We start from the raw sequence: 904212 nt of genomic DNA on the forward strand, positions 1-904212 counted from the left end.
CGTAGATCTAGATGGTTTAAAATAATCTATATCTAGAATAATGGTAGGTCTAGATGGCCAAAAAATCTACATCTAGAATAATGATAGATATAGATGGCCTAAGATAATCTACATCTAGAATAATGATAGATGTAGATGGGTTAAAAATTTTTGAAATTATAAAAAATTTTTACGAAAATTTTCTCAAGGAAAACACGTTTTGTGGAAAAAAACCTCGTAGATCTAGATGGATTTAATAATTCTTCTAGATAGATCTAGATGATTTTTTGTAGATCTAGATCGTTTTTTCGATAGATCTAGATGGTTTACTCTCTGAACTGGGATGGACGGTGAAAAGGAATTTTCAATAATATTTAGTTGGTGAGGTAGAGTAGAGATTGTACTCGTAGGTTTTTATTCCTTTATTAAGCAACAAACAAAGCATACATATGCCAGTTGTAAGTCCTTCGTGCCACCTTCTGTCTGTTCCGCACGTTCCATCATCTCTCCCAGATCGATTCGTGACAAATCGGCCTTCTGCTACTCTTCTCAAACCATCGTCCATCGATCACACACCACCCAGACCATATCCACTACCATTGACGTGTGTCAACAACATCCGATTTTCCCACTCGTCTAACCCTCGGTCACGAAACCGCCGTCATCATCCCTTTTCATTTTTTAATTGTGTCATTACGCGACGCAAATAACGGACAGGTGTCTTCATTAGTCATTCAAGCAACCCGCAACGTTACATCGGTAGTGTTTTGTTTGGTTTGGTGGCACGCAAAGGTCACTTGGATCACGCGACGACGACGCGATTCCAAACAAGATGACAACGCACGCTTTGATAATAATTGGAGGGTAGTAATCAGGACGATAATTAGTGGGCAAACACGTTAATGTTTATTTTGATAATTGGACGGTTTTTTTACACGGAATCGGGGTCCCCTTTCGATTGTTTTCCTTTAATTCGGACGCGATACAACGTAAATAGCGGCAGCTGACGATCGGATCATTTTTTCTTAATTGGAAACATTACCGTTTCCTCAATTCAAGGGTTGCAGAGGAAATCGACACTTTTATAAATTATAGGTAGGTGGTACACCCCCGCCACATGTTGGGCGCCAAATAACCGTTTAGAAGAATGATTTCGAGCTCATAACGCACACGAAGTGGGCTGTTGGAGTAGCTCTCCGCCCACAAAACCTGGGAAAAGTCTAAAAACTCGCATCTATCGCCCCGATAAAAATGAGGTATTGTTCCAGCGTTCGGTTGAATCGTCGTCTAAATAAAAACAAAGCAAAGGCGTGCTCCACCTCCATCGTCACGTCTCCAGAAGCACGTCTCCGTAGAGGTTCGCGTTTTACTCTATAATTACCTTGCGAGCTTCTACCTTAATAACATGTCTTTGGAGGCGATTACGGTGTGCGCGAACTTGGTCGCTGGGGTCAAAAGCGAAAAATAAATACATATTTTGGCGCCCGAATATGTCGCCCGATGCGAGGTCGTGATGGGTCGACAACCGTCAGCGATGCCTTTCTGATCTGTTATTAGCGTTAGTTCGGCTCCGATATTACGTTATTATGATAATCGTTGCCCACAAATTGCCAGGCATTACTGACCCGAGTTATATTGGTCCACCCGCCGCCTCAAGCTGGTATTACACAAGAGAAGCAACGGAATTCAACCGAGCAATTTTCGACAAAACGGACATAAACACACCGAGAGGAAACGGTAATGTGCCAAAAACAACAAGAAAAAACGGACAGGTGGTCACAACAACAACAAAAAATATAATTGATACTAACAAGCATCAAGATACAATCGTGCTGGGATATGATGTTCACCTCGGATTTGCTCGAACCTTCGAAAAAATGTCTAGTGTGTTTTTCCTATAGCCTACGCCCCACGTTGGGCGCCAAAGTATACACAAAAATAAAGTCAGTGGTGGTGAACGCTGGGCGCCACAATAGTAATTCGGTCATTTGCTAATGCGAAAATGGGCAATTTATCTTGTTTTTGGTAAATTTGGACCCTGCAATTTGGCGGGTCCACTTTTCTAAACAATTAGACCGTCTGCACAATTTCGGGCAATTTTTTCGAAATCCGAAGGGTTATTTTGCGGTCATAACCATTAAAGCAATCGATTGAGAACCGTTTAAACGTTCCGATTCCTTGGCACAGTTGTTCACTAGATGATTTAGAACACTATACCACATCACATCACCGTAGAATGAATGCCCTCGGGATAAATCGGAAGCCGTTCAGGTTGACGATCCCGTCTGTAATTATTTTTGACATGTTAGGGAAATATATTGATTCCGAACCGATGATTATCGCCTATTATAAACTTTCAGAAATCCATACTGAAATTATTATCTGGCCTCGTGATTGCGATGATGGTTTAGTCGAGATAATTTCACATCGGCTAGAGATACACACACACACACACATACATAGTATAAGGAATATCATCGCCATTCTCGTCCTCGGGGCGTCCTTTCTTTTCCAGGCGCGGTAGCCGCGCCGTATCATTACCGAGACTCATCTCATCTTCAAAAAGACGTGAGGCTATTTCGCATCGCAAAGTTACACACGTTAGAACGTAATGATACGCTCGAAGAATCAAGAGGCCATAATGTGCGCTTAATTAGGACCCGGACACCACACGGGCGACAAAAATTCCAAAGATTTATGCCGAAAATCAGTAACAAAATAATATATCCAAGTCCATATTTTAACACCATCTTTAGTTGGCGCCCAACGTGGATCTGTCTCATTTTCAATCCTCATTTTATTCGGGTCAAGGACCTTCATTTTACTAATTATTTCAAAAGAAATAATTAGCAAGAAACTATAAAAGGGCTTCTTCCAAGTTGGGCGACAAAAATAGCGAAAATTCAGCACACTGTACTTTCAGGCTCAAGTTTTATGTCAACAAGTCTCCCAACAGTTTGTGCTCGTTGTTTTTCTTTTTTTTTAATTTTAACTATCTAGTGACATTAGTAACACTCTCTTTAATTGGCGCCCAACATATATACGTTTTTCAATTTTTGGTTATATGTTTTTTGTCTTTAAGTCAAGGTATTTGCATGTCTTTCTTATTCTTCACAATAAAACAAGTTGGGCGATAAAAATGGCAAAAATATCCATAACGAAACAATTTTTCCGAAAATTTGTAGTCCAGTTATCCAATGAACTACTATTTTTAATTGGCTGGATACTTATCCTTTCAAGTTTCGTTTTATTTAGGACGAGGTATTCCATTTTATTTATTTTTTACAAAAGGATAAGGAACTTCTTTCACTTAGTGTGATAAATGTCTGATAAATGAATTATATCGACAAAAATTTCGGCATACTGTGCCATTAGACATAATTCTATAACACAACAGTTCTTCCAACAGTTTGTAGTCTTGATTATTCTTCTTTAAATTGTGACGTAGCTATTAGTAATGATTAATACCCTCTTTTTTAACATTTTCTTTCGGCCGAGCTTCTTGCACTTTACAAATTCTTCAATAAAAAAAAAACACCAAGAGATGCACTTCTCCTTTCCCGTAAGTGAGTAAAATTTTCTTGTTCTTCAAACAATTAGCAGCTATTCTCGAAGAACATTACATAATATCATTAATCGGCACCAAACATCATTTTCCATATTTTCAACTAGTTTTTATAATTAATTTTTTACGAAAAGTCAACGCAAAAAACTGTCTGAATTCAGTTCTTCTTCCAACGATTTTTTCTAAGTAAAATTATATTGGCGCCCAACGTGGGTACACTCCTCGTTATTTCAGTATTTAAATTTCTTTAAATGGAAACTCTCGCATCTTACTAACTTCTCACAAAAGCATCATAAAATGCACTCTTCTATTCCCTTTTGTTCCATAAAATCACCACTTTCTGAGTTTTTCGAGTACTCACTCTTTATTCTTTCTTCTTTAATAACGTTTATAATATTATTAAAACATTATTTTCATTATCATGTTCGATACCCACGTAAAAATTCACGTGGAAACTTGCGACTTTTACTCCTTGTTCTGTGTTAGTAGGTAATCAATCGTTTTCCAAAATATTTTCAAATGCTTAACGCCATAAATTTGTATAACAACAGTTCTGGTATACTGACACCACTTGTTAATAAATCCCGCTTCAGGATCGTTACGGCTTCATTAGCCCTGTGGTGGGGCCCCACGTTGGGCGCCAATTAAAATTCGCCTCATCTAACGACCGTTGGCATTTTTCGGTGCAATATAATAGCAGTTGTAAATATCGTCGAACGTTGTGCATATGCAGAGCTCGTTGATTGGCCCGTAATTGGCTCATAACTCATACAATTCGGACCCGAGGCGACATTTCATGGTTTCGTTGAACAGAAGCTGCCATAATAATACCTTACAAACGTTTAAATAATTCATGAATTTTATACATAACGTGCCCACCTGACGTACGTCAATAAACAGCGCAACTTTTTCCTCCTCTAGTTTCTAGAAGAAGAAAAAAAATCCAAATTCTGTATGTGGGTTGAACCATCGGCCGTTCGGTCGCAACGCGCTGTTCACGTTATTATTATAATAATAATAAATGGTCGGGTACGCCCCAGCAAGGGTAGATAGTAAAAGTTAATTTCCGGTGACGATATCGCGGCCCACTAGACCAAGAGGACGAGCTGCCGTGAATGAACCAACCGGTCATTATCTGCGATCGACGGTCGGTGGTAATCGATGAGAAAAGGCTTCTCTCAAACTTAATCCATTCGTTTTTTCTTCTTTCTTGTTCGTCTCGAATTGAGTTAATTACACCTGTTGTTTTTCCTCAACTTTTCACTCGTGTCCGGTGACAAATAGATCAGACAGCATGTGGTAAAGTTTACACAATAAATAACGCCCTCGTGTGTGTCCGGTCGCACATTTACACACATTGATGGATGTTACGACCGAATTACCGATGGGAAAGCGTCACGTGACAATGGCGCCCAACATCGGCCACGACAAACACTCATTTATTTATTAATTGATTGCCTTTATGGCTTGCTTGTACTTGATTTACATAATTTGATGATAAACTTCAGCTACGAGAGGCAGCGCTTAGGTATGCACCCTATTGCTCTGCGTCCAAGATAATGACTCAGTTGCTATTGTTTCCCCCTATTTGCAATTCTGGTCGTATGGTGACGAAATTGTGCAATTATGCAACGCGAAAAATCGCATTTTGCGCCCAGCAAGAGACCACACCACAAACAATCCCGACTTTCATAACTGTTATTACTTAAAAATATTTAACAAGGAATAAATAATAAAAATGTAGAAAATAATTACTTGAAAATAGGTTTTGTCATCTTAAGAAATCATCTGATGCGTACAGGATGTCCGAATTTTATCACCCTCCAAAAAATAAATATTTCTAATACAGGGTGTATCAGAAATACGTGCCTTAATTTTAACAGGTCATAGAGCTCAACAAATAAAACATCTTTTCTATTTGTAATTTTTCAATAAAAAATTCGCAAATTTACTTAAAATATGGAAAAAATAACATACTGAAATGTACCCACTAGAGTTCCTATTCGGAAGTAAAATTACCGTTAGGGGCGCCACTGAGCTAGGTCGAAAACAGTAACCATAAATGGCGGGAAAATGTTTATTCGGATATTTTGAGCGTTGTACGAATTTTGGGGCTTCACAATTATTACATTGCCTATGCAGAATGATTATTGCATCTTTGATGCAAGAAACTTATGTTGACAAATGAGAGATGACGAGGAAAACACGAATAACGAATGACTGTTTGGTTCACTTTCTTTATTGGAAAATTATTACAAAGACATTGAAAAGCCTACCTTTTGGCATAATTTACGTTTAAATGTATCAGCAGTTGTTAATCTTTATTGTAGTTTTGTAGATTTACCGCAGCATTTCATGATTTTTTCAGTGGAAAATTCTAACCTAAAATTCATAACACTTCACTAATTTATTGGTTTCTTGAGCCAAACTTTGTGTTCGCTGTGATCCATTACTTATAATCTTTAATTAGACAACTGTTTGATAACACTTTGTAATCAAAATTTAAATATTTTTCACTTTTTATCCACTTTCAAGTTCCAACAATAAACACTGTATACCACGAAAAACTACAGAACCAAAGTCAACGCTAGTATTTACCACCACGTACTTTCAAAGTGATTCTTTCTATTGTAAGTAATTAACACTATACACGCAAAATTATTGAACAATTCATTAAATGTCAGTTAAATGTGGCATTACGAAAATTTCTTTACTGTTTTCGACATAGTTCAAAAGTCATCACCAGAGGGCGTCTAGTTAATTTTATTTCCGAATATTGGGAGAGTTGGGACACTGAATGTCAATTTTCGAAATTTTGTTTCATATACGTCGGTTGGAATGTGTAAAAAAACAAATTGGGATAGAAATCAGTGGTGTTACACTTGAAATTTGGCGAAGTCAAAAAATTTGTCAAAAAATATTTCCATTTTTCGTCGCCTAACTGTGTTTAGAAATGGTTTAGACTGGTAGTCGTCGTCAATTCACTGTTTTTTTTTATATGAACTCCAAATTTTAAGAGATTTCTTTGCAAGTACAAGAATTTTACGTCTAAACTCTTCATCACAAACAATTTTTCCTTAACTTTAAAAAATGGTAATCAGCGATGAAAGAGAGAGAAATTGAACCTTTCCTGCCAAGTTTTACGTTTATTATTAACAAGCATTTGGAAAAGTGGATTGTCTAAATAATGTTATGTACAAAGTCTATGAGATTTTGGGAATTTGTCTATGCATTTATAAATACGTAGGTACTTGAACCCAAAATTGGTTCTAATTTTTAGGAAAGTTGAACCTCTCGCTGCTTGGCCGCCTTTAGCATCTACGTGAACTTTAGATTCTGTTTCAAATTATAAAGTTATTGGGAATTTACGATTTTGTTACGTTTTTCACACGAGAACACCTTCAATATGATTTTTTGGAAAATGTAAAAAGACGACGAGAAATATGAAGGGTTCTTGATGACCAATTTTTGGGACGAGATGTTGTAACTAAAAATTGTGACTGAAAGAAAAGCATTTTTAGCATTGAAGTATGTTTTAAGTTATGTATTTAATATTAAAATAAATATCAAAAAATTTCAGAAATGTGAACATTAATATTGGTAAGTATTCAATTATTTTTTTTTTAAATAGTAATCCCAAAATTTCTACGTTTTCTACGTCCTTGGTTAAATTTGACGTAAAATTATGTCATTTTATGTATTTGACAAAAATTATAACTTTGAAATTATTTTCGACATAAACCTCTGACATAAGTTACCAACAAAAATTTTAATAAAAAAGGATAGAAATATAAAATTGGCTCGGTTTGACGTTCAGTGTCCCAACTCTCCCAATAAAGAAACTCTAGTACCCACCTATGTGTACAAAAATAAGAGAACCGAACTATTTTCGTTGTGATAGAAACAGACAATTTAAACAATTTAAAACAACAATGAAAATTGTTGCTATGAATACAAACTGATTATTAAACACTGACCGGCTCATTTGCACAAAAGAAAGAAGAAAATCAGTGAAAACTATAAATAAGAATTTTGCAAAATGTTATATAAAAAAGTTGTTGCAATTTGATGAGCTTTATTACGTGTTAAAATTAACACACGTATTTCTGATACACCCTGTATAACGCAGAATTGGAAATTTGATTATAAAAATATTGCATTGAGGATTGACGCACACTATACCAATTTAAAGTAATAATTCCTCCCATTTTTGCAAAACCGTCCTTCATTGGCAAATTTTGAAAAAACATTTAAAAATTACAAGGTTTTGTAAAAATGTAAAAATTGCCCAAATTAAACCGTAAAAAAAACTATATATATACGCTTGGACTAAGTAGCCATTCCATTTTAACGGACGGGACATTGCACAAATTTTTAGATTTTATTTGCAATTTTAATGAACAGTATCAGTAGAAGTATATTTTTATTTAAAGATACTCACTATAGAGTATAGAGGCCTAAGAAGCCAGGGCTAAAGGCACAAAATGTTAAGAAAGAATTTTTTTCTTCCAAGAAATAATAAAATCGTGTATTGATCGGAGCAAAATAAATTTAAGGTAATTATTTTATTTAGAGATTAAAAGTTTAATGCAGAATTCGGATTTTTGAGCTCCTTGTCAATTATGGGAATAAAAAAAAATGCTCAAAGTCAATTCAAATATACAAAAGGCGAATTACTCTAAATCATGGACATATTGTCTTTCAACTAATGGCACGTTTACTTCTGAGATTTCTCTCTAGATATTTATGTCAAGTGTTGGACAAAGAATTTCCGTAGATGTTTACATTCCGATAGAAATTTCTTGCAATTTCTGTCACGGAATTCTGTCAGACATTTTTCAAAATGAGTTTTCAGCACTAAATATACGTTTTTCTAGTCATTCATTCTGATTTTGTGTCACAACACAAACACAAAAGTAAACAACTCGTCAACTCTCGCAATTTCTGTGAAACACGTTTGAACTAAACACTAAAAGAAATCTGACATACTTTGCCAATTTTTGGAATATTTGTGTCAGACATAATAAATTCCGTCTTGTTTACATTATGACACTTCAGTGTCTGACATAATAAGTGTCCAAATGTAGTAACTGCACCATAATAGACATTGGACTATTACTAAAAAAATTAAGGTGAATAATATTGATACATACTATTTTCAATTTTGTTGAAAATTTTCGCCAAATAATAACCGACTACCGTAGATCTACAGATCTAAAATCTGAAATTAAAGCTTCTATTGCAAAAATGTGCATCAGAAGTAAAGTGCTTAATGTCTTCAATTTTGACAAAATTATTTACATAGCATTTGCTAACAAGAAAGCCAGAAAAAACTTTGAAGACATCATATATATATATATATAAAATATATAAAAATTTGAAAAAGCTCTCAGATGATAGAATTTAAACACTTTTAACCGTTTCCGAAATTTCAAAGTTTTCTGTTAAACCGTTTCGAAAATATTTAACTGTATCCATACTTTTTAGCGACCCTGTATGTTTGCAATGACGGACGGGACAGCTAAATTTGCGAAGATAAAAAAGTAATACACTAATCAATTTACTCACCGATTTCCGTTTCCTAAACTACCAGAAACTAGAAAAATACTCTTAAAAAATATTCAGTAGTTGTATTACGTCAGTATTTTATGTTATCGCCTACAAGGCAATGTGTGTAAATTTTAGAATCCAATGAATTACTTCAATTTAAATAATTGTCCTTTCCCATTTTAAATTCACAACAAAATACGTAGAGTATAAACAAAATCGTGTATTTTGAAAGAAACTTAACATTACTAAAATTATTGTGGAAATTTCACTTTGTTTCGCACAGCATTTCGCAAAAAATATAATTTTTTAATTTTAACCATTTCGATCCTTCAATTTTATACTTAGTGAAAGACTGACTTCGCAGTAAAACATTCTGCTCAGCTAGCTACCAGTGTGCTTTAGTATTATTTATCTGTTGGAAAAAATTGGTATAACCCCTCGAAATTTTCGAATCTATTAAAAAAATACAGTAGATTTATGGGTTAAATATTTCTGTGTGTTTCAATGTAACAATACAATGTTCTAAAATATATTCAATAAAATTCGTAACTCATCTTTACACACACAAACTTAATGTTGTACCAATAGATAATAATAAAGAGCAAAGGAATTAATAAACAAAGAAATAATTAGATAAGTACGTAATAATATTCGCTGAAGGTTTGTGAAATAAGTGACAAAAAGTCACATTTGACCAACTCACAACAGGTAACATACATCAACAAAATTAAATGCGAAAACTTGAAGAAAGCATAAATACAATTTATTACATTCCAACAAATAATTGGCGCCCGTATTATTGAATTTGCCTTCAAAATGTGGCTTAGTTTTTTAACCCTGACTTAATTGTGTATTTTTTAGAATAACAAAATTACGAATACTTACAGATTTCGCTAAAATACAGAATGATTTTTATTTATAATTTGCAACACTGCAACCGGATTAGGTTTTCTTTGACGTATTGTTGAATTATTTTTAAGTGGAAGAGTACTCCATTAGTATCCTTTAAAATGTAAATTCAGTATTGCCAACAGACTCTGGATAAAAGTTTCAAATTTGTTGGCTAGCGTGTTTTGATCGCGTCTATTTGTGTGCTACAGAACTGGATTTCTAGGGAGAAAAGGGGGAAATAATCCGGATTAAAGAGTTAATCTGCAATACTTTTTTTAATAACATTAAGGCCCAATTTCTGATACGACTAAACTTCAGATAAAATTTATTTAGTTGCTACGGTAGTGCGTATCTGATTGGCTTTGTTATGTTTTCACTGAGGTTTAAATTGTTAAATACGTATCCAAAAACTGGGTCTAAATCTGTAATATTTTTAACTAATTTTATGGCACATTGTTTTAATTTCAGTAGGTCCGTTTAAGAAGATGATGCGACGGAACTTACTACAAACTGTAGGAGATGCCATCAAGATAAATGCATTTTTATTCATTCCTAATAATAATAATGATAGAATTTATTTCTTAGTCTATAGTGGACCATATAATAAATATATTAATAATTGAACGAGTAGTCCTTTCAAATATAACAATATAATATATAAAAAGAAATACTAAAGAAGAACAAAACTGACAAACATTGAGACAAGCAATATACAAAACATTATAAATTACGAAGAAAAATATTCTAGTAGTTTGATATTTACAGTTTTAGTTTGGAAATAATTGAAGAAAATATCTAAATCCATTGTAATATTATTATATAATTTAAAACATTTAAAAAGTGGAGAATTCAGATGATGAAAGGTATTAGGGATGAAAAAATAAAATGTAAGAGGATTTCGGTTGTTAGCTCTAGGTAATACAATGTTCACTTGATCCAGAAGATCAGAGCTGATAATCGCACCACATAAAAGTTTTTGCAGAAAAATAATACATAGAACATTTCTCCTACTTAATAAAGTGTTTTCATTTACATTTCTTAAAAGATCACTTTGATCACAGTGCCTTACAGCATATCTATTATAAATTTTAAAATATAAGTATTTACAAAATTTTCTTAAAATATATACCATACCATAATGAATTGTTATGGTATTAACATGTACTGATTTTGTCTTTAATTTAATTTTAATGTCTTGCTACATGTAGCGGAAGTAGATGCCACAAAAATAAGCATATTCTATTTATTTATCATCTTCAAGTGATATTGACATATATTTATTTTATTTTTAATATCTTGCCAGACACCGTAACTTAAGATGTCAAAAGGTAAGTGTATTTTATTTTTTTTATTTTTCGCCCAGTCAGAAAGTTTTATTTCACAAACCTTCCTTTATTCGGAAGTAAAGTTACCGTTGGGGGCGCCACTGAGCTAGGTCGAAAACAGTAACCATAAATGGCGGGAAAATGTTTATTCGGATATTTTGAGCGTTGTACGAATTTTGAGGCTTCACAATTATTACATTGCCAATGCGGAATGACTATTGTATCTTTGGTGGAAGAAACGAATGTTGACAAATTAGAGATGACGAGGAAAACACGAATAACGATGACTTTTTGGTTCACTTTCTTTATTGGAAAATTATTACAAAGTCATTGAAAAGCCTTCCTTTTGGCATAATTTACATTTAAGTGTATTAGTAGTTGTTAATCTTAATTGTAGTTTTATTGATTTATCGAAGTATTTCAAGATATTATCAGTGGAAAAATTCTAACTTAAAATTCACAAACTTCACTAATTTATTGGTTTCTTGAGCCCCACTTTGTGTTCGCTGTGATCCATTACATTATAGTCTTTAATTAGACAATTGTTTGATAACACTTTGTAATGAAAATTTAAATCTTTTTCACTTTTTATCCACTTTTAAATCCCAACAACAAACACTTTATATCACGAAAAACCGCAGAACCAAAGTCAGAGCTATGATTAACCACCACGTACTTTTAAAGTGATTCTCTCCAATGTAAGCAATTAACACTATACACGCAAAATTGTTAAACAATTTATTAGATATCAATTAAATGTGGAATTACGAAAATTTCGTTACTGTTTTCGACATAGTCCAAAAGTCATCACCAGAGGGTGTCTAGTTAATTTTATTTCCAAATATCGTTCTTTTTTTAATAAACATTTAGTTGTCGTAATTAATTTTCTGTGATTTGAAAATGACTGTTTTTTCTATATTTCGACGATGAAACTATACTGAAGCGGATATCATTATGTAATTACTTTTTTGTTGTGGATTAATTCCTTTGTTCTTCATTACATATTAGATATTACGTTTCGGTAAAAAATTATTGAAGCAGACAAACGTTTTGTTCACATTTTCGCGACTAGTTATCTAAACTACGTACATTTTTGTTATAGGGATTTATTCAAATACATTCTTACTTTACTAAAATTATAGATGTGCCCTTTAATTTTATTCAGTTTGTCACTTACTGCTGTTGCGAACAAACGCCTCATAAGCTTCTAAGTAACAAAGTGTAGGTGAACTTTCAAATTTAATACGCGATTTTTTTTTAATTATAATGCTACAACTAATCTAAGATATTCAATAAAACTGCAAAAACCTAGAGAATTAGAACGCATTTATAATTTCCTAATATGGATGTGTAGTACAGCGCTTTTAAAACTTTATCACTTGCGCACTTGCGCTGGAAAAATTGTTCTCCAATACGAAAGGTATTTATTTTTTGGGAGATGGTACAACTTGGAATTACCTGTACTCGTCCATGATTAGACAAAACAGAAATGTAACAAGTAAAAAATGGCGCCCAACGTTGAGTACACGCATTTTTCGAAAACAACGCATTGCCGTTTAAAATAAACCCCAGTAAACTTACAAACAAGCTAAAAAATGGCGCCCGACGTGCCACCACCTCCATTTTGCATTGGCAACGTTCTGAAACAACAACCGTGCGATTAAATAGGCGCCCAACGTGGGGTTCATAGTTGGGAAATTGCCCCCCAATTTCAAGGACAAGGACCACAGGATGCTATATTGCAAACTCCTCACAAAACAAATCTTTTATTATCTAATCTTTAGTCAACCGTTGCTTCTATCCAAGTACATTCACAAAAAAATAAGATAAAAAAGGCAGTGACCACTTTAAAACAAACTGTGCCTTTCTACACGTTTCCGACAATTACAAAAAAAGGAAAAAATAATAAATAAAAAAACAAATAAATTAATAGGCTAACCACGGATGATGCTTTAGCGATTCTTTCGATCTGTCACCGTAATCGTAAGTAATCTCATCGCCGGCCTTGATATCATCCTTTGCAATAAGTACAAGCCGGGGCTTATTATCCACCGCTACGGTCCTGGTGATGAGATTACCGTTCCGCGAATGGTTCACCAATCTCCCCAACTTACCACTTTCGGCGGTCGCATCCACACTGAAAAATCACAATTAAAACACAATTAATTGCAATTATTTCAAATTACCAATACTGTTGATTGTTATGTTTAAAATAATACATGTAACACCCAGTATTTAAATCTTGGGCGTATTTCAATTCGCGTCTTTTCGCTTCGTTAATGTCGATGAGGTCGCCACTGTATTCAACTACGAAATCGCCTTTGGTGAAAGGGCGCGAAGTGACCACACCGCGACCTTTGTCCGAGAAAATCCTGACCTCGAGACCTTCTTCAACGCCGTTTCGTAACAACTCCTCTAAAGTTCTTTGTTTTTCTTCCATGACCGTCTTTTTCGTTTTGCGAACCGAACGGCGCACCGGAAAGTAGTCGGTGACCTTGTGGTTGTTGTCCTTGGGGTCGGTTGACAGCTGACAGTTCAACCTTTAATATAGTAAAAAATACAAGTGAAAGAAATGTGAAATATGAGATTGAGATTGCAATTGAACATATTTATAAAAATTCATTTGAAATACAGTGAAACCTCTATAATTCGTTTGCTTTAAGTACAGGGTGCTGCATTTTGAATGTCCGAATACGGGATCTTCGAAATTAAGAAGTTAAATAATTTTGGTCAAAACCTCATCTCGCTATCGTCTTTTGTTTTCGACTTATAAACAGAAGTTGACATTTTAGCGAAATCTTAAAAAAAATCATATCTTCCTTATTATAAAAGATACACATTTGAAACAAAGACATTATAGAGGCACTTTTTTCAGAGAATCTAATAATGTTATAAGCGATTTTTTTCAACCATTCGGTTAACTGTAATAACATAAAGTTGTATTTGTTTAAATAGGAATCATAGTTGGCTATGACATTTTCGAAAAGCCTATTTTTTTCTGATTTGATATGTCTATTTGTGTAATACATTAATTTTAAATATTTAAGAAAAAACAAAACATTTCGCTTTTTCTTTATAGTAGGCCATGAAATTTTTTTGGATTTTTAATTAAAACTATGAAAATTGTATTACACAACAAGTATTTATAATTTAATGATGTTTTAAACCCTAATTAATTCAAAAACAGCATAATAAATTATTATTAGATCAAATTTGTGCATTTAATAAAAAATATTTGTTTTTATATTTAAAATGGCAAGCTTACGTTGTCATTCTATTTTCCAGTTTTAAACATGAAATGTCGGAAGAAGAAAAATCTTATTAATTGTAAAATTGCGTATCAATAAAACTTTATTTTACAAAAAAAATGTCAACCCAAACAACAAAATCAAATTCCATCTGCGGTAAAAAATACATAACATTACCAACGTCACCTCCATTGAACTTCATTAAATCATAAAAAAGTGTCATCAAATGGTAGTGACACATCGTTTGCAATTTTCTGCACATTTTCATGTAATTAAAATCTGCGACGCTCGTATTTGTTCAATTGAAAATAACTTTAACTTAGCTTATTTTTATAATTTCACATTTTTTACTTTAATAACCGTTCACAAAATTTCTAGATTATTCACACCTTTTATGTGAAATAATTTTTCCATGGCCAATTACTTTCAAATATTTTAAATATATTTTTTATCAAAAATATTAAAAATATCAAACTGTATTTATATTGTTTTGAGTTCAGAAAAAAATAAGCTTTTCGAAAATGTCATAGCCAACTATGATTCTCATTTAAAAAAATTAAACTTTGTTATTACAGCTAAACGAATGATTAAAAAAAATTGGATTTTTTGCTAATAAACAAGAAAAAATAATCTAATTTTCAATATAATTTAGTGCTTTTTCGACCGGTGAAATCTTAACCATTATAAAATGATTTGCTGTTTATTTCAGAGGAAATAATTGAGGTTTTGCTTGAATATTGTAAGGAAATAGAAAAATTGACATTTTCGACTTTATTTATTGGCTTTTGATTCGGTAAATAATCAAAAAAGGCAAAAATAATTTCATTTTTCGATAAATATGTGGTTTTTTGGCCTATTTTACCTTTATTAATTTAATAAATGAACGGTACGTGTTCAGCTGAGTATTTTATTTTTTAAGTATATAATTACAACATTGACAAGGAAAAAATTACACTTTTTTGACGTAATTTGCTGATTTTTCTCCTCGTTTTTAACAAAACTTTCCGCGAGAATCGTGCTTATGATAAAATCGAACTAAAACGTTCGAAAAATAATATTATTTGATGATTTTTCCGAAGGTTTTAGTAGGTGAAATCTCCGCAAAAAACCCAAATTTAAGATTTAAGATCATGCCTTAAGGCTCAAAAAAAAATAAAATTAAGACCATTTAAAAAAAAGTTAAACTTTTAAAATTTTTAAAATCAAGTAAAACAAGCAAAATATAATGAATTTAGATATTTTCTGTAATTTTTAGACAATATTTTGCAAAAAAAAAGTGTTCTCTGGTTCAACAAATCAACTTATATCAACAAAAATCGTCGGTTAGACTAAAGTAAGGTGATTTGAACAATTGAGCAATTTCTCTGGGTTTTAGTAAGGAAATGTAACTATTAAAAAAAAACTAATGCAAAAACCGTCGTTTTCAATAAAAATAAAGATATTTGAGGTATTTCAAAGCAACTATTTAAACAATAAATCGTTCGAAATCCACGTATTTCAGTGGAAATCCAGTAAAACAAAAAAATCACATCTATCTCCATCAAAATTTCAATTTCTTAACCACTTTGAGCGAAAAATTTATCTAAACATGCAAAAAATCCAAGACACACCAATTTAAGTTAAATCTGGTAAATTTTCAGCTTGTTTTTAACGAAATTAAGTAACTGCGTTTCCTGCTGATAGTAGTGCTAAATGCTAAAACATGAATAAAGCAAAAATAATGTAATTTTTTTTCTAAGGCAATTTAGAGATTTTCGGACCGATTTAGTAAAATCTTACCATTGTAAACAAATTTACTGTTTTCTTGGCTCATTTTAAAGAAAATAAGAAAATTGAGAGTTCCAGGCTAAAGAGTGTGAAAAATTCTAAGGAAATAAAGTCTTTTTATTTTATTTTTATTTCATTTATTTAGTCACTCGGTACAGTTTAACAAATTTTCAAGAACAAAATGTGCTTTTATACTCATGCAATCTCATGCATGTTTCGCATTTCTGACAAAAACCCTCCCAAAAAAACAAGATCAATTATTTGATAATTTTTCCTAATGTTTTACATCTCATAAAAAAGCGAGATTTGAAATTAAAATCGTGAAAGTAAAATAAATCATTAAAAAAATTGTGTCGACTTCTTGGTTTATTTTTGCCCAAAGTCGAGTGTACTAGGCAAAGATCTTGCAAAATAAGTAAGTCTCTGATTCAACTTATTACATTTATTTCAAAAATCCAATTAAACATGCTGAAATTTCTTCATTTTCCATCTAATCTGCTCATCTTTCAGCCAGTTTCAGGAAAATTTTTCAAAAAAAAAACAACTTAGTTTTCAGCCTAAAAAAGGCAATTTTAGCATAATTAGATTTTTCGACTTATTTTAACGAAACGAAGCGAAACGATTGTGTTTCCTATCGAGAACACCCAAACTAAGCACAAATAATGTAATTTTCCACCCAATTTATTATTTTTTCGGTTCGGTTTAGCAAAACCATCGTAAACCAATTTGCTGTTTTCTTAGCTTCTTTTGGAAGACACAACTAAGTTCTTAGTTGAAATATATAAAAAATTCCTAACAAAAACAAAAATAACGTTATCTTCGACTTTATTTAGTGACCTTCGGTCCGATTTAACAAATTCTAGCGAAAAAACATGCTCAATTGTTCACAAAAGGCAAATCTTACTTTATTTTTAGGTAATATTTGAATTTTTTGGTCAAATAACCATCCACTTTACCTGGTAATATTATGGTGAAAGAGGTAAAGAAACCTACTTTAACGACATCTAAGCTTAGGGAACTATTTGCTGCAATTTATGAAAATTTAGTCTTCAAACAACTATTATTTGAAACTTTTCAAGCTCACAACACCACTTTGAAGTAGGTTTTCTCTCTCCCTGACACACACTAAACCTATAGTAAAATTACCGTTTTTTGGCTTTGGGTTTCGTCTCAATTTTGGCTTCGTCAGGGCACAGTTCGATTCGATGTGGAGTCGGTGGTCCTTCCTTGCACGTCATATTTTTGATCACCGGCGTCTTAGGAACATCATCAATGTCATCAACTGTCAAAATTGAAAGTTTTCGATTAAAAAATTAACAATGAAATGAGTGATTCTGGGCATGAATTGCGTGAAAACAATGAAAAAATCGTAAAGTTAATGTCGATACTCAAAAAACAACGAAACGAAATGAATTTTTTAATAGAAAAGCAGGTAGAAGAGAAAAGTCGGATACAAAACGAGATCGAACGATTATCGTTTAAACTGTCGTTGGTGAGTTGGAGCTTTGTGATTTTCTCGATTATTTTGGTAGTTTTCAGTTGACGAAAAGTCTGGGTCAGAGAGTTCTAGCTAAGAATAACTACGACAAGACGATCAAAGAAATCGAAGAAAACTACTCAAGTCTAGTCGAAGAGTCGGGAAAACTCCTCTCGACCATCACCAAAGAGGTGCACGAGCTGGAGGAGATCATGGACAAGAAAATCGGGACCGAACAAAAGCTTGAGGAGTGAGTTTTCTTTTAAAACTTTATGAAGAGGTGACTTTAGAATGTAGATACTTTCATGTCGTAAAAAAACCGTTCAAAAACTTTGAGTTATCTCTTATTAACTTCTTGGGACAGGCCCCTTAAATGACAAAAATTATCAGGAAACGACGGTCGATGGATGAAGGGCTCGAAAAACTTGAAGAAGCTTCCAACGGCTCCCCCGCCAATGCCTCAGCCGAACTTGAAGAAAACGAAGACCAGGCTGAAGAATCAAAAGACACAACCGACGAAATCTCGATGAAAAGCGAGGAAGAAATCGAGCAAAAACTCTCCCCCTCAAAAATCGACAAACCGCCCCCAATCAAATCGCTCACAAACGGCGTCAAGAACTTCAACCCGAGCATCGACGTCGAGCTGCAGAGCTACAGGGAGGCCTACGGCCGCCAGCACACCACCCCCTCGCCCCCACACTCAATCAACGGGATCCCAGGCAGCCCCAACAAACGGGGCTCCCTGCCCAGCAAGAGCAGTCGCCGCAGATCGGGCCCCCGATAATTACCTTGCAACAGCACGATGTCATCACGCCCGTCCTGCCCCTAAAACACCAAATTAAACCCACTTTCAATTTACCCCCAATACAAACCTTGAAAAAGTCGGTGATTGTGTTAGTCTCGAGTGTGATTTTGGGACCGCGACGTTTCGGGTGTGGAGAGCAGCAATCGTCAGGACGGGTGCATGCGAAAACGGCCTTCACGCGACGACCTACAACCAAAAGTGCTCAGTTGCTTGTCTTGTCATTTTTGAGGTTATGTCGAATAAAATTGTGCTTGTCTTCATGAAATTCGCCCCAAACGTGCGGAATGACACGGCCAACACTCCACCAAGACTAGCATTCAAACAAATTCGATTATTAACGAATTATCAAAAAGTTAATTTCGCGATCGCGTCCTGTGATTAGAAAAAATGGCCGATGAAAACAAAACAAAGCCAACGATTTTTCCGGAAAATTTCGGTGTGAAACCAATTAAAAGGGGCGAAAACTAATCGGATACACACCCCTGACCATTTTACACAATAATGTGTCCCAAAACGCGCCCTCAAGAAACCAATTTATCGCCCGCAACTTGAACAAAACCGAACTCAAAACAATAAAACGCGACGCGGGTCAATAATATTAAGCGTTGGGGCACTTTTTTTCTACATTTTTCTACTTTCTTTGGGTTAAAATTCGATAATAAATCGGCTTGAACCACCACAAGCCAAGCGTCGCAACTTTAAAATTCGACTTTGTTGCGATTGGTCGGTTTGGGTCACGTGCAAGTGGTCGTTACACGTCACCAAAGGGCGGGTAATTCAAACTGGTCGAATCTTTAACCATGTATTTGCTACATATAGAAATTACATAGTATGAAAATAAGGGGTTAAAGGGTCGAGGAGAGCTTCGGGATGGGATTCAGGTAGGTTCGAGAGTAAAATAACATTAAATGTACAGTAAAGTCCTAAGCTAGTGAGTGAAGAGAGCGTTATTTGAATTTAGTTCGTCTAAATTATAACAATTGCCTAATTAATTAATTGATCTAAATTAAAGCGAGTCGCTTATTAAAGACCATGCCCATCCCGTGGGTTTTTTATACAAAAATATATCTTGTACAGTGGCGACACTTGTCCAGGTCTAGGTTGGCAACGATTCACATTGTAGTTGTTGCCAACGTAAACGAACAAGTGGCACTTCCTCCGTGTTTCGGAAGAATCGTCCGAAGCAAGCAAAAATTAATTTTAGTTCTTCTAAATGTAGCGGCAGTGACTCAAGTCATTTAAAAGAACTAAACGTGATATCACCTGGAGCTGTTAATTTAAATGGACGTTATGTCACGAGTAAACGCTCCATAAATTATTCAAGAAGTAAACAAAAATTATAATCTACATTCAAGTATAACAAGACTTAAGTACAACTTTAGTAAAGATGGCTTATATATATAGATTAACAACTTACGGAATAAGGTTTCTTAGTATATGAATATATTTAGCAACCAACATTCACTGAGGGAAGGGCCGACCAAGAAATGTTGATTTTACGTGCATTTAAAGCCGATCTAGAATTGTGCGTCCCAATCAACATTTCCCGAAAAAATCACAAAATAAAAATAAATCAACCAGCAAAAATTATATTCAACATTCATATAATATACACCAAAAACACGCCACGTTTTGGATTTAGAAATCCATTTTCGAGTCACCCACACCGAGAGAGTCCATCAAAACACACTTGTTGATTCGAAAATGGAATTAACCGAAATAAAAACTAAAAAAAACCTGGGTAAACATAGAATACATCTTTTTGTTGTTATTGTTATCAAGTATTTAAATTTTTCATTGGAATACTGGTACAGGGAATGATAATTTAACCGCTCTTGAATAGAAGTATCGCCACTTGGCCCAAATAGAAATAGATGAAATGACGGGTCTCGTGGGTCACGTACGAACCGAAATTTCGCCCCACGATGCAGTGCCACGTCGGGTTGTACTTCTTGTCAAACTCTTTCTTTATATACGCCGCAATGTCCTGAAACAAACGTTTTTGCTCAACATCCACATTTAATCAGAAACACCACTCCAACGAAATTGTGTACCGGGTGACTATTGTCACTTGATAAAAACCACATAAAACGACACTATATAACAATATTTTACAAACATCGGATACAAGATTCCCAAGCCATGCCTGTACTTCAGACTCAAAAGTTAGCAAAATTCTCATATTAATTACAACTGATTTACAACTATTCTTGTTAAGTCGTAACTATCAATGAATGGTAGTTATTGGTGGTTGTAACTTAACCTCCCAACATAACCGGTTGTGTCACGTGCAACTGACAGCCTCTAATTCTCGCGTCCTAATTGGTGCAACGTCACGTGCCCCAATTACTTCCAATTCTGATTTGTCGTTACATCGCTAACTTACATCAGATGTTTCTGCGCTCCATTAAGGCCATAACAAGTCTCCGTTGACTGATTCTCCTAACATAAAAAGCTAGCTAAAAATTAGCTAGCTCTATCTGCTGGGGAAAATTAAACAAAAACAAAACCAAAAAATATGTGACCAATCACAATCCGTAAAAAAAATAATTTTTAATTGACATTTTAGACTGACAGTCAAACTTTGTCAGAAAAAATACAAACAGAAGTTAATAGGGAGTATAATTTGATAATTTATTAGAGTGAATATTTATCTGAACTATAAAAGGCAAGAAACATTCAAAGTAGGAACCGAGGTAGGAACACAAAATTCAAAAAACTTGGGGAGAGCAAATAATTATTTGGTATTTTCAGATGCACATTGCTTTGAGATAATACCTTCTTGGAAAGTACTTTTCTTAAATGGATTTTGAAGATTTGTATCTGGAACATTATTTTAATAGAATTTTCGAATTAATTGAGCACTTGGCTTGGAACTTGGAACTTGGCATTTAGTAATGAAAAACTATCAAAAACGACAATTTCCAAATCCTAACTTTAAACAAAATAATTTGTACAATAATTTTGTGATCCGTCAAATAAAATTGTTACAAAAATATTAATGGTTTGCAGAAAATGGTAAAGATGGACCAACAAGTAAATACTCATTGGTTGAATGTTCATGATTTCTCACATTAAGGAAGACAAAGTGTATAAATTACAACTTTGAAGAAGTTATGGAAGCTTAGAAAAAATGTATAAATAGTAAGAGAGTTTTTTAATTTAAGACCAAACTTTAGGCCTTTGCAGAAATCTGATATAATTTGAAGCCACCAGAAAAATCACTAGCGTTATTCAAGAAAATAGAACACAAGTTGTCTTCTTGGTCGTCCTGTTGATACAAATCGAAGTACTGTCAAAGTTTAACTTATGGTTTACCCTATTTTTTAATTCTTGCAATCTGTACTTAAGAGTCTTGGTATAATTTGTGATGGTTTATGAGCAATAAAATTATAACTATGAACAATTTAGTTAGAATCATGCGAAGAATTGCTTGTTTTAAAAAAAATAACGAAATGATTTATGAAATCCGTCACTCTTTTAAGAGATGGTGCCACGTAAAGACATTTTTTTAGGTCAGGAGAATCGAATCCAACAATGGAAATGCAAGTTATGTTACGGCCTTAATGGAGCGCAGCAACATTTGATGTAAGTAGGCCATGGTCGTTGATTTGAAAACCGGTTATGGGAGTCACGTGCCAACTGTCAGTCTCAAATTCACGTTTTCTCATTCGGAAATATAATTATTAATTAACTAGACGCCCTCTGGTGATGACTTTTGAACTATGTCGAAAACAGTAACGAAATTTTCGTAATTCCACAATTAATTGATATCTAATAAATTGTTTAACAATTTTGCGTGTATAATGTTAATTGCTTACATTGGAGAGAATCACTTTAAAAGTACGTGGTGGTAAATACTAGCTTTGACTTTGGTTCTGCAGTTTTTCGTGGTATAAAGTGTTTATTGTTGGAACATGAAAGTGGATGAAAAACAGGAAAAGATTTAAATTTTCATTACAAAGTGTTATCAAACAGTTGTCTAATTAAAGACTATAGTAATGGATCACAGCGAAGACAAAGTTGGGCTCAAAAAACCAATAAATTAGTGAAGTTTGTGAATTTTAGGTTAGAATTTTTCCACTGATAAAATCATGAAATACTTCGATAAATCAACAAAACTACAATTAAGATTAACAACTGCTAATACACTTAAACGTAAATTATGCCAAAAGGTAGGCATTTCAATGTCTTTGTAATAATTTTCCAATAAAGAAAGTGAACCAAAAAGTCATCGTTATTCGTGTTTTCCTCGTCATCTCTAATTTGCCAACATCCGTTTCTTCCACCAAAGATACAATAGTCATTCCGCATTGGCAATGTAATAATTGTGAAGCCTCAAAATTCGTACAACGCTCAAAATATCCGAATAAACATTTTCCCGCCATTTATGGTTACTGTTTTCGACGTAGCTCAGTGGCGCACCCAACGGTAACTTTACTTCCGAATTATTAATTAACTAGACGCCCTCTGGTGATAACTTTTGCACCATGACGAAAATAGTTAAAAAAATTTCGTAATTCCACATTTAATGTATTGTTTAACAATTTTGCGTGTATAGTGTTAATAACTTACAGTACAGAGTATCACTTTAAAAGTATGTGGTGGTAAATACTAGCTTTGACTTTAATCCTGCGGTTTTTCGTGGTACTATAAAGTGTTTATTGTTGAAATTTGAAGGTGAATAAAAAGTGAAAAAGATTTAAATTCTGATCACAAAGTGTTATTAAACAGTTGTGTAATTAAAGACTATAGGTGATATCACAGCGAACACATGTTGAGCTCAAGAAACCAATAAATTAATGAGGTGTGTGAATTTTGGGTTACAATTCTTCCAGTGAAAAAATCATGAAATACATACTTCGGTAAATCTACAAAAAAACTACAATTAAGATTAACAACTGCTGATTATTTATGCATAAAATGTTCCAAAAGGTGGGCTTTTCAATGTCTTTGTAATAATTTTCCAATAAAGAAAGTGAACCAGTCATTTGTTATTCGTGCTCTTCATCTCTAATTTGTCAACATTCGTCAAGATGACTTAAAATCATTTTTTAGGCATTTTTGCAAATTTTTGGACATAGATCTCGTAGAAATTGTCTTGTTTTTCTCTGAAGTTTCATTAGGTATAAAATTAACAAAATCTACGATTTGTCCATTGTGAAGCCTCAAAATTCGTACAATTCAAAATATCAAATAACCATTTTCCCGCCATTTATGATTACTGTTTTCGACCTAGCTCAGTGGCGCCCCCAACAGTAATTTTACTTCCGAAGGGTTTTTGGAGTCACGTGTCCACATATTGGGGCCGCTTTACTCACTTTCTCAATGTTGTACTTCTCGATGGCTTGCGTGGCGCAATCCACGGCGTCCTGCTGCATGTCCTCGCTCATATCGGCGTTTTTGATGACTGCTTTGCGGTCGGTCATCTTGTCGGCGGTGCTGTGGTGCTTGTTACTGGACCTGCAAAGGGGCCGATTACTCGTGGGGCACTTTCGGTAAACAGCGCCCAAATCTCTGATTCGGACACTGGCTCTGGCGATCAGTTCTGCCATAACTGGCACAACCAAGCTCTAGTTTTATCAATACGAAATCTTTTGACAAACATGCGATCATCTCTGATTGATTGATTAATTCGCCGTCGTTCGGTACTCACGTGAGATTTTACCCCGGAAAAGTGCTGGAAAAGCTCCAACTGTCAAACGTTCACACTTTTTCGAATTTTCTCCTTGTTGAAAAGCTCGATTTTCAATTTTTTCTCACGAGTAGCTTTCAATTACACGAACAACTGACAAATGCCCAACTGGTCGCCGGTTAGGGGGCTCTGGCAGGAGCGTCTGGCAAACGCACGCCGATTGACCGGTAGCTTTCAATCCCAATTGGTCGCCGGCTAGAGGCTTCTGGCAGGAGCGTCTGGCAAACGCATGCCGGTTGGCTGGGTACGGAACAGTGGCGTGCACCATGCACTAGCATGCAATAAATCAATTTTTACTGTACCAATTGATTGTCAATTTAAAGCTGTCTGAAAATGACGCTTTTACGGTTTTGTGGCTCATAGGAGGCGCGCCCGGGGCCTAGAAACAGAAAAGTGATCGTGCAGAATGACACGGCCAACACTCCACCAAGACTAGCATTTAAACAAATTCGATTATTAACGAATTATCGACAAGTTAATTTCGTGATCGCGTCCTATGATTAGAAAAATGACATGAAAACAAAACAAAGCCCACGATTTCTCCGGAAAATTTCAATGTGAAACCAATTAAAAGGGGCGAAAACTAATCGGATACTCACCTCTGACCATTCTACACAATAATGTCTCACAAAACGCGCCCCCAAGAAACCAATTTATCGCACGCAACTTGAACAAACCGAACTCAAAACAATAAAACGTGACGCTGGTCAATAGAATTAAGTGTTGGGGCACTTTTTTCTACATTTTTCCACCTTTTTTGGGTTAAAATTCGATAATAAATCGACTTGAAACACCACAAGCCAAACATCGCAACTTAAAATTCGACTATATTGCGATTAGCCGGTTTGGGTCACGTGCGAGTGGTCGTTACACGTCACCAAAGGGCGGGTAATTCAAACTGGTCGAATCTTTAACCATGTATTTGCTACATATAGAAATTACATAGTATAAAAATAAGGGGTTAAAGAGTCGAGGAGAGCTTCGGGATAGGATTCGGGTAGGTTCTAGAGTAAAATAACATTAAATGTACAGTTAAGTCTTAAGCTAGTGAGTGAAGAGAGCGTTATTTGAATTTAGTTCTTCTAAATTATAACAATTGCCTAATTAATTAATTGATCTAAATTAAAGCGAGTCGCTTATTAAAGACCATGCCCATCCTGTGGGTTTTTTATATAAAAATATATCTTGTACAGTGGTGACACTTGTCCAGGTTTAGGTTGGCAACGATTGGCATTGGAGTTGTTGCCAACGTTAACGTACAAGTGGCACTTCCTCCGTGTTTCGGAAGAATCGTCCGAAGCAAGCAAAAATTGATCTTAGTTCTTCTAAATGTAGCGGCAGTGACTCAAGTCATTTAAAAGAACTAAACGTGATATCACCTGGAGCTGTTAATTTAAATGGACGCTATGTCACGAGTAAACGCTCCATAAATCATTCAAGAAGTAAACAAAAATTATAATCTACATTCATGTATAAAAAGACTAAAATACAACTTTAGTAAAGATGGCTTATAAAATAGATTAACAACTTACGGAATAAAGTTTCTTAGTATATGAATATACTTAGCAATCAACATCCACTGAGGGAAGGGCGACCAAGAAATGTTGATTTTATGTGCATTTAAAGCCGATCTATAATTGTGCGTCCTAACCAACATTTCCCGAAAAAATCACAAAATAAAATTAAATCAATCAGCAAAAATTATATTTAACATTCATATAATATACACCAAAAACACGCCACGTTTTGGATTTAGAAATCCATTTTCGAGTCACCCACACCGAGAGAGTCCATCAAAACACACTTGTTGATTCGAAAATGGAATTAACCGAAATAAAAACTGAAAAAAAAAACATGGGTGAACATTGAATACATCTTTTTGTTGTTATTGTTATCAAGTATTTAAATTTGTCATTGGAATACTGGTACAGGGAATGATAATTTAATCGCTCTTGAATAAAAGTATCGCCACTTGGTCCAAATAGAAATAGATGAAATGACGGGACTTGTGGGTCACAAACGAACCGAAATTTCGGCCCACGATGCAGAGCCACCATGGATCGTACTTCTAGTCGAACTCTTTCTTTATGTACCCCGCAATGTCCTGAAACAAACATTTTTGCTCAACACCCACATTTACATCAAAAACAACACTCTCAACGAAATTGTGTACATTTTAATACCGGGTGATTATTGTCACTTGATAAAAACAACATAAAACGACACTATATAATAATATTTTGAAACACTCTTCTACAAACACCGGATTCAAGATTCCCAAGCCATATCTATACTTCAGACTCAAAAGCTGCGAAAGATTTAATTTAATTTTTGTACTTCTTGTGTTGTTTATGCTGTGTTTGCTTGTTGTTTTCACATAACTGCTTACACACACCACTAAAAACACGCTAAACGTTAAATGAACATTAACTTATATTATATGAACATTAACAAAATCTACGATTTGCGGGGTGAAGCCTCAAAATTCGTACAACGCTCAAAACATCCGAATAACCATTTTCCCGCCATTTATGGTTACTGTTTTCGACCTAGCTCAGTGGCGCCCCCAACAGTAATTTTACTTCCGAAAAAGGGTCTTGGGAGTCACGTGTCCACATTTTGGGGCCGCTTTGCTCACTTTCTCAATGTTGTACTTCTCGATGGCTTGCGTGGCGCAATCCACGGCGTCCTGCTGCATGTCCTCGCTCATATCGGCGTTTTTGATGACTGCTTTGCGGTTGGTTATCTTGTCGGCGGTGCTGTGGTGCTTGTTACTGGACCTGCAAAGGGGCCCATTATTCGTGGGGCACTTTCGGTAAACAGCGCCCAAATCTCTGATTCGGACACTGGCTCTGGCGATCAGTTCTGCCATAACTGGTACAACCCAAAGCCAGTAGATATACTAAAGTAGCGACACGGACCTTGACAGGGCAACAATAACGATTATACATTCTACAGATGGCTCCAACATCAAAATTCAAAAACGTACGTCAAAAATGTCAATATTTTCTCACGTTTGAAAAATTGGTGAATCAGAACAATAAATTCGGTGATCGTCTATAATTTCACCCTGGTTATTACAGTTTATGTGTACAAATACCATGAAACCTTCAAACTTGTGCTTTACTCACGTAAAAATAAATCAGATCGTCCCTAAATTCAAGTGAACATTGCAATGCTTTTAGAATGCGCAGAATACAGAGCAACTCTTATGGACATTTCGAAGAAGGTGCTGGCGCTTCAACAGTAAATTCATTCCTTAAAAGAATTTGAACTTTGTATTTAAAGAAAAACCCAAAAACCGCAGAGGAAATCAGTGTACAAAATTGAGTAAATCAAGAAATTTTAAGGAAATCACTTTAAAAATTTAGGGAAAATCAGAAGGAATCATGATTAAATCACAGGAAACCATCTGTTGTACAAAATTTGGGGTACGATTTACACCTCGATACTATCTAAGAAATAGAAATAATACAACCTGAATTGCTCTATATTATTTAAATTCTGTATAACATAGTTGCTGTAAATAAGTGGCTATAGAAAGTCCACCAAACTTCGATGCGCTACAATTCCCAGATTTAGATGCATTAAATTTTATGAAACGAAGGTCAGTGTAAGCAGAGCGGTCTTAAATTCTTTCCCATCTAATCTAATAATTTAGAATGAATTTTCAAGGAAGTATTGTTTAAATCTACCTGAAATACTTAATGAAAATTTGGTGTCTTAGAAATTTCTCTTTTAAGTTGATACCTACCACTTTACATTTCTTAAACAATTTTTGTTTGAAAGAGTTTCCAGTATTCCCACACAGACGTGCTTCGTAATGTGGGCGACTTTGAACAGTCTGGAGGCCCCTTTGTTTAATGTTTTTGATGTCGATTTATTATTTACGTGGTTGAAGCACAGGTTTGAAAGTTCCATGGAATCTGTTCATAATCAATAACCACAGTAAAACACCAGAATCACTGTGCTCTTTACCAATTTTTCAAAAGTGAGAGAATCTTGACAGTTTTGACGTATGTTCAAAAATACTGACAATTTGACGAACCCTTAAAATTACAGCGTTATTACAAAAAATGTCGAGCCTTGGAAAAATAAACTGCCTGTTTAAATACATTCTCAATTTAAATCTATCATCTAATGTGACCTTTAACGATGTTACGTTTGGAAAATCCACCCTGACTTAGAAGGGCGGGTCAGGGTGTAATTTTAATGCCCTTAACGGCGTCAGAGTGAACGGCTGACGTCGGAGCGGCAATGTTCCTGTTCCTTCTGTGATGTCCGCTTTTTTGTCAACCTTACAAAGAAATGTTTTTTTTTCTTCCTTATATGTGGCTCGGTGCGTCCCGCATTCAGTTGTGGGCAAACTTGAATGTCGCAGCCTTTTAGTGCCCACTGTCCTGAAAATGTTTCTGGTTAAAACCGTAGGTTGGTACCTTGATAACTTAGTTGGGAAAATCGTCGGAAATGCTATCCGTTAGGGCCGGATAGCCTCCTTATTTCCTTTTGCCTGCCCTAGGGGTTCCCATGTGGGCTATGGGGGCCTTAGTTTAATTGCCCATGTCATTGTTTACATTTTCTTATCTGTTTTGAATTTGAATCTAACCTGTAATTGTCAATCTTAGTTACCTTTCTAAACTCCCTAGTTTTCCTCTTATCTTCTGTTTAGCGCGTAAATTTTAAATTTTCGTTTCCGTTTCACTTTTTTTCTGAGTCTCGTTCTTTAAAACTCCGAACGGAAATCGTTCTAGCACTTTTGTCCTAGCTCCGTTGTGGGAGTCATCTCGAGTGATCAGATTTTAGATCATCTCACATTATTGTGGAGATTTGCGGTCATCGAGTGTGAAAATTTAAGTATCGTATGGAGTGATTCGTTGTGAGTGCAGCTTCACTAAGATTTTCGTGGTAAATGCTCGCACCATCGCCGTAGCCGAATAGTCGGATTCGCAGGACAAAACTCTTTTGCTAACACGAGGAAGCCGCCCAACATCAAGGCTTCAAATTGGGGGGGGTAAAACCTTCGAGGGGACCTAACATCCCATCATCTCTCGTTCCGGACGTGGTCCTTCGCCGTTATCACCAAACCCGCCATCTGCGAGGTCAACAGCTACCTCTGAGGGAGCCCCTCATCGAAAAGACGGTCAGGCAAGCCTTTGTTAATTACGGACGCGCCGGAACCCCCTAACCTCGAGCCTTTTTGCTGTCTCGTGTGTTCTCTTTCTTCCAATTTTTTTGTTTGATCGCCTCACGATCAAAGGTAATATTGCTGATCTCATTTTGTAATTTAATATATATAATTTCGTTGTAAATCGTCTCTGGACATATCGGTTGGTAGATTCGGTTATTAATTTTGCGCTTATCGATATCAGTCACAAAACATAGATCTATGAGTTTGCGGCCGACAAAGAATAATATTCCGAGCACGTGATCGGTATAAGAGAGTCACTTTTCTCCTGTCTACTTGTCCAGCGTAGATAGAATAGTATTTTTTTATTTCTTTAATAATTTTTAATTTCCTACATTTTTTTAAATCTTTGTTATATAATATTTTAATCCATTAAAATTTAATTTCGGGGAAACCCCTTTTTCTTTCCTTTCTTTTTTTTCCCTCTAGTTGGGGTTATACAACTAGTGGCGCCCAATAACTTCGGTTTATAGTTCTTTGTGATCACCCACGCCCAACACCCAGAGCCGGCTGGCACCAACTTGTGTTACTTAGGTAACAACGAATATCTCTTTTGAGCATCCTCTTTAGCAATTTCATTTAGTGAAGATTAAACGTACAAATAGGGACAAAACGCACTTACTAAGGCTTTTCAAGGCTAGGCATTTTATATAAATAATGCGGAATATGTCGAATTTCGATAGTTGCGCCCTCTCTAGAGTATATAATCGTTATTGTTGCCCTGTCAAGGTCCGTGTCGCTACTTTAGTATATATATCTACTGGCTTTGGTACAACCAAGCTCTAGTTTTATCAAAACAAAATCTTCTGACAAACATGCGATCATCTCTGATTGATTGATTAATTCGCTGTCGTTCGGTACTCACGTGAGATGTAACCCCGGAAAAGTGCGGGAAAAGCTCCAACTGTCAAACGTTCATACTTTTTCGAATTTTCTGCTTGTTGAAAAGCTGGACTTTAAATTTTTCTCAAGAGTAGCTTTCAATTACACGAGTGCCAAAATCATAACTGACAAAAGCCCAACCTGTCGCTCTGTTAAGGGTTTAAATTAGGGTTAGGGCATAGGGTTCTAGTGAACGTGATCGTGACGAGATTTTGCGGTGACAAGCGTGGGGTTCTCATGCAAGAAACGCTCGGAAAAGCACTTACTTTGAGCCGGCTGGAAGACTTTCCTATTCAGAGGGTTTTTCCCCATATTTGGACCCAACTACACTACACCGAGACACTGCGCTATTAATTCAAGTCGGATCGATACGGCACTGGTGCGCGGACACGGACCCGAGATTTAAACAACGCGCCAAAAACCACTGTCAAGCGCCATCTTCAATTCGAAAAAATGCGTCCCGAATTATTGGAAATGGGCAAAAGCCACCCCCAATGGTCGCAAAAGTACGACACCATTTCGAAGCTCATGGAAAACCAAATCGCTGACTTGCGCTCCACGTACCGTAAGACCCTGATGATGCGCTACGAAACGTCCATTTTGGGGCTCCAGTTGCTCAAGACAATGAAACAACTTCAACAAACTAAACAAGTGCTCGAAAACGTTGAGTGTGATTCGAATGAAATGTAGACAAGTTTCAATAAACAGTTTGTGTAATTTCGTTTTATTTACAACATAAAAAATACATGGAATGTGGCGATAAGTACGTTAAGTTTGCTAGTGAATGATATCACATAAAACCTAAATTAAACGATAAATTGTTCCGCTTCTTAATACTTAACAGATTTATCACAGAATAATTAGTAATTTTGTCGGATTACATGAGCATTGGAACTACGGATATCTAAAGGTTAGGATACGAAACGACACTATAAAACGTTCCTGTTCACGATGGTTCCGTTAATGTCGACAGAGAGCGCAGTTGTTCCATCACCGTTAAAGTAAGTGTAACGTCAAACAAAAAGAAATACACGCACTAAATTATAGAAAATTTTATCGTAAACTATATTTAAAAAAATCAAACTTTTACCAATTGGCACTCAAAACGTTGTGAATACGGTTACAGATGCTAAAAAAAGTTGTATAGAATTAAATTTCCTACAAAAAATCCGCGAGACCGCATACCTATCTTCAACCATTTAGGCCCCAAAATCATACAAAGACGGTCTCAAGCAACAGATTTGCTTCAATTTGCTGGTGGTCAAGTATTAGAAAGTTAATGGTCGTAACTCAACTTGAAATCAGCTCAAAAGTCAGTAAACTTATTTAAAAAAACAGAACGCAAATACAAAATACTTGTAGATTTACATTCAAATTCCGTAAATATGATCAGTGACTGATCACATATCCCCTAAGCGAGTTGTAATAGTTGAATCCTAATTTGTTATCCAAATAACAGTTAACTGTTAATGTTCACGTTGTTCTTAAAACCACTTTTCTCCTTCCTATTAGTGATAAGCATAACTTTCATAACGTTAACTTATGCCACACTGCCTCGTTTCCGAACTAGCTTGTTTACAAGAAATTTTACCTTTAATGCTGTCAAATTATATAATTCTGTATGAAATCAAAATCACTAAGCAAATGTAAGAAGCTTATTAAGGTATATTTATTACCATCAACACAACATAATACATAATTTTGTTTTTTGCTTATTTTTATTTGTTTCCTTGTTTGAATTGAATAATCTGTGCCAATTTATCTTCATTTTATTTTACTTTTACTTTTAACAAAATGTGTTTTAGAAACTAAGTTTATTGTAATTGCTTTTGCTATGGTTAAGTAGAGTAGCAGCAGCTAGACTTCGCCATAGAATAATGTTAATAATGTGTATCAACCAATATCTACACTGTACTCGTAATTCATTAATAAAGGCATTTATTATTAAATAAATAATAAATTTAGTTATACATGTTTTGATTTTTCATTTTTATATTACTATTTCTTTTGATATTATGTTTTTTACTTTGCTTCTATATTATCAAGAACTTTTTGTTTTCAAAATGCTTTAAAAAATCATATAATTTTCTGTTTACTCTATTCGTGATTTTCTCTTTTCGCTTATTCTAATTGTAGTTCGCAATTTTTCTTTTCTTCTCAATATACGTAAAGACTAAAAAAATGAAACGAATCCGTCGCTTGAGCGTTAAAGATAAAGTCATGGTCTTGCGAACTTTTTTTTCTTAACTTTTTTCTTGGATCTTTAACCGTATTCGCAGCGTTTTGAAAAATACGGGACGAAGCCCAAATTTTAAATTGAAAATAATTTTTTCCCATACTTCTTAAAAAAAATTAGTCGACAGTTTTTCTCAGTCTCAACATTTCCGCATTTTTTCCAAGTCATTAGTAAATTGTTTGAATTTAAGACAATTTTTTTGGGATTTCGTATCTCGTTTCGTCTCCTAAGTCATAGTCCCCCGTAGTTGGAACGTTTAAAGCACTGTTAATTAGTATAATTACAAGGGTGTGTATTCATCGGGGCTGTCGCTGCGCCCCCCCAGCTTCTTACTCCCGGTCACCCGCAGCGAGCACCTACCGTAAGCCCCCCTGTCCAACTCCTTCTTATTAAAATTATCGATAATGGTCCGCACGACGGAAGCCCCACTTTCGGGGGGCTCGCAGGGCTTCCGTCGCGACATCAAAGGGGTCCCCGAGATCCTCATATAACGCCTCCGGGACGAACACAAATTATTATAATCAGGGTTTTTGGTCAATGTGGACGAAACCACATCTGGGATACTTTTCTTTTGTACTATAGAATTATTAACGAATTTTTGGGTCACTCGAGAGGGGCACATCGTATTCAAACTGATACTTTGGAGACTCAAATTTTTCGGCTCCGGTTTTTTAGACCCCAAATATTTATTCGACGTTTTTACGTTGTTGGCAGCCTTGTCGGTTTTTACAAATTCGACGTTTTCGTAATTCGGATATTCGACGGTTTCGACTTTCGGTTTTTCGGTCGTTTTGCCCTCTTTGATTGGTTCCAGGGCCGGACTGCGGTGGCCCGAAATGCTATCGGGGGTGTTACTACCAGACGAACTGGGGCTTATGCCTCTGTAGTGTTGGATATCGAAGAGTAAATCAGGTGGGAGAGGCATTCCCACTGATAAATGCATGGAGAGGCTTTCTAACCAAACTTCCATAACCTCAAATGGCGGCCTGGAATGACAGTTAACAGTCACGTGGTCTGGTTGGATGGTTTGTGATTGGTTACCGCTTATCCGGATTGAGATCGGTGCATAGAAATGCAATTTTGTAGAAGGCTTCGGGACAAGAAGCACAGAATTTCTCCTTGAAAGTCATTTGGTTGAGGCCAAAGTCGTTTGAACGGGGCAGGAAGTCAGGGTCGGCCAAAACGCGCCCAATAATCTACCAATTAAAGTTGTGTTATGTTATTAGTGTTATTACTAGCCCTAGAAATTAATTTCTAGTTGGCCCATATACACTGGGTATTTCCCCAAACATTCGATTTTTTTCATACGCAATCGTAAAGAAACAAAATACGAAAATTGCATCAAAATTAATGCTCTTTATTATCGACTGTTTCACTCGAATTTTTCGTTTCAAATCTTAAGACACATTTATTTGGCGAAATCACAGAAATATCTCGAAATTAAAAGGTTTTTTTTTGGTTATTTAGATATAGCCTTGTGTTTGAACAAAAAAATCAAATCGATAATAAATTGCCCTATTCTAACGTTTTAGTTCGTGCTTTGTCAAAATTACTACGCAAAATTTCGTTAAAAACAATTAAATTTTAACAAATGAAGTCAAAATTGGTGTTAAATTTTCTTTTTTTTTTTTGACGTAAGAATTAGACTTCCTGTAACTTCTCGGTCAAACTGACTAAATAATCAAAAATTAAATCAAAATATTGTTATTTTTGCCTACTTCTCTCGTTTTAGTTTGTTTTAAAACGAATACTAATAAGTAATTACTTTGACAGACTTTATTATAATTTCTAACACGTCAAAAAATAACAAAAATAAATAGAAATTGGAAAAACTAAACCAAAAAAAAAAAATTGTTTAGAGATGATGTTTTTACCTACTTCAAGCCTTAAACATTTTTATGAACTAAAATCTTAAGTTTTTTACGGAGATTTTTATAAAAAGAATCGAAAAATGACCAAATTATCGTTTTTTAGGAAAACCGTCACTCATTTCACAAAATTTCGTTAAAAGCTATCCGAAAATTTACCAAAATACCCAAAAAACTGCTTTTCCAAGTGTTTTTTTTTGCGAAAATCTTAACAAAAAAAGTCATAAAGATTAGATCAAAATTGATACATTTATTTGGCGAAGCCTTGTCGAAAGACCCCAAAAAATTCCAAAAATAAATCGAAATAAAGAAATTTTTTTCTATATTTAGATATAGCCTCGTTTTTAAACGAAATTTCGTCAAAAAAAACAAAAAAAAAACACAATTTGTTCTAAGATAGTACTAATCATAATTCAACGTGTTTTTGAACTAAAATCTCAGATCAAAATCTAATATAATAATAAATCTAATAATAATAATAATAAATCTAATAATAATAATTGCCTTTTTGATGTTATTTTTCCGGGAGACTCAATTGTAAAGTTTTTGACAAAATAAGCCTAAAACTCAAAAAAATGAAAGTTGACCATATTTTGTTTGTTTCATTAAATTTGTTTTTTTGTAAAATCTTGCTAAAGCAAATTAGTAATTAGTCAGAAATGTAATTACCTACGAAATTAGACAAAAAATTGTGTTTAATTTTGCTTTTTCTCTGTTTTTTCCAAAACCATAACAAAAAAAGATTATTTTAGCGAAAGACTTAGTTATAAAGAGTAACAAAGTTTATAATATTTTACCTGCTTCACTAGAAATAGGTTGCTTTTGATCGAAATTTCTTTAATTTTTTTCAAGCATTTAAGACGCTTCTAATCCAAAATCTGTTTTTTTTGCGAGATTTTGCTAAGTCAATAGTTAAAAACGTAATAATTAAAAAAATTAGCAAAATTGTCCAGAAATTTATTAAATCTGACAGTTTCTAATATTTGACGGTAAATAATGCGCTTTACTACTCGATGGGTCACCCTGTATATTGTTTTTTCCCTCAATTAAAATAATACTAAACAAGTGAACCTCAAATTCTGTATCCTAGGGTAATTATGCTACAAGCGAATTCATTTGTTTTCACTTGGTTTATTTCGTGTCATTAAACATTATTTTGTGTTTTATTATTTTTTGGTTTATCTTTTTCGATTCATTTTATTGAAACAAGTTACTAAGTAAGTTTAATTTCTCCAGCTGCACTATTTCGTGTTCAAATGGTTAATTTTGTGTCACTGTAGTTTATTTTGTGTTTTATTATTTTTATTTTTGATCTATTTTTTCATATTATTTATCCCTTTTTTAATTTGGTTGAAAAAAGGTACTTTAAATAAATGTAATTCTTCCAAACATACTCTTTAGTTCTCAATTGGTTTATTTCGTTCGTATCATTGTAGTTTAACTTGTGTTTTATTATTTTTTTATTGTATTTTTTCGTGTTATCTTTTTCTTTTCATTTGATTGAAAGAATATACTTAATAAGTTTAATTTTCCCAACCGCACTCCTTCGTTTTCAATTGGATTATTTCATGTCATTGTAGATCATTTTGTGTTTACTATTTTTTATTTTTTATTCTATTTTTTGATATTATTTATCTTTTATTTTTCATTTGACTGAAAAAAGGTACTAAATAAGTGTAATTCCTCCAACCAGACTCATTCGTTTTTAATTGATTTATTTTGTGTCATTATAGATTATTTTGTGTTTTATTATTATTTATTCTAATTTTTTTTCGTGTTATCTTTTTCTTTTCATTTGACTGAAAGAAGATACTTAACAAAACGATTTCGTCAAAAAAGTCAAAAACAAAGCACAATTTGATTGAAGATGGTGTTATTTTTTAACGTTCCAATAAGTGTTTAAGCACGTTTTTCAGTTTTCTTTTATAAAATTCAGGAAGTCAATAATAACTTTATTTTTGTCTCTTTAAAACGTTTTTCATCAGAACAAGTACAATGTTTTGCAAAATTTGGTTAAAAACAAACTGAGAAAGATATTAGTTTCGAATTTTCACACTCTAAAACTAGCCCCAAAAATTTTTTAGGACGTTGAATCCACTCTAATTCACGTTTTTTTTTGTTAATACGTTTTGTCTACACCTTTACAGCAATATGTTTTTTTAATGACGACATTCTTATACAATTTATTCAGTTTTTGCCATTTGTTGTTTGGCACAAGTAACAAGTGTTCAATAATTGTTCTGGTCGTGGTTTGCTGTGGTTTTCTCTTTCTAGCATAAACGTAGGTTGCGTGATAAGTTCATATGGTTTGCTGTCAACTGTTTAAGAGTTCTTGATAAAAATCACATTGAAAATCATAATAATTGTATGCAGGCGTTCAAGAATTTACTCTGCAAGCTCAGTTGAACGTGTAAATTTTTGGCCTGACACTGACAGCTGTCATCTGTCATTGTTTTGTAATGTTAACCGAGACATACGGTTTTTTGTGACAATTGCCACACATAGGCTATCTGACCAGAACAATTATTAAACACTTGTTATGTTAAGTGAAACCAAACACAGTTTTTGTAATAATAATAATAATAATGCTCTAATCCCATAGTTCATAAAAGATAAAACTATTGGGAAGTTTCAAATCTAGTGATTTTTTTGAAGTGGCAACAATGAGTCAAATGTCACCAACCTAATTACATTTGAATCACTTACCTCGCACAAAATAATCCCAAAACTAAAAATATCCACTTTCTCATCGTATTTATTCCCTTTCATCATCTCGGGCGCCATCCAATAGGGATTCCCCACAACAGTATACCTCTTTTTTCTCTCCTGTCTTTTAGGCGACATCCTTGTCGCACTATTGGTCGTATGCGACACAATTCTCGCCAAACCAAAATCCGCAACAATCACAGTCTTATCCTCCCTCACCAAACAATTATGCGAATTCAAGTCCCTATGAATGATATTCATCGAATGCAAGTAGGCCATGCCTGCTGCGATATCCTTCGCAAACGACACTCGCTGCTCCCATGGGAGCGGCTGAGACGTATCGTGTATCAACTCCGTCAATGTACCCCCAGATATATACTCAGTGACCAAATGAAGTCGCCGCTCTTTATACAAAACACCGATGAAACGAAGCACGTTATTGTGATGCAAACTACGCAAAACGGCCACCTCTTTGAGAAAATTCTTCTGTGCCTCTTCATCCACTCGATACAATTCTTTAAGCACCATAACTTCGGCCGTATCACGTGTCGTAACCTTAAACACCTGACCGAAGAAACCCTGACCGAGGAGTTCGCCTTTGACGAGGTCCGAAGCGCGGAAAACACGCTGAGGAGGCCGTGATTCGAGAAACGAATACGCTCTAGATAATTCAAGACAACGTTTGGAATTTGGCGCCTCATCTAGTAGCCTACTCATCGACGAACTGCGTTCTTTATCAAGTTGGCGATTGTCAGACAGGTGATTTTTACGTCGCAGCTGTCTTGATCGTGTCCCACTCATATAACCCTCATCACGTCGTTTAAACAAGCGCTCCTTATTTGCAGGTTTGCCACCCTCCGGACATGGAATGTCACCAGTTGAGCCGCCAAGATTTGGCTCGGGTATGTTTTTTGTTGTGGGAATGTTGGTATCACTTGACGTTGTAGTGAGTGGAAGTGTCTGAGGTGCCAACACAGTTGGAGTGATTGGTTTTAGCGTATCAGGATCGTGTTCTATGGTTAGTTGAAGGACTGTGTCTGAATATTTTAGTAAATTTTCGACCGTGTCGATGGCAGTGTCCCTGACTGGTGTTCCATTAATTTCGAGTATTTTATCGCCAATGTGAAGCGACATCAAGTCGTCATTCATGTCAAGTCTGCGGAAAGATGGCGGTGTTAGAAAAATGACGCACAAAATGATACAAATACAGTACCTATGGGGCAAAAACAAGCAACAGGTGTTAATCGCATTTGTTAGAAAAGCCAAAGCCAGTCGAAGCAATTTTCCCCGTATTTTCCTTTTAGAAAAAATAATTCGGTTAAGCGGTTATTCCCCGAAAAACTGAGTGGCTTACTCTGAAATTAGGCATTTGTTTCCGGAATCCTTTGATAGTTTGATTCCTTTTTGGCCACCTGGTATTTCCACCAGTCTGATTGAGTGCGGTTTGCGGATGAAGGGACATCTGGTGTTGCGTTTGAGCGGCTGCATCTGGCGCTTGTAGCACTGTCCGCTGTTGTGTGAAATTTAATTGTTATTACAAGTCCTAATAAATGTGAGGACAAACAATGTGTTATGAGAAACATGTCAGATTTTTATATTTTTTCATAATTTGAAAATTTATAAAAATATGAACAAAATATATGTACAGGGTCGCTAAAAAGTTTGGACACAGGCAAATATTATAAAAACTGTTCATCAAAACTTATTGAAATTTGGTATATTTTTAAGTGTATAAAAATTGTAACGTTTCAGATGTTTATTAAATTTCTATCTGCATTTGTCCCTTCGGATACAAGGCTAACTTGATTTTTTTTTAATTGCAACAAAAGTCAAATTTAATATATTTGAAAAGAGCATTTTTTTCTGAGTTCTGTGGTATACACATGCATACCTTAATTTAATCCAAACTTAAAAATAAATCGAAAATTTTGAAAAATGTAAAATTTTATTAGTCTTGGAAATGTTGTCTTTATCTATCGTTAGCTCATTAATCAAAAAATAAGTAAAAGTTCGCTCAGTCTTACTTAAATGTACTAGTAAATTATTGCACCCAAGTTTACTTTTTGACTAAAATACAAGTGACGGATATTTTCAAAGCTAACTTAGTTTTACTACTCCAGAAAATTTTTGAATTTTAATTTTTTTACATTTCAATGAAAGTAAAGATGGTTATCATGTTACATCACTGAATTTAGAAAAAAATCCTCTTTTAAAAATGATTAAATTTGTCCACTCGTGCCATTTAAAAAAAATCAATTTAGCCTTGTATTTTCAAAATAAATGACGATAAAAATTTGAAAAAGCTCCTAGATGATAGAATTCAAACACTTTTAACTGTTCCTCAAATTTCAAGGTTTTCTGTTAAACTGTTATGAAAATATTTAATTGTATCCATACTTTTTAGCGGCTCTGTATAAGAAAAAATGATATATCGATGTGAGAAAAGAGTAAAGTAAAAAATAACGATATTATAGTAGATTCTGAACCAAATTGAATATAATAAATAGTACAATAACTAAACAATTAAAATAAAAAAAAACTGGGAAAATTGGCACATAATTTTAAATTTTTATTTTTTAAGCACAATATTTTTGAGAAATTTCTCAAATGGCTTTTCGATTCATGATATTTAGAATCTGACTATTTGAAATTATGTTCACCCAATATTTTTTTTATATTTAAAGAGTAAAAAAATAAATGGTTAGTAATTAAATATGTATTTTGTAAAATATGTTGGTATTTTTCGGCATTTCTTGAATTATCAACAATAACCTCTTACAAGCATGCATTCCCAAATCATTACACTTTTAACTAATAGCTATTTATGGTTTGAAAATAAATAAAAACGAATTTTATCCACAAAAATTAAATGCAGCAAAACTTTTTATTATGGTTTTGTCTCTTTCTTCCGATAAACTATAAATTAGGTCAATCTTTTACTATTACAACTAGAAGCATACACATGCTTCCAAAATATTTTTTAATTTCTGTTAATAAAATGCTCATTTTATTATCAGGGGCCGTTTATTGAGCATTTAATTAAATTTTAATTCGCGATTAATTCGGTGTTTGTCATTGCAAACTATAATAATTGGCTACCTAATTCAAGTTAGTTTAATTTTGAATTAAATTTTAATTTGCTTTCTGTCCAATAAATATTATTATTAATATTAATAGAATGAATAATTTTATTCTATTTATTCTATTCTATTTATTTATCTTTTTACTTTGTTTGTGTTGTCAATAGCAGTGTGAATAAAGTGTTGCTCTAACACCATGAGACTTTTTAAAATTTTGATCTAGTTATCCATGACAGTTACCTCAGCAGTGAAATGTATTGCGCAAAACTTCAGCACCGCTCTATCTGTGAATTTATAAATTTATTTAAAATTTATGTCCCAAAATGTGCAACAAAGAAGATAAAAAAATTATGTTGGAATCTTATTTCCGAGTTAACGTAACTGTCATGGATAACTAGATCAAAATTTTAGAAAATCGCGTAGTATTTTTTTTCGAATAGAATATAATTAAGTACACTTTATTCATGATAAAAACCATACGAATATAGGGCATTGAATATGTTAAAAAACAAAACAAAACGTACAGTGGCGTACACGGAATTCTGTACGCCTATGACATTTAGTTGGCATAAAAGTATGGAATACTATATACATTTTGACAAAAATAGTTGATAAAGAAATAAATTTAAACAATATAAACCTCAATTATTGATTGTTGGCAAAATCCACTTAGGGCAAAAAGCATTTGCTTAACAAATATATCTTTAGACATTAATGTTCAATTTTTTCAAACAGTACAAATGACTTGACTTTAGAAAATGTATTAATAAAAAATGAGCATTTTATTAAGAGAAATAAAAAAAAAATTATCAGTAAGCTCAGTTTTGTATACAATATAAAAGTTTTAACTTAATGTCAAATCATTAATTCGGTAGGAGAGAGATATCTCAAAATATTTCTTCTATGTTTTTAAATTTAAAAAATTCGTTCAACAACTCTCGATTTTTCTGGATGTTTTTCTTTCATATTATTCAGTTCACCAGTTCCAGAATATTTTTCTATAATACATATCACCTACGTACAATTTTTTCTTGATAATTTCAACGTTCTTATTCAAATTAGGCACATAAAAAATACTCAAATTCTATTCTAAACTATTCGAATTTATTAGAAAAGGAACCAATAATAAAAAACACAAGTACCATTCACTTTGTCTGAGTATTTAATTGCCAACATTTACTGGTCGAATTTTGTTTTAAAATATAAGATGTTTATATACATCTAAAATGTTTTCGTTGTAATAATATCTGTGATATTATATTCAAATCTTTGCATCTTTTAACTTTCACGTTAAGTAGAAAGATAAGTTTGGAACAAAGTTCCAATAATAATAATAATTAATAATGCTAGAAAATTCTATACTCTATTATGGGTAAATAGATCTAGCACCTAAAATATATTTATTTGTTCTTTTGAAAGTACTCAAAAAATGTTTTACTTATTTTAGACTCAGTTTTTATTAAGCGTAATTGTGTCCCGTCCGTAGTCAATTATTTATAACGATTTTGGGAAAGTTGGTAGCAAGTATTTAAATTTTTAATCATACAACACATTGGTGCTTTATGGATGTTTAAATTAATATATTTTTTTAATTAATTAAAAAGATAAGCCATTTCGAAAACAAAAGCAGACAGAAATATGTCCCGTCTGTAATCATGAAATGACTGTGTAATAAAATGCACACGAGTGACATGGTGATTTTTTTCTACAACTTGGGAGCTTACCAGTACAGTTTGGAGCGTTCGACGAGGGCGTAAGAGTCCCCATCGCCGATGAAAGCCCCACACGAGACGCAACAGAAGCATTCTGGGTGAAATTTGTGTTCCCCAGCTACCATAACCGGCCCTGTGATAATTTGGCCGCACTGTTGACAGGACTCCCCATACCGAGACCAATAGTCATCTTTGCAAAACAAAAGACCGTCCTTTTCAAAGTACCAATTGGACAAGGACGCGTCGCATGCCGAACAACTACAATCAATTAATCAGTCGTGCACTTGTAGCCCCACTTTGGGGCCACCTACCGAAAGCATTCCAAATGCCACTCCTGATTGAGGGCACTGATGACGTCCTCTTCGTCCAGCACGTTAAGACAACCGGCGCAGACGTTATCGGGGCCCCCATCTGTAAAAAAATACAATTTTTTTGTTTGACATTTCCAGGAACTGTCACCCACGCATTTTAATCGCGATTTCCCAACACTTAGCACCCGATTCACGCACTTTTCTCGATGCCACGCAACACCAAATGATGGAAACTTGGGTTTTCCACCGATTTTTACCGCTTTTCCATTTAATACTCACCGTTTTGGGGCTGTTCTTGCATGTTTTGATTGGGAATGTTGACAGTTAAAAAGTTTCCATCATGGCGACTGCTAAAGCCGCGCTCACACGACTGGAAACGTCAAGGTTGAGGATGAAAAGTGAAAGTCGGGGGGAAATTTGGATGGAAATCAATTGAAATATACACAGGGGCGCAATAAAACGCTTTTTGAACGTTTAGTTGCGTCATTTTTTGTCCGGTTGCTATGGTAATGTAATGGCGGGTCGTTTAAAACTGACAGCGTTGCCAACTGAGTTTGTGGGAATGAAAAACATTGTTGTTTAAATCGTTTATTGAACAACACAGTTTGACCGGTTACAAAAAATTCTATCAAACGTGCCCTTATTATAATTATTGTGCTCCAAAAAAACTTTCTCCCACGTTTTTCCCCCGAAAAAGTTGTGCTTAGGTGATATAAGATTTGAGCAAAGTTTTTGCCGAAAAATCGAAAAATTGGAGAGGAAGTACAGTGTTTAAGGCATTGAGTTGTTTTTTCGTCACAAAAATCTGCTCAGGTACACGATTAAAATTCGTAATCGCAAGCAAAACGATTTTTTTAGTCACAGCCATGCACTTACCTTGCCCGATCGTACGAATTACGAATTTTAATTAATTACACAATAATTTGGACTAAAACTAGGTCTTGCGCTAGCGCAAGTAATAGTCTTGTACATCAATTGACTTCTAACATGCATTTTAGTATAGTTGATATATAGTTTTACCACATTGATTATGTACAATAGGTAAAGGATATGATGCATGCAAAATTCTACGAAAAGTGCCCGCTTGTTGCAAAATATACGTTGGGTGTGACTATACGTGGGTATGTATAGTCGAGTCCAAGGTATATTTCGCCCACTTTAGGCACTCGATTTGGTCGAACTGTAAACAAAGTAACCAAAGGACGTGTCGTGCACTACTATTCAATTGTATCACAAATGAACTTAGAATTTGGGTCGCTTTGGTGCATGCAAGCCCCCTCATGCCCCCACAAGAAAGCGCCTGGCTTTAGCTCAGGTTTGAGTTTCCCCATCAACAAAGATACTCAGTTTTCGAGGCGCGGGGGCCCCGCAGTGGCCCCCACTTTCTCCTTCAACGTGTTACACTTGGCTTGCATCATCTTCAATTGCAGCTGTAACGACGTACTCAATTGTTTTTGCAAATCCTGCACTTCGACGATCTCTTTTCGCAGATTCTGGTAATTGGTTTTCACCTCATTCACCGACCGGAGAAGGTTATTTACCTCGATTTCGGCCGTGTCTTCCAACAGAAATTCGCTCTCGATGTGGCCCACCTGTGAGGCCAAATCGTCGAGTTTCTCGTCGGTTTTCTTCATCTGAAACGGCAATTTTGGGTATGGGGCACCGGGGGCGAAGCCCTACCTTCGCCGTGAGGTCCTCCATGGCCCGTTCGAGGGTCATTTTGGGGCAGGGGGCTCGCTAATTCGGATCAAATGACAGCTGTCACGCTAGTGTCAGTGGGGCGACCTCTAGCGGATACACATTCTTAGTTTAATTGTAATTTTAACAATTGTAATGTATTATAATCAAACAATAATGAAAAGGAACAAGCAATAAATAAAACAAAACAAATAACTGGATTATAAAAACCGCAAATTGTTTAAAAAAAATAGTTCACGCAACCAGTTATACACCTTCAGATATTAGTTGCCTGTACTAATTTAAGTTCTTTGTGAATTCTAAATTAGCACTTCTAGTTTTGAACCCAGAGCAGCCACTGAATTTAATTACTTAATTCAAGTCTTTGATTAGTAAACCTGAAATCTAACACAAACACTGAGTTACTAAGTTATGTAAAGTGATTATACAAGGGGTCGCCAAAAAGTATTGATACAGTCAAATTTTGGTATATGATTAAAGTATATAAATTCTATCGTTTCAGATATTCACATAGTTTAAGAAAAATCAAATTTAATATTTTTTATTCTATGGTGTGACACATCCATACCTTAATTTTATCAAACTTAAAAAAAAAATCGAACTACAGTGGAGTCCGGTTATAACGAACCGGCTTATAACGAACTTCCGACCATAATGTACTATTTTTCAAGTACCGAAAATCTTTCCATAAGCTCAATAGATTTTTATATTTTATGACTTTTTTCATTTTTATAATTTTTTTATGGAAAGACTTGTTATTTTCTGTAGGTGTTTTTGCTAATTTTAAGTCAGTGTAATAGATTTTAAACAACTAAGTTCAGAGACCAGATTGATTTAAAAATTTTGTTCGATCCAAATTTATCCGCCGACCAAAACTCTACGAGTATATCTCAGAAACTACAGAAAATCTCTCAACAGCGGACACCGATGGGGAATCTTAAATTGTCCGTTGGAGACAGACGCCCACTAATGGGAGATAGAAATTTTAATACATATTTTGTTAAGTTTCTAGAAAAATGTCCCGTTATGAAGAGGTGTCCGTTATTTGGAGGTGTCCATTAAGGAAGGTCTCACTTTATAAATAATCGGATATTACAAAATAAGATATTTTCACTTCTTTTAAGCTCTGTTGTCTATCTATCGTTAGCTCTTTGCCGCTAGAACAATGACCAAAAAATAAGTAAAAGAAAAAATAATTGTTAAAACAAAACTTTAAACAGAAAAAGAACACAATTCATTATAAAAAAATAAGGACGAAATACATAATTTTTATGTTACAAAAGATGTTTAAAATGATTTCCATTGACTTGTTAGCTTTCTTAAAATAATTACTGTAGACTGTACAGGGTGTTGCATTTTGGATGTCTGAATAGGCGATCTCCGAAACTAAGAGGTTTTGAGAAAAACAAGTGACACATTCTTGGGTTCGTTTTTTGAGAAAATAATTTTGGTCAAAACCACATCTCGCTATCGTCTTTTGTTTTCGACTTATAAACAAAAGTTGGCATTTTATCAAAATCTTCAAAAATTCATACCTTCCTTATTATAAAAGATCCACGTTTGAAATAAAGACATTATAAGAGCACTTTTTTACGGAGAATTTAGTAATGATATCAGCAATTTTTTTAAACCGTTCGTTTAAGTGTAATAACATAAAGTTGTATTTTTTTAAATAGGAATCATAGTTGGCAATGACATTTTCAAAAAGCCTATTTTTTCTGAACTGAAAACAATATAAATACACTTTGATATTTTTTAATATTTTTGATAAAAAAGATATTTAAAATATTTAAAAGTAGTTGGCGGTGGAAAAATTATTTCACATAAAAGGTGTGAATAATCTAGAAATTTTGTGAACGGTTATTAAGTAAAAAATGTGAAATTATAAAAATAAGCTATGTTAAATTTATTTTCAATTTAACAAATATGCGAGCATCGCAGATTTTAATTACATAAAAATGTGCAGAAAATTGCAAACGATGTGTCACTACCATTTGATGACATTTTTTATGATTTAGCGAAGTTCAATGGAGGTGACGTTGATAATGTTGTGTATTTTTTTTACCGCAGATGGGATTTAATTTTGGTGTTTGGATTGACATTTTTTTGTAAAATAAAATTTTATTGATACGCAATCATACAATTAATTAGATTTTTCTGCTTCCAACATTTTATGTTTAAAATTAGAAAATAGAATGACAATGTAAGCTTGCATTTTAAATATAAAAACAAATAATTTTTATTAGTTGCAAAAATTTGATCTAATAAATTATTATGCTGTTTTTGAATTAATTAGGATTTAAAAAAAACATTAAATTATAAATACTTGTTGGGTAATACATTTTTCATGGTTTTAATTAAAAATACAAATTTTTTTTTCATGGCCTACTATAGAGACAAAGCAAAATGTTGTTTTTTCTTAAATATTTAAAATTAATGTATCACACAGACATGTCAAATAAGAAAAAATAAGCATTTCAAAAATATCACAGCCGCCTATGATTCTCATTAAAAAAATTAAACTTTATGTTATTCCAGCTAAACGAAAAGTTAAAAAAAATCGCTGATAGCAGTATTAAATTCTCTATAAAAAAGTGCCTGTATAATGTTTTTGTTTCAAATGTGTATCTTTTATAATAAGGAAGATATAAATTTTTCAAGATTCCGTGAATATCACATTTCCAGAAATCCAGAATAAAATTTTTTAACTTGTATTATTTCACCTTTTAATAAAAAGGTATAAGTATGTTACATCATTGAATTTAGAAAAAAATGCTCTTTTAAAAATCATTAATTTGACTCTTCGTGCCATTTAAAAAAATCAAAACAGCCTTGACTGAAAATTGAAAAAGTTCTCAGATGATAGAATTTAACCACTTTTAATGGATTTCCTTTCAATCTGTTAAATCGTACTGAAAATATTTAGCTGTGCCCATACGTTTTAGCGACCCTATTTTCCATTTTCTTGATCATTCAATAAGGCAGAGCAGCCTGAAGTCGTGTTCGAGTAACAGTTCTGAAAATTTCGAATCAGTAATTTTTTGCCACCGACTGAGAGTTTAGAAGTTGCAGTGTTAAAAATTGATTCGATTTTCCTGCAGTCCGTCTAAACTCCCGTCGAAAGCATTTAAACGCCTCTTTCCCGATTTATTATTGATGCGTCGACACAATGACTGTCTCTTCCGATAAGAAACGCTTTATTTGAAAATGCAGTGAGCCGTTAAAAAGCGATTCCAACTTAATTACCTATAAACGTCACCAGACTCTTAGTCGAATGCAATTAAGTCCCAAACGAGGGACACTGGAAGTCTTCCTTTATGTAACTTCTCCACTTCGATGGTGAAACTTTACCTTCGCGTAACGTTTCAATTCTTGCAAAATTTTATTTTTCTTAAACAAAAGAATTGCAACAATTTTTTTCCCAATTCAATTAATGTTTAATGAAGTTTATTCGCCACTTGGAAACTTAAAAAATAAAAATTTGAGTAGTTCACAAACTTTGTTTCACGTCCCCGGTTTATTACTTTATTTTTAATAAAAACTGACACACTTTTCTTATCAAAGGAAACATTTAAAAATCTCATTAGTGAGTTATCGGTTAACAAGTGCATGTTTTTAGGGATTTATGGCTTTTTAAAGTCGTGTCAATAACAGTAGTTTTTTGTACTAAATATTCGAATTTGTTTTCAGTGCGGGAAGTAAACACCGCTTTACGATCATATTGTACATTTTTATTACTGTGAAATAATGGGTAATTTACTAAATTATCTCGTGTTTTTCCGTTATGAATAAGGAACACAAGTTGCAGGCCTGCGAACAAGCAAAATTCGGGATTACTTCGCGTTCGATTTTTTTTTCAAATATCTACGAATAAAACTTGAATTAATAGTAATTAATAGCAATTATTAGTATACAGGGTGTATCAGAAATATGTATCTTATTTTTAACAGGTAATAGAGCGCAACAAATATTTTTTATTTATAATTTTTCAATAAAAATTCGCAAATTTGCTTAAAATTTGGAAAAAGATAACATACTGATACGTGTAGCCGCCTATGAGTACAAAAATAAAAAAGCCAAACTATTTTCGTTGTGGTAGAAACGAACAATTAAACATTTTAAAACAATAATAAAAATTGTTGCTATAAACACAAATTAATTATTAAACACTAATTGGCTCGTTTGCACAAAAAAGAAGGAAAACAGTAGAAAATATAAAGAGGAATTTTACAAAATGTTATATAGAAAAGTTGTTGTATTTTTGATACACCCTGTATTATACAGGCTGTTCCGTCTAAACTCCAAAGAAGAATTACTGAAAGTTCTAATAAAGATATTCATTTGAAAATTGATACTCAGCTATAACCCGTTAAGTTCTGCTCAATAAAAACATTTTCAAGATGGCGGCATTTCCGGTTATACCGGAAGTTGCTATCACCTTTCTTAATTTAAATAAAAAGCCATGTTTTTTATTGCGTTTTTGGATTAGCTGAGTTATTCTAAAGGAGTTTTTACCAGGTTTCCCTAAACCTAAGTTTAATAGTTTTCGAGATAATTAAGATTTTTTGAAAATTTTTGGATTTACAGCTGTCACTTAAAAAATCGGTAACTCTCCTAGTTTTAGAGATTTTGAAATCATATTTAGAGAGTTAAAAGAGAAAGACCATTTCTGTTCTCCAGTGTGTTCAATATTGGAAAATTGAAACCTAAATGTTAAGGTTAAGTTTAGACAACTTCAAGTACCCATAACATATTTTTTTAAAATGGAATGTCCCAATTTTTATTTTATTAGATGGAGGAGAATTTTTTTCTGCATCGATCTGTATTAGCATTCTTTATACTTATCTGTGATAATTTTCAAGTTATGTAATTTTTTTTGACATTAAAAAAAATTTCTTACTAACCACAGCTACTTTTGCATAGTTTGCCATAAAAATATTTCTGATTAAAGAAACGACAAACTGTTCAAAATTGTGTTGTCCGTCCTGTGAAAACAAAATAAATTCATAGATTGCCAAAACTTTTAATTTCTCATATTTTTTCTCTCGTTTCCATGGTAACCTATGAGAAAAGACCTATGGCTACTGGATTTCTCGATCCCAACAAAAAGTTATTAATACAGATCGATGCAGAATTAAATTCTCCACAATTTAATGAAATAAAACTTGTGGCATTTGATTTAAAAAAATGAGTTATAGGTGCTTACAGTTCTGAAAACTTAACTTTAAACATTTGGGGTTGGTTACTCATTTTTAGAAACTGAAAACATTAAAGGAAAGATCTAGGCTTCCTCTTTCAAATGAGCTAAAAATGTTTCCAAGTTTTAACAAATGGTAGAGTTCTCGATTTTTGAACTGGAGATTGCTAATTCAAAAAAAAACCCAAAATATTTCGTAAACGGCTAAATTTAGGTATAGGGAAAGCTTATAAAAACTACCTTAAATAACTCAAGTAATTCAAAAACGCATTAAAAAATATAGCTTTCTATTTAAAATAAGGAAGTTGATAGCGACTTCCGGTATAACCAGAAGTGTCACCATCTTGAAAATATTTTCATTGAACAGGACCTAAGAGATTATGGTTGTATACAAATTTTCAGATAACAATCATTATTAGATTTACCAATACTGCTAATGTAGAGTTTAGACGCCACACCCTGTATATAAAGAGTCTAAAGAGTGGAGTTTGATGCCTCGAGAGCGAAGCCTTAGGAAAATAGAGACTCTGGTCCCGAGGTATATACACTATTTTTTGCACTTCAAAATTATTTTTTGTTATTTTTTTTAAATGGAACCCCTAGACCCAAAAGTGCAAAAAATCAAGGTTTTAAGAGAATAGAAATTTATGCGAAATAGGTTGAGTTTGTAATAATGTTAAACAAATAACAAAAATATTTCTGATTAAAGAAACGACAAATTGTTCAAAATTGTGTTGTCCGTACTGTGAAAACAAAATAAATTCATAGATTGCTAAAACTTTTGATTTCTCAATTTTTTTTTCTCGTTTCCATAGTAACCTATGAGAAAAAATCTATTGCTACTGGATTTCTCAATCCCAAGAAAAAGTTATTAATACAGATCGATGCAGAATTAAATTCTCCACAATTTAATGAAATAAAACTTTTAAAAAAATGAGTTATAGGTGTTTACAGTTCTGAAAACTTAACTTTAAACATTTGGGGTTGGTTACTCATTTTTAAAAACTGAAAACACTAAAGGAAAAATCTAAGCTTCCTCTTTCAAATGAGCTAAAATATGTTTCCAAGTTTTAACAAATGGTAGAGTTATCGATTTTTGAACTAGAAATTGCAAATTCAAAAAAAAAAATTAAAAAACCCTAAATATTTCGTAAACGGCTAAATTTAGGTATAGGAAAAGCTTATAAAAACTACCTTAAAATAACTCTAGTAATTCAAAAACGCATTAAAAAATATAGCTTTCCATTTAAAATAAGAAAGTTGATAGCGACTTCCGGTATAACCGGAAGTGTCACCATCTTGAAAATATTTTCATTGAATAGGACCTAAGAAATTATGGTTGTGTATAAATTTTCATTATTAGAATTACCAATACTTCTAATGTGGGGTTTAGACGGCACACCGTGTATATAAAGAGTCTAAAGAGTGGAGTTTGTTGCCTCGAAGGCGAAGCCTCAACTTTGGTCCCGAGGTATATACACTATTTTTTGCACTTCAAAATTATTTTTTGTTATTTTTTTTTTTAAATGGAACCCCTAGACCCAAAAGTGCAAAAAATCAAGGTTTTAAGAGAATAGAAATTTATGCGAAATGGGTTGAGTTTGTAATAATATTAAACAAATAACATAAAAATATTTCTGATTAAAGAAACGACAAACTGTTCAAAATTGTGTTGTCCGTCCTGTGAAAACAAAATAAATTCATAGATTGCTAAAACTTTTGATTTCTCATTTTTTTTCTCTCGTTTCCATAGTAACCTATGAGAAAAAATCTATGGCTACTGGATTTCTCAATCCCAAGAAAAAGTTATTAATACAGATCGATGCAGAATTAAATTCTCCACAATTTAATGAAATAAAACTTGTGGCATTTTATTTAAAAAAATGAGTTATAGGTGTTTACAGTTCTGAAAACTTAACTTTAAACATTTGGGGTTGGTTACTCATTTTTAGAAACTGAATACACTAAAGGAAAAATCTAAGCTTCCTCTTTCAAATGAGCTAAAAAATGTTTCCAAGTTTTAACAAATGGTAGAGTTATCGATTTTTGAACTAGAAATTGCAAATTCAAAAAAAAAAAAATCAAAAAACCCTAAATATTCCGTAAACGGCTAAATTTAGGTATAGGGAAAGCTTATAAAAACTACCTTAAAATATCTCTAGTAATTCAAAAACGCATTAAAAAATATAGCTTTCCATTTAAAATAAGAAAGTTGATAGCGACTTCCGGTATAACCGGAAGTGTCACCATCTTGAAAATATTTTCATTGAATAGGACCTAAGAAATTATGGTTGTGTACAAATTTTCATTATTAGAATTACCAATACTTCTAATGTGGGGTTTAGACGGCACACCCTGTATATAAAGAGTCTAAAGAGTGGAGTTTGTTGCCTCGAAGGCGAAGCCTCAACTTTGGTCCCGAGGTATATACACTATTTTTTGCACTTCAAAATTATTTTTTGTTATTTTTTTTAAATGGAACCCCTAGACCCAAAAGTGTAAAAAATCAAGGTTTTAAGAGAATAGAAATTTATGCGAAATAGGTTGAGTTTGTAATAACGTTAAACAAATAATTGGCGAAATTATGTATTTGTGAGAATTTAATACTAATTAAATGTTACAAAATCTTCATTTATTCCTACATTTGTTGAACCAACCTTTCTATAATAATAATATACTCCAATTAAAAATTATAGTTCTTCAAAATGTGTTCTAAATTTGTGTGGAATTCCGCTTTTGCTTTAGTTATTAGCAACAATTATGCATGCAGATATTGCAATGCTTGTCGCTCTATTTATCAAAAGTGACACTTCTATTTGTGAATATTTCGCTTCCAAAGCGATTTCGTGTTCTCCAGCCCTGCATTTATCATCCACACCACTTGTGAGAGACCAAAGCGATTTATTTTTTGTGTTTCTTGAATCTGCAGCTGGTAATCGCGAATAAAACACTTGTTGTGCCTATTTATAGTAGAAAAAACAGCGTATGGAAGTCATGTAATGCAGATTTCTCCCACACGGCGCGTCTGTGTTATTTTTGCAATGACGTTAAGCTTTTCCACAAATTGGGGAAAGTTCCAAGGACTGTGTTATAAGCCCTTTTAATTGCCGACCCTTCAGAGAAATTTCGTCTATTATAGCATCCACAGGTATGAAATTTCACCTAGGTACCTGTCGAATATTTGGCGAAAACTGTTTGTGATGGTAAAATTGTCGGCCAAGTATTTAGTTAACCAGGTTCTCAGCGAGAACAAAAGTTAATCTAAAATTAGATTTGAGAGAGTTGCGGTATCTATTCGAGAAGTGATGATGAGTTATGATTATTCGGGGCGAATTCATCTCGGGGACTTCACAAGTTAAATAAAGTTGGTACAATATATCAAATATTATTGTGCTACCAACTGTAAAAAGCTAGTTAAAGGGCTCATTTCGATGACAAAATTGATTAAAAATAAACAAAATCATGTAACCAAATTACACATAGAAATTATTGTTAATTCCAACTATAAATCCGATTGATAATGCATTATGGAATTACATATTACCAATTAAATCCGAATCGTTTGTTGTGAAAAAATGCAACAATCCAATTAAAATTTTATGATGCAGCGTCGTTTTTAAGTAATGAAGTGGCGCCTTCATTAACTTTGATCTTTCACAGTACAGCTAATTAGACGCTTTATGTAAACATTTTTACAACGTAAATATTTTTATTTACGTTCGGCTTATATTAATATTTAGACAAAAAGGTTTCAAATTTTATGCTCAATTAATGGGCTGTTATAATAATACATCAAAAATAGCCAAGTGCGAGCATAAAATAAAAATGTGTATTTTCCTGCACAATTTAATATAACAAATAATGTATTAATTAATTAGTTTCGCTGATTTAAGCGAACTGTAGAGAAATGTTCAATAAATTTAAGTGTATTTAACTAATTTACTTAGTTTTGTTTAATTTTAGAGGATTCCGAAAAGTCAAGTAAGTTAATATTTTTTAAGCAATTATCCCAAATGATTAATTAAAAAATTAGTTTCAATTTCAGTAAAGTCTGTTGAAAGTATATTTTTACAATATCTCAAAAACTAATACTAGTCACAAAGAATTCAGCGTTTTCTATTAAATACTTTGCTTTTAAATACTTTTTCCAAATTTTTCTACAATTCCTTATGATTAAAATTAATTATGGTTATTATTTTCGAGATTTCAATTTTTTATTAATATTAGTAGTATTTTGAATTAAATTTGATTTTAATTATAAAGAGAGGTAGAAAAATTCTGAGAAAATGCACATGCAGAAAGCAAAAAATGTACATAGTACATATTTTGTTTTAGAAGACTCACCCTGTATATTCTTGTACACTATTGCGTGGAGAAATAATTCAAAAAATCTCACATTTAAAGTTAGCAATTCCCACAATAAAATTAATAAAAAATTAAAATCCATAATGTACAGTCATAAGTGTAAAAAATGTCATCCGATTAGGGTAGCAAAAAAAAGAAAGAAAGCTTTTGTGTACAGTGATAATGTAACTAATAGGTAAAATAGGTACCATGTTATAAATTCTGTAAAAAAAATAATATTATTTAAGTTTTTAGTATTTTTAGTAGAAACAATAAAAATACTATTTGGTAGTTATTCTGTTGTTTTTTTATAAGTATACAGGATGGTTGTTCTAAATCCCATACTGGAACTAAGTTCTAATAAACATGGTCATCTAAAAATTCATATACAGCTATAATTATTAACAATATTTTCAACATGGCGGCACTTCCGGTTATAACAGAAGTCGTAATCAATTTCTGTATTTTTAATGGAAAGCTATATTTTTTAGTGCGTTTTAGAATTACTACAGTTATTTTAAGGTAGTTCTTATATACTTAAATTTAGTTCTTTTCGAAATATTTAGGGTTTTTTGAAAATTTTTGGATTTGCATCTTTGAATTCAAAAATAGATAACTTTGCCGTTATGAAAGTTTTGAAATACTTTTTGTCTTATTTGAAAGAAAAAGTTTAGATTTATCCTTCAATGTTTTCAATTTCTAAAAATAGTTAGCAAACTCCAAATTTTGCAGAAATTCAAACACCCATAACTCAAAATTTTCAAATAAAATGCCACAATTTTTATTTTATCAAATGACAGAGAATTTAATTTTACATCAATCTGTATTAACATTTCCTACTATTATGTGTAACAGTTTTCAGGTTAAACGAAGTTTTTGTGAACATTAACCATAGCTCTATCGCATAGTTTGAGAATGGAAACGTGAGTAAAATAATAACATATCAAAGTTTTTCAATGAATTTACTGCATTTTAACGGAAAAGAAAGCAAAATTTTGAAAGAACTTATCGTTTATTTAATGAGAAAAGTTTCTTTGTCAAACTATGCAAAAAATATCTGTTTCTACTAAGGACTTCCCGGCAATGTCAAAAAAAAAACAAAATAACTTGAAAATTATCACAGATAGGTATAAGAAATGTTAGTACAGATCAGCGCAAAATTAAGTTTTCTTCCACTAAAGGCCAGTTTATAGAGAGCTTTGTCAAAATTTAATTCGTTGTTAAAAGTTAACAACGCGAATGGACCAACCAAATTGCTTCGATTTGGTCAGGTGAAATCTAAAAAAATTCATATTTTTATAATTTAATAATGTTATTAGAGGTTTTTTTTAGTCATTCGTTTAGTTGTTATAACATAAAGTTGTATTTTTTTAAATGAGAATAATAGTTGGCTATGACATTTTCGAAAAGCTTATTTTTTTCTGAACTGAAAACAATATAAATATAGTTTGATATTTTTATACATTTTTGATTTAAAATATATATATATATAAAATATTTGAAAGTAGTTGGCCATGGAAAAATTATTTCACATAAAAGGTGTGGATAATCTAGAAATTTTGTGGACGGTTATTAAAGTAAAAAACGTGAAATTATCAAAATAGGCTATGTTAAAAATATTTAAATATTTATTATTTAAAAAAGTGCAGAAAAATAAAACTATTTGATGACACTTTTTTTATGATTTAGTGAAGTGCAATGTAGGTCGGAGGACGTTGATAATGTTATGTATTTTTTTACCGCAGATGGGATTTGATTTTGGTGTTTGAATTAATATTTTTTTGTAAAATAAAATTTTATTGACAAGCAATCATACAATTATTAAAATTTTTCTTTTTTCCGATATTTCATGTTTAATTAGAAAATAGAATGACAATATAAGCTTGCAATTTTAAATCGAAAAACAAATAATTTTTATTAATCACAAATATTTGTTCTAATAATTATTTATTACGCTGTTTTTTTAAATAAATTAGGATTTAAAAAATCATTAAATTATAAATACTTGTTGGGTAATACAATTCTCATAATTTTAATTGAAAACCCAAAATTTTTTCATGGCCTACTAGAAAGAAAAAGCGAAATGTTTTGTTTTTTCTTAAATATTTAAAAATAATGCATTACACAAATAGACGTATTTAATCAGAAAAAAATAAGCTTTTCAAAAATATCACAGCCGCCTATAATTCATATTTAAAAAAAAATAAACTTTATGTTATTACAGCTCAACGAATGGTTAAAAAAATCGCTGATTGCATTATTAAATTCTCTGTAAAAATTCAGTTCAACAATTCCATAGAGTGATCAGTGATCATTGATCAAGTACTAAGCCGCTGGAAAATTTGATATAATTCGGAAGTAAAATTACCGTTGGGGGCGCCACTGAGCTAGGTCGAAAACAGTAACCATAAATGGCGGGAAAATGTTTATTCGGATATTTTGAGTGTTGTACGAATTTTGGGGCTTCACAATTATTACATTGCCTATGCGGAATGACTATTGTATCTTTGGTGCAAGAAATTTATGTTGACAAATGAGAGATGACGAGGAAAACACGAATAACGAATGACTATTTGGTTCACTTTCTTTATTGGAAAATTATTACAAAGACATTGAAAAGCCTACCTTTTGGCATAATTTACGTTTAAATGTATCAGCAGTTGTTAATCTTTATTGTAGTTTTGTAGATTTACCGCAGAATTTCATGATTTTTTCAGTGGAAAATTCCAACCTAAAATTCACACACTTCACTAATTTATTGGTTTCTTGAGCCAAACTTTGTGTTCGCTGTGATCTATTACTTATAATCTTCAATGAGACAACTGTTTGATAACACTTCGTAATCAAAATTTAAATATTTTTCACTTTTTATCCACTTTCAAGTTCCAACAATAAACACTTTATACCACGAAAAACTACAGAACCAAAGTCAACGCTAGTATTTACCACCACGTACTTTTAAAGTAATTCTTTCTATTGTAAGTAATTAACACTATACACGCAAAATTGTTGAACAATTCATTAAATGTCAGTTAAATGTGGCATTATGAAAATTTCTTTACTGTTTTCGACATAGTTCAAAAGTCATCACCAGAGGGCGTCTAGTTAATTTTATTTCCGAATTGAGTAAAGGATGCATTTTTGAGGCTGTGCCAACTGTGGGCGAAAAAATCCCCAGAAATGAGCGCCACCAACTTGATTTTTCCCCCGACTAGCCACTGTTGCCAACTGCGTTTCTTTTTTGGCTTGTTATGCATCCGTGAAATCAGGAAGTCTCGTCCAATTCGTAATCCGTCGGTTTGCTTAGGCCGCGTCGTAAATTAACCGTCCGGCAGATGTCTTGTCTGAATATTCATTGCGGCCGGTTTCATCAGATTAAGACATACACAGGTCGAAGGCGAGTTTGCTATTGGCGAATCCCTTGATATTACTCGGTTAACCGTCCCGTCTATACAACAAACTTCTCTTTACTTTGGAGAATTACTCGCTACGCTCGATTGTCGCCAATTCAATCTTGTGAGTAGAAAAAATCAAGTAGTTGGTGCCACCCAGCCACCTCAAACTTTTTAATTAAACCCTCGTCCAACTCTTTAATTACCCCCGGAATTTTGCGATTCAAATCAGCCACGGCCAACTACTTCCAAAGCCTGGCTTAGTCAAATCAAGCACTCGGGCCGAACCAAAATGATAACAAAACACAATCGATAATAACAATAATACGCGCTATCAGTGTGACGTAGACATTTGAGGTAGGTCAGCACCTTAAAGCTAAACAATCGCCATTTTCAATGCTTTTCTTATGGGCATTTAAAAGTTTTTCGTATTTCTTTAATGCTAGAAGTGTAGGAACATTACTTTTACAGAGAAATGATAGCTATGAAAAATGCAATGTCGTTTCTTAAAGATTTTAGCAACTGAGCTAATATTTCTGTAAGTTGAACACATAAATCCTTTTCTAACCTAACTTTTTTCAAACTTCAAAATTCAGTTTTTCTTAATTTGGACATCATATTGATGTAAATTATTATGTGGCCTTTTAAAACTGAGGGAAAAATGGTTTGCCACACTAATGACATTGGATTTCTTCTGAATGACGAATTCATGGGGTGCAACCGGCGCAACCCCAATAAACGGGTTGTTTTCTGTCCCCCTCCCCCATCACGAGGGATGAATAGCAGGTATACGAGGGTAGAGGGTTCAGGCACATACATGGTTGAAAGTAGTACGGGTTGTGAGTTCTGTGCTTCTTTCGTGAGTGTCTTTTGTTATCGTGTTTTTTCCGATCGTTCTCCATATCTTCGTGTTCTTGAATTTTTAAAATTCTGTTTTTCCAAGACATTATCTCATTTTTGTGGTACATCATTAGGTATGATTTGTGAATAATATTTTGTTGCGATACTTTGATAGTTCATGTGTAGTAGGTTTTTACATCACAACTATGGGAATGTGTTGGGCTCCAGATTGCAAACACTATAGTACTCGCGATAAATGCCATTTTTTTAGTTTTCCTAAGTCGGGAAAAGAACGAGCACTATGGAAAAAATTGTTGAGGTAATTTTTAATAGATGTTTTGATATTAATTTTTAATTGCTTGTTTCATTGTTAAATGTAGAAGAGATGTAGAACCCGGACCAGGAGCCTACGTTTGCAGCTGCCATTTTCGGGATGGAAGAAAGGAAAATGGTCCTGAATTATTTTTGCACAATATCGCAAAAAGAGCCTATTTTCAAGTGGAATCTCCAGAAAAAAAAAAGATGAAAAAACAAGGACTCCCTTCTTGTTCTAGTTCCGCTGAATCATTAAGGTAAAAAGTGAATCCTAGTTTTAAATTGATTTACAATTTGATCATTTGAATAGTGTTGATATACCGGAAGAAACAGTACCATCGACAATGAATTTAGAGGAAGTGCCATCGACGTCTACAGCCGTAGTTGCAGCACCAGCAGATATAATTCAAGATGCTCCGTTAGAATCTATGGGTGTGCAAGCACCCTTGGTGTCACATGCGGCTCTTGAAGCAGAAATGTATTTTCTCAAAAAGGAAAATGCTGAACTTAAAGCAAAAATACAATATCTGACAGTACGATTTTGCTATGAAAATGTTCAAGGAAATGACAAACTCATTGTTTTATATACCGGTCTTCCCAATAGCCAGATTTTCGAAGCATTGTTTCACTTAATCGAAAAGTTGGACATAAAATATTACCACAAATGGACAGTCCAAAAGTTAACTAGAATTGACCAACTCTTTTTAACCCTAGTAAAATTACGACTCAATTTCCCTCAACTTGATTTGGCGCAACGCTTTGGGGTTGCCCAAAGCACAGTTTCTAATATTATTTTAACATTTGTCCATGTAATATATGAAATTTTATATAAACAGTTTATGACGACAATGCCTTCGCGCGAAAAAAATAAATCTTGCTTGCCAACATGTTTTAGCAATTTTACTAATTGTAGAGCAGTTCTAGATTGTACCGAAATTTTCACTGTGGTATCACGTAAGTCTATGTCAACACAGAAATTAACATATAGTACTTACAAACATCATAATACTTTCAAAGGGCTAATTGGAGTTGCACCCAATGGTGTCATCACATTTGTAAGTGATTTATACGTGGGATCAACTTCTGATCAAAAAGTTGTTTTAAATTGTGGAATAATCGACATGTTAAAAACTGGAGATATGATTTTAGCCGATAAGGGATTTTTGATCCAAAATATTCTGCCACCAGGGGTCACTTTGAATATTCCACCTTTTTTATCAAATGTCCAATTTACACCAGAGCAAGTTAAGTGTACCGAAAATATTGCACGTGCAAGAATACACGTCGAAAGGGCAATACGCCGATTAAAATGTTATCATATTTTAAATTTTTTGCCAGAGTCTTTGTGCCACTATGGAGATATTGTTTTTAAAGCGACTGCCGCTTTAACAAACCTCCAATTTCCATTAATTAAAGAGGTAGCAGAATTGTTTCAGGATTGTGATGATTAAAATAATGTAAAATAAAAACCATCTATTTATATACAGTTTATTATTGTGAAATAAAGGAAATATATTGGTCAAGATAAAATTCTTTTAAAATATTGATATTTTCTGACCACCCCGGATCTTTTTCAATTTGAAATATCTCTGTGCACTTTGGTGTCCACACGACAAAGTAGCAGATACTTCGACCAGTGATGTGCATTTGCCCCTGTACTTGGTGGTAATAATTGTGATTGCTGTTAAGATTAATGTCCTCATTTTCATCCCTCCAATAAAAATATTTTTTATCCTTCAGGGCTTCAGACAAACTGTCAGTGTCCCTATATTTATATGGGCATTTAATTTCGAGAATCCCATCTTCTTCCACTAATCCATCAGGACTTGCTCCCAAAAAGCCTGATTCTTCCAACCTACAAAAAAAAGTAATATTACATTATTCATCTAAGTTATACGTGTTAATTATTTTCGACCTACCAAAATCCCGTCTCTTGGACTTTAAGATTCGTCGCTTCTTCAAATTCTCTGAGCGCTGTCTTCTCGTGGGTCTTACCCCACTGCACAGCAGCAACCCTGTCAAGCGAATAGCCTTCCGCCAAATTTTTAAATAAAGAGGGTGGGAATCTTCGTCTACTGCAAGCAGATAGTACCATGCCAAACCTGCTGGCCGTTAAACGATGTTTCCTTGCTACATGCCAATTTTCGTTAACATGTTGGCCCCGAGTGCACGCCTCAACCAGTTTAATGCGTGCCTCATCTATTCTGCACTTCTCCAAAAGAAACTTTTGTTTGTCTATGGCCTGCACGTATTCTAAGCTTTGTAGAATTTCTTCGATATCTGCAATAATTTTTCTGGCTTCTTCACTTGCTTCTGGTCTTAGGAGCCAAGTGAAGCCCACCACATTCGTGACGCCTATTTCGGCACGGAACTGAATAATTTCGTCCTCAGTAGAGGACCTAGACAGTGCCGTATAGTTTGATAATTTCGGCTTGTAAACATCAGCTAACTTAATGACTTCTGTTTGTGGTGTTGTTTTTGATGGGGCACTCCACTGACACTCAATGTCAGTAGCACTTACATTATAATGAGCATAATATAATGCTGCAGCCATATGATGGCAAGCCACGTTGCCCCTTGGGCAGGTACAATGTGCCGTCTTAACCCCTTCTTCTAGGTCATATGAAATCTAAAACACACTTTGTAGAAGAAATGTCTAACAGTTAAATAAATACAAACCTCCACAGTATAATTTAGCTTTTTCATGCTCGGTAGAACTTCTGCAGAAATTCTCATCGGTTGTACTGTGCCATCAAACCTAAATTTGGTGACGTGACCGCTGGTAAAAGCATTTTCTCCCCGAACTAAAAAGCGATTACCGTCCCCAAAAAATTTCGCAATAAAGTGAAACTTAACAATGTGCTTTTCTGCCACTAAAATGCATAAATATAATAGTTTCTCAAAGTATAATTAAAGCTTACTCACTTTCTCACCGACAACGTGGTTCCCTGTATTCTTTTATAAAGTTCGTATTTTCACAAAAAGTCACTTCTAAATTAAATTAAAGTCTCTAGTGGCACAAATTACACCCGCTGCAGCTATTTGACACGTTATTAACGCACAAACACAACCAAAAAACCGAAAAACGTATTACACCACATGTAAAAGACTGGTTGTTTAGCTTTGAGCAACTGACCTACCGTAATAAGAGTGGGGAGGTGACGTCACGACTGATAGCGCGTATTGTTGCGTTTGTTGCCGATGACGGCCGACTGTCTCTTCGTCCGTTTCCGGCGAAAGCGCGCCGGTTTGAGAATTCCGGTTTTCCAGTAACGGCGCGCTACTCTATTAAGGTGGATCGTAGTAACCTGTGCCGTGGTGACGCGTCAAACAATCGACAGTTATACTATAGATATATATTTTTTTTTCGAAAAAGTGGTGACAAGTGTGCATCACAATGTTTTGATTTGTTTATTGTTTGGTGGTGTTTGTTAATGATGGATTCCAGCGCACTCTTCGTTTTTTTGATCGGACTGGTCGTGGCGCAAGGTAAGGCCGAGTTGAATCAACTTGTATAAGATGCGTGATTTGAGTCAAGGTCGCGATGGGCTTTTGTTTCGGACCTTTTTGATTTAAGGGAGGGGAGGGACCGGTTTAGGGGCAGGTGGGTCTTTGTTCCTTCTTGGGAAACAGGTGGTTGGGGGATTATGGGATTCGAAGGGTGGTAGACAGGTGACAGGGACGGACTTGGGATTAATTCAAATTTTTTGACCCATTAAACAAAAATCATAATTTATGTTTATGTGTTGGCAACCGTGTTTACCTAACCCAATTTTTCAACCTGGCGTTATGACATAATATATTGTCATCATCAAGCATAAATTTTATTATAAACACTATTACGTACTTTATTTGAGTTTAGCACCGGAAATTTGATGTAAATATTTTGTTTTTTAATTATTAAAACTTAATGTTGGGTGTTTAGTGCCAACGCGCGATCGTAAAAGTCACTATTTGTTATTAGGTGTTAAAATTATCTTATCTGATTTTTATCAAAGATAGGAAAGTGAATCAGTTGATAAAACAGCGAAAGTATTTATCAAATGTTTGCTGTGGCTTCATTAAAAAACTCGATTTAATTAATTACAGCTTGATTTTACTTTTATTCATGTTCATCGCAGCGAATCTTTCTTTACTCGACGAAAGCAAAATATGAAAAAGAAGACTAAAAAATGATTTGAAACTTAATTAACGCTTTTATATCAAGTTTCTTTGATTTTTTGCAAGAAATTAAAGAGAAAAATGTTTACTTAGTAGCGATTGGACTAGATTTACTTGGGTTTAATTACCGGGAAAGCTTTGAGTCTTTTTACCCCTTTTCTGTAATTATTGGGATTGCTTCAAAAATAAGAAAAAAAATAAAGTTCGTTGGGTGAGTAAGTCACCCACATTCGTCCCATCGTCCCACGCGAACCCATCCCCCGCGTAGTCAGCCCCCTCCCGTGCCCCCTTGGTGGTAACAACCTGACTCCGACCGAGCCAACGAAGCGTAACTGTCGAATGCGCTAGAGCGAGGATGGATTCCTATACAACAGGGCCGGTTTAAGGAGGAGGAAAGTCGGTTTCACCTGGACGGGAGGACGAATATCCCACGAAATAAATTTCACGCTCTGGATATTTGAAACAAAGACTTTATTACAGTTGCAGTGATAATTCAACAAACAGATGGTTTGGCTTTGAAGGAAAAAAAATTAATAAAATGCGAGCGAAATGTGATGTGTGTGTGTGTGGCGGCTGGGTGGTTTTAGGTGTCTCAAAAGCATCCAAAATACTATTGTAATCGAAGTAAAATACCAATGAATATTTTTTTTTTATTCTGGAATAGTTTGTGGCGTGCCAACACTATGAGAAATTGTGAAGAAAAAGAAAAATAGTAAAACAAAATAAAGGCACTAAACCAGGTTATTTCAGTCAATTTTAAGCGAATTAGCTCCTTTCTTATTATTCTAAAAGAAGCAGAACACTGTTTAAGAAGAAAATTAATCTGAAGATTAACAAAAAAAATCACCAAACTAGGTGTGAATTACGTTTTTCAGCCTATTCCCAGTGATTTACCTCTTTTCTGAGCAAGAAAAGAAAAATAAAAGGTAACATGAATAAAAAGAATAAAGAAATATACGCAATATTATCAAAAAAAAAAAAAAACAAACAAACTTGGTGTCCTTTTATCAAGTTGTGTGTGATTTAGCCTTGTTTTTTAACCGGAAAGAAACTAAGAATATAAAAAATAAAAAAATAACCTAAACAAAAAAAGATGAGAGAAATAAGAAAATGGCAAAATAAAATAATTCACAAACATGTTTTAGTGATTTGGATTTTTTTGGCACAGAAAAAATAGTTCGTCAAAACACATTTGGTCCGATATTGTAGTAAATCAATTTTTATTTTAAATTTTGAGATGGCATTTATGGCTTTGAAAATTATAATCAGAAAAAAATATTTGTTATTTAGGGCAGGGAGTAATTGAAATTTATATTTTTTCACGACGTTTCGATGTTTATTAAAGCCTGATGAACATTTAATAAAAATCGAAACGTCGCGAAAAGTAAAAATTTTAATTACTCTTTGCTCTAAATAACCAATAGTTTTGTATTATTGTCTTTTTTTCTGTCATACGAATATATAAATACTTTCGGTTCACTTTGATAAAAACCATATATATATATATATATATATATATATATATATATATATATATATATATATATATATATATATATATATATATATATATATATATATATATATATATATATATGTATTTTGAGCCACGAACTCAATCACATATTTTACGATATGTTGTCGAAAAACTCTAAAATCTCGAAACTAGGAGTGAATTACATTATTTTAGCAAATTCTCAGTGAAAAAAGAAGAAGAAAAACTGAATAGAAGAAATGAAGGAATATAAAAATAGCAAAATAAGACAGCAAAAAAACATTAAACTAGGTTTCAATTGTTATCCCAGCCAATTATGAGTGATGTAGTTCTTTTTCTAGTTGAAAAATCACTTATTGTAAAATATTTTTGTTGAAACCAAACAACAAGATCAATAAAAAGATATAAAATTTAAGGCACTAAACTAGGCCGGAGTTAAGTTATTTCAGTCTGTTTTGAATGATTAAGCTTTTTTACAAAAAAAAAGAAGAATATAAAAAGCATATAAAGAATATAAAGAATAAAGAAATATAATTATGTAAAATGTAAAAACTACATTTAAATCAGTTTATTTCAGCAAATTGCTGGTGATTTATTGTTAATATTAACTCAGTTATTTTAAGAAAATTTGGTTGGAACAAGAAAGTATAGGTATAAAAATAAAACCTGAATAAAAAGAAGAGAGAAATATACAAAATCAAAATAAAAAATAAAATACTTTCACTAAATTGGGTGTTCATTTTTGTCTGTTCGTACTTATTTTGGGAAAATTTGTCAAAACAAACCGAAAAGTATTTAAAATGAAAAAAAAAAACGTAACATGAATAATAATAAGCGACTATGAAAATAACAAATCAATATCCAGCAGAAACTCGCTTTTTCCAGGAGAATTCGTCGGAATAAGCTAAAAAGTAAGTACTTTGTAAAGAGAGAAAAAAATGAAAAAGGCATGTTTAGAGTGAACAATAAAACATAAATAGGTATAGATATCAAAATAAAATAAAACCAAATCTACCAAACTAGGTCTGAGTTACGCTATTTTAACCAGATCTGAATGATTTAACCTCGAATTTAACGCTTTTTAGACAAAAACTGACTTCTTTCAAGAAATTTCGTCCAAAAAAGTTATCAAAGAAAAAAAAAGAAAAAAGTAATATGAATAATAAATTATAATAATAAAATTATAATTATAATTATAAAAATTATTTATAAATAATAAATTAATAATAAAGCAATATAAAATTATCAGAATAAAATAAAACTAAAACCAATAAACTGGGTCTAAGTTATGTTATTTCAGCATTTGGGCGATTTAACCAAATCAAACCGACAAGTATTTAAAAAGTATAAGTCCAACACAGCATGAATAAAGAAATATAAAATTATTAATACAAAATGAAACAACAACACCAAACTAAGTCTGAGTTTCAGTGAGAATTGACTGTCACTTGGAGTCAAAAATTTCTCAAACGTTTGTAAAACATGTGAAAAAAAATAAGGTTACCAAACTTTTTTTAAGTCTATTCTGAGTGGTTAGTTCTTTTTTGAGCAAAAATTTTACTTTCACATCGATACACAACGACAAGTATTTAAAAAGAATAAAAAAGAAAACATAAATAAATAAAACAAGGTAATGTGGAAATATCAACACATAGGAAGCAATTTATTGGGTTTTGGCTCTCCAATTGTTTCCAAAAGAAAATGCTTAATTACATCAGAAATAATCACAAATAATGAGATTTAGAAGGATTTCATTAAAAAATTCAAGCTTTTTTAAGCGTATTTTTGACCAATAAACCCACTTTTTTCCGAAACAAATCGACTACTATTTAGAAAGAACAAAAAAAACGTAACGTAAACAAGTTAAATAAAGTAATTAAAAGTATCAACATACAGGAAACAATTTATTAAGTTTTGGCTCTCGAAATACGTATTTCCAGAAAAAACGCCTTATCACATCAGAAATAATCAGAAAAAATGAACAGTAGGGGGATTTCAATGAAAAATTCGAAGGCTATCAAACGCCAACAGACTCTGATGATCTTTTAATCGAGAATCTGATAGACGATACAAAATTACTCACAATCTCCAAGTTCAAGTTTCCCACATAATCGTGATAAGACCTGCTTTTTTAACGTCTAGATAACAACAACGTCACAAGCTTGAAACTTGCTTAACTATTTACGTACAGTCGCTATCTTCCCAGTTAAGAAATAAGGTAACATTAGACTGCGTTAGTTATCCAACTTTCAGTTTATCCTCCCACCGAGATTAAATCACCGAAATTATCGCATAAACGAGCAAAAAGCCCCGTCGATTCTCTTCTTCGAACGCAAAAAGCTGCGTCGAAATTTACCGAGTCGTACATCTCACACGTCGCTAGCAAGGGGACGAAATCCCGGAGTTTAAGATTAGAGTCGCGCTCCGGGTAACTCCCATACCGGAAGATTGATCAGAGTGTTTGTTGTTGGCGAGTTCTGGAAAAATAGCGGACGGTGTGCTGTAAGGCCAACGGACCGAAACGAGATGCATTTTCCCGGTTTTGATATCAACGAATTAAAAACAAAGGCCTCGGCGAATATTTCAATTTCAACTCAAGAATATACAGGGTGCTCAAAAACTGGCGCACCAATTCAGTGCTACGTTGTTGAGAAGCAACAAAAAAATGTTGAAAAAATTCCTAAAGTCATATTTTAAAAAATCTGGAGCTACAAACTTATTGTGTTAACTTCTTTAGTTTTCATTATTTTTTATGTTTTTATATTTCGCACTAAGTAATCATTCCCTAACAAAACGTTGAATAATTATTTTTAAGTTTCCTTTAGACTTTAGCAGTTTTTTGAATTTAAAAAAATTAAAATTCATCAAAAAAATCACAGTTTGTAGATGTGCCAACACTGGGAATTATTTCCTAGGAAACCTTTTCAAAATCATTTATTTTTATTTGGAAATAAAATTAACTAGACGCCCTCTGGTGATGACTTTTGAACTATGTCGAAAACAGTAAAGAAATTTTCGTAATGCCACATTTAACTGACATTTAATGAATTGTTCAACAATTTTGCGTGTATAGTGTTAATTACTTACAATAGAAAGAATTACTTTAAAATTACGTGGTGGTAAATACTAGCGTTGACTTTGGTTCTGTAGTTTTTCGTGGTATAAAGTGTTTATTGTTGGAACTTGAAAGTGGATAAAAAGTGAAAAATATTTAAATTTTGATTACAAAGTGTTATCAAACAGTTGTCTAATTAAAGATTATAAGTAATAGATCACAGCGAACACAAAGTTTGGCTCAAGAAACCAATAAATTAGTGAAGTGTTATGAATTTTAGGTTAGAATTTTCCACTGAAAAAATCATGAAATGCTGCGGTAAATCTACAAAACTACAATAAAGATTAACAACTGCTGATACATTTAAGCATAAATTATGCCAAAAGGTAGGCTTTTCAATGTCTTTGTAATAATTTTCCAATAAAGAAAGTGAACCAAACAGTCATTCGTTATTCGTGTTTTCCTCGTCATCTCTCATTTGTCAACATAAGTTTCTTGCATCAAAGATACAATAATCATTCCGCATAGGCAATGTAATATTTGTGAAGCCTCAAAATTCGTACAACGCTCAAAATATCCGAATAAACATTTTCCCGCCATTTATGGTTACTGTTTTCGACCTAGCTCAGTGGCGCCCCCAACGGTAATTTTACTTCCGAATAGGAACTCTAGATGTGCCAACACTGAGAATTATTTCCTAGGAAACCTTTTCAAAATCATTTATTTTTATTGTTGATCAAATTCAATTGTGATCTCGACTGTTAGACAACGTTGCCACATATCATTTATTTAAAATTCGTTATTTATCAACAACTTTAATGCAAAGTATTTTTTTACTATTTTTACCTTTATATGTAAGCAATTCTTTTCCACACTCCATTGAGTTGGTGCGCCAGTTTTTGAGCACCCGGTATATTTAGTTTGAAAAATGTCGCATTCAGGTGAACGTATCCGCTGGTTAATTGATTAGAAAGTGGCATAAATGTCATGAATTTATCTTTCCATAACTCAAATCTCACTTTGTCCTTTTATGAATGGTAAAAGCCCTTTAAAAACCCTTTCACGTATTCCATATCACGCTGAAAACATTTCCACGCATCATCAACATGAAGCGAAATCCTCGTCGTTCGATCGACTTAATCGTGCATGGTCTCGACCGATAACAATTGACACACAATTAACTCTCGAGCCGTTATTAATACCGATCTGGCCCCAATTGAAAACGCTTGGTACACCGCCAGATAGCGCACAATAGTGACAATTTAACACTGTGTTTATCTTGACGTTTCAGGAGTACCTAGCTACACAGGGTGATTCATTAAGGGTCTATATTTGAAACTTTTTAACTTCTAAAGTAGCTGGAATTTTAAATTTTGCACTTTTATTACATTTTTGAATTCACCTTTTGAAACAGAGTAAAATGTATTAATTGTTAGTACTCATCTGTCATAGTTTTTGACGTATGTCAGTTTGTTTAAGCAAATTTTTTAGGCAGTGATGACTAAAAAATGATTACAACACAGTTTTTTCAATTGCGTTCAAAAGAATATTGATTTTTAAAGAAATTTTCATCAAAATCTTCTGTCTATCTCTTGCAGTTTTTGAAGAATCGCAAAAAACGGATTTTAGCTGATTATTTTCAATTTTAATCGAGTAAACTGTCGGAAAATACGACAAAGGTGTGGTAATAATTATAGTTCCTTTATTGGGAGAGTTGAGACACTGAACGTCAAACCGAGCCAATTTTGTATTATGTGAATAAGGTATATATTGCTATCCTTTTTTATTAAAATTTTTGTTAGTAACTCATGTCAGAGGTTCATGTCGAAAATAATTTCAAGGTTATAATTTTTGTCAAATGAATAAAATGACATAATTTTACGTCAAATTTAACCAGAGACGTAGGAATCGTAGGAATTTTGGGATTACTATTTAAAACAAGAAAATAATTGAATACCTACAAATATTAATGTTCACATTTTTGAAATTTGTCGACATTTATTTTAATATTAAATACATATCATAAAACATACTTCAATGCTAAACATGTCTTTCTTCCGGTCACAATTTTAGGCTAAACATCTCGTCCCAAAAATTGGTCATCAAGAACCCATCATATTTTGCGTCGTTTTTTCAAATTTTCCAAAAAAATGATATTGAAGGTGTTCTCGTGTGAAAAACGTAACAAAATCGTGAATTCCAATTACTTTATAATTTGAAACAGAATCTATAGTTCACGTAGAAGCTAAAGGCGGCCAAACAGCGGCAGGTTCAACTTTCCTAAAAATTAGACCCAATTTTGGGTTCAAGTACCTACGTATTTTGTAAATGCATAGACAAATTTCTAAAATCTCATAGATTTTGTACATAACATTGTTTAGACAATCCACTTTTCCAAATGCTTGTTAATAATAAACGTAAAACTTGGCAGGAAAGGTTCAATTTCTCTCTCTTTCATCGATGATTACCATTTCTTAAAGTTAAGGAAAAAATGTTTATGATGAAGAGTTTAGACGTAAAATTCTTGTACAAGAAATCTCTTTTAAAATTTGGAGTTTATATAAAAAAAAAAACAGTGAATTGGCGACGACTGCCAGTCTAAACTATTTCTAAACGCAGTTAGTCGACGAAAAATGGAAATTTTTTTGACAAATTTATTTGACAAATTTCAAGTGTAACACCACTGATTTCTATCTCAATTTGTTTTTTTACACATTCCAACCGACGTATATAAAACAAAATTTTGGAAATTGACATTCAGTGTCCCAACTCTCTCAATATAGTAATAATTAATAGAAATGTTGCTATAATTAAATATTATTGTTTCACTGCTTATGTTATAATAAATCACCTAAAAACTAAATAAAATGTTAAAGTTTGACAATTGTTGACCATTTTGCAAGGTCTTCTTGATTAATAGAGACCGTATTTTGGGAAACTTTCTTAACACGCAATTTTTAAAGGCTTTTCCTAAAACTCGAAATAAATTAGTTTTGTTAAAAAAAATTCTGAAATTTTTAAATTGATTTGTTGTATTTTAAATGTTCCTAAATTCTAAAAGTTTTAAAGCAATAAATAGATACACAAGAACTTTTAATTTAATAGTTATTTTACATACATATTTTTTGTTTCTTAAGCTTCCAGTATTTCAGTTTTTCAGTTTCTAAATTTTCCCATATTTCCTCAGTTTTTCAATTTTTCGTGGTTTTTCTATCTTATCTTATTAATGTTCTTATTTTACAGTTTTATAGTTTTTTAATTATCACTCCTTCAGTCACTTAGATGTACAGAATTTTTTTCAGCTTTTCAATCTTTCAGTGTATTATTTTTGTTATACAGTATCTTTATTGGTTTTTCTCTTTTCCAGTTCTATAGTTTTTTCAGTTTCTCAGTTTCACAGTCGTTTAGTTCTTCAGAATTTCAGTCTCAATATTTTTTAGTTTTTTTGTTAAAAGCGTTAAAGTTTCTTTGTAAATTTTTGAACTTTTAATTTTTGAAAAAACAGGATGATTCAAAATTTCCGGACAACCTCCCAGGTGCTAATAAAGGGCATCACACTGAATTAAAAGTTCCTGTGACAAAAAATTGTTTGAGTCTTTTTTTCACGAGATACATACAGCTCTTCAAAGTTACATTTTTTAGTTAAGTTTTTGGTGCTTCAGATAATATTTTTTTGACTTTAGTTAGCGGATCATTAAACAAATACGACCCATTGAAAAAAACCAACAATTAATGTTTTATGATGTAGAACACAATTAAAAAACTTGCAAATTTGATAATAAGTTAAATTAGACATCATAGGAAACAAAACAAATTAAAAAAAATTAAAAAATTAAGATGCTTGAAAAAAAATCTGACTTCATTTTTGTGCTTAACTGAACGTCTTTTATAACCATACGAGAGTTTGTCTGTCACTTTTGAATCAGCCTGTATACATACTCTAATTCTACAATGTGTTAAAAAATGGTTCATCAAGTCACCTAGGAAATTTGAACGTAATGTGCCGCTTAATTTAAATTGTGAATCCCGTCAAAGTGACAGATCCGTCAAAATAATGCAAAAAGGCTTAGAATCTAAAAAATAAAGAGGTAATAACAACAAAAATTACGGAAACATAAAAAACAAATAAAGACAAACCCTAGACTTGAAACAACTTTGTCGAAAATGTTTTGAACACATTGTATATTACATTATTTTGTATCTTATAAAATTTTTGTGTCAGCTTTTATTTTGGAATAAAAAAATATTTAACGTAGAAGTGTCAAAATTTCACAAATTGTTATTTTTTATTTTAAAAAATTATTTATTTTAAATATTATTATTGTAATTATTAATTTTTGAAACTAGCAGTGTAGATTTTAATTAGCTGTGTGAAAGCCCTACTTTTGTAGGATTCTTAGTATTTGTGTAATAAATAAAAAGTGTTTTCGTCAAAAAATCAGATTAATTCAAAAACTAAGCAGAATCGACCATTTTATTCGCACCTAAAACGAAATCCCGTTCTGTGGGAAACATCAGCTCTTAAACCGGTGCACTGGTGTCTCATTTGTTCCAGGAATGAGTACTTGACCTATATAAATATAAAAATCACCTCCTACTTGTTTATCTGGTGCACACAAAATTGCAAGACGATTGAAGCGTTTGTAAAATAGAACAATCATAAGGCGATTAAAAAAAACTGAGCAAGAAATTGTTGCTTGATTATTTCGTAAATGTCGGCCAAACCATTTGAAATTCCGCTGTTTTCTAAGGAAATTTCAATTTGTTTTTATGTAGAAAATTTATTAATCTGTGATTACAAAGTAAAATCAGTTTTTGTGATTACTTGAAAAAAAATAATAAATAATAAAAAAATAATAGGTAATTTTTTTATAAATTTTAGTTTTTTAATTTTTATAAATAATAAAAATAAAAAATAAATAAATAAGAAAAACATACAAATAATTTGATCTTTCGATTGCCGGTAAGAAAATAGGGTCATTCTGTTTAAAAAAACTGAGTTATATCCGTTTTTTGGTAATCATTTTGAAAAAATCATACTAGCCTTGAAATTTGACGGTTTACAATTTTGGAATTCTAGAAATTATCGAATGGCAAAAAAATTCACTTATCGCAAAGGGTTCAAGCGCTGTGATATTTTAAATAAATCCCTGCAAATAAAAATTTTAACAATAAAATTGCCTTATTATGTCAAAAATAGTACCCAAGTCGTTGGTACTCAGATTTAGAAGCTTTATTAAAAATGTATTTAAACTATTTAAAATTTCAAAGTTGGCGCAAAGTTGTATATGAATGTCAACACAGCCAACTTTTACCTACTCCTAATTTAATTATTAAATTTCGGCTACCTGTAATAATTAGGGTGCGAACTACCGCAACATTAATTAATTAAAACTTGGCGTTTAAAGGCTTAATTGAAGATGAATCGATTGTTATTGCTTCATTTCGTTTTATTACGTTTTGAGTCGATAAGCGGTTCATGAATTTCCCAATTTTCAAGCGGCAACTTTCTTGACAACTGACGGCAATACAAGCGGTTGTAATAATGCGCAATTATTGGCGAAAATATGCACACGCGATCGACTCGGCAACAAGAAGAGGTTCAAAGGCGGAAACGGGGGCAATTTGGCAGAATTTATTTGAAAAAACATAATTTTGCGTTCAATAAGTGAGTGCTTTTAGGCTCACATCGGTTCAAGCTTATATGTAAGAATGTCATTGGAAATTGTTCGCCTTATTAGGCACAGTAAGTTTTCAGCACAAAACAATTAAGAGAATTTTTGGTTTCTTTTAAAGAAATTTGGTAAAGAAGTGATCTTCTCGTTCATAAAAACGGTCCAAAAGAACATTAATTTTGCCCTAATTTGGTCTTACTTTTTCTAACACATGAAAATAATGAAGATAATCTCATTTCCAACTTTCCTTGGTATTTTGTTCATGTGTTCCTGTGAATTTTGGTGGGAAAAGGTGCTAATATGCTCGAAAAAAGTCATTTTAAATCTTTACCTCTAACTTTTTCGTTTATTTGAGCTAAATTCTCGTTTTTTTTACTGTTTTTAGTTCAAAATCATGTAGTTTCCGACTTATTAAACGATCTAAAAGTCATTCTAGACCATTTCTAAACAGACGAAAAGAACAGATTTGATTTTATTTGGTCAATTTTGACGAAATTTCATAAAATATGAGATTTTTTTGTTCAAAAACAAGACAAATTTAACTGTAAAAAAATTAATTTCTGTGGTAATCCTATTATTAGTTTGAATCGAGGATTGAGTTTTAACTACATTTTTCTAATCGCAATCTAAAGTTATTTTATGTTTTTTGTAAACCGAATTCGAAAAAATAAGTAAAAAATGTTTTTTTTTCTTAAATGTTTTAGCTTAAATACGTTTTAAAAAATGATAAAATAGTTAAAATAGCAAAATCTTGGACCTGGTCTTGTTTCGGTCCCATTTATTAAAATGTTACAAAAAAACTCAATTTGATCTAAAAAATGTGCTTAAATGCTCATAAAAGAGAGCTTCGGCCAATTTTTGAAATAATGTTTCGTGATTTTCCTAAACGAATTTTCTTGAAATAATTGTTTGTAGACCGTGCTACAGTGCTCGAAAATAAAAATATAATGTAATTTTCCAGGTAATTATGTGATTTCTACTTGTCTTTAACAAAATTTCAAAAATGCTCAAAAATGCAAAAATTTCTAAACAATTTTTGATCCAGATCGGGCAATTTTTTGGTACTTTCGTAATTTTTTGCCTAAAAAACTTGTGTAAATGCTTGGAAAAGGTAGAAATTTTCATAATTTTTGAAAAAAATAGTCAAACCAAAAATGCTTTAACAAAACTTCACAAAAAACAAATTATTGTTTTTTATGTTTTTAGCCTAAAAACGCTTTAACACGACTTTAACAAAATTTCTCAAAAAACAGACATTTTTAGCTAAAAAATATTCTTAAACGTAACTTCCTCTTGACGTAATTTAGTGATTTTTCTACTTATTTTTGGGAAATTTCATCGAATAACTGATGTGTTTCTGAACGAAAAATGTGCTAAGATGTTCGAAAATCGTAAAGTAATGGTATTTTTGGTCCAACTTGGTAATTTTTGGACCAAATTTAGCGAAACTGCATAAAAAATTTCCTTCAAAAAAATACTCTTGAAAAGACAAAAATTTTTTATTTTTGTTTTTGTTGTTAACACAATTTCAAAAACGCTCGAAAATGCAAGGATTTCTAAACAATTTTTGATCCAGATTGAGTAATTTTTTGGCACCTTCGCAATTTTTTGCCTGAAAAACTTATGTAAATGCTTGAAAAAGGTAAAAATTTTCATATTTTTTGAAAAAACAATCAAACCAAAAATGTTTTAACAAAACTTAACAAAGAACAGATTATTATTTTTCTTAACATATTTAGCCTAAAAACGTTGGAAAAAATTTAAAAATAACACAATTTTCGACCCAATTCGGGCCATTTTTGTTCCTGGCTTGGCAAAATTTTTCATCCAATTTATTGATATTTGACGACTTTAACAAAATTAACAAACAGACTTTTTTAGATGAAAAATTTTCTTAAACGTAACTTTTTCTTGACGTAATTTAGTGATTTTTTTCCTATTTTTGAAAAAGGTAAAAATTTTCATATTTTTTGAAAAAACACTCAAACCAAAAATGCTTTAACAAAACTTCACAAAGAACAGATTATTATTTTTCTTAACGTTTTTAGCCTGAAAACTCTGGAAAATGTAAAAATTGCGCAATTTTCGACACAGTTCGGGCCATTTTTGTTCCTAGATTAGTAACATTTTTCAAAGACTCATTTTTATCAGAAAAAGTGTTCAAAAAAGTGTTCAAAAAAGCTAGAAATTTCGACAATTTTAACGTTTTTAGCCTGAAAACTCTGGAAAATTAAAAATTGCACAATTTTCGACACAGTTCGGGCCATTTTTGTTCCTAGATTAGTAAAATTTTTCAAAGGCTCATTTTTATTAGAAAAAGTGTTCAAAAAAGCTAGAAATTTCGACAATTTTAACTCAATTTTATGTGCATTTTCGAAATAAATGCTTGCAAAACACACTAGAGTGCTTAAAAAGGGCCAAACAAATTTGATGATTTTTCCACCACTTTAACTAAATTTCCCAAAAAAACAGTCATTTTAGCTGAAAATTATTCTTAAACGTAACTTCTTCTTGACGTAATTTAGTGATAATTTAATGATTTTTTTACCTATTTTTGAGAAATTTCACCAAATAACTGACTTTGAAAAGACAAAAATTTGTTATTTTTGTTTTTTGTTATTTTTTGTTATTTTTGTTTTTGTTCAATTGTAAATGACACGTATAAAAATGCAAAAAATAATTTGCAATAATTGCAGGATTATTAGAAAGCAAGAAATGTCAAGGTTTTTCACATGAAGAACCGAATAACCGAGAGTTTATTCGGTTTCAAGCCAAGACAAGAAAAGCGCATCAAGTCAAGGTTTCTTGTAAAAGTAACAGAATAACGCGGAAGTAGATTTGTGAGTTTTGTTGTCTGTTTTATTAAAAATTTGAAGCAAATATTATACAAAATGAGCTAAGATAAAAGATGATGAATGTGTGAAATTTATCACCAAAGGAGTGATAAATGCGTAGCTAGAAAAATGATAACTCATCGTTTACTATCCCAGATATCTAAATACCAAAATCTGACACTCCGTAAAATTCTTATTGATCGTTGTAATAAAACGTAATCCCTGTTTGTCTGTGATGTATAAAAAAAGAGGTAAAAGTCGTCCAAATATTTGCCTCCAGCGAGTTGAAATTACAAGCCGACATTTTAATAATAACACTCAAAAAAATTGCACTCACACACACAACTCCATCGACATTCCTTCATCTCCGGAATCTCCGTCTGGGTGAAAGTAGATCAGAGATCACGTCCTTCGTTTACTTTTCCATCTCTCGCATTGTTAAAACATTAAATTCGGGCGAACAATCGAAGGAATCGGAATAAATCAACATTTACGGTTGGCGAGCCTGATTTATCGCTCAAAGGGCTGCTTTATGGCTTGTTTACCGAAAACGTCCGTTAGGACGACCATCTTGTGTAGTAATAAGCGGTCGCTGGATGGCAATTTGGTATGCATGACTCATTGTCGGTCATGAATGCGAGTTCTTTTCAAATAACGGAATCGGTCTGGCAACACCGGCGCGGCGAGCGAAAACCCCGCCTTAAGGATTGAAACAATATTGTGATGAAGCAGGTTAATTTTTTTCACTTGAAATGCGCCACAACAAAGCATATTAAGAAGGTGTAATTAAGTCGTGGTTTATCAGCAATTTGCGCTCAAAAAATAACACATGCAAAAGTTTCATGGGTTTATTGACACCGGAACAGGTGATATGTGGCGGCGAATATCAAGTAGGCAACGAAATTTCATAAATTAACGACCCACATTTCGAAAAATTTAATTTTGCAAAATTCACTCAAATCCTATCATAGTTTGAATGGGAATAATGACGTTCTGTCACTCGATTATTCAAAATTTGGCATTTTTAACTCAAAAATGTGTTCATGTATTAAATACTTCATTTTTTTTTTTTGAAGAAAATTTCGCAAAATAATCTTTTTTTATTTCAAAATCATGAAGTTTTGGACATATTAAGGCCTGTTCACCTAATTTGGTCATATTTGACGAAATTTCTTAAATAAAATAGGAGATTTTTTTGTAGAAGAATAAGACAAATTAACTTTAAAAACCAAAATTTTTTGGTATTTTATGAGTTTAAACGAGGATTGAGTTTTATCTACATTTACATAATCGCAGTTAATTCATGTTTTGTAAATCGGGTTTAATGTAACATAAACTTCTAAGAGGAAAAACTCGGAAAAAACAAGTAAAAATAGTTTTTCTTTAGCTCAAAAAGGCTCAAAAATGTAAATGTAACAAAATTTTTGACATAATTATGTCGTGTTATTTTTTGGATCGATTTATTAAAATGTTACAAAAAACCCAGTTTGATCTAAAAAACTCGAAAAAGGTACACATTTTCATCATTTTTGAAAAATATTGTCAAAGCAAGAAAAAATTCACAACGAACAGATTATTATTTTTCTTCACGTTTTTGTCCCAAAAACGCTGGAAAAATGTAAAAATAACATGCTTTTCGACCAAACTTGGGTCATTTTTGGGCCTGGCTTAGCAAAAATTTTCAAAAAAGCTCAGTTTGATCAAAACAACGTGCTTAATATTTCGAAAAAGGTAGAAATTTCTACCACTTTTGAGGTATGATTGAGAATTCTGTCACTCGATTATCCTACTTGAATCACCTTGTATACATGCAAATTAAAAAAAACTGTCCTGAATTAAGATTTTTTTGCGTTCAACTGAAAAAAAGGACTTAAGAATCAGCCTTAACTTTTCTCTGAGTTTGAGGGTATGACCATTAAACCGTCTTACTTAAAATTACTATTTTTAAGAGAAAAAGTGATAATAATTTGTTTCTTTCTGTAGCAAGTAATTTTTGAAACATTTACCGACGTTTTGTCGAATTTTAACACAATCGAAGGTGTTTTTATTTTTTTCAAATATTTCTGGACGATTGTGAATGTTATTGAAGCGCTTTAGGTACAGTCACGATCTAAAAGAATGTCACCCCTACCAACCGGGCCGGATAGCAAAAGTTTTGTGGCTGCGGTTTTAGGGGTGTCAACTTTTTGATCGTGACTATACGTAAAACCATTCAAGAATTTAAAACTGTGTCTAATTTTTATTTACAAATAGCTACAACTAAACATTTTTTGAGTTATTCGCTGTTTAGTGATTTTTAACAGCATTAATTTTTTTTTCAAACAATTGTTACTATTTAGTTGTCTTGAAATTAGTTGTTTCTTACGTAAAATTAATAGAGAACTTCAAATTTCTTAGTAAGTTTTTACCTGTAATAAGTAGTTTTCGGAATATCTATAGGTGTATAATTTATAAAAAAGACACGTCTTGTTTTGGATGATTAATTTTCAACAGAAATAACGGTATTTTAATTATTTCTGAATAACTATTTATTTTTTTTATTTCATAATCTGGCTGATGGTATTATTAAAACGTTTTGAAGGAATTTGTTATGAGAAAATAATTAATTGTGCCTCACAAAAAATAGTTGTTGAGATATTGGCTGAAATTCAGTTGATTTTAACTACTGAATTTTTCTAGGTGACTGATGTAATGATAAAATCTTTTGTTTTGCAAATTATGTTTTGTGTTAATTTTTTCAGTTGTCCAATATTTCTGTGATGCCAAAGTATCTTAAAATTAGTTTTTTTTTAAATAAAATTCACCGAATGTTTTGAGTACATCGTCTTAGGGAATTGTTTAGCAAAATTTTAAAGGTAGATAGAGAATGGCAAGACAAATCGATTAAGCAAAACTTATGTAAATCAAAAATGTATAGTTTTCCCAAAAAATCGTTCTGAAATTAATGTCCCACATTTTGAGAACCGCTGAACTAGAATTATAAAAATTAGCGTAAATTTCAATATTATTGACAAAACAGCAGAGGCAAATTATCTTCTTGGTCCACTACATTATTCTTCTATTTCACTTTGTTTTGTTATTAAATTTTACGAAAAAAAAATTTTTTTTTCGCCAGGACCGGGATTTGAATCGCCCATGTTAGACACAATTTTGAAAAATTTTCAAAACACTCATGTGCCACCATATTGTCTAATGAAAAAAATAACTGCTAATAATTTACCCTAAGCCATACAGTGGCTCTCAACAGGTGGGTTAATAAAAATTTCTGAAGAAAGTACACACTTTTTGGAGAAATGATAAGGGTTTTTAACTCGTCTGAACTTGACAAATTCACATAGGAAATATTGCTAAGCCAACACCCTGTACATCATTAATTTCTTCTTAAATTAAAATATTAGCTGAAATTTTTAGTTTCAATTAAATCTGAATTTTTCAGCGGATTCTGATTATCAAAGTGTGTTGAAATTAGTTTTTTATTACGTAAAAGTATTCAAGAAATTTCTCACTAGTTGTGGACATATTAACAGAAAATTCAATTTATTTCTGATAAAATTAGGTGTAGGTTTTCAATATGTACTTAATTTGGTCTCATAATAATAAACAATTTTCGAGTTATTGACCGAAATTTGGTCGATTTATTCTTGACTTTTGAGCTTTACTCAGATTTGACCAATTTTTTTTGTCTAATTTTTTAATTTCTCTTGACTGTGGTCGTCTTGAAAGTAACCTTCTTAAATTCAAATAATCTCACGATTCCGAATGTGCTATTATTCTTTTATCTTAAATATTTTTCGAGGTTTTGGGAAAAATATTTAATAATTAGTTAATGAAGCAAAATGACACAAAATGCATGGTTTCTATTTACGAATACACCCATTTTATCTTGTGATAACCTGATAACACGGTAATCTTATTTATTAATCCCCAAACATATTCTAGCCCAACACATAAAATATTTTCTAAGATAGTCGTTATTGAGTTTAAGGTCACAGTTCACAAAAATGATAACAAAGGAATTATAAATAAAACTAATCAAGTTTTTGAAATAAAAACCGATCCCGACGTCTATGTGAAAAATTTTCAATAATTTAGTCGCGTTTTTGCATCCCTCTGAATACGCGCAAAGTTCGCCTAGTCGGCTTTAAAACAAAAACGCTTCATCGAAATCGGCTCAGATCGTATAAGTTTGTTAAGAACGTCGATAGAAATAGAAATGACAATTGGAGGGAATTGGTTCACAATTGGCTTTTGAATTACGAAAATCCCTCTTCGATATTGGTTTCGAATCCTTTTATTTAATTCGATTTGAGCGACGTGCGCGCCCGCAGTTTTTCCCCATAATATGCCAAAATTAAATCGAGTGTGAAACATTCTTACACGATGTATTTGTGTTAGATAAGTGATAAAGCGTTCGTCTTTCTTCCGATTCAAATTCGGATTAAGTCACTACTAGAACTCAATTTGTTCGTAATCGGATCAGAGTCGCCGCAAATCATTCTCATGTGACTGCAAGTTTCATCAAATATTGTCTTAGTTTAATTGTTCGTTAAATTGGAGCCAAGAAAAGAACTTAACCCCCACTTAAACCTAATACTTTCCAAATTGAGCTAAAACATAATCGGCTATTTCGCACTTAATTGCGCTCAAATTTCATATTAAAATATACAAGAAATAGTAAGTGGTTCAAGTTTGCTGATTCAATTTTCGCTAAATTCTTATCGAATTCTTCGGCCTAGCGCCTCGACACGCTTTTCCACTACCCTCCAATCCTCCACCTTCCCAATTTAATAATTAATCCTCGCCAAACATGTAATTCCACTCCTCTCGCAATTAGAACATTATCCGAAAAAATCGCAATTCGCAAGTACGTTTTGTATTAATTTTTTCAGTTGTCCAATATTTCTGTGATGCCAAAGTATCTCAAAATTAGTTTTTTTTTTTTAATAAAATTCAACGAATGTTTCAAATACAGCGTTTAGGGAATGCTTTAGCAAAAATTTAAAGGTAGATAGAGAATGGCAAGACAAATCGATTAAGCAAAACTTATGTAAATCAAAAATGTATAGTTTTTCCAAAAAATATCCCACATTTTGAGAACCGCTGAACTAGAATTATAAAAATTAGCGTAAATTTTAATATTATTGACAAAACAGCAGAGGTAAATTATCTTCTTGATCCTTCTATTTCAATTTGTTTTGTTATTAAATTTTACGGAAAAATTTTTTTTTGCCAGGACCGGGATTCGAATCTCCCACACAAATGGTCATGTAAGACACCATTTTGAAAAATCTTCAAAACACCCATGCGCCACCATCTCCATTTTGTTTAATGAAAAAATTAACTGCTAATTTGGAAGTAAAGTTACCGTTGGGGGCGCCACTGAGTTAGGTCGAAAACAGTAATCATAAATGGCGGGAAAATGTTTATTTGGATATTTTGAGCGTTGTACGAATTTTGAGGTTTCACAATTATTACATTGCCAATGCGGAATGACTATTGTATCTTTGGTGGAAGAAACGAATGTTGACAAATTAGAGATGACGAGGAAAACACGAATAACGATGACTTTTTGGTTGATTTTCTTTATTGGAAAATTATTACAAAGACATTGAAAAGCCTACCTTTTGGCATAATTTACGTTTAAGTGTATTAGCAGTTGTTAATCTTAATTGTAGTTTTGTTGATTTATCGAAGTATTTCATGATTTTATCAGTAGAAAAATTCTAACCTAAAATTCACAAACTTCACTAATTTATTGGTTTCTTGAGCCCAACTTTGTGTTCGCTGTGATCCATTACTATAGTCTTTAATTAGACTGTTTGATAACACTTTGTAATGAAAACTTAAATCTTTTTCACTTTTTATCCACTTTCAAATCCCAACAACAAACACTTTATACCACGAAAAACCGCAGAACCAAAGTCAGAGCGAGTATTTACCACCACGTATTTTTAAAGTGATTCTCTCCAATGTAAGCAATTAACACTATACACGCAAAAATGTTAAACAATTTATTAGATGTCAATTAAATGTGGAATTACGAAAATTTCGTTACTGTTTTCGACATAGTTCAAAACTACCATAAGTCACACAGTGGCTCTCAACAGGTGGGTTAATAACAATTTCGGAAGAAAGTACCCTCTTTTTGGAAAAACGATAAGTTTTTTTAACTCGTCTGATCATGACAAATTCACATACGAAATATTGCTAAGCCAACACCAACATGTAATTTCACTCCTCTCGCAATTAGAACATTATCCGAAAAAATCTTGTAAAAACTTTCGCTTACGCAATTCGCAATTAATTAATTTGATTCGTCGATGTCGGATACGTGTGTGTGTGTTCGTCCAACTTTCCACCGGTGGGAATGCGGCTATTGTATGTTTTTCGCAAATTTCGTGATAAAAAGCGAAAGTTGCATTTAATTTGAATAAATAATTAGACGTAATTGGTTTCAAAATGCACAACGTTTCAAATTAAATTTTAATTCCTAGTCTGTGGACTAAACAAGGAAATAGTTCACTCAATAAACTAGTTGCGAAACTTTATTTCGAGAAACATAATAGAAATTGGAAATACACTTTAAGTAAGTAAGGAAAGTTTTACAGTTTATTTGCATTAAGCTAGCCTGAAATTTTAACAACGAAAAGTTCATGCACAGTGTCTTCATTGCATTATTACGAGAGTTAATAGTTGACGTTTAACCTTCATTTATATTGACATGAATAACCTTTAATTGCGAGATTTTCTAAAGGTGAGTTAATCGAAAGCTAAATATAAATATTACCCACTTTGAATAATATTTTACTTTGGTTTAAGCGTTTTAGAACGAAAAAACAAGCCATAATTCAACTGATGTCAAGCTTATACAACATGCAATTCGTAAAATAACTAAGATTAGATATTATTCTTACAAGTTTCAGCAAGGTGATAAAAAATCATATGAGTGTAAAACCAAGGATTTTCAAAATGAGAGTTGCGACTTGTGAAACAGAAAGACAAATAAAAACTTCCATATAACATATGCAAGAAATTTGTCAAAACCAGAAAGTATAGTAGTTACTTGTAAAACAGTCAAGATTAGTAAAAATGGGAGTTTTATGCTTGTAGAACAGAAAGCTTGTAGGGTAATAGAAATTATATTTTGTGACTTGTGAAGCACAAATAATTAAAAGTCCCATTCTCTGGTGGTATTTGTGTGTATTTGGTTGCTTGTAAAACAAAATAAAATCAAAATGTCAATTTTGGCACTTTAAAATAATCAGAGTTCCATGCTTGTAAAACAGAAAGACAGATTTTAACTTGCTAATCAGTAACAGTAAAAGCTCTCATTAAACAAGAGCAAGAATTGTTAAAACCGAAAAGAAGCACTTGTGCTTGCTTGTAAAACATTCCAGATTTGTAAAAATGGGAATTTTGTGCTTGTGAAACAGAAACACAGATTAAAAATCAAAACATAGCATTTTCTGCAAGTAAATCAATTTCGTAGCTTGTAAAACAGAAAGGCAAGTTATAGTTTATTAATCTCAATTAGTAACAGTAGAATCTTGCATAAAACAAGAGCAAGAAATTTGCTAAAACCAGAGACAAGCACCAATATATTAATTGCTTGTAAAACGTTCCAGATTTTTCAAAATGGGAGTTTTCTGCTTGTGGACGAACAAATACAACCAGAAGATTGCATTTTATGCAAGTAAATCAACTTTGTTGCTTGTAAAACAAAGTTAATTTGTAAGATAAACAGTTTTGGGCTTGTAAAACAAAATAAAATGAAAACGACAATTTTGGCATTGTAAAATAAGCTGAGTTTCTTGCTTGTAAAACAGAAAGACAAATTATAACTTACTAATCAATAACAGTAAATGTCATAAAACAAGAGGAAGAATTGTCAAAACCGAAAAGAAGCACTTGTTCTTGCTTGTAACATCCAAGATTTGTAAGAATGGAAGTTTTGTGCTTGTGGAACAGAAAAACAGATCAAAAATCAAAAGTAGTATTTTTGCAAGTAAATCGATTTTGTGGCTTGTAGAACAAAGTTAATTTGTAAGGAAACCAGTTACGGGCTTGTAAAACAGAAAGGCAAGTTATAGTTTACTAATCTTTATCAGTAACAGTAGAATCTTGCATAAAACAAGAGCAATAAATTTGTTAAAAACAGAGATAAGCACCAGTATATTAATTGCTTGTAAAACGTTCCAGATTTTTAAAAATGTGAGTTTTCTGCTTGTGGAGAATTACAATCAGAAGATAGCATTTTTTGCAAGTAAATCGCTTTTGTTCTTGTAAAGTTAATTTGTAAGATAACGAATTATGGGCTTGTATAACAAAAAGCTTGTAGAGTGGAAGAAAGTATTTTTTGGCTCGTAAAGAACAAATAATTAAAAAGTGCCATTCTTGGCTGGTAAAACAAAAATCAAATACCATAAAATTTTTTTGGTTGTAAGTAAGAAATTTGTTAAAACCAAAAAGAAGCAACGTTATATTAGTCCTTGCTTGTAAAACATTCACGATTTGTAAAAATGGGAGCTTTTGCTTGTGGAACAGAAATACAAATCAGAATATAGCATTTTCTGCAAATAAATCGATTTTGTACCTTGTAAAACAAAGTTAATTTAACCAATTACCAGAACTAAAAAGCTTATATGTTGGAAGAAAGTAGATATTGTGGACAGATAATTAAAAGGGTTATTTTTGGCTGGTAAAACACAAATCAGTTCGTGCTTCTAAAAATTCTTTTGGTTGCTGATAATATAATACAACATGATATGAAAATGCTAATTTTAACATTGTAACCTAACTAGTGTTCCAGGCTTGTAAAACAGAAAGCCAAGTTATAACTTACTAATCTTAATCAGCAACTGTAAAAGCAAGCATAAAACAAGCGAAGAAATTTGTCAAAACCAAAAAGAAGCGCCAATATATTAATTCTTGCTTGTAAAATATTCTGCATTTGTAAAAATGGCATTTTTGTGCTCGTGAAACAGAAATAAAAATTTTGGAAGTAAATCGAATTGTTGATTTGTAGGAGATCCAGTTTATGAGCTTGTAAAACAGAAAACTTGTAGGGTAAAAGAAAATAGATCTTGTAGCTTGTATAGGATAAATATAAAAATGCTATTCTTGCCTGATAAAATAAAAATCAGTTCGTGCTTCTAAAAATTAATTTAGTTGCTTGTAAAACAAAATAAAATGAAAATTCTAATTTTGACATTGTAACATAAGCAGAGATCTAGGCTTGTAAAACAGAAAGCCAGGTAGGAAGATATGTATCTTTGTTTTCAATAAAAAACGATCTTGTTGCTTGTAAAACAGAAAATTGGGTAATTATGTCATTTTCTTCTATAACAGACGTGATTCGCTTATAAGGTAATATCAGTTGAAAGAGAAAATTAATCACAAAGTCTCAACTTCAACTAATGAAAATCGACTTGATTGCTTGTGACGGAAGCAATTGGTTAAACAAGGTTCTAGTCGTATTAGTGTAAATCAAAAGGAGAGTAGGGCTTGTAAACCAAAAAGAAAGCAACAACTTTTCCATTCTTAATGGTCGTGTTGTTTGTTGCTTGCAATACAGAGGTAATTCGTAAAAATGCCAGGCCCTGTAATTTATTTCTAATTGAATAACTCTCAGCCTCTCGCTGCGATCGCTCCAATAATTCAATTCCGTTTCACAAGCAATAAAAACTAATTTAAAAAAAATCACTTCCGCCAATAAATTCATCTCGGCTTCCGAAAACAGTGTTTCCATCTCGGAAAAGTTTAATTATTACTTCGTCCTCGTCCCCTCTTTTCTTCGGTTCGTTTTTTAATGAAAGGCGGCCAAAAATCGAATCGAATCACGGCGGGAAATTTAAAATGTCTGATCTGAATATCCATCTATTCCGCACAATTTATCCCCTAATGGATTTTCAGCACTGCCAACATATTTCAACACGCACACACACACCTCCCTTGGGCCGGTCATAAATCCCATTTACCAGTGATTTACTCGTGGTGTTTAAACTTGCCGCTGATGGGTTTTTATTGCCGAATTTTCCTACAAGTGCAAAATTTGCGATACTATTGCTGATTCTCTTTGTAGCGTGCGAATACGACGAGACCTAATTAATTCCAAAATCGAAAGTGTTTTTTTTGAAGAAAATTTCGCAAAATAATCTTTTTTTATTTCAAAATGATGAAGTTTTCAACGTATTAAGGCCTGTTTACCTAATTTGGTCATATTTGACGAAATTTCTTAAATAAAATAAGAGATTTTTTTGTAGAAGAACAAGACAAATTAACTTTAGAAACCAAAATTTTTTGGTATTTTATTAGTTTAAACGAGTATTGTTTTTGTAAATCGGGTTTAATGTAACATAAACTTCTAAGAGGAAAAACTCGGAAAAAACAAGTAAAAATCGTTTTTCTTTAGCTCAAAAAGGCTCAAAAATGTAAATTTAACAAAATTTTTGACATAATTATGTCGAGTTATTTTTTGGATCGATTTATTAAAATGTTACAAAAAACCCAGTTTTATCTAAAAAACTCGAAAAAGGTACACATTTTCATCATTTTTGAAAAACATTGTCAAAGCAAGAAAAAATTCACAAAGAACAGATTATTATTTTTCTTCACGTTTTTATCCCAAAAGCGCTGAAAAAATGTAAAAATAACATACTTTTCGACCAAACTTGGGTCATTTTTGGGCCTGGCTTAGCAAAAATTTTCAAAAATGCTCAGTTTTATCAAAACAACGTGCTTAATATTTCAAAAAAGGTAGAAATTTCTACCACTTTTGAGGTATGATTGACAATAGTGACGTTCTGTCACTCAATTATCCTACTTGAATCACCTGGTATACATGCATATTAAAAAAAATCTTTTTGTGATGCCAATCTGTCCTGAATTAAGAATTTTTTGCATTCATTTGAAAAAAATTGACTTTAAGAATTAGACCTGACTTTTCTCTGAGTTTGAGAATATGACCATTAAACCATCTCATTTAAAATTGCTATTTTTAAAAGAAAAATTATTAAAAACTTCTTTAATTTGTTTCTTTCTGTAGCAAGTAATTTTTTAAATATTTACAGACGTTTTGTCGAATTTCGAGACAATTAAGATGTTTTTATGTTTTGTAATATTTCTGGACGACTGTGAAAGTTATTGAAGCGCTTTAGGTATAGTCACGATAAAAAAGAATGTCACCCCTACCAACCGTGCCGGATAGCAAAAGTCCTACTAAAATCTTTTAGGTTATAAATTTCAACAGACAGGTTAGTTTACGAACTGTGCAGCTAGTTTATACAATATCCAGTTGGCTTATAAACTAGCCAAACGTACACATTAACCGTATCGTATCGAAAAGTTTTGTAGCTGTCGTTTTAGGGGTGTCATTCTTTTTGATTGTGACTGTACGTAAAACCGTTTAAGAATTTAAAACTGTGTCTAATTTTTATTTACAAATAGTTGACGAGATATTTACTGAAAAAATTTTTTTGAAAATAGCACCTTCTGAGTTTTATTTTTGGATTTGAACGAATATTTAATTAATTAAATATGTACGACTCAAACTAAACATTTTTTACGCTTACAAGTGTAAAATCTCTGCGATACTATTGCTGATTCTCTTTGTAGCGTGCGAATACGACGAGACCTAATTAATTCCGAAAACGAAAGTTCAAAAGGTTAGCGAGAGAATGAAGATTTCTTACGTAAGGCGGCCTCACATCATCACGACTTTCACAATGGATTACGTTTTTTTCCGTCCTGACCGAATTAAGGGATTTAATTTTTATTAATTTTAATGAGGGTTGGGCTTTAATTATTATTGAGTGTTTAAATTATTCGTGTGCGTGCCGGAAATAAAACGTCAGCGTGTTTAAGGTAACGGTTTCTTAAGGGGGACCCGAGATTAATTTTAATGGAGATGGAAATGTTTTTTTGCAGTTTTAATGCCGAGATTAAAATTTCAAGCCTCGGGATGGGAACTCCAGAGGTGTTAAGTGTTTAAATAAAAACTTAATTAAATTCTCTTTCTTGTAAAACAAACAAAATTTAACTGTAATGGAGCTGCACAAAAAACTAAAACAGATTTTGTCACAAACATACTTTTGTGACTTGTGAAATGGCCAATCGAATAAAATTTCTAACTTACAACTCCCTGAAGTTCACTTAAGGCACATTAAAAATAAATGCGCCGTTTCATAAAAACGTATGGAGCGTTTAAGCGCTGTTTAATTAATTTTTAAACCCCTTGTAAAACAGAATTGCTATAAATTAAGTTCAGTCATTTTGCAACTTTTACCATCGCCAATAAAAATTAAAATTAACGGCTCCTCCCAACTTGTTCCTCATAAAACCTACAAACTTTACCAAAAACACCACGACACGTTTGTACACACACTTAACTAAAATCTAATTCAGTCCTTTTTCCTCTGTTCCATTAAAACAATCGAACTTCTTTTCCCTCGTCTCGTATGAAACCAATCAAACTTCCCTTGGCCAACTTTATCCAATAAATTTATTAAAAGACTGGCACAGCTTGCTGAGATTTTCATTATTTAATTTGCTTTTTTAACTGACGTGACATAAAAATATCGACGATGATGGGTTTATAATGGCCGACTTGGCGTTTATTACGTTACGACAGCGGTCGTTACGCCAAAAGAATTGGCAACCCTGTGTCGGATTGCAATTTAATTAAATTTCGACTTGTAAAACGTAATTTTTGACTAGTGGCTTGTAAAACAGAACAATTGTCATATTATAGCTTGTGAAACAGAATGCACCTTTCGTGATTACGTATTGCTATTTGTAAAACAAGCCTACAAGCAAAAATAATAGCACACGAGAAGCCTTGTGAAACAGTCAAGACTTGTCAAACACAATATGTGTTCAAGTAACTTGTAATAGAAAGATTTCATACTGTAATAGCTTGTAAAACTGCATACACGCTTGTAAAATATGCTTCTATTTTTGGTTAACAAGTAAATATGATAAGAACTAGAGGACACTCCAATGAAATAAGTCATGTTAAGACAGTTTTGTCTTGTAAGTAACTTGTAAAACAATACAATTTTTATATAGTTTGTCATACAGAATGCTCGTTTTGTAGTTTTGTAATTCTGCTTGTACCATATGTTACTAATTTTAGCCCACAAACAAAAATAATAAGAACAGGAGACTGGAGAAGCCTTGGAAAACAGTCATGACTTGTAAAATGCAAGATGTGCTCAAGTACTTGTAACAGACAGATTTCATACCATAGTTTGTAATACAGAATATGCGCTTATTGGTTTACAAGCAAATATAATGAAAACTCGCATTCTACAAATATTCGTAATAGCTTGTAAAACAGTACAATTTTCATATAGTTGGTCAAATCAGAATGCACATTTTGTAATGCCGCTTGTACAATATGCTACAATTTTTAGCCCACAAACAAAAATACTAAGAACAGAAGAAGCCTTGTGAAACAATCATGACTTGTAAAACGCAATAATGTGTTTAAGTAACTTGTAAAACCACAGCTTGAAAACACAATGTGCGCTTTGTTTTTTGGGTGTTGCTTGTAAAATCTGATACTACTTTTGGTTTATAAGCAAAAACATTATGAACTTGAGGAAGTTTTGATGAGATAAGTTGTGTTAGACAGCTGTGTCTTGTAAAACACATTCTGCAAATTTTCGTAAGTAGCTTGTAAAACAATGTAATTTTCATATAGCTTGTTAAACAAAATGCAAAAAAATTCATACCATAGCTTGAAAACACAATGTGCGCTTTGTTTTTTGGATGTTGCTTGTAAAATCTGATACTATTTTTGGTTCATAAGCAAAAACATTATGAACTTGAGGAGGTTTTGACGAGATAAATTGTGTTAGACAGCTGTGTCTTGCTAAACACATTCTGCAAATTTTCGTAAGTAGCTTGTAAAACAATGTAATTTTCATATAGCTTGTCAAACAAAATACAAAAAAGATTTTATACCACAGCTTGTAGAACAGAATGTGCACTTTGTTTTTTGTGTTGTTGCTTGTAAAATATGCTAATATTTGTGACACACAAGCAGAAATGCTAGGAACAGGAATTATTTGTATCATAAGGTGTTTTTTTAATTATTTCGTTTCCCTTCGCGCTTTTATTAATATTAAATTAGCCGTAAACGCGGCCCTTTTTATTATTTCCCTTGTTTTTTATTAGTCGACGTTTTGAGATCGATTTAATTAATTAAATCCAGCACGCGGAAACGTTGATTTTTTCGCCCCCTTCCAACTTAATTAAATTTTTTCGTGTGTTCGTCGAAATTTTATATTTAACCGCAAAGTTGCCTCCGGTTTTAATAACTTCGATTGTCCGGACGAAAAATCTCAATCAATCTTAGTAGGCGGCGGTAATTTTTCTTAGGTCTTTATCCTCCGGCTGTGTCCCGACAAAAACACATTTTCTTCTTCTCGAACGATTAATCTTAAGATCTGGTCATCCGCAGGCCGAGCCGTCTTGATTATATTCGCGAGAGGTTTTTATAACGGCTGCGACAGACGGGCTTAACTTGCGAATAATTAATTCGCTTCAACTTTTTAAAAGAAATGTGTGCCACAAGTCGCACTATTTTTGTTTTACAAGCAAATTTGCTGTTTTACAAGCGACGTTTTAATAATCCTGTTCGCCCGCACGCTAATTACATTTCGATGTAATTTTCCGGTTTTTTTAAATTTCCGCTCACACAACCTTTTGAATATTTAATATTTCGATAACTAGACTCTCTATCCGGGCAGTTTATTTTGATACTAATTATTACATTTATCCTAAATACCGGCTCGAACATTTTATAAATGGCTAAATTATTCGATAGAGATTCAACCGAGCGAGATTTTTATTCGGCGATTTTAGCACACAAATCCGTATAAATGCCATTCATTTGTGAATACTTGTGCATCGTGTTTGTGTTGAATATTTTCCGGCTCTTTTTTCCGTGTGTAAAATTTCACAACGTAATTAATTTTCAGTGGTAACGTTTTAATAATAAACACAAAAACATACTTGTAACTGTCAAAGTTGGGAATTTGTTGTTGTTATCTTTCGGTCTTTGTGTGCGAGCAAATAAAATCAATAGGTTTTGGAGAGACCCAACGGAATCAACGTTTGTCTGAATGGAAATTAATTCCGGCTTATCTGATAAGGGATTGCCTATCGTGAAACATAACAGCGGAATGTGCAACGCTCCCAAATCCAATTGTACGGACTTATAAAACCATTCTGTCTTACAAGCAGAAATACTTCCACAAGACAACGAACCCACTGTCTTTTTCGTGTAGTTAGTAGCTATTTTTATGCAGCTTGTAAATAACTTAAGAACTCGCCTTGTTTCGGACCTTATAAACCATTCTGTTTTACAAGCAATAATACACAAGACAACGCATTTAGTGTCATTTTTTATAAGCAGCATTTATTTATATACAACTTGTAAATAATTCAAGAACTCGCCTTGTTCCAGACATTATAAAACCATGTTGTTTCACAAGCAGAAATAAAAGACATCGAACTTACTGTCATTTTTTGTTTTACAAGCAGCAGATATTTTTATGCAGCTTGTAAATAATTAAAGAACTTGCCTTGTTTCAGTCCTTATAAAACCATTCTGTTTCACAAGCATAAATACAAGACAACAAACTTACTGTAATTTTTTGTCTTACAAGCAGCAGATATTTTTGTAATACTTCAAGAACTAACCTTGTTTCAGACATAAAACCATTCAGAAATACAAGGCAATGAACTTACTGTAATTTTTTGTTTTACAAGCAGCAGCTATTTTTATGCAGTTTATAGATAATTCAAGAACTTGCCTTGTTTTGGACCTTACAAAACCATTCTGTTTTACAAGCAGAAATACACAAGACAACCAACTTAGTGTCATTTTTTTACTATCAGCTAATATTTTTATACAACTTGTAAATAATTCAGGAACTCGCCTTATTTCAGACCTTATAAAACCATTCTGTTTCACAAGCAGAAATACAAGACAACGAACTTACTGTCATTTTTTTGACTTACAAGTAGCAGATATTTTTGTAATACTTGTAAATAATTCAAGAATTCACCTTGTTTCAGACATAAAACCATTTTGTTTCACAAGCAGAAATAAGAGACAACGAACTTACTGGCATTTTTTGTTTTACAAGTAGCAGCTATTTTTATGCAACTTGTAAATAATTCAAGAACTCGGCTTGTTCCAGACCTTATAAAACCATTCTGTTTCACAAGCACAAATTCACAAGACAGCGAACTTACTGTCATTTTTTTGTCTTACAAGCAGCATATATTTTTGTAATACTTGTAAATAATTCAAGAACTCGCCCTGTTTCGGACAACTCCAAGCCCTGTTCTTTTCGTTTCACAAGTTAAACGCCGCATGTGTTACAAGCAAAAAGCGTAGAACAAAAACCTCGTTTCGTAGACGCATCCCAAGTTCCCTAGTCACTCCTTTCATTAATAACAATAGAATCGTGGAGTAAAAAGCTGCCGAACAACGTCGACTGCCGCCTCCATCCCTAATACCTAACTAACCGTCGTGTTTTTGCACGTAAATCCTCGGCAATTCAAATTTATGTCTGTAGTTTCGGGTTCAAGTTTCTGGATCAAAACAGAACGAGCGTCGAGTTTGTGGCGGCGGCGGCGGTGGCGGCGATCATTCGAAGTCGCTTCGATCGTGATTAATTGCAGCTTTCGAAAATTGAGACGCACCTGCTTAAGTGATTAGAAAGAAAAACTCATTTGTTGAGTACCTACTACAAGAATTTTGACAAGAATTGCTCAAACAGTTGTATATTTTATTTATGTATATTTTATTCTTGTCTTGTGCGTCCCTCTGCGCCACTACCCTCCACCGTCCCATACATCACCGCCTCCTTTTCGTTTTATTACTTTATGTTCCCCGAGCGGATCCGTTATACGAAATGATATTTTGCCGATATCCGTCTCGGATAAAACTTTAAAAACGTAAACAAGCTCATCAAGAGAACAAAAGCTTCCTTCGTCCCTTGAAAAAGAACGATTTATTTATGGGGACGCCGAAGGAAATAACAAAAGAATGACGAGTTACCGGCTACAGGAAGGTTTTTAGCCGACACGAACAAGACGCCAAAGAAAAATTAACGAGAGGCCGGGAGCAAAAGACACGATAAATAATTTACACCGACCAAAAATCCACTCGAGAGAATTTTCTGTTTTTTTTTTCGGTGTGTTTGAGATATTAACTTGTCCTCGGGAAATTGAGATCGGATATTGATTGTCGGGAAAAGACAAACAACGGCTTGGGGCGACTAAAACTGCAAAGAAATTGACTGCCGTATGTGCGACAAGAAAGCTTTTCAAGGTGGGTTTGCAAGGCAAATTATTAAATATTTTGTGTTGCTGAAAGCTGTGGCTTTCTGAACTACAATCACATGCACAAATAAAACTTTGACTGTTTTATACATGTAAACAGTATGCACAAGTAATAGTTTTTTTTAATCTTCATCGTTGCTTTCTGTACTACAAGCCGTACAAGCCAATATTGAGATTTGTCAGAGAAAGTTCCGAAAATTGACTACAGCTTTTTTGCTGTTTTTGGAGTACTAATGAAAAAAAACAAACAATTTGTAATACAAGCAAATTTCTGTGCTACAAGCAAGCTTTCTAAGATCATATCTATTTGAGTTTTGCGAGTCGAATGCTCAGATCTGGTTATCTATGAGTTTCTAATGAGTTAACATAATTTTTTTGCTAGTTAAGTACGAAAAGTTGTAGCTTTCTGTATTACAAGTCAATACAAAAAGCAGTACAAGGTAATTTTGAGATTTGTCAGAGGAAATTCTAAAAATAGACTGTATTTTTTTTGCTGTTTTTGGAGTACTAAATAAAAAAAACAAACAACAAAGAAATTAATTGCCATTTGTATTACAAGAAAATTTCTGTGCTACAAGCAAGCTTTCTAAGATATTATCTATTTGAGTTTTGCGAGTCGAATGCTCAGATCTGGTTATCTGCAGGCCGTTAGATTAGATACCAACGAAGAAATTAATGTGTAAATGCATAAATCATAGTCATTCCTTTATGTATTACAAGCAAATGTTGAGAAATTTGTAAACATAATTTTAAAAATTTAGTAGAGATTTTTTCTTTTCTTTCAGTGTTTTGAGGGTAATTCGAGATTAAACATTTATTTTTGGAAAAAAAACGACTTGTGGGGACACATTGAAATTGATTGCCGGATGTGTTACAAGCAAATTTCTGTGCTTCAAAAAAGTTGTCCTAATTAGCTATAAGTTTTACAGGTGTTAGAAACTTTTGTGCTACAAGTGAAGTAATTAAAGCTACAGCTCTGTGTTACAAACCAATGCAGAACTGAAACTTGTAGTGTTTTACAAGTACAGTTTAAGAGCCGTGAGACTGGATGTCACTTTTTCCAGGGTGCTTGAAATCGGATATTAATTGTAGAAAAAAGGCAATTAACGGCTTTTGCTCTGTTCCATATGTTCTGCTACAAACAAAGTTTCTGTATGAGTATACTATGCGTTTTTACAAATTTTGCAACAGAAATTTTTGTTTTGCCTGTAAAGTACGGAGACTTGTAGCTTTCTGTATTACAAGCAAATGCAAGAAATAAAACATACTGTTTTACAAATACTTTCTACAGTCTTCCAGATTAGATGACAACGAGGAAATTAATGTGTAAATGCATAAAACAAAGTCATTACTTTCTGTACTACAAGCAAATGTTGAGCAATTTCTAAACAAAATTTTCAAAATTTATTTGAGAGAATCTTCTCTTTTCTTTCAGTGTGCTTAGAGTAATTTCTGATCAAACACTTATTGTCGAAAAAAAACAAAGAATGGCTTGTAGAGACAAAAATTACAAAGAAATTGTTTGCCAGATGTGCTACAAGCAAATTTCTGTGCTTTAAATAAGCTGTCCAAGTAAATAAATAAAAATAATTAGAGAAATAAATAAGTTTACAGGTGTTTGGAACCTTCGTGCTACAAGTGAAGTAAATGGGGCTACAAATTTCTGTTTTTCAAGCCAGTGTAGAACTAAAACTTGTACGTTTTATTACTACTATTACAAGTAATATTTTTTTATAATTTTCTATACTTTATTGCTTTATCTACAAGCAAATGTTGAGGTTCTTTTAAAAATTCCAATAATTTACTCGAAATAATTTTTCCTTTTTTTTCAGTGTGTTTAGGAAAAATTTAAGTTAGATAATGATTGCAGAAAAAACACAAACAACGGCTTGTAGGAACGAAAATTACAAAGAAATGTTTCGTTCCATTTCTTCTGCTAGAAGTAAGTTCTAAGCTCTCTATGTTACCTACAAATTTTTACAAGTTTTGTAAAAGATTTTTTCTTTTGCCAAATAAATGCAGAAAGCTGTAACTTTCCATATTATAAGCAGATGCTGAAATAGAACTTGTACTGTTTTACAAGTAGTCTACGACCCTTCAGGTTGTTGTTTTTTTCTGTACTACAAGCAATTTTTGAGCTGATCTGACCGTGATTTTCGTCTAGAAATTTCGACAGTTTTGTTTTACAAGCGGTGTGCTATTTATATTGAGCGTAACTTCCTGTAAACTCTGTAGAATGTGCAAATTGAATCGAATGCCCGATAAATTCCGTCCATTTCTGTTTCACAAGCTCATAAATATCGCAGTATGACCACCGCAATGCGATTAATAACTGCTAATAAAGGTCTCCCTCCTCGTCATTGCAGGCACCCGAAAGACAAAGAATTCCCCAGCTACATTACACCGTTAATTAATCACTTTAATAACCGCCATCATCGCGCTCGCGCTTGAATTTTTCCTCTCTTTTAATCGTCGTTTAATTAGCGTATATAGTGACAATATGGACTCGAAAACCGCCCACCCCTCTATCGATTTATTTACGTGAGGTTAGAAGAACAAGAAAACTCACTTTGTAAGATTTCGAAAACCTTTCAAAGACCGCCACCGAACCGTCAAATCCTTTACCTACTCCCAGTTTTTCCTTTCTCATCCCTTCCTCGGAGGGCGGCCCTTTAATAATATTTTTTTTTACACAAGTCGGCTATGAAATCACGTACCGAGCCCGGATGAAGAAGTTTATTAAAGCCGAGGCTCCGGCTCTATATGTATAAATCTGATAAGTATGGGTGGGATCAAAGCGGCCGATATCGGATTAGATTTTCCGGTTGAAAGTTTCGTCTGTCTTGATAACGGAATTTTTTGTTTTGTTTGTGCCGTTGGAGAGAATTTTAATTAAAACTTTTTCGACGCGCGACGGAATGACACTCCGGAAATTTATTAATTGAATAGTTTTAACGAAAAATTCCGATACGGACGACACGACCCGGAATCGGAGCCTTTTTACACACTAAATATGCGACCGGAGTTCAAGTAGCCAACCGGAAACTCAAATGCCAAGGAAAATAAAAGACGCGCTGGTATTTGCGTTTTTCAAAATCAATAAAACTACACAACGTTTAGTTGGTTTTTAATTTTTGCGAGAGCCATGCGTTAACTTAATTCCGGGGGGCAAAGTATAATCCTTCTTTTGTTGCGGTTGGAACAATATCGGCCGGCGAAATTAATTCCAGCCGTTTTTTCTCCCAAGGAAAGATTCATTTTTACTTTAGCAGCGTTCATTTCCAATTAAAGCCGAAGATCGGGCGTCGGTCGCCCTTTTTCCATTTAGTTAATTAACGCCCCGGAAAAATAAACACCGCCGCCGCCGCCACCACCACACTAAAAGGAGTTTACATTTTCCATTAAACCGGGGGCGGGGGGAGCGACGATCTCTGATGAAGAAAAATCATTTCGCAAACCGACAGAGACGATAATTGGCCGCGGATCAGAGACTAAATACAAACGCGGAGGTCGAAGAGTGATTAAATTAGATTGTGAAGAAAATCCGAGCTGTTTTACAGCGAAGGCTTGTCACAAACATGAAACCAGATGCTCTTAATTGGGGATTTGTTATAAACGGACTGTTTTACAAGCCGTGGAAACGGCGACTGTTTTTTCTAATTCGGAAGTAAAGTTACCGTTGGGGGCGCCACTGAGCTAGGTCGAAAACAGTAACCATAAATGGCGGGAAAATGTTTATTCGGATATTTTGAGCGTTGTACGAATTTTGAGGCTTCACAATTATCATATTGACAATGCGGAATGACTATTGTATCTTTGGTGGAAGAAACGAATGTTGACAAATTAGAGATGACGAGGAAAACACGAATAACGATGACTTTTTGGTTCACTTTCTTTATTGGAAAATTATTACAAAGACATTGAAAAGCCAACCTTTTGGCATAATTTACGTTTAAGTGTATTAGCAGTTGTTAAACTAAATTGTAGTTTTGTTGATTTATTGAAGTATTTCATGATTTTATCAGTGGAAAAATTCTAACCTAAAATTCACAAACTTCACTAATTTAGTGGTTTCTTGAGCCCAACTTTGTGTTCGCTGTGATCCATTACTTATAGTCTTTAATTAGACAACTGTTTGATAACACTTTGTAATGAAAATTTAAATCTTTTCCTGTTTTTCATCCACTTTCATGTTCCAACAATAAACACTTTATACCACGAAAAACCACAGAACCAAAGTCAAAGCTAGTATTTACCACCACGTACTTTTAAAGTGATTCTCTCCAATGTAAGCAATTAACACTATACACGCAAAATTGTTAAACAATTTATTAGATGTCAATTAAATGTGGAATTACGAAAATTTCGTTACTGTTTTTGACATAGTTCAAAAGTCATCACCAGAGGGCGTCTAGTTAATTTTATTTCCGAATAATTTTAATTTCACAAAGTTCCACAAGTCAAAAGTTGTTGTCGGAAGCACAATACGTGTCTCGTATATTTCAGGAAAAATGTTTACTGGCGATAAAGATTGCAAAAATAAGAGTGTTTTTATGTAATTACCTTTACCTTTTGTTTCGCGAGTAAATGCGCCCCATTAGGTCCACAATAATATTTTTATCTTTATGATAACACAAGTTGAAATTTCAGCGCCACCACTCGTGTCGTTCACAAACGATTTAATTGTTACGAGAAGACACGAAAGCTCAAATTTATATTACTGTTCGACCGTTTGGAATTAGAAGAGGCGTCGTTGTCTGACAGCCAACACGCGATAATTTAACTCATGTTGAAAAATTATTAAGAAGAAAACGCCGCAGGAGGCGCACTTGCCCGTGCCCGAGCTATTATCCACCTCCTTGTAGAGTCTAGACGATTTTAGATTTTTATTTTTATGGCGCTTGTAGAACGGGGGCGGGTGCTTTACGGACCGACGGCATTAAGTGCACTTTTGATTTACGTCAGATGAACGCATGAATAAGCCAAACGAGACAACACCTCATGAATAAGAAATGAGCACAGATGTAAGGATTTGCCTACGAGTACGAGACCTGTTCCACGACATGTGCAAAAAAGCCGAATTTTTAACCCTTTGACGCTTGTGAAACCGAAAAATACAAGCATCTAAGTTTCCTTTACAATTGACTTTACACTTTACCATAAGCAATATTTAACCATAAATGTTTCACAAGCATATGGTTACACTGTTTTACATGTAAATACTAATGCACAAGTAGTTTTTGTAACCTTAAATATTGCGTTCTGTACTACAAGCAGTACAAGCCAATATTAAGATGTCGATTTGTCAGACAAAATTCCAGAAATTGATTAGAGTTTTTTTTGCTGTTTTTGGAGAACTAATGGAAAAAAACAAACAATAAATAAATTATTTACCATTTGTACCACAAACTGTGCTACAAGCAGCTTTCCAAAATAATATCTATTTAAGTTTTGCGAGTCGAATGCCCAATGTTGGTTTTGCAAGTTAAGTACAGGAAGTTGTAGCTTTTTGTATTACAAGCCAATACAAAAACATTTTAAAGGTTTTGTGTATTACACTAGAGATTTTTTGGTATTATAAAAGTATCATTTGTATCATACCAAAACTATTTGTCTGTTTCTCTGTTAAGTAAAAAGTTTTGTGCTTGTGAAACCACCTCAGATACAAGTTCTTTCTTCCATTGCTTATGTCTGGGTTTCTACAAGTTACAAGCAAAAGAGTCTTGATTTTTTTTTTTGGCTTCTTGCTTTGTTTTACACGCAACAATTTATATTGTTATTCTAAATCTATTTTATAGGAGTTTATCAAAGTTGCTGTTCTGTTGCACAAGCTGAAGCAACAAAAGATTTCTGTACCACAAGCTAAAATAATTAGCAGTTTATTGCTAAGAGTGGCCATAAAACTTCACAAGCAAATATATGATGCATTTACGTTGACTTGCAATTTGCTTGTAACAAACTTGGTTTTACAAGCAGAAATATATCGTTTATTTCTCTTTTTTGTCAAGAATGTGAATTCAGTTTCTGATTATAGATTAAATGTGCATTTACCTTTTCTGTATTTCTCTTTTACAAGTCTTTTTCCACAAACAGAATTTAATTTTCTCCTTCTTAGTTATGGAATTCGGAAAATTGACCTGTACTATCGTGTTCTCATAGAATGTACTGTACACGAAATCTTGTTCTTGTGTTACAAGTTAAAACATCATCTTTTGTACAATACCAACCCTAACTGTTTCTCTGATATAAGCATCTTAAGATAAGCTATACCTACAAGCTTTACAAGCAGCAATAAACATTACGAAGTCTTGGAAAAAACATTTTAAAAGTTTTGTGTATTACACCAGATATTTTTTGGTATTAGGAAAGTATCATTTGTAAGCACCAAAAATATTTGTCTGTTCCTCTAATAAGTAAAAAGTTTTCTGCTTGTGAAACCACCTTAAATACAAGATCTTTCTTCCATTGCTTATGTCTGGGTTTTTACAAGTTACAAGCAAAAGAGTCTTGATTTTTTTTTGGCTTCTTGCTTTGTTTTACACGCAACAATTTATATTGTTATTTTAAATCTATTTTATAGGAGTTTATCAAAGTTGCAGTTGTTCTGTTGCACAAGCTGAAGCAACAACAGTTTGCTGTACCACAAGCTAAAATAATTATCAGTTTATTGCTAACAGTGGCCATAAAACTTCATAAGCAAATATATGATGCATTTACATTGACTTGCAATTTGCTTGTAACAAACTTGGTTTTACAAGCAGAATATAGTGTATTTCTCTTTTTTGTTAAGAATGTGAATTCAGTTTCTGATTGTAGATTAAATGTGCATTTACTTTTCTGTATTTCTATTTTACAAGTCTTTTTCCACAAACAGAATTTAATTTTCTTCTTCTTAGTTATGGAATTCGGAAAACTTGACCTGTACTATCGTGTTCTCATAGAATGTACCGTACACGAAATCTTGTTCTTGTGCTACAAGTTAAGACACCATCTTTTGTACAACACCAACACTAACTGTTTCTCTGATAAAGAGAAAGTCGAGTAAAAGTCTCCTACTTTTGAAACATTAAGCATCCCAAGATAAGCTATACCTACTACAAGCTTTACAAGCAGCAATAAACATTACGAGGTCTTGGAAAAAACATTTTAAAGGTTTTGTGTATTCTCCAGATATTTTCTGGTATTATGAAAGTATCATTTATAAGCACCAAAACTATTTGTCTGTTCCTCTGATAAGTAAAAAGTTTTCTGCTTGTGAAATCACCTCAAATACAAATACTGGGTTTTTACAAGCTACAAGCAAAAGAGTCTTGAATTTTTTTTAGCTTTTTGCTTTGTTCTACAAGCAACGATTTATATTATTATTTTAAATCTATTTTATGAGGTATGTTACAAGTTTACCAAAGTTGCTATTGTTCTGTTGCACAAGCTGAAGCCACCAAAAATTTCTGTACCACAAGCTAAAATGATTATCAGTTTACTGCTAGCAGTGGCCTGAAAAACTTCACAAGCAAATAAATGATATATCCTACATTGAATCGCAGTTTGCTTGTAACAAACTTGGTTTTACAAGCAGAAATATAGTATATTTCTTTTTTTTTGTCAAGAATGTGAATTTAATTTCTGATTGTAGATTAAATGTGCATTTACCTTTTCTGTATTTCTATTTTACAAGTCTTTTTCCACAAACAGAATTTAATTTTCTCCTTCTTAATTATGGAATTGGGAAAATTGACCTATACTATCGTGTTCTCATAAAATGTACTGTACACTTGTGCTACAAGTTAAAACACCATTTCTTCATTTCTTGCGCTTTTTTCAGCTTTCCCCATGTGGAAATCTATTTTTCATTAGGCGGATTTAAAAATTGTAATAAATCGTCAGCAGCACTTCGTTGGTGACAGCTTACGGGTGAAAAAATCACCTGAAACGGCCGAAACCGCACTAATTATCTCGTTTTTCTTGTGTAATTGTTGGCAGAACAGCGTGTGTGGTTGTTATCTAGCAGCAGCGTAACGATGCGCAGGATATATAGACAATAGGATTATGGAGGGTTAATGCTTGGGATTCAAACCGACTTGAATGGAACCGTTTTAGCTTGTCCGGAACGGTGACATTTCCTTAATCTAGATTACAGCTAAATAAAAAATGAGCTTCGCGTCTCACAAATCGACGAAAAATGTGATTTTTTTTCGTCAATGATTCCAACAAACAGTCGGTTGTTGCACTCCGGTAGTTACACAACGCAACTTTCATTTTGACATTAACACGGCCGGACTTAGAAGGCAAAGTCGAATAATGGACTCGGTAGACTTCGATAAGGATTTTATGGTCGGACTGGCTTTACCTGCTGCTATCTGGACCGTTCTAACTGTCCTCGAGACGAAATCGCTTCCACGGATTTACGCCTGCCTTATCTCGGACGGCGAAGCGGTCAAAGAATTTGTTAAAGGCGTTATTGTTTGCACTTTGCGAATCGATATCAGTACAAACAGTGCATAAAATCACCAAGTCTGAATGCGAATTTATTCTCCCACTTTAATTACGCGTTTCACTTGATTCCACAAAGTGGAATCTTGCTCTGACAATATTTCCTTTAAATCCCTTAAACGTAACAATCCCCCTCAAGCCGTGACATTGTTTCAACAAAACATAACAAGCAAAACATCCAATGCAAATATTAATTTAGCTAATGTAGGGGGGTGTTTTTAGCTCGACCGAAACAAATTCGCACACAATTGTCTCGACGCTAATTACCACCTCAGATCAAACTTAATATAAATTTCAATGGCTTTAATCGAGTTTTGCAAACGTGCCTCAAGACGTCTTCTCCGCCTCTATTCGCAATCCCGATCGCTCTCAAATCCGAAAAATGCGTGCTTTATCGCGCGGTCATTGTATTTTCTCGAGGGCGGCTTTACGCCGACGTTATATTCTGTTAATAGGGATGAAATGGAGCAGTCGCTCACGAATTCACCTCCTTTGCCTTTGCTCGATTCGCTAGAACTAATTTTATTATATGATAATCAATCAAGGCACCGAAATGCCAAGACTTGTACTACAACACTCAATTTTTGCAATTTTGTGAAACTTAACTGCTTAAGTAAGTCAATTGAACTGCATCGTTGATATGTGCAGCTTAAACTGTCTAAAGCTTGGTTTAAACTAAACCTTAAGTGCCGCTTAAATAACGCTTAACATCTAAAAAGCAATTTGAATGCTCGGATCGATGAGAAATTGCGTGATTTTTTATTTAAATAAATAATGGAAAAAATAGTTAGATTGTTTAAAAAAAAATTAACGAAGTAAAATTCCGCGTAAAAAAGTTTCGCTTAAATATTGAGAATACTTTTTAAGTAATTGTTGCAAGTGGAATTCCATGCATTTTTGACAAAATTTGGATAAAACAAAAATTTTAAATCAATTTTTGACTTTGAAAATTGAGACATTATCAATATCACAAAAATCCCTAAATCGATTAAATAACAAAAAGGGGGCAAATTACAAAAATAGTGTATAAAACTCGTTTCATAAGACCTTGAAGCAGTCATTCTTTCAAAATCTCTTGGCTGAAACTCTTGGCTTGAAAGTGAATTCGTGCTTCAAGACTGGTCTTATAAGACTTGTTTTTAATATACTATTTTTACACTGAGTTAAAATTAGGAGATACAGCTACAGAAAAACAAGTCCTGTCTAAAAAAATATATAGGGTGATTTTTGTAGGACCTACATTAGAAACTTTTAACTTCTAAGTTAGAGCTTTAAAATTTTGTATAAGGTCCAAATCGACCATTCTGAGTTTAACTAAATTATTTTCAAAATGACTGGGTTTTCGGAATTACAAAAAATTGGCGCCAAGTTTGAAATTTTAAATAACATAGTAACCACACACTTTTATTGTATAATTAAATTCACCTTCTCAAGCTGAGTCAAATTTACCAAAATTACTTATCTGTCATACTTATCTGTCATAGTTATTGACATATGTCAATTTGTTAAAATTTTCATTTGCAAGAGTTTATCCATGATATCACAGCTCTTGAACCCTTTGCGATAAGTGAATATTTTTTTGCTTTCAATAACCGAAAGTTTAAAGTGCTTTCTAAAATTTTAGAAATTGGCAACTGTCAAGATTCATGGCTAGTATGATTTTTCCAAAATGGTTATCATAAAACTGCTATAACTCAGTTTTTCAAATCGGACGACTCTATTTTTCTAACGGCAATCGAAAGAATATCTATATTTATGGTGACTTTTATTAATACATCTTATACCTATCTCTTACAGTTTTTGAAAAAATCACAAAAAACGAATTTTACTCCGTAATTTTCATACTTAATCAAGTAAACCTTGTTAAATGGTCAACAATTGTCAAACTTCAACATTTTATTTAGTTTAGTATAGAATAAGCAATAAAACAATATTTATAACTTTATTATGAATTATGCAAAGTATCTCAGTCAGTCTGCCATCGAATTTTGGGCTTCTTGAGTGAAAATGGTGAACAAATAGGACATTTTATCGTATTTTTCAAAAGTTTGCTTGATTAAAAATCAAAATAATGAGCCAAAATTCTGTTTTTTGCGATTATTTCAAAAACTGTAAGAGATAGTTATAGAAAATGTTAATAAAAGTCTGCATAAAAATGGATGTTCTCTTCCATTTGAAAAAACCGTTTTATAATCATTTTTTAATTATCATTTCCAAAAATCATAGTATCCAAGCAATTGGAAAGTTAACAATCCTCAAGACTTGAGCAGACTCTTTGAACCTTTGGCTATCAAGTGCAAAAAGAATTATTCACTTATTGTGAGGAAACACGAGCTGTGATATTTTAAATGAACTCCTGCAAATAAAAATTTGTATAAAAAAATTGACATACGTCAAAAACTATGACAGATAAGTACTAACAACTAGAGTGCATTTTACTCAGTTTCAAGAGGCGAATTCAAAAATGCCTTAAAAATAGGTGGTTACAATTTAAAATTTCAAAGTTTAAATTTAAAATTTCTTGCACTTCCGGAAATTCAGCCATTTTGTAAATAATTTAGTAGAACTCGTAGTCGAATAGTCGATTCACACGGTAGTTAGATTTAAAAACATGTTTTTAAATGTTTAATCTGTTCATCAGTTAACACTTCTCTTGCTGCTTTGTTATTATCGACCCCAATATATTTCCCAAAACTCGGTGAAAAGTCCGTTTTAACCGGAAAATTGCATCACATTTTAGGTCAAATCTAATTCGTTGAATCCGGAAGTTCGTTATAAACGGGTTCGTTATAACTGAACTCCACTGTAACCGGCCACAGCAGCACTGAAGTGATTGTTCAATTCAATTCAATTTGAATTCTTCCAACTTAGCTCTGATTCTTTTTTATCCTTTTTAAAATCTAAACATGTAATAGTTTCTCTAATACTGTAATTTTGAAACTGGTTTGGACTTTTAGGCGTCTCCGTACACACTGTTTTTGTAGATAATTTTGTAACCGATTGTTCCACATTTGCTGGCTTATACTAGTAGTGCTAGTAATTTATCCATTTTTCGAAACCGAAAATTCTTTTTAGGTACTTTTTAATTGAAATCATGAATTGATATAATTTTTTCTTTTTGATCTAAAATTATTACGTTTGCTTCTCCGTCTACACCCTAATTGAATCGTTTATTGCAAAAAGGGCCCAACTAACATTTGTATGTTTTCGAAAACAACTAGAAAAACCTTTTATTCTTCAATTTAAGGGTAACTAATGACATTTTTTTATTGTAAACTCAATGTCTAAGTGCCAATACATGTTATCGTAACATAATTCTTGTCTTTTGCAAATTCAAATCCAGAGAAACAATCACAAAGAAAAAAATGTCCCTTGGTCCCTTTCTGCAATTAACGATTCAATTATAGTCTTTTTGTTGGTACATTTACACATCTAGCTCTGTTTCTGGCTGCAGTCACCCCTGTAGCATTTTTTTAATAAAATTGACCCAAAGTTAAAAACTTAAGCAAGTATTAAGTAATTATTGTACTTTTGATAGCCTTTACACGATGAATCCGTTTCGTCTTTTTCGAGCCTTGTAATACAAGCAGTAGTTGTTTGTGGCTTTTTGCGTCTGCAATTAACCGCTGTTTCAGCTTGTAGCCAGCTCCCGGCCCATTTCTCCCGTCCAAAGCACCTGAATTGGATTTCCCTTGCCATTTCCCGACTTTGAAAGTCGAAACAAGCCGTTCCTCCGACATTCCATTTATCGAAATCCGCGTTATCGTAACTTAATTTCGTTTTCGAACTCGCCTCTATTATTTATACACCTTCTCTCTCTCTATTAAGGCCATCTTCCGGTGTGTGTTCGCCCGCCCGCCCGCACGTACGTTTGCTCATCCTAATTAAATTACATAATGTATCCGAACACATACTCGGACCGGAACAACTCTCTCGTATCACTTTCAATTATCGTAAAACGCGCCACCCCCTTCTCCCGACAATCAAATAGGCATTTATGTGGAGGGACCGACACCTCGCGATAAATTTCTGCGTTATTAGTATTCCGGTGGCGTCGAACCTCATCGAATTACATTATTTATGTTAGTTCGTTGCGAAAGAGGGTGACAGGGACTCAACAGGTGCACGGGACGTTTTTCGCAGACACTAATCCGGACGGTGGCTGGATTACGAGACGGCCTCCAACCGCCGCCGGTGGGTTTAGCGTTAATGTTTTAATACACCGCACGCGAATTATTGCCCGGATTTCGGACGGCGACAACGAATGGCGGGCTTTAGACGAAGAATAGCGCAAAAAGTGTACTACAAGCCAAAAAAACTCAACTCAAACCAGTAACAGAGCTTGTAATACATGAAACTTTCAATTAGGTATTCCGTATTACGTTCAAAAAAATTTTTCTTCAACACAATGTTGCGTTTGACGAAGCACTCTTGAGATGGTTTAATAAGCACAAAACTTTTTTTTACAAAATATACTACATTTCTGCTTGTAAAACCAATTTTAGCCGACCGGTGTTACAAGCAAACTGCGAGTCAATGCAAAATGCATTATATTTTTGAAGTTTTTCAGGCCTTTGGTAGCAATAATCTGGTAAATATTTTAGCTTATGACACAGAAATCTTTTGTTGCTTCAGTTTGTGAAACAGAGGAACAGTAAATTTGATAAACTCGTATAATTCATTTTTCAAAAATTGAGACATTTTTCAAAAAATTATCTCAGGCCGGTCGTAGTTTTAGAAACGGTACATTTTGTCATTATTACAAAATTTTGACGTTTTTGGCTTTTGAGTGACACCGATATTTAGGGCATTCTTTTATCTTTGTAGTAAACACAAAAAATGATAAAAATATGTATTGTTTATTTTTTTTTATTGATAACATTTTAAAACTTCTTTTTAATATCGGAATCCTAGATTATAAACACTATTTTAAAACACCAACGTGTTTTTACCATTAGAAAAACACGCTTTCCACAGCAAAAAAATAATTTAATTTAAAACACGTTTTGTTCCAACAAAAAAAAAAATGAATAACACTCATGCGAAAAAAAGTTCATGGGTGTCTATGTATCTCGCATACGCTCGTTGCATACTCTCGTACTTTAAGCTTGTGTTTTCGTACTTGTATTATTAATAACTAATATTTAATATTTATTAATATTTATTTATTTATTAAATAACAAAAAAAATAATAGTTACTGTCTATTTATGTAACTCATTCTGAAATCGTTTAACAAGCAGAAATCCTAATTCGAGAACACAAAAATTTCTAGAGCTTGTAGTATATATTTCATTATACATTTACATTTCACAAGTATAAAGCAGACTAAATTATAATTTTGAATTATTGTTTGTAAAGCAAAGTAAGAGGTCCAAAAAAACCAAATTTAATTACTTTTTTGCTTGTAATTTCTAATGAACGAAGTTTGCAAACGTTTCACAAAAACGCAGACATAAGAAGTTTTTCCTGTTATTGAAATAGTATCTACTTTTATTAATTATTAGCATCTAAAAAAACAACATAAATTTATAAGTATATTATTTTGTCTTAGGTATTTTACAAGCTAACGCAAAACATTATTCATTTTGAACATGTGTTACCTAAAAACTCAATTCCTAGAAAATCTCGAAAAGGTAAGGTTTTTTTTAAACACAATTTTATCTTTTAATCATTGCTTCTAAGAATACTTATTAACACTATTAATTTTTTGCTCGTAAAACTTGTTTTTTGCTACAGTTCTTGTTGTTTGAAATACCCATCATTGACAAAAAAAGTGAAGTATACTATATTTCTGCTTGTAAAACCAATAATTTTAAACGAGCAGTGATACAAGCTAACTGCTAAATATTGCACTTCATGCTTGTGACACTGTCTACTAGTAACAAACTGGTAATTATTTTAGCTTGTGTCACATAAATCTCTTGTTATTTCTGCTTGTGCAACAGAGAAGCAGTAAATTTGTTAACCAAATTATATTTCTGTAATTGGATTAACTAATTTAATAATCATGTACAAAATTAGCTTTATTTTATAAGTGTATTAAGTTTTATCAGATATATTACAAGGAGACGCTAAACATAATTCATTTTGAACCAAAAACCCAAATTCTACTTGAGCGCGATAAATGATAAAGGATAAGTTTTTGATTCAAGCAAAATTTTTATCTTCTAATAACTGCTTGCGAAACATAAACGACATTGAATTTAAGTAGTTATTAATATTTTTGCTTGTAAAACCTGTTGTCTTCTGCTCAGTTTTTGCAAACGTAGCAAAAATTTTGTTTTTTCTTGCTTGAAATACACATCGTTGACAAAAATGTGAATTATACTAAACTTCTGCTTGTAAAACCAATTTTATCGGAGTGGTATTACAAGCAAACTATAAGGTTTTTTAACTAAAAATTTGGAATTATTGCTTGTGAAACATAACGATATTTAATTTAAATAATTGTTATTTAAATTTTTGCTTGTAAAACCTGCTGTTTCTGTTATATTTTGTTGCTTGTAGGGCTCGTAAAGTTTCGAACCTTGTTTAGCAAGTTTTAAAAAAGTCCGCTTTGGGGTCACGCCTGAATAGAAACTCGTTTGTTTTGTGCTTTAATATATTATAATATTTTTTGAAAAGCTTGGAAATCCCTTCGTATCTCCCTTATCGTCTTCTATTCATAACTGGCGATAAAAATTCCTTCGGAACCGATCTTTTCGATACCTCTTCGTCATTTCCCCAAAGTCTCACTATAGAAAGAAAAAAATCCATCACGTGCATGCAAATCCGTTCCCTCCATCGCCCTCACATATAATATTCATACGTTCTAGCTTTTTATAGATTATTGTTTCATATATATTTTTTTATCGTTGGCACTTTGCTTGATCCTAGATGGCGGTGTGTCGGCGGTGGGTTTTAAAACAAAACGCCGTCCCAGGCACATAAAAAATATAATATTTGAATGGTAAAGTGGGCCCCTGAGAGCGACACAGCCACCGTTGAAAATAATAAATCGGCGCTGGTGCGCGCCCTTCAAACAAACACCATTTACATATTTTTCGTTTATGGACGCGAGACGCGGTTTTCAAGTTGGCGCACCTGACTTTTACGTGACAACTAATTGAAAATTTCGAACTGATTCCCAAAGAATCTCAGGAGATATTGCAGCGAGTGTTGGATTTCAAAGAGTGGACACCTGAACCCATGAAATATTATCTATGCTCTACATAGTTGATTTATTCGATTCGGAAGAAATAAAACGATAGCTGTAATAATTGATGTTGACGCTTTTTTCCCCTCATCAAGCTTTCCATTTTCATTTGGACGAGCAAATATGTTTAGGTATTAGCTTGTAAACCTTTCGTGCTTTATCTCGGAACGTTCGTTACTTATTCATTATTTTTTTACTTATGTAATTTCGTTCTTAACAGATTAAACGTTGCTGCTTTCATTTAGATGGATTTTTTGCTAAACTCACTTCTCTCGAATAATTTGCCGCCGTCGAGATCGTACGACAAAAACTCTAATCTTCTTACCTGCTTGTTTACAAATTTTCAACAACTATCCTCACTTTTCAAACAACTGTAAATCGGCTGCTTGGAAATTAAAAAACCTGGTTTATAAAAGCACAAACTCACAAATCAGATTTGTTATCAGTTTGCTACAAAAACTAAGTATTTTCTTATACCACAAGCCTAAAACTAACTGAAATCTTAACTAATTCCAGTGGTTAACAATATTTTCGGATATGCAGCTAAGCTTTCTGTTTTGTTTTTCTTGTAACTATAATAGTATTGTGCAACTAAACCCAAAAAACCGTTTTACAAGCAAAAAAGTTAATTCGACAACTAGTTTTACAAGCAGAAAAAATGCAACTGGACTGTTACTATGTTAACAGAAATCTCATTATCTGCACTATAACTGCTGTATAATTGCAGTTTTCTTGTATTTACTAGCGAAAATCCAAAAAATTCTTAATAGAGATTGAGTATAATTTTGGGTATATAGCTAGACTTTCTTTTTACAAGCTAGTTACGTTTCGGTTTAGTTTTCTTTTTTTCCTTTAGTTTACCCTAAATGTCTTATCTTAGACATTAAACTAATCAAAAAACAGTTTTACGACCAATTTTTTTTATCACAGCCTAAAATGAATTAAAGTCTTGAGTAGTAGTAGTAGTTAGGCTTTTTGTTTTACAAGCAAGTTACCATTTTAATTTCTGATTGTAGCTTACCTCAATATTTAAAGTTTTGTCTTGTATAAAGTCTTGTTAAATTTAATCCTTAAATAGTTTTACAACCAAAATTTGCAAACTTTTTCAATATATTAGTTCCCATGATGTAGGTATATTACAAGCAAACCTAATTCATTTTGGACATGTGGTATCCAAAAACTCAAATTTTTACACGGAGTCAAAAAGATAAGGGTTTTTAACTGCTTGTGAAACATATAACATTTAATTTACAAAATTATTATCAGTGAATTTTTTTCTTGTAAAACCTGCTCTTTTCCGATACAGTTTTTGTAGAAATGTCATTATGTGTTGCTTGAAATACATACTGTTGACAAAAATTGTGAAATATACCATTTCTGCTTGTAAAACCAATTTTGACAACCGGTGTTACAAGCAAACTGCTAGACAGGGTAAAATATTTTCCTACTTAAAGCTTCTAAAACTAGTCAGATGACTAGAAAGAAAGTTTGGCAACCAAATTGTATTTCTGTAATGGAAATTTCAAATTTCGTAAGCCTATACAGAAATTATCTTAAGCTTATCATTATGTTATAGTTTCTCAATTATTTTACAAGCAGACACAAGCCATAATAATAATTCATTTTGGACTTATAGTACCGAAAAACATAAATTTCTACGTCATTCCAATTTCTACATGAGGTCGAAAAGATAAGGGTTTTTAACTGTTTGTGAAACATATATTTACAAAATTAGTAACATCAAATTTTTTGCTTGTAAAACCTGCTGTTTTCCTAGACAGTTTTTGTAGAAATGTCATTATGTGTTGCTTGAAATACACACTGTTGACAAAAATTGTGAAATATACCACATTTATGCTTGTAAAACCAATTTTGACAACCGGTGTTACAAGCAGACTGCTAGACAATGTAAAATATTCTTCTACTTAAAACTTCGAAAGCTAGTCAGATGACTAGAAAGAAAGCTTGTCAACCAAATTGTATTTCTGTAATAGAAATTTCTAATTTCGTAAGCATATACAGAAATTAGCTTAAGCTTATCATTATGTTATAGTTTCTCAAGTATTTTACAAGCAGAAACAAGCCATAATAATAATTCATTTTGGACTTATAGTACCGAAAAACACAAATTTCTACATAAAGATACGATTTTTTGATCAAAAATTTATAATCTTCTGTTTATTGCTTGTGAAACATAAAAAAGGTTGCAAAAATTAAACACAACACCAAATAACATGATAACTGCATTTTTGACATTCTTGAAAGTAAAACTAGTTTTACAAGCAGAACAGCGCAACTGGACTATTATTGTGTTAACAGCAACCTCAGTATCTACAATCACTACTATTATTGTGTTTTTTTGTATTTACAAACGTTTTGCCAAATTTTTTTTATGTGAGATTGACTATAATTTTGTACAAGTCATTAGTCTTCCTGTTTCACAAGCCAGTTACGTTTCGATTTTAATTCTTTTTTTTTAGTTTAACCTATAATGTCTAGGGTCTTGTCGTAGCTAGAGTTAGTCTGTCTAAACTAATAAAAAGACGGTTTTACAAGCAAAATAGTGTAATAACTTTGTCGTTCATTTTATATTACAAGCAAGTTAGTTTAAATTTTTATCGTTAAAATTTCACTTCAATATTTAGTGTTTTATCTTGTCTAGAGTATTTAAATACTTTTATGTTTAATTTAAGTTTTCTTATGGTGTTTACAAGCACAAAACTTAATTAAGCTTGACTATAATTTTGGATATGTAGTTAGTCTTTCTGTCTCACAAGTAAGTTTGAATGGGTACATTTAAAGTTTAATTTAATTTAATTTCTGTTTGTGGTTTAACTTGAGAGTTTTAAGCCCAACCTGTAAATAGGTTTACAAGCAAAATAGAGTACTAGCACTGTTTTGTTTCCTCGTTGTCATAATTCTTGTAATAAGAAAACATTTAATGTTTTCCAACTTATAATGAAAGGATAGCGTGTTTTAACGAGAATTGTCGGTTTTTTGGGTTATATTAGAGTGTTGACTTGCGTTGAAATAGTTAAAATACCTTCTTCGCGCCCCACATTCATAAATAACTCTTGAAATTACCGAGCGTCTTATTTAAAAATGGCCTAAACTAAGCATTTCTAATGACCCCAGAGAGCCATCCCTTTCCAGTCGCATTTCCCAATATCGTGTGAACTGGCCATTACAATTTTTAATTTTCCGGCGGAAATTATACGGCGGCGGCGTTTCCCCGTTTTAACACACGTGCAAGTGGAACACGATTTATATTAATATTGCATGAGAGACGCGAGAGAGAGAGTTCGGACTAGAGTATGACCATCGTGTAATTTTTACAAAATTCAAAACGTGTCCCAATTTTGCAAATTGCGAGATTACTGTACCTTTTGTAAGGGCGTCGATGGAGTAAATGTAATAAAACGCGATGCAAATGTAACCGTCTTTGCGTCGCGAATTGGATAAAAAGCCAGTCGAGAGACGAAATGGGTGTTAGAAGGGATGAAATGGAAGCTGGCATGTGAGGGGTTGGGGCTTTTAGATTGTTGTGGTGTCAAAATTCGCGCGTTGCGGCACTGGATTACCGGCTTTATGGACGTGACGTGACAGATATTGCGAGGGTAATTTTTAATACTAACACGAAAAACAATCATTCGAACAGGAATTGAACTAATCGTTTTAAATCTCACATAAATTAGAATTTTTCGGTTTGACAAGTAGGTCACAGCCATCTCTAGACCAAATTCTCCATTCATGCAGATCCGTGCCAGCACACCTGGCAAACGTGATTAATTAACGGCGAATGCTACTCATGAAATAAAAGCAAAAATAACAATAAAAATCGTGCTCATTATGCCGTCACGCTTCTTAATTAAACAAATCGATCGTAATGAGATGACGGTGTTCCGTGACCCTGATATTATAATAAAAATAAACGAGCCGCCCCTGTCCGTTAATTAGAAGGGACGTTAGCGTTTAGGTGGAAAAAATGTCGTCGTTTCTGGTGCAGTGGACGCGACTGCATATAAAATTTGAAATAGTGCTTGTTGCCACACCAGTGAACACTAGACTATGTGGTCCATAATTACTCCATTTCGCTACGGTACGGATATATTTTAATTAAACACAAATGTGGGCGAAATATCGATGCAAAAATGCACGGAAAAGGCCAACAGGACAGGTAAACAGAGATATTTACGAAACAAGGGGGTTTTAGGTGCGATTAAAGCCCGAAAACGATAATTAATTTCACGGGGGAACACATTTATGCATTTTATTTTAGAAAACAGAATGGTAGAAAGTAAAAATTTTAAAATTTGTATGCCTTTTGGGGATAAACAAGTGAAAAAGTCTATAAACGGTGCTATAAGTATTAAGGCATAAGAATTAAACAAAAACAGTACAGAAAATATAAGAGCAAGGGAATAAAAAAACAAAAAGAAAAAGAAAACTGGGATAGGAAGAGCGGGATTTTTTTTGTAATTTTAGGTAAATATCTCTGTTTAGATTTTCACCAATTACAAGGAAGGAAACGAAGTTTTAGCAGATTTGAGTTTTTTAAAAAGTTATTAAAATAAAATCAAACCCATTAAAAAACATATCTTCGTGACATCAGATTGCTTTATTTGTGTGATATTTTTTGTTTATTATTGTCCAATATTATTTTTTCATTCACGTTATTAGTTGTGATGTTTTATTTTTTGTTTTACGTACATTTTATGGACATTGTAATGGTTTTATAAACAATAAAATTTTTATTAATCTGCTTTATTTTTTGTTCCATCCAAATTGAAACTTCTAAAAGAGTTGGCTGAAAAGCTAGTAGATAATAAGTAAAATATAAGGAAAAGTCAAAAAAAAAATTAAGAAAGAACAAACAAAATCCAAATGTAGAAATAAGCAAGGAAGAAAATGAAAAACATGAAAAAATTAAAAGAAAGTGAAACCTTTATAAAATATAATTTACAAAACACAGTCTGATAAAAAGAAGAAAAAAAGTCATTAAGTAGCAAAATATAAGAAAAAGACAGAAAAACGAAAAAAACAAAATGAAATGAAAATTTAGCAAATGAAAAAAAAAAAAACAAAATTTAGAAACAAGCTGGGGAAAAAAATTTTAAGAAAAAGGATTACGAAAAAATGGCAATTGAATAGAAACAGGCAAGGAAAAAACATTTTCAAGAAAAAAGTTTATAAAAAACGAAAGGAAAGCGAAACCTTTATAAAATATAATTAAAAAAAAACACCGGCTGATAAAAAGTAGAAAAGAAAACTAATAAAGAAATAATTTAAGTAGCAGAATTAAGAAAAAGACAAAAAAAATAATCGAAAAAAGAGGGCAGGATCAAAAAGACAAAAAAACAAAATTTCCAGACAAACAAAAAAAATTTTAATAAAAAAGATTATGAAAAAATGAAGAGAAAGTATAGAAAAAATAATTGAAAAAAATGCAGGCTGATAAAAAGAAAGAAGTAGTAAAAAAAATAACTTCATAAAAGTGAACAACAATAAGAAATAAAAAACTAAGGAAAATAATGTGGCCAGAAAGAACGAATCGATTGAAACAGGAAAAAAAATAGTAAAGAACTTTGAAGAAAACACAGAAAATAAGAAATAGTGAGATGTTAAGAATAAAAGAACTAGCTAAATGATACGGAGGATAATAACATAAAGGATACGAAAGGACGAGACAGAGATGCTCTACTTTCTTGTGATTCTTCTCTGAGATTTGCTATTTTTTTGAGAAAACTGTCAATTTTTAGAGATTTATGATTTTCTACTTGTTTTCTTCAAGAGGTATTAAAAAAATGAAAGACTTAAAAAAAGTAAGAGATTGTTTTATTTTGTGTTTTGTGTCTTCCATTTTATATCTATTTGTTATACTTTACTGTTTATTGTATTAGTTTATTTTTAAATTAGCAATGAAAAAAGGTACATCCTTAAAAAATCAAGGGAAAAATGAAAGGAACGTAGAAAAAAATTCTAAATTTCTAACTTCTTTGTGTCAATAAATGGCTTAGAATTTTTCTTTTTATTATTAACGAAGATACAATCGTATTATAACCATGTTTTATATTTTAATGTTTTGTACGTTTTTAGACTTGTAGCGTGTTACTGAAACAATAAAGTTTTTGTCATTTCCTTTGTTTTTTATTCTACCACAAATGGAAATATAAAATAACTTGGTATAATAATTGGAAAGCTGGTAATAAACAACAAACAAGAAAAGAAAAACAAAAAATACTAGAAAATAAAAAAAGGGGCACAAAAACTCGAAATTTAGACTTAAATAAAAACATTCTTAATCATAAAAAGGAAAAAAAAAACAAAATGAAAATGATTTAAAAACACAAATTATACAGAAGGAGGACGGTAAAAGTAAAAATAACTTCAAGAGAATCACAAAGAAAGGAAAATAGAAATGAATTATGAAAAGTAAAAGTGAGAACCAAATATAGATGAAAAAAGAAAGCAAACTGAAAAAAAACTGGACAAAAAATGCAAAATTAGAAATCAAAAAAACATTTTTAAACCAAAAAATGGGAAAAATAGAAAATACAGATAGAGGACGGTAAAAATAACTTGAAGAGAATCAGAAAGAAGGGAAAATAGAAATGTGTTAAAAAAGAAAGCGTAGCAGCAAAAAATAGAAATAGTTTTATTGGTATCTAAAAACAGTGTGTCATAAATATAATACATGTGTTATAATAATAATGTAAAAGTCCCGTATTTTGGTTTTAGTGAGGTCTAGTGTAAGAGATGCAATTAATGTCGAAAATAGTCGAAAAATGAAAGCAAATTGAAAAAAACTAAAAACACAAAAAACAAAATGAAAATTATTTAAAAAACACAAATTATACAGACGAAAGCCAACCAAACAACTTGACGCGAATCAGAAAGAAAGGACAATCGAAATGAATTATGAAAGAGAAAGAGTGCCAGCAAAAAAATGGTGTTAAATTTTTGATCGCGCCCTAATCCCTCGTCTCGTAAATTAGCGTCTCTATCCCTTCGATGTGATGTGGGTAAGCGTCGCGACGCCAGCGACACAACTCGTGCATTAATTCCTCCATCGTGCAAGTGGCGAGCGGTGTCATCCTCCTCCTCCTCCACCTTCCTCCAAATACCTTGTTCCACTCAAAACAGTTAAGTATATGTGGCAGGCGTGTAAATTAATCGTATAGCGAGACATGCAGCAAAGACGTTTGTCTCGGAGGAGGATTCGAAACGCTTTATTGAATTAGGACAGCATCACAGGAATTGCTGAAATTTGTTTTGTCAACTCAATTTCACCGAAGGAGGAGGAGCTGTATTTCTTAAAAGCTTCCACTTTTTGTTAAATTCAGTTTCATTTTTATTAATCGATCGATAAATCCATAAAAAAATTATTGCGAAGTGTAATTTCAGTTCTTTGACGTTGTGTGCGAAAACAAATGTTGCGAAATTTGAAAATCAAATAGCTTCGCGTCTTTTATTATGGCAGAAAAATAACACAAAACGATGGAACGGTTGCTGGTAAGAGGATTTGAACGCGTTATTGATCAATCAATCTATTTTTAAATCGTCCACTATTTTTATTGATTTCTTTGGGAACAAACACCAAAGTGCGATCGAATCAATAAAATTTCGTGTAATTTTTTAAAAGTAACCCTTTCCCTCAATCATCCACCTGACCGATCAGGCCATCAATTCCCGTTGCACATCCGCAGGCCAGCTTTCCGCTCCCTCGATTCGCATATTCAAAAACGTAATAAAAACCCATCCCTCGAGAGCGATGCAACAGTTTGCATTTCTCCCTATCCCCGTTTTTTCCCGCTCTAATCCGGGTATTATGTTAAACAGTCTGGTGCACTTCGCTCCGGTCGTGCTGTTTTTTTAAGCTTCTGAAATTACAATAATAAAACCGGAGTGAGATTTTTCCATAGCGACCTTCCAGGACACAATGGAAGTCCATTTAGGCGCGGACGTCGAACGCTATGAATAAATGACCGGCTTTTTGCCCCACTTTAATTGTTGATGGAAAGGGATAATTGAATAGAATTGTTAATTCGCACCACATTAAAATTGAGTCAGTTGGATCGAATGATCAGTGGATGCTTGGCTAGGTGAAGTTAGGGATTCAAGGCAAGAAATCTTGACTTGAGCTTTTCTTGTCTTGTTTTGACATTCAAGATTTGTTGTTGAAAAAAATTATCTAAATCTTTCTAAGTCGACCAAGGATATGTTATCTTCAATTTAATTTGATTAGAAATTTTAAGTCAAATTTTACAATAAAAGTTAGTTTCTTGGTTAAGACCAAGGTATTTTTAACAAAAAAAGAAAACAATAATAATGAAATATTGAAATTTCGTGAAAAAAAGTTTCTTTCTCAAAAATTACCCAAATCTCTCTAAGTAGGCTAAATCTGCCTCACCTTTCTATCTATTTTCATTTTTTTTAATGAAATTTTACACAATAAATGAGTTTTCTTGTTTAATAAGTAGAGACATTTTAAGAAAAAGAGCAAAATAATGTACTTTTCCGAAAAAAGAACTTCTAGCTCGAAAAAACTATCTAGGTATCTCTAAACAGGCCAAAACTACGTCATCTTCTATTTAATTTGATTCTTTTTTGACGCAATTTTAGAATATAATTCAGTTGCTTGATTTAGAATAAGATACATTTAACAAAAAAAAGACAAAATAATGTCATAACTGAATTTTTAAGAAAAGAGTGAGTTTCTTGTTTAAAAAAGTGACGTAACTCTTTCTATGTACTTAGTTCTTCTTTGACGAAATTTCACAAAATAAGTAAGTTTCTTGTTTAGGACCAAGATATATTTAACGAATAATAATAATAATAATAATAAAATACAGAAACTTCAAGCGTTTTTTCTTAAAAATTACCTAAATTTCTCTAAGCAGGCGAAGTCTGCGTCACTTTCTAACTACTTTGATACTTTTTGGTTGAAATTTCACACAGTAAGTGAGTAAGAAGTAGATAAATTTCAAGAAAAAGAGCATAATAATGTCCTTTTCAGAAAAAGGAATTTTTCGCTGGAAAAAATTATCAAAATCTCTTTAAACAGGCAAAAAGTACGTTATATTCTATATAGTTTGATTTTCTTTTGACGAAATTTTAGAATATAGCTCAATTTTGTGATTCAGAACAAGATATGTTTATCAAAAAAAAAAAGAAACTAAATAATGTCATTATTAAATTTTCGAGAAAAAAAACGAGTTTCTTGTCCACAAAAAATTACGTGACTTTTTCATTGTAATTTAATTTTTCCTTGACGAAATTTTACAAAATAAGTTATCTTCTTGTTTAGAACCAAGATACTTTATTTGACCAAAGAAAAAATTTCAAAAAACTGAAATTTCATGAAAAAAGTAAGTTTCTTTCTCAAAAATTTCCTAAATCTCTCTAAGCAGGCTAAATCTGCCTCACCTTTCTATCTATTTTAATTTTTTTTTAATGAAATTTTACACAATAAATGAGTTTTCTTGTTTAATAAGTAGAGACATTTTAAGAAAAAGAGCAAAATAATGTACTTTTCCGAAAAAAGAACTTCTAGCTCGAAAAAACTATCTAGGTATCTCCAAACAGGCCAAAACTACGTCATCTTCTATTTAATTTGATTCTTTTTTGACGCAATTTTAGAATATAACTCAGTTTCTTGATTTAGAATAAGATATATTTAACAAAAAAAAGACAAAATAGTCATAACTGAATTTTTAAGAAAAGAGTGAGTTTCTTGTTTAAAAAAGTGACGTAACTCTTTCTATGTACTTAGTTCTTCTTTGACGAAATTTCACAAAATAAGTAAGTTTCTTGTTTAGGACCAAGTTATATTTAACGAATAATAATAATAATAATAATAATAATAATAATAAAATACAGAAATTTCAAGCGTTTTTTCTTAAAAATTACCTAAATTTCTCTAAGCAGGCTAAGTCTGTGTCACTTTCTAACTACTTTGATACTTTTTGGTTGAAATTTTACACAGTAAGTGAGTAAGAAGTAGATAAATTTCAAGAAAAAGAGCATAATAATGTCCTTTTCAGAAAAAGGAATTTCTCGCTGGAAAAAATTATCAAAATCTCTTTAAACAGGCAAAAAGTACGTTATCTTCTATATAGTATGATTTTCTTTTGACGAAATTTTAGAATATAGCTCAATTTTGTGATTCAGAACAAGATATGTTTATCAAAAAAAAAGAAACTAAATAATGTCATTATTAAATTTTCGAGAAAAAAAACGAGTTTCTTGTCCACAAAAAATTACGTGACTTTTTCATTGTAATTTAATTTTTCCTTGACGAAATTTTACAAAATAAGTTATCTTCTTGTTTAGAACCAAGATACTTTATTTGACCAAAGAAAAAATTTCAAAAAACTGAAATTTCGTGAAAAAAGTAAGTTTCTTTCTCAAAAATTTCCTAAATCTCTCTAAGCAGGCTAAATCTGCCTCACCTTTCTATCTATTTTAATTTTTTTTTAATGAAATTTTACACAATAAATGAGTTTTCTTGTTTAATAAGTAGAGACATTTTAAGAAAAAGAGCAAAATAATGTACTTTTCCGAAAAAAGAACTTCTAGCTCGAAAAAACTATCTAGGTATCTCCAAACAGGCCAAAACTAAGTCATCTTCTATTTAATTTGATTCTTTTTTGACGCAATTTTAGAATATAACTCAGTTTCTTGATTTAGAATAAGATATATTTAACAAAAAAAAGACAAAATAGTCATAACTGAATTTTTAAGAAAACAGTGAGTTTCTTGTTTAAAAAAGTGACGTAACTCTTTCTATGTACTTAGTTCTTCTTTGACGAAATTTCACAAAATAAGTAAGTTTCTTGTTTAGGACCAAGATATATTTAACGAATAATAATAATAATAATAATAAAATACAGAAATTTCAAGCTTTTTTCTCAAAAATTACCTAAATTTCTCTAAGCAGGCGAAGTCTGCGTCACTTTCTAACTACTTTGATACTTTTTGGTTGAAATTTCACACAGTAAGTGAGTAAGAAGTAGATAAATTTCAAGAAAAAGAGCATAATAATGTCCTTTTCAGAAAAAGGAATTTCTCGCTGGAAAAAATTATCAAAATCTCTTTAAACAGGCAAAAAGTACGTTATCTTCTATATACATAGTTCGATTTTCTTTTGACGAAATTTTAGAATATAGCTCAATTTTTTGATTCAGAACAAGATATGTTCATCAAAAAAAAAAGAAACTAAATAATGTCATTATTAAATTTTCGAGAAAAAAACGAGTTTCTTGTCCACAAAAAATTACGTGACTTTTTCATTGTAATTTAATTTTTCCTTGACGAAATTTTACAAAATAAGTTATCTTCTTGTTTAGAACCAAGATACTTTATTTGACCAAAGAAAAAATTTAAAAAAACTGAAATTTCGTGAAAAAAGTAAGTTTCTTTCTCAAAAATTTCCTAAATCTCTCTAAGTAGGCTAAGTCTGCCTCACCTTTCTATCTATTTTCATTTTTTTTAATGAAATTTTACACAATAAATGAGTTTTCTTGTTTAATAAGTAGAGACATTTTAAAAAAAAGAGCAAAATTATGTGCTTTTCCGAAAAAAGAACTTCTAGCTCGAAAAAAACAATCTAGGTATCTCTAAACAGGCCAAAACTACGTCATCTTCTATTTAATTTGATTCTTTTTTGACGCAATTTTAGGATATAACTCAGTTTCTTGATTTAGAATAAGATACATTTAATAAAAAAAAAAAGACAAAATAATGTCATAACTGAATTTTTATGAAGAGTGAGTTTCTTGTTTAAAAAAGTGACGTAACTCTTTCTATGTAACTTAGTTCTTCTTTGACGAAATTTCACAAAATAAGTAAGTTTCTTGTTTAGGACCAAGATATATTTAACGAATAATAATAATAATAAAATACAGAAATTTCAAGGTTTTTTTCTCATTTATTTACCTAAATTTCTCTAAGCAGGCGAAGTCTGCGTCACTTTCTAACTATTTTTTAGTTGAAATTTCACACAGTAAGTGAGTAAGAAGTAGATAAATTTCAAGAAAAAGAGCATAATAAGGTCCTTTTTCGAAAAAAGATTTTCTCGTTTGAAAAAATTATCAAAATCTTTTTAAACAGGCAAAAACTACGTTATCTTCTATATACTTTGAGTCTCTTTTGATGAAATTTTAGAATATAACTCAGTTTTTTGATTCAGAACAAGATACATTTATCAAAAAAAAAGAAACAAAACAATGTCATTATTGAATTTTCGAGAAAAAAACGAGTTTCTTGTCCAAAAAAATTAAATTAAATTAAAAATACGTGAGTAAGCGTGAGTTACTTGCTTAAAAAAAGTGACGTAGCTCTTTCATTGTAATTTAATTTTCCTTTGACGAAATTTTACAAAATAAGTTAGCTTATTGTTTAGAACCAAGATACTATATTTAACCAAAAAAAATTTATATTTCATGAAAAAAGTAAGTTTCTTTCTCAGAAATTTCCCAAATCTCCCTAAGTAGGCGAGGTCTGAGTCATCTTCTATCCAATTTAATTCTTTTTTGTTTAAGACGTACATTGCCATAAAAAGAGCAAAATAATCTTTTTTTGAAAAATGAATTTCTCACTCGAAAAAATTATCTAAGTCTCTCTAAACAGGTAAAAACTACATCATCTTCTATCTAATTTGACCAAATTTTAGAACCTTACACAGCTTCTTGATTTAGAAGAAGAAAAGCAAAATAATGACATCATTGAATTTTCGTGAAAAAAGTGATTTTCTTGTTTAAAAAAAGTAACAAAACTCCTATATAAGATAAGATAATAAGTTCTTTTTTGACGAAAGTTTACAAAATATGTTAGTTTCTTGCTTAGGACCAAGATATATTTAAGAAAAAAACAATAAAATAAAAAATTAAAATTTTGTGAAGAAAGTAAGTTTCTTTTTCAAAATTTTCCTAAATCTCTCTAAGCAGGCGAATTTTTCGTCACCTTCTATCTAATTTAAATCTTTTTTGATGAAATTTTACAAAGTAAGTTTCTTTTTAAGGAAGTAGATAAATTTAAAGAAAAAAAGAAAAAAAAAAGAAGAAGAAGAAGAAAGAATTTCTCACTCGAAAATATGATCTAAATTATTCTAAATCTTTCTAAGCAGGCTAAAACTACGTCATTTTTTAACTAGTTTGCTTTTTTTGACAAACATAACTTGATACAGAACAAGATACATTTAACCAAAAAAAAAAAAAACATTTAACAAACAAAATAATATCATAATTAAATTTTTGAGAAAAAGTGATTTTCTTGCTTATTAACCTAATTCTCTTTAAACAGGAAAAGGTGCGCCATTTTTTTGACAATATTCTTGCAAAATAATAAGTTTTTGCTTAAGATGAACGAAAAATTCCAGAATAACGTAATTTTTGACCTTTATAAGTAATTTTGCGGTTTTTGAAAAATCTACTTGTAGGCATGTAAAAAGGAGTAAAAAAAATAATTTTTACGATTTTTATCACAAAAACATAGTTTTTATATCTACGTAACGTTATTTCAACCAAATCAAGCCAAAAGGACGTGAATTTCGATCTAATTTGGTCATTGTGGAGAAGTTTCGCAAAATAAATCAGTTTCTTGTTTAAAAACAAAGTGAAAAACGCTTAAAATAGGTAAAAGTAACGTAATTTTCGACTTTTACCGAAAATTTCTAGATCCGTTTGAGGAAAATTTCGAGAAAAATAGAGATTTTGCTTATAAGTGAGTTTAAGCATAAAAACACAAAAATTATGTTTTGAACTAATTAGAAATTATTGTTTTTCGACCTTTTTACAAAAATTACATTTCAGTAAATTAAAAAAGTATTAGTTTTTCACGCCTAAAACAACCTTAATTGGAAAATTTTCGCTTTATTGTAAGAAAATTTTGCAAACTAATAAGTAAGTTTTTAACTCAAAATAACTGTAATTGATTAGCTTTAATTTATTTATACGCCGGTTCGAACTTATGTTGTTTTTCTGTAATAACTTGGAGACCTTTGCGAAGCAAACTCGCAACTCATAAATAACCGCCAAACTCGGCCATCGGTCATTCGAGGATAAATCAATCAGAGTGCCCGTAATTGGATTATTAATAAAGGAAGTGACCGGATATTAATAGAGTTTGCTTCGCTCCCAAGAGAAGGAATTGGCATTTTTACACAGTTGTAAAGAGAAATAAGTGTCGTAAAAAGTTATTACGTTATTACAAACACAGGCCGTCTGGGATTTAGAAAAAGTAAAAAATGTTATTAGTTGCACGGAAAAAAAATCAATATTCTAGTGTTCTAGACAAGTTTAAACGAAGTTTAAATTGAGAAATTATCAAAGCAAGCTTGGGGCTTGGGCGGGGTACAGCGCTCACGTGACCCCTCCCAGCCAATCGCGGCGGTGCCTTCAAGGTCACACCGACATCAGTAATCGCAGTGTATGTTCTTGACAATAATCCCAAAGTTTTACAATATATCTCGGCTTGATGAAAGCTCGCGACTCCTCTGTGTATATCTTTTATACCTCTATTATTCTAAACCGAAATTTCGGAACGTTTTTATTGCCTCGTTCTCTTTTATACGGCCGTTCGGAATTAACTATTCAATTACCGAAGAAGGGAGAGGAAAAACATTGACATTTATGGCAGACGAAACGATTAAATTTCACTTTTCGATAACGAGGGCTGCTTTGATGTTGTCGCGTTTATTTTGATTAAGAAAGCACTCTGTGCACATCTCGGCCATATTTTTACAATTCCTGCCATGTATTCATAAACAAACTCAATAAAGTTTTATGAAAGAAACTTTCCTAATACGTCTATTCTGATTCCATTTCCTTGCTCAAATAAGTAAGAAACTTATTTCTGCTTACGCCGGCATCTCCTCCACTATTTATTCTGGATTTACTTTTGGAAAAATATGTCGCCATCGTTTCAGGTGCCGTTAATTGGGGAATAATCCCCAAGGCGTCGTTCCTCTCCTCACGTCGTCGTTGTTACGTTTTCCCCCGGATTAATTATTTTTAATGAGTCGTATTTGATTCTCGCAGACGTTTTAATGAGTCCAGACCCATCAGAGGCCCTGAGAAATAAGGAGGAAAGTGCCAAGAGGCCTCCCTATGTGCACTCTTTGATTTTTCTCTCTTTGACTTTAATTAACTCGCGCACCGGAAATGAATATTTTAACTCCGGGGAAGGACGGGCTGGACTTTGGGCGGTTTTTTTTTTCAAGTGAGAGAGAAAGCCTTTAGATAATGCAAGGTTGTATTTGGAAAGTTTTATTTGTCTTCATTGCGAGGAGAAGTTTAATTGAAAAATAAATTAAAACGACAATGTTGTAGGTGGGCATATTTACACCTCCCAGAACTAATTTTCCAAGGAGGCGTTCGTTACTAAAAACTCGTTAATTTTCTGCGGGGGAAATCAATTAAAAGTTCGGCTGCTATCAATAATCTCGCGTTTAGTGGCGCCAAAGGTGAAAAATACGGACAGTATCTCAGTTTTTCAAACTACTAAGTAAACAAGTTTGTCAATAATTCCATTGCATTTTTCATTTTTAATTTCATTTAATCGCCAATATACGTACACGAAAATAGGCAAATGTGGTAGAAAACTACGACTTCACCAATCGAATTCCCGGGACATTTTATTATAGTCCAAAATATTTTATTTTTTTCTACTCTTTTCCCATGGTGGATAAAAATGCCTAAACTAGCATTCCAGGAAAAATGCAACAGGACACCGAATTTTCACAATGATTTTAGTTATGTTAAGTTGCTCAAAATGCACAATTTGGTTTATATTTAATGTACAGTCACAATAAAAAAGAATGACACCCCGGTTACAGCCCGGTTGTTAGGGGGTGTCATTTGTTTTATCGTGACTGTACGAGTATTTTGCGAGAAAATGGTTTCTGGGAGAGGATAATCATTTAAATTGAAGTAATTAATTGGATTTTAAAATTTACATACATTACCTTGGGGGCGATAACATAAAATACTGAAGTTTTACAATAACTGTTGAATATTTTTAAAGAGTATTTGTCTAGTTTCTGATAGTTTAGAAATTGAAAATCGGTACTTAAATTCATAAGTGACATTACTTTTTTTATTTCTATAACTTTTGCTGTCCCGTCCGTTATCGCAAACAAAATGTTGTTCTTATTTCTTACCTTGTTAAACAAAACCAAGAATTTTTTATTTCTACTGTCTAATTTTGATATTGGTAAAGTCTTTAATAATTAAAACCTGTCTAAATCAACTTTTTAGAGTTATTTTCTCACCAACATTTTTTTTGTCCCGTCCGTCATGAGTAAAAAACGTAAATTAATCAGAAGTCGTTGCACATTGCCTTATTCTTCGATTTTGTGGTTTCAAAAACTTCAACATGTTCCTCCTTTTACTTCAAAAATCATTGCTGGAATTAGTGCCTTTTAAATTAACAGATCTTTATAACGACTGTTCAAAGATAAAAATGTGTCCCGTCCGTCATCAGTTTGTATTTTTTTTCCTGTTCGTATTTCAAATTTTAAAAATATGGCTCTAATTGTAGGTTGCAAACGATTTGATTGGTTCTAAATTCCTATAAAGAAAAATTCACTTCTACTGATACTATTCGTAAAAACTGAAAATAAATTCTAAAAATTTGTCCGGTAAAATGGAATGACTATAAGTTTTTTTGATGCACTGATTATGACTTTGTTCTCGTCCTTTGAGTTTCAAAATAGAATTTTAGTTCGTCCTAAGATTTGCTCTGTTTTATGGATTTATAACGAAGATTACGCCGGTGGCGGACTTGTTGCGTTATCTCTAACAGTTCCGCCGTAATCGGCATTTGTAAAGTGCAAAATGGTCAATATTGTAAAACATTTTAAATGTTTTTCTACGAAATGATTTGCACTTCTCTCATCCGATGAATTTTGGAGCTTAGGGATCTTAATTTTTGTCGGAGATGTTCTAGCTCCGCTGTAATCGGCGCTCGCAATTTTAATTCTATTTTAAATGATATCGTCTTGGAACGTAGATGATTTAAGGATTTTTTAACAATCACTACGAGAGTCCTGAACTTTTACGCTAGCTCCATAGTTCCACAGTAATCGACGTTTAAAAAAGTCACACGTTTTTCGCATTTTTCTATGAAACCATAAGTTTTAATGTATAGCTGATATACTTTCGCTGTAATCGGTGTTTGAAAATTTAATTTAATTTTAAGAGATAAAGCATGAAACTTTTATAAATTCGTGACGGCGATTACGACCGGCCACAGGTTGTGCGCTATCTCCAACAGTTCCGCCGTAATCGGTGTTTAAAAAATGCAAAAATATCAAAATCGTCAAACGTTTTTCTACGAAATATTTTGAATCTATCGTTTTGGATGGATTTTAGAGCTCGGATTACGAGGGAATCTGTCTTTTTGTCTGATCCAGTTTCGCCGTAATCGACGTTATATCGCTTTTCTTTTAATTCTTTTTTTTCGTTATCTTTTTTTAACTCTTCTCCAGTTGTTTTTTTATCTTGTTTCGATTGATTCTTCAGGTAAATAGTATCAAATACTTTTTTCTTTTTAGCTTCTTTTAGCCATTTTCCATTTGTTCTCTTTAAGTTTCTCTTCGTTTTTTAATCACTGTTTTACGAGTATATCGCTTTTTCCTTCATCCTTTTAACTCTTCCTTTTCTTTTTTCATATCTTTTTTACAGTTTTATTTTCATGTTATTTCAATTGTCGTTTGTAGGTAAATAGATAATATCAATTTTTTTTTCTTTTTTTTTAAATCACTGTTTTATATGGCTTTTTCATTCATTCTTTTAACTCTTCCTTAGCTTTTTCATAACTTTTTTCTAGTTTTCCTGTCAACTTATTTCAATTGATTCTTTAGGTAAATAGATACTATTAAATAATTGTGTTCTTTGTTTTGCTTTGTGTTTTAATTTCTCACTTCCTTATTTAAGCTTTTTTGATTTTTTTTTCGTTAAAAATATTTCTCCGTTTTTAAGTCACTGTTTTATATCGCTTTTTCATTCATTCTTTTAACTTTTTCTTATCTTTTTTTATTTCGCCTATTCAGTTTTTCTTTCATCTTATTTCAATTGATTTTTTAGGTTAATACAAACAGAATTTTTTTCTTTTTCTGGCTTTGTGTTTTAAATTTTCACTTCTTTTTTAATTTTTTTCTTTGAACATACATATGTATTTCTCTCCATTATTAAACCACTAGTTTATGTCGCTTTTTCATTCATTCTTTTAACTCTTTCTTAGCTTTTTATTTCTTCTCTAATTTTCCTTTCATCTTATTTTATTTGTTCCTTTCGGTAAGTACTATTAAATATTAGTTCTTTTTCTTTTAATTTCTTAGTTCTTTTTCTGTCTTTTTTCATTTTTTTCTCTTTCAACATATTTCTCTCCCTTATTGAATCACTGTTTTAATTCGCAAAAATATCAAAATCGTCAAACGTTTTTCTACGAAATTATTTGAACCTATCGTTTTGGATGGATTTTAGAGCTCGGATTAGGAGGGAATCTGTCTTTTTGTCTGTTCTAGTTTCGCCGTAATCGACGTTTTATTACTTTAAATTATATTTCACTGTTTTATATCGCTTTTCTTTTAATTCTTTTTTTTTTCGTTATCTTTTTTTAACTCTTCTCCAGTTTTTTTTTTCATCTTATTTCGATTGATTCTTCAGGTAAATAGTATTTAGCTTCTTTTAGCCTTTTTCTATTTGTTCTCTTTAAGCTTCTCTTCGTTTTTAAATCTCTGTTTTACGTGTATATCGCTTTTTCCTTCATCCTTTTAACTCTTCCTTTTCTTTTTTCATATCTTTTTTACAGTTTTCTTTTCATGTTATTTCAATTGTCGTTTGTAGGTAAATAGATAATATCAATTTTTTTTCTTTTTTTTTAAATCACTGTTTTATATGGCTTTTTCATTCATTCTTTTAACTCTTCCTTAGCTTTTTCATAACTTCTTTCTAGTTTTCCTGTCAACTTATTTCAATTGATTCTTTAGGTAAATAGATACTATTAAATAATTGTGTTCTTTGTTTTGATTTGTGTTTTAATTTCTCACTTCCTTTTTAAGCTTTTTTGATTTTTTTTTTTCGTTAAAAATATTTCTCCGTTTTTAAGTCCCTGTTTAATATCGCTTTTTCATTCATTATTTTAACTTTTTCTTATCTTTTTCTATATCGTCTATTCAGTTTTTCTTTCATCTTATTTCAATTGGTTTTTTAGGTTAATACTAACAGAATTTATTTCTTTTTCTAGCTTTGTGTTTTAAATTTTCACTTCTTTTTTAATTTTTTTCTTTAAACATACATATATATTTCTCTCCATTATTAAACCACTGGTTTATGTCGCTTTTTCATTCATTCTTTTAACTCTTTCTTATCTTTTTATTTCTTCTCCAGTTTTCCTTTCATCTTATTTTATTTGTTCCTTTCGGTAAATACTATTAAATATTAATTCTTTTTCTTTTAATTTCTTAGTTCTTTTTCTTTTAATTTCTTAGTTCTTTTTCTGTCTTTTTTCATTTTTTTCTCTTTCAACATATTTCTCTCCCTTATTGAATCACTGTTTTAATTCGCACTGTTCTAGTTTCGCCGTAATCGACGTTTTATTACTTTAAATTATAAGTTTCACTTTGAAAATCATATTCTTGTATCGAATTTTGCGAAGAATGCTTCTCAGAATGTCAAAATGTTGTTTCTTTGGCTTCTATCTCCCATTTCTTTAATTTAAAGTTGATTAATCGCTTTGTTGCCGATATGAGCTCCTCTCGTTCGCAATTTCTGACCAGTTCTTCGCGCCAGCGATACATTATCAAGCGCGCCATCTGGCGTCGATACAAAGGGATTAAAATATGGTTCGCCATCAAAAGAACGTGTTCCAAGGACAATGCTAAGGGTGCGGGCGGTAAAAATTAGAAGGAAATATGGCGCGTTATTTATCACCGAGACGAACAAAAGACGCTTAAAAATGGATTTCTTTGTGGCATCCAGGATTATAAATTTGCGATTTTCTACTAATTGAGTGTACGGAAAGTACAATTTGTCTGCGTCCATCATCCTTAATTAATCCGGGAGTTTTTTCGGTTGTTTACCGAGTTGCGGCGACCACCATTTGTCATACACAAGGATTTCTTTCTCCCTAATACAGTGTGTCCCAAAATCGATCCTAATTTGTCACTGTAGCTTTATTATGCTGGTGTCTTCCCCCATTTAAATATAATCCGAGTTAATTTAGTTGAGAGCAAGTCGTCGGTAATCCATCTTTTGTTAAAGAGGGCCCGCTTTGTATCCCGGATATCATCCCCGATGATGTATATTATAACGTCCGTCTTGTAGACCGCTAACGACTTGCATTTAATGACGTCACAAGCACTCTCATTTGTCACGAGACGCCAACTTGCTATATACATCCATTAAATGGGAGGGTAGTGGAGAAGGAGACGCCACACAATACTCGCACCCCACGACTTTGACACTCTTTGTGCTTCGATTTGAGAGAAAAATACACTCACTTGACCTGTTGTGTTACACTTTTACTCCTAATGGAGGCTTGTGATTATCATTTTCCTGCCGTGGAAGGAAAGTCGAGGATGCTTTTTACATGTTCACTACTGGTCGGTAATTGGTCTTTTTCTCACTTTGTGACTCAAAAAAAAAAACAAAAATTTGTTTGTTATCTTTATAAAAATAAGTTACATTTTTGGCTATTAGCGTTTAAACTTTCAGTAAGTAGTACAAACATTTTGAAGGAAAAATATTTATAAAGAGACAAAAAAGAAGGAACAAGTGAGTAAGACCAAAAATTTGCAATAATTAAGAAGGCGGAAAGAAAAAAAACATAAATATATGTGAAAGTAAGAAGATAATAAAATAATAAGATAATAATAGAAAAAAAGGGTGATAATAAATAATGATTAAAACCGAAAGGCAGTTACAAAGAGAGAGAAAAGAAAATGCTATTAAACGAAAAAAAAACATACAAAACATAAAAAATATGGCAAAAAAATAACAATTATCCTTTATTTACTATTTGGGATAACTTCTTTAGTTTATTTTTGCAATAATAAATAAGAAGACAGAAAAAATAAAAAAGTAAAGGAAGCAATAATAGAATGAAAGGATGGCAGTAATAAATAGTGAATAAAAAAGAAAGACAAGCAGATGCAAAGGAAAAACAAAAAAATAACTAAACGAAAATGAAGACGCTAACTATGAAACTTAATGTAGAAATAGTAGAGAAAAAATAGAAAATACCAAAAAGGCACAGGAGCAACAATTTTTGTCTCTTTAATTTTGTGAGATTAATTCCTTGATTTATTTATAGATTTTTATCAACATCTTCTATATCGGAAGAAACTGTTGTGGTTGTTTAGACCTATCAATATTGAAGCTTGATGATGATTTAATTAAAATTGAAACGTCGCTAAAAATACAAAGCTTATCCCAGCCCTAAACAACCACCAACAATTTCTTCCGTAAAATTTTTCAAGGGCAAAATGTTAGCTAATTATTTTCATTTTTAATCAAGTAAACTTTTAAAAAATACGATAAAATTGTGCTTTTTATTAAAACAAATGTTCGATTTGTTCACCATTTTCATTCAAGACGTTCAAAATTCGATGTCAGACTGACTCAGTTACTTTATACAATGTGTTCAAAAATGATTGTTTATCAAGTCACCTATGAAATTTGAACATAATATGCAACTTAATTTAAATAGTGAATTCCATCAAAGTGACAGATGCGTCAAAATAATCCAAAAACGACACAACACAACAACAAAAGTTACGATAATATAAGACATACGTCAAGACAAACTTTACCCTTGAAACAACTTTTACTTTATAGACTAAAAAGCTAATTTAAAGATTTGGCAGAGAAACTACAATATTCATTTGAAAGAAGCGGCACATTGAATTTGAATTCCATAGGCAACTTGATCAACAATCATTTTTGAACAAATTGTATTGATCATACAATGTGTTCAAAAATGATTGTTGATTGTATAAGAAACCTTAATTAAATACTGTTTTTACTGCTTATTAAATAACGAATCATCCCAAAATTTAAAAAATATTGTAGTTTGACAATTGTTGACCATTTCGCAAGGTCTACTTGATTAACTAGAAAATTGCGAAGTAAAATCTGTTTGCTGTGATTTTTTCAAAAAATGTAAGAGATAGGTTTAGGACGTATTGACAAAAATCGCCGTAAATAATGATGTCCTTTCGATTGATATTAAGAAAATAGAGTCGTTCCATTTAAAAAAACTGAGTAATACCAGTTTTTAAAAAACTAAATTTTAGCTAATTATTTTCATTTTAAATCAAGTAAACTTTTAAAAAATACGATAAAATTGTGATATTTATTAAAACAAATGTTCGATTTGTTCACCATTTTTATTCAAGAAGTTCAATTCTATGTCAGACTGACTGAGTTACTTTATACAATGTGTTCAAAATGATTGTTTATCAAGTCACCTATGAAATTTGAACGTAATATGCAACTTAATTTAAATAGTGAATGCCATCATAGTGACAAATCCGTCAAAATAATGCCAAAGGCTTCGAATCCAAAAACGAAAGAATACACAACAACAAAAATTACGATAATATAAGACATACGTCAAGACAAACTTTACCCTTGAAACAATTTTTACTTTATAGACTAAAAAGCTTATTCAAAGATTTGGCAGAGAGACTACAATACTCATTTGAAAGAAGCAGCACATTGAATTTAAATTCCAACTTGATCAACAATCATTTTTGAACACATTGTATATTCAATACAATGTGTTCAAAAATGATTGTTGATTGAATAAGAAACCTTAATTAAATATTGTTTTACTGCTTATTAAATAACGACCTAGCCAAAAATTAAAAAAAAATATTGTAGTTCGACAATTGTTGACCATTTTGCAAGGTCTACTTGATTAACTAGAAAATTGCGAAGCAAAATCTGTTTTCTGTGATTTTTTCAAAAACTGTAAGAGATAGGTATAGGACGTATTGACAAAAATCGCCGTAAATAACGATGTCCTTTCGATTGCCATTAATAAAATAGAGTCGTTCCATTTGAAAATACTGAGTAATACCAGTTTTTTTGATAACCATTTTGCTAAATCAAATTAGCCGTGAATTTTGACATTTCGGTTATCGAATACAAAAAAAATTATTCGCTTATCGTAACGGGTTCAAGGGTGTGATATCTTAAACCCATGCAAATAAAGATTTTAACAAAAAAATTGACATATGTCAAAAATTTTGACAGATACTTTCCAACAACTTCATCAGCTTGAGAAGGTGAATTTTTGGAAATAATTTAATTGAACTCGAAATGCTCGATTTGGATCGTTTACAAAATTTTAAAGCTCTAGCTGTACTAAAAGTTAAATAGTTTCTAATGTAGGTTCTGAAAGAATCACCCTGTAGGGCGCAAAAATGAACAATTTGTTTATTATTTCTCCTTTTATAGTCTTAATTTTGCATGTCCAAGCAGTTTCAGAGATTGATGAAAATTATTAACAATTTCGTGATCGTTTTGTTGTCAAATCCCGCCCCAATTTGTTTTCCTCTCTTGGAAAGCCAAAGTTGTGGAATAAATATCAGGTGTCAGGCCGTCTAGGCACACCGGCTCTATTCCTTCTCAACTTTGAACCTAGTTCTAATATTAGAAAATAATATTTCCTTGTAAACTCCTTTTCCTCGACGAAACTTCCATAGTTATTTTTCCGTGGAGACAGCTCGTGAGTATTAATCCTCTCAATACCGCCTCTCGTTCATTGTATCGTTGCATAATAGAAACCGGAATCGGAAACGTCGTCTTGCAACCTTGGAGAAAATTGAATTTTTTTGTGTACTCGTCAGGTAAACACGGCCGGAATTAATTAAAAGACGAGATTTCGCCGAAACCGCGCTTCTAATCGAACCGAATTAATGCTTATTCAGTCTCGTGCGCTTAATTAAACTAATTAATAAACGCTCCAAACATTGTAAATCTCCAAAGCTTTCAAAAAATAGTTTCGCAGATATTGCACCTTCAATTTTCCTAATGTTTTCTTTCGCGCCGGCGAAATTGCAACACCTCGCACAGATAATGGCGAAATGATGATCGTAAAGTACGAACAGAAGGGAGAAAAGACGCCTGACATACGCTCTGAAATCGGGTTCATTAGTGATAAAGTGTGACGAGCAAAAAATGCAATCGCTGCAATAAATGCACGGACGGCCAATAATTTAATTATAAACACAAATGACATATTTGGTTGCGTGTTATTGCTGGGATCCAGAAATTGATGCGATTTTTATGCAAAAATTTGCACAAAATAGTTTCACCCTCAGGGAGGAAAATATTTGACATTGCACTCGAACTAGAGAGCAAGTGGTGGGTGGATCTAAGAATGTGGTTGAGCGAACGGAATTCAATAAAAAATCATCGTTGTTTTATTCAACCACACTCAGGTCAAACATTTTCCCAATTAAGTTTTCCACAAGCTGCGCGAATGATAAATAAAGCAATCTTGGAGTTTACAGTTGCGAAAAGTTATTGTTTTCTTCTAATAGCATCATAAAACATTTCGTTGCAAAACAGCGATTCTTTTGTGCTTCTCTCACTGTATAAATTAGCCAACCTATAAAAAGGATACTCGACTTTCCTGCCATGGCAGGAAAATCATAATCACAAAGCTACATTGCCAGAAAAAGTGTAACAAGTCACATTTAACTTCTGTTTATAAAAAGTTTTTATTCTTTGAAAATTGGTAAAATAGTAAGAAAGGAACTTTTTTAGGTAAATACATACTGACAAATATTTTTTTCTTTCTTTTTTTTGTGTTTTAATTTCTCGCGTCTTTTTTAACTTTTTCATTTTTTTTCACTGTTTTATATCGCTTTCCTTTAATTCTTTTTCTTTTCGTTATCTTTTTTTTAACTCTTCTCCAGTTTTCCTTTCATCTTATTTCGACCGATTCTTCAGGTAAATACTATCAAATACTTTTTTCTTTTTAGTTTTTTTAGCCTTTTTTCATTTGTTCTCTTTAAGTTCTCTTTAAGTTTCTCTTCGTTTTTAAGTCACTGTTTTACGAGTTTATCGCTTTTTCCTTCATCCTTTTTACTCTTCCGTTTCTTTTTTCATATCTTTTTTACAGTTTTCTTTTCATGTTATTTCAATTGTCGTTTGTAGGTAAATAGATAATATCAATTTTTTTCCTTTTTCTTAAGTCACTGTTTTATATGGCTTTTTCATTCATTCTTTTACTCTTCCTTAGCTTTTTTATAACTTCTTTCTAGTTTTCCTGTCAACTTATTTCAATTGATTCTTTAGGTACATAGATACTATCAAATAATTGTGTTCTTTGTTTTGCTTTGTGTTTTAATTTCTCACTTCCTTTTTAAGCTTTTTTAATTTTTTTTCTTTAAAAATATTTCTCCGTTTTTAAGTCACTGTTTTATATCGCTTTTTCATTCACTCTTTTAATTTTTTCGTATCTTCTTCTATATCGTCTATTCAGTTTTTCTTTCATCTTATTTCAATTGATTTTTTAGGTTAATACTAACAGAATTTTTTTCTTTTTCTAGCTTTGTGTCTAAATTTTCATTTCTTTTTTAATTTTTTTCTTTAAACATACATATGTATTTCTCTCCATTATTAAACCACTGGTTAATGTCGCTTTTTCATTTATTCTTTTAACTCTTTCTTATCTTTTTATTTCTTCTTCAGTTTTCCTTTCATTTTATTTTGTTTGTTCCTTTGGGTAAAAACTATTAAATATTAATTCTTTTTCTTTTAATTTCTTAGTTCTTTTTTTTGTCTTTTTTAATTTTTTTCTCTTTCAACATATTTCTCTCCCTTATTGAATCACTGTTTTATTTCGCTTTTTCATTCATTCTTTTAACTCTTCCTTATCTTTTTATCTCTTCTCTAGTTTTCTTTACATCTTATCTAAATGGATTCTTTAGGTAAATATTATCAAATATTGTTACTTTTTCATGCTTTGTATTTTAATTTCTCACTTCCTTTTTGGCCTTTTTAATTTTTATTATTATTATTATTATTATTATTATTATTATATTATTATTATTATTATTATTATTATATTATTATTATTATAAGGTCACTGTTTTGTTTCACTTTTTCATTGAGTCTATTAACTCTTTTTAATCTTTTTTTAATCTTCTGCAGTTTTTTCCTTTTATCTTATTTCAATTAATTCTTTAGATAAATACTATCATATATTTTTTTCTTGCTTTGTGTTTTAGTTTCTCGCTTTTTTTCGCCTTTTATTATTTTTTTTCTTTAAAGATGTTAATTTCTCTCCGTTATTAGGTCACTGTTTTATGTAACTTTTTTATCATTCTTTTAACCATTTCTTATCTTTTTTATATTTATTTTTGAGTTTTTCTTTCATCTAGTTTCAAGGGATTCTTTAGGTAAATACTATAAAATTAGTTTTTCTTTTTCTTGTTTTTAATTCCTCACTTCTTTTTTAGACTTTTTTCATTTTTTCTCATTTTGTTATTAAGTCATCGTTTTATGTCGCCTTTTTATTTTTTACTTTTTTGTTTTTCTCCAGTTTTTTTCATTTTATTTTTATTTGTAGGCAAATACTATCGAATATTTTCTTCTTTTTTTTGGTTTGTGTTTTAATTCCTTTCTAGGCTTTTTTAATTTTTTTTCTTTTAACATCCTGCTCTTCGTTATTAAGTCACTGTTTTATGTCGCTTTTTCATTCATTCTTTTAACTCTTCCTTATTCTTTTTTTATATTTCTTCTCCAGTTTTCCAACATCTTTTGGGGAAGTACTATTAAATAGTTTTTCTTTTTCTTGCTTTGCCTTGTAATGTCCCACTTCTTTTTCAGGTTTTCTCTTAAAAAATATTTCTCTCCGTTTTTAAGTCACTGTTTTATGTGCTTTTTCACTGGTATTCTTTTAACTCTTCTCTATTTTTTCTTTATGTCTCTTCTCCAGTTTATCTTTGATCTCATTTCAATTGATTCTTGTTACTACCAAATATCTTTTCCTTTTTCTTGCTGTGTGTTTTTATTTTTCAATTTTTTGTTAGATTTTTTTTTGTTTCCTTTCTACTATTATCAAAATAACATTCTAAAAAAAGTAGTTTAATACGCAATTTTTTGAGTTCCGCGTTCTAAAGACATAGTATCGATTAGCTCTTTGATGATTACATTGTATCGGGATGTAATAAACAGCTCAACTTTTTCCATCTCCCTATATTTTTATTAATTCCGCTCATAACTCGCAACTCAAACACGAAAATATCGAAACTAAATATTAGTCTTGAAAGTACACCGCCATCTCCCCGAAGCCTTTCTTGTTGGATAATCCCCCAATGCTGCCAACTTGACAGACACTAACCGAGTTTTTTTTTTTCAGGTGAGGACACCGAGGACGTGCATCCCTTTTTCTGTTTATCTCCGATCCTGCGCCAATATTTACTCCGCGAATAATTACGGGCCCAAGCCTTCAAAATGTTTATCTTGTCGTTGACTGGAAAATTCTCTTTTTTGTCCGTCAAAATGATTTATTAAGCTTTTTAAATGTCTCGAGAAATTTTTATTCGGAACACACGTGACGAAGTCGTTTTTCAATCAAGATGGCAACGAGTTATCGACAGTTGGCGGCCCTGAATAGTGAGTAATTTGCGATTTTAGTGCGTTGGCAACGAAAAATATGAAGTTCCCGGTGAGATAGCGTAGTTTTAACCAACCCGGAGAAAAACTGCCCGGAATGATTGATGTAGCTCGTCCGTGTCTGAAACTCCGGTGTTTATTAAGTGAAAATCACTAACCCCGTCTCCGTGTTCTTCCCGGAACACTTTTCAACTCTTATTAAGGATTAATCTCGCGCATTATAAAGGGGGATAGACGCCAAAGGAATTTTTCCTCCGGCGGCCTCCGTTTGACATTTAAAGCAAATTCCTGGCATATTCCCTTGCCTCTATTTGAATATATATTGTAGCAGGACGCAAGAAAATTGGAAAATCGTGAAAGAATCGCAAAGGGGCTTCACGGTCACTAGACGTAATTAAATATTTAAAAAATAAAAACGCGCTGTGACGACAAATCGGTGAAAATGGAAAACACATTTTAAAGCACTTTGCCGGAAATTATTATCTCTTGAACGTAAATTGTGGACAGAAGATTCCCACCAAAGCGCATTTACACACTTTTCGCGTTTCAATTTTGTGATACTTGTGGAATTTTTCACGCGAATTGAACAAGTCTGCTGCGGACAGGATATTAAACTAAAAAAATTTAATACGGGTTCTACTCTCTTTACAGCGAAAAATTACTGATTCGAACATCGATTTTCCTTCCCGAAACTGATTTCTAATTAAAAACTTGTCAACTGAATGAATCACTTTCTCAAATGCGAAAAACCAATTTTATTTCATTTTTAGAAAACTGAAAATTATTAACATACATACATACATACGTTTATAAAGAAACGCTCCAGACAGAGCAAACATTTACTTGTGGAACTATTAATCTGATTATTTGCTCTCCGCAATGTTTCATTTCTACTCAAATAAAGCAAAAAGTCGTTTTTAACTCACTGGCACGAGATAAATCAAAACAACGGTGTTTACACAATTTCTTATATTAAAAACCAACCATAAAATGATTTGTTAGGTGCTGAAACAAATCATTCGAGTCATTTTTTTCGTTTGGAAGTTGGTAGCGATTGTCATTGTAGAATGTACAGGGTGGGTCAAAGTATTTTTACGTTAATCAATTTCAACTTAACTTAAGTTTATCATCATACAGAGTGGCCTAAAATAATAATAGGTAGAATTATTGGTTATACAGGGTGGTCGTTTGAGATTCCCTAAGGGTTATCAATAAGATAAAAGTTTTCATTAATTTTGAGTGAAACGTCACGTTTCTTAGTTGATCGAAATAAAAATATTTGAAAGTAGTTGGCCGTGAAAAAATTATTTTACAAAAATTTTGCGAAGTGTAATGGAGGTGACGTTGATAATGTTATGTATTTTTTTACTGCAGATGGAATTTGATTTTGGTGTTTGGATTGACATTTTTTTGTAAAATAAAATTTTATTGACAGACAGTCATACAATTAATAAGATTTTTCTTTTTCCGACATTTCTTGTTTGATTAGCCAATAGAATGACAATGTAAGCTTGCCATCTTAAAATTTAAAAACAAATAATTTTTATTAATCGCAAAAATTTTATCTAATAATAATTTATTTTGCTGTTTTTGAATTAATTAGTGTTTAAAAAATTATTAAATTATAAATACTTGTTGGGTAATATAGGGTGACCCAAAGATGCGTAATCGGTCTATAACTTTTGTGTTACTTGAAATATTACCATGGTGTTTTTATTATCCTATACATCGACTTAAAGTCTGCAAACTAAAAATATTTTTATTATACACAGGGTGTTGTATACAGGGAGGTGAACCAAAGTTATATTTTTTAGATGGAACAGCCTATATATTTTTGCATAATTAGATTTCACGCAAAAAAATAATGTAACTTTGTATGAAGTATTACAGGTCTATCTTTTTTCGTTTCGGAAATATTTAATTTTTCGTTATAATTTTTGAAAAATCATTGCGAAGTCGCTTATGAACATTTTCCAATAAATTTACAACATAAAAACGTAGAATACTTTGTAGTTTTAGCAAATAGTCGACTTTTAGTTAAAGCACGCAGATAATATATAGGGTGTGCCAACAGCTTTCTAATGATATGAGGTCTGCATAGCAAATTCAAAATATTTTTCGAGATTTTTCAAAAAAATATATTTTATTACAATAAAATTTGTTAGCCTAAGAATTTGATAGTCAAATGGTAGTTAATTTTTTTGAAATGTACTAATGTGACTAATTACATTTGTAATATAATTATTACATTATTTATTAATTCATCAAGAATTATTATTAAAATAAATAAAAAATAAATTTTTGATGTTTTTTTTAAAGACTTTAAGAAATGCGTATCATTAGAGAGCTTATGAAAAATGGTATCGATACGTCTAAAGACATACATGGTGTTCCATTAAAAAAATGAGTTATTCAACTTTTTGCGTTTTGGTACACCCTGTACAGTATTTCTGTGTTTCAAGTAAAAGTCGACTATTTCCTAAAACTACAAGGTATTCTAAATTTTTCTGTTGCAAATTTTTTGGAAAATATTCATAGGCGACTTTGCAGTAATTTTTCAAAAATCGGTCTTTTTTATAACGAAAAGTTGAATAATTCCGACACGAAAAAAGATAGACCAATAATAGTTTATATAAAGTTACATTATTTGTTTACGTAGAATCTAATTATGGAAAAATTTATAGATTATTGCATTAAAAAAATAACTTTGATTCATCACCCTGTATACAACACCCCGTGTATAATAAAAATATTATTAGTTTGTGGAGACTTTAAGTCGATCTATTGGATAATGAAAGCAGTATCGCAATATTTTAAAGACCAAAAAAATTATAGACCGTTGGGTCAACCTGTATATTTTTCATAGTTTAGTTGAAAATACAAATTTTTTTCATGGCCTACTATAAAGAAAAAGCGAAATGTTGTGAATTTTTAATATTTAAAAATAATGTATTACACAAATAGACATATCAGTTTAGAAAAAAATAAGCTTTTCAAAAATATCACAGCCGCCTGTTATTCCTATTAAAAAAAATAAAACTTTATGATATGACAGCTCAGAGAAAGGTTTAAAAAAATCAGTGATATTATTAAATTCACTCTAAAAAAGTGCCTTTAATGTCTTTCTTTCAAACACGTATTTTTTATAATAAGGAAGATATGATTTTTTGAGATTTCACTAAAATGTTAACTTTTGTTTATAAGTCGAAAACAAAAGACGATAGCAAGATACAGTTTTGACTAAAATTATTTTCTCAAAAAACTGACCTGAAAATGTGTCAGTTGTTTTTCTCTAAACGTCTTGGTTTCGGAGATCTCCTATTCGTACATCCAAAACGCCTGTAAAGGGTGAGTCAACTGAATCTGTTTCTCTCCAAACCAGGCCATAAATAAATGTATGAAGAAAAAATTTCTCGCTATAATTTCATTCAGCCGCTCCGTAACCCTCGTGAAATATGTTGATTTGATCCAACGACCGGTTCCTTAAACTTTGTTTACTTCCTAACTTATACATCATATTTTTCAATCTTGTCGTCCGGATATCGACGCCACTTATTAACGGAAAAAGTCGGGCGCCACTCTTGTTTATCCCCCAAATTTATCGACATGTTTACGCAAGGTAAGACAGTTATTAAAAAAAAAAAACATAGTGGCGCCCAACCTGGGGCATTCTGATCACGTCCGATTATTTTTTCTGGGGGAAAGTCACACGCAAATGGGGGCGGCATGGCAGCCGGCCGCCGCCTTCGCACGCCGAGCACGTATTCAATGAAATAGAAGTTGTTAAGTGAGCTCGGATTAAAGTTTATTCGATACACTCGATATACACTGTCTGCAAGCTTGTCAAGACTTTTTATTATACCGGGTGGGCCACATACTTTCCCCAAGCCAATGTCTCGGCTAATAAAGGCGCTAAAAATTTGGAATTTTTTGCACTCGTTTGTGTTTAAACTCTTGTGACTTGCGACTTTGCCTGTAGAATAGGGTTTCACGGGCCGTCGACTACGTTTACGCTCACTAATTACTGCTGTTTACACCGCTATCAATGCGGGTCGTACATCATGTGCGAGATGGTGTTGACACCTATTGAATATTGTACATTCACATGGGGGTCCCGGAAACGCGACATTCCACCACGGGAGCCGCAATGTGTGTCTATAAATAATATACAAGGGGATTATGGGGCGAATATTCGGTCGAATTTATGGATACGGAGTGAGACAAAGGCTTTTTGCCAAGTGCTACACCAAGACCCACAGAATTTCCACACTTTTTGCTTTATTAATAACAGGACAATTGTTTAGCACAATCATAATCACCAATTAGTTATAAGAAAAACTCAAAAAAAAATTACTTAAGTAACATATATTTTTATCAAAAGTATACAGGGTGTCTCAGCTAAGACTTTCGAACCTGATATCTCAGATATTTGTCAACGGATTTTTATGAAATTTAAAATGCAGATACGGTTGAAATCCAATTAATGCAACAATTCAAGTCTTAAAAACGTAATTATTACATGCCTTTTTAAAATGTTAAGCCTTTTTAGACGTATATTAAAAAAATTATCGAACTGTCAGAAAAAACTCGTTCGTGGAAGACGTCTGTTTCGCGAGAAAAATGAGAAACAAACTGTTAAACGTGGGTACAGATGCAAAAGCGTAGATCTCTATGAGACAAATGAGCACTACCATGGAATTTTGGTCACCCCTACTCGCAGAAACGTAACTGTCACGCAAGAGACATTTCACAATTATCTCTCACCCATACAAAGTTAAAAATCAATATTTTTGACTTACTTTTGGTACTGGATGCTTTAATTCTTTCAAAAAGGACTAAAAGATTGAACAACAACTGAAAAATTCAAGACACTTGAACATTCAGGACTTTGGAAATGTTTCGTACACTGCTGATTGGATTCTCTTTAAAAGCGTGAATTACAGCCCCAACTATTGCTTCGTTTCCAGTGACGTGTTTTGTCTTCACTCGATTTAGTTCAGGTACGCTTCCTGTGTCTTCAAATTATTGGCGATTCTTTGAACTTTAAATTTCATAAATAACATTTTATAAAAAGTCCAGCACTTCCCATAGGCGAATATTGATTCCTTTTTCAACAATACAAAAATTTCAGCCACTGTTGATGGTTTTTAAAGTAATTTCACCAAATTAAAACAATTTTACTTTTCTGACAGCGCGCACACTTTTGACAGTTTTTTCAGTGGTACACAAAATTCCGCATAGAAATGCTTCATCAATTGTTTCAAAAGGTGACTACCCAAATATTATCAAAATTTGGATTAAGTTTTTAACAACAAAAGTTAATTTTTTTCTTGGATCAGCCGAGCAATTTGGTTAATTTTTTGTGTGGCCATTTATTTTTGGGGGTTTAACGGTAATTTGGCTTAATTTTAAATAAAAGAAATATTTTAAAATTTTACTTTTTAACTTGAGGTAATTTTTTGCCCCTAATTGAAAGACCACCTGCTAAAATATATGCATTCTAAATTTCATAACAATTCGTTGACAAATAACTGAGATATTAAGCTCGAAAGTCTTAGCTGAGACACCCTGTATAAAAATATCAAACTGTCTTTATGTTGTTTTCAGTTCAGAAAAAATAAACTTTTTGAGAATGTCATTACCAATTATGATTCCTATAATATGATGTCTTTGTTACAAATGAGTATCTTTTACAATAAGGAAGATACAGGGTGAACCAGGGGTGTGTAATCGGTCTATAACTTTTTTGCTTATTGAAATAATGCTATGCTGTTTTTATTACCCGATAGGTCGACTTAAAATCCATAAACTAGAAATATTTTTATTATATACAGTGTGTTATATATAGGGTGATAAACCGAAGTTACATTTTATTTAAATAGAACACTCTATATATTTTTGCATAACTAGATTTTATGCAAAAAAATAATGTAACTTTATATAAACTATTATGGGTCTATCTTTTTTCGTTTTGGAATTATTCAACTTTTCGTTATAAAAAAGTCCAATTTTTAATAAATCACTGCAAAGTCGCCTATGAATATTTTCCGACAAATTTGCAATAGAAAAATTCAGAATACCTTGTAGTTTTAGCAAATAGACGACTTTTAGTCAAAGCTTGCAGATAATATACAGAGTGTGCCAAAACGCAATAAGTTGAATAACTCATTTTTTTCAAATAGAACACCCTGTACTTTTTTTTCATGGATCGATAGCATTTTTGATAAGCTTTCCAACGGCATGGAGTTTGCATAGAAAGTCAAATGGTAATTTATTTTTTGATATGTGACTAATTACATTAATAATCTAATTATTACTTAATAAAAATTAATAATAAAATAAATAAAAAAAGAATTTTTTAACACTTTAAGAAATATTTTAAATTTGCTATACAAACCGCATATCATTAGAAAGCTTATGAAAAATGCTATCGATGTTCTATTTGAAAAAAATTACTTATTCAACTTTTTGCGTTTTGGCACACCCTGTACATTAACTGCATGTTTCAAGTAAAAGTCGACTGTTGCTAAAACTGAGGTATTCTGAGTTTTTCTGTTGCAAATTTTTCGGAAAATATTCATAGGTGACTTTACAGTAATTTTTCAAAAATTGGTCTTTTTTATAACGAAAAGTTAAATAATTCCGAAACGAAAAGAGGTAGACCCATAACAGTTTATATAAAGTTACATTATTTTTTTGCGTAGAATCCAGTTATGAAAAAATATATAGAATATTCCATTTAAAAATGTGACTTTGGTTTACCACCCTGTATACAACACCCTGGGTACAATAAAAATATTTTTAGTTTGTGGACTTCAAGTCGATATATCGGATAGTAAAAACGGCATGGCAATATTTCAAATAATAAAAAAGTTATAGACCGATTACGCACCCCTAGGTCACCCTGTATGAAATGGTTTATAAGTCGAAAAAAAGACGATAGTGGGATGTGGTTTTAACCAAAATTATTTTCTCAAATTTTCGTTTTTCTCTAAACCTCTTAGTTTCGGAGATCCCCCTATTGGGAGAGCACCCTGTACATGGACGTTGTATTTTTGAGCTCATAAAGTATGAAAATGCACTCAAACGTAACGTTTGAAATCGTTTATTACCGTAACGTAAAATTGCCGACTCTACGCTAAGAGGAAATTAAAGATTGTAAATTGAAATAATATGACTCCTGTCAGTCGTTTCAAGTTTAAATAACTGTCATTTTCTGCAGTTCATTCATCTTTACTGGTCGGTTATTACCTTTACAAATAACTTTCCTCGCTTGTGTAAGACAACAGAAGTTTTCCTTTTTTAATTTCTAGGCCAAACTCTCGATCAATGTCGTCCTGTTTAATTTTTCACATCACTTTATTATATAACTCAATTCCCGTCCCGTCCTCTTTAAATATTCTCCTTTCATGTTCCTTGTTTGAGCCTCATTTCTGTGCCATTTAAAACACTGAGATTTGCTTTGTTCGGTAAAAACGTGCATTTTAATAAAATTCCATTCACGTCACTGTATATGTCCAAATAATTCGGCTTTTTGCACGAAACAAATTTCAAACGGATTGATCCGTGCAGAAATGAGACAAGACTAAAACACGCCTCGAGTAAGATAAACGATTTTTATTTATTTAAAGTCGGGAAATCTGGAATTCGACGGGTTTTTCTAGCATTTGTAACGGAAAGAGAGGCAGTTTGGTAAATAGGGAGATGTTATCCCGGCGCATCCACCAGTTTTGTCACATTGAACCCAATTTAATACTGTTTTAAGTCTAATAAAATATACAATTATTTTCGCGCTTTTCTTCGCAGCTGCAAAATGGAAATGTCTAGACTTCGAGTTGAATTCAACTAAAGTCCACTGTTTAGACTCTAATAACTAAAGAACTAAATAAGAAAACGTGGATTATATTTCTTCATTCCTTGAGCATTGAGTGATGTCAGATGAAAATGCTTAGTTTAAGAAATTAAAATTCAAAATTAAAAACTGTGCAAAAGCGGGAATAATAAAAACTGAGCGACAAATAGCATAATTTATACTATACTAATATACAACAATTCTGCTTACTGTGTTGCCAACAGACTCAGTATTTCTGGATCAGTCTGTATTTATGAAATAAAAATCTCTTTTCTTCAGAGGAAAATGCTCATTTGAAATGAATAAACTGTACAAAAGCAAAAAAAAAGAAAAATCCAAGCGACAAATAAGAGAATATACGTTTTTACTAAATTAAAATAATGTTACAATTACTTCGAAAAAAAAATTAACTGAAGAAACTTCTTATTTTTTTATGTTTTTGAATAATTTTTTTACTACGAAATGGTCAGATTGAGATAAATAAACTGTAGAAAAGCGAAAAAAGGGACAGATTTTGCGGAAATTTAAAAAATATTGGTTTTGCTAAATTTTAAATTCACTATTTACTTTTGTTACAAATCCGAAAAGAAATTGGAAGAACAATTGTTAGTTAACTTCTTCATTTTGTTGATTATCTCAGAAATGCTTCGATTAACATAAAAAAAGAAAAACCAAGCGAAAAAAGGAGAACATTAGTTTTTACTAAATTTAAGTCTATAACTTTATGAAAATTAATTTAAAGATCTGTTTTTTTTAATCTGTTTTTAGATTTTTGAAACAAAAAGCTGTTTGAAGATGTTCCGTTCATTTAAGACAAATAAATTGTACGAAAAAAAAAACAAAAAAGAAACACTGAAAACTAGAAAATTTACACTATAACAATTATTATTACAAAAAAAGTAAGAAAAAACATTTGCTGTCTTCCTCATTCTGTTTTTATATTTATAAAATAAAAAGCTCTTTTCTTTAGAGGAAAATGCTCATTTGAAATGAAAAACTGTACAAAAGCACAAAAAAAGAAAAACTAAGCGACAAATAAGAGAATATAAGTTTTTACTAAATTTAAAGAATGTAACAATTACTTCGACAAAAATTGTAAAAAAGAAACTTCTTTGTTTTTTATGTTTTTGAAAATTTTTTTACTACGAAATAGTCAGTTTGAGATAAATCAACTGACGAAAAGCAAAAAAAGGATAGAGTAAGTGGAAATTTAGAAAAATTTTGGTTTTGCTGAATTTTAAATTCACTATTTACTATGTTTTGTTACAAATCCGAAAAGAAATTGTAACAACAATTGTTAGTTGACTTCTTTATTCTATTGATTATCTCATGGAAAAATGCTTCGATTAACATAAAAAAAAACAAGCGAAAAAGGGAGAACATTAGTTTTTACCAAATTTAAGTCTGTAACTTTATGTAAATTTATTTAAAGATCTGACTTCTTATTCTTTTTGAAACAAAAACACTGTGTTGAAGATGTTCCGTTAATTTAAGGCAAATAAATTGTGCAAAAAACGCTGAAAACCAGAAAATTGGAAAAAATAACTCTTTTAGATGAATCCGAGTCTAAAAAGCAAAAAATGTTGTAAAGGGATGACAAACTGCGATCTGGCTTCTAAATCTCGCCGAATCGATGCCAATTCGGGTTTAAATTCAAATTGGGTCTCCCAATCACCGATCATTAAACCTCCCATTCTTATCAGTCGGTTTCACCTGTGTCCCTGTCCTAATTACCCTGAAATCGATCCGATCTTAAAAGCTCGTGTTTTAAAACGCTAAAAGCTGAAACTATGCTCTAAGTGTTCGTTAATAAGTAACGAGTCGGTCTCATACGCCACCAAATCTCTATCTGTGGCACTTTATTAGCGAGCCTTTGTTCGTGGGCGATTTTTTTAACGCCACCTCGGGTTATTTGTGAATATGGGAAAGTTTAGCGATGGCTGACGATATATATTTGCACCCGAGGCTGAAAAGCGAGGAAAAAGTGAGCGGAAGGAGTGAGGGATGTAAGCCACCGACAAGGGGAGTAAAGTGGCTGATTGCAGCTTTGTGGATGGTTCATGTCAACGATTGTTAGAATGTAACCCAAAACCTGGCCTTTTTTTAATTAAAATGATAAAAAACTCGAGTTTGCTCAAAGTTTCGTTATGAAGTTTAGGAAGCACTTTCCACATTCGCAACTCGCATCATTTATTACTCAACTTCCAAACTTCGTTACAATATATCTTAAATACGTGTCCGCTGTATTTTTCCCCAACAAATCCATTTTTAAATCGTCCGAGATGTTTAAAGTCAAAGTTACGACGTTAAAAGCATCGCACTTTAGGTAATATACCGCAAGATCCGTCTGAAATTGCCATTTGGTTGCTCTCTGCCATTTCCTTCCACTCTCTTTTTTCTATCCCCGATTTATATTAAATATATATCGCAAGCTGCTTCCTCAGGGCTCGAAATAGTGTGAGAAAATCGTAAATGCGGTTTTCATATTTCACACGGTCGCAACCTCCGATATTAAAATGTACGACATAAAAGATTAAAACGGGATTTATCGCCAGACATAAATCGCCCAGCGATAACTCTAACTATTTATTAACATATTTCGGGGCTTTACGGACGAAAAAATCGAAAAGGGATGAATCGCGAAAGGGGATTTCACGGAGAAAAGCGCAAGAGTGGGTTTAAAGTACGAGTTTCTAGTGCTGTGTGTGCATTTTGGTGCCGCCGTGTTGCGATAAAACTTGCTCTATTTTTATTTTAGCCGTTCAAAGGGAACACAACGAATCGAATCCAGGCCAAATTCAGGACTAATCCCTTTTGTGCGCACTTTCAAAAAAGGACAGCCAGGAGAGTTGGCAGGCCCGTGCTAAAGTAGATGGCCGCCTTTGTGAAAATTAAGCTCCAAATCTAATAATAAAATCAAACATTTTTTTAAATTATTTTTAAGTAAACAACAACTATTACGAAATATTGGATGTTGGTTATTTATTATTCGATGAGTTTGAGTGCAAATCGGACGCTTTATTTCACGAGTGGATTTTTAAAAACGAGTTGAATACAACATTTTTTCTTTGAATTAGATTTAACAAAACTTAAAATCACTAAAATCTAGAAAAAAGCATTTGACGTTTCCTATTGGGAAACACCAAACAGCTGTTAAAACGTCCTTACACAGGAGATAAAAACCGTATATTCTGACATTGTCGAAGAATAAAACAAATTATTACAAATTAAACAAATAAGAACATATATTACAGTACATATTTTATTAAAAAAAAACAAGGTACAAAAAGTAACATTTCGGTAATTAAAAATAATTAAAAATTAAGTCGCCTTGCTTTTAAATTTGCAAAATTACTAATAGGTAATACCACTATCATTTAATTCTAATAAATCAATTGTTTCATTTTCTGTTGACTACCTGTTCTGCAACAATGTAGTGCGTAAATAATTTTTAATTAGTTTTAACTTCCAGAATGATCTCTCGCTAGAAGTGAGATAGTTATAAAAAAAATTCTAAGTGCAATCGATAAATTTGGAAAAACTGTCAATAAATTGTTGGCTGTTAAAAACTGCAATGTATCAAAATAAGTAGTCTGATTTTAGTTCGGATATTAGCGAATTCTTTAAGGTTTTAATCTCTTCTAACAATTTCTTCCTTAGACACCTAGCAGAAGATAATGTAAAATGTTCAAGTACCTACAAGTAATTAAAAAAAATAAAATTCAAAAAATGTAAGCAATTGAGTTTTTTGTAATTTTAACCACTCGAGTGAGTTCTAAAAGCGGAGAAAAGTTCATTAAACTTTGTTAGGACGTTTTAAAAAAAAATTTGGTCGCTTGAAGGTAAGCCACTTAGCAAAATGTTTAGCAAAAAATTTAAAAATTTTAAATTTTGTGAAATACTGTTATAACACCTAAACCGAATCGTAGAATCCAATGGAATAAATTGCTGTTTAATTATTCTTATAATTTCCGAAAAAAAGTCACAAAAATATTAAAACTTTCACTTTTGTAATTTTATACCAAAATTACGGCGAAACTATAAGACTGTTTGGAAAATTTGAAAAAACTGTCAATAAATTGTTGGCTGTTAAAAACTGCAAAATTAGCTAAATCTTTAAGGTTTTAATCTCTTCTAACAATTTCTTTCTTAGACACCTAGCAGAAGATAATGTAAAATGTTTAAGTACCTCCAAGTAAATAAAAAAATAGTATTAATTGAAGGTTCTAATAATGATATTCATCTGAAAGTTGTATTTAACCATAATCTGCTCAATGAAAATATTTTTAATGGTATGACGGCACTTCCGGTTATACCGGAAATCGCTATCACTTCCTTATTTTCAATAGAAAACTGTTTTTCACTGCGTTTTTGGATTAGTTGAGCTATTTTAAGGGAGTTTTTATCAGCTTTTCCTACACCTATGTTTATCCGTTTTAGAGATATTTAAGATTTTTTGAAAATTTTTGGATTTGCACCTGTCACTTACAAAATCGGTAACTCGCTTAGTTTTAAAAATTTCGCAATCATATTTGGAGAATTAAAAGAGAAAGTCTATACCTGTTCAATAGTGTGTTTAAAATTGGAAAAGAAGTTAATAAACCCAAAAATTTCAAGGTTAAGTTTGGACAACTTCAAGTACCCATAACTTAATTTTTTCAAATGGGATGTCACAATTTTTATTTTACTATATGGAGAAGCTTTTTTTTCTGCATCAATCTGTGTTAGCATTCCCTATACCTATCTGTGATAATTTTCAAAGTATGTTGGTTTTTTTGACATTGTATAGGAAAGTTCTTAATAACCACAGCTATTTTTGAACAGTTTGTCAAAGAAACATTTCTTATAAACAAACAACAAATTCTGTTCAAAAATGTTGGTTTCAAAAACTTAAATTTCTCAGATTTTTTCTGTCGTTTCCATGGCAACGTATGAGAAAGACCTATGGCGCTAATGAATTTTTCAATCACAACAAAAGTTATTGTAACTTGAAAACTATGGATAAGTGATCGATTTTTGAACTGAAAGGTGCAAATCCAAAAAAATATATTAAAAACCTTGAATATTTCGTAAACGGTTAAATTTAGGTATAGGGAAGGCTAATGAAAACTACCTTAAAATAACTCCAGTAATCCAAAAACGTGTTAAAAAATATAGCTATAAAATAAGAAAGTTGATAGCGATTTCCGGTATAACCGGAAGTGGCGCCATGTTGAAAATATTTTTATTGAGCAGGACCTAAAAGATTATGGTTGTATAAAAATTTTTAGATGGCTATCATTACTAGAACTTCCAATACTTCTAATGTGGGGTTTAGACGTAACACCCTGTATATTTGTTTGAAAACGGTTTAAAAATACCGCCCTTAACGTGAACAACCGTACAGCACTGACCTGGCAGAGTTAGTAATGAATTAAATTAAAAAAAATGAAAAAATGGTTATTCTCTTATTTGCTGCTCAATTTGGCTGAGATCTCGTATCAATTTCCTTCGTTAGTTGAAATTAAGCCGCTTGTAGTTCGCGGCTTGTCTCATTTGCTCGTCGCTCAATCAAAAATAGATTCTCTCTCTCGAATTTCCATTTAATTCGCTAAAAATTGCTTAGCATTCACGCCCTCGCAACTTCAATTCGCAACTATCATTATTCAATTTGTCGCTCGAGTCAATTTTTCGCTGTTTCCTCGGAGCGGTCTTAAGGGATATCCCTAAACAAATGGAACGCGATAGTTTGAAAGGTCGTTTATTCGATATTGCTCGAAATTCGAGCGAGTTTAATCAACTTGACTGGTGGTATGGTAGTTTTTCGAGGGAAAAAATCGGAGATAATCCCTTTACGCGACCGCGAAACTGATCCGACGCGCGTCCAATTAGTTTCCGTTTTAATTTCGATGCGGTATCGTCATATTGATTTTACAATTAGGAGACGAGGGCACTTTTCGGTATTGGAGCGATTTCGACAACGATATGACAAAATCTCAGAGTCACTCGAAAGTTTTTCGGGGCGAAATTTTAACTTGGAACAGAGTTAAGAAAGTTAAAATGCGGTCATTAGGCGAATGAGATCTAGTTTTATCGTTATTAGAGTTAGCACAATGTTTAGGTAAAGTCGTAGAAGGGAACTTCAAGGCACGTAAGACTTTAATGAGTTCGATATTTCGACAATAGAGGAAAATAAACCTGAAATCCGCCGTAATTTTAGCCGCACATCATCAATCCTTAACTATTTTTCAATAAAATAGCAAAAAATCGCAAATTTAAATCATTGATGCTTACCAGGTGAAAGAAAGAAAAACTCTGCATAACATCCAAAAAGAACAGACCAAAAATAAAAAGAATAAGGTCATTTTCCTTTGTTTTTTTATACCATTCTCGAAACACGTAATGATCATGCATTTTCGCTCTACACTAGTAATTTTTGGTCTATTTGAACATTCTATTTCGGTCTATTTTGCAAAAACAGTGAAGAAAAAAAGCAGAGAAATATAAACAAAAAAACGAATTTAAATAGAAAATGAAGAAAATAGCGTTAGTTGTTTTCTAATCCTTTTTTTTTGTTTATGGACAAAAAATTTTGGTGAATGATTTCATACGAAAATACTCGGTTTACAAAGGAGGAAAAAATAAAAAAAATTACGAAAATTGGAGAACACTAATTTTTATTGAATTCATTGGAACTAAGAAAAATTCTGCATAACATCCAAAAAGAACAGACCAAAAATAAAAAGAATAAGGTCATTTTCCTTTGTTTTTTTATACCATTCTCGAAACACGTAATGATCATGCATTTTCGCTCTTCACTAGTAATTTTTGGTCTATTTGAACATTCTATTTCGGTCTATTTTGCAAAAACAGTGAAGAAAAAAAGCAGAGAAATATAAACAAAAAAACGAATTTAAATAGAAAATGAAGAAAATAGCGTTAGTTGTTTTCTCATCCTTTTTTTTGTTTATGAGACAAAAAATTTTGGTGAATGATTTCATACGAAAATACTCGGTTTACAAAAGAGGAAAAAATAAAAAAAAATACGAAAATTGGAGAACACTAATTTTTATCGAATTCATTGGAACTAAGAAAAATTCTGCATAACATCCAAAAAGAACAGACCAAAAATAAAAAGAATAAGGTCATTTTCCTTTGTTTTTTTATACCATTCTCGAAACACGTAATGATCATGCATTTTCGCTCTTCACTAGTAATTTTTGGTCTATTTGAACATTCTATTTCGGTCTATTTTGCAAAAACAGTGAAGAAAAAAAGCAGAGAAATATAAACAAAAAAACGAATTTAAATAGAAAATGAAGAAAATAGCGTTAGTTGTTTTCTAATCCTTTTTTTTGTTTATGTGACAAAAAATTTTGGTGAATGATTTCATACGAAAATACTCGGTTTACAAAAGAGGAAAAAATAAAAAAAATTACGAAAATTGGAGAACACTAATTTTTATCAAATTCATTGGAACTAAGAAAAATTCTGCATAACATCCAAAAAGAACAGACCAAAAATAAAAAGAATAAGGTCATTTTCCTTTGTTTTTTTTATACCATTCTCGAAACACGTAATGATCATGCATTTTCGCTCTTCACTAGTAATTTTTGGTCTATTTGAACATTCTATTTCGGTCTATTTTGCAAAAACAGTGAAGAAAAAAAGCAGAGAAATATAAACAAAAAAACGAATTTAAATAGAAAATGAAGAAAATAGCGTTAGTTGTTTTCTAATCCTTTTTTTTGTTTATGTGACAAAAAATTTTGGTGAATGATTTCATACGAAAATACTCGGTTTACAAAAGAGGAAAAAATAAAAAAAATTACGAAAATTGGAGAACACTAATTTTTATCGAATTCATTGGAACTAAGAAAAATTCTGCATAACATCCAAAAAGAACAGACCAAAAATAAAAAGAATAAGGTCATTTTCCTTTGTTTTTTTATACCATTCTCGAAATATGTAATGATCATGCATTTTCGCTCTTCACTAGTAATTTTTGGTCTACTTGAACATTCTATTTCGGTCTATTTTGCAAAAACAGTGAAGAAAAAAAGCAGAGAAATATAAACAAAAAAACGAATTTAAATAGAAAATGAAGAAAATAGCGTTAGTTGTTTTCTAATCCTTTTTTTTGTTTATGTGACAAAAAATTTTGGTGAATGATTTCATACGAAAATACTCGGTTTACAAAAGAGGAAAAAATAAAAAAAATTACGAAAATTGGAGAACACTAATTTTTATCGAATTCATTGGAACTAAGAAAAATTCTGCATAACATCCAAAAAGAACAGACCAAAAATAAAAAGAATAAGGTCATTTTCCTTTGTTTTTTTATACCATTCTCGAAATATGTAATGATCATGCATTTTCGCTCTTCACTAGTAATTTTTGGTCTACTTGAACATTCTATTTCGGTCTATTTTGCAAAAACAGTGAAGAAAAAAAGCAGAGAAATATAAACAAAAAAAACGAATTTAAATAGAAAATGAAGAAAATAGCGTTAGTTGTTTTCTATTCCTTTTTTTTTGTTTATGTGATAAAAAATTTTGGTGAATGATTTCATACGAAAATACTCGGTTTACAAAAGAGGAAAAAATAAAAAAAATTACGAAAATTGGAGAACACTAATTTTTATCGAATTCATTGGAACTAAGGTACTGGATGCTGTCATGAACAGAGGTACTGCCATCATATGATTTTGACAACGACAACGACTTTTGACCTTGAAAAAATGCCAAAAGAGTGACAAGATTTGAAAGATTTTGAGTCAATGTCACAATTTATTGATACAAAAATTAACCTACATATCTATTTTTGACAATATAGTCATTTGACAAGGAAAATTTTTAAGGTCAAAAAGCCGATGTCATTGTCAAAATCATATGATGGCAGTACCTCTGTCCATGACAGCATCCAGTACTTTAATTGAAACTATTTCGAAAAAAATTGAAAAGAAATTAACTGTTTCTTTCGTTCTGTTTTCGGGTCTTTGAAACAAAAAATTAAAATACTTAGAAGAAGCATTCACTGACTTCTTCGTTCTGTTCGTTCTATGTTTATGAAACAAAAAGCTCTGTTGAGTTGTTTTAGAATATTAGTTTTTACTAAATACAAAATCTACAAAATATCAAGTTTTAACAAAATTTTGCGAAAAGAATGCTCAAAATTTTCATGTAATTTTTTTAGGAAATTTCGCCGATTAAGTGAGTTTCTTACTCAAAGACAATAAGGCAAATCTAATGAAAAAACCCTTTTTTTGTGATGTTTTAGGATTTTTTACTGACTTTGTGCCAAAATAACGAAAAAACATGCTGATTTTTTACTTTTTTGGGGTAAATTTCGCAAAATAAGTGAGTTGTTTGGAAAGCAAAAGTAAAAAAAACTAAAGAAGATTTACACTAAATAAGAAATAAGAAAAAAGAGAGAACAAGAAACAATATAAAATGTTTGATTAAAAGTGGAAACTGAAAGAAATGTTTTGATTTTTAATTTTTCAGTCAGAAAAACGATATTTAATGTATACACTTTTTTCCCAAATAATAAGAGAACAGATTTAGGAAAAGACTTTTTGCCTTTGTATATCATTGGCAACACTGATTAAATGACAACGTTCACTCTCGGATTTTGAACCATTTGCTTAAATTAACTGGTTTTGTACCTTTTTTTAAAGAAAATTTTGCTAAAAAGTTTACTTTCATATTTTGAAATGAGCTTTCAGCGAAATATTGAAATATTTTTTTTGCGCAAATTCATTTTGAACCTCCTCTTTGTTATGTTTTAGGCTTTTGTACGGTCTTTTTGCAAAATAACTAAAAAACGTGCTGATGTTTTGCCTTTTTGGGAAAAAACTTCGCAGAATAATTGAGTTTTTGGGACCAACAATGAAAAAAAGCAAAAGTAAAAAGAGGAATTACTAGATAAATAATAATAAAAATACCCTCAAAACACACAGGAACAAAAAAAGATTGTGAGTAAATAAGAGGAAAGAGAAAAGAAATAAAAAATATTCGAAGATTGTTCTTTTCGATTTTTTTTATTTTTTAGTACGAATCGAGTCGGATAATTTATGTTTTTTTACTTCTTTAAGTGAGTTTCTCGCTCAAAAACAAGAAAAAATAACGAAAAAGACCAAAATAATATTACTTGCGATCTCGATTTCCGATTTTTTGGCATGTTTTTCAGAATTTCTGCAAAATAAGTGCGTTCTTAGCCAAGAGATTTACTAAAATGCTCTCAAAGGACAAAAGTAACGTAATTTTTTATTCTCTGTCTATTTGAGTAAAATTTCATGATAAAAATATCCAATAAAGTATTAGTTTCTCTGTCTTCTCTGTAACTCGAGGTTAATTGGATTTACTGTATTATTAGAAGGAAAATTTTTTGGCTCAAAATATTATAATTTTAGACGTACTTAATTAAGTGTGTTTTTCGGGCCTGTTTTAATTTCTGCTTTTACATTACATAGAATTAGGGAAAAATTGAATATTGGAGCTATCGTAGTTGCAAAAAATACGTATGATTTTGCACCCACAACTGATTTAAATTAGTTTCCACCTACGAGCCGTTATCTGCCGTTATCACCGTCCTTGACATCTAGCCAGCGTGCTACCAGTGCCGTAATGCGATTTTTACGACACATCCGCGTTCGAATCAGTTTTCGGTCCGTCGATTCGCATTCGAAGCCGTATTTTATGTGGTGCACGCTACAGAGAATTAATTGAAAAGCACACAGAATTAATATGACAGTTTTATTCGTTATTAATGTTCGATGGATTTATTGCTCCGACATATAATACATATCATCCCTTCATTGTTATCTTAATCAGAAAACTCCCGTTTTGAAAAACCAGAAAGCCGAGACACGACAAGTGAACATCGCAAGGTGGTCGGATGCACATCCATCATCTCGCCGCGTGTCACCGCCAGATGTGCATTTGTTTGAAAAGGGTGGGGGAAGGTGGTCCCAAAAATTGCTATAAAAAGGGAGGAGTGAATAAAATGGAATATTATGTGTCGTTACGAAGGTCGTAAAATGAAAGAGGCAACGAGGAGAAATAAAATGTAAAGAAACAGCCGACGAAATGGCCCAGAATAAGGGAATCCAAGCGAATTGCATGAAGATCGAGCGGTGTTTGAAGTTTAATAGCAATTATGACGCCTTCCGTCCCGACAATTTGCTTGTGATGTTAATGAAGAAAGCGAAAATTTTACAGAAAATGAACATTCAATTCCAACATTCTCTTGATACCTTGTTTCCCGAGTTATAGCTCTGTTTATTCACTTGACCACATCTCGACTCCCTTCTGTTTGTGGCATCTGACCTCACCTCAATTCCCGCTTGACTTTCTTGTTGCCTCCCTTACACCCAGAAAAAAAGTAACTAATACTCGACTATTTTGTAGGGTGATTTTTACCACTGCAAAATAGTTTTTATAAATTCGTGATTATTACACCCATGTACCAGCTGTTATTTTTATAAAAACTTAATTTTTATTGCATTATAAAAACCAACCAGACGAATTACGTTTTGTTAAAAAATTAAAATTAACTATTACACAAAAAGGCTATAAAGAAGTTAACTGTTAAAAAAGTTAAATTAACGGTTTTTAATTTTGTTGTGCTATTTATTAAAATTTTAGAGTGAGAAAGTAAGTCATTTGCTTGTCGACACGTCAAGGGCTTGTCCATCGTCAGAAAAAGAAAAACACTAATACATTGAAACTTGACATCCTGAATAAAGAACAAATACACTAAAAGACTGAAAAGGTGAAAAAATTAGGAACTGGTATACAAAAAAAAATAAAAAAACAGTAAGATTACAAATCTGTACTGGGTAGGTAGATCTAAGTGACTGAAAGAGTGATAAAATAAAAAACTATAAAACTGCAAAGTAAGAACATTAAGAAATTGGAAAACTGAAATATAGGACAGTGAAACAACGAAAAACTGAAGAATTTAAGAAATGATTATGAAATATGGGAAAATAAGAAATAAAAAGCTGAAATAATGAGAATAAACTTAACAACTGTCTCATTGAAACACTAAGAACTTATGAGATTGAAAGACTGGAAGCCTGACAACATAAAAAAATAAAACTTTGTTAAAAGGTGAATACCTTGAAAAAGTTAAATAGAACACCCAATTTTTTTTTATTGTCTAATTAAAAAATGTAACTCATAAATTGCAAATATCCAAGTTATTAACTAAACAGATTTGACCCATTTTGGTGCATTATTGAGTATTGTGTGGGAATCTTGTGAAACAATTGAGTTTTTCCATAAAAACTTGCGAAATGTTTGAATTTTTGAACTGAAGTGTAGTAGAAAACTTGAAATATACTTAGAAAACATCTAAAGTCCAGATGGTTTGGCTAACATTTACAAATTAATTAAACAACAATTTTTTGCTCAGTTTTAATCGCCTTATGATTGATCTGTTTTATATTACACTTGGGAGTGTAATATACCTCCCCAATATCCAATGACAGACGCTTAAGTCATTTTTCAATTTTTTGTGCATCAGATAAACAAGTAGGAGGCGATTTTTACATTTTTATTGGTCAAATGAACAAATGAGACACCAGTGAACCAGTTTTAGGGCCGGTCTTTCTCACAGAACGGGATTTTTTCTTAGATGCCAATTAAAATGGTCGATTCTGCTTAATTTTCGGAATATTTTGTGTTTTTTTTACTAAACACACATTTTTTTTAGTTTATTACATAAAAATTAAGAGTCCTAGAAAAGTAAGACTTTCACACAACTATTTAAAATCTATACTATCGGTTGGGAAAAATTAATAATTACGACTATTATAATTAAAATAAATGAATTTTAAAAATCAAAATTAACAATTGGCGAACACTGCAATTTTGACACGTCTTCGTATTTTTTTTGTCCAAAATCAAAGCTGTTACAAAATTTTTATAGGATACAAAAATGGATTAAAATTAAAAAAATATTTAATATATAGAATAAGAGTATGCATATTTTCAAAAATTAAAAGTTCAAACACTCTTAAAGGAATTTTAACGCTGAGTGTCTAAAAACACAAAAAACTAAAAAATATGGAGACAGAAATTCTGAAGAACTAAGCGAATGAAAAACTGAGAACCTCAACTATAGAACCAGAAAAGAGAAATACTAATTAAGTGAAACAAACATTAGATTTTGAAAAAAAAACAATACACTAAGAAACTGAGAAGCTAAAAAACTTAAAAACTGGAATACAAAAAAAAACAAAAAACAGTGAGATTAAAATTCTGCAGATCTGTAAGTGACTGAGAGAGTGAAAATTAAAAAACCATGAAACATTAATAAGATAAGATAGTAAAGTCACGAAACATTGAGGAAATTAATAATGTAATAATAATTAATAATAATAATAATGATAATAATAATAATAATAATAATAATAATAATAATAATAATATAATAATAATAATAATGTATATAAGGTTCGGAAAATATGCATTAAAAAACGTTAAAATATGCTTGCTAATATGCACTAAAAACATGCTAATATATTATGCTTTTTTATGTGCATAAATGCTCTTATAAAATAACAAAACAGTAAATCTTTCTTAGGTTTAACATCGTTTTTAATAAGAAAAACCATAAAAATAATAAGAATAAAATTCCAATAAGTTATCTACAACATACTAGGTATATCTAATTTTTTGCTGTTAGAAACTATTTTTTGACACATATTTCTGTTAAATTAATTTTTCTTTATTAACTATTGGCGTTATAATTGTATATTGTAGCATCTTATTCTAAGTTTTCTAGAATAAAACTTTGTCGCCTATCTGTTAAAATTAGTTTGTAGAAAAAAAGACCTCATTGAAGCAAATTGAAATTTATTTACAGAATGGGGTTTATTACTTTTGTTGCTGAATTTTGTTAATTTGGGTTAGAAATGCAAATTGTCATTAAGTAATTGTACATTTTCAAAAAGTAAAAAAATAGATGTATTAAAAAAATGGTTTTTTTGGGTGCAAACTACACAAAAATATGGTTGTCGTTTTGTGAGACACTACCAAAGAATTTTTGCTTTCATATTCAAAAACCAAGGGTAATTTTAATATTAGGAATTTACTAATTCCTAAAAACGTTTAATTATAGGTTAGTGATACTCACAAACTTTCTTTGATAATCTAGAAAACCCCACTGCTTACACAATTATTATTTATACATTTACAGTAATTTCTGGAAATTCCTGCCAAAAAACATTGAAGATACGCACATTTCATAAGTGCATATGCATTTATAGAATTTTGTCAAAATATGCACTTTATATACATTTTGCATATTTTCCGAGCTCTTTTAAAATAAAAAATTTAAAAACTGAAATACTGGAAGCCTGAGAAACATAAATTATTTAGATGTTAAATAAAATAACTATAAAACTGAAAAATTTGATGTAATGATTTTAAACTACATACTAATAAAAAATTGAAAAAATGATCCTATTTTAAATTAGGAAGATTAAACACAACAATAGGATTTTAATTAGATATTTTTTTGTTATAATATTTTTAATTTTTCTTCAATCACATTGTTTATTTTTATTTTTTGTTATTTCTCATTTATTAGAATACAATTCAATTTAGAAATTTATTAGGAAAAATAAAAATGTGATTAAATATTTTCATTTTATATTTCATTTATTAGTAACATCTACAATCTGGTGGTAATATTAACAAACTTGCTAACATAACACATCATTTTTCTGAGTGCACTCGAGATTTTTTGCCGCTTTTGTTGGTAAAATTGAGTGGCAGTCCCTTTAAAAACTGACCAAGGGTGTGTGCGATCCCCTTCGAGATAAGCCCCAGTCGCGACTTGTTTTTTATGACTCACCCCGAACCTCATTAATTATTCAAATAAGCCGCGAGTAATTAGCCGTGTTAACAAAGGACTCGTCCGTTGGATTAAGGGTGTAAGCGTAAAAAGGCGCCTGATATTGGCCGAGGGTGTGTTTATAAGGGGCGGTTGTATCACTTATACGCATTTTGATGCGTCACAAGGGGATAACAAAGGGAATTTGACTAAATTAGGGCCGAAAATAAACGTCAAAATTTTCAGATAACTATTTCCCAAAACACGGCGAAAAAGTCGGCGCTTGTTCGCATATCTCTCGTGTGATTTATCGCCGATTATAAATTTGCTTTCCAATCTATATGTAAACGTCGGTTTTTATTGTTCCACCTCAAAAACAATATTTTCACAGAACTATCTTTCCGATTTACTTCGCGCAAACAAACAAACAAAACTAAAATCCTACGATAACATCTGAAATGTTTTGTTATCTTAAAAGTTTCGCTGCGCTTTTACGATTTCGTGTCTCTCGTCTAATCGTGACCTGATTTTCTTCAAGTTTAATTTAAATTTCAGCTACCGGCGAAATTTTCAATCATACGTGAACAAGACATGTTTGTATTATCTTGTAACAAGCCGGTTTAGCCTCGGGAATTTCATACGGATTGTTGGATTTTTTACAGGGGGAAAAAGATTGAAACTTGTTGAACAATTTGCTCGAAATTCGGTTAGGGAGGGACAGAATTCTTCTATTGTATTAGCACTGGTTAAATGGATTGGGAATCGGACGATAGTGGCGTCAGATTGACGATAAGACGAGTTCAATGCGATTAAGGCACGAGTTCTAGAGAGCAAAATTAAAAAATACAAACTGAAATTGGATAAGAACTGGATGTTCTCTTTGATTAAAATGACTAATGACTGAAATTAAGTTGAAACGATGAATAATGTCGAGAGAGAAGGTTTGGTTTTTAAAGATTTACACATTTAAAAATTACTAAAAAATTATAACATTATGCGAATAAAACTATTCCATTTCTTTTTTTCCGAACGTTGTGACACGAATTTTTACGAAGTTAGTTTTGAGATAAAAATTAAGTTTTTTTTAGAAACATTTTGCTAAAAGTTGGTGAAAATTATATTATTTCTACTAGCTTTGAACCAAAGATACATTTTTAAGATACATATTTATTGACTTTTTACAACAACAAATTCTGGTCGAGAGTAATTTTATTTCTACCCTTACTGAGCATTTGAGCACGTTTTGAAAATAAAATCTCAGTTTTTCCAGAGATATTACTGGGAGAGACCGAAAAATCACCAATTCAAATTCAAAATTATCGTATTTTTGCACATTTTTCAGTTAGAAATGCAATTATTACGCACAACTTCGTTAAAATTTCGTTAAAATTAGACGGAAAAGTAATAATCCTTTTTATCGAGTCTTGTTGAGATAGAAGCTAAGCTTTTTTCAAAAAATTTAAATAAAATTAGTTGATAAATCACCGAAGTATATCGAAATTGGTGTCATCTTCTCTTTTTTTAAGTGGGGACTGATTTATTTTGCAAGAACTTACAAAAACACACTTAAAAATAACAAAATAAACATAGCTTCTGGGCAAAATTTCGTCAAAATAAGCCGAAAAACTTTAATATTTGGTCAGGTCAAGTCAGGTCAGGTCAGGTCTTTACGAAAAATTTCGTTAAAACAGCCGGAAAAGTCATCCGAGGGTATTATTCTAGTTTTCTTATCAAGTCTTGTTGAGGTAATAAAAACTAAGATTTTATAAAAATATTTAAATAAAATTACATGACAAATCACCGAATTAGATCGAAATTGATGTAAATTTCTACTTTTTTTAAGTAAAGATAGATCTGTTTTGCATGAACCTATCAAAACACACCTAAAAATAACAAAATAAATGGAAATTAATGTCAGTTTCTCTCACTTTAGTTCGTTTTTAAACAAAATTTTGTCAAAATAATCCAAAAAACTTTAACATTTGGTCAGGTCAGGTCAGGTCATTACACAAAATTTCGTTAAAAACAGACGCAAAATTCATCCAAGGGTATTATTTTAGTTCTTATCTAGTCTTATTGAAGTAAAAACTAAGATTTTTTCGAGATACGTAATAAAATTAGACGACAAATCTCTCAGTTTGATCGAAATTAATGTTATCTCCACTATTTTTAAGTAGAGACTGATTTATTTTACAAGAACTTACAAAAACACACCTAAAAATAACAAAATAAATGAAAATGCTAATATTCATTTCTCTGAATTTAGTTCGTTTTTTAGCGAAATGTCGTCAAAATACGCCGTAAAATTTAATATTTGGTCAGGTCAGGTCAGGTTAGGTCAGGTACAGAAACACCCTTAAAAAAAACAAAATAAATGAAATTTAATGTTAGTTTCTCTCAATTTAAATCGTTTTTGAGCGAAATTTTGTCAAAATACGCCGAAAAACTTTAATATTTGGTCAGGTCAGGTCAATTCATTACGCAAAATTTCGTTAAAAACAGACGAAAAACTCTTTCAAGGATATTATTTTAGCCTTCTTACAAGTCTTGTTAAGGTAAAAACTAAGATTTTTTCGAAATACTTAAATAAAATTAGATTATAAACCACTGAGTTATATCGAAATTGGTGTTATCTTCTCTTTTATTTTAAGTGGTAACTGATTTATTTTGTAAGAACTAAAATACACCTAAAAATAACAAAATAAATGCAATGAATGTCAGTTTCTCTCAATTTAGCTCGTTTTTGAGCGAAATTTCGTCAAAATAATCCGAAAAACTTTAACATTTGGTCAGGTCAGGTCAGGTCATTACGCAAAATTCCGTTAAAAACAGACAAAAAGTCATCCAAGGGTATTATTTTAGCCTTCTTATCTAGTCTTATTGAAGTAAAAACTAAGACTTTTTCGAAATACTTAACAAAATTAGACGACAAATTTCTAAGTTAGATCGAAATTAATGTTATCTCCAGTTTTTTTAAGTGGAGACTGATTTATTTTACAAGAACTTACAAAAACACACTAAAAAATAACAAAATAAATGGAAATGCTAATATTCATTTCTCTCAATGTAGCTCGTTTTTGAGCGAAATTTCGTCAAAATAAGCCGTAAAATTTAATATTTGGTCAAGTCAGGTCAGGTCAGGTCAGGTACAGAAACACCTAAAAATAACAACATAAATGAAATTTAATGTTAGTTTCTCTCAATTTAAATCGTTTTTGAGCGAAATTTTGTCAAAATAAGCCGAAAAACTTTAATATTTGGTCAGGTCAGGTCAGGTCATTACACAAAATTTCTTTAAAAACAGACGGAAAAGTCATTCAAAGGTATTATTTTAGCCTTCTTATCTAGTCTTATTGAAGCAAAAACTAGGATTTTTTTGAAATACTTAAATAAAATTGATGACAAATCTCTTAGTTGGATCGAAATTGATGGTATCTCCACCTTTTTTAAGTGGAGACTGATTAGTTTAAACAATAGCTATAAGTATTTTCTGTCAAAAACTGACAAAAAATCGCCAAATTTGATTGAAATTCGTATTAAATTTATTTTATTTCAGTCATTTAATTTTTTTGAACCTGAAATTCATTTATTTGGTAAGATGTTGTCACAACACGCTTCACAATTATAATAAAAATGAAATGAAACAGACGTTACCTTGCATGTTCCACTCGATTTCGTTTGTTGTTGAGCAAAATTTCGTCAATTATAAGCTGAAAAAAGACGACTTATTCCTCCTCTTTTCAAGAGTTTAAATACATTTTTGAGTTTTTTAATCAAATAACATTTTCTAATTTTTGTGTTTCTTTAATACGTTTTTAAGGCAGAAACGTAATTATTTTGCCAAAATGGTCAAAAAACCTCGCCAGGAAAGGGAAACTTTTAACTTTTTTTAGGGTTTCTCCGCTCGCTGTCAAGCACCGAATGATTTTTTTCGTCCGATCGATCGTTTTATGATGAGTGATTAATCGAACACCGTCACTTGACTCTCTTGATCCTTTAATTCCGACAATCTGTTGCTCATCGTCCACTCCTTATCCCTTTGTCTCCCCCCGTTAAAGGGGTGAAAAAATGAACACAGCCCGATTAAACGATAATTGATGATCGCTTCGGTAAAAAACCCTCACACTCCCCCACAAACCGCTCAGTTTTCATTTCATTCCATTTCAAATATCATTCCTCATCGATTTTGTAATTAGGCTTTGATTTTAATCCGCATTTTGCATTTTTATTGTGACGAATTCTCTCGTTCGTCGATCGCTTTTTTTATCGTCGAGGTGTTAGGAGTCTCTTGTTCGATTTTAATAAAAAAACTTCACCGCTTATAGGAAAAGTTGGGTCTTGTTCGGTCTAGTTTCAAAGATGTTACCGAGAGAAAAAAGCTTCAGTTGGAAGCTTTTTGCCGTCGCCTTAATGCGCCCAGCTTTCAAACAATTTGTGCCAGACGACGACGGAAATATCGCCGAAAGAAAAGCACAATTGATACAAGCGCCCCACACACTAATCAAATAACAAATTGCCACAACTAAACTTTAACAAAGGCAATTTTTGCACGGGCAAACTTTTGCGGCTTCAATTATCTAGTTGGCGCTCACCTACGTGGCCCGATCTAGAAGGCGGCGGGCTTTAATTGCCCATTGTTGCCAAACTCGCGCTAAATACGTGCCGTAAAACTTTAAATGTCCCTAGTCAAACGAAATTGCGGTCATGCCAACCTTGCGACGTGAAATGCACCAGATTGTTTCGACACTCGTTCGAGTGCTTTAATATCGACTGGATTTTTCGCGTTCGATAAAAATGGTCGGCCGTCACGCCATTTCGCCGTTATTGTTGTTTATGAAGGCAATTTCGTTGGACATTATTTGTCAGCTATGACGTATTAAAACGCATTAATTGCTGGTGCGAGATTTGAAGTTTATTCGTTGACGTATGGCCTGATTAAAGCCAGTCAAGTCGCATCATAAATCCTCTCCATTCTTTTGGCAAAAATACGAAAAATCATCAAATTAAATTCAATATTATCTCATTTTTGCCTTTTTGGAGCACTTTCTTAACCAATTATTACGCAACTTTGTTAAAATTTCGTTAAAAGCCATCCGAGAGTGTTGTTTTAGTGTTCTTATCAAGTCTTGTTGAGATAAAAACCAAGATTTGTTCGAAATAGTTAGGTAAAATTAGATGACAAATCACCGAATTAGGTCAAAACTGATGTTATCTTAAGTGAAGGCTGATTTATTTTACAAGAATTTACCAAAACACACCTAAGAATAATAAAATAAATGGAAATTAATATTAATTTCTTCCAATTTAGCTCGTTTTTGAGCGATATTTTGTCAAAATAAGCCGAAACCTTTAACAGTTGGTTAGGTCAGGACAGGTCAGGTCAATTTATTTTGAAAGAGCTTACAAAATTAACAGAAATTAATGTTAGTTTCTCTCAACTTCGTTCCTTTTTGAGCGAAATTTCGTCAAAATAATCCAAAAATCTTTAACATTTGGTCTTTTCTAGCCTTCTTATAAAGTTTTGTTGAGATAGAAATTAAGATTTTTCGAAATATTTCAATAATATTAGATGATAAATTACCGAATTAAATCGAAATTGATGTTACCTTTTCTTTTTTTTTAGTGGAAACTGATCTATTTTCCAAGAACTAACAAAAACACTTAAAAATAATATAACAAATGGAAATTAATATTAGTTTCTTTCAATTAATCTCGTTTCAGAGCAAAATTTCGTCAAAACAATACAAAAAACTTTAACATTTGGTCAGGTCAGGTCAGGTCATTACGCAAAATTTCTTTCAAAAATAACAGAATAAATGGAAATTAATGTTAGTTTCTCTCAATTTAGCTCGTTTTTATGTTAAATTTCGTCAAAATAAGCCGAAAAACTTTTAACATTTGGTTAGGTCAGGTTAGGTCAATTTATTTTGGAAGAACTTACAAAATTCATAGAAATTAAGGTAATTTTTGCTTAAACTTAGTTCCTTTTTGAGCGAAATTTCGTCAAAATAATCCAAAAATCTTTAACATTTGGTCTTTTCTAGCCTTCTTATAGTTTTGTTGAGATAGAAATTAAGATTTTTCGAAATATTTTAATAATATTAGATGATAAATTACCGAATTAAATCGAAATTAATGTTACCTTCTCTTTTTTTTAGTGGAAACTGATCTATTTTGCAAGAACTTACAAAAACACACCTAAAAATAACATAACAAATGGAAATTAATATTAGTTTTTTTCAATTAAGCTCGTTTCAGAGCAAAATTTCATCAAAACAATACAAAAAACTTTAACATTTGGTCAGGTCAGGTCAGAGCATTACGCAAAATTTCGTTGAAAAATAACAGAATAAATAGAATTTATTGTTAGTTTCTCTCAATTTAGCTCGTCGAAAACAGAAAGAAAAGTTATCCGAGGGTGTTATTTTAGGCTTCTTATCAAGTTTTGTTGAAATAGAAGCTAAGATTTTTTCGGAATATTTAAATAAAATTATATCATAAATCACCGAATTAGATTGAAATTGAGGTTATCTTCTGTTTTTTTGTTTAAGTGGAGAGTGATCTATTTGGTAAGAACTTATCAAAACACACCCAAAAATAAATAAATGGAAATTAATGTCAGTTTCTCGCAATTTAGCTCGTTTTTGAGCGAAATTTGGTCAAAGTAATAAGAAATTTGGTCAGGTCAGGTCAGGTCTTTACGAAAAATTTCGTTAAAATAGACGGAAAAGTCATCCGAGAGTATTATTCTAGCCTTTTTACCAAGTCTTGTTAAAAAAAACAATAAGATTTTTTCGAAATATCTAAATAAAATTAAATGACAAATCACTGAATTAGATCGAAATTGATGTTATCTTATCTTTTTTTTAATGGAGACTGACTTATTTTGCAAAAATAACAATAAATGGAAATTGATGTTAATTTCTCAATAGCTCGTTTTTGAGCGAAATTGCGTCAAAATAATCGGCAAAACTTTAACATTTGGTCAGGTCAGGTCAGGTCATTATGCAAAATTTCGTTAACAAATAACTTAATAAATGGAAATTAATGCTAGTTTCTCTCAATTTAGCTCGTTTTTGAGTTAAATTTCGTCAAAATAAGCCGACAATTTTGAACATTTGATCAGGTCAGGGTAGGTCTTTACGAAAATTTCGTTAAAAACAGACGGAAAAGTCATACGAGGGTGTTATTTTAGGCTTCTTATCGAGCCTTGTTGAGATAGAAGCTAAGATTTTTTTAAATAAATAATATAAATAAATAAATTTAAATAAAATTAATTCATAAATCACCGAATTAGATCGAAATTGATGTTACCTTCTCTTTTTTTTTAGTGGAGACTGATTTATTTTGCAAGAACTTACAAAAACACACCTAAAAATGACAAAATAAATGGAAATTAATGTTATTTTCTTTCCATTAAGCTCGTTTCTGAACAAAATTTCGTCTAAACGATACGAAAAACTTTAACATTTGGTCAGGTCAGGTCAAGTCATTATGCAAAATTTTGTTAAAAACAGACGGAAAAATCATCCGAGGGTATTATTTATTGAGGTAAAAACTAAGATTTTCTCGAAATATTTAAACAAAATTAGATCGAATTCTAATTAGAATTCTAAAATTAGAATTAGATCGAAATTTATGTTAATTTTTTCTTTTTTTTTAAGTGGAGAATGGTCTATTTTGCACGAACTTAACAAAAAATAACAGAATAAATCGAAATTAATGTTAGTTTCTCTCAATTTAGCAGGTTTTTAAATTTCGTCAAAATAAAAAATTTGGTCAGGTCAGGTCAGGTCAAGTCATTAAACAAATTTTCGTTCAAAACAGACAGAAAAGTCATCTAAGGGTGTCATTTTAGACTTCTTATTTAATTTTTTATTTAAATAAGATTAGATGATAAGTCACGGAATAAGTTTTCTCGTTCTTTTGGTGGAAATGCGTTTTTAATCATCGGTAATGTAGCCACGAGAAGTTTCAAGGTCCAATTAACGAAAATGAATCCAATTAACTCCTCTCTTGTAATGAAAACCGTCTCCAGATATACACGAGTATTTTCTTACTCTCTCCGACAAACTTTCCGGAATTATTAACATGCAATTAGAAAAGTTTGGAGGGAAGTTTAGGCCGCGGAAAGTTGGGATAATGGCGCTCGAAGATAAATCAACGGTGGAAAAGGCGACGCGGAAATAATTACGAAACAGATGTCCACTTGTGTGAAAAAGAACAAAATATGAATTTCAAGAACGCTTTCTGAATTATTTCAAAAAAAGTAAGCGAAAATTATAAAGTAATAAAAAATGATTTTATGTGACAGAGACCGTTAAAGTCTGCCAACCTCATTTCTCCAATTTTTTCGGTTCATCGATTCATTTTCCGAAAGCAAACAATGAAATTTCTCAAACGCTGCAGTGATTTATACTCTTTGTTGTGTTTTTGTTGGTGGAAGATGCGAACTGTGTAATTAGTTCCGGACGAGGTCATTAGCAGTAAAATTTTACGTTCCCTAAAATGAAATCGTCGCTGTTTAGCGAGCCGAGACGTCAAAAATTTAATCAGATGCTGAAATTATTAAAGGGAACTAGTCACACGCTGTGTTTTTTTTCTTGCGAAAATTGTTTAATTATTGAAAAAGTAGCACGCTTCAGCGAGCCTCAACTCAACTTGGTGTTGGTACGCAAACTGCATATCAAAACACGGAATCGAGGTGTGAAAACAGATTTAAGATAACTGAAGCGGTTGCCGGAAATGGGAGACACTTCCGGGCCAACGGCTGCCAGCGAATTCGGGAGAAATATGGCTTTTAGGGGAGAACAAAACAAATTCTTTAATTAATTATGAATATTAGCGCATCCAACGGTTTTACCCAGCGGCGGCAACCTGAGCTCACAATTTGTCACATTTTTGCCATTCTCTTTTGTTTTTTTCTAGAAATAAAACAACTAAACAGAACGATCGAGTTAGATAATACAATACTATAACCTCGGCTTCGCCTCGCTGAACAACATTTTCCGTTATAAATTGCTAAAAAATGGACATAAGATTCAAACTTTTTGTCCAAAGTGGCCAGTGATTTTGAAATCAAGTTGGCAATATTGCATAATGCAATCTAATTGTTTTGTATTATTTATTTAAAATTAAACTGCGAACAGTAGCAAGTAGTTTCATTAAGTTTTAAGGTAACAAATAATTGAGTATAACTAAAAAAATAAGAAATCAGTGGTAACTTGATTAGCTAATTTTAAACTAGATAAATGCTAAACGAGAGGTGAAGCTGTTTCTGTTAAAATTCTGTTAAACTTGCAAAAAAATTGATACAAAATCTCACTGACATTTTATACTCGTATTAGAATAGGTATCAGTGTTGAATAAAATTTCTGATCAAAGTGGGCAGTGACTTAATTAAATTGGCAACACTAAATTATGTAGAGACATAGTTTAGCATTATAAATTTTAATATGAGTAACTGGAAACCGGAGCAAAGCCAAGGAAAGTAGTTTCATTATTTTTTATTAAAAAATTCATTGTATATAAACTAAAAAAAAATGCTAACTTTGATGGCTGATAGACAATAGTTGAGTTAGATAAAATAAATATTAGTTACTTTTTTCTTTTTAAGAAATCTCTACCTAATTCAGAATTTAAGACATTTCAAAATTATCTCTTTAATAAAGTTCGGTTTTCATTTTGTTGTAATAAGAGGAACAATGAAAATGAAAAACATAAAAAATATTGCAAAAAAATTAAATACGAGACGTTTTTATAGAAATATTTGAAATAACTGAATAAAACAATAGTAAACAAAGAAAACTGAATAATATACAGGCTGTCCATTTTTCTTCGTAAGAATGCATTTTTCTCCATTTTCATCAACATGTAAGATTCTATCATATCATGTGATACATCGTTGTAATTAAGAATAAAAACACTTTTTAAAAATACAAAAAGCGAATATGGTTTCCATAAGAAAAACCAAAGTTGAGTATTGTAACTCTAACATCAAGAACGCCTTGGAAAATGCGATCACAGATTTAAATTTCTTGTAAAAAAGTGCCCGAAGAACATCTTAGATAAATAATAACGTCTAGTTCTTTTAGTTTTCGCTTAAAAAAATAAAAACAAAAATTACAGATTTCCGTTTTTTTTACAATAATTCAAAAATTAAAAATGACACATTAAGTTTTCTTTCGGATAATTGTTCAGCATAAAAATGCGCAACTTTGCCCTAATTATAATAACTGAGACCCCATGGTGGAGCTCGAAAAACGGGCACTCTGTATACTATTAAAAAAAAATATAACAGAAAAATACGTTTTATATAGAAAAATATTTGAAATAAGTGCATAAAACGATATTAAATAAAAAAGTAGACAATAAACACTGTTGTTTTTTATTATTTTTTTGTTATGAACACAGAGAACCCATCATCAGCAGCTTCCTCTTTCAATTTTAAACAAAATTTAAATTATAGACTTCATCGTTAGTTGGTCCAAATAATGTTTTTCTATTTAGGGCCCATTTAAGATTTTTAATTTGTTTTCCGTTAATATATTGTTTTGGTACATGAAGATGGAAAAATTCCGAAAGTGCTTGTGCAAATAGACAATATTTTTATTTTAATTTTTATATTTGAAAGAGAAGACTTCGAGTTGAATTTTTTATTCTTTAATAAATACTATTATATTACTTTATAACTTCAGCTTTTGGACAATTTCTTGCTTAAAAATTAGTAAAACCTTTTGAGAAGTGGCTAAAAGAACGATTTATAAAATTGGGATAAAAAATTCTTAATTTTGGAGAATTTCTTGCCTAAAAAGGAAAAAAACTCTCATAGATGAGATTGAAAACAGCTTATTCCAACCTAAAACAAGGATTTATGCTCCAGTTTGGTTAAAAATGATTTATTTCTGACGATTTCTTGCTTAAAAACGAGCAAACTCTTATTGAAGATCTTGAAAACGTCTTATTCTAGCTTAAAATAATAATTTATGCACCGGTTTGGAAGAAAACGATCCATTTTACTTAAAAACGAGATAACTTGCTGTATAAATCCTTTAATGGTTTTAAACTGTCTGAAAATGCAAAATTAGACAGCAACTTTCTTGAAATCGCTGTCGAAAACCCTCTTTCTTTACTCTTTTTTGTAGCATTTCGTGGAATATAGGACGATTTTTGAAGAAAAATAGTACCTATATACTAGTGTTTATTTCAAAGCAACGTTTCGATAACGGTTATCATCTTCAGGCATTTGGACGTGTGTGGATTTGATGTTATTTTGTTATTTTCATAAAACGTGGAGGGCATTTAGTAATGCCACAACGAAAAAAGAATTCCAAAAAAAAATGCCCTATATTAAACAAAAAAAATTAAGAAAAATATGCCCAAAAAAAAACATTTCAGTAAGCTACACTGGCATCAAAGTAGTCGTTGAAAGGAATCATTTTAATGTGGCAACCACATAAAAATTCAAACAATCCTAATCTCAATCTTCCTATAAACTATTTTTTCTAATAAATGTGTCCTGGTTTTTGAAGCAGGAATAAATTAATTAAAATTAACTACGTAATTAGTGTCTGGTGGTAAACCCATGATTTTTGTCATTATTAACGCGAATATTTTTTTCGAATGACATTAATTTTGTGTGAATCGGCCATTAAATTAAAGGTGCATTTAGATTTACGAGTAGATGCACATTATCACGAAACAGAGATTGTTCAAAAAAACACAAAAATGTATTTGAATGTTTAAAACACCCCATTTAGAACGCGATTGCTACGCCACTGATTTTGACGAAAAGATGCAATCAGAGCCATCTCAGATCAGCGTGACCTAATTTTAATTCCAGACGGCCAGAGGTCAACGACCTTTGTACGTTATTGTAAACGCAAAAATAAATTAAAAGAACATTAGAATCGGCTTAATTACCTTAATGAGATCCCTTTCTTGTCCTCTTGACCCACTCCAATTGAGCAAAAACGAAAAGTTCACTATGACCAGTTACCACCCCCGACCACACTTACTTGTTAATTTCACTAAATTTATAAATGTTCCGTAATTCAATTGACTTAGACTTTGAACAGTTCGCGAAAAAGTGTGTAAAAGACCCGAATTTTCAATTTTTTATGCTTTTGAAAAGGACGCCACCCCTAACGCGCACCTACCATTTTGCGACTGTTGTTGGCACCTGTGAACCGCGCGAAATTCAAAAATTTCTAATTGTTTAATTTTTACAGGTGCCCAAGTTGTCGTAGAGCCCCGGGAAGTGCTAGTCCTCCCTGGAAGCAATGTCACCGTCATGTGTCGAGTGGAAGTACCCCTCCAGTACTGTCGTGTGGAAATCCCCGGGATGCAACCTCTAAATCTCAACTCAAAACTGTCAAATAGTGAGGTTGCCTACTATGGGGGAGGCCTGCCTGCTGGACAATGCGGGTTTCGGATAAACAGAGTGACTGAGAGAAATAACGGGGTGATTAAATGTACTTTGGGGATTGAAACGGAACCGACGGAGTCTATTGGCATGGTCCAACTCATCGTAGCGAGTGAGTCAAAATTTGTTTTTTTTTTGTTTAATTTTTTTAATGTTTTTTTTTTAATTTTTAGAAGCCCCAAGGTATCCAGAACTGGACTTAAGCCGAGGCACTGACTCGGTCAACATTTACAAAATCAACGACGTCCTCCAGGCCTCCTGTATAGTCAAAGATGGCCGGCCTGTAGCCAACATTTCATGGTATCTTGATAATGAGCCGCTCTACAGCAACGATCTCAGTATGCCAACTGTGATCGATTTGGCCAAAGAGAATCTCCAATCAAAAGTCCAGAATTTGACACGTGTGCTACAGGCGTCCGACAATGGCAAACATTTACGGTGTGTGGCTTTCCATCCCGCCTACCCTGATGGTAGGGCCGAAACGTCGCGCCAACTTGATGTTAAATGTAAGGGCCATTTTTTGGGGGAAATATAATTAATTTTTTGGTTTTTAGTCGCTCCGTTGCCTCAAGGGGAGATTGACAAGTTTGGGTATATCATAGGGGAGGCTGGGCTTATCACGGTGGTGGTCGAGGCCAACCCTAAGCCCATTATCGAGTGGGATATCGGGGGAGAGAGGATTAGGGAGAGGGAGAATGATCACACGGGGCGCTTGGAGGCTGAGCCCATCAAAGATATGGTATTTGCCTTGATTTTTATAAAAAACATAATATTAAACAAATAAATAAAACAGTAATGTTATGTCATGTTAATCAGATTTCTGATCGAAGTGACCTGTGACTGAAAATAAGTTGGCAACTCTTGACGTTTGCGGCCTTTGAATCTACTAGTCAGTGTTGCCCAATTCTTTATTTCAACGTTATTTTCAATTTGAATTGAAAATTTTGGCTGTGGACTTGAAAACAGAAACAAAAACACAAAAAGGACAAATGTTAGGAAGATAAAAATGTAATTATAAAAAAACGTACTTTAATTTTTAGCAAGAAATTAATTAAATATGGGGGAAAAACCGAAAATGTGATAGTTTTAAACTAAACCTGAGGTACTTAAAATTTTAGTTATATAAGCTTCGGGTTCATTTCAAACAAATTTAAAAAATGCATAGACTTACCCGAAAATCTAAATCAAACCTAAAGTTCGATAAAGCCAAAAGAATTAAACACAAGAATCTAAAAAAAAATAAAGAAGATTTAAACTTAGAAAAAGTAAGCGGGTTTGCGAAGCCGCCGGAAAAAATTATGTAAGGTAAGGTGGGGCAGCTTCGGTCGATTTTTTTTTAAATCCTTCAAGTAATTTTTAAAATTATTTTAAAGTCTAAATGGTTACACTTTTGAGGAGATTACGAACGGGTAAACAAACTAAGTGTTTTTATGTGTACAAAAAACTAAAATTCTTATCTAGTAATTAGATATTCTATTTAATATAGAAGAAAATTACGTCAAACTTAAAAAAGAGGTAATAACAACAATCTAATTTTGGAAGGTTACCGTAATTTTGCAACATCAGCTCAGAGGACTTAAGAAATGTCTTTTTTTTCAAGAAAATGTTTACTTCCCATTGTTTCACATTTTACTAGAATTACAAACCCGTGTGTAGTTATTGTGACATGCAGTCAAGTTGCCAGCTTTATATGTTGTAAATAATAGTTATAATGTATGGAATTAAACTAACTTTCATATGTATCAGGATATTTATGCAAATAATAACAAATGAAAATAACATTTCCAAATAATGTTGACAGAAAATTTACCTTGAGACAGTTAAAGCACAGACTACTCTACAAAATTCGCAATTTCGCTTTAGTAAGCTTTTAACTTTCAAACACATATCATAGACATTGTTTCGAACCATTTCACCAATTAGTACACACCTAAGCCATAATTTCAAAATATCGGGAGTTTGCCCCACGTCCGATAATTCCCTACCCTACCGTATTTCTAAATTTCGTTTTACGATTTTTTTTTCATTTGCAATTTTCTACATTTGTGGTGAAGGTAAATTTTTTTAAGATTATTTATTACCAAGTTTGTCACTCAAGGTCCCTGATATTCTGAAAGTATGTACGTTTTTTCCCAGATTTGTGTATCTATCGTTTGACTTTTTTAAATTGTTTTTTTTTAATTTTTAGACTAATTGTTCTTGTTTTTATTTTTTTAAGAATGTATCCCAATTAATATTTCTTTTATTTTTTATTTTCATTGAAGTCGAGCAATAATTTACAAATAAACGGGGAAGTACCTAAAATTCTGAAAAATCTAAACCCAAAAACCAAGGAAATTTATAAAATAAACATAATCCAAGTAAATAAAACGATGGATTCGCATTAAAAACCTGAAAAAATGTAATTATGTCTACCGCAAAATCTAAAATATTTTATATTCTGAAAATAATGAAAACAGTTCATTTCCAAAAATAAATAAAAAAACTAAAGAAAATCTGAACAAATCCTACTGAAAACCAAAAAATTCGTAGATATTGGAATTTCACCTGAAACTAAGTAAGAAAAAAAGCTTCAAAATCAAAACCTAGAAAAATAAAAATCGAAATCTAAAAAAGTCAAAACTCCAGATGAAATTAATTGTCAATGCATATATGAGTTTTTGATAGTTCTCATTTTTCTCACAAATTTTTCAGTTCCAGTTTTTTCTTATTTCCATTAATCATCACTTCATGACTTATTGTACTCTCGTCTTTAACAAAATTAATTATTCAGTACAACTTTGACATCACTTTTAATTAATATGCAAACAGGTATTTAAAATTCTAAAACATTTAAATACATTTCAACCAAAAAAATTAATGCAGTCAGACACAATTAAATTGAAAACCAGTATTTGTCAAATCAAACAAATGTTATAGGACAAAGTTTGCTAAAGAATTTAAATGCGTTCGAAAAATATTTCTACAATAATTCGAATATTTTCAAATAATTTCTAAAATATCTTTATTGATTTTTTAAAGGGAAATGGACGCTACGATGTTAGCTTAAGGATCGCAGCTATAAACAAACACGACACTGAGAAAACCTACTATTTGAGGACTTACAACGACATGGGAAGTACCGATTACACGATCAAAATTTCCACAAGTCCAGAACCTGAAGGTAAGCGAAAAAGTGAACTTTTTGATAAAACATGTTACTAGAGGCTGTGAAATGAGAGAAAGACCTCTATAGGCGGAGCCTATAGTTAGTTGAGTGGGGAGACTAAGCAGTGGCGTAGCAAAAAACAATTCATCTGTAAAAAGGGGTTTTGAAATGATAAAAAATCATATCTAATGTTATTACATGTTGATATATAAATACAAAGAAAATATTTCGAATAAAAAAAATTACAAAAAATTTATTTGTTGTGTTCCACCTACAGAAGTCTTTCTGTCATTTCACGATCTCTGAATGAAAAATAAAAAAAACTTGTCCTGTGACGCTGCTCAGGCTTTCACAAATTCCTCCACCAAACCAAACTGTACGGTAAGCCCCTTTTACGTCCCTTGTGTCTACCCTTTTTGCAATTTTTTCTCTCCCCCAGGTCTCGAGCTCGGCATTGGAGGAATCATCGGCATCATCGTCTCCATCCTCATCATCCTCCTCGTTGTTTTCCTCCTGGTCTTCGCCAAAGTGACCGGCAGGTGGTGCTTCAGCGGTAAGTCCCTTTCCCGCCCTTTTCCAAGGCTGCAATTAATTGTCGTGATTGGTTCCCTCCCCCTCCCCACTCTTGGGGCGCAAAGTGTTGTTTTATGCATGGATGTCTGTCTGCATGTCTCCTTGTTGTCGTCACAGGGTGAATTTGACAGTTGTGCAAAAATTTTAAAAATTATTACTTTTTAAAATTTTGGCACAACTGTTAAAATCACACTGTATTTTTATAGATGGCGCCACGGTGATCGACTACACGACGGGCGACAGCGGGCATCACGTGACCGTGGATGGAGTGAGTGGGGATGGAGTTGATAATCCGCACCACCAGGTGTCGCAAGAGTACATCAACGGGAACGATGTGAAGAAAGATGAGAAAAAGATTGATACGGCGGTGTAATCTAGGGACTTTAATCGAATTTTGTGTTGGTACGACTGCTGTAGGTTAGGTTTCCTCCCCTGATTCTCAATGTGTAAATATCGTCGTGATTTTTGTGACAATGGGGCGCTCTATGCCCTGTAATAATACTCAATTGTTTCAATTTTTACTGCCATATTGCAATCAAAAATGAGGGGTGAGTGCTACAAGGTTGGCAACGCTGCGCGAAACATTCCATATATTTTTCTAATTTTAGTGTATATTTTATTGTAATATAAGAATAATTAGTTTATTTTTTTACGTAACTTAATTCTCATCACGTCTATTTATTCGCCCATTCTCGGATTATTTATACACATTTCTTAGCAATTCGTTCAAGTGTTAAGAACGCTGTTTAAAACAATTATATATTTAAGAGATGAAAATGATATTAATGTAAAAATTTTGTATGTTATATGTACTTAAATATTTAGAAATAAGTTGACCGATAATTATAAATTGTTTTATAAATAAAAGTATATGAGAGAATTGCGTTTCAATCACCTCAATTAGTTGCAGTCGAGTGAAACCACACTTTAATCACACTCTTATTACTTACAGAGGGCCAAGACCCGAAAAACATCGGCGAATCGTGAGTATTTGTGGCCACGACTTGATCGACATGGTACAAAATCCTCACCCAATATCGCACCAAAACCTATAACACTTGTATCTCATCTTGTAAACCACTCCACACTACTACCAACTCACCAAATAACACTTTCCCTCCTTTAGAAACAAAAAAAAAAACAATTTAGTGCTAAATAAAGCCGTACCACGTCGATCAAATCTTTTCCAGAAGCGACACCGAAAGTGCCGACGTCCGCCACCAGAGGTTCCCACCAATCAAACTGACCCAATTTTTCAAAAAAACAAAAGACAAGGTCGCCTCAACTGACGAATTGGAGCCGAAGAGAACCGATGAAGAGGTCGGGACGTCCGAGGACCCCAAAAAGGGTCTGGTGTACGCCGAATTGGACCTTGTGAGCCCCACAAGTGTCAAACCACTTGTCAAAGATGACAACGAGAAGACCGAATATGCAGAAATCGTCTACACGCCGCAAGACAAGGCGGCGTAGTTTTAATTTTTGTACAAACTTTTAGGTGCACTAAGATTCGTCCGTAGATTAAGAGATTTTATACACGATGTACTTATTTTTACAGTTTTTAATAAAGTTTAACTGGAATTGGGCGTTTAAGTTAAAGAAACCTGTAATTATGTTTATGGGCCTGTAATGGATTTACGGGGCAATAAAATGTTATTGCGATGCACTTATTTTAATTGAATTTAATTGTAATTTAATTAATTTACAATGCGGGGCTTTGGCAATAAGATTTCTTTGTCTTTGCGAGAGTCGTAAAAACTAGCATTTTATGGTTAAACTTCTCATTTGAAATTCAGACAAAAATCTTCACTTTTATGGCGTGATTGTTGAGTTTATGACCTGATTTTACTCGAAAGTTGCTGTAATGTTGTAAAAAGTGGCTCCATATGAAAGTTTCGAGACAAAGGCACTCATTATACAAAATCAGTAAATAAAACATAGATTAAAACGCGATTTTTCCTACAAATGTGTTTTTATCTAACTTTGTATACCTAATGATGTGGTTGGAAATTTCCTTTTTTTAATTATGCAAATTAACTATTAACGTCACTTTAATGAATTTTAACAGAAAACAACAATTTTTTAAGCAAAAATGTAGTTCATTGTTTTTTAAATGTCATTTATCCAATAAAATTTGAATAAGATAGAGGATTTCGGGTCTACCAGTTTAAGGAGGAAAAAAGATGAGAAATTGCGTTGAAAATCACAAAAATAAATAAAACGATATTTTCATCAGTTTCCAACTTTTTTTTCGACTGATAATAGTGATAACACGTTAAAAAAACAAATCATGAAATAATAAACTGCAAAGTTATTACAATAACAAAAATTTTTAAAAATCGAACAAAAACAAGCCGAAATTTTTATTTAAAAAAACGTAAAAAAGTATCTACTACCGAAACGTATAAAGCAAAAAAAGAGGAAATAAACAAGCTCCAAAAGATAAAACAAATAAAAAATGTGGAATTACTAATAAAGAAAAATCAGATGAATGGAATACTTGACATTCTTTTAAATTTATAACATGTTTTTTCAAATGAATACATTAGAAGCCAATCAAGAAATAAAAAACTAGAAATATCGCAATAACAAGTATTTTTAAAGATTAGAAGCAAGAAACTACAATAAAAAAAGATATAAAATCAACAACATAAAATAACAATAATTGTTTTACACATCTGCGTAGTACTTAAAAAAGGATGAAAATTTGAGAGACTAGAGCGTAAAGAAGAAAGAAGAATGAATGAAAAAAGGTAAAACACATAGAAGAAAAATGCGGAATCACAGTTCAGAGAAAAAAATTTCTTAAGCTTGAGTTTAAAACATAAACATACATAAAAAGAAAATAAATAAAATAACAAGAATGGAAAAAAGCCGAAAAACGAAAGAAAAAGAAAAAGAAAGGTAAAAGAAAAACTGCAGAATGACGATCAGTTGGATAAATGAAATTCTCTTGAATTCATATTTTTTTTAATTGAATACATTAAAAAACAAATTAAAAAATTAAAAAAAAAACAAGAAGAATATCACAGTAACAAACATTTTGAAAGATCGAATGAAATTATTTGAGTCGTACTTAAAAACAAGCCGAAGTTATTGTAAAAAATATAAAATGGTACTTAAACGTGCAAAGCAAAAGGAAGACACTAAGACAGGAATAACAATATTTTTTTAACATCTATGTAATATAACAAAATGGAAAATATACAAAAAAAACGAACGAAAACAGGTGGCAAATGATAAAACAAATAAAAAAAAGATAGCTAAAAAATAGATAAATCGAATACCTAAAATTCTACCATGCTATTTTCTAAAATTTTGATCTAGTTATCCATGACAGTTTCGTTATCTCGATGTCCATTATGGAAATAAGATTCCAACATAAAATTTTTATATTTTTCGGTGAATATTTTGGAAATATTGACAGATAAAGCGATGTTGAAATTATTAAGTTTACATAATGCAGTTCACTGCCATGGATAACTAGATCGAAGTTTTAAAAAATCTCATGGTATTTAGTTTATATTTCTTTCAAATAAAGTCATTCAAAAAATAAAAAACTACATAAATCAAAGGGAAAAAAGTTTTAAAAATATTTAAATAAAATAACAGACTTCAGACATCTGCGAAAATTTGGAGATTTTGACATTTGGAAAATTTGGGAGAGTAAAAAAAATAAAAAAAAAGAATGAATGACAAATAAGGTAAAACAGACGAATGAAAAAAATTAAAAAATTCCTGAAATTAATTTAAGTTTAAAATGTAAGCATACATAAATCAAAGGAACAATCAATATAAAAACAATGGGATAATAAATTAACACATAAATAACAGGAATGTAAATTTTGTGAGAATAGTCAGAAGAAAGAAAGGAGTTCGAATGATAAAAAAATTGCAGACGATCGTATTCCTGAAATTCTCGTGAGCCTGAAACAATTTTTTTCAACTAAATACGTTAAAAAACAGATCGAGAAATTAGAAGAAACTGGAAGGATATCACAATAACAAACATTTTTAAAAATCGACTAAAATTATCTGAGTCAGCGTCTGTCTTATTTATCACCGCTTAATTGGAGCAATTAGAAGATGAAAAAACAGGAATACGGAAAAACGCAAAACGGTAGTAAATAATAATTAAGAACAACAATTTGATTTAACACAACTCAACTTTTAAAAGCATTAGCTATTTATTTGTCCACTTACCGTTATTTATAATCGATTTTAAGTTAAAAACGGTCATAAATCACGCATTTTTGTAATTCGTTCCGTGACTTCTTGTGATAATAACTAGAAGGAAAAAAAACGGAAACAACAAAACAAAATCCAGTTCGAATTACAGGAAAAACCAGAAAAATGTATCGAAGCATAAATAATATTTATTTGTTTCACAGAATCGTTCGATTGGTAGTAATTTACCCATCGTCAATAATTTAATTAGAATTAGTACTTAAAGCACGTGCGTCTAATGCAACAAACATGTCATAATTAGGGACTTAATAACCCGCTTTCGGCCTTTCAAGGAAACGAGTTTCCCAGAAAGCGGAAAGTATTTGTGTAAAACAGCGTTTTTCGGTGCGTGTTTACTTTATCTTGTTTATTATTTTGTGTAATAAAATCCTAATTACTTGTGATATTAAGCAAGGTCGACGCTTTGGTAGCGCGGCGGTTATTTTTACAACTATTTCAAACATTTAGAGACTAATGATTTCTAATTATTTTAATGGATTATGGAGGAAGTTTTTTGCGAGATTCTAATCGCCGCGTTTTTTGTTTTTGCAATTTACGTCAATAGATCTCGCGGAAAATCTCGTCCAAGCGACTTTTGGACCGATCGACGGATCAATGTCAAATTAAAAATGAAACTTTTACGATTTGCTTAATCGGTGTTTTTGTTCTTGCGGGCTACGGGTATCTAAAGGTTAGGACATGAAACGACATACAAATAAAACGTTACCGTCCTCCACAGTTCCGTTACTGTCGCCAGAGAGCGCAGTTGTATTACCGTCCAAGTTTTCAGAGCAATAAATTAAAAAAATTGTTGTATTTGTATAACGGTTAATACAAGACAAAGAAAAAATTACAGGCAGATGGAGCATTAAATTTTCAATAATGAGACTTAAACATAATGCAAAAATTTTATCGTAAACTATATTAAAAAAAAATAAACATACCAATTTGCACTAAGACCCATTTTTTTCAAAACGTTGCGAATACAGTTACAGATACAAGAAAAATGTTAGGAACAAAGTTGTAGAGAATTAAATTTTCTACAAAAAAGTCTGCGAGATCATAAACCTATCTTTAACCATTTAGGCTCCAAAGTCGTTCAAAGACGCTTAAGCGACGTATTTGCTTCATTTTGCCGGTGGTCAAGTATTGAAAAATTGATTTATACCTAAACCGTTGAAAATAGAAATATGGTGTCGCGGACTTTTTTGTAGAAAATTTAATTTTCTACAACTTTGCCTGTTACTGTTTTTTTGTATCATCAGCCGTATTCGCAGCGTTTTGAAGAATACGAGACGAAACGCAAATTTTAAATTTTGAATATATATTTTTTCATGTTCTCATTAAAATTCTAGCCGTCATTTACTCTCAGTCTCAGTAAGGGAACAAAACTCAACATTTCTGCATTTTTTCCAAGTAATTAGTGAACTGGTTGAATTTAAATTAATTTAAAACTGTTTAGCGCTGAGTTGGTATAACGCTCGAAGCGCCCTTATTTTTACGCCACCGTACTATTTTTTGGGTTCAGAAAATCTTGCATTTCCTAAGTTATAGTTCTCCGTATTCATGGGCAGATCTAGGGGGCCATGCCCCCCCCCCCCAAACATCAGCTTTAATTTTTTAGTAATACATATAAAAGCGTAATGAACAAATGTTATTTTAAATAATCACATTAAAGTATTTTAAAGCACCTTTATAAATAAATTAATAAAATTAATAAAATAAATTAATAAATAATTTATTTCTTTGTAATGTGTTTCTGTCCACTTTGTTTAATTTTAGTAAAGGGAAGGTGTTTGATGTATTTATCACTAAAAAAAATATTTTTTTTGGCAACGTTTCGATTTTAATTAAATATTTTTTATCCCTTTCATAAAAAACAATTGACTGCCTGAATTAAATTAAAATTCAATTAAAATTGAAACGTTGCCAGAAAATTGTATTCTTTTGAGTGATAGTTCAAAAAACACGAAACACCGTTCCTTATAATGAAAACTTAATAAAATATTATAGAAAGATACTCGAAAAGTAAAACAAGGAAGTTGCTTACAAGTTCTTTTTACGTCCAGAAATTTTTATTACCTATCTGTATGTAAATAAATATTGCTTGTGGAATATTTTATGTTGTAGTTTTTTTAATTAAAATAAAGAGTTGTTTTTGTCAATGAGAACTAATTATTTCAAAAACTAGTAAATAACATTACGTTTATCAAAAAATGCACAAAATATTATGTTTATGTTTTATATACAGCGTTTGCTCGGAACGCAAATTTAATAATTTATTAAAAAAAAACACTCAAAAACAAAATTATGGAATTAGAAGTAATTTCTAGAGCCTAGTCTTTTACCAAAATAAATCGCCGGGTTAGGATGCCTAAAAAAAATTTTTTTTGAATACCTCGAAAACGATTAATAATTTCGAAAAATTAAAAAAATATTGAATTAGAAGTCCTTTTTAAAAGTATAATCTTTTACAAGAAAAATCGCCATTGAAGAATGCCATTAAAATTTTTTTTTAATTACTCGAAATCTAAAAGGTATTTTGAAAAAATTTATTCTTGATATATGATCACGTTTTTAAAATAGTTGATGATGTATTTATTAGGTTTTTCGTAAGGTGCATAATTTAAGCACAAAATGCTTGGTTCCATACTTTTGCCCAACCCCGTGTGTATATGTTTTATGTTAAAAAAATATAAATTTGGATTGTAACATTTTTTGGATAAAAAGTTATTTTGGGCTTAATTTTATATAAATTTATTTAAATACGCCATTAAAAATATCATTCAATAATGTCACCATTATAAAAATTTTTGGAGCCCTTACCACCCCAAGTTAATTTCTGGATACGCCCCTGTCCGTATTGCGAACTCGCCACTTTTTTTTGAAAAATAAACAATTTTTAAATCGAAAGTGTTTTATTTCTTACACCAAACAACACCAAATGAAAAGTGCCTTAAGCAACTGCCTTAAATCCAGATAAAGTCACTTCAAAGATGTAAAAATCGCCGCCTCTCAAAGTCAAAGTCATGACGTGCAAAAGTCTGTTGAAAGAAGTCGCTCGCAAAATATAGGGCACCCCTGAGTCCTTCTCAATGAACATTGGAGGCCCTAAAGTTTCACAATCGTACAAAAAGTACTCTGATTCTTGAATTTTCCCAAAAGCGTAAAACCTTCTATCATTATCACCCTTCGAAACACAAATGATTCCAAACCGTTTGATATAATCGTCAAAAAACGCCCTCAAGGCCTTAAACAAGTTGAACTGTTTCAAGCGCACAAGAAAAAGCGTTCCTTCGACAGCTGGAGTGAACACCACTTGAAAACTGTAAGGGAAAATCGTACACTCCTTCTTCAAATCCTCAAAAGTGACTTCGTAGTTCTCATCTGTAATATCTTTAACACACTCTTGAAAGTAATTATCGCCGAAAACTAGAATCGAGTCCATGATAGTGGGGTTCCAATCCTCCAGATCATAAATATGGCACATCCCTATTGCAGCAACCAAGTTCCCTAGGGTTTGCTTTTTGGGCAATTCCTGCGGGAACCTTTCGTCCAACGGACTCAAACAGCCAAACAGCGAGAACAAATCGTTCGGGAAATCGATAAACCAGTGGTTCCACAACGGCAACCCACTCTTATTGAAGCGCCAAGACCACGGAATCGGGTCAACTTCCAACCAGGAAATTTCCTCATAGAATGGTTTACCGACAATTTCCGGTTTCTTTCCTTTTGGAATTTTATATTTCTTCACCCTGTTGCTCACAATCACGCTCTTGGGGGCCTTATTGATCGTCATGATCTCGAAACAGTGGAAATTGTAGCTTTCGCCACCTTTTGCCAAATTTTTCCTGATCCGTTTGATCAACTTCCCGAAGTTGCTGTATCTGGTCCAGGAGGCTTTGCCTGAGGGGTCGTTGGGGTCGAACAAATGGTAGATCTTGTCTTGGACACTTAGGGCGTAGCACCGGTCGGGAAATTGCAAAATAAAGTGTTCGTGTTTTTTGTTTACCATCGTTTCAATGCCTGGTGGTGGAAAATCAAGTGTTTTGAGGAACACAAAATTGGGGGAATTACCTGAACGGAAAGTGCGCCCTGAGGAGTAGGTTGCAAATTTGACTCGATTTGCGATGATGTCGAAAATGTAGTCGTCGATGAGGATGTTTTTGATGAATTTTTTCGAACATACGTCGTGGTCTTCCACGTGATTGAAAATGTGGATGCCTTGGTCGAGGACTGTGTCGATTTTGCGGTCGTCCCAGCGTTTGATTGGGAGGTTGAGGAGGAGGAGGCAGGCACAGAGGCAGACGAAATAGTCCTCTTTGAGGGTGTCGGAGACGGTGCCGCCGCCTCCAAGGCTACGGGTGCCCTCGATTTTGTACAATTTGTCCACCAAGTGGTACCTGAAACGTCCATTTGATTACGAGCGAATTGCTGTTATTTATTAGAGAATTTTTAGCTAGAAACTCATTTATGTTGCGAAATTTTCTTGAGAGAAGCTAAAATAGTCATCAAAATAGGTTTAATTACTAAAATTTTTTGCATTTCGTTTGTATTTTAAGTTTTCTTCGCCAAAAACTTGCTTTAATATGAGAAAATTTTGTTATCTATTTTAGATAATGTTGAACCGAACAAACATTTATTTTGTGACATTTTATTGAAAGAAGCTAGAAGATTCAAATACTGAATTATGCTTAATTTTTTTGGTATTTTCTGTGTAAATCCCAAATTCCGAATATTATTACAGAAAATTGTAATTGCGGAATTTCGTCAAATAAAGCTAAGAGAGATTTCAAACTAAGTTTCAGTTGGTTTCGATTACAATTTCTATTTTTTTTTGATTGCATTTTTACGCTTTTATAAGAAAGTTCTTTCTATAAAATTCGCAAAATTACTGACGATTTTTATTATTCTAGATAATTTTGAGGCAAAAACCCATATATTTCGACGATTTTTTTAAGAAGCCAAAATACTAACTAATCTAAAGCTGAGTTATATTCAGATTAGGTATTTTTTTGTTTTTGTTTTACATGTATTCTAAAATATTTTTGAGCAAAATACTAAATTACGAACGAATTGCGTTATTTCATACAATTTTCAGCTGGAAAAACATTAATTTTGCGGAATTATGTCGAAAGATACTGAAATTATATTATATATTAATATAATAATATACTATATTATACTGTATTATATTATATTATACAATTTTTTTGTGTGTATTCTAGAAGTTTTCTTCGACAAAAACTTGCTTAAATACGAGTAAATTCACTTATTTTAGGAAAGTTTGAGTCAGAAACTCATTAATTTTGCTGATTTTTGTCGGAAAAAGCTAAAAGAGTAAGCAAACTTTGTCTGCGTTATATTCAATTATTTTATTATTTCTATGTATTCTAAAAGATTTCTTCATTGGAGATTATTCAAGTTACAAGCGAATTGTCACTATTTTAAACAATTTCTAATTAGAAAGTCATTTATTTTGAAAAATTTTGTCGAAGGAAGCTAAAAGAGTCAACAAAATAGGTGTGAGTTTCTTTCAGTTACTATTTTTTTTGTAGTTCGTATGTATTTTAAAAGTGTTTTCGCCAAAAATTTGCTTAAACATCAGAGACTTTTGTTATTTTAGATAATTTTAAGACAAAAAATATTTAATTTGAGCCTTTTTATTGAAAGAAGCTAGAAGATTCATACACTGAATTATGTTCAAGTATTTTTTTTTGTATTTTCTGTGTATTCTTAAAAGATTTCTTTGTCGAAAACTAAGTTGCTAAATTAAAACGAATTAAGTTATTTCAGAAAATTTTTGGCCAAAACTCATTTATTGAGAGGAATTTTGTGGAAAGAAGCTAAGAGAGTTATCAAAAAAACTTAAATTTTTTTATTGCATTATGTAATCTCAAAGTTTTCTTCGCCTAAACTCATCAAATTACAATTTTACGTTATTTTTGAAAATTTTAAGCCTCAAAACAAAATTATTTTGGAGGTATATTTTGTCGAATGCAGTTAAAAGAGTCATCAACATGTACTTGGTTCACTTTCATGGTGGTGCAAGTGACGATGCTGTTACCATGACAACTCATATAAAAGTTAATGCCAAGAGTACGTTATTTGCACCACAATGGTTTTTATGAAAGTGAACCGAAAGTACGTTCAATGAATTTTCAATGGTTTTTATAATTTTTTTATTTTTTATTTCAGACAATTTTATGCCAAAAACTTATTTTTGAAAAATCTTTTTAAAAGAAGCTTAAAGAACAGTAAACTAAACTTGTGTTATATAGATATATTTAGATTATATATTTTTTTGATTTCTCTATAAGTATTTTGAAAGTTTTCTGACACGAACGAAATTCGTTATTTCATACTATTTTCGTTTGTAAAGTCATTTATTTTGCGGAATTTCGGCGAAAGAAACTGTAAGATTTATTAAACTTTAGCTTTACGTTCTGTTACAATTTTCTGTTTTTTTTTATGTATTCTGTTAATATTCTTCGCAAAAAACTCGCTTAAATACGAAAGAATTCTATTAATTTAAGCAATTTTGTGGTATTTTATTGACAGAATTCCAAAAAGTCATAAAACTAGGTCTGGATTCGGTTAGAATTGTGTTCACTTATCATTCTTTTAATATACTTACTTATTTTCTCTATACTTATTTTTCAAAGATTTTTTTGGCGAAAACTTGCTAAAGTACATCTGTTTATGTTATTTCAGACAAATTTATTCTGAAAACCCATTTATTTTGTCATATTTTTACGAAATAACTTAAAAGAGTTATCAAGGTAGATTTAAGTTACTATTTTTTTGTTTGTATTTCGTAAGTAAGTATTCTAATCAACAGCTTCCTCGTTAAAAATTTGTTGAAATACGTTAACTTTAAAAATTTGAGCCAGAAACCCAATTATTTTTCGGAATTTTGTGGAAAGAATAATAACTTTATTAAACATGACCTGAGTTACATTCAGTTTTTTTTATGTACTTTCTTAAAAAATGTCTTTGCCGAGAACTTGCAAAAGTACGAAAATTTTGACTAAAAACGGAATTAATTTGAGGGATTTTGTGAAAAAAAATTTAATTTAAAAGAGACATTATTTCAGACAATTTTAAACTAAAAACTCAGCTATATTGTGGGATTTTGTCGAAAGAAGCTAGTGTGCATTAGAGCTGACTTACGATGTTCAACCAACTCTCAGGATTTGGACGAGAAACTCACTTTATTTAAGAATTTTTTTCAAAAAAAGTAACAAAAGGCCGAATAAAATTTCGATAACGTTAGTTCCACCAACTTGTACCGATTGTACTCATCAATAAACTGATTTGACTTTTTATTTATTGGTGTTTTGATTAACTACCCTTTTTGTACCTTGATTAATTTCACAAAAAATTATTACGTACCCCATCTTGACCGGCTTTTTCTCCTCCGGTTCCTTCTTCTTCTTCTTAACACTTTCCACAACAACAGGCTCATCCTGATCCCCCCCTTCCGCCTGTTCCTCAACTTCCACTTCCTCAACTTCTTCCCTCGGCAATTGCTTGACATAACACGAACTCAAAACAAACCGATTATACTCAACATTCTCCTCTTGCTCCCGTTTCGCCTTATTATGAATAATCCTCGCCACCAACGCATTAATATCCAAAAAACGTGCAAGACACGCAACTCCTTCATTCGAAACACCTTTACTCAAACCCACCTCATTGTTCCCAAACCCGTCGTAAAGATAATAGAGATGATTTTTATAAAAAATAGCACAGGAGTAAGTCGGTGTGACCACAAGACCTGAATTCCACTGCGGGAACAGCATATTGTTGATAGCCATTGCCAGAACTCTTGGCTTTAGATACGTATCGAAAATATAATTAACCCTGATACTAAAATCGGTTTTCCCCAAACTGATCCTCGGAATTTCGAGCTTGAAATTTTGGTCGTACCTCGTGTTGGAGTTTTGGTGCAATTCCGCCCCACATTTAAGGACATAATCAACGACATCACGCGACCAAGAATCAATTGAGTATTTCTTGGCCACTGCTGAGGCCATGATACAGACAAAAGGTGCCATAAACTCAAGTTCTGACCCAAACGCCGCCATGTTGGTACCACCAAGGATGATTTGGCTACCATCTGGTAAATTAACAAAGTTCGTTTCTTTGGCCAACTCCTCCGACATTGTAACTTCGGGTTCCTGTCCCATCTCAAACTCGTACATGGCTTGAATGTCGTTCCGACGCCTCGTCGCCAGCGCCTTAATATCGCGCACTAGAGATGGTACCTCCTCTTGTGGTACTTCAATGGGGAACAACTCAGTGTTGACTTCTTGTGATACGCGACTAACGAACGATTGTGACCCGATTTGGGTGAATTCGGACGCTGCCATGTACCACTCTTGGGCACCTTCCCCACCTTCACCTTCACCAGCTTCCTCACCCATTTCCTCCGCCTCCGATCGTCGCGCCTTCGTCCTCCCTTTACCTTTCCCTTTCTCACCTTCACCACGTTCCACCATCTCCTTCTCCTCCTGGGTCAACTCGAACCCATCCAAGTCAACAAACTCAATCGAGGGTTCACCTTCGGGTTCCTCCGGTGGTGGGGGTTCGATCTGCGTGTCGGAAAGACTCGGCGAATCCAAATCCGCCACAAACTCCTGGTCTGGGGGCGTGACCTTTGGAAGCGGCCTCGATGGTACTTGGTGCACCATTGAAGGTAACTCCTCAAGGGCGATGCTCCGGATATTGGAACCCACCTCCAGGATTGATTCTTCGGGGATTTCGCCAAGAAACGTAGCTCGTGTTGTTTGGTCAACTGTCACCGATTTATTTGTGGCTTTTCGGTGCCCTTTTCTCATTTTAATTTTTTTGAAATTTTCGATCGGGTACTCGTTCATGGTCAAACACTGCGGGAACAGGTCTTTGGTGGAGGTGTCGCGGTGGATCTTGCACACCTTCATGGCATGCACATGGAAGATCATGTCCTTGTGGTCGAAATTCGTAGCTATTGTCCTAATCAACGAATCCAAAGTCGTGTGCATTGACACACAAGCTGTGCCTTCACGGCACTTCAAACCCTCATTGTTGCGGGAATAAGGGTCAAAACAGTGGTAGATGTTTCGCTGTTTCCAGACGGCTAACGCACAATTGTCAATCTGGACGATGGCATTGGACGCAGTCTCGAAGAACTTCTCCAAACGTTCCAACAAAACACACTTGCTTTTCTTAAAAAGGAAATCAACGAAAGTATTTGGTACGACATAGACTTCGACCAAGTACGGCCCTATTGTAAAAACCGCCGGCAAATCCTCAATTTTCACCTCCTCAACCGAATCATTCTCGATACATTCCAGAAACAGTTGGTTCCCAATGATCACAATCTTGTCAACGGTTCCCTTGTGCCAGGAACTCGGCGGTGAGATTCTGGCGTAAACCAGCGCAATGATCGCAATGGTCAGTGCCTGTTTATTGCGCGAGAAACCAAAACACTTGTCTGCCAAATCAAACGAACCCAACGCCACTGCCTTCTCCTCATCCAGAACCTGGAAATTGTCACTCTCTGGAATAACGCCAGTCGAGTCAACTTCTTCGGCGTCCCGTAACAGGACTTTAAACGCATTGATTGAGTAAATAATAAAAGGAACGTTCTCAAGACTTGAGCGGTTCAAAAGAACGGTGATTATGGACGCAGTGTCGTAGAAATTAGCCATGAGGGCCACACCATTCGGGTGCGAGAACAAGTCAATAGTTCTGGCACCACCGTCGAAGAAATAGTAGTGTTTGTCGCGCCAAAGCGCAATGTTCAAGTGCTCGGTTTGTAGAATTCCAGCCGAGTAGCGCGAAAAGAAAATATTGATGGCTTTGGTCAAATTGTAGATTTTCTTGTCGTCTGACCGCACCATGCCTGAAATTTCCGGCTCGCTGACCACGAACCGCACTTTACGTTTCCCCAACTTGCAGTATTTGCGCAAATCGGTGATTTTCAGCTCGACGTTGTCGCCGTGCAAGTGCTGGGTGTCGGCACTTTCCAGGAAGAGGTCGTTTCCGGCTTCCAGCACGTCGTCAATGTCGGCTTGTGTCCACTTGTCTGGGTGTTTCAAGATTGAGAAACAATACGCAGCTATTGGCATACAAATGCCTTGTTTGTTGCGGCTCAAGTGGGAGAAATGGTAGTCGCCTTGGTGGACTGTACCTAGTTTGACTCCGTAATAGAAGGTTTTCAACGTTGGTTGTCTCAGTTTGGTGAAGGAAAAGTTCTCGAAGGTTCCTGGCTTGATTTTACGTCGTGGTCGTTCGTAGCGTTTGATTTCGGATTCGCGCCGAAATTTTTGCACTAGTGTGTTTATAAAACGGTCTTCGTGCTCCACCACCTGATCTTCACCTTCTCCCTCCTCCAAGTGCCAGTCTTTGCTCTGGATTGAGGTGGTTTTGGACATTTGGGAGACTTTACGTCGGAATTGCCTGGTGAGGTAGTTCTCAGGTGGTGGTTGTGGTGGTTCCAATTTCTCCTCCCCTCCTTCGCCAATTTCCTGGATAGTGGCCAATTCCTGCGCTATAAGTTCCTCAATCGTGGGTCCTTGGGGAGTTTCAAAAGGTTCGGGTTCTTGTCGCGGCTTCCGTTTCCTTTTTTTGGGTCTTTGGTGCTTGATATTGATGATGGTACCACTTTTGGGCTGGCGTTCGGCCAATTCGGCTGGTGTTGGCACCTCTGGGTGGATATCACTAGGCGAGACTGAAGGTTTACGTGGAAAAACTTTGGCTTCCTTGATTTCGGCTGACGGTGCCTTCAGCTGGAACCCTTCCATCAAGACTAATCTTTGTAAGAATTTGCAGTACCTTAACATCGACTTTCGTGATTTTGGTGGGACTTGGCATTTGTGTGACATCATAAGTGCAAAAACGCAAGTCTTGGACGTACTTTTCCCGCCTTTGCTTGTCGGCTTTCCTCTGTTTTCGTGTTTTGGGCGGTTTGTATTTAGTACCAGGCGGTACGCTCGTATCGTGTGTCAAAAGATCGACTCTTGTCCTAAAACTCGAGCTAAAATCACAATTTGGTACCACTTTTCTTACGTTAGCGATGGTTGGAGTCTTATGTCTGAGTCGTCCGAAGGCCCAACTCGAGGTTTGGGTTTATGGGGGCTGGTCTGGTCTTTGCGGCTTTGCTCCAGGACAGGGTCGGGGTCGAAATAAGTGGCCCCCATTGTGCGGGTCTGCCCCCGACTTTTGTGGCTCTTACCGGCCCTGGAAGGGTCAATTAGGGGCGAATAATTGCGAAAAACCTTACCACGATTTATCCATAACTGAAATTTTGGCTGTCAAAATTCAATCAATCAAAATTTTTTGGTATAATCGTCAAAATTTCTCGTGAAAAATGCAAAGAAAAACCCAAAAAGGGGCCGTGACGGCCAAACCACCATCGGCTGCTCTTACAAACGACTGGAAAGGGCTGGAAAAACAAGTCATGATTTGCTCAGGGTCCTTCAGTCAGGCCCACAAGAGGTACAAAGGGCACAACCAGCAAAGTGCCGCCACGTGCATTGTTGCCTGTGTCTTTTCGGCCCTTAAACCCATGAACACCTGGACTAGAGAAGTCCTGGATGAGATCTTGGAAGTTGGGACGGACCTCCATTTGAAAAGTCGGCAAGTTTCCGAAAATCGCTGCCTAGATCATATGGAACCGCCCAAAATCTACAAATATTTCTACTTGGGGAACAATAAGGTTTCGACTAGGGTTGGCATCAACGTGGTGGCCGAACGCGTCCCGAGGGACACAACCATGCTCCAGAAAATCGAAGCTATGCTCTATCGCTTCTTTCTGACGAACGCTTCAGGGATTGTCGGGTGCCAACACACTTACTTCGCCATTTGGAAACACGGGAGACACTTTTTCATCTTTGATTCGACCGAACACAACCATCTGGGCGGCAAATGGGACGGTTTGCCCGGTCTTGGGTACTGCTACTGCATCCGGGTACCAACAACCAGACTTCTAGCCGACATCATCCTCAAAAACTCGCCCCTCAAACCAATCAACAAGTTTATCATCTACCCGTGCATTTTGGAAAAAGTGGTCAAGGTTAACACCACGCCGCCTGAGACTGTGGACGGTGGTACCCCAGCACCACCCGAAACGCCCAAACCCCGCCTTAAAACAACTCGGATAACAAAAATCGCGGAACCTAAAGTTGAGGAGATAAAAGTTGAGGAACTTGGAGGCGAAGTTGAACCGAAAAAATCCATCTCTAAGTCACGGATACCACCAGAACGGCCCAAACTGGAAAGTACGACCCATTTCACCAAACTACCAGTTGGTACCACTGGCATTTTACGCGCTTCGACCCACCAACGCGACCCACGATTCACCCGAAATAACGGTGCTCAAGCCATGGCCAATGCCATGGCCGCCTTGACTATGTTAAGACAGTACAAGTCCAAACAATGGATTCGGAAAATTTTGGACGATATTTTGAAACTGGGGGAAGTGATCCACCACGAGTCCAAATCGTTGCCCAAAGGCCAAATTGTTGATAAAATCACGCTGAACGACAAGGAATACAGTCCCAAAATTGATAAGTACGGTTGTGTGGGGCGTTTGACCTCCGATGACGACAAAATCTTCAACTTGGAACAGGCCGTCACCAACGTCTTGATCGATACAGATTGTTGCATTTTAATCGGTCCTAATATTGTGGCTCTTTGGCGCGAAAACGGCCGCTACTACATGTTTGATCCAGATGAGAGAACTCCCATTGGTAGTACCATCAAGCCTGGGGATCCCCCAGGAGTAGCGTGTGTCACTTGGTTCAACAAACCCTCCGATTTGGTGGCCTTATACTTGAGCAACGTCCCCAAAAACACCCTCAAGGATCGGTTCCTGATCTGCAAGGTCAAAATCAAGGATTACGTCCAAGTGCCTGAAGATTGGTACAACTTCAAGGCTTTGAAGTACAACAAGTGGATCCTCCGGGGGAATTTCAGCCAACAAGACCGGAGATTCCCTCCGGAGTCACGTAACGCCCAATGTACCGCTAACGCAACCATGGCCTTGACGTACAAAGAACTCAAGGAAGAGAAAGAGTGGGATGATCGTACCGTGGATCAAGTCCTGCTAAGTGGTGACGAGTTCTATCACGGTTCCGTGGCACATTTGCAAGAAACTGGTCGTTTTAAGCACAAGTATTTGATGGTTGACGAAGTCAAGCGCGATTTTGATGTCGAAAACAAGAAAGTCAACTTGGAGATTGACGATTGTCTCGTCAATGGCATTATTAACGCTAAGAGTGATACAGGGATTCCGAATTTAAAGCGTGGCTTTGAACAGTTTTTCACTGACAGTGATGGAGGGATCGTTACGGCCAACCTCCAGTCAATGGCAGTGTGGAAACGTGATGGTACTTACTACTACTACGACTCACACTCGAGGGACGACAAGGGCGTGGTTTGTGGGTTTGGTACCGCGTGTATCCTGCGACTGTTGACGATTGAAGACTTGGCTAACGCCCTTATGACCAATTTGGGGGCCGATAGGCAAAACTTCTACAATATAAGTCGAGTGGTGGTCAAGTTGATGGACATGACTGAGGATGGTGTCGTCAAACCGCCACTAAACTACTACGAACTTGTCAACGAGTTTGTGGCGATTTTGAGGTCAAATATTAACGAAAGGGACAAGAAATTTACCATCAATTCGGGCAAACAAACCGTTCCTATGTGTCTTGCTGCCTTAGCCTTCAATACCTTGACACCATCCTTTGACTGGACGAAGGAAGATGTTGACCAGATTTTGACGTTTGGTGACAAACTCTACACCTCAACTATGGAAGAAATGTACAGTGGGGAGACTCTTGAAGGTGAAGGTGACGAAGTAACGTCTGACAATGTCAAGAAGGAGGTACAAATCGGGTCAAATCTTCTCGCTTTTGAACTGGAGGACGTATCTTCGGGCAATTTTGAAGACAACTTAAAGGAAGCCCTCGAAAGTTTGAGTTTGCGCGTTGGTGAAGAAGGAAACGAGGTGTTCCAGTCAATTTTAGAATCGCCAATGATGACGGTTTCGCTTTGGCGTGACGAAAACCTAATCTACTTGTTTGACTCCAAACCACGTGACGAACGAGGTCAAATCTATGGTAAAGATGAATGGAGTGCCAAAGTTGTAGTTGCTGGTGAAGGTCAGGATGAAGAAGAAGGTGAAGAAGGTGAGGCTGAAGATGAGGCGAAAGACACATGGGGTGACGAAGGCGGGAAAGACGAAATGGGCGGTGGTGACAACTTGGGGGAGCCCGAAGATGACGAAAACTTGGATGAAGACGAAGAGGACGAAGCTGAAGGTGATGACGTTCCACCACTTGAGAAAAAGGGTTCCGACTTTTGGCGGACGAAGGAACAAGAAGGCAAAGCGTGTGTTTTGAGGTTTAGCCGAATTGACGATTTGGTGCAACACTTGCTTGATAATTCCCCTCCAAACAAGCGATCCGAACTTGAATTTACCCTCAAAAGTGTCAAAGTTGTAAATACGCCAATCGTTCACGAGATCTTCGATCCGGAGGTTGAGGACAAGACTGACGAAATCGCCGGTGATTGGAACGAGTTTAAGGAGTTTGATCGTGGCAAATGGATTTTGAGGAGTGTTCGTAATTTGAGGGATGGGCTCTTCCCGGTGTGCAATCGCGGGAAACAATCCCTCCCCATGTGTCTCGTCTCGCTGGCTTTTGCCAGTCTTTTCGCCTTGGAGAAGTTTACACAAGAGGTTGTTGATAATATTTTGAGTTATGGGGACCGCTTGTACACAGTTGTGAGGAAATTGAGGGCCAAGGAACTGAAAGAGAGTCTTGAGTTGAGTGACGATGAGATTGAACAAATCCTCAAAGACTCGAAGTTTGAACTACGTGATTATCCCAAGAGGATTTGCATGGGGGAGAAGTTGGCCATATGGGAGGGGAGTTTTGAGGTGATCGTCGGTGATATCACCTCAAAGGAACCCGAAAGCGTCCCGAATGTGACAAGTGGGCTTGAAACCTTCTTCGGGGAACACCAGTTCGGGATTTTGGCATGTAAGGACCATCCTGTTGGCGTCTGGAAGACTGATGATGTCTTCTACATGTTTGACCCTCACGCTAATGGACCTTCAGGCGTTAAGACACCAGTTGGTGTCTCGTGTATCACTCGTTTCGTCAACTTGGAAGACTTGACTAGGACTTACACGCAAAATTTGCCAAAATACGGCAACAACTTCTTCGAAATTCACTCCTTCACCTTCACTCACGATAAGTGCGTACGGGAACGCCACCCGGAAGAAAAGGAAGAAAAGGTGCCAAAAATCGGCGGTTTTAACCCGGTCATGGCCGGCAAAAGCATCCTTCGGGGTGATGTTAAGCTCGATTGTACAAAGTTTGACCGTGGGGTTCATATACACAGTGCTGCCATTGCATACGTTGCCTTGGCACTCTCCCTAAGCAAGGATCCCGAGACCTGGACCAAAATCATCATCAGGGAAATACTAACAGTAGGTGAGGAACTCCACAATGACTCTGTTGACCGGTTGGAAGGGAAATTTGATCCTTGGAAGGATAGACTTGGCGTCCGACAAGTCAAAACCGACTTTTCAATCGGACGCTTAAAAGTCAATTGTGCCCTACGTTTCACCGAACAGAAGGGCATCGTTGATATCAAAAATGCCAAAACACCGAATCTTCGCCAGGGTATGGAACGCTTCTTTGAGGAAAACTCACATGGGATTTTAGTGGTGGATAAGTTCATTCTGCCGGTTTGGGAGCAAATGAAAGGTGACGAAGTTAGCATATTTATGTTTGATCCAAACTCACGTGGAGCCACTGGATTGCCCAGTCAAGGCGGAAATGCCTGTATTATGAAATTTTGCAACTCGAAAGTGGCCTCGGACCACATTAAAGCCTGCATGATGGACATTGACAAGGCTAGAGCCGAGTTTGTGATCATTCCCATCGAAATCGTAGTTGGCAGTGCGAGGACTAAGAGAAAAGCGGTATGTCCTCCACAAAAGAAGACAATCAAGACACCTGTAGTTCATCCAAAGACAATTAAAACACCAGTCGTCCGTTCCACCCAGAAAACCTTGCAAGAATCCCAGAAACAATTATTACCAACTAAAGTAAAGCCGGTTTGTCCCGACAAGGAGACCCTCCAACAAGTCCAGAGAGAGTTGCGACGTGCTGTAAGTATTTTGGTCCGTTTCCAATTTTTTTGCTAACAATTTGTCGTGTTCAGGCCGAAGAAGAGCGAAGAAAAGCCGAAGCCAAGCGTTGTTACGCCCTTGGACGTTCCGAAATGTACCAAATCAACGACGATACGGCTATAATCCGTGCTACAAGGCCCGTACAAGCCGAGCGTGACTTACCAGTCAACGTGGCTGCGTTAGTCTTGATGAGGATCGCGTCCGATTTGAGCAAATGGACTTACAAGCAGATGGAAGTTGTGATAGAGACCGGGTATCAGCTCTATGTCGACTCCTACAATGCCTACAAGCCGACTACAAGCAAGCTTCTGCTACAACATGTCCTCAGACGCGTTTTGTTGCGAGAGTTGGAGGTCAAGATTGATATTAGGCGTCCGGTGGATTGTGGGCCATTTACAAAAAAGAATGTTATGGCTCAAGTGTCACACTTTTTCACTTCGACGAATTTCTTCTTCCTCAACTATGAGGAGTTTTTAATTTCGTTGTATTTCAAGTCAGGTTACTACTTTATGTTTGATCCCTATTCCAGGGATTTGAACGGGAATAAGTGTGAGAAGGGGAGCGCGGTTTTGATGCGGTTTGGGAGCTTGGAGGGTTTGGTTGAGAAGATTTTGAGGAATTTGGGGCCAGAGGAGGGACCTGTGGGGCATTTCGCTCTGATTGTTGCTGGAATTTTAAGTGTGGAACGTTTGACTAAGTAGTTTTGTACTTAAATAAAGACTAAGCTAAGGTGTGTTTTTTTGATAAATCTCATTGACAGTTTTGACTATCAAAATTTTCTAAAAATCACCAATGTCAAAAATTCTTGTTGTGGAAAATCGTAATCAAAATGTGGAAAGTAAGAAAGAAAGTTCGCTATCAAACGAGTGGAAAAAGCTAGGTCTGGACGTGATGCTCCTCACTGGAAATGTTTCCCAAGCCCACAAAAAGTTTAAAGGACATAACCAACAAGGAGCAGCGATCGGGGTCGTTGCTTGTGCCTTTGCTTATTTGAAAAACATGAAGTCGTGGAAAAAGGAAACTTTGGATAAGATTCTAGCAACTGGGGACGCTCTGTACCATAAGAGTCGCCAAATGGAAGGCCAGAAATGCAAGGATCATCTCCTACCAAACCACATTTACAAATATTTCTACCTGGGGAGCATCCAAGTCAGCATGAAAGTGGACGAAACCTTCCAACGGTTCAAAATCCTGAAGGACTCCAACATTGCGCAAAACCTAGTCAATCACTTTGACACTTTCTTCGAAAGACACCAATACGGCATTTTGGTGTACCACCACCAGTTCTTAACTTTCTGGCAATTTGGCGAATTCTTCTTCCTCTTTGACTCAACCGAATACGACCAGGAGGCCAACCGGTGGTCCGGCCCTCCAGGTCTCGGAGTCTGCATCCTCTTACGCATAACCCAAATCCCCTTACTTGTGGCAATGATCCAAGTGATCCTACCCTTGAAATACTCAAACACCTTCACGATTTACCCTTGCAAAGTGGAAAAAACAGTCAGAGTTAACACCAAACCACCGGACGCCCTCGACGTCCAAGTGAAGAAACTCGAAGGTCCGGTGAAGAAAGCGCTGGAGCAGTTTGTGGACCAAACACCAAAAGTCGAACCGGTGGAAGTTCCACCAGTGGAACATGTTGACGATGAAGGTGGTGGGGGTGAACCCGAAATTGTGAAAAAAGCACCACCTGAAAGCGCAGCCCCGCCCCAAAAACCACACCTCGAACCAGTAACGAAATACCAAGGTTTGGTCCTTGAATTTATTAATTTTGCACCCTAATTTCAAAATTCCAGAGTTGGTGGAAGGTGTTTGTGGCATTCTTCGGGCTTCGACCCATCAAAACGACCCCAGATTCAGCCAAAACCAAGACTCATCTAACGCCTTAGCCGCCCTTTGCATGCTACGCTTGCACAAATCGAAGTTTTGGAACCGCGACATTCTGAACCAAATTCTGAAACTTGGAGAGTTGTTCCACACCGAATGGTGCAACTTCCCAAACATTGACGATCGTCCGCACAACTTCACCATCGAGGATAAAAAGTACCAACCAGGTTTGGACCATTCGGTGGTCGGTTGTGTCAATTCCTCCCAGCCAAATATCCTAAGTTTGGGCGAAGCCCTATCTAATCATTTCCTGGACCATGATTGCGCTTTTTTGGTAATTGACACCAAACGTCAGGCTTTTTGGCGCGAAGACGGCAAGTTCTACCTGTTTGAACCCAACGAGTGCGACGAGTGTGGTACTCTTGTCGAAAACCAAGACGGCAAGGCTTGTGTGATGTGGTTCACCCATTTTGGTGATTTCCTGGCCAAAATTTTGGCAAACTTGAACCAGAAACAGCACAAGGCGTATTTCAGTTTGTATAAAGTTGAGGTTAACGATGTTGAGGATACGTCCGATGATTGGAACGCTTTCAAATCGCTAACTCCTCAAAAATGGATTTTGAGGGGTACTTTCAGTCAGAAAGATCGTAGGTTTTCGGAAGAAACGCGCAACTCTCAATGTGGGGCTATGGCAGCCATGGCCTTGGCCTTTCGGACTTGGATCAACGTTGAGGAGTGGAACTCTGATACAGTTGACACGATCTTGGAACATGGAGACAAGTACTACCAAACTTGCATCGAACATTTGAAGCAAACCGATCGGTACAAGCACCCACACTTGATGGCAGCAGAGCTCTACAAGAGCTACGACGTTGAGAATCGCCGTTTCATGTTTGAAATCGACGATTGTCAAGTCTACGGTATTGTCAATTCCAAGAGTCCCTCAATTTTGACTTTGGAGCAAGGTTTGAGTGAGTTTTTCCAAAACTGTGACGGTGGAACTGTGACTTCCAACGACCAGTCAATGGCAGTGTGGCGTTCCGGTGACTCGTATTTCTACTTTGACTCACACAGTCGTGACAAGGAGGGCCTTGCCTGTGCCTTTGGCACTGCTTGTGTCCTCCGGGCCTTAGATCTGGCCCAACTGACCCAAATCTTCCTGTCAAACTTGAATGCCGACCGTTTGAACTTGTTCGAAATCAGTCGGATTGATGTCAAGATTGTTGAAATCACTGACGATGGTTTCGTCAAACCTCCACGGTACAACTACGACGAACTGAACGACTTTACGACGATTCTTCGGGCGAATTTCAGTCAAAGGCACCAGAAGTTTGACTTTTTGAACAGGGGGAAGCAAACGGTACCGAACTGTTTGGCCGCGCTTGCCATGAACATGCTCATACCGTCCGAATATTGGAAGAAGGACGATTTGGACCAGGTTTTGAATTTCGGTGACCGACTTTATGCCTTCTCCATGGCTGCTAATTTCGTCGAGCAAGTGTCTTGTGACGAAATCACCACGGACACGGTCCAGAAACAAATCGTGGTTGGAACAAACTTCTTCGAGTTTCAGTTTGATGACTACACCACGGGGAACTTCGAGGAGAACATAACGAACGATTTGGAGGCTTTGAACCAACGCTTGGCGGAAGGCGGGAGTGAGATTTTCCAGTCTGTTTTAGAATCCCCACTACTGACAGTTTCAATGTGGCGTGATGACAATACGTTTTACCTCTTCGACCCCCAACCGAGGGATGAACGAGGTCAAGTGTTTGGTAAAGATGAATGGAGTGCCAAAATTGAGGAACCAACGGAAGAGTTGGTTGAGGAACCGACTGTTACAATTGAAGAAGGAGGAATTGAGGAACAGCCAAGTGTTGAAGTCCAGGTTGTGGACGAATTAAAACCAGAACCAGAACCAGAGATTGAAGAAATGGAACAGCTGGACGAAGGTGAGGGAGCTATGCCTCCGCCAGTCGAGAAGAAGGATTCGCTCTATTGGAGGATTCAGGAGGAACAGTCGGGCAAGGCATGTGTTATGCGTTTTGGCCGTTTTGAGGACCTTGTCAGTCATTTGGTCGAGAACATTCCGCCTAACAAGCGCCAAACGACCGAATATTCCCTAAAATTGATCACAGTCTCAAATACTCCCATCAAACACGAAGTGGTGGAGTCGGAAGACGAGGAAATCGATGAAATGATCATCGATTGGTGCAATTTTACTGAAATCGATCGCGGACGTTGGATTTTACGGGCTAGTCGTTCCATGTTTGATCGTTTGTACCCACAATCCAATCAAGGGAAACAGGAGATACCCATGTCTATGATGTCCCTAGCTTTCGCCAATTTGTACAACATGAAGTGGTTCCAAGCCGCGTTAATTGACAATATCCTAGACTACGGGGACCGACTATTGACAGTTTTGATGCGTTTGAGGAAACAACAGTTCAAGGAAAACAAGGAATTGGTTTTAACTGATCAAGAGATTGACGAGATCATTTCCAAAACCTCCTTTGATGTAGTCCATTACCCCGTCAAAATCTGCATCAATCGAATTGCAATTCGTTGGAGTGTGGAACTGAGTGTTACAACCGGAGATACAACATCCCAGTCCGAAGACGTCCTAAACCTCCAAACCGGTCTTGAGGACTTTTTCTCCAAGAAACAGTTTGGTCTTTTGCATTGTAACACCTACACGGTTGCTTTGTGGCAACTTGGTGATTATTTCTACATGTTTGACCCGCACCCTTGTGGCCCCAGTGGTGCCAAATCCCCAGTTGGTGTTTCTTGTATCACCCGTTTTGCAATCCTTGCTGATTTAGCTACGCTTTTTTTGAAAAACTTGCCCAAAATCGGGGAACACTTCTTCGTCATACATTCCATGTCGTTTGAGGTTGAAGGGGAGTGTCCTAAGGGTTTCCCGCCGTTGGAACCGGTCGAAGGTGTTCGGAATCTTGGTGGTTTTGCTGCCATTATGCTAGGGAAGTCCATTTTGCGCGGAAGCGTCAAACACAAATGTGAGAACTTCTCCAGAGGGGTCCACAACCACAGTGCGACCATTGCAGTAGTTGCCCTAGCTTTGGGTAAAGTGAGACACCCCTTGACTTGGACCAAATTGATAATTGATGAGGTTTTGACTTTTGGGGAACAAGTGTATTTTGAGACTTTGGAACGTCTCGGTGATAAATTTGATCCTTGGAAGGATGTCCTTGAACTTGCCGACACTAACAACGACTTCCAAATCGGTGTAGTTAAAGTCAATTGGACCATACCGTCCGATGAGCGAATTTGGGGCAAAGTGGACGTGAAAAACTCCGATATTTTGAATTTGAGGCAAGGTTTTGAGAAGTTTTTTGAGCGTTACACCCGTGGCGTTCTCCTAGTGCAGAGATACAAATTGGCGGTTTGGAAGCAATGCCACGATGAGTTTTTCTATTTGTTTGATCCGAATTCACGTGGAGCGACTGGACTTCCAACACATGGTGGTGTGGCTTGTGTTTTACGGTTTCACAGTGCGAAAATCGGGGCTGATCATGTGATTGCATGCTTGCAATCAAGCGATGAGCTAACGTCGATTTTTCTCTTTGTTCCGATTGAAATGATTACGAAAACGGTACGAAGTCCTAAAAAACGGACTTGTCGGTTGGAAATGACTACGTTGAAGGGACCTTCGCCTAAACCATATACCGGTAAGCCGGTCACGTGTCCGAAATGGGCCCAGCAAGTCATGCAGAATCAAACTTTGGAACGAGCGGTAAGTCCAAATAGGTTTGTGGTATCTTTTAGGTTTAGGAAATTTAAAACTTTATTATTTAGGTGTAAATAAAGTAGTGAAATATCTAGGAATTTATGATTTTTTATTAATTCCTACTACAGGAAAAATAATATAATTTTTATTACAGAAAGTTTTATTACAAAAACAAACAAATAAACAACATGAACTACGTGTTGTTAAAAACTTAAAATTATCTGTTATAGAAAAAAACTATAAAGAAGTTAAATTTTTGGTTTGTTCTTCCTCAAGAATTCGTCTCAACCTACAAAATGAACAACAAACCGAATGGAAATGTATTTTAGTACTAAAAATCAGGCACTATTATTTATTAATAATTATTAATTATTAATAATAATATTATTATTTTCAGTAGTTTTTTAATTTAATTTTTTTTGTATAGTTTGTCACTAATTTTTACACAACTCCAAGAGTTTATTCTACATTTACGACTTTAAGTGGAAGAAGCGACGGTTTTTTTTGTTTTAATTTTGTTAGCTATTTACTAAAATTTCAGAGTGTAAAAGTAAATACTTTAACAAAGTTTAACTAACATAATACTTTGCATTTGCAAGAATTTGTGAATATTCAGAAGAAAAGAAACACTTTTAAATTGAAACATGAAATTCTGAATGAAAAAAATTCACTAAGAAACTGAAAAGCTAAAAAAATAAAACTGGTATACAAAAAAAGTTAACAAAACAAAAAATTAACTGTAAGAATAAAAAGATGAAGAACATAAGGAATTGGAAAACAGAAATTATAACCGTGAAACAAGGAAAAACTGAAAAATTTTGGAAATAAATATGAAATATAAGAAATTAAGAAACAAAAAACTGAAATACTGAGACTAATCTTAAAAACCGTATGACTGAAACAATAAAAACTACAAGATTGAAAAACTGGAAGCCTGAGTACATAAAAAACTAGAAGTTTGTAAATAATGAATAACTTGAAGAAGTGAAATGAAAAACCCAATTTTTGTCCTTGCTTCTCAAAAATCATTAAACTGTCTAAACAAATACATAACTTATAAAGTTTAAATGACAAAATAAATAACTAAAAAGATATAAAGACTTTTGCTGAAAGACTTGCCAAAAAACTTTTTTAAAACAAATCAATCCACAATTTTTTGAAACTAAGTGTACTAGAAAACTTGGATTTTTTTAGAAAACATCAGAATTCCTGTCGTCTTGCAATTTTTTGTGCATCAGATAATTAAGTAGGAGGTGATTTTTATATTTTTATTGGTCAATTTACTCATTCTTGGGACAAATGAGACACCAGTGAACCGGTTTAAGAACTGATCTTTCCCAGAAAACGGGATTTTGTTTTAGTTGTGAATAAAATGGTCGATTCTGCTTAGTTTTTGAAGTAATTTGATTTTTTTTTGACAAAAACACACTTTTTTTAGTTCATTATACAAAAACTAAGAATCTTAGAAGAGTAGGACTTTCACCCAACTAATTAAAATCTAGATTGTCGCTTTGGAAAAAATAATAATTGCAATTAGAATATTAAAAATAAATATTTTTTTAAAATCATGGCTAGCACTGCAATTTTGCCACTTGTACATAAATTATTTTTTTATTTTAAAACCAAGGCTAAAATAAATTTATGCTAAAAAACTGTTTAAAATAAAATATAATTTAATACAGAAGTAGATTTAATTTCAAAAATTAAGAGTTCAAATTCTGACAAAGGAACTTTAACGCCGAGAAATTAAAAACACAAAAAACTAAAAAGTATTGAGACTGAAATTCTGAAAAAACTTAAAAACTGGTATTCTGAAAAACTAGAAAACAGTAAGATTAAAATTCTGTAGATCTAAGGACCGGTTTATAAAAGCGTCATTAAATTAATCTGCTGTTAAATGCGTGATTACTGATCAAATAGCCAAACTGAACCAATGTAATTGGTCTATGCGCGTTCCTAACTTTTAACAGCGCAATTAACTTTAATTGAGCTTTCTATAAACCGACCCATAATAATACCTTTAATAATACATTGAAACATTAGATTCTGAATAAAATTCCAAAACACCTAGGGTGGGTTTATAGAAACGTCATTAAGTTAATCTGCAATTAAATGGGCGATTAACTGACCACGTGACCAAATTGAACAAATTTGATTGGTCCATTTGCGTTGTTAACTTTTAACAACGAATTAAATTTTAACAAAGCTTTCTTTAAACCAGCTCTATGAGACAAAAAAGGTGAAAACTTAAAAACTGAAATTCAGAAAAACTAAAAAATAGTAAGATTAAAATTCTGTAGGTCTAAGGGCCGGTTTATAAAAGCGTCATTAAATTAATCTGCAGTTAAATGCGTGATTAACTAACTGATGACATGACCAAACTGAATCAATCTGATTAGTTTATTTGCGTTGTTAATATTTAACAGCGCAATTAACTTTAATTGAGATTTCTATAAACCGACCCTAAGTGACTGAAAATGTGATAATCAAAAAACTATGAAACTGCTGAGTAAGAACATTGATAAGATAAGATAGTAAAATTTCAAAAAACTCAAAAAATTTAGGAAATGAAAAATATGAAATACTAGGAAGAATTAAGAAACTTTAAAGCTGAAATACTGGGAGCCTAAGAAACAAAAAATCTTTAGATGCGAAATAAAATAACCATATAATTAAAAATTTTGATGCAATGATTTTAAAGTAATTACTCATAAAAAAAATAAAAAATGTTTTATTTTAAATTACTAGGGTTAAGCACAACTATGGGATATTTACGAGTAAAACTTGTTTAGGATACACTTTCATTTAGGAATTTAGGAAAAGAAAAAATGTCAAATATTTCCATTTTTAACAAAATAAATTGCTTAAGTTTTCTAAAATTCGGTCTCTAGTAATATCCCATATTTCTGGACTTCCAGATTGAAGAACGTGTTTTGAAAAGTCGCCACAAGAGTCTAAACATGTTGGCTCGAATGAACATGCACCAAATGAACAGTCGGGAGGCTATAGTACGAGGCGTACGCCCCCTGTACCCCAATAGTGACCTCTCTGTCAACTACATCGCCTTCACATACTTCATGACGAGTCAAGATTTGGACTCCTGGTCCTGGTACCACATCGAAATGGTCCTCCAGCTTGGCAAACAACTCCACATTGACTCAGTCGTGGCGTACAAACTGCCCGAGAAAAGGCTCACGATTTTTGAGGTGTTGAGGACGTTTGAGTGTGGCAATAGAATGATCAAGCTGAAAGTCCACAAACCCATCGTAGTGTCTGATTTGACAAAGTTAAACGTGGTCAAGTCACTGGAAAGTGTGTTTCTATCGTTGGAGTGTTTCTTGTTTATTTACAGTGATTGGGTGTTGACGTTGTGTTTCAAGTCTGGGTTTTACTACATGTTTGATCCCTACAACAGGGATTTGAACGGGAATAGGACTGAGGAGGAGGGAAGTGCCGTCATGATGAGGTTTTCGGATGTGGACGCGTTGGCTGAAAAAATCGTTCGCAATTTTGAAGGTTTGGAGGAGGATGTGCGCGAGTTTGTGTTGCTGTTTTTGGAAATAAGTTTAAGTCCAGTGACGAGTACCCCAAGGCCAAAACTTGCGTGATTTTTTTGAAATAAATACTGTTTTTGGGATTTTACTGTTGTTTTTATACCTATTTATTATATATCTTGTGTTTTAATGACTTTTCTCATTTTTTGTCCTCTTGACAGCAATCTTATAATTTTTTGTTAGTCTTATTTTCGCGTTTTCACATTGCCATCACAATGAACAATTTTGTTTGTCTCATTGTTTTTACTTTTTTTCTTATTTTTATTTCCCCCTTTTCTGTTTTACTCGTAATCTATTTGTTTCTTTAACATATTTCTTCAAAGGACAGTGTCATTCGATTCCACCCACTTTATCACATTCAAATAATATAATTAAATTAATTAATTAATTTTTTTTGTTTAGTTCAATGTCTACCTTTTTGATTTTTATATTATGTTTTTTCTTTTTTATAACATCTTTTAGTTCCTTATCTTTCACCTATTCTATGCATTATTTTTTTACAATTTGTTTACTCTTTTTTTTTCTCATACATTCTTCCCTCTATATAATTTCCTCTCCTTCTTTATATTATTTTTTATAATATTTTTTGTCTTTGTTATTGCTTTGCTTATTTGCTTTCATTTCAACATGGTTTTATTGTTCATCTTTCAGTTTATTATCTCTATCCCATTTTTAGCTTTCTTTCTCAATTCTTTTTTAGTTTTTATTCTATTTCTTTCCGACTTTTGCTACTTTTATTTTTTTACTTTCTTTCATTTAATTTCCTCAACTCGTTTATATGTTGTTTTTTATTACTTTGGTTAATGTTTTGTTTTTAATTTTAACATTTATTTTGTTCTACTTTTTGTTTACTTTTTTTTGTTACTAATGTTTTCTCTATTTCATTTTATTATAATTTTTCTAGATCTTCATCTTTCACCTCTTTTTTGCGTTTTTCTACAATTTTTCTTTAATTTTTTATTTTAATTCTTTCTCATTTCGATCACCTCAAATTAATTTTTTTAATTCTCCCAAAATTCTTCTCATTTTTTTTATTTTTTCTTGTTGAATGTTTAGCTTTTATAACTATTTCTTTGTTTTTTTTAAATCATACTTATGCTTTGCTTTATTCTTCCTTTACTGTCTATCTACTGCACCAGATTCTATACAATATTGCTATAATAATAATTATTATTATCACTTTTCATAATTGTATCTCTTAACTTTCGCTTTTCTCTTTATTTTATTTTTTAATATTTTTTTCTTAGTTTTTTTGTTACTTTATAACTTTTTTAAATTTATTACAAAGAATCAATCAATCAATCAATTAATCAATAACTCTTTATCTTATACCCAATTTTTGCGTTTCTTTACAGTTTCTTTTTATTTTTACACAATTTTGTTAAGATTTTCCTCACCTTGAATTATTTTTTTTTTGTTTCACTCTCACTAGATTTTTCCTATTTTTCACTTTTCTCTTCTTTTTTATTTTGGTTTTTATTTTTGTTACTATTGTTTTGTTTTTTACTTTTATTTTAACATTTGTTTGCTTTATTTTTCTGTTTATCTTCTGTTTACCTCATTTGTTACTAATGTTTTTTTTATTTCGTTTTATTCTTCTTCTTTTAGTTCTTTATCTTTTATCTAATTATTTCGGAAATAAGAAAATGCCAAAAAAAGATAAGACGACGCAAAAAAAGAAACGTTATAAAACTGTTAGAGAAACAAAAAAATAAAAAAAAAGTTAAAATTAAAGAATTAAAGTTAAAATTTTATAGAATATAACAATTTTGATGCAGGTGAATGATATTAAAGAAAGAATAAAGCAAGAAATAAGTACGATAACAAAAAGCAGTATAAACTTAACAAGAAAAAAATATGGAAAAAAAGGATTTTGGGCAAAAATATTCTAAATAAGAAAAAATTAAATAGTAACTACAAAACTGTAAAACTACATTAGAATTATTTAAATGTTTACATTTTTTTTGTCTTACTTTAGTTTCCTTTTCTTGTGTGTAACTTATTCTTTTCTTTTGTTTGCCTTTTTTATCGAACCATCCGACTGTACCGAACTTTGTCGCATTCTAATTGTATTAATGGATTAATTAAATAACTTTTATAATTTGTTTTTTTTTATTATTTTTTTTTCATTGTTTTTTGTTACTTTTAATTTAATAACTTTTTATAAAAGAATTTAATTGATATCTTATTTCCAATTATGCGTTTCTCTACTATTTTTTACTTTTTATTTAATTTCTTTTTCATTTCTGTCTTCTAAAATTATTTTCTTTATTTAGTTTAGCCAAAATTACCTTAATTCCTATATTTCTTTAATTTATCCACTTGTTCAGTTTTTCTAATTATTTGTCTCTTATTTCTTATCGTGCTTCTATTTCGCTTTGTTTTTTCTTTTGCTTCCAGTTTTACTTTTTTCTTTAATTTATTTATTATTTTCATAATTTAGTTTGATTCTGGTGCCCTAGTTCTTTGCCTTTTGGCCAATCTTTAGGTTTTTCAAAATTTCTTTTATTTTTGTTTCTATATTATTTTAAAGATAATTTCTTCATATTCTAAACAGGTATCAATATAAATTTTTTGCTTGTATTCAAGAGCTTTATATGTCTTTTTCATCTTTTTATTTTCCTTGTTACGCAATTACATCCTTCCTTCTCTCTTATTCTCTTTTTTTTCCATTTTACTTGTAACGTAAGGTGTTTAATGTTTAAGCAAAAATTTATTATTCACTTTTTCCAGATTGATTTTATTGACCTTTTATCTTTGCTTTCATTTGTTTTTTTTACTATTTTTTTTTGTTTTTGGTCCAGCGGCAAATATTCTTAAAATAAATATTTGCATTTGAACTTTGTACACGCAGCTAGATCCGGTACACTTTGGCGCATTATAATTTCTTCAAATTTATTTTAATTAAATCCACGGTCCTTGATTATTTTAAACGTTAGAAACCTGGCTTGATTTCCAAGACATTGAACTTCAAACCATTTAATAAAATATTCCAATTAGTGCGATTGCAACTAACTAATTAAGAGTGATTTTCGTCGCAATGGAACCTGTTATAGCAAAAATCAAGGCAGACGAGATTTGGGAATGTTGCTGACCTTGAACCAATTTTTCGCGAAGAAATGTATTGATGCAAGAAAACTACGTTCAAAATGATAAAAAGCAATTGTTTTTGTTTAATTATCTTATTATAGTATTTTATGGACGCACCGAGATGACGTCAGGAAATAAATAAACGCTGTCATAAGTGCAAGCGATTGAAAAGTCATTCCGATTCTAATGAATTTATTTACTTTACTGTTTATCCTACACCGAGTTGTGTGTAATACAAAAAATGTAAATATTTATTTATCGTTATAGTATTGTTTCGTGTCGCCAATTACCATTGCTAATTGTTTTAATTAATTGCTTTTTTATCAGTCGAGGAGCGGGTGTGTCAAAGTTGATTCACCCGATAGATTGCCAACTTAATAACTTTTCCTCAATTTTGTGAAACGAGTCAAAAAAATCGTATTTTTCCACTCGCTTATTACCATAATTGCCGGTTAATTAATCACAAAGAAAAATGGATGTGTCTTGTTTACAAAAAACCGGTTTTTAATTTTTATAATTTGTAAGCTTCCTCCTGCCAATAATCATAAAACTTGGCCAAAAATAGCGCAGTACTGTTATGATGATTCCGATATGGCCCTCCAATGGACCCTTGTGTGTTTACTTGTGATGAAAACAAATCGATAAATCAAGATTTCAAAATAAAGCCACAACTCACGTAATTGTTTAGAAATTGTCGGCTATCTCGGCCTGAGATAAGAGAGGTTGGGGTCGGAGTTCATCCGTACGCGTTTTTGTACATGATATGTACCAGATTTGGCCCCAATTAGGCAATGCACATAGAGAGAAAAAGAGAAAATCCGGGTCAAGAGCAAATCGCTCGAGAATTGAGGGGAAGAACTAAGGGAATTTGATAACCACGAGATTAGACGAGTTTGGATTGTCACTGCCAAGGCCCGAGTGGGCGAACACCTGCAAGATACACGCTTTTGGATTTTTTTCGGTGGGAAAATAAATTCTCGGTTTCTGGTTCGCGCTTTAATTGAAAAATGTAACCACAAAAATGTTTCATTCATTTACAATTTGTCCTACTTTCTGTTCTTTAATTTTTCTCGTTCTATTTCTACCCTTTGCTTTGTTTTTCATTTATCTGTTTTATATTACTCTACTTGTTTTTATTCTACATATTTAATGGTATTCTTCTTTCTTCCGACATTAAGGCATTATTTGTTTATCACTCCATTAGTATGAAACATTATAGTTCCTCTTTTCTTTAAAATACTCGTATGTTCTTTTATTGCTTCATTTGCTTTTTTATCTACACACCACACGCTTTATCTGAACTATCTTCATGTATAACTTTTACCTCCTAAATTGTTTTTTCTTTTTCCATTCATAATTTGTTTTGGTATGAATTATTTGCTCCTCATCTTATAGTTTACTTTTTCCTTTACTTTTTCTTAATTTATTTCACTATCTTGATTCTTATGCCACTTGTTTTGTGTTCACTGACTCTCGTTTTTATCTCTTTTTATTTTTTACTGAACGTATGTATTTCTTCTTTTAAAAATGTTCTGTATTGTTTTTTTGTTTCTATATTTATTATTACTTGTGTGTATTTTTGTTGACTTTGTTCTTCATTTGTACTCTCTGCCTTTTCCTTGTTTTTTGCATCATTCTTTCATGTTTTAGTGACAATGAATTTTGATTTATAACTATGACTTTAATCTTTTCTTTATTTGTTTTTTAATTTGTTTCTTCAATTTATTTTTATTATCTAACTCTTTTTTCTATTTCCTGCTTAAATTTCCGTTATAATTATTTAAGTTTTCTACTCAAAATTAGCAGTACTTAAATGTTTCCGCTTGATCTATACAAGAGATCTATCTCTAACATTTTTCTTAATTCTTTTTGTTTACTTCAGCTTTTATATACCGATACCAAAGTGGTTTTTTTTTATTTTTTGTTTGGATCATTTTTTCCTTCTGTAGTTTTACGACTTTTTGCTCTCATACCTTTATTTAATTTCTTCATCTTCAAATTTTTTTCTTTCTTACGATATGTATACCTGCACCTCTTTCACTAATAACTTTTTATGTTTTCTTCATTTTTATATTTTTATTATTATTACCTATTACCTTACCTATTACCTACTACTTATTACCTATCTACTTTCCTTTTTTTCTTACATTTTCTTACATCTTAAATTTTGTCTTGTTTCGATTTTATTTCCAAAAATATGTTCTATTCTTCGCTTTTTTTGTTTTTTTTTTACAAACATATCATTTTTATTTTTGTATTTTTTCATTTTCACTTAGTTTTTTTTCTTGTTTCTTTCTTAATTTACTATGACTTGTTTTGTTTCTTGACTTTTTTTTCAAAATTTTGTTTTTTAATTTAATTCTTTATTTTTTACATTCTGTCTTTTTTTTAATCCTTTGCTGTTTTATTTCTTCATCTTCATTTTTTTTCTTTTTGACCATATGCATACCGTCTTCTCTTTCATTAATAACTCTTTTTGTTTTCTTTATTTTTATATGCTTTATTGTTACATATATGATCTACTCTTTTCTGTTTCTTTCTATGTCTTTTATTTTTTCTTCTTTTGATTCATTTTACAAAAAGATGTTCTATTTCATGTAGATTACTTCTTGCCTTTCCGATTTTTTTCTGTATTCATTATTACAAACATAATATTATTCTTATTTTAAGTCATAATTAGATTCTCACTTTGTTTTTTTCTTTACTTTTTCTTAATTTGGTATGATTTGTTTTGTGTTTTTTGACCTATTTTTTGATTTTGTTATTTTGTTTGTTATTTTTTCGTGTAGTTTTTTTCTATCTTATAAAATATACCCTTTCATGTTTTTATTCTTTTTTTTTTACTTTTTGTTTTTTCTTTAAATCTTTGATTTTTCTTATTCTCGTTTAATCTCGTTTACTTTATCAATTTCTCCTTTTACTTCCACAGTAGTAGATGACTTTTTATACTTTATACTGTTTATACTATATTTTTGTATTTCTACTACTGTTTCATCGCATTTTATTTTTTTCTGTCACAATTTTTTAGCTTAGAAAATATTATTTGGACTTTTCGTTTTTAATCGAATACTTTAATTAAGAAAAGAAAATAGATTTATTTCGTAAATTTTTCTTTATTTTATTTTTTTTATTTTTTATTCCTTTTTTTTGCTTCTTTAGTTTTACGATCGTTTTAATGTTACCAAATTTGCTCTTTAATTTCTTCATCTTCATAATTTCCTCTTTCTTATCATATAATACGTCCTTCTCCTCTTTCATTAATAACTCCTTTTTGTTTTCGTTTCCTTTCTATGTCTTATATTTTTTCTTCTTCTGATTCATCCTCTAAAAATATGTCCTTTTTCATGTAAACTATATTCTTCGCCTTTTTGTTTTTTTCTGTATTCTTCGTTACAAATTCTTATTTTTAAGTCGTAAACAGTTTTTTTTCCTTTATTCGTTCTTAATTTATTTTGATTGGTGCTGCGTTTCTTGACTTTTTTCAAAATTTTTCAGATTTATTCTTTATCTTTATCACTGTAGGTACACATTTCTCCTTTCTCTAATATATATACTCAACAATATCCTTCTTTGCTTTTATATTTATTATTTTTTCGTAGAGTTTTTTTATTTTTATTTTTTACTTTCTGTTGGCAAAATATTATGTACTTCAACTTTTTTTTTTCGCTAAATAAAGAAAAATGTGTTGATCCGTAAATTTTCTTTTCTTTCATTTTTTTATTTCAGCTTTTATATGGTGTCCTTTTACTGTGTTGTCTTTTTTCTGTTCTCTTTTTTTGTTCTTGAAACCGATTTTTTCTTTCTATTCTGCTTTGATTCATCTCAATTTGCTCGTTCTGCTGATGATGTTACATCTGTTTCCTTTGTTTCAATATGTTTTGAGATCATTTCTTTTCTTCCTTCAGTTTTTTTATTTTTCTTTTCTCTTTAATGTTCCTTAATTTGCTCTCATTATCTTCACTCTTAACCAAGTTATTTTACGTTCGCTCACTTTTTATATTTCTTCGATATCATATTCTTCTTTCTTCGTTTTCCTCTTCTACTCACATTGTTTACCCTTCTTTTAGCAATGTTGTCATCCGACTGCACCTAGTCGCTCTAATAATATTCAAAAATTTTTATAGGCACGCCAATCATCAAATAAACGATATTTTTATTAATGAATTTTCACAATTCGCAATAAATTCCTTCCATCTTATCATCATTTATTTATTTATTTACTTCCAGGAACTTGCATAAGAGATGCTGTAGTCGACTTATTTTCGTCTCTTAATCTCACGTTATCTCCGCTTTTTTTTATTAATAAATCCGAATAGTTAATCTAGTGTTAAAAATACCCCAATCACGAAAAAAATATTTTGAAACGGTTTTCTTGAAACAGCCTTAATCGGATAATTATGCGAATTGGCAATAGTTAATGTACACGACTAGAAATAATTTCTAAATTGCGTTTTCACGTCAGCTCTTCGCATTTATAAATAAATAAACGTGTAATAAAATCGCTTTGAATAATCAGCAATTATTGCCTCGACCTCCACTCGAATTTTCGAAAATGACTGATGGGTAAAAATGGGTCGCAAGGTCGCCCATCTACAGTGTGTTCGCTAAAGCGGCCTTGTTATCGGGCGACGTAAACAACAAGCGAACATCGGGTACAAATTAGGGTCGGAAGATCAAGTCGTCTCTTTTTTTCTGGACAAACAAAACTTATCGCAATGACCGCCATTGATTATCGTTCTTCCCCTTTATTAGGTTAGAGTCGGCGGTGATTTCAGTAATTGTCGATCGGTCAGCGCGGAATTTTGAGTTTTCGGACGTTTCGAACGTGATGATGTTTAGTTCAGGCAGGTGTAGGGTGATTTGCAGTGGGATCACAGACATGTCGGCCAAAATGTACGAAGTCTTGATGACGCTCAGGGGTGAGTTGAGACAACAAAATGCGAAGAATTTAAGATAAAATTGCGATAAGCGAGTTTTTGGAATCTTGAGATACAAGATTTGATTCTTTGAGAGCAAAAAGTCACAAATTGTTTTTGTTTTGTGTGTGAGTATCGGTTCACAAATTCGACAAAGCGGCAAACTATTAAATTGGACCAATTTTTACGTATAAACCCGAAAAATTTATATAAAATAAATATTTGTGAAGAACACAAAAAAATAAAAGAATAAAAAAATCGAAGAACAATATTGTCCATAATGAAAAAATCTAATCATAAAATTAAACTTTTTCCTTTATTTTACCAAATTTAGGCTTTAGTTTCAGATTTTAGCTTTTATTTATTTTTTTTATCTTTACTTTTTCTTCAATCATTATATATTTTCTGTTTTCATTCTTTACTTTCTCTTTCTTTTCCTTTTCATTGTTTCCTCTTAATTCGTTTTCTTCGTTTTTATCTTTTTAATTTATCCCTCATTTTAAATATTTTTGATTTTTGACTAAACATTGTTTTTTTATACAAGGTGTCCCTGCGAGTCCATTATTCACTATTAAATGTTAGAAAAATAATATTTTTTTCCTAAGCTTTACCTAAAATTATTATTATACAGGTTGTTTCCTTATTTTTTAAAAAAGTAAGCAAATTTGAAGAATAAAAATTTAGGTCAAAATCATTAGTTTTAAAAGCTACATCTAAAAATGCAAAAAATATGAGGTGTTCTTTATAAAAAAACATAAGTTTTATTTTACTCTTTTATCAATGATTCTGTTTTCATCCTATAGTGTCTCTTTCTTTTCATTTTCATTGTCATTTCTTAATTCGTTTTCTTCGTTTTTTCTTTATAATTTATTCCTTTCTCATTTTTAATATTTTTTATGCTTGACTAAAGCTTATGTTCTTTTATACAGGGTGTCTTTGCGAGTAAGTAAAGTCCATTATTCACATTCAAATGTTAGAAACATAATTTTTTCCTTAACCTTACCTAAAATCATTTTCAAATATACAGGCTGTTTCTGTTAAAAGAATTAAAATATTTGAAAAACTAAGCAAAATCGACCAATAAAAGTTTAGATCAAAATCACTAGTTTTAAAAGCTACATCAATAATGCAAAAAACATGGAGAGTTTTTAAAAAAACATAATTTAGTATTGTACCCAAATTTGGAAACAGCCTGTATATTTGAAAATAATTTTAGGTAAAACTTAGGAAAAAGCATTACTTTTTTAACAATTAAATGTGAATAATGAACTTTACCTACTCACAGGGACACCCTGTATATTCATTATAGTTCTCGTATTTATTCTTAATTTGTCCTGTTGTTGATAATAGTTTTATTTTTTACTTTTGCTTAATTTACCGTCAATTTTTCACTTCTTATATATACGTTCATATATTTTTGTATTGTTTTCTGCTATCATTTTTCTGCTGCATTGTATTAGCATTAGTATTAGTATTAACAAATGAATAAACTAATTTCTCTTTGAAATGTAATTCATTACTAACCATTTTGCTCTTACAATTTTTTTTCCTCATTTTTGTGTTTATTTATTTCATTTATTTCCAATGTTTTATTAATTTTCTTTAAATTTCTTAGTTATTCCTTAGATATTTTTTCTTTTACACATTCTTTCTATTTCTTTACAATTTTTCTTTTAGTTTTTTATTTTTTTTTTATTTTTGTCACATTTAATTTTGTCTTTTGTTTCTACATTTTTTTTTTAATAATTGATAAATTAATCTCTACTGTTTTGCACTTTTCATCTCATTTTTCAAAACATTGTTTCTCTATTTAATTTTTTAACACTATTTTTCTTCATTTCTTTTTAATTTTCACTCATAGTTCTTTGTCCTTTAACTTTTCTTTGAAGTTTCTTTACAATAACTTTTCTCTTACGATAATTTTTTTTAAGTTTTATTTTAAACAAAATTTTCTTTTGTAAGTTTTTAATTTTTTGTTTTTTTTTTCATTTCTTAGATTGTGTTCTACTATTTTTGTATTAGTTTATTCTTAACTAAATTTCTCAAGTACTCAGTTATATTATTATATTAACTATATTTTAACTCATAGTTATATTTTTATTATTTCTGTTTGACTTTTTGTTGTCGTATTTGTATTCTTCTATCTACTATCTTGTTTTAATTTCCACTGTTTTCCTTATTTTTTAATAAATTATTTTGCTATTTAATTTTTCTTTATTTCCTTTTATTTTTCACTCACCTTTTTTGGTGTTCTTTACAACTTTTCTGTTACTTTCATTCTTTTCTTATTTTATTTCAAAAACAATTTTCTTTTGTAAGTTTTTAATTTTTTGCTTTTTTGTTTCTTCGATTGTGTTGTCTTATTTTTGTATTAGTTTATTCTTATTTTTCTTTAGTTCTGAGTTATATTTTTTCTTTCATCCTTTCGACATTATTTCTTTCTTTTCCTAATTTAAATAATTTGTTTATATTTTTTTAGCTAAAGGACCTACCACCTTTTACTAGTTTCCAAAGTTAATTATTGATTTTATTGATTTAACTCAACAATCAATAATTTTTTGTTTTGAATTTTTTTCTAAAAAAATTATCTTATTTTGCTTCTTTCTTTTTAGTATACTTTCACTGTAATTCCAAACAATTTTCATTGTTCTGAACTAATCATTTACTCACTTTTTCAATTAGTATTTTTTATTACATAAATTTTTAATTTGTTTTTCTATTTTTTTTGTTTTAATTAACTTATCTGTTTCTTTTTCTTAACATACTTTTTTATTTTGTTCTTCGGTATGTTTTTTGCTTTCTATTAGGTTCTTGGTTATTTTTTCTCTAATTTAATAATAAAAAACAATTCATCAACGTAAATTAATTTTACAAATAAAAATATTAGACAAATACAAATTTGTAGAATTTTTCAAAATTATGTGTACACACATTATTTAAAAAAGTAGCAATTTTTTTGGATATTTATATTAAGTCCACCTGGTAGTATACAGAGTGACTCATCGGTTGACGATCTCATTTAACTTTCCCACAATTAATTTTCTGCGTATTATTTTTTCGAAAATTCTCGACTTGCTTCGATTTAGGTGTTCACATTCTAACCGTTTTATTTACTTAATTATAAGTAGAGTAAGTAGAAAAGTGAAAGGAACACAGCTTAATTTCCAAATAATTAGCTTTAATGTTCGTTTAAAATAATTATGTTTCTCTTAATTTATGGACGGCTTGAAAATTTTTCTCTAACTGTGGGAAAAACATACCATTAAAATGTAATTCAGGAATTTTTTTAACGACACATTTGGTGGTAATAAACCCAATGATTGGTTTTTCTTATCAATGTAATAATCTGAAAAAAATTCAAACGCACTCAGGAAAACCAAAGCAGCAAAGGTCACCTGGTTTTAATTAATTAAATTTTAGTCTAGGAATCCGGAGTGTTTTAAATGCCAACGTCCTCCAACAATGCACAGACGCACTCGAATTTTTTGCATAGTATACAGAGTGTTGCAAGTATTTTGCCCCCTGGCCCCCGAACGATAACCACTCTGGTTTATTTGAAGGTCAAAATTTCGGTTCACTAGAAAAAACTGTTACATCCAAGTCACGTTTCTGCAGAAATCTGCAAAATGGATTAAAGTACAGTGGGGTCGGTTGATAACGCGACTTTTCTTATCGCACTTTTGACATTTGTAATAACTTAATTAAGGCGATTAATTGTTAAACGTTCCGCTTTGCATCAAACCGCTATCACTATCACGCATTTTTTTCGGTTTTTTTTTTCCAAAGAAAATCAAAAATTGGTACAGGGTAACAGGTTTTTCAAGTCATGGTCATATCGTCCGAAAAAACGATAAAGAAGACTCTTTCACAAGATGTTTGTTTTTGGTTTGTGTTATCAGAGGTTGAGCGGATTTGTGACAGGTCACTGCAAGCGGGGACCGCTTTTGTCGGCCCGATTCGGAAAAAATCACAAAGATAAGTCAGGGAGATGAAAATCCAGGATAAAAATAAATTGGGGGTTGGGGGCCTGACCCCAGGTCGGATGTCAAACACTTACAACAAGAGATTATCACGATTGTTTACTGGTAGTAATTAGTGCACACAAACAGAGCGAAAGTGACGTTTTGCAAGCAAAAAGTCACGTCTAAAAATAAATTTCAGATCAAAAAACTTATTTTATCATATGATCACGCTCTATAATTATGTATTTTTGACTTTTGTAAATTTAAATACCAATTTCACAATTTTAGATAACCACTCTGTATATTTCACACAAAATGTACAGGGTGTGTCGTGATTTATTATCTAACAATATTTTTGAGCAATAATTTAAGATATTAAATTCAGTTTTTTATATTTTTGTTTTGTGTCATTGCTTTACTGGTTTCGAGTTCGACGAGAGATTCATCTTCAGGATTTAAAGAAAGACACACTCGTCAAGAAATGTTCATTATTATTATTATTAAGTTTTTGTATCTGCTGTTACTTTACCTGTTTCGAGATTTATCAGTTATCATCTACAAGGCTTGTAATTCTATAAAATCTCTAAATAATATCTATTAATATTTATTGGTTTTTAATTAAAAAAAATTTTTTTCGTAGAACTGAAAGCAAAATATTTGACAATATTATTATAATTCATGCAAACCACGCTCTATACGGGGTGAGTTTGCTAAAAGTATTTTCTATATTTCAAAAATTATTAGAAAAAAATCGGCGTTTGGTATTAAATAATATTTTATATTCCCTTATTTAATTATAATATAATATAATATAATATAATAGAAATTATTTAATTACTTAACCAATTCCTAATAATATCATTTAATAATATTATTTCTTATGTCATTTTAGAACAAACGATGCTTAAATGTTGTTTTCTACAAAAAAAATGTAAATTAAATTCTTAATTAAATAGTATCTAAAGATTTATTATTATTATTAAAGTAAAGAGGTAGCAACATTTTTATTTTTTTATTTATTATTATTTAAGCATCACTATTTTATAGTAACACTAGAAATCATAAAATTTCTATTAATTTACATCTTTTTAACTTTACTAATGTTAATATTGTATTTATTAATTAATTTTCATTATAAGGAAAGGTAGAAAAGTTTTGAAAAGATTTACACACATAGAAAAAAATACTTTTTTATATCGTAAAAAATACTTTTAACATATTCACTCTCTATATATAAGCTGAAAGTAATTTTTTTATTTCAAAACCTAATAACAAAATGCTTCTGCTTAAATAACGACTCTGTTGTACTTGATATTTTACAATTTTAGTAAATAAAATATCTATTCTATTCTCTATTTACTGTTTTCTATTTTGTATTCTCTGTTCTTTATTTTCTATTTTTTATTCTCTATTCTCAATTCTCTATTCTCTATTCCCTATTCTCTATTCTCTATTCTCTATTCTCTATTCTTTATTCTCTATTCTCTATTCTCTATTCTCTATTCTCTATTCTCTATTCTCTATTCTCTATTCTCTATTCTCTATTCTCTATTCTCTATTCCCTATTCTCTATTCTCTATTCTCTATTCTCTATTCTCTATTTTCTATTCTCTGTTCTCTATTCTCTATTCTCTATTCTCTATTCTCTATTCTCTATTCTCTATTCTCTATTCTCTATTCTCTATTCTCTATTCCCTATTCTCTATTCTCTATTCTCTATTTTCTATTCTCTGTTCTCTATTCTCTATTCTCTATTCTCTATTCTCTATTCTCTATTTTCTATTTTCTATTTTCTATTCTCTATTCTCTATTCTCTATTCTCTATTCTCTATTCTCTATTCTCTATTCTCTATTTTCTATTCTCTATTCTCTATTCTCTATTCTCTATTCTCTATTCTCTATTCTCTATTCTCTATTCTCTATTCTCTATTCTCTATTCTCTATTCTCTATTCTCTATTCTCTATTCTCTATTCTCTATTCTCTATTCTCTATTCTCTATTCTCTATTCTCTATTTTCTATTCTCTATTCTTTATTCTCTATTCTCTATTCTCTATTCTCTATTCTCTATTCTCTATTCTCTATCCTCTATTCTCTATTCTCTATTCTCTATTCTCTATTCTCTATTCTTTATTCTCTATTCTCTATTCTCTATTCTCTATTCTCTATTCTCTATTCTCTATTCTCTATTCTTTATTCTCTATTCTCTATTCTCTATTCTCTATTCTCTATTCTCTATTTTCTATTTTCTATTTTCTATTCTCTATTCTCTATTCTCTATTCTCTATTCTCTATTCTCTATTCTCTATTCTCTATTCTCTATTCTCTATTCTCTATTCTCTATTCTCTATTCTCTATTCTCTATTCTCTATTCTCTATTCTCTATTCTCTATTCTCTATTCTTTATTCTCTATTCTCTATTCTCTATTCTCTATTCTCTATTCTTTATTTTCTATTCTCTATTCTCTATTCTCTATTCTCTATTCTCTATTCTCTATTCTCTATTCTCTATTCCCTATTCTCTATTCTCTATTCTCTATTCTCTATTTTCTATTCTCTGTTCTCTATTCTCTATTCTCTATTCTCTATTCTCTATTCTCTATTCTCTATTCTCTATTCTCTATTCTCTATTCTCTATTCTCTATTCTCTATTCTCTATTCCCTATTCTCTATTCTCTATTCTCTATTTTCTATTCTCTGTTCTCTATTCTCTATTCTCTATTCTCTATTCTCTATTCTCTATTTTCTATTTTCTATTTTCTATTCTCTATTCTCTATTCTCTATTCTCTATTCTCTATTCTCTATTCTCTATTCTCTATTCTCTATTCTCTATTCTCTATTCTCTATTCTCTATTCTCTATTCTCTATTCTCTATTCTCTATTCTCTATTCTCTATTCTCTATTCTCTATTCTCTATTCTCTATTCTCTATTCTCTATTCTCTATTCTCTATTCTCTATTCTCTATTCTCTATTCTCTATTCTCTATTCTCTATTCTCTATTCTCTATTCTCTATTCTCTATTCTTTATTCTCTATTCTCTATTCTCTATTCTCTATTCTCTATTCTCTATTCTTTATTCTCTATTTCCTATTCTGTATTTGCTATTCTCTGTTTTTTATAATTAATATAAATTATGAATTGCTGCAAAAAATAATTTCTTATGCTATTCTAAATCGACCGATCCTTAAATGTTGTTTTGAACAAAACATATTGAAAAAAATATCGATGACCGCAAAACTTTTTTTGTGGGTATTTTTCTTGTATTTTATGTATTATCAGTATTTTATTGATTTTTTTATCCTTCTTTGTTATTTCTTCGTTCTTTTTTCTTTTACACATTTGTCTCGTTTTTTCGCAATCTTTCTTTTACCTTTTAATTTCCCTTTTCATTTCTGTTACATTTTTTACATTCTTTTTTTTTAATATTGGCTTCTTATTGTGCTTTCAATTTGTTTTTATTATTTTTGATTGTCTTTTTTTAAACGTATTTATATCCTTCTTTTTCTTTAAAATAATGGATAAATTATTATCCACTGTTTTGCTTTCATTTTCAGTTTCTCCTTCATTTATCAATAAATTGTTTATCTACTTATTTTTTTATCAATGTTTTTCTTTATATCCTTTTACTTTTTATTCACAGTTTCTTTACCATTTGTCTGTTACTTTTATTTTTTCTTTTGTAACTTTTTAATTTTTTGTCGTTTCATAGATGGCGTTGCACTGTTTTTTTATTAGTTTATTTTTTTTCTTTAGTACTCAGTTATACTTTTTCTTTGATCCTTTTGACATTATTTCCGTTTTTTCTTATTTGAATAATTTGTTTATTTTTTTTTAGCTAAAAAATGGCCAGCTTGTTGGTTTTATTGTTATTATTCTCTATTTTCTATTCTCTAATCTCTATCTCTATTCTCTATTCCCTGTTTTTTATAATTATTATAAATTTTTAATTGCTGCAAAAATAATTTCTTATGCCATTCTAACTAAACGATCTTAAATGCTGTTTTGTACAAAAAAAAGTGTAAAAAATTTCGTTGGTTTAAATTATAATTAAATAAAAGTTTGTAATTCAAAAAATATATTTAAAAAAATAATAACTTTTTAATTTATTGAAATAAAAATATATTTACATTTAGGAATTATTTGTTGTTTTAGGATAACATTAGAAATATATTAAAGATCCGATTTTGAATATTTTAAAATTAATTAACCATTAATCGTCATAAGAAATTATTCTAGAAAAAATTCGCATATTTCTGTAAGATTATTAGTTTTTGGGAGAAAAACTACTTTAAACTGTAACATTTTCCGGCAAATCAAAAACCAAAAAACTTTACAAAATTGGAGTTTTTTTCGAAATTTGAAAATGCCAGAGGACAGATCTAAGCTTTTTCTTTTGTAAAAACCTAATGAGATTAAAACATTAAAGTTACAAATTTTTGAACGAGAAATACAAAAAAAATAGAACTGGAAAAAACGCCTTTTGATATTTAAGGGTCATTGACCCCGCTACCAACCTCGCCAAAACAAATATACCGGCACAAAAAAACATTGTAAAATCACTTACGGCAAACAGCATATTTACAATTATGAAAATTAATTAATTTAAATAAAAATGTAATAAAATTTCGCAAATGTGTTTTTATAATTAGTAATTCATGTCGAATGATTATTATAATTATGTTTAAAAACCACAAAAACCTTTTGTAAATTTGAATAAACAAAAATCAGGTGTGTTTTTTTCGATTGAAATTGACACGTATCGTGTTAATTGTAATTAATTAATTACTGATTACTGTATTTAGAGCCGTGTTTAGTTCGCAGTCATTATTATGGATACTATCATTATTAGCATAATTAAGAAATTAATTATAAGAAAATTCCAGTGTTTATTTTCCGAGCGTTTTCCAAATTGCAATTAATTAAAGTTATGACACAACAAGTCAAACGTGTTTTTATTTGGAGTATGTGAACTGTAACGGGTGATTCCAGCGGGCCGTTAGCCTAAAAATAGCAAATTAAATTATTTGTAATTCTAATTTAATTCGCCTCGAAAATACGCAACCAAATCAATGATTTTGTCGGATTTTTATTTGATGGAAAGAATCATAATTAAGCAGATACTTAATAATCTGTAATTTATGTAATTATTTGTTTCTCGTTTTGTTGGTTTGATTGTGCAAGGTTGCCACTATTAGCGAAATTACGCGGAAAATTCTGTCCGGAAAATGGGTTCAAGCCACAGGTCTAGGCCTCGTCCTTAGATCATTATTTCTCCGAGAAACTGAAAATATGACACTTGACCTCTAATACACAGTGTGCGAAGAAAAATCCGAGTTCAACGCACACGCAAGGTGATTTAATTACAATTACGCCCAAGTGATTAATTAAGCGGCCGGCCTTAGACTTGGTTCTTTGAATTTCGACTTTTCCGCTCCACTCTGTAATTAGTAGTTTTCCGATGGCCTAGAACAGGCGTTGCAAAAATTCGTGCATTTACCGTTGTCTTGCGGGAAGTCGGTCGAAGGCCGAACTTTTCCCGAATTTTTCGGTGCTTGCGGGGAAATGTCGAGGTTCGTGCATTTTTTCCGGATTTCGGGGGTTTTCAGAGTGAAAGGAGGAAGAGTAGGTTTGGCCCTCAAAATCGCCTACTGTTCTTTCTTATCGGGTTTTTGACCCAAATCGTCATCCAGTTGGCCTAACAATTGAACCATAAATCACCAAATCGCAGTTGGCCGTGCGCTAGTTGCTTATCAAGCGCCAAAGGTGCAACATAAATTATCCGAACGAAATTTTTAACACCTTGGATACTTTTATAATTTCGCTAATACTGAACGGAAGGAAGTAGCACTTTATTCACAATTAAATCATGGCCAGGCGAGATTTTGTAATTTAAATTAATTTATTTAGCAATTTACGGCGAATCTGAAAGAGCTAGGAGAAAAATTCGCAAGTCAAAAATTTTTCATTTTGTTTATTTACGGCAAAACTGTTTGAAGAAACAATATTTGAATGTTTTCGTGCAAATTGCAAAATTTTAGTAGTTTTTTAGTTATGTTTTTTTATTTCGCCCACTTTTACATTTGTCAGCAATTTATTCAAAAATTATTGACAAGAGTTTTTTTATGAAGGTACATAATTAAAAGAGTTTGTTTTCAAATGATACAAAATTATGTCCAATAGTTCCGGAGTCACTGCCCGAAAATGCTCCGGGTACCGAAAATCGACCAAAATCTCGACAAAATTTGGAAAAATCAAACAAATTGCCTTTTTGCAATTTAGAGGTTATGTAGCGGTTTAGAGACATCTAAAAGTACATAAAACTATGCTAAAGCACAGAGTTTTTGAAAATTCAATTTTTTCGGTTTTTTGATATACTTTTTAGGAATTTTAGGAAAAAAAATCAAAATTTTAATTATTTAAAAAAGATCTCACTATAACACGTAGAATGAACCTTAGAATCTGCAAAAACAAACCGTTTTGCCCTAGGACTTTTAGTTTTTGAGTTATGATTTTTTTGTAAAAAACTCAAACTTTTTCTGTAACCCGAGCCTTTCTGTTTCTTAATTACGGTAAAACTATTTGAAAAAATGAAACTATTTCAATATAAACTTATGCAAAATGTTCGTGGAAATCGACTGGCGTCGAGAAAATTTCAAAATTACTAATAATTTTATAGTTTTGAATTTTTTTAATGTTAGCAATTTTTACAGTTATTAACAATTTTTTCGAAAACTGTTCCGCTTACAACAATAGACTTTTTTTAATAAAAAAGATTATCAAAAAGCTTTCAAATGATAATAGAGTTAGTCTAATAGTTCCGGTGTTATTGTCAGATAAATGCTTAAGTTGCCGAAAATCAACCAAAATCTCACAAAAAGGTGAAAAAATCAAACATAAAAAAATATAACCAATTGCCTATTTTGCACTTTTAAGGAGTGTAGAGAGGTTTAGAAACATATAAAAGTCCATAAAACTTTACTAGAGCGACGAGTTTTTGAAAAGTAAGTTTTTTTAATTTTTTGAAGGCAAGTAATATTGACCACTATACCTATTTGTAATTTTAGAAAAAACGTCATCGCTTCAAATATTGTAAAAAATGCATATTACGTAGACTGAACCGTAGAATTTGCTGAAAAAAAACCGTTTTGTTCTAGGGCTTTTAGTTTTTGAGTTATAAATTTTTTAAGTAAAAAACAAAAATGCCTCTGTAACCACAGCCGTCTTGTTTTTTAATTACGGTGAAACTATTCAAAAAAATGGATTTATTTTATGTAAACTTATGCAAAATATTCTTCGGAATCGACTAGCGTCGAGAAAATTTCAAAATTACCAATAGTTTTATAGTTTTGTTTTTTTTGTAATGTTACCAATTTTTACATTTATTAGCAATTTTCTTAAAAACTATTCCTCTCACAACAATAGACTTTTTTATCGAAGGTAGACAATTAAAAGAGCTTTCAAATAATGGTAGAATGAGTGGGGTTATGTCTAATAGTTCCGGAGTTATTGCCAGATAACTGCTTCAATTGCTAAAAATCGACCAAAATCTCACCAAAAGTTGGAAAAATCAAACATCAAAAAATATAGCCAATTGCATTTTTTTGCACTTTTAAGGAATGTAGGAGGGTCCAAAAACATAGAGAAATTCATAAAACTTTGCTAAAGCGACCAGTTTTTGAAAATTAAGTTTTTTTATTTTTTTGAAGGCAAGTGATATTGACTACTATATTCGTAATTTTAGAAAAAAACTTCATCGCTGCAGATATTGTAAAAAAGACATATTATGTAGAATAAACTATAGAATTCGCTGAAAAAAACCGTTTTGTCCTAGGACTTTTAGTTTTTGAGTTATAAATTTTTCTAGTAAAAAACAAAAAATGTTTCTGTAACCAGAGCCACTTTGTTTTTTAATTACGGTAAAACTATTCGAAAAAATGGAACTGTTTTGATGTAAACCTATGCAAAATATTGTTGGGAATCGACTAGCGTCGAGAAAATTTCAAAATTGCCAATAGTTTAATAGTTTTGAGTTTTTTTTATTGTTACTAATTTTTACATTTATTAGTAATTTTCTCAAAAACTGTTCGTCTCACAACAATAGACTTTTTAATGAGGATAGATAATAATTAAAAGAGCTTTCAAGTGATAATAGATTTAATGGGGTTATGTCTAATGGTGCCGGAGTTATTGCCAAATAAATGCTTCAGTTCCAAAAAATCGACCAAAATCACCAAAAGTTGTAAAAATCATACATCAAAAAATATAACCATTTGCCTTTTTGGCACTTTTAAGAGATGTAGAAAGGTTCAAAATCATAGAAAAGTCTATAAAACTTAGCTAGACGACGAGTTTTTGAAAATTAAGTTTTTTAATTTTTTTAAGGCACGTGATATTGACCATTATATTCGTAATTTTAGAAAAAAACTTCATCGCTTCGAATATTGTAAAAAAGACATATCACGTAGACTGAACTGCAGAATTCGCTGAAAGAAATCGTTTTGTTCTAAGACTTTTAGATTTCTAGTTATATAAATTTTTTAGTAAAAAACTAAAACTGCCGTTCTGTTTTTTAATTACGATACAACTATTTGAAAAAATGAAACTATTTTGATGTAAACCTATGCAAAATATTCTTGGGAATCGACTGACGGCGAGAAAATTTTAAAATTACCAATAGTTTTATAGTTTTGAATTTTTTTAATGTTACTAATTTATACATTTATCACCAATTTTTTTGAAAACTATTTGTCTCACAACAATAGACTTTTTTAATAAAGATATATAATAAAAAGATCTTTCAAATGATAATAGATTTAGTGGGGTTATGTCCAATAGTTCCGGAGTTATTGCTTCAGTTGCTAAAAATTGACCAAAATCTCACCGAAATTTGGAAAAATCATACATCAAAAAATATAACCAATTGCCTTTTTGGTACTTTTAAGAAATGTAGAGAAGGTCAAAAATATAGAAAAGTCCATAAAACTTTGCTATAGCAAAAAGTTTTTAAAAACATATATTTTTTTATTTTTTGAAGGTAAGTGATGTGACCACCATATTCATAATGTTAGGAAAAAAACTCATTGCTTCAATAATTTAAAAAAAGAGCTTACTATAATAGGTAGACAAACCGTAGAATTTCCTGAACGAAGCCATTTTGCTCCAGAACTTTTAGTTTTTGAGTTAAGATTTTTTTAATAAAAAACTAAAAATGCTTCTGTAACCAGAGCCATTGTGTTTTTTTATTATGGCAAAGCTATTCAAAGAAAATGTCTTTTGACGTAAACCTATGAAAATAATCCGGGAAATCGGTTGGCGTCAAGCAAATTACAAAATTTCCAATTGTATCATAGTTTTGATTTTTTTATTTAACCAATTTTAATTTTTTTAACAATTTTCTCAAAAAGTATTAGTCTCAAAGCAATGGTCGGTTGTAAAAAAGATAGATAATTAAAAAAGTTTTTAAATGATAATAAACTTAATAGGGTTACGTCTAATAGTTCCGGAGTTATTGACCAAAAGTCGACCAAAATTTCGACAAAAATTGCGAAAATCAAACATCAAAACCACTTGCTTTTTTGCACTTTTAAGGGATGTAGAGGTGTCTAAAGTTATAAAAAGTGCATAAAACTTTGATAGAGCGACGAGTCTCATTTTTTTAAAGGTAGATAATTATCACTGTATTCGTAATTTTATAAAAAAAATATAAAAAAAAGCTCAAACACTATGAAAAAGCCTACATTAAGTAGAATGAACTCTAGAATTCTCTGAAAAAAACGTTTTGCTTTTATTTTTTGGGTTTTAAGGTAGATAATTATCACTGTATTCGTAATTTTATAAAAACAATATAAAAAAAAAGCTCAAACACTATGAAAAAGCCTACAATAAGTAGAATGAACTTTAGAATTCTTTGAAAAAAACGTTTTGCTTTTATTTTTTGGGTTTTAAGGTAGATAATTATCACTGTATTCGTAATTTTATGAAAAAAATATAAAAAAAAAGCTCAAACACTATGAAAAAGCCTACAATAAGTAGAATGAACTCTAGAATTCTTTGAAAAAAACGTTTTGCTTTTATTTTTTGGGTTTTAAGGTAGACAATTATCACTGTATTCGTAATTTTATAAAAAAAATATAAAAAAAAGCTCAAACACTATGAAAAAGCCTACAATAAGTAGAATGAACTCTAGAATTTTCTGAAAAAAACGTTTTGCTTTTATTTTTTGGGTTTTAAGGTAAATAATTATCACTGTATTCGTAATTTTATAAAAAAAATATAAAAAAAGCTCAAACACTATGAAAAAGCCTACAATAAGTAGAATGAACTCTAGAATTCTTTGAAAAAAACGTTTTGCTTTTATTTTTTGGGTTTTAAGGTAGACAATTATCACTGTATTCGTAATTTTATAAAAAAAATATAAAAAAAAGCTCAAACACTATGAAAAAGCCTACAATAAGTAGAATGAACTCTAGAATTTTCTGAAAAAAACGTTTTGCTTTTATTTTTTGGGTTTTAAGGTAGATAATTATCACTGTATTTGTAATTTTATAAAAAAAATATAAAAAAAAGCTCAAATACTATGAAAAAGCCTACAATAAGTAGAATGAACTCTAGAATTCTTTGAAAAAAACGTTTTGCTTTTATTTTTTGGGTTTTAAGGTAAATAATTATCACTGTATTCGTAATTTTATAAAAAAAATATAAAAAAAGCTCAAACACTATGAAAATGCCTACAATAATTAGAATGAACTCTAGAATTCTCTGAAAAAAACGTTTTGCTTTTATTTTTTGGGTTTTAAGGTAGATAATTATCACTGTATTCGTAATTTTATAAAAAAAAATATAAAAAAAAGCTCAAACACTATGAAAAAGCCTACAATAAGTAAAATGAACTCTAGAATTCTCTGAAAGAAACGTTTTGCTTTTATTTTTTGGGTTTTAAGGTAGATAATTATCACTGTATTCGTAATTTTATAAAAAAAAATATAAAAAAAAGCTCAAACACTATGAAAAAGCCTACAATAAGTTAAATGAACTCTAGAATTCTCTGAAAGAAACGTTTTGCTTTTATTTTTTGGGTTTCAAGGTAGATAATTATCACTGTATTCGTAATTTTATAAAAATAATATAAAAAAAAGCTCAAACACTATGAAAAAGCCTACAATAAGTAAAATAAACTCTAGAATTCTCTGAAAGAACCGTTTTGCTTTTATTTTTTGGGTTTTAAGGTAGATAATTATCACTGTATTCGTAATTTTATAAAAAAAATATAAAAAAAAAGCTCAAACACTATGAAAAAGCCTACATTAAGTAGAATGAACTCTAGAATTTTCTGAAAAAAACGTTTTGCTTTTATTTTTTGGGTTTTAAGGTAGATAATTATCACTGTATTCGTAATTTTATAAAAACAATATAAAAAAAAAGCTCAAACACTATGAAAAAGCCTACAATAAGTAAAATAAACTCTAGAATTCTCTGAAAGAACCGTTTTGCTTTTATTTTTTGGGTTTTAAGGTAGATAATTATCACTGTATTCGTAATTTTATAAAAAAAATATAAAAAAAAGCTCAAACACTATGAAAAAGCCTACATTAAGTAGAATGAACTCTAGAATTTTCTGAAAAAAACGTTTTGCTTTTATTTTTTGGGTTTTAAGGTAGATAATTATCACTGTATTCGTAATTTTATATAAAAAAATATAAAAAAAAAGCTCAAACACTATGAAAAAGCCTACAGTAAGTAGAATGAACTCTAGAATTCTCTGAAAAAAACGTTTTGCTTTTATTTTTTGGGTTTTAAGGTAGATAATTATCACTGTATTCGTAATTTTATAAAAAAAAATATAAAAAAAAAGCTCAAACACTATGAAAAAGCCTACAATAAGTAGAATAAACTCTAGAATTCTCTGAAAAAACGTTTTGCTTTTATTTTTTAGGTTTTAAGGTAGATAGTTATTACTGTATTCGTAATTTTATAAAAATAATATAAAAAAAAGCTCAAAGTCTATGAAAAAGCCTACAATAAGTAGAATGAACTCTAGAATTCTCTGAAAAAAACGTGTTGCTTTTATTTTTTGGGTTATATTTTTTTTGGAAAAAACTAAAAATACCTTTGTAAACAGAGCCGTTGCGTTAATTACGGCAAAACTATTTGCAAAAAAGCAAATGCTGAATGCAAAATGATCCGGGAAATCAGTTGACGTCAAGCGATTGCAAAATCCCCTAGTTTTTTAGTTATAAATTTTTATAAACCAAAGATAACTGTAATCGGAGCCGTTACCTGGGCGGTTCCGGGTTGTCACTAAAAAATACATAATTTAAAGCGTATTTTGACCCTTTGTCAGTTTTTGCACTATGCCGATTACTGCAAAACTATCAGTTTTTTTTATTGGTTACTTTCCCAGTTTCGCAAAACAAAACGGAAGCAGCACTTATCACGCCATTAAACCATGGCCAGCCGCGTTTTAGTAATTCAAATTAATTTATTTAGCAATTTGGTGGTAGATAAGATCTCGGGCACTTGAATCCTCCGTCCGCCTCAATTATTTCCTCAAATCAAAACTGTCGCTCGCTGGGAAGATTCTCAAGATCATTGTGTGCAGATTCCCTATAATCACTCCATTGACGTCAAATCGGTTTGTTTATTCCGTTATTACAAGTGGACGCATCCGGCCCCACCACCACCGCGTTGAAAATTCTGACTTTGTGACCTTTCCAAAGTTGAAGGAAAGCAAGACGAAGATTTTGCTCGCGTTTGACCACCAGTTGTGGGGAATACCCCGCCGGAGGCGAACGCTGTATACAACCGCAGATTGATTTGGGAGCTTTCCGCTGACCCGCAAGGAGACACAATGGGGCCAATTCTGTTCATGCAGTTTTACGATTTTTCAAAGTTTCTCAACAAAAAACTAAACTTGAGGCTTGGCCAAGTCAAGTTTAAGCGTTTGAACGCAATTGGCCTTGTCTAGACAGGCGTCCCACAGAGAGCAGCTTAAAGGTCGATTTTTTCGATCAGTGATCGTTTTTTGGGGCTTTAGTGACGTCAATCGCTCACAGCGGCGGCACGTGGATTCAAAAATTTTACCATAAGTATCAAAAATAAGCCGGAAAATTATGAAATTACATCGGAAAAGTGAGAAGTCACTTAATTTTGAAAAACTTCCTTACAATACAAAGAAGAATTTCCAATTCAGTTTTAAAATGCTTAAAGCTTATTTTATGGGTAACAGGGTGAAAAACCACGTAAGTGTAAGTAGGTAAAGACAAAAAAATTATAGTAATAAAAATTTTGCATTTTTCGAAATTTTTGTTCTTTTATACGAAAATCACTTATGTCGCGTAAAATTCGCTTACAGTCACAAACGAAGAAAAATCACATTATTTTTGCTTGTTCTTTATATTTATCTCGATTTTGAGCAAAAAAACTCACATAGGTACTTTACAAAAATTTTTCAAAAATAGGCAAATTTAGTCAAAATTCACATTATTCTAGACCCTATAGTTCGCTTTTTGAGTAAAAAACTCACTTTTTTGAGTAAATATAAATAGCCAAGAATTTTTTTAGTTTAATGACAGCTAAAGGATCAAAAAACAATAAGGCTGTACAAAAATAAGACAAAATAACAGAAAATAAAAGAAAGACTTAGTAGAACAAAAATAAAAAAACACAAAAAAATGGGGCTGCTTATGCAATTAATCAATCATTTTATTCAAAAGAAAAACAGTTTTGATCCGATTTTGAGAATTAATCATATTTATACAGGGTGACCCTGTTAAAAGTAACACCCTGTATAATCTTAATTTTGGCGAAATTTTCAAATTTTTATTAATTTTCAATAGCAATTAACAATTTACTAATCACAGTTGGCTTCACCTCCGATAGTTAGGTATTTTAAATTTTAAAGAAAATAGATTCAGGAACTCAAACTAAGTGATTAATTCAAACTGTGAATTAACCAAATAATTTTTGGGCAAAATACCAATCAAGAAGCTATAAAGGCTACAATAATTATCCCGATCGTTAAATTTATTTGCAAATAATTTATTTATGCGTTATTTACGCAATTACTGCGTGAAATTGCGTCAAAAACCTTGATACAAAAAATGAATTTCCAAATCTAGATTAATTCAATTATTGTCAATCCAAGCCAAGCATAAATTTTTTCACCCAATTATCATTGTAATCCACCGTTTCATTATCAAATTTCAATTATTACAATACTTTTTGCTTTCTAATTCTGAAGTAATCTTGACATAATCTCACACTTTGATATAATATCTGTAATAACGCGTGACATAACACCGAGTAACTCAAATTTTTAAATTCCAATCAAAACACTATACCGACCTCAATCACTCAAAACAATCAATCGGACGTGATTCAGTGAAAAAGGGGGCCGTGAGGAGAGCTTTGCGGAACACCGCATGGGTATTTTGATTTTGGCAAAAATTGTGGAATATTTAGCGAAAATTGACCCCTGTCGTTAATAAAACCAGTTTTTTGCTTGGGTTTAATTGACGTCACAAAGTGGGAAAAATCGGGCCGTTAGGGGATCCCTGCGGGACATCAATTCCGGCACAGTTTTTTCCATACACAAAAAACTAAATCAATCAAAAGTTAGTGCCGAAATATACCGACAAATTCATGTGAAATGTGTTGATAGAAATGGGCTCAAAGTGGTGCCTTGCGGCACTCTCTCTTACTCTAATTTATCAAGTGATTAGGTCTCCAGTGGCGACTCGATAACGTGGTCAAATCTGATGTCAAGAAAGAATAATCTCTCTGTTACAATAATTATACACTGTTTTTTTAATTTTTAAATTTGGTTCAAGATTATTATTTTTGAAGAGAGAAATTTAGCAAAATATGTGAGTTTTTTTTGTTTTTTGACCTGTTGTAACAAAATTTTGTAAAAATTGTGTGTTTATTGTTCAAAAAATAAAAATAAAACCCAAATAGTCTACAATAATATCAAGTTATTCCTATTACTTTAGTAATTGTGTTTTACTATTGTTTTCATCTGCAGTTCTTTTCTTTCTTTAAATATTAGATATTCTACTTTTTTTCATTTACTTATTTTTTTATTATATGAGTATTGTCTATTTTTCTTACTTACAATTTTTTTACATATATCTTTATTTGTATGCCGTTTTTAATTATTTTTGAATTTATTGTATATTGTATTGAGTTTAAAATAATGCATTCAATTCATATTTTTATGACGGATTATTTTTGAGAAAAATACTGGAACAGGTAAATTTTATTTTTATAAATGCAACATTTTTTATGTGACATTCCTTCATCTTTCTAGTAATAATAAAAAAATTAAATTAAAAAATTAAATTTATATTAAATTGAACTAAATGGTTATTTCTCGCAAAAGGCTTTATCTTTTCGTTATTGACTTATTTTATTAAAAAAATGTTTTTTATTTGTTTTCTTTAATATTTGGATGAAAACCTAAATCAAAACAAAAATAAAGAGAAAAAATAATTTCGTATGAAGTAAAGACAGAACACAAAAATACAGCACCTTGTATAAACTTATAGATAGCTTTTTAACTTATTTTTATTTTTTATTTTTTATCTTATTTATCTTTTTTTATTTTTTTTTACTTAATCTTTTGATTTTTTTAAACTTATCTGAAAGATAAACAGTAAACTAAAAGTGACGTCATTTCTCAAAAACTAGTAACGTCATAAATTTCAAAATAAATGTCAAAAATTCGATTTTTTTTTTAAATAATAAAGAAATAAAGATATTAATTTTATAGTTAAAACTAACTCTTTACAGTTTTTTGTTGTGATGTTAAATAGCGTTGCATTGGTTCGAGTTCGTCTCCTTAGCTTTTCTTTAATTATAATATAATAATATAATATATATATATATATATATATATATATATATATATATATATATATATATATATATATATATATATATATATATATATAATATAATATAATATATAATAATATATTAATAATAATAAATGCATTTATTATTATTATTACTATTATTATTATTACTACAAAAGTAGGTAAATTTACAACATTTTTTAAATAATTCTAAACAAACAAATAAATTATTTGTTCTACGACGACACCTTGACTTTTGTGGTTTTCATTATATGTTCAGTATAAAATTTCTTCGATTTTATTTGTCAATGAGATTATCTAGAAAAACAATGACTCCATGTAAAAAATAAACCACTAGAATTGGAAAGATCTTGGATGTTTTTTAGGAAAAACCGAAAATTGGGCGACCCCTAAATATTATACAGGGTGTGACAAACCCATTAATCATAACCATTCCTACACCTAAAAATATGTCGTCATCTATCGTAAATTTACAACACAGAACTAGGAAATTGACGGTTAATAAATGTTTGAACAAATGTGTAGGCAGAAATCGTGATTTTATGACTATTGAAATAATAATTAGGAAACAAAAATTACATTGAATTAAATTTCCACACACCCACATTCAGAATTAAGGGAAAAACTGTCATTACAACCATTAACAAACTGATTATCCTCAATTAGTCCAATTTCTAGTAAAACTTCTCCAAGTCATCGGATTAAAACCACGAGTCATTTTTCCCAATAATTTCATTTCCACCAAGGCCACTCTGATTCACCCTCGATCTGTCGCAAAATCCGACCAATTGACGCAACCGTGTCCACTTTTCGGGAAAATCTAGCAATTAATTACCGAAAATACCGACAATGACCTTAACCGTTCGTTCGGCGTGAGTCACCGTTTGTATACATTCAATGAACCACGGAAACGTAATTCACGCTAGATTCAAGATCGCGTCGGCTTATCACAGGTCCTAGAAGCCCACGCTGGAGGCTGTCCAAGGCTGGCGTGATTAATAGCGGGACACGCGACTCCTTGAACTTTTTCGCGGAGATTTCGACGCTGGATGAGGACAGAAGCGGTCCCGGATTTTACCCAATTATTGATAATTTGCGATTGTTTGTTTGTTGCGCATTTTTGTGCTATTGTGCCGATTTCTTCATTTTCCTCAATTGTGGCCAAAACCGGTTTTGGTGATTTTTTACGGAGTTATTTGGATTTTTTGCATACATTGCCATTTACACGCGAACAGCATTGACATTAAAGAAGAACAATATTTTTGCGTCTCGAGTTTCTCGTAGGTGGCCTATTTAACATGCGACAATTAAATATATAAACGAATTTTTTCGCCATAAACTCTCTTCCTAGACAATATTTTATTTATATTTATTGCGGCCAGGCGTTATTAATGTTCGTTGTTTGAATAAAATTTAATAATGGGTTTGGTGTCGGATTTTATCGGCATTTAAACAGCCACATGATTTTATTTAAATGTTTAATTTAATCACCAGCCAGTGAATTTTTAGTGAATATTATTCGAAATATTTTGCTGTATGGCTACCTATTACGGAAGAAAATTCATGTTTCGAACTAGGTAATGAACTTTGATTTTAGAATGTTAAGTTTTGTAATAGAAAGAACGCTAAAGAATAATCTAGAAAAATTTCTAACGAAACTACATTAAAATTTTAAAAAAGAATAGAGAATACACGAATAGTATATTATTATATGAGTTTTATAAGTCGTTCTATTGTGGCACGATTGGTTTTGGAGCACGACGAAGGAGTGCACAATACAAATAATATTTTATAAAAAAATTATCTAAAAAAAACTATCTGTATTTTTAAATAGAAAATATCTAAAAAAAGAGTCTTGATTTTAGATCTAAAGACGCCTTTACAAAGTAATCAGAGAAAAATTTTAGAAAAAATACATTTTTTTATTAATAATCCTCGTCGTTTTGTTTTTTTTACAAACATATTATTCTCATTTTTGACTCATGATTCGATTCGCACTTAGTTTTTTTGGCTCTTTCTTAAGAAAATACTTTATACTCTTAATTCTTTATTTTTTACTTTCTGCCTATTCTTTAATTCTGTAACTTTCTTTAGTCTCTTTCAATTTTCCTCACTCTGTCAATCTTCTTTTTACTTCAAAAGTAGTAGATGTTTTTTTCATACTTTTATTATTATTCATCCATATTTTTTTCTGTTTCAACTACTAATTAATTGAATTTTATTTTTCTTCTGACATTATTTTTTAGCTTTTCTTTTTTTTAACGAATCCGCTAATCAAGAGAACTTATTTTAATCCGTAAATTTTATCATTTTTTTTCTTTATTACAGCTTTTTATACCGATACTGCCTTTTTCGTATAATAATAATACTTTCACTAATATTTTTTTTTGTTTTTCTTCATTTTTATATACTTTATTATTACCTATTTAATCTAGTCTCTTCATTTTCTTTTTATAAGTGTTATATTTTTTCTTCTTTTGATTTATTCTTCAAAAGTATGACTTTTTTATTGTTGTTTTAATCAATCCGTAAATTTTTCCGACACCATCTTTTGATTTCTTTTTCTAAATATCTTCTTTTTTGAATTTTTTTTCCTCTTTTAGTTTAACGATTTTTTTACTGTTGCTTAATTTAGTGTTTCATTTCTTCATCTTCATAATTTTATTTTTCTTACCTCTTTCATTATTAATTCTTATTGTTATATTATATTATATTATATTATATTATATTATATTATATTATATTATATTATATTATATTATCATTATTATATTATTACACTGTTATTTGTTTTCTTCATTTTTATATTCTTTATTATAATCTATTTGATCTAATCTTCTCTTTTCCTTTCTATATTTTATATTTGTTTTTTTTGATTTAAAAATATGTTTTTTTTCGTGTAAACTATTCCTCGCCTTATTGATTTTTTTTTGTCTTTGTTACAAACATAATATTATCATCTTTTTTTTAGTTTTTTTCTTTACTCTTTCTTATTTTACTACGATTGATTTTGTGTTTTTTGATTCTTTTTTTTAATTTTAATTTTAAATAATTTGAACACGATCTACAAAATAATTCTAAAGAAGAAGGAAGAGAAGGACTATTCTAGAGATGAACTTTAAAAAAGAATTTAAGAAGACACTTTGTTAAAAAAATATAATAAAAGCAGGTACAGAACAAATGCTAAAAAATTTTTATAAAAATAGTATGCACACGATCTACAAAATAATTCCAAAAAAGAATGAAGAGAAGAACAATTCTAAAGATAAACTTTAAAAAATAATTTCAGAAAAAACTTTATTTAAAAAATGTATGTATAAAAAGTACCTAGGTACAAAAACATTTTAATCATTTTTTTATAACAATTATTTAAATACGATTTACAAAATAATTCTAATTCAGGTACGGAAATATTGTTAGAGTTTTTATAAAAATAATATAAATACGATCTAGAAAATAATTTGAGAAAAAAATAAAAGAACGATTCTAAAGATAGATTTAGAAAACAAGTTAAGAAGAAACTTTATTTAAAAAAATCTATAACAAAGTATGTTCAGAAATAACGCTAACAAGTTTTTATTATAAATATAATTTGAATATAACCTACAAAATAATTCTAAAAAAAAACTAGAGAAGAACGGTTATAAAGATGAATTTATAAAGTAACCAAAGAAGAATATATTCTAAGAGAAATCAAGTGAAGAGTACAAAGTAATGCTAAAACATAATCTGATACAAATTTAAACGAAATTATAGACGAAGTTTCAAACGAAACAATGTAAATAAATAAAATAAAAAAAAATTTAAAAATGTAGAAAAAATGTAGAAGTGTTTATAAAAGTATTTTGAAAAAAGTTTAGAGCAATAGAAAAAAAAATTAAAAAAGAATCTAATGATGAATTTATAAATAATCATAAAAAAATAATAACCAAAAAATGAATTTGAAAAAATCTTTAAAAAATGGGGAGAAGAGTAAATAAACAATGGTTAAAAAATAAAGAAAAACTTCAAACGAAACTAGAAGAAAATTTCGAAAATGTAGAAAAAGTGTTTATAAAATAAATGTGTACAGTCTACAAATAATTCTAAGGAAAAATCGAGAAAAGATCAAATTTAAAAAAAACTAAAAAAACAATCTAAAGAAGGATCCAGATTTCATATCAAGAACTACTTTAAAGGAGAATTAAAGTAGAACTTAAGAAAAATCTAGAGTAATTTTTTGATTTATTTTTTATTTATTTTTTGATTTATTTGTAGTCTCGTATTTGCTTTATTTGTTTTTAAACTTCTGTAGATAATTTTGTTTCTATACATATTTTTACGATAAAGAAAACACAAAGTAAACAATTATTACAAATTAATGTTTTCTTCTAATATTTTTTTACATAAAACAAACCATAAATGAAACACGATGAAATATTAAAAAACAAAAAAATCATGGTTATTTTTACAATAAAAACCAAATATTTTTAGCCTTGTATTTTCAGGAATTACAATTGTGATTAAATTTATAATTTGTGCGTTTACTAAAAAATAATTACTTGTTCCTTTAAGTTTTTTGTTGGTTACTATAATTATGGCTACAAAAAACAAACCTGAAAATTTTCTCTTGGAATTTGGACCTGGCTTTACAATCGTAATTTTGATTATGTTTTATAACAGTCATTCAGTCCCTCATCATCTCCTGCAACCAGTTTTTGCTCGCCAACATCTGCTGGAATTTTCCACACTCTCAAGTGTTCAGGATCTTTATTTTTGTCGAGTCTTCCTACTTTTGACACTTTCATAAATAAAAAAATCCTTGACAATTTATGACACGACCAGGAACAGGAAGTGTGAAAATGTAGAACTCGTCTTCTTTTATTTGAGCATTAAGCAGAAACAAATGGTAGTAGGTATTCAAATATTTACAGATTTGTATTACAATATAAATAAATATTTGCTCAGTGCTTAAATTATGTACAAACCAGCTTTTTGTCGCTCCTATCATCATTTTTATTGCGGTGTTAATACATCGTTTATTTTTATTGCATTTTTACGATTTGTTTCTCGTCATGTCCTTGACAACATTGTTATATTTTTCGACTGAGGCAAACACACCCTTTTGAAACAGTCTTGAACTATAGTTGAAAAAACCCAACCACAAATTTCCGTCCTTTCACTCGTATCTGCAAATTTTTGAGACATTTTGTTCCTTAAAAAATCTGGAAAATCTGACCTACTATCTCCTATTGCTGCTGAAATTCTAGATATCCGTTCTCTTTATTGCCATTTTTAGATACTGTTCATTTTTCATTATTTTTACCTTGCGACGCGACATAAACGTAATTGGACATGAAATCGCTGATTTTTATTAAGTGCGAACATATTTTACACGTTTAATGCTTTTCTATTCGATTATCACTGATTGAAAACTCATTTCGTTTAATAATTCCTGTCATCACGCCCTTGATCGACAAGTTATGGTTTACGAAGCGAGAAAACAAATTTTATTGCAAAGACTTATTACAATCATTTCTTTTTAATTCATTTCTCATTATTAAGAAATTAATAATTTCGACTTTTAAATTTTTTTAATTTTCTTTATTATAGTATTGATTTAATTTGAGCGTTTTTTTTGTTGATCCTTATATTATTCCGTTTTTTTTGTGGGGAATTGCGCACATTTCCACATTTGGCGTGGCATTAGCATCATTTTCTTCATTCCAATCTTCGTCCTTATCTTGATCTATTTCTTGGCGCATAACTTGACATGATTTCCTCACAAATCAGCTAACTCACTTCAAGGCTATTCAAAAACTCTGAGGGATGCCTCTCTAGGGTTTTTCCGCGGCAAACCGGTCGATAAATCTTGAACTCGAGAACCGATCAATGGGGTTAAGGTCCGGGCGGTGCGGTGTTCCCTTTAACGGCCAGCGTTCTAGATGATGCAGCAAAAAATCGGAATTGAAAGCAATACATCATATTATAATCATAGCAATTTATTTTTGGGTAATGAAGTGGGGAAAAATGTTTTATACTTCAAAAAAAAACATTTTATTTTGTGTGATATAACAGGACCTTCTACAAAAACTATATTTTTTAGGGGAATTATAGCAATCACTTGGGTTAGGAAGTATTTATTTTTGGTTATATTATATATGTTATTTGGAGCGTTAAAATTAGAATTTCTAACAGAAAAAAATTCTGACAAGAGCCTCTTTGTATTCTATTTTTTTTAATTCTGTGGCAGGACCTTTTACAAATGACATTGTATTACAGAAAAATTGTAAACAATTCCTCAAGCTTCAGAATAGTTATTTTTATTTTTTGCAATAAATTAATTTTAAAATTTTCAAAAAAAGTGACAAACATTATGTGATTAACTGATACAAGCATATAAAGCCTGTTTATTTTTTTTTAATTCTTTGGCAGAACCTTTAACAAAGAACATTGTTTTTCAAGAAAATTGTAATTTATTTCTTGAGCTTAAGAAATATATATTTATTTTTTGCTCTAATTTATATTTATAAATTTTCAAAAAAAGTTGTGACAAACAGTCTGTAATTAACTGATACAAACAGATAAAAGTCTGTTTTACTTCTCATTTTTTTTTAATTTTATGGTAAGACCTTCAAAGGACAATGTTTTCAGGGAAATTGTAAACTATCCCTTGGGGTTAAGAAATACATAGTTATTTTTTGTTCTAAATTGTATTTTCAAATTTTCAAAAAAAAAGTTGTGACAAACAGTATGTGATTATCTGATACAAACAGTTAAACACCCTGTTTGAATTCTATGTTTTTTTAATGACAGGACCTTCTACAAAGAACATTTTTTAAAAAAATAATAAAATATCTCATGAGTTAAAGAAATACATACTTATTTTTCGCTATAAATTATATTTTCAAATTTTCAAAAAAAGTTGTAACAAACAGAATGTGATTAACTGCTTGAATTCTCATTTTTTTAAATTTCATGGCAGGACCTTCTACAAAGGACATTGTGTTTCAGGGAAACTATCTCTTGGGGTTAAGAAACACATACTTATTTTTTACTACAAATCATATTTTCGAATTTTCAAAAAAAAAACAGTTATAACAAACAGTTTATGACTTACTGATACAAACAGTTAAAGAGCCTGTTTAAATTCTCATTTTTTCAATTCTTTGGCAGGATCCTCCACAGAACATTGATTTTCAGGAAAATTATAAACTATCCTTTGGGGTTAAGAAATACATACTTATTTTTTGCTACAAATTATATTTTCAAATTCTCAAAAAAACAGTTGTGACAAACAGTTTGTAACTAACTGATACAAACAGATAAGGAGCCTGTTTGAGTTCGCATTTTTTTTTATTCTATAGCAGGATACTCAACAAAGGACATTGAATTTCTAGGAAATTATAAACTATCCTTTGGGCTTAAAAAATACATATTTATTTTTTGCTATAAATTATATTTTCTAATAAAAAAAGTTATAACAAACAGTATGTGATTAACTGATATAAACAGATAAAAAGTCTGTTTGAATTCATTTTTTTTTAATTCTATGGCAGGATCCTCAACAAAGGACATTGATTTTCAGGGAAATTATAAACTATCCTTTGGGCTTAAGAAATACATATTTATTTTTTGCTATAAATTATATTTTCTAATAAAAAAAGTTATGACAAACAGTATGTGATTAACTGATACAAACAGATAAAGAGTTTGTTTGAATTCATTTTTTTTCAATTCTATGGCAAGACCTTCTTCAAAAGACTATGTTTTTCAGAGTAATTATAAACTATCTCTCAAGGTTAAGAAATACATACTTATTTTTTGCTACAAATTATATTTTTAAATTTTCAAAAAAAAACAATTGTGACAAATAGTTTGTGACTAACTGATACAAACAGATAAAGAGCCTGCTTGAGATCTAATTTTTTTAATTCTATGGCAGAATCCTCAACAAAGAACATTGATTTTCAGAGAAATTATAAACTGTCCTTTGGGCTTAAGAAATACATATTTATTTTTTGCAATAAGTTATATTTTTTAATAAAAAATGTTATTACAAACAGTATGTGATTAATTAATATAAACAGATAAAAAGTCTGTTTGAATTAATTTTTTTTTTAATTCTATGGCAGGATCCTCAACAAAGGACATTGATTTTCAGGGAAATTATAAACTATCCTTTGGGCTTAAGAAATACATATTTATTTTTTGCTATAAATTATATTTTCTAATAAAAAAAGTTATGACAAACAGTATGTGATTAAATGATATAAACAGATAAAAAGTCTGTTTGAATTCATTTTTTTCTTAATTCTATTGTTAGACCTTCTTCAAAGGACAATGTTTTTCAAGGAAATTATAAACTATTCCTTGGGGTTAAGAAACACATACTTATTTTTTGCTACAAATTATATTTTCGAATTTAAAAAAAACAGTTGTGACAAACAGTTTGTAACTAACTGATAGAAACAGATAAGGAGCCTATTTGAGTTCTCATTTTTTTTTAATTCTATGGCAGGATACTCAACAAAGGACATTGATTTTCAGGGAAATTATAAACTATCCTTTGGGCTTAAGAAATACATATTTATTTTTTGCTATAAATTATATTTTCTAATAAAAAAAGTCGTGATACAAACAGATTTTGATTTTTTTTTTAATTCAATGGCAAGACCTACTTCAAAGAACAATGTTTTTCAGGGAAATTATAAACTATCCTTTGGGGTTAAGAAATACATACTTTTTTTGGCTGCAAATTATATTTTCGAATTTTCAAAAAAAAAACAATTTCAAAAAAACAGATTAAGTGTGTGTTTGAATTCTTTTTTTTTCAATTCAATTCAAAGGACATTATTTTTTTCAGAGGAATTGTAAACTATCCTTTGGGGTTGAGAAATACATACTTATTTTTGCTACAATTTTTATTTTCGAATTTTCAAAAAAAAACAATTGTGACAAACAATATGTGACTAAGTGATACAAACAGTTGAATTATCATTTTTTTAATTCTACGTAAGAAAGACATATTATTCATTTTTAACTATAAATTAAAAAAAGTTGTGACCAGAAGCGAAATGGCGACAGTTTTGCCAACCTTGTCCTTTCCTCTTCAAAACTCGATTTGGTGAATTATTGCGCGCACGACAAAGCACTTTAATCCTCCGGTTTCATAGATTTAGAATTTTTTGCCAACTAATACGAATTAATTATTGTGTGAGCTTTGTACCGACGCGACGTCTGACGGCTTTTTGCAATAGTGGATGATGGACCGGTGATTTTCCATCCGAAGAGTGCGTCAATGGCTGCTACAACTCCAGAACAATGGAAATCTACATCAGGAAATAATTAAGCGAAAAGACAAAAAGACAATTTGTTGAAAATCGCTGTTTTTGCGACTTGTTTGTGTGATAATGGAAGCGAGAAAATTGTATTGTTTGGATGAAAATAGTAATTATGATTGTTTAAAATGTCGTGAGGAAAATCCGGTCGTTAATGAAATCGGTGCCAGATAATTGACCTCATCTGAAATTTTTCCAAATTGAAAAAAAATTCTCGAATTTATTTTTTTTGGTCATGACAAACAAAAAATCTCTTCAAAAGAATTTCTAAGTCATCTTTCTTTGAGTCGCAATTTTTATTTACAGTTACCAAAAACCGTAAGCTATCTAGCAAGCCGGCGAAAAAAATTCGCATCAAAGTCTATTTTGTTTCATTTGACGTTTGATCGATGATTCCGTTCCAAGAAAGACTCCTTCAAACGTGCTTTAAATTTTTTCGTGACGTCAATCTTTCTTCTAATTGAGTTTTTTTGCAAATAAAACCGAAGATATTTTAAAACTTGCCTAATTCGAAAACCACAAAGTCAAGATGTTGCCACAAAACCGATAATTTATGTGTTTGTTTGGAATTTCTCCAAAATGGAAGCATAGTCTCTAAGGTCACTCTGTATAATTTCAAAAATTAAAAATTTTGATGACTTAATTTAACAAATAATAATGATAATTAATTAAAAGCTTTTTTCTTCCAATCTTATCAAGTTTTAGTAATTGTTGGTTATTTTTTTTAATCAACAAAATTTAAAGAAAAAATAATTTTTTACTTATTAAAAGAAAAAAATCATTCTCATAAGTAAATAAATACAGTCACGTTTGTAATTTCTATTATTTGTTAGGATGACTCATGAAATGTGAAATTTTTGCTAAATAGCCGCAAACTCTGTTGGGTCACTCTATACAATTTTCAAAAATAAAATGATGTTTTAATTAAACAAATAATAATTAAAAGCTTTCTGCGTAGTCAAATTTTAGAAATGAATCAAACACGATGTCCTTGCTTATTTTTTTAAAATCACCAAAACTCTTCTCAAAACTTCAAATATATTTTTTATTTATTACACAATGATAGTGAAGAAAAATTATAAATAATTAGAAAAATAAATTAAGTAAATGCAATCACGTTTGTATTTTTATTGTTTGTTTAGAATTTAAAGATTTTTTTTAAGTTTGTTATTTTATTAATTAACTTTCCCGGTTTGAACGATTTTTTTTCTAGAATTAATTTTTCTTGTAATTATTAATTTATTGTTAATTAATTTTAATTTAGTAATTGTTCCAAGCTTGAAATTTAAATTAAAACGATTGCAATTAATACTATATACAAGTGAAGGTAACAAAAAATTTCAAATATTAATTTTAGAAACGGTGATGCCAACTTAGTAATACAAAATAAAGATCAAATTAGTGAGAATTTTTTTGTTTTATTGATAACTATTAAAACAATCGCCAAAAATTTCAGTAACTATACTACAATAAGTATTATTTTAATTATTAATTCTCTTGATTTGACCGAATAGTGTTTTATAATTTATTTTTTTCTTAATTTTTAACAACTAAGCGATGAAGTTTATGTTTGCTTTAAGCTTGAAATTTGGTTGAAAACGACTGTAACAATTAGAATATGTAAGTAAGTGGTAACTTAAAAAACCTAAAACTCCAATTTTTGGAGTTTTGTTAGTAACAATTATTATCAAAAAAAATAGCAAAAATCCTTACTAACTATTGTCGTTATTATTAATATAGCATTATGTATTATTTTATTAGTTTCAGCAAAATTTTTGTAGGTTGTTATTATTTTTTCAAGTTTATTTTAACATAAAACAGCAATAAATAGAAAAAAAGAAATAAATAAATGATAAAAAATTCATTTCAATTTGAAACACAGTTACACCAAATTAAAACGCAAAAAATTGAGACATTTGCAAAATATTTTTTTAATTATTAATAAATTCAATTAAGATTTCTCATATAACAACATTAATCACAAACATATCAAAATTAAAATAAAAAAGGCAATAATAAAAAAAATATTAGGGACTTATTAATAAACAGTGAATAAACAAATAAATAACAATTATTTGATAATTATCGAAAAATGTCAAAATACCTTTGGAACTATTGTCGTTATTATTAATATACCATTAAGTACAATGTGTTCAAAAATGGTTGTTCATCAAGTCACCTTTGAAATTTGAACGTAATTTGCCACTTAATTTAAATTGTGCATGCCGTCAGTGACAAATCCGTTAAAAAAATTCAAAAATGCTCCGTATTCAAAAACGAAAGAATACACAACAACAAAAATCACGGAAATATAAAACACAAATAAAAAAAACCTACATTTGAAAAAATATTGTCAAAAAATGCCAAAAAGTGAGTAAAAAGCTAGTTCAAAGACTTGACAGAAAAATTACGATAGACATTTGGACTAAGAGCGGATTTTGAATTCCGTAGTCAACTTGATGAACAACCATTTTTGAACACATTGTATTATTTTAATGGTTTTAGCAAATTTTTCATAGATGTTTATTATTTTTTCAAGTTTATATTAAAAGAAGCTAGCAATACATACAAAGAAGAAATAAAAAGTAATGATAAAGAACTCAAAATATTAATTTGAAAAACAACACCAAATTAAAAAGCAAAAAATTGAGTCATTTACAAATAATATTTTAATTAATAAAAATTTAGTTAAAATTTCTCATAAAACATTAATTCTAATTAAAAATTTTTAAAAAAATAAACTGAAAAACTAAAAAAGATGCAGCCTCCACAAAAGTTACATTAAATATGAATATAAAAAAATAAATTAAAAGAAATAAAATAAATACGTAAAAAAAGGTAGTCAGCAGTTAGTCAAAATTAAGTATTTTTAAGTCGAACTTAGACTTTCAATCTAAGACCCTTCGCCCTCTTGTGACCGTTTTGAACAACTCCTTTTCGTAATTCATTTTTTAGGTTATAAAAACATTAAAAATCTATTTTGAGTGTCAAAATGACCAAAAAAATTATACTCCAATTTCTCTTTTTTTACGAAAAATGAATCTTTTTAATTTTTCCTCACAGTTTTTTGAAACATTTAACTTTATTGCCGCTATATTATAGAAAAACAATTTGAGGATTGATCACAACGATTTAAGAAATTTAAAAAAATATACAAAAATAAAAATGTCAATAACCACTAACCTAGTAGCTGTTATCTCTACTAACTTTTTTTACTTCAAGTAAAATTGAGCATAACTACATTTAATTTTTTATAAATAATATTACAGTTAAACCTTCTTTAATGGACACCTCCGAACAACGGACACCCCTTCACATTGGACAGTTTTGTTGGAACGTAACAATATATTAAAATTTCCCACCTCCCATTAGTAGACACTTCTCCACAAAGGACAATTAAAAATTCTCCATCGGTGTTCGTTATTGGGAGGTTTTACGTAGTAATATTTTTTTGACAAACGACTGTTTTCCCTTATCTTTTGGTTAATATTTTTTGTTTTTTTTTTAATTTAACAATAAATTGCTGAAAAATACAAGCGCTAATTCAAAAAACGCAAAAAACATTCTAACTCAAATGTCAGGTTATTTCGAAGTTGGACTTTAACCATAAGTTTATATTTAACTCGAGATTAACTTAACATTTAAACAACAGTCCTAAAACACAAAAAAAATATGTTTTCAATTTCTGTTCTATTATTTTCTTCGTTTTTTTTTGTATTTATTATGTTTTTTACGCAGAGTAAAATTTATTTTACAAGAAATCTAATGATAAAAAGATCTCCAGGGTGTACTTAGATACTTTTAGTAGAAAGGGAAATAAAAGTAAACCTTACAAAACCCTTTTGCTTTAAAAGTAATATTTTTAGGAAATCGAAATAACTTCTAAACCCCGTTATTTCACTAGTGAGTTAACTTTAAAGTCAAATAATTCTGCTGAGTCAACCTAAAGTTAATGTTAATTTCTAGTGAATTAATGACGTCTCCTTAATTTACTACCTTAAGTCTGAGTTAAAAAATATCTAAGTTAACTCAAAACTCAAGTTATTTCGAAGTTGGACTTTAACCTGAAGTATATATTTAACCCGAAATTTAAACAATTGTCCTAAAAAACTTAAAAAACAATTAAAAAATTAAGTTTTCAATTTCTTCCTTATTATTTTCGACATTTTTTAACAATTGCTAAAAATGCCAAGCGCCAATTCAAAAAGGGCAAAAAAATATTCGAATTATAAAACGGTGTTATATTTCCGATTTCTGTTAGAATTTTCCTTTGACGTCATTGACGTCCGTTTCCTCTAAAAATCGGTACCGAAAACCCAAATTTCGTCAATCGCTGGTCCGAAAATTTTCAGTTTTTTTCCTATTACATTTGTCATTATTGTTATTGTTTAGTGTTTATTAAATTTTTTTTCGTAAACTCTATTTTACAACAATATCTTATAATAAAAGATATACAGGGTGTATTAAGACACTTTTAATAGATCGGGTAAGTAAAAGTTAACCTCACAAAACCCTGCATTATAAGTCATTTTTTTCGAAAATCGAAATAACTACTAAAGCCCGTTAACCTAAAGTTAATGTAAACTTAGTTCTGAGTTAAAAAATAAAGTTAACTCAAAAGTCAGGTTATTTCGAAGTTGGACTTTAACCAGAAATTTATATTTAATTCGAGATTAACTCGACATTTAAACAACGGTCCTAAAACACTAAAAAATAAAGTTTTCAATTTCTTTTCTATTATTTTCTTCGTTATTATTATTGTTTTGTATTTAATATGTTTTTTACGTAGAGTAAAATTTATTTTTCAAAAATCTAATGATAAAAGATATAAAGGGAGTATTTTACATACTTTTAGTAAATAGGAAATAAAAGTAAACCTCACAAAACCCTTTTGCTCTAAAAGTAATTTTTTTAGGAAATCGAAATAACTTCTAAACACCGTTATTTCAATAGCGAGTTAACTTTAAAGTCAAATAATTCTGCTGAGTCAACTTAAAGTTAATGTTAATTTCTAGTGAAATAATGACGTCTCCTTAATTTACTACCTTAGGTCTGAGTTAAAAAATATCTAAGTTAACTCAAAACTCAAGTTATTTCGAAGTTGGACTTTAACCTGAAGTTTATATTTAACTCAAGACTAACTCGACATTTAAGCAACTGTCAATTTCAACAAGTTTTCAATTTCTTTTCTATTGTTTTCGACATTTTTTAACAATAATTGCTAAAAATGCCGAACGCCAATTCAAAAAGCGCCAAAAAATATTCGAATTAACCACGACCTATAAAACGGTGTTATATTTCCGATTTCTGTTAGAATTTTCCTTTAACGTCATTGACGTCCGTTTCCTCTAAAAATCGGTATCGAAAACCCAAATTTCGTCAATCGCTGGTCCGAAAATTCCGCGTCAGAAGGACTAGCAAGGCCAACCAAGATGCACATGTGCGCGTATGGAGGGGCGCACACGTTCTTAATAAACCTCTCGTCGATTGGTCAGTGAAAGTACTTTGCAATTATTTAAGACGTTAGTTAAGTAACCGCGTATAATACAAACTAAGCCGCCAATTTTGCCCATTTATCGATCGGATTTGACAGTGGACTAGTGTCGGGTGAGAGTGAGGAAAACTAACACAAAATGAAAGATTTAGTTACGGTGTGCAATCGGTTAGTGAGCTGGAGTTATAGTCCTGTGAGGACAAGACGGCCGGAGGATGCTCCGGAGGTTGAATCGCCCTTCAGGATATTTTGCGATCGGTACAAAAGTAAGTTGTGAGCGGAATTCTAAGCGATTTGTTGTGATCCGAATTTTTAAGCGATTTTCTGGTGACTATTTTGGATTTTTTTATATTTTTTTTTTGGTGGAAAAATCGTAAAAATCTTAAATAAAACAATTCTGGAATAAATTGTTACAAAACTAGTTTGTCGCGATTTTCCGGTAGTGCCAATTAAAAACAAAATCTCATTTCCTTTTTTTTTCAAAAAAATTGAGAAGGCTCTGGAAATAATAAATCATAACAATATGGCAGAAGCCTACTTTATTCCAGAACAAATTATTACAAACGAGTTTTTTGCGATTTTGCGATCATTATAATTAAGAATTTGCGATCATTTCGTTTTTCCAAAAAAATCCAAAAAGTTCTGAAGATATAAAGGCCGAGTCTGAATTATAAAAATATGGCAGAAGACTGCTTTATTCTAGAACAAGTTATGTACCAAACGAGTTTTCACGTTTTGTTTGAAGCGAGTATAAATAAATCGCTACTGAATTATTTTCCACCAAGGTCTAGGCACTTTGCATTTTTTTCATTTTGAAACAATTTCATTTACCAAAAGTTTGTTTACGTTGGGATTGTTTCTCCCACGCCCAAAACAAAGATCGCCTTTAAACACGCCTTTGTTTCGTTATCTTCCTACAATCTTAAATTAAATTAATTAGTGAAGGAAGTCGAAAAAGTCGGGTTTTCCAATTATTTTGACTTAATTATTTCCCACACTTTTGGGAAATTTTTACAACTAAATAATTAAACGGGCGGTTTTTGATTTCATTTTATTTGAAACTGATATGACAGTTTTACGATTTTCACAGGTTTTTCTTGTACAGACGTTTTATTAATAATTTTTTTGAAAAAATCTTCACAATTTTTAATCACATCATCTCTGAATTTAAAGCCGTTTGTAATTATTTTTCTGATCTTGTAACTTAAAAAATATTTTTTTAAACCTCACAAATCATAATCTCATCAAAATCTAAACCGTATGATAAAAAAAATAATTTAAAAAATGAAGTAATTTTTAGTTTCCTTTCTATTAATTTAACCGTTTAATTTCAAACATTACTTAAAATAGTTTTCACGTTAAGTTTTTATAATCAAAACAAAACAAGAATTATAAGACATATACAGGGTGAACTCAAGTAAAAGTTAACTTCACAAACGATTATTATTGTATTAGTTACATTTTTTTTAAGATTTTTTCGAGATTGGACTTCAACCTGAACTTTATATTTAACTCGAAATTAACTCAACACACCCAAGCAACTAAAAAATTAATTTAAAAAATAAATGTTTCAGTTTTTTTTGTTATTTTCGTTGTTATTATTATTGTTTTGTATTTATTACATTTTTTGCGTAAAATTTATTTTACAACAATATGTTATGATAAACCTAAAGCCAACCTAAAGTTAATGTTAACTTGTTGTAAAATAATGACGGCTTTGGCCTGAGTTAAAATATCTATGTTAACTCAACCAGAAGTTTATATTTAACTCGAGATTAACTCAACATTTAAACAACGGTCCTAAAAAAAACAAAAAAATAAAGTTTTCTCTTTCTTTTCTATTACTTTCTTCGTTATTATTATTGTTTTGAGTGTATTATGTTTTTTACGTAGAGTAAAATTTATTTTACAACAAATCTAATGTTATACAGGGTGTACTAAGATACTTTTAGTAGATCGGGAAGTAAAAATAAATCTCACAAAACCCTTTTGCATTATAAGTAATTTTTTTAGAAAATCGAAGTAACTACTAAAGCCCGTTATTTCAATAATTAGTTAACTTTAGAGTTAAATAACTCTGAGTTAACCAAAAGTTAATATTAACTATTAGTTAAATAATGACGTCTCTTTTAATTACTACCTTAGGTCTGAGTTAAAAAATATCTACATTAACTCAAAAGTCAGGTTATTTCGAAGTTTTACTTTAACCAGAAATTTATATTTAACTCGAGATTAACTCGACATTTAAACAACTGTTCTAAAAAACTTAAAAAAAAATTAAAAAATTAAGTTTTTAATTTCTTTTCAATTATCTTATGTATTTAAACAACTGTCCTAAAAAATTAAAAAATAATTTAAATAATTTAAATAATTTAAATTTAAATTTCGTCGTTACAATTATTCTTTTGTATTTATTAGATTTTTTACGTAAAGTTTATTTTACAAGAATATGTAATAAAAAAGATAAGCAGGTTTTACAAAGATAGTTTTAGTAGATTAAGAAATAAAAGTGAAAAATTAAATTAAGAAAAAAATCAAAAGTCAACCTGTAAATGTTAAATAGAATTTAAGGTGTACAAGGAAAGACCTTGTTTATTCTGTGTAACAAACAAATACTTGGAAAAATAAAAGCGAAATTAAAAAAAAATATATAAATACAAAATTTTAAAAAATATTAAAACTTGCTCAAACGCTCAAACACAAAATTTTGAGTTTTCAAACTACAACTTTTGTAACATTATTAGTTTTTTTCGTAAAAATTTTCAGTAAAGATTTTATGAATTAAAAAAATAGAAAATAATACAGAGTACAAAAATAATTTTGTTATAACTGCAAGTAAAAGTAAAGTGAAAAAAAAATTATAGATTAGTTGTAGATATCAGTTTTTATAATATTACGTTTTTCATTTAGTTTTTTTTGAAAAACAAATAAAGATCCTGCATAAAAATCAAAATTAAAACAAAGAGTGTTTATTGTCTCTAAAAAATATATTATTAGTAAAATAGAAAACAATTAATTCATTTCTTCTATTGCATTTCTTCCTAGTTTTTTTATTTTTTATGTTTTTTTTGTTTTTTTTTCTCAATGTTTTAATTTACTAAAAGTTATTCATTTTTTTAGCTAGCTATTATTATACATTCACAAAAAGCCCTTTGTTTGAAAAAATGTTTGCAAAATTCGAGCCAGCTAACTTTCTGCTGCACTTCACGCGAACCCAAACAAAAATTTTCCGTCTCGACTTGTTGTGTGAGTTTTTCGTGATTTTATTAAAAAAAATCAAGAAACGGGTTTTGCAAGCGGACGACTTGAGTTGTAAATTGCGTTTTAGATATTTGAGGAATTTTTCAATTTTCAGCTCCGCTCCTGATCGCCTTTCTGGGTCTGCTCGCAGTTTTCAGCGGCCTTTTCGTCGTTTTCGTCCGTCCCTACGACTACCTCTTCAAATGGGTAAGTGCGAGCTGAGGTCACGAAATGTCATCCAAAGGTCACCACACGAAAAAATCAACTTGACACGTCACGACACTCTTAGGGCCGTTATTGTTTATCTAGTGTTGGTAACACTGCGAGAAAACATAAAACACGCGTCCCCATGTACGTGATTAATACTATAAATAGCGCATTTTCTTACTAATTTGCATGTTTCTATTTCGATTGAATGCAATTGACTTATTTAGTGTGTCATCACGAGATACAGCGTGTGCAAAAAAATCAATTGCAAAATCTCGCTTTTCGAAAGTTCGGAAAAGTTTGTGACATTTATCAATAACGAATTAATTGATTTATTCATTTTGCAGTTTTGCATTCATTTGCTTCCGGTTCGCTAGGTGTTTCCGGAAACTTTACTTTTTATCACTTGCCAACAGTTCAAGGATATTCAACAATAGACGAAAAAAATTGTAAACAATAATTTGAGAGTCATCACGAGGAAAGATTCGGGTAAAAATAGATTTAATTCAATGTCGGTGACATTGCTCCACATTATAAGTACCATATACGGCCCGGTAATTAATAATTTTAATTGAGACATGTTGGAGATAATTGAAAAAATTACATGTTCGAAAATAGCGGAAAAATCTGAGGACGAACAAGTAAAAAATAAATTCGCTTCAAGACCTGGCGGACTTCCGCAGAAACCGGAAGCTAAGTGGCCTCAAAAAGGTTTATTAAATTATTAAATTCATATCGACTGTAATTTTTTTTTTAATTTTAAGCCGATTCGGGAAAATTTAATTATTTATTTGCCTTCAAAAGTATTCCTCGTTTTACGGATTCGTTTCACAAATTGGACACAAGATATGCAGTTCAAGGAGGCTATCGTGACTCACCCTGTATACAATTTTATTAAAAAAAAATTAATTTTCAAAATTTATAAAATCATTTTGAGTTATAGTAAATATGTTTGTATGTTATTAGGGTTTTTCTAAAAAATTAATAAAAATGACAGTCATAATTGCTTTATTTTTTGGAAAAAAAACTCAAAATCAAAAAGTAAAAAATTTGATTTTAGGAAATATAAATTTAAATTTTCAGCATCTTAAAATATGAAAGAAAAAAACATATTAAAAAAACACAACTATCGTGATCTATGTTTTTTGGCTTTTACAACAAAAATACAATAACAAAAAGGACCAAAAATCTCAAAAAAAAGGAGAAGCAATTGCTTCTATTTTGAAACAAAAATTTTCAAATCAAAGAATTAAAAATGAAATTCATAGAGTTGTCAGGGTCAAGATTTGTATAATGTTAAACTGTTATACAGGGTGATCAACTTAAATAAATACAAGTAAAATTGAATTTAATACAGTGGTATGTTCTTATCATAAAAAAAGACTAATTGTTATTAAATTTTTCGAAAAAAGAAGAAATCAAAAATGAAAATCTATCTAAAAAATTTTTAGATAACAGCTTTTTTATTCTCAATTTTTTCATCAAAATATTCAAATATTCATTAAGAGTTCAGTTTATAAAAGAAAAAAGGGTTGCAAAGAGTGACAACAAGGATAATCCATATTTTATTAAATTTCCCTTAAAACAATATAATAAGAAAAATAAAATCGTCAGTCGAGGCGAAGCCGAGCAATTGCTTCCATCTTGATAAAAATTAATTACAAAAAAAAATTATCAAAAAAAAACTATAAAAATGGTGTTCAACTTAATAAGTGCAACAAAATTGAATTTCAAATATTAAATAGTATGTCTTGAAATAAGTAGGTATGAATAAACAAAAAAGGACTTATTAAGGTAGACACTTATTTATATCATTTTTTTTTCGGAAAAAAAAACAAAATTATTAGAAAAAGCACTGAAAAAAGGCAAAATTATAACCGATATATTATTAGATATTCTTTATAAAAAGCAATAATAATAAAATTAAAGAAAAAATAAAATATAAGGGCTACAAAATTGAATTTCAAATATTAAATAGTATGTCTTGAAATAAGTAGGTATGAATAAACAAAAAAGGACTTATTAAGGTAGACACTTATTTATATCATTTTTTTTTTTCGAAAAAAAAAACAAAATTATTAGAAAAAGCACTGAAAAAAGGCAAAATTATAACCGATATATTATTAGATATTCTTTATAAAAAGCAATAATAATAAAATTAAAGAAAAAATAAAATATAAGGGCTACAAAATTGAATTTCAAATATTTATTAGTGTTCCTTGAAATAAGTAGGTAAATAAGTACTTATAAGTAAGAACTAACTAAAGAAAACACATAGTAATGTAATTTTTTTGGAAAAAAATCAAAACTTTTAGAAAAAAGCACTTAGAAAAGGATGAATCATAACCCATATTTTATTAGATATTCTTTTAAAAAATACAATAACAATAAAAAGAAAGAAAAAATAAAATATAAGTGCAATAAAATTGAATTTCAAATATTAAATAGTGAGCCTTGAAATAAGTAAGTATGAATAATGAAAAAAAGACTAACTAAAGAAAACACTTAGTTACATCATTTTTTTAAATTCAAAACTATTAGAAAAAAGCACCGAAAAAGGTAAAATCATAACCCATATTTTATTAGATATTCTTTAAAAAAAATACAATAACAATAAAAAGAAAGAAAAAATAAAATATAAGTACAGTAAAATTGAATTTCAAATATTAAATAGTGTGCCTTGAAACAAGTAAGTAAGAATAATCAAAAAAGGACTAACTAAAGTAAACACTTAGTTACCTTTTTTTTTGAAAAAAAAAAATCAAAACTATTAGAAAAAGGAATGAAAAAAGGCAAAATCTCATAACCTATATTTTAATAGATATTCTTTAAAAAAATACAGTAACAATGATAAGAAAGAAAAAATAAAATATAAGTGCAACAAAACTGAATTTCAAATATTAAATAGTGTGCCTTGAAATAAGTAGGTATGAATAATCAAAAAAGGACTAACTAAAGAAAACACTAAGTTACATCTTTTTTTTTGAAAAAAAAATCAAAACTATTAGAAAAAGGAATGAAAAAAGGCAAAATCATAACCTATATTTTATTAGATATTATTTAAAAAATACAGTAACAATAAACATAAAGAAAAAATAAAATATAAGTGCAACAAAATTGAATTTCAAATATTAATAAATAGTGTGCCTTGAAATAAGTAGGTATGAATAATCAAAAAGGACTAACTAAAGAAAACACTTAGTTACATAATTTTATTTTTGGAAAAAAAAATCAAAACTATTAGAAAAAAATATCGAAAAAAGGCAAAATCGTAACCCATATTTTATTAGATAGTTAAAAAAAATACAGTTACATTAAAAAGAAAGAAAAAAATATAATATAAGCACAACAAAATTGAATTGCCACAAAAGGACTAATTAAAGAAGACACCCAGGTATATCATTATTGCTTTTGGAAAAAAATATATTAGAAGTTTTCTTCTAAGAAAAACAATAAAAAAATCAAAAAAAACAAAACACAAAATTAATCAAAAGATTTCGACCCGATTTTTAAAACTTTGAAAATAAACTTAAAATACGTTTAAATAATAATATACAGGCCACAGGGTGTGTTTCCTGCACAAAACATGTCAAAATTGTATTGTTTTACTGTTTTTTAATAAAAAAAATGGTGTACAACTTAAATAAGTGCAATAAAAGTGAATTTCAAATTCCTTAAAATTTTACTTCAACTGCTCAAATAATATGTCTTAAAATAGGAATGTATAACCAAAAAATGTCTAATTAAAAAATGTACTTAATTGTATCATTATTTCGTTAAAAAAATTTAGAAAAAAGTAATGAAAAATGACAAAATAGTAACCCGAATGTAACTACTAATTACATATTCTTCTACAAAATACAATTGCAAAAAACAAAATATCAATTATCAAAAGACATTTAAATGACACCATTATACAGGCCACAGGGCTGTTTCCTGCAAATAAAAATAAATATCAAAATTAGGTTGTTTCATTGTTTTAGTTTACTTATTAATAATAATGAAAATAACCAGCACAGAACTAGCAAAAAAATCAGTCAAAAACATTTGTAACAAGTTAAAAGTTTTTGGACGCTGGGGATTCCCTGAAATTTTCTGGCCCATTCATCTTTCATGAAATCTCATTGATCATTCGCTTGTCATCTCAAAGGTCTCTCGACCTGCCACCCCTTTGCTGAGTATTTATTCTGTGCCAGAAATGCGTGTTCAGCGAAGGGGGCGAGATTTTCGAATTGTGGAAGAGCCCCCCGGTGGACCTCTACCTTCGCGTCTACCTCTGGAACGTCACCAACAAGGACGAGTTCCTCAGCGGCAAAGACGACAAATTAAAGGTGCAGGAAGTGGGCCCTTACGTCTACAAGTAAGTGAAGAAATGTCGGATTTCCATATCCGTGACACAGATTCACTTTCCTCCTCCTTCTTCTTCTTCAAAATAATTCAAAGTCGCGCTCTCGAAAACACTTTCCAATCGGAATGTGTCGCAACGAAAAGCCCAAAAATATAATTATCTAGTTTGGAGATAAGTCAAATCGTGACGAAAATTTCAAAAAATGGGCGAATATTCCGAGTGAAAGTTTTTGTTACGATCACAATGTGTTGCAAGCGGCACGAAATCCAAGATTTAATTAAAGAGCTGCTCGGACTCGTTCTAATTATGGACCGGGTTAGAGCATAATTATCGACCTGATTTCAATCAAAACTGCCAACTGAAAAATAAATTAATTTTAAACGACGACGAAAAACAACGCAAAATGTCACAAATGCTCAAAGAGGCAGGTAAAGGGTGCTTTTTCTGCCTAGGCTCCGAAAACGTACAAAACACAACACTCAACACGTTTCGCCGACTGTGGTGCCATCATCAGGATAAAATCGTGTATGGCCAGGCAGTAAAAGTACTTTTGCTGCCTTGGTTTTAAACCGAAACGTCATTAACACAAAAAAATATGTTTTTTTTTAATTATTTATTTTTTATTTAGCTGTATTGCTTAAAAAATGGGAGAATGAACATGTAATAAACATTTTTTACAGCCGACTGTGTTTCGACAACTTAGTAGATATCTTCAAGGTAAAAAACAAAAAAATTGACAATATTATAAAAATACAGTTCAGAAAAGGAATTTTAACTTAAAACAATTAGGATATTTTTTATTTACAAAAAAATGTCACAAAATAATTTTTGAAAATTTCAAAAAATAAATTCTAATGTAGACATTTTTTATTTTCAATCTTTTTCATCTAAATTTGCGACTATTTCGATTTAAAGTGATAATAGGTATTTACTTCCATCTTGCAAAAAGTCAAAAAAAAATTAAATTTGAACCAATTTCCAAAACCAGGATCAAAGCTATAATTAAAATAAACTTATAAATAATTTATAATATCTAATAATTAATCGACTGTCTTTCTTTAATTTAGAGAAAAAACGCTTCATAATGCCTTTTTATTGTTGCTCAGTATATTATACACATTTCAACTTCTTTTCTTTTTCCGAAATTGTGACCTCAAATTTTGGACCATTTACAAAATGATTCTGAAGAAGAGGTTTTTTATTTCAAACATTTTTTGATGAAATTTTTGATTTATGATAAAAAATTGATGATAAAAGTGATAAGAGTATTTGCTTCAAAATTAAAAAAAATATACGAAAGGATATAAACACAATCAAATTTTTTCAAAAAAAAGTAAACATTTTTATTTTAGATTTTTTCCCAAAATACTAGTAATTATAAAAATGAATTAAAACAACAACATTAATTTTTGTTTTCAAAAAACAAAGCACAAAATTTATAAGATTTATTGAACTATTTCCAAAAACAGGACAAAACCAAAAAAATAAATAAATAAATATAAAAAATATAAAAATAAATGTACAGAGTTATTTTAAAATTGTAGCATAATCAAAAATATATAATTACAATCTTCATGCTGCTCAGTATATTATATATTTTAGCTTTCTTTCTTTTCCCAAAATTTTGACTTCAAATCTAAATTCTTCTGAACAATTTATAAAGACGTGAATTCTGAAGTAGAAGTTTTTTTATTTACGCAACTTTTTCGTGATAAAAGAGCCAACTGAGACTTCAAAAAAACATTAAAAAAAATTATTTTTCAAAAAAAAATAAAGCTACTAAGATGAGCACCATTATCTACTTCTTTATTAGATTTTTTCTCAAAATACTAATAATAATAAAAATTATTTAAAAACTAACCAAAATAAATAAATATACTTTAAAAAATTAAAAGATAAAGCTACTGAAAATAAAACCGTGGTCCACTTCTTCATTAAATATTTTCGCAAAATAATAATAATAATTCTGTCTCGAAAAAACAAATTATTGAATTTAACTAAAAAAAAACTAACTAAAATAAACAAATATACCTAAAAAAAAAGATAAAAATACTAAGAAGGGAAGCATGATCCACTTCTTAATTAGATTTTTTACCAAAATACTAATAATCTAAAATTACATTAACGTCTGTCTTGAGAAAACAACAAAACATATAGAATTTTACTAAAAAAACTAACTATAATAAACAAATATACTTAAAAAAAAATAAGCGTATTGAAAATATAACCATGATGATCTACTTCTTCATTAGATATTTTCCCAAAGTACTGATAATTTAAAATGACTAACTTCTGTCTTGAAAAAACAAATCATAGAATTTAACTAAAAAAAACTAACTCAAATAAACAAATATACTAAAAAAAATAAGCTACTGAAAAAAGAACCATGTTCCACTTCTTCATTAGATGTTTTCCCAAAATACTATAACTTCTGTCTTAAAAAAACAAAGCCAAGAATTTTACTTAAAAAAAAACTAACTAAAATAAACAATAATACTTAAAAAAGATAAGGCTACTGAAAAGAGAACCTTGATCCACTTTTTCATTAGATGTTTTCCCAAAATAGTAATAATTCTGCCTTAAAAAAACAAAGCATAGAATTTAACTAAAAAAAAACTAACTAAAATAAACAAATATACTTGAAAAAAAAGATAAAACTACTGAAAAAAGAACCATGATCCACTTTTTCATTAGATATTTTCCCAAAATAATAATAACTTAAAAATGATTTAAAACTACAATAACTTCTGTATTGAAAAAAACAAAACACAGAATTTAACTAAAAAAAACTAACTAAAATAAACCAATATACTTTTTTTTAAATAAAGTTACTGAAAAGACAACGATCCACTTCTTTGTTAGATCTCTTCCCAAAATACTAATAATTATAAAAATAATTTAAAATGACAATAACTTCTACCTTAAAAAAACAAACGCAGAATTTAACTATAAAAAATCAAAAAAAAAACAAAAATCAAATCAAAAAAAAATTTAATCGACTGTTTTTTGTCCGAATTAAAACAGCCATTAAAATTCCGACTTTTTACAAGAATGAAATTTCCTCTTCCGGAAAATTTCGACTTGTAATTTTCCCTCAAATCAAGTTCCAAATCCGTTTTCACTGCCTCCATGATTAATAGTAATTTTATACAGGTCGGAGGTCACCACCGACACGTTTTTCGTTTGTTCATCTCCCAACAAAAAAACCTATGATTTATTTTCATTTACGTCAAACCGTGACCATCCAAAAACGATTTAATTGCCAAAAACGTGGCAAAAAATTCATTAATAAACACAAACATTCTTTGTGAATTTTTTCACCCAGGAATTTCCGGATGAGATGAAGGTCACGAAAGTGTTACGAAATGAATTAATTACATCATGATTGTGTCTAGTTATGCTTTTTGGGGCAACTTTTACCCAAAAAAAAAAAAAAATCAGGAAATATTTTTTGAGTTTTTTTTCAAAAAACTATAATTTTTAGGGAAATGTTTATGCACGATAACGTGACATTTAACGACAACGGCACCCTGACTGCCGTCCCCCGCCACCCCCTCATCTGGGTGCCGGAGCTGAGCGAAGGCCGCAAAGAGGACGACCTCCTGATCCTGCCCAATATCGCCCTTTTGGTAAGTGCCACTTTCCTCCCCAATCAGTTATCCAATCTTTTCAAGAGCGCTTTCACTTCTTACACAACGCCCCAAAACAAACAATGCAAAAAAGCCGCTTTTCGTGCGTGCTTCGCACTGACCTTCCGCAAAAACACATTTTTTCACATTGGCAATGAAAGGTCACGCAAGCGTGCGGAAACGACTTTTCTGCACCGCTTCAAATGCAAAAGAAGGGCCTTATTTTACGAAATTTCCTGTCTGAGAGTTTTCTCAGATGAGTTATGTAACACGTGTTCACTTTCTTCATCGCTTCAGTCTATTTATTTGAGGCCGGCTTGCTGGCACACAAAAATTGAGGTTAGGTGCGTTTTTTTGACATTTCTCGGGCAATCACCCCGCTGCCAACCTTGCAAAAAGTCAGTTTTGTTTTCAATAAAAAGGGATGTTTGCGATTCACTTAATTACATTAATTCGCATTATCATTACTCTTCTTCCATTTAATTGTTTCCTTGAACATAGTTTTCCGTTGTTGTTTGTTGCCGTAATTACTGATTGCGGCACAAAAAAATGCTAAAAATCGCTATGTATGGAAAACAACACCTTGGCATTTTTTCCGGTTAATCTGGAAAATTTTGCGTCCAAATAAGGGGCACTTTCGCAAACTTGCTAACACAGATTTATTGATTGTTGGTTGTTTTATTGAGAAATAATTTAGCAATTTTGAAAATTATACCCGCGATTGTTTGACAATTAGAATTTTCATTTCCTACATTATTACAAACAAACCACAAATAAACATTCACATTTTTTATCATTTTAATCACGACGTTTCGCAGAAAATCGTCTTTTCCTTTCTATTTTATAATTGTCGATTGGACTTGATAAACAAGCAATAAAAAAATATGTTAAGAATCTTATATAGTTAAAAATCTAAAAAATAGGAAGTACCACCAATTAAAAGATCTTCAGTTGTTTTAGTTTAATAATAAAACACTCTTATCATTGTTGGCTATAACAAATCTGCATTTTTATTCAAAAATTGAACAACTAAATTATTTCCGACAATTTTTTTAAAGTTCTAATGCCACTCCTAAGATACTCTCCGACTCAAATAATTACACCTAATTCGAAAAAGTAATAATATACAATGTGTATTATTAAAAAATTAAAATTTTGTGTCATTTCTGGCCGAACCAAAATCGTGATTTTTGTTCCAAAGGCATCAAAAATTGTTGTTTGTTAAACAGAAAACAAATGCTGAATTTGAAAATCTTAGTTAAAACGGTTTAAAAATGAGCGGTGGTTTTGTTAAATTTGGTACACCCTGTATGACGACTAGTTTTTCTCATTTTAAATTATTTTTGAGTTGGTGTTTATTTTGTTTTTGCAAAATTTAATCAAAAATATAAAAAATAACATTAAGAACAAAAATCTAGCCGAGGCGTAGCCGAGCGGTGATTGCTATTATTTTCAAAAAAAAAATCTAATGATTTTGCACTACTTAAAAAAAAGTGGCATGTAGTTCTACAATTCGTTTAATTTAAAAATAAAACGCGATTATCAATTCTGGCTTTACCAACATTTAATTTTTTGTACAAAAAATGTACAATAAAAATTCGGAAAATTAATAATATACAGAGGGTATTATTAAAAAATGAAAAGTTTATGTCATTTCTGGTCGAACCAAAATCGCAATTTTTATTCCAAACACGTCAAAAAGTATCATTTGCTAAACAAAAACCAAATGTTCAAATAATTGCTTTAATCACCAAAAAAGAAATCTAAGTATTTTCAAAAAATTTAAAAAAAAGGAAATTCCAAGTAATTCGACAGTTAAATAATCTACAATTCGTTTAATTTAAAAATAAAATGCTAATTTCATTTCTGGCTCTATCGGAAATTTGCATTTTATTCAAAAAAATGTTTAATAAAATCATGTTCTACCATTTTTGGAGGTCCTAACGCTACATATGTGATACTATCGAACTCAGATAATCATAGATAATTCGAAAAATTTGTAATGTACAGAGTGTATTATTAAAAAATGGAAAATTTATGTCATTTCTGACCAAACCAGACTCGCAATTTTTATTCCAAATGCGTCAAAAAGTATTGTTTGATAAACAAAAACCAAATGTTGAATTAAAAAAAAATAATTAAAACGGTTTAAAAATAAACAGTGGTTTTATAAGGTTTGCTACACCCTGTATGACGATACATTTTTCTCATTTTCTATTGTTCTTACCATTGTATTTATTTTATCTCTATAAAATTTATTCAAAAATATAAAAAATAACGGTAAGAATAAAAAAGCTATACGAGGCGTAGCCGAGTGGGTAATTGTTTTTAATAACAAAAAAAAAACAAAGTATTTTCAACTACTTAAAAAAGGAAGTTTCAAGTAACTCGACAATGAAATAATCTACAATTCGTTTAATTTAAAAATAAAATGCAATTATCATTTCTGGCTATTTCGGAAATTCACATTTTTTATTCAAAAAAACGTACAATAAAATTATATTTGACAATTTTTGAACGTCTTAACGCCACTTATGTGAAACTAGCGAACTCAGATAATCACATCTAATTCAAAAAAATTATAATATACAGAGTGTATTATTAAAAAATAAAAAGTTTCTCATTTTTGACCGAACCAAAATCGCAATTTTTAATCCCTTGGCGTCAAAAAGTGTACTTTGTCAAAGAGAAACCAAGTGTTCAATTTGAAAATTTTAGTTGAAATAGTTTAAAAAGAGACTGTTGGTTTGTTAACTTTGTTGCACCCTGTATGACGACACATTTTTCTCATTTTATATTATTTGAAGTTTGTGTTTATTTTATCACTTTAAAATTTAAACAAAAACAAAAAATAACAGTGAGAATGATAATAAGTAGGTATTAGCTGTTTCAAAACTATAAAAACGCCAACGTCACATTTTACCAAATTATTTTTTTAAATATGATTGATAAGATTACAAAATAGTAATTAAATGATTAGATCTCTCATTGAAAGTATAAATTGCATTGGTTATTATTTTTTTGAAATTCATGAATAATTTATAAAACTTAATTTTGAGAGAAAATGGTGGCGTTTTTATAGTTTTGAAACAGCTAATAACTGCTTCTATTTTCAAAAAAGAAATGTAAGTGTTTTCAACTATCTAAAAAACAGGAAGTGTCATGTAATTCGACAATTAAATAATCTACAACGAACATTTAAAAACAAATGCCATTCTCGTCTCAACAAACTCGCAATTTTTGATATTTTAAAATCGTACTAAAATTGTAAATGATTTACATTTAGTATTATTTATTTTATTCAAAACAGTAAATAAACGCGTTAGCAATAACATAATCTTTGGGTATTTATTTGTCCGAAAATCTTTTCTCAATAATTAGGAACATTACGCGCGTTGCACAATTTTTCGAAGAAATTTCTTCATTTTGACATTTTCTCCGCTGTTGATCCTCCAAGGCACTACGTTTCACAATTCCACAAATCTCTTCCTCAAGACATGAAGACCACCTTGAACACATCGACTTCCTCCCTGCTGTTGCTGCATTTTTCCTCCCATCTTTCATAATAACTCTCGTCCTTGTCGATTCGAAAATATCAATCGAACCTTCTCGAAGTGTATTTTACGTAAAGCGTGACACCGTTTCGCGCCAAACGATACTTGCTTCCAGCCCACTTTCTCGCCAAGTTCAACTCTTACTTTCAATTACATAAACCAAACTTGACCTGGGTTAAATCATTAAAACCGACATTTTTTCGCACAGAGTATTGCCCACGTGGTCTCCGATGAATCCTACTTTACTAGAGTCGGCCTTAATCTGCTCATACGACAGACCAAGACTGAGCCCTTGATCCAAATGACAGCCAGGGAGTTCATGTTCGGGTACAAAAGCACCTTAATGACGCTGGGCAACAAGTTCATGCCCAGCTGGATCTACTTCGACAAACTGGGACTCATCGATCGAGTAAGTGTTGAAAAACAATCACAAAACAATTGACAAGTGACAGTGCGCGGCCATTGACCCCGCTGCCAACCTAACAATTCCAAATCCCTAAATTAATTAATTTACAGATGTATGACTTCGACGGTGACTTTGAGACCGTTTACACGGGCGAAAATGACGTCAGTAAGACCGGCCTACTTGACACCTACCGGGGATCCACCAAAATCCCACAATGGGAGAGCCCATGCGGTGACATCAAGGGTGCCTCTGATGGTACAAAATTCCCCGGTTTTATCAAACCCAACGATACTCTCCTTTTCTTCCGGAAGAGCATGTGCAGAGCTAAAACCCTAGTTAGGGTTAATAGCACAGTGGTAGATGGGCTAAATGCCTACGTTTACAATTTCCAAGAAGATGCGGATGATAATGGGGCTAATAATCCTGATAACAAGTGTTTCTGCAAGGACCAGAACAAGTGTCTACCGCCGGGGCTTTTGGACGTGCATGGGTGCTACTATGGGTTCCCTATTGCCCTCAGTTACCCACATTTCCTGGGTGGGGACCCGATTTTGAACGCTAAGGTTATTGGGAGTAACCCAGATCCCGAAAAACACAAAACCTACTTTGCCATACAACCGGTAAGTAACCGCTTGGTTAACCCAACAGTTAACTAACTATAATTAATTTTATTGATTTTTTAAATTAATTTTACATTCGGTAGTGACAAAGAAAAACGATATGTCATTTATAATCATTATTAATAATATAATAAGTTAAGTGCAAAATAAGAAAAAAGAAACTACTTTTTTTGCGGTGAAAAAATATAAGTGTTTTTCAAAAAAAAAACGGAAACTTATATTTATTTATTTTTTCAAAAAGTACTGTTTTAATTGTTTTCAAATTAACACATTATGTAATTCCATGAAGCCCATGAACATTTTTACGTTGGACAAAAACACTTTACTTGTTTTTGCGTTCAATAAAATTACGTTTTTTTTTCTGCTGTTTTGACATTTTACGGTGGACCACGGATATCTAAAGGTTAGGATGTGAAACGACGTACAAATAAAACGTTCCCGTTCTCGATAGTTACGTTAATATCGCCAGATGGCGCAGTTGTTTCATTACCCTCTAAGTTTTCAGAAAAAATGGTTGTATTTGTATAACGATTAAAACACAGCAAACAAAAAAATACTGGCCGATAGGGCATTAAATTCTCACCAGTAAAAGATAAACATAATGCAAAAATTTTATCGTAAACTATGTTTAAAAAAATTTCAAACTTTTACCAATTTGCAGCCTGTCTCATATTTTTCAAAACGCTGCGAATACGGTTACAGATGCAGGAAAAATGCTTGGAGGAAAGTTGTAGAGAATTAAATTTTCTACAAAAAAGTCAGGTCCTTACACTTTTTTTGTATCTTCAACCGTATTCGCAACGTTCGCAAAAATATAAAGTGGAACGCAAAATGATAATTCTGAACAATTTTTTGCGCACCGTCGCATATTTATCAAAACGCTGGAAATACGGTTGAAGATACAAAAAAAGTGAAAGGAATAAAGTTGTAGAGAATTAAATTTTCTATAAAAAGTCCGTGATACCATTTTTCTATCTTCAACAGTTTAAGTGTAAATTAGCTTTCCATTACTGGATCTCTGGTAAAATGAAATAAATCCGTCGCTTGAGCGTCTTTGAACGTCTTTGAGGCCTAAACCGTTAACGATAAAAATATAGTCTCGCGGACTTTTTTAAAGCAAATTTAATTCTCTACAACTTTCTTCCTAACATTTTTTTTGTACCTTTAACAGTATTAGCAGCGTATTGAAAAATACTGGGCGAAGCGCAAATTTTAAATTTTAAGTATTTTTTCTCATGTTTCTTATTAAAATTTTAGTCGTTCGTTTGTCTCAGTTTGTTAAGAGAACAAAGCTCAAAATTTCTGCATTTTTTCTAAGTAATTAGTGAATTGGTGGGATTTAAATCAATTTATAACGCTCAAAGCGCCCCCATTTTTACTTTGCCGTACTACATTTTTTGGGTGCGATTTTGTACCTCGTTTCGTCTCCTAAGTTATAGTCCTCCGCAGCCCACACATATTTTCCCCAAATCGTGACGCATACAATCAGTTGAACCACGACATATTGTGTAATGTTTGTTTTAAGAATCATAATAAAAGACCATTGTTTGTTAAACGACCATTCTCTTATTTTATTGTATTGTGTAACGTGTGGCCGAAAAAATTGCTTCCGGTTGGCAACACTGATAGACCGCCACTAGGGGGCGCTTTCGCGCGCCAAATTCAAACCCAACTCCTCATTTTTGCATTTTTTTACAGGATTCAGGCTTGCCAGTCGATCTTGCCGTCCGTTACCAAATCAACATGGCGCTCGGAAGCATCAAAACCATCGCCAACGTTGATAAATTTGCCGATATGATCTTGCCGCTCCTCTGGACCGAAATTGTAAGTCGTTTATTCGGCCTCAAGTCGTTTTCAGAATTAATTTTTTGTGTTTTCTTTGTAGAGACTTTACACTTTACCGGAAGTGCTCGCGGCCCGTTTCCGCCTCTACCTCAACGTCTTGCCATTGGTTGAGAACGGGATCATGTATTTCTTCTTCGCCGTGGGTTCGTGCTTCCTCCTTGCCTCAATTTACCGCTTCATTGCCTCAAAATCGAAGCGCAACGTGTACAACACGCACTGGATTGAGGACGATCTGGTCCTCAATATTGAGAAGAAACTGTCGAATTACAAGCCGAAAAAGCGCGCCAGTATGAACTCAAAAGAACTGGAAGTTTATTTCTCTAGTCTTGTGGCGCCCTTGAACCAAGAACTCAACTGTAATGATTCCAATGACGAGGACGTGTAGGGTTTTAGTGAACTGTTAGTTACTTTTTTAATTGTGATCGTTATTTATTTATGTAGACTCGTGAGGTCCTTAGTGAATTATTTTTTTAAGATTGGTACTGTTTCGTTCTAGAGACATGTCATTGTGATATCTAATGTAGATTAATGGCACGCCGCTATTTATAATTGCTCAATATTTAGAGTTAGGGATTTTACAGAAATCACCATCAGTATTTTTGTATCTATTTGTACATAGTATGAAAGTAATAAATCAAATGGCAACAAATCGACTGTTTTTTTTAATAAATCGCCCATTTCGCCCAAAAAAATTAAAAAGCTTCCAAATACGGAGGACTATGAGTTAGGAAACGAAACGAGATTTTCTGACCCCTAAGTAATAGTACGCCAGAATGAAAATGAGGGCGCTTCGAGCGTAAGACAGTCTCGGTGCCAAATCGTTTTAAATCCAACCAATTCACTAATTACTTAGAAAAAAATTCAAAAACTAAAATTTTTATGAGAACTATGAGAAAAAAATTATTTAAAATTCGCGCTTCGTCCCTTATTTTTCAAGACGCTGCAACTACAGTTGAAGATACAAGAAAAATGTTAGGAAGAAAGTTGTAGAGAATTAAATTTTCTTTAAAAAAGTTCGCGAAACCATATCTCTATCGTCAACAGTTTAGGCGCTAAAGACGCTCAAGCGACAGATTTTATCGATGGTCGAGTAATAGAAAGTTAATTTCTACCTAAACTGTAGAAGTTAAAAATCTGGTACCGCAGACTTTTTATTGCAAATTTAATTCTCTACAACTTTGTTCCTTACACTTTATTTGTATCTTCAACCGTATTCCCAGCGTTTTGATAAATATGCGACGGTACACAAAGAATTATCAATTTGCGTTCCACCTTATATTTTTGCAAACGCTGCGAATGCGGTTGAAGATACAAAAAAAGTGTAAAGGACAAAGTTGTAGAGAATTAAATTTTCTACAAAAAAGTCGGCAATACCATTTTTTTATCTTCAACGGTTTAGGTATAAATTAACTTGGCCACCGTCAAAATAAATCAAATCCGTCGCTTGAGCGTCTTTGAACAACTTTGAGGCCTAAATGGTTGAAGATAGATATATGGTCTCGCGGACTTTTATGTACGGAATTTAATTCTCTACAACTCTCTTTGTATCATTTTTCTTGCAACTGTTGCCGTATTCGCAGCGTTTTAAAAAATATCGAACAGAGTGTAAATTGGCAAAGTTTGAATTTTTTTTATATAGTTTACGATAAAATTTTTGCATTTTGTTTATGTCTTACTATTGAGAATTTAATGCTTTATCTGCCAGTATTTTTTTTATTTGCTGTGTTAACCGTTATACAAATACAACCATTTTTTCTGAAAACTTAGAGGGTAATGAAACAACTGCGCCATCTGGCGATATTAACGTAACTATCGAGAACGGGAACGTTTCATTTGTACGTCGTTTCGCATCCTAACCTATAGATATCCGTGGTCCACCGTAAAATGTCAAAACAGGAGAAAAAAAAACGTAATTTTATTGAACGCAAAAACAAGCAAAGTGTTTTTGTCCAACGTAAAAATGTTCATGAGCTTCATGGAATTACATAATGTGTTAATTTGAAAACAATTAAAACAGTACTTTTTGAAAAAAAAAAAGTTTCCGTTTTTTTTTCTTGAAAAACACTTATATTTTTTCACCGCTAGCGAAAACGTGAACTTCTTATTTGTACGTCGTTTCATATCCTAATCTTTAGATACCCGTAGTATCTACTCATAAGTATATTAAATTTTAATGGAAATAAAAAACAAGCCACAACTTTGGTTTTTAATAAATTTTATTGATTTTTGAATTACAAAATTCAATGTAATTAAAAAATTCATTTTTGTGTATAATTATTAATTAAACCTAAAATGTTAACATAAATAGTGCCTGCTCATGTAAAAAACTAAATAAAATAATTGAAACTTTATGTCACTTTGTGCCCTATCAAATATCACAATCAAGCAAAGGCTACCTATCCCCCCTGTCCCCCTCATCAATCACTTGCAGAAGCCTCTGTTTCGTCTTCTTATTACTCTGACACGCACAGGAAACCAACCCGAACAAATGTTTAGCCGAATATTCCTTACAAAAAAAAAATTAAAACGACAAACAACCTACTTTCCAACTCACCCCATGTTCCTTAATCCACTTTTCCAACTCAGATTCGGGCAAATAAAACGCCTTTATATAGTTTTCCACATATTCGCGATGAGGAACGGGCCTTAAACCAGCCATTTTTTCAAACTTGGACAAAAATTGGATAAAATCAAGTTGCATTAGAGCCCGCCCCCCGTTTGAACACTTTTTCGCCTCGCTGAACCTTAATTACACATAATTACACTTAATTGCAATTGCAATCAATTAATTACCCTTGAACCAACGTGTGGGTGATTATATGGGCGATACTTTCCCACAACGACGTGGAAACTTCAACAGAAACGGGGACTTTGTGAGCGACTTCCTCCAACCGCAATGTGAAAATCTGCACCTCCTGACATTATACGCAATTAGTTTAATTAAATCAATTTGTAATTTATTATAATTACTCGGAGGATTCGGTCAATGTAGGTGTTGTGTTGCGACATGACTTCCTTCACCTCCCAGTTAATTTTCGCCATTGAGACCAAAATTTGACGCAAATCGAACGCCTGCGCCCCCACGGACATGTAAACGGGCTTTCGTAGGTCCTTAGCGCTCGAAATGTTCTAAAATTTTTAATTAATTTTAAATTATCTAGGGGATTTTATCGGTCATGGTGCCATTCTGAAAGCACCAATAACCCGTCTTTGTCGTCCTTGTTGATTTTCAATTGCGCTATCTTTTTCTACTAGTAACGTTTGATAACCCCAAAGTACATAACCTCAAAAATCAAGCATGGATCAAAATGTGATAAAAGTGGGTGATTTTGTGATAGTGCAACGTCAGGGGTACACAAAACTACACAAATTGAAGGCTCATGGGACCCTCTCGCTTGGTAGTTTCACCGTCGAATTGGATAACATCGTGGGGGAAAAATATGGGGCAACTTTCCAAATGAAGAATTTTCCAGGCAATCGGAAGCTTTTCACGCTTGAAAAAGTGGACGAAATGCCCGGAATCACGTCGATTAACATCGAGAAAAGTGGCCTCGACAATCGTAATATAACCGATGATGGACAATCACAAAATCTCACAACTGAAGATATTTCGAAGCTCAAAAGTGAGGAACTTAACTCGAATTCAATCGTTGAAAAACTGATCAATAATTCGAAAACGTTCAACTCGAAGACTGAATACAGCCAGGAGAAATACATCAAAAAGAAAGAAAAAAAATATTTCGAATATGTCCAGATAAGGCGGCCCACAATTCGCCTGTTGGCAACAATGTTCTACCGACAAGACCCGAGCAAAACGCTCGGAATCCGAATCGATGACTTATCCCAAATCCTGACTTATTCAAACATACAATCACAAGGAACCCACCTATTGTATGATAGTGGCACTTCGGGGCTCCTCCCAGCCGCTTTGCTCCACCAATTAGGGGGCGGAAGCCCCGCCCACTTGATACACCTACACCCGGGGAACGAATGCCAGAAAAGTGCCCTCGTTGCTATGAACTTCCCTCCCGAACAACTCAATCGTTGCATCAACGTTAACTTATATTCAGTATTACGTTGTTACTACCAACAGAAAGAAACATTTGACGACCCCCCTGCTAATAAAAAAATGAAAATCGAGGAGGGGGCGGAGCCAAAGAAACCCAACTGGCAAATCGAGAACGAGCGGGCGTGTCAACTACTCAACAAAGGCGTGGATTCGCTTATCATCGCTTCAAAAGAACACCCAAACGCCCTCGTCTCGCAATTGGCCCAATTCCTGACCGGTGGGCGTAACCTTATCGTTTTCAACCAATCACGCGAGCCCCTTCAAGACCTATACCTCCACCTTAAGGAGAAACTCGACTTCATTCATATAAAAATCGTGACTAACTTTATGCGTAATTATCAAGTGTTGGCCAATAGGACGCATCCAGAAGTGAACATGACAACCGGTGGTTACATTTTAACGGCTTTTAAATTGAAATAGTGACTCACCTGTGTGAAAAACTGTTGCAACATTATTTTATTCGTGGGCGGGATTAAATACTCGAGGAATTCCTGTAAATATTCATATTGTTTGGCGAGAAAGATGACACTTTCCACGCCCACGATACGTTCAGCCAATCCGTGCAAGTGTTCAGGTTTGGTGAGGTCCACCATTGGTGAGAGGGCGGGTTTTAGGATTTTGGGCGGGGTTTCGTCAGTGGGCGGTTCCTCGAATTCGGTGACTAGATTGTCGGAGATTTTTTTCAACGTTTGGGTGAGTTCGGGCGTGTAGAGAGAGTTGCTAGCGACGGTCTAAAATAATTGATTTTCTACTAAAAAATTGTAAATAGGAAATTTATTTTCTATGAGAACACGTCAAATTTGAAAAATGTTCATAGAATAATAATAAAGTGTTGTTGTATTTGCATGTTTCTTGTTTTAATTTTTATAGTCTGATGTCACAATTACAGGAAACTGTAATTTAACAAAAATAAACTTAGAAACTCGATTTTTACTCTTTTTCAGATGAGTTCTGGGACATATGCGTAAACCTCTTTAGGAACGAAAGAAACAAAGAAAAAATTGGTTATTAGAAAATAATTAAAAAAAATTTAAGTTCTGTTTCTTTTCATTATTTTTGTAAATAAAAATAAATGTTTTTATTACGTTAAAAATGTGTATAAAATTTTATCATACATATTCAGGAGTCAAATGATTTGGTAAGTCCAAGTTAGGACAACAGAAAAATATATTTACAACGGTAATATTTAATTAGAATTAATTTATTCCCTCAGTTTGCACTAATGTGTCAATCACAAAGAAAAAACACGCCTACTCTAATTATAAATTCAAATGTTCACACAGTAGATATAATTATTTTTCGGTAGAATTTTTTAATCTTGCAGAGGTAACAGATTATTAAATTACTTTTTCAGTACATATTCTTAATATAAATCTCTTTAAACGTGTTATTTTATTTTCACCAGGTATAAAAAGTTTCAAAAATATTTTTTACTCATTTTTAATTAGTTCGTAGAAGCATTTTCTTTTTGTAAAAAAAAATGTGAAAACAGAAAATATCCTCCCAAAATATATAATGCGACAAGTTAGAATTGTTTTGAAGTGAATGTTAGCCTTTGCCAAGTACAGGAAGGTGCACAGGAACATCTACTTCGTTTTTCATTAGTTTAAATGCAAAAATGTTTAAATTAGGTTAAATGAAAAATGTTTTAAGGACGATTTGTTACAGTTTACATAATTTTTATAGTCTCATGGTAAGATCCATTTTTTACTTTGAAAATTTATCCATAATTTTTTTTAACATTTCGAAACCATTACAGAAAACTGTAATTCATCAAAAAACAAATATATATTTGCTAAAGTAAAGGTGGCTGCGAGTCGTTGTAAGGGTTTTTTAGTCTTTTTCAGATGAATTTTTAGCGATCTTTCGAGAGAATGAAAATTCGAAAATTTTATTAGAAAATAACCCGAATTTTTTGTAACTTTGACTAGAAATTGTGATTTCCTACATTAAAACAAAAACCAAAAAAGTATTTAATATACTAAAAATAGTGCTTATTTTGTTAATATTTTACTTAAAAAATTGTCTATAAAATTTTATAATATATGTTCAGAAGTCAAGTAAATATGTACATATTTTTTGGTAGAAATATTCAAATCTTGCACAGATTACAATTTGTTAATTTCAAAATGTAATTATAAATTTTTTGAAATTTATTTTATACAAAAAAACAACTAATTATTACAATTAGGTTATCAGTACATTGTATTTTTAATATAAGTGTCTAAAAATGTGTTATTTTATTTTCGCCAGTCATAGAAATATTCTAAAAATGTTTTTGAATTTACAATTAGAATTTTATAAAACAATTAAACAAAGAAAACCATACTTTTAATTGGTTTGTAAAAACTTATTTTTTTAATAAAAATGTTGAAATCAGAAAATCTCGTCCCAAAATATGTACCTAATTACAATAATTGTTCTAAAGTAAATTTTTGGATTACAAGAAACTATAATCAGAAAAATCATCTCTGTTTTTTCATTAGCTAAATGCAAAACAAGAACAATTGTTTCTTTTTCGATTACAGGAAACTGTTTTACCAACAACAAAAATACTTAAACTCACCAAATCAGCAGCGAAGAAGGCATGAACCGAATAGAGATAAAAATCAAACAACTGGTTCATGCAACTGATAATCTGAAACGCTATCGGTTTCAACAACCTCGACATTTGCAAATACTTCCCCATTTGTCTCAAAACCGACAACGTTGTATTGGTCAAAACCAAACAATTGATCTGTTTTTCCCGTTTCTTGGGACTTGCATTTTCCTCATCAACAAAATCCCTCCTCAACTCTTCTGGTTCTTCATCACTTTCTTCCGAAAAATAACCAGACCCGTCATTTTCCCCTGCAAGAATATCCTCCTCGATTACAGTTTCATCAAGTCCTGAATCAAACGGAGTGCCACTTTCTGCATATCTCACAAAATAATTCCCAACAATACTACTTCCATCTTGCGAATGGTTCGACGAACAACAATCAGTCGAAGCCGTCGAATAAGCGCCACCTGTGGCCGGCGGACGCAACTTAAAATTCCTAAGAACCCCCCTTAAAGACTTAAACTCTTGCAATTGGAGGAGAGTAAAGGTGGGCTTAACGGGACAAATCTCCCACATTTCATTCTCGAGAAAGATTTTTAATTCCTCCAAACGCTGGATGTGGTAATTTTTGAAATAGTTGACGCTTTGTTTACGAATTGATTCTTGCAAATCGTCCGATTTGCTCAGACAAAATTCCTCGCCAACTTGGATCAAGCGGTGCACAACACCCAAAACTTGGACGAACTGGTCGAACTTATAAGAGGCCAAATCAGCGTTGAGGAGAAGCCCTGAGACTTTACGTTGCACGTCATCCCAGATTTTAGTCAAATTGTGGTCCAGTTTTTCCTTATTTAAATTTGTCTCTTGCTCTTGATTGTTATGCCAATTGATCAATTGGTGGTAACTTAGCACGATCTTGAACAAGACTTTGCACAAACTCACCAGACATGGAATAAAAACGTCGCTCCCAACACTCTAAAATTTAAAAAAAATTGGACAATTTTTTTATAAATCATGTCCAAATTAATTCTATTTTATAATAGTGGATAATAAAACATAAAAAACGTTAAAATAACACGTCAGGTTTTGTAGAAAACAAAATAAACTAATTTTATTATTCCATGCAAATTAAATATGTATACAGGGTGACCCAAATCTGCTCCCGTCGTCTGTAGATCAGCTATTAGTTAAGCTGGACTTTTAATATTTTGTAGACGTTATTTATACTCTAGGACGTATTTCAGGAAAATATTTTTTACTATATAGAGTGTCTCAAAAAAGTATGACGTCATAGTAATATTTTTTTAATGGCATGCTATTATTTCTTAGTGCTCATTAAAATGCCTTTTTAGCTTCTTACATGTCCCTAAAGTTTTTTTTAATCAATTCAGAGATTACTGTTAAAAAAAATTATAACAAAAAAAATTTGGTTTTACACCTTTAGTTTTAAAAATCAATAAAAAATAGAAACGGTGCTTTATTGATGTAATTATTACTACGTACGTCTTGAACAGGGTTTAACAGAATTATTAATTAATTTTGATTGATCTGAATTACTACAGTGTGTTTACAATTTATTTTCAAACTTTTTAAACTTTAGAGCCTCTTATTTTGCTTATTTCAAATGGCAACCTCTATTTATTTTTAAACCTTTCGATGGGGAATTAGAAAATGAACGTTTTTTCTTAATACAACACTAACGTAAATCCTAACACATTCGAAGTTATTTGCCAAAAACCTTAACCATGTTCAACTTCACACTTCAATAACTTACTGTTTTTTGTTAACCCAACATGTGTTCGCTATCCGCTATGATCCAATACTTATAGTCTTTGATTACGCAAATGTTATAACAAGACTTTTTTATCAAAAACAATTTTTTTTTCACTTTTACAACAAAAATAATTTATAATAATTTATAATCACGAAAAACTCTCTAATGTAAGAAATTGAAATAAACAGTACACACGCAGAACAGCTAAATAATTCATTGAATGAGGAATTACGAAAATTTCGTTACTGTTTTCGGCAAGTACGACATGTCGTCACCAGAGGGCGTCTAGTTAATTTTATTCCCGAATTGTGGCGCTTATTAAAAAGTTTTTCTTTTTATTTATCTTTTATTTGATTGCTAGAACATTCTGAAAGATTTTGGCAGTTTTGGTGCAACAAAAGGAACATTTAAATAATCTCTTGATTGAAAAATTACTAATATAGAAATGTTTCATTTGCTGAGCTATGTTACCTGTTAAAATTCACACACGTATTAACTGTTTCAAACGTCACATTTCACCGAATTATTTTTTTAAATAAGATTGAAAAAATAGTTATAAAGATCTTTCATTAGCTGTTATTTTATTCTTTTTTGAAGTGAATCAATAATTTATAACAGTTAATTTTGAGAGAAAATGGCGTTTCTATAGTTTTGAAACAGCTTATATTTCTGACACACCCTGTATTTTTATAGAAATATTTAATAATTTTGTTCAGACAGCTGACGAGATGGCCAATTTTTGAGTACATTTTCAGAATCTGCATAACAAACAATAAAAAGACACGTGGTAGACAATAAAAAAGAAATAATGTTCATCAATGTAATTAAGGGAAAAAAACTGAGATTAAATCACTCACTTGACAAAGCGTTTTGTACGGATTTTTCCCACTCGTCTCCGAACTTTCGATACTTTCGGCCGACGTTACGTACGAATGCACCACATTTAACGACGTATTGTAAATCGCAGTGATATAATGGACGTGCAAATTATCAATCATTGAAATTTCAGACTTATCCAATAAATGATAAGCAAGCAGTAATTTCTGATAGCGCTCACCATCAAAATGATAACACGTCTAAAACCCCTCAATTAGCATCTAACACTGGTTAAAACACCAAAAACCTGTGCCAAAACCCGGTCAAGTTGCCCATCCGTACTCTCCAAAGTTTCTTGCAATTTATAAGTTAGGGCGGCCACGCAGCTGAAATGTCGATACTTGGTGGCGATTTTGTGGCACTTTTTGAGTTCAATGATCGCCCCCGCGTAGTCCTCATCGCGTAAAAGCCCTTGCAATCGTTGGTCATAACACCGCTACAAACATAACCTCAAATGTCACTAGTGACATAACCTCACTTACGAGATATTTGATCATTTTGAGGTTGTTTAGCAGGTTTTGCGCAATTTTGCGTTTACGGTAGTTGGCGAGGAGCTCAAGGGAGGCGCGGAACTGATCCGCGGCCACTTTTAAGTGTCTCCGACTAGTTTTACACTCCTGAAGTGTGTCCTTAACTTGCTCCAAAATCTCTAAGACTTTATCGAACTCGGTGTTACAGCCACTTTGGTGCTCCAATATTAATTGGAGGACTTTCTTCGAGACCACTTGGTGTTGCTGTTTGAGGGTTTTGAAGTCGCGCTGGATCTGGTCACAGTCGAGCGTTTGGGGCAACTTCTACGAATTTTTTGATTATTTGAGAGGGCAAAAGAGGGTTCACACTCACCCCCAGTTCAAATCGGCAAATGTCAAAGTCGTCCCGGATGGAAAAATAGGCCGCTTCAATACTTTCCAAAATCTCCTGGTCTGAGGGCCTATTTGTCTCAGCAACTGTCTTACTATTAATTGATAGATTCTCCACTTGGGGGAAGTGATAATTGGCGTCGGAGAACCCCATCGACGGGATTTTAGGCCCCTGGAAGCGCTTTAAGGGGGCTCATACGAATCGTACCACTTACCTGTTTGTTGATCAGGCCCAGAATTTTGTGCTTCAAGTCGTCCATCCTAACACTATTAACCGTTATTGTGACGAACGAAATATTAATTATTTATTTATTTATTTACACATACTACTGACTTGTCATTTTGACAAGCGACAGGCCATCTGTTGAATTGACACTGAACAACGAGCAGGAACCTGTGCAATGCGTTAATTCCGGCAAATTTTGCGACAAAATTGTCACGTTCCTGGTGTAGTTTTTGCCCGAGAATTTTCTACTTAATGTGGTGTTAATTATAATTAAGGTGGGCCCAATTAGCGAAAATTTGGTGCAGATGTCGCCACTGGCGCCACTTGTGAATGAACAAATCAAGGAAGGCCAAGTTAAAATGGCTGCCTGAATCGATACCACTATTATCGGCTATTTCCAGTGCAATTTACCGTTTTCGGGGGGCTATAACCGTGCCCCGAGTGTGCAAACGGGTGTCTGTGGTGTCGCGCGCCCCAAATCAGTGTTAGTTTCACCCGTGGGGGCCAGCTCGCACCCTTCCTGTCGTCTTTTATTTATTATGTAGCGCCAGCTTTGAGGTAAGTAGCGAATTTCGTTTGTTTTTCCTGCATTCTTGATTTATTTCCTTTGGTCGCCTGGTGCGGAAATCGACGCCCGACGCTCATTTGTTTGCGGCGCTAATTATCCCGATTGACAAGTTAATTGTTATGTATACAAGTCCGGGGGTGGGGGGCGGATTAACGGGTTAATTTGTTAAATGATTGCGTGCGCGCGGGCCGATGACGGCCCTTTGACGGCCCGTTTTGCGGCGTCTTTGATCCGATCTAGTGAGCCGAGGCCGGATTTCCGCCGTTAATCGGCGTCCAACATCGATTGTCTTTTGTTTCCGCGTTGGAAGAAGTGTCGAAGGAGGATTTTATTACGCGACGTCGTTATAAACACAGTCGTTAAAATGTCATTTCTCTCGGCTAAATTGATCGTAAAACTATTGATTTTTCGGTTAATCGTGTCGTAAAAATGCTTATTTTCGTCAAGGACTCGAATAAATGACAATTTTTTTTTAATCGCGGTTGGCATGATTCAATCAATCGGGAGGGGAATTTGCGGATGGAGTGGGGAGGGGTGGGTGGAGCGTAGCAATGGGCGATCGAGGGGAGGTCGAAACGACAAGTGTTGGCTACAATTTGTGTTTTATTTCAGAAATGTAATTAATTGGTAAAAAATGGCAACAACTCAAGGAGAGATTAGGGTGGGTCCCGGCAACCAGGTAAAAGATATTTATGTACGTGAGACCGACAACACGGTAACAGCAAAATTTTTATTCGAAATTAGTGGTGCTATTCTCTAAGAAAACGCACGCTATAGTGCTATAACTCTTTAGGCTATAGACTATAAGGAAAAATAAAATTTTCTGTAGCTTAAATTCTATAACCTTAAGCGGCCTCCGAGAACTGTCAAATCAAAAAAATATGTGTTTTTACACTTTTTTTTACTTTAATTATACATATCTCAAAATCGACAACAATTTTCAACCGAAAACCAACTGGCCTCCAACTGGCAAATAAATTTAGAAAGCGGTATTTTCAAAAAAATCTCGTTCTCAAAGAAATTTTTCTAAAGGTTATTTTTTCCTTGCTATTGCTAGTATCGGTTTCAATTTTTGCATACATATTTACAATGATGTTGTGCATGAATGGTGTATTTTTTTTCGATCTGTGCAGTATCTTGCGTTTGGCACCCAAGTCTCGGATCAGCAGACTAAGAAAACGTATTCAATACTAAATAAAAAATGTGTAGTTTTGTGGGGAATTGATTTCTAATCATTTTGCTTTTTGTTTGGTACTGCGTAGTCTATTTTTTGAGATTTGTATAAAAGTATGAACACATTTTGACAGTTCTCGGGGACCGCCATAGTGTCTTTATAAAGTTATAGTAAAAAAAGTGACACCGTAGAGACTTATCTCCTCTGTATCGATACATTGCTATGGAACAAAGGCAATACTCCTGTAAAATATTATGGTATTCCTCGGTATTTTGCCATTGTTAAGTAGTTCAATGTTGGATCGTAATAATACTAGTAATATTGTATCAAATGCTAGGGAAAATTATATTAGAAGAAATCATGTTTAACACCATGCGATTTTTTAAAATTTTGATCTAGATATCCATGACAGTTTCGCCAGCAGTGAAACGAATTGCGTAAATAACTTCAGCACCGCTTTATCTGTCAATAAGTCCAAATTTTTTACGAAGAACATAAAAAAATTATGTTGGAATCTTATTTTAGTTAACGTAACTGTCATGGATAACTAGATAACCGTTTGGTACTAATAGAAATACGTAATAAAATGGTACATATTAATTTTTCAAATCTTATAATACAGGGTGCTCAAAAACTGGCGCACCAACTCAGTGGTACGTTATTGAGAAGCAAGTGCAGATTACGGGAAAAATGTTCAAAAAATTCCTAAAGTAATATTTTAAAAAATCTAGTACTACAAACTTATTGTGTTAACTTATTTAGTTTTCATTATTTTTTTATGTTTTTATGTTTCATACAAGGTAATCGTTCCGTAACAAAACGATGAATAATTATTTTTAAATTTACTATCAGATTTTAGCAGTTTTTTTAATTTAAAAAAATTAAAATTCATCAAAAAAATTACAATGTGTAGATGTGCCAACACATTTAAAAAAATTTAAACTTTGCTTTTTCTAACTCCAATCTTCTTTCTTTTAAAACTAAATGATAGATGATTTTCTGTCATAGGCCGGTTATTTGTTATTCTTTTACATTATCCCTTTACTATTTTTCTTACATCGACTTCCTTTAGATTCTGGAGTGCTGCTTCTTTTTCAGCAACTTTTTCCCAAACAGAAAGACCTGTTTTTTCTTTCAATTTTTTTTCTCTCTTCGCCACCGCCAGATTAACTCGATTTTTAACAAGTCGCCTATATTTTGCCCTTGTGTTATTTTTCCAATTGTTAAATTTCTACAAATTATTAAATTACAAACGTTGATATAAAACTAAGGTTTTGAAAATATGAATTTTATTACGACTTTATAAGGACTTAAGAAATTTATTACAGGGATCTATTAGCTATAGAATGTATGGAGTTATAGACTGGCAGATTTTTAGAGAATAGCCCAATAGGGTCGAGATTAGACATGGCGTTCCGTTTTAATTGATCATTTGACGTTCGGTTTCGCCATTTTTAATATCGGCCATTGGCATGTTAGCACGGGGTATATTGGTTGTGTATAGCATGTTGGTAGACCTGGTTGAAACTTACTAGAGACGTAACTCCAACCGGTTGTACATAGGCCCCGCCTTTTTCCTACCCCCACCACACAACTCTACATCCCGTAGATATATATGATGTCTTGGACTTTTTTTATTACCGGTACTACTCTTGTTGTCGGCCTACTCTGTTTTCCGCTTCCGATATTTATTAAACGGTAGTACCTTTAGAGTTCCCAATTAATATAAGACCCGATCTCAGGCGCGTTTGCCCGAATACCGACCGGGTGTTTCACCGGAATTGCTCTCTCCCGATCCAGAACAGACCCGTATTAGAGAAGAACTGAGATGGGTGCCTGCCATGACCTTAGATTCGGACCTTTTGATGTATTTAAGGGCGGCCAGGTCAATGGCCGCTTTCGCAGGCATGTGTGACGGTGGTTGTCCGGAAGATGGCGCCAATGCGGCTTCCAGAGATGACACTACCATCAACGCACTAGATGTGGTATGTTTCACAAACCAAACAATTTTACAAAAATCCAACAAAAAAATCAGTTACATGACTCGGGATACGACCCGGGGAAAGCCCTACAAGCGTTAGTCAAATGTCCGGTGCCGAAAGGCATCGATAAGAAATGGAGCGAAGAGGAAACTAAGCGTTTCGTTAAAGGTTTGAGACAATTCGGGAAGAATTTTTTCCGAATTCGAAAGGACTTATTACCTCACAGAGATACGGTAAGTGGTGATTACATGCCCGGGTTGGTTTATTGGCATTTGATTGGTTTAGCCCGAATTGGTCGAATTTTATTACTTGTGGAAGAAAACACCAGGAGCCAATAATAACAGACCACACAGAAGGCGGCGTCAAGGTTCATTACGACGTATCAGAAATACACGCAATAGTAGAGGGGGTAACAACGCCCCATCTGCAGGTAAGACACGCCCACAGTACCCACCTCTTCACCCTGATTGGTTGTTACCGTAGGACGTACCGGAGCCCCAGTCGAGACTGAAAGTAGCCGACCGAGCCCCCAACCAGGCAAAGAACCCGGAGAAACAAGTTCAGTAACCGAAGACGATAATTCAGAAGACGACAGTGACAGTCGCGAGGCACAATACCGTTGTTCCCACTGTTTCACTACTAGTAAGTTTGATTATCCACTAAATTTCAGTTGGTACTAATCATTTGATAGATTCTAAAGATTGGCAGCCTGGTGGTAAAGACCGCCAACTCCTCTGTTGGGATTGCCGCGCCCACCTTAAGAAAACCAACGAGCTTCCCCCACTCACCGCCCCTGCTGCTATAAGTGGCACACCTCCAATCGGTAAGCCCCACCCACTCATCCCCGCCCCCCGATTCTACACTTTGTTACAGAAAGTCCCGACGCTAGCCCACAGCGTATGCGCACAAGAAACAAAGCAGCGAAGGAGCAAAACACGAATCGTGCGCGACCGAAACGAGGCGGTACGGAGACACCCGAACCGAAAACACCCGTCAAATCGAGTAACAGTCCAATGGAGAAGAACACGAATTCGGCCACGCCTGCTAAGAAGAAAGGGAAGGAGAAGTCGGAAACGCCCTCGAAAAACCGAAAACGAACGCAAGATAAAACCGAGGATGCGGAAGTTGATGAGAAGGAGTTGGGGTTGTTTAAGAAGAAGAGGGAGAGAGCGGAGAGTCCGTCAAGTGTGACAACGGATTCGGGGTCGATTAATGACGATGTTGAAGCGAATGAAGGGGAGGGTGAGAGTGGCGAATCGACCAATCAGGAGACTAAAGTCAAGGTTGAAAGTGGGGATGAGAAAGCAGTGGGGACTGTACCGGTGATTATGTCGGCGAAAGGGGCCACGCCCACTGAACCACTCCCACTGAATGTGTCAATTAGACTACCGGATGATATTAACGAACGGAAAAGTTTGATCAAAAGTGGGCCTGAAGTTAAGCCAGAAGTGAAAAAGGAAGTGACTAAACCGGAGGTTAAACCGGTCGAAAAAGAAGTCAAAGAGGAGGTCAAAGAACTCCCCGATAAGTTTAAAACCGAATTGATAATTCCTAAAGTTGTCACAATGGACAAGGTAATAATCAAGGAAGAAGTCGAGTCTAGTAACGAAGCTATCAATCCAAAAGAGGAAAATGTGTATAAAGATAACGTGTTTGCTCCGCAAAATATGGTCAAGGATCAAATCAATTTCAGTCTAAAAGAACCAGTTTTGAATCATTACCCTCAAAACAACCTTCCGTTGAACTTGAATCAACAACACGGAAACAAGGATCAAATCGTCAACATGAATCACTCGACTTTCATCAAAGACATGAAACAGGAACCTAATTATAATTTCAATCAAAGCAAGCCACCGCAACTGTGTCACAGTATGAGCAACATGATCAAAATGGAGCCACGCGACGAGCCAATGGAATTGACAAGTCAGACACGAAACGAATCATTCGCGAATAGCTCCGCCCAGAATCAAGCTCAACCACCCCCACTTAACATCCCTACCGTCATCCCCTCCACTCAACTACCGCCAACTTCCACTAGCAGTAATCGCGATTACGAAGAATCCGAAAAACAAAGAGTTGAAAAATTAGAACGACCGGAACGGTTAGACCGTCCCGAACCAATCACATCGACTTCCATTGGCCAACCTCCAATTCCAAGTCTAATGCAATCGAGTAATTTGGTTACGATTGGTGGCAGCCAACCACCGATGAGCCATTACGGTTTTATGACCTACAACCATCCACAATCGCCTCGAAGTCACGATAAGAATCTTCAAAATGAACCACAAAATTTGAAAATTAAGCAAGAGATTCCCGACCCGCCCTCGAGTCAAAGCAACGCCCCTTCGTCACACTACACCCAACCGGTCTCGACGGCCAGTTCGTTCATTCCTCCCTCATCTAGTCATTTACCAAGCGATCCGCTACAAAGTTTGAAAGATGTGAAAGTTCCCGGGTATTTACCCCCTCCATCACAAACCACTCCCAGTAGTAGCGAAAGACCGCCCTCAGGACCCGCCCTCGATAACATAAAGAAGGAACCTGAGCCATCGAATCGGGCAAGTCCGGCTCAAGTGATCGAGAAGTCCCCCACTCCGAAAACTACAACCACGCCCACTCCAATCGCTCAAACTCCGCCTAGCACCAACTCCCCGCATTCTGCAATCAACTTGATTAGCCCAAGTCCGGGAGCACCGCCCCCTAGTAGCATCCCACAACCAATCCACGCCTCACAAAGTGGTCACTCCTATCCGGGGTCGTTGCACCCATCTCATGCTCTCATGCACCCGTCTTTCTTGCACGCAATGCATCAGTTCCACACTCACCCCTATTCAGGTTATTCGTTCCCTTACCCCTATCCCTATCCTGTCCCCCAACCACATGCGATACCCCCACCTTCGACACGCCCCGAATTATCAAAAACAATTGATACGGTTAGTGCAACTGTACTTTCATCCCAGCACACTTCGAGTAGTACTATGACAACCAAACGCGAGATTCGCGAAAATGACGGTGAGGGGGCGGAGCGTCACCAAACCCACGAAATGACCTTGACCCACCACCAATCAACATCGCATCACAGTTCAGTGCACGCCAGTAGCGAGAAACAGAGTTACGGAGGCGGAGCCAGTCACTCCATCACTATAAGTCACTCCACCTCCACCAGTTCCAGCCAATCAGTGCAACACAAAGTCAACCAAAAAACAGTAAGGACGAGCTCTCCACACACACCCACCACTCAAGCCACAACGAGTATAAACCATTCAACCACACACACCCATCACCACACACACCACCACGATAGACTCTCACCGGCCAATCCCCTACTCCGAATGCACAAAGCCCCGCCTCCCCAAACCAACCCACACCATTTAATGATACAACCGCCCAGTATGGGTCACCACCCACAAGCCCTCCCACCGCCCCCAATGACTGGCAATAGTTCACTCGATGCGTTACGTGCACACGCTGCACAAGCCGCAGCCAATATGCAACAAGCTCCGCCCACTAAACCACCCCCGGTTGAGGAAATCAAAGTGGAGCCTGAACCAGAACCAGTCCCTGAAGAAGAGGGACAAACAAGTCCAGTAGGACCGCCTCGAGGCCCCTCCCCCGAACCCCGAGTGGAGGATACAGAATGCCACAGGAGCCAATCAGCAATGTAAGTTTTAAATTCAACCAATGATTGGGTCTCATTGTCGTTTTAGATTTTTACGTCATTGGAATCGGGGTGATTACAATTCGTGTACGCGAACTGATCTAACCTTCAAACCGGTTCCGGATTCGAAACTCGCCCGGAAACGCGAAGAGCGCCTCCGGAAGCAAGCCGAACGTGAGCGCGAGGAACGCGAGAGGGCGCAACAAGCACAAGCCCGGAAAATCACAACACCGGAAAAACCGGATATTAAACCTCCGTCACGTGGGCCTTTAGAGACGGTATCGTCGCCTTACGAGAGATTCCCACGGCCTGGGTTCAATGACACCCCGGCCTTGAGACAGTTATCAGAGTATGCGAGACCACATGCTGGCTTTAGCCCCGGTCATATGCAAAGGTCACTCCTACCTCCCGCCCACGTGATGGACCCCATAATGCAGTACCAATTGAATAGCATGTACGGACCTGGGGCCCGAGAGAGGCTAGAGCTCGAACACTTAGAACGCGAGAAACGCGAGCGGGAGATGCGAGAGATTCGCGAACGAGAATTGAACGAGCGATTGAAGGAGGAGATTATGAAAACCGGGATGCGGGGACCGCCCAACCCGATGGATCCCCATTGGATGGAAATACAAAGGAGGTGGGTCTAGTGATTTAAAGGCGTGGCTAAATAACCAATTGTTTTATAGATATGCAGCGGCGGGTCTTGCGGGGCCTGGCGGCCCCGGCCTCCCCCTCCACCACCTGGCCTTCTACCCGGGGGCGGGGAGTAGCGCCCAGCTGACCCAATTGGAGCGCGAGCGTCTCGAACGTTTGGGTATTCCCGCCCCTCCAGGCCCGCCCGGACCGCCTGGAGCCCCGCCCGGTCACCCCCACCACCCGGCACACGCCGCCCAATTGGAAGTCGAGCGTTTGGCGCTTGCCACCGATCCAATGGTGCGTCTCCAAATGGCCGGGATTTCCCCCGAGTATCACGCACACACTCACGCACATACGCATGCGCACACACACCTACATCTCCACCCCCAGCAGCAACAGGCGCAACAGGAGGCGGCTGCAGCGGCGGCGGGATTTCCCCTACCCGGTAAGAGAGCGTATTTTTGTAATTTCGTTTGGGAAAGTAATGTAGCTTCAGGGGCTCCTGGGTACCCCCGTCCGGGGCTGATTCCTGGACGTGATGCCCCCTTAGGGTTGCACCACCCGGATCTTCTAGGGCGGCCGTACGCCGATCAGTTGGCCCATCAGGTAAACGGGTTGGTGGGTGTGATTTTTTTTTAATTGTGGGGTTGCAGGCTGCCGCCCATGAACAGTTACAGAGACAAATGTTACTAGAGAGAGATCGGTTTCCGCCGCATCCTTCCATAGTTGCTCAACATGAGGAGTATTTGAGGTTAGTTTCATGGCGCCCGAAACGCCATGTTTTATTAAAAACGATTTTTTATATTTTTTGTACTTTTTTTTATTTTAATTTTAGTCGATTTTGGGATTTTCAGTTAAAAAGTGAAATTTGACCTAAAATGTTTGTTTTGTCCAAATTCTGTCAAAAACCGCCTTGTATAAGTAAAACTAAATTTCAGGCAACAGAGAGAGCGCGAGCTCAAAGTGCGGGCGTTGGAGGAGGCGGCCAGGGGGTCCAGGCAATAAGGGGACTTAATCAAATATCATGTACAATGTTTGCGATTTTTAGAAGTATATATATAACGGTTTTAATTTTTTTAAGTATGTTTTGCAATCATAGAGAATAATTTTGTATACAAAGTATTGATGTTAGTGTTTTTTTAGCTAGTTGGACGAATTTTATATACAGTTAAGAGATTTTTCTTCTGTGTATAATCATTTTGACCAAGTTTGTAAATAAGTGAGGTTACAACGTGTCTTTAGTACTTTTTTCAATTTGTGGCAGTCTTCCTATATTCCTTTTCAGTGGTTTTTGTAAAAATTGTACATTATTTTCGTGTTATTCCACTAAAATCTAACTCTAAAAACTAACGTAACTAATTCATCTGCTTTACTTACGATCTGAAAGAGTTTTTTGATCTGTGGTATTTTATTTATATAATTTATGTCTTTATTTAATTTTTTGTTCTACACTTCTAAAGAAATAAATTTTTTACCAAAGATTTTTATTTTTTCGTTTTTTTCTGTTTCGTAACGAATAAAACAATTTTAAATAATAATAAATGAATAAAATAGGATATTTTTCAGGAAAGCTTTTTATATTAGAGAGTGTAATATATCGAAAAAATATTTCAAATGTGTATACTGTCTATATTAGTATATATAATATTGGAAATAAATAATATTCATTTGTACCCTGCTGTGTCTTATTGTTAACCCGACCAAACTCCTAAAAAAAAATTGAAATTGCCGCCATAATTAAACATGCATGGATTTGTAAAACAACCTGCATTGACTAATTTAAATTATTAAGTACCACAAGTGATTTAAAATAATGATATACTAAAAAGAATAATCCTGGAGGAATAAATTATTAAAAACTGTGTTAAAAATTTAAATAAATTGAATTTGAATTAAAAGCATTGTAGAGGGCGCCACGTGTGGTAAACAATGTTCTTGGAAAAAAGCTAATTTTTACGCTTTAAATTGATTAACAAGGGCCAAAAATGAGTCGCAGACGCCAGCAAAACCGTGACGATGAAGACAACGGTTTCGCAGAATGGGTAAATCCCCTTTGTACCAATCAACCCAACATAACCTCACTTCCTCACAGGGGGGTTACATGGAAGCAAAAAAAGCCAAACTTAGGGAACAATACAAGGAAACCACAGCCAAAGAAGTCGAAAAATTATCGGACATTTTCACCGGAGTCTCAATCCTCGTCAACGGCTTGACAAACCCCAGTTCCGAACAATTAAAATTATTGATGGCCCAACATGGGGGCACCTTCCACTTGTACCAAAGCTCCACAACCACCCACATAATTGCATCGAATTTACCCAACGTCAAGGTTATTTACCCCAAAATTATGGCCACAAAGCTTAAAAACTTAACAAAAAAATTGTAGATTAATAAGTTGGGTTCGGTCCCAATCGTTAAACCCTCGTGGATCACCGACAGCATAGCCCTCAATAAACTCCTCGACTACAAACGCTACCTCCTTTACACCAATCAAACGACAACACAGCCCCCTTTGGACTTCCCCGTGATAGCTAAAACAGCCTCCGACCCCCATTTCCTCGAAGAATTCTACTCCAATTCTCGCCTACACCTCATCTCAACTTTGGGGGCCGAATACAAACAGTTTATCTCGGACTTGCGCGAGAAACCCCGGGACTTCCCCGGCCGTGTCAAACTGTCACACGTCCCCAAAACGGGGGCTGTGCCCCAAACCCCCGTCGTGATGCACATCGACATGGACTGTTTCTTCGTCTCGGTGGGGCTGCGCACGCGACCGGAGCTCCGGGGGCTCCCCGTGGCCGTGACCCACGCCCGAAGGGCTCAACTCAACCCCAACAAAGAACGGGAGGAAACTGTGACCTTGAACATGGATAGAATGCCAGAAAGAGTGGAACTAAGGATGATAGACGGGAGATCGTCCATGTCAGAAGTTGCAAGTTGTAGTTACGAGGCCAGAAAATGTGGGGTTAAAAACGGGATGTTTCTGGGGGCTGCGGCCAAGCTGTGCCCCCAGATTAAGACAATTCCGTACGATTTTGAGGGCTATAAGGAGGTCTCGATGGTACTTTACAAGACCTTGGCCTCCTACACCCTCAATATTGAGGCCGTGAGTTGTGACGAGATGTACGTCGAGGTCAGCGACCTCCTCAAAAGCTACGATTTGTCGGTGGAAGATTGGGCCAATCACATTCGAGACGAGATAAAGACGGCAACAGGTTGTCCCTGTTCGACTGGGTTCGGCAGCAATCGGCTCCAAGCCCGATTGGCTACGAAAAATGCCAAACCTGACGGTTCTTACTACCTCAAGCCTGAAGATGTCGAGTCATATATGGCCGAAATCGCTCTCGCCGATTTGCCAGGGGTTGGTTATGCAACCCTTAGTAAGCTCAAAAGTTTGGGTTTGGAGACGTGTGGCGACGTCCAAGTGGCGTCCTTGGGGGTTTTACAACGTGAGCTGGGGGCTAAAATGGGGGAAACCCTCCTGGAACAAGCGAAGGGAGTTGACCGGAAACCCCTCAATTACACACACGAACGGAAGTCAGTCTCTGCCGAAATCAACTACGGAATCCGCTTCAAAACAATCAACGAGTGTTATAATTTTTTGGAAAGTTTGGGTAATGAAGTCTGGAGCCGTTTGAACGAAATCAAAATGCGGGCGAAAACCGTTACCTTGAAATTGATGATTCGGGCAGCTGATGCGCCTTTGGTGAGTTTTAAAAATTTTAAAATATACCGAGCGATTCTATAAAATTTTGATCTAGTTATCCATGACCAAAAACCGATGTTAAAATATTTTTTTTATATTCTTCGGTGAACATATTGGCAAATAAAGCGATGCTGAAGTTATTTACGTAATTTGGAAGTAAATTACCGTTGGGGGCGCCACTGAGCTAGGTCGAAAACAGTAACCATAAATGGAGGGAATTTTGAACGTTGTACGAATTTTGAGGCTTCACAATTATTGTGGAATGACTATTGAATATTTGGTGCAAGAAAGGAATATTGATAAATTAGTGATGACGAGGAAAAGACGAATAACGTCCACTTTCTTTATTGGAAAATTATTACAAAGACATTGAAAAGCCTACCTTTTGGAACAATTTTTGTTTAAATGTATCAATAGTTGTTAATCACAATTGTAGTTATAAAAATTTACCGAAGTATTTCATGATTTTTTCAGTAGAAAAATTCTAACCTAAAATTCACACACTTCACTCATTTAGTGGTTTCTTGAGCCCAACTTTGTGTTCGCTGTGATCCGTTACTTATAGTCTTTAATTACGCAACTGTTTAATAACACTTTGTAATTAAAATTTAAATTTTTTTCACTTTTTATCCACTTTCAAATTCCAACAATAAACACTTTATACCACGAAAAACCGCAGAAGTGATTCTCTCTAATATAAGTAATTAACACTATACACGCAAAATTGTTAAACAATTCATTAAATGTGGAATTACGAAAATTTCGTTACTGTTTTCGACATAGTTCAAAAGCCATCACCAGAGGGCGTCTAGTTAGTTTTATTTGCGAATACGTTTCACTGCTGACGTAACATATGGCTAACTAGATCAAAAATTTAAAAAACCGCTTGGTAATAAACTAAAAAAATTACAGGAAACTGCAAAATTTCTCGGTCATGGCTTGTGCGATTCCGTGAGTAAAAGTCAAACACTTGCGCATCACATCTCCGATGTTAAAATACTTCATCGTGAAGTTAGAACACTTTACGATAAAATGAATGTTAATTATGCCGAATTGCGCGGACTTGGGGTTCAGTTAACGAAATTGGAAAAGTTGGCGCCGATTAATCCGACTTTGAGCAATTTTTTGCAACAAGAATCGAAGAAAATTGAACCAAGTGGTGATAAAATCGCCAGTAGAGCGCGCGAACTTGTCAGACCCCCAAGTGGCGAGAAAGTGGCCACGAGAGGGCGTCCTCGAAAAAATTCAAAGGGACAGAAGAACAGTCTTAGTGATTTTTTTAAGAATAAGAAGGAGATAACGGGGCAAAATAAGGTCAGTTGTGGGGGCTTTTATTTAAGAACTTCAATTTTAACTAGTCAATTTTATCAGTTATCCGAAAACAAGGATTTTGATTTACTATTATCTGAATCAGAAGGGACAAAAACAGTTTTTTTTTTAATTTTGAAAAATTAAACTAAACAAAAACAAACAACAAAGATGGAAAGTGGAAAAAATTATTTATTGCACTCGTTTTATAAGACTAATTGTGGCACTCCTTCGTCGTGCTCCAAAATCTTCATGCCACAATAGAACGTCTTATAAAACTCGTATTTATGTCATGAAAAATGCAATTATTTTATTATCGGATGTTTTAACATTCTTTTTTTCTCAGGAACGTAAGTATATCCCAAAATTTTGTTAAAAACTAGCTAAAGAATCTCTGACTTGCGGTAAAAATGTTATTATTTTTGCCCTTTTCAAGTGTTTGAGCAGAAATTTTGCTAAACCTACCCAAAAAAATCACACAATGTGTAAAATCAAGTTTGTTTGGTTTTGCCGTACTTTTCTGTATATTTTTTCTGTTCAAAATGTAACTATTTCGCGAAATTTTGTTTATTAAACTAGACCAAAGAATCACTAAATTAAGGTAAAATGGTTTTATTTTTGCCTTTTTTGAACGTTTGAGCTGTTTATTTCACGAGATTTCCCCAAACCGAGACGAAAAAACACTCAATAAAGTTGAGGAATTATTTTTATTTTATCGGACGTTTTAACTTTTTTTTCTATATTTTATTAAAAACCAGTCAAAGAATCACTAACGATGTTATTATTTCGAACATTTTCAAGCGTTAAAGCAGTTTATTTCACGAGACTGTATTATTTTTGCCTTTTACGAGGGTTTAAGCACGTTTTTGAGCCAACAATTACGTTCATTTCAAGAAAGTTCGCTAAAATGGACCAAGAAATCACTCAATAAAGTTAAAAATAGAATCATTTTTTCTTTGATGGACATTTTAGCGTTTTTTCTGTCAGAATCGTAATTCTTTCGCATAATTTCGTGAAAAATAAGTCAAAAATCATAAAATAAAGCCAAAAATGACGTTATTTTTGTATTTTTTGAGCGTTTTGTTTTGTTTTGCGGCCACAACACCATTATTCCAAGAAATCTCGTCAAAAATAATCTGAAAAACTTCCAAATTCCATTTTTGCGAAAATTAGCTAAACCGGACAGAAAATCACTCAATTGGGTCGAAAAGGCTATGATTTTTTGAAATTTTCTTGTTCTTCAGTATGATTTTCAGCCAAGTTATTTCGCGAAGTTTTTTTTCAAAATCACTGAGTCAAAGCGAAATTGCTTTATTTTTGCATTTTTCAAGCGTTTGAGTGCAAATTATTTCGTGAAATTTCGCTAAACCGAGACGAAAAATCACTGAATAGGGTCAAAAATGTAATTATTTTTGCTCTCTCAGATGTTGTAACAATTTTTTTTTGTCATACACCTAATTATTTGCGCAATTTTCTTAAAAATCAGTCCAAAAATCTCTAAATTAAAGCACAAATGATAATAATTTGGTCTTTTACGGGTGTTTAAGCACGTTTTTAAGCTAAAAATGTAGTTTATTTCGCTACAGTTCCTGGAATGGACCAAGAAATCACTAATAAAGTTAAAAATGGAATTTTTTTTTTGTCAGAATCGTAATTCTTTCGGATAATTTCATACAGAATAATTAAAAAGTCGTAGAATTAAGTGAAAAATACGTTATTTTTGTCTTTTTTGGGCGTTTTGTTTTACGGTCACAAACACCATTATTCCAAAAGCTCTCATCAAAAATGATCTAAAAAACTTCTAAATTCCATTTTTGCGAAAATTAGCTAAACCGGACCGAAAATCACTCAACTGGGTCGAAAAGGCTATGATTTTTTGAAATTATCTTATTCTTCAGTATGATTTTCAGCCAAGTTATTTCGCGAAGTTTTTTTTCAAAATCACTGAGTCAAAGCGAAATTGCTTTATTTTTGCATTTTTCAAGCGTTTAAGCGCAAATTATTTCGTGAAATTTTGCTAAACCGAGACGAAAAATCACTGAATAGGGTCAAAAATGTAATTATTTTTGCTCTCTCAGATGTTGTAACAATTTTTTTTCTGTCATACACGTAATTATTTGCGCAATCTTCTTACAATCATTCAAAAAATCCCTAAATTAATGCAAAAATGATAATAATTTTGTCTTTTACGGGGGTTTGAGCACGTTTTTAAGCTAAAAATGTAGTTTATTACGCTACAGTTCGCTGGAATGGACCAAGAAATCACTAATAAAGTTAAAAATGGAATTTTTTTTTTTCAGAATCGTAATTCTTTCGGATAATTTATACAAAATAATTAAAAAATCGTAAAATTAAGTGGAAAAATACGTTATTTTTGTCTTTTTTGGGCGTTTTGTTTTACGTTCACAAACACCATTATTCCAAAAGCTCTCATCAAAAATGATCTAAAAAACTTCTAAATTCCATTTTTGCGAAAATTAGCTAAACCGGACCGAAAATGACTCAATTGGAAAAAGACTATAATTTTTTAAATTTTTTTGTTCTTCAGTATGACTATCAGCCAAGTTATTTCGCGAAGTTTTTTTTCAAAATCACTGAGTCAAAGCGAAATTGCTTTATTTTTGCATTTTTCAAGCGTTTAAGCGCAAATTATTTCGTGAAATTTTGCTAAACCGAGACGAAAAATCACGGAATAGGGTCGAAAATGAAATTATTTTTGCTCTCTCAGATGTTGTAACAATTTTTTTCTGTCATACACCTAATTATTTGCGCAATTTTCTTTAAAATCATTCGAAAAACCCCTAAATTAAAGCAAAAATGATAATAATTTTGTCTTTTACGGGGGTTTGAGCACGTTTTTAAGCTAAAAATGTAGTTTATTTCGCCACAGTTCACTGGAATGGACCAAGAAATCACTCATAAAGTTAAAAATGGATTTTTTTTGTCAGAATCGTAATTCTTTCGGATAATTTCATACAAAATAATTAAAAAATCGTAGAATTAAGTGAAAAATACGTTATTTTTGTCTTTTTTGGGCGTTTTGTTTTACGGTCACAAACACCATTATTCCAAAAGCTCTCATCAAAAATGATCTAAAAAACTTCTAAATTCCATTTTTGCAAAAATTAGCTAAACCGGACCGAAAATCACTCAACTGGGTCGAAAAGGCTATGATTTTTTTAAATTTCCTTATTCTTCAGTATGATTTTCAGCCAAGTTATTTCGCGAAGTTTTTTTTCAAAATCACTGAGTCAAAGCGAAATTGCTTTATTTTTGCATTTTTCAAGCGTTTAAGCGCAAATTATTTCGTGAAATTTCGCTAAACCGAGACGAAAAATCACTGAATAGGGTCAAAAATGTAATCATTTTTGCTCACTTAGATGTTGTAACATCATACACCTAATTATTTGCGCAATTTTCTTAAAAATCGGTCGAAAAACCTCTAAATTAAAGCAAAAATGATAATAATTTCGTCTTTTACGGGGGTTTGAGCACGTTTTTAAGCTAAAAATGTAGTTTATTTCGCCACAGTTCACTGGAATGGATCAAGAAATTACTAATAAAGTTAAAAATGGAATATTTTTTTTGTCAGAATCGTAATTCTTTCGGATAACTTCATACAGAATAATTAAAAAATCGTAGAATTAAGTGAAAAATACGTTATTTTTGTCTTTTTTGGGCGTTTTGTTTTACGGTCACAAACACCATTATTCCAAAAGCTCTCATCAAAAATGATCTAAAAAACTTCTAAATTCCATTTTTGCGAAAATTAGCTAAACTGGACCGAAAATCACTCAATTGGGAAAAGGCAATAATTTTTTTAAATTTTCTTGTTCTTCAGTATGACTATCAGCCAAGTTATTTCGCGAAGTTTTTTTTCAAAATCACTTAGTCAAAGCGAAATTGCTTTATTTTTGCATTTTTCAAGCGTTTAAGCGCAAATTATTTTGTGAAATTTCACTAAACCGAGACGAAAAATCACTGAATAGGGTCAAAAATGTAATATTTTTGCTCTCTCAGATGTTGTAACAATTTTTTTTCTGCAATTTTCTTTAAAATCAGTCGAAAAATCTCTAAATTAAAGCACAAATGATAATAATTTGGCCTTTTACGGGTGTTTGAGCACGTGTTTAAGCTAAAAATGTAGTTTATTTCGCCACAGTTCGCTGGAATGGACCAAGAAATCACTCAATGAAGTTATAAATGGAATTATTATTTCTTGATGACGTTTTATCAGCGTTTTTTCTGTCAGAACTGTAATTATTTAGTTCAAACTGAATCAAGAATCGCGAAATTAAGCCAAAAATGTTCAAAAAAATTCCAAAATAAATTATAAACTTTTTGACGTAAAGTGTGATGTTTCCAGTCAGTGGAGATCAAGAAGGCCGAGGTGGACCTGAACGTCCTCCAGGAACTGCCGCCCGAAATCCGGGCGGAAATCATCAAAGAGTACAATCTGGAAACCCCAGCCCCCAAGCCACCGCTTGAGAGTCCTGAGACAGCCCCACCAGTCAAAAAATCGCCTTTTAGTGGCCTCAATTGGCCCCAACTCAAACCAATCCTTTACAAGTGGTTACAATCAGAACAAAAACCCGACAATTACGACGTTGTGCTCCTTGGCGAACACTTCCGACAGTTGGCGATTGCCCGCGATATTGATTGGTTGCCCACAGCTATGAATTTTTTGTACCGAAATTTCGCTCAAATGAACTGTTGTTGGCATAAAGCGTATCATAAGATCGTTGATTTGGTGCAACAGGGAATGGTGGCGAGGTATGGAGGGACTTTGTTGATTAAAAGAGATTTCGATTGTTTAAACTGTTTTTAATAAATACATTTCATAATTTCATTATTTAATCACACTTATCTCCGGATTCCTTTTCTCCCGGTTTTTCGCTACGTTGGCAACTGAGGTACGAGTTCATGTCGTAAAACGCAAAGTTTGTGTAAGAGTGGTATTCTTTGTTTTTGTAATCTTCGCCAAATGTTTCCTCAGCGTTGGCGAGTTTTGTCGGGTCTAGGACGTCAATCTCGTCCAAAATGTTCGGTAATTCTAAAAAAATGTTCGTTTGAAATCAATAACTCTTTAAAAAAGAGTGGAAAGAATGTGCCTTAACAGACGTCTACGAAATCAGTTACTGTTTTAAACAAAAACATAGTGGAAAAAAATTAACCTTGATACAAAATTTGCATTTTAGAAATCTGTAACTCCGAAACCAATAACGGTGAAACCTTGACAAAAAATTGTGTTTTAAAAACCTGTATCTTCCAAATTTATAAATGTTTTACAAAAAAAACAGAGGAAAGAACTGACCTTGAGAAAAAAATGCATTTTAGAAAAAAAAAACAGTGAAACCCTGTCAAAAAATGTGTGTTTTAAAAACCTGTAACTTCCAAATTAATAACTGTTTTAGAAAAAAAAACTGGAAACAACTTGTCCTGATAGAAGTCTTCGAAATTAGTAACTAGTAAAAAAAAACAGTGAGAAGAACAAACTTTGATCAAAACTTCCATTTTATAAATCTGTAACTACGAAATCAATAACTGTTTTAGAAAAAAAACAGTGGCACCTTGATAAAAATTTGTGTTTTAAAAATCTGTAACTTCCAAATTTATAATTGCTTTAGAAAAAAAACTGAAAAAAACTATAATTATTTAAAAATAAAAGTGTGAAGGAATTAAGCTTGATAAAAACTTCTATTTTATAAATCTATAACTCCGAAATCTATAACTGTTTTAGAAAAAACTGGAACCTTGCCAAAAATTTGTGTTTTAAAAATCTGTATCATCCAAATTTATAATTGTTTAAAAAACACAATGGAAAGAACTTATCTTAAGGAACTTCAAAAAGTTTGTATCTCCGAAATAATAGCTGTTTTAGGAAAAAAAAAACTTTAGAAAAAATTAATTAACCTGAAAAATATTGTATTTTCTAATTTTATATTTCCGAATTCAATATCAGTTTCAGAAAAAAAAGCTATGGAACCTTTCAAAAATGTGTATTTTAAAAATTTGTAACTTCCAAATTTATCACTGTTTTAGAAAAAAACACAGTGGAAAGAACTAACCTAGAGAAAAAATTGCATTTTAAAACTGGAAAAAAGTAGGTAACCTTTAAAAATTTGTATTTTAGAACTTTGTATTTCAGAAAGCAATAACAGTTTTAGAAAAAAAAACTGAAAAGAACTTGTTTTGATAGAAGTCTTCAAAATTAGAAACTAGTAAAAAAACAGTGACAAGAACAAACTTTCATAAAAATCTGTAACTCCGAAACCAATAACGGTGTTAGAAAAAAAAAACAACAGTGAAACCTTGACAAAAAATTGTGTTTTAAAAATCTGTATCTTTCAAATTTATAAATGTTTTACAAAAAAAAACAGAGGAAAGAACTGACCTTGAGAAAAAAATGCATTTTAGAAGTCTGTAACTTCGAAATCAATAACTGAAAAATAAACAGTGAAAGCCTGTCAAAAAATTTGTGTTTTAGAAATCTGTAACTTCCAGATTAATAACTGTTTTCCAAAAAAGAAGCTGGAAAGAACAGTGGAACCTTGATAAAAATTTGTGTTTAAAAAATCTGTAACTTCCAAATTTATAACTGTTTTAGAAAACTAATCTAATTGTTTAAAAATATAAGTGGGAAGGAATTAGGCTTGATAAAAACTTTCAACTTATAAATCTATAACTCCGAAATCTATAACTGTTTTAGAAAAAAAATGGAGCCTTGACAAAAATTTGTGTTTTAAAAATTTGTATCATCGAAATTTAATTAATAACCGTTTAAAAAAAACACAATGGAAAGAACTGACCCTAAGGAACTTCAAGAAATTTGTATCTCCGAAATTAATAGCTGTTTTACAAAAAAAAACTGTGGAAAGAATTAATTAACGTGTAAAAATTTGTATTTTCTAAGTTTATATTTCCGAAATCAATAACTGCTTTAGAAAAAAAAACACAGGAACCCTGTCAAAAACTTGTGTTTTAAAAATATGTAACTTCCAAATTAATAACTGTTTTAAAACAAATACTTAAAAGAACTGGCTTTGATAGAAGTCTCAGAATAGAATAGAAATCAGTAGCTGTTTAAGAAAAAAAAAACAGTGGGAAAAAATTAACCTTGATAAAAACTTCTATTTTATAGATTATCTATAACTCCGATACCTATAACTGTTTAGAAAAAAAACAGTGGAACCTTGTCAAAAATTTGTGTTTTAAAAATCTGTAACTTCCAAATTTATAACTGTTGAAAAAAAAACACAATGGAAAGAACTAATCTTAAGAAACTTCTAAAAGTCTGTATCTCCGAGATTAATAGCTATTTTAGAAAAACCCTGTGGAAAGAACGAGATAACCTTCAAAAATTTGAAATCTCTAAGTTTATACTTCCAAATTCAATAACAGCTTTAGAAAAAAAGCTGAGGAACCCTTTCAAAAATTTGTGTTTTAAAAATATGTAACTTCAAAATTAATAACTGTTTTAGAAAAAATACTGTAAAGAACTGGCCTTGATAGAAGTCTCCGAAATCAGTACCTGTTTAAGAAAAACAAACAGTGGGAAAAAAACAATGGAAAAAACATTTGCATTTTAGAAATCAGTACTTCCGAACTCAATAACTGTTTTAGAAAAAAAAAGAACTAACCTTGATTTTCTTGACTTGCTTCACAGCAGTCCTTATTTGACTCAGGACAAGGCCCATTAATTAGAGGATATGATTTTGACTCCTTTTTCTTCTCACAAGGTTCTACAGATGTTGATTCGCATTCTTTTGGAGTTGTTTCATGGGCACTACAAAGTTTAGGCTTCTTACAAGGGTCATCTTTCTTCTTACAAGGATCTTCTTTCGCCTTCTTGCATGGGTCATCTTTCTTCTTACAAGGATCCTCTTTCGCCTTCTTACATGGGTCATCCTTTTTCTTCTTACATGGGTCTTCTTTCTTCTTGCAAGGGTCTTCCTTTTTCTTCTTACATGGGTCTTCTTTTTTCTTCTTACACGGGTCATCCTTCTTCTTACAAGGGTCTTCCTTTTTCTTCTTGCATGGATCTTCCTTCTTCTTCTTACATGGATCTTCTTTCTTCTTCTTACATGGGTCTTCTTTCTTCTTACAAGGGTCTTCCTTTTTCTTCTTACATGGGTCTTCTTTCTTCTTACAAGGGTCTTCTTTTTTCTTCTTACATGGGTCTTCTTTCTTCTTACAAGGGTCTTCTTTCTTCTTGCAAGGGTCTTCTTTTTTCTTCTTACATGGATCCTCCTCCTTCTTCTTACATGAATCCTCTTTCTTCCCACACTTATCTTTGTTCTTATACTTATCACAAGGATTATCAAACGAGGGCCGATCCGTGGACTTTTCCCTCCTGCTTTCCCTCAAAAAATCGCTCACGACCACTTTCGTAATCCTAAAATCGCCCCCACAGTCCGTCTTGTACAAAAAATTCCTGTTATTCTCATCATAATTGCGACAAAAATCGCCTTCATCACTCAAAAACCGGTTAAAATACGGATTTATCGAAACTTTCGGGTATTGCGAGTACGTAATTTGATTGACTTTTTTCATAATTTCGCCGGCTTTTATGCATTCTTGCACCGCTTTTTTGTAAACGTGCTCGCGCCGATTCGGGATAAGGAATTGATGAGGTTGTGTCTTGATGCCGCATCGACAGACACGCGAAATTTTAAGAATACGACCGAATTTTGATTTGTTCATCTTGCGGAAATTTCACTCGTTTTGGTGGAAAATGGCAGACTTGTCAGTTGTTGCCAAGGTGATAGTTTTTGCGCTTTTTTTTCACCTTGATGTCTTCAATTTTATTGTTCGCAAAGTTTTCCAAATTTTGGGGACAAAACGAGGTCAAAGGCAATTAAACTAATTTGTCTGCGATTATCGAATCGGTGCGCGTTAGTGATAACGTTTTTTCCTCAATTACATAAAGTGTCTGCGTCTCTGACGCACAACAATTGCAAAACCGGGGACTAGGAAAGATTTGTTCGGAAAGTAATTTATTCGAGTCAATCCAGGAGTTACAAAAATAGCCAACTGAACGGAAAATAATTTTTGGTATACGCATGCACTGTGTTTATATACAATATTTTTCCTACTAATAACTACACACTACAAGTTGGAAATGCTCGGTTATTGCTTCTTGTCGAAAAACACTTGGTAAAAGACCCAATCTTCGAGGAACGAAGGGACGAAAGCGTGCGAAGTGGTGAACTTAACCGGCGGTTGTAACTTCATCAGCTGCGTTTCGTACATTTTGAGGGCGTCCCCGGCCGCTGACCCGATCACCTGTACCAACCCAACAGCATTAACCCCACACAGGGCCGCCAACTTACATGTGTCATGAATTTCCCGTCGGGTTTCAGGATTTTGAACGAAAGACTTAGGATTTTATTGATGAAATCCCACAATTCCCCCGTGGGGGCTTCCGAAAGGGGCACGTCGGTCAGGTCGCCGAACACGTAATCGAACTTTCGGCCCTCTTTGATGTACTGCTCGATCGCTTTCACACAATCGCCCACAATGATCTGATTTTTTTTTATTTATTTAGTTATTTTTTCTTGGATTTTATTATTAGCAGTGTGAGGAAATTTTATGGGCGCGCGCTTGCAGTCAGATAAACCTTTAAATCGAAATGTTGTGGAACAGCTTGCATTGTTGATATAAGTTAGGAAAGAGTATTAAAAAATGTTTAGACAAAGAATTTTTTGTTTTAATCCTCGCGAAGGGGCTGAAAAGACGTTTTAGCTAAAAATTTGCAAACACCTAAAATTGGACACATTTTGCGTTTACATACTCATATCTTCCTTCTGGATAAAGCTAGAAACTCCGTTTTTTTTGCAAACAAATTTTCAATAAATGCAGATTTATACCTAGTTTAACAAGGTTGAGTTTTGATAAAAGGAAACCAAAAAAAATACATTTTCTTGTAACGTTGCATAATTGTGTAGTGAAATTTTCGAGATGCGAGAAAGTTTTTTAATTTAAAAGATAGACTCCCACATAATCGAGACGAAATAAAGCTAATACTTGAAATAAATTTTTGGTGCAAGAATCATTTCGTTATCTGTAAGACTCACCAAGTTATTGCAATTTAAAATTACTGCAAAATGCGCTTGAGGTGAAACCGAACCGTATTTCCCTCTGAAGCGTGTTCATCGCCTTTGATAACATTTCGAGAGCTAAAAATCGTAATTCGTAAATAATTAAAAAATAATTAATGTCACTTATCTATTAATATTATACCTTTACTTTTAACCGCCCTAACTCTCTGTTAATTTTAATAATATCTAAAAAGTCAAAAGAACATTTTTATCTCATGTACTTATTTAAAACGCATAAAAGTGACCCAGTAGAACTAAATTACGAAATTGTAATTCATTTCAAAATATTCTTTGGTGTGACATTAATATTTTTAATTCTTCGACACTGTCAAAATTTACGGTTTTCGGAAGTAAAGTTACCGTTGGGGGCGCCACTGAGCTAGGTCGAAAACAGTAACCATAAATGGCGGGAAAATGTTTATTCGGATATTTTGAGCGTTGTACGAATTTTGAGGCTTCACAATTATTACATTGCCAATGCGGAATGACTATTGTATCTTTGGTGGAAGAAACGAATGTTGACAAATTAGATGCCGAGAAAAACACGAATAACGAATGACTTTTTGGTTCACTTTCTTTGTTGGAAAATTATTGCAAAGACATTGAAAAGCCTACCTTTTGGCATAATTTACGTTTAAATGTATCAGCAGTTGTTAATCTTTATTGTAGTTTTGTAGATTTACCGCAGCATTTCATGATTTTTTCAGTGGAAAATTCTAACCTAAAATTCATAACACTTCACTAATTTATTGGTTTCTTGAGCCCAGTTTTGTGTTCGCTGTGATTTATTACTCTAGTCTTTAATTAGACAACTGCTTGATAACACTTTGTAATGAAAATTTAAATCTTTTTCACTTTTTATCCACTTTCAAATTCCATCAATAAACACTTTATACCACGAAAAACAGCAGAACCAAAGTCAAAGCTAGTATTTACCACCACGTACTTTTAAAGTGATTCCCTCTAATGTAAGGAATTATTACTTTAGATGTCAATTAAATGAGGAATTACGAAAATTTCGTTACTGTTTTCGACATAGTTCAAAAGTCGTTACCAGAGGGCGTCTAGTTAATTTTATTTCCGATTTTCTCCTGTGTAAGGAAGTTTTGACAACTGTTTGGCATTTCTCAGTACGAAACGTCAGATTATTTTTAACAAATTCAAAGCAAATTTAAGCCTTGCTGAGTCTATTTCGAAGAATAAAATGTTGTATTCAACTCGTTTTTGTGTAAATCGGTTCATTTACTTCGCCTCGTGGATGATAAACCACTCGTTTTCACTCGTGGTTTAAAAATCCACTCGTGAATTATTTACCATTTTTAGCCCTTGAAATGTTTTCAACCACACCACGTTTCAAAGGGAAATACGCTGCGATTTCACCTCGAGCACATTTTGTAGATAACTAAATAATCCTTCTTTAAAGTCCTTTTTAAAAAAATATACAAATCGTAACGTTTCTGACGAATCAACAATTGTAGTTACACGCTGGGGTACTTGGTTACAAGCAAATTTCTAATAATTTTAATCAATTAAAATTATTTGTTTATTGCTTTAAACGACGATGCACAAACCATTAAACAATGTAAAACTTTAGTTTTAACCACAAATTTAATTTCTCAATTTAATTTTATTGAAAACAATTTTTCAAATATTCCAACTACGATCAAACTTCTAGAAACGTAAAATTTAAAATTATCCATTACAGTTGAGAAATTTGAGTCTACGTTGATAGAGTTAAAATCTGTAGAATGGTCATTACAAGATAAATTTAATGCAAAAATTGACGCAGTTACTAAAAATCCCGATTTCCTAGTTTTAAAACAAATAGCGGATAATGTACCACCTTCGACATATTTTGCATTAGCACCAAACTTTTTATTTACTCCTGTAACCAGCTGTGATCTAGAAAGATCTTTTTCGAAATTCAAAGATATTTTAACCGCAAAAAGGGAATCAGTTTTCGAGAAATTAGAAAGAATCACAGTTATTCAAGCGTATTTCTCAGAGAAAATGATTAAAATATTTTTATTTAGTTTTTAATTTTAATTTCCACTGAATTAAAACGCAACATTTTCGAAATGTAATAGTGATTTACGCTCCCCTGTATTGAGCATCTTCATTGGTGTCCATGTAAGATTGAAGAAATGATGAAGTTATTTTTTAACGATTATGTCAAATTAGGTGCCTTGTCAGGGTTTGAACTAGCCAATCAGAAGCTGATATTAGCGACTATTTTAAAATTGGTTCAGAAAATAATCTCAACAAATATACCGCAGTCTTAATAAATTAGCGACAATTTTATTGCCACAATTTTTCTTGGGTACTCCGTAATTATAATAAAACAATAACATTTATGTTTTAACTAGATTTTTGTAAGCGACCGGTAACATTAATTGTATAAACCCCAAGTAACGGACCATTTCTTCGATAAATATGAACATCGCGAGAGCGATGAACGAGTCAGCTGATCGGTTGTGGCCTCATGGCCACCCCATAAAATTTCCTCACACTGATTATTAGTTACCTCATAGTTGGGCCCCGACATTTTGTCAAGGACGTCCCCACAGATCGATCGCATGTGCTTGGCACACGCTTTCATCACAACTTCGTCGATTTCAAGCATTATGACTTCTTTTGGTTTCTCTTTCAAAAGTTCGTAAAGTAAGGCCCCATCGCCCCCGCCCAAAATCACGATTTCTTTGTCTTTGTAATTTTCGATGCCGCGCCCCATTAGTGTCTCGGTGTAGATTAAATCGGCCTCGGATATGTCTAGAATTTGGCAAAGTCCGGCGTGATTGGCATCAAGTGTTACATTTTTTTGAAGTGAATAATGCATTCCTAATATTTTTGGATAAAGAATTGTGATTTCTTTTCTCACTTTCACTATTATTGCACCAAACTTCTCGAAGATAAGAAGAAAATCACAAAATGTTTCGCTTTTTTTCAAAAATTTTTGCACGTTTTTTGAACAGAAACTCAATTATTTCTCCCTACCGTTAGTTTAAACTAGTTTTTCAACGTTAAAAATTATGTAGAATGTTTTTTAGAGCATTTTACGCACGTTTTGGAGTTAAAAACTCTTTTTTTGCCAGATTTCGCTAAACCGAAGCAAAAAATTATCCAATTTTGGATATTGGATTTTGGATTAAAAAAAGGTGTCATTTCTGCCTTTTTCGATAGTTTTAGGACATTTTTATCGAGGAACGTAACTGTTTACTGATATTTTGGTGAAAATAAGCTAAAAAAATCACTGAATTCGCCCAAAAATGAACTAATTTTCGTCTTTTTCCAAAGTTTTAACTAGTTTTTGAACTAAAAAAAACGTAAAAACGGAAGTAAAATCAAAAAACATGTCTCTTTTTGAGTATCGTAAAATTCGTAAGCTTGTTCTGGAGTTAAAAACTTAGTTTTTTCGTAGGATTTCGCTAAACTGAAACAAAAACTATACAATTAGGTTGAAAATGATAAAATTTTTGCAATTTTTTGGCGCTTAAGCAGTTTTTTTAAACAAAAACACTCAAAAATAAAGGCAAAAATGATGTAACTTCTACCCTATTCTAGAGTTTTAGTAATTTTTTTTAATCCAGAAACATAATTGTTAGCGAAATTTTCGTAAAAATAAACTCAAAAATCACTGAATTCGCTCAAAAATGAACTAATTTTCGTCTTTTTCCAAAGTTTTAACTAATTTTTGGACTAAAAAACGTAAAAATGGAAATCAAAAATCATGTCTCTTTTTGAGTATCGTAAGATTCGTAAGCTTGTTTTGGAGTTAAAAACTTAGTTTTTTCGCCAGATTTCGCTAAACCGAAACAAAAACTATACAATTAAGTTGAAAATGTTGAAATTTTTGCGATTTTTGGCGCTTAAGCAGTTTTTTTAACCAAAAACACTCAAAAATAAAGACAAAAATGATGTAACTTCTACCCTATTCTAGAGTTTTAGTAATTTTTTTTAATCCAGAAACATAATTGTTAGCGAAATTTTCGTAAAAATAAACTCAAAAATCACTGAATTCGCTCAAAAATGAACTAATTTTCGTCTTTTTCCAAAGTTTTAACTAGTTTTTGGACTAAAAAACGTAAAAATGGAAATCAAAAATCATGTCTATTTTTGAGTATCGTAAGATTCGTAAGCTTGTTTTGAAGTTAAAAACTTAGTTTTTTCGCCAGATTTCGCTAAACTGAAACAAAAACTATACAATTAGGTTGAAAATGATAAAATTTTTGCAATTTTTTGGCGCTTAAGCAGTTTTTTTAAACAGAAACACTCAAAAATAAAGGCAAAAATGATGTAACTTCTACCCTATTCTAGAGTTTTAGTAATTTTTTTTAATCCAGAAACATAATTGTTAGCGAAATTTTCGTAAAAATAAACTCAAAAATCACTGAATTCGCTCAAAAATGAACTAATTTTCGTCTTTTTCCAAAGTTTTAACTAATTTTTGGACTAAAAAACGTTAAAATGGAAATCAAAAATCATGTCTCTTTTTGAGTATCGTAAGATTCGTAAGCTTGTTTTGGAGTTAAAAACTTAGTTTTTTCGCCAGATTTCGCTAAACCGAAACAAAAACTATACAATTAAGTTGAAAATGTTGAAATTTTTGCGATTTTTGGCGCTTAAGCAGTTTTTTTAACCAAAAACACTCAAAAATAAAGACAAAAATGATGTAACTTCTACCCTATTCTAGAGTTTTAGTAATTTTTTTTAATCCAGAAACATAATTGTTAGCGAAATTTTCGTAAAAATAAACTCAAAAATCACTGAATTCGCTCAAAAATGAACTAATTTTCGTCTTTTTCCAAAGTTTTAACTAGTTTTTGGACTAAAAAACGTAAAAATGGAAATCAAAAATCATGTCTATTTTTGAGTATCGTAAGATTCGTAAGCTTGTTTTGAAGTTAAAAACTTAGTTTTTTCGCCAGATTTCGCTAAACTGAAACAAAAACTATACAATTAGGTTGAAAATGATAAAATTTTTGCAATTTTTTGGCGCTTAAGCAGTTTTTTTAAACAAAAACACTCAAAAATAAAGGCAAAAATGATGTAACTTCTACCCTATTCTAGAGTTTTAGTAATTTTTTTTAATCCAGAAACATAATTGTTAGCGAAATTTTCGTAAAAATAAACTCAAAAATCACTGAATTCGCTCAAAAATGAACTAATTTTCGTCTTTTTCCAAAGTTTTAACTAGTTTTTGGACTAAAAAACGTAAAAATGGAAATCAAAAATCATGTCTCTTTTTGAGTATCGTAAGATTCGTAAGCTTGTTTTGGAGTTAAAAACTTAGTTTTTTCGACAGATTTCGCTAAACCGAAACAAGAACTACACAATTAGGTTGAAAATGATGAAATTTTTGCGATTTTTGACGCTAAGCAGTTTTTTTAACCAAAAACACTCAAAAATAAAGGCAAAAATGATGTAACTTCTACCCTATTCTAGAGTTCTAGTAATTTTTTTTAATCCAGAAACGTAATTGTTAGCGAAATTTTCGTACAAATAAACCCAAAAATCACTGAATTCGCTCAAGAATGAACTAATTTTCGTCTTTTTCCAAAATTTTAACTAGTTTTTGGTCTAAAAAACGTAAAAAACGGAAATAAAAACAAAAATCATGTCTCTTTTTGAGTATCGTAAAATTCGTAAGCTTGTTCTGGAGTTAAAAACTTAGTTTTTTCGTAGGATTTCGCTAAACCGAAGAAAAAACTACACAATTAGGTTGAAAATGATGAAATTTTTGCTATTTTTGGCGCTTAAGCAGTTTTTGATGTAACTTCTACCCTATTCTAGTGTTTTAGTAATTTTTTTTAAATCCAGAAACATATATAATTGTTAGCGAAATTTTCGTAAAAATAAACTCAAAAATCACTGAATTCGCTCAAAAATGAACTAATTTTCGTCTTTTTCCAAAGTTTTAACTAATTTTTGATCTAAAAAAAACGTAAAAACGGAAATAAAATCAAAAAACATGTCTCTTTTTGAGTATCTAAGATTCGTAAGCTTGTTTTGGAGTTAAAAACTCAGTTTTTTCGTAGGATTTCGCTAAACCGAAGAAAAAACTACACACTTAGGTTGAAAATGATGAAATTTTTGCGATTTTTTGGCGCTTAAGCAGTTTTTTTTAATCAAAAACACTAAAAATTAAACCAGAAATGGTGTAACTTCTACCCTTTTCGAATTTTAGTAAATCCAGAAAAGTAATTGTTAGCGAAATTTTCATAAAAATAAACCCAAAAATCACTAAATTTTCTCAAAAAATGAACTAATTTTCGTCTTTTTCCATAGTTTTAACTAGTTTTTGAACTAGAAAAACGTAAAAAACAGAAATAAAGTCAAAATTCATGTATCATTGTAAATCATGTATAGTTTGGAGCTCCGTAAGATCTGTAAGCATGTTTTGGGAGTTAAAAGCTTAGTTTTTTTCGCCAGATTTTACTAAACAGAAGATAAAAATTATACAATTTGGTCGAAAATGATATAACATTTGACCATTTAAACAGTTTTTTAACCAGAAACATTCAAAAATAAAACCAAAAATAGTGTAATTTCTACCTTTTATAAGAGTTTTCGAAGAATTTTAATTCAGAAAATGTAAATATTTAGGCGAAAAATAACAGGATTCGTTAAAAAATGCCGTAATTTTCGCCTTTTCCCACAGGTTCAACACAGTTTTTTTAGCCTGGTTTTACAACTAGAATAGTTAAAAATACTAAATATCATCAAAAATGATGTTACTTATGCCTTTTTCGAGCGTTTTAAGCACTAGGTCAAAGATGATATAATTTTTGCAGTTTTTGGGCATTTAATCAGTTTTTATACCAAAAACTCTCAAAACTGAAGCCGAAAATGGTGAAATTTCTGCCTTTTTCGAAAGTTTTAGCCCATTTTTGTATCGAGAAACATAAATTGTTTAGTGGAATTTTGTTAAAGATCCGAAGAATCACAGAATTCGGTCAAAATTTAAAGTGGAATCGTAAAAATCAGTAAATAAAGCCAAAAATAATGTAACTTTTTAGCCTTCTTTGAGCGTTTTAAGCAAGTTTTGAATCTAAAAACTCAGTTTTTTTCCTAAATTTCGCCAAAATGAGCGAAAAAATCACCCAATTAAGTCGAAAACTGAACTTTTTTTGCCTTTTTCAAAAGATTATGTACATTTTTCATCCAGACACGTAATTATTTCGGTAAATTTTGTCATAAATTCTCCAAAAAGTCATTAAATGCGGTCAAAAATGACATCATTTACACGTTTTCTGATAAGAGTTTCGTAAGTTTATCAGTCAGAAATTTAAGAAATAAACCGATAAATTACTAAAAAATTATGTAATCTGTAGATTCTGCTAAAGTGGTGCTAAAGCCAGAAACACAATTATGAATATTTCCCGAAATTTCATCGAGAAATTACCGGATTAGGACGACAATGTTGCAATTTTTTATGAACGTTCAGATCGAGGTTCAGGCACATTTAACGAAATATTCAACTGGACAAAAAATTCACGCCACTTTTCTTTATCTTGATATTTTCTAGAGTTGGGCGTAATCAGATTACAATGTAATTAAATTAATAATTCAATTACAGATTAATCTAATTACAATGTAAACGTTTACTTTGTAATTAATTACATTAACAGATTATTTTAATTATTTAGCCTCCTTTAGGAGGCTAAATGGGGTATTTAAGTTTGAATTCCAGAAAATCCGTCAAATATGCATATACCATAAAATTGTTAATGGGATCTTTGCTGAAAATGAAGAAACACGTGTTTAGTTTTTTTTAAATTTTCCCCTGAAGGGAGGAGGGTGGTTAAAGAGGTTTTAAAATTGTACAAAAATTCCAACCCTAAGGGGATGCAAAATAAAAATTCGTCGTTTTTTAAGTTAGATCCATGAAAATTGGTATCTACCTAGGCTTTCTTCAAAAAATTAAAAAATAAATTACTATTATGTATAATGTAATTTAATAAAGTAATCAGATTACATTGTAATTAAATTATTTTGTAATTAGATTAATCTGTAATTAATTACTCACATTACTTGAGTAATCTGTTACAAAGTAATCGAATTACAAATTACAGGTCAATTGTAATTATTAATTAGATTACATTTTGCCCAACACTGATATTTCCACACGTTCTTTAAGCAGATAGGCAATTATTTGGGAACGTTTCTTTAAAAATAATCCAAAAAAAAATGCAAAATTAGGTCAAAACAAAATATTTCTAACTATTCGAGCATCTATGAGGATTTTTAAATTTGAAAACTCACTTTTTTTGCTTTTTTTTAGAAATAATTCCGAAAATGACATTATTTTTTATTTTCAAGAGTTTTTGCGCATTTTTAAAAATACTATTTCAAGGAACTTCAACAATAACCAATCCTTATCCAAAAACATCGTGAATAGATAATATTAAAACGAAATATCAACAAAAAATCATGCGGAAACTCACTTTGTAGATCATCTAAAACCAGCATATTTCCCAAACTTTTCGAATGCACGATTTGTATTTTCTGATAGGGCGTTCTCTCCTCAAAAACTAGCTCATCAATGTCATATTCGAGCAAGCGATCGTCTAAAATACAGCCCCATCATTATCAAACCTCCATTTCATCGTCAAAATTGAGAAAAATAAAGTGAGAAAGTGGGATTTGCGTGCACCGAAGCTAAAACTGGCGCTTGTACGAACCTGAGGTGGGATAGTACCTCTTGAAGGTGCCCCTTTTGATAGGGACTAAGGCCTGACTCCTGTGTATTCCGACCACACGCTCGACTAAATCCCGATCAAGCTCTCTGCACCGCTACAAAAATTTCGCATGCATAAAAACTAACTCAGGAAAAAGCCTCGACACAAGCAAAATAAAAAATTCATCGAAATTAAAAACAAGCAATGTCTAGTCGCTTCGAACCTGAGCTAAGTATATAAACGTCAATATAGGCCCCTCGCTTAATCGGAGGAAGAAGCTTACACCGGTAACAATTTAAAACAATTCGCAATTTCTGCTCTAAAACTTTGGTTCGCTGTAAAAGAGTTTAGTGCACAGTACGCAGACCGGTCTCCCCTAACTGGTTTACCTCGAAGCTGAGGAGCGCCTCCTGGGACTCCCCTTTCAGGTACTCGATGTTGAGCGTTATGAGACCAGTGTTGAAGATGCGCAGAGTGGCCGACAGCCCCCCATCGCTCGAATATAACCGCAAAACGTCCGTTTCCAGCCGAATTGTGGTCAAGGTTTTCAAATTGGCGAGGTACTCGCGCAGGACGTTTTCAATGTTTGAAGACACTACGGACACTTGAGAGTCGTTTTTAACGGCGGACGGATCCACAGAAAAGTCCATCAAAATCGTATTCACCGACATTTTGCCGTTTTGGGAAAAAATTCGAAGAAAAACGCCGGTTTTTCAGACCTAACCAAGAAATCGTGCGCGGAAATGTCAAAATAGGAACCCACGCTGCCAACCAAACGCACAAAAAGCACCAACTATTTCTGGGTTTTGTGGCGATTTTACCCGATTTTGGACAATTAAAACCCAATTTTGACCCTCATTATCGTCAAATCCAACATTTTCAAATATTAAAGCCGTAAAACCAAGAAAATTAAAAGTACGGCGCGTCAGAGTCGTGCCAACCACACGCACATAAAGCACCAACCATTTACAATTTTCTTTAATGATTTTGGGGAGAAACATTTAATTTCAACGATAAAATACAATTCTATCATCGGGTACAACATTTCTGACTATTAAGGGAGCGACTCAGGACTCAGGACCTCAGTATTCATAATTCGAACTAAACGGTTGCTACCGAACCGATTAATACTTTTTTTCACCAATAGATGGCACGAAAATACCAAAATCGAAATTAAGTTCAATTCCGATCAATTAGTGATTCGTGTCACCAATTATTGTAATTTTTAACATTTCAAAGAAAAATTGAGTGCAATTTGATCACATGTGCAGATTTTATAGCGTCATTTGTGTTGAAAAATGAAAAAGATGTGCGAACCATAAAAGAATAGTACTTATGGACAAGAGAAACAAAAAGTTATAACACTTATGAAAACAGATATTCCTATAAAAACAGATTTTATGGACCAAACGGGCAAGGATAAGATGAACGTTGTGGTGGAAGTCAATTTAAGCTGCATTATATAACATAGTGAATACTGTGATGCTTTCTTTGGAGTATTTTTTCATCTGAATACTAGTGAAACAAGAAAAAGACTTTTCAATATGTAGTTTTCATCACTGTGACCATCAAATCTGACGGGCTCTTTAATACCATATATTACCTAATTCGTCTTAGTGTGTGTATTATGAAATGTGCTTCAAAAGACTTTAAAGAAGTTCACGATTTTCATGTTCAAGAAATTAAAGATTACTTAATTCTTCAACTAAAAAATTCATAACTCGAAAACTAAAAGTCGTAGGACAAAGCGGTTTTTTTGCATAAAATTAGAAAAATTTCAAAGAGAGCTTAATAATATAATATGAATATGACAGCTCTAAAACATGCAAAACATAGAAGTAAACTTGTGAACAAGAGAAACATAAGATTATAACAGGAACTGAAGACAAAACTAGCATTTCTACCTCTAGATTATCCATGTCGATCAAAATTCGTAGATAATAATAAATAACATACAGAAATGAATAAAATTGTATTAGTTAACAGTGTGTAAACCACTTACAGACTTTCAGGAAAAGATTCACCATTGAGTATCGTTTTACTCTACAAAATCCTCAAATAGTGAATTTCCTTCCACGCTGATTCACGTAACATGACAGTTATTTAATAAAATAATTTATCAGTTAACAAGAAATTTGACAAGTTGTCGACAATTTTCAACCAGAAACCATTGTGACGCCTCCAAAACTGTCACTAGTACTTCCTTCCAACTAAATCGGTAAATTTAAAAATTGCCATTCTCAAAGAAATTTTTCTACAGGCTTTTTTATTCCTTGCTATTGCGAGTATCGGGTTAAATTTTTGCATGCATATCTACAAGAAGGTTCAGCATAAATCATGTATTTTTTCTCCAGATCTGTGAAGTATCTTACGTTTAGCACCCAAATCTCAACTTAATTAAGCCAGTATACAAAAAAAACGTTAAAAAAGAGATAAAAGATGTGTAGTTTGGTACTAATCCGTGAATAATTTTTTGAGATATGTGTGAAAGTAATGAACAAGTGTTTTTTTGATCATTTTAACAGTTCTCAGAATAAAAAGTACAGCGTGAGACATAAGCAAAGCGAGCCCCAAAAATCACATACTTGAACAAACTTGACCCAGATCGGCCATAAATCCGTTTAAATGTCCCTATTTACAAATCCATAAAGATAAAGGACAATAAAAATGATTTTCGACCAGACTCATTCCCCGAAAATGCATAACAATCGTGATCTAATCAATCGAAATGATCAAATTACTTAATTTAATTCTTATCCGTCCATTTTAAAGGCAATAAAACTCATAAATCAGTTTAATTACTTTTAACACAAAATTTAAACCTCGTGACCTTGATTGTGCTATCGTCAAGTCGGGCCAGGTTTTGCCATACTTATCGAACAATTAATGTCCCTAATCGAGACACTTTTTTATATTAATAACATAATAATAAAAAGAAAAATTAATTGCATAATAATCTTAATACGATTTTTTTCGTCCCACCTTTTCCCTTGACAAACAACCAACAAGTTATAAAATTGTAATTAGTCTTTAATGGCGGGTTTTAGGTCACTTAATGTCTAGTCGCATGGGTCAGAGGTGGCGTTTTATGTGATTCGTCTCCAAAAATCAAAATTTTGACTAATTATTTGTAAAAATCAAGTATGCTGTTCGTCGCGTGATCTTCATCCTGTTGTGAACAAAGCAAAATAGGTGTCTAAAAATGGCACGCGCACGACGCCATTTTGATCAAAACAAAAGTCGTACGATTTTGTTGTGTTGTTGTCTAGACGTAAAAGATTACGAAAAGATTGTTTTTTTTTTCATCTTAACTTGCGCGTTATCGGTTCTTTCCAGTTTGTTACCATACCGGACACACAACCAGTCAAAACATTAAATCTTATCGCGACTTTTTATTAGTTTCGAATTGGCGCCGCTTGAAAATTACCTCTCCTACCTGCGCCATTACGCGGAGGCGTGGCCAGGTGACAATCAAGTGGTGGGGGAACACAATAGTCAAACGAACCATTCAATACCACAACCCAGACAGATATTAATGGGATTTTTTGCCCGTTTCTTATCGATATTTGGTTGTTTATGAATAGGGGAACTGTTAGACTTATTATTAATATTACTGTTTTGACTGACGTTAAATGATCAGGCTAATTAATCATTCTTGTGCTTACGTGGGCCGGCACACATTTTTCAATCACAAGGCACAAAAATGTATTTACGTACTAATTTACGTGCTAAAAAATAAATGAGACACTCGGCTACGCCTCGTGTCGCCAACTACGAAATGAAAAACAATTCGATTTTTAACCTTTTGAGAAAAAAAAAGGAAACAAATCGTAAAAACCTTACATATATAATATTACTGCGACACTCGGCTACGCCTCGTGTCGCCAACTACGAAATGAAGAACAATTCGATTTTTGACCTTTTGAGCAAAAAAAAGGAAACAAATCGTAAAAACCTTACATATATAATACTACTGCGACACTCGGCTACGCCTCGTGTCGCCAACTACGAAATGAAAAACAATTCGATTTTTAACCTTTTGAGCAAAAAAAAGGAAACAAATCGTAAAAACCTTACATATATAATATTACTGCGACACTCGGCTACGCCTCGTGTCGCCAACTACGAAGTGAAGAACAATTCGATTTTTGACCTTTTGAGCAAAAAAAAGGAAACAAATCGTAAAAACCTTACATATATAATATTACTGCGACACTCGGCTACGCCTCGTGTCGCCAACTACGAAATGAAAAACAATTCGATTTTTGACCTTTTGAGCAAAAAAAAAAGGAAACAAATCGAAAAAACCTTACATATATAATATTACTGCGACACTCGGCTACGCCTCGTGTCGCCAACTACGAAATAAAAAAAATTCGATTTTTTACCTTTTGAGCAAAAAAAAAAGAAAACAAATCGTAAAAACTCTGCATAAAAAATTACTGCGACACTCGGTTACGCCTCGTGTAGCCAAAGAAATGAAATTTCAAATCAAATACTTTTTATAAAAAATACAATCATAAAAACTTGAGCTCTTCTTTGAGGTTTTAAAAAAATGTCACATTTTAAATGGGTGCATAAAAAGGCGTAGCTACGATAATGGCCGCTTGAGGGGAGGTTGTCACAAATAATTAGGGCGTCGTTAAAATGTGAAAAAAAAACGATTGGAAAGGTAGATTAACAAATAAAATATCAATTAAACACACTTAAAGATTGGAAAAGTGCCATGCCATAAAAATCGAAACGTGGCAATGAACTGTAAGAAAAACAGCAGAAGTAAACAAATTTCAAAACAATTTTCGCGCATCTCCGACGAAAAAATCCTCGTCTTTACGTCTACTCCACGTCAAAAAAAAACAAGAAGAAAAAATTATCGATCGTCTGACTTCAATGAAAATAGTAAAACAATGATAAGACGGGGTTATCGATAAGAACTCTTTTATAAATATCGGTCCGAGAGTGTAAAGCTTCCAATTCATAATCGAGACTTAACACAGATCAGTAGTGACCAAAAGATAAGTGATGTCAAGACGCGACGAAAGTGAAAAAATGCCACCACACAAACCCAACATTGAGAAAAACTGTGGACAAATCTTCAGCAAAGGACCAACCATCACACGGGAAATCTTCGAGAAAATGCAGAAAAATAAAACCTACATCATGGGCTACCAGATCCAGACGCGACAATTCTGGGGTAAGTCACCAATTAACCCCTCCCTAGCAGTTGTAATGGCGCCGGTAGGGGAAGCACCGCTTACGCGATTTTTTAATGGCCACAATAGGGGAAGTCAAGTCAGAGGTTATCACCCGATCTGGAAAGTGTGATAATTCGGCGAAAAGATTTGCGTCAAATGAGGAAAAAGTTCGAATAAGTGCGTCTAGACGGCGGGGTTATCGCGGTTCACTTTTGTAACATTTATCCGAGTTCAAGGGGTTAAACCGAAATCAAGAAATCAAGCAAGGACGAATTTCGATAACGCGGCGCCATTTCACGCAATAATTTATTCACCTGGACGTTCGATTTGTTTACACATTCTCCTGATCTAAAATTAATTCAGCGAACGCGCAATGTTTCGCTCAAATAATAATCACATTTATTTTTTTCCAGTACTTTCGGGACTTTCTGTGCTGTTTCTGCTCAGTTTGACGGGAGTCGTGGCCATGTGGTTCACCGATATGTTCGATAATGCTGTTTTTGCCGTAAGTAACCCCCACCCCGTAATGGCGGCCGGAGGGGAAGCACTCTAACCTCACTTAATTACAGAATTTGGCCATAATTCCCGACACCCAAAGCTACGACATGTGGGTCAAACCGTCACCAAAACCCCTTCTTAAAGTCCATATTTTTAATTATACTAATGTTCCGGAATTCGAGAGTCGCGATGACGAGAAACTAAACGTCAAAGAAGTGGGACCCTATGTTTACGAGTAAGCCAATCATGTGACACTAAATCGTTCATTGGCTAACACAAAAATGATTCTAGGGCGGCGCTGGAACGTGTCAATTCGAAATTTGACGGAAGTCATGTCTCATATCAGGAACAACGCGTTTACAAGTTTATGCCAGAACTTTCAATCGGGCGCAAGCAAAACGACAGGGTTATAGTACCCAACATTCCCCTATTTGTAAGTTTTACCAACATTATGCAAAAAAAAAACGCTAACATTTGTGTCACACAGACTGCAGCCTCGCTCAACAAACACTCAACGTTCCTGACACGTGTTGGTATTTCAAGCTTGTTGAACAGTCTCAACGCTAAGCCCTTCCTCAGTCTCCCCGCCCACCGTTTTATCATTGGCTACGAGGACAATCTCTACGCCCTCTCGAAAAGCTACATGAAGTTCCAGAACCAGAAACCGTACGAACACTTCGGATTGGTCTCTTCGGTGAGTAACGCCACGCCCAGTGTCACGACCCCGCCCCTTGACCAATCAAATTCCAGAATGCCGGGATTCGTGACGACGTCGTAACAATCAACACGGGCGCGTCCGACATCAACAAAATCGGCCTGATTGAGAGTTTCAACGGCGAGCCCGCCCTTAATTTCTGGTCAACGGCCGAATGTAACGACATTAGCGCCGCCACGGACGGAACCCTCTTCTCGCCCCGCCTAGTGCGCAACAAACGACCAATCCAGTTCTACCTCAAGGAGATGTGCCGCCCCTTGCCCCTGCACTTCAAGGAGGAAGTGAAAATACTGAATGGGAAAATCCCAGCGTATCGTTACACCCTCCCTGAGAACGTGTTCGACACACCTGAACGCACCCCGTCCAATCAGTGCTACTGCGACTTGGATTTGGGGGAGTGTCCACTTCAGGGCGTGTTCAACGCCACGCCTTGTACGTTCGGCGCGCCAATTTTCATGTCGTTTCCGCACTTTCACAACGCTGACCCCGCCCTCAAAGAGGGCGTGACGGGACTTAACCCCGACTCCGTCTACGAGACTTACGCCGATTTGCACCCGACTTTGGGCTTTGTTATGGCGGGGAAAAACCGGATTCAGGTCAATGTGCAAGTGGCCAAGGCTTTTGGGATCAGTCAGGTTAATATGTTCGAGGATGGGCTTATGTTACCGGTGGCTTGGATCGAATATGTCCTTGAAGATAAGACACTTCCGGACGATATGATCAGTATCATCTTCCAGACTACTTTTACACTGCGAAGCGTCGAGTTGGGGCTGAAATACGGGTGCATTCTCTCGACTGGAGTCACCCTGTTTTGCATTCTGATGATTTTGAAAAACAAGTGGGCGAGGAGGGAGAGGACGAGTAGCGTGAGGCCTTTGCAAGCGAACGAGGAGATTTGCATGAGTGCGTGATTTTTATTTTGTACTGTTTTTCCATGAAAAATGGTTGAGGTTAGGTTAGATTCCGTCCATATTGGATTCAAGACTGATTTTTGTAGCTACAATTTTTAATAAATTGCCTGATTTTCATTGGTCTAGTTTATTAGGGGAGGGGAACATTGGATAATGGCGACTTGACGGGAAGTGAAACCCTTATTAACTAATCACATATAAAAAATAAACCGGAATGATAAGCAAATATGCAAGTGCCCTCTTTTTTTAATATTAAAATACAAGCGTATTTCAGTATTGGGTTCAAGCTTCAATTTGTAACAAGTTGCTTGATTCTAATTGGTCTGATTTAGTGGGAGGGGAACATTGGATAATGGCGACTTGAGGGGAAGTGAAACCCCGTCTCGCAGTCACACTTTATTAACCCATTGGCACGTTAAAAAATCACATATAAAAGATAAAAATCTAAACTAAACCGGAATGATAAGCAAATACAAGTGCCCTTTTTTAAAATATCTCGATATAAAATACAAGCATCAAGCCTAACAAATCAATACTTCATTTTTTCCATCTATCACTCGATAATCACAACAATATGGCAAATCTACGCGACTAAAAACACTCACCTACTTACAACTCCGTCGTCATATGATTCGTCAAAGTTTGGACGCGCTTCGCGTTGCAACTTTTGCATAAAACATGATCGTCGAGTGGATAACACCCTCGGCCTTCCGCCTCGGACGACAACACCAACCCACAATCCTAGAAAAAACCCTAGAACCAAAAACTACGATATGCAAAAACCAACCTCGCATTTGTAGCACTGGATGTGAAAACTGTGGTCGAGCGCTACCACACGAACAGTTTCCTCCTCACCAGGCTCTGGCATGATCGGTTGTTTGCACACCCAGCATCGGGGGGCGAAAATCTTATGGAAGTCTTCGATGCAATGGACGCGATTTGTGGCGTCAACCGTGAACGGAATACCGTCAAGGCTTTTGCCACAAACGACACAACAGAAGCATTTGGGGTGGTAGGGCTTGCCGGTGGCGCGCAGGATGCGGTCCAGGATGGGCTTCTGGCACACGCAGCACTTCTCCAGCGTGTTCTGGACACAAGTGAAAAATTGAAAACGTTATTCGTTTGTTTTGGCACACGTTGCACGTTCCCAGCGTCTTCAGGACAGAATTTCACTTATATTACGAACCGAATTCAAACTAAAAATGTTCGATTGTACAAAAAGTGAGGTTAGGTCAAGCAAAGTTGTTTTTCTCGGTAAAAGCACCGAAGGACGCATAAAAAGTCGAATGCCTTGCATTTGGAAACGTAGTACGTTCCTAGAGTGTTCAATTTAATGTATTTTACGAACCGAATTAAAAATAAATTGACACAAAAAGTGAGGTTATGTCACAAGTAAGTTGGATTTTTTTGTCGAAAAAGTACCGAAAGAGTCGTTCATTTCGCTATCTGGCATACGTAACATGTTCCCATCGCATTCTGCACACAAATTCGTTTATATTAGGCTACACATTTTAAAAAAAGGGTGGTAAAAATGTGAGGTTACGTCACAAAAAGTTGTTTCGCTGGTAAAAACGCTGAAAAGTTATAAGAGTCGTTTGACTTGCACTTTGAGGCACGTTCCCAGTATGTTTGGGATACGCTTTCATTTAAAGTATAGTCCAAATTAGGAAAAAATTGATGGTACAAAAAGTAAGGTTCTGTATGACACATTTTGCCAAGAAAACACCGAGAAAGTCGTTCGCTTTGCAATTTGACACGCGTAACACTTAGCTAGAGTGTTCTTGACTTAAGTTCATTCATAATTACGCTCCAAATAAAATAACTTTGGTGGTAGAAAAAGTGAGGTTATGTCATGTCAGGAAGCATTTACCAGATAATCCTCCTCGCAGTAGGGCTTGCCGTCGAGGGCGTAAAAGGGCTTCCCCTGCAGGTTAATAGCGCAGTGGTGGCAGGTAAAGCATTTGGTGTGGTAGAGTTGGTCCATTGCTGTACAGCCGCTATTTTCGCCTATGATTTTTTCGCCACATTTCACGCAAACCCCGTAGACGTCTTGGTCTTGTTCGTTGTCCATTCCTTGGACCAGAAGGTCAGTCAAACTGTCAACTTCTTGCAACTTGTTGACTTCCATACGACTTGCCGATTGGCTGGGGCCCGTCATGGTGCTGCTATTACCACTCACGTAGGGGGCGTAAAGGGAATAATTAGACCTGGAGGACATTTGACTTGGGGGCCGTGGGTTAATGGGCTCGTAAATGGACTCGTAGGTCGATGAAGACTGTCACAATGAAAAATCTTGTTAAAAAATTGATTTTTGATTAACCAATTACCTGAGACATAGCCCCATATCCATACAAAGAATCAGAATCAGCGTACTGGTTAGCGAAAAAAAGCATTAGTATTTATTATACCAGAAGCCAAGCTAACCCCAACAAAAAATCTACCTGTGATCCAAGACTGTAATTAAACTCCTGAGCCCCCGGTTGCGTGGCCCTCCTCAACTCGCTATAGCTCGAACTGACCGGGCTTGGCGGCGGTAGTAAATCCTCCGGTGGGGGCGGCAAGTTCGTATTAATCGTACAAGGGGCGTACTCCCCCAAATTAGCCGTCAAATCGAGCGGAGGGGGCGGCGGTGGCAAATCCTCTACTCAAAACCATCAACCAATCGAAACACAAGGCGTGGCCTAACTCACCTCCGTTCGCATACGCCCCCTGTGATACATTACTGTAAACGTTCCCCTCCCGTGGTGGGTGGACCAAATTACTGTAAATCAAGCCATCAGCGTTGCGCGATTGGCCCACTTGAATGTTACTATAGGTCACGTGATCGGGTTTAGTGTACGGTTTCGGCGTTAGATTGGTCGTTTTAATTTGGGGGCGTGGCAAATTCGCGTAGGTGTTTTGCGGCGGGAGGTTCGAGTAGAGTTGGGAGGTTTGGAGGCGGGAGGAGTAAGACGGTTCGAGGGGTTGTTTAAGGGGGTATGATTGAGGTATCTAAAACCAGGTATTAAATATTTAATTGGGGTGAACTGGGGGTTACCTGAGGTTGGGTCTTTTTGGGCTTGGGAGGCACAGCTGGCCCGATTTTCTTGGGGTTCGGAGGCAGTTCGGCTTTGTTGATTAGGGCCAATTCGGCCAATTGTTTGTCCAAGTCGTTCATTCTACGAAAGTGAGGTTATGTCGGCCCTGTTGGCGGATTTTCACTCGGGAAATGTAAAATTGTATATCGCGAAGTCACATTCACACAATTGAGCACTAAATTGAACAGTCTGGAGTTAGATTATCAGAATTTGAGTCAAAATTCATCGATTTTGGGTGTAAACCCAAATTCTTGTGAAATCAGTCACAATGACACTTGAAATAGTTGGCCAAGTCGCGGTTGGCCATGGCTGGGTGATTAAATATCAAGCACTGAAATGGTCGATTGTAGTGGTTTTACTTGACAGACGCGAGTGAATCAACGCTCCGGGTGAGAAAATGAGCTCATGGGGAGCCCCCCAAAATCACCTCATTGTTTTTTGGCGAAAAAAATGCTCCACCTTAGATTCGAACCAATTCTGCAAAATTAGCGCCACTTGTCAAAATAAAAGGGACAGGGCCGGCTCAAATCAATTTAGGGCCCCACCAATTTATCAAATTTTTTAAATTTTTATGTGGTGCGTCACGTGTGACTTGACCTTATTTGGGGAAGGAATGTCGAAATGAATTCCAGCGATAAAAATAATAAAATATTGTTTCGTTAAGTACACATTACATTAGTTACGAAATATACAGAGTGTTTGCGTTAGTCGAGTCGAATTAATTAATAATAGATGGCGGTGAGGTCGTTGGGTCCGAAAATTACGTTTGGCGAGGCCGGATTAAGTAAAATCTCGTCGCTTCCAAAATCCAGGTCCCTACCGGGCGATTTCTTATGGGCTATACAGAACGTGCAAACTCTATCCAGTTTGTTGGTCAGCCTGAGACAGGGTTGCTCGATCGGCCCTGCCATTAACTGGGTCCCCAGGTGCGAGATATAACTCGAAGCCAGTCTCAAAGTCTCGATTTTGCTCAATTTTCGGTCCTTCGGTTCGGTCGGAATCAAGGTGCGAAGTGTCGAGAAGGCCGTGTTTACACTTAAACAATTGCTTCCGTCGAGTCTTACAACCGCCACTTTAAATCAAGTTACCTGTGCGTTCTATCTCTCTCCCGCGCGTTGGCCTGACTTCTCTGTCGCACAGGTGTCCCAAAATCGTCGCATTTTTTTCTTTTGTTTGTCGCTGGATCAAAGCAATCCATGGTCGCACCACTACTGCGTTTTCATTTGGAAAGCAACAAGTGTCATAGCCGACTGCGAATGAGCTCAATTAAGACAATTTCGTGATATTTTTAACAGATGCCGAGGCGACGCCCACTCGAAAAAACCAAACACAGGGGCAGACCAAGGGAGGAAATGCCCGGTTTTTGCCAGGGGACGAAATGAAACGGTTCTTTGTCCGGCTGGACTTTAATTAAATTAATTTTAATTAGACGCGCACGGTTTAATTTGACGGAACGCCGGTAATTAAAAGGGTGACGTCAGATGGGGGACGGAGAGAATTGCGCCAGTCCGGCTCTGGAGGTCAAGGACGGAAATCATCCCTTAAATGGGTGACGTTTTCAAAACAAATAAATCACGGCCGATGCGATGCTACCGAAGACCATTTGTCGACCATGTGGGGCCGAAACTGGCCCATTTGGAAACAAATTACGATGATTAAGCGTCAGCTTTACCGCATTTCAAGTAAAAAATAAATTATTGTTTTTTATTTATTCATTTATTTATTTTTTATTTATTACCTAATTTGTGTGTTTTTTAACTTCACCTATTTTTAAACTCATAAACATACATCGTTGTTATCCATCAAAAAAATCAGTTATTTATTATACGTGTACCAAACAACCAAATTTTATTTTATCTTCGAGAAGTTAGGTACAATATAAAATTTTATTCTATCTTTCATTATTTCGATTGAATAATTGAGTAATTTTGGTTGAACATTCAACAATAAAAAAGAAACAGAAAAACGGCAATGGTTGCGAAGAATATTCCTCAAGATAATAAAATTTTATTTTACTATGAAGTAGAGGATTAAATACTATTTTATCATATTTCGACATATAAGCGGTCCTTTTTAGAGGCAGTTATAAAAAACGGAATATATTTGTTTATATTACATAATGTACTACATGATCTCTCTAAATAACTATAATGACATTTCCGAAAAAATTTTGTCCGAAATTTTGAAAAATCAAATATGGAAGTCAGGTAAATTCCTCTACCTTTGAAACAACAAAATATTAAAAAAAAAACATGTTATCGTTCCTACTGCCAAATAAAATGTAATAATACGTGACTACTATGAGTCGAACTCAAACACAAAAAAAAAATTTAATAAAAGCCTTTTCATTTTCGAAATAAAAATAATAACAAATGATTCAACTATGGTTACTTAAATATTGTCAACCTTACTAGCACTAAAAAATTAATTTTTTACTACATCTCACTATGACCATGATCAGTAGCGTCGAATGTATGTGGATAGGGGTTAATTTATTTCTATTATTTTTGATTTAACAAAAAAGGTTTTTCAGACTTGTTGAATCTTTCTAATGATAACCCAAAAGTTTTTGGGGTTATGTCAGAACCACCTGTATAAAGCGGCCTTTCTAAATTTTTGGAATACATTATTGTAGCACATTAAAAAAAACATGAACTATATACTTCCGAATTAAATATAACTGAGCGCTAAGGGGTTAAATAGCCAAAATAATCTTATCCTAGCTTCCAATACATACTACTATCTGTTTCAAAACTATAAAAACGCAACCCATTTTTTGAAGTGCATGAAAAACAGTTAATTTTGAGAGAAAATGCGACATTGGCGTTTTTATAGTTTTGAAACAGCTAATATGTATAATTGAACAATTTCTTGGCTCAGAACTTAAGAAAATCTCGTTTTTAGATTGAGCTTAAAAACTCGAAAAAGAGATTTTTATCGTATTTTGAAAAAAAATTGCAAAATAATTTCGCGTTTTGCTGACAAAAACAAAGTCCCATTTTTCACTGATTGGCGATTTTTTGGCCAGTTTTATCAAAATCTCGAGAATAAACTCAACTTTTAATTAAAAAAAAAGCCTAACGATGGAATAAAGATGATTTTACCAAGTGTAACAAAATAAAAAATTGAGTTTCCAAATGCGCCGCCACTGTGGGCATTGCTACGCCACTGCTTATGACAATGACCTCCCGAAAATTAATTAAACTCCGATTAATTCCAATATTTCCAATTAAATGGGGTTCAACGCACCCGTTTTGTGTAATTTCCACCTTATTATTTATCATTTACGTGCGCAAACGGTCAAGCACAAAAATCGGTGTTAGGTTGGTCACCTTGTAACCGCCAAGTTTTTCGTTTCTATCTTATCACAACCATTTCCACAATTGGTAAACAAACCGCAAAGTGTAAATAAATCAATTGGAGTTATTGTGCAACGCAATATTTTTAATAATTGTTAAAAATAAAAAATCTAGTGTTTTTCGTGTCGGGTTGCTTAAGTTGGTGTCAATTACGAGTGTTGTCTATCTTTGTTCCACTCGTGCGTTTTGTGTATTGGCGTCTCACTTCCTCCGTGTAACTCTTCTTTACCGACATGGCGGGGCTACTCGTGTAACCCAACAGGGGGAAATCCCTCTTTTTGTCAAGTTCCGAATTGTTGAAAACCTACTTGAAGCACTGCAGTGACCACAGGTGAGCCCCTTCAAAATTCCAGCAGTCTTTGCTTCCAATTCTAACCTCAAACAGCATGGAACTGCACGAAGTGCCCTCCACCTCCGTGAGCCCCTACCGTTGCTACGTGCGCGGCAAAAACCACCAAAGCGAGGGCCCCAACGTGCACACGATCGGCTTTAAGGACGGACTCGCTGTAGTGCAGGTCGCAGATAAGGATAAGACTCCCGATAAACCCATCGATTTAACCAAACTCACAAAGATAATACTGAAAGTAGACCCGCAGACCGGCAAGAAGTACATCCACAAGGACGGCAAACGCATCGAAATCGTGCCCCACAAAATCATCAAGAATGAGAATAAACCCACGATCGTGGTGAACGGGGGGCCCCCCCTGCCCAAGCTGGTGCCAGTGACGCCGCGTCGCGTCGTCCCCAAGATCCTGGTTCCGGTGAAGTACCAGCCTGTGACGTTCATGCAGAGCGTGATTCCCACAACTAGGGTCAGTGTTGCCACCATGACGGACTACGACCTGCAAGTGAGTGTCGACAAAAGTGAGCAAACTGAGGCGGACAATCGGAGTGTTTTGACCCAAACCGACCCGGTTTTTTACGACGAGAGGGATTCTCTGTATTTTGAACAGTTGTGCAACTTTATTATGGGCGACAACGAACGAAGCGAGTGCACAAATCGAAGAATGATCGATCCGAAGAAACTCAAGACGAAGGAAGAGATACACAAGTTTAATTTCTTCAATGATATGAGGAATGCACTCAATTTTGACGCCGCGGGAAATTTGTGAGTTATTTTTCGAGAAATTAACAAACAATTGTAAAATTTTTCGTTTTAGGCCAATTCATGATAGTGTTATTCAAAATGACCTAAAACTCGTCCAGAAAAATTGTGTTGTTCTTAAGGCGATTAAGGAGAACGTGAATCTTCTCAATCAGCATGGTTTTGTAAGTAGTACTTATTCTGAGAAATCGATCGTTTTTCGGCGTATCGTGATAAGGCGGTTTTTCGGGTGATAAAGGTACCGAATACTGGGAGGTTTATTAATAAGTACGGTTTTTTACCGTTGTTGATAACATTAAATTCAAGGTCGCGGGGTATTACCGCGCCTTGTGACGTACAAAATAAATAAACGTGAATGAAGTGATGTAAATCCCCGAGAATCGATAGTAAATGTTTTTGGAATCACACTTCAGTTTTGTGTGTTTAAAAAAATCAGAAATTGTTTATCACGTTCCGAGAAAATTTAATCTGAAATGCTGAGTCTTGGAAAAGTGACAATACGGTTAGAGTAGGCGGTGTTTTTCTCCGTAGTTGACAGTTCGAGCGATTCCGTTGTTTTCCACAGCTTTCTAAATAAAAATAATTGTAGTTTTAAATATAATAATAGGGGATTAACAAACTTACGATTTACTCTTAAACATCTTTAAATGTTTTTGGTCTTGAATAAATCAAAATAATAATAAATTAAAATTTTTCAAACAGAACTAACATTATTATCAAAACTGAAATAAATATTTGTTTACAAATAACCGGTGATTTGTGATGTAATGGAGGAAAAATGAATGAAATGATGCAAGTCCCCGTGAACTGATAACGAATGAATCGATTTCCCGAAAATTTTTTTGTGGTTTTAGCTGTTAAAAGTCTGTTATCTTGACTTGACTGGTATGATACTCACAATTTTCTCAAAAAATGTTTAACGATTTTTTGCTCATTTTTTTGATAAATTATTTTTGAGTTTTTGGCGTTTTAGGGCGTTTAAAAACGATAGAATAGTGAATTTTTAAAAGCAATACTAATATTTTTTTATATTTGGTGTTTCGTATAGCGATTTCCTTGATTCTTGAAAATAATAATAATAATAATAATAAAATAAAGCTTAATTTGAATTAAATATTTCCTTGATTCATGTAAAACATTGCAAAAGGACCTGTGACTTGGATTTTTGACTTTTTGTTTTTTCGGTTTTTTCTAAATAATTGACAAAAAGAATTTTTTTTAATGTTATACTCCATATTGCAATTTTATTTATTTTTGTATTGCATATATTTTTTTTAAGTGTTATTCTGTATGCAAAAAACAATACTCATCTAAAAGGTATTTATTTGGCTGTAAAAAATATTAAACCGATATTTACTCTTCATGGTCTTAATAATTTTTTTGTTTTCTTCAAATATCTTAAAAATAAAAATACATATTATTCTATTTTCTTTAACTATTATCCCTTATAAGGATTTCCTTAATTTTTGAAAAAAAAACCAAATTTGTTTAAAAGGGCCTTTGTCTTAAAAAAATGATAAACTTTTTAGGATCTAATATTATTCTGCCAGTATCACTCGGTTTTTTAGGGAAAAAAATGATATACCTCGTAATAACAAAATTTAAGTAATATTATAAGAATATTTAAGAATATAAGTAATATTATTTTGCTTGTTTTACTGGTTTTTGTTTGTTTTGAAGAAAAATGTAAAAAATAAACCACGGAGCGACAAAATTTGGTTGGAAACATTTAAGCGTGTTTAAGAGATTGAGTAGTTTAATCAAAAATTATAGTGTTTTTTTTTTGTGCCATTTTTCGAATTTTTTGGAGTTTTTTGGCGACAAACGCAATTGCAAAAAAATTGCTTAAAAAATAGTGTTTCTTTTTCATATGTCATTTTTTTGTGGTAAAAGAATTTCGTCAAAGCTGAACGAAAAATCACAAAATTAAATTTGATTTAAGAATTTTTTGTCGCTTTTTTAAGAAAGACAGTCAAACTAAACTAAACTTTGAACTACAAAGTTTATTTGAAAATGCTACTATTTTTTTAAGTGCGTTATCGATTAAAATCCATAAGATTTTACAAAAACAGACAACACTCCTAAATTTAGTCAAAAAGTATATTATTTATGCTTTTTATGAGCGTTTTGTAAATCTTCAGTGAGACAAACGCAATCATTTTCTAATTTTTTTTCGAAAATTTGCCGAAATTATCCCCAAAAATTACAAAAAATGGTGTTATATTTGCAGTTTTGCATTTGCTTAGGGTAAAAATTATGTTAAAAATATTTTTTTGATTTTTGCAAAAAATAAAGCTTATCAGAAGGGCCTTTGACTTAAAAAAATGTGGAACCGAGAGTCATTATTTAGGGCCTTAATGAATTTTTTTGTTTTGTCAAAATATTTCTACAACACAAATTTTATTTTTTTTTACTTTTGTAACAGGATTTTGATTTTTTTCAAATGAAACTTAACTGTAAAACGTTGATGAACTAATAATCACTCATAAGAGTTTTATTAATTTTTTTTTTCTAAATATTTTTGACAACACATTCTTATTTGGAACCACTACTAATGTTTAAAAAGTATAAACCAATATTTTGTAATATTTCGCAATGCTTGCTTTAGTGATTCACACTTATCACGCCATTTGATAAAATATTTTTATTTAAATAAAAAAAACGGTTTTTTTGTAGTATACAGGGTGCGCCGCATAACACGCTTCCCTTGTTTATTTCCAAACCACTGGCGCTATAAATTTGGAACTTGGCACACTTATTGTACTTAACACGCGTCATTTTGTGCCACGTTTGATTTAACCGGAAATGCACCGGAAATTGCGTTTTTCTCCACTAAAAATTGCAAAAAACAGACTATGAAAATATTCATAGGCGACTTTACAGTGTTTTTTCAAAAATTGTTTTTTTTATAACTAAAAGTTGAATAATTCTGAAACGAAAAGAGATAGACCCATAATAGTTTGTACAAAGTTTCATATTTTTTTTGCGTAGTATTCAATTATGGAAAAATATATGTATAGGCTGTTCCATTTAAAAAAGTATAACTTCGGTTTACCACTCTGTATACAACACCCTACGCATCCCTGGGTCACCCTGTATCTAGGAATTTCACAAAAATATTCTTGAAAAATTGGTCTTAAACTTTGTCTAACTCTGTACGTGTTTGTCATTTTCATCACGAGGTGGCGCTGATTAGAATTTAGCAAAAAAACTTATCTCTAATAGCGTAATAATCTCTCAGCATTAATAAAGTCTATTTAACATAAAGTATCTATTTTTTTCGAGGCCTCTGAATGCTTAAAATTTTCTTGTTATTTTACTGTTCTTGTTACTATACTGTTGTGGTCAAAAATGTGTAAAATGTCAATTACTGTTGTCGTGGCCAAAAATTAATTTAAATATCTTATCAACAAGATAAGGCCATTAAACGAGGGATTTATTTGAATTTCGCGCCGTTTTGAATAAATGATCACGTGTGCGGACACCATACAGGGTGAATACCATAATTATGTACGGCCTTTAATTTTGTGCCACGTTTGATTTGACCGGAAATGCACCGGAAATTGCGTTTTTCTCCACTAAAAATTGCAAAAAACAGACTATGAAAAAAATATTCATAGGCGACTTTACAGTGTTTTTTCAAATATGTTTGTACAAAATTTCATTATTTTTTGCGTAGTATTTAGTTATGGAAAAATATATAGGCTGTTCCATTTAAAAAAGTATAACTTCGGTTCACCACCCGCTATGCAACACCCTACGCACCCCTGGGGCACTCTGTATTTACGAATTTCTTGATCTTGAAAAATGTTTTTTAAATTTCTTGATGTACGTACTAATTGGTCTCAAACTTTGTCTAACTCTGTACGTGTTTGCCATTTTCACCACGAGGTGGCGCTGATTAGAATTTAGCAAAAAAACTTATCTCTAATAGCGTAATAATCTCTCAGCATTAATAAAGCCCATTTAACATAAAGTATCTATTTTTTTCCAGGCCTCTGAATGCTTATTTTTTTTTTGTTATTTTACTGTTCTTGTTACTATACTGTTGTGGTCAAAAATGTGTAAAATGTCAATTACCGTTGTCGTGGCCAAAAATTAATTTAAATATCTTATCAACAAGATAAGGCCATTAAACGAGGGATTTATTTGAATTTCGCGCCGTTTTGAATAAATGATCACGTGTGCGGACACCATACAGGGTGTATACCATAATTATGTACGGCCTTTAATTTTGTGCTACGTTTGATTTGACCGGAAATTGCGTTTTTCTCTACTAATAATTCAGAAGTAAAGTTACCGTTGGGGGCACCACTGAGCTAGGTCAAAAACAGTAACCATAAATGGCGGGAAAATGTTTATTCGGATATTTTGAGCGTTGTACGAATTTTGAGGCTTCACAATTATTACATTGCCAATGCGGAATGACTATTGTATCTTTGGTGGAAGAAACGTTGACAAATTAGAGATGACGAAGAAAACACGAACATCGATGACTTTTTGGTTCACTTTCTTTATTGGAAAATTATTACAAAGACATTGAAAAGCCTACCTTTTGGCATAATTTACGTTTAAGTGTATTAGCAGTTGTTAATCTTAATTGTAGTTTTGTTGATTTATCGAAGTATGTCATGATTTTATCAGTGGAAAAATTCTAACCTAAAATTCACAAACTTCACTAATTTATTGGTTTCTTGAGCCCAACTTTGTGTTCGCTGTGATCCCTTACTGTAGTCTTTAATTAGACAACTGTTTGATAACACTTTGTAATGAAAATTTAAATCTTTTTCACTTTTTATCCACTTTCAAGTTCCAACAATAAACACTTTATACCGCGAAAAACTACAGAACCAAAGTCAACGCTAGTATTTACCACCACGTACTTTTAAAGTAATTCTTTCTATTGTAAGTAATTAACACTATACACGCAAAATTGTTGAACAATTAATTAAATGTCAGTTAAATGTGGCATTACGAAAATTTCGTTACTGTTTTCGACATAGTCCAAAAGTCATCACCAGAGGGCGTCTAGTTAATTTTATTTCCGAATTGCAAAAACAGGCGTCCTTGCACTTGGCCATCATCCACGACGTGGACCTCGAAATCATCAAAGTCCTCCTCAACCACGGCGCTAGTATTTCAATCTCAGACCCCGAGGGCAACACCATGCTCCACCTGGCCATCGAGCATCGCCGCTTACACATACTTAGAGTCCTCCTCAACAAATCCAAACCCTCCGACATCGACTCACTAAACTACGAGGGTTTCACGCCTCTAATCTTAGCCTCTTTGGCCCAATCGTACCAAAGCGCCGAACTTTTGCTCCTACATGGAGCCGATCCGAACATAAAAGATATGAAATCGGGCCGGACGGCCCTTTTTCACGCCGCCGAGTGTCACGATGGTGAGTTTCTAGTTCAGTTATTTGGTGGTTTTTGGTGCGAGAATGGCGTTTTTAGTTGATTTGGTCGAGCTTTTGATTCGACATGGCGCTGATACGAAAATTCGGAACTTTTTCGGGACCAGTCCACACGATGCTATGTTTGAAGTTGAGGAAATACCGATGAAAATCAAGTATTGTATATTAGGGAAGGACCATCAAAGGTTCCAAGGCAAGAAGAAAGCCGATGTGAAACCCGAGGTTCCGATCAAGAAGGCCAAGCTGGAGACCACGCCCATTTTGAGGAAAGTGACAACAAATGATTTGCTAGGGATCAAGTAACACGTTTTTTGTGTATTTTTGGTTTTGAATTATCGTGTTTTGTATATTTGCAATTATTTATTGTGCTCCTTGGATATTTTTTTTAGATTTTCCTATTAATTTGAGACAAAGACAGCATTTTAGGTTAAGTAAGTTTTTCTGATTCAAACTAAGCATTAGGATAAACACTTCGTTAATTTATCTTTTTATTGTATTCGAGTTGTAAATAAAGAGATCAGGTGATTTTATCTGTAGTTTTATTCGCTTTGTTTTGTTATTATTTTGCGTCAATCAGTTACGAGAAAGATTATGATAAAGTACCAAGAGTGCTTTGGACTATGCAAAGTGCAAACGTGGGAATAGTGTAATAATATTACAGCCTGAAGTTTTAATATAATTGAACGTCGTAAAATACTCAAAACTTTTTCGTCAAAGATCGTTTTTCATCAAATACTTTAAAAATGTGATTTTTCAAGAAAATATTTTTTCGAATTTTTTATATTTCTAGTTATTTAAAAATATTTTTTCAACACTCTAGTACGGCGTTTTTTTTGGGAAAAGGGAATGACTTCTAATTCAGTAATATTGTTTTTGAACCACTGGTGTTTTAGAAATTAAAAAAAATTGAACTTGACCGAAGTGATTGTATTCATGAATGTATTCGTTCATTATATACAGGGTGGTAAACCAATATTATATTTTTTTTAAATGAAACACCCTACATATTTTTGCATAATTAGATTCTACAGAAAAAAATAATTAAAAATAGACATATTTTTGAAAAATCACTACGAAGTTGTCGATGAATATTTTTCGACAAATTTGCTACAGAAAAACTCAGTTTTGCAGTTTTGGCAAATAGTCAACTTTTACTTGAAACACACAGATAATGTACAGGCTGTGCCAAAACGCAAAAAGTTGAATAACTCATTTTTTTTTCAAATGGAACACCATGCATTTCTTTACACGTATAAACTAAAACTACAGGATATTCTAAGTTTTTCTGTTGCAAATTTGTCGGAAAATATTCATAGGCGACTTCGCAGTGATTTTTTAAAAATTGTTTTTTTTTATAACGAAAAGTTGAATAATTCCGAAACGAAAAGAGATAGACCCACAATAGTTTATACAAAGTTACATTATTTTTTTACGTAGAATGTAATTATGGAAAAATATATAGTGTTCTATTTAAAAAAATGTTACTTTGGTTCACCACCCTGTATACAATACCGTACGCACCCATGGGTCACCCTGTATCTAGGAATTTCGAAATAACATTTTTGAAAAATTATTTTTAAATTTCTTGATGTACGTACTAATTGGTCTCAAACTTTTGCCTGACTGTTTATGTGTTTGCCATTTTCATCACGAGATGGCGCTGATGAGAATTTAGCATAAAAAACTTATTTCTAAGAGCGTAATATTCTCTCAGCACTAATAAACTTTATTTATCATAAAGTATCTAATTTTTTCGGGGCCTTCGAATCCTTAAATTTTTTTTTGTTATTTTACTGTTCTTGTTACTATACTGTTGCGGTCAAAAATGTGAAAATGTCAATTACTGTTGTCGTGGCCAAAAATTAATTTAAATATCTTATCTACATGATAAGGCCATTAAATGAAGGATTTATTTGAATTTCGCACCGTTTTGAATAAATGTTCACGTGTGTGGACACCATACAGAGTGCGTACCATAGACATGTACGGCCTTTAATTTTTTAACTATTTAATATAGAGTTGTGAATCTTGGTTCATGTGTTCTACTCAATCAATGTTATTTTTCGCCACTTTTGTAATAATTTTAATGCAACTGTTTGATAAAAAAACGCTACTATTTTTTCTTGAATTTTTAATATGACGCCTGGTAATAAAAATAAAAACCAATGTCCAGTGATACAAATTTTATTATCAACATAAACCTTTTCCAGTTGAAAAATACATGTTAGTGCTATAAAACTAGAATAAATAAAGTAAGATATTCAATAACCTATCCTAAAATTTGTCATTTGCATGGTTTGTCCGCCGTTTGATGATACTCGATTTCTCGATAAGACACTTAATTCTCCTATAACGAGTCAAAAATGGAAAAATTGGGCTAAGTGCATTGATGAAGTGCCAATTTGACTATAGAGTATATCGTGACAGCTTGAAACACCTTTTGGAACCAATACAACCTGGAAAAAAATAAGTTCGAAAAAAATTTTCTGGGCCTTGGGTTGGTAGTACCTGTTTAGTTTGACTTTGGCACTTGGTAGACTGCTAATGTCGTCCTTGAGCACGTACTGTCTCACTCCTAGGGTAAAATCCTTAAGGTAGAAGTTCCAATTGAAGCCGTTCTCCGCTGTCATGTCAATTTCAAAATTGGCGCCATCTTCTGCATCGCGGACGGCGCTGACCAGTGCTGCCATCGTCGAAGTCTTAAAATCCCATTCGTTGGTTGAAAAAAATTTACCCGCATCTAACGCACTGTAGAACTTTCGGCTGATTTTCAACATTCTGTAAAACACGATTTGGATTCGATTCAAATTTCCCGCCTTGGTACTCACATTGGCTTTTGTTTCGTGCAATACAAAAACACATCAAGGAAGGCCGAGGGCAGCAAATGGAACAAGTGGGCGCAGATCACGTGCATGGCGCGGCTTGTGCGATAGGTGAATCCCGGGTACCACGTGACGTACTTGCTGGGGTACTCTAGCCAGTACTTCTGGGTCAAGCGGCCGAACTCCTTCCATGAAATGGGGTTGGTGGTACCGCTGGTACAGTTGTAGACCCGCATGGTGTTCGATGGGTGTGCGGCCGTGTGCCAAGCCGCCGTGATGATGGTATTGACCACGATATCGACCGGGATCAAGTCCATGGTACATTTATCGTCGCAAATGATCGACTTGATGGTCCCTCGACCACATTCCATGAAAATCCCCGTGATCCCACTGACGTTATCCACCCATCCTGGGTATGGTTCCTTCCATGCGGCTGTAACTAAGCCAAAAGTAGGTAATGGTTCAAGGAACCAACCATGGTACTTACTGATGGAAGGGCGTACCACAGCTGCTGGTATCTGGGAAGAGCTCTCAAGGACCAAATGCTCGGCCATTGCCTTGGTCAAGGTGTAGGTGTTTGGGTGTTTGCCCAAGATTTTTTTTGATAAGATTTCGATTCCTTCGTTTGGCAAAACTTTGATGCTATTAATGACTGCGGTGGGGTCATGTGGGGGTTCATACACCGTTTCGTCAACCGTGTACTTGTCTGAATTGCTGTAAGCTGTGGAGACGTGGACGAAACTTTTCAAATTCTTCATCTCTCGACAAAGTTCGAGCACTTGTTTGGTGCCCAAGGTGTTGAGGGTGACGGCGTTTTTCAAATCCTCGTTGAATCTGCACGTAATTGACGATATTGATATAAATATTGATATTTGGGTGATATAGCTCCAGAAGCACATACTGATATTGATTTTTCATTGATTAAAATAAAAAGATTGGATTTCTTTGATACTAATTGCTATTGGTTCTGATATCTACGTAGAAATTGATAATAAGACAATCCTTGATATTGATATTTGATAATGTGATATATCTTTAATAGTAAGAAATTATTGTAATAAGTGAAAATATAGGAAGTATTATAAAAATTTACACCACTGATGTTGATATAGTTGATAGCACATGTTTCTATCTTTGTTTCATTGATTTAGAAATTGATACAGAAAATTGGCATTCTTATACATTTATCTAAATTTTGAATGATGTTGAAGTTGTTTGATTTCATTATAATTATCAATTGGTTATATCATTGATAAATGATAGCGTATTATAGGCAATATATTATTGAAAATTTATGAAAATGACATTGATATTTCCCATTAGAATATTTCAAAATCTGATGATGATATTTTAAAATTAGCAAAAACTTAATATGATGCTAAAAAGTTCTTGACAGATAATTTGATTTTTGAGAAGAGTAAAAATGTTATCACATTATCATTATTGATATCTTAATAATTGATAATTATGTATTAATGTATTGTATTTTTGGATATTATCACAAAAATTGTTACAAATATTGATATTTGTGTGAGAGTGATTCGGAATTTAACACCGGTCGTGCTATTGATATTTACATCAAAGTTTGATAGTAAGATATAAGTACTAAGTGATATTGATATTTGATAATTTTTAATAACAAGTTTGAGCATTAGAAGTACAAGAATTGATTTTTTATATTAATTACTAGGTACTACTAGGTTATTATCACAGGTACTAATGATAACAAATTATTGTACTAATGGCAAGGAAAAACGGTATTAACAATATTGATGTTGATATTGATGCGATATTGATATTGATACTGTTTCTACCTTTGTTTAACTTGATTTACAAATTGCTAACCAGTTGCTGTAATAAATTGATAACATTGATAATTGATAATTGGTAATTAAGTGATACTATATATTTTATAAATTATTAAAACTTTCGAAACCATAATAAGATAACCACATACTAATGTTTTATGTTTTATAAATATGAAAAAGTAACGGAAGTTTGATATTTATTTCGAAATATCTTGTAATATCATTGATAAGGTATTATAGTACGCAGCATATAATTGAAATTACTGGAAATAACACTGATATTTTTTACTATTGATATTCCTCAAAGTTTGATGATGATATTTAAAAATTATCAAAAACTTTATAAGATGCTAATGTTTTAACGTAATAAAAAGTTGTTGATAGTTTGATATTTAAGAACAGATTATCTGTGATACGAGTGAAATTATTATAGTTACTTACGTATTCTTATTGAATATAAGTAAATTGGGAGACAGTTTTATCAAAATTGATACCCTAAAAAATGATAATATTGTTTTTAGAAATACCATCACAAAAAGTTGATGCAAATTTATTATGTAATAGTGATTCAGAACTTAATATTTATTTTAAAATTTAAAACTATAATGAATTAATGACTAACTGATTTTTGATAATTCTTTAATAACAAGTTTGATCATTAGAAGTAAAGTAATAGATTTTTTTGATATTCATTATCAGATACCACTAGGTTATTAGTCGGTGATATTGATGTTGATAGTGAAAAAAACACTGATTTTGATTTTTTGTCTTGGTATAAATTGAATACTTGCATTCAAAGATTGAATGATGATGAAAAGGTTTAATTTGATAGTACTATTTAATTATCAATTTGTAATATCAATATCGTTGGTAACAAGTAACTGTAATAAGGTACTAATACGCCCAAATGGCATTGATATTTATATAAAGTCTGTCTCAAAATTAAATGTTGCTAATAGACAGTAGTTTGATATTAATTTATTTTAAGATCATACGTTATCATTTCTGATGACAGTGAAAATAAATTGCATTCCTTATTTGATATTCATAAATAAATAAAATCAACAAATATCTGGTATTTCATAAAAAAAGATATTGATTTGTGTAATATCCATTCAGAAGTTGTTACTTGTAGTGCTTTTGATTGATACTGATTATTATGAGCTGTTAGTTTTTTTATTAGTAATGGTATACAATTATCATTATTGTGATACTACGAGCATTTTTTCTATAAATCCTAACACTTCATAAATGTGTTATAGTACTAGAATTTTAAACAATATCATGAATAGAGAATGCTATTAATATCGCGGCAAGCGTTTAAATATTAACGCTTGTTCCCACCCCCTTATTATCAATGATATTTCTGTTCATCGTTAAATCAATCAGAGAATATTTAATCTTTTCACAGTTTTTTATTACTTACTTGACTGTGGCCGCTGAATGGAAAACGATATTGCAGTGCTCGACCAGCTTCTCCTTGTCCCCATCTGACAGCCCCAAATTGGGGGCTGAAACATCCCCCGCCACGGCCTTGACTTTGTCAAAAGCGTCCGGATTTTTTTCACGAATCCGGTTAAAAACTGGGTTTTTCAGCAATTCCTTCAATCTCTGTTCGATGTTCATTCCGCGTTTTGGTCGCATTAAAAGATAAAGACTGTCGAGTTCGTCGCATGTTCGGAGGAGTTTCTCGACGAGAGCTTTGCCCACGAATCCGGTGGCTCCGGTGATGAAGATTTTCGCGTTTTTGTAGAATCCGGTGATGCTGTGGGAGGCGATGTCACCGTTGAACATGTAGTTGTTGTTGAAGGGGTGGGACGAGGGGGTGTAGAAACGTTGCTGCGGTTTTGGGACGCCCATTTTTTGTGTTGTCTAGCGAAAAAAGCACACTTATAAAGTTTTTATACATTTTTTTCCGTCTATTGTCTGTTTTTTTGAATTGTGTGTTACTAGAAAAATATTTTGATAAAAATTACGAAAGCTATTTTGTAAAACGGTAATACAGGATTATTCTTTTATAGGAATAATTTGAATGGAAAAAAGCGTATTTTTTTGAATTATAAAAAATTACGGACAAAACTTGAGTCACCTGATAAGAGTGTGAATTTTTAAAAGTCAAGGTTATGTACAGGATAATTTACGTAAAATGTTGGACTTTGCAAAAGTACAATGCGAACTAAATACACAGTATAATTCTAAACAAATAAAAAGTAAGTTTGTGAATGATTCTTCAAAGTTCAGGTTAGCTTTTATCTTTATTGTACTGGAGAATTATTCTGTACATAAAAGAGCATAATAATATACAAGGTATGGACAAAAACAGCAATAAAAAATTGCAAATTTTTTTCGAAATTTATTTTATCAGTTTGTTTCAACATTTATCCATTTTTTATTTATTTATTTGTATAATTGGATAAATTTTATACAAACAAAATTTGTATACATGTGGTTTTTATACTTTGGCTAAACGTAATTTATCCATTTTTGGCCTCGTATTTTTTTTGTTTGTTGTATAATAGAAATTGTATACAGGGTGATTCTCTTAAAAGTGTTCAAAATTTTAATGAATTAAAAAAAATGTACAAGATGTGTCTTGAATGTAGTTAAAATGAATAGAAAACTTAGACTTTTTAAAAAAATCATGACTATTTGACTTTTTAAATCAATGTTTGGCAATTTGAATTTTCATGATTTTTGAAATTTTTGTGAAAATAATTGCAATTCTGCAAAATTAATTTATACTGAGTGTTTCCTTTAAAACAGTCGGTTTTTTTTAATATTTGAGGACCATTTTGATTTCTTAATTCAAAATTTTGCAAATAGAAAATTTTAAATTTTTGAAGTTTTTGTAAAAATAGTTGTCATTCTGCAAAATTTTTCTCGAAATTTATTTTATCAGTTTGTTTCAACAAAATTTGTATACAGGTGGTTTTTTATACTTTGGCTAAGCGTAACTTATCTATTTTTGGCCTCGTATTTTTTTGTTTGTTGTATAATAGAAATTGATTCTCTTAAAAGTGTTCAAAATTTTAATGAATTAAAAAAAATTGTACAAGATGTGTCTTGAATGTAGTTAAAATGAATAGAAAACTTAGAAAATATATGCTTAAAAAACATATACCCTGTGATTAAAAAAAACAAAAAAATTGCATTAGTTACCTGTGACTTTTTAAATGTTCGGCAAATTGAAATTTTTTGATTTTTGAAATTTTTGTGAAAATAATTGCAATTCCGCAAAATTAATTTATACTGAGTGTTTCCTTTAAAATAGTCGTGTTTTTTTTTTTTAAATATTTGAGGACCATTTTGATTTCTTAATTCAAAATTTTGCAAATTGAAAATTTAAGATTTTTGAAGTTTCTGTGAAAATAATTGCCATTCTGCAAAATTATTTTTATACAGAGTGTTTTACTTAAAATGGACAGCTTTTTTGAAAGACCATTTTCATTTTTATTAATTCAAAATTTAGCAAATTCAAAATCTAGATTTTTTGAAATGTGTATGAAAATAATTGAAACCCTGCATAATTAATCATATACAGAGTGTTTCACTCACAATGGACGGCTTTTTTGAAAATTTTTGAAGACGGTTTTGATTTCTTAATTCAAAATTTTGCAAATTTTAAATCTAGATTTTTGGAATTTTTGAGAAAATAAATGGAATTTTGCATAATTATTTTTATACAGAGTGTTTTACTTAAAATGGACAGTTTTCTTGAAAATATTTGAAGACTGTTTTGATTTCTTAACTCAAAATTTTGCAAATTGAAAATCTGTATTTTTGAAATTTTTGAGAAAATGAATGGAATTTCGCATAATTAATTTTTTACAGAGTGTTTCACTTAAAATGGACAGCTTTTTTGAAAGACCATTTTCATTTCTATTAATTCAAAATTTAGCAAATTTAAAATCTAGATTTTTGACACGTGTATGAAAATAATTGAAACCCTGCATAATTAATTTTATACAGCGTGTTTCACTCACAATGGACGGCTTTTTTAAAAATTTTTGAAGACGATTTTGATTTCTTAATTCAAAATTTTGCAAATTTGAATTCTAGATTTTTGAAATTTTTGAGAAAATAAATGAAATTTTGCATAATTAATTTTATACAGAGTGTTTCACTCAAAATGAACAGCTTTTTTGAAAAACCATTTTTATTTCTATTAATTCAAAATTTAGCAAATTCAAAATCTAGTTTTTTTGAAAAGTGTATGAAAATAATTGAAACCCTGCATAATTAATTTTATACAGCGTGTTTCACTCACAATGGACGGCTTTTTTAAAAATTTTTGAAGACGATTTTGATTTCTTAATTCAAAATTTTGCAAATTTTAAATCTAGATTTTTGGAATTTTTGAGAAAATAAATGGAATTTTGCATAATTATTTTTATACAGAGTGTTTTACTTAAAATGGACAGTTTTTTTAAAAATATTTGAAGACTGTTTTGATTTCTTAATTCAAAATTTTGTAAATTTTAAATCTAGATTTTTGAAATTTTTGAGAAAATAAATGGAATTTTGCATAATTAATTTTATACAGAGTGTTTTACTTAAAATAGAATATCGAACTAGTATAGAACTTTTGTTTGGTTAATTTTTTTCAAAATGTAACAAAAATAACTAACAATTCGATGCGCGGCCTACTTTGTGATCCCGTCTGTGCACCCACGCCTACTTTCCCAAAAGAAATGGAAAAATGGTAATTTATGGGAAAAGTTAGTTAAGTGTAAACTTTTCTAATGTTTGTTAAGTGGGACACCAATAATAAAATTCCGTCTGAACGCACCGTTAAAATGAAATGTTCCACACGAGTGATCTGTTAATTTCTCGTAAAAGTCACCTTTTTCCTAATCTTTTAATTGCAGACAAATATTTGGTGGCATTGTTCAAAGCAAAAACAATGGTCACGCTGATTTGTAATTCCAAATTAATTTAAACAAAAACAATTGACCCTCGGGTGCATTGTCAATTAGAAAAAAAATATTAATTTTTAATTGTCCATTGTCGTCACCCGTGTCTCCTAATCGCCTTTTCGCCCCCTCACAAGTCCCGAATTAGATTTATCGATCTCAAAATTTCTCAATTATTAACAAAAAAACCATCATCCAATCACGCCATCTGTCCTCTGTTTAAAAATTTCGATTTTATGAGCCGCACTTAAACCACATGTGTTGAACACTCACTCACAGCTCACCTTTTTTTTTTCCGAAAAAAAATTTCAATCAAGTCGCCGCACTCACCGAATCACAGCCTCCTAGTGTCCGAAGCTTTACCGCGACTGAATTTAAATCGCCATAGATACCGTAAACTACCCCACCTGTGGAGCACGTGCTCTCTTTGTCTTTTTCGCTCGTTTTAGGCTCCACCACGGTCGGGAAACTCCGCCCGCTGGAAACGTCGAGTTGGCCGTGGAACGGCCGTGGTGGATTTGCACGGATTTTTGACATGGCCAACTCGATCGATGGCATGACCATTGATTTTATAGGGTTAATAATTAATTTTTCGGCGCCGATTGTGCGGCGGGCTCTAAACGAAAATTTGTATACAGGGTGAAGCTTCTAAATATGTAATTTTTTTATGCTTTATTTGGGCTGCGCTCAAAAATAAAAAGAAGAGTGTTTATATTTATTTAAAATTATATATCCAGTAAGTAACCAAATTTTTATTTTCTAAAAAGTGGTCAAAAAAATAATTCAGTCCATTTTTTTTAATAATAAAGAGTTTTAAATTTGTTTTTTGAAAAATTGTGTAAATAAAACTTTCTTTTTCGTAAAAATTTTGTTTGAATAATGATTTCCGAAAATTTTACAACAAATACATAATACACGCTAATGCTACTTATTTACATATAGTCTTAATTTTGTAGTGAGTTTTTTAAGGATTATGAAGATTTTTTGTTCATGTTTTTAACAAAGTAACGATAAATATATTCACAGTGACTTTCTTCAAAAAAAATCACTTTGCGTAAAAGTAAAAAAGTGACATTCCATATTTACTGTAAATAAATATACTGAGTGGATTTTTATAAGTTATACTTGCCTTTCTAATGTTTTGAAATTCAAAAAATATATAAATATACTAAGTGAGTTTCCAAATTTTTATTTTCTAAAAAAACAGCAAAAAAAAGATAGCGTCTTTAACTTTTTTATTTTCGCTAATTAAAAATTTTGAAAATCATATACAGGGTTGTGACGACTTTTTTGGTTTTGTATCGAATGATTTATAAAATTATTGCATACGTTAGTGCTATTTTTTGTAAATGAAGATTATTTAGGTTTTTTTTAGTCAAAATTATTTTGAAAAAAAAGCCAACACAAACTCAGTTTTATACCGAGTGATTCTTTTAAAATAAGCAGTTTCGTAAAATTTTCGTAAATTTTTGGAAATATAGAAAAAGTTTTGATTATTCTTAAATACACAAAAAAATTGTAATCTTGCGTTGAACAAGAATTATATTTATCGAGTCTTGCGGTGTTTAGGTATTCTGGAGGTTTTCTTGTTTTTTTGTTAATGTTCTTAACAAAACATTAAAAAATCCATACCGAGTACGAGTAATCTTTTAATTTAAATCAATAAAATATTTTCTTCATGTTGTACATAAGTAGAAAATGATAACTGATGTATATTTTTGTCAATTTGAAAATTTCTAATAATCCAAAATATGTACATATAAATTTATTACAAGTTTCAAGTCTGATAAAAATACAGACTCGTTTCCAAAAGCTGGACATAGAAAATTTTGCATAATATTTCAATATGAATATGAATGTGAATCGATTCATTGTCTAGTTAAAAAATATTTACCGAAAACCTCAACATGTAATATTTATAAATGAATAATAAAAGGCATATACAGGGTGGGTGAGTTTTTTAAAAATATGAAAAAATAAACAGTACCGACTGAATTCTTAAAATGCATCAAGTATGTAAATAAAGTTTGTTTGCAACAATTATTTGCAAAATTTTAGATGTACAGGGTTATTATCAGAAAAGCGTATTTGTTGAAGAATTTGCGAGATATTTTAATTGCACTTGGACTTTGAATCGTCGGAAGCACTAGAAAGTACGAGATTGTAGGTCACTGGCATTTTGAATGAATTTCTACAATTTTAATTAATTGGTAAAGAAATTCTGATTTTTTGTAATTATTATTTTAAGCTTATTATAGTTGTGTTCAATATTGGTCGCTAATTAAGAAACCGTTTTAGAATAAATTTCTTTGGAGCAAAAAACTTGGCTAGAGATGAATCCGGTCAATAACTGTCTATTGAGCTACATTTTCTTCTGTACTTTTCCACGCTTAATTGTAATTATATGAAAGTCATACCGACATAAAAATAATTTGAAACACACAAAAATTGAAATAACTTGAGGTAAAGTGAATTATTTTAATCTTGGGTCAACATGGATTTGGGTTAATCTCAATTTTTGCGAATTTTGCGTCAATGCACTTGAGTGCATCCCAATCTGGGTCACGGGGTCACCCGGCCCTTCCCAGCCCTCCATGCCAGCACTTACCCCTGATTTTGGTCCACTTGAATTTTGCACTTAAAGCCTCAAACTGTCATTTTTTTGAACCGAATCGTCTACAAGCCCACAATGAACTGATGCTGGTCTGGGTGCCCCACTTTTGCGGAAACTGCCGCACCGGAGAGAAAGCAGGAAGAAAGTAGTGTTATGTAACGATTGGTACATGCGAGATGATCTAGAAGGCGGGGCGAGGGCCCACTTAGCCCTCGCCGATTTTTCCCGATTTTTTCGGCCATGGGGTGCGGGGGCCCCTCGAGCCCCCCGCGAAAGTGAAACCTTTTTTCTAATTTTTTTTTTTGGGCGCAAACGATTGCCTGGGTTTTCCCGAATCGGAGTTTGGTTTGGAAACGCCGACTTTCATTTCGTTACCGGAAATTTCGAGGGTGAGGGCGTTACGCAAGGATTTCTAACAGGTCCGAGGCCTGTTTTTTCGGTGTTACGAAAGGGGGCCGCTGATATTCCGAGTACTCGAATTTTGTTTGTAATGATATTCAATGTAAATAAAAAGAAAGCCATACCTACGCAAATGTTGCAGCTTAGTTTATGGTCATGGTCAAATATTAATGCAAAGATTAGGGACTTATGAAATTACAATGCCGTTGTAAAGCAATAAAAATTATCTATTTCCTTGAATTTCTGTGAACGATGACAAAGGAAAATATTTTGCAGAATTAGCAATAAATTCTTTCTTCTTATAGAGCAGTGCACTGGCGAGGGGATTTTTTCCTGATTTTAGAAAAAATGCCAAGTCACTGTTATTAAAGCAAAAGATTTAAATATTATTTAATATGACAACTTGTAATTATTTAAATAATTTAATTTAGAGTACGACAAAGGAGTGCAATAGAATGAGCTATTGCACTCCTTTGTCGTGCTCTAAAACCATTCGTGTCACAATGGAACGTTTATTTTTTTTTAATTATTCCGTTAGTAAAATTTTAAGAGGATCAGTCTGTATATTAGCGCAACTTGTTCTAAGTAATAATTATTTCTTGTGACAAGACATTTACTCGAATTAAATTCTTCCATTTTTATTTGGGTAAAATACGCTTCCTCTAATATTTTCACGCCAGACGGCCTTTGATATTTGCGAGGGCAATTTTTGAAATATATTCCAAGATAAAAAGCTACTTAAAAACGTTGCTATAATGCTAATTGTAATGGAAAAGCACCGATAACACGTCATTTTATTTGAAAAAGATAATTACAAATGTCCACTAAAAGTGATAAAGAAACTAGAAATAATAATAATAAACTATAGCTAAATACGTAAGAACAATGTACTCGAACATAATTATTTTAATTAAATTTGCGATCGGTTTGTGTCAGTTTTTATTGCTTTTTTCTTAATTTATTGTTTCAATAGGTAGGTACAAACAAAAATCAAACATTTCTGATAAGACAAGAATAAGTGGTAAAGTTTATGGGAAGTTGTAAATTAGGGTTTTTTAATTGAAATTTAATTTTGTATGTGACAGATAGTAAAGAGTGTACAGTGAGTGGCAAAAGTAGTGTGGAGGCATGTATGACACTACTTTTGGTGCTGACTGTGCTCAAAAGTTTGCGTGTTTTGACATTTGATCAAGAATGTTAGCTAATTTCATGAATTTGAGGTTTTTGTTATTAATGTTGCAGTTTTTGTGTGAAACTTCTTCACTTCGAAAACTATTATTAAATGTTGGTTAAATTAGGCATAGATTTGAAATTCTGGAATTCTGTGTTGGTTAAGATTAATTTTAGTCAAAATTATCAAAATTTATTATAATGTATTCCGTAAAAATAAAAACTTAAAGTGTTTAGTGTTGGCAAAAGTTTAACCAAATATATTCCACATTTTGGTCGATATCTTAAAAGATAGTGTCTGTACTTGAAAAGTAAACACAGATTTGAAATTTTGAGACAATTTTACATAAGGTTTAAATAAACGGTAATGTTTTATTTAAATTAAAAAAATTAAACATTTAAAAAATTTTTTTGAATTTTTTTTTAGTGAACAGATTTTGGCTATTATCTCAAAAACTAAGAGGCGTATATAAAAAATAAAAACATAGTTGGAATTCTGGTGCAATTTTACGTACGGTCAAGTAAATAGTAGGTCAAGGTTTAAAATTTTGATTAAAAAAAATTTTTTTTAAAGATTTTCAAAATGGCCACAGCGTGGTCAAATTTCGAAAACTAAGACTAGATAAAATTAAGCGCATATTTTTTAAATTGTTTAGTTCTACAAAATAAGAAAGAATTAATTTGTATTAATTTGTTAGTTTTTTTTAAGAAAAATAATTATAATTATAATTAATTCTATGACCTAAACCTATAATATTTTAATCGATATTTCTAAAATTTGTAGGCGTAGATCAGAAATAAAAACAGATTTAAAATTGTAAGACAATTTTACTTATCGTGGACCAGTTTTAAGCAGCTTTCTTGTTTTGTTTTAGAAAAAAATAAACTTAAACACCTAAACATTTTTTTTATTTTATATAGTGAACTGATTTTGGCTATTTTTTCAAAAGCTTACATAAAAAATAAAAACTCGGTTGGAATTCTTATACAATTTTACAAACGGTCAAGGCAATAGTAGGCCGAAGTTTAAAATTTTAATTAGAAAAAAAAATATTTTTAAGAAGATACCCAAACTGGCCACAGTTTAATCAAATTTCGAAAACTAAGACTGGATAAAAATTGAGCGCATATTTTTTTAAATCGTTTAGTTCTACGTAATAAGAAATAATTAATTTGTATTAATTTTGTAGTTTTTTTAAGAAAAATAATTATAATTATAATTAATTTTATGTCCCAAATCTATAATATTTTAGTCTATATTTCTAAAATTTGTAGTCGTAGATCAGAAATAAAAACAGATTTAAAAATCTAAGACAGTTTTACTTATTTGGGACCAGTTTTAAGCAGCTTTTTTTTTCAAATAAATTAAACTTAATCATCTAAACATTTTTTTAACATTTTGATATAGTGAACTGATTTTGACTATTATTTCAAAAACTAAAAGGTTGTGCAATTTTACGTACGGTTAGGGCAATAGTAGGTCGAAATTTAAAATTTTGATTAAAAAAAAATTTATAAATTTTTAGACGATCTTTAAACTGGCCATAGTTTGGTCGATATTTCGAAAACTACTAAAATTATGTAAAAAGTGAACGCATTTTTTTAATTATTGCTCAGTTTTACGTAATAGCAAAGAATAAATGTGATTTTATTTTGAAGTTTCCGTTTTTTTGCCAAAAATAATAATCATAATTAAAGCGACCTTCCTAACTTGCGATATTTTATGTAAGTTGGACCGTTTTTGAGCCCATTTTTTGTTTTGTTTTAGAAAAAACTGAACTTAAATATTTTTTTTCGCAATGTTTTATGGTATGGAGGACACATTTTGGTCAATGTTTTAAAAACTACAACGTTTAGACAAAGAATGAAACCATATTTGAAATTATAGATCAATTATAAGAAGTAGACAATTGTTTCATACTTGATTGGACACAAAAGATTAAAAAAAACACATTATTTTAATCGATATCTTAAAATCTAGTAAGCGTAGATTAATAACCACAGTTTTGGAATTCTGGTATTTTTCTGCAAGATTAAGTCAACAGTACATCGATTTAAAAATAAAAACAGATTTAAAATCCTTAGACTATCCTTGTCAATTTTGCAACTAATTTTTCAAAAAAAAAAACAAATGAACAATACTTTTTAGTACAGCTCAACAATTTTGGTACAGTCGGAGACAAAAGTGTTGTCACACACTATTTATGACACTGACTGTACCTCAAGATATTATTTTTATGGGAAAAACAAATAATGCAGTTATTTTTAAATATTTTATTTCGGTGATTACAAATATATAAATTTGACAACAAAACGATAAGGATAAAAATATATAAAACTACAGCCTAACGAAAGGTTACAAAACGCGTAATACCAACAAATCGGAATCAAGGGATCAAAAAATTGGCCCAAAATCCAATCAGCTATAGTCAAAGAGTAGATACTTCTCCAAACATTTGGGCAACTCGAAGCTCGGCACCGAATCAATGAGCTTATTCCCTCCCAAAAGCCTCCTCAAAAACACCCTCACTTGCCTCCTCAAACTCAACGGGTACTTGGCCAGCTCCAAAAGCGTCGCCTTCTGCTCAGGCGTTATAACCGAGTTTCTCCGAATCATGCAAACATCGAACGATTCGCTCGCTTCAAGCAAGAGAAAGAAAATTGAGTCACATTTGGCCGAGATAACGTTTTGGAGGGAATTGAGGATACCGTCAGGGTCCCGAAATTGCGTTTTCATCACCACTTTGGCTCCATAGCGAATCAGGAGGTTGACCACAGCAAGGCTAGGGTTGGTATTACTGGCAACATATTCCACTAGAACGGGCCGTAGTTGCGAATTGTGGTCGTAGAGGTCGTTGTAGACTTTGAGGTTGGGGTCAGCGCCAGCTTTGAGGAGCATCTGGAAATTTCCAGTCAAATGATTGGTTAGAAAATGGGGTGGGGGAAGGGGGTGTTACCTGGAGGATGTCATAGCGGTTGGGGATGTTGTCGGCACAGGCCACGTGGAGGGGGGAGCCAATGATGGGGGAGCTGCAGTTGACGTTTGCACCTGGAATTTAAAGGGTGTCACGCAAGGCACCACTTGGGGGACTATTCTATTCCATTATTTGGCTATATCTCCGAAAGTAGTAGGCTTAGACGAAAAATTTAAACAGATTTGGAATCAGCGCTTAATTTTGGGTGCAATTGAGCTAATTAAATAATCACCAGGTCATTTAAAAATAATTTAATATTTGATTAATTTTGACGATAAGTCACAAACTACAAAATGTAGGTGAAAAACAAAAACAGATTTGAAATCCTGGGGCAATTTTACGAATAAACCAACTATTTTTAAATCAGTTTCACTTTTGATTATTTGTAGAAAAAAATATATATTTCATATAATTTTTTGACGATTTGTTGTTTTTTATTTTAGAAAAAATGATCGGTGTGTTTTTATCTCAATTTTTTTTATTATATATTTTTTTAATTTTTTTTAATTATATGGTTATATGGCGACGAAATCACAATTTTTATGTGTTATAATTTATAAATTTAATTTCATAAAAATGTTAATCAATATAATTTTTATTTTGTTTTTTCAAAACTGAATTGTATATCTAATAACAAATTTTTCATCCATATCTTGAAAATTATCATTTGTCGTAGGGAAAAAAAACAAATTTACATTTTACATAACAATTTTAACATAACAATGAGGCAATAACAGGATGGTCTTAACTTTAGTTGGGAAATTAAAATTCCAGTTTACTCATTCTTTCCTGCTACCTAATTATTATTATTATTCGACACATTTTGGCAAATACTTTTAGCTAGAAAACTACTGTGTAAGAAAAAAGCAAAAATTATCTTGAGATAATTTTACATCAGCTTTAGAGTTGTAGATTTAGAATAATTACAATTTTCGTTTCTAAGAATGATTTTTTTTATCATACAGGGTGGACAATCGGTTCATAACTTTTTTATTATTTGAAATATTGCCATGCCGTTTTTACTACCCGATAGATCGACTTAAAGTCCATAAACTAAAAACATTTTTATTGTGCACAGGGCGTTGTATACAGGGTGGTGAACCAAAGTTAAATTTTTTTAAGCGTAACACCCTTTATATTTTTGCATAATTGGATTCTACGTAAAAAGTTATGTAACTTTATATAATTTTCAGAAAATATTCATAGGCGACTTCGCAGTAATTTTCAAAAACGAAAAGTTGAATAATTCCGAAACGAAAAAAGATAGACCCATAATAGTCTATATAAAGTTACATTATTTTTTGCGTAGATTCCAATTATGCAAAAATATATAAGGTGTTCCATTAAAAAAAATATAACTTTGGTTTACCATCCTGAGTACAACACCCTGTGTATATTAAAAATATATTTAGTTTGTGGACTCAATCTATCGTGTAATGAAAAAAAAACAGCATAGCAATATTTCAACCAACAAAAAGCTAATAGACCGATTACACACCCCTGGCTCACCCTGTATCTAGAAAAATTGTGTTTTTGTGTCTTAATTTATCTTTTAAATTTAAAATTGAAACGTTTAAAGACTGCATAATGCTAACGACTTTTTTATTCATATCTCGGAAACTATTTGTCACAGGAAAAAAACAAAAACAAATTTAAAATTACAAAACTTTTTACATAACAATAAAAATGGGTCATTTTACAAGCTACATTTTTTTGGTTTTAGAAATGCTACATTTTTCCTACCATCATATTATCCTAATAAGTTTCTACCAATCTCTAGAAAACTATTCGGCATAAGAGAATAACAAAAAAGAATTTTAGAATTCTGTGCTTATTACTTATTATGTAGTTGTTATTATCGTTTTCTTACTTTTAGAAAAACTAATTAAAATTTTTATTGTTCAAAACTTTTCTAACAGGTGATATAAAAATGTTTTTATTAAACTTATAGATAAAAAACAAAAACAGATTTGGAAAATTATTTGTAGACGTCTAGTTACCTCCTGTCATATTTAATCACTTTACTATAAGTTGGTTTTTAATTTTATTTACAAAAATTTACTTAAACGTAATTGAACTTGATACATTTTTGCCAATTATCAAAAATAAATTATTAAAACTTTTTGAGTTCTTGTCGTAGCTTAACAGAATAAATACTAGTAAAACAAAAATAAGAAATAAAACAATTTGGTTCTTGGTTTTATTGTCAAAAATATAAAAGCAACTCCTAACAGGTGATGTTTGTATTAAATTTGGATAAAAAGCAAAAAGAGATTTAGAAAATTAAGCGTCACTTTCTATCATATTAAGCAAACTGTATTATAAATTGGCTTTTAGTTTCATTTTTAAAAATATATCTAGTAAACCTAATTAAACTTTTTACCAGGCATTTTTACCAATAATCCAAAAACTATTTGTCGCAGCTTAAAAGAATAAATATTTATTAAAAATAAAATTAAAGGGAAAAACATAAAACAGTTTGAGATTCTGAATCAGTTTTGCATAAATGGGAAACAATTTAAGTATGAACTTAGGTAATTTCAAATAGTTTTAGAAAAATTATGATCTGAATCTATCTAGATCTATTATACTAACAATTATGCGTAAGAGAAAATAAAAAATATTTAGAGTTTTGAAATCATTTTACGTCAAACTGGGCTAATAATGGAATATAGTCTTACTTTATTGGGCGTAGAAAAATTAAAATTTTAACTTTTAAGTTTGTCAATTTATTTGCTTTGCAATAAAAAAAGATTTAAAATTCTGGGTAGGTTTTATTTACGACTCGATTAATGTCAAGATTTTAATTGCTTAATAATTAAAGATTCTGGAGATTGTTTAATACCTACTAAGGACTTTTTCGTGCATATCTTGAAAACTATTTGTCGCAGGAAAAAAATTAAAACTAATTTAAAATTCCAAGTGAGTTGTACATAAGAATGAGGCAATTGTAAGTCCACTTGAATTTTAATTCTAAAAATATTATTATCCTTTCTACTAACCAGCAGGCGTAAGAGAAAAAAAAAGGATTTGTGTGGAATTGTGTTAAATTGTGAAGCTTTTGATATTTTATTAACTCCAGAAAAAATTAATTCAAATTCTGACTTTCTTTTAGCTAAATTTTTCGGTGATGTTTTAAAAAATAAAGACATATTTGGAATCCTTGGACAATTTTTTGTAAGACCCGACTAACAACATATTAACTTGTCGTTTTATTGATTGTAGAAAAAATTACAAATCAACCTAATGATGGTATTCTAAATATTCACGAGTTTTGCATAATAATTCCAAAATTACAAAGTTATTACTTATTAGGCACAGTTAAAAACTGAAAACAAATTTAAATTTCTGAAATCATTTAACCTGAGATTAGAAGACAGGGGCGGATCCATTCTTGGGCTTCAAAAAATTATAGAATAATATATTGAAATATACAGTGCGTTCAAAGTGTTTAGATCAACTCTTGCTGTGAAATTTTAAACGTATGTTGTTTTTTTACGATTACTACATACGAAAATACTGAGTGCGTTGGAAAAAATTGATAGTAGCGCGTTTGAAATTTCAACATAATTTATGAAAGACAATAAAAATCTGCCAATCTAAATTCCACAGCAAGAGTTGATCTAAAAACGTTTTTAACGCACTGTACTTTTACTGTCGATAAATTTGTACAAAAAAATTCTCCAATGCAAATTTATATTTTTTTAAAGTGAAACACCCTATATTTTGTGAATTTTTAGACATACAGTGTGAGTTTAAAGTAACGCATAAAATTCATATTATTGTTATTGTAATTTTTCAAAATAAGTTATAAAAAAAAACAATCGCCCTTTACAAAATAATGCAAAAACCAAAAATATAAAATCTTTTATTTGTAATTACCAATAATTTTTTGACTTTAATTTTTTTTTCCGATTTTTTTTAATATATTATTTATCTTTTCTTGTACTTACCAGAAAGATAAAGGAATAAATCTATACTACCAGAAACAGTAACCAAAATTATCGGTTGCTATTTAAAAAAAAATAAAAATGGCGTCATTATCTAGAAACCAGTGAGGTCACAAATTTTATTTTGGTGTCAAAATATAGCATTTTTCAAAAATAAAATGGACCTGTTCAAGGATTTAAAAAAAAATAACCCACAACAAATATATAAATTTTACTTTACGTTAACTTACGTTACTTTAACTCACTCTATACATCATAGTTGTTGATCATAATTTTTTTTATTAGTAGAATTAGAAGAAATTTTAATTAGAAATTAAAATAAACTACAACATAAAATACAACTTTCTTCTATAACTTTTCGATAATCTTCCTATAATAAAAATGTAAAAAAAAATAAATAACAATTTATTTATATTAATTTATTAATAAATGTGATTAAAAAGACTTCTTATTTTATTATTTAAAAAACTGTTGTTCATTAGGCTCTTATATTATTTATTAAAAAATTTAAATTGTAGTTTGGGGCCCTTCTGCACCTCCCCCCCTTGATTTCGCGAATTTTAATCTGATCGGTATCTTTATAGTTAGTAGAAAAAATAGACTATACACCTCTCAATTATTATGAATTAAGCTTTTTTAAGTTGTGTCCATATCTCGGAAACAAACTATCAAACAAGGAAAAAAAAACAAAATAAATTTGGAATTTGGAAGTCAACTTTACTTTAAATTGGCTTGTGGTTTTATTGTAAAATAAATTCTTTTAGGGCCTACATTAGAAACTTTTTAAGTCTTCTCAAGTCTTCAGGACTGTCAACTGTCAAATTGCAAGGCTACTACGATTTTTTGAGAATGATGATCAAAAATTATTTTTTTCAAATGGGATGACCCTGTTTTTTTAATGGCAATCAAAAGAACATCAATTTTTATGCAGACTTTTATTAACATCTTCTATATCTTATCTATCTCTTACAATTTTTCAAATAATCGCAAAAAAATTGAATTTTAGCTCATTATTTTCATTTTTAATCAAGTAAACTTTGGAAAAATACGATAAAATTGTGCTATTAATTAAAAAAATGTTCAGTTTGTTCACCATTTTCATGCAGGAAGTCCAAAATTCGATGCCAGACTGAGTTACTTTACATAATTCACTAAATTATAATAAATCATAATTAAATAATAAAAGTTTTACTGCTTATTCGATAATAAATCAGCTAAAAATTGAAAAAAAAGTTAAAGTTTGACAATTGTTGGCCATTTTGCAAGGCCTACTTGATTAACTATGAAAATTACGAAGTAAAATCTGTTTCTTTGATTTTTTTCAAAAACTGTAAGACATAGGTATAGGACGTATTAATAAAAATCACCGTAAATATCAATGTTCTTTCGATTGCCGTTAAGAAAATAGGGTTATAGCAGTTTTATGATAACCATTTTGAAAAAATCATACTAGCCATGAATTTTGACAGTTGACAATTTTGAAATTTCAAGGAGACTCTTCGAACTTTTGATTATCTCTGAAATTATTTGACCTATTCACTTAAAAAATTATCTACCTGATCTAATCAACAGCTCGACAATCTTGGGATCCCCCTTCAGAATCGCCAGATCCAACGGACTCGGCTTCCCCAAATCATACTCCTCGTCATAATTCAACTTTGCCCCTTGCTTTATCATCAAATTAATAATCTCGTAATTCCCCGACAACACGGCATAATGCAGTACGGTCCTGTAATCATGCCTCTCGTCCGCCATTGCGTTCACATCGGCGCCATATACGCGCTATCAGTCGTGACGTCACCTCCCCACTCTTATTACGGTAGGTCAGTTGCTCAAAGCTAAACAACCAGTCTTTTACATGTGGTGTAATACGTTTTTCGGTTTTTTGGTTGTGTTTGTGCGTTAATAACGTGTCAAATAGCTGCAGCGGGTGTAATTTGTGCCACTAGAGACTTTAATTTAATTTAGAAGTGACTTTTTGTGAAAATACGAACTTTATAAAAGAATACAGGGAACCACGTTGTCGGTGAGAAAGTGAGTAAGCTTTAATTATACTTTGAGAAACTATTATATTTATGCATTTTAGTGGCAGAAAAGCACATTGTTAAGTTTCACTTTATTGCGAAATTTTTTGGGGACGGTAATCGCTTTTTAGTTCGGGGAGAAAATGCTTTTACCAGCGGTCACGTCACCAAATTTAGGTTTGATGGCACAGTACAACCGATGAGAATTTCTGCAGAAGTTCTACCGAGCATGAAAAAGCTAAATTATACTGTGGAGGTTTGTATTTATTTAACTGTTAGACATTTCTTCTACAAAGTGTGTTTTAGATTTCATATGACCTAGAAGAAGGGGTTAAGACGGCACATTGTACCTGCCCAAGGGGCAACGTGGCTTGCCATCATATGGCTGCAGCATTATATTATGCTCATTATAATGTAAGTGCTACTGACATTGAGTGTCAGTGGAGTGCCCCATCAAAAACAACACCACAAACAGAAGTCATTAAGTTAGCTGATGTTTACAAGCCGAAATTATCAAACTATACGGCACTGTCTAGGTCCTCTACTGAGGACGAAATTATTCAGTTCCGTGCCGAAATAGGCGTCACGAATGTGGTGGGCTTCACTTGGCTCCTAAGACCAGAAGCAAGTGAAGAAGCCAGAAAAATTATTGCAGATATCGAAGAAATTCTACAAAGCTTAGAATACGTGCAGGCCATAGACAAACAAAAGTTTCTTTTGGAGAAGTGCAGAATAGATGAGGCACGCATTAAACTGGTTGAGGCGTGCACTCGGGGCCAACATGTTAACGAAAATTGGCATGTAGCAAGGAAACATCGTTTAACGGCCAGCAGGTTTGGCATGGTACTATCTGCTTGCAGTAGACGAAGATTCCCACCCTCTTTATTTAAAAATTTGGCGGAAGGCTATTCGCTTGACAGGGTTGCTGCTGTGCAGTGGGGTAAGACCCACGAGAAGACAGCGCTCAGAGAATTTGAAGAAGCGACGAATCTTAAAGTCCAAGAGACGGGATTTTGGTAGGTCGAAAATAATTAACACGTATAACTTAGATGAATAATGTAATATTACTTTTTTTTGTAGGTTGGAAGAATCAGGCTTTTTGGGAGCAAGTCCTGATGGATTAGTGGAAGAAGATGGGATTCTCGAAATTAAATGCCCATATAAATATAGGGACACTGACAGTTTGTCTGAAGCCCTGAAGGATAAAAAATATTTTTATTGGAGGGATGAAAATGAGGACATTAATCTTAACAGCAATCACAATTATTACCACCAAGTACAGGGGCAAATGCACATCACTGGTCGAAGTATCTGCTACTTTGTCGTGTGGACACCAAAGTGCACAGAGATATTTCAAATTGAAAAAGATCCGGGGTGGTCAGAAAATATCAATATTTTAAAAGAATTTTATCTTGACCAATATATTTCCTTTATTTCACAATAATAAACTGTATATAAATAGATGGTTTTTATTTTACATTATTTTAATCATCACAATCCTGAAACAATTCTGCTACCTCTTTAATTAATGGAAATTGGAGGTTTGTTAAAGCGGCAGTCGCTTTAAAAACAATATCTCCATAGTGGCACAAAGACTCTGGCAAAAAATTTAAAATATGATAACATTTTAATCGGCGTATTGCCCTTTCGACGTGTATTCTTGCACGTGCAATATTTTCGGTACACTTAACTTGCTCTGGTGTAAATTGGACATTTGATAAAAAAGGTGGAATATTCAAAGTGACCCCTGGTGGCAGAATATTTTGGATCAAAAATCCCTTATCGGCTAAAATCATATCTCCAGTTTTTAACATGTCGATTATTCCACAATTTAAAACAACTTTTTGATCAGAAGTTGATCCCACGTATAAATCACTTACAAATGTGATGACACCATTGGGTGCAACTCCAATTAGCCCTTTGAAAGTATTATGATGTTTGTAAGTACTATATGTTAATTTCTGTGTTGACATAGACTTACGTGATACCACAGTGAAAATTTCGGTACAATCTAGAACTGCTCTACAATTAGTAAAATTGCTAAAACATGTTGGCAAGCAAGATTTATTTTTTTCGCGCGAAGGCATTGTCGTCATAAACTGTTTATATAAAATTTCATATATTACATGGACAAATGTTAAAATAATATTAGAAACTGTGCTTTGGGCAACCCCAAAGCGTTGCGCCAAATCAAGTTGAGGGAAATTGAGTCGTAATTTTACTAGGGTTAAAAAGAGTTGGTCAATTCTAGTTAACTTTTGGACTGTCCATTTGTGGTAATATTTTATGTCCAACTTTTCGATTAAGTGAAACAATGCTTCGAAAATCTGGCTATTGGGAAGACCGGTATATAAAACAATGAGTTTGTCATTTCCTTGAACATTTTCATAGCAAAATCGTACTGTCAGATATTGTATTTTTGCTTTAAGTTCAGCATTTTCCTTTTTGAGAAAATACATTTCTGCTTCAAGAGCCGCATGTGACACCAAGGGTGCTTGCACACCCATAGATTCTAACGGAGCATCTTGAATTATATCTGCTGGTGCTGCAACTACGGCTGTAGACGTCGATGGCACTTCCTCTAAATTCATTGTCGATGGTACTGTTTCTTCCGGTATATCAACACTATTCAAATGATCAAATTGTAAATCAATTTAAAACTAGGATTCACTTTTTACCTTAATGATTCAGCGGAACTAGAACAAGAAGGGAGTCCTTGTTTTTTCATCTTTTTTTTTTCTGGAGATTCCACTTGAAAATAGGCTCTTTTTGCGATATTGTGCAAAAATAATTCAGGACCATTTTCCTTTCTTCCATCCCGAAAATGGCAGCTGCAAACGTAGGCTCCTGGTCCGGGTTCTACATCTCTTCTACATTTAACAATGAAACAAGCAATTAAAAATTAATATCAAAACATCTATTAAAAATTACCTCAACAATTTTTTCCATAGTGCTCGTTCTTTTCCCGACTTAGGAAAACTAAAAAAATGGCATTTATCGCGAGTACTATAGTGTTTGCAATCTGGAGCCCAACACATTCCCATAGTTGTGATGTAAAAACCTACTACACATGAACTATCAAAGTATCGCAACAAAATATTATTCACAAATCATACCTAATGATGTACCACAAAAATGAGATAATGTCTTGGAAAAACAGAATTTTAAAAATTCAAGAACACGAAGATATGGAGAACGATCGGAAAAAACACGATAACAAAAGACACTCACGAAAGAAGCACAGAACTCACAACCCGTACTACTTTCAACCATGTATGTGCCTGAACCCTCTACCCTCGTATACCTGCTATTCATCCCTCGTGATGGGGGAGGGGGACAGAAAACAACCCGTTTATTGGGGTTGCGCCGGTTGCACCCCATGAATTCGTCATTCAGAAGAAATCCAATGTCATTAGTGTGGCAAACCATTTTTCCCTCAGTTTTAAAAGGCCACATAATAATTTACATCAATATGATGTCCAAATTAAGAAAAACTGAATTTTGAAGTTTGAAAAAAGTTAGGTTAGAAAAGGATTTATGTGTTCAACTTACAGAAATATTAGCTCAGTTGCTAAAATCTTTAAGAAACGACATTGCATTTTTCATAGCTATCATTTCTCTGTAAAAGTAATGTTCCTACACTTCTAGCATTAAAGAAATACGAAAAACTTTTAAATGCCCATAAGAAAAGCATTGAAAATGGCGATTGTTTAGCTTTAAGGTGCTGACCTACCTCAAATGTCTACGTCACACTGATAGCGCGTATTTGAGCAGAATCAAGGCCGCCTCCATGCCCTGCGGCTGCCTGACGGCCTTCATCAAGGGCGTGAGCCCGGACCTGTCCCTGCTGTCCGGATTGGCCCCGAACGTCAGCAACAGCTCCAGAAACTCCAGGTCCGTAACGAGGTTGATTTCCGCCCCGAAGAAGTAGCGCTTGTTGGGGTCGGCGCCGTGCTCGAGGAGCATCCTGGCGATGTCCATGTGCTTGTTGCGGATGGCGAGCCGCAGGGGCTCGTCGCATTGCGTCGTCCGGGGGAAGTCCTCGTCGGTGTTGGGCCGGTAGTTGACTTTGGCCCCCGACAGGAGCAGCAGACGCACCACTTCGGTGTAGCTGCGGAAAAGAAAGCTTTTGACGATTTTGTGTAAATTTAGCGTTGGGTGAAAGCCAACGAGCTAAAAATAACACTAAAGTCAGTGGGTTTGAACTGGAAATGTTTGTTTTGGTTGCGATTTCGACTGACGGGGCGATCAAATCGAGGTCTTGCATTATTGCGTTTGTTGGTAAAGTACCCAAATGGGGATTTTTCTCAGCGAGGTTGGTACTCTAATTTTGGGGTTATCCTAATCGAAATGTTAAAAGTCAAGACGTTTCCGTTTATCATTTGACTTAAAATAGAACAAACATGTTGTTTTGTTGTTAAAGGGTCAAACGATTCGTTTAATAAAGGAGTAACATTTATTTTTTAAAGGTTGGTACGTGTCAAATTGCTATTTAAATATCAAATTGGTTGAATAAGTGCGTTCAAAAGTTCACCGAAATTGGCTTCTCAAGGTAAATAATTCCTTTGTTGAAATAAATTAATTATTGAGAATGGTGTTTTTATGTTTCTCAAATGAGTGTTTTAATGGATTGTGGTGAAGATTGTTTTTCTCAAGTTGGTAATTAAGAAACTATTCATTTTTAAATATTGAAATGATGCAATATATTTAAAAAATGAGTTTTTATTTAACGAAAAATTAAAATAAATCTAGGACAAAGAGTGCACATAATTTTATTTAAAATTGTTGAAATATTGATTAAATTCGAAATAACGCCCCTTTCCTTGTAAATTATAATAATTAATAATAAAGCATTTAAGAAATGTATCTATTTCAAGGTTAATGCTTGCCAGACCTTTGGTAACAAATATGTCTTTTTACGCTTATTTTAGTTGATTTTTTTGCCCAAACATTATTTCTAAAATACGAAATAAACCAAAATTTACAATATTTGTTTGAAATTTTTCAAAAAAAAAAGCTTAAACAGGTGAATTTTATTGTAACATCATTTGTTTTTAAGTTGTGACGTCATATCTATTTTGTTTAATGACAATCGACATTTTTGTTTACTGTTTTAGAAAGTACACGTCTTTATCTTTCTGGTAATAATAAGAGAATATAAAAAAATTAACTTAAAATTAAAAAAAAATATTTTTTAGCATTCGATTTCTATAGCAACGTGTTTTAAATTTAATATAAACACACGCTTCCCATAGCAACGTGATTTAAATTTAATTAAAAACACGTTTAAATTTAAAATTTAAAGTAAATTTAAAAAAAATAAAGTTAAAGTTCTCGGGTGTCTAAGCAACTCGCTAACACTCGTTGCATACCCGACAGCTCTCGGGCTTGTGTTTTCGCAATTGTATTATTTAAACAATAATGAAATAAAAAAATAACAATTAAATATAAAGTTTTTTTTTATATATTTTCTAAGCGGCATTTGTTTTTTGTATTTTTTTAATAATTAGCATGAAAATACTTAATATAATGCATAAACACAAAAAATCACAACTTTTTTATTTTGTTTTCTTATTTTTTAAATTTTCTTGCTTCATTCTTTGCTAGAAAATAAAAATGTGTGGTTTCGAACACTAATACAAATATCAGTTGTTATTTAAAAAAAATAAATCGGTTTGTTTGAGTATTTTTTTGAAAATGATTAATAAAAAACCTAAATATGAACTTTGTGCGTTACTTTTGGATAAGTTTGTATTTAACCGTGTGCTTCTATAATTATTATTAATATTATTATAAACTATTTCAATAAACTAGTGGCGAACATTATAGTTTTACTACTCCGATAAAATCACATTAAACATAATTTTTCTAGGTTTTCTAAAAAGAATTAATAGACAAATATTTATACAAATTTGTTAGTAACAATTGTTCTTAAAGAATCATTTAATAGAACTGCCTTCATGTCAAATTTTTATTTTATTTGAAAAAGGTAGATGTAGGTATGCAATGAAATATGAATGTTGTTTTTACTGGGGTTAGAATAAAGAGACAAAAATTGAAATTACAATTACATTATTATTATTTTTGGAAAAAACACTTTACATTAACTAAAACATGAGTTATTTTATATTTTTTGTCGAATTTACTGGTCTAGTGAACATATATATTTTTTAGAAATCTTATTTGGTTTTTAACTTAATTGGCGCAGTCAGTAGGATTTGGAGAAGTATTTTTTAAAAGAACGGCATCTTCTTTGTTGCTAAATTCGTACATTTGATGGTTTAATCTACACTTTTGAAGACTATAAAATACTTTGATAGTAAAGAAAATTTTATTTTTTTTACTTTTCTTTAAGCTAAAGGCCAATTATCTAATAAACTGCATGTACTATTTTTTTATTTTCACATTAAAGACGTAAAAAATGTTATAACAAAATCTCCAATTCAAACAACAGTTATTTATTTGTTTAATCCAACGTAGGAAAAATGTTTTTCTATTACAAAAAGTTGGAACTTTTTTACTTAAGGTTGATGATAGCTTCTCAAACTATTAAAAGCAAATGACATTTTTTTCCAAATTGTTCTAGCGAATATACATTTTTTTTCTTGAAATTCAATGTTTTTCACTAAATTGGTGCAGTCAGTAGGATTTATCGGGATTTGTAAATTATTAAATTTAAAGGTTTTGATCGCAATTTTTAAGATTTCAATACATCGAAACTAAAGTAAATTGTAGTTTTTATACATTTCTTTTAAATAAAAGCCTAAATTGTCTTAATAGGCCGTTAATTGTTAATCTTTTTTTTGCACATAGTTTTAATTACCATATCTATTTGTTTAGTCCAACGTAACAAAAACGTTTTTTTGGTACATAGAGTTGGTGAAATTTGTTTATTTATTGTTGACGGCATGTAAAAGTATTAAAAACCAAATGATAAAACATTATATTTAGATGAGTTATTTTTATATTTTTTTTCTGATTTAATCTAATATTTTTTTAATTAAATTGGCGCAGTCAAGGATTACTAAATTCTTATTTTTGAAGGTTTAGTCCCCAGTACGTTGGTAAGAGAAAAGTTTATTTTTTCCTACTTTTCTTTTAACTAGAGGCCAAATTGTTTTAATAAACTGCATTTAACGAAAATCATTATTTTCATTTTACTTTTAGTTTCGAAAACAATGTGATTACAAAATATTTAGTCCAAACAAGAGTGATTTGTTTGTTTAATCCAACGTAACAAAAATATTTTTCCGTAACCGAAAGTTGGTCAAATTTATTTCTTTAAGGTTGATGGCTTGATAAACCATTAAAAGCGAAATCACAAAAGAACTAATCGTTGATTGATTGTTTTTTACAAGTACACACACACACAAAAATTGTTAGTTGCAGTGTTGCCACCTTTTAAGAAAGCAAAGCATTCACACCCTGTATATACCCATGCTCTGCTGAAAGGTGCAAAGGGCTGTAACCACATTCATCGACTGCATTAACATCTCCACCCCTTGTCAACAGCAATTGCGCGGCTTCGTAGTACCTTTGCCAGACTGCATAATGCAAAGGTCGCAACCCTTGAGTAACGGGTTCGTTGACCTGCAACCCTCAAACCTCAAACTTTGCTCAAAAACTCCTCAAAAACCTATACCTTTGCTCCACACGCTAGTAGAATCCGGATTTCGTCCAATGGTACCATCCGGATGATGGAGTCGGCGAGTTCCCTCTGGAGAGGGTTGGTAATGCACTCGGTTGGCATTCCACCTAGAAAAACTCGTTGTGAATTTCCGCGACCTTGGTTTATTTTAAACGTTTCGACTATTTCCAGAAAGTCATTATGGGCGAACAGCTGTGCGTGTGTTTGCCAACAAACGCAAAAAAATTGGCAGAAAACGTCGTTTTGGCCATTTGGTGCCTTACCCAGTGCTCCACTGATGTCCCTTTTTTAACGAAATTCGCACCAAAGACACAAAACCACCCAAAACGGGCTCCTCAAGCCGGGGAAATTAGGACCGTAAACTGCGCGATGTGAAAATCCCGTGGGAAAACTCGGAAAATTCCGGAAAATCAGACAAAGGGTCTATTGCGAAGAAGTTTAAATGAACGAATTGGCGTCGCGACGCTTTAGTTTGGCTCTCGGCGTCAAACTGAATTGAATCGTGGACGCTTTTCTATTTATAAGCGTGTTTACCCTTCCACGTTGTCTAGACGCATTTTCCCAAATGTCATCGCGATTTTTCGTAAATTTACGCAATAGTCACAAAGCCCACGTGAAAAACAAACGGCGAGTGTCGTGACAGCACCGATATAAATACCCCCGGAGGGTGGAAAAGCCGGAAAATTCGCTTTTCCACAAAGAGTACTCAACTGGACCACTGGGAAACTGGCCAGTGGCCAAGTACGAAGTTGGGCTTTGTTAGGTGCGAATTTCGCAGTTAATGAACGGCACGTGGGAATGACCTTTGACCCCATTTCACCCCCAATAACAACCGGGGGAATCCCACTAAAACCACCCCCAAAATCAAAACTCATTGTCGTAAATCATGCCTCCAAAACAAATAATTGCGTTGACTTGACAAACAACACGTTTCTAATTTGTTGCATTTGCAGTAGGAGGTCACTGGCAGGCCGGGCCCCAAAATAGCCCCCCAACAATGCGCCTTGTTTTTGCCCGCAATTATTAAATTGCGATTTATTGGATGGGAGAGACGCAAAATCGGGGTCTATTTGTGGAAATAAAGGAGTTAAAAATAGATTTTTTGCGTTTTGAAGTGGAAAAATCGATAGGTTAGGCAACCAGTTATGCGCGTCAGTGGCGTATTGGAAGTGGGCCAAGCACGAATGCGGGGTTAAAGACACTTTTTAATTAGTGGAGTTTAAATAGAAACAGATTTGGAGAAAAAATTGAACTAAAGTGAGGAAGCGGAACGGTCAGTGGCTTTTTTCGGACTTGACCTTCGATACAATGGTTTGTGTGGTCCAAAAATAGGGCCTTTGTGAAAGTGTGGCGAGTTATGGAGTGTTTTTTTTAATTTTGGGCAAGTTTTTATCATAAAAGCTTGCTCAAACATTTGGAAAATGCAGAGGTGCAAAAATAAATTTGTTTTTGTTTACACTGTTCTGTTTACAGGATGTTCCGTCTAAAATTCTACATTAGAAGTATTAAAAGTTTTGATAATATTTATCTGAAAATTGGTGTACAGCCATAACTCGTTGGGCCTTGTTGAGTAAACAAGTGAAAATACCCAAACATTATAAATAAATTCAAAGAGTGTGGGAAACAGAACAGGGGAGCGTCTCAAAAAAATTTTTTTTTGACAAATGTTTCCGTTGAAATTTTTACAATTTAAAAATCGTAAATTGTGAATTTGTGTCACTATTCCGAGCTCAGAAGCCAATAATTAACTTTGTTAACTGTAATCTTTGATTGTAAAATTCTGTTTGAAATTCCTAAAATTCAAGTCAAAATTTGATTATTATCATTAAATTTTTTTTACTTCTATGCAATACAGTAGGATCGAAAAATTTTTTTTTTATTTTTCTGCTGTTTTAGCGGATATGCAGTGAAATTTTGCAAAAATTGGCCGACAAATCTCTAGAGATTTTTTCATCTTTTCGAGCGGTTTAGCCACATATTGAGTAAATCGCAGTTTTTGCAATATTTTTCTAAACCGGATAAAAAATATTATTTTACCATTTTTGTGGGTTTTTTTAATAAAAAAATGTCAATATTTTTAATTTTTTTAATGTTTTACAACAGTTTGACTACGAACGTCGTCCACAATAAACCGAAAAGTCGAAATAATATTAAGTTTTGCTTTTTTCAGGCTTCTTACTTCATAACAACATGGTGGAACTTTCAGTTATAATAGAAATAATTGTCAACTTTCTTATTTTAAATGAAATGATACATTTTTACAGGATTTTTTAAAAATTTTTGTATTTGCAACTTTCACTTAAAAAATCGCTAATTCTGTCATTTTTTGGGTTTTAGAAATAGTTTATGGACTATGAAAAAAGAAAGCCTATATCTTTTTTTCGTTCAGTATGCCCAAAATTGGAAAAAAAACTCCAAAATTTTAAAATTATTTTTGGACGATTTCAACAATCTATAAGTAATTTTTTTAGTGGAATGCCCCAATTTTTATTTCACTGATTGGAAGAAAATTTAATTTTTCAACGATCTATATACCTTTTTGTGATAATTTTCAAATTATGTTGGTTTTCTTTGACACTGACGGAATTTTTTTATTAGTCACTGATTATTTTTGCACAGTTTGTCAAAGCAACATTTCTCATCAGAGATGGGCGTTGACACGCCGACTTTGATTGTCTACACGATGTGTCAACAATTGCGTCGACAATGTCTACAATTTCAACAATGGCAACAATGAGAATTTGAGGTTAGTCTGTTATGTTGTATTTTCACATTTTCACGTCACATTTTTTTGAAGAAAATATGCTTTTGAGAATGGAGATGAAGGGGATAATGGCTGAAGCGTAAAAAAATGAAAGAGAATAATTTGTTTTTTCTTATTGTTTTTTGAGAATCTTATTTTTTTTATTTATTTTTATATTTATCTTTATATCACATGTTTTATATTTTCTAAAAGTTTTCTTCTACCCTACAAATACACCAATTTTATAGTAAAATACCATAAGTAGAATGTCAAAATTTATTATTTTCATATTGTTGACATAGTTGACATTACTTCAAATGTTGACGTTGACGTAATTGTTGACAAGTCAACAATTGAATTGCCTACCTTGTTGACACGTCCATCTTTGTTTCTCATTGAATAAACAATAAGTTCTATTCAAAATTTTGCTTTCCTTTCCGTTAAATAAAAATAAATTCATTGAATTTAGAATTGAAAAACTTTGAGCCGGTTTATAGAAAGCGAAATTAAGAGTTAAGTTAAGATTAAACTAATTGACAGTTGACAAATTGACAAATGTCAAGTTAATATCAAATTAAATTTTAATTCCAATTAATTGATTTCTTATGTTTCCATGGAATGCGAAAAGAATTATGACTAATGAATTTTTCACTGCCAACAAAAAGTTCGTATAACTTGAAAATTGTTAAACATAAGTGTAGGGAATATCAATGCAGATCGACGCAAAAATAAAACTTGTGGCACTTCATTTGAAACTTTCTAGTTATGGGTGTTCAAAATTTTACAAACTTAAACTTAATAATTTGGGATTTGCTAACTTTTTTAGAAATTTGAAAACACCAAAAGAAAGATCCAAACCTCTTTTTTTAAATAAACCAAAATGGATTCCAAAAGTCTCAAAAACGGCGAAGTTAGCCAAAGATGCAAATCCAATTTTTTTCAAAAAACACTAAATATTTCGAAAACAATTAAATTTAGGTAGAGGGAGAGCTGATAAAAACTCCCTTAAAATAACTTGAATAGTCGAAAAATGTAGTAAAAACATAGTTTTCCATTTGAAATAAGAAAGTTGATAATGGCTTCCGGTATAACCGGAAGAACCGCCATGTTAGAAATACTTTTACCTAACGGATTATGGTTATATACAAATTTTCAGATGACTATAATTATTAAAACTCCAAAAAATCCCAATACTTCAGTGTCGGTTTTAGACTGGACATCCTGTATAGTTTTTTCGGTTCACTTTATAGATTTGATCTTGATTGAAAAATATTATATGGGAGAACTTAAAACAGTTAATGGAGGATAAGAGGGGCCAATAAGGGCGTAAATAAAGCAAAAATTGTACAATTTGTTTATTGCTAAACTAAATCAAAGCCGCCACTGGTGAAAAATCTGGGGTTTTTGTGGAAATCTGGTGCGAAATCTGTCAAACGTGTAAAGGCACCATGGGTGTGCCCTAATCCAATTTCACTTAAAAACTAATCAACCAAACGATGATTTCGCTAGAAAAGTGCATAATTAGCCCTTAGTTGTGTATTCCTACCGTTCTATAGTGCAATTATCTTGAATTAATCGTCCAAACGTGGTAACAAGCCACGCCATATCAGGTAGGTTAAGTCACTTGTAAACAAAAATATTTACATTTGAATTCTTCAGTGAAAATGCCGTCGTTGCGTAAACGCGTGTCGAGTTATTTCCGCCAGTTGAGCTTCCACAACGAGCCCCGCGACAAACGGCACAACATCAACGAAAACTCCTTTGTGACGAAATACCTCCAGGGGTAAGTTAGCCCCGATTTGTGGCCCACTTTTGACTGACCTTGCAGTCATGTGACGTTGCGCGAGGGCCCCCCGATTATCTACGGGAAAAATCCGACCGATTTGCCCAACTACGAGCTGGGGGAGTACGAGACAGGCCCCTCGTCCGTGGTGGGGTGCTACACGGGCCCCAAAGGGGGGCTCACGACGGTGAAGCGCGCGGAGAAGCACCTGTCGGTGCCCGACCCCGACATTGACTTTATCGACACGGCGGAGGAAAGTGGTGAGTCGGGGGAAGCCCCCTTTTTGACATAATGACCAGTTCTTGCAGTCGCGCCCCCTGTGAAAAAGTCGCCGAAACGGCCCGTCGATAACACGACGATGGTCATCAAGGTGGCTGGGCAAGAGTATTGTGTTACCAACCGTACAAAAAAAAGACACAATAAAAGTCACAGTTTAGGGAGTATCTCCGATTTTAATCTGGAGATTGAAACGACGCGAATTGATAAAGAGTTTTACAATAATAATAACGCTGATGAAGTTAAGTGTAAAGTTGGCAGTATTGATGATAGTGGGGGGGTTGTTGGTGGCGATAAGAGCGAAAATTTTGGTTTAGCCAAGTCCAAGTCGGAGGGAAATCCGTTCCATCACAAAAAACGAGGGAAAATTATCAAAGTGGCCCAAAGGGCCGACTCCAGGGGTAAAAACGCATGACCCTGACCCGTTTTGTTTGATTTAATTCGCTTTAGTTTGGTCCAATTAACACTCTTTGTGCATGTTTTTTTTTCCATATTTTACGGCCCCCACCAATCAGATTGTTGCAATTCTAGGTGGGGACGCCCCTGGCGACGCCTCCTCCTACGCCACTCCCCCCGATGACTCCGCCCTCCCCTCGGAATGGACGCAAAAGTCGGACCTTGTCTTCGGCATTTCGGACTCACTCTACGACCGAAATCAAGTCACCGACAATAAAAACGGTGACCCGATTGCCGATTGTTTCGGGATTATTGCTCGTGAGAATTCGGCAATTCTCGCCGTTGCTGATGGAGTCAACTGGGGGGAAAAAGCGTGCATTGCGGCAAAGTCGGCTGTTCATGGCAGTCTACATTATTTGAACAAAACCATTTTTAATGATACGAAACCGTTCGAACGCCTTACGATCAAACCCGAAGAGACGTCGGATGCGTCCGCTGCCTGTACACGAGTCGGAAACACACGAGAGATTTTCGTTTGTTTGCTGCGGGCGTTCAGTTGCGCCCACGATCTCATTTTGGAAAACAAAGGTTAGTGATTATCTTTTGTTACTCTTCATTTTTTTCTTCGTAATTATAATGATACATTTGAGAAATTACAAATTATGAAATACTAAAACTTGTCGAAAACCAAAAGTCATTATTTTTGAATAAAACTGTCTGTAAAAAAGCGAAAATCGTTTTTTAGACTGGATTTTGTGGAAATAATTTGATAATTTAGATAAAAACATTTTATTTTGGGCAATTCTTTGTTTAAAAACGACAAAAAGATCGCTATAAAGAAGCTAAAATTGCTTTAAACTGGCTGAAACCAACGATTGAAGTACAAATTTAAGCATTTTTTAAAAATGTCAAAGTTTGTTGTCGAAAACTTAAAATCGTTTTATTCTAATGGTTTAAAAACAAAATAAACACAAGTTTATTTGAAAAAAACTATTGATTTCGGACGATTCCTTGCTCAAAACCGACAAAACTTGGTGTAGAAAAGCTAACATCTCTTTAGTCTGACGGAAAACGACGAGTTAAGCACAAGTTTTGTTCATTTTCGACAATTTCTTGCTCAACAATGGCATAACTTTTTCCTTAAAAACGGTAAAACTTGCGTTAAAAAAGCTAAAATTGCTTTGAATTGGCCGAAAACCACGATTATTAAATAAAATACAGTTAAGACATAAATGGAAAGTGACAAACATAAAAGTTAAACAATTACTTACAGGAATAAAAAATTGTATTCTCGCAAATTAAAATGTACTTTCCGTAATTTCTTTGTATAAAGCGTTAAGATAAACAAATTGAAAATTTTTCTATTAATTTGAGGTAAAAATACCATGCGATCATTTGTATTTATAAGGAATATGTGATTTTTTTTCGTTTATCGTTTATAACTGATAAACTAGTGCAAACTGAGGGAAAAAATGTAGTCTAATTAATATTAGTTTTCAGAATGTTATTATTTGCGTCTTCCGTTCAAAATGTGTTTAGTGTTTTTTTTGGACGATTCCTTGCCCAAAAGTTTCAAAATTCGCTGTTGAAAATTTATAATGGCTTTATACTGTGCCGAAAACGACGTAGAAAAACGGCTATTTATTCACCAATTTAGCTAAAAACACTTTATTTTGATTAATTTTTTGTTTAAAAAAACAACAAAAAGGTTGCTGTAAAAAAATTGAAATCGCTTTATACTGTTTTTGTTTGAAGTCAGTTAGTTTTGGACGACCCGTTACATTCTGTCGCTGAAAACAAATATTTAAGCACTAGTTTAGATGAAGAAAGAATAATATTGATTCTGGACGATTCCTTAAAAACGACAAAATTTGCTGTAGAAAAATCTCTTTAGATTGATAAAATAAATAAAATAAAATAAATTCCTTGCTCAACAATGGCATAACATAAAAAAAATAAAAAAAATAAAATAAAAAAATGTAATCGCCTTATTCTGGCGCCGAAACCGATTCTTTTCTTAAAAACGGTAAAACACACAGTAGAAAAACTAAAATAGCTTTAACTGGCCGAAAACGACGCTTATCAAATAAAATACAGGTAAAACATGATGAAAAGTAACAAAGGTTAAAGAAATAAAAAATAGTATTCTCATAATTTAGGATTCAATTCAATTTATTATCATCCCAGAATGAACAGTTCGTTAAATTTATTATAATAGGATAAAGACAAATGAAAAGAAATAAAAAATAACAAACAGTATGAAAAATTAAAGTTTCATTTACAAAGTGTTAATTGTCGAGATTCTTCACTGGAATAGAAACAATGATCTAACAAATGTGCCCCAGCGGCCGTTGTAGAAATTTCGCTCCAAAATAAACTAGTATTTTTCTTCATAAAACCGTCATTTATTTTCATGAATAACTACGTTACAAAAATCAACACTAAAGGAAACGATCAAATCCTAATTTAACAGATAAGGAACTTGCCGTAGTTTCTTTGTTTTAAGCATAACATGAAGATAAACAAATTGAAAATGTTTCTCTTTGATATTAAATGGTATATTATGTAAACGGCATGAAATGATTTAAATATTCAAGAAACGAGGACAAAAATCACGACACGAGCCGGAGGCGAGTGTCTTAATACTCGAGTTGCTTATCCAGTTTTCTCTACCACCCAAATAGTCATAATGACAATTTAATTTAATAAAAAACTACCAGTTTATTTTAAAAATTTATTAAATCTATAAATTATATGAGGCAAAGACAAAGTAGTCAAAACTTTAAAAAGTAAAAATCAGCAACTAGGTAATTTTTGGAAGAGCTTTTTTTTGTCTCTCTAATCTATCTCTCTTGTTGAAAGTAAGTTTTTTGTACCTTTTAGTTCACTTTGCAGTTAATAAACGGTTTGTGTCAGTTCTTTTCTGTTGTATAGTTGCAAGTAGAGTTAAATTTCCTATTTAGGTAATTGTCCCATCCGTATTTTTCTCAGATTTTAACTGTAAACCGCTGCGACCTGTCACAATTTTAAATAATGACTCTTATATCATTCTAATAATTAACTAAATATTTCGTTTACACCGCTCTCTAATGAATAGTAAATTTATTTCTTCATTAAATTTGTTTTGAACGACGTTAATGACAGTTTTTGTGTGACTTGGCCATTCAAATAATGATGCATTCAGACTTCCAAAGCCTGCTTTGAAGCCAGTCAATATGTAAAAGAATCATGAGTTAAAACAATAAATATACAAAGTTTAATAAAAAAAAAATGGAGAGCTAATGCAGACAATTAAGCATCCTTTTTACTGTAGGTATGTTGACAACCCTGACGGTGGCCGTTGTGGTACCGCTGAAACGTCGCGACAGCACGCAACGTTACGTCTGTTGCGTGTGCAACGTTGGCGATACGCTAGCTTACGTCTATTCACAACGTTACGGATTGCGTGAATTGACCAAAGGCTCGCATGATATTAACTGTAACCGCGATATGAGGGACGCTTTAGGGGCTTTGGGACCCGTCGATGGGATTAATCCTGAATTGAGCAACCTGACCTTGAGCATTACAACCTTGAATAAAGGGGATTTGGTCATGGTTGCCAGTGACGGACTCACAGATAACTTCGATCCGAATGTGTGTCGGTTCACTGTAAACAGTCGCTTGGGAGAGGCGGGGAAAGTGGGGCGGAGCGAACCGCCCGTCAAACCGCCCCGACGGTCAGTCCCGCCCCGGAGGCCGCCGGCCCAAGTCACCGACAACAAAACCAGCAGTTTGCGCAAACAAATCTCTAGTCAAAATAAAGAAGGACAGAAGTTTTCCCGCTCCAAAACGACAATCGAAGTCCGGCCAGGGGGCGGGGTTAGACATCACGTGGCCCGGAACGAGGAGGGGATTCCCTACGTCACGCCCCTTCAACGTTACGAGCTCCAATTGCTATTGATCGAGGACGTGTTACGTCACGGGATTAGTGGAAGGGATGACCCGTGCACCACTGCCAGAAAACTATGCGAAAGTTTGGTTAGTTTCACATTTAGTATAACTTCAGCCAAACGACACACACTCGAAGACCAGGATTTGTACTTCGATAATCAAAACGGCGTCCTTGTTGAAGTCTCGCAACAGGAGAAGAAAATCCGGAGGAAAAAAGGATTGGAAAAAGTCCAGAATTTGCCAGGGAAATTGGACCACGTGACAGTCGTCGCGTGGAACGTCGGTAACTTCACTCAAACGTGCAATTAATGTATTTATTTTTCCACAAAATAAATAACTCATCCACTAGTTTCATCATTGTAGCTTTGCGCGATCCCGCGCCTCCCCTCCGACGCCATCTTGACTTCATCCCCACCCACGTCACGCTCCAACCCCTTCCACGTCCTATTGGCCAGGAAACCGGCGCCATGATTGGTGTTGAGAGCCACAGTCCCCGCCTCTTTTGACACAAGCTCCGCCCCTTGGATAGTGGACGTGCCCCGGATACGCCCCGTAAGTAGACTGACATCGTTAGGGTCACTCGTGACGTCGTTGAGTGGCCTTGTGATGACGTCATTGTAGTCGTAAGTGAATTCAAGGCCTTCGGGGGCCGGATTAAGGGCCATTTCCACGTCGTAAATCGTAACAATGGGCTTGTAGTAGTCACGACTGTCGTAAATTTCGTTCAAGGCGCACGTTACGACCACGTAAATGTCAATCTAAAGAAGGGGAATTATTTGCGAATTGATATTTGGGTGATTACCTCTGGAAAATTCGCAAGTTTTGCGACTGTCGGTTTGCCAACACTGACTAAATAGTATTTCTTACTGTGCAAAGTTAGGAGTTTTTTGAGCCGTTCTATGGCTTTTAAATAGTTACTAACCCCCAACGTTCCTATAACTATACCAACAGTATTGCTATCTTTAATTTTTTCAACTAGAAAATACCTTCGTCTTAAGACTTTTTCGTCGAGAGTGTAATTAATCAAACTCGGGGCTTTGTCATTGAAATAATACAGCGTTTTCGCTGGAATTCACAAATTATTTTTGTTTACTCTCTGATGAACTACTCACGTTTATGCGAAAATTTGAGGTTAGGTAACTTGCGATGGTGATTACGGCCCCCGATAAACACAACTGTGTCATTTTCTATCGTCAAATTGTCGGAATTTATAGTTTTGATCGTGTGGTCGGGGAATTTGGCCACAATTTTGTCTAAAATTACGTTTTTTGTTGACCAAAATTTTTGACATAACCTCACTTTTACCTGTCAAATGAATAAAGGAAGTGTCCAATAAAATAACAATTTTCTCGTTCAGTGGCACCAAACATTGCTCAAGTGCCCCCAAATCAAGTTCGTCCTTCTCGTAAATGTTCAAATAGGGGATATTTGCCGACGTCTTTGAGAAACAAACAGGTCCAAAGTGGATAATAGCATCTGCGTTAATATGACCCGCGGCCACGTAATCGATGCAACAGCTGCAAAAACGGGTCATAAGGGGGCTCCTAACGTCGGCCAAATTACCTTTCATACGCCGTGTCCGCTAGAATGTAGACAGTCCGTCCGACTTGTTTTCCTAACCTCAAAGCGACTTCCGACGAGTCTTGCAAGAGATGGTCGGGGAATTGCAAACAAACCTGTCCCAAAAATTAAAAACAGTCAAAAAACCGGGTAATTACCTTTTGAAAATCGTTGGCTTTGATCCATCCGGCACACCGCTGTAGTTCGTATACCTCGTCAATTAGTTCGAATTTGGTCGCCGGATTTAACACAGTTTCTACTTGTTTTTCGAGACTGACCGCTTCGTTTGTGGAAAACTGCGACATTTTTCGCCGATTTCCACCAACATGTGCCTACGTGACTTCGCACACGACGGTGCTCCCTTTCAAAATCAATGTCAAGACGTTTGACCGACCAATGATTCGAACTACGGCATTTGAACTATTTTTCCAAAATTTTTGGCACATTTTTAATTACCGGAAATCAAGCGTTTGTATTGTCCGTGGTGGGAAAAACGCCCAATTTCGACTTTCGTGCCGCTCTCTAAAACGTACAGTAATTGCATTGTTATTAGAATAATTATACGACTAATCACAGACGGCTGGGAAACAATAAGTGGATTGTGCTTAGTCGGCTGTGATCGGTTGTTGAGCGCTGTTCAATTTTTGGCGTTTTTCTTTTGTTATTCCAGGGATAGGTAAGTTGGAAAAATTTTTTGTTACTTGAATTTTTGGAGAAGAGTTTTAGTGTTATTGTTAATATAAAAATGTTTTTTACGTAAATAATGACATTTCCGTGGTAATTTTTGATTTTGCAATTGTAATTTTTCCACTTTTTTCGCAGCCAAAGTGAAGGGGTAAGAAAAACCTTGATGGCTGTATAACTGGTTGCCTAAGCATGTTTTTGAATATGTTCAGGGACCGCCGGACCGGTGAGTAATTATTTTTATTTGTAATTGGATATTGTAGCCATAGTTAGACTAGAATTGAGTTACACGGATTATTTTGTCGCATTTGATCGCCTTATCTCTAAATATTTGGAATTAATTAATCTTGTTGATCACTTAGCATTTTTATTTAATTATTTGCCTCACATTTGATGCAAATTTATGCAAAAACGCCGCAATTAAAATCGCTCTTAGTGTTAATTTTTTTCCTCATTACCTTTCAGTTCCTGTTTATCTTCATTCATTTTTCAAAGTCACCTAAATTCGGCCTCTAGCTGCTCCAAGGTGTTAAATCTACTCTATTTATACAACGTTCAATCATTCGCGTCTTAAAACCACTTAATAAACCTTGATGAGACCGTCGGTAATAAAAGCAAATTGTTTTAAATAATAACTAAATTGCTCAATTTCGGTAACTTGTTTGACTCGTCGCCGGTCGAAAGTCCGAGATTTAGACGTAATTTTCTGGTTTCTGTTATGTAATGGAAGTTTCGAAGAATTGACATTTGACGCGACAAGCGGCCGTTGACCCCGCTGCCAACACCGAAAAACCAAAAACCCTATCATGGGACCCCGAAATTTTCAAAATAATTCTAGTATGGAAAGTTTTTTTCAAAATACACAATGTATTTTGCGACAAAAGTTTTTTTTGTTGTGGATTTAAAATGGAGAGGATATTATTTAAATTGAAGTAATTTATTATGATATAAACTTTACATACATTGCGTTGTAGGCGATAATATAAAATACTATTGACATCTGACGTAGTACAACTGTTGAATATTTTTTAAGTGTTTTTTTACTTTCTGTTAATTTAGAAAATGAAAATTGAAAAGTAAAAAATTAGTAATATTACTTTTTTATCTTTGTAAATTTTGCTGTCCCGTCTGTTATTATAAACAAAAATCTTGCTCTTATTTCGTAAGTTGTTAAACAAAACCAAGAATTTTTAATTTCCATTGTCTAATTTTGATATTGTTAAAGTCTTTAATAATTAAAACTTTTAGAGTTATTTTTTATACAAGCTTTTTTGTCCCCTCCGTCATGTTTAAACCAAAACAAATTTCACCTTTCACATCAAAAGTAAGTGTTGGAATTAGTGTTTTATAAATATACTGAATTCTATAACAGTAAAAATGTGAGGTCTTTTTTGTGTCCCGTCCGTCATCAATTTATATTTCTTTTTCCTGCTCGTATTTAAAATTTTACAAATGTGGCTTAGTTCCTATAAAGAAAAATTCACTTCATGAAAACTGAAAATAAACTCTAAAAATTGGTGCAGTGTCCCGTCCGTTAAAATGGAATGGCTGGTAAACAAAATTGTTTACAATTATGCAAATTGTCTAATTAATATTTTGTGTGTTGTTGAACAGTTTGTTATTTTTTATTAATCATTCGGTGCGTAATTGATCAAGAGAGTGCAATAGAATTTGCATACAATCAGATTTTGCTCAACATTTAATTATTTATTTATCGCAATTGCGCGAAAAATTCTTGAAATTATTTCAAGTTACGTAGCAAGTTCCATTATTTGGCTAATCGCTTGATTATTCATCACCTGCTAGTCATTTATTTCAGGAATTGTGACGCTGGTCGATTTGTAAGAATTCGCAACGAAAGAATGAAATTAAACTATATTTTTTTCGACTTTCAAATTTAACGACTTGGGAATTTTTTAACAGAGGCTTGGCTCAGAGGTCAGAGAGCGCAGGAAATAAACAATCGTTAGACTTTATGCCGGGCGTTGTAAATAAAAAAGAAATTTTATGTCGGCCATAATCCTATTTTTAGATAATGAATTCATAAAATGAGTGAAAATTAATTATTTTGATGAAGAAATTGAGTGAAAGCAGCGAAGACTTTGCCATAATTTACTAAAACAAACCGATATTATATATTTCGTGAAACGTACGATTCTGAAAGTTTTTATAAAAACGCAAAAAGACACCATTTTTGGGCCAATTTTGTGATTTTTCGCCTTATTTTTAATGCAATTTTTGGGTAAAACGAGCTAAAACATGCTTGAAGGCTTATTGTAGTAAAATAAGTAAAAGTGAGTCTACTTTTAACCAAATTTTCTGATTGTGACTCACCCTGTGTGCGTCCATTGCAAAATTGCAAAAAGTTATTTTTCATTCTGAAGGCTACGAAAACAAATATGACATAAAACAGAAAATGTTGACAATAAATTGCGATTTACGTAATTACAATTGAAGTAGGAATTTAATTAAATTAAATATGACACAAATAAAATGACAATTACGTGTTTACCTCATATTTTAAGCTCATAAACATTTATTTCACATTTTTTTTAAATAAAAATAAATGTAACTATTATTGTCGAGTGTTGATATAAGCATTAGGCGGATAATTAGCTAATGGTCATCAGCTTTTCGTTGAATTTGAGTCAGAAATAGATTTAGACAACTTTCTAAGAACGAAAGAACCCAACGAATTTCTTCGTTGGGTCCAAATGCAAAACATTATCTTTACATAAGAAAAGTTTATTTTACAAGATTAGCACTTCCTTACCTTGACGATATTTATTTACACTGCAAGCCCATCACAATAATTGTTAATTTATTTGTCACCACTTTATCAAAGAAAAAAATGAATGACACATGTCATGACTAACATGTTCGCAAATAGTGCGCATTTTGATTAAAAATGGGTGAAATTAGTTGGGTTCGTGTCTTGACCCACCGTTGAAGTCTTCCCGAAAATGGTCTAATTTGGCGTCACCCATCACCGCAACCATGAAATAACCCATAATGGGTGTACTCCAACCGCAACTACACCATCACGATGCAAATCAACCGCTGATTAGGGGCAAAGCGAATATAAAAAATAAAAGTTTCGCGTGCGATGCGGCATTCAAGTCTCCGGCGAAAACTTTTCACCGGAAACGCCACAATTATGATAATCACCGCGGAAACGGGTCGAATTAATTGTTTCAACGCGTGCAATTGTCGGAAATTGTTTACGTCTTGGTGGTGGCGTCAAGGCTGAAACGATTTTTCGAAAATTTCGATGCACAACACGTCGACGGGTCACGCGAAAATGGACCAAGGAGAATGGGAGAATCGTGCGGGAAATGCGTGGAATAATAATCAAATCAAAAATCATTTTGGAAATGTTTATAAAAAATATAAGAATGCGACCTTCGAGGGACGAGACGGGACGTACATTCGAGGTCGTTTGGGCCAAAAAAATCAAAATTTTTACCATGAAAAACAAGATGACCAACTTCCAGTTTTCACGGTCAAGCGGGAAAAAAACTAATAAACGAGATATTTATTTTTACTGCTGCAAGACTAAATTTTTATTATTAATGACTAAATATAATTAATAATTACTATAATTATTGGTAATTGCTTGGTAAATAAAATTTTCTATTGTTGTTAATATTTGTTTCAAATGGCAAGGCAACAGCAAACACTCTTGAAATTATTTCGGCAATTTAACCGCTACTTGATGGAGTTTGCTATACCTACAGGTGGAGTCTGATATAAAAAAATAATTAAAATAGTTGAAAAAAAAAGAAAAACTATAGGAACTGAAGCAAAAGTAACGCAGAACATTTGTAACATCGTTAAGTGACGTTTAAAAAAACTAGAACAAGTCGATTTTATTTTTTTAATGCTACATTTTGTAACCTTAATGACATTTCTGCCGTCATTCGTATTTGAGTAATGATGTCATTTTTAATTCGTGTTTTAGACACGTTTTTGACTTTCTAGTAAATATAAAAAAATTCAAAAAAAAAAGAAATTAAAATAAAAAATTTGTTAAAGCTACCTATTGGAAATTTTACACAAAGGGCTTTATCTTTTCGGTCTTGTTTTATTTTATAAGAAGTGATTGTTTTCTGTTCTATTTTTTTGTTTAATTTTGTATAATTAAGTATAAAAAAATATATAAAAAACAACAGCCGCTTAAAATTATAAGTCAAAACAAAAAAAGCCCATTATGTTTAATTGCTAATAATTTTTTATTTTATTAAATACTTTTTTTATTTTAAAAATTAATAATGACGTCACAACTCAAAAACGAATGGCATCATAAATGTCACTCGTTCGAGGATTTTTTGAAAAACGACTAATAAACTTATAAGCTAATTTTTTCATTGTAATTGTACCAAAAAAAAAACGAAAATACAACATCCTGAGAACTGGATGTTTATATACAGGATGACTCTAATTAAATAGTTTCAAATTTTGCCGAAATGTGAATAAAGACTTCCTATTCTGTAGTTCTTTTCCATTTATTTCCTACATATTGTGTAATGAAATCATTCAATATTTAAAACAATACAGGGTGGTACGTATTTATAAAAAATAACAATACTTATGTAGATAAGGAAATTCGTGTAATTTTTGTGATAATATCAAATGAGAAAAATAAAAATTGACGTAAAACTAGGGTTTTCATGTTGGTGTAACAAAATTAATTAAAATTTTGCAAACTGCTGGATATAGGGCCAGTCTAATAAAAACACAATTTATTTTTTTAAACGTAGATATAATAACAATTATATTCCCGTGGAAAGTTTTTTTTTATTGTAGTTAGTGTAATTTAACCATCTAGAAAACCAGATATTAGATACAGGGTGAGTCTGATAAAATCTACTTTTGTTTCAAATTTATCTAAAAAGTCTTATTATTCTTCTTAAAATTACTTATTAACACATAAATATTCAAAATTTTAAATAATATATGGTGATATTTCTAAAATAAAACCATACGTGTATAATAAGGTGTTAAAAAAATAGGAAAATAAACAATAAAAAAAGAAATCACCTTAGAATGTCTTTGAAAAGTAGGGTTTTTATGCTGAAGTAACTAAATAAATTTGAAAAATAGTGTATAATTACGATCAAAAAGAATGACCGAGCCCGATAGTAAAGGTAAAATAAAACCTTTCAACAAACAGCTTAATCTACAAACTATTTAGTTAAAATAAGTTTAAAGTTTAAAATAAGTTAAGTTAATAAGTTTAATAACAAGAACCGATACAGTTAGTTTAGAAAATATTCAGCTAGTTTATAAATTAAACAAATTTACACATGAACCGTAACACCATAAAGATTTGTGGTTGCGGTTTTAAGGGTGTCATTCCTTTTGATCGTGACTATACATATTCAGGGTGAGTACTGAGTATGATGAAATCTACTTGTTTAAAATTTTGCCGAAATTTGTCTAAAAGTCTGATTGTTTTTCACAATTTTTCAAAATACTGGGTGATATGTATGTATTTATAAAATAAAAATCAAAAAATATTTACAGGGTGAGTCTGGTCGAATATTTTTTTCTTTTTTGAATTGACAAATGTTCTTTTTGAACTAAAGTTATACCGGGTGATACTCTCAAAATATTTTTTTAAATATGTCAAATTACAAAAATACAAAAAACGATACAAGGTTTAACAATTTCTGGCACCCGAAGCGATTAGAAAATTATATACAGGGTGGTCTTTCTTAAACAACAAATTCAATAAAGTCTAGTTTGTTTGTTGCAAAATCAACAAACATCTAAAAATAGCAGCCAAACAATGGATTCGTCCAGGCGGAAGTTCAAGGCTATAGACTTCTCAGTACCTGCCTGAAACCCCTTCAGCTTTCACTCCATCATGTCGAAACCCTATCCGAAATTCCACAAGGTCACAACTTGTGAAAAATCCACGTTGTTTGAGGAGGGGGTCCCCCCTTGCGAAAACAACCAAGGGGGGATCTAGACGGCATACCTGAAGACTTGATCAGGTGTAACGTGCCGTTAGCCTCTCAGTTGGCCGTGGTTACTCGATACGCGCGTTGCGCTTTTATTTCACTACACGGCATCGCCTCCCGTTTTTTTTTTCGTGTGTTTCCACCACTGACAAGTGACGACCGAAGTGGATGACGAAAACGGTAACGCGATCGCTGATCTTTTAAGGGTTGATCGTCTGTTGTTACGTTTGGAGCGATCTGATTGGTTGCCATCAGGCACAGAACCGGCACGGTAACTTTCTAAATAACAAGAATTGTTGCAATATCGAGGCGATATTTGATAATAACCGTTCCGATCTTCTTTCATTTTTCTATACCTAATAATTGTAATAACAGTGTGTGAGCGAAATTTAATTTCGGATCTAGTTGGCTTAGTTTATAGGTTAGTGTGACTGGTTGTGATTTCTAACAATTAAAACAATTGACGATCACTGGAACCGTAATTTGACGTAACGACAGACGAATCACCCCCACCACCACTTTGAACCTCCCCTTAAATTTTTCGCATCCAGGGCCAACCCGGATTAAACAAAACATGATGGTGAAGTTATAAGTGGCAGTGTTACCCTTAAGTGTAGTGACATCACATCACCTACTTGATAGTCTAGACTTTTAAAAAAATTAAAAACAAAATGAAAGGAAGAGAGAAACTTTGTGCAAAACTCAGCAGCGCTTTTCTGCGAAAGTGGTGTAAGTATCGCAGTAGGCCCTATATTTCCGCGTCGGTTGAGGTCGTTGACCCAATTCGCTGGCCACACGTTGGGCGCCAATTCTCACGATTTCAAGATGAGTTGTCGCAATCGTAGTGTGCGTGTGTTTGGTAAAATAAACCGCTTAAGTAAGCGATGATGAAAGCTGTGTGACCTAAAAATGGTGATGTACCGATTTGAAAGCGTCGCTGCCTCCCCTCCGGCGGCCATTACAGGGGGTGGGGGGTCGATTGATACTTGATCTCGCGGTTATTATGTAAAGGAAAAGGAAGTAACAATCGGATTTTTCAAATTTTCGTTGCGTAAGAGTTTCACTTTGCTTCCCCTCGAGGCGCCATTTTGTGTGTATGTAGGTATGTCTCTGTTTTGTTGATTGTTGTGCCAAACTCTCTCTTTGATTAAAAATCATAACGAATGTTTGGTGTGTGGTGATGTAAGAGGTTTTGCATAGTTTCGTGTAAGCACTTTTCATTCAGCATTATTATTATTATTGTTTGTCGAGTATTGGTAGTCGAAGGTCGCTGTGATAAAAATAATGCTGCAATTAGTGTAATAGTTGTGACGTCCGCAGTGGCGGAGGGTTTTTAGGAAAAAAATTATCGAAATGGAAGAACTATAACTTAAACATACCGCTTGATAAAGATTCGTCTCAAGACCACGGCTTTATTCAATTGGTAGAACTACAACAAATTCATATTTGTATTTAATTTAGATGCAAAAATTTGGTTATTTACGAGATAGCTCTTCAAAGTTGAATTTTTGGCACCTCATATTAATGTATATTTTTTAAATTCACTTAACAGACAACAGTTAAAAATGACCAATTAGTGTTATAAGGTTTTAGAGACATTTAATAAACTTGCAAATTCGACTATAAATTAAGTTAGACATAATTGGAGACAAAATAACAACAATGAAAACGGTTGCTAAGGAAAACAAATAAAAAAATATATTGAAAATTAAAAATCAGGTTGCTTGGAAATAATCTAGACTTCATTTTTTAATTTTACTGAACATCTTTTACCACCATATAATAGTTAGTTCGACTGTTTTGAATCACCCTGTATAGATGTTAGATGTTTAAAACCACGACTTTATCATAAGGGTAGGTCTTTTTTTTTCAAAAACCGGTATTTCTTTTTATTTGAATAAATAATAAAAAAGAGAGTGGACATTTAAATAATTAAGAGTGAAAAGGAACTGAAAAACTTTCATGAAGGAAAAAAGTCAGTATAAATATTAAATTAAATTAATTAAAGATCTATCGTGTCGATAAAGCACTCGCCTTTGAAAATAGATGGAAACACTCCACTCAGGCCTATCGGATTTAATTATGTTTCTTGTACAATAAAAAAATTATCAAAAACACGTCAATAAAATAAATAAAAAATTGTATTTAAAAGAGTACTTTAAAACCTTGGATGGATGTTGATAAAGTGTTGATTTTTCCGCCACGCCAGTGTAAGTCAAAGACCAAACAAATATTTAAATCCACTTCTCTCACCTTGTAAAAATGCAAGGCCACCTCGACGGTTGTTTCTCATTTTTGGTCAATATTTTGAGTCTTTAAGGTTACTGCAGCCTCCCCTCCACCCGTTCTTTCGCTTGACCATGTGTCAAATGACAACCGCTTCGGTTTCTAGGCAATCTTGTTACATAAATCTCGTATTTCCTCGTTGAATTTCAGAAAAATGCGTCGTTAATTAATCAAAAATTTCCACCGGCCATTATGTAAATTAAATAAGCTTGCCATTTCCTTGACATCCAAACAAACCAGAATTATATATTGTTGCCATGGTGCACAACAATGGCGTCAGAGGGGAGGCAAAACACTTGTCGATGTCGCCTCGTGTAGGGACAAACTTCAAGGGTACCAACTTGAAGATTTTGTATCAAAATCAGCGAGGTCACCTTTGAAAACAGGTCGGACGACCCCTAACGACGCCATTTTCTTTTGCTTTCAGGGTTCGTAGTGGCGGCATCTGTTGGGATTATACTGTTTGGGGTCATTGTTATTATTTTCTTCTCGAGTTGGGTGAATTTAGTCATAAATCACGTAAGTGGCCTTGAGGGGTGTACAAACTGTCAAATTTTCAATTGTTTTTATATATAGGAAGTCACGTTGCGGAATGGTTCTCAATCTTTTGGATGGTGGGCAAAGCCACCCGTTGTCCCAATGATCAAAGTCTACATTTACAACGTCACCAACGCTGATGAGTTCCTCAACAATGGGTCGAAACCTGTCGTGGACGAGTTGGGACCTTACGTTTACGTGTGAGTGAAAGTCAAACACTCGGTATATTTTAAGATGAAAGTGGAGAAAGTGATGAACGGGACGCGTTATATGATTATGAAATCAAAACGGGGTTATGTAACTTCCCCTCGGGCCGCCATTGAGGGGCGGTCACGTGGCAGCCTCCCCTCAAGCGGCCATTAGCCAAACAATGATTCTGCAGCAAAGCATCCTCGGAATGTTCAGTGTAGGCGAGGAAAATTCCCATTCGAAGTGAAAGTCGATAATCAAGGAATTTATGCAATTTTCTTACTCACAAAAGAGCAAAATTAAATATCACATCCATTACTAGCTTTTTTCGCGTTATATCACCAGAACTAGACCGATAATTGCACAATTTCGTACCTAAATTATCGGTTAAGTAACACCACCAACGAAAATTATTTTCAAAGAGAATGTCCACTGAAAACTGAAGACAAACAAAAAAGTGAAAGTCACGCAAAGTGTGAAAATTAAAACGTCGTATAGGCGTTAGATAATTGTGCTTAAAAAATAACACCATGGCAATAAATGCGTATCTCGTGCTACTATTACGACGTGTTCGGTGTCAATTTATTTAACTTTCGCTCGGAGAGATCAAATTTTACTCAATTACGGAAAAAATGCACTGAAATAATTATTTTTCCCGACGTTTTAAAATTTTCAATCGACTTGTGGTTATGTAATTTCAAATGCCACAAAAACATCAAATTCATTACAGTTAATGTCAGAAAGATGTTGAAAACGTTTAGAAGAAACCAAGTGCCATTAATTACTTTGAAAATTACTAATTATTGTTATTAAATAATTTTAATTAAAATGTTATAACTTAATGGAGAAAAAAATTGTTGTTTTTACATAACTGGAAACATAAAAAAATCACACATAACTTATGAAACTAGTTTTGTCACCATTTTTCTCAGGTCTTACGGAATTTCCAAATACGAATTATTTGATTTATTTATTTGACCTCCATATTATAAGAAATGTCCACTGAGGAATCTCCAAAAAACTCTTGAAAATATCAAAGTTTTTCAGTTGTTTTTTCCATTTTTCAATTTTTATGACCTTTGTAAAGAAAATCATGGAATTTTTTTGTAATCTGGAGAGAAATAAAAAAAAATATTTTTTTGATATTTTGAAGTAAATTTAAAACGGTTGGTGGCATCGGTCGCAGGTGATTTAATTTTTGACGTTTCTGTGTCATTGACCCCGCTACCAACCTTTAGATGAAAAAGTCTCTAGGTTTTCAAACAAGTGATTTGTTTAGTTAGCGCAAAATGAAAGACATTTACGATAAAAGTTAATAAGCAGACATTTCCTGGAATAAATCTAATTAAAATCCTCATTTATTTCTCCATTTTCTGTGTTATTGTTATTACTTATTGCAAGCGTTTACATGAAATTATGTAACGACTAATAGCTTGCGATTTTTCTCTCCAAATTTAGCGAGAAATGGGAGAAGAAAAACATCAAATTCCACGATAACGGCACTGTTTCCTTCAACCAGGAAAAAATCTACACGTTCGACGAGTCTTTATCCGCTGGCCTTGAAGATGACGTCGTCGTCGTACCCAACATACCCATGCTGGTAAGAAAGAAGTCCTGATTGATCAATATTTGACGAGTTTTTCGTGTAGACTCATTAGAGAACACACACACACGTGTAGGCCAATTATATGATTGCGAGGTAATTAGTCGCGTGTTTTTTTTCTTTGCTCGGGCGATTGCTATTAGAACTGGAAATTTAATTTGAGACGAACGGACACGTTTTGAGATCACCTTGAAAGGTGATTGGGGAAAATTATATTGCGGGTCACGAGAACACCAAACAAAAATAATAATTTTGGACTAATTTCGACGCTAACAAAAAATTTCTCAATTATAAACAAGCGCAGCAACAAAATAACGTTATTTTTAATCTTCATTAAAAAAAATAGGTTTCAACGAAAAAAGTGATTATCTTTATCTTTTTTTAACCACTGCTGAAAATTCTCTTTCATTTTTGTTTCAATGACGTTTTCTTATTTTTTTTCTTCGTTTAGTTTCTTCTTATTTATTAATAATTTCCTAAAATTATGTGTCTTGTTAAAAAACGAATCATTTTTTTTTATTTTTGCTTAATTTTTTCTTCTAATCTTTCTTTTTTTTTCTTTCTTGGAGATCCAATTTTTTCATTGTCAGTTTTCGAATTTTGTGACACTTTGGTCTTATTTTCGGACACTTTCTGACGTGTTCTTCGATATTTTTTGCAATAATGGACAATCTAAATGAAAGAACATGTAAAGAAAAAGTGCAGCGTTTTATTTGCACTTTTTAAGGCTATTTTAAATCAATTTATACGAAATAAGAGAACTTTTTTTCTGAAAAAATAACAATCGGGCTAGCATTTTAAAAAAAGTAACATTTTTTTAACCAGCGCTGAAAATTCAGTTGATATTTTCAACCGTCACTTCTCCACCAACTTTTTTATTTAATTTATTTAATTTTATTCTTGTTCATAATTTTTTCGTTTTGTTTCTTTCGTTAGTCGTTTCTTAATCCTTATTACTTCTTAAAATTATGTCTCTTGTTCAAGAAACTTATTTTTCTCTTATTATTTTTTTGCTTCACCGACGCTTTTTATATTTTTTTTCATTTTTCTCGATTTTTTTTGTAATAAAAGTAAGTCTAAATAAAAAAAGACATGAACAGAAAATGTTATTCCTCTTTAAATTTTCTTCCAATTTTTTTTTCTTTTTTTTTCTGAAGATTCTATTTTTGTTTTGAAATTTGACACTTTGATCTTGTTTTCGGACAATTTCTCTGACATTTTCCTAGATTTTTTTGCAATAAGACGTTGATCTAAAGGAAAAGAATACGTTTTTTGATGAACAGAAAAGGAGCAGGGTTTGATTTTTAGTTTTTAGTCTGTTTTAAACTAATTTAAGCGAAATAAGTGAACTTTTTTCTGAAAAGAAAAACAATCGGGCTAACATTTCCAAAAATGTATCATTTTTTATTTAGCGCTGAAAATTTTCAACTATCACTTCTACACCAACTTCTTTAATAAATTTTATTTCTCTTCATAATTTTTTCGTTTTGTTTCTTTCGCTAGTTGCTTTTAATTGTTTATTACTTCCTAAAATTATGTCTCTTGATCGAGAAATTTATCTTTTTTTTAATTTTAAACTTTACTGACGTTGTCTCGCAAAGTGCAAAGTGCAACATTTTTTTAACCAGCGCTGAAAATTTTATTTATCTTTAAATTTCCTTCCAATCTTTCTTCATTTTCTTTCTTTTTGTTTTGCAATTTTCGAATTTTTTTGACACTTTTTCTGACATTTTCTTCGATTTTTTTGCAATAAAAGGTCAACCTAAATGAAAAAAACACGTTTATCGATGAACAGAAAAAGTGCAGTGTTTGGTTTTCACGTTTTAAGCCTGTTTTATGTGAAATAAGTTTTTTCTGAAAAAAACTTGTTGACCATCGCGGAAAAGCAATATTTTTTTAGTGTGACTGAGCAGAATTTAGCGAAAATTTTAACTCGGTTTTTAATTTAAAAATATGCTTAAAAGTAGTTAATTACGTAATTTTATCGCTTCTTTAGGGAAACATTAAAAGAACGTTGTTTATTTATTGGAAATCTGTTGTCGCTTTAGAATTAATTTCGTAATTACAAAATTTTCGATTTTTTGCCTCGCTCTTGCTCATAAATCTAGCAAAAAGTCTTTCTAAAAACATTTTTGAGTTTGTAATTTAAAACCAAGGAAATCTTAAGGAAAAATGTGCAAATAATGTCATTGTCAAATTCTTATGCTTTAATCGCTTTTTTTCCTTTTATTCATCTTTTATCATCTGTTTTGTTTCTTAGTCCAATTTTTTCTTATTCATCAATAATTTCTTAAAAATTTCGAGAAACGAATCTTTGTCTTTTATTTGTGCTTCATTGAGGTTTTTTCTTCCAATTGTACTTCTTTTTCTTTCTTTGTTTTGCAATTTTTGAGTTTTTGTGACACGTTTTCAATGTAATAAAAGGACAAACTAAAAAAAATACGTTTTTTGTGATAAACAGATAAAGTGCAGCGTTTGATTTTCACGTTTTAGTCAAAATAAGTGCACTTTTTTTCTGCAAAAAAAACGTGTTAGCAACAAAACAAAAAAACCAAAACAACAAAAAACAACATTTTTTTAGAGTAACTGAGCAAAATGTGCATAAAAGCATTAATAGTTAAAAAATATTAACTTTTTGTTTACCAAACAAACTATAGGGACATATTAAAAGAACGTTATTTATTTATTGGAAATCTGCTGCCGTTTTAGAAAAAATTTCGTAATAAATTGATGTTTTTTTTTTGGCTTAAAATCATTAAATTTTCAATTTTTCGACGAGTTTTTTCGCTCACTAACCTAGCAAAAAGTCATCCTAAACACAGTTTTGAGTTTGTAATTCAAAACCCAGGAAATCCTAAGGAAAAAAGTGGAAATAATGCCCTAGTGTTTCAATGGCTTTTCTTTCTTTTATTCATCTTTTATCTGTCTTGTTTCTTTGACCAATTTCTTCTTATTCATTAATCATTTCTTAAAATTATGTCTCTTGCTGCATTTTTAGCAAATTTTTTTGTTTAATTATTTTTGTTCATCGAGGATTTTTTGCTTCTTTTCTTTCTTCTGTTTTTTTAAAACCATCTTCTCATCAACAGTTTTCGTAATTTCAGTCTTAATTTCTCATTATTTTTTTCTTACGATTTTTTCTCAATAAAAGATCATGTTTTATGGTTAGCAACTGCAAATGCAACCTTTGGTTTATTATTATACAGCGTGCTCAAAAACTGGCGCACCAACTCAATGGTGTGTGGTAGAGAAGTGTTTACATATAATGGTAAAAATAGTAAAAAAATTCTTTGTATTAAAGTTATTGATAAATAACTAATTTTAGGTAAATGATATGTGGCAACGTTGTCTAACAGTCATGATCGCAATAGAATTCGGAAATAAAATTAACTAGACGCCCTCTGGTGATGACTTTTGAACTTTGTCGAAAACAGTAAAGAAATTTTCGTAATGCCACATTTAACTGACATTTAATGAATTGTTCAACAATTTTGCGTGTATAGTGTTAATTACTTACAATAGAAAGAATTACTTTAAAAGTACGTGGTGGTAAATATTAGCGTTGACTTTGGTTCTGTAGTTTTTCGTGGTATAAAGTGTTTATTGTTGGAACTTGAAAGTGGATAAAAAGTGAAAAATATTTAAATTTTGATTACAAAGTGTTATCAAACAGTTGTCTAATTAAAGATTATAAGTAATGGATCACAGCGAACACAAAGTTTGGCTCAAGAAACCAATAAATTAGTGAAGTGTTATGAATTTTAGGTTAGAATTTTCCACTGAAAAAATCATGAAATGCTGCGGTAAATCTACAAAACTACAATAAAGATTAACAACTGATGATACATTTAAACGTAAATTATGCCAAAAGGTGGGCTTTTCAATGTCTTTGTAATAATTTTCCAATAAAGAAAGTGAACCAAACAGTCATTCGTTATTCGTGTTTTCCTCGTCATCTCTCATTTGTCAACATAAGTTTCTTGCATCAAAGATGCAATAATCATTCCGCATAGGCAATGGAATAATTGTGAAGCCCCAAAATTCGTACAACGCTCAAAATATCCGAATAAACATTTTCCCGCCATTTATGGTTACTGTTTTCGATCTAGCTCAGTGGTGCCCCCAACGGTAATTTTACTTCCGAATTTGAGCAACAATAAAAATAAATTATTTTTGAAACGGTTTCCTAGGAAATAATTCCCAGTGTTGGCACATCTACACATTGTGATTTTTTGGATGAATTTTAATTTTTTTAAAATTAAAAAAAAAATTAAAATTGCTAAAATCTGATAGTAAATTTTAAAATAATTATTCATCGTTTTGTTACGGAACGATTACCTGGTATAAAACATAAAAATATAAAAAAATAATGAAAACTAAAGAAGTTAACACAATAAGTTTGTAGCTCCTGATTTTTTAAAATATAACTTTAGGAATTATTTCAACATTTTTCCCGTAATCTGCACTTGCTTCTCAATAACGTATCACTGAGTTGGTGCGCCAGTTTTTGAGCATCCTGTATTTAGAAAAGTGAGATTTTGTATTTTTTTGGTTTGTTTTAACGAAATCCGCGCAAAAATAAGTCAAATCATACAAAAAAGGTTAAAATAATGTTACTTTCGTCTTTTGTTGTTTAAGTGAGTTTTGGCTGAGAGCCGCCGATTTTAGTTTGTCATACAGGGTGATAAAAAAGAGAAAGTGTCGCAATTGTTCATTTTCCAGAGTGCTACATCTCAATCGAAGCATGCCGCGAGATTCCTTCGACTGGCAATGGCCAGTATCATGGACATCTTGAAGATCAAACCTTTCGTCGAGGTGTCAGTGGGGCAACTGTTGTGGGGCTACGAGGACCCCCTTCTCAAACTGGCCAAAGACGTGGTCCCCAAAGAGCAAAAACTGCCCTACGAGGAGTTCGGTCTTATGTACAATGTTGGTCAATTTTTTTATTTTATTTTTTGTTTTATTTGATTGTTGCTAATTTTATAGAAAAATGGGACGTCCAAAGATACAGTGACCCTGTTTACGGGCGCGGCCGACATCACAAAATACGGACTGATTGATAAATTTAATGGACAGTCCCATCTGACCCATTACACGTCCGATAAGTGTAACAGTTTAATGGGTTCCGATGGGTCGATTTTCCCGCCACATTTGACCAAAAACAGCACCATTTACGTGTACGATAAGGACTTGTGCCGGATTTTGCCTCTGGTGTAAGTATTAATATTGTTTGATTTAATTTTTTCGTGAAATGAAAAAAGTGAAATCCAAGGTTGGGAAGAAAGGTGAGTTAATGAGTGGTAACTGTGTCATTATAAAACAATTGAAAGTATTAGAAAACGTGCATGGAGTTGTGAATAAGTGACGGAAAAAATGTATGCATTTTGTCGTTCATTTGGTTTAAAAATCGTGAATAAATTACTCACTTGATGCATATCGGCCGATTATTCTGAAATTATCGGTCGTAGTTGGAAAGCTTTGCTCATTTCCCATCTAATGAATAAAATATGGTTGTTCTGTGACGCTTAATCGGCCTACTAATTGCGGAAATAGGCGAAAATAGACGTTTCCTTTATCCGCCGATAACTTTGAAACTGACCGCAGTTTTCCGGTTTGCTCACTTGTTTTTCTCACATACAGGGTCCAGCAAAAGTATTTAATCAAGCGTTTTTCTCTAAATTTTTTTTTTTGCGATAAAATAATTAGTGTATTATCAGGACCGTTAAAAATGTGATTTTTTTGTAGGAGTTTTTAAAATTTTTATATTCATTTATTTGTTTTTATTTATTTTTTGGTTAGCGATTGTGCTTTAAAAAATGACTTCTATTTTAATAATATTGTTTTTAAAGCAGTGTTTTCTTTATAAATAAATTATTAAAAGTGTGCTGAGCTCATTATGAAGATTTTCCAAACTTGATCAAGTTAAAAAAGTGCAGAAGTCAAAATCTAACAGGAATTTCACAAAACATTTTTAGGGTGACTGGGTGACTCTAGAATGTACTTTATAATGTATTTTTTTTAAATCTGCAACTTCAGGCTTGTTTTTGACATATTTTTCAAAATTTTTTTTAGTTTTTGAGTTTCTCAAAATTAATTTTTTGTTGGTTAAAGACTATGTTTTAAAATTACTTCTAATTTAATAATATTGTTTTTAAAGTATTGTTTTCTTTATAAATAAATTATTAAAATTGTGCTGAGTTCATTATGAGGATTTTCTAAACTTGATCAAATTTAAAAAAGTGCAGAAGTCAAAATCTAACAGGAACTTAAAAAAAACCTTTAGGGTGACTGGGTGACTCTAGAATGTACTTTATATGTATTTTTTTTAAATCTACAACTTCAGACTTGTTTTTGACATATTTTTTAAAATTCTTTTCAGTTTTCGAGTTTTTTAAAATTAATGTTTTGTTGGTTAAAGATTATGTTTTAAAATTACTTCTAATTTAATAATATTGTTTTTAAAGCAGTGGTTTCTTTTTAAATAAATTATTAAAATTGTGTTCGAGCTCATTATGAAGATTTTCCAAACTTGATCAAGTTAAAAAAGTGCAGAAGTCAAAATCTAACAGGAATTTCACAAAACATTTTTAGGGTGACTGGGTGACTCTATAATGTAATTTATAATGTATTTTTTTGAAATCTGCAACTTCAGGCTTGTTTTTGACATATTTTTCAAAATTCTTTTCAGTTTTCGAGTTTTTCAAAATTAATTTTTTGTTGGTTAAAGATTATGTTTTAAAATGACTTCTAATTTAATAATATTGTTTTTAAAGCAGTGTTTTCTTTATAAATAAATTATTAAAAGTGTGCCGAGCTCATTATAAAGATTTTCCAAACTTGATCAAATTAAAAAAAGTGCAGCAGTCAAAATCTAATAGGAATTCCAAAAAAATTTTTATGGGTGACACGATAATGTATTTTTTTAATATGTAACTTCTGGCTTGTTTTTGACAAATTTTTCAAAATTCTTTTTAGTTTTCGAGTTTTTCAAAATTTATGTACTTACTTATTTATTTTTTGGTTAAAGACTATGCTTTAAAATTGACTTCTAATTTCATAATACTGTTTTTAAACCAGTGTTTTCTTTTTAAATCAATTATTAATGTTGCTTCCGATCTCTTCACGAAGATTTTTCGAAGTTGATCAAACTAATAAAATTGAGAATTGAAAATCTAACAGGAATTTGAGAAATATTTAAGGATGACACTATAATGTACTTAATATTGTATTTTTTCAAATTTGTAACTTTTGGCTTGTTTTACAACTTTTTGAAAATTCTTTTTAGTTTTCGAATTTTTAAAAATTTATATTTTTTGGTTAAATACTTTGCTTTAAAAATGACTTCTAATTTAATAATATTGTTTTTAAATGAGTGTTTTCTTGTTAATCTTTAAAGGTGACACTATAATGTACTTTTTAATGTTTTTTTTTCTAATTTGTAATTTTTGGCTTGTTTTTGTCAAATTTTTCAAAATAATAAACGTAAAAAGAACACTGTTTCGATCATATTCGGCGATTTTTCGGCTGATTTTTGGTGAATTTTGACGAACTAATTGCAGTTCTGTATTTTCGACTTCGTTTAGACCAAAGCTGAGTATTTTTATTAAAAATGCTCAAACACTAGACAATTGCTCTTGTGCTTTCTTTGCTATTCTTCGGAATACTTTAACCGCTATTTCGCTAAACAATTGTTTTTTCGGTTGGAAAATGGTTGGAAACGCTTGATAAATGTAAAATACAAACGTTTTTTCGACCCAATTAGTGCTTTTTTGGACGATTTAGCGAAATATTTTTTTTTCAAATTGTCCTCATTCACAAAAACAACAGTGCATAACGTACTGTATGTAAATTAGAGAATCTGACACAATAAACCATTATTCATCAGTTTGCGTTGTTGGAATTCCCATAATTACTTGTGAGTTTTTTAAATACTTAATTATGGTAATGCAAATTGTACAAAAATAATTGCAATTTTATCATCAGTTTATCTCGCTGTTAAGTCATTTAGTAGTTATTTTCTATTATTTGTATAGGATGATAAAATTTTATTTTATCTTTGAGGGCGGTTTTAACTTCGAGGCTGAAACACTTAGTAGATAATGGTGAATTTTATCGTCCTGTACAATACAAAATTTTATTGATTGAATTACTGAGTTATTTTAATTGACATTTAACGTCAAAAAACAGAAAAACAGCAATGGTTTTTCTAGACGATAAAATTTCATTTTACCATGAAGTGGGTAAAATATTGTATCGTTTATGCGTTGGAACGAATAAATGACAAGTTTTTCGCTCAAGATATGAGAAAACGGTCAAAGGCAGCGACGACATCCCCGCCTTCCGCTTCACCCCGCCCCTCAACGTCTTCGGGGACGTGGACGAAAACCCCGAAAATCTGTGTTTCTGTCCACATGGACCGCCCTGCGCCCCCTCCGGCTTTTTCAACGTGTCGCTTTGCCAATACGGTACGTGGCCCCGCCCCTTGGCCAACACCCCCTATCTCTGATTGGTTATTTCACAGATTCGCCCATTTTACTCTCCTTCCCCCATTTCTACCTAGCCAATGACAGCTATCGCACCGCCCTCGACGGCATCACCCCGCCCGAGCCGGAAAAACACAAGTTTTACATCGACGTGCAACCGGTCATGGGTACTGCGATGAGCGCCAAAGCTCGCGTCCAAATCAACTTAGCCGTGTCGCAAGTGGTTGATATCAAACAAGTGGCCACTTTCCCCGACATTATTTTCCCCATTATGTGGTTTGAGGAGGGGCTTGACGGTTTACCGAAGGAAATGACCGGTTTGATGGGCTTGGCTACGACGGTCCCGCCCATTGCGAGGGCGGCGCTTGCTGGCGTTTTGTTTGTTATGGGGGCGGTGCTTCTCCTAATCGCCGTCTGGAGGTACAAACCACGCCCCGATTAATACTGTTTTAAACGTGATTGGTTGTAGGTTAGTCCGAGGGGCCAATCGGCTCAGCTCGTTGCATCTAGCACCAGGTCACGTGGGACCGCCCACCAATAAAAACAAAGACGTTCCCATGGGAAACGTACCTAGGAATTAATTCGAGAGGTGATTGAACGAACAACGAAGCAATATTTTCTTGTTATAGGTTAGGACAATTTGCTCATTACGGTTAAGTTAGTTAGGTGTTGTATATTCTAGTACAAAAATTTGTTGCTTGGTCGAAATTGTGCCTTACACGTGATTTAAAAAGACAAAATGGCGGTTTTTTGTACATTGTTATTGTATAAATAATTTTAGAATTGATTGTTGTAGGGAAAGTGATTTTTTTATTTGTTTAGATTTTTCTATTGAGTCCGTCCCTTTTAACTGTATAGTTTCGATAGTCATTTTTTATTTCAACTGTATTTTATTGGTTATGTGTATATTTGGACAATAAAATGTATTTTCTACCCGAGCTTTTGAATTTGGCGCTACAGCGGTGGCGCCATCTACTGTTTAATTAACCGGTTTATTAAAAAAATATATAAATTGAAGATTTATTTATTGAAACTAAAATCTCTCATGTCGTGTATTATTTTCATAAAAATTTTGCTTCGAAACATTTTTTCCCAAATAAATGTTGAGTCATAAGACTGCAAGTGTAGAAGGCTGCATGCGCACCATTACTTGCCTTTAGATTATTTAATTTTGTAACATGAAAAATTTTGTAGAATTTTCAAAAACTTAATTATATTTTTTGAAATCAATAAATCGCGCGTTTGTGGAATTTTTAGTAGTGTTTTTATTTTTCTGGAGGACCGCATGAGGATAGGGTTACCTGTGCCATTAGTGAAGCCACCATTTCAAAGACGCGTCTTATAATTTGCGTTATTTTTCGTTTAATCGTGATTTTTGTGCGTGTTTTTTTGAACTAGGACTTATATTGTGCCACAATGCTTCGTTTGGACAACAGTTGTGCCCCCAAAACCCCCAAAGTTGCGCGACGCGTCCAGTTCGGGTAAGTCCCCAAACCCACTTTGCATATAAACAACTACTTTATTCTTAAATACTATTCACAAATCACAATAGCAACATAATACCAGTAAAATAAGTACACGCGCCCTAATATCACTTGCCGATAATATCCGGACTAGAGTTCCGGGACATGTTCCTAATACTCTTGATATTCTTCAATTCTCGCGTCCCATGGAAGGTGAAGTTCACATCACAGTTGCTCAAGGGGTGGTGGTCGCCTGGTTTGGGGCTCGAGGGGGTTCCCACGCCACTGTCGACGGAGTTGCACGGGGAGACCTTCTCGTGGTAGGAGTCCAAAGGCAGGCTTATGGACTTGTTCAGGTCGCACTCCTGCACCTTGATGTCGATTTTGTTGTTGTTGTTGAATTGTTGCAAAATGTGGTTGTGTGAAGACGAGAAGAACTGGGAGGTTTTCTGGGGGGACTTCTCCAGGCTGTTTGAACGCAAAATGTTTTGGTCCAGAGTGACCGGAAGCATTATTTTGCCAGTTGAGAGGGACTTAACTAGGGCTTTGTCGTTTTCGGACTTTTGGAACATTTTCATCAAGTTGTTCTGGGGTTTGAGCTCGCTTTTCCGCTTTTCGGAGTAAGAGATTTGGTTGAGGATTCTTCGAACGTCGTCTGGAATTTCTATTTCCACTTTCTGTTCGATTAAAGTGTTGAGGAAGTTGCCCAAAGTTGCAATGGTGACGTCCAAGGCCCGACTGTGCATTTCGAGTTTGTTCAGTTGGGCCTGTTGTAAAGTGCGGGTTTTTTCGAGTCGCTGGACGTTGCTCAAAGCGAGTTCTAACTGGGCCATCAGGGCCTTGTTCTGTTCAGTCAGTGTCTTGTTTTGAGATTCTAGCTTGTGTAAAGCCTCGACTTGGGGCTGGACGGAGGTCATTTCCTCTTGTAGGACCTGGTACTCCACTTTGTACTCATTCAATTGCTTGCTTATGTCAGTTGTGTAGACTTGTTTCATGATTTTGTCAAGTGTGGGTTTATCTATTGTTGGTAGTTTGTTTTTCAAGTAGTTCATTATTTCTTCAAAACTGTCGCAAGCGAGGAGATTGTCTTTGTGGAAGGTCAACAAAGCTATAGCCACTCGGAAAATGACGTCAGGGCTCTCCAAAAATATTAAGTCTAAAGGAGGGGAATCCCATTAGTTAGTTACATGCTTACTGCTCTACTAAGCAAAAACGTCGCAATTACTTTTATTTCATGTTTCTTAAATTTTCTATGGCACCTTTATTTCATTTGCTGGGAGTATGAAATTTCTAACTTTAGTGAATGATTTATTTGCAAAAATGAAATTGACACGCGATTTTATGTAAATCTTTTAGGGCGCTGTTTTTCGATGTACGACAATTCAAATAAAACATTTCTTGAAGCTACTAAGGAAAAAAGTTGCAACTACAAAAAAAAAACATTTTTAAGGAAAATTGAATAATTGAAAGCTAGATATTAGCATTATAAATTAACGAAGAAGCAATCTAAAAGGACAACCAATGCTTATAAATACGCTAATTTTTTAATAAAATGTGTTCTTTTTCAAACAAAAGTGTTATTTGGACAATTATTATTAACTTTTAGTTATTTTTTGGTCAAAGGAGCTAATGTTAGATAAAGACAACATTTCCAATGCATGTGTTACATCACAAAACTCAGAAAAATATTTAAGCTCTGCTAAAAAATATTAAATTTGACCCTTTTTCGTTAGTCTTCCAAATAACTCAATGTGTTGTACGAGTTGTAAGTTGAAGACAACTAGAAAAATTTTAAAATTAAATTTGCCAGGTAATTTTAAAAAAATACTATTTAAAGTAATGCCAACCTACAGGGTCTTAGACAGTTGATTATAAAAAAAATTGACTATAGTTAGAAATTTTATAAACACGATAGAATTTTTATAAGACCATAGAATTTATATGGTACTTTTAAACAAATAAAAAAAGATGAATAGTTTTTATTATATTCAACTGTAGTATTCATCTTTTTTCAACAGTCCTGTATAACAGTAATATTATAATATATTAGTATCTAATAATAACAATGAATACAACTTAACTAAATAGACATTTTTAATTTTATTTTTGGGGCAAATTGTTCCAAAAAGTTGAACGATTGTCCGGTAATATATTTTTAAATGTTTCAGAGAATTACTGTTTTTCCAAGAGTATACCATTCGGTTTATTTTTGTGAAATGGTTTTTTGAAAGTAATCATTTTTTTGAAATTTGAAGTTGAAAGTTTTAATTCGATAAATTATTTGTCGAATCCACTCCTATACAGCGTGTTTGTAATTAACAAATGTTATTTTAATTTTAATTTTTTCTTAAAAATAAAACGGTAAATTACAAAAATTTATGATTTTTTACTCCAAATTAAAGTAAATTTTTTGGGAAAGTGTATCTTTGTGTGGAAGTACCGAATATTTACTTTTTTTATATATTTGGATTACTGTAGTGACTCTCTACAATACTCTGAACTCGGAATTAGCCAATTTTGAGACATCCTGTATAACATACTTTTTTTAGGTCTTTGAAACTATACATTAACCAGGTCTCTTAAATACGGCTAGCTTTAATTTTTGTACCCTAATTGTTTGTACTTTTCTGTCATAGTTTTTGAAGTATGTTAATTTTTTTGTTAAAATTTTCATTTGCAGAGGTTTATTTAAAATATCACAGCTCTTGCACTCTGTACAATAAGTAAACATTTTTTTTGCATTCGATAACCAAAGGCTCGAACGGTCTTTTGAAACCTTTACGATTGTCAACTTGCAAATTGCAAGGCTACTATGATATTTTGAAAATGATAATGACAAAATTATTATTACACAATTTTTTCAAATGAAATGACCCTGTTTTTTCAATGGCAATCAAAAGAACATCAATTTTTATGCAGATTTTTATTAACATCTTCTATATCTATCTCTTACAGTTTTTGAAAAAATCGCAAAAAACTGAATTTAGGCTCATTATTTTTAATCATTTTTAATCAAATAAACTTTTGAAAAATACGATAAAAATGTGCTATTAATTAAGAAAAATGTCGTATTTGTTCACCATTTTCATTCAAGAAGTTCAAAATTCGATGGCAGACTGACTGAGTTACTTTACATAATTCACTAAGTTATAATAAACAATAATTAAATATGATTGTTTTATTGCTTACTCGGTAATAAACTAACTAAAAACTAAATAAAATGTTGAAGTTTGCCAATTGTTGGCCATTTTGCAAGGTCTACTTGATTAAGTATGAAAATTATGAAATAAAATCCGTTTTTGTGATTTTTTTCAAAAACTGTAAGATATAGGTATAGGACCATAAGTATTATTGTTCTTTCGATTGCCATTAAGAAAATAGGGCCGAGCCATTTGAAAAAACTGAGTTATAGCCATTTTTAATAACCATTTTGAAAAAATCATACTAGCCTTGAATTTTGACGGTTGACAATTTTGAAAATTCTAGAAGACTCTTCGAAACTTTGGTTATCGAATGTAAAAAAAAATATTCACTGACCGCAAACGCTTCAAGGGCTGTGATATTTTAAATAAACCCTTGCAAATGAAAATTTTAACAAAAAAAATCATATATGTCAAAAACTATGACAGATAAGTACCAACAACTTGGGTAAATTTTACTCAGCGTGAGAAGGTGAATTCAAAAATGCAATAAAAATGTTTGGTTTGGTTTTAAAGCTCTAGTTTTATTAGAAGTTAAAAAGTTTCTAATGCAGGCCCTAACAGAATTAACCTGTATATTTATTTTCATTAAGGTTCACGTGGTCTTACCTTATTCCGACCAAAATATCAAATATTGTGCTTCTTAAAATGTTAATTTCCAGTAGTTATTAGTATTACACATTAAAATTGTATTGTAATGCATTATTTTTCACAATTTGAGTTTTCTATACGGTTTCTCAATTATAATAAAGATTTAATACAATTTTTTGAGAAACAACTTTCTTGCAAAGTAATTTAGTAGAAATCTTACAAACGCCAATTTTCACTATGCGTTAAAATTTAAAGGCCGTTAATCGTTGTTTCTATAACAATAACCAACAAAATTCCTAGATTTTCGATTTTAACTAGTGTTAAATTTTAACTGCTCGTTAAAAAAGTTACAACGCGCTAATAACCGCTACTGCGCTTTAGATGCGAACTTCCATATTACCTCAAATTTGACAAAAAATTTAAATAAATAGGACGTTCTTGCTTATCAGAATAGTACAGGGTGCTGCATTTTGGATGTCCGAATAGAGGATCGAACTAAGAGGTTTAGAAAAAAACGAGTGACACATTTTTCTAATCATAGTTGGCTATGACATTTTTGAAAAGTTTATTTTTTTCTGATTTCATATGTCTATTTGTGTAATACATTATTTTTAAATTAATAAAAAAAAACAAAAAATTTCGCTTTTTTATAGTAGGCCATGAAAAAATTTTGAATTTTTAATTCAAACTATGAAAAATATATTACTCAACAAGTATTTATAATTTAATGATTTTTTAAACACTAATTAATTCAAAAACAACATAATAAATAATTATTAGATCAAATTTTTGCGATTAATAAAAAATATTAGTTTTTAGATTTAAAATGGCAAGCTTACATTGTCATTCTATTTTCTAATTAAACATGATATGTTGTAAAAAAAAAGAAAAAAAATTAATTGTATGATTGCTTCTAAATAAAATTTTATTTTACAAAAAATATCATTTCACCAAAATCAAATCCCATCTGCGGTAAAAAATACACAACAGTATCAACGTCACCTCCACTGAACTTCACTAAATCATAAAAAAGTGTCATCAAATATTTAATGACGCATCGTTTTCAATTTTCTGCACATTTTTTATGCAATTAAAAGCGTATATTTGTTCAATTGAAAATAAATTTAACAGCTTATTTTGATAATTTCACATTTTTTTCACAGAATTTCTAGATTATTCACACCCTTTATGTGAAATATTTTTTCCATGGCCAACTACTTTAAAATATTTTTAATATTTTTTAATATTTTAAAGTACGTGGTGGTAAATACTAGCGTTGACTTTGGTTCTGTAGTTTTTCATGGTATAATATGTTTATTGTTGGAACTTGAAAGTGGATAAAAAGTGAAAAATATTTAAATTTTGATTACAAAGTGTTATCAAACAGTTGTCTAATTAAAGATTATAAGTAATGGATCACAGCGAACACAAAGTTTGGCTCAAGAAACCAATAAATTAATGAAGTGTTTTGAATTTTAGGTTAGAATTTTCCACTGAAAAAATCATGAAATGCTGCGATAAATCTACAAAACTACAATTAAGATTAACAACTGCTGATACATTTAAACGTAAATTATGCCAAAAGGTAGGCTTTTCAATGTCTTTGTAATAATTTTCCAATAAAGAAAGTGAACCAAACAGTCATTTGTTATTCGTGTTTTCCTCGTCATCTCTCATTTGTCAACATAAGTTTCTTGCTTCAAAGATGCAATAATCATTCCGCATAGGTAATGTAATAATTGTGAAGCCCCAAAATTCGTACAACGCTCAAAATATCCGAATAAACATTTTCCCGCCATTTATGGTTACTGTTTTCGACCTAGCTCAGTGGCGCCCCCAACGGTAATTTTACTTACGAATAGAATGTGTCACTCTTTTTTTTCTAAACTTCTTAGTTTTGAAGATTCCCTATTCGGACATCCAAAATGCAGCACCCTGTAGAGTTGGCAATAAAACTTACCAAAAACCCGTGTGACGAAACCTAGAGGAAACTGCGATGCGAAAATAGTCAATAACCAAGGAGCGGCATACAAAGTTGGTGCCACTTCGTAGAAATCGAAATGGTTGTAGAGATCAGGCAGTTGGTCGTGGAGTAACCTGGACAGTTGGTACAACTTGACCTGTAACCCCACCATGTCTGGCAAGTATTGCAACCTGAGCCCTCTTCGAAACATCAAGTGTCGCAACAGGAAGAAAGCTTGAGACTCTTCCATCTACAAATTTTTCCGATTAATTGTGTAAATGTGATTAAAATAATGAATTACGTGAAGGAGTAAAACTCCAGCGACGAAACTCATGCCTTGGCAATAGCCCATTTCGGAGTCGAGTAACGAGTAGGCTTTGAGTAGGTTGAAGAGGGCCAGTTGGCCAGGTCCTAAGGGGCTACTGAAGTACGAATGGTTGGGGAAGGTACGGCCCAAGTCGATTAAAATTGCGTGTTGGTGCGAGGTTAGTTGTTTGAGGAGTTGCTCGTAGGGGACGTTGTAGTTGGGGAAGTTGGAGGTGTCGATGGGGGCTGTACGCATGCAGTATTGCTCGGCGAGGAATTGCCAGACTTCGCCGCGTTTTCCGCGAGGGACTCCTTCAAAAAACAGAAATTTGTAAAGATTCGCTTGTTTTTACTGTTCTAAAATATTTTTTCAAAGAATAATGCACTTCTTATTATAAATGTGACCAAACGGATTGTTTGACAAAAACGTACAGCAGGGATGAATTACGGATACCGGAAATTTGGAGGGTAAAAAAGTCGTGAGAAGACAGGTCATTGTTTGCTAATTTTTAACAAAAAGGATTAGATAATAGTTAGATAATCTAAAGCTAAAAAACTAAAAAACAAACAAAATTAACAAAATTCAAAATAAGTATATGATTGTAATTCTCCGCAAAGACTTAATAAATGGCATTTTTCGTTTATTTTTTCCCGAAACATTTTTATTAATTTGTTACAGGCTGTCTCCACCAACAAATAACAACGAATCGCAAAAACTATTTCAAACATTCTGAGTCTAATAAAATACTTATGCTATGATACAGTTGATAGCCAATAAAATTTGTTGACAACAAATTCTCAAATTCGGAAGTAAAATTACCGTTGGGGGCGCCACTGAGCTCGGTCGAAAACAGTAACCATAAATGGCGGGAAAATGTTTATTCGGATATTTTGAGCGTTGTACGAATTTTGGGGCTTCACAATTATTGTATTGCCTATGAGGAATGATTATTGTATCTTTGATGCAAGAAACTTATGTTGACAAATGAGAGATGACGAGGAAAACACGAATAACGAATGACTGGTTCACTTTCTTTATTGGAAAATTATTACAAAGACATTGAAAAGCCTACCTTTTGGCATAATTTACGTTTAAATGTATCAGCAGTTGTTAATCTTTATTGTAGTTTTGTAGATTTACATTTCATGATTTTTTCAGTGGAAAATTCTAACCTAAAATTCATAACACTTCACTAATTTATTGGTTTCTTGAGCCAAACTTTGTGTTCGCTGTGATCTATTACTTATAATCTTTAATTAGACAACTGTTTGATAACACTTTCTAATCAAAATTTAAATATTTTTCACTTTTTATCCACTTTCAAGTTCGAACAATAAGCACTTTATACCACGAAAAACTACAGAACCAAAGTTAACGCTAGTATTTACCACCACGTACTTTTAAAGTGATTCTTTCTATTGTAAGTAATTAACACTATACACGCAAAATTGTTTAACAATTCATTAAATGTCAATTAAATGTGGAATTACGAAAATTTCTTTACTGTTTTCGACATAGTTCAAAAGTCATCACCAGAGGGCGCCTAGTTAATTTTATTTCCGAATAGACCAGAGACAAATAACAAAATCATAAAATTAAAAAAGTAAAGACAATAAAAATTATAAAGTCAAAAGAAACAAATTTAAAAGTCTGAAAAATCAAAACATACTTAAGTCTGTTCTAGAGTGTTCCAGAATTGTAAAAAAAAATATATCCTGGAAAATCGATCAGAAGATGTGATGCCCTTAATAAATAGAACTCAAAAACTAAAAACTCAAAAAATCTAAAAACTCAAAGTATAAGTAAGCGACTCCAAACCACAACCATACTTTTTCTAATAGTTTAAATAGTTCAGTTTACTTATTCTGTAATGTCTCATGGAGCAAAACACGTCAAAAAAGCATGTCTAGGTACATACGGTTCACTTTCATAAAAAAAATTGTGGTGCAAATAGCGTACCTTGACATTAACCTTTATGATTATTTATAACTTATAAGTTGTCATGGTAACAACTTAGTCATTTGCACCACAATGGTTTTTATTACGAATAGTTCTTATGAAAGTGAACCGCTTATCAAAGTTTATCTGCGAAGATTGTAATAGCCTTTCGTTAATAAAATCTCCCTGAGTTTTGATTTAAACATCTTATTTGAACCTATTTTTAATGTATCAGGTAAGTGATTTCTGATATAAATATTTGGATTTAGAACCCTTCCTTATTTAAATAGAAATTTGCAATGTGTGGTAAAGGTAAAATAATATTTATTAAGATTTTTTTTAGAGTGATTGTCGCTCATTTTAAAGTGTTTACGTTTTCTCAAGGTACACTTGAAGAATTTGAAAATGCCGTGTGGATAAACCGATGAGCCCACACAAAAATGCATTTGTTTTATTGAAATTGTATTTCATAATAAAAAATATTATATTAAATAAAAATGTAGGTATACAGCGTGTTAGGGAATGGTTTAGCAAAAACTTAAAGGTAAATAGAGAATGGCAAGATAAATCGATTAAGCAAAATTTATTTAAATCAAAAATGCATAGTTTTCCCAAAAAATCGTTCTGAAATTAAAGTCCCAAATTTTGAGAACCGCTGAACTAGAATTATAAAAATTAGCGTAAATTTTAATATTATTGACAAAACAGAAGATTCTTGGTCCACTACGTTATTCTTCTATTTCAATTTGTGTTTTGTTGTTAAATTATACGAAAAAATAAAAGATTTTTTTGCCAGGACTGGGATACAAATGAACATGTTAGACAACATTTTGAAAAATTCTCAAAACACACATGTGCCAGCATCTCTATTTTGTTTAATGAAAAAATTGACTACTAGTAAACTACCATAAGCCATACAGTGGCTCTCAACAGGTGGGTTAATAAAAATTTCTGAAGAAAGTACGCTTTTTTTTGAAAAATGATATGAGGTTTTTAACTCGTCTGACCATGACAAATTCACATACGAAATATTGCTAAGCCATTTCCTAACACCCTGTATATTTGTTACATGATGCGTATCTGTATTAAAAAAAAACTCAAACGGCTCTAAGTAATTAAAATAAAGAATGAAAATATTCATAAATCCATAACACTTTATTTTTAATATGATAAATAGTAGTTACTTAAAATGTGTAAATTTTTTGTTTATGGCTATAACTTGACGACGTTTGCTTAAGTATTGGTCAAAATTTGCGATTCACTTTTCGATCATAATTAGTTAAAATAAAATCTCATGGTAAGTTTTATTTAAAAGAAATGATGGAACTAAATGTAAATCTATTTTTATTGCTAAGTTGGAGAAGACAGCTCGATTAATGAGGACATTTTCAACTTTTTCAGGTGTACTAACCTATCGTTTGAGTTTTTTTAGGTTTTCCAGTTTTCGACTGTTCTTTTAATTTTTTTGTGCTTTTAAGCTTATGAAAATTTAAACTTTTTCTCTGAATATAATTTTTCAAAGACACCACACTGTTGAAGTTTCGTTATCTACGACTTGTATTCTGTATTAAGATCCAAAATTTAATAATGGGTGCGGAAAGGAATTGCTAAAATCACACACAGGCGAACTGAAAACCCAATGTATTCGAATTAAAAACTTGAACAAACTTAGACCGAAAACCCTAAAATTCTAAAAATTCTGAAAAATCCAAACAAAAATTGAATTCCAACTGAAACTCAATCGGAAGTGAAAAGTTTAAACTTAAAATATTGAAACATTAGAACTCAAATCATTTGAAATTATAATTAGAGTAGTGTCTTAATTACTTTTTTAATTTGTATGCTGATTATGCTGATTTGTAACGCTGATTATCATAATTGATCAAGCTGAAGAGTCAAATAATAAATTTTTGAACGGTAATATTCAATTAAAATACATTTTTTCGAAGATCACGAAGATAAAAAACCGCCTAATCGCTTGGTGTTTACGTCAATGTAACTGTTTTCTGAAACGGTTTCTGAAATTTTGTGATTTTGAAGTTTTGCAGATTTTTAAATCGTTTTATTTATTGAAATTTCGGCTTTAACAAAACATATTTTGTGTATAAGTTCAGTTATTTAGTGTGCAAATAAACCCGAAAAAATTATTTACAATTCTGAAAAATTTAATCATACTTGAACAAAAAAATTAACACAGTCAAACATAATTAATATTTAGACCCGAAAAACTTAAAAATAAGTCTAAACTTTAACCTTTATTTAACAAATCGAATAAATCTTGTAGAATGTGATATATTTTGCTAAATAATTTGCACGGTGTTTATCATAAGTAAAAATTTGTATTTAAATTAATTCTGAAAAGTTTCCAATATTTTGCCCGGGGTCTATAGCCATTTTTTAACCTCGGTTAAAATTAAATCATATCCCTTTTAGTAAAACTTGGGCTTCGAAAAACACTTACCTTGCCTAATAGCTTGCAACAGCATCTGGTTATCACACTTCATCCTTGCCTCTTTATTCGTCAGCATCTCCCAGACCTCCATCACCTCCCTCTGTGGAGGCTTCATCTCGTCATACTCCAATTTGATCCTCTTCACGGCCGATTCCTCCTGTTCTGCCTTCAGTCGTGCATTTTCCTTCTCCATCCTCACCAGAAGTATCGCCTGATAGATTGATTTCTTCCACAACTCCCTCAACTCCTCCTTAGTCCTCTGCTTCATCTCCACGGGTTTATCATTCTTGCTGGGAGTAATCACCCTTTTGAAAATGGCTTGACGCCAAGACCCCGAGTCGATCTTCGGGGACCCATCTTCAGAAGTGACCGATTTAGGGCTACTACCAACTTTCAAAAATCTGAAACGAAAATCACTAAATGGGTGAATTACCGAGATTCTCGTCAACCAACATGTCCATCATTGGCGATTTTGGTGTCCTGTCAGGCGTGGTAACACTGCGATCTGGAGAAACTGAACTTTTTGTTTCTTGTACCATTAAGTGTAAATCGCTTTGCGACCCAATGGTACTTGACCTTGACCTCATCCCTTCCGAATCCTTATCACTGACCTCAATCGTGGGCGAATGTGGCGAATTTTCCCTGTTCATTTCACGCAAACTCGCCCCAAAGTCATCCTTGGATGCTTTACGTTTCAACATTTCGAACGAATTTGTAAGGGAACGTTTCGCTTTCATAAAAATCGTTCCACCGCCACCCAAGTATTGGTTTAAAAATTCTGATCGATTTTCGGCAGTGTCGTGCACATGCCGGCCCTGTTTCATTTCGCAATGGGCTCTGAGTAACATCATCAGGAATTCGTTCTGTTCGCGGACTGAGTCCGTCTCTGCGCCTTTGAATTTTGCCAAAATTGTGTTCTGTTCTTCCAAGTCGAGTTCTTCAAGACGGCGCAAAATCGCAGCTTGGGTTTTCCGATCGGACATTCGTTCGATTTCTGTGCAAAGTTTATGGAACCAGACCATCGGGCAATGGTCACAGGATGTGATAGCGGGGCGAGGGCGCGATTCCGAACTGGCGAAGGCTTGGGTTATGGCTAAGAATTTAGGGAAGAATTTTTAGTTATTTTTTGGGCGGTAGTATTAATAGTATAAAATAAAATAAAATAGTATTAAACTTTTAAAAAATAAATTACGGATTTTAGATGACATACATAAAATTGATCAGTCAAATATTTCCAGGGAGGCAAGGAATAAGCTTCGTAAACTATATAGAGAACAAATTAAATTAAAACGGATATTCTATTCTAAAAAATATATTGATAAATCTAGTAATAAATCCAAAGCAGCTTGGAATATTATAAATAATTCTTGTGCGTCAAGGAAACATGTTGACGAGAATAGTAAAGATAGCAACATTAGTAGCGACGCTTTTAACGACTTTTTTTCTTCTATTGCTTCAGAACTGGCAAAGGGACTACCAGATAAAGCAACAGATCCCATAAATATAATGATGTTTCATTGTTCAGATTTAGATTCTAGAGTAAATTTTGCATTCTCTGAGGTTTCCTGCGCTACAGTTCGCGATATTATAAATAACATGAAATCTAGTAACTCTATGGATATATATAACTTAAACACTCGTATTATTAAGTATATTAAAGATCTTATAGTGTCTCCTTTAACTCGTTTAATTAATTTTTGTATTACTACTTCTATTTTTCCAGACTGCCTAAAAATAGCTGTGGTAATACCACTCTTGAAACAAGGGGACGTTAACGTTGTTAATAACTATAGACCAATATCTTTACTTCCAATTTTTTCCAAAGTACTTGAAAAAGTCTTATACTTGCAATTAGTTCATCATTTTGAAGTCAATAATCTATTCACAGACAGTCAATTTGGATTTAGACAGGGCCGAAATACAATTAGTGCAGTTACCAAATTTGTAAAATATATGACAGATTGTTTGGAAGAAGGAATCTATGGTATAGGAACTTTTCTTGACCTCTCCAAGGCTTTTGACTGCGTTCATCACCACATTTTATTACGAAAATTATATTTTTATAACTTGCTACCTATTAGTTGTAAAATGATAGCATCATTTTTAAGCAACAGATCACAGCTTGTAAGACACAAAGGAATTGACTCAGGCAAAAAGAGTGTTGAATTAGGAGTGCCCCAAGGCTCTGTACTTGGGCCACTTCTTTTTATTATTTATATAAATGATTTTTCTTCATATATGGAAAATAAAAGTATACATTTTGCAGATGACACAACTCTAATGGAAAAAAACGAAAATCTGTCTACAGCGTTAAAAATCGTAGATGATGCACAGTCAAAGGCTTTGTCTTGGTTCGAATCCAATAAATTAACATTAAACAAAAATAAAACAAATACATTGGTTTTTTCATTAAAGAAAAAAATAGATTTTGTGGAAGGATCTACAAAATTTTTAGGAATCTTTCTTGACTCCTCATTGAGGTTTAATACACATTCAGAAAAGGTTGCAAAATTACTTTGTAGTGGTATTTTTGCACTTCGCAATTTAAAAGATCAAGTTCCTCCTGAAACTCTAAAAACTGCATTTTATTCATTATGCCAGTGTCACATCAGTTATGGACTATTAGTATGGGGTCATTCTGCTTCCATTTCTACAATTTTCAGTTTACAACGTCGAGCTATCCGTATAGTAGGAGGTCTAGAATATAGAGAAGACTGCAAATATGTTTCCAGGAATTTTAATATACTTACTGTTCCTTGTATGTATATTTATCAGTGTTTAAATTATATAAAATCTAACATAGAGAATTTTAAATCACATAGTAACATTCACGAATATAGTACACGTCACAGAGATAAAATTTGCCTACACAGTGTTCGCTTAAAAAGCTCCGAAAACGGCACCGGAAACCTAGGAATAAAATTTTTTAATGCGTTGCCTGATGATATTGCTAAGCTAAAGACAAATAAATTTAAAAAGGTTATAAAAAGATACCTCTGTAAAAAAGCTTTTTACTCAGATGATGAGTATTTTAATGATTTTAAATGTGATGTTATGTATTAACTTTGTATATATATATTATGTATGATGATGTCATTTATGTTCTTGGTAAGCCCTCTTATTGACTTGTGTTATGACCAGTGTAGTCTTTAAACATTAATAAACATTATTATTATTATTATTATTATTAATAAAAATAAGCATTTGCTTTTAGTTGCGTTTTTTTATGTAATTCTTTAAATACAGGGTGATCCAGGGGTAGGTAATTGGTCGTTTTTACTATCCGATAGATCAACTTAGAGTCCACAAACTAAAAATATTTTTATTGTACACAGGGTGTTGTATACAGGGTGGTGAACCAAAGTTACATTTTTTTAAACGAAACACCCTATATCTTTTGCATAATTGGATTCTACGTAAAAAAATAATGTAACTTTATATAAGCTATTATGGGTCTATCTCTTTTCGTTTCGGAATTATTCAACTTTTCGTTATAGAAAAGACCAATTTTTGAAAAATCACAGCAAAGTCGCCTATAAATATTTTTCCGAAAAATATGCAACAGAAAAACTCAGAATACCCAGTAGTTTTAGCAATTGTCGGCTTTTACTTGAAACACACATATAATGTACAGGGTGTGCCAAAACATCTTTTGAGATATTTTTTATACAATTTGTAAGAATTTGTTTTTTAAAATAAAGAAAGTTATTTGGAAAATCAAAATATTTAGTAGTAAAAATCCTGACATTCACATTATTTTCTATTTTTTAATATCCTAAGAATTTTTAAATTCCCTTTTATTTCCCTTTTCACCTTGCATAATATTCAAAAGTATTTTTTCGGAAGCTCTTAATAGCTTTATGTTTTAATGCCAGTTACATTTTTCTATTTTATTTTTTATTGTAGTCTTTGTTAATTTTTTTCATTAGTTTACCAATTAATTTTCCCAGGTAGGTATACTTTCAAAAAATTTCAGCTTTTATATTCAAGGTTTTTAACTTAGAGCCTGAACAGTCTAATAATAATAATAACAATAATAATAGTAAAAGCCTTTATTTAAGGAAAAACGGGAGGAGGCGAAGTCCAGCTAATACTACTCTAATTAACCTTCCACAAATCAAAACAAAACATAAATTTTCAAATATAAATCAAACAAAAACCAAACTAGAAATAGGTAAATGTGAAAAGAAATAAGAAAATAATATAATTTTTAAGTAACACTCAAAGAAAAGTAGATATGTGTTCTGAATGCTATTGAAAAAATGTGAAAGATAATAATAAAAATAATAATACAAAATGAAAACAAAAACGAAAAAAGAATGATTACTGAAGTAATGAAAATTTTAACTTTATTTGTTTTTAAAATTAGTTTATTGGTTTGGACTTCAATGGTTTTCGAAATTATTATAAATGACAGCAGCATTATAGGTAAAAGAGATCTAAGAAACAATCTAAAGTATAAAATACGAAAATTGATTAAATTATTCGATTTATTTTGCTTTATTCTACCAAGATCAGAACAAGAACCCGGTTACAACTACATTACACTCAGACCGTTACAAAGTCTTAAAAGTTAAACAATTAAAGAACGAATAATCCTGACAATGTTATGATAAAGTTTGGTTACATAATCAATGATTTTATCAGAAAAAAAAAGAAGTCTCAATTTTTATTTCATTGGTTCTAGTTTAAAATTTAAGCGGAAATAAAAGGGCAAATGCAGTGATACAGTCTGTGAAAAAAATAAAAACAAAAGTATTTGAGAATAGATTTTATGTCATGTAGTCTATTATGGAAGCACTAAAGGTTTAAATAGATTTTTTTGTACAATTTCTGAAATAAATATATTAAACTGAAAAACTATTTGAAACATACTTCAATAAAGCACACAATTGTTCATCTTGAAACTGAAATCTTGCAAATCTACATGTAATTTTTAGCTGAAAAACTTTATTTCACTGTTATTTATTTATTTTTTACTTTATTCATTTCATAAGCTTAACTCATGAAATTTCAAAATTCAAAAACAGCGTGTGTGTTATAGGTTTACAAAGATTTAGCCACAATTTAAATGTTTATAAGTAAAAACATTTCATTACTAATACAAAATTAAAAATTTGCTATTGCACAACATTTTTTTTTAATTTTTAATAAAACCTTATACCACTAAGTAAATGCTTATTTTTATTAATAGCACTTATTACATTAATGAATTTTATTTTGATAATGTTGAGAAGCAAAAACTGATCGAAAGTCAAATTATACAATGTGTTTTTAAATGATTCTCATGTAACACCGAATGTTATCATTCTCCATTTATTAAGTCTCGAATTCGGAAATAAGCTTCGATAATAAAAGTGTTAACTTGCACAGTGTAACAATTTACTTGTAATTTAACGAAATTTTTTAAAGAAATTAAATGAATTTCACAACTGACAGATTTGACATTTATTGACAGAGGATTCAGTTGAGTAGAGTGGCACATTCTTTTCTACATGTAAACCAATTTCAAAGTTAACTAGATGACAATCATTTAAAAACACTTTGTATGATTGCCTTATGTCCCGACCTTATGCAAGAACATAATTAATTCAAGAAATATTCCCAAAAATCGGCGTTTTAAGTCTAAATTTTGATATTTCAACAAAAGAACTTAATTTTTGGCCCCAGCTCCTCATTTTAGGTCTGAATTTTGATTCTTCAGCCAATTTCAATCGACATAGCTTGAAGCCAAAAACTCATTTAAATTGAGAGAACAAATCATTTAGGTTATTTTAGACCTGAATTCGACGATTTTAATCAATTCTCAGCGATTCATTTTTTTAATTTAAAAGATTTTTCTTAAGTAATCCTGAAAATCGATGTTTTGTGTTTGAAATACAAAAATATTTCAGGCAATTTTGAATGATTCATCTGTTTTTTTTGTTTAGAAACTTACATAATGATTTTAATTCAAATAAAATGGGCCCGAAAATCGGCGTTTTTGGTTTAAATTATCGTTTTTGAGCCAAAAACTTACTTAAGAAAAAAGATTTTGTTGATGTAGGTCTGAATTGTTCCAAAATCTAAACTAGGCAACTCGTTTTTTAGTCAGTAACTGACATAATTCAAAAGATTCTGTTGAAAACGGCCCTAAAATCGGTGTTTAGGCGATTCTGAACGATTAGGTCGTATTTTGATAGAAAAAATCACCAATTTATAGATCAAAGTTCAGTTAATTCGGTTCACTTGATGTGAAAAATCCATGAGTAATTTTTTGGAACTCAAGCGCAAATTTGGGAAATTGCTTTTCCAAAAAGTAATTTTTTTAAATTTTTACCTGAAACTGCGTCTGTGGCAATGGAAGACGACTCGCATTTGAAGATATAGCCCACGAAAGTTTGTCCGTTCTTCCCTTCGCGACAGACAAACCCGAAATGTTCCATTTTCTGCACTCCTTGGATGCACGTGGTGATATCTTTATGTTGCTTGTGCAATAAAATAACTTTCCGATCTGGGCTTATGAGCCTTAAATCGGTTCTATCGACTTGTAAGACCATGGTGCGGTTATGGTCGTCCATATCGACACTCTTTGAATCATCTTCCTTATCTTCGTCTTTATCTTCAACAGTCTTCACTGTAAGTCCACTCATGGAAGATTGCGATCTTTGCAAATGAGGATGCCCGTAACTTTCAACCGAACTAGTCGAACTATTCGATCCTCTTCGAATGTTATCTTCACTTCTCAATCGTCCGATATTGCCCAACATTTTCGCCTTGATTTTTTCCATTTCATGTGTTTTGAATTTCTCCAAAGCATCATCAATGAACGTATCAGGGACTTTCTTTTGCCAAACTTTTATTTTCCCAATGTATAAAACCTAAAATTTGAGTTGAAACATTTGTACAAATTGGTTGGTAGAAGTACCTCGAAGAAATTGCTAGAACTGGGCGATATGTCCACACATAGTGATGTTAAATTGGCAGCACTGCTCACAGAACGTGTCGGTGCCTGATTTTGGTCCTTCATTTGTTTATACAATTCTGAAACCTGAAGAGTAAGGTCAAGGTTGGGCGAAAAAATTCGTCAAGGTCGGCAAAAAACTGGCGATAATTGTGGTTTCAGGGCCAAATTTTGTGAATTGTTTCTTTTGCATTTCCTGGATTTTGTTGTTAGGGTCTTGCACGCGTAATATTTTTTTCTATCAATTTGCGTAATAAATTATCACGTTGGTGAACTTGGCAAGGTTTGATATAATAGTAAATTAGCATTTTCTAAACTGGTTGTCTCACTTGTTGGGAAACATTGTGCTACGAATTCATTTATATGTTTATTATTTAGATAAAATATTATGCTTATGCCCACCTAAATTTGAAATCGCTCTGATTACAAAAAAAACCAATTGTTATAGTTTTTTTAATAAAACCCCCTCTAGAAGGGGGCGTTCAAATTCAAACAGCCTGTATATAAAAGTTGCTAATTAATTCATACTTGTTATCAGGTTCAGCGATAACAATGTTGGGAATACCTCAACATTGATAATATCGTTGTAAATCACCAGCTGAACACACACACAAGTAGAAAATAAATATTTTGAAAAGGTCTGACACGCATTATTATTTTGAATTGCGAAAATTTTGAAATAATACCAACAGACCTAAAATTTCAAGCCTTAAACTCGTCCAGATTTAGTTTAAAACCTAGACAAATACGCCAATCAACTCTGAACTACATAATTTTACTTAAACTTCTGTCAGGTAGAACCTAATGCAACCTAAATATCACGTTTTAAATAAGTTTATCAACTTTGATGATCTCAGCCTGGACTAAAACATAAGGCCATGTTTTGGCTGGTTTTAGTCTAGGTTTTATAATTCCGTTTATTAGGTTTATTATGAAGCCTAAATGCGAAGAGTATGTTTATTTGCGATAATATCAGCCTAACAGGACTTAGTGCAACCTAAATAGTGAGTTTGAAATAAGTTTTTTCAACAGTGATGATCTCAGCCTAGACCAAAACATGAGACCAGGTTTTCGCTTTTGTAATTTTGTATACAAGGTACAAAAATATTTTTATCTACGATAATATCTGCTTAGATCAAACATGACGCCAGGGCGTAATTGGTTTAGTATTACCTAGGCTTTGCAAAAATCTATAATTTTGCGAAAACTTATTAGGTTTGAATTATTTATTTATTATGGTATGAAATAGGCCTCAGACTGAAAAGTATTTTCTCTTGTGATGATCTCAGCCCAGATCAAAACGTGACGTCAGGTTTTAGTCTAGGCTTTGTAATTTCGTTTATTAGACTGGACCTAGACGAATAAATAATAATGGTGAGTTTGAAATAAGTTTTTTCAGCAGTGATGATCTCAGCCTAGACCAAAACATGAGGCCAGGTTTTGGCATTTGTAATTTTGTATATTAAGTTTATTATGAAGCCTAACTAGGTACGAGTGAATTTTAGATTGAAGAGTATTTTTATTTATGATAATGTCAGCCTAGATCAAACATGACGCCAGGGCGTAATTGGTTTAGTATTACCTAGGCTTTGCAAAAAAATATAATTTTGCGTAAACTTATTAGGTTTGACTTATTTATTTATTATGGTATGAAATAGGCCTCAGATTGAAAAGTATGTTCACTTGTGATGATCTCAGGTTAGATCAAAACGTGAGGTCAGGTTTTTGCTTTTGTAATTTTGTATATTAGACTTATTATAAAGCCTAAATAGGTACGAGTGAATTTTAGATTGAAGAGTATTTTTATTTACGATGATGTCAGCCTAGATCACACATGACGCCAGGGCGTAATTGATTTAGTACTACGTAGGCTTTGCAAAAAAATATAATTTTGCGTAAACTTATTAGGTTTGACTTATTTATTTATTTATTATGGTATGAAATAGGCCTCAGACTGAAAAGTATTTTCACTTGTGATGATCTCAGCCTGGATCAAAACATGAGGTCAGGTTTTAGACTAGGTTTTGTAATTTCATTTATTAGGTTGGACCTAGACGAATAAATAATAATGGTGAGATTGAAATAAGTTTTTTCAACAATGATGATCTCAGCCTAGACCAAAACATGAGGCCAGGTTTTGGCTTTTGTAATTTTGTATATTAGGTTTATTATGAAGCCTAAATAGGTACGAGTGAATTTTGGATTGAATAATTTTTTTATTTACGATAATATCAGCCTAGATCAAACATGACACCAGGGCGTAAATGGTTTATTATTACCTAGGCTTTGCAAAAAAATATAATTTTGCGTAAACTTATTAGGTTTGACTTATTTATTTATTATGGTATGAAATAGGCCTCAGACTGAAAAGAATTTTCACTTGTGATGATCTCTGCCCAGATCAAAACGTGACGTCAGATTTTAGTCTAGGCTTTGTAATTTCGTTTATTAGGCTGGATCTAGACGAATAAATAATAATGGTGAGTTTGAAATAAGTTTTTCAGCAGTGATGATCTCAGCCTAGACCAAAACATGAGGCCAGGTTTTGGCTTTTGTAATTTTGTATATTAAGTTTATTATGAAGCCTAACTAGGTACGAGTGAATTTTAGATTGAAGAGTATTTTTATTTATGATAATGTCAGCCTAGATCAAACATGACGCCAGGGCGTAATTGGTTTTAGTATCACCTAGGCTTTGCAAAAAATTTATAATTTTGCGTAAACTTATTAGGTTTGACTTATTTATTTATTATGGAATGAAATAGGGCCTCAAATTGAAAAATATTTTCACTTGTGATGATCTCAGCCCAGATCAAAACGTGAGGTCAGGTTTTAGTCTAGGCTTTGTAAATTCGTTTATTAAGTTGGACCTAGACGAATAAATAAAAAATAAAATACGAATAACTTTTAGATTAAAGAGTATTTTCTTTTGTGATATCAGCCTGGATTAAAATCTAAAACCAGGTTGTAATTTGTTTTAGTATTGTTTAATTCTGAATAAGGTTTGTGTAAAACTGAACCCAAAGTTTAGGTGGTAATTTTTTTCTCCAGGGTAACACTAGATATTAGATGCTTAATAAGAATTCTGATTTGAAACCTAGACGCAAGTTGAATGTAAAACCTAGACAAATACGTCAATCAAATCTTGCTTAATGTTCGGTCAGGTGGGATTTAATGTAACCTAAATATCATGTCTCAAAATAAAGAGTTCTGTCAACTGTGATGATCTCAGCCTAAACCTAAACATGAGGCCGGATATTGGCTGATTTTAGTCTAGGCTTTGTAATTTCGTTTGTTAGGTTTATTATGAAACCTAAATAGCAGCAAATTTAACATTAAAGAGTATTTTTATTTGCGATAATATCAGCCTAGATCAAACATGATGCCAGGGTGTAATCAGTTTTAGCATTACCTAGGCTTTATAAGATAGTTACAACTTTGCTTAAACTTCTAGTAGGTTTTACTTATTTATTTATTATGGAATGAAATAGTCCTCAGACTAAAAATTATTTTCATTTTTGATGATATCAGCCTAGGCTTTGTAATTTCGTTTATTAGGTTTATTAGGTTGGACCTAGATGTATAATGAAATCTAAAAACGAATAGGTTTTAAATTAAAGAATATTTTCTTTTGTCATGATAACAGCCTGGATTAAAATATGAAACTAGGTTGTAATTGGTTTTAGGCTTTGTTTAATCCCGAATAAGGCTTCTATAAGGCTAAACCCAATGTTTAGGTGGTAATTTTTTCTTTAGAATAACACTATGTTAGTTCAGAATTCTGATTTGAAACCTAGACACAAAAACATATCTTTGTCACTTTTTTTGGACGATTTATTTCCAACGACTTCTTTGTATTTATGTTTAATAATTTCACTCGTTTCTCTCCAACAGTTGGAGCACTTTCCCCGCACAAAAACGGTGCAATATGATAAACGTAATTACTGCTTTGAATAATAATAAAGCAGTGACCTAATTGTCATCTTCATACACATGCAACATAATAAAATACCATCTGCTATCAAACTGAAACATATTTTTCATAAAAACTTTAACAGATGGCTCATTTATGCCTCGCTTTCAGACACTTTGATCGATTCGAGCGCTCGCACCCTTTAGCAAATTGAAAAACGAAGAATAAATAACGAAAAGCAATCAAATAAGAAATATTGTAGCGAAACCGCCTACGAATGGTGCAAACTTTCAGTTTCATTCACCTTTATTAACCTGAATTACGATCAACACGCGACAACGCCAACGCGACAAATATTTACAGAGTGTCCAACAATTAATAAACCATTTTTATAATACAACAATAAATTGCGCTTTCAATGTGTTATTAATTCTTTCCGTTTATCTTCAAATAACATACTATCAATAGTCTGTTTCTGGTCCAAATCCCAATCCCCTGATCACCAATTCCAAACACTGTTTACTGGCACACTTCGTTTTAAATTTAGCCCGTCCGTCCTTCGTTTGAATTTTCTCGACCTTTGAACTCGTGGAAAACTTACGGTTTTCTTTTCAATGTAGGAGGCATCACTATGCGAAGAAATACGCACAGGTGGATTGTAACCGTAGTTTGGTATCGTTATCATGATTTTTCACGAGACGTGAAGCATCGCACGACTCACTGTTGCACTGAAAAATCAAACTATCGCACGAGGAAGCGACGCTGACGTCGCGACGGACGGCCAAATTTAAAACGCATCACTCGCCCAAAGTGTGATACACGGGTGGAAAGGTCGCAACGAGGCGGCCACCGGTCTAGAGAGCGATGCATTTCGAAAAAAAAAAATTGAAATATTTTTGGTTAATCAAGCTTATATTATTTCCAATTCTAAAAACAAGAAATTTTGGTTTTTGTTGTTATATATTTCGTCTACAGGGTGATTCTTACGTGTTTCTTAGTCCGGTTTTGAATTAAAATGAAATTGCCGTGTTAGTTTAATTATACAGAGTGTCTGTTTTTTGAGCTCCACCATGGGGATCTCAGTTATTATAAGAGATACAAGATCGGTTAAATTAGGGCAAAAGTGCGCATTCTTGTGTTGAACAATTATGTGAAAGAAAATTTGATGTATCATTTTTAATTTTTGAATAATTGAGAAAAATCAAAATTTTGTAATTTTCGTTTTTATTTTTTTAAGCGAAAACCAAAAGAACTAGACGTTTTTAAGTAGGACATTCTTCAGGCACTTTTTTACAAAAAAACTAAATCTATCATTGCCTTTTTCAAGGCGCTCTTGATGTCACAACACTCAACTTTTGTTTTTTCTTATGGGCGCCATATTTGTCATTTGCATTTTTAAAAATCTTTTTGTTCCTGTTTACAATGATGTATTACATGATATGATTGATTCCTACATGCTGATTAAAATTAAGAAGGCGTTCTTACCAAGAGTGCTTTGGAAAAAACGTCAAAAATGTTGTTTAACAAACTAAATTTTGACAATTCTTTGTCTTGTTTTGTTTTGCAAAGAATAAAATTCTAGTTTATCATGTCGTTTAGTTTTGAAATAAGAAATGTGAACCTTCCAGATTCAATTCAATTAAACCTTTAAAATCTAGTTGGATTAAAAACAAAATTTTTGATGTTTTTTCCAGAGTACTTTTCGCAAAAATGCTTTTTTCACCATTTTGACCAGCCTGTAATATTCGATCATATCATGTGATACATCGTTGGAATTAGGAGTAAAAACACTTTCCAAAAATACATAAAGCGAATATGGCGTCCATAAGAAAAAACTCCGACATCAAGAGCGCCTTGGAAAAGACAATGACAGATTTAGATTCCTTGTAAAAAAGTGCCTGAATAACGCCCAAGTTAAGAACGTCTAGTTCTATTGGTTTTCGCTTGAAAAAATAAAAACGAAAATTACAAATTTCCGTTTTTTTCCAATAATTCAAAAACTAAAAATGACTCATGAATATTTTTTTGCAGATAATTGTTCAATATAAAAATGCACAACTTTGTTCTAATTTAACCGACCTCGTATCTCTTATAATAACTGAGATCCTGTGGTGGAGCTCGAAAAATAGACACCTTGTATGGTTTGTTTAAAATTTCTTACCTGCGTTTAGTTTAAAAGTATAATGAAATGGTTATTTAGTGTAGTGCTGGCTTTTTAAACAGTTGATGCATTTATGGACGTTTCGGCATAAAACATGACATCATCAGTTATTTTTCTTAGAAAACATTCATTAATCATTACAAATTTTTATATTTATTATAATAAAATTCTGTACTCGATTCTATGAACCAAGGTTGGCGTTTTTTTACCTTCGAGTGACAAGACTAAAAATAAATTTTTGGAAGGCAGTGCAGAAAGTGATATCAAAATAATCCGCTTGCCAGTGTTGCCAATTTTTTTGTTTTTTTATGAGCTATGTCAAGGTTACAACTAGTTTATGTTTTCTATTTTTTTATTTCCTTGATTGTTGGTCTATTTTTACGATTTTTACGACCACTTTATCTCAAAATGTATTTTTTTCGTTGCCAACAGTTAAATGCCTCAACAATTACTTTATAAAGCAATTTGAAACAATTTATTATTCGGGCAATTAGTGTCAATTTATAGCATTTAAGTAGCATAAAAAACTGTAAAAAATCTATCGCGAAAATTATTCAAACCTCTTTGTGTTTTATTTCTCATCAGAACTGTTTACATCTCAAAACAAGGTCGAGTTCATAAAAACCTTTGATCTTTGGTGCAATAATAATAGTTGAAGTAAACCCGAAAATAAAATAAACACTCGCAAAGCGAGTTAATTAGAAATTGGGCGAAATTTTACGACACTCCTTGATCTAGAAACGACTCAAGAAGAGAGTGAAACCTTTCAACAAATCGTCGAGATGTTATCGTCACTGATGGCATTTTAATGAACGTAATTGTCTCAAATCGTTTGCGTCAAAAATTTATTGATTTGTTTGTGGTGCATTGCACAGGTGAAGACTTAACACTAAACGATGAATTGGTACGTTACATAGATGAAGGTCGCTGGTAATAAACAAAATTATTGGTAAATGAAGTGGAATTAAGCGGCGGAAATTGATCGAAAGGCGAAGGAAATAGCTAACAAAGTTGAAATGTTTTAGAAGCGTTTATTAGTTGTTTATTACATTTTAATAATAAATAATAACAATTTACAAGTAATGAAGTGGTTTCTCGTTGCAAAAAAATATTAATTGCGAGTTGAATTTTTCAAATAAAATTTTAATTAACTGGGAAATCGTGTACGTCAAACGCCAAGGTAGGGAAACAAATTGCAATAATCCTACCACAACAATAACACTAATAAGGGGCTTCGTTTCTATTATTACAGCGGATGCAATAACATTTTTATTTTATCGTTTTATTATAAATGACAAGTTCCGAAACCTGTCTAAGATTTTTATGGCACGTGTTAGTAGCAACTATAGGACGTCCTCTGTCGTATCAACTTTTTCTACACAAGAGTTGAACTATGTGTTAACAATAAGTGTCCACACATTGATACATGTTAATCAAACGGCCATTTTTTAATTGTAGGTTTTGACGTTTGCTTACATAAATAGACTAGTTACAGTAAAAATAACAAAGTGTAAAGTCTCATATTTCATAACAATATTATTTAATCATTCGATTTTTCAGCGTGACAACTTACTTGAATCACCCTGTATTTCTAGGAAAATTTTAAATAAAACAACACTGAATAATCAACAAACTTTTACCACGAAATATGACCGGGCACTAAATCGGGCAAATGTTTGGCAACAAATCAAAGGGCGGTCACGTGAACGCGTCTTTCAACGTCCTCCAAAACCCACTTTTGGGCGTTTGGGGCGGTTTTGCAAACTTGGGGGCGGCGAAAACATCGTCGACAACGTGGACAACCCCATCGCTGCACCTGTATTCAGGCCGGGAGACTCTGGCCCATTTTGTGCCCCATTTGAGGTGGTAGTACCCATCAAAATGGTCGATTTGTATCGAATCTTACATTCTGATCAAAATGGAGAAAAAAACATTTTTGCGAAGAGTGCTTTGGAAAAAAACATATACTATTTGTTTTTAAACAAACTAGATTTTTTACTCTTTGCAAAACAAAACAAGACAAAGTTATAAAAATTCTGTTTGCGTATTTAATAGAACTGTGAAAATTTAGTTTATTAAAGGGCATATTTTGTTTTTTCCAAAGCACTTTTGAAAAAACGCCTTTTTCTTAATTTTAATCGGCATCTACGATTCGATCATATCATGTGATACATCACTGTAATCGGGAACGAAAAGACTTTTCAAAAATATAAATGTCAAATATGGTGTCCAAAAGAAAAACCAAACTTGACTGTTGTAACTCTGTCATCAAGAGCGCCTTGGAAAAGGCAATGGCAGATTTAGATTTTTTGTAAAAAAGTGCTTACTTAAATTTCCTACTTAAAAACGTGCAGTTCTTTTGGTATTCGCTTAAAAAAATTAAAAACAAAAATTACAAAATTTTGATTTTTTCCAATAATTTAAAAACTAAAAACGACGATCAAATTTCCTTTCAGATAGTTATTCAGCATAAAAAAGCGCAACTTTGCCCTAATTTAACCGACCTCGTATCTTTTAGAATAACGGAAATGCCCATGGTGGAGCTCTAAAAACGGACATTCTGTATATTTTTTAATTTGTTTTCCTTAGCAACGGTATCGACTGTTTCCTAGGATGTCGAATTTACAAGTTTTTTAATTGTTTTACACGTCATTAGCCATTCATTGTTAATTTTTTCAACAGGAATTTGTTTAATGTTCCAAGAGTTGTCATTTCCGCTAACCAAAGTCAAAAAAATATTATCTGAAGCATCAAAAAATTACCTTCAAAATTTAACTTTGAAAAGCTATATCTCGTGAAAAAAATCTCAAACAATTTTTTATCATAGGAACCTTTAATTCACTTTAATGTCTTTTATCAGCACCCGAGAGATTGTACGCTTCTTTTGAATCACCCTGTACATATTCAGCGCCAGATTTAAGATTGTTAAAAAAAACACAGGTTTCTCTTAGAGGTGATAGAATATAAAAGTAAGATGACGGTAAATGGTGATCTCATCAAAAGATTTTAGTTTATCTATTTAGATAAATTCACGACTTGTCTGTGTTATGCCAGATTTAAGTTTTATTAGACGAATAAAATGGAGCCAAATTAAGGCTAGGCTGTACTATTAGATGCAGAGTTATTCAAATCAAATCAGATTCAAACAGAAAGCTCAAATAAAGTCAGCGCAGATTAAGATTTATAACTGCCTTTACTTTAATTATTTTCGATCAAGTTTAACCAATTTTTTAGGTATTTAGTTTTTTATAAAAACCTACTTATGCAAAAATGAATATAATATTAGTTTAAACATTTCAGCGCGATTTTGGCCAACTTACTTGAATCACCCTGTATTTCTAGGAAAATTGTAGATAAAACAACAAACTTTTACCACTAAATATGACCGGGCACTAAGTCGGGCAAATGTCTGGCAACAAATCAAAGGGCGGTCACGTGAACGCGTCTTTCAACGTCCTCCAAAACCCACTTTTAGGTGTTTGGGGCGGTTTTGCAAACTTGGGGGTGGCGAAAACATCGTCGACAACGTGGACAACCCCATCGCTGCACCTGTAGTCAGGCCGGGAGACTCTGACCCATTTTGTGCCCCATTTGAGATGGTAGTACCCATCAAAATGGTCGATTTGTAGTCTGAGGGTACCACCCAAAGTTTCCAGAAACGTAGTTCCGTTGCCACTTTTAGCCAAAGCCACCAGTTTAGGGATTGTGTAGCGTACTTCAGACACGATTAAATGTCGGGCAAGGATATCGACAAGTTGGCTGCGGGAGTACCCCGTGTAGTTCCCCCAAGCCTGGTTTTTGGGGGCGAAGTACGTGTACATCCCCCGTTCGCGTTTCAGGATTTTGTTAATCCTGTTTTTGGCTAAATTGTACGTGAAATCCAAGTTCGGGTCCATTGTGACTTTGTGGATGACTGGCAAGTAGGGGAAGAACTGGAGTTGGCGGTCGAAAACAGCCAAAGGTTTGGAAATTAGGTGGACAACTCCGTTGGTTACGGGAATATCACTTTTGATTATTTCGGCAAAGACTTCGCCTCTTTTATGGTCACTGTCGCCCAGAACTGTGAAACTTTTGACGTAGAAACGGTCGTTTCGTGACGTCATTGACAGTACGATGTAAATGTAGTCCCCATTTGAGGCACTTTCAAAAATAAAGTTTTTGGTTGTTGGGCGTGTGAAAAGTACCATGTTGGGTACCACATGCCCGTCAATTACGTAACTATCGATGCTTTGGAGGCGGTAATCGTCCATTTTATCATCAATTGGGATGAAAAACGTGTGACCGCCTGGCTTCTGGTACCACTCTGACTTGTCATGGTACTGCACTCGTGTCCAGAAGTTAAAAATTTTGAACGGCCCTAAATCCCACTGGTCGTAGTGTTGCAAAAAATCGAAGGCTGATGGGTTGGCCATGGGTGTCATGGGATCGAGTACCCGATCAATCACATGTAGTACCTATCACAGTTAGTTAGGGAAAATCACTTGGGGCCAAGCTCACCTGATTCAAGTTCTCGTTTCTTTTGCATTTCGCCATGTAGTTGGAGCGTTTTTCCAAAATTTTGGCGTTGTTGATGTAGTACCCATCAGGGGTGACACTCACCCATAGGGGTGGGTTGTCCCCATGGGCGCTTTGTACCGTATTATTCAACCGTAGTTGTTTCAAAGTGTATGGCTGGGTGCCCATATGGTACAGAACGACCGCATCGCGAAAAAACCCAGTATAGGTTCGAATTGCGTCGTTCGTTGGCACGAAAACAGTGACACCGCTGTATAACAAATTCAAAGACGATGCTTTATCGTTTCTTATCATGGTTTTGTATCCGGAGAACTCTTCCTCTTGTGTGATTTTATCGTAGATGGTCGTCCATTGTTGGTAGCAATGGACGAAATTCGGGGAAAGAATCAACAAAATGGTGAGGATTGCACACATGACACACACTTGGTTCGTTATGAAATCTCGGTTTGATTATTTTTGGGGCAAGGTCGAGTTTATCGGCTGGTTTTGAGGAAAATGATTGTCGGAAGTGAGGGAATTATTTTTGGATTGGAGATTCCGAATTAAGGCGAAAATAGGTCAGATTCAGTTTTTTGGATTTTTAGGTGCGCCTTCCTGACTTGGTGAATAAATAAAAGACTGACTTTTTCTTTTTTTTTTTGGCTAATTTTGACTGAGGTTTAATCTGTTTTTAAAGGCTTGTCGAGTCTTACGATTCTACTAGTCTTCTGTTAGGTTTACTGTGGAACATTTTAAGCCCATAATACAGTGTGTAGTGTAGTGTATCTTCAATGCTAAATGTAAGTGTAAAGCGACTAGAATGAACTTAAAAACTAATAGCTAATGTAATTTATACTTTCAATGAGAGATGTAACCATTAATAAATCTTTACAATTTTATTAATCTTATTTAAAAAAATAATTCTGTAAAATGCGACGTTGGCGTTTTTATAGTTTTGAAACAGCGAATATGTTATTTCACAGTACAGGTGATAAAAGACGTTCAGTTAAGCACAAAAATAATGTCAGATTTTTTTAAAGCATTTTTTTTTATACAGGGTGTCCGTTTTTCGAGTTCCATCATGGGGATCTGAGTTATTATAAGAGATACGAGGTGGGGCAAAGTTGCGCATTTTTATGCTGAACAATTATCATTAAAAATCATTAAAAAAAAAACGGAAATTTATACTTTTTGTTTTTAATTTTTTCAAGTAAAATCCAAAAGAATTAGACGTTTTTAACTAGGACGTTCTTCAGGCACTTTTTTACGAGGAATCTAAATCTGTCATTGTACTTTCCAAGGCGGTCTTGATGTCAGAGTTACAACACTCAACTTTGGTTTTTCTTATGAAAGCCATATTCGCTTTACGTATTTTGAAAAGTGTTTTTATTTCTGATTGCAATGATGTATCACATGATATGATCAAATCTTACAGTCTGTTCAAAATGGAGAAAAAAGCATTTTTGCGAAGAGTGCTTTGGAAAAAACATATACTATTTGTTTTTAAACAAACTAGATTTTTTACTCTTTGCAAAACAAAACAAGACAAAGTTATAAAAATTCTGTTTGCGTATTTAATAGAACTGTGAAAATTTAGTTTATTAAACGACATATTTTGTTTTTTCCAAAGCACTCTTGAAAAAACGCCTTTTTCTTAATTTTATTCGGCATCTAAGATTCGATCATATCATGTGATACATCACTGTAATCGGGAACGAAAAGACTTTTCAAAAATATAAATGTCAGATATGGTGTCCAAAAGAAAAATCAAAGTTGAATGTTGTAATTCTGACATCAAGAGCGCCTTGGAAAAGGCAATGGCAGATTTGGATTTTTTGTAAAAAAGTGCTTACTTAAATGTCCTGCTTAAAAACGTGTAGTTCTTTTGGTATTTGCTTAAAAAAATAAAAACAAAAGTTACAAAATTTTGATTTTTTCCAATAATTCAAAAACTAAAAACGACAGATCAAATTTTCTTTCAGATAGTTATTCAGCATAAAAAAGCGCAACTTTGCCCTAATTTAACCGACCTCGTATCTCTTAGAATAACGGAAATGCCCATGGTGGAGCTCTAAAAACGGACATTCTGTATATTTTTTAATTTGTTTTCCTTAGCAACGGTATCGATTGTTTCCTAGGATGTCGAATTTATAAGTTTTTTAATTGTTTTACACGTCATTAGCCATTCATTGTTAATTTTTTCAACAGGAATTTGTTTAATGTTCCAAGAGTTGTCATTTCCGCTAACCAAAGTCAAAAAAATATTATCTGAAGCATCAAAAGATTACCTTCAAAATTTAACTTTGAAAAGCTTTATCTCGTGAAAAAAATCTCAAACAATTTTTTATCATAGGAGCTTTTAATTCACTTTCATGGCCTTTATCAGCACACGAGAGATTGTACGGTTTTTTTGAATCACCCTGTACATATTCAGCGCCAGATTTAAGATTGTTAAAAAAACACAGGTTTCTCTTAGAGGTGATAGAATATAAAAGTAAGACGACGGTAAATGATGATCTCATCAAAAGATTTTAGTTTATCGGTTTACATAAATTTACGACTTGTCTGTGTTATGCCAGATTTAAGTTTTATTAGACGAATAAAATGGAGCCAAATTAAGGCTAGGTTGTTAGATGCAGAGTTATTCAGTTATTCAAATCAAATCAAATTCAAACAAAAAGCTTAAATAAAGTCAGCGCAGATTAAGATTTATAACTGCCTTTACTTTAATTATTTTCGATCAAGTTTAACCAATTTTTTAGGTATTTAGTTTTTTATAAAAACCTACTTATATAAAAATTAAAATAATGAATGTCTAAACTTGTTCTAGTTTGCAGTTAAAGCCTAAAGTTTTTGGGTGATTTTGTTGCAATTTTTTATCTTAATTTCTAACATTTTGTCTGTTTCCATAATTTCTTTTTCTTAACTTTTAGACTTGTTTTTACGGTTTCCTTATGTATTGAAATAAACGCAAAAGAGTTTCGGTCTGAATTAGGTAAAAACATTCAAAGTAATTAAGATTTGAATTTAAGCACCTAACTAGTTTGTTGCCCTCTCCTCGGCAAAGCTGGGCCTTGAAACCACCAGTTATTTGTAATGGCCCCACAATTACCATTACCTCAATTATTACTTTTAAATTACTCGACAGACGTGTGCATTCACACACATTTCGTGAAAACATAAATAAAGCAAGAATAGCCCGGACAGGTCGCAAATTAATACCAATTTGCAACTCTCCGAAATTAAGCAAAAAATCACCATAAACAAACAACTACTGTCGACCTTAACATTCCTCTGCGATTTTTGCGCAAAATAAAATACTCACATCTGAAGTCTTCTTCGCCTGAAACAGGTAGCAATAAAGCAGGGAATCCTGATCGTCCCTCATCAGATAGAGAAACGTGGTTGGATCTTGGTCGGCTTGTGAAAAGCGCGTCACTTGCCAGATTTTGTGCGAAAATTGCAACTCAAAATCTGGATTGTACGCTTGTAGAAGCCCATCTTCGATTCCAAGACTCAACTGCAAGAAAATGCACAGTTTACTGACTTTTGTCCTATCGCCCGATAATGTGAGACGTCTTGGACCACAAAACGCCAAAGAAGTGGAAAAATTGACATTGAAAAATACCGAGTATTTGTTCGGGGACACGCCGGTGGACAAACAACTGTAAGAGACACTTGGGGTGATTTTGTGCTAAATCGTGTTATAGTAAGCGGAATTATGTCTCCTTGGGGGTTTACAACGACTTGGAGGAGTTGGCTGGAGTGATATGTTTTAATTGTTTTCCCAACATCCCGGCGCTACCGCCATGGGAGTGGGCCTATTGGCTGCACAACAAGTACCACATTGATAACATGACACCCATGACCACGCTGTGGATACACTACGCGGTTTGGGACCGCAGGTACACCACACTGTTCTTCAAACCCATCCTGCATTCACTCTTCCTGACCTATGAACCCATCGACACCGTCTGTATGGTCTGTCCGCCCGGAATCCAACGCCTGGACTTCATTGATGAGTACACCACAAGGGTACTACCATATGGTTTCACGAACCCATCAAAAGTCCAGACCATCTACGTAGCAAAAAAAGTCGATTTTGTGGCTCACTACGTCATACGGCGCGCTGTTGAAGAAGACAACGACGACCTCGTGGCCATTATCCCAAAAATCATCGAAGAGACCTATGGCCAGTACTACATTTCCGAGCTTTTGAGCAACTTGGACGAGTCTGGACGCCAGATCATTGTGGCGGAGCACCGAGGGTGCGCTGTAGGTGTCTTGTGTTTGAACGAAGAGGTCAACTATGACCTCCTGAATGAAGAGTTTGAGTTGGTACCGTTCAACGGTTTGAGGAAACACGATGCTGACGATGAAGTACTCAAAACGCAAGTCTTGAGCGCGACTGCAATCCCAGTTTTGGAAGAGTAGGTTTTGGGGGTTAGCTACATGTTAACTATTTTCGCCCGGTTATAGTAGTACCGAGCGTTTGTCCAATACCAGCCTCCAGGAGGAGACGCGCGAAGAGTCAGCTGCGGAGCAAGACGACCAGGACAACATCTCCGACGATGAGTTTTCTCTAGTCAACTTATCGTCGTCCCTTATTTTCAATTTCTTGTACGAAGAGGACGAAACTAGTGATCACTTTTTGATGTCGGAGAGTGAAACTAGTATCGAAAGCCACTTCAGTGCTGTTGTGCTGAACGAAGAGTACGAGGATCACTTGTATAACGCTGATCGGAGTGGGGGTGGGGGTGATGTCGAAGGGGATGAAAAACGCATCCCTCGACGGAAAGAATCCAAACTGGATAATATCACAATCCCGACGTATTATGGCGAACCGAATGCTTTCGCTCTTGAAATTTGTACAGCGATGGATGATCATGAGAACTGTCTTTATTTACTATTCCAGGCGGCGTTTGAGTGTTTTCCAGATAGGGAGTATCTGATTGTTTCGTTACCGACCGAGACACAGATGTGTTATTTGAAGAAACACTTTGCAAGGGTCACACCGAGACCCAACTCGGTGTTTAATCACGAGTTGTATGTTTTGCACAAGAGTGCGATTTTGGGGACTTTGTGGGCAAGAGTGGCAGTTTCGGAGGATAAGCCTTTGGTTAGCGAATTGGTGGCGACTTTGAGTAAGCCATCAATTGTGGAAGATTTATTCAAGGAAGCGGTGGATAGTAAGATGGGGCAGTTTAAGGCCTATACGTTTTTCTGCGAAGAGCAGATGATCGGGTGTGCGAGTATGTTGGTTTTTAACTCTTCACACTTACTGGATGGATGAATAAAAATGAAGTAGATGCTAATACTACAGTTTATGGGTGAAGTAGATGCTACTTTTTGAAGTAAATACTACTTCTGGGAACAAAAGACTACAGCTCAAAGTAGGTACTTTCTGTTAGTAGCAGATGCTTCTCTATAGTAGTACCTACTTCAAACAATGTTGGTGGCAACTAAAAAAAATCTTAAATTTGTCCTTTGTGGAGTTAAATTAACTAAGAAAATCGCGATTTCTAATAAAATTGCATTTTACACGCGTGACTACGTTCAAAAGGTGTCTCTCCTAATTTTTTGGTAATTTTTTACTTACAGATAAAGATAATAATTGAGAAAAAGTAATTTTCGGCCAAAAAGTCAAATTCTGAATTTTATACTAAACTACACGTATTTATTTCAGATAATTGTTTACGAAATTAGCAAAAAAATACCAATCAGATTTTGAATTAATCCCACTTTTATATTTTAACTTTAAAAATTATTTTTATTTATGAGTTGCTACTTGTGGCGTCGTAAATTTATGTGACAGTGTAAATTGTAATTGGGGTAAGATTGTAAAAGATTTCGTTGAGAGGCGCTTCGAAAAGATTGGTTACTGCCTTTGTTAGCAAATTATACTATCTCCTAATAAATCAAGCGTCTGGTTTGCGTCTAAATAAAAAAAGACCGATTATTTAACAAACCAAGTAAAAATTTATAATTCTGATACCAGGGTTCGACAGGATAGCAGGTAAGGATTCACTTAGTCTAAAAACTTTGTAGTTAAATTAACAGTTAGTGCCTAAAATCTCACAAAACTGCTACGTCTTTATTTATTAACAAAAAAATTTAATAAAAATCGAAAATGGTCCTTGGCAATGTACAGGCTGGTGTGTAAAATTTCAAAATTTTTATTTCATTAGAAGTCGCCATTTTCTTGGGTGCGCGATAAGGTTGCCTCACCTAGTATAACAAAAATTTAATATTTTAAGGAAACTTCAACGGTATTACCCTCAACAGTAATATTATTTCCGGATATAATCAATTAACAGAAATACCAATAATTCGTGTTGCTAACATATTTTTAACTCATAAAATTCATATTTTTATAACATTAAAAAAAAACAAAACAAACAATCTTCCTTTATAAAATAAAGCAAAATCGAAAAGATAAAGACTTTTATGCATAATTATCAATAAGTTTTCGTTTTTTATTCCCTTATTTTTTAAATTTTTTTAAAAATATATATATAAATATATATTAAAAACAAAGAAATAAATAATTAAAAATGACATTACTCAAAAACCAATGACATCGGAAATATTACAGTGATGTCAAAAATGTTCTGTTCGAGGATTTTTTTGAAAAATAACTACCAACAAAAATATGAATTTTATACGTTACTTTAACTCACTCTGTATATTAGGACATTATTTTTTTTAATTCTGAACATAAGGAATGCTCTGGCATAAAAATGTTACAGTATATATACAGGGTGACACAGGGGTGTGTAATCGGTCTATAACTTTTTTGCTATTTGAAATATTGCTGAGCTGTTTTCATTATCTGATAGATCGGTTTAAAGTCCACAAACTAAAAATATTTTTATTATACACGAGGTGTTGTATACAGGATGGTGAATCAAAGTTACATTTTTTAAATGGAACACTATAAATTTTTGCATAATTGGATATTACGCATAGAAATAATGTAACTTTTATAAACTAGTATGCGTCTATCTCTCTTCGTTTTGGAATTATTTACCTTTTCGTTATAAAAAAAAACAATTTTTGAAAACAAAATTACTGTGAAGTGGCCTATGAATATTTTCCGACAAATTTGCAACAGGAAATCTCAGAAATAATCGACTTTTACTTGAAACATACAGATAATGTACAGGTGTGCCAAAACGCAAAAAGTTGAATAACTCATTTTTTATGGAACACCATGAATTTCTTTACACGCGTTGATAGCGTTTTTCAAAAACTTTCTAATGATATGCGGTTTGTATAGCAAATTCGAAGTATTTCTTAAGGTGTTCAAATGTTTTTTTCTTTTTCTATTTATTTTATTATTAATTCTTGATGAGTAAAATTCATTTATGTATCAAGTAATAATTAAATTACTAATGTTATTAGTCGCAGTAGTACATATCAAAAAATAAATTACCATTTCACTTATCAAATTCTAGGATAACAAATTTTCTTGTAATAAAATATTTTTTTTGAAAAATCTCGAAAAACACTTTAAATTTGCTATGCAAACCCTATACCGTTAGAAAGCTTATAAAAAATGCTATCGATACGTGACAAAAAATATTAAAAAAAATGAGTTATTCAACTTTTTGAGTTTTGGCACACATATTATCTGCACGTTTTAACTAAAACTCGTCTATTTCCAAAAACTATAAGGTATTCGAAATTTTTCTATTGCAAATTTACCGGAAAATATTCATAGACGAGTTCTCAGTGATTTTTCAAAAATTGTTTTTTTTTATAACAAAAAGTTGAATAATTTCGAAACAAAAAGAGATAGACCCACAATAGTTTACATAAAGTTACATTATTTTTTTGCGTAGATTCCAATTATGCAAAAATATATAAGGTGTTATATTTAAGAAAATATGACTTTGGTACAACACTACAACACCTTGTGCATAATAAAAATATTTTTAGTTTATGGATTTGAAGTCCATCTATCCGATAATGAAAACAGCATAGCAATACTTCAAATAGAAAAAAAAATACAATACTTATATAAAAAATACAAAAACAATACTCCAAAAAAAGGTTATAAACCGATTACACACCCTTGAGTCACCCTTCGTACAATTCATAACTACATCTTTTTTAATAAGTTCTTTCATCATAATTTTTTCTAACTCTGTACATTTCCCTACTACGCTGTGGCCCCATTGTTCAACAAATAAATGAGAATTAGTCACGTAGCATGTATTCGAACTTCGTGTAACAGCAGCTTCACAAAAGTGAAGAATATAATACAAATACACGCAAAATTGAAGTACTAGCAAATATTTCTTGGTCTAGTAACTACTACAAATTTTTTTATGGAAGATCCTAGGGGTTTAAAGTAAATACTTTGTAGTATTAGCATTTACTTCGTTTTTATTCCCACCACCCCCTGACCCGTAATTCCCTCCAGTCGTCAGCGAAGAAGAAGAACACGAATACCTTGAACTCCACTACAACGTCGATCCTTGGCTAAGCCCCAAAGAAACACGTTTTGGAACCTACGGCTCTTTAGAACAATTCCTCCTATCTCCAATTTTTCAACGCCATATCAACTTCTTCACTCGCGAATTGCACCGTTTGAGCGACTTTGACGTCCTGTTTTACCGACTCAAACGCTACGACTACATCTACAGCCACAGGAGCCTCCCTATCGTCAACGCCATCATAAACATGATCCCCGTACTCCCGAATCGAGTCCCCGAATACAGCAAACAAATAACCGACGAATTTCTCCTTCCCACGTGTTTGCAAAAACACCACCAACCGTTCGGACTCTACCTATCATCACTTCGCCTAAGCAGCATGCCCAAGATCGAAATCAACCAAAAAATGGTCATTATAGGTGCAGGACTTACAACAATTTCGTTTCTCGAATCGTTGATTTTTGGTCGTAACCCCAATTATTTGATCGTTTTCACGAACATAACTGTCGTAAGCCCGCACGGGGTGACCTACCATAAGCCTCCAAGTCAGGTCAGGGAGATGGTTTTTGTGAACGATGGTCACGTTGATCGCCGATATATCGATGCAATTTCGTTAAAAACGTACGTCCATGTTGTGACAGGTGTTATGACTTCGATTAACCGCAAGGAAAAGTACGTGGGTTTGAATGACGAGTCGTACCTTCCGTACGATTATCTCTTCCTGATGTGCGGTGAGCAGTTCCAGAAACCACCACTCAGGAAGAAAGAAGTCGTGAAGAAGCGAACAGAGTTCCCGCAGAACGTCTTCATAATTAACACAGAAGTGGACGCTGGGAACGCCTTCAATGCGCTGAAAAGCCTAACTTCGGGGCAAAAGCAGGGCAATATGGTGGTTTTTGGTCATTATTTGGAAGCTTGTTGTTGTTTGGCTGCGTTACTTGAGTTCGGGGTTGCGGGAAGTAACCTGGTTTACATCGATCCGAACCCTGATAGTTCCCTGAGACAGGATCGACACGAGCATTTGACTCAGTTTTTTAATGATAGTGCTGTGGAGACGGCAGTACTTGACGAGATCCTTTACCAAGGGATTACCATCTATCAGGATTTTAATTTCGTTGAGTGGCATCTAGATTCCACCAAAAACTTCATAACGTCGGCGAAATTCGAATCCAAGTATAAGTTTGTGGAAATTGAGCTTTCGGCGCTTTTTATCTACCATTCGAAAGGTGGGGCATTTCACGCGAAGCGGACAACGATAAAAATTTGATATCTCGAAATTCGGTCATATAATTGTTCTCACAGAAAGCATGATTTTTTTGTATAACACTTATTTGTGAAGATATTGACTTCTAAAAATTTGACAAAATATGAGTTCTTGGGAGCTTTTATTTAAAAAACTAATGCATACCAAAATATTTAAAACAGTGCTTTATATAGAAAATTCTCTGTTCTTTTTTATTCTGAAATCAGATTTGGAATTTAAAATTTTTTTCGTGTATAAAACCGGAAGTGAAGTTTTAAATCCGAAATTTTGTAACTTGGACCATTTTTTTTAATTTTATTTTTATTTCAAAATATAGCTTATAATATCTAGATTTTTCGCAAAATGGGATCTCTATTTCTTTACGAGATACAGTACTTAATGTACAGCTTGCACGAGAAGTAATGACACAAACTCGAGAGCCAAGCGAGCGAGAGTCGGGTCGACCCGATAGTATTGAGAGTCGATTGTCGGCAGTTGTCGGTTTTCCGGAACTGGGTGTGGATGGGTGGAAGCTGGAGGGTTGTGAAAATTGATAAATATTTCGTTCAAAATATAAAAAATTTGACGCCCGCTCTTGAATTGTTTAGCGAAAGGAATAAAATAATTAATTTTTTAGTTGGAAAAAAAAGTCTCAGAATATGCAGTTAAAAACATTAAAAACAAAAGTTGGCTTGATTCTGGGTTTTTGTCCAAAGTCAACAGTGTACAAAATACAAAGTTTATTAATTTATTTATTAATAGGCTTAAAAGTTAAGAGTTGATGATTTTTTTTTCAAAAAAATGAGTTCAGGTTATTCAGAATTAAATTAATCGTAAATTAAAAATTTATTGCGATTAAATCGGATTTTGAGAGTAAGTCATTGCTTTAATTTCAAACAAATAAAAGAAGATAAATACGGGGTGCTCAAAAACTAGCGCACCAACTCAGTGGTACGTTGTTGAGAAGCAAGTGCAGATTATGGGAAGAGTGTTGAAAAAATTCCTAAAGTCATATTTTAAAAAATCTGGAGCTACAAACTTATTGTGTTAACTTCTTTAGTTTTCATTATTTTTTTATGTTTTTATGTTTCATACCAGGTAATCGTTCCGTAACAAAACGATGAATAATTATTTTAAAATTTACTATCAGATTTTAGCAGTTTTTTTAATTTAAAAAAATTAAAATTCATCCAAAAAATCACAATTTGTAGATGTGCCAACACTGGGAATTATTTTCTAGGAAACCGTTTAAAAAATAATTTATTTTGATTGTTGCTCAAATTGTATTGCCATCATGACTGTTAGACAACTTTGCCACATATCATTTATCTAAAATCCGTTATTTATCAATAACTTTAATACAAAGAATTTTTTACTATTTTTACCTTTATATGTAACCAGTTCTCTACCACACACCATTGAGTTGGTGCGCCAGTTTTTGAGCACGCTGTATAAAATGGAAAGACTCTTGCACATTACAAAGCAGGGTATTTCGAGTAAAAAACTAACAAGTCGAGGGTGTAAGTTTAATACGGAATTAAACTAATTCCACATTAAGTTACCATTTAAAATGCATGATCAATTCATACTCCTGACTATTGAATGGAAACTTTTATTCCTGAATGGAAACAAATGGCTTGGAGACGTGGTTGAACCTATCAACATTTTCTGAGAAAAATGTTACCAAATTCTATTAAATCCTTTATCTAAGGGCTGTTTACTAGTTAATAAAGCTCTCGAATAATAAGTAAATAGTAAAGACAATACTAGCTCAATTTTTATGATAACTTTAATTTAAAAAATCATACAGTAGTTTGTAATATTTTAAACAATTAACAACTATTTGTATATTTGGATTTGAAGGTTTTTAATATGAAGCAAATGAGAGAAGAATAGTAGGTAAAATAGAAAAAAAGTATAAAACGGAGAAACTCTTGCGTATTCATCATGTGTTTGTCAATTTTATGTTATCACAGTTATTAATTTTATTATAAAGTTTATACTATTGAAAACAATTTGTTAGCGAAATTAATGAAGTTAGAATTACGCCCTATGATGGCAATTTTTATAGAATTTTCTATTAAGGGTGGATTTTACAATCGTCGGATAACTTTATTCTCGGGATAAATTTTATAAAATACATTGTTGTAACAATTGTGACCATAGTAATTATACAAGGAATAACTTATCCGGAGTTTATCTGACAATTGTAAAAACCATCCTAGATTAAAATTGTTTATACAGGCCTTATTCGGAATTGAACCTGGTTTTAATGTGATGGAAAAGAGATTGTTTACAATATACCCGCCTTGGGGTTGCTTAGAATTAACACTGGTAATATTAGGATCCCATCATTCAAACTTGTCTACCTACCGATTTTTCATTAGTTTTTTTGATTCCAATAAATATTCATCCCTTTGAGGAAATTTGAAAATGAAACACGTATTTCAGGAGTAAATAAAGTAAACTAAGTAAACAGTAAAGACAACACTACCTCAATTTTTATGATAATTTTTATATAGTTTAAAAAATTATACAGTAATTTTTCATACTTTAAACAATTAACAACTATGTGTATATTTGAATTTGATGGTTTTTAATATGAAGCAAATAAGTGAAGAACAATAGGTAAAATAGAAAGTCCCTTGTGGATTCCCCAAATGATTGCTACCTCCCGAAGTGGTCATAAACTATTAAATTTGGATTATATTTGCAAAGAAAATTCATCCCTTTTGGGAACAACAATAACCAGTACTTCCGACGTATTTAATCATTTCGTGACTAATTTCGAGATCAACTTGACATTTGTCAATGCATTTTAAATGGCAACTTAATGAGGAATTAGTTTAATTCTAAATTAAACTTTAATTTCGCTTTCTGTAAATCGACCGTTAATATTGAAAAGAACAATAATTTCATTATTTTGTTAACTTCTACAATTAATTTTGTTATTTATTATTACATTTTTTTGTAATAAACGATTCTTTTATATCAAATACACTCTCGACTTGTTAGTTTTTTACTCGAAATACCCAATACGCAAGAGCCTTTCCATTTTATACTTATCTTCTTTTATTTGCTTGAAATTAAAGCAATGGCTCACACTCAAAATCGGGTTTAATTGCAATTAATTTTTAATTCAAGATTAATTTAATTCTGAATTATCTTAAATACGGATAACATGCGAACACGCCTGAACTCATTTTTTGAAAAAAATTTCATCAGCTCTTAACTTTATTCGTTTAGGAGAATCCCATTTTGCGACTTATATTTACTTTAAGCTATTTTTTAAAATAGAAATAATTTAAAAAAATGGTCCAAGTTACTAAAATTCGGATTTGAAACTTCACTTAAGTTTTCAATACGAAAAAACTTTCAAATTCCAAATTCGATTTTAGAGTTAAAAAGAACAGTGAATTTTGTGTATAAAGCACCATTTTAAATATTTTGTTATATATTGTTTAATTAGAATAATAGTTTGCAAAAACGTTATGCTTAATATTTGGTAAATTTTTAGAAGCCAATAACTTTTTAAATAAAAAAAATTAATTAAAAAAAATCATTACGTATTTACATTCACACGTTTTAAGAGAACAATTGTAACCGAATTTCAGGTTGTCGAATTTTTTTGAGTTGTCCGCTTGACGTGAAATGCCCCAGGTGTGAGTGCTCGCACGTTCCAAGCTATCGCCCGTAGTGGGCTTGTGTTCAACGGACGTTTGGTCATTGATAAGGATTATCAAACCAATGATCCTTCCATCTATGGTGCCGGACCCTTGACCATGTACTCGAAGAAGTACTACGCGGAACATTTGAGTCACAAGTACTACAATCCAAGGGAGATCGGATATAATCTAGGTTCAGCGATTCGGAAGAAGTTAGTACCGGAGCAGTTCTGGGATCCCCCGGTCAAGGAAACATTGATTCATCAACCGGTGGTTCAAATTTGCAAATTCCCCGGAAACTTGTGCTATTTGAACGTGTTTAAAGCTGGTCGGCCGGTACCACTAGATGTGGCCACCAACAAGTGCAATTATGTGAGACTTGACTCAGTTTAGTGTGAGTCTAAGGTGGTTTTAGGGCCGTGTTTTGAAAACCGGCGATTGTAAGAGATTGGATAAGCAAGGGTACTTCCGCCTGCACTTGAACCAGTTTCAAACCGTCGAAACCATCACCTGTTTGGCCAAATTTGTGAGTCACAATTGGCGAAACTTTGCCCGATTTCAAGTTTCAGGACTTGAAAGTGCACAATTTGATCAATTTGTGGGGCAAACACGAGATACTCCTTAATCATCTCTTGTTGCGGTACGATTTGGGGATGATCCCCGATATGTTCCAGTTTTTCGACGAGCCTTGGGCTTGTGCTATTTATCACAGAGACTTTCCAAGGGTCATTGACGAAATCTCTGAGTTGTTACTGACGGCGGAAACCAACGAAGGGGTGAAACTAGTCGATGAAGTCCGCGCTCAGTTGGAGAAAAATGACTGGAACCCGGTAAGTACCACAATCGAGTGGGCTCCGGTTATTTTAGATTCCAGTTGACGAAAATACAAACCGACGAAATTGAAGAAATGTGTCGGGATACAAGCTTGATTCCTTTGATTGAGAGAAAGGTTTTGGACTTTTTGCACGATAATTTCATGTATTTGCCCATGTATGTGCACCAGTTGTTGATCAGGTGGATTTTGCATCAAATTCAAACGAGTCCCTTGTTCGTCAAAACGACGTTCATTTCAAACACTAGGAAGAGTTTTTCGCCGGGGATTCCCTTCCTGATGCGGCCCACACAGTCGAGGATGGAATAAAATATGATACAGTAGAGAATTCGGTTTTTTATTGGGAAACCAAGAGAATTCAATGGGTGTCAGATCAGGGTAAAAGGAGAAGAAAATAATTGGAACGCGACATTTTTTGTATATTATTTGCGCTTTTTCTGGATCAATTTGTGCAAAGATTTTGATAAAAATCGAACCAAAAAAATCATTGTCCAGACATGGACTGCTTTTTGCCAAGACCACGTCAATTCAATGGGGCTCAGCTCTGGTCCACCATTTTTTATAGTTTTAAGACAAAGTCAGTCGATAAAAGCCCTATCTTCTCACACTCCCTTCTCGAGTCCTCTGTTCGTCAAAATGACATTCATTGCTAATACTAGGAAGAGTTTTTCGCCGGGGATTCCCTTCCTGATGCGGCCCACACAGTCGAGGATGGAATAAAATATGATACAGTAGCGAATTCGGTTTTTTATTGCGAAACCAAGAGAATTCAATGGGTGTCAGATCAGGGTAAAAGGAGAAGAAAATAATTGGAACGCGACATTTTTTGTATATTATTTGCGCTTTTTCTGGATCAATTTGTGCAAGGATTTTGATAAAAATCGAACCAAAAAAATCATTGTCCAGACATGGACTGCTTTTTGCCAAGACCACGTCAATTCAATGGGGCTCAGCTCTGGTCCACCATTTTTTATAGTTTTAAGACAAAGTCAGTCGATAAAAGCCCTATCTTCTCACACTCCCTTCTCGAGTCCTCTGTTCGTCAAAATGACATTCATTGCTAATACTAGGAAGAGTTTTTCGCCGGGGATTCCCTTCCTGATGCGGCCCACACAGTCGAGGATGGAATAAAATATGATACAGTAGCGAATTCGGTTTTTATTGTGAAACCAAGAGAATTCAATGGGTGTCAGATCAGGGTAAAAGGAAAAGAAAATAATTGGGACGCGACGTTTTTTTGTATATTATTTGCGCTTTTTCTGGTCAATTCGTGCAAGGATTCTGACAAAAATCGAACCAAAAAATCATTGTCCAGACATGGACTGCTTTTTGCCAAGACCACGTCAATTCAATAGGGCTCAGCTCTGGTCCACTATTTTTTTAGTTTTAAGACAAAGTCAGTGGATAAAAGCCCTATCTTCTCACAGTCCCTTCTCGAGTCCTCTGTTCGTCAAAACGACGTTCATTGCAAACACTAGGAAGAGTTTTTCGCCGGGGATTCCCTTCCTGATGCGGCCCACACAGTCGAGGATGGAATAAAATATGATACAGTAGCGAATTCGGTTTTTTATTGCGAAACCAAGAGAATTCAATGGGTGTCAGATCAGGATAAAAGGGGAAGAAAATAATTGGGACGCGACATTTTTTGTATATTATTTGCGCTTTTTCTGGATCAATTTGTGCAAGGATTTTGACAAAAATCGAACTTAAAAAATCATTGTCTAGTCCTGGACTGCTTTTTTCCAAGACCACGTCAATTCAATAGGGCTCAGCTCTGGTTCACTATTTTTTTAGTTTTAAGACAAAGTCAGTGATAAAAGCCCTATCTTCTCACACTCCCTTCTCGAGTCCCTTATTCGTCAAAACGACGTTCATTGCAAACATTAGGAAGAGTTTTTGCCGGGGATTCCCTTCCTGATGCGGCCCACACAGTCGAGGATGGAATAAAATATGATAAAGTAGCGAATTCGGTTTTTTATTGGGAAACCAAGAGAATTCAATGGGTGTCAGATCAGGGTAAAAGAGAAGTAAATAATTGAGACGCGACATTTTTTGTATATTATTTGCGCTTTTCCTGGTCAATTTGTGCAAGGATTCTGACAAAAATCGAACCAAAAAAATCATTGTCCAGACATGGACTACTTTTTGCCAAGACCACGTCAATTCAATAGGGCTCAGCTCTGGTCCACTATTTTTTTAGTTTTAAGACAAAGTCAGTGATAAAAGCCCTATCTTCTCACACTCCCTTCTCGAGTCCCTTATTCGTCAAAACGACGTTCATTGCAAATATTAGGAAGAGTTTTTGCCGGGGATTCCCTTCCTGATGCGGCCCACACAGTCAAGGTTGGAATAAAATATGATACAGTAGCGAATTCGGTTTTTTATTGGGAAACCAAGAGAATTCAATGGGTGTCAGATCAGGGTAAAAGGAGAAAAAAATAATTGGGACGCGACATTTTTTCTACATTATTTGCGTTTTTTCTGAATCAATTTATGCAAGGATTCTGACAAAAGTCGAACAAAAAAAATCATTGTCCAGAAGACAACGTCAATTCAATAGGGCTCAGCTCTGGTCTATTGAAATTTCTGGCCGAAAAAATGCACTTTTTTCAGTTTTAAGACAAAGTCAGTTGATAAAGGCCCTACCTTCTCGCAGTAATCCCTCTTCCTGATCTCGGAGACGATCCAGGGCAGCATCGGACTGGAAAACCTCCTGTCCATCGCCGTAAACCCGTAATAAGTAACCGGAATTAGCTTCATTTTCGCCCCAAAATCAATCCATTCTTTCACAAACACACCACCACCGACACCACAATCGAGGTTAACGAAAACAATGCGCACGACGAAAGAAAATTCAATTGGTTTCAAGCATCCTCTTCTGTGTATTGATCCAAACGAAGGAAAAATCAATGTCACGTGCGCGTATACACCGTTCAACGCTTTCAAAACAACTGACTCTCACCGGTATTACGAAATAATTAAACAAATAACGCAAAGTCAAGGACGCACACGACCGGTTAGTGGTTATTATCAAGACGGAAAGTGATATATGCGTATTGGGGGTTGTATAAACCGCCAACAGGTGCCCGAGGGCGTGGCCGGACGATACTGACCAATGGCGCGACCGGAAACGGGCACGTGACCAATGCGATTGGCCAAAAGTGACAAACGGGACGCGGGGACTTTACCCGGTTTCTGATATTGAACCAACCAGTAAATGGACTTGTTTTAACGAATTGCACACACAATGTAATAACCAAACGATGCAAATAATCAAACTGGACGCCCGACTTCTTTGAAACCGTTGCGTGGAACGCCAAACACTTACTACAAGTCGTTGAAATTCGAAAATTAAATGTAGTGATTTTGGTTTTGTTATATTGGCTTTTAGTTTCACTTACGTAACAACTATAAATTAATTTCTATGAAAAAATTATTCATATGAGACTCAGAAGTGGACCATTTAATTTTTGTCCTGTTTTATCTCTATGTTACAAAGAATTGTTACATAATTTTTTGTGTTGGTATCTCAAGTCACCAAGTCACGTGGTTTTGACTTCCCAAGGTCAGGTTTATTTACATGAAACGTGGTCAAAATTAGTCGTTTAAAATGAGTGAAAACAAGATAATTCTGGTGACTGGGGGCTCAGGTCTTGTCGGCAAGGCCATTCAGACTGTACTTGAAGATGAGAAAAAATCTGACGAGACTTGGATTTTTGTTAACAGCAAAGATGCAAACTTATGGTAATTTTTTTAAAATTGGCGGCGATTTGTGGGCAAAATTGGGTTCTAGCGATTTGGAAGAGACGAAAAAATTGTTCGAGAAGCATAAACCCACCCATGTGATCCATTTGGCGGCGATGGTCGGGGGGCTATTCCACAACATGAACCACAACTTGGATTTTTTGGTATTTTTTCGTTTTGAGGCTCAAAGTGTGATAGAAAATTTCAGAGGAACAATTTGCAAATGAATAGTAACGTACTGGACGTCAGTTATGCAACAGGAGTGAAAAAAGTGGTTTCTTGTTTATCAACTTGTATTTTCCCTGATAAGACCAGTTATCCCATTGATGAGACAATGGTGCCCCCTTGGCGACTAGTTTGTGGTTTTTGCGACTTTTGATTTTTAGATACATAATGGGCCCCCACACCCGTCAAATTTCGGCTATAGCTACGCCAAACGGATGATAGATATCATGAATAAGGCTTATCACGAGCAGCACGGTTGTCTTTACACTTCGGTGGTCCCGTGCAATGTTTTTGGCCCCCATGATAACTACAATCTTGAGTCAAGTCATGTCATTCCGGGCTTGATAAGGCGGCTGCATGATGTGACAGAGGCTGGGGGCAAAACCTTTACTGTGCTGGGCACGGGGAAGCCCCTCCGCCAGTTCATCTATTCCCTTGATTTGGCTAAACTGTTTTTGTGGGTTTTACGCGAGTATAACGAAATTGAACCGATTATATTGTCAGGTTTGAGGTTATGGTAAAGTGAGGTTATGTCACTCATTTTTGTCTTTTGGGCAGTTGATGAGGCCGCGGAAGTGTCGATACGACAGTTGACCGAAGAATTAGCCAAAGCCTTTGATTTTAAAGGCGAAATTGTCTTTGATACGACCAAAGCAGATGGGCAGTATAAGAAAACAGCAAGTAATGCGAAACTGCGCAAATATCTCCCGGACTTTGAGTTTACGCCCTTTCCAGTGGCCGTGAAGGAGAGCGTGGATTGGTACCGAGCCAATTATCAGAATGCACGCAATTGAGGAATATTTTAATGATTTATTAATAAAAAGTTTAAACTGGAACGTGTGACTTTAGCCACTTCCCCGGTCCGCCATGTTTTGATTGAAATGTCAACGCCATAGAATATGGCTGCTTTTAAATAATCAAAAAAATGCGTTAAAATGTATCGCCGTTTCGTGTTTTTCCTAATTTTAGGTTTTTTTCCTAGTTTAAGATGTAAGTGGCGCGTTTTGCGTGTTTGGTACAACTCTGGGTAAAAGTGTGTGAGGTTATGTCGTCAAATTTTTTCAGGTAATCCTGGCGAACTCGCGTTAAAAATAATCAAAAGCACCGAAGATTCCTACACTCCTGTCCTCTCGGCGGTCGTGGAGGAGAAGGCCGGTGCTAATTTTTCTCTACTCTGTGATTTAGTGTCTTCCAAAAGCAACAGCAACTACTATGACTTTCAAATCTCCTGGATTAAGCAATCGAACGATTTGAGGTACTTTAACCCACCTAAAGTCGTCAAATTGAGTGTCTTTTGCTAGGTTTTGGCGCGAGCATGACTCCTCCGACAGCAAAAAAATGTACTCAATCCTCAAGCCCAGTGAAATGAATAAAGCAATCAAGCACTTCTACCCCCTCAAGTCGGAGGACAGGGGCAAGTATTTCTGCGTCAGTCTCAAGTACAACCTGCACAAGAGCGTCGAGGTGGTGGTGCGTGACGACAAGCCCCCCAAGGAGCGGCCGTTCATCCAAGAAACGATCTTCTGTAGCGAACAGATGTTTCAGTGTGCGAATGGGTTTTGCATTTTTTATCACTATGCGTGCGACGGGAGGCCCGATTGCACCGACGGCTCGGACGAGAGCGACGAGGTGTGCCATGGGGACCCCTGCAAAGACAAGCTGCAGTGCGATGACGGCCGCTGTATACCGACAAGTTGGTGTTGTGACAGGCATCATGACCCCAACTGTACGGTGACAAACCGGCCGAAATGTTGCCAGGTTTTGTCGGATTGTGAGTTTTGAGCTCATTTTTTATTTGATTTTTTAAATTTTTGTGTTTAGCGTATGAGGAATTGGAATATGGGTCGGCTTCAGTGACGCAGAGCCATAATGGGGCCCGATATCTCTTTATAACGATATGTAAGTAAAAAGCGTTTCAAGGCGAAAAAAAAATTACACAACACTGGACTAATTTCAAGGTTCGTGATTGTGTATTGAAAACAATGATTTCAACAGGAATTCAAATTGGTTTGTTGAAAAACAAACCGTTAACATTGTTTACTGGAGTCGCTTATCTTTTGTGCATTTTTATCGGCATATTTTTAATATTTTGTTAATTGGCTTTTAGTTTTTGATTGCTTGGAATGTGCGTTTGCGTGTTGGCAAGTCATTACAAATGACTTATACAATGAAATAGGAAAAACACGACTAGTATAACGAATTTACTCAATTAAACTGGGTAAATGGGTTGAAAAAAACTGGTAAACATTTTGTTTATAAAGTTTTTTTTTTAATTTATTTCTCAACTAGTGGTAGTGGAGATTGAAAAAATAATTTCTGAAGGACAAGGAAAATGATTGTTAAAGGATAATTTAGAGGGGCATGAGATCTTTATTAATACTGGTATAAGACAGAGCAAAAAAAAATGTAGGATTTTTTTGTTAAGAACATTTGGTAAATATGCCTTTATCAATTATCATCACCCCACTTCATGCAGTAAAAATGAGGACAAAAGTTTAAAAAACACAATTTATTAATTTGTCACTTAAAAAAATTAAAACAATGTTTTGTGAGAAATATAATGACATTAATATACAATAAAAAACAGTAGCTTTTAGAATTTTTGTATTTCATTATTTGGTAATTTTGAATTAAAATAGTTTCAAATGCTGGAATTTTTGCATTTTTTTGATATTAATATTCACCTATGACAGATGAATAAATTGGCAATCTTTCAAGGCATTTAATTTAGCATTTAGGTACACAATGTCTCCGCAACTGATGAATGTCTGATGACCTTTAAATACATATTAAAAGATTTAAAAAAGTATACAAAACGTAGATGGTTTACTATATTTGTGGCTGTGCTTTATTTTTCTAGCCAGAAGAACTGTTTGAAGAGATGCATTTCTTAGCTGTGTCATAAAATTGTTTCCTAATTTATATATATTTTTTTTAATCAATCATTAAGGTGTTATTCAAACACTTTCCTTATTATTTTCTTGTTTTTTTCGGTCGCTTTAGTCAGAACGCAAATATTTTGCTGAATTTCTAAAAAAAGTTGCAAATAATCTACTAAACCATGTTGAAAATGGGGTAATTTTTGTCTTTGTCAAATGTTTAGGCTTGTTTTTAAATTTAGAACTCAGTTGTTTTGCAAGATTTTACTAAATCGGCTCAAAAATTTATTAAATGTGTTTTTTTTTCGAGTAGTTTAGTAAATTTTTAAGCTAGAAACGCAGTTGTTTAACGAAATTTCATCAAAAATATTCCAACAAATTACGAAAATACTTTAAAAAAGAAGCAGTTTTTTAATTTTTTTCGGTATTTTAGCATGTTTTTGAAATAGAAACGCAATTTTTTACGAGGTTTAGCCATTTCGTCTTAAAAAATTGTAAACTTGGGCACATTTTTCATTCAGAAATTTCGTCAAAATTAGCCGAACAGTCGTTGAATTGGTTTCAAAATATTTTTTTTTCGTGAAGTTTAGCTAACAACGCAATTATTTGGCTGAATTTTACCAAATTTAACTCGAAAAATCTTGAGTTGACCTAATTTTTGCTTTTTGAGTCACCTGCATTAGTCATTGTTATTTCATTTTTTATAAACTAAAAAGTTCTTTTTTAAATTTGGTTGCTAATGCAAATTTGGTCATTATTCTGCCCAGTTATTATGCGATATTCGTAAAAATTCGTCAAAAATAACCAAATTTAGTCTGAAAATGAGAACACTTTCTACATTCTTCGAGTGTTTAGCGAGATAAAAAAGGAATTTTTGTTGGAAATTTTGCGGAACCGGACTAAAAAAAGGAATAAATTTGGTCGAATATGACATTGTATTGTTTCTAGTCTTTATTAGCACTTTTTATGAAGAAACTGTTAGTTTTCTAAATTTCGTCATAAAGACGTTGAATTGACGCGGAAATCGTTGTTTTTAGAGCGTTTAGAGACGTGATTTCGCCAAAAACAGAATTATTTTGAAGTGATGCCAAAAATAAGCTGAAAATTCTCAAATTGTAATAAATTTTAAAGCAGTTTATAGACAACATTTTTTTTTTATTAACTGAAATGTAGATCTTACATAATTGGTATTTTTGAAATGAGTTGCTTCATTTTTATTCAATATTAAGTTACCAATTGTGAAAGTTTGGTTTTAGGTTTTTCTTTCTTTTTTATTATTATTCCTCTTCATTAATTTGTTTAAAGTATTTACCAAAATACTAATAATTAGTGAAACAAAAAAAATCTATCAAAACTGTGATTATAAGTTAAGTTTTGTGTTTTAAGTTATGCAATGTGCGTAAAGGGTTTTTGACAACAATTGAACTCACTTTAGATAACTTCGTATCTATCTAAAGTTATCTAAAACCCAAAAAGGCAATTTTTTTGTAGAGAATGAGATTACATTTTTATTCTTCGGCACTGTGAAAATTCCCGGTGTAACAACTGTTTGACATTTCTTGATACGAAACGTCAGGTTATTTTTAACAGATTTAAAGCAATTTTAAGCCTTGTTGACTCTAATTCGAAGAATAAAATGTTCTATTCAACTCGTTTTCAAATAAATCGGTTCATTTATTTCACCTCGTGGATGATAAACTACTCGTTTTCACTCGTGGTTTGATTATCCACTCGTGAAATAAAACGTTCGATTTACACTCAAACTCAATAAATAATAATACATTAAAAAACAAGTTTCATTAGACCAGTCTTAAAGCACGAAATCAGTTTCAAAAACGAGTGGCGTTGAGAGAATGAGTGTTTCAAGGTCTTATGAAACGAGTTTTTTCTATACTGTTTTTTGTAATTTGCCCCCATTTTGCCGTTTTTAAACAAAAATTGTTATTTTAGTCGATTTAGGGATTTTTGTCACGGTTCGTGATATCTCGATTTTGAGAGTGAAGAATTGATCTAAAATTTTTATTTTGTCAAAGTTTCGTCAAAAAACAAGAATTTGGATGACAGTGGAGGTAATCTTGCATGAAATCTGTGAAATTCGCAATAATACGGTTCTGAATTTGCTTCTTGCCAACCTAAAAATTTTCGTAAAGTGTTCCATCAAATAATGACTATTCGGAAACAAAATTAACTAGACGCCCTCTGGTGATGACTTTTGAACTATGTCGAAAACAGTAACGAAATTTTCGTAATTCCACATTTAATTGACATTTAATGAATTGTTTAACAATTTTGCGTGTATAGTGTTAATTGCTTACATTAGAGAGAATCACTTTAAAAGTACGTGGTGGTAAATACTAGCGTTCACTTTGGTTCTGTGGTTTTTCGTAGTAAAAAGTGTTTATTGTTGGAATTTGAAAGTGGATAAAAAGTGAAAAAGATTTAAATTTTCATTACAAAGTGTTATCAAACAGTTGTCTAATTAAAGACTATAAGTAATGGATCACAGCGAACATAAAGTTGGGCTCAAGAAACCAATAAATTAGTGAAGTTTGTGAATTTTAGGTTAGAATTTTTCCACTGATAAAATCATGAAATACTTCGATAAATCAACAAAACTACAATTAAGATTAACAACTGCTAATACACTTAAACGTAAATTATGTCAAAAGGTAGGCTTTTCAATGTCTTTGTAATAATTTTCCAATAAAGAAAGTGAACCAAACAGTCATTTGTTATTCGTGTTTTCCTCGTCATCTCTAATTTGTCAACATTCGTTTCTTCCACCAAAGATACAATAGTTATTCCGCATAGGCAATGTAATAATTGTGAAGCCTCAAAATTCGTACAACGCTCAAAATATCCGAATAAACATTTTCTCGCCATTTATGGTTACTGTTTTCGACCTAGCTCAGTGGCGCCCCCAACAGTAACTTTACTTCCGAATTATTGATGACGTTGAGTGCTTTAAGATGCCTGTTAAAGCATTAAAATGGCGGCAAATTACAAAAAAAAATATTATACTGATTAATTAATAATTATCAATTGGTTCAGAAAATAGCGAATCCAAAAATAGATTTGGTACTTGAAATTTTGTTCACCAGATTTCCTGCGATTTTTTTATGATTTTCCCTGACTTCAATATTTCCCTTAATCTCCTCGCGATTTCCCCTATCTTTTTAAATGTATTTCCCGTTACTTGTAAGATTTCTTCTGATTTCTCCAATTGTGAACACCGATTTTCCCTGTTTTCCTCTTCGTTTGATGCTTAATGTTTTAATTGATGTAAAAAATAATCTTGTATTTGTATTGAAGGGGTTCATTGTTCATTGTAATTTTTTCCAGGTACTCTTTGCATACTCTTCGTCATTTTGCTCTTCCTGGTGCTCGCCTCTCGTGTGGTCCTCATGGCCCGCAAAACCGACATCGATCACTCAAGCGTCAATCAGTCGAACATCGAAAGCATCAGTTTACATAATCAGACAGCTCTCCTATCTTGTGATGTTTTTACATATCAAAATAATTCGCGTTTACCGCCTTCTAGTAACCATATCGTCGACAATTGTGATGTTTCCGATCCCTTGTTGTTCACTGAAGAGGATCAGCCGCCGTCGTACATCGACGTTATTCGTGCTCAAAATTCCGGATTGAATTTAAATGAACCGCCACCACCTTACACCAGCAGAGAGGTGTTGAACGTTCCAGACGATAAGAGCGAAACAGAGAACTGATCACACATTCCTCCTCTCTGCTGTCTCTTCTTCCTGTTGATATTACCGTTTTTCCGTTCTCGTAATCTCCGGTTTTCCATCCTGATTATCCTAAGTATTTTTTGTCATTGAAGTATTTGTGTTTGTACTATATTTTAATCCATGTATATAGGAAGACTACGTTTTAGGGAGCGATATCGAAGCGACAATACTAGACTGTATTTTAAACTAGTACAAACTGATTTTAATCAAAATTATATATTTTAGTGAATAAAAAATGCAAAAAACGTCACGTTTTTTTAACCCCGTAATTAGCTTTCAAAGGATTAAAGCAGAGTGCGCTTTTCATAAATTTAATCAAAAGGGAAGCTTTCAACAAATTCATTTCAGAATTAATTTATACGAGTTGAGAAAAAAGTGATGTATGGGCCCACCAGTACACGAATTCCGCGTTGCGTGTCTGCCAACATTATTTTAAAAGTCGGATTCCGTCTTGAATATTTTATTTCCTAACTTTGGAAACTTGTGTGACAGGTTGCGATTTATACGTTGTCAATAATTCAAGTATAGTTATCGTCAACGTATCGTAACCTTGACTCATTTTTTTCGTTAATTTTGTTTTTAATTGGATGCTATAACGAGGTCGCTTCTCTCGAGTCTAAATTTATTCTCCACTGACCTCTTCCAGTTGAAAGTTAAATTAATGGGGACAGAAGGGTAGGAACGAGCGGGGGAAAAATGCTGTTTGGGGATTAAATCAAGAGAGATGTTTAGATACGGAAAAATGAATGAGGCGGCAAATTATAATGAATTTTTTGTTCGGCTGAAAATTATTTATGGGGTCTATTATTTATTAATTCACAAATAATGTTTATTTATGATTGGGAAATAAAATCAAAATTACCCATTCTGTTTATCTATCGTATAATATCAAATTATTCGCAATAATTTAATAGTGCGTCCATTTGTCCGTGACAACAACAGCGTATTGCTTTAATTATCGGGGCTTAATATAATAAACATGTAGGTGTACATTGTAATGAATCACAAATGATACATTTGTCCACCTAGCCCACAGAAACAACAATTTTATTGACCAATTATAGAATTTATTATTAGCCATATGCAATTGTATCTCCTGGGAGCCAAATCTGTACGCAAAATTGTACACTTGCTGTCAAAGGTAGTGTCGCTTGGGCCCCTATTTTTGCAAATGACTGTACAGATCTTTAAACAAAAAAGCACAATGTAAGAAGGTTTTATACACTATTCAGTAATCATTGTCTATAGGGCCATGTTGAATATAATTTTTTTAATCGTTTGAACCTATAATAGCAACAATTGTTACAATAATTGTTGTTAGGAGTTTAAGTCAGAATTAAAGCCATGATTAAAGACAATTAATTTTTTATTACCAAATTGACGTTACGTCCTTAGAGGTGCAAATAATTTGGAAAGATTAATTTTTTTGATTTTTTAGAAAATTTTCGATTTTTTTATTTTTCCAATTATGCCAAAACTCTTCGGAATAATAGAACTGTTATGATGTAAAAATATGTAAAACGATCCGGGGAATCGACTGGCGTCAAGAAAATTGCAAAATTCAAAATAGTTTTCAAATTATTAGGACATGAATTTTTATATATTTTAAATGTTGTTAGCCATTTTTTGAAAACTATTAGTTGGACGACAATGAACTTTTTTTAAAAGATAAATAATTAAAAGAGTCTTTTAAAGATAATACTTAATGGGGTTACGACTAATAGTTCCGGAGTTATTGCTTGATAAATGTTCCGTGTACCGAAAAATTCTGACGTTTTGTGTAAGAATTAGATTTTTTTTAATGCCAAGATATTTTAAGAAAACCAAAAAAATTGTTACTGCTCTAAGAAGAGATTTTCTATTTACATTTAAAGACTCATTGACTAAAGTTTGTTTTCAGCAAAAATTAGAAAATTTTTGCAGATAATTTGTCTAAAACTTGTTCATCAAAAAAAAAAACAATACTGAAATACATATTTTGAGAAATTAAAAAAATTCATTGAAGTTCTAGAAATATGTAATAGTTACCTATTTTTAGAAAATTTTCGATTTTTTTATTTTTCCAATTATGCCAAAACTCTTCGAAATAATAGAACTGTTTTGATGTAAACATATGTAAAACGATCCGGGGAATCGACTGGCGTCGAGAAAATTTCAAAATTCAAAATAGTTTTTTAAATTATTAGGACATGAATTTTTATATATTTTAAATTTTGTTAGCCATTTTTTGAAAACTATTAGTTGGTCGACAATGAACTTTTTTTAAAAGATAAATAATTAAAAGAGCCTTTTAAAGATAATACTTAATGGGGTTACGACTAACAGTTCCAGAGTTATTGCTTGATAAATGTTCCGGGTACCAAAAAATTCTGACGTTTTGTGTAAGAATTAAATTTTTTTTAATGCCAAGATATTTTAAGAAAACCAAAAAAATTGTTACTGCTCTAAGAAGAGATTTTCTATTTACATTTAAAGACTCATTGACTATGTTTGTTTTCAGCAAAAGTTAGAAAATTTTTGCAGATAATTTGTCTAAAACTTGTTCATCAAAAAAAAACAATACTGAAATACATATTTTGAGAAATTAAAAAAATTCATTGAAGTTCTAGAAATATGTAATAGTTACCTATTACGTATGTCTAGAAAAATGAGGAAAATTTAACTGATAATTTGCTTAAAAACTAGCCGATGCTAAAACATTTTAAGAAGACGAAATATTAATTACGGTTCTAGGAAGTGATTGTCAATTGACGATTTTATAGCCCTCTTAGTACGCTTTGTTTTCTGTAAAAATTAGAAAAAAATTACGAATTTTTTTCGTCCAAAAACGAGACAATCTAAAATACTCGTATTACAAAAAAACTGCTTTATTATGCTCTTTAAGATTTGGTTGTTAATCCACAAGTTTTTATAGTTAAACGTCTTTTTTTATAAGCTTTGTTTCCTGTAAAAATAATGAAAACTTTACGGATGAGTCGCTTACAAACTAACTAATACCAAAATATTTGAGAAAACAAGAAATAATTATCAGGGTTAATCTACCAAAAGTATTTTTTTTAATTACGGCAAAACTATTCCAAAAATTGGAACAATTTTTATGTAAAATGATCCGAGAAATCGACTGGCATCGAACAAATTGCAAAATTATTAATAGTTTTCAAATTATCAACACATAAATATTATTACGTAATTTAACTTTTGTTAACAATTTTCTCTAAAACTGTTCATTGGAGGACAATGATATAGCGAGTTCTAAAAAATTGATTTATTTTAATTTTGATGGTAGGTGATTGATTTGTCTAAAGAATCGAAAATTAAAAACAAAGGTGGTGAAAAAAATTATGTTATCACTAGATACCGGATCTTAGGAAATATCTTGAATTTGCAACTCAAAACTCAAACTTAAAATAAATTTGTTTTGTTAAAAATGTAAATATTTGACAAAATTTTTATTTCTTCTAAATTGATTTCTTAATTTAAATTTTTACAATTTTTTTATTAGCATGTATTTAAACAAATACATTTAACTTGATTATTTAATTTTACATTTTGACATTTTTTGTTTCTTAGGCTTTTAGTTCTTCTCATGGTTTTTTAGGGATTAATTCACAGTTTTTAAGTTTGACAATATTTTACTTTTTAATTGTTTCTTAGTTTCCCTATACATACTTCGTATTCATTTACTAATTTTTTAAAAGGACGGAATTTTTAATTATATGGCGAAATTGAATTCACTATACGTATTAAAAGGCGTAACTTCTTGATATAAAATCCATTTCAATGTTATTAATGAATTAAACGTGTTTGAAATTTAGTCAAAATTCTACGGCACGCCACTGAGATAAAATTCTGGAAATAACCAAGGTGAGTTACGACTTCGACAAAAAAATCTGTGAAAAAGACGATTTGTCATTGAAATATCTACCCTTTTTTATCGCTGCTTACTAATTGATAGTGTCAGTGCGTCTTTGCGGGTTGTGTGTGAACTTGGTACCGTGTCTTGTGTCGTAAAAATCTTTCAATATCTACCAAATAAAAACAATGCTAACGTTGTTACTGCTAGATTTATTCGGACGTGTAACTAAGTGCGAGTTTTTGGTGCAAAAATGTGGTCAAATAACGAATTTCCCGAATTGCGCAATAGTCACGACACCCTTTTTTAATTTAAGGTAAGTCAGGAGTTACTCCAATGTCTAGTCTCAAGCTCAAGTGTGTTTTCGTTTTTTGTGGTTGTTCATATTTGCGAAAAATTTGACGAATCAAATTACTCGAATAAAAACATCTATGGATACCACCCTTTCGGTCAAATTCGGAAAACCGTCGTTACGAGCTCGGAACGCAACTTTAATAATTTATTAAAAAAAACACTGGTCCAAAGACAAAATTATTGAATTAGAAGTAGTTTCTAAAGCATAATCTTTTAACCAAAAAAAATCGCAGTAGTAGGGTGCCATTTGAAAAAAATAGTTATTTATGTTACAAGGCCGTGAACTAAGCCTTTTTTTATGAGAATGAATATTAATCATATTCGAATAAAAAAAGGTAATTCACGCTCATGTGGCATACAAAATTTTGTGAGCAACTATGAAAAATTACCAAAATTAAAGTTTCGATCGAATCTTTACATAAAATTAAAATCCGTGTGCTTTGGTATGGTAACTAGGGCTTGCGTACCTAGTTGCTGTATATTATTGTCATCTGTAATTGTCATTCCTATTTAATTGAAAGTGGTGCTGTTTTTTGTGCTTTTTAAGGAAAATGAGCATTGAAAATGCGCAAATTCTCTAATATTTGTTATCACATGTTAGTAAATAACGTTTGAATCATGTAATAAAAGGTAATTTCATTCAAAATCATGACCCGTAAAAAAGTCTGTCGGCCGGTAAAAAAAGTCTTTTTTACGTTGTCAAGGCTTTATTTTACTATAAACAGGTCTTATTTTACGGCTCAAAATCAAGAAAAAAAAGTGCCTTTTTTGACAGTTGGACACACATTTTTTTTTGAATAACTCGAAAACTAAAAAAAATTTCGAAAAAAATTATTCTTGAAAAATGATCACATTTTTAAAGTAATTTATGAGGTACTAATTAGTTTTTTCGTAATAAACATAGTTTAGGCACAAAACGCTTGGTTCCATACTTTTGCCTAACGCTGTTTGTGTAGTGAATTCAATTTTACCCAGTATTTACTAGAGTTTCTTTATTGGGAGAGTTGGGACACTGAACGTCAAATCGAGCCTATTTTGTATTATGTGGATAAGGTATATATTTCTATTCTTTTTTATTAAAATTTTTGTTAGTAATTTATGTCGAAAATAATTTCAAGGTTATAGTTTTTGTCAAATGCATAAAATGACATAATTTTACGTCAGATTTAATCAGGGACGTAGGAATCGTAGGAATTATGGGATTATTTTTTAAACAAAGAAAATAACTGAATTTCTACAAATTTAATGTTAACATTTCTGAAATTTTTTGATATTTATTTTAATATTAAATACATAACTTAAAACAGACTTCAATGCTAAAATTGCTTTTCTTTCAGTCACAAATTTTAGTTAAACATCTCGTCCCAAAAATTGGTCATCAAGAACCTTTCATATATCCCGTCGTCTTTTTAAATTTTCCAAAAAAATATACTGAAGGGCTCGTGTGAAAAACGTAACAAAATCGTAAATTCTAATAACTTTACAATTTGTAACATAATCTAAAGTTCACGTAGATGCTAAAGATGCCAAGCAGCGACAAATTAAACTTTCCTAAAAATTTGACCCAATTTTGGGTTCAAGTATCAACGTATTTTGTAAATGCATAGACAAATTCCCAAAATCTCGTAGATTTTGTACGCAATATTATTTAGGCAATCAACTTTTTCAAATGCTTGTTAATAATAAACGTAAAACTTGGCAGGAAAGGTTTAATTTCTCCTTCCTTTCATCGATGATTACCATTTCTTAAAGTTAAGGAAAAATTGTTTGTGAAGAAGAGTTTAGACGTAAAATTCTTGTAGTTACAAAGAAATCTCTTTTAAAATTTGGAATTCATATCAAGAAAAACAGTGAACTGACGACGACAACCAGTCTAAACCATTTCTAAACGCAGTTGACGAAAAATGTATGTACATTTTTTGACAAATTTATTTGACTTTTCGCCAAATTTTAAGTGTAACACCACTGATTTCTATCTCAGTTTGTTTTTTTACACATTCCAACGGACGTATATGAAACAAAATTTCGAAAATTGACATTCTGTGTCTCAACTCTTTCATTATAGGAACTCTAATAATTACTAATCTGTTGCCTCATATGTTTTACTGTTGTTAATGCTGATTTCAAAACTGCTAACAGATTTTTTCTCTCAATTTTAGTTTCCGAGGTATAGGTAGCCCATACTAGCATTTATTTAGAAAAGTGCACCTGGCTTTTTTTAAACATTTATTTCTCTGTCGTATGTTGCCACCGATTTTTTTGCTGTTGTTGTGTTACTGTTGGATGCTGATTTCAAAATTGTTAACAGATTTTTTCTATGAGTTCTAGTTTTTGAGACATAGACAACTCAAGTTAGCATTTTACGTATTTTTTATAAGCTTTTTTTTGATGGATATTTTTCTTTGTGGGGTTGTTTCTATATGAAGTGCTTCCTTTTGTGGGTTTTTCCGTGTGGGAGCTTATCTTTTGGGCTTTTCTCTTGTACGCATTTTTGGTGTGGGCTTATTTCCTGGATACGTAAAAAACCAGGATAAGACGTAAAATGAATGATCGAAGAATGTATTATGCATTTTTCGATGTCTCTACGACTACTAAAGTGCAAACAAATGTCACTTGAAGAGGTTAAACATTTTTCTTAGATTTTTGATAACCAATTATTTTCTCAAAAAAATGAACGCGAAAATGAATTTCTACCCCTCTTAGTTCCGTAAACTCCCTCCACGGGCATCAAAAATGCACCGTCCTGTACATTTATTTCTGTGTTTTTCGGGGTTAGTTTCCACTTTATGGAATCAAGCCCGGATTAGCATCGCCCTTTCCAATTTACTTCGTATGAAAACACAGGATAACCCCGCACACATCCGTTCGTTCGTTAGAACATCAACTGCGATGAATGGTGTCGTAATTAAGATGATAAAAGCAGCATTCCCTCTAAGACTTCTGTAATAGACGAAGTGATTCCATTTGCTTCTAATTAAGGCGACGACTGACTCAAATGTGGGTCAATAAAAAAACCGGTGAATCCTCCCTCATCGGGTGGCGGTTTTGCGGGATTAGCAGCGAATAAAACGCTTTACTGCGTTTACAAAAACGGGAATTATTTATGTTTGAATGCCTGTAAAAGGAACAACGGTGTACTAAAATTTGGTAAATATTGTGCCGGATATTAAACAATGCGCTTCATTAAGACGTTAGATGTCAAAGGGCGAACAACGGAAATGAAATACACTGGGTGTTTCGAATTCGAATCACTGACATGTCTCGCTAGAATACAGGGTTATTCGTATTTATGAGACAATAAATAAACCTCAAAAAGGACCTATAAAATGATGCCAATTGAGATTATAACTCGTGTCCTATCGAAACTGATAAGAATTTTACAGCCCTGGGAAGTAGGAGTATGGAAAGACGTTTTTGTACCATAACTTTGGAACCATTTGACCAAATATTACAAAACTTGGTAGACTTACTAAAGAGAACATGCCTTTTAATCTGGTAATTACGAAAACCGGATGCATCCACCCAGTTTCCGGTAGCAGCATTTCCGGGTCACATTTTTGTGTTTTTCTAATTTTTTGCCCTCTTAACAGTACTTTTTTATTGCTTAAATCGATAGAGTAATCAATTGCGAATAAAAAAGGTGTAACCTTTTACACCGCTAAAATGCACCATTTAATAGTTATTTTAAACAGAGGCATTCACTTGACCAAAATCAAAAAAGTATAAATTTTGAGCAGACGATATCCGTAGCAACGAAAGTGCATCTGCACTCAAAGCGCTGTCAAGTCGTGTCAGGCACTTGTCAACTTTCACTTTGAACAATTTGGGACTCTAAATTGAAAATATTTAATTAAGGGATTTAGTTCAGTCTTTTAACTTAACCTACAATAAATTTAAACTATTCTGGTAGCATTTTTAATTGATTAATTCATCGAAAATTCACAAAAAAGTCATTAGTCGTTACCTGATTATTTGTTCTATTCAGTACGTTTATTACACCAAATTCCAAATAAAGCCATTAAGATTCTTAAAAGTGCACCCCTACTACGTCGGTGCATTTACTCGCTTGTCTTTCAGACACTACAATGTTGCTAAATGAACCACTCAGTTCACATTATTTTGTAAAAAAGCACCGTTATTTTTGACTGGATTGTTTGCAAATTGTATTGTTTTTTTCTAAAATTTCGGCGATGTCTTCAAACACCTGCGCTGGTCATACGTACGAAATAACTTGAAAAAATGATCAAGATCAAGCTTGAGTTTTTACATGTTATGTCGTACGTAAGACCGGCGCAGGCGTCTGTAGACATCGTTAGCCGAATTTCTAGAAGAAAACTATACAAATTCAGTCAAAAATACCGCTGCTTTTATTACAAAATAATGCAAATTAGTAGTGAACTGAGTGTTGTTCATTTAGTGTCTGGAAGACAAGCGAGTAGATGCACCCACTTAGTAAGGGTACGCTTTTAAGAGTTTTAATGTCTTTATTCGAAATTTGGTGTATTAAAAGTACGGAATGGAACAAATAATCAGGTAACGACTAATGACTTTTTTTGTGAATTTTGGGTGAATTAATCAATGAAAAATGCTACCAGATTGGTTTAATTTTTTTGTAGGTTAGATTAAGAGACGGAACTAAACCCTTTTATTAAATATTTTCAATTTAGAGCCCCAAATTGTCCAAAGTTAAAGTTGACAAGTGTCTGACAGGACTTGACAGCGCTTTGAGTGCAGATGTTCTTTCATTGCTACGGATATCGTCTGCTCAAAATTTATACTTTTTTGATTTTGGTCAAGTAGAGTTCCTTTATTGGGAGAGTTGGGACACTGAACGTCAAACCAAGACAATTTTGTATTATGTGGCTAAGACATATATTTCTATCCCTTATTAAAATTTTTGTTAGTAACTTATGTCAGAGGTTTATGTCGAAAATAATTTCAAGGTTATAATTTTTGTCAAATGCATAAAATGACATAATTTTACGTCAAATTTAACCAGGGACGTAGAAAACGTAGAAATTTTGGGATTACTATTTAAAAAAAAGAAAATAATTGAATACCTACCAATATTAATGTTTACATTTCTGAAATTTTTCGATATTTATTTTAATATTAAATACATAACTTAAAACATACTTCAATGCTAAAAATGCTTTTCTTTCAGTCACAATTTTTAGTTAAACATCTCGTCCCAAAAATTGGTCATCAAGAACCCTTCATATTTCCTGTCGTCTTTTTAAATTTTCTAAAAAATTGTATTGAAGGTGTTCTCGTATGAAAAACGTAACAAAATCGTGAATTCCAATAACTTTATAATTTGAAACAGAATCTAAAGTTCACATAGATGCTAAAGGCGGCCAAACAGCGACAGATTCAACTTTCCTAAAAATTAGAACCAATTTTGGGTTCTAGTTTCTAGTACCAACGTATTTTATAAATGCATAGACAAATTCCCAAAACCTCATAGACTTTGTACATAACATTATTTAGACAATCCATTTTTCCAAATGCTTGTTAATAATAAACGTAAAACTTGACAGGAAAGGCTCAATTTTTCTCTCGTTCATCGATGATTACAATTTCTTAAAGTTAAGGAAAAAATGTTTATGATGAAAAGTTTAGACGTAAAATTCTTGTACTTGCAAAGAAATCTCTTTTAAAATTTGGAGTTCATATAAAAAAAAACAGTGAATTGACGACGACTACCAGTCTAAACCATTTCTAAACACAGTTAGGCGACGAAAAATGGAAATATTTGTTGACAAATTTTTTGACTTCGCCAAATTTCATGTGTAACACCACTGATTTCTATCCCAATTTGTTTTTTTACACATTCCAACCGACGTATATGAAACAAAATTTCGAAAATTGACATTCAGTGTCCCAACTCTCCCAATTTAGGAACTCTATGGTCAAGTGCAAGCCTCTGTTTCATTTAAAATAACTATTAAATAGTGCATTTTAGTGTAGAAGGTTATACCTTTTTTATTCGCAATTGATTACTGTATCGATTTAGGCAATAAAAAAGTAGTGTTAAGAGGGCAAAAAATTAGAAAAACACAAAAATGTGACCCGGAAATGCTGCAACCGGAAACTGGGTGGATGCATCCGGTTTTCGTAATTACCAGATTAAAAGGCATATTCTCTTTAGTAAGTCTACCAAGTTTTGTAATATTTGGTCAAATGGTTCCAAAGTTATGGTACAAAAACGTCTTTCCATACCCCTACTTCCCAGGGCTGTAAAATTCTTATCAGTTTCGATTGGACACGAGTTATAATCTCAATTGGCATCATTTCATAGGCCCTTTTTGAGGTTCATAAATATGAATAACCCTGTAGGATTCGGTTCACCTTGAGTAGGGAATGAAAATAAAATGAAGTAAACACGCGATGATGACAAAAAGAAATTCAATCAGTCGACTCTATTCCATGCTTTAACACTTTCATGATTCAATATTGTCGGAGAATAAGCGATTTTTCGCTTCCTCTCTCCTGTTTGATATTATTATTCGGCCGGAATTGGGACTGGTGTGATCGCATTGTCCTGTTTTGTTTTGCGGAACATGAGCGGAGTTTGCGTGGGGTTGCAGTGTAATAAAAGCCCCCGGAATGGCGCAGTGCAACCCAGGAAATGGCGTACACTTGCCGATGTTTTCAAAACTGACTTAAGGGCCACGCTGTTAGGAGAACCGTTCCGTATTCATTATTATTAATGCCCGGTTTGGAAGCACAACATGGGGGCCCTCAGGGCGAACTGTAAAAATAAAGGTGTGTTTATCGGTAACGGATGAATTGCTGCGATATATAAAAACAGGGAATCCGACCCTTTCACGTCCTTGTCGTTATTGATCCTCCGAAAAGTCGGATTTGGACCACTCGATGCAGAGACAGTTTTGCATTTTGCACACTTAGGTGACTTTGATTAATCGCCACTTTAATACCGGATTCTTGGACGCATCAATCTTCAAGTAAATGAGGAAGAGGAAAAACAGCCTCGGCTGGTGTTAATTTACGGATTTTTGCCTCAAAAACGAAATAGTTTGGGGGAAAAATCGAGCAAAAACAACTGTTTTGTTGTTTTGGGCATAAAACTCGGCTATAAATTAATATTTCCTCCCAGCGCTGGATCTGGATGTGACGTTTTTTCCATTCAAAGCGCGTCGCTTTTGTTCAATAAACACTGTTAAACTTGTAATGAAACATAGATACAGGCTGTGCCGGAATTAACAAATTCTTTTAATGTGTAAGAAACAGTCGGAAAGTTTGAACTATTTTAGGTCCGAGTTTTGGAACAGTCAATATATATGAAATTTATTCCCAGCGTAAACATTTTGCTTCATTAACTCTGCAACAAAATATTTTTCGCTCGGTTGCGACCTCTGATATTTATCCAAAAATGCATAAATCACCATTTTCTCGAAGAGAAAATCAAACAACAACAAGGGATTGAATTACATTCAACACATTAGCGGCAATTTTGAAAAAAATAACGTATTGTTATTCCTCCTACGTACACAATGCATTCTACGAATTGAATAAAAAACGTAATTTTTGCTCGACTGTTTGAGCTCGAAGAACGCAATCAAAACGTGCATAGCATTAACAATGGATTTTTTTATGTGTAAATACAGGCTGATTTTTTTAGGGCCAACATACGGATATCTAAAGGTTAGGATGCGAAACGATACAGAAATAAAACGTTCCTGTCTTTGGTACTTTCGTTAGTGTCGCTAGAGAGCGACTACCATTCAAGTTTTCAGAAAAAATGGTTGTATTTTTATACGCGGTTAAAATACAGGCATATAGAGCATTAAATTTTTAATAAAAGATATAAACGTAATGCAAAAATTTTATCGCAAACTATATTAAAAAAAATTAAACTTTTACCAATTAGCATTCTGTCCCATATTTTTCAAAACGTTGCAAATACGGTTACAGATACAAAAAAAATGTTAGATAGAAAGTTGTAGAGAATTAAATTTTCTACAAAAAAATTAGGGAGACTAAATCTTTATCTTCATCTATTTAGGCCCTAAATCGTTCAAAGACGGATTTCTTATTATAAAAGATACACATTTGAAACAAAGACATTATACAGGCACTTTTTTTCAGAGAATTTAATAATGTTATCAGCGATTTTTTCCAACTATTCGTTTACCTGTAATAACATAAAGTTCTATTTTTTAAAATAGGTATCATAGTTGGCTATGACATTTTCGAAAAGCTTATTTTTTTCTGATTTGACATGTCTGTTTCTGTAATACATTGGTTTTCAATACTTAAGTAAAAAACAAAACATTTCGTTTTTTCTTTATAGTAGGCCATGAAAAAATTTTGGATTTTTAATTAAAACTGAAAAAGTGTATTACCCAACAAGTATTTATAATTTAATGATTTTTTAAACCCTAATTAGGTCAAATTAATAAAAATTATTTATTTTTATATTTAAATTAGCAAGCTTACATTGTCATTCTATTTTCCAATTTTAAACAAGAAATGTTGGAAGAAGAAAAATTTTATTAATTGTATGAATGCCTGTCAATAACATTTTATTTTACAAAAAAATGTCAATCCAAACACCAATATCAAATTCCATCTGCGGTAAAAAAATACAAAACATTATTAACGTCACTTCCATTGCACTTCACTAAATCATAAAAAGTGTCATCAAATGGTAGTGACACATCGTTTGCAATTTTCTGTACATTTTTTATGTAATTAAAATTAGGGAGAATCGTATATTTGTTCAATTGAAAATTACTTTAACATAGCAAATTTTTATAATTTCACATTTTTTAGTTTAATAACCTTTCACTGAATTATTTTCATCTTTTATGTGAAATAATTTTTCCATGGCCAACTACTTCCAAATATTTTAAATACATTTTTATCAAAAATATATAAAAATATCAAACTATATTTATATTGTTTTGAGTTCAGAAAAAATAAGCTTTTCGAAAATGTCATAGCTAACTATGATTCTTATTTAAAAAAATACAACTTTATGTTATTACAGCTAAACGAATGATTAAATAAAATCGCTGATAACATTATTAGATTCTCTGAAAAAGTACCTGTATAATGTCTTTGTTTCAAATGTGTTTCTTGTATAATAAGGAAGACATGAATTTTTTCAGATTTCACTAAAATGTCAACTTTTGTTTATAAGTCAAAAACAAAAGACGATAGCAAGATGCGGTTTTGACCAAAATTATTCTCTCAAAAAAACGGACTTTATAATGTGTCACTCGTTTTTCTCTAAACCTCTTAGTTTCGAAGATCCCCTATTCGGACATCCAAAATGCAACACCCTGTACACGTAAATTAACTTTTCGTTACTTGGCCACGAGTAAAAGGAAACGAATCCGTGGCTTTAATGTCTTTGGGGTCTTAACCGTTGATGATAGAGATTATGGTCTGGACTTTTTTAAAGGAAATTTAATTTTCTACAAATTTTTTCGTAACATTTGTCTTGTATCTTTAGCCGTAATCACAGCATCTCATATTTTCATGAAAATTTAATTCATCAGTTTTTTTCAGTCTATTATGAGTTTAAAAGACAACATTAAATTTGTTCATTTTTTTTTCAAGTAATTAGTGAATTGGTTGGATTTTAACTAATTTAAAACGATTTGGCACCGAGATGATACAACGCTCGAAGCGCCCTCATTTTTTTTCTACCGTACTATTCTTTTGGATTCAGAACATCCTTCGATTCGTCTCCTAAGTTATAGTCCTCCGTAAACCTATATTGGAAACTTTTCAGCTTCTAATGTAGCTACTCTATTTCATAACTATAGAAGTGCAAAAATCGCATTTTACCGAACTATTATTTTTTGGATAAAATAGGAGCAAAAGAATCAGCCTGTATAATTTTGAAACTAGTTAAATTTTTATAAAAAAAAGGCGAATTATCATGTCTGCGTCTTAACTAATGACCCCCTCGGGCCAATTAATCCATCAGAAACTTTTCCTCACACCGAGCAATTTTAAAGACGCTTTCGAATTTATCATAATCTCGTAAAAAATCTCAAATACTCAATCTTAATGATTCCGTTGTAGCGTCGTCATTCCCGCCCACTTCAACCCTCTCGACACGCTCTGTGTATTAATTTATTCGCATATGCAACGAGGGTTCAAGACAAAGCGGAATCGAATTCGGGAAAAGGAAAAGTTACACATTCAGGTCATGTTCAGTTCCGTTTTATGGCTCGAACTCCGAATCATTTCTTTGTATGTTTTCTGGAGAATTATAACGAGTGGAGGATTCAGTCAGTTGTAAATTAATTAAATAAATTGGTCGCTGGAAGATTGATGGACTCGTGACTGACAAATTAGTTTAAAATTAATCCCAGGATTTTGAGGGTAGTTAATTAGGAAAGTTGCTATTTTGGAGACAGTTGTGGCCCTGAAAATAATTCGTGACAACCTGAAAACTCGCTAAAACTTTTTTTTTTTGTAATTTCAGGAGATTTTCAGTTTTTTGTTCTTATGTCTTTTTAACTTTTTTTGTTAGTAACATTTTAAGCATTCTTTTTAATATCTGAACCCTAGATTATAACACTATTTTAAAACACGTTTTACATATCAACATGCTTTCACTATTTTAAAACACGCTTCCCATAGCAACATATTTTAATAGTTATTTATTTAACGAGTTTGAGTGTAAATCGGAAGTTTTATTCCACGAGTGAAAGCGAGTGGTTTATCATCCACGAGGTGAAATATATGAACCGATTAACACGAAAACGAGTTGAATACAATATTTTATTCCTTCAATTAGACTCAACAAGGCTTAAAATAGCTTTAAATCTGTTTAAAATAATCTGACGCTTCGTACTGAGAAATGCCAAACAGTTGTCAAAACTGAATCCTATATTATAACACTATTTTAAAACACGTTTCCCATATCAACATGCTTTCACTATTTTAAAACACGCTACCCATAGCAACATATTTTAATAGTTATTTATTTAACGAGTTTGAGTGTAAATCGGAAGTTTTATTCCACGAGTGAAAGCGAGTGGTTTATCATCCACGAGGTGAAATATATGAACCGATTAACACGAAAACGAGTTGAATACAATATTTTATTCCTTCAATTAGACTCAACAAGGCTTAAAATAGCTTTAAATCTGTTTAAAATAATCTGACGCTTCGTACTGAGAAATGCCAAACAGTTGTCAAAACTGAATCCTATATTATAACACTATTTTAAAACACGTTTCCCATATCAACATGCTTTCACTATTTTAAAACACGCTACCCATAGCAACGTATTTTAATAGTTATTTATTTAACGAGTTTGAGTGTAAATCGGAAGTTTTATTCCACGAGTGAAAGCGAGTGGTTTATCATCCACTAGGTGAAATATATGAACCGATTAACACGAAAACGAGTTGAATACAATATTTTATTCCTCGAATTAGATTCAACAAGGCTTAAAATAGCTTTAAATCTGTTTAAAATAATCTGACGCTTCGTACTGAGAAATGCCAAACAGTTGTCAAAACTGAATCCTATATTATAACACTATTTTAAAACACATTTCCCATATCAACATGTTTTCACTATTTTAAAACACGCTTCCCATAGTAACGTATTTTAATAGTTATTTATTTAACGAGTTTGAGTGTAAATCGGAAGTTTTATTCCACGAGTGAAAACGAGTGGTTTATCATCCACGAGGTGAAATATATGAACCGATTTACACGAAAACGAGTTGAATACAATATTTTATTCCTCGAATTAGACTCAACAAGGCTTAAAATAGCTTTAAATTTGTTAAAAATAATCTGACGTTTCGTACTGAGAAATGCCAAACAGTTGTCAAAACTGAATCCTAGATTATAACAATATTTTAAAACACGTTTCCCATATCAACATGCTTTCACTATTTTAAAACACGCTACCCATAGCAACGTATTTTAATAGTTATTTATTTAACGAGTTTGAGTGTAAATCGGAAGTTTTATTCCACGAGTGAAAACGAGTGGTTTATCATCCACGAGGTGAAATATATGAACCGATTTACACGAAAACGAGTTGAATACAATATTTTATTCCTCGAATTAGACTCAACAAGGCTTAAAATAGCTTTAAATCTGTTAAAAATAATCTGACGTTTCGTACTGAGAAATGCCAAACAGTTTTCAAAACTGAATCCTAGATTATAACACTATTTTAAAACACGCTTCCCATAGCAACGTATTTTAATAGTTATTTATTTAACGAGTTTGAGTGTAAATTGGAAGTTTTATTCCACGAGTGAAAACGAGTGGTTTATCATCCACGAGGTGAAATATATGAACCGATTTACATGAAAACGAGTTGAATACAATATTTTATTCCTCGAATTAGACTCAACAAGGCTTAAAATAGCTTTAAATCTCTTTAAAATAATCTGACGTTTCGTACTGAGAAATGCCAAACAGTTGTCAAAACTGTCTTACATAGGAGAAAAACCGGAAATTTTTACAATTTTAAAACACGCTTTCCATAGCAACATGTTTTAAATTAAAATATTCCAACAAAAAAAAATTGAATAATACTTACTCGAAAACGCTTAAAGTTTTCGGGTGCCTAGGTATGCAACTCGCTTGCGCTCGTTGCATAAAACAGCTCTCGAACTTTAAACTTGTGTTTTCGCACTCGTATTATTAATAACTTAATAACTATTTGATTTACAATTCAATTTGTAAAAAAAGTCGTCACTTTAAAATACACAGGTTGGGTCATCCTGTATTTCGCAGTTTGGTAATTTATCCTAAGTGTGCCAACCTGAAGAGGAAAAAACCCAAATGTTTGTGCTCGTTGTATGTATTAAAACTTCTTTAGAAGCGCGTTTTCTTAGTTCCTTTCTTGCAATGAATAGAGTTGGCGTGGTCTTAGGAAGGCATAGAATGAAGCGATTTAGTGAAATTTTCTGCCTCTAAATTCAGACTTTTAGCGATAATCGTCAAAATCAATAAACTCAATTAGGGTTTTGTAATACCGGTGACAGCGTCGAAAAAACTGTTTGTATTAATTAATCCATTAACCGTCACAAACACAGCCTTTGAATAATAAATAACTTTGACCAATTTTCAAGTAAATTTATTCTCTTGTTGAATACGTCACAACATTTAAAATGCCCCGGTGTGTTTACTAAATCGATTCGGATGAAAATTTTAAAGGGTTAGTTAGGTAACGAGGATTGCTATTTAATTAGTCCGGAAAAAGGCTCTATGAACCGGAAACTCAATGATAGGATTCAAAAATGGCCAGAATTTATGATATAAGAGGCATTAAATTTGCCCATATTATATGGAAATAATAGATGAGTTAGTGTTTTATTACCGGCTACCCTTTTCCGCTCAATTTAACACAACCTTAATGGAATAAAAATGCCCATAAAGGAGAACAGCACTAGCAAAAAATGTTAGATAATGCACTCTTTCCAACAGAATTGGAAAAATATTCATTCCGGCTAAAAAAACTAGTGTGGGATGCTTTAATTAACTTGTTTTCTGGAGTGCACTAATCGATATTTATTAATTAAACATCAATTGACATTTAAATGCAGACGATAATTTGCATTTGGAAAAATAAGAAACGCTAATTATTAATTAAAAATAAAAATTGTGTTTCCGTTTGGTAAACGAGCCGAAGCCGAGTTGGTTAATTACTTGACGTTTTGTAAAAATGGCAAATGAAAATTTGGTTTTTGTTTCTTGACCCGTTTCGGGAGCGTCGTCCTGCGTGCTCGCCGCCGCCGCCGTCCCGTGGAGGCGGCGTCGACAGTCGTGCACGCGTCCCGATGCCAACTCGACGCGTCTCCAACGCACACTTGTTCATTTCGCGGTCGCTTAATCGGCGCTTTATCAGTGCGTTCGAGTTTCGCTATCACGTTATTTCCTGTGCTTGTATATTTGTGTAATTAGTGGTTTTGTGTCGTTTTTCCTTCAATAATCCCTCTTCCAGGTTCGTATTAAATTGATAGCTAAGGGTGGGGAAATAAATTTCGGCGAGTTAATTAGATGTGTAGTCATTATTTTCGCAGTGTGACAGTAATGGATATTTATGGAGGAATTTTGCAGAGATTTATTATTATTATTACTAGTTTTTATTTTGGCGAAAATATCGATTTTGTTATCTTATTTGTGATAAATGGGACGTTAGGAGCTTATCACGAATCGTATAATTTTATTAATTAATTGGAATTTCAGTAACCGTAGGAATTAATTGTTCGCTCGACGTTTAACATATTGTGCTAAAATACTTGTATCATTAGTCGAATATTGAATTGTGTTCTGCTCGAGTTTGAGAAGTTTGACTTGTAACTGTGGGAGAATTTGAGAGGGGAATCGACATTTCTTGCGGAAATAAATTTCGAAAAATTGGCTTAATTTAATTATTAAAACGAGCTGCTTGAAGTAATGAGATGAAAGCAATTAAGACGATTATCTTATTTGACTGAAATTGTGTTTTTTATTCGAAGGGAGATAATCGTGTTTCTGGACTAATTCTTAATTCTTTCACTGTTTAATGTAATTTCATTTACTTAATTGCAGCCTAAAACTTGTAAAGAAGGCTGAGATGTAATGTTTGGATTATCTTAAACTCGAAGTTTTCAGTCACATTAAAACTTTAAATTTTTATGGAGAAATGCAATGACTGCAATGCTGAAAAATATACAGCGTGACCCAAGGTGTGTAATCGGTCTATAACTTTTTATTATCCAATAGATCGACCTAAAATCCACAAACTAAAAATATTTTTATTATGCACAGTGTGTTGTATACAGGGTGGTGAACCAAAGTTATATTTTTTTAATGGAACACTCTATATATTTTTGCATAATTGGAATCTACGCAAAAAAATAATGTAACTTTATATAAACTATTATGGGTCTATCTTTTTTCGTTTTGGAATTATTCAACTTTTTGCTATAAAAAAGATCAATTTTTGAAAAATCACAGCAAAGTCGCCTATGAATATTTTTCGGCAAATTTACAACAAAAAATTTAGTATACCTGCTAGTTTTTAGCAAATAGGCGACTTTTTGTTAAAGCACGCAGATAATATACAGAGTGTGCCAAAACGCAAAAAGTTGAATAACTCATTTTTTTCAAATGAAACACCTTATATTTTTTATGTGTCTATAGCATTTTTGATAAGCTTTCTAATGGTATGAAGTTTGCATAGCAAATTTAAAATATTTCTCGAGATTTTTCAAGAAAATATTTTATTATAGGAAAACTTGTTATCCTAGATGTCAAATGGTAATTTATTTTTTGATATGTACTAATGTGATTATTTATATTAGTAATCTACTTGGTACGTAAATGAATTTTGCTTGTCAAAAATTAATAATAAAAGAAATAAAAAAAGAAAAAAAAATTTTTAACACTAAGAAATATTTCAAATTTGCTGTACAAACCGCATATTATTAGAAAGCTTATGAAAAATGCTATTGATACGTGTAAAGAAATACATGGTGTTCCATTTGAAAAAAAAGAGTTATTTAACTTTTTGCGTTTTTGCACAGCCTGTACATTAATTGCATGTTTCAAGTAAAAGTTGACTATTGCTAAAACTACAGGTTATTCTAAGTTTATTTATTGCAAATTTTTTGGAAAATATTTATAGGCGACTTCACAGTAATTTTTCAAAAATTGGTCTTTATTATAACATAAAGTTGAATAATTTCGAAACGAAATGAGATAGACTTATAACAGTTTATATAAAGTTACATTATTTTTTGGGTAGACTCCAATAATAGGGTGTTCCGTTTAAAAAAATGTAACTTTGGTTTACCACCCTGTATACAACACCCTGTGTACAATAAAAATATTTTTAGTTTGTGGACTTTAAGTCGATCTATCGGATAATAAAAACAGCATGAATATTTCAAATAATAAAAAAGTTATAGACCGATTATTACGCACCTCTGGGTCACCCTGTATTGTGCATGTGTTTCCGAAAGTACTTTGATTATGATAAAAAATGAAAGGAGATTAAAAGATTGAAAAATGATTAAAAATTCTAAAGATTTTAAAAAGAAAAGATGAAGATATACGAAAGAAGATATACTGTAACAAAACTGTGGAGCATAGAAAGAAGTATTCGAGAGTATTCGAGAGGTTGTAAGTTGAAAAAAAAACCTGAAAAACTTAACGACTGAAAATAGGAAAATATAAATACAAAGATTGAAAAACAAGATGGAAATCTTTTAAAACCTGATAGGTACATGATTAAAAAAGAGGCAAAAATATGGTAATACTTTAATGTTCATGGTCGTTGCCCCGCCTACATCCAACCCCCACCACACTCAGGCTCCGCCCCGTGCCTAAAAATGTGGTCCAGATCATACATGCATTACTACTTACCTACTTCTATAAGGTTAGTTCTGAAAGAATAAAATTTTGAATGTGATTGTAAAAAGTAAAGTAAAACTTTAAATATTAATATTTTAATTTAAAGATTAGTGGTTTCAAAAAAAAAGGGAAGGATTGAAAAGTATCTAAAGACTAAAAAAATATATTGTAAAGATTAAACAAAGATTCAGACTAGAAAATATGATATTTGATAAGATAAAGGTCCAACACACAGTTTTATGTATTGTTGAAAAGTTTTTAAAGCTACATAAAGTAAAAAGTGTGATGTTGAAAAATTACAAATTTAAAGAAAAAATTAAAGATAGAAAACCTGCTTGTAAGTTGATATAAAGATTAGAAGTACATATAAAGATAATAATTCTGAAGAACTTGCCAGTAAAACTTGATACTGAAAACAATATTCTTGAATGTTTTAAGGTAGATTCTTAAAAAAAATTCTTGGAAAATTTGTATTTGAGTGAAAAGTGTTGTAGTGACAGAAACTTGGTGGCTTGAGAAACAGTTGGAAAAATGAGATGTTTAAATATTATGAATAAGAGATAAAATGTCAGAAATGACAGGAGCTGTAAATCCAGTTAGATATATGAAGTCCTTATATATTTTTTATTTTTGATTTGGGGCTAAAACGCGCCTTGTATACATATGTGTAAAATGAATAAAAACGGGGACTTTGATTAATGCATTTTCCACTTGTCCAAACCCCACAGCCTTTTTATTTGCATTCGCTCTCGACGTGAATGACAGCTTAGCTTACTTGCTCGAATAGCGAAAAACTTGATGTACTTTTTGTGGAAATATCAGCTTCCCTATGTTTTCTAACTGTCATTTTAACACCGAAAAAAAATGATTGAAAGTTGGAAAAATGCGCAACAACACGGTAATAATATGTTTTATCTCGATTACACCTAATTACATTCTCTATCGATCCGCGAACGCAAACAAACGAAAGAAATTACACCACAGATTATAAATATATTATCATGTCAAGAGTGAATTTCGACACCTGATATCGTTTTAATTACCGCCTTTGTGCGCTATATTAATTAGGTTTCTACACCGTTTTTCCATCCGAACGAATCAATTATTGATTTCTTCGTTTGCATTTTTTCCAATTCGAGGCACGTATGATGATGTATGCGAGTTCGTTCGCCTTGGCGTAAAATTGGAAAAAATTTAGTGACGTTTAATTCGAAAACAAACGGCCCTTTTGTCCGACAAGACTCCACCAATCATCTTCCAGGGCCTTGTTAATGTCACAATTCGAGAAACGTGATTTTATCTCTGTCACAATGAATTTGAATTGTTATTTTGACACGAGTTTAAATTAATTTTGTTTGTAGTCAAGGTACATTTTAATAATTAACTGCTCTATCGACCCTCGCAGACGAATAAAAAGCGATTTTTCACCCAAGTCCCGCCTTTTACTAACTTTATCTATCTATTGGATTGGTTGTCTCTGCCAGAAGTGGGTCACTGTCTCGTCTGGGATTGGGGGATGATTTTTTTCGGATTGGAAATTATGGCAGTTGATTATTGACGTAATGAACGCTGGGAGAAAGAGGGCGAAAATTTTCTTGAAGCTTTAATAAAAATTAATTTAAGAATCTGGAATCGAAAACTGAACAACTGAAAGGTTAAGATCTGTTGTTCAGGTGTTCAGAAAATCAACGACTGAACAATTAAAAAAACTAAGGAAATAAAAAGAAAAAAAAGTGTGAAATCTTGAAAAAGCTGAAATGAAACCCAAAATAAAAAGTAAAAAATTTTAATGGTTCTTTGAGGAAATTGATTATTATACAGGGTGTTTCGTCTAAACCCCACATTAGAAGTATTAAAAGTTCTAATAAAGATATTTATTTGAAAGTTGGTACTCGGCCATAAACCGTTGAATTCTGCTCAATGAAAATATTTTCAAAATGGCGACACTTTCGGTTATATCCGAAGTCGCTATCAACTTTCTTATTTTAAATGGAAAGTTATGTTTTTCACTGCGATTTTGGATTAGTTGACTTATTTTAAGGCCGTTTTTATCAGCTTTCCCTATACCTAAGTTTAACCGTTTTCGAGATATTTAAGATTTTTTGAAAATTTTTGGATTTGCACCTGTCACTTAAAAAATCGGTAACTCTCTTAGTTTTAGAGATTTCGAAATCATATTTGGAGAATTAAAAGAGAAAGCCTATATCTGTTCTCCAGTGTGTTCAAACTTGGAAAAGAAGTTAATAAATCCAAAAGTTTTAAGGTTAAGTTTGGACAACTTCAAGTACCCATAACTTATTTTTTTCAAATAGGATGTCCCAATTTTTATTTTACTAGATGGAGGAGAATTCTTTTCTGCATCGATCTGTATTAGCATTCCCTATACCAATCTGTGATAATTTTTTAAGTTATTTTGGTTTTTAGACATTGTAGAAAATTTTTTACTAACCATAGCTATTTTTGCAGTTTGCCATAAAAACATTTCTTATGAAACAAACGACATATTTTGTTCACAATTGTGTTGTCCGTCCTGTGAAAACAAAATAAATTCATTGAATTTGGCTTTAAAAAACTTTAATTTCTCTCGTTTCTATGATAACCATTGAGAAAAGGCCAGTGGCTAATGAATTTTTCAATCTCTTATTGTAACTTAAAAACTATTAATCAAAAGTATAGGGAATGCTAATACAGTTCGATGCAGAATTATATTTTCTACGATTTAATGAAATAAAACTTTTGACATTTCATTTGAAAAATTTTTGTTATAAGTGCTTAAAGTTCTTCAAACTTAACTTTAAACATTTGGGGTTTGTTATTCTTTTTTAGAAATTTGTAAACACCGAAAGAAAGATCTAGGCTTCCTCTTTCAAATGAGCTAAAAAATATTTCCAAATTATTAAAAATGGCAGAGTTATCCATTTTTGAACTGGAAGGTGTAAGTCCAAAAAAATTAAAATCCCTATATTTCGTAAACGTCTAAATTTAGATAAAGGGAAAGTTTATGAAAACTACCTTAAAATGACGCTAGTAATCCAAAGACGCATTAAAAAATCTTGCTTTTCATTTAAAATAAGGAAGTTGATAGCGACTTCCGGTACAACCGGAAGTGTCACCATCGTGAAAATATTTTTATTGAGCAGGATGTAAGAGGTTATGGTTGTATACAAATTTTCAGATTTTCACTTTGGTCTCGAGGTTTATACACTATTTTTTGCTCTTCAAAGTTATTTATTTTTTGGTACTTCCGAGACTAAAATCTATGCTTTAGTTTCTGTCTAGAGGGACTAAAGTGGGCAATGTAGTCCCTGGAGATTAAATATAGACTGAACCCCCTAGAGAGTTTATTTATTCCTTACGTATATAAATGACTCACTTTAGTTTCTGTAAAGTCCGGGACTAAAGTTGATATAACTGTAAACAGGGACTAAAGTGTCAACTTTAGTCCCGGAAGTGCAAAGATTTTTTTCGGTCTTGAAATTTATTTGTTGACTGCCCTAATTAAAAGACTAATACGAGTAGAAAATTCCTGTAAAGTAGAGTTCCTGTAAAGTCCCGGACTAAAATTGATAGTTTAGTTCTTGTTTACAGGGACTAAAGTGGGTTATTTAGTCCCTAGGAATTAATTATAGATTAAACCCGATAGGTAGTTCATTTATTTCTTATAGAACAAATGACTTACTTTAGTCCCTGTTTACAGTCTGTTTACAACTTTAGTCCCGGAAGTGCAAAGATTTTTTTCGGTCTTGAAATTTATTTGTTGACTGCCCTAATTAAAAGACTAATACGAGTAGAAAATTCCTGTAAAGTAGAGTTCCTGTAAAGTCCCGGACTAAAATTGATAGTTTAGTTCTTGTTTACAGGGACTAAAGTGGGTTATTTAGTCCCTAGGAATTAATTATAGATTAAACCCGATAGGTAGTTTATTTATTTCTTATAGAACAAATGACTTACTTTAGTCCCTGTTTACAGTCTGTTTACAACTTTAGTCCCGGAAGTGCAAAGATTTTTTTCGGTCTTGAAATTAATTTGTTGACTGCCCTAATTAAAAGACTAATACGAGTAGAAAATTGTGGAGTAGATTAGAATATAGAAGTAAAAAGCAAGATATCTAAACGCAGAACTTAAAATAGCTTTGGCGGTGGTTTTTCCAAAGGGAGAACACGTTTTTGTGGTAACTTAAATTCTTGATAAGTTTTGGTCATTCGAGGGACAGAATGAAATAAACATAACGAGAAATGCCACTTTGGGGTAATCACCGAAAATCCATTCGTATTTATAATAAATAAAATCGAAAGTATCGGCCAATCAAACTTCCCAATCATCTCTTTTATTTTTAGTATCAGGTCACCCCTAAAGCGTCCCTTTTAAGGTCACACTATCCTCGTGTCATTCTCCTTCCCAATAATCAGATCCATATCTCAATAGCAGCAGCCATCAACAAAATAGAATAAATTATGCAGCAGCTCTCATGTCTCTCCGTAAACATCGAAATTGACAAATAATGCACGAGGGCGTCCCCAGAGAGGTTGGGAACGCTAATTTTTCATTGTTGGTTTAGAGCTTGGATGTTGGCTAAAATAATCCAATTGGCCGATGGCCAAGTTTATAATAAAGATGTGTCTGTTGACTGAGATGAACTTAACCAAATACACATCCCGTGTTTTGATAACAGGAAGATGCGATATCCGATCCTTTGTGTTGATTTATCGTGTTGTTAGATCAAACACCCACCTATTTTCCCGTTGAAAAATTGATATAAACAGTGAGGAGCCCAATTTGAAACTTTTCCCGTTGTTTCGATCACCGTTTCGATTAATTCTCGGATCGAGTTGCTCCGACTTTCCTAATCGCGTTACACCATTCCTCGAGAAATTCTTTATCTAATTGTGATGAAAGGGAGTATTTTCCTCCACTTTCGAGACATTATATTATAATAATATTCCGGCTTAAAGTGGGGCAATGTGTCTAAAAATTCGTTGAGTCAAATCGGATTATTGCCGAATAGACGAGCTTTTACACGAAATTAATTTAACCTGGTCGGAGGTTAGAACGACAACAAAATGTTTTGATTAATTGGAATAAATGGAGTTGTCTTGTCGTGAGACAAGGACGGCAGAGATGGATGGGAGTTGATTTTGTAGTAGAGTAATGAAGACATGAAATATTAAATAGGAGCCGAAAATAGACGACAAAGTCAAGAAATTGTGGCTTTTAATTTCGTATCATGACTTTAAACGTAACTGTTTTAAAAGGCCAATCAAAACTTCGTTTCCAATCTTGAAGTTTCGATTTTTCAGAATTTTTGTTTCACAATCCTGAAATATCACAAACCCAGCCTTTAAAGCCTGATCTGTTAATTTTTGAGTTTTATAGGCTATCTAAACAATTTTACGCGTCTTTTATTAGATATACGAGTAGTTAACGTGTTGACCTGAACTGTTGTAGTTCCTCAGTTTTTTAGTTTAACTATCTTTAAAATTTAATAATATAAAATGTAAAATATAAAATATAAAATATAAAATATAAAATATAAAATATAAAATATAAAATATAAAATATAAAATATAAAATATAAAATATAAAATATAAAATATAAAATATAAAATATAAAATATAAAATATAAAATATAAAATATAAAATATAAAATATAAAATATAAAATATAAAATATAAAATATAAAATATAAAATATATAAAATATATAAAATATATAAAATATATAAAATATATAAAATATATAAAATATATAAAATATATAAAATATATAAAATATATAAAATATATAAAATATATAAAATATATAAAATATATAAAATATATAAAATATATAAAATATATAAAATATATAAAATATATAAAATATATAAAATATATAAAATATATAAAATATATAAAATATATAAAATATATAAAATATATAAAATATATGAAATATATAAAATATATAAAATATATAAAATATATAAAATATATAAAATATATAAAATATATAAAATATAAAATATATATCATTAAAAAATATCTTTTTTGATTATTTAGAGAATGTTTGGGTTTTTTCTAATTCTTCCTTTTCTATTACTTGATTTTGATTTATATAATCTATACTTCTGTTTTCATTGAATGAATTTTAATTTCGGAGAACGTTTGAATTTTATAAACACTAGTTTAACTATCTTTAAAATTTAAAATATAAAATGTAAAATATAAAATATAAAATATATAAAATATATAAAATACATAAAATACATAAAATACATAAAATATAAAATATATATCATTAAAAAATATTTTTTTTTGATTATTTAGAGAATGTTTGGGTTTTTTCTAATTCTTTCTTTTCTATTACTTGATTTTGATTTATATAATCTATACTTCCGTTTTCACTGAATGAATTTCAATTTCGGAGAACGTTTGAATTTTATAAACACTATTTTAAAACACGTTTCCCATAGCAACGTGTTTTCGCTATTTTAAAACACGTTTCGCATAGCAACACGTTTTAAATTAATGTTTTCACTATTATAAAACATGCTTCCCAACTTCCCATAGCAACGTGTTTTAAATTAAAATGTTCCAACAAAAACAATTTTGAATAAAATTCATACGAAAACGTTTAAAGTTCTCGAGTGTTTAGATATGCAACTCGCATACGCTCGTTGCATAACGACAATCCTCGAACTTTAACCTTGTGTTTTCGCTCTCGTATTATTAATAATTATTTAATTAGTAGATTTTAATTTAATCCATTCTATTATAAACAATACTTATAATGACTCTTCTGACTGACACGAAACCACAATTCTTTTTTAACCCTATTCATAATTTCTATTTCCAAAGGAACAATTTAGGGAAAATTCTCGTCAAAATTGAATAAAATTATGCATGAAACAGTGAAAAGAATTATTTCGCTAAAAATAGTTTATTTCACTTGTCGTAAAAAAATAACTATTAGCTATAACTTAACCCTCATTTTTCTTAAATAAAACGAGGTATTAGCTGTTTCAAAACTATAAAAACGCTAACGTCGCATTTCTCTCAACATTAGCTGTAAGTATTCGTGCACATCAAAAAAATAATAGCTAATGTAATTTATAGTGTCAATGAGAGATCTAGTCATTAATAACTATTTTACAATTTTATCAGTCTTTTAAAAAAAAAATAATTTGGTAAAATGCGACGTAGGCGTTGTTATAGTTTTGAAACAGCCAATATGTTCTTTTAACTTGCTTGTTTTAATTATGTTGTCTCGTTATTTATTTTCCATTCTTGATAGGATTAGAGGTCGTAGGTTTAAGAACATCAAAGCTGTAAAGACTTGGAAAAAATAATCGCCTTAATGTTGATGTAAACTCATAACACGAGCATAACAACTATAATTCTTCCAACAAACGTTGTATGGTTTATATCAGGATTAAATGCGATACATTTTTGTTATTTTTTTTATTTATTGGCTAAAATGTTGAAAAATCTAATGTTTGAAATATGCTTGCAAACTTATTCTGAATTTTATTAGTCTTTTAAAAATGTATAAAAATTGATAGAGTGAATAATATGAGGATATGAAGATTGAGATGTAAACTGAAAAAATGGATTGAAAGTTGAAACACTAAATAATATGAAAGCGGAAATATAGAAAGGTACACTTTAAAAAATTTCCTGAGTAATAAAAAGTTAAAGATTGGAATATGGCAAAAAAGCCTTGAAAAACAGAAGTATAAAGATTTAGATAGGCTTGAAAAATCTGGTTAGTCAGATAACGCTACCTTTTTTCTTAATTTGTTCAGTATTTTCATTTTATGTTCTTATCAATAGTTTTTATTCTTTCAGGTTTCCGATACAATTTTTTTAATATTCTTTTGAAAATTACAAGGTGAATTTTAAAATCTTCTAATTTTTAGTCGAAAGCTTTTTGTTTTTGAATGTTTGATACATTACGTTTAATGTTTTAGGGTCAATTTTACAATCGTTATTTGGTATTTATTGTGGTTTGCTATGCCAATAATAGTGTCCGGTTTTGTATTATTTTTTTGATCTTATACAGGGTGTATCAGAAATACGTGCGTTTATAATTTTCACTGTTTTCCTCAAATAATTTTCATTGTTGTTTTAAATTGTTTAAATTGTCCGTTTCTATCACAAGGAAAATAGTTCGGCTCTTTTATATTTGTACCCGTTAGCGGGTACACGTTTTAGTATGTTATCTTTTTCCAAATTTTAAATAAATTTGTGAATTTTTTATTGAAAAATAACAAATAGAAAAGATGTTTTATTTGTTGAGCTCTGTTACCTATTAAAATTAAGATAGGTATTTCTGATACAGCCTGTATATTAGTCCGTGAAAGTTCTTTAGTGTATGTTATTCTAACTTTTTGCTAACTCGACTTGTAAATAATTTTTTCCAGCCATTTCATTTTTGGATCTTTATTTCCAACTAGAACAAAAGGTCCGAGAAAATCGAGTTACAAACTTCCATTCAATAAAAACCCAGAAAACGGAAACTTGTTCACTTGTATCACCCAGCCCGATAAAATCACCTTCCACCCCCAACCCTTTGTATAGTTTAATCCACATTCTTGTCCTATTTTAATCCCTTTCTTCTTTACCTCGCTATACCTTAACTCCTAACCATGTTTACTCCATCTCCATAATTGTTGTTTTTGTTTCAGGTTGTTTATCGTCGCCTACATTCCTGTTTATCCCAGTGTCGAGAGAATGATATCCGTGCTTTGTCCAGTGGCGGAGTGTAGTGTTTTGTGTTCCCGCGGGATCGTCCCGGCCTAGAAGAAAACCAACTTCGCGGCCATGTTGTTCGCCGGAGCTTAGACACAACTAAAGAAAGTAAGTAAGTTAAACGAGTTGAGTTTTTTTTACTTTCGATGCGGGAATTACGACATGTAATTTGTAATGTTCGTCGGAGGGAAGCTGCGAGATTACGGGACGTGACGAGGGTTGGTAATTGAAGGGACGATTGGTCAAAATTGCAGAGGAGCAACTTGCAATTTCATCGCATTTTAACCGGTGTGGTTTAAAATATAAGCTCTGCTTAAGTGTCTCAATTGAACAATGCAGCGTAAAATTGTCGAAAGTTTGGTTTAAACTAAGCCGTACCTTGGGTTCCGCTTAAATAGGGCTTAGCACAAAAAGTAAACAATTTGAAAACTGATCGATGAGAAATTGCGTTACTCTTGATTTATACAGAGTGTATCAGAAATGCGTGTGTTAATTTTACCCTCATCAAATACAACAACTTTTCTACAGCGTGCTCAAAAACTGGCGCACCAACTCAATGGTGTGTGGTAGAGAACTGGTTACATATAAATTTAAAAATAGTAAAAAAATTCTTTGTATTAAAGTTATTGATAAATAACGGATTTTAGATAAATGATATGTGGCAACGTTGTCTAACAGTTATGATCGCAATAGAATTTGAGCAACAATAAAAATAAATTATTTTTGAAACGGTTTCCTAGGAAATAATTCCCAGTGTTGGCACATCTACACATTGTGATTTTTTTGATAAATTTTACTTTTTTAAATTAAAAAAACTGCTAAAATCTGATAGTAAATTTAAAAATAATTATTCATCGTTTTGTTACGGAACGATTACCTGGTATGAAACAGAAATATAAAAAAATAATGAAAACTAAAGAAGTTAACACAATAAGTTTGTAACTCCAGATTTTTTAAAATATGACTTTAGGAATTTTTTCAACATTTTTCCCGTAATCTGCACTTGCTTCTCAATAATGTACCACTGAGTTGGTGCGCCAGTTTTTGAGCACCCTGTATATAAAATTTTGCAAAATTCTTATTTATAATTTTCACAGTTTTCTTCATTCTTTTTGTGCAAACAAGCCGGTTAGTGTTTAATAACTAGATTGTGTTTATAGCAACAATTTTCATTGTTGTTTTAAATTGTTTGAATTTTCAGTTTCTATCACAAAGAAAATAGTTCGGCTCTATTATTTTTGTACCCGTAGGCAGGTAAACGTTTCAGTATATTATCTTTTTCTAAATTTTAAGTACTTTGTTACCTGTTAAAATTAAGACACGTATTTCAGATACACCCTGTATAATGAAAAAATTAATTCGATTGCTGCAAAAATATTTTTAACAAAATAAAATTAAATACATCTCCGGTATAATAATAAGATTTTTCGTTCTTGCTAACGCATAAAAATTAAAAATACTTTGGTAGTAATTTTTAAAAGAGCACAATGATTGGATGATGGTATGGGTGACAGAGATGAGATAAAGACGGAAAAAACGGGCAAATTTTTGCAATGCCACATAACAATGAAGTTATTGATCTTCGAAATAATAATTATCGTACTAAATTATGAAACATTGTTGAACACAAAAGCAAGATTTATCAGTTAACTAAATAAACGTCCATAGCAGCACTGAACTGATTTTTAGTTAACTCAGCGTTTAATACTTTTAATTGTACTTTTCATCAATTTGAATTCTTCTAACATTAGTCCATTTTTTTTCTTCGAATTCTAAATATACAGAGTGAGTTTAAAGTAACGCATAAAATTCGTAATTTTTTTGTTTTTCAAAAAAGCAAAAACAGGGAACTTAGCATTTTAATCTAGCTCAAATTTGACATAACTGGATCAGTCATGGCGACCAATATGGCGGTGCCATGACGTCATCACAGATTTTTTTTAAATGAAACGATATCATTTTTCTTTGATAATTAGAAGCCCTGCTAATAGGCCTTTACAACTGTGCTGAATCATGGAAATCATTATTTTATAAGTGGCGTACAAAATTTATATGTTTTTTATTTTTCAAAAATCAAAAAAATTCAAAAAAAGGTAACTTATTTCAGTTGGCCTCAAATTTGACGTAAGTAGATCAGCCATGGCGGCTAATATGGCGGCGCCTCAGAATTTTTTTAATTGGAATAATACGATTTTTTTATAATTAGAAGCTTTACTAATAGGACTTTAGAACTGTACTATTTATTTTAAATGTGGATGAGGCAAACACGAAAAAAATGTAATATGTATTTTATTATAAAAATTTTAAAAATTTGTTTTTTGCGTTTGGTTCACCTTGATTCAAAATAAATAGCATAGATCTAAAGGCCTATTAGAAGAGTTTCTAATTATACAAAAAAATGCTAACATTTCAATTAAAAAAATTTATGACGACGTCATGGCGCCGCCATATTGGCCGCCATGATTGATCCAATTGGGCCAAATTTGAGCTCAATTAAAATGCTAGGTTACCTGATTTCGCATTTTTCTTATTTTTGAAAAATAAAACAATTACGAACTTTATGCGTTACTTTAAATCACCCTGTATAATAACTTTCTTAATGTTGTAACTTTGAAACTGGTGTGGATTTTTGGGCATCTTCTATCAATCTTCTATCTTCTATCTATCTATTTTTCCAGATTTTTTAGCGGATTGTTTATACTCATAGTGTTGGCAATTATTTAATTTTGCGATGTAAATGAAAATTCAATATGAAAATTCTCGAATAATGCTTTTCGTCTTCAAAATCGAAAGTTCTTTACTTTTTTTATTAAAATCATGTTGGATTGTTGTTTTTTTTTCTTTTTGGTTTGAAATTATTACGTGTTTGCACCTTCGTCTTTACCCTAAATATAGACTTTTTTGTTGGTACATTATATTATGTAAATAAGAAAGTTTACACATCTAGCTCTTTTTCAGGCTTTAGTCATCCCTGCAGCAAAACTTTTTTCATAATAAAGTTGACGCGCAAAGTTAAAAACTTAAGCAAGTACTACTCACTTATTTTAACTTTGTTGAATTATTTTACTCTTGTTGGCAGAAATAAACAAATCTGCAACATGTTTACGTATTTGTAAACTATTGACAACTAATTAACAGGCATTTGTTGGATTAAATTAACTAACAGATAAAATGTCACGGTTCAGCTCGATTTATTTAAACTCCACTTATATTTGTAAACCATAGCTTTGCTAAGCGTTACCTATAAGCCAAAAAAAAAACAATTGCATTTCTGTATTCCGGAATAAACTAAGTCACAAAACTACAAACGCGAAATAAATCGAATGAAATTTTTTTTATTGGTGATCTATTTTGCTTATTTAAAGCACGCAGCAGCGTGTACAACTCCAAAATCGCGTATCCACTTTTTAATGATTTTTATTTATTGATTTAATAAAGACATTATTTCCAATTTTTTTATTATTAATTTTAGTATTTATAATATCAAAGTGTACCAATAAAAAAATAACGTAAAGTATTTGTGGATAACTGGTCCTTAAAACACTTGCTCTATTTCGAGCACGACGCCGTAGCTGGAGTGCTCGAAAAAATCGCGCGTGTTTTAAAGACTTCAATATACACTTATGATTTAGTATACTATTAAAAACGGTATTTTTCCATCAAAATGAGTTAAAATCATTTCTAAATGCGTATGTTGTTACTATCAAAGATACGATTTAATACTGTTTTGCACTAGAAAGCTAAAAAATAAATAAATAAATAAATTTGGAAACTACGGCGGACTATAACTTAGGAATCGAAACTAAACTCTTGACGTCAATAACCGCGAAATTACGCTTTCAAAAATAGAATACGAAATTATACAGGGTATTCTTGAACTTGAGGTGTTCCTTTTAAGAGATGTTAAAAGGAACGCCTCAACTTCGCGAACATCCGGTATATATGTCTTAACATTTTCCTTGCATTTGTAACCGTATTCGCAGCGTTTTAAAAAATATGGGACAGAAATTGGTAAAACTCTGAAGTTTTTTTTCATTATGTTTGTCTTACTTTGAGAATTTAATGCTCTATAAGCCTGTATTTTTTGTTTGCTATGTATTGAGTGTTAAGACAAATAAAATCATTTTTTTAAATTCATGGCTCTGATAACTTAGGCGGTCATGCAACAACTGCGCTCTCTGGCGACATTAACGGAACTATCGAAGACGGGAACGTTTTATTTGTACGTCGTTTCATTGCCTAACCTTTAGATATCCGTAGTGAAAACCCAATTTTTAAGAAACTTGGAGTATGTACATTTTTATTCTGGGGTACAGAATACTGGGGTTCTGGGGACGTTCACTCCTCTCAAATCAATAAATCGCGATTATTTCAATAACTATCGACAAGACCTCAAAAATGAATCTCCTCTTTTATTGGCGGCAATAAACCGGTCCCATTTCCAGCTAAGTGGTTTTCGCTTCGCAACTTGTTGGAAAATTCCCCTTTTTCTCTCAATTAAAATTAAACATCGTCGGATGTCTTAATCAAAAAAATTTCAAACTCACGTCCGGAACAACTTGACCGCAGTTGATGATACGATTAATATTCATTTCGAAGGGATAGTGTACTTTGTTGAGAATGATTTAAAGTTTAAATTGATGTTCCGGGCCTTTTCCGGACTGGGAAAAAGCCCTTTCAAGGACGCTGATTTTTTGCATAAATTCGGTGTGAAGTACGGCCACATGTTTCTGATTAGATTACCCAAAGGACGGTGTCGATTATCCCTTGCCATATTGCGGCATCGACCTCTCACATCCCTTCTATTGCAGATCCGATAAATTAAAACGTTCGCAGTTTCTCCCTCCGATTTTGTATTCAAACTTCTCGAAAAAATGAAAAGAGGTCATTGCGAATTGTTGACAAATAACTCACTTCCTCGTCGAGATTTTCACGACGTTTGCTGAATACTAAAGAGACAAAACGTCAAGAATGTTCCCTTGACGCCAGTCGAAGTTAAAACCGCAAAACTTGCGCTGTCGTTTGTTTTGGTAATTTTTGGCGCAAGAGAGAGGGATGTTGACATTGTCAGAGGAACCTTTGAAGGGTCTTACGAGACTATTTACTTTATGGATTTTCGCCAAAGCCACTCCCGCTGATTAATCGAACAGTGGAGAGGAGTTTGAACAGAAATTCAGGCTTGAATAAAAAATTGTTCATTTAACAAAAATGGAAAACGCAACGTAATAACTCGTTTCTGTGCATTTAAAACATCAAAGACTTGCAAATAAAAGTTAAAAACCAGACGTTTGTACTCCCACTTGTGCTAATTTCTAAGCAATGCATCTAAGACCCTTTTCCCACCATCCCACCAACATCTTTGCGATTAGTGAGGATTAGAACAGCTCTCTGCTCCTTAAAAGGGTTGTATTTATAGCCCGATTTCGCACTAAATTAGCCACCCCTGAGTGAGGAGCGGAAAATACATAATTTCGTTCGTTTTGAAAAATAGTTGCGACTTTGTTTGATAAGATAAGGCGTGTCAGAGCTGCGCTCCAGCTGAAGTTTTAATTAATTAAGTGAGCCATAAGGAAAGAAATCTATTAGAGTTATGAAGTTATAAACAACATTTTTCTCTTCTAGTAAGTAGCGAGCTATAAATTATATCCATCGGGATAATAACGATAATTACAGAAAGCTTTTCCATCATTTCTCATTTTCGGTCTCCAAGCTGCGAAATTTGCTTGATCTGGAAATCCGATTCGGACACAGTGCTCGCAAATAAGCCGCTGGTTTTGAACGTACGTGATTCGAGTGCAAAGTTGATTTTTACAAATTCGTAAAATATGAATTTCACATCGTCGAAGTGTTGCTGGCTTTATCAGTCAACACAGTTCAGTTTTTCGGTGAAATTGTGCAAAAATTGCATTCTATAAGCTAAAGTGGCCAAGCTACGTAAAATCTGTGTTTTATTTTATTACTGGTATTTTTTTGCTGATAAGTAGAAATTCTTCAAAAAAATTTCGGTCAAAGTTAATTTTATACAGCCTGTTTTGTCTAAACCTCACATAAAAGTATTGAAAGTTGTAATTAAGATATTTATTGGAAAGGTGGTATTCAACCATATTTCGGTGAGTTCTGCTTAAAGAAAATATTTTCAGGATAGTGGTCGCTATTAACTTTCTTATTTTAAATGGAAAGCTATGTTTTTCACTGCGATTTTGGATTAGTTGGGTTATTTTAAGGCCGTTTTTATCAGCTTTCCCTATAACTAAGTTTAACCGTTTTTGAGATATTTAAGATTTTTTGAAAATTTTTGGATTTGCACTTGTCACTTTAAAAATCGGTAACTCTCTTAGTTTTAGAGATTTCGAAATCATATTTGGAGAATTAAAAGAGAAAGCCTGTATCTGTTCTGCAGTATATTCAAAATTGGAAAAGAAGTTAATAAACCCAAAAATTTTAAGGTGAAGTTTGGACAATTTCAAGTACCCATAACTTAATTTTTTCAAATAGGATGTCCCAATTTTTATTTTACTAGATGGAGGAAAATTTTGTTCTGCATCTATCTGTATTAGCATGTCCTATACCTATCTGTGATAATTTTTAAGTCATGTTGGTTTTTTTGACATTGTAGAAAATTTCCTACTAACCAGAGCTATTTTTGCATAGTTTGCCAAAAAAATATTTCTGATTAAACAAACAAAAACTTTGTTCAAAATTGTGTTATCCGTCCTGTGAAAACAAAATAATTCATTGAATTTTGGTTTAAAAAAAAACTTTAATTTATCTCGTTTCCATGACAACCTATGAGAAAAGACCTATGGCTAATGAATTTCTCAATCCCAACAAAAAAGTTATTGTAACTTGAAAACTATTAAACATAGGTATAAGGAATGCTAATACAGATCGATGCAGAATTAAGTTCTCTACGATTTAATGAAATAAAACTTGTGGCATTTCATTTGAAAAAATTGAGTTATGGGTGCTTAAAGTTCTGCAAACTTAACTTTAAACATTTGGGGTTTGTTATTCTTTTTTAGAAATTTGAAAACACCAAAAGAAAGATCTAGGCTTCCTCTTTCAAATGAGCTAAAAGATATTTCGAAATTTGTAAAAATGGCAGAGTTATCGATTTTTGAACTGGAAGGTGCCAATGCAAAAAAAGTAAAATCTCTTTTTTTCGTAAACGGCTAAATTTAGGTATAGGGAAAATTTATGAAAACTACCTTAAAATTATGCTAGTAATCCAAGGACGCATTAAAAAATCTAGTTTTTTATTTAAAATAACGAAGTTGATAGCGACTTCCGGTATAACCGGAAGTGTCACCATCTTGAAAATATTTTTATTGAGCAGGATGTAAGAGGTTATGGTTGTATACAAATTTTCAGATGACTATTAGTGTTAGAACTACCAGTACTTCTAAAGTGGGGTTTAGACGGAACACTGTATATAGAGGATCTAAAGTGCAGCATTTAATCCCGCGAGTGGAGTTTGTTGTCGCGAGGGCAACAACCACTCAAGGGATTTAGGCACTTTGGTCCCGAGGTTTATACACTATTTTTTGCACTTCAAAGTTATTTATTTTTTGGCACTTCCGAGACTAAAACAGATACTTTACTTTTTGTCTAGAGGGACTAAAGTGGGTCATTTAGTCCCTAGGGATTAAATATAGACTAGAGAGTTTATTTATTCCCTATGTATATAAATGACTCACTTTAGTTCCTGTAAAGTCCGGGACTAAAGTTGATACAATTGTAAACAGGGACTAAAGTGTTAACTTTAGTCCTGGAAGTGCAAAGATTTTTTTCGCTCTTGAAATTGATTTGTTGACTGCCCTAATTAAAAGACTAATACGAGTAGAAAATTCCTGTAAAGTTAAGTAGAGTTCCTGTAAAGTCCGGGACAAAAATTGATAGTTTGGTCTTTGTTTACAGGGACTAAAGTTGGTTATTTATTTCCTAGGAATTAATTATGGATTAAACCCACTAGGTAGGTCTTACTGACTCAGCTATTTTTGCATAGTTTGCCATAAAAACATTTCTGAATAAACAAACGACAAACTTTGTGAACTTGAAAACTATTAAATAAAATAAAACTTGTGGCATTTTATTTAAAAAAATTGTGTTATGAGTGCTTAAAGTTCTTAAAACTCAACTTTAAACATTTGGAGTGTGTTTTTTTTAGAAATTTGAAAACACCAAAGGAAAGATCTAGCTTTTCTCTTTTAAATGAGCTAAAATATATTTCTAAATTTAAAAAATAGCAAAGTTATCGATTTTTTAAATTAAAAACCCTTAATATTTCGTAAACGGCTAAATTTAGGTATAGGAAAAGATTATGAAAACTACCTTAAAATAACTCTGGTAATCCAAAAATGCAATAAGAAATATAGCTTTCTATTTAAAATAAGGAACTTGATAGCTATTTCCGGTATAAATGGAAGTGCCACCATCTTGAAAATATTTTCATTAAGCAGGACCTGAGAGGTTATGGTTGTATACAAATTTTCAGATGACTATTATTAGATCTGTCAATACTTCTAATGTGGGGTTTAGGCGTAACACCCGGTATTTTCGAACATTTTTTTAGTGGAATTTTGTCAAAAATATTATGTAAACTGTAAAAATTACAAAAATAGAGGAATTGTTGCATATTTTGAGTATTTATATTTAATAATATTTATATTTATATATTATATTATAATATATTATATTATAATATAATATTTATATTTATATTTAATATTTAATATTTATATTTTGAGTTAGCCGAGGGTTAAACTACACCCTAAATTTTGTACCAATAATTTTTTTTTTTAATAATTTCCTGTAAATTCTTTAAAAGGTTTCCTTAATTTTGTACACGGAATTTTTCTGCCTTTTGTCCCTTCTAGCGCAACAAAAAGTTCAAAAATTTTGTCTAAGCTTTTATTTCGCAATTTGCCAAACATCATAAAGAAGAACTTCCATCCGGAGATGTCCGAAACCCCCGCCGTCAAAACCCAACCTGGAGGCAATACCCCTTGTTTCCTCAATTCCGTCAAGCTTCAATTTTTGCCGAAAATCTCTACCGCACTGGAAGTTCTTCATCTTTTGGAAGAAAATCTTCAAGTACCCAAGACACAAAAACCAAACTCACTGGAGTTGAACAAATTGCCGAAATATTACAACGAGTTTGAATTTCTCGCACGAACTTCTAACTTCTCCGGATGGAAGTTCTTCTTTATGGTCGCGAGAAATTCGAGTGACTTTTTCAATGTCACATTGACGGAAGCATATTTGATTACGGGATGTTTATTTTTCGGAAGAGTAATTGAGTTCTAATTAGTCCAAGCGATTAAATAATTTAAATTGTTTGGGTTTGGTCGTGCAATTGGGTTGTTCTGACGGCATATTTGTTTAGTTTTATTTGTGTTCGTGCTCTATTGCCGGAATTTTAGCAAAATGTATGTGTTTAAGAGACGTTCAGAATGTTTGTTTTAATGCCTTCGTGTCGAATCGTAAACAGTGATTAAAGTAATAACTGATAAGTGCCGAAATTACGTAAAAATCGATTAAAATTAAATGGAAGTCTAGTTTTGCTTCTAGCACCATACAGGGTGCTCAAAAACTGGCGCACCAACTCAGTGGTACGTTATTGAGAAGCAAGTGCAGATTACGGGAAAAATGTTGAAAAAATTCCTAAAGTCATATTTTAAAAAATCTGGAGCTACAAACTTATTGTGTTAACTTCTTTAGTTTTCATTATTTTTTTATATTTTCATGTTTCATACCAGGTAATCGTTCCGTAACAAAACGATGAATAATTATTTTAAAATTTACTATCAGATTTTAGCAGTTTTTTTAATTTAAAAAAGTAAAATTTATCAAAAAAATCACAATGTGTAGATGTGCCAACACTGGGAATTATTTCCTAGGAAACCGTTTCAAAAATAATTTATTTTTATTGTTGCTCAAATTCTATTGCGATCATGAATGTTAGACAACGTTGCCACATATCATTTACCTAAAATTAGTTATTTATCAATAACTTTAATACAAAGAATTTTTTTACTATTTTTACCATTATATGTAACCACTTCTCTACCACACACCATTGAGTTGGTGCGCCAGTTTTTGAGCACGCTGTATATTTCACTTATCCCCCTGTGTCATAATTTTAATCACATTTTTCCAAATTTGAATTCATTATCCTCGAAATCCTCTCCCGTTACAGCGTCCGAAAAAACTTTAAATTAGAGGATTAAATTTAATACTCACTCGCCAAAAAATAATATGCACTCACCTGCACCAAAAAAACCTTTGTTTTAGTAACTCGTCTTGTTCATAATCCTCTTAATTTGTCTCTGGGCTGGTCATTAGCACGCACCATATGTACATAGACGTAAAACAGGCCCTGTTTAATGCTCCGGGCCCGAATTCCGGTCCGCAGGATAATTGATAGAGAATATGCCGGAAATACAGAAGCTTCTATTGTTAGAAGCGGGCCGAAACGATTATCGATTCGACCGAATTAAAAATGTAACAGTTTCGAAACAGTGCGATTACGATAACCGAAAATTAAGCGATTTTTGCCCATTTCCACGATTTCGAAATTTTCTCATTGCTTTCATTAGCCGCTTATCTTTTTGGGGGCGGGCTGCCGGCTGTTTTACTGCTTATGAAGTTTCGGATCGGAGGAGAAAGGCGGAAAAAAACTTTGATTTATTGATCTGGTGATATACAGGGTGTCTCAGCTAAGACTTTCGCGTTTAATAGCTCAGTTATTTGTCAACGGATTGTTATGAAATTTAGAATGCACATATTTTAGGAGATGGTCTTTCAATTAGGGGCAAAAAATTACCTTAAGTTAAAAAATGGAATTTTAATACACATTTCTTTTATTTAAAATTAAGCCGAATTATCGTTGGATCATTAAACCCCGAAAAATAAATGGCCACACAAAAAATTAACCAAATCGCTCGGCTGATCCAAAAAAAAAATTAAATTTTGCTGTTAAAAACTTAATCCAAATTTTTATAGTTATTTGGGCAGTCATCATTCTATGTGGCATTTTGTGTATCACTGAAAAAACTGTCAAAAGTGTGCGCGCTGTCAGAAAAATAAAATTGTTTTAATTTGGTGAAATTACTTTAAAAGTGGTCACTATGGTATATTATTTGATAGTCATTTTTTTATCTTTTTCGATACAATAAGGTAGCCATTTGGTGATTTTTTTACTCTATTTGGTGATTTTTTAATCTGTTGGTAATTTTTTTATTTAATCGGTGATTTCTTTAAAAAATCGTTGTTAAACTTTTGAAAAACGGAAAATTGCTCATTTCTCAAACTAGTAAACTTTGTTTAATCTTTTACTCAATATTCGCTCTTGTGGCTAAGAAATGTGCTAAAATGTTCAAAAAGAGAAAAAGGGTGTATTTTTTTGAGATTTTAGAAAATAAGTAGGTCTTTGTGCGAAAAAAGGGCAAATAACAGGAAGGTAACAAAGAAAAAACAAAGTTATTGTCGACACAAATTAGCGATTTTTCAGATCAGTTTAGCAACATTTCCTCTAAAAAATGGAAGATTGCTCACTTTTCGAACTATTTTTGTGAATTTTTTTATTTAATCTTACGGAACTTTTGCTCTATATTCGAGTTCCAGGAAGAGAAATGTGCTAAAATGTTTAAAAAAAGAAAAATACTATAAGTTTCAACCTAATTTGCTGATCTTTCTGGTGCTCTTTAACAAAATCATGCCATAAAAATGTATTTATGACTATGAAAAAAATGCGACAATCTGAAATTTGTCCTCTTTGAAGATATGCATGTACAGTCATGATCAAAAACAATGAGACCCTTAGAACCGCACGCACAAATCTTTTCGAAGTGATACAGTTAATGTGTACGTTTGGCTAGTTTATAAACTAGCTTGATATTATGTAAACTACCAGGATAGTTTGTAAACTAATGTGTTTGTTGAAATTGAAGACTTAAAAGACTTTAGTCGGATTTTTGCTATCTAGCCCGTTTAGTAAAGGTGTCATTCTTTTTGATCGTGACTGTATCTGCATACTCGTAAATACATTGATAATTTTTTTTGTGAGCAATTTATTTAAAAATTTATTGACTTGTAAAAATTGATCAAGTGTTACGCATACGGTTTTTGTAAACTGTTATTTTAATTAAGAAATAAAAAACAAAACATTTAAAATATTAATTTATACAGGCTGTCTCAGCTAAGACTTTCGGGTTTAATATTTCAGTTATTTGTCAACCGATTGTTATGAAATTTAATATGCACATATTTTAGGAGGTGGTCTTTCAATTAAGGGCAAAAAATGACCTCAAGTCAAAAAATGAAATTTTGAAACACATTTCTTTTTTTAAAATTAAGCCAAATTACCGTTGGATCATTAAACCCCGAAAAATAAATGGCCACACAAAAATTAACCAAATCGCTCGGCTGATCCAAGAAAAAAATTAAATTTTGTTCTTAAAAACTTAATCCAAATTTTGATAGTAATTTGGGCAGTCACCTTTTGAAACAATTGATGAAGCATTTCTATGCGGCATTTTGTGTACCACTGAAAAAACTGTCAAAAATATGCGCACTGTCAGAAAAGTAAAATTGTTTTAATTTGGTGAAATTACTTTAAAAGCCAAAAACTGAAATTACTGTGTTGTTAAAAAAGGAATCAATATTCGTCTATGGAAAGTGTCGTTGGACTTTTTGTGAAATGTTATTTATGAAATTTAAAGTTCAAAAAATCGTCAATAATTTGAAGACACAGGAAGCGTACCTGAACTAAATCGAGTGAGAACAAAACACGTCACTGGAAACGAAGCAATAGTTGGGGCTGTAATTCAAGCTTTTGAAGAGAATCCAATCAGCAAAGTACGAAACATTTCCAAAGTTTTGAATGTTCAAGTGTCTAGAATTTTTCAGTTGTTCAGTCTTTTAGTCCTTTTTGAAAGAATTAAAGCATCCAGTACCAAAAGTAAGTCAAAAATATTGTTTTTTAACATTGTATGGATGAGAGATAATTGTGAAATGTCCCTTGCGTGACAGTTACGTTTCTGCAAGTAGGAGTGACCAAAATTCAATGGTAGTGCTCATTTGTCTCATAGAGATCTACGCTTTAGCATCTGTACCTACGTTTAACAGTTTATTTCTCATTTTTCTCGCAAAACAGACGTCTTCCACGAACGAGTTTTTTCTGACAGCATTTTTCACTGACGATAATTTTTTTAATATAAGTCTTGAAAGGCTTAACATTTTATAAAGGCATGTAAAAATTACGTTTTTAAGACTTGAGTTGTTGCATTAATTGGATTTTAATCTTTATCTTCTAAAATATTTGCATTTTAAATTTCACAAAAATCCGTTGACAAATATCTGAGATATCAGGCTCGAAAGTCTTAGCTGAGACACCCTGTATAAAAAAAGAGCAAATTACATTAATTCAGCAAGCATTCTAGATTAGTAGGTAGTTGTAAAATGAAATCAGAAACAGACGATTCACTATGTAAATCTTCCAGCTTGTTTTTACCGCAAAAATAAATTCGTTTAAAATTCTTTGCTTAAAAATTATCTCGTGAAATTAAAATTGCACCACGAGGCGGAGGAAACATCAAAGAAAAAGTTTCCCGAGTATTCGAATTTCTTGTAGCGAATTTTCCTTGTCAAGAGTTCATTTTCGGTGACGTGCGTGTTTCACAACTTGCCATTTATGAAAAAACTGGAAGCCTTAGTATTGTCCTTGTTTCCAACAATAGCTAATTATAATTAAAACACGATTCGCTCTCCCACTTTTCTGCATAATTCATCCCTTTCGTGCGCCAGCCACCCCTATTGTCCATTGCCGACGTTCCGAGTCATTTACCTTCTTTCCTCTAATTATCTTTCTCTCTATTAAAATTATTTATACGTAATATACGTGACTCGGAACACTAATAACCCTCCCAATAAATCTAATGAGATCCTCGAGTGAATTTATCCAGATGCATTTTCCGCACGGATTCAAATCACTTTTTCGTCCTGATTTTCCACTGAAGTAAATTTATACGAAAGCACTTTCGGTTGCAATAAAGTTTTTATTTCATTTCGAACTAGCGAAAAGCACATGTTGCGAATTCAATCTCGGCTCGCTGTGTGTTTGCGGTTCGTCTTGTTTTCACCAGAGGTACGAGCAACATTGACGATGTGTGAGGAATTTTAACGTACCGTGTTTGCACAAAGACCAATTTTATTACATTAAACTTTAGCACATTTTATAAAGCAAAAGCGTGACAGAAAAGCCAATCACAGTAGTCAAGTTTTTATAGTACTAGGCCAGTATTTCTGTATTTCAGTACTACATCTTTTACAACTGAATTTCAGAAAAAGTCAACCATAATTCAGTGTAGTAAATTTTACGTAAAGAGACATTACTTGTAATAATTCAGATTAGTTAAGAGTGCTTCAGAAAACGGTAATAGAATATCTGATAAGTAACTTAGATTTGATATTTTTTTTTTGTAATTTTGTAATTCAGATTTTGTAAATTGTATTTCAGAAAGTTGTTATTTATTCATATTTGACATTTTTAGCTGTATTTTAAGAAAAGATCAGAAGTAATTCAGTGTACCTGCCAATATTTAAGAAAGCACCATAATGTACAGGGTGCGGCATTTTGGATGGATCTCCGAAACAAAGAGGTTTAGAGAAAAACCAGTGACACATTCTGAGCTCCATTTTTTGAGAAAATACTTTTTGTCAAAACTGCATTTCGCTATCGTCTTTTGTTTTCGACTTATAAACAAAAGTTGACATTTTAGCGAAATTTAAAAAATTTATATCTTCTTTATTATAAAAGTTACACGTTTAAAACAAAGACATTATGAGGCAATTTTTTACTAAGAGTTTAATAATGTTATCAGCGATTTTTTAACCTTTTGTTTAGCTGTAATAACATAAAGTTGTATTTTTTAAATAAGAATCATAGTTAGCTATGACATTTTCGAAAAGCTTATTTATTTCTGAACTGAAAACGGTATAAATACAGTTTGTAATTTTTGTATACTTTTTATAAAAAATGTATTTAAAATATTTGAAAGTAGTTGGCCATGGAAAAATTATTTCATATAAAATGTGTGAATAATCTGGAAATTTTGTGAACGGTTATTAAAGTTAAAAATGTGAAATTATAAAAATAAGCTGTGTTAAAATTTAATTCAATTAAACAAATATACGATCGTTGCAAATTTTAATTACATAAAAAATGTGCAAAAAATTGAAAACGATGTGTCACTAACATTTGGTGACACTTTAATTAATACAATAGAATTAATAAGATTTTTCTTTTTCCGACATTTCATGTTTAATTAGAAAATAGAATGGCAATGTAAACTTGCCATTTTAAATCTAAAAACAAATAATTTTTATTAATCACAAAAATTGTATCTAATAATAATTTATTATGCTGTTTTTAAATTAATTAGTGTTTAAAAAATTATTAAATAATAAATACTTGTTGGGTAATGTATTTTTCATAGTTTTAATTGAAAATCCAAAATTTCTTCATAGCCTACTATAAAGAAAATGCGAAACGTTATGCTTTTTTTTTGAATATTTAAAAATAATGTATTACTCAAATAAACATGTCACATCAGAAAAAAATAAACTTTTAAAAAATATCACAGCCCTCTATGAGTCTCATTAAAAAAAAGTTTAAGCAAAATATATTTTTTTTGAATATTTAAAAATAATGTATTACACAAATAGACATATCAAATCAGAAAAAAATAAGCTTTTAAAATATATCACAGCCCCCTATGAGTCCCATTAAAAAAAATTAAAGTTTAAGCGAAATATTATGTTTTTTTTTGAATATTTAAAAATAATGTGTTACACAAATAGACATATCAAATCAGAAAAAATAAGCTTTTAAAAAGTATCACAGCCCCCTATGAGTCCCATTAAAAAAAATTAAAGTTTAAGCGAAATATTATGTTTTTTTTTGAATATTTAAAAATAATGTGTTACACAAATAGACATATCAAATCAGAAAAAAATAAGCTTTTAAAAAATATCACAGCCCCCTATGAGTCCCATTAAAAAAAATTAAAGTTTAAGCGAAATATTATGTTTTTTTTTTAATATTTAAAAATAATGTGTTACACAAATAGCCATATCAAATCAGAAAAAAATAAGCTTTTAAAAAATATCACAGTCCCCTATGAGTCCCATTAAAAAAAATTAAAGTTTAAGCGAAATATTGTTTTTTTTGAATATTTAAAAATAATGTGTTACACAAATAGACATATCAAATCAGAAAAAAAAAACTTAAAAAATATCACAGCCCCCTATGAATCCCATTAAGAAAAATTAAAGTTTAAGCGAAATATTATGTTTTTTTGAATATTTAAAAATAATGTGTTGCACAAATAGCCATATCAAATCAGAAAAAAATAAGTTTTTAAAAAATATCACAGCCCCCTATGAGTCCCATTAAAAAAAAATAAAGTTTAAGCGAAATATTGTTTTTTTTTGAATATTTAAAAATAATGTGTTACACAAATAGACATATCAAATCAGAAAAAAAAAACTTAAAAAATATCACAGCCCCCTATGAATCCCATTAAGAAAAATTAAAGTTTAAGCGAAATATTATGTTTTTTTTAATATTTAAAAATAATGTATTACACAAATAGACATATCAAATCCGAAAAAAAATAAACTTTTAAAAAATATCACAGCCTCCTATGAGTCCCATTAAAAAAATTAAAGTTTAAGCGAAATATTATGTTTTTTTTGAATATTTAAAAATAATGTGTTACACAAATAGACATATCAAATCAGAAAAAATAAGCTTTTAAAAAATATCACAGCCCCCTATGAGTCCCATTAAAAAAAATAAAGTTTAAGCGAAATATTATGTTTTTTTTTGAATATTTAAAAATAATGTGTTACACAAATAGACATATCAAATCAGAAAAAAATAAGCTTTTAGAAAAGATCACAGCCCCCTATGAGTCCCATTAAAAAAAATTAAAGTTTAAGCGAAATATTATGTTTTTTTTTAATATTTAAAAATAATGTGTTACACAAATAGCCATATCAAATCAGAAAAAAATAAGCTTTTAAAAAATATCACAGCCCCCTATGAGTCCCATTAAAAAAAATTAAAGTTTAAGCGAAATATTGTTTTTTTTTGAATATTTAAAAATAATGTGTTACACAAATAGACATATCAAATCAGAAAAAAAAAACTTAAAAAATATCACAGCCCCCTATGAATCCCATTAAGAAAAATTAAAGTTTAAGCGAAATATTATGTTTTTTTGAATATTTAAAAATAATGTGTTGCACAAATAGACATATCAAATCAGAAAAAAATAAGTTTTTAAAAAATATCACAGCCCCCTATGAGTCCCATTAAAAAAAATTAAAGTTTAAGCGAAATATTGTTTTTTTTGAATATTAAAAAATAATGTATTACACAAATAGACATATCATATCAGAAAAAAATAAGTTTTTAAAAATCATCACAGCCGCCTATCATTCATATTTAAAAAAATAAAAGTATATGCTATTACATCTAAACGAATGGTTAAAAAAAATCGCGGATAACATTCTCTGTAAAAAAGTGCTTTTATAATGATTTAAATGAGTATCTTTTATTTTAAGGAAAATATGTTTTTTTTTAATTTCGCTAAAATGTCAACTTTTTTATAAAAGACTAAGTATAGCGGTTTTGACCAAAATTATTTTCTCGAAAAACGTAAATTTTATTTCTGATTTACAATTCACGATTTCATAATACAAATTACTAATCCAGATTACAATTAACAATTTCTGAAATAATAACGTTTTTTGAAAAACAACTTAAGATTCTAAACTACATTTAAAGCTTTCTGAAATACAGTTTACTAATCTGAATTACAACTCACATTTTCTGAAATACAGTTGCAAAGGTAATATTTCAAGTTGGTGCTGGTATAAGGGTAAATTTTTGGTAATTATATAAATTGGCAATACAGTTTTCAGCAATGCAAAATTTTCGCCTGACAGTTGGTGTTTCGCATTTGGAATTCGGACCAGACGCGTTTTTAATCCAAAAACTTTGTCAGAATAATGAACTTTTTGTTCGAAATCCACAAAGAGAAAGGGATCGAATGGCATTATACAAAACCATGAATAATAAAAGCATTAAATAATTCATGAAAGTCTACTGTGTTCTGATATTTCAAGATTTCGTATTTCCTTCTTAATCAATATCTTCCCACTCACAAAAAGACCAAATTAGCGTTTTAAAAATAATCAAATTCGTTTAACTGTAATTCCTTAATGTTGACTTTTAATTATTATTCCCTTTCTCGTGCCGATTTCATAATCGGGCTAATGAGTCGACTGGTTCTAACCGTAAATAACCCCTTTTCCTCCCTGTTGTATTTATAATACCCCGACCACTTTGTTAATTGGTGCTGAAAAGTCAAGCGAACCGAGTGATTAATTTATTGACACTCGATGTGAATACGAATAGAAGTACCAAGGTCGCACTTTCGGCCCTAAAAATCGATAACCGTTGCGAAAACTAGCACTTTTTGATTAAATCACATCCATCGATTGAGAAAACAAGAAATTGGATTTAATTCGCGAAACGTCTAATTGGCTGCGATTTAATTATTTCCTTTCCGGAAATCAGGTTTTAACGGTCTTTTATTCCTCGTTCGTAATTTCATCATAGCGAAATTTTTTACGATAATAAAGACCGGGTAAAAACGTGAGCTTTGCTGCACAGCAGTTTGGGTGAAATATTTCCGCCGGTATTTTCATATTTCATGCGGGTTTCATGATTTCTCCTCCTGTTGTGATGTCTATGAGATGGAGTTTGGAAGGTGTTTGATGAACTTTGCGACAGGATATTGCACCGGCTTTGGGAGTCGTGACTGTCTGAATGCAGGGATTTGGACAGATTCGAGTTCGATGGGATCAAGGGCGAGAAAATTGACTAAATCGGGAGCAAACCGCCTGAAATGACAGAAATTCGAAGCGATGTAACATAAAATATAAGCAGAAAAATTGTCTGTTTTACCATCATGATACTAAAACTGTAGATACTAGCCCATTACCTTTATCATCAGTTAGAGACGATTCGGAGAATTTTTAAAGTATTTTTTGTAAATTTGGTAAAACAATTATTGTTTTTCTGAAGAAGAAACAGGCAAAATAAATCGCAAAATTAATTACCTATGTCATGTTCAACATAATAATTTAATAATAATTCCTCCTACGGGTATTAATATTAGTACAGTCATGGTGAAAAAGAATGTGACCCCTAAAACCGGTTAATGTGTACATTTTGCTAGTTTTTTTTAGCCAACCAGATATATTGTAAACTAGCCGAGCAGTTTGTAAACTAACCTGTTTGTTGAAATTTGTGACCGGTCCGGTTGGTAGGGGTGTCATTCTTTTTGATCGTGACTGTACACCATTATTCTACAAGTGGTATATTATTTGATAGTCATTTTTTTTCTTTTTCGATACAATAAGGTAGCCATTTGGTGATTTTTTTACTCTATTTGGTGATTTTCTAATTCTGTTGGTGAATTTTTTATTTAATCGGTGAAAATTTTCTTTAAAAATCGTTCTAAAACTTTTGAAAAACCAAAAATTGCTCATTTTTTGAACTAGGAAACTTTATTTAATCCTATGCTCAATATTCGCTCTCGTGGTTGAGATGTGCTAAAATGTTCAAAAAGAGAGAAAGGGTATATTTTTTCAAGATAAAAAAAGCAAATAGGAGGAAGGTAACAAAAAAAAATGGTAAAACGAAGTTATTTTTGACACAAATTAGCGATTTTTCAGATCAGTTTAGCAACATTTCCTCTAAAAAAATGGAAGATTGCTCACTTTTTAAACTATTTTTGTGAGTTTTTTTGTTTAATTTTACGGAACTTTTGCTCTATATTCGAGTTCCTGGCTGAAAAATGTGCTAAAATGTTCAAAAAAATAAAAACAGTATAAGTTTGAACCTAATTTGCTGATCTTTCTGGTGCTCTTTAACAAAAAAACGCCATAAAAATGTATTTATGACTATGACAAAAAATGCGACAATCTGAAATTTGTATGGATGTACAGTCATGATCAAAAACAATAACACCCTTAGAACCGCACGCACAAATCTTTTCGATGTGATACAGTTAATGTGTACTTTTGGCTAGTTTATACACTAGCTTCATATTATGTAAACTACCAGGATAGTTTGTAAACTAGTGTGTTTGTTGAAATTTAAGACTAAAAAAATTTTAGTCGGACTTTTGCTATGCAGCCCGTTTGGTAAAGGTGTCATTCTTTTTGATCGTGACTGTACCTGCATACTCGTAAATACATTGATAATTTTTTTGTGAGCGACTTATTTAAAAATTTATTGACTTCTAAAAATTGATCAAGTATTAAGCATAAGGTTTTTGTAAACTGTTATTTTAATTAAGCAATGAAAAGGAAATATTTAAATGTTGCTTTACGTAGAAAATTTACTGTTTTTTTTGATTCCGAAACAGATTTGAATTTGAGATTTTTTTGGAAAGAAAACCGGAGTTTTTTTTTCAAATCCGAATTTTAATAATTGGACAATTTTTTTAAATTTTTTTACGTCAAAAAATAGTTTAAAATATGTGGATTTTACACTATAACTCCTAAAATAGAATCTCTATTGATTAGGAAATACAGTACTTACGTAATTTTCACAAAAACGCGTATTTTTACACGTAAACTTCCTATCACGTACATTAAGTACTGTACAGTAAAACCTCTCAATAACGAACGCAGACGGGGAATTTTAAATTGTCCGTTGTGGAGAGGTGTCCTCTAGTAGGAGGTGGAAATTTTAATATAGGTTTTGTTACGTTCCTACAAAAATGTCCGTTGTGAAGAGGTGTCCGTTGTTCGGAGGTTTCACTGTATTTCCTATACAAATAGAGGTCACGTTTTGTGACTTTTGTAGTGTTAAATCTACATACTTTAGGCTATTTATTCTGACATAAAAATAACTGAAAAAGAAATGGTCCAAGTTACTAAAATTTCTGTTTTTTGCACGAAAAATTTCAAATTTCGAAGCTGATTTCAGAATCAAAAAGAACAGTGAATTTTCTACATAAAGTACTATTTTGTTATGCATTTGTTAAAAAGTTTCAAAAAACTGTATGTCTCATATTTCGTGAATTTTTTAGAAGTCAATAACTTCCCAAATATGTTTCATACAAAAAATCCTTATGAATTTGAAATCATGCTTTCTAGGACTTCCAGGAGATCAATTATTCCGAATACGATGAAATTTTAGGTTGTCAAATTTTTTTCGTTTTCTGCTTCACGTAATATGCACCTTATGGAAATATTAAAATCCTGGAATACACTAGTAACAGTAAATATTATTCTGTTTAAACATTAGCCGATGTAATTGAATTTTTATTAAATGAAAAGATTTGGAAATGTAAAAAACCTGGAGCGCTAAAATCGTCGTTGAAATATTGTTGCTGTAAAATTTTTGCGGTGGTTTTTATCATTTGAAGCGCTGCCTCACAACAAGCCAATAAATTTCGCCCCAACAAGAAAAAGCTTCAGCAAATACGCCTTTGCCAACTACAAAATCCTAGATATTATTTCTCAAGCGATCTGTAGATTAGGCGAGTTTTCATTTCGATAGAAATGAGCTAAGCTCTTTGAGACGTTAAAAGGTCGCAATGTTTTCAAATTGGTAAACAAGTTAAACGTGCATATTTTTCCAACAGACGGCGTAAAACAAACCACTTTAACTTAACCACCACAGCAGTCCGAACGAAAACATTTCATTATTTGCGCCGGAAAAAAGAGCAAACATTTCGCCTAGAACAAGCTTCTAAACGACGAACAAAGCGCCCTCTCTACAACTATCCACCCTTTGAATGGATCGCTCGGTATTATGGTGTAAATTCGTAGCTTGTACAACACCCTGCGGCCATTCCGAACTTAACTTTTCCACTTGAAGTCGTGTTTATGAAAACTTGTTAATTAAAGCTGCGAAATCTGCACTGCGGTTTCATTGTCCGAAGATCAATTTTTTTGGGGGTTGTGTGCGATGTGTCGTTTGTCAACAGGTTGTCTGCGAACGACAATTTTTCTATTTTCGCTGATTTATAGTCGACCGTATTTTAATGATGACGAATGTTTGCTATTATCGATTTAGTTCTTTATACCCAGATCCAAGCAGTTCTTTACAAACGAAAGAATGATATTTTATATCGCGTTCGAATTTTTTCATTTGTTTGGGAAACAAATCGCCGTTTTACATATAAATGAACAAAGGGGCGGATAATGGATGTGTTGCGCCTGTTGTAAATTCTGCATTAAGCAAATTTGATTTTGATGCGACTCGCTGTGCACATATTGTAATATCTCTTGACGGAAGCTGAGATATTGCAGCTTTTTTCCACAAGGACGAAATACGAACTCGTCCTATGACAGACTTCCACTAGAGTTAACAATGATTATATTCTATTCCTATGCTCCAAAAATTCATGTAAAAAATTTTTTTTTTGAAAACAGCCATTTTCAGTTTTTATGAACAGTATCAGTAGAAGTGAATTTTTCTTTGTAGGAACTGTTTGCAACCTACATATTTTTAAAAAAGGAAATACGAGCAGAAAAAATATCTCATATTTTTATTGTTGAACATTCGTAATAAAATTCTGCTAATTTAAAAGACTCAAATTACAACAATTATTTTTTAAATAAAAGGTAAAACTTGTTGAAATTTTTGAAACACCGAAACCGAAGAATATGGCAATGTTTAACGACTTCTGATTAATTTACGTTTTTGTTTACGTCATGACGGACGGGACAAAAAAATCTTGTGTAAGAAAAATGTTAAAAATCGAACCTATTGAATTTTTTCTACTTTTAACTACTTCAGAAAGTTGTAAACGCATAGAACAGTCTATAAAACTTTGCTAGAGTGAGTTTAAAAAAATACATTTTTGTGAAGCTCATTAAAATTTTAAGCAAAAAAAAAACAAAATTTTAAATCGTTTGAAAAGCTGTTATAATACGAAAAATGAGCCGCTGAATTCACTGGAACAAATCGTTTTGCTCTATGATTTGTAATTTTTGAGTTACGATTTTTTTTGTTAGAGTATTTCACTATGAAATGACCAACCTAACTTTAAGCAAAAAATTTCAAAATTTTAAATCTTGTGAAAAATTGATATAACATGTAAAATGCGCCGTAGAATTCACACAAACCATTTTGTTCTACGACTTCTAGTTTTTGAGTAACGAATTTTTAGTGCAAAACTTTAAATGCTTCTATACCCGGAACTGGTCCCGGAGCAGCTCCGGGTTTTGTCGAAAAAATAGATATTTTTATAAAAGTAAATGCTTTATTCTATCGTAAAAAACACATCAACTCTATCAGATAAAATGGGTTTTAATTGATTTTAAGACAGTTTAAAAATTGGTCATTTTGTAGGGCGGGAGCTGTTAACAAATTTTTAACTTTTTATTTTCTCAATTACGTCAATACCATTTAAAAATGTGGAACTATTTGGGTCCAAACTCTTGTATGATGTTCCGGAGAATTCATTGGCGTTGAAAAAATCGCCAAATTCCCAATAGTTTTTTAGTTATGATTTTTTTTAATAATTGACTGACCTCTGCGTTTTTTGAAATTTTATCGAAAACTGTTAGTCGAAGAACAGTAATCTTTTTTGAAAAAGATTGATAATTAAAAGGGCTTTCCAGCGATAATAAACTCTATGTGGTTATCTCTAATAGTTCCAGAATTATTGCTCGATAAATGTTCCGAGTACCGGAAATCGTCCAATACCTTGACAAAATTGGAAAAACCAAAATCTTAAAAATCTATTAAATTGTTTTCTACTTTCACCAACTTTAGACCCTTCAGAGGAAACGCATAGAAAAGTCCATAAAACTTTGAGAGTAAGTTAAAAAAAATACATTTTTGTGAAGGTAGGGCTTATTAAAATTTTAAGTAAAAAAAATCAAAATTTTATATCGTTTGAAAAGCTGATATAATGTCAGCTGGAACAAATCGTTTTGCTCTATGTTTTGTAGTTTTTGATTTACGAATTTTTTTGTTAAAGAATAAAGTATTCCACTATGAAATGGCCAACCTAACTTGAAGCAAAAAATTTCAAAATTTTAAATCTTGTGAAAAATTGATATATTACGTGAAATGCGCCGTAAAACTCACTCGAACAAATCGCTTTGCTCTACGAATTTTTTGTTTTTGAGAAACGAATTTTTAGTGAAAAACTTTAAATGCCTCTGTATCCGGAACCAGTCCCGGAGCGGCTCCGGATTTTGTCGAAAAAATAGATAATTGTAAGCGCTATCTGATGCTTTCTTGATTGTTGATCTAAGTCTTATAGTGTTCGAGAAAAACGCAAAAATGAGTTGCCATTTTCACCTTTCTTTATTTTTAAACAGCGATAACGGCGAAACTAGAAGAGCTAGAAGTAAATGCTTTATTCTATCGTAAAAAGCACACCAAATCTATCAGATAAAATGGGTTTTAATTGATTATAAGACTTTAAAAATTGGTCATTTTGTAGGGCGGGGGCTGTTAACAAATTTTTAATTTTTTTTATTTTCTTAATTACGTCAATACTTTTCGAAAATGTGGAACTATTTGGGTCCAGACTTTTGTAAAATGATCCAGAGAATCCATTGGCGTTAAAAAAATCGCCAAATTCCCAATAGTTTTTTAGTTATGATTTTTTTTAATAATTGATTGACCTCTGCGTTTTTTTGAAATTTTATCGAAAACTATTAGTCGAAGAACAGTAATCTTTTTTGGAAAAGATAGATAACTAAAAGGGCTTTTCAGCAATAATAAACTCTATGAGGTTATCTCTAATAGTTCCAGAATTATTACTCGATAAATGTTCCGATTACCGGAAATCGACAATACCTCGACAAAATTGAAAAAATCAAAATCTTAAAATTTTATTAAATTGTTTTCTACTTTTAACAACTTTAGACTCTTCAGAGTTTTTTTTTTAATTTTTGTGAAGGTAGGTAAGAAGTGCTTTAGGGACAATAACAGTTTAGGCAAAAAAAAATAAAAGAAGTACTTGGACAGGTTTTATTTGATAAAGACTTTAACAATACAGTATAAATAAAAAATTCTTGTTCTTGTTTAACGACGTAAGAAATAAGAGTGAGATTTATTTGTTTGCAATAACGGACGGCACAGCAAAAGTTACAAAGATAAAAAAATAATATTACTCATCAATTTATTTACCGATTTCCATTTTCTTAACTCTTCAAAAATTATTCAACAGTTGTACTACGTCAACTGTCAACAGTATTTTATGTTATCTTTTTTAAATGCAATAATTGGTTTTTCTATAAACTGGTTTATTTAAATGTTATTAAACAATTTTGTTTGTAACACCGAAAATTTGAGAACATTTATTTGTTCAATGCAATAATGAGATAAGTCCATCAATCATTTTTTTCTACAAGTCTACAAATTAATTTTAATGTAAAGTAATATAAAAAATTATAAATTTACTTCTGACATTTCTTTTTACGTATTTCCCATAAATTTGAAGCCAATATTTTCACCAACGGGAAGTTGTGGACAATATTTTTAAAGGGGTAGTTTTTATTAAACAGAAATGTTAAAATAGTGGCTCTGGCTCTTGTGTTTCCATTTGAAAACAAAATCTAAAAAAATGATATAGTATTTACGTCACTTTTAGAGACACTGTAAAATTTTTATTAAATTATGACCACTTCCTGATGGAGGAAGTAAAAAAAATAAAAACTTTTAAGGGCTGCTATCCTTAGTGTCCCGTTCGCTAGAACGCCGATTTTAGTAAGGTATTTATTTCGTTTATTAATTTTTATTAGGAATAATCTGTTTTCAAATTTAAAGTTTAGAGGAAACACTTACAATTTTTTCGTACTATAAGTTATAAAGAAGTCAGATTTTAGAGAAAAACAGAGGAAAAATGGCAATTTTAATATTGGATGGATAAATCTTTAACGAGCTAAAAATTAAAGAGCTTGTAATTTGAAAAAAACTTACGTCAACGTCTTAGTTATAACAAAATTAAAGAAATAAATTCTGTATTTCATTCCTACAATTAGCGTTCTATACTAACTTTTATTTATTTATTTGTTAAACAAAATTTTACAATGTTCTAACTACGTTATTGTACAGATTACATTGTCTTTTAGTCATTCTCTAAAAACCGTGCCACTCCAACATAAAACAGATTTGCAAAATACCAGCAAAGTTCGGACCTTTGTAACTCAAATTTCTCAAAATGGACTTACTTCGTTATAGTACTGAAACTCCCCCAAATATAAACCAGATTGTGTGATTTGAAAGAAACTTTACATACTAAAATTAATTTGTAAATTTCGGTGTCAGGTTGCATTAACATGTAAAAACGAATTTTCATTAAATGCTTCGTTATTTATTTTCTATTTTGGCAAAACTGCGGTTTCGACCGAACATTCCGGTGTTATTTATATCCGAAAAGTTTACATTCTCATAAAACAATACGAAATTATTTTCATTCATTTGCTTCCGTTTTTGTTAAACAAATTCCTGCGTAATTAAATTTCAATTTCGAGGCAAAATCCTCCAGATTGTACTCGTACATCCTGTAGAGGGTGTAGTTTCTTGTAAAAACTTAATTTTGATTGAAGCCCACCTGCGGTTCTCGTCTTAATTAACGCAAACATCGAGCAATTAAAGAGTTGATTAGAGACGTGCACGTTTAATTACGTTATGTTATTAGTTCCGGTCTAATCACATTTTCGTAGTGTGTGCGAATGTGATTTCGGCAAGAAAACTTATCAAAGGATCGCTCTATAATGGGAAAATTGACCCAAATTGCCTAGTTCTTCATAATTATTAATGACATTAACATTGTGAGATTGGACGAGGTGACTTGGTCCGAAGGGAGTTTCACTTGCATAATTTAAATGTGTTTACAAGATGCCTGAAAGGTCATGGTTTTTTCAGTCTCCAATGCAAAATTTGGGGAAGTTTGCATTTAAATAAGTTGGTAATAAGCTTCCAGGTCATATGTGATGCATTTTAAGACATTCGTTCTGCTAATCTGAACTAGTGGTTTAGTTTCACTTCGTGCGTTTTTCCAAATATCTCGGCTTAACAAAAGCATTAGGTGCACCTTGTGTAAATACATTTGCTCGGAATGTAATTTAGTTAACTGTCTATCCCTTTGAAGTCGCAACGGTTTATTTTGCAGTCATTCAAGTGTGCTACACTGATGTGTGGGTATACGTTAGCATTAGCTCATTTCACTGTTTATTCTTCGTTACGACATGTTTAGATTACCTGAATTTTCACACACATAACGCCATCAAACGTTTTTCAGTAACAAATCTGGAAAAATAGTTTCTTTTTTTCTTACTTGGCCAGAACTGTATTTATTTTTAGTCGAAGGGTAAACATCGTATATTAGGGAAATCAACGGAAATGTTGGTACAGTGAAACCTTTCAACAACGGACACCGATGGGGATTTTTAATTGTCCGTTGTGGAGAAGTGTCCACTAATAGGAGATATAGGTTTTGTTACGTTCCGTTTATACAAAAATGTCCGTTGTGAAGAGGTGTCCGTTATTCGGAGGTTTCAGTGTAAATCATTTTAAAAAATTATGGAAAATCTTGAGGAAATGGGGTGTACAGAATTTAGGGTGGGGTTTACCCCTCATTTTTAGGTCAAAAAGTACGTAGATGTTTAATAATCTCAAAAATAACACCATTTGTGACTTAATTTTTGCAATTTGTTCGACATTTTTTGACTTTTACGAAAATATCTCCAAAAAAGTAAAAAGTGCTAATTTTCGTAACTTTTTGATATGCATTATTCTAACCACATTTATAACAGTGTTTTTATTCACAAATGTACTGGAAAGCTCGAAAATTGTAAAATACGAGTAGGTATATTAATTTTCGATGCAATATCACATGCATTGTTTGATACATTCGAGAATAAATTCAACTTTGACAAATTTTTTTTTTTGAATCACGAACGAGTTTGCCGGTGTATGTTTAGAATTTTTACACACAAAATATCAACACATAACTTTTTGTATCAAATCCGAAAAAAATTCTTTTATCACATTATTATTTCAGAATGTTGTTATTTCATTTTTAGGCCAAAAGCGTACATAAATGTCCAAAAATCGCAAAAATATCATCATTTTCGCCTCAGTTCGACTATTAATTGTTTAACTTATTTTTTGGTACACGCTCTCTAAAATGGTTACTGTTTTGAGTCTGCAAAATATCATTTTAAAGGACAAGTTCTTAAAGTCGTCATAGCAACATTTTGCGGACTCTAATTCGTTTTGCAAACTCTAATTTATTTTTTATTTGACAAAACAATAATTATTGTTTAAATAAATTTAAATAAAGTCGTTGCTATGACTATCAGTCGACTGCACTTATGATGAGGGTGAATTGGAAATTAAAGAATTTTACAATTTTGTTGTTTTAGAGAGCTGGTACCAAAAAAGTTTGTATGCAACACATCCGCGAAATAGTTTTAGCGGACTTGTTATATAAATAACTATTCACAAACTTTTGCAAAAAAAATTCAAACCTCTCCAAAACTGTTTAGAATTTTTACACACGAAAAATCATCAAACAATTTTAGTACTTAATAAATCGGAAAAAAATATCTCTTTTATTGTATTAAATTAGAATTTTGTTATTTTTAGGTTAAAAACATACTTAAACGTTAAAAAATTGCAAAAGTTACTCCATTTTCGGCTTAATTCTGCAATTTATGCAACTTGTTTTGCCAAATTTTTACAAAAATAATTCCAAAATGAAAAAAACAAAAATTGCTCTTTTTTTGTAACTTTTTCGTTTGCATACTTTTGATGAAATTTTATTAAATAATTGTGATTTTGATTCACAAATTTACTGAGAAGCTCGAAAAACTTAAAATACGAATTGTTATGTTACGTAATTTTCGATTTAATGGGCCGTATCAATTAAGTGGATAGTAAAAAGCTTCTTTTATATTCTAGAAGTATATTTTATTATCATGAAAAATATATCTTTTATTATATTAGTTCAGAATTTTCTTATTTTTAGGTAAAAATATACTTAAACGTTAAAAAATCTTAAAACGAAACACCATTTTCGACTTAGTTCTGTCATTTGATAGACATATTTTGACGAAATTTTACAAAAAAAAATTGCTCCATTTTTGTAACTATTGCAAAAAAACTCAAAAACGTTTTGAATCTCTCGAAAAACTGTTTAGAATTTCCACACATAGAATATCAACAAACAATTTTTAGTATCTAATAAATCTGAAAAAATTATTTTTTTTGTTGTATTTGATCAGAACTTTGTAATTTTTAGGTCAAAAACGTTCAAAAATTATACCATTTTCGATTCAGTACCGAAATTTGTTCAACTTATTTTGCTGAAATTTAACGAAAAACATAAACATAAAATACGAGTAGGTATGTCGTGTAATTTTTGATCTAATGGGCGGTATCAATAAAGTGAAGAGTAAAAGCTTTTTCTTGTAATATTTAGTAAAAAATAGACGTAATTTTTATATTTTATCAGCAAGAAAAATATATCTTTTATTCTATTAGTTCAGAATTTTGTTATTTTTAGGTCAAATACGTGCATAAACGTTCAAAAATCTTAAAAATAACACAATTTTCGACTCAATTCCGCAATTTGTTCGACTAATTTTGCCAAACTTTTACGAAAATACTCGAAACTTCAAAAAGAAAATTGCAAAAATTGCTCCATTTTTGTAACTATTACAAAAAAAAACTAAAAAATGCTTTGGTATCTCTTCAAAAACTGTTTAGAATTTTCACACAGAGAATATCACCAAATAATTTCTAGTTAAAAAATCGCAAAAGTAATAACACAAAAAAACTCAAAAACGCTTTGAATCTCTCGAAAAACTGTTTAGAATTTTCACACAGAGAATATATCAACAAACAATTTTTAGTAACACCACGTTTATAAACAATCAAAAATCGCAAAAATAACACTATTTCTTTCTTAATTTCGCCATTTTCGACTTAATTTGAGTAAATTTGACAAAAAAAACTTAAAAACGTTTTAAATCTTCAAAAAAATGCTTTCAATTTTTTAGTTTACATCTTTTTGACGAAATTTCCGAAATTTTAAAAGTGTTTAAAAATATACTGAAACTGAGCATCATTTTAAAATGTTAAGATTCTAGTAGGAGTATAGTTCTACAATAACTTGCTATTTCTACCATAAACCAAAAAACAACTTAGTGATTATTTTGGTTATTAATGGTGTTTACAAAATAATCACTGCGGTTTTGCGGAAGTTTTTATTGGTTTATGCCTCCTTGTAGAAAAAAAAGTTGGAACTTGGGCATTTTTATTGCTTAAAAATCTACAAACTTATAAGAAAGCTAGTCTGTGTATTCCCCGATGTAGGATTCTCCCTTTCCTCAAATTATCAATGATGTCATCTGTTGTCTCGTCTTCAACTCCTCGCAGACTCATCATTTGGTTAAACTTCCTCATCCTGTGAAGAGCCATCTTCTCCAGTTTCTGCTTGATTTCTGGAAAGCACTTACAGCAATACTTGATATCTTTCCTCTCCAATTTGTAAACTTCGGACACTTCAAGCGAGACAATAGACGAAGGATCAGTGGCAGTTTCCATATCGACAATCCCGAAATAATCCCCATCTTCAATATGCATCACTTCCTTCCCCGAGATCAGTTCAATCGCACACGTGCCGTAAAGTATAAAATAAATATCACCCGTTCGTTCATCCGGCTCCAAAATCACGTCATTCGCCACGTAAACCTCCTGCTTCAAAAGCGCCAGAACCGAGCCAATGGCTGACCTGGACAATCCCTTGAAAATCTGCACTTCTTCGATTAGATTCCGGCAACTGTAAAGAAGAACTTCCATCCGGAGATGTTCACTGAGCGAATCAAGGATTTTCTGTTCGGAGAAAAACTTCTTGTCGAACTTGTAGTCATAGTAGTCGTTGACGCGTTTGCGTAAATCCCCCGGAAAGTCGTTTCTTCGCATGTACTTGTCCGACTGGATCTTCAGTTCTTCGAACTTGGTTTCGGAGATGTTGACCACGCCGAAGAGTTGGAGCACTTTGGCGACGACATAGACGTAGAAAATCAGACCAAAGATGGTGATCCAGGCCAGGATGAGCATTTCCAAGTAGTCTGCAGTCTTGTACTTTGGGATCGCACAACCGACAAAGTGGCACAGAACCATGGAGAGGTGGTGCAGGTACTTCTGGAGGGAACTGTGGTCGTGCTCCCACCCGGACTCGAACTGCGTCTGCGGGGAGTGGTTGTCGGTCTGGGATAACCAGGAGTTCTCGAACTCGTATTGAATCTGGAACACCTTCCGGTAGACTGGGATCAAGCCAAAAGCGCAAGTCAGAGTGTGCAAGCTGAGGAAGCCGATGAAGGAGATCAGGACCACAATGCGGATCGACTCCCGGACGTTGAAATCACACAAAAGATTGTCCAGGTTTTTCAGAATCGTTCTCACTCTCACTATCCGCAAAGTGTGCAGTTCGTACAGAATCAATTGGGCGCGATCGTCGAGGTTAAAAATATAGAACACTAAAAAACTAAAACCGGCACCAAAATCAAAAATAAAGTACGTCTTGAGATAGTTCTTGACGATCGATTTGTGGTCCAGGATAACCGTTCTGGTGGCGTCGATCAAATAGCCCACGAAAAAGCGCAAAACCACGTCACAGAGTAGCAATAAGTTTGCGAAAGCTAGCACATGCCGATACACATGGGCATGTTTTTCGTCTAGGAGTTCTCGGTTGAAGAAGCTGCCAACGTACGATTGCACAACGAAAATCGTAAACCAGAGGACTGAAACGATTAAATCTTCTCGTCTTGCGAAATTGCTGAAAGGATGGATGACGCGTCGGTACTTTCGGGATAAAAGGTGGCGGTTTTTCTCGCGATTGAAGGCGGCAAGACTTCGGAAGTAGGTTGAACTGTCGACGTTTTTCGCTATTGTCAAGCACTTGCGTAGACCGTGGCAGAAGCTCTGGAAGCAGGTGTCGTAGGGGCTGTGGATTTTGGACTTTTCGTCGATTTGTGAAAGCTCACACGAGTGTACGAAACGATTTGCGATTCGTTTTACTGGCATTTTGACAGCCGTGACTTTTCGCGCGCCTACTATTGCTTGATCTAAGAAAATAGGTTTTTGGGAATCCAACCCATTTACTAATTATTTGGAAAAAAAAATAATTACAGTTGAGCTTTGGGAAAAAAATGAGAAAAAATTTATTTACAATCTTAAATTTGCGCTTCGTCCCCAGTTCTTCAAGACGTTGTAAATACGGTTAAAGATACAAGAAAAATTGAAAAAAAAAAGTTGTAGAGAATGAAGTAATTAAATTTCCAACTCAAGGGTTCAAAACAAATAAAAAATTAGGAAAAACTGATTTTTTAAAAGTTTTTATTTAACTTGCTTTGTTGTCTGTCTGTCTGTTTCATATTTTTGGAGACAAATTTGAAAGGGTTTTCCTTGTCCCAATGAATTGAAATTTTGCATACTTACGTAATCTGCGTGACAATGCAATTCTATGTGGTTAAATACCCCCTAAAGGGGTTAAATGAGGTTTGGAAGTTTTGGGTTATGTTTAGAAATTTCGATGTGTACATACCGTAACTTATACCAACATTAACGGTATGTTGGTCATTGGGAAATATATTAATACCTAATCATTTTTATTACGTTTCGGTACAAACAAATGTCGCTAATTTTTTTAAATTAATTTATCTTGGACGATAGAGTATCGACACAGAACAGAGGTTAGGATGTGCTTTCAATGCTAACAGCTGTTTCCTATCTATTACCACTAAACAAGTTTGCACAAATCAGCAAAATAATGGTGTTACAATAATACGACGAAACTATATCTTAGAGAAAAAGACGTTTACAATAAGTAAAGACTAAAAAGCAATAAATAAAAAAAAATTAAAAATGTTTTTTTTAGAAAAAATCTTCTATTTTAAAGGCGCACTAAAATGTAAAAATATTTTTTTCTATCAGAGGAGAATATTTTTGCTTACAATTTAGGATTTAAAATTTATAACAGCTTTGGGGACGGTCATAAGTCATAACAATAAGGAATTACAGAATTACTTCCTTAAATTGAGCACTGTTCCCTAAACTTTTATAAATTTTAAAATCTTAATTTAAGCAAAATTTTTTTCCTCTGATAGGGAAACTTTATTTTTTACTTTTTAATGCATCTTTTAAACAAAAGTTGTCTAAAAAACTTTTTTTTTGGCTCAAATTTCTTGCTGATGCTTTGTTGTATTTCATACAGTTTGAAAAGTAATAGTCAATTACCCACTTTTTCTTATTTAGATACACTAGATATTAAAAATTTTACCTTATGTCAAAAAATAAGTGCTTTTTTTATTAAAAAAGAAATCTTTTCAATGCATTTTTTTTTAATAAATTTTAATAAATTATTTGAGAAGCGTCACAAAAAATACGAATACTGTCGTGATATATGGGTTCAAGTACTGGACACTAGGGGTTCAAGTACTGGACACTAGGCACAGTTTCTAATTCAGGAATCAGTGTATTTTTTACTTTTGAAATAAAAAATCTTGTAAAAATTATGGACAAATTATTTGATTTGATTATGTGATTTATATGCAGCATCAGCGAATTTTATAGCGTCATAAAATACGTTGTTATTGCCGACGTATTTTACAGACGTGTTTTAAAGGAAACATAAGAAATAAACGGTAATACAGCATCAAACAGTATGTTGGGTAGTGTCGGAAAAGAAGTGAGATTGTGCTTATAAGTATCGTAGTATTTAAAAGTTTTAGAATAATTTGCGAACACTTCTAACATTTCTCTAAAAAAATTCGTTTTTTAGTAGATATAGTTTTATATAGAAGTATTGGATGTTCTAATAATAATATTTATCTGAAAGTTAGTTAGCCATAATTATAAGTTAGGTCCCGTTATGGAAACGATGTTTTTTTACTGCGTTTCTCGATTACTCGAGTTATTAAAAGGAAGTTTTCATCAACTTTCCGTATACCTTAGTTTAGCCGTTTCTGAAGTATTTAGTTTTTTTTTTAACTTTTGTATTTGCACTTTTTATTTCCAAAATCAGTAACCCTGCAATTTTTCAAGATCCCGAATTCGTTTTTTAGCATTTGACAGAAAAAGCTTAGATCTTTTTTGTGTTTTCGAATTTTTAAGATTAAATTTGCACAAACCCATAACTCAATTTTCTTAAATAATAATAATAAAAAATTTATTTCCAACAGACAAAAATGTGTATAGTGGATACATATGTATTACATGTAAATTGTACGAAATATAGTTTTAACACAAACAAATTAATTTTAAATAACACTATAAACCATATGAAATGTTATGATTTTTATTTCATATAAAACATTTTAGTTGCAATTAAATTTTAATTCGTGATTCTATTTGTGATTAACTGGCGTTTGTCAATGGCAAACAAATGGTAACATAATTCGAATTATGATTCGAATTACTTTAATTCTAACTTAAATTTTAATTTCACTTTCTCTAAATTGGGCCTGTCAACACGTAGAGAATTTTATTCTGAAAAGATCTGTATTACATTTATTAGTTTTCAAGTTATAGGTTCTAATTTTTTGTTAATATTAAAGAATTATTGAGCCATAACCCTTTTTGCATACAGGGTGATTAAAAAGTACCAGACAATCTTTCGGGTGCTGATAAAGGACATTACACTGTATTAAAAGTTCCTATGAAAAAAAAATGTTTGACTTTTTTTTTACGAGATAGCTCTTCAAAGTTAAATTTTGACGTTAAGTTTTTGGTGCTTTAGATCATATTTTTTTGTATTCAGCCTTTACAACTTTAAACAAATACCTGTTGTGGAAAATTAATAACTAACGTCTTATGAAGTAGAAAACAAGAAAGAATCTTGCAAATTTGACAGTAAATTAAATTCGACATTATAGGAAACAAAAGAACAAAAATCGATACCGTTGTTAAGGAAACCAAATTAAAAAAAAAATAAACATTAAGTTGCTTGAAAAAAATCTGACTTAATTTTCGTGTTTATCTAAACGTTTTTTATAACCATACGAGAGTTTGTCCGTCACTTTTGAATCACCCTGTATAGGTTGAATTATGGAAACGAGAGGATACATAACATGAGAAATTAAAGTTTTTCAAACCTAAATTAATTTGTTAGTTTTAAACCGATCTTGTCGTTTATTTAAAAAAAAATGATAATTATGCAAAAATTCACCTCGCCTCAAATTTTGGGGATAATTCACTATTTTTATAAAAACTTACTTATTTTTAGGGGAAATAATCTTATATTTTTATTATTTATTATCGCTTTTTTGTGAATTTTTCCCCTTAAAAATAAACATTAGAAACATTTTAAAAAAAAACATACATACAGGTGTCAATTTTATTTTTTCAATTTTTTACATAAAAAACAAAATCGTTCCAAAAAAGCACGTTATGGTAGAGAACATCGTCGTTTATCGTTTAACTTCGAAAATAATTTTTTTTTAAACAAAGGTGCAAAGTAGAAACAATACTATATAATATTTCGTTTATATTATAAGTCATCTTGTTGCACTTTATTATGGCACTCCTCGCTGCACCTGTCGTGCCCTAAACCCGTGCGTACGACAAAATGCTTCTTATAAAACTTGTATCATAATATACTTTTATTTAATGTCAGAATTCTCACGTTACAAACAACTGTTTTTTTTATACAGGGCATACAGTTAAATATTTTCAGAACAGTTTAACAAAAAACGTTGAAATTTGGGAAACAGTTAAAAGTGTTTAAATTCTATCGTCTGAGAGCTTTTCCAAATTTTTATCTTCATTTATTTTCAAAATACAAGGCTAAGTTGATTTTTTTAAATGGCATGAAGGGTCAAATTTAATTATTTTTAAAAGAGCATTTTTTTTGAATTCATTGATGTAACATATTACCCACCTTTACTTTTATTGAAAGGTAAAAAAATAAAAATTCCAAAATTTTCTGGAATAGTAAAACTAAGTTAGCTTTGAAAATATTGTTATTAGCGATACCTGTCACTTGTATATTAGCCAAAAATTAAACTTGGATGCAATAATTAGTTTAATAATAGTACATTTAAGTAAAACTGAGTGAAAAAAACTCTCATGTTGGTTTATCAGGGAGACATCTTTTGAAGTATAAAAATCAAGTATTCCGTGTCTAAAATTTCTTAGTTATAACGTGTTCTTTTTCAGTTGAACAATTGTTTTTAACTTTTACTTATTTTTTGGTTAATGTTTAAACAGCAAAGGACTAACGATAGATAAAGACAACATTTCCAAGGCTAACTAAATTTTACATATTTCAAAATTTTCGAATTTTTTTGTAAGTTTTGATTAAATTAAGATATTCATGTGTTACACCATAGAACTCAGAAAAAATGCTCTTCTCAAAAATATAACATATGACCATTGTTGCTATTTAAAAAAATAAAGGAGTTAGCCTTGTATCCGAAGAACAAATGCAGATATAAATTTAATAATCATCTTAAACGATAGAATTTATACCGGGTGCTCAAAACCTGGCGCACCAACTCAGTGGTACGTTATTGAAAAGCAAGTGCAGATTACGGGAAAAATGTTGAAAAAATTCCTAAAGTTATATTTTAAAAAATCTGGAGCCACAAACTTATTGTGTTAACTTCTTTAGTTTTCATTATTTTTTGTTTTCATGTTTCATACCAGGCAATCGTTTCGTAACAAAACGATGAATAATTATTTTTAAATTTAGTATTAGATTTTAGCAGTTTTTTTTTAATTTAAAAAAATTAAAATTCATCAAAAAAATCACAATGTGTAGATGTACCAACAGTGGGAATTATTTCCTAGGAAACCGTTTCAAAAATAATTTATTTTTATTGTTGCTCAAATTCTATTGCGATCATGACTGTTAGACAACGTTGCCACATATCATTTATCTAAAATCCGTTATTTATCAATAACTTTAATACAAAGAATTTTTTTACTATTTTTACCTTTATATGTAACCAGTTCTCTACCACACACCATTGAGTTGGTGCGCCAGTTTTTGAGCACGCTGTATACTATTAGGCATAAACCAAATTTCAATAAATTTTGATAAATAGTTTTTATAATATTTAACTGTATCCATACTTTTTTGCGACCCCCTGTATGTAGAAATGTTTGAAATATTTTTTTTTCGCATTTCACTGTCTTGTAGTGTAAAAGAACGAACAACATAAAAATTTGTTTACAGACAGTTAATAATCATACTTCCTTTACTTTTTCCGTGGTTGTTTTTAACACGCACTTGGCAAATTTTGGGACTTAATCCGCCTTTGCTAGAGGCCTGTTTTTTATATTAAAAGACAGGCGTCACCCTGGTAAACAGAATTTTTAAAACGTGCTCTTTTAACCCTGTCTCTTGAATTTAAATCGAGCCATCTTTATTCCCACACATGTTATTTCTCCATTCCGTCTGTGCCGACTCCTTGTCGTATCATTAACATTGTAAAAGCCTCGGAAAGAGAATACTAAAACACTCCCACAACCAATCAAAACTTGGCATTTTTTCTGCTTCTTAAACTCGAAAAACTCCATTAAAATTCGGGTAATGAACTAGTTCTAGTTCGCTTTCTTTCCTATCTCACAATCATCGTTGAAGGCCGCCAAAGGAATTCCAATAACGTCTTCACCTTATCGTCAGAGTTTCGAACGGAAATAGAGTTCATGAGGGGAACATTTTTTCTCGGGTTTATAAATACTTGAAGGATAATAATTGTGAGTTATTTGCGGTAATAACAGTTCCCTTGATCAATTTTTAAACCCCCGATCAATCATTTTCCGACTAAATTTATCTCGATTGGTAATTACCTTTGTGTTTCTCTAAATCGGTCTCGGAGAAAATATCTCCTCTTTACCACAACATTAATATTTATTGAGCCATTAAGTCGTTTGACAATGCTTTCAACACGTCGCCATCAATCATAATATTCCCAAAGAGAGGTGTTTAGATGGAACGTGACTCGTGCTCTTCCAGACCACCAATAGAAAAAGAATTCCCTTTCAGAGCCCGAAATAAATTATCACCGAATTAGTGTAAACAAGGGTTGCGTGAGTGATTATCTGATAAGATAACAACCGTGTTCAACATATGAGTAAACAGAATCAAAGGGCGGATTTACCGACCGTGTGATGACCATCCTGATTACAAAAATTGTAAAATTGTAATTAAAATCGGGAATTTTTTCCCGAAAATTTTGGGCTTGATATTTTATTATTTTTACGGTTGGCTTAATTTCCATCCTAATTACTTGAAGCTCATTAAAATACGGGTTTATGACTGTGTTTACAGCGATTTCAGTTGGAATAAAACACTTTGCCTTTTAATAATCCGAAAGTAGCTCTTGCTGTAATAACATCATTCTTGATGAAATTAGGAAAACGAAACGCAACACAAAATGCTTATTCCATGGAATCATTTTGATCAAGTAATGAGATTTCGCTGGATTCTTTCGCAAGATTATTTAATTCATTCCGCTTGTTGGGATCTAGCGAATAAATGGAGCGCATTAAACTTGATGATTTATATTTTTTGAAGCCCTCTTGAGGATTGAGCGCAATCTTCAAATTCATTTTTCTAAAATAATCAATCGGGGAAACATAAAAAGTCGGCGACTTTATCAGTTCCACACTTGAACGAACTCGCTGAAAATAAATCAAGTTTGCAAACATTTGAACGTCTATCACCCTCAAAGCGCCATCTGTGCCCTCGATTCCATAACTCATGGAGGAAAATCGAAGTTAACGCCCATAAATCAACCCCCGACTGCCAGATGGCGCTAGATACGCGAAGGGGAGTGTCTGACCTTGACCGTGTACCCTGTCATGCTCTTATTGATTGGTGCACGAAGAATTCGGGCAGGTCCTACGTGTGGGAGTGGGGGATTGTTCAAATTATTAATTAAGATTTGGGGAGAAATAAGATATGGGAACACCTGAGGGAGTTGATAAAGTCTAATGGAGTGTTATATCACAAGGCAGGTGTCACTTGATTGTTAAGTTTTTTTTTTGACTTGTGTAAACGTTTATTTCGTGAAGATTTTAATGGTGTAGGTAATATATCTTGAGAGTCACACCAGATGCACAATAAACAGGGCTTAAGAGCTGTGTTGGTTAACCGTCCGTTTTAATAACTAAACTACACTAAAACTTGTAGTTTGAAGTAAGGATGTAAAAGTAATTACGCGAAGTTTCTGGAAATTTCTAATGACAAAGGATTGCTTTGTGAGCGCCAGTCAGGATATTAATCTAAAAATGGGTAATAAACGTGCTCGATTATATTACTTATGTTATAAAAGAAAAGGGACGGATGGAATTGTCGAAAGAGATAAAAGAGCAAGTAAATTAGCAGATATAACAACGAATAGACATCAAAAGTGAGAAAATTTGAGAAATATGTTTGTAGTTTAAGTTCCAAAAGTAAATCAGAAAGTTAGAGGACTTAGAAGACAGACTGATTTGATTAGCAAAGTAGCAGAAAAAATATATGTTGATTTACTGCACAAGAACGGCAAATAGAGTGGAAGAAGTTTGGACAAAAATGTAAAAAATAATGAAAGCTCAAGTAAAGGATCAACAGAAAGATAATAACGATTAAATAGAATTGCAGTAGATTAGCAAGCACATTTTAAAATGCAATTTATACTGATTGTAGTATTTTTAGTAAAAGATAAAATATATACGAAAGAGCAATTTGTTTGTAGCAGATAGAGTAATTATTTCAGGTAGGATAGAACAGCAGATAGATTAATTCAAATTGTAGATTTTTATCAGAAGGTAAATAAAATAGACTAGAAGGTTTTTTAGGTAGAAGATATACTTTATTACTTTTAACTCTACTGATAAGCTCATTAAAGAGAAGGATTATTTACATATTTGTGTAGATACAGAAGAATAGAAAGAAGAACAGTAAAAATAAAACCCAAATGAACATTTAATATCAAAATGAAGATTTCATTTTAATTATTGGAGAAACAATTTTACGTATGAACATAAGATTGATCAGTACATGAAATCAATAGACTTGGTTTGTTTTACTCGATTTAGCTCGTTTTTGAGCAAAATAAAAAAAGCCGAAAAACTATAAAGTTTGGTCGAAAAACGTATTTTTCACGCAAATCTTTGGAGTTATATTCTTAATTTTATGCGAGAAACAGTAAATTACAATTTTTTTTAAAGATTTAAGGTACGGTTTACAGTCAGAAAAGGAATTACCTCGAAATTATGTGATTATGTCTTAGACTTTGTTATAAAAAATCCCAAATTTCATAGTGTTAGCTCGACAATTATGTAAATTCTGCATTTTTCGCTACAAGAAAGGTGAAAATACATCGTGTTTGCTTTTTTTGGATGTTCAGCGCGTTTTTCAGTAAAAAACGGAAATATTTTATTGAAACCAAATCGAAAAATCAACAAAATTGGGTCAAGATAAACTTTTTTTTGCTTTTTTTGAGTGGTTAATATCCATTTCAATTGAATAAAAATAGGAACACCGCATTTTCTCTCCAAGTTAGTTCATATAAATTATTATAAATGTGCTTCAAAAAGTTAATACTTTATATCGTGGGTATAGAGGTAAAAATCATTAAGTGCATTTTATGTAAAAAAAAATGAGTCGAATGCGGTTTTCTATGTTTTAATTTGTTTTCGTTTTGATAGTAAGCCTACAAAAACATTGTGATGAAATAATAATATTATAATATTTATGTAGAAATAACTTCTTGAATTATTTTGGATTTTTTAAACCAATTAATTATGTTATTTTGTTCATATTTCAAAAACATGAAAATGTTAGTTAATGATTTTTACCTCTAAATCCACCATATGTAGTTTCAATGACAGATTTAATAACCAACAACTACTTTATATTTTTTTCAATTTAATATTAAAAAAATAATTTGTTAAAATGCGATGTAAGCTAACTAACTGGTATGCTAACACACCATTATGGCCCGTTATTTAAATAGTGAGTTAACTTTAGAATCAAATAACTTTGAGTTCACCTAAACTTAATGTTAACTTCTAGTTAACTAATGAGACGGCTCTTTCAATTACTACTTTAGGTCTGAATTGGTAAAAGAGTCAAGTTATTTCAAAGTTTTTCAAAGTGTTTTTTTTACTTTAACCTGAAGATTATATTTAACTCGCTATTAATTTCTCTCTCAAAAAATTTCGCTAATTTTATCTTACTTCAGTCAGTTTTTGAACCTAAAACTCATTTATTTTGTAAGATCTTGTCAAAAACGTCACAAAATCACAAAAATAAAATTAAAGTGATGTTACCTTATTTCTTGTTTTACTCGATTTCGTTTGCTTTTGAGCAAAATTTTATCAAGAATAAGCTAAAAAATGTCAAATCTTGATCAAAAAAAGACGTATTTCTGCTTGTTGCTAGATCTTTAACACGTTTTTGAGTTTTTTATCTAATATACCGAGCTGAAAAATCACTAATTCAGTCAAAACTTAAAAAAATAATGTTTTTAATTTTTTTGCGTTTTATCAACATGTTTTTAATGCAGAAACGTGATTATTTCGCAGAAGTTGAAAAATAACTCAGATAATCGTCAAAGAATTTAATTATTAATCTTTAATTTTGTTCATTAATTCAAAATATTTGGAGCCGGTTTATAGAAACGTAATTAAATTAATCCACAATTAAATGCGTGATTAACTGATCACGTGATCAAATTGCCCAATTTGCGTTGTTCTAATAGTTCTAGCAACGAATTAAAATTTAATAACTTTGTATAAACCGGCCCTAGATATTCTAAATAAATTGATAAAAATGAAAAGACATGTAATTCACAAAAGTAAATTTTAAATAAAACTCTCGAGAGATATTCATGAAAGGTCAGGTTGGATGTTTTGGAGAATATACTATTTGAACAGTGTATTTTACTTTACTAAGGCTCGGCATTTAACGTGGATTATATTCTATTTTATGGTTGTAGAAAAACTAAGAGCAAAAACACAATTCACACAATTAGAAGTAAATAGGACAGAAGACTAATTCAGAAGATAATCTGTAGAAAATCTGATACACAAATAATAGATCAGAAGATAAATTTAGATCAGAAAAAATTAGCAAAGTTGCATTTGTACACATAGAAAAGAATAAGCAGTTAGATTACATTTTAGAATTGTGTAAAAAAATAGAATTAAAATAGATAAGAAAATTAACACATCCAGAGAAGTTTGCAATATAACCATTATTTTTATTTTAGTAAATTAGAAAATTAGCAGACGATTTAATTAACAAATATTCAGAAGAAACAAGAAATTCATTAACAATTAGTTGAAGCGGAAGGTTTAGTAGCCAAATTACACGATCAATATGTTTGCTAATAATTAATTAACATAGTTGTACAATAGACAAGCACTTTGATATTTTACGATTAAAAAATAGAATTAACTGCAGATCCATCAACCTAGCCCACCCTAACCTACCCCACCGCCCCAATCGAGCCATTCAACCCTTCTGACGTCACACCACATCCGCCCTATTCGTGCGCACACCACGGAAAATTTCACCACCAAGTGCTTTGACCCTCTCTCTTATTTAAAAGCATCCTCTTCCATCACAATTCTTGCAACAATTCTCCCTCGAGATCTCTTCATATACAAATACCCCGAAAAAAGTAAAAAAATCATTGGAGTCGAGAAACGTGGCTTGAATACCCCACTGAAACGTTTAATCTTTTTGTTAGTTTTAAGCGGCGGTTTATATGACGAGGCATGAAAGTAGAGCAAGCCGGTTTAAATAATACAGGGTGACCCAGGGGTGTGTAATCCGTCTATAACTTTTTTATTATTTAAAATATTGCGATTCTGTTTTTATTATTTTATAGATCGACTTAAAGTCCATAAACTAAAAATTTTTTTATTGTACACAGGGTGTTGTATACAGGGTGGTGAACCAAAGATACATTTTTTTAAATGGAACACCCTATATATTTTTGCATAATTGGATTCTACGCAAAAAAATAATGTAACTTTATTTAAACTATTATGGGGCTATCTCTTTTCGTTTCGGAATTATTCAACTTTTCTTCGTTATAAAAAAGACCCATTTTTGAAAAATTACTACGAAGTTGCCTATGAATATTTTCCGGTAAATTTGCAAGAGAAAAATTTAGAATACCTTGTAGTTTTCGGAAATAGTCGACTTTTACTTGAAACACGGAAATAATGTACAGGGTGTTCAAAACGCAAACAGTTGAATAACTCATTTTTTTCAAATGGGACACCATGTATTTCTTTACACGTATCGGTAACATTTTTGATAAGATTTCTAATGATGTGCGGTTTGTATAGCAAATTTACAATATTTCTTAAAGTGTTCAAAAAAATAAAAAATATTTTTTTTATTTATTTTATTATTAATTCTTGATAAGAGAAATTAATTTATGTATCAGGTAATAATTAGATTACTTGTGTAATTAGTCACATTAGTACATATTAAAAGATTAATTACCATTTGACTATCAGATTCTAAGCTAACAAATTTTCTTGTAATAAAATATTTTTTTTTGAAGAATCTCAAAAAATATTTTAAATTTGCTATGCAAACCCTATACCGTTAGAAAGTTTATCAAAAATGCTATCGATACATTTAATAAAATACAGGCTGTTCCATTTGAAAAAAATGAGTTATTCAACTTTTTGTGTTTTGGCACACCTGTATATTATCTGCGTGCTTTAATTAAAAGTCGTCTATTTGCTAAAAATACAAGATATTCTGAATTTTTCTGTTGCAAATTTATCGAAAAATATTCATAAGCGACTTTGCAGTGATTTTTCAAAAATTGGTCTTTTTATAACGAGAAGTTGAATAATTCCGAAACGAAAAGAGATAGACCCATAATAGTTTATATAAAGTTACAATATTTTTTTGCGTACAATCTAATTATGCAAAAATATATAGGATGTTCCATTAAAAAATATAACTTTGGTGCACCACCCTGTATACAACACCTTGTGCATAATAAAAATATTTTTAGTTTGTGGACTTTAAGTCGATCTATCGGGTAATAAAAACAGAATGGTAATATTTCAAATAGCAAAAAAGTTATAGACCGATTACACACTGCTGGGTCACCCTGTATATACAAAGGGTGGTGTAGATAAAATTGATAAACAGAAGTCTTATTTTTAGAAACTAATCAAGTAAATTAACCCACACAAGGGATTTGTTGATTTTAAATTAGAAACTAGGAAATTCCCACCGGATTTTGCATCGCTGCTCAAACAATAAGTTACGCGAAACCAAGCACATATTGTGTTGATCTTAGAGGTTCGAGATTTTGTGAAATAAAATAAGCAAGAGTTTTATTTATTTTCTTGAACCTTTGACTCAATTTTCATATCACTTTGGAAAAAGCGAAAGTTTTTACGCAGTCTCCACCCTTGACTTCATATATTTTCCTTTCCACTTCATTGAAGCACCTTCGTCTCGTTTCATTTATTTGATTTAGAACAAACATGCTTCGGTGCAATTTTCCAAAATAACTTTCGAAACTTCCGCAATGATTTTCCTCTGAACTTTTCCAACGAAAACTTGAAGCAAACATCACTGTAACAGAAAAGTTACAAATGTATTTTTAATTAACGCCCGTTTTCCGATAAAACTCGCTTCGCTTGTCATTACACAACTTTGTGGTCGATATGTGGTCAATTATTGAACCCACGGGAGATTTGTTGGAGGCATTAGTGAATACACGGAATATTCATTTCGACAAATGCAAATTGATTACGAGAGACTCGCTGCAATTAGTCCGAATAATAGTGGTTATATGGAATGCTTTTAAACTTTAGTCAAGGGGAATGGCAAAGAGTGGACGGGATTTGAGAGCGCTTTTTCGATAAATCTTCCTCTAACAAGAAGATTCAGGTTAGTTTGCTGCGTCGCAATACCCCACAAATCTGCCCAAATGAATAAAAGATGACGGGATTTTGTGACGAAAATTGGGGCGGATTAATTTATTCCAACCAGTTTTGGGAAAATAACCGAGCTTTTGGCTCAAATTTGCCATTTCTCGCGCAAAAATTGGGTTAAATTCGTTTTGATCTATGGTAATTTTTTGACGAAATTTCAGAAAAGTATGGATACAGTTAAATATTTTAATAACTATTCATCAAAACTGATTGAAATTTGGCGTGTGCTTAAGAGTACATAAATTCTATCGTTTCAGATGTTTATTAAATTTATATCTGCATTTGTTCTTCGGATACAAGGCTAACTTGATTTTTTTTAATAGCAACAAGGGTAAAATTTAATATTTTTGAGAAGAGCATTTTTTTCTGAGTTCTATGGTATAACACATGCATACCTTAATTTAATCGAAACTTAAAAAAAATTCGAAAATTTTGAAAAATTGAAAAATTTGAAAATTTTTAAACGTTGGCCAAAAATAAGTAAAAGTTAAAAATAATCGTTAAAATAACGCTTTTAACTAGAAAAGAACACGTTTTAATTAACACAAAATACTTGATTTTTATGCTACAAAAGACGTTCAAAATGATTTCTACTACTATTTGGCTTTCTGTCTCCATGATAAACCAACATGAGAATTTGTTTCGCTCAGTTTTACTTAACTGTACCATTATTTAACTAATTATTGCACCCAAGTTCAATTTTTGGCTAATATACTAATGTACTAATGACTAATATAATTTAGTTTTACTATTCCAGAAAATTTTTAATTTCTTTACTTTTTAATAAAAGTAAAGGTGGGTATTATGTTATATCATTCAATTCAAAAAAAAATCTTTTTTAAAAATGAATTAATTTGATCATTCAAGTTAGCCTTGTGTTTTCAAAATAAATGACGATAAAAATTTGAAAAATCTCTCCGATGATAGAATTTAAACACTTTTAACTGTTTCTCATACTTTTTAGCGACCCTGTATATATTTATTATATATTATATATTGGAGCCAAAATTTTCGAGAAGAATAAATTTTAACTTTTATTGCTATTGGAAAAGGTCAAGAATTTAAGCCAAAGAACTAATTAATTTTTACTACATATTTACTTGAGTCATAAATTATGAAATTTCGAAAAAAAACAGACATTAGTGCTTTTGTCTGAGGTACGGAAGACTATATGTTAGGAGACGCAGGATTTTCTGAACTCAAAGTAATAGTACGTCAGATTAAAAATGAGGGCGCTTCGACCGTTATACCGTTTCGGCGCCAAATCGTTTTAAATTAGTTTAAATTCAACAAATTCATTAATTACTTGGAAAAAAATGAAAAAACATTAAGCTTTGCATTCTTAACAGACTGAGAAGAACTAACAACTAAAATTTTCACAAAAAACATGAGAAAAAAATTATTTAAAATTTAAATTTTGCGCTTTGTCCCGTATTTTTCAATACGCTGCGAATACGGTTAAAGATACAAGAAAAATGTTAGGACGAAATTTGTAGAGAATTGAATTTCCTTTAAAAAAGTCTGCGAGACCATATCTTTATTATCAATGGTTTAGGTCCCAAAGAAGTTCAAAGATTCAAAAGCGACGGATTCGTTTCTTTTTACCGGTAGTCATGTAACGGAAAGTTAATTTATACCTAAACTATAGAAGATAAAAATATGGTGTTACGGACTTTTTTATAGAAAATTTAATTCTCTACAACTCTGTTCCTTACACTTTTTTTGTATCTGCAACCGTATTCCCAGCGTTTTGATAAATATGCGACGGTGCGCAAAAAATTTTTAATTTGCGTTCCACTTTATATTTTTGCGAACGCTGCGAATACGGTTGAAGATACAAAAATTGTGTAAGTTACAAAGTTATAGAGAACTAAATTCTCTACAAAAAAGTCCGCGACACAGTATTTTTATCTTTAACGGTTTAAGTATAAATTAACTTTCTAATACTTGACCACCGGCAAAATGAAGCAAATCCGTCGCTTGAGCGTCTTTGAGGCCTAAATGGTTGAAGATAGGAATATGGTCTCGCGAGCTTTTTTGTAGAAAATTTAATTCTCTACAACTTTTTTCCTAACATTTTTCTTGCATCTGTAACCGTATTCGCAGCGTTTTGAAATATGTGGGACCGAGGCCAAATTGATAAGCGTTTGAAATTTTTTTAAGTAGGGTTAACCATAAAATTTTTGCATTATGTCTATGTCTTTCTATTTGCCTGTATTTTTCTGTTCTGAAAACTTAGACGGTAGTGGAACAACTGCGCCCTCTGGCGCCATTAACGGAACTATCGTGGATGGGACAGTTTTATTTGTATGACGTTTTGTATCCTAACCTTTAGTTATCCGTAGTTGCCACCAACAATTCGTTGGAGAAAATCTTTTATTAGATCCGTCACCGACTTTCAACTTGTAAAAATGATTATTTTTCTATTTTTAGACTAGTTTAGATTAATTTCAAATAGGTTTTAATCCACGTCTAGACACGAGAAATGCGTCCCATAAAGCTTTTCTCCAGCTTTAAACTTAATTAAAGTGTAACAATCAATTAAACCGATTCCGTAATTAGTTTCGTAATCAAGTTTCGCACTTATGCCTCCTGAACATTTTGTTTAATTTGGTATTTCCTCAACGAATATTTTTTTTACCGTTTGCCACTTCAAAGTATAATTAGTCCTCGACAAAACCGCTTTGCAAACACTAAACTTTGATTAAATTTTCCTCTCGCCGTTTCCAAATATAAATGAAAATTAACGAAAAAAATTTATTGTTTCACCAAACAATACATGTGCGTGGATTCGACTGTAATAATAATGAGTTTGACCGAGGATTTTATTTATTTTTTGGAACGTCTTTGTGCGAAATTTAAGATGTATTGTCCCGGAAATCCCTTTTCCTGCATTTCCTTTCATAGATTTTCCTCAACTCTCTTGAGGACCACACAGTGAAATATTTGATTTCGGCTATTGCGACCCGAAAATGTCACTTAATAATTAACTGGCGTGTTAAAAATTGACACAAACTTGGTTTAAAATTGCACGAACACCTGAACTATTTTTTTGCGCCACAACGTCTCCGGGGATTCCCGTCTAAATATAACTCGAGTAATTTCAATTATTCGCAAAGTTCTAACAATAAACCGATCAGGGAAGTTGTACACGCGATTAATTAGGGGAGGGTCGGTTCGGGTGCTTTCGCACCCAACCGAAAAAGTCCGATCCTGTGGAGAATCCTTGGCGCGCTACGATTTTGTTTGTTATCCTTGTGCAGTTGCAGTGGTGACTAGATCGTGCGGTGTTAAATCCTGGTAACGTGTTGCTTCCGGGTGTGGAAAATCACATCATAATTCGATTTTATTTTTAATTTGTTTGAGTTGAAAAATGGTGGAGGCGCCGGGCGAAAATTTGCTATTAATCCGTTGAAAAATTATATTGAAGATATTAATATACGTCACGTTTGATATTTTGGCATAAAGGGTGATACTTTTTTACGCCCACGTTCGTATGCGTGGGACGTTTTAGACTTACAAATGCGAATTTTGTTGCCTTTCTCTTGAGACTACTTAGATTCGTATTGCTGTCTTTGTAGTTGGAAATCTCGCAAAATCGGCCTTTGAAGCATAATGTAAATGCATTTGCGACATGTTTTGCTTGCTGCTCGCACATGAAATTTATTTAAATCCCATGCCAAGGGAATAGGAAATTTATTAAAATGTGTGAGGATTTAAATTGGACAAAACCCAACTAGTCCAAGCAAACATTTCGATTTTTTGTGACACCATAAATATTTTTTTGCTCACAATTTGTAAAAAATTGTAATATCTGACTACGTCTGAGATCAAATAGGACGATTTTAAAAAATAATAAAATGTGGTCAAATGCTATTGTACTGAAATTTTAGCTGAAGCTGTTGAACTACCTTTTAATGAAGAATGCTTTTAAGGACTCAAAAAATAATAATAACTGTAACATTTTGACTTAATTAATTTTTTGTCACTACTCAAATTTCAAATAAAATATCGTAACCAAGCCAATCAAAAATTTTGAATTTTTTTCTTGATTGTGAGCCAAGATAATTGTGTGTGTAACTAGAAATGTTTTTTACATGTTTCTGTTTACGAATTAACGTGAACTAAATTGATCGAAAAAAGTTAGGGATATTATTATTGAAATAGGAAAATAAATCAATAAAATCTACAAGCAACAAAAATAAAATTATTTGTGTTTTATTTCTATGAAACTGTTTTTTATTTTAGTGTTCTACTGGTTTTACATCCTCCAGTAAAAATAAAAAAAATTAAAAAATTTTTTGTTTAGTTAATTAAACCGCTGACAAACAAAAACTGTCTCAAATTTATTGTACTGAAATTTTAGACCATACTGCTTGAAGCTTTTCATTCCATTTGTTAGAGAATAATTTTTGGGGCAAAAATTTTAAAAATTTCCAATAAGCCACTTTAATTGGATTTATTTCGCTGAAAATTGCAAAAATTACAAGCCGGGCCGAGGACACTATTGATTGACAATAAATTCTTTGTCTACAAGCTCCGTCGTAATTTTTTATTATTTACGAGCCTCGGCGACGATGAAAGCGCTGTTTTCTTGCTTTTAAAAGCTTAAACGAAAAAAATGACAAAGTTTGTAATACTTTGAATATCTCGGAAAATGCGATAAATAAATGAGAAAATGTTATTTTTACTGAAAATTTTTAATCCGCCGCAGAGATTTCGCAGCAAATTTAATTCTCTACGATTGCGTTTTAGCATTTTTTAAAATCTGGCGCAGCGTTGCGGAAATAAAATTCATCGGAGCAATTTTTATTAAAACAGTCGCGAAAATTCGCCAAACACTAATTAATTAAACGTTCCTGAACTTTCGTGGAGAAAAAAATTAATAAGTCTTGATTATTTCGCTCCCAGTTTAAAACTTCGTAACAAGGGCTTCGTTAAAACTTGATAAAGTCGTATAAATTCGTATTTACTGGATTGTACGAAAAATCCCCAATGTAATAATCCCTCAACAAATAACTATTACCAACACACGAAATAAAACCTTTGACCTTCACATTCCCACCAACAAGTTAATCACGAGGAGACTTGTCTTGAGCGTATTGATTGGGGATCAGGTGCAAGCGTTGCGGGAAAAAGTTAATTGGGAGTTGGGATTAGGGGCAGATTTTTACGTTTTGTTTGGGAATTTCAAGTGCAAAAACAGCGGGTTGAAGGATCGCGTGGAAGTGGCTGCATTTATCTAAAAAATAGGGAAAAATTCGCGAAAGAATAAACCTAAATTTTGATACTCAATAGACAATTTTTATTATCCTGTTTACAATTCACTTTTGAAAGACCGATTTTACGAGTTGGGAATAAAACCAACCGGTACATGATATCCCTCGATAAAAATGTGCAAATTATGCAAATTCGCCCAATTCGTGGCGAATTCCGAATTAGCATAACTCGGAGATCGAGATATTATCTGTATTTGCATTAACATCGAGTGGGTTGTAGTATTACTTGGGAGGAATATCGTTATTATTATTGTTTTACAACGGTTAATTTTTTTTTGGAAAATTATTTTTATTGTACCGTTACACCTCGCGACGCCTCCACCTAACCTTCCATCACGAACACCCGTCCTTGGCCTACTGCACCTTTTCCATATTAAACGGAGCGAAATCGCGGCGATTTTTCACCGGATTATTCCGGGCGCGGCTTCATTATTCTTCTCCAGGTGCGATTCAAAAAAATTCAGTGAAAAATGGTACATTTGGGACCCGGAGGACAATATGTGGCCGAAGGCGGGAATGCCTTTCCTTCGAATCCGGAGGACGTGGTGGTGGAGACCAAGAAGATTGTGAGTATTTTTCTGATCTTAGAAAAATTCCTTCGGAAAAATCACAATTTTTTACCTATTTTTTTGCACAAAACAACATTGAGGTATCGTTTGTTTTAAAATTGTCTGTTGTGAATTAATTTTTTTTGTGCAACGACTACGGATATGTAAAGGTTAGGATACAAAATGACGTACAAATAAAACGTTCCCGTCCTCGGTAGTTCCGTTAATGTCGCCAGGGAGCGCAGTTGTTCCATTACTGTCTCAGTTTTCAGAGCAGTGAATTTGAAAAATGATTGTATTTGTATAACGGTTAACACATAGCAAACAAAAAAATACAGGCAGATAGAGTATTAAGTTATCAGTAGTAAGACATAATGCAGAAATAAGCCCACATAGAAATAAACGCACTTAGAAAAAATCCCACACAGAATAAAACCCACAAAGACAAAAGCCTATCTAGAAAAAACCCACAATGAAAAAATCCCAACCAGAAAAAACACACATGAAAAAAGCCCACAAGAATAAATCTCACGGAAAAATTAACTCACTGGAAAAAGACAATCTCTGTAATTGTGGATAGATTTAAAATTTATATTATTCGGATAACAATAAAAATATTTTAATATTTTAGAATCAGTTTTTGTTACAATCGTATTCCATAAAACAGTAGATTGTTTAACAAGTAAAGAAAAATGATGGTTTTCTAGTGAGTGAAAACAACCTAGCGAGTGAATCAAGTTTTCACGAAGTATAAAGCTCACTTTTCTTACACGGTAAACACGTACTTTTTTCATATACTTCACTTCACGAAAATTATGATTTTAAAAATGGAAATTGTCTTGTTCCTTTTAGCAATGTGCCAAACATTTGTTTCCTAATGATAAAATATTACAATCAAGTAAACAAGAAAAGTCCTACTTTTTTTAGTTATTTTGGGTCAAACAATGTTATTAATTTCATTAAGTACCCGAAAAAGTAAAAAGATAATCAAAAGCGTAACCATGGAATTTTTTAGACAAAGTCAACTCAGTTTTATTTGTTGTATTTTTTTGTTTTAGTTACAAATTTAAAATTTTGGAAAATTGATTACAGTTTTTCTTCGATGTATAGCTAAAACCTAGACTGAATGATCTCTCGCACTTGTCATTCCTTTTGCAATAATTTTCTCGCAAATTATGAATATCAACAAATTATACGGTATGTTAGGGAATCATTTAGCAACAATTTGAAGTTGGATAGGGAATGGAAAATAGAAAAACGCATCGTAAAGTAAAATTCTTGAATATTATTATTAATTTATTATTATTATTATTATTATTATTATTATTATTATTGATTTAATGTAGTCAGCAGAGCATTACTTCAATTACAGATTACAATTTATACATGAGTTGTATAATAGTAGAAAGAAATTATCTAACGAAGACTGTACAAAGTACCATCAATTAACAAATGTCGGACAGAGACTTTAAGAGCTGGTTTATAGAAGCGTCATTAAATTAATCTGCAATTAAATGCGTGATTAACTGATCACGTGACCAATTTGGCCCAATTTCGTTGGTCCATTTGCGTTATTAACTTTTAACAACGAATTAAAATTTAATGAAGCTTTTTATAAACCGCCCTTAGAGTCGACTTACAGAACATTTTAATTGCAATTAGATTATAATCGCGATTAACTTGACATTTGTCAATGCATTTTAAATGGCCCCTAAAGGCCGGTTTACAGAAAGCGAAACTAAGATTCCATTGAAAAATAAACTAATTCGAATTAAGTTGCCATTTAAAATGCATTGAAAAATGTCAAGTTAATCGCGATTAAAATTTAATTGCAATGAAAATGTTTTGTAAACCAGATTTATGAGTTGGTTTACAGAAAACGAAATTAAGATTTAATTTAGAATTAAACTAATTCTAATTAAGTTGCGATTTACAATGCATTGACAAATGTTAAGTTAATCTCGAATTAAAATTTGATTGCATTTAAAATATTCTGTAAACCGGCTCTCAAGACCGGTTTATAGAAACGTCATTAATTTAATTCGCAATTAAGTGCGTGATTAACTGATCACGTGACCAGATTGAACAAATGTGAGGTCCATTCGCGTTGTTAACTTTTAACAACGAATTAAATTTTAACAAAGCTTTCTATAAACCGGCCCTCAGTCTTTAAATTTAAGTATATCGAAAATGTTAAGATTTCGCAAAAAATGTTTTTTGGTTCCAAATTTTAAGAACCGCTGAACCGGAATGATAAAAATTAGCTTGTTATTTCCCTCAAAAAATATAGACATTAAAAATTTGGGATAAGAACACTTTGAGAGCGGTAAAGGATAAAACGTTTAAAACTGCGTCAATCGACTCATTTAATACGTTTTTGTTTTTTTATTTTCAAAAAATCGTAAGTTTTAGAGAAAACAAATACTGTTCTAACAACAATGATCACTTTAACAAAATTTAGATAATCAAAACTATTGAATCTTAAAATCGTGAAGAGGATTGTAGTTAACAAAAAAGTGTTGCCAACAAGACAAGATTATCCCTGTTCTTTATGCTTCTGCAGGACTTGGAAGGTTGAGAAGGTAATCATCGCAAATTATCAAAAATTATCAATATTATCAAAAGTGCACAACGGCAACTAACGTTTAGGGTAAAAGTAAGATTTTCTTTTTTGTGTCACCTAATGCAAAATATTTATGTATTGTGTATTTTCTGAGTAATTCTTAAACAAGACAACTGTGCTTTTACAACACCCCGCACCAGTGGCTTATGCCTATCGTGAATTTGAAAACGATGCCTTGTAATGAATTTATGAGAGTTATGAAAGTAGCATCGGAGAAAAAAACAATTTAATAAAAAATAGGAGCTAGAGGGGAAACGTAATAGCTTATTCTTTTTCTGTGGGTTTTTTGACATGTGGATATTTTGTGTGTAAGCTTTTTTCCGTGTGGGCTTTATTCCACGAGAGATTTTTCCTTTGTGGGCATTTTTCTGTATGAGCTTTTTTCTCTGCGTGTTTTTTTCTTGAACTTTTTCTCTGTGCTCATTTTTCGTGTGGGTTTTTTCTGGTCACCATTTTTCTTATAACATTAACCGTATTCGCGCATTTTGAAAAATATGAGACGAAGCGCAATTTTTTAATTTTTATATCAAATTATGAAAATTGTAATCGTCAGTTTTTCTCAGTCTGTTAAGACTACAAAGTTCAATATTTCTGCATTTTTGTTCAATAATTAGAGAATTGATTGAACTTAAATTAATTTAAGACGATTTGGCGCCGAGACGGGACGATATAACGCTGAAAGCGCCCTCTGCCGTACTATTTTTTAGGTTCAGAAAATCCTGCGATTTAGTATCTCGTTCCGTCTCCTAAATTATAGTCCTCCGTAGACTCGTCAAACTACTTTTCTGTTTTTTTAAGAAAAAATTTGAATATGGAAGCAGTTATTTGGCATAGGTAGCAATTTATTGTCATTTGTGGTAGTAATAAGTCTTAGCTCCCTGAGGCGAAGCCGTGGCTAACGATTTATTTCCGTTTTAAGCGTAATAATAAATGTATTTTGGTCTTGAACCCCAAAAACATCGCAAATCCAATTTCTTAGCACCCCTCGAATGTTCGCGTCAAGTAGAAGCATATCAATATTTTACGAGCGGCTCTCAAACTTCCATTAAACTTTGAATAACTCGGAGATAAAGAGTATTAATAGAGAATGGCTCTTAAACTAATCTTCTCAAATCTGTTGACAGTAAAAAAATCTTTTTATTCTTGAACATAAAAAAATGATTCGGTAAATATGAAACGTCCAACTTTGAATCGAGTTTGCACAGCTGCTATTTATTCGTAATTTGCAATCCAGATTTATCTGCGGACTCGTGAGTGTTGTTCTAGGTGCAGCCAAGACGAACGCTTTGATTATCACACCGATTTTTAATTAAAAAAACTCACTCGACTGAGTTAATCTGGTTTTAATCGGGCGCTTTGTGTCAGCGATGTTCCTAATTTTTCTCCCGAAAGGAGGCAATTTCCAGCAGTTAATTAATTTGACAGGTCTCAGATTCAAATATCTGACCTTAATTTGGTCTCACACTAAATTAATTGCCGTCTATAAAGCCGGACAAAAATGCCGTTTTAGCACTTTATTTCGGTTTTATTCCCAGCACAAAACACCACTAAAGCGTTTATATTACAGCAGAGCTTTCCGTTTCCGGTTGGTCGCTCCTATCGAAATTTAGATCCGGTTAATATCCGGATAAAAATTTAAACGAGTTCGCAATTCTGAATTTTGATTCGAAAACTTTTCACACAGGAATTAAACCGGCCGGATTTTCCGCACAGAAAAATGCGAAAATAAGCTTAAGGTTTCCTATTATGTGGACAGCTCTCAAACTACCCGGAATTTTCCGGGTTCCGGTGAAATGAAGCTATTTATATTTATTTCGAAGTACGATTTGTGGTAGAATCGGGCATTTTTCAAGCGTGAAAATATGAGTAAACAAAAAATATACTCAGTGTTATAGAAATTGCAACACCAAGAAGGAATAGGAATTTTTTGATAAAACTTGGCACAAATGTTAGACTATTAGCAGGTATTAAATGATTAAAATTTGAACGTTTTTAATCAAGTGGTAAAGGAGTTTTTAACACTTAAACTCTTTTACCAGCAATTCAATTTTTTGCTTTTCTGACAATTTTTAAAGTGAATTTTTTTTAATTCGTTTAGTTTTAAGTGCTGTGAAATCAGAAATATACCTAGAATAGGGCAAAAAAGAAATTACCAAAAATTAAACAAACTTTAAAGAAGCACAATTTTTGGGAAACGAATAGTTTTTTTTTATTTAGAGAATTGTAAACCAAGTACCATTATGCGATGTTATCAGTCATTGATTAAGAAGGTTCAGGACAAAGCAGAAGAGGAAGTGGGCTTAAAAAAAACAACTGAAGTCCAAAATGGTCATCTTCGGATTATGGGAATAATTCAAGTACAAGAAAAATTTCTGAACAATGGTCGTCGTACTTCGTTTTTGACGGTTTACCAACGCATTAGGTCATTTGGACTGCTTTTTGTTGGATTTCCAAGGTATGGGAGGAATGAGCAAAAATACAGCTTAAACCTAACACACCAAAACTTTTATTTGGAAAGACAACGTGTTTCGACCACAAAGTGGTCATCCTCAGGTGAGAATATACATTGTATGCCTTGACCACATTATGGTCGAAACGCGTTGTGTTTCGAAATAAAGGTTTGATGGATCAGGTTTAGATATACGTTTTTGCCCATACCTCCCATACCAAGTAAATTTGTTTTTTTAAGGTATGCTTTTTCTTTTATTAATAATAATAATAATAATAATAAATTTCTATCAATTTATACAGATGTAGTAACAAAATTGATACGAAAAACGTCAGTATTATACACAGAAATAACAATAACATAAAAATAATTTTAAGACATAAGTCAAAAAACCTGTTTATTATATAATTTATTTAAAATATATGGTTCGAGATCCAAAATGTAGTCAAATATTTTCTTTTTAAATAAATTTAAGTTACAAGGTGTGCGTAGATACACAGTGTATAGTTTTATTCCTGCATAATAACAATTTTTTCCGTCAGCGTAAGTTTGTGTTTTGGATACTCTAAGTCTACTTTGCGAGTGTTGTACTTATGGTCGTTAGTGACATTAAATAGTAGACTCTGTTTAAAGAAAAATAAAAGTAATCTATATACGTATAAACCAGTTACTGTCAAAAAGTTATTGCTTTTAAAGATGTTCCTACAAGTTTTATTATATTTTAAGTTAAACATAGTTCTCATGACTTGTTTTTGAGCAACAAATACTTTTGATATCTTTCCACTTTGCCCCCAAAATATTATACCGTAGCTTAGTAATGACTGAAAATTTGCGAAGTATACTATTCTTAGTTGTTCAATGTTAATGTATTTTTTTAAAACACGTATTGTAAAATGTACTGAGTTTAATTTTTTTAATAAATTATCTATATGATTAGTCCAGCTTAACTTATGGTCAATGCATATTCCCAGAAAATTAGTTTTCTCTATTAATCCAATTTCTTTAGATGATATTACAATTTTATTCGGTTTCTCTGCATTCTTGTGATTACATATTGCAAAATGAATGCCGTAGGTTTTTTCAAAATTTAACAATAATTTATTTTCTTTAGTCCAGTTTATTACCTTATTCATGCATATCTTTGCTTCTTTCATTGTATCTGTCATATTTTCACCCCAAATTAATATGTTTGTGTCATCAGCAAAGTTAACTGCACTATTGTTGTCTGAAGCTGTTAAAATGTTTAATAGGTCGTTTATATAAATTACGAAAAATAAAGGCCCTAGTATACTACCTTGAGGTACACCTTGTTCAATTAGAAGTTTATATGATGTATATACCGGGTGCTCAAAAACCGGCGCACCAACTCATTGGAGTGTGGTAGAGAATTGCTTACATATAAAGGTAAAAATATTTAAAAAATTCTTTGTATTAAAGTTATTGATAAATAACGCATTTTAATTAAATGATATGTGGCAACGTTGTCTAACAGTCGTGATCGCAATAGAACTTGATCAACAATAAAAATAAAACCGTTTCCTAGGAAATAATTCCCAGTGTTGACACATCTACAAATTGTGATTTTTTTGATGAATTTTATTTTTTTTAATTAAAAAATCTGCTAAAGTCTGATAGGAAATTTAAAAATAATTATTCATTGTTGTGTTAGGGAACGATTACTTAGTGTGAAACATAAAACCATTAAAAAATAATGAAAACTGAAGAAGTTTACAAAATAAGTTTGTAGCTCCATATTTTTTAAAATATGACTTTAGGAATTTTTTCAAGATTTTTTCCGTGATCTACACATGCTTCTTAACAGCGTACCACTGAGTTGGTGCGCCAGTTTTTGAGCACCCTGTATATGGTAGCGCTCAGCTCCGTTTGCGTGTGCGTCATCTGACATTTCTGTCACTACGTTTACATAGCAGGCTCATAGCGGTGACAAACTATCAAATATTTTTTGAGGTTACGAAGTGTTTAAATTATGAGTTGTTACAAAAAATACAGATTCACAAAACAAGAACTAATAAACGCAGAATCAAAAACCTAACGAAACGCAAATCACAAAACACAATAAACGAACAGAAAATACTTGCGATTAACGCCGATAACACTTTCGACAACCATGCGACGACGTCTATAATTTACTGTCAATGTCAGTTTGACAAATTCGTGACACTTGACGGTGTTGTCGAAGTGCACATGTAAATTAATGTTCAAGGATACCACCCTTAGATACCCCTTAGTTGTTTAAATTTGCATTGTTTTTGATAATTTTTTTACAGCTTTGTGTTGGTAATGAAAAAATGAAATTGATGACGCATACGCAAATCGAGCTGACCGCCACTATAGTACTGTTTTTTGTTATTGTGACCTGCTGATACCTATTATTAAGATAAGATGTGATCAACTTTAACATAATTCCTCTTATGCCGTATTTCTTTAATTTACTTATTAGGATGTTATGATCTAGGCAATCGAAGGCTTTGGAGAAATCTAAGAACATTCCAAGAACCACCTTTTTTTCTTCTAATTTATCTAACAGAGCATTAGTGAAGCTAAATATAACTGAGTCAACAGATTTCCTTTTAATGTACCCGTGTTGGGATGAATTCAGTGGCTGAAAACTTAGTAATTCTGGAAGATATAACAGTTTAAAAAATTTTAGAAAACGATGACAGCAGACTTATTGGCCTATAATTTGATATTAATGTTGGGTCACCTTTTTTTGTATATGGGAAGAACTTGCGCTCGTTTTAATTGTTTTGGGAAAATTCCATAATCTAAAGAGTTTTGAATAACAAAAGACAAAGGTGCGCTAATTTTTTCATTACACTATTTAATTATCTTTCGCGCTGTCCTGGGCCTTCTCCAGTCTATTACTGATAACATTGCTTAATGATACTTCGATTTCTATCCAAACGACTATCAATTTCTCTAATTGAGAAACCCCTATCTGTAGTCTAAAAATCATGCCTCTTTCAAAACTGCTTAAATTGTTAGTAATTTTGGTTTTGTCGTCTCCAGGCCTAATTGCGCTTTTAGAATACTTAAACCTAAACGAATTTTAAAAAAAACACATAAAAATTTAGTCAGAAAAGCAAAAAATTTCAAGAATAAAACTTGCTGGTAAAAGAACTTAAATGTTAAAAACTCCCATATCACTTGATTAAAATCGTTCAAATTTTAATCATTTATTACTCGCTAATAGTCGACCATTTGTGGCAAGTTTCGTCAAAAAATTCAAATTCCTTCATGGTGTTGCAATTTTTATGCCAGTGAGTATAATTAACCGGCGACTTTTTAACAATGAAACCTTATCACCATTTTCTCAGCCAGCAACTAAACAATTCGACCGAAACAAATAGCAACAAAGCGCTGAAATAATGCATGTAAAACGTGCCTCCCCAAACATTCAGAAAGAATATTTAAATATGCTTTTAGTTCGCTAAAAGAAACGTAAAACCTCACCGGTGCACCCGGAATACAAATTCAAATAACTATCAAGTAAATAAATAAACTCCATCACAGTAAGAAAAATACGCCAGTCGCTCCGAATCGAAATTAATTTTTTTTCGCCGCCGGTTGGCAAGATTGCATTACACCCCGTCCTTGACCTTTAACCCTCATCTAATTTTTACGAGACACACTAACCGTGATAAATATTTTTTCAAGGGTTGGTGAAAGCACAACACAATTGCCTTGCAAATTTAATTCATTTCAAACAGGTTAAAGATTATGGAGAACGTCCCGTATTCATCCAATTTTCACGTTTTTCCTCCTTCGAATCGTCCCCTTTTTTGCCTTTTCCATGCTGCGGCTTGAATTTTCCCGACCAGGTGTGTTTTTTCGGTGGTGGTGCTTTCGCATCGGCGTAATTTTCCTCGCTTTCGGAGGGTTTTTCACGCTTTTTCTCCTTGGCGTCCACCCCCTGGACACAGTTTCCAAATTTTGGGAAAATTTCAAAATTTACTTACGTCAAGGGCCAGGGCTAGGAACACACAAAGTGCCAACAGAGCGGCGAATTTCATTTTGCGACTTTTGGGGAGTTTGTGGCGGTTTTATAGTCGTTTGAATGATGATGGGACTATTATTTTGCAATTTTTCGGTGCATCATTTGATTCTATTATTTCTATTTTTAGCGACAAACACTTGAAAAAGTTTAATTAGGTTTTAATATTTCGCTCCGCTTTGCAAGTTTTAAGTTAATAATTGGACGCGATTTTATTAGAGGCAGAGTTTAATTATTAAATAACTAACTGGCGGCTTAATGAGTGCGAAATCAAATTCCACGCTAGCGTCCAATCGTCAAACATTTGACTCAATAATAAACGTAGCTGGGAATTATTCGAATTTCGGGTTTAATTAACATTTAACAAAAGTTCAAATTTATAACCAACGTAATTAAAAATTCTCTGTTTTGGAGGAAGTAACCAAACTAGAATTTGGTCAGAGTTGCTTTGCAATTTTCCAAAATGTTATTATTTATTTTCGACATAATAGTACTCAAATCAAGAAATTGAATGCAAAACAAATAATTCGATAGCTTTAAAAATGACAAAAATATAAGCTTTTTTGTCTGCCGGTTTGACAGCCTGATGACGTCACGCGGCATAAAGTGTTCACAAGGTAGCTGCGATTTACACACTACTGTTCCTTTCGGCATTGTATTTTATTGACTTAAAAGAAATTAATATTGAAAGAAAGTGTTATTTGTGATGATTGAAGTAATTTGTTTAAGTAGATACTGTAATAAATCACTAATAACTAATAATAATCCATTTTAATAATCACACAAAAATCAGCGTTTGCGTTTTTTTTTGCTTTATTTCTTTCTGTATGCCTTCGAATTTTTTTTTCTTCTACAATTTCTTATAAATAATAAATATTAATTATTGAGAAATATTTATATTAATAAAATATTATTTTATTTAAAAAAATTAATAATATTAACTAATGGAAATTTTTATGATTTCTAGAACAAGCGATGCTTGCAAAATGTTTTGTACAAAAAATATGTAAAAAAATAAGTGTTCTTCAAACGACTTCTTATTAAAGATATCGCCTCTTGCATAAGCTGAAATACAATTTCTTTATTTGTCAATGGTTTTGAAGATACGTTTGATGAATAAGTAGATGTGGTTTATAATTGTAAACCAAGAGTTTTCAAAGATAAGAAATTACGATTTTCTTGTTTTTTAAAGTTGTAATGTTTTAATTTTTTTTATATCAAACGGGTTTATAACGTGAGATTTCTGAATTTTTTTATTTTATTTAGGGCTAATAGTTCATTAAACATTCATAGAAGATATAAGAGTACAATAGCTAAATGGAAAAAATTGAGGAACAGCGAAGTAATTTTGGAAAAATGTTAATTTTAACCAGTTACAGCCCCTGTCAAATTTCGAATTTTGAGGTCTCATACCTTTTTTATTTTTGCGAATATAAATAAATTAAAAGTACCATTAATTTTACAATTATGAAGACTATTAATGGTGTGAATTTCAAAAAAATGGAAACTTCCTCATTGAAGAAGTTTCCAATTTTTCAAAATGTTATTATTCATTTTCGACATAATAGTACTCAAATCAAGAAATTGAATGAAAAAAGTAAATAATTCGATAGCTTTAAAAATGACAAAAATATAAGCTTTTTTGTCTGCCGGTTTGACAGCCTGATGACGTCACGCGGCATAAACTGTTCACAAGGTAGCTGCGATTTACACACTACTGTTCCTTTCGGCATTGTATTGAGATCTCTGGATAATTTTATTGACTTAAAAGAAATAAATATTGAAAGAAAGTGTTATTTGTGATGATTGAAGTAATTTGTTTAAGTAGATACTGTAATAAATCACTAATAACTAACAATAATCCATTTTAATAATCACACAAAATTCAGCGTTTGCGTTTTTTTTGCTTTATTTCTTTCTGTATGCCTTCGAATTTTTTTTTTCTTCTACAATTTCTTATAAATAATAAATATTAATTATTGAGTAATATTTATATTAATAAAATATTATTTTATTTAAAAAAATTAATAATATTAACTAATGGAAATTTTTATGATTTCTAGAACAAGCGATGATTGCAAAATGTTTTGTACAAAAAATATGTAAAAAAATAAGTGTTCTACAAACGACTTCTTATTAAAGATATCGACTCTTGCATAAACAGAAATACAATTTCTTTATTTGTCAATGCTTTTGAAGATAGTTCGATGAATAAGTAGATGTGGTTTATAATTATAAATCTCGAGTTTTCAAAGACATGAAATTACGATTTTCTTGTTTTTTAAAGTTGTATGTTCTCATTTTTTGATATCAAACGGTTTTATAACGTGAGATGTCTAAATTTTATTTATTTTATTTAGGGCTAATAGTTCAGTAAATATTCATAAAGATTAAGAGTGCAATAGCTAAATGGAAAAAATTGAGGAACAGCGAAGTAATTTTGGAAAAATGTTAATTTTAACCAGATACAGCCCCTCAAAAAATCGAATTTGCCACGTGCGGCAGTGGGCAGCTGAGTTAATTGTGTCGCGTGACGTCACACCTAGCGAGACTTTGAGGTCTCATAATTTTTTTATTTTTGCGAATATAAAAAAATTAAAAGTACCATTAATTTTACAATTATGAAGACTATTAATGGTGTGAATTTCAAAAAAATGGAAACTTCCTCATTGAAGAAGTTTCCAATTTTTCAAAATGTTATTATTCATTTTCGACATAATAGTACTCAAATCAAGAAATTGAATGAAAAAAGTAAATAATTCGATAGCTTTAAAAATGACAAAAATATAAGCTTTTTTGTCTGCCGGTTTGACAGCCTGATGACGTCACGCGGCATAAACTGTTCACAAGGTAGCTGCGATTTACACACTACTGTTCCTTTCGGCATTGTATTGAGATCTCTGGATAATTTTATTGACTTAAAAGAAATAAATATTGAAAGAAAGTGTTATTTGTGATGATTGAAGTAATTTGTTTAAGTAGATACTGTAATAAATCACTAATAACTAACAATAATCCATTTTAATAATCACACAAAATTCAGCGTTTGCAATTTTTTTTGCTTTATTTCTTTCTGTATACCTTCGAATTTTTTCAGATTTCTTCTACAATTTCTTATAAATAATAAATATTAATTATTGAGAAATATTTATATTAATAAAATATTATTTTATTTAAAAAAATTAAAAATATTAGCTAATGGAAATTTTTATGATTTCTAGAACAAGCGATGCTTGCAAAATGTTTTGTACAAAAAATATGTAAAAAAATAAGTGTTCTACAAACGACTTCTTATTAAAGATATCGACTCTTGCATAAACAGAAATACAATTTCTTTATTTGTCAATGCTTTTGAAGATAGTTCGATGAATAAGTAGATGTGGTTTATAATTATAAACCTAGAGTTTTCAAAGACATGAAATTACGATTTTCTTGTTTTTTAAAGTTGTAATGTTCTCATTTTTTTATATCAAACGGTTTTATAACGTAAGATTTCTAAATTTTATTTATTTTATTTAGGGCTAATAGTTCATTAAACATTCATAAAAGATAAAAGAGTACAATAGCTAAATGGAAAAAATTGAGGAACAGCGAAGTAATTTTGGAAAAATGTTAATTTTAACCAGATACAGCCCCTCAAAAAATCGAATTTGCCACGTGCGGCAGTGGGCAGCTGAGTTAATTGTGTCGCGTGACGTCACACCTAGCGAGACTTTGAGGTCTCATAATTTTTTTATTTTTGCGAATATAAAAAAATTAAAAGTACCATTAGTTTTACAATTATGAAGACTATTAATGGTATTAATTTCAAAAAAATGGAAACTTCCTCATTGAAGAAGTTTCCAATTTTTCAAAATGTTATTATTTATTTTCGACATAATAGTACTCAAATCAAGAAATTGAATGAAAAAAAAAAAATTCGATAGCTTTAAAAATGACAAAAATATAAGCTTTTTTGTCTGCCGGTTTGACAGCCTGATGACGTCACGCGGCATAAAGTGTTCACAAGGTAGCTGCGATTTACACACTACTGTTCCTTTCGGCATTGTATTGAGATCTCTGGATAATATTATTGACTTAAAAGAAATAAATATTGAAAGAAAGTGTTATTTGTGATGATTGAAGTAATTTGTTTAAGTAGATACTGTAATAAATCACTAATAACTAATAATAATCCATTTTAATAATCACACAAAAATCAGCGTTTGCGTTTTTTTTTTGCTTTATTTCTTTCTGTATGCCTTCGAATTTGTTCAGATTTCTTCTACAATTTCTTATAAATAATAAATATTAATTAATGAGAAATATTTATATTAATAAAATATTATTTTATTAAAAAAAAATAAAAATATTAACTAATGGAAATTTTTATGATTTCGAGCACAAGCGATGCTTGCAAAATGTTTTGTACAAAAAATATGTAAAAAAATAAGTGTTCTACAAACGACTTCTTATTAAAGATATCGACTTTTGCATAAACAGAAATACAATTTCTTTATTTGTCAATGCTTTTGAAGATACGTTCGATGAATAAGTAGATGTGGTTTATATTTATAAACCTAGAGTTTTCAAAGACATGAAATTACGATTTTTAGTTCAGTAAATATTCATAAAGATTTAAGAGTGCAATAGCTAAATGGAAAAAATTGAGGAACAGCGAAGTAATTTTGGAAACATGTTAATTTTAACCAGTTACAGCCCCTGTCAAATTTCGAACTTTGAGGTCTCATACCTTTTTTATTTTTGCGAATATAAATAAATTAAAAGTAACATTAGTTTTACAATTATGAAGACTATTAATGGTGTGAATTTCAAAAAAATGGAAACTTCGTCATTTCCGATATCCAATCAATTATACATTGAGGAACTTGTTAATTGTTAATTAGGAATAAAACTCGGGGATTAATCAAAAATAATTCTTTATTAATCAGTAAACAAAAATCGGATTAACAACTTCAAGCGACGATTTAAAGATTCTATGGCAATTATTTAAGTAACCTAATTGACCAGTCAAATTATAGCTCAGTCAAATTAGAAAAATCGGTGAAAAAAATTCCTAGAAAGTTGTTTTTTTTAAAAGCTTCCTTTACATTTAGGTGGACTTATGTCAAAAGTCCCCGAGGTTGGGGGCGAGCTCGAGGAAGAGGAAAGAAGTTAAAGCAGTCATTTTTTGGTTTTTTATTTATATCTCGGAAACTGTTACTCCTATCAATTTATATCTTCTCACCAAAATTAAAGCTGATAAAATTTACTACAAAATGGTTATTTACATTTTTCTTGTAGAACTAACCATAAGCGAGTTATAGGTCTGGAAAGAAATAATCATTTAAAAAAATGTGCTTTGAAAGAGAATGAAAACTGCTAATAAACTAAATTTATTGGGTCCAACACTTCATTAGAGTAGAAAGGGGAAGACATGGAGGTCACAGAAGTCTTCAGAGTCGTCTTTAGATGCTGCATTTTCGTCTTCGTCTCAAACATTGAAAACTGAATTACAGTTATGTTCAGTAAAATATTAATAAATAGATGATTTAACATAGATGTATTGAATAAATCTTATAATAAACTACATCAGTTCATTCTATCATATCTTTTGGGTCAACCTCTCATCCTGAATTGTGGTTTTCAACTGGAGAGCCCGAGGGAAGAAAGTATTTTTCTCCCTTATTTCTCACTTTTACCTTAATTGGGAGACGCTTTACACACACTATTTCCATATAAATACTTATGATATACTAATGTTTAGTTATACAGTATCATATAGACATCAAACTTCAAAAGCTAGTAACTCGCTTACGGTAAGTCCTACAACAATAAGGCTAGGACTATTTTGTAGGAGATTTTATCAACTTTAATTTTGGTATAAAGATAAAAATTAATAGGAGTGACAGTTTCCGAGATATAAGCAAAAAAAACAAAAAACAACAGCTTTAGCCCCCTCTCCCTTCTCGAGCCCGTCCCCCACCCACCGGGACTTTTGATATATGTCTACCTAAGTACAACGTGTCTCAGCTAAGACTTTCGAGCTTAATATCTCCGTTATTTGTCAACGGATTGTTATGAAATGCACATATTTTAGGAGATAGTGCTTCAATTAAAATGACCTCATGTTAAAAAATGAAATTTTAAAACACATTTCTTTTATTTAAAATAAAGCCAAATTACCGTTGGATCATTAAACCCTGAAAAATAAATGGTCACACAAAAAATTAACCAAATCGCTCAGCTGATCCAAGAAAAAAATTAAATTTTGTTGTTAAAAACTTGATCCAAATTTTGATAGTAATTTGGACAGTCACCTTTTGAAACAATTGATGAAGCATTTCTATGCGACATTTTGTGTACCACTAAAAAAACTGTCAAAAATGTGCGCGCTGACAGAAAAGTAAAATTCGGAAGTAAAATTACCGTTGGGGGCGCCACTGAGCTAGGTCGAAAACAGTAACCATAAATGGCGGGAAAATGTTTATTCGGATATTTTGAGCGTTGTACGAATTTTGGGGCTTCACAATTATTACATTGCCTATGCGGAATGATTATTGCATCTTTGATGCAAGAAACTTATGTTGACAAATGAGAGATGACGAGGAAAACACGAATAACGAATGACTGTTTGGTTCACTTTCTTTATTGGAAAATTATTACAAAGACATTGAAAAGCCTACCTTTTGGCATAATTTACGTTTAAATGTATCAGCAGTTGTTAATCTTTATTGTAGTTTTGTAGATTTACCGCAGCATTTCATGATTTTTTCAGTGGAAAATTCTAACCTAAAATTCATAACACTTCACTAATTTATTGGTTTCTTGAGCCAAACTTTGTGTTCGCTGTGATCCATTACTTATAATCTTTAATTAGACAACTGTTTGATAACACTTTGTAATCAAAATTTAAATATTTTTCACTTTTTATCCACTTTCAAGTTCCAACAATACACATTTTATACCACGAAAAACTACAGAACCAAAGTCAACGCTAGTATTTACCACCACGTACTTTTAAAGTAATTCTTTCTATTGTAAGTAATTAACACTATACACGCAAAATTGTTGAACAATTCATTAAATGTCAGTTAATTGTGGAATTTCGAAAATTTCTTTACTGTTTTCGACATAGTTCAAAAGTCATCACCAGAGGGCGTCTAGTTAATTTTATTTCCGAATTGTTTTAATTTAGTGAAATTACTTTAAAAACCAACAACAGTGCCTGAAATTTCTGTGTTGTTGAAAAAGGAATCAATATTCGCCTATGGAAAGTGTCGTTGGACTTTTTGTGAAATGTTATTTATGAAATTTAAAGTTCAAAGAATCGTCAATAATTTGAAGACACAGGAAGCGTACCTGAACTAAATCGAGTGAGGACAAAACACGTCACTGGAAACGAAGCAATAGTTGATGCTGTAATTCAAGCTTTTGAAGAGAATCCAATCAGCAGTGTACGAAACATTTCCAAAATCCTGAATGTGCAAGTGTCTAGAATTTTTCAGTTGTTCAGTCTTTTAGTCCTTTTTGAAAGAATTAAGGCATCCAGTACCAAAAGTAAGTCAAAAATATTGTTTTTTAACTTTGTATGGGTGAGAGATAATTGTGAAATGTCCCTTGCGTGACAGTTACGTTTCTGCGAGTAGGGGTGACCAAAATTCAATGGTAGTGCTCATTTGTCTCATAGAAATCTACGCTTTTGCATCTGTACCCACGTTTAACAGTTTGTTTCTCATTTCTCTCGCAAAACAGACGTCTTCCACGAACGAGTTTTTTCTGACAGCATTTTTCACTGACGATAATTTTTTTAATATAAGTCTTAAAAGGCTTAACATTTTTAAAAGGCATGTAAAAATTACGTTTTTAAGACTTGCATTTTAAATTTCATAAAAATCCGTTGACAAATATCTGAGATATCAGGCTGAGACACCCTGTATAAAGGGAGCTTTTAAAAAAAATCTATTTCTCTAGGAAATTTTTCCACCGATTGCCTTATTTGCCTAATTTAACTGGGCTAGTAGCCAAACTAGAATTTGGTCAGAGTTACTTCGCAATTTCCGATAGCCAATCAATTATTCATTGAGGAACTTGTTAATTGGGAATGAAACTCGGGATTTAATCAAAAATAATTCTTTATTAATCAGTAAACAAAAATGGGATTAACAACTTCAAGCGACGATTTGAAGATTTTATGGCAATTATTTAGGTTTTCGGCGGTCGCATAATCGGCTTGATTCCACATCACTTTCAGCATTCGCACACTTTTCAGAAGCTGAAATTGTATTTTTACAAAAACGTCGAAACGAAATAACCAACTCACCGTATTAAAACCGTGATTATTTCGACTTTCGTCTCGAATCTTCTTCACCGAGCGGTAAACGGAAGTGATAAACTCCTCGTGGGATGTTATTAATGATTTGAGATCGTTCGACTTTTCGAAATCCAATTCGAACTGGATTCGGTGTTTGGTGAACACGAAACCGAACAAATAGTGGTTGATGGTGTTTAAAATGTTGATCAGGTTGAAACGGAGGTATTTGAGACGCTTTATTGTCGATTTAGGGGCAACAGCTTTGAAAGATTTGTTCTTTGGTTCGATTTCTGAGGGAAAAAGTCTTTAATTAACAATTTTCACGTCGAGTGACTCGTAAAGAACGCATTATAAAAATAATAATCGCATTCAAAGACTCGACAAATGCATTAAAAGAACTGAAAAAACTGTTTATAGCTTCTTTTCAAACGGAATTCTTAAGCTGTCCGCACCGAGAGAAATGAGTTTTCACGGTTAATTACTTAAACGAATTATTTATCATTGCACATTTCGGTTCCGACTCGGATTTTAGCCCCTTATATTTTGTAGAGTTCTGTATTACCGACTTTTTACGCACACTGTATTACCGACTCACCCGTGAAAGACAGATGATTGGCGGTATAAAGCGCCCACTTGACCTGCAAAACAACTTCGAATATTTCCTTATACATATTTACTTGTTCATTTGTTATGATAATGTTCAGAGGCCACTTGATTTCGTATTGGAGCGTTAAAAGAGAGCAGGCTTTGAGCGAGTCGCGACATTGTTTCCACGTATCCTTGATTTGAACAGTGCAATCTTCGTAGAAATTTGGATAGGGGTCCATAAGACAGTCTTGGAGGTGTGAGGTCAACAGCACACCATTTCCCCAATTGCTGTGACGTAGATTCATCTTGAAACAATTTTTTTTAATATATCCATCATTTTGTTTCGCTTACTTTCTCAAAAAGGCGGCGGTAAAACGGAAATATTAGATCGTCACAAAATAAAAAAATGTGATTCAAAAAATCAAACTGTTTATCCAGACTATATTTCTCAATTAGGAGTTTCTTAACCATAAGACCTGAAATATTAAATCTTTCCTTCATAATTTCGAGGAAAATTTTCTCAGGATGTGAACGAAATGGAAATAAGTTCGTCGTGATTTTACTTATTCTAGAAACGAAGAATTAAGTACAAATCAACAAGAAATAAATAGAAGAATACTTTTCAAAAAGAGTGTCGTGTTTAGGAACTTCCTCTTTCTCGTAGAAAAAATCACTAAATGCTTCCATCAAGAAGCCATCTGTCGTGTCGACATAATTAGTCCAATCCCCCATTCCGTTCAAATCAAAACTAGTGACCACTGGGCGCAATTTTGGGCTTTCAACCTGAATATTCGGAGGTTCACACGAATAGTAAGCGCACAGTTCTTCTAAAAGGCGCCTAATATATTCCTGGTGAATTGTTTCTAGAATTAAATTATTAACATTCACATCTAGCAGTGGTCATGAAATGGCAAAATTTTGTAATAATTTTTTCTTATCTTTTTTTTTGTGGTTTTACCAAGGAAAATGAAATAACACAAAAGTCGAAATAATAGATAATGAATATCTGATAATTAATTCTAGATGTAAAAATTTGTGCTACAAGGAAATTGTATTTGAACCGTTTTAAATAACCTTGCGTTTTCGTACATTTTTAATAGACAATCATTTTTTTTTGTTCTATTGTTGATATTTTTATTAGTTAAGTGTTTCAAAAATAAATAATTAGCATGTTATTTTTCATACTTATTTCATAAAAGTTCTCTAGTTCAAATATAAAAAATGCTCAATTTTGTATTGATACAAACTTTTTTCCGGATTTAGTAAGTCATTGGCGCCACCTAGGAGACAAGGTCCCAGTTAATTACCGACCCGGTAGATCACTATTTTACCATTCCAATTTTGCACATTTCTGACAATGACCCAACCTGTTCATGCCTTCTTGGGGGAAACCCACCTGATTTTTTTGCGAAAACATCATACTTCCCCAAAAGGCGTAACAAGTGCATATTGCGCCCCATACTCAACACTTCTCTACTGATTATTTTAATAATACTGTCCTGATCACAATATTGTTGAATACCATCCTGGAGCGTAAAATTCGAATTATCGCTAGAAAAAACACAACTAATTCGGGCCAATTTTTAGTTAATCGTACTTTAAAATAATGAATTCGTTCGTGTGGTCAAAGAGATCGTTTTTAACAAGCCAGGCCTCTGTGAGTAACAAATAATAGTAAAGACTTTCCAGGTACAAACTGAGGCGAATATCTTGCTCTAATTTGTTTAGTGAAAATTTTAGACCCGTCCGGAGGCGAGTGACGAGTGCTAGTGCACACTCACGTGGAGTTTTTTCCTCAAAATTATCAATAATGACCTCGTTGTGAATCGTTTTGAGGACAAAAACTGGCTCAAATATTGTTTTAAATCGGTGGTACAGTAGTATTAGAGTCATAGTTGTGTCTACAATTAATAAATCAACCACAATTAATTAAAAAATAATAATAATACGAACCTTGTACCGTAATTTCACGTTCCAGTGCTACCAACTCCTCGAAAACCCTCCCAATGATATTTTTAACCCCACACGCGTAACTCTTGTACGTTTCTGGCCCCGACTTCCGGTAAAATTGCCGGAAATCATCCAAAACTTCAATGTAGGGCACGAAAGCCCCCATGAAATCATAAAAATGGGACTACGATAATTCGAATTCGTTACTAAAACCAAAACTCACCGAACGGACGCTCGATACGGTGACATTTCGTTTCGGTACTAACTTGTTCCCCAAAAGCTGGAACACGGCCGAGTTATGGGGGCCCCACATTTGCCATATAATCTCCCTCATGACTTTGTACTCGGAGATGACAGTGAGGGGGTGCAGGGCGATGAGCCCCCCGGTTTGTTTCTGTAAATGTTGGTGCCAAAGGAGCCCCACGTTTGCGTCAAACCAGTCACTTGGGGGCTTCATTATCACAGGTTTCGACCAAAAATCGCCCTGGATTGTGTTGAGGAGCATTTTTCGACTTTCCTCAAAGTTGTATTTTTTGGTTTGGGGGGCCATTGGGATTATGACTCGACTGGGGGCGCTTTTAACTGTTGTTTCCTCGTGAATGGGGGCTGCTTCATCGTCAGAATCGGAGCTTTGGTACGGGAGAGGTGACCACCGGTCGATGTCCTCGGTCAGGTAAGCCCCCCAGTCGAGGACTTCGTCCTCGTGGTGGTCGCAAATAAACTGGAATTTTTCGGGGGTTTTCCAGAAATGTGTGGTGGGGCTTTGGGACATGCATAACAGGAACTTGACAACGTTCAAACGGGAGTTCAAGTCGGACTCAGGGAGGTTTGGGACAATGTATTTCTCGTGAATTTTCTTCAAATAATCACAGTGTTTGAAAAAACCATGGAAGGCGAATTTTTCAGCCATGCTCCAAATGGCACTTTTGATGTCTTTGGTGTTGAGGAAGTACATTGTGTCCGATTTTTTGAACGTCGAAAGGGCGCATTTTTCGAACGAATTGAAGCGGTCAGAGCCCGGCTGAAGTTTTGGTTATTTTGACTGTTAGAAGTAGGGTTAGGTTACCTCAAACGGTGTAGTTGAAGCTATTAGTTCCTTAACGCCGGTCTGGATGTCCTCACTGATGGCTTTAGCCATAATTTTAGGGCTAATTGTTGTTGAAATCACTCAATTTACGTGCAAATACATTTTTTGGGTGCGACAATTTAAAAAACAGTCACAGAACGCGTGCGCTGTTTTATCGACTGGGTTTGGGCAAGTTAGACAACACAAAATACATGCTCAAATTTATTAATTATTACTTTACAACGCATCACGTAAAAGGCTTCTCGCAACATTTATTTTGGGTATTTTTTCCCAACGACAGCTCAAATACATGTTGGTGATGTTTGTGGTGTCTTCCGGGAAGTCCAAATAAATATCAAAAAAGTCGTCCGGATTTTCAGACGCTAGGGAGCGAAGTCCTCCAGTGTTAGGATCCTGAATTTCGTCCTTAAATTGAATTTGATTAATTTTCTACTATTGTATTGATTTATAATTTACTTGACCAAAACTGGCCGACAATGTCATTAAAAAAATTGCGACAATTTTTACCACCAACATTGCGATTTTTTAACTGAATTTTTATTCAATTTTTTCCTAGATTTTATACCACATGTTAATGCGTTTTAAATTTGCATTTAATTCGATTTATGCCTCATTTATTCCCAAAAATAATTCTGTATCTGAAATCGTAAACAGCTAGTTCAAAATGCGCAGTATTCAGAAATAATTTAAAACAAAAATTTTCATTCAATAACTATTGTTTTTTTGATTTTTGATTTTTTTTTAACATTTTTATTATTATTTTTATTATAGCTCCGTTTCTGTTGCATGTTTCTAAAATATTGTGGCATGTACCTATAGAGTGTTCCAAAATTAAAAAAACACTGAATTTATGTTTTTTCAAATGGAACATTCTAAATTTTATTGCATATTTGGACGTAGCTTATAATACTAATGATTTTATTCTAAGCTTGCATTGGTCAATTCTGCTTAGTTTTTGAAGTCATTGGATTTTTTTGCCAAAAACACATTTTATTTAAAAATTTATTACACAAAAACGCAGAGTCGTGGAAAAGTAGGACTTTGACTATTTTAAAGGGAAAAGTTCAAACTTAAATTTGTACCAATTGTTTAGCGCATTGCAGTTAGAAATATAAAAAAATTAAGAATTTTGTTGAAAGTTGAATAACTTGAAAAACTTAATTGGAACACCTTATTTTTTTTCATGCTTCTCAAAGATTATTGAATTGTGTATCTAAAAACATTAAGTTTTAAATGCTAAAGTTAATGACTAAAAAGATAATTTTAACAACAATGCACACTATTCATGAGCGTTGTTACCATAGTAAACCATATCATACATAACCATAACAACTCCACCACAGACCACTTGTTAGAGTTTATTCGCGAATTTAAAAATTCGCCATTAATTAAAATTTTAGTTATTTCACTCTAATTAATGACAAATAATGGCCTAAGGGTAATATTAAAGTTATTATTAGCAAAAATTTAACTTTTTGACTTCAGAAACGATAGTAATTTATTTTTAATATTTAATGTTAAATATTTTTTAAGTAATCAGCAAAAGACGCTTAACTGTTAATGTTTTTAGAGAGACAATTTAATGATCTTTTAAATGCAAAAATAAAAAATTGGGTGTTTTATTTAAAATTTTTAAGTTATTCGATTTGCAACAAACCTCTTCATTTTTTATCTTTGTGATTGCAGTAAGCTAATAGAAATAATAAGTTCTTGAAGTTTCAATTTTGTGTATTAAAATGGTGAAAATTTTACTTTTCTGTGATTTTTAGTTTTTATGTAATAATTTTAAAGCGTGTTTTTTTCAAAAAAATCAAGTTAGCTACGTCCAAAAATAAAAAAAATATAGACTGCTCCATTTAAAAAGACATAAGCTTTGTGTTGTAACTAATTTCGGGGACATCCTGTATACTTGAAAATAAGTTTAAGTGAGTCACAGGGGATTAGTATGTACGGCTTTCATAAAAAAAATAATTTTTTAACATTTAAAGGTCAATAATGAACTTATTCACATCTCTGAGACACCCTGTATATTTATTAAGTAGGAAGGTTAATTGTCTTCGGGAAAGTCTGGTATCCATTTAAGTTGTATCAAGTTATCGTAGTTTGCTTTACTGACGGATTTGCGTTCATTTCTAAGTTGGCTGTTGCTATCAAAGCCTTTCTTGATTTTCTTCCTAAATTGACATATTTAAAATATTATATTAAATTTGTTTTAAAATATAATTGTTCTATTTTTGTTTTTCTTAACTGAAACCACACAACTTTTGATAATTTAAATTGGCTTCAATCTTCACATTTTTTTCTTGTAACACAAGGTGATGCTACATTCAATAAATGCCACGAAAGTCCAAAAAGTTTTCCAATTTTATTGAATACACAGTAAAAGGGGGATTTTTACAGTTTTTTAATAAGATTAGCTCAGTTGTTAAAATCATTTTTGGACCTAATACTTAATACTTTGACGCTCTAACATTACGCTGTATTTTTTTTTGTAAATATAGCCGTTTGGAAGATTTTATGCTTTATTTTAAATTGAAAGTGTGTTTTTATTGTCTACTTTTTTCGAATAAATGGAATTACGCCGTTACTGCGCTCAGATACAGAATTGGAATATATACAGGGTCGCTAAAAAGTATGGATAGAGTTAAATACTTTCAGAACGGTTCAACAGAGAATAGAGAAAAGTGTTTAAATTCTATCATCTAAGAGTTTCTTCAAATTTTTATCGTCATTTATTTTGAAAATACAAGGCTAACTTGGTTTTTTTAAAGGACACGAAGAGTCAAATTTAATCATTTTTAAAAGAGCATTTTTTTTTATAAATTTAGTGATGTAACATAATACCCACATTTACTTTTACTAAAAGGTAAAAAAATAAAAATTCAAAAATTTTCGGGAATAGTTAGCTTTGAAAATACTGTTATTAGCGATATCTGTCACTTGTATGTTAGCCAAAAATTAAACTTGGGTGCTATAATTAGTTTAATAATAGTACATTTAAGTAAAACTGAGCGAAAAAAAATCACAAGAAGTTCGTGGAAATCGTTTTGAACATCTTTTGTACCATAAAAATCAAGTATTTTGTGTTTAATTTTTTTAATTAAAACGTGTTTTTTTTAGTTAAAAGTGTTATTTTAAGGTTTATTTTTAACTTTTACTTATTTTTTGGTCAATGTTTAAACAGCAGCTAACAAAATTTTGCATTTTTCAAAATTTTTGAATATTTTTTTAAAATTCGATTAAATTAAGGTATGTATGTGCTACACCACAGAACTCAGAAAAAAATGCTCTTCTTAAAAATATTATATTTTACCCTTCTTGCTATTTAAAAAAAAATCAAGTTAGCCTTGTATCCGAAGAACAAATGGAGATTAAAATATCATCAGAAATGCTTCATTTTCTTTTATTTAACGATTAGAGGGAATAATTAATTATTTCATAGTTCGGTATAGTTATTCCAGTGACAATTCAAATGCATCTTTCTCACATCTTTATTTTCGGGGAAGTTTAAATAAATGGGGAAGGAGTCGTCACTTTTGTCAGAATCTATCATGGGGGCTCCTGGGCTGTAAAGAATTCTGTCTTTCATTTTTTCCTCCGACTTGACCAACTGTAATTGAAACAAAATCACTTAAATGAAAAAAATAATTAAATGCGTTACGTGACAAGCCAGGCAAATTAGTAAAATCAAAGACAGTTTCGTCACCATTGTGCGTCGATATCTTCTAATGAAAAATTTCGCTTCATTTATTTATACCGAGTAATGCACTTAATGCGTTCTAAATTAACTTATAATAGGACGTGGACGTCAAATTACATCCCCGTTAATTCAGCGAGTGTGAATGCAATTCTATTTCAATTTTTTCTAATTACGAGCAATCTATTTCGTCGGGCAAATTGCGTTTTTTCTGTTTGCCTCGTATTCAAATTTAATCAAGCTTTATTGCAAAAAATGGCGGTCTCTTGTTACGTTTATTTCGCAATAAAATTTTATTTTATGTTTGCTTGATTAAGTCACAGGGATTTTTTCTTATTTTATTGAAGCGAGATTAAAAAAATCTTGTTTCACAAAAAAGAACTTTTATTGTTATTATTTTTATGCATTATTTGTCGCCGAAATATTATATTCTTCGTCGTTTAAAACCGAGTCGGGCAGGGCAATGGTCAGGGTCTCATTGGTTTCTTCGTGCAAAAATTCCTCCGGGATGGCAATCCCTCGAGGGACCATGAGGGGATTTCTCTTCTCCCACTTTTCAATCATTTTGTCGTAATAGTCTGGCTTGTCTGACTTTTTTTTGGATTTTTTAACTTTTTTTGATTTTTTGGCCGACTTTTTTTTGGTTTTTGTACTCTTCTTTTTTACTTTCTTCCCTTTCTTTTTTTTGGTAGTTGCAGCTTCGATCTCGAACATCTACAATACCTACGCTTGTATGGCGCATAATTTAATGTATTTGCAAACTTACAAATGATAAAATAATCATAAACAGGATGAAATAAACTGGTTTGAGTTTCATCTCGAACTGTGCATTTTCGGATTATTGTAAAATATAAATATGTAGGGACAGGAGGCAAGGAACGACACAATTGCTGTCAATTATTTATTCATATTTCATAAAGAATTTTTTTTATAAATTATTCATCGTTTTCGTACCATTCGCATTTCAAATACATATTTTCGATATTAGCGACATCTTTCGGGTAATTGAGGTAGATGTCAAATGGTTCCTCTTCAGGAGGGAATGCTGGACGAGGCAAAGCTCTCGTCAATGGATTACCAGATTCTTCGTCATCCTCTCGAAATATCGCCTAAAATAATTATCTAATTACCAACTTAATTAAATAAAAAAATAACCTTGCACATCGATATTAGAATTACGATTAAAAATAGTGAAAATAAATTGGTTTTCATTTTGATTTTGTGTCGTTTTGACTCGACATTTATTTATATATCGCAGGATTTGAATTAAAAAGTCATTTGTTGTGGTTCTAAAGTGTGAACATGTTTTAATGAATCGTTCAATTTTACTATTTTTGCACATAATGGAGCCTGTAATTACACTTGTTATTGTATTTTTGCACAAATTATTCTAGGATTAGTTTTTTTTGTGTTCTAAACGCTAGGTTTTTTAAATTAGAGCGGAGATATTTTTTAAAACGATTTTTTTCTATATAAAAATTTCAAATGTTGAGAGAGAAACTTAAATTTAACTTGGTATTTAATTAAAAATTGATAAAATATACAGGCTGATTTTTTTGCATTTTTATTTGCAGGGGTTTATTTAAAATATCTTAGCTTAAGAACCCTTCACAATAAGTAATATTTTTTTTTTGCATTTGATAGCCAAAGGTTCGAAGGGTCTTCTCAAAGTTTCTGGATTATCAGCTGTCAAATCGCAAGGCTACTATGATTTTCTTAAAATGATGATAAAAAATGATTATTAAGCAGTTTTTTTCAAATGGAATGACTGTTTTTTTCAATGGCAATCAAAAAAACATCAACTTTTATGCACACTTTTATTAATATCTTCTATTAATATCTCTTATAGTTTTTGAAATAATTGTGCTATTAATTAAAAGTAATGTTCTATTTGTTTACAATTTTCATTCAAAAAGTTCAAAATTTGATGGCAGACTGACTGAGTTTCTTTACATAATTCACTAACTTATAATAAACTATAATTAAATATTATTGTTTTACTGCTTATACGATTAAAAACTACATAAAATATTGAAGTTTGACAATTGATGACTATTTTGCAAGGTCTACTTGATTAACTATGAAAATGATCGAAGTAAAATCTTTTTTTTTGATTTTTTTTAAAAACTGAAAGAGATAGGTATATGACGTATTGATAAATGTCACTATAAATATTGATGTCCTTTTGACTGCCGTTAAGAAAAAAGGGTCAGTCTTTTTGAGAAAACTAAGTTATACTAGTTTTTTGATAACCATTTTGAAAAAATCATACTAGCCATGAAAGACTTTTCAAACTTTCGGTTATTGAATGCAAAAAAAATACACTTATTGCAATGGGTTCAAGGGCTGTAATATTTTAGATAAACCCTTGCAAATAAAAATTTTAACAAAAAAATTGATATATCAAAAACTATGACAGATAAGTACCAACAATTTTGGTAAATTTTGCTCAGCTTGACAAGGTGAATTTAAGTATGCAATGAAAATGTATGGTTAATATTTAAAATTTCAAACTTGGCGCCAGTTTTTTGTTGTTCCGGAAGCTCAACTATTTTGGAAATAATTTAATTAAACTCTGGTTGGTCGATTTAAATCGTATACAAAATTTTAAAGCTCTAGTTATATTAGAAGTTAAAAAGTTTCTAATGTCGGTCTTAAATGAATCACCCTGTATGTCAATCAAAGGCTACTTTTTAACTAAACTCGATTTTTCGTAAGGATTTTTTGCGATAGGAGTGTCATTAAAACATCAGGATGCCTTCATAACCATTTATTAATATTGTTTGTTTTTGTTATATTAATTCTTCTTGTTTTTCTTAGTCACTTGTTTCGCATTGAGTTTTTCTACAAATTTCGAATTAAAACAGTGACATTATTTGGATAAAATTACTTTTATTTAGTTGTTTTTTATTTCGTTTTCTCATTTTTTGCCTCGTTCTTTGCATTGTTTCTGGTTCATCGTAGTTATCAAGATCGCCCCCACCATCAATTATCCCATAATCGTCAGTAGGCACAGTAATAGGAGCTAAAAACACAACTGTAGAAAATAAAAGTCGAAAAAATTTGTAAATACGGATCGGAGTTGTTGTCGTCACTGGTCGTCTTTGCCCCCAACAGTTGGCCAACACATGAGAGGGATTTTCTGGAAAATTAAAATTAAATATGAGGCATCAGATAAAGAAAAAAATACTTGAAGCATAATTAATGTCAACAAAACAGAGCAAGAAAAACAACAAGTACGGTCCTGGCATGTTTGTGGTCAATTTTACAAAATTGACATCTATTTAAAGGCACTTAATGATAAAATAATGCGATTTTAATTTTTCGTGTTATTTTTTCGTTTTTTTGGTTTCCTCCGATTTTTTAGTTTCTTTCTGTTTCTTCGCCGCCTTAATCGTAACAAATCATCTTCATCGGTTTCTTCTTCTATTGATTCTTCAGTCGTTGTGGTTGCAGGTGTGACAACATTAACGTAAATATATCGGGGGAAAAACCACCAACAAGTCGCCAAGTCTTGGCGTTTAAAATTTTGCAATTGCAATTTATTCACACTTGAATTTTGATAACTCAATTTAATAAAAAACACAAGTAGGATTATTTTGAACACTAGCCCCATTTCTGATGAGTCAATGGTAAAATATCCAGTATTATAGTCACACGTAATGGTAAAATAATTGGGTTTATTGAAAATTAAATTCACATTTTAATCATAATCGGTTGAATTACAAAATTCAATGTTTGTCGCATTCCAACCAGCAAAAGACAAATTCATGGGCACCGTGGGTAAATCACGAAGCCATTCTTTTTTTATGGGAAAAACTTTTTGCGTCTTTTTCACCGGTTTCTTCACTTTTTTATTTTTCTTTGTTTTTACTTTCTTTTTCTTTTTTTTGGCCACAGTATCGACTTCAAGAATCTAGAAATTAATTGTTACAATTAGACACAATAATAACTATTACCTGTTTCAAAACTATAAAAACGCCAACGTCGCATTTTATCGAATTATTTTTTTTTATAAGATTGGTAAAATTGTAAAATAGTTATTAATGTTTATATTGACAGTATAAATTACATTAGATATTAATTTTTTAAAGTGCATGAATAATTTTTTATAACAACTAAATTTGAGAAAAAATGCAGCGTTGGCGTTTTTATGGTTTTGAAAAAGCTAATACTCACAAATGACGAAACAAAAAGAAACAGGAACAAATAAATCAGTTTGAAACGCATTTTGCGAAATGAATTTTTGGCCGGATGTTGTTCTTTTTATAAACAGCGGAAGTGAGGGTCGTTAGACACGTTTTTTGGCCAAATTTTGACTGAAGATGTCCGTAATGGGGTCGAAACGTTGGCCGTGAAAATGACAATCACAGCTAAAATAATTGCTTTCATTTTTTTTATTCTTTACGTGGATTTGCTCAATTCGCAAGTAAGTTTTTGAAATTTTTGCAAAAAGTGAAGATTTATTTAGGAAATTGATAAACGTTTTTTTGACACAATGAAGAGAATAAAAATGAAGAATGGGACTTTGACTGGTGATAATGATAGGTCTCATAATTAATGTCAACAAAACAGAGCAAGAAAAACAATAAGTAGGGTCCTGGCATGTTTGTGGTCAGTTTTACAAAATTGACACCTATTTAAAGGCACTTAATGATAAAATAATGCGTTTTTAATTTTTTGTGTTATTTTTTCGTTTTTTTGGTTTCCTCCGATTTTTTAGTTTCTTTCTGTTTCTTCGCCGCCTTAATCGTAACAAGTCATCTTCATCGGTTTCTTCTTCTATTGATTCTTCAGTCGTTGTGGTTGCAGGTGTGACAACATTAACGTAAATATATCGGGGGAAAAACCACCAACAAGTCGCCAAGTCTTGGCGTTTCAAAGTTTGCAATTTATTCACACTTGGATTTTGATAACTCAATTTAATAAAAAACACAAGTAGGATTATTTTAAACACTAGCCCCATTTCTGATGGGTCAATGGTAAAATATCCGGTATTATAGTCACACGTAATGGTAAAATAATTGGGTTTATTGAAAATTAAATTCACATTTTAGTCATAATCGGTTGAATTACAAAATTCAATGTTTGTCGCATTCCAAGCAGCGAAAGACAAATTCATGGGCACCGTGGGCAAATCACGAAGCCATTCTTTTTTTATGGGAAAAACTTTTTGCGTCTTTTTCACCGGTTTCTTCACTTTTTTATTTTTCTTTGTTTTTACTTTCTTTTTCGTTTTTTTGGTCGCAGCATCGACTTCAAGAATCTAGAAATTAATCGTTACAATTAGACACAAGAATAACTATTAGCTGTTTCAAAACTATAAAAACGCCAACGTCGCATTTTACCGCGTTATTTTTTTTATAAGATTGGTAAAATTGTAAAATAATTATTAATGTTTAGATTGACAGTATAAATTACATTAGCTATTAATATTTTGAAGTGCATGAATAATTTTTTATAACAACCAAATTTGAGAAAAAAAGCAGCGTTGGCGTTTTAATAGTTTTGAAAAAGCTAATACTCACAAATGACGAAACAAAAAGAAACAGGAACAAATAAATCAGTTTGAAACGCATTTTGCGAAATGAATTTTTGGCCGGTTGTTGTTCTTTTTATAAACAGCGGAAATAAGGGTCGTTAGACACGTTTTTTGGCCAAATTTTGACTGAAGATGTCCGTAATAGGGCCGAAACGTTGGCCGTGAAAATGACAATGACAACTAAAATAATTGCTTTCATTTTTTTGATTCTTTATGTGGATTTGCTCAATTCGCAAGTAAGTTTTTGAAATTTTTGCAAAAAAGTGAAGATTTATTTAGGAAATTGATAAGCGTTTTTTTGACACAATGAAGAAAATCAAAATGAAGAATGGGACTTTGACAGGTGATAGTGATAAGTCTCGGAGTGGCACAATGACGTTTCATGAAATGCACAGTCATCAGCATAGACACCACGGAAGAGGGGGACATGCCATAAGACATGGAAAAAAATTCGTGAAACGTTTAACTACGAGTTAAATTAATTATGATGTTAATTAGATCCAATAGAGAGCGAACGGTGTTTCACGCACCGCACAATAATCCTTTGTTCCTTAATTGGGTGATAAATTAAATTAAGATGCTCCAAACTCAACCCTTGATTAGTAATCTGGAGAGCAGTTAAATGCAAGTGTCGATATGAATTTTTAAACTCTGTAAAATGGTAAAAATGGACAGTTAAGTGAAATACAGTTGAATCGAAATTTTTTTATTTATATGACTGTCGATAATTTGGTTACATTTTGGGCGACTAAGTCTTGGGGTGGAACGGGGTAAACATCTGGAATTTCAGTTTTGTTGTTTTCTGGCGGCATTGGGGAAAACAGGAGTCCGGGAGGTGCCGAAGAATTATTTTTGCCTCTTTTCGTTTTCTTTTTCCCCGTTTTGTTCTTCTTTTTCTTTACCTTCTTTTTCTTCTTTTTCGAACTCGCGGCCAAGTCGCACTCAAACAACTATTATTTTTTGTAAATTAAACACCACAAAAGTATTGTAAATACTCACGAAACTCAGGATTATGAGAAACAGGAAAAAATAAATCGGTTTGAGCTTCATGGTGGTCGAGAGATGAATAAATTTGTGATAATTTGTCGCTCGTTAAATTGGTATTAGGATGTTTTTGTGGTTTTAGTAAAAAATGGGAGTGAAATAAAAATGGTTGTCTTATTTAAATGGCTCGAGGCGTGTAATCAGCTTTAGGTCGTAACGAAATTACAAGATGTCGCTCATTAAAATTTAAATTACCTGAGCTGGGATTTTAATTAACAGGAATGTGAACCGTTGAAATTGTTGCATTTTTCGAGAGAACGGTGATGAAGAAGTTTTTAATTATTTAAAGATCTTGTTAGCAATTTAATTTGCGGAAACAATGTTTTAAACTTTTTTTATTGTGAAAGTAAATTTATCCCGCTTTTACCAAAATGTTTATTTAAATTTCAATTAAAAGAAATTATAAACACTTTATTCCGTTGGTATTCCTCACAGGAAATCATAGGAAATAATTTAAAAAAATTAAAGAATATGTTGGGGAAATGTAGAGGAAATTAGGGGCAACTCAGAGAAAATAAATGAAAATCTTTACTTTACTCACAAACTTTGGCTGATATTTTAAAACTACTGGCTTTGTTGTACAGGGTTAGTCAATAGTGGGTTATTTCTGTTTTTTTAATACGCAACCAATAATACTGATTCCAGTTGACTAGATCGGTAGTCGTTACAAATTTTTAAAATTAATCCACGATTACATTATTCTTAGTATTGTCAAATTTGTCTTGACAGTTTTTTTGGTTACATCTGAGGACATGTCAGAAATAATCCACTATTGTCTCACCCTGTAGGTACAAAAAAGCAATAAAGTCAGGCTTAGAATTCTTTGATAATTTTGCATATGAAACGTGAAAATCGATCAACTTGTTTTTAAACTTCTCTTTTTTAAATTTCTTTATACGAACTAAACTTTCGACTAAATATTAAAAACTATCACTCGTAGATGAAAATTGAAAACAGATTTTGAATTCTTGAATAATTTTGCATATAAAAAACTAAAGTTTCAGTTGTCGAGACTGTCTAACTTTATCAAAAAAGGAACTTATTTCTTCTTTTAATCTGTGTCCCATGATAACTTGAACTTTGACTTTGATTTTGAATATCGAGTTGTTTAAACTAAGTGTTCAAGTTTTTACAAACTAAATTTCAATCATTCTCCCAATCTTCCACTCAATCTGAAAAACTATTGCTCGTAGGTGAAAAATTAAAACGGATTTGGAATCCTTGAATATGTTTCAGTTGTCGACTGTCTACCTTTAATAAATAAAGAATATAATAAATCGTTTTACAAAAAAAAAAAATAAACAAGGCACTAAAAAGTAAAAATAATGTTTTTTAATCGCAGGAGTATATTTTTTCCTACAGGTTAGAATTCTAAAATTTATAAAAGCTTTGGGAGTTGTCAACTGAACAAACATTATTTTTTTTCTTTTTAGTTAATTTTTTTTAAATAAAAGTTTTTAAAAAATAAATTTTTTATTTAGAAATTTTGCGGGCATTAACCGTGATGTCCAAACTACCAACAAACTGTCCATGTCGGTATGTACAAATCAAGAACCCCTTTGTAAATATAACCTAAAATTTTAAAACTTTATTTAACCTTTTTAGGGGGTATTTAATTACATAGGATTACATTGTCACGCAGATTAAGTAAGTATACAAAATTTCAATTTATTGTGACAACTGGAACCCTTTCAAATTTGGCTTCGAAAATATGAAAACAGACAGACAGACAACAGAGTGAGTTAAATAGAAACTTTTAATAAAAAGCACTAATTTATTTCTCTAATCACTGTTTTGAGACATCAATGTCTTAAAAACTGTTGGTGGCAAATAAGAAACAAAGTCAGATTCTTTAGACATCTCTCTTTGTCAAAAAATTATATTGTTAAAGTTAACTAAATTGTAACCACTTAAAAATACCGTTCGTAGAGGAAGTTGAGTATACTTTCTGCATTTCAAAAAAAAAATGCAGCTGTTTGTTTTTTTACAAGCTTTTTAACCATTGTTGATATCTTAAAAACCACGAGTACCTATAGGCCGTAGATGCAAAAATATTCATAATTCTCAAACAGTTTTTCATATGAAGAGCAGAAATTTATTTTTTTTATCTCTGCAATTGTACGAAAAAAAAACTAATTAAATAAATTTTTTGAAGTACACTGAATTAGTTGTTAACTGAAACTTTTTGTGGATAAATATACTTCAATTTTTTTTTATGAGACATTACTATATTTTCCAATTGCTTTTTCTTCATCATAGTGTTAGTAGCTGACAGTTTTATTATTTTTTTATTTTTGAACAATTTTTTGCGTTAAATATTGTCTCTTTATTAAGAAAATACTTTATACTCTTTATTCTTTATTTTTTATTTTCTGCCTGTTCTTTAATTTTTTAACTTTCTTTAGTCTCTTTCAATCCTTCTCACTCTGTCAATCTCCCCTTTTTACTTCAAAAGTAGTAGATGTTTTTTATACTTTTTTATTATTCATCTATATTTTTTCTATTTCATCTACTCGTTTATCGAATTTTATTTTTCTTCTGAAATTATTTTTTAGCTTTTCTTTTTTTAATCCGCTAATTAAGAGAAACTTATTTTGAAATTGTCATCGTTTCTTGTCTTTATTACAGCTTTTTTTTATACCGATACCGTCGTTTGATACCATCTTTTTCGTATAAAAATCATTTTTTTTTGTTTTTTTAATTTTTATATACTTTATTATTACTTATTTGATCTAGTCTCTTCTTTTTTTTCTATATATGTCTTATATTTTTTCTTCTTTTGATTTATTTTCCAAAAATATGACCTTTTTATTATTGTTTTAATTAATCCGTAAATTTTTCTGACACCATCGTTTGATTTCTTTTTATAAATAACCTTTTTTTTTGAATTTTTTTGCTGTTATTAAATTTACTGTCTCATTTCTTTATCTTCATATTCTTATCTTTCCTACCTCTTTTATTATTAACTCTTCTTGTTATCTTCATTTTTATATTTTTTATTATTATCTATTTAATCTAATCTTTTCTTTTTCTTTTAATATCTTATATTTGTCTTTTTTGATTTATTTTCCAAAAATATGTCTTTTTTCGTGTAAACTATTCCCGCCTTATTGATTTTTTTCTGTCTTTGTTACAATCATAAATAGCAATAAATTAATAAATTTGACATTCGAATAAACATAACAATTTAGGCAAAAAAAAATTTACAAAAGTAAAAAGTATTTTTTTTTTATGTGGGAATGGGAATTAGTTTATTTATTAAGTAGCAGTAAAAAAATACAAAATTTAATCATGTTGTGGCTTCCGTTTCCGTTTCCGCGGTACTTGCAGTGGTACTCTCCGATGGTGGTGGCCCAGGTGGGGGTCCAAATGGGGGGTGCCCATGGGGCGGCGGGCCCCTCGGTGGCCCACCACCAGGAGGCCCCCACTTGTCCTTCCCCTAAAAATAACAAAACCCACAACATTCTAAAACTAATTAATTAAAAAAATGATTTACTTCAATCACAGCCAACACCGCAACTAAACCAACAAACAGGACCGCAAAATATTTCATTTTTGTGCTGTCGCAACTGAATGTCGCCCATTTTATACAATATGTTGCACTAACCCATGCATAAACTGCGATTATCTCTCAAATCACGGAAATGTTTTTTTTATTATGCCGACGTGTTAAATACTTTAATTATGATTATTATACAGTGTGGGTGAGTAAATATCATCCGTTACAAAAGCTGGTGTTATTGTGTCGAGCTGAGGTAATCGAGTTCGGATCATTAAACATGACAAAGGCTGGGTTAGAATGACGCTTAACGAGCTTAAAATTGGCCGGAGAGCAAATTATTTTCAGGCGTGTCGTGCGATTTTTGATAGGTTTGATGATCGCCGATAAGGGTTAAGTTTTGCCATATTTGCGATTTTTGGCGGCAAAAGCCGGTATTAAATTGCGAAAATTGAATATTTGCTCGATTTTCACACAAAGGGGCTGCCACATGTTGTTTCAAGTGAAACACTTTATACGTTCAAATAAATGATTTCTTTTCCTTATGGATAAGAAATAAAACGTTTCTGTTCACAATAGTTGCCTTAATGTTGCTAGAAAGCCCAGTTGTTTCAGTTTTCAGGACAATGAATTTGAAAAAAAAATAATTTTACAATGCTTGATATATTTGGAACACTCTGTATAATCAAAAATATTTTATTGAAATACATCCTAGAGTATAAATAACGTCTACAAAATATCAAAAGTCCAACTTTACTAATAACTGAGCTACGGAAGACGAAAGTTGAGGTGGACCACCCTGTATGAGAGAAAACATATACTGTTATACACGTAAAGAAAAGTTGGCACTATCTTAACATCGCTTACTAATAATGAGCAACTTTTTTTTACTTGTATAAGAGAGTAGGAGTTTGAATGAGATATGAAATTTAGTTCAAATAAGCTTCAAACTGTACAGGGTGCGGCATTTTAAATGTCCGAATACGGAATCTCCGAAATTAAGAGGTTTAGAGAAAAACGAGTGACACATTCTCCGGTCCGTTTTTTGAGAAAATAATTTTGGTCAAAACCGCATCTCGTTATCGTCTTTTGTTTTCGACTTATAAACAGAAGTTGACATTTTAGCGAGATCTTAAAAAATCATATCTTCCTTATTATAAAAGATACACATTTAAAATAAGGACAATATAAGACACTTTTTTTCAGAGAATCTAATAAAGTTATCAGTGATTTTTTTCAATCATTCGTTTAACTGTAATAACATGAAGTTGTTTTTTTTTGAATAGGAATCATAGTTGGCTATGACATTTTCTAAAAGCTTATTTTTTTCTAATTTGATATGTCTATTTGTGTAAATAAAATTTGTGTAATACATTAATTTCAAATATTTAAGAGAAAACAAAACATTTTGCTTTTTCTTTATAAAAATTTTGGATTTTTAATTAAAACTATGAAAGTTGTATCACCCAACAAGTATTTATATTTTATTGATTTTTTAAACCCTAATTAATTCAAAAACAGCATAATAAATTTTTATTGGATCAAATTTTTGCAATTAATAAAAATTATTTGGTTTTATATTTAAAATGGCAAGCTTACGTTGTCATTCTACATATTTTCCAATTTTAAACATGAAATAATAGAAGAAGAAAATTCTTATTTGAAAATTGAAAATAACTTTATCATAGTTTATTCTTATAATTTCACATTTTTTACTTTTATAACCGCTCACAAAATTTCTAGATTATTCACACCTTTTATGTGAAATAATTTTTCCATGGCCAACTACTTTCAAATATTTTAAATGTATTTTTATCAAAAATATATACAATTATCAAACTATATTTATATTGTTTTGAGTTCAGAAAAAAATAAGCTTTTTAAAAATGTCATAGCCAACTATGATTCTCATTTAAAAAAGTACAACTTTAGCTTATTACAGCTAAACGAATGGTTAAAAAAATTCGTTGATAACATTATTAAATTTTCTATAAAAAAGTGCCTCTATAATGTCTTTATTTCAAATGTGTATCTTTTATAACAAGGAAGATACAAATTTTTTAAGATTTTACAAAAATGTTAACTTTTGTTTATAAGTCGAAAACAAAAGACGATAGCGAGATACGGTTTTGACCAAAATTATTCTCTCAAAAAACGGACCCGAAAATGTGTCACTCGTTTTTTTCTAAACCTCTTAGTTTTGGAGATCGGACATCCAGAATGGAGCACCCTGTACAGTGCAGGGTGATTCGCCTGAGATGTTTTAAACTTTTTATTGAGGGATTTGTGTTTTTTTTTACTATTATAACCGCTCACAAAATTTCTAGATTATTCACACCTTTTATGTGAAATAATTTTTCCATGGCCAACTACTTTCAAATAATTTAAATATATTTTTATAAAAATATATACAAATATCAAGCTATATTTATATTGTTTTCAGTTCAGAAAAAAATAAGTTTTTTGGAAATGTCACAGCTAACTATGTTTCTCATTAAAAAAAATACTACAAAAAATACAACTTTATCTTATTACAGCTAAACGAATGATTAAAAACAATCGCTGATAACATTATTGAATTCTCTGTAAAAAAGTGCTTGTATAATGTCTTTATTTCAAATGTGTATCTTTTATATTAAGGAAGATACGAATTTTTTAAAATTTCACAAAAATGTCAACTTTTGTTTATAAGTCAAAAACAAAAGACGATAGCGAAATGCGGTTTTGACCAAAATTATTCTTTCAAAAAACGGACCCGAGAATGTGTCACCCGTTTTTCTCTGAACCTCTTAGTTTTGGAGATCGGACATCCAAAATGCAGCACCCTGTACAGTACAGGGTGATTCGCGTGAGATGTTTTAAACTTATTATTTAGGGATTTGTATTTTGTTTTCAGTTGATGATGCAGAAGCGCGACATCGTCCTGACGGCCGTCTTCTCCAGCTTAGCTGCCTTGATTCTGTTGGCGGGCATCGGCGCCGCCTGCTATTTCTTCCATAAGCGTCGTCGTAAGCGCGACGACGACGACGACGAGGATTCCCCTGATGCAAACTGTAGCCGTATCGAAGCAGGCCATGAGAAAAAATCGCGTCTCAACGGTTTTCTCAGCTTGAAAACGCCACTCATATCGACGAAAACTCTTGGGTAAGTGTTCTATTTTCTCCTCTCAGAAAGTGTAACAAGAAAAAAAAAACTTGTTATCGAAAATGTCTCCTTATCACTTCCGGCGTAATTGATCCTTTGTCACGTCGCTCGTACGAGATATTATTTTAATGGTAGAGAAGGGTGCGAGATCAAAGCGGAAATGGAAGCGGTTATAGCAAAAGGGTTATTTCTGGCATAATTACGTGACTTATTTATCAGTTTTTGTGAATTTGTACGCTCCGAAGTTTCGGTAAATAGTTATTTATCAAACGTATTTCAAGGATGATTTGAATCAAAATATTTAGAAAACCAAATGTATTATTTACAATCTTAAGAGCTGGTTTATAGAAAGCTCCATTAAAATTTAACACTTGTTAAAAAATTAACAACGGAAATAAATCAATGAAATTGGTTCAATTTGGTCACGTGATCAGTTAATCATGCATTTAATAGCGGATTAAATTAATAATGCTTCTATCAACCGACCCTAAGAATGGTTTGTCAGTTTGCTATTTTTTTACAGCCAAAGGTCTTTTTGAATATAAGAAAATTTTACGGATCTATTTCGTCTAAGCTAAGGAAGTCTAATAATTTATTACTGTCCTAAGAAGTGACTGTCTGTTCACTATTTTGTACAGTCAAAGGCTTTTTTAATACGCTTTTGTTCTATGATCTGACCACTCCAATTTTATTAGACACATAATTTTAAAAGCTCAAATATAACAAACCAGCATAATACGTAAAAAGAACCGTAAAATTCGCCGAAACAAAGCATTTTGTTCTTGGATTACCACAAAACTAGTCGAAAAAATGAATCTGTTTTGATGTAAAACTATGTAAAATAATCCGGGGAATCGACTGACGTCGAACAAATTGCGAAATTCGAAACAGTTTTCAAGTTATCAACACATCTATTTTATGTTTTTGCTTTTGTTAGCAATTTTCTCGAAAACTGTTAATTTTTTAAAACAATAGATAATTTAAAGAGCTTTTCAAAGATAATAAACATAATTGATTTACGTCTTATAGTTCTGGACTTATTTACTTTATTTCTCAAAAACTGCTAAAATCGGAAAAATAAAAAATCAGCGAATTAAAATAATTTTTTTTTGAAGGTAAGTGGATAATTATAATTTTTGGCAAAAAAAATGTTATAACTAGTAAAATATTATGTAAATTGAACCGTAGAATTTGTTGGACTCGTTTTGCTTTAAGACTTTTAGTGTTCGAGTTAGGATTTTTTAGTGAAAAAGTAACATCGTGGTAAAAACTACAAACAAACTTTTTAAACTATTCGGTTATTCGGTAATATTTTGCCTGCGGTTTAATGAAAAATCGCTAAAAGACTCAATTTTTAATTGTAAAACGTATATAATGCTTCAAAAAGGCAAAATTAACATTATTTTCGATTTAATTTCATGATTTTTTGGTCTTTTTTTGGATTTTTGATGAAATTTATCACAGTAATAATTGCTTGTCTGTCTGAAAAAATGTGTTCAAACCTTCAAAAAAAGACAAAATGATGATATTTACGACATAATGTAGTAATTTTTTTATTTTTCGGCTCATTTTTGGCAACATATCGTGAAGTTGTTTAGTTTTTGGCTGAAAAATGCCTAAAATTTAAAAAAAAAGCAAAAATATAGGACTTACTTTTTTAACTAATCAAGAACTTGATTTATTTTGTGAAATGATTGTGCTTCTGGATGAAAATGGTTCTAAATCTTTCAAAATGGCCAATTTATGTTGTTATTTTTCTATTTTTATTATAATTTAATGTACTAATACTTTGGTTCGGCTTTCGCTAAACTTTATAAAAAAATAGTTTCTTTTATCTCAGACTATGGAAAATAGTAACATTAATTTCAACGTATTAATAGTAGTTTAATATTTTTTGGGATCATTTTTACCAAAAATTCGTAAAATAATTGCGTTTCTGGTAAAAAAAAATCTAAATGTACAAATCGTTTTCTTCTAGGACTTGTAGTTTTTGAGTTATTACTATTTTTAGTGTTTTTGTATTGTTTTTTTTTTAAATCACAGTTAATGCGACTAAAAACAATAATCCAACGCTAAAATATTTTGAGAAATTTAAAAAATTCATCAAAGTTTTAAAAAGTAGTTGTCAGTTTACAATTTTTTTACTGTCAAAGGTCTTTTTGTTGTTTGCAAAATTTAGGAAAATTTTACAGACGATGTTTTTAAAAATCACCCAATACCAAGACATTTTGAGAAATACAAAAAAAAAATTTACGCCTTGGCTCTGGGAAGTGATTGCCAGTTTACTATTTTTTTTACAGTAAAAAGCCATGTTTCTGAAATAAATAGAAAACAAACCAATGAGAATACAAAATAAAATTATCACGAAGTGATTGTCGGTTCTTTATTTTTTATAATCAAGGACTTTTTGAATTAGCATTGTCTTTACCTAAAATAAGCAAAATTTTACATGTGGTATTAGAATTCTATTTTGAGAAAACAAAAAAGTTATTACGGTTCTTAGAAAATATCGTTGGTTTACTATTTTAACAGTGAATGACTTTTTTAATAAGCTTTTTTTTCTGAAAAATTAGCAACATTTGATGAATTATTTGCCATTTAAAATGAAAACTGAAGTAAACTAGTTTCAGGCGGATTATCCAATTATACACATTTACTTATTTTATTTTATTTTGTTTTTAAGAGCCGGTTTATAAAATTTAACACGTTTTTAAAAATTAACAACGGAAATAAATCAATGAAATTGGTTCAATTTGGTCACGTGATCACTTAATCATGCATTTAATTGCGGATTAAATTAATAAAGCTTCTATCAACCGACCCTAAGAATGGTTTGTCAGTTTGCTATTTTTTTACAGCCAAAGGTCTTTTTGAAAATAAGAAAATTTTACGGATCTATTTCGTCTAAGCTAAGGAAGTCTAATAATTTATTACTGTCCTAAAAAGTGACTGTCTGTTCACTATTTTGTACAGCCAAAGGCTTTTTTAATACGCTTTTGTTCTATGATCTGACCACTCCAATTTTATTAGACACAAAATTTTAAAAGCTCAAATATAACAAACCAGCATAATACGTAAAATGAACCGTAAAATTCGCTGGAACAAAGCATTTTGTTCTTGGATTACTACAAAACTAGTCGAAAAAATGAAACTGTTTTGATGTAAAACTATGTAAAATAATCCGGGGAATCGACTGACGTCGAACAAATTGCGAAATTCGAAACAATTTTCAAGTTATCAACACATATATATTTTATGTTTTTGCTTTATTTAGCAATTTTCTCGAAAACTGTTAATTTTTTAAAACAATAGAAAATTTAAAGAGCTTTTCAAAGATAATAAACATAATTGATTTACGTCTTATAGTTCTGGACTTTTTCACTTTTTTTCTCAAAAACTTTCTGCTAAAATCGGAAAAATAAAAAATCAGCGAATTAAAATAATTTTTTTTTGAAGGTGAGTGGATAATTATAGTTTTAGGCAAAAAAATGTTATAACTAGTAAAATATTATGTAAAATAAACCGTAGAATTTGTTGGACTCGTTTTACTTTAAGACTTTTAGTGTTCGAGTTAGGATTTTTTAGTGAAAAAGTAACATCGTGGTAAAAACTACAAACTAACAAGCTTTTTAAACTATTTGGTTATTCGGTAATATTTTGCCTGCGATTTAACGAAAGATCGCTAAAAGCCTCAATTTTTTATTAAAAACATACATAACCCTTCAAAAAGGCAAAATTAACATTATTTTCGATTTAATTTCATGATTTTTTGGTCTATTTTTGATGAAATTTATTACAGTAATAATTGCTTGTCTGTGTGAAAAAATGTGTTCAAACCTTCAGAAAAGACAAAATGATGATATTTACGACATAATGTAGTAATTTTTAGCTTGAAAAAGACAAAAACAACATTTTTTATCACCTAATTTTTTATTTTTCGGCCCATTTTTGGCAACATATCGTGAAGTTGTTTAGTTTTTGGCTGAAAAATGCCTAAAATTCTTGAAAAAAAGCAAAAATATAGGACTTACTTTTTTTAACTAATTTAGAACTTGATTTATTTTCTGAAATGACTGTGCTTCTGGATGAAAATGGTTCTAAATCTTTCAAAATGGACAAATTATTTTGTTATTTTTTATTTTTATTTTAATTTAACGTACTAATATTTAGGTTCAGTTTTCGCTAAACCTCATAAAAAAATAGTTTCTTTTACCTCAGACTATGGAAAATAGTAACAATAATTTCGACGTATTTTTTGAGATCATTTTTACCAAAAATTCGTAAAATAATTGCGTTTCTGGTTAAAAAAAAATAAAAAACTAAATGTACAAATCGTTTTCTTCTAGGACATGTAGTTTTTGAGTTATGACTATTTTTAATGTTTTCGTATTGTTTTTTTTTAAATCACAGTTAATGCGACTAAAAACAATAAGCCAGCGCTAAAATATTTTGAGAAATTTAAAACATTCATCAAAGTTTTAAAAAGTAGTTGTCAGTTTACTATTTTTTACTGTCAAAGGTCTTTTTATTGTTTGCAAAATTTAGGAAAATTTTACAGACGATGTATTTAAAAATCACCCAATACCAAGACATTTTGAGAAATACAAAAAAAAATTTTACGCCTTGGCTCTGGGAAGTGATTGTCAGTTTACTATTTTTTTTTACAGTAAAAAGGCATTTTTCTGAAATAAATAGAAAAATATGGCCTGTCAAAACAAATCAGTGAAAACACAAAAAAAATATTACGAAGTGATTGTCGAAGTGATTTTTTACAATCAAGGACTTTTTGAATTAGGATTGTTTTTACCTAAAATAAGCAAAATTTTACATGTGGTATTAGAATTCTATTTCGAGAAAACAAAAAAATTATTACGGTTTTTGGAAAATATTGTTAGTTCACTATTTTAACAGTGAATGACTTTTTTAATAAGCTTTTTTTTCTGAAAAATTAAAAACATTTTATGAATTAATTGCCATTTAAAATGAGGAACGAAGTGAACTAGTTTCGGTCGGATTATCCAATTATACACATTTAGTTTTTAATGTGTATTTTATTTTTCTATTTTTTATTTTACTTCTATTTTAGCGAATAATCTTGTTTTGTGTGTTCAACATTGTCAATCTTTTCTTCTAATCCGATTGATCAAACTTTTGCTCATCTTTATTTAATGTTTACGAAACGACTTTTTTCGTTCTAAATTCGGAAATAGTACGAACAAATGTCTTAGTTGTAGAGACAAGTTTCTCCACCGGGACTATATTTCGAGTCTTGCACGCGACCTCCAATATTTCAACAAGAAAAAGTAATCTATAAAATCCGAAATTAGAGCGAAACTCGAGTATAGGTACGAGCACCGCATACAACTATTCCTTTAATGTTAACCTTTTGAAAATCTGAAAGCGACTAGTTTAAATACAAATAATCGTCAAACTCTCGTCGCATTTAAATTCCCCAACCATTATATAACTAGGAGCGGAAAACTCCTCTTAAAACCTCATTCAAGCCATACATTTTTTTCTACTTTCAAATAGTACATTAAATTTTCGCACACTTGTTTCGGTAATTACATGGGGACCACCGAAATCGTGCATTTGATGTGTTATTGCGACGCCACCCCCGACGCTCTCAGTCACTGCCACCGCCACATCAGGATCAATACCGCCACACTCTTAGCGCGGGCCCATTTCAGGCCACTTAAACTTCCAAAATTTGTTACGCTAATCGCATTAAATGGGCTAAGATGTGGCCATTTCGAGTTTTTACTCAGGAATTTTTGCCCAGGAAAAACACCCCGAAAGCATTGGGTCTTATACTGTCTTAATTAATTTTTAAGAGCTTTTACTTAACCTAGTTTGTTGTCTGTCAGGCTTGGTTCAAATTTTTCGAGCCAAATTTAAGAGGGTTCTTGTTGTCCGAATGAACTGAAATTTTGCATACTTACGTAATCTGCGTAATCGGTTTATACCTTTTTATTATTTAAAATATTGCTATGCCGCGCTTACTATCCGAAGGATTGTCTTAAAGCCCACAAACTAAAAATGTTTTTTATTGTATACAGGGTGTTGTATACAGGATGGTGAACCAAAATTATATTTTTTTAAAAGAAACGCCTTATATATTTTTGCATAATTAGATTCTACGTAAAAAACTAATGTAACTTTATATAAATTATTATGGGTCTATTTCTTTTTGTTTCGGAATTATTCAGCTTTTCGTTATATAAAAGACCAATTGTTGAAAAATCATTACGAAGTCGCCTATGATAACTTTTTTAAAAATTTGCGGCACAAAAACTTAGAATACTCTGTAGTTTTAGGAAATAGTCGACTTTTATTTGAAACATGGAAATAACGTTTTATTATTTGACTTAAAGTCCACAAACTAAAAATGTTTTATTGTATACAGGGTGTTGTATACAGGGTGGTGAACCAAAGTTACATTTTTTTAAGTGGAATATCGTATACATTTTTCATAGCAAAAAAATAGTGAAACTTTATATAAACTCTTATAGGTCTATCTTTTTTCGTTTCAGAATTATTTAACTTTTCGTTATAAAAAAGACTGATTTTTGAAAAATCACTGTAAAGTCGCCTATAAATATTTTCCGGCAAATTTGCAACAGAAAAACTTAGAATACTTTGTAGTTTTAGGAAATAGTCGGTCGACTTTTACTTAAAACACGAAAATATTGTACAGGGTGTGCCAAAACGCAAAAAGTTGAATAACTTATTTTTTCAAATGGAACATCATGTATGTATTTCTTTACACTTATCGATAGCATTTTTTATAAGCTTGCTAATATATGCGGTTTGTATAGCAAATTTGATTTATTTCTTAAAGTGTTAATTTTTTTTTCTTTTTTGATTTATTTTATGATTAGTTCTTGATGAGCAAAATTTATTTATGTATCATCAAGTAATAATTTGATTACTAATGTAATTACTAATTAGTCACATTAGTACATATCAAAAAATAAATTACCATTTGACTTATCAGAGACTAGGATAACAAATTTTGTTGTAATAAAATAATTTTTTTGAAAAATTTTGAAAAATATTTTAAAGTGGCTATGTAAACCTCATACAGTTAGAAAGTTTGTTAAAGATATTAAACACCCCGAAAACATTGGCTCTTACTGTCTTAATTAATTTTTAAAAGCTTTTACTTAACCCAGTTTGTTGCCTGTCGGTCTTGGTTCAAATTTTTGTGCCAAATTCAAAAGGGTTCTTGTCCGAATGAACTGAAATTTTGCATACTTACGTAATCTGCGTGATAATGCATTTTTTCATAGAGGGTGACTAAGGGGTGCCTAATCGGACAATAACGTTTTGTTATTTGACTTAAAGTCTACAAACTAAAAATGTATTTATTGTACACAGGGTGTTATATACAGGGTGGTGAACCAAAGTTACATTTTTTTAAATGAAATATCGTATATATTTTTTTAAGTTGTATTCTACGCAAAAAATAATGCAACTTTATATAAACTATTATAGGTCTATCTCTTTTCGTTTCAGAATTATTTAACTTTTCGTTATAAAAAAGACTGATTTTTGAAAAATCATTGCGAAATCGCCTATAAATATTTTCCGGCAAATTTGCAACAGAAAAACTTAGAATACTCTGTAGTTTCAGGAAATAGTCGACTTTTACTTGAAACACAGAAATAATGTACAGGGTGTGCCAGAACGCAAAAAGTTGAATAACTCATTTTTTTCAAATGGAACACCATGTATTTCTTTACACGTGTTGATAGCATTTTTTCTAAGCTTTCTAATGATATACGGTTTATATAGCAAATTTTAAATAATTCTTAAGGTGTTCATTTTTTTTCTTTTTTTATTTTATTATTAATTCTTGATGAGCAAAATTCATTTATGTATCAAGTAAAAATTAGATTACTAATGTAATTAGTCACATTAGTACATATCAAAAAATAAATTACTATTTGACTTATCAGATTCTAGGATAACAAATTTAGTTGTAATAAAATATATATTTTTTTTAAATTTGAAAAATATTTTAAATTTGCTATGTAAACCCCATACCGTTAGAAAGTTTATTAAAAATGCTATCGAACCATGAAATACAGGCTGTTCTATTTGAAAAAAATGAGTTACCCAACTTTTTGCGTTTTGGCACAGTCTGCACATTATCTGCGTGCTTTAACTAAAAGTCCTCTATTTACTAAAACCACAAGATATTCTGAATTTTTCTGTTGCAAATTTAACGTAAAATATTCATAGGCGAGTTTGCAGTTATTTTTCAAAAATTGTTTTTTTTTATAACAAAAAGTTGAATAATTCCAAAACGAAAAAAGTTAGACCCATAATAGTTTATATAAAGTTACATTACTTTTTTGCGTAGATTCCAATTATGCAAAATATAAGTGTGTTCCATTTAAAAAAATATAATTTTGGTTTACCACCCTGTATATAACACCCAGTACATAATAAAAATATTTTTGGTTTGTAGATTTTAATTTTAATCGGATAATAAAAACAGTATAGCAATAATTCAGTTACAAAAAAAGTTATATACCGATTAGACACTTTTGGGTCACCCTGTATATATTTTTTATCGTTCAGTTTTCCGTTTGGAGAAAGCCTCAAAGTTGGCAAATAACGTGCTTCCAATACATGTCAAGATCGATTTTAATATAACACTAACACCGATTTGTCAGTTACAATCTGCAAATGTCAGAAAAATGCAGACGCATTGTTGACCGAAGCTGATAACAATCCATCTGTTGCCATGGCTGAGATATCGAGCCGATCTGATCGAATCGGTCTCCTGCGAGCGATTACTGAGCCAATTACCGAATTATTCTCGAGCCCGTATTTGCGACGTTCACTCGTCATCAAACAATAAAAAAGCTCGAGGGAAATCTTTGTTTTTCGCATTGAAATTCAATTATTCGATCATGAATTTTGAATAATGCGGACCTTGTGAAAAATTAATTGTTTTGTTGACGTCCGAATAAAAAGCGAAATAAACCAGGAAAAAGCAAGCCGAGCATCAGAATCTGGCTTCTTATCACACTCGTGAAAGTTTTATGTCGTTTTTATGTATCTTTGAAAGTTTCGATTAAATTTTTATCAAAAAAAAAAAATTGATGCAAGTTGAGAATTTATGAGTTTAAATTTTATGATGGGTAAATATGTAAATTCATGTACGTAATGCCGACATAAAACATTTAATAGGTTTGTAATGTTGAACGTGGGGGTCTTTAATATTGTTCGTGAAGTTTGGATGGAATTATAATGTTGATCCTAATAACATTCGGGCGAGCATCTACTAATTACATTGTGGTGGTGAAACGTTGTTTATTATTTTGTTTCCGGATGGACCGATTATCTATTCAAATATTGACACTGGGAAATTGTTAGAGCTTTCAGCCTTCATTGACAAACTTGCAGCTTTTAGCTTCTTTTGAAATGCACTTTTTCATGACTGAACTAATTAATTTTTTGCTTTGTTACAATTTCATTCTTTTATTTTCTCATTTCTTGCCGTTTCTTTTTTTGTGTTTTCGATGTCACCTTATTAATTTCTAGAATTTGCAATTTCTTTATTTTGAGTATAATTTTTTATTTTCAGCTTTACAGTTTCACGTCAAAACTGTTAGAAAAAATTGAACTATTTTTATGTATATCTATGTAAAATGGTCAGGTCAGGTCAGGTCAGAAATCGATTGGCATCGAGAAAATTGCAAAATTTTAATAGTTTTTAAGTTATCAGAACATATAAATTTTGGCTTTGATTAGCAATTTTCTCAAAAACTGTTAGTTGGAGGACAATGATTTTTTTTAAAATAGATATTTAAAAGGAGTTACGTCTGATAGTTTGGGAGTTATTTCTTGATAAATGTTCCGGGTACCGGAAAACTGTGTCGTTTTCTGTAAAAATCAGAATTTTAAGGATAATTTGTTTAAAAACTATCTATAATGCCAAGATATTTTTAGAAAACTCAAAAACTTATTACTGTTCTAAGCAGTGATTGTCTATTTATTTTTTTAAAGGACCATTGACTAAGGTTTGCTTTCAGCAAAAATTTTATACATTTTGCAGATGGTTTGTCTAAAAACTCTAAAACTTGCTCATCTAAAAACAAACCAATTCTAAAATGCATATTTTGGAAAATTTTAAAAATTTATTGAAGTTTTAGAAATAGATAATAATTGCCTTTTTGTTGTCTAGAAATATCAGGAAAATTTTACCGATGATTTGCTTAAAAACCAGCCAATGCCAGTTAAAAGTCATGTTCGAACGCTTTGTTTTCTGTAAAAATCTCTGTTTTATCAATTTTTTGCGTCTAAAAAGGAGACAATATTTCAGAAAAAAAATAAAAACTTTATTAAGGTTTTGAGAAATTGTTGTTAATTCACGAGTTTTACATTTAAGCGCCTTTTTCATAAGCTTTGTTTTTTGTAAAAGTGATGAAAATTTTACGGATGATTTGCTTACAAACCAGCCAATGTCAAAAAGTTGTGAAAAAATTATCAGGATTTGTCTACCAAAAGTATTTTTTTTTAAATATGGCAAAATTATCCTAAAAAATAGAACTATTTTTATGTAAACGTATGTAAAATGATTAAAGTAATCGATTGGCGTCGAGCAAATTGTAAAATTCTTAACAGTTTTCCAGACATCAACACATAAACATTACCTATTTTAACCTTTGTTAGCAATTTTCTCTAAAACTGTTCGTTGGAAGACAATGATCTTTGTCAAAAACATAGACAATTAATAAAGATTATTATTATTATTTTTATTTTTAGTTTTATTATTATTATTATTTTATTTAAGAGCTTTCTACAGATATTTCTTGCAATCAGGACATAGATAAGTTTATAAAAAAATGATTTATTTTAATATTAAATGTAAGTAATTGAAGAATCTAAAATTAAAAAGCAAAGGTGCTGAAAAAAATGAGACCAGATCTTGGGAAATATCTTAAACCTGAAATTTTAAGTGCTTTTTTTCACTCAAAATAATTTCGTTAAAAATGTAAATATTTCATACAATTTTTATTTCTACCAAATTTATAAATTACCTTGTAAGCTACAGTCACCCAGAATAAAAATGACGCGTCCATAAAAAACATGATTACCGTGCATTTTCAGGAACTCGTTTATTTTACAAGATTTGATCAAAAAACGTCTAAAGTCAAGTCATTACAAAATTGGTGATGTTATCCTCAAAATCTCAAAAATAAAATAGAATTGATGTTACTTTCACTTCAAGTTGGTTTATTTCAAAATGTTGACACGTCAAATCAAAATAGAAAAAAATTGTTTTGTCATTTGTCCCAACCAATCATTTTCAATTTACATTTCCAATCATTTCTAAGGATGATAAACGAAAAGTCGAACTTCTCTCAAAATTAGGTTACGCGTTATCGACGCGTCATTTTCATTTTGGGTGACTGTACATGCGTTTTAATCATCCTAAAGTTGTGCTTAATCTTTCTAATTTAAAATACTTTATTTTTTCACTTCTTTTATTAGTATTTATTTAAGAAATACATTTTACTTGATTTTTTATTTTACATTTTGACATTTTTTGTTTTTTAGGCTATTTGTCTTTCTTATAGTTTCTTAGGTTTAAAGTTACACAGTTTTGAAGTTTGTTAATGTTTCATCTTTTAGTTTGTTAGTTTTTTTATATGTCATATTTATTTCGTAATTTTTTTAATTTTTCGTCGTTTTTCTATCTTAAAATTCCAGTTTTTTAATTTTTTCATATTGTTACTTTGCAGTTCTATAGTTTTTTAATTTCTAACTCTTTCAGTCACCACTTCTATAGAATTTAATTCTTACTGTTTTTTAGTTTTATTTTGTATATCAGCTTTTCAGTTTCTTCGTCTATTAATTTTTTATTTAGAATGTAATGTTTCAATTTATGAGTATTTTTTTCCAGATCTACACTATTTTGTTTTTATTTTTTTTGGGTTTTAGCTTTTTAATTTCTTAGCGTTAAAATTACTTACTTAAATGTCAGATTTTGATTTTTTAATTTTTCTACAAAGTGTTCAAAAATGATTGTTCATCAAGTCGACTATGGAATTCAAATTTATTGTGCCGCTTCTTTTAAAACACTATTGTAATCTAAGTATTGTCATTTTTGTCAAATCTTTGAATTAGCTTTTTACTCATTTTTTGCATTTTTCGGCAAATTTGTTTCAAGTGTAGACTTTGTTTTCATTTGTGTCTTATATTTCCCAGTGTTGTGTTCTTTTTAGTTTTAGTTTCGAAGTCTTTTTGCATTATTTTTACGGATCTGTCACTTTGACGGCATTTACAATTAAATTAAGCGGCACGTTACTTTGAAATTTCATAGATGACTTGATGAACAACCATTTTTGAACACATTGTACTACTTTGCAATTACACTGTATTTTCATACAGTGAGTTTATTTGCCGCATCAAATTTAGAACAATATTTGCGTTCAACGATTAATTAACTTTTTTATAGCTTTTTCAATGCAATAGAGTTTTTTACAATTGTTTTGTAATGGAATTTATTGCAATAAATCGAAATTAATAAAAATGTATTCTAAATTACCAGATTTTTAATCTCGTAAAAATTCGGTTTCTGGTTATCACAATAGCTATTTTTTCGGCGTTATTCTTATGAATTTTCGCTCCGATAATCCAATCGGATTTAGGAGCTTCCAGCTATCTCGTTGCTTCAATACAATACCACAACAACGTCAAATAATTGAAATATATATCAGCAATAACTAACACGAGACAGCAAACGTTACGACTGGATTTATTATCGAGCACAAGTTGCCTATTTCCCGCAATTTAATTAAGCTAAAAAGACACAAATCCATGTTTTACAATAATAATTTTCATCCACGAGCTGTGCACTTCCTACGCCGCTAACAAATTTAATAATTCGAAAATTGCTAAAACCTCGCCCGAGGCCAAAACTGGATTATTCCGGCGTTTATTAAAATTAATTTGGTGTGTATAGAGTGACTCATCTGATACGATCTGTATCATCAAGCACAGATGTTTACCACAAGACTCCATAATTCATCGACATATTTCACTAAGTGTGACAGTGAACAGCCCATTTCCATGATTTATCCACTTGTTCCCGCAAATAAGTTAATAGCAGTGCAAAGGAGCGAGAAATCGCTGAATAAAAATTTATTTTATGGCAAAAATGTAATATAGTTTAACTATTTTGACATCGTAGACGCTTCAACTATCCCTCGCTCGAAATTCTTGTCATTGTTATTCAGGGCTTACCCTGCATAATCCCAAATTGTTCAGGAATGGCGAAGTTGGCACTGATTTGAATTGGTAATTATTAATTGGTGTTTACCAACTTGCTGAATAAAAAAACCGCGCTGTCTTCAGTATTAATTTATTTGTGGCACGTTTTGTTCTAACATTTAAAGTAAGTTGTCGACACTTGAAGTTGAAGAATAATCAGTCGCGTTTCCCGTCCTGCGATTCAAACGGATCGAAAGGAATTTTTAAATTGGAAAAAAGTATGAAGACGTGTCAGTGGCGATTTGAGGGAGAATTTGTCGACGCGATCAGATTAGAAATGAGAACGGTTGAATGCTTGTAAAAATGTTTGAAATTGAACGATCAAAGATGAAGGAAAGTAACAATTAGAATAAAGTTAAGAAATAAATAAAAGATTAAATTAAACAAATTGTAACAAAATAAAAAAAATTAAAACGTTTGGGTTTGTAAATGTGGCTGATTCTCATGGCTTCAGAATTAAATTATTGGCATTTCAAATTACAATGATTATTAGATTGGAAACGTTAATTGAATAAATAAATTGACAAAGGCCGTATACAGCGTGGGTCTGCTATTTTTTTAATTTACTTCAGAACTAATAATATTAGTGCAGACAGAAATCAGTGTTTGCTGATAAAAGGGCATATTTTATTATTTGTTCATAAGATGAAGCAAATAATTTGTTTGGTCCATTCGCGTCTTACAGAAAGAACGAGCATTTTCAAAATTTTTATTTGTATATTTGTTTTTTTAAACATACTTTAATTTGGTGATTTTATCTGTAGTATTCGGAAGTAAAGTTACCGTTGGGGGCGCCACTGAGCTAGGCTGAAAACAGTAACCATAAATGACGGGAAAATGTTTATTCGGATATTTTAAGCGTTGTACGAATTTTGGGGCTTCACAATTGTTACATTGCCTATGCGGAATGATTATCGTATCTTTGATGCAAGAAACTTATGTTGACAAATGAGAGATGACGAGGAAAACACGAATAACGAATGACTGTTTGGTTCACTTTCTTTATTGGAAAATTATTACAAAGACATTGAAAAGCCTACCTTTTGGCATAATTTACGTTTAAGTGTATCAGCAGTTGTTAATCTTTATTGTAGTTTTGTAGATTTACCGCAGCATTTCATGATTTTTTCAGTGGAAAATTCTAACCTAAAATTCATAACACTTCACTAATTTATTGGTTTCTTGAGCCAAACTTTGTGTTCGCTGTGATCCATTACTTATAATCTTTAATTAGACAACTGTTTGATAATACTTTGTAATCAAAATTTAAATATTTTTCACTTTTTATCCATTTTCAAGTTCCAACAATAAACACTTTATACCACGAAAAACTACAGAACCAAAGTCAACGCTACTATTTACCACCACGTACTTTTAAAGTAATTCTTTCTATTGTAAGTAATTAACACTATACACGCAAAATTGTTGAACAATTGATTAAATGTCAGTTAAATGTGGCATTACGTAAATTTCGTTACTGTTTTCGACATAGTTCAAAAGTCATCACCAGAGGGCGTCTAGTTAATTTTATTTCCGAATTCGGAAGTAAAGTTACCGTTGGGGGCGCCACTGAGCTATGCCGAAAACAGTAACCATAAATGGCGGGAAAATGTTTATTCGGATATTGTAAGCGTTGTACGAATTTTGAGGCTTCACAATTATTACATTGCCTATGCGGAATGATTATTGCATCTTTGATGCAAGAAACTTATGTTGACAAATGAGAGATGACGAGGAAAACACGAATAACGAATGACTGTTTGGTTCACTTTCTTTATTGGAAAATTATTACAAAGACATTGAAAAGCCTACCTTTTGGCATAATTTACGCTTAAATGTATCAGCAGTTGTTAATTTTTATTGTAGTTTTGTAGATTTACCGCAGCATTTCATGATTTTTTCAGTGGAAAATTCTAACCTAAAATTCATATCACTTAACTAATTTATTGGTTTCTTGAGATAAACTTTGTGTTCGCTGTGATCCATTACTTATAATCTTTAATTAGACAACTGTTTGATAATACTTTGCAATCAAAATTTAAATATTTTTCACTTTTTATCCACTTTCAAGTTCCAACAATAAACACTTTATACCACGAAAAACTACAGAACCAAAGTCAACGCTAGTATTTACCACCACGTACTTTTAAAGTGATTCTCTCTAATATAAGCAATTAACACTATACACGCAAAATTGTTAGACAATTTATTAGATCTCAATTAAATGTGGAATTACGAAAATTTCGTTACTGTTTTCGACATAGTTCAAAAGTCGTCACCAGAGGGCGTCTAGTTAATTTTATTTCCGAATACTCAAATGCCTAAAAATATGATGGCATATTCGTATTTTACTAATTACTAATTACAGATTTTTTTATATTTTAAGGAGAAACTTTTAAAAAGAATTAGTTGCGAACATTTTGTCTGAGACACTTGATTTTCTCATCATGTTTAGACAGAAACAAATTTATTGAACCACACTGTCTTTTTTCTTGTTCAAAATAAACATCAGAATCACGTTTTTTTTAATTATTCCATTTTTTTAGCATATCGCTCAAAAGGGCAAAATTTACACCGTTTTTATCTTATTTGTGACAATATTTTGACTGAATAAAATGTGCTGCTCAGATCTTCGAAAAAGACAAAATGATGTCATTTTGGACCTAATTTAGTAATTGCTTTACCTTATGTTTGTGAATTCTTGCAAAACTGCAATTCTTGCTTAGTTTTGCAATTTTTTAGCTCATTTTAACAACGTTGTGTGAAGTAATTTTGTTTTTGGCAGTATTTTTACAAGTTCTAATATAATTTTATGATTTGGAGGGTGATTTTTAAGAAAATTTTCTGAAATATTGTGTTTTTAATTGAATTTTTTTTGCTATTTTTAATCTGTGCCTAATTAGGTGATTTTTTAAGTTGCCGGTTTTCGTCAAACAGAACGTGTTTATACAAAAAAAATCTCACCACTTTTGTCCTGATGTTAATGATGTTTGGCGTTATTATTGGAAATATTTCATGATATTATTGCGTTCCTGGCTTGAAATATACAAGTGCTAGAATAAATGAACAAAGTGGCATTTGTTTTTTATAATTAGTTTAGTTTGCTTTAGTCTAATTTTTACTTGGAAAGTATCTATTAATGCATCAGAATTTGTGTAGTTTTATTTGTTGAGAAAAAATACTTCGAAAGCATTTTGTGTTTACGTTTACATTTTCTCTTTGTGCACCTAAACAAAAAACTTTTGGTTTTTACTCTTTGCGCTAATTAATTGTCCAGTTATGAGAGGACAAATTTTTAGTTTGCTATTTTCAACCTAATGTAATTTAGTGACATCAGCTTTTGATAAATCTCCTCAAAGAAAAACGTATTTACACATTCATAATGGAAAATTAATAATTACAACAATTTCGACGTATTATTAGTTTAGTAATTTTCGGGATTAAATTTTCTAAAATTCTATGAAATAATTGCGTTTCTGGCCTAAAGAAAACAACAAAATAACGTTTTTTTTTGTTATAGTTTGGTATTTTTTAGTTTACAGTTAATAAAGAAGTGAGTGTAGTAAACAAAAGATTATGGAATAAATATTTTTTTTAATAAGAAAAACAATTACAAAGTTTTAGAAATTAAGCCAAATTGGTATTATTTTATACATTTATTGTATTTTAAATTTATGGAAATAACAGTCTTACGAGTAATTTAGAGAAATGGTGGATGCGCCGGGTTAGCATTTTTTGTATTATTTGTTTATACTTGTGTTTAGATAATTCAAAATAGCTTCTTATTACCGAATTTTACTGCAATTACTTGTAATTCTATGTCGCTTTCATTTATTTCGCTTAAGATTATATAAGCTGTCTCTGTGCTGTGCTCTGTGAATTTTACTTTATTACTTCTATTATTTTACAAAAATAAATAAACATTATAATAGCATCAAATCTTAGATTATGTATGTACATATGCCGTAGCTCTATTTAAGTAAATATTGCAAAAAAAATCACTTTTATTTACACAACGCTCCAAAAAGACGATCTTTTTATAAATTTTGATACAATGTCGTGATTTGAAGGCTTATTTTTGACCAAATTTTGTTAAATAATTCTATTTTTGGCACAATTGCGTCGGGTTAGCATTTCTTGTATTATTTGTCGCTTTATTTTTATTTCGCTTAAGATTATACAATCTGTTCTTCTGCTGTGCTCCGTGAATATTACTTTATTTTTTCTATTATTTTACAAAAATAAATAAACAAATGATAATGGTATCAAATCTTAGATTATATATGTACATATTCCAGATCTAGCGAAATTATATCTCTAAAAGAGTGAATTTTTAATGAGTTTGAATCTAAAATTTTTAATTCAAATTTCCCAATTAATGCAACACTTTGTGTACATTTATTTGCTGAGAAAAAACACTTCGAAAGCATTTTTTGTGTTTATGTTTACATTTTCTCTTTGTACACCTAAACGAAAAAGCTTTTGGTCCTTACTTTTTGCGTTGTCCAGTCATGAGAGAACAAATTTCTATTTTGCTATTTTCAACCTGATTTAATCTAGTGACATCGGTTTTCGATAAATCTCATCACAGAAAAACGTATTTACACATTCATAATGGAAAATTAATAATAACAACAATTTCGACGTAATATTAGTTTAGTAATTTTCGGGATTAAATTTTCTAAAATTCTATGAAATAATTGCGTTTCTGGCCTAAAGAAAACAACAAAATAACGTATTTTTTGTTATAGTTCGATATTTTTTAGTTTACAGTGCAGAAACGTGCTTATACGAAAAAAAGACAATAATTTTTAACCTGATTTAATAAATAACAGCTGTAATTTTTACAGTAATAGAGCATTGGGAATATTTTGTGAAATTATTTTGTTTATGTCTCAAAATAATGGAATAAGTACCAAAACAGCATATTTTAAATAAATAAATAAATAAATAAGTGAGTGTAGTAAACATAAGATTAAGGAGTAAATTATTTTTTTTAATGAGAAAAACATTCACAAAATTCTACAAATTAAGGCAAATTGGTATTATTTTATACATTTATTTTAGATTTATGCAAATGACAGAATTACGAGTACAGCTTGCACTATTTATGGTCTTATAATAAGTTTATAGTTAGTAATATGTTTTTCAGCGAAGTAAAATGGTGGATGCGCCGGGTTAGCATTTCTTGTATTATTTGTTTGTACTCGTATTTAGATAATTTAAAAAAAAATCAAAAATAAAAAAACATCAATTTTGGCGTATTATTAGTTTATTAATTTCCGGGGTCAAAGTTTCCAAAATTCCATGAAATAATTGCGTTTCTGGTCTAAAGAAAACAACAAAATAATGTGTTTTTTGTTATAGTTCGGTATTTTTTTAGCTCTGTTTAAGGAAATATTACAAAAAGACATTACATTACGCTCCAAAAAGGCAATCTTATTAAAAGATTTGATATAATATCGTGATTTGAAGGCTTATTTTTGACAAAATTTTGTTAAATAATTGTATTTTTATCAGAATTCTTTTGTTGCTTACAACATTATTGCATGATTTTTTAATTGCTGGTTCTAGTGAAACCTTGTCGAGCGTCTGAGTTTTGAGACTACAAATGTGCTTATACGGCAAAATGACAGTAATTTTAACCTAATTTAATTATTTTGAGATTATTTTTGAAAATATTTTGTTTATGTTTTAAAATACTAGAATGAGCAACAAAACAACACAGGATTAAGGAATAAATTAAATCATTTTAATAAGAAAAACAATCACAAAGTTTTACAAATTAAGGCAATTTGGTATTATTTTATACATTTATTTTATTTTAAATTTATGCAAATGACAGAGTTACGAGTACAACTTGCACTATTTATGGTGTCTTATATAATAAGTTTATAGGTACTAATAATTTTTCAGTGAAGCGAAATGGTGGATGCGCCGGGTTAGCATTTCTTGTATTTATATAAATAAGCTTCTTATTACCGAATTTTTCTGCAATTATTCGTAATTTTATGTCGCTTTATTTTTATTTCGTTTAAAATTATACAAGTTGTCTCTCTGCTGTGCTTCGTGAATATTACTTTATTACTTTTATTATTTTACAAAAATGAATGAAAAAAATTTTTACTTCAAAATTTCCAATTAATGCAACACTTTGTGTACATTTATTTGCTGAGAAAAAACACTTCGAAGCATTTTTGTGTTTATGTTTACATTATCTCTTCGTGCGCGTAAACGAAAAAGCTTTTGGCTTTTACTCTTAGCGCTAATTAATTTGTCCGGAATTTAGCTTTAATTTTTCTCGAAAAATCAGGTAATTATTCTCCAGTTTTGAGAGAACAAAACGTTGGCAATTTCGATCAGGAAAATTAGTTTGTCGAGCTGATACGGTCGTTGAAAAAACAGATTTAGCTTTAGCATAATAGGTTCCAATCGATTCTAACAATATTTTCACAATTATAGGTACAGTGAATGTTTTCGCATTTTTCTGATACAAAATTGAAAAAGATTTTGCGAATAAAAAAAAGCGAAAACATAGGAACTTATCTCTGGTTCCATCAAAGTCAGAAAGGCAGAAATAAGCAAAAAACCGGAAATTGATGGAAATGTACGCACAATGAAGCATAACCGATTGAATAAATAGAGACAAAGCAACGACCAAAACACCCCCGAGACAAGTGGAATAAAGAAACAAAAATAAGGCCTTCTCATGGCTTCAATTGAATCGAATCCACTTTGGGGCTTAAATTTTCGTAATTTTCGCAGTGCAATTAATCACTTGTTCGGAAGCCATTCAAGCCCCGATTGATTAATCGCCCTTTTGATTTTTCTCCCCCGAATTCTAATTGCGGTCAGGGCCGCGTTTCTCCACTCGGATAATTATCTTTCCGCGTGCATCTGTATAAGTGCGCCCGGAGCCGTTCCACCACCACCACCACCGCCGCCGCCGCCGCCGCCTCCGCCGCTCCGGCGCACCGTCACCGTGCTCAGTTTTGGCCGCACGATGCTGACGTTCAGCCGGGATTTTCGAACCTATCTCTAGCACAACTTTTCTCTCGTCTTTCTTCAACCTCCCTGTACAATTTTTCTTCATTCTTCGTGCGTGTGATGTGCCAAAGCCCCACCCCCAAAACGTGCTTTATGACGTAACGCGGTTCTAAATTTTCAAAACACACAAAAACGCGATCATTGTTGATATTTTTCGAGTTGTTTTGGTTGTTAGTGTTGAATTGTTGTCGAGGGTAAGAAGGGTTCAAGTGCCAGTTGGATGAGGGAAAAGGGCAAAAAGTGGTCTGGATTCCATCGGAGAATTTTTTTTTTTTTGGATAATCTTGATAGGATATCAGCGCTGAAACAGATGTGAAATGTCTTTTATTACAAATGGAAATTTTAACGCGAGCTTGAAGCGAGGGTTTATGTCAGGTTTGCTTGTTTTGATATGAATTAAACGCTCCGAAATGCGTTGACGCTTTTTTTCAATTTTGTGACTTAATGGTTTTTATTATTTAGGGAAATTTGCTCGTTTATCAATTTTTCGCTAAAATTATTTTCTAACATCACGTAAAACATGCAGAATAAATTACACGATAAAAATTTAACTTTGTTTTGTTTAATTTTATTGTTATTTATTATTATTATTGCTTTTACAAAAACTAGAAAGCAGCACTTTTCACTACTTATGTTATTCTCAAATAGTAATGGAAATCGTCTCCAAAAAATCCGAAATAAAGTTGTTTAAAGTCGGTTGCGTAATAATGTTTCAAAGTTCATATTCGTGATAAACAAGTCCAACTTTAGAGTGCTTTGGTATACAAATAACTGTTGTCTGAAGTCATCTGTAAAGTGGTACTTTTCAGTACTCTTATGCCATTGTTGATATTGTCTCTACAGTGAACGAAATAATTCACAAATAAACTTTGTATCAGTGCTTTTGTGTTATAGTATTCTAAATAAATGTGTAAGCTTTTGCCTTGTCACACTCACGGAAGTCGTAAAAAGGTCTGTCTTTTTCTCTAGACTTATTGTTTTGTTTTGTTTTTTTTACCAAGTGTAACTATTTGATTATTAAGGTAACAAAAAAAAAAATACAGGGTATTATTAGATTAGTATATTTTATTGTTGTACACCAAAAACTAAAATCACATTGGAATCAGAATTTGATATGAAGTCGGTTTTTTTGCATGTGTATTTTTCTATAATTTTTTATACTATTATTGATCGAAAAATTATTTAATTGTTATTATTAAACTGTTAAAAAAATATTATTATTGCTGATGACATTCTGAATCAAACGACGCTTTTATGTTGTTTTGACCAAAAATTACGTAAAAAAGTTGTAGCTAGGTCTAAGATTGGTAATTATTAAAAATTTAGTTTATTTATTATGAATACTTTTGTTCATTGAAAAAGCGTACAGTTTTATTTTGGTTGTGTAATTTGATCTTATTAATTGTTGATTTGACAAAAAATTTTGATCGTAATTTGAGTTTTGCAAACTAAGTTGCAACTGAATTTAATTGAACTCTACAGGATGTTCAAAAACTGGCGCACCAACTCAGTGGTACGTTATTGAGAAGCAAGTGCAGATTACGGGAAAAATGTTGAAAAAATTCCTAAAGTTATATTTTTAAAAATCTGGAGCTACAAACTTATTATGTTAACTTCTTTAGTTTTCATTATTTTTTTATATTTTTATGTTTCATACCAGATAATCGTTCCGTAACAAAACGATGAATAATTATTTTAAAATTTACTAGATTTTGGCAGTTTTTTTAATTTAAAAAAATTAAAATTCATTAAAAAAATCACAATGTATAGATGTGCCAACACTGGGAATTATTTCCTAGGAAACCGATTCAAAAATAATTTATTTTTATTCGGAAGTAAAATTACCGTTGGGGGCGCCACTGAGCTAGGTCGAAAACAGTAACCATAAATGGCGGGAAAATGTTTATTCGGATATTTTGAGTGCTGTACGAATTTTGGGGCTTCACAATTATTACATTGCCTATGCGGAATGATTATTACATCTTTGATGCAAGAAACTTATGTTGACAAATGAGAGATCACGAGGAAAACACGAATAACGAATGACTGTTTGGTTCACTTTCTTTATTGGAAAATTATTACAAAGACATTGAAAAGCCTACCTTTTGGCATAATTTACGTTTAAATGTATCAGCAGTTGTTAATCTTTATTGTAGTTTTGTAGATTTACCGCAGCATTTCATGATTTTTTCAGTGGAAAATTCTAACCTAAAATTCACACACTTCACTAATTTATTGGTTTCTTGAGCCAAACTTTGTGTTCGCTGTGATCCATTACTTATAATCTTTAATTACACAACTGTTTGATAACACTTTGTAATCAAAATTTAAATATTTTTCACTTTTTATCCACTTTCAAGTTCCAACAATAAACACTTTATACCACGAAAAACTACAGAACCAAAGTCAACGCTAGTATTTACCACCACGTACTTTTAAAGTAATTCTTTCAATTGTAAGTAATTAACACTATACACGCAAAATTGTTGAACAATTCATTAAATGTCAGTTAAATGTGGCATTACGTAAATTTCTTTACTGTTTTCGACATAGTTCAAAAGTCATCAGAGGGCGTCTAGTTAATTTTATTTCCGAATTGTTGCTCAAATTCTATTGCGATCATAACTGTTAGACAACGTTGCCACATATCATTTATCTGAAATCTGTTATTTATCAATAACTTTAATACAAAGAATTTTTTTACTATTTTTACCTTTATACGTAACCACTTCTCTACCACACACCATTAAGTTGGTGCGCCAGTTTTTGAGCACGCTGTATAAGAACTAATTAATTACTAAATAAACTAATTTGTGTTAGGTAAGTTTCCATTTACTTGGGTAAGTTCAAGTCAATTACAATTTGATTATATACAATTAAATGTGAACTATACAACGAATAAACTTTTTAGGAACTTTTTGACGTATTTTTTACGTAAAATTGTTATTACATTTTTTTGGGCGAATCGACATTAATTAGAGTGTGTACAGAAAAGAATAAAGCATTCAGCAGAAATCACTGATTTAGGCGTGATTTTATAGTTTCTGAGATACAGTTAAAATATACAGGGTGAGTCTACTAAAAGTGTATTTTTATTACTGTATCTGAAAAACTAATAATTACACAAAATTCAGCGTTTGCTATAAAATGCCCTCCATTTTTCTCTATTTTTTCAGAATTTTTCTCTAATTTTTCATAATTAATTAATTAAGTAGTTATTAACTACGCAACGTTTTTATTTATACAGTCATCTGAGATCAAGCGATGTTTAAATGTTTTTTTGTGTTAACAATCCGTAAAAAATATCGCTACCTCCAAAACATAATTAATTAACTAAGTAAAAATATAAAATTTAAATAAACGTAATTTTCGTGCTAGCAAAAATTTTATCAGAATTTTTTGCTCGAAAACTTCATAGTTGTTTTAGAATCAAAATAAAAATTATAAAATTTTTCGCCGAAAAATCAGTAAAAAGCGAATTCAAAAATTTAACAGAAATGACAATATTCAGACTACAATAGTCATTTGAACCGAAGCGGCACATTGAATTTATATTCCATAGTCGACTTAATGAATAAACGTTTTTGAACACATTGTACATCACTGTTATAAGATAACAAAAAAATACAGGGTGAATCTAATAGAAGTATATGTTATTGTTGGTACACCAAAAACTAAAATCACATCAGAGTGATCAGAGAATCAGAATTTGCTATTAAATAGGTTTCTTTGCATGTGCATTTTTCTACAATTCCTTATTGATCGAAAAATTAATTGATTATGAAATTGTTAAAAAAAAATGTTATTATTGCACATCATACGACGCTTTTATGTTGTTTTGAACAAAAATTTCGTAAAAAAGTTGTAATTTTGTTTATTTATTATGTACACAGTATTATTTTGGTTGTGTAATGTGATATTTAATTGTTGATTTGACAAAAAAATAGCTTACATTTGAACGTAATTTAAGTTTTGCAAACTAAGTGGCAACTGAATTTAATTGAACACTATAAGAACTAATTAATTACTAAATAAACTAATTTGTGTTAGGTAAGTTTCTATTTACTTGAGTGAGGTCAAGTCAATTACAATTTGATTAGATACAATTAAATGTGGACTATACAACGAATAAACTTTTTAGGAGCGTATTTTTTATGTTCTCGACAAAGTTTTTACGTAAAATTGTTATTAAATTTTTTTTGCGAATTGATATTGATTAGAGTGTGTAGAGAAAAAAAGAATAATTTTTTTAACAGCAATCGCTGATTTAAGTGTGATTATTATAGTTTCTGAGATACAGTTAAAATATACAGGGTGAGTCTACTAAAAGTATATTTTTCCTACTTTATCTAAAAAACTAATAATTACACATAGTTCAGCGTTTGCCCCAAATGCCCTCCGTTTTTCTCTATTTTTTCAGAATTTTTCTCAAATTTTTCAGAATTTTTCTCAAATTTTTCAGAATTTTTCTCAAATTTTAAATAATTTTTCTCAAATTTTTCATACTTTTTCATAATTAATTACTTAAGTAATTATTATTAAGTAGCTGCAACGTTTTTATTTCTTCAGTCATCCGAAATTAAGCGATGTTTAAATGTTTTTTGTGTTAACAATCCGTAAAAAATATCGCTAGACCCAAAAACCAATTAATTATCTCAGTAAAAATATAAAATTTAAACGTAATTTTCGTGCTAGCAAAAATGTTATTAGAATTTTTTGCCCAAAGACATCGTAGTTGTTTTAAGAATTAAAATAAAAATTATAAAATTTTAATTTATTAATGTTTTCATTATTTTTTATCATATTAATTTTTTAAATTAATTAATTTTAATTATGTGGAAGGTTTGAAAATTTCAGTAAGCATTCACGTATATACATACAGAATTGTTATTAATAATATGAGAGCGAAAACAGAAGCTTAAAGTTCGTGGGCTGTCGTTATGCAACGAGCGTATGCGAGTTACATACTTAGGCACCAGAGAACTTTAAGCGTTTTTTGCTGGAACATTTTAATTTAAAAGAAATTGCGTTGGAAAGCGTGTTTTAAAATAGTGAAAACAGTACTAAAATTTAAAACACGTTGCTATGTTTGGCGTGTTTTAAAAAAGTGTACACACGTTGCTATGGTAAACGTGTTTTGAAATAGTGTTTATAATCTTGGATTCAGATATTAAAAATGAAAGAGAGAAGGAATCAAAGAGTGAGTTTTGCATTTAGACGTCTTAATTTAAAACACGTTGCTATAGGAAGCGTGTTTTAAAATACAGTAAATATGTTGCTATAGGAAACGTGTTTTAAAATTGTGTTTATATTCTTGGATTAAAAAGAAGGCTTAAAATGTTACCAACAAACAAAACATTAAGTATCTAATATCAAGCGCTGGCTTCTGTGCAACTATTAGTTTTTAAGATATAGTGAAAGATATTTCTAGCCGGCTCAACTGTAGAAAATTAAAAATTCTAAATTTTTGGTTTACATTTTCCTATAAATTATACAATGTTTTTTTAAATGATTCTCATTAAGTCGTCTGTGAATTTCTCATGTAAAATCAGAAAATACCGCTTTGTAGAACTAATGATAGGCATTTAGACATCGAATATTACCATTCTCCATTTATAAAGTTTCGAATTTGTAAATAAGTTGCAATAAAAAAAGGGTTTTCTTGCACACTGTAACAATTTAGATGCATTTTAACGAAAATTTTTAAAGAATTTTACAACTGACAGATTTGACATTTATTGACAGTGAATTCAAATGAGTAGAGCGGCACATATTTTTTTACTTGTAAACCAATTTCAAAGTTAACTATTAGCTGTTTCAAAACTATAAAAACGCCAACGTCGCATTTTACCGAATTATTTTTTTTAAATAATATAGTATTTTAAATAAATGTGTAAGCTCTTGTCTTGTCACACTCATGGAAGTCGTAAAAAGATCTATCCTTTTTTGTAGGCTTGTCTTTTTTTTTGGACCAAGTATAGGAAATTATTTGTCACCATTTAGTTTTTCAAGAATAAATATCTACAATGTGTTTAAACATAATTGTTTATCAAGTCACCTATGAAATTTAAACATAATGTGCCGCTTCATTTAAATTGTGAATGCCGTCAAAGTGATGCAAAAAGGCTTCGACTCTAAAAACTATAAAAAGTATATAACAAAAAAAGTCAAGGACACATAAAATACAAATGAAGACAATTCCTAGACTAGAAACTTTGCCGAAAAATGCAAAAAAATGAGTGAAAAGCGAATTCAAAAATTTAACAGAAATGACAATATTCAGACTATCAATAGTCATTTGAACGAAGCGGCACATTGAATTTGGCGTTTTTATAGTTTTGAAACAGCTAATAGATGAGAATCATTCAAAAACACATTGTATTATTTGTGCAAAATTGGAATTCGGAAGTAAAATTACCGTTGGGGGCGCCACTGAGATAGGTCGAAAACAGTAACCATAAATGGCGGGAAAATGTTTATTCGGATATTTTGAGCGTTGTACGAATTTTGGGGCTTCACAATTATTGCATTGCCTATGCGGAATGACTATTGTATCTTTGATGCAATAAACTTATGTTGACAAATGAGAGATGACGAGGAAAACACGAATAACGAATGACTTTTTGGTTTACTTTCTTTATTGGAAAATTACTACAAAGACATTGAAAAGCCTACCTTTTGGCATAATTTACGTTTAAATGTATCAGCAGTTGTTAATCTTAATTGTAGTTTTGTAAATTTACCGCAGCATTTCATGAATTTTTCAGTGGAAAATTCTAACCTAAAATACACACACTTCACTAATTTATTGGTTTCTTGAGCCAAACTATGTGTTCACTGTGATCCATTACTTATAATCTTTAATTAGACAACTGTTTGATAACACTTTGTAATCAAAATTTAAATATTTTTCACTTTTTATCCACTTTCAAGTTCCAACAATAAACACTTTATACCACTAAAAACTACTGAACCAAAGTCAACGCTAGTATTTACCACCACGTACTTTTAAAGTGATTCTTTCTATTGTAAGTAATTAACACTATACACGCAAAATTGTTTAACAATTCATTAAATGTCAGTTAAATGTGGAATTTTTACTGTTTTCGACATAGTTCAAAAGTCATCACCAGAGGGCGTCTAGTTAATTTTATTTCTGAATTGGTATCTATTTTTGGCTACATAAAAAAATTAATATCATGCGAATAAAAAAGTTATGTATAAAATTTTTTGGGAACGTATTTAATTATCATAAAGTTGGAACGACTGAAATAAATTTGTTTTTTTGCTTTAGTCAGTTTTATTGTTTGTTTCGTTATCTGTTTTCCACGAATCTGATTTAAATTAAAATGAGGTAGTGCCGCTAGTCACTTGCTAAAACCACATTATTAGGTACTTCTGTAGCAACTTTAAACGAATTATCCGCGTATTGTATTGTCATATGGTAAAAATTCTATACTGAAACAATAGTGATTTCTGTCTCATTGTTTTCACTCTGTGACCGTAAAACCGGCCAAACACACTGTTATTTTTTCATACGTTTTTCCTCCTCATCCCTTTTTCACAATCTTGCTTTATCCCAAAACATCCCTCGATATGTTCGGCTTCGCCCCTTATCGCTGGAAAAAATACACCCACACCTGAAGGGATTTCGCGCCGAATGAAGTCGCTCTGGTTTTGACGTTTTTGCCAATACTGCATCTAATTTTTCCATTTAATTAGAAAAACACAACGCGGTCGAGATAAAATTTGTTTATTTGCTTTATCTTATTATTAATATTTTCGGTTTAATAACACAGAGGGTGAAAAAATCAAGCTTCGGAATGCTAATTCGGAAGTAAAATTACCGTTGGGGGCGCCACTGAGCTAGGTCGAAAACAGTAACCATAAATGGCGGGAAAATGTTTATTCGGATATTTTGAGCGTTGTACGAATTTTGGGGCTTCACAATTATTACATTGCCTATGCGGAATGATTATTGCATCATTGATGCAAGAAACTTATGTTGACAAATGAGAGATGACGAGGAAAACACGAATAACGAATGACTGTTTGGTTCACTTTCTTTATTGGAAAATTATTACAAAGACATTGAAAAGCCTACCTTTTGGCATAATTTACGTTTAAATGTTTCAGCAGTTGTTAATCTTTATTGTAGTTTTGTAGATTTACCGCAGCATTTCATGATTTTTTCAGTGGAAAATTCTAACCTAAAATTCATAACACTTCACTAATTTATTGGTTTCTTGAGCCAAACTTTGTGTTCGCTGTGATCCATTACTTATAATCTTTAATTAGACAACTGTTTGATAACACTTTGTAATCAAAATTTAAATATTTTTCACTTTTTATCCACTTTCAAGTTCCAACAATAAACACATTATACCATGAAAAACTACAGAACCAAAGTCAACGCTAGTATTTACCACCACGTACTTTTAAAGTAATTCTTTCTATTGTAAGTAATTAACACTATACACGCAAAATTGTTGAACAATTCATTAAATGTCAGTTAAATGTGGCATTACGAAAATTTCTTTACTGTTTTCGACATAGTCCAAAAGTCATCACCAGAGGGCGTCTAGTTAATTTTATTTCCGAATAGTTACGTCGTGATAAATCGAGCGTTTGAAGACGGAATATGAGCGCATTCCAAGGGTGAAATTAATAGGGGTTGGGACGGCTACGGTTACTCAAACGATGATAATAATAGCAAGTCTGGACCGGACTTTGATTCTGGAATTTTGGGTTGCCAACAAATTATGAAAAAATTTTTTCCCGGAAAAATCATATAATTGGTCGTGATTTTTCGCCTTTCGAACGACCGGCGAAGCTTTTTAGCCGTCAATAAAAATTACTGCCTTATTGTCCGGAGTCAGAAAGCGCCCTAAACTTTGTTATTCCGTTCAATTCAAGAGGGCTCCGGTCCCTTAAACGTCCGGATCGATCGTCATTTTGCTAATCCAGTCTTGTTAATCAACTTACTTAATCCGGGAGCATATTAAGTTCCCGGAGTAATCGTCGCCGAATCGGTGCACCGCCGCGTCATATAATTTCGCTCCGGAATCCCGGAGTAAAAATGCGTCGCGTATTTTAGATTTTGTTTAGAGGGTGGCTTTCCGATCGGCGTATGTGGGAAATATGATTCCGGGTCCGGATTAAGCCAAACGAATCCAATATTCGATTTTGTTTCTTGTTTAATTGAATCGAGATTCAAGGTTTTTTTTTGCAACAGCTTGTCATCTTGCTTTTTCAGCTTGTTTTATTTCGAAAGGGTGTCGGCTGGGACTAAGGGCAGGACACGATCGATGCGTCTGCTCCTCTAAGGGGGTCACTGGGGATTTTGCGGATTGTTCAGTTTCAGGTCACTGATAACATAACTAGAGACCGGATTTTTAGGAGATTAAATACTCTATTTAGGTGTCAAAAAAGTTGCAAAAAACAGAAATCTGATAACTTAAGACAGATATTTTATTAATTTCTACAGCTACAAAAAACTTATTAATTTTTTTTAACAGATTTGTAAAAAATTTAAAATATTTGTTGCACAGAAAAAAGCTATAAAGTAGTTCATTAATGAACTTAAATGTTGTTCTAAAATTTGCTGCTGTAAAATTAGTTTGTTTTTCTGTACGAATTTATCTCAAGCTAGAAAATAAACTCACTGTATGGAAATACATAGTAATAAAATAAGACACATCTGCATTATTAACATTTTATTATTCAATTAGCATTTTTATTGTCAGCAGATTTTTATGTCTAGAATTTTTTGTGGTTTGTCTTAGTTTCCTACTAAATAATTATTTCACAACTTCTGGAGTTTTTATTACAGAAATTTACATTTTATTTACAAATTAAAGCCTATTGATTATAATATTGTTATGCTATTTTTATAACTTTAATGTGTGAAGGTACGTTATTTTTCAAAGTGGCTTGAAAATATTCCTGTGCTTTTGTAAGGGTTTCTGTATCTTTAAAAATAAAAATAGTGAAACCTTAAGGAATAATTTAATATACAACTAGGGAATATGAATTGAGAAGTCGTAGAAAAAGTAATTTTAATGTTGAGAAACTAAAAAGCAAAAAAAATAGTGTGATTAAAATTCTAAAGAACTAAAAAACTGAAAAACTGAAAAAACTATAGAACTGGAAAAGAGAAACACTAATAAATGTAAAAATGTCATTCTCAATAAAAAACTAATACACGAAGAAACTGAAAAGCTGATATATAAAATAGTTAACTAAAAAACTGTGAGATTGAAATTTTGTGGAAATCATAATAATAGTGACTGAAAGATCGATAATTTAAAAACTATAGAACTGCAAAGTAACCAAGAAATTGGAACACTGGTATCATAAGGTAGAGAAACTACGAAAAACTGAAAAATTTTGGAAATAGATATAAAATATTGGGAAACTAAGAAACTAAAAGCTGAAATATTGACAAACTTTAAAAATAAAAAGTTGAGATTGGATCTTTCTTTTATGTTTACTTATGTAGATGAATTATTTACATTTATTCCGTTTGACAAACAAAACTTTATTTTAAATATATTTAATACTTTAAAATTTACACTAAACTTGAACTTGAAAATAACATAATTTCATATATTGATGTTAAATTTATTAGGACTTCTGAAAATTGATAATATTAAAACTAATTGGCACATTAACCAACATCTTTTTTATGTATTTTAAATTTTTATTCGAATCACTTCTCTTTAGCAAAAAATAAACGGTCTTATAATATCTTTTAAAATTAAAGTTAATAAGTTAAGTGATTTAAATTTTTTTCTGGGAATTTCTACAACATCAAATATATTGCAAAAACTAGTAATTATTCACTTAATTTAATCAAAAAAATTTATATGATGACAACAATGATAATCCAACTTATTAAATAGTAATAATTCTGATTTTTGATTACAATGTAAAAATAGTTAATCTAACAGTCTTGGCTAATTTTAAAGAAATAAATCACGTATTTGACTTTGTTGGTGTTGGAATTTCTGATGAAGAAACACATTACAAAAAAAAGACTATTACTTTTCTAATGATTTCTATGCAGAAAAATAAAAATATTGCTGTTAATTTTAAATTAGATACTGATAAACTTAATAAAATTTACAAATTCTTTATTATGAAATTACATTTAAGTATCAATTTGTATTATTTTGGACGCTAATCTGAAATTTATTGTTAAAAACGCATTGCTTCAAATTTTTGGAGTTTTTTACAAAACTTATTAAAATAATTGTTTCAGAAATTTAGATTAATATTTTACAGTTTTTTCAATTTTTTATTTGGTCATTTTGCACAAAAATATCATAACGTTCCACTTATTCATACTTACATTTTTTTGAACTAAGATCTATTCAGTTGGTGTCTGTGTACATACGTTGTTGATATTAAGTTATTATAAGTCTCAATTTTGTTAAAGGATTAAATTAATTCAAAATTAATTCAAATTAATTCTTTCGTTTTATGTTCACTTCTAAATATTTTGCCGAGTAAAAAGATTAGTTAATTATGGGTATACAGCATGTTAGGAAATAGTTTAACTCAAATTTAAAGGTAGAAGAGAATGGCAAGACAAATCAATCAAGCAAAAAATCGTTCTGAAATGTAAGTCCCAAATTTTGAGAACCACTGTGCTAGGATTATAAAAATTAGCGTAAATTTTAAAATTATTGACAAAACAGCGAAGATAAATTAACTTCTTGGTCTACTACGTGATTCTTCTATTTCAATTTGCGTTTTGTTATTAAATTTTACGAAAAAAAATAATAAACCACCATAAGCCACACACAGTGGCTCTCAACAGGTGGGTTAATAAAAATATCTGAAGAAAGTACTCACTTTTTGGAAAAATGAAATAAGGGTTTAAAACTTGTCTGATCATGACAAATTCACATACGAAATATTGCAAAGCCATTCCCTAACACCCTGTATTGTACAATGTGTTCAAAAATGGTTGTTCATCAAGTCACCTACGAAATTTGAACGTAATATGGCGCTTAATTTAAATTCGGAAATAAAATTAACTAGACGCCCTCTGGTAATGACTTTTGAACTATGTCGAAAACAGTAAAGAAATTTTCGTAATGCCACATTTCACTGACATTTAATGAATTGTTCAACAATTTTGAGTGTATAGTGTTAATTACTTACAATAGAAAGAATTACTTTAAAAGTACGTGGTGGTAAATACAAGCGTTCACTTTGGTTCTGTGGTTTTTCGTGGTATAAAGTGTTTATTGTTGGACCTTGAAAGTGGATAAAAAGTGAATAATATTTAAATTTTGATTACAAAGTGTTATCAAACAGTTGTCTAATTAAAGATTATAAGTAATGGATCACAGCGAACACAAAGTTTGGCTCAAGAAACCAATAAATTAGTGAAGTGTTATGAATTTTAGGTTAGAATTTTCCACTGAAAAAATCATGAAATGCTGCGGTAAATCTACAAAACTACAATAAAGATTAACAACTGCTGATACATTTAAACGTAAATTATGCCAAAAGGTAGGCTTTTCAATGTCTTTGTAACAATTTTCCAATAAAGAAAGTAAACCAAAAAGTCATCGTTATTCGTGTTTTCCTCGTCATTTCTAATTTATCAACAATCGTTTCTTCCACCAAAGATACAATAGTCATTCCGCATTGGCAATGTAATAATTGTGAAGCCCCAAAATTCGTACAACGCTCAAAATATCCGAATAAACATTTTCCCGCCATTTATGGTTACTGTTGTCGACCTAGCTCAGTGGCGCCCCCAACGGTAATTTTACTTCCGAATTGAGAATGCCGTCAAAGTGACAGATTCGTCAAAATGTTGCAAAAAGGTTTCGAATCTAAAAACTATAAACAGAACATAACAACAAAAATCACGGAAACATAAATTACAAATGAAGACAAACCCTAGACTTGAAACTTTGCCGAAAAATGCAAAACGTGAGTAAAAATCGAATTAAAAAATTTGACAAAAATGGTACATTGAATATAAATTCCATAGTCGACTTGATGAACAATCATTTTTGAACACATTGTATTTTAATATATATATATAATATATATATATATATTTCTTCTTATTTAAACCTTTTAAGAAAATTAGTACCATCGCTGTTAAGTTTTATTACAACCAGTCATTTAGAAATTTTGAAGAAATAAAAATTTTGTCAAACATTACATTTTTACCAAAACTGATTTATTTCAAGTTTTAAGAAAATCCCTTAAAAATTGCGCATTAGGAATGTTTCCTAAGAACCGGTCTCTGCTGAAATCGCAACATCGCAGCATGAAAATTTTATTTCGTTGTCACTCACTGTTTAATTTTTTTTCAGAGAGTTTTTCACTGTTGCGCGAACCGGCGTCCAAAAAATTTTCAGGTATTCACCGCATGTGACCCTTTGATGTATCATTTGAACCCCCAGTACTCTTTGTTTAAGTAAAAAAATTTGGTATTGGTGTTATTCTCGTCTAAACCATTCCCAATTTTTGACGTTCATACTTATTAATAGTAAAAAAATTCGATTGAACTTCGCCTATCGCGGTGGCTTGGCCCGGAGGAATCCGGAACATCTCTCTCCGTTTGCAACGCATCATTTTAATCTCGGGAAAAACGCGCTATCGAAATCGGAGCTTAATGCTTTTGCGAAGGAAATGATAGAGCTTTTTCGTGGCAAACTTCGATGTTAATGCACCGAATAAGACGTAAATCAGGAAATGTACCCGCTGTCGGCCATTTCGTAAATGGAAGTCCGGCGATTGTGCCACCTGAGACGGGAATTTATACGTTGAGATAAGCGGAAAAAGTAAATTTTTCTACGCGAGGATCTAATGAAGAAATTTTTAAGCAAACGCTTTTTGTGTAATGCGAGAATTATGCAACGTGTTGGAGACACTGAACCGAAAATTTAATAATTCGAGCAAAGTTTTGCAAATTGTTTAACTCTAGTGGCAAAAAGACGCCGTTCTCAATTTCACGGAGACAATTGTTTCGGGGCCTTTGTTTTGTTAAGTATTTAATGGATCGCTTTGTCTAGACTCGCACAATTGGCAGAAAGTTCGATTAAAATTTTGATAGTATAGGAAAATGCGTAGCGAGTAATTTTTACAATGTTTCACTCGAATCCAGCTTTCAAACATCTTGTTTTATTTCCGCTGGTTTAGTACTTCTTTATTTTCGAAATTATGACGCTTTTAAACGGCCCCCTCTATCGGTGGCTGTAAAACACTTTTATGGTGTCGTTCCAGCCTCAAACGATGATATAGAGGCGTATTTTTTTCGCTCGAAATTTAAATATACGACCTTTTGCGATTTTTCTGGGTAATTATCGATGATAATCGTCTCGAACAGGTGGAAGCAGTGTCGAGCTTTATTAAGGAAATTTCTCACTTAATATCGAAAGAAAATCAATAAAGCATCCGAGACTTAGGGAAATGGAAACGTACATTTGTGTTGCCGTAATTGGAGTAATTTGTCTCTGGAATTTTTTGAGCTGAAATTCGTAGAAACCTTTATTAAGATTAGCTCGGAGGAAGGTTGCACTTGATGTCAGTGGCGGCACGGGATCTCTAACTAAAAATGAATAATAAATAAATAATTAATTAATAAAAAATACATTAAATAACAAATTCAATGCCACGAAAAAAATATCTCTGTTTTGTTTACTGGTAACTTGGAAATTTTTTATTTTATTGGATGGAAATTTTTTCAAGCAAGTGAGTTCTTTAGTTCGATATGAAACAACGTAATTTTCCACGCTTCTGACGGCGTATTTTTAAAAACTTTTATTTAACTTGCTTTGTTGTCTGTCTGTCTGTTTCATATTTTTGGAGCCAAATTTGAAAGGGTTCCCATTGTCCCAATGAATTGAAATTTTGCATACTTACGTAATCTGCGTGACAATGCTATTAGCTGTTTCAAAACTATAAAATGCCAACGTCGCAATTTACTAAATTATTTTTTTTAAGTACAGTTGGCAGAAATATAAAACAGTTATTAATGAATAAATCTCTCATTGAAAGTATAAATTACATTACCTATTATTTTTTTGAAGTGCATGAATAATTTATAATAGCTTATTTTTAAAGAAAAGAAAATGCGACGCTAACGTTTTTATAGTTTTGAAACAGCTAATATGTAGTTAAATACCTTCTAAAAGGGTTAAATGGGCTTTTGAAGTTTGAGGTTATGTTTAGTGTTCCTTGCTCTAAGGGCTGGTTTATAGAAAGCTTTATTAAATTTTAATTCGTGGTTAGAGGTTAACAGTGGACCAATGGACCAATGGAATTGGGCTAATTTGGTCACGTGATTACTTAATCACGCATTTAATTGCAGATTAATTTAATGACGCTTCTATAAACCGGTCCTAAGTGTGTTTCTAACTCTAAATCAAAGCACAAATTACTCTAAACAGTCCAAAAGTACTCGGTATTTTGACTAAATTTTTCAAAATACTTGCGTAATCAAACGAAAAACTTGGCTTATTTTAGCGAATTTATGCAAAAAGTGAATTTGTTTTTAACTGAAAGACGTGCTAAAACACTCAGGAATTAAAAAAAAGTTAATTTTTAATTTTTATTAGTAATTGTTCGGTGTTTTGAGCAAAATTTCGTGAAACAAAATGTGTTTACGTTTAATAGTTTTCAACCAATTACATCATTATTATTTGGCGTTTTACATTTCACAAAAATGGCTTCATTTTCGAATTTTATTGGAAATTTTTGCCGGGATATTTTGTATAATAAATGAGTTTATAGCTCAAAGCAATGTAATTTTAGACATAGATATTACTATTTTTTGGAGTGTTTTAACGAAATTTTGTGTTAAAAGTGACTTTATCATGACTAATCAACAAGTTATAACAAGTAAAATAATTGTTTTACCGAATTTTTGATTTTTACTAGTAATTTTTTGGTTTTTTGACACAATTTTGCTGAAAGAGTGCTTTTTTATCTTGAGAATGTGTTTAAAGATTCGAAAACTGCAATGCTTTATTTTTTAAGGACAATTTCACAAAAATTTGTTTCTCACTTTTTGAATTACATCACGCGAAATATCAAAATCACTTTATTTTCAATCTTTTTTAGTAACTTTTTGGTCTCCTTGAACAATATTTTGCAAGAAGTTTGTAACTTGAAATTGTTGAAAAAAGTCAAAAATACCAAAAAATTTTTAATCGTACTTTAAACTAATTACGTACAGTCGAATAAAGTGAAAATGACGCCTCAATAACAGTTTCTGTTCTGAATTATATTTTAATTTTGTTTTCTGTAAAGTAGCTTCTAAAAGAATTTATTTTAAACGTCAATCTGTCTGAAGTTAGAAGGGTTGGAATCTAGATCAAGGACTGGTTTAGTGAGGCGTCATTTTCACTTTGTTCGACTGTACATGACTTTTCATCTTATTAGAGACGAATATTGCAAAATAATTGTATTTTTAACTCACAATCACATACTTTTGGACGCTATTTGAGATTTTTTCTACTTTTGTTTAACAAAATAACTCTTATAAGTCGGCCAAAAGAACGTTAATTTTGTTAGTTAAATTCGTAAATTACATAGATATGTGAATTTTTTGCTGAAAGGCAGGATAAATATATAGAAAAAGATCAAAGAAATATTATTTTCGATTTTATTTTTGATTTTATCCTCTTCTAGACAATTTATGCAAAATAAATTAGTTTTTGGTAAGGGTCAAAAAAACGTAAGAATTTTCTTTTATATGTAATAATTTTGGTTTGTTTGACTAAAACATGTCGCGAAGGGTGATTTTAGTTTAAAAATGTAGTGAAGCTTTACCCAAAATTTGTTTTACTTATAAAACGTCTAAAATAACATCATTTTTGACTAAAATTTTTGGAATTTTTTGTCGTGTTAGAATGAATTTGTAATTTTAAAGGTAATAATTGTGATTTTTTTACAATCTTAAATACATTTTCTCGTTATACCATTGAAATTAACTGTTTTCGCACAAACTGGGGCCTAAATCACCGTTTTCGGAACCAGAATAAAATGATACTTTTGTATTTTTCGCGCGTTTTTCTATTTATATGTAAGAAATTCTCGAAAATTATCTGATTTTAACAAAACAGATGTTTGAATCGTCGTTTTCAATAGGCGATTTCTGTTTTTCTACAACCAGTTCTGTGATTTTTGAGCAAAGATAACGTTCAGTTCATTTTTTAACTCAGGATGCGCTACTGGATTTGTTATTCGTTGTCCAAACGCGAAGGTTAAAAGTCACAAAGTGCAAAGCAAGAGACTACAATTTGGTGTTTTGTGTCGACGGGATGTTACATCGATTGCGACTCTCCAATGGCCAAGCTTTTGTCATAAATGTCACCATTAGGGATTAGGAATAATTTTCCAACACCGAACCGTACTATGTGACAAAAAATTCCGTTTTAAAAAATCCGTGTCGCGTAAAAATTATTTACTTTTTTAAAGCAAGTTAATTGGTAAAATGCGGTCCCACACGTCCTTTATATCTTCCTTAGTACGTGTCAGGCGTACAGATGGCAGGCTTTTAATATACGTCCCAGCAAGACGACTCGTGCTTTTTCAACGACTCGTCCATATCAAGATTAAGAGGGGCCGTCCCACTGGACCACACCATGTTTATTTCATGATTTAACTTCGAATTTTCTTTGATTAATGGCCACACTATAGTGGCAATTTATCGGATGCTAGTACACAAAGTTAAGAGCATTACCGGATTTGCTCCGACTAGCCGTACCGGACTCTCGGCGATAAACTGCAATAATTCATCCCTTGTTTAGAAAAGTCCAACTTTCGAGATGACTTTCAACTTTGCCGAAGATTAAACGGGTAGTAAACGTCGCGAGGAGTTGTAAACAATCGAACTTGAACAGTTGAGAGAGTTTCATTCATTTCGTACGTTCGTTCCTTTCATTAGTGTTTTGAAAAATGATCGAATAAAATATTAAAACGGGCGGAATCCAGAATCGACAGAAATGAGATTGATTATGTTTGGCCATTTATAAAAAATATTTGCCAAGAGAGAATCTCTTTGAAGCGGTTCTTAGAACCTTCTAAGATTTGATTTTAATTAACTTCATAGTACGGAGGACTATAAGTTAGGAGAAATCGCACCCAAAAGAAATAGTACGGCAGTATAAAATTGAGGGCGCGTCGAGCGTTACAAGTCTCGGCGCCAAATCGTTTTAATTTTTAAATTCAACCAATTTACTAATTACTTGAAAAAAAGTCAGAAGTGTTGAGCCTTGCACTCTTAAAAGACTGCGAAAAACTGACTACTAAAATGTTCATAAGACACATGAGAAAAAAAATATTTAAAATTTAAAATTTGCTCTTCGTCTCGTATTTTTCAAGACGCTACGAATACGGTTAAAGATACAAGAAAAGTGTTAGGAAGAAATTTGTAGAGAATTAAATTTCCTTTAAAAAAGTCTGCAAGACCGTATTTTTATCGTCAATGGTTTAGACTCCAAAGACGTTTAAAGATTCTAAAGCGACGGTATCGTTCTATTGTACCGGTGGTCAAGTAACGAAAAGTTCGTTTATACCTAAACTGTAGAAGATAAAAATATGGTGTCGCGGACTTTTTTAGAGAAAATTTAATTCTCTACAACTTTATTCCTTACACTTTTTTGTATCTTTAACCGTATTTCCAGCGTTTTGTTAAATATGCGATGGTGCGCAAAGAATTATCGCTTAGGATTATCAATTTGCGTTCTACCTTATATTTTTGCGAACGCTGCGAATACGGTTAAAGATACAAAAAAAGTGTAAGGAACAAAGTTGTAGATAATTAAATTTTCTAAAAAAAAGTCCGCAATACCATATTTCTATTTTCATCGGTTTAGGTTTAAATTAACTTACCAATACTTGACCACCGGCAAAATGAAGCAAATCCGTCGCTTGAGCGTCTTCGAACGTCTTTGGGGCCTAAATGGTTGAAGATAGAAATATGGTCTCGCAGACTTTTTTGTAGAAAATTTTATTTTCTACAACTTTGTTTCTCACACTTTTTTTGTATCATTAACCGTATTACCAGCGTTTTGATAAATATGAGACGGTGCACAAAGAATTATTGCTTAGAATTATCAATTTGCGTTCCACCTTATATATTTGCGAACGCTGCGAATACGGTTAAAGATACAAAAAAAGTGTAAGGAACAAAATTGTAGAGAATTAAATTTTCTACAAAAAAGTCCGCGGCACCATATTTCGGTCTTCAACGGTTTAGATATAAATTAACTTTCCATTCCTTGACCACCGGCAAAATGAAGCAAATCTGTCGCTTGAGTGTCTCTAAACGACTTTGGGGTCTAAATGGTTGAAGATAAAGATATGGTCTCGCGGACTTTTTTGTAGGAAATTTAATTCTCTACAACTTTCTTCTTAACATTTTTCTTGCATAGGTAACCGTATTCACAGCGTTTTGAAAAATATGGGACAGGCAGCAAATTGGTATAAGTTTGAAATTTTTTTAAACACAGTTTACGACAAAATTTTTGCACTATGTTTATGTCTTACTATTGAGAATTTAATGCTCTACCTACCTGTATTTTTTCGTTTGATGGGTGTTAACCGTTCTCCAAATACAACCATTTTTTCTGAAAACTTAGACGGTAATGTAACAACTGCGCTCTCTGGCGACGTTAATTGAACTATCGAGGCTGGGAACGATTTTTTTGGAGGTTGTTTCGTATCCTAACCTTTAGGCAACCGTGGAAAAGTCGAACTTTTGAGATGACTTCAGTCAACATCACGAGGAGTTGTAAACAATCGAACTTGAGAGAGTTTTTCATTCATTTCGTGGTTGCTTTCATTAGTTTAGTTTGAAAAATGATTGAATAAAATATTAAAACGGGCGGAACAAGCAATTCAGAATCGACGGATATGAGATTGATTATGTTTGGCCATTTATAAAAAATATTTGCAAAGAGAGAATTTCTTTGAAGTGTTTCTTAGAATCTCCTAAGATCTGATTTTAATTAACTTTATATTACGGGGGACTATAAGTTAGGAGACGAAACGAGATTCAAAATCGCACCAAAAAAAAATCGTACAGCAGTGTAAAATTGAGGGCGCTTCGAGCGTTATAAGTCTCGGCGCCAAATCGTTTTAAATTAATTTAAATTCAACTAATTTACTTGAAAAAGGCAGAAGTGTTGAGCTTTGCACTCTTAACAGACTGAGAAAAACTAAATTTTTACAAGCGACGTGAAAAAAAAATATTTAAAATTTCAAATTTGCGCTTCGTTCCGTATTTTTCAAAACGCTGCGAAAACGAGTAAAGATATACGAAAAATGTTAGGAAAAAATTTGTAGAGAATTAAATTTTCTTTAAAAAAGTCCGCGAGACCATGTTTCTATCATCAACGGTTTAGGCCCCAAAGACATTGAAAGACACTGAGCGACGGATTCGTTTCATTTTACCGGTGGTTAAGTAACGGACAGTTAAATTATACCTAAACCGTAGAAGATGGAACTATGGTGTCGCGGACTTTTTTATAGAAAATTTAATTCTCTACAATTTTGTTCCTTATAATTTTTTTGTATCTTTAATTGTATTTCCAACGTTTTCATAAATATGCAACGGTGCGCAAAGAACTATCTCAGAATTATCAATTTGCGTTCCACCTTATATTTTTGCAAACGCTGCGAATACGGTTGAAAATTCAAAAAAAGTATAAGGTACAAAATTGTAGAGATTTAAATTTCCTACAAAAATGTCCGCGACACCATATTTCTATCTTTAACGGTTTAGGTATAAATTACTTGACCACCGGCAAAATCAAGCAAATCCGTCGCTTGAGCGTCTTTGAACGACTTTGGGGTTTAAATGGTTGAAGATAAAGATATGGTCTCGCGGACTTTTTTGTAGAAAATTTAATTCTCTACAACTTTATTCCTAACATTTTTCTTGTAACTGTCACCGTATTCGCAGCGTTTTGTAAAATATGGGACAGAGTGCAAATTGATAAATGTTTGCAATTTTTTTAGACACAGTTTACGATAAAATTTTTGCACTATGTTTATGTCTTACTATTGAGAATTTAATGCTCTACCTACCTGTATTTTTTCGTTTGATGGGTGTTAACCGTTATCCAAATACAACCATTTTTTCTGAAAACTTAGACGGTAATGAAACAACTGCGCTCTCTGGCGACGTTAATGAAACTATCGATGCTGGGAACGTTTTCTTTGGACCTGGCTTCGTATCCTAACCTTTAGACAACCGTAGAAAACTCGAACTTTTGAGATGACTTCAGTCAACATCACGAGGAGTTGTAAACAATCGAACTTGAGAGAGTTTTTCATTCATTTCGTGGTTGCTTTCATTAGTGTGGTTTGAAAAATGACCGAATAATATTAAAAACGGGCGGAACAAGCAATCCAGAATCGACAGAAATGAGATTGATTGTGTTTGGCCATTTACAAAAAATCGGAAAAAATGTTTAAAAAGAGAGAATCTCTTTGAAGCGTTCCTTAAAACCTTCTAACATTCGTTTTTAATTAACTTCGTATTCAAATTTAAAAAAGCGCGTTTCATGAAAAACACGTAGCCCCGAAAACACCATGTCTTGCTTGAATTTTAAATTTATTTCTGGAGGAAATCAAAGCACAAGACTGCTGACAGATGATAAAGGGGCGCATTTGTGATAACAGACATTTCCGCGTGAAAAACTGCATTACCTTAACACATTATTACTTATCTCTCGTCTAACTGGTCCTGTTTTAAATTTCTCCCACAAGCAAACGTAAGTTTTTCCAGGCTTGACCCTCTGTGATTAAAGAACCACTCAAAAGACTGTTTAGTTGCTAAAGTAAAAACCAAGTGCTTTTTTTGAATGTTATTAAGTGCGACTTTTCTAATACATGGAGTTCTTGGACGGCCTGCGACACAACAAGACTCTCACCCGCTTCCTGTCGCAATCTCTGTAAGTAAAAATTTGTTTTACAGTCTTGCGTAATTAGGATTACAATGGCGGACGCGACACCAATCAATAAACTGCAACGGAATCGTGCGATAACGCATTTATTTATTGCCCAAATGTGAAAAATTTTCCGACGTTATCGTTGTGATGTACATACACAATATGTGTGTTTCCGAAAACACAGAGGGAAAATTAATAATCAACGCTCGCGACATCTCAAACACCTCTTCGAGCTTTTTTCCCGGTCAACAAGTCGTGTTTTAGTCTATTGTGTTCTTTGTCGGAGGCTTCCTCCATTTCGCGGCTTTGTCCACGTAATGAGAAACTTTTCCAGAATTTTCCCGGAGCTGTATTTACATACACGCTCGCGAGGCTTATTGTTAAATGTTTGCACGAGATGGAATTAGGTTTAGTTGAATTTGCGATGGAATTTTCGGTTAAAGCGAGCTAGATGCCATCTTAATGGGCCCTCAGGGACGCAGACTTTATTTTTGCAAGATAAATAAATAACAATAATGAATAAATAATCGCATTTTTGGGTGGAAAAGTGACAATAATTCATTTTCTACTTCGGTTTCGTATTGAGGTCAATACGCGATTTGCGTATCGTAATATCCAACGGAGTGCTATAATAATTACACTAAAAACCAGGGTAATTTAGATGGATAATGTTGGCAACCTAGTTTTTTGACAATTATCTGAGAGAACTGTCAGTGTCAATTGGCACCTGTTTCAAGTGCATAATTTAATCAAATTAATCAAATACGAACCTTTAAAGACCTTTGTATTACTCCTGATATGTGGCCCTTTCGAACACTTTTTGAGTAATGTGCAAATATAACTTTAAAAACCTGTGCAAGTAAGTAATTTGAAATCTCATTATCCTTCGGCCAATTTTCAAATTCCACGTATTTGCCCCAAAAGCCCGTATTTGCTAAGGAATTTATTACAAAACGTCTTGGATACTTTCAGAATTCCTAGTAGCACAGTTTTACTCAGTTATTTTTCGGTTATATAACGTTATATAACCGCAATACACAAATCTAACCATTGGTTATGTTAGACTCAGTTTATATAACAGTTATCTAACCATGGTTATGTTTAGCGTTTATAACCATGATTATATAACGATTAGATAACGGTTATGTTTCTTAAGCAATATGGCCCAAGCTAGATTTAGGTTATATATCAGTGTTCTAACCATGGTTACGTCTAGCGTATACAGCAAAGGTTATGTGACGGTTATATAACTGCTATGTATGTAATTCAATATAGCGTATGCTAGATTCAGTTTATATATCGGTGACCTAAGCATGGCTATGTTAGAATCAGTTTATATAACAGTTATCTAACCATGGTTATGCTTATCGTCTATAACCATGATTATATTACGATTAGATAACCGTTATGTTTCTTAAGCAATATGGCCCAAGCTAGATTTAGGTTATATATCAGTGTTCTAACCATGGTTATGTCTAGCGTATACAGCAAAGGTTATGTGACGGTTATATAACTGCTATGTATGTAATTCAATATAGCGTATGCTAGATTTAGTTTATATATCGGTGACCTAAGCATGGCTATGTTAGACTCAGTTTATATAACAGTTATCTAACCATGGTTATGTTTATCGTCTTTAACCATGATTATATTACGATTAGATAACCGTTATGTTTCTTAAGCAATATGGCCCAAGCTAGATTTAGGTTATATATCAGTGTTCTAACCATGGTTATGTCTAGCGTCTACAGCAAAGGTTATGTGACGGTTATATAACTGCTATGTATGTAATTCAATATAGCGTATGCTAGATTCAGTTTATATATCGGTGACCTAAGCATGGCTATGTTAGACTCAGTTTATATAACAGATATTTAACCATGGTTATGTTTATCGTCTATAACCATGATTATATTACGATTAGATAACCGTTATGTTTCTAAAGCAATATGGCCCAAGCTAGATTTAGGTTATATAACAGTGTTCTAACCAGGGTTATGTCTAGCGTATACAGCAAAGGTTATGTGACGGTTATATAACTGCTATGTATGTAATTCAATATAGCGTATGCTAGATTCAGTTTATATATCGGTGACCTAAGCATGGCTATGTTAGACTCAGTTTATATAACAGTTATCTAACCATGGTTATGTTTATCGTTTTTAACCATGATTATATTACGATTAGATAACCGTTATGTTTCTTAAGCAATATGGCCCAAGCTAGATTTAGGTTATATATCAGTGTTCTAACCATGGTTATGTCTAGCGTCTACAGCAAAGGTTATGTGACGGTTATATAACTGCTATGTATGTAATTCAATATAGCGTATGCTAGATTCAGTTTATATATCGGTGACCTAAGCATGGCTATGTTAGTCTCAGTTTATATAACAGTTATCTAACCATGGTTATGTTTTTCGTCTATAACCATGATTATATTACGATTAGATAACCGTTATGTTTCTTAAGCAATATGGCCCAAGCTAGATTTAGGTTATATATCAGTGTTCTAACCATGGTTATGTCTAGCGTATACAGCAAAGGTTATGTGACGGTTATATAACTGCTATGTATGTAATTTAATATAGCGTATGCTAGATTCAGTTTATATATCGGTGACCTAAGCATGGCTATGTTAGACTCAGTTTATATAACAGTTATCTAACCATGGTTATGTTTATCGTCTTTAACCATAATTATATTACGATTAGATAACCGTTATGTTTCTTAAGAAATATGGCCCAAGCTAGATTTGGCTTATATATCAGTGTTCTAACCATGGTTATGTCTAGCGTCTACAGCAAAGGTTATGTGACGGTTATATAACTGCTATGTATGTAATTCAATATAGCGTATGCTAGATTCAGTTTATATATCGGTGACTTAAGCATGGCTATGTTAGACTCAGTTTATATAACAGTTATCTAACCATGGTTATGTTTATCGTTTATAACCATGATTATATTACGATTAGATAACCGTTATGTTTCTTAAGCAATATGGCCCAAGCTGGATTTAGGTTATATATCAGTGTTCTAACCATGGTTATGTCTAGCGTATACAGCAAAGGTTATGTGACGGTTATATAACTGCTATATATGTAATTCAATATAGCGTGTGCTAGATTCAGTTTATATATCGGTGACCTAAGCATGGCTATGTTAGACTCAGTTTATATAACAGTTATCTAACCATGGTTATGTTTATCGTCTTTAACCATGATTATATTACGATTAGATAACCGTTATGTTTCTTAAGCAATATGGCCCAAGCTAGATTTAGGTTATATATCAGTGTTCTAACCATGGTTATGTCTAGCGTCTACAGCAAAGGTTATGTGACGGTTATATAACTGCTATGTATGTAATTCAATATAGCGTATGCTAGATTCAGTTTATATATCGGTGATCTAAACATGGTTATGTTGCAGTTATATTTAATATTCGCAGGCATTTTATAATAATAATTACAAAACAAAATAAGTGATCTAAGAAATTTTTGGTTATGTGGTTGAAAATTATCTAGTTTGTTGGTCGTAAAATGCATTCAACAGTGATTTTTGCTTTTTCTTTACTTCTACGTGTTGCAAACACGTGAATCGTCATCTATATTTTTTGTTTATCATGAAAGTAGAGTACAATTTGAATTTATACTTAATTGAAAGCTGAAAAAGCTTGCCTAAATGTATTTTAGTTTTGACCACAAAAAATGAATTTGTCAAAACCAAAGTAAATTATTCTAAGAATGAATGTTTTCTCACTTTCTACGTGCCGACCCTTTAATCCTTCAATGTTAAGCTGGGTTCGGAGAATTTGTCCAAAGTTGAGAAAACAATGAAGAAAACAGTAAATAATACGTTTTTGGAAATAGTAATACTTTAGTTCCTGATAATTGTAATTTGTAAACAGTTTGACAAACTCTTGTTCTTTGGAGGAAAAAGATAACACTGACTACGCTAGAAGTTTTGCCGTAAGATGGCATTACACCTTTCCTATTACTCCTACAGCATCTTCGGTCTTAACATAAGTAGTTCTATGTTAATTCGGGTCATCGAACAATTTCTTGCAGAAGTCATTTCTAAAAATTCTTTTGGAATTTTTCAACAAGTAATCAACAAATCACTGAACAAAATTTGTTGTGTACTCCAAACAGGCTGGATAGAAGCACCAATTTATTCATCCTAACAATTTAAAATTTTAATTTGTGTTAAAACATACTATGAGTTTTTTTAAATAAACTTTAGGCAAAAGTTATATAAGGGCAATATAATGGTTAGATCACGAAGCATAACCAAAGTATAAGCGAGATGTAAAGGAAATTATATAACCGCAACCTAACCGCGTGTAAATAACTGTTAGATAAAGTGGTTAACTAACGGTTAGCTTATAAAAGCGTCGCTTTTGGGAATTGGCGGTTATATTGAAAGGTTTTATCTCGGTTATAAAAGTGTGCTACTAGGGATACATTTGTACGAATAAACTAATGACGGTCTAAATTACTAATTTCATTTCATTGTCTGCGCGCAAATGTTGTCAACTGCCACAAAATTCCCAAAATTTCAAAAAAAAAATTTTTGGTACAAAAAGTGCGAAGTAGAAAAAATACTGTATGATATCTCGTTTATAAGGCATTTAGTCGCATTCCTCGCTACGCTCGTCGTGCTCTAAATTCGTGCGTGCGACAAAATGCTTATAAAACTCGTATCATAATATACAATTTTGTCCAATTCTAATATTGATTTATCTAATTGGTTTTATTATTAAATCGCTAATGGCTCTTTCGTCTCATTATCCACTGCTTTGAGTTACGTTATAATCAAACGTTTTTACCGAATTTGGGTTAAAATCCTGTGAAATATAATCAAGCAATAGAGAGAATGTTTGTTGCTGGAGAAAATGTTGATACATTTACATTCCGGAAATGACCAGTTCGGCTCCGAGGCATTTCCTTTTGTTTATATTTAAGCGAAAACAAAGCAGAGATATTATATTTAATTGTCTTTGTTGGCAAAAGGGAATTTCGGATACCCATTTGTTGAATTTCTCCTTTCAAAACATTTGTTTCATTCATACAATCAAACCATAGGTTTTGTTTGATAATCGGGTCAAGGCGTAACGAATTAATTGGATGTAGGATATACCCGGAAAGGCCCGGAGCGAATCCGGGACGTGAGTTTCATTCATATTTTAACACAAATCGTAATACATCGACAAAATAAGCTTCAAACACGTAAAATAACATGATTTTTTTTTTAATTTTTCTTTACAACGAATAAAGTAAATTCATAATATTTAAATTATACAGCGTGACCCAGGGGTGTGTAATCAGTCTATAACTTTTTTTTAATTGAAATATTGCTATGCTGTTTTTATTATCCGATAGATCAACTTAAAGTTGATTTTTTATGCATTGAGTGTTGTATACCGGGTGGTGAACCAAAGTTATATTTTTTTAAATTGAACACTTTACATATTTTTGCATAATTGGAATCTACGCAAAAAATAATGTAACTTTATATAAATTATTATGGGTCTATCTTTGTTATAACTTTTCGTTATAAGAGACCAATTTTTGAAAAATCGCAGCAAAGTCGCCTATGAATATTTTCCGGCAAATTTGCAATATAAAAATTTAGAATACCTTGTAGTTTTAGCAAATAGACGACTTTTAGTTAAAGCACGCAGATAGTATACAGAGTGTGTCAAAACGCGAAAAGTTGAATAACTCATTTTTTTAATGGAACACCCTGTATTTTTTATGTATCGATAGCATTTTTGATAAACTTTCTAACGATGTGGGGTTTGTATAGCAAATTTAAAATATTTTTAGAGATTTTTCAAAAAAATTATTTAATTACAAGAAAATTTGTTATGCTAAAAATCAGTTTTATGGTAATTTATTTTTTGATTTTTTGATTTTTTGATTATTACTTGATATATAAATAAACTTAGCTCATCAAGAATTAATAATAAAATAAATAAAAAAAATTGAACAATTTAAAAAATATTTCAAATTTGTTACACAAACCGCATATCATTAGAAAGCTTATGAAAAATGCTATCGATACGTCTAAAAAAATACATGGTGTTTTATTGAAAAAAAATGAGTTATTCAACTTTTTGCGTTTTGGCACACCTTGTACATACATTATCTACATGTTTTAAGTAACAGTTGACTATTGTTAAAACTACAGGGTATTCTGAGTATTTATGTTGACAATTTTTCGGAAAATATAGATAGGCGACTTCGCAGCGATTTTTCAAATAAAAATTTTTTATAACGAAAACTGTGAGTTTTATCGAAACAACACAAGAGACCAGTTTTATGTAAAAAAGGATGAAATTCAAAATTACGTTACTGAAATTGTCAAAAAACGAAAGCCAAAATAGTTGGGGTATTTTTCACCCTCCACCCCCCCCAGTTTAGGACGCCCCTGATTAAAAATTTTTACATGTAATTTTTCAATTCGATTAAGCGTAGAAATAGTATTAATTGTACCAAATTTTGGAATTTTGGTAATATGAGGGAAAATCCACTACAAGAAGAACCCATTTCAGAGGGTGTAGCTCCTTTAGGAAATATTTTTTGATACATGTTTATAGGAAACTTTTGTCTTAAAATTAAATGTTTTATCATTTGTTTAAATTTGTGGTAATAAAAACGGAACAGCCAATATTTTGCCCGGCGCATCCACCATTATTTGTCCAAGAGCTAGAGAAATTAAATTTTATAAATTTAGAATTGTGAGTACATTCTGTACAAATAAATGCTCAAATGATGTTAGTATTTCGATATAATGTCTCCAAATTACTTGCACATATTTGGAAGCGGATGAAACTACATTTAGAAATGGGGGAATAACCGAATTATTGGATCTTAAAATTTGTTGGTTTTTGGATCTACTTCATGTTTTTATTGATTTATTACTTCTTACTAATCCATTATAGTTAATTAGTTACGCTAACCATAAAGGTGGTCATAATTTTCGTGGGTGTTACAGAAGGGAATTATGAATTCTTAATTTCTTCCAACACAATTTTCTTCAATCATTCAACTTATATTTTTTTGTGTATTATTTCAAACTTTGCCAGAACCGAAACAGAACGTGTTTTTTGAAAAAAAAATTTGGAAGACATTTAATTTAGCAAGAAATAAAATTATTTATCTATCACGGGAATCATTGGATCTGATTGGATTTGTAGATTTCTTTGGTATTTAATTAAATATTTCTAACAGTAAAGATTTTGTCTTTTCAAAAACATTGCGATGTCTGTATTGGTATAATGTATTGACTAACATTTTTTCTCATTTTATTATTTTTCCTGAAAATGGAACATTTTCCAGCGATCTACAAGAGACAAAACATGTAAATTGAATATGGGCTCCCACATTTTAGTAATGCAAAAGCAGCGTTATTAGGTTTACGTTTCCCAGAATTGAAAAAAATGTTTTTTGTGATAACAAAAGCGTTTTTTGAATCTGTCAGTCCTGGTTTTTAAAAAATTAGTTTCTGGCCCAATCTGTGCTTTCAAATGAGTTTAAAACAAAAACGATGAAAAAATTGCTCATATAGTAGCTGACTATTAAATACATACGACAGTGCAATTAAGGAAGTCATGAAGTCATAATTCTCACGCGATTTTGAATTTAAGAATTTTTCTGTCTTCCTAATCCATTCTTAAGCCGAATATTTAGTGAGAACACAATTCTGGGCCTCGGTTGACTCTCCAAACATTTTGTTTGTGGCGTAATAAAATAGTCGTATCCCCGGAAGTACCGGAGCGATTCCGGGCCATTCAATTCCCTTCATTCGAGCACAAGACACAAATAAATGAAAAATAAATTCATTTGAATGAAGTTGATTGCTAACGTCTCGAAGCCATTGGCTTAATTAATTGATCCTTAAAATCAATTGAGAATTTTCTCGAATAAGTTTCTCATTATTCATTTTCTTGAAAAATAAAATGCACTAACGAGAAACCTGTTGAGGAAGCAACAAGCCTAATAAATGCATCGTCGCAAATTTATCTTATCCACGCTAGGAGTTGGCAACGTGCCCTATCGTCGCCAATAAATGCCATTAAAACGTGCCTCTTTGACAGGACAATAGCCAGAAACGGCTGCTCTCTTGCCAAATTTGATTAATCAAACGATTTTTCTCCTCCCTCATGCCTCTAATTCGATTTGTGTTCGGACGAGGGAATGATTGATGACGTTTTTAATCCTCTAATAAACGGCCAATGGACAAAAACAGACAAACACGGTTTTATGAATCCTTGAATACGACAAAAAGTCACGTTTCGATTACGAAACTTGGCACAAACTCTAAAATAGGGAATTCTCGCTTCAAATTGAATCAAATTCGGGACTCTGTTCGTTATTCACTTTACAAAGTTGGCAATAACACAATTTGAAATTTGTTGGCAATATGGGGGGGCGCCATTGTCGTTTTATTGATCTGTCATTTAGTTTTCGCTTCGGTGAACAGATGGCGCCCTCGATGCGGTTATAACCTACAGTTGCTACCACTCGAGTGTGGCTACCGGCCATCAGATGGCGCCTAGCGCGTCGCAACCAACTTGATTTCAAATATATATATATATATATATTAGGTTAACTTTAAGCCTATAAATTTACGAGGTTTTAGGTTTAAGTCTTGTGACCGGCTTAAATATACGCATATTATAAATCTGGTTTGGGATCGAAGCATTTTCCAGCCCCTGCAGTAATAAATTAATGAAAATTAATCGTAATTTAACCACTTTAGATTATCTCTCTCCGCATAAATATAGGTATGGAAGCGGCTCGAGCTTCGCTACTATGACGTTTTGTGATTAATTGCCTTAAAATTTTATTAAATTTAAGCTCGTTCAATACGCTTGTAGTATTTCCCAAAGTTTAGAAATGCGAACAGCATGTTGTAAGCGGTTTAGAGGAATTGAGGGATTACAAATATTTAACATACTTGTGATCAAATTGTGTTTATTTTAATTTAAAGAAATGGGGAAAATGTTACACTGGAATTGCTTTGGATTTGTTGACAAGCTTTGATCAACAATAATAATAAGGCTATTGATCTTTAGGAAAAAACAACTACGTATTTGCAATCCTTGCGCAATTATAGGTATGATTTTTTTGAAAAAAGAAAAAAAATTGGACTAAACTGATTTGAACAAATCTGTCAAACTTTGACCGGTATGTTAAAACTATTCATCTTATGCAGAAATCTTTGGGAAATTTTGTCTTAGTGAAAGTTAATTTTGCTGATTTTTCGAGTCAATTCTCTAGGAAAAAACAAAATAGTAAATTTTGAGAAAATTAAAAACTCGTCTTAAATCATATCTTTAAAACTACTTATTTTGAGCACCAAGCAATTATAGATTTTTAATTGTTGGACTATTTTACCTTATGAAAAATAAAATTTAGTCCAATTTTGCCATAATCTTTTGATAAAGAAATTAAAAACTTTATATATTTGGAAAAGATCTGACTTGACCTGACCTGACCTGACGTGACTTATTAATAACTATTTATCTTAAGCAAAAAGCAGTAGCAGATTTGCAATTTTTTGGAAATCTTTTGTTAGTAAAAGTTACGATTATTCGCTTCAGTTCTTTACGAAAACAAAAAAATAAAAATGTATTATTTAATAGAACAAAACTAAAAACTTGTCATGCTTTATTCTAAGTTTCAATCTCAGATTTTTTATTCTTACACAGTTAGTTTTAACAGGAAAAGTAAAATTTAGCATAATATCTGGCTTATTTTTTTTAGAGTAAATTATTTAAAAAACTTATAAATTTGAAGAAAAACTGATCTGACCTAATAATCTGACATGCTCTTGTCAAAATAACTCAAAAACTATTTATCTTATCTAAAAAGTAATTGCAGATTCGCATTTCTTGAGAAAGATTATGTTACTAAAAGTTTGTTTTTGACGATTTTTTGCTTTACTTTTTAGGAAAATAGTTAGTAAAAATGTTATTAAGCTTTTGTCTTGTATATCTTAAAAACTACTTATTCTAGGCTAAAGCAATTACACACTCTAGGACTATCTTACGTTCGGAAGAGTAAAAATTACCCGAATTCCAGGCGTAATAAAAAAAAACAACATAAAACGTACTTTCTATAAAATGGACCACTGTTTATTTGGGTAAACTTGTTAAACGTTCATCGATAATTCAAAAACTATTTATCTTAGGAAAAGTCAGTTACAGATTCGTAATCGTTGGCCAATTTTACGCTTGGAAAAGTTAAAAGTAGACGGTTTCTTGGCTCAATTTTTTGGAAACAAATAAATAAAATTTAAAAAACTGAACAAAACTGAACAAAATTCATGTAAAAAAACTTGTCACACATTAATCGATGTCTGAAAAACTATTCATCTTAGGCAAAAAACGATTGCTAATTCGTATTTTTTTCGAAATCTTGCGTAATTAAAATTTTTCGATTTTATTCTTTAGGAAAAAATAAAATAAAATTTGACAAAATTTAAAACTTGTCTTAAATCAGATCTCAATAACTACTGTTCCTGGACTCGAATCAACTACAGATTTTTAATTTTTGGATAATTTTATTTTGGAAAAAATAAAATTATTGAATTTTTGCAATAATTTTTTGAAAAAGAAATTAAAAAACGGTGGATAAAACTGGAAAAGACCAGACATGACCTAACCGATGACTCAAAAACTATTCATCTTAAGCAAAAAGCAAAAGCAGATTCACAATTCTTCGCAAATTTTATGTTAGTAAAACTTATAGTTTTTGATGCTTTGATAGAATTGGACAAAACTGTTTTAAGTAAACATGACAGATATCTCAGTACGATTCATTTGAAGCAAAAAACAATTGCAAATTTGCAATCTTTGGGCAATTTTGTGTTAGGAAAGGTTACGACGAATTGTCGATTTAATTCTTTAGCAAAAAAAACAATAATAAAGATAATAATGTATAATATAATGGAAAAAAACTGAAAACTTGTCAAGCTTAATTTTATATCTCATCACTTCGTATTCTTGGCAAGAAACAATGACAGGTTCTTAATTGTTAGACAATTTTACATTAGGAAAAGTAAAATTTAACATAATTTCTGTTTTATGTTTTGAAGAAATAATTAATGTAACGCATAAATTGAAAAAAAAACTTACTTGACCTAATAATTTAACATGATCTGACCAAGAACTCAGAAACTATTCATCTCATTCCTTGCATTCCTTGGCAAATTTTATGTTAGTAAATTTGCGTTTTTGACGATTTTTTTTTTGGAAAAAAGTCACATTTTAATAGGCGTCTCAAAAACTATCCTTCGTATGCTAAATAATTACTGATCCTTAGTTTTTGGACAATTTTGTCTTCGCAAGGGTAATATTCATCTGTATTCCTGGCAATTTTTTTTGGAAAAAAACAATAAAAAAATAATACGCGAATGGATACAGAATACAGAATGAGTGCCACATTTAAGTCTTTGAAAACGAATGTATTATACTATTTTTTCTACTTTCCATTTTGTTGTTTTTTTTTTAGTTTAATTTATCAAAATCTGTTCAAACTAGGTTCTCTTAATTTTGTAAATTATTCGGGCTTTATCTATAAACGACTTGACGTCGTTGACAAATTACATACTAAATTACAGTTATGACTGATGCCACCCACCCCAGCACTGCCAATAAAACTTATAAAAATTTACTAAAAGTAGTTGCATAAAAGTTCTCTTTGTGAAACTACTGAAAGAAACCAATGTAGAAAAAAACAATTACAGATTCGAAGTTCTTGGATAATTTTACGTTGGGAAAAGTTAAATTGGGCCGATCCCTTGGCTCATTTCTTTAGAAAAAAATAAAAACGTATGAAATTGTACAAAATTGTATTTTTTTCGAGGCATGTATTTGGCACACATCTCCAGCCTAATCTCTTAAAATTCATACCACGTTTAAAAACACATTCCATCCCATCCACATCTTCCTTATCCTCCTTCCCTTACTGAATAAATAATCGATTAATTTCTCCCCGGCAAAACCACGTTTCTCGACAGCTGTCGAGCTTCAAAAACGAATTAATTTATCACTTTAAAAAACCCAACACCATGAATAGTTAGATACAGCAATGATAAACGTGAGTAACCGCCCCCGATAAGCAATTACAAAAGTCTTTGAAACACTCTGACATGGATAAAAGGGGAAAAAAGTGACCATCTGCGCCCCGTCAAACATTTTCATTCGGACTCTTTGTCCCCAAACCTTGGAATATCTCAATTTGAATCCTCGTTAAAGCCTCTTGTGCTCTTAGGTCGTTACGCAATGCAATCACGACTTCATTATCATAATTACGACGAACTGAAAGTACGAGACGAAAGAGTCAATCAGCGTTTGATCCGTGTTTCGCACTCGAATGATTCGAGAAATAAAGAATATGAAATTTTCGTTTCCGAAATTCGATTTCGATATTTTACATAAAACCTGTTTTGCCCGATAATAGCGCTACTTTCGGGAGCGAATTGTGTTAATTGAAAGGGGAGAAATCCGGGTTTTAACGATCAGACATTACTTTTCATGTTTTTCTCTCTCTGGACTTTATTTCTCTGACAAACAAAATTCGCTCGTAAATCGGTAGTAAGGCAAACAAACGAGTATACAGGGTGATTCTTTTAGGGCCTACATTTAAAACTTTCCAACTGCTAATTTAGCTAGAGCTTTAAAATTTTGTATACGATTCAAGTCGTACCCACACATTTTTATTGCATATTTGAATTCACCTTCCCAAGATGAGTAAAATTTATCCAAATCGTTGGTACTTATCTGTTATAGTTTTTGACATATGTCAATTTTTTTGTTAAAATTTTCATTTGCAAGGGTTTATCTAAAATATCACAGCCTTTGAACTCTTTGCGATAAGTGAATAATTTTTTTTGCGTTCGATAACCGAAGGTTTCAGAAGTTTTTTAAAATTTTCAAAATTGTCAATCGTCAAAATTCATGGCTAGTATGATTTTTTCACTATGGTTTTCAAAAAACCGCTATAACTCAGTTTTTTCAAATGAAACGACCCTATTTTCCTAACGACAATCGAAAGAATATCGATATTTATGGTGACTTTTATAATACGTCCTGTACCTGTATCTTACAGTTTTTGAAAAAAATCACAAAAAACGGATTTTACTTCGTAATTTTCATAGTTAATCAAGTAGACCTTGCAAAATGGTCAACAATTGTCAAACTACAATATTTTATTTAGTTTTTAGCTGGTTTATTATCAAATAAGCAAAAGAACAATAATATTTAATTATGATTTATTGTAATTTAGTGAATTATGTAAAGTAACTCAGTCTGGCATCGAATTTTGAACTTCTTGAATAAAAATAGTGAACAAATCGAACATTTCTTTTAATTAATGGCATAATTTTATCGTATTTTTCCAAAGTTTACTTGATTAAAAATGAAAATAATGAGCCAAAGTCAGTTTTTTGTGATTATTTCAAAAACTGTAAGAGATAGATATAGAAGATGTTAATAAAAGTTTGCATAAAAATTGATGTTTTTTTGATTGCCATTGAAAAAACCAGGTCATTCTATTTAAAAAACTGTTTTATAATAATTTTTTAATCATCATTTTCAAAAAATCATAGTAGCCTTGCAATTTGACAGTTGACAGTTCTAAATATTTCAGAAGACTCTTTGAGTCTTTGGTTATCAAATGCAAACAGAATTATTTGTCTATTGTAAACAATTCACGAGCTGTGATATTTTAAATAAACCCCTGCGAATAAAAATTTGTATAAAAAAAATGTTATACGTCAAAAACTATGACAGATAAGTACTATCAACTAGAATACATTTTACCCAGTTTCAAGAGGCGAACTCATCCCAATACGGATATTTTAAAGGGAAATCTGTTGACTCAGCTATATTTAGCTTCACTAATGCTCTGTTAGATAAATTAGAAGAAGAAAAGGTGGTTCTTGGAATTTTCTTAGATTTCTCCAAAGCCTTCGATTGCCTAGATCATAACATCCTAATAAGTAAATTAAATAAATACGGCATAAAAGGAATTATGTTAAAGTTGATCACATCTTATCTTAATAATAGGTATCAGCAGGTCACAATAACAAAAAACAGTACTATATGTACATCAAATAAACTTCTAATTGAACAAGGTGTACCTCAAGGTAGTATACTAGGGCCTTTATTTTTCGTAATTTATATAAACGACCTATTAAGCATTTTAACAGCTTCAGACAACAATAGTGCAGTTAACTTTGCTGATGACACAAACATATTAATTTGGGGTGAAAGAAAAAATGACAGATACAATGAAAGAAGCAAAGATATGCATGAATAAGGTAATAAACTGGACTGAAGAAAATAAATTACTGTTAAATTGTGAATAAACCTACGGCATTCATTTTGCAATATGTAATCACAAGACTACAGAGAAACCGAATAAAATTGTAATATCATCTAAAGAAATTGAATTAATAGAGAAAAGTAATTTTCTGGGAATATGCATTGACCATAAGTTAAGCTGGACTAATCATATAGATAATTTATTAAAAAAATTAAACTCAGTACATTTTACAGTACGTGTTTTAAAAAAATTCATTAACATTGAACAACTAAGAATAATATACTTCGCAAATTTTCAATCATGACTAAGCTATGGTATAATATTTTGGGGGCAAAGTGGAAAGATATCAAAAGTATTTGTTACTCAAAAACAAGTCATGAGAACTATGTTTAACTTAAAATATAATGAAACTTGTAGGAACATCTTTAAAAGCAATAACTTTTTGACAGTAACTGGTTTATACGTATATAGATTACTTTTATTTTTCTTTAAACAGAGTCTACTATTTAATGTCACTAACGACCATAAGTACAACACTCGCAAAGTAGACTTAGAGTATCCAAGACACAAACTTACGCTGACGGAGAAAAATTATATATTTTAAATGAATTCTATAATAGACAGGTTTTTTGACTTATGTCTTAAAACTATTTTTATGTTTTTGTTATTTTTGTGTATAATACTGACGTTTTTCATATCAATTTTGTTACTACATTTGTATAAATTGATAGAAATAAATTATTATTATCAATATTATTAAATATATATTATATATTATATATTATATATTATATATTATATATTATATATTATATATTATATATTATATATTATATATTATATATTATATATTATATATTATATATTATATATTATATATTATATAGTATATATTATATATTAAAAAATGGTCGTCTTCGGTGTATGGCTATAATTTAATTACAAGACAAATTTTTGCCCAATAAGTGGGTTTAAAGGTCGTTTTTTATCACTTAAGACTGTTTACCATCGAAATTGGTCCTTTGGACTGTTTCCTTTTGGTTTTTCTTGGTATGGGAGAAATGGACAAAAAACGCCTGACTCATTAAACCTTTATTCCGAAACACGACGCGTTTCGACCACAATGTGGTCAATATATACAGTATATATTCTCACCTGAGGATGACCACTTTGTGGTCGAAACACGTTGTATTTCTAAATAAAAGTTTAGGTGTCTCAGGTTCAAGCTGTGTTTTTGCTCATTTCTCCTATACCTAGGAAATCCAACAAAAAGCAGTCCTATTGACCTAATTCGATGGTAAAGACTCAGAGCGAAGTACGACGACCTTCAAACTCAACTATTGGTCAGAAATTTTTCTTGTACTTGAGTTATTGCTATAATCCGAAGATGTCCATTTTTGGACTTCATTTGTTTTTTTCAAGTCTGCTTTCTCTTCTGTTTTGTCCTGAACCTTCTCTAATCAATGAGTGATAACATCGCGTTTCTCAAAAATTGTGCTTCTTTAAAGTTTGTTTGTTTAATTTGTGGTAATTTTTTTGTCGTACTCTAGGCATATTTTCGTTTTCGTAACACTTAAAACTAAACGAATTAAAAAAAAATTGTCAGAAAAGCAAAAAATTGGAATTCGAATTGCTTTCCCACTTGATTAAAAACGTCTAACATTTGTGCCACGTTTCATCAAAAAATTCCTATTCCATCGTGGTGCAATTTTTATGACACTGAGTATACTTTTGGCGTGATTTAATAATCAGCTGCGGAAGTGCAAACAAGCGGCTCTCCAGCTCTGAATAGACTTTCTAATTGTTCATTTATTCAACTAGGTGCCTAAATCCAGCTTAACACACTAACCTTTGTGGGCCCTATTGTGCAACAGCCCCTAAATCTCCAGTGATTGTGTCGCCTTATTGCATTCATCAACTTCGTATCACTTATTTGAAAAAAGTTTGTGTTTGTTTTTGCTTCAAATAAGTCCGGTTCCTGGTTAGATACGCTCTGAATGGGGCTTTGTGTCCACCGCACTCTAGATAAGGCATTAAACGCGCTTATTTTTCCACAGGTCGTTAAATTCGTATAAATCGAAATTTTCTTATTCGATTTTCCACTGACAAGGGTGTAGTCCTTTGGGATGAGCTAACGAAGGTTCGGGTTTTCTTCCTGTTTTTTCGTAATTTAACACTCATTTGCCTGGGACAAAACGTCCATCTCCTCTATAAATATAAATAGGGCATTCCATTCACCCAATCTGAGAGTTTCTCCTATTCAGAGATGCATGAATGAACGACTGAATAGCTTGACCTTTGCATATACACTTCTTAAGATTTTTCCATTTAGCGGAGAAAAATCGACGAAAATGGTTTTAAAATTTCACGACGGTTTATCGATCTTTTAGTGATGCGATACTAGACTAAAATTAGGATCAATTTGTAATATTAATTGCTGAGTACACGCCTGGGGAATGAATAGACAATTTTCGATATAACTAGCTCGTCAGTCTAGCTCGAAATTGCTTTTCTTGGAAGAATCATTTTTCAGAGTGAAGCCGGAAATGTGGATAATTAGAGTAATTAAACGATTGGTGTTTTCTTTTTCGATTTTTGTGAGAAAGATGTGAGCTTTGAGCTTGATTTAGGAGATAATTTTGAGACGTCCGGCCAGCCCGGAAGTGAGGCAATCCGAATCAGAGCCCACGTGATTTCGTTGATTGGCCCGACCAGTCGAAAACTATTTTTTACTTTTTTTAATTCAAGCGTTTATAGTTTCGAACGCTTGAGCTTTAGTTTAGGAATTTATTTCACTTTGTGTCTCCTTCAAATTGCAATACTTAGGTCTTGCAAATGGTTTTATTTAACTTGCTTTGTTGTGTGTCTGTCTGTTTCATATTTTCCGAGTCAAATTTTAGAGGGTTCGTGGTTTTCGAATGAATTGAAATTTTGCATACTTACGTAATTTGCGTGACAATGCAATTCTATTTAGTTAATTACTTCCTAAAAGGTGTTAAACTTTTAGGTTAGGTTATGGTTTATTACAAAGAAATGTAGCATTTTTTTTAATTTATTTATCTTAGGTGACAGACACAGACATGCTAACAAGCACACAAATCAGCACAATAATGGTGTTACAAAAAATAAAAAATATAAAAAATGTTTTTTAAAGCTTTTACGTAAAAATACACTAAAAAAGAAAAAAATGTTTTTTTTATTAAAAGAGAATAATTTTTTGCTTATATTTTAGGATTCTAAAGTTTATAAAAGCTTTAGGAATGGTCATGAAACGTAACAGTTCCAAAGCTTTTATAAATGTTAGAATTATAAGTTGTAAGCAATTCGGAAATAAAATTACCGTTGGGGGCGCCACTGAGCTAGGTCGAAAACAGTAACCATAAATGGCGGGAAAATGTTTATTCGGATATTTCGAGCGTTGTACGAATTTTGAGGCTTCACAATTATTGCATTGCCTATGCGGAATAACTATTGTATATTTGATGCAAGAAACTTATGTTGACAAATGAGAGATGACGAGGAAAACACGAATAACGAATGACTGTTTGGTTCACTTTCTTTATTGGAAAATTATTACAAAGACATTGAAAAGCCTACCTTTTGGCATAATTTACGTTTAAATGTATCAGCAGTTGTTAATCTTTATTGTAATTTTGTAGATTTACCGCAGCATTTCATGATTTTTTCAGTGGAAAATTTTAACCTAAAATTCACACACTTCACTAATTTATTGGTTTCTTGAGCCAAACTTTGTGTTCGCTGTGATCCATTACTTATAATCTTTAATTAGACAACTGTTTGCTAACACTTCGTAATCAAAATTTAAATATTTTTCACTTTTTATCCACATTCAAGTTCCAACAATAAACACTTTATACCACGAAAAACTACAGAACCAAAGTCAACTCTAATATTTACCACCACGTACTTTTAAAGGGATTCTTTCTATTGTAAGTAATTAACACTATACACGCAAAATTGTTGAACAATTCATTAAATGTCAGTTAAATGTGGAATTACGAAAATTTCTTTACTGTTTTCGACATAGTTCAAAAGTCATCACCAGAGGGCGTCTAGTTAATTTTATTTCCGAATAGCAAAAATATTCTCCTTTGATAAAAAATAATACATAAAATATTACAGTATAAGTGGATTTTGAGGTCTTTAAAACACACGCGATTTTTCGAGCACGACGGCGTAGCCGGAGTGCTCGAAATAGAGCAAGTGTTTTAGAGACCAATTATCCACAAATACTTTACGTTATTTTTTATTGGTACACTTTGAAATTATAAATACTGATATTAATTTACAAAAATTGTAAATAGTGTACTGTGAGATCGCTGTCATGGAATTAATTGTCATTATAATAAAAAATTATTAAAAAGTTGCTAATTATCTTCACAGTTTCTGAGTTATTGATGTTGACATGGACACTTTAAAAAACATTATTTTTTTATTATTACATTTTTTTGTATATTTTTTTAACTAAAAGTGATTTTTGGTAACTTTTATGAACTGTTGTTAGTTTAATTTTTTTTATTGGAGAGCTTTGATGCTTGATATAAGATATAATTTTGGGAACTTCCGTCCAACGACCGGAAGTAAAACAAGCGAAAACGTGATTTCATTGATTGGCCTTACTATCACAGCTAATAAACCAGTCAAAAGCGATTTTGTAGTTTTTTTTAATTCAATCGTTTATTATTTAGACGCGCTTGACATTTACTGTTCATTTACCTCACTATTACCAACTTTGAAAAATATAATATTAGATGATTGTTTTACTACATTTTTAGGTATATCTTAAATACTAGGTTTAAAATATTTGTGTTAAACTGTCTTAGGAGACAAAAAATTGGTTATTTTGTATTTACCTAACTTTATTATAAACTGCATTTTTCAGTTTTATTTGGGAACGTTTGAAGCTTGATTTAAGAGACTTCTGACGATTGGTTTGAAGTAAAGCAATCGGAGGCAATCGAAAGCGGTTTTTGTTTTCTTTTCGATTCAAACGTTTGTTTTGAGCGGCTTGACTTTACTACCTTCCTTATCGAATACACATCTCACTAGATTTTTGTTTTACTAGTTTTTTTTAAGTTCTCACAATTTTCCTGGTGATTTTTTTACATATTTTAATTACAAGACTGCTAAAATATTTTTTGTTTACAGTTTATATTAATGTAATTGTAATAATAATCTTACTATTAAAAGCACTCACTCGTTATCGTTCGTTTGTGCTTTAAATAGTATTTTTATTAACACATTAGTTTATTAAATAACAAAAACTAATAATCACACAGAAAACACAGTTTGCTGTTAAATTGCTCATATTTATCAATTTATTAATTTATTACATTTTACTGTTTTCCTGTTTTGTGCAAAAGCTACGTAAAAATAAATAGGTATTAATTAAATAAAAAAATAAAATTCGAACAAACAAAACATTATTAATTTGCTATCACAGCTAACAAACCATTCAAAAGCGATTTTGTTATTTTATTCCATTTCAACGTTTATTGTTTTGAACTCTTGAATGGCTCGACATTCACCGGCCATTGACCTCGCTACCAACCTTTGAAAATATCAGGTGTTTATTCTAGGACTTTTATTACTACTTTTGGACGGTTTTCACAATGAAAACGTTTGTGTTTGACATTTTTTAATCACCATTTATCATGAATTATGAAATAAATATATAATATTTATTACAAATTGCAATAAACTGTTTATTGCATTTTTACATAAATTTTTTACTAGTGGTCGTTAAGTCATTGTTAATTTGTGGTATTTTAAAAGGCACTAATTCCAATAATTATTTTTGAAGTAAAAGATAAAACTTGTTGAAACTTTTGAAACTACGAAACCCAAGAACAAGGCAATGTTTAAAACAACTTCTGATTAATTTACTTTTTTTTTTGAAATATAAAGGGCGGGGAAAAAATTGTGTGTAAAAATAACTAAAAAATTATTCTGACATGTTTTAATTATTTAAGACGTTAACAATATAAAATTATACAGAGGAAACTACAAATTATTGGTGTTGTTTAACGATGTAAGAAATAAGAGCAACATTTGTATACAGGGTGAGTCAATAGTGGGTTATTTCTGACATGTTCTAAGATGCAACAAAAAATCTCTAATTGCACTTACCATTTGATACTTCGTTTGATTTTTAAAAACATTGATTCAATTAACACTTGTTTTTTTATTATATTATATTATCCATATTATAATTTTAGCAAAACTGTCAAGACACACTTGACACTACCCAGAACAATGTTAATTGATTAAATTTAGTTTTTTTGACGATTACTGATCTGGTCAGCTGGAACCAGTATTTTGGTTGCATATTTATAGAAATTCAAAAACAACCCACTATGATGAAGTTTACAATTTTTCAAAATGTTATTATTTATTTTCAACATAATAGCACTCAAATCAAAAAATTGAATGCAAAAAAAATAATTCGATAGCTTTAAAAATAACAAAAATATAAGCTTTTTTGTCTGCCGGTTTGACAGCCTGATGACGTCACGCGGCATAAACTGTTCACAGAGTAGCTGCAATTTAGACACTATTGTTCCTTTCGGGATTGTATTGAGATCTCTATATAATTTTATTGACTTAAAAGAAATAAATATTGAAAGAAAAGGTTATTTGTGATGATTGAAGTAATTTGTTTAAGTAGATACAGTAATAAATCACTAATAACTAATAATAATCCATTTTAATAATTACACAAAAATCAGCATTTGCGATTTTTTCTTGCTTTATTCCTTTCTGTATGCCTTCGAATTTTTCATATTTTTTCTACAATTTCTTATAAATAATAAATATTAATTAATGAGAAACATTCATTTAACTTGCTTTGTTTTGTGTCTGTCTGTTTCACATTTTCCGAGTCAAACTTTAGAGGGTTCGTGGTCTCCGAATGAATTGAAATTTTGCATACTTACGTAATCTGCGTGACAATGCAATTCTATTTAATTAATTACTTCCTAAAAAGTGTTAAACTTTTAGGTTAGGTTATGGTTTATTACAAAGAAATGTAGCATTTTTTTAAATTTATTTATCTTAGGTGACAGACACAGACATGATAACAAGCACACAAATCAGCACAATAATGGTGTTACAAAAATAAAAAATATAAAAAGTGTTTTTAAAGCTTTTACGTAAAAATACCCTAAAAAAGAAAAAATATTTTTTTATCAAAGGAGAATAGTTTTTTGGTTATATTTTAGGATTCTAAAGTTTATAAATGCTTTAGGAATGGTCATGAAACGTAACAGTTCCAAAGCTTTTATAAATGTTAAAATTATAAGTTGTAAGCAATAGCAAAAATATTCTCCTTTGATAAATAATAATATATAAAATATTACAGTATAAGTGGATTTTGAGGTCTTTAAAACACACGCGATTTTTCGAGCACGACGGCGTGGCCGGAGTGCTCGAAATAGAGCAAGTGTTTTAAAGACCAGTTATCCACAAATACTTTACGTTATTTTTTATTGGTACACTTTGAAATTATAAATACTGATATTAATATTACAAAAATTGTAAATAGTGTAATGTGAGATCGCTGTCATGGAATTAATTGTCAGGTTATTTGTACTGATTGAAATAATTTGTTTAAGTAGATACAGTAATAAATCACTAATAACTAATAATAATCCATTTTAATAATTACACAAAAATCAGCATTTGCGATTTTTTCTTGCTTTATTTCTTTCTGTATGCCTTCGAATTTTTCATATTTTTTCTACAATTTCTTATAAATAATAAATATTAATTAATGAGAAACATTCATATTAATAAAATATTATCTTATTTAAAAAATTTAAAATATTAACTAATGGAAATTTTTATGATTTCTAGAACAATCGATGCTTGCAAAATGTTTTGTACAAAAAATATGTCAAAAATAGGTGTTCTTCAAACGACTTCTTACTAAAGATATCGACTCTTGCATAAACAGAAATACAATTTCTTTATTTGTCAATGCTTTTGAAGATACGTTCGATGAATAAGTAGATGTGGTTTATAATTACAAACCTAGAGTTTTCAAAGACATGAAATTACGATTTTCTTGTTTTTTAAAGTTGTATGTTCTCATTTTTTATATCAAACGGTTTTATAACGTGAGATTTCTAAATTTTATTTATTTTATTTAGGGCTAATAGTTCAGTAAATATTCATGAAGATATAAGAGTGCAATAGCTAAATGGAAAAAATTGAGGAACAACGAAGTAATTTTGGAAACATGTTAATTTTAACCAGATACAGCCTCTCAAAGAATCGAATTTTCCACACGCGGCAGTAGGCAGCTGAGTCAGTTGTGCCACGTGACGTCACACCCAGCGCGCGATCTGTCAAATTTCGAACTTTGAGGTCTCATAACTTTTTTATTTTTGCGAATATAAAAAAATGAAAAGTACCATTAATTTTACAATTATGAAGACTAGTAATGGTATTAGTTTCAAAAAAATGGAAACTTTCTCATTGACAACCCAGTATGTTTGCAATAACGGACGGGACAGCAAAATTGACAAAGATATAAAAGTAATATTACTAATCAATTTACTTATCGATAAACTACAGAAAACTTGATAACAATTTTAAAAACTATTCAACAGTTGTAGTATGTCTGTTGTTAGCATACTTTATTCTATCGCTTACAAGGCACTGTATCTAAATTTGAGAATCTAATAAATTACTTCAATTTAAATGATTATCCTCTCCTATTTTAAATTTACAACAAAAAAAGTCTTTGTCGCAAAATACGGCAAAAATAAACCGGATCGTTTATTTTGAAAAAAACTTTACACTAATAAAATTATTTTGAAAATTTTGGTCAGTTCGATAAAAACCCCATTTAGTTCTCCTCTACTACTCTCAGTAAGTCGTTCCGGAACCGGGGGTTAGTAAATCGCGACATGTTTTGATCCGCGCTGAGCAAGAATTTTTTATCGGAAAAGTTCGACAATAGGCGTCTCGTAAATGCACCTGACAACTTGTTATTGCCTCGCCTTTTAGCAGGCGAACGTAGTAAATAAGTCAAGTTGTTTACAAGGCAAATTTTTATTAATTTTCAAATTCTGGGTCAATCCGGGTGAAAATTTCTGCTTGGTCCATTTATGGGCCACCCCGGCCGACCTGTTGCTTCCTCCTCTCCTAATTACCCCCTCCCTTAAAAAACCGGGTGCACTAACCTATTTTAAGTTTATCGATCTCTCGCCCCACTAATTGCATCTCAACCCCAATCAATAAATACCACCAAGTCTTTTCAACTATCATACATATCATCATCATTTCCCCCTCCTTGCCCCCACCCAGCCCCCGATTCGGCAAAAAATTCATCTTCCCCTCTTTAGAGGGTCGTAAACGAGGTCTTAATTGCGTCTTGGCCCATTTTCACTAGGACGTGTGTTCCATCCTATAGTAAAAATTCCTCGTGTGAGACGGCGGCGTCGCGGCGTCCTCTCCATCCCGTGAAGACGTGCGTCGCAACGCTCGCCACCGCATCAGTTGTTCATCCGGGATTTTCGGGGAATGTGCAGCTTTGCGCGCCAGTGCGGTTGGTACGCCTGCGATACAAAATGTATTATTTCATGACCGGTGTCGTGCAAAACTGCGAACAGATACTAAGGTAATTACCAAGCCCTACAAAAAATCGATTTTTGCCTTTTAGAAATGTTTCGATACCACTGACTTACATTTAAACGTGACCTGACCCAGCGTAACTTAAATATTTACGAGTGGTTATTTGTAGCAGACTTGACCTCTTCTCATTTCAATGCATTGTGTAACAGCCTTTAGATATGTCTTGACCTTACATAATATAATATTTAATCTGATTTTTAATTTGATTCTTCGCAACTCTTTAAAGCCAAAGTTCACGGAAGCTATACAAGGAGAACCTACTAAAAGTATATTTCAACGTACAGGGTGAGTCAATAGTGGGTTATTTCTGACATGTTCTAAGATGCAACCAAATATACTAATTGCACTTACCACTTGGATACTTCGTTTAATTTTTAAAAACACTAATTGAATCAACATCGGTTTTTATTTTTTTAATAAAAATAGTCCATAATGAAATTTTAGCAAAACTTTCGAGACACACTTGACAATACCCAGAACCATGTAATTGTGGATTAATTTTTAAATTTTTTATCGATTACCAATCTAGTCAGCTGTAATCGTTATTATTGGTTGCATATTAAAAAAAATTCAGAAATGGCCCACTATTGACTCACCCTGTATATCTTAAAAACTAGTGATTAGATAGAATTTAACGTTTTTTCTACAATTACTTCTAATTAAAATTCAATGATTACTGAATTAATTATTTATTACTAAGTAGCTGCAAAAAATTGTAATTGTTGCTGTGTATAAATGTGTAAAAATGTTGCTTTCTTCAAAAGATAATTCATTAAATAAACGTACTTTTAATAGTGGCAAAAATTTTAATAAAAATCGAGAGAATGAGATATCACGAAAGATACTTTTGGTAGACTCATTCTTTATGCTATATACAGAGTGATTCGTTTCGGGATTACAAAAAATTAATTTTCAGTGTGGATATACTAGCTTTGAATTTTTTTACTATGGTTGAACTTTCGGAACTGGAGAAATTAGCCCTAAATTTGAAATTTTTAATTGTAACTCTAGTTGTTTGTACTTATCATGTTATTTTTCAAATAAGTCAATTTTTTTGTTGAAATTTTTTTGCATTGTGATAGAAAATAATAGTAGAAAACTGTTTCGGTTAACTAGTGAACAAAATTCGATAAAAAAATGACATATAACTGTCAACAATTTAAAAACAATTTAGTTGAATTTCTAATCTTACACCCGAAATCACCCTGCAGAACTGACCTGATCTAACTTATTTTTTTTTAATTATGACAACATTTTGAAACATTATTTTAAGTTTTTACTAAACTTTTTTGCTTTTACTTTAAACTGTACCTGACTGAAACATGACTCGAATTTTTCTATTATTTTCACAGCACATTAAAACAAAAATTAAATGAGATGTAGAAATTTTTGCATGCAGGGGTTTATTGAAAAAATCATAGCTCCGATAATTTCCGAACGGTTAGTCGTAGCGATTTGATTCTTGCAGATTTTGATTCCGCTGGTCATTTTACGTTAGAAATATTTAATACTGAGGAAATAACTCAGAAAAAATCAAAAATAATGAAGAAAGTTTGGTTTAAACAAGTTGTGACGAGACTAAATTTTTGACGATATTTTTCGAACGGTTAGCACTAGTGATTTGATTTTTGCAAATCTGAATTCCGCTGAATATTTTACGTTAGACACACCCAATTTTAAAAAAATAACTTCGAAAAAATCAAAAATAATGAAGAAAGTTTGGTTTAGACAAATTGTGACGAGACTAAATTTTTGACGATATTTTCCGAACGGTTAGTCGTAGCGATTTGATTTTTGCAAATATGGATTTCGCTGATTATTTTACGTTAGAAACACCCAGTTTTAAAGAAATAACTCCGATAAAATTAAAAACAATGAAGATAGTTTAGTTTAGACAAATTGTGACGAATCTAAATTTTTGACGATATTTTCCGAACGGTTAGTAGTTGCGACTTGACTCTTACAAATTTGGATTCCGCCGGTCATTTTACCTTAGAAACACTCAATCCTAAGGAAATAACTCCGCAAGGTTAAAAAATAATGAAGAAAGTTTGGTTTAGACAAATTGTGACGAAACTAAACTTTTGACGATATTTTTCGAACGGTTAGTCGTAGCGACTTGATTTTTGCAAATTTTGATTCCGCCGGTAATTTTACCTTAGAAACACTTAATCTTAAAGAAATAACTTTAAAAAGTTGAAAAATAATGAAGAAAGTTTGGTTTAGACAAGTTGTGACGAGACTAAATTTTTGACGATATTTTCCGAACGGTTAGTAGTAGTAATTTCATTCTTGCAAATTTTGATTCCGCCGGTCATTTTACGTTAGAAATATTTAATCCTGAGAAAATAACTCCGAAAAATAAAAAGTAATGAAGAAAGTTTGGTGTAGACAAATTGTGACCAGACTCAATTTTTGCCGATATTTTCCGAACAGATAGTAGTAGCGATTTGATTCTTGCAAATTTTGTTTTCGCCGGTTATTCTACGTCAGAGACAGTCAATTCTAAAGAAGTAACTCCGAAAAGTTGAAAAATAATGAAGAAAGTTTGGTTTAGACAAATTGTGACAAAACTAAATTTTTGACGATATTTTTCGAACGGTTAGTCGTAGCGACTTAATTTTTGCAAATTTTGATTTCGCCGGTAATTTTACGTTAGAAACACTTAATCTTAAAGAAATAACTTTAAAAAGTTGAAAAATAATGAAGAAAGTTTGGTTTAGACAAATTGTGACTAGACTAAATTTTTGACGATATTTTCTGAACGGTTAATAGCACCGATTTTATTCTGGCAAATCTGGAATCCGCCGGTCATTTTACGTTAGAAACACTTAATCTTAAGGAAATAATTCCAAAAAATTGAATAATAATGGGGAAAGTTTGGTTTAGACATACTGTGACGAGACTAAATTTTTGACGCTATTTTCCGAACTGTTAGTTGTAGCTATTTGATTTTTACAAATTTGGATTCCGCCGGTCATTTTATGTTGGTAACACTCAGTCTCAAAGAAATAACTCCAAAAAGTTGAAAAATAACATTATTTTATGATTTTAATCACTCTGTAGAATTGAACTGACCTGACTGACTTAATATTTCAACATTTTGAAGCATTATTTTAGTTTTTGCATGTGGAAAATGCGGCATTTTTATTAACCTTTTTTGCTTTTATTTTAAACAGAACCACAATGAAACATGACTTACATTTTTTTATGTATTTTTACAGTATGTTGAAACAAATAAATGAAACGTAGATCTGACCTGTTATCTATTTTGCATTTTTTTCTATGTCAATTCCATTGTACTTTGTAACAGATATTAAATGGGACTTAAACCTGTCATGACCTAACTAGAATTACTTAATTTTTATTTACTTTAGGTGATTCACAACATTTTGAAACATTTATTGAGGGATTTTTTAGTAAACGAATAATTAATATTCTTGTTGCATGCAATTACAGTCGAATCTCTCTTAAAGGACACCTCTTATAAGCGGACCTCTCTCATAAACAGACATTTTTGTTAGCCATTTTTTGAGCTAATGTATTACATATAGTATTATTTCTCTAGTAAGCGGACTTTCTGCTTGCGACACTGCTTGCGTCCGTTTATTGGAAAGTCCGCTTACTATTCGGATCCTTGGAAATAAAATCTTTCTTTTAAGCGGACAACATGTCATACGCACATGTTTTATTATTATGACAATCGTCAGAAAATTCCGGAAATCACATAAGCGGATACATGTTTTCTTTTAGTATAAAACTGATTCAGATTATTAGATCTGATTTTGAACGAAGTTTTTTCCAAGAAATAAGTGCTAAGTTTTGTTATTGTACACAATAGTGTCATGTTACTACTCTAAAAAGTCTTTCTCTTAAGAGGACACAAATCAAATCACAGTGTCCGCTTATAGGAGATTTTACTGTAAATTGTTTTTTGGTTGGGCGAAACAGCAAATATTCTTTCCTTAATCTTTTAAGAGGACATTTTCATTAGCCGGACAAAAATCATATTACAGTGTCCGCTTATGGGAGATTTTACTGTAAATTGTTTCTAAGTTGGGCGAACCAGCAAATATTCTTCCTTTAATCGCTTTCGTTGTAAAAATTGGAAAATAGCGACTCAATTATAATCCCTCTGGGTATTCCACTAGATAAGACGTTCCCAACTTTTGAAACAAAGTTGAAAACATAGTATCCCGTATTGAACCATGTTAAGGCCTTGTGAAACAAATAAAAACTTGGGGAATGCTCCTAAAAGTTTCTGCATTCTCTTGCCGTGTAATAATATTTTTTCTCGACAGAAGGCATCATATCAAGAGCTTTGTTTGTGTTTACGGCGGCTTCAGCCCTTTGTGCGACATTTTTTACATTTATTTAACAAAAGGGATGAAAGCCACCGGCTAATGATAGTTTTTGTCTAGCAACTATCTCGAAATTAAAGGTATGGAGACCTGAAACAGTAGACTGGAACCCGAGATCTCAATTATTTTGATAAGCACTGTTGCAGTGTGATTTGTTGCTCTCGGATCATCTCTTTGTGTGGCGATTTCACACATTGGTGTCCTAATACCGTAGAAGGTCAGGTATCGGTGGGCAATAATTCATTGCAACCCTTCTAAATATCGATTCGGGGGAAGGGCTGAACTTTGGGCTTGTCTGCTGTCCTCTGAAAATTTTGGGCGGAAAAACCGCCAGGACGTGGCTATCGATTTGACCCCGTATTTGGGTTTATTTTTAGTGCAGTTTAATCCGAAAATGGAAATTCTTCGCCTAATAATCAGTCGCATTTTATTGCATCTGCAAACGAGCGACTTTATCGGTTTCGGGGGTTTTTATTTTACATATAAGGGATGACTAATCGCTCGTAAATTGGATCAACAGGATGAAGGTCGAAAAATAACAAAGTCTTGTGTAGATTGCGAATTAAAATAAATTGAAAACGGCGAGGAAATATGTGTTGCGATTTTCGCCGGAAATTTGATTTGACGCCCGGATTCGAGCGCGATTAAATATGATTTTTGCAAAATGTGATCGGGATCGCCAACGGTGTGTTTTTTCGATTTTTCGAATGAAAGTTTTGAATCAATTTTCGTCAAACTTGCCTCATTATGGAAGCTTTTAAGTTTACGTCCGTACCGACCTATGTTTTTTAAAACTGTATACTTTAAGTTCATTTTGCAATTTCCTCAAAGCTCTTCAAACATTGACTTTATGAAACTTGCAAATATCAACGTCGCGTCGGCTTGCTTGACTTTTAAACGCGACAATACAGGGTGTCCCAGCTAAGACTTTCGGGCCTGATATCTCAGATATTTATCAACGGATTTTTATGAAATTCTAAATGCAGATATTTTAGAAGATAAAGATTAAAATCCAATTGAGGCAACAAGTCAAGTCTAAAAACGTAATTTTTACGGGTTTTTTTTAAATTATCGTACTGTCAGAAAAAACTCGTTCGTGGAAGACGTCTGTTTCGCGAGAAAAATGAGAAACAAACTGTTAAACGTGGGTACAGATGCAAAAGCATAGATCTCTATGAGACAAATGAGCACTACCATTGAATTTTGGTCACCCCTACTCGCAGAAACGTAACTGTCACGCAAGGGACATTTCACAATTATCTCTCACCCATACAAAGTTAAAAACAATATTTTTGACTTACTTTTGGTACTGGATGCTTTAATTTTTTCAAAAAGGACTAAAAGACTGAACAACAACTGAAAAATTCTAGACACTTGAACATTCAGGACTTTGGAAATGTTTCGTACACTGCTGATTGGATTCTCTTCAAAAGCTTGAATTACAGCCCCAACTATTGCTTCGTTTCCAGTGACGGGTTTTGTCCTCACTTGATTTAGTTCAGGTACGCTTCCTGTGTCTTCAAATTATTGACGATTCTTTGAACTTTAAATTTCATAAATAATATTTCACAAAAAGTCCAGCACTTTCCATAGGCGAATATTGATTCCTTTTTCAACAACACAGAAATTTCAGCCACTGTTGTTGGTTTTTAAAGTAATTTCACCAAATTAAAACAATTTTACTTTTCTGACAGCGCGCACACTTTTGACAGTTTTTTCAGTGGTACACAAAATGCCGCATAGAAATGCTTCATCAATTGTTTCAGGCGACTGTCCAAATTACTATCAAAATTTGGATTAAGTTTTTAACAACAAAATTAATTTTTTTCTTGAATCAGCCGAGCGATTTGGTTAATTTTTTGTGTGGCCATTTATTTTTCGGGGTTTAATGATCCAACGGTAATTTGGCTTAATTTTTAAAAAAAGAAATGTGTTTCAAAATTTCATTTTTTAACTTGAGGTCATTTTTTGCCCTTAATTGAAAAACCACCTCCTAAAATATGTGCATTTTAAATTTAATAACAATCGGTTGACAAATAACTGAGATATTAAACCCGAAAGTCTTAGCTGAGACAGCCTGTATAAATTAATATTTTAAATATTTTGTTTTTTATTTTATAATTAAAATAACAGTTTACAAAAACCTATGCGTAACACTTGATCAATTTTTAGAAATCAATAAATTTTTAAATAAATTACTTACAAAAGAAATTATCAATGTATTTACGAGTATGCAGGTACAGTCACGATCAAAAAGAATGACACCTTTACCAAACGGACTGGACAGCAAAAGTCCGACTAAAATCTTTTAAGTCCTAAATTTTAACAAACACATTAGTTTACAAACTATCCTGGTAGTTTACATAATATCAAGCTAGTTTATAAACTAGACAAACGTACACATTAACTGTATCACTTCGAAAAGATTTGTGCGTGCGGTTCTAAGGGTGTCATTGTTTTTGATGATGACTGTACATCCATACCTTTAAAGAGGACAAATTTCAGATTGTCGCATTTTTTTCATAGTCATAAATACATTTTTATGGCGTGATTTTGTTAAAGAGCACCAGAAAGATCAGCAAATTAGTTTAAAACTTATACTAGTTTTCTTTTTTTAAACATTTTAGCACATTTCTCTTTCTGGAACTCGAATATATAGCAAAAGTTCCGTAAAATTAAATAAAAAAACTCACAAAAATTGTTCGAAAAGTGAGCAATCTTCCATTTTTTTAGAGGAAATGTTGCTAAACTGAATTGAAAAATCGCTAATTTGTGTCAAAATAACTTTGTTTTTTTCTTGTTACCTTCCTGTTATTTGCCTTTTTTCACACAAAGACCTACTTATTTTCTAAAATCTCGAAAAAATATACTCTTTTTCTCTTTTTGAACATTTTAGCACATTTCTCAGCCACGAGAGCGAATATTGAGCAGAAGATTAAATAAAGTTTACTAGTTTGAGAAATGAGCAATTTTCCGTATTTCAAAAATTAAAAACGATTTTTTTAAAGAAATTTTCACCGATTAAATAAAAAATTTACCAACAGAATTAAAAGATCACCAAATAGAGTAAAAAAATCACCAAATGGCTACCTTATTGTATCGAAAAAGATAAAAAAATGACTATCAAATAATATACCACAGTGACCACTTGTAGAATAATGGTGTACAGTCACAATCAAAAAGACCGTTCATAAATTTCAACAAACAGGTTAGTTTACAGACTGCCCGGATAGGCTGGCTTAAAAAAACATTTCGCAAAAAGTCCAACGACACAATCCATAGGCGAATATTGATTCCTTTTTCAACAACACAGAAATTTCAGCATTTGTTGGTTTTTAAAGTAATTTCACCAAATTAAAACAATTTTACTTTTCTGATAGCGCGCACTCTTTTGACAGTTTTTTCAGTGGTACACAAAATGCCGCATAGAAATGCTTCGTCAATTGTTTCAGGTGACTGCCCAAATTACTATCAAAATTTGGATTAAGTTTTTAACAACAAAATTTATTTTTTTTTTGGATCAGCCGAGCGACTTGGTTAATTTTTTGTGTGGCCATTTATTTTTCGGGGTTTAATAATCCAACGGTAATTTGGCTTAATTTTAAATAAAAGAAATGTGTTTTAAAATTTCATTTTTTAACTTAAGGTCATTTGGATTGAAAGACCACCTCCTAAAATATGTGCATTCTAAATTTCATAGCAATCCGTTGATAAACAACTGAGATATTAAGCTTGAAAGTCTTAGCTGAGACACTCTGTATATTTATCACCGTAAAAATAAACCAAACGTGGATTTATTAATTAAGACTTATCGCGACTGTGTCGAAACTTTGTTGTTTATTGTAGGATTTGACTTTTTTCGATGAGTTATGGCCTCGAAGTGTGCACAATTCAAAGCTTGAAAAATGGTCGTATTGATTGTAATTACGAAACAAGCTTGTTTCGATAGAAAATCGCATTTTTTCTCACACACCATTTAATTAATTCGGGCATAATTACCACAAATTAAGTGGCTCAAGTCACGTAACATCGCCTGACCTCGGCTGCTCCAAAATATGACCGAATTTTTCGCACAATTGAATTTGCTTCAAGCTACATTTTTACGAGGGTTCTTACGTTTTTCCTTATTCATTCAATGTTGCGAAGATCCGTCGAGATTTAAGTCCATGTTTTGAGGTAAATTTCGGCAAAATAGACATAAAGGCACACAATTAAAATGTTTAACCGGTTTTTCATTAAGATGCTCACTTATCTGACAAAATAAAGTCTAAAACTTATCTGGAAATTGACGTTTTTTTCTTGCTTTTTTTAACAGATTTTGAAAAATTGTCTATGTTTTGAGGTAATTTTCATGAAAATAGATATAAAGACACAAAATTAAACTGTTTAATTGGTTTTTTTTTAAGAAAAACAGTATTAGCCTTAAAAATAGCTGGTAATTGACGTTTTTCTTTCTGTTGCTTTCGTTTTAACAGATTTTGAAAAAATGCGTCTAAAAGTGTTTAAAAAAAAATAGCGAAAATCCAAATTGACTTTGTTTTGCTTTTTTTGAATAATTTAGTTTTTTTTTTCACCCAGATGATCAATAATTTTGCAAAATTTTGACAATGTAGGCTCAAAAATCCTAAAATTACATTGAAATTGAATCATTCATTTTGAAAAATTTTGTGAAAATAACTTTCAAAATCACGAAATGTTATGGTATTTTCGAGTGTAACTCATCTTTGACTATGAATTTGTTTCTTTCGTTTCACAGAATTTCGTTAAAATAAACCTAAAAACAAACAAAATCTAATTAAAATTGATTTTATTTTAACCTTTTTCGAGTAATTAGAAACAGCTTACTTAAGACTTATTTAAAAATATTAAAGTTGTACAAAAATCGAGATTTTAATTCAGTTGAAGTTATTTTATACATTTTTTGCCTAACTTAGTAATAAGCAAAAATTCTGTAAAAAGTTTGATCCTATGTTTGAATAAAATTACCATTTTTTATCGAAAAGCTCACTTTAATAATTTAATCATAAATGTTACAGGAATTGATCGAAAAGATGACTTATTTTTATCTCACAATACTATCACATCTCAAAATAAACCTAAAAATCGTCAAACTACCTGAAAATTGACATTTTTTTTTGACTGAGTAACTGATTAATTTTGCACAATTTCGTCAAAACGAGTCTAAAAATTGCCAAATTTGATTTTGTTTTTTTTTTGAGTGATTTAGTTAATTTTTGATTCAAAGAATCAACAGATTCTCTAAATTTTTACGAAATTGGCTAAGTAAAAATTTCGAAATTGCGGAATGTTTATTATTGCGAGCTATAATTTAGCTCTTATTTTACCGGAAATCTCACTTATTTGAGACACTTTGTCAAAATTAACTTAAAAATCACGAAATGTATCGTTATTTTTTAACCATTTTGCTTATCTGTGACTCCGAAGATTATTTTGGTTTACAGAATTTAGGTAAAATAGACCTCAAAACAAACGAAATAAAAATAAAATTAACTTTATTTTGTCTTTTTTTTGATAATAAAATTGTATAAAAACTGACATTTTTAAAACTATAATCATAAAAATCTAACTTAATAGTAGTTAATCTTATTTTATTAATTTTTCCAGTAATTTAGCAATACGTGTAAGCATTTATTGTTTCGCAAAAATTCGTTCAAAAATTGACTTGAACTTGATTTTATTTTGATCTTTTTCCAACATAATTAGCAGGTTTTTTTTATAGAAAAGCTCACTTTAAGAATCATAAATTTCACCGAAATATATCGAGAAAATAACATTTCTATTTCACAAATCCATGGAATCTTAAATTAAGCTTAAAATTCATGAAACTATCTGAAAATTGACGTATTTTCCCATAATTTTTTTGACTGAATATTCTGATTGATTTTGTACAGTTTTGTCAAAATGAGTTTAAAAATTGCCAAATTTTATTGAAATTGACGTTATTTTGCTTTTTTTTAAGTACTTTAGTTAATTTTTGTCCGAGATAATAGTAGAATAACAAAATTTTGACAAAATTGGCCTAATAAAAATCTCGAAATTACGGAATTTCTATTATTGTCAGCTTTAATTTAGCTCATGTTTTACCGGAAACTCACTTATTTTGAAAACTTTTGTCAAAATAAGCCTAAAAATTATTAAATGTATCATTATTTTTGAGTTAATTTAGTGGTTCACAGATTTTCGTTAAAATAGATCTAAAAACAATCAAAATTAAATTCAAATTGACTTTGTTTAGTCTTTTTTTGAGAAATTTAGTAATAATAAGTTAATATTGTTTTACAAAAAATTGTTGAAAAATTAAATTGAACTTGTTTTTCTATATTTTGATTTTTTTCAAACAAATAATTAGGTTTTTCACCGAAGAGCTTAGTTTAAAAATCACAAATTTTACCGAAATTGATCGAGAACATAACTTACTTCTATTTCACAAAACTGTCGAATCTCAAAATAAGTCTAAAAATCGTATTGATTTTCGAGAATAATCGAAAATCTAATTGTTTTGCATTTTTTACCTCGTTATTGATTGAGATTTTTAATATTTTCTCGGAATTTTGACAAAATAGGTTTTAATAAAAATCTGGAAATTGTAAAATTTTGCTTTAGTTTGTCTGAAAAATCAACTTATTTTGAAAAATTTTTCACAGTTTTTATATTTATTTGCCTCATTTTTGCCTAGAAAGGTTTAAGACAAGACAAAACTGCGAGACAAAACACGAAATTGGAATTGATTTTTTTGAACAATTTAGTTTCTTTTTTACAAAAAAGCTCATTTATTTCAAAATCATACTATGTATCGAAATTGAACGATGTCGGTTTTCTCGAGGAATTTAGACGGTATTTGATCGAAAAGCTCACTTATTTTATAAAATAACCTCAAAATAAGCCTATGAATTACCACATGTTTCTGAAAACGGACGTATCTGCTAAATTTAAACAATTTAAACTCCGAAGTTTTTTGCACAATCAAATTAAGCTGCTTTTTTACGAGGGTTTTTTACGCGCTTCCTTCATTCAATATTGCGAATATCCGCCGAGATTTAAATTTATGTTTTAAGGTGAAACAACAATAAATTTTTGGGAGGGAAAACCCGGCCACGTGATCCGTCAATATTTACCCACCTTTTAATCTCCGAGATGTGTGCAGTTTATTTGAAATGGAGCACCCATCTCGAATCGATAACCCTCCATCAAACGGTCGAGTGGAAATCTTCTTTTACTTCCGAAATCTCGTCACAGATAGCGCTTTAATATTGTCAGGGTCGTACCGGAAAACTCAATAAAATGCAGCTTCTACTTAATTAAACTGTCAAAGAAGATTTATTCAAAGTTATTAACTTCAAAAAGAATTGATAATTAATAATTATTGCAGACGCGGTCTGACAAAAAATTAATACGGCCCTCTACCGCCAGATGGGGCCCTTATTATCGAGTTTTTCAAATTTGAAATATCTCGGAATTGCTTGTGATACGTTTTATGCTTGACCTTTGACCCTATAAAAATATACTTTGACATTTCAGCAAGACCTAAACTAATATTTTGCCGCTTAATCTGGTTACGTCGAGCCTTGAGGAATTTTTTTTCCGTTGAATTCCCAAAATGTTTCACATTTTCTCCTCCAGATTTTCGCTTCGCATGATTAATGTGTGTGTGCGCGTCTACGCCGTGTTTACACTCGAAAATTGATTTTTCGGAAACGTCGGAATGTGTTCGAGATGGTATCGAAATAAGCGAGACAATAAAACTGTCAGTGGCGTCCGTACAAGGAATAAAAGCTCTCCGGTTAGCAACAGGTTTACATGAGGGAATCAATAATGCTTCTAGCTATTATTATGGCATTGGCGTGCTTCAACGTGTTGAAGCGTTTTGTTTGCTGATTTTTCAACAACAGTAAAAAAAGAGTTAAACACAAAACTATCGTGTTAGGGAATGGTTTAGCAAAAATTTAAAGATAAATAGAGAATGACAAGACAAATCGATTAAGCCAAATTTATGTAAATAAAAATGCATGGTTTTCCCAAAAAATCGTTCTGAAATTGAAGTTCCAAATTTTGAGAACCGCTGAACTAGAATTATAAAAATTAGCCTAAGTTTCAATATTATTGACAAACAGCAGACGTAAATTAACTTCTTAGTCCACTATGTAATTTTTCTATTTCAATTTGTGTTTTGTTATGAATTTTACGAAAAAAAAACATTTTTTTGCCAGGACCGGGTTTCGACTCTTTCACACAAATGAACATGTTAGTTACAATTTTGAAAAATTCTTAAAATGCCCATGCGTTACTATCTCTATTTTGTTTAACGAAAAAATTAACTGCTAATAAACTACTATAAACCACACAGTGGCTCTCAACAGGTGGGATAATAAATTTTTCTGAAGAAAGTACGCACTTTTTGGGAAAATGATGTAAGAGTTTTTAACTTGTCGGATCATGACAAATTCAAATACGAAATACTGCAAAGCCATTTCCTAACACCCTGTATAAGCTAGGATACGACACGGTTAACAAAAGGCAACCATTGAATTCTCAGTAGTAAGTGTGGTCACAATAATCCAAAAATTACATCGTAAAAAATTAGGTAAAAAATTTAAACCAGTAATCAATGTAAAATTTATTCTAGAGTTACACTTTTTTATTGTATCAAAATTTTGTATTTTTTTAACTTTAGTTTTTTTGTTTTCAAATTTAAAATTTTAAAATTTTACATTCGAGTTAAAAGAAAAATCTAGTTAGTACTATTTCGGTTAAACTCTCACCAAGGATTTGACAACTGATTAAGTCCAATTCTAGTAGCACACTTTTATAACCTAAATGTGACGGTTTTTAAGCTAACTCTTATACAAGTATAACTATCTTATCTAACCGTTATCAATGCGTAGTTATACTACGGTTATATAACTGCTTTTATATCGCGGTTATGTTTTGTTATCCAATCTTTATCAACGCGTGGTTATATTGCGGTTATACAACTGCGGTTACATCTCGATTATGTTTTTTTTAGCTAACCATTAAATCCTTATTTTTAATGATTCAATCAGTTGATTTTGTAATTTTTTTTAACTTAGCCCGTTTTTGGTCGAAATAATCAATAGATTCAAGAAATTTTGACGAAATAGATTTAATATGAATCTCGAATTTACGGAATTTTTATTATTGCGAACTTAAATTTAGCTCATGTTTAATCGAAAGCTCACTTATTTTCAGAAAGTTTGTCAAGATAAGCTTGGTGGTTATATTGTGGTTAAACAACTGCACTTAAGGCATAACGAGACCGTCTGAAGAATAGAACAAACATATATGGAACTATTTACAGTTGCTAAAAAATTTTGATACAGTTAAATATTTTCAGTTTTAATAGAGAACCTTGAAAATTGGAAAACAGTTAAATGTGTTTAAATATTATTATCTGAGAACTTTTTAAAATTTTTATCGTCATTTATTTTAAAAATACAAGGCTAACTTGATTTTTTTATATGGCAAATTTAATCATTTTTAAATGAGCATTTTTTTCTGAATTCGGTGATGTAACATAATACTCACCTTTAATTTAATTGAAAGGTAAAAAAATAAAAATTGAAAAATTTTCTGGAATAGAAAAACTAAGTTAGCTTTGAAAATACTGTTATTAGCGATATCTGTCAATTGTATATTAGATTTGGGTGCAATAACTAGTTTAATAATGGTACAGTCACGATCAAAAAGAGTGACACCCTTGAAACCGCAGCCACAAACTTTTTTCGATACGATTGGCTAGTTGATAAACTAGCTGAATATTGTGTAAGCTACCTGGACAGTTTGCAAACTGAAGGATTTGTTGAAATTTATGATCTAATACATTATTTTAATCAGCCTTTGCTATCCAGCTCGGTTGGTAGGGGGTGTCATTTTTTGTTAACGTGACTGTACATTTAAGTAAAACTGAGCGAAAAAAAAATTTCATGTTGGTTTATCATGGAGACAGAAAGCCAAGAGTTTGTGAAATCATTTTGAACATTTTTTGTTGCATAAAAATCAAGTATTTCATGTTTAAATTTTTTAATTCAAACAAGTTTTTTTCAGCTAAAAGTGTTAATTTAATAATTATTTTTAACTTTTATTAATTTTTTGGTCAATGTTAAACAGCAAAGAGCTAACGATAGATAAAGACAACATTTCCAATTTTACATTTTTCAAAATTTTCGAATTTTTTTTAAGTTTGGATTAAAGTAAGGTATGCCATAGAAATACGAAAAAATATTCTTTTCAAGATTATTAAATTTAACTCTTGTTGCTGTTTAAAAAATCAAGTTAGCCTTGAATCCGAAGAATAAATGGAGATAGAAATGTAATAAACATTTAAAACTATAGAATTTATATACTCTTAGGCTTACACCAAATTGTAGTAAGTTTTGATGAATAGTTTTTATAATATGTAACTGTATCCATACTTTTTATCCACTCTGTATATTAAAAATAACACATGCTATCTTACAGCAAAGCTTCTAACGTTGCTAACGACTAGCCTTTACGAGAGGTTAAAGTACTTACCATTTATATTTAAAGTAATATTTAAAAAAACTTGTTTACAAATTTTTACTGTTTTCTTTATTTTAGAAATTAAATTAAATACACAAAGTTTTCAAATGTCACCATTCCTACTTGACCACTTTATATTTTTAATGTTAATGTGGAATGTAGAAAATTGAATTTTGTTTTTTATTGGTCTGAACAATGTATACTTTTTATTTTTTTTTCTCTACGGCTGATTCAATAGCTTTTAAAATTTTAATCAATCTTCTGACTTTTGGAGAAATTATCAGAACACTGTAGCATTAAGAGCGTCGGGAGGTAGAAAGTGGGGAAAAATTATTCCTGGGATAATTTACTTTAGTTTTGACAAATTTATTATCTTTGTGGTCAACATTTACATACATATAGGTAGTTTTTTAGTTTTCAGATAAGTATAAATTATGTATATTTAGATGATAAACAATAATATATGGCTGACATTATGCAGGTGGTTGTCACAAATAGAAGAAACGAGTAAAAAAAAGTAAAGATCACTGTTGAATGTCCTTTATCGCCAATAAACTAGAAAAAAATTAACTATAACTAAAAACTCTTTATATAATTTTTTGTTAAAAATTGCTTGAATTTATTTTTATGAAATGTTGTAGCTTTAGTTTTAATTTAGGTAAATTAACATGGAACTTGAAAACTTTTTTTTTAATATTTACCTACTCTCTGGATTTTTAAGTTTACTCTAATTAAAAATTTGATAAAACTAATTCCAATTTAATTAATAATAACAGAAGCTTAACTTAATTATTTCCGATGTTTTTCGTAGAAATTTTAGTTATCACTTTTTCTCAGCTTATTAATATTAATATTAATATTAATTTAAACGACTTGACGCTCGAAGCGCCCTCATTTTGACTCTGCCGTACTATATCTTTTAGGTGCGATTTTGTACCTCGTTCGTCTCCTAATCTATAGTCCTCCGTAGACAAAACAGTTCAAAATAATACAATTTTTGGACCAAGTCGTGACTTGATCATAACGATAAAAAATAATTAAATGTTTTAATTAAACGAAGTAGAAATCTTGGCTTAATTAGGTATTCCGCGACATTTTTAACGATTTTCGTCCACCCTTCGGCACACGTAAACTCGCATGACCTTATCACAGGCCGCACTTATTAAAAAACACGTCGTGTTCATTAATTAAGCAAAAGTAGTACGGGGAGGAAAATTTATTTTTTGCCACCCCTCATCAAGCGGACAATGCACCATGAAACCGCCCCTTTGCGCAAGAAAGTGTCTTATGCAAAAGGGGGCTGCTGCTGGCGGTGGCGGCGGCGGCGGCTGCAGCCCGGACGGTGGCGGCAGCGGCGGCGGCAACCTGGTCGATGTTGCCATAGTAACGTAGTACTCGTGTGCGTCTACTTCCTTTTAACGCCTCATTTTACACGTTTATGCCTTACCTGCGACACCACTTGACGTAATTAGGAGCAGCTTTCGGACCAAGGGAGGAAAGCGATGCTTTACCTACCTTTATCAGTTTGAGTCTAACAGCAGCACCGATCGAGGAAAGTTTGCAGGCGAGCGTGGAAGTTTTTAATTTAGTGCAAAGTGGCTGAATTTTCTTGTTGAATTTAAATTTAAATTAACTTTTCCAGCCAGCTGCTGCATCATATTTTTCACATTTAATATCAACATTTCTCAAGTTTTTTACATGAGACTGTTGACTGGATAGACAGACAACATGGAAGTAGTTTTAGTGTTGTTTAATATTGCATTGAGTCGAAATTTCGGGACGACGAAGTTTAGAAATGTGAAATGTTTAACACACGATTAGACGTGAAGCTTTCCAGTTGCAATGAGCAGTTTCTATCCAATTGGGCTGAAAGCTGCAGAAGCTCTATTACTAGCGATAAAGTTGGAAGTTAATTTTTGATGTTTTTGCTTAATTTTCAATTCTGATTCTATTCGAAGTTGAGAGGTGGAACAAATTTTATGTTTTTATGCTAATATCGGGCTAGAAAATTGAAAAGACAAGATTGCTTTTTTGTAATTTTTTGTTGTTTTCATATTACGTCTTGGCTCTGGTTTGGAACCGAATTGAATAATAGATCTAGTAATTTAATTTTGTTATACAACGTGAAATATTATGTTTTTAAAAAAAAATAGTTATGAATATTATGTTTTTATAAATTTTATAAATAGTTTTTTTGTTGCTAATTATGTGGGAATTAATCTTGTGTGAATAAGCGCTATACCAAGTTCGTTGAGATTTGTTGTAGCTTATGTTTGGAGTCGTGATAAACCCAAAAATTCTCCAAAATAAGCTTAAAATAAAATTTTAAAATAAACTGAAATTGTTTTTATTTTTAACTCGTTTTTCAGTTATTAACAACCATCAAACTGTATCGGCACTTTTTCACCAAATTTTCTCAAAATACCTAATCTTGAAAATTACAAATTACTAAATTGTTGCTTTCACTTTTTTCAAGCGTTTTAGCTCTCTCTTTTGTAAAAATGCAAAAGCAAAATTTTGTCAAAATTAATCCCAACATCTTTAAATTTATAATCGTAAATGACTTTATTTTGTCTTTTTTTATTAATTTTTGTAATGATGATTATTTAGTTAGGCAAAATTTTGTTCTCTTCGAGAATTGTCAAATCAAAAAAATATGTGTTTTTACACTTTTTTTACTTTTGTACATTTAAAATTGATAATAATTTTCAACCGGAAATCATTGTGGCGCTTCCATCTAGCAAATACATTTTAAAAGCGGTAATTAAAAAAAATTTGTTTTCAGAGAAATTTTTCTAAAGGTTATTTTTTCCTTGCTATTGCTAGTATAGGGTTTAATTTTTGCATGCATATTTACAATGATGTTGTGCATGAATGGTGTATTTTTTTCTCCAAACTGTGCAGTATCTTGCGTTTGGCATCCAAGTCAATACTAAATAAAAAATCTGGTTTTGTGGGGAATTGATTTCTAATTATTTTGCTTTTTGTTTGTTACTGCTCCGTAGTCTATGTATAAATAACTATGAACACATCATTTTGACAGTTCTCGGAGGCCGTCTTAAATGGGCCTGAAAACAAAAATTTAAATTGAATTAAATCGTAAAAATTTTACAAAATTGAACTATTTCAAAATAAAATAAAAATCGTCTTTTTGTTTTTTTTTATTCAAAATAAGTAAAAAATCGTTAAATTACCTGAAAATTGACGTTTTTTTTCGTTTTTTTTTCAAAATAAGTTAAAAATAGTCAAATTACCTGAAAATTGACGTATTTTTTCATTTATTTTATTTATTGCTTCCTTTTTAATTACATGGTAACTTGGTGATTTTGCACAGTTTCGTCAAAAATGAGCCTAAAAATAACCAAATGTAATAGGAATTGCCTTTGATTTTCTTTTTTTTTTGGGCGAGAGAAATCATTGTTTCGTAAAAATTCGACAAAATAGTCTTAATAATCTCAAAAACCATCGAAAAGCTTATTTATTTGGAGAAATTTTGTTAAAATAAGCGTCAAAATCATAACAAATTTAACATTATTTTGCTCTTTTTTGAGCTATATAGTTTATTTTAGACCTCAAAATAGCAGTTTAGAGCTCGTTTTTTATCAAGAGGCTCATGTTAAACTACATAAACTTAGAGAAATTGGCTTTGATGTTTTTCGAGGAAATTGAGCTAGTTTTTGATCAAGAAGCTACTTTATTTTTTGAAATTATGTTAAAAAATCATCAAATTACTAACAAAAATACGTTTTTTTCGTCTGTTTTGAATAAATATTACCTCTTTTTTATTTTTATTTTACACAATTTTGTCATAATTAACTCAAATCTAACCATATTTATTCGAAATCTACTTTATTTTGGTACACTTTTTTGAGTAATTTATAGTTATTAATAATACGAGTGCGAAAACACAAGCTCAAAGTTTGAGGGCTGTCATTATGCAACGAGCGTACGCGAGTTACATACCTAGATACCCGAGAACTTTAAACGTTTTCGTATGAGTGTCATTTCAAAAATTTGTTTGTTGGAACATTTTTATTTAAAACACATTGGGAAACGTGTTTTAAAATAGTTAAAACACATTGCTGTGGGAAACGTGTTTTAAAATAGTTTTTATAACTAGGGTTCAGAAAAACTCGTTTTTAACCCAAATAATGATCAATATTGTTTCGCAAATTTTGACAGACAAAATAGGCCTGAAAATATCAAAATTACATCGAGTTTATAATTTAAACTGGTGTTTTACTGGAAAACACTCATTTGTATTTACAAGAATTTGTCAAAAGAAACTCAAAAATCTCGAAATTTTTGCCAAAAAATAATTTTTTCATAAATTAAATCTTATCTAAAAACACAAAACTAAATCGAAATTTATTTTATTTTGGTTGATCTCTTTCGAGTTTTCAAGAAATTTAGTCAGTTTTTTAACGAGGAACTAACGCATTTCACAAATTAATCTGAAAATAAAACTAACCAAGTTACCTGGAAATTGACGGTTTTTTCGCCTGTTCGTCAAAAATTTTCGTCAAAATTGTTTTTAAAATCACTAAATCTACTCGATATTAGTACTATTGTGCTCGAGACGATTACTTATTTTGCTTAAAAATCTTAAAACTACATCAAAATTAAAATCGTTCATACCTTGACATTTCAGCGGCGAAAAATGTACTATATATTTTTTTAAATTTGTAATTGATTACTCTATCAATTTAGGGTTAGGAAAATAGTGCTAATAAGAAAGCAAAAAACCGAAAAAACACAAAAATCTGCACACAACTACGTGTAACTGTACCAATTGTTTAAAACAAATTTCTATAATTAACATCATTTTATAGATTATTTCTGAGATTAAATTGTTGTTGCATACCTAGTTACAAATAGCCTTGTATGTAGTCGATCATTTATGAAAAATTGTTTGAGTTATTTTAATTGTTACTTTACTTATCTTTGACCTTGTTTCTTAAATTATTTTCAACGATTTTTTATATAAATAGCACTTCCTTAAGTTCTTTGAAGCTAAATATTTATCGTTAGTGGTAATTAACTACTACAGGGTGAGTCATTAGTAGGTTATTTCTGATTTTTTTTTTAATATGCAACCAATAATACTGATTCCAGCTGACAAGAGCAGTAATCTTTAAAAAATTTCAAAATTTATCCACGGTTACATTGTTTTGAGTATTGCCAAGTTTGCTTTGACATTTTGCTAAAATTTCATTATGGACTATTATTATTTAAAAGATAAAAAAACAATGTTGATTTATTTAATGTTTTATAAATCCAAGTAGGAAGTGCAATTAGTATTCTTGGTTGCATCTTAGGACATATCAGAAATAACCTACTATTGACTCTCACCCTGTATAACATTTTTGTCCTATTGATTTTTCGTTTAAAATTTTTCCATTAATAACATTTAGGGCAATGATTGACTTCCTATTTCTATTGAACAAATCTTGACGTAAATTTTAAACTATTTTGAAATTTCCGGTTTTCTGCTCAAATTTATGCTCCTCGGAACATTTTATGTTGCAATAATTCAAAACCTTGACATCTGTTGCGATAGCTTTTTTCGTTGAAATGTAAGAAAACTGATTCAAATTAAGCCCGACTTTTTCCGTTGCCACAAAATCGCCTTTAAACTTTCCCCTTTCCGTTGCATTTTTCCCGTCGAAGTAGGCCGTTGCCCGCACCCCCAGCGCCACCGCATCCCCACGCGCTACAAGTGGTAGTTGGCCATGCCTTTGGACTTTAGTAGACAGTTGCGCGTCGCGACGCCGACCGTCAAGTACCTTTCGGCGTTTTGTCTCGCGTCGCTTTTGTTTACCCGTTGTGTGTTTTGGTGGTGGTAGTGCGTCCAAGGTCACACAGTTTCGATTTTTCCGGAAGGGTGGCGTTCCGGATCGAAAAAGCGCCCCTTTCGACGATCGATCAAGACGGCCGGGGCCTTATTTGTGCGCTCCACTCCGGGCTATTTGGGTTCTCTCTGACATGAAGGGGTGCGATTATCGCAGGGGGTGGCGCGCGCAAAAATACTCTTGTAGTAAATTTTTTTTTCGTCCAAATTTATAAATTCATGTCCGGGGTTTTCGTGCCTTTTCCAAAACTCGTTCCCTAATGGAACAGAATGCGGAATAAGGGGGTGCAAATGTAAATTTGTTTAATTTTATAAGAAAACGTTTCCGAATTCGTAATTAGTTGACATTGGAATAATTGCGCTTCCAAGTTTCAAGTTTGTTTACGCTTTTTTGTTCTATAATGGCTTTCATTTATCATTTTCTTTTTGCTATCAGGTTGTTATCGAACGACAATTCGTTACGTTTTGACACAACAAACACGGATCCATCACGGCGTTATCTCTTTTATTAAAGCCAGATGCGAACTTTGAAAATTTTGTAGAACGTTCAATTTAATGATTGAATTTTTTTACCAGTTACTTGTTTTTGCAGTTTTTGTTGGAATATCTTTCGGAATTTCGATGTTGACTTGTTTATGCCTTTTTTCCTAATTCAAACAATCTTGATACAATTTTATATAAAAATTCAATCTTCCAATAAAAACATACTTTTTTATCAAGATAGCTTAGCAATTTCGTTGTCTGGTATTTGTGACCTTGAATGTTTAAAAACCTTGAAATGGCATATACATGGTTTGTGTGTTGGGTATTTTGCAAAATATTGTCAAAAACAAACCGAAAATAAATGACAAAAATTATGTTAAAATTGCCTTTTTCATGTGTTTAACCACAGTTTAAGTAAAATTGTTGGAAATCTCGACATTGGATCGAAATTAATATTATTTTGTTGGTTTTTGTCGAAATAAAATTTAATTTTTGTACATGCATATGCAAGTTTGCTCGAAATTTTGCAGGAAATAAGTTAAAAATCTAATGAAATAGTTCAAAAATACTGTTTTATTTTTTTTGTCAATTAAATAAATATTATTTTGCAAAATTTCGTCAAAAATGTGTAAAATTTTGCTGAAAAGATTGATAAATTTGCTATTTTACTGTATTAATGCACATTTTTTGAAGTTAATAATATTGCTAAACGAATAAAAACCTTGTTCGAAAATGATGGTTTAACAAAAATTTTGTGTGTTTAAGCACATTTTTTAAATAAAATTGTTTGAAAAACCTCGAAATTGGCTCAAAATTGATATTATTTTGTTTGTTCTACTGGTTTTTAGTTGGTTTTTTTCGAAATAAATAAAATAAAAATCACAAAACCAAAAAAATTTGCAAAATTTTGTCAACAACGAGCTGAAAATGTATGAAATTAAGTTACAAATTATTTTAATTTTGCCTTTTTCCAATGTTTAAGCACTTTTTTAAAGAAAAAAATCAAGGTTTTTTTTTTCAAATAACATTGCTAAACGAACTTGATGCCTGAAAATGATGGTCTTGAGACCGAAAAGTCTCTTAAAAACATTAATTTTATTGTTTTTGTTCTTTTTCAAGCGTTTTTAGGCATAAACGCAATTTTTTTGCAAAATTTTGTTAAAAAGTAGCCGAAAATGTCAGAACTTAAGCCAAAAATGATGTTTAATTAGTTTTCTTGGTGTGGTTAAGCACGAAGATTTTGGAATAAAATTGTTCAAAAAATATAGGTTTTTGATCGAAATAAAAATAATAAAAATAATATTCTGTAGAAAATTATGTTGGCAAAGTCGAAGCATGTTTTGATCCCAAATTTTTAGTTTCTTGTGAGATTTTTCTTGATCAGGTTAAAAAGCATACGACAATTTTCTCGAAATTTTGTAAAAAATAAATCAAACCCTAATAAATCAGTTAAAAAATTGTGGTTTTATTTGGAATAAATCACGAAAATCTGTGGGAAATTACATTGCCTTTGATTTTTTTTGTTTTTTTTAACTAGTTTGTCGGTTAAATAAACGATTATTTTGCAAAATTTCGTCAAAAACGAACAGAAAATGTATGAAATTTTGTTAAACAAGACTTCAAATTTGTCTTTTTTAGTGTTTATACACGTTTTTGAAATAAAATTTAGGTTTTACGAAAAAACAACTTAAGTGAAAATGATGGTTTTAAAAGCTAAATTATTAGCTTTTACTTCGCTAATATTTATATTATTCTGAAATGACATTTTTGTCCTTGAAAAAGTTTGACGTAGGAAATTGTTTTTGGTTTAAGGCAGGGATGTAATTAAACTTTATGTTTTTAGCGAAGTTTCGATTTTAACTAAATCATCATCAGGCTACATTACGCCAAGTCACCAAGTCACCTTCAAGCAGCTTGATGATGATTTAATTAAAATCGAAACGTTGCTAAAAATACAATTTTAATTATATTATTCGTTGTTTTTTACGATGGTTGTTTGGTTTTTTAAGCAAAAACAATCCGAAAACTAAGAAAAAATTTGACTTTTTGATGTATTTAAGCACTGTTATGAAATCAAGTTGTATTGAAAAATTTCGAAATTAAATCGAAATTGATATAATTTTATTTTTGTTTCGCGATTTTTGTAGATTTTCAACTTTTGTCAAAAATTATGTTTTTTACGTAAAAATCAATTTTTTTAGGCTAAATTATCAGCTTTTCTTTGAAACGTTGCTAAAACAAACCTAAAAATCACTAAATTCAAACAATAATTTCATTATTTTTTGTCTTTTTTGAGCGTTTTGTTATCCAGAAATGCAATTATTCTGCAAAATATGGTTAAATACGAGCCAAAAAGGTTTTAAATTAAGGTAAAAATGATGTTAAATGTGCATTTATCATATGTTTAAGTAAGGATTTGAAGTAAAATTCTTCAAAAAATTTCGAAAAAACATACAATTTTTTTAAAATACTTATTGTTTATATAAATTTTTTTGTTGGTAATATCTTAAGACTTCTTTTTAATGTCGGAATCCTAGATTATAAACAAATTATTTTTAAACACGTTTCCGACAGCAACGTGTTTTCACTATTTTAAATTAAAACACGCTTCCCATAGCAACGTGTTTTAAATTATTGTTTTCACTATTTTAAAACACGCTTCCCTTAGCAACGAGTTCTAAATTAAAATGTTTCAACAAAAAAATGTCAATAACACTCATACGAAAACGCTTAAAGTTTTCGGGTGTCCAGGTATGCAACTCGCATACGCTCGTTGCATAACGACAGCCCTCGGACTTTAAGCTTGCGTTTTCGCACACATATTATTAATAACTATTATTATATTAAATTCGCATAAAATAGTCATTTTGTTTAAAAAAATTACAAAATTCTGTTGAAAATTGTCTGTCAGATAGAAAAAGAACTATTTATTACAATGTCTAAACACGTTTAAGAATTTAAGAAAAAGACGGTTTTAAACTAAATTCTCATTTTTTATTTGAGACGTTACTAAAACACATCGGAAAATCATCAAATTAAGACAATAATTATATTCCATTATTTTATATATATTTATTATTTATTATATATTATATATTATATATTATATATTATATATTATATATTATACAGCGTGCTCAAAAACTGGCGCACCAACTCAATGGTGTGTGGTAGGGAACTGGTTACATATAAAGGTAAAAATAGTAAAAAACTTCCATGTATTAAAGTTATTGATAAATAACGAATTTTAGATAAATGATATGTGGCAACGTTGTCTAATAGTCATGATCGCAATAGAATTTGAGCAACAATAAAAATAAATCATTTTTGAAACTGTTTCCTAGGAAATCATTTCCAGTGTTGACACATCTACACATTGTGATTTTTGGGATAAATTTTAATTTTTTTAAATTAAAAAAACTGTTAAAGTCTGAAAGTAAATTTAAAAATAATTATTTATTGTTTTGTTACGGAACGATTACCTGGTATGAAACATAAAAACATAAAAAAATAATGAAAATTAAAGAAGTTAACACAATAAGTTTGTAGCTCCAGATTTTTTAAAATATGACTTTAGGAATGTTTTCAACATTTTCCCCGTAATCTGCACTTGCTTCTCAATAACGTACCACTGAGTTGGTGCGCCAGTTTTTGAGCACCCTGTATATTATTATATATTATATATTATATATTATATATTATATATTATATATTATATATTATATATTATATATTATATATTATATATTATATATTATATATTATATATTATATATTATATATTATACATTATATATTATATATTATATATTTTACATTATTTTTATAGCGTTTTTTAGTCAGAAACTCAGTTATTTTGCAAAATTTATTTTAATCCACTATGCGAAAAGGGGCTTTAGCTTTAGCGCACAACTTCCATAGCGTTCGAAAGGGGTTATGAAAGATATTTCAACAAAAAATGTTAAAAAAAATCCAAAAGTCAGTTTTTTAGTTCTAGTGCTGATATGAGTAAACCTTTCCACATTTTTAATTTCTTTTTCGCGTCCTCGACCCCCATTCTCTTGAATTGAGATTGATGCATCCATTAGGGAGATCCACCCCCGTTGTAATTGGAGTGGAGCGCGCTTTTAAAAGGCCTTAGGCGAGTCCATACGTTTCTCATTGTACTACTCACATACAGTTATGGAAGTCCTCTAGGAGGCGATGACGTCCTTTTTCCGGCTTTGCTCCAAGAAAGTTACGTTGTGAACAATCATGTGTGACAATGTGGGCGGCTTTCTCAAGGTCGATCGAGATACTCGTCGCCTTCTTCGAGTATTATTCCGCAAGGTAGGGGCGCAAGGAGGAAATGTATCGTCAGAGTTTGAGAGCAATTAAAACTTTTTTAGAGTGGGGAATTAGGAAGGGTTTAACGTTAAGTGGGATGGAAATTATTCCAAAACTTGGGAAAATAAAAATAAAAAATGAGCCGGGCCTCAGCTGATCTATTTATTTTTACATAATTTATTTGTGAAATTGTGTCTTAATTAATAATAATAATAATAATAATAATAATAATGTTTATTAATGTTTAAAGACTACACTGGTCATAACACAAGTCAATAAGAGGGCTTACAAAGAACATAAATGACATAAAATACAATCATCATACATAATATATATATACAAAGTTAATACATAACATCACATTTAAAATCATTAAAATACTCATCATATGAGTAAAAAGCTTTTTTACAGAGGTATCTTTTTATAACCTTTTGAAATTTATTTGTCTTTAGCTTAGCAATATCATCAGGCAACGCATTAAAAAATTTTATTCCTAGGTTTCCGGTGCCGTTTTCGGAGCTTTTTAAGCGAATACTGTGTAGGCAAATTTTCGTGTACTATATTCGTGAATGTTACTATGTGATTTAAAATTCTCTATGTTAGATTTAATATAATGTAAACACTGATAAATATACTTACAAGGAACAGTAAGTATATTAAAATTCCTGAAAACATATTTGCAGTCTTCTCTATATTTTAGACCTCCTACTATACGGATAGCTCGACGTTGTAATCTGAAAATTGTAGAAATGGAAGCAGAATGACCCCATACTAATAGTCCATAACTGATGTGACACTGGCATAATGAATAAAATGCAGTTTTTAGAGTTTCAGGAGGAATTTGATCTTTTAAATTGCGAAGTGCAAAAATACCACTACAAAGTAATTTTGCAACCTTTTCTGAATGTGTATTAAACCTCAATGAGGAGTCAAGAAAGATTCCTAAAAATTTTGTAGATCCTTCCACAAAATCTATTTTTTTCTTTAATGAAAAAACCAATGTATTTGTTTTATTTTTGTTTAATGTTAATTTATTGGATTCGAACCAAGACAAAGCCTTTGACTGTGCATCATCTACGATTTTTAACGCTGTAGACAGATTTTCGCTTTTTTCCATTAGAGTTGTATCATCTGCAAAATGTATACTTTTATTTTCCATGTATGAAAAAAAATCATTTATATAAATAATAAAAAGAAGTGGCCCAAGTACAGAGCCTTGGGGCACTCCTAATTCAACACGATTTTTGCCTGAGTCAATTCCTTTGTGTCTTACAAGCTGTGATCTGTTGCTTAAAAATGATGCTATCATTTTACAACTACTAGGTAGCAAGTTATAAAAATATAATTTTCGTAATAAAATGTGGTGATGAACGCAGTCAAAAGCCTTGGAGAGGTCAAGAAAAGTTCCTATACCATAGCTTCCTTCTTCCAAACAATCTGTCATATATTTTACAAATTTGGTAACTGCACTAATTGTATTTCGGCCCTGTCTAAATCCAAATTGACTGTCTGTGAATAGATTATTGACTTCAAAATGATGAACTAATTGCAAGTATAAAACTTTTTCAAGTACTTTGGAAAAAATTGGAAGTAAAGATATTGGTCTATAGTTATTAACAACGTTAACGTCCCCTTGTTTCAAGAGTGGTATTACCACAGCTATTTTTAGACAGTCTGGAAAAATAGAAGTAGTAATACAAAAATTAATTAAACGAGTTAAAGGAGACACTATAAGATCTTTAATATACTTAATAATACGAGTGTTTAAGTTATATATATCCATAGAGTTACTAGATTTCATGTTATTTATAATATCGCGAACTGTAGCGCAGGAAACCTCAGAGAATGCAAAATTTACTCTAGAATCTAAATCTGAACAATGAAACATCATTATATTTATAGGATCTATTGCTTTATCTGGTAGTCCCTTTGCCAGTTCTGAAGCAATAGAAGAAAAAAAGTCGTTAAAAGCGTCGCTACTAATGTTGCTGTCTTTACTATTCTCGTCAACATGTTTCCTTGACGCACAAGAATTATTTATAATATTCCAAGCTGCTTTGGATTTATTACTAGATTTATCAATATATTTTTTAGAATAGAATATCCGTTTTAATTTAATTTGTTCTCTATATACTTTACGAAGCTTATTCCTTGCCTCCCTGGAAATATTTGACTGATCAATTTTATGTATGTCATCTAAAATCCGTAATTTATTTTTTAAAAGTAGTAAATCTTTGTCAAACCAATTCACAACCATACAGTTTTTAGATTTATATTTCACCTTAATTTCCGGGAAGGCACGATCACACTTCTCACTTATAACATCAATAAATTTTTCAAACTTACAATTTATATCTAAAGAAGCGTCATGAATAAAATCCCAGTCAGCAAATTCCAGCAATGAGAATAATATTCCTTTACCATTATCCGTTATTGGTCTAATTTTTTCTACAGTGTTACAGTTATTCAACGAACTGGGTAAACTAGCTTTTAGGACAATACCTAAGTGATCTGACAACAAAGTATTTGTGGATTCTGCATGACAAGTAGTAATATTTAAATTAGTAAATACATTATCAATACAATTAGAACCTCTAGTTGGAAATTCGACGAGAGGCTCTAAACCATATTCATAGAATAAATTACATAAGTGGGTTTTTTGAGAACAATCACTATTAAAAAGAATATTAAAATCACCGGATAAAATTACATAATTATTTAAAAAGTTAATGTTATCCAACATTTCGTCCATTATTTCTATAAACATATTAAAATCACCAGAAGGAGGCCTATAAATGTTAATAAAAATGATACTCAACGATTTTGCTTCAAGTGCTGATATTTCGCAATGATGTTCGACAGACAAAGCTACCAAATTGGAGAGTTCCAAAGTCGTGAAATTTTTTCTGGTCAGGAGCATTGAGCCACCGTGTGAACTGGTTTTTCTACTGAAAGTAGATTTTATAGAAAAGTTACTGAATTTTAGCCTCACCACTTCTTCTTCTTTTAACCAATGCTCACAGACTGCTACTATGGAGTACATCTCATCTTCAATCAACGGTTCAAATTCGGATATCTTCGATCGCAGAGATTGAGCATTTATGACCAACATCTTCAAGTCTTCCCGCCTAGGAACTATGAAGTTTTCCTTGCATGTTGCTTCTTCTGAAAAAACTCTCGAATATGGACACCACTAGGCCACAGGGATGGATCCAAAACATTCGTTTTGTTTGTCGAATAAACGGAAACCTTGAATGAAGAATATTCTTCCGGATGTTTGGAAGGCAGAGCTTCTCATTGGATTTCGGGAAAATCTGCTTTCGATGTCATTTATTTCTGTGTCAGGATGCAGTCTATACACATGCAGATGATGCATTTTTGGAGCCGATCGGAGTTGTCCGTTTTGTTGCTGCTCACCAACAATTGTCAATTTTCTCCTTGGTTTTCTAACGACCGAAGTCCATTCTTGGCTGCTTTCCTTGTCCCCCGTCACCGCAGTCACCAAAGCCTTCTTCTGTAACTTTTCTTCAGGCAATTTTCCTTTGGTTACCTTGGGGTTAACGTTTTCGGTAACCAAATGTCCTTTGTTCACCACTGTCGCAAAAGTTTCAGCGTCATCACCAAGTGTAGACTTGGTTGCTCTATGTTTATTTTGAGCATTTCTTTTGGGTTTATCCATGGGCACCTTGTTATTATTTACCGGCTCAGCTGATGTCGATGCCGTAGCCATCACTGCTTCTATCGCTGTTTCTTTCTCTTTATTATCATGGTTGCTGACATTGGAAGATGGGTTTTTTAGCCATTCAATGTGTTCGTTCAATAAATTGATTTTACCGTGCAATTCTTTGATTAGGGCATTCTTTTGTTTAATTACGAAGTGAAAGATGCGAATGTCAATGGCTTTATAATAAGCCTTTATTTACTACAGGAAGCCCATTTACAGTAAATATATACAAAAACTTAGAACTACACTAATACTATACTAATGATAAAGACGAAACAATCTTCCGCCACGAATCATAGTTGATATCACCGTCTTTACATACATTATTAAATAGGGTAGTCATTAATACGATAGGAGAGTTATCAGCTACATTGGTCCTTCTCGCTATAGGATAAAATGTCATGGCTTGTCTGGAGTTTAAACGTGGAACAGCAAAATTTAACATATTTAATAGCCAAGAACAGTCGATGTTATTATTAATTAAATTATACAGAAATTTAATTATAATACAAATACGGCGAAACTGTAAAGATTGGAGACCGAATCTATTCAAAAGCAAGTTCTGGTCATAGCCCCTTATAGGATAATTTCCATCTATTATAAAAACTAGGAATTTTAGGAATCGTCGCTGTATGTTTTCGAGTTGATCTACCTATCGGACAAAAGTAAGGCAACATTTTGAAAAATATAGAAATTAATGTCTCTCTAATGTAAACAAATTATGATCGGGCAAACTATGGTATTATTAAAAGAATCAAAGGAAGCTACTGTCTTTAATGTCAAGTAATTATTTATTAAGGTTGAAAAAAACCGCTTTGTTGACTTGTAGTGTAAAAAAGGATTATTTTAAGACGACAAAAGTAAGGCAACATTTAGATTTTTTTCAAAAAATGTTGTTATAATGAAAAATTTGTTAGGCCAATAGTAACAGTTCGTCTTGTGCAACAAGAGCCATGCCAACGGGTACACCAATTGGTAAAGAGTTGAAAGAAAGAGTGATAGATGCTTTCTTAAACAATGAAAAACAAGCGGATATTGCAAGAAGATTTCAACTGCCTAGATACAGCGTGTCTAAAATAATTATTCGCTACAACGAAAGAGGACATTTAAACAATAATCCAAAATCGGGAAGACCACGAAAAACCACTATAAACATGGACAGACGCATTAAAAGAATTTCGGAAAACGATCCATGGAAATCTGCATCTAAAATTATAGCGGAAATACCGGAAGTAGGAGTTAGTACACGAACAATTCAAAGAAGACTGGTTGCAGCAAAGCTTTTTAGTAGACGTCCTGCTAAAAAACCTTTGATTTCCGAAAGAAATAGACGCGCCAGACTTCAATTTGCAAGAGAATATTTGAATTGGACAGTGCAAGATTGGAGGAAAGTTCTGTTTAGTGACGAAACTCGATACAAATTATTTAATTCGGATGGAATGAAACGTGTGAGACGGCCAATCAATACACGATTCAACCCCAAGTATGTTACACCCACTGTTAAACATGGTCATGGTAGCGTTTTTCTGTGGGGGTGTTTTTCGTGGAATGGTGTGGGTCCGTTGAGCTTTATTGAGGGTAATATGGATCGGTTCATCTATAGGGACATACTCCAAGATGTATGCAGAATGGGAAATGCCTCTTCGTTTTATCTTTCAGCAAGATAACGACCCCAAACACACTTCTGCATTGGTCAGTGAGTGGTTCCAAAATAATAATATTCATGTTTTGCAATGGCCTGCCCAATCACCAGACCTCAACCCAATTGAGAACTTATGGGAAGAGGTAGAGCGACGAATCCGGATACAAAGATTTCCCAACAAGCAATCTTTGATAGATAAAATCAAGGAAGTGTGGTCAAATCTGGATGGCAATGTTATTCAAAAATTAATTTCTTCAATGCCCAGACGGTGCCAAAAAATTATACTTAATAACGGCTATGCCATAAATTATTGAATTTTTCGTTCTATTTATTTAAATTTTAGTGTTGGGTAGTGTTATGTAAATGTTGAATCAAATAAAATTTGAGTTGAAAATATTTTCTGACAATGTTGCCTTACTTTTGTCGCATTAATATGGGGCATTTTTATATTTCAAGCTAGTAGTATGTCATAATAATTACCCACAGGCTATCCATTTTCAACACGAATAAGAATATCTTTAAACATTTATTATAAAATTAAATTGAAAGTAAATACCAACTCTTAAAATTTAAAATACCAATATTTGTATATTTTTCAACATGTTGCCTTACTTTTGTCCGATAGTGTATATGGATTTTATAAATCGGGTGCCAAATAAGTGCGCCGTATTCCAGTTTGCTTCTAACTAACGAGAAGAATAGGGTCTTCATAACTGATAAGTTCTTAAAATCTCGACAATTTCTATAGATGAATCCATATGACTTAATCGCTCTAGCCGTAACATCCCTAATATGCTCACTGAATGCGAGTTCAGTATCGAAAATAACTCCCAAATCTTTAATAATAAAGGTACGATGCAGTGTTACGGACGAAATATCATATACAAATTCAAGGAATTCGCGCTTTTTAGTGTAAGACATAACGTTACATTTGGATGGGTTTAGATAAAGGCGATTTTCATTACACCATTTCACTACTGCGTTAATATTGTTCTGTAAAGTGAGGCAGTCTTCTATAGATTTTATTTCTGTGTAAATTTTAAGATCATCGGCAAAGAGAAGTTTAGCGCATGTTGATAAAGAATCACATATATCATTAATGAAAAGCAAAAATAATAAGGGTCCAAGATTGGAACCTTGCGGCACACCCGAATTTGCAACGTAACTATCCGAAATGTAGTTACGATATTTAACCCTTTGCTCTTGATTAGCAAGATAAGATTTTATTAGGGATAGCAAAGAACCGGAGAAACCATACTGATCAAGTTTTAACAATAACAGATGATGATCAATTTGATCAAATGCTTTTTTGAAGTCCATATAAATGACATCAACCTGATCAGTGGCTAACTCGCTAATTGCGTCCAAAAATTCATGGTCTTCGTCATCACCATTGACTTCGTTATCACATAAAACATTGTCACAACACGACACAGTTGCTTCGTCAATAACTGTTATCCCCTTATACAACTGGGCACAACTAGTGTGGTGTGGTAATTAATAACAATGTAAAATTCCTCGCAAAATTCAATGAAAATTCCGCTAATTTTTATTTGGAAAATCCACGCTCCAAGTCATTAGAGTAAATATTTGAACAAAGCGTCCGAAAACAATGCACGAAACCACCCTTCTCAGATACGCTTCGAATCGTAATCGTGCCTACATGGGGGAAATGTAGCTCATATCTTAACAATCCATGACGTGACAGTTAATTTCTCGCCGGAAAATCGGCGAAAAATATTCACCTGAAAAATGCAACCGATGGCGACGCCAAGTCGGATAATAAAAGCGGAAACCGGAAAGAAGTTGTTCCGGCGCCACCTGAGTTTTCCACCGTTGATTTGTGGATGTTTTTGAGAATTTCGGGATAATTTGTTTGTTGTGTGGTGGCAACAGACGTAATCCCCGAGGAATGAATTATGAAGGGGTGCTAGTGAAACGGGGCGTAAATTTCATAGAAAAATGGAAATTTTTTATTCAATGCAAATACAATCTGTCCCAGCGAGGTGATAATGAATATTGAATTTTATTGGATAATAATTATTTTTTTACAAAGCTAATATGCATCACCTTAATATAATTTCCGAAATGAGCTACAATACAGACTTAGGGCTGGTTTATAGAAAGCTTAATTAAAATTAATTGCGATGTTAAAAATTAACACAAACAGATCAATCACATTTGATTTTTTGCCGAAAACACGTTCTTCTTAATAACCATTACACAAAAACTGAGAATCCTAGAAAGTAGGATTTTCACTTAAATGAGTAGTTTTTGAGTTATCGATTAAACCAAACTAAGTTTTTTCAAAATTTATTCAACAATTTTTATCTAAAATTTTTGCAAAAAAATTGTTCAAACTTAACTATCTGACGTAAAATTGTCCAAGGATTCCGAATATGTAGTTATTTTCTGCCCAGGTTAGGCAGTTTTTGAGATATCCATTAAAGTTTTACAAGTTTATCTAAATTAAATTTTTCCGATTTTATGTAACTTTTTTTTCCAAGGAAATAAGCTAAGAAAGTGTCTAGATTTTACATTTCTAACACTAATTTGTCCAAGAATTGTGACTCTGTAATTGCTTTTTTTCCAAATTTAGTAGTTTTTGAGATATCGTTTAAAGTTTGACAACTGTTTTCCAACCAATTTTGTTCAAATTTATTCAACAATTATTTTCATATTTTTTTCGCAATTAAATTGTTTAAGGATTTTTAATTTGTGACTGTTTTTGCATAGGATGAATAGTTTTTGAAATATCGTCTAATTTTGTCCAATTTTATACATTTTTATTTTTATTTAATTTTTTTTACTTGAGAAGAAAGTAATCGTCCAAATTTAACATTGTCTAACGTATTGTCCAGGGATTAAGATTTTGTAATTGCTTTTTTCTAAGTTAAGCATTTTTTGAGATATTAATCAAAGTTTCACCAGTTTATTCAAACTAATTTTGTCCAAATTTATCAAATTTTTGTAATTTTTTTTTTTAGAAAATATTGAGCAAAAAATTTTACAATTGAGATTTTCTAACTTAAAATTGTCAAAGATTGAGAATTTTTTGATGGTTTTTGTCTATGATAAATAATTTTTGAGTTATCGTGTCGATCAAGCAGTTTGACGGGTTTATTGAATTCAATTTTGGTCCAATTTTCTATTTTTTTTTTTTTTTCAAAAAAGTAGTCTAAGAAATCGACTAAGTTAAGCTTCTATCTAACGTGAGATTGCCCAAGGATTGAGACTTTGTAATTGTTTTTTGTCTAGGTTAAGTAATTTTTTGAGATATTGCAACTTTCACCACTTTAAAGAGGAAAGTTAAACGAAACAGCCATTTTTTCTGTTTTTCTTCTTGAAGATATTAAATTGTCTTTCTACAAACAGAATAGTATTAAGTGTCTAAAGTTAATAAATAAAAAGAAATTTTATAATAATTAAAAAAAAAATAAACAAAAATTTAAATAAAAAGACTTTAAATCTTAATATTTTAACATCAATTAACATCAGTTTTGAGAATCAACTTTTTTTCATTCATTCAGATTGTAATTAAAAAGTGATTTGAAATTTTTAAACTGCTACTTTAAGTCAATTTTGGGTGGCTAGATTTGTCCATATTTACAAAAAATCAGAATAGGCAAAGGAATCGGTGTTTTATTCTTGGGAAACAGTTGTTAACTGTTAAGCATTTGAAGTTTTCTGGTTTTCTTGTCAGATTTGTGTTTCTCTTAGCGTTTTATGTTAGTAAAAGTTAAGCCTCTACCAATCCGCTTTATAGTTTAACCGCAATCACCAAAAAGTCGATAAAAAATAATTGACATACTACTTTTATTTGTGGTTTGCTTCAAGACGATCAGAAAAACATAAATTTTTCGGCTTTTTTGACAAAAACACAATTTCTGTTTAAATAATACTTTTTATTTTATATCTTTTAAATTTTAAAATATGTATTTAAATTATTATTATTAAATTTTAGACTTTCTGCAACAATTTACATTGTAAAAATGTCTTGACTTTTTGACGAAATAACTTTGTATTTTTTATAAAATGCTCGAAAACTTCTAACCCATACGGAATTTTCCGGGATTTTTGTCAGATTTATTGTGTTTCTAGTTATTTTTGGCTTATGTTTTGGTACTTTTGCAATCATCTTGTAAAATTATTAAATTATTAGAAAATTAAAAACTAAATTTAAACTTTGGCACGATTTTTTTTAGCTTTGGCTAAACTTTGTCCATAATAAAGACTATTTTTTAGTCAACTATAGGAAATTATGTTTCTTTTTACATAACAGCCAATATAACTTTTAACCATCTCTTAATTTTTCGATTTCTTTGTCGGATTTGTAGATATTATTTGTATTTGTAGTGCCTTATGTATACTAATGTGTCAAAAAAAACAAAAATAGACAGAAATTACATTCGTATAAGTTTATTTGATTTTGGTTTCATGTTTTTTTACAAAATCACATTTTTTATGTAATATTATATTTTTTTATAACAGTATGTTAAAATTTTTGACAATATATTTAGTATTTCGAATTTGGTATTTTTTGAATTAACTTTTATCATGTAGTTGTACTGAAAAAAATAATAACTGATTTGCAATTTTTAGATGATTTTATTGTAGCAACGTTTTCTTTGTACACCATTAAATTTTTATGTTCATTACCCTAAACCGAGGACCCTTCAAGCTCAGGCAAGCTTATTGTGTGATTAATATTCTTAATATTTTCGGCTCACTCTTGTCAAAACATTTTTTTGTGACGGTTGCTTATCTTAAACACCATTACCTGTTGTAAAACATTATGGTGTACAAAGAAAACTTTGCCACAATACATAAAATGTAGGAATCTGATTTCGAGTAGATATAGTATTGTCCGGATTTACCAAAAGCAGTAAATAAGCAAAGAAATCGGTATTTTTTATAAAACAGTTTTAAGTTGGCCGAAGTTTTCCGGTTATCTTGTCAGATTTATGCTCTTTGTAAAGTTTTATGTAAGTAAAGGTTAAGTCCACTTATTGGATTTGTAAAATCGAACAAGAAATTCGGAATCTTCCTTTTGTTAACAAAATCACGTTTTTTGCATTTCTCAATCCACTGTTATCGATTAGCTGAAAACTGTTAGTCTTGGAAAAAAACTGGTTTAAAATTCTCAGGGCGATTTCGGGTTACTAAAGTGAAAAACTTGGTTTTGCTGTCAGTTTACTGAACTGTTTTAAATAAAAAAAAGTAATTTTTCAGTTATTACAAATTTTCGTTCTGCCAAAGTCTGATTAAAATTTTTGAAAATTTTCAATGAAGCTAAAAAATAAACGTTTTTAAATTCGTAATCTTCACAATTCTCAAAAAATTTTCAAAATTAGCTTAAATAAATCGGCGTATAAGTGAAATATTGGTGTCGGAGGCAAAGAAATTAAAGCGGATTTGCTTAAGATATGATCGATTCCGTGCGCTCGCAGTGCCCGGACTCCCACAAAGCGATTTTATAGTCATCCCCGGATTTCGCCCGGAATCGGCCATCAACCAATATTGGCCAATAACTCGAAACTACTTGTTGTAGAGTAGCGTAATTTAGAGGAACGTGTTTGTCGTGATAATTCACAACTCTAATTTCGAGGAGTGTTTAAAACTAGAAACTTTTCCAAAATCCCAAACTCATCACCCTAAAATCCCCCAATAATTAATAACCGTGTCGATTACACCACGACTCCGCCATCCCTGTTACAATTTGTATTAGCACACAGAGTGGGGACAATAACTATCGATCCTTTTGAGCAACCGTTGCAATAAAACGGGGGCCTAAACAAGACCGAATCATTTCCATTAAAATCGCTCTGCACCTTCAAGGGGCGAGTTTTTAATTTTCTCTGTCCGGTCCGTTCGACACGCTTTTCACAGAACAATTAAAACGAGCGCAAGTTCTTCCAATATACAAAAAAGGTGGCCCAACATTAATATCAAATTGTAGGCCAATAAGTCTGCTGTCATCGTTTTCTAAAATTTTTTAAACTGTTATATCTTCCAGAATTACTAAGTTTTCAGCTACTGAATTCATCCCAACACGGGTACATTAAAGGGAAATCTGTTGACTCAGCTATATTTAGCTTCACTAATGCTCTGTTAGATAAATTAGAAGAAAAAAAGGTGGTTCTTGGAATTTTCTTAGATTTCTCCAAAGCCTTCGATTGCCGAGATCATAACATCCTAATAAGTAAATTAAAGAAATATGGCATAAAAGGAATTATGTTAAAGTTGAATCCGGGTTTTAACGATCAGACATTACTTTTCGTGTTTTTCTCTCTCTGGACTTTATTTCTCTGACAAACAAAATTCGCTCGTAAATCGGTAGTAAGGCAAACAAACGAGTATACAGGGTGATTCTTTTAGGGCCTACATTTGAAACTTTCCAACTTCTAATTTAGCTAGAGCTTTAAAATTTTGTATACGATTCAAGTCGACCATTCTAACTTATTTTTAAAATGGCTCAAAAAATTGGCGCCAAGTTTGAAATTTTAAATAGTACCCACACATTTTTATTGCATATTTGAATTCACCTTCCCAAGATGAGTAAAATTTATCCAAATCGTTGGTACTTATCTGTTATAGTTTTTGACATATGTCAATTTTTTTGTTAAAATTTTCATTTGCAAGGGTTTATCTAAAATATCACAGCCTTTGAACTCTTTGCGATAAGTGAATAATTTTTTTGCGTTCGATAACCGAAGGTTTCAGAAGTTTTTTAAAATTTTCAAAATTGTCAATCGTCAAAATTCATGGCTAGTATGATTTTTTCAATATGGTTTTCAAAAAACCGCTATAACTCAGTTTTTTCAAATGAAACGACCCTATTTTCCTAACGACAATCGAAAGAATATCGATATTTATGGTGACTTTTATAATACGTCCTATACCTGTCCCTTACAGTTTTTGAAAAAAATCACAAAAAACGGATTTTACTTCGTAATTTTCATAGTTAATCAATTAGACCTTGCAAAATGGTCAACAATTGTCAAACTACAATATTTTATTTAGTTTTTAGCTGATTTATTATCAAATAAGCAAAAGAACAATAATATTTAATTATGATTTATTGTAATTAAGTGAATTATGTAAAGTAACTCAGTCTGGCATCGAATTTTGAACTTCTTGAATAAAAATAGTGAACAAATCGAACATTTTTTTTAGTTTTTAGTTTACTTGATTAAAAATGAAAATAATGAGCCAAAGTCAGTTTTTTGTGATTATTTCAAAAACTGTAAGAGATAGATAGAAAAGATTTTAATATAAGTTTGCATAAAAATTGATGTTCTTTTGATTGCCATTGAAAAAACCAGGTCATTCTATTTAAAAAACTGTTTTAATAATTTTTTAATCATCATTTTTCAAAAAATCATAGTAGCCTTGCAATTTGACAGTTGACAGTTCTAAATATTTCAGAAGACTCTTTGAGTCTTTGGTTATCAAATGCAAACAGAATTATTTGTCTATTGTAAACAATTCACAAGCTGTGATATTTTAAATAAACCTCTGCGAATAAAAATTTGTATAAAAAAATTGTTATACGTCAAAAACTATGACAGATAAGTACTATCAACTAGAATACATTTTACCCAGTTTCAAGAGGCGAATTCATCCCAATACGGATATATTAAAGGGAAATCTGTTGACTCAGCTATATTTAGCTTCACTAATGCTCTGTTAGATAAATTAGAAGAAGAAAAGGTGGTTCTTGGAATTTTCTTAGATTTCTCCAAAGCCTTCGATTGCCTAGACCGTAACATCCTAATAAGTAAATTAAATAAATACAGCATAAAAGGAATTATGTTAAAGTTGATCACATCTTATCTTAATAATAGGTATCAGCAGGTCACAATAACAAAAAACAGTACTATATATACATCAAATAAACTTCTAATTAAACAAGGTGTACCTCAAGGTAGTATACTAGGGCCTTTATTTTTCGTAATTTATATAAACGACCTATTAAACATTTTAACAGCTTCAGACAACAGTAGTGCAGTTAACTTTGCTGATGACACAAACATATTAATTTGGGGTGAAAATATGACAGATACAATGAAAAAAGCAAAGATATGCATAAATAAGGTAATAAACTGGACTAAAGAAAATAAATTAGTGTTAAATTTTGAAAAAACCTACGGCATTCATTTTGCAATATGTAATCACAAGAATACAGAGAAACCGAATAAAATTGTAATATCATCTAAAGAAATTGAATTAATAGAGAAAAGTAATTTTCTGGGAATATGCATTGACCATAAGTTAAGCTGGACTAATCATATAGATAATTTATTAAAAAAATTAAACTCAGTACATTTTACAATACGTGTTTTAAAAAAATACATTAACATTGAACAACTAAGAATAGTATACTTCGCAAATTTTCAATCATTACTAAGCTACGGTATAATATTTTGGGGGCAAAGTGGAAAGATATCAAAAGTATTTGTTGTTAAAAAACAAGTCATGAGAACTATGTTTAACTTAAAATATAATGAAACTTGTAGGAACATCTTTAAAAGCAATAACTTTTTGACAGTAACTGGTTTATACGTATATAGATTACTTTTATTTTTCTTTAAACAGAATCTACTATTTAATGTCACTAACGACCATAAGTACAACACTCGCAAAGTAGACTTAAGAGTATCGAAGACACAAACTTACGCTGACGGAAAAAATAGTTATTATGCAGGAATAAAACTATACAATAGTTTACCTGTGCATCTACGCACACCTTGTAATTTAAATTTATTTAAAAAGAAAATATTTTACTACATTTTGAATCAAGTTTTACATTCAGGCACTTTTCACCTCTTTCTAATTTATCTAGAATTTTAAAAAAAATCGTATGTGATTTTATTGTATAGAAGAACGATTTGACCAATTTTTAAGATGATTACTTGTATGGTGTGTTTTTTCACTTTCGCTTAGTTAACTATAGTCTAATGTTAACGATCTTTGGTCCATAGGTGTATTTTGAGGTAGTGCATCGAAGTGCCTAATTATATTTTTGAGAAAATGTGTCGTTTAATTTTTAATTTCTATTTTGATATTGGGGCAGTTTTTTTCCCATGAATTTTGGTAAAATTGTAAATCACTTCCACAAAAGGTTTCCATCAGGGTGGTGGTTTTCAAAAATTTGTTACATTTGTCGTAAAATTGGCACGCGATCATTGTTGGGTCTGAAGGTTGAGGCAGCTGGTAAGAATTTTTCAGGCCCGGATTACCATTTATTTTATCTGTTTACTGCAAATGGAATGCTAATTTTTAAATCTTACGGCAAGGGTTCATGCGAATTGTAAACGAAGAATTTGTTTGTGCTTAGACCAAAATAGTCATCAATTTAAACTTCTGATGTAATTTTTTAATAAAAACATTTTTAACACGTTAGTGTGCTTATTCCAGTCCTGGCTTTAAAACCGCCCGATGGGACCGTGCCGCTAGTTGTAAAATTTTTGCAGTCATTACTGTTATTGGGGTAGGTAGTAGATCCTTTTGTAGCAAAGATTTATTACTACTCAATCTTGTCCCTCATAAATTATACTGAAATTTCTGATGAATAATATCAAAATGGCTTTTAATCCAATTCTAACGATTATTTTCAAGTCAAATTTTTGCAGAATAATTTTATTTCGTATTTCCGATCCAGCGATGTAAAAAACAGCTAATGTGATTTTTTGGTCAAATGGTTTTTTTCGTTTTTATTGGACAAATGAATCAACAGAAAAAAATATTTTTTTTCCTAGCGAGATTGGATATCAGTGCCGTGGAATATACTTATTTCATATTTTTTTTCTCTCTTCTAAGAACTGTAAAGTGCCTGAGTGTAAAACTTGACGAACCTGGTACTTTAAATGAATTCTATAATAGACAGGTTTTTTGACTTATGTCTTAAAATTATTTTTATGTTATTGTTATTTCTGTGTATAATACTGACGTTTTTCGTATCAATTTTGTTACTACATTTGTATAAATTGATAGAAATTAAATTATTATTATTATTTGTACGAATCATCGCTCAAACGCAATTAAAACCCTGTCTTGAGCGCTTAAATTTTCCTTTGTTTTTCAAAAATCGTTACGGTTCGCCTTTTTCGTGTTGACTTTGCCTAATTAAGCCTGCCTGTGACAGTTTTTTGGAGCGAGTGTTTTATTAATTGTGCTCTTCTTTTCCATGTCTTTTCTGGACGGAACAGAGCGCAGTTAGAGTGAGTATGAAAGTGTATGATTTTTGGGTTTGTGTCAAAACGAGTGATTACAGGACGACAGGAAGTCCACAGGCGAAGTCGCCGGCTGGGAGCAGCGCAGGAGCACTGCCCTCAGAAGCTCGTACGCCCACGGCTCCCGCCAACAAGGCCCTTCAAAATGTCAAAGGGGACCATCCATCGGTAAGCCAGGATGTAAGCATGATCAATGTTTTATTAACCTTCTCACATACACATCGCAGCCAACGACTGGGAAATAAAAAATTGATATTTGAGAGGGAGGGAGACGCACGCTCTCGTAAACCTGTCCTACCTATCTCTACTTTTTCTCAGTATACGTACAGGGTGGTTTTTTAAACGAGTCATCTTGGGTACGTCTGAAAATAAAGGAGCGATTTGGAAATTCCAGCTCAATTTTTATTGGGGGACACTTTTGAGATTTGTACCCTTTTCAAAATTTTAAATGGCACGATTAAAATTTATTTTTTATTAAAATGATGCACTTTTCTGAGCATTTAATTAGGGGAAAGTAGCCTATGTTGTACCGGTGCTTAAGGCTCTAGACCCTCTGGGAGCTGGCGCATACGTTTTACGTGTAAACTGTTTTCACTGTTTTTAGCCGCAAATTTAGACTTGAAGAGTTTCTTGACATTTGCAGTGTTTCTTTATAAGTAAATGTAGGTCGAAGAGTCATTTTTGATTGAAATAAATGCCTAGATATTTTTTTATTAAATAAAATGTCTGTTAATGAAGTTGATACGAATTTTTGATAACGGTCATTGTATTGAGAATTTAAAAAAAACATTTTATAGGAAATTTAAAAATACAGACTTGAGATATTTTAGATTTTGTTAACTGTTCTTAATTGTTAGATATAAAGCAAAAATTAAATTGTAAGTAGGCAACTTTTAATGCATCCTTCTTCGAATGCGTAGCTAGCTGGAAGAAGATTTATGACGGGTTTAGGACGCACCGCTGGAGGTAACCACCATTGGGGTGACCCACAAGATAATAATTTTATTGCATTTGTTCAAGACAGAGAAATGTATCGGCACAAATAGGAATTTTAGCGATTTCTCTAATAGTGGTATAAAATTAAAGCACATGATTTCGGAATTAATTTTTTTAACAAAATAATTAGGTACCTATAGATTTGCATTACGTTTTTTTTGTAGACACTGCTATCAACGTATCTTATGAGATTTTGAAATACGAGTAATCACGCTCGCTATTTTTTTGAATACTTTTAACAATAAAATTATTCCTGTTTTAAAAAAAATATAAAAAAAGATGATTAAAACTTTGGGTGTACTTAGCTTCGTTCTGCATAGGTTTTGTGATAGAACTACTGAGCTCTCTCACCACGACAATGTGTCAACCCACTGAGGAAGTTTTTTTTTACTTTTATTGTTCAAATTAAAAATTATAATTATTATTATTAAAATGCTTATCATCATATTATGTATTTATGTAAAAATCTCTAAAACTAAACTTGAAATATTATTTACAAATCCTTTTTTATTATGCTATGTCTTGAATCAATTATTTCTGGTAACATGGCATTCATATAAAAATTTTCAAGACAATCTATCATTCTTCCGTTCCAATATTTACTATCGTCTTTCTCAATAATACAATATTTTAAATCTGTAGAGGTGTACACTATAAAATAACAAGTTTGGCGATTAGTAATGTGGAGCTGACCTTGTACTTGATACATGTAATTACCTTTTTCTTTTAAAACTATTTTACTATCATCTTGAGAATCTATTTCTAAGTATTTAATCAATTTTTGTTCTATGGCAGTTTTAATATTTGTGTTTCTTACGCTAAATGGACATTTAATTTCAACAATAGCATTTGAACCCACTAACCCATCTGGTGTTGCACCTAAAAAATTTTTTTCTTTATCAACAAAAAAGCCGCATGAATCTACCTTTATACCTGTGATCTGTTCAAACTTCTCCTTTGCTTTCTCTTCATTATCAATTCCCCACTGTAGTGGTTCGGGTAATTTTTTAAATTTAGATAATCCCACACGACACAAGATATCTTTTACAGCATTCGCTGTATTGGTCGTACATTTCATATTAATAATTCTTCCGAAATTACTAGCCGTTAATCTATTATTTCTTTCTTTATCCCACTGCTCATTATTACGTTGACCAATTGTTAACAAAGGAATTTTTAAAATATCGCAAGCAGCCAAATCATTCAAGAACTCATTATTTTGTCACATGTTTCTGTTGGCATGTCTATTATGTCATTAGTCGCACCATAACCCGAATCTGCACTTTGAATACGAATTTTTCTTTTATTTAATTTTGTAGCTTGAAGTTCTTTGGTTTTTAATAAGCGATTTGAAAATTTTGTGGTGTAAATGCCACTATTCCCTGATATTTTCTCCATAATTTTAAATACAAATTTGTTTTTGTTATTTACATTTACGACTGCCGCAAAGTATCTTCCACACGACCACAATTTGCGGGTTTGTTATATTTTTACAAAAAAATATGCATACTTAATATAACTCATTTTGATTAAAAGTTTTTTCGCAAAAGTTAGCTTTCGCAAAAAAATTGGAAATGTAGATAAATATTGCTGATTTTTGTAATGACATTTTACTTTACAAGTTATTTATTTTTACAAAAAAAAATTCAAAGGAATTGAAGTTTGTTATTTAATGTTAATTAATTTTTTCTATCCTTTAGTCGGATCTTTATCTTTTAGTTCTTGTCTTACTTCACATTTACCCGTGTGACTCGTTTCCATGAGCGAATGAGTTTTAGTTTAATTTTAAAATTAACGTGGACAGAAAGTAATTTGACAGTGTGCTAAAATTCAAAGTTGTAGTTAAAGGTTTCGTTGTGTTATCAACGAAAAAACAAATTAATGTATAAGTGACCCATTTTGTTATTTTATAACATTCCGGGCCCTGTTTTGTTTGAAAGAGTTAGAGGACTAATTTTTTAGAGTTTTAGTGTTAGTTTTTACAGTTTCATTATTAAATTTTTTTATATATACAAGTATGTGTTTAATTCTAATAATACGAGTGTCAAAACACAAGCTTAAAGTTCGAGGGCTGTTGTTATGCAACGAGCGTATGCGAGACACCTAAAAATTTTAAACGTTTTCGTATGAGTGTTATTCAAATATTTTGTTGTTGCAACATTTTAATTTAAAACACTTTGCTATGGAAAGCGTGTTTTAAAATAGTGAAAATATTAATTTATAACATGTTGCTGTGGTAAGCGTGTTCTAAAATAGTGTTTATAATCTAGGATTCAGAAATTAAAAAGCAAGCTCAAAATGTTACCAACAAAAAATTGTTATTTATACCTTATTTCAAATCATTTTGACAAAATTAACTCCTTGTTTTTTTAACTTTTATGCTTTTTTAGCAGTTTATTGGATGGTACACTTTAGGATAACAGCTGGTACAATTTAAGCAACTGGTTGCTGAAACTGTTCCACCTGTAAGCCCTTTCAATGTTTTTTTTGTAAAAATCGTTCCTTAAAAATAATGAAAAAAATAAATAATGTGTCAAATACATATATTAACCTATCACAACACATTTTTTTATTGATTTATGTCAAGTACTTTATTTAGCATATACCAAAAAACTAAATGTGAAGCAATATAGGCTACGTTCCCTATTTTTCTTTTTGGATGTTATTTTTTTGAGGTCGATTTTATCAATAAATACTAAAGTCGACATTTCATTTAACGTTCTCTGAAATGATTGATTGATTGCGAATTTTTTGTTTGAAATAATTGCTAAAATTAGGACAAACGGCAAATAAAACAATTTTCAAGTGCGTCGTTTTAACACTTTAGGAGATGGTCAAAAAAAATTTTTTTTAGTTTATTTGCAAATTTAATTTTTTCGACTATTTTTTGGTTTATTGTTAATAATTTTTGAAATTATTAGATACGTTCCTGCATTAAGAACGTGATAACAAAACGCAAAAATGTTGTTGTGTTTTATTTGTGTTATATTTGTGTTTTAAATGTTATTTTTGTATTTTAACCCAATTAAATGATTCTTCATCTCGGTTTATCTAGGTAAAACATTGAAAAACATGTTTGAAATTAAAAAAAAATTAGAAATATCTCTTTTTTGACCAAATTTTGACATTTTGCTGCTTATTCTTGATGAAATTTTTCGAGGGAAGGAACTTAATGTGTAAATAACTCCGACAATTTATTTTGGGCTAATTTTGTTTATTCTTCGGTATGGTGCGAATGAAACATTGCAGATATTTCCATTTCAGGCTGAAAAACGTGTAATTTAATAATTTTCGGTTTGTTTTAGAGATATCTCTAAATTTAGGTTTTAAACAGAACATAATTTTCAACCAATTGTTGCAATTTTTTGGCTCATTTTGACGAAATTTTTGTCAAAAACTAGCTAAATTAACTTCAATTTATATTTATTGTGTTCTTCACAATAAATCAGTCTCGACCAAAAAATTACAAGATATCATCAGTTTCGATCAAATTTGGTGCTTTTTATCCAACTTTTGAAAGAACTATACAGTCCGCCTTTAACTAAACTTTGTGAAACAATGACGTATCCAACTGATAAACGTGCGCAAAAAAGTTAAAAATTAGATAATTTTCTATTTAAATTCATGATTTTTCGTTCCTTTTGAGCGAAATCTTGAAAAAAGCACTGAAATTTCAGCTCTAAAACGTGCCTAAATGCCTAAGAAAGGCGGAAGTAACATAATTTTTTATCAAAATTTATTGTTGGAAAAAGTTTTTGTACAATAAATGTATCTCTGGTTCAAAGATGGTTGAAGTAATTTATTTTTGGCCAACTTATTTTAGTCAAAAATATTTTTTTCAACTCAAAAACGTGTTTAAAGATTCAAAAAATTCACACAATTTTCGGACTAAGTTTGTGAAATTTCGTTTTCTTTTTAATAAAATTTTGAGAGATAGGTAATTAATTCCTTGTCAGTAAAGTGGTATTCAAACATACGGAAAAAAAGGAATTTTTATTCTATTTCTCACAAAAAACTACTTCAAACACGTAGGTATTTACTTGTTTGAAAAATATAGAAATAAATCATTTTTCCACTAATACTAATAACTAATAGTGGGGTCATACCATTTAAAATTTTTGAGGGTTTTTTGTATTGGTTAATGTCCTGTTTAAGAATTTTCAATTTTTTTTTTATTTTTTGGAGGTAAACGAGTGGCTCGATTTAAAAAAATCACCCTGTATATACGGCTTGATCTGTTGATTGTCGTTTTTTGTGGTCGGATTCATGTTCTAACTGTGTTATATGGAAGTCGGAAAGTAAAGGCTTTGTGGGGGTAAATAGCCGGAGGCTCGCAGGACTTTACTTTCAGGCAATGAGACCCTGCATGAAAAGGGGGAGAAAAGCGGGATTTTGTTATAGGAAAAGACAAAAGAAGCATTTTTTGAGTTTTGTTTTTAGAAAACAGACACTGAAAATGTGGTAATCATTGTGAATACGTCGAAAAAAATTGCTGAAATAACAGTTAATAACACTTATTTTTGACACTTTGTTCAAGTCTACGTAACAAAATTTTGCACAATTTTTTGCGTAAAATAAAATTTAAAATATATTACAATACATTAAATAATACATTGAAAATGTATTTCAGAAAGAGTTACTTTATAATTTATTTTCTCTGAATTAATACAAAAACTACAATTCCCTGTTTATGCGTTTAAGTTAAAGTTTATTACATTTGTACAAAATAGTTAGAAATCCGGATTGTTTTGCAGAAAACAAGCGTTGGAGCTTTATGCATTATTCGAAATGTTTATGATTCAGAAAAGAACGTCATATGTAAACAAAATGCCTGAAGCACTTTGAATTTGTTGAAATAAATCTAAAATCCTGGGTAGTTGTCATGAAAACAATCGTAAAACTTAGTTTCTAGAAAACTGTTCGCCAAAGTAAAACAGTTAAACCAAAATCAACACTGGTTTAGAAAAGTCCAGTGTTTCTGGCTTATATTTAAGCAAAACTTTCTAAACAGTTTATATTTATTTCAGCAACTTATTTCAGCACAGTTAAAAAAATTAAAAATCTGGTCGATTCAGTGTCAGCTTGTGCGAAGTTTTGGAATTTTGCTTCACTTTATTTACAAAAATTGATATTTTGACCTTTGGAAATAATAATGTAGACATTCAGCTTATTGTGTCACTTTTCATGCTCTGTAAAGGTCAACAAATTGGCCTGTTTTTCCCTCTAATGAATCTCCTTGATTAACAAATTAATTTAAAATAGAGCTGAAATAAATTCAGCGAGTTGATTAGGAAAGTTGTTGCAGTTTTAATTCGTAAACTAGCAAATGGAATTGAACCACAATTCAACTAAGCTTGTTTTAATTAAAAACTGCCTGAATCAATAATTAAGACGCAATTTAAAATCCCGTTTTTTCCCCGTCGATGTGGTCATGGTTGTTCGATGTAACTACTATACAGGGTGGTCACTGAAATGGGCGTGCTCGATTGCACCTACACTGTCAAAGATATAGAAATAAGCACTGCAAATGGGAAGTCAAAGTTCTCGTTCCAAAATTGTTTTGTTTTATACAGGTGTTCCATTTTTGCAGTGCAACCTTTAACTTGGTTTTTTAAATGGTACCTCCTGTATATTTGTACATATTTAAATGTGCATTTTTTAAGCTTTATAATACAGTTTAAATTTTGCAATTTGCTTTAACCGTTCAGAAGTTATTTAATTTTTGGATAATTTAGTGCGTCTGCAGGCACATAATTAAAAAATCGCAGTGCGCTTGGTTTTTGAGATATTGAGTGGGGATTTTGTCTGTGTGTAAACAACTGTCGGGGGTATCTTTCAGCGACAAAACTGTCCATTTGCATTGTAACATTACCATGCTGTGACACATTCATTTTGGTAAACTTTGAAGGACCATAACTTATTTTTTTTAATAGCACCCTCTGTATTTTATTACTGAGTATTATTTAGCATCTCATTTTACATCTTCTTCATCTCTTAATTTTTTCCAAAAGTTGATAGTTCCGGAGATAACTCGATTTTTCTGAAAAATGCACATAAAATTCCTTGGATACGAACATAGTGTGCCATGTAAAACAATACATTCTGACATAACATCAAACTGCCGTTTTTTCTACGTGACGTTTTGATTTTGTAACAATTTTGTAACTGCAAGTAATATGTTATAACTGTTTATTTGTTGTACCTTAATTTTTTTATTTCTCTATTGTAAATTTCTGTCATTTTTATTTAATAATTTCTTGTCAAAATTTTATTAAAATTTATGTCTAGATGAGATTTTTAGGTATGCATTTTACGCGAAAAATTTATTTTCACAATAAAATCAAAACGTGACGTACTGTAAATACCATTTTGACAGTATTATGTCAAAATGAATTGTTTTTCATAGCACGCTACATTAGTATTCAAGAGATTTGTGTGCATTTTTCAGAAAAACTGAATTGTCTCCTCAACTATCAACTTCTGGAAAAAAACTAAAGAGCTGAATAATACTTAGCAATAAAATACAGGTGGCTATGTAAAAAAATCAAGTTATAGTTCTTCAAAATTTACCAAAATGAATGTGTCACAGCATGCTAACGCTGCAATGTAAATGTATGGTTTTATCACCAAAAGATACCTCAGACATTTGTTTACCTAAGGATAAAGTCCCAACTTGATATACCAAAAACCAAGGGTACTGCGATTTTTTAATATGTGCCTGCAGACGCACAAAATTGTAGAAAAAATTAAATAACTTCTGAACGGTTAAAGTAAATTGCAAAAACTAAACTGATTTATAAAGCCCAAAAAATGTAAATTTAAACTTGTACAAATATACAGGGGGTGCCATTAAAAAAACTAAGTTAAAGGCTGCACAGTAAAATTGAAACACCCTGTATAGGGCAAAATAATTTTAGGACGTACACTTTGACTTCCCATTTGCTGTGCCATTTTATTTATTTCGGTATTTTTGACAGTGACGGTGCAATTGGGCACGCCCATATCAATGACTCACCCTGTATAAACATTTCGCCCTGTTTTTAAAGTATTACTCAGCCGCGAGAGGCCAATCTCTCCCTCAACTTTTCTAATTAAAAACTTAAGCGTGTGATAGACAACGTCCATTCTCGTCTCCGATGCGCAAATCGTTTTTTTTTGTGCTGTATTATTATTAAAACGTGATTTAAGCTGGGTTGGTCGGCGACATTGGAAACAATACGAAAGACAGATCAAAGAGACGAAAGTGGAACACTAACAGGACGCTGAAATTGCAAGCACACAGTCAGTAAACACAAAGAGACGGCTTGCGGCTGTTATCAATTAAAGCTTCACATTGACAATGATATTCGGTCTAAATATATACATGAGGCGAGCTGTGCATTAATGTGCGGGAATTTTCTAAAAGTCGCTGGCTGTTTGCAGAGATAATTCCGAAAGTAGTTTCATTTTCTCAATTTTTTTAAATAAAAACACGAATTGTGCTTATTTGGAATTTTAATCAATACGTCCGACAAAAGTGAATTATTCATGTCATAAATGGGCCGTTGTGTTTATTTTGTCAGAACTGACAAAATAATTGATTGACAATAACATACAAATCTGCTTATTCAATCAAATGAGGGAAACCCGATTTATTTGACAATGAACTAATCTTATTTTTCCAAATTAGGGCGCAAAATCGATGAAATGCAAATATTTCGATTGGCTCAAAAGCCTGCCTTAATTAACTTAAGTGGAGTTTTTTAACAAACACGCAATTTCGCCGTTACTCACTTTTGTCAATTATTGCATATTTTTAAAAAAAATTCAACCAGTTTTCAGTCTCTAAAGAGTCGTAAACCGGTCTCAAAGGCCCACATGTCCTGTCCATTTTTAAATTATTTGATTTGGAACAATAGAAAATTGCGGTTCATTGTTTCATGAATTTAAGCCAAAAAACTCGGAATTTTAATAAATGTTTTACCCAGAATTCAACGGGACTGTAATTTTTACTACATAGTTACTTGAATCATAAATTATGGAATTTTGAAAGGAAAACAGACATTAGTGCTTTTGTCTGAGCTACGGAGTACTATAAGTTAGGAGACGTTGGATTTTCTGTACCCAAAGAAATAGTACGGCAGAATAAAAATGAGGGCGCTTAAAGCGGTATATTGTCTTGTTTTAAATTCATGTAAATCCAGCCAATTTGCTAATTATTTGGAAAAAAATGCAGAAATGTGCAGACAGAAAAACTGACGTCATAAGAAACATGAGAAAAAATTATTTCAAATGTAAAATTTGCGCTTCGTCCCTTATTTTTCAAGACGCTGCGAATACGGTTAAAGATACAAGAAAAATGTTAGAACGAAAGTTGTAGAGAATTAAATTACCTTTAAAAAAGTCCGCGAGGCCATATCTCTATCGTCAACAGTTTAGGCCCCAAAGACGTTCAAAAACGCTCAAGCGACTGATTCGTTTCATTTTACCGGTGCTCAAGTAACGGAAAGTTAATTTCTACCTAAACTGTAGATGATAGAAATATGGTATCACGGACTTTTTTATAGGAAATTTAATTTTCTACAACTATGTTCCTTACACTTTTCTTGTATCTTCAACCGTATTTCCAGCGTTTTGATAAATATGCGACGATGCACAAAGAATTATCACTTAGAATTATTAATTGGCGTTCCACCTTATATTTTTGCAAACGCTACGAATACGGTTAAAGATACAAAAAAAGTGTAAAGAACAAAGTTGTAGAGAATTAAATTTTCTACAAAAAAGTCCGCGACACCATATTTCTATCTCCAACGGTTTAGGTATAAATTAACTTTCCAATACTTAACCTCCGGCAAAATGAAGCAAATCCGTCGCTTGATCGTCTTTGAACGTCTTTGGGGCCTAAATGGTTAAAGATAAAGATATGGTCTCGTGGACTTTTTTGAAGGAAATTTAATTCTCTACAACTTTGTTTCTTACACTTTTTTTGTATCTTCAACTGTATTCCCAGCGTTTTGACAAATAGGTGACGGAGCGCAAAGAATTATCACTTAGAATTATCAATTTGCGTTCTACCTCATATTTTTGCTAACGCTGTGAATACGGTTGAAGATACAAAAAAAGTGTAAAGAACAAAGTTGTAGAGAATTAAATTTTCTACAAAAAAGTCCGCGACACCATATTTCTATCTCCAACGGTTTAGGTATAAATTAACTTTCCAATACTTAACCTCCGGCAAAATGAAGCAAATCCGTCGCTTGATCGTCTTTGAACGTCTTTGGCGCCTAAATGGTTAAAGATAAAGATATGGTCTCGTGGACTTTTTTGAAGGAAATTTAATTCTCTACAACTTTGTTCCTTACACTTTTTTTGTATCTTCAACTGTATTCCCAGCGTTTTGACAAATAGGTGACGGAGCGCAAAGAATTATCACTTAGAATTATCACTTTGCGTTCTACCTCATATTTTTGCTAACGCTGCGAATACGGTTGAAGATACAAAAAAAGTGTAAAGAACAAAGTTGTAGAGAATTAAATTTTCTACAAAAAAGTCCGCGACACCATATTTCTACCTCCAACGGTTTAGGTATAAATTAACTTTCCAATACTTGACCACCAGCAAAATAAAGCAAATCCGTCGCTTAATCGTCTTTGAACGACTTTGGGGCCTAAATGGTTGAAGATAAAGATATGGTCTCGCGGACTTTTTTGTAGGAAATTTAATTCTCTAGAACTTTCTTTTTAACAATTTTCTTGCATCTGTAACCGTATTCGCAGCGTTTTGAAAAATATGGGACAGTGTGCAAATGGGTAAAAGTTTGTAATTTTTTCAAATATAGTTTACGATAAAATTTTTGCTTTTAATTTTAATTTTAATGCTCTATCTGCTTGTATTTTTTTGTTTGTTATGTTTTAACCGTTAGACAAATACAAGCATTTGTTTAAATTTATTGCTCAGAACACTTAGACGGTACAAATGCGACCTCTGGCGACAATAACGTAACTATCGAGCTTGGGAACATTTTATTTGTACGTCGTTTCACTTCCTAATCTATAGATCTTCGTAGTCTTTTTTTTTTGAAAATTTTTTAAACTTCCGAAAAACCGTCAAACTTTAAACAGCTTGAAGTTGCACAATAATTACGTTTTATTTTTACTTAAGATGTTTCAAAGAGACCAGAGGAATCCGGGTTTTCACTGAAAAGTAGGTTTTAATTCTTAATTAGTTCTCAGTTCGTAAATCTAAACCAGCATCAAATTATTATTAAAATTTAAACCAGGAATTTTAATAAATATTCCGCCAAGTCTGTTTTAATCAAAATCGGTAGAACTTTGATCTTTAGAAGATATTTATACAATGCAAACCAAAATTTTCAATTTTCAATTTTCAACAGGAGAAAATTGTTAAAAGCCTTTGAGAAACTGAAGAAATCCGGTTGTTTATTTCACTTAAGTTTTTTTAGAATAAACCGGAGAATTCCGGGTTGTTTAAAAGAAAACGAGCTTATCTTGTTCCTTTGTTTGAAAATTTTTGTAATTACCGAAAGTTTCTTAATTGGCGTTTTTTTGTATTGATTTGTACTCGTATTTACTATATTTCTTGAAAGAAACTGTTATTTTATTCTAAAACTACGCCGTAAAATCCGGATTGTTTAAAGGGAAACAGTCGGTGTTTCTTGCTGCGCATTTTGAAATTTTCTTGAAAACTCCTGAAAAACTTCAATTGCTTATTCACAATTTAACCAGTTCGGAGTTCACAATGTTTGCTTTATTTTCGCCAAAGATGTTTGAGAGAAACTGGAGAAATCCGAGTCGTTCATTACTGGAGCTTATTTTGCGCCACTTTGTTCGAAATATATTTATGTTTATCCAGTTTCAATCTTGGTCAAATGATCGGTTATCATTTTCCAAAAGCTTAGACTTTTGAATAATCCGATTGCAAACAATGGAAAATTGCGGTTCATAGTTTTTGCGAGTCACTCAAGCGAAGCTTTTAATCCTTAATTAGAACCCAGTTTCGGCAAATTTAAGCCGGCATCATCAGTTCTAATTAAATTTTAAAGTTTAGTTGAGGAATTTTCATATTCCGCCAAGTCTGCTTTAAATAAAAATCAATAGAGCTCTGATGGTAATTTATGCCAACAGTAATTTAAAAAATGTGATTGATGTTTTATGGAGAATTGATAATAAACCGGAATTATCTCTGTTTAAACCTTTGACACGCCCCCCAAACGAACCCCCTACTAATTTTTCCTTCAGATGGCTTTCCTGCAAAACCGTTCGATCTCGCTGGTGGACATGTACATCGACAATTCTGAACCTTCGGAAAACGTCGGCCAGATACACTTCTCGCTCGAGTACGACTTCCAGAATACGACTCTCATCCTCAGGATAATCCAGGTCAGTTAAAGTTAATATTGAAATTTTTTAATTACGGACAATAGGACCAGACAAAAAAAATCTTGTTCAAACTTTTGTTGAATAGAGGTTCGGTCAGGAAGTGGCAAACTGTTGCGTGTAATGCGCTTCTTGCGTGCTACGAGGCTTTTTAACAGATAATGCATCGATTTGTCAAACTACTTCTAACAAAAACTCATTTTTCTCCTATTACTACAATGCTCATTTTGTATGAAATATTTATGATTTTTTGAAAGTTTTAAAAATGGTGAGTTCGTATTTTATTGGCAGAGAAAGCGTACATCTTTTTTTTTCTGTTTTTGAATTTTGAAAAAAAGGTTCGTAAGGTTAAATTTGTAGAAATTTAAATTTCACTAATTGGAAGATTAATTAATTCTGCATCCGTTTGTCGTTTGTATTAACATTCTGTATACTTATGCAAGTTTGAAAGTTTTCAAGTTATAATAACTTTTTGTTGACACTGAAAAATTCATTAACGAGAGTAAAATATGTAATTTCAAAGTTTTTCAAGCTTAATAAATTATTTTTTAATGGAAAGGATAATATAATTTTGAACAGAACTTGTCGTTTATTTAATAAAAAATATTTCTTTGGCAAACTATGCTTGTAAGAAATTTCCCGCAAAGTCAAAGGAACTGTATAATTTGAAAACTATCATACACAGGAATAGGGAATGCTAATACAGATCTATGCAAAAACCGGGGCATTCTATCTAAAAAATTGAGTTATGGGTATTTGAAATTTTCTAAACTTGACCTTAAAATGTTGGACTTTTCCAATTTTAAACACAACAAAAGAAAAATTTAAACATCCTCTGGTAAATACCCGAAAAATGATTTAAAGATCTTTTATAACGGCAGATTTACAATTTTTTGAAGTGAAAAATGTAAAACCAAAAATTTTCCAGAACTTTCAATAATTCTAACATAGGGTTTAGACGGGACACCCTGTATATTAAATCTTACTGTTAAAGTAGTTAATCAAAAAAAAGAATAAAATGTTAATAACGACATTTCATTCTCACTGTTATTGAAATAAACATCTGATTCATTTTATCCATTTTTATTTTTTGTGACCAACCTATTCTGTTTCCAAAAATTAAATAAAATTTAGATTGAATTATCTTTTTCCTCAAGTTTTGGTGATTTTTTGCTTTATCTCTAACAGCCATAACGTTGTAAAACGCTCAAGAAGGCAAAGTTAGTGCCATTTTCGACATAATTTAATGTTTTTTGGTCACATTTTGGAAAATTTTGAAAAAATATAGTATTTGTTTCAAAAATTTGCTAAGATGTTTGAAAAAGCCAAAAATAATGTTATTTTTGACCAAAATTGATGATTTTCAGTTTGCTATGCTCAAATATCCTGAATAAACAATGTATATAGCGTAAGTACCGTCTTTTTCTTCTAATTTTGATTGTTTTGTTATTTCTTTAAAAAAAACCGTCTTAAAACGCACATGAAAGCAAAAATAGTGCCCTAATTTAATAATTTTGCGGATTATTCGTAGTCTATGATTCAAAATTTTTTTAAAATGTTCGAAAAAGTTAAAAAAATAATGTTATAATTGACTTGAAATTCAACTTGCAACTTGGACTTCAACTTGAAGTTGAAGAAAACAGAAATAATGTCGTTTTCGACCTAAACTTGAGATTTTTTTCTTTCACATTTTACTGGTCGAGGCTCTTTTCTACTTTCTTTTTAATTTTTATTTTTTATTCTTCTCAAGTTTAGCGTAATTTCATTGTCTTTTGGACAGAACTCACTTTTTCCAATTTTTTACCTTATTTTTTTTACTTTGCTATTATGTATTTTATTTATTTGATGTTGTCACGGGAAAACGCAAATATTTAAACCATAGATAAGATTTTAAAAATAAATGGATCTATATTTTAATGAAGAAGAATTTAATTTTGGAATTATCGAACGTCTTTAGAATTGTTTCTGGAATAATAAAGAGGTGAGCTTTTTAAAATAAACATTGTAAAGTCGTGTATTAAAGTTTTTGTAAAATGTATCGTTTATTTTTGGTTTTCGACATCGACATCGTTTAAAAAAGGAGTTTTTAGAAAAATATAAAAATATGGATCACTTTGTTTTAAAATATTTGCACTATTCGTGGCTAAAATTTGTCTATAGACATGTACTATAAATAAATAAAAAGCTTTATTTTTTTGTTTTTGCCATATTTTAAAAAGGGCGTTTGTATTTTTTTGCTTTTTTTGGAAAATAAAAATAATTACTGTCTTTACCGAGTGCCCTACAAGGAAGTGTTAACCAAAGACCATAGATTAAGCATTAAAAATTATTTGATCCACTTTCAATTAGCACGAATGCAAATTCAAAAATGAGTGGCGTTAGCCACAACCAGGGTAATTTAGTTGGATAATGTTGACAACCTAGTTTTTTGACACTTATCTGAGAGAACTGTCAGTGTCAATCGGCACATGTTTCAAGTGCACAATTTAATCAAATTAATCAAATACGAACCTTTAAAGACCTTTGTACCACTCCTGATATGTGGCCCTTTCGAACACTTTTCGAGTAATATACAAATATAACTTCAAAAACCAATGCAAGTAAGTAATTTGAAATCTCATTATCCTTCGAACAATTTTCAAATTCCACATATTTGCCCCAAAAGCCCGTAGTTGCTAAGGAATTTATTGCAAAACGTCTTGGACACTTTCAGAATCCCTAGTAGCACAGTTTTACTCAGTTATCTTTCGGTTATATAACGTTATATAACCGCAATACACAAATCTAACCATTGGTTATGTTAGACTCAGTTTATATAACAGTTATATAACCATGGTTATGTTTAGCGTCTATAACCATGATTATATAACGATTAGATAACCGTTATGTTTCTTAAGCAATATGGCCCAAGCTAGATTTAGGTTATTTAGTGTTCTAACCATGGTTGTGTCTAGCGTACACAGCAAAGGTTATGTGACGGTTATATAACTGCTATGTATGTAATGCAATGTAGCGTATGCTAGATTCAGCTTATATATCGGTAAATAAAACAAAGTTTAAAAAACCCGACACACCAAACCTTTATTTAAAAACACAAACTGGATAGAAGCACTTATTTATTTATTCTAAATATTTAAAATTTTAATTTGTATTAAAATTTACTGAGTTTATTTTTAAATTTAAAAATTTAAATAAACTTTAGGCAAAAGTTATATAAGGGCAATATATAATGGTTAGATCACTAAGCATCACCGAAATATAAACGAAATGTAAAGGAAATTATATAACCGAAATATAACCGCGCGTAGATAACGGTTAGATAAAGTGGTTAGCTAACAGTTAGCTTATAAAAGCGTCACATTTGGGAATTGGCGGTTATATTGGAAGGTTCTATCTCGGTTTTAAAAGTGTGCTACTAGGGTTGGAACATCCCATTTGAAAAAAATAATTTTTGGGTACTTGAAGTTGTCCAAACTTAATCTTATTTTTTTGGGTTTATTAACTTTTTTTCCAATTTTAAGCACGCTGGAGAGCAGATATAGACTTTTTCTTTCAATTCTCCAAATATAATTTCGAAATCTCTAAAACTAAGCGAGTTACCGATTTTTAAAGTGACAAGTGCAAATCCAAAAATTTTCAAAAAATCTTAAATATCTCGAAAACGGTTAAACTTAGGTATAGGGAAAGCTGATAAAAACTTCCTTAAAATCACTCAACTAATCCAAAAACGCAGTGAAAAACATATCTTTCCATTTAAAATAAGAAAGTTGATAGCAACTTCCGGTATAACCGGAAGTGCCGCCTTCTTGGAAATATTTTCATTGTGTAGAACTTAACGGATCATGGCCGAGTACCAACTTTCGAATAAATTTCTTTATTAGAACTTTCAATACTTTTAATGTAGTGATTGGACGTAACAGGTTGTATACAGGGTGACCCAGCGGTGTGTAATCGGTCTATACCTTTTTTGCTATTTGAAATATTACCATTCTGTTTTTATTATCCGATAGAACGACTTAAAGTTCACAAACTAAAAATATTTTTATTATGCAAAGTGTGTTGTGTAGAGGATGGTGAACCAAAGTTATATTTTTTTAAATGGAACACCCTATATATTTTTGCATAATTAGATTCTACGAAAAAATAATGAAACTTTATATAAACTATTATGGGTCTATCTATTTTCGTTTCGTAATTATTCAACTTTTCGTTATAAAAAAGACCAATTTTTGAAAAATCATTGCAAAGCCGCTTATGAATATTTTCCGATAAATTTGCAACAGAAAAATTCAGAATACCTTGTAGTTTTAACTTTTAGTTAAAGCACGTAGATAATATACAGGGTGTGTCAAAACGCAAAAAGTTAAATAACTCATTTTTTCAAATGGAACAGCCTGTATTTTATTAAATATGTCGATATCATTTTTGATAAGCTTTCTAACGGTATAGGGCTTGCATAGCAAATTTAAAATGTTTTTCGAGATTTTTCAAAAAAATATATTTTAATACAAGACTATTTGTTAGCCTAGAATCTGATAAGTCAAATGGTAATTAATTTTTTGACATGTACTAATGTGACTAATTACACAAGTAATCTAATTATTATCTGTTACATAAATGAATTTCACTCATCAAGAATTATTAATAAAATAAATAAAAAATATATTTTTTATTTTTTTGGACACTTTAAGAAATATTGTAAATTTGCTATAAAAACCGTATATCAATAGAAAGCTTCTCAAAAATGCTGTTGATACGTGTAGAAATACATGGTGTTCCATTTAAAAAAATAAGTTATTCAACTTTTTGCGTTTTGGCACACCCTGTACATTATTTCCGTGTTACAAGTAAAAGTCGACTATTTCCTAAAACTGCAAGGTATTCTGAATTTTTCTGTTGCAAATTTGTCAAAAAATATTCATAGGCGACTTTGTAGCGATTTTTCAAAAATTGGTCTTTTCTATAACGAAAAGTTGAATAATTCCGAAACGAAAAAAAAATAGACCCATAATAGTTTACATAAAGTTACATTATTTTTTTGCGTAGAATCTAATCATGCAAAAATATATAGGCTGTACCATTTAAAAAATATAACTTTGGTTCCCCGTATACAACACCTTGTGGACAATAAAAATATTTTTAATTTATGGACTTTAAGTCGATCTATACGATAATAAAAACAGAATCGCAATATTTTAACTAATAAAAAAGTTATAGACCGATTACGCACCCATGGGTCACCCTGTATGTACCGGGTTCGTCAAGTTTTAGACTCAGGCACTTTACACCTCTTAGAAGCGAGAAAAAAAATATGAAAGAAATATATTCCCCTGCACTGATATCCAATCTCGCTAAGAAAAAAATATTTTTTTCTGTTGATTCATTTGTCCAATAAAAACGAAAAAAACCATTTGACCAAAAAATCACATTAGCTGTTTTTTACATCAATGGATCGGAAATACAAAATAAAATTATTCTGCAAAATTTTGACTTGAAAAAAATCGTTAGAATTGGATTAAAAGCCATTTTGATATTATTCATCGGAAATTTTAGTATAATTTATGAGGGACAAGATTGAGTAGTAATAAATCTTTGCTACAAAAGGATCCACTACCTACCCCAATAACAGTAATGACTGCAGAAATTTTACAACTAGCGGCACGGTCCCATCGGGCGGTTTTAAAGCCAGGACCGGAATAAGCACACTAAGTGTTCAAAATGTTTTTATTAAAAAATTACATCAGATGTTCAAATTGATGACTATTTTGGTCTAAGCACAAACAAATTTTTCGTTTACAATTCGCATGAACTCTTGCCGTAAGATTTAAAGATTAACATTCCATTTACAGTAAACAGTTAAAATAAATGGTAATCCGGGCCTGAAAAATTCTTACCAGTTGCCTCAACCTTCAGACCCAACAACGATCGCGTGCCAATTTTACGACAAATGTAATAAATTTTTGAAAACCACCACCCTGATGGAAACCTTTTGTGGAAGTGATTTATAATTTTACCAAAATTCATGGGAAAAAAGCTGCCCCAATATCAAAACAGAAATTAAAAATCAACGACACATTTTCTCAAAACATTAATTAGGCACTTCGATGCGCTGTCTCAAAATACACCTATGGACCAAAGATCGTTGACATTAGACTATAGTTAAGGCTCTAGACCCTCTGGGAGCTGGCGCATACGTTTTACGTGTAAACTGTTTTCACTGTTTTTAGCCGCAAATTTAGACTTGAAGAGTTTCTTGACATTTGCAGTGTTTCTTTATAAGTAAATGTAGGTCGAAGATTCATTTTTGATTGAAATAAATGCCTAGATATTTTTTTATTAAATAAAATGTCTGTTAATGAAGTTGATACGAATTTTTGATAACGGTGCATTGTATTGAGAATTTAAAAAAACCATTTTATAGGAAATTTAAAAATACAGACTTGAGATATTTTAAATTTTTGTTAACTGTTCTTAATTGTTAGATATAAAGCAAAAATTAAATTGTAAGTAGGCAACTTTTAATGCATCCTTCTTCGAATGCGTAGCTAGCTGGAAGATGATTTATGACGGGTTTAGGACCCACCGCTGGAGGTAACCACCATTGGGGTGACCCACAAGATAATAATTTTATTGCATTTGTTCAAGACAGAGAAATGTATCGGCACAAATAGGAATTTTAGCGATTTCTCTAATAGTGGTATAAAATTAAAGCACATGATTTCGGAATTAATTTTTTTAACAAAATAATTAGGTACCTATAGATTTGCATTACGTTTTTTTTGTACACACTGCTATCAACGTATCTTATGAGATTTTGAAATACGAGTAATCACGCTCGCTATTTTTTTGAATACTTTTAACAATAAAATTATTCCTGTTTTAAAAAAAATATAAAAAAAGATGATTAAAACTTTGGTTGTACTTAGCTTCGTTCTGCACAGGTTTTGTGATAGAACTACTGAGCTCCCTCACCACGACAAGGTGTCAACCCACTGAGGAAGTTTTTTTTACTTTTATTGTTCAAATTAAAAATTATAATTATTATTAAAATGCTTATCATCATATTATGTATTTATGTAAAAATCTCTAAAACTAAACTTGAAATATTATTTACAAATCCTTTTTTATTATGCTGCGTAATGGTAAATTGCGACTATGTCTTGAATCAATTATTTCTGGTAACATGGCATTCATATAAAAATTTTCAAGACAATCTATCATTCTTCCGTTCCAATATTTACTATCGTCTTTCTCAATAATACAATATTTTAAATTTGTAGAGGTGTACACTATTAAATAACAAGTTTGGCGATTAGTAATGTGGAGCTGACCTTGTACTTGATACATGTAATTATCTTTTTCTTTTAAAACTATTTTACTATCATCTTGAGAATCTATTTCTAAGTATTTAATCAATTTTTGTTCTATGGCAGTTTTAATATTTGTGTTTCTTGCGCTAAATGGACATTTAATTTCAACAATAGCATTTGAACCCACTAACCCATCTGGTGTTGCACCTAAAAATTTTTTTTCTTTATCAACAAAAAAGCCGCATGAATCTACCTTTATACCTGTGATCTGTTCAAACTTCTCCTTTGCTTTCTCTTCATTATCAATTCCCCACTGTAGTGGTTCGGGTAATTTTTTAAATTTAGATAATCCCACACGATACAAGATATCTTTTACAGCATTCGCTGTATTGGTCGTACATTTCATATTAATAATTCTTTCGAAATTACTAGCCGTTAATCTATTATTTCTTTCTTTATCCCACTGCTCATTATTACTATAATTATTACTGGGTATAGTTACAATAAATTTTTACAACAATGTATTTTTCAGAATTTATTACCTGGATAAAATTATCAGACGAAAAAGCGGGTTTAAAGAAGTTTTCATCATTTTAATGAGATATTCCTAGTAACTTTTTTAAAGTTAAACTGTTTTCTGAAAGAACAATAATGTTTCACCAATTAATTTTTTTATTTTATATTTTTTCAATGCAAGTGATCCAATTAGAAATGCACATGACACATAATATAGCGAACAGATTTCGGTTAATTAAAACATAAAACCCAATAAATAAATGGTGTAATGGTGTATTATTTTTTACAAAACTATGCTAGTATTTTATTATTCTTTAGTATCAAATTTTTTTAACAAAATAAAAAACGTATTTTTCACTGTATGTTGCTTGAATCTCTGAAATAAGAGAAACTATCGTGGGCGATAGTGGAATTCAGTTTGTTTACATTATTTGCATTTTATGAGAAGGGACAAGACACCCCGAGGCGAAGGTCGGATACCTAGCCGATGATTGACAGCTGTCACTGAAAACAGGTCTAAAAAAAGTATGCAACTTGTAGTACACCAATTCTCAACAATCGCTTCGGTACCCTGAAACCTTAACTAAGCGAAAGTGAAAAAACACACCATACAAGTAATCATTTTAAAAATTGGTCAAATCGTTCTTGTATACAATAAAATCACATACGATTTTTTTAGAATGTTAGATAAATTACAAAGAGGTGAAAAGTGCCTGAGTGTAAAACTTGGCAAACCCGTTATATTGATTTTTTTTATTTTTTGTGTCTATAAATTCGCCTTTATTCACTTATGTCCCCAATGAGGGCTGTTTAGCCCGAGGTGTCGAAGGTCGCCTGTGGTCCGCTCCGTTGATCCGCGTCGTTTGTGATTTAATTTGACGGCGACCTTGTCCTTTCACAGGGCAAGGACTTACCCGCCAAGGATTTATCCGGAACCAGCGATCCCTACGTTCGCGTGACGCTCCTCCCGGACAAGAAGCACCGTTTAGAGACGAAGATCAAAAGACGCACACTCAACCCACGCTGGAACGAAACGTTCTATTTCGAAGGATTCCCCATCCAGAAGTTGCAGTCGAGAGTGTTGCATTTGCACGTCTTCGATTACGACCGCTTCTCGAGGGATGATTCCATCGGAGAGGTGTTTCTGCCCCTTTGTCAGGTCAGTAGTTTTTAACTTACACACACACACACACACACACACGAGAGAGTTTATAATAGAAATGTGACCCCGTTTTCGAGCTTGGCTACGTCCGAAAAATATTGACAAAGTTTGTTTGTTCATTGTTGATTCGTTGGTTTGAAACTTTATTGGATTCGAACGACTAATGAAAACATTAAAAAAAATTTTTCAGAAAATAGCTTTTATATAAAAGGTGCACTAAAAAGTAAAAAATAATGTTATTCTATCAGAGGAAAATATTTTTGCTTACAAATTACGATTATAAAATTTATAAAAGATTAAGAAACAGTGCTCAATTTAACAAATTAATTCTGTAATGCCGTATGACCGTTCCCAAAGCTTTTATAAATTTTTAAATCCTAATTTGTTGGTAAAAGTATTCTCCTTTGATAAAAAAAACATTAATTTTTACTTTTTAGTGTATTTTTTAAATAATTTTTTTTTCTAAAAAAACATTTTTTTTTATTGCTTTTTAGTCTTTACTTATTCTAAACGTCTTTTTCTCTGAGATTTAGTTTTTTTATTTTGCTGATTTGTGCAAATTTGTATAGTGATATGTGAAAGAAAACAGCTGTTAGCATTAAAAGCACATCCTAACCTCTGTTCTGTGTCTATCTCTATAGTCCAAGATAAATGAATTTAAAAAAATAACGACATTTGTTTGTAACGAAACGTAATAAAAATAATTTCCCAATGACCAACATACCGTTAATGTTGGTATAAGTTACGGTATGTACACATCAAAAACCCATTTGTAACCATAACCTAAAATTTCAAAACCTCATTAAACCCCATTAGGGGGTATTTAACCACATAAGATTGCATTGTCACGCAGATTACGTAAGTATGCAAAATTTCAATTCATTGGGACAACTGGAACTTTTTCAAATTTGACTTCAAAAATATGAAAACAGACAGACAGACAACAAAGCAAGTTAAATAAAAGCTTTAAAAAAACATATCGTTCCTACTTCACACCTAGTTATTTCAATCAATTTTTCCTAATTTGAGTTAGAAATTTAATTATTTCATTTTCTACAATTTCTTTTTTCTAAAATTTTTCTTGTATCTTTAACCATATTTACAACGTCAGTGAGTTAAATAAAAACTTCTAACAAAGAGCATGATTTATTTCTCTATTCACTGTTTTTTGAGACATCAAATTATGATCAATATCTTAAAAACAGTTAAAAATCGAGTTCTTTAGACACCTCTCTTTGTTAACAGAAAGAAGTTAACTAAATGTATTAACCAAAAATGTGTCATACTTCGAATCATATCTTAAAAAATACTGTTCGTAGATGAAAAATGTAAACAGATTTTGAAACTTTGAATTATCTTGTATATGAATAGCTTAAACTTTAGTTGTTAGGCCTTTTAACTTTAATAAAGAAAAACAAGTGGAGTATATCTTCTCCAATTCAAAAAAAAATGCATTTGTCGGAATATTTTTAATTCTCAAACAGTTTTTTGTATGAAGAGCTAAAATGTATTTTTTTTATCTTTGCACTTGTCCGAAAAAACTAATTAAATAAATTTCTTGAAGGACACTGAATTTTTTTAATTAATAGTCATGTAGTACGAAAAACTCTTAATAACTTCTCATGGATAAATATACTTCAAATTTTTTTTGTGAGACACAACTATATTTTTCAGTTGCTTCTTCTTCATCATACCGTTAGTAGCTGACAGTTATGTCATTTTTTGTTTTTGATCCATTTTTTGCGTTAAATATTGTCTGTTTCTTAAGAAAATACTTTATACTGTTTTATAACTTTCTTTAGTCTTTTTCAATCTTTCTCACTCTGTCAATCTCCCCTTTTTACTTCAAAAGTAGTAGATATTTTTTATACTTTTTTATTATTCATTCATATTTTTTCTATTTCAACTACTACTTCATCGAATTTTATTTTTCTTCTGAAATTGTTTTTTAGCTTTTCTTTTTTAACGAATCCGCTAATAAAGAGAAACTTATTTTAATCCGTAAATTTGTCATCGTTTCTTGTCTTTATTACAGTTTTTTTATACCGGTACCGTCGTTTGATACCGTCTTTTTCGTATAATAATAATACTTTTTCTAATATTTTTTTATACTTTATTATTACCTATTTGAGCTAGTCTCTTCTTTTTTTTCTATATGTCTTATATTTTTTCTTCTTTTGATTTATTTTCCAAAAATATGATCTTTTTATTATTGTTTTAATCAAATTGTCACGCGGATTACGTAAGTATGCAAAATTTCAATTCGTTGGGACAACGGAAACCCTTTCAACTTTGGCTCCAAAAATATGAAACAGACAGACAGACAACAGAGTGAGTTAAATAAAAACGTTTAATCAAAAGCACTGATTTATTTTTCTATTCACTGTTTTTTGAGATATCAAATTATGATCAGTATCCTAAAAACTGTTAAAAATCGTGTTCTTTAGATACCTCTTTGTCAAAAGAAAAAAGTTAACTAAATGCATTAACTAAAAATGTGTCATACTTTAAATCATATCTTTCGAAATATATTTCGAAACTTTGAATTATCTTGTATATGAATAGCTTAAACTTTAGTTGTTAGGCTTTTTAACTTTAATAAAGAAAAACAAGTGGAGTATATCTTCTCCAATTCGAAAAAAAAATGCATTTGTCGGAATATTTTTAATTCTCAAACAGTTTTTTGTATGAAGAGCTAAAATGTATTTTTTTTATTTTTGCACTTGTCCGAAAAAACTAATTAAATAAATTTCTTGAAGGACACTGAATTTTTTTAATTAATAGTCATGTAGTACGAAAAACTCTTAATAACTTCTCATGGATAAATATACTTCAAATTTTTTTTGTGAGACACAACTATATTTTTCAGTTGCTTTTTCTTCATCACACCGTTAGTAGCTGACAGTTATGTCATTTTTTGTTGTTGATCCATTTTTTGCGTTAAATATTGTCTGTTTCTTAAGAAAATACTTTATACTGTTTTATAACTTTCTTTAGTCTTTTTCAATCTTTCTCACTCTGTCAATCTCCCCTTTTTACTTCAAAAGTAGTAGATGTTTTTTATACTTTTTTATTATTCATTCATATTTTTTCTATTTCAACTACTACTTCATCGAATTTTATTTTTCTTCTGAAATTGTTTTTTAGCTTTTCTTTTTTAACGAATCCGCTAATAAAGAGAAACTTATTTTAATCCATAAATTTGTCATCGTTTCTTGTCTTTATTACAGTTTTTTTATACCGGTACCGTCGTTTGATACCGTCTTTTTCGTATGATAATAATACTTTTTCTAATATTTTTTTATACTTTATTATTACCTACTTGAGCTAGTCTCTTTTTTTTTCTATGTGTCTTATATTTTTTCTTCTTTTGATTTATTTTCCAAAAATATGATCTTTTTATTATTGTTTTAATCAAATTGTCACGCGGATTACGTAAGTATGCAAAATTTCAATTCGTTGGGACAACGGAAACCCTTTCAACTTTGGCTCCAAAAATATGAAACAGACAGACAGACAACAGAGTGAGTTAAATAAAAACGTTTAATAAAAAGCACTGATTTATTTTTCTATTCACTGTTTTTTGAGATATCAAATTATGATCAATATCCTAAAAACTGTTAAAAATCGTGTTCTTTAGACACCTCTCTTTGTCAAAAGAAAAAAGTTAACTAAATGCATTAACTAAAAATGTGTCATACTTTAAATCATATCTTAAAATATAACGTTCGTAGATGAAAATTGTAAATATATTTCGAAACTTTGAATTATCTTGTATATGGATAGCTTAAACTTTAGTTGTTAGGCTTTTTAACTTTAATAAAGAAAAACAAGTGGAGTATATCTTCTCCAATTCAAAAAAAAAATGCATTTGTCGGAATATTTCTAATTCTTAAACAGTTTTTTGTATGAAGAGCTAAAATTATTTTTTTTTATCATTGCATTTGTCCGAAAAAAACTAATTAAATAAATTTCTTAAAGTACACTGAATTTTTTTAATCAATAGCTATGAAGTACGAAAAACTCTTAATTGAAACTTCTCATGGACAAATATACTTCAAAGTTTTTTTGTGAAACACTAGTATATTTTTCAGTTGCTTTTTTTTCATCATACCGTTAGTAGTTGACAGTTATGTTATTTTTTTATTTTTGATCCATTTTTCTTCTGAAATTATTTTTTAGCGTTTCTTTTTTTAACGAATCCGCTAATTAAGAGAAACTTATTTTAATCCGTAAATTTGTCATCGTTTCTTGTCTTTATTACAGTTTTTTTATACCGATACCGTCGTTTGATTCCGTAATAATACTTTTACAAATATTTTTTTGTTTTCTTCACTTTTATATACTTTATTATTACCTATTTGATCTAGTCTCATCAAAAATATGAAACAGACAGACAGACAACAAAGCAGGTTAAATAAGAGCTTTTAAAAACTAAACCTCAATTAGTGAAATGGAAGCACCAGATTGACGCGTTTAATAAAGCCGTGTTGGTTTGGTTAATTTACAAAGCGATGGCATTCCGATAATTTATCGATGTTTGTGTTTAATATTTTTCGAATTTTATCGCGGAACAAATTTCCTGAAAGCAATTTAAAAAACATTCAAATGTATTGTGTGTGCGAGAAGCGGGACATTAATCATTTCAAGTCGAAGGAAGGATATTGCAACAAATTTAACTATTGAGACCGGAAGGGAATGATAAAGTGTTTATGCAATCTATTGATTTGTTTTTTTACAGTCTCGTTGAGTTCGTTAGGCTTAATTATTCTAAAATTGCGTTGAGATTCATAATAAATAAATATTGTTTTATGGCTGTGTTTTCGTATGAATTTTCCAGCTTTGGTCGAGTTGAAGAGATAAAAATGCGAATTATTTGTTCGGTTTTTCCGATTTTTTGTCAGTTATTGTTTGTGTTTGATGGTTTAATAAATCAATGAAAATATGGAATTTGAGATGTTTCGCTCTTTTCAAGTAAATCTGCTAATGTGTGTGCCAACGTTAATTAACTGGAAAGAATTTTTTGTTTGAGTTCTTGAACAAATTAATACAATTTCTTTGTTTTGAGTAATTTATTTAGTACATAATCAAGTGAATAAAATCGATTGCGCGTCCATTTCTTCAAGTTAAATTTTAAATGTTACGTTATTGTTCTTCTTGCCCTTGAGATCCACCAGCGGTCGAAGCGGTCATGATAAGGCTTGCCAACATAAGGGCAGCAAAAGTGGCAACCTTATAAAACAAAAAAATGGAAAGAAATAAAGTCTTTAAAACATCGAAACAAAGCAAGTGTTTTAAAGACCAGTTATCCCCGAATACTTAGATTTTTATTGGTACACTTTGAAATTATAAATACTGATATTAATATTATAAAAATTGTAATTTATTGTCATTGTGATAAAAAATTATTAAAAAGTTGCGATTTATGTTCACGTTTTTTGGTTGTTGATATTGCCATGGTCATTTTAAAAAACGCGCGTTTTTGAATGTTTTTGAAGTTTTTCGAAAAATAGATTACCAATAAAAAAAAAGTTTAAACCTACTTTTAAATATTTAAACATTGCCGTAGTGACTCCAAAATGAAACTGTCTAGTCCGATTCTCGACGGCGTTTTATACCAAAAAGATTTGCATTTTGGGTGTTAAGAATGAAATGTGCCCTTATTGCAACTTTTGTTTAAATTTTAGCATAAATGTATGAGTCATAAATTATTTTATATATGGGCTTACTTTAAAACATATCTATTTTGTGGAGTTGTTTTACCATAATGAAGAAAATAAAATCATCGAAAGAAGATTTTTTGTCTTATTTTTTTTCAAGTTTGTCCGCAATCATAGTTAGAAAATGGCATTTTTATGAGATATTGCTTAGAAATTCGCGTCATTTTATATTTTTTACGCTGATTTTAATGGCACCGCATTTTTTGCTAGTTCTATTAGTTTAGATTTTTTGGGAAGGTTCGAATTTATATTTTTGAACTAAATTTTGAGAGTTTGTGAACAATTAACAGAGCTATAATCGTACAAAATCTCATTTTGAAATACATTCGTCTTCACAAGATATATTTTTTTGAATTTAACTTGAAACAAAGTTAAAGAAAAAAGAATTTTGCAAACTAATAAACAATAAACAAAGCTATAATCGTACAAAAGCTCGTTTTGAAAAACCGTTTCGTTCAGCAGATATAATTTTTTGAATTTAAATGAGGCAAACTTAGATTTTTGCTATCTGATACCGAACATGAATTTTTTTGGCCAAGTTCCACTCATTATTTTTGAACACAATTTTGAAAATTGATGGACATTAGAGAAAGTTATAATCGTACAAAATTTTATTTTGATAGGCAGTCGAGTTCGGAAGATACGAATTTTTGAATTTAAGTTGAGGTAAAATCAAGTTTTTGTTATCTGATACGAATCAAGATTTTTTTGGCGATGTTCCAATCAATACTTTTGAACGAAATTTTGCAGACTAATAGACATTAAACAAAGCTATAATGATACAAAAGCTCGTTTTAAAAGACGGTCCTGTTCTGAAGATATAATTTTTTGAATTTAATTAAGGCAAAATTAGGTTTTTGCTATCTGATACCAAACATGAACTTTTTTGACCAAGTTCCACTCATTATTTTTAAACACAATTTTGGAAATTGATGGACATTAGAGAAAGTTATAATCGTACAAAATCTTATTTTAATAGACAGTTGAGTTCGGAAGATACGAATTTTTTAATTTAAGTTGTGCAAAATCAGTTTTTTGTTCTCTGATACCAAAACAAAATTTTTTTGGCAAAATTCTAATCAAGACTTTTGAACGAAATTTTGCAAGCTAATAGATATTAAACAGAGCTATAATCGTACAAAAGCTCGTTTTGAAAAATAGTTTTGTTCAGCAGATATAATTTTTTGAATTTAAATGAGGCAAACTTAGATTTTTGCTATCTGATACCGAACATGAATTTTTTTGGCCAAGTTCCACTCATTATTTTTGAACACAATTTTGAAAATTGATGGGCATTAGAGAAAGTTATAATCGTACAAAATTTTATTTTGATAGGCAGTCGAGTTCGGAAGATACGAATTTTTGAATTTAAGTTGAGGTAAAATCAAGTTTTTGTTATCTGATACCAATCAAGATTTTTTTGGCGATGTTCCAATCAATACTTTTGAACGAAATTTTGCAGACTAATAGACATTAAACACAGCTATAATGACACAAAAGCTCGTTTTAAAAGACGGTCCTGTTCTGAAGATATAATTTTTTGAATTTAATTAAGGCAAAATTAGGTTTTTGCTATCTGATACCAAACATGAACTTTTTTGACCAAGTTCCACTCCTTATTTTTGAACGCAATTTTGGAAATTGATGGACATTAAAGAAAGTTATAATCGTACAAAATCTTATTTTAATAGACAGTTGAGTTCGGAAGATACGAATTTTTTAATTTAAGTTGTGCAAAATCAGTTTTTTGTTCTCTGATACCAAAACAAAATTTTTTGGCAAAATTCTAATCAAGACTTTTGAACGAAATTTTGCAAGCTAATAGATATTAAACAGAGCTATAATCGTACAAAAGCTCGTTTTGAAAAATAGTTTTGTTGAGCAGATATAATTTTTTGAATTTAAATGAGGCAAACTTAGATTTTTGCTATCTGATACCGAACATGAATTTTTTTGGCCAAGTTCCACTCATTATTTTTGAACACAATTTTGAAAATTGATGGGCATTAGAGAAAGTTATAATCGTACAAAATTTTATTTTGATAGGCAGTCGAGTTCGGAAGATACGAATTTTTGAATTTAAGTTGAGGTAAAATCAAGTTTTGTTATCTGATACGAATCAAGATTTTTTGGCGATGTTCCAATCAATACTTTTGAACGAAATTTTGCAGACTAATAGACATTAAACAAAGCTATAATGATACAAAAGCTCGTTTTAAAAGACGGTTCTGTTCTGAAGATATAATTTTTTGAATTTAATTAAGGCAAAATTAGGTTTTTGCTATCTGATACCAAACATGAACTTTTTTGACCAAGTTCCACTCATTATTTTTGAACACAATTTTGGAAATTGATGGACACTAGAGAAAGTTATAATCGTACAAAATCTTATTTTAATAGACAGTCGAGTTCTGAATTTTTGAATATAAATTGAGGCAAAATCAGGTTTTTGCTTTCTGATTCCAAAACAAGAATTTTTTGGCAAAGTTCCAATCAATACTTTCGAACGAAATTTTGCGAACTAATAGACATTAAACAAAGCTATAATCGTACAAAAGCTCGTTTTAAAAGATAGTTTTGTTCAGCAGATATAATTTTTTTAATTTAATTGAGGCAAACATACGATTTTGCTATCTGATACCAAACATGAATTTTTTTGGCCAAGTTCCACTCATTATTTTTGAACGCAATTTTGGAAATTGATGGACATTAAAGAAAGTTATAATCGTACAAAATCTTATTTTGATAGACAGTCGAGTTCGGAAGATAAGAATTTTTGAATTTAAGTTGAGGTAAAATCAAGTTTTTGTTATCTGATACCAAAACAAGATTTTTTTTGCAAAGTTCCAATCAATACTTTTGAACGAAATTTTGCAAACTAATAGACATTAAACAAAGCTATAATGGTACAAAAGCTCGTTTTGAAAGACACTCCTGTTCAGCAGATATAATTTTTTGAATTTAATTGAGGCAAACTTAGATTTTTGCTATCTGATACCGAACATGAATTTTTTTGACCAAGTTCCACTCATAATTTTTGAACGCAATTTTGGAAATTGATGGACACTAGAGAAAGTTATAATCGTACAAAATCTTATTTTAATAGACAGTCGAGTTCGGAATTTTTGAATTTAAATTGAGGCAAAATCAGGTTTTTGTTAACTAATACCAATCAAGATTTTTTTGGCAAAGTTTCAATCAATACTTTCGAACGAAATTTTGCAAACTTATAGACATTAAACAAAGCTATAATGGTACAAAAGCTCGTTTTGAAAGACACTCCTGTTCAGCAGATATAATTTTTTGAATTTAATTGAGGCAAACTTAGATTTTTGCTATCTGATACCAAACATGAATTTTTTTGGCCAAGTTCCACTCATTATTTTTGAACGCAATTTTGGAAATTGATGGACATTAAAGAAAGTTATAATCGTACAAAATCTTATTTTGATAGACAATCGAGTTCGGAAGATAAGAATTTTTGAATTTAAGTTGAGGTAAAATCAAGTTTTTGTTATCTGATACCAAAACAAGAATTTTTTGGCAAAGTTCCAATCAATTCTTTCGAACGAAATTTTGCAAACTAATAGACATTAAACAAAGCTATAATCGTACAAAAGCTCGTTTTAAAAGATAGTTTTGTTCAGCAGATATAATTTTTTTAATTTAATTGAGGCAAACATACGTTTTTGCTATCTGATACCAAACATGATTTTTTTTGGCCAAGTTTCACTCATTATTATTGAACGCAATTTTGGAAATTGGTGGACATTAGAGAAAGTTATAATCGTACAAAATCTTATTTTGATAGACAGTCGAATTCGGAAGATACGAATTTTTGAATTTAAGTTGAGGTAAAATCAAGTTTTTGTTGTTTAATACCAATCAAGATTTTTTTGGCAAAGTTCCAATCAATACTTTTGAACGAAATTTTGCGAACTAATAGACAATAAACAAAGCTATAATCATACAAAAGCTCGTTTTGGAAGACAGTTCTGTTCAGCAGATATAATTTTTTGAAATTAATTGAGGCAAAATTGGGTTTTTGGATTTTTTGGCCAAGTTCCACTTATTATTTTTGAACGCATTTTTGGAAATTGATGGACATTATAAAAGGCAATAATCGTACAAAATCTTATTTTAATAGACAGTTGAGTTCGGAAGATACCAATTTTTGAATTTAAGTTGAGGTAAAATCAAGTTTTTGGTATCTGATATCAATCAATATTTTTTGGCAAAGTTCCAATAAATTTTTTTTACCGAAATTTTGTGTGTACTATTAGACATTAAACAAAGCTATAATAGTACAAAATCTCATTTTAAAAAATAGTTGGATTCAGAAGTTATATTTTTTTTAATTCAAGTTGAGGTAAAATCAGATCTAATGTCAACCAAGAATTTTTTAGCAAAGTTCCGCTCTATATTTTTAAACAAAATTTTGGGAGCTACGAAAAAATTAAACAGAGCTTTATAATCGTACAAAATCTCATTTTAAAAGACATTCAGATCCAGAGAATATTTAACAAAATAAAAAATTGTAACAAATTTTTTTTGTCTTAGCTTTTTTGTTTGCTTGTAATCGGAGTTCGATAATTGATCGTTTATACAAGAGTAGTACATGGGCCCCTATAGGACACACCCTGATTTTCAAGGGTAATTGTGAAAAAAGTAATAATATTAAGCAAATTACCCCGATTTTCAAGGTAGTTAAAAAAAACATCAAATAATCATAAAAACACCCCGATTTTCCAGGTAGTTAAAAAAAAAGTAAAAATATCAAGCAAAATAACCCGATTTTCAAGGGTAATTGTGAAAAAAAGTAATATTAAGCAAATTACCCCGATTTTCCAGGTAGTTAAAAAAAAATAAAAAATATCAAGCAAAATACCCCGATTTTCAAGGTAGTTAAAAAAATAAAAAATATTATGAGCTTTCATGGGATTTCAGTGACGGATGGGCATCCGTCACTGAATTTAAGACGATATAAGGACATCACAAGTTTTTAATCAATTTCATCAGCATTCAACAGATTTTTAATGATATCCTTTGATTTTTTAGTTAATCGATTAGCTTTCCCCTTTTTTAATCCGTCGCCTCGTAAATGTTCATTCCACGATTTTTCTTTCATTTTGTTTAGAATAGGATTTATAATTTCTTCTTTATAAGTAGAAAAGGGCGGTGATTTTACGTATGTAGACGCTATATTTTTAAGCCCTGAAGTTACACCTTGAATGATATCTTCTTTATTATTTTTCCAAAAAGGTTTTAATATATTGCGATATAAAAAACCCAATGCTGGTATAGCAAATTTTTTTATAGATTGAAAAATATTTCCACCTCTAATATCTCTGTGATATTTAAGACCAAACCCATATTGTTTAGGAAATAATTGTTTTCTATGAACAACAAGTACCATTTATTCTACAGGAAAGAATAGCAATGACAATTACTGAATATCTAGAACAAAATTTAAACACTCTCCATTAAAATTTATCAATTGATTTAGCTGATTTGTAACAGAAATGCGAATATTAAATATATAATCCGTACGATTAATTGGTAAATATTTCGGATGCGTCGGTTCAATATTAATTAAAGATCTAGGTGAAATATTTGGGGTAAAAGCGTATATAACATCACTTTTGAGATTATTTTGATAACTAGATGAAACTAGGGAGCAGTGAATCAAGATTTGATCAATATCTTTGGTGATGTTACCAATTTTTGTTGCATAGTTTATTCCTTCTTTATATATTTTTTTATCAAATCCTAAAAGCTCATGTATCTTACCGTGGGAAAAGTCAATTTCATAGTCTTTGTCGCGTATAATTAGCATAAAACGATTAGTTGCATAATTTACATCAAAATTAAACGGGGGTGTTTCAAACGTTCCAAAATATTCTTGGATATAATTATTTAATTCATTTTCATCGTACAAACCGTTTGGTAACTTTAATATTTTCCACTCCGATTCATTTCTATCGTGTTCTTCGTCTTCGACTCTGGACACACCTTGCCTGTCTTTCTTGATTTCGTTATTTTTGAGTTCGGTCTGCGGAGCCTTTTTACCAGACTTGTATTCGCTTCGCTCATGAGGGCTTCGCCTAAATTTTATTTCGTTATTTTTATACTCTTCGGTAATGTTATCCCAACTATACCAGAGACTTGCTGTCTTTAAAGCAATTTCACCTTTTAATCCAGATAAATTAATAGGGTTTTCAGAATAACTTATTTCAAAATCATTTTCTTTAGATCTAATGTGTATTAGGCTCATTTATTCAGTTTAAAAAAGCCTGGCAAAAGTTCCCGAGGGAAGTGGACTAGTGCTCCGCATGCAGCGTAGAGAATATCTTTTTGTGATCTGATTTTTTTATGAGTTTCAGGTTTAACAATTTATCAAGTATTTCTACGCATTCATTATATACCTCGATTGAATCATTTCCCGCATTTTTTGACGCAATTAATAGATCAAGACGTTCTACCATTTCATTCGGATCTGAAAAAGGTCGAATCTGGCCGCTTCCTGTTTGCTTCTCATAGAAGGGAATTTTTCGAATATCTTCTAAAACACTTTTATATTTTTTCAACTGTGAATACACATATTGTAAATTATCAATTTTTTCTTGTTCTTGTGATTTCTTTGCGTTTGTAAGGTGCGCATTTAATGATTTCAATTTAGTTGATATTTCGGGTATCGTCGTATCAATTTTTGCATTTCGACTTCTAATGTCTAACGATAATAAATGTGAAGGTTTTTCAAATTTAAATTGTTTTTCAATAATATCAAAATTTAAATCTTTATTAGGATCTAAACTTATGGAGGAAGGGAATTTTGGTAATGGTAATAAATGATCCGATTCGTTTACATCATCGCCTCCGGAATCTTTCGATTCGGCCTGGGGAACCTTTTCCTCAATTGCTAAAACATTTTTTGGATTCGCTTCGCTCATAAGAATTTGTTGTGTAAATTCAGTAATATTATCAAGTTTGTCAGTTATAGGTTTTTGTAGTTTTTTAATTTCTTCCTTCGTTAAATGTTCTTTAAATTGTTTTAAATGAATCCTATTTTTAATTATTTCACGATTTTTTAAAATAGCGTCAATTATTTCACTTTTACTATTAGCGTTAGTCATTTATATAAAGTGAAAAGAAGATTCATCATGAAGGCATAGCCGAATATGAGCGCTAGCGAAAATAAGTGCAAAACATTCCCCGTTTTCATTCCGACTACAATCCGATCTATTCTTACAGCATCTCCTCTTTCACGACAGCTTATACCGTTTATAGGTATGTGTCTATCGAGGAGAATCATCGGCACGACCATCAGTCCTGAATCAACAGGACAGGTCATTGTTGTTCGATATTACTGTAAGTCATGAATAGATGGAAGAGTCCCAAAACCGAGAAATATTTTGAGAATATTTGGCAGCACTCAGTTGCTCGTCAATCTTCGTGGGTCCTCAATCTCTATGGCCACTCGAGATCTCACCAGTTCAGATTTAAGAACAACTGCATTCTCAATTAAAAAAGCGGCGATGGGAATCGAACTCAAAACCTTTTATTATCTGTCTAACTCTTTACTATCTGAGCTATTTATGTCGTGTCCATTATAATGTCTAATCAGCTACAATAATACATCAAACTGCGCAATATTACGAAATTTAAAAAAAAGTTGGATCCGCGGGGGTTCGAACCCGGGACCCCTTGGAGTGAAAGCAAACATCTTACCAACACGCCCATAATGGCTCTTCTGCAGTTGTTTTCGAATTAAAGATCTTATACTGTTTGGGTGCGGAGCACAAGTCAAAGACGGTTCACAAGGGAATCAATTTGCCCGCTATCGCGGTTTAGCGATAAGCGTGCGTATTTGTGTTAAATAAATGAATACGTCTTTGCCTATTCATTTTATTAAAGCGGATGAAAAAGAACATTACAACATTAATAAATTAGCTCCAAAATGGCCTTTTATATTAATAATTATAGGACGAAGCGGTTCTGGTAAAACAAATACTGTTGTCAATCTATTAAAATATTTATTTTTTGATACTTTTTATTTGTATGCAAAGGATTTAGAAGAACCTTATTATCAGTTATTACAAAATGTGTTTGATGATGAAAAAATTATTCGACCTGAAGAACCGATAATTGAATCACACTTTTCATCAGATATAGAAGACATAGTCCATGTAGACGAACTGGATAGAGATAAACAAAACTTGATTGTTGTTGATGATTTTGTAACTGAAAAAGATCAAAAAAAATTGATAGATTTAGCTATACGCGGAAGAAAAATGAATGCTTCGATGATCTATATAACGCAGGATTGGTATAGAGTACCAAAATCAATTCGTTTACAATGTAATTATCTTTCAATATTTCCATCATGTGATGGTAATGATATAAGCTTGATATTTAGAGAAAAAGGATTGGATAAGAAAATCAAGGAATATTATGAAAATAACATTAATAATTTTGATTGCTTAACTATTGATTTTAAAACTCCTGAAATGAAATATAGAAAGAATTTTACACCAATAAATGACTGGAAGGACCAGTCCAAAGGCGATGACAACGTCTTTGACTAGTGCTTCGCATGCTGAATACGTTCTTAGAAAAAATAGACAAAAAGGTGGAAAATCAACAAGAGGACCACCTGGTATAGGGTTTAATTTAACAGAAAATGGCGATTATGATATCACAGGACACAAATTAGTTAATGTAAAACAACCAGAAAATCCTGGCGATGCTGTTAATTTACAATATTTAGCGTCAGCAAACGATAATATGATCAAAAAAGATGATTCAGAAACCGTTTTAAAAATGGTTAAACCTGAACTCAGTAACATGATCAAAAAAGATGATTCAGAAAGCGTTTTAAAAATTGTTAAGCCGGAACTCAGTAATATGATCAGAAAAGATGATTCAGAGAGTATTTTAAAAATCGTTAAACCTGAACTCAGTAATATGATCAAAAAAGATGATTCAGAAAGCGTTTTAAAAATTGTTAAGCCGGAAGTCAGTAATATGATTAGAAAAGATGATTCTCAAAGTATTTTAAAAATCGTTAAACCTGAACTCAGTAATATGATCAAAAAAGATGATTCAGAAAGCGTTTTAAAAATTGTTAAGCCGGAACTCAGTAATATGATTAGAAAAGATGATTCAGAAAGCGTTTTAAAAATTGTTAAACCTGAACTGAATAATATGATCAAAAAAGAAAAACGATATATTGATATTGGTAATAGAAGATTAGTTAAAACTGCCGATGCAATTGATAAGCATGATGTTGTCAATAAAAAACAACTAGATATTTACGGAGAAAGGTTAATTAACTTGGAAACTGAATTCATGAAAAAAATTCATTATTCTTTTTTACAATTTGTAGGAAAAATTCATTTTGTTAAAGAAGTTCATGGACAAAAGGTTGTTACTGTGCTTGACTTTTCTTTTGATGGTGAACTATTTCTTAGAATACCAATGAATGTGGAAGTTATAAAATTCTACTCAACGGCTAATTTGAAAGATTTGGATATTAGTAATAATGAAGGAACAATAGATCTTTCAAAACCCTTTATTGTTAGAGAATCTGATCTTCTATCTTTTAGAATAAAAAAAGAAAAGGTAAACACTGAAGAACATCTTGGTCGTTTCAATGATAAAAAACCTTATCTATTAAGTACTCCAATTTTTTTTTATATGCTAGTTAAGTTTTCGGTATAAAATTATGAAGATTTTTTTAATATATAAATGAGTGACTTAAAAACCAAACTAAACAGTTGTGGATATTCTTTCGAATATAAAAAACTTGTTGACTTGGAAATTAATACACCCTATTCAGTGACAAATTTCGAAAATGTTAATACACAATATGGAAGTAAATTAGGTGTTATTTTGAATAATAAGATTAAAGTAATTTTACCAGACAGATTTAAAAATATGTCCGTCAATTTTTATTATCCAGATTCGTTAAATATGATTTATAAAGGTAAGAAGGAAATTACAAATAATAGATCAATTCATGAGATTGTGTTTGTTGATTCCGATGCAAACCACTAGTCCGCTTTCTTTAAATCCTTTTTAATAAATATTAATAAATTCAAATATACTTAATGGATTTCCTTACCTTTGTGTTATTCAACATTCATTGTTATTTCGTCTATAAATTATGGATTATTGCAAAAAATGTAAAAAACAAACTAAAAGTATTGGTGAACCAAAGTTTGTAAAAAAGAAAAAACATTGGAGAAGAATATCTACTTGCAGAATTTGTCAATCAGAGAAAAATAATTTTTCTAAATCACCAGAAGATATTTTAATTTTTGAATTATTTAAACCCGCTAGGAAAAAATACCCAACACGTCGCTTTCAACATAGAGGTATTGATGATACTTGGCAAATAGATATTTATGTTTTTTATAGACCAAAAGGAAAAGCAGAAGATCCAAGCTATTCTTTAAGAACAAAGACAGAGTCAACCAAAGGGTGCGGAGCACAAGTCAAAGACGGTTCACGAGGGAATCAAAAGATTCCGGAGTCGAAGACGAAGCCGAATGATTTTAATAAATTTAAAAAGATCAATAACGGTTTTATCTATATTCTAGTCGCTGAAGACACCTTTTCTAAATTTGTATGGGTAGAACCTTTAAAAACTAAATCAGGATTAGAAGTAGCTAACGCGTTTTTAAAAATCATACAACAAGCGATTAAAGATAAACACAATCCACCGAAAAATTTACATGCTGATAGAGGAAAAGAGTTTTATAATAAAGATATGAGAATCGTTTTAAATAAGTACAATATCAATCTTTATAGTACTGGAACAAAAAATAAAGCTTTCTTTGTTGAGAGGTTCAACCGTACTTTAGGAAATAAATTCAAGCCAATATTGTATGACAGTTCGCCGAAGGCTCACGAGTTGGCTCCGCCAAGGAGTTTTAATTGGCTTTCGTTACTTCCAAAAATTATAAAATCTTATAACAATTGTTATCATTCTACGATTAAAATGAAACCAAAAGATGTTAATAAAGAAAATGAAAGGCAGTTATTAGAAACCGTATATATGATTACATTAACAAATAAAAAACCAAAATTTGAAGTTGGTGATAGAATTAGATTGTCTAATATGGTTGATATTTTTCGTAACAAATTAAAAACAAACTGGACTGAAGAAATATTCACAGTTGTAGAAAAACGCGTATATAATGTTTGGATTTATTTTGTTTCTGATCTTAAAGGCGAAAAAATTAAAGAGGGGATATACGAAGAAGAAATGCAATTAACATTATTATAAGAATTATTGAAATAATATCTTTCTAATAAATGGATAAAAAAGTTTGTAAGAACTGCAATATTCTAAAAGATTTGGAGAATTTTTATCAAAATAAAAAAAGCAAAGATGGTTATTCAACTTTTTGTAACATATGTTGGAATAAACGTTATAGAGGTGAAAAAATATTATGTAACTGCGGTAAATTAGTAGGAGCGCAATACTATCCAAAACATCTCTTGCTAACATATTATAATCATTGAATATGATGTTTAAGAAGGCTGAAAAATGTTTTGCAAAAAAATTTTTCTTATAAATGGAGCTCTCGAAAGATGAGCTTCGTAAAATGACACTTGAGGAAATTATAAAACTTACTAAAGGTGATTTAAAAAAAGTGGGTGACATAATTGAACAAATTAGTGAAGGCAATTCGTCATCGAGTTCGACGAAGATTCAGAGTTCAGATAAGAGTTCATCTTTGACACATGAGTCGTCCTCGATGGATAAATATTTTTTAACACCACAATCAAATAATGAGATTGTGCTAAATAAACTAAGTTTAAAAAAAATAAAAGCCATCGCAAAAAAGATGGGGTTAAAAAACTATTCGCAATATAACTCAAAGACTAAATTAGATCTTATAAAATTAATTCTAAAAGAAGAGCTCAATGCTGGCGATTGGTTTAATAAATTAAATAGACTCAATATTAAAAAATTAAAATCAATTGCTGAAAAATTAGACCTAAAGATAAAGCAAAATAGTAAAAAAACAGATCTAGTGAATCAAATTTCAGATAATGCTCTCATGAGCGAAGCGAATTTAAATACTGTTCTCAACGAAATCGGATCACCAAAATTAGAGGAAATTTTAGAGGAAACCATGTCAAAAAACGAATCGACTCAGAATACTTCTTTGACTATAAAAGAATTAAGAAAAATTGCTAAAGAAAAGAATATCAAAGGTTACTCTAAAATGAAGAAGGCAGAATTATTACAAAAAATTAACGACCAACCGTTCGCTTTTGAAGATAGTTATTTTACAGAGTTTTCAAAAAAATCTAAAATTAAAATAATAGAAACAAATGCTGAATACACCAAAAGATGGAGGAAACATAAAGTTTACTATAAAGTTATATTATTGAAAGCCGAAGATGAAGAATCATCCGAGCCTGATCTTTCAGACTTAATTATGAAAAAAATTACTGTCATTAGAGAGGGATTAAATGAAATGATTAAAATAGTAAAAGAGAAAACAAATTTCAAAGAAGGAGATTTATTAAATATAGTAGTTAATCACAATGATCTTTACTCCCCTATTTCCACAGGTTTATCAAGAACTTCTGATATTGACAATTTATTAAACAAAATTCAGAGTATCTTAACTTCAAATCAAGATTTAGATATATACGGTTGTACATTTCATGCCGAAGTTGTTAATATGCCTAGAGGTGCTACTAATGCGAAAAGATTGATAAATATAGCAGAAGACTCGCGAACAAAGAGAAGTATAATACAAATAAAAAACAAAGATAATTTATGTTGTCCAAGAGCTGTTATTGTTGGACTAACTTATCAAACAAATATAATACTCGGTAAAGAATTTAACGACAATGATATAACATATATTAGAAAAGGAAGAAATTTACAAACTACTTTAGCTCAAGAACTATGTAATCAACTTGGAGAATATAATAGAAATTATTTTACATTAGATGATATTGCGAATATAGAAAGATTATTAAATATTCAAATAAAAATCGTAGCAGCCGAATGTTTTAATCAAGTAATTTATTCTGGAGAAGAGAAAGATGTAAAAGTATATTTATATAAAAATGGAAATCATTTCGATACAATCAATAATATGACAGGTTTCTACGGTCAGTCTTATTATTGTGAAAAATGTGATAAACCATATCAAATCAAAGATGACCATAAATGCAAAAAAGTAAAGAAAACGTGCCTAATATGTTTTACCAAACACGAAGAAGACTCTAAACAAAGAATATATTGTGAAAAATGCAATAGATACTGTTTTAATCAAGAATGTTTAGAAAATCATTCAGAAGTTTGTGAAAGATTTTACAAATGCTTAAAGTGTAATAAAATACTCAAAAGAGGTGATAAAATGGTTGACGAAGGTAAAAAAATGATTGAACAAGGAAATAAAATGATTGAAGAAGGAGATAATAACAAGGGTAGAGAAATGATTGAAAAAGGTAACAAACTCATAGAAGAGGGAGGTAAAGAACATAAATGTGGATGGGAAAAATGTCTAAATTGTTATAAAGAAGTTGAAATATTAAAACATAAATGTTATATGCAATGGATACGACAAAAAGGCGGAATATGTGAGACAATAATGAAAGACGGTGATAATAAATATAAAGTAAAAGGTTGCCAAAATTGTGATAGAAAAGGTTGTACTGTAACATGCGAAGCGTCCACGAAATGGGCTTTTCCTGATATAAAAGAAACATTATTACTTAAAGACTTGGAAAAGGGTTCTGAATATACCATAACAGATTGGAAACTTATTACTAATAGATACGATAAAGAAATAGCTATAGTTACATTGAATGATAAATTTAACTTGTTTTTACCAGATAGATTTGCTAAAAGGACTGATGAATTTATAGGCTATATGTTAGAATATGATTTAGTTATGACTTATAATGGTTTAATAGATGTGAAAAATAAAGCAGGATTTACATATAAAACTCATGATATTAGATTTAAAAAAATGGACAAACGTCCTGATAAAACAAACAAATATCCTGATGAAACAAACAAACATCCTGATGAACATCCTGATGAACATCCTGATAAAACAACCGAAAGAATAAAATATCACCTTTATCAATGCTGTAATTGCAAAAATCTTAATAAAAAACCACTGAATGATACGAAACCGTTTAAATGTGATAATTGTCGTTCTAAAAATCATACAACTAAATGTTCTTATACAGAAAAATATTTATTCTTTGATTATGAAGCGATGCAAGAAACAGGCAAACACATCGCTAATTTAGTTATATCTCACGATTTTAGCGGAAATGTTAATTCTTTTAAGACTAACGAAGATTTCTGTAAATGGTTAATTTCTAGAGGTGATAAAGGATGTACAGCTATTGCTCATTATTCTAAAGGTTATGATTCTTACTTTATTCTGAAATATTGCGTTGAAAATGGTATCAAACCTTTCTGTATATATAACGGATCAAAAATAATGCTAATGGAAATAAAACCAATTAATTTAAGAATTATTGATAGTAGTAATTTTGTTCAAGGACCTTTAAAAAATTTCCCTAAAACATTCGGTCTAAAAGAACTTAAAAAAGGATATTTTCCACATTTCTTCAATACTACAGAAAATCAGAACTATATTGGAAAAATACCTGATACAAAATACTATGGGGTTAATTCTATGAAACCAAAAGAAAGGGAAGAGTTCTTAGAATGGCATAAACAAAAAAGAAAAGAAAATTATTTGTTTGACTTTAAAAAAGAACTTTACGAATATTGTAATTCTGATGTTGACATATTAAGAAATGGATGTCTTGAATTAAGGAAACAGTTTCTAGAAATAGCTAACATAGATCCATTTAGATATGTTACAATTGCAGGGGTTTGTATGGCTATATATAGATCAAAATATATTAAGAAAGATACAATAGCTGTTGTTGATAATCTGAAAGATCAATATTCTCAACAATCAATTTCATGGTTAAATAGTTTTCATAATCCAAATATAAAACACGCATTGAACAATGGTGAAGTGAAAATATGTGGATCAAAAGTTGACGGGTTTGATGAAAAATCCAATACTGTTTACCAATATCACGGTTGTTTTTGGCACGGTTGTACAAAATGTTATAGTTCAGATTTTCTTAATTATAAGAATAAAACAACTATGGAAGATCTTTATGATAAAACAATAGAAAGAAGCGAGCAAATAAAAAAAGGTGGTTATAACTTAATAGAAATGTGGGAATGTGAGTGGACAAAGTCAAAAGAATATAAGAAAGAAATGAAACAAATTGAAGAAGAAATTAAGGAATTGGAAGATCTTAATCCTAGAAACGCATTCTTTGGAGGAAGAACGAATGCAACAAAATTGCGCGTTAAGGGGAAGAAATTGAAATATATAGATATTTGCAGTTTATATCCAACAGTACAATGTTACGATGATTATCCAATTGGACATCCTACTAAAATATTCAAACCTCGTACGTATGATCCTGAATGGTATGGATTAATAAAATGTGCAATTTTACCACCAAAAGGTTTGTATCACCCCGTTTTACCTGTTAAAAATAAAAACAAAGCTGGTGATGAAAAGCTAACATTTCCATTATGTCAATTGTGTGCAAAATTAAATAATCAAAAAGATAAATGTTCTCATACAGAATCTCAAAGAATTATCAGAGGAACCTGGTGTACCAACGAAGTAAAAAAAGCAATTGAAAAGGGGTACAAAATAATAACTATTAATGAGGTTTGGCATTTTTACGAAAAATCATCAAATTTATTCAAAGGATATGTGAAAGCGTTTATGAAAATTAAATTAGAAACAAGCCCTTGGCAGGATGATTTTGAATCAGAAGAAGAATATAGAAAAGCTGTAAAAGAAAATCTAGGTATTGAATTGGGTAAAATAGAAAATAATCCTGGAAAGAGAGCTGTTGCGAAAATATGCTTAAATTCCTTATGGGGTAAATTTGGGCAAAGACAAAATATGGGTGTAACAGAATATGTTACAGATGTTAAAAGATTTTATGAAATTTTATTAGATCGCAGCCTTGATAATATACATATAATCGATATAAATGAAAATATGTTACAAATTGATTATAAAAAAAAAAATCGCTATATAGGAAATGATTTCAATACCAATATATTTATAGCTGCTTTTACAACTGCAAATGCTAGACTAAGATTGTACGAAATGTTAGATAAATTAGGAAAAAGCGTAGCATATTATGATACAGATAGTATTGTATATATAGATGATGGAAAAAACACTGTTAAAACAGGCTGTCTATTGGGAGATTGGACAGACGAATTAGGTAAGGATGTATGGATTGTTGACTGGTTATCAACAGGTCCTAAAAGTTATTGTTATAAAACAAACACAGGTAAAGTTGTTTGTAAAATAAAAGGATTTACGCTAAATTATGAAACGTCCAAAAAGATTAATTCCGAAAGTATAAATAATATTTTAGAAAAGTCCAGAGGCGAAGCCGAAGACAGTAAAATCAGTACGCAATATAATCGAATTACCAGAGATACTAAAACTAAGGAACTCTTAAATAAAATCGAAACAAAAGAATTTGGTTTTGTTTATGACAAGAGAGTTATTCTAGAAACCTTTGATACAATACCATTTGGATATTAGCGTCAGCTGGAGCTGACTCAAGTCTGCGACTAATCTATTAATTAATCACATTATTTATTTAAATAAATGGAAAACGTTGTAGACAATTTATGGCGTATTGATGAAATGCCTGTAACCGATGAATCAACAAAAAGTTATACTTACAATGAAATAAGAGAAAGTAATATCAATGTGAAAGAACTTGAACAGTATACGCTCGAAACTAATATAAGTGGATGGAAACATTTATCAGGTGCTTATATTTTTGTCAAATCTAAAATTAAAAACAATCCAAATAATTATGCAACTATATCAAATAATGGGATAAATGATTTTGACTATGTGAGGCTATTCTATGAAGAGGTATTAATAGAAGAAACAAATTATGTTGGCGTTGCTACGTTAATTTCAAATCTGATTGAATTTTCTGGAGACGTTTCTGATACTTCAGCATCACAATTGTGTTGGTATCCAGACACAGCAGATTCAGCAGATACGTCTCAATACAAATATGAGGCGCAAGATAAATCGGTAAAATTTAAAGATTTAGACGTTGATATAAAAACTATTATTTCAAAAATCACAAATAATTCTGCATCCAATAAAGGATATTTAGAGAGATGGTTGTTAACAAAAGATGAAAAAACTATTACAAAATTTATACCTTTATCTAAAATTTTCCGGTTTGTACGAGACTGTAACAAAGTTTTGAATGGAAAAATTCGTATCGAATTACGTAAAAATAGGGTAAAAAATATATTACACGCTAAAGTTGATGGAAATTATGATTATGAAATATCTGATATTAGTTTGTGGATCCCAATAGTTAAGCCCTCATTAGAAACTGAAAAAATGTTATCTTCATTATTAGTTAGCAAATCTAACTTTCTTTGTGGATGGAATGCGCTTAACTGTTACCGTAGTAATTTGTGGTCTTCTGGAAGTGGAAACTGGCGCGTTGTAAATAATCAAAATAAAATATCTAGAGTTTTTATAGTGTTTTCTAGAGCCGAACGAAACGATAATTTTACCAAGTCACTGATGATTTTTGATAATATGAATTTAGAAAGAATAAATATTAAAATCAATGGTACCCAACATCCTACTTATGAATATCAGGTGAATAATAGGGATTTACAACGCTTGTATGCAGCATTCCTTTCATGTAATTATAAAAAAGATTTGGATGAAGGCACGTGTGTTAGCTATAAAGATTTTTGTAACCTTTATTTAGTTGTTGCTTTTGATGTAACAAGAGAAAATGATGAAAATTTATTTAGTAAAACAAAATCATCTGAACTAGAAGTTAATTGGACATTAAAAGATTATCAAAATGTTAATTACTACATATATGCTGTAGTTGAATCTCAAAGAATTGCAAATATGAATATTATAGATGAAAAGATTTACTTGGAAATGAAGTAGAGGGTTTTTAATTTAAATAAATGACTGGCAAGGCCAGTGGGTCGAAGACGACGATGACTGAACCGAAAACAATGAATGATTATAGAGTATATTTATCACCCAATCAAATAAAGAAACTCCAAAGTTGTAAAGAAAAAAGAATAGATTGTAATATAAGATTCGATTTAACAGAAAGACCTAATAATACTATTAAATTAAGAGAAAATCAGATTGATGAAATTAAAAAGTGTAAAAAAGAGAAGAAAAAATATTGTAATATAAAATTTTCTCCAACACAGATAGGTGGATTTTTACCTGCTTTAATTCCTGCAGCGTTAGCTGTAGCCAAAGCATTGGGGTTAGGTGCTGCTGGTTATGCTGGTACTAAATTAGCACAAAAAGCTTTTGGAGATGGTATAAAAAAAAAGACGACGAAGGCATATGGACAAGGAATAAAATTGATAGGAAAAAGGGGTTAAGTAATATAGAAATATCTAATATTATGAATGAGTCGAAGACGAATCCGGCTTTGCCTCATGAAGCTACGCGAAATTTTCGAGGTGTTTTTGCAATTGACATGTTACCAAAAAAAATTAGAAAAGATGAATCAGGTATAATTAATTTTCAACCCTCTAATTGTTATGGCTCACACTGGGTATGTTACATAAACAAACCATATTTAAGAAATATTTTATATTTTGACAGTTTTGGAATATCTCCACCAGAAAAAATTAAAAAATATTTACTAAGTAGTGGAAAAAATATTGCGTGGAATAGCACGCAGCTACAAATGAATTCTTCTGTTTTATGTGGTCATTACTGTATATATGTGATAATTAATGTCAACAGAGGCAAAGATTTTTATGATATATTATATTCTTTTAAACAGATACCGTGTCGTTTAAATGAGAAAACTACTATTTCAATATGATTCATCATGAACGTAATTAAAAAAATATATTATCTATATGTTATAAATGGAAACATATCTACAAAAACGCTTGTATGTATACAGAAAAAGTTACTTATATTTTTATAAAATTGGAATCGGATTATCTATTAGTAAATTATTATTTAGTGTATCGGGATTATCATCGTTAGCACTACCTCCACTAGTTTGTTTATCTCTTGGCGCAGGGGTAATAGAAATCTTAGATAAGAGGTTAAAAATATCAGAAAGAATTGAAGAATATAAGTTGGTTTATAAATTTTATCGACAGTTATTGCATTTATATAAGGCTGATAAAATAAATGAAAAAGAAATAAATTTACGTGAAGAGGAATTTGTCAGTAACTTTAACTATTTTCCTAGAGAGAAATACCTAGAAAAAGCCCACTTAAACGGTAATTGATGATTTTTGTTTAAATTCGGACGAAGCCTGGCAACGCCAGTCGAGGCCCAATGGGCGAGACCTCATGAGCGTAGCGAAATTTACACTATTAAATGAAATATTATATTATTCTTTTTCTATTTTTCGCTACTGTAAAAACTTCAGATGATGTTAATATTCGGACGAATGAATCGAAGATTCAGAGTTCAGCAAAGCCTTACGATGAATCGAAGATTCAGAGTTATTTAGAACAATTTGGCTATTTCGCGTCAGCGTCTACAAAACTTGGCAATGCCTCGCATGCTGAATCATTAATAGAAATAAATGAAGCATTAATTAGATTTCAAGAATATTACAATTTACCTGTTGATGGAACATTAAATCAAGAAACACTTGATTTGATTAAACAGCCGAGATGTGGAAATAAAGATAATCCAACAGCTTATAGAGTTCATTATCAAAAATGGAATAAAACAAATCTTAAATGGTATTTTTCGTTAGCTACGAACGAGATGAAAGAATTAGCACAAAAAGCCTTTGATCAATGGGAATCTGTTTCAAATTTAAAGTTTGAGTACTGGCACAGCGTCCCTGAAAGGGACTACGGCTCCGCAGGCCAGCCCAGCGCCGTAGGCGAGTACAATAGTGTTAAACCGGACATACTTATTTCATTTTCTAATACGCTGTTTCAACATAATCATAATTCACGGTGTCAAAAAGGAATATGTTCTAGCAGTTTTGACGGAAAAGGTAATGTCTTAGCACATGGCTTCTTTCCAAATAATGATGAATGTCTAGGAATTCATTTTGATAAATCAGAAAATTGGTATTTTGGTGAATCAAGTAATACACCTGATGATCAAACTAATTTTTATACAGTATTATTACACGAAATCGGACATACATTAGGTATTGAGCACTCTGCCAATAATAATTCAATTATGTACGCGTATTATAAAGGTGATATTGATAAATTAACTCGAGACGATATGTGGGCAATTCAATATTTATACGGAATACCTGAACGGTCAAAATATGAATCAATACCAACTACAACTACCACAACTACTACATCTACCCCAACTAAAAAACCTATTACTTTGACTCCTAGAAAGACTGATTCATTACCTGATTTATGCAGCTTAAGTGAAACTATTAACACATTTTTAATAGCAAATCATAAATTATATATTTTCTACAAGAAATATGTCTGGATTGTTAATTTAAAAGACATGAGCTATGATAATAAACCAAAATTAATTACAGATTATTTAACTTTTTTACCAGATAATTTTCAAGAAATATCACAAATTTATCAGAGACCAGATGGAACTATTTTGTTAACAACAAACAACTTATATTATATTATTGATTTTCCTAATTTCGTTGTTAAAAACGGTTATAATGGAAGATCTATCACAAGTTTGGGTGTTCCTAGTGGAAAGAAAATTAATGCAATATTTAGTACTTATTCTGGTCAAACTTATATATTTTATGACAACACAATGTTTATACAATTTGATGAATGTCTGCTTAGACCTAAGAAACATGGTATGATAGCTGAATTGTTTTCTAGTATTCCTTCTAATGTTGACAAAGCCTTTAGATATATTAATGGAAAAATTTATTTCTTTAAAGACAATAATTACTACGAGTATCATGAATTTTTGCAAACGACAAAATCGTATAAATTTGATTTATCTATTTTTGAAATTAAATGTAGTATTATAGATAAGATTATGATTTTACTAAATAAACTTAAATAATTTTCAATATAAATGGATAACAAAATAACTTTAATTTTAAAAGAGAACGGTAAACCTTATCTTTGTTATAAAGTAAACGAAGAAGAAACTAAAATTGATCTAACTCCAGATGAAGAAATTGAACTACTACGAAAAATTTCTGTTATTATTCTCACAAAATTACCTCCAGAAGTAGCACATAAACATATGTATGAATTCTTAAAATTTGTTTAAAGTAGTTTTTGTTTTCACAATTACCCTTGAAAATCGGGGTATTTTGCTTGATATTTTTTATTTTTTTTAACTACCTGGAAAATCGGGGTGTTTTTATGATTATTTGATGTTTTTTTTAACTACCTTGAAAATCGGGGTAATTTGCTTAATATTATTACTTTTTTCACAATTACCCTTGAAAATCAGGGTGTGTCCTATAGGGGCCCATGTACTACTTACAAGATATTGCTAATGGCATCGGAGATTTTCCTGAAATAGTTTCCACGTAATCGACGTCTGAAAAATGAAAATTACAATTCGATTTATACGATTTTCTCGAAAACTACAAGAATTCTGGCAAAAACGAGAAAACATCGAAATTTGCTTTAAATTATCTATCGAATGGTAAAAACCCGGAACCGCTCCGGGCAAAGGTTCCGGCCACAGACACATTTTTATTTTTTATTTAAACAGTTCCTAACGCGGCACGAAACAGTCCTAGAGCAAAACACTGTATTCAGGCGAATTCTACGTTTAATTTACGTATAATGCAAGTTTATATAACTACAATAATTTTTCAACGATTTTTAAAGCTGAGAAATAATCGGTACTAATTTTTATTTTTCACGGAAATACAAGTAACAGGAAAGTGTTTTAATTTTAAATGTTTTTTTCAAACCAAACTGCAATCAAACAAAACAGTCCATTTCATTTGTTGTCCTTTTGTTAGTCGAGAGGATGTTTTAGTCTGAAAAACAAAACGCAAGGCTTTATTGAAAATACCTGTGCCTTTTTATTGTTGTTCCTGAGATTAACAAAGGCGTATCTTATGTGATAAAGCTTGCCAACACAAAGACGGCAAAATTTGAAAAAATATATTTTAATATTAAAAAATGGAACTAGAAAATCTGAGTAACTGCTCATAGGTAAATTTTAAGGCTACAGTTTTTTTAAAATTTTTTAATTGTTGGACGTTTTGGTTGAAGGTGGATCTGAGTGAGAAGCCGTCGTTCTGGAAAGCGCTCAAACCTCCAGCAAAAGACAAATGTGGCGAACTTCTAACCTCTTTGTGTTACCACCCCAGCAACAGCATTCTCACGTTGACATTGCTCAAAGCGAGGAATCTCAAAGCTAAAGATATCAATGGAAAATCTGGTTGGTATATTTAAAAAAAAAGTGGATGAAAAAAATTAAAGAAAAATTCTCTTGTTAATTACCAGATCCCTACGTTAAAGTGTGGCTACAATTCGGTGATAAACGCATCGAAAAACGCAAAACGGCAATCTACAAGTGTACTCTCAATCCCGTTTTCAATGACACGTTCTCGTTCAACGTGCCCTGGGAGAAGATCAGGGAGTGCTCGTTGGATGTTATGGTCATGGATTTCGATAATATCGGGAGGAATGAGCTCATTGGGAGAATTCTGCTAGCAGGTAGGTAACAAGACAAAATTGAAACAATTTTTTTTTCGACAAGTTCCAAACAATATTTCCGAATAGACATTAAGTAAGGCTATAATCACTACTAAGAGGGCCCCTATGCACACCTCATTTTTTTAAGGAAAACCCCCCCGATTTTCCAGGTAGTTGAAAAAAGTAAAAAATATCAAGCAAAATAACCCAATTTTCAAGGACAAATAGAAAAGTAGAAAATATTGCGAAAATGACCGGATTTTCAAGGGTAAATAGAAAAGCAGGAAATATTGCGAAAATCAGGCACACTTCATTTTTTTAAGGAAAACACCATGATTTTCAATGTAGTTAAGAAAGCTAAAAATATCAAGCAAAACACCCTGATTTTTCAGGTAGTTAAAAAAAGTAAAAAAAACATCAAGCAAAATAACCCAGTTTTCAAGGTAATCTAAAAAAAGCAAAAATATTAAGCAAATTAGCCCCGGTTTTCAAGGTAATCTAAAAAAAGCACAAAAACACCCCGATTTTCAAGGGTAAACAGAAAAGCAAAGAAAATCATAAAAACTCCTCGGTTTTACTCCGTTAGTGTAATAAGAAAGGATTAGGATAATTATAGAACTACTTATATCAAAAATAGATAAAGAAGATAAGAGTTATCTCAATCAGTTGTGTGAATTAGAAAAAAATAATGAAAATTCGGTGTATACCCAAACGGTATACACCCCAGAAATTGGTGAATATATCTCTTATAATCGAGGAAAAGTTTACCACTTGTTCTTGACGGATAAAAAACGCAATTATAAGAATTCGCTCTGCTCATGAGTGGACTACGTTCACGGATTGTCTTTTTTTCTAATTAGTCGCAGACTTGAGTCAGCTCCAGCTGACGCTAATATCCAAACGGTATTCGGAAGTAAAATTACCGTTGGGTGGCGCCACTGAGCTAGGTCGAAAACAGTAACCATAAATGGCGGGAAAATGTTTATTCGGATATTTTGAGCGTTGTACGAATTTTGGGGCTTCACAATTATTACATTGCCTATGCGGAATGATTATTGTATCTTTGATGCAAGAAACTTATGTTGACAAATGAGAGATGACGAGGAAAATACGAATAACGAATGACTGTTTGGTTCACTTTCTTTATTGGAAAATTATTATAAAGACATTGAAAAGCCTACCTTTTGGCATAATTTACGTTTAAATGTATCAGCAGTTGTTAATCTTTATTGTAGTTTTGTAGATTTACCGCAGCATTTCATGATTTTTTCAGTGGAAAATTCTAACCTAAAATTCATAACACTTCACTAATTTATTGGTTTCTTGAGCCAAACTTTGTGTTCGCTGTGATCCATTACTTATAATCTTTAATTAGACAACTGTTTGATAACACTTTGTAATCAAAATTTAAATATTTTTCACTTTTTATCCACTTTCAAGTTCCAACAATAAACACATTATACCATGAAAAACTACATAACCAAAGTCAACGCTAGTATTTACCACCACGTACTTTTAAAGTAATTCTTTCTATTGTAAGTAATTAACACTATACACGCAAAATTGTTGAATAATTCATTAAATGTCAGTTAAATGTGGCATTACGAAAATTTCTTTACTGTTTTCGACATAGTTCAAAAGTCATCACCAGAGGGCGTCTAGTTAATTTTATTTCCGAATTGTATCGAAGTTTTCTAAAACAACCCTCTTATCATAAACAAAACCAAATTCTTTTGTTTCTATTTTATTTAAGAGTTCCTTAGTTTTAGTATCTCTGGTAATTCGATTATATTGCGTACTGATTTTACTGTCTTTCTTTTCTAAAATATTATTTATACTATCGGAATTAATCTTTTTGGACGTTTTATAATTTAACGTAAATCCTTTTATTTTACAAACAACTTTACCTGTGTTTGTTTTATAACAATAACTTTTAGGACCTGTTGATAACCAGTCAACAATCCATACATCCTTACCTAATTCGTCTGTCCAATCTCCCAATAGACAGCCTGTTTTAACAGTGTTTTTTCCATCATCTATATATACAATACTATCTGTATCATAATATGCTACGCTTTTTCCTAATTTATCTAACATTTCGTACAATCTTAGTCTAGCATTTGCAGTTGTAAAAGCAGCTATAAATATATTGGTATTGAAATCATTTTCTATATAGCAATCTTTTAACTTATAATCAATTTGTAACATATTTTCATTTATATCGTTTATGCGTATGCTATCAAGTTTGTCATCTAATAAAATTTCATAAAACCTTTTAACATCTGTAACATATTCTGTTGCACCCATATTTTGTCTTTGCCCAAATTTACCCCATAAGGAATTTAAGCATATTTTCCAGGATTATTTTCTATTTTACCCAATTCAATACCTAAATTTTCTTTTACAGCTTTTCTATATTCTTCTTCTGATTCAAAATCATCCTGCCAAGGGCTTGTTTCTAATTTAATTTTCATAAACGCTTTCACATATCCTTTAAATAAATTTGATGATTTTTCGTAAAAATGCCAAACCTCATCAATTACCCCTTTTCAATTGCTTTTTTTACTTCGTTGGTACACCAGGTTCCTCTGATAATTCTTTGAGATTCTGTATTAGAACATTTATCTTTTTGATTATTTAATTTTGCACACAATTGACATAATGGAAATGTTAGCTTTTCATCACCAGATTTGGTTTTATTCTTAACAGGTAAAACGGGGTGATACAAACCTTTTGGTGGTAAAATTGCACATTTTATTAAACCATACCAATCTGAATTGTACGTACGAGGTTTGAATATTTTAGTAGGATGTCCAATTGGATAATCATCGTAACATTGTACTGTTGGATATAAACTGCAAATATCTATATATTTCAATTTCTTTCCTTTAACGCGCAATTTTGTTGCATTCGTTCTTCCACCAAAGAATGCGTTTCTAGGATTAAGTTCTTCCAATTCCTTAATTTCTTCTTCAATTTGTTTCATTTCTTTCTTATATTCTTTTGACTTTGTCCACTCACATTCCCACATTTCTATTAAGTTATAACCAGCTTTTTTTATTTGCTCACTTCTTTCTATTGTTTTCTCATAAAGATCTTCCATAGTTGTTTTATTCTTATTATTAATAAAATCTGAACTATAACATTTTGTACAACCGTGATATTGGTAAACAGTATTGGATTTTTCATCAAACCCGTCAACTTTTGATCCACATATTTTCACTTCACCATTGTTCAATGCGTGTTTTATATTTGGATTATGAAAACTATTTAACCATGAAATTGATTGTTGAGAATATTGATCTTTTTTCAGATTATCAACAACAGCTATTGTATCTTTCTTAGTATATTTTGATCTATATATAGCCATACAAACACCAGCAATAGTAATATATCTAAAAGGGTCTATGTTAGCAATTTCTAGAAACTGCTTTCTTAATTCAAGACATCCTCTTCTTAATATATCAACATCAGAATTACAATAATCATAAAGTTCTTTTTTAAAATCAAACAAATAATTTTCTTTTCTTTTTTGTTTATGCCATTCTAAAAACTCTTCCCTTTCTTTTGGTTTCATAGAATTAACACCATAGTATTTTGTATCAGGTATTTTTCCAATATAGTTCTGATTTTCTGTAGTATTGAAGAAATGTGGAAAATATCCTTTTTTAAGTTCTTTTAGACCGAATGTTTTAGGGAAATTTTTTAAAGGTCCTTGAACAAAATTACTACTATCAATAATTCTTAAATTAATTGACTTTATTTCCATTAGCATTATTTTTGATCCGTTATATATACAGAAAGGTTTGATACCATTTTCAACACAATATTTCAGAATAAAGTAAGAATCATAACCTTTAGAATAATGAGCAATAGCTGTATATCCTTTATGATCTCTAGAAATTAGCCATTTACATGAGGTGTGCATAGGGGCCCTCTTAGTAGTATAATCAATCGTACAAAATCTCATTTTCGAAAATTTTATTTTTTTTTTAATTTAAGTTGAGGTAAAGTCAACTTTTTGCTCATACAAGAATTTTTTTGCAAAATTTTAGAAAATATTTTTGAACACAATTTTGTACAATACAAGAATTTTTTGCAAAATTTTAGAAAATATTTTTGAACAAAATTTTGTAAACTAATTGACACTAAACAAGTCTGTAATCGTACAATATTTTTTTTTTGAATAAATTTAGAAGTCACAAATCTTTGAATTTAAGTTGAGGCAAAATCAGGTTGTTGTTCTCTAATACCAAATAAGAATTTTTTTGGCAAAGTTCCACTCAAAATTTTTTAACGAAATTTGGGGAACTAATAATTAATAAACAAGTCTATAACTGCACAAAATTTTGTTTTGAAAAAAAGTCGTGTTTGGAAGATACGAATTTTTGATTTTAAGTTGAGGCAAAAGCAGGTTTTTGCTCTCAATATTTTTGAACAAAATTTTGCAAAAGAGTTGGATTCGGAAGACACGAATTTTTGAATTTAAGTTTAAGCAAACTCTGGTTCGTGCTCTCTGATATCAAAATTTTTTGGGCAAAGTTCCACTCAAAATTTTTGAATGAAATTTTGGGAGATAATCAACATTAAGGAATTCTATAATCATACAAAATCTTATTTTGAAAGATAATCGAATTTGGAAGATACGAATTTTTGAATTTAAGTTGTGCAAAATCAGTTTTTTGTTGTCTGATACCAAACAAGAATTTTTTGGCAAAGTTTCAATCAACAGTTTTCAACAAAATTTTGAGAGCTAATAGACATCAAACATATCTATAATCGTACAAAATTTTGTCTTAAAATACAGTCACATTCAGAAGATATGAATTTTTCAATCTAGCTTGACGTAAAATAAGATTTTTGAAATTTGAGCAAAAAAAATTGAATATTTTAAATCTCGTGAAAAGTTGGTATAATACAGAAAATGAGCCGCCGAATTCAACGGAACAAACCGCATTGCTCTACGACTTTTAGTTTTCGAGTTATAAATTTTTTTGTTGAATAAAATTTTCCACTATGACAAATGGCTACCCTAAATTTGGGTAAAAAATTTTAAATTTTTAATTCTTGTGAAAAATTGATATAATATGTAAAATGAGCCGTAGAATTCAATGGAACAAACCGCATTGCTCTACGACTTTTAGTTTTTGAGTTATGAATTTTTTTCTTGAATAACATTTTCCACTATGAGAAATACCTATCTTAATTTTTAGCAAAAAATTTTAAAACTTTAGATCACGTTAAATATCGGTATAATACAGAAAATGAGCTGCTGAATTTAATGGAACAAACCGCATTGCTCTAAGACTTTTAGTTTTCGAGTTATGAATTTTTTTGTTGAATAAAATTTTCCACTATAGAAATTGGCTATCTTAATTTTTAGCAAAAAATTTTAAAACGTCAGATCTCGTTGAAAGTTGGTATAATACAGAAAATGAGCCGCTGAATTCAATGGAATAAACCGCATTGCTCTACGACTTTTAGTTTTTGAGTTATGAATTTTTTTCTTGAATAACATTTTCCACTATGAGAAATACCTATCTTAATTTTTAGCAAAAAATTTTAAAACTTTAGATCACGTTAAATATTGGTATAATACAGAAAATGAGCTGCTGAATTTAATGGAACAAACCGCATTGCTCTAAGACTTTTAGTTTTCGAGTTATGAATTTTTTTGTTGAATAAAATTTTCCACTATGACAAATGGCTACCCTAAATTTGGGTAAAAAATTTTAAATTTTTAATTCTTGTGAAAAATTGATATAATATGTAAAATGAGCCGTAGAATTCAATGGAACAAACCGCATTGCTCTACGACTTTTAGTTTTTGAGTTATGAATTTTTTTCTTGAATAACATTTTCCACTATGAGAAATACCTATCTTAATTTTTAGCAAAAAATTTTAAAACTTTAGATCACGTTAAATATTGGTATAATACAGAAAATGAGCTGCTGAATTTAATGGAACAAACCGCATTGCTCTAAGACTTTTAGTTTTCGAGTTATGAATTTTTTTGTTGAATAAAATTTTCCACTATAGAAATTGGCTATCTTAATTTTTAGCAAAAATTTTTAAAATGTCAGATCTCGTTGAAAGTTGGTATAATACAGAAAATGGGCCGCTGAATTCAATGGAACAAACCGCATTGCTCTAAGACTTTTAGGTTTTGAGTTTATGAATTTTTTTGGTGAATAAAATTTTCCACTATCTTAATTTTTAGCAAAAAATCTGACCTGACCAGACCTGACCTAAACAATGTAGACCAACAATTATTTAGCTAGAAATGTGTTTTTTTACAATTTTAATTAATGGAAAAAAAATTAGTTTTTAAATAATTTGTGTCTTTGTGTTCAGGTAAGAACGGCTCAGGGGCGTCCGAGACCAAGCACTGGCAGGACATGATAACGAAACCTCGACAGACCATCGTCCAGTGGCACCGACTCAAACCGGAATAAGGGGGCAACAAAACGGCACAAAACCGATCAACCAACACACAAAGTTTCGTTATTAAAAAAAAACCATTCGTTGCATCGAATGACAATAAAAATAAATCGGCGGCCATTTTGTTGTCACAAGCACAAACCGGCATGTTGTCGTAAAAAAATAAAAAAAAATAAGAAAAAATTATTTTTAAGAGGGACAAACGACAAGTATTTTTTGTGATACCTTAAAATGTAGCGTTAATACTGTTGTACATGTGAATATTACTAGTCTAGGTCGAGTGCGTGCCGCCTCGACCAGATGGCGCCACCAGCTGGCGTCCGATCGATGCGTCACGCGCGCCAATTTCAAATCTTTTTCCGGTAAAAATGTGTTACAAGTATAACGACACGCTTTACGTAAGTGTATAGGGAGTAAAATATTTTTAGAGACTACAAACATCCGAGACAGGCCGTCATTTCTGTATGTGCTGCTTATAGTTGCGATACTGTAGACAGCCGGTGTTTGGACTAAATTTCGATGTTATTTGTTGTATAAAAAATGTCTAAAATCGGTGGACCGGTCGTCGAGGGGCGAGGCCTCTGAATTGGGTGATTGGAAATGAATTCATTAAAAAATCAACACTTAACTGTAGTGCCTGAATGAAACGTATCGTTATAACAGAGTATATATTATTATTTTTGTGTGCTCCCACCCTTGTAAGATAATTCGTTTCGTCTCGTAGGATAATTTGATGTTTTACGAGTGGGGATTCCCCCGTTTATTGGCGCCAAATTGTGTGACATTGCAACATTAAGTTTGATTTATATTTTATATGAAAATGTTGCTAATAACTGGATGTTTAATGTAAAACTTCAGTCAATGTTGTTAAACAACATGGTTTCATGTATGTAAATATATGTTAGAGCTTAGACGATTCAAGTACAGTGTAGAAAGTATTACTTAGACATTAATAAACGTATTTAATTTACTGACAATCTTATTTTACCTTCCTTCCGCCTTAAAGTCCTAAACCAATGGGCCATTTTTACTTCCGATATTATTTTTTGTGCCATTTTTTGCACTTTTTGTGCCATTTTTTGCTCCCTCAAAAATTTTTTGTGCCATTTTTTGCTCCCGCAAAAATTTTTTGTGCCATTTTTTGTTCCCCCAAAAATTTTTTGTGCCATTTTTTGCTCCCCCAAAAATTTTTTGTGCCATTTTTTGCACTTTTTGTTCTATTTTTTGCTCCCCCAAAAATTTTTCGCACTTTTTGAAAAAAATTTTAAAAATTTTCGAATTTTATTTTTTGCATTTTTTGTGATATTTTTTGCTCCCCCGAAAATTTTTTGTGCTATTTTTTGCACTTTTTGTGCCATTTTTTGCTCCCCTAAAATTTTTTGGACTTTTTGAAAAATTTTGAAAATTTTTAAAAATTTTTGGGAGAGCAAAAAATGGCACAAAAAGTGCAAAAAATGGCGCAAAAAATTTTTTGGGTAGCAAAAAATAGCACAAAAAATTTTCGGAGCAGCAAAAAATGGCACAAAAAGTACAAAAAAATAAAATTCGAAAATTTTTTAAAAATTTTAAAATTTTTTTCAAAAAGTGCAAAAAATTTTTGGGGGAGCAAAAAATAACACAAAAAGTGCAAAAAATGGCACAAAAAATTTTTGGGGGAGCAAAAAATGGCACAAAAAATTTTTTGGGTAGCAAAAAATGGCGCAAAAAATTTTTGGGGAGCAAAAAATAGCACAAAAAATTTTCGGGGGAGCAAAAAATGGCACAAAAAGTACAAAAAATAAAATTCGAAAATTTTTAAAAATTTTTAAAATCTTTTCAAAAAGTGCAAAAAATTTTTGGGGGAGCAAAAAATGGCACAAAAAATTTTTTGGGTAGCAAAAAATAGCACAAAAAATTTTCGGAGGAGCAAAAAATGGCACAAAAAGTACAAAAATAAAATTCGAAAATTTTTTTAAAATTTTAAAGTTTTTTTCAAAAAATTTTTGGGGGAGCAAAAAATAGCACATAAAGTGCAAAAAATGGCACAAAAAATTTTTGGGGGAGCAAAAAATGGCACAAAAAATTTTTTGGGTAGCAAAAAATGGCGCAAAAAATTTTTTGGGGAGCAAAAAATGGCGCAAAAAATTTTTGGGGAGCAAAAAATAGCACAAAAAATTTTCGGGGGAGCAAAAAATGGCACAAAAAGTACAAAAAATAAAATTCGAAAATTTTTAAAAACTTTTTAAATTTTTTTCAAAAAGTGCAAAAAATTTTTGGGGGAGCAAAAAATAGCACAAAAAGTGCAAAAAATGGCACAAAAAATTTTGGGGGGAGCAAAAAATGGCACAAAAAATTTTTTGGGGAGCAAAAAATGACACAAAAAATTTTTTGGGGAGCAAAAAATGGCGCAAAAAGTTTTTTGGGGAGCAAAAAATAGCACAAAAAATTTTCGGGGGAGCAAAAAATGGCACAAAAAGTACCAAAAAATAAAATTCGAAAATTTTTAAAAATTTTTAAAATCTTTTCAAAAAGTGCAAAAAATTTTTGGGGGAGCAAAAAATAGCACAAAAAGTGCAAAAAATGGCACAAGAAATGTTTTGGGGAGCAAAAAATGACACAAAAAATTTTTGTAGGAGCAAAAAATTGCACAAAAAGTGCAAAAAATGGCACAAAAAATTTTTGGGGAGCAAAAAATGGCACAAAAAATTTTTGGGGGAGAAAAAAATGGTACAAAAAGTGCAAAAAATGGCACAAAATGTGCAAAAAATGGCGCAAAAAATTTTTTGGGGAGCAAAAAATGGCACAAAAAAGTTTTTGGGAAGCAAAAAATAACACAAAAAATTTTTGTAGGAGCAAAAAATTGCACAAAAAGTGCAAAAAATGGCACAAAAAATTTTTTGGGGAGCAAAAAATAGCACAAAAAAAATTTGGGGGAGCAAAAAATGGAACAAAAAGTGCAAAAAATGGCACAAAAAATTTTTGTAGGAGCAAAAAATGGCACAAAAAGTGCAAAAAATGGCGCAAAAAATTTTTTGGGAAGCAAAAAATGACACAAAAAATTTTTGGGGGAGCAAAAAATGGCACAAAAAATTTTTGAGGGAGCAAAAAATGGCACAAAAAGTGCAAAAAATGGCACAAAAAATTTTTGGGGTAGCAAAAAATAGCACAAAAAATTTTTGGGGGAGCAAAAAATGGCACAAAAAGTGCAAAAAATGGCACAAAAAATTTTTGGGGGAGCAAAAAATAGCACAAAAAATAATTTGGGGGAGCAAAAAATGCCACAAAAAATATCTGAGAGCAAAAAATGGCACAAAAAATATTCAGAGAGAGCAAAAAATGGGACAAAAAATATCTGGGGGAGCAAAAAATGGCACAAAAAATATGTGAGGAAACAAAAAACGACGCAAAAAATATTTGAGGGAGCAAAAAAATGGCGCAAAATACATCTGAGGGAGCAAAAAATGGCGCCAGATATATTTGCAGGAGCAAAAGATGGTACAAGTTAAAAGAGAAATTAAACATGTATGTATACAGCCAGCTATACACCATTGTATACCTGGTTGCCTACACAACATTATTTGCTTTAGTATACCTGCCCACCACCAGAGGCGCTGCTTTCACTCAAAAAAAATTCAGATTGTGTCAGTTTAAAGTGCAATCAGTCAATCACAACTCGATTAAGCGAAAGAATATGCAACAGAATGATTTAAATTATTTATTTCTTTACATTCAATAAACATACCATAACATTAAATTTTTCAAAGACACCAATAACTCGAAAAATGTAATTACTCCTAAACGTGCTGAGAAAAGTCCTAGTTATTCCTCTTGTGCGCAAAAACGAAATAACTAAAGACCTCCAACGAAAATTTAACGTAAAAATCAACAATCAATTCGTTGTGTTGTTTGTATTGTGTGTCATTAAAATCTGAAAAGAGAGTTTTAGTGTTTTTCCTTTACAACGACGACATTTATCTTATGCAGAAAAGACATTTATTAAAGTCGGAATGTAAAGTGGGTTTCGAGTGGGCGTGGCATCGCCACGCCCACTCGAAACCAACCCTAAAGTGCTTAAGTTAAGGATCGGAACCTTCATATTGCGTTTACCTACTTTCCATAAAAATTTCTTTTTATTTACAAATTGACTAATGTTTATTAACCTTTCAGTACGAAAAATTATCACAGTTATATAAACATTCAGTTGAAAAAATCTGCAAAATAAAAAAAGAAAAAAGTAACTAATTGTAATTTTTATTAATAAAGTATATAACAAAAACCGATAATTTTTTAAATATAAATACAACATTATTTCTGATCACAAGCTACTTACAAAAGAAAAAAGCCTAATTAGGGGATAATTTCGTAAGTTAAAGCTTTCTTCACTTGAAACTTAACAGAGGTCGTAACGTAACGTTAACATAACGTAATTGCATTTCTTAACAACAATGTAACCGTCCCTAACAAAATCTCAACTCAACGTTCAACCATACTGAAGTTTTATTTAAACGAAAAATATATATTTGTTATGGACAAACATAACCTCCAATTCGCTTGAAAAAAATACACGATTTTTTCGCAAAAAATAAAATAGCCGACAATTTTTTTTCTTAACTGGTTTTTAACTTGGGGTATTTTTTTCGCGCGATTTGAACGCCACGTTTCGGCAAAATACGTAACAGTTTCAGTACCGTTGAACTTTAAAACGATTGCGTTGCTGTTTCCCTACGAAAAACTGGAAAAAAATTAAAAATAAATTATATTATTACAAATATATTGAGCTATGCCGGGGGCGTTGCCCCCGGCCCAGTGAAATAAACCTATGTCTTCTGTACAAAGTATTCACAAATTGTCTTTTTTTTTAAATCAGCCAACTATTGCCTCCGATCACAGTCATAACCCGGCGGGGGCCCCGCCCCCTACTTGTCCTTGAGCCCGCCCAGGATGGAGTGCTCCATGAGGCCGGCGTTGGGCTGGTGGGCGTAGTTCCGGATCTGGTGGAGGGAGATCAGCTGGTTGGGGAAGCCGTTGGAGGGCTGGCTCTTGGGCAGGTCGAGACTGTTCTGCTTCTGGAAGCTGATGGCGTCGTAGATGTAGGGCCTGTTGGGGGCCAGCTGGTGGTGGTTGAGGTTGAGGTGGCCCGACATGGAGTTGATGGGGGTGAAGGCCGAGTTGGTGGTGGATTTCGATATCGAGGCGTCGTAGCTGTTCGACAGGTTGGCGGTGGGGGTGCCGGGGGGCGCGGGCGGGTTCTGCAGCTGCTGCCGGATGATCACCAGGTCCTCGTTCTGCTCGAGGATCTGCCGGGGGATGTCAGAGGGGTACTCGTGCATGTTCTCAGCGCTGTCGGGGCTCACTTTCGGCCAGTAGGGGTGCTCCAAGCCTCGGTGGTTCAATCCTGGAAAGAGTTGATCTGATTAGAGTTAACCGGTCCTTCAATGAGCCAACTGTGGTTTATGCAACCAGTTATACGGAAATTTATTTTCAAACTTTTTTTTTTGTCTCAAATCAAGATTTATATTGTTTTTTGAGTTAATTTGCACCAATAGGATAATTTTAAAGTGGTAACTCTGATTGATCTTAATCTCAAATAAATGTATACCCTATTTTCTAAGGTACCACAAAATGCAGTAAAATTAACAACGTAATTAAAACAAGGTAGAAAGATTGGTAAAAGAGCTTTAAAGATACATTCTTGTATAAACCGCACTTTTTTATCTAATTAAAATGAGTAGAGTAACAGTAAATAACGTATGAAGTTATTTAATTAAAAAAAGAAATGAAACTGACAAGTGACAACACTGTTTAGTTACAATTATTCGGAAGTAAAATTACCGTTGGGGGCGCCACTGAGCTAGGCTGAAAACAGTAACCATAAATGGCGGGAAAATGTTTATTCGGATATTTTGAGCGTTGTACGAATTTTGGGGCTTCACAATTATTACATTGCCTATGCGGAATGATTATTGCATCTTTGATGCAAGAAACTTATGTTGACAAATGAGAGATGACGAGGAAAACACGAATAACGAATGACTGTTTGGTTCACTTTCTTTATTGGAAAATTATTACAAAGACATTGAAAAGCCTACCTTTTGGCATAATTTACGTTTAAATGTATCAGCAGTTGTTAATCTTTATTGTAGTTTTGTAGATTTACCGCAGCATTTCATGATTTTTTCAGTGGAAAATTCTAACCTAAAATTCATAACACTTCACTAATATATTGGTTTCTTGAGCCAAACTTTGTGTTCGCTGTGATCCATTACTTATAATCTTTAATTAGACAACTGTTTGATAACACTTTGTAATCAAAATTTAAATATTTTTCACATTTTATCCACTTTCAAGTTCCAACAATAAACACTTTATACCACGAAAAGCTACAGAACCAAAGTCAACGCTATTTACCACCACGTACTTTTAAAGTAATTCTTTCTATTGTCAGTAATTAACACTATACACGCAAAATTGTTGAACAATTCATTAAATGTCAGTTAAATGTGGCATTACGAAAATTTCTTTACTGTTTTCGAGATAGTTCAAAAGTCATCACCAGAGGGCGTCTAGTTAATTTTATTTCCGAATAACCTAAATAGATTTTTTATGATCTACAGTACTGCCAAATAAAATCTCAGATTTTCATAGATAATCTAAATTTGAAACAATCGTAAAAAAAGTATACTTGGTGTTTAAAAACTAAAGGATTACTAAGTCACAAATATTAATAAAACTTTCGGTGTTTTTGTGTGATTTTATGTTAAATGGGAGTCTAGTGCCAACAAAACCCATTAATTAAAAGAGAAAATCAATTGTGAAAAGTGATTGTCGTTTTTATAGTTGTGAAACAGATGCTATATAGAAAAAGTGCAATGTGTGCTAAAGTATGTACAGAGTGATCAGGAAAGACTGCTATAGTTAGTACTACTGATCTTGCTTTTAAGTGGTACAACTACAGAAGATTTTTTTAAGGACGAATTCTAGAGTAATATTATATACTATATACTATATATTATATATTATATATTATATATTATATATTATATATTATATATTATATATTATATATTATATATTATATATTATATATTATATATTATATATTATATATTATATATTATATATTATATATTATATATTATATATTATATATTATATATTATATATTATATATTATACAGGATGTAACAGAAATACGTGTCTTAATTTTAACAGGTAACAGATATATAATATAATATAATATAATTATATATATTATATATAGAAGAGGTAGTGACTTATACTAAAAAATGGTATAAATGCAGAAAATTCTCATGACACCCTGTACATTTTTTTGTGTCCATAACGGATCAGTTCGTAAAGTTACTATTTGTCAATTTGTGTCTCAGATTTACATGGCACGCTGTTTATATTTATTTTACTCAACATAAAACAACACATAACACCATTACTACTTTGTTCAATTTTAAGAAGTCCATTACTAGAGTTCTTTGATCTCTTGCATTATATATAATATACTCGATAATATATTATAAACAGTTCCATAGAAACGCCAATGTTCAGCAAAATAAAATCTTCACTTTATTCACTTTAAATATTTTTGTATTAACCGATTAACAAAATAATTTTAACCAAAAATAGAAGGTAATTAATTAATTTTGATATAATTTTTTAATGCTTTTTTGTGTTTTAAAAAGTTCAACATTCACTAATTAACATTGGTTAGTTAAGTAATTAATAAAAAGATTACCAATTTTACGTCACAGAAATTGATTCAGAACCGGTTCAGAACCGGCTTATTAAAAATACAGTTTTGGAAAACGCGTTTGACTTAACCGGTATGACTTATTAATTAACCAGTTTAAACCGGTTTTTCTTCCTACTGTCATTTTCTTTTCACATTCTTAGATTCTACTTGGAAGATATAAAAATTTCTTAGTTTGAGTTTTTTTTCAAAAGATACAAAATTTCAGGCAAAGATAGTGAAAAACTTGTCTACACATGTTTGATACTATTTTTTTGATTGGTTTAAAACCAGTTTTTCTTATTGATTTTTTTTGCATTTGTTAATGTTTTTCTTAAAACATTAGGACTTACCATTTTAAATCGCGATTACATTGTCTGCAGTTTAATGGAAAACTGGTTTATTAAATTGGCTAAAAATCGGTTTTTCTTCTTTATTTCATTTTGCTTTTTAATTTTTGTTTTAATTTATTATTTATTGTTTTGTTACCACAATACTAAATGTAAACAATTTCTTTTTAATTTTATACCAATTCACAACCGGCTTACCTTAAATCCAGCTCAAAAGAACAACAAATAATAAAATTGTTTATTTACTCAAATTTTTGTTCAGATCCATGATCTCACAGAACACAAATAATGGACCCTTGTGAATAAAGTTACGTAAAAATGCTTCTACTCGTAATGGTAAAAGATAGACGGAATTTATATTTTATCAGAAATGTCTCCCTCTTTTGTGTTATTTCTATGTTAGATGTAGCACTCTTTCAAATAAAGTGGGAAAAAACGTCGATAAAGTCGGACACTGCATAATGTCGATAAAACAGAAAATTGTAACCGTAACATTTTCCTACTGGCATCTAGAGGTCACTAGAACTCCAGCAATTCTCAGCATGTTTGAAATTTAGTCTAATTTTTGTGTTTAATAAAAACACCAGTTTTTTTATGTGTTTTTGTTCTATTTATCGAATATACGCACATAATTGATTAGACAAACAATCAATAATTCATTAATTTGAGATTAACATTTTTTTCTATCCAAAATTGGCCAGGAAAATTTTTATATGTACTCGCATTCCCTAATTGTTATTTAGTTTGATATGTATAAAATCTTAATAAATAAATAATAATAAATCTAAAAATTCATTGTTGAGTTGTATTTCATTTGTAAAATAAAATCCGTACATGAAATCTCTCAATAAAAGTATTAATAAATTATTTGACAAGCTAAATGGTGCATTAAATAGCAATAGCGACCAAATTAATAGTAATAATTAGGTTATTTCTGGTCAGATTTGCTTCAAATTTTAACTGTGGGTTTCTGGGGCCAGTCACACAACGTGGACAAAAAATCATAAGTTTTGGGCAAATAGCAAAAAAGTTGCTAATATATGTTATTGTTAAAATTCACCCAGCGCGGGCTTATTTCTCGCCAGATTTGATTTAAATTGTAACTGTGAGTTTTTGGGGCCAGTCACATAACGTGGACAAAAAATCATAAGTTTTGGGCAAATAGCAAAAAAGTTGCTAATATATGTTATTGTTAAAATTCACCCAGCGCGGGCTTATTTCTCGCCAGATTTGATTTAAATTTTAACTGTGAGTTTTTGGGGCCTGTCACATAACGTGGACAAAAAATCATAAGTTTTGGGCCAATAGCAAAAAAAGTTGCTAGTATATATTGGTGTTAATATTTACCTAGCGCGGGCCCTATCGGCGGTCTCTTGTCCGTCCTTTCCGCGTGTTTTTGCATATGTTTACTGAGATAGGTCTCCTGCGTATAGCTCTTGCCACAATACTGACATATGTGCGTCTTTAAATGCTTGCTCTCTTTATGTTTGGGAATGTGTTCGAGTAGGGACGGCTCGTCGCTGAAGCACTTGTAGCACGAATTGCATTTGTACGGTTTGTCCGTTTGATGACACCTCGAATGCGACTGCAAATTGCTCAGCTGCGAGAACGCCTTCTGACAACCTGGATGTCGACATCTACAAAAAAATATGTATAATAAAAATAATATATCTTTTTTTAAGACACTCACTTGTAGGGTTTATCGCCCGTATGCGTACGAATGTGTTGTTGCAAATGGCTGAGTTGTGTGAACTTCCTTTGGCAGATTTCGCATCGGTACGGTTTGATACCTAAGTGGATCCTAGTGTGCTGCGATAAATAGGAACTGTTGGCGAACGCCTTACAACACTGCGAACACTTGTACGGTTTGGCTTCGCGCATATGAGCTTGCGTGTGCAATTGCAACTCGGCCTTTGACCCGAAAACCTGAAAAAAACGCCAAATTTCACTCAACTCCTTGACCACACCTCGTACATTCAAAAAACAGTTCATCGGATCTTATCACCTTGATTAACACCCGCCGTTCACGTGATGTTTTTACTTTCGGCGTCGCATTCTATACTACAGTATTATCATATTTAATCGAGTCGGCGGCGTTCGCGTGTCGACAGACGATTAAAATGATGATCACGTGACCCGCCCATTAATTATGCGATTATGAAAAACCGTTCGTGATATTCATAATAGTTTTTAAAAAAGAGGTTTCCTATATTGTGAAATCGCTTTTCCGGAACGACGACGCCGATGTGCACGGCTTAACGGTCACGTGACCAAACCGAAATAACTCCATATGCAAAGAAAATGCGATTTTTAAGACGGCTGCCGAATGAGAAGGTCACGTGACCGCTTATTATGCTATATCACGTGACGGATATACCTGTCAAACAGTCACGTGATGATTGCGGAAAACAGCCAATAATTTGAGCAAAGTTTCAATCACTGACGTGACAAGATCTGATTAACGCATATTAGTTGGTTGGGCTCCAGAAATGCGTTCATCACGTGTTATCACTCAAAATCGCAATTTTGATTTCTTTCTGTCTTAATTAAATAAAAAACAAAACGCAGTTGGCTCTATAAATGCAGGTGATTAAAGGTCACGTGATTTATTAAAATCACAGAATCAAACATCAGAGTAAAAGGACCCTATTTAAAAATAATCTATTGGATAAATCGTTCATAAAATACGTTCTCGTCATTATCATTATTGGGGATTAAATGAAAAGTATTTATATTCAATTAAATAATCAAAAAGTTAGCTTAAAGCTTCAAAAAATGCATAAAAATCCTATTAACAGTTTAAAAAAATGGTTCACAAATATCACAGTAAAAATTAATAAACCAAAATTATTTAATTTTAATGAAAAAATAGTTACGTTTGAGTGAATTCAAGCGTACGTCACGTGATTTATTAAAAATGACAAATTGGTTCAAAACGATAAAGTAAAAGCACTCTATAAACAATTTTAAAAAATTACTTCATAAAATATTGTCCCAAGGACGAAGAAAATTTTTGGTATTTTTTTTTCAAAAATATGTTTACGAATTTTTCAAAATATACCGGATATTTTAGTTTTAAGTTATCAGTCAGTTAAAATTTAATTTAAAGATAAAGGCTATTGTTATACAAATCATGTTTGTCGCTCATAAAATATTTACTCTTCTCTGTTTTTGTAAATATCACAGTAAATTTTAATTAATAGATCAAAATTATTGATTTTAATGACGAAATAGAGAAATTTGAAGGATGTAAAAAACTAAATTCATGCGAACGTCAGGTGATTTGATTTAATAAAAAATGAGAAATTGACACAAAATGCCCGAGAAAAAGGAATTACATGAAAAGTTAAAAAAATGGTTCGTAAAATTTTGTCCCGGGGAAGAAGAAAGTTTTTTTCGAAACCTTACGTATTCGGCAAAATATACCGGGTGTCTCACTTTAGTATTCGCCCTCTTATAATTTTCCTATTTTTTACTTAATTTATTTTTGCGATGATATGCCTATGCTTCAAGAAAAACTCAGCTATCTATGAAAACAATTTTGTTTTTAGTTTTAAGTGCCAAAAAACTTTGATTAAAAGAAAATTCAGACATGCTTTTAATTTAAATTAATAAGAGTTTTTAATAACCGCCTACCAGATTTTTTTTATAAAATAATGGACTTGGTGCAAATGGTGCAGAAAAATACAAGGTATAATTTGAAAACAGTTGACAGTCACCTTTTTGCCAAATGTCATCATAAATATAAAGTAAATATTTTATCCAATAAATTTTCTCAATTCATTTAGGTATAATAAGTACGTAATTGGTTTGTTATATATTTTTAAATAACCAAACTAAAACACCAGGTATATTAAAAAACTGTTCTTAATATATTTTTTCTTTACTCTCACTACTGGTAGATAAATCACATGTCAAAGCCTACTAGAAAATTCATTTTTGCAATCGTATTGTATTAACTGTCAATTTTTTTTTAATTTCAATGAAACCTACTGAGACTACAATAATCACAGTCAGGTAATCCAATCTAAGTCACATCAAGGAAAAAAAAGAAAAAAAAATTTGAGGTTAAAGTGACAATATCCAATGAACAAAAAGAAAAAATTTGTTCATGAAATTAATGACTGTAAAAATTGAAAAAATCCAACACATTTCTTACAATTAATTTTTGTTTGCAAATAAAAAATTAATTATAAATTGCTTGAAAAGGTCCGAAGATAAGTCTGTTAATTTATTATTTAAATTTGGTTCAGAAAATATTTTCACTTGCTCTGTACCGCAATTAAAAAAATCAAAGTGATGTGTAGAATTCTAGACAATGCAAATGAAAAAATTAAACTGTGGAAAGACCCGATGAACGCGTATTAAAAAAAATCAGTTCAGATGATATCGCCACTTCCGTACAAAAAAACTGTTGGGCTTTTTCACTTGTGACAAGTGTCGAAAAGTAAACAATAAACCATAACTCGTTGTAATCTCTGCATTGTCGGACTTTTTGCCGAAATTAATCCCGCTTAAAAATCAGTTCATCAGATAGTGGCACTTGTATTATGAGATTTTTCGTTTTTTTTTTTTTTCATTGGAAAATTCAAAAATGCCTCAATCCCAAGCCAGATAGAATCACGCCCGTCGTGTGAAAAGCTCCTAGCATTTGTCACGGTCAAAGCTCGATTACTTCACGAATTCTTTACGAAATTGTGACCCTGAGTGTAATTCAGCGCCTACTATACTTCCGTAAACAGCACTTTGAGAGTGGTTAATTACTTTTTCGAAAAGATCCGTTGGATATTTCGACGCGTCATTCTTCTCGGTACAAAATTGAACGGAAGTGTTCAATGACCAATCGACAGTATCATTACATTTTTTCCCTTCGCTCAAATGCAATAGTAATAATAAATAAATTCTAATTTAATTTGTCGTTCCGCTCTCGTGCGCGTTAATGACACGAATTTCATCGTCGCTTAGTGCGAACTAATTACACGGGCTGGAAATGTAAAACTAATCAACTTGGGGAATTTTTCATCGACACTTATTACTATTATTATTATCATTACGTATTGCGCGGGTCGCTGAACAAAGACCAGTCCCCGACCTTCAAAATTCAATAGCAATGGTCATGTTCAATGTTTAACACCTACTGCTGGTGTGTGTTGGAAAAAAAAATTGACTACGACACGCACATGGTGCTCCTCGATCCAGGAGGCCTTGACGCAGCCGTCTGGATTCGAAGGAGCTGGTGATGTAATCGAAAGAGGATAACCTCGAAGGAGACGTTTGATGGACAGCTCGGAGAGAGAAATAGTTTCGGGTTTTGTGTGTGTGTAAGCGGTGCCCCAGGCGAGGAACCGGACCGCTGGAGTGATTAGGCGAACACGAAGCGAGATGAGGAATGAGATTTGGAACAAGATTGGCTCAAATTTAATACTCACAGTTTGGGAGTTATAGTTTTTCAACGAAATTCGATAAAACACCACGTTATTTCAAAGTTTGAAAGTTATAATTCAAGTTACAGCTGACTGTCAACCCATCTGTGGTTGAAAAAGTCAATTTTTAAGGTTAAAACTGGGAATTTGAAGGTTATTGCAGCTAAATTGGCAGTTCCAGAAGGTTACCACCGCCTGATTTACAGTTTGAGAGTTATATTACAGTAACCAATCTCTGGTTTAAAAATTGTATTTCCAATTTTAAAACATGGAAATTTGAAAGTTATAGACGTATAACGAAATTTCATCAAAAACCGCGTTATTTTCAAAGTTTGAAAGTTATAATTAAAGATACAGCTGTCTTGTGGACAATCTGTAGCTGAACAAACGAATTTTTTTCTTTAAAACTGGTGAATTTGGAAGTTATAACAATTTTGTAACTAAATTGGCAATTCTGGGCGTTCACATTTAAAAGTTACCACCACCTGATTTGTAGTGTGAAAATTACATTAGTGAAATGTATAGTAACCAATCAGTGGTTTAAAATTTGTATCTCCTAATTTAAAATACGGATATTTGAAAGCTAGAAATTTGTAAGAAAATTTCATTAAAACTGTTATTTTAAAAGTTATAATTAAAATTACAGAAGTGTTGTGGCCAATCGGTGGTTGAAAAGATGAATTTTTAACGTTAAAACTGGTGAATTTCAAAGTTATTACAGTTTTGTAGCTAAATTGGCGAGGTCAGACACTTACGTTTGAAGGTTACCACTGCACGATTTTAAAGTTTGAAAATTACATTAGAAAGATGTAAGCACTTTTAAGTTACACTAACGTATCTCTTGTTTAAAATTTGTAATTTTAAGTTTAAAACAAGGAAATTTGAAAGTTGTAGCAGCCTTGTAACTAAATTGGCAGCTCTATGTATAAAAATAAGTAAATTTGAAGATTACATTGGATTGTTTTAAATTTTTAAAAGTTATATAAACGTGGTTGATAATTTATGCAACATTTCTAAGAGTAATAGGTTTGCATATTTAAAAAATTGAAAGTTAGTTTTATGAAGGACTAACATACTTGACATCTCAAAATAAAATGTTTAAAAATTCACACTGGGCAATTTTAAAGCTTGCGAGTTACATGCTTAAAAAAACAAGTTTTTAACCAAAGAACTTTTATGAGTTACTAACATACTCTGAAAATCAGTATGTTTAAAGGTTATTAGAGTTTTCTTAAAAAAATTACAGCTCTAGTAACTATTTAAAACCAGTGTTATTTAACGTTCAGAAGTTACACTTATTCATATTTTTGGAAATAAAATAAACGCTTTTTTAACAGCTAACTTTTGATATTAACTGTGAAAGTTACTGCAGTTTTGTAACGAAATTAACAACTTTGTATGTTAAAAACACAAGTTTGATGCCAAATACTAGGCTAATTAAAATAAGGCGTAATTTTTTGAAAGTGATTTTAGCCTTAAAAATGTAAAAATCCATTAAACAAAGGGTGACACTTAAAAATCTGAAAATTTTGAGAGTTATTAGTTCCATATTTAGCAGCCAAACATCGTATAATAAGTAAAAGTACGTCTAATCAAAAATTATAAACATTTTAAGTCCCTTTAAAAAAAATAACTTTCGACCGCAATTTGTGTAACTTTCAAAGTTACAGGTCTGATGTTAAGACAAATAATTAACAACTCTAATGCAGAGAAAAATAAATTCTTTTCTTTAATGTTAAAAACCTTTAACATGTGCGTGATTTTTTAAAAGAGTTGTTGCATTTTAAGAGTTACTTCAAATATAAATATAACATATCAGGGACTCAACCGCAAACTGTAACGTACAATTTCATAATTAAAATTTTACTACTTTTACGTTTTCGGAAAAAAAAACGCGATTCTACTTAATTTTAAAAGTTATCAGTTAATATAACAGAAACTTTGATTTTTAACAGTTGATAAAACTAGATACAGTGATTAAAGGTTACTACAAAATCGAAAAATTTCGAGAATTAGTTCCAAGTTTAGTAACCAAACATTGTATAGTAATAACCGATCTAACAGTTTCTTAGAAAAAGTTACTTTTGACCGCTGTTTTTTAACTGTAACTTTCAAAGTTAGGAATTTGAAAAGCTTTAACAAAAAAACTGAGAATTTTAATGCAGAGAATCAATTATTCCGAATGGTAAAAACAGTTAACTTAGAGTTTCTTCAAATGTAACTTTCAAACTCTGTCACTTTCATGTTTTTGTTATAACTCTGGAAATAAAACAATCTTTACATAGCCAAAAATTGTTCTGGCGGTTAGAACCACTTGAAGGTATATTTACGAGTTACCAATGATAAAAAATAAATATTTAAAAGTTAATTAAAAAAATTCCATTTGCCCTAAAATTTTGAAAGTTACAATGCCGTTAACTGTAGGAAAAGTTTTTGAGGCAAAACTAACTTAAACATTAACTGTCAACACTTTTAAAGTTACAATTATCACTTTAAAAGTTAACTGGTTAGCAAAGTTTAAAAGTTAACGGAAAACCAGGACATTGGCGAGTTATCACAAATCAAGAGTGCATCTTAAAAGTTAGAAAGGCGCAATAGAGTTTGAAGGTTTGCTCGCGCTAATAGCAGAGCAATTTTCTCTTAATAACAAGGAATTATGTCTGTGTCAGTGGGAAAAGTTCGAAATGACACAACGCAAGCCCGATTTCTGGGTAAACTGACCACAACTATTATAATTAATCCGTAGTATGAATAAATTTCAAAATTGTTGCGGTTTGCCGAACAGGTAGACAAGAAGGTAACGAAATGTCGAAACACAATCATTTTCGATAAAAATAAAAGTCGTAAAATTAATTTCAATCATTTACATAACTAAATTAACGAACGGAAATTTCCAAAAAACGCTGTGCGAAAAGTCCCTAAAACCCTGACCCTGACGGGCGACTTCCGGCAGTGCTGCCAACCTCTCACGATTTCGGCACAGCCGCCTCGAATAAATCAACGATCGATGCAAGAGGAGGAGAACAAGGAACTAGTTTCGAGTTCTATCGTGGCTAGGTCACCCGTCAGTCCTCTTTCCAAGGTCACCGTTTTGCCGAAATCAAGTCGGCCGGCGACGGGGCCCCAAAACCAGTGGCGTGCGATAATTTACAGAACAACCCCCAGTATTAGCAACTACTTCAAGTCCAATCAATTTATAATTTACAACTGGAGTCGATTATTGACTAGTACTTTTAAAGTGCTTGAAATTAATTCGAAATTGATTGTGCTGTTGGAATAGTTTAGACTACCTTGAAGTCGGCTTATTATATAACACGAAACGAGTTGCATATGCAAAAATTAATTTTTCGGTGCAAAGATTCGAGAATTTATAATTAGTCGGATCAAGGTTGGTCGGTTTTAATGAATTCGATTTTTCGAAATTGGTCGAGTGTGAACGGTGGGAATAAAAGAAGGGGTTTTTTCGGTGACGTTGATGCTAATTTTGGAAAATCACAATCACGTGAATAGCGAAATTAATTAATTAAAATTTAAGTTGTTGGTTATCAATCGGTTATCTGCGGAAGATTTCGCCGAGATCAGCGGTTCTTAAGAGATAACACTGTTATTGCGATGACTAATTCATTATTTGTTTATATTTAGAATTGAGCGAGATTTATTGAAATTATTTATACCGTCGCTGAAAGAAACGCTTTTCGACAACTCAAAAAATTGCATTTATTCAAATGAATCAATAAAATGCTAACAAATAATTTAATTAAATTAAATTAAAAAAACCTTTATTAAACTTCAACTTTTCCGTCATTTTTGGATCAACAGAAGAAAATTTGTTTTTTTTTGTATCGATATCTTGGAAATTGTTAACAAAAAAATAAAAAAAAATTATTCCTCCTTGTTAAATGTAGTGAAGAAAATATTATTATATATTATATATTATATATTATATATTATATCTTATATATTATATATTATATATTATATATTATATATTATATATTATATATTATATATTATATAATATATTATATTATATTATAAACATACTTTTGTTTTAACTTTTCAGTTTCCATTTCATACTTAATTATAAAGTTTCTAAGTAGTCTCTAGAGTCTGTATTACAATTCAAATTTCCCGCCATTTCATTCTTAGAAAACGAGCTTTGAACGGAAACTAAAGTGTGATTTTAAAAGTTACTAAAAAATCAAAATGGTTACTGGTCTGCCAACTTGACTACAAAAACCAAGTGATATAGAAAAAAGTATGTAATTACATATTTCCGCCATTTTTTTAAAATGGCCGATTTGTTGCCGGGTCGCTTTTTATTAAGAAATATGAAAACTTAAAAACATAATTTTCCAAATCTGAATGAAAAATAACCATAAACAATTTACATTTTACATGGCAATAGGAATAATATTGTATTTATTTAGGGCAAACAATGATATAAATAAAATAACAGAAAAGAAAAACAATAACAACGTAATAAAAATTTAATGTGTTTTTGAAAAAAAGTGTAAGATTTCCATTTTATAATTATAAACTCTCAAATATAGTCTCTAACAATTCAAATTTCCCGCCATTTTCATTCTAGGAAAACGAGTTTTGAACTGAAACTAACTAAAGTATAATTTTAAAAGTTACTAAAAAACTAAGATGGTTACTGTTCCGCCAACTTGACTACAAAAACTAAGTGATATATAAAAATGCATGAAATTATATATTTTCGCCATTTTAGTCAAAATGGCCGACCTTTATTATTGCCAAATTACTTTTTGTAAAAAATATAAAAAAAATAAAAACCTATGAACTTCCAAATTTTAATGAAAAATAGTCATAAACACCTTTAATCCATCATTTTTTATAGAAATTGGAATAATATTGTATTTATTTAAGGTAAATGTTTTATAAAAATGACAGAAAAGAAAAACATTACCAATGTAATACAAATTTAATGTGTTTTTTAAGAGACGAATAAAAAGAAAATAAAAAAAATTACACGTTAACAAGATATTAACGAATGAGGAACATAACTATTCGTTAATTGTAACAATAAAATTTTAATCCTAAATTCAAAAATAATTTTATCAACATAAATGTAGAATATCATTAAGGAACTTTGTTACCAGTAAAAAGAACCTTTTTTACTTTACCTACTTTACATATTTTGAAGATTTGAAAAAAACATGAAAGGTCCAAAAAAGCAAAACTCTCAGGTATTCCTCCATTTTGAATAGAAAATTTGTAAAACTGTTCAAAATGGACGATTATAATGCAGATCACAGAATAAAAAATTTGGAAAAGTGTCTAATAATTCAAAAATAAAGACAGTAGACAGATTAACAAATTTGAATTCAAAAACAACACCTTGTATTAATATTGTAATTAGGCCGCCATTTTGATTTAACGATTTGGATAAAATTTCATTCTCATTCAAAATGAAAAAAATCCTTCAAGGAGAAAAAAATTTAAATTTCAAGAACTAGAACAAAAATATCCGTATTTAACAAAGACTTTGGTATAATTTAATAACCAAAACAATTTTTTACCAATTTGTGGTCAGCTACCTATTGAGAAAATAGTCCATACCGTTTGGTTAATAAAAAAGTTAAATTTGGTAAATTATTTCGGAACTTTGTCCATAAACTATTGGATACTTGCGAACTGTCAACAAAAATGGCCAAAAATACGGTCACTCCGCCATTTTGAATAAGTAAAATAAATAATTATAATTAAATATTTATATTATTATTTGAATATTTAAAAAAAGCTTTTTTTAAATAACTTTTGAGTATTTTTATTTTTTGTTTTTAAGTCGCGCATATTACGTAAGTATGCAAAATTTCAATTCATTCGGACAATATGAAGCAGACAACAAAGCAATTAAAAATTAAAAGAAAATAAAGATTACAATCTCAATTAGGGCCCAAAGTAAAATTAATCCACTTATATTACAAATTCAAAATGGCTGGCATTGGAATTAGGCCGCCATTTTCAATCGAGTTAAAAAATTGAGAAAATGTTTTTAAGAGCGAGTTTGCATTAAAAACTGGAACGAAATACAACGTAATAACAAAAACAATTTTTTGCCAATTTGTGGTCACCTACATATTGTTAAAATAGCCCAAACCTCACAATAAGTGTGTTATTTAATAACGGAAAAATAGCGCACAAAAAGTTAATGCGAATGTTTCACTTTCCGAATTCTTGAACCATAACAAAACAGTTGGATTTTTAATAAATCGATCGAGTTTTTCCACACACAAACAACAAGCTAGTCAGTCCTGACCTGTACCACTTCCTCGTTGCTTTCCCCCGATCCAATTAATTCGCCGAAATTCGCCACAATTATGAAACAGTTCATTGGCTGATCGCCGATGCATAAATCAAATTAACTCCAATTAATTGTAATTTCGCACGTGTGTTTGGAAAAATGCTTTTTCAAGGCCACCCCTCGGGCCAAATTCCCCCAATAAGGACCTGTGCCAAGCCGACTGTGAAATAACCCGATCGACCTTCCTCAACAATTATCTTCACGGTTTCGTTGCTATTTTTTCGACGATTAACCGAAACCGTGTCAGAGGCGTACGTGCGAGACGAAGGTGACGCACGCCACTGGATTACACACGCACACTAGATGGCGCTAGGTGTATTACCGTCGTCGCGTCGCAGCCGCCTACGCATTTATCGGCGGCCCGAATTATTACCACATAAAGCGATAAAAGGACTTGACCTTCGGATGTTTGCAATTAATAATCACCCTGTCTGGAGTTGCGTTATCTATCGCAGGAGGCTGTGATAGAAGAGTGATGGGGCGATTTATTCAGTTTGAGGAATTAATTGAGTGGAAATAATAATTGTTTTGTTTTAAATGGACGACTATTAGCCGCCTTTTTAATAACGTGCAATTACAATCGAATTGTCAATTAATGTGCCGATGTGTAATTGGGCAAAACGCGATTTTGCAACGAATTAAGCACTGGAAGGGACGCAAAATTTACAAAAAATTACGCGCTGCGCTAATTCGGGGAATTTATGCACTGACACATTTTGAAAGTTACCAAAAATTAACGAAAATTTGAAAGTTACTTCATAAAATTGAAGTTTTTTTGAAAGTTATATTGTAAAAATGCCTGAGAGTAAAATCAAAGTCGCCTGTCTCGACAATAAAAACGCGGACGTTAACGAGAAAAATTTAATACAAGTTAGCGTGCTTACCATCCAAGTTGGCATAAATATTAATTATTAAAATTAAAAGTTATTTTTGTAGTAGGTAAGATACTGACACAGACTGAGAGTTAGTTAAGTGACGTATTTGAAAGTTACTAACGGGATTTTAAGAATAAAGCTTTACGAAATAAAGAGTTCGTTTGTTGGTGTCTTAGTTTTAACGAAAAAAACTGTCAAAAGTTAACTGCAAGTTCAAGCACAAAAATTTAAAGGTTGCTAATAATAAAAACTTAATAAAATTTGGTGTTTTTATCATTTAAAATCACTTAAACATTAATTAAAATTTATTTGTTGTTAACTAAAGAACAAAGAAATTAGTGGCGCTTTGAAAGTTACTATTAAACAAAAAACCTTTTTTATAAAAGTTATTATTTCTAGCATCCAGATAAGCTTGAAACTTAATTAAAATTATTATTTTTTAATAAACAAACTGTCGACACAGTCTGAGAGTTACCACTGTTTGAAAAATTACATAAAAGTTGTCAGCTGGTTAGGTCGTTTTTGTTTTAAAAGTTATTAACAATAAATTGGTCTCAAAAGTCGGCACCAATTTAATTAAACGTCATTTTTGAAAGTTAACTAACACTAGAAATAAAAAAATCGCTTAAAAACTAACAAATTCATTTTACTACGTTACTTTTTAGTTTGAGGGTTATTTTTTATTACAAAACAAATTTCAAGAGCAAAAACGCGGCTGTTTTGAAAATTTTTTTTACCACACTTTTTAAACTAACATCAAGTTAATTTGAGCAAAAGCAGTTTGAAAGTTAATACAAGTTACTTTGGCAACTTACTATTGCAAAGCAAATTGTTGACTTGTAAATGTAGAAATAATATTTTGAAAATTTTTGCAAGCTAACAGTAACTTTAAAAATTTAAAAGTTAACTTTTTGTTTTGAAAGTTATTGACTCAAAAGTTTAATTAAAAGTTATTTTTGAAAGTAAATTGAAAAAAAGACTCTTGAAGAATTAAAATGCCTGAACTGAGAAGAAACTTAAAATTTATCTGTTTTGACGACAAATTTAATGTTTGGAAGTTAACAACGAAAACTTTATGTAACTTTACGAGTGTGGTTCAAGTGTTTCGATCATAAAAAAATCACTTCATATTAAAAAAAATTAATGAAAAACTAGATACGTTACTTTTAGAGCTATAACTCGGCAAGAATTTAAAACTGTGTAAATTAAATTACAAAATAAACGATTTTGCAAAAAAGTGTCTGTTTTGAAAGTTATTTTTACCACACATTTGATACTAAAATGAAGTTAATTCGTGCAAAAACTGTTTGAAAGTTAATTTGAAGCGAATTGTTGAATAATATTTTGAAAAGTTTCAGAGAACTTTCAGTAACTTTAAACTATTTAAACTTTGGAAGAATTAAAAGGTTAATTAAACCGTAATACCTAAATTAAAAATAAGAAAATAAAGTAAATAAGAGATACAGAAAAAGTGGTTATATTTTTGAAAAAATCCAGAAAGTTATATGACAACTAATCGTAGAAAAAAAAATGATAAATGAATAAATAAATAATTGTAATAAAAAATGATAAATAATTTAACTCAGATTCACTCGTAAGCTAACAGTTATAATTAAGTTAAGTTATTTTGGAACAAAGAATTGCTATAAATCGAGAAAGAACAATAACCGCGCCAAGAGTTAATTAAAAAACTAACTTAAAAAAATTAGTAACCTTTATAACTGCAAATAATTTAATCAATAAGTGCTTGAAGTAAACTGAGACAGTTTTAAATGTTACAAAATATAGGGCCAGTTTATAGAACGCTTTAATCGCAATTAAATTTTAATTCGCAATTAATGGCAACTAAATTATATATTAAATTTCAGTTTCGCTTTCTATAAAACGACCCTTACTGCTTTCAAGTTAGCAATAAAAAAAACTTTTAACAATATTTTTAAACTTTCCAGACATGAAATGTTTTTCTTATTCTTAAAAAAATTAAATTAATAATTTTGTTTCTGTAATTAATTGTATTTTTCAGAGCAGTGTTAAAAAATCATCCGAAAGATGCTTTGCCACTGAAAAATGCCAAAATTCAAGCAACTATAGTAATTGCAAACCGTGTAAAATACTAATAATTAAAAAAAATCAAGAACAAAGAAAAAAGAAAATAAATACCTTGAGGGTTAACTGAGTTAAAAAAATACAAACGAATCGAAATTCTTCATAACACTAGAATTTCAAAGTAAATGTTTAATTTTAATTAAACTTTCCGAGATTTACTAGAAAAAAATTAATTTGCCTTTTTAAAGAATCTATGGCATTTTAAAAAGTAATTTAAGTTAATAAAACTAATTGATTGAAAAAAGTCAGTAGCTTTTAGAAACCCGCAGACTGCTTAAAAATCGGCCGTTTGCCGTTTAAAGAGTTGGCCATAATTAATTATGGTTAACTATTTTGAGACTTGACAGTGTTTAAGTTTTTGACACTTGAAACGTTTAATAAAAATAACTAGCAGTAATAATACTTAGCCGTTTTTAAAAGTTACAAATGTTATAGTTAATTAACTGGGTTAAAAAGAACGGTTTACTAAGTTGGTTCTAGACGCAAAAATCATTTCCACAGCCACTTCAAGGTGCGCTTTTCCGAATTCTAATCAAATGAAAAAAAAAATCACCGACCCCGTCAATATCGTTTTCTTTGTTTTCGCAAAATTGCAATCGTAATCAATCGCCATTTCCTTAATCTTGAACTCGTAATTCATTTTCGAAAAGCCGTTTACCTTGACGGCTTTAAAAAATCGACAAAACTAATCAATAACCACGTCACACTGTTCACTCTTCGCCACCGCTCCCCCAGCTACCTTTTCCTCTTGGAAGTTCTCCCCGACCGAGATCGGCGTGGGCGGCGTCGACGGCGTCGTGCCCCGGTCCTCGTCCGTCCTCCCTTCCATCGACCTTGAACTCTCCGAGCGGAGGTTCTCCAGGTGCGCCTTGTACTCCCTGTACTTCAAGTCCTCGTGCCGCATGTCCACCTGGGGCTCGCGCAGCCGCTCGTAGCCGCGCTCCAGGTTGTTCCTGTCCATGAGCGGCCGCTCCTGCAGGTGGTTGAGGTCCAGGTTCATGCGCTCCTGCATCAGGCTGAGGTTGAGGTCCATGGGCCGCTCCCCCAGGCGGTCGCCCAGCGAGCGCAGCGTGTCGATGGAGCGCTGCAGGTGCGAGGAGTAGTTCTGGTGGTTGTCGAGGAGCATCGGCGACGGCTGGTGGAAGTCCAGGCCGCCGGTGCGGTACTCCAATCGGCCATCCATCGACCACTTTTTTTTTACTTTTTTTCGATTATTACAAGCACTGGTCACTCGCTCGGTGAAAAAATAAATGACAATAACCGCGAAAAAAAAAGAAAAAAACGAGCGCTCCGAATGGTAGCAAAAACTATACTAACACACACTACATTAGAAAAAGTCTGGCCGCGTCTCAGTCAGCATCCAACATCGCGGTGTGCTGTGAGACTGAAAGTGGTGGGGGCTGGCGACGCCGGAGTGGGGATAAGTGTTACGTAACAACATAATAAACGAAACAAGTGAGCGTCTGTGCGTCTCGTCTGCACCATCTCTCTGTGTAGGAGGCGGCGATTTTTTTTTCAGACCATACTCACCCCCCACCCTGGTTCGCTCAGGGTGGCCCGGCCGTCTAGATTCACGTCTGAAATTAATCATTATCGATTCGAGATTGTCTTGAATGTTTGATGGCCGGGGGTGTATTGATTTAAACAGGGGGTGGCTTTTCGGCAAGGTCACGGTTTCTAGGTCACTGCGATTTTTCGAAAATCGACTCGGGGTAAAAATTACATAATTATTATAATTTGCACCCGAAGCGGCCTGCAGCCAAAATTATTAAACATTATAATTAATTTATTAAAGATTAACATAATTCTAAGTAGTTTGGGATAAAAAAAGTACATCATGCTAATTTAACTACCTGCATTGCTTAATTAAAAACACTAACTACAGAATTAATTAGGAGTCAGCAACAGTGATTAATTCATTTTAAAAAAATAGACAAGTTGCAGAACTGAAAATTATACAATCAATTAAAAAATAATCATGTCAACTGCAAAAGTAAATTAATTCACAGAAATTAGGTAAACAATTATTGATTATTCTGTTACTTTTTTAATAAAAGGCAAATTCGGCAATTTTTTTGTTTTTTGTTTTCAATAATAATTAAAAAAATTATGGACCGGAAGCGTCATTAATTTAATCCGTAATTAAATGCGTGATTAACTGATCACGTGACCAAACTGAGGCAATTTGATTGGTCCATTGGCGGTGTTAGCTTTTAACAACCAATTAAATTTTATCAAACTGCTTAAATTAATTCAAATTTCGTATTGAGTATAATTATGTAATTACTTAAATTAAATATTTTATTTGTCAAAGATTTCGATATTCAGATTTTGGCGATAAGTACTAATTAAGGATCAAAATTATTCGATTAGAATTAATTATTTAACAGTTAGAGAAACTATTCGGTAATAATAATTAGCCCTTAAATAATTAAACCAATTGCATTAATTAATTATAATTAATTCAAATTCGTACAAATCAGCCGGATATCAATAAAATAACCTAAAATATACTTCAGACTGAACAATAAATCACTGATAGGTAAGTAATTACCAATTAGTAATTGCTCAGATTCAATCAAGAAAATTATTACCTACCAGTTTATTTATACAAAGTTGGACAAAAGTGTGGAACCAAGCGTTTTGTGTCTAACTTATGTATATTTTAAGAAAAAAACTACTCGTAATTAGTACATCAACTAATTTTAAAAATGTGATCATGTTCAAAGAATTTTTTTTCAAATTTCTATTAGTTTTCGAGTTTTTGAAAAGAAATTTTCAAATGGCGATTTTTTTTGTAAAATATCATGTTCTAAAAATGACTTTTAATGGTTTTAAACCAGTAGTTTTGTTAAATTATTAAATTTGCATTTAGAAATTATCAATTCGAAAAATCGTCCTCATGCGTTCGGAACGCAACTTTAACAAACTTTGACAATTTATTTTTAAAAAAACACATGTTAAAAAATAAAATGATTGCATTAGAAAAAAAGAAATCGCCCGTGAGGTGCCATTTGATAAAAAAATAATAACTTAGAAGCTAAAAGGAATTTCAAAAAAAAATATTCTTGAAGAATGATCACATTTTTAAAGTAGTTGATGAGATACTAATTAGTTTTTTCATAATAGACATAGTTTAGAAGCACAAAACGCTTGGTTTTATACTTTGTATGTAATTAACATTGTATCCAAAAGTTTCTTTCATTTTTCTTTAAACTTTATTAAAAAATTAAGGACAACACAATACATTGAACAAATTCTGTTTGTATAGCAATGTACATTGGCAGTTATTTATTATACAAGACGATACAATTTTAATTTATCTTCAACAGCGATTTCATCCTCGAAAAAAATGAAAAAAAATTCAAAAACAGAAAAACAAAAATGGTAATGGACCATATTTCTCAAGACGATAAAATTTCGTTTTACCATCAAATAATCAGTGAATATAGTACCATTTTAATATATATATAGTAGAATAAAATAATTTTACAAATGTACACTCATTAAATACTTGAAAAATCATAAAACACAAAATAGTATTTTATGCAACAAGTATTTAACGATGGTCGATATAATTTTCACACTTGTGCCTCCACAACCATTAAATGCGAGCTGTATACACTATTTTTTCTACGATCCGATACATCATAATAAAAAAATTATACTATTTTTCAAAACGTCGTTTTATTGTTACTTTCCTTTTTTTAATTACTTTGTAATTTTCGTACTTGTGTCTTAATAGCCATTCAATACGAGCTACATACACTTTTTTAGCTAGGATCCTATCGTCATAATAACAAAATTACATTATTTTTTAAAATGTAAAATTTATTTTTATTACATTTATTTTAATTGTTGTTGTTATTTTACATTCTCATTGATCACAAACTTATATTGTAATAAAAAAAATTCTTAATTTCCTAAATTTCTGATTAGATATTGAAAATTTGATTCAATATTTTTTAGTTCCTAACTAATTGACTGACTTTGTTGGTAAAATTATGCAAAGTGAGGTCATTATTTACCAGAATATTACAAGGGAAATCATTTAAAAATAGTTCTACATCAAATTTAGAACACAAAAAAAGGTAAAAAAAGCATTACACAAAAAATAGACTGGGGACTTCCATTATTATTGTCGCTTTGGGGCAAGGTGGCATTATTTTCTCACACTTTTGAACCCAGTTCATTCTTTCTTTTCTTTCGTCCCATCACCCGTTTTTAAAGTTGTTACAAATATATATTACATAATTTTACGATCAGATTTTTGCTGGACGCACTTTTTGTCAAAACTAATCAAAATCTTCATAACTTGACAAAAAAGTGCGTAATTCGTAAATAATTAGCGAAAAAAAAGCTATCTACATATCGTTTTAAATTCGAAAAGGGATTTTTCGATGAAACTCTTTTAATATAAATACAATGTGTTTTTAAATGATTCTCATCTAGTTAACTTTGAAATTGGTTTACATGTAAAAAAATTTGTGCTGCTCTGCTCAATTGAATTCTCTATCAATAAATGTCAAAACTGTCATTTGTGAAATTCACAAATTGTTTTTTACAATTGTTGAAAGTCACGGACGACTAGATGACAATCATTTAAAAACACATTGTACTAACTAAATAGTTTTACAAACCTACAGCAAAGGCGTTAATTACTCATTACTTATTCAATTTAGTTAAAACGACAAACTATTCGCAATTAATTTGTAAACAAAAGACAAAATATTTTTAATTCATCTGCAAAATAAGTTAGACTTTTCTAAATTAAACAAAACACTTAGGGCCGGTTTATATAAAGCAGAATTAAAGTTAATTGCGTTGTTAAAAGTTAACAACTCAAATAGACCAATCAAATTTGTTCAATTTGGTCACGTGATCAGTTAATCGCGCATTTAATTGCGGATTAAATTAATGACGCCTCTATAAACCGGTCCTTAATTTAATTTAAATATGCGACAGAAATTAGGAAATTTATTAATTTATTATTAAAATTATTTATTAAATTAAGGGCCAGTTTGCCAAAATTAAATTAAAATTAAAACTAATTCACTCGATTGATTTTTTAATTAACGTTTGATTTTTGCTATAGACTAATTTGGTATAAATTAGCTGTGATCAATTGTAATTAATTATAAATTCGGGAAAAGCGGCCAATTAGCAACCCTTTAGCGTTCCCACGTGATAATATCGTCATTTGTCTCTTGTCAAACGACTTGATCGTCAGACAAACGTAATGTGACAAATTATGTCGGAAAAAACTCGAAAAAAAAAACGGCCATAGTCCCCCCTCTAATCGATTTTTTATTTTAATTCATCCGACTTGTCTTCATGACTGATTAGACTAATCTAGCCGGGGCCAACTTTGCATAAACCAGCAGCATACGTTTTAATCGAGGGCCGGCACAGCCTGCTTTTTTCTCACGCGTCTATGCAAATTCAGCGGCCCAATGAACCGACCAAATCCCGGCCCTAAATCCGGTCATCTCCCAGCAGTGTTAGTGTTGGTCGACTGGAATGACGATGGTCAATGGGGGGAAATTAATCTGAATTCGAAAAAAATCACCGTTGAAGGGCCGACGCTGGGACGGTGACCTTTTGTGAGAACGGCCAGAGGGGCGGTCACAGTCTAAGTGTGAATGACCAAGGGTCAAAAAAAGGGGACTTTTTTCCGTTACGTTTTTAACGTATTTTTTGCGGCCGTTTCGGCACGTGGTCGGGACAATGATTTATCGTCACCCAGAGAAGAAGAAGAAGAAAAAAATCCGGAAATGGGTGTTGCAGTTATGATTTTTTTGACGAAAAACTGAGTGAGTTAATACGGAAGACAAGAAATATTTGGGTAATTTTTCCCAACCTTCATAACTTCTAAAAATAAATATTTAAATCGGAACGAGATTTTGTTTATAACACGTGGCTCTAATTTAAATTAATTTATGCCAATTAACACATTACCGCATTTTTGATTGATTTATTTTGGATTTTTGATGTGGGATCACTTCCCGGTCCGGCTTGACTTGCATTTTTCGAGCGAAAAATTTCTCTAAAGCCAAGGGGATGTGGTCCTTGTTAGGGCGTTAAGGGTGGTAATTTTTAAAACATCTTTTTATCGTTACAAGCTAGCTCGGCGCTTTTGTCACAGTTCTTTCACCTTTTGCGTCCCTTGGGGTCACAAATAAACGAAAACTGCCCAAAACGTTAACCATCAATCATTCTTCAGGTGGCCGAAACAGTTGGCAAAATTAGACCGAGAAAAAATTCTATTTAATAAAATCGATCGAATTTTAATCTAGAAAGTCTATTGAATTCGCTTAATTTAATCGAATTAATTATAAAATTACAATTCAAAAATTACGTTGAACAAAATGTTTAATTTGTAAATTAGCTAATTATTTCTGCGTTGCTTAATTTTAATAGCAAGTAATAAGTAATTTAATAATAAGTAATTTTTAATTAGTACTACTGACTTAATGTAACTATTTATACCATTTTTTTTAATTGTTACTAACTGGTGTTAGGTAATTAAAATTGTGTTGGTAACACGTAACTGTGTACAGATTTTTAGCAAGTCAAAAAATGTATTACAGAAAACCTCCCAACAACGGACACCCATAGTGAAGCTTAAATTGTCCGTTGTAGAGAGGTGTCCACTAATGAGAGGTGGAAATTTTAATATAGCTTTTGTTAAGTTCCCACAAAAATGTCCGTTGTGAAGAGGTGTCCGTTATTCGGAGGTGTCCATTAAAGGAGGTTTCATTGTAATTAGACAAAGTCTTGAAGTTACCACGCATACACTGATTTGTATTAATTAATATTTTTCGTTCCAATTTACTTTAATTAATAGTAGTTCTAATTCCTGATTAGATTCCCTCAATAAATTACATTCAATTAAATTAATTAGAAAAGTTTTTAATTACATTTAATTACTTAATTACTAATGTTTTTTGCTTCTTTCAGATTTTTATCTATTGGATTTAAAAATAATTAAGGATTGGTTTTTGAAATTAGCTTTAATTAATCTAGTTAATTAATTTATGGTACATTCGATGATACTGAATTACTATAAATTGCAATTAATTTTAAAATTTAATTTGCGGAAGTATGAAAAGCACAAGTTGCCGTACAATCAGCTCCCTTTTTCCAATAAATTAAATTAAATTAATTAGAAAAGTTTATACTTTCATTTCGTTACTTCATTACTAATTTATATGCATCTTTTAGATCTTTATTAGATTTAATGATAATTAAGAATTGGTTTTTAAAATTTTAAAATTAGCTTTAATTAGTCTAATTAATTAATTTATGGTACATTCGACATACGTTGCTCTTATTTTTTAAATAATAAGATTATTGAGATTGTGGACAAATAAAAGTAAGTAGATTAGTAATAATTTAATTGTGAAACTTTTCTTTGATTTAATTTAAATTAATTTAAGAAAGAATTGTCTATTAACTGTTAAAATAGAATATTAAAATAGAATTAACTATTCATTTAAAATACCTAGAACGTCAATGTGTTCATTATCTGTTTACTTAAGACAAAATTGTGTAAAAAGTAATTTTTTTTAATTAATGTTTGTAATTCTTAATTAGTTTGCACTTTTTTATTTTAATAAAAGTATGGCTGGGATTTTTAAGAACGTTAAGACTGAACCAAACAATGCAATAATCGCTCTACATTAAATTAAATTAATTAGAAAATTAATTGAAGCATACTGAATTACCTAAAATTAATTAATTTTAAAATTTAATTTACGGAAGTGATAAAAGCACAAATTGCCATAAAATCAGCTCCCTCTCAATAAATTAAATTAAATTAATTGGAAAAGTTTTTAAATACATTTCAATATTTTTAATTATATTTTATTACTTAATTACTAATTTTCTTTGCTTCGACTCTTTTTTTAAATAATTGAGACTGTGGACAAACAAAAGTAAGTAATTTAATAATAATTTAATTGAGTATCTTTCCTTTCTTTTAATTTAAATTAATTTAAAAAATTTGAACTGACTGTAATTAATTCCATAAACATCAGTGTTTTTTATTATCTCTTTACGTAAAACAAAATTGTTAAGTAATTTTTTTAATTAATGTTTCTGCTTTTTAATTAATTTGCACTTATTATTTTAATAAAAGTATGACTGGGATTTTGAAGGACGTTATTATTCAACCAAATAAAGCAATAATCGCTCGACATTAAATTAAATTAATTAGTAAATTAATTGGAGCAAATTGAATTACTTAAAATTGCAATTATTTTTAAATTTAATTTGCACAAAGTGCCACACAATCCGCTGTTATTAGCCTAATTAATTACTAATTAATTTATTTTCTATTTACAGTAAAACTTAATTATAATTTTGTTTTTTGCCGAAATTGTGAATAAATTAAGTGCAGTAACTGCGCCGCCACTGGGCCTCTTATCCAAAAATTTGTCAAATTTTTAGTTAATTTGATTCGTGAACGCACGAATTTGCTTCAATTCAATAAATTAGAAAGTGGGGACACTGGACACTGGTTTCAGGCCAAGTTTTTTGACTGTTGCAGATTCGCAAGAATTTTAATTAAATAATAGATCTTGAATCAATCCCGTGCAATAAATTTGAAAAATTTTACGTCTCTCGTTGGATTTTTCCCGTAATAAAAATGCAACTTGATCAGAAAAGTCGTTATGGTTCCGTATAAAAGTCATCAATTTTAAATGTGATTCCTGGTTGGATTTTGACGGTTTGTTGCCAACCAAATAAATCAGCGAAGTCCCTAACTGTTTCTTATTTCTTTGCCATTAAGAGCCGGGCATTAATTATTCAAAAATCCAATAGTCGTTCTTTTTGATCTCGGAATGTAGGTTGAAAGAATTCAAGTGACTTTTGTTTTGCTAGCGTTTAATTAAAATAAAATACCAGATAATCACTCTATCACATGCCATTTTCTCCCGGAAATGCCGCCACATTATTATTTTACCATAATTACTCTATTTCCAGCCAATAAAATGGTAAAAAAATCCAACCGTCATTAGTACCATCGATATCAATTTTTCTGCCATCACCACAAAGCGACCCATCATCACGCGTTGGGCACACGCGAAAATGTGGGCACACAATGCTCCCGAATATAGATCGGCGTCTGAGGGTCGCATTGTATCGAAAATAATCGAATCGTGCTCCATTGGTATAAAAGAAAGGGTTTGGCATTTTCCCTCCGACCCTTAATGTTGACAGAATTATTAGTGTCGAATTACAGCGGGCATAAGCAGATTTGTTGTGTATTTGGACCGGCATTAAGTGGGTTAGTTTAGTGACTTGTTGCCGGATCAGGGGCGAAAAATCGAACCCAATTTTTTCCGCCGTCCAATAACCCAATATTGCGCCATAAAGTCAACCCTTCACTGCATTTACAAGTCAAATAAACACGGAAGGAAAAAAATTTCGATGGTAAAAGCCCCAATAAAAATTATTTGAAGCGGCAAAGCCGCCTTATTGGAGGCCCAAAATTGCGCAAAAACTTAGACATTTATGGCTTTCCGGGAAGGCTATGGAACGAATCTTTGACATGTGACGGGTTGAAAGACCCGTTATTTACGAGAATTTCTCAAAATTTTGAGAAAAAAATCGAGCTGTTTATCATCAACTTTCTGTCCCTCAAGGGGCAAATTGGGGACCGTTTTTTTTCTCTCTGGAACTGGTTGAGGTTACAAGTTAATAAGCCGTTTCGCAATTTCAATTTGAAAAATTAGTAAATCAATTAAATTTGAATTACAACGCGCTTTAAAGTTTTATTCTAATTGCGGTCTTAATTACTTTCTCCAACTACAATTTAACAATTTTTTATCGAATTCCGATAGTTTCGCTTGATTTGTGTACGACTTGGATGCTAAGAGCCGACTTACAACTTAATTCGCAATTAATTTTATGTTATTAAATTTTAACTGACCCATAATTAATTAGAAGAAAATTGCCAAAAAGTGCCAACTTAATGTATTGTAAGTAAAAAATTCAAATGTTGTATTTTTTTAATGTGCGGCTTCAAATTCGGAGAGGAATTCCTTAATTTTTCTATTTGAACTTTTCCAAGTTCAGTTAAAAGAAGACTGATTTTTTATTTACAACAAAAAAACTAATCTCATACAAATAGCGATTATACAAATTGATTAGAAAAGTTAAATTTCGTCATATGAATAAATAGTACAATGTGTTTTCAAATGATTGTCATCTAGTTAACTTTGAAATTGGTTTACATGCAAAAATGTCAATAAATGTCAAAACTGTCAGTTGTGAAATTCACAAATTGTCAAATAATTAATTTTAAAAATTTCGTTAAAATGCAACTAAACTGTTATACACTGTGTAAGAAAACACTTTTATTGTCGAAGTTTATTTCCCAATTGGAGACTTAATAAATTAAAAATGGTGATATTCGGTGTCTAAATGCCTGTTATTAATTTTATAAAGCGGCATTTCTGATTTTACATGGGAAATTCACAGACGACTAGATGAGAATCATTTAAAAACACATTGTATAATAGATGTTATCACGTTCAACACTCAAAAATCGACAAAAAGTCAATTTAGTGAATGTTTTACGCAAAATTTTAAACAGAAACATTTAAAATAAATTTGAATAAATACTATAAAAAGCACTCAAAGATACAAAATTTACTTGAACAAAAATATCGAGCTTGAGAAAAACAGGTTACTCAAAAATTGTATTTTTTAGATGAATGTAGGTAAAAAATTGTTGCAAAATGTGTGAAAGTTTTAATAAAAATGATTCAAAAAATTAATAAAAATCGTCTAAAATTTATACTTTTACGAAAATTGTAAGTAATCATTTGAATTAAACAAAATATTGAATTTTATCAAAATTGTTACTGGTCTGCAAATTAGTTTATTTCGAGTCGTGAATCTACAGGGTGTCCCAGCGAATTGGTAAAGCCATTATTCATCTCTAAATGTTCGAATTTTTTTTTTCTATAAACCACTATCTAACTCCCTGTCTTATCTAAAATTATTTCCAAGTATACAGATTGTTTTGGAAGTTAGCTACAATACATAATTATTTTTTTTTTAATGTAACACTATATTTTTTGCATTATTGGATAAAGCTTTTAGAACTAATGACTTTCACCTAAACTTTTATTGGTCGATTTTTTGTTTTTTTACCAAAAATACGCTCTTTTTAAAAATGTATTGCTTAAAAACTATGCTAGAAAAATATATATACAGGGTGCTCAAAAACTGGCGCACCAACTCAGTGGTACATTGTTGAGAAGCAAGTGTAGATCACGGGAAAAATCATGAAAAACTTCCTAATGTCATATTTTAAAAAATCTGGAATAACAAACTTATTTTGCTAACTTCCTCAATTTTTATTATTTTTTAATGTTTTTATGCTTCGCACTAAGTAATTGTTCCCTAACACAACGATGAATAATTATTTTTAAATTTACTATCAGATCTTAGCAGTTTTTTTAGTTTAAAAAAAAATAAATTCATCAAAAAATCACAGTTTGTGGATGTGGCAACACTGGGAATTATTTCCTAGGAAACCGTTTCAAAAATAATTTATTTTTATTGTTGATCAAATTCTGTTGCGATCACGACTGTTATTTAAAATTCGTTATTTATCAATAACTTTAATACAAAAATTTTTTTTACTATTTTTACCTTTATGTGTAAGCAATTCTCTACCACACTCCGTTGAGTTGGTGCGCCGATTTTTGGGCACCCGGTATATATTTTTTAGCTCATTCTGATCAAGAAAATAAAAAAATAAGAGGTTTGTTAAAATAACTTAAAAGTTTTAAATAAAACACCCTATCTTTTATTTTTGCATCTAAAAGATCTTTAAATTGGCTTCCTAAAAACATTTATGGGGAAATAATTTCGAAACTATTAGACGTAATCTTATTAAGTTCATTGTCATTTGAAAGCTCTTTTACTTATCTATCTTTACCAAAAAAAAAATATTGTCGTGAGTCTAATATTTTTCAAGAAAATTGCTAATGAAAGTGGAAATAAGTAAAACAAAAAAAAAACAATTGGAAATTTTACAATTTTCTTGACGCCAATCAATTGATTCTCCGGACGATTTTACATAAATCGCAAAATGACGTAGATTTCAAAGCGAAAAAAAAATCATTTTCTAACACAGCTAGGAACAGCTAGGAAACAAAGGCATAGAATAGATGATTTCATCAGCTTTTGAGACATTGTTCAAATTGGTCATTCTGTATAGGAAGGTGTTCGAAAATTTTTCAATTTTTTTATTTTTTCGACTTCCAAAAAACTATTCGAAAGAATTAAACTATTTCTATGTAAACCTATGTAAAATAATCCAGGGAAACGACTGGCATTGAAAAAACGGTCAAATTCTTGATAGTTTATATCAGCAATTTTCTCCAAAAATTTTAGTCGCAGGACAATAATCTTTCCGAAAATTCACCAAAATTTCGACAAAATTTGAAAAAGTCATACAGTAGATAACTGTCAACTTCTAAACAATTTTTAAAATTCCTAAATAACAATAATTATAATTAGTATCACGCCATTGTCAATTAAATAAATAAATTCTGAAATAATTTTTGCTTTAATTTTGCATCTAAAAGATCTTTAAATTGGCTTCCTAATAACATTTATGGGGAAATAATTTTGAAACTATCAGACGTAACCTTATTAAGTTTATTATCAATTGAAAGCTCCTTTACTTATCTATCTTTATCAAAAAAAAAAAAAACATATTGTCGTGAGTCTAATATTTTTCAAAAAAATTGCTAATGAGGGTGAAAATAAGTAAAACAAAAAAAAACAATTGGAAATTTTACAATTTTCTTGACGCCAATCAATTGATTCTCCGGACGATTTTACATAAATTTACGTCAAAAAAGTTCCATTTTTTCAAAAAGTTTTGCCGTAACTGAAGAAATAAAAAAGTGAGATTATTGTTAATAAACAAGAAGGATTTGCGCCAAATTCGATAAGATCTGATTTCGGTGCCAAAATCCTGTTATGAATAATCGATCAGTTTTAATTAATTTGCTGGAGAAACAAGGTTGAGCGAAAATCTAATTATGTATCAGAGTCTGAATAACTGGTTCCCCGTAGCTTAGATTTCGAAAAAAGCCATTAAAAATTGCACTCCCACGCCCCCTAGAATCCCGATTTCCGGGCGTGCTTCCGGCACCCTCCCCATTTCCTGTTTTATCGTAAAAAAGCGCTCTAGGGGTGCAAAATCCATGTAGCGATTTTTAGTAACTCTCCCTTGAAACGGGATATTTTTAAATCTCGTCTAGATTTGACGATGGCCGAGGGGGCGAGAGAGCGTTTCTCTAGCACCTGTTGGTCTCAACCTTGAAAAAATCTCTCCAGCTACCACCCGGTGGATGAGCTGGGATTTGATTATTGTTATTAGTGGGTTGGGGAGGAATCGAAATGCAAATCGGGCAAAAGTGGAAGGCCTTCAGTCAAGGAAGTGTTATTAGAAGCAGTGGCGGCGCAGCGAGGGATTTTTTCGTCGATTTTTTCCAATTTTGTGTGTTATTAAATTGTCGTTTGAACGGGATTACTGTCATTATGGGTTGGCGGCCTTGCGTGATGCGTTTGTTGGTACAAGAATCGAGAATTTCCTCGACCAGAGACTCATTAATGGAGAGGTTTTTTTCTTGCGGAGATGGCCCCAGGCTGGGCTACTCCACCTGGACCGGCTGCTTGTACTACATCGGTTCGATCAAAAATTCGGTTCGATTAACAAGGGACGCCACTGACTAATTTCTAAACAGGATTTCAAACTCCCACCACAGTGGTAAAGTTCACTTTAAAATTTTATTGTGCGGATTTGCTTATTTTTTGAAATAATTTTATTTTTTTTTGGCAAAAACACTTTAAAAAATATAAAAAACATAAAATAAAAAATATATAAATATACATAAAAATATAAAATATATATACATAAAAATATAAAAACTTATTACATAAGAATATAAGATTTCAAAAAAATTCAATCATTTCAAAAATCAAACTGCTCTAAAGCTTTTGCTTTTCGAGTTATGAATTTTTTAGTGAAAAACTTAAAATGCCTCTGTAATCGGAACCGTTGCCCTCTGAGCAGGTTCTCTCTGGAGGTAGATAATTTAAAGCTCAATCAGAAACTTTCGAAATGTTTGCTCTAAGTTACACAGCAAAAACAAGTTTTTCTCGTTATTTTTCAATTTTCAAAAGCCGATTACGGCAAAACTATTGGAACTAATGAAAAAAGTCAAGTTCCAAATAGATTTTAAAGTGATATCTCAACTTGACTAAAAAGGATAGGAAAATAAGTCTTATTCTATTGTAAATAGCACATAACATCAAATTTTTTTAAATTTTTTATTTTCTCAATTGTGGCGAAAAAATGATCAGGGGAATAGACTGGCGTCGAGCAAATTGCAGAATTTCCAATAATTTTTTTTAATTTAATTTGTTTTATTTTACCTTTTTTTAATTTTATTTAGCATTTAGTTTCTTTGAAAGCTATTACGCTCAGGACAACAGTCTTCTATGAAAAAAAGAGATAATTAAAAAAAAATTCGACAATAAAAAAGTTTTTGGTTTTTGATTTTATAATAGTTTCCGAGAAAAACGCCACAAACATGTTGAAATTTGCACTTTTCAAGCACATTAAAATCTATCAGAAATGACACGCAAGTTTTAACTGATTTTGAGACACCTTATTTTTTATTTTTTGGCGATTTTCTCGAAGACTAATATTTTCAGACCAATTGTTTTTTTTTTGAAAATGGTAGATAATTGAATGAACTTTCAAATTATAATAAAATGAATATTTTTAGTGAAAACTAAAAATGCCTCTGATGCTTATTTTGGTTCTTGATGTTAGTTTCCGAGAAAAACACCAAAAACATTGTTAAAATTTTTTAAATGCCGATTACGGCGAAACTATTAGAACTGGCGAAAAATGCCAAGTAATTACCCTTAGAACAAACTTAAAAACTCTGCAAAATGACGTAGATTTCAAAGCAAAAAAAATTTTCAAACGCCGATTACGGCGAAACTAAAACAGCTAGGTAGCAAAAACTTATTCCATTTTAAAGAGCACATCAAAATCTATAAAGGATAGAATAGATGATTTCATCAGCTTTTGAGACACTGTTCAAATTGATAATTCTGTATAGGAAGGTGTTTAAAAATTTTTCAATTTTTTTATTTTTTCGACTTCGAGAAAACTATTCGAAAAAATGAAACTATTTCTATGTAAACCTATGTAAAATAATCCAGGGAATCGACTGGCATTGAAAAAACGGTCAAATTCTTGATAGCTTATATTAGCAATTTTCTCGAAAACTATTAGTCGCAGGACAATGATCTTTCCGAAAATTCACCAAAATCTCGACAAAATATGAAAAAATCAAACAGTAGATAACAACTTCTAAACAATTTTTAAAATTCCGAAATAACAATAATTATAATTAGTATCACGCTGTTGTCAAATAAATAAATAAATTTTGAAATAAATTTTGCTCTAAGTCTTCTAGTTTCCGAAAAAAAATGCAAAAAACAACTTGAGAGGGCGATTACGGCGAAACTATTGGAGTAAAAACTGCAATATGACATAGGCAATTTATTTTCTACAGCTTGTGGCAAGAATTCGAGTTAATTCAAGTTGACAATTGTCAAGTTTTTGACATTTTTATAAAATTCCGAAGTAACAATAAAAATAACAATTAATTTCAAGCAATTGTCGATATAATACTCTCTACATTAGAGAAAATTTACAGATTTTATTTGAACACTTCAGAAGGTCATTGTCAAGTTTTTGACAATTTCGTTTAAAAATGGTCCATAATAAGCCAGACAAAAGCCAATCGTTGACCTGACCGGATCTGACAAAAATTTCGAAAAAATGAAACAGTTGATAACTGCCAAATTCTTAAAATTCAGAAATAAAGTCAAGATAACAACTGTCAAGTTTTTGACACTTTTATAAAATTCTGTAGAAACAATAATAATATTAATAATTAATTTCAAGCAATTGTCGATACAGCACTCTCTAAATTAGAGAAATTTTGGCGATTTGTTTCAACACTTTAGAAAGTCATTGTCAAGTTTTTGACAATTTTGTTTAAAAATGGTCCAGAGTGAGGCAGACAAAAGCCAACCGTTGACCTGACCTGATCGACCCGACCCAACTAAAATTTCGTCAACTGTCAACATAATAATTTTTAAAATTTCGAAATAACTTTATAATTAATGTCACATCATTGTCAATTTTTAAGTTTCCAAAAAAAAAACGCAAAAAACAACTTGAAATTTTTACTTTTCAAAGGCCAACTACGGCGAAACTATTGGAGTTAATGAAAAATGTTAGGTATCTGCAGTTTGTGGCAAGTCGACAAGTGTCAAGTTTTTGACACTTTTATAAAACTCCGAAGTAACAAAAGCAGTAACAATTGATTTCAAGCAATTGTCGATTTCAAACTTTCTAAATTAGCGAAATTTTGCAGATTTATTGCAACATTCCAAAAAGTCGTTGTCAAGTTTTTGACAATTTCGTTAAAAAATGGCCCACAGTAGGCCAGACAAAAGCCAATCGTTGGCATCCGTGACGTCAGATGCTGCGTCGCGGCCGAAACTGAAAGTGTTCTCCGATCAAAATCTGTTTCTCGATTCATTAAAATGCCGTCGGCGATTCAAGGTCAAGTTCAACCCTTCCTTCCAACCACCTGTATTTACCACCCCCTCTCGCCACCGCAAACAATTTCACTTTTCCAACGCCGCGTGATTTATCTCAACGATCAAAACTGATTTCCTGTGTGTCTACCCTTAATAGAGAGGAACACATGACCCCGGTCTCGGCAACCCTCAACTAGATGAGAGTTCACACGGTCTAGCAGGCCAAGAATTGGAATCGACCAGACAAATTCTGCATTCTTTACTATCAACCAAACGATTATTTCACCCAAAACCCTATCAAATTTTTCAAACTTTATGCTTAAATCAACTTGGCAATGATGATAAAAGGAGGTGGGGGTTGAATTAATTAATGATTGGGCTAATGAGGGATGAGGGTTATTCCATTGGGCCACTTTATTGGTCCATGTGGTCGCTACATTCGTAAGGGGACATCGGGGAAGCGGGAGAGGGGCGATGAGGAGAAAAAACAACGTGTAAACACTCTCGAGATTTTTTCTGAGGGGGTGGAATAATATATGGAACATGTGTTGAGTAAAAGTAAAAGTGGGCTTTGGGCGTGATTTTTTTATGTGCATCAGGTGGCTTGATTTGTCTCAATCGGTTTCCGTGCATGGGGTTGGTTAGAGGGGTCGTTTCAGCCGTTTTTATTGTCAAATATTACGTTCTTGACAATGATTATTTCTAATTTTGACGCTTGTAGTAGCCGAACTACAAGGGTCGAGACAAATCAAGCCACCTGATGCGTATAAAAAATCACAGTCAAGGTGTACTCTAATTTTAAAGACAACATGTGTCTGTGTCTCTTCCTGATGAACGATTTTTGAATATATGATAAAATTTGACAATAATTTGCATTAAAAATTGACAATATTTTAATAGTTTACAAATATTTACGATATGACACTACTATTTTTGACAACGTGGAAATACATAAATATCTAAGTTATAATTGATCGATTGATTGGTAGAGATTGTCAAATACACATTTGGCATAGCACATGACACTAAATTTTATTTGACAAATGAATAGTTTATGGAAACCTTAATTTTAAGATTTGTCGACAAAACTAAACTCTTTCTGATACATTAAATAGCTGTTATATAAATTTGCTCAGTCTTGGCAGTATTTGACATTAGTTTGAATTAAAATGAACATTATTTCAAATTTCAAGACTAACAAAGATTTGGTTTAGAATGCAATCAAAAAGTCAAATCAGAATTGTTAACAAATATCTCCTATTGTCAAATATAAATTTAAACTTTGAATAGGTAGGTACTACTGTTTTTGACAAACTTGAAATACATAGAAAGTACTTAGGTAACTCAATAAGTCATAACAAAAATATAAATTTTATGAGATACTCCAAATGTGTTCGGCGTAAATTGCCTCGAGTTGTCAATATTTGACATCAGTTTGCATCAAAATTTACAATAATTTAACATTGGGTCTTCAATATAAAATACAGTTGGGTTGAAATGACGTGGTGAAATCAGATTTGTTAACAATATCTTTTACCATTAAATATTTAAGATTTGACTTTACTGTTTTTGACAAAGTTGAAAAAAACATAAATATTAAAGTAAAAAAAGCAATTGATTATTTTATTTTGGTAGAAATTCTAAACTACTTACTTCTTAAGGCTATTGTCAAATTTTTGTGAAATACATATTTGACAACATTAAATGATTTTTACGACAAATGATTTTAAAACTAGTAATTATGATTTTTTATACGGAACTAAGTAAAATAACTTCGTGAAATGAGAACAACAAAGTAACAAATATCTCTTATTGTCAAATCTGACACTAATGTTTTTTACAGAAGTGAAAAAAGTATAAATATTTAAGTCAAAAAGGCAACTTATTGTCAAATTTTTGTTAACTTAAAAAAACCTTGACTCAAACGTCTTAGATTAGTTCGTATTTCCAACTATGTCAAAATTTGACATGATTCTGAAAACTGTTTAACATTGTGTCTTAAACGGCTAAATCTTTAGTTTAGAATGACTTGTGAAATCAGAACTGCCAACAAACTAATAAATGCCTCTTTCTGTCAAATATTTAAAATTTGACACTACTGTTTTTGACAAAGTTGAAAAACACAAATATTTAACTCATAAGAGCAACAAGATATTTTATTTAGGTAGAAATTATAAAAAACATTTTGGAGGTATTGTCAAATTTTTGTCAAATACACACTTGACAATTTAAGATATCAACAAATGATTTGAAAATATTAATTTCAATTTTTTTATACAAAACTTGTCGATTAAAATTAATTTTAAAAAATGTATTAATCAAACATCTTAATGACTTCGTACTGTAGCTTTGTCAAAATTTGACACGAGTGTAAAAATAGATTAACATTGTGTCAAAAAAACGGCCAAAACTTTAGTTCAGAATCACGTGGTGGAATTAGAACCGCCAATAAACATCTCTAATTGTCAAAAATTTAAGATATGACAACACTGCTTGAAAATATAACTGTGCAAACATCTATTTTATCTAAATTCTTGTCTATTTTTTGGCCCGAATCTGATACTTTATCCAGCGCTAACAGCACTTCTCTCAGTTCCAAGTAGCCGTTCCTTTGACGTATTTATTGTCCATCCAAAATCTCGTTGACAGTCTTAACTAATTACACGGGTCAAAGTTCTTAGAAAAAATCCAGTAGGCGTTGAAAATGATTCCATGAATATTCACCGAAATCACGACAGGCATGAAATTCGTCTGTTTTGCATCGCCTAATTCAAGTAGGCGTTGGTTGTTGCATTGTGATTTTTCCAACGTCTCAATTATATACAGGGTGCGATTTGCATGAAAGCGTGCCATGATCGACCCTTCATCGATCCCTCCCCACGGCCTACTTAAAAAACGCAACAATCGATCTCTTTATTACAGGTGTCGAACAATCGACACAATGGGGTTAAAAAGGCCATAAATATGGCCCCCCATCTCATCCGCAAAATAAACATTATTAAAAGTCGGGGCCGAATCCAGTAGCTTGTGGAAAAAAAGCGGCAAAAAATCGATACAAAAAACGGCACACGCCTGCCTCGATCCGATCGTGGAATTATGTAAATCGGTTGTTGTTTTTGTTATTATTATTATTATTTATTAGAGAAACATTGTCTTAGGCGGCTATGATAATTCGATGAATAAATTGTCGAGATTTATGGATTATGAGAGTGTCGGCTTCGGTTTTTTGCGCCACGCCAACTGAGATGAGATAAAAATACGTTTTCGCTTTCACGGTCAGGGACGGCCGTGGAAGGGACGAACGCACTCGCTTGTTTTATTGCAACGCTACCTACCCCACGTGACGTCACCACCACACCAGCAGACGACGACATTCCTCAAATCTCCTCGAATTTTTCGAATTAGACTCACGTTTTATAATTACGATCTAATTTATGGAAATTAGTAAGTATATGTAATTATGTATTTACTGAGGTAATTGGACGTAATTATGCAAATTTTATGTATCAGATAAGTGGACATTTTTATTCTTTTATTACGGTTTTTTACAGCGACAAACCTGAATCTTACACATTTAATTACGAATTAATCTTGCCGATTTTATTGTACTTTTCTAGGTTAGGTCATTTCGCGCTAATTAACAGGAATATTACAAAATCTCACACGAACTGAGCCGAGAAAAGGGCTCGACGTTTTTATGGGGGAAATAATATAAAACATATGCTGGTTATAAAAGTAAAAGTAGGCTTTGGATGTGATTTTTTATACGCACAGGTGGCTTGATTTGTGTAGACCCTTCACAGGGCCCACTAATAAGATCAAGATTAGAAACTATTATTGTCAAAATTGTTTTGTGAGTGAAAGTGTTGACAAGTATTTTTACCAAAAATTTTATACTAAAAAATGGACGTAATACAATTAGTATATATCTACTTTCTTTGGACAAATAAATATTGGACAATGACTTGATAGACAATTCATACACTTTTTCTTAAATTTGGAACAAAACCAAACACTTATGTTAATTTTTTAAATAAATATCCAACATATTACGCATTTTTGACCAAAATAAGGTCTAGACGAATTAAAATAGACATTATTATGGTTATGGGCATGTTATTGGTTGTTACTGCAACACAGTGTCAAATACCGTGTTATTGACACATTTTGGTTTTTCGATATTAATTTGACAAAAAATTGACAAACAGCGTCTAGACAGTTGGTTGTCAAAGGCGTTAATATCAAATTGTTCATTTTATTACATAAAAAAAGTGTCAAATACCGCATTTTTGACAAATTTTGATTTTTCGGAATTAGACAATATTTTAACAAACAGGGTTTGGACACTTGATTTTCAAGGACATTAATGTAAAATAGTCTATTTTTGACTAGAAGTGCAAATTTTATGAAAAAAATCTCGTAAACGGCCAACTGATAATATTTTAATTTTTTCCAGTGAGTTGTTCAGTTTTAAAATTGTCAAAACTGTATATTCGATATATTGTGCATTTTTGACAACAATACGATTTAGACGACTTAAAACAGACTGTATCATGGTTTATGGACATGTTATTGGTTGTTACTGCATTAAAAAGTGTCAAATACCGTGTTCTTGACACATTTTAGTTTTTCGATATTAATTTGACAAAAAATTAACAAACAGCGTGTAAACAGATATTTTTCAAAGTCATTAATGTCAAATTGTCTTTTTTGCATCAAACAGTGTCAAATACCGCACTTTTGACAAATTTCGGTTTTTCGGTATTTGACAAAATTTTAACAAACAGCGTCTGGACACTTGATTTTTAAGGAAGTTAATGTAAAATAGTGTATGTTTGACTGGAAGTATGTATTTTATAAAAAAATGTGTAGAAAACTATTTTTAGAATTTATAATTTCCATTTTTTGTTATTAGTTGTTTTAGTTCTAAAACTGTAAAAACTTATGTCCAATATATTGTGCATTTTTAACAAAGGTTTAGACGAATTAAAACAGTATTTTAGTTATGGACATGTTATTGATGGTTACTGCATAAAACAGTGTCAAATACCGTGTTATTGACACATCTTGTTTTTTCGATTTTAATTTGACAAAAAATTAACCAACAGCGTCTGAACAGTAATTGATTGATTAATTGATTTCCAAAGACGTTGATATCAGATTGTCTCTTTTTGCATTAAACAGTGTCAAATACCGCACTTTTGACAAATTTTGGTTTTTCGGTATTTGACAAAATACAGTGTCACTTGACACTTGATTTTCAACGACGTTTATGTAATGCAATGTAAAATAGTCTATTATTGGCTGGATGCTTGAAGTAGGTATTTTATAAAAAAAATCGAGTATAAGGCAATTTATCGACTTTGGTAGTTTAATTTTAATGTTAAATCTATATTTGACTATTTCTATTTTAGAAGAAAATTATATACTAATTTACAGTTTGTTTCAATTAGACTTAAAAGTTTACTAGAAAATGCTTGACTGAAATAATAACGAAAATTTAATTATGAATCACCTAATACAGGGTGAGTCTACTAAAAGTGTATCTTTACTCTATTTCAAATCTAATATTCGTACAAAATTCAGCGTTTTCTATTAAACACTTTATATTTTTTTCTATGCTTGTGAATTTTTTCAATTTTTTTCTACAATTAATTAATTAAGTAAATATAAAAAATTCAAACACACGTAATTTTCTTATTATAGCAGCAATTTTATTGAGAATTTTTTGCTTAAAATATCATTTTTAATCATATAATTTCGATAAATTAATGTTTTCATATTTTTAATTTTATTGATATTAATATTTTTTATTAATATTCATATTCATATTTATGTTACATATTTATATTTATAATTAAATAATATTTAAAATAGAGTTGAAATAATTAGTCAACATTGTCAGACCTGTATCTAATAAAAAATGGCATTTCTTTTAGTAACAATTTGTTAAAAAATATTAAATATTTAGTGTCAGATCCGTATTTGAAGAATTTTATTGAGTGACTGAGAAAATATATCATCTTAATTTTTTGACCGAAAAATTTCAAAAAAAAACAACGCCTTCTTTAAATTATATCAAGGACTCTTTGGACACTGTCAAGTCTCAGTTTTTTCTAAAAAAAAACATCTCGTTTCATTGGTAATTATCCGAAAAAATAATATTCGAAATCCTACACTCCTCACACCTCATTAAATCTGAAGCTAACGACCATTTTTCCTCATCAACAAAGAAAACTAGTAACGAACTGTCAGCTCCTCATAAATAAATTCCACCAAAACAAGTTTGAAACGCTACTAATAACGGAAGTCGTCTCACTTAACCTCTCTCTCGTTCTGTGTCTTGTAATTATTGTCAAATATCGGCGCCACTAGATTTGGACCTATCTTCCAAAATCAAGATTTCTCATCTCACGTAAAAAAAAAATTAAAAATAAAAATGGTCAAGTTGAGTGACCCGAAAGATAGTTTATTTTTGTCATTAAATTTGTTATTCTAATGACTGGCGACTATCGCGAATAAAATCAATTTTTCTCGCCGTGTTTTAAAACAGGTGCCCCCTTGTATATAAGTACAATAATAATTTTTCGTTAAAAAAATCGTGCCCTAGTTTGGTTGCATTCGTTCGCGGTCAACTTTTTTAAAATCGACTATTTTTTACCTGCGGGGTCACCACTCACTCACAAAAGGGTCCGTCGTCTACCTGATCTTACCTAATAATCCCATCGCGCTATCTTTGAAAATTCAATGGGAAAGACAGAGACGCATTCGTTCGGCGATTGAAGATCAAGAAGAATCAAAGGAAGCGGAGATTCGGTTTTATAAGGGGGGGATCAAGGGGACAGTGACTCACCTGCGGGCACATTTTACATTGGTACTTCCGTGGTTGCGGGCCGCCGTTTTGCATTCCGCCCATTTTGGTCGCGTTGATGGGCTGGGGCACCACCAACAGGGCCGGACTCGAGCCGGCCACCCCCGGGCTAGAGCTCGACGACGTCGAACGCCCCGACGTGTACAGGCCCGGCGTGCCCCCCATGTGGTGGTCGTCCAGGTCTGCAATAAAAAAATAAAAAAATGAAAAAAGTCAAGTGTCAAATCTGTATTTGACTATTTTTTTGACAATTATTTGATCAAAACGAATCCAGCAGTGACCAATTGCAAATCTACCAATAATTAAAAAAAATGAAAAAAAAGTCGAGTGTCAAATCTGCATTTGACTATTTTTTTGACAATTATTTGATCAAAACCAATCTAGCAATGACAAATTGTTGCACATCGAACAAAAATTAAACAAATTGATAAAAAAAACAGTCTACTGTCAAATCTCTATTTGACTATTATTTGACAATTGTTTGACAAAAACCAATTCAGTAGTAATTATTTGCACATTTAACACAGTCGAGTTAAACACTATTTTTGAAAAATCGGAATTTCAAATATTAAGTATATTTTACATTTTTGACTATTATTTTATAGGTTTGACAAATTTTGGTTTTTGGCTACAAAAAAGCACTTGACAATTATTTGATCAAATCTATTGCAGCAGTGATAAATTGCATATTTGCACAGGAGAAACACTAAACACGTAGTAAGAAGCGTTGTCAAAAACAGGAGTGTCAAATACTGACTGTTTCATATTTTTGACTATTAAAAATAATTTTATATTTTTGGTTTTTGACTAGAGAGAAGCTTTTTGGGACACACAGTAGACGTCAATCTGACAAAAATTAACAACTTGGTGTTTGTTTTTGACTAAGTATTTGACAAATATTCTTTTTATAAACAAATTCGAGCCCGTGGTAATTTATCGAGCTGAGAACAAAAATTTGTAAATAAGTAATAAAAGAACTGAAAAAAAATCGAATCAGGTCGGCCAAAATGATGACACGAGACGAAGACGAGTGTTTCACTTATATATTATTTTGAAAAGCAAAAAATATGAGCGAAAAGAATTTCTTACCACTTGTTAATTTTTAAGGTAAGCAAAATGCAAAGTTGAGGCTAAAAGTATAAGAAATCATGTTTATTTTGAAATTAAACGGTTTTTTATTTTACACAATTGTGTATCGAAATTTTTTTTTGTAAAAACTTCAACTTGTAATTTTTATGAATCTATAAATTGTCAAGTCAAGGCAAAGCCGAGGCATGTAATAATGAAAAGTTACTCAAGTATTGTTTTTGTTTAGTTTATTTTACGTTTATTACAGGTTTTAGTTATTTTTTATAACATTTGTAGTATTTATCATGATATATTAGCAACTCGAAACGTTGTGTTGTGAAAATAAAAAATACAATACAGCGTGATTCAAATGTGATTAAATGTTCCTATAGTAAAAAATAGTTTGAGTCTTTTTTCAAATTTAGATTTTTAGTTTAAGTTTTGACTAATTTATTTACCAAAATCTATTAAAAAAATCACCAATTAGTATTATATGTTGCGCTAAACGTTTAATATACTCAAAAATTATAAAATATAACAATTATTAAAACAGTTGTTAATGGAAACAAATAAAAAATATACTAAAAAGTAGAAATCCAGTTGCTTGGAGTTACAAGAGTTGATCCGACACTTTTGAATCACTCTGTATAATCAAAAATTTGTTGTTTTTTTTTAAATAAAACAACAAAAACTATAGTTTTTACGTCCAGATTTTATAAAATTTCTATTTGTATACAATTTTTCTTTTAATAAAAATGTAATATAAATTTAAGATTAAGGATTTTTTCTATAGCAGATGTTTAAACTATTTCTTTATCAACTCTGTTGAGTAGATACAGTAGCACTTTATCCGCATGAGTCGAAGATAAAATGTTTTAAACTTATTTTATTAAATTAAATTTACTACTAAGTTCAAAATATTAATTTGAAGAATTAATAAATTAACAATAAATCTTTTCTTTTAAACTTGAAGTTCTGTTATTGCAAAAAAATGTATTATACACGACGATAAAGACTGTGAAATATATCTTTATCGTCTTGTATATAATAGACAACTATTAATTACTGTTCTTTTTTAATCGCAAATTTAATGTTTTCCTTAGAAATTCACTAGTTACCACTTCAAGGTCTTCATTAGCGACAAAAATTTAGATAGTGTGTTTTTTTACTATTTTATAGTTATTATGTGATGTAGTTGTTAGTATCTGTATTAAAGAAATTCCAACAGTTTTTGTACAAATGTCATAATAAAATTGGTTACGAGACGCATCCGAGTGTTTTATTAATAAATCTCTAGCTACTAAAAAATAATTTGTAAATGTATTTTCATAAAGTTGACGAGGCAAAGCCGAGGGCTGTCAAAATTTGGAATATAGTTTTTACTAGTTTTACTTACTTTTCTTTGACGTTGGTGGTTGGAAATAGCAGCTCGAGGCGTAGCCGAGAGCTGCAATTACATACGAAACATAAAATAGACACTAGTCGCTCGAGGCAAATACAATTTTTTTCTATCGCCGATTGATAAAAATTTTTACTTGGTCAAAAGTTTCCAGGAAATAGAATTTCCCACATCGCTGCATCCTACTTAATAATGTAAATTACTATCGCTCCAGTTGCATATTAGCAGTGTCGCCACCTTCAGATAAAGAAGTAAAAAGTGTGGTTTTCCCCGCTCGCCGTCCAGTGTGTACCGACTTATTTTAATTGATCCCACAGTAGCTCGATCTAATACTTATTAAAAAATATGTATTCACAACCGGAATACAGTTTCGATCGGTTAAAAGCCGCCTCTCTCTAATCGCACAAACCTGTCAAGCAGGAAATCTTGACTTGCAATTTTTCGGCGCACATCCACACGCCAAAACATGTGTGTCCCCCCTTCACCTACGCCCTAGGCGACCAAGGCCAGCTACGATTCGATAGTTTTTGATCTATGCATCTTGGAGTAATACCGTTAATTCGTTTGCAAAACTCGTTCCAACACAGGTAATTTAGGAGTTTGCTTGCTACTTAAAAATTTCGATTTTGGAACGAAATCGACCGTTAGGTTCGGTAGCCAAAAATCGCCGCCTTCTTTGTTCGAGGCCCAGATTTCTTTACAGTGCAATTCGTTCGTTCTTATCTAATTTATTTGGAGCGTTCTAAATTCTTTGTCAAAATTAATTCCAATTGAAAGAATTTGGAAAATTGGATTATAGCTCGGTCGCCCGAGAAAGGGTGATCATGTGACCATCACGACGCATCCGCGACCCTATCAGGGTATAATCAAATATTTTACGTTTTACTTTATTGGCGACTTTACTTACTTTTTGTAAATTTTAGAACCGAACATAAAATACACGGGTTTTACGACTTTTTAGATTTTTGATTAGATTTGTCTTATTTTTACGACTAGTTGAACTGGTCCATAAATCAAATTAATAAATTAGACTTTTTGCCATTGATAAATTTTATGGTTTTTGCAGTTTTGCGAAACAAGTTTTCGGCGCAATTAACGGCAAAATTAAAAAGAATTATATAATATTTCAACTTTTTGCCTCCCATTTAGAATTTCTTTGTTCAAAAAGAACCAAAATATCTATTTTTATCGAGAAGTTTTGCAAGAATATAGGAAAGGTCAGGTCGGAGCGAAGCCGAGGCACGTAATTATAAGCGTACGGTAAAAATGCACATTTTTATGTTGATATAACATAAAATATAGGGCTGAACTTTATAAAAACCTAGGTTCAGTCATTTAACCAAAGTCTTAAAAACATTTTTGTAAACAAAAATACGAAGAACACAACAATATAAAATTAATATAAAAATATTAAAATAAATACTAAAACATAACAAAAAAAAGACAGAATCCTTGATACAAAAACAATCTGTCATAGACAACAAAACCTGTGTGAAAACGAAGCGAAACAAATAAAAAAGTACAAAACAAACAAAAAGAATAATACAAAAATTGAAATGACTGAAGAAAAAAAAACATGATATATCACAGAAAAAAATAGATAATAGAAAAAATGTAAATAAACAATGGTTGGAAAAGGGGCTAGGAGGTAATAAAAAGAACATTACTAAAAAAAAATCAAATCTGCAGAAAAGAGATCAGAGAAAAAATTATCAAAAAAAAAACGAATGAATAAAAAACAAGCCCCTGGATATTTTTGTATTCTTCTTCTCTGCCTCCTTATATTAATTAATTAATTTTTTCTTGTTTGTATTTATTTTTTTATATTTTTTTAATTTTCACCAAATTTTTCGATTATTTATTTATTTACTTACTGGGTGTTTTGAATTCCTTTAATTTTGTGAACATTAACATGAGGCATAGTGGAGTTTTTGTACGATTTTCATTAGTTCAGTAAACCAAGAGCCAACCTAATTACGTTCAAGATCTTATAAAAAATATGAATAACACAACAACATTTTAATAATTAAACATCAGATTTTGATCAATCTAGATTAAAAAATAATAACACAAACACTACAAAAATATAAAAAAAAGAAAAAATATTATCCTTGTAATAAACTATCATTAAAAAACTCGTATGAACATGAAAGTAAAAAATAAGCAAAAAAAATAAGAAAAAGATTGAAATTACTTAAGAAAACATCATGAATCATGAAATAAATAAATAGAAAAAAATATTTATTAGAAAAACTATGAATAAAAATAAAAAAGAATAAAGAATATAAAATTCACACAAAAAAATCAGAGACAAAATTAAGAAATTTTCCAAAAAAGAAAGAGTAAAAAAGCCCACAAGCATAAAAAATGTGTTTCATAAATAAATTTATTTTTTTAATATTTTCTGTTATCCTTCTGCTCTGCCTCCCTTATGTATTTATTTATTTTTTCTTGTTTTTGTTTTTTTATATTATTACCAATGTTTTCAATTGTTATTTCCATTTTAAAAATAAGTATGGCTGAACTCACATTGTTCAGTAAATTAACTGAATTCTTTAAAATTTGTGTAAAATCTTATTGTGTACAAAAATATGAGTAAGGGAACAACTCTTTAATTATATCAGAGATAATAACAAAAAATTCTAAATAATTGTAACAAAAAAAAACGAACTTATAAATTAGCATAGAAACAACGAAAAAAAAGAATAAAAATAGAAAAAATAAAATCCACAGAATAGGGATTAGGGATAAAATTATTAAATTTATCAAAAAACGAAGAATAAAATTCCCCAGATATTTTTTTGGTTCTTCTTTGTTTGCTTTTCTTTGTTTGTTTTATTTATTTTTTCCAATTTTTGCCAACTTTTTTATCAGTCATGTATTTATTTACATACTGGGTGTTTTGAACTCCTTCCATCACGAGGCGTAGTCGAGTTTTTGTAAGATTTTCAATTATAAAATAAAGTAGGGCTGAACTCACATTACAAAAACCTAGGCTTAGTAAACTAACTGAATTCTGTTAGTTGTCCAAGATCTTAAAAACTTTCTTACGAACAAAATATATGAATAATACGCAACAACACTTTAGTAAATATCAGAATTTGATGCATTTAGATTAAAATAATAGAAGAAATACCAAAAAAATAGAAAAACAGAAAAACCCGTGTGAACACGAAAGTACAAAATAAGCAAAAAGAATACATACTACAACAATTAAAATAGCTGAGGAAAAAATCATGACACATCACGAGGCAAAAAATGAAACAGAAGAAGAGACTAAGAATTGAAAAATACTGAAAAAAAAAAGAATAAAACACAAATAATATAAATAGAATAGGCAAGGAAAACCAAAAATAAACGAATAGAAAAAAATTTAAAAAAAGCCAAAAACGTAAATTAACAATGGTAATAAAAAAGATGAATTAAATAAAAAGAAAAAGATAAAAAAATTATCCACAGAATAATCAAATTTGCCAAAAATGAAAGACACACAAGAATCAAAGAAATGTGTATCATAAATAAACATCAGATTTACTCATTCATGCATTCATTATTTTTTGTCCCCAATTTTTTGTATATTTTCTTTATTCTATTAATTTAATAGAATAATTTTCTATTAATTTATCTTGTAACTTTTTGTCTTCTTACTAATTTTAAACTTTCTCACTTCCAGTTCTTTGTTGTTGTGTCTGTTTTTCCAACTTTTTTTAAAAAAGCGGTACACCTTTTTCACACTTTTTGCATACAGTGTGTTGAAAAAAAGCGGTAAATGCAGCATCGTTGGTAAAAAACTGGTCCAATAAATCGCGTTTTTGCCGCTCGTGTCGTCCCCTGTTCCGCGTTAAAAATTATATAACCATGACGTCACGTTCGAATTTTTGCCGAATTATTCCCCACCCATGAGTGTTACCAAGTTACCATCAGGTGTCTGAGGTCGTTCGAGTGGGCACCGCACCAACATCAAGATAATTATGATAAATAAACATTAGAAAAAGCAGCGAATTTGAATATTCATCGCGTAGCCAAAATGGCCGTTTGTTCCTGGTTTTGGCCAATGAAAATCCGTGCTTTTTTCGAATTCGTTTCTTCGTTTTCTTCCGAGAATTACACGCTTCACGCTAGAGCGTGTCCGTGCTTTTATTTCGGCGTTTAATTTCATAGTTCAGTAATTTTTACATACTTTGACATATTTAGGAAATTGCATATTTTGTGTATAATGTGAAAGTGCACCGAAAAAGAAACCAATTTCTATGGTCAGGCGCGACTGCTGGAAAAAATACGACTCGCTCGAACGGAAAATTGACAAAGATTTAGAAAAGATTGGTCAATAATGAATTAAATGGACAATGCGAATCAGTGGCGTAGCGCAAACACGCTCCAAACACTGTTCTTTGTGCCGTAGAATTTTTCAACGAGACGACTATGGTGTGTAACACCAGACCTTTCGTTTAATTCGTTTTGCGGTACGATTACGAAAATTTATTAATTCATTGCTGTCAGTCAGTGTCGCACATTAGCCGGAAATGGCTGAAATTTTACGAAAAAAAAATTTTACGGTTGTAATGGCCACACTGGAATTAAATCGAGATGGAAAAAAATTGCACTGTTGAAAACGAAGTGGGAAAGGACGTGGTTGCGAATTAATGTTTAAAAATGTAGTTTTCAAAAGTTTTATCAAAAAATTCACAAAAAAATTAGTCACAGAGAAAACAAACAGAAGAATAAAAATTGATGAAAGACGGAATTATACAGAAAAAATAAAAAGTACAAAAAAAGTAAAATGCCGAATATAAGCAGCAGGAAAAATAGAAAAATTGAATGAAACAGAAAGAAAGAGCATAATAAAAAGAAGAAAAATAAGAAGAGTTTTCATTATTAATGAATAAATCTATTTATAAAATTGTTTTAAGTATTATAATAGATACATATACGAGCTCTAACAACTTATATATTTAAACCATTGTAAAAAAGTTGTATTTTTAATGCAATATGGAAGAAAAAAAAAAAGAAAAAAAATGTACAAAAACCAGTAAATATCGGAACCAAATGAGTGATTAATAAACACCAAAATTTTTGAAATTCAATTATTCACATAAGAAAGCAACATTAAAAAAACTAAAAAATGAAGAGAAACAAATTAGAATAGAATAGGTGGAACTTGGAAAATTTTGGAAAAGAAGAATGTAAATGATAAGATAAAAAAAAATTATTTTATTCTCAATGAATCAACATTTATTTTTAAATTTATCTATATTTATATTTATATTTATATTTATATTTATATTTATATTTATATTTATATTTATATTTATATTTATATTTATATTTATATTTATATTTATATTTATATTTATATTTATATTTATTTATATTTATTTTCAACATAAAATATCTCTATAATGGAAAGGAAAGAAATGAATGTGGAAGGAGTATTGAAAAAGAAAATAGTACAGAATATTTTAAGAAAAACTAGATAAATAATACGAATATGAATATAAAAATTACGAAAGAGATAATATTAATATTAATCACATAAGAAAGCAAAATAAATAAAACTAATAAATGAAAAGGAACAAATTAAAGTAGAATAAGCGCATTTATAGAAAATCTTGGAAAAGAAGAATGTCAAATGTCATTTAAACATTTAAAAAAAAATTATTTTTCTCAATGAATTACTTAAAATATACTAATATTGCAATGGAAAGAAATGAATCAGGAAGAAGTATTGAAAAATAAAATAATATAGAATATTTTAAGAAGAACTAAATAAATAATACATGACATCTGCAGAATATAAAAATTACGAAAGAGATAAAGACATTAAAAAACAGAAGATGAAATAGGACAATATATAATTAATTTTATTTTTGAAACAGAATGTAGAAATCTTGAGAATAAGAGATAAAAGAATTAAATAAATAGCTGTTTTTCGTAATATTACAACGGACGAGGATAAAAAAGAAAAAATCCGTACAATAAGAACAAAGCTAAAAGAAAAAAGAAAAATAACTATACATTTATCTATGGAATTTAGAAGAGGAAAGTAAAAATGATTAGAAAACAGTAAAGAAAGCAAATAAAATAGCCATTTAGAAGAAACGTGAGAGAATTAGTAAAAAAAAGAATACTTAACAGAAACGACAAAGAGTGGAAAAAAAGAACAAACCTGCATAGAAAGAACACACATCAGGAAAGATAAAGAGAAAACGATTAAAGAGAAAATATCGAAAAGTATGAAATAGAAATAAAACGACAAAAGACAAAACATAGAAACAAGAAAAAATAGAAGAGAAAAAATAGAGATGGTGATGAAAAATATTAAAAAAATAGAAACATAAAAAACAATTGCCAAAATATTATGGACATAAAAAATGATAAATTACAAACAAAATAAAGAAAAAAGTTAGTAAAAATTTGTACAGAGGAAAAGGAACAGAAACAGAAAAATTATCTACTTTATAATAAATAAATTCATAACTCGAAAACCAAAAATCCTAGAGCAAAACGGTTTGTTCCAGTAAATTTTAATTTGTTTTTTCAATGACACCCTGTATATTTTTTTGCTTTATTTGATAGTTAATATTAAATTATTTTGACAATGTTCAGTTTTGACAATTATTAATTTTTTTTAATTTTTTGTAATCAACGTTCGAAAAGTGCATAAAAGGTAAAATTTCAACTCGTTTTTTATAATTTTTTTTGGTAACTGTAAGAGCACAAGTTAAAAACGCATCAGAATGCCCGTTAAATTATCTATTTTATAATAAAAAAAATCATAACTCGTATTATACTAGTCATTTGTACGTATTATACTAGTTTTTCATAACAGAGTAGTGTAACAATAATAATTAATCATGAAAAATTGCGAGTTATAAACAGTTCTTTAAGTAAGTTTCAAGTGACCTATGAAAATCTGTAGGGAGTACCAAAAAATAGTTTTTCTTAAATTATAGTAAATAAAAGTTTATAATAAACTGAATACGTTTGCATCTAAATTTTTTATGTAAAAAATATTTTTCTTTATTTTCTCTACTTGTTGAAGGCTATTAATTATTTTGTGGCGTGTTTATAGTTTTAATAAACTATGTAATCAGAATATAATAAGAATTGAAAATATATAAATATGACAAATGCTATCATAAATGTAAATTGATGTTTTACCCAACAGATTTCATCTAGGTACAGTTGACAAAAGTGAAAATGACGCCTCAATAAACCTTGCAAACTTGACGTAGTTTCAAGATAAGTTTCTTAAAGAAAATTATGCATTAAAATATGTGAGAGAATTAGTAAAAAAAGAATACTTAACAGAAACGACAAAGAGTGGAAAAAAAGAACAAACCTGCATAGAAAGAACACACATCAGGAAAGATAAAGAGAAAACGATTAAAGAGAAAATATCGAAAAGTATGAAATAGAAATAAAACGACAAAAGACAAAACATAGAGATGGTGATGAAAAATATTAAAAAAATAGAAACATAAAAAACAATTACCAAAATATTATGGACATAAAAAATGTTAAATTACAAACAAAATAAAGAAAAAAGTTAAAAAATTTGTACAGAGGAAAGAAACAGGGGACACTACAATTAAGCGAACAGTGACTTGGTTGTGTAAAATTGCCAAACACGGGTAGCAACCTTGCAAAGGCAAAATTCCTAATCTGTTAAAAGTGCAGGAAAAAATCACACTTGTAGCCGTAGGCGTGTTATTTTTCCTGTTAGACGAGTGTCCCACATCTAAGAGCCATCAAAAATGGCAACTTGCACGCCGAAGAGAAATAATTAATTAATTATGCCAACGACCCGAAGTGAATTTGTTGAATAAATTAATAATTTATTAGAACGTTCACGTCAAAGCAGGCTGCCGAATTTCGCCCGGTATTTGATGCTGGGTTATTAATTAGAATTCGGACATCGAGAGCCGGTTAGAAAGGGACGAAAATCTGAATCTTATCTCCAAGAAGAAGATTAATCTGTTGGTGAATTTTTTCCGAAAAAATGTTGAACGGTTGGTTGGTTGGTTGCCAGGTGTGAACGGTTTAATTGCACTTCATCTAGGAGAAAATTACATACAAGGTGCTAATTCCTACTGTCACACACCCAATAAGAGAATATCAAACGTCAAGGATTATAAACACCGAGTCTTTGTTTGACTGTGTGTTTAAACGAAAAAATAGTGCAAAGAAATCTTAATGCAGTTAATGGCCAGGTGCCAATCAAACTGTTATGGACAAGCAGTATGTCATTTTTTTATAACTTATTCAATTACAGAAGCTTAATGAGACTACAGCTGCTGGAAGTTTTCGTCTAATGCTGCGGCACTTTCATTATAAATTTGAAATAAAAAAACAAAAAATATTCCAATTATACAAACGGTCCCAAAAATAGCTACGAACTTCTGGCCTATACCGGGTGTTTCAGTGTGGCCAAAACCCCCTTGTAACATTTTTTTTTAATATAAAACAATTGACAAAATCTATTGAACGATAACTGCCGACTGTTTTTTAATGGCACCCTGTATATTTTTTGCTTTATTTGATGGTTAATATTAAATTATTTTGACAATGTTCAATTTTGACGATTATTAATTTTTTTTAATTTTTTGAAGTCAGCCTTCAAAAGGGCATAATAGGTAAAATTTCAACTCGTTTTTTATAATTTTTTTGGTAACTGTAAGATTTAGAGCACAAGCTAAAAACGCATCAGAATGTTTGTTAAATTATCTACTTTCTTCCGCTTTTAAAACATTTATTTATTTATTATTTTTTTAATAAAATAATAAAAAAATTAATAACTCGAAAACCAAAAATCCTAGAGCAAAATGGTTTGTTCCAGTGAATGTTACGGTCATTTGTACGTATCATACTAGTTTTTTATGACAGAGTAGCGTAACAATAATAATTAATTATAAAAAATTGCGAGTTAAAAATTTTTTTTCTTAAATTATAGTAAATAAAAGTTTCTAATAATACGTTGGCATCTAAATTTTTTATGTAAAAAATGTTTTTTTTTATTTTCTCTGCTTGTTGAAGGCTATTAATTATTTTGTGGCGTGTTTATAGTTTTAATAAACTATGTAATCAGAGTATAATAAAAATTGAAAATATATAAATATGACAAATGCTATCATAAATGTAAATTGATGTTTTACCCAACAGATTTCATTTAGGTACAGTTGACAAAAGTGAAAATGACGCCTCAATAAACCTTGCAAACTTGACGTAGTTTCAAGATAAGTTTCTTAAAGAAAATTATGCATTAAAATACAAATTATAATTAGTTTTATGTTTTTTAACTTTAATTTCAAAATAAAATTAATTAGTATAAGTTTTGTACGAAATAAACTTCACTATTTTAAACTTGGTTTTATGTAATATAACGAATGACGAATAAACCATTGTTTATTTGCAAGAAAAAGGTTTAATTTAACAAAAATGGTTTAACTCTTTGAAAGCGTAATTAAAATTTACTTCAAAATTAAGCTAAGTCTAGTTAGGTTACCATTTATTTTACATTGAGAATCGTCAAAATAATCACGAATTAAAACTTAGTTGCGGTTAAGACATTCTGTAAGTTTTCTGAATTAGTTTTGTAATTGTCATAAAAACGAACCGAAATTATTTATTTAATTTAATTACAAAAAAAACCGCAAAATTATTTGAATTAAAAGTTTTGATGCAAAATTTATTATACTTTTATTATATTTTTAAATTAAATGAAAATGTTTAGTTTTTTACATAGTAAAGAATTTAACAAAAACTATTTCTTAAAGAAAATTATACAACAATAAAATACATCTTTTTAGATAAACTATTTTCAAAAATTAAATTAAGTAACATATTTTTTGTACAAAATTGGCTTTCTTTATTTTAAACTTGATTTTATATAAAATAATTAGATTTTAATTAATTTATACAAATTGATAACTTGTCTATTTATATTTTCTAAAATTTTTAAAATGCAATTATTTAGAACTAATTGTTATTAAATAGTTCCAACTTATTTACGCTTGTATAGTAGGTTTAACATCGAAACAAACTAGATTTAAATCAGTTTATGATGAATTTGTCAAACTATTCCGTGGAAATTATAATTTTCATACATTGATAAATAAAGATAAACATAAAAAATTGCAATGGTTAAATTTTTCATTAAAAAAATTACATTTTCATTTAATTTAACATTTGTCAACGCAAAATAAATGGCAAATAAATAAAACGGCATCCACAGTAGGGACTAGTTTATTGAGGCGTCATTTTCACTTTGTGTGACTGTACATACAGACAATCCCGAGAATAAGTGCAAAAGTTTTAACCACAGATTAAGCATAAAAATAAATTTATCCAATTTTTTTTATATAGCCGATGGTAAAATATTTCTTTATCAACTGTTTTGAGTAGATAAAATAGCACTTTAACCACAAGAATAGATAAAATGTTTCACATTTATTTTATCCTATTAAACTGACATCATATTAGTTTGAAAAATTTAACATTTGTACTGTTAAATGATTTAAAAAAAATAAATATTTTTAAAGATAAATAATATAGTAATATAAAAATATATATAATATATATAATATATATTTTTTGGAGTAAACAATTCAACAAAAAAACATTTCTAGAAAAAAAAATTCTGGCATTTATTTATTTTATTGATTTATATATATTTATATTTATATTTATATTTATATTTATTTTTTTAATAAAAAATTTCAAAGGGGGCAAAAACCTAACTGATGCACCCGGTATACACCAAGTTCTCGTAATACATGTCGGTATTATTTAAGACCCGATTTAGAGGCGCCCTCCAACTGTTGAATTTTTTTTTAATAAAAAAAATACCACCTGAGCAACCCCATCCCACTTACTTTTCTGGTGCATCTGATTATGTTCGTTCATCTTGGCCTCGTACCCCTGCTTATTGATGCCCATCGTGTTCCTCGTCCAATTGGGGTAATCGTCTTTGGCATGTTGGCCGCACTGCAATCAAAGAAAAAAAAATCCCCATCAATACGGTTTATAAATATTTTTTCCCGGGGTTGGAAGAAACGCCGGCTTAGGGGGTGGGGGGCAATGTCGAGCGTTGTCTGGTTACCATGCCGACGGCAAGGTCATGTACTCACCCCCGCCAGCTTGATATAACGACCCCTAGACAGTACACGGCCGCCTCCTTGATTATTATTGATAATATGAATTTTTTACGGGGTGCTGCGCTCTGGCGGACGTTTGCCGCAACAGGCGCCCCCTCAGGGGGGTCAGGGCCGGACTTTAAAATTCGGACACGTCGCACAGGGTTAATTATTTAGGGGAACGGCCTTTGTCAATAATTGACGAGAGAATGACAGGGTGGTGAGACAAAGCCCCCTTAAAATTCGGTGACGTGGCCCTAATTAAAAAATTATAACAGGTGTACTATCACAACCCCAACTAAGTTAAGAAAAAGGAATTGGATCTACGAGTTGATGTGGTGTTTATCACTTATCAGAAAATATGCAAATGTTATTTATAGGCGCTGCAGCTGCGACAACTGATAAAAAACCAACAAAATTAAAACCAGATGCTAAAAATAAAGGAAACAACTGCAAAGTTGAGATGAGTCTGAGAAGGGTCGAAATGAATAATTACGGAATTCCTTCTCCCTTCGAATTTATCAGCGATCACCCTTTACACTCTCCAGTGGTTTTGCATACGCAGCTGGTGATAAGAATTTTCGTCAATTTTTTTCATAATTAATGCCCGATGAGGGATGGAAATTAGGTCGACTAAAGTTGAGGGGAATTGTTTGAATTTAATTTAAGTGCATCTGCTAATTATGAATACAGATGACAATTCCTTACAAGATGTTTACGATTTTTTTTATAAAAAAATTCAGACGTTGAACAATAATTTAATAAAAAGTCAATTAGTTAATGTTAAGTTGAATAATTTTTTTAATTTAATTTCCACTTGTAGTTAGAAAAATCAAGGTCATGATTTGTCTCTTAGTAGGAACGATACAATAGAGGAATAATTTCAGAACAAGCAAGCTATATACAGAGTGTCCTAACGAGTTGAAAAACTCCATTATTGACCTTTAAATTAAAGTAAAGTGTCTTGTTTTAGGCTCATGTTGTGATTTGTCTCGATTTTTATAAAGACACAAAAGTTCTGGTTTTAAGAAAACAAAATGTATCTACGTAATTAGGATTTCAAATTTTCCTTTTTTTTTCTCTAATAAAAAGTCCCGAAAATTTTCGAAAAATTTACAATAAACATAAATTCAATTAATCAAAAAATAAAGTTTTTCGACTTTTTTTTCGCTTTTTCTGGCTAGATTTCCCACGAATTCTTGCTAACCAGCTTTTCTTCATGTTTTATGTCAATATTTTACACTCTGTAATTCGGAAATAAAATTAACTAGACGCCCTCTGGTGATGACTTTTGAACTATGTCGAAAACAGTAAAAATTCCACAATTAACTGACATTTAATGAATTGTTCAACAATTTTGCGTTTATAGTGTTAATTACTTACAATAGAAAGAATCACTTTAAAAGTACGTGGTGGTAAATACTGGCGTTGACTTTGGTTCTGTAGTTTTTCGTGGTATAAAGTGTTTATTGTTGGAACTTGAAAGTGGATAAAAAGTGAAAAATATTTAAATTTTGATTACAAAGTGTTATCAAACAGTTGTCTAATTAATGATTATAAGTAATGGATCACAGCGAACACAAAGTTTGGCTCAAGAAACCAATAAATTAGTGAAGTGTGTGAATTTTAGGTTAGAATTTTCTACTGAAAAAATCATGAAATGCTGCGGTAAATCTACAAAACTACAATAAAGATTAACAACTGCTGATACATTTAAACGAAAATTATGCCAAAAGGTAGGCTTTTCAATGTCTTTGTAATAATTTTCCAATAAAGAAAGTGAACCAAACAGCCATTCGTTATTCGTGTTTTCCTCGTCATTTCTCATTTGTCAACATAAGTCTCTTGCATCAAAGATACAATAATCATTCCGCATAGGCAATGCAATAATTGTGAAGCCCCAAAATTCGTACAACGCTCAAAATATCCGAATAAACATTTTCCCGCCATTTATGGTTACTGTTTTCGACCTAGCTCAGTGGCGCCCCCAACGGTAATTTTACTTCCGAATTATGTTATTATTATAATGTTCTGATTCTGAATTTGTTGAAGTGGATCATCTTATCTTTAAAAACCCTACATTCACTATTCGCTGTTTCAAAACTATAAAATCGTCAACGTCGCATTTTACCAAATTATTTTCTTAAATAAGATTGATAAAATTGTAAAATATTTATTAATGATTAGATCTCTCATCGAAACTACAAATTACATTAGTTATTATTTCTTTGAAGTGCGTGAAGAATTTATAACAGCTAATTTTGAGAGAAAATGTTACGTTGGCGTTTTTATAGTTTTGAAACAGCTAATAGAACTATTTTCAAATAAACAGGCTGTTCCAGAAATGAGCTACTATACAAACTTATGTTTTTTTTAATAGAACACTCATTGCATTGCAATTAGAAAATTAAAACAAATTAAGAAGTTGTTAAATGTAAAGTGGAACACTACTCTATTTTTCGTTTATGCTTCCCAAAAATTATTAAATTGTCGATTTAAAAACATAAACGTTAAAATAACCACAATAGCAACTAAATAATTTTATAAATTAGTGAGTTCCAATAAATAGTTAAGTTGTTCAGCTTTTAACAACTTGCTATTTTTTATTCTTATTTTTTTATCTTCTTATAGCTATGAGCTAAAAAAAATACTGACCTATTTTTCTATAGGAATCTGAATTTTAATGTAATATTTTAAAAAAAGAGAGTGTATTCGTCAAAAAATTAAATTATTTTGAAAACTAAGCAAAATCTCCTAAAAACAATTTAGCTTAAAACGTCACTGTTAAAAGTTACATTAAATGCAAAAAGATAGTGTATAACTAAAAAACAAAGTTTTTACAGAGTGTTTTTTTTTTAAACGAGTCACTACTTTTACGACTTTTTCTACTTATAAGCGGAAAATTCAAATTTCAGTCTGTACCATTATAAAGTTAAGAAGTTGTTTTTTGTTTTGTTGTTGTTTTTGTTTACTTTTTGTTTGTTTTTGTATTGTTTCTAGTTTTTAATTTAAATAAGATACGTTTATCTAATTTTATTTTATTGTCTGTAATTGGGTGATTCACCTATTGAAAATAAATAATAATAAAAAAAATTAATAATATAATAATAATTGTTATTATTATTAAATTTTTTAAAAGTTGAATAACTTGAAAAAATTAAATAGATCACCCTATCTTTTGTTGTTGCTTCTCAAAGACCATTTTAATTGTCTTTTAAAGATGAAAACAAAAAAATAGGATTTAGCATTTAGCATTTTTAACAAACTTCTTAATGTTTTTATTTTCTTGATAGCTGTGAGCTAAAAAATCACAACCTTGAAGATTGAACTTTTTTCTTTAAAGTGTTTAAAGTCGTACTTTTCTAGAATTCATAGTTTTTATATAATAATTAAAAAAAATAGTGTGTTTTTGTCAAAAAAATCTAACTATTACAAAAACAAAGCAAAATCGACCAATAACAATTTAGCTTAAAACGTCAACATCCAAAAATGCAAAAATTATAGGGTTCCATTTGAAAAAACATAAGTTACATAAGTACCGGGTTAATAATTTTTTTTTATAGATATCTTAGAAAATTAACAAAAAATTACAAAAAACAGCCGAATTCCTAGACAAAATACCTGGCATTTGAGGTATCACAAAGAGGGTAATGCCATTTAAAATTTTGAAGGGGTTGTTTATGTTACAAAAAGGGTTGGTGCCACAATTTTCAAAAGTACAATAAAAGGTATCCCTCTGAAAATAAAAATTGACCTGTTTCGGAATTTTTAATTTTTTGTATATGTTCTAACATATTCGAGTAGGCTCGTTTTAAAAAATCACCCTGTATTGTAATTAAGATCGGAATAACTCTGAATTTTTGAAAATAATTTTAACTGAGTCAGGGGGTTAATATCTACAGCATTTGAAAGAAAAAGCTGTAGAAAAATGCAACCTGATCCCAAAATTTCAAAATGATATTTTAAAATTTGCCTTTTAGGTAATAACAAAATATTGAGATACTACAACTGTTGAATATTTTTTAAAGAAACTTTTACTAGTTTCTGGTCGTCTAGAAAATGGAAATCATTTAGTAATTTTTAACCAGTAATATTTTTTTTCATCTTTATAACTTTTGTTGTCCCGTCCGTTATCGCAAACATAAAATGTTCTTATTTCTTCCGCTATTAAACAAAACCAAAAATTTTTAATTTCCACTGTCTAATTTTAATATTGTTAAAGTCTCTAATAACTAAACCCAGTCTGAATAAATTTTGTAGAGCTATTTTCACACACAAGTTTTTTTTGTCCCGTCCGTCATATGTAAACTAGCACATTGCCTCATTCTTCGGTTTTGTGGTTTCAAAGTTTCAACAGATTTCACCTTTTACTTTAAAAATGTTCAACAATAAAAATGTGAGATTTTTGTGTCCCGTCCGTCATCAATTTGTATTTCTTTTTTCTGCCGTATTTCAAATTTTAAAAATGTGGCTCTAATTATAGGTTGCAAACAATTTGACTATAAAGAAAAATTCACTTCTACTGACACTTCGTAAAAACTGAAAATAAAATCTAAAAATTTGTGCAAAGTGTCCCGTCCGTCAAAATGGAATGGCTCTTAATTTTCCAACCATGAAAGATCAGCAATGGACTTTTCCAATAAGAATTTTTAAAAAATGTAGAAAAAGAAAAAAAAATTTATTTGTCCTTGTCTCTGCACCGCGTCTCGCGTCTTGAATCTCCCCAAGGGCCTCCCAACCCCCCAACATATCCCGTGTAAACAACCTAAAAAGTGCTCGGACTCCCCGCAATCGATGTCCTGCCGAATAAGAATCGACGTGCTGCAGGTCAGGACTAGACGAGAGACGCTTTACGAAAATCAATAACGTTAGACAAGGAGGGGAGGAGGAGGCCGGGAGGGTGTGCACCCCTCGCTCTTCGACTTTTTCGGGCTCACGCTTGCGCGCCATTTTTTTTTATACGAACTAACCCCCTTCCACCCCCCGAAAAAAAGCAGCACCGACGAAGAGGGCGATTTTTTCAGCCAGAGTGGCGGCGGCGGCGGCACTCCCACCCCCCGCGATGCTATCGAACGGTACCTGCGAGCCGGCCCTGGAAGGGGTGAGAAAGGGGCTTCCAGTGGATATTTTTTTTTAATTATTATTGGAGGGGAAAATTGGGATATTTGACCTAGATTAGGGGATTTTTTAGAGTTCTTAATAGAAAAATTAATAGTGGTAAGACTGGCATTAAGGCGCGTTTACAACACAGGCAATTACGAATTGGTTTCGTAATAAGAAAACTTCAAAAACGTCTTAAATTGAATGAAAACCATTATCTAAATAAAAAAATTCATTTAAATGTTAATAACTTAATCAATAATTTCAATCGAATGTTTTACAATGTTTTACAATTGTAATTTAATGTAAGTTAATTAATTATGTATTCTTCTAATTAAAAAAGTATGATTTTATTCTAACTTTGATAAAAGTAGCTACAACTTCCGATTTGATTTAATTTAATTTTTGATATACTTATGTAAAAAAAATAGAGAAAGCGAATTAAATTAAAATAAAATTTTAACTCAAATTAAAAACTTAATTTTATTTTTAGATTAAAATATTATCAACTGGTTTCATTGAAAAAGTACATGTTTCACCATTTTTGTTCCACCTAAGTTAATCTATGTTTCTAATTAAGTTAATTAGTAGAATTAATTAGTAGTTTTAAGAACTTTAAAATGTTCAAAATGCGTTTTAATTCAAATTTAATTACTTATTTAATTAAAAATTGAACGCTGAACGAACAAATTATTTGTCTTGAGCTCGAAATTAAATTATCTTTCTAACTAAACTGAATTATTTTGATTCTTCTAAATTAAGTTATTTGTAAAACAACATGAGATTATCTATACTAATTTCAATAAAAATTACCGATTTAATTTAATTTCAATATCTAAGATGCGGCTAAAAGGGCATGGTGCTTGAAATATAATTTCTTTTTCCAAATTAAATTAAATTAAATTTTGACTTAAATGTTAATTTAATTTTAAAAATATGGTAAAAATTATTTCTAAGTTTTTAATTCAATTTAATTTCAAGGACTTATGTGTAAAAATGACAAAAGTGTCTAAAAAGCTGACTGAATTAATCAGATATTCTAAGTTAATTCTAATAACTTCCCGACTTAATTAATTAGTAGTTTGTTTTAAGAACAGAGATGTAAAAAAATACAAAAAATCGTATTAGATTAAATTTAATTAGTACTCACTTATTAAAAAAATTGAACACTTAAGAAACAAATTATTATTTTAGAGATATTTTCATAACTGCATTTCACATTTTTTTATCTAGAAATTAAATTACTTTTCTAATTTTATTGAGTTACTTTAACTCCTTAAATAAAGTTATTTGTGAAACGAATTGAGATTATATACATTAATTTTAGTAAAAATTACTTCCGATTTAATTTAATTTAAATTAATTAAATTTAATTTAATTAATTACCTGATTAAAAAATTTAATGCTTAATAAACAAAGTATGTGGAAATAGTTTTTTCAATCGAATATTTTACAATTCTTGTGTGATGTATCTAAGTATTTGTGATATAACTTGTTCTTCTAAATTAAATTAAATTTTGACTTACCATCTACACCTTAATTACATGTTAATTTAATTGTAAAAAAATATAAAAATTACTTATATGTTTCTAATTCAATTAGTTTAATTTTAAAAACTGATGTGTAAAAAATAATAAGTGTCTAAAAATTAATTAAATTAATTAGATACTAATTAAATAGTTGACCGTTTAGAAAACCAATTTTTCCTAGTACCTAAAAGTACTCTCAAAATTACACTTAAAAATTGATAAATTAATTACGAAGTTCAGTTGATTGTTTTGTTTCTAATTTACTCTAATTCATTAAATTAAATCTAATTTTATTTAATTTGATTTGATTTAATTATATGATCTAATTTAATTTCAAAAACCGAATGTCGGATAATTTTTGTTTAATTCTATTTAATTTTAAGGCTAAGGGCCGGTGCATTGACAAATGTTAATTTCAAATTAAATTTAAATTGCGATTAAAAGAAAAATCTCAAATGACAGTTTTTCTTTCAAGCAACTTAATTTATACTTTTAACTAAATTAAATTTTGAATTACTCTGAATCTTAGTATGGATCTGTTATACTGACTAATTAAATACAATGTGAAATTATTCTAAAATTGGAACAAAATAAGTCTTCTAATTAATTAATTAATTAAAGTTTTCTTCTTGAATTAATTTTGTTAAGAGTTGCTTCCAAAGTACGGAAGTTCAAAAACTGACAAAAAAAATGACAAAATGCTTCCTAGACTAAATTAAATTAAATACGTAATTAAATGTCCAAAATTATATTCGGATGTTGACTAATTAATTAATGTAAGTTCAGTCGAATGACAATTTCTGTTTCAAGTAACCTATTCTTCTAATTAAGAAAAATTTTAAATTACTCTAATTACTAATTAATTATTAATTACTAATTACAACGTAAAATTTTTCTAATATAGAAAAAAATTACTTTTTAGCTTCGGATTTGATTTAATTTAATTTGGGAAATGGTTTATACATACTACTATATCTACTTACAAAATAAATCAAAAATGGACAACATATTGCCGAAATATTTTTAAAAAATGTTAAGAAAATAAAGTCAAACTTAGAAAGTGGTCATTTCTAGCATCAATTTCATTACTTCAAATGAAACACTCTTTAAATTACAAATTATAAGTTATGTAAATTTTTTGTTTTTGATACATTTTTGAAACTGCATGACGTGATTTCGAGAAATGTTGAAAAAAAGTACGTAAAAACTATCATCACGCGACTCACCCTGTAGTTTGAAAAATTACGTCTGAATCTGATTTTTCATTTTTTTATTAATTGCACAATTTATCATAACATTAAATGTTTCGTTACATATTTGTTTTTCCACCAATTCGAATTTTTCTTATCTCAATCGCTGCTATTTACGTTGTAAACCACCAGTTCTGTAATTTCAACCGGTGTTAATAGTCACGAAAAGTGTATCTTTACCAGCGATCTAGTCTCAATTGTGAGTTCAATTTTTCAATTATTTATCAAAATCAATCGAAATTATTCCAAATTATAGCCAATTACTCGACTAGTTTTAAAATGACTTTTCAAATTGAGCAAAATGACTGCCTCTTATCTCATCCCCCCTCCCTCCCGTCGTAACTCGACACCCCCTCGCTCATTAAAAATCCGAAATTAGACGTTTTTTCCTCCGTCATTCACCATCGCATCACATATGGTAAAAAACAGTCGCCCAATCAAACCCTCGACAAATCCTTGAGCCACCACATGTAACCCATTATGCGAAAAAACGCAACGATTCGCACAATCCACCCCCACTCTCGCCACCCGTGACGTCACCAATGGCCGCCGCAGGGGAGGCACGAAACAATCGAAAGATCGCGTTGGCCGATTGGAGCACATGTGAAACAGACGAGCATCGCTTTTTGTGCCCGGCTTGCTTCGATGAATTATTATTATCAGTGGAAGTATTCGAGTTTAGTAGGCCGTTCTAACGTCCGATTTAATCAACGAACGACAACGTATATGCAAACAAGCCCTCTGGATTTTTTCTACCAAGGTGGAAAAAAACGTGAAAGGGTTAACGGATTTGGAAATTTTTTTGTTTCCGGGGCTTGTTTGTGAGCGAGGGGTCACAGTGTGGTTTCGTCGCTTTTTTCACACACGTCTTTTGCATATATCGGGTGCATCACCCGGTAAAAGGCTTTAATGAATACACTCGACGTAATCCGGCCTTTATTTCATGCTTAAGCCTTTGAGAAGGGGCCGCAATCCGGTAATTACGGCCCACGGAACCGCCAAAAATACCAGCAACGCGCGCGTTACATACGCAATTTTTTCTACAAATCGTACGTTTGGTAATTAGCTGGTGTGAGTAGAACTGGGCGGAAAACAAGGCATTTTCGGTCGAGTGCGTCCGAATGAGACGGATGGCATTGTCGAAAAACCAAAACACGCATCCGATATGATAATAGGGAGATTATGTAGATGCGCAACCCTTTGAACCCCCGCCGGGAGGGTTGAGAATGCTGCAAAGACAAGGAACAGAGGGTTAAATACCTCAAGGGCTAACTACTTGTGTGCGGCAGGTTTTTTAGCATAAGTTTTTTTGCGGTGTGAAGAAAATTTAAATAAAAAATCGGGAAGGGTCGGTGGATTTTTTTCGGCATTCCCAAGTGGTTGATGGGATAACGATGAGGGAACGACGGGGTTAATCGACTGGACTGTTTTTATTCTAAGAGCAAGGATCACATTCCGATGAAATTTCATTATTGTAACTGGAAATTTTCATTTTTAAAATATCGCCTCGAGAGGGTATTGGATGCTCATTTCATAAATTTTTAAGTATTTAAATTTAATTAATTTCAATTAAAAAAAATTAGACGCTTAATGAATACATTAGATATTTCTAATTAAATTGAATTAAATTATGTCTTATAATCTAAAGATCAGTTTTAGAAGCGTCATTAATTTAATTCGCAATTAAATGCGTGATTCACTGATCACGTGACCAAATTGAACAAATGTGATTGGTCTTTTCGTGTTGCTAACTTTTAACAACGAATTAAAATTTAACAAAGCTTTCTACAAACCGGCCCTAAATTTTAGTTATTTGGAATAGAAATTAATTACAACGTAAGGTTGCTCCAATTTTTATACAAATTACTTTTAAAAAATGTCACAAGTCACTTAAATTAATGTCAATTAATTAGATAATTAATAAATTTAACGCTTACTTAATAAATTAAGAAAGTATTTTCAAAATTACATTTGAATTTGAATTTCCAAATTATATTACATTTTGACTTACTATCGAAACCTTAGTTATAAGAGGTGGTCTGTTAAAGTTATTTTTACTATATCGCAGAAAACTTTACGTTTCTTATTAAATACTTCGTGTTTTTCCTTATAAATGTGATTTTTTTCAGATTCTTTTATCATTCGATAAAATTAAAATTAATTATATCGTGCGATTTTTATAAATTTTGATCTAGTTATCCATGACAGTTACGTCAACCGTAATAAGATGTTTTTCGATGAACATTTTAAATATATTGACAGATAAAGCGATGTTTGAAGTTATTTTACACAATACATTTCACTGCTGAGGTAACTGTCATGGATGACTAGATTAAAATTTAAAAAAATCGTTTGGTATTAATTTCAATATAATAAAAAATATGAAAAATTTTTTTGTTAGCTTTCTTTGATTTTTTTATTTTAACTTAATTTAATATTTATTTTATTTATTTATTTACTATCACGGATTTTTTGCACAAAGCAATATTTAAGGATCGCTTTTTCTCAGGTAATAAATAAAATAGCAATTTTTGTAGCTAGTTATAAGTAAGTAATTAATTCTGAAAAAATTACAGGCATAAAGAAAAATATAAAGGAATTAATAGCAAACGCTGAATTCTATGCAATAATTAGGATAAAGCAAAAATATACTTTTAATTGAATCATCCAGTATGTCAATTTAAATGAAATACAATGATAAAAATTATTCCGAAGTTTCTGATTAAATAAAATTTCAAGAACTAAAAGTAGATTGAATAAAAAATTAAATAATTAAAAAATTGGACGCTTAAGGAACAAATTATTATAGAATATAATAGTAATTATAATTCGAAAAATTAATAATAATAATAAATTAATTAAATAATTAACAAGTTCTATCGAATATTTCACGTTTTTTGTTCCATGTAATTTAATGTAATCTTCTATTGTATGTTGTAAAAATTCTTCTATCAAAATTACTTCCAAATTTCCGAAGAGATTTTACTTCAAGCAGTGAGATGTAAAAAAATTTTAATTAGTTAATTCCGTCAAAGTGTCATAATCTTTTGTGTAATTCATCCTTCGAATTAAGTTAAATTAAATTTAACATAATTGGTATTGTGAGGTGCCTTTAATTTTGATATTAATTGCTTCTGAGCTTCTGATTTAATTTAATTTGAAGAACTAAAAGTAGATTGAATTAAAAATCAAGTAATTAAAAAACTTGACGCTTAAGGAACAAATTATTGTAGAATACACTAGTAATTATAATTCGAAAAATTAATTAATAAATTAAAAATAAATAATTAATTAAAAATTAGTTAATCAATTAAATTAATTAACAAGTTCTATCGAATATTTAAACATTTTTGATTCCATGTAATTTAATTTAATTTTCTATTCTACGTTCTAAAAACTCTTCTATTAAAATTACTTCTAAATTTCCGATGAGATTTAATTTCAAGCAGTGAGATGTGAAAAAACTATAATTAGTTAATTTAGTCAAAGTGTAATAATTTCTTGTATAATTTATCGTTCTAATTAAGTTGAATTAAATTTGACTTAATCTGCTTCTAATTTTGATAATAATTGCTTCTACGTTTCCGATTAAATTTTATTTCAATAAATGAGTTGTTAAAAAATGACAAAAAGTGTCTAAAAGTAAATTGAATTAATCAGGTACTTAAAAAACTGGACACTTAGTGAACAAATTATTGTAAGTAGAGGTATTCTTAAAATTACATTCAAATGTTGATTAATTAATTAAGAAGTTTCATCGAATGTTTCACACTTCTTGTTCCCTGTAATTGAATTATTTAATTTATTCTTCTAATAATTCTTGCAAAATCTAAACACTCTAATTCTAATTAAAATGACTTCTAACCGATCTAATTTAATTTTAAGTACTGAAATGTTATTGTAAGTCCAATGATGTTTTTTAATTTTTGTTTAACTTAATTAATTAATTAATTAATCTGACTTACTTAAATCTATTGGTATTTGCAATATTAGTTATAATATAACACAACGTAAAATGTCTGTATTTTTGTTAAAAAAATACTTTTCAGATTTTGATTTAATTTAATTTCAAGAACTGAGATGTTGAAAAAATATCAAAAAGTATTTAAAAGTGAATTGAATGAATCAAGTAGTAATTAAAAAACTAAATTCTAATTATAGTGAACAGATTATTGCAGAGACATTTTCAAAATTACATTCAAATGTTAATAAATTAATTAAAACGTGCAATCGAATCCCTGTAGCTTAATTATTTTTCTAATTAATATTTCCCTCTAATTTATGTTGTAATTGTAAAGTTTCTGATTTAGTTTAATTTCAAAAACTCAGTTGTGAAAAAATGATAAGAGTATTTTCATAATTTTTGTTTAATTTACTCTTCTAATTAAATTTAATTAATTATCTAGTAAAAAAATTGAAAAACATTACAAATTATTTTAAAGTTTTAAAGTAATTAATTAATAAGTGCAATCGACTGACACTTGATATATTCTACTAATTAAATTAAATTAAATTTTAAATTAATCTAAATCTTAGTACCGACTTGTTAAAGTAACTAAATAAAACGTATTCAAATTTTGGAAAAAAATACTGCACTTAGCTTCCAATTTGATTTAATTTGAAGTCCTACTTTTCGTAAAACAAATTTTAAAATAATTAAATTATTTTAAGATGTAAGCAGAACATAGGTTTGTATTGAAGCTCACTGTGAAACACCATGTCTATTTCAAAATAATTTTAGTCAGTAGGTTTTGTAAAAAATTAATTAATTTTCCGACTTAACTCAATTTGGTGGAAATAATTGCGCAAAAAATTCTGGTTTTGGTACCATCTGGGTGCGTTGGCCGTTACGTGTACCCATATGAGTTTTTTTCGCTTCCCAAAAAAGCATCTAATTAAAACGCATTCATCATATTTGTGCCCGGTTGCAAAAAACTGTGCTGGCACCCTTCGCATAAATAAATAGAATTAAAGCGAGCTCTTACACCGTGAGATAATAAAACGCTGCGGATCCATAGATAATAGAAAAAAACTATAAGAGGACCCTCAAAAAACTATGACACTCATCTGCATATACCTGAGGGACGATTTTTTCTGTTCGAGCGGGCAACCCCGTATGCAAATCGCGATGGCAACGTGACAAAAATGCCTATTAACGATTAGACAAACGGAAGATAGATGATGGAGCCGTTCATTTATCGTGAGAAACACTGAGATGAATGGAGAGACGACTGAAAAAATTAAAAGATCGCCGGGAGAAAAGAAAGAGGTAAAAAATTATCAAAGGGGTGGAAGGGCTTTGTTTAAGACGTGTATGCTAATTCCCGACTGTCTTTTACCGTTGCTGGTGCGTTTTTTTAGAATGAGGGGTGAAAGGGTTTTTTGGCGAGTAACGAGGGACGGCTTAATGGAAAAACTCGATTATTTTATTAATTTCCAATTACTTGAAACGTGGAAACTGATACGAAATCCTCGAACAATTTTACGTAAAATGAGAGGTTTGGGAATAAGGTATAAGTGGTTTTTCGGGAAAATTGCAAAAACAAACCAATCAAACTATGATCGATTGGAGGTTGATAAAAATTCAAATTCTGACCGATATCTTGAGAACTGATAACATATTAACACCAACAAATATGATAATAAAAAAAAATTATCCGAGGAAGGTACAAATTTTTGAAAATTAATTTTGCTGTGAAGTGTTCCTTTGATGGTTTTTTGCTCATTTCAGAATTATTTTTTGACAATATTTTTAAAAACTAAAATATTTTTTTTGGTTTATCAGATGGGAGAAACATTTTTCTGACAAAATATTTTCGATTTCGAAAAAATGAAAAATAACATCAACTTTCCATGAATATTGTATTGAACTGAGATCGACATTTGGTTGCAAAAACAATTAACTTCATATTTCACCAATTAACCAATATTTCACCATTTTTCACCGAAAAATTTGTAAAAAATAAAAAAAATTGAAAATTAATTTTGACCTATAAGTATTCACAAAATCATCTTTTGCAGAACAATCATAAACACTGTTTCACAATTTCCGAACAATTCTGTGTAAAACTAGTTATTCGGGAAAAATTATTTTATGAAAAAAAATTACTAGAACAATTATCTTAACAAAATCACATTTTTTTTCGACCAAATTACGTGCATTTATTTACTTTTTTTACTTTTATAATCTTATTAATTTCTAGTCATAATTTATTTTTCAAAAACTGGTAAAAAAGTTCGTAGTGATTGTTGACACTAAAAATTAAAGTTGACGTTTAATACATTTGTCACATTCAAAATTTTTGGCCCACTAAACGTCGTATTCATATTTTCCTTGTAAAGAATTTTCAAAAAAAATTAAAATGAAAAAACGGCATTTTGTAATTACAATGATTAAAACAAAATATTATAAAACGGATTCCGAACGATAATTGTTCAGAAAAAATCAGATTTATTAATTTTCGATCCGAATTCCTACTTAATTTTTTTCAAAAAAATCCTAAAATTTTGATTCCTGGAATTAGTATGTAATTGTAACAGTATAAATCTGACAGTTTGGAAAATTTTGCGTCATTTTATATAAAACGGCGATTTTAATAATTTTTTGGTCAAAATAAAAAAAATTGGTATTGTCCTGTCAAGGACGAAAAAAAAATTTAAAATTTTATTTTAACTATAACACTTTCTTTTACTGTACAAAACAAAATACAGATTCACAGTCTTTGGAAAATTTTCTGTAAGAATACAGATACTGTGACAATTTCATGGCCCACTTTACTCTCAAAAAAATTATTTCGATTGTTTTTAAAAAAGTTACAAAAATAAAAAAAAATGTAACTTCAAACTTTTATTGGTTAATAATACTTAATATTGAGTAATAATTTACAATAAAAAAACTTAAACTAATTAAACTAAAGACAGATTTACAAACCTGGGAAAATTCTTTCTAAGAAAATTCACTTCAAGTTTCATGATTTTTTCAAAAAAAAAAGAAAAAATCTCACTAATAATTATTATTATCAGAAATAAGTTGTGTAAGCCAGTATTTATTTATTTTGTATTTTATTTATTTTATTAAATTATTTTTTTATTTTGTATTTTAACCGAAGAAATCTGGTTTATTTGTGTAATTATTTTCGACCACAAAATTTTACCAAAAACTTGTTAAAATTTTGATCTCTATTGTTTATTAGTTTTAATAATTGTCTGTTTAAAAATTAAGTTATTAAAAAAAATTGTCGAAAGGACGAAAGAAAATTGAAAATTGAATTTTAACCGATAATTGAAAAACTTTTTTTTACACAACAAAATGTAACACAGATTCATAATACTTGGGAAATTCTGCGTAAGAAAAGACATTTCTATGACAATGTCATAGCCCACTTTCCAAAAAAAAAAAAAATTAAAAAAAACATCAAAATTAAAAAAATTCAATTTTCCACAAATAATGTGGAAAAAATTTCATAAACCCAGATTTATTAATTTCCAGTCGGAATTATTTGTTTTTTTGAATGGTGCAGTTTTGACAAAATACAAAAATTTTTATTTCCATTGGTTACTAATATTAATCGGTAACTTTTATTAAATAATTTAAATTAATTAAATTAAATACAGACTTACAATTCAGAATAAATTCTGAATAGATACGTCAATTTCAGAGCCCACTGTGTTCAGATTTTTTTTTCAAAAAATTGATTTTTCACCAATAACTACGGAACTAATAATCATAGGTAAATAATTTGAACATATTCGGAATCCTCGACTCCTTTGAGATAATAAAACGGCATGTTTTTAATATTTGTCTGTTTAAAAAAAAGATATTACTATTGCCTTGTTAAGGAAGAAAAAAATTGAAAACTGAATTTTAAACGATAATTTAAAACTCTCTTTTAAAGAACAAAATGAAACATAAATTCACAATCCTGTGAATTCTGTGTAAAAAAATAATTTCTGTGATAATTTCATGGCCCACTTTTCTCAGAAAAAAAAAATAATGAAAAAAAGTTTTTCCCCAAATAATGTGGAGAAGATTGCGTAAGCCTAGATTTATTAATTTTTAAATGTAATTTGTCCAGAAAGCACTTTTGTTTGTTTTTTTGAAAAAACCATTTTTTTCAAAAAATTACAAAATTCAAAAATTTGGATTTCCATTGGTCACTAATGTTCATCAGTAATTTATATTAAATAAATAAGTTAAATTAATCAAATTAAACTAAATTTCTGAATTTCAGGGCCTACTTTGACTAAAAAAAAATTCAACAAATTGACAAAATTTTGACTAACAGATTTTTCAATAATAACAAATTAACAATAATATAATAGTTTTATTCTTCTCTCGTCAAAAATGCGAAAATTGTGAGAATTTTTTTGGAAAAATTTTGACCAACCAATTTTTCACCCATAATTTCGGAACTAATAATCGTATCTAAATAAATTGTACATATTCGGAATCCTTGACTAATTCTACATTAGATGTGATAGTTTTAGTTCTTTTTTCACCATAAATATGAAAAATATTTGCGTAAACCCAGAACGAAAAATCGCCCAAAATTATCCAGCACATCGCACTCAAAGATAAGTCAAAAAATCGTGCGATAATGGCTGTTTAAACACTCACACACTTGTAATTTCTTATCAATCGAACAAACACCGCTAAATGACGGAAAATACGGCAAATATGGTGCAACATGTCTCACCTCTTGATTCCAGGACATGTAATGCGACATCGCTGGATCCATATGCTCAGCCATAACACTCATCCAGTGGACGAGTCCTTGGGCCCCCTGGCCTCCCACGCCCCCCGACTGCGGCCCCGAGGGGCTGCCACCCGATTGGGCCCCGTCCCAGCCGAATGCTTTCTGCAAAAAAAAGGGGGAAACACCTTAAAAAAACCAATCGAAACACCACGAATTTTTGTTTTGTTTTAATTTGTTCGTATTGTTTTATCATTTCGCGACGAGGAGAAAATTGTATCAAAATACTTAAAAATTGTATTTTTTCAAGCGGTCGTTCGCCGATTTCGCACCTGAACAGAGGCCAACTGCTAATTAAAACATTAACAAGCGCAAAAAACTGTTTGCTAAAACTTTGACCTACTCTCGAGCGATGGAGAGAAAAGAAAGAAAAATCTTTTACAGCGCTTTAATCGAATTAGTGCGGTGGACGCGTCTTGTAATAATGTCATTTGAAAGTGACAATAACGCGAGAAAAAATCATTCTTTTATTCGATGTAATTAGAGAGAATAGGGAGGAAAAAAAGAGAGTGTCACTCGGGTTAAATGTTTATCTTATCCTTCGGTTTGTTGATTCTTAATTCTCTCGTTTCGAGGTGTTAATTGGACGGTTTACGACGTGTCGGTGTCCATAAATGAATGTTAAAAAGCGCCGAACGATAAGGAAAATTCGGAAACGGTAAAAAAGCGGAAATATTGAGCATCACTTCTGATTTATTTAACTAATTTTATAAATAGCCAAAAAAAAACGCTAAAATAAATTATTAAAATTCAGAATGCATTTTATTTCAAATTTCTAATTAAATTACTTGTAATTAATTTTTTAGCCTACAAAATCATTACGGACTTTTTCCATAAATTATTTTTTAAGTACAGATTTAAACAAAATTAGTTAACTTATTATTAAGAATTTCTTGCTCAAAAGTCGTTGTTTTAGAATAACACTGTAGAAATTATAAAACTTAGATTAATTAATATTTTTATATTTTTCTAATTTTATTGATATTACTTAATATTCCCAATTATTAATTAATTATAAGGAAGTGAATAAGTTTAAAACAATTCACATGTACAGAGAATAATATAATGTATTTAATAATGTTTGTACGTCTCTTGGTTTTTAAGATATAGGAAAAAACACTTTCAATAGACACACCCTGTATACGTACAAATTATTATATTATTTTTCTAACATATTTTTTTACAGAAGCGAATTAAAATTTAATTCAGGATTAAACAACATGATTTTAATTAAGTTGGCATTTACCAAAAAAAAACGTCAAATTAATCCCGAATTAAAATTTGAGAGATAATAAAGGTCGATTTATAAAAGGCGAATTAAAACCGATTTCACGATTAAACTAATTTGAAATTGACATCACAATTACAAATTAATTGCGAATTATAATTTAATCTAGAATTAATATAATTCGGTTTAAGATGGCATTTACTTTACAAAGGTCAAATTAATTGCGAATTAAAACATGATCGAAATCAAATTTTCTGTAAAAGGTAGAACCGATTTAAAACAAATAAAAACTAATTCAGAATTAAACTAATTCGTGTTTAATTGCGATTTACTTATTAAAAATTAAGGGCCGGTTTATAGAAAGTTTTGTTGAAATTTAATTCTTTGTTAAAAGTTAACAACGCAAATAAAACAATCAAATTGCTCCAATTTGGTCACGTAATCATTTAATCATGCATTTAATTGCAGATTAACTTAATGACGCATCTATAAATCGACCCTTTATTATTCCCATTAACTTGCAAATTAATCGTCAGTTAAAATTTGTTCTGTAAACTTTAAGGACAATTTTCAGGAAGCGAAATAAAATTGATTTGAATTAAGTGTCCATTTACTACTTTGTTTTGACAAACGTTAAATTAATTATTTGCGAATTAGAATTTAATTGCAGCTTAAAGTTCTATAAACCGTAGAGCCTAACAGAAAGAGAATTAAAATTTAATCCAGGATTAATCTACATATAATTCAAGTGAAGGTGTCTTGACAGCGACAAATGTCAAATTCATTGCGAATTAAAACTGGATCACAACTAAATATTCAATAAAACTTGGGACCAATTTATGGAAAACGAAATAAAATTTAAGTTGCAAATTAATGGTGAATTAAATTTTGAGTTTTTCAGAAATGTTCGTCTGTTCAGTTTAAGATCGATTATCACAAAGCGAATTAAAAACGTCAAAAAATATTATCGCATTAAAATATTTTGTAAAACTTAGAACAGATTTTAAAACGAATTAAATTAATACAAGGATTAAACTAATCCGTATTAATTTGCTCTTTACTTGTTTACACTTAAAAAGATTAAATTAAACGAGTTGTGAAAACTGATTAGGTCAGACAAATTTAATTTAATCCAGGATTAAACCCACGATTAATATTATTTGAATAATGTTGTCTTAATTTCGACATACTTCAAATTAATTGCGAATTAAAATTGATCGCAATTAAATAACCGATTTATAGAAGGTGAATTAAAATTTAATAAAATTAATAAATATCGACAACACATCGACAGCAAAGAATTTATTAGAAATTAAAATTTGACTGAAACTGTAAATCTTCGGCTCAGTTTAAAAGTGAATTAAAATTTAATTGTAATTAAACAATGTTCGCAAAGCTGGTGTAAATATTAAATAATAATATGGAATGTTATTATTAGTTAAATTAGTTAAAGTAGCATTTCGAATTTATTAAGTTTCAAAAATTTTATACCATGTAGTCGTTTTGGGCTTAAAATCTTCACTTTCTGGACTTTATTTTCGTCGCAAATTTAATTAAGTTAAAGTAGTAATTAGTAGTTAGAATTAATTTAATCTATACACAGTTTTCGCTATTTTAATCGTGTTATGACATTTTCTCTTAGATTTTTATAATTTATAATGGAAGAAAATTCAAAAAAGTTTCCAAAAGTCATTTTAGACACGCAAAAAATTGTTGTAATAGCCTTATAATTCTTAAAGAATTTATAAATACTGAAACTAAGTTTTGGTTTTCTCTAATAACATTGAAACAAATAAAAAATTTAAAAATATATAAAAAATCAAAATAAAATAGAAAAATATAAAATAAAATAAATAATAAATTTGTGGGTAAAATATAGACCAGGAACCAAATGATACTCCAAAAATATTCTAGTCAAAATTGAACTTAGCCGGAAATGGTGTTGTTTTTGCATTTTTCGAAAATTTAGCCACTAATCTGTCACAAAAAAATCACCCTTTTTCGAGCATTTAAACCAATTTTTGTACTAAAAATTCTATTTTTCGCCAGCTGTTCTTAAACCAGAACGTGAAATCACTAACTACATCGATCAAAAATGACGTTATTTCTCCTATTTTCAAACTTTAGAGCACAAAAGTAGGACGAAAAGTAGCGAATTTCTTTAAGAAAATTTGTTGTTCTTAAGCAATTTCACACTTCTTGCAAACTGAAAAGTGCATTTTATTGGAGTTATACTACTAATTGTTGTTGTTTTTTTCTTTTTTTTAATTATTATTCTTCATTCTTCTTATAAAACTGTACTTTCTCCAGTAAAAAATATTTCAATGTTAAAAATACCTTTTCCCACAAATAATTTGGAGAAGGTTACCTAAGTTCAGATTTATTTATTTATTTCTGGTCGAATTGAGTTTGAAAAATTGTTTTTCAAAAAATTACAAAAATTTGGATTATAAATATTAATTAATAATTTATTTTAAATGAGTTATACTAAGTAAAATTAAACACAGATTTATTGGTATAATCCTGGGAAAATTCTAAGTAAGAAAAGTTACTTCTAATTTTATGTGCCATTTTTCCCAAAAAAATTACACTAATGATCAAAAATTAGAAAACGGTGTTGTTTTGAAGCAATTTCTGTTTTTTTTTCCTTTTTTTTTCTTTTTTTCTATAATACCTGTTCAAACTCCCTGTCCTTATGAAATTGCAACATATTCTTGTACACACTCGTCTTATCATCATTACTCGACGAAAGCACGGCTTTGGCAAGTAGTGTCTTATAAAACTGCGTCGGTAGAAGCAACTGATTGTTATTATAAGTGTCCAACTTGTTAACAAAATCGTTGTATTTCAAGCCAGACTTGTACAAGCCGGTGCCAGTACTGATGACGCTTTCGTTATTGTTCGAAACGGTGGCACACGAATCACTCGAATCCGAACTGTCCATCGGATGGTCCTCCACCTGCCTAACGGCCGTCATTTTAGAAAAATATTTTGCAAAAAAATTTTAGGAACTTTGAGGAACTTTCGGTACAGTGTTAACTTTTTTTTTCAGAGTTGTTGTATGTTTAATTTGCGGGCGTCTGCGTCCTGGCGTCACGTGTCCGACGTCCCATGTCGGCGTCGGCAATTAAAACGCGGCGTTAATGAGTGGAGGGGCGTCGGTGGGGCGGGGCCCACTTTCACACACGTGTTTAATTACTCGTCGGGCGCCCTCAGGCCGGCCCTGCATCCGCGCCGCGACGACGATGCACTTGTTAGTTCAGGAGTTTTCCGTCGACTGAAGTGCGGCGCCCGCCCGAGAACTGGGGCACACAGAAATAAGAAAGAAAAAGAAGTGCAGCGCCGAAGAAAAAATTGTAAAAAAATTGTATGTACATACACGCGGAAGTAAGTATCGAGCGCATATAGAGTTTTAATATTGATTGGTTATAGTCTCGGGGTGCATAAGGAAGAATGCGGCGGCGGTGGCGGCGATGCACCGCCTCCGGGGACGCAAAAAATGGCGCCGACACGTGACGATTAACCGGTTAAGAGCGGTTAATTGGGGGCGGCGGGGGCGGCTGCATGTGCAGCGCGCAAGACGAAAAAAGCAAGAAAACTGCATTTCGAGGAAAACACATCAAAATATATAACATCCGATGCGCTTTATTTCGACATTTTTCCGGAACGAACGGGAAAGAAAACGACAAGGGTGGGGGCGGCGAGACGATTTCCCACACCGAGCACACTTTGTTTACAAGCGATTTAAATTAAGAGAAATGAACACGTATTAAAAATTTTCACTGCTTGTGTGTATTTCCGTTCCTTTGGAGATGTTTACCTTAAATATTTACCAATTTTTTATCTGCGGTTGGGCGATATGGTGCAATAGTGATAAGGTGAATTTTTACAAAAAATGATTAATCAATCGATAACAAGTCCATTTCTCTCATTGGACTATCGACAATCAAAAGTTGAAAGGCGCCATCTTGCAAAATTCGGCAACGCCTCCTGAGGTTTAAGGTGAATAATAAAACTACTCAAAAAGCGAATTGAATTAAAATATTAAGTGAAGATCGTATCATTTTTCACGGTTTGGCAATTTGGGCGTACAGTCAGGAGCAAAATTAATGTGCAACATTGGCAATAAGTCTTAATTTCTATTTTTTTTAATTAACAATTAAAAGAAAAAATTAATTCGATTTGTTAAAGTAATCATCACTGTTTTCCTCTATTTTTATAAAACACTCTTTAAAACTTTGACTTTTTGCCAAAATACAAAATTTTGTTAATATTGTTCAGAATTTTTGTATATAAATTCCATGATTGAAGCAACAAAAAAGTGTTAGAACACCTTTTTTTTGGTTTGTAAGTTTAATAGTTATTTATTATACAAGACGATAAAATTTTATTTTATCTTCGAGAGCGCTTGAGAAGATAATGGAGTACAATACAAAATTTTATCTTATCCTCCATAATTTCTATTGAATTAGTGAGTTATTTTGATTGACAATTATAAACGTCAAAAAATTCAACTAAGAAAAAAATGTCAAAAACAGAAAAACAACAATGGTTGTGAACCATATTTCTCTAGACGATAAAATTTCGTTTTACCGTGAAGTAGTTAGTGGGTAAAGTAACATTTTACCGTTTACGATAAAATAAAATCAAAAAATTTACGAAGTTTTGCAAATGTTTTTTTTAATATTCACATTAACTTGATCTATTTTTGTGAAATAGTTATGTAGTGAGAAGGAATAATATTGGTTATTTTGTCTCATTTTTAGTAGTGAATCAAAAAAAAATTACTACAATTTTTGGCGTCTCTACAAAGTATTGACATAAAAATTTGAATTTCCTCGGTGAATTTTTTTTATTCTAAAAAAAATACTAAAAGTTCCTCACATAATATCTGAAAAAAACTTGTGTAAAGAATGTTTTTTCTCAAAATTCTAAAAGTTATTCAAACGTTTTCAAATCATTATATTTTTCGATTTTTTACGGTCTTTGTCTTATTTTTCAAATTTTTGTACAATTTTTCCAGATTTTGTATTTGAATTTCCGAAACGATGAAACGACTAAAGCACCGAAAAAAACCTTTTATTTATTTATTATTGTTTTATTATTTAGAAAATTTCTAAAAAATTCTTTACACCTATTTAACAAAAACTTGATTTCTCTCAATTTTTTATTAAAGCAATATCTATTTCATCATTTTGTGAAATGGTGGTGAATAGAATGAGTTTTGCTACGTTTTTTGTCGTCTTTTCAAATCCTTGATATAATTTGAAAATTTCTAGAGGAACTTTTTATTTTCTGAAAAAATATTAAAAATTTCTCACATTTGTAGAAAAACTTGTGTAAAAGAGTGATTTTGACTCAAAATTCTAGAAGTTTTTCAATTGTCTTATGATTTTTGCCTTATTTTGATTTTTTTATTGCTTACTTGTTAAATCTTCTTGTGATTTTCACAAATTTTTGTATTTGAATTTCCAAAACGGGGAGACGATGGAAACAACAAAAAAGAGCAATTTTTTATTTTATTATTACTTTTTTTATTTTAAAACACTTCAACAAATTCCTTATCTTTAACAAAACTTATTCAAAAGATAGAATTTATTTTAAATTCGTCAATTTTCCGTACCTAAATGTTTAAAGGTTTAGATTTTTTACGACTTTTTTTTCTTTAAAGCTTTGCAAGAGCTCAAAAATCCAAATGGTTTTTCTTAAAAAAAAAATAAAAAGGTTTGTACATTTCATAGAAAAACAATTTTCTACGAATGTTTCAAGATTTGTTTTTAGATTTTTTGCTATTTGTTTTTTTTTTCAAAATTTTGAAGCTACACAAAAGTGCTTACACTCTAAAACGGTTTATACTAGAAAAACTAGTTAGATATAGAAATTTCTTCTTAAAATTTTTAAAGTATTACAAATGTCCAGAAATTATCACACTGTGAACAAGATCTATTTCTTTACACTATATTATAGGTGTACTTCTTCTCCCATTTTCAGATCTTAATGTAACTTTTACAAAGTAACTTTTTAAAAATATCTGTTTTTAAGGACTGTTTTCTGCAACTGGATATTTTGAAATAAAAAATAAGCATTAGGCTCTTCCAAATAAAACAATTATTCTTACTTAACTCAAGACTTTTTATTTCAAAATTTAAAGAAAAACGGGTTGAAGATCTTGAATAAAATGGACACAAGTAAAGAAAATAATCTAAATTCTGGGTAGAAATGCTCAGTACTAAAATTAAATTTGTTAGGCAAAATAACCTAAATGCTAAATGGGAATATTTTTAAATAAAGTTTGGTAAAAAAAAACTACTTATAAAACGCTATACCTAGATACCTACTAGGTATTTTATTTATTATTATGCATTAATTATTTAACTTAGCGCCCAGCGTTGAATTTTTTCCTACAAAAAAATTTAAAGAATAAAATCTTGCAAGACTCCATTGTCTCTTTAGTTTAGATCAATGTTTGATTTGAAGGGTGTTTTTTGGACGAACTTTGAGAAACAAGCCACAGCAAGCAATTTTATTTTATTTATTCAATTAAATTCCCACGCCGTTATTCAAACATTTTTTCGACTTTGTTTCGCCGAAGAATATTTTTGCTTTAAGAGAGAAAATTAAACTTGCAAAGTAGATTTTCCCTTAATAAAAATACAGACGAGCAAAAAATGGTCGAAAGAAAGTTAAAATTAGATTTTTTTCTCTTGTTATATTTTTTGTCTATACGCAATGTCAATGACCGGTCAAAATTCAAAGAGGTCTTTCTTTCCAAACCCGTTCCGAAAAATAAACAACCCCTTGCTCAAATCACGGCCAATTTCGTTCACACGGAAGAGAGATATCGGAAAATATGCACGCCCCGGCAAAACACCAACCACAATAAAAATTTATTAGATGTTTACTTATAAAAATCTATTTGAATATCTTGCGGTATTTGGCTCGACAAAAGCGCACAAAAGACGCCCGATGAAAAGATTCAGCGGCGTGTCGTCTTTCACCCCTTCACAATGGGCCGTTGTGCGGATAAATAGCCCGGTACGTGCCCATCTTCAGGTAATCAGTTATAAAAAAAGGGTGCAAGATATTCAAATTCGACCCTTTCGACGACTAATGACTCTTGAACAAACAGTTTGTCGCCAGGATAGAATCGCTAATTCGCGGCTTTTTCTCACGAAATAACCACGAGGTGTGGTGGAACTATAATTTCAAATAAAACGCTAATTATGATCGAGCTTATGGAGGGTAAAAGCCGGAAAGGGAAACAAAGTGTAGCAACAGGTCCATCAAGAGCCTCAAAATTGTTTATTTCAGTCTAACGTAGGCATTCTCCACGTTTCGCTTTGCGTTCATACTAGAAAATATCAACTGAAATGCGCTTATGATGGTTTCGTGTTAGAAAACCAGAAAAAAAGATACACATTTGAAATAAAGACATTAAGCACTTTTTTTTAAGAATCTAATAACGTTATCAGCGATTTTTTTCAACCATTCGTTTAACTGTAATCACATAAAGTTGTATTTTTTTAAATAGGAATCATAGTTGGTTATGACACTTTAAAAAAGCTTATTTTTTTCTGATTTGATATGTCTATTATTTTTGAGTCAAAATCTTGGGATATAATTGACATAATAAAATCAAATAAAATAAAAACACTGGTCTGCAACGAAATCCTACTTTAAATAAAATTAGTATGAATATGAAGATTTAAACGTGTTGCTATCACTATCACAAACAGATCTTTTTAACGACTTTTTTAATTTTTCAAAATTATTTTTTTGTCTCGTTGCATTTACGCTACTTTGATCCATTTACTAACTGTACGTACACATACAAATGCGTTCAGTTGATAAGAAAATAAATAAAATATTCATATAATATAATATATTCATATAAAATTCAGGAAATTATCAAAAAAAAATTTTTTTTCTTCTTATGAAAATCTAAAAAATATGCAATATGTTCTTACAAAAAATTGTTTGAGCCTTTTTTCACGAAATATAGATCTTCAAAGTTAAATTTTTTAATGCTTCAGGTCATATTTTTTGGACTTCAGTTAGCAGAAACGACAGCTTTTGCAACAATTGAAATCTTAAAAAAATCATATCTTTCTTATTATAAAAGATATACATTTGAAATAAAGACATTAAGCACTTTTTTTTAAGAATCTAATAACGTTATCAGCGATTTTTTTCAACCATTCGTTTAACTGTAATCACATAAAGTTGTATTTTTTTAAATAGGAATCATAGTTGGTTATGACATTTTAGAAAAGCTTATTTTTTTCTGATTTGATATGTCTATTATTTTTGAGTCAAAATCTTGGGATATAATTGACATAATAAAATCAAATAAAATAAAAACACTGCTCTGCAACGAAATCCTACTTTAAATAAAATTAGTATGAATATGAAGATTTAAACGTGTTGCTATCACTATCACAAACAGATCTTTTTAACGACTTTTTTAATTTTTCAAAATTATTTTTTTGTCTCGTTGCATTTACGCTACTTTGATCCATTTACTAACTGTACGTACACATACAAATGCGTTCAGTTGATAAGAAAATAAATAAAATATTCATATAATATAATATATTCATATAAAATTCAGGAAATTATCAAAAAAATTTTTTTTTCTTCTTATGAAAATCTAAAAAATATGCAATATGTTCTTACAAAAAATTGTTTGAGCCTTTTTTCACGAAATATAGATCTTCAAAGTTAAATTTTTTAATGCTTCAGGTCATATTTTTTGGACTTCAGTTAGCAGAAACGACAGCTTTTGCAACAATTGAAATCTTAAAAAAATCATATCTTTCTTATTATAAAAGATATACATTTGAAATAAAGACATTAAGCACTTTTTTTTAAGAATCTAATAACGTTATCAGCGATTTTTTTCAACCATTCGTTTAACTGCAATCACATAAAGTTGTATTTTTTTTAAATAGGAATCATAGTTGGTTATGACATTTTTGAAAAGTTTATTTTTTTCTGATTTGATATGTCTATTATTTTTGAGTCAAAATCTTGGGATATAATTGACATAATAAAATAAAATATAATAAAAACACTGGTCTGCAACGAAATCCTACTTTAAATAAAATTAGTATGAATATGAAGATTTAAACGTGTTGGTATCACTATCACATACAGATCTTTTTAACGATTTTTTTTAATTTTTCAAAATTATTTTTTTTGTCTCGTTGCATTAACACTACTTTGATCCATTTACTAACTGTACGTACACATACAAATGCGTTCAGTTGATAGGAAAATAAAGAAAATATTCATATAATATAATATAATATATTCATATAAAATTCAGGAAATTATCAAAAAAATTTTTTTTTCTTGATAATGATGATAATGATGATAATGATAATGATAATGTTTTATTGATGTTATAAATACAAAGTATCTTACATACGTCACCAAGAAAAGAAAAGAAAACAAGAAAATACACTTTAACCGTATACAAAAGCAGATAATAATAATTATATAAGAAAACTTAGTTAAGATGACATTTTACAAAAATAATTACTGAATTCATCAACAGAGTAAAATGCCTCTTGTAGCAGGAAAGATTTAACACAGTTTTTAAAAGCCTTGAACTCGAGGTTTTTATAGGTGTCAGGTAACATGTTAAATAATTTAATACAGTAATAACTTGTGCTGTTTCTAGTACGTGATAATCGCAGAAAATTTGGTCTGAGTAAATGCCGGAATCTGGTGGAGTATGTATGATCAAACGAATCATATTTGTTTAAGTTTTGATGAGTATATAGAAGACATTGCAAAATATAAGTGCAGGGAACCGTTAAAATTTTGAAGTTTCTGAAATAATGACGACAGTCACTCTGATAGTGACAGCCAGCAATAATTCTGATACATTTTCTTTGTATTTTGAATAATTTAGCTGTATGTGGCGAATGACCCCAAGCAAGGATGGCATATGAAAGAACACTGTGAAATATGGCATGATAAACTGATAATAAAGTTTTAGTCGATAAGGTAGATACCAACTGCCTAAACAAGAACAATTTTTTAGAAAGTTTAGTAACTAAGTAGTCGCAATGAGTTTCCCAAGTCAATCCACAATCCAGAAAAACACCTAACAGCTTAATATAAGAAGGGGTAATAAATGATTTGTTTAAGGAAAAAATAATTTCTTGAGTTTTGGCACAATTAACGGTAAGTTTGTTACCAATAAACCAGTCTTTAATTTTGGTTTCAACACAAGTTTTTATGTGATCCAGAGCCTCTTTTGAATCAAAAGCGCCATAGATAGTGGTGTCGTCAGCAAACAGTAAGAAATTAGTATCTTTAATAGAAAGTGGCAGGTCATTTATAAAGATGAGAAATAGAGTCGGTCCTAGGACCGATCCTTGCGGTACACCAAATTTAATTTCCATTTTATTGGAATTAATATTGTGAGCAGAAACGAACTGACATCTATTTATTAAGTATGAATTCATCAAACTAATACTTCTGACACAGAATCCATATGATTTTAATTTTTGTAACAATATACCATGCTCAACACAATCAAATGCTTTTGTTGAGTCCAAACAGCAAACATAGGTATTTTCCTTATTTTCAAAACTAGACAAAATTTTTTCACTAAGGTAGTTAATAGCTAGGGATGTTGAGTGATTGCATCTAAAACCAAATTGGAACTGCGAGTAGAGACTATTATGAAAATCTAAAAAATATGCAATATGTTCTTACAAAAAATTGTTTGAGCCTTTTTTCACGAAATATAGATCTTCAAAGTTAAATTTTTTAATGCTTCAGATCATATTTTTTTGGACTTCAGTTAGCAGAAACGACAGCTTTTGCAACAATTGAAATCTTAAAAAAAAATCATATCTTTCTTATTATAAAAGATACACATTTGAAATAAAGACATTAAGCACTTTTTTTTTAAATCTAATAACGTTATCAGCGATTTTTTCAACCATTCGTAACTGTAATCACATAAAGTTGTATTTTTTTAAATAGGAATCATAGTTGGTTATGACATTTTTGAAAAGCTTATTTTTTTCTGATTTGATATGTCTATTATTTTTGAGTTAAAATCTTGGGATATAATTGACATAATAAAATAAAATAAAATAAAATAAAAACACTGGTCTGCAACGAAATCCTACTTTAAATAAAATTAGTATGAATATGAAGATTTAAACGTGTTGCTATCACTATCACATACAGATCTTTTTAACGATTTTTTTTAATTTTTCAAAATTATTTTTTTGTCTCGTTGCATTTATGCTACTTTGAACCATTTACTATCTGTACGTACACATACAAATGCTTTCAGTTCATAAGAAAATAAATAAAATATTCATATAATATAATATAATATATTCATATAAAATTAAGGAAATTATCAAAAAAAAATTTTTTTCTTCTTATGAAAATCTAAAAAATATGCAATATGTTCTTACAAAAAATTGTTTGAGCCTTTTTTCACGAAATGTAGATCTTCAAAGTTAAATTTTTTAATGCTTCAGATCATATTTTTTTGGACTTCAGTTAGCAGAAACGACAGCTTTTGCAACAATTGAAATCTTAAAAAAATCATATCTTTCTTATTATAAAAGATACACATTTGAAATAAAGACATTAAGCACTTTTTTTTTTAAATCTAATAACGTTATCAGCGATTTTTTCAACCATTCGTAACTGTAATCACATAAAGTTGTATTTTTTTAAATAGGAATCATAGTTGGTTATGACATTTTTGAAAAGCTTATTTTTTTCTGATTTGATATGTCTATTATTTTTGAGTCAAAATCTTGGGATATAATTGACATAATAAAATAAAATAAAATAAAAACACTGCTCTGCAACGAAATCCTACTTTAAATAAAATTAGTATGAATATGAAGATTTAAACGTGTTGCTATCACTATCACATACAGATCTTTTTAACGATTTTTTTTAATTTTTCAAAATTATTTTTTTTGTCTCGTAGCATTTACGCTACTTTGATCCATTTACTAACTGTACGTACACATACAAATGCTTTCAGTTGATAGGAAAATAAATAAAATATTCATATAATATAATATAATATATTCATATAAAATTAAGGAAATTATCAAAAAAAATTTTTTTTCTTCTTATGAAAATCTAAAAAATATGCAATATGTTCTTACAAAAAATTGTTTGAGCCTTTTTTCACGAAATATAGATCTTCAAAGTTAATTTTATTAATGCTTCAGATAATATTTTTTTAGACTTCAGTTAGCAGAAACGACAGCTTTTGCAACAATTGACAAACACCTGTTGAAAAAATCAACAATTAATGTCTAATGATGTGTAAAACAATTAAGAAACTTGTAAATTCGACATCATAGGAAACAAAAAAGCAACAATCGTTGCTAAGGAAAAGAAATTAAATAAAATATATCAAAACAATTTGTTTGAAAAAAAATCTATTTTTATTTTTTTGCTTAACTGAACGTCATTTATCACCATACGAGAGATTGTCCAACACTTTTGAATCAGCCTGTATAAGGAATTTTTTCGAGTTTTTCAAAGTAAATAATTTGATTTATTCTGCAAACTCTTTTGTGGCGATCAATTGTCTCGTGTCAGAAATTCAAATACAGAAAATTTAGAATAAAGCAAAGAACTTAAAAAACACATTAAAAAAGTATTTTGTAATTTAATTACAATTTGTAATTTATTTTTATAATAATTCAGTTTTTGATACACTCTTTTCTGCGAATGTAAGAAATTTTCAAAAGTTTTTCAAAATGAAAAACATTACTCACTCCTCAAACTTTTTTTGTATGCGTCTCGTCGTAAAAATTTTGAGAAATTATATCAAAATTTTAAAAGACGGTAATCATAAACAGTCAATAATAATAAAAATAGGACCAAAATTTTTAGATAAAATCTTACACACTTTCAAGTTTAATTTTCTTTCTTGAAGCAAAAATATTCTCTGTCGAAAAAATTTTTGAATAAGAAGAGGGTGGAAACTTAATTAAATAAATAAAATAATATTGGCGGGTTTCACAAAAATTTTGTCTGAAAAACACACAATCTCTTCCTAAATCTCCAAATAAAAAATAATAAAGAAAACACAAAGAATTTTGAGATCAAACTTAAAAAAAATCTGTTTTTGAAATATACAACCGAAAACGTCAAGATCCAGTTACTAAAAACCAGTCCTAACACTTTGCCAAGTCTTCCTCTAATCAATTGTGATTGCTTTTATACTTTCGAAATACTATATTCGTTTTTTTGAAAAATTTTTTTTCAGTCTGAGGCTCGAGGAATTTAAAAATTTAAATAAATAATCACGAAAAGTTTACGAAATTTAGATCTTGGGACAAAGACCTAAAGTCTTGTGAATCTTTCTTAATTTTTTATTTTCAAGCTTATTATTTCGTTCTAAAGATCCTTAATAAAGTGTCACAAAGCCTTGAGATAATTGATAAGGATTTCAAATTTCAAAGAGTCCTAAAGCAAAGAAACACAATTTTGAATCCTTAGAATGTTATAATAATAGAGATTAAAAAGCAAAAAAATTTGAAAAAATAAGTGCATGAGTATTTAACTGAAAAATTGAACAAAACTATTGCTGTGTGGCTTTTTTACAAGGACCTATCAAACTTCACTAAATCTTTCCCAGGATATTGAGTCTCCAAAGGGAAAGAAATTAACTGATATTTTATTTCAAGATCTGTAAGAAATACTTTGAAGAATCTTCAATCATTTGTGAATTCTTATTATTAATCTCAAGCTACAAAGATCGTTTTTCCAAAAATGTAATTTTAGTCTGACCTTAAGAAACCTTAAAAAAATTAAATCCGTACTTTTTGATTTCAAACTTGTTATTTTATTGATTAATTAATTAATTTTGTCCAAAAAGTCTTGAGACAAAGAATTAGAATTGTGAAATAATTGGCATGAACGTATTTTTTGCAAATTATAATAATTGTTAAGATTTTTCGATCGGCGATAAATCTTTCAGCGCCGACTTTGCAATTTCGAAACAAATATCTCGTCTGTCGCGACTCCCATCTCCGGCTCTAAAGCCCCGAATATGTATTTGTACAAGTCTCAATAAAAATAAACCTCTCGAATGTCGGAAATCGAAAAAGCTTTCCACCAACTTTTCATCTCTTGTGTAACTCGTCTTTCTATTTTTGCCAACAAAAATTAACGAAATTGATCCGTTGGGCTAAAGTTCAAAGATCGCGACCCTTTTTTGTGTGTGGATGAGGGTGAAATGACGTCGAAAAAACACCTCATACATTCGAAATCGTTGTGAAAATTTGATAATAAATCGTTCCGTCCTCGTCGGCTCGTGACGTATGTAACGTGGAATTTTCTTTGTCTCTTTTACATCCGTCTGCACGATGTCTAGCCGACTCTATCGATTTGCCACCTTTGTGGGAACGCTCTCTCTGTCTAAAGGCATGCGGGGGCGGCTGTTGCTTTCCACCTAGTTTTCCGCACGATAATCACAAGGTCTTTGTCTGGGGCGGCTGTGGGGGTGGCCGGGGGTGGAATTTCGATTAGCGCTGCTTTGACACTTGACGTTTGATAAGGAAAAATAGGAAAGAAGCGGCAAGGAATATTGAATTAGTGTAGGTCGGGTTGGCCGAACTACGGATTACTATAGCTTAGGAGGCGAAACGAACAAAAAAAACGTCCCTGTTATTGGTAGTTCCATTACTGGCGCCAGAGAGCGCAGTTAATAACGGTTAACATATTGTAAATAAAAAAAATACAAACTCATAGAGCCTTAAATTTTCACTAGTAAGAGATAAACAAAATGCAAAAATTATATTGTTAACTATGTTAAAAAAAAATTCAAACTTTTACCAATTTGCACTTTCCCCTATATTTTTCGAAACGCTGCGAATACGGTTAGAGATGCAAGAAAAATGTTAGGAACAAAGTTGTAGAGAATTAAATTTTCTACAAAAAAGTCCCCGACACCGTATCATTATCTTCAACCATTTAGGCCCCAAAGTCGCTCAAAGACGCTCAAGCGACGGATTTGCTTCGTTTTGCCGGTGGTCATGTATTGTAAAGTTAATTTATACCTAAACCATTGAAGATAGAAATATGGTGTCGTGGACTTTTTTGTAGAAAATTTAATTCTCTACAACTTTGTTCTTTACACTTTTTTTGTATCTTCAACCGTATTCGCAGCGTTCGCAAAAATATAAGATGGAACGCAAATTAATAATTCTAAGCGTTATTTCTTAGTGCACCGTCGCACATTAATCAAAACGCTGGGAATACGGTTAAAGATACAAAAAAAATGTTGAAAAAAAAGTTGTAGAGAATTAAATTTCCTTCAAAAAAGTCCGCGAAATCATATCTTTATCTTCAACCATTTAGGCCCCAAAGCCGTTCAAAGACGCTCAAGCGACGGATTTGCTTCATTTTGCTGGTGGTCAAGTATTGTAAAGTTAATTTATACCTAAACTGTTGAAGATAAAGATATGATTTCGCGGACTTTTTTGAAGGAAATTTAATTCTCTACAACTTTTTTTTCAACATTTTTTTTGTATCTTTAACCGTATTCCCAGCGTTTTGATTAATGTGCGACGGTGCACTAAGAAATAACGCTTAGAATTATTAATTTGCGTTCCATCTTATATATTTGCGAACGCTGCGAATACGGTTGAAGATACAAAAACAGTGTAAAGAACAAAGTTGTAGAGAATTAAATTTTCTACAAAAAAGTCCGCGACACCATATTTCTATCTTCAACCATTTAGGCCCCAAAGCCGTTCAAAGACGCTCAAGCGACGGATTTGCTTCATTTTGCTGGTGGTCAAGTATTGTAAAGTTAATTTATACCTAAACTGTTGAAGATAGAAATATGGTGTCGCGGACTTTTTTGTAGAAAATTTAATTCTCTACAACTTTGTTCTTTACACTGTTTTTGTATCTTCAACCGTATTCGCAGCGTTCGCAAATATATAAGATGGAACGCAAATTAATAATTCTAAGCGTTATTTCTTAGTGCACCGTCGCACATTAATCAAAACGCTGGGAATACGGTTAAAGATACAAAAAAAATGTTGAAAAGAAAGTTGTAGAGAATTAAATTTCTTACAAAAAAGTCCGCGAAACCATATCTTTATCTTCAACCATTTAGGCCCCAAAGTCGCTCAAAGACGCTCAAGCGACGGATTTGCTTCATTTTGCTGGTGGTCAAGTATTGTAAAGTTAATTTATACCTAAACTGTTGAAGATAGAAATATGGTGTCCCGGACTTTTTTGTAGAAAATTTAATTCTCTACAACTTTGTTCTTTACACTGTTTTTGTATCTTCAACCATATTCGCAGCGTTTTGTAAAATACGAGACGCATCGCAAATTTTAAATTATATATTTTTTTCGCATGTTTCTTATGAAAATTTCAGCCGTTAGTTTTTCTCAGTCTATTAGTAGTGCAAAGCTCAACATTTTTGTATTTTTTCCAAGTAATTAGTAATTTGGTTTAATTTAAATTAATTAAAACGATTTGACAACGAGACGCTATAGCGCTCGAAGCGCCCTCATTTTTACTCTACCATACTATATCTTTTGGGTACGATTTTGTATCTCGTTGCGTCTCCTAGTTTATAGCCCGCCGTAAACAATTCAAGAACTTAAATTATTTGCAAAACTTCGCGTTAACAGTTGAATAAAATGTCGCTTGATTATTCAAATCCAATTCAGCGCCTTGTCTTTTTGCACCAATTTTTGTTTTCCGCAATGCCCTTAAACCATTTGCTAATCACCAATCATGCCTTCCGCGCTCCATTAATTGCCCACATTCATATCAAGTCGCTCATTACCCTTCCATATAAATATTCCAATTAAGACGTTAAGCAGGAAATCGTCCGTTTCACCGATTCCTGCTGTATAAAATCGTTCGTTTTGCTGCCGCCGCCGCCGCCGCCTCCCTCCGGGGCCATGCCAAAACATGAAAAAACACGCCGCCACCGATGTTATTTCACCAAACACGGAGAGAACGGCGGAATTTTTTTGCAATAAGCGTGCGTTTGTTATTTTTTCATTTTTTCGGGGGCGGCGCAAGAGTGCTCTTTTTCAACGCGGATAAGTGGACGGCCGTACCGCGAAATAACAATAATAAAGGACGGTAGGGGGCGCTGCTAATTGAGGGAAAAAAACAAGGGAGGGTAGATAATTAAAAGAAAAAAAATTGGACGAAATTGAAAAGTTGTGTGGTTTTTGAGGGTTTCTCAAACTGTTTCATGTTAAATCGACTTGAAATTATCAAACAATAGAAATTATAAAATTACAGTGAAACCTCCCTTAACGGACATTTCTTCACAACGGACATTTTTGTAGGAACGTAACAAAACCTATATTAAAATTTGCACCTCCCATTAGAGGACACCTCTCTACAACGGACAATTTAAGTCCGGTGTCCCTTGTTGAGAGCTTGTACTGGATTTTCAAGTCTTCTGTTTAGATTTTAATTCTTTCTCGAGTTCAAATTCACCATCGGTGTCCGTTGTTGAGAGCTTTTACTGTATTTTCAAGTCAAAACCTTTAAAAATGTTTCTTGTATATTAACTTTCCTTAAAATTTCCTTCTTTTAGAATCTCTTTCAGCTTTAATTACTAAGTATTTAACTAATATTTTCTCCAACTCTAATTTTGAACACTAAAACAAAATCTTTAAAGATATGTCGAAACTTATTTTAATTATTTTAATTCTAACATCTTTATTCATTTTAGAATTTTTAAAAGTTCTATTAAAACATTTTTCTTTAAAAGCTTGGTAAGTGTAAATTGACAAATCTTATCATTTTGTAATAAATTGTGTCTTCCTTTTAGACTATTTTTTTGGAATTTTGTACAAAATCTTTCAATCTGTTGAAAATTCAATACAATTTGAGCTTTAGATTTAAATTTTAGAATCTTTCTTTCCCAATTTTAATGTTTGAGAATTTTTTTATTTTTTTATTTTTTCGATTACGCCAAAACTATTCGAAAAAATGAAACTGTTCTGATGTAAACTTATGTAAAATAATTCGGGTAATCGACTGACGTTGAGCAAAATCCAAAATTAATAATAGTTTTCAAGTTATCAATACGTAAATTTCACCAATTTTTGTCTTTGTTAGCAATTTTCTTGAAAATTGCTATTAGTCAGAAGACGCTGGTCTTTTTGAAAAAATATAGATAATTAAAAGAGCTTTCCAAAGATAATAACTTAATGGGATTACGTCTAATAATTCCGGAGTTATTGCGCGATAAATGCTTCAGGCACCGGAAATCAATTAAAATCTCGAAAAATCGGAAAAGTCAAAGCTTTTAAAATCGAAGCTAATGAGGCTTAGAACAGTCTATAAAACTTTTCTACAACAAGTTGAAAAAAAGATTTTCTTGATATTTTGATGTTAATGAATTGACCACTATAATTTTAGAAATTAAAATATAAAATACTAATAGGTATACAGAGTGTTTTAACTAAAATTATCTTTCACTATATCTCAAAAACTAACAATCGCACAGAATTCAGCATTTGCTATTAAATACCTAATGTTTTTCTCTACGTAGGCGAATTTTTTCAGAATTTTTCTACTCCCTCTTATAATTAAAAATTAATTAATTAAAAATGATAAAATTAATAAAATAAAAAATATAAAAATATTAAAAAATAAATTAATTATTAATTAATTATTATTATTATAAATTAATAATAATTAATTGAAACTTTATTAATTCTAGTGCTATTCTAAAGCAACGATGCTAAAATTATTGCTACCACTAAAATTATGTTTACTTGAATTTTTAATTACTTAATTATTTAATTATTTTCTTAGGCTAGCGGCATTGTTCTACGGATTACTATGACAAGACATCATCTTTTGTTCGCAAATGACACAAAAAATATTTTTTGCAGTTACTTAATAGTAATTACATAATTAATTTTAATTAGGAAGAATTGTAGAAAAATTCTGAAAAAAATCACACGCATAGAAAAACATACAGGGGATTTTATAGCAAGCGCTGAATTCTGTGCTATTGTTACTTTTTGACATATAGTAAAAATATGCTTTCAGTAGACACCCCCTGTATAATGCCATTCTAAAACAAGCGACGCTTAAATGATGTTTGATGCGAAATATTAAAAAAAAATGTCGCGATCCCCAAAAAATAACCAATAACATAAACGTAAAAAAAATCAGAAAAAACTTTTTATAAGAATGTAGTTTATACTTAAATTGTTCATGCATCCAGTGAAATTTTTACGTGTCGCTTAATGAAGTTGTACAGTCCATAAAACTTTGCTGCAATAGGTTGAAAAAAAAAGATTTTTTTGATATTTTGATGGCAATTAATTGACCACTATGATTTTAGAAATTATAATATAAAATACTAATAGGTATACAGGGTGAGTATGCTAAAGATATCATTCACTGTATCTCAAAAACTAACAGTCAGACAGAATTCGGCGTTTGCCATTAAATAGCTAATGTTCTTCTCTATGTATGTGATTTTTTTCAGAATTTTTCTACCCTCGCTTATAATTAAAATTAATTAATTAAAAGTGATATCAATAAAATAAAAAATATGGAAATATAAATTAATCGAAACTTTATTAATTTTAGTGCTATTCTAAAACAGCGATGCTCAAATGCTATTTTCTAGAAAGAGTCTCGTAAAAATTTTAGCTAGTACTAAAATTACGTTTACCTGAATTTTTAATTATTTAATTATTTAATTATTTTTTTTGAGCTAACTGTATTGTTCTACACAAAACATCGTCTTTGTTCCCTAATTTAAAGTAATTAATTAATTAATTAATTAATTTAAATTAAAATGAATTGTAAAAAAATTCTGAAAAAATTCACACGCAAAGAAATAAATTCAGGGTTTTTCATAGCAAGCGCTGACCTCTGTGCGATTGTTAGTTTTTGACATATGGCAAAAATATATTTTTAATAGATACCCTGTATAATGTTATTCTAATAAAACAAACAATGCTTAAATATTGTATTATGCTAAATATACTTAAAAAAACTACCAATTACAAAAAAGTAAAAAAATAAACACAAAAATTATAAGAACGTAGTTCATACTGAGTATTTCTCCAAATAGAACATTATAAATGCCCTGTAATCTGTATAACTGATACACAAAATGTGCCATAAATAGTAAATGTAATGTAAGACAGAATATAATAATATAAATAAGAGAAACCTGAAACACCTCGGCTTCGCCTCGGTTTCGATAATTTAACATTTCGCTTTTATATAATTTCTTTTTAATCAGACATCAGTAAAATACTGATACTTTCTACACTTCCAAGATAAAAAAATCATCTCAAAATCTTTGCGAGTCTTTAAAACTATGTCAAGATTTCATGACAAACATTTCATAATCTTCAAAATCTTTGAAGATCAATTTCAATTCTAGAAGTTCTGTTAACTTTATTAAAGACTCGCCCAAAATTTTGCTTCTTTAAGATCCCAAAAAAATCACGATTATGAATCTTAAAACGTGGGTTTAAGATTTACATTTTGCGATCTTTCTTTGTCAGTTTAGTTACAAGTTGGCGTTGGTGTTCTTAAAATCACTGAAATCTTTCCTAAAAATCTTGAGCTCAAGACTCTATTTTTGAAAATAAAATACCACTGTACATGGTGTACATGTAGACTTGAAGTAATTAAAAAAAATGCAAAAATATCGCGTTTGAAATGTGGAATATTTGATGCGATAATCCGGCAAGTAGGCGAGCTAATTAATTCCAGTCTCGCCAACTCCGAATATTTGCTGTAAATTATGAAACAAAAGAATTAATTAGTGGCGACTCGATGTAAAGTTTCAAGTCGCGTTTCTAAAAATAATTCCGTTGAAAAATGCCTAACGACTCTATTATGTTTTTCGTTGATTCTGAAAATACATCTCGTTAAAGGCTCATCAGTCATCGCAGTTCGGGGTCAAGATAAAATCCGCTCTTTAGCGATGCTGGTTCTGATTAAGTAATTTGATAAACTCGTTGTCCTCGAAGCATTTCCTTATACCTGAGGGCACAGTCTCTTTCTGTAATTAACATCATTCGGTCTCACTTCTAACGACCTCATCATCATCGCTTCGACCGAATTCACATTTATAGCAGAATTAAGAGTGACACTTGGAATTTTTTCCAATGATTCTGTGACGTTATTGTTGGAGTTGAGAAAAAAAAAAGGGAAATGAGACGATGACGACGGGTCTGGTGATGGTTTTTGCGAGCAAAAAAAACGAGGAATTATTCAGATTGGAGGTGTGACGTCACTATGGTCAGGGTTTTTTTTTTGTTGTGTGTTTACTAATAAACTCGGTCTGGGACGGAGACACAAATGAGAGATTTAATTTTTAAATGGGGCGGCAAAAAATTACGGCGACGGGAAATTCAGAGGTATTTTTGGAAGTGGGAGGGTGAGGACAACACGTGGCAGAAACGACACGGACTTTGAAAATCAAAATTTTTAATTAGAATTTTTTTTTAGAAAAATCTTTACATTTTGTATTTAGGTAAGTTTGCAGAAGAACCTGTAAGAAGTTTTGGAATGTGAAAACTTAAGATTCTGGACAAACACTGAAAAGTTTTAAAGTTAAGTTTAGCGAAACTTAAATATTAAAGAGGTATGATGAGAAAATCGAATAAGAAACCAAGATTTTTGCTTAAGTGCTAATTAGAAACTATTATAGAAAATTTCACAGTTGAAAAAAATATTAAGAGTTTTCTGGTTAAGTCTTGCCAAACTCAAATTTTTAAAGATCTCTTATAAAATTTTAAGATAATTTGAAGATTAGAGGAGATCAAGATTTTTGCTTTTTAATTTAGAAAACTCAAGATTATGAGCTCAAAATTACAAAATTATTTTTAATTTTTTTTAAATCTTAAAAAAAATTCTTGAAGAACTTGAAATAATTCAGTTAAGAGAATTTTAAAGTAAGTGCCTTCATAGATCTTTAATGAAATATTTAAAAATTCATAAAAACACTGATTATCTTTAAGTTTTTGAGATCAAATGTATGAAACTGTATACATAAGTAAGTTAAGTTTGAGATTAAGCGATTCATACATTTCCAAAACCTAAATCGCAAAGATTTATTAAAAAACTGTAGAATAAGGTTTGAACATCAAATAACAAAAAAAATTAAACTTTTGCTTAATAATTACAATTTCTAATAAAAAACTTAAAATCCTTAGAGATACTGAAAAACTTAAAGTTCAAGTTAAAGTTTTGCAGAATAAAAATATTAAGATTTCCTTCAAAGAGAAAAAAAATCATGTTTTTTGTTTATTGATTAATGTTCGAATCTTTAACAATAAACTTAGGATTCTAAAAAAAATTGAAAATATCTTAAGTTTAAGATTATAAACATTTCATATTTGTTAAAAATTTTTGAATATTGTTAGAAAATCGAAGGGAAACAAAAGATTTTTCCTTACTGATTAGAATCTTTGATAAGAAACTTAGAAATGTTGGAAAGTTTTTAAGTTATATTTAGGTTTATACGTGTTTCGTAGTGAGAAATTCTAAGTTAAGTTTAAGCCAAAGTGTCTTATAAAAATAATAAGTTAAGATAAATATACAAAACTATGATTCCTGCTTATTGTTCAATTTTATTTAAGTTAAGATTCTTCTCGAGATTCTTAAAAATCCTAAAGAGTGTTAAGTTAAGTTAAGTTTAAGATTAAGCGATTCACTAGGGAATCTTTGACAAACAGCCGTAAGATTTTTAAAAATACTAAAAGTTGTTAAGTTAAATTTAAGATTAAGTGTTGCATAGTAAAAAAATTTTAGAAACACTAAAGAGTTCTAAACTGAGTTTACGCTTTAAGTGCATAATAAAACTTTAAACCCCAAAAAAACTTAAATTATGATATGAAGATAGAATAGGAAAAATAATATCTAAAAAAAATTGAGATTCTTAAAAATACTAAAAAAAAATTAAGTTATTAAGTTAAGATTAAGCGTTTCAACTTAAAATTCTATAAAATGCTAAAACATGTTAAGTTAGCTTTGTGAATCAACCTTACATGAAACTTGAAAAACAAATTCGTAAAGATTTGATAAAGATTTTAGAATACAGTTTAAAGATGCGGAAAAAACATTGATTACTGTTTTGGAATCTTTAACAAAAAACTTAAAATCTTTCAAAATACTGGAAAGTTTTTAAGTTAAGTTTAAGATTAAACGTATCATGTTATAAAACCAAAATTCTTACAGTTTTTTATTATATGATGCCATTTGTGAATAAGATGAAAACCAAGATACTTGGTTACTGATGAAAATCTTTAACAAAACCTTAAGATATCTAGAAATACTTAAAAATCTTAAGTCAATTTTATGACCCAACATTTCGTAAAGATTTGATAAAGATTTCAGAATCCAATTCCAAAATGCGCAAAAAACATTTAGATTTATGGTTACTGTTTAGAATCTTTAAGAAGAAACTTAAAAAATATAAAGATACCTACTAAAAAGTTTTCAAGTTAAGTTTAAGATTAAGCGTGTCATAATCTTGCAAAACTCAAACGCCAATAGTTTGTTATTAAGCGATGTGAATATTGAATAAAAAAACAAGATTTTTGGTTACTGATGAGAAGATTTTTGGTTACTGATGAGAATCTTTAGCAAAAACTTAAAATCCATAATAATACTAGAACGTTTTTAAGTTAAGTTAAAGATTAAGCTTGACATAATCTTGCTAAACTGAAATGCTAATGGTTTGTTATTAAATGATAATCTAAATATTGAATCAGAAAACTAAGATTTTTGGTTACTGACGAGAGTCTTTAATAAAAACTTATTAAGATTCCTAGAGATACTAAAAAATCTTAAGTTAATTTTATGATTAAACATTTTATAAAAATTTGATAAAGATTTCAGAATACAATTTGAAAATGAGCAAAAAACATATAGATTTTTGGTTAGCCTAGGCAATCTTTAACAAAAAACTTGATTGATGCGAATCTTTAATAAAAATTCTAAGTAATTAGGTTTATTTAAGATCATTAGTTTTTGTAAAATTTCAAAATCAAAATCACAAAGATTTTTCAGAATACGATCGTTAAGATCAAATAAGAAAAAAATAAAAAAAATTCTTAAGGTTTTAATGATTAGGATCTTCAAAAAAACTTAAGTTTAAAAAAATCTCGACTTAAAATGTTAATGATTTTTAGTTACAATGTTTAACAAAGGTTCAGATTCTTCAAAAAAAAGTTTTTGAGTCAACTGCGGCGTTTCATAACTTTGCAAAACCAAAAATCTTAAAGATCTTTTACAGAATCTTAAAACATGATTTAAATGGGTTCTTGAAGAGATTTGAAAATTTTAAAAACTTAAAAAATAATTTTTGAAAAACAAGCGTTTTGTTTGAATCACCCTGTACAAATTGGGTAATTTTCGGCCATCCCGTCGCCATCTACCGCCGAAACCTCTCACCAAACCCGTCATCATCATCAAATTAAAAACCAGGAGCGTCTCGTCAAAAGGGGCACCAATTCACCTCCCCCCTCCCCTCGTAATGACTCTCACACATAACACCTATAAATAATATCAGGTCGATGTATGTGTGAGTGTACACACATAATAGATATCCAAGTCAGCCGCGACCTTCACTTTTACTCTCTTACACCACCTGTCCATGGCAAACGCGATTAAAATGAGATGTAGACATCGGGGCTCCCGATGGGGCGGCCAGCCCCCGCACACTACGACCTTGACTCACCTTGATGCGAATTTTGGAGGCGGCGTGATTTGCTTCTTCAGCGGTGGAAAACGCGCACGCCGCCACCGGCTGGCGGTGGTTTGCACGAACTGGGCGTCCGATGACCGACGAAGGAGACGAAAAATTTTTATTTCGACAGACGGTTGCTTTATTTTTTAACTCTTGTGTATTATATGTATAGTAGCGTAGCAACCGGATTTACATGGGGGGCGGCGTGAGGGCACTAATAGGTGTTTTTGTCGACAAGGACGCTAGTTTTGGGTCATCAGCTGATGAATGAATCAATCGAATACACCACCAGGTGACAACAAAAGACGATTTTTATTGAGGTGGGTTGAGGAGGTTTAAAATACATCGATAATGATGTCGTCACGATGATTGAGGTTTTTATGACCATTGGAATGTTATTGCCCGTAAAAAATACATAAATGCGCGTAATGGGTCTCACTGATAGTTATTTCAAAATAAATTCTTCCTAATTACAGCTTAAAACACGGTAAAATGTGAGGAGATTTAACCATTTTTTGAATCACCTTGTGTTTTGCATTTTGTAACACCGTATAAAGAACCAATCATAAATTACGTTAGTCTGAAATCTGTTTTATTTTTTATAACTATAATAAACCCAAAAAACGTGCAGTCGTAAAAGTACAACGTCATTTTATAATTTTTCTTTTTTTTCATAGTATTGTATAATATCAGGACAACACTTTTTCCTATTTTCTTAATAGTGGATGTATTATTTAAAAAGTCTGCTTTAAGCTGCTTTTTTTGTTTTTCTATTTTTCTATATTACGTTTTTCAAATTCATTATTTTAAAACGTTAATTATACGTTTAAAACAAACGTTGGTAATACGATTATTAATGACATTAAGGTTCTTTTACGTTTTTTACGTAAATACAATTTTAAGTTTAAACTTAGTTTTAACTTACTTAAAAATTGGTAAAAAGAATAAAGATAGTTTTTAAACTACGTAATATAGAAAACGTAAAAGGAAACGTAATTTTCACACATAATTTTATGCAAGCATTAAAGAGATTTTTTAGTTACGTTTATTTATATGTATTTCGTTTCTCATTAATGTAACACATATACGTCACATTAATATAACATTCAATTAAAAGGTTACATTAACGTTAGAACGTATCATCAAAATCAAATAAATTTTTTTGAAACGTTAATTATACGTTTAAAAAAAACGTTAGTTATACAATTATTAATGAGTTAACGTCCTTTTATGTATTTTACGTAAATACAATTTTAAGTTAAAACTTACTTTAAACGTTAAAAATTGCTAAAAAGATTGAAGATTGTTTTTGAACTACTTAACATAAACGTAAAAGAAAACGTAATTTTCACTCATAGCTTTATATAAGCTTTAAAACAATCTTTTTTAGTTACGTTTATTTTAATTATATGTATTTCGTTTCATATTATTATAACATATATACATCACGTTAATATAACGTTCAATTAAAAGGTTACTATAACGTTAGAAAGTATCATCAAAATCAAATTAATTTTTCTGAAACGTTAAATATACGTTAGCGACGTTAAAGTTTTTTTGTGTTTTTTACGTTAATACATATTTAAGTAAAACGTAATTTAAACGTTAAAAATTGGTAAAAAATTAAAAATAATTTTTAAACTACGTGACATAAACGTAAAAGAAAACATAATTTTTAATCATAATTTTATATAAACATTAAACAGATCATTTTCAGTTACGATTATTTATATATTTCGTTTCACATTAATGTAACGTTCAATTAAAAGGTTACATTAACGTTAGACACTATCATCAATATCAAATTAATATTTTTGAAACGTTAATTATACGTTAAAAAAACGTTAGCAAATACGATTTTTAATAACGTTAAAATTCTTTTATTATTTTTGCATTAATACAGTTTTAAGTAAAACGTAATTTAATCGTTAAAAATTGGTAAAAAATTAAGAATAGTTTTTAAATTACGTATCATAAACGTAAAAGAAAACGTAATTTTTACTCATAATTTTATGTAACTACTAAACAGGTCAGTTTTTTCTTTTTTTTACTTACTTTCCTCTTTTTCTTTTTTTTTACTTGTAAGTTGAGTATCCTTTTCTAAACTTCGCTCAAATAAAGAAAAAATACATAAATATTTTGAGTTGAGATAAAAAAATGCATAATTTTGCAATTAAGTATCGAGATTATTATTAAGTATTAATAATCAGAATTGGTAAAACCGAGTGTTCCTACAAGATTGCTAGAAATGTTGAAGAATTTACAAGTGAAGTTTGCATTTAAGAATACCACAGACTTACGAACCGTAAAAAAATGTTAAATTTAAAATTTTTGCAATTTGATTGAAAGATCATATCATAAAATTTCCGCTTATTGAATAGAATCTTTAATAAAAAGCTTAAGTTTCTTAAAAACATAAATGTTACGCTATGAAGTGGAGATTTATACTAAAATATACTAAATATATACTAAAAACTCTTACGTTGAAGTTTAAGCGTTTCAAAAAATTGTAAAACCCAAACTGACTATATTTAAAAGAATGTTAAAATATATAATTTAAAGATCGAAATATAAAAAATAAGACTTTTGCTGATTAAAAACTTGCTACTAAAAAGTATACAGGGTGACTCTGCTAGAAGTATTTTTGCCTATATCGTAAAAACTAATAGACGCATAAAAATCAGCGTGTGCTAATAAATACTTTGTCATTTTCTCTTTGCATGTGAATTTTTTCAGAATTTTTGAACCCTTCTGTATAATTAAAATGAATTTATTAAAAATATGAAAATAATTAATTATTTAAAATTTCTTGATTTCTAATGTTGATTAATTGATGAATTGAGCACCAAAGTAAAGTTTATTAGAATTTTTGGAACTTTTGATATTTTTTATACGGATTTTTTACACAAAACAACATATTTGAAACTACTTATCTGAATTAAATAATTACTTAATTCTAATTTTAAGGAATTAAAAAACAATCTGAATAAAAATTACAATAACTAAAAAAATATAAGTTTTTGAGATATAATTATTCTATATATATGTTCTTTTAGCAGACTCACCTTGTAGTGTCACAATGTTATTATCAATTCAAGCAAAAAGACCTAAAATTGTTTAAATTAATGGAAAATGGGAAGAGTTCTACTAATTTAAAGTATTAGTTAACATCAATTTTTACATTTACTTTATGTCATGTGGAAAAATTTACATTAGTTAAAAAAATTGTAACCATAAAGTGATAAATATAAAAACTGAAAAAACGTATTAACTAGTGTAACAGTATCATAGCATACGAAGATATTATGATTTTTCATAGATCTAAGAAATTGCTTCTTTAAGTTAAAAATTTAACTAAAATCATTGCATTTTGTAATTATGATATATTTTGAACTTTTTTTTCCATTAACTCTCCTTACACTTACACTCTAAAATTAATTCTTTATTTTGATTCGTAAATTTGATAGTTTTACATTAGTTACATAATCAACTACAGAAAGATTAGGCAAAGAAAATGAATTTAACTGATGTCAAATGTTTTCAAGCTATAATTCGAGTTACTTAGTTAATTATTAGTTAATTAACACTTATTAGTGTTCCTTAAATTAAAAACATTATTCACAACAATTAGCCTTTGAACGGCAATTTTTTACTGGTTAACTAATTTAACTATATAGCTAACAGACACATAAAATTAGCTAAAAATTAGCTGAAGTAATTGTGTCAATATCCACACACCCTACGTGTTTTGTTACTTTTTAACCCATCGAAGCACTGGTTAAAAGTGGAAACTATTAGTTAACTATAATTTAACCGAAGTTAAGAATTTAGTTAAAAGCCCCATTTCCTGCGTGTTGTGCCAGCCCTTCCCCTTCCACCCTTTCGTCTTCGTCCACCCTCCATTCACAAACCCATCATTTGCGTAAGGGCAGTTCCACGCCGCTCCCTCGCCTTGACCTCCATCCGCCCCCAATTTCCCGCAATTAGAGCGTCTGCTGTAGTCTTAGGCAATTGACGAAAACAAAAAAAACACACAAAAATCGGTAAAACGTCGCCGTGTGCGTGCAGTAAAGTTGGTCCGTCCGTTCGATATGCCGCGACGCCCGCCCGCCCCCAGCAGCGTCGCGACGCAGTGTGTTCGCTTTTTTCGGGCAGGCCTACTTTAAAAAAAAACTTGCCGTCACATTCCCTTTAAGGCGAGACGGGGGACCTGTCTGGGAACGGCAGCGCAACGAGGCCTTGAGAACACACATGGAATATTCGCCGCCCCCGAATTTGGGGCGGCGATCGATAAAAGGCCAATCACCGAATTTGAATTTGCCGCCACGGAAATATGTGCCCTGCCTTACCGACACGCTATACCGGGGGTTTCAGTTTGGTATTCGCACCCTTGTAACTTTTTTATTTAAAAAAATAGTATAACAAACTATATATATTTCCAAATTAATTGACGAAATCTATTGGATAAAATTATCAACCCACCTTTACGATGATGACATATGTCAAAAATGTGACTGTCAATTTTTTTTTTCAAATAGCACCCTGTATATTTTTTTGCATCATTTTATGATAGGTAATTAACTTCTGATTCCAAATATGTAGCACACCCCATACCTTAGAGTAGTGTTAGAACAATTAATAATTAAAAATTGCGTAAGCTAAATAGTTAATTTCAAGAAAAAATTAGCTAAGAAAATAATTTTATTTCACTTTAGTAAAGTGTCAAAAAAACATTTCGACTTGTCATAAAAGATCAACAAAGGTTAGATGATTTTAATCTACGAGGGGTGACAAAAAATTATTTTGGACAAAATGAGTAAATAAAAGTTTATAATAATTATTTTCGTTGTCATATATTATAATATATAATATATAATATATAATATATAATATATAATATATAATATATAATATATAATATATAATATATAATATACAATATATAATATAATAATATATTTAAACAAATGTCATCATAAAGCTAAACTGATGATTCTGCCATTTCATTCAAAAATATACAGAGGTCGCCAAAAAAAATTAATGAAGCTAATGATTTTTTTATTAAAATGTGTTCCTTTTCTTTAAACGTGTTATTTTAACAATTATTATTACCTTTTACATATTTTTTGGTCAATGTTCAAACGGAAAAAAAGGGAATTTTTCCAAGACTAACAAAATACATTTTTCAAAATTTTATTAGTTTGAATTTTTTTAAGTTTCGATGAAAATAAAGTGTATATATATACTTTATTTTTATCGATATATATATAAAACTCGAAAAAAATGCTCTTCTAAAAAATATTAAATTTGACCCTGCTTGCCATTAAAAAAAATCAAGTGTCTTAAAAACAAATGAATAAAAAATTTGATACATATCTGAGACGATAGTATTTATATACTCTTAAAAATATACCAAATTCCAACAAGCTTTGGTAAATAGTTTTGATAATATTTAACTATATCCATATATCTGAGCCACCCTGTACATGGTTTGTATTACATCTTTTACAAAAAAGTTGATGAAAAATTTGTGTTGCGAATACCAAACTGAAACACCCGGTATATTAATGATAACTGACAATAATGTAAGTAATGTGAAATCAAAATTCTAGTCATAAATTTTGTTAAATTTAACATTAGTTAAATTAGTTAAATTGGTTAGTTAGTTGAAAAAAGAGTGATGATATTCGGTTATAACGTCCCTTGTTCTTAATGTAGGTCAAGACATCGACGGCGCGACCCTATCGATCCCCGCCGCCTCCCGGGGGCGACCTAACCTAACCGAATCCGCCGACTACTTGATTAAACCTAAATAATAACAGCCGGCGGTAATTGTTGTTCGTCTTGAAGCTAATAAACGTTTATTATCTAAGTAAATCGCAACGTCTTTGTCTAGTGTTTTTTGTTTTCGGTTAATTAATAAAATCACAGCCTGCTGTGTGTGTGTGTGTGTGTGTAAATTGTAGATATGCCTTAAAACCGAGCTTTTGTTTTATGTATTATATCAATTGACCAAACATATTTGCGTGAAATCAAACAATGGATGAATTAAAAACGAGGATCGAGTGAAAATGATGATGTTTACGTATTTATTAACTAATTGTGATAGCAATTATAAAAGCTAAAAACGGTCAGTTTTGTTTGTTATTTGTGTTAATCATATTTACTAAAAGTGAGACCTCCCAAATTGATGGAAATTTATTTTAATATGTGAACACTTTGAATTCGTACAAAGTAAATAAATAGCTAGACTGAGGTTCACCCTCTAGAACAAATGAAGCGCGAAATCAGAGTTAATTAATTATATACAACCTGAAGCTTAATTAAGTTAGTAAAATAACTACATCTAAGTGCGGTTTTATTAACTGGAACAACCCAAAAAACTAACATCTCTCGACTTACTTTGCATTACCATTGTACGAAAATTATCTATACTAGCTGTTTCATAACTATAAAAACGCCAACGTCGCAATTTACCGAATTATTTTTTTAAATAAGGTTAACAAAATTGTAAAATAGTTATTAATTATTAGATCTCTCATTGAAATTATTATTTTTTTGCTCGTAATTTGTAACACTATTTTGAGAGAAAATGCGACGTTGACGTTTTTATAGTTTTGAAACAGCTAATAGATAACTTAGTGACTCAGTTTCACGCTATAAAGTTGTTCTGTGAATAAATTATTAAGACACTAATAATTAATTAATTACATAACGTAATTGTTTGGCATTTTTACATTAGTTAATTGATTTTATTAATAAAAGTAAATGATTACGTTTCAGTTGTTGTATAACAAACTTGTCATCAACGATAGTTAAGTAAGACAATGATAATATTTAATTATTGTTACAAAACGAATGTTAAAAATGATACAAGTTAGTAACTTTCCACGGCCATAGAAAACTCTCTGAAATGATACAAAATAAACAAATAGTTAAACGGGGATCATTCTAAAACAGATGAAGCGCAAAATTAGAGATAATTTATACACAACCTGAAGTTTAATGAAGTTAGTAGAATAAACTAAGTTTAAATGCGGGATTACTAGTTGGAATGTTCACTCGATGACACTAGTTAAGTTTTTTATTTTAGTTGTAGTTTGACAAAGTTTAAGTTTAAAAAATTAGTTTAACTCTATCTTAATTCCTACCTTAGATCTGATTAAGAAAAAGTTTAAGTCAGGTTATTTCAAAGTGGGAAATATGTTTTTCTGGCTTTAACCTCAAGTTTATATTTAACCCGATATTAAAATAACTGGCTTTAGACACTGGTTAATTATTTATGCTACGAAAAATTATTTTATGTTTGTAGTTTAAAACATTATCAAATATGGCTAACTGAAATAAGGATAACTTTACAATTTAACTCCAGTTTAAAGGTTTTATTAACTATGACAGAAAGTTCAGGTCAGGTTACAAAAAAGTAAAGAATTTTAAGTTAGTAAAAACTGGGTTGGAAAAATTTTCTCATGTAGATTTAATTATGTTTAACAATTGTTTTAGTTAAGGTTCCAAAATTACATTAGTTACATTATCTAATGACACTAGTTATTAACTATGTATTACATTCAAATGAGTAGGTATAAGTGTATGTGACATTAGTTACAAGTTAAGTTACTATAACTAGCTTTTAAATTTCAACAGTTAGTACTTCGATTTTGTAATTTTACTTTTTAACTAATAGTTTAAAAATAGCTAACCTTGGTTCATTATGACATTACGATTATATCTGTTTTACCATTCAATACTAGTTACCAAGATCAATTAACTTTGAAAGCAAGTTAAGTAAACCAAGTTAAGGAAGATGGTGAAATTATGTCAAAATCTGAATAGTTATATAAGAATAGTTACAGTGTTACAGTTAACCTTTCTTATTAATAAAATTTATGAATAAATAACGAATATTTGGTTTATTGGCATAACTACTAAAATGAAATAAGGAACTATTTCCTACATTAGTTATTAGTTATTATTAAAAAAAATATTTTGCACTAAATCCTCTAATGAGCTTCAAAGTTCCATTAGTTACAACAATTTCCATAAGAATTTTTAGCAAATAATTCCTAGTGTGTGTTTTGTGGTCAAAATCTTATTCGAATTTTATCCACTAAAATAGTTTGTCACTAAAATAGTTAACAAAACGAGTTTTTGACAAATATTTGTACTTACATAAGGACTGTAATAAAAAAAAATGTTCGTTTTGAAATTTCACATCGAAAAGTTCGGAAGTAAATTCTAAACACCCTGTAGTAATTCGGATCAATTAAACATGATTAATATGCCAGTTAGACCTTGTTCTATACGTATCTAATAATAATGTCACCAAAAAAGCACTGTTTTTATATTTTATTAATTTTTAAAAGTAAGGGTGCAAAACCGATTTTTTTTAAGTTTTAATTTTGCAACAGTAATTTCTCAACCGATTTTAAAATGAATATAAGAGTATGTAAATAACTAAAAGGACATCCTAGTAGGTGCAAAAAAAAATGATAGCAAACTATTAAAAAATATGTCATCATGACGTCACACTTTTTTGGCATAACTTGTTTAATCAAAAATATTTTCCCAAAATGCGTCCTAGAGTATAAATAACGTCTACAAAATTTCATAAGTCCATCTTCAGTAATAACTGAGCTACAGAAGGCGGAAGTTGAGGTGAGACACCCTGTATACGTACAGTATGTTATAGTTTTTTGTATAAGTAAAGTAAAAAAGTTACAAGGGGACAAACACCAAACTGAAACACCCGGTATATTACTATGGAGTACAGCACCTGTTCTACATTTGACAATTTTACATTAGTTAATAGGCTTATTAACTATGACACCATGTTATAATTGAAGAAAATTATTATGTAATAAGTTATTATCCACGCGAATTATAGTTAATTTTACATAATTACATTAGTTATATGTGTTTAAGTTAGAAACTATTTAATTAAATTTATGTAAAAATTAATATTTTATATTTTATTGACACTAGTTATACAATAGGTATGTAAGCATATAACTATTTTGTCATAAGTGAAAAAAAAATATGTAATAAGTTATTACCGACGCGAATTATAGTTAATTTTACAAAATTACATTAGTTATATGAGTTCAAGTTAGAAACTATTTAATTAAGTTTATGTAAAAATTCATATTTTATAGTTTATTGACACTAGTTATACAATAGGGATGTAAGCATATAACGATTTTGTTATAAGTGAAAAAAATTATGTAATAAGTTATTATCGACGCGAATTATAGTTAATTTTACAAAATTACATTAGTTATATGAGTTCAAGTTAGAAACTATTTAATTAAATTTATGTAAAAATTCATATTTTATAGTTTATTGACACTAGTTATACAATAGGGATGTAAGCATATAACGATTTTGTTATAAGTGAAAAAAATTATGTAATAAGTTATTATCGACGAAAATTATAGTTAATTTTACATAATTACATTAGTTATATGTGTTCAAGTGAAAAACTACATAGTTCATTAAATTTATGTAAAAATTAATATTTTGAAGTTTACTGACATTAGTTATACAATAGGGATGTAAGTATATAACTAATTTGTAAAACTGATACTCTAACAAAAAAATGTCATTACTCATTAGCTATGAACCTTTTGGCCAATTACTCCAATTTACCGTCGCACAAAAACCAGTCATTCCATCCCGTGTGCCATAAAATGAAATTCCTTAACCTTTCGCAACCTCAATTATCATCATTTTCTCAGCCAACTTAGCTCGAAAACGTAAACAAACGCACCCATTTATCATTTCTCCTGCATACATTAGTTAAGAGCGAAAGTCTTTTGTTTCCGACCTAGCCTACTATTTCATCCAATTTGGTATCAACCCCTTACGTCCGAAATTCCACCGACATAATCACCGTCTCTGTCTTTTATAATGTGTGCATGCCCGGCCTACCGCGACCACTTTTTACAATCGACGACATCGGTCCGTCAATGTCTCGACTTCTTCAAAAATTCTTTTGTCGTACATTGCCGCCATCCATTTGTTTTTTGTTTTTGTTTTTTTTTTCGGAGAAATAAATTCAATTTTTTCGCTTGGATCGATGGCGGCGGTGCATGGTGGTGGCGGCGCCACGCGCCACCCCGTCAAACTAGAATTTCGCCCTCTGGTGGCGAGTAGACGAACGAATTTTGGGGATGAAATTCGGGGGTTAATTGCAGGGTGTGTCGGATCTAGTGGCCGTGGCTTAAAGCTAGAGGGCGCTGGGACAATGGGTAATGAGCGTAAACAATATGGTAAACACCGGTTATATAATTGAGTTATTACGAGGGAACAATGGGACCATTATTAATAAACGTCAAGTGGAGAGAGATAATATGGTAATTGAAGTGCGATATTTGTAAAAATTAGATGCGGTGTCAATGGTGTCATTTGAAAATGAACGGCTTTGTGTCATTGTTGGGTAATGGGTTGACTGATGGGTGACCTGGATGTTGCGAAACGTCGTTAGATAACGTTACCTCGACACGGACGCGAAACATTTTCGGTTTAAACATCTTTTACAAATGAAAATTTTAGCCATGTCAACTGTTTAAAATAATGGACAGGATTTTGTTTTAATGTCATTCAAGAACATTAAATTCATGCATCAGTTAACCCGGTAAATTGAAACCATACTTATAGTTGCTTAATTTCTGAGGTTTAACTAAGATTTGGATAACTTAATTAATCTTTGGTTTAACCAATCTAGTTAGTTTTTCGTTCAACCGTTAAATTTAAATCATACTTATAGTTGCATAGTTTTTGAGGTTTAACTAAGATTTGAATAACTTAATTATTTTTGGTTTAACCAATCTAGTTAGTTCTTCGATAAACCGGTTAATTTAAACCATATTTATAGTCGCTTAATTTCTGAGGTTTAACTAAGATTTGGATAACTTAATTAATCTTTAGTTTAACCAATCTAGTTAGTTCTTCATTAAACCGTTAAATGTAAACCATATTTATAGTTGCTTAGATTCTGAGGTTTAACTAAGATTTGGATAACTTAATTAATCTTTGGTTAAACCAATCTAGTTAGTTCTTCGTTAAACCGTTAAATTTAAACCATATTTATAGTTGCTTAATTTTTGAAGTTTAATTAAATTTTGGTTAACTTAATTAATCTTTGGTTTGTGATTAAAAAAAATCACAAGTTAAACAACCAGAAAACAATGAATATTTCATCTAACTAGAACCTAGAAAACGCTAAACCATGCTAAAAAATTGAATATGTAGACTCATTAAAAGAATAGAAAAAATAAAATAAATATTTAAACAGAAAAAAAAAAGAAAAAACAATGCAACTAAATTTAGATTAATTTAATTAAACGAATTACATTAACTGAGAAACACAAACTAGTGGAACTAAAAAATTCGAGAGTACAAGAACTGGAAAACTCCGGTTAACTGGTGTTTAACCGTGGGGTTAAACCAAATTTTTTGGGAAAATTCTAAACTTGAAACACCGCGAAAAATTTAAGTGAAACGTTTTGAACTTACAAAACCAGAGAGCTCAGAATAGTTACGAATTTAAGAGTATTAAATACAATTTTAAAGAACCAAAAGTCAGTTAAACGGTAAAATGGTGGTAAAATTTATAGTTAATTAAAATCTTGGTTTATCTAGATCTTTATTTAAAACAAAACTGCAAAAAAATAACTTAAGATCATAAGAACAGAACAAAAACTCAAACAATAGTACGTAACTCGAAAATCTATTCACAAAAATATAAACAGTTTTCAACAAAAAAAAAAACAAAAAACCGAAAAATCTAAACTTAAATAGCCGAAAAATTGAAGATTTCCTCTAACTAGAAACCTATCTAAAAAATTCAGTAGATATATAACGTGAACATTAGAAAAATTTTAAATAAAAAAAGGAAACAATGATATAATTATTTCTAGGTAAATTCAGAAAATAGACCAAATTAGATTAACTTAGAAACTCAAGTATTTAACCCAAACTTGAAGAACTAAAAATTGGAAAAAACAAGAACAGGAAAACTCAAATGAATTCGAACTTAAGACGTTTACAGTTAATTAGTGTCTGAGGTTTAACTAAAATTTGGATGGTTTAATTATTAATCTCTCAAATTAACCCATTTTAGTTAGTAGTTCTTTAGAAAACAGAACTGCAAAAAAATCTAGCATAAGTAAGAAATAAACAACTGAAATAGTTAAATAAAAATGTAAACAGTCCTAAAAAAAAACGAAAAAGCGGAAAATCAGGACTTAAAAAGCTAAAAAACTGAAGACTTTATTTGACCAAAAACCGAGAAAAAATCTAAAGTAAAAGCCAAGTAAACACATAAATAGTACATTATTTAAAAAGTAACAAATTACTAAAGCAAAGATTTGAGCAAAAAAGAAAACTTAGAAAAATGATAGAATTAGATTAACTTATAAACCTGAAGAACTGGAAAACTCAAATTAATTCGAACTTTTAACTCATGGATAAACAAACGATGGAAAAACTAGAAAACAGGTGAAAAACTATTTCAAATAACAAATGAGCTCGAGATTAATAAGAAATAATGAACTTGTTGAACTAAAGGAAAGAGTTTACTAAGTTTTAACCTAACCTCAAAAACTGAAAAACTTGAACTTGAAAAAATTGGAACACTGTACGCATACTTAACTAAAATAACTTTAAGTTTTTTTTATAGAAGATCGAAAAAACTAGAAATTGTAAAACTAAATAACTTAAACTGGAAAAAACAGAAAACTTTAATGAAACAGAATTCGCAAAAACTCGATAGAAAAAAAATTAGAAAAACTCAAATGAACTTGACCTTAATAAACAAAAACTGAAAAATACAAATAAATTCGAACTTCAAATTCGAAAAAAATTTGCGAAAAACTAAAACAACGAAGAAATCCAAACTTACTAAAATTACAAATAAGCCCGAAATCTAACACAAACTGGAACACTGAATACATCGTTATCATAACCCAAATAACTGAAAGATCAAAAAAAAATGGTAAAACCAGAAATTTCGATAATAACTGGAAAATTGCCAAAAAACTAACTAAAACACTAAACGAACTCGAACATAATAAACCATTGTTAAACAATGAACTTGTCAAACAACTTGTCTAACCTAACAGAAACTGAAAAAAAAATGAAAAAACAAGAAAATAGTAAATGAATTAGAGTACCTAACTATTTATTAATTTAATTAACTTCCCCAGAATCAACTAATTATTCACAGCTGAAGCAAATGTTTTAATTTAATTAAATTAATTATGCATTTTTAATTAGCAATAATGGTGGATGCGCCGGGTGCAAAGTCCCAATTAATTTAAACCCCAACCATTGGTCCATCATCCATTCTCCATCCATCTCAACTTGTTCAATTGTTTATTTTCTCGCAAAAAATCGCAATAAGACACCCGCTTGTCGCAGTAGGCCGTGTCGGTCGAGTGGGCGAAGTGGGCGGCGGCCTTTGTCTCCTGCCACCCACACGACCAATAGTGGTTCACTCGTTGACACGCCCACATCTTACGTACGTCCCAATGACGTCATCCAGGTGAGCATCGCGCCAACTATACCTCGCTACCTGTCATTTGACCCCAGCCGACCGCGATCACAACATATAAACGCGACGACGCTTGCGATTGTTTCGCTGTATTATGCATGCGTACGCGATAAACGATGACCTACACACACAGATGACTGGTATTTACGTTATTATACGACGAGGAAGTCGATAAGAGAGAAGCAGGCGAAGGTTGCGTCCGAACGATTTTGTTTTACACAGCTTACTCAGTTTTTTAATTAATTACCTAAAATTATTTCCAAAAAAAAACACCTGACTATTTTTTAGGCACTAGAATACAATTTGATGTGTTATTTTTTTTAGAATTGACAAACAGATAAGCAGTTAAATTTATTACAAATATCGCAGATAGCATCGTCCTATTTGCAATAAACAAATTTTCGATAAGTTATTTCTATTTCTGAATTATTTTTATTTTTTATTTACGACTTTATTTATACAAAATATGCATATACAGGCGGTCACAAGCGCAAATTTGCAACAACTGAAAGTTTTGTGTTTTTTTTTTTGTTTAATAATAATAAATAAAAACTAAATAGATCTTTATTTTATTCAGTAGAACTTTTAAGAAAAAATAGTTAAGATCTTTAGGGAGAACACTGAAAAATTTTATAAAGTAAAAGTTTTGGAATTTAAATAGTCTTATTTTCTCGAATGAGACTGATTATACAGGGTGGTTCAACACAGACCCCATCTTCTGTAGCTTAGTTATTAGTACAGTTAGAGTTTTGATATTTTCGAAACCTTATTTATACTCTAGGACGTATTTTAGGAAACTATTTTTTAATATACAGAGTGTCCCAAAAAAGTATTACAACATATTAATATTTTTTTTTAGTAACAAAAGATTATTTTTTTGTACTCATTAGGATACCTTTTTAATTTCTTACATGTCCCTAAAGTTTTTTCCAAATCGGTTCAGGTATTACATAAAAAAATAAAAACAAAAAAATAGGTTTTACTCCATTAGTTTAAGAATTAATAAAAAACTTAATTAATAAGTCTGTTGTCAAAAATAAATAATGTCATCAAAAAAGCACTGTTTCCATTTTTTATTAATTTTGAAAAATAAAGGTTCAAAACCAATTTTTTTAGTTTTTATTTTTTACAGTAATTCTTGAACCGATTAAAAAAATTAGGAACATATAAGAAGCTAGAATGAGATCCTAATAACCACAAAAAATAATAGCATGCCATTAAAAAAAATAATATTATGATGTCATGCTTTTTTGGGACACTCTGTATAATCAATTTTTATTTTTTTTTAACCGCTAGTTGGAAAATTAACTAAGAAACCAAATTAAAAGTAATGTTTCGCTAGTATTGCATTTATTGGAAAGGACATTGCAGCACGAGCGACGTAGCGAGTGCCTTAAATATATATTTTTTGGTAATAATTGCGTCTGCGGTTGTGGCGTCGTTTGCCATTCGTCTATAATGCGTTTATCGGTTTGTGCCGTCGGCGACGCCGCCACCGGACGCTAACAAATGACGTGGGGGTGGTGCCGCCATTATCGTTAAGCGAGCCCCGGATGGGAGTGGTGCAGGACCGCACTTGAGTGTCTGTCCTTCGACTTAGTCATCGGAATTTCTTTATTATTCGTTCTCTTCTCGTTGTTGTTTGAAGATTATTATTAAATGCAAATCGACTAGATAAATATAAAACGGTTTATTAATAAAATGAGAATTATAATTGTGTATAATAGAACGCACTGTACGTAATTATGCGATTTATAATTAATTAAAGTCAGAACGGTTTAAAATAAAAGGAAAAAAATGAGTTATAAAATGATTTAATAAATAATAATGACGGAGCGGATTCGACGAGACGGGAAATTTATTCCACGACGGGAAGTTTTCATCTTATTATTTTTGAAAAAATATCGTACTTGTTTCCACATAATTTTCGGAATGATTCATTTTAAATAAATTTACTCTACAAAGTTAGCTATACCGGGGGTGGTCAGAAAATACAAATCGCAATATTTTCACTATTAATTTTTTTGGGCTGAAATACAACAAAAATACACTAAAAATAAGCAAAAATAAATTAAACAAATGCTTATAAGAGTTTACTTATAACATACTAAAAAAAGTATGTAATGGCATATATCATTCTTTTTATTTCAGGGATTAATATTTGTATTGTACTGTATTTTTCCTTCATTAAAACAATTTCTATACAAAGAAAAAAGAAAATGAAGAAAACAACAAAAAAAATAAAAAGAATAAAAATTAAGGAAAAGTACTCAAAAGACACAAAAATATGAAAGTCTAAAGAAAAAAACACGTTTGTTCAAAATCTCGAAATAACTCCACAAAATTGTTCACTAGGCAAAACCAAATGATAGATAACATGAGATCAGAAATGTACTCAATTGGAGCAAGCCATGAAAGTGAAGTGTAACTTTAATCACAACATATTTTGTGAAAAAACAGCTGAAGACAACATAACCTCAAAAGTGCAGCCGTAAATAAACGGTAAAATTGTGGCTAAAGTTCCGCAGGCACAGCTTGCTCTAATTCAGAACAATTTCGATCTCATGGTACAAAAGTGAAAAAAATCTAGACGCATAATACAAAAAAAAACACCAAAAAAAACCAAAAATAAATTAAAGGCAAAAAGCTACGAACAGTTTAATTAAAACAAATGGAAAAAAAAACAAAAAACTAATAACGAAATATCATTTAATACCTACACATAGCTAAATGATTCATTAATTTTAAATAATTTTTTCTTCCAAAGATAATATACGAGTATACCAGAGGTGATCAGAAAATAACAATCGCAATATAAAATATATATAAAAAATTAATATTTTTGTTGTGGGTCACTTTTCAAAAAAATTGTCAAACAGGCCGATTTTACTTTAGTTTACTACTCTTGATAGTATACTTCTTTATTTTTTCGGGTAAGTGTAAAAAATTGAGAAAATAAATTTCAAAAAATTCAAAAAAATGAAAATATAGTAAAAGTGTTAAAAAACATATAATGATAATTACACATGATAGGCATTCTGTTTTTTTTTTTGTTTTTTGCATTTCAAAAAATTACTATAACGAAAATATGAATTTTATGCATTACTTATACTCACTCGATATATTTTTGCTTTTGAGTTTTCAAACTCCAATAGTTCTTGTTACAAGAACCACCTAAAATCATCCTAACTTTGACATTTTTTTGAGATTATGGTCGCATTGTGATGTATTTTTTATTCATTAAAACAATTTCTACTACTATTATAATAAAACTAAGTACAACGTAACGATAAAGATAAAAAAGAAACTGTTAAAATAAAAAAAAGACAGAAAAATGTGCACAGCAGTACAAAGCAGATGAATTAAAAAAAGTATTAAAACATAATTGCCAAAAGAGACAAAAATAAATAAAGTAAAAAAAAAACATAAAAGTCTGGCAAAATAATAAAGTTTGTTTATGAAGTTTTATAACAACTCCACAAAGAAAATATAACCAAAAATATGTACGAAATGTCAAAGACGTATAATAACAAAAAATACAAAAAACAAAAATATATTAACAAGAGAATACGAGAAAAAAAATAACGAAATATCATTAGGTATTTAATCTAAACTAAAAAAAATATACTCACGATGTTTTAACATTATTTGATTTCACCATTGTTTGATTTTTTGTTATTAATTTTTTTTATTTCTTCTCTCACTAGTTAAGAGAATAAAGGTAGAATTATCCTTTTTTGTTCAAATTAAATCTGAATAAGTGATAAGTTAATTCTACTGACTGCGCCAATTTAGTTCGTTTTATTCATCTTGTGCGATATTTTCAAAATAAAAAAAACAAGAAAATATACATAAACGCAAATGAACAACAAAATAGGAAAAGTATTCGTAAAACGGAAATACTAAAAGAGACAAAATAAAGACACTTGTATTTAAAAAAAGTATTATCAAAATATTATTTATACACATACAAATGCAAATCCTACTGACTGCGCCAATTAATTAAGTTCGTAAAAAAACAATTATTTTATTATGCGGTATTTTCATTTAATGAAACAGTTCATGTAAAGAATCAATAATTAAATTAGGCTCAAAAATACTTTAATGAATTATTTTATAACTATTTTATTTTATAACTGTACATGTTTCTTAGAGAACTCCCTGTATAGCGGTCATAATCAATCATAATAAATATAAAAAAAAACTAAATAGAAGTACGCGATTTTAAGTAAAAAAAAACATATAATTACACTTGGTAGTTTGTTGTTGAAAGTCTTAAACAAAAAAAAGTTGTTTTTGTGACTAAAAAAATAGTACATACTTTTGAGTGAAAAAAATTCCGCAATCGAATCGTCTGATCATTCCGCGACCTTCAAACCCAACATCCTGCTCCATATCTGTATTTTTTTTAAATATATTCTAATCCGTATCTAATCCTTCCACGCAAAAATTTCCTTATTTTAATCATCGGCTCGTATTAATTCATTGTTTACAATTTTTTGCCCCAATTTTCGCACCAATTTCAATCAATTTCCATCATGATTCGAAAATATTTACAATTTTTTCTTCACTAGCCTCTAACCCAAAAAAACCAGTCATTCATACACCGACGATGACGCTCCGCGTTGAACTTTATCATTTGCCAAAATATTGTGAATTTTTTTATCTCGTCGTTACTTGTTAACCCCGTGACCCCAATTTTGTAATCCGCAATCTATATTTAAGTGTCAAAGCGACACGTGCGTCTACCGGGACGCGTCAATAATTTTTTTTCGATTTTTTACGTGGGACGAAGGCCGGTTTCGACCATTTGCACATGGCCTGTTTTACATCGAAAACATATTAAGAGCATCATCGCGGGCAGCAGGCAATTAACTCCTTAAAAGCCACCCTGATCGAGACGATTTACATTAATCAGTGGATCGATCAGGTGTGGCTGGATTAGTGTTTTTTTCCACGACATGTTGGCAGTATGTGCGGATGACGTGACGAAATTAATAATTATGTGATCATGGCATTGATTATGTATCTGGGTCATTCAACCACTGACAATTTCCAAAAAATATACGTACAGCAATGTTGGACTTTGATGGCCTTGAACTTGAACGAGGAAATGATAACATTGATAAGAAGAGAAAATGACAAGTCAAAATTTTACAAAATCGAAAAACATGAAAAATGTTTTAGAAACGATAAATAAATAAATTAATAAAAATTGTCCTCTGATCTTTGTTTTTTATTTATAAATCGAGTGACGCACAAATACTAACGCGGTTCTTATCAATATTGTTTTAACTCTTTTACTGTAACATACAATCGACAAATCAAAAAAAAATTGGAACAATTTTTAATTTATTGGTGCACCCTGTATTCTTACATTCTTACATTTTCGAACAATGTAACAAAACTTTCTGAGCACCCCCGGTAGCTGTGTACAAGATTGTGCATTTTAAAATTACTAAATTTAACAATAATTGTTTTGTTGATTTTGCATTAAATAGTGTTAGAAAAGAAGTTAACTTATTAATGTTCGATTTTTCATTGCCAACTGCAATTAAGAATCAAAATATTATGTGTGTTTTAAATGTATAAAAATTGTATACTACCAAACCAAATAAAAGTTGCAAATAAAAAAAAATTAAAATTACAGCCAATTTTATATTTATATATTTATTTATTTGTATAAAATATATATTTATATTTCCTGAAACCACATTAACATCAAATTATTGATCGCCCCCCCAAAAAATAAGTAAATAAGTAAAAATTAAAAAACGTACCTAATTCTGATGAAAGCAAATATATATTTTTATAAAAATTTCTTGCTCAAAAACATTTTTTAATGTATAAAAATTGTCTATTACCGAAGTAAATATTTCAAAGTATTTCAAAAATGTCACAGCCAGCTATGATTAATGTTATATTTATTTATATTATATTATATTATATGTAAGTATTTATATTATTTTGGAACCACATTAATTTTAATTTATATGCGCGCCCTGTATTACAATGAAGCTAACAATTTAGGAAAAATTTTACCTTCACGTTGCTCACATCTTCCGATGATCAATGTAACAAAACTTCTTGAGCACTCCCGGTAGCTATGTACAGAGAGCTGCATTTTAAATGTCGAAAACTAGAAGGTTTATTAATAATTGTTTTGTTAATTTTGCATTAAATAATGTTAAAATAACATAAAAATTATTAATGCTTGTTTTTTTCTCGTGGCCAACTGCAATTAATGATCACAAAATGCTTTTTTTAATTTATAAAAATTGCAAACAAACATTTTATATCAGAAAAAAGTAAGCTTTTGCTAAATGTCACAGCCAACTATAGTGTATTTAAAAATTACAACTTTATGCTTTTCAACGAAAGTTACTACACAATTAAATTCTTCGTCAAAAAAGCGCTTAATAAAAATTATGTCTTTGTTTCAAAAAAAAATTTTTCTATAATAATAAGAATAATATGAAAGTTTTAAATATTGCTAAAATTTCCACTTTTGCGTACAGGGTGAGTCTAATAAAGGTACATTTTTACTATTTCTCAAAAAATAATAATCGCACAAAATTTAGCGTTTGCTATTAAATACTACGTATTTTTCTCTATGTCTGCAATTTTTTTCAGAAATTTTCTACAATTCTTGATAACTAAAATAAACTAATTAATTAATTAACTACTAAGAATAAAAAAAGTAAGCAAAGAAATGTTGCTAGCCCCAAATAATAATTAATTAAGTAAAAGTTAAAATTTTAAATTAACATAATTTTAGAGCTATCAAATATTTTTGTAAGAATTTTTTGCTCAAAAACACATAATATAATTTTGATTATCTAATTTTTTCATATTTTTAATTTTATTGATATTATTATTCTTTATTAATTAATTTTAATTAGAAGGAAGGAAAAAATGCTAAAAAAATTTGCACCGACCACTAGATTTTGAAATATAGTGACAAATACTTTTAGCACTCACCCCGTAGAATTAAGAATCAAAATATTATGTTTTTTAATGTATAAAGTTTGTGTATTACACAAATGGCCATTATAAATTAAAAAAATCAGCTTTTATAAAATATCAGGGCCAACTATGGTTAATATTTAAAAAAATAAACTTCATGATATTATTACAGCAAAACGAATTTGTAAAAAAAATCACTGACTGCACTTTTAAATTCTACGTGAAAAGGCGCCTGAATAATGTCTTTATTTCAAATAAGTATTACACATAATAAAAAACACATGAATTTTTTAAGATCTTACTGCATCAAATTTTGTTTGTAAGTCAAAAACAAAAGACGATAACGGGATAATTATGTTTTCAAAAAACTAACTTAAAAATGTGCCACTCATTTCGTTCTAAACCTCTTAGTTTCGGAGATTTTCTATTCAGACATCTAATGTACCTCACCCTGTACATAGCTACCGGAGGTAGTCACTAAGTTTTGTTACATTGTTGAAAGATGTAAGAAATGTGTACGCTCAATTTTTCATTAAATTGAAATTTAAATTCATTGTAACAAATAAACAAAAATTGATTTTGTTAAAAAAACATAGATATATTTTTTGATTTATAAAAGACTTAAAACAGTAACTGATAAAAATCGTGTTAATATTTTTGCGTCACTTGATGTATAAATAAAAAATTTACAAATCAGAACACCTATTAATTATACGACCATCCAAAATGCCCCACCCTGTACATTTCATTTTTTTCTCCACAATTTCGTCTTTTTCGAAATACTTTACTCCAAATCTGCTAATTGGCTTTTTTTTTGGTAATTTATTTCGTATTTGTTGAATTTTTTTTTTCAATTTCGTCCCATGACAGTGAAACGTGAACGCCTTCGCCGCTTTCACGTCAAGATCACGGCAAATTCCGCAGCCGTTAACACTCCAACTCAAGGCCATTGCGGCCACCTGTCCGCGCACAACATCGCGAAATTTTTCAATTTTTTCGCAAACACCCCGTATCATAATCCCCATCTCACACGCATCTGTCAAACCAGTTGGAAGGGAAACCGAGTTTCCGTTTCCGTTTTACAAATATATATATAAGAGGGAATGAATTTGTTTGATTGACGCGATTGCAAAACTATTGAACCTCGTTCAAGTTCATGAAATTATTTATTAACAATAACTGGTTTTTCTAGTATGCCGACGCGTTAATAACATAACTGACCGTGAAGTGAAAAAAATTACTACTAGACGAGGTGACAACGACATCTAGTGACGGATGGTGGTGATAGTTTTGGACACGCACCTGTCTTAACTAAAGTCGACTAGTTTTGGACAAATTTATGATAATTGCCGGTAATTAATTGGCTAATTTTGTTACACTAGACAACTTGATGCTACTAATTAATTGTTAAATCATCGTGGGCATGGGTTGAATGTCGTCAGGATGTGACCATACCGGCTTACCATTGAACAAAGTGCATGGCCTAAGCGATTTCATTCAGTATTGAGGAAATCGTTTTTTTTTTCTAATTTGTTGTTAATAAACAACGATTTTTTTCTAGGCTCACTCAATATTTGACATTTTGCACTTGATATCGTAACACCAGTTCTTTGAACTTTATATTGCATGATTAAACAAAGTCAGCTTAAAATCAATACATCTCGCGTTTGTTATCAAATGTCAGCGTTTTATTTTATTTTGATTTAAATTCCCAATACGAGGCTTGATTCCTTGAACTTAATAAAACGGTTTACAAATTATCAAATTGTTCAATTACTCAAAAACTTAATACTTTCCGACGTGTTTACACTGACTTTAAATTCCAGCGAATATTTTTTAAGTATTATTAATAAACCTTTATATCTCAACACTTTGTATTTACTACAGATTTTAAGTTTCATTAAAATTTCGCACTTTATATATACTTAATAATACTTTATAGTATACTTAAAACTTCTAATTTATTTATGTATAAGTTTAAAACTTATATTTCGTTAAAAACGTGGATGTTTGACTTGACATTTAATATTTTTTTACTTAAATTTCTCTACACAATCTATCCACCACACTTATAAGTGACATAAACTTCGTACTTAATAATTTAACTAATTTTTCTCTAGATAATAAACTTAAATATTTTAAGTTTGCCGTTAACTCGCCCTTAATAAACATTTTGCGTTGCACAAATACGTTCGTGTCGCTTAGTAATTATATTTCTAAGTTTTTTGTTCCAAAGCAGTTTAGATGTATCAGATCAAAGTGCCTTGAGCTTCAGAACTAAACTGAGAAATGTGTTTAAAAGTTAAAAATGTAATTAAATGAACTTTTAAAAACACGAAATTAAGTTTTCCTCGATACTCGATATAAAAAATTTAATACAGACAGTTATTTCTACTTAATATACTTTAAACTGTAATATACTTAGTGTAATAACACTGCAAATATTATCTACCTTTACTTTCGTTTAAACTTAATACTTAATTTTAAAACACTGAAATTAAAAACCAATTTAAAGAATTGGCATGTTAAAAGTAGCACAAGAAACTTAAAACTCGAAAACTCACATTTTAACTTGCCGTTTAATATATTTAATTTAATATTCAAACTTACTTACTTAATTATAGTTACGTATTTTAAGTACTTAAAATAGTTAAGTCTGGACGATTTTATATTTATACTTATATATACAACTTAAAACCAATTGGCATAAACTTAGATAGTATAGGTACTCTTATATTTATATTTCATTCTTATTAACACGTTCTTAACACATTTGCGTTGTCTAAAAATCCACAAATTTTAAGCCTACCTTGCCTAATATTTTTTTTAAGTTTTTTTTCTTCCATAACAGAACAACATAACAGATCAAGGTGACCTGTGACATAAAACTAAATTGTCAAAATAAAAAGTGTAATATGTTTCAAAGTTAAATCTTCCGCCTCGGTTTAACTCAATTTCAGAATCAGAAGTTTCATTTAATCAGAAAATTAATTAAATAAACTTAAATTCTTAAGAAAACAACAATCTTCAATTTTAGGTTTGCTTGTTAAGTCAATAAACTTAAAACTGGATGGTAATATTTAAAACATCTAAGCGTGAAAGATTTTTTACTTATACACACAACTTAAAACCAAGTGGTATAAAGTTCGTACTTAGGTAGAATAGGTATAACATGTTTCAAAGTTAAACCTTCTGCCTTGGTTTGATCCAGGTTAAGAATAAGAAGATTTTTTTAATAAAAAATCTATTTGAAAAAACTTAAATTCTTAAGGTAAAAAGCCATACTCATTTTACGTGGAAGCACTTTAAATTTGTCTGCAAAATTAAAATATTATTCAGTTTTAAGTTTGTTTATTAAGTTTACTCTTGTATGTACGAATAATTATAAAATCTCCGAATAATACAGGTAGTTGCTTTTAATGAAAGGATTTAACACTTAATACTAAAATGTAGTACTTAATATGTAAGACCTTGTTTGAATTTAATATCTAACTCAAAATACTGAAATGGCATCTTATAAATTAAAAAACACGAATAAACAACAAACGCACTTATAATCTTAGGGTTTTAAGTTTGATTAAGTATTAATACTTTATAGTATTACTCTAAATATGTTGAACTTAATATTCAACATTTTATTACATTATTATTAATTGATAAATTAAAACTTCATGGAATGTACTTAGAAAGTATTAACACTTAATTACTTACAACTTAGTATCAAGATAATTAATACCAAACAGTACTTACTGTGCGAGTTCAGTTGAAAAATCAACTCACTCGACAATTTTTATTTGACGCGTTTCATACAACGGTGATCGACAAACTGAATAAATTGTGTGAGAATATCGATAAATCGTCATTTACAAAAAACATCAGGTGATCGCAAAGGCGCGTAGATAAAGGAAGTTAGGTAAGGTATTAACAAAAATTAATGAATCATGCGATGAAATGACATTGTACCTAAATAAATTCTAGAAAATAATAATTACCGTAAATACCCCCAAAAACAAATAAATCTTATTATTTGATAGATTGACTTAAAATCCACAAGTTAAAAATATTTTTTTTATGCACAGAGTGCTGTATACAGGATGATGAACCAAAGTTATTTTTGCATAGTTGAAATCTACGTAAAAAATAATGTAACTTTATATAAAGTATTATGGGTCTACTTTTTTTTCGTTTCGGAATTATTCAACTTTTCGTTATAAAAAAAACAATTTTTGAAAAATTATTGCAAAGTGGCCTATGAATTTTCTCCGGCAAATTTACAACAGAAAAATTCAGAATAACGTATAGTTTTAGCAAATAGACGACTTTTAGTTAAAGCACGCCGATAATATACAGAGTGTGCCAAAACGCAAAACGTTGAATAACTATTTTTTTTTTTCAAATGGAACAACCTGTATTTTTTATGTATCGATAGCATTTTTGATAGGCTTTCTCACGGTAAGGCGTTTGCAAAGAAAATTTAAAATATTTTTCAAAATTTTTCAAAAAAAAAATTTTATTATAAGAAAATTTGTTATCCTAGAATCATTCAAATGGTAATTTATTTTTTGATATGTGCTAATGTGACCAATTACATTAGTGATCTAATGATTACTTGATACATAAATTAATTTTGCTCCTCAAGAATTAATAAAATAAATAAAAAAAGAAAAAAAATTGACCACTTTAAGAAATATTTCAAATTTGCTATACAAACCGCATATCATTAGAAAGCTTATGAAAAATGCTATTGACACGTGTAAAGAAATATATGGTGTTCCATTTGAAAAAAATGAATTATTAAACTTTTTGCGTTTTGGTACACCCTGTATATTATCTGCATGTTTTATAAGTAAAAGTCGACTATTGCTAAAAGTACAGGGTATTCCGAGTTTTTCTGTTGCAATTTTTTCGGAAAATATTCATAGGCGACTTCGCAGTGATTTTTCAAAAATTGGTCGTTTTTATAAGAAAAAGTTGAATAATTCCGAAACGAAAAAAGATAAAGCCATAACAGTTTATATAAAGTTACATTATTTTTTTGCGTAGAATCCAATTATGCAAAAATATATAGGCTCTTCCATTAAAAAAAATATAACTTTGGTTCACCACACTGTATACAACACCCTGTGTACAATAAAAATAATTTTAGTTTGTGGGCTTCAAGTCGATCTATTGGAAAGTGAAAACGGCATGGTAATATTTCAAATAATAAAAAAGTTATAGACCGATTACGCACCACTGGGTCACCCTGTATAATAATAAATCTGCGTAAGTAAAATTACTTAAGTAGTACCTATAGGTATATCAAATTTATTAGAACATGTTAAAATTTTAAGTTTGATACTTAATATTATACCCCCATTTTTTTGAATATGATATTTAACATTTTCTAACTTACCTAATTATTATAAGCCGATAAACTTAAAACTTCATGAAATGTATGTGCAAAGTCTTAGAATATTTTAAAAAATTACTTAATACTTTCTATGCTTGCGCCACGCATAAACAAACAACATAGCACTTAATACTGAATTAATCCTCTTCTTGGAAGTATTTTTTGAGGCCCCCGGCGCCCCCCTGAACGCATTAAGCCGGCGACACATCGCATACGTCGAGAGCAATCATCATTACCCGTCGTTGGTCGGATTTCGTCCCAGCCAACGCAGGAAATGTAGATATTTAGAGCTAATGACTCGAAATAAAAATAAAGAGAAAAGAGAGAGGAGGAGAGAAAAAAACCGAATCGGTCTGAGCAGAGCGAGCGCTAAAGCGGCCACCGATCATCCGAAAAAAGCCATCACAAGGGCCCACAATCTTCGCTCCGGCCCTGGACCTGGATGCACATTAGGCGGCGCCGAGGGCGCACCGGAAGTGACGTCATGACAAATGAACCGGCGCCACTGTCGTCTTTTGTCGCTTCTTCCGGTTGCTATTTTTTTGCCACAGTTGGCAATATTTACAAAACAGGAGCGAATCGATGTTTGTTGTTTAAATTTTAGTGTGTGGCGACATCTGTGCGCCGGACGTTGTATTCAAAGCGCCGAAAATTCCAATAAACAAATCGTTGCTATAGTGACGTGTGTCACGTGATCGGTGATTTTGTTTTGTTTCGGTGGGCGTGTCTTGCCCCACTGTAAAAATTTCGTTTGTTTTTCGTGCTAAGCCGACTGCGATTTTTTCGGAGAATATTGGCGGCATCGCGACTAAGACAACGTTTCATGTTTTCGAGCCACACATGGAGGCAACACAACCGACGTAATTAACGGTAGCGTTGTCTTGTTCGACCAATTAATTAAAAGTAAGATCGACGCTATCTTTATCTTGGGGATCTTTAAATGTGCCGACGAGATCAGTTAATGGCGCGGATCTTTTTTGAGGAGGGAGGGGGAGTAATTAACGTAATAATAGCACGTATAAAGTTGTTGATTGTAAAGTCATTTACGTGTGGATTCTGGTTTGAAAAGTGGGAACAACTTCAAAATTTCTGGGTCGAGAAAAAATAGTATATATAAAATAGTATAATATAAAGTATAAAAAAGTATAGTATAGTAGTTGATTCTTAATTTTTTTATTTTAACTTAGATTTTCTAGTTCGAGAGACAATATTTCTTACTTGTAAGTCCAAATAATGATATAATATAAAAAATACAGAAATTACAAATCAAAAATTTTGATTTCTTAGAGAATAATACAATATTTCAACGTCAGTTTTTTGTTTAATTTACAAAATTTCAATATGAAACATACTATTAAATTCTGAATTGTTACAAAATTTCTGATATTTTGGTTTAAAGTTAAATACATACATACTTATTCGGACTATTTACTGTAGGTAAATTCAGCTAAAAAAATAGAAATGCTTTATTTACAAAATTCATGAAAAAAAGATTTTCTGTCCAGAAGTGAAAAAATAATTAATATGAAAATTCTCAATTTAAGGGTTAGCATTCAGAAATAAATATAATAAGTTAATAAGTATATATAGAAATACATATTATATTTTAGCTATTTTTGCTGTTGTTTGCTATTTTCTCGAAAACTATTAGTCGGAGAGCCATGATCTTTTTATAAAAGGATAGATAATTAAAAGAGCTTTCCAAAGATAATAAACTTCATGGGGTTACAGTTAATAATTTCGGAGTTATAACCTGATAAAGGTTACAAGTACCAAAAATTGATCAACATTTCAAAAAAAATCGGAAAAATCGGAAAATTAAACGAATAAGAGTTCTAAATGGTTTTAAGGACATCTTATAAAACTTTGCTAGAGGAAATTAAAAAAAATTTTTTTGATTTTTTAGAAAAAAAAATCAAAAATTTAAATGTAAAAAATTGTTTAATCGGTAAAATGGGCTGTAGAATTTCCTGGAACAAACTGTCTTGCTTTAGAGTTTTAGTTTCCGAGTTATGATTGTTTTTTTAGTAAAGAAATACCTAAATATTCCTCTGTTAAATGACAACTCGAATTTTAGGTAAAAATTTGAAATGTGAATTTAAGAAAAGTTCCAGGTTGAAAGTCTAAGTTCTAAATATTATTAAGTTTGGATCTGACAGGATGTCCAAATTTTAAAATAAATTAAAATTTAAAAAATGGCACCTTTTAGGACTAACACGAATTCCTAGACATTAGAATTAGAAGTCCAAATTTAGTTTATAATAAAAACTAAATTCACAAATCAGAAATTCTTCACCAATTCCAAAGTCGGCTTGAATTAATCTCGAGGTCTTTGAGTCAGAATTTCTAGTATTTTTGGTTTTTGTATTTTGAATTTTGTATTCAAACCTGAGATTGATTTCAATGTCAAAATTTAAGACTTGAAGTTCAAATTTAGAAAACTCAATATTAAATTCAAAATTGAAAAAAATTATGAAATTAAAGTTTTAATGTTACACGATCTCAAAATTCAGACTTCAAAATTAGAAATACAGAAGTCCAAGTTTGAAAACTAAGTCCATAAATTTTTCTACAAGTTATTGTTACAGAATGCCAAAATTCCAAACCAAAGGCTAAACTCCTGGAAGCATTCCACTTTGATGGCTTGAATCTCAAATTCGAAAGTCAAAATTTTGAAAATATTGAAATTTTAAGAAATAATATTAACTTTCCAAATATCGAACTCTAATATAAACTGGAAATCAAAATTTCCAAACACCACATAGAATTTTAGTTTTGTGAAGTCCAAATATCAAGTTCAAAATTAAAAATTCAAAAGTTCAAGTTTGATAATAAAATTTTTTGATTTGTTAGAAGTCCTTGTTAGGAAATATCAAAATTTCAAATTAAGTATTAAAATTTTGGAAGAATTCAAATTTGCTGACTTGAATTCTGCATTTAAAATCGCAATTTTAATTTGGACTTGAAATCCAAATTTCGAGTCCACAATAAACTATATATTAGTAAGTACAAATTTGGAAATTAAAATATTTTTAGGAAATCCTTGTTAAATAATATCAAAATTCCAAATCAAAGAATTGATTGTAATATCAAGTTTTGCTGTTTGAAATTATATCAAAATTCTGAGTTCATAAAATTAGAAATTCAGAAGTCCAAGTTTGAGAACTAAATTCAACGATTCTTTGAAAAGTCGTTATTACAAATTAACAAAAGTCCAAACTAAACACTGCATTTCTAGAAGCTTGAATTCCAAATTTGAAAATCAAAATTTTGAAAATATATATCGAAATTTTGATAAATTAATAAAAAATTTTCAAATAACGAAGTATGAAACTAGAAATCCAAATTTCCAAACAACCCATTCATTTAATTCGCAATTTTAGTCTTTGAAGTCCAAATCTCGAGTTCAAAATTATAAATTCGGAAATCCCTGATCCAAATTAACGACATAATTTCTTGAAGAATTCAAAATTGTTGGCTTTAATTCTGTATTTAAAAATCTAAATTTTCAAAATAAATATCCAATAAAAAAAATTAATATTCATTTTCCGAATAACAAAAAGTTATGAAACTGGAAGTCCAAATTTCCAAGGAGCATATTGATTTCATTCGCAATTTTAGGTTTTGAAGTCCAAATATCGAGTTCATAATTAGAATTGGAAGTCCAATTGGAGTAATATAATAATTTATAATTGGAAGTCCAAGTTTGAAAATCAAATTCTGCGATTTATAGAAGTCCTTGTTGAATGATATCAAAAGTCCAAATCAAAAAATTGATTGAATTATCAAGTTCTGTTGTTTGAAACTATTTAAAAATTCTGACTTCATAAATTAGAAATACAGAAGTCCAAGTCTAAAAACTAAATTCATAGATTCTTTTGGAAGTCCTTATTACAAAACGACAAAATTCCAAATCAAACACTGAATTTCTGGAAGCATACAAGTGTGTTGGCTTGAATTCCGAATTTGAGAATCAAAACTTTGAAAACTGATATCGAAATTTTGAAAAATTAATGTAAATTTTCCAAATAAGAAAGTATGTGTTATAAAACTTGATACTCAAATTTCCAAACAATACATTCATTTAATTTGCAATTTTAGAAAATACATTCATAAATTTAATTTAGTAGTCTTCATTTGCAAATGTTAGAATTCCGAGACAAAAACTAAATTTGTAAGAAAAAATCAAATTTATTTTAATGGAAAGTTTAGAATTCATGAATTTAGACACAGTTTTGATTTAATTTTTTAAGTTTGAACCTTAAAAAATAAATGTAAATGCTATAAAATATCCATACAAAACACCTAAAAAATTGTCCCACTCGGCTTTCGCCGTGTCGCCGCCACCGCACCGCCGCCGCCAAGATCCCCCGATAATCCCATAAATCAGTCCAACGTATTGCCGATCCTCACTCAGATAACCCGACCGCCTTTATATTAAAATCGCAAACACACACAGAGACTGATCCCATGGCACGTGCCATGCCGCCGCCCCCACCCCCGCACACGTGTAAACACACAGCCATCTATCTACATTGCTAATTGGAAGGTCCTTGGCGTTTTTCAAGTAACGTGTTACATAAGGGGAATTTTAAGTTGGGGTGTCTTGTCTCTCTTTTACTCACCTTACTCTGCGTGGCGTAGTCGAGGGCCAGCATGCAGTCGTTGTAGCCGTTTTCGGTTTTGATTGTGGTGGCCATCGGGCCGCATAATTGCCCTAATTGACCGCCAACGGAGTCACGGTACCAAGGATACATCTTCGACGACGGAGCTGGAAAATGACACCATTCTCTCACTGACGAGTTAAAGATTGTCATCAAGGGGTGAACTCAATGGAAAGATGAAACGACTGTGTTAAGTGTCGCAAGTTTTTTTCGTTTGTTTCAAGAACCAGAGGCGGATTAACGTAACTGGAGGCCACAAAAATTGGAAAATTACTTAGAAAAAAATTTTTGGGTACCTACTTTGATAACAAAATCAAACTATTTATGCAAAAAAATTATAAGTGTTCACACTTATAATGACAAAAAAATAACACGATTTTCAATTTTTCGCGAAATGATTCGACTCTTTGAAAGAGTGTCAAAAAAGTTGTTTGTTAGATGTTGATGTTAAGTACAAAGTGCGTTAAAATGATTTTCATCTAGAATCACCTGTGAATTTTTTATGTGCCGCTTTACAGAACTACTGACAGGTAATTATACAGGGTGCTCAAAAACTGGCGCACCAACTCAGTGGTACGTTATTGAGAAGCAAGTGCAGATTATGGGAAAAATGTTGAAAAAATTCCTAAAGTTATATTTTAAAAAATCTGGAGCTACAAACTTATTGTGTTAACTTCTTTAGTTTTCATTATTTTTTTATATTCTCATGTTTCATACCAGGTAATCGTTCCGTAACAAAACGATGAATAATTATTTTTAAATTTACTATCAGATTTTAGCAGTTTTTTTAATTTAAAAAAATTAAAATTCATCCAAAAAATCACAATGTGTAGATGTGCCAACACTGGGAATTATTTCCTAGGGAACCGTTTCAAAAATAATTTATTTTTATTCGGAAATAAAATTAACTAGACGCCCTCTGGTGATGACTTTTGAACTATGTCGAAAACAGTAAAGAAATTTTCGTAATGCCGCATTTAACTGACATTTAATAAATTGTTCAACAATTTTGCGTGTATAGTGTTAATTACTTACAATAGAAAGAATTACTTTAAAAGTACGTGGTGGTAAATCCTAACGTTGACTTTGGTTCTGTAGTTTTTCGTGGTATAAAGTGTTTATTGTTGGAACTTGAAAGTGGATAAAAAGTGAAAAATATTTAAATTTTGATTACAAAGTGTTATCAAACAGTTGTCTAATTAAAGATCATAAGTAATGGATCACAGCGAACACAAAGTTTGGCTCAAGAAACCAATAAATTAGTGAAGTGTTATGAATTTTAGGTTAGAATTTTCCACTGAAAAAATCATGAAATGCTGCGGTAAATCTACAAAACTACAATAAAGATTAACAACTGCTGATACATTTAAACGTAAATTATGCCAAAAGGTAGGCTTTTCAATGTCTTTGTAATAATTTTCCAATAAAGAAAGTGAACCAAACAGTCATTCGTTATTCGTGTTTTCCTCGTCATCTCTCATTTGTCAACATACGTTTCTTGCATCAAAGATGCAATAATCATTCCGCATAGGCAATGTAATAATTGTGAAGCCCCAAAATTCGTACAACGCTCAAAATATCCGAATAAACATTTTCCCGCCATTTATGGTTACTGTTTTCGACCTAGCTCAGTGGCGCCCCCAACGGTAATTTTACTTCCGAATTGTTGCTCAAATTCTATTGCGATCATGACTGTTAGACAACGTTGCCACATATCATTTATCAAAAATCCGTTATTTATCAATAACTTTAATACAAAGAATTTTTTTACCATTTTTACCATTATATCTAACCACTTCCCTATCACACACCATTGAGTTGGTGCGCCAGTTTTTGAGCACGCTGTACATCGAATATGCCATTCTTCATTTATAAACTCTCCACATCGGAACTATAAGCTTCTATGCTAAAAACGTATTCTTGCATTTTAGTTGCTTTTTAACAAAAATTTTGCATGTAATTATCTGATTATTGGTGAAAATTACAACTAACATTTATTTATTTACATATACATGGGTATTTTATTTTTTTGCATGTAAATCATTTTTTAAGTTAACTAGATGAGAAGCATTTTAACACACCTTGTACTTCAGCCTGTTTCAAGCGATTTACCTAATTCAGTTTGGAATCAAATATCCATTTTAAATATATGGTCAAAAAGTCTAAAAGCAGCAACTGTTGGTGTTTTTAGTTGTTTTTTGTGCAAAATTATTGCATTAAAAATAAACCAAAAAAACACAAAATTTTGTTATACCTGTTCAAGTCTCTTAGTCAAAAAATCACGAACTTACATCGAAATTAATTTAATTTAACTTATTTGGCTGGATTTCGCTCGTTTACGCACATTTTTCAGAATGAATTTTGGTAAATGTTTGAAAGATTTCGCGAAAAAGTTAAGTCAGGCACTGTATAATTCTTGATCTTTTCGAGCGTTTTAGCACATTTTCCTGCCAGAAACTTAATTATTTCGCTAGATTTTGTCATAAATAAGCTGTAAAATGAATTACTTAAAAAAGCCGAAATGATATTTTGTGTGTTTTCGAGGGTTTAAGCATTTTTTTGAGGTCAAAACAAAACTTTTTCGATTAATTTTGTTAATACTCGCTGGAAAATCACGAAATTTGATTCAAATAATTGATATTGTTTCAAGTTATTTCACGCAATTTAAGGTTTTTTGAGCGAAATTTCTTTCAAAGAAAGCCGAACAACAACAGAATTTAGTCGAAAAACGTAGTATGTTTCAAACAAAAAACAACTTATTGTTTGAAGTTATATAAAAAATCACTTAATTTAGTCAAAAAAAAAAATAACATTCTTAATGAGCTCAGAGTTAGAGCAGTTTTAAAATTGGATTTTGTTTCAAAACCAAAAATAACTTTTTAAGACTTGAATAACATATTTGCTTATCTTGATTTAATATTTTGTCATCGACTCCTTTTAAAAAAAAAAATTTTTTTTTGAAAAATCATCCGGAAAGTTTTCGTAATTTTTGCAGAAAACAAAGCTACCCAGAATGGTCTTCGACTGTAAAAATTAATAAACTGACAATCACTTAGTGAGGTTATATAAATTTTTTTGTTTTCTAAAAACATTTTGTTATTGGCCTTAAGATTTTGTAAAAAACTAACCAAAATTTCACCATTTTAGACCGAAAATTGTGAAAATTCTGTTTTTTTCGACTTTTTAAACCTGTTTCTAGAACGCGAACCAAGTTCTTTGAGAAAATTTTTTGCTAAAAGTAGGTGAAAATAAGAACTTTTAACTTAAAAACTATTTATTGTACAAGAACTTTTTACAACAATAACTTTTGATCAAAAATATTGTTTTTTGCCTTTTTTGAGTATTTAAGCACGTTTTAGAGCCAAAATCTTCAAAAAATCACCAATTTGAATCCAAAATTGTCTGTTTTGAGCACGTTTTTCAGGAATTGTTTTGCAAAATTTCGTTAAAAAGTGGCCAAAAAATCTCCCAATTATATTAAAATGACTGTTATCTTCGACTGTAGTTACGATAAAAAAATAGGTTTTTTTGAAATCTGTACATAAAATTGAAAAAAAATCACCGAATTAAATCTAAACTTATGTAATTTTTTTTAGGTCAAAACTATTTTGCAAAAATTTCCCAAAACACAACTAAAAAATCACAAAATAAATAGAAATTGATGTTAATTTCTCTCAAATTAGCTTGTTTTTGAGTAAACTTTCGTCAAAATTATCCGAAAAACCACAACATTTAATCGAAAATCTGTTGTTTTTTGCGTTAAAAGATTAAGTTTAGAGAAGTCGGTATAACAAACCAAAAATCAAATTAACTCACACATTACATAATTTTTACCTTTTTAAGAATTTAGCACTTTTTTCTGCAAAAATCTAAAATACTCCCAAAATTTTATTCAAACTAAACTGAAGAATTAACAAAATTAGACCGAAATAAATTGCACTTTTTTTAGTGGTTAACATATTAAGTTTTTTCTCTCGAAAACTTTCGTTAAAACAGGCTAAAAAATCATAAAATTTGATCGAAATTGATATTATTTTAGTCAATTTAGTTTGTTTTTAAACCTGCCTCAAATACCAAAAAAAACGACGTTATTTTGCCCGTTTCACTCGACTTCGTTTATTTTAGAGCAAAATTTCGTCAAGAAAAAATTAAAAAAAATACAAAATTTCATCGAAAAAGAATGCAATTGCCACTTTTTTTGGCTTTTAAGCACAAGTTTTTTAATTTCTTACCTAAATAAACCGAACTAAAAAATGAGATACTGGTCAGCTTTAAAAGTATGTCTTTTAACGTTTACCTCGGTTGTTGAATTTTTGAGTTCAGTTTATTTTTTTTAATTATCTTTAAATTCATTTAAATTAATAGTTTTTAAAGCTTCACTGCTTAGTGAGGAGAATTCACAAAGTACTTTAAATATAAAATTTATTCACTACCAGTACACAATTAGTTAGTATTTTAGACAAAAACGCTTAAAATTAACTTTTTCTAAATTGTTTTTTTTTCGCATTTTGCTGCCTCTCAGTGTAAATTAAGACGATATCAATTTGCGTATTTTATTTTTTTATTGTGGTTCTTTTTATCATTATTAAAGCCTTGGGCTTAATCCGCCTCTGGCACCACCGATTTAATTTTTAAATTGCCAGACATCCGATTGCGATTAAGGGAGTCGTTAATGCAGAATGAATCGAATTTGAAACAAGATAAAGATCGTCAGGTTGTGAAACAGGTGTTTCGTGTTAGAGAGAGTGTCAACGTCAAGAGTGCACTTTTCGAAACTTAAATAATATAAATGCAAATTATTCGGCTCATCGTGGTCTAGTTATCGATTGACCGAAGATTTCTCTACTACAAGGCCTTGGGGGAAAAACTAGGGGAGAGATGAACTGATACCTAAACAAAACAGTTTGCTCATTTCGCACTCGTTTGATCATCTGGGGATTTTTTTTTTCTTAAGGTTGGGTCACTGACCGGGTTTTACATCAAATTTTTGGCCAAATGTCAAATTTAAAAGCTCGATTTTCTATTGTTTCTATGACTATATCGACATAGTTGTATTGTCATTAATCATTATGTTGCTAGTTTTCTCATTAATTCAATCGTTTTTAAGTGCAACAAATGCATTAAATTGATTTTTGTTGTCAGGGAAATTTAACAGCTCTACCTACCCATTAAACAACCTTTAGAAATATACTGTGGTTAAAAAAATAATTTTTTGGACGATAATTTATTGAGACTTGTTTTCGATTATTCTTAAAAAAACAAATTAATTCCTAAGGTCATCATTTTTATTTTACCATTTTTTTAATTTTTTAAAATAAAAATAAAATAGTTAAAAATAAAAATAAAATAAAATAAAGATAGTCTTGTAGTTGCTTATTATTTCACCTTGTAAATTATATTCCTGTTAATAATAAAATAATAATGAAGAAAGTCAGAAATAACTCTTATAAAAAGCATAAATTAATTCCCAGTTCATGTAGCTGATGAAAAAATACTTACTATTTTTAGGGTAAGTCCTATTAGTTAATTTTTAATTAAAATAGTCGTTACTATACTTTTTTCAATGACTGTACCTAATTAAAACAAAGGTCTCAATTTACTAGACGTTTAATTTATTTTGTAATAAGCTTTATAAGGGTTGAACAAACTTTATTAAAAAAGTCAATTACCAGCATAAAAAATATGTAAAACACCATAATAATGAAAAACGTGCCAATTTAATCGACTTTTAATTAAAAACAGGTTCAACTGCTCTTGAAGTGTAATAATAAAAATGGACAACTACCGATGAAAGAAAATTTTATCGAACTGGAATTACTCCAACCAATTTTTATTTTTTTTCTCTTCCTCATTTATCGAAAGACAAAAAAATTAAAAAAACACAAAAGTGAAGAGCGGAGCTCTTTGACGAATTAAAAAAAATAAGAAATCGAAAGGTCCCTAAATTGTCACCTTTCTAAATTACAAAATTCTAAAGTACAAAGCAGTCAACATTACAATATGTTTTATTCTTTTTTTTTGGAACGCTTAGTTAATGACAGAATAAACTCTTAAGTTCAAAAAACGACTTATTTAAAGTCTTGTTTAAGTTATGAAGTTAGAAATCCAAATTAAAAAAATGAAAATCAAAACAGAGCTAGAAATTGAATAATAATAACATGATATTATTTCTAATTCCAAAAACATCGCGAGATGTTGATTATCCTTCACAAATTAAAAAATACAATTAGTTTCAGACAATTGCAAAATAATTAACATACAACTTCCATACTATTTACAAATATAAAAATTGCATGATTTAAAAATTTCAAAAAAAATTGTTATCAAATCTCAAAGTCCAAAGTTAAAGCCAACAAAATTCCTTCAATAAAAACCCAACTTTCGGAACAAAAATTCATTCAATTCGCTATTTTAGTTTTTGAAGTCCTCACGCATTTTTGAAAATTATTTTGGGATTTATTATTTTTATTTCTAATTAGTTTTTCGTGTTATACAATGTAGCAGCGCGTAAGTAAAGTCCTTAAATGTTCGAAACGTATTTTTTTTCCTAAGCCGTTGATACTAACCCTCTGCTTTAGCTAAAATTATTTTCACACATACAGGGTGTGTCTGACATTAGATACAATACAAAGTCTACGCATTTTTACCGATTTCAGAGTAAACACTCTTCTTTAAAGTACTCAAAGTCCCTTAATTTTTTGACAATACATTTTTGAAAAAAAAATAAAATATTTCAAAAACTAAGCAAAGTCGACCGATAAAAGTTCAAGTCATAATTAGTAGTTTTAAAAGCTACATCCAAAAATGCAAAAATATATTAGATGTTCTTTTAAAAAAACGTAAGTTTATATTTCGTGACATTGTAGATTTTGTGTGTTATTATTCTTTATTCCATTTTTTTCGTGTTATCTTTTTTTATTTGTAAGAAGATACTAAATAAGTGTGTGTCTTCAACCGCACTCTTTATATATATATATATATATATATATTTTAGTTTAAATGAATAAAAAGATACTTAATACAAAAAAATGTAATAAAAAATAATAAAACACAAAATAATATATATTAATACATATATATATATATATATATATATATATATATATATATATATATATATATATATATATATATATATATATATATATATATATATATATATATATGTATATGTATGTGTCTTCCAACCGCACTCTTTCGTTTTCAATTGGTTTATTTTGTGTCATTGTAGATTATTTTGTGTTTTATTTCTTATTTTTTATTCTACTTTTACGTATTAGGTACTTTTTTTTTCATTTGATTGAAAAAGGTACTAAATAAGTGTAATTCCTACAATCGCACTCTTCCGTTTTCAACTGGTTTAATTTGTGTCATTTTAGATTATTTTGTGATTTATTATTTCTTTTCATATTTTTTAGTATTAGGTGTCTTTTTTTTCTTCATTTGATTAAACAAAAAAGTAAATAAGTGTAATTCCTCCAACTGCACCCTTCTGTCTTTAATTAGTTTATTTCGTGTCATTGAAAATTATTTTAATTTTTTATTTCTTATTCAATTTTTTCGTATTAGGCTTTTTTTTTCATTTGATTAAAAAAGATACTAAACCAGTGTAATTTTTTCAATCGCACTCTTTCGTTTTCAATTGGATTAATTTGTGTCATTTTACATTATTTTGTGTTTTATTATTTCTTTTTATATTTTTTCGTGTTAGGTGTCTTTTTTTTCTTCATTTGATTAAAAAAAATACTAAATAAGTGTAATTCCTCCAGCTGCACCCTTCCGTCTTTAATTTGTTAATTTCGTGCCATTGTAGATTATTTTGTGTTTTATTATTTTTATTTGTTATTCTATTTCTTCGTATTAGGTATATCTTTTATTATTTGATTGAAAAAAGGTACAAAATAAGTGTAATTCCTCCACACTCTTTCGTCTTCAACTGGTTTATTTCATGTCATTGTAGATTATTTTGATTTATTATTTTTTATTTATTATTATTTTTTTTTTCGTATCAGGTATCTTGTTTTTGATTGAAAAAAGTTACTAAGTCAATGTAATTCCTCCAACCGCACTCTTTCAATTTCAGTTGATTTATTTCGTATCATTAAAGATTATTTTGTGTTTTATTTTTTATTATATTTTTTCGTGTTATGTTTTTTATCAATTTATTTATTTGGTGTCATTGCAGATTATTTTGTGTTTTATTATTTTTTATTTTTATTCTATTTTTTCGTATAAGGTAACTTTTTTTATTCATTTCATTGAAAAAACATACAAAATAATTGTAATTCCTCCAACCGCACTCTTTCGTTTTTGATTGTTTTATTTCGTGTCATTGCAGGGCATCCAACCTAAAAAAGCGAAACGTCCCTAAATTACCCCTTTTTTCCGCTAACAAATAGAGCAATCATCGAAGAGGAAGCGCATCATGCAATGCATCCTCAGGCAATTGTAATAATAACCAATTCTCGTCTTATTGCCATTAAAAAAACCATTCACCACCCTCGCACTTAATAACCAATAAAACTGTCAAATAAATCGCGCGTTCATTGATCCTCGCTCGATAATAAAAAGGACTCGACTCCGTTCATGAATGAATATCAAACACAATGAATGGAATGCAAAGAACAACATACGAGGACCCCTCGTACCTGAGCGGTCATTACCGAACCGAAAAAAAAATACATAGAGAGAAAAAACAAAAAAATATATAACAAGCGACCGAATTCTACTACAAATAGCGTGCAACCGCAACGTTTCTCCGACGTAACCCGTAATCATGTGAAACAGTCGTTAGCACAATTGGAGTTGGAGGAGAAGAGATATAAACACATCATGATTGATCACAACAGTGAGGTTAGGTGAGGCTTGATTTGACACTTGCCGGACATTGACACCGATACCAACATTGCAAATTGATTTATTTATAACTAATGTGTTTCAAACTTTTCAATACATACATCCACACGAAAGATAATGCTTTTACGACGCAAGTTTTCAATTTGTCATAATCGGGCTTGACGTTTAACGCGATAATGACTGTGTTTAAGTGTATGGAGGTGTCACCAAAAATTAACCAAAAGCCAAAACTATAAATAAAATTTTTTCAAAACAATTTTAACCAAAAGAAGAAGAGGATAAATCGCTTAAAAAATTTGTGCTCCGCTTGGTTTAAATTGTGGTCAGATTTATTGTTCTACCGTCGCTAAGTTCAAGTGGGTTGATTAGGTTGGCAACACTGAATAATGAAAAGATAGAAGACACAGTGTCGCATTGTTTTGCACTGTTGCCAACCAATTGAAAAAACAAAGGCCACTTTGATTCGAAATTTAATTGAAGGTAATAATTTATTCTAATCACAATTTGAGTGCAGTCTGTATAAAGTATAGCTTTTTCAAGGTAAACTGGTAAATAGGTATTTGATCTTTCCCTTGAAAATTGTTAAATAAATTAAGACCAATTTGCAAAAACAGTCAAAAGTACTAAAATTAATGATAAACCATAAATCGGGTAAAAAATGTTATTGTTCACTTATCTTGCAGAACTAATTTTATTAATTTCAAGAAAATAATAAATCTTATTAGAAAAAACACATTTCAACAAAATATAAGAAAATTTACTCTTGATAATAAACTTATACAGATGCTATAAAAATAACCTAAAATTTGTAATTACATTTTTAAGTAAATATTTGACACAAAGTTGAAAAGACAATAAATTTTACATATTATGCTCCACTATAATTTAAAGCAGTGAAAAATAATTCGTAACACAATTTCAAAAAGTAGCCCCAGAGAAAAATAAATAATAAAATACACAATAAAAAAACAGTAAGAGGTCAAATCGAGGTAAAAACAAAATAAATAAAAGTACAGTTGGAGTAATTATGACCAAAATTTTTGCGAGTTTCATCAAAATCGTAGATATTTTCAGTGTTATGTAAAACAATATGAAATTATTGCAGTTTTGTTGAATTATTTAATTCAGAGCAGTTTCCATTGTTTGCATCATTTCAACTACTTTTGAGTCAGAAACGCTCTTACGATTACTTTAAAAGATTTGCGCGAAATAAGCCAAAAAATTTCCAAAAAAATATTGTAATAGTATAAACATGCATTAATAAAACGATTAAAAAATACCAAAATAAAGTGACAAATTTTTTTTAATTATCTACTTACATGAACGAGAAACTCACTTAAAAAAATGTAGATTTTTTCAATAAATTTTTAATATGCGCTATCACTGCTATCAAACGTAGTATTCCCACTTTTAATACGATAGGTTAGTTACTTGAAACCGAACAAACAACAGTATTTTACACGTAATTAAATACGATTTTCGTCGAATAAAACAACTTGGTCAAAATTTTTCTTTACTTATCAGTCAATAAAAAATCATTAATATTACATTAAGGAAAAATTTAGGTTGAAAACATGCCTTTCCGATGTAAAATTACATGAGGATTACAAATCTGTCCTCATTTTTGTTCTGCGATTCGTAGTTTTGAAGATATTAGACAAAATACCGTCGTCTTCCATTTTTACAGTTTACCAAAAATTTAAAAGCATAAAAATAAATCTACTCGTAAAAACTACCTGTAGCCCTCTTTACTAATTAATTATCTGTTCTTGGGCAAAATTTAATAACAATAAAGTCAAAATTGCGCAAAATAAACCAAATAAAACAACTTGGTCAATATTTTAATTTACTTATCTGCCAACAAAAAAAAATCATCAAGCTCACAATAACCAAAAAAATAGGTCATACATATGTCTATCTAACGTAAAATTGTTTGAAGATTCCAAATCTGTCTTTATTTTTATTCTACGACTCGTAGTTTTGGAGATATTGAACAAAACACGGTCGATTTCCATTTTTCTTGACTACCGAAAGTTAAAAAAAAAATAGAAATAAATCAACTCGAAGAAAAAACAACTTGTAGACCTTTTTATTAATTAATTATCTGTTTTCACTCAAAATTTAATAACAATTGAGTCAAAATTGTGCAAAATAAACCAAATAAAACAACTTGGTCAAAATTTTAATTTACTTATCTGCCAACAAAAAAAATCATCGAGCTCACAATAACCAAAAAATAGGTCATACATATGTCTATCTAACGTAAAATTGTCTGAAGATTCCAAATCTGTCTTTATTTTTATTCTACGACTCGTAGTTTTGGAGATATTGAACAAAACACGGCCGATTTCCATTTTTCTTGACTACCGAAAGTTAAAAAAAAAATAGAAATAAATCAACTCGAAGAAAAAACAACTTGTAGACCTTTTTATTAATTAACTATCTGTTTTCACTCAAAATTTAATAACAATTGAGTCAAAATTGTGCAAAATAAACCGAATAAAACAACTTGGTCAAAATTTTAATTTACTTCTCTGCCAACAAAAAAAATCATCAAGCTCACAATATCCAGAAAAATAGTTCAAAAATACGTCTATCTAACGTAGAATTGTCTTAGGATTTCAAATCTGTCCTCATTTTTGTTCTAAGACCCACAGTTCAAGAGAGATTCGACGAAACATAGTCGATCTCCATTTTTCCTGTCTACCAAAAGTAAAAAAAATAAAAATAGATCAACTCGAAACAACAACTTGAAGCTCTTTTTATTAATTAATTATCTGTTCATACGCAAAATTTAATAACAATCGAGTCAAAATTGTGCTAAATAATCCGAATAAAACAACTTGGATACAATCTTAATTTACTTATTTGCCACTCAAAAAATCATCAAGGTCACAGTAACCAAAAATATAAGTGAAAAATAGGTCTATCTAACGTAGAATTGTCTAAGAATTTCAAATCTGTCTTCATTTTTATTTTAAGATCCGCAGTTTTGGAGATATTACACAAAACACGGTCGATTTCCAATTTTCCTGTTTACCAAAAGTAAACAAAAACAGAAATAAATCAACTCGAAAAAAAACCAACTTGTAGCCCTTTTTATTAATTAATTATCTGTCCCTATGCAAAATTTAATAACAGTCGAGTCAAAATTGTGCAAAATAAACCGAATACAACAACTTGGCCAAAATTTTAATTTACTTATCTGTCACAAAAAAAAATTAAAAAAAAATCAGCAACCAAAAATAAAGGTCACAAATATGTCTGTCTAACGTAAAATTATCTGAGGATTCCAAATCTGTCATTATTTTTGTTCTACGATTCGTAGTTTTGGAGATATTGACCCCGAAATAATGGTCGAACATTCCCGGACTTACCCTACTTATTTGCGTATTTATATTTCAGATGCATAAATTATAGAACAAATCTTAGCCAATGAGTAACAAAGCAGTTAAAATGTACGTCTTGTTTACATCAAGTGATAGCTATTGACACACCTGCTATTAAAACAGTAAAAATAATATTTGAGTAATAAATAGCCGCCTTAGCGATAATCGCTGATGGCTATATTTATTAGATGTTTATTTTTAGCCTGGTGTTCTATTTAAAACCTTGAAAATAAAAAATCCGCCCCCGAAATCCCGTTTTCCGCCATAATCGAATGCAAAACCGCCGTTAATGACCACATTTCGAACCAGTCACCTTTCTCGGTTGTTACTCCATATATTTACATCGCCAACTTACATAATCACGCCTTTGAACTTGACCGCCGGTTCCGGGCTGAATTCCGGGTTCCGGTGAACTGAACGCACTTGTGGTGATTTCAACGCTTTTTCGCGACTGAACTTTTGATAAACGCATCGAATGCAGGCGACAAAAAATTATCTCCTCTCCTCGCAGGTTGAAGGCAATGATTTTAACGAGTTGTGGCGTTTTATTTACGCGTTGGAAGTAATAATATTAATTAGAATAATTGCATCAATGGCAATTATCGACAGGAAAAAAGCGAGTAATCGCTGCATTTATTAACTGACCTATTATACTGAGGAGATGCCCTTAAAAAATATACGTCTAATGGCTAAATAGAGCAATTTATTTGAGTTGGAAAGGTTGTCGCTTTCAATTAGCGCAATTATGACGCGATTTATGGGAAAATTTATTTAAATAAAGCGGGATTTGGGAATTTGTGGTTGGTTGGGTTCGTGGTTTTTCAGCCATTTGCACACAATGGAAGGGACAATAAAATTATAATAAAATGCCCGTTTGAATAATTTCATTCATTCCAACAAAAAATCAAGGCACTTCCATAACACGAAATTTGGGCAAAATTCGACGGATTTTATCAGTCATTAATGGAAAAAAATGAATACAGTGAAACCTCTTTAATCCGAACTTTTGTTAACTTGAAATATTTTTAGCAGACACTCTGTACATTTTTTTATATATTTTTAACACCAATAAATAAAATGTTTAGAAAAATGTTTTGAAAAAAAAATTCAAGAAATAAAAAAAAATAATGTAAAATCAATATAAAAATTATTTTGAAAGTCAAATACTAGTTAAAACAGTAAATCGCTTGGTTCCATACTTTTATTGTTTAGGTACTCATTTTAATTTACAAAAATAATAAAAATAATTATTAATTAGTCCGAATATACAGGGTGGTCTGATAGAAGTATCTTTCACTGTATCTCAAAAACTAATTGTCGCACTAAATTCACCGTTTGCTATTAAATACCTGTTTTTCTCTAAGCAAGTGATTTTTTTCAGAACTGTAATTAACATTAATTGATTAAAAATTTCAACAAAATAAAAATAAAAAATAGTGTTAATTAATCGAAATTATATGACTTCTAATGTCCCAAAACAACGATGTTTCGAACAAAAAATTCTTGTAAAAATTTTTAATGCGCCAAAATTAGATTTCTTTGAATTTTTAATTTTCATTTAATTAATTATTTTGAGGGAATGACGACATTTTTTTAAGGATTTTTAACACAAAACAACATTTTAAGCATCGCTTGTTCTCAAATGACATTAGGAATAACAATTTTTTCAGCTACTTAACAGTAATAAGTTAATGAATTAATTAATTAATTTTAATTATAAATAATTGTAGAAAAATTCCGAAAAGATTCAAAGGCATTGATAAAAATACAAGGTATTTAATAGCAAACGCTCAATTCTGTGCAATCATTAGTTTTTGAAATACTGTTAAGATATACTTTTAGTAGACACACTGTATATTTTTATATTTTTGTTTGTTTTTTGGTAAGAAATTATTGTACATTTATTCTACAATTTATGACGTACTTACAAGTCGTTTCTAAAAAAGCTTGTCGGTTTTGTCCAAACATTTCAAGTTTTTCACTAAAAAAATATAATACAAAAACTATATGTTATTTTTTTTTACTTTTTCTCGATTAGTTTAAAACTCTTTTTGCTTCTTACTTCATTCAGTTTAGTTTTGTTATAGAAAGCACTTTAATTTATTTATCCTTTGGAAAAAAGATCATTATCCTGCGACTAATAATAGTTTTTGGAAAAAAAAGGAATAACAAATTTTATTTTTTTATTCTAGAATTTACTTAAATAAGTTGAATAAGACTTTACACACAATTAATCCCTGTGTTGGGACAAATTTAGTTATTTTAACAAATTAAATAAATGTTAACTGCCCAAATTTTTTGTCATATATTGTTCAACTGCTTGCAGAATTTTTTTTATCAATTTTGGAAATTTAAAAATTTTAAAAAAATTTCCTTGATAACTAAAACAATGACTTTTGGTTCTGTTTAGTTTGAAAGCACATTTCAGTGACTATTTTTTAGCACAAAAATCATTATTCTGTGTCTAATAGTTATTGTAAAAAAAAATTGATTTTTTATTCTAGAATTTTTTTAAATAAGTTAAATAAAGCTTCATCGAAGTAATCAAAGTATTGGGAGAAATTTTGCTAATTAAACGTTAAAATAAATGAGGTGTTTGTTTAACAATTTACAGAATGGTTTGGAACATATATAAGTAGAAAAAAGAAAAATACAAATAACTTTAAAAAATATATATCATTCGAAAACCAAAAGTCTCAGATCAAAATAGTTTTTACAGATGGATTCTTCGGTCCTGTTAAGATCTTGTACCAGTTTTTTTTTAATTTGAAAATTTTAAACTTTTTCGCTTTTTTGAAAAATATTCTAGATAACTCTAAAACAGTAGCTTTTAATTCTGTTCAGTTTAGCATCGTTCGAAAGCACTTTAAATTAGCTATCTTTTGGAAAGAAAATCTTTGTTCCGTCACTAATAGTTATTGAAAAAAATCACCAAAGTATGCAAAAAATTAACAACAAAAATTTGATTTTATTGTTGTAGAAAAAATTTATTTCCAGTGCAATAAAAAATAAATTTAAATAACAAGAAATGTTACTTGACCAAATTATACAGGGTGTATAACTTCAATATTTTAATCAAAAATAAATTGATGCATTTTTTTTCTTCTAAAAACCTACATCTGCATCCTTTCATATTTTATTATTTTACTCGGAAATAGTAAATTTTACAAAAAAATTACAAGAGACGAAAAAAACTCTAAAGTGAAAAAGCTTTCAAATTCTAATAATACAAAGGCCAAACTAATTTATGCTAAAGTTATGAAACAATTCAAATCAAGGGGCTCTTGAAAAGATTCTACAACCTCACAATTTGACTGTTACATAATTTTAATTTTTGGGGTAACTTTTGGAGGTTAATAATTAAAATATTATAATTAATATAAATAACAAAAAAATATATTTTTAATGCTCATGATCGCGGTAATAATTGTAAAAAAATGTTTAATATGACCATTGCAGCTAGCTAAAAAAAAATGAAGTAAGCTTTGTATCTCCAGAACAAACGAAGGTGGGTGAATTTGAACACTTTTAGGGACAAACCAAATTTGAATACATTTAGATAAATGGTTTTTAAATTATTAAACTGGGTCCAAATATAACAAAAAAAAATATTATTTGTAACTTTGCTTTTTTAAACAGCAAAAAATAGTTTTTTATTTGTTGTTTTTTATGTTTGTTCGACCAATTTATTCCCTTCACACAACACCAATCACGCAATGAAAAAACCATGTCGTTGGAAAAAAAGTCGCAAAAAACCCGACACCTTGAGTAGCTCTTCCGATTAGCGATTGCATTATCGCATTAAACCCTCAAATAACTGCAAACGTGCAAAAATAACGTCACCTCTCTAACACCACCCGAAAAGTCGTCAAGGTCGTTCGTTCCTCTACTATTAAAAAAACTTTACCTTTTTTTCTCTCCCACAAAAACACTCACTTTTTTCCCTCTCTCCCACCAACAGCACACTATAACGTCCGTCGATTCTATCCAAAATCACAAACACCGACACACACCTGCGACGCTCCTTCGGAGGTCCAGCACATGACACCCAAACAAAACACAATCGATTTTGGCCAATTTGCGTTTTTTTAATCGCGCGCGCGCCAATTTTTTAAATTTGGGAAGTAAGCTGTGACCGGAAAGCCGACGCGCTTTTGTCTATGTTTGCTGTAAGCGGCGCGATCTTACACTACTTGATGTGTGTTTGAATTCGGTGGCTGGACGCTCGGGGGACATCGGCCGAAGACGGGGCTAAGCCACGCCCACGCGGCGTATTGAAACAATGCAAGGAGAGAGACAGGCGACGGGGGACAATTGGTCGGAGAGAGACGGAGGGTGAAAAAAAGATAAAGAAAGATTTATGTCGGAATTATGTTTGTTTGAAAGGGATAATGCGAGTGCAGAGAAGATATAAATTAGAGGAATAATTACCGATTGTTAATTTGGTGTTTTTTACCTTTTCTTAGGGTTTTTTTTCGATAAGTGGCGAAACTGATGCTTCCGGATTGGTTTGAGGAGTGTGACGAATTTTTCCGGCCCTTTAATCTTGGTCGTGACGAGGGTTCGATGACTCGAGGAAATTTAAATTTGATTAAAAATTTCGGTGGTTTTTAATTGGAATTTGTGATGGTTTCGGAAGAAAGTGAAAGTCAGTGCAGTAATAGGGAAATAAATACAGAAAAGTAAAATTTTAAAATTTTTAACAATGTAATAAATAATTAAGCGAAAATATTTGTCTTTTTTTTTGATCCCATACTTTTATAACTGTTCGAATATTCTAACTTTCAAAGCTAACTTCATACTCACTATTAATTATTATTATTGGTTAACCGTTAGGCAAATTTAACTATTTACATAACATGACATTTCACTCACTTTTTATTGGTTAATTTCTTACAGTTAACTTTCAAAGTTTTAAATTTTTTACCTTCATCTTTCCAGTACATTATACAAGTGATACACAAATTACAGTTTTCCTGTCATAGTAAAACATATTCTAGTTGAAAACTTTTAAATATGTAACTTAATTTTTTAACAATTGGTTACCTATCTTTCAAAAAACAGGGTTTGGTATTAAAAACATTTTTTTCTTTAAAAGATATTCTGTGCAAACAATACGTAGTAGGTATTTTTAGGAGGTTTATAACTTTCAAATGACTGCAAATTTGATCACAGTGACAGTTCTAGGTAACTACCAGTATTTGTTTTTTAATTTCCAAGTGTGTTAACCTTTAATTATTAACTTTTAAAGTATGATATTTTATCGACTGTTGGAAAAATTAAGAACTTTCAAAGTGGATGTTCGATTTTTTGTAAACTTTGAACAGCCTTCTTGTTAACGACTTAAAATTGTTTAAATTCATTACTAACCTATAATATTATCGTATAATGTATCTATTTAATAGGTAATAGCAAACGCTGATATGTGTATGTGATTATTAGGTTTTAATTAGTTTAATTTGTATAAACTCAGGTATTAACCTTTAAAAGTAACTTTAAAATTTCTAGTAACTTTCAAACGTTAAAAAATTTAACAGTTTCCACCTACCTCAGGTTAACTAAAAGTAACTATATTCATGTGAGATAACTTTCAATTACCAGATAACTTTTAAAGTTTGATATTTTAACTGTGATAAAGATCCACTAACTTTTAAAGTGTGTTGACGATTTTTTTAACTTTGGACTTTTTTTTGTTAATTTTAAATCGTTCAAACTGATTATAAGTATCACGTAACTGTTAGTATTTGTTTTTTTTTTCTTTCCATGTATGTTAACTTTTAATTATAGTAACTCTTAAAGTACAAAATATTGTAGATTGTTAGAAAAATTGATAAATTTTAAGTGGGTAGTAGAATACCTTCAAATTCGATATTAATTATTAGATAACCTTTAAACAATTACTTAGGTATATAATGTATTTACCAGCAAACGCTGATTTTGTACGATTATTAGTTTAGTTTGTATAAAGTTAATTATTTTTTAAAAGTAACTTTTACATTTATTTTTTACTCTATTGCTGGTAACTTTTAAACGTTAGAAATTTTAACAGTATATTTATAACTATAAGTTACTACATATGTGTGTTAACTTACAATTCACCGAATTTTTTAAGTGTGTATATACGATTTTTTAAATTTTTTAAAATATTTTTATTAGTTTTATTTAAATTGTTCAAATTTATTATTAATTATTGGGTAACTTTTAAACAACACTTTACTCTTAAAATCTGGCATTTAATTTTTGCCTTTTAATAGTTACTTTTGGGTGTAATTTGATTAATTTCGTAACTTTTAAATTTTAAACAGTTGTCTCTTATATTCTCAGTAATCCCAGGTTAAACAAACGCCAGTGACAGTCAGACTATCTGTAACCTTTAAAATATGTAACTTTAGTTTACAGTTAGTTACTAAGAACTTCAAACTTTTAGTTTTTTATGTAAACAACGATACTTAGAAAAATTTAATCTTAAATAATACTTTTGTTATTGACTTACTGGTATTAAATTGGATCCACAGTAACTTTCAAACTAAAAATTCTAGTTCTAGTTCATGGCTTGAACTCTTGAACATAATGTAACTTTTAATAACTTTTATTTCGAATTCGAATCAACGTAACTTTTAAATTAAAGGTAAATCATTTCTATTGCTCTTTAAACTTTTAAATGAAATATAGTTTGAAATGGCTATTTCTATACATGTAGTTGTAAATACTTACTTGGGTTTTTTAACAGTATCAGTAGAGTTTATTAAACCATTGTTTTTTGCACACAGTAACCTTCAAACATAAACTTTCACTCTTGCAATAACTTTTGTTTTTATAGTAACTTTTAAACACATTCACTACTGTAACTTTCAAACTTAATTTTTTGTGCGATTAATTCTTAAATGCCTCAGATTTGGAAGTAATAAACCTTCAATAACTTTTATTTTTTCTGAGTTCTAATCACCGAAACATTTAAATTAAAGTTAAATCATTTCTATTTTTTCTTAAACTTTTAAACTGAATATTAAAAGTTGGAAATGGATATTTCTACGCCATGCATATGTAAATACTTACTTGGGTCTTTTCACCGTATCAATTGAGTATATTAAACAATTATTTTTTGCACACAGCAGTTTTTAAACATAAACTTTTACTCTTACAATAACTTTCATTTTTATAGTAACTTTCAAACACATTTACCACGGTAACCTTTAAACTTAATTTTTTGTGCGATTAATTTTTAAATTAAGTTAGTCTTGTATGTAATGTAAGTAATCAGTAACTTGTAGAGCGATTTCTTATTGTAGATAACTTTTAATATCACGTTTTTATCTTTTACTTTACCAGCATGTATAACCTAAGGCTATAACTTTAATAACTCACAATTAACTCACATTTTTTGTTTCATATTAACACTATTAACTATTATTTATTTACTATTAACTATTTACTATTAACTAACAATCCGAAACTTTCAAAATCTAAATTTTTGATACAAACTCTTAAAATATAACTTTTTTGCTGATGTAACTCTCACTGATGTAACCGCCAAAATGCAACCTCTCAAACACATTGAAAATCAAATTCAAAATTTCTGAGTTTCTTTTTTTTTTCAATTAATTTCAATTGGGACAGAAAATGCCATTTGTTCCTGTTTCAGTGCTTACTTTGGCTCAACTTGTGCTAAGAGGATATATTAATGGAGATAAAAACAAAAAATTATACTTTAATTAACAATTAACTAAGCAGTTTTTACACTTTATAATAAGTGATACCAGTGTAACAAAAATATACAGGAAACCTAGTCAACTGTATCACCTAGAAAATGTATTTATAATCAATTTTAATGATTAGTAACGTTATTAACAATAAAAATAAAAAGTTTATTAACAAAATAGAAACCGAGCGACGTTGCAAATATTATAAATTGTTTGAATTAATGAAATTCTCAAAATTGCGTTAATTAGGCAAGTAATTAAATTTCTCCTACTGATGGGTAAAATTTGCACTGTAAACAAACCGGATAAAGTGGGCAGAGAGAAGCGGGCCCACTTTGCACTTACGCGGTAAAACCCAATTAAAAAATGGCTTAATTATACCCCACCCTGAGCACAAAATGTCATTTACATACGGGTAATTATCGAAGAATAATGTCTAAACGGTTCGCTAAAATCGCCGTAAAAATGCTAATGACACGAGCAAATACCGTTGCGTTTCATTCATGTTTAGCAACAATTTGAAAAATGTGATAAAATATGCTTGCGCCATCGATCACCTGTTAATTATTCCATAAACCATAAACACATGTTAAACGAAACAATAAATAATTAATAAGCGGAGAGTGTCGGCGGAAAAAAATCAACGATGTGATCAAAGAAGCCGCCGCTTTGTGCTTCTATTGTGGGCATTTTTTTCCAATTTTTGTGAAACTGAAGCTAGTTCTCGGAACGGATAGGATATGTAAACAAGGCTGAAGAATGTTACGTCGATGATTTATAGGTAATTAGTCAAGTGGCAGTTTATGCATGCATGTAAACGGGTAATACGGACATTCTTACATGAGTTCGATCTTTTAAAAAGCAACGAGACTTTGTAACAACTCGTGTTATGTAAATACATTATTATAATATTATTAATGAAAGGCGATTATTTACGGCACTGCACTGCTATTTTTAATCAGTTCCTTGTCTCTAGAAACAATGAACCTTTTTTAAAATCGTAAAGTTTTGAGACATTGTAATGCCCGTTTAAATCTCTATAAATTCGAACATTTTTAGAAGAAAATTGAGAAAAACTGCCATAAGTTATCGCCTTCTGTTGGTGTAAGTTACAAGTTAAAATTTATGTGCCTATTAACATTTAATTAAAAATTTGTTCAAATAATAACTCGGCTACGCCTCGGCTAGCATTTATCGTAAATATATAGTACAAAGCCAATTCATTTAGATAATTAATGAGTTAGGAAACAAATCAGTTTTGTAAACTCTCTATAAACAGTTACGCACTTTATTTAATTAATTATTATCGGATATTAATTTTTTTTTATTTATTAAAAAGACATTTAAAACGTTAATAGTTACACAAATTTTCTTCAACCAACAAATTCAGAATTTAAAATCAGAATCAGAATTTAATCAGTTCCTTGTCTCTTTGTAATCTCTGTAGAAACAATGAACTTTTTTTAAAATCGTAAAGTTTTGAGACATTGCAATGCCTGTTTAAATCTCTATAAATTCGAACATTTTTAGAAGAAAATTGAGAAAAACTGCCATAAGTTATTGTCTTTTGTTGGAGTATGTTACAAGTTAAAATTTGTGTGCTTATTAACATTTAATTAAAAATTTGTTCAAATAATAACTCGGCTACGCCTCGGCTAGCATTTATCGTAAATACATAGTACAAAGCCAGTTTATTCAGGTAATTAATGAGTTAGGAAACAAATCAGTATTGTAAACTCTCTATAAACAGTTAGACACTTTTTTTTAATTAATTATTATCAAATATTAAACATTTTTTAAAAATTACTAAAATCACATTTAAAAAGTTGATAGTTACACAAATTTTCTTCAACCAACAAATTCAGAATTTAAAATCAGAATCAGAATTTAATCAGTTCTTTGTCTCTTTGTAATCTTTGTAGAAACAATAAACTTTTTTTAAAATCGTAAAGTTTTGAGACATTGTAATGCCTGTTTAAATCTCTATAAATTCGAACAGTTTTAGAAGAAAATTGAGAAAAACTGCCATAAGTTGTTGTCTTCTGTTGGAGTAAGTTACAAGTTGAAATTTATGTGCGTATTAACATTTAATTAAAAATTTGTTAAAATAATAATTCGGCTGCGCCTCGGCTAGCATTTATCGTAAATACATTGTACAAAGCCTTTTCATTTAGGTAATTAATTAGTTAGGAAACAAATCAGTTTTGCAAACTCTCTATAAACAGTTAGGCACTTTTTTTAACTAATTATTATCGAATATCAAGCATTTTTTTAAAATTATTAAAATGTTATTTAAAAGGTTAATATTACACAAATTCTCTTCAACCAACAAATTCAGAATTTAAAATCAAAATCAGAATTTAATCAGTTTTTTGTCTCTTTGTAATCTCTGTAGAAACAATGAACTTTTTTTAAAATCGTAAAGTTTCGAGACATTGTAATGCCCGTTTAAATCTCTATAAATTCGAACATTTTTAGAAGAAAATTGAGGAAAACTGCCATAAGTTATTGTCTTCTGTTGGAGTAAGTTACAAGTTAAATTTATGTGCGTATTAACATTTAATTAAAAATTTGTTGAAATAATAACTCGGCTACGCCTCGGCTAGCATTTATCATAAATACATAGTACAAAGCCAAATCATTTAGATAATTAATGAGTTAGGAAACAAATCAGTTTTGTAAACTCTCTATAAACAGTTAGGCACTTTATTTAATTAATTATTATCGGATATCAAATTTTTTTTTAAATTATTAAAAAGACATTTAAAACGTTAATAGTTACACAAATTTTCTTTAACCAACAAATTCAGAATTTAAAATCAGAATCAGAATTTAATCAGTTCCTTGTCTCTTTGTAATCTCTGTAGAAACAATGAACTTTTTTTAAAATCGTAAAGTTTTGAGACATTGCAATGCCTGTTTAAATCTCTATAATTTCAAACATTTTTAGAAGAAAATTGAGAAAAACTGCCATAAGTTATTGTCTTCTGTTGGAGTAAATTACAAGTTAAAAATTATGTGCTTATTAACATTTCAATAAAAATTTGTTGAAATAATAACTCGGCTACGCCTCGGCCAGCATTTATTGTAAATATATAGTGCAAAGCTAATTCATTTAGGTAATTAATGAGTTAGGAAACAAATCAGTTTTGCAAACTCTCTATAAACAGTTAGGCACTTTTTTTAACTAATTATTATCGAATATCAAGCATTTTTTTAAAATTATTAAAATGTTATTTAAAAGGTTAATATTACACAAATTCTCTTCAACCAACAAATTCAGAATTTAAAATCAGAATCAGAATTTAATCAGTTTCTTGTCTCTTTGTAATCTCTGTAGAAACAATAAACTATTTTTAAAATCGTCAAGTTTTGAGACATTGTAATGCCCGTTTAAATCTCTATAATTTCGAACATTTTTAGAAGAAAATTGAGAAAAACTGCCATAAGTTATTGTCTTCTGTTGGAGTAAGTTACAAGTTAAAATTTATGTGCGTATTAACATTTAATTAAAAATATGTTGAAATAATAACTCGGCTACGCCTCGGCTAGCATTTTTTTTTTAAATCGTAAAGTTGTGAGACATTGTAATGCTTGTTTAAAACTCTAAAAATTTGAACATTTTTAGAAGAAAATTGAGAAAAACTGCCATAAGTTATCGCCTTCTGTTGGTGTAAGTTACAAGTTAAAACTTATGTGCTTATTAACTTTTAATTAAAAATTTGTTCAAATAATAACTCGGCTGCGCCTCGGCTAGCATTTATCGTAAATATATAGTACAAAGCCAATTCATTTAGATAATTAATGAGTTAGGAAACAAATCAGTTTTGTAAACTCACTATAACCAGTTAGGCACTTTTCTTAATTAATATTATCGAATATCAAAATTTTTTTAAAAATTATTAAAAACGCATTTAAAAGGTTCATAGTTACACAAATTCTTCTCAACCAACAAATTCAGAATTTAAAATCAGAATCAGAATTTAATCAATTCCTTGTCTCTTTGTAATCCCTGTAGAAACAATAAACTTTTTTTAAAATCGTAAAGTTTTGCGACATTGTAATGCCCGTTTAAATCTCTATAAAATCAAACATTTTTACAAGAAAATTGAGAAAAACTGCCATAAGTTATCGCCTTCTGTTGGAGTAAGTTACAAGTTGAAATTTATGTGCCTATTAACATTTAATTAAAAATTTGTTCAAATAATAACTCGGCTACGCCTCGGCTAGCATTTATCGTAAATATATAGTACAAAGCCAATTCATTTAGATAATTAATGAGTTAGGAAACAAATCAGTTTTGTAAACTCTCTATAAACAGTTAGGCACTTTTTTTAATTAATTATTATCGAATATTAAAATTTTTTTTAAAATTATTAAAAACGCATTTAAAAGGTTCATAGTTACACAAATTCTCCTCAACCAACAAATTCAGAATTTAAAATCAGAATCAGAATTTAATCAGTTCCTTGTCTCTTTGTAATCCCTGTAGAAACAATGAACTTTTTTTTAAAATCGTAAAGTTTTGTAAACTCTCTATAAACAGTTAGGCATTTTTTTTAAATAATTATTATCGAATATTAAACATTTTTTTAAAATTGTTAAAAAGACATTTAAAAGGGTAATAATAGTTACTTACACAAATTCTCAACAACTAACAAATTCAGAATTTAAATGTAGATACTTTTCTGAAGGCTGTATGAATTGTAATATTTTCACAAACATGCTGAAGTGTCGAGTTTATTTTAAATTTCAGTTTATTGTTGGATCAAAGTAGTAATGCTTGAAAATTCTGATGAAATCAGAGGAATCTTTTTCTTCTACACATTTATTTCTTGTAGCTGTAAAATACCTCTAGCTGCAAGAAACAAACAAAAAACAATCGTAAATACGTGTTCAAACGCTAGCTTCCTATAAATGTGAGGTTTTAATTTAACTTAATTGCCAAACCTCATTGTGAGTTTAATTCTTTAAAATTTCTGTTTTTTATTTGTTAATAACAGAAGATTACTTCAAGAATTTTTCAGAATTGATATAAAATAAAACGTGGAGAAGTTTTTGTTGTCCATTCAAAATGTTTGAACTTTCCTGAAAACTCTAACAAAATCCCTAAAGAAACTCTTGTTCGAAAATATCTATTATAAAGTTGGGAATTCTTCAACGTAAGGCAATTAAATAATCTTGGAAAAATAAGTACCTTGCAATTTAATGTGTTAATTTGTAAATATCTTAATAACCCTTATATTAATTAATTAATGTTCTTACAATAAAACGCACTGTATCTATGTGAATGTATAATGGTTTTGGATTTAGTGGTTTTTTTTTTCATGTAAAAATAATTCTGTTTTATATTTATCTCTTGTCTATAATTAAAAAATTGAAAGAGCTAATATAAATAAATAAAAGATAATAATAAATCTCATTTTAGTTCTCGTATGTAAAATATCCATATTTAGTTATTTGAAACTTATAGTTTTTTATTTATAAATTAATTAATTCAAATGTTTTAAAATCCACTTTGTGTTTGAAAAACGATTTTACTTAATTTTGTAAAAGCTCTAAACAAGTTGTTATGTTTATGGTTGGACATTTTACTACAACCTACTTTAAATTAAGAATTCAAATGGCATACCAACAAACTATTGGAGATACAAATTTGTAACTAAATTTAAATGAACCACGAAAAAATTACACGCGGGTTTTTTTTCTGTGCTCTTAATTTTTCTGATTTTTTTGCGTTTTAAAACTTTTGTATTTGCTTACATTTGTTCCTTCAATGTGTTGAGAACAAATTTAGCGATTAGTGATAATTAGTATTTACTTTACTCCATTTTTCGTCGTAAATAAATTTACAAAACGAAAAGTTCTGACAATAATTATAAGGAGCTTAGAAGAGGGAACAGACGAAGACGTTGAAATAAATTTAACTATGAGAGAACTAAAAACGTAAATACAGCTGAAGCCGTTTAAAAGCGCTCGAAAAAAAATTAATTCTGAGAAAAATCGGAGATTTTGCTCTAAATTTTTTAAAAGAAAAGATTGAACTGACTAAATATTTTCCTGTTACCAGTTCATTGTTCATAGTATATTATTATTCCTTTGTTGTATTAATTGCGTAATAAACAGTTTAACAAAAACTAAATTCGAATGACTGAACTATCTTCATTTTATGAAAATCTCTGTTTTTTTTAGTTTACATAATGGAGATTATTCTTGTTATTTTTATACTTTATAAATTTTGTGCTCCCAAAGAAAAGAAAGTTGGCTGTATTAATTAATCCCTTTGACTGCATTCAGGCGCTTAATCTCAATAACACCAATAAATTCGTGAAACAAATTGTGTCACAAGAAACAATTATTGTTGAATGTTTCTCAGAAAAAAAACTTTTAATAGTCAAAGATGTTTACAAGAGTAAAAAAACGCTTCAAACAGCTAGACCATTTCTTTACAATTATTTTCATTTTTTCCATTTATTTTTAATTGTGATTATAAGCAATTCGGCTTATAAGCAAAAGTTGACATTTTAGCAAAATTTTCGAAAATTCATATCTTCCTTATTATAAAAGATACACACATAAAACAAAGACTTTATAAAGACACTTTTTTACGGAGAATTTAGTAATGCTATCAGCGATTTTTTTTAACCTTTTGTTTAAGTGTAATAACATAAATTTGTATTTTTTTAAATAGAAATTATAGTTGGCTATGACATTTTCAAAAAGCTTATTTTTTTCTGAACTGAAAACAATATACATACAGTTTGATATTTTTATATACTTTTGATAAAAAATATATTTAAAATATTTTAAAGTAGTTGGCCACGGAAAAATTATTTCACATAAAAGGTGTGAATAATCTAGAAATTTTGTTAACGGTTATTAAACAAAAAAATGTGAAATTATCAAAATAAGCTGTTAATTTTATTTTCAATTGAACAAATATACGATTTTAATTACATAAAAAATGTTTAATTCCCTAACTAACTATTAGATGATACTTTTTTATGATTTAGTAAAGTGCAATGGAGGTGACGTTGATAATGTTAAGTATTTATGGAATTTGATTTTGGTGTTTAGATTGACATTTTTTTATAAAATAAAATCTTATTTACAAGCAATCATACAATTAATAATTTTTTTCTTTTTTTCCAACATTCTATGTTTAATTAGAACATAGAATGACAATGTAAGCTTGCCATTTCAAATCTAAAAACAAATATTTTTTATTAATAGCAAGAATTTGATCTATTAATTATTTGTTATAATAACAATAATAATAATAATAATAATAATAATAATAATAATCTTTATTGTCCAACGAGGTTATCAGTTACAGGACAAAAATAAATATTGTTACAAAAAATAAGAAATAATAAGAAATTATATAATAAGAATTATATAATAAGAAATAATAAGAAATCATATGTTATGCTGTTTTTGAATTAATTAGTGTTTAAAAAATCATTAAATTATAAGTACATGTTGAGTAGTACATTTGTCATAGTTTGAATTAAAAATTCAAAATTTTTTCATGGCCTACTATAAAAAGGCGAAATGTTTTGTTTTTTTAAATAGTTTAAAAATAATGTATTACACAAATAGACATATGAAATCAGAGAAAAATAAACTTTTCAAAAATGTCATAGCCAACTATGATTTCTATATAAAAAAAATACAACTTTATGTTATTACAGCTAAACGAATGGTTTGAAAAAATCGGTGATAACATTACTAAATTCTTCGTAAAAAAGTGCTTTTATAATGTCTATGTTTCAAATGTGCATCTTTTATAATAAGAAAGATATGAATTGTTTTAGATTTAGTTAAAATGTCATCTTTTGTTTATAAGTCGAAAACAGAAAACGATTGCAAGATGCGGTTTTGACCAAAATTATTTTCTCAAAAAACGGACCCGAGAATGTGTCACTCGTTTTTTTTCTAAACCTTATAGTTTCGGAGATCCTCTATTCATAAAAAATGCTGCACCTGTACATCGAGTTGGCTCGGCTCTGCGTCAGGTATGCAAAATGCAAAAAAAATTTTTTTTAGAATACAGCAAAAAATACCTACCCTTTCAATACCTCTAAATTTTCAAAAAGTTCAAATTGCTAATTAGTAATTACCTAACTACATCAGGTAAAGTTTAAAATTTTTCTGGAAGTTCTAGGTATAGTTTACAAAGTCAAGATGTCTAGTTATTTAGTTCGTATAATTTTGATCAAAAATAGAATGCGAGTTGGGGACGGCGTCCGTCGCCTTCCAGTTCACAAGTAGTCGTCCCGGACCTTCCTCAACGTCGGATAAGAAACCGTCGTAAATAGCTATGAAGAAGGAAGTGCTCCCGGTACAAAAACGCTCTATTTTGGTTTCTTATGTCGTCGCTGTTTAACCGGTGGCGGATGGAAAAACGCGCCTTGGAAAAGCGCCACTTATAAAAAGGGACGACATATTTTAGTTCTTGTGCGTGTGCCAGTGAAAACGGCAATGGCTGCGACAACGTCGGTACCTTTTTATCGAGGGTTGGCCTAGGTCGGAATCAATGGAATAACGAACAAAAACTGAGAGAGGGCTGTTCAATGGACGTATGGCACGAATCGAATGACGGCTTATTAGCTAATTGAATGGATCAGAGAGAATTTATTGTAATTTTTAGTGCGCTGCTTTTTTTCTTTCTTGCCAGTGATGGGGAAAGTTGGTAGTGTGCCAAACGCCAGGGGCAAAAAATTTGATGCTGATTACTGATGGGTTCTTGGACGGTTTTAGACGACTCGGGTGGGCGCTATAAATAGATGCTGCGTTTGCCATACTTAGAACAATATTGTTTCAACACGAGGTTGAAGATACACGACTTAACACAATAACGTTTGCCTTTTTTGAGCAAAATAATAAGTAATACAGTGAATAAGTTTCGAAATGTTTCATCGCAGAACTACGTAAAAAAATCTGTTAAACATTTTGGGCTCTAGAAATTTATGAATCTACAAACAGATGCGTAGAAAGTGTAATAAAACTTAGAATTATCATTATTAATTATTTTCGAATTTGCTAGATTTTTGGATTATTTATTATAAATACTTAGTTACCTCCAGTACATCTTGAATTAATTAACTGATAAATAAATAATAAACGATAAGCTTCATATGGTAGCGCTCAGCTCCGTTTGCGTGTGCGTCATCTGACATTTCTGTCACTACGTTTACATAGCAGGGGCATAGCGGTGACAAACTATCAAATATTTTTTGAGGTTACGAAGTGTTTAAATTATGAGTTGTTACAAAAAATACAGATTTACAAAACAAGAACTAATAAACGCAGAATCAAAAACCTAACGAAACGCAAATCACAAAACACAATAAACGAACAGAAAATACTTGCGATTAACACCGATAACACTTTCGACAACCATGCGATGACGTCTATAATTTACTGTCAATGTCAGTTTGACAAATTCGTGACACTTGATGGTGTTGTCGAAGTGAATATGTAAATTAATGTTCAAGGATACCACCCTTAGATACCCCTTAGTTGTTTAAATTTGCATTGTTTTTGATAATTTTTTTACAGTTTTGTGTTGGTAATGAAAAATTAAATTGATGACGCACACGCAAACCGAGCTGACCGCCACTATATAAATAAATATAATATAATTTATACAGGCTCCATACTTGTTTATTATTAAAAATATTGACTTTTTCTTTCTTTTAGGTTACAGCTGTGTTTTTGCTGCATGTTTCTAAAATATTGCGGTATACCATATACAGGCTGTTCCATATTCATATGGAAAAGCCTAAATTTTATTGTATTTTTGGACGTAGTTTTAAACGCTGATGACTTTAATCTAAACTTGTATCGGTCGATTTTGCGTAGTTTTTGAGATACCTTGATTATTTTGACAAAAACACACTTTTTTAAAAAAAAATATTACAGAAAATCTGAGAAGCTCAGAAAAGTAAAACTTTCACCACTGTAAAGAAGGAAGTTCAAACTTAAGAATAAATCATTTTTATTAACTTACTGCGATCAAGAAGATAAAAAATGGAAAGTTTTTTGCAAGTTGATTAACTTCAAATTTTTTTATTTGTGCATCTAAAAGACTTTTGAATTGTCTCGCTGAAAGCATTAATAGTTAAGTGTATTTGCTGATTATTCAAACGATATTTAACATTACACATTAAAAAAATTATTAACAATTTGTTGCATTAGTCGAAAAGTGAAATTTTCTGCTAATAATAACTTTAATGTTTGCCTAAGGCCATTATTTGTCACTTATTACAGTGAATAACTAAAGTTTTAATAGTTTTGGCGAATTTTTAATTCCCGTATAAACTCTAACAAAGTGTCCGTGGTGGAGTTGCTATGGTTATGGTATGGTTTACTATGGTAACAACAATGCTCATGAATAGTTATTAAGTTCATGCAGTTGAAACTTTTTCTTTTTAGCTAGACAATTTAATAATCTTTGAGAAGCCAAAAAAATAGTGTTTTCCATTTAACTTTTTCAAGTTAATCAACTTTTAAACAAACTTAATTTTTCTATGTTTTTAATTCCTTGCGCTAAACAATTGGAACAAATTTAAGTTTGATTTTTTCTCTTTGAAGTGGTGAAAATTCTACTTTTTTTTATTCATAGTTTTTGTGTAATAAATTTTTAAATAAAGTGTGTTTTTCGTCAAAAAATTTAATTATTTCAAAAACTAAGCAGAATCGACCAATAGAAGTTTAGATTAAAATCATCCAAAAACGCAATAAAATTTTGGGGTGTTCTATTTGGAAAACATAACTTTAGTGGTTTTTTAGTATTGGAACACCCTGCATATACACTGCAATATTTTAGAAACATGTAGCAGAAACGCAGCTATAATCTAGAAGAAGCTATAATAGAATATGGAGCATTTTCGGATAGTTGGGATAACCTGTATGTAGAACAAAATCATTTTTGAATAAAAAAACAGACCAAATTATTAAATTGTAGCTTGGCGCCTTGGTTAAAAGTTATCCAAAATCTATTCTTTAAAAACAAATTAGACACATTGTTATTACCAGCTACTGCGCTTCATTGTATAATAACAAAAAAAATTATAAATAATTAGTACATGAAAATTACGATATTTACAAATTTGCAAAATAAACTGCTATCCAATTTTTTAGAGCTTAGGTAAATATTTGGCTGATGCTGAAAAACTTCTATTTCCAGAATTGAAATTCTCGACTTTTACGATTTGAGAAAATTTGAAACATTTTGAATGAACAATTGAAATTTCCCGACTTGAATATAGCTTCAGTTTTTCTTTGAATTTGTAGAGATTTACAGGAAAAACAAATTATATCAACATTACAAAATCTGTTGAAACTACGTAAGTAAAAACATAGTGAGAAATATTTTACTTTTGAACTGCATTTTTGCCATTTAAAATGCATTGAAAAATGTTAAGTTAATTTCGAATTAAATTTTTATTCCAATTAAAATGTTCAGTAAACCGGCCCTTAATGTTTAAGTTCAAACAACTTTTTATTCATTTAATTTAACATTCACATAGTAATAGTAACTTTCAAGCATAGCTATCTATACCTGAGATTTTTGTGTTTCAAACTGTTGTAATATATATTTTTGGATGCAATTTTTACAAACAACTTTTTTTGTTTCACCCTATAACTCAAAACACGAAATTATGTCATTACCTAACCTAAAGTAAATTTAATGAGTAACATATAACAATTTTAAATTTTAAAATTTAAACCGACTGAAACAATTATAATAAGAAGATTTTAAAATCAATTTTGACTTTTGAGTTGTTCAAAATTTAAAAATTATAACACCGTCACAAGTAGGTAACTGTCAGTACCTATTTGGTTTTTATTTCGAAAGTGTGTTAACTTTCAACAATGCAACCTTTTAACTTTAAAAATATTGGAAAATGCTCTAATTTTTTTGTTAACTGTACGAAGAAGCTAATACCGTGCGATCTTCTAAAATTTTGATCTAGTTATCCATGACAGTTACGTTAACCTGATGCTAACTGCGGAAAAAAAATCCAACAAGTTCTTAGGTTGACAGATAAAACAATGCTGAAGTTATTTACACAATACATTTCGCTGCTGAGGAAACTGTCATGGATAACTAGATCAAAATTTTAAAAAATCGCTTATAACGGTTAACTTTCAATCTTTCAACTCATTGGTCTGAACTACCTAAAGTATTATACTAGGTATTTTAAACAAACTTTTACATTAAAAATACAACTCTTTCTACACACAAATTTATAAATAAGTAATTATTACAGCTACTAACTTTTAAACTCAAACTTTCAAAACTTCAAAAAATGCACTATAACTTTCAAACTTTCAATCTTAAATTTTCAACTTCCTATAACATTTTTGTATCACCATAAAACTTTCATGAAAAAAAATGATTGTTTAACATTGCAATTTCTTAAAAGTTAGTGTGTTTCGTTTAAAATATCTGAAGTTTTGTCAGATTTTCTAAGACATCTATTAAGTGCCCGTTAAAATTTAATTCGTTGTTAAAAGTTAACAACGCGGATGGACTAATCAAATTGCTTTAATTTGGTCACGTGATCAGTTAATCACGCATTTAATTTCAGATTAAATTAATGACGCTAAATTAATGACCCAATAAAATTTCGTCAGTCTGAAACGTTGACTTTATCTAGCTCCTGGCCACCTGGATCTTTGACGTCAAAATGAATTATAGTTAATAATAATTGTTAGAATAACACTTTTAACTGAAAAAGAACACGCTTTAATTAAAAAAAACTTAGCTGTAGTAGTTATAAAAAGCAAAGGGCCAGTTGCAGTGTCTTGAGGAACTCCTGTTTTTTATTTCATTTTTGAATTTCAACAAATTTATTTTTTATTTTCTTTAAAATATTTGGGTGTTGTTGATTTGGTGGTGGTACGATGGTCTCGCGCCCATCACCCATCAGCCAAAATGGCGTCCCGTCGTCGCCTCCTCGTTTTCGTATTCACATCGAGCCGCTAAATAGCAATTCCTGTGAGCTTCCTCGCCGTCCATCCATCATCGCCCATCATGGCCCATCGTGATTTTTTCTCGATGGCAAGAGCAAGCAAAATGCCTCGTCCTACGATCGCCGTCTTCTATGCAATGTGTGTGTGTGTGTATGCATTTTGATAGCTTATAGCAAGACTGCTGATATACGACCGGAGCTCAACGCCAGACAAAAGCCCCGTTTTTTGCAACGGTAAATACATTAAACATAACATTGGCGAAGGGCGGAGTCTACGCTTTTTCCAAGCTACCTTGATGTACACGAGCCGAACGGACGGCCAATTGGAGGCGGGCGCACAACTCGGCTATGATACGATTGGCGGAAATGCCGAGCAAAGGACGGGAACGGCGCGAGAGAGAAGCGACGTGCGTTATAGCCAGTCTTAACATGGTTTAAAGGGTTGCTTGTGGGGAATTTGCATCCAGGGCGAGATAACAGCCGAGGAACAACCCTTAAAAATATTATTTTTTTACAACACTACTAAAATAATACAGAGGAAGTGAAATCTTATCAAAAGGCCGCCTAATTTACCTAAGATTCTAAAAAAAAATTGAAGGTGATTTTCTTGTATATCTAGACTAATTTGTAAAATGTTTTCACTTTTACATAGTTATAAGTAATTTAACAACAATTTTTTTGTTTATGGATGTAAGTATTTAGAGTAATGCATCCAAGTACGTAATTAAATTTAAAGCAAGTAGGTAGTACAGTCACTCAAAATGAAAATGACGCGTCCATATACAAACGCGTAGTTTTGAAAAAAGTTCGATACTTCGTTTATCACTCTTTGAATTTGTTGATGATTTTTGACAATTTACAACTAATTACAAAAATGCAATTTTTTTTAAACATAGCCTCTAGGAATCTTAACAACACTCGAAGAATCATTAAATAACACCCATTTTAGGAAAATTGTGTGGTCTATCGGTATGTTTTTAACAAAACTTTGCAAAGTAATTGTATCATAAAGGTTCAAAACAGACCAAAAATAACATAATTTTGGATTTAAATTTCTAAATATTTCGGAAAGAAAAGTAAGATTTTAGCTCTTAAACGTTCTTAAATGCTCATAAAAGCAAATTTATATTCTTGTAGACTGTCCTTGTACCTACAATAGATGAATCTCTGGTTAAAAGCTGATTGAAATAAACTGGTTGCTAAGATTTTGCTTTGTTTTTCCAAATTTTTCGAGATAATTCTTTTACTAACTGTAATGAACTAACGATAAATCAAATCATTCGGAAATTCTACTTAATAAAAGCTTTATCTATAGTTTTTTGGCTATTGGGTAGAATAGGCTTAAATATACTTAACATGAACTTATTCAATCTAATTTAGTGAATTAATTTGCTTACAAATTAACAAATGTTTTTTTAGCCTCTTATTAAAGAATTGAAATGTCGCCAATGGACGCGTCATTTTCATTTTGGGTGACTGTACCTACATATTACCAAATTTTTAAAAATCAAAAAAGCATAGTCTTTTTGAAAATAAATAAAAACTGATAAAAAAAACACAAATAAACAGAAACAATTTATTTTTGAAAAACTTGTTGTAAGTACCTAATAATAAATAAAAGAGCATTTAAACTGGCGAAAATATAGCACTTCTCCGTCTATTTTTACCGAAATTCCACCAATTAATTGCGGTTCCGGACGAACAACGTGCTAATTTGGTGTTTCTTGTTCCGTTTTGAGATGATTGAGAAATAAAGTGCTTTTTTAAATTCAAGGTGGTTTTAGAGAACAAAACAGCAAAAATGACAAAATAATTTTTGCCAAAATAATTGAGTACTTGACTGAGAGATATGCTCGAAAAGGGTAGGTAAAAGTAAGACGATTTTTAATTCAGTTTAACTAAATCTTCATGAAATTTTATGTTCGCGTTAATATGAAAAAAAGAAACACGAAAAAGTAGTCATTTTGGGTAAAAAAATTCGCATTTCGCAAAATTCACGTTTATACGTTAGAAACGTGCTTTAAAGCGTGAAAAATGGAAAATAATGTAATTTTTGACCGTATATGTTTCCTAATTTTTAATCTGGCTTAGCAAAATCTCGCAGTAAAAAAGTGAGTTCTAAGTTTCAAAATAAGATATTTTTGACTAATTTCGTGAATTTTTTTTTCTAATTTTACACAATTTTGCAAAAACTGAGTGAAATTGTGTCTAAAAGTTACACTGTATATCAAGTTATTTTATTATTTTTAATTAGGTAAATAGTTACTTAGCTATGTACCTATACTTGACCAGATTTCTCAAAATAATTGCGTTTCTAGCTTAGCTACATGTTAATTTTGTAATTTTTTGTTTGTTTTACTAATAAGATTTCAAAAAAAAAATTTTTGCTTTAGTTCATACATGATTAAAGACTCAAAGTATCTTGATGTGATGTCGATGTGTTTGAAAAGGCAACAAATTTTGCACTTATTTTTGACCACATTGTGCTAAATCGTTGCATAATTGATTGAAAAAAATGTTGAAATAAACCAAAAACAGCATAAAGTCATCTGTGATCAAAATTATATTTTTTTATAGATTTGTTATGGAACAAAAACTTTATTTTAATTCAAAAAACCTGCTTAAATAACAGCACTCGAAAATGTAGGTATCTATTTAATTGACTCTTCTTCGAAACTATTATGATGTTTTTTTGGTTTATTTTTGGCTAAAGTTCGTTGGAGAAATGTGATAAAATACAAACTAAAAAAACAAAGGAATATAACTTTCGTCCTACTTTAGTGACCTTTCAGCCCAAAATGTCGCAATTTTTATTTTAAAAACTTGTCTACACATGAAAAATTAAGATTATTTGCTGATTTTAAATTTATTTTTCACTCAATTTCGCTAAACTGGCTAAACATATGGGTTTCTTGTTAACTAAAACAATCGGAAAATGGAAAATATTGTAATTTTTAACGTAATTTACTAAATTTTATCTGTAAAATGTGTCAAAACGTCCAAAAAATGTAAACATTAGTTAATGACCAAATCAGATTATTATTAGATTTATTTTTAACTATTTTTGCTAAATAAATGTCTTTCTGATTGACTGAAATAATTAAAAAAAGCAAATAAAATAACAAATAAGCACTTTGCTTAAGACAAAACTTCTCTTAAAAATTGTTTACACTGTTACGTCTCCAGTTGTACAGTTAGCTAAAAAGCCAAAGAAAAATATGAAATATTGTTATATTCTAAGAAGAAGTAAGTTTTTGTGCTAAAAACAAAGTTAAACTTTTAAAAAACATGAAAATTAAACCAACTTTTACGTTATTTGGTGGCCCTTTTGGGTCATTTTTAGTTTGAATTTAACAAATTTATAAAAAACTAATAAGCCGACTGGGTTAATAATTACCTAGGAATAATAATTATTGTATGTAGGTACTACGTATTCTAAAAATATCAAACAGTTATCAATAACAAATAAAAAATAATAAAAAAAGATGAAATCCAACCTTGTGAGATGCATTTAACCAAACCGTGAAAAATTCTCTTAGATGTGTAAAAATTCTACCGAACTGTGAGGGTTTGGAAATTTTCTAGGGTCTATTATTAACATATTAGGAATTTTCAGGATTTTTGGAGTATAAAGGTGTATTCAGAATAAAGTTAAAAAAATATAAACACTTACTATATCCTAAGCTAATATAACACGTATCTTTTAAAATAGGTATACATAAATTATTAAAAATCTTAGTAAATATTAAAAAAAAAATTGTGTTTGTGGGTGTAAATGTCTTTGTACATAACACTTTCAACACAGTATTTTGAGTAAATTGCTAAAATATTTAGGTAAATCTCACGGAAAAGTTTCAAAACTAAGAAACCTTCAAAAATAATTTTATGAAATCATTAAAAGTTGAAAATTTCAAAAAATTATTAAAGCATAAAGAACAAAAAAAAGGTAAAAAGGTAGGTATTAGGAGAAATGTTGATTACTGTCATTAAAAAATTACAAAAGACGTCATTCTATTCAAGAATCAATGACGTCATAATATCTAGTTACATCTAGTAGGTCAAACATTAACCTGTTTGGTGAATTATTTGGAAAAAACATAATTACCAAAGATATGAATAATATGTTTATTCCTGATTCAGGTTAGATTTCTTTCAAACTTTTGATAAAGTCCAAAATATACAATTTGTTTTTAAATGATTCTCATCTAGTCAACTTTGCAAGTGGTTTGTTTACATGTAAAAAATTTGTGCGGCTCTGCTCAATTCGGAAATAAAATTAACTAGACGTCCTCTGGTGATGACTTTGAACTATGTCAAAAACAGTAAAGAAATTTTCGTAATGCCACATTTAACTGACATTTAATGAATTGTTCAACAATTTTGCGTGTATAGTGTTAATTACTTACAATAGAAAGAATTACTTTAAAAGTACGTGGTGGTAAATACTAGCGTTGACTTTGGTTCTGTAGTTTTTCGCGGTATAAAGTGTTTATTGTTGGAACTTGAAAGTGGATAAAAAGTAAAAAATATTTAAATTTTAATTACAAAGTGTTATCAAACAGTTGTCTAATTAAAGATTATAAGTAATGGATCACAGCGAACACAAAGTTTGGCTCAAGAAACCAATAAATTAGTGAAGTGTTATGAATTTTAGGTTAGAATTTTCCACTGAAAAAATCATGAAATGCTGTGGTAAATCTACAAAACTACAATAAAGATTAACAACTGCTGATACATTTAAACGTAAATTATGCCAAAAGGTAGGCTTTTCAATGTCTTTGTAATAATTTTCCAATAAAGAAAGTGAACCAAACAGTCATTCGTTATTCGTGTTTTCCTCGTCATCTCTCATTTGTCAACATAAGTTTCTTGCATCAAAGATGCAATAATTATTCCGCATAGGCAATGTAATAATTGTGAAGCCCCAAAATTCGTACAACGTTCAAAATATCCGAATAAACATTTTCCCGCCATTTATGGTTACTGTTTTCGACCTAGCTCAGTGGCGCCCCCAACGGTAATTTTACTTCCGAATGGTATCCTCTGTCAATAAATGTCAAATCTGTCAGTTGAAAAATTCTAATAATTTCTTTCAAAAATGCAACTATAAATTGTTACACATTTATTATTTATTTTCAAACAAGAGACTTAACAAATTGAGAATGGTAATATTTGATGTCTAAATGCCTATCATTAGTTCTATGAAGCGGCATTTACATGTTACATGAGAAATTCACAGACGACTAGATGAGAATCATTTGAAAACACACTGTATATTAATTAAATCTTCATCGAAAACGTTAGCAGGTAACATTTCGTCAATTCGAAAAAATCCCAACGTTGCGCTAGATATGAATAAAGGGTGTTTTTTCAAATTTCCAGTTACTTCTCGCATTAAAAATATCGATAATTGTCGCCTCGTGCGCGAAATTCTTTAACTGTTGTTATTACATTTATTTGAAATGATTGATTGTTGTTTGGGTCAGCCGGAAGTGTCGATTTTTCAGGGCGTGATGTCCGAGCTATTCGGTCCGTATTGTTACAAATCCACTTCGAAATCAATTAAACTGTCGCAAAAACTCGCGCTAAACGTATGCAAAACAATGCAAAAAGAATCATTGCTTGTAGAATTTCAGGGGCACTGGATTAATTGCGTTACATAACCGCATGTAAATTCACTTTCTCTGCCGCAAACACAGTCAATAATTTTTCGTCTCGAGAAGACAGATCCAATCGGCCAAACGTGTCCTCCTACCGCCCCGGGCTCCTCCATAATTATCGTTAACATGAACGGCCGCAGCAGCGGACCATCCAAGTGCTGCCTCCCGGCCGCATGGACGCGCGGAGACGGCTCAGACGGGCCGGAGGATGAATTCCAGTAGCCGGAGCGGTTTTTGCCGTGTTGATATCAGCCGAAGCGAGAAAAGGAGAGACGATCGTAATTCCTGAGGGCATGCCATGAAAAATCGTACACGTATCTACTTACGTCTTCATGTGACGCTTCACTTCAAACAGTGCGCTGAATTTTTCTTCGGTTCATTTGTGGGCGAGCGACCCCTGACCTTTCTTCTCTATTCGCATTCTGTAATTTATTGTACTTGGTTTTTTTACAAAAAAAAAAAAAACACGCATTACGAGTATCAATTAAGAATAATAACTTCCATCTCTTAAAATGCGTGAAACGCCACGAGCAAAACCAATCTGAGGCACTCTCGGCTTGCTATGATGTGTGGCAATTCCATTTAACCACTGAAAAAACCAAAAACAAAAATAACCATTTTAACAACCGCAATAAAGCATGGCTATACTGAGTGTTCAGCGGGTTGGGAAAGTGGATTATTGACCCTTAAAGTGGTGAATGGCTCGCAAGTTTGAAAACTTGTAAACCTATTTGGCATTATTCGGTAAAAGGACCAAAAAATTAAAAAAAAAAATATTGCAAATGTCTTGGTATTTTTAGAAATTATACAGGGTGTTAGGACTCATTTTTTCAAAAAGTGCGTACTTTTTCCAAAATTTTTATTAACCCACCTGTTGAGAGCCACTGCGTGGCTTAGGGTAGTTTATTGCAGTTAATTTTTAGACTAAACAAAGTGGGTATGGTGGCGCATGGGAGTTTTTGAAATTTTACAAAAGTGTGGCTATTATGTTATTTGTGTGGGAGGTTCGAAGCCCGGTGCTGGCAAAAAATTTTTTTTTGTAAAATTTAATAACAAAACACAAACTGAAATAGGAAATAACGTAGTGAACCAAAAAGTTAATTTGCTTCTGTTATTATTTTTGCAATAATATTAAAATTTACGCTAATTTTTATAATTCTAGTTCAGCGGTTCTCAACATTTGGGACTTCAATTTCAGAAAGATTGCATTTTTGATTTACATAAATTTTGTTTAATTGATTTGTCTTGCCATTTTTCATCGATCTTTAAGTTTTTACTAAACCATTTCCTAACACGCTGTATAGGTAAAAAAAATTGAAAAACGGAGAGGGTTTGAAGAATGTTGGTAGTAATTACTAGTTAAGAATGGAATAATTTTTAGTATAACCAAAAAATTCTAAAAAAAATCTAAATATGGATTTAGAACACAATCTAAAAAAGGTTCTAGATTTTAGATCTAGAAACGACTTTAGAGAAAAATCTTAAAAAATCGAGAGAAAAAAAATTCTAAACAAAACTAGTCTTGAAAAAAAACACAATAAAATCTGAAGCAGAATTTGGAGAATTAGAAAAAGAGTTTAATAATAATTGTAAAGAATTACCTGAAAAAAGGAATTTATAAAAAATTGAAAAATAATACTAAAAAAGAATGTGGAGAGATTTTTAAGGAAATTATAGAACATTTTTGAAACAAAGCCAAGAATTTTTATTATAAAATAATTTTGAGTGCAGTCTGCAAAATAATTGAATAAGAATATTTATAAATAATCTAAGAAAGCATGAAAAGAATACAGAAACAATAATGCTAAAGTATAATCTCAAAAAATATTAAATGATGAAACCATAAAAGAATTGTAAAGGTAAAATTTGGGGATGTAGAAAAAATTTAGGTAAAAAGAGTGTTGATTAAATAATTTATAAAATTTATAAAAGAGATTGAATATAAATTTATCCACCTATCTGTCAATATAAAAAAAAACAGTTTTAGAAAGAATCCATGAAAAATCGTAAAAAAAAAAATTGAGAAAACGCATTGCAATGATCTATAAGAGAAATGTGAAAAATATAGAAAAAAATATAAAATAATTTTTAGTAGAGTAGAAAAAATAACTGTAAATAAGCACCTGAAGAAGAATTTATAAAAAAAATTAAAAAAGGATTTAAGTTCTAGAAACGGCTAAAAAAATTATTTGAAAAGAATTTAAAAAAATATAAAGAAGAGTACAAAAACAATGTGCTAAAAAATAATCTAGATAAATTCTAAACAAAAGTTCAAAAATTTTTGAGAAAAAGTAGAGTAAAATCAAAAAGAGCATCTGAAAGAAATATAGAAGTGTTTATAAAATCATTTTGAGTATAGAGTCTAAAAAATAATAATTATAAAAAAGCATTATTTGAAGAAAAATTTACAAATGTACAAAAAAAACTTAAGATGGAATCTAAAAAAGTTTTAAAAAATATTGAGAAAAATTCAGAAAATATTACTTACAGAAAGAATAATCAAAAAAAAGTCTAAACGAAACTGTCTAAAAATTTAGGAAAAGTAAAAAGTACTTTGAGTACCGTTTACCAAATAATTCTAAAAGAAAATCTAGAGAACTTTTTATAAAATTCCTATTCTTTTTACATAAGAACTATTTACACATCTAGATACAAAAAACAAATTAAACCTTGAATAATATTTCGAAAACTACTCATTCTACATTAAAACTAATTAATCTTGGGTGATTTTACATTAGAACAATTTTATTCCTAACCTAAATATTTTAGTTAAATTTAATACAGAACGCTTTATTATATGAAATACAATGAATTTAATTCAATATTGCTTAATTTTACTCGATATCTCAAAAACTACTTATTGTAGTCAAAAATTAATTACAGATTCGTAATCTTTGTACTCTTTTGCGTTAGAAAAATGTAATTTGTAGGCGATATTTTACTCAATTTTTTAAACAAAATCACAAAGTACCAGTTACAGATTTGTATTATTGAACAATTTTACTTGAAAAAAAAGCTATTCTTAGGTATATTTTTAAGCGATTTTATAAACCAGTCTTTAGAAAAAATGATCGTTATTTGTAATTCTTGAAAAATTTTACGTTAAAAAAACCTGATTTTTAAAGTTTTAATTAAATACAATTAAAAAAAAACAAAGGTTTAAAACCTACTAAATCATAGTCTATTGGCAATTTTGCGTGGATTAGACTAAGTTTTCGTAAAAAAATAATAGACAAGCTTAATAAATAATAAAATAGTTATTCATCTAACGAGTTTGAAAAGTGCAATTTCCCACATGAGCACTTTGTTTGCTGCACGAGCGCAGCGAGTGCTGCATGAAGTGCGAAATTAGGTACAATATTTTTGTAACAAATTTTTCAAAAAATATATATATTTTTTTGATGATCTAGTTCTTTTTGCTAATGGGTTGGTAACAGGTCTAACAATCATCAAATTGACATGAACTGTCATTTTTCATAGAAACAATTATCGTTTTCATCTCAACGGTTGCGATACCAACCTATTAAATGTCCCTAGCTTTTGTTGCAGTGCGGAAAAGTCCGTTTTCCACACGCTCTAAATAGCTATATAATAGCTATGAGTACAAAAATTAATTTGCTTAATTGCAAGACTAAAACTAGGTAATTATAGATTCGATAATTTCTCGCCCATTTTTCAAAAAAAGTTAATAATAATTTTTGAAAACGCAAAACTGGGTTAAAAAATTCATCGTTTGGGAACAGGTAAAAATAGTTACTTTCTCTCCTTGTCAGAAAAAAGTCTAATTTCGAGTTAGAGTAAGTTTCGTAAATCGCAGTGGCGCCTAATTACGGCTCCGTTTACGACGTATAATTAAAATACAATGTTGTCCCCCTCCCTTGCAATTAAATCCGAATTTTTCGTCTTGTCGCTTCATTTGTTCCACGGCCTACGTCGAAGCCGGGATGATTTACAACCCCCGATGCAATATTTATGCAGAAATACGCCAAATGAGTGTAATAAAGACCAGTTTTACATTAACGACCGTACTTAAATCTCATCGTTAAAATTAGTCATTAAGTTTTTTTCGACTTTAAGACAATTGCCGCGTAATATTATTGCCCGGTAGTTGGCTATTATCCGACAAACGAACATCCACGTAATTAATAGATCGTACTAATTGGAATTTACCGGCCGGCGGTAATGGCCGCGGGAGGGGAGGCAAACGTGAGCGTACTCCCCTCAAATGACCCAATTCTCACAAAGGGTTAGGATTTAATAGAAAAAAGTGAAAGGGTTCAATCATGGTTGGATCAAAGCGTGAAGTTAAAAGGTGACTGGATTAGGCCGTGGCGGTTTGTCTCGTTCTCTCGCAATATACAGAGTGTTCCAGAGTTTCATCCATTTAATGTTTCTATAACTTTTTTGCTACTTGAAATATTGACTTGCTGTTTTTATTATCCGATAGATCGATTTAAAGTCCACAAAGTAAAAATATTTTTATTATATACAGGGTGTTGAATGTAGGGGGGTCAACCAAAGTTATATTTTTTTAAATGGTACACTCTATATATTTTTCTATAATTAGATTCAACGTAAATAATAGTGTAACTTTATATAAACTGTTATGGGTTTATCTTTTTTCGTTTCGAAATTATTCAACTTTTAGTTATAAAAAAAAATTTCGAAAGATCACTCCAAAGTCGCCTATGAAAAATTTTCGACAAATTTGCAACAGAAAAAATGTGAATATTTTGTAGTTTTAGCAAATAGACGACTTTTAGGTAAAGTACGCAAATAATACTGAGTGTGCCAAAACTCAAAAAGTTGAATAACTCATTTTTTTCAAATAGAACACCATGTATCGATAGCATTTTTGATAAACTTTTTAACGGTATAGAGTTTACATAGCAAGTTTTTAATATTTTTTAAAATTTAAAAAAAAATACTTTATTATAAGAAAATTTTTTTTCTAGAAGCTGAAAAATCAAATGGTAATTTATTTTTTGGCATCTGCTAATGTGACTAATTACATTAGTAATCTAATTATTACTTGATACATAAATGAATTTTACTCATCAAGAATTATTAGTAAAATAAATTTAAAAAATTTAACACTTTAAGAAATATTTCGAATTTTCTATGCAAACCGCATATCGTTAGAAAGCTTATAAAAAATGCTATCGATACGTGTAAAAAAATACATAGTGTTCCACTTGAAAAAAATGAGTGAATTAACTCTTTGCGTTTTGATACACTCTGTATATTATCTGCGTGTTTCAAGTAAAATTCGACTATTTGCTAAATCTACAAAATATTCTGAGATTTCTTGTTGCAAATTCTTTGGAAAATATTATTAGGCGACTTTGCAGTGATTTTTCAAAAATTGGTCTTTTTTATAACAAAAAGTTAAATAATTTCGGAACGAAAAGAGATAGACCCATAATAGTTTATATAAAGTTACATTATTTTTTTGCGTAGAATCCAATTATCCAAAAATATATAGGGTGTTCTATTTCAAAAAATATAACTTTGGTTCACCACCCTGTATACACCCTGTGTATAATAAAAATATTTTTAGTTAGTGGACTTTAAGTCGATTTATCGGATAATAAAAACAGCATGACAATATTTTAAATTCGGAAATAAAATTACCGTTGGGGGCGCCACTGAGCTAGGTCGAAAACAGTAACCATAAATGGCGGGAAAATGTTTATTCGGATATTTTGAGCGTTGTACGAATTTTGAGGCTTCACAATTATTGCATTGCCTATGCGGAATAATTATTGAATCTTTGATGCAAGAAACTTATGTTGACAAATGAGAGATGACGAGGAAAACACGAATAACGAATGACTGTTTGGTTCACTTTCTTTATTGGAAAATTATTACAAAGACATTGAAAAGCCTACCTTTTGGCATAATTTACGTTTAAATGTATCAGCAGTTGTTAATCTTTATTGTAGTTTTGTAGATTTACCGCAGCATTTCATGATTTTTTCAGTGGAAAATTCTAACCTAAAATTCATAACACTTCACTAATTTATTGGTTTCTTGAGCCAAACTTTGTGTTCGCTGTGATCCATTACTTATAATCTTTAATTAGACAACTGTTTGATAACACTTTGTAATCAAAATTTAAATATTTTTCACTTTTTATCCACTTTCAAGTTCCAACAATAAACACTTTATACCACGAAAAACTACAGAACCAAAGTCAACGCTAGTATTTACCACCACGTACTTTTAAAATGATTCCCTCTAATGTAAGGAATTATTACTATACACGCAAAATTGTTGAACAATTCATTAAATGTCAGTTAAATGTGGCATTACGAAAATTTCTTTACTGTTTTCGACATAGTTCAAAAGTCATCACCAGAGGGCGTCTAGTTAATTTTATTTCCGAATAGTAAAAAGGTTATAGTCTGGTTACACACCTCTGGGTCACCCTGTATGTAAAACATTGTTCTTACATTTTTTAAAAAGTGGTAAAACTGTCTTAAAGTAACCTTTTGCTTAATGCAAAATTTTCTAAGGATTACGAATCTGTTTCTGGTTGCTGTATTCGAAGAGTAGTTTCTTAGAAATCAAATAAAAAAAAATAAAAGTCAAGGACTACTACGTTAAGGCTTAAAAAAGCCCAAAAATCTCGTTATTTTTAGAAATGTTGTTGTAATGCGACTTCAAGTAATCGGGATTTGATACAGACATTAGCCGTAATACAAACTGGACGCATGATTAATTTTTTCATGATTCTAAGGCAAATAATTGAAATATTTTGCAAGTCTGTCATATCGCAGGAAATAAACATTTTGATATTGTAATAGACTTCTCAACAGTTCGTTGTAATATAATAGTCCCGGCATTTCCTTTTTCTCCGAGCGTTTGTTATGCTCTTGAGAGTTTTAGTCGTTTGTCCAAACCCGTCTCAATAATATAATTTTTTCGCACCACGTCGTGTCTGTAAATGGTTCAAACAATGGTCAACCACCACCACCACCACCACGTCTGAAAAGTCCTCTGGTCTCTGAGGAATGCAGCAATGTTATAAATGCTGTATCATTATTCTTTAATTAAATTACGTTGTTTTATAACAAGTTTTTGAGCCACTTTGAAAATTAATGCTATTAATTTATAAGTCATTCACTCGCGTGATCCTCGCCCATAATCACCATCACACACGGACATAATTAAAGAATTAATCAAGAGAAAATAATTTTATTAAATGGCGGCGCAAATGCGCGTAAACAACTCCGTCGCCGGCCGGAGACTTGGGCTTTTGTTCCTCTCGCATACAAATGAAAAATGAAACACAATAACAAAAGGCTTATTATTAAATTATGTCGGAAACGAGATCGCAGTGCCCTTCGATGCATGATGAATTGACGCGACGATGAATTAGCTTTTAAACGGATTGGGAAATTGGAAAGGGGCCGTTTAATAAATAAGCCGATTGGAAAAATAAGCGAGGAATAGGGGCGGCTGCACTTTTCACTAAATTAAAAAAAAAACGGAGCAACTGAAACACTTTACACAAACTAATTACAGATTTGTAGTCCTTGAACAATTTTACATTAGAAAACGAAACAAAAATAAAAAAAATTGAAAAATGTTTTTTTAGAAAAAAAGCTTTTATAAATTTCAAAATCCAAATTTGTAAGTAAAAATATTCTCCTCTAACAGAAAAACGTTATTTTTTACTTTTTAGTGCATTTTGTAAATAATTTTTTTATTTTTTTTTATTTATTTACTAAAAGGCAGTCTTTACTTTTTCTAAACGTTTTTTTCTTTGAGATTTAGTTTCGCCGTATTATTGTAACACCATTATTTTGCTGATTTGTGCAAATTTGTTTAGTGGTATGTGATAGAAAACTGCACTTCCTAACCTCTGTTCTGTGTCTATACTCTATCGTCCAAGATAAATGAATTTAAAAAAAATAACGGCATTTGTTTGTAACGAAACGTAATGAAAATTATTAGGTATTAATATATTTTCCAATGACCAACATACCGTTAATGTTGGTATAAGTTACGGTATGTACACATCGAAAACTCATTTGTAAACATAACCTAAAACTTTAAAACCCCATTTAACCCCTTTAGGGGGTATTTAACTATATAGGATTGCATTGTCACGCAGATTACGTAAGTATGCAAAATTTCAAGACATTGTGATAACGGGAACCCATTCAAATTTGGCTCCAAAAATATGAAACAGACAGACAGACAACAAAGCAAGTTAAATAAATAAATACTCGATATCTCAGAAACCACTCATCGTACACAACAACCAATCACAGATTAGTAATCCTTGAAGAATTTTACATGAGAAACAGAATATTTTTCAGGAGTTTCTAAATCCAGTTAAAAAAAAATTACTCTTTACTTGGATAAAATTAAATTAAAAAAACTAAACTTTGACTAATATCTCTCAAAAACTAATCATATTACATAAAAAC

At 31.3% G+C, this 904212-nt stretch overlaps 38 protein-coding genes and 8 long non-coding RNA genes across 89 annotated transcripts; 19 read left to right on the forward strand and 27 right to left on the reverse strand.

The window, feature by feature from the left end:
• Positions 1–13060: 13060 nt before the first annotated feature.
• Set8 (SET domain containing 8) lies at positions 13061–19312 on the reverse strand. Its single transcript, XM_964319.4, has 6 exons — positions 19088–19312; positions 18675–18793; positions 18591–18627; positions 17472–17607; positions 13497–13850; positions 13061–13447 (listed from the first exon to the last, which is right to left on the reverse strand). Exons 1-6 carry the CDS (start codon positions 19095–19097, stop codon positions 13237–13239), a joined length of 867 nt encoding a protein of 288 aa, XP_969412.2. The 5' UTR covers positions 19098–19312; the 3' UTR covers positions 13061–13236.
• Positions 17607–20439, forward strand: LOC103313440 (ribonuclease Y). Its single transcript, XM_008196716.3, has 3 exons — positions 17607–17817; positions 17865–18052; positions 18193–20439. The coding sequence occupies exons 1-3, from the start codon at positions 17650–17652 to the stop codon at positions 18584–18586; spliced, it is 750 nt and encodes a 249-aa protein (XP_008194938.2). The 5' UTR covers positions 17607–17649; the 3' UTR covers positions 18587–20439.
• On the reverse strand, positions 19397–25108 carry LOC657733 (dynein light chain D). Of its 2 annotated transcripts, none has more exons than XM_964175.5 (4): positions 24902–25108; positions 24264–24681; positions 23929–24070; positions 19397–20594 (listed from the first exon to the last, which is right to left on the reverse strand). In XM_964175.5, exons 3-4 carry the CDS (start codon positions 24034–24036, stop codon positions 20433–20435), a joined length of 270 nt encoding a protein of 89 aa, XP_969268.1. In that variant the 5' UTR covers positions 24037–24070; positions 24264–24681; positions 24902–25108; the 3' UTR covers positions 19397–20432. The 2 variants fall into 2 exon arrangements, with proteins under 2 accessions (XP_969268.1, XP_015836539.1); XM_015981053.2 differs by having other exon boundaries at positions 24605–24681; positions 24902–25095.
• A 99-nt stretch (positions 25109–25207) lies between these two features.
• Positions 25208–42729, reverse strand: LIMK1 (LIM domain kinase 1). Of its 7 annotated transcripts, none has more exons than XM_064358513.1 (10): positions 42562–42729; positions 42283–42382; positions 41984–42229; positions 38534–38689; positions 38393–38476; positions 37180–38335; positions 33647–33801; positions 30636–33591; positions 26941–27082; positions 25208–26406 (listed from the first exon to the last, which is right to left on the reverse strand). In XM_064358513.1, exons 1-8 carry the CDS (start codon positions 42581–42583, stop codon positions 32886–32888), a joined length of 2625 nt encoding a protein of 874 aa, XP_064214583.1. In that variant the 5' UTR covers positions 42584–42729; the 3' UTR covers positions 25208–26406; positions 26941–27082; positions 30636–32885. The 7 variants fall into 7 exon arrangements, with proteins under 7 accessions (XP_064214583.1, XP_064214584.1, XP_064214581.1 ...); XM_064358514.1 differs by having other exon boundaries at positions 26764–27082; XM_064358511.1 differs by having other exon boundaries at positions 25208–26699; positions 26764–27082.
• Positions 42730–42854: 125 nt separating this feature from the next.
• LOC103313439 (uncharacterized protein) lies at positions 42855–44075 on the reverse strand. Its single transcript, XM_008196713.3, has 2 exons — positions 43963–44075; positions 42855–43916 (listed from the first exon to the last, which is right to left on the reverse strand). The coding sequence occupies exons 1-2, from the start codon at positions 43999–44001 to the stop codon at positions 43626–43628; spliced, it is 330 nt and encodes a 109-aa protein (XP_008194935.1). The 5' UTR covers positions 44002–44075; the 3' UTR covers positions 42855–43625.
• Positions 44076–56383: 12308 nt separating this feature from the next.
• LOC135266866 (uncharacterized) lies at positions 56384–59598 on the forward strand. 3 transcript variants are annotated; one of them, XM_064358241.1, is made up of 7 exons: positions 56385–57451; positions 57510–57887; positions 57940–58072; positions 58134–58325; positions 58379–59022; positions 59086–59162; positions 59218–59548. In XM_064358241.1, the coding sequence occupies exons 2-7, from the start codon at positions 57548–57550 to the stop codon at positions 59233–59235; spliced, it is 1404 nt and encodes a 467-aa protein (XP_064214311.1). In that variant the 5' UTR covers positions 56385–57451; positions 57510–57547; the 3' UTR covers positions 59236–59548. The 3 variants fall into 3 exon arrangements, 2 of the variants coding, with proteins under 2 accessions (XP_064214310.1, XP_064214311.1); XM_064358240.1 differs by having other exon boundaries at positions 56384–57451; positions 59086–59598; XR_010335069.1 differs by having other exon boundaries at positions 56390–57451; positions 57943–58072; positions 58379–59598.
• LOC135266868 (uncharacterized) lies at positions 59543–61256 on the reverse strand. 3 transcript variants are annotated; one of them, XR_010335071.1, is made up of 5 exons: positions 60994–61254; positions 60748–60941; positions 60410–60697; positions 59988–60348; positions 59543–59923 (listed from the first exon to the last, which is right to left on the reverse strand). XR_010335071.1 is itself a non-coding variant. In XM_064358244.1 (4 exons), exons 2-4 carry the CDS (start codon positions 60802–60804, stop codon positions 59560–59562), a joined length of 1131 nt encoding a protein of 376 aa, XP_064214314.1. In that variant the 5' UTR covers positions 60805–60872; positions 61002–61256; the 3' UTR covers positions 59543–59559. The 3 variants fall into 3 exon arrangements, 2 of the variants coding, with proteins under 2 accessions (XP_064214314.1, XP_064214313.1); XM_064358244.1 differs by having other exon boundaries at positions 59988–60697; positions 60748–60872; positions 61002–61256; XM_064358243.1 differs by having other exon boundaries at positions 59988–60697; positions 60994–61255.
• A 95-nt stretch (positions 61257–61351) lies between these two features.
• Positions 61352–176374, forward strand: Fas3 (Fasciclin 3). 4 transcript variants are annotated; one of them, XM_015981045.2, is made up of 9 exons: positions 61352–61557; positions 170882–171187; positions 171249–171581; positions 171630–171814; positions 174097–174238; positions 174569–174604; positions 174663–174776; positions 175749–175779; positions 175987–176374. In XM_015981045.2, exons 1-9 carry the CDS (start codon positions 61503–61505, stop codon positions 176264–176266), a joined length of 1482 nt encoding a protein of 493 aa, XP_015836531.2. In that variant the 5' UTR covers positions 61352–61502; the 3' UTR covers positions 176267–176374. The 4 variants fall into 4 exon arrangements, with proteins under 4 accessions (XP_015836531.2, XP_008194933.2, XP_015836532.1 ...); XM_008196711.3 differs by lacking the exon at positions 174569–174604 and having other exon boundaries at positions 61354–61557; XM_015981046.2 differs by lacking the exons at positions 175749–175779; positions 175987–176374 and adding an exon at positions 175003–175676 and having other exon boundaries at positions 61354–61557.
• On the reverse strand, positions 175470–176010 carry LOC135266869 (uncharacterized). Its single transcript, XR_010335072.1, has 2 exons — positions 175899–176010; positions 175470–175845 (listed from the first exon to the last, which is right to left on the reverse strand). It is a non-coding gene; the product is annotated as an uncharacterized LOC135266869 (long non-coding RNA).
• Positions 176375–181919: 5545 nt separating the features above from the next.
• On the reverse strand, positions 181920–190391 carry LOC657194 (uncharacterized). Of its 2 annotated transcripts, none has more exons than XM_008196694.3 (6): positions 190293–190391; positions 190076–190246; positions 189842–190031; positions 186416–189795; positions 183098–183423; positions 181920–183046 (listed from the first exon to the last, which is right to left on the reverse strand). In XM_008196694.3, the coding sequence occupies exons 1-6, from the start codon at positions 190301–190303 to the stop codon at positions 181977–181979; spliced, it is 5148 nt and encodes a 1715-aa protein (XP_008194916.2). In that variant the 5' UTR covers positions 190304–190391; the 3' UTR covers positions 181920–181976. The 2 variants fall into 2 exon arrangements, with proteins under 2 accessions (XP_008194916.2, XP_015836513.2); XM_015981027.2 differs by having other exon boundaries at positions 190290–190375.
• Positions 190377–195944, forward strand: LOC103313436 (hypothetical protein). Its single transcript, XM_008196693.3, has 2 exons — positions 190377–195194; positions 195248–195944. The coding sequence occupies exons 1-2, from the start codon at positions 190377–190379 to the stop codon at positions 195914–195916; spliced, it is 5487 nt and encodes a 1828-aa protein (XP_008194915.2). The 3' UTR covers positions 195917–195944.
• A 10-nt stretch (positions 195945–195954) lies between these two features.
• On the forward strand, positions 195955–204430 carry LOC657031 (uncharacterized). Its single transcript, XM_963519.4, has 3 exons — positions 195955–196962; positions 197012–200796; positions 203709–204430. The coding sequence occupies exons 1-3, from the start codon at positions 196008–196010 to the stop codon at positions 204396–204398; spliced, it is 5430 nt and encodes a 1809-aa protein (XP_968612.4). The 5' UTR covers positions 195955–196007; the 3' UTR covers positions 204399–204430.
• Positions 204431–212188: 7758 nt separating this feature from the next.
• On the forward strand, positions 212189–265500 carry LOC656947 (scavenger receptor class B member 1). 2 transcript variants are annotated; one of them, XM_008196710.3, is made up of 8 exons: positions 212189–212353; positions 250358–250449; positions 254646–254809; positions 258282–258426; positions 262189–262389; positions 262497–263006; positions 264705–264830; positions 264892–265500. In XM_008196710.3, the coding sequence occupies exons 1-8, from the start codon at positions 212263–212265 to the stop codon at positions 265234–265236; spliced, it is 1674 nt and encodes a 557-aa protein (XP_008194932.2). In that variant the 5' UTR covers positions 212189–212262; the 3' UTR covers positions 265237–265500. The 2 variants fall into 2 exon arrangements, with proteins under 2 accessions (XP_008194932.2, XP_968534.2); XM_963441.4 differs by lacking the exon at positions 212189–212353 and adding an exon at positions 247017–247268.
• A 1549-nt stretch (positions 265501–267049) lies between these two features.
• Positions 267050–275407, reverse strand: Vps50 (Vacuolar protein sorting 50). The gene is made up of 11 exons (XM_008196709.3): positions 275188–275407; positions 274956–275144; positions 274595–274906; positions 274360–274548; positions 274094–274312; positions 271487–272437; positions 269349–269651; positions 267822–267980; positions 267645–267766; positions 267406–267595; positions 267050–267357 (listed from the first exon to the last, which is right to left on the reverse strand). Exons 1-11 carry the CDS (start codon positions 275230–275232, stop codon positions 267244–267246), a joined length of 2793 nt encoding a protein of 930 aa, XP_008194931.2. The 5' UTR covers positions 275233–275407; the 3' UTR covers positions 267050–267243.
• On the forward strand, positions 267998–269764 carry Trmt6 (tRNA methyltransferase 6 non-catalytic subunit). The gene has a single exon (XM_008196708.3). It carries the CDS (start codon positions 268150–268152, stop codon positions 269338–269340), a length of 1191 nt encoding a protein of 396 aa, XP_008194930.2. The 5' UTR covers positions 267998–268149; the 3' UTR covers positions 269341–269764.
• Positions 275408–275532: 125 nt separating the features above from the next.
• Gug (Grunge) lies at positions 275533–284697 on the forward strand. Of its 2 annotated transcripts, none has more exons than XM_064358290.1 (13): positions 275533–275756; positions 276379–276460; positions 278683–278925; positions 278976–279155; positions 279208–279352; positions 279406–279564; positions 279614–279745; positions 279796–282583; positions 282630–283217; positions 283267–283661; positions 283707–283822; positions 283870–283967; positions 284155–284697. In XM_064358290.1, exons 2-13 carry the CDS (start codon positions 276401–276403, stop codon positions 284219–284221), a joined length of 4971 nt encoding a protein of 1656 aa, XP_064214360.1. In that variant the 5' UTR covers positions 275533–275756; positions 276379–276400; the 3' UTR covers positions 284222–284697. The 2 variants fall into 2 exon arrangements, with proteins under 2 accessions (XP_064214360.1, XP_064214361.1); XM_064358291.1 differs by having other exon boundaries at positions 276379–276445; positions 278652–278925.
• Positions 284698–285108: 411 nt separating this feature from the next.
• Rev1 (DNA polymerase Rev1) lies at positions 285109–293079 on the forward strand. Its single transcript, XM_963201.4, has 5 exons — positions 285109–285258; positions 285309–285545; positions 285603–286922; positions 287835–288236; positions 292597–293079. The coding sequence occupies exons 1-5, from the start codon at positions 285202–285204 to the stop codon at positions 293056–293058; spliced, it is 2478 nt and encodes an 825-aa protein (XP_968294.2). The 5' UTR covers positions 285109–285201; the 3' UTR covers positions 293059–293079.
• LOC103313435 (uncharacterized) lies at positions 293040–297077 on the reverse strand. Its single transcript, XM_008196691.3, has 2 exons — positions 295871–297077; positions 293040–293283 (listed from the first exon to the last, which is right to left on the reverse strand). Exons 1-2 carry the CDS (start codon positions 296931–296933, stop codon positions 293084–293086), a joined length of 1263 nt encoding a protein of 420 aa, XP_008194913.2. The 5' UTR covers positions 296934–297077; the 3' UTR covers positions 293040–293083.
• A 132-nt stretch (positions 297078–297209) lies between these two features.
• Positions 297210–310468, reverse strand: Sms (Spermine synthase). Of its 4 annotated transcripts, none has more exons than XM_064358293.1 (6): positions 310445–310468; positions 307012–307123; positions 306775–306897; positions 300855–301099; positions 297563–297754; positions 297210–297515 (listed from the first exon to the last, which is right to left on the reverse strand). In XM_064358293.1, exons 1-6 carry the CDS (start codon positions 310451–310453, stop codon positions 297360–297362), a joined length of 837 nt encoding a protein of 278 aa, XP_064214363.1. In that variant the 5' UTR covers positions 310454–310468; the 3' UTR covers positions 297210–297359. The 4 variants fall into 4 exon arrangements, with proteins under 4 accessions (XP_064214363.1, XP_064214362.1, XP_015836536.1 ...); XM_064358292.1 differs by having other exon boundaries at positions 310436–310468; XM_015981050.2 differs by lacking the exons at positions 307012–307123; positions 310445–310468 and adding exons at positions 307232–307343; positions 307398–307787.
• A 1526-nt stretch (positions 310469–311994) lies between these two features.
• LOC656441 (scavenger receptor protein) lies at positions 311995–314444 on the forward strand. The gene is given in 6 exon segments (NM_001170662.1): positions 311995–312202; positions 312617–312708; positions 312773–312936; positions 312993–313134; positions 313189–313395; positions 313452–314444. Coding segments are annotated over 6 exon segments (1653 nt in total). The 5' UTR covers positions 311995–312030; the 3' UTR covers positions 314328–314444.
• A 266-nt stretch (positions 314445–314710) lies between these two features.
• On the reverse strand, positions 314711–317750 carry Zyx (Zyxin). 2 transcript variants are annotated; one of them, XM_008196707.3, is made up of 7 exons: positions 317365–317750; positions 317018–317318; positions 316769–316968; positions 316655–316699; positions 316198–316602; positions 315115–315414; positions 314711–315068 (listed from the first exon to the last, which is right to left on the reverse strand). In XM_008196707.3, exons 1-7 carry the CDS (start codon positions 317482–317484, stop codon positions 314937–314939), a joined length of 1503 nt encoding a protein of 500 aa, XP_008194929.1. In that variant the 5' UTR covers positions 317485–317750; the 3' UTR covers positions 314711–314936. The 2 variants fall into 2 exon arrangements, with proteins under 2 accessions (XP_008194929.1, XP_967989.1); XM_962896.4 differs by lacking the exon at positions 316655–316699 and having other exon boundaries at positions 317365–317747.
• Positions 317751–318126: 376 nt separating this feature from the next.
• On the reverse strand, positions 318127–318602 carry LOC100142400 (transcription factor 15). Its single transcript, XM_001808420.4, has 2 exons — positions 318493–318602; positions 318127–318439 (listed from the first exon to the last, which is right to left on the reverse strand). The coding sequence occupies exons 1-2, from the start codon at positions 318600–318602 to the stop codon at positions 318127–318129; spliced, it is 423 nt and encodes a 140-aa protein (XP_001808472.1).
• Positions 318603–320904: 2302 nt separating this feature from the next.
• Positions 320905–327817, forward strand: LOC655576 (uncharacterized). Its single transcript, XM_961506.5, has 5 exons — positions 320905–321094; positions 321149–321871; positions 321924–322032; positions 326930–327272; positions 327328–327817. The coding sequence occupies exons 2-5, from the start codon at positions 321150–321152 to the stop codon at positions 327588–327590; spliced, it is 1437 nt and encodes a 478-aa protein (XP_966599.3). The 5' UTR covers positions 320905–321094; position 321149; the 3' UTR covers positions 327591–327817.
• A 1638-nt stretch (positions 327818–329455) lies between these two features.
• On the reverse strand, positions 329456–339581 carry LOC656109 (putative fatty acyl-CoA reductase CG5065). Of its 3 annotated transcripts, none has more exons than XM_015981039.2 (6): positions 339439–339581; positions 333344–333789; positions 330597–330943; positions 330116–330548; positions 329796–330065; positions 329456–329743 (listed from the first exon to the last, which is right to left on the reverse strand). In XM_015981039.2, exons 2-6 carry the CDS (start codon positions 333775–333777, stop codon positions 329665–329667), a joined length of 1563 nt encoding a protein of 520 aa, XP_015836525.2. In that variant the 5' UTR covers positions 333778–333789; positions 339439–339581; the 3' UTR covers positions 329456–329664. The 3 variants fall into 3 exon arrangements, with proteins under 3 accessions (XP_015836525.2, XP_008194927.3, XP_015836527.2); XM_008196705.3 differs by lacking the exon at positions 339439–339581 and adding an exon at positions 337161–337409; XM_015981041.2 differs by lacking the exon at positions 339439–339581 and adding an exon at positions 337115–337222.
• A 3691-nt stretch (positions 339582–343272) lies between these two features.
• On the reverse strand, positions 343273–358112 carry LOC656022 (ankyrin-3). 2 transcript variants are annotated; one of them, XM_064358366.1, is made up of 8 exons: positions 357874–358112; positions 357605–357717; positions 357398–357552; positions 353786–354073; positions 353726–353743; positions 349495–349712; positions 343971–344062; positions 343273–343912 (listed from the first exon to the last, which is right to left on the reverse strand). In XM_064358366.1, exons 2-8 carry the CDS (start codon positions 357710–357712, stop codon positions 343433–343435), a joined length of 1359 nt encoding a protein of 452 aa, XP_064214436.1. In that variant the 5' UTR covers positions 357713–357717; positions 357874–358112; the 3' UTR covers positions 343273–343432. The 2 variants fall into 2 exon arrangements, with proteins under 2 accessions (XP_064214436.1, XP_064214435.1); XM_064358365.1 differs by having other exon boundaries at positions 353726–354073.
• Positions 349719–351423, forward strand: LOC135266908 (uncharacterized). The gene is made up of 4 exons (XM_064358367.1): positions 349719–349972; positions 350025–350218; positions 350269–350978; positions 351043–351423. Coding segments are annotated over exons 1-4 (1269 nt in total). The 5' UTR covers positions 349719–349971; the 3' UTR covers positions 351407–351423.
• LOC135266907 (uncharacterized) lies at positions 351368–353719 on the reverse strand. Of its 2 annotated transcripts, XM_064358363.1 has the most exons (6): positions 353515–353719; positions 353079–353456; positions 352894–353026; positions 352641–352832; positions 351944–352587; positions 351368–351880 (listed from the first exon to the last, which is right to left on the reverse strand). In XM_064358363.1, the coding sequence occupies exons 2-6, from the start codon at positions 353416–353418 to the stop codon at positions 351447–351449; spliced, it is 1743 nt and encodes a 580-aa protein (XP_064214433.1). In that variant the 5' UTR covers positions 353419–353456; positions 353515–353719; the 3' UTR covers positions 351368–351446. The 2 variants fall into 2 exon arrangements, 1 of the variants encoding a protein (XP_064214433.1); XR_010335114.1 differs by having other exon boundaries at positions 351368–352587; positions 352894–353023.
• A 3340-nt stretch (positions 358113–361452) lies between the features above and the next one.
• On the forward strand, positions 361453–368668 carry LOC655945 (uncharacterized protein). Of its 4 annotated transcripts, XM_015981034.2 has the most exons (7): positions 361453–361963; positions 362013–362136; positions 362182–362393; positions 362436–362813; positions 362944–363396; positions 366122–367048; positions 367102–368668. In XM_015981034.2, the coding sequence occupies exons 2-6, from the start codon at positions 362018–362020 to the stop codon at positions 367045–367047; spliced, it is 2088 nt and encodes a 695-aa protein (XP_015836520.1). In that variant the 5' UTR covers positions 361453–361963; positions 362013–362017; the 3' UTR covers position 367048; positions 367102–368668. The 4 variants fall into 4 exon arrangements, with proteins under 4 accessions (XP_015836520.1, XP_015836522.1, XP_015836521.1 ...); XM_015981036.2 differs by lacking the exon at positions 367102–368668 and having other exon boundaries at positions 361455–361963; positions 362445–362813; positions 366122–367086; XM_015981035.2 differs by lacking the exon at positions 367102–368668 and having other exon boundaries at positions 361461–361963; positions 362182–362396; positions 362445–362813; positions 366122–367086.
• On the reverse strand, positions 367039–368603 carry Dph2 (Diphthamide biosynthesis 2). Its single transcript, XM_015981048.2, has 6 exons — positions 368457–368603; positions 368302–368414; positions 368044–368255; positions 367851–367991; positions 367541–367803; positions 367039–367496 (listed from the first exon to the last, which is right to left on the reverse strand). Exons 1-6 carry the CDS (start codon positions 368601–368603, stop codon positions 367077–367079), a joined length of 1296 nt encoding a protein of 431 aa, XP_015836534.1. The 3' UTR covers positions 367039–367076.
• Positions 368669–368840: 172 nt separating the features above from the next.
• Positions 368841–388979, forward strand: emp (epithelial membrane protein). 2 transcript variants are annotated; one of them, XM_008196704.3, is made up of 10 exons: positions 368841–368974; positions 369121–369208; positions 377662–377753; positions 377811–377971; positions 379419–379560; positions 384286–384492; positions 384550–384776; positions 387862–388028; positions 388085–388466; positions 388516–388979. In XM_008196704.3, the coding sequence occupies exons 2-10, from the start codon at positions 369175–369177 to the stop codon at positions 388625–388627; spliced, it is 1524 nt and encodes a 507-aa protein (XP_008194926.1). In that variant the 5' UTR covers positions 368841–368974; positions 369121–369174; the 3' UTR covers positions 388628–388979. The 2 variants fall into 2 exon arrangements, with proteins under 2 accessions (XP_008194926.1, XP_966331.1); XM_961238.5 differs by lacking the exons at positions 368841–368974; positions 369121–369208 and adding exons at positions 374969–375128; positions 375500–375677.
• Positions 388980–389551: 572 nt separating this feature from the next.
• On the reverse strand, positions 389552–434903 carry plx (pollux). Of its 2 annotated transcripts, XM_015981028.2 has the most exons (9): positions 434299–434903; positions 420797–420991; positions 406868–406990; positions 406280–406820; positions 400414–401053; positions 399970–400361; positions 395565–395881; positions 395261–395513; positions 389552–390665 (listed from the first exon to the last, which is right to left on the reverse strand). In XM_015981028.2, the coding sequence occupies exons 1-9, from the start codon at positions 434410–434412 to the stop codon at positions 389638–389640; spliced, it is 3603 nt and encodes a 1200-aa protein (XP_015836514.1). In that variant the 5' UTR covers positions 434413–434903; the 3' UTR covers positions 389552–389637. The 2 variants fall into 2 exon arrangements, with proteins under 2 accessions (XP_015836514.1, XP_015836515.1); XM_015981029.2 differs by lacking the exons at positions 420797–420991; positions 434299–434903 and adding an exon at positions 411418–411574.
• LOC135266909 (uncharacterized) lies at positions 402358–406273 on the reverse strand. The gene is made up of 2 exons (XR_010335115.1): positions 402711–406273; positions 402358–402657 (listed from the first exon to the last, which is right to left on the reverse strand). It is a non-coding gene; the product is annotated as an uncharacterized LOC135266909 (long non-coding RNA).
• Positions 413993–417994, reverse strand: LOC655689 (fasciclin-1). Its single transcript, XM_008196699.3, has 2 exons — positions 417475–417994; positions 413993–417431 (listed from the first exon to the last, which is right to left on the reverse strand). The coding sequence occupies exons 1-2, from the start codon at positions 417904–417906 to the stop codon at positions 416409–416411; spliced, it is 1455 nt and encodes a 484-aa protein (XP_008194921.1). The 5' UTR covers positions 417907–417994; the 3' UTR covers positions 413993–416408.
• LOC107398097 (cilia- and flagella-associated protein 61) lies at positions 420987–431980 on the forward strand. The gene is made up of 8 exons (XM_015981030.2): positions 420987–421138; positions 421182–421901; positions 421951–422723; positions 425900–427138; positions 430816–431192; positions 431236–431346; positions 431390–431650; positions 431695–431980. The coding sequence occupies exons 1-8, from the start codon at positions 421002–421004 to the stop codon at positions 431959–431961; spliced, it is 3885 nt and encodes a 1294-aa protein (XP_015836516.2). The 5' UTR covers positions 420987–421001; the 3' UTR covers positions 431962–431980.
• A 264-nt stretch (positions 434904–435167) lies between the features above and the next one.
• Positions 435168–436457, forward strand: Gmer (GDP-4-keto-6-deoxy-D-mannose 3,5-epimerase/4-reductase). Its single transcript, XM_961996.5, has 5 exons — positions 435168–435396; positions 435446–435560; positions 435605–435733; positions 435783–436125; positions 436180–436457. Exons 1-5 carry the CDS (start codon positions 435263–435265, stop codon positions 436413–436415), a joined length of 957 nt encoding a protein of 318 aa, XP_967089.2. The 5' UTR covers positions 435168–435262; the 3' UTR covers positions 436416–436457.
• Positions 436458–443607, forward strand: LOC655372 (low-density lipoprotein receptor class A domain-containing protein 3). Its single transcript, XM_961912.5, has 5 exons — positions 436458–436611; positions 436687–436876; positions 436923–437392; positions 437443–437520; positions 441843–443607. Exons 1-5 carry the CDS (start codon positions 436557–436559, stop codon positions 442226–442228), a joined length of 1179 nt encoding a protein of 392 aa, XP_967005.2. The 5' UTR covers positions 436458–436556; the 3' UTR covers positions 442229–443607.
• Positions 443608–446262: 2655 nt separating this feature from the next.
• Positions 446263–725028, forward strand: Syt7 (Synaptotagmin 7). 10 transcript variants are annotated; one of them, XM_064358269.1, is made up of 11 exons: positions 446263–446418; positions 471481–471652; positions 560101–560348; positions 594035–594079; positions 667766–667777; positions 667831–667969; positions 680026–680166; positions 688891–689148; positions 717191–717359; positions 717425–717637; positions 723972–725028. In XM_064358269.1, exons 3-11 carry the CDS (start codon positions 560104–560106, stop codon positions 724070–724072), a joined length of 1323 nt encoding a protein of 440 aa, XP_064214339.1. In that variant the 5' UTR covers positions 446263–446418; positions 471481–471652; positions 560101–560103; the 3' UTR covers positions 724073–725028. The 10 variants fall into 10 exon arrangements, with proteins under 10 accessions (XP_064214339.1, XP_064214338.1, XP_064214334.1 ...); XM_064358268.1 differs by lacking the exon at positions 446263–446418 and adding an exon at positions 460230–460418; XM_064358264.1 differs by lacking the exons at positions 446263–446418; positions 471481–471652 and adding exons at positions 519804–519890; positions 522313–522435.
• Positions 501911–503743, reverse strand: LOC103313434 (potassium/sodium hyperpolarization-activated cyclic nucleotide-gated channel 3). The gene has a single exon (XM_008196688.3). It carries the CDS (start codon positions 503697–503699, stop codon positions 501951–501953), a length of 1749 nt encoding a protein of 582 aa, XP_008194910.2. The 5' UTR covers positions 503700–503743; the 3' UTR covers positions 501911–501950.
• Positions 539601–543962, reverse strand: LOC103314592 (gamma-tubulin complex component 5). Its single transcript, XM_064358387.1, has 11 exons — positions 543879–543962; positions 543402–543827; positions 542559–543356; positions 542339–542519; positions 541983–542286; positions 541782–541936; positions 541005–541248; positions 540737–540953; positions 540393–540690; positions 539807–540087; positions 539601–539758 (listed from the first exon to the last, which is right to left on the reverse strand). The coding sequence occupies exons 2-11, from the start codon at positions 543471–543473 to the stop codon at positions 539627–539629; spliced, it is 2682 nt and encodes an 893-aa protein (XP_064214457.1). The 5' UTR covers positions 543474–543827; positions 543879–543962; the 3' UTR covers positions 539601–539626.
• LOC135266985 (uncharacterized) lies at positions 546810–547197 on the reverse strand. Its single transcript, XR_010335211.1, has 2 exons — positions 547084–547197; positions 546810–547032 (listed from the first exon to the last, which is right to left on the reverse strand). It is a non-coding gene; the product is annotated as an uncharacterized LOC135266985 (long non-coding RNA).
• LOC135266993 (uncharacterized) lies at positions 547483–547955 on the reverse strand. Its single transcript, XR_010335220.1, has 2 exons — positions 547886–547955; positions 547483–547833 (listed from the first exon to the last, which is right to left on the reverse strand). It is a non-coding gene; the product is annotated as an uncharacterized LOC135266993 (long non-coding RNA).
• Positions 548007–548391, reverse strand: LOC135266954 (uncharacterized). Its single transcript, XR_010335179.1, has 2 exons — positions 548275–548391; positions 548007–548228 (listed from the first exon to the last, which is right to left on the reverse strand). It is a non-coding gene; the product is annotated as an uncharacterized LOC135266954 (long non-coding RNA).
• Positions 549875–551519, reverse strand: LOC107398099 (uncharacterized). The gene is made up of 5 exons (XR_010335240.1): positions 551299–551519; positions 550310–551035; positions 550193–550261; positions 550010–550144; positions 549875–549963 (listed from the first exon to the last, which is right to left on the reverse strand). It is a non-coding gene; the product is annotated as an uncharacterized LOC107398099 (long non-coding RNA).
• Positions 552809–553253, forward strand: LOC135267010 (uncharacterized). Its single transcript, XR_010335241.1, has 2 exons — positions 552809–552897; positions 552941–553253. It is a non-coding gene; the product is annotated as an uncharacterized LOC135267010 (long non-coding RNA).
• Positions 553352–553885, reverse strand: LOC135267011 (uncharacterized). Its single transcript, XR_010335242.1, has 2 exons — positions 553661–553885; positions 553352–553611 (listed from the first exon to the last, which is right to left on the reverse strand). It is a non-coding gene; the product is annotated as an uncharacterized LOC135267011 (long non-coding RNA).
• Positions 725029–728272: 3244 nt separating the features above from the next.
• On the reverse strand, positions 728273–873618 carry LOC659822 (zinc finger protein rotund). Of its 5 annotated transcripts, none has more exons than XM_064358285.1 (9): positions 873333–873618; positions 857142–857287; positions 800580–800741; positions 783744–783855; positions 772867–772917; positions 770385–770584; positions 733819–734054; positions 733476–733765; positions 728273–729447 (listed from the first exon to the last, which is right to left on the reverse strand). In XM_064358285.1, exons 2-9 carry the CDS (start codon positions 857271–857273, stop codon positions 728954–728956), a joined length of 1677 nt encoding a protein of 558 aa, XP_064214355.1. In that variant the 5' UTR covers positions 857274–857287; positions 873333–873618; the 3' UTR covers positions 728273–728953. The 5 variants fall into 5 exon arrangements, with proteins under 5 accessions (XP_064214355.1, XP_008201236.1, XP_015840387.1 ...); XM_008203014.3 differs by lacking the exon at positions 873333–873618 and adding an exon at positions 869781–869909; XM_015984901.2 differs by lacking the exons at positions 857142–857287; positions 873333–873618 and adding an exon at positions 804539–805028 and having other exon boundaries at positions 728273–729432.
• Between the last annotated feature and the right edge of the window lie 30594 nt (positions 873619–904212).

The sequence above is a fragment of the Tribolium castaneum genome, chromosome 8, assembly GCF_031307605.1.
Source record: "Tribolium castaneum strain GA2 chromosome 8, icTriCast1.1, whole genome shotgun sequence".
Classification (NCBI taxonomy): Eukaryota; Metazoa; Arthropoda; class Insecta; order Coleoptera; family Tenebrionidae; genus Tribolium; species Tribolium castaneum.

Excerpts from the sequence above, each read along its gene's own strand:
- LOC103313440 (XM_008196716.3), top strand. The coding sequence starts at position 17,650 with ATGAGTGATTCTGGGCATGAATTGCGTGAAAACAATGAAAAAATCGTA. Across the intron at positions 17,818-17,864 it reads TATCGTTTAAACTGTCGTTG|TTGACGAAAAGTCTGGGTCA; the intron begins GTGAGTTGGAGC and ends GGTAGTTTTCAG. Across the intron at positions 18,053-18,192 it reads ACCGAACAAAAGCTTGAGGA|GAAACGACGGTCGATGGATG; the intron begins GTGAGTTTTCTT and ends AAAAATTATCAG.
- Set8 (XM_964319.4), bottom strand. Across the intron at positions 18,628-18,674 it reads CAATCACCGACTTTTTCAAG|GGGCAGGACGGGCGTGATGA; the intron begins GTTTGTATTGGG and ends TTGGTGTTTTAG. Across the intron at positions 13,851-17,471 it reads AAACCCAAAGCCAAAAAACG|GTTGAACTGTCAGCTGTCAA; the intron begins GTAATTTTACTA and ends ACTATATTAAAG.
- LOC657733 (XM_015981053.2), bottom strand. The coding sequence starts at position 24,663 with ATGAGCCACAAAACCGTAAAAGCGTCATTTTCAGACAGCTTTAAATTG. Across the intron at positions 24,071-24,604 it reads TTTAAATTGACAATCAATTG|GTCCAGTAACAAGCACCACA; the intron begins GTACAGTAAAAA and ends GCCCCTTTGCAG. Across the intron at positions 20,595-23,928 it reads AGAAGTACAACATTGAGAAA|GACATTGCGGCGTATATAAA; the intron begins GTGAGTAAAGCG and ends CGTTTGTTTCAG.
- LIMK1 (XM_008196714.3), bottom strand. The coding sequence starts at position 42,583 with ATGCAAGAACAGCCCCAAAACG. Across the intron at positions 38,477-38,533 it reads AACAAATGCCTAATTTCAGA|GAAAATACGGGGAAAATTGC; the intron begins GTAAGCCACTCA and ends TTTTTCTAAAAG. Across the intron at positions 33,592-33,646 it reads GATCTCAATCCGGATAAGCG|GCCGCCATTTGAGGTTATGG; the intron begins GTAACCAATCAC and ends CTGTCATTCCAG.
- LOC103313439 (XM_008196713.3), bottom strand. The coding sequence starts at position 44,001 with ATGACCCTCGAACGGGCCATGGAGGACCTCACGGCGAAG. Across the intron at positions 43,917-43,962 it reads TGGAGGACCTCACGGCGAAG|ATGAAGAAAACCGACGAGAA; the intron begins GTAGGGCTTCGC and ends TTGCCGTTTCAG.
- LOC135266866 (XM_064358240.1), top strand. The coding sequence starts at position 57,548 with ATGTGGCCTTTTAAAACTGAGGGAAAAATGGTTTGCCACACTAATGAC. Across the intron at positions 57,888-57,939 it reads TTTTTGTGGTACATCATTAG|TAGGTTTTTACATCACAACT; the intron begins GTATGATTTGTG and ends GTTCATGTGTAG. Across the intron at positions 58,073-58,133 it reads CTATGGAAAAAATTGTTGAG|AAGAGATGTAGAACCCGGAC; the intron begins GTAATTTTTAAT and ends TGTTAAATGTAG.
- LOC135266868 (XM_064358243.1), bottom strand. Across the intron at positions 60,698-60,747 it reads AGCTAAATTATACTGTGGAG|ATTTCATATGACCTAGAAGA; the intron begins GTTTGTATTTAT and ends AGTGTGTTTTAG. Across the intron at positions 59,924-59,987 it reads GTCCAAGAGACGGGATTTTG|GTTGGAAGAATCAGGCTTTT; the intron begins GTAGGTCGAAAA and ends TTTTTTTTGTAG.
- Fas3 (XM_015981045.2), top strand. The coding sequence starts at position 61,503 with ATGATGGATTCCAGCGCACTCTTCGTTTTTTTGATCGGACTGGTCGTG. Across the intron at positions 171,815-174,096 it reads CTGAGCCCATCAAAGATATG|GGAAATGGACGCTACGATGT; the intron begins GTATTTGCCTTG and ends GATTTTTTAAAG. Across the intron at positions 174,605-174,662 it reads CCACCAAACCAAACTGTACG|GTCTCGAGCTCGGCATTGGA; the intron begins GTAAGCCCCTTT and ends TCTCTCCCCCAG.
- LOC657194 (XM_015981027.2), bottom strand. Across the intron at positions 190,032-190,075 it reads AGACTCCAACCATCGCTAAC|GACAAGAGTCGATCTTTTGA; the intron begins GTAAGAAAAGTG and ends CTCGAGTTTTAG. Across the intron at positions 183,424-186,415 it reads AAAAAGCCGGTCAAGATGGG|GTACCACTTGGTGGACAAAT; the intron begins GTACGTAATAAT and ends TGGACGTTTCAG.
- LOC103313436 (XM_008196693.3), top strand. The coding sequence starts at position 190,377 with ATGCAAAGAAAAACCCAAAAAGGGGCCGTGACGGCCAAACCACCATCG. Across the intron at positions 195,195-195,247 it reads AGAGAGAGTTGCGACGTGCT|GCCGAAGAAGAGCGAAGAAA; the intron begins GTAAGTATTTTG and ends TGTCGTGTTCAG.
- LOC657031 (XM_963519.4), top strand. The coding sequence starts at position 196,008 with ATGTCAAAAATTCTTGTTGTGGAAAATCGTAATCAAAATGTGGAAAGT. Across the intron at positions 196,963-197,011 it reads ACCAGTAACGAAATACCAAG|AGTTGGTGGAAGGTGTTTGT; the intron begins GTTTGGTCCTTG and ends TCAAAATTCCAG. Across the intron at positions 200,797-203,708 it reads ATCAAACTTTGGAACGAGCG|ATTGAAGAACGTGTTTTGAA; the intron begins GTAAGTCCAAAT and ends CTGGACTTCCAG.
- LOC656947 (XM_963441.4), top strand. The coding sequence starts at position 247,142 with ATGAAAGATTTAGTTACGGTGTGCAATCGGTTAGTGAGCTGGAGTTAT. Across the intron at positions 262,390-262,496 it reads AACTGGGACTCATCGATCGA|ATGTATGACTTCGACGGTGA; the intron begins GTAAGTGTTGAA and ends ATTAATTTACAG. Across the intron at positions 264,831-264,891 it reads CGCTCCTCTGGACCGAAATT|AGACTTTACACTTTACCGGA; the intron begins GTAAGTCGTTTA and ends TTTTCTTTGTAG.
- Trmt6 (XM_008196708.3), top strand. The coding sequence starts at position 268,150 with ATGGATCAAAATGTGATAAAAGTGGGTGATTTTGTGATAGTGCAACGT.
- Vps50 (XM_008196709.3), bottom strand. The coding sequence starts at position 275,232 with ATGGACGACTTGAAGCACAAAATTCTGGGCCTGATCAACAAACAG. Across the intron at positions 267,767-267,821 it reads ACATTGACCGAATCCTCCGA|GAGGTGCAGATTTTCACATT; the intron begins GTAATTATAATA and ends GTATAATGTCAG. Across the intron at positions 267,596-267,644 it reads ACCCACACGTTGGTTCAAGG|GTTCAGCGAGGCGAAAAAGT; the intron begins GTAATTAATTGA and ends TGTGTAATTAAG.
- Gug (XM_064358290.1), top strand. The coding sequence starts at position 276,401 with ATGGCAACAACTCAAGGAGAGATTAGGGTGGGTCCCGGCAACCAGGTA. Across the intron at positions 279,565-279,613 it reads TTCCCACTGTTTCACTACTA|ATTCTAAAGATTGGCAGCCT; the intron begins GTAAGTTTGATT and ends ATCATTTGATAG. Across the intron at positions 283,823-283,869 it reads CCGATCAGTTGGCCCATCAG|GCTGCCGCCCATGAACAGTT; the intron begins GTAAACGGGTTG and ends GTGGGGTTGCAG.
- Rev1 (XM_963201.4), top strand. The coding sequence starts at position 285,202 with ATGAGTCGCAGACGCCAGCAAAACCGTGACGATGAAGACAACGGTTTC. Across the intron at positions 285,259-285,308 it reads ACAACGGTTTCGCAGAATGG|GGGGGTTACATGGAAGCAAA; the intron begins GTAAATCCCCTT and ends ACTTCCTCACAG. Across the intron at positions 288,237-292,596 it reads AGATAACGGGGCAAAATAAG|TCAGTGGAGATCAAGAAGGC; the intron begins GTCAGTTGTGGG and ends TGATGTTTCCAG.
- LOC103313435 (XM_008196691.3), bottom strand. The coding sequence starts at position 296,933 with ATGAACAAATCAAAATTCGGTCGTATTCTTAAAATTTCGCGTGTCTGT. Across the intron at positions 293,284-295,870 it reads AGCAAGTCAAGAAAATCAAG|AATTACCGAACATTTTGGAC; the intron begins GTTAGTTCTTTT and ends ACATTTTTTTAG.
- Sms (XM_015981050.2), bottom strand. The coding sequence starts at position 307,679 with ATGTCGGTGAATACGATTTTGATGGACTTTTCTGTGGATCCGTCCGCC. Across the intron at positions 306,898-307,231 it reads CGTTTATATACTTAGCTCAG|ACGATCGCTTGCTCGAATAT; the intron begins GTTCGAAGCGAC and ends GCTGTATTTTAG. Across the intron at positions 297,516-297,562 it reads ACGGGAAATTCATGACACAT|GTGATCGGGTCAGCGGCCGG; the intron begins GTAAGTTGGCGG and ends GGGTTGGTACAG.
- Zyx (XM_008196707.3), bottom strand. The coding sequence starts at position 317,484 with ATGAACGACTTGGACAAACAATTGGCCGAATTGGCCCTAATCAACAAA. Across the intron at positions 317,319-317,364 it reads CCAAAAAGACCCAACCTCAG|ATACCTCAATCATACCCCCT; the intron begins GTAACCCCCAGT and ends ACCTGGTTTTAG. Across the intron at positions 316,700-316,768 it reads ATTACAGTCTTGGATCACAG|TACGCTGATTCTGATTCTTT; the intron begins GTAGATTTTTTG and ends TTCGCTAACCAG.
- LOC100142400 (XM_001808420.4), bottom strand. The coding sequence starts at position 318,602 with ATGGATTGCTTTGATCCAGCGACAAACAAAAGAAAAAAATGCGACGAT. Across the intron at positions 318,440-318,492 it reads GAGAGAGATAGAACGCACAG|TGTAAACACGGCCTTCTCGA; the intron begins GTAACTTGATTT and ends CAATTGTTTAAG.
- LOC655576 (XM_961506.5), top strand. The coding sequence starts at position 321,150 with ATGGAACTGCACGAAGTGCCCTCCACCTCCGTGAGCCCCTACCGTTGC. Across the intron at positions 322,033-326,929 it reads TTCTCAATCAGCATGGTTTT|GCGTCCTTGCACTTGGCCAT; the intron begins GTAAGTAGTACT and ends TTGCAAAAACAG. Across the intron at positions 327,273-327,327 it reads CGCCGCCGAGTGTCACGATG|TTGATTTGGTCGAGCTTTTG; the intron begins GTGAGTTTCTAG and ends TGGCGTTTTTAG.
- LOC656109 (XM_008196705.3), bottom strand. The coding sequence starts at position 337,394 with ATGGTCATGCCATCGATCGAGTTGGCCATGTCAAAAATCCGTGCAAAT. Across the intron at positions 330,944-333,343 it reads CATTCAGCGGCCACAGTCAA|ATTCAACGAGGATTTGAAAA; the intron begins GTAAGTAATAAA and ends AATTACGTGCAG. Across the intron at positions 329,744-329,795 it reads GCCAAAGTCAAACTAAACAG|GTTGTATTGGTTCCAAAAGG; the intron begins GTACTACCAACC and ends ATTTTTTTCCAG.
- LOC135266908 (XM_064358367.1), top strand. Across the intron at positions 350,219-350,268 it reads AGCTAAATTATACTGTGGAG|ATTTCATATGACCTAGAAGA; the intron begins GTTTGTATTTAT and ends AGTGTGTTTTAG. Across the intron at positions 350,979-351,042 it reads GTCCAAGAGACGGGATTTTG|GTTGGAAGAATCAGGCTTTT; the intron begins GTAGGTCGAAAA and ends TTTTTTTTGTAG.
- LOC135266907 (XM_064358363.1), bottom strand. The coding sequence starts at position 353,418 with ATGTGGCCTTTTAAAACTGAGGGAAAAATGGTTTGCCACACTAATGAC. Across the intron at positions 352,588-352,640 it reads AGTTCCGCTGAATCATTAAG|TGTTGATATACCGGAAGAAA; the intron begins GTAAAAAGTGAA and ends TCATTTGAATAG. Across the intron at positions 351,881-351,943 it reads AATTTTCACTGTGGTATCAC|GGCTAATTGGAGTTGCACCC; the intron begins GTAAGTCTATGT and ends ATACTTTCAAAG.
- LOC656022 (XM_064358365.1), bottom strand. The coding sequence starts at position 357,712 with ATGCCAACCGAGTGCATTACCAACCCTCTCCAGAGGGAACTCGCCGAC. Across the intron at positions 354,074-357,397 it reads CACCTTTCAGCAGAGCATGG|CTACACCGAAGTGGTGCGTC; the intron begins GTATATACAGGG and ends TCTTTTCCGCAG. Across the intron at positions 343,913-343,970 it reads ACCGCTATGACATCCTCCAG|ATGCTCCTCAAAGCTGGCGC; the intron begins GTAACACCCCCT and ends GGAAATTTCCAG.
- LOC655945 (XM_015981034.2), top strand. The coding sequence starts at position 362,018 with ATGCCGTCGTTGCGTAAACGCGTGTCGAGTTATTTCCGCCAGTTGAGC. Across the intron at positions 362,394-362,435 it reads TATCGACACGGCGGAGGAAA|TTCTTGCAGTCGCGCCCCCT; the intron begins GTGGTGAGTCGG and ends CATAATGACCAG. Across the intron at positions 362,814-362,943 it reads CCAAAGGGCCGACTCCAGGG|GTGGGGACGCCCCTGGCGAC; the intron begins GTAAAAACGCAT and ends TTGCAATTCTAG.
- Dph2 (XM_015981048.2), bottom strand. The coding sequence starts at position 368,603 with ATGTCGCAGTTTTCCACAAACGAAGCGGTCAGTCTCGAAAAACAAGTA. Across the intron at positions 368,415-368,456 it reads AAGCCAACGATTTTCAAAAG|GTTTGTTTGCAATTCCCCGA; the intron begins GTAATTACCCGG and ends TTTTTGGGACAG. Across the intron at positions 367,992-368,043 it reads TTCCTTTATTCATTTGACAG|ACAAAATTGTGGCCAAATTC; the intron begins GTAAAAGTGAGG and ends ACGTAATTTTAG.
- emp (XM_961238.5), top strand. The coding sequence starts at position 375,620 with ATGAAAGGAAGAGAGAAACTTTGTGCAAAACTCAGCAGCGCTTTTCTG. Across the intron at positions 375,678-377,661 it reads CGCTTTTCTGCGAAAGTGGT|GGTTCGTAGTGGCGGCATCT; the intron begins GTAAGTATCGCA and ends TTTTGCTTTCAG. Across the intron at positions 379,561-384,285 it reads TACCCAACATACCCATGCTG|AGTGCTACATCTCAATCGAA; the intron begins GTAAGAAAGAAG and ends TTCATTTTCCAG.
- LOC655689 (XM_008196699.3), bottom strand. The coding sequence starts at position 417,906 with ATGTGTGCAATCCTCACCATTTTGTTGATTCTTTCCCCGAATTTCGTC. Across the intron at positions 417,432-417,474 it reads GAAACGAGAACTTGAATCAG|GTACTACATGTGATTGATCG; the intron begins GTGAGCTTGGCC and ends TAACTGTGATAG.
- LOC107398097 (XM_015981030.2), top strand. The coding sequence starts at position 421,002 with ATGCACAGTTTACTGACTTTTGTCCTATCGCCCGATAATGTGAGACGT. Across the intron at positions 422,724-425,899 it reads GCAGATGATCGGGTGTGCGA|TCGTCAGCGAAGAAGAAGAA; the intron begins GTATGTTGGTTT and ends AATTCCCTCCAG. Across the intron at positions 431,651-431,694 it reads AGAAAAATGACTGGAACCCG|TTGACGAAAATACAAACCGA; the intron begins GTAAGTACCACA and ends TTTAGATTCCAG.
- plx (XM_015981028.2), bottom strand. The coding sequence starts at position 434,412 with ATGAAGCTAATTCCGGTTACTTATTACGGGTTTACGGCGATGGACAGG. Across the intron at positions 420,992-434,298 it reads AGAGGGATTACTGCGAGAAG|TTGAGTCTTGGAATCGAAGA; the intron begins GTAGGGCCTTTA and ends ATTTTCTTGCAG. Across the intron at positions 400,362-400,413 it reads AAATCGCCAATGATGGACAT|ATTTTTGAAAGTTGGTAGTA; the intron begins GTTGGTTGACGA and ends TTTTCGTTTCAG.
- Gmer (XM_961996.5), top strand. The coding sequence starts at position 435,263 with ATGAGTGAAAACAAGATAATTCTGGTGACTGGGGGCTCAGGTCTTGTC. Across the intron at positions 435,397-435,445 it reads AGCAAAGATGCAAACTTATG|CGATTTGGAAGAGACGAAAA; the intron begins GTAATTTTTTTA and ends ATTGGGTTCTAG. Across the intron at positions 436,126-436,179 it reads TGAACCGATTATATTGTCAG|TTGATGAGGCCGCGGAAGTG; the intron begins GTTTGAGGTTAT and ends TCTTTTGGGCAG.
- LOC655372 (XM_961912.5), top strand. The coding sequence starts at position 436,557 with ATGTATCGCCGTTTCGTGTTTTTCCTAATTTTAGGTTTTTTTCCTAGT. Across the intron at positions 436,612-436,686 it reads TTTTTTTCCTAGTTTAAGAT|GTAATCCTGGCGAACTCGCG; the intron begins GTAAGTGGCGCG and ends AAATTTTTTCAG. Across the intron at positions 437,521-441,842 it reads ATATCTCTTTATAACGATAT|GTACTCTTTGCATACTCTTC; the intron begins GTAAGTAAAAAG and ends AATTTTTTCCAG.
- LOC103313434 (XM_008196688.3), bottom strand. The coding sequence starts at position 503,699 with ATGCCAGTAAAACGAATCGCAAATCGTTTCGTACACTCGTGTGAGCTT.
- Syt7 (XM_064358264.1), top strand. The coding sequence starts at position 522,340 with ATGGTACATTTGGGACCCGGAGGACAATATGTGGCCGAAGGCGGGAAT. Across the intron at positions 717,360-717,424 it reads AGATATCAATGGAAAATCTG|ATCCCTACGTTAAAGTGTGG; the intron begins GTTGGTATATTT and ends GTTAATTACCAG. Across the intron at positions 717,638-723,971 it reads TGGGAGAATTCTGCTAGCAG|GTAAGAACGGCTCAGGGGCG; the intron begins GTAGGTAACAAG and ends CTTTGTGTTCAG.
- LOC103314592 (XM_064358387.1), bottom strand. The coding sequence starts at position 543,473 with ATGGCTAAAGCCATCAGTGAGGACATCCAGACCGGCGTTAAGGAACTA. Across the intron at positions 543,357-543,401 it reads CTTCAACTACACCGTTTGAG|CCGGGCTCTGACCGCTTCAA; the intron begins GTAACCTAACCC and ends CCAAAACTTCAG. Across the intron at positions 541,937-541,982 it reads AACGAATTCATTATTTTAAA|CGATAATTCGAATTTTACGC; the intron begins GTACGATTAACT and ends TGTTTTTTCTAG.
- LOC659822 (XM_015984900.2), bottom strand. The coding sequence starts at position 804,841 with ATGACGGCCGTTAGGCAGGTGGAGGACCATCCGATGGACAGTTCGGAT. Across the intron at positions 800,742-804,538 it reads AGGACAGGGAGTTTGAACAG|AAAGCATTCGGCTGGGACGG; the intron begins GTATTATAGAAA and ends TTTTTTTTGCAG. Across the intron at positions 733,766-733,818 it reads ACGGGCGATAAACCCTACAA|ATGTCGACATCCAGGTTGTC; the intron begins GTGAGTGTCTTA and ends ATTTTTTTGTAG.